Source organism: Leucoraja erinacea, chromosome 9 (assembly GCF_028641065.1).
Source record: "Leucoraja erinacea ecotype New England chromosome 9, Leri_hhj_1, whole genome shotgun sequence".
Classification (NCBI taxonomy): domain Eukaryota; kingdom Metazoa; phylum Chordata; class Chondrichthyes; order Rajiformes; family Rajidae; genus Leucoraja; species Leucoraja erinaceus.
Window position 1 is genome coordinate 22,931,604 of NC_073385.1, and position 1,153,433 is coordinate 24,085,036.

Consider the following 1,153,433-nt stretch of genomic DNA (forward strand, 5'->3'; position numbering starts at 1 on the left):
TGTGCTATCACAAATTTGGTGTTGGCCCCTTGGATTAGTTATAATCTATGACAATGACTTGGATGAAGGGACCCAGGGCAATGCTGACAATGCAAGATGGGAATGTAAACTGGGTGAGGGACACAAAGTCTGCAAAGGAATGTAGACGGGTTATATAAACAGATATAATAGAGACAGCTGGGACCAAATTAGACACGGTATGATTCAATATTGTTATGAGTGAACATGAATAAGTGTTGATTTCACCTCACAGGCACAGATTGACAAGAACAAATGCTTCCACTGTTCATCGCAAGATGTGATTTTTTTTTTGTTTCATGAGGCTAGAGATATATTGGAGCATATTGATTCTTTAGCAATCTATTTAAAATATAGCAGACTTCTCTGAGAAAATTGATTCCACTATCAGCTCAACAGTATTCTCGCTACTGTAATGGGAAAGTGGGTTAGGCTTTTTTAGTTTAGATGTACAACTCTTCAGCTCACCGAGTCCACGGTGAACATCAATGTCCCATATACTAGTTCTATGCTATGCCCATTTTCATCCTACACACTAGAATTTATAGAAACCAATTGAACAATAAACTTGCACATCTTTGTTTCTATGTTCTCCGTATAACCCACGTGGTTATACGGAGAACATAGGAACATAGAAAATCGGTGCAGGAGTAGGCCATTCGGCCCTTTGAGGCCATTCGGCACCGAGCTTTTTCCCCATATTCTTTAATTCCGTTAACCTAAGAGCTAAATCTAAAGGGCCTGTCCCACTTACACTATTTTTTCGGCAACTGCCGGCGACCGTCATAATTGCAGCAGGTCGCAGAAAATGTTTGGTGACCTGCTGCGACTATGACGGGAACCGGCAGTCACTGGAAAAATTGTGTAAGTGGAACAGGCCCTTAACTCTCTCTTGAAAACTCTCTTGAAAATGTAGAAACTCTGCATAGACAGTACACAAAGTCAAGATTGAACTTGGGTCTCTGGTGCTATAAGACAGCAACTCTACCACTGCGCCACTGTGCCGCCCTGAACAACCAAAGTAAATTCCCAAGTTTACTCCACAACAGCAGCAGTGATCACCCCATACACTAGCACTATCCTACACACAAGGGACAATCCAGTATTCACTGGAGTTTAGAGGGATGAGGGGATATCTTATAGAAACATATAAAATTATAAAATGACTGGACAAGCTAGATGCAGGAAAAATGTTCCCAATGTTGGGTGAGTCCAGAAGCAGGGGCCACAATCATAGAATAAAGGGGAGGTCATTTAAGACTGAGGTGAGAAAAAACATTTTCATCCGGAGAGTTGTGAATTTATGGAATTCCCTGCCACAGAGGGCAGTGGAGGCCAAGTCACTGGATGGATTTAAGAGAGAGTTAGATAGAGCTCTAGGGGGTAGTGGAGTCAAGGGATATGGGGAGAAGGCAGGCACGGGTTATTGATAGGGGATGATCAGCCATAATCACAATGAATGGCGGTACTGGCTCGAAGGGTCGAATGGCCTCCTCCTGCACCTATTTTCTACGTTTCTATGTTTAATTTACAATTTAATAGAGGCAATTAACCTACAAACCTGGATGTATTTGGAGTGTGGGAGGAAACCAGAGCAAACCCATGCGGGCATAGGAAGAACGTACAAGCTCTGAACAGATATCACCCGCAGTCAGGATCGAAACCGTCTCTGGCGCTCAAAGGTAGCAACTCTAATGCTCCACCACCGTGCCGCCTGATGCCACTGGATAAGAAGTAAGTCAGCGACTTTCTCTCATCGGCATATCAATATTATTTGGCACACCAAAGTTGGCAAGTATTTAGAATGTGTGGCAGGTTGTTGCACTGCCTGGTCATCATAAACATCAGTTAAAGGAAGTATTGTTCATTTCATTGACTCATGGTTACTCACTTTTTGTATTTGAACAGGTAATGCAAAGCTTTTCATATAATGCCGCCATTTTAAATTGACTGTCTCCACGCCTCTAATTTTATTGCATCCTGCAAATCCAAATAAATTAATATTGAGATAAATCCATAAAAATAAATTTAGATTTTACCTGTTCAAATCAATGAAAACTGAATTCTGATAAGTCTAATAATGTCATTCAATGAAGATACTGATTTTGCCGAAAAGGATAGATGATAAATGTTTCTTTAGCAGCACGAAACAAGTAAATAGTATTTTAAAGGATTTGGCTGTACTCATACAAGTAATTTTGTATATGTACATAATTCATTCACAAGGTAGACACAAAATGCTGGAGCAACTCAGCGGGTCAGGCAGCAACTCTGGATAGAAGGAAACGTTACCCGTTCCTTCTCTCCAGAGATGCTGCCTGACCCGCTGAGATGCTCCAGCATTTTGTTTTAACCTTTGATTTAAACCAGCATCTGCAGTTCTTTCCTACATCATTCATTCACAACCTGTGGAGATTGAAATCATTCTCCAAACTGAGATGTGTCCTCATGCATCACTGTCTTTGAGTATGTCATTCATTTCTAGCCCCCACTCCTCCTATAGATGAGTGGCTGCTCTTGAGGGGGAAGGGAGGAGCATGTAGAAATTACCTAAAATTGGAGAATTCAATGTTTATACCTTGGGGATGTATGCTCCCCAAGCGGAATACGAGATGCTGTTCCTCCCGTTTGCGTATGGTCTCACCCTGGCAAAGGAGGAGACCCAGGACAGAAAGGTTATTATGGGAATGGGAAGGGGAGTTAAAATGGTTGGGAACCAGGAGACCCAGTTGGCCTTGACAGATCAAGCAATAGTATAAGGCAAAGCGGTCTACGTTTGGTCTCGCCAATATACAGGAGCTCACATTGGGCGTGTCAGATGTCTCGGATGTAGGTTGGAAGGGTTTGGACAAGGGGTGGTAGGATAGAATCGAAGTACATAGAGATGAATTCAGTGAACCTTCCCTTCCCCTGAACCCTGACTGACCTTGCACAGGATTCTTCCCCCCATTGCCCCCAGCCATTACCACCTCAGAACTGACTGCTGCTGCTTTCTCCTGCACGGTCATCTCCCTAACTGTATCCAAAAAGGGTGTACAGCAAACCTTTGTTTCAACGGACCTCTTTATAACGGATTTCAGTTATAGCGGACCGAATCTGTAGTAGACCAAGTTTGTTGTTAAGAACAGAATGACCACTAGGTGGATGGAACAAATTGTGTTTTGGAACAATTTTAGCTTAGTTTATTTTACAGGTAAAGCGTGGAAATACCGAGTCCGTGCCGCTCAGCGATCACCTGTACACTAATTCTATCCTACATGCTGGGGACAATTCACAGCATGTAGGATAGAACTACCAAAGTCGTTCTATCTTTCCTCCCACATTGCAGGAACAAAGACATTGTGTCTGAAGAAGGGTCTCGACCCAAAACGTTACGTATTTCCTTCGCTCCATAGATGCTGCCTCACCCGCTGACTTTCTCCAGCACTTTTGTCTACCCAAGACATTGTGACTGTGTGTGTTTTCTCCAGGCTCTGCTAACCTTGTCAGGCTTTTGAGGCATGGAGTGGCCACATGAAATGAGAAGATCAAGGGACTGATTGCGAATGTGGGTAGAACAGTTTATATTGAAACAAAGTTTAGGAAAGAATATGAACTCAGAGAAAGAGCTCTTCACCTAAAACATTTACTCAGTTGCTCTTTACATCGATGCTGCCTGACTTGCGCTGTCTTTCCAGCATTTTCTGTTTATTTTCAGCGTTCAAGGTGAGCTTGAGATCCAATTTTTTTATTTGTCAATGTTTAACTACAATATGCATGCTCTAATAGTTGTTCTGGAGCATGAAGGTGAACACTGAAAGTCTTGCCATAGGTAAAATCACAAAGTCTTACCAAGAAAAACAAACTGTTGGTGGAAATCTGTGGGTTAGGCAACATCTGTGGAGGGAAATGGACAGATGATGTTTCAGGTCGGGACTTTTCTTCACATTTATGGAGTAGAGGGGAGATAGCTGATAGAGGCAGGTCAGGAGATGGGCTTGGGGTCTGCTGTTATCTATCTATCTATCTATCTATCTATCTATCTATCTATCTATCTATCTATCTATCTATCTATCTATCTATCTATCTATCTATCTATCTATCTATCTATCTATCTATCATCTATCTATCTATCTGTCTACTCCTCTCATCTTGTTTGAATGTCTGTCTATCTACATGCGTGTGAACACAATAGTACATAATGCACCACCTTTACTCACCTTTGTCCCGTGGTCGTTTGTGTCAAGTTTCCTTCAGATTTGATGTTATATTTCACAAGTTATTGGTATTTACAAGTTTAAAAAAAGCCCACGTTGAGAAGAATAACTGTGACTGCTGTGAGAGTTTTCTGGCATCTTCCAGCTATGACGTCACAATGGGATCTCAGCTGCCACCCGACAGTGACTGAGGGTAGGGAAAAGGAGAGTGAGATAGAGAGAGACAGAGAGACAAACATGTGTGGGGGGGAGTGTGTGGGGATTAGTGTGTGGGTGGGGGGGGGGGGGGGGTTAATGTGTGTGTGGGGGGGGATTAGTGTGTGTGGGGGGGGGGGGGGGGGGGGTTAGTGTAAAAAGCTCCTCTAGGGGCGCTGCACTGGCAGCAGCCTCTACCTACAGCCTGTCTGTTATTTCAATCTTTTTTTTAAATTTTTAGTTAGTCCAAAGTTTTGTGTTGGGGGAAAACTTTAACTTTTCTATGTGGGGGAGGGGGGCAGGGTAAGGGGGAAACCGTTTCTCAGCCTCTTCCTGGCGGGGACGCGACTATTTCTCTGAGTCGCGTCCTCGCCCCCCCACCTCGCGGCCTACCAGCTGGATCGGAGCGGCCTTTCCTGCCGGGGCCCGAGAACCGGACCAGGGCTGCTACAGCGGCGGCGCAGCGCTGGAGTCACCGCGGAGCGGGCGATGCCTACCTGGGTCACCGTTTGGAGCTCCGGAGCGTTGGGCCGCTGCTCCAACATCGTGGAGCTCTGGTGCGGAGAGCTTCCAACGCGGGCGGTGCTGACCGTCATCGTGGAGTCCTGGGGCGCCTTGTAGAGGGCCGCCAGCAGCAGTCTCCACCCGGCGCGGCCTACGGACTTTGGGAGCCGCCGACTCCGGTAGGAGGGGGCCGACTCTGTGTCCACGCCGCTGAGGGCGTCCCGCAGCCCCGACGTCGGACTTGTATCACCCCGGCGAGTGGTCCTGGACATCGGGCCGCCTATAGCTGCAGCTGCGGAGGGTTTGGGGAGGCCCTGACCACGGGGAACAGTGGAGGAAGAGACTGACTTTGGTGCCTTCCCACACAGTGGGAAACTTTGATTCTGCTGTGTGGGGATGTTTTATGTTAAATTCTATAGTGTGTGTTCTTTATTTTTTTTTATTGTATGGCTGTATGGGAATTTCATTTCACTGTGCCATCTGGCACATGTGACAATTAAATGTATCTTAATGTGTGTTTGTGGAGGTGTTAGTGTGTGTGGGGGGTGTGTGTGTGTGTGTGTGTGTGTGTGTGGATGTTATGTCACAACGGGAACCCGTCAGCCGCGGCTGTGCAATTCGGGGCTATGGGTGAGTGGTGGATTATTGTGTTTGGGACCAGCCCTCCCGTGTGACACCACGTTGGGGGACAGGGCCCAACGAGTCCCACTTGGTCTAGTATATCACTAAATCTCATCTTGTCTGTGTGTGAGTGTGCGTGTTTCTTTGTTTGCCTGCTTGTTTGCCATTCAGATTCATGATCTGAACTTCGCCAAAATGGTACACAATAGCACTACAATGTTTGCACTACCTTACTCACCATTGTCCAGTGGTGCAGTCTATCCAGTTTTGTTCAGATTGATATAATATTTTTAAAGTTATCACATTTTTAAGTTTATAAAACCTCACTTTGAGAAAGATTTTTTCCAATCTGCACTGGCAGTTACCGCCTGCTACAATGTTGCAATCCCAGTGCATTGAGTCCTTTAGCAAGTGCAATTTCATTATTTTAGAAGTTTACAATGAGGGCGGGTGAATAAGGGGAAATGAGCCGCAGTTGGGGGTATGGCTGAGTGGCGGAATAGTCAGGGGAACAGGTTGCGTTGGGTGTTTGGGTGAGTTTTGAAATATTGCGTTGGGGAACGGGTTGCATTGGGGGACCAGGCCTCTCGGGCGACAGGGACCCACTTGGTCTAGTATGTATTACTAAAACTCTCATCTTGTCTGTGTGGATGTCTGTGTGTGTGTTAGTCATGTCCTGATTTACTCAAAAACGGTGCACGATAGCGCTACAATTTTTGGATTACCTTACTCACCATTGTCCTGTGGTGTGGTGTATCAAAGTTTCGTTCAGATTGATGTTATATTTTACAAGTTATTCACATTTTCAACTTTACATAACCCCACTTTGAGAAAAATGACTTGAAGTTGCAGTGGCGGTTACAGCTATGACGTCACAATGGGATCTCATTTACATAATCTGCACAGTTGGGGGCTATGGGTGAGTGGTGGAATATTGCATTGGGGGAACGGGTTGCATTGGGGGAACAGGCCTCCTGTGGGGGCTATGGGTGAGTGGTGGAATATTGTGTTGGGGGACCAGGTTGCGTTGGGGGACCAGGCCTCCCATGTGACAGGGACCGAATGGGTCCCACTTGGTCTAGTATATAACTAAAACTCTCATCTTCTTTGTGAGTCTCTCTGATGCCCTGAATTACATAAACTGCCCAGCAGCAGTGCTCCACCGTTACAATGTTAACAAAGACAGGATTGCCAGTGCATTGATTTGTTACATTCTTGAAAGGAGAGTGAGGGAGTGGGGATGGGAAGAGGAGAGGATAGTTATTTAATGTTATTTAAGCAGATAGGAAGAGAGGAGGGGGTAGGGAGGGGAGAGGGGTTATGGAAGGAGGGAGGGAGTGACTGAGGGTAGGGGAAAGGAGAGGGAGGGAGAGGTGAGGGAGGGAGGGGAAGAGGGGAAAGAAGATGGAGGGTGAAGAGGAGGGGGGGGGAGTGCTGGGGGATGAAGGGAAATTAGCCATGCCTGCACAGTTGGGGGCTATGGGTGAGTGGTGGAATATAGTTTTTGGGGAACAGGTTGCATTGGGCGATTGGGTGAGTGATGACAGTGGGTTGCATTGGGGGAACGGGTGAGTGGTGGAATATTGCTTTGGGGGAACGGGGCCCAACAGGTCCCACTTGGTCTAGTGTCTCCATAAAATCTTGCTTGCTCCTTTCACTTGATTGAGTTTTTCAAGCTTGATCCTGACACTAGATGGCACTGTTGCACACCATACGACTGAGTTTAGACACAAAATGCTGGAGTAACTCAGCAGAATAGGCAGAATCTCTGGAGAGAAGGAATGGGTGACATTTCGGGTTGAGACCCTTCTTCAGTCTTTGATCCAAAATGTCACCTGATGCTACCTGTCCCACTGAGTTACTCCAGCTTTTTGTGTCTGTCTTTGGTTTAAACCAGCATCTGCAATTCCTTCCTACATATATGGCTGAGTTTACCCAGTTATGTTACCCAGATAGGTGGCAGTGTTCTCCACTGACTGGAATGGAGATAATTCTCGCACTGTTGATAGAACTCTTGATCATGCCTCATATAATGTACATGCTCTACCATTCCATAAAATCATGCCTGACCTTTTATGGGGCTGTCCCACTGTACGAGCTAATTCAAGAGTTCTCCCGAGTTTCCCCTGATTCGAACTTAGAGAATTACAGTAATAGCCGCTCGTAGGTACTCGGGGCTCTCGTGGACATTTTTCAACATGTTGAAAAATCTTAACGAGTCTTCACGAGCTTACAGCGTTTCCCGAGTACCTGCCGTTAGCGTTACAAACCGCTAAGAGACATCCCGAGTTCCGACGTAGCCGCTACATACATTCTACATGCTTACCACGAGTTTGATTTTTTTTTTTAAACTCTTGAATTAGCTCGTACAGTTGGACAGCCCCTTTGCTTTAATGTGACTATCCTGTACAAAATTCAATGCCATCTAAGTCCCTTAATATCCAAAAGTCTTTTGATCTCCATCTTGAATATATTCAGTGATCGAATATCCACAGCCCTTTTTGTAATTGTAATTGTAATTGTAATTCAAATTTATTGTCATTGTCTCAATTTGAGACAACGAAATGAATTTCCCTTACAGGCAGTATCATTAAAAAAATCACAAAGAAATAATAAAAATAAATAATATATAAATAATAAAACATATTAAAAATAAATTTGAAATTGAATTAAAATTTTTAAAAAAGCACAAATACAGAAGTCCACGACACAACATAACATAAATGGCACCAAGGTGAGGAAGGCACCATAGTCCAGCCAGCCTCCCCTCCGTGTTCATCCGTGGTTGGGGCCTTCCGAGCACCTGCAGTCGCCGCCCCGGGTGGCCCGATGTTCAGGCCCTCACGCCGGGCTGGTGGAACGCCGACGCTGAACCCCGATGGTGAGCATCCTCCTCCTCAGCGGCCCGGACCTCCTGGATCAGCCGCCTCCCGCTGCCGGAGTCTGCAGCTCCCGAGCCCGCAGACCGAGCCGGGCAGAGTCACAGGACCCCGCGCTGTCCATCAGCGCCGCCCGCGTTGGGAGCTCCGCAAACCGCAGCTCCAGGATGTCGGTGCCGCAGGTCCAGCACTCCGGGCTCCAGACGGCGATCCCCGGTAAGGCATCGCCAGCCCCGCGATGTTTCAGCGCTGTCCCGCCGCTGCTGGAGCTCCGGCCGATCCCGGCAGGAAAGGCCGCGCCAATCCAGGTAGGTAGGCCGCTGTGGGGGGAGGGGGGGGCGAGGACGTGACTCGAATAATAGTCGCGTCCTCACCAGGAAGCGGCTGAAGGACGGTATCCCCCGCACCGTGCCCTCTTCCCCCACATAAAAACACCAAAAAAACACAAAAAAATACACTTTTACATAACTAAATAAACAAAAAAACAAAAAGATACCAGGCTGTAGGTGGAGGCTGCTGGCACCAGCGCCACCAGAAGTACAACACACAAGCTTTGATAGGGAATGATAACAATTCCCTACCTTCTTAGTGAAAATGTTCCTTCTCACTGTATTTCAGTAGTTTAGTTTACTATTGTCATGTGTGCGGAGGTACAATGAAAAGCGTGTGTGTTATCCAGTCAAAGAAAAAACTATAGATAGACACAAAAAACTTTAGTAACTCAGTGGGACAGACAGCATCTCTGGAGAGAAGGAATGGGTGACGTTTCGGGTCAACCTTTCTTCAGATAGACTATACATGAATACAATCTAGCCATCCACAATGTGCAAATAAATGATAAAGGGTACAAAGTCCGATAAAGGTTAATTGAAAATAGTTCAAAGGTCTCCAATGTGGTAGATGGGAGGTCAGGACTGCACTCCAGTTGATGAAAAGCCAACAATAATAAACCAACAGCAATACCTCTATCTGAAGTATCCAATCCTTTATTTTGAGGCTGTAACCCTTGGTTCCAAGCACCCTGGTGAAGGATGCATCATTCGTGCATCTATCCTGTCATGCCCAGAGCCCGTAAAGATATTGTGCACTTTAATGAAACTTTGCCTATCATTCTTTTAAACTCTGGAGAATATACAATAGCTCCAGTCAAAACTGCCATCGCAGAAATCAATCTGTGAACTTCCCATGCACTCCCGCAATTACAAGTACATCCTTTTTCAGAAGAGGAATTCACCTTACCCAAACTCTAGAGAGGGTTTCACCAGTGCCCTGTATAATTGCAGAAAGATGTCTCTACTTAGGTATTCAAATCTTACAATGAAATACCAATGTTTTATTTATTTTTTGAATTGCTTGTTGGACTTGCGTGTTACTTTTTCCGTGATTTGTGCACATGCACACTCCAGTTTTAATACTTTAAAAATAATACCCAATCAATCATAAATACCATTCAATCATTCAATAATACCACAAATCCCTTAAAAATTAATACCATTCAATCTAGCACCACTTAAAACATATTCTACTCATCAAATGGAGGGGCAGTGATATCTGGGGAATCCCAACAAGTACAGACTCACAAATAGAAACAGTATGTCTGGGACTTACAATGAGTGTGCAATGAGCAGCTAAACGCAGTTGGTTTTTCTTTGGAATTGTCAGCTACAGTCAGCAAATGTAGCCAACTTCATGTGGGGAATTAAAATTATTTCCCTAGTTCGGTGTTTTGTACTAGATTTGCTTCCACTATTCAAAACAAAATTATCATCAGCAACAGTTTATTAGGTATAGTTTGTCCAACCTATTCATGAGGAAACTCACTGCTACACTTACATACAAAATACAATTCATGACCTGAAATAATGACACAAATATTCTGGGCATTGGTAATGTTGGCATCACTCTGTTCTCTCTTCGGCCATCTTTATCTGTCCCAAGTCCCCTTAATTCTTTGTTTCCTGACTTCAGCACCTGCACCTTTTTACCACTTTCCCCCCTCCTGCTCTCTCTCACAGCCCACTTCTTTTCATGCAGATCATCTGTATCTTTACTCTACGTTTCTATTTTAGTTTTATTTAGTTTGGAGACACAACGTGGAAACAGGCTATTCGAGCCACCGAGTCCATGCTGACCAGCGATCACTCAAACATTATTTCTATTCCACACACTAGGGACAATTTACAACTTAAGCCAAACTAGCACGTCTTTGCAAAGTGGGAGGAAACCTGAACACCTGGAGAAAATCCACGCGGTCACAGGGAATACGTACAAACAGCACCCGTAGTCAGGATCCAACCCAGGTCTCTGGCGGTGTAAGGCAGCAACTCTACAACTGTGCCATCATGCCACTAGATATGTTACTCAGCTGTATGGAAACTTGTGGAGCAGCACTTCTCTTTCTTGACTAGCATTCCACCATCAGCAAGTTTACATATTGGACATTTCCAGTACCTGTATTTTCAATTTTAATTCTGATTTACCACAATAACTATAATTTGAAATAATTTGATTTCTACCATTTACTTTACCTATTTTTGTTTCATTACTGGTCCCATTATGACTCTTTGTTACTTGATATTATTATTATTCCATTTGTAAAGTAATCTCCCCATAATCCCTAATCAGGGTTCTTTAATTGTCACATCCCCTTTCCTTATTTCTACATTTTAAAACTTGTTTATCTCTAACTTATCGATAAATAGGAGTTTACTAGCAGAATAGGAGGAAAGTCCTGGTGATGATGGGTATTTAAAAAAAAGAATACTAGAATTACCCAGCGAGATATCTCTAACTCACTCTGGCCAAATGACATATCATTGATCTGAAAGGAATTGAAGGAATAATAACAACATTTTAATTTTGTTTCTTTCACACACCTGGAGTATTGCGTACAGTTTTGGTCTCCTAATCTGAGGAAAGACATTTTTGCCATAGAGGGAGTACAGAGAAGGTTCACCAGACTGATTCCTGGGATGTCAGGACTTTCATATGAAGAAAGACTGGATAGACTCGGTTTGTACTCGCTAGAATTTAGAAGATAGAGGGGGGATCTTATAGAAACTTACAAAATTCTTAAGGGGTTAGACAGGCAGAAAGATTGTTCCCGATGTTGGGGAAGTCCAGAACAAGGGGTCACAGTTTAAGGATAAGGGGGAAATCTTTTAGGACCGAGATGAGGAAAACTTTTTTCACACAGAGAGTGGTGAATCTCTGGAATTCTCTCCCGCAGAAGGTAGTTGAGGCCAGTTCATTGGCTATATTTAAGAGAGAGTTAGATGTGGCCCTTGTGGCTAAAGGGATCGGTGGGTATGGAGAGAAGGCAGGTACAGGATACTGAGTTGGATGATCAGCCATGATCATATTAAATGGCGGTGCAGGCTCATAGGGCCGAATGGCCTACTCCTGCACCTATTTTCTATGTTTCTCCATACCCGCCTAACATGCTGGGTAATTCTAGTATTCTTTTTTTTTTAAATTTCCATCATCACCAGGACTTTCCTCCTATTCTGCTAGTAAACTCCTATTTATCGATCCATGCCCCAACACCTAGATTTCAGGAAGAAGGGTTTTGGCCCGAAACGTTGCCTATTTCTTTCACTCCATAGATGCTGCTGCACCCGCTGAGTTTCTCCAGCTTTTTTGTGTACATAGATTTCATTCTTCATGCCACAGTTTTCTATCTTATTACCAACATATCCCAGAATTTCCTTTTACCTGCCTGACGGCAATGCCAGGAATAATTGAACATCTGCTATGGCTACCTGTTCAGATCCACTGATATTTGCTGCAACATGATAGGGCGTAGTGGTGGAGTTGCTGCCTAACAGTACCAGAGCCCCAGATTTGATCCTGACTACAGGTGCTGTCTGTATGGGGTTTGTATGTTCCCCCTGTGACTGTATGGGTTTTCTCCAGGGATGGAACGAAAACAAACCCATCCCAAGTTAGTCTGATTTTTTTTTTTGCATATCTATTTCTTCAATCTTCCTGATGGTAGGTAAAGTTTCCCAGAGTACCTTTCTCCCAGGGTGGAAATGGTAACAACAATAGGACATGGCTTTAAGTTGACAGAGACAAAGTTTAAAGAAAATGTGCAGGGCAATATTTTTATGCCCTGCACATATTGGGTGCAATGAACTCGCTGCCAAGGGTGGTGGTAGAGGCAGGTACGGTACTGGTATTTAAGAGAGTTTTAGATGGGCAGAACGATTTACATGGAATAGAGGGATATGAATTATATGTTAGCTGATGAGGCATTATGTGTGGCACAGGTATTGTCGGCTGAAAGGGCCTGTGTCCTGTGCTATACATTTCAATGTTCTATGTTTAATGTTCGAGGGAAGAAGCGGCATGCTGTAAAAGGTAGGTTCACTTTGTTCTATATAAAAGGTGAAAATAAAGAACAGTTGCCATCGGTCTCACTTCAAGCAAGACCATTTTCATTTGCATGTAATATAAAAATAATCAATGCACTATCATCATGGTGAAAACCGCGCAGTACATCATCGGTGCCCCGCTCCCTGCCATGGATGTCCTCCACCGAAAACGGTGTCTGAGACGGGCTGGGAAGATCATTAAAGACCCCTCCCACCCCAACCATGGACTGTTTGCCCTCCTCCCATCAGGGAGGCGGTACAGGAGCCTCAGGTCTCGTACTAGTAGGATGAGGAACAGCTTCTACAATAATACCATCACATTGCTGAACTCGGAGTCCCGCCGATAGACTTCTCCAGTCTCTCCGTCCACATTGTTTGATTATTCTGTATTTTTATTTCTATATTGCACTATACTACGGACTGACGCTAAACTGAATTTCGTTGTACCCATACTTGTATTTGTGCAATGACATTAAAGTTGAATTGAATTGAATTGAATTGAATGTTTTCTTTTTAAAGTCGATTTCAGTGTTTAAAATTAAAGAAATAAATTGCCCTTCCTGCCCAAAGAGCATAATCCACCAACCTAAACTGACAGTGATCTTTGCCAATTTCAGATAGAATTGTCCTGGGAAAAATAAGTGCCTATTGGATGTCAAACTGCCTTGATAACAAGCAACACATGTATTTTACACTCAACCTTGAGACCAAAGTTAGCTTTAGTAAGAGCAAGATTTCTTCATTGTGGCATAGAATCAAACATATCTTTGTTAATCACCCATGACCCTTCTTATGATCGGAAAACACATCTTCAACTTGCCTTCTATCTACCTGCAACTTAAAATAACCTACCCACGATCTCCCTGTATCTTTTTTCGATAAAGAAAATTAATTACATTGTTAATTGTTAATGAGATGTCCATCACTCTACAATTTCCTCAAAAGTGTCAATTTATCCTCCTCCTTCAATATTTCAGCTCTGTTCCAAAATTATCATGTAATTTGAGTTATTCAAACACTGTAAATTAGTGAGATTGATTCTTTCCCATCTTTAAGAGATCACAAATGAAAGAAATATCCTGTGAAAGTGACTCATCCCGTCTCACAAAAATGTTTACGCTATTTATACAACACTGATCTGGAGTGTAACAGAATAATATCTGTATATGTTAATGCCCATTTGCTTAAATAAGAGTTACAAAGCTTTGCACCATTCAAAACAACGCAGTTCACTGGATAGGTGCTGCAGTCTTAGCCTTGAACTCAATCCACCACATAGTGGACAAAATTAGTATAATCTATGAAATTCACTGAAGGACGTCATGGAACATTCTTCAACACTTCCCCAACCATGACTCTTCAAAGTCACCTATCATTTTGACTTGGAAATATGTTGTTGATATTGCATAATGAGATAAAGGTCCTGGAACTGCTTAATAAAAACATTTGCATTGGGTACAGGAGATAGCTAAAAAGACTAGTAATCATGTAAACATAGAAGCATAGAAAATAGGTGCTGGAGTAGGCCATTCGGCCCTTCAAGCCAGCACCACCATGCAATATGATCATGGATGAACATCCAGAATCAGTACCTCGTTCCTGCTTTCTCCCCATATCCCTTAATTTTGTGAGCTCTAAGAGCTATATCCAACTCACTCTTGAATACACTATGAAGGTACAAAATATAGATCTTGCCAACAATGCAATATCCTACAAAAAAACAAAACTAAGTTGTCTTATATTATACTTTTTTTGCTTAGAATAGTATAACCACCAACTAGTTTGAGCAAAGATATAACAGTTACTACAATCTATATTACCACTTCCTGTTGTTCTCTATATTGATTTTATAAAAAACACTGCCACTTACGGCTGTGATTTTTGGCCATCTTACTCATAGTCCCCCTCCGCTGCGCAGGACAAGAGGATTTTCCCCATCGATGAAAAATAAAAGAGTTATTAGTGTTTAAAAAATGTTGAGATTCTCTCTCCTGAAGGCCACGCCCCTTCCGGAAGGACTATAAAACACAGAAGCGTTGAGTGCCTCAGTCACTCTGCAAGATGGGGGAAGCAAGAGGGTCATGTCACGTCTCTCAGTCTGAGCTGTGAATAACACTGAACACATGTCTACTAAACAGTGAGTGGTTTTACTGACTTGTCAGTGCCCTTAATGTAGTTTGAAAATATAGTTTGGAAATGCTAAAGCTGTGTTGCCTTAGGTTTGAAAATGCTAAAGCTGTGTTGCCTAATTAAAGTTGCCTTGCCTAATTAAAGTTGCCTTACCTTCCATATAATTAGAAGTCTAATCTTGACCACTTCCTGTTTGCGCTTTATATCAATATTAGAAAAAACGCTACCACGTATGGCTATGATTTTTGGCCATCTTACTCAGTCCCCCTCCGCTCATCAGGTGCTGATGATTTTTCCCATCAATGAAACATAAAAGAGTTATTAGCGTTTTAAAAATGTTGAGATTCTCTCTCCTGTCAATTACGCCATGAAGGTCAAGCCCCTTCTGGTGGGGGGGGGGGGGACTATTAAAACCAGAAGTGAGGGCGTGGCTCAGTCTCTGCAAGATGGATGAGGGGGAAGTCATGACTCGCTGCCTTTAGTGGCCTTGCACCCTGCTTGAAATGGTATGAAACTTCATGAATTTGGTGGTTCTTGCACCCTGCTTGAAATGGAATTTCAAGGAATAGCCATGAGCCAATTGCCAGCCCATCAGCCGTGAGTGAGTGAGCTGCCAGCACAACAGGCTTGAGTGACTGAGCCGCCAGCCCAAGAATCCATTCTGCCCACAATTTCCATACTAGCCCTCTGGATACCAGTCCCTTCAGCCCACAACACCCATACTAGCGCTCCAGAAAGCCTCCAATATTGGAATTGGTGGAGAGGTGGAATATTGCGTTGGGGGACCAGCCCTCCTGTGTGATGCTGGGACCCAACAGGTCGTACTTAGTCTAGTAGGTACTACAATCCTGCAACTTGTTGTTTTTTAATCGGATGTTACATTGTTGGCAAAATCCAGCTGAGGCACTGCGATCAATTACTTTGAAATAAAAATAAAATGTAAACCTAACACTAATCTACGATTAGTCTTCCATTTTTATGTGAAGCATAGAAATAACAAGCTGAAAGTTTCAATATAATTTTGAAGTATGGTCTTAATAAGACTTCCAATATAAATGATAACTACTATAAGATATTTTTTTGCCTAACAATTTGGTATGCCAAGTAAAAGATAACTTCTTACTTAGTTTGTATTTCCTGGGTACCTATTAAAATCAGTGATAAATATTTTTAATGTGCTCACTTTTTCTCATATTAAGTTTTGCTCTGGCAGCTAGGCAGTGGGAAATTATGATTGTGTGCGAAGCTCTGTTCTTGGAGACTGCCAGATTACGTGCAGACTTGCAGACTGCGAGTCAAAACCCGTGGTGTCATCAAGTTCCACATGCTGGCTGGCTGTGCTTCTCACACCACTGCTACTGGTGTTAAATTGGTAGTCTGAAGAAGGGTCTCGACCCGAAATGTCACCCATTCCTTCTCTCCAGAGGTGCTGCCTGTCCCATTGAGTTACTCCAGCTTTTTGTGTCTATCTTCAGTGTAATACAACTGTTAGCTTGCAGCTACAGCAATTGTCCATAAGCAGCTTTTTCCACAACATACATAATTACACACAGCAGACTGCCCATTTTAACCAACCTGTATAACAATTACAGCACGGAAACAGGCCATCTCGACCCTTCTAGTCCGTGCCGAACACATATTCTCCCCTAGTCCCATATACCTGCGCTCAGACCATAATCCTCCATTCCTTTCCCGTCCATATAACTATACAATTTATTTTTAAATGATAAAAAAAATAACCTGCCTCCACCACCTTCACTGGAAGCTCATTCCACACAGCCATCACTCTCTGAGTAAAGAAGTTCCCCCTCATGTTACACCTAAACTTCTGTCCCATAATTCTCAAGTCATGTCCCCTTGTTTGAATCTTCCCTACTCTCAGTGGGAAAAGCTTTTCCACGTTTTTCTCACATTTTAGGAGCTTTCAAATGTATTTACCTGCAAAACACACCAGATAAATAGCACTATTTCGGAAAGACGTTCACAATTATTTATACAGAGTAAGTTTGATATGTGAAAGGAATGCAAATTACCATGACAACTCTCGATATCTCAGTGCATTCCATACACAAACATAATCTATTTCTATTTCTATTCCTTTAAACACCTTGGACCATATTTTCCACTGCTCATTCATTTTAGCAATTCCAGTGGGCAAAAAATGACATGCTATTTCTGAAAGATTCTTCTCTCCATGCTTAGCAAAGCCCCCTTCAGATGGATGAACAAACAAAAGCTTATTTATTCTTGCTGAAGATTTCTGTAAAGGTCAGCCATAATTCAGGAAGAATTACGAGGCTAAGTGGGATAATTAAAAGATAAGTGATTAACTCTCTGCGAGACTTGGCAAGTTTAATAAAAGAGAAAGATTTCAAAGTATCACCACAGCAATTACAAAATTACAGTCATTTTCTATTTTGTATTTTAATGTTTTAGCCGTGATCGTTGAGGATAGCTGTGAAGACGTTGCGTACATGGACTTTAGTAAAGCTTTTGACAAGGCCCCTCATGGTAGGCGTAACCAGAAAATTAAGGCACATGGGATTCATCGAGACTTGAGATTTTGGATTCAAAATTGGCCCGGACATAGATAACAGAGATTAGTGTTGGTGCGGTGTTATTCTGTCTGGAGATTTGTGAAGGTGGTTTTCTGCAAGGATCAGTGCTAGAACCACTGTGTGAGATATGATTGGAGGAACGTGTAGGTGAGATGATTAGTTAGTTTGTAGAGGATGGACAAGCAAGGATTGTTTTCTCTGGAGTATCAGAGGCTGAGAGACCTGATAGATGTACATACAATCATGAGCGGCATACTGGAGAAATCTATTACTAGAGGGCATAGAGTTAATGGGTAGAATATTTTTCCCAGGATGGAAATATCAAGGAATAGATGGGTATAAACCTTGAGCAGGCAGATGTGTAATTTAAATTGGCATCATGGTCAGCACAGATATTTTGGGTCAAAGGGCTGTTCCTATGTTCAATGTCAACTGTTCAACATCTTACAGTGCAGTAGCAATAAGAGCAGAAAAACCTGACTCAAAAGTCTCAATGACCCAAGAGCATTGAAACAAGCCTTTCATCCAAACTTGTCCATGCTGACGAAGATACCCCATCTAAGCTAGCCCCATTTTTTCACATATGGCCCATATACATCTAATCCTTTTCTATCCATGTATCTGTCCAAATGTATTTTAAATTGTGTTATTTTACCTGCCTCAACTACCTCCTCTCGCAGCCAATTCCATATACATACCATCTTCAGTGTGAAAAAATCACCTCTCAGGTTCCCCTCCTCTGTGAGGAGGATGCTAGGAGGCTGCAAGGTGACTTGGATAGGTTGGGTGAGTGGGCAAATGCATGGCAGATGCAGTATAATGTGGATAAATGTGAGGTTCCTATCTATTCCCCTCATGATTTTATATACCTCTATAAGATTACTCCTTAGCCTGCTGCACTCCGAGAAATAATGTCCTAACCTGCCGAACCTCTCCTTATAACTCAGGCCCTCACATAGAAACATAGAAACATAGAAATTAGGTGCAGGAGTAGGCCATTCGGCCCTTCGAGCCTGCACCGCCATTCAATATGATCATGGCTGATCATCCAACTCAGTATCCCGTACCTGCCTTCTCTCCATACCCCCTGATCCCCTTAGCCACAAGGGCCACATCTAACTCCCTCTTAAATATAGCCAATGAACTGGCCTCAACTACCCTCTGTGGCAGAGAGTTCCAGAGATTCACCACTCTCTGTGTGAAAAATGTTCTTGTCATCTCGGTTTTAAAGGATTTCCCCCTTATCCTTAAGCTGTGACCCCTTGTCCTGGACTTCCCTAACATCGGGAACAATCTTCCTGCATCTAGCCTGTCCAACTCCTTAAGAACTTTGTAAGTTTCTATAAGATCCCCTCTCAATCTCCTAATTTCTAGAGAGTATAAACCAAGTCTATCCAGTCTTTCTTCATAAGACAGTCCTGACATCCCAGGAATCAGTCTGGTGAACCGTCTCTGCACTCCCTCTATGGCAATAATGTCCTTCCTCAGATTTGGAGACCAAAACTGTACGCAATACTCCAGGTGTGGTCTCACCAAGACCCTGTACAACTGCAGTAGAACCTCCCTGCTCCTATACTCAAATCCTTTTGCAATGAAAGCTAACATACCATTCGCTTTCTTCACTGCCTGCTGCACCTGCATGCCTACCTTCAATGACTGGTGTACCATGACACCCAGGTCTCGCTGCATCTCCCCCTTTCCCAATCGGCCACCATTTAGATAATAGTCTGCTTTCCCGTTTTTTTTGCCACCAAAATGGATAACCTCACATTTATCCACATTATACTGCATCTGCCAAACATTTGCCCACTCACCCAGCCTATCCAAGTCACCTTGCAGTCTCCTAGCATCCTCCTCACAGCTAACACTGCCCCCCAGCTTAGTGTCATCCGCAAACTTGGAGATATTGCCTTCAATTCCCTCATCCAGATCATTAATATATATTGTAAATAGCTGGGGTCCCAGCACTGAGCCTTGCGGTACCCCACTAGTCACTGCCTGCCATTGTGAAAAGGACCCGTTTACTCCTACTCTTTGTTTCCTGTTTGCCAGTCAGTTCTCTATCCACATCAATACTGAACCCCCAATGCCTTGTGCTTTAAGTTTGTATACTAATCTCTTATGTGGGACCTTGTCGAAAGCCTTCTGGAAGTCCAGATACACCACATCCACTGGTTCTCCCCTATCCACGCTACTAGTTACATCCTCGAAAAATTCTATAAGATTCGTCAGACATGATTTACCTTTCATAAATCCATGCTGACTTTGTCCAATGATTTCACCCCTTTCCAAATGTGCTGCTATCCCATCTTTAATAACTGACTCTAGCAGTTTCCCCACTACCGATGTTAGACTAATTGGTCTGTAATTCCCCATTTTCTCTCTCCCTCCCTTCTTAAAAAGTGGGGTTACGTTTGCTACCCGCCAATCTTCAGGAACTACTCCAGAATCTAAAGAGTTTTGAAAGATTATTACTAATGCATCCACTATTTCTGGAGCTATTTCCTTAAGTACTCTGGGATGCAGCCTATCTGGCCCTGGGGATTTATCGGCCTTTAATCCATTCAATTTACCCAACACCACTTCCCGGCTAACCTGGATTTCACTCAATTCCTCCAACTCCTTTGATCCGCGGTCCCCTGTTATTTCCGGCAAATTATTTATTTCTTCCTTAGTGAAGACGGAACCAAAGTAGGTATTCAATTGGTCCGCCATATCCTTGTTCCCCATGATCAACTCACCTGTTTCTGACTGCAAGGGACCTACATTTGTTTTAACTTGGCAACATCCTCGTAAATCTTCTTTACACTCTTTCCAGCTTAACTGCATCTTTTCTATAGCAAGTTGCCCAAAACTGCACATAATGCTCCATGTATGATCTCACCAATATTGTGTACAACTTCTGTACTCAACTCCCTTACTGATGAAGCCCAATATCCCAAAAGCCTTAATGTAGTAACAAACAACCGCAGATGTTGGTTAATAGCCAAAAGGACATAAAGTGCAGGAATAAACTTGGCACAGACTTGGTGGGCTGAAGCCTAAAGTCTATCTCAGCAGGTCAGGCCTCTCTGGAGAACATGGATAGGTGACGTTTTGAGTCGGGACCCTTCTTTGTAGTCCGAAGAAGTGTCTTGACTCGAACCATCAGCTATCCACGTTCTCCATAGTACTGCCTGACCTGCTGAATTACTCCAGCATTTTGTATCCCAAAAGCCTTCTTCACCACCCTGTCTACATGCAAAATGTTTATGTACTCCTCGATCCCTCTGCTCTATGACACACCCCAGGCCCGACTGTTCACTGTGAAGGTCCTACCCTGGTTTGACTTCCAAAAATGCAAAACCTCACATTTACCAACATTAAACTCCATTTGCCCACTTGTCCAACTATCAAGATTCCACACTAATTCTTAATAACATTCTTCACGGTCTACGATACTATCTATTTTAGTGTCATCTGCAAACTTACTAATCAAGCCTTGTACATTCTCATCCAAATAGTTGGTATAATTGACAAACAGGAATGGGCCCAGCACCGATCCCTAAAGCACACCAATAATCACAGCCTCAGGCCTCCAGTCCAAAAAAAAGCCTTCCGCTATCGCCCTCTATTTCTTACCATAAAGCCAATACTGAATGATACTCCGGAACAATACTCCGGAAGTGGCGGCGCTGCCCTGGCAGCAGCGGCTCGCCTGCAGTCCGTTTGTTTTTACTTTTTTGTGTTGTTTTTTTTCGTTTTGTCTAGTTAAGTTTTTGGTTTTTAGGTTGTGTTTATGTGGGGGTGGGGGTTGAAACAGGGCTTGCTGTCTCTCCCTTCGGGGGAATGCGACTTTTTTGTCGTATCCCCCTTCTCTGCCTCCGTCTGCGCTGAGGCCTAATGGCGGAGCTGGCGACCTCGAGACTCCGGAGGCAGAGCCAGTCAGGACTTGCCCTGGGCTCGCTCCCGTGAGGGCGGTCCGGCTCGGGGCTGGAACGGCGCTCCCGTGAGGGGCTGTGACGCTCCCGTGAGGGCGGCCTGGCGCGGGGCTGAGACTCTCCCGTGAGGGGCTGTTGCGCTCCCGTCGCGGCGGCCCAGCCCGAGGGTGGAACGGCGCTCCCGTCGGAGCGGCCCAGCCCGAGGGTGGAACGGCGCTCCCGTCGGAGCGGCCCAGCCCGAGGGAGGTACGGCGCTCCTGTCGGAGCGGCCCAGCTCGAGGGAGGAACGGCACTCACGTGAGGGCGATCCGGCTCGGGGCTGGAACGGTGCTCCGGTGGCTGGGACGGCGTTCTGGCGGCGGTGACCTGAGTCCGGGGATCAGCCGTGGGTCAGCGGCTGCATCCGCTGGACTGGAGGGCGGCAGCTTCGACCACACCGGGCTGCGGTGTTTGAGCCGACCCGTTTGCGGGGTTCGGTAAGCCGCGGTACTTGATTATACCATCGCCCGGTGGGGTATCGCCTCAGCGCAGAGGGAGAAGAGGAGGGAAGAGACTGCAGCCCTAAGATTTTTGCCTCCACCACAGTGAGGAGGTGCTTGGAGGACTCACTGTGGTGGATGTTAATTTGTGTTTATTGTTGTTTATTATTGTATTATTGTATGTATGACTGCAGGCACGAAATTTCGTTCAGACCGTAATGACTGATGACGGCAAGCATGCCAAATGCCTTCTCCACCACTCTGTCAACCTGTGTCACTCCTTTCATGGAACAATATACCTGTACCCCGAGATCTCTGTTCTACAACACTCCTCAATGCCATACCATTTACTGTGTCAATTTTGCTCTGGTTTGTGCTTGAACAACCTTCTTCACTAGTCCACTATACCACCAATTTTGTAGTCATTCGCAAACTTACCAACCATACCACCTGCATTCACTTGCATAATTGGTCATATAAATAACAAAAAACAGCAGACCTAGAGACACAAAGAACTGCAGATACTGGAATCTTTAGCAAAAGACTAAGTGTTGGAGGAACTCAGCAGGTCAAGCAACATCTGTGGCAGGAATTATCGTGTTTGCTCGCTGCATTTCATCAAAACATCAATAATGCCTTAGTTTTGATGAAATGCAGCGAGCAAACGCGATAATTCCCGATATTTTCTATCTTTATATCTGCACGGCCAACAACTTACGCTGTTATTTTCCCTTCAGCTCTCTCTTGTCTTTACCTTAGATTTTCTTTATCTTCTGGACTAAAGTAAGATAACTGTGCCTCGTGGTCACCCCGACTGGCACAGTTATTTACAGCTCAAAAACTAACCATTTTCGCGGTTTTTAACGGGTTTGAAAGTACGCGCTTCTAGCATCAATAACATGTACTGGAAGTGACGTTTGTACCCCAGTTAAATTTTGCGGTCACGTGGGTGAGGATCTATGATCCGGTGACCTTTCGTGAAATCACCCTATAACGTACCCACAACTGATTTTAAGATCTGAAAATACTGGAAATATTCCACAGGCCAGGCAGCATCTATGCAGAGAGAAACAGAGTTGATGTTTCAGTCAATATCACATAAGATGCGTCTTGGAACATGTAAAGGAGCTTAGTCTGACACACTGTAACCTTTACTAGAGCATTTATTAAAGCACATGGCACACACGTCCCAGCACTGGCTGCATCCAGCCTACAGGCGTACCAGGACCAAATGGGAGGAAGAAAGGGGAGGATATCATAGTTATACTGATATGATGGGGCGTGTTAATGGTGATGAGGTAGCTACATTATAGGTTGCATGCATAAACCATCTACAGAACATTTCTCCACATTTGAGATAACTTTGTTGTTCTGTAGACTAGCGTATTGTTTGGCTATCGCCATGATGGTGGATGGCCGTCGATCGCCGACACAGTGCATGTGCAGCAACCTCGCTGCTCTGTCCCTGTGGCTGAGACCGTAGGCGTGGGACAACAGGGCCTTCAGCCCTTCGTACTTGCCGATGGACGGTGGGTCCCTGATGTAGGGCAACAACCTCGTGGCACAGTCCTGCGGCAATGCCCCCACCACATGGAAATACATGGTGTCGTCTGTAACGATGCGATGAAAGTGGAACTGTGCCTCAACATGGGCGAACCACACCTGAGGTTGATCAGGCCAAAAGGCTGGCAGTTTGAAGGCTGGTGTGCCCTGCCTCGTGCTGGCCGATTCTGCAGGAACACTCTCTTCCTGCATAATTCTTCTTGTCTAACGACGGCTAGACAAGTCGGGGTCACCAGTTTAGTGGAGTTTTCAACAAATCTTTATTCAAAAGTTCGATATCCAGTATACAGTAGGTATGTTGCAAAACCTACCTGCGCATTGTTTGAGAATCTGCCCCAGGCCGTGTGTATGATTTTGGCGCTGTTTAGAGGGGGCGGGTTTAAAACACGATTTTTACTAGGCTGGTGCAATCGAAAATGTTCAGCCTAGTAAATCATTAAAACGAAAAATTGCTGAAAGACCCCGTCGCAAAAGGTATTATTAGTTTTTATGGCCTTGTATAATAGTTATAGTAGTTTAAAAATCACTATCTAAACCCGCGACCTCTCGCAGCCCCAAGGTTTTATAAAGCAAACAATTATAGGTATGTACCTTATTTTTACATTAAAAGGGGCTTCTTAAGAACCCTGTATATAACGTTTTCTATAGCAAGTAGCTCATTTTGGGCTCTTTATATCCCGCAGTATTTTTCTGGGCATTTGAGGGCACAAATCCAGCGCAATATGAACGTTCTAAACCAGCGCGTTCACAGGAACTCACTAGAAAGCCGATTTAAAATAGACTTTAATTTACAGCAATTGAACACTAAATTCCTTCCATTTGGCCTATAAATTGATGTAAATGAGATTTAAAAATCATGTTTTATTGTGAATTATTTGTGAATATTATTTGGACACTTGGGCTATTTAAAAATGTTAGTCATTTATTAAGAAATGGATAGATGTTTAGATCTAGTAATTGAAGTTTGAAATTAGCTATAATTGGGTAACTAACTAATTATATGCTTTAATTTCAGGTCATCCAAGTAAGATTATTTTATATTTGTTTCAGAATGGTTCAATCTATGATAACTGAAAATTTCATTCAGTTCTCTTAATTTTTAAGAAGGTTATGGGCTTTTGACTGTCCATGATCACAGCTTTTTTGTTATGTCCATAGAAAATCAATAGGGAACAAGATGCTAATTTCCGAGTATGAAAATGGCCATAACTTTTTTATTACTTGAGATATGAAAGTGAATTAGGTGTCAAATTAAACTTATTTTTATGCTATATCTGATGGGATAAATTGCAGGCTTGATTTTTTAAATCTCAAAATTTTGTAACATTGCTATATACAGGTTCTTCAGACACGTCTGCTCGAAACGGCGGTCAGTGCTGAACTAACACACGCAAGTGAAAAACCGCGCGAAACAAGCAGCCCCTCCCTAGTCAAGTGACCGCGGCTTCCGAACGCCAGGTTCGATACCTGCGTATGCCAGCAGGCGCCGTTACAATATATTTATATTAAGTTATTGAAATACACCATTGGAACTCAAAGGATCATTTGCTTCGAAACAAAGCTAAGTTTCCACTAACTTCGTGAGTTTATCGGTGCTACAGTGCTTCCAGATGCACGGCAGATTGACCCATTACTGTAATGGCAGGGCTCTTTCCCGCACTACACCGGCACTTTACAACTGCTCTGGGTTTCAACTTCTTTTGAAAGCCTTACAAAAAAATGTCGTTCTTTTCACAATAAAGCCTGCATTTAACTAAAATTATAGTTCAATTTCCTTCACAAAGATGTCTTTTGGTGCCTTCTGTGAAGCGGCAAATCGCGCGTGACTGAATGACAGGAGTTACGCTGGGATTGGTGATTAATTTTCCAGAGCTATACGTGTTCTGAAGAACTCGGTCGCCACTTTTGAGTGTAAACAGGTTAAAATGTGTTGCCTTGAGTAGTGATTACAGCTGCACGTCAATTCAACAAGGTTTTCAAAATAACGATTTTACATGACCATCTCCTCGGCAAATCTAGTAAATGGGACCAGTTTGTTGTTATCTGTCAATTGCAACACTAGATGTTGGATGTCAATTAGAGGTAGGGTATTGTGAGTGCCAATGTACTCACTTCGTCTTTAGGCGTCCTTTGGAGCCGAACAAAGGCCAGAATATACATCGAATGAGAAGTAGACACAGTCATTTATTGCACGAAACGTGCCATGCAGAGGGAATAAAAGCTAATACGACATTTTATCTTTAACTTTAAAATTGTCCAGCGACAATAAACTCTCGTGAAATGGCTTCTTTGTTCAAATTTAGCAGATTATTTACAGAAGCTACCAATTCGCAAATTGCTTCCTGATTGCCATGTTGGATTCCCCGCAGAGGCTGAAGAGAAAGGAGGGCAAATACCAAGGACAGCGCCTGAATAAACAAAGAGGCACTAATTGACAAGACGGGGCTCGGAATAGGAATTGTACAGTGTCTGCGAGGTTTTGATTGAGAACATTGCTGCAGTAGTTGTCAATATACAATGAGTGGGGGTTATATTTAATGTTTTGGGACACAAAAAGGTTCGAACACAAAGAAATGCATTATGATATGTACACAGACGCAGAAAGCTTAAAAGTGTTCACTTTTTGTTGTCCATTTCTATCAAATAAAACCGAATTACGTGTTTTAGAGCCATACTTTAATTTGCTTTAAACATAAATATTTCTAAACATATGTTGTTGATTGTGCTAATTACGCTACGTACTCTCCAATTACTGACTTGCCCCGCTATTTTATGATCGTCCGAGCAGACATGCTTTAAACCTTCATTTGCTAAGCGAATGTTCAGGTAAAATCACAAGCTGATTCTTTAAACCCGATCAGAAACTTTGGTCAATTGTCCATCAGTGTAAGCAGGCGTACGTTTTTTCAAAGATAGTTTATATTGAGGATAGGCGCTGGATAGGTTCTTCCCACCCATCCCTATCTTATGAAAGACAAATTTTGTGGATCACTAATTTTGCAACGATAGCATTGCTGCCACGCCGTTGTTATGACACAAATTCAGAGAGATCGCAAAGACAAGCGTGTGAAATTGTGCCGTGCAGAGTTTGGCACCACTCTTTCTTATTATTGGGAAATACGATATTCCTAACAACTTTTCATCTTGAAAAATAAAGAGACCTGAATGAGAAGCAACGTCGGTCCATGACAAGTTATCTTATCCTTAATCAAGGTTATTATCAGTCCTATTAAAATATAAAGCATTTTTCCTATTACATGCCATAGTGCAGAAATGGTTGAAACCAGATTCACATAAAATGTGGTTTGGGTTATTTTGTTGTGTAATTGCTTCAGAAGGCACATCCAGCATCTGAAACATGACAAAATCAAGCTCCTACCTCGGTTTTATTCGATTGCATGTTGGAATTGCAACCCTGATCAACTTATGTAAAGCATTTCTTATCAGTTTGCCTGACTGCAATCTATCTGAAATCACGCGCAGAGCCAAAAATGCGAGGATAATCTACATAACTCGCCACACTCTGTGCTGGTTCGGTTTGCATGGTAATTTAACGCAACAAACACGATCTTCTCTCTTTACAGAAAGAATAATTAGACCAACAAATACTGTGGATCTAAAATATGTAATTGGTTCTATGAATTTAACCAACGATTGTTAAATATCCAATGTCAGACGATGGGGTTGTTTACCCTTTCCTCTCACCTCTCAAAGGTGAGCAGGATCATCCAACACCTTCCAAAATTAAACAAACGTATTCGAATATAAATCAGATAGCTCAATTGCAAACACAGTATGTAGGGTTACAGTCTGATCTGACACATGGCGCATGAGAGGAAAATTATAACGTTGGACCCTGGTTCTCAAAGATCCCCACCGGCGGAGCTTTCTTTTTGTCGTTGCTAGGTCTGCTGTAAATTGAGAAGAAAATGATTAGTTAACAGCTGCATTGTCATTGTATTCTCAACAATCAAGGTGGCGGGAAACAAAAACTAGACGGACTTTTAGTCTTTTTATTCACTTTATTCTCATTTAATTCTAATAGTTTTCTTTTCATCTTCGGCATCTGTTCCTTGGTAAAATAAAAAAGTTGATTGACAAGGAATGGTTTAAGGCACATGTGCAGGTTGGCGATCGAAAGCAGAACTGTTTTAAGGTAGATATTGTGATACTACTACCACTATTAGTTTCAGCCTTTCTACTCAACTTCAGAGGAAGTGGGCTTAATGAATCATGTAACTTTCTGTGACTGCAATTCCTGTTGGCAACGGCCTGAAAGACATGAGTGAAACAGATGCGTTTTGTGCCTACAAAACACTTTATAAAAATTTAAAACGATCAAGTCTGTTTAATAATATGAATTTAAATGCCCAGCTACAACGGTGTGATTCAAACTCATATCTCCAGTGGTCGGGAGTTCATGCTGATAGTCCAGTTATTCAATCACTATGCTTGTGTTCTTTATTGACTTTTTGATTCAATTTATGGAACGAATCCTTGCAAAAAAAACCAAATGAATTATACTACAAAATCCCCGTAAATTAAAGTTGCCCATTTAACCGTTGTGAACGGCTTCTCTACCTTAATCTGTACTTATTGTGTTATTGTTATGTAATTCCCAATTACAAGGAATTAATATTAAAAATATAGTCTTCAATGTGTATAAATTAATTTAGAAATTAGCGAAAGAACACCGCATCAAGGACAAACTATGAGTCAAACCATCGCAATACTGGAAACAATGTTTAAGCCTTCTGCACGGTATCTCTATCCTGATCATATCACATACAGTTTACATTAAACAATGAAACAAAGTTACAGCTAATTTAGTTTAGAGATACAGGATGGAAACAGGACCCCCGTCTCGTGGAGTCCACGCCAACCATCAATGACCCGTTCACACTTGTTCCACGTTATCCCATTTTCTCATCCACGCCCAACACATTAGGAGCTATGTGGCCAATTGACCTACAAACGCACACGTCTTTGGGATGCGGGAGAAACCCATGCGGTCTCAGGGAGAACTTGCAAACTCCTCCATACAGATGGCACCCGGGGTCAGGCCAAAGCCAGATCTCTGGCACGATGAGGCGGCTGCTCTCCCAGCTCCGCCACTGTGCCAATCGTTTTTGATTTAATTGTTGTAATTAATTTCAACTGTAATGTCGGAATCTGCTCTTTCAGATAATAACATTTTATTCTACTTTGGTTAGAATATAATCCTGCCAATTTGAGGTAGGTTTGTTCAGTTGTCAGAGTTGGCATCTGAGCAGAGCGACGCTACAAGCTTTCTCTGGAGGAGGGTGTACTACCTACCATCTGATATAGTCGTTATTAGTATTTAATTATAGTTATATAACACTGGCTTGATCATGTCAATTTAAGCATATGCAAATATTGAATGTTTTATGGGGACTGGTTCGCCTTAAGCATGGAGCGTAAGAACACGGCAGAGTTTTCTTTTCCATGAAAATTACGGTAACAATGTCATATTTTTGATGTTTCGATAACATATTATGTTTACGGGTTAATAGTAAATAGGCGAAGAAAGCTTGTGAACTTTTATCAAAAATAAATGTTTCGTCATGTTATGTTTTTTTTTTTTAAATTAACGGCGAGCTAAATGTGATTGCGTTATATAATTAATTTGTACATTAAATTCAAAGACAGTGTACATTTTATAGATCGTTGGGCATTTGTGTCTAATGTGTCCCCCTCAGAGAACATCACTACTTCAAGAGGGATACAATATTTCCGCTGAATAATCTGTACCTTGAAGAAGATACAATAATAATTGTAAAAATAAACCTTAGCATTATCCAAATTGCCACGTTGAACATTATGGTGTTATGAAAACATTACGTATTGTAGCAGACAATTTACTAAATGTATTCACATTTAAATTTTTTCTTGCAGCAGTGAAAAACTATTGATTTCAGGGCCTCGTTTGACTTCCATATTTTAATATCGCATTGTTAAAGGGTTTTCATTTTTTTTGTTAAATTGTGAAAATGCCATTCAGATTAAAGACCATTCATTACAATTGTCCAGTAATGTACATTTATTGCTCCGAAATGGCCTTCTTGTATTAATAAATACGCCGTACATTTTCAGACCATTTAGTAAGAAACATCCAGATATTATTGGCGGAGACTACAATTACCATAATTATATTGAAATGAAGCAATGACAATTACCAAATATGATTATCGTATAATGTCCATTACAGATTTTTCTATTTGGGGTATTGTACAGTATTTACACATTAGTAATGCTGTACTTTAATAGCCGTTGTACTTCAATACCCAAGTTGCATCAGCGTACTTTATGAGATCGTTTCCAATCTACAATAAGCAACGGTGTTCATGTTCCTTTCACTTTACCCGAGGCAAAAATAAATATCATTATTTGTTTGCTGCCAATTAAATGCGGAATGCACACGGTAGGCCGGAAAATAAAATATAGAGCGTCCAAATAACAGCTGATATGGGTAAAATGTACAGTAATTACAAAATGTTGTTTTAATAATTATCCATAAAGAATTTTATCTGGTCATGAAAAAGAATTTGCATAGGCTAAATAAGTTTTATGATATGCCGCATATTTAAATTAGTTTCCCCAATTTTCATGTAGCATGAAAATGTACCATATAGATCACCTTTAATCTTCAGCAGGGAATTGAAAACCTTTGCATCCGATGATTCTGAATAGAAATAGCTGACTTGATTTTAAAATAACCTTGTGATGTTCATTGATAATCATCGCGAGTACATTTCCACCATAAGCAGAAACTCAAATACTTCGCCTACTAGTACATGTAAATATTCCATAACATTTCTATTCAAAAAATGGAATTTAACACGTATCAAGAATAGATTAGGAACTCATTGTTAGAATAGAATCATGGCAGACTAAATATAATGTTGTCAGACTCAATCTAAAATAAATTGATTGGAGAAATATGCATCTAAACACTTCTTAAGACAAACTTCAATTCATAGCAATATAACCCACCCCGCAAGATAAAAAAACATTTATAGATTGTAACAGGTGCAGAGTTTAGCAACAAGGCACTTTAAATGAATTGTGAGGTCGTGTTAAACGTCAGATTTAACATCTACAAAGTAGTCTAATAGGATTTCTAATCTTGTAAACACCATAACATGTTAAACTCATAGATCAGCCCAGAGTAAAGAAGGGAAATTGGACCACATCAAATATATCGAAATCACTTACAAATTAAACATGCAGTGATAAACATTTGAAATATTTTCCCAGTTAGGATAAAAAACATGGACAATCGAAATATATGTTGTTGACATAACATCAGATGTATGCACTAATGAGTTGAGCGTCTGTGGCCATCCTGGGTGAAATATTTGCAACCGAATGTGAAACAAATCAGAACGTGGTTGTTTATGGTTCGCTTTGGGTTGACCAATAACATTGTCAAATTTGGTCAAATATAGCGGAAAGCTAAACAAATTATCCACGTGAAGCAAATTTCGAAGTCATATATCAGGTAAAAGTGCTTTATATAGAGTTGCATTTCTTCTGAATTATATACCCTTAAGTCAATTGGTGCTGGAGGCTGATGATATTCAAGACTGATAATAGATTTTAGGACCGTAAACAATGCAAGAGATATGAGGATAGGCCTACGTTCTCAAGTTCAGTTAACTGAGAATTGTCACAAACATGAGATTAATTTTGCATTTAAAGCTGTAAATTAAGACAATGAAACATTGTTTGTAATTTGTTTGATTTAAATCTTACTTACTCGTTATTAATTAAAAAATGAGTGATTGAGTGTTACTTTTATAAGTAACAAATTGCCAATAAACAGAAAGCACGAACTAATTTTGATAATTCAATGGCAATTTGTATCAGATCCGTATTCTGTGTTACACACCTACTTCGCATTATACACGTAATTAAAAGGGAATTACAGTTTTATTTCTCTTGAGGCGTATCCCGGTATCAATGGATATCGACATGAGGAGAAAATCTATTCCGATGTTTAGAGATGCGTTTTTAACTGCCATAAAATGTACGGTTGGACATTAAAATATTATCCCATAACAATTTAGATAACATTTCTAATCAACGCAAATTACTGACTGCTTTAAAGTTTTTTTGGCGAGATTAGATGTAATAATTCAGTTAAATTCACTCCAATTACATTGTTACAAAAGTGTCTCCATCTTAACCACAATTTTTAAAGCCTTTAAAACAATACGCTTGTCAAGTCATTTCAAATTGATTGACTCAAATGCAGCCAACCAATATCCAGGCTAAATCAGAAAGCACCAGTGAGATCATCGAATGTTTCGAAAAGAAGATCATTCATAATAACATTTAAACCTGAAATTATTACCGCAGCTTTAAAAATAACTGATTTCTAAAATATTTTCATTTTAGGAAACGTGCTCTCCCATTCAGTCGTACGCTTGCCTTTCTCTCGTTTTCCTACTCTTTTGTTATGTATGGTTCATTGCTGTCTGAACCCTAGCCTTTTGCTTTGCTTGCCTCTTGTGGATTCAAAAATGTTGCCTGGTAAATCCTTTGTAAGCTCCTCGTTAGCCAATACAACATCACAAAATACTTAGAGCGCCCTTTGTCCTCCAAGGACTCGAGATCCCATCATTAGCGTTTATTACTCAGGGAAGTTTGACAATGTCATTGACTGCTTACAAGACGTTTTCATTCATTCCCGTCGAGGTCCACCTTATGCTTGAATGAAAACGGAAATATTCAAATATTTCCCTTGCTCGTGCACAAAAGAGACTAAGATGATTCACATCTCTCCCAATCACGTCAAAGCACAATGTTTTCCGTCCCTTTTATATCAGCAACTTTCGAGAAAACACCAATTGCGCTTTTAGGTTGGTTTTTTTTCATATTGCCAAAAGCCAGAAACAGACAACAAATGTGTTTTTATCTTTTTTTTATTTGAAAAAATGGAAACAAAAACATAATCCCCAATTTGTCCTGTGTTATTTGTTACATATTTGCTATGTTTATGTGCTATTTGGTGTACGTTAGTTAATCAGTTGAAGGTTCGCAGAACCTTCCTCCCACTGTGTCCATTGCTAAATCTACGGCGACCCTGTCAATTTCACGATCACGGGTAGTTAATGTCACTGCGAAACGCCGTTTGACAACGGAGTTCTCACGAAAACCTAAATTTCAGATAATATAACTGTTAAGTAGAAACGGGCTATGCAACTGAATGAAGGCACGTGAGACTACAGATGCTGAAATCTGGAGCAACAAACAATCTGTTGGAGGAACTCGGCCGGTCGAGCAGCATCAAAAACAAGAATGAACTACGGATCAGCACATAATTGATCGATATTATCCAACCAATCAAGTGATTATTTAATAAGGATTTTCGCAACTATAACGTCCTAGATTAACGAGAAATGGCATAATATTTTCCCGATTTGTCTTACAGCCTGCCTCTGGTTCTGCAGCTTCGTGAAATCATCAAATGATCAAACGTATGAAACGATCCGCGATTTAGCATGGTTAAATATGATTCTTAAATATTGAAAACAAACGGCGCTCTCTTCGCATGTGAGCACGGGAATACAATTTTGTGGTTGATCTTTCTTATTGATTAAATAGTTTGCATTATCTTAAAAAGGCCTCAACCTTATTCAAATTTGTTGTGGCATTCTGAATGCTGTTGGAATATCTTCCTTTCGCAAGGCTGTTTGGGGATATTTCGGCTACGTTCATATTGATTGGTCAAATGTCTTGTCAGCATCACCACCGGGTACAGGAAATACCACTAAATTTCATGCCACACACATATTGAATACTCCATCTTTATTGGCTCTCGGTGATGTCATAGATATACAAATAATAGTTAAAAATCTAAAAATTATGTTATTGGAGTTAATAACTGAATTAATTCGACTAGCTATATCAGCTCGATTTGAATAATAACCAGAAGGAAAATATGACATTATCTTGACGGGTGAAGTCGACCATTCGTAGTTCTGAGCCTCACTGTAGTAGGCATCATGATAATGATAAATTATCCTCATTAAGTTATCTAGAAAAACGCAAATTGATGAAACTAGACGTTACTCTAATGCCCGAACGAATTGACCTCGAGTGGACCTTTCGAGAAAAAGACTTCCACACAAAGCGCCATCAAATAAATTGTTTAAAATGAAGATTAACAAACTAACAGGCCTTTCAGAATTATGGGAAATGAATTGCGACACCAAGTAATGTTGTTGAATCATTTCCTAACATTTCCAAAATGTAAAATTCGACTGTTCATTAAAATATAAGAAACTAACTTGTAAGACTTTCGTTAACAATCCACTTTGGGTAAGCCTTTACCTACAGTAAGCTACTTGGATTAACACAGCTACTATTCCTCATACCATTACAGGCCTCGGTAATTTGGCAGACTAAAATGATTGTATTTTAACCAACATCCCTTGGTTGCTTAGTTGCTGCGTTCGTAACACAATCGCAATAAAATAACAACTAATCAACATGTACTTTGAAGCAAAAATATAATTCACCAAAAATGTATTCCTAAATGGAAAAACGTATCTTGCTAAACTGTAGCTTTTATCTAGACTATATGCCTACGCTTATGTTGTATACAAATAAACAAACATCTAATTAAAAATAACTATAAATAAAGGAATTAACGCATTAATCAGCATACTGTCATTAGAAAGGCGTTCATGGTAAACAGTAGATATTGTAAAATCAGGGGAGATCGCGAGCATCTGTGCAAGACACTGACGTGCGACGGGAAACAAAATGCGAAGTTCTTAGTAGATAAATATGAAATAACACTCTAGGTTGTATTATTAGTTTCACGGTTTCTTCTAACACATCGCTGCTTTCATACCAGAAAATAAATGTAGGAATAGTCGACAATAATGAATTGTTTAAGATACCGTAGCTTGTACTGTTTTGCAGTTCAGTAACATATTTTAGATAAACGTTCGCTTGCATCAATGGAAGCCGAGATGTCATCCTTTGTATACAACATTTAAAGAATTAAGAGGAAGTATGTTTTTAGTACATAACACACACGTGCATTTTAATTAAATGGAGAAATATAAAACATCCTCTCTCTTTAAATGGAAGAGAGCCTCCATACTATTTGGTATGCAAGGCAGAAACCCGCAGATGGTGGAAATCTGAAATAAAAACAGAACATGCTTGAAATAGCAGTTCAAACATCATCTGTGGGTTGTGGCAACGTCTAATCAGAGCTGCTGACAGCACTGTTAGCATTTACTGTTGTATTTCTGTTCAGCTACACTGCTTTTAAAACCACGTCATCCCGCAACTTGAATAAAATGTGTAAACCAATAAAATAATAGTAACGTGATTCATACAAATAATACAATTTTACCAAATATTGATCCATAGGATGTCTTAGCAGTTGCTTTTTAGAGTGGGGACTATTTCCGAGAACGTTCTTTTTTGAAAGAAAGTAATTGCAACCCATGGCCAGTCTCTTCGTAAACTGCTGCAGACATTAGCGATTTTACATGCATTGTACCATTCCCTAAAGCAATGTTTATTTTAAACTGTCTACAGCATGTTCTGTTGTAATGACGCATAGAAAGTAAGCAAAATGTCTCCTTACTTTCGACACACGATTTCAAAAATGATTATATTATAAATTATTTGACAAACTGCTTCGAATGCAAGATACAATTTTAAAGAAAATGTGCGATGAATATATCTAATTGCGTCTTTCTTTTATGTCAACACAGGCTTCAATTATAAAACCTAAGCTGTTATAGAAGGGTTTAATATATAGTTAACAACAAACAACATATCACTCTTCCCGATTACCAATAAGCGCAAATGTACATGGTCACGATATATCATTCTATAATTATTAAGGGTTCAATAACAGACAAGAAATCAAATTACACTGAAAATATTTAAATTCAATTCCTGATGGAGAAACACAATGAAAAAAAGCCGCCAAGAGCAAATAGAGCACTGCTCAACGGCTTAAAGATCAATGTTAAATTGTATAATGCAAAACCATATTAGTTTTAAGGGGGCAGAAACGTAACGTTTGTCTCTCTCTTACAGTATAAGATTAAACGATTCATTCAGATTTAATTTATTCAGATAAAAACATCAAAATGTCTATCAAAACCATTATGGAATTTAAATTTACGATGGCAATCTATTGAAAGCACAGAAAAACTGAAGCTCCAGATAAAAAGCCCGTCGTTAAATATTTTATTTTATTTCAAATTGTGGATTCGCTAGCTAACATACAACATTCTACAAACATTCTTTTTCACAAGGAAACAAACAAATAATTAAAAAAAACTAACAAAGCAACCCCTTTCAATAGATGAACAAACATATGTTAATATGTATATATAACTTTAAAGTAAAGTAAAAATATAACACCGACTTTCAACATGAAATACCCACGAAGGTACAGGGCAGGTGCTCAAAATGTTGCAGCTTGACACAAATGGTTTTTGAGGCATCACTTCGGTATTTTTTTCTTTATATATATATATCCTTTCAATAAAGGCAACAACTAGTTTTTAAGACCATTGTCGTTAAATCTTCTGCCTTACAGCAAAAACAGTCGTTCTTAAGAAATCAATGCAAGCATGTGGCGATTGTGATTACTGACAGTCTTTGCCCAAATCCTTGTGCAGGAATTTGGAGGCACTCTCAAGATGCGGGCTTTTTCTCCCCCTCAGATGTCGCAGTCACTGTCGCTCGATGTGATGGAAATAGCCTAAGTGGCCGTTTTGCTTCTCCCCGAGACGTTGCAGAGGCTAGTGCGGGACTTGAGGCGCCCACCAATGGCTCCACGGCAGCGTCTTCCTCGTTCAAAGAGCGCACGGTTACCTGTGACAAAATCTGCTGCTGCAGCCTGCTCGCGTGAGGAGAAAGAACACACCCAGAATTATAAACTAACGTAACAAAAATCTGCACTGATATACAACCATGCTTCATATATCAGTGACATTCATTAATAAAATAATCAATTCAATGTTTGTAAAATGAGTTTCGAACAATAAACAAATGACCTCGAGATTTATGACTTAAAATGCTCATACACAGAATAAATAAATTCATAACATTCTGGAAAATTCCGTAATAAGAATGATTGAGTTTGAAGGTCTATGCCAGTGACCTGTTTCGTAAGGAAATCTAAATATGTATTTGAAAATAAATATTCTGCAGAGTTAATATGGCAGCTTCATATCAGTTTTATTGTACGAACTGCATCTTTAAGTATCACCGAGCGATAGTTATGATTTATGAGTTCACTTTGGTAGACAGTTTTAAGCACACACAGGGATGCTTCAATAGATCAGTGAATTCTAAAAAATGTTTCCGATTCCATGCATGATTACAAATTAGGATATATTTAAATAAAACCAAACGATCTTTATAAATTCAGCACTTCGACTCTGCCAGATACACTGCTGCCACATTTGACAGAATGGTTAATCCATTCCGCCAGATATTTACTTATCGATACATAAAGATATTTAAGAAACACATATATACCCACCTATTTTTAGCTGCTGCTGCTCTGTCCCTTTGCCTACGATTCTTAAACCAGTTCCCCACTTGTGTTGGTGTAAGTCCAGTTGCTTGAGCAAGCTCTCGTTTTTTGCTTGGGTTCGGATAAGGGTCTTGCAGGTACCACTCTCTCAACAAATGCCTCGTTCTTTCCTTGAAGCAGTGAGTCTTTTGTTCTCCGTCCCAGATGGTTCTGGGTAGCGGGAACTTCTTTCTTACCCTGTACTTGTCCACTGGACCCAAGGGGCGACCTCGTAGTTTCTCTGCTTCCTGGTAATGAGCTTCTAGCCAAAGGGCCTGCAACTTGCCGTGTGACTCTTTCGTGAACTTGTGATTCTCCAGGATATGATATAGCTCTCTAAAGTTGCCCGTGTGGAATGCGACAATGGCCCGTGCTCTGAGGACGGATTCGTTTTTGTTGAGTGCTTCACATGCTGCTGGGGCCACTGGCAGGGACCAGAGGAAGCGACCAAGGCGCTCAATGTCTCCGCTCTCCTCCAACGTCTCACAAACCCCCGCCACCTGCTGAGGGCTGAAATTCAGAATTGGAAGCTGGAACATTGAATTTTCTTTATTTCGAAGCTAAGTAAATGTAAACCCAAATTAACGGCACGAATTCCAAAAGGCAAATAAAATAGACGATACGCTCTGGTTAGGATCCCACACGCCAAATATGAACTTGGTGTTCCAAGTACCAGGGCTACCAGTAGATCCTTTGCGGCAGCGATGATGAGATGCTGTTAAAAGCCGGAGAAAAAAGGATTCAACCCACATCTGATTTTCTATTGGACTTGGCAGATTCGGTGCTTTGTTGCCATGGCTGCCTGTCAATCACTGCCAGGTTTGCCAATCAACCAGAAGCAATGGTCACAATTTCATCACCTCCAAATAAACAGCGCGCTTGTTGGAAAAGCAATCATGCTGACCTTCACTTCAACATTTGATAAATCTAAAACACAAAGCAATGAGAAATTGATGGTACGGCTAAAAACATTTCCGCGTTAAATACATACGTTTTCCAATCTAAGATTAATATGTCGGATGGCTTGAATTGTGTGTGGACCAGTGTGAAATATTAATTCAGGTGGCAAAATTGAACTCTCCAATTTTGGTTCAGTAAGTATATATGTTTTTTATCTGTAATTATATGTAAAGTGTCACGATACAAAGATGTAAAATAACGCGGTAGATTGGTCTGTTATCTGGCCTCTTATGTCATTAGCATTATCCATATGTACAATGGTTACATAAGGTTCCCAAACATTACAAACCGTATTAGAATTAAGGATGCTGGGGCATTTTTTTTTAAACAAACCGGGTATATATGCAGGTATTTCATCGCATTTAATTTGCTGCCAGCATGTAAGTACGATACGCCATATTTACTTTTAAAGTAAATATAGTATTTTCTTAAAGATAAAGAATAAAGTTAAAAGTAAGACATGCTCAATTTGCGTTCATATTTGCGTGACGGGAGAAAATCCAATGGTTTTACACAATCTACTTAAAAAGATCTGAGATATTTCGAACTGTTCGGTTCCTTTCCTGTCTCCAGCAATATATCTTCCTTTAAATGTTTTGACCCTTTGTGAGAAAAGGTTAAAAAACAGTACCAAATCTTGTAAACTGTTCAAAATAATCTTCAACAAAGCTTCCCCAAAATCTGAATGGCGACGGGAATAGTAAGATGTTGCTCTCTTCGGTTTGAAATGCAAGGCTTTAAAATGAAATGTATTGTTTTTGTATATAAACGATTGCTGGTTTCAAAATTAGAGACATTAAAAAATAATAATAATTTTAACGTCCGCGTTTCTATTAATATCACATTTCCATGGAGTTGATTTGAAAATATGTCTTCCAGCTATTTTGAGTGATTTCCGTGGATTTTGAAAATGCCCCCAGTGTATAATGCTATTGTATAAACGAATATGCGTCGCTGGTGCATGAAAACCAAACGTCTCTGACAACAGCTAGTTCAGTTGAAACAAACAGTCACTTTATAAAATGAAACCGAAGTTGGAAAACGAACCTGCCTGAGTAAAATAACGCGACGTGCGGTGAAATGACATTGGGTTCAGAATGATGGATTCAAAAAGATATAAATATTTATTTCTATTACAAATACTGGGTCCCAATAATTATCCAAGGACGTTCTATTGCTCGTATCAATACAATTTGAAGAGAACATATTTTCCCACATGAATTCTGAAATGGTAGTAAATATGATTTGCACATTTGTCTTTTGTCTGATTTTCATTGCAAGTAGTTCAGTGGGTTTATGTCGGCTCATGTCAACATTGCTTATATAATTTAGAATTACCCCATAACGAGGTATTGAATCCCCAATCCGTCCAAAGTAAGATTGGTTTTAATATTGCCTTCAATAGTGCATTTTGTGCAATGTTTCTGGATATATCAAGGAATGTATGTTTTTCATTCCTTTGTTATAGACCTGCTAAACAAGTAGGCGACCAGTGATTATTCAACTGCATAGATTATTATGTTTGGAAATACTAACATTATTGAATCGATTTGTGCTAATAATTGGCATTCCATACTTTTGTATTGTTTACATTATATCCAGATTTGCAACCAAGGCTGTGGCAGACATGCAAACAAAATGCTCTCTGTACAAACTTGTCACAAGGCATCAATATAGGCATCTGCTATAATACGTGACAGTGTGGGCCAGTTTATGCCAAGAAGCTTGTAGCAATAGAACATCCCAATATTAACGCGTTTTTTTCGCGTGTTGAAAGATATTCTAAATCGCTGAACGGACTTTATCGGTACAGATTCGTAGTCTCCTATGTTTAGTTGTGCAATTGAACACATTTAATTTGAGGATTATTTAGAAACATAATCTTGATCTTGATATAGTATATCTTTTATTATTCAAGTGAGCACAATGGAATAGAAAAGCATTTTCTGATCTAGTTATCCGAAACCAGAGTCCACGTTCATTCACCTGTACATAATATGGTGTAGCTTTCAATCTTTCAGCGTAATTATAAACTAAATCTAAAACAAATTATTTAATGAAAAAGATTATTTATATAAATATGGGCACGATCCAGTCCATTTGTCTGCATAATGTTCCTTAGGAATTCCAGGGATGTCCTTCCTGCTCTGTTAAACGGGTTAAACCAATGTAAGGTAGCGTTCTGTTTTCTTTTGTATGCTTCTTTTTCTTAAAGGATTTGGAATACATGACCCGACAGATTGTGTAAACTTTGAAGATCAGTATATTTTGCTCTTTGTAAATAGCTGCATCATTTCAGCCTGGTGGAGTTCAAATTCAGATACATAATTTATTAAGCTCCAAGTCTTGGACTTGCATATTAGTTAGAATATTAACATAGGATCATATAAAGATTCTGCTCCACATCAGTAACAATTTGTTTAGAAAAAACATACCAACCACAAAAGATAGCACTGAAGCCACACTGCTTTATGGATTTGTGCATAAATGTGCATTGATTGCCAAGCTCCAACTTCACTGGCATAAATAAACCCACTTACAACAGTGGAATTTCAAGGATGCCAAAAATGTATTTGATAATACCCATTTTATAAAGAATTAATTATTTTTTACAATTATATAATATGGCAAATTAATTTACTGCTGCAGATATTAAATAATGTTAAAGAAGGAACTGCAGATGCTGGGAAATCAAAGGTACACAAAAATGCTGGAGAATCTCAGCGGGTGCAGCAGCATCTATGGAGCGAAGGAAATAGGCAACGTTTCGGGCCAAAACCCTTCTTCAGACTGAAGAAGGGTTTCGGCCCGAAACATTGCCTATTTCCTTCGCTCCATAGATGATCTGCACTCGCTGAGTTTCTCCAGCATTTTTGTGTACCTTAAATTTGTTAAGACCTTTGTTGAAAATGGCAGTAATGTTTCTGCTCATCAATACTCTTTATAGATGGCTTTGTTTATATTCAATTTCAGGATGTTAGTACTACTGGTAATTCTAGCATTTCTTGTCCATCCTTACCTGCTCCAACAACTGAATTTGGTAGCAGTTAAGAGTTAATTAACAAGTCATATCAATGCCAGAACCAGTTAGAACAATAGCCTTAATTCTCTGGAGGGCATTAGTCAACCAACTTGTGATGTTATAACAATCTGAATGGACCATTGTCATTTTTGCTGATATCTTTGAGATATTTTAAAACTGAATTGAAATTCTCAAAAATACGACCATATCTGTTTTCAGTAGCAGTCTAATTTAGTTATTTTTGATTTTCATTAGGACTACAATAAACACAGAGCATCTTTTATAATTCCCATGAAACAAGGGCCTCAAATTGAAACATTGATTCCAGCCTGACTCGGCCGAGTTCCTTAAACTGCCGTCTTTTTTTATTTGAATATGATTTTATAGGAAAATGTAATCTGTTTATATATTTTTACATTTTCAATACAAAAGTTGGCAATCACAAATGAAAATCATTCTGGTAATTCCTGTCTGTAATTAAAACAAGTTCAAAATCAATACAACCTTAATGCTTTAAACTGACAATACGATTACTGATGTAGAAAATTGGCAGTTTGGCCTGACACAACTGATGGGTATTTTTAATGAACACATACCTCCTGTAAAATTATATAAATGATTCCCCACAGGGAAATCTGTATATTAACATCTGATAAATAATAAATACATACAAGATGGGTAGTCACACAACTCCAAACCTTTGGTGTTTTTTCACTCCCAAAAACATTATATTCTGATATAATAATGCACAAATATCTCCTCTAAATGGGCAGGGCTGGAAATACGACATTATACTGCAGGCACAGGCCACTTTATTGTTTTGCTGCCTGTAGATCTGGTTCACAAACCATAGATTACAGAAAAGTGTGTCAATGTGTCAATAAAGGTTTTTGGAATATGTTAAAAAACATGAAACTATCCATCAAACAATTCTTTTTTAACTTTGCTTTACTGGCCATGATTGATTTCAATATTGTAGCTCACATCATCAAATATCAGGACAAGCATATCATTCATGCTGTATTCAGTATGTTTAACCTGATATTTATGGTGGGCAGAAAACCACACTTCCTGAGCCAATGCACATCTTATGAACTACCCCAAGGTACTTACAGTCAAATTTCCATTTATGCCTCACGCTGCCTTGGCGTGGTGTGTGGTGACTAGAACTATAGACAATACTCCAAGTGTGACTAGTCCAAAATTTTGAACAGCTACAAGATGACATGCCAACCTTACACTCAATATATTTTTAGTTGCCTTTCAAGCTGGGCTTTGGTTTTATTCCTTGTTTTTGTTTATTCACACACACTTTTCGTGTGTGAGAAGTCCATGCCGGGTGCCGGCTGGCCGAAGCCGCTGTTCTCTCACATCAGTTGCGCATCGGATTGTTGGGAGACGGAGCTCACGGTTCGCCTCCTGAGCTGCTTTGGTGCCCAGGCGTGCGTTGAGATGGAGGGTGGGGTGGGGGGGATGCGCAGGCGTCATTAATCTGTCTGGGGTGACAAGGGTCTTGGGTTAGGCTGGGATCATTCTCTGCTCTCATCTTTCTCTTTCTGTGTGTGCATTAGCAGGGGGAAGAGCGGTCTACCTCACAGGGGCACTCACTGGCCCTTGCAGCCATCAAATTGTTTGTTCCTTTGGTGCGCCTCATCTGCCCTACTCCCATCCCAGCTCTGCCCCAGCTCTCTGCCCCATTCTCTTGGAAATGTTGCTTTCCCCACTGTAATAAGGAGGGGTCCGGCTGGCTGGCTTGGTGGGTGGGTGGGCAGGGAGGGGGAGTGGGTACAAACCACCAAATCCATTCTCAAAGGTCGGGCAGAGCCGTGTAGAACTCACGTTTCTCTCTGCTTCATATACATGGGAATTCCCTCAGTATGGTTACTCAACGGGACAGGCAGCATCTCTGGAGAGAAGGAATGGGTGACGGGATGATGTTTCCAAAATTCTACTGCTTCTTTGTGTTACTCCAGCACTGTGTGTTCACTTTTTGTCAACCAGCATCTGCCCTTTCTTGTGTATGACATTATTTGTATCCGTGGCAGTTGATTGTTGCTCCCTTCAGTTTCCCTGGGGGTCGGGACGGGACTGGAGTTGGGAGGGAAAGGTGGGGCGGAAGGGGGGGGGGGGGGGGGGGGGGGGGGGAGGGGAGCCCTTCCAATTGCTAGGATTCTAACTGATTCACCTCTACCCCATTGCAGACATTCGACTTTGTCTCTGGAACTGGTGTGCTATAATGCTCAGAACTATATTCTCCACACTACCCTTTCCTTTGCTCCACCTATTTTAGGCGAGCCTGGTTTGAATGCATTTATTCATGTTAATCCTTTGTGTCTTGCTGACACTGAAAAAGGGTGCAAAATGCTTTAGACTCATCATTTAGCCTTTGAATAACTATTAACTGGGTTCCTGCTTAATTAATGTTTCTATACTTAGCTGACTCGATTCAATTTCAATAGGTTTGTTTTTATCTGTATTCTGGGTCAAGGGATGAACCATGGACATATGAACATTCAAATTGTGAGCCTTCTCGAACCACTTCTCACATTGGTCACAAGCAAATTCAAGTTCAGCTTCTGCCCTGTGCTTGGTCATATGGTATTACAAGGATGTTCTTTGCCTGCACTGGAAACCATAAACTTCACACTGCAAAGGTTTTGCTCCAGTATGGCGCATTTGATGAACTGATAGGTGTTTCTGCTGTTTGAAAGTTTTAGACTGTGGGCCGAGGAGCTTTATTCCAGTGTTTCGTGACCCAAGTCACAGAACTACATGAAATTGTCACATATTGTGTAAAAAAATTATATAAATCGCCCCTGAAACTCGTCATGAACAAGACTTACACATTTTTATTAAATTAGAGAAAAAATGGAACAATTTCGGGTATTTTTAGTCCAATCAAAGCACGTTTAACATTAAGTTGTCTGCCAGTTGGCCAATCACGCGCTTTGTTTCAGGCTAGCACACATCATAGCTGAGGGGGCTTCACTGTTGCCTGTTTTACTGGAGATTCCGATGAAGGTTCTTTGTCGTGGAAACTTGCAGCAGGGTAATTGAATTTAGTGAGAAAAGCATTAAGAAGTCTGAACAATGTGCAGCTAAGTGGATAGAAGTAGAAGAAAGTCTTGAAAGCAAAGTCCCTGCTGAGCACAAAGTTGTGAAACTTTGTGAATCAACTCAAACTGAAAGGTAAGATCTAAAGTCTGAATGTATGAAAATTAATCTGTATGGACTTTAATTAATTTAATTGCACCCTTTATAATGTGAAAACATGTGATTTGGAGGCTGTACATTCACTCATTCATCACTCACTCATTCAATCCTTCATCATTCATTCATTCATTCATTCAATCACTCACTCACTCATTCATTCCTTCACTCACTCACTCACTCACTCACTCACTCACTCACTCACTCACTCACTCACTCATTCGTTTACTCATTCATTCATGGAGGGCCTAAACTATATGTATCAATAACAAGATAAATTAAACATTTTCACTAATACCAGCTTGTTGTAGAGTAATAAGTCTTAATCATCTAATCTCGGAGCTGCCTGCGATAACTTACCGGGAAAAGATGTTCCGATCACGGGGCCTATGTATTTAACATAGTGAAGCCGCGGTCTCAAAAAAGCGGACGATTAAAAAGAGCGCGATCGATTCCGTAGAATGCGGAGCCCAGGGCATAGTGCCGTCCGTAGCGGCCGTTTCCAGGAAAACGGAGGAATATATCTATCTGGAATATATATAGGTATAATATATATATTATTATACCTATATTACTATCTGGAATGTATATAGGTATAATATATAATATTATTATACCTATATTACTATCTGGAATATATATAGGCATAATATATTATATTATTATACCAATATTACTATCTGGAATAGATATAGTTATAATAATATATTATATTATATAATATATTATTATTATATATATATTATATTATTATACCTATATTACTATCTGGAATATATATAGGTATAATAATATATAATATAATATTATTATACCTAAATTACTATCTGGAATATATATAGGTATAATGATATATAGTTTAAATGGACTGCAACACGGAAATAGGCTGCCCATCGTGTAATATGGGCATTGGCCACTAGATGGCGCTTACTTTCCCGATCTCATTTTCTAATTAGTTTAATTAATTAATGTGCAACTTTCGGCAATGACGAGTTATGACTTCCTTCTCAATTATATTTCATCTAAATCTGTGGAAAATTTCATGTAGTTTGGTGACTTGGGTCACGAAAACTGATTTCTAGACACATTTTTGATGCTCGGCCCACAGCCTATTTGTCCACATTCATCACAAATGTAGTTTCTTTTCACAAATGGAGTTGTTCTTTCTCCCAAGTTGTCCATCAGCATGTGAAACCAGCATTCTTCTTCCTTCTCCATCAATGCCAACTGGCTGTCTGATTTATCCCAACTCAGCTCCTCACTTTGATCCCGGCTGGGATTTACCTCAATCCAGTTCTGTATCTGTTGCACTCCAAAATCATGGCTTTTCAACTTCACAACCTGATTACTCTGCTTCAGCTGTTGTGTGATGGCAGCGAGATGGTCATTTTCAGACTGGGCTTTGGTGAGCACATTTCTTATCTGTTTCAGCTCGGTCTGTAGCGGTATTGGTTGGAATTCAGAAGACTGAGGGGGGATCTTATAGAAACTTACAAAATTCTTAAGGGGTTGGACAGGCTAGATGCAGAAAGATGGCCACATCTACTCCCTCTTAAATATAGCCAAAGAACTGGCCTCGACTACCCTCTGCGGCAGAGAGTTCCAGAGACTCACCACTCTCTGTGTGAAAAAAGTTCTTCTCAAAGGATTTCCCCCTTATCCTTAAGCTGTGACCCCTTGTCCTGGACTTCCCCAACATCGGGAGCAATCTTCCTGTATCTAGCCTGTCCAACCCCTTAAGAATTCTGTAAGTTTCTATAAGATCCCCTCTCAATCTCCTAAATTCTAGAGCGTATAAACCAAGTCTATCCAGTCTTTCTTCATAAGACAGTCCTGACATCCCAGGAATCAGTCTGGTGAACTTTCTCTGCATTCCCTCTATGGCAATAATGTCCTTCCTCAGATTTGGAGACCAAAACTGTACGCAATACTCCAGGTGTGGTCTCACCAAGACCCTGTACAACTGCAGTAGAACCTCCCTGCTCCTATACTCAAATCCTTTTGCTATGAAAGCTAACATACCATTCGCTTTCTTCACTGCCTGCTGCACCTGCATACCTACTTTCAATGACTGGTGTACCATGACACCCAGGTCTCGCTGCATCTCCCCTTTTCTTAGTCGGCCACCATTTAGATAATGGTCTGCTTTCCTGTTTTTGCCACCAAAATGGATAACCTCACATTTATCCACATTATACTGCATCTGCCAAACATTTGCCCACTCACCCAGCCTATCCAAGTCACCTTGCAGTCTCCTAGCATCCTCCTCACAGCTAACACTGCCCCCCAGCTTCGTGTCATCCGCAAACTTGGAGATATTGCCTTCAATTCCCTCATCCAGATCATTAATATATATTGTAAATAGCTGGGGTCCCAGCACTGAGCCTTGCGGTACCCCACTAGTCACTGCCTGCCATTGTGAAAAGGACCCGTTTACTCCTACTCTTTGCTTCCTGTTTGCCAGCCAGTTCTCTATCCACATCAATACTGAACCCCCAATGCCGTGTACTTTAAGTTTGTATACTAATCTCTTATGTGGGACCTTGTCGAAAGCCTTCTGGAAGTCCAGATACACCACATCCACTGGTTCTCCCCTATCCACGCTACTAGTTACATCCTCGAAAAATTCTATAAGATTCGTCAGACATGATTTACCTTTCGTAAATCCATGCTGACTTTGTCCAATGATTTCACCACTTTCCAAATGTGCTGCTATCCCATCTTTAATAACTGACTCTAGCAGTTTCCCCACTACCGATGTTAGACTAACTGGTCTGTAATTCCCCGTTTTCACTCTCCCTCCCTTCTTAAAAATTGGGGTTACGTTTGCTACCCACCAATACTCAGGAACTACTCCAGAATCTAAAGAGTTTTGAAAGATTATTACTAATGCATCCACTATTTCTGGAGCTACTTCCTTAAGTACTCTGGGACGCAGCCTATCTGGCCCTGGGGATTTATCAGCCTTTAATCCATTCAGTTTACCCAACACCACTTCCCGGCTAACCTGGATTTCACTCAATTCCTCCAACTCCTTTGACCCGCGGTCCCCTGCTATTTCCGGCAAATTATGTATGTCTTCCTTAGTGAAGACGGAACCAAAGTAGTTATTCAATTGGTCCGCCATATCCTTGTTCCCCATGATCAACTCACCTGTTTCTGACTGCAAGGGACCTACATTTGTTTTAACTAATCTCTTTCTTTACACATATCAAGTATATATCAAGTATATATCTTCACATATCAAGCACTTTTCACATATCAAGTATAAGCTGACATCTTTTTCTGGTTACTTCAAGAACCTGTGGCAATGGATCCATCTTGGTCAGTGTTATAAACGTAAGGACAGTTGTCAGCCCTATTAAGGACGTCTTGGTGCAGGGGTGTTTCCCCAATTCCAGTCCATCTGGGACAACCTCAGGATAAAAAGTAGGGTCAATAGCCCCATTGTCCTTTCTTGGTTCTCCTCCATTTATAGTCAATCGTATCAGATGTCTCCAACAGGGGTAATCATCATTCTTCATGGCGGTTGGTGTCGTAGTAGCACCTGGTACAGTCCCCTCCAACACAGTCCCAATTTCGTCCGATCCCAGTACCTTGTCTCCCAGTAGTATGGACTGTGTCTGTGTTCAACTGGCAGTGACATCTGCATTTTCAACCCCTGTGAACGCAAGACTGACATGGTTCTGCTTAATTGCTTTGCGTATGTAATTAATCCATTGCTGTGGGCCTGTAGTTCATAACTAACTTCCACACTCTTTAGTGTCCTCTTCATTCCCTCCACTAATTCAGAATTCTGCAGGTGGTGGGGGATGTGAGATCACTCTTTAACTGCCTACAAGGCAGACCCTTTAAAAATAGATCATTTAAAAAAAAAAACAATTAAAAGATATTCCCAATTGTTCCCATCTATCTCCCCAAATTTACAATTTCAAATTAACAGATTTTGTTCTGAGATAAAGGCATCTCCAATCTCATCTAACACATCGACCTGGATGCCACATGGCCATCGTGGAATATTATCATCCCCTCCAAGCTGGTTACCAAACTCGCAGAACTGGGTCTCTGTGCATCCCTCTGCAATTGGATCCTCAACTTCCTCATCCACAGACTGTTCGTATTGGTGGAAATGTGTCAGACCCGATAACAATCAGCACGGGAGCATCTCAAGGCTGTGTGCTCAGTCCCCTGCTGTACTCACTCTATACTCATGACTGCGTAGCCAGTCATAGTGCGAACTCCATCATCAAGTTCGCTGACGACACCACTATTGTGGGACGTATCACTGATGGGGATGAGAGTATAGAAGAGAGATCGAGCAACTGTCCATATGGTGCCAGCACACTAACCTGGCCCTCAACACCAGCAAAACCAAGGAACTGATCGTGGACTTTGGTAGGATGGGGACCCACAGTCCCATTTATATCAACTGGTCGATGGTTGAAAGGGTCAAGAGCTTCAAATTCCTGGGCGTGCACATCTCTGAAGATCTTTCCTGGTCCGAGAACACTGATGCAATTATCAAGAAAGCTCATCAATGCCTCTACTTCTTGAGAAGATTACGGAGAGTCGGTTTGACAAGGAGGACTCTCTCTAACTTCTACAGTGCACAGTAGAGAGCATGCTGACTGGTTGCATCGTGGCTTGGTTCGGCAACTTGAGCGCCCTGGAGAGGAAGTGACTACAAAAAGTAGTAAACACTGCCCAGTCCATCATCGGCTCTGACCTCCCTTCCATCGAGGGGATCTATCGCAGTCGCTGCCTCAAAAAGGCTGGCAGCATCATCAAGGACCCCACACCATCCTGGCCACACACTCATTTCTCTGCTACCTTCAGGTAGAAGGTACAGATGCCTGAAGACTGCAACGTCCAGGTTCAAGAATAGCTACTTCCCCACAGCCATCAGGCTATTAAACTTGGCTCGGACAAAACTCTGAACATTAATAACCCATTATCTGTTATTTGCAATTCATCAGTTTATTTATTCATGTGTTTTGTAGTCAATGCCTACTATGTTCTGTTGTGCTGAAGCAAAGCAAGAATTTCATTGTCCTATCAGGGACACATGACAATAAACTCACTTGAAATTGAGGTCTCTATTTGAACTTAATTCAAAATGTAAGTGTAAACAAGTGCACGGACACTGTATGGTGTATAAGTCAGCTTTAATCAATAATTTGGGAATTCATAAGCTTTGGCTTCTTCCTGCTCCTTTTCGGACACATACGATTTCATTTATTTATAGATATTATGACACTTTATAAATATTCTTGTTTTGTTTTTTGTACGCTGTTTCACACTTGCTTTTAATTTTTATTCTGTTCGAAATAAATAAATAAATAAATAAATAGATCATCAGTCATAGTGGCACAGTACAATACTTGTTAGTTCCACTCTACCACTAGTGCGACTACGTAATATAGGAAGTGAGTGTTAATATGAAGGCTTTGTCTCAATGCAAGGAGGCTGAGTTGAATGTGCAGATTGCTATTAATGATTATGATATAGTTGGGGTCACGGGTGACCAAGGCTGAGAGCTGAACATCCAGGGATATTCAATATTCAGGAAGGATAGACACAAAGGAAAAGGAGATGGGGTAGCGTTACTGGTTTGAGAGGAGATTAACGCAATGGAAAGGACATTAGCTTGGAGGATGTGGAATCGATATGGATAGAGCTGTGAAACACTAAGGGGCTGAAAACGCTAGTGGATTTTGTGTACAGGCCACCTAACAGTAGTAGTGGAGTTGGGGATGGCATCAAACAGGAAATTAGAAATGCGTGCAACAAAGGTAAAACAGTTATAATGGGTGACTTCAAACTACATATAGATTGGGTGAATCAAATTGGCAGGGGTGCTGAGGAAGAGGATTTCTTGGAATGTATGCGGGATAGTTTTCTAAATCAACATGTAGAGAAACCAACGAGAGAGCAGGCTATTCTAGACTGGGTATTGAGTAATGAGGAAGGGTTAGTTAGCAGTCTTGTTGTGCATGGCCCCTTGGGCAAGAGTGACCATAATGTGGTTGAGTTCTTCATTAGAATGGAGAGTGACATTGTTAATTCAGAAACAAGGGTCCTGAACTTAAAGAAAGGTAACTTTGAGGGTATGAGACGTGAATTGGCCAAGATTGACTGGCAATTGATTCTTAAAGGGTTGACGGTGGATATGCAATGGAAGGCATTTAAAGACTGCATGGACGAACTACAACAATTGCTCATCCCAGTTTGGCAAAAGAATAAATCAGGGAAGGTAGTGCATCTGTGGATAACAAGGGAAATCAGGGATAGTATCAAAACAAAAGATGAAGCATACAAATTAGCCAGAAAAAGCAGCCTACCAGAGGACTGGGAGAAATTCAGAGTCCAGCACAGGAGGACAAAGGGCTTAATTAGGAAAGGGAAAATAGATTATGAAAGAAAACTGGCAGGGAACATAAAAACTGACTCTAAAAGTTTTTATAGGTATGTGAAGAGAAAGAGATTAGTTAAAACAAATGTAGGTCTTTTGCAGTCAGAAACAGGTGAATTGATCATGGGGAACAAGGACATGGCAGGCCAATTGAATAACTACTTTGGTTCCGTCTTCACTAAGGAAGACATAAATAATCTGCCGGAAATAGCATGGGACTGGGGGACAAACGAGATGGAGGAACTGTGTGAAATCCAGGTTAGCCGGGAAGTGTTCGGTAAATTGAATGGTTTAAAGGCCGATAAATCCCCAGGGCTAGATAGGCTGCATCCCAGAATACTTAAGGAAGTAGCCCCAGAAATAGTGGATGCATTAGTGATAATTTTTCAAAACTCTTTAGATTCTGGAGTAGTTCCTGAGGATTGGAGGGTAGCTAATGTAACCCCACTTTTTAAAAAGGGAGGGAGAGAGAAAACAGGGAATTACAGACCAGTTAGTCTAACATCGGTAGTGGCGAAACTGCTAATCAGTTATTAAAGATGGGATAGCAGCACATTTGGAAAGTGGTGAAATCATTGGACAAAGTCAGCATGGATTTATAAAAGCTAAATCATGTCTGATGAATCTATTAGAATTTTTCGAGGATGTAACTAGCAGAGTGGCTAAGGGAGAACCAGTGGATGTGATATATCTGGACTTTCAGAAGGCTTTCGACAAAGTCCCACATAAGAGATAAGTATACAAACTTGGATAGTATACAAATCCTGGAGATGAACGGCAGGGCGAGCATGCAGGTCCAGGGGTACTGGGGAGCGGGGGAGCTGAACGTTGCGGGGAATGCATGCCGGGGTCAGGGGGTCGTGGAATGACAACAGCAGCAGGCGTCTTGAAAACCAACGGCGGGGCATGAGGACCGGGAGGAGCTGGTCGCGGCTGAGACACAGGCAGATGTTGGCGGCTGCGTCGGTACAGAGCACCATCGACGTTGACAAGGTAGGAACGAGGTTCCTTGGATTCTTCAACGAAACCCAGTCTGGTATGTCCAACTGCCGTCTGCAGGCGAACCACTTGGCCTTGCAGCAACGGTTTAAGTGGTTTGCTGGACTTGTCATAGGAGCGTTCCTGAACATCATGTTTTTCCTCAATGCGCTTTTGGTCCGCAGCTGGTTTGAGCACCCGTGGCTTCAGCTGTTGCTGGGCAACAGGGAGCTGTGGCCTTGTCATGCGAGATATCAGGCGCTGGGCGGGAGAGCCCAGGACGCTATCCCTAGAGATGTTTCTACGGTTTAACAGATCTAGGTAGACATTGGATTTGGCAAGATGTGAATGTTTCATCAGCTGCTTTGCACTCCTGACAGCATGTTCAGCGAGGCCGTTGGATTGAGGGTATTCGGGGCTGGTGAAATGTTGAAAGTTCCATTGTCTCGCAAAGTGCTTAAAAGCTTGACTGGTGCATTGTCTTCCGTTGTCAGTTTGCAGTTTGACCGATACATCAAATACAGAAAGATGTCTCTGAAGCTTATGTATCACCATCTCAGACGTAATGGTAGGCAGCAGATCAAGTTCAAACCAATTGGAATAGGAATCGACTAGAACTAGTTAGTGCTTGCCGTGCCATTCGAAAATGTCCACAGTGAGGGAGATCCAGGATAGTGCAGTAGAGGCTGTTTCTGTTGGTGGGGCGCCAAGCTGTGGAGCAGGATGTTGTTTTGTCACATATGCGTTTGACCATTCCTGGCCAGTAAAACATGCTTTGGGCACGGGCGAGCATAGCCACAGTACCTGGGTGACCGTTGTGGACGTCTTTGTAGTATTCTTCTTGCAGAGATGAGGGTATCACAACTTTGTGGCCCTTGACAACGATCCCATCTTGTATCACCAGTTCATCGCGAACTAGGAAGAATGGCTGTACCGGTAGTGGTGTGCTGGATCATTTCATAGGCCAACCCCGTTTGATAATGGAGGAGAGCAGCTGCAGCTTTCTGTCAGCTGCTGTGTGCTCCACAAGGCGAAGCAGGCGTTCCGTTGGGATGAAATTGACTTTAAGCACGGCGAGCTCTTCACACTCAAACAAGTGTTGTTTATCAGACACCCGTGGCGCTCGAGAGAGAGTGTTGGCAATGAGCATATCTGTGCCCTTTTTGTAGACAATGTGGAAATCAAAGCGCTGGAGCTGCATCATCATGCGCTGCAATCGTGCAGGTGCTGCGTGACTAGACTTATTCAGGATGGTGACCAGGGGTTGGTGGTTGGTTTCAATTGTGAAAGTTTTCCCGAAGATAAAGTCTCTGAACTTTGAACATGCAAAAACGACCGCTAGCAGCTCCTTTTCGATCTGAGCACATCACTGTGGATGGTAGATTCGTCTTGCGAGCTAATTGTCTGTGTCGTGGGTGGCTTCAAACTGGTCGAGGGAGTCAAAGAATGTTGGGTATGGCTGCAGCGGGTGGAGATTAGACTCTAACTTTGAATTACGGTTCCCACAGGAACGGCAGAAGGCAGCAGTGGTTACGTTTCTTGCAGTAATTGCAATGCTTTCCATTTGAGTTTGAATATCATCAGTTACTTTGTTGAAAACCTGCAAGTTATTCCCTAATATTTTGCCACATTCCTCAATGGAAGTGATAGCTTGTGGGAAGTTTTCAAAATTGGAAGCAATAAACACAAGATCACGGTGGAGGGATTTTTTCTGCATGATTTCACTGACGATCCTGACTGCAGCAGATTCTACTTCTTCAAAACAGTTGACGATTTATTTTAACTTTTCAAAATTTGCAGCATAGTAAAGTACAGCAGATTCATGTACCCCACCTAGTCAAAACGGGCTGAGGAGGTAGCGGAATCTCGAGTGCCATTTCCTTGAACAACTGCACGAGGGTGCTTTGAGGAAGATTTTCTTGACATTGGAAACTAAGCGATCGACATTTGGAAACAAGCTACGTATGTGCTTGGCAATTCTATGAAGTCCTTGAGCTAAGCATGTCAAATGCAACATTTTGGGGAATAAAACTTTAAGTCACAAACAGAAGAACATTCTCGTGTTTTATTCCTTCTGGCCAAAGTACAGCAAGTGAAGATGTAAACAACTGAGCAATAGTTAAGCTCTTTGACTTCTCCAATACTTCAGATGTCAACAAATAATCCTTTGATGGTTGACCTGCCTCCACTATACCAATGACCAGATTGGCAACATATCTCCCCACAGCATCGGTTGTCTCGTCTATTGAGATCCATATTTTGTTGCATGCAACTTGGTCTCTAATTTTCTACACAATAATGTTGAAGTTGCTGTCAACATAATTTTTCCGTAATGATGACTTGCTTGGTATATGTTCCTCTGTGTATTTCTCTAAAAAAAACCTCTGAGAGATTTGTTTTCCAATTTCCACAGTGGAATTCCAGCATCAATGAATGACTTGCACAGATCACTCGAAGACTCAGATTTGCGACTGGAGCCAGCAGTAAATGTAGTGAGCAGACAAGCTAGGGTATTTTGCTTGGGTAGTCTACATCCCAGCGGTATCAACATTAACTTCTCTAATTTTAGATAGCCCTTATCTTCTCCCTCCTCCCCCTTTCCAGCTCTCCTTCTAGTCCTACTGTCTCTGCCTCTTCCTTACTTTTTCCCCCCCCCCCCCCCCCCCACACATCAGTCTGAAGAAGGGTCTCGACCCAAAACATCGCATATTCTTTCTCTCCATAGATGCTGCCTCACCTGCTGAGTTTCTCAGCATTTTTCATCCACCTTTGATTTTTCCAGCATCTGCAGTTCTTTCTTAAATAGATCTTGGAGAAGACTGAGCCAGCGGGCAGCGGCATGAACGAATGAATGACCGACGGTGGCGCCCCAGGTTTCGCCCCGGTGGTGGGTTTTCTTGTAAGTTATACTATGTTAACACGTTAATAATAACATTAATTAACGTGTTAACATAGAAAATGTCATTGTAATCACGGTACAACTAGAGAAAATAGCATGACCTTTTAGCAAATTGGCAAAAAGGGGCTGATTTACGCACTCGATCGTGAAAAAGGCATTATCCTGGTGAAATCATCAAAAAAGGCATTATCCTGGTGAAATCATCAAAAAAGGCTTGAAGGCATGGCAAAATCCTGTCATCATCAATATTCCTAAGCGACCTCCTCAAAAAAACTCATGTGAGACAGGATTTCTCCTGCATAAAACCAATTGGCTGCTTCAAATCAGACCCTGCTTTTCCACATAAACATAAATCATGCTATTTAGAATTTCTCCCAATATTTTCCTATTGTTTTAAGGCCCATTGGTCTGTAGGTTTCTAGTTCATTCCGACTGCCCTTTTGAATAAGAGAGCAACATTAGCTAGAATCAAATCATGTGGTTATGAAGATGCAAAAATCTCCTTGGATCCCCAGCAAACTCCTCCCCTTGCTTCCATTGGCATCCTGGAATAGATCTGATTAGGCCCTGGGGATGTATCCACCTTAAGGGGTGCCAATCTAGAAACGTAGAAAATAGGTGCAGGAGGAGGCCATTCGATCATTGTGATCATGGCTGATCACTAACACTGATCACTAATCTCTAATACTTCCTCATTTCTAATACAGAAGTATTCCAGAATATAAATCGATCCCTCTCTCAATTTTCCATCTGCCACATGCTACTGCTTGGTAAATACTGATGAGAAGGATTAATTTAGAATTGTGCTTATAACCCCTGGCTCCATTTATAAATTTCTGTTTTGGTCCCTATGGTGACCTACTCAAAACTAAATACCCACACCTGACATATGTTTCCTTCTGATTGCTGCTCACACCTTCAGCATCCTTTGTTAACCAAGGTACCCTGATTTTTTTGTATTTGCTCAATACCCTTACAGGGATGTGTTATTTCTGAACTCCTCCTATGTCCATTCTTTAGCCCCTACATCTGATGTTCTTATCGCCTCGTTATTAGCGGCTACCAATCTCCTTTCACCAGGTCGTGGCTTTTACAGTTAAAATCCACTGTTTTCTCCATTGACACTTCCACGACCTGCCCAGTCCCAGTCCCAAGACAAGGTCGAGCATGCGAAGATGAACTTAACCTTTTATCCTGTTCGTACCATCACAACTAAAGGCACTAGCATTAAGTCCTGGTTTCTTTCACCTCTTCCTCCATTTGCACCGACTCTTGCATCAGTAATCGTCTGATCTAATCTCCTCACTAACATGGCCCGGATAGGATAAGCCAGTGATGCCACTGTTCATCACCACTGCTCCTATTTTTGCAGTAATATTAGCCTGATAGATATTACCCGTAATATTGCTCAAATTGAAAATAAATATGACTTTTGTTCATGAATTTCACGACCCCAACTTCCATTGCATAAACCTATTGCAATCACCACCATGCCTGATCTCAGACCAGGAATGGAGGGAGAGAAAGAGAGGAATGGGGGGTGCTAACAGAGACAGCGTTATTCCAGCATTTTGGGCCATCTCTGCAGAAATGCTGCTTGTCCCGCTGAGTTACACTTGCATTATGTGTCTATCTTCAGTGTAAACCAGCATTTGCAGTTCCTTCCTACACATTTTATCTGCTTCACCGCTAAATCTCCTCAAGGTATGCCTACTCTGAAGAAGGGTCTCGACCCGAAGCGTCACCCATTCCTTCTCTCTTCCATGTCCCGCTGAGTTACTCTAGCATTTTGTGTCTACCTACTTTGAAGAAGTTCTTCTCTCTCGGAGGAGAGTTCTGCAACGCCCTCTCTCGCTGCTCCCCTTGGCTTCTGTGATTACCCCTGGTCTCCAGCTCATCGCCTGCCTTTGACCTAGGATAGACACAAAATGCTGGAGTAACTCAGCGGGACGGGCAGCATCGCTGGAGAGAATTTCGTCTGTTCGACCTGTCGTTTTCACACCGTACCCTTCCATATCTCTCGTCTCCCTCTCCCCTGACATCAGTCTGAAGAAGGATCTCGACCCCAAACGCCGCTGATTCATTCTCTCCAGAGCCCAAAGCTCCTCTATAATCTTTGATGATGCCACCTGTCCCGCTGAGTTACACCGTCGCCCGCCAGCCGATGGAGGCTCAAGCACGTGGTCGGCGCGCGGCGGGATCTTTGGTTTTGAATTCCTGCGCGCGGCGCCCCGCGGCTGCCGCCGACCAACGGTTGCGTTCAAAGATCTTTGGTTGCGAGATCGTGCTCGTGCTCGCGCACGCGCCCGCGCCGGTTCCAAACACGTCGGTCGGAGCAACGACGACGGTCCGAGCGCCATTTCTCACCCCTGCTGTATCCTCCAGGTTCTCAATGTATAGATTCTTACACCAGACGGGACCTTTCCCTGAACCAATGCACACCGCCTGTCCCTGAGTTATCTCCACCTTTCTGGATTAGGATTCATAGTTCTTGTCCAAAAATGCGGCGAACTATATTGGAGAGGAAATCACTTATCCGTGCTCTCTCTTGCGTCATAATGAATCGGAATCTCGATGAAATCTGTGCCATTTTCTTCGCTTTCTATTCTCACAAAAAAAATCACCCCCACCCAGAACAAAGGTGGGGATGTCCTTATCCCCATCTTCCACCAGATGTGTCCACATTTGTGGACGTCCCCAGTAATTCCAGTCCATTTAATGTAATCCCTCCCCACCCAATTTAATCAGAGGAGGTCTGTGCCTTCTGTGCTGTACCAATCTCTTCCATCTCCCACCAACACCTCTCCCTCTCTTCACACCTCCCCATGCAATCACAGCAGATGCACATCTTGTCCTTTACTTCCATTTTTTTCTATCATCCATAGATTTAAAAAATCCTTCTGGCAATTTACTTGATTTACTATACATTATTTGATGTTCATGATGTGATCTCTATATTGGAGAAATCATGAACAAGGGTGACACTGAGCTGGTTGCCTGCCAGTTAGGCGGATGCAAAGACGACAACCAAGTTTTCTGAACTGATTTATTAACACAATACGGGGGTTGCAAGTAAGGTCACTGGGTAATAGGGCTTGAATCCATCTGGAGGACATCCGTAACTTCCGGTATATGTTATTAATGCAAGAAACACGTACTTTCCTACCTGTTAAAAACCCGCCAAAATGTTGAATTTTTGCACTGAAAAAAATTGTGGAAGTCGGGGTAAACGAGAGACATGTACCCAACTTTAGTATTCCAAAAGTGAAGCAAAATGAAGGTGAAGAGAAGCGAGAGCTGAAGGGACAACAGCAGCTAAAGTGGTTGGTGAACAATGGCTGTGCAGATATCATAATTGAAAATATTGGGAATTATCGCGTTTGCTCACTGCATTTCATCAACAGTAAGGCATTATTTGTGTTTTTTATTGATTCCTTTGGTATCTAAAAAGTCTCAGAAGTTATAAATCTGGCTGTAAATTTTTCTTCAGATGCGTTTTCATTTTGTATGTAAAAACTCACTTGAGAACCATGGGCGATTTAAAAAATTTACAGCCAGATTTATCACTTCTGAATCTTTTTAGATGCCAAAGGAATCAAGAAAAAACACAAATAATGCCTTAGTTGATGAAATGCAGTGAGCAAACGGCCAATGTTAGCCAATCACTCTGGCTGTTGTTGTCTCTTCAGCTCTCGCTTCTATCTACCGTAATTTCTCCTCACTTTTGGAATTCTGAAGTAGGCTAAATCTCACACGTTTATCTCGATTTCCATAATTATTTACAGCGTAAAAATGGACAATTTCGGCGGGTTTTAACGGGCCTGCTAAGCTGGAAACAATGGTAAGTGCTTACCTGCAGTTCTCGCGTGTACTCCACTTGGTGTAACGTAGCAACAGTACGGGTCATGGGTCGTGACCCGACTGGCGTGAAACCTCCCAATAGCACATTGGCATACGTCTCTGCAAACACGTCTGACCACAACAGCGAAACCGCGCGAAAAACAGCAGCCCCTACAGAGTCACGTGAACACGGCTTCCGAACGCCAGGTTCGATATCTGCGTGTGCCATCAGGTGCCGCTACACCAGTTTAATTCTTCATCACTTGTACTCTAACCCCCATCTTTGCATCGTGGTCCATTAAAATCTAAAATAAGCTCAAGGAACACACCTTCTGATTTTGATAATTACAGCCTTTAGCTTAGCGCTGAATTCAACAGTAGCAGAAATTCAGCCTTTCCATTTATCTCATCTTTCCAATGTTTAGCCTTGAATCACATTTCAGATTTGGCTCCTCCAGGCACACTTTTATACTCTCTAGCACTATTATCACGCATTAAAATTGGATCCACCCTATTTTTTTCTCTTTGGCACCTTCACCTTTGTCTGCGAATTGAAACTTATTTCATTTCTACCTTTGTTTAAGAAGGAACTGCAGATACTGGAAAATCGAAGGTAGACAAAAATGCTGGAGAAACTCAGCGGGTGAGGCAGCATCCTTAGATGCTGCCTCGCCCGCTGAGTTTCTCCAGCATTTTTGTCTACCTGCCGAATACTTCTAGCATTTTTTATTTATATTTTTGCTTTCCAGAATCTGCAATATTTTGTTTTTAGATTGCTTGCAGCTCATGACATATTCAACAAAATATTTTATTTAATATGTTTCTGATGAATTTACAGTTCATTAGTTCTGCCCCAGGATTATCAATTTGAAATATTAATTCTGTTTTAACTTCTGAGCATTTCCAGTATTTTCTGTTTCTTTAAAGTAATATTATTTCTTTTGGAATATTTAATATTTTCAAGTTGTTAATTTGTTTTTTTCATGACTTTCAGGAGAGATGGATAATACAAATAAGCTAACGACTCTGGATAAGATTTTACTGAAACTAGGTAAGAATGTTCAATTTGTGCCTTACATGCACTTTTAAGGCACCCTCGGGGGAACTTTGAAATGTAATTACTGTTCTGATGTAGAAAAAAATGGCACCTAATTTGAACATCGCAAATTGCTCTAAGATGGCAAAATGATAATAAATAACATTATTTTAGTGATGTGGGTCGATGGATAAATATTTGTAAAGATGTCGGTGATTAATTTTCAGCTGTCTTCAAATTATGGTCACATGATCTTTTTATATTTATCCATGTAAGTAGATTTCTTTAAAGTCTTAACCAAAAGGCAGTCTCTGACACTGCAGTATACCATCACAGAAATGTTTAGGCGTGAGTTTTGTAGTGGAGTAGCACACAAACTCATTACATTCTAAGACTAATTGAATCACAACTAATAAAATAAAGAATACAATTTAAAGTATGTCATTAACATTTAATATTTTAGTTTTCAGTTTTCAAAGCTATTCATGCTTATGTAAATTTGGCTAGTATTTCAGGTGGATCAAGGTTCACAGCGGCAAAAAGGAGTTAAGGAACAGATTCAGAGTAAGTATTAATTATCAATGAAAATACACTAGAATGCAAGGATGGTTTATTATTTGGGGATCTAAGCAAAAATCTTTGCTCAACAAAAGCATGTCGATCAGCTTTCTAATCTTGTTGATGTGATGTAGAAGTACTTTAAATCAGCTGGAATGCAATCTCTTGCTGAACAAAGTGCCCTTGTTAGAATCATGTTTACAGTTCTCCATGTACTTGGTGTGGAATGACCTTGTGTGGGAAATACAGTTCTGAATGAAATCTGCAGTTATATTCTACTGTTTGGCATTAATTTATAAGCAAATGCTAAAGTTGGAAAATATAGATCCATGCTTTTTTCCATCGTCTGAGCATCTTCATCGAACAAGATATTGGACATAAATTATTTTCAATATTATAGAATTAACTTTGGTAATTTGGAAATAATGATTCATGTAATTAATCAAAAACAATAAATGCTGGATATTATGAAATGTTGATAACAATAAAAAAGGGAAAAGTAAGATTGTTCTGAAGTTGAAATTATTCAGCAATTACTCAACAACTACAATACTATCACTATCATGAAGTGACCAGTGCAACCGTTGTAGGCAAATTGCATCCGAAGATTGGCATCAAAATATAATTATGAATTTTGCAGTTGTTAACCGTAGAATTATTCTGTGCAAACTGAATTGTTTTGATGGTAGCATTATAAGATAAAACAGGCTTCGTTGAACTTCAGACCAAATTAATAAACATAAAAATTAATAGATTTTTCAATTCTATCTTGCCTTGTGTGTTTTCTAGTACATTCTGCAAACATAATAAAAAAGAGGGAACATATTGATAATCTGCTTGCGAAAAGTCGCCAGCTTGATGATGAAATTAATCGAATGCAGAAGATAAGTACACATGCCATAGAGAACTTTAAAGTGTAAGAATTTTTTTTTAAATCAAGCTTCAAATACAATGAAATACTTATAGAATAATAAACATTAATTGTGTGATGCACTACGAATAGATTGGAGGGTTAATAGGACAATTTTCAACTCAAATCCTCAAATCGAGGTTTCAGAGGTTTCCCTAACATCATAGGGCTAGAATGAATGAAGAATGATTCATGTACAATCTAAAATTAAAAAAATGTTCATCATTCTGAAAATCCAATTAAATGAAATCTGGAAATAGTAAGAATAAAGCTGCACTCTGCAACTGTAGCCATGAAATTGATTGATACTTACAAAATGCAATATTGATCACTAATTTCCATTGGGGAAGGAATAGTGATCAAGATTGCATTTTGTAAGTATTCAGACCTATGTGACTCCAGACCTATGATGGTGGCTGGCCCTTAATTATCTCTTTAGTTCAGAAACTATGATTGTATAAAGAAGTTTAGAACCATCCAATACCAGTCAGTAATCAACCTTCAAGTAGCTGATGATCTATTCAAATAATGTTAATTGTAGGAATATGTTGTGGCACGTTTATTGTATTTTGTGCTCTGCAAGTACCACATGGTATGCCACAATACCACAGCATTTTGTGCTGTGCAAGTACCACACACTTTTGTCTCAAGTCTCTGGACATCTACATCTTCCTGCTGTCTAAAGCTTTTCTTCTGCCAGTCAACCACCAAGCCAAATTTTATATTACCAGCAAATATTTTCCTTACGGTCTCAGTGTGTATGTATAAGATTATTAGTTATATGCCAAAAAGCAAGGAACAAAATACTAACCATACTGGTAACAGTATTCAAGGCGCAAAGCCTCTTTACTGCAAAGTGGCATGCAGGCAGTAAAAATGGCAGTCAGACAAATCCAGGGCAAAAATCAAAAAGGGACACTTTTCAACATTATTGTATAAGGGGTAAGAGTGTTGTAAAAATCCAGGGATGAGCTGAGCATCCAGGGATATTCAATATTCAAGAGGGATAGACAGAAAGGAAAAGGAGGTGGGGTAGTGTTGCTGGTTAGAGAGGAGATTAACGCAATAGAAAGGAAGGACATTAGCTTGGAGGATGTGGAATCGATATGGGTAGAGCTGCGAAACACTAAGGGGCAGAAAACGCTAGTGGGAGTTGTGTACAGGCCACCTAACAGTAGTAGTGGAGTTGGGGATGGCATCAAACAGGAAATGCGTGCAACAAAGGTAAAACAGTTATAATGGGTGACTTCAATCTACATATTGATTGGGTGAATCAAATTGGCAGGGGTGCTGAGGAAGAGGATTTCTTGGAATGTATGCGGGATAGTTTTCTAAACCAACATGTAGAGAAACCAACGAGAGAGCAGGCTATTCTAGACTGGGTATTGAGTAATGATGAAGGATTAGTTAGCAGTCTTGTTGTGCGTGGCCCCTTGGGCAAGAGTGACAATAATATGGTTGAGTTCTTCATTAGGATGGAGAGTGACATAGTTAATTCAGAAACAAGGGTTCTGAACTTAAAGAAAGGTAACTTTGAGGGTATGAGACGTAAATTGGCCAAGATAGACTGGCAATTGATTCTTAAAGGGTTGACGGTGGATATGCAATGGAAGGCATTTAAAGACTGCATGGATGAACTACAACAATTGTTCATCCCAGTTTGGCAAAAGAATAAATCAGGGAAGGTAGTGCATCTGTGGATAACAAGGGAAATCAGGGATAGTATCAAAACAACAGATGAAGCATACAAATTAGCCAGAAAAGCGATGAATCCCCAGGGCCAGATAGGCTGCATCCCAGAGTACTTAAGGAAGTAGCCCTAGAAATAGTGGATGCATTAGTGATAATTTTTCAAAACTCTTTAGATTCCGGAGTAGTTCCTGAGGATTGGAGGGTAGCTAATGTAACCCCACTTTTTAAAAAGGAGGGAGAGAGAAAACGGGGAATTACAGGCCAGTTAGTCTAACATCGGTAGTGGGGAAAATGCTAGTCAGTTATTGAAGATGGGATAGCAGCACATTTGGAAAGTGGTGAAATCATTGGACAAAGTTAGCATGGATTTATGAAAGCTAAATCATGTCTGATGAATCTTATAGAATTATTTGAGTATGTAACTAGTAGAGTGGATAAGGGAGAACCAGTGGGTGTGTTATATCTGGACTTTCAGAAGACTTTCGACAAGGTCCCACATAAGAGATTAGTATGCAAATGTAAAGCACACGGTATTGGGGGTTCAGTATTGATGTGGATAGAGAACTGGCTGGCAGACAGGAAGCAAAGAGTAGGAGTAAACGGGTCCTTTTCAGAATGGCAGGCAGTGACTAGTGGGGTACCGCAAGGCTCAGTGCTGGGACCCCAGCTATTTACAATATATATTAATGATTTGGACGAGGGAATTGAATCTCCAAGTTTGCGGATGACAAAAAGCTGGGGGGCAGTGTTAGCTGTGAGGAGGATGCTAGGAGGCTGCAAGGTGACTTGGATAGGTTGGGTGAGTGGGAAAATGCATGGCAGATGCAGTATAATGTGGATAAATGTGAGGTTATCCACTTTGGTGGCAAGAACAGGAAAGTAGACTATTATTTGAATGCTGGCCTATTAGGAAAAGGGGAGATGCAACGAGACCTGGGTGTCATGGTACACCAGTCATTGAAAGTAGGCATGCAGGTGCAGCAGGCAGTGAAAAAAGCGAATGATATGTTAGCATTCATAGCAAAAGGATTTGAGTATAGGAGCAGGGAGGTTCTACTGCAGTTGTACAGGGCCTTGGTGAGACCACACCTGGAGTATTGTGTACAGTTTTGTCTCCTAATCTGAGGAAAGACATTCTTGCCATAGAGGGAGTACAGAGAAGGTTCACCTGACTGAATCCTGGGATGACAGGACTTTCATATGAAGAAAGATTGGATAGACTCGGCTTGTACTCGCTAGAATTTAGATGATAGAGGGGGGATCTTATAGAAACTTACAAAATTATTAAGGGGTTGGGCAGGCTAGATGCAGGAAGATTGTTCCTGATGTTGGGGAAGTCCAGAACAAGGGGTCACAGTTTAAGGATGAGGGGGACATCTTTTAGGACCGAGATGAGAATTATTTTTTTCACACAGACAGTGGTGAATCTGGAATTCTCTGCCACAGAAGGTAGTTGAGGCCAGTTCATTGGCTATATTTAAGAGGGTTAGATGTGGCCCTTGTGGCTAAAGAGATCAGGGGGTATGGAGAGAAGGCAGGTACAGGATACTGAGTTGGATGATCAGCCATGATCATATTGAATGGCGGTGCATGCTCGAAGGTCTACTCCACCTATTTTCTATGTTCGCTACCATTTGCAATATTTACCATTTGCATTCTGCCATCTAGCCATTTTTAAACCATATTTAACATTCATCCTTGAATCCCTAAGGCTTTTACTTTTTGATTAGGCTCATTATATGGAATTTATCAAAAGCCTCACTAAACTCCCAGTTGACTCCACAAACATATTGGTCTTAACGGCAAGCAAAACCCCTGATTACTTCTTCTCTTTCTATGTTTATCCCATGAATATTTCACACTCTTCATCTTTAACATTGTTAATTATTTACATTTTTTAATAAAACTCCTTTTTACTCCTGGCCATTCAACTGCATCACCCCCGACAGTAATAATGAAGGAATATTGCGCTCAGCCATTTTATTGAGAGTTATTGATGTTTCTGTTACAGAAGGTTGAGGCAGCAGCAGGAGAATGTGGCTACTAATGGCATACATCTTCTGAAAGTTCTACATTATGCTTGTTTGACCAAGACTATAATTAAGGAATGCTGCTCAACTTTAACCCACAAGTTTTGGCATAATCTCCATTTTCAGTCATTTTCAAACTCATGGTGGCAATGGTATATGAAAATCAATGTTAAATTTCTCAAGGATTCGGAAAAGATTACTCTTCTCAGACAATGGGTCATAGAAATTCTGCTGATTCCCAAACCACCAGGAAGCAGAATGGTTTCATATAATTAGCAACAGTGCAGAGACTCCTGACACCCGGGAGCTAAATTAATCCTTGATCCTTAGTGACTACATAAGAAGACCTGTTATCCATTTGAACTTCAATGTGACCCCAATCTGAATGTACTCTGATCTGCCTCCATTATAAGTATATCTTCCTTGACAAAGGGTCTCCTGGTGTGGACTAGTCAATGTCTTGGGCAGTTGGAACTAAAGATTAATATATTGTAATATGTTGAAATGTTTTCCTAATATCTCTTCTTGTGGATTAGGTGGAAGCCAACATGTTTACTTCTAACACAGCATGAAGAGAATTTTGAAAAGCAGCTTGTAGAACAGCATGCCTGTACTGTGAGAGATAAGTAAGCAATATAAATTCATAGAATTAAACAGCACGGAAACAAGTCCCTTGGCCCAACTTATCCATGCGAACCAAGAGGTCCATTTACACTAATCCTGCATTTGTTCCGCATCCGTCCAGATCATTTCTATCCGTGTACCTGTACAAATAACGTATAAATCATATAATTGTACCTGCCTCCTACCACCTCCTCTGGCAGCTTATTCCATATACCCCACCACCTTCTGTCTGAAAATTTGTCCTACAAATCCCCTTTAAATATTTCCTCCCTCACCTTAAATCTCTGTCTTCTAGTGTTAGGGTCTCCTACACTTGGAAAAAGTGTCTGTCAATATCTATCCTATCTATGCCCCTCCATTAGGTTACCCCCTCAGCTTCCTTTGCCAGAGGGAAAACAGTCACATCCTAATCCTATCCAACTTCTTCTTACAATTCAAGTTCTCCAGTCCAGGCAACCTTCATGTGAATTATTTCTGCACCCTCCCTACTTCAATGTTATACATTAATATCTAATTTACCCTGGTACTCTTTTGTGTTAGGTTTGGTAAGAATATCATGATCCAGACACAGATCCAGAATACTATAGTTTTTTTCCAGATATTTTTCCCACAATGATCCTATACATATGTGAACATTTTTATACATCTCTGTAGCTAACAACCCTTGGTTCACTTTGAGTAAATAAATATATTTGGGAGATTACCAGTGACAATAGATAATAGAACAGTTCATTCAGCCATGGAGGGCAATATTTGGAAAGCTTTATTTGCAGAGTTTTTAAGGACATAAAGAAGTAGAAAAGTGTAAATAGCATCAAGAGAGCTGAATGCTCTGTCACAAGGGATATCGGTATTGATTTATCTTTGTCACATGTACCAAGATAGAGTGAAAAACCTTGCTTTGCATGCTATCCAGTCAAATCATAACCATGCATGAGTACGTCGTGCAAAAGAAAGAATAAACTGAGTGCAGAATATCGTGTTATAGCCACAAAGCAAGTTCAGATAGAAGACTGCAAGGGTTGCAACGAGGTATAATGGAAGACCGGGAATACATACTTAAGAGGTTTGTTCAAGTGTCTGATATCAGTGGGGAAGAAGCTGTTCATGAATCTGGTGGTATATGCTTTCAATCTTTCATATCTTCTGCCTGACGGGAGGGGAAAAGAGAGAATGACCAAGATATGAGCTGTCCTTGATTATGTTGGCTGCTCTCCTGAGGTAGTGTGAAGTATAAATGGTGTCCACAACTCTCTGCAGTTTCTTACAGTCTTGGGCAGAGCAATCGCCATACCAAACTGTGATGCATTCCTTTAGGATACATTCTATGGTGAAAATGTAGAAATTGATATGTGTCTTAAGGGACCTGCTAAATTTCCATATTCTTCTGAGGAAGTAGAGGCATTGGTGTGTTTTCTTCTTTGTATTGTTGATGAGATTCGACCAGGTCAAATTGTTGGTAATATTTACACCTAAGAACTTGGAATTGTTCACCATCTCCACTTCAGCGCTGTTAATACAGATTGGGCCCTGTACTCCATTCCACTTCCTACAGTTAAGGGCCAGCGGTTTTGTTTTGGAGAAATTGTAGGAGAGCTTGGTGCTTCGACACCATGCTATGCAGCTCTCTATCTCCTTCCTGTACCCAGTGTCGACATTGTTCAAGATCCCCACTTATGGCAGTGTCATCTGCAAACCTGTAAATTAATTTAGAAAATAATTTTGGGAGAGCAAAGCATCAAGAAAGACTAAAGAGCAATCAGTATACAGGAGAAGTAAGATTTTGGAAAATTGATGATAAAGTTGAGGATATTGAGAAATCTTAAGGACATGGACAAGGATTGTAAATGTAACATGATGAGTGATTAGGGAGAACCCATAGGTAATGAGTAATGATAATTTGTGACAGGAAATTGGTAAAGGCTAATATATCAACTCTTTGTTTTGGAGTTCCTGGAGAACGATGTGATTAATGAGAAAAATATATTCTTGTCCAGAGGCAGATAAGATGGATGGAGTAAGAGATAAAGGTAGAAGATCAATGACATTGCAAAATGAAAGTATGGTTTAATAGGATATTGCTCTTTATGTTCAACAGAATTTCAGGTTGAACAGAATTTCAGCTATCATATATTCGAGATCAGTCTATGAAATTGGCCAAGAAAGAGAATGGAGCTAATGGGAGTGGGATAATTAATCATAACCGGTCTTTCTGGAAGCTCATTCATCAAAAGTGACCATGTCTGTATGTGTTTCTATAAAAAAGTGTAGGAATGTTCTAATATGATTGGGAATGTTTATGTGTATATGTTTTTCTGAAACAGTGCCATCTGAGTCACCAACTGCTCTCGGATACTCATCATCATTCTTTCACGGTACCCGGACGTGGCACCGACAGACAAGAAGCTGAAGCAAAGAAGTCAAAACCCAAGAACCGAGTGGAAACGAGGCCGAAACGCCAACAAGCTGAAAGAGTCCGAAGACGAAACGCCTACTAACCGAAAGAATCGGACGCCTAAATGCAAACCAACCGAAAGGGCGGGACGCCTAAAAGCCAACGAACCGAAAAGCTGTGTCGCCTAAAAGCAAACTTACCGAATGGCCGCTGTCGAAACGCCACCTACCCGAAATGTGGCATCACCTACAGGCCAAAGGACCGACTGCCGCTCAACAGAAAGGTTCAATAACGGACATGACGTTGCCAGGGGGCGGGACATGGCCGCGATTGGTCCAGACCCCCGCGTCCATCACATCACAGTGAAGGCATGAACATTGTCCCACAGGCTGGGTCACTGTGTGACAGCAGCCTCAATGGCCGGGCCACTGTGTGACAGCAGCCTCACCGGCTTGGTCACTGTGTGTCAGCGGTCTCACCGGCTCTGCCACTGTGCGGAGGCAGTCTCACCGGCTGGGTCACTGTGTGACAGCAGTCTCACGGGCTGGCTCACTGAGTGACAGCAGCCTCTCCGGCTGGGTCACTGTGTGACAGCAGCCTCACCAGCTGGGTCACTGTGTGGGGGCAGCAGTCTCACTGACTGGAACACTGTGTGACAGCAGTCTCATCGGCTGGGTCACTCTGTGATAGTAGTCTCGCCAGCTGGGTCGCTGAGTGACAGCAACCTCACTGGGCAGCATCTCTGGAGAGAAGGAATGGGTGGCGTTTCGGGTCGAGACCTTTCAGACGCACTCTGAAGAATGGTCTCGGCACAAAACGTCACCCATTCCACCCGTTCCACAAGCACCGAGACGGAAATAAATAAAACGTCTGTCCCCGCGGCCAGGGTGAATCAAATTCACCTGGGTGTAAAATTCCGGGGTCGGGGGGGGGGGGGGGGGGGGGGGGGGGGGGGGGGGGGGGGGGGGGGGGGGGGGGGGGGGGAGGTTGGGGTCCGATGGCGGAGCATCACGGTCAGTGACTGAAGGAAGCTCCCGCGGTTAAAGACGGGGGAGAGAGAGGGGGGGGGGGGGGGGGGGGGGGGGGGGGGGGGGGGGGGAGGGAGAGAGGTGTGGAGGTGGGGGTGGGGAGAGATGGCGGAGCATCACGGTCAGTGACTGAAGGAAGCTCCCGCGGGGAGAAAGAGAGGAGGAGAGAGAGAGAAGGAGAGGGAGGGAAGGGGGAGAGAGAAGGGGGGAGAGAGGGAGAGAGGGAGGGGAGAGAGGGGAGAGAGAGAGAGAGAGATGGGGAGAGAGAGAAGAGGGGAGAGAGAAGGGGGAGACGGGAGCGTGGGGTTCATTTTCCCACACAAGCCGTAGGTAACTGGGCAATCTAAACCCAAGCACCAAGTTGAAAGCGGCCGAAGGTGTACAGCCCCCACTCTCCCCACGGCCACCCTCCGCGGGCTGCGGGTCGGGTGGAGCGGAGGTGTGGGACAATGTTCATGCCTTCACAGTGATATGATGGACGCGGGGGTCTGGACCAATCATTGACAAGTCTCGCCCCCCGGCAACGTTATGTCCGTTATTGGATGCTTCTGTTGAGCGGCAGTCGGTTCGTTGGCCTGTAGGCGACGCCGCCTTTCGGTTAGGTTGTGTTTCGACAGAGTTGCCATTCGGTAAGTTTGCTTTTATGCTACGCAGTTTTTGGATTCGTTCGCTTTTAGGCGTCCCGCCCTTTCGGTTAGTTTGCATTTAGGCATCCCGTCCTTTCGGTTAGTAGGCGCTTCGTCTTCCTAATCTGTCGGTTTATTGGCCTTTCGGCCTTGTTTCCATTCGGTTCTTTGGCTTCGACTTCTTTGCTTCGGCCTCTCGTCCGTCGGCGCCATGTCCGCACACGTTCCTTTGCATCACTGAATTTTAATTCAGGAACTCACCACTTGAAACATTGTATTTGTATTTTCACCAGACGGACTACATTGATCCATGAAACACCACTTTCTCGAATACCTTTGGGGATGGGGAATAAATGATAGTCTTTCTACTGATGTCTATACCCTGTAACAATTTAAAAGAAGACAAATATTGATTTATCTATTGTTTGAGAATGGGCTAGTGGAAAGTTTGTTTTTGAGACATACAGTAAGAAATTGATTTTATGTCTATTTTCAGAATATTTTATTGAATTATTATAACTATTGTTTGGCACATGCTTTGAGGTTTCATTGCTTAAGAGATATCTAACCCTCAAATAATATTTTTACAGGCAATTGTACCAGGATTATATAAAGCAATATAGAGATATTTTACAGCAACATCAATCTCAGTATTCTGAATTTCCACAAGCTAAGGAATTTTTAAAGAAAAAAGTAGAGTTGGAAGAAATTCGATGTAGAGTATTGGACTGCACTGAACAAATGAAACAAAAGACAGAGTTACTTGCAGAACTGCTAGGTAAATTTAAAAAAAAACTGACTAGTGTAGTGGAATTAGACTGAAAATCCTTCATTAGAAAATATATCTAATTTTAAGAAAAATAATTATATTTTTTGTCTATTTAACAGAGCCACCGTCTTTTGGATCGCTCCACGAATGGGCTTTAGAAATGTATCCACTACAATACTTTTTTAGTGCCATCTTTAATTGGTTTAGGTGCTGTAGTGCATATAATGCCGTCAGTAGTCCATGTGGGGTATATTTGGGATCAGAACAATAATTATAGAGCAATAATTTCTTCACATAATAATTTGTTTGTACACTGCTATCTTTACTATTTATTTCATTCTTAACACAAGATTTTTTTTAATAAGATTGCATCATGATTTTATTGAAGTACTATTAATCATGGAATAATCAAATCTAGAAGTTAAGCATTGTTCCCAAACTTCAAATTAATTCTCCAAGCTATTAGCTGCACTGTCCCTAATCAAATTTGATCTGGTAGATATTTCAATATATTTGGGCTGCTTTTTTCAGTCAAGAATATGATTTCAAAATTTAGTATTATTGTGATTACGAAAATCCAAATGGTTGTGAGCTACCAAAGGTACATTGACATGGATTTTCCTGCAAAATCCTCATGAAACTGATATATCTTTCCAACAATGGTTCACCACAGTTCATAAAGAATTCTGCATTGGAACACAAATCTCCAGCAATTCCCCCATCAAACTCTAACATCTGCCTATTGAATTTAGACACTATTAAATCTGTCACAAAAGTGGAAACCTGACATTATAGTAGAGAATTGCTGTGAGGGGTAATGCAAGTATCGGATAATGTGTTTTCTTGATTTAATTGAATTACTTATATGTTTTAATTGCTTGTTGCAGATTATAAGTATATTAACCTTTCAAAGTTAAATAGTTTTTCAAATGATTGTTAATGTTTCAAATTATCAAGGACAATTATTGGCCTTCATAACAGAGGAGTTGAATATCAGAGCAAAGAGGTCCTTCTGCAGTGTACAGGGCCCTGGTGAGACCACACCTGGAGTATTGTGTGCAGTCTTGGTCTCCAAATTTGAGGAAGGACATTCTTACTATTGAATGCAGTGTAGGTTCACGAGGTTAATTCCCGGGATGGCAGGACTGTCATATGTTTAAAGAATGGAGCGACTGGGTTTGTAAACACTGGAATTTAGAAGGATGAGAGAATATTTTATTGAAACACTAGACCAAGTGCAGACCCGTTGGGTCTGTTCCCCCAACGTGCGGTTGTGGGGGGGGGGGGGGGGGGGAGGAGGCGGCATGCAGCGTCACCCACACTAACTACCCCCCCCCCCCCCGCCCGCAAGAGGAGAGGAGGGTAGAGGGGAGGGGGGGAGGAGAGGGGGGAGAGGAGAGGAGGAGAGGAGAGGAGAGGAGAGGAGAGGAGAGGAGAGGGGGAGAGAGAGGAGAGGGGAGGAGAGGAGAGGGAGGGAGGGGGGGGGGGAGGAGAGGGGGGGGAGGGGGGGGAGGGGGGGGGGGGAGAGGGGGGGGGGGGGGGAGGAGCGGAGGAGAGGTGAGGGAGGGAGGAGAGGGGGGGGGGGGGGAGAGAGTGAGTGCCTTTTTACTTCAACCCAAACCCAAACAACCATTTGCAGGCAGTGCTTTTTTTTACCTCTAACCATATTTTCATTTTCAAACCAAATTAAGGGTACTCATAGTGCTGTAGACATTTGTCAGTGTCATTCAGAGCTCTGATTGAGGCACGCCACTTGCAGAGACTGATTGAGGCACACCGCTTGCAGAGACTGATTGAGGCACACCACTTGCAGAGACTGATTGAGGCACACCACTTCCTGGTTTTATAGTCCCTCCCCCTCTCTCCAGCAGGGGCAGCAGAGTGAATGGGGAATTTTGTAAAAACATTAATATCTCTGTCAATTTTCATCGACGGGAAAAATCCTCAGCACACATGCGGCGGAGGGGGGCTCTGAGCGAGGTGGGCAAAAATGCCGGCCGTAGGTGGCGGCGTACTCTCGGATATCGCAGCACAGAAAGCCAAAACCGGTCAAGAACAGACTTTTAGTAATATAGATAGATAAGATTATTAAGGGATTGGACATGCTGGAGGCAGGAAACATGTTCCCGATGTTGGGGGAGTCCAGAATCAGGGGCCACAGTTTAAGAATAAGGGGAGACCATTTAGAATGGCGATGAGGAAAAACGTTTTCACACAGAGAGTTGTGAATCTGTGAAAGGCAGTGGAGGCAGATTCTCTGGATGTTTTCAAGAGAGAGTTAAATAGAGCTCTTAAAGATAGCGGAGTCAAGGGATATGGGGAGAAGGAACTGATTGTGGATGATCAGCCATGATCACAGTGAATGGCGATGCTGGCTCGAGGAGCTGAATGGCCTCGTCCTGCACCTATTGTCTATTGTCTATTACAAGCTTTGACAGCTGGCAAAGCCATAAATCATAATTTAGCTCACTGCCAAAGATTATTTTAGCATTTTTGTGGGTAGTGTTATTTATATCGGGAAAACAATTATCTATGTTGTTGGTGTTGGCTTGAGTGCAGACTAAATTGGAGTGATAAGCAAGGGGGTTTACTGCTGCAATTAAGTTCTGGCTAAATGATTATATATGAGATACCTACAATTTCTCATTCTATTTACCATAGCTACTGGTCCCTTGTGTAAAGTTTGGTATCTTTGCATCAGAAAAATAAGATCACCCTGTGCTTTTAAGCATATATCCATGTTTTGGACACAGCAATGTCATGTAAATGAAAGGAGTCTTGTTTAGTATTTTGTTGTATATCGTTTGCATGCAATGACTGCTTGAAGTCTGTGATTCATGAACATCACCAGTTGCTGGGTGACTTCTCTGGTGATGTTCTGCCAGGCCTGTATTGCAGTCATCTTTAGCTTATGCTTGTTTTGGGGGCTAGTACTCTTCAGTTTTCTCTTCAGCATATAAAAGGCATGCTCAATTGGGTTCAGATCGGGTGATTGACTCGGAGACTCAAGAATTGACCATTTTTTAGCTTTGAAAAACTCCTTTGTCGATTTAGCAGTATGTTTGGGATCATTGTCTTGCTGTAGAATGAACCGCCGGCCAATGAGTTTTGAGGCATTTGTTTGAACTTGAGCCGATAGGATATGTCTATACACTTCAGAATTCATTATGCTACTACCATCAGCACTTGTATCATCAATGAAGATAAGTACCTTCAGCAGCCATACATGCCAGGTCATAACATCCCACCACTGTGTTTCACAGTTGAGGTGGTATGCTTTAGTTCTTGGGCAGTTCCTTCTCTCCTACATACTTTGCTCTTGCCATCTCTCTGATATGTTAATCTTCATCTCATCTGTCCACAAGATCTTTTTCCAGAATTTTGCTTGCTCTTCTAAGTACTTTTTGGCAAACTGTAACACGGCCATCCTATTTTTGCAGCAAACCAATGGTTTGCATCTTGCAGTGTAGCCTCTGTATTTCTGTTCATGAGTCTTCTGTGAACAGTGGTCATTAACAAATTCACACCTGACTCCTGAAGAGTGTTTCTGATCTGTCGGACAGGTGTTTGGGGTTTTTACTTTATTATAGAGAGTATTCTTCTGTCATCAGCTGTGGAGGTCTTCCATGGCCTGCCAGTCCTTTTGCGATTAGTAAGCTCACTAGTGCTCTCTTTCTTACTGATGTTCTGAACAGTTGATTTTGGTAAGCTGAAGGTTTGGCTGATGTCTCTAACAGTTTTATTTTGTTTCTCAGTCTCATAATGGCTTCTTTGACTTTAATTGGCACAATTTTGGACCTTATGTTGTTAAACAGCAATACACGTTTCCAAAGGTGATGGAAAGACTGGAGCTGAGAGCTCTCTTAAGGGCCTGTCCCATTTTCCCGACCTAATTCACGACCTTTTTTTACTCGTGGACATTTTTCATCAGGCTAGAAAAACGCCCCGACCTACTTGATGCCACGAGTACCTACGACTAGCATCACGACCTACCTATGACCTCCTACGACCTCGTGACAACCATGCTCCGAGTATGATTCAAGGGCAAACTCGGCAGAGGTCGTGAATTAAGTTGTGAAAGTGGGACAGACTTCTTTATACCTGCATTAAGGTGGCAATTAAACACACCTGAGCAATTACAAATGCCTGTGTCCCAAACATTATGGTGCCCTGAAATGGGGGGATAATGTATAAACACAGCTGTAATTTCTACATGGTGAAACCAAAATGGGTAGAAATGGCCTTTAATAAAATCTGACCATGTGCACTTTAACCACATGTGATTTTTTCTATTACAAATCTCAAATTGTGGAGTACAGCGGCAAATAAATAAATGATGGACCTTTGTCCCACACATTATGGAGAGCACTGTAGCTTTGGCATTTTTCAAGAAAGGTAGAATCTCATTGATTCTGTTGCAGTATTCTGTCATAGGTGCAATTGAGAAAATTTGTGTCATTTTTAGATTTTGCATTTTGCTATTACAAAAAAAATGTAGATTCTGGGCTACATAAAGCATGACAGAATTGAATTAAAAGTTGGCAGGGGAAGTAACAGCTTCAAAGTTATCTGGGAACCCACAACCTTTTTGCATCACATTGTGTAGTACAGACATAGTCAAGCTTCTGATTCATTAACATTTTGAGGCTAATGGCCACCACAGCAGAATTTAAGGTTTTCAGAATATTCTTACCTCCGCCTAGCAGTTATGCCACATCGTCCAGCTGTGGAAAGACAAGATAAAATGGTGTATATTTTCATGTACTCCTTGCAGTGGAGAGGCTCTTCCACAATTGCTTGATTATAATGAATTGCAAGTGTTCTAAACCCTGTATTCAATACCTCAGTTTATAAAAATAATTAATTTAAACTCTGTACTCAAAATGATGCTCCATCGAGTAGAAGTGATTTGTTGCATTTGAGTAATGAATGCAAAATTATGAAAGATTATTATTATCCAACCCCAACTCTATTAAAATATGGTTCATATCTGTTATGTTTAGGGATTAGATTTTTTTTAAATGAAAATCATTGTTGGAAATTATGGCTTCATAAATTTACATTAAACTTCATTTACATCTGTGCTATTTGTACTCAATAAACCTTGTATCACAAGAGAGAGCAGTAAAGAATGTTCAATTTGTGGTGATTTCTGTTCCAGATATTGAAATTAAACACCTTGGAAGCTATATGTTTCTTATTGAGTAACCACTAAAACACTTTCAGTATCTGTAGGAAAACCTCAATGGAGCATCAACCTTAAACTAATGGATTTCAAAATGTTTTCCATTTGATACAAAACTTATACCCAATAATTTTATGAGAGTCGATTATCTGATTACATGAACACACTTTGCTGATATCGACTGACAATATGTTCCAATCATAAGAATAATTCCACAAAAGTTTATTTTGCATTACTCACCTAATAACAACAGTGCCAGATTAAAAATAGACACAAATAACATGTTGGGACAAATTGATACATTCAGAAAAGAGAAGCCATCGGAAGATCCATATGAACAACCAGAGAATACTGCACAGGTAACGAATATCTTTCTTAATTTAGATTGCAACTTGAAAATAATTGATATGTTATTGCATTGTGCAAACTTCAGTTGGAATTGTTATTAGAATTCTAACTAGAAAGGGGAAATTATTAGTTCCTTAATGCAATTACTGTAATAAGCAATACTATACCTTGATATATGAAGTGTAATATGGCTGTGTAGAATCTGAAATTTTAATCTTCGAACCAAAAAACATTTGTCACTTTCCTTAATGTATTTAGGAAATACATATCGTATTAACGTTTAACGTAATATCGCAATAAAATACTAATGAAGAGGATAGTTAAAATACTTGCTTAGCTTCTGCAATCTTTGTATTTGAAGTCTTTTCATTTAACCTCCATCAGATTGATGACTCGGAGAGTGAAGAAATAAATGAACTACAATCAGATATGTCTCATATCAATTTGCCAAATATTGACACTTCAAAGGAACAAGTTCAAAGGTATGGCGTCAATATTTGGTAAATGGCTGTAGCAAATAAATCAAACAAATTCTACATTGTATCATACAAGGAGTGTTATATTCTTTTGATGAATTGTCCATTTATTTGAATCATCATAATGTATGTTCAAGGCTACCCTCTACAAGAACATTTGATGAGATTGGTTTGGATGTAAACATTTCCTGTAGAGACTTTACAGGAACTTCCAGGAAAGTCAATAGACAGATAAAACAACATTGATACCTCAATTTAGATCAACGCAGTTTGGTCTTCCTTGTTTTAACTTACTTTGCAAGTGTCGCATTGTTAGTCCTTCCTTCATGCAACTTTACAGACCTCCTAACTTTGAATAACTTGATTACTGATTTTGGGTGCTTGACTATAATGGTACGTTTGCAAGTTAGTTACTATTCACTCAATTATTATTGACTTTGGCATGCTTTTGATTCCCTAAGCCGTATCCCATTCATCCCAGCACATTTTGCTAATGTGCCTAGTTGATTTTAGCCATTTCATAAGGCTGCAAACATCATCCATTTAATTGTCCACATTCCACATGAACAAGCTTTTATATATCTAGCACTATTCTTTTTCTTGCCCACTTGATTTATTAAAACAAAATAACTGGTCTTATTAACGAAGACCAAAGGTAACTGAATAATGATATCCACAAGGTATCCTGGTCTGTTGATTATACAGAAACAGGTGGGAGAGAATATTTTGGTAAGGATTTTTGGACTTTGCACAGGACACAAATAAGTTAAGTGGCTGGGTCAAAACCAGGTAAATTGAGATTAATGTTCCTTTTACTTTGGTAAGGGGATTCTAAAGGTAGATTATTATCTTAATGGTGAAAATTGAAGATGAGATACGTACAGAATGACCTAGATGTTCTCGTGCATGAATCACAAAAAGCTAACCAAGTGGCTAGGAAGAGAAATGGCATATTGGCCTTTATTGCAAGAGGGTTTTAGATTAGAAATAGTAAAGTACCGTTACATTCATGCAGGATAACTGTAAGATATCACCTTAATGCTGTTCACAATTTTTGTCCTCATATTCAAGAATGGCATTCGCTAAAATATCCACTGTTAATTACCAGATTGAGATGGTTATCATATCATAAGTAGCTAAAGATATTGGAAATATATATATTTTAGAATTTAGAATGAGAGATGGTTTTACTGAAATATAAGATCCTAAAAGTGTATGACAGGGTAGGTGTCAAAATGCACAAGGAGAATATTGTATGTTGGAATTTTATAAAGAAGAATATTTGATATGCTTCACTAAATTACCCTTTAGTACTTCAACATGGTATTCAAAAGCAAATTCTATGGATTCTGGAAATTGGAAATAAAAACAGAAAATGCAAATATACAGGCAGAATCAGAAAAAGCATTAAAATGTCAAGTCTATAAGCATTCGTCAGAAATAAAAAAAATAGTGATAAGAGAAAGGGATGGGAGAGTTTGGGGCATGGCTTTGTGGGGGTGTGCAAGGGGCAAGAAAAAAAACAAAGTCGAAAGTAGGGCAGAATGTCAAAGAGTTTAAATGACAAAAGCTTTCACGATGGAAGGCAAATATAGGTAATAATGAGCAATTAGAACAGACGATAGGTTTAAGGGAGTTTTATACAGGAGCAGGAAAATTATTATCTGAAACTGTTCAAATTATTCCATTCAGAAGGGTGAAAATGTGCTGGGAAAATGCTTTTGAGTTTACATTGAGCTAGATTGGAATAGTGTGGAGCAAAGCTATCAGCATTGGAATAGGGTACAGAGTTAAAGTGATAAGTAACAGAATCATTAGTTCATGATTGTGGAATGAATGAAGGAAGGTGTCCAGCTATTCTGTAGATGGTCTTCCAAATGTAGAGATAACATCAGCATGTGCAATTATGATTGTAAATGATTCTAGAATAGCTAAACCTAATATAATTTAATCTGAAATTTATTTGTAGGATTTACCTGCAACATGAATATTCGATTACTTTGGACACTGTGGTAAGTCCTGATAATGCACAGTCTCAGAAACATGCCATGGTCAATCAGAAATCAACATTACCTTTGAAGCCATTCAAACTTGCAAGGACACAGTCACCGGCAGAATCAGGTATGTCCTTAATTTTGAAGTAAAAATATATAAATAAGTATTTTTTCTTAAGTTTTTCTTACAACTTTAGAACATTTTTTTTAAAGATCAGAGAAAAATCATAGAAATAAATCTTAGCAATACCTAACCAGATGCAGAAGGCAATACATTTTCTGATGATAGATTCTAAGATGATTGTTTCAGCTTCTCTGTAATTGAGGAAATACCAAATTTTAATAGAAGTCTGGTGACCATTTATGTTTTTGTTCTGCATTGAATATCAAGAAAAGAGAATTGAGAAAATAAGTGGGTTTCAAATGAAGTGGAATTGGAGATCAGGATTAATTGGACCTGGACATAAAAAAAGTATTTCAGCTAGCTCCACATAACTTTTTAAACAAAAGATAGATCAATTTTATTTTAGTAACTGCACTCACAGATACAAAATGCTATTTATGGAATTTCCTTCCATTTCCAGCATACTCCAGTTATGCCATGATATATTCTAATACGGTTTAAATGTGGGGAATATTCTTGACTGATTCAAAAGGTCATAGATTCAGGCTGTGCTCTGAATTATATATATATAATATATACAAAATATAAACTGGCACTGAAGCGTTGCCTTCAGTATACATCTGAAGATCAAAATGGGGTTAAGAGTTTCACAACCTCCTGACTTTGAGGAAGCAACTGCGGTGTGTTTTACAGATGGCACCCATAATGGTGCTGGAGAGAATAAATGTTAACATAGAAACATAGAACATAGAAAATAGGTGCAGGAATAGGCCATTCGGCCCTTCGAGCCTGCACCGCCATTCAATTTGATCATGGCTGATCATCCAACTCAGTATCCTGTACCTGCCTTCTCTCCATACCCCCTGATCCCTTTAGCCACAAGGGCCACGTCTAACTCCCTCTTAAATATAGCCAATGAACTGGCCTCAACTACCTTCTGTGGCAGAGAATTCCAGAGATTCACCACTCTGGGTGAAGGCTGGTGCATGTTCTAGTTAAGCAGCTGCTATAACCTGAATAGCATCAAGCTACTTGAATGTTGTTGGACCTACACTCATCCAGGCAAATGGAGAGCATTTCATCATTCTCTTGGTTAATGCTTTGTAGCTGGTTTAAGGCTCTGACATGTCAAGTGATGAACTACTTTCTGCAAAATCCATATAGCTGGTTCACTTGCGTTTTTGGTGTGTAATAATACCCATAATATTATAGTTGCTTATAACACAGTAAGAGGTTATTCAGCATATCAAGTCTTTGCCTGCTTCCAATACCTACTCTTGCTTTCATGCCCATCAACTACCGATTCTGTCTTCCATCTACACTAGGAATAATTTGCAGTAGGCAATTGATCTACCACCTAGTACATATCTGGGATGTGAAAGAAACTGGGATACCTAGGGAAAAACCCTTGTGGTTACATGGAGATGGCTCAGGTACAAATCTTTGAGGCATGGGGAGAAGATGGAAGCTGCAATCAGCCAGCACCAAAAGTTAAACCCAGGTTATAGAAGCTGTTGATAACGTTTGGTGAAGGTAAATGTTTGAATGTCAAGGCTTGATAGTTAGATTTTCCTTGTAATGTGTTGTCGAGCCTGCCTCTTCTCTAGTGCAAGGCGGACTTTTTCATTTTTTGAAGAGTTACAAATGGAATAGCAATAATTAGAGAACATTTTAAGATGTAAGGAAGCTGAGTAATGAAGCAGCTGAAGATGGTTGGTCTTAGGATGCTATCCATAGGAATTATCACAGCGATATCGTGAGTTTGGGATGGCATAACATAGGTTCAAGATATGACTCCAACTACTGAATAGCTTTCCTCTTGATGCTTTGACTTTTACCAGAGCTCTTTGATGCCACACACAGATAAATGCTATATGACTCCAACCACTGGATTGATTTCCCCTTGATGATTTGACTTTTACTAGAACTCCTGATACTGCAGATAGATACATGCTATTTGGACTCTCAACTACAATTCTGATTTTTTTCCCATGTTTTGTCCTAGGCTATGATAATAATAATCTAAACTGGGTTTACAATATCTATCCAGATGCAGTGGACATTATGTATGTGCTAATAATAAATTTTAAGATAATTGTAAGATAATTTAAGATAATTGTGGTTTCTGGAATTTAAATTCAAGGCTTCCAATTTACAGTTGAATTAAGTGATTTATTCTGGAAGATATATGATGACAATATGCATAGAATAACACAATTAGATAACTAATTTGTCTTTAAAATCATAATTTATGCCTTAGAAAGTGGAACACATAAGAATCTGCAAGCAAGTAATGTTCTGGTTTCACAACTTAATTCATTGCAAAAAGGATGCGAGGTAAATATGAAAAATATATCAGAAACTGTTGGTGGTACATATTAACTTATTAACATTTGTCCAAATGTCAATATTAGTCAATTGGTCAGTATTAGAGTCATAGAGCCATACAGCATGGGAAATGGCTCTTTGGTGCAACTTGTTCATGCCAATCAAGATGCCCCATCTAAGCTTGTCCCATTTACCCATGTTTGGTCCATATCCCTCTAAACCTTTCCTATCCATGTACCTGCCCAAATATATTTTAAATATTGTTAATGCCTCAACTATTTCCTCTGCCAACTGCCATATACCCACCACCCTGTGTGTGAAAAAGTTGTTCCTCAGGTGACAATTAAACCTTACCCCTCTCAGCTAAAACTATATCCTCTGGTTCTTGATTCACCTACCTTGGGAATAAAGCTCCCTTTATTCACATGCTTTGCCTTTTGCCATTCAGCCAACCATCTATCCATGCTAGTATATTTCCTCGAATACCAATGGCAGTCATCTTCTTTAGCAGCCTCATGTGCGGCACCTTATCAAGGGCCTTCTGAAAATTCAGGCAAACAACATCCACTGATTCTTTGTCTATCTGCTATTTACTTCCACGAAGAATTCCAGCAGATTTGTCAGGCAAAATCTCCCCTTCACTAAACCATGCTGACGGACCTATTTTATCATGGAAACCTCATCCTAAATAATCTATATTACTAAATCTTCTCTTGTTTTATGTATATGTGTGTGTGTGAGTCATTTGGGCACAATCTGGTTAATTCCTATTTTCTTCCAAACGCTAGGCCTTCCCATTTTCACACATTTTACTCACTTTTTTCCTGTGGAGGCTATAAACATCTTCCCGTCACATTCCCACCTATATATCCAAACTTTTTAATCGTTTAAAGTTTTTAAAACAGCCCGAAAACTCACCCATTTCGGAAAAAAACCCCAGAGTGACGTCACAATGCACTTGCAAGGCAGGACGGGACACTCCGGGAGGGAGGGGCTCTCCAGCACTCGCGTGGCGGTGGCTGCCGGCGTCCGACGCCCGGTGGGGAGGGTGGTGCTGGAGCTGGAGTGAGGGCCGAGCCTGGGGCTTGGGATGGGGCCGTGACCAGGGTCGAAAAAGAAGCCACCGCTGGAACCAAGGACGATCATGGGGCCTGTTGTCAGGGATGATCCCGGAAATGAAGTCGTAGCCTGCAATTTAGGAGATGGGGTGGGGAGTGAAGTGGTAGTGAGAGATGGGGGGGGGGGGGGGGGGAGGAGATGCCCCCATCCCATCTTCTCTCCTTCTCCCTCTCCCTCTTCCCCCCCCCCACACGACCTGGGTGCTACAGCCTGTCCCGGGGCAAGCGACCTGGGAACTGCACCTAGTCCCGGGGCACGTAGGCAATGTTGCCGATCCCTGGACTAAACCAAACCCTTGATCCTGTCCAACCATCCCTTTTTCAAAATTTAGCAACTTAAATTAGGGGTGCATCTTTGACGCAGGTGCATCTTCAATGCTGGGAAATAAAGTAAATCAAAAAGCACGAAAGGAACCTGCAGAACTCATCACCATTATTTTTTAATCCTTCCTGGCTTCAGATGTAGTGTCAGAGGACTGTAGAAATGCCAACATTATATCTTAATATTTAGAGAGAAACAAGGATAACCTTTAATAATACGTCAGTTAGTCTTACCTCCATAAGGAGGGCAAGTTATTGGAATCATTCTTGTAGACAGTATGAACCTTCAGCTAGAGAGCATGGATTAATCATGGATAGCTGGTCATTGAAGTGATCCAAGGGAGAGTGGAAAGTTGGATCCAATATTGGTTCAGAGGCAGAGAACAAAGGAAATAGAACGTAGTACAGTACAGCATAAGAGCAGACCCTTTGGCCCACAACATATAAAACTAACATATAAAATTCTTAAAGGATTGGACAGGGCTAGATGTAGGAAAAATGTTCCCGATGTTGGGGGAGTGCAGAACCAGGGGTCACAGTTTAAGAATAAGGGGTAGGCCATTTAGGACTGAGATGAGGAAAAAAATATTTACCCAGAGAGTTGTGAATCTATGGAATTCTCTGCCACAGAAGGCAGTGGAGGCCAATTCATTGGGTGTTTTCAAGAGAGAGTTAGATTTATGTCTTAGGGCTAAAGGAATCACGGGATATGGGGAAAAAGCAGGAAAAAGGAGTACTGATTTTAAATGATCAGCCACGATCATATTGAATTGCGGTGCTGGCTTGAAGGGCTGAATGGCCTACTCCTGCACCTATTTTTTCTATGTTTCTTCTATGTTTCTATGTCTGTGCTGAACATGATACCAATAGACAATAGGTGCAGGAGTAGGCCATTCGGCCCTTCAAGCCAGCACTGCCATTCAATGTGATCATGGCAGATCATCCCCAATCAGGACCCCGTTCCTGCCTTCTCCCCATATCCCCTGCCATCATTATCTTTAAGAGCCCTATCTAGCTCTCTCTTGAAAGTATCCAGAGAACCGGCCTCTATCGCCCTCTGAGGCAGAGAATTCCACAGACTCACAACTCTGTGAGAAAAAGTGTTTCCTCGTCCCAATTCTAAATGGCTTACCCCTTATTCTTAAACTGTGGCCCCTGGTTCTGGACTCCCCCAACATTGGGAACATGTTTCCTGTGCCTAGTGTGTCCAAACCCTTAATAATCTTATATGTTTCAATAAGATCCCCTCTCATCCTTCTAAACTCCAGAGTATATATGCCCAGCCACTTCATTCTCACAGCATATGACAGTCCTGCCATCCAGGGAATTAACCTTGTAAACCTACGCTACACTCCCTCAATAGCAAGAATGTTCTTCCCCAAATTAGGGGACCAAAGCTGTACACAATACTCCAGGTGTGGTCTCACTAGGACCCTATACAAATGCAGAAGGACCTCTTTGCTCCTATACTCAACTCCTCTTGTTATAAAGGCCAACATGCCATTCGCAACATACCAAGGCCAACTCTTATTTTCCTGCACATAATCCATATACAGTACCTCCATTCCCAGCATTTCCATAGTCTCTTAAATGCCATTATCATATATGCCTCCACCACCACTCATCTCCTTATACTGTGCTCCTCGCATCTTAAAGTTATTCCCGTTAGTATTTTATTTTTCCATCCTGGGAGAAAGATTCTGACTGCTCTATCTATATCTCTCATAATTTTATGTAATTCTATCAGATCACCCAGTGACCTCCAGCATTCCAGAGAAAGTAAATCTCAGCCTGTCCAACCTCTCCCTGTAGCTAACACCGACACTATTCTGTTAAACCTCCTCTGTAGTGGGGTGGTGGGGGGGGGGGGGGGGGGGTTGGGGGGGGGCGGGGCCGGGGGGGTGTGGGGGGGGGGGGGGGGGGGGGTTGTGGGGGCGTGGGGTTGTGGGAACGGGGGGTGGGGGGTGGGGGGGGGTTGTGGGGGCGGGGGGGTTGGGGGTCAGGGGGAGTTGTGCGGGCTGGGGGGTTGTGGGATCAGGAAGGGTAGTGCAGGCGGGAGGGGTTGTGGGGGTGTGTTGTTGTGGGGGCGGGGGTTTGTGGGGGAGGGGGGTTGTGGGGGAGAGGGTGTTGTGGGGAAGGGGAATAAGCTCGGAGAAAAAAAGACAGGGGAAGAGCCATGGGGGAGAGGGGGGCATCATGGGGGAGGCGGGGGGGGAGGAGCCAACGTGGGGGACCAAAGGGGTAGTGGCTGGAATTGGCGGTGTGATGGGGACTCACAGTGGGCGCTGGTCACTTATCGCTCTCCTCCGTCGGGATCAGAGTCACCGCTTTCTGTTTTGCGACATCTCTGACTGGGCTGGGCTCGGCTGGGTCCCCCACGCTGTGCTGGGCTGGGCTGGACTGGGTTTCTCCCGCTGGGCTGCTGCTTGGGGCGGGGCGGGGCTGGGCTTGGCTGCTTCGGGTCCCTCCGAAAGTCCAGTTGGAAACCTCCGCCGGCCACCCTCAGCACCAGTAAAGATGCGATGGCACAGGAAGGGGTGGACCATCCCGGGGAGTGACAGAGGAAGAGACTAATCCGCGCAGCATCGACTGGCAGGTGAAGAGATCGATCTGCGCACACACGGTTTTTAAGATTTTTAAACCTTGCTAACTTTTACGATATTCAACCGATCAGAACGAAACTTGGTGCAATTGCAGCGCAGGAGAATGGTGTGTGAACTGGCTGAAAATCGCAGCGCTATCGCGAACCGTTTTTGCGCAAATAGAAAGACCGCCAAATCGGAGTATAACAAGATCAGTGTTTTAGTTATGTATAGATGGTCTGACCTATGAAAGCATGCATGCCATGTGCCTTCTTTATCACTCTATCTACTTGAGTTGCCTCTTTCAAAGAGGTATGGACTTGGACGCCAAGATCCTTCTGTGCATGAGTGCTGTTAAATGCCATACCAGTCTGTGGAATTCTCTGACTCAGAGGGTGGTGGAGGCAGGTTCTCTGGTTGCTTTCAAGAGAGAGCTAGATAGGGCTCTTAAAAATAGCGGAGTCAGGGGATATGGGGAGAAGGCAGGAATGAGATACTGATTGGGGATGATCAGCCATGATCACATTGAATGGTGATGCTGGTTCGAAGGGCCGAATGACCTACTCCTGCACCCATTGTCTATTGCCTATTGTCTTTTAATTGTATAATCTCCCGTTACATTTGGCCTCCCTCACACTTGCTCGGATTAAACTCTATCTGTCATTTCTTCGCCCATTTCTGTAGCTGATTTATATCCAGTATTGCACTTTAACAATCGTCTTCACAGTCCTCAACCCAGTAATCTTGGCGACATCTGCAAACCTACTATCCAACCTGTCTACATTTATACCCCAGCCATTTATATGCAGACACAGCAGAGGTCCCAGCACAAATCCCTGCAGAACTCCACTGGATGGTAATATTCTATATATCATGAAGACCGCCAATCATATATCATGAACATTTTCTTTTATCGTTTTAGGACTCTGGAGATAATATCCAAGCCCCAATAATGGAATTCTGTACTTCTCTACCAAACCATGAAAAACCTCTGGTAAATGTTTCTGCCGCAGTTCCACAAGATACTCAGAATTCCATGGTAAGATTTTTTAAATTTTCCTCTTGCTACGTCAATTTTTAAAAATTGCACTGTTGTTTTCCCAATTCATTAAATAAGTGATGGATATTTAAAAAAGTGAGAAAAATGTGAGAAAAACAATGCACACAATTGAATTTCTGCATATTCTGTGATTGTAACAATTTAGCACATGAAACTCTTGGCAGCTTCAATATTCTTAATGCAGCAATCTCAAGCAATTGCTGGAGATTCTGTGCTTTTCCTAGGCCTAACCTCTGTAGCCTTCTTTACAATTTTAGATAAGATGCATTTCTTGTAAGTTTATTTTCTACAGATTTCAGCTATTTGTTCTGCTAGCCTATCTTCAGGTGTTGTTTTCTTCTCTACTTTGTAGTGGCCTGGTCAAGGTCAGGAAAAGACCGGACGCCAGGCGGATTCAAAAGAAGCTTTTTAATTACCACAGTTCAAGAACACACACCGACACTCTTATCTCTACCCCTGGGGAGTCGACCGGTAAACCCCGTGGCAGACCTACGCCCCTGTCCCTCAATCGTTGAGGGGGATGATCCAAGGAGTGGCCTACCCCCCAGGGACCGCCACAACTTATTACATTACCATCCTCTTTCACCTTGTACACTCACTATTTGTTCCCTCCAGTCTTCCATCCTATCACAGCTCTTCACAGCTTTCTTTTCATCTTATAATTGGTTACTAATGAATTGTTGCTCTGTTTCCATGAATTCTCCCTAACTAGCTGGTCATTTCCAGAAACTTCTGCTTTTATATTATGAATTTATAATGCTACTTATCAAACAGCCTAAGCCTCCTACCCATTCCCGCACCAAACAAATTTTAAATTGGCATAACCCAATTGCTAGATCCTTGTGGGTAATGTGGCCAGATCTATAGTTGTCCAAATTGTCACCAAATCCAGTGACAGTGATGACTGCATACATCAGCAACCTGGATAGATGCCATAAAGTTCAGTTACATTGTGTTTTACTTAAATTGTGGAATTATATAGCAAGTTCCCAAACTAATGATTTAAAAAAATAGTATTATTATTTATCTATAATTTCCCATGTGATTTTTGTCACAGTGTTGGACCATTGACCAGGGTTTCAATCCCCCTGCACCCCATCCATTCAGCAGATATTTGGTTCCCACATTACCCTTCCTTTCACCCAGACCTTTTATCTGGCTTCCTTTCCGTTCACCTGAGGTCTAATTGCCATGCTATCCTTCTACTCTCCAGGGCCCCAATTCCTACACTATCGTCCACTTGCTGAGGCCCCAATTCCCATACTCTCTTTAAACTCTTTTGAACCTTACCTGGTTCTGCTTCACGCACTCCCTTTAAACTTACCAGAACCTTGTTTCCCATGTTGCTTTTAAACTCATTACGCGACTGTGCAGCATTTACAGAAAAAGATAATTAAGTATGTGATAAGGCGTCAGTAGAAATAACCTGATAATTTATAAAATTCAGTGTCCACAGTGTTTTACTTAAATTGTAGAATTAGTAAATACTGAATTAAAAAAATATTTATAAAAAAGACAGTTTAAAAAAAGTTATTATTTTATAGAAGACTCCAGAGATAAGTGGAAGCCATCAACAGAAAAAGTTTCAGATGACATTAGCAACAAAGAATCAAGGGCAAGCTCAATATTGGTAATAAATCTTTAAGATTTTACTTATACAATATCATGCCTGTCCTTTATGAATCTTCAGAATCTTTTAATTTGTTCCGCCCGCATGTGGACAGATTAAACAAGAAAATATAAATCTGTTGTAGATAAGAAATTTAAACAAAATATGAACGTTTACTCCAGCATCCCTGTTGAGAATGATACGTAGAGATAATCTCAATTCATTGGCATATGTTCCTATGTAATCAGTTAATATCATCTGCAGGTCTGAAAATATAAGCAAGGCAGCAAATTAGTTTATTTAGAGATAAAGGTGGAAACAGGCCGACCAGCGATCCCCATACACTAGCACTATCCTACTTACCAGAGAAAATAAATAACTTTTACTGAAACCAATAACGTACAAACCTGTATGTCTTTGGAGTGTGGGAGAACCGGAGCACCCGGGGAAAATCCACATGGTCACAGGGAGAACGTACAAACTCCATACAGACGGCACCCATAGTCAGGGTCAAACCTGGGTATCTGGTCCTGTAAGGCAGCGACCCTATCGTGGCGCCACCACACCACTGAAAAACTGAAAATTGACAATTTGAAAAACGTTTAACTTTCTACCTTTCTATTGTTACACTAGCCCATTTGTTCCCCAGGACCAAGAAGCCCATGTATCTTGGTTAGAAAATAATCTGCCAATTTCAGGTAAATCTGATATATCAGTATTAAATTACAATTTATTGTTGGGTGATCTTGATCTGATAATCACTCATTTGAACATAAACACTTAATTAAAACACTAAAAATATTAGTGTATAGAATTGATGATAATAACCTTTAGAAATACTGTGTAAAGAAATCATAGAACATCATAGATAATTTTCCTTTATTTTGTATGTTATACATTAACGATGTCGAGGTAGAGTTACTTTTATAAGTTTGCATAAAATAACTTCCTGCCTTATCATCATTTAAAATATAGTATAAAGCCCAACAGTACTTAATTCTATTAATGCAGTTAGTGATTACTCTTTGAAATACTTGCTGAATTTGAGTGAGAGAAGTGCGATTTATTTCCATGTCAGGAGGATGTGTATCCCGGTGAGGATCCTGTCCATGTCAGGAGGATGTGAATCCCGGTGAGGATCCTGTCGGAATAGTGTTCTCGTGTGCCTGCTGCCCTTGTTCTTACTGATGGTTGAAACTGAAGAATTGGGAGATACTTCTTCATGTAACCTAGGCAAGAAATTGCAATGCATTTTGAAGATGACATTTCATTTTTTCACACTGAATGCAAAGTGCAATTATATAAATGAGCATTTGTTCAAAACATAAGAAAGGAGAAGGTTATAATGGCTCTGAAACCAGTTGAATAATTAAATATGATTATTGTTGATTTGTTCTCTGGCATGAACATTTCCAACATGTTCAATGTATACTTCAACTTCCCTCTGATCAAAATTTACCTCAACTCCAAATGTACTTGCAGACTTTTCATCCACAGATCTTTGGGGTAGAAACCATTCCTGATACTATTGTATTTCAAAAGATGATAACAAAACAACCACTATCTCGAGAGCCTCCTCTTTCAAAACTCTAGGATGTAGACTAATATGTCCTTGGGTTTTATCAGACTTTACTAATACAAGCACAAAAGCTGCTAGAGAAATAATGAGCCTGCCACCTGATAAAGCTGATATTGGTTTTTGATATTGGATTTTCTAGCAAGACTTGAAAGATTTTTTTGTGTCTTTATTCGTGAAGATGAAATATGCTCATCATCCTTGAGTAACAATCAGGTTCCATTTTTACAGATTATGTCTGTGTTAATAATACACAAAGTCACTCAAAATGGTAGCCACACCTCCACAGTACAATTGCAGTAGAACCTCCCTGCTCCTATACTCAAATCCTTTTGCTATGAATGCTAACATACCATTCGCTTTCTTCACTGCCTGCTGCACCTGCATGCCTACTTTCAATGACTGGTGTACCATGACACCCAGGTCTCGTTGCATCTCCCCTTTTCCTAATCGGCCACCATTCAGATAATAGTCTACTTTCCTGTTCTTGCCACCAAAGTGGATAACCTCACATTTATCCACATTATACTGCATCTGCCATGAATTTTCCCACTCACCCAACCTATCCAAGTCACCTTGCAGCCTCCTAGCATCCTCCTCACAGCTAACACTGCCCCCCAGCTTCGCGTCATCCGCAAACTTGGAGATGTTGCATTCAATTCCCTTGTCCAAATCATTAATATATATGAGACCCTTAATTAATCATTAATATTTATGTCATTAATATTTCCAAGACCTTTAATGCCCCTGTCCTACTTAGGAAACCTGAACAGAAACCTCTGGAGACTTTGCGCCCCACCCAAGATTTCCGTGCGGTTCCCGGAGGTTGCAGGTGGTTGCTGGAGGTTGCAGGTAGTGGAAGCAGGTAGGGCGACTGACAAAAACCTCCGGGAACCGCACAAAAACCTTGGGTGGGGCGCAAAGTCTCCAGAGGTTTCCGTTCAGGTTTCCTAAGTGGGACAGGGGCATCAGAATGCACAATTCCTCAGTGGAGAGAGAGAGAGAGAGAGAGAGAGAAAACTATTTCTGCCATTCATAGAAATGAACATACTGTATATACAAATATTGAGATTCTGAATTTAATTATGGGAGCTTGTTCATATGTAGGCATGATCGTAAGTTTGGACATTCATAACCCAATTATGTTTATTTCCTCTGCCACTTATTATTTCCCAATCATAAATTCATCTGCCACAATCTGTAAGGTACCCACATTTTCACTTGCTAATCTTTTTTTCCCTTCATAACCATGGTACATTTCATAGGCTATTTTCATATTCCTCATTAACTTACTTTCACATTGTATTTTCCCTTTATTAATTTCTTGGTTATCATTCACAGAACTATAAAAAATCTCCCAATCCTCAGGTTTATCAATTTATTGTGGCAACCTTATAAGCCTTTTCCATGGATTTAATTTAATTTCTGGTGAAACTACCCCTCCATCAAGGCACCATTTGATTGAGAATGTTATCAAAGAACTCCAGCAATAGTTAATAGGAATACAGATGAAACCTCTCCACTGGCTGGAATTAGTGTGATGGAAGGCGATTTTTGTTGTTGCAGACCAATTGTGTCAGTACCATGAAGATACTAGAAGAGTGATTCAAGGCAAAATGCTAGGTTCTACCATTTTTGCCTGCTTCATCAACAATATTTCCTTCATTATAATATCAGATGTGGGATACTTGTACATATTTTTAATTCATTATAATTAGCAGTAGGAGTGCACAGTACCGGACAGAATGCATTATATGGTGCATCTGTAGAACTTTGTAAGAGTAATTGCCAATTTTTCAGGAAGTAGAGATGTCGTTGTGCCTTCTTAGATGTTGCCTCAATCAGGTTGGTCTACAACAGATCGTTCATAATATTAACGCTAAGAAACTCAAAGCTTTCAACCATTTCTACTTTGGTGCCATGGATGCTTATTGGAGCATTGGACATTAAGTTGTTTTTTAAATTTAAAGCAATTACCAGCCAAATGGCAGTTGGCTCTTTATACAGAATAGGCCAGATCTTCCTCAACCCACTCAATTCCCAGAATTTCAACTCATAGTCCGTGCCCCACAGCATTCACCTAATAGAGATGGGCATTCTTGCTCATCACGAGGTCTTGAAAGAGGTAACTGAAATACACACTATAAATAGAGATGTTTTTTAAACATCCTGGTATTGTTTTAGTTTGGTGCTTTTGAAATACTTAGCATTAATATACCATTTATTACACCCAAGAAAATGTATCATACTTCTAGAATAAAATGTAATCAATGATTTTCTTATCTTGAACAAGTAGTTTTATATATTGGACCACACACAGAAAGGGATTTTATTTTTGTAATAATTGCAGATGATGGAACAATGAGGAAAATGGATGCTAATCAGAGCAAGGCTTTTGTCCGTGCTGAATCAACTTATAACTCTAAGGTAGACAAAAGGTTATAAAACTGGAACAAATATTAAAGCAAGAGTGTTAGTTGATTACATCTTTAAGTTGTTCTCCTTGCACCTTCTATCATTCTCAAAACTCAAAAGAACATAACCTCACCATCAAATTAGGTGTCACAAGACATTGTATTGTATTGTATTGTATTCAAATTTATTGTCATTGTCTCAATTTGAGACAACGAAATGAATTTCCCTTACAGGCAGTATCGTTAAAAACAAATTCCAAGAAAAATAATAAATAAATAATAAAAATAATAAAACATCTGCAGCTACTCAGGCGTGACAATTCCAGGTAAAAATTAAAATATTGGAAACAGTTAAATTGAGAGAAAAGATATGAAGTATTCCTTTACAGACCCCGACATAAAAGAAGGAAATTCTGACATCTAATGTATTTCCATCATTACTAATCCAAAAGCATGCTTGCTGGCACATGTTAACATAAACTCCCGATGGGCCGCAGGCGACAAAAGCTCCCAGAGGGTTGTGCGCCGCTGCCATACCCCTGCATCAGGGCGGGCTCACTCACCGGGGACACCTGCCAGGAGGGGAAGCCTCGCCCAATGTTCGATAGTTTACTGGTGATTGGGATGGACATGACGGCTGCAATGGGCCTTTGCGGCCAGCTGCAGCTGGGAATTTGAAAAAAGCACCAAACTCTGGCGACTTGCATATGGACTCAGTAGACTGTTGCTAAGTTATCGGGAATTGTACTTATGTATGGCAATACAGGTGCACAACCTTTTATCCGAAATTCCAAATAACGAAAAGCTCCGAATAGCAGACATTTTTTCGGTCCTTGAAGAAAGGTCCTTGAAGACGTTCACAACGAGGGCGGCCCGCAGAGATGACAGCGGAACCTCCGGTCGGTCCTCGAAGAAAGGGGAACTAAATCCCCATTCATAAAAGAGAAGGTGAGGGTATATTGCCTGGGAGCATTAATAATTGACAATCTGCTGCTGCCTGCCCGCTGAGCTAAAAAGTTCCCACGGTAGACTCACGATACACAGTGTCTTGCGTGGGAACTTTTTAATGCAGCGGGCAGGCAGCAGCAGATTGTCGCTCCCTTCAGTTTCACCCCACCTACACCCCTCTGCTTCCCGGCCATGTGTGTGACCCCTTCCCTCCCCTCTCCAGCTCCCCGCCCATTGCACCGGCGCAGGGGCTTTGCACTGTCTTCACGTCGGCGATGCCAGCAGGTCAGTGCCAGTCACCGGAGACGTCAGGACCAACGGGACACCGACCCCCAGGCCCACTGCAAGCACGGAGATCCCAGAGACCCACAGCCAGCAGCAGCCCAGCCCCGTTAGACCCACAGCCAGCCAGCCCAGCCCCAGTAGGGACAGAAGCTGATGGTGTGCAAGGTTCGTCTTGTTCTTGGGGTTGTGGATGAGGGGGCGCAGCTTGGGCTGTGGGCGAACTGCCACTTGTCGCTATAGCGGCCCATCGGGGAGCGGGTTCCTGTTGGTCCTGACGTCTCCGGCCACCCCCCTGGACTGGAGCTGAGACTGGGAACTGTACCGCCTTGCCCCCTCCCTCTGCAACTGCAAACAACCCCACTCTCCTGCTCACCTGCAAGGCTGGAGACGTTAGGACCACCAGAAGCCGCTCCCCGATGGGCCGCTACGGCGACAAGTGGCAGTTCACCCACAGCCCGAGCTGCGCCCCCTCATCGGGACACTGGCCCCCAGGCCCACTGCAAGCATGGAGATCCCAGATCAGTAACTCCAGCCCAGCCCCGCTCCAACTACAGAGGAACATACTCCCCGTAGGGGCAGAAGCTGATGGTTTGCAAGGTACGTCTTGTTCTTGGGGTGGCGCAGCTCGGGCTGTGGGCGAACTGCCACTTGTCGCCGTAGAGGCCCATCGGGGAGCGGATTCCTCTGGAGTTGGACGGGGAGGGGGATATTGTGCTGTTTGATCACCCCCTGCTATTCGAGGGACAGGGAGACACAGCGGCTTTTGAGAATGGTGGGCAATCACTTCCAAAGTTCTGCCCACACAGTCAGTACACCTCTCCTACGCTTGTCTCCCGCACTAAGATCATCTCACAGAGAATGATCCCAGCCTAACCCTCCCTATTCTCTCCTATTCTGCAAGAAAAAACTACATTGAAGACTCAAACTCACGATCGAGTAACTGCCGGGATCGAGGCGCAAACTCGCGACCTTGCGGATATGAGCCGAGCACTCTACCACTGAGCCAGCCGTTAAAATCTACGCTAAAAATCTTCCATTCCGATAGCCGAAAAATTCCGAATTACGAAAAGTGTCTGGTCCCAAGGCTTTCGGATAAAAGGTTGTGCACCTGTAATCTTACTGATCGGTATGCAAAAATAGAATTTCACTGTACCTAATACCTAGTTTGCATTCCTGCTTTCACATCTATCTGTCTGTCTGTCTGTCTCTCTATTACTAAAACTCTCATCTTGTCCCTATATTTGTTTCTATGTTTGTTGGTTTGTAGGTTGTATCTATATTTGTGCCAAAACACGACACGATAGCGCTACAATGTTTGGCCCACCTTACTCACCATGGTCCTGTGATTATGGAACAAGTTTAGTTCAGATTGATGTTATATTTTGTGTTATTGAAATTTTAAACTTACAAAAAAACGTTTCCACTTGCCCTGCCCGTCAGCTGCGTTAAGTGTCACAATGACATCACAATGGGATCCCGAATTTCATTTACATAAATAATCCCAATTAAAACGCTGTTTAAAAAAATATTGCGATTTTTATTGTGGAGGGGTGGGGTAGAGGAAATGTTTCATTTAAAAAAAAAATTGAGATTTTCATTGTGGGGGAGTAGGATAGGGGGGGTTTCATTTTTTTTAAAGCGATTTTCATTGTGGGGGGAATGGGATGGGGATGTTTAATTTAAAAATAAATCACGATTTTCATTGTGGGGGAGTGGAATGGGGAGGTTTCATTTAAAAAAAAAAGATTTTCATTGTAGGAGTGGGATAGGGGGAAGGTTTCATTTAAAATAAAAACACCGCGATTTTCATTGTAGGGAGGGTTTCATTTAAAAAAAAATCTGAGTTTTTATTGTGGGGGTGGGTGGGATAGGGGGGAGGTTTCTGTTGTGATATTGCAAGGACTACTTTGTTATATCACAAGAACTACTTTGTTTGCCCGTGTAGCAACATGTGTATGTGTGAATGATGTAATATGGACAGGCACTCTGGTTCCAGATGGCCGTGAAATAAACAGCGCCTTGATTTATGCTCAGCTTCAAACCTCTAAATACGTGCACTTGTGGTCATTCCAGAGTCATAACAATGGTATAACAGATACTGGACCACGAAGTACAACAGTTTCATTAAAAAAACATCGTAATTTTCATTGTTGGGGGTGGGATAGGGGTGAGGTGAGGACTGGGGAAGCAAGGGAGTAGAGGGCGAGGAGGGGGGTAGGGAGGAGAGAGGAAGGGGAAAGTGGGGTAGGTGAGATGGAAGAGTGGGGGAGGAGGGGGGATAGAAGGAGAGAGAGGGGGGAGCAGTGGGGGATAGAGGGAGAGGAGGGCAGTGGGGGGTAGTAGGGGGATACAGGGAGAGGAGTGGGGAGATAAGGAGTGAGGGATAGAGGGAGAGGAGGGCTATGGGGGAGGTGAGGGACCGTGGGATCGTGGGATGGGGGGGTGAAAAGTGGGGGAGCAGGGGGCTAGAGGGGGAGGGGAGGGAATAAGGATAGGGGAAGGAGAGGGAGTGAGGGAGAGGAGGAGGAGAGGGGGAAAAAGAGGGAGGATGAACAGGAGGGGGAGGGTGTGCTGGGGAATGAAGGAGGATAGAAATTGGAAGAGGGATGGCGAGGTAATGGAGGAGGGGAGGGGGAAGGGGAGAAAGGGGGTGAGGGGAGGAAGCAGAGGAGGGTTGGTGGAGGGTGGAGAGAGGGAGGATAATGGAGGAGGGGAATAGGGGACTGAAGAGGGAGAGTGAGATGCGTTCCTCAATAATTTTTAACAAGTTGTTGCCACATCAGCCGTCCCTGCGCAGTTGGGGGTTAAGGGTGAGTTGTGGAATATTGCATTGGGGGAAATGGGCCCAACGATCCACCCCCCTACATTTGGTCTAGTACTTTCTAAAATTTTGCTCTCAATGCCATTTCAAGTTGTCAATGTTTAAATTCAGTCATCTTGTCGCTCCCTATACAATATATATTATGATATGAACACATAACAGATCAGTACAGCACAAGAACAGGCCAGTTGGCCCACAATATCTGTGCCGAACATACCTGAATATTTTAACTGAAGCTGAACCTACGAGCAGCATGACCAAATAATATTCATAGTTATTTTTGAGAAAAATTATTATTATTTCCTATCTCTTTTTGCAAGTTTTGTTTATTATTAAATCAGATTTTCACTGTGTAAATTGACAAACATCTGTGCTATCCAGTGTTGCATTCTATCATTGCTCTTTGGAAGATAATGTGCCTGCTGCAGTGGTATATTTTAGTATTTTCTTTTCTTTGCAGACAGCAATTATTTGAGTTTTTATATTACTTCCATGAACTTTGATTGCCCGTTTATTCAGTGGTCCAATTAATTTCTACTCAATATATTCATATTACGAGTTAAGAGTATAATAGGTGATTAGAGCCCATAATCTATGCCCCAAGGACGAAAGCTGAAACAATCATATTATTCAGATGTGCAGGAGTAAAATAATTTTGCATGCAAACTTGGTTCATCAGTTCCTTTCCTATCCCCTCTTAACAAGTTTCTGCCATTTGAGCCTTTCATATTTGATGTTTCTTAACTTGTACTGTTTTTTATTTGAAACCTTGCTGGAATGTTTTCCTTAATATTTGGCATCCTTTCAATTAATATAGGTTTTCTTCCAAAATATTTTTCGGCAATATTTTTGGAACTAAGATTGTTCATACATAGTGACATTTCAACTTGATCTTGCTTTGTTTAAAACAAATGAATGCTGTTCTGCCAATTTTATTGATCACTCAAACCAAGTTGGTGGAATGTTTTCACGGTGTTATTTTGGATTTCACATAATGTTACATGTAATTTTGGGGTAACTGTGTCATCTATGATGACAAGTTTGGAATCGCAAAACTTCTCAGTATGTATTAGATAATCTTTTCCTATTATTTCATAGGCAGGTGACACAGAAGAGGCGACAGATGTCACACCACAGATTTTTTCAAGACCGCCTGAACAGGATGAAACGGAGCAAAAGGAATTTGAAATGTAATGATATAGTCAATAATACAGTTACAGTCACAAAACAATTGCTACCTGGCAGTCATTATATTCCTGTAAAAAAATTAGTATTTACTACTTTATAAGAGTAAATATTGCCTTCCTTTCAAGATAGAATAAAGGTAGTTCTGCTGTTAGGAAATCATTATGCTCCCAAGAAACCTTGTTTTATACAAGATCGTTATAAAGACAATTCCATCAATGGGAAAAGGGGAGTTAGGGGCAAGAGAGTTTCAAATGCACAACAAATTACTTTTTCCTCAGGATTTTCAAAGGTTTTTTCAATAGCAATCAGTTTACTTTGTAAGGGCAGGCTAAAAATACTATAGACTATGTGTTACATAGTTTAATGGAGTATCTTGGCACAAGTGTCAATATAAGAGATTGTTACAACTTGAAAGGCCAACCACGGACAAAGTAGCAGCTGAGTTTTTAAGAGACAATGGTATCTGATTAAAGTGGGGAGGTTACATGGAAACACTCCTCCCTCTCCACTCTACTTTTAAATCCAAGACAGCTTTTTTGCTGCTTGTCAATTTCCAAAGTAACTGTTGTGGTTTTCTAATTCCAGACCATGTTATAACTAATTCCATGTTATAACCAATTAGGTCCACATAGTGTAAATAGTGTTCCCTAATTAATTGTTCAACTTACATCGAATAGAAAACACATGTCATAGTAATATATTCTTCATTCATCAATCCATATAAAAACCTACTTGTTACTTCGCATCAGATGGGAGAGTCACTGACAGCATTTCTAATCCTTTAAAGAAAATTCTTTATTGAACATGGTCAAGAGTCAAGTCAAGAGTGTTATTGTCATATGTCCCGGATGGGACAATGAAATTCTTACTTGCTGCAGCACAACAGAATATGTGAATATGTAAACATAGTATGTAACGGGGGAAGAGAAAAAAAATAAAAAGTTCAATGAATAACAAATATAGTGCAATAATAATATAGTATTTTGCAGTTGAGAGCACAGAGCTTATTCATTGTTGCGTTTAATAGCCTGATGGCTGTAGGGAAGAAGAAGTTCCTGAACCTGGACGTTACTGTTTTTAGGCTCCTGTACCTTCTTCCTGATGGCAATGGTGAGATGAGTGTGCAGCCAGAATGTTGTGGGTCCTTGATGATTTTGGCTCCCTTTTTGAGGCAGCGACTATGATAGATTCCTTCGACGGAGGGGAGGTCAAAGCCGTTGATGGACTGGGCAGCGGTCACAACTTTTTGTAGTCTTTTTCGCTCATGAATGTTCAAGTTGCCGAACCGTGCCACGATGCAACCAGTCAGAATGCTCTCTACCATGCACCTGTAGAAGTTTAGGAGAATCCTCTTCGACATGCCGAATCTCCGTAATCTTCTCAGGAAGTAGAGTCACTGATGTGCCTTCTTTATAATTGCATCGGTGTGCTGGGTCCAGAAAAGATCTTTGGAAATATGCACGCCCAGGAATTTGAAGTCAGTGACCCTCTTCACCATCGTCCCATTGATATAAACAGGATTGTGGATCCTCATCATTCCCCTACCAAAGTCCACAATCAGTTCCTTGGTCTTACAGATGTTGAGAGCCAGGTTGTTGTGCTGGCACCATTTGGTCAATCGGTCGATCTCACTTCTATACTCTGACTCGTCTCCATCTGTGATTCGTCCAATCACAGTGGTGTCGTCGGCGAACTTGATGATGGAGTTCGCATTATGTCCAGCTACGCAGTCATGGGTATAGAGTGAGTAAAGCAGGGGGTTGAGCACGCAGCCTTGAGGTACTCCCGTACTAATTGTTACTGAGGATGAAGTGGTTCCTCCAATTCGAACATAGTGTGGTCTGTGGGTGAGGAAGTCGAGGATCCAATTGCAGAGGCATGCGCAGAGGCCCAGTTCCGTGAGCTTGGTAGCCAGCTTGGAAGGGATGATGGTATTAAATGTAGTCTACAGCCTGAGAGTCTAAGTGGTCCAATGTGGAGTGGAGAGCCAGCGAAATAGCATCCTCCGTTGACTTGTTGTGGCGATATGCGAACTGTAGTGGGTCGAGGGTTTTGTCAAGGTAGGAGTTGACGTGCACCATACCCAACCACTCAAAGCACTTCATCACCACAGACGTTAGTGCCACTAGTCGATAGTCATTGAGGCACATCACCTTACTCTTCTTGGGCACTGGTATGATTGATGCCCTCTTAAAACAGGTGGGAACCTCAGACCTTAGAAGTGAGAGGTTGAAAATGTCCGCAAAAACTCCTGGCAGTTGGTCTGCACAGGTCTTGAGAACTTTACCGGGTATACCATCAGGTCCAGGCACTTTCTGAGGGTTCATACCCCTGAACGATCTTCTGACATCAGCCTCTGTGACTGTGACTGTAATATCGTCAAGGCAGATGGGGCTCAGGAAGGCACATCAGTGTTCTCCCTATCGAACCGTGCATAGAACACATTGAGCTCTCAGGGAGTGATGCTTTGCTATCGTTTGAGCTACCTCCTGATTTTGCCTTATAGGGGGTGATACCATTCAAGCCCAGCCACAGATTCCGAACATCCACCTCATCCTCCAGCTTAGAGCAGGTCTCTTTTGACCTTTTTGATGGCCTTACCAAGGTGGTATCTGGACTTCTTATAGACCTCTGCATCACCAGACCTGAATGGCTGGGATCTGGTCTTCAGAAGAATGCGGATCACATAGTTCATCCAAGGCTTCTGGTTAGGAAACACTCTGAAGGTTTTTGTTGGAACGCAGTCCTTCACACATTTCCTTATGAAGTCTGTAACCACTGTGGCGTAGTCATTCAGATCTGTAGGCGAGTCCCTGAATATTTCCCAGTCTACTGACACCAAGCAGTCCTGGAGTTGTTCCTCTGCCTCCCCGACAAGCTCTGTACAGTCCTCACCTCGGGGGATGCTTTCTTCAGTTGCTGCCTGTATGCACCGCTGAATGGTCCGATTTTCCAAAGTGAGAGCAATGGATAGAGCGATAGGCATCTTTGATGGTAGTGTAACAGTGGTCAAGGGTGTTTGATCCTCTGGTGCTGCAGGAGACATGTTGGTGGAAGTTAGGGAGAGATTTCTACCTTTAAGAAAAGAATGCTTGAACTCCCATATTAATATTTCCACAGATGTTCTCCTTGGTCTGTAGTCCCTTTTCTCACAATGAACACACTGTGTCAATTCTGTTGGTTCTCTTTTAATATATTTTTCCCCATTGCAAATTAATAAAACTAGTTATGTCAGGGGATATGGGGAGAAGGCAGGAACGGGGTACTGATTGGGGATGATCAGCCATGATCACATTAAACGGCGGTGCTGGCTCGAAGGGCCGAATGGCCTACTCCTGCACCTATTGTCTATTGTCTATAAAGCTACACCTCTAATATAGTTTACCTGAAACTTGCCGGAATAAATATAATGAGCTGCAGGTATCCCCTCCCATAACAAATGTTTGAATGTTCCTGGTTTGGTGATTGTTCCATCAGTGTGGTACTGAATACTTAAGCAGAATATATGATTACTCTCTTTTTATTCTTCCAATTATAATTTAAATTGATATTTCTGCATATTGTATCACCTAGACATTATATCCTTCAAAAAGGAAAGGTGTTAAATAAAAATATATAATTTTTACGTTAGGAATTCGTACTTGCCTCTTGAGGAAACACCATTGAAGTCTTCTGGCTTTTCCTTCCTGAATACATCTACACCTAAATCAACTGGATTTAATTTATTTGGAAGAATGCCATTTGACCTAACAGATACCCCTGAGCAGGTAATATTTCTGTAATATGTAAAGTGCATTTTGAAATGTAACTCGTGACTGCAAGAGATTAAAATCATTTATATGATGCCATTGTTACAAATTTCACAAGTTTAACTTTCAGCAGAGGTAATGCATGGAAAATGAAACGTGATCTCAGTTGGGGAGGCACATTGTATACATATCCAGACGGTATTGCTTTTATATGTGCAGTGAATATTGATGGAATCATTGCAGAAACATATGCTTATATCTGCTCTGCTACTTAATTTGGTCATGGCTAATCTTTTACTTTTGCACATTTTGTAATTGAGACATCAGAATAAATCTATTAAGCTTCAGGTGCCCTAACAAAGTTTGTCTATTGGAGCAAAGGGCAGCACAGTGGTGCAGCGGGACAGTTGCTGCCTTACAATGCCTGGGTTCTGGGTATCTGAACTTCTTATACTGACCTGGGTTCTATACTGACTAAGGTGCTGTCAGTACCAAGTTTGTACGTTCTCCCTGTGACCACGTGTGTTTCCTCTTGGTGCTCCAGTTTCCTCCCACATTCCAAAGATGTGCAGGTTTGTAGGTTAATTGGCTTCTGTAAATTGCCCCTAGTGTGTATGATAGAATTAGTATATGGATGATCATTGGTCCCAGTGAGCTGAAGTGCCTGTTTGCAAGCTGTATCTCTAAACTAAACTAAGCAAACTAACATTTTCTTCCTTACAAACTGTTTAGAAACTCCTAGTTTTCATTTGGCAATGTCACATCTGTATAATGGTAATCAAAATCTCAGCAGAATCGATAATTAATCTCAATTTCTCCCATTTATTATAGCCCAAGGTAATATCGCCGGCTGCTATATTTTGCTACGTTTTCTGAATACTGGGCTCCCCAGCCATCAACTAGTAAACATAAATCTGAATATCTTTTCAACTGAAGAATGCTATTAAAATGTCTTGATTGCCTCATTCTCCATCGTACTTCAATCTCTTTTGCATGTATATCCCCATATGTTTGGCATTCATGTTTGTTCCCTCTGTGAACCTTCAATCTCTGGTACATGATGGGAAGAGTTTATCTGCAAGAGAACTCATCTGGAAATTTCTGCAGCTGGATTATCTACAGACAGTCATCTGTCTCAAAGTTTGGCTGGGTGGAAATTAAAGAAAAATATTATAACAATGTCTTGACATTAAACTGGTGTTGCCTGTTTCCCGCTAAAGTATTACACTTCCCACCATACTTCAATTTCCTTCTATACATAGAGGCTGATAACCTTTAATTAGAATTGGAAGATTATATATTCACAGCAGACCCAAGGAACTAAAGCAATTGTATGGAGGTTGGGAGGGAAGTAAAGTAAAATTGGAAAAATAGATGGCTGGGAGGAGGGAAGGAGAAATTTGTGGTTAAAAAGAATGATTTGAATCAATAGAGAATTATAATAAGACAAGCAAACCAGCTGTGAATAATTATAGCAACAAAAAAAAGATGGATATTTTAAAGATACGGCAAGAGAAGGATAAATACAGTTAACCAGCTCAAGTTATTCCTAAATATAGCAGTCCTCAGATCGCAGTTAGATTTCCCAAATCCTAGAAAATCCAGCTTGCATGGGTTAATCTTTAAACTGATCAGACATTTAAAAGCTTTAACCTCATTAAAATATCTAAGTGACTATCTCGTCCACTGTGAACTGGTTGCCAACTACCTTCCACTGCCACCCGTCTTTTCCAACCACCCCCCTGCTCAACCCCCTCCACTCTCTATCATCAACCTAATCTTTGTAAAGCTTTTAAATAGGACACATTTGACTTGGATTTCACTGCTTTAACACTTTTACATTCCACCCAGCACAAACCCATTTATTCTAGAGGCAGGAGGGTGGAGGAACATTTCCTTCTAAATTTAATGTAAGTTAATTTTACAGCATATGCAAACATTTTGTTGTCAATGTAACCTTCACTTTGATCACAGCTGAGGAAAGTGCTGTTCCATTTTTATGGCCAGACTTCTTTGCATACAGTTTCTCCAGGTATATGTGTGTTTGTACCAAAGTATTTGATATGACAATTCTTCAACAAACTAAAATATGTTTTCTTGAATATTTGCCATTTATGCTCTAATACCCCTTTCATATAAAGGATGGCACCTAGAGAGTTTTAAACCAGCATATCACCTTAAATAAAAAAATGTTTAGATATTGTTGAAAATAATGTCAGATTTATTCCTACCAGAAATTTCAAATGGGAATAGATCAATTTCTTCTGATGTTCCAACTTGAAAAGGCTGCAATTTACTGTAAATAATATTGAACAATTCATGTTATTCTCCTATTTTAAATATCAGATTGTTACTATTAAAAACAATTACTTCCTTCATTTCAGGAGACTGACACCCACAACAATGTTAATCAGTTTGAATTCTCGAGTTTGTTTTTCAAGAAAACGGTAAAAATCAATGCAATTACAAATTTTTATATTGTTAGATAGAGTCATAGAATGATACAGTGTGGAAGCAGGCCCAACTTACCCACACTGGCCAACATGTCCCAGCTACATTAGTCCCACCTGCCCACGTTTGGTCCATATCCCTCCACACCTGTCCTATCCATGTGCCTATCCAACTGTTTCTTAAATGTAGGGATAGTCCATGCCTCAATGACCTCCTCTGGCAGCTTGTTCCATATACCCACCACCCTTACCCATACCCCTCAGATTCCTCCTTAAATCTATGTCCTCTGGTCCTCGTTTCACCTACTCTGGGCAAGAGACTCTCTGCCCGATCTATTCATGATTTTATACGTCTCAATAAAATCATCCCTCCAGCGCTCCAAGGAATAGAGTCCCAGCCTACTCAACCTCTCTCTATAGATCTGACCCTCTAGTCCAGGCAACATCCTTGCAAATCTTCTCTGTACCCTTTCCAGCTTGACATCTTTCCTATAACATGGTGCCCAGAACTGAACACAATACTCAAAATGCGGCCTGCCTAAACGTCTTATACAATGGCAACATGGCCTCCCAATTTCTATACTCAATACTCTGACTGATGAAGGCTAATGTGTCAAAACTCTTTTTGACCACCCTATCTACCTGTGACTCCACCTTCAAGGAGCCATGCACCTGCACTCCTAGATCCCTCTGCTCTACAACACTACCCAGAACCCTACCATTCACTGTGTAGGTCCTGCCCATGTTAAACTTCCCAAAATGCAACACCTCACATTTCTCTGCATTAAATGCCATCAACCATTCCTCAGCCCACCTGGCCAATCAAGCAAGATCCTGCTGCAATTTTTCACAATCATCTTCACTAGCTGCAAATCCATCCATTTTTGCATATTCTGTAAACTTGCAAATCTTGCCGTGTATGTTCTCATCAAAGTAATTGATATAGATGACAGACAGTTATGGGCCCAGCCCCGAACACTGAGGCACACCACTAGTCACAGGCCTCCAGTCCGAGAAGCTTCCTTCCATGAAGCCAATTTTTTATCCATTCAGCTATCTCTGCTTGGATCCCATGCGATCTAACCTTCTAGAGCAGCCTACTATGCGGAACCTTATCGAATGCTTTGCTGAAGTCCATATGTACAATATCTACAGCTCTGCCCTCATCGACCTATATGGTCAGGCTTCAAAAAACTCAATCAGATTTGTGAGAAACGACCTCCCACAAACAAACCCATGCTGACTATCCCTAATCAGCCCTTGTTCGTCTAAATGCCTGTATATCCTATCCCTCAAAATATTCTCTAGTAACTTTCCAACTACAGCTCACTGGCCTATAGTTCCCAGCATTTTTCCTGCAGCCCTTCTTCAATAGAGGCTCAACATTTGCCACTCTCCAGTCTTCCGGCACCTCTCCTGAATTTAAAGACGACCGGATCAGATGAAATGCACTTAGAATATAGAACAAAGAACAGTGCAGCACAGGAACTATAGCCCACAATGTCTGTGCCAATCATGATGCCATTGTAAACTAATTCATCTGCCTGAACATGGTCTATATTCCTCCATCGCCTTCATGATCATGTGCCTGTCGGACTGATTTTTAAATGTTTCTATGATATTTGCTTCCATGACCTCCATTGCCAGCACATCCTCGGCATCTATCACTCTGCAAAAAACTTGCCTTGCAAATCCCTTTTAAACTTTCTGTCTTCCCTAAAATCTTTGCTCAAATATTTGACATTTCTACCCTGGGAAATAGACTCTGACTACCTACCTTATCCATGCTGCTCATAATTTTATATACTTCTATTAAGTTGGCCTCAGCCTCAAATGTCCTCAGCATTTACACCACAGCTAGCCAGTTCCGATACAAACTGTTACTTTACTGGTTACTTTAGCATTAACTGTATTTCATTCTTCATGGAGAACGAGCCTACTGGATTCGGTTGGGAATTTCCAGCATTTTCAATGCTTTATTCTGATTTCCAGATCTGCAATTTCTTCCTTTACAATGTCTGTCCAATTATGTGAGAGTAAGAAATTGTAAAAAGAAACAGCATATTTCCAGTAATTGAAGTTTAGAATGTAAATGGATAGCAAATTAAATGTAAGATTTTACAAGATAATAATAATATAATAATAATATATTTTATTGCCATCTATCCGATGTAATAACTTAATTAACTAAAAATTTAGACACCCAGAGAAACAAGATGTAAAAAAAACCCAGTAAAACAGTATAATGCATTTCGTTGTCTCTGTACTGTACACTGACAATGACAATTAAAATTGAATCTGAATCTGAATCTAGTGCAAATAGGTCTGTGCCGGGTTGATGTGCGACGTGACCATCCGTGGGAGACAGTTCATAGGGGGGGGGGGGGGGGGGGGCACTCAGCAGGGCCGGTTCAGAGCAGCTATAGCTCTGGGGATGAAGCTGTTCCTAAGTCTGGAGGTGCGGGCGTAGAAGGCCTTGTAACGTCTGCCGGAAGGTAGAAGTTCGAACAGACTATTGCAAGGGTGTGAGGAGTCTTTATGAATGCTGACGGCCTTCCTGAGGCACCGTGTATTGTAGATGCCCTCCAAGGCTGGGAGCTGTGTCCCAATTATCTTCTGAGCTATGTGGACGACCCGCTGAAGAGCTCTCCTCTCCACCTCCGTGCAGCTGAGATACCACACAGAGACGCCATATGTTAGTATGCTCACTGTCGTGCAGTGGTAGAAGGTTGTCAGCAGCTGTTGGGGCAGACCAGTGTTCTCAGGAAGAACAGTCGTTGCTGTGCCTTCTTGACCAGCGCAGCGGTGTTGGTGGACCATATGTGGTCCTCTGAAATGTGTGTGCCCAAAACCTAAAGCTGGACAGTCTCTCCACACTGTCCCCGTTGATAAAGATTGGAGCGTATTCCCCATTATGTGTCCTTCTGAAGTTGATAATCAGCTCCTTGGTCCTAGAGGTGTTTAGGGACAGGTTGTTATCTGAGCACCGGTCCACCAGGTTCTGCACCTCCGCTTTGTAGTTTGTTTCATCACCGTTGCTGATCAGCCCGATCATCGTTGTGTCGTCTACAAACTTGACAATGGTGTTGGTGTCGAGGCCAACTTAATAGAAGTATGTAAAATTATGAGCAGCATGGATACGGTACATTGGTGTCGAATGCAGGAACACAGTCGTGTGTAATGAGGGAGTAGAGCATGGGGTTCAGTACACATCCCTGTGGTGTGCCGATGCTCAGGGTGATAGTAGAGGAGAAGTGCGGGCCTAGTGTCACTGCCTGTGGTCGCTCCGTCAGGAAATTCAGGATCCAGTCGTATATCGACGAGCTGAGGTCTAGCTGCTGGAGTTTGGTGGTGAGCTTGGTGGGGATGACCGTGTTGAAGGCAGAGCAGTAGTCTATGAAATGCATCCTCACGTACGTGCCCTGTCTTTCCAGGTGAGTCAGGACAGTGTGAAGAGCCAGAGAGATGGCATCCTCTGTAGGTCTATTTTCCCTGTATGCAAATTGATGTGAGTCCAGTGAGGCAGATATGCTGGATTTGATGTGTGAGAAGACCAGCCTTTCAGCCGGTTGCCTTAGCACTTCATGGATATTGGTGTTAAGGCAACCGGACAGTAGTCGTTCAGGTTGGTGATTTTGTCTTTTTCAGCACCGGCACTATGGTAGCTGACTTCAGGCACTTGGGGACCGTTGCCAGAGATAGAAACAGGTTAAAGAACCTCGTGAATACCTCAGCCAGCTGTACAGCACAGTCCTTAAATACCCTTCCTTGGACTCCGTTCGGGCCTGCAGCCTTCGCAGAGCGCACACTGTACATCATGTGTGTAAAGGTTTTTAAAAACAAGGGGTTGTGATATTGTTGAATGTGGCCCAATAAAAACAAAGCAGCGATCATGTCAACATTTAAATAATAGATTGCATGGGCGGTGAAGAAATAAATAAAATGCTATGGAAATAGTGCACAGAAATTTTGATAGATATAAATTAAACTACATTTAAATACAAAAGTAGACTGGTGAGGCTTTTTGACAGGTGTTGTCATATATGATTACTTGTAATCTGATGAGATTGTAATCAAATACATATTTTTCAGCCTGAAAAAGCTTACTCAACTAATGTGACAAGCAATCTTCAATCACCTCCAAAAGATATTGGTAAGTAGCCTAGCCCGAAAGAACCGAAACCCTGTCATTTAGTCGAGTATAGCTATCTATACTATTACTAAAACTCTCATCTTGACCACTACGTTGTATTTAAATTTGCACAAAAACGATCCCCCATAGCGCTACGATGTTTCGCCACTTTACGCACCCATTCTCTGCTGCAAATAAGTTTTGTTCCAATCGGTGAAATAGTACAAAAGTTATGAAGGTTTAAAAATCGTAAAAACCGCCCCTTCCAAACCCGCTGCCAATAACACGGCGAGGCAAATAAAAAACTGAAGGGGTGGCGTGTGTTGAACAGCTTGCGTAGAGTGTGCATCTCGCGGAGACTGAGCAGCTCGTGGAGGCAGAGCAGCTCGCAGAGAGTGTGCAGCTCGCGGAGGGTGAGCAGCCTGCGGACTACTTCTGTGGCGACCGGCACGACCAGCCGGAAGCTGCTGAGTTGAACCGGAAGCCTCTGAGTGAAGCTAGAGTGGGACGGGGATATGTTGCATGAGGCCGAAAGCTGAAGGTGCGGGGTGAGCAGAGTGCGAGCTGCGTCTGCGGCGACCACAACCCCCTTTCCCCTTCTCCCCACGCCCCCGCCCCCCCCCCCCCCCCCCCCCCCCCCCCCCCCACACCCCCCCTTTCCCCACACCCCCTTCCCCACTGGAGAGAAGGGATGGGTGACATTTCGGGTCCATCATCATGTAATCCCTGACTCCTAGTACTTTCACAATCTCTCCATTAACCTACCTTCACAATCCTCTATGATCCCATTTAAAACTTGGATACTTGGATAGGAAGCTATAACAGTTATAGAAGTACAAGGTTAACTTAAGGAACTGAGTATTCCATTTGTTATAACCTTGATACATTGTTGTAGCAGACATTGCTGTTTAGTTGTAATAAAAATAAACTGCAGATGCTGGTTTATACCAAAGACTGGACTAACTCAGCAGGTCAAGCAGTATCTGTGGAGAAAATGGATCATTGATGTTTCAGACCGGGACCCTTCTTCAGACAGATTGTAGTAGAGGGGAACAGGGAAAACTGGAAGTGAGAAAAAAATCAGGACAAATCGGGGCCGGCAACTGAAGACCTCAGGCAAGGAGGTTCCCTGATAGGCCGATTGTTGCTTAGAGACAATGTGAGCCCAAGAGGGATACATTGTTGTGAACTGTGGAACTCGTTAATGGTGTTTTAATGGAGGAAGGGAGAGGGAAAGTAGGGAAAGGGGAGGGGGAGGAGGGTGTTTGAAGTAGTTACCTAAAATTGGAGAATTCAATGTTCATGCTGCTGGTTGTAGGCTCACCAAGCTAAATATGAGGTGCTGCTTGGCCAATTTGGGTGTGGTCTCCCTCTGGCAATGGAGGAGGCCCAGACCAGAAAGGTCAGTATGGGAATGGGAAACAAGAGATAAAATGGTTAGCATCCAGTAGGCATTGGCAGACTGAGCGTAAGTGTTCAGTGAAATGGTCGCCACGCCTACGCTATGTCTCACCAATTGATTAAGAGTTAACGCATTCAATAAAGGAGTTTCTATGTATAGCTCTACTTTTGTTCAATCTCCTAATATCAGCTTCTCCAAGAAGAAATTCAAAAGGTACTACTCCATCCTCTCAGCCTGCAGGAGCTGACATCTTAAGGTCATAAGTGATAGGAGCAGAATTAGGCCATTCGGCCCATCAAGTCTATTCCGCCATTCAATCATGGCTGATCTATATCTCCCTCCTAACCCCATTCTCCTGCCTTCTCTCCTGAACCCTGACACCCATACTAATCAAGAATCTATCTAATGTATATCTGCTTTAAAAATATCAATTGACTGAGCATCCACAGCCTTTTGTGGCAAAGAAACCCAGTGATTCACCACCCTCTCAATAAAGAAATTAATTCTCCTCCTTTCTAAAGGAACGTCCTTAAATTCTGAGATTATGACCTCTAATCCTAGACTCTCCCAGTAGCGGAAACATCCACTCCACATCCACTCCGTCACTATTCGGTATGTTTCAATGAGGTCCCCCCTCATTCAACTCCAGTGAGTGCAGGCCCAGTGACGTTAAACGCTAATCATATACATGTCTTTAGCCTTATCCCAAGCTTACCCCTTCTAAATTGCAATAACATCCAAATTTCTTCCCATCACTTTAATCCTGAATCAATTTCCTGCTAAATAAAAGTACATTATACTCAATGCCATCTGTTTTTCTCCCATCCATCTTGAGTGTATAACCTTTATCGATTGTAGGTAACTATCTTGAAATTGTACTTTAAAAATGCTACTTTTAATTTTTATAGGGATGATGAGTCCATCAAGTGAACAACCATTTGCATTTTCTTTTCAATCTGATTTATCTTCAAATAATTATGGAAACAGCAAAGATGACTTCAGTTTTGGTTTTTCATTTGGACAAGATCAGAGATCAACCCAGCCAGGTCTATTCAAATTCTTTTAAATTTGTGCATCCTTTTCAAACTTCTACTTATTAATAAACCTCTATGGTTAATTAACAATTGTTATCCTGTTTTGCATCGTTGCTTATAATATTTATGTTATGGACTCTTAATTGAAATAATTGTAATATGATTTTAAATTCTTTAAATTTTGTTTTTGTTCGTTGTAGTTCATGTAGATGTCTTTACAACAATTATTAAAATGTAATTTGCTGGGTCTTATACTGAAATTCTGCAAATAAAATTAACAAGAACATTTGGGAGCCCAGTTTAAAATACTTTTCTATATCTACTACTTGATTTCAGTGCTTGACTATTGGTTAGTAGTTATGAAAAATTGAAACATTTCAAATTTGTCACCAGCTGTTGTGCAAGAAAAAATGTGTTCTTGTAGTTTAATACCACTCTGTGAAAATGTAATGCTTAACATAAATGAAAGGGCATGGCAAATTGTACTTGAATACTTACAAAAGCAACTTTAGATATTGTTCATAGTCACTACATAAGATTAAAGTAATTTGATTATGTAGTTACTTAATAAGTCACTAACATGAAAGTTGTGTTGTTCAATGGTATTACCAAAAATAAATGTCTTATAATTTTTATTTGTTCATCTTATTTTTTTAACCACCAGATTCTAAAATTCCTATTTCAGAAATGTATAGCTTTTCAATTCATCATAATTATTGTATGCACAGACAAAGCAAAGCTGTACATACTTTAAATATTTTTTTTAAATAACACTGATTTGAAAAGATAACTGTAAAGAAATATTTTCAATGCAGAATATGTCTATAGTTTTCATAAGTGACCTGGAATTTCCAACCCTTGTGTTGTGACATAATTGCAGTCTAAATAAACACCAATCATAATTCTGTTCCAGGTTCAGCTATGATTTTAGTAGGAAGGTGTAATAAGCATACAGTTTTTGATTAATTGTATTAGAAATTGTATTAGAAATTGAATTAGGATTGAGAAACACCTGCGCCTTTTTTCTACATAAATCACACAAAGAAATAATGTTGAAGTCTCTTCAGGAAGTTCGACTGAGTGCTTCTAATAACAATTCACTCTAGCATGGATGTCAAACTGCATTTTATTTTGCACATGATTGAGTTAACAATGCGTGTGGTGCACATTTCTGATTTACCAACAGAAATTGGATCAAATGTCCACGACCTCTAACATTCATGATTAATTCACAGTTAAAAAAGTAATAAATTATGCAGAAATCCAATTGTGAATTAATGAAAATTTCCATTTTCAATGATACCCCCAATGTCATGTGTTGTTTTTTTATAGACATTATAATGGTGACAGCACCTTTAAATAAGGTAATGTGATCTCTGGCCCTGGTGAATCCTATGGAGAATACTGTGCGTAATTGGACCTCTCCGTAGTAAGGGAAACCAAAGTATTTCCCTGCCCAGATGATCCCCCAGTCATTATTCTTCCTTCTGATATTCACATACCCTCTCTCAATATGCCTTATCCTACCTATCTTCTCATTCCTATTTACCCCCATTTTCTGCCTTCCCTCCCTCTCTCCACTGCCTTCCTTTTCCCTCATGTCCACGCCAGCCCAAAAACATCACTGCAATCTTCCTGACTTTCTCCCTAATAAGCAGTACATAGCAGAATAAAGCACTAACTGGGAGATTAGGCAGTAGCTGCTTCAGTGACCATGCAAGTTGACATTTTATAGGAACTAAACACAGTTGTGATTTCTTAAAAAAGAGGATATAGCAATGTTACAAAATTTTGAGATTAAAAAAATCAAGTCTGCAATTTATCCCATCAGATAAAGCACAAAAATAAATTTAATTTGACACCTAATTCACTTTCATATCTTCAGTATTAAAAGAGTTATGGCCATTTTTTATACTTGGAAATTAGCATCTTGTTCCCTATTGATTTTCCATTGGCTTAACACAAAAGTTGTGATCGAGGACAGTGAAAAAAGAAATTTATAAAAGAAATTTTCAGTTATTATAGATTGAAGCATCTTGAAACAAATATGAAATAATCTTACTTGGATGACCTGAAATTAAAGCATATAATTAGTTAGTTACCCAATTGTAGCTAATTCCAAACTTCAATTACTAGATCTATCCATTTCTTAAGAAAGGATTAACATTTTTAAATAGCCTAAGTGTCCAAATAACATTCACAAAGAATTCACAATAAAACATGATTTTTAAATCTCATTTACATTAATTTATAGGCCAAATGGAAGGAATTTAGTGTTCAATTGCTGTAAATTAATGGCCATTTAAATCAGCTTTCGAGTGGGATCCTGTGGAACGCGCTGGTTTGGAACGTTCCCATTGCGGTAGATTTGTACCCCATATGCCCAGAAAAATACTGCGGGATTTAATGGGCCCCAAATTAGCTACTCGCAACATAAAACTTTGTATAAAGGGATCTTAAGAAGCCCTTTTTAATGTAAAAATAAACAACCTACCTTCCGTTGTCCCCTGTATGAGATCCGTCCCGTTGTCGGCGGTCGCGGGTTTAGAGGATAATTTTTAACCTACTATAACAATTAAATTAACCAATTAAGTTTAAAAATAGCTGCAGCGAAGAACCTCGCAGCGATTTTTCGTCAGCAACTAAGTAGGCTGAACAACCTCGATTTGAATAGCCTAGGGAAAATCGCGTTTTAAACCCGCCCCCCTCTCAACGGCGCCAAAATCGCGCACACGGGCAGGGACAGATCTGCAGCCCCGCTAAAGGTAGGTTTTGCAACATACCTAGAGGATATCTCAATTTAACAATTTTTTGGTGACGTCCAATTTGGAATTAGGAGATCAGAAATGGGTATGATCTAATTTTATATTGGGTAAAATAGTTCTACGGAATCACAAACCAAAACATTAGAAAGAATCATTGACTGAAAATGGGCATACATGAATTGGTGTATATTATTCTGATATTTCTGTATGGCATTAAAAACGAAAGCAGTCGTTGATTCGGCGATTTCTGTCTTGTGGAATGTCTATTGCACAAAATGTGTGGTATGAGCCTATTTTATTACGTATTTCTAAGTACTTGGAAACCTCATCCGTAATAATCGACTAAAATATTACCAACCACTGAAATCAGGCTAACTGGCCTACAGTTTCGCCTCTTTTGCCTCGCTCCTGGAGTAACATTTGCTGTTTTCCAGTCTTCTGTCACCACTCCTGACTCCAGCGATTCTTGAAAGATCACTACTAATGCCTCACAATCTCTTTTTTTTCAGAACCAATTTGAATTTTGAATCTAAAGTCCCATTCTATATGTAAACTCAGATCCTCTTCGGCTCAGATTGGGAAGCCAGGCATTAATCTGCTCACTTAATATGTTGCCGATCATGTATAAACCATACAGTTAGTGCATTAACTGCCCCCAGCAGTTTATATTTTGCTCCAGATTGCAGCATTTACATTCACTTGATTCTCTAATGAATAGACAGTCTTGCTATTCATAGAAACATAGAAATTAGGTGCAGGAGTAGGCCATTTGGCCCTTCGAGCCTGCACCGCCATTCAATATGATCATGGCTGGTCATCCAACTCAGTATCCCGTACCTGCCTTCTCTCCATACCCTCTGATCCCCTCTGATCCCCTTCATAACTGCCTTGCTGAAATAAACTTGTCTGGCTGCATGACATCTATCAATGATGCTCTGAATTCTTTGGAATATGATCACCAGGAAAGAGTGTTGCTGTATGCTTTCCTTTAGCAAAGGGCTTTATAAGATCCAGCAAGCAAGACTTGTCACCGAGAACTTGAAAGAAGCAGATTTCATAGAAATATCAGACATCAATAAGAAACAGGAATCAAGGCCAATAAATGTTCTTGAATGGCACAATGTTTATATGCACTGCACAATGAATTTAATCAAAAAGCTGATTACTGAAAGCATTTGAATATTTATTGTATACCCAACTCCATGTCCACAAAAGAAAATGAAGTCAATATACTGCTTGAGGTGCACAGCTAATATAATACTGAAACATTCCTGGAAGCTGGTATTCCATTTCATCAGCATCCTGGTCAAAGTGAAGCAACTGTGAAAGAGTTCCAAATCACCTAGGGGCCCAACAAGCCTTCAAAATGAAGAAGTAGTGGGAGCTGATGGCCATGGAGGATCTAATCCTAATACCGGATGAAGTTCAATAACGTCATATGCATGGTTAAATACAGTGGCTTGCAAAAGTATTCATACCCCTTGAACTTTTCCACATTTTGTCACGTTACAACCACAAACGTAAATGTATTTTATTGGGATTTTATGTGATTGACCAACATAAAGTGGTGCATAATTGTGAAGTGGAAGGAAAATGATACATGGTTTTCAAATTTTTTTACAAATAAAAAACTGAAAAGTGTGGCGTGCAAAAGTATTCAGCCCCCCTGAGTCAATACTTTGTAGAACCACCTTTCGCTGCAATTACAGCTGCATGTCTTTTGGGGTATGTCTCTACCAGCTTTGTACATCTAGAGACTGAAATTTTTGCCCATTCTTCTTTGCAAAATAGCTCAAGCTCAGTCGGATTGGATGGAGAGTGTCTGTGAACAGCAATTTTCAAGTCTTGCCAGAGATTCTCAATTGGATTTAGGTCTGGACTTTGACTGGGCCATTCTAACACATGAATATGCTTTGATCTAAACCATTCCATTATAGATCTGGCTGTATGTTTAGGGTCGTTGTCCTGCTGGAAGGTGAACCTCTGCCCCAGTCTCAAGTCTTTTGCAGACTCTAACAGGTTTTCTTCCAAGATTGCCCTGTATTTGGCTCCATCCATCTTCCCATCAACTCTGACCAGCTTCCCTATCCCTGCTGAAGAAAAGCATCCCCACAGCATGATGCTGCCACCACCATGTTTCACAGTGGGGATGGTGTGTTCAGGGTGATGTGCAATGTTAGCTTTCCGCCACACATAGCGTTTTGCATTTAGGCCAAAAACTTCAATTTTGGTCTCATCTGACCAGAGCACCTTCCTTCACATGTTTGCTGTGTCCCTCACATGGCTTGTGGCAAACTGCAAACGGGACTTCTTATGGCTTTTTTCCAACAATGGCTTTCTTCTTGCCACTCTTCCATAAAGGCCCGATTTGTGGAGTGCACAACTAATAATTGTCCTGTGGACAGATTCTCCCACCTGAGCTGTGGATCTCTGTAGCTCCTCCAGAGTTACCATGAACTTGGCTGCTTCTCTGATCAATACTCTCCTTGCCCGGCCTGTCAGTTTAGGTGGACGGCCATGTCTTGGTAGGTTTGCAGTTGTGCCATACTCTTTCCATTTTCAGATGATGGATTGAACAGTGCTCCGTGAGATGTTCAAAGCTTGGGATATTTTTTTATAACCTAACCCTGCTTTAAACCTCTCCACAACTTTATCCCTGACCTGTCTGGTATGTTCCTTGGGCTTCATGATGCTGTTTGTTCACTAATGTTCTCTAACAAACCTCTGAGGCCTTCACAGAACAGCCGTATTTATACTGAGATTAGATTACACACAAGTGGACTCTATTTACTAATTAGGTGACTTCTGAAGGCAATTGGTTGCACTGGATTTTATTTAGGGGTATCAGAGTAAAGGGGGCTGAATACTTTTGCACGCCACACTTTTCAGTTTTTTATTTGTAAAAAAATTTGAAAACCATGTATCATTTTCCTTCCACTTCACAATTATACGCCACTTTGTGTTGGTCTATCACATAAAATCCCAATAAAATACATTTACGTTTGTGGTTGTAACGTGACAAAATGTGGAAAAGTTCAAGGGGTATGAATACTTTTGCAAGCCACTGTATATCAAAAAGGTTTGTCTGGAAAGAAATGCACCACTGAACATATACCCCGCCCATGCACCACACCCTGAACTCTCAATAATCATCAGCAATTAACAGTCCTTAATTCAATTCAATTCAATTCAATTCAAAGCACTTTATTCGTCCCCGAAGACCATTGGCCTAATATAAGATCAATCACATACTATGACTACAACAGGCATGCACATGTCTCACATCACACAAATGCTTTAGCACATACATCATACAGACCCATTGTAATATTCTCTTTCTTGCAATACAAGGTCACATGTAATTGCTGCTTGCAGTTAAGGCAGGAAGGAGCTTACCATGGCCACGTCAGTTAGCATAGGCTTAGAATTATCGATCCAGAACCTGCAGAGAATCAGAGATTATTGAAGATGATGGCATTCTGGATGAAGGAATCCATCCTTTACAACAAGTAAGCAGCCTTGTGCAAGGACTGTAACATTAAGAACTGTGTAGTATCAAGTTTGTGTTTTCCATGAAGGTTGGAGAGAAGCAGCAGCCAGAAGCAGCGAGAGCTAGTATTGGCTGGAAGTAGGTGAGTCAGAGGGAACGAGGATTTAAAAAGAGCCCCAAAGACCCGGTTCAAGTGTTTTCCGTGAAGGCCAGAGAGAAGGAGCAGCCAGAAGCAGCGAGATTTAGTATTGGCTGGAAGTAAGTGAGTCAGAGGGAAAGAAGATTCAAAAAGAGCATCAAAGGCCCAGGTTCGAGTAATTTACAAATTAGCCTTAAACTATTTGATTAGGTAATAGATAAAGAAGCGCAGCTGTAGAGGAGTGGCCTTGTTGAGGTGAAGTGACTTGGTGAATAAAGTGTGAGCCTTTGCCTTGAGAGTCTTCAGCGAGGAGGCTGAGGCAAGGCTAGGCTACATTTGATCAAAATTTGTGATTTTTGTCCACTGAAAAAATGGCAGGCAAGTTGGTGCAGTGCGTTTCCTGCAGGATGTGGGAAGTCAGGGACATCACTGGAGCTTCTAGTAACTACACCTGCAGATATTGCGTCCAGGTGCAGCTTCTGAATGAACGTGTTGGGGAACTGAAGAAGCAGCTGGATGACAGGGCCATCCGAAACCCTTCTTTTCCTGGACCCGACCTACGTTGAGGTATTTCCTTCAAGCTCAGGAAGAGCAAGGTGGGTGCTGCTGCACCCTTGAGTTCTGGTGGCTCCAATGAAAACAAGTACGTCCTTTGGGTATGACCTTCGATTCTCCAGGACATCTGGCTCCAGTTCCTAGCTTAAACACCACTGGAGCTCGGGCAGATCCATAGGGTGGGTACTCCATTGCCGAGATACGGACAGGAGATTCTGTGGTGGCAGGCAAGACTATGGGGTGGTCTGTTGCCTCCCTGGTGCCAAGGTTCAAGATGTCACGGACCAACTTCACAATATCCTCGAGAGGGAAGGTGAACAGCCAGAAGTAGTTGTGCATGTGGTCAAAAACAACATCAGGAAGAAGAAGAAGGAGGTTCTGCAACGTGAGATTAGAGAGTTAGGAATAAGACTGAAAAGCAGGACACCTAGGGTGGTTATCTCTGGATTGCTTCCTGTACCTTGTGCTGGTGAGGGCAGGAACAGGGAGATAGGGGATCTGAATATGTGGCTGGGGGGCTAGTGCAGGGAGCCGGGATTTAGATTTATAGACCACTGGGATCTCTTCTGGGGCAGAGGTAACCAGTACAAAAGGGACAGGTTACACCTTAACTGGAGGGGGACCAACGTTCTGGCAGGCAGGTTTGCCCGTGCTACATGTGTGCATCTAAACTAAATAGGGGCTGACAAATTGGGAGTATAAAAATGGCGTTAAAGGGGAAGTGAGTACAGGAAAAGTTACAAAAGACTCCTGAATTAATGGGAAGGAAAGTTCGAGAAGGGATAAGAGAGTAAGATCAGGGCCAATAGTGTGAGAGGGGAGGTGAATACCGATGTCAAAGTGTTGTATGTGAATATGCAAAGTATAAGAAATAAAGTGGATGACCTTGAGGCTCAGTTAGAAATTGGCAAGTAAGATTAGATTAGATTCGTTTATTGTCATTCAGACCTTTCGGTCTGAACGAAATTTCGTTTCTCTGCAGTCACACATATAATAAATAATGACAAAAACACCCAATCAACACAAATTTAACATCCACCACAGTGAGTTCACCAAACACCTCCTCAATGTGGTGGAAGGCAAAATCTTAAAGTTTCTGTCTCTTCCCTCTTTGTTCATCCTCTGCGCCGAGGCGATCCATGCTCCAGATGTTGTGACCCCACCGGGTGATGGTAAATCCCGCGGCTCAACCGTGCTCCGCCACAGCTTCGGGGCCGAGTCGGGTCTCCGCTGCTGCTGCCTCCGCTACAGCTCCGGGGCCGAGTCGGGTCTCCGCTGCCACCGCCGCCACAGCTCCAGGGCCGAGTCGGGTCTCCGCTGCTACCGCCGCTACAGCTCCGGGGCCGAGTCGGGTCTCTGCTGCCACCGCTGCCACAGCTCCGGGGCCGAGTCGGGTCTCCGCTGCCACCGCCTCCGCTACAGCTCCAGGGCCGAGTCGGGTCTCTGCTGCCACCGCCTCCGCTACAGCTCCAGGGCCGAGTCGGGTCTCCGCTGCCGCCGCTATCACAGCTCCGAGGCCGCCAGCTCCGCCATTAGGCCTCGGCGCTGACGGAGACGGGGACGGGGAATACGACAGAAAAAAAGTTGCATCCCCCGAAGGAAGAGACCAAAACATGTTTCTCCCACCCCACCCACACACATACACAACTTAATAAAACAAAATTAACTAAAACATGACAAAGGAACAAAAAGAAAGAAAAAAAAACAGACTGCAGGTGGGCCACAGCTGTTAAGCCAGCGCCGCCATCTTAGCCTTCTGTAAGATGTTGTGGGAATTACAGAATTACAGAGACATGGCTGCAAGAGGACCAGGGCTGGGAACTGAATATTTAGGGGTATACATCCTATCGAAAAGAGACACAGGTGGGCAGAGGGGGTGGAGTAGCTCTGCTGGTAAGGAATGAAATTCAGTCCCTTGCGAGGGGTGACATAGAATCAGGAGATATAGAGTCAGTATGGATAGAACTGAGGAATTGTAAGGGTAAAAATACCCTAATGGGAGTTATCTGCAGGCCCCAAACAGAAGTCTGGACATAGGGTGTAAGTTGAATCGAGAGTTAAAATTGGCATGTCGCAAAGGTGGTTATGGGAGATTTCAACATGCAGGTGTATGGGAAAAATCAGGTTGGTACTGGACTCCAAGAAAGGGAGTTTGTGGAATGCCTCCAAGATGGATTCTTAGAGCAGCTTATACTGGAACCTACCATGGAGAAGGCAATTCTGGATTTAGTGTTGTGTAATGAACCGGATTTGATAAGGGAACTCAAGGGAAAGGAGCCATTAGGAGGTAGTGACCATATTATGATGTTTTAATTTACAATTTGAGAGGGAGAAGGGAAAACCGGAAGCATCAGTATTACAGTTGAGCAAACAGGACTATGGAGGCATGAGGGAGGAGCTGGCCAAAGTTTACTGGAAAGAGACCCTAGAAGGGATGCCAGGTATTTCTGGGAATAATACAGAAGGTGCAGGATCAATTCATCCCAAAGAGGAAGAAAGATTCTAAGAGGAGACCGTGGCTGACAAGGAAAGTCAAGGACAACATAAAAATAAAAGAGAAATATAACATAGCAAAAATGAGTGGGAAACCAGAGGATTGGGAAACATTTAAAGAGCAAAAGAAGATAACTAAAGAGTTGATACAGGGAGAAAAGATGAGGTACGAAGGTAAGCTAGCCAAGAATATAAAGGAGGATAGTAAAAGCTTCTTAAGGTATGTGAAGAAGAAAAATATAGCCAAGACAAATGTGGGTCCCTTGAAGATATAAACAGGTTAATTTATGATGGGGAACAAGGAAAGGCAGACGAGTTGAACAGGTACTTTGGATCTGTCTTCACTAAGGAGGACACAAACAATCTTCCAGATGTAATAGTGGCCAGAGGACCTAGGTTTACAGAGGAACTGAAGGAAATTCACATTAAGGAAATGGTGTTGGGTCGAATTATGGGACTGAAAGCTGATAAATCCCCAGGCAGGAAATGGTGTTGGGTCGAATTATGGGACTGAAAGCTGATAAATCCCACTTTTAAAAAAGGAGGGAGAGAGAAAACGGGGAATTATAAACCAGCTAGCCTGACATCAGTGGTGTGGAAGATGCTGGAGTCAATTACAAACGATGAAATAGTGACACTTCTGGATAGCAGCAGCAGGATCGGTCCGAGTCAGCGTGGATTTACGAATGGGAAATCATGCTTGACTAATCTTCTGGAATTTTTTGAGGATGAAACTAGGAAAATGGACAAGGGAGAGCCAGTGGATGTAGTGTACCTGGACTTTCAGAAAGTCTTTGATAAGGTCCCACATTTTCGATTAATGGGAAAAATTAGATCACCTGGTATTGGGGGTAGGGTACCGACAGGGATAGAAAATTAGTTGGCAGACAGGAAACAAAGAGTAGGGATTAACAGGTCCCTTTCAGAATGGCAGGCAGTGACTAGTGGGATTTCCCCTTCGTAAATCCATGCTGATTCGGACTGATCCTGTTACTGCTATCCAAATGTTCAGCTATCTCATCTTTTATAATTGATTCCAGCATCTTCCCCACCTCCGATGTCAGGCTAACTGGTCTATAATTCCCTGTTTTCTCTCTCCCGCCTTTCTTAAAAAGTGGGTTAACATTAGCTACCCTCCAACCCACAGGACCTGATCCTGATTCAATAGAACATTGGAATTTTTTTACAAAAGCATCCACGATTTCTAGAACCACTTCCTTAAGTACCCTGGGATACAGACCATCAGGCCATCATGGCTTGGGAAAGGGACTAATTCAGATCATTAGAACAGAGTCTAGCAAGCACGGGAGAGTGGTTAGCACGCCTTTGGGCTAGGGACTCATAAAACCAGGCTGGGGTTAGAGGCTCTGCTGGGGTGGGGTTAGAGGCCCTTTCCTGGGTTAGAGGCCCAAAACTTTGGTCGTAGTTGGCAGACTACAGCTGCTTTAACCAGAGCCAAACGGGCTTCATCTGGTGAGAAGTGGCCCAGGGTTAGACTTGGTATCCAAATTGGTGGGGTATTAAAATACAGGTCTCGCCTTCGATCGGGTCTTTGCCGGGAGGGCGGATTGAAAAGGTGCGCTCCGTAAATCGGCATCAATAACACACAGCGCGAAACGGCTAGGCGCTGGATCCTCGGTGCCCAGCAGTGAGGTGTGTCTGCATGAAGGTATCTGAGTCTCTCACTGAAATGATGGATGAAGAACCTCGTAAAGGTACTGGGCTTGGACGGACAGAGTATAGATTGGCCGGAATACTCCAGTCCATTCAAGAATTCAACTGGGCAATTTTAGTTTGATTCGAGAGCCTGCGTAGTAGAAGAGATTCGCACTAAAATTAGTTCGAGTTTGAGTCTATTTTTGCAAAGCCAAATTTTCAAATACTGAATTTCATATTGAAGTTCTGCCAGTAAGGTGGAATTCGAATTCCTGTATATGGAACTTCGGAGTTGGTGCATGTCCGTGATCAATTCCGAATAGCGGCTGATCGACAGTGAATAGTAACCCTCTGGTCAATTATTGACTAGTACCTGATAGCGAAGATTACCTGAGAGACGGGAACCTGATTTACTTGATGAAAAGTAATCCGAATAGCGAAGGGTACCCCTAATTCTGTCGAACTTAGAGAGATGGGATAGATGTCCCCTATAGAAGTCCAGTCTTAGCAGAGGGATAGTAACATTCAAGAGGAAAAGTAGTTATTTAAGGAGTAGTACCCCTCAGCAAAGAGTAAAATAGGAAGGGGTAAATCTTCGGTATCAGAGGGAGAGGTTCACTGCATGATAACAGCATGACGCGCCGTCGAGATCGAGTGTTCGTGAATTGTGCGCTAGTGCTTTAAATAATTTTGTAAATTGTTAAATCTAGCTTTTCGTATTGTCATAGGATCTGGATTTTGTAAATATTCTGTGTATGTAAATAAACTTAGAGTATATTAAGTCTAAAAGTTAAGATTTAGATCATGTTAAGTCCGCGGACAGTAATTTGTGTTGCTGCTTGTGCGAGTGTTTACGGATTTAGAAACTTGAAGTAAGAGTGTGTTTGAGTTAAATATTTGTATTTGTTTAAGATCGTATTGTAAGAATTTGAATCGGGGTGATTCGATCGCTGCGTCGGGGAGGAGTCATCCTGCTGATTGATTGCGTCATGAGGAAGATTAATTAGCCCAATTGAATACAATGTATTGAGCTGCTGTATTATTGGGAAGGGAAATGTCTGTTATGTATGGGGTTAATCGATATCTGTAATTGGATTATTAAGAGACCACCCCCATGTGGTTCGGCCCCTCGAGGTCCCGGGACATTTAAAAGTCCGCTACCACGAGGTCCAGCGTCGATCCTCTGGGAGAGCGCTTGGGACTGCGTGACCTTCTGGAGTGTCTCTGTTTGAGCGAGGCCTAGCGGGCTTGATCAGGCAGATACGAGGATCGAACCCACGGTGGGATAGGTACAGTAGTTGAACTGTGACGCGCTTTTGTTAAAATAAAGATTAGTTGTTCAAGTGCTTGATTCAGTGTTTTTACTGAAACTAGACTGGGGGAAGCTTAGAAACGAACAATTTACAGAATTCTCAGCCTTAGAAGGCAGTGGAGGCCAATTCAATAGATGCTTTCAAGATAGAGTTAGATAGAGGAGTCAAGGGATATGGGAGAAGACAGGAACGGGGTACTGATTGCAGATGCTCAGCCATGATCGCAGTGAATGGCGGTGCTCGCTTGAAGGGCCAAATGGCCTACTCCTGACCTATTGTCTGTTGTTTATCTCGTGGCTGATGTTGCAGCTTTTCATATTTACCTTTCACAGTTATTTGTAATATTCTCTACTGCAAATGTCTAACCATCCACCAATTTAGTTGCAGGCACTCAGGGAACACTGCATAAGTAGTTGTTCAGGCAAATGTATCAAAGCCAAATAAGGATAATCAATCAATGATTATGTGGCTTTGGTGTTAATTGGACATACAAAGTCTTGTAGCTGACCTATCTCATGCTGCATATCTTGACAGCCGTCCTCACAATCCACAACCTTGGAAGGTACACAAAAATGCTGGAGAAACTCAGCGGGTGCAGCAGCATCTATGGAGCAAAGGAAATAGGCAACGTTTCGGCCCGAAACCCTTCTGGGGTCATCTGCAAACATTAACCAATCCATCTATGTTTATATTCATCATTTATATACATCACAAACAACAGAGGCCTGACACAGATCCTTGTGGAACTCCACTGGTCACAGATCTCTAGCCATCCATAACAACCGGCTGTATTTCATCAGTAAGTCAGTTCTGAATCTATATGTCCAAGTCACTGATAATCCCATGCATCTTAATCAGCCTAACATGGGGGAATTTTTCAAATGAGGGGTGTAGATATGGAGAATGTACGTTGCTTTTTTTCCCAGCGTAAGAGAATCAAAATCTAGAGGACATAGGCTGAAGTGGAGAGGACATGTTTTAATAGGAACCTGAGGGGCAACTTATTTATTCAAAGGTCGCTGGTCCTATGGAAGGAACTGCCAGAGAAGGTAGCTGAGGCATATACCATAAGAGCATTTAAAAGACACTTGGACAGGTATATGGATAGGAAAGATTTAGAAATATACTAGACCAAGTGGGACCCATTAGGTCCTTGTCACATGGGAGGCTTGATCCCCCAACGCAACCTGTTCCCCCAATGCAATATTTATCCACTTACCCATAACCCCCAAGGGAGGCCTGGTACCCCAACACAACCCGTTCCCCTACACAATATTCCACCACTCACCCATTCCCCCAATGCAACCCGTTCCCCAATGCAATATTCCACCACTCATCTATAGCCCCAACTGTGCAGGGGCTGCTCATTTCCCCATTATTCACCCTTGCTCATTTTAAACTTAAAAAAAAATCAATTGCTGGACACCGTGTCCTGGAATTGCAACATTGTAGCAGGTGGGATACAATGCCATTGTGACGTCATAGCAGCTAACTGCCAGGCAGATGGAATAATTTTTTCTTAAACTGAGGTTTTGTAAAGTTAAAAATGTGAATAACTTGTGAAATATAACATAAATCTGAACAAAACATGATAGACCACACCACGGGACAATTGTGAGTAAGGTAGTGCAAATATTGTAGTGCTACCATGTACCGTTTTGCGTAGTTCCAGGATATAGACACACACACATAGTCACAAACATGATGAGAGTTTTAATAATATACTAGACCAAGTGGGACCCGTTGGGTCCCTGTCCCAATGTTCTCCCAAAGCTACCCATTCCCCCAACACAATATTCCATCACTCACCCATAGCCCCCATGGGAGGCTTGGTCCCCCAACGCAAACCATTCCCCAAGACAATATTCCACCACTCACCCGTTCCCCCAACGCAATCCGTTCCCCCAACGCAATATTCCACCACTCACCCATAGCCCCCAACAGTGCAGGGGCTGCTCATTTTGCCTTATTCACCTTCCATCATTTTAAACTTTAAAAAAAATGCAATTGCAACTGCACTTGCTAGGCTGGCAGGACTCAGTGTCCTGGGATAGCAACATTGTAGTGAGCAGAACTACAATCCCATTGTGACATCATAGCTGTAAGTGCCAGTGCAGAAGGTAGACATTTTTCTCAAATTGGGATGGGACTTGCTTAGATGGGGAATCTTCGTCGGCATGGACACGTTGGATCAAAGGACTTATCTCCATGCTGTATGATCAGACTATTTCCTCACTCACAATGTTCCTGAAGGAGTGTTACATGGGGATGTTGTCATTCTGTGCACAATTGACAAGAAAATCACATCAGATGTGCAAGGGCAAATCACCCAGGGAGGTACATGGACAAATTTCCAGAGTAGCTGAAAATGATTGTCATCACAGTTTACATCTGGTAAAATCAATTTTCACTTATGTAATGCTGAAATTAGTTTTGCATGATTTGATTTCTATCTTTTTCTCAGTATGTTTTCATTGCAAAATAATAAAATGTTAATTGTAATAAATTTGTTCCTAAAGCAATCAGCAGGATGATTTTAGCAGTACGAAGTGCCAGTTAACCCCCTTCATCCTTCTGTATTAAATGAAGATTAGAGTTTTTATTGAACTACAAATGAGTGAGTCATTAAGCTGGTAAACACAGTAATGGGTTTACCTAGGTTACTAGATTTTGCGGCCAGTACCGTGGGGATGATAGTGTGCTATTGTCAATATTTCATAGAACTACTGCTGAGAAACAAACTGAAAATTGATTGCTTCTGTGCTTACACATACTTAGTTGTCAAGAAAAGCAAACCACACATTGCAAGAAGCTTTGTTAGCCAAATTAATAATTAGTTTAAAATGAGGAAAGTAAATTATTTTCTGAAACATGAACAGTTTATTGAATACGAATGAAAAATAAGAAAGAATATTGTATTGCCAATTCATTCCGAGTTATTGCAAGGAAGCACTCTCAAAAATCTCATCCCACTCATTCAGATATGAGTAACAGATTTTGCAAGTGATAGAGATTTTATATTACATTGAAAAAAGCATTGTAGTAATTGAGTCTTGGAGGATAAGGAATTTGCTTTGGGTTTTCGTATTGGATGGGCTCAGGTTGGTGTTCTTTGTTACATATATGGCATCGGTCAAACTGAATACTCAGATTGTAAGCAGTCAGGTTCAGCCTAACAATGGATTGGGAGGTGAATGGGGAATCAATGGCTATGAAGGAAAATATATATTGGAAGTGATGACAAATATATAGTCTATCCATTTTAATTGAAAAATGATAATCCATAATCAGTTCATTAAGAAAATAAACATTGTTACAAAACGTCACTTGAAAGGTAAAGAACACAAAAATATATAAAATCAAGAAATTCTACAAAAATAGAAATAACTATTTCTATTTTGTCTGATCATTTGAGTAGGAATGGGGGCACATAAGATAACATGGCAAGAGGTGGCAATGCAGAGACCATTGCCCCAGAGCATGTCCACATTATCTCAATAAATTCAGTGATATAATCGGCCACTGAAGTGCAACTCTTACACAATTGCCACCCATATCCCCACTGCTCACATGACAATTCTCCCCCTTTCCTATTTTCTGAGTTTACAGTATATTAGATTATAAACCTTTGAGTACAAATTCATAACCATTGCCATCACGTCATAAATGCAGAAATAAAAATGGAATTAGAAGAGTGGCCCAACCATAAAAAAACATAAAATCATAAAAGTATGAATAATTAGAATGGGAACAAAGCAGCTAATTTTGTTTTTTAAATTATAAAGACACAACATCCCTAGATACCGAGTAACAAAAGCAATTGTGCGGCTTTCACAGATAATGACAGGAAATATTATATTGGGCATAAAGAAATGGCAGAGGTATTAAACACTTATTCTGTATTTGCACTCACAGGAGATGCTACAAAATAAATGTAATAGAAATATAGGGAATCTACATAAACATCAAAATTAATAAGTAGTAAGTATTGAAGAAATTATTGGCATAACTGTACTAAATGCTGTGGCTTCTCAGAGTTATAACCATGGGAAGAGGCCTTTGACCTAAGCCTTCCATGTCCAAGAAGATGTCTACCTACCTTTGGCCCATATCTTTCTAAGCCTTTACTATTCATACACCTGATGGCATCCAAATGTCTTCAAGTATTGCAATTGCATTGGCCTCTACATGTTTCCTCTGGCAACATTTTATATATCAGATCACCTACAGCTCAGGGTTCCCAGGGAGATGACTGCAGAGAATGCACCAAAGACCAGTTAGCCACTCAAACTGTTGACAGCAAAATGCTAGAAGGCATCAGTATGGACATAATAAAGTACAAAATTGGGGATAGACACAAAATGCTGGAGTATCTCAGCGGGACAGGCAACATCTCTGGAGAGAAGGAATAGGTGAGACCATTCTTCAGATTGAAAGTCATGGGATAAGGAAACGAGAAGTATAGATAGTGATGTAGAGTGATATAGAACAAATGAATGAAAGATGTGCAAAAAAGTAACGATGATAAAGGAAACACGCCATTGTTAGCTGTTTGCTACATGAAAACGAGAAGCTGGTGCGACTTGGGTGGGGGAGGGATGGAGAGAGAGGAAATGCAGGGGTTACTTTAAGTTAGATAAATCAATATTCCTACCACTGGGTTGTAAGCTGCACAAGCGAAATAACTGAAAGTCACGGGAAAGGGAAACAAGAGATATACAGTAGACGCTGATGTAGAGAGATATAGAACAAATGAATGAAAGATATTGGGGTAGGGCAAATCACAACATTATTAGGCAGGAGCTAGGGAGTACATTGGGAGCCACTATGATTGGGTAAGTGACCCGTGGGAGTCTATAATGACCTGTTGAAAGGAGATCAGGAGGAGGGACAACAATGGCTAGGTAAAGGAACCTTGGAAGATGAAAGAGATTGTAAATTTTGTCAAAGAGAAACAGGCTTGATGACGTCCAGTAACCACAAATATGAAATTTAATTAAGCAATTTATTAATATTACCAAGAATCAATTTTATTAAGCATTATTGGTAGTTAGAATTAAAAAATACTGCTCGTATTAAAACAATGTTCAAAAACAATGATATTGAAATATGTTACTGTCCAAACTTTTATTATATTAAAAATGAATTACAAATAATTAGTTAATATGGAGATCAAATAAAAAATAAACTCTTTCCCAGTGAATTGTATGGCTGAGGAGCTCATTTCTAGTACAGTTGTTTGGTTTTCGGTTATGTTTTGTATTTGATGGCCCAAGAGATGACATGAGTCAAAAGCAATCAAAGTCCTCATTCCCGGTGGAGAGACCTTGCCCTAATACTCTGTGACTCACACCCAGGTTGTTCTCAGCTCTGCTGCTCTGCTTCCAGACACATCACTTACAGTGCTTCTGATGTGAACAACTTGCTGAGAAATCGCCTCATGGCATGTAGCTTCTCTGACCCTGTACCATGCCCATTTGAGTAGGGTTTGATTTAAACAGTGCATGATGCTCTTTTCTGGTGAGCAGTTTGACCCTACAGCCTGTGCAGCACTAAAGTTGATTTCCCCGAATTGTCATTGTGGCTGTAAACCATCTTAATACACTGATGAAATCATGCAATCCAGAAGCAAAATATTCTTCATTCTATTAATCCAGCCAGCTATTTGCAATCTGTTTTGAAATCACTTAATAAGATTATGGCATTGCCACCTGTTCTCCATTAAATGTAAATAAGCTGTATATAATCACACATCTATATTAAATTAAAGGCATTGCGGACTTCTAAACATTACAAGAATCAATATATTCGATATAATTTTAAATGTCTATTTATATTCATGTTATTTATATGAATATGTTCTTTATGATCATGTTCATAAGTCATTGGAGCAAAATTAGGCTATCAGGCCCATCGAGTCTACTCAACCATTCGATCATGGCTGATCTATCTTTCCATCTCAACTCCATTCTCCCCGTAACCTTTGACACCCTTAAGGGCCTGTCCCACTTAGGAGACCTCCACAGCAACTCCTGGTGACCTTGCTCGCCACCCATGGTCGCTGCAAGGTCACCACGTGGTCACGGGAGGTTTTGGTCACTCTCCCTAATGGTCAATAGCGGTTTACACACGGTCCAGGCTTCATCTAGGTTGCTGCTTTTTTTTCATAATGATTAAAACCAGCCTCGACTAAACATAGGTCGCTGCCTGAAAAATCGATCATTTTTTAGTAGCGGGTCTAGTCGTAGCTGGTTGTGATGCTAGTCGTAGGTAGTCAAAGGAGGTCAAAGGGCAGTGGAGTGGGTTCGTTATTTATTTACAGGCAGTCGAAGGCAACCTCCTTTGCGGACCGGCCATTTTGATTGGCTCATTGGAGTTTCACGACCTAGAAGACCCACCAGTAGGTAAAATGCCCGCTAACTTTATTATAATATTTAAAACTGTCTCCACTCCTTCTCTGCCCTTCTGTCTCCCTTCTTCCTCCCTTCTCTCTCCCCTCACTCTCCCCTTCTCTCTCCATCTCTCCCCTTCTTTCCCTTCCCCCCTCCCCCGCGCTCTCTAAAGGTCCGTACTCTGTGGCACCCGTTTACCTTCATCTTCATCGCGCAGACAACACTTCTTCGCTCTCCATGGCCCCCACCTTCGCGATGTGTGCGTGTGTGTGTGTGTGTGTGTGGTGTGTGTGTGTGTGCGTGCGTGCGTGCGTGCGTGCGTGTGCGCGCGCGCCGTCTGTAGATGCAGCTCACACTTCAGTCGATCCAGCTCGCGGTTTCAACGGGGCCAGTCGATCCAGCTCGAGGCTTTACAGGTGAGTGCCCTCGAGCTTGAAGGTCGAAAGCACTCATCTGGACACGCGGATTAGGTCGCCCAAGTGGGACAGGCCCTTTACTAATCAAGAACCTATCAATCTCCGCTTTAAAAATACCCAATGACTTGGTCTCCACAGCTGGGGGCAGGGAACAAATTCCATAGATTCACCACCCTCTGGCTAAAGACATTCCTCCTCATTTCCTTTCTAAAGGTATGTCCTTTTATTCTGAGGCTGTGCCCTCTGGTGCTAGACTCTCCCACTAGTTGAAACATCCTCGCCACATCCACTATATCCAGGCCTTTTACTATACGGTAAGTTTCAATGAGATCTCCCCTCATCCTTCTAAACTCCAACAAGTAAAGGTCCAGAGCTAGCAAAAGCTCATCATACATTAACCCGATCGTCTCCGGATCATTCTCATTAACCTCCCCTGGACCCTCTCCAACACCAGCACGTCACTCCTCTGATATAGGGCCCAAAACTGCGTTCACAATACTCCAAATGTGTTCTGACCATTGCCTTAAAGGGCTATCTCACGGTGCGACCTGAAGCAAGACCTAACAAGAGTGTAACATCGTGGGAACCTTCTGCGATAGCTGTACGGCATTCGTGGACCACCGAGGACCTCCGTGGCGCTGACGGCAGGCAGTCGTGTGACTTGGTAAGGTCGGGAGAAAATTCAAACATTTTTGAATTTCTCCAAGAGTGTCTTGAGCAGCGTTGCAACATTGTATGAGTGCAGATGCCAGTGCGATATCCTTGCGATATCCGTGCGATATCCGTAATGACTCTTACGAGTACCGTGGGAACTCCTGCAAACGGCAAACCCGGAAGCTGGACAGAAGGGACATAAGGTGAGTAAAAAAGGTGGTCTCAATATCGCCAATGAACCATGTGTCCATCTAGGACGTCCCACCTAATTGTCATTGTTGGAGAATCTTTGTAACAGTAAAAAGACTAGCAGAGATGCCTCTCAGAAAAGCACAAAGGAAGGGATCAAAGACAGTAAGAAAGTTTGTAGCCATGCAGGTAAATGAGGAGGAAACTCAGCAAGAGAGACAGGTGGAGAGGCAAGAGGAGATGCCAGATTTACCACTGCCTGTGGGCTCCTTGGAGCATGTAGAGGGTGAGCAAGGTGTATTTGAGATTGCCTCCCCAGTAGCTGTTGCCTCCCCAATATCCTCCGCAGACGATAGCATTAAGGTACGATGGCAGAAGGTAAGGCCATATAACTTCACCAGGGAACAAGAGGGGGAACTGGTGGAGTGGTACCAATTTAATGAGATTCTCTATGATAAATCCAGAGATGGTTATAGAAATAGGGAGAGAAAGCGCAACCTGCTGGAGACGAAGGCTGCGGAGTATCCCCGGTGCTCATGTGAGTATATAAGTTTATGTACAGTAGAACAATGTAATGTTATCCATGATTTAAAAACATACCACGCTACAGATGTTAAAGTGCTCTTTTGGCAGTAACCTTTAATTTTTCTTATAAGCCTGTCTGTTCCCTGCAGCTGCAATGTAAAAGCAGTGGCAGACAGCTTTCACACCCTCTTTCTTTGAAGTAGGGATCATGTCTCTAAAAGAGCCATTAAATAAATTATGCATGAGGGCAGGCAATCTTTAATTGTAATGCTTGTCTTCAAAAAGGCCATCTGTATTTACCAACTTGTGCTCTGTTATCCAAGAAGAACAATAAATAGCACAATAAATGCGGAGGGCATGCTCATAAACTACTGACCAAAACTTTAATTTAACGGAATATATCCAATGCTTGAAGTTCTATTTAATTCCAGCACTGTACTTTAATGCAGATGACCAACTTGTGCAATGGATCGCTAACCAGAGGACCATGTACGGAAAAATCACTGCACTTGGGACAAAATCAGGGACAGCTGGGAACAGACAGACAGAGAGGAATAGGTGGATAGAGGAGAGGTGGCGTTTCCTATCAGGACATATTGTGCGTGCAGTGACCAGGACTAGCGCACCCAAGGTAATTTTACTACAGCAAATTTTTGATATCTGGAGGCTCTGGACACCATGTGTAAATGACTTCATGTAATTCCTACAGGAAAAACACATCATTGAACAGCCGTTAGATGATCCTCTGGAAGGGACTTCCACACCGAGCCCATCCAGCAGCAAACAGCTGTGCAGTAGGCACAGTGCAAGCATAGACCTCACCACAGCTGGAGGTGCTGAACAAGGGACAGATGTAGACAGAATTAGTATTGTGAGTATATAAACTTGATGCTTATTGGACAATGCCCCCACCCTGCTTTTTGATGATTTTTATATTTGCGCTCTGGATTTTAAGCTCAATAGAAGTATTCAAGACTGCCAAAGATTGTTGCAGGAAGGACGCACACAAATGGACTTCACGAACAGGGCAATCGAGTTCGGTCGATCAATCACTAAAGGTGATGATGAATGGGATCATGGATGTGATATTGTAAATGCTGCGATCACTTATAGAAATAAGAAGGTATAGATCTATTCTTAAAATTATTCCCTTCATTCAGCGTCATAAAGCAACATAGTTTTAATGTGTGGTGTTGTCTGTGCAGTTAATGAAAGCACGTGCACCTCAGGAGCAGCGTCCACTGGTTCCTCAGCCTCGCCTGCCTCACTTCTATGACCAGGTATTAACAAAGATATGTGCGCTTCCCAAACTTGAATCATAATCTGTGTTTGTTTTACATGGACTAACACATAACTCTGTGATTCTAAAGTACACAGACAGGCCCTATGGATTGCCGCGTGCAATGGGGGGACATCCAGCATTCCGTGCTGAACAGGTAAACTATTGTGTTCAGTGCGATATAAATTTTTAAAAAATCATTAGCATCCACATATGGACAACAACTTATTCATGAGTTGTGTTAATGAGCTTCAAGAGAAGAACTCTGATATTAATGAGATTCAAGAGAAGAACTCTGATATTAAAAGGGAACTTTAATGGAAGTTCCCGCAATTGTAAGGTCCGTGGGAAATTTTTCACATGTGCTTCTTACTTTCATTCTAGAGACACTCACCATCACCTCTGATGTTTGCAGACCTGCAGCCTGCTCGAGATCCACCTTTGCCTGTTGCTTACGGAGAGGTCCGTGGGAATAGTCCTTTTCAAGACAGTGCACAAGGTTGCGCTGACGTCAACTACCCCAATTAACCCTTGGAAGCTGATAATATTTTTTGTGCTTTTTCAAATAACAGTTTGAGTTTTCGTTTATTTTATTTGTTGGCCACTCACCATTTGGTGTGACATCTATACTCCTTTTACAATGTCTGTATGTTAATTGATGTGTCCTTTTGTACTCTTGTGCATATCTTTTTTCTGTAGGTGGCCCCACATTTTATTATATCCTGAAGTGTGATAAAGCTTTTACCTCAGCATTTTGATTGTTATTGCTTGTTTATCTCCCTGCTGAATAAATATATTTTTGACTATTAGCTTGATGTCTGCAAATCGTCATTAATACATCACTGCAAGATGAATGTCTCTAATGTTATAATCCCTATCATGCTGAAACACAAAATACCTTGAAGGAGGTGATATAATCACATTTTAACTCATTAACATCTTTGAGTGTGCAGGACCCTGAAATGTCCAGCTATTTAAACGTGTTCTTCACCTCTTGGTAGAAAATGAAATAAGACAATCAGCACGGTAAATGTGATACAAAGTCTTTATTCCTATTTGACAATATAAGAAGACGAATTCTGTCACATATTGAGAGGAGATGCATCACACAAAACATTTGTCTGTAAAAGGGCCTCGCAAACACGAAATACAACAATTGAGGCACGCAAGATTATTTAACACACATTATATCCATCAACCTCCGCTACACGCGTGAACTCAGGCATTTAAAGGGACAATGCAATGTTCTAAACGGCAGGTTTTGCTGACGAACAAATTATAGGAAGTACTTTTCAGAGAACCACACTAGGAAGTCAGCTTATAACATGCAGTAGTGTTCCTGTGGTCGGCTACCCATCAATATAGCTGTCCTGCCACGGCACACTCCCCAATTGTGAATTGTAGTAAGCGCAGAGATGGTCTCTTTGCTCTTTCACACTGGCTGTGCCCCAGTTACCTCTGAAACGCTGCAGTGAGACCATTTTCAACTTGTTCGCACCACTTCTCCAAGCACCTAGTGTTACTTCCCCTGTGTCACTGTCCATCACGTCACCGTCCTGGATGAATGTTGCTGATCCAGCAGGTGCACCTCTCATTCGGATCAGGTTGTGCAGAACACATGCTGCATATACTATACTCTCCACATTCTTGGGCCTCTGCTCCATTGTCTTGAGCAAGCATCTAAATCTGTTTGCCAAGATGCCAAAATAATTTTCTACTACCCTCCTGGCCCTTGACAGCCTGTAATTGAAGATCCTCTGTTCCCTAGTTAGATTCCTCTGTGGATATGGCTTCATAATCCAGGGCCGTAGTGCAAAGGCGTCATCAGCAACCATCGCATATGGGATGTCCGGGCTGTCTTCTCCTGACAGAGGTTCTGGATCAGGCATGCCTGCTGTTCCACCTTCCATTCTCTTTCCAAGCCATGTTTCTTTCCAAATCCGGCCATCACCAACACTTCCAGGTGTGCCCACATCCACATACAGGAAGTTGTAGTTATAATCAACCACCGCCATGAGTACAATTGAGTGGAATTTCTTGTAATTGAAATAATTTGAGCCACCTCCGGGTGGTTTACGAATTGCCACATGCTTGCCATCCAAAGCCCCACATGTGTGAGCAAAGTTCCACCTGTTTTCAAACCCCAGTGCAACTCTCTTCCACGCATCTGGTGTAGTGGGGCATTCCATCACTTCAGCTGAATAAAATTGGATGATCGCCTCACAGGTTTCTCGGACAATACCACTAATGGTGTTGCTGGCGACAAGAAAGTTGTAAGATAGACTTTTATAAGAATCACCTGAGGCCAAGTAGCGGAGGGTGATTGCTATGCGCAACCCTGGTTCCAGTGCCTTTCTCATTACAGTGTCAGTCTTCTTCAGCAGAGGTCCCAAATTATACTTTAACTCATTAAAGAGCTCTGGTGAAATTCTCACAAAGTTTTTGAATGCACTTTTATCCTCTTCGCACAGCACATTAAGCAGTTGCTCATATTGTCCAAATTGAGGTCTCCGTTGAAACATGGGCTTAATCCAGTGAGACTTCCTCTTAATTCTCTTTGTAATTAATCTCTCCCTTCTGCATTCACGCAAGCGTTTTTGATGCATATGCAGCGCTAATGCATACAGCACTTCCATGAAAATAACAACCAGCCTGTACTCGAACATACTTTGTATAGGCATGTCTGCAAATGAGCAAATTCTAAGAACGGAGGTTATATTTATAGTGTGTGAAAAAAAGTGACATCATTTGTGCCACGTGATGAACTACACTACATTCCACGATGTTCATTCACGATTACCGGGAAAGATCGGGAGACGGACAAGTCACTCGCAAAAATGACAGAATTGCAGAGTACCGTGGGAACTCTTTATCTACCTCCCGCTATATCGTGCGGAACTCTTGCGGAACTCTTACTGGACCACGACCACTTCACTCGGGAGAGATCTTGCATCAGGTCGCACCGTGAGATCTAGCCATAATAAAGCTTCAGCATTACTTGCCTGCTTTTACATTCTCGACCTCTCAAAATAAATGCTAACAGTACATTTGCATGCTACTTATCACACTAATTCATTCAATGCAGTAAACCTTTAACTTTTGTATTCATCTTTTACAGTTACACAAATTAGTTATTGAAACCCTCCAGTATAGCACCCATCTACCAACAGTTGATTCTTATAGTCCTTAAAGCCCCTAGTATAGCATGATAAAATAGTTCAACTATTGGTACTTTTGCTAATGAGGGAATCAGTCATTATAATGCATTTGACCCATCAGATGACTTGTGCTGGAGTGTCCCCTTTATTTTTAACAATGTGAAATTTTTGCACACAGTGGCAAACAGCATAATCCTCCCCCAACAAGTTGCTCAAGTATTAATTGTCCCACTAATACCCCAGATTTGGTGCCTCTTTCAGTGTTCAAGTGACCGTCTTCTGTGAGAATTCAGGACAAATCCCCCAGTAAATAAACTATACTAACCCCACCTGCAAAGTCATCTCCTGCAATCAGTGACAAACCAATAGTGCTCACGATTTTCAATGTTCAGTGATGTTTCTGGACCTCATCCCCAGCAAATGTTTACTATGATGCAAATTAACCTATTTTCAATTAAACAGCAAAGTCAAAAACACTGTCGTGCTTTCGCATGGTTCCGTCATCTGACTTTAATTGAAAAATCAACTTTAACTGTTTATGAAAGAGGATGAGGGAGGGAGGAGGGAGGAGAGGAGGAGGGAGGAGGGAGAGAGGGATGGTGGAGGGCAGGGGGGAGAGAGAGGAGGGTCTGGGATGAGAGGAAGGTGGGGTAGAGGGGGGGGAGTGCAGGGGGGTAGGAGGGGTCTGGGATGGGTGGATTTGGGGGAGAGGGGATAGGCGTAAAGGGAGGAATAGGGAGGGTGTTGGGGGAATGGGGGAATTGGGGGAATGGGTGAGTGGTGGAATATTGCGTTGCGGAATGAGTTGCGTTGGGGGAACCAGGCCCCCCCGTGTGACTGGGACCCAACGGGTCCCACTTAGTCTAGTAGTGAATTAAAAAGCTTTTACCTTATGACCGGACCGGCCAGTATTAATGTAAGGCAGAGGTGGGAAACCTGCAGCCTTCTAAGCCATTAAGTGCGGGCTTTTGAATGAATCCAAATTTTTTTGAACAAATCCTTTTATTTTTATTAATATATTTTTGTTCCTCTTTTATTATTTATTTTAATCTTAAAATGAACGTATTTAAAATACCAAAGAGTAAAAGAAGATTCAACAAAATAATCCTCCCCGACTGACGGCCGCAATTAAAACATTAGTAAGTCATGAGGGCTATTTTAATACTTGTTATGCTCATGATTTCGTTCTAAAGCCACTCTAGGATGGACGTTAACCTCCCTGCCTGACTGGCGCCACCACCGCCTGAGGCTGGTTGAAGAGAGGGAAAATGTCGGGGAGAGTCCGCTGGCATGAAAGTGAGGCGCGAAAGGTTGCATTGCAGATATTAAAAGATGAAAAGCAAAGGCAGTTATTTTAAGCAGCGGTATGACCCTGAAATCATGCTACTAAAGTGACTTATAAAGTAGCTTATATACTCAGGAAAAAAGGGAAGCCATTTAGCGATATAGGAATCGTAAAAGAATGCATTGTCGAAGTTGTAGGATGCTTAGACCCCGACAAGGCTTCAAAGTACAAACAACTAACTGCCTCTTTCAAGGAGAACTATAACTGATTGGCAGCATGAATTAGCTCTCAACATAACAGAACAACTTCACGCAATACTCCAAAAGGAAAAAATATGTTATTCAATTGCTTTGGATTAATCAACTGATACTACTGACTCTGCGCAGGCTCTATACTTAATTCAGATCATAACAGAAGATTTTCTTTGCTACGAAGAGTTACTCGCTTTGAATACTCTTATGGGTTGAACACGAGGAATAGATTTCTTCAACAACTTTCAAGATAAAAGTCCTGAACTTGAACTAGATTTGGTTAATTTAGTGAGTGTATGTACAGATGGTGCATCTTCCATGACAAGAAAATGTGAAGGGTTTATTGCACAGATAAAAAAGGTATTATCAGATCCAGATGATCTCATTTCTTTTCATTATATCTTACATCAGCAAAATCTCTGTGCTAAATCTACAATTTTAAGTGACACTTTGCAACAAGTTACAAGTATTGTTAACTATATTTGTGCAACTGCAACACGGCATCGTCAATTTCGTAATCTGCTAAAATTGAACGATGAGGCATTCAGTGTGGATTTGCCGTATCATTGTAAAGTGCGTTGGCTATCGCAGGGACAGGTGTTAGCAGAATTTTTCATCGTTGCGAGAACATAGTTAAATTTCATGAAGAACAGAATCAGCAATGTGAATTATTGAAAGAAGATTTCTATAGAAATACTGCATTTCTGTGTGATAGCATGTCAATGCAAAATGACTTGAATGTTTCTTTGGAAGGTAAGTCTATAGTTGCAAGGTACGTCTATATTTATGTGGCAAAAAATCCGAGCATTTCAAAAAAAGCTATATTTTTTCAAAACTCTTCTTCTTCAAAATGAAATTTTGGATGGACATTTTCCCCAGTTCGTGAAGGTCATTGTTGAGCAGGAGGATTCATGCGAATCATTTGAAGAATACGCAGCTGTTATAGGCTTGTTAATTAAAGAATACAATGAAAGCTTCACTGACTTTGAAAATCATGACATCACACTCAAATTAGCATTTCAACCTCACCTAGTTGATGTCTCCAAGGCTCCTAAAGAACTACAGATGGAATTGATTGAGCTCTCAGAAGATGACTTTTAAAATCCTTATTTAATGTTAAGAAAGATCCGATTGAAATATGGAAAAATGCAATAGAATACCCACGTCTTTAGCAACATGCACGAAAATTGCTTTCTTGCTTTTCAACCACTTATTGCTGCGAATCTACATTCCCCTACCTAACCCAAACCCTTAAGGTCACAAATGATGAATACCCATCTAGAAGATCAGCTGAAACTGCGTATCTCCATATTGCAACCAAATATTCAAATGCTTTCCCACAAAAAGCAGTCACAACAAAGTCATTAAAAGATTAGTTAACTTTAGAATCAACAAAATGTTTTCATCTTCTTGAAGTTAGTACATAGTAGTCCTATTTTTACAAAATAATGTACATTTTGAAGTATATCTACTTGAAGTTTCTTGGATGCGGCCTTATTAGATTACAGCTAACTTAATGCGGCATTCCAACATGCAAAGGTTCCCCACCTCTGATGTAAGGTCTCCAATAAGTTGTTAATTCAGTTTTTTCTCTCTCTGCAGACATGACCTGAACTGCAAAGAATTTCTAACATTCTGCTTGATTTCAGATTCATAGGAAAAGCTGTGTTCAGTCCCTCACAGGGGTGGGAGATTGCAACCTTCATGTGGTCCACCCTGTTTCGGCGAATGCAATCAACCTGGCGTGCACAATCAAGTAAGATCAAATAGAACAAGTTGTCCTACAACTTTTGGCTGTGCACGCCATACGCAAGATGAAGAAGTGTCTCACAGTTCCACCATTGCTTGTCCTTTTACCACCACTTCTATCCCAGAAGATTCATCTCCCTCAATTTGCATCTCCTTAAACGGATCAGTTTAATAATAAAAAACATTCACTGCCCAGATCTTTCCAATAGATTTGTGCCATCTACGTTTTCTTTGTGTCCATAGACATTCCCGTTGTTTTCTACATCCACCTCCTCTCTCATCTACATTTTAAAACATGCTTATTTTCTCTTTTTTTTTTAAGTTCTTAACTTTTACTCTCTTCACAGATGTTGCTGGATCTGATTTTACTTTGAAAATTACCAAATTATGTATAAACCACCAATTTAAAGATCAATACCAGGCTTAACAGTTTGAACCTGTTGAAAATGTAGTCATGCAGTCATAGAGTTGAACAGCACAGAAGCAGCCCTTCCCTTTGGCCCACTGCATCAATGCCAACTATCATGACAATCAATACTAATCCCACTTGTCAACATTTATTCTATTTTCCCAATGTCCAACTCACTAAAGTACCTGTCCGGATGACTCTTAAATGTTGTTACTATTCCTGCCTCTGTCATCTCCTCTGGCAGCTTGTTCCACATACTAAGTGCATTTTGTGTAAAAGTTCACAGCTCGGATTCCCTTTAAACCTCCTCACCTCTCATATTAAACCTATGCCCTTAGATATTTCTACCATGGGAAACAGACTCTACCATATCTATGTTTAAGAAGGAACTGCAGATGCTGGAAAATCAATGGTAGACAAAAATGCTGGAGAAACTCAGCGGGTGAGGCTGAGTTTCTCCAGCATTTCTATTTCTAACATATCTATGTGCTGAAGAAACTCAGCATGCCCAGCAGCATTTTTGGAGGGGAAAAGGACAGATGACCCCATTAATCCCAATCCAAAACATTTCTCTCCACAGATGCTACATGGCTTGCTGTTTTCCTCCAACACTTTGTTTATTGCTCAAGATTCCATCATCTGCAGTCGCTTGTGGCTTTGCCCTATCTATGCTTCACATAGTTTTATACACCTCTATTTTATCACCTCTCACATACAGGGAAATCTATCCAGTCTATCCAATCTCTCCTCATATCTCAAACTCTCCAATCCAGGCAAACCCCTTGTGAATTCATTTCTGCACCCTGTCTAGCTTAATCACATATTTCCAGTAGTGAGCTGAACAGAATTACACACAGTATTCCAACTGCAGTCTAACAACCAATGTTTGCACAACATTAACATGCTGCCCAACCTTTGTACTCATTGTAATGGCTAATGAAGCCAAGGATGCAACACGCTTTCTTCGTCACCATTCTGTCTACTTATGTAACCATTCTCAGCAAAATGTGTACCCCTACACCCCCAAACACCATGCACAGGTTCCTGCCATCCATTGCATATGTCTTGCCTCAGTTTTGCCTCAGTTTAACTGCCCAAAAATAATTAATTTACACTTGTCCAAGTTAAATTCCATCTGCAATTTCTTGGCCCACTCTCCCAGTTGATTTAGATCCTGCTGTAATCTTAAATACATTTCTTCACTGTCCACAATACCACAAATGTTGGTGTCATCCACAAACCTACTAGCCATTTCAAATACATGCTTCTAAATTGTTAATGTATATGTGATAAACAACAGTGGACCCACTACTAATTCCAATGGCACATCATTGATCACAGGCATCCAATCTGAAAAACAACCCTCCACTAATTGGTATTGTGTTATTATTATTATTGTTATTATTATCGTGTATCAGATATTATTATCAGATTAACAGATTATTATCAGACAGAGTGTAGAGCATTCTTTGCTTGCTACGGTTATCAGCACATCAAGATAGTGCAGGGAAGAAAATGCAACACATTGAATGCAAATATAGTGTGACAGCTACAGAGGAAATGACAATAAAGAAAAAGTACCTTGATGCAGTAAGGTAAGTTAGGAAATCAGGAATTTATCTTTTGAACTTGAAAGGTTCGTTCAAGAGTCTGATAACAACAACAAAACTGTTTGTGAATCTGGTGGTACATGATTTCAGGCCTTTATAACCTTTATCTTCAGCTAACTCCAGGTACCACCAAGCTAATTTTGTATCCTATTGGTTAGCTCACACTGGACTCTAAAGGATGTTCTTTTAGGAAGGAGATGAGGGGAAATTTTTTTAGTCAGAGGGTGGTGAATCTGTGGAATTCTTTGTAACAGAAGGCTCTGGAGGCCAATTCAGTGGATATTTTTAAGGCAGAGATAGATAGATTTTGTCAAAGACCCCATTAACATCAATGTAGGCAATGTCTATCTTTTTGCCCTCATCATACTCTTGAATACTTCTTCAAAAAAAATCAATCAAATTTGTGAGACGGGTTTTTGCGTAAACCATGTCATGCAGACTATTGCTAATCAGTCCTTGCCTTTTCAAATGGCAATATATCCTGCCTCTCAGAATCATTTTCAATAACTTTACTACCACTGATGTAAGGCCTGCCTGCCTGTGGTTCCCTGATTTATCCCTGTAGATCCTCTTAAATGTAGCACACATTGTATATCCTCCAATTCTCCAGTACCTCACCTGCAGCTAATGAACCTACAAATATCTCTGCCGACCCAAGCAATCTCCTCTCTTGCTTCCCATGAGATCCCAGGATACACCTAGTCATGTTCCATCTTTATGCATTTCAGGAATTCCAACACCACCTTCTTAGAAATGTTGATTTTGCTCCAAAACATCACTGTTCCCTCCCCTTCCATGTCCTTCACCATTGGAAATAGACAAGTAGTAATTTAATATCTCATCTATTTCCTGTGGTTCCACATGTGGTTCACCACATTGATCCTTAATGGGCTCTATTCTTGCCCTGGCTATCATTTTACTCTTAATCTATATTACTAAAAGTCTGATCTTGACCACTTCCTGTTGTTCTGTATATCAATTTTAGAAATAAATGCTGCCACTTACGGCTGTGATTTTTGGCCATCTTACTCAAAGTCCCCCTCCGCTGCGCAGGACAAGATAAAATAGTTATTAGTGTTTAAAAATGTTGAGATTCTCTCTCCTGAAGGCCATGCCCCTTCCGGAGGGACTATAAAGCCCGGAAGTGTTGAGTGCCTCAGTCAGTCTCTGTAAGATGGGGGAGCGAGAGGGTCACGTCTCACAGTCTGAGCTGTGAATAACACTGAACACATGTCTACTAAACTGTGAGTGGTTTTACTGACCTGTCAAGTTCCCTTAATGTGGTTTGAAAATATAGTTTGGAAATGCTAAAGCTGTGTTACCTTTGGTTTGGAAATGCTAAAGCCGTGTTGCCTTTGGTTTGGAAATGCTAAAGCTGTGTTGCCTTTCATTTGGAAATGCTAAAGCCGTGTTGCCTTTGGTGTGGAAATGCTAAAACTGTGGTTCCTAATTAAAGTTTCCTTGCCTAATTAAAGTTGCCTTGCCTAATTAAAGCTGCCTTGCCTTCTATATAATTAAAAGTCTAATCTTGACCACTTCCTGTTTGCACTTTATATTGATTTTAGAAAAAACGCTACCATGTATGGCTGTGATTTTTGGCCATGTTACTCAGAGTCTCCCTCCGCTCATCAGGTGCCGATGATATTTCCCATCGATGAAAAATAAAAGAGTTGTTAGTGTTTAAAAAATGTTGAGATTCTCTCACCTGTCAATCACTCATGAAGGCCAGGCTCCTTTTGGTGGGAGGGAGGGGAGGGACTATAAAACCCAGAAGTGTGGGCGTGGCTCAGTCTCTGCAGGATGGAGGAGGGAGAGGTCATGACTCGCTGTCTTTAGTGGCATGCACCCTGCTTGAAATGGTATGAAACTGCACTTGAATTTGGTGGCCTTGCACCCTGCTTGAAGTGGTAAGAAACTGTACTTGAATTTGGTGGCCTTGCACCCTGCTTGAAATGGAATTTCAAGGAATAGCCGTGAGTCAACTGCCAGCCCTCCAGCTGTGAGTGAGTGAGCTGCCAGCACAACCGGCTTGAGTGACTGAGCCGCTAGCCCAAGAATCCATTCGACCCACAATGTCCATAATAGCCCTCTAGAAACCAGTCCCTTCAGCCCACTACACCCATACTAGCGTTCCAGAAAGCCCTCCCCCACTGGCCACCAATATTGGAATTGGTGGAGAGGTGGAATATTGCGTTCAGGGTCCAGCCCTCCCGTGTGATGCTGGGACCCAACGGGTCCCACTTAGTCTAGTATACCAATAGAATCTTTTGTTCTCCTGTAACTTATCTGCCAGTTTAGGAGTTTAACTTGAGGGCCAATCCTGTCATTTTCCTTGACATCTTGAAACATCAGAATTATGGTCATTGGTCCCCGACTGCTCCTCGACCAACACATTGATCAGTTGTGCAGCCTCATTTCCTAGGAGGAGGTTCAGTGTAGACACTCCTCATGTTGGAACATCTACATATTGCTTCAGAAAAAGTGGGATAACATTGAACAAGTGTGAACGAATGATCGATGGTTGGCGTGGACTCGGATGGCTGAAGGGCTTGTTTCCATGCTCTATCTCTAAGCTAAAACTAAACTAATACTTTCCTGGACTTCCCTTAACCAATCCTGCACCATCTGATTGCTTAAGACTAAGGAAATTCCAATTAGTTAAAATCACCTACTATTAAAACTATTATTTCCACACAATCTATGATTTCCCAACATATTTTTAATATCTTTTAATTCTTACTATCTAATGAGGGGCCTATAGTATAATCCCATCAATATGAGCCCTCATTTTTATTTCTAAGCTACCGATATGGCTTTGCTGGAAATGCCTTCTGGAATATATTCTCAGAGTGCTGTCATGATGATCTCCCAAATCAATCGTGCAGCTCCCACTTCTCTCTTAGCTCCACCTGTCATGCCAGAAACATTAATGCCTCAGAACACTGTGTTGCTAGTCCTGCCTCTCCCTTGATCATGTTTCTGTAATAGCTATAACATCACAGTGTTGATCCATGTGATGATCCATGCCCTGAGTTGATCTGCCTACCTATGAGGCTTCTTGTGTTAAGGTAAATGCAGTTTAGCCTGTGTTGCTCCCTGTCCTGTCCCTGACTGCCCACTGGACCTTTTCATTTTAACCTCTATATTTGCTTCATCGTTCTCATCTGATACACTACTACTTTGGTTCCCACCAGTTTACTGTCCTGCCGGATTACATTAAACCCACATGAGTAGCACAAGCAAACCTCCCTGCAAGGATATTTGCAGTGATAAAAGAGATAAAAGAGCTTTTGAAATACTGATTAATTCTAAATATCCAAGAATATTTTTTCTTCAAAAGTGATCCTAAAATTACTTTCCTTTACTTTCATTCAAATTGCTAAATTTCAAAGGTTTCCATGTATTCAAAGTACATGTATTTTTATATATATTTTTTCAAATATGAATTACTGTACATTTATATAGTTATCCCTACTATGCTTCACATTAATGTAATTAATGCATCAATGTCAATAAATATATTCTGGTTAAAACTAATTTAATGGCAATATTTATTTAAAATGCAGGGTTTAAATTATTTTTAATTGAGTCCCATTGGTTAATTATTTCATTCATCTTTGACAAATAGTTTGTACCAATTAATGGCTAAATATACACACACAACGGCAGTGGTCATTAGTGGTTCAATATATAATTGTGGCACCGAAATTGTAAACGGATTTGAAATTCACTGGTTCATTCCATCAGCTAATGCACCCAGTCTCTATTTGAAAATGTAATGCAAAAAATGGTAAGCTGAAAGAATTATCGTCAAAGGGAAAAAATGGTCTTTTAATTAGACTTTTTTAAAATAATATTGTTCATTGGATGTGTCCCTAGCTGGCAAACAACTCAATCTTTGAGCCTCATTAGCATTCTGGAAAACTTATGAAAATGGTTTACTGACCTTGAATTATGTATTCCTAATGGCATTAGCACTTGAATAGATTTAGCTCCAGCGGTTATTGTTTTTTTTTTGGAGGATAGGGCATACTGCCAGTTTATAATTTCCATACTATATTAGCAGCCAGCAGTAATGTAACTTGTAGTCATTAAAGACTAATTCACTTAATAATCATGAAGCAAGATGATGGGGGCAAAACCTGTTCTTGTAACTTTTCATTGGACTTGTTTAAAATTAGAGACCAAAGTACTCTAGGATGACAAATGCTACACATTATACCCATGGAATATTTGGGCAAAGCATATTGATTTAACAAGGATACAGTGCACTTCCAGTTTGCGCAGGTATTGGTCCCAATAACTAAAGTCATGGTTCCATTTGCATATTAACACATGTTGGCATTAAGCCAAATGATTAACTTAAACCACTCCCACTCTTCACTTGCCTTTGTTAAAGGTCACCTTTGCAAAATTCAGCAAACACTCAATAATAATACGCCATACGTCACATTAAGATCATGAAAATAGTTTAATGTTTTTAGCTTAAAACAGTTGTTGAAAATGTATTAGTTGTTAATATTTTTATATTTGGTTTCCTGCTTATAAAATCCATTGCATTTTTATGATTGCATAGCTGTAGAACCTTCCCAGTCATAAAGAGAACTTAATGGCACTTTAACTTCAACAGCAACTACTCACCTTTGCATTAAGTTGAAATATTTGACTCGTGAGACTCATTGACACCACAGAGAGTGGTGAATCTCTGGAATTCTCTGCCACAGAGGGTAGTTGAGGCCAGTTCATTGGCTATATTTAAGAGGGAGTTAGATGTGGCCCTTGTGGCTAAAGGGATCAGAGGGTATGGAGAGAAGGCAGGTACAGGATACCGAGTTGGATGATCAGCCATGATCATATTGAATGGCGGTGCAGGCTCGAAGGGCCGAATGGCCTACTCCTGCACCTATTTTCTATGTTTCTATGAGGTATGAAAAGGCACTAATGCATCAAAGACTCAAAAGTGAGTTTGGCTTGTTGATTTATATTAGCTTGTTGATCTATTCAGCAGCTTTGTTCAACATCAATATCCAATATTTAGACTTAGTAACTTAATTAACCATCCTCACTCATGGAATTAATCACAGTATGTTTGTACAAATTACTTTTTCTCTCTTTGGAGTTTGTTGAACAGCACAGTCTGAATCGCCAGCAATGACTGTGACAATGTTCCATGGTGCTGATAGATTCCAACGTTGAGCACTAGTATGTGGCAGGATGGCCAGAAATACACAAATGGTGATCTCAATTTATGCATATCAGATGCATGGAAAAGGTCAGACATGTTAGCATAATCACATATAGTAATATCCTGCCCAATTTTGTGATAGATGCAATATCATACAGAAACTGTCAATTCGTCCTCTACAGTTTCAGGGATGGGAGATCATGAACTTTGAATTCCAAGAGGGTATACTTAATACATACAAACAGTTTACATTCAAATATCAGAAGAACTTTAGTGATCCAAAGTATCTCCAATACCCATTATTAGCTGTGCACATTACTGAGTTAATAATCACTAGTTGTGATCAAGACTGATTGTCCAGAGAAGCTAACACTCTTAACATTTATCCTGTCTGACATTGAATATTTCCAGCATTAATTTAATCCCTTATTAGCTTCTTTTAAAAATTGCTATTTTTCATGAATTGCTTTCTCAAATTGCTTGCATTGAACTTTATGATAGATGTTGCATTCCAAGTCTTCATTATCTGGCATCCTTGCTATTCTCATAATAGAATAAAGCAATTATTCCGATTTTGTGATTAAATTGTGCGCTTTGCAAAGATCTACCATAGCATTCAATGGGAAAAAATGATTTGAGAATAGGAACCTTTGATGAGAAAAATATTTATATTTTCAATTATTATTAGAAATATTGTTATTCTTTTCTTTTGTTTGTTGTCATAATATTGTAGAAAATGTCAGACTATGCCCTGAAAAGCATAAATATTTCATATTTCGAAAGGAAATTAGGGAGGGAAATCAGCCTCCATGCTGCCAAGATTAATTAAGTTTAAAGTAATGTATTGGCATAAAATTAGATTATGAATTGACTTTATGTTCTCTGTCTGCAGTAACTCATGCTCAGGGCCACGATGATGTTTCTGACAATTTGTTGCTGCTGGCTGAGTCATTCCATCCAGTATTTCAAAACAGCTGCAGGATAGTCACTGGGAACAGATATAAAGTGACATTTAATAGACACCGTTTTCCAATGTTAGTAAAAAATTGAGACTATAGGTAAAAAGTTTAAAGGACTTTATTGAATCAAATCACATTTTCTTGAATATTCCCAATAATAAATACAAACACATTAAAAGGCGAAGAATATGTTCATGTTAAAGCTAGGAGGACTTGGGTTTCAGTTCAGGCTCTGAAAACCCATCCTGATAACCTTACATATTTCCATCTCTGGTTTTGTTAGATTACATTTATAATTGATTTGAACTCTAAACAGATAGCAATTCTTTGTAAATTCTAAATCCCCTCATCACCATGGGATAGGTTATCTATCATAAACCATGGTCAAGGGAGTTTATTAGCCAGATAACTATGGCAAACCTCAAGCTAATAATACTGATGAGATGGGTTACCTATGCAGGGATATCCCAGACAAGTTGGCTTTCATACAGATAACGTCTGGTAACTTCATTCAGAATTGTTGATGTTAACTTGCAATATCTGGTTCATTTTTTTAGAAGTACATAGGTTTAGTATAATTCTAGGATTAGTATAATTCTAAAATATAAATAGGAGTTTCTATGTTCTTAAATGTGCTGCAAGAATTGTATACAGCTATTTTTCTTTATCTAGTCAAGTGAGTTAAAAGTCAAGAGTGTTTAATTGTCTTATGTACAGTACCTACAACTATGAAATTCTTACTTGCAACATCATAAAGGCCTGTAAGCAAAATACACATATATAATATGTAATGAACAAAAATTTTAAAAAATCAATAACCACAGATTTAGTGCAAAAAAATCCCTCAATGTCCTTAGTGCCACCCAAGACAGTTCCATAGAGCTACAGTGCTTTAGCAACATTTTAGTACATCAAATGTCTCATGAAAATAACTATACAAAATGGAGAAAAATTTACAGAATCCAAATTTGCATGAATATTTTGGTTCGAAGCAAATTCAGTTATATGATCACTTAGCATTTTAAGCATACACCGGCGGTAAGTTTTGTTGTGTATGTAATTTATTTAGCTCATGTCTAATGACCTTATTTTCAATACCTTTATAAAAATTATCCCAAAAATTACTGACTGAATTTTTTTACAATGACAATTCTTATCTTGGTGCCCCTCAATTTGGATATATTCGTCCAAAATTCTCTTCGTAATCCACACAGGCAAATTGATACGATACTGGACGAGTCACCAAGATCATAACGTGCAATTACGCCGCACATCCCTTGACCTGATGAAGGGTGCAGACAAAGTTATCATCACCAAGATTTCAGTAAATAACCAGCATCTTCGAGGCTGTTGACTGTTTAAGTGCATCTACATGTTACGGCCCATCTGGTTAGTGTCTAGCAGCAGTTGAATTTAAACATTGTTTAAACTCAGCCTATACCTATGTTATGCACTAGCTGCCATAAAGCTATTAATCTGCAGGTTTTAGCATCTTGCTGGTAGTTATGTCAGATCCCAGTGAAAGTCAATGCTTAGATTTTCTGATACAGCCTTGCAAGCAACAGCAGGCATGATGGGAGGAGGAGATGAGAAGAGGAATAATGATGATCTCCAGGCATGCTAAAGTGGAAGGAGAATGTGATGGCTGTCAGGCTTAATGTAAAGGTTCAAGCCCAAAGGTAATGCCACAAGAAATTCAATGACCTCACATACATATTTAAGGTCAGTGAAAAAAGTTTCTAATCTTGCCCTCTCGCCACTAGTTTTACACATTGCTCAATGCAGCACGCCTATCATTAATCTGCCAACAATTTATTTAATTTTGGCCATGATCGTTCAGTTATCCTACTGCCCCTTCAATAACTTGAGCGGCACGGTGGCGCAGCGGTAGAGTTCCTGCCTTACAGCACCAGAGACCCATGTTCAGCCTGACTACGGGTGCCTGTCTGAAAGGTGTTTGTACGTTCTCCCTGTGACCTGCGTGGGTTTCCCCCAGTAGCTCCGGTTTCCTCCCACACTCTAAAGACATATAAGTTTGTAGGTTAATTGGCTTGGTAAAATTATAAAATTGTGCCTTGTGTGTGTAGGATAGTGTTACTGTGGAGGGGATCACTGGTCGGCATAGACTCGGTGGGCAAAAGGGCCTGTTGCCGTGCTGCATCTCTAAACTAAACTAAACTATACATTAATAGTGGAATACCACACTTATATCGTGGCTTGGTTCGGCAACCTGAGCGTCCAGGAGCGGAAAAGGATGCAGAAAGTTGTGACCACTGCCCAGTCCATCACCGGCTCGGACCTCCCCACCATCGAAGGGATCTATCGCAGTCGCTGCCTTAAAAAGGCTGCCAACATTATCAAGGACCCACACCATCCTGGCCATTCACTCATCTCTCCACTGTCTTCAGGCAGAAGGTACAGGAGCCTGAAATCTGGTACATCCAGGTTCAGGAACAGCCTCTTCCCCACAGCCATCAGGCTATTAAACTCGTCATCAAACAAATTCTGAACTAGAACAGCCTATTGCACTTTATCTGTTTATTTATGTGTATATATATATATGGTCTATGCTATATAGACACACTGAACTGTTCTGTATTTATGCTTACAATACTCTGTCGTGCTGCAGCAAGCACGAATTTCATTGTCTATCTGGGACACATGACAATAAACTTTCTTGATTTGACTTGACTAGTACTAAAACTACTTCTGTTCATTTAACAATGTCAGATAGAGAGGGGAAGAAGAACAAGAATGCAGGTTACCTGAAATTGGGAAACTCAATGCTCATATCATTGGGTTGTAGACTACACTGGTGGAATATGAGGTGCAGATTGTTTCCTTGAAAAAACATTTTATGCACTTCATCTGCTGTGCCTTCTATAGACAGGAAAAGAACACATGGAGTCCAGGGTTTACTTATAACCATATAACCATATAACAATTACAGCACGGAAACAGGCCATCTCGACCCATCTAGTCCGTGCCGAACACATAATCTCCCCTAGTCCCATATACCTGCGCTCAGACCATAACCCTCCATTCCCTTCCCATCCATATAACTATCCAATTTATTTTTAAATGATAAAAACGAACCTGCCTCCACCACCTTCACTGGAAGCTCATTCCACACAGCTACCACTCTCTGAGTAAAGAAGTTCCCCCTCATGTTACCCCTAAACTTCAGAAATTCTCATGTCATGGTTTGAGTCTTCCCTACTCTTAGGGGGAAAAGCTTTTCCACTTTCAGAACAAACTCTCTTTGTTACAAATAGGACAACTTGGGAGACGCACGTCCTAGGGCAGATGTTCTCAGATACAAAGCATGCACGGAAATATTACATCTCGAGGAAATGAGACTCGTTCTAGCAGGAGAACAAGAGCAATTCTTAAGAATATGGTCACCTTTTATTGATTTGTTACAAGTGTAATATGGTGCAACACAACCCTGGAAAGTTATTGTTTTAGGACCAGGTGATGGGTGTGAATCGTTATGAATTAGGCACATCCCCTTTCTTTTTTGTTTACCTCTACCTTCTTTGGATTTTTTTACTAATTTCCTTTCCCTTCTTAAGGTCCTCTTCTGTTTGGGGCCTTGTTTTTCTTTTTTTTTCACATTCTCAAGTACTTAACCATCATCATTCATTTAACGCCAACTACTGCGGACTACACTTCACTACTATCCGCATTCTTCTCTTCTTTCTCTTTTCTCTTTTTCTATTACAGGTTAAAGTTTAAAAAAAAAAAAGAGAAGTTGTACACGAAATGTATTATGTGGCATATCATGATTAAGATGTATGTACAATGCTAATAAAAAAATAATAAAACAGATACAAAGCATGCAACGCGCTTTATATCAACTCTTATCTACACCTCACGTGCTCTGTGAGTACATGTGTAAAAGGAATTTGTGTTTACCACACAGTGCTCTAATGTGCTATGTGCTGTGAGTAGTTCCATTTGACTGTATACACACAATGCTAACTTTCTGTAGAGCACACCAAAAACATTTTTCACTGCAACTTGATGGACATGACAATAATAAAGCAATAGCAGACTAAAATTGCTGCTGTCCCAGACTGCCTAGATAAAGAGGTACAAATCGAGAGGATTAGCAGAACAATCAAGCTACTGTAAGTTACACCAACATCCACCATTTTAAAATATCCAATATAAATTATTAACATACAGAGTCATAGAGCTGTATGGCATGGAAACAGGCCCTTGACCCAACTTGTCCATGCAGATCAAATTGACATACTTGGCTAGTACTATTTCCCTGCATTTGGCCCATATCCCCCTAAATCCCTTTAAGACATCTAAAAGACATTTAGAAAGATAAATTGATAAGGTATCTCCTTCTATAGCTTCCTCTCACTGCTCATTCCAGCTACAGACCAGAGATCTTCTTAAATTGTTCCCCTATCACCTTAAACCTATGCCCTCTTGTTTTTAGAATCCTCTATGCTAGGAACAAATCTGTGAGAACTCACTTTATCCATGCCCTTAATGATCTTGTACACCTAGAGTCATAAAGCCCCAGAGTCATACATCACAGAAACAGGCCCTTCAGCCCAACAAGTTCATGCTGACCAAGATGTCCAACACTGTAAGTAATAATAATAATAATAATAATAATAATAATATACATTTTATTTGCGGGCGCCTTTCAAAGTCTCAAGGACACCTTACAGAAATTAACAGAAGAGAAAAAACATATAGTCGGAGTAAAATAAATAATAAGGAGATCACCAATACACAAATTAAAGACAGAAATCGCTCCAAAGACAAAAAATCAAAAAACACAATGTGAAGAGAGAGCAGAGGCAGCTAAACCGCGCCAGCGTCCACTCTCACTTTCGACAGCCATCTTGGACACAGACTAACATATTAACTTACACACAAAAAGAAAATCATCCCCCCACAGTGGTTACCACTGTGGGGGAAGGCACAATGTCCAGTCCCCATCTCCAGTTCTCCCAAACTCAGGCCTATTGAGGCCACCGCTATTGCCTCTACGGAGGCCCGATGTTCCTAGCCGTTCTGGCCGGGTGGTGTTGCCCCGGCATCGGGAGAGTCCTCTCAGCGGTTGGGCTGCCTGGAACGGCCGCTGCCTAGCTGGGGACCGCGGCTTCCAAAGCCGACAAGGCTGCGCCGGGTTGGAGCTCCCAGGCTCCCGAGGTTAGAGTCGGCGCCGCCCGCTCCGCTCCGCAGACCCGCAGCCCGGAGGTGTTGATCTCGGCGGTCACAGCTCACCGGAGCTCCAGCGCGTCGATCCAGCGCGGCGACCCAGGCAAGGCATCGCCTGCTCCGCTCCGCGACAGCGCTCCAGCGCTGTGCCGCCACCGAAGCCGAGGTGCTGGGCGGTCCCCGCCAGGAAACGGCGCTCCACACCCGCTGGTAGGCCACAAGGACGGGTCGACGGGGCAGCCCGGAGAAAAAGCTGCCTCACCGACCAGGTAGGGACCTAGAAGTAAAATTACCCCCTACCCCCCACATTAAAAAGTCCATTTCTCCAACAGACGAAGCACAGGACTTACTAAAAACTTTTTTTTTTAAATGAATTAAACGGGCGGCTGCTGGTTAGCAGCCGTTCCCCTAGATGGCTACTCCTCCAAGTACCATTTGTTCATATTTGGCCCATATACCTCCAAACCCTTCCTGTCAATACAAATGTCTTCAAAATGCTGTTATTGTACCTACCTCAACTACATTTTCTGGTAACTCGATCCATATACAACACCCTCTGAGGGGAAAAAATTCCCCTCAAGTTCCAATTGGATCTTGCCCCTCTCACCTTTAACCAATGTCTTCTGGTTTTTGATTCCCTTACCCCAGGTAAAAGACACTGGGCATTCACCCTATCTATTCCCCTCGTGAGTATGTACATGATCACCCCTCAGCCTCCTGTTCTCCATGAACTAAAATCCTAGCCTGCCCAACCTCTCCCAATAGCTCAGCCACTCAAGTCCTGGCAACATCCTCGTAATCCTATCTGCACTCTTGACAGCTTAATGGCATTTTCATTAATAGCCCCTGCAGCTCAAGCCTCCAATCAGAAAAGTTACCCTTTGACATCTTCCTCTAAGCCAATTTTGAATTCTTCAAAAGGGCCAGGGCGAGCCTGAGATGCCTGTGCCACGGACAATGAGGGACTGTGCCCACATGCAGAGGCAAAGACTGAGCTACCAGGATAAGCTTGTGACTGCCAGTACCTCCTCTCGAGGCAGTGAACTGCAGGGAGAGGTCTGCGATCACCACACCTCCTTTAAGACCAGGACTGAGCAGCCAGGACAAGCTCGAGATTGCCAGTGTCAAGTCGCCTGCTTCCTGATCATGAGGGACAGCACCCCCAAGTAGACCTGGACTTTCTTGTCACTGTAAATAAAACATGTCATGTGAGTTCATCCTCTGCGAGTGTCAACGTAGTCACTGCCAAACCTGTTGTCATTGCTGACACCACAGTATTATACACTGTAACGCTCAACCCAGTAACTTGTATAAAAAAATCACACTTGATGAAAAATAAGAACAGGACTTTTTAAGCCATTGGTGAAGAGATCACCCACACTGCTATTGCAAAAAAATCTGACATGAAGCCTCAATGGAATTTGTGGCATGGCTTTCCTCTTTCCTAGTGCCAATCACTATAGGGTGTTTGTTTGGAAATAGTAATGTCATCAAATTAGATTAACAGATAATCAGATTAAAGAATAGGACAGATAGCTAACCAAGAACTTAAAAATACTCTAATTTTAAGTAGATTTTAAAGTGACATAGAAATATACCAATGGATTGATGTAGAAGCAAAAAATGAATTCACTAATTAATCATTTTAATCCTCGCATTCATTGCACTATTAAATAATTATTTGTGAGTTCGATGCTAGATACAAATATCAGATTCTCTGTAGCTAATGCCCCCTAATCCAGATATCATTCTTAAAAACCTCCTTTGCACCCTTCCCAAAGCCTCTACGCCCTTCTTGTAGTGGGGCAACCAGAACTGCACGCAATACTCCAAATGCGGCCTAACCAAAATCATGTAAAGCTATGTCATCACTTCCTGACGCTTGTACTCAATGCCCTGACCTATGAAAGCATTTACATTCTTTGCCTTCAATCTGTTTCTGTTGCCACTTTCATGGGGTTATGGACTGGGACTCCAAGAATTCTCTGTTCATTAATGCTGTTAAGGGTCATGTCCTTAATTGTATATTTTCCACTTACATTTGACCCCCCAAATTGTAATACCTCACACTTTCTTGGACAACTCCATTTGCCATTTCTCCACCCTGGTAGGAGGGTTGGTTTAAACTGCACATATTTTAATACAAGGGGCCTGACGGGTAAGGCAGATGAGCTTAGGGCATGGATAGGTACGAGCGACTGGGACATTGTAGCCATGACTGAATCCTAGTTAAGGCAGGGGCAGGACTGGCAACTCAATGTTCCAGGGTACAGGAGCTCCAGGAGAGACTGGGGTGAGGGAAAAAGAGGAGGGGGGGTTGCATTGTTGGTTAAGGAGGATGTCACAGCTGTGTTCAGAGGTGACATTAGGGACGGTTCGTCCAGTGAGGCTATATAGGTGGAGCTAAGGACCAAGAAAGGGATGATCATCGTGTTGGGGGTGTACTACAGACCCATGAATAGTCAACGGGAATTAGAAGAACAAATGTGCCAGGAGATTGCAGACAGCTGCAGGTCAAATAAAATTGTTGTTGGAGGGGATTATAGAAGTTGGGATGTAATGTTAAAATTGTACAAGGCATTGGTGAGGCCAATTCTGGAGTATGGTGTACAATTTTGGTCGCCTAATTATAGGAAGGATGTCAACAAAATAGAGAGAGTACAGAGGAGATTTACTAGAATGTTGCCTGGGTTTCAGCAACTAAGTTACAGAGAACGGTTGAACAAGTTAGGGCTTTATTCTTTGGAGCGCAGAAGGTTAAGGGGGGACTTGATAGAGGTTTTTAAAATGATGAGAGGGATAGACAGAGTTGACGTGGAAAAGCTTTTCCCACTGAGAGTAGGGAAGATTCAAACAAGGGGACATGACTTAAGAATTAAGGGACTGAAGTTTAGGGGTAACATGAGGGGGAACTTCTTTACTCAGAGAGTGGTAGCTGTGTGGAATGAGCTTCCAGTGAAGGTGGTGGAGGCAGGTTCGTTTTTATCATTTAAAAATAAATTGGATAGTTATATGGATGGGAAGGGAATGGTGGGTTATGGTCTGAGCGCAGGTATATGGGACTAGGGGAGATTATGTGTTCGGCACGGACTAGAAGGGTCGAGATGGCCTGTTTCCGTGCTGTAATTGTTATATGGTTATATGGATTTTAATTTTCCCAACATAGACTGGGAAAATTGTAGCGTGAAGTGTGTAATTCCTCAATAGGACGGTTTTGAACAATTCCTCAGGGGAGTTTTCTTAAGCAGTATGTGATCATGGCTAATCACCCACAATCTGTACCCCGTTCCTGCCTTCTCCCCATATGCCTTGATTCTGTTAGCCCTAAGAGTTATATCTAACACTCTTTTGAATGCATCCAGTGAATCGGCCCACCACTGCCTTCTGAGGCAGAGAATTCCACAAACAAATTTCTGGGTGGAAAAGTTTTTCCTCATCTCAGTGCTAAATGGCCTATCCCTTATTCTTAAACTATGGCCCCTGGTTCTGGACTCCCCCGACATCGGGAACATGTTTCCTGCATCTAGCTTCTCCAATCCATTAATATTTTTTTTGTTTCTATAAGATGCCCTCTCATCCTTCTAAATTCCAGTGAATACAAGCCCAGTCATTCCATTCTTTCATCATACAACAGTCCCGCCATCCTGGGAATTAACCCACGTGAACCTACGCTGCATTCCCTCAATAGCAAGAATATCCTTCCTCAAATTAGGAGACCTAAACTGCACACAATACTCCAGGTGTGGTCTCACCAGGACGCTGTACAACTGCAGAAGGGCCTCTTTGCTCCTATGCTCTAATCCTCTCGTTATGAAGGCCAACATGCCATTAGCTTTATTCACTGCCTGATGTACCTGCATGCTTACTTTCAGTGACTGATGTACAAGGATACCCAGGTCTCATTGCACTTCCCCTTTTCCTAATCTGACACCATTCTGAAGAAGGGTTTTGACCCAAAACGTCACCCATTCCTTCTCTCCAGAGATGCTGCCTGTCCCGCTGAGTTACTCCAGCATTTTGTGTCCACCATTCAGATAATAATCTGCGTTCTTGTTCTTGCCACCAAAGTGGATAACCTCACATTTATCCACATTATATTGCATCTGCCATGCATCTTCTCACTCACCCAACCTATCCAAGTCACCCTGCATCCTCATAGTATCCTCTTCACAGTGCACACTGCCACCCAGCTTTGTGTCATCTGCAAATTTGCTAATGTAACTTTTAATTCCTTCATCTAAATCATTAATATATATTGTAAATAGCTGCAGTCCCAGCACTGAGCCTTGCGGCACCCCACTAGTCACTGCCTGCCATTCTGAAAGGGACACGTTAATTCCTACTCTTTGTTTCCTGTCTGCCAACCAATTTTCTATCGCTGCCAATATCCAACCCCCAACACTATGTGCTCTAATTTTGCCCTGTAATCTCATGTGTGGGGCCTTATCAAAGGCTTTCTGAAAGTCCAGATATACAACACTCACTGGCTCTCCCTTATCCATTTTACTTGTTACATCCTTATAAAATTTCAGATTAGTCAAGCAAGATTTCCATTTCATAAATCCATGCTGACTTTGACCGATCATGTTACTGCTATCCAAATGCGCTGCTATGACATCTTTAATCATTGACTCTAGCACCTTCCCCGCCACCGATGTCAGGTATAATATAATTCTCTGTTTTCTCTCTCCCTCCTTTCTTAAAAAATGGGATATCATTAGCTATCCTCCAATCCACAGGAACTATAGCTATAAAGTGAGGTGATCTCATTAAAATGTATAAAATCATGAGGGGAATTGATAGAGTGAATGCACAGAGTCTTTTACCCAGGGTAGGGGAATCAGTCACAGTGGCGTAGGGTTAGTGCCTTACAGCGAATGCAGTGCCGGAGATCCACGTTCGATCCCCATTACGGGTGCTATCTGTACGGAGTTTGTACCTTCTCCCCGTGATCTGCGTGGGTTTTCTCCTAGATCTGCGATTTACGCCCACATTCCAAAGACGTACAGGTAAATGTAAAAAATTATCCTAGTGGGTGTAGGATAGTGTTAATATGCGGGGATTGTTGGTCGGTGCGGACCCAGTGGGCCGAAGGGCCTGTTTCCGTGCTATATCTCTAAACTAAACTAAACAGATGCAGAATCTCTAGAACATTAGAAAATGATCACTAATGCGTCCACAATTTCTGGAGCCACCTCCTTGAGTATCCAGGGATGCAGACCATCAGGCCCTGGGGATTTATCAACCTTGAGTCTCATCAATCTACCCAACACCATTTCCTGACTAATGTGAATTTCCTTCAGTTCCTCTGTCACCCTAGATCCTCAGTCCCCTAGTACTTCTAGGAGATTGTTTGTGTCTTCCTTAATGAAGAAAGAACCAAAGTACCTGTTCAACTCATCTGCCATTTCCTTGTTCCCCATAACAAATTCACCTGTTTCTGTCTTCAAGGAACACACATTTGTTTTAACTAATCTTTTCCTCATCACATACCTAAAGAAGCTTTTACTATCCTCCTTTATATTCTTGGCTTGCTTACCTTTGTACTTCATCTTTTCTCCCCGGATTGCCTTTTCAGTTACCTTCTGTTATTCTTTAAAAGTTTCCCAGTTTCTATGATGTCAAAAACATGTCATTATAACTTGCGTCCCGATTCATAAGTTATTAAAGTATCACCTGCCTGACACAAACCATGACCCAGATGTTCGTATTGGTTTTAGATTCATTTATACCAAACAGCAATGATAAAACTGTATTGTTTGATTACTTGAAAACAAATACCACACCTTGTTTTCCTGATGATAAGCTTCTTTGCCGAATATGAAAAGGGAAATTATATTCATCAGTTGTGAATTTTCTTGATTTGAAATGTAATCATTTCTTTGTATATGACCTCTAAGCTTAAGAGTTGCTCAACAACATTCTTGGAAGGGTCTTTAATTGTTTGTAACACCCAGAAGCAAGTTATTCTTGTTTTGTAGTAAATGAAAATAGAGTCCATTATTGGCAATTGCATAGATATCATTTACATAGTGTGGTTAACATATGCCTGGATATCAGCTCAAAGCATCACTTGTTCAAAACATGGATGGAACCCAGCAGGCTGATAATTCTGGATTAGTGCTTAGCTTCTTACAATCGTTGCTCCGATGCTAAGATCCTTCCACTGAATGATGGTTGGATTCAAGAGTAATCTAATCGGATAACAGCCATGACATATGTTTCTTAGCAGCTTTGTGCTAAGCCAATCAATAATCAATTTGATAAAGAAGTCCTGCGCTCATTTTCTGCAAGCACTGTTTGATGATCACCAGACCCAAAACATCTAAATCCTACTAATAAATTGTCCTCTGCATGTTTTCTCTATTTAATATTCTGTCAAAATAGCATCTGGCCAATTTCTGAATTTATACCATTTTTGTTGCTATTTTTTGCAACCGAAGTATGAAGAAAGGTTCCGACCCGACAGGTCACCTATGCTGCCTGACCCGCTGAGTTACTCCAGCATTTTGTGTCTATTTTTGGAATAATCAGCATCTGCAGTTTCTTCCCTACGCATTTAGCCTACAAACCTGCATGTCTTTGGGATGTGAGAGGAAACCAGAGCCCCTGAAGATAACCCACAGGTCAGGATTGAACCCGGGTCTATGGTTCTGTGAGGCAGCAGTTCTGCCACTGGTGGAGGCTAGTAATGTATCTTTAGACTGTAGGGTTCTATGTAATGGCTTGTATTTCCTGGTTAAATGAATGCAAGTCTGGGACTTCTGCGCATGTTCATGTGTAGCTAAGTGTGGAATACCCTCATATATTTACATTGAATCTGCCAGTTCACTGTCACTGGAACTCAATCCTCAGCATCTGGCTTTGGAATGGGGTCAACCACCTGATTGATTTAAATGGTGGCATTTGATATAAGAATAAAATCAAAAAGAAAAGCAAGTTCTCCTTTCAATAAATTATTTGGGTGGCACAGAGGCATTGCCAGTCGTGCTGCTGTCTCACTGCGCAAGAGACCCAGGTTCAATCCTGACCTTGTGTGCGGTCCATGTGGAGTTTGCGTATTTTTCCTGTGACTGTTCTGATGTCCTCACACATCCTAAAGAATAATTGCTCATTGTAAATTACTCCTAGTGTGAGGGATAGAGTCTAGGAGAACTTGATATGAATATGCAGAGAATAAAATGGGATGAGTGTAGGATTAGTGTAATGGATGGTTGATGGTCAGATCAGACTCAATGGCCTGAGGGGCCTGTTGTTGTGCTATATCTCTCTATGACTCGATTTCATTTTAGCCCAATATTTTTCTCTGTTTATGTCTTTTGATAAATCTATTCATTCCAATTTCTAAAATGTTTATCTTTTTTTTTCATTTTCAAAATCTGTTTAAATACTTGTGAACATCAGAGACATTGAAATCCCCTACTGCTTTTACAGATGTCAAAGCCTCGTCAGGCAAGGAGGTGAGATAGGGGGAAGGAGAGGCATTGCACTTAGTCAAAGATTGCATAACTTCTGTATTGAGGAAGGATATCCTAATTGACTCTTCAAACAAAGCCTTGTGAATGGAGATTAGAAAATAAAATGTTGCTGGGGTTGTATTACTAACCTCCCAACACTCAATGGGAAATAGAAGAATGGATATATATGGAGGTTTCAGATAAATCCAATTAAAATGATGTTATTGTGCTAAAAAATATTGATTTCTCAAATATCTGGGATTGTGTGAGCAGTAAAGGCTCAGAGGGGGCAGAAATGTTACACGTGTGTCTGGAAGAGCTTTTTGACATGTAGACAGAATGAAGGTAGGAAATTTAATGGATGTTATCTCAGAAAATGTAGCCACAAAGAACTATAGCAGGAAATAAATGTTTTATAGCACTTCTTAACAGCTGTGAAATGTTTGTCATGAATATCTTGCTATTTATAGACCTAACAAAATATCTCACAATGCAATGACTGCTTCATGAGTTTCCTTCGTACTAATTGAATGATTCTCTGTGTGCTGTCTTCTCATGCTAAAAATTAATATCAAGGAAGATTCTAGATCAAATAACAATACATGGCATCAGAGAATAAAGCACACTGTTACTCTAGTTTAGTTTTATCAATTTTATAGAAATTCTGCAAGGACACCCTTGACAGAAACAGTGTCTGAGGTATTAAAGATATATCAACATACTCAACAAGAAAGCAACTTACTGCAGATGCTGGAAATCTGATCTACTAAAGGAAACATTTTGGAAATATTTAGGAAGTCAGGCAGCATATGTAGAGAGAGAAGTCGAGTTAACATTTCAGGTCAACAAGTTTTCACAAGAATTAACTTGATTGAAATTAATGTTAAAATTAGTTTTAAGTTTAATGTTTTATATTTCCATTACTCCAGTATTATTCTTCCTACAAAATAATTTTACTCAATAAATTTATACTTCTGATTACCTGTTTTCTAAATTTCTTCATATTATGAATCAGTCTGTCTGTCTCTAAAACTTTGATCTTGTTATCTTCCAGTCTAGCGGTCTTTCTATTTGCGCTAAAACTGTTCTCGATAGCGTTGCGAGTTTTCGCCAATTCACTCACCATTCTCCTGCACTGCGATTGCACCAAGTTTCGTTCCGATCGGTTGAATGTCGCTAAAGTTCACGAGGTTTAAAAATCTTAAAAACCGCGCGTACGCAGATCGATCTCTTCACCTGCCAGTCGGCGCCACACGGATTAGTCTCTTCCCCTGTCACTCCCCGGGACGGTCCGCTCCTTCCTGCACCATCGCTTCTTTACTGGCCAGCAGAGGTTTCCAACCAGACTTTCGGAGGTACCCGAAGCAGCCCCGCCACAAGCAGCACAACCCCGCCACAAGCAGCACAACCCCGCCCCAAGCAGCACAACCCCGCCCCAAGCAGCACAACCCCGCCACAAGCAGCAGCACAACCCCGCCCCAAGCAGCAGCCCAGCGTTGGAAACCCGACCCATCCCAGCCCAGAGTCAGAGACCCAGCCCAGCCCAGCCTGGAATCGGAGATGTCGCCAAGCGGAAAGCGGAGACTCTGATCCCGGCGGATGTAGATACTGCTTCGACCTGGCACGAACAACAGCAGAGGGTGATCGGCACTCTTAAGCAGCAGATGTCTTGTGCTCTCTCTCGCTTACTTTGATCCTAAACGACCGGTCACACTGACTTGTGACGCTTCACAACACGGATTAGGCGCAGCATGTCTTCAAAATGAGGGTAGCAGCAATAAGCCTGTTGCCTATGCCTCACGCACTATGACTGACATAGAACAACGATATGCCCAAATTGAGAAAGAGCTTTTGGCAGTTGTTTTCGTCTGCAAGAAATTTAAAGACTTTACCTTTGAACATACGGTCACAATTGAAACTGAACACCAACCTCTGATCAGCATCTTTAACAAACCGATTTATGCCTCTCCAGCGCGCTTACAGCGGATGTTGCTGTAACTTCAAAAATATGTCTCCGCTCAGTCCCCGGTGGGGTGAAATAGAGATGGTCTTTCTCACACGCGTGCTGGTCTTGTTTGCATGCCGGTCATGAAGTACCCGACCTCTGTTTGACTTTCCTCCAGTTTATTATCAATTACCATGAATGCCTTATTTAGATATGATTTTGTACTGATGTTTCATTATTTAAGAGGGAGGATGTAGATCAGTGTCACTCATGTTATGAGTCATACTTTGTAGCCATGCCCCACTAGTTTAACAGAAAGCTTCCCTGCCTTGCTTTCTCACTTTTAGAGTAATGTGTTAATATGAAGTTATTTATGCTGTTACATTAATAATGTCTTTAGATCTTAATCACCTTGTAAGACTTTGGTTATTCCAACAGCAGAAGCTCAACAGCAGAGGAGAATGAGCAGTGACCAACACCCGCTGTGAGTCCCCATCGCACCGCCAATTCCAGCCACTACCCCTCTGGTCCCGCTCGCTGGCTCCTCCCCTCTCCCTGACCCCTGACTCCTCCCCTCCCCCGTGGTGCCCCCCTCTCCCCCATGGCTCTTCCCTTATCTTTTCTTCCTCCCCCCTCCCCCCCCAACCCCCCCCCCCCCCCCCCACCCCCCAACCCCCCCCCACCCCCCCCCCCACACACACCCCCCATGGCCCTCTTCCCTTATCTTTTCCCACACACACACACCCCCTCCCACACACCCACCCTCCCCCCCCCACACACCCCCCCACACACACACACACTCCCTATCCACACACCCCCCCCCTCCCCCACACCCCCCCACCCCCCCACACCCAAACCCCCCTCCCACACACACCCTCCCACACACCCCCCCTCCCCACACACCCCTCCCACACACACACACCCTCCCGCACACACACACACCCTTCCCCCACACACCCCCCCCACACACACCCTCCCACACACACCCTCCCACACACACCCCTCCCTCCCCCACACACACCCTTCCGCCCCCACAACCCCCCCACCCCACACCCTCCCCGCACAACCCCCCTGCCCCCACAACCGCCCCGCCCCCACTTCCACAATCCCCGCCCCCTTTGAGTTGTACCTTTAAAGTCTGGTTGGTATTTCTTTTGGACTTTAGGTATGAAGTGGTAAAAATAATATTCTAACTGAAATAGGTTCAAACCAGCAATTGTTCTCTCTCTTACACAGTTAGAACAAAGATATTTGGTTAAGGAAAGAACCTTCAAGGAAAAAACAATTAATTTATTTATTTCATAGGCAACAGTACCCCGAAAGCCACAAAATAGCAATAAAGTCACAAAGATACAGCTTCTGAGTTGATATGGTATGACTGTAATGGGTTTGTAATGCTGTATTAGGATGTCAAAACTGATTTAACCAATCAGCTGTTTGCTGTCTTAACAGATGCCATCAAACAGAAGATGACTAAGATGGAGAAGAATTTAAAGGATAAATCCGACTAGATCTGACTAAGTCAGGCAGTGAGATCATTCCAGATTTGATGTGGCAGCAGCAGAGATTTCAAAGGGCCAGGAGCATTGAGCATCTGGCCTGAAGTAAAGCCGTTAAGCAACAGAGACCTGTCGCTGTCCACTGTTGTCATTTCTGCAACTGCTGGTGTGATTGTTAGCCTTCAACTTACTTCAATAATACAAATCTTTGAAGGATTATTCAAATAATCACATTTCTGCCCCACTGTAACAGTATCCACCAGGGAAGACGTGAACATGGCAATAGTATGATATAACAGTGTTTACAGAGAGTGACAATCATTTTGTAAATAGGCTAAGTAGCAGAAAATGTAGAGGCGGTGCAAGTTTCGCTTACCCTTGAGAGTATGTTCTTTTTAATCATTCTCAGGATGAAAGCATCACTGGGGAGGCTAACGTTTATTTCCTATGCCTGGAAGCTCCAAGGATATGATGTTAGACTTTCTTTTTCAACCACTGTTACTTCTTTGTGGTGGTTTGATACAGCTGACTGAGTTGCTAGACTGCTTCAGAGTGCAGCAAAGAGTCACCAATATCAATAGACAATAGACAATAGGTGCAGGAATAGGCCATTCGGCCCTTCGAGCCAGTGCCGCCATTCACTGTGATCATGGCTGATCATCCACAAGCAGTACCCCGTTCCTGCCTTCTCGCCGTATCCTTGGACTCCGCTATCTTTAAGAGCTCTATCTAACTCTCTGTTGAAAGCATCCAGAGAATCGGCCTCCACTGCCTTCTGAGGCAGAGAATTCCATAGATTCACAACTCTCTGGGCGAAAACGTTTTTGGAACCATAAATAGGCAGAACAGGCAAATACAGCTGGCCTTTTCCCCCCTAAGTGGCATCAGTTGGGTATGACTGTGGCAAACCAGGAACGTTTGGCTGTTTTTAACTGGTGCTTTTTTTTAAATTATTTAAATGAGGTTAAAAACTGAATTCAAATTTTACATTGTTGTGGATTTCCCAGATTTTAATTTTGGCTTCTGAATGATTAGTCCAGTAACATCTCCAGAACAAGGGGTCACAGTTTACGGATAAGGGGGAAGTCTTGTAGGACCGAGATGAGAAAAACATTTTTCACACAGAGAGTATGTGGAATTCTCTGCCACAGAAAGTAGTTGAGGCCAGTTCATTGGCTATATTTAAGAGGGAGTAAGATGTGGCCCTTGTGGCTAAAGGGATCAGGGGGTATGGAGAGAAGGTAGGTACAGGATACTGAGTTGGATAATCAAACATGATCATATTGAATGGCGGTGTAGGCTCGAAGGGCTGAATGGCCTACTCCTGCACCTATTTTCTATGTTTCTATTACCATTACACCACAGTATCCTTTTATAATGACATGGAATCTATTTTTGCTGGTAAATGAATATAGTAAGCACCATTCCAACAAGGGAACGGTTGCGCAGCGGTAGAGTTGCAGTCTTACAGCCCTGGACTCTGGTTCGATCCCCACTACAAGTGCTGTCTGTACGGAGTTTGTACGTTTTCCCTGTGACCTGTGTGGGTTTTCTCCGGGTGCTCTGGTTTCCCACACTCCAAAGGCGTAAAGGTTTGTAGGATAATTGGCATGGTGAAATTGTAAATTATCCCTAATGTGTAAGATCATGTCACCGTACGGGTTGATCGCTGGTTGGTGTGGACTCGGTGGGCCGAAGGGCCTGTTTCCACTGTGTATCTCTAAACTAAGCTAAATATAGTGGGTGTGTTGATGTTAACACAATGTTTTTAAGGTAACGTGTGAGAATAACAGTATTACAGATGACACATGGAATGTAGCTGAGCCTCTGAGGGATTGTTAGTGCAATCAGTCTGAAAGCATGGGGAAGCCATGATAAAGGCAGGAAGTCCTGAAAGAAACAGGCTGGTGCCTTGAAAGAACCCCATTATTAGAAAGTATTATTTATACTTTGTAACAGCTGGTACCCAAAACAGATTCTGTAGATGCGCCTGTGGTCATTAGCTAGCAACCTTAACATTGCTCCTTCCATTCTACTTTAATCCAGGTGCCTAATTTAACTGTAAATCCATAAGCCATTAAAAGAAAAAACTCTGATTGCTAATGTTTTCTGAAATCTATGTAAATAACCAACCATCACTGTAGTTACCATGATTAGTTTAGAAGTAAGATGATCAATTTGGGATACAAAGAAAATAAATTGAATTGGATAAAATCTAGTCAATTTATGATCAAGGTTACACAAGGATTAAAGATTAAAACGTTATCAGTTTAACAATATCATATCCCTCTGCTGCTTTAAACTGTTTCTACTACACCACGGTGCATATTATCCAGTTCTACTTTCATAAAATGTCACAAACACTAAATGTCAAAATGTCACCTCATCGAGGAAAAAACAAAATTAATACCTGTATTAATTAGCTTGTGTGGTGTAATAGCTTTTAGTTGCATTAAAGGTATTTTTACAGACAACATTTAGGACAAATATATGGTATCAGTTTCAATCAATAACAGCCCGTGTTTCCATGGTAAGAGTCTATTTTTGTGTAAAGCATTTTTACACAGGCCCATAAAAAGAGCAGATCCAGGAATGTAGTTTAAATAGGCTTTTATATATCAGTAGTGGATTCAGGGAAACCTATTATTAAGAAAACAAAATTATTGCTGATTTCTTTAAAGCAATGGAACTAGAAAGAGAGTTTTTTTCCTAAAGGCGGATGAGCTCGTAGCAAGCCGATGGCCATCCACACTTCAGTGGAAGTTGCGATCACTGTCGTACATAACATTGTAAGGCACCATGCCCGTTGAGGATTCAACGATGATGATGATGGCTTAGACCAAGAATTACATACAGTAGATTTGACACAACAGCAGTAAGATACATCAGTTCCATTTCAGCAGAAATGTTCTTACTTTCTGCAGCTATACAGGCACATTAACCCAACAACACAATTAAATATACAATAAATAATAATATAATAAATTATCAGTTATACCAGGTAACCAGATCACAACAATGCAAGCCAAGTTTGCTGTGCAATCTGTACAAAGTAGTTTGCTGCTGAGGTAGGGCTGTCGTTCAGGTTTTGCGAAATCGTTCACGAGCCTGATAGTTGATAGGAAGAAGATGTTCTTGAACCTGGAGGTAATAGTTCTCAAGCTCCTTCATCTCCTTCCTGAGGGTAGCAGTGATTTGAGAGCATGGACAAGGTGGTATGGGTCTTTGATAATATTAGCTGTCATCTTAAAACAATGCTTCCTTTAGATCCCTTTGATGGCAGGCAGGTCAATATCCATGATGGACCGGGCCTTGTCCACCACTTTCTGCAGCCGCCTTCGCTCTAGGGCAGTTGAGTGACCAAGCCAGGCTGTGCTGCAACCAGTCAATACACTCTCCAAAGTTCACCTGTGGAAGTTCCAAAGAGTATTCGGCAACTATCTTCCTCAGAAGTAGAAGCGTTGATGAGTTTTCTTTGTGCTGGGACCGAGATATTAATTAGCCAAATATCTTATATTGTAAAATAATTGTATTCGTTTGGCCGTTTCAACCTCAAGAAACACTGTTCTATGACTTGTACAGTTCAATTTAATGGGTTTTATAACACAACCTTTTTTCAGTTGTCCATGTGATGTGGGCATAACTGGGAAAGACAGTTTTTATTATCCATCCCTAATTGCCCGAGGTAGAAGTGAATCACTTGACCCAATGCAGTCAATGTGGTTAAAGTACTGCACAGTGACCTGGCTGGGAACGTACCTGGCCACTTAAAATATACATTAGGATGCTATTAATGTCATCCCTTTCAAAGCAGCTGCTGAAATTGTTACTATTTCAGCCAAAGTTGTGAAGATGTGCTTCTTATAGCAAAACCTCTTTTAAAGATGTTTTTGGAGGCAGAAATAAAGAATGAACAAGGCGCCTATGACATCATTTAAGTCTACTATTATTAGTGTTGTTGATCGTGGGAGTGTGGGCAAATTCTGTCAATGGTAGTCTTGCAGTGTAACAGTGCCTTTTTACTCCAGAGTACAAGATTCAAGACGAACACTAACCTCAAGTTCACATAAAATGACATGCAGTAGTTGTCAGTCACCTAGCAACAAGTTTCCTATCCCCTGCCGCGCTCTTTAATTTAACAATTCTGTTCAGGTCATGGGGTTATTCTCCTGACAAAACACATTATGTAGCGGACCAAAGGATACCAAACTTCACTGTTTACACCACTCTGGTCCCCATTGACCACTGGTCTTTTCTAGCAATGAACAAAAGGGTGTAGTACAATGCTCTGAAAAGAAGAGTAGACTGAACAGAGAAAACATTTACTTCTAATTGTGATTGACTAAATAATGAAAATTATGTTCTTTTTAAAATGTTTGCTTGTTAAGTCCATACTTTTTGTCACCTGGTAATCAGAAAGAATTCCTGCTGGGTTAAGGGCAAACATTGAATGTGCTTAAACCTTTGTTTCTCCTCGTTCCGATAACTAAATTGACAGCTCTGAATATAGACGTCTTCAGGAGAAAGGATTCATAGTAATCTTCAACTGTTTAATTTGTCCAGACTATCCGTAAAGTATGAACTTGTTATCTTTGTGGATTCATTGATTTCAGTTGTAATTCGGGGGAGGGGGAGGGGCGGGGAGGGAGAGGGGGAGGGGGGGGAGGGGGGAGAGCGGGGGGGGGGGGAGGAAAATCCCTGTGTGTTTTAACCCTTCTGAATGGATTTAAATAAGGTAAGCAGCAAAATCTATCATACTTTAGCAGTATTTATCAAGTACAAGATGATGTTCCAAAGATATTTTAGTAATTCCCTGCTGAAAATGCAATTATGAGGATTAGAAATGTAGCGTTGCAAAGCACATGGTGGAATCAAAATTGAAAACATTAAATAACATTGAACATTTGAAACATGCTGATTATCACAAACCAGCCCTTTCCTGTCCACATGCATTTACATGTTATCCCTCAGAAATCTCTCCATTAACTTGCCCACTACAGATTTTAGGCAGACAGGTCTATGGTTCCAAGGCTTTTCCTTTCAGTCCATCATAAATAGAGGCACAACATTAGCCACCCTACAATCTTCCGGCACCTCATGCATGTCTAATAATATATCTGAGACAGAGCACCTACAATTGCTTCTCCAGTTTCCCACAGTGTCCTCTGATATTTCTATTCAGGCTCGGGATATTTATCTACCTTCATACTCCTTAGAAGTCCAGCACCTCCTTAAAAGCAATATAGACTTGTCTTCAAATTATCTCCACTATCTGTCCCAAGTTCTCTAGCCTTCATGTTTTTCTCCACAATAAAAACAGAGGAACAATACTCTTTGAGGACCTTGCCCATCTCCTGGAGTCCACACATAGATGACCCATTGGTATCTGAGGGCCCCTATTTTCTCTAGTTATCATCTTTCCCTTAAGGTACACAATATGTATTTGGAGTATCCTTAATTGTATCTGCCAGAGCTATTTCCTGCCCCCTTTTTGCCCCCCTGATTACTTTCTTAAGTAACCTTCTTAGTCCCGAAGCTCTTCCAGGGATCCATCTGTACCCAGGTGCCTCAGTATGATAATCTGTTCTGTAGTATATATTGAGCAAGGCACAAATAAGATGGGAAAGAGAGAGCAAGGTGTAAGGAAACATTTGGGCAATTGCTCCTCCAGCATTACCAGGCTGTCCCCTGCCTGAGATGGCTGGCACATTTTCTTCTGCAGCAGCAGGTAAGTGCTGTGTTATTTAATCCTTTCACACATGCAGAGATACTCATTAGATAGATAAAAGTGCTGGAGAAACACAGCAGGTGCAGCAGCATCTATGGAGCGAAGGCAAAGTTTCGGGCCAAAACCCTTGTTCAGACTGATGTAGGGTGGGGGGCGGGGAGAAGAAAGGAAAAGGAAAGAGGAAGAGCCCGAGGGCTGAGGGAGAGCTGAGAGGGGGAGGAGACAGCGAGGGCTACCGGAAATTGGAGAATTCAATGTTTATGCCGCTAGGGTGCAGACTGCCCAAGCGGAATATGAGGTGCTGCTCCTCCAATTTCCGGTGGTGCTCACTCTGGCCATGGAGGAGGCCCAGGACAGAGAGGTCGGATTCGGAATTGGAGGGGTAGTTGAAGTGCTGAGCCACCGGGAGATCAGGTTGGTTAATGCGGACCGAGCGGAGGTGTTCGGCGAAACGATCGCCAAGCCTACGCTTGGTCTCACCGATGTAGATCAGCTGACATCTAGAGCAGCGGATGCAATAGATGAGGTTGGAGGAGATGCAGGTGAACCTCTGTCGCACCTGGAACGACTGCTTGGGTCCTTGAATGAAGTTGAGGGGGGAGGTAGCATCTCTTGCAGTTGCAAGGGAAAGTGCCCAGGGAGGGGGTGGTGCAGGAGGGAAGGGAAGAATTGACCAAGGAGTTACGGAGGGAGCGGTCTTTGCGGAAAGCAGACATGGGGGGAGATGGGAAGATGTGGCGAGTGGTGGGGTCACGTTGGAGGTGGCGGAAATGACGGAGGACTATTTGTTGTATGTGATGGCTGGTGAGGAGAAAGGTGAGGACTAGGGGGACTCTGCCCTTGTTACGATAGTTTGTACTCACTAGATAGTTTGTACTTAAGCACACAAAAAAAGTCCAGAATGCATGCTGGATAACATCGGCTTTCCCAAGATATTTCGTTTCGATATCCTGAACTTTTTTCAAGATTTGTAATGACCCTCCAATTATCCGCAACATTTGACAAGGCCCAGATGATAGTTTAGTCCAGAAGTCAAGGCACATGGAATCCAAGGCAGATTGGTGAACTGGGTCCAGAATTGGCTTGGTGACAGGAGGGTGAGGGTAGTGGTAGATGGGTGTTTCTCTGACTGGAAATCTGCAAGGATTGGTCCAGGGAACATTGTTGTTTGCAATATATATCAATCAATCAATCAATCAATCAATCAACCTTTATTGTCATCTTGCAAGCAACAGTTGTACAGTGCAAAATGAAAAGACGTTTCCCAGTGAATACATATATGACTTGGATGAGGATATAAGGGATATGCTTAGTAATGCCCCTGTCCCACTTAGGAAACCTGAACGGAAACCTCTGGAGACTTTGCGCCCCACCCAAGGTTTCCGTGCGGTTCCCGGAGGTTGCAGGTGGTTGCCAGAGGTTGCAGGTAGTGGAAGCAAGTAGGAAGACTGTCGGGAACCTCCGGGAACTGCACGGAAACCTTGGGTGGGGCGCAAAGTTTCCAGAGGTTTCCGTTCAGGTTCCCCAAGTGGGACAGGGGCATTAGGACATCATGTTGCAGTTGCACAAAACATTGGTTGGACTGGACATTGAGTATTGTGCATTCTGGTTGGCACAGAAGGTTGTGGTAGCATTAGAAAAAGTGCAGAAGAGATTGACCATGATGTTGTCTGAAATCAATGATGTGGGCTGTTGTCACAAGGAGAGATTGGAAAGGCTTGGTTTATTCCCACTGGAATGTAGTAGACTGAGAGATAATCTTATAAGTTTATGAGAGGCACAAATGGGATAGATGGTCAGAAACATTTTTACAGGGCAGGGAGTCTAGAACTAGTGGACACAAGTTTAAGGGGAGAAATTTAAAAGGAAAGATATTTCGTACAGAAAATGACGAATATCTAGAAGAAGCTGCCAGAAAAGGTGTTGTTGGCAGATACAATTATAATTATACTGGACGACACGGTGGCAAAACGGTAGAGTTGCTGCCTTACCGCGTTTACAGCGTTTGAGACCCGGGTTCATTCCTGGCTGTGGGTGATTGTCTGTATGGAGTTGGTACGTTCTCTCCATGATCTGCGTGGGTTTTCTCCGAGATCTTCGGTTTCGTCCCACACTCCAAAGACGTCAGGTTAATTTTCTTGGTATTAATGTAAAAATGTCCCTAGTGTAGGATGATGTTAATGTGCGGGGATCGCTGGGAGGTGCGGATTCGATGGGCCAATGGGCCTGTTTCTGCACTGTATCTCTATAGGTGCAGGAGTAGGCCATTCGGCCCTTCGAGCCAGCACCACCATTCAATGTGATCATGGCTGATCATCTCCAATCAGTACCCCGTTCCTGCCTTCTCCCCATATCCCCTGACTCCGCCATTTTTAAGAGCCCTATCTAGCTCTCTCTTGAAAGCATCCAGAGAACCTGCCTCCACCACCCTCTGAGGCAGAGAAGACCACAGACTCACCACTCTCTGTGAGAAAAAGTTTCCTTGTCTCTGTTCTAAATGGCGTGTCCAAACCCTCAACAATCCTATATGTTTCAATGGGATGTCCTCTCATCCTTCTAAACTCCCTAGTGTACAAGCACCAGCTGCTCCATTCTCTCAGCATATGACAGTCCCGCCATCCCGGGAATTAACTTTGTAAACCTACGCTGCACTACCTCAATACCAAGAATGTCCTTCCTCAAATTAGGGGACCAAAACTGCACACAATACTCCAGGTGTGGTCTCACTAGGACTCTGTACAACTGCAGAAGGACCTCTTTGCTCCTATACTCGATTCCTCTTGTTAGAAAGAATGATGATGATTTTTTATTGTCACATGTACTTATATATCTACGTACAGTGAAATTCTTTGTTTTGCAAACAATCCAGTAAAATCATACTATAGGTGAACACAATTAGATACTAGTACAAAAGTGCAACAATTGTAGTATAATAGTGTATTTCAACGAGATAGTACACAAGGAGTCGCCACGTTTCTGGGTTGGGGCCCGCAAAGTTTCAAAGTTCTTAGAGTGCAGTCTTACCTTGGCTTTAAAGGCCTGCTGACCTAGCGCCACCAATCCTCTTCTCCGTCCACCGCAATCTTGAACATGGACTTTGGTCGAGCATCTGCCACCGTCACCTACTTCCTCCACCCCAGTTCGACAGTCTAAAGGGTCGAGCAGGAGACGAGCCTTGGACGACTCTAGGTGGGTTCCCGGTTCCACGGCAGGCGTCCAGGACTGCTGCTGAGGTATGGCCTTGGCCTGCCAGAAGCTTGTGCCGCCACACGTCTCACCGGGAGCTATATCGGGAAATGGGCCTGAAGCAGGCAAATGGGATTAGTGTAGATTGGCATCATTGCAATATGGTTACGGTGAGCTGTAGGGCCCCATTTCACAGCTGCACATTTCTATGATCCTATGATGCATGCTCTGGCCTCTCATATCTAATTTTAATCACTTGACCCATGTTCGCCTTCCCCCTCAATTGGCTTTGCCCTAAGCTCTGCAAACATCTTCATAAACATTTCTGCCTCTTTCCTCTTTAAAGATTGTTCTTAATTCGGGACTGTCATATGTTGAAAGAATGGAGCGACTGGGCTTGTATACACTGGCATTTAGAAGGATGAGAGGGAATCTTATTGAAACATATAAGATTATTAAGGGATTGGGCACACTGGAGGCAGGAAACATGTTCCCGATGTTGATGGGAGTCCAGAACCAGGGGCCACAGTTTAAGAATAAGGGGTAAGCCATTTAGAACGGAGATGAGGAAAAACTTTTTCACCCCGAGAGTTGTGAATCTGTGGCATTCTCTGCCTCAGAAGGCAGTGGAGGCCAATTCACTGGATGTTTTCAAGAGAGAGTTAGATCAGCCAGGATCACAGTGAATGGTGGTGCTGGCCTGAAGGGCCAAATGGCCTACTCCTGCACCTATTACCTTTTGTCTAAAGCCCATATATTTTACCACGGTTTCAGTTATCTGCGCTAATATTTCCTTGCATGACTCTGTGTAAAACGTTACTTGATTGAGCTCCATGGAGTGTTTTACTGCACCAGGAGTGCCACTGTTAATTTGTTCAATTAATGTCGGAACCTATATTTACCCACAATAAACCTTCTCCCTTTGGCCAAGTCAGGTTTTGATTAGTGCTTTGCATCGTCTGACCAAATGGAGATGATTAATAGTATTATATAGAACATAACATGTGACAACATGCCATTTGGCCTAACTAATTAGCATCAGTTTAACATACAGTATCTTTAGACTTTAGATATACAGCACGGAAACAGGCTCTTTGACCCACCGAATCCATGTGATCACCCCGTACACCGACACTATCCCACATACTAGGGACAAATTTTACAATTTTACAGAAATCAATTAACCTAATTAACCCAATTAACCTAATCAAGCAACGGACTGTTCCAGCCGCTACGGTCAGGCAAACGCCTCCGTTGCCATGCGGTGAGAACGGAGAGGTTGAGGAGGAGTTTCTTCCCAGAGGCAATTCGGACTGTAAACGCCTATCTCATCAGGGACTAACTCTACAGAACGTTTTTCCTTCCATTATTTATTATGTAAAAGAATATGTGTGTTATGATTGTGTTTATAATTTGTTTGGTTGTTTTGCTGTTTGTCTTTTGCACAAAAGTCCGCGAGCATTGCCACTTTCATTTCACTGCACATCTCGTACGTGTATGTGACAAATAAACTTGACTTGACTTGACCACAAACCTGTATGTCTTTGGAGTGTGGGAGGAAACTGGAAAACCTGGAGAAAACACACATGGTCACAGGGAGAACATCGAAACCATATAGACAGCACGCATAGTCAGGATCGAATCCAGGTCTTTGGCGCTGTAAGGCAGCAAGTCTACTGCAGCGCCTTTGTGCCACCCCATATCTTTCTGTTCCATTCACTTTGAGCATGAATGCTTACAATGGGTGCTGCTGGAAGTGGAATGATATTTCACTTAGCAGGTTACTAAGATGTTCATGGCAGGTCAACGACATTTTGTAAGACAGGGATTGGGGGAAAGTCAGTGTGAAGTGCGGTTGTTAAAATTCAGTTGCAGAGGGGGAGATGGGTTAGGCATCATTAACTGCACATTTACTATGGCCAACCTACCTAGAAGTTTAAAGGCCCCCATCAAGCTATGAATATCAGCTTTTTTAAAGGAAAAACATATGTGCGGTTTCCACAAACTCAGGACTTTAAAGCCAATGAAGAACAGTTATAAAACAAATGGACAGCCAATCTACACCCAGCATGTACCACAAAACATTAATGGCATCATACTTTGCCTTAATCGTGACAAATATCATAATTATGTCTTTTAGTGATGTTGGTTGTGAGATAATTATCAGCTGCGATAACTGGGAAAACTCCATTGGGTATTTACAAGAATGCAGAGGAGCCCTTGCTTGAATGGATACACTGTAGGGTTACAAACAGTACAGCCCTTCTTCACTTATGGAATGGAGTGCCAACCTTGACTTTTGTGCTAAGTTCCTGAAATGGGATTTGAACCCAACTCCTCGACATTTATCCACTGATACCAACTGAATTACTGTTGCCTCAAAGACAATAAAAAAATTACCCTGTGAAAACGTTGGATTCGTCATGAATATGATTAAAGGATATTTGGAAACAATCATAAATATTTTTACAAAGTAAAAATAATGAAATGGTGGATTCAATTTCAGCCAAAGTGTACATTTCCAAAGCCGAATGGCTGGATCAGTATAAAATAGACATATCAACATCACTTTTCAGTGCTCATTTGTGCAACATTTAATATTCAACAGTTCTCTCAAAGCCATGAGGTTCACAGGCCACGGTTTTAGTGTAAACAGGTTTGCTAATCCCCAATACCCATGCTTTCAATTGCAAGTGCTTTATGCTGACAACCCAGGAGTTACAAGGAGGCTCGGGCACATTGTTAAAGCCTGCATCATTGTTGTAAGAGTGGAGGGAGTGAAATTGCTGTCTATAGGTAGGGGTTTTTTTCCAGTACTCTTTCAGAAGTAGATCTCCTAACTGACATCAATTAAAGAGATTATGTCATCAACTGAAAAGAAGGCTATTGCTACATACGTAAAATTTCCAATTGTTTGTGACAAGGTCACTAGACCCTTTACAGCATAGCGTGACCCCACTAAAATTAACTTCTCTCCTCAAACACTAATTAGAATAATGTTTTGGTGCTTTTAAAAAAAGACACACACCTTGAGCTCCCAATTAACCAGTATATGAAAGAATTTGTTATTTCAGATTTAATATCATTCAAGATCTAATTAATTGCGGTCATTTTATCATCAGAACTTCATTTCACAGAAAGTATCAGTTTTATTGTGTTTAACAAAGTATTACTTATAAAACTATAGCTAGCATTTAAAACACTATCAAGTTTACAAATCTTAAATTGTTGTGTGTTAATTAAAACACCAAACATATTTTTTTCATATTTTAACAAACATAACATGACCATTACTACATCTATCCTACAACAAATTTGAAATTCTACTTTCAGTATGTGTAACAGGTTAAGGATTAAATGGAAACAGTCTTTTGACCAAACAATCTTCAGTCCTTAATATTTCTTTATTAATTTCAAAGATTTCAGCTTACCAATGCTTCAGTTGAAAATAGATTCATTGGATTATTTTTCTGAAATGTAACTATTGTGTATTTCTGTAATTATAATTGGACTTACTTGAATTATGTATATTATGAAAGATGTGGGGTAAACTTTTAAAGTCTGAGTAGAGATCTTGCACATTAATAGGAAAAAGTGAGGAATATTTCATGTTTTACAATATTTAATAGGGCAGTGCAAACAATGCCGATATATATACAGTATATATTACAAATTACCGTTGTAAAATATGTAACGAGGCACAACCGCAGGGAGATAAAAAACATATTGTGGCTACCCGTAACAACCATAATCATTGCCAACATTACACTTCTGTCCCAGATACAGCTTCAGAGGCTCTCAATTTCTCAACAGAGGTATTAAAGGGGCAGGAATGGGAAGGTGTGACGGGTGGTGGGATCATGTTGAAGGTGTTGGAAATGTAGGAGAATGAGGTATTGGATGTGGAAGCTGGTGGGGTGAAAGGTGAAAACCAGGGAACTCTGCACCAGCCTCCTACATTTCCAGCACCATCAAAGTGATCTATATCGGTGAGACCAAGCGGAGGTTGGGCGATCGTTTCGCCGAACACCTCCGCTCGGTCCGCAATAACCAAGCTGACCTCCCGGTGGCTCAGCACTTCAACTCCCCCTCCCACCCCGTCTCCGACCTCTCTGTCCTGGGTCTCCACCATGGCCACAGCGAGCAGCACCGGAAATTGGAGGAACAGCACCTCATATTCCGTTTGGGGAGTCTGCATCCTGGGGGCATGAACATCGAATTCTCCCAATTTTGTTAGTCCTTGCTGTCTCCTCCCCTTCCTCAGTCCCCCTGCTGTCTCCTCCCATCCCCTAGCCTTCGGGCTCCTCCTCCTTTTTCCTTTTCTTGTCCCCGCCCACCCCTGCCCCCGATCAGTCTGAAGAAGGGTTTTGGTCCGAAACGTTGCCCATTTCCTTCGCTCCATAGATGCTGCTGCACCCGCTGAGTTTCTCCAGCTTTTTTGTGTAACCTTCAACCCTTCCACAGATGCTGCCTGACCAGCTGTTATTCCAGTATATGCGTTTTACTTTTTTTATTCATTGACTACAAGACAGGCAATGTAGAAAGCAATTTAACAGTAACTGTAGAGACACATTTATTTGCTGCTATAGCATAACAAAGTCATTAAACAAGTCTTATGCTGCACAATTCTTCAGTAAATGACCATAAGACAGAGGAACAGAGTTAAGGGCCTGTCCCAATTACGTGTCCTTGGCACGCAAATTACACAACCTCGTCGTCACGTTGAGGCGCACGGGCATTGTATGGCCGCGCGGGGCCGGTCCCACTGAGGAGCGCAGAGAGGTATGTAGTTGCGTGCGACATCGCGCAGCGGTCCGAAATTTTTGTAGGGAACAAAATCTTCTGCCAGCCTAAGTGGGACAGGCCCAAGACCCTGGCGCGACGCAACATCTCACCTTCAACAGCAGCAGAAGCGGGCAAACGATCGCCAAGATCGGCCTGGGGCTCACGGCTGTTGCGGTCCGGATCCGCCTCTACTTCTACTCCCAGAGCGGGGCCAAGAAAATTGAAGATAGACACAAAATGCTGGAGTAACTCAGCGGGACCGGCAGCATCTCTGGAGAGTAGCAATGGGTGGCGTTTCGGGTCAAGACCCTCTTTCAGACTGAAGAAGAGTCACGACACGAAATATCATCCATTGCTTCTCTCCAGAGATGCTGCCGGTCCCGCTGAGTTACTCCTGCATTTTGTGTCCATCTTCAAATTACGTCACGCGCTCCAGACGGCTGTGCGGGCGCATGAAGTTGCGCGCAACCTTCGCGGGACCGTCGTGCCTCAATGCGACCACGTGATCGCTTAATTAGCGTGCCAAGGACGTAAGTGGGACAGGACCTTTAGACCATTCAGCCATCGAGTCTACTCAGCTATTTAATTTATTTTTCTCTCCCAACACCATCCTCCTGCCTTTTCCCTGTAACTTAACAACCTTCCTAATCAAGAACATGTGAATCTCTACCTTAAAATAATCAATGTCAGCCTCCATAACTGTCTGTGGCAATGAATTCCACAGATTCGCCACCCTCTGACTAAAGTAATAACTCCTCATCTCCATTTTGAAGGTACGACTTTTATTCTGAGGCTGTGCCCTCTGGTTGTAGATTCAGAAAACATCCTTTCCACTTTATCTCGGCCTTTCATTATCTGATTAATGAGATTCCACCTTATCCTTTTAAATGCCAGCAAGTACAAGCTCAGAGCCTTCAAATGCTCTTCATACTTTAACCCAATTATACTCGGGATCATCATGATAAACCTCTTCTGCACCCTCTCCAATGCCAACACATCCTTCCTCAAATATGGACCCCCAAACTGCTCACAATACTATACAATAATACTTTATTAGCCAAGTATGTTTTGCAACATACGAGGAATTTCATTTCCCAAGTCAGTCATACAAATAAAAAGTAACGGAACACACAAAATACATTTTAACATAAACATCCACCACAGTGACTCTTCCACATTCCTCACTGTGATGGAAGGCGAAAAAAAGTTCAATCTCTTCTCTTCTTTGTTCTCCTACGGTCGGGGGCCTCGAGCCTTCCGTTGACAGGAGGATCTTGAATCCCGTATTTGGTGGAGCTTGGGGCCTCCACGACGGGGCGATCAAGCTCTCGCGTTGGGGGGATGTCAGCTCCCCGCGCGGAGCAAACGGACCCCGGGTCGGGGCTGGTCAAACCTTCTGCGTCGTTGGAGCTGCCGACATCAACGGCCTCTCCCGAGACTGCGAGCTCTTGATGATAAAATCCGCAGGCTGCGATTGGAGTGATCCCAGCCAAGGGATCAGCTCCGACGGTAAGTCCACGCCCTGCGGAGGGGCTCAAAGTCAGTCAGTCGCGAAAAGGCCTCCAGCTCCACAATGTTAGGCCGCAGAGCGACCGGAGATATGATCCAGAAAACAATCGCATATCTCCGGCAAGGTAAGAGATTGAAAAACAAGTTTCCCCCGACCCTTTCCCCCTCCCCCCACAAAAAACAAGCCAGTGAACATTTACACACATTTTTAAAACACACTAAAGATAACAAAAAAAGAAGAAAAAACAGACAGACTGTTGACGGGGCTGCCAATTGTGCTGCACCCTTGGTGGCGTTCCAGATATGCCAGATGTGGCCTCACCAGTGCCTGATAAAGCTGTAGAATTGCATCCTTGCTTTTATTTTCTAGTCCTCTCAAAAGTTACAGAATAGATTTAGGAGGATGTTGTGAGAACTGGTGCAGAGAAGAATTACGAGGATGTTGTCAGGACTAGAGGGCCTGAGCTCTAGGGAGAGGTTCGGCAGGCTAGGACTCTATCCCTTGGAGCGCAGGAAGATGAGGGGTAATCTTATGGAGGTGCATAAAATCATGAGAGGAATAGATAGGGTAGACGTGCAGAGTCTCTCGCCCGGAGTAGGGGAATCAAGAGCCAGAGGACATACAGTGCATTCAGAAAGTATTCAGACCCCTTCACATTTTGTTACGTTACAGCCTTATTCTAAAATGGATTAAATTATTTTTTTTATCATCAAGCTACACACAACACCCTATAATAAAAAAGCGAACACAGGTTTAGAAATTTTTGCAAAGAAATAACTGAAATATCACATGTATTCAGACCCTTTACTCAGTACTTTGTTAAGGCACCTTTGGCATCGATTACAGCCTCAAGTCTTCTTGGGTATGACACTACAAACTTGGCACATCTGTATTTGGGTAATTTCTCCCATTCTTCTCTGCAGAGACTCTCAAGCTCCTGCCGCTGAAAAACATCCCACAGCATGATGCTGCCACCACCATGCATCACCGTAGGCATGGTATTGACCAGGTGATGAGTGGTTCCTGGTTTCCTCCAGACGTGACACATGGCATTCAGGCCAAAGAGTTCAATCTTGGTTTCATCAGACCAGAGAATCTTGTTTCTCATGACTTTTGACAAACTTCAAGCGGGCTGTCATGTGCCTTTTACTGAGGAGTGGCTGCATGGTCACTCTACCATAAAGGCCTGAGTTGGTGGAGTGCTGCAGATATAGTTGTCCTTCTGGAATGTTCTCCCATCTCCACAGAGGAACTCTGGAGCTCTGTCAGTGACCATCAGGTTCTTGGTCACCTCCCTGACCAAGGCCCTTCTCCCCCAACTGCTCAGTTTGGCCGGGCGGCCAGCTCTATGAAGAGTCCTGGTGGTTCCAAAGTTCTTCCATTTTAGAATGACCGAGGCCACTGTTTTATACCCTTCCCCAGATTGGTTTCTCGACACAATCCTGTCTCGGAGGTCTACGGCCAATTCCTTCGTCTTCACGGCTTGGTTTTTGCTCTGACATGCACTGTCAACTGTGGGACCTTATATAGACAGGTGTGAGTCTTTCCAAATTATGTCCAATCAAATGAATTTACCACTGGTGGTCTCCAATCAAGTTGTAGAAACATCTCAAGGATAATCAATGGAAACAGGATGGACCTAAGCTCAATTTTGTGTGTCATAGCAAAGGGTCTGAATACATGTAAATGTGATATTTCAGTTATTTCTTTTTAATTACTTTGCAAAAATTTCTAAACATCTGTTATCCATTCTTTAGTCTTGGTTATCGTGTGTACATTGTCAAGTCAGATTCAGATTCAGATTCAAATTCAACTTTAATTGTCATTGTCAGTGTACAGTACAAAGACAACGAAATGCAGTCAAGTCAAGATTGTTTATTGTCATGTGTTCCAGATAGGCCAATGAAATTCTTGCTTGCTGAAGCACAACAGAATATCGTAAGCAAAAATACAGAACAATTCAGTTCAATATACACATAAATAAGCAGGTAAAGTGCAATAGGCTGTTACAGTTCAGAGTCTGTTTGTTGGTGAGTTTAATAGCCTGATGGCTGATGGGAAGAAGTTGTTCCTGTACCTGGAGGTAACAGATTTCAGGCTCCTGTACCTTCTGCCCGATGGTAGCAGATAGATGAGTGTGTGGCCTGGATGGTGTGGGTCCTTGATGATGTTGACTGCCTTTTTGAGGCAGCGACTGTGATAGATCCATTCGATGGAGGGGAGGTCAGAGCTGGACTGGGCAGTGGTCACAACGTTCTGCATCCTTTTCCACTCCTGGACGCTCAAATTGCCGAATCAAGCCACGATGCAACAGGTCAGCATGCTCTCTACTGTGCACTTGTCGAAGTTTGAGAGTTTGAGAGAGTCCTCTTTGGCATACCGACTCTGCGTAGTCTTCTCAGGAAGTAGATGCGCCGATGTGCTTTCTTTATAATTGCAACAGTGTGCTGGGACCAGGAAAGATCTTTGGAAATGTGCACGCCCAGGAATTTGAAGTGCTTGACCCTTTCCACCAATATAAATGGAATTGTGGGTCTCTAACCTACCCCTTCCAAAGTCCACAATCAGTTCCTTGGTTTTGCTGGTGTTGAGGGCCAGGTTATAGTGCTGGCACCATTTGGTCAATCGATCAATCTCACTTCTATACTCTGAGTCGTCCCCATCAGTGATTCGTCCCATAACAGTGGTGTTGTCAGCTAACTTGATGATGGAGTTCGCAATATGTCCGGCTACGCCATCATGAGTATAGAGTGAGTACAGCAGGGGGCTGAGCACGCAGCCTTGAGGTGCTCCCGTGCTGATTGTTATCGAGGATGACGCATTTCCACCAATACGGACAGACTGTGGTCTGTGGATGAGGAAGTCGAGGATTTAAAAAAATGAATTTAATCAATTTTAAAATGAGGTTGTAACGTAACAAAATGTGGAAAAAGTGAAGGGGTCTGAATACCTTTTGAATGCACTGTAGGTTTAAGGTGAGGGAGGAAAGATTTAAAATAAGAATCTGAGGGGTAACTTTTTCCACACAAAGGTGTATGGAACGAGCTGCCACAGGAGGTGGTTCAGGCAGATACAATTGGTACGTTTAAGAAACATTTACACTGGTACATGGATAGGATAGGTTTAGAGGGATATGGGCCAAATGCAGGCAGGTGGGACGAGTATAGATGGGGCGTTGGCAAATGTGGGCAAGTTGGGCCAAACGGCCTGTTTCCACGCTGTAGGACTATAAATAAATACCAGAATTGCATTTGCCTTCCTTACCACCAACTCAACTTGCAAACTAACCAAAGACAGACACAAAAAGCTGGAGGAACTCAGACAGTATCTCTGGAGAAAAGGAACAGGTGACGTATTCCCAAGTCCCTTTCCACCTCCAATTTCTATATCCTCTCCGCAATTAGAAAGTAATCTACACCTTTATTCCTTCTACCAAAGGATTTATTCCATTTGCCATTTCCTTGCCCATAATATCAACCTATCTAAGTCCTTCTGCAGCCTCAACACTAAAAGACCGCTCCTCTACCTATTTTTTTTATTATTTATTTTTTTATTTTACATCGGTTGGAAGCTGCATACTAAATCTCGTTGCACTGATGTGCAATGACAATAAAAGATATTATTATGATTATTATTTTACATCATCTGCAAAGCCATCAATTCCGTCACCCAGATAATTAACATATAATGTGAAAAGTAGCAGACCCAACTCAACCCCGTGCAACACCACTTGCCACCAGCAGCCAACCAGAAAAGGCTCTGTTTATTCCCACTCTTTGCCTTCTGCCAGTCAGCCCATCGTCTATCCATCATCTATTCATGCTAGTACCTTGCCTCTAATACCATGGGTTACTATCTTGTTTAGCAGCCTCACATATGGCACTTTGTCAAAGGCCTTCTGAAAATCCACGTAAACAACATCAACTGGCTCTCCTTTGTCTATCTTGCATGTTGCCGCCTCAAAAAAACTCCTGCAAATTTGTCAGGCAAGGTCTCTCCTTAACAAAACCATGCTGATTTTATCGTGTGCTTCCAAGTACCCCAAAACCTCATCCTTAATAATGGGCTTAAATTTTACCAACCACCAAAGTCAGACAAACTGGGCTATCAGTTCCTTTTTTTTGCCTTGCTCCCTTGTACAGCATTTGCAATGTTCCAGTCCGCTGGACCCATTCTTGATTCTAGTTATTCTTGAAAGATCGCAACTAATGCCTCCACAATCTCCACTACTGCCTTTTTCAGAACCCTGGAGTGTAGTCCATCTGGTCCAGGGCGACTTAAACCACCTTCAGAACTTTCGCTGTTCCGAGCGCCTTCTCCTAATTTTAACATTCTGCATATTGTATACAATTGCAAAAATACCTGAACCATAAAAATGAACACATAATAAATAAAAGTTAAATCCAATTAAAATCAGCAAATAAAAAAACTGAAAATGCAAATCACACAATTTTGATAAACTACAGACTGAGGAATCCTAAGTTATTATTGACTTTAAGAAGCTTAGAAATATTAATTAGACCTGAAATAAAAAATTAAAAATGCTTGGAATATTCGAATGGTTGGACCACAACAGTGGAGAGGTAAATAAAGTTAACATTTCAGGTGAAATCTGAAACATCAAGTGTTTTTCTCTCTGTTGATGCTGATTGTCCAATTTCTGATTTGATTTCTGTCTTTCAGCATTGGCAGCTTTTTACCCTTGCTGATTGAATTTTACTCTAAATCTATATTTTGGAATGCAATAAATTGTGTTCTTACATAGTATAAGAACCAACAATGTTTTTAAACATCTGTAAGCACTTGCAAAGAATGTTTAATATTTTGCCAAGAATGTGCAGAATAATTAAACAATAAAAACACTTGTATTTATTAAAACTAGAAATGAAACCTAAAATAATTTTTTAAAAAGCATTTATATTGCTTCCACCCTTCAAACAATATAAAATCCCTGAACTTAAGCTGACAGCCAGTTAACCTAGTAACCCCACTCAATTCCATTCTTTGTTGGTTAGTAATGTTACTGAAAGCTCTTTTCATTATATGTTAAAAGCTTGCAGACTGTCAACCCAAACTTGCACTTAGCTTGTAGCCTCCTTTAGAGTCGACAACACATGCTGTGTTTTATGTTGCAGATTTTTGCCCCGAAAGAAAATGACTACCTGTCTACTACTATCAGTAAATGCATCGTATTATTTAGCATACTCAGTAATACAGAGTGCCACCTGCTGGTATAGAAACTGAATTTGAAAAAATAAATTCAGTCTTGTTCTGAAAGAATGCTAGTATTGTTCATTGCGCATTCATGGATTATTCAAAAATACAAACCATTTTTTGTATCAGGGAAGGAAAAGGAATGAGAAATTCTGCTCTATTCTGCATATCTCTACAATTTTAATTGAAAACATGGAAAGTTCAATTACAGAAAAGAAAGACTCTCTCACGAAAGAGTGAACAAATAAGCCAAGCTTCATAATATGAAATAATAATTTAGTTGAACGTTTTGTGGCTAATGTTAGATAGGTGTAGATAGATTTAACTGCCCCACTTCCTCTTTGCCTGTCTCTCAATTAATTTAACTTTTAGGTAACAGTCTAATTCTCTTTAAATGACTTGAGCAGCTTCTACCCCTCCATGCAGTAATATTTCAGATTCTTCCATTTGGAAAAAAAATCTCCTTAATTCATTACTTGAGAGGATTTACTTGACATAAATTTGATTACATATTATTGTAAAAGAACATTTAACAAAACAATTAGTCTTTCTTTTTTTTTAAAAACGTAGATCTTGGGATTTGTAAGTGCTTTGGTAAGTTCTTTTTGGTAAATGTTTGATCATTAGTACTAAATGTGAACAACAAATGGTTTTGAATAGCTTTCCTCCCCCAACTGCTTAATAGGTATGTCAAAAACATCTTATTCTAGTTTGTTAATTCTATAGATATTAAGCAATAGAAAGTCATAACAGAATGTTAAATACTGAGTGTAGAAGATTTCAGAAGTGTATATATAGATATCTAGTTAAAAAAAAAATGTTCTCATCTTTTAAATAAACAAAACATTGCTGGTGGTTTAGATTGCAGGTGCAGCCTGCAATTTGGTTTTTACGCTTAGTAAAGAATCTTCACCTAAAACCTCAATATTCTGGTCTTGTTATAGTATACTAAGATTTACATCATCAAAGTTTGTTTTAAAAATGATTTTTTTCACAACCATTTTTATTTGGTGATTTAGCAGTTTTTCCATAGTTATACAATTCAATTGTGAAAGCAGAAAATTATGATCTATTTACCAACCAGATCTGTACACTGATTTCTTTAGTGCCTCCTCTGTCCAAAAAGCCTCGCGTTTGGACCACCCAAGTAACTCTTTGTCTCTTCCAGTTGCTGCTTGAAAACATTCCTGAAAAGAAACTCCATCCTGCCTTTGTTTTTTGTAATTGTGCGTTTGCATTTGCAGCGTCAAGTTTTGTCAAATTACAGTATACCCTAGAAAATACCTTAAAATCACATATTACACATATTAACTTGCAAATGTTATCAAAATAAGAACATTTCTTATTCCTTATTCTGAGGCGGAATATTTGGTAACTAATGGAAAATTTGAACATGAAGAACTATCCATGCATGTCACAAAATTAGCAGTTTACATGTCAAGTTTATTAAACTGAAAACAGATAGTTTCATGATAACTATTAATTAATTATCACCAAAATTACCTTCACAAAGAATACCTAGCTAAGATATCTCAAGATAAATGCTGATTTTGATATGACTTTATCAAATATAAATCAGCATGATAAATTACCCACTGCCATTTGTTTGAAAAGAGGTAGAAACCAATAAGGACATTCATAGGTACACAAAAATGCTGGAGAAACTCAGCGGGTGCAGCAGCATCTATGGAGCGAAGGAAATAGGTAACATTTCGGGCCGAAAATCCTTTTTCAGACTGATAGGGGGTGGCGTGGAGAAGGAAGGAAAAAGGAGGAGGAGGAGCCCGAGGGCTGGGGGATGGGAGGAGAGCCCGAGGGCTGAGGAAGGGGAGGAGACAGCAAGGGCTAACAAAATTGGGAGAATTCAATGTTCATGCCCGCAGGATGCAGACTGCCCAAGGACATTCATAACTTGGTTTACCATTCTTAATTACATTAATATTTTGTTTTCGTCTAAAATCTTCATTCTTAAAGAAAATATTGTTTTAATGTTTTATGTCTATTGAGAATGTTATTGTTCTCCTCATTATTTTTGTTACTTCCGTTCATTGTAGAATTAATCCCAATGAAAGAATGAGGGAATGAGGTAACAGGGTGGCACGCTCTCGCAACGGTAGTGTTGCTCCGTTATAACGCTTGCAGCGCCAGAGACGTGGCTTCGATCTCGACTATGGGTGCTGTCTGTACGGAGATTGTACATTCTCCCCATGACCGAATGGGTTTTCTCTAAGATCTTAGATTTCCTCCCACACTCCAAAGACGTACAAGTTTACTTGGTATAAGTGTAAATTGTCCATAGTATGTGTAGGATAGTGTTAATAGAAACATAGAAGTTAGGTGCAGGAGTAGGCCATTCGGCCCTTCGAGCCTGCACCGCCATTCAATATGATCATGGCTGATCATCTAACTCAGTATCCCGTACCTGCCTTCTCTCCATACCCTCTGATCCCCTTAGCCACAAGGGCCACATCTAACTCCCTCTTAAATATAGCCAATGAACTGGCCTCAACTACCCTCTGTGGCAGAGAGTTCCAGAGATTCACCACTCTCTGTGTGAAAAACGTTCTTCTCATCTCGGTTTTAAAGGATTTCCCCCTCATCCTTAAGCTGTGACCCCTTGTCCTGGACTTCCCCAACATCGGGAACAATCTTCCTGCATCTAGCCTGTCCAACCCCTTAAGAATTTTGTACGTTTCTATAAGATCCCCTCTCAATCTCCTAAATTCTAGAGAGTATAAACCAAGTCTATCCAGTCTTTCTTCATAAGACAGTCCTGACATCCCAGGAATCAGTCTGGTGAACCGTCTCTGCACTCCCTCTTGGCAATAATGTCCTTCCTCAGATTTGGAGACCAAAACTGTACGCAATACTCCAGGTGTGGTCTCACCAAGACCCTGTACAACTGCAGTAGAACCTCCCTGCTCCTATATTCAAATCCTTTTGCTATGAAAGCCAACAAACCATTCGCTTTCTTTACTGCCTGCTACACCTGCATGCCTACCTTCAATGACTGGTGTACCATGACACCCAGGTCTCGCTGCATCTCCCCCTTTCCCAATCGGCCACCATTTAGATAATAGTCTGCTTCCCCATTTTTGCAACCAAAATGGATAGCCTCACATATATCCACATTATACTGCATCTGCCAAACATTTTCCCACTCATCCAGCCTATCCAAGTCACCTTGCAGTCTCCTAGCATCCTCCTCACAGCTAACACTGCCCCCCAGCTTAGTGTCATCCGCAAACTTGGAGATATTGCCTTCAATTCCCTCATCCAGATCATTAATATATATTGTAAATAGCTGGGGTCCCAGCACTGAGCCTTGCGGTACCCCACTAGTCACTGCCTGCCATTGTGAAAAGGACCCCGTTTACTCCTACTCCTACTCTTTGCTTCCTGTTTGCCAGCCAGTTCTCTATCCACATCAATACTGAACCCCCAATGCCATGTGCTTTAAGTTTGTATACTAATCTCTTATGTGGGACCTTGTTGAAAGCCTTCTGGAAGTCCAGATACACCACATCCACTGGTTCTCCCCTATCCACGCTACTAGTTACATCCTCGAAAAATTCTATAAGATTCGTCAGACATGATTTACCTTTCGTAAATCCATGCTGACTTTGTCCAATGATTTCACCATTTTCCAAATGTGCTGCTATCCCATCTTTAATAACTGACTCTAGCAGTTTCCCCACTACCGATGTTAGACTAACTGGTCAGTTATTCCCCGTTTTCTCTCTCCCTCCCTTCTTAAAAAGTGGGGTTACGTTTGCTACCCGCCAATCCTCTGGAACTACTCCAGAATAATGTGTGGGGATCGCTGGTTGGCGCGGATTCGGTGGGCTGAAGGGCCTGTTTCCATGCTGTATCTCTAAACTAAACTAAAAAGAGGGGAAAATAATTTTGCTGTCCCACACATATAACTGCTCATATACGTTCAATTCCTCTGAATCAGGATAACTTATCATCCCAATATCCCACCATTGGCAGCTGTGAAATGAAATTCCCTGTTAAGATCTTGCCATTGAAAGAAAACACTACATTTTGTAACACCTTTGATGAGATCAGAATGCAAAGAGAGGCCTAGGCCTAAAACCTCATCTGAAAGATGCCAACTCTGAAAATGTAACACTTCCTCAGTACTTTAATGGAGCACTCAGCTGAATAAGAATGGTGTAGATGTGCTGTGAACAACATAGATGCATTGAACACTCTGAACAAACATAAGAGGGAAAACATATCAAGTTACATTGGTAGATATGGAAGAAATAAACATGAGTAGAGCATAACAGCAGCATAGACTGGTTGGGTGAAATGACTAGAACTCTGCTATTTATGCCAGGACTGTGGAACACTTGACTGCAATTTTAAGGGAACACTCTATTGATTGAAATGTTACTTGCATGTGATAGTATACTGAGTTCCCAGTCTTAAGATGATAAGACATAGGAGCAGGAGAAGGTCATTCAGCCCTTTGAGTCTGGCGTCATTCGATCATGGGTGATCTATTTTTCCCTCTCAACCCTTTTCTCCTGCCTTCTCCCCATGACATTTGACACCCTTGCTAACCAAGAACCTATCAATCAATCTCTGCTTTAAAAATACCCAATGACTTGGCTTCCACAGCCATCTGTGGTAATTAATTCCACATTCATCATGTGAATATATAAGTTACTAGACTAAGTGGGACCCGCTGGGTCCCAGCATCACATGAGAGGATGACAGCCAAATTCAACGCAATATTCCACCTCCCCACCAATTCCAATATTGGTGGCGCTAGTACGGGTGTGGGCTGAAGGGACTGGTTTCCAGACGGCTAGTATGGACATTGTGGGCCGAATGGATTCTTGGGCTGGCGGCTCAGTCACTCAAGCTTGGTGTGGTGGCAACTCATTCACTCACGGCTGGTGAGCTGGCAGTTGACTCACAACTATTCCTTGAAATTCCATTTCAAACAGGGTGCAAGGCCACCAAATTCACGTGCAGTTTCATACCATTTCAAGTAGGGTGCAAGGCCACTAAAGACAGCGAGTCGTGACCTCTCTCTCCTCCATCCTGCAGAGACTGAGCCACGCCCACACTTCTGGGTTTTATAGTGCCTCCCCCCCTCCCACCAGAATGGGCGTGGCCTTCATGGCATGAATGACAGGAGAGAGAGAGAGTCTCAACATTTTTTAAACACTAATAACTCTTTTATTTTTCATCGATGGGAAAAGAAATCGGCACCTGATGAGCGGAGGGGGACTCTGAGTAAGATGGCCAAAAATCACAGCCAGACGTGGTAACGTTTTCTCTAAAATCAATATAAAGCACAAAAAGGAAGTGGTCAAGATTAGACTTTTAATTATATAGAAGGCAAGACAACTTTAATTAGGCACACCTTCAATGTGTGCTTTTTTAAGGTACTCAAATATATGATTTTTCTTGATTCAGATTTGGTTATTGTTAAATATACTAGAGTCCAATGAAATTTCCAGTTCACATGAAGCATACAGAGTGAACAGTGTGCACGCAGACGTGATAAATACAATAGTGATAGTGCAAAAGAAGAATGATGAAAGACTGTAGTGCAATCTGAAGTAGAGCAAAAAAAAATCAAAATACTATTGAAATAATCTAATGATATAGTGTAATGATAAGAGTGTGTGGTAGCACCTCTAGGAATGAGGTATGAAAGAGGCAATTGGTGTGGGGATCTGATAGCAGTGGGGAAGAAGTTGTTTTTAAGTCTGAATGTCTGAGCTTTAAAGCTCATGAGAAAAAGGAATGGCCAGGTTGGTTCAATGGTGCTTTTATTGTCACATGTGTGAAAAGCAAACACCTTTCCTTTCTTACAAACTGTCCAGTAGTTTGCCATACCCAAGCACACCTGATTAGCAAGTGTACAGAAATAGTCCACTGCATGCTAGAGCCGCCATACTTTGGCACCATTTTCCCCAGTCTGTTGTTATGAGCATTGCTGGTTCCAGAAAGCCCCAGGCTGCTGTAAGTCTCCTGCCATAACCTCCCTTGGACGTCTGGATCGACCATTGAACCGACGTCCCTCTCCTCGCCCGTCCACCTTTGTTCCCCAGCCAACCTCAAGGAGGCGGTAGGCCAGACCCAGTTCCTTCTCTTCTCCTGCGGGCCTTGCTCCGCACCCGCCGCATCTGTCATCGTCGCCAGCTCCATCCTCCCTGCTCTCTAGAGAATGAGCAGAAGCCGGTTCAGTGCGCTCTCCTATCCAGGGGGGACCATGGGGGACCAGCTCGGATGGAAAGTATCCTTGAAGATACTTCCTGCCTTCCCAATGCAACATAGCATGAAGATGGACTGAGAAGGACTGTAGAAGGAAGTGACAAGCCTGTGTTCATCACTCCCTGCAGGTTCAGGTGGTCAAGAGCAGGTGTCCCATCTACCTGAATGCTTACCGTAGCACAGGTAGAGATGTCTGCAAGAATTGTTGTGAACATGCTGAATCTTCTAGGATGTAAATACGTCTCGGAACGTAAATACGTATCAGTGTGAAAGGACCAGGTTAGGTTGCTGAGAAACATGAAGCCAATGAGCATCTCAACAGCAGCTCTGTTGATGAGGGTAGAATTGTGTTCATGCCCTTGCTGTTTTTGGGTCAACAATCAACTCTTTTGTCTTGTTAACATTAAGGGTTAGGTTAAACAAAGCCATAAAGTTCTGGAGTAACTTAGCGGGTCAGAGAGCATCTCTGGAGAACATGAATAGGTGACCTTTCGGGTCGAGACCCTTCTTCAGATCTCTGTGTCTACATTAAGGGTTCAGTTATAATCTTGATACCATGAAGCATAGTTCTAGATCTGTTTCCTATACTTTGTTGCATCATTGTTGTTGGTCAGGCTGACAACAGTGGTATCACATGCAAACCTAAAGTTCAAGCAGGCAATGTACTTGGCCGCACAGTTATGGGTGGACAGGAGACAGAGCAAGGTACTGAGCACACAACCCTCTGGGGCACCAATGTTGAGGGTGGAAATGTTATAGCTAATTCTAACTGAGTGAGGTCTGCCAGTCGGGAAATCCATGACAGTGCAGATTGAGGCCCCAAGGCAAAAGTCCAAGTAGTTAGGGCTGAGATTATTCAGTATTATGGCGTTGAAGGCTAAGCTGAGCCAGATCAACAACCTTCTAACTGAAAAGACAAAACATTGTCAATAAAATAAATGCCATAGACACGTTAGTGTCAACTTGGCCAAGAGATTGGATATTATCTGAATTAATTCGCTCTTAATTCATATCTGGGACTCAAGCGTAAGACTGGACTGATATTTCAGGTGGAGGTTGTTTCAAAGATGCCATGTTTCAGATGAAACATCAACAAGAGTTCCACCAGCCATGTTGTGAACCCCCTGGCAAGCATCATCTCTCAGCCATCACCACCAAATAACTGTTCATTCATTTCACTGTTGTATGTGATGTACTATGCTGTGCACAATCTTGCTTCCACATTTGACCATACAGATATAATCTTATTTTACCTGTAGGTTGTGGACATAGTTAGCCAGATGAGGGTTTACTATCCATCCCTTAAGTACTCTTGAATTGAGCAGCTTGCAGGGCCACTTAAGGTATTTGCAAGGCGTAGCTAAGAACAATGCAATCTAACACGCAATTTTAACTTGCTGTAACCTTGTACCTTAGTCATGAACTGCAATACCACAGCCTTCCACCAGGACATAAGACTGCAACTTTGAATGATGCACATATTGGGACCCTGATGCACGTTTATCAAATCTATCTGCAATACATGCTATTCCCTGTCCACTAGACTGCAATCTATTGTCTCATTATCCTAACGCAGTTCTCCCAAGACGATACTGACACTCGAGCAAGGATAATGATCTCCGATGTTCCACAATGGTCACAGGAGAAAAACAGTAGAGATGTGATTTATGATGTCATTGCTTTAATGAAATACATACTGTACATCATGTTTGGATTTCTAATTATGCTTTTTTGGGGGGGGAATGGGTGAGCATAGGTACTGAAAGAAAGGAGAATGTTTTTGTGAGCAACCAGCAATTATTCCCATCCCTTGTTTTAAGAGTCAACTGAAGTAAAAAAAGATCCATATCTACTTAGGATAGTCAATTTGACGGGCAGTAATGAACCGGATATATTTTACAACAAAGTGTTTAAGAAGGAACTGCAGATGCTGGAAAATTGAATGTACACAAAAATGCTGGATAAACTCAGCATCTATGGAGCGAAGGAAATAGGCAACATTTCGGGCCGAAACCCTTCCCCAGACTGATGGGGGGTGGGGGGAGGCGGGGAGAAGAAAGGAAAAAGGAGGAGGAGGAGCCTGGGGCTGAGGGAGAGGTAGGAAGGAGAGGAGACAGCAAGGGCTAACAGAATTGTGAGAATTCAATGTTCATGCCACCAGGATGCAGACTCCCCAAGCGGAATATGAGGTGCTGTTTCTCCAATTTCCGGTGTTGCTCACTCTGGCCGTGGAGGAGGCCCAGGACAGAGAGGTAAATTATTTGTTTGGTAGTTCCAACAAATAACTGAATTTAAGTTCTACCAAGATCTATCCAAATTCAAACTAGATCTCTGGATAGTTAATCAAGTGCTTTGGCTCACTAGTCCTGTAACTGAAGCACTGAATCAACGGCATACCTTAAATTAACATGAGGCAGAATACTCAAAAACAAAATATTACAATTCCTAACACATGGACACACTAGTGTCCACATGCACACATTAATGTCTACATGTACACACTAGTGTCTACATGCAGACATTAGCGTTGACATGGACACAAAAAGAGGATGGCAGAAAGAGGCAAGAAGGCGAGTTCGTTATTCCGAAAATCGCGAAGAATCCTGGGATTTGTCAAAGGTCATTCAAGATAAAGAAAAAACGAAAGAAGCGCTCACGGTATATAAATTGTTAACTATTCTACCAATTAATGAATGTAGAATTCTGTCAACTCAAAGGCGTCGCTCTTTTATGAACACTAATTCGATCTTATATCTATCTCACTTCACAAACCCACCCTCTGGAATTCCGCAGAACCTCTACCAGCAACGTTGGATGACTTTCTCTCTCTCGATATTTGATAGGGTAAATGAACCCGGGGCTTGGAATTGGCCAGATTTTCCCCACTACGTCCACTGAGCTTGAGGTTCAAATTAGAAATGATCAAGTATGATGTTGTGGGAATTACAGAGACATGGCTGTAAGAGGACCAGGGTTGGGGACTGAATATTCAAGGGTATAAGTCCTATCGAAAAGACAAGACAGAGGGGGTGGAGTAGCTCTGTTGGTGAGGAATGAAATTCAGTCCCGTGCGAGGGGTGGCATAGAATCAGATGTAGAGCCAATATGGATAGAACTGAGGAATTGTAAGGGCAAGAAGACCCTAATGGGAGTTATCTAGAAGCCCCCAAACAGCGATCCTGGATATAGGGTGCAAGTTGAATCAAGAGTTAAAATTGGCATGTCGCAAAGGTAATGCTACGGTTGTTATGGGAGATTTCAACATTCAGGTAGACTGGGAAAAATCAGGTTCGAACTGGACCTCAAGAAAGGGAGTTTGTGGAGTGCCTCTGTGGTGGATTCTTAGAGCAGCTTGTACTGGGGCCCACCAGGGAGAAGGCAATTTTGGACTTAGTGGTGTGCAATGAACCGGATTTGATAAGGGAACTCGGGGCCATTAGGAGGTAGTGACCATAATATGATAAGTTTTAATCTACAATGTGAGAGGGAGAAGGGTAATTCGGAGGCGTCAGTATTACAATTGAGCAAAGGACACTATGGAGCCAAGAGGGAGGAGTTGCCCAAAGTTGACTGGAAAGATACCCTAGCAAGGATGACAGTGGAACAACAATGGCAGGTATTTCTGGGAATAATACAGACGATGCAGGATCGGTTCATTCCAAAGAGGAAGAAAGATTCTAAGGGTTGACCGTGGCTGACAAGGGAAGTCAGGGAGAGTATAGAAATAAAAGAGAAGAAATATAACATAGCAAAGATGAGTGGGAAGCAGAGGATTATGTAATTTTTAAAGAGCAAGTTAGAGGGGATAAAGACCAGGATAATGTTACAAGGGAGAGCCAGTGGATGTTGTGTACCTGGACTTTCAGAAAGCATTTGATAAGGTCCCACATAGGATATTAGTGGGCAATATTAGAGCACATGGTATTGGGGGTTGGGTGCTGACATGGATAGAAAATTGGTTGGCAGTGGAAACAAAGGGTAGGAATTAACAGGTCCCTTTCAGAATGGCAGGCAGTGACTAGTGGGGTACCGCAAGGCTCGGTGCTGGGACCGCAGCTATTTATAATATATATTAATGATTTGGATGAAGGGATTAAAAGTAACATTAGCAAATTTGCAGGTGACACAAAGCTGGGTGGCAGTGTGAACTGTGAGGAGGATGGGAACAGGTGAGTGAGTGGGAAGATGCATGGCAGATGCTGTGGATAAATGTGAGGTTATCCACTTTGGTGGCAAAAACAGGAAGGCAGATTATTATCTGTTGGGAAAAGGGGAAGTACAACGGGATCTGGGGGTCCTTGTTCATCAGTCACTGAAAGTAAGCATGCAGGTACAGCAGGCAGTGAAGAAAGCGAATGGCATGTTGGCGTTCATAACAAGAGGGGTTGAGTATAGGAGCAAAGAGGTCCTCCTGCAGTTGTACAGGGCCCTATTGAGACGATACCTGGAGTATTGTGTGCAGTTTTGGTCTCCAAACTTGTGGAAGGACATTCTTGCGTAGGTACACGAGGTTAATTCCCGGGATGGCGGGACTGTCATATGTTGATAGATTGGAGCGGCTGGGCTTGTATACTCAGGAATTTAGAAGGATGAGAGGGGATCTTATTGAAACATATAAGGTTATTAAGGATGTGGACACGCTAGAGGCAGGAAACATGTTGCCGGTGTTGGGGGAGTCCAGAACGGAGATGAGGAAAAACTTTTTCACACAGGGAGTTGGGAGTGTGTGGAATTCTTTGCCTCAGAGGGCGGTGGAGGCTGGTTCTCTGGATGCTTTCAAGAGAGAGTTAGATAGAGCTCTTAGGGATAGCAGAGTTAAGGGATACGGAGAGAGGGCAGAAATGGGCTATTGATTGTGGATGATCAGCCATGACCACATTGAATGGCGGTGCTGGCCTGAAGGGCCGAATGGCCTACTCCTGCACCTATTGTCTATTGTCATAAGCTCACAAAATAAACAATTGGCGCATTTCACAGTAACACAATCAACATCTGCACTCCAGGGCGTTTGATGCTTTGTAATATCTTGGTTCTAGTTTGTACCCCAGGTCCTTTTTCTTCCTGTGAATAGTCCCCACGATCTGGCATGTAATCACCTCCGCCTAAACTCTGATATAAATGCCGAGAAATTGGTCCTCTCATGCCCGTTTTTGTCACATGCAGTTTGTGCACATAAGATTGTCACTGCTGAGATATCTGCATGGACCAGTGGAGAAGGGAGAAATTGTGTCTAACTCCAGTAGCAATTCAACAGCGCTTGCAGCGCCATTGACCCGGGTTCGATCCTGACTACAGATGAAACGCAGGTCTGTATACACGCAGCAGCTCAGCTGCCGAGAATGTTTATCTCGAGTGACCTGTGACCTGGGCATGTGCGGTTGAAATACCGAACTCGCTTCTTTACAAGTCTGCAAGAAAAATCAAATATAATTGAAATTTTTCATCTGGAATCACAGAACCTAAAAATATTGTAAAAATGTAAAGCTATTGTATGAATTGCCAGTTTATTGATTTTTATATGTTGCAAATGGAATTGAGAACTCAAAAGTTAAATTGATTAATCAGAATATCAATTAAAGCAGCAAGTAATCATGCCTGCTTAATATGATCACCAGAATATACAAAGTCAGACATTTTTGCCTTTGTCAGATATGATACGATATACAGGTACATGTAAATTTTCTGACATTTTACCTTCAGGTATAATGCCAAATTAAAATTACAATTTAACTAATCCAAGTAGCAAAATGAAGGAAAATATGCCATTCAGGTTTAGAGATGGGGAGGGGTTTCATCTGTGATAATGGGTACTGGAAACAGAACAATGCCTACAGCAACTGGACAACTATGTTAGCCACTAACATAGTCTCAGTGTAGGATAAAAATAATTTTACACACACAACAGTCTGATGGTAACTATAGCTTGATCTTGTTTGGTTAAATCATTTTATTGCACAACTGCGAACCAGTGATACATTCTGATGGTCTCTGTGACATGACATAACACCAGCTAATACACACAAAAAAACCCATTCATGCTTGCTTCATTTTTTTTTTTATGGTCATATTTTGATACAGATCAATTTTAAGTTTAAAAAATATCAGTAGTTTGGCCATGAGAATATACCTTGGAAATTCCGTAATTTATTTTGTATCAATGAGCACATGAAATTGCTTTTATGAGCCAAAATGTTTTCAGAGAATTTGATGGCAGACTATCAGCCTTGCCTGATAAGACATGCAGTAAAAAGATTTAATGTATCCAGCTCAGAGTGAATTGGATCGTAGCCCACTGACATTATATCCTCAGCCCCAGGGAAGTAAGGGCGAACTGCTGGGCGGCTGCATTAGTCAGATTAAATGGCTTTACTGAAGGAAACAGACCATGACATGGCTAAACAAAACTGGCAGAAAGATTACACTAATCGAACCGATCTCAAACTCATCAGCACCAGATTGTTTCCCTTTTGCAAACAATTAGTCTGCCATTTGGTGTTCCATGCCACATATACCTTTTCTTTCCGGCCTATAATTATTTACACCAGGTGCATTTCTTTCACACTTTCTTCTGACTTTCAGCATTGAAAGAAACAGGACGAGTAATTTGCCAACCTCTTTGTATGCATTTTGCCCTCAGGTATAAAGTTACACCAATAAGCACTGGAATACAATGGAAGGAAATAGAATTTACCCAGTTAACAAAAAGTATTTAACACCCCTCGAGCACAGCCTCAGGTGAACGAAAAGCATTGATTTCAAGGTCTCAAGTGTCTGAGGTTTCAAGTCATACCGAAAGGTGAAAGGCCTACCAACTGCAGAGGACAAAAATCATTCCACTATAGGGTTAGCTTAAATCAGAAAAGACTGAATCATCGGTTACCAAAATGGAAAAATAATCATATTTTTGGATTTATAATATTCAATCAGAAGCAAAGCAGCAATACTCCAGAACGTATTATTTACAATCAAACCTCTGAACACTGCAGCACCATCTGGTGTCAATAGCTATATGCTGTTCCAATTAAGAATGTCACAATATAACATTTTCAGTGGTGCTATAATTTAGTAGATGCGCATTTGATCATTTAATAGCAACGCATTTGGAAAGCAGTGAAAGGATTGGTCAAAGTCAGCATGGATTTATGAAGGGGAAATCATGCTCGACTAATCTTCTGGACATTTTTGAGGATGTAACAAGTAGAATGGATAAGGGATGTGGTGTATCTCGACTTTCAAAAAGCCTTTGACATGGTCCCTCACAAGAGATTAGTGTGCAAAATTAGAGCACATGGTATTGGGGGTAGGGTATTGACATGGATAGAGAACTGGTTGGTAGACAGGAAGCAAAAAGTAGGAATTAATTTCCTTTTCAGAATGGCAGGCAGTGACTAGTGGGGTACCGCGAGGCTCAGTGCTGGGACCCGTTATTCACAATATATATTAATGAGTTAGACGAAGGAATTAAATGTAACATCTCCATGTTTGTGGATGATACAAAGCTGGGTGGCAGTGTGAGCTGCGAGGAGGATGCTATGAGGCTGCAGGTTGACGTGGATAGGTTGGGTAAGTGGGCAGATGCAGTATAATGTGGATAAATGCGAGGTTATCCACTTTGGTGGGAAGAACAAGGCGGCAGATTATTATTTGAATAGTGTCAGATTAGGAAATGGGGAGTTGCAACGTGACCTGGGTGTCCTTATACATCAGTCACTGAAAGTAAGCATGCAGATACAACAGGCAGTGAAGAAAACAAATGGCATGTTGGCCTTCATAGCGAGAGGATTTGAGTATAGGAGCAAGGAAGTCCTACTGTCATCCTTGCTGGTGAAACCAGACCTGGAGCAATGTGCGCAGTTTCAGTCTCTTAATTGGGTCACCGAAGGACATTCTTGAATTGAGGGAGTGCAGCGTAGGTTCACCAGTTTAATTCCCGGGATGGCGGGACAAACATATGATGGAAGAATGGATCGACTGGGCTTATATTTACTGGAATTTAGAAGGATGAGAGAGGATCTTATAGAAACAGAAAATTCTTAAGGGATCATAATCATACTTTATTAGCCAAGTATGTTTTGCAACACACGAGGAATGTGATTTGCCATACAGTCATACCAATAAAAAGCAACAGAACACACAAAATACGTTTTAACATGAACATCCACCACAGTGAATCCTCCACATTTCTCGCTGTGATGGAAGACGAAAAAAAGTTAAATCTCTCCCTTCTTTGCCCTCTAACCTTCCGTTGATGGGACAATCTTACTCCTGTAGCCGGCGGCAGACCTCCTCGTCGGGGCAATGAAACTCCTGCATTGGTGGTGGTGGTGGTGGGGGGGAATCTCAGATCCCCCGCGCCAGGCGATCTACCCCAGGTCAGGGCTAGTTGAACGTTGTGTGGTTTTTGGAGCTTCCCGATGTCAGTCTCAATCCAAGACTGCGAGCTTCTTGATGTTAAAGTCCGCAGGCTGTGGTTGGAGCATCGATCCCAGACATGGATCTGGCTCCGATAGTAAGTCCATGCCCCGCAGTGGGGCTCAAAGTCAGTCCCAAGCAAGTCCTCCAGCTCCACGATGTTAGGCCGCAGAGCGACTGGAGATACGATCCGGCAAACAATCCCATCTCCGGCAAGGTAAAAGATTGAAAAAAGTTTCCCCCAACACCCCCACCCACCCTGCAATAAAACAAACCTGACAACATTAATACATACTTTTTAAACACACTTGAAATAACAAAAAGACGAACAGGACAGACAGGCTGCCATCGAGGCGCCACCCAGTGGACAGGCGAGATGCAGGAAAATTGTTCCCGATGTTGGGGGAGTCCAGAACCAGGAGTCACAATTTAAGAATAAGGGGTAGGCCATTTAGGACTGAGATGAGATAAATGTTTTTCACTCGGAGTTGTGAATCTGTGGAATTCTCTCCCACAAAGGCAATAGAGGCCAATTCACTGGATGTTTTCAAGAGTTAGATATAGCTCTTCGGGCTAATGGAATCAAGGGATATGGGGAGAAAGCAGGAACGGGGTACTGATTTTGGATGATCAGCCATGATGATATTGAATAGCGGTGCAGGCTCGAAGGGCCAAATGACCTACTCCTGCGCCTATTTTCTATGTTTCTACTAATGTGCATCTGCTAAATCAATAGGTGATTCAATAGATGTGCATTATCTGCACTGACGTGGCTGACCTCAGCGATGTCATCGTTTGTCCCCAGAATTTGTTGAAGTATCAATGGATTCAGAGTTTGGCATGACAAAGTAAGCACATTTTCAGCATTTTATTAGCTAATTATTCATCTTGAAAATACATGTACATTAGAATGGTTTCATCTGCAAATATCAAGCATCCTCCCCAATCGGAACAGTCCAATAAATAGCAAATTGACAGTCATTCAAATAAGAACATAGGGAGCTGGATTAGGCCATGTGGTCCCTGATCCAGGTCCACCTTTCATCTTGGATCTAGCTCGACATTTTATCTCAATTATAATGTAGCATCAGAAACCGAGATTTCATTCAGGATTCGTTCTACAGTACATATGCTGAAAACACCCTGAAAGGAAAATGGTTTTGCAGATGTACCAGAGAAAGTATCCTGAGTGGTTGCATCATGGCACATCCCAATACATATGAATGCAAGAAGCTGGAGAGTGGTGGACTCAGCCCAGTCCATCACCGTCCACTCCTCCATCAAAACCATCCACACAAGGTGCTGCCTCAAGAAAGAGGCATCTACTATCACCAAGGATCCCCACTATTTGGGTCATACCCTCTTCTCACTGCTACCATCAGGCAGGAGATACAAAATCCTGGTGTCCTACACCACCAGGTTCAGGAATACTTTCCTACAACTATCAGATTCTTGAATAAATCTACAGAACCTTAATTTTACCTTGCCAACAGAAATCTATGGTCCACCTCATGTATTATCCTAGACTTCATTTTTTTCTACGTGTTTTGCACTAATGGTTTTTTTGGCAGTCTTCTGTTTTAGAAAGTTTGTGTCATTTAGTGTGTGTGTGTGTGTGTGTGTGTGTATATATATATATATATATATACACACATATATATATATATACACACACACACAATTATGCAGCAATTATATATATATATATGTGTGCGTGTGTGTGTATATATATATATATATATATACACACACACACATAATTGCTGCATAATTTATTTTTGTGTGTTTGTCTGTGTCTGTGTGCTATGATCCTGTGATGTTGCTATAAACAAGATTTGCATTGCACTTGTGCTTCACTACATATGCATATTGCAATAAACTCGACGATGATTCATAGTGCAAAAATCAGATCATATTAGCTTTGAAGAAAACTCAATGACCGAGTGTCCATCGCTTTCAGGTAGAAAATTTGCAAGGTTCATCAACCTTTAAGGCCAATTTTCAATTTCAGTCCTAAATTATAGCCTATAATTATAAATCATAAGTCTTTATTTCCCAAATTTCCAGTTAGTTAACGGTCCCTTATATGCCTCACTGTTTACCTATTATTCGTAAACTCCAGAATGAACAACACATTCAGCCCAGCAATCTGCTCGCTGATGTGCTCAAATATAAGAATAAACTATCCAAAGCCAATCTGGACTGGCCTAAGCCTGAAAACTTCTATTTATTGCCTGGAGAATTCTATTATGTAAACTATACATTCAATCTACCCGCACTGTAAGCTGCAATTTCTCTCCTATCCAAGTACCAGTCCAAATGCCTTTTAAATGCTGTGTTCAGCTTCCGTAATGTCCTCTGGCAGCTTGTTACAGTTATTCACCACCCTGCATGAAAGGCTTCTCAGATTTTCTTTAAAATTCTCCGTCCTTGGGAAAAAGATTCTGACACTTATCTATGCCCCTCATCAATTTGTAAACATGGCGACTCTTGTGCACTGTCTCGGTGTAATCTGCTATTCTTCCACTTTTGTACTTAAGTATGTTTAAGTGTGCCTATGTACAGTAAGATTGTATATACTTACTACACTACTATACTATATATAATGCAAACACTGGGATTTCACTGTACCTTGGTGCATATAAAACAGAACCACTAAATATCAAACCATTAGTCACCTCTTATATTCCTGTTACAGTAAGAATAAACCCAGCCTTTTCAATCTCTTTATATAACTACAGCTGCCCATTCTAGACAACATCCTGATGGATCTCCTTAGTGTGATGACCAGAACTGTGCACAATAATCATGTGCAGTATAACCAATGTTTGGTACAACTGTAACATGGCATTCCAACTCTTATATTCAATGCCTACGTCTATGAAGGCAAGCATACCAAATATATTTTTCACAACTCTGGATCCCATAAGGTCTTGAGGATTTATCCAGCTTAATGTGTTCCAATATTACTAGCACCTCCTTCCCGATACAGATGTACGCCAGAACATTCCACTCCCTTATCTCGTCAGTCCCCACATTTTTCAGAAAAAGAGTCTCGACATGAAACGTCATAAATTCCTTCTCTCCAGAGATGCTGCCCTTCCCGCTGAGTATCTATCTTCGAGAACTATAAAGTGTCTAGCTGCAAGATGAAATTATGGTTTTCAAGCTCCCATCAGGTTTCATTAGATCAGGATGAGAGGCTAGAGATGAAGAAAATCACCTCTTGGATCCTGCATCAGGTTGGGAGTTGTAGGATTGCAGATTAGGAGAGCCAAGGTCCAACGCCCCGCCTTACCTCTCTGAGCTGCTCCACCCATACACTCCTGCCCGGTCCCTCAGGTCAGCTGGTCAGCTGCTCCTGGAGGTACCGAGGTCTAGTCGGAGGCTCAGAGGGGATAGAGCCTTCTCTGTTGCTGCTCCGGCACTCTGGAACACCCTGCCGCTGCACATCAGACAGGCCCCCTCACTGTCCATCTTCAAATCCAGTGTTAAAACGCATTTGTACTCCCTGGCTTTTGACCATGCCTGAGGCTTTGCTTCTGTTTGTGGTGTTTTTGATGTTTCTTTATTTTACATGTCTTTTCCTACTATTTCTTTTGATTGTTATTTTTGGTGTGTATTAACTTTTTTTGTCAATGATTAGTGATGTACAGCACTTTGTTGCAGCTATGTTTGTTTTTAAAGTGCTCTATAAATAAAATTATTATTATTATTATTATTATTATTATTATTTCATTTCAAAGATACACACAAAATGTTGGCATAACTCAGTGGATCAGGCAGCTTCTCTGGAGAAAATGGATAGGTGATGCCACCTAATTAACCATTTCTGCTACAATGCTGGGCAAACAATTCTATTTTTTAAACAGTAAATGCCAAGAAAAATGTAACATTTAAGTCCACTGCTTCCTTAGTAGCATCTTTTTAGGTTCTGGATTAGTTTACACAACCATTGCTCATATACTGTAGTTCCAAGTCAGTAAATTGTGGTTTGTAATCCTCTTACTGCTGTAATTTCTACATGGTGAGACCAAAATGTATAAAAAATGCCTTTATTAAAATCTAACTGTGCACTTTTAACCACGTGATTTTTTCCTATTACAAATCTCAAATTGTGGAGTAGAGGTAAATAAATAAATCATGAGTCCCAAACATTATGGAGGGCACTATAGTTGTATCATAATATCTCAACTTTTGTACTTAACACTCTTCCCAATGACGGGCCTGATCTTGTGCTGTACTGTTCTACGTTCCGTGAGATGGACCATGTTAAAGTGGGAGTGGTGAAGGTACCATAAAAGTGGCAAAGCATTGATTTTCACAAGACCAGGGAGCAGACACAATAGTCATTAATTTACAGGAAAATGTGATGTGTACATCTTTTGTTCAAAATATTCTCAAGGAACATATCTTTCGTCTATATGCCTTACACCTTCAGGGTTCAATACTGCATTCAACAATTTTGATAACCAGCACGTTCATTGTGTATTAAAGATAGGCAGTCTGTAACAAGTCTACCTCTTTCTTTCTGCAGTCGCAGCCCAATCTGCTTTTTGTTTCAGATTTCCAGCAATTGCAGTGCGCAGAAAGTACATTTTTGTATTTTATTTTAATTATCTTCACTCATCTCCTTGCGTTTACACACCACTATTTTCTGCAATAATAATTATCACCTTCGCTCAGTTAGCACCATCAGCGTTTGCATAATTCAGTCTCTTTAAGCCTCCACCATATCACAGACAATTCCATTAGGGTCTTAATCGCTGAACGTTTTTTTCCTCAGGTCTGTGAAATTCTCTGCCTCAGAGGGTGGTGGAGGCCGGTTCTCTGGATACTTTCAGGAGAGAGCTAGATAGGGGTCTTAAAGATAGCGGAGTCAGGGTATATGGGGAGAAGGCTGGAGCGGGGTACTGATTGACGATGATCAGCCATGATCACGATGAATGGCGGTGCTGGCTCGAAGGGCCGAATGGCCTACTCCTGCACCTATTGTCTATTGTCTAAGGCCAAAACCTTCACTGGCGCCATGGAAGCAGGGTCAAATCTCATCATTGACTTCCCTCAACTGACAATTGTTTTTCAAATGTGGAAAGATGTCCTCATTGCCCAGTGTCTTATCAAGAACTTGTACTAACAGTGGACAGTAGAGCAGCAGAGGCAGGATAGTAGTAGTCCCTTGCTTTTCAGATCCAAAATCCTTATCTGTCCCATGGTGATCATTGACTTTGGATCTTCCATACAGAATTTTGATTGACAAAAGTGCCAACAAAATAACTTCAGATGGTCTGAAGAAGGGTTTCGGCCCGAAACGTTGCCTATTTCCTTCGCTCCATAGATGCTGCTGCACCCGCTGAGTTTCTCCAGCTTTTTTGTGTACCTCAGATGGTTGTTGTGTTTGCATTTTTTTTTATAGTTCACCAGTAGTATCCCCATGGTGTTAACACTCCTGATAAATTACAAACACCAAAATCCATTCCTGTTTTTTGTTCAACTATTAGACGATATGAAATAGTGAGCCATGATAATTACAAATTTGCTTTTTCTTGGATACTTTCTTTCAAATGATACATTCATTAACAAGAGTTAAGAATAAGGGATATAGACCCAAACTATTATTCTAAGGTGCAGCTTATTGGGAAATCAAGGAATTGTGATCAGTGCCACAGCAGAAGAAAACTATTAATGCCTTTCCATTGTTTTGTATGTTCAAATAAAATACAAATTGCTCATAATAATCATGACACAAGAGACTGCAAATGCTGAAATCTCGAGCAAAAAACAAAATGCTGGAGGAATTCAGCGAGTTGGGCATCATCTCCGGAAGGAATGGATTGCCGATGTTTTGGATTTGGACTCTTCTTCAGATGAAGAAGGGTCCTGACCCCAAAATGTTGTCTTACCATTCTCTCCACAGATGCTGCCTGACACGCTGAGTTTCGCCAGCATTTTATTTTTCGCTAATAATACTGTTTTGTGAAAAGAAATGAAGTTAACATGCAAGACCGGTTACCCTTCATCAGAACCAATGATTAAAGAACATGGACCCAAAATGCTTCTGCTTTTCTCTCCATAGATGCTGACTGAACTGCCAAGTGCTTTTTCAGTTTTTAAATTTCGTATTAATACCATCCACTAATTTGGGTTTTTGATTAGAATTTTGTATGCTATTGTGTATCAGATTCAGATTAAGAGCATACAAGTTTCCGAAGACCTAATACAGGTGTCAGAGGTGTGGAAACTGAACGATAAATATTTCATGTGATAAAATAGAATGTTCACCAATCCATTCATGCAAGCTCCATAATTTAAACAGACAAAAATCTGATATAGTTGCCTGACACTTTAATTAATTAATGACACTATTTTTCAGCCACAATTGTATTCCAATCTTTCACAATCTACAAACAAACATAGGCAATTTGTTCAATTGACTCCAGCACATAGTACAACCTCACAATTAAAAACTAAATTCACACTATATTTGCTTTACAGTTGGGATCAGTATATTATACAAAATATACAATTAAGAAGCACATTGTAAACACAAAATAATTCCTCAGGTTAATAGCTGTGAACAATATCTAGTTACACATTCTACATACCAACATGTTCAATTGAATAAAAATTAAATTACATCTTACTGAAATTATAATAATTTTATTTGCTAAAGTACAAATTTAAAACATTTTCCATTGTAGCTATTTTATGATTTTTTAAAATGAATGTGCATGTGAAGAAACGTCCAGCTGTATATAGGTATTACCCGATAACTAATATTAGTCAAGTCAAATCATTATAAACATAACATATATTTACTGGTGTTCATGGGGATGAAATTGGGGGAAATAAGCACAAATTTCACCTTTAAATTAACAGATTATCGCATAATCCTTTCTTTTGCAATCTGCCAGTACAGTGTTTTCCGAGAGCGTAGTAAGGCAAACTGGTGTGATTGCAGTTATATTATCTGACAACACAATATAAGCAACAGTAAGAGAAGAAAGTTATTTATTGCATGACAGCAAAAACATTTTGCAGAAAATACAGCAAGTAGTCAGCAAATCAAGCAGAATAAGTGAAGCAATCCATGTTTCACACCAAGGCCAAACTATCAGAACTGGAAAGGTTTGAGATTATTTAATTTGCAGAGCACAGTAGATGTATAATTTGATGCTCACGATGTGGCTCTGCGAAAGACCTTTGAGGTTGCTTCTAATCGCTTAAAAACATTCTGCCCCACTCATTCACATTGCCCTAACGATGTGCGGTATAAACTTAAGGAACAACTCATCTCCTAACTCGGGATGCTACAACCCCCAGGATCTAATATTTAGTTTAACAATTTCAGGCATACGCACATTTTTCACTCTATGAATGAGGCTGTGGTATGTCTCAATTTCATTTATTTTCCAATTGCCAGTTTTCAAAGTAACTGCTATCTGGTAGCTTTGGTCTGCTGTACCCGACTATCTCTGCAACTTATACTTATTTTGCCACAACCTTGGCTTCAACCGTGTTTTGTTCCCCACAGATACTTCCCGATCTGCTGAGTGCTTCCAGCATTTTCATTTATATTTCCAGCGTCTGCAGCTTTTTGTTTCAAAAGCTATGCACACTTGATGTTGTACTAATGACGCTTCAGCTCAAAACTTCAGTTAGTTTGTAACTTTAAAGCAAAACTGAGCAATGGTTTGCCTTCCTAAATGAATAAACCTTCAATCTTTAAAGTTTGTCCAAATATTCACAACAATTTTGCTACTAGTTGTACACAGTTGAAACAATGGGAAGAGTTATATTTAAATGAAAATAGTGATTCTAATCAATTTATTAAAATTCATTTAAATATTTGAACTAAACCATAGCAGCAATGAGTAAAACCGGCTAAAACAGTCAAATGTAATAGTTAAAAGGACCAGAATATCCCGGATTTATCACAACAGATAATGGGTCTAGCTCACTTGGAGATATTTATTCAAAGATATTGTCTTCTAATTTAAAATCTTAGCTTTAAAAATGTAAATTCATAAAACTGTAACCAGGGCTGGAATTTATTTTAGTTTTAAACTCTGAAAACAAACATTAGCCGAACCCCTGTGTGACTATTCCCCCAAATAGCAGACCCCACTCCGGCAAAGGCAACCACCCAAGAAGTACACGTACACGTAGGCTATTCAAATATGTCCCTGGGACATGATGGTCAGGTCTTGCAATGTAAAATAGAGTAAAAATATACTTAAATGGGGTAAAAAAAAAAAAAGGAGAATAATCTTAATCATGTCAAAGAAAATGAAAACTGCCAAAATGCTGAGTGATTTCTCTCCAGAAGTTATATTACCTTGTACAAACTTCATGAATGGTCTGCAATATTCAAGTCAAATAGCAAAAAACGTTTTCACAAAACAAAATGCACTGAGACATTGTTAAAGATAGCATTACTCTCCATACTAATCGAATTTCCTGGCATGTTAATAAGTAGCAATTTAGTTTCCTGAACATTTGAATAAAATACCAAGATTGACAAAATTCATTAACTTTCTTATAAAAGAATAAAGGCAGTCTTCATCACTATGTCCTGCAAGTGCATTCCTTCAAACTTAGTGCAAGCACCTTTCAAATCATTGCACTTTCAGTTTACAGATACATGTCAGCCATGACTATTAAAAAAATTAAAAAAAAAAGAATTCTATTGGTTTTGCTACACATGGAACCAAAAGCAAAAGACAAGGTTTTACTGAATCAATACTAAAAACAAAAATTCCAGCCCTAGTAATAACCAATTTTCTGTGATACATATATCACCAAGTCCTTCAAATTAATAGATCTGATTACACAATATTATTGAATTCATTTTAAAAGTTTTCTATCACTGGTATTAATAATGTCAAAATCATCTTTGCCTTAAAAATTATGTTCCACCTATGGGAGCATTTCACATAGTGTTTATTAATGCTTTGTTTTTTTTACAAAAAATAATTTAGGTATTACTTTAGGAGCTGTGTTTATTGCATGCAATTACGAATTCCATAAATCTGAGGATTCAATAACGTACTCTCTGAAACCATAATATTGTGAAAGAGCATTTTGTTTGTTAAATAGTGTAGCTACTCTAACTAGATAGTGATAGACTCTGATTAAACTGCATTCAATACTCTGTTAAAATTCATCTCAGTAAGAGAAAGAAACAGGTGTACAAAAATGCTGGAGAAACTCAGCGGGTGAGGCAGCATCTATGGAGAGAATGAAATAGGCAACGTTTTGGGCCGAAACCCTTCCTCAGACTGGTGCGAGGATGGGGGGGGGGGGAGGTGGGAAGAAGAAAGGAAGAGGAGGAGCTAGTGGGCTGAGGGAGAGCTGAGAAGGGGAGGAGAAACTAAGGACTACCGGAAATTAGAGAAGTCAATGTTCATACCGCTGGGGTGCAAACTGCCCAAGCGAAACTGCCCATCGGAGGAACAGTACCTCATATTTTGCTTGGGCAGTTTGCACCCTAGCGGTATGAACATTGACTTCTCTAATTTCAGGTAGTCCTTACTTTCTCCTCCCCTTCTCAACTCTCCCTCAGCCCACTGGCTCCTCCTCTTTCTTTCTTTCTTCTCCTCCCCCCCCACCCCCTCCTCACATCAGTCTGAGGAAGGGTCTCGGCCCAAAACGTTGCCTATTTCCTTCGCTCCATAGATGCAGCCTCACCCACTGAGTTTCTCCAGCATTTTTGTCTACCTTCGATTTTCCAACATCTGCAGTTCTTTCTTAAACAAGAGAAAGAAACAGTCAGGTCCACACTACACATTATATTACTGGGTTTCATTGAAAATTTATTGGGTTACAACATTTTGCAATGTCTTAGAAGAAATGTGCACTTACAATATAAGGGAAAATGAAATAGGAATTAAAAAGTCACTTCTAAAGCAATTTCAGATTTTTAATTTGACTGTCTACAAGGGATTGGACACGCTAGATGCAGGAAACATGTTCCCGATGTTGGGGGAGTACAAAACCATGGGCCACAGTTTAAGAATAAGGGGTAGGCCATTTAGAACTGAGATGAGGAAACTTTTTCACACAGAGTTGTGAATTTGTGGAAATCTTTGCCTCAGAGATTTCCACAAATTGGCCAGTGCAGGCCAATTCACTGGATTATTCAAAAGAGAGTTAGATGGAGCTCTTCGGGCTAGTGGAATCAAGGAATATGGGGAGAAGGAAGGAATGGGGTACTGATTGTGAATGATCAGCCATGATCACATCCAAGGGCCAAATGGCCGATTCTTGCACCTACTGTCTATGTATCAATGTAACTGAAACAGCAATATTTAATTGAAAATATTGATGCCATTATTTATATGGAAAAAATTAGGCATTTTAGCACATTTTCCTTTACAATTATTTAGGGAATTAGAGTCACCATGATAAACATGTTATGATGAACATCCTCAAGAACTGACTACTGAATCTTTCAATAACATGATATCTCGACTCCAAAAACACATAAAAGGAACCCTCTATTTTGTCATCACGAGAATTCCATTCTCCTCAAATTCTATGCAATGCAAATTTTTAAAACTGTTAAAAGAAATTTGCTTTGATCAACAAAATCCAATTCACAATCTGCAATTTTAGTTCATAAAATCGGAAACTCCATTTGATTGTCACTTTATACATTAAATTGTCTATTCTATTGTGTTTGGAATCCAACTGAATAAAATTGATCCTTTTTCATGTACTCAAATTCACTGAAGACAGATTTACACATGGCCCCAGGGTAACACACTTAAATAAAACTTTCCCCCTACAATTAAAAAAATCTTTGTTTAATTCTCTACTTTTGGAAAATATTTCAAGAACGGTTTAGTACAATGAGAAAGTAATTCTGCTATCATTTTTTTTATAATAATACATTAAATACAAATAAGCATGAGCAGCAATGTTGAAAAATCTGCTATTCTGAATTACTTGGAAGATAAAGCAAGTCTATGTTAATCCTGAAATGTTATTTGCCCTTTGTGGATAAATTTAAAGACCAATATACTATGCCATAGGTTGTTAACTATCATTAAATAAGTTATTTGATAGTGTGCAAGAGTGAATCTATTTTTCATTCCTGCTGATTTTATAAAGGCACTTTATCATTGTATAGTCAATGGGAAATGTAACATAATAGATTTGGCAATCAAACCAAACCCTACTCAGTACTTTGAACTTCCAAAATAAACCATTTAATTTCATGTGTTTATAAAATGAAACATTCAAGCTATTGGGCAATAACAGCGTCAGAATTATCATTCTTGATAAATGGGTCAAGTATAATGACATTATCAAATATCATTACTTATTGAAAGGAAGAAAAGTTTACCAAACAACCTCTATTACTACAACCAGTACAGTGATACTAGCTTGGTAACTTGGCTGATGATACACAGATGATTAAATCTATGAAGAAACATTAACCATTTAATAATTTATGGAGATGGCAAGGTGTCAAAGGAGTACTAAAATATAAAATAACACAACTAAATGTTGGTACAATCTTGTGTAAGTTTTGCATGTAATAGATTTCCCACAGGTCACTCTGCCACTTAAAAACATTCACACCTTTGCTAAATGCTACAAAATTAGAAACACGGCATTGTATGTGCCAATAAATCACTTTGCACAACAGTGTAAAAGTCAGCTTTTATAAAGTCCACAGTAATGTTATCATACAAGTGTGATCTATAAGATAATCAATAAGTGAGCATTTATTTTACAAGTTCAGTCTGCCAAACCTGAAATTTTAATTTTAGACCATTCAAATACTCTGGCATTGGGAAATAAATTGAAAAGTTAGATGCAAGATTCTTGTTTTGATAATCTGGATGCTCAACTGTTACATCTGTACCAGCTATGGACATCAAGTTATCTATTCAATATGCTTTGAAAGGTCATATTCCATTAAATAGAAGCTTTTAAAAAAAGACAAAATTGCACTTTCAAGTTAACAGGATTAAATCAAAAATGCCCAATCTGTAGTAAAAATAATTCAATCATGTGTATTTCCAGCCACTAAACAAATCACATCCTTGCTGAATCATTGCTGATTGCAGAATTTCAATATTGCATTCGCATCCTCTGAAATCTTTTTGCAAAATTAAACAATCTTGTGAAGACTTGTGTGATTCATGGATACTTGATGGCCTTGTTTGTGGATGTGTGCAATCGTCCTGGTTGGCAGCTACCACATGTCATCTGGGAATGATGGTTCCTTGATAAAAAGAAGAAATATAACTCTTTAAAGTCTCGAGTGCCCACAAATGCAGAAATTTCTAGACAACCCAGACTTCAAAGAGTTAGCAACCATAATGATTGGACTGAATTTATAGCTTATAGTAAATACAAACAATATTTTAATTCAGTAGTTGCACATATTGAGTAAAAATTCCCAGTAGTTGTCAAAACTCTGTCTGTGGCTTTGGAACTTTAACAACCTTAACCCAAGTGAACCCATAGGTTCTATTTCTGCTGTTATAATCATTTACTTCGTAATACTGTTATCAAGTTCAGACCATGAGAATTGGAAGTAGCAATTCAAAATGTTGATATAATAAGAGTTATTAGTATTCCATGATATCTTTAAATTTACATACAATTTCTCAGAGAAGAAAACTGAACTCCATTTCAAAATGATTTAAAATTCATGATATATTATCTACTCTAATTAATGTGCCAGTTATGAGGATTAATCACACAACAGCAGAATATTTCCTGGGAATGGTAGACAAAGTTTGTGTATCAAGCAAAGGAAGTACAAAAAGATTAAAAATTAACTTTGAAAGAGATTTGGGAGTTGTAACAGCCATTTCAAACTAACCCCTTCATCCTGAAAAAAGCACCAGAAAAAAGCAAAACTTTATTAAGTTAATTATTCAATAGCCAATTCAAATAATATTTGGTTAACAACATCTAATGCTTCTCAATGCTTGGGAAAACAGCAAATGAACAACCAACTTCCCCATTCCATGAAAGAATAAGCACACAACACCCAGATCCAATCTTGTTTTCTGCAAGCCTTCTCTGCAAAGTACATGATACGAAGGATTATTTCATATAATTCAATCCTTTATTTTGTGCAGTTTAGTCGTGATTTGAAATGGGCTTGCTCGGAGAAACCCAGCATAAACCTGTTAAAGCCAATTTCCATTTAACTATGTTTTTGATGAAGTAACAGAGAAGATTGAATCGGGAAACATGCTTCAAAAGGCGCCACACAGTAAATTTGACATCATGGAATTAAATGGACAATAACTGCAAATCCAAAAAAATTGACTAATTAGCAAAACAAAACACAGGAGTGAAAGACTGTTATTGCAACTGTAGGCCAGAGTAAGGTACATGGACATCGAGCCGCCCGTGGCTGCGACTGCGGAGGGCACAGGGAGGCCCTGACCACGGGGAACAATGGAGGAAGAGACTGACTTTGGTGCCTTCCCACACAGTGGGAAACTTTGATTCTGCTGTGTGGGGATGTTTTATGTCAAATTCTATAGTGTGTGTGGAATAGAGGAGAAAGGAAGAGGAGGAGCCCGAGGGCTGAGGGAGAGCTGAGAAGGGGAGGAGACAGCAAGGGCTACCGGAAATTGGAGGTCAATGTTTATGCCGGTAGGGTGCAAACTGCCCAAGCGGAATATGAGGTGCTGCTCCTCCAATTTGCGGTGGGCCTCACTCTGGCCATGGAGGAGGCCCAGGACAGAAAGGTCAGATTCGGAATGGGAGGAAGAGTTGAAGTGCTGAGCCACCGGGAGATCAGGTTGGTTATTGCGAACTGAGTGGAGATGTTGTGCGAAGCGATCGCCGAGCCTGCACTTGGTCTCACTGAGGTTGATCATACGCCGAATAATCCAACCAGAATTTTGTTTGGAAGTGGAAAGAAATAATAGAAATTGCATTCATTGCAACGTGTAAAAAGAGATGAGATACTGTATTGTAATTTTACTGCATGTCATTGGGGTATATATCATGTCTTGATTGGTGAATATGTTTAGTTTGTGACTTTATTTGAAGCAGAAATAATATGTGAATGCTTCATTAACCATAATTCTGACTGGTAACTACGCACTTTGTCCGAGCACATTATCGCACGCGTTATGCAAGCCGTCCTAAATGACCACCTAAACTGTCATTTGGCAACCCAAAAAGCTGCCTAGATTGCCCGGCTGCAATGGTATGAATGGCAGTACCGGCTCGAAGGGCCGAATGGCCTACTCCTGCACCTATTGTCTATATAACAGGGATCAAGTGCATTCCTGAAGGAGTTTTAGTAACCAAGGAGCATACTTAAAAAGGAAATGAGGTGAGGAAAAGGATCTTTGATGTTGGATGACTGGAAACATACTAACGATTAAAATATTCTTGTACATGCTTCAAAAACTAATCATTTTCTTTGATTACTACAGTAGTATTGTAGGATAATCGAATTAATTAATATTTCACACTATAAATAAAAAAAGGATAAAGTTGTCACTGCATTAAAAGAGGCATGATCAGTTTGAATTGAGTTGCTGAAAAGGCTGTATCATCATTCTTGCTGTAATTTGGCATAGGCAACTTCATTTTATGAGGAGTTGTGAATTGAACTAAACATTGTGAATTCAACATGAATGAATATCCACACTGATTTAAGATCAGAAGGAAAGTAATTGAAGCATCAGCTGAAGATGGTTGGGTCCAGGATACCACCCTCAACAATGACTGCAATGATGTCATGGAGTTTGGATGATTACTAGTCATTTGCTTTGTGAAAGATGCGAATTCAACTGTTGCAGACTTTTTTCTCCCCGAGATTCCTATTGAAATCAGTTTTTTACAGGCTAATGGATCACATTTGGTCAAAGGCTTTCTTGAAGTCAAGGGTTTGCACTATCACATTCCCTCTGGAATTCAGCTCTTTGGTCAACATTTGGGTCTACACTGTTATGAGGTCTGGAGCTCAGTGACATTGGACATGGGACTGGTGCAAAGATGGCTTATGGGCCTGTCCCACTTAGGCTATTTTTAGGCGACTGTCATAGTCATAGCAGGTCGCGACTGGATCTTCCCCCACCCCCCGACATAAAATTTGAAATAGAATCATTACTTCAACATTAAAAAAAAACCAAAGTCAGCACCGACGATAACCTACGTCACCTGGTGACAACCTACGTTAACCCGGCGACAACTACGACAGCACTTACGTCAGGAGAAGTCACGCTACGCTACATTGGCGTCAAACCCACTGTCACCGACTGGCTTCGTAAAATTTTCAACATGTCCAGCGACAACCAGAAAGACGCTACGACTCTTTGGGCAACTGAGACTACTCACGACTATACAGACGACATTCCGGTGACTATGTGCCGACAGCATAGTCACCTAAAAAAGCGCTTAAGTCGGACAGGCCCCTAAAGGACTGCAAATTTAGTATCTCTATTCAAAAAGATGAAGTATAACTCAGCTGGTAACAAACAATAGCTATTGTAGAGTTGTAATATCACTAAGGAATTTGACAACGTAGGACATAATGGTCTCCTTCAGTGTTCCATCCAATTTGAAGGGCCCCTTGAAGTGTGGTCACTGTTATAATGTACGTAACACTGCAGACAATTTACACACTGCAAACTACCACAAATAGTTAGGTAATACCAACCAGATAATTTGTTTTACTTATGGGGTTAAGTAATGAATAAGTAATAATCTGAACATCTAGCAAAATCCCCTGCATTACTCTGCAGTGCCTGAGAAAGCAATTGGATTCAATTTAACATCCATCTGAAAAATGGCATCTTCCAACATCAACGTAGATTTTTATGTTCAACTTTTTTCCTGAATGGAAGTATATAGTAGATTCCCCTAAATATGAAAATGGAAATCCTTTCTTACATATTTGACAAGTATTTTGGAGTGAGGTAGACAATTTCCAAGTTTTACAAATGACTAGCCGAGCTTCACATGAAGTATTGCTTTTAATTCTTAACATCCGATTTTAACAAACTTCATGAAGAATCATGTGGCCCTGGAGAGGAGCAGGGAAGTTTCTCCACCATAAAATAGTTATGAGAGAGTTTGAGAGCTACTTCGAGAACATGGAGAAGCTTGTGTTGTTCTCATAGCAGAGACGCTTAAAGTGAGATCTATGGCGATCTTCAGAAATAAGAGGTATGTTATGGGGTCAGAGATTATTGATTTAAAATAATTGGTAAATTAATTAAGATAAAATGAGAACAGGATTACGATCTGAAACCGAAGATTGATATTACACTCTATAAAAAGATTCATAAGTTCCAATGGAGTCAAGCTATGTACTTGAGGAATAATTTGCAGGGTTTTGGGGAAAAAGCTAAAATGGGATTCTAAATTAGGTCAACTCTTGCAACAACAAAAAACAACAAAAAAAACAAGCATGCTGAATGGTCTCCCTCATGCTATAAATATTTTGTGATATATATAGAGCTTAATTTTTTAATAAATATTAATATAAAACCATGATTTTTGGCAATCTAAAATTGCTGCTAATGGTGGAATTTTAGTACAGAAACTGCACATTTATAACAAATGTTCATAATTTTTGGCCTGGCATGTTACCAGCTACTGATTCTGTAAATACAATAACGGAGTTCACACTATAATTATTTAATTACTTTAAACTATTTATGTTAAAAGTGCAGATACTCACACCATCAGCTCTACATGGATTCAGTCTGTGGTAAACTGCTTCAATAACACTCCGCCTAAAGTAAATAAAAACGGATATTAAAACTAAATATTTTCATGCATGCATTGGGTTAATGGCACCAAAAAAAAATCAGTAAAATTAAAAGTGTTTGTTATTAAATGATTGGCAATTCATTTCTTAAAATTAATTAAGCATTAAAGAATGATTAGAACTTCCTACACATTAGAACTTTTAATCTGACCATCCAAATAGTAAATTTTAAAATGCTATTAAGTTAAAGAATGGCAGAATTTCATGTAATGATATGCTCAACTCAAAATTATATACACCCAACAAAATGTGTTTTCAATTCCATAACTTTAAAATAACCCCATTCCAGAAGTGCCCAAAATAACAAATTGTATATCATCTTAATTAGAATAAACCGTGTCATGGCAATAAAATTATTGGGCTATAGGTGAGGTAAATAGCCAATGTCAGTTTCCCATGCTTGGAGTGTCAAAAACTAAAGGGCATTGGTTTAAGATGAGAGGGGAGGGTTTAAAGAAGATTTAAAGGGTAAATGGTTCACAAGGAATTGTTGATATCTGGTATGAGATGCCAGAGGTAGTGGAGGCAGGAACATTGATAACATTTAAAATGCATCTTGACAGGTATTTCAATAAACTGGGCATAGAGGGATGATGGAATTAATGTAGGCAAGTGCGTTTAGTATAGATCGGCATGATGGACGTTTAGATGCGACAGGCGATATGGCATATTTCTATGCCATACAACTCTATGACTTATTGGCTCCATATTATAAAATATATCTGTTATTTGCCAAAATACAGAAGAGTACTGGGGAACTGCCAAATGTTTACATAAAAGTTAAAATTGCAATAGTAACTGAAAACATTACTTACTTTTGATCATCTCAGGGAGACCTGTAAGTACAGCTTCATTTTTTTGTTGTCTTTGTATAACAAACCATTTCGATTTCACCATTTTATTCAGCTTTTTTAAGTCTTCATGAATTTCAACAATAATGTATTTATTATTGGTGTGACTCATGAATAATGCTCCACATAAATTGAAATAAAAAGTCAGCAGCAACTACTGTTATTGATGGTCACATCCAGAATTTTACTATATTATGATGTAGAAGTAGGTCATTCAGTTTGAGTCTTTGCTGAATCAAGAACAATTTCATTTGCCTGTTATTTTCACCACATTCCTATTCACTCCTCCTGGATTCTACACACAAACAATTTACAGTGGCCAATTAACATATCTAGCAGTATATCTTTTGTATGTAGGAGGAAACTGGAGCAGTCAAAGAAAATCTATGCGTGTTGCACCACTCTGTTGTTATATGGATACAATATAGGCACGTTTCTTTTCCCGTTTATAAACATGCCCAAAATTAAGCTACAGTTTAAGTAAACATTAGTCATACTGAGTTTATCCATCCGAACAAGACAGAATTCTTCTATCTAATCATCATTGCCAGAGAACACCTGGAATGTTTTTTTTCTCTATGTTATTCCCACTGGAATTTCCCAACAATGTATCCTTTTACTCCACCCCTGTATCGCCCCTATTTCCTATCCATATCTGGCATCATCATTATTGCAGCATCAATCAGAATTGTTAGATTTAGCAGGCATACTAAGGATACCCAGTTTTCTCACCAACATCCTTTTGAAGTTATCTATTGCCACGTTATCAAAGCCTCTGGTTCAACATCCTGCTCTGGATTAACCAGAATTATTTTCAAAATGTACCTATATCATGTTTTTGGAATAACAAAAGAATTCAAACTTCCTTTGGGAAATTGTCTAAAGCTGAACCAATCCATTTACAACCTTAATGTTCTACCAATCCCAGGATAAGCTACCCCTTACATAATCAATCCATCAACTAGTCTGCCTACTTTCATTCCTGGGACGCTGCTAAAGCTTTAAATCATGAGTTTGATACCAGATACTTACATGATCTTTTGCAATCATGTGTTTAGAAACCCAGATTCTCTGCATCTCTGCTCTGCAATCTCTCATCATTTGGGCAATATGCTTCTTTCTCTTATTTTTCCTATCAAAACAGACAATTTTATATTTTCCACTATTTGCTCATTTACCCGAACTTTCTATATCACATCTGCACCCAGGATGAGGTGTTCCAAACCAGGGCTTCGGAGATGTCCTCATTCTTTAGAGAACGGGGCATCCCCTTTTCAACTATAGATGAGGCTCTCACTAGGGTCGCTTCTATATCCTGTAGCTCCGCTCACATTCCCCAACCCTCCACTCGTAACAAGGACAGAGTCCACCTTGTCCTCACCTTCCACCCTACCAGCCGTCACATAAAACAGATCATCCTCCGACATTTTCGCCACCGCCAACGGGATCCCACAACTGGCCACATCTTGCCATCTCCTCCCCTTTCAGCTTTCCGCAGAGACCGCTCCCATCGTAATTCCCTGGTCAATTAGTCTTTTCCCACCCAAACAACCCCCTCCCCTGGTACTTTCCCTTGCAACTGCAGGAAATGCTACACTTGTTGCTTTACCTCCCCCCTTGACTCCATCCAAGGACCCAAGCAGTCTTTCCAGGTGAGGCAGAGGTTCACCTGCACCTCCTCCAACCTCATCTATTGCATCCGCTGCTCCAGGTGGCAACTGTTCTACATCGCAGACTTGGCAATCGCTTCGCCCAACACCTCCGCATTAACCAACCTGATCTCCCGGTGGCCCAGCACTTCAACTCCCCCTCCCCTTCCGAATTCGGCCTTTCTTTCCTGGGCCTCCTCCATGGCCAGAGTGAGCCCTACCGCAAATTGGAGGAGCAGCACCTCATATTTCGCTTGGGTAGTTGACACCCCAGTGGTATGAACATTGATTTCTCCAATTTCAGGTAATCCTTGCTTTCTCCCTCCTTCCCCTCCCCTTCCCAGTTCTCCCACAGCCCATTGTCTCAGCCTCTTCCTTTCTTCTCCCCCCCCCCCCCCCCCCCCCACATCAGTCTGAAGAAGGGTCTCGACGCGAAACCTCACCTATTCCTTCACTCCATAGATGCCGCCTCACCCGCTGAGTTTCTCCAGCATTTTTGACTACTTTCTATATCACTGTAGCTTCCTTATGTTCTCTTCATACACTATGCAACTAATCTCATCTCAGTAGTCCATGTATTCCTTCCATCAAAGTGCATGACCGTACACTTTGCTACACTGTATTAAGACAATAAACAATAGATGCAGGAGTAGGCCATTCGGCCCTTCGAGCCAGCATCACCATTCAATGTGATCATGGCTGATCATCCCCAATCAGTACCCGTTCCTGCCTTCCCCCCATATCCCCTGACTCCGCTATTTTTAAGAGCCCTATCTAGCTCTCTCTTGAAAGCATCCAGAGAACTGGGCTCCACCACCCTGAGGCAAAGAATTCCACAGACTCACCACTCTCTGTGAGAAAAAGTGTTTCCTTGTATCTGTTCTAAATGGCCTACTCCTTATTCTTAAACTGTGGACCCTGGTTCTGGACTCCCCCAACTTCGGGAACATGTTTCCTGCCTCTAGCGTGTCCAAACCCTTAACAATCTTATATGTTTCAATGAGATCCCTTCTCATCCTTCTAAACTCCAGAGTGTACAAGCACAGCTGCTCCATTCTCTCAGCATATGACAGTCCTGCCATCCCAGGAATTAACCATGTAAACCTATGCTGCACTCCCTCAATAGCAAGAATGTCCTTCCTCAAATTAGGGGACCAAAACTGTACACAATACTCCAGGTGTGGTCTCACTAGGGCTCTGTACAACTGCAGAAGGACCTCTTTGCTCCTATATTCGATGCCTCTTGTTATAAAGGCCAACGTGCCATTCGCTTTTGTCACTGCCTGCTGTACCTGCATGCTTACTTTTGTATTCCATTTGCCAATTCTGTATGACTGTATTCCTTCTACCAAATGTCTTATTCTATTTACCACTGCTTTGACAACTCTCCCAACCTGTCCAAGTCCTTCTGCAGACTCCTTACTTCCTCAACACTACCTGGCCCGCCACCAATCTTCACATCATCCACAAATCTGACTACAAACCATCAATTTCATCATCCAGTATCCAAAAGTAGCAGACCCGACACCAACCCCTGTGGAACACCACTAGCAAATGGCAGCCAACCAGAAAAGGCTCCCTTTATTCCAACTCATTGCCTTCTGCCAGTCAGCAAATCTTCTATCCATTAACCCTTTCATTTCCTGCAAATGGACACAAGGAGGAATTCTGGTATTCAGTTTTGTAAGAATAGTGCATTAACATCCACAATATAATACATATTACTTATGAGTAAATAATAATTTAGTGCTTTCCATATATAAATTAATTGGATATCTATATAATAATTGGGAATATTACTACATAAAGATTTTTGATAAAGAGAAGAAATTAAAAAGCTATTTCTTAAGTCGCGATTCACAGTGCAGTTTGATGAAATATTCTCCCCCACATGTTCACACCCGCTCCTCAGAACACTATTGTGTGAACTAGACCATTTGTATTTATAACATTAATTTGGGTGCACTCGTTTTTGTGTAAATTTGAAAATAAAACCTACGTTCTCAGCCCCCAAAAATTATTAGACTAGAATTCATAGAGTTATACAGCACGGAAATAGCCCAACTTGCCCGCACCCAACCCATATATATTATCCTATTTTCGAGGAGACTGCGCCGAGCACCAATTTAAATTACTCACGGGAGATATATCCATCAAGATTCCACACTGATTGTAATAATTGCAAGAAGTTTTCTAAAAAAGCTTTAAATATATATTCAACATACTGATGCAACTATTTGCATTATTATTTAGAATAAACAAAAAAGCTTAGCACTGGAGTCAACATGTAGATGTTCTTCATTTACCCATGTTAAAGTTATGCTGCTTCAATGCTACATTTGCAAAAGTCATTAATTTTCAAAATAAAGATGTAATAATGGCAGTAGCGTCCTAGCTATATTTGAAATAAATATTTTAAATTATACTCCACTGAAATATATGCAAGTTAGAATAAATCCATGAATGGTCCAACACTGACAGCTCAATTAGCTTTAAAACATATTTGTAGAATTCTACGAATGAAACGTGGCAAAGTATTTCAAGCATACATTGATCAAATATGCATGCAAATTTTTCAAATTTAAATTCCGTTTCAGAATCCTTTTCATTGGACTTTACAGTGCCATTTACAGTCTTGCTATTGACAAGGGTGTGCATAGAAGTTTAATTCAAAAAGGTCACGAGCTTGTGAATTAAAAAGTTATTAATTGTTGCTTTTAAACAACACAAGAAGCCTGAAATTATCAAAAAAAAATCAAAAATGTTGTAAGTCTGTCACTCATTTGGCCATAAATTATCAATGGGAATTGTACATATTTAAGTGCATGCAAGATTTTCTCCCATAATGTATATTAAATCTAGAAATCACTTAATTAGTATATCTGTAACTTACAGTTTTTAAATGTCAAGTTTAAATAATCATAAATTGATTTTGCACTGCAAAGGGGTTAAATTTGGACTGTTAATCACTGTAAAGAAACAATCTAATACACACACACACACAATATGTTTTTAGATAGTCCACTCATTACCACCATTATTGAAAAAAGATAAATACTCCCTAAATGCAGATATGATCATAATAGGATTCACTCTTACCATTATGAAATGCCAAACGTGGTAGTGAGTTTGTGCTCGTACATTATACAAGTGATTAGCAGCCCCCTTTAAGATCCTTTCAACAGTGCATATTGATCTTCAAATATAGGTTATGAATCCACACATTGTACACTCACTTGCTGGCCAGTTCACCTCCCGGTGGGAGGTTTGGGATGATCTCCGACGACAAAGCATGCATCATGTGGACTACATCTGGCACCCCCTCAGCACCCTGCTTCTCAAAGATTTCTGGGGAATCAGAAGGACTTGTGGGTCAGTGGAATACGCATTTTAAAACTATTTGAATATCAGAAAATCAAAACTGGAAATACTACGACACAAACAACACAGCAGAAACTATGAAAGATCAGTGAACCTTCCAGAAAGAATCTGATGTAGTTTCTAAGGTATATTGTATTGGCAACACTCATCTTATACAATTACCAGATGGATTTTTTGAGTACTCAATTAAAGTGTAAAAGTAGAACATTAACAATAGGAGAAAAAAAAGAATTAAATCTGATCGGATAATGTTCTGAGCACATGCAGCATTTCACTTAATGTTAATGAGTGTATCAAAGCTGCTAGGTTCTGGATTGGAAGGCATAATTTACCACATGTATTAGTTCTACTTTTAATTAACAAAAATCAATCATGACTCAGAGAAATCTTACTAGTGGGAACAGAGACAGATGTTAAATTCATTTCATGAAATATTCTATAAATGCTTTCTAAAACTTGGTCAAATAAAAAAAAATCCAAAGATCTCAGAATTGATTCAGTAAAATTCTTTATTAGAGTAACTTTTTTAACATAACTATAACTATGACTAACATTATCAGCATACTGTATTTAATCCTAAGTGTATAATTTACTATACAAAAATATAAGATTTACAGCTACTTACTAGCCATATATTTTAAACCATAACTAAGCTGCTTGATTTGTATATAAGATGATAATTATGCTAAAGTTTTGTGTGCAAACATTAAGCAAGTGACTACATTACATTAATCACTTTTTTTGTCACAGTATACGTTTGTAAATACTTTCTTAAATTCTTAAAAGTCTTATTTGACTGAAGATGTTGAGACAAAATGAGAACAGTGCCAGTTCAACATCTCATCTTTATTCCCTACAAAAAAAGTCAAATAAACTGCTCGTTATTAGACAGAGGCACAGGCAAAGGAGATTAGCTGATGCTGCCACAGAACAAAACTTAAATACAATATGTATTAATATTAGCAAACTTTTATAATGTTATTTCATCTGTATATGCCTATTGTATTCTATTCTATCTATCTGCAGGGTGCCAACGTATTATATATTTCAATGTTACCTGGTGTCACTTCGGAAAATATACCATTAAATGTCCTGTTGCACAGCACATTATACAATGCCTTTTTTAATTTTGGTTAAAAATCTATCTAATTATTAAAATATATTATGTCTCCACACAGAATCTTTTTTTCCTTAAAGACCACAGGAAAAGAAAGACAGAATAGAACATATATAAAACTAAGAGAGAATTTTAAATTATAGCCTGCAGGCACCAAAAACATGAACCCGATCATCAATTGTACACTTGTCAGTATAATTCTAGTTGGCTTAATCACACAACAATTGTACTGTGTTCATGAAAGTAAAAGCTTTTGGTGGAAACTCACAAAATATCAAACTTCCAATCTTAGCTGTATCCAAGATAAAGAGAAGGAACTAATTATTCAAACATAGTCGACCGATCAAATAGCTCCATAAATTTGTTGTTCTTTTTGAAAGAAAAAGGACCTCACGTGAAATTCAGTCAAGTTAATTTTTTTAGTTAATGTCAAGGCATTATATAATAGCAATAATCAATGCAGAGATATGTATTACTGATGCACAATGCAATTACTGCCACGTAATGTAACTTTTGTTAGTACAGGTATACATTTCACATCAATTTATATCATGCAACTGCATTCTGCATCATTCTAAAAATGCACACCTCTACTCATCATTTGCTGATAATGTTCACATTGTACACGACAATTCTCAGCAATTCCCACACCATCTTCATGCAGTTAAACTGGTTTTATATCCTGTATATCCATTGATACATTTAAGAAAATTAAATATCAAAGAAAGAAAAGGATAACTATTATATGGATCCTGTACTAAAAATAAATTTCTTGCTGAAGCTAAGAAATACATTACTAGCAACAGGTCAATAATTTTACTAAACTAAAATCACCAATAAAACTATTTATAATTAAAGCCAACATATTTAAAAAAAAATAGAATATAGCTTGTATGTACGTGGTTCACTGACCTCTCACTAAACTAGAACAAACAGAAAAATATTAATTTGACATGGTTAATTTGATCTTTGAACACTTTGTTCAATTCATGCATTAGAATTTATGCCAATTTAGTCCTAATTCTTATCAGGCAGTTGCTTCATAGAAGCAACAACTATAAACCACCTCCATGTCCAATGCTGCACCAAATCATAGTGTTCCTCCACACAAATTTGATTAATATACCAAAACTCCAATAAACAACATATTTCAGATTTTGGTGGCACGAGACTAACAGATTTTCCAGACTCAGATGCTATTCCTAAAAATACCCTAAAACACGTTTAATTTTTAGATGTTACATAAATGTATAATACATTTTCCAGCGGGCTAGGTGAGATGCAAGGCAGCACAGGAACTGGGGTCGCAATGAGATTTTAGGGAGCATGGAAACCGGAGCCCCAGCAAGTCAGGGGAGCATGGCAAACTGAACCATGTAAGCCAGGTGACAAAACAAGCATTTCAAAAAATCTGATAGTCAGAGTTCAGAGTGTCCATATATAAATCTGCTGTATTTACAATATTGGACAGCTCCACAACATAACCAGTGCTTATTGAATATTTAACCATATAAATGTTATAGATCTACTATAAAACATTTTATGAACTGCAGCTGCTTTTTTCATTAAAAAATTGCATTTCTTTTCCATTACACCAGTCATTATAAAATAAGCTACATTATTAACTTAATTTATTTTGAAGGCATTTTAACCAGGGATTTTCTAGCAGAAGACAAAAATTATGCTGTTAATTCCAATGGATGAATGGTTTAATAATGTTTTTCTTCATTTTACAGGTCTCCCTGCAGTCAAATGACTAACAGAAAATATGTATGCATAAAAATCAGATTCAAAAACACGTAACATTCAGTAACTAAACTGCTTAATCTTAGTTCATTTCTCAGTTCAGTAAATGTAAATTGAACATTACATACAGCTATCCACAATTACAACTTGTATTTTATTCTATAATACATAAAATTACTGTTAAATGTAATAAAAATAATAGAAACTAATAAATCCAGTTAATAAGAAAGGATTATACGCATAAAAACGCTTTAGAGTGGAGCCTTTCCCCCACATAAGCACATGTAATGGCTCAATGACATGTTTGTACAAACTTAATCTGAATGTGTTTGTTTTAAACACTGCATTTTCACACTGCAGTGACTGACAATCTTACAACTAGGTTCATCTAACCATAGGTAAGGCAACATTGTACATCTAATACTGGAATGGTCAAGAAGTTCACTTGAATTTTGATGAGTGCACATTATTTGCATTTCAAAGTCATATGTGGTTCCCATTTATAAACAAACTGTTACCTCTATAATATTAGATGTTATCCTTGAATGGAATTTACTTTTACCTGGAATGGTGGTAATTTTATCTTTCCCACAACAGTATATTGTTCAAGCTGATATATTTAGAGCTGTAGCAAACACAGACGCTCACTATTTTAAATGTTAACTGCCATCTTCATTTTCAACTTGTAACGCAAAGTGAAATGACAAATTATTCACACAAATATATTAAAAGGAAATAGGCCAAAACATACAATGACCCTGATCCCAATTTTCCCATTCAATGGAACAAATGTCAAAAATTATCAAAAATCTGAAAGTCTTGAAAACTTGGAACAAGGGCTTAATTTTTTTCAAAAATCCAGATACTTGCCCAGAGTGCCTAACTTAGTACTTAACATTATATGACAAACAGAATGGTCTGTTGTGACCTTGTGCAACATTTTGATAAAGCATTATACAATTAAATACACAAACGGTGATAGTCCATTTTTTGGAGGTGGCAGAACCAAAGCAGCAACACTTCCAGTGCACAGCTACATTGTAATAATGACAGCCTTCAGAAACCTGAGCAAACTACAGTAAATAATCACTCTGGCAGCTTTCATTATTTAGATGAACAACAATTATAACAACCAGATATCCCTAGAAAATACGAGAACTAATGGAATTTAATTGGCCTGCAAGGGAAATGGTCTCCACAACAAACCTAGTTGTGCTAAAATAAGGTAGTAACTACATGACATGTAACTGAAAATTTCAACTTAAGTGTATTAAATGAAAGTTATCCCTCTAAGCTCAGGTGTGTATTTATGATAACACAAAGTTATATAAAAGTAATTTTTAAAATATATACACTATTTTAATAAAATGTTTCAGGTACTAAGCATTGTATCCAGTATTACACTGAAGTAAAATGTCAGTTAAGATTATCGAGGAGCAACAGAAAACCAAAGATATATAAAATTTAGTTGCTGGTTCATATGAATGAACTTAGAGGGTTAACACAATGTAATTCCTTTTTAAGTTATTTTACTTAGCAACAAGTGTTTTTTTAGATGCTCCACCTTCCACTTTGTTCTCCAGATGTTTATCCAACTCAGCTTCTCTTTTCACTGCTTCTGGCGACACCTTTGGTGCATTTGGAAAGCAAATCAATACGACACTCATGTTGTCCCGACTCCCCTGTTTTGAAGGGTGAAGAAAATAATCTCATTTAAATAAGCAAAATAGTTATTAAATCCTTTCGTAAAGGTAATTTTAGAAGAGAACACAGTAAATATGTAGCATTATTAATTTTTCCAGTAATTTTAAAAGAAAATACATTAAATGTACAGCTGCAAAATAATGAAGAATGTTATCAAGAATTGCAGGGGGATCTTGATCAGCTGGGTAATGGCCGAGGAATTGTAAATTAAGTTTGATTCAGATAGGTGCAAGTTGTGAAAAATGTTCCCGATGTTGGTGGAGTCCAGAACCAGGGGTCACAGTTTAAAAATAAGGGGTCAGCCATTTGGGACTGAGATGAGGAGAAACATTTTCACCCAGAGAGTTCTGTGAATCTGTGGAATTCTCTACCACAGAAGGAAGTGGAGGCCAATTCGCCGGATGTTTTCAAGAGAGAGTTAGATTTAGCTCTTCGGGCTAAAGGAATCAAGAAATATGGGGGGAAAATCAGGAAGGAGATACTGATTTTAGATGATCAGCCATGATCATAATGAATGGCTGTGCGGGCTCGAAGGACCGAATGACCTACCTCCTGAACCTATTTTTCTATGTTGGGTTATTAGGATGCATTTTTGGGATGTCAAACCAATGTAGGACTTTCACAGTGAACAATAGGGTCAGTGGAAGTGTTGTAGGAGTGGACAGGGTGGTGAAGGCCGTTTTTTTCATGCTGGCTTTCATTTGTTAGGGCACAGAGTTTAGACGTTGGGATGGTATGTTATAGTTATACAAGACGTTGGTGAACATTATATGCAGTTTTAGTCACCCTCTTGTAGGAAATATGCCATTCAGCTAGAAAAAGTGTAGAAACGATTTATGGCAATGTTGTCAGGACTCGAGAGACTGAGTTATAGGACGAGGTTGGGAAGGTTAGGATCTTACTTCTTGGAACGAAGGAGTGACCATATAGAGTTGTACAAGGTTATGACGGTATAGATAGGGTGAATGTACACTGTTTTTTTCCCCACAGAGTTTGGGGAAATTAAGAATTAGAGGGCATAAGTTTAAACTGAGATGGAGCAATTTTTTCACAGAGAATAATGAGTAAATGGAACAAGTTGCTAGAGGCAGTGGTTGAAGCAGGTACTAAAACAACATTTAAAAGATATTTAGATAGGTAAATGGGTAGGAAAGTTTTAGCGGGATCATGGATATGGGATAGAGGCAAACAAAGGCATCATTGAACCGAAGGGCCTGTTTCCATGTTAAATGAATCTATGATGTGATGGCATGGAGGGTATTTTCCGCTCAGTTGACTAAACAAAATTTTAAAATTCATTTTGAGAACCAGTTTGGAAACTCAACCAAGGAGAGCCCCGCTGAAAAGGTTTTTCCACATTTAATAAACTTTAAGATCTGTTTCATTTAAACATTTTAAACTAGGATCCGGGAATTTATAACAGCAAATGTCATTAAGAAATGTGCATATAGTATAGGAATAGATGGCTGCCAATTTGCCAAGAACCTTTCGATTATTTTTAGTAAGAAAAAATGTTTAAAATAATTATTTGATATCAACATAAATGACAGCCCCATTGCATAAAAAGCTTGAAATATACTGGGTCAGTACTTCCTCTGACCTCCAAAAATATTTCTGGCTGTGTGCCACTGGACCATAGTACTCGTTCCAGTAAGGCCTCAGATGCAGACTTCCACTGGAAGCTCATTTGTAACACGTTGTGTGACTGAGTACAGTATTGGGGTTGCCTTAAAGCAGACAGCTTGACATTCACAAGCATTCATTATGTTCAAGCTGTGCTTTTAGTGGCTTTTGGATGCTGTCGCTGCTGGCTTAGAGCAGAGCCTCCATGATCCGAGTTGAATTCTGGGATTATGTTTTGGCATGATTTCAGAAGATCTGCGCTATTGTAATCAAGGAAGCAACCAGTATTTGCCAAGTAAAACAAACTTATTTTTTCCCACATATCAGCAAATCTAAATATTTGGCAGCTGGCTGAACGAATTAATATTTTAAGCTATGGGTAGAAACAAGGAACTACAAACGCTGGTTACTACACAAAAGGACACAAAGTGCTGGAGTAACGCAGCAGATCAGGCAGCAACTCTGGAGAACATGGATAGGTTGCCAATCCATGTTCTCCAGAGATGCTGCCTGACCTGCTGAGTTACTCCAGCACTTTGTGTCCTTCTAAGCTATGGGAATGGGACGGAGAAGTGTTGTGGCTTTGGAAATACCACTTCACCAAATGAAGTATAGCAGTCAAGCACAAGGCCATAAGCAAACTGGAAGAACAGCAGCTCGTATTCAACTTGGGTAGCCTTCAAAATCACAAAATATTGAATGTTCTCACCACCCTCTCATCTACGTAGGTCCTCCCGTGCACATCTTTCTTTCCATTCCCCCAGCCTTCCATCACCCAGTTCCTTTCCCCTCCTCCACCTCCACTTTCTGTGCATCACCCACTTCCTACTCCCTCCACGTTCCCTATACCCTGCATCCCTCCATCTCGTTCTACATTTCACATTCCTTTTTCAGATTCCACTATCTGCAGCCCATTATCTGTTTCACTTACCACGTCAGCCTTTATGACAACCTCCATCCTTCTCACCCCCACTTTGCTCACCTGCCAATCTTACCAGAATCGACACATCATATGCCAGCTCTTGCACCACCCCATGCCTGCCACTCGCCACTTTCTACCAGGTACCTACCCTTTAATCCAGTCTTGAAAACAGGTCACAACCCAAAATGACATCTGTCCATTTCCTTTTATAGATATTGCCCGACCTGCTGAGTTCCCACAAGATTCCAGTATTTGCAGTCTCTTATGTCACAATCACCTGTTACTTGGTCAAATACTTAAGAGCAGTAGAGTGTGACCTCGGTCAAGTCTCCAAAATACCTCAAGAGCTTTGTGGTCTAGTCCACTTCATAATTAAAGCTGTTGCTGAAATGCTTGTTAACAAATCAAGAATCTGTTCAGAATCTTTAAAATGTAGCATTACTTTCCACTCGTAAAATGCCAATTTAATCTAATTCCGATTTCAAGAATACAAATGATCCGATATTTGCTTTTCAGCATGATCAAAGCACAGCAGAGAACAACCTTCTCAAAGTCCAGCATGTAGTGTGTGAAATAGCCTTGGCAAATATTCTAAAGTCAATGCACATGTTTATCTTTACTTCATAAATTTGTTCTGCTATTAGACAACCTCCTCAAATTCAAAATTTGGTTTCTGATCAGTGATTACACAGAATGTCATATTCCAATTTGCCTTCCATTTTACACTTATAATCAAGTATCATAATTTGCTACACTATAAGAACATTCCAGCATAGGTAGCCTTGGCTGATTCAGCCAAAGTTCCTATACCTTGTACAAGGATCTTTTATGGAAGAATTCCTTTTTAAGAGCTTTCAGAATCCTACTTTTTCAATTGAAAAGGATGACATTTCCCCATAATTAATGTCATTTAGTTGTCCAAAACTCTTCATGCTACCAGAAAAGTAGGTCCATGTGATCAATGTACGGCAACTTCCAGGATTTTAATTATAAACTTCAAACTGTGTCACTTTTTTGCATTTGCTGATTTTAGGAAGAAACGTGGCCTCATCTTGATGCTACTCAACCAGCACATGAAGTAAACTGCAATTATGTACAATTATCACCAGAATGCACTGACAACTTCAACAGCAAGAATACAATAATTCCTGCAGTGTAAGTAAGCAATTGCTAGGCATTCTCATGGCAAAATAGAATTCAGTACTGCAAGTTAACAATAGTGTGCTTTACTTTGAAGATAACATAAAATGATCTAAATATAATAAAAATGGAAAGTATATTCACTATACCTTGTACAAGCATGTGTCAACAATCTGGTTACAAACTTTCTCAAGGTCATCACTAACTTCCAGTCTGGACTTAACAAATTCACAGATCTCTTCATTCCCCATGACGTCCCAAATGCCATCACATGCTAGGATAATAAACTGGTCATTGTCCCTTCTCTCAATTTCATAAACCTCAGGTTCTGGCGAGACAAGCTGCTCTGTTGGTCCCTTCCCATGCACACACTTGTAATCAAAGTCCCCAAGTGCTCTTGAAACAGCAAGGGAACCATTCACGCGCTGAATCATCACAGAGCCACCAGCATTCTGGATGCGCTCTTTCTCCAGTGGGTTACTCGGCTTGTGATCTTGTGTAAAGAAATGGACCTGTCCATTCCTACAGAGCAATCCTCGTGAGTCTCCACAGTTGATGAAGTAAATATGCTTGGGTGAAAGCATGACACCCACTGCTGTTGACCCACTTCTGTCTGAACCATGCCTCTTCTCAGAGATTGTTCGCATATGCTCATCTATCTGCAAAAAACCTGTTCGAATTCCACTCTTCACTTTTTCCACAGTAAGGTCTGTCAGATCTTCACTAACTTTGAAATCAAGTGTGCTGGTGATGTGACCCAACAAATGTTCACAGCAATATCTGGCAACTTGGGAACCAGCATGCCCATCATAGACTGCAAAGAATGACCATGCCTCAAGTCCATGTGGCAAGCCAATGACTGCTGTGTGTGCATCTTCCATCTCAATTCGCCAGCCTTGCATACTGCTCAGTCCATAATGCAGATCGTTCCCCTCACCACGAGCATTGTGCTTTTCCATCTTTGGTTTATCCAGAAAAGCTCCCATTTTTCCACAATATGTTCAGCACTGAAGAAAAAGTAAAGCGAATATTTTAATTTTCAATACATCTGATTAATACACTGAAAGAAAAAGATGTAACCTCCATAACAGTTGCACGTCATGTAAAATGAATACAAATGACTCTGATGCCATGTTAAATTAATAAAATGTGTAGGAAGGAACTGCAGATGATGGTTTACACTGAAGATGGACACAAAATGCAGGAATAACTCAGTGGGACAGGCAGTATCTCTGGAAAGAAGGAATGGGTGATGTTTCGGGTCAAGACCTTTCTTCAGACTGAGAGTCAGGGGAAAGGAGGAGACAGACATAGGGGATTGCACTTCCTAAGTTATTTGGACAGGGATAGGAAAAGTTTAGATATGGGACAAATGCACACAAATGGGCCTAGCTTAGATGTGGCATCTTTGTTGGCATGGGTAAGTTGAGCGAAGGGCCTGTTACCGTGCTGTATGGTTTTACAATTACTACTCAGTAATATAATAAATAATCAATTGATATCAAACCGATAAAAGTACACCTCTCATGGTTAATGAAGCTATATAATTAACTGCACATCCAGATATTCTGACCAAGAATGCTTTCACTGACCCAATTTTAGTGGTTTGCTTTACTTTTATGGCAAATTAACTGGTGTCCTGAGAACCAATGAAAATGATATAGATAAAAGAGTGAAGCATATCAAGGATGTAATGCCCAATTTAGTGTTGGTAGCAATATTGCTAAAATTACAAACAGTTTATCAAATAATGATCAACATGATAAGGTTGCTTAACTATTGGTCAGGGCTCTCACCGGGCAACCTAGGCAGATTTTTAGGTTGCCAAATGACCGTTTAGGTGGTCATTTAAGACGGCTTGCATGACTCATGCGATAATGTGCTCGGACGAAGTGCGTAGTTACCAGTCGGAATTATGGTCAATGAAGCATTTACATATTATTTCTGCTTCAAATAAGGTCACAAACTAAACATATTCACCAATCAAGACATGGTATATACCACAATGACATGCAGCAAAATTATAATACAGTATCTCAACTCTTTTTACACATAGCAATTAATGCAATTTTTATTATTTCTTTCCACTTCCAAACAAAAATGTGGTTGGATTATTCAGCGTATGATCAACCTGTGTCAATAAATCCTGGACCATGGTCAAAGGACATAACTGCAGCAAATGTTATTTTGGTAATATGTTTAAAGGTGTCAAAACGACACATTACTGGACATTCAGATTAGCTGTATGTGTTATGAACAGCAATGAAGATACCCAGTTTGTATGCACCAGATTTTTAAAAAATTGATAAACGCTGTTTCCATCATTCCCACTTCAGAATTAATGTTAAAATTTTAACTGAAATATCTCCTGACCAAATTTGTGATGTATATGACCGACTGTAAAAGTAAAGTCTGGATAAATCCAACGTATAGTTGTGAATGTTGTCATTAAATAACTACTGTACTGATACTACATATTAAGAGCATTGATTTGTCGGTAAAATGAATTCTGTAATAACGTGTCAACGGTAGCAGTGACAATCGAACACTGCGGTTTTAATGTTTCACGTGTTTATAATTTTATTAATCCATCTTGATGGATTAAAAACAAATAATAACATTGGGAATTAAAACACATTGGGGGGGGGGTTGAGAAAGCAATCGGTGCGGAATGGAAGGATTGAGGCTGGGGAATTAGTGCGCGTTGGTTGGATTGTGATAGGTAAAATTGTGAGGCGAAAGGACGGGGGATGTCAGTGGGGTTGAATGGGGGGCTCAGTACGGGATGGACGGGGGGGGGGGGAATCTGTGCAGGATGGATGGATGGGGGGGGGGGGGGATCAGTGCAGTGTGGATGGGGGGGATTAGTACAGGATGAATGGGAGGGATCAGTACAGGATGAATGGGGTAGACAAAAATGCTGGAGAAACTCAGTGGGTGAGGCAGCATCTATGGAGCGAAGGAAATAGGCAACGTTTCGGGTCGAGACCCTTCTTCAGATTGATCCCCCCCATTCTTCCTGAATGGGGGGGGGGGGGGGGGGGGGGGATCAGTGCAGGATGAATTGGGGAGGTCAGTACAGTGTGGATCGGAAGGTCTGTGCAGGATGAATGGGTTGGGGGGGGGGTGTGTCACTACAGGATGGATGGGGGGGGGGGGGGGGGGATCGGTGCAGGATAAATGGAGGAGGGGGTCAGTACGGGAAGAATGGGGGTCAGTACAAGATGGATGGGTGGAGCAGTGCAGGATGAATGGGGGGGGGGGGGGGGGGGGGGAGGCAGTGCAGGATGGATGCTGCTTGATCTGCTCAGTGTTTACAGCAATGTTTATGTTTTATTTAAGATTTCCAACATTTGCAGTTTCTCAATATGGCATGATAATGCTAGCTTTTGCTGCAATGTTATTGAAATGGCTCCCCTTTCCCTCAATCATAAATGAATTCAGCTCTGCTGTAGTTAACTGTTCACTCAGTGTATCCCATTTACATTTTGTCTCACCCATCACATTTCACCCAGAATTACAACTGAATTCCCATTAGCCTCCTCGCTCATGTCATCAATATTCTAATGAAACTTTTCCCTTCATGGAACCTGTATCCAGTCCCCAGTTACCTCAAAAGATCATAGTATTCCAATTCAACAGCAATTCACTTCTACTCTTTCAGCTTACACAAGGTATGTCTTTGTAGGGCTTTTTTTTCCCTGTTGCCAGCCGGGCAACCTCGGCAGCTTTTTAGATTGCCAAATGACAGTTTAGTGGTCATTTAAGACGGCTTGCATGACGCGTGCAGTAATGTGCTCGGACGAAGTGAGTAGTTACCAGTCGGAATTATGGTCAATGAAGCATTCACATATTATTTCTGCTTCAAATAAAGTTGCAAACTAAACATATTCACCAATAAAGACATGATATATACCACAGTGACATGCAGCAAAATTATAATACAGTATCTCAACTATTTTTACATGTTGCAATTAATGCAATTTCTATTATCTCTTTCCACTTCCAAACAAAAATCTGGTTGCATTATTCAGAGTATGATCAACCTCGGTGAGATCAAGTGCAGGCTTGGCGATCGCTTCGCACAACACCTCCACTCAGTTCGCAATAACCAACCTGTTCTCCCAGTGGCTCAGCACTTCAACTCCCCCTCCTATTCCGAATCCGACCTTTCTGTCCTGGGCCTCCTCCATGACCAGAGTGAGGCCCACCGCAAATTGGAGGAACTGCACCTCATATTTTGCTTGGGTAGTTTACACCCCAGCGGTATGAACATTGGCTTCTCCAATTTCAGGTAGTCCTTGCCTTCCCCTCCCATTCCCAGCTCTCCCACAGCCTACTGTCTCCGCCTCTTCCTTTTTTTTTCCCGCCCCCCCCCCACCCCTCAGTCTGAAGAAGGGTCTCGACCCGAAACATCGCCTATTCCTTCGCTCCATAGATGCTGCCTCGCCCGCTGACTTTTTTCCAGCTTTGTCTACCAACGGGATCCCACCACTGGCCACATCTTCCCATCTCCTCCCCTGTCGGCTTTCTGCAGAGACTGCTCCCTCTGTAACCCTGGTCAATTCGTCCCTTCCCACCCAAACCACCCCCTCTCCTGGCACTTTCCCTTGCAACTGCAGGAAATGCTACACTTGTCGCTTTACCTCCCTCCTTGACTTAATTCACGGACCCAAGCCGTCTTTCCAGGTGCGGCAGAGGTTCACCTGTACCTCCTCCAGCCTCATCTATTGCATCCGCTGCTCTAGGTGTCAGCTGCCCTACATCGGTGAGATCAAGCGTATGCTTGGCGATCGCTTCGCCCAACACCTCCGCTCGGTTCGCAATAACCAACCTGATCTCCCGGTGGCTCAGCAATTCAACTCCCCCTCCCATTCCGAATCCAACCTTTCTGTGCTGGACCTCCTCCATGGCCAGAGTGAGGCCCACCGTAAATTGGAGGAGCAGCACCTCATATTTCGCTTGGGTAATTTACACCCCAGATGTATGAACATTGACCTCCAATTTCAGGTAGTTCCTGCGTTCTCCTTCACTGCCCAGGTCTCCCTCAGCCCACTGTCTCTGCCCCTTCCTTTTTTCTTCCCCCCCCCCCCCCCCCCCCCCCCCCCCCCCCAACCTCACATCAGTCAGTCTGAAGAAGGGTCTCGACCCGAAACTTCACCTATTTCCTTCGCTCCATAGATGCTGCCTCACCTGCTGAGTTTCTCCAGCATTTTTGTGTACCCATTCTCACAAGTTCTGTTATCCCACATTCCTCACCCACTCCATGCACATTAGGGGCAATTTTACAGAGACACGTTAACCTACAAAGCCAATGCATCTTTGGGATGTGGGTGGAAACCCACATGCTTGCAGGGAGAATGTGCAAATTCAACACAGTGCCCGAGAATAGGATCGATCTCAGATCTCTGGCGTGTGAGGCAGCAAGTCCACCAGCTGTGCCACTATATTTTATTTTCCAACACACAAAAAATGATACGTTGATAACTTTGGTTACTACTAAAAAAAAAGAAACTATCCATTTTCAGTCTTAAATCTCTAAGTGACGCTATGTCCCCCTTTACAGCTACTGTATGTTTTAATTCAGTTCAAGACTATGGGGCAGTCCATTGGCCATAAAGTTCCGGCTAAAAATTGCCAGAGACTCGGAATTGACCCTGAATATGGGTGCTGTCTGTATGGAGTTTTGTTTTCTTGTTTATAACATTATTTACAGAGTACTATGTTTACATATTCTGTTGTGCTGCTGCAAGTAAGGATTTCAATGTTCTAACTGGGACATGAGAGAATAACACACTCTTGACTTGCGTCGCTAATGTGTGGGATAGAACAAGTGTAGGTCGGCGTGGACTCGGTGGGCTGAAGAGCCTGTTTCCATGCAGTTTCTTTAAATTAAACTAAAAACACTAAAACCAGAGGAAATCTAAAGAAGGGATGAAACATCACCCAATTTCTTCTATCCAAAGATGCTGGCTGCTCCATGGAGTTCCCCCGCACAATTAAAGCATGGGATAGTCTTCACCCTACCATAGGTACCCAACCAGACGCAACTAAATTTAAGGTGGCTCTTCCCCCCCCCAAGAACCCTTTTTTGCTTAAGTCCAAGTCAAGAGTCAAGAGAGTTTTATTGTCATGTCCCAGATAGGGCAATGAAATTCTTGCTTGCTGCAGCACAACAGAATATGTAAACATAATACAGAACAGGAGATAAAAGTTCAGTGTGTCTATATACCATAGACCATATATATACACAATAAATAAACAGATAAAATCCAATAGGCTTTTATTTTTCAGAAGGTTCACAAAAATGCTGGAGAAACTCAGCAGGTGCAGCAGCATCTATGGAGCGAAGGAAATAGGTAACGTTTCGGGCCAAAACTCTTATTTATATTTCAGAGTTTGGAGTTTGGTGGTGGTGGGTCCACCAGTTTAAATTCCATTTGGAATATTTTTGGAGGGCCAGGAAACCAAGAAGTAAGAGTTACTCCAGGGTGTTACTCCAGCTCCAGGCAGTGATTCTGTGTTGGTTTTCAGCTGTCGCGGTGAGGCGGCAACCGGAGAGCAATGGTGGCCAGATCTCCATTGTGGGAGATGCACATGCGCACAACCACGGCCGATGATGTGCTGGCCATGGTTGTGCGCATGTGCAGGGGGAGGATGTGCAGGCCGTGGCAGTGTGCATGTGTAAGGCGGCCTGCCATGCCGACCCGAGACCCGGACGGCGGGCGGAGACGGAGAGTGACGGAGAGTGACAGAGAGAGAGATAGAGAGGGGACCTCTCTAAATGATAGGTGTCCTGGGTGCTTGCCAAGCGGGCAAAATGGCATGGCTTTAAGGTTGCCCGACGGGACTGTAGATTGCCATTGGCACCCGGGCAACCGCTAATTTCGAGCCCTGCTTTTGTCACAAAATGGATTGCTTTATATTGGGGAGATCAAAATGTGGATTACATGCCTAATTTCTGGAATGCCTCTGCCAAGGCCACAAACATGACCACAGGTTTCAGATCAACATTTTAATTTGCTACCCCAGAGCCACTCAATATTTCTGATCGCAACCTCCTTTGTCATTCCAAAGAAGCAGAGAATGCTTGAGACACAGCACCTCTGATTATGCATCTTGCAGCCTTCCAGAATTAGCATTGAAGGAAAAAGTGGTAGTGAAAGGCTGTATTCTAGACTGGAGGCCTGTGACTAGAGGTATGCCTCGGGAATTAGTGCTTGGCCCATTGCCATTTGTGATTTAGTCATAGATTCATATAACATTAAAATATGTTCTTCGGCCCAACTTGCCCATCCTGACCAAGATACCCCATCTACACTAGTCCCAATGCCCTCGTTTGGTCCATACCCCTCTAAACATTTCTTATTCATGTACCTATCCAAAAATCTTTTAAATGATTTTCAACAATGTCTTTTCAACGATTTAGATGAAAACGTGAAAGGCACGATTACTAAGTTTGCACATGGCATTAAGTAGGTGTTATCAGACAGTGAAGAAGGTTATTAAAAAATACAACAGGGTCTTGATCAGCCAGCAGGTAGGCCAGTGAATGGCTAATGAAGTTTAATGAAGATAATGTGACGTGTTTTCCTTTGAGAAATCAAACCAGGCAGGACCTTCACAGTGAATGGTAGGAACATGGACAATGTTATAGGGCAGAGAAATCCAGGAGTGCAGTGCACAGGGCCCTGAAAGTGGCATCACAGATAGATATGGTAATGAAGAAAGCTTTCAGTACACTGGCCTTCATCAGTCAGGGTGCAGAGTATAGAAGCTGGGACGTTCTGTACAGTCGTTGCAAGGCATTTGGAATATTGGGTTCAGTTTTGACATCCTGCTACAGAAAAGATATAATTAAGCTTACAGGAGTACGCTTAAGACGCAAAATTTACAATAGGGGGCGCCGTCCTGTATGGTATGGCTGCCCAGCCTGTAGCTGTTCGTTTTTTCACTCTTTTTTTTATTTTTAGTGAGTTTTAGTGTTTGTTTTTTGAGTTCTAGTCTTTTTTATGTGGGGGATGGAGGGGAAGGGATGGGGGGGGGGGGGGATGGGGGGGAGGGGGGAAAACTACTTTTCAGGGTCCCTACCTGGTCGGAGAGGCGGCTTTTCTCCGGGCTGTACTTTCGACCCGTCCTCGCGGCCTACCAGCGGGCCTGGAGCGGCGTTTCCGGAGGGGACCGCCCAGAAACTTGGCTTCGGCAGCGGCACAGCGCTGGAGCGCTATCGCGGAGCGGGCAATGCCTTGCCTGGGTCGCCGCGCTGGAACTCCGGTGAGCTGAGACCACCGTGAAAAACATTATGGAGCTGCAGGTCTGTGGAGCGGCCAGCCGGTGGGCGGCGGCGCTGAACTTTAACATCGGGAGGCTGGGATCTCTCACCGAGATCGCCAGCCGTGGAGCTCCATCCAGCGCGGCCTTGTTGGCTTTGGAAGCTGCTGTCTCCAGTAAGGAAGCGACCGTTCCAGGTGTCCCAAGCCGCTGAAAGGATTCTCCCGACGTCGGAGCACCATCATCCGGCGGGAATGGGCCTCCGTAAAAGCGACTGCGGAGGCCTCAATAGGCCCAAGTATGGGTGGACATGGGATGGGGACTGGACTTTGTGCCTTCCCTCATAATGGGAACCATTGTGGGGGGGGGGGGGGGGGGGGGGGGGGGGGGGGGGGGGGGGGGGAGTTTTTTATGTTTAAATCTCTTTATTTTGGTTATGTCTGTATTTTTTTTTTTATGTGCTGCATTGGCAAGAAGAATTTCACTACACCTATGGTGTATGTGACCAATAAATAACCTTTGAACCTTACAAGAATGTTGCCAGGACTCGAGGGCCTGAGCTATAGGGAGACATTGGGCCAGATAGGACTATTTCTTGAAGTGTAGGAGGCTGAGAGGTGAGCTTGCAGAGGTGTACACAATCTTGTGGAGAAATGAATGCACAGATTATTTTACGCAGAGTAGGGGAATCAAAAACCAGAGGACATAGGTTTAAGATGAGAGGGGAAAGATTTAATAGGAACCTGAGGGGGCATTTTTTTTTTTACTCAGGTGGGTGGGTGGAATGAGCAGCCAGAGGAGGTCCAAATGTGGGCAAACAGCACAAGCTTCAATAGGGCATCTACAACCAGAGAGCAGTCCTGAACTACAATCTACCTCGTTGGTGACCCTCGGACTATCCTTGATAGGACTTTGTTGGCTTTACTTTGCACGAAACGTTATTCCTTTATCATGTATCTATACACGGTAAATTGCTCGATTGTAATCAAGTATTGTCTTTCCGCTGCTGGATAGTATACAACAAAAGGTTTTCACTGTTCCTCGATACACGTGTCAATAAACTAAACTACTGTGGAATTACATCAAAATAACACATCAGCTCATTCACCTGCACATCTGAATTTACTTTACAACAATAACTAATATTACTGTTAATTTCCAAAGCCCCTGCTAAGTAGTTTTAACAACCTGAATAACATTTTAAATAAGTTCAGAAAATAACAGCTTCTTCTTGGCAATAATTCCTCCAGGTTAAAGATGACTTGCTTGCACTACAGTTCTATAGGCGGTTCATGAAACCAACCTGAATTTGAATATCTGATTATTTTTTTGCGAAGTATACGAAAATGATAAAACATAAAGAAAATCTGAAATAGAATCAGCAAATGTTAGAAACATTCGGCAGAACTAGCAGCAACTTAAAAAAAAGTTAATATTTCAGTTTGATTCTCATTCCACAATGCTACTTGGCCTGCTGAGTTTTTCCCAGCATTTTCGGACATGTTCCTTATATCTTCTCGGTTGCAGTTCAAGGGTAATCGTTTTCACTTGGGTTATTCCATTTAATGGTGCAAATCTAGCCAAGTAGTACACACCCATGAAACGCCCTTCTGATCTGATTTTAACGTTCAAGGCTAATGGACAGGAAGGGCACCTTTAGAGCAATGTCAAAAGAATAAAACTGGCTCAGCGCGGTTGCAGAGATCCAGAGTAGTTCAGATCAGAATGGGGAAAGAAAAGCCTGGAGCGGCTGGGGCTGGGGCTGGGGGGGTGATTATCTCTGCCCAGAATTTCAGCGTTGAGGCCTATACTTTGACATGGCGCCCTCTGCCTCGCCGCGGCTCCGAGGTGACTGGAGGCCGCGACTTATGGCGCACACACAGAGCCGGAGACCAACACTCACCTCCACTCCCCCAGACAGACGGCGAAACGTCCTTCAGCACGAGAGCATTCACCGGGCGTCGATGACTACGATCCGTGAGAGCGAGAGGAGGCCAAGACATGCCGGAGAAGCAACGGAGTTACGGCAGCGACGGTTCCCACCGTCTGGCGACAACGGCGGCTGCGCCGAGCGACAGCCACCGGCCCGGGCCGCAGCACCCGGATGTGAGCGGCACAGCAGGTTGTGCGACCGAGTGCAAGGAGGCAGCAACAGCAACAGCAACAGCAGCAGCCTGTCACAACACGCTGTGCTCGCTTCCTTTCCTCCCAGCAGAAAGGCTGCATTGTGCAATTCTCTGAACATTCATTGCAAAAACAAAAATACAGTAAATATAATGTGGAGGAAGGAACTGCAGCGAAGATAAGTACAAAATTGCTGGAGTAACTCAGCAGTACAGGCAGCATCTCTGGAGAGAAGGAATGGGTAACGTTTCGGGTCGAGACCCTTCTTCACTGTAAAAATAAACCATGTTCGTCGGCAAACTATAAGCATTTAAAAAATTCAGAAAGGAAATTTAGACAAGGTAGATTGCTCGGTGAACTTTTCCACAAGATGAAGTGTGCAGAACGAACAATCGTTATCTCAAGGCTGAGATGAAACATTTCAACTACAATGATACATTTATTTAGGTTAAGTCTTTGCAATTTTCTTTCTCGGAGACATAAGACACAGCAGATGCTGGAATCTTGATTAAAATCAAAATTCTGGGGGACTCAGCGGGTCAGGACTCTTCAGCTCTCTATCTGGGAGGACTGAGTGATCAGTTGTTTAATATTTTCAAGATTGAGATCGATAGATTTGGGGCACTGAGACGGCATGGGTGACAGATGGGAAAATAGACGTGCCGACATGATCACCAGATCTCTTTCAAAGATAGATCATACATGGCGTCCTATTCATTTAACCCTTAGGATTGTGGTTACTTTTAGATGATCACATACCGTGTGGACCATAAATAAACCTGTTTCTCCAATGAGAGATTGTGGAGAACAAAAAAGGGATAACGAGAGTAGGGAGTTTAGTCTGGGAGTATGCACTTTAGGGAGGAGGTTTATACATCGACGAGAATAACGCAAATTATGTTTACATGGAATATTAAGAAGGGTCCAAAGACGAGTCTTGACCAGGAAGATCATCCATTCCTTCTCTCCAGAGATGCTGCCTGTCCACCTTTTTGTGTCTATGTTCGATTCTCAGAAGACTTGATGAGATCCACTTGACAGAATGATTACAAAAGGAAAAGCCCACGAGTAGATCCCAAATTAAGGAAGTAGATGGGTGCAGGGGACATTTTAAAGGATATTTAATGGGTAAAATAAGTATTTTAGCGACGGGAGGTGTATGTATTGCAGTTCCTTGGAACTCGGTGTACAATCTCCTGCATTTACTGTACAACTGAATGGAATTGAAATATAAGGACCGTTATTTATAAGTTTGTATGGTCGCAACTGTTCTGATCGTATGTCGACATCAACCTGCAGGAGTTTGAGAGGAAAACATCTGGAACAAACATTAATTTTCTGACCCAACAATAAAGTGTCTGCTTAATGACATTTCAAGAAATACTGGAACATTCTAAACTGGATGCAAACTGGGCATGCTGCAGGTACTCGTCATGGTAACTGATGTTGTTTTGAAATGTATCACATGTTACACTGTCAGAAAGTGGCACATGGTGGTGGGAAAATAACTGCCGGAGGAACAAAACAGTATTCAGTGATGTTGAATATCAAGTTTCTGAGGGCTGTTACTATGGAGCAGAGTTGAAAAATCAAATAAGGGACCAGGTTGTACAAAGTTGCAAATCAAATTGCATAAGACGCCAGGGTGTTGGAGGAAGATGACACTCTAACAGCCGTTATGCACTTAAAAAATAGCAATAAGAATTATCAATACCGTTTGATATCTTGAACATACCAATTTATTATTCTTAAAGTCTCATACACTGAAGTTCACCTATCTGGTTAAATTTAAGACTGCACAAATCATGTACAAAGTAAGAAATAATTTACTTCTAGGAAATATACAAAAACTGTTTATGGAAAGACAGGGTGGGTATAATTTGAGAGAACATAATTTTTAAAAACTCAATGTCAAAACAACTCTTAAAAGTATGTGCATAGCAATCTGTGGGGTGAATTTGTGGAATGGTCTGGAACAGGAGATAAAACTTAGCACAAACATAATTCAGTTTAAAAAGATGTACAAAACACTTTTTTTTAAAGGATATTGGGATGAGGATAGGGGATTGGAGGCTGTTCCTCCAATTTGCACTGGGTCTCACTCTGAGAATAGCGGAAGCCCAGAACAGGTCAGATTGGAAAATGGGAGGGGGAGTAAGTGCTGAGCAACCGGGAGATCAGGTAGGTTAAGGCGGACTGAGTGGAGGTATTCAGCGAAATGATCACCGAGCCTGCGCTTGGTCTCGCCGATGTACAGAAGTTGACACCTGGAACAGCGGATACAGTAGATGAGGTTGGTGGAGGTGCAAGTGAACCAGAAAGGGGTGGAGATAGGAATATGTGGCCAGTAGTGTCACATCTTCAGTCAGTCAGTCAGTAGTGTCAATCGACAGGTTAACAGACGATACCACTGTAGTAGGCAGGATACTGAATAATGACAGGATGGAGTACAGAAAGGAGATGGAGAATCTTGTAACTTGGTGCCAAGACAACAAACTCTCCCTCAGTGTCAGCAAGACAAAGGAGATTGTGATTGACTTCAGGAAGCAAAGCAGTACATACACCCCAGTCTACATTGATGGTACCAATGTAGAGATGGTCGAAAGCCTTAAGTTCCCAGCAATAATTAAATATCACCAGAAACTTGTCCTGGACCAGCCATATCGAAGCAATGGCCAAGGAAGCACACCTACACCTCTCCTTCCTTAGAAGCCTTAAGAAGTTCTGCATGTTTCCAACAACCCTCACCAACTTCTCCAGTTGTGCTGTAGAATGCGTCCTATTGCGATACATTACTGCATTGTTTCAGGACCACTCCGTCCAAGTCTGCAAGCAATTGCAGAATTGTGGATGTAGTCCAGAACATCACACAAACATCCTCTCTTCTGTTGACTCCATCTACACCCGACTCCTTGGCAAGGACACCAGCACAATAAAGGACCTATCCCAACATGGTCATACCTTTTTCTCCCCTATCCCATCTGGCAAGAAGTACAGAAGTTTGAAAATGCATACCTCCAGATTCAGGGACAGTATCTTCCCAGCTGTTATCAGGCAATTGAATGGTCCTCTCATCAGCTAGAGCGCAGTCCTGACCTCACATCTACCTCATTGGAGACCTTCAAACTATCATTAAATCAGACTTTATCTTGTACTGAATGTTGTACCCTTTTTCTGTCCACTGTGGACAGTTTAATTGTATTCATGTGCAGTCTTTTCTCTGACTGGATATCACACAAACAAAAGGTTTTCCCAGTACCTTAGTGCACATGACAATAATAAATAAACTAAACTAATAAATGTGCCTGCCTCACTCTTATCAATGCAAAATTGATATCAATGTAGAATAAAAATTGTTACTCTACAATTATATTAGTAATACAAAATAAGATGAAGCAACCGTCTTGACAATGATAATTCATCTTTACAAGTCCAAATTCTTCTGATTTTGTTATCCCCAAATTCCAACCTTCTTGGTCCTCTCATTGTTTTAGTCAATAACCACATAACATTTTCAGAAAATTGAAAAATACAGTTGCAACACGTTTTGACATATTACCTTTAATTTAAATGTTACTTCAAATAAATTAGTTTGCCAAAAATTATAGAAAATTAACAGAAAATCTGAAAATGTTTGTCAGCTATGCAGTGTGTGTGTGTGGAGGAGAGATAAAGGCAGACACCCATATATACATATATTTACCGAAGATATGAACAAAAAGCTGGAGTAACTCAGCGGGTCAGACAGCGTCTCTGGAGCAAAGGAATAGGTCACATTTCTGAGAGTCAGGGGTGAAGCTGAAACGAGACATACAGACGATGTAGGAAGATGTAGAACAAATGAATGAAAGATATGCAACAAAAGTAACAACGGTAAAGGAAATAGGCCATTGTTAGCCGTGTGCAAGGTGAAAACGAGTACAGCCAATGAGACTCAACAAGACAATTTTGAAGCTGGTACGACGGAGGGATGAGAAGAGAGGGATGCAAGGGTTACATGAAGTTGGAGAAATCAATATTCATACTCAATCAATATTGGTTTTTCTAACCTGCTGTACCTTCCCATACATATATACAGTTATCGCTACTTTGATATTTAACAACAGAAAATTTAACTCCAAATCGCTTCCCTCATACACTGTAATTGAGCTCCAAAATAAAGGATTTACAGCTGCCAGAGTTGTGAGGGCTCATTGAGCCGTGGGCTGTGTTGGATACATGTCACGGTGCTGAACGATGGACAGCGAGACAAGGTTCAGCAACTGTAGCAATCCGGAGGTGATGTCATCCGCGCTCACGCATGCGTTCACCGGATCCCGACCCCAAAGCAGGTGAGTTGAATGAAGTGTGTGACTGGGTTAATGATTCTACAAGAAAACAACGATTATTTACTCATAAACTAAGACCAGCTCCCCCTCCTTCCTCTACCCTCATGGGCTGTTTTACTCTTTTAGTCGCTTCTTCCTCCTTCAGCCTCTCTCATTAAGTATGTCGTGTCAGCTCTAACATCACCTCGTGTGGCTCGGTGCCAGATTTTGTTCAATAACACACCTGTCAAGATTGTTGTGTAGGGAGGAACTGTTCAGTTTATTATCAGCAGGTTGTGATTCCATGGATATATTTTTACTGAACTTCAATGCCATAAGAATCTTCTAAAGTCAACTGAGCGTCAAATGACAGGCCTTAAATCATTAGTTTTATTGGATGCTCGAGCAATCGACAGTTCTCCAACCTAATGATTGTTTTATAATTTACGATTTCTAGTACTGTATTGAGAGTCATTTGTTTTGGATTACACCATTTATTTTTGCTGCAATCATTTGTTATGTCAGTCAATTGCTCATTACTGGCAGTGTGTATTAATGTCAGGGTACATTTTTAAGAACCATGTCCACAATGTAGTCTATAGTTTATTTGATAGGTCTTTCTTTCAATAAAGGACAACAAAGGACATTCAATTTTGTCTGATTACCTCTGCTCACAGCATCAAAATGTACCTGGCAGATCGGTACAAACATTATTGAATAAAAATGCAGGCAGAATTTTTTAAATTAGAGAAAAAATAATTTAAAGGAACTAACAAGAGTAAGAAACTTAGGCTAGTTTCTAGATAGATAGAACTAGTGTACGGGTGATCAGTGGTCGGCATGGATTTGGTGGGCCTAAGGGTCTTTTTCCACGCTGTATCTTTAACTTAAGCTAAAAACACTAAAACCAGAGGAAATCTAAAGAAGGGTCTCTACCCAAAACGTCACCCAATTTCTTCTATCCAGAGATGCTGGCTGCTCCATGGAGTTCCCCCGCACAATTAAAGCATGGAATAGTCTTCACCCTACCATAGTTACCCAACCAGATGCAACTAAATTTAAGGTAGCTCTATTTTCCCCAATAAGCCTTTTTTGCTTAAGCCCAAGTCAAGAGAGTTTTATTGTCATGTGTCCCAGATACGACAATGAAATTCTTGCTTGCTGCAGCATAACAGAATATGTAAACATAATACAGAACAGGAGATAAAAGTTCAGTGTGTCTATATACCATAAACCATATATATACACAATAAATAAACAGATAAAGTGCAATAGGCTGTTATTTTTTCAGAGTTTGGTTGTGGTGAGTCCATTCCTGTTTAAATTCCATTTAAATTATTTTTGGAGGACCAGGAAACTAAGAAGGAAGAGTTACTCCAGGGAGTTACTCCAGCTCCAGGGAGTGATTCTGCGTTGGTTTTCAGTGGTCGCGGCGAGGCAGCGACCAGACAGCAATGGCGGCCAGATCTCCCACAATGCAAAGGGAGGGAGAAAGTGGCCGACGCGAAAGTGTCCAGTTGCCATGGCAGTGCGCATGTGCAGGGCAGCACATGCGCACAACCACGGCCAATGATGTGCTGGCCGTGGTTGTGCGCATGTGCAGGGCGAGGATGTGCAGGTCCTGGCAGTGCGCATGTGTAAGGCGGCTGGCCGAGCCGGAGGACGAGGAGAGAGCGGAGAACTGGCGGCCCGGACACGGATACGGATGGCGGGTGGAGACGGAGAGTGACAGAGAGATGGAGAGAGGGGCCCGCTCAGTGTTGAACAATAGGTGCCCCGGGCGCTTGCCAAGCCAAACAAAATGGCAGGGCTCTTGGGTTGCCCGGCGAGACTTTAGGTCACCATTGGCACCCGGGCAACCATTAATTTTGAGCCCTGTGTACAGGTTGATTTCTCCTCACTGCTGAAATGAGTGCCAATGCAGCAAGAACCCAGACCATCCAGCGGCTAAATCTGCACAGGAAGAGGCAAAATGTGTTTGTTCGGGCTACTCTTTTACCGATTTTAGACATTGCACTTCTGGAGATATATGTGCAGTATTGAAGGGAATTATATGGACTGCGAAGAGGTTGTATGCATAATGTTCATTGTTTTAAATTTTAGTTGAAACATGTTTTCAGTATTTTTTTAAATCCTTTTCTAATGTAGGGAGGTTAAACCTGTAGTAATACTGGCATCTTGCCCGATTGTATTGTTAATTGATCATAATCTAGCTTGATTTTTCTTTGTATGGTTCAAAGTCACATCAGTATATTTGTCCACTGGAATGTGTGGGAAATTCTAATATGGCATTTTAACCCCTTTTAAAGGATGTCTCATTGCTAATCACCAAAGTGCGTGTTTTTAAATAACATAGACATTTTTGTGGGGTATTATGTAGAACACATTACACGCAATGTCTGTGCAGAACACGATACCAAGCTTAACTAATCTCATCTGCCGGCACATGATCACATCCTCCAATTCCCTGCATACCCATGTGCTTATCTAAAAGAGTTAAATACCACTATCATATGTACCTCCACTGCCACTCCTGGTAGTGTAAAAAGGGAAAAAAAACTTTTCCCAAACATCATATTTACATTTTACCCCTCTCATCTTAAAGCTCTGCTCTTTACTCTTTGAAATATATACCCAAGGAAAAAGGTATATCTATTAGACCTCCCCTCATCCCCCTGCATTCCAAAGAAAACAATCCAACTCTGTCCAACCCTTCTTTGAGCTAATACTCTCTAATCCAGGCAGCATTGTCCCCATTTTAGATTTGTTAACTCTGGATATATGTAAAGTAGGAGATCAAATTATTTTTCAGTTTGCTGAATGTGCGTAATTGGCAGAGAAGAAGAGTAAGTTTTCCACCAGGCCTCGATTTACCTCAGCAGATTGACACTTTGGCAATCACGAAGGACCCTGCCTTTCTGTCCAACTTCCTATCTTTAATGGTGGTCGGTACTGGTGGTTTTGACACCTGTACGCAGGTTAGACGGTCATGCTCCATGTTGATTGACCAGCTGCACATTTCTGATTTTGTTGACAGTACCTTCTGCTATCTGGCCAATACACTGGAATTTCCTTCCAAAATCCTTCTATCATTAATATTTTAAAATTTTGGCATTAATTGATGATTAATAGCCATTCTCGTCACCTCTTCTGGGAGGCATCAATTTTTGATGGCTAACGTTCCCATGGTGAGTTTTCAGACTCCTTTTGCTTTTTACTTGAACTTCAGTACAATTACAGATAGAGCAGATTAAAAGCACAATGTTTCAAAAGTACACGTAAACTATTGGACAAACTGTGCTTAAAATATATTGCTTTTCACTTTAAAGGATAAAACTTCAACAGGTTGGAAAGCTTTTGCAGCAATAACGAATAATTTCTGAACATCAAAATGTCAAGAAAAATGTATTGATAATAATATGACTTTTGGATTCCTGGCATAAATGCTGATTTCTACGTAAATTAAAATCTGTCTATCTTTTATATTTTTGAATTGTCTGAAATGCATTGACACATTAATGTGTGCTTTTTGGGATCATGTTTATGAAAACTGAATTGAATTGAAACATCATCCTTTAAGGAATGGTTACATTCACACTTTTCTTTTTTTTTTGTCAGATATTAAAACAATGGATCTCCTGTCAGTGACGGGTTACTGTTTAGTGATTTATGTGATTATGCAATTTGTTCGGTTCATCAGGGCTGATGCAGATTTTACCCTGTTATGGGCTGAATATCTGGGAAATAAACCAGGTAACAAAGTCAATATATTTCTCTGTTTATTAGATTCATTATTTTTACACAGTGTTGTAAAAATGTATCCAATACATCAGGAGAAATTTTATTTCCGATTTGAATTCTGCATTTTTTTCAATTTATGATCATTTCGATTTGCCTGTATCTTCATCGATGCATTTTGGTCTGCTGCAGCCATTAATGATGCTGAGCCATAAAGATTATGAATGTACAAGTTGAACCCATGTTGATGTTAAACAATGTGAAACAAGGACATGAAGATTCAATGCCACTTGAATAAGATTATAAAATAATTTGGCAATATATAAGCAAAGGCCGCATCTAGCAATCTAGTACTGGATCTCCAGTTAATTTCCAGCTTTGTAGGTTTGTTTGGAGTGTATAAAAGAATGAGGGACCTAGATAAAGTGAATAGAAAAGAGATATATAGTATCCCCCAGCAGAAGAGGCAAAAACCAAATACAAAAATTTGGACCGAACTTCAAATAGCCCTTGCTTTCCCTCTCTCTCCATCCCCTCCCCCTTCCCAGATCTCCCACCAGTCTCACTGTCTCTGACTACATTCTATAACTGTCTCGCCCACTCCCCCGAGATCCGTCCGAAGAAGGGTCTCAACCCGAAATGTCACTCATTCCTTCTCTCCAGAGATGCTGTCTGTCCTGCTGAGTTAGAGGTGTTGATAAAGCGATTAAAGGGGGGGGGGGGTGATAAATATTATTTTTTCCCAGGTGGTGTTAGGGATACCGAACACTGCCTGATTGCGTGGTTAAGGGAGAGATTTTCCATTGCACATGCATATATACATGAAGAGCCATGAGCCGAAGAGCCATGGACATCCTGATTAAAGGTGGGAGAGGGCACAGCAATTTTGTTTTAAACACTGGGGTGATGGGTCAATTGACCTTCTCTTTTGTTATGGATTTTCTCTAATTTATTTGATCACACAATGTAAGAAATGACATAAGCCAGCAGAGTTATTTTCTGCAGTAAAGCCCATCAGGCAAATCTGAACAAAGAAAGAGAGTAGAGACCTGATGTGATAGATCTCGACCTCATTTTCCAATTAAAGCCAGGCATTTTATGTGCAAAACGTTATCTTTGAAAGAATAAGATCTGGGCTTTGAGGCATATAATTTATCTTAATTAATGAAAATTATTATTAATTCATGAACTGACTTTTGAAATGTTATAGGATAAATTGTATATTTAATAACTGACAGAAACCAAACTCTTTAAGAAAGTTGTATGGATAACAGGAGCCTCTACAGGAATTGGAGAGGAGTTAGCATATCAACTCGCAAAATTAGGAGCTTCACTGGTACTTTCCTCGAGGAGCGAGGTTGCACTGCAGCGAGTTAAACAACATTGCCTTGGTAAGTAAAAATGTTTTGAGTGTAAAATATTGGAAGAATATTTTTGAAAAAATAAACTGGAAAATAATTTACTAATGTGATTTTGCAATCGGGTAATTTGGCCTGACATCACAGGGAGGGGAAATGCTGGAATCTATTATATAGGAAGTGGTTACAGACTAATTTGGAGGAATTTGTATGTTTGATCTGTACTGGTATACTATGATGCTGGTAAACCTCGTGTGCACCCTCTCCAAAGCCTCCGCAACCTTCTTCTAAAGAGGTGACCAAACCTGCACATAATACTCCAAATGTGACTGAACCTGTTTTGTAAGGCTGCAACATGTCTTTCTGACTCTTGTACTCAATGCCTCGAGCGATGAAGGCAAGCATACCATACGCCTTCTTTACCATTCTATCTACTTGCAGTGCTACTCTCAGGAACCCAAGACCCAACATCAATGCTGCTAACAATCCTGCCATTAACTACATCTGTCATTTCTCTGCTCATATCTGTAGCCTGTGTTACCTTTGATGGCCTCCATCACTGTTTGCAACTCAACCAATTTTTATGTTGCCTGCTAACCTACCAACCAACCCATCTACACTTTCATCCTAGTCATTTATATATATCACAAAAAACAGAGATCCCAGCACAGATCACTGTGGAACACACAGACAGTCTCCAGGCAGAATGACATCATTCCACCACCACTCTCTGTCTTACATAGAAACATAGAAACATAGAAAATAGGTGCAGGATGAAGCCATTCGGCCCTTCGAGTCAGCACCGCCATTCATTGTGATCATGGCTGATCGTCCCCAATCAATAGCCCGTGCCTGCCGTCTCCCCATATCCCTTGATTCCACTAGCCCCTAGAGCTCTATCTAACTCGCTCTTAAATCCATCCAGTGACTTGGATCCACTGCCTTCTGTGGCAGGGAATTCCATAAATTCACAACTCTCTGGGTGAAAAAGTTTTTTCTCACCTCAATCTTAAATGACCTCCCCTTTATTCTAAGACTGTGGCCCCTGGTTCTGGACTCGCCCAACATTGGGAACATTTTGAGTAAATTAGTTCTGAATTAAATCTACTAAACCAACATGGATTCCTTGCAGTCCTCTCCAAATGTGCTGCAATTTCATCTTTTATAATTGACTCCAGCATCTTCCCCAACACCGATGTCAGGCGAACTGGTCTACAATTTCTTGTTTTCTCTCTCCCGCCTTTCTTAAGAAGTAATTAGCTGTTCTCACCACCTTCCACCCACACCATGCTTGCTACTTAAACTACATTCTTTTTCTTACTTTATTTATTTCTGACGAAAGGTTATAAATCTGCAACATGGACTCTGTTTCTGGCTGCATAGATGCTGCATAATCTTTTTCATTCCTGTATTTATTGTTTTTTAACTGTTTTGTTTGAATATTCCATTCAGTGACCATGTTTGTTTCATGTTGTAGATCATAGCACATTACAAGAGGAGGATATTCTTGTTTTGACACTTGACCTGAATGAAACCAGTTCCCACGAGGCTGCAACAAAAAGTGTTATCAAGCACTTTGGTAAAGTATGTTCCCTATTATTAAATTTTAGAAGGTAGACACAAATTGCTGGAGAGAAGGAATGGGTCACGTTTCGGGTCGAGACCCTTCTTCAGACTGATGTCAGGGGAAGGGGCGGGACAAAGATAGAATCTAGTCATAGACATTAAGATTAGTGGGAGAACTGGAAGGGGGGAGGGGATGGAGAGAGAATGCAATGACTATCTGAAATTAGAGAAGTGAATGTTCATGGAGTGTAAATTACCCAAGCAAAGTATGAGATTCTGTTCCTCCAATTTGCGCTGGGCCTCACTCTGACAATGGAGGAGGCCCAGGACAGAAAGGTCAGATTGGGAATGGGAGGGGGAGTTGAAGTGCTGAACCACTTGAGATCAGGTAGGTTTAAGATTCACTGAGTGGAGGTGTTCAGTGAAACCATCGCCGAGCCTGCGCTTGGTCTTGCCAATGTAGAGAAGTTGACACCTGGAACAGCGGATACAGTAGATGAGGTTAGAGGAGGTGCAAGTGAACCTCTGCCCCACCTGGAAAGACTGTTTGGGTCCTTGGATGGAGTCAAGGAGGGAGGTAAAGGAATAGGTGTTGCATCTCCTGTGGTTGCAGGGGAAAATACCTGGGGAAGGGGTGGTTTTGGTGGGAAGGGACGAGTTTACCAGGGAGTTTCGGAGGAAACGGTCTCTGCAGAAAGGGGTGGAGATGGGAAAATGTGCGCAGTAGTGGGATCCCGGTGGAGGTAGCAAAAATGTTTGAGGATTATAATCTGGATGCGATGGCAGATGGAGTGGAAGGTGAAGTCAAGGGGGAGTCTGTCCTTGTTATGAATGGGAGGAGGGGGGAGCAAGAGCGGAGCAGCGGGATAGTGCGAGCCTCGTCTATACTGGAAGAGGGGAACCCTAGTTTCCTAAAGAATGAGGACATCTCCGATGCCCTGGTATGGAACACCTCATCCTGGGCGTTGATGAGGCGTAGATGGAGGAATAGGTGCAGGAGTAGGCCATTCGGCCCTTCGAGCCTGCACCGCCATTCAATATGATCATGGCTGATCATCCAACTCAGTATCCTGTACCTGCCTTCTCTCCATACCCCAATACCTTTAGCCACAAGGGCCACATCTAACTCCCTCTTAAATATAGCCAATGAACTGGCCTCAACTACCTTCTGTGGCAGAGAATTCCAGAGATTCACCACTCTCTGTGTGAAGTACTTCACAATTTGAGATTTGTAATAGAAAAAAATCAGATGTGGTTAAAGGAAAAATAGATTATGAAAGAAAACTGGCAGGGAACATAAAAACTGACTGCAAAAGTGTTTATAGATATGTGAAAAGAAAGAGATTAGTTAAAACAAATGTAGGTCCCTTGCAGTCAGAAACAGGGGAGTTGATCATGGGGAACAAGGATATGGCGGACCAATTGAATAACTACTTTGGTTCCGTCTTCACTAAGGAAGACATAAATAATTTGCCGGAAATAGCAGGGGACCGCGGGTCAAAGGAGTTGGAGGAATTGAGTGAAATCCAGGTTAGCCGGGAAGTGGTGTTGGGTAAATTGAATGGATTAAAGGCCGATAAATCCCCAGGGCCAGATAGGCTGCATCCCAGAGTACTTAAGGAAGTAGCTCCAGAAATAGTGGATGCATTAGTAATAATCTTTCGAAACTCTTTAGATTCTGGAGTAGTTCCTGAAGATTGGCGGGTAGCAAACATAACCCCACTTTTTAAGAAGGGAGGGAGAGAGAAAATGGGGAATTACAGACCAGTTAGTCTAACATCGGTAGTGGGGAAACTGCTAGAGTCAGTTATTAAAGATGGGATAGCAGCACATTTGGAAAGTGGTGAAATCATTGGACAAAGTCAGCATGGATTTACGAAAGGTAAATCATGTCTGACGAATCTTATAGAATTTTTCGAGGATGTAACTAGTAGCGTGGGATAGGGGAGAACCAGTGGATGTGGTGTATCTGGACTTCCAGAAGGCTTTCGACAAGGTCCCACATAAAAAATTAGTATACAAACTTAAAGCACAAGGCATTGGGGGTTCAGTATTGATGTGGATAGAGAACTGGCTGGCAAACAGGAAGCAAAGAGTAGGAGTAAACGGGTCCTTTTCACAATGGCAGGCAGTGACTAGTGGGGTACCCCAAGGCTCAGTACTGGGACCCCAGCTATTTACAATATATATTAATGATCTGGATGAGGGAATTGAAGGCAATATCTCCAAGTTTGCGGATGACACTAAGCTGGGGGGCAGTGTTAGCTGTGAGGAGGATGCTAGGAGACTGCAGGGTGACTTGGATAGGCTGGGTGAGTGGGCAAATGTTTGGCAGATGCAGTATAATGTGGATAATGTGAGGTTATCCATTTTGGTGGCAAAAACAGGAAAGCAGACTATTATCTAAATGGTGGCCGATTGGGAAAGGGGGAGATGCAGCGAGACCTGGGTGTCATGGTACACCAGTCATTGAAGGTAGGCATGCAGGTGCAGCAGGCAGTAAAGAAAGCGAATGGTATGTTAGCTTTCATTGCAAAAGGATTTGAGTATAGGAGCAGAGAGGTTCTACTGCAGTTGTCCAGGGTCTTGGTGAGACCACACCCTGGAGTATTGCGTACAGTTTTGGTCTCCAAATCTGAGGAAGGACATTATTGCCATAGAGGGAGTGCAGAGACGGTTCACCAGACTGATTCCTGGGATGTCAGGACTGTCTTATGAAGAAAGACTGGATAGACTTGGTTTATACTCTCTAGAATTTAGAAGATTGAGAGGGGATCTTATAGAAACTTACAAAATGACAGGCTAGATGCAGGAAGATTGTTCCCGATGTTAGGGAAGTCCAGGACAAGGGGTCACAGCTTAAGGATAAAGGGGAAATCCTTTAAAACCGAGATGAGAAGAACTTTTTTCACGCAGAGAGTGGTGAATCTCTGGAACTCTCTGCCACAGAGGGTAGTTGAGGCCACTTCATTGGCTATATTTTAGAGGGAGTTAGATGTGGCCCTTGTGGCTAAGGGGATCAGGGGGTATGGAGAGAAGGCAGGTACGGGATACTGAGTTGGATGATCAGCCATGATCATATTGAATGGCGGTGCAGGCTCGAAGGGCCGAATGGCCTACTCCTGCACCTAATTTCTATGTTTCTATGTTTCTAAAGTGCACATTGTCAGATTTTATTAAATGGTATTTTTTTATACATTTTGGTTTCACTATGTAGAAGTTGCAGTTCTGTTTATACACAGTGCCCCCATTTCAGGGCACCATAATGTTTCGAGCACTTGGCTTCCCCGGCGTTTGTAATTGCTCAGGTGTGTTTAATTGCCTCCTTAATGCAGGTATAAGAGAGCTCACACCACATATTCTTTCCTCCAGTCTTTCCATCACCTTTGGAAACTTTTATTGCTGTTTATCAACATGAGGACCAAAGTTGTGCCATTGAAAGTCAAATAATCCATTATGAGACTGAGAAACAAGAATAAAACTGTTAGAGACATCAGCCAAACCTTAGGCTTACCAAAATTAACTGCTTAGAACATCATTAAGAAGAAAGAGAGCACTGATGAGCTTACTAATCACGAAGGGACTGGCAGGCCAAGAACTACGTCCATACCAATGACAGAAGAATTCTCTCTATAATAAAGAAAATAACCCAAACACCAGCCTGACAGATCAGAAACATTCTTCAGGAGTCAGGTGTGGATTTGTCAATGACCACTGTCCGCAAAAGACTTAATTAACAGAAATACGGCGGCTACACTGCAAGATGCCAACCACTGGTTAGCCGCAAAAATAGGATGGCCTGGTTACAGTTCGCCAAGAAGTACTTTAAAGAGCAACCGAAGTTCTGGAAAAAGGTCTTGTGGACAGATGAGACGAAGATTAACTTATATCAGAGTGATGGCAAGCGCAAAGTATGGAGGAGAGAAGGAACTGCCCAAGAACCAAAGCATACCACCTCATCTGTGAAACACGGTGATGGGGGTGTTATGGCCTGGGCCTGTATGGCTGCTGAAGGTACTGGCTCACTTGCTGATGGTAGTAGCATAATGAATTCGGAAGTGTATAGACACATCATATCTGCTCAAGTTCAAACAAATGCCTCAAAACTCATTGGCCGGTGGTTCATTCTACAGCAAGACAATGATCCCAAACATCCTGCTAAAGCAACAAAGGAGTTTTTCAAAGCTAAAAAATGGTTAATTCTTGAGTGGCCAAGCCAATCCCCCGATCTGAACCCAACTGAGCATGTCTTTTATATGCTGAAGTGAAAACTGAAGGGGACCAGCCCCCAAAACAAGCATAACCTAAAGATGGCTGCAATACAGGCCTGGCAGAGCATCACCAGAGAAGACACCCAGCAACTGGTGATGTCCATGAATGACAGACTTCAAGCAGTCATTGCATGCAAAGGATATGCAACAAAATACTAAACATGAGTACTTTCATTTACATGACATCGCTGTGTGCCAAACATTATGGTGCTCTGAAATGGGGGGGGACTTGTATAAACACTGCTGTAATTTCTACATGGGGAAACCAAAATGTATAAAAATAGCCTTTATTTTTACTTAAAAGAGGAAAAGGTCTTGTGGACAAATATCAGAATGATGGCAAGAACAAAGTATGGAGGAGAGAAGGAACTGCCCAAGGTCCAAAGCATTCCACCTCATCTGTGAAACACGGTGGTGGGGGTGTTATGGCTGGGGCATGTATGCCTGCTGAAGGTACTGGCTCACTTAGCTTCATTGATGATACAACTGCCGATGGTAGTAGCATTATGAATTCTGAAATGCATAGACACATCCTATCTGCTCAACTTCAAACAAATGCTTCAAAACTCATTGGCCGGCAGTTCATTCTACAGCAAGACAATGATCCCAAACATACTGCTAAAGCATCAAAGGAGTTTTTCAAAGCTAAAAAATTGTCAATTCTTGAGTGGCCGTCAGTCACCCTATCTGAACCCAGTTGAGCATGCCTTTTATATGCTGAAGGGAAAGCTTTAAGGGGACTAGCCCCCAAAACAAGCCTAAGCTAAAGATGGCTGCAATACAGGCCTGGCAGAGCATCACCAGTTTCTGTCCATGAATCGCAGTCTTCAAGCAGTCATTGCATTCAAAGGATATGCAACAAAATACTAAACATGACTAATTTTATTTACATGACATTGCTGTGTCCCAAACATTATGGTGCCGCCCTGAAATGGGGAGGTCTGTGTATATACACTGCTGTAATTTCTACATGGTGAAACCAAAATGTATAAAAATGGCCTTATTTAAAATCTGACAATGTGCACTTTAACCACATGTGATTTTTAATATTTTATCTATCTATCTATGGCGTTCACTCCAACTCGGGGTTGAGTGGTGCCATCTGCTCCGTCCCCAGCTAGCGTGCCAGCTCTGACCAGATAGTTGATGTTGTATAATCAGGGACTGAAACCCTGGTGCTGTGTTGGCCATTCATCAAAAGTAAGCTAGGCGAATGAGCAGCCCTCTCCTAGCAAGAAATAAAGAACACAACATAAACATCCACCTCAGTGGAACCAGCACTTCCCACTGTGATGGATGACACAAATGTCCAGTCAATCTTTTTTATATTACACATCTCAAATTGTGGAGTACAGAGGTAAATAAATAAATGATGGGTCTTTGTCCCAAACATTATAGAGGGCACTGTAAAATTAGAGAATTCAATGTTCATACCATTGAGTTGCATGCTATCCAAACAGAATATTGAGTGCTGTTACTCCAGTTTCTGTGAGGCCTCACTCTGGCAATGGAGGTGGCCCAGGACTGAAAGATTGGTATGGGGAGTATTAACAATTGGGAGATCCAGCATTGGGAGATGAATAGAGCACCAGTGTTCAGTGGAGTGGTCACCTTGTCTACACTTGAACTTGGCAATGTCAAGGAAGCCACATTGGCAGTACTGAATGCAATAGATAACGTTTGAAGAGGCGCAATTGAACCTTTCTTTCACCCGAAAGGCTGCTGGGGTCCCTGGATGGATGTGAACAAGGAGGTATAGGGATATCTCCTGCTCTCTTGCTATTGTAGGGGAATGTACTGGGGAGGGGGGTGGTTTGGGTCAGAAGGGATGAGTGAGCCATGGAGTTACGGAGAGAGCTGCCTCTGCGATAAGTGGAAAGGTATGGGGGTGGGAAGATATGACTGATGGAGGGATTACAGTGAAACCTTCCCCAGTCTGATATCCTTAAGCACACAAACGCACTCATAATTTACCTTTATTTCTTTTGGACCGATGAGTCCGCATTTTTCTCTAATGTTCCTTGTGAGTATATTGTTCACTGCACAAAACATTAACAAATAGCTAGCAATTTTCACGAGACATGGTAACATATCTAAAAATCAGAAGGATATTATTTTGCAGTGATGGTAACTTATCACATTTGTAGCAGCAATCCAGTAACTTACCTATATTGTGCTGTAACTTACATTAAAGGCCTTTTCAAGGGATCCCATTAACAGTTTGCAGAGTCTTGCTTGGACCATTTTTGCACTTTGTATTCCGATTATTATTGTTTTGTGCAGAAAAGTCAACCACTTATGCTCAAGGTTTCTATTTTTCTTTATAAAATTTAATTTGACCAGAAAACTACTTGAAAATGCAATGATGCACTTCCGATTAATCATAGGAAATTATGTTTGTGAAATAATCAAAGGTGAACTTACTAAATAATCAAAGGTGAATAATCAAAGGTGAACTCTGTTGAAATTCAAGGCATCTTTCCAATTTATTTAGCTTGCTGTAAAATAAACAACAATACAATTTGTATGGTGTCAACATTTTGGAAGTCAATGGCCCTGATTTTTCCATTCATTTTTAATGGGCTGGGATTGCTAAGATTAAATATTTCTAAGGTAGATATTGTTACTTTTGATTCTTGTTTGTCTGATTTAGGATTAGCCAGGTTCGTCTGAAAGGGTTTTCTATGCCTTTGAGATTTAGGTAGCAGATTCTACTTTGAGCATTTCAACTGTATCTAAATGTGCACTGGAGACACAAAGGACTGCAGATACTGGGAGTCTGTAGTAAAAAATAAGCTGCTGAAGAAACTCAGAGCATCAGGCAGCACCTGTGGAGACAACAGGTTAGCGAGTATTTCAGGTCACGAGCCTACATAGGGACTGAGAATGTTGAGGGGAGATAGCCAGTAGAGAGGGAGGGGACTGAGGCAGGAGCTGGCAAATAATAGGTAGACCCAGATGAGGAGGGGTTGATGAGCAGATGGAGCCAGGTGGGAGAGGGAAGGTTTGAGATTGTTCATAAATTCAAAGCGATAGGAGCAGAATTAGGCCATTCGGCTCATCGTCTACTCCGCCATTCAATCATGGCTAACCTATCTTTCCCAAACCCATTCTCCTTCCTTTTCCCCATAACGTCTGACACCCATACTAATCAAGAATCTATCTATCTCTATCTTAAACATAACTATTGACTTGGCCTCCACAGCCTTCTGTGGCAAAACATTTCACAGGTTCACCACCCTCTGACTAAAGAAATTCCTCCTCATCTCCTTCATAAAAGAACATCCTTTAATTCTGAAACAAGCATTATCTGGATACCTTCAAGAGAGAGTTAGATAGAGCTCTTAACGATAGCAGAGTCAAGAGATATGGGGAGAAGGCAGGAATGGGGTACTGATTGTGGATGATCAGCCAGGATCACAGTGAATGGTGCTGGCTCAAAGGGCCGAATGGCCTACTCCTGCACCAATTGTCTATTGTCTATACTCTCCACATCCACTCTATCCATGCCTTTCAGTGTTTGGTAAGTTTCAATGAGGTCCCCCCCCCTTATCCTTCTAAACTCCAGCAAGTAGAGGCCCAATGCAGTCAAACGCTCATCATATATTAACCCACTCATTCCTGGAATAATTTTTGTAAACCTCCAACGCCAGCACATCCTTCCTCAGACATGTGCCCCACAATTACTCACAATACTCTAATTGCGGTCTGACCAGTGCTGTATAAAGCCTCAGTATTACATCCTTGTTTTTGTACTTAGTCCTCTCAAAATAAATGAAGCATTGCATTTGCCTTCCTTACTACCGATTCGACTTGCAAATTAACCTTTTGGAAATCCTGCACCAGCAAACCCAAGTCCTTTGCACCTCTGATATCTGAATTCCCTCCCCATTTAGGAAATAGTCTATGGCTTTGTTCCTCCTACCAAAATGCATGACTCCACACTTTGGTACACTATATTCCATCTGCCACCTCTATGCCCACTCTCGCAACCTGTCCAAGTCTTTCTGCAGAATCCCCGCTTTCTCTATACTACCGATCCCTCCACCTATCTTCGAATCAACTGCAAACTTAGCCTTGAATCCCCTCATTTAAATCATTGATATACAATGTGAGAAGTAGCGGCCCCAGCACCGACCCCTGTCGCTAGTCACTCGCAGCCAACCAGAAAAATACCCTTTATTGCCACTCTTTGCCTTCTGCCATCCAGCCAACCTGCTATCCATGCTAGCATCTTCCCGTTATATCATGGGCTTTCAGCAACCTCTTAAAGCACTTTATCAAATGTTTTCTGAAAATCTAGGTAAACACTATCCACAGACTCTCCTTTGTCAGTCCTGCTATTTACTTCCTCAAAGAATTCTAACAGATTTGTCTTCACAAAACCATGCTGACTTTGGCCTATTTTATCATGAACTTCTAAATAACCATATAACCATATAACAATTACAGCACGGAAACAGGCCATCTTGGCCCTACAAGTCCGTGCCGAACAACTTTTTCCCCTTAGTCCCACCTGCCTGCACTCATACCATAACCCTCCATTCCCTTCTCATCCATATGCTTATCCAATTTATTTTTAAATGATACCAACGAACATGCCGCCACCACTTCCACTGGAAGCTCATTCCACACCGCTACCACTCTCTGAGTAAAGAAGTTCCCCCTCATGTTACCCCTAAACTTCTGTCCCTTAATTCTGAAGTCATGTCCTCTTGTTTGAATCTTCCCTATTCTCAAAGGGAAAAGCTTGTCCACATCAACTCGGTCTATCCCTCTCATCATTTTAAAGACCTCTATCAAGTTCCCCCTTAACCTTCTGCGCTCCAGAGAATAAAGCCCTAACTTATTCAACCTTTCTCTGTAACTTAGTTGTTGAAACCCAGGCAACATTCTAGTAAACCTCCTCTGTACTCTCTCTATTTTGTTGACATCCTTCCTATAATTCTTATAATACTCAGCAACCTCATCCATGATAATGGACTCTAAAATCTTAGCAACCACTGAAGTTAGGCTAACCAGCCTATAGTTTCCACTCTTCTGTTTTTCTCCCTTTTGACAGATGCTGAAAGTTTATTCGTGGAGGCTTCAAAGGGCTGCAGATTTTGGCAACTGATAAGAAAGAAAGCTAATGAGTGTAGCCAGACAAGGGAAGCATGGAGGGCAGATGGGAAGGCGAGGCGAGGCATTAACAGACCAAGTGTGTAGAGTATGTTGGTAAGAGGAAGATGGAGCCAGGTGGGGGAGGGGAATGGATCTGGGTAACATGAGGCTGGAAAGAAAGGAGTGCACAAGAGAATGCCATTAATGTACACTAAATGAAAAACAATTTCTTACTTTCTGTTACTTAGAATGTTTTTTACACAGAGTTACCTGCTATTCAAATTGAGTTACCACTCTAAGTCTGATTCTCCGTAAAGGATAAAAATAAATAGTGTGACCAATTATCTGAAAATCTAAACAAACCAGTCCATCAGCAGTTTTGGTGGAAACAGAAAGTTGACATTTTGTGTGTAATCTTCATTAGAACTGTAAAAAGAGATGCAAATAAGTACATGAGTCATAGCACGGCAACAGTCACTTCAGTCCAACTTGGCTATACTCACCAAGATGCCCCATCTAAACTAGTCCCATTTGCATGCTAAATCCTTCCTCTAAATCTTTTCCTATCCGTGTACTATCCAAAATCTCCTTTAAACATTGTTATTCTACCTGCCTCAATTACTACTTCGGGCTGCTCATTAGGCTTATCCAACACCCTCTTGTAAAAAGTTGCTGCTTTGATTCCTAATAAACCTTTCCCCTCTCACTGTAAACTTATGCCTCCCGTTCTTGATTCCTCCATTTGAAAAAAAGTCTCTGTGCATTCACCCTTTCTACCCCCCCCACCCCTTGATTTTATACACATATAGATAATATTGCTCCTCAGCCTCCTACACTGTAAGGAATAAAGTCCTGACTTACCCAACCTCTCCCTATAGCTCAGGCAACATTGGCAACGTCTTCATAAATCTCTGCACTTTTTGTAGCTTAATGGCATCTTTCCTACAGTGAGATAAGCAAAACTGAATACGTTATTCCAATTGTAGATATACACAGAATCATGCGAATCTTGGACAAAGTGAGTAATTACAGTCTTTTACCAAGGTAGTGGGTCCCAGAACTAGAGGAAATAGGTTTACGTTGAGAGGGGAACGATTTTTTAAAAGACCTGTTCCACAATTTCTTAATGCAGAGGGGTGTTGCATATATGGAATGAGTTGCATGAGGGTAAGCTGTAGAGGAGGGTACAGTGGTGATGTTTGTGTCTATCTTCTGTACTGTTCTATGTTTTATGCTCTTTATACAGATGTGAGGGCATAAATGAATACCAGAACCTTACCTTTTGAGACTCCTCTCACAAGAAGCATTACTTTACATTTTAATTATATCTGAAATATTCCTTCTCTTTATGGGCCCGTCCCAATTAGGCGATTTTTAAGGCGACTGCCGGCGACTGTCAAGTTGTCAGCAGTCGCCTGAAAAACCGGCAGCTGGAACGGCGACTGTCAGAGTGGAACGCACACACACACACACACACATCGCAGGTGGGGGACAGGGCAAGCTGGGGTAGCCCTGTCTGAAATTCACACGGTGCAAAGCCAAGGTGATACAGACACACACCACGATGACAGGAAGGTTGGCGCTGTAATTAAGACGGCTAAAGAACAGTGTACGGTAAGTCCTTTAAAAGAAGGGGGGTGGGGGGTGGGCGGGGATGAAGGAGTGGAGACAACGTTTAAGAAGCCAAAGATACACGGCTGTGAAGTTCGGCGGCCATTTAACATTACCGGTCGGTTATCCTTGGTTCTGAAAACTACTGGTTACGTATTTTTCCCCAATGAAATTCATCGGTCAGCACCGGCTACAACCTACAAGAACCTTCTGGCAACCCACTAGAACTTCCTGCCGACCCACCCACGGCACGGGAATTTTCGCTACTCTCCATGGCGGCTTCATTCTAGTCGCCAATAATTTTTCAACTTGTTGAAAAAATCGTGGTGACCATAATGAGGCTGCGACAGTTCCCGGAATGCGGGAACTCCTCTCGACCATGAAGGCGACTCCCCTGCCAACCATGTGGCGACTGCATAGTCTCCTGCAGTCACCTAAAAAGTCGCCTAAGTGGGACAGGCCCATTAGCCAGTAGAAATTAACACTGATACTTGTGTTAAGAAAATGAAAGAAAAGTTTGGTCACTAGAGTGTCTTACTTGAGTGCTACAGTTTTGATGATAAATGAAGATTCCTGTTATAAGTTTTGTGCAGAAACAATTTTGTTTAGCCATGAAATGCTCAAACCTATTGTCTTTGGGCTCATTTTTTTTTCAGATCGACATTTTGGTCAATAATGCTGGCCGTTCCCAGCGCTCCCTATTTCTGGACACACACATTGATGTTTACAAAGCTATAATGCAACTAAACTTCCTTGGCACAGTGTCAATGACTAAGTGTGTTTTACCCTACATGGTTAAGCACGAGAAGGGACAGATAGTCACCGTCAGCAGCTTGGCTGGTCTTGTGGCAGCACCTGTTTCTACAGGATATGCAAGTAGTAAACATGCTCTTCAGGTATGTGGGTTGACTATTTTAGCTATTACAAGTTTAACTAAGTGACCAATATTCTTCAATAGTTTGTTTTAGAATGGTACGGTGTTAATAATTTGTAATTTTTACATGAATCAACATCTGAGGAACTATTCATCTCGGATTTGAAACACAAGCATGCACTATTATCCTCTATTTTCTATAGTTCCTATAGCAGGATGAGCAGGACTGAACATAATATTCTAAATGTGGCCTCACTAACCTCTTACAGCTGTAACATAACTCCTGCACTCCATACGCCAAATGCCTCCTTCACCACCCTACACACCTGTGTTACTACTTTTATGGGACTATGTACCTGCACCTCTTGGTATCACCAAAAAAGTTCATTTTTTGAACACCATGAATTGAACTGAACCTTGCTCCATTTGCCCAGTTGATCAGAAGATTATTTCTCTTCTTCCCTTGATTATCTATATTACTAATAGTCTGATCTTGACCACTTCCTGTTGTTCTGTATATTGATTTTAGAAAAAAACACTGCCACCTACGGCTGTGATTTTTGGCCATCTTACTCAGAGTCCCCTCCGCTGCACAGGACAAGAGGATTTTTGCCATCGCTGAAAAATAAAAGAGTTGTTAGTGTTTAAAAAATGTTGCGATTCTCTCTCCTAAAGGCCACGTGTGTTTTGGTTTGAGAATGCAAAAGTTGCCTTGCCTAATTGAAAAGTTGATTTGAGAATGCCTTGCCCATATGAAGAGTTGATTTGAGAATGCCATGCCTAATTGAAAAGTTGGTTTGAGAATGCTAAAGTTGCCTTGCTTAATTAAAGTTGCCTTGCCAAATGCAACAGGTTTGTTTTGAAAATGCGCCTTTTAACTGTGCCTTATTGAAAAGTGTGCAACAGTTTTTGGAAGGAAAAACCGTGAATAAACGTTTTATTAGATCAGGACTGTGTTTAATGCAATATTGCGGCTCATTCTGTGACTTCCGCTTAGTGGAGAGGTGGCGCTGATTGCGTAATTTCCGCTCAGTGGAGAGGTGGTGCTGAGTGCGTTATTTCCACTTAGTGGAGAGGTGGCTGTATGCGGAAGGCGCACAATGAAGACGCCACCCTGAATCATTTGAGTAATTCAAGAGAGCTTACTGCCATGTATATGGTGAGTGTGTTTGTGAAAGTTATGTAAAGCACGTTTTTGCTGTAGCAGCAGCTGTACAGGAGTGTTTCAGAATAAAAATGGCTTTAAACGTTTGAATAATTCAGTTTAGACACACCTGTGTTCTTATTTTCAAACTTCTTACATAGAGTATATGGTTAGTGACAGGATTCAGTAACCACCCCCCACCCACTGGCCAACAATATTGGAATTGGTGGAGAGGTGGAATATTGCGTTGGGTGACCGTGTGATGCTGGGTCCCAACGGGTCCCACTCAGTCTAGTAGTTTCTAAAAGTTACCCCTTCATCAAGGTTAAACTAATTACACTGATGTTACTGTGTTTATCCCTCCACCCATTTTTGAATATGTTTGTATTTTCAAACCTTGAGCTATTTAAAAGACTATAATGAGAGCCTCTGAAGTTTCTTCCCTGTATTTCTGCAAACCAGGATGCATCCCATCTGGCCCAAATAATTTATTAACTTTATGTTCAGCTAGCCTTATTGATACTTTATCACTTATTACCCCATTTGCAATATCAATCGCTTCTTTCTTTCCTGGGCTCCAGTAACAGATTCATGATGTTTATTAATTGCACTGAGATCAGTTTAATCACTGACAGCAATGCATTTTTATATGTATATTCAGAGTGCATGGTCAAATTCTGATGGCTTGACCATATTGATGGTTTCAAATGCACTGTCCCAGTGAAAACAAAAATAACAAATGTTTAAATGACGACTAGGTTACCAATTATATCATTCACAGTACATATTGATTCCATATATTCTCTTTTCCAGGGATTTTTTAATTCTCTTCGTCCAGAGCTTGCTAATTATCCAGGCATTGTAATCAGCATGGTTTGTCCAGGATTAGTCCACTCAAATATTGTGAAAAATGCTTTTGCTGAAGAGATGAATAAGGTACAACAGGTTAAACATGTAACAATCACTGTCACTGGTGCGTAATATCCAGGATAGTTTTGAGGATCTCATTTATTCCCCATATAACTATGATATGATTTTTGCATTTATTGTTCTTTCAAGTAAAACTACATTTTTTATGTATTTGTGCTTTTGAAAATATAGACTAAGTATAGGTACAGTTTAAAATACTGGATCAAAAAATATTATCTTGATGTTTCCATGGAACACAAATTGAAATGTATACGTAATAAATGAATGAAGAAATATATACGTTATAGATGGACAAAGGACAATTAACATATGAATGAGAAAACGATGTCCAAAGTATCTCTTTTGAATCTTCACTTTCCTTTGGGGAAAACTAATGGGTTGTGGGAATATTTAAATATATTTAGATGATCCCATTGAGTTACTGCTTTGTTTTTATACTTACTAGTGCGTTTTTATTTAGACTGTGACAGAGAGTTGTGTGGAATCTCACAAAATGCCAACAGCTCGTTGTGCTCGTCTGATGTTAATTGGGATGGCAAATGGATTGAAAGAGATGTGGATTTCAGAGCAGCCATTGCTATTTTATGTTTACCTGTGGCAGTATGCTCCCACCTGGGCATGGCTAATCGCGGACAAGATGTCAGTGAAAAGAATTAAAAACTTGAAAAGTGGATTGGTAGGTATAATTTGCTGCAGTTAATCAGTGTATTTTGACAGTTCCTGAGATTTTTTTTGCTCCTTAAAATGATACAATATTAAGGCTAACAGTAAAAACTAAATAGATGTGATTCCATTTTTGTAATCAAAAACGTAGAATTTGAAAATGAGATACGAAAATGTGCACCACCTAGATGTTCCATTTCTTCCACATCTAGGTGGTGCACTGGGACAGCGTAACCATAAGACTATTTAACAAATCTCAAAGGTATCTTTTTCCATCCCTTTCAAAACATTGAAAACCTTACAGTCCCTTCGCCATCAACTCTGGTCTCCCTTTCTTGTATACAAGGAAGACCAACTGAATCTATTTCTCTACAAATAATATTTTATTGGGATAATCATATTTTTTCAGTAATATTCAATATCTACATCAAAGACATTGGATAATGTAAAGAATAAATTATTTCTGGAAAAAAATTGACATCTTACAGGCTCATCTTGAACTGTGGTATAACTATTGAAGTGTATCGTTGGTGTCTCCAACCAGACATTTTCAAACGACCCGGACTAAAAGGGACAAAAGCAACTACCATAATTATGTTGCAGTGATTTTATACTTTCTCATGAATATCAGCTGTTTGCTTTGGAACTGAGCCAAGAAAGAATCTCCTATGTGGAACTGAGGTCATTCTGAGCATTCATTTTTGACAGCAAAGTTTACAATGAATTCTATCATATTTTTAATATAACACTTCAAGATGAATTTGAGAACAATTGTAATTTCCTATTGTTAAATATTAATTCCATATTAAAAGCAGTTACGTTAATCTCCACATTACTCCAGGTTCAAACTTTTTCCAATTTTGAAATAAAAACAGAATCAAATTTTGAAATAAAAACTGTAATTGATGGAAACATTCAGCAGCTCAAGCGGCAATTGGAAAAATAATGTCATTATGAAATATTAACTTTCTCTACACTCCTTGCAAATTGCATACTGGAAAGAAAGGATTATCGAGAACATCATCTCTTGCATTACATTCACTTGACAATAAGAACAACTATGTCGAAGATGCTGTGTATTGTCTACAACTCAGGCGTCATCTCCATAAAACTGAACAAGCACTTTCCTTAACATCTAGACCTTGGTCTTGGGGCCTCCATTTGCAATTGGTTTCTGGACTTCCTGACTGGCAGACCTCAGTCAGTTAGAATTAGTCATTACTTTTCCTCCCCCCTGACCCTCAACCCTGTTGCTGCTCAAGATTGTGTGCTCATTGTCTTGCTCAACTTCTTGTACACCCACGACTGTGAGGCCAAGTGTAACGCCAACTCGATCTTTAAGTTCACCGATGATATAACTGTTGTTGGCCAGATCAACAAGAATCATGAAATAAAATGCAAGCGATTGAGACCTTTGTGTCATGGTGTCAGGCCAACAATCTAGCCTATAATGTTAACAAAACAAAAGAGTGGTTGTTGACCTGAGGAAGCAATGGAGTGACTTCATCAATGGAACTGCCACTGAGATGCTCCGCAGCTTCATGTTTCTAGGAATCCCTTTCACTAGCAACCTAACCTGGTCCCTTCACACTGATAGAAACATAGACAATAGGTGCAGGAGTAGGCCATTTGGCACTTTGAGCCAGCATCGCCATTCAAGTTCAAGTTTACATTTATTGCCACTGTACCAATTGGAACAGCGAGATTTGGGTTACAATACAGCCATGCAAATAAAAAGAACACAACACACGATAGAATTTAACATGAACATCTCCACACAGCGGAATCAACGTTTCCCACTGTGGGGGAAAGCAATAAAAGTTCAGTCATCTTCCTCTTGTTCACCTGTTGTCGGGGCCTATTGAGGCCTCCGCAGTTGCAGCAACAGTAGCCTGATGTTTCAGGCCCTCTCGCCGGATGATGGAACTCCGGCGTCGGAAGAACACTCAGCAGTTTGGAGTTTCCAAATCGGTCGCTTCCTACCGGAGACCGCAGCTCCCGAAATCCACAGGCCGAGCTGGCCGGAGCTCCACTTGGCAATCCTCGGCGAAAGATCCCAGGGCCCCGCATTGTTAAACTCAGCGCATATAATCATGGCTGATCATCCAAAATCAGTACCCCGTTCCTGGTTTCTCCTCATATCCCTTGATTCCGTTAGCCCTAAGAGTTATATCTAACTCTGTCTTGAAAACATCCAGTGAATTGGCCCCCACTGCCTTCGGTGGCAGAGAATACACAGATTTCTGGGTAAAAAAGTTTTATTTTTTTACAACTCTCTGGGTAAAAAAGTTTGTCCTCATCTCAGTCCTAAATGGCCTACCCCTTATTCTTAAACTATGATCCCTGGCTTGGGACTCCCCCAAGATCGGGAACATTTTTCCTGCATATAGCCTTACCAATCCCTTAAGAATTTAAAATGTTTTTATAAGATCCCTACTCATCCTTCTAAATTCTAGTGAATACAAGCCCAGTCGATCCATTCTTTCATCACATGTCAATCCTGCCATCCCGGGAATTAACCTGGTGAACCTACGCTGCAGTCCCTCAATAGCAAGAATGTCCTTCCTCAAATTAGGACGACAAAACTGCACACAATACTCCAGGTGTGGTCTCACCAGGGCCTGAACTTGCCGTAAGTGGTGAACATTGCCGAGCCCAGTGGAGGTATCGATCAGGATGCTCGATACCTCGGCCATTGCCTTTTCTCTTTACTTTCTGAGAGATACAAGAGTTTGAAAGCTCTATTGTCCAGACTTAAGAACAGCTTCTTCCCCACTGCTATCAGATTCCTGAACTGCTAACCTCTTCTGCGCCACTTCAGATTTCAGAACAATTTTGTACAATCCTGCTGTTTTGCTTTCATTGTATTTATTATTTACTCATTGAGCTTTATGTAAACAATGTATTTCATTGGTGTACATGAAACTAATGAATCTGAATCTTTCCACACATACTGGCTGACCAGCTGAGTATTTTCAGCATTTTTAGTAATTACCCTTAAACTGCCCTTTAATACCAAACAGACTCTTGGCAGTATTGGGATTCTGCTCTGCTTAGCAGCTTAACATATTGGTATTGTTACATTAGCAGGATCGACAAAGAAGAGTCAGTGGAGATTGTTTATCTGGATTTTCAGAAGGCCTTTGAAAAGGTGCCGCATGTGAGGCTGCTAAAGAAGATTAGAGCCCGTGGTATTAGATGGAAGATACTAACACGGATAGAAGTTTTGCTGAATGGTAGAAGGCAAAGAATGGTTGGCTTCTTGTGATGAGTGGTGTTCGGCAAGGGCCGTTGCTGGGGCCGCTACACTTCACGTTGTATATCAATGATTTGAATGTGGGAGTCAATGGCATTGTGGCCAGGTTTGCAGATGATATGAAGATAGTTGGAGGGGCAGGTAGTGTAGAGAAACCAGCGACTCTGCAGAAGGTATTGGGCATGTTGAGAGAAGGGTCAAAGAAGTGGCAGATGGAATACAGTGTAGCAAAGTGTGGAGTCATGCATTTTGGTAGTAGGAATAAAGGCGTAGATTATTTTCTAAACGGGGTGAGGATTCAGAAATCATAGGTGCAAAGATACTTGCAAGTGCTGATAGTAAGGAAGGCAAATTGAATTTTAGCATTTATTTCAAATGGACGCATATAAAATCAGGGGTGTAATTCTGAGGCTTTATAAGGCATGTCAGACTGGATTTGTGAGCAGTTTTGGGCCCCATATCTAAGGAAGGATAGAAACATAGAAAATAGGTGCAGGAGTAGGCCATTCGGCCCTTCAAGCCTGCACCGCCATTCAATATGATCATGGCTGGTCATCCAACTCAGTATCACATCCCTGCCTTCTCTCCATACCCCCTGATCCCTTTAGCCACAAGGGACACATCGAATTCCCTCTTAAATATAGCCATTGAACTGGCCTCAACTACCTTCTGTGGCAGAGAATTCCACAGATTCACCACTCTCTGTGTAAAAAAATGATTTTCTCATCTCGGTCCTAAAAAACTTCCCTCTTATCCTTAAACTGTGACCCCTAGTTCTGGACTTCCCCAACATCGGGAATAATCTTCCTGCATCTAGCCTGTCCAACCCCTTAAGAATTTTGTAAGTTTCTATAAGATTATCAAGGATTACGGGGAGAAGGCAAGAGAAGGGTTGAGAGGAAAAGATTGATCAGCCATGATTGAATGGCTGAGTAGATACAATCAGTCCGAATGGCCTACTTCTGCTCCTATGACCTATGATTATAAGGTCTGAAGTAGGGTCTTGACCCGAAACGTTGCCCATTTCCTTCGCTCCATAGATGCTGCCTCACCCGCTGAGTTTCTCCAGCATTTTTGTCTACCTTCGATTTTCCAGCATCTGCAGTTCCTTATTAAACGTTATAATGTTCATGGTGGTGTGTCTGCCAAAATAATTTAAGCATGTCAAATGTTCCTGGATAATTTAATCCAAAACCTCCTATGGGATTTGCATTCATCAGAATAGTATGGACATCCTTATTCTTACATTGATTTTCTTTTTATGATTATTTTTTTAAATATATTTCAGGATGCTGATGCCACATATTTTGGAAAGATAAAGGGGAAAACAGCTTGAAGCTCTGGTTATTTTTGGTTGAAGATAATGCAGGTTTTACATGTTAAAGCTTTATTGGCTTTACATTGTTCACTTTGCAACACCAACGTTTTTCCATATCATTTACATTGGATGTATGTTGTAATGCTTCTTACGTCTCTGACCACTTTGAGAATAATTAAAGGGATTATTGTTCATGTTCCCTAAACTTGAGACTTTTTTCCGGCTTTGCCAAATAAAGCTGACAATAACTAAATTGTAACCACAAATGTACTTTTTTTTTTGATAATGGGGAATAAAGAAATGGCAGAGGTGTTGAATAACTTTTTTGCATCAGTCTTCACAGTGGAGGACACCAGCAACGTGCCTGAAATTCGAGAGAGTCAGGGGGTGGAAGTTAGTGGAATGGCTATTACTAGGGAGAAGGTGTTTGGGAAGCTTAAAGGGCTGCAGGTGGATATGTCATCTGGACCAGATGGACTGCACCCTTGGGTTCTGAGAGAGGTGGCTGTAGAGATTATGGAGGCATTGACGGTGATATTTTAAGAATTACTAGAGACTAGAGAGGTCCCAGATGATTGGACAATGGCCAATATTACCCCACTGCACAAGAAGGGAGCAAAGCAGAATAACTATAGTCCGGTTAGTCTGACTTCGGTGGTGGAAAGATTTTAGAGTCCACTAGACTAAGTGAGACCCGTTGGGTCCCAGTCACACGGGAGGCCTGGTCCCCCAATGCCACCCATTCCACAATGCAATATTTCACCACTCACCCGTTCCCCCAACACAATATTCCACCACTCACCCATAGCCCCTAACTGCACAGGCATGGCTCATTTCCCCTCATCCCCAGCACTCCCTCCCACTCCTCTTCATTTGTTGGAGGGAGGAGGGGAAGGGAAGTGGGGGGTGTGTGAGCAGGGTGGGAGGGATGTGTGGGCAGGGGGGGAGGGTGTGGGGTAGGGGCGGGGTGTGGGGCGGGTTTTAGGGGAAGGTTGTGGGGGCAGGGAGGAGGGGTGGGGGCGGGGGGAGGGGTGTACGCGGGAGGGGTGGGGTTTTTGGGCCAGGGCGTGTGGGGGGGAAATGGGTATGTGGGCTGGGGGGGGTGGGGCTTGTGTTGGCGGGGGGGGGGGGGTTGTGCGGGAAGGGCGGTGTGTGGGACAGGTGGGTTGTGGGGGGGGGGGGTGTGTGGGCGGGGGGTGAGAGAGCTCTAAGAAAAGATGGGGAAGAGCCATGGGGGAGAGGGTGGTATCACGGGGGAGGGGGCAGGAGCCAGCGAGGGGGACAAGAGGGGAAGTGGCTGGAGCTGGCGGTGCAATGGGGACTCACAGCGGGTGCTGGTCGCTCTCCTCCGCCAGGATCAGAGTTTCCGCATTCCGTTTGGTAACATCGGTGACTCCGCACTGGGCTGGGCTGCTTCCAGACCCTCCAAAATTTTGTCTGGTTGGAGACCTCCGCCGGCCACCCGCAGCCCTAGTAAAGAAGCGATGGCGCAGGAAGGGGCTGACTGTGCCTGGGAGTGACAGGAGAAGAGACTAATCCATGCGGCACTGACTGGCAGGAGAGAAGATCGATCTGCACACGCGCGTTTTGTAAGATTTTTAAACCTCGCTATCTTTTACAATAGACCACCAATTGGAATGAAACTTGGTGCACTAGCAGCACGGTGAGTGAGCTATCGCATACCATTTGTGCACAAATAGAAAACGCGCAAATCGGAAGATAACAAGGAAGGAAGGAAGGAAGGAAGTTAGGATGGCACTTGAAAGTTCACGATAAAATAGGCCGAAGTCAGCATGGTTTTGTGTAGGGGAGGTCTTGCTTGACAAATTTGCTGGAATTCTTTGAAGAAGTAGATAGCAGGACAAAGGAGAGTCAGTAGAAGTTGTTTACTTAGATTTTCAGAAAGCCTTTGATAAGGTGCCACACGTAAAGCTGCTGAGGAAGATGAGAGCCCACGGCATCAAAGGGCAGGTTGACTGGGTGGCAGAAGACAAAGAGTGGCAATTAAGAGGGCTTTTTCTGGTTGGCTGCCAGTGACTAGCAGAGTTCCACAGGAGTCGGTGCTGGGGCTGCTACTCTTTGCGTTGTATATTAAGGGAATTGACGGCTTTGTGTCCATGTTTGCAGATGGTACGAAAATAGGTGGCAGGGCAGGTAGTGTAGAAAAAACAGTGACTCTGCGGAGGACTTGGACAGGTTGGAAGAGTTGCAGATTGAATATATTGTAGCAAAGTGTGGAGTTATGCATTTTAGTAGTAGGAATAAAGACGTAGACTATTGACTAAATGGGAAGAGAATCCAGAAATTGGAGGTACAAAGGGACTTGGGAGTGCTGGTGAAGTATTCCCAAAAAGTTAATCTGCAAGTCAAATCGGCAGTAAAGAAAGCAAACTCAATGCTAGAAGTTATTTCAAGAGGACTTGTATACAATAAGGTCATTAGTGACAGGAGTAGAATTAGGCCATTTGGCCCATCAAGTCTACACCATTCAATCATGACTGATCTATTTCTCCCTCCTAACACCATTCTCCTGCCTTCTCCCCGTAACCCCCTCCCACTGGTATGGAGCTTTTGCATTTTTCAGCTTGAAATTGTGCAATCTGGTGCATACTGTAGTGAGTCTTTTAACTTACACTTGAATGCACTATTTATGTTTTAAATTAGATTAGCTATGAATAAGGGAAGGGAATGGAGGGTTATGGTCTGAGCGCAGGTATATGGGACCAGGGGAGATTATGTGTTCGGCACGGACTAGAAGGGTCGAGATGGCCTGTTTCCATGCTGTAATTGTCATATGGTTATATGGTTATAATAAGGTTAGGCTAACTTAGATTCCTAATTACATTCCACAATAGAGCCAGGCTCCGATCAACAGGTGCAGCACATGATCTTAGTGTATTCATCGATGTAAATCAGATTATAATCAAGCACTTGGCCCATGTTGACCAACCTGTGTCTCACTGCACACCTGGTACTACTCCTGACCCTGACTCCAGTTGCATACCTTCTCTCATTCCTGACCCCGAGTCCAGCCTTACACCTGGCCCCCTATTCTACCCCGATCATAGCTGCTTACGTTCCCAGTGCTGAACACTCCCATTGTCCCAGCTTTGACTGCACACCTAGTACTATTCCAGACCTTGACTCTGGATGCACACTTGGCCTTGCTCCTAGCCCCTCTGCACTGACAATATATCTGGCCCACACATAAAGCCCCATATAGAAACATAGAAATTAGGTGCAGGAGTAGGCTATTCGGCCCTTCGAGCCTGCACCGCCATTCAATATGATCATGGCTGATCATCCAACTCAGTATCCCGTACCTGCCTTCTCTCCATACCCCCTGATCCCCTTAGCCACAAGGGCCACATCTAACTCCCTCTTAAATATAGCCAATGAACTGGCCTCAGCTACCCTCTGTGGCAGAGAGATTCCAGAGATATCTGACCCCCTGGACTGAACCTATTACGTTAAAGTCCACAGGTGCTTATCTAATGCAGTCATCTTTTATGGGGCACTTCACGGAACAGATTTTGTATAACAAAATTTGCAACATCTATTGGCTTCCTTGTTATCTAACATGCTATTTTGTCAAATAAATAATTAATTGGTTTGAACAATTTCTCATCCATAAAATTATACTCACTCAGCTGTATAAGTATTCTGTTATAATTTCCTTCATTTTCCTAACAAACTGTCCTGAAGTCATTTTCACCCTCAATATTTTCAATAATTTGCTGTCTTCCTCTCAGCTGGGACTTTTCAAATGCAAAGCCCAATAACTATATTTAAGCAATAATATTCTATTTAATGTGATTTTGAGAGTACATAATATTGTCTGTAGTATTCATAACAACAATGATAAAAAAAATGTATTTGTTTTGATTGCACCTACCAACATGCATACATTGTTACATTACAGTTAATATGTACCAAGGGCAAAATTTTGTTCCAATGCTCCCCATTCCCAATTACTTTTACATTGCAGTGATTGAAATCCAAGTGAAGTTCAAATGGCATCAGATAAATAAAACCTCTGGAATGGATGGTATTCATTATGTGGTTGGTTGGAGTCAGTATCAGCACAATTACTATATTAAACTTTGAATCTTCAGATGTCCTGGTCCAAGCTAAAACTAAAGACAAATAATAACCTCGTCACACATTCCTCTGCAAGTATCTCAGTCACGCCTTTAAAATATGCTCCTTCTTTAAACAAGCTCTTAAACATCGCACCTGAACCTGTTTCCACCTGATTATTCTCCTTGAGGATGATCATCTTCGTGTTCAATTAATAAAACAATGGGATTGGGGACATTTGTATTCAACCTGTCAAAGGAATTTGAGGGGGGGCGGGGGGTTAGAATTAATCAGTGAGGTAAACAAATATAATAGTTGAGTGGCAAATTACAATAGTGCTACCTTCCCAATATTTAACTGAAGGAAGTAATGGGTTATCGGGGCTGTATGTTGTGACAGACAGTCTGACACCTTGCATATCATTTTAATATTACACTTATCCCATCCCCCAGGATATTCCAGATTAACAAATTAAGGTTTTGTCAACTAATTACAAATCAGGCTAATTACAAATCAATAACATTAGCCAACTCTGAAACATGAAGCGCTGAGCATTGGGATCCAGACATCACGGACAACTGGCCTCAGTACCCCGATCATATCTGGCAGTGTTCTCGGTCTGAACCAGGGGCCGCGGAGCGTTTTTGAAAGTGGGGGGGGGGGGGGGGGGGGGGGGGGGGGGGGGAGCGGGGGGGGTGGGGGGGGGGGGGGCCGATTAAGGAGGCCCACTCTTAACCCGGTTAAGGAGTGGAGCAACCGAGTGGGGGGAGGGTGCCCCAATCCCACAGTAGGGACTTTTTGAAATTTGATGTATTAAAATCATGTTTTAGTGCATTGTAGGTATGATTTCAATGTTTTTTGTTTGGAGGTAACTTTTTACAGGATAACTTTTTCCACACAAAGGGTGGTGGGTGTATGGAACAAGCTGCCAGAGGAGATAGCTAAGGCAGGGACTATCCCAACATTTGAGAAACAGTTAGACTGATAAATGGACAGGACAGATTTGGAGGGACATGGACCAAAAGCAGGTAATGGTTTTACCTGCTGGGACATGTTGGCGGGTGTGGGCAAGTTGGGCCGAAGGGTCGGTTTTCACACTTTATCACTCTATGACTACATTATACCTCAACCATGCATGAATGCTTCAAAATCAAGTGGTCGAGTTTTATTGCCATATACTCAAACATAGAAAATAGGTGCAGGAATTGGCCATCCGGCCCTTCGAGCCAGCACTGCCATTCAATATGATCATGGCTATTCATCCAAAATCAGTACTTCTTTCCTGTTTTTTCCCCCATATACCTTGATTTTGTTAGCCCCAAGAGCTAAATGTAACTCTTTCTTGAAAACATCCAGTGAATTGGCCTCCACTGCCTTCTGTGGCAGAGAATTCCACAGATTCACAACTTTCTGGGTGAAGAAAGTTTGTCCTCATCTCAGCCCTAAACCCCTTATTGTTAAACTGTGTGACCCCTGGTTCTGAACTTCCCCAACATTAGGAACATTTTTCCTGCAGTTACAGTAAGTGGAAATCTAGCAGGCAAACAGGATGCTTTCTCCAACCACCCCCATTTGAAGGCTACTATCTTCCACCGCTTCTACCCAGTGCTTGGTACCTACTTCCTTCAGCCACTGGTTGTCCTCCAGGATGCACCGAGCCACAGCCTGGTCCATGCCGGTCACCAGGGTGAATTCGGCACAACGTTTCTGACGAACACCTGGGACTTCTGCACTGAGGCTGCTCCATGGCCCGAGCTGCAGCGAACGACTTGCCAGCCCGGCAAACACTCGCCAGCCCTGGCTCCCTGTCCACGACAAAGTGTGAGAAATTCTGTTATCAGCGTGAGAATTTGGCGAAATGCGTGATTCTCATGCTCAATGTGTGAGAATTGGCAGCTCTGTAACCTCTGACAGGGATGTAATGCTGAAGCTCTATAAGGCGCAGGTAAGGCCGCATTTGGAATATTGTGAGCAATTCTGTGCACCATATCCGAGGAAGAATGTGCAGGCTCCAGAGAGTATCTAGAGGAGGTTTACAATAATGATCTCAAGAATGAGTAGGTTAACCTGTAATGAGCGTTTGTCAGCCCTGGGCCTCGCTGGAATTTAGAGGAATGAGGGGGTGGATCTCATTGAAACATACTTAGTGAAAGGCTTGGATAAGAGTTGATGTGGAGAGGATGTTTACACTAGTGGGAGAGTCCCGGACTAGAGGTCATAGCCTCAGAATTAAAGGACGTTCTTTTAGGAAGATGAGGAGACATTTCTTTAGTCAGAGGGTGGTGAATCTGTGGAATTATTTGCCATGGTAGGCTGTGGAGCCAAGTCAGTGGATATTTTTAAGGCAGATAGATTTTTGATGTCAGAGGTTATGGGGAGAAGACAGGAGAATGGGGTTAGGAGGGAGAAATAAATCAGCCATGATTGAATGGTGAACTTGACGGGCCAAATGGCCTAATTCTACTCCTATCACTTATGACATTAAATGTCAGAGGCGTTTCTCCAGAGATGCTGCTTGACTCGCCGAGTTACTCCAGCATTTATTTTGGCTATCTTTAGTGTAAATTAGTATTTGCAGTTCGTTCCTACACAGATAAATCTGTTTATTTCTTTCTGACCTTGGGGCCATTCAAAATCCATTGACTTTGAAAACACTGTTGACCCACGCAATATATAAATAAGCAAATGTGTTTGCTGATGCTGAAGGGAACCAACAAGAGCAGTCACACGTTTAAAGCAGCCTTGGTAAGGAACAAGTCTCTTTGAGAAAAGGAATTATACTATTCAATTATCACCATTTACTATTGGTGTGAATCCATTACACTGAGACTCAAAAAAAACTCCATTGTTGCACAGGTACTTGAGTTACCATTTTAACAAGGGCTAATTTAGCCAAGGACTATATGTCTATTACTTTATGCTATTTTCTCTTCTCTGCAGATATTGTTGAAATGTGTTGAAATTCTGATAGTCCACCAGAACACTTAGTAAGGTTGTAAATGAGGACAATCCACTAAATTTAATTTTGTTTTATTTCTATAAACGTTTCTTTAAGAAAACAAGCACACTTATGCCTTGCTGTTTTAACATAGATCAACTGCATTCTCTTCTCTAATGAGCATACTGCTTATACCTCCCCAGACTGCCCTCTCCTCCCTTTCCCAGCACAATGTGATTACTTGCTTTAGACATCTTTCAGCCAAATAGGAAGGTTCAGAATCCACGTTGAATACTTAACTTCTAAATCTTCTACTAGATTTCTGATGGTGAACCTATTACTTTATTTAACTGCTGGACATACAAACACTTTGGTCATTGTGTCTGCTCTGTTATTCTGTAAGATTATGCCTGATTACTTACCTCAACACTTCTTTGATGAACAAACCCTGATTTCCTGAATATCTAAAATCCAATAAACCACTGTCTGACATATATTCAGTACAGTCTCCAGTCTTCTTTGGAACACAGTACCAAGTATTCATTCCTCACCGAGTGAAAAAAATGTTCATCCATCTTCCAAATGACCCACCCCTTACATCTTGTTCCATATACCTACGAGAGAAAACTATTAAGTACAGTAACCATTTAGGATGTTTCAACACTTATCATTCTTCTTAGTTCTACACAGTCTGGGTCCACTCAAAACAATTTCTTTTCAAGGATAAACCTGTCATCATAGGAAATAATCTGATGAACCTTGGCTGCACTCTTTCACAAGTATATCCGTTCTCAGGCAGTAAGACCAGACCTGTACACGATTCAAAAGCAGGACTACCAGGGACCTGTACAATTATAAAAAAAATCAATACACGATTTAACATACAAATTGGGAAAACAAGCATTTCACAGTAAAATTGATTAACTCGGTGTTACACGAATATCAAATTGTGCAGGGAAAATAATAATGTCACTGATGTTGTGGATAAACAGTGTTCAAGAACGCTTTATTTTAAATATTATCAAGTGCATCGTACATTTAGTTTGGATTGCTCTCCCTCCTTTTCTATAGCTAGCCTTGGTTATAGCCAAGAAAGATTTCATTGTGATAACTCCGTTTCCTTGTACATTTTCATTTGCTAGTCTTGCCTCTTTTCCAATTGTCCATTAGTTATTGAACTAGAGTCCACTGGTCAACTGTAAGTTAATTTAAAAGTTTTACATCAGATTTTATAAACAGCTCATATAAAATTCTTGCAGAGTTCCAGTACCTTAATAGCTGAAAATGTATTATTGTGCAAAAGTGGTTCTAGAAACCTAGGTTGGATTTTGGTGTAAATAGTGCAGTGTTGTGATTTTGACCTCAAAAAAGCAGATCTTTACCAATGTTTGTCGATGCCATCACCAGCCTTAAAAGACACCTGACATCCAGAAACTGATCACACCATTCGGGTAGAGGAGCCGATCACATTGAATACTTGTCAGATTAAAAAAAGGGATATAAAAAAGTGCAATGCACTATTTTAAAGGTTTAATTAAAAAAAAAAGTTATTGATTGAAAGATACAGCATGGAATCAGGCCCTTCAGCCAGCCGATCACCATTCACATAAATTCTATGTTATCCCACTTTTCATCAACTCCCTCCAGATTATGGGCAATTTTACAGAGACCAATTAACCTGTCAATTAACCGGTCTTTGAGATGCGAGAGGAAACCAGAGCACCTGGAGGAAATCCATTCAGTCACAGGGAGAACAGGAAAACTCCACACACAGCACCCGAGGTCAGGATGGAACCTGGGTCTCTGGCACTGTGAGGCAGCAGCTCTACCTGCTGTGCCACGTTATGAAATGTAATTGAATGAAGATAGCCGAAATATCAACTTTATTAAAATAATAAAACACAAAATTTGAAATAGGATGGTATTGCAGTAAAGGATTTGCAATCACCGTGCAACATATATTTTTAGCATTTGCAAAGGAGTAATGGATGTTTACACCATTAAAATCTTATTGAACAAAGCATATTTCCAGAGTATTTCCTTACAATGGGTTGTAAGTATATGAAATATATGTCAGTTCACTGATTACTGGAGCTTGTATTGAAGGCAGCACCCTACGGATTAGCAAGCAAAGTAATCACTGATAGCACCTTCTGAATTTCTGCATTTAACAACAGTTTCTGATGATTCTACATTTGGTTGATTTTGAACCCAATAAAAATTGATCTTTGCCAATGTAAAGTTGATGTTACTTGAAATTGAAAATACCTTGTGGCATTTTTGGCATCATTATAACGACAACATTCAGACGAGCATAAGAAATTATAGGAAATATGCAGATTTAAAAAGTGTTCTGCATATGTTGTATAACAGTTAAATTATTTTATTAATTCTGTGTATTCTACTTATTTTTTTTAAAGCCAAAGCTACGGATGTTTTTTTGATGTATTTTTGTTAGAGGCAATATGCAAGTGGAGATCTTGTGTTACAATCAAAACCATGTTTTAAATGACGAAGAGCTAATGCCGAGTTAAACTATTTTTATTTTCTCTGCTAGATCACTTAGCTAAATCCTTACACAGGTAAATATGTTATACCTTTTATACTTTCCCCCTGTGTAAAATTGCTATAGATGTAGAACTGAAGCTCAAGCCCCACCTCTGCAGAACCCCACCTGGCTGCATGCAGCATTAACAATTATCAAGAAGCTCAACACATCCCATACAAAGCATTGTGTTTGATAGATATCTTAATAACCACTCTGAACATTCATCCCATCCACCACCGATCCACAATTGGTTGAATACCATCCACAAAACACTCTCCAGTTACTTCAAGAGCACCTTCAAAACCCATGACCTTTATCAACAAGGGCAGCAGGCACACGGGAACACCTTCAACAGCAGGTTCTCCTCTTGGTTGCACACCATCCCGACAGAATTTTGCCAGTCCTTCATCAACCTAAATGCTGGAGAAACCTGCTCAATCTCACTTTGAAAGTACTTTCATCAGACGCATTGCATAGGTTCAAAAGAGCCACTCATTGCCCATTACAGAAAATGGCAATAATGTTGACCTTGCCAACGATGTCCAGATCCAGAAAATGAAAAACATTTGCAGATTTCACACCAACTCTCAGAATTGCATCCTCAAAATTACTCTAGAGGGTTAGTCAAACAAGATTTTCCTTTTATAACCCCACATAGATCCTCCTCAATCCTATTACCCTTTTCTAAGGTAAAGTTATTACATCATTTAGCTTTTATTTGCATTCCTCTTAATGGTGAGCATCTGCTGAATAAGAACTTATGTGACTATTGCAATTGCATATGTGCAGTTACTACCAGTAATTTCAGATATGGGCTTGCTCTTTGTAAGAGGTCTGCAAGACTCCATAGTGATCCAGAAAGATAAAAACACCAAGGCGGGAATGACTAAGTAAAATTTTAATTTTAGGTTCAAGAAACAAGAGGTTTTCCCCAATGTATATACTTAACCCACAAACAATTAAAGTTGAGAAATACTTGTACATATCTTCATTTAAATTTTAATATACTCTTCTGTAATTCTAACCTTTTTTTTGAAAATTTATTGCTCATTTCTGAAAATTGGAACGTAAACAAAAACAAATTGCAATAAAATTCGGAATCAACTGGTACTGAAATAAAATATTTATTAAACAATTCATATTGTGCAGCACTAAAATAAGCACTGTTCATAACAATGAATATTACTTCTTGCGAACTTCTGGTTCAACCTACTAAAAATATTCTGAATTGTTTGTATGCAGTCTTGCACATATTCTGGCACTCTACGAACCCTGCTTTATAATTGAAGTTTTTAGGTCATTTTTTTGGTATATTATTTCCTTGCTCATGCATTACTTTGACTCTCCTATTTCAAGTTGAATTCACTATTTTCTGTTAGCATATGACAGTAACAGGTGGTGTGGTAGTTATCCAAGAATCTTCTAACTTACTCTTTTAGATGAATACCACAGCACAACTCACATCAAAGGGTTGAAAGGGTATTTTATTGTCACGTGTACCAATTAAGGTACAGTGACACTCGATCAGTAATTGGCTCCAACATTTAATGCCAATTTAATCACACCAACATCAAACCAGGATTTGAAATAAATTTATGGAACTAGTAAACAGTACTTAATTTACATTATTTTTCAAAATAAGTTTTTAATAAAATAAATACATACATGATTTGTTTCAATTTCAGTGTGCCAGAGAATATTATTAGATTTTAAGCTCAGTGAAATCTCCAGTCTGTTAAATTTGTGACATCTTCCATTAAAATACTATTACTAAAACTCAGGTAAGATGCATCTCATCAAAAATGGAATGAGTAAAAGCAAAATGTCAGTATTTGTAATTTATGGCAAAAAGTTTGCTTCATTTTGAAAGAAAAGCACGAATAAATATATTTTTTTACAACTCTGCTATTTGGTATAATGTAACAACGTCTTCAGAATAAGACTAAAACAATTAATTTGCACCCCATAAATAAACTTTTTGAATTTAGTATCAAAATATTTGTAGAAAAGGCATTGAACTGTATATTTTACAAAGACAGTGGCACATGCTGAAATACATGTTCACAATTCTTATTCTTCATTTTTCTAACCCAAATATGGCACACTTTAGGAACAGAGGGATTACAGTTGATCGCAAGTTTACAGTTCACATGTACTTTCCAGAAGTAGCAGGACTGCAATCCTGTTTGATTTCTTACCTGCACTCTCCCCTCGACTTATCTTTCCAAGAATACAAAAATCCATTATTTAAAAAACATGGATGTAACAATTTTCAATTTATCCTAGCCATGAAGAGATTTTTTTGCATAGTTGATATATGGTCTCAAACAGTTCACCTGAAATCTGCAGCAATATTTTATGTTCAACATTTTGGTAATAACTCAGTTCTGTTTGACTAGTACTTTGTTACATTTAGAATAAAGACACGTGGATAGATGGAGATGAATAGATAGGATAGCCGAGTGGAGGATTAGCTGACTGCACTGTTAAGTTTCTTAGTAACACAGGATGGGCTTGTATACTGTATCGTTCTTCATCATCATTTGTGGCATACAGTAGTTCCCAAGATAAGTTGGCCCACTGACCTCTTATTGCTTCTGCATTTAACTGTCCAACATGCAATAACATTTCCTGAAGTGACAGCACACGTCCTGTATACAAGCTCTGTAAACGGACAAAATGGTTTTAGACACTCAAGAATTAAAGATGATTTCAATTTGTTTCTTAATAACAAAAATCACTTAAGCAAAAGGGCAAATGGTATCCACCACAAGTTCAAGTATTCCCATATTCGAAAATGTATATTGCAAAACTGTAGCAATGGAAAAAAGACATTTGATAATTCCATTAAATTAGTCATACACACTCCAAGTCAGAGTTATGCATTCAAGCTTTGCTTAAACAGTTCTGCATTATTGGAAATACCAGCATGTCCATCCTCTAGATCTGGGAAAATATGGCCAATTGCCTTCTAAAAGTCCTCATCTCACCTGGGCTAATTATGCACATTGTTTGCCTTTTCAGGCATAAATACCTCTGGTGTCGTTCGGACTATCCTTGATCGGCCTTTGCTGGCTTTACCTTGCACTAATCGTTATTTCCCTATCATGTACCTATACACTATAAATGGATCGATTGTAATCATGTATTGTCTTTCTACTGGCTGGTTAGCACGCAACAAAAGCTTTTCACTGTACCTCAGTACACGTTGACAATAAACTAAACTGAAAATGCACTAAATTAGTGCAATCCAAGAGTTAGGTTGCTCTACATTTGGCAGCAATAAAAGAAGTACTGACACTTTTGAAAAATATAAAAGTGGATAAGTCTCCAGGTCCAGACAGGATATTCCCTAGGACATTGAGGGAAGTTAGTGTAGAAATAGCTGGGGCTATGACAGAAATATTTCAAATGTCATTAGAAACGGGAATAGTCCCCGAGGATTGGCGTACTGCGCATGTTGTTCCATTGTTTTAAAAGGGTTCTAAGAGTAAATCTACCAATTATAGACCTGTTAGCTTGACTTCAGTGGCGGGCAAATTAATGGAAAAGATACTTAGAGATAATATATATAAGCATCTAGATAAACAGGGTCATTAGGAACAGTCAACTGGATTTGTGCCTGGAAGGTCATGTTTGACTAATCTTCTTGAATTTTTTGAAGAGGTTACTAGGGAAATTGACGAGGGTAAAGCAGTGGATGTTGTATATATGGACTTTAGTAAGGCCTTTGACAAGGTTCCTCATGGAAGGTTGGTTAAGAAGGTTCAACTGTTGGGTATAAATGCAGGAATAGCAAGATGGATTCAACAGTGGCTTCTGTGCCAGGGGTAATGGTGGATGGCTGTTTATCGGGTTGGAGGCAGGTGACTAGTGGGGTGCCTCAGGGATCTGTGTTGGGTCCTTGTTGTTTGTCATGTACATCAATGATCTGGATGAAGGTGTGGTAAATTGGATTAGTAAGTATGCAGATGATACCAAGATAGGGGGTGTTGTGGATAATGAAGAGGATTTCCAAAGTCTACAGAGTGATTTAGGCCATTTGGAAAAATGGGCTGAAAGATGGCAGATGGAGTTTAAATGCTGATAAATGTGAGGTGCTACATCTTGGCAGGACAAATCAAAATAGGACGTACATGGTAAATGGTAGGGAAGTGAAGAATACAGTTGAACAGAGGGATCTGGGTATAACCGTGCATAGTTCCTTGAAGGTGGAATCTCATATAGATAGGAAAGAAAGCTTTTGGTATGCTAGCCTTTATAAATCAGAGCATTGAGTATAGAAGCTGGGATGTAATGTTAAAATTGTACAAGGCATTGGTGAGACCAAATCTGGAGTATGGTGTACAATTTTGGTCGCCCAATTATAGGAAGGATGTCAACAAAAAATAGAGAATACAGAGGAGATTTACTAGAATGTTGCCTGGGTTTCAACATCTAAGTTACAGAGATAGGTTGAATAAGTTGGGTCTTTATTCGCTGGAGCGCAGAAGGTTAAGGGGGGGACCTGATAGAGGTCTTTAAAATGATGGGAGGGATAGACAGAGTTGATGTGGACAAGCTTTTCCCTTTGAGATTAGGGAAGATTCAAACAAGAGGACATGACTTCAGAATTAAGGGACAGAAGTTTAGGGGTAATATGAGGGGGAACTTCTTTACGCAGAGAGTGGTGGTGGTGTGGAATGAGCTCCCAGTGGAAGTGGTGGAGGCAGGTTCATTGGTATCATTTAAAAATAAATTGGATAGGCATATGGATGAGAAGGGAATGGAGGGTTATGGTACGAGTGCAGGCAGGTGGGACTAAGGGGAAAAAATTTGTTCGGCATGGACTTGTAGGGCCGAGATGGCCTGTTTCCGTGCTGTAATTGTTATATGGTTATATGGTTACATGCTGCAATTGCAAGAACATGTGGATATCCATACTGCAGTTAATACAGAGGTAAACCAATATAATTGATGATCTGGTTTAATTAAATGTTGGACTTGAAAGGTCAAGAGGGTAGAGAGAAATATACCAGAAGTGTCAATAAGAGTCGACACTGGAAGAAAGATCCCACCCTAGCAGATGAAGGTATGCCATAAAACTTTAAAACTGATTACTTTAAAATGTCTTTTGACAAATATTTTGGCAGCAATATTAGCAATATCCCCTGTTTCTGTGCACGGGATTGAATGGGCACAGTGGCCTCCTTCTATGCTGGTTCATGGAGCAATCCCATTTCCACTAATTTTCCTTGTAACTTATTCTCCTCACATTCATTCCACCAGTGGTAAGTTTCTACCACTCACCTACACACTTTAGGTAAATTACAATGTCCAATTAAACTACCAACCTACACATCTTTGGGATGTGGAAGGAAACTGCGGTCACAGGAACAATGTGTGAACTCCACACAAACGATACTGGAGGGCAGGATTGAAGCCAAGTTGCTGTAGCTGTTATCAGCAGCTCAACTAGTAGCACCTCCGTTTCACCCGACATGTTATTGGTAACCTCAGCTAAACTATAAAAATGTAATTAAAAAATGACATGCTGCTATTTAACACCGAAAATTCTAAACAAAACAGATTGAGTCTTTTATAGAAATTGAAGCATCAAAGTGTACATTATGGAACCCAAAATAACCCAACAGAGATCACACTAGGAAAATTGCACACAGGTCTGATCTCCCTACCCAAGACTGAACATGCTTGCAAAAGAGAGAACATAATGAAGATTCATCAGATTAATTAACGCGCCACTAGTTGGAGGAAATGTCCTTTGAGAGAGATTGGACCAGTATTCTCAAGAACGTCTGAGAATAATAGGAGATGTCATTAAAACATGGGGTTTACCAATGGATATAGAGATGTTGTTTTATTAGCTGGGTGTAAAGAGCAGAGATTCGGTACTCAAAATAAGGGGCTGTTAACGCAGGGCTGAAATGAGCAGAAATGTTTTCACAAGAGTGTTGTAGAGACCCGATTACTGAGCAGTTAAAGACCGTATTATAGATTTTTAGATATAAAGGGATTCAAAGGATGCAAAGTAAATTATAACTTATGGATTGAATAACAGTTCTGGGTAAATTGGATGATCTATATGGTGTCCAACGGAAAAAGGGCAAGGAACCCAAAGAAGGTTGAATGAAGATTTCAGTTACAATGGGAATGAGATACAGTAGGTATGTTACAAAACCTACCTGAATCGTCATTGGGAATCTGCCCACAGCCAGGTCCGCGATTTTGGCGCTGTTTGGAGGGGGCGGGTTTTAAACGCGATTTTTACTAGGCTGTACTAATCGCAGATGTTCAGCCTAGTAAATCATTAACGAAAAATCGCTGCAAGACCCGGTCGCAAAAGGTATTATTAGTTTTATAGGCCTCGATAATATAGTTATAATAGTTTTAAAATTACTGTCTCATTCCGCAACCTCTCGCAGCCCCAGGGTTTTATAAAGCAAACAATTAAAGGTATGTACCTTATTTTTACATTAAATGGGGCATATATATAACCCTATATATCAAGTTATCTATAGCGAGTAGTTCATTTTCGGCTTTTTATATCCCGCAGTATTTTTCTCGGCATTTGAGGGCACTAATCCAGCGCGATGTCAACGTTCTAAACCAGCGCGTTCACATGAACCCACTAGAAAGCCGATTTAAATGGGCATTTATTTACAGCAATTGAACACTAAATTCCTTCCATTTGGCCTATAAATTAATGTAAATTAGATATAAAAATCATGTTATATTGTGAATTATTTGTGAATAATCTTTGGACACTTAGGCTATTTAAAAATGTTAATCTTTCCTTAAGAAATGGGCTTTTGACTATCCAAGATCACAGCTTTTTTGTAATGTCCATTGAAAATCAATAGGGAACAAGATGCTAATTTCCGAGTATGAAAATGGCCATAACGTTTTTAATACTTGAGATATGAAAGTGAATTTGGTGTCAAATTAAACTTATTGTTATGCTTTATCTGATGGGATAAATTGCAGACTTGATTTTTAAAATCTCAAAATTTTGTAACATTGCTAGATACAGGGTTTAAGTTGTTAATGCTACTAAAGTGAAAATCACTAGGCTTGGCAATACACACATATTTGAAGCTTAGGATCAAGGTTGAACAGGTCCTCAAATCCATCACATTGCTTATCTAAGAGAATCCTGCACACTATTTCTCACTAGGTCCTGATAGAACAGTACAGCACAGGAACACACTCTTCACTCACTATGTCTGTGCTGAACATGATGCCCAGATCAACTCTAATGTCCCTGCACATATTCCATGTCTGCACATTATCCATTTACTCCATATCCATACGACTACCCAAGTCTCTCAATTGCCACTACCTTATCTGCCTCCATCACCACCCCAGGCTGAGCATTGGAGGCTCTCACCTTCCACACAATTCCTTTAACCTTTTCCCCTCTCACCGTAAAGCTATGTCTCTAGTGTTTGATATTTCCCTCCTGGGAGAATGTTTCCAACTGCATACCCTATTGATGCCTCTCATTATTGTGTATATTTTTTTCAGGTCTCCCCTCAACCTCTGGTATTCCAGAGAAAACAATCCAAGTCTATTAAACAACTCCATTGCGAATACTCCCTAATTCAAGCATCATTCTGGTAAACCTCCTCTACACCCTTTCCAAAGACACCACATCCTTCCTGTAATGGAGCAACCAGAACAGCATGCAATACACTGATTGTAGCTAACTCAGGTTCTATAAAGCTGCATCATGACATCCAGACTCTTATATTGCATGCCCTGACCAATGTAGGCAAGCATACCTATTATGCCTCCTTTACCACTATCTACAACCTCGTTCTGAATTTTGCAACCAGCAAACATACCATTCACCTAATTATCAATTTACAGATGTCTATTTTGCAGAAGAATTTGAAACCCATATCAGCATCAGCCACTCTGTAGGTGAATCTCAGATTCAATGATCAGATTGAAGATTCCCTATTGAAATATACAAATGAGTCAAAATTAGGTACCATGCGAACTGTTCTATCCTCAAAGCTTTCTCATGTGGGAAGATGGCACTTAGTTTAGTTTAGTGATACAACGCGGAAACAGGTACTTTGGCGAACCGTCTAGAATTCTTTTCACTTTCGATGAAAACCCCTTGAAATGAATAAAATCAGCAGAAATTAATGTCACTTTTTAATGTTGAAGACAACATATAACCATATAACAACAGGGACGTTAATGTACTGCACAACCTTTTCATACTTTGTTTTAAAATAACAAAAAACATTACTTCACAAATAAACAAGTAATAAAAATAATGGTTTAAAAAGAGGTCTTCCTTTTTGCAGCTCTTACCAGACTGGGGTCATATCCCAAGGAAAAGAGATAAGGTTTCTCCTGTAGCACAGCCTGCTGCCACTGGGGCTCTGACACCATTCCAATGAACCAGTTTTTATCATATTCTTCCAAGTAGCTCACTAATTCAGCAAAATTCTCAACTGGACCTAGACAGGCTTTGTCGAACATCAGCTTGAATGTGTATCTATCAGAAAAAAGATTTTGCCATGAGCACACTATACATTTAAGAAACTACATGTATCAACCCGCAAATTTACCAGTAAACCTAGTTTGAATGGTAAAACACTTCTCATAAGGTCATAAGTAGTAGGAGCAGAATCAGGCCATTCAGCCTATCAAGTCTACACCGTCATTCAATCATGGCTGATACATCTCTCCCTCCTAACCCCATTCTCCTGCCTTCTCCCCATAACCCCTATTAACTTATATTATAGTGAGAGGCAGACAGCATGGAAATAGGCCCTGAACATGCATGCCCTGAACTCTTGCCAGAACACTTTTAAAAGTATCCCACTTTCCAGACATCCTTTTGCCCACAACCTACTCCAATCACTTGAGCAAGTTTCTGTCTAATGCCATAAATGTTGCCATTGCCCCAATTCAGCTTTAACTGATGGGCACACCTGCTCTTTCACTAATCACTACTTAAAAACTAATAGAACAGTGGTCACAGATCCCAAAAGGCTTGCCATGGACACTTCAGCCATTTGCTCCTCCCAATTTCCTGAGGGTAGACTAAACTTTGCCCTCTTCCTTGCAGAACCCCCTACATATTGCCTGCACACATTTGACAAATTCCTCTCCAAGCCCTTGGCACTGAGAGTCCAAGTCTATATTTGGAAAATTAAAATTGCCTGCTACAACAACCATATTTATCTTGCAACTGCGTGCAATCGTCTGGCATATTTGTTCTTCCAATTCCCATTGACTGTTTCGGGGGCCTGTAATACACTCCCAACAAGGTATCATCCCCTATTTACTCAGCTCGTCCCATATAGCCTCACTGGGTGAACCATCAGTAATATAATCTCTGACTACTGTAGTGACATTCTCCTTAATCAATAAAGCAACTCCCCTTCCTCTTTTACATCCCACCCCTATCTGCCTGTGGCACCTGTACCCTAGAACATAAAGCTGCCAGCCCGGTCCTCTTTGCCAGGTTTCTGTAACGGCCCTAGCATCCCAATCGCACGTACCTATCCATGTCCAGAGTTCATCAGCCTTGCCTGTCAGGCCTCTTGCTTTAATATAAATGCAATTCAATCCAACAGTCCTTCCTTGCTCCACATCATGCTCCTTCCTATCCTGTCTACTAAGGATTCTTTCATCACATTCTGTGCCAATCCCAGCCTCTCACCTGCCTCAGTCCTGCATTGGATCTCATCCCCCTGCCAATCTAGTTTAAACCCACCCATGTGGCAGAGCAGGCAAACCTGTCTGCCAAAATATTGGTTCCTCTCCAGTTCAGGTGCAAGCTAACTCTCTACAGATCACCTCCACCCAAGAAGAGATCCCAATGGTCCAAACATCTGAATCACTGCACCAACTCCTCAGCCATAAATTAATTTGTCCTAACTTCCTGCTCCTACGCTCGACTAGAACATGGCACTGGGAGTAATCTGGTGATCACTACCCTGGAATTCCTGCTTTTTAATCTTTTGCCCAACTCTCAATATTAATTTTACAGGATCTCATCCCATTTCCTACCCATGTCATTTGTGCTAACATGCACAATGACTGCAACCCCTCAATGTCAGCTCATGTGAGGCATCCTGGACCCTGGCACCAGGGAGGCAACACACCATCCTGTAGTCTTGTTTGTTGCCACCGAATCTCCTGTACGTGCCCTAAATAACGAGTCTCCTATCACTACAGCTCTGCCCAACTGTGCCCTTTCCAGGCTCGATGCCACCCTCCCCTGATCAACCATCCCATCCAAACAATATCCAAAGAAGCATATTAGAGCATTTAATTACCTGAATGCTTTTAGTGCAAGTGCAAGTAGATCTGGTTTTTGAGTCAGCCAATCTAAACCCAGAGACCATGGCAAGTCACCAGAATATACTTTGAAGACCTGATTGGGGCTTGGGATTATGGAGTCAGTTCCTAACATTATTCCAGAACAACTCATTACCACATGGGAATACATATCCTTCAAAGTTGTGTCTCCTATCACTTCAAAGATAATGGATTTTTTTTCATCCGAGTGGAAAATATCCAAAAGATTAAGAACAAAAGAATACCAATCCTCAGGGAAAGATTTCAACAATTCTTGAAGCAGTAGAGAAGGGAAAGGCCCTGATCGCCAATTCTCCGGCACTTTTAACTTATGAGAGTAAGGAGAACTGAAGACAACCGCAGGGAACATCTCTTGGGTACTTGTTTCCATTAATCTATGTTTTCCTTTATCAGTAGCAGGAAGTCCATACATGGGTGTTCTGTTTGGTAATTCCTCATCATTTATATCAGAGGATAAGCTTTGTGTTTCCAGACTCCCAGGAATGGATGTTATAATAGGGTTTGTTGTCATTTGTTGTATACCTGTAGTGTTTTTAATTGGATGTATTCCTGTCTTTTTTCCAATGGACTCTAATTCAAATATATCTTCATCTGACCAATCAGGAAATATTTCTGAATTCATACTAAAAGAATTTTTACAAGATCCTGTTCGCATTGATGTAACTATGTTCTCTTCTAACCAGGTTGTATTTTGTTGTAGTGGCTGATTGTCTTGAACATGTTCAGATTTTGATTTATTTTTTATATACTGTAAAAGTACCCATATAAAGACTTTAGCATAATCTTCCTTTAGATGTTTTAGGTTTTCCAGTGAGTCAATGATTCCGGTTAATACGTTCCGTGCATCAGAGTAAACCAGCACTGGTAGTACAGTGGACGGCGTCAAGATATTGCTAAAATGATGATTTAAAGAGCAGGTTCTAGCTTGATTATTTTGCTCAAAGCTCATTTCAAACACTTCATCCACTCGTCGAGCTTCTGCAGTGTGGCACGAAGTTTCTTGTAGCTCCAAACCCTGGTAAATAGCCAAACAGTAACTTATTAAATAAAAAAATCATCCTGAACATGACAATACATAAGATCTTATATCTAGAAACAAAGAACTGCAGATTATGGTTAATATATATATATATATACACAAAAGGAGACAAAGTGCTGGAGTAACTGAAGGGTTTTGACCCGAAAAGTTCCCATTCTCCATTGATGATGTCTGACCTGGTGAGCTACTCCATCTAATGTCTAACTTTGGGCAAACACAATCAGTATAAACATTGCCTGGGCCAAATATTTAATCTTGATCAAACACACATTCCATAGCCTACCTATCATCTATGTTTGGCACTATACGAATAAAATGTAATCACATGTCAGAAGCCAGATACCTATAGGGCAATTCAGGCAAAAATATATGCATTTATTTATTGTTATCTGAACCATATATTAAAACATATCATTTGGTATAAGAAAAGATTACAATATCTTCGAAGTTACATGATACACGAGAATAAATTTGGCATGAACCTATTTGCAATTTTGTTCGACAATGGAGAAGTGTGTCAACAAGTAAAGCATTACAATTGCGGTGTGATCAGATTATTGGCGTTTAAAAATATATACTCTTATTACTGAGGTGATATGAACACTTCAGGAATCTAGTGTTACCTGTGACCACTTCCTAGAGAAAAAAATGTACAATCAAGTCAAACTCCCATTATTCTATCCAATGTGTCTCATCCCCACTTTGAAATGTGGGCATATTCAGTAGAATATTAAAGGGCATTAACCAAACTCACTCCACATACGGTCTCAAGTGATAGAATGGAGGCTTGGAACAACATTTTACATTACTCAAAACTTTTTTATTGGGTATTGTAAACATACCTTAATGTTAATGCAGCAGTAACCAAAACCTCTTTCCAAAATGAAGACCCATACTAAACGATCCTGAAAGCGGCACAGGTAATGACAGCCGGGTGTAGGATTCCCTTGAGATAAAATGGCAAATAATTGGTATATGAACGTGGAAATTTAAAAGCAAGATGCATACAAAGACGTTGTACACAAAGTGGATATGGAATTAAAATAATTTAGTGCATCATTGATAATTAGTCATTTATATAAAATCTGGATATTAGACAGTTTGGAATGGTGTGGTTCAATATAGCAGAACAATTACCAATGGGAAAAATAAATGGTGGCCATGCTAGCAATATGCCGATGCTGTAAATGAACTGAACAAAATTATGCAGCTCCAACATGTCCAATATTAGTATTTTTTAACTGTCTGAAGTTGAACTCTGACTTATAACATGAGCTTACACAAAGCAGTGTTATTTCAGTAAATGCAACTTTTGTTGAATCTTCAAATTGCAATATTTGCTATTGAGAATAAATTAAAGAAATTTGCAAATGTCTAAAATTGAAGATATGATAAATTTCTAGATATTTCACAATGAAATGACCCAAAGTAAATGGAATCATGAAAGCACTTAAGCAATTTTAATATTCAAATAATGTTTCTAGCCTAGGCAGCAATCGTTAATTTCACTCACTGCATCTAATGTGATACTTTATTTTATGCTCATCAATATGCAATTAGATTGATCACTACGTACATGGACCACTAAACATTTTAAACGATTAATGTGAACATAAGCACAAATTATATAACACACCTATGTTGAAAATAACATTCAAGTCTGTAACTAAAATAAATGAAGTTTTACATGCTTTAAAAATTCAAATAATTAGAAAATAGAAATACATAAATTGTATAACTTATTTGGAATTGTTTGGATTTAAGAGGCTAGTTTGATGTATTAATAAAGTTAGCACTGGACTGTCAAGAGCAGTAACATTTAAACGTAATTATTCTTTACCTACCCAAGCTACCAGCAGAAAATGCTGTACAAAATGCTGCAGCCAGATTGTGCCTCATATGTTGATAATATACTGAATCAGGACATATACATGCAGCATCACCCACAGATCCAGGCCAGCTTTTATTCGGTCGAGGAAATCCCACCAAAAACACTGGTAGTGTAAATAATGGAAGTAAAGGGGCTGACAGTGCTGAGGCCAGGGCGATGATCATTAGCACAACTGGGAACAAAATAATATTCAAAATGATTATGGCACGCGAAGATTTGCGACGTTGTTTCTTCTCTGTCCAAGAGGAGACAAGTACGGTCAAAGCAAACTTGAGCTTGGTAACTGCTTGAAAGAAGCGATCTCGTATAATACCAACCTAAAAAATATGATAATAAGTAGTTTATACGACTTAGCAAATTTTGATACAAATGTCAACAAGTAGCAGACAGGTTGTTTTATCTTTTAACACCAAATCATGATTAAAAAAAAAATTTCAACAATATTTATACTCTCTACAAAACATTTATTTTTTGGTAACAGAAATGAAATTGGAAGTTGCTTTGCAGCATCTGAAAACAGCAGAAAAGCCAAAAGTTAAGGGAAAACTATGATTGAAAACAAAATTTAAAATGATTATTGTGCTGGAAGGCTTAGTGTTGCTAACCGAAGATAAGCACAAGAAGCTGGAGTAACTCAGCAGGCCAGGCCGCATCTCTGGAGCGAAGGAATGGGTGACGTTTCGGATCAAGACATTTCTTCAGTCTGAAGAAAATGCTCCAGCTTTTCAGCTGAAGAGTTACTCCAGCTTTTTGTGTCTATCTTCGGTTTAAACCAGCATCCGCAGTTCCTTCTTACACACTTAGTGTTGCTACTTCTTTATCCAGAGGTTCATACAGTTAAGGGTATTTATGCACCTAATATGCATCCAATTAACTGCATTAAGATATTAAACAAAATATCAACTTTATATGCAGTGTGCAAAAAAGTGAAATAACAACTTTGATAAAATGTTGTCAAAACAGTTGAATTATTCAGACGACTTTGTTTGCATATCTTTTATTCATTGTTCTTTATCTTTCTACATCTGATCGTCTATATCTTTCGTTTCCCTTATCCCTAACCAGTCTGAAGAAAGGTCTCAACCCCAAACGTCACCCATTCTCTCTCTCCAGAGAAGCTGCCTGTAGTGCTGAGTTACTCCAGTTTTTTGTGCCTACCAAGGGTGAAAGAATAATCTTCCTGCTCTGTATTCACCAAATAGATTAATCTATTATCACAATTTTAATTTCTGAAACAGACCTGAGATTGAAACAAACATGGAAATGCAGACCGTGGTTTACAATTAAAAAAAAAAAGTACTGGAGTAACTCAGACCTACTGAATAGATCTGAATTCACCCGAATTCAGTCTGAAGGGTTCTGACCCGAAGGTTCGCCTATCCATGTTCTCCAAAAATGCTGACCCGCCAATTTACTCCACTACTCTTTTAGTGATTGAAGCAACTATTTTCAAACTAATAAAAATCTAATAAACCCTTATTTTAAAGCTAATTAAAGAAATAATAATTTAGCTGTATTATAACACTGCAGTAACAAATGCTCCTCTATACAAATGTAATACAGCAGAAGATAGGAAACCAAAACCAAAAAAGGGAAAGATAAAATTAGCAAGTATGTGTTACCAGTATAATTGTTAGAACTTCAATTTAGTTCATTTTTAAATCGTCGGAGTTCACAAATAGGTAAAGTCAGAACCCAACAACACTGAATTCAGAAATAAGTACTGATTTACAAGTGCATTTGTGTTTATTTAAAGTGTAAGTTATTATATCAAATTAAATATTTTTAAATATATATTGAAGATCTCTTCACTGTGTCTGCAAAAAGACAATTTTCAAACTGTTTGAATTATAGCGGATTAAAAAAAGTCATATCTTGCTATTAAGATATATATTGAGAGGTAAATAACAAACCAGAAAAATAAAATAAGCAGTTACCATTAAAAGTTGAATTCCTGTGCCCAAAGAGTTCCACCATACTAAAGTTGATTGCAATGTGGCAAGTCGCACGATTGCTATTACTACCACTTCCAATAGTGCATTCTCGGTATATTGCCACACCTAAATAATTAAATAGACAGATTTAATTTTTTTTTAATTTAATTATGTTAAAATGGGTAACAATTGCTCCCAAATATGAAAACGTATCGCAGGTCATTTGAAAATTAGGATTTTAAAGACGTTGAAGTCTCTAAGCATAGATACCATGGCCTGAACTTTGGACATTAGCAGCAAAGCAGCACAAGTGTGAAGCTATAAGCACGATGAATAACAATAAATTGTCATTCATCATGCTTATAACTGCCCATATGTTATTAGTGAGATTTTAAGCAAACATTAGGGCTATTGGGAGGCTAATGCAGGACTTTAGGATTGAGTAAACAGGACAAGTAACAATAGGCTTCTTCAACCAAACAAGATGAATAATATTTTGAGTCATACAGTTTGAATCACAAAGAATAATTTAAAATATTCAGTTTTAAATTGCCCCAAGTTAAAAAAAATGGGACAGAGATATTAAACAAAATGACAATATCTATAATAGCTAAATGAAGCAATATCACAAGTGTTAAGGTAAACTTCAGTGTCAGAAAGTCGTTCAATAATAATCATGATTTTTCACTGTATGAAAAATCTACTTGCATTTGCATAGCCTCGCTATATTTTTCAAATGTTTTTAGTAAGTAAGCTTTATAACGTATCATTCAAATTTAAAGATCCATTTTTTCTCCAAGCTATAAATTAAATAGAATGTGCCCCTAGATTCTGCTACAATCTAATCAGATGGAGAGAAATTGTAAATCTTAAGGGCCCGTCCCACTTGGCCGTCATTTGCGCCTCATTTACCCTTCATATATAAAATAGGTTGACGTGTCGTTAAATGCGCCGTCGCTCGCAAATCACGCGTCATCATGCTGTCTGATGCGCGTGATGTCATTAGAATACCCTGTGGCACACGGTGACGCATGGTTACGCACGTTGATGTAACCGTGCATCACCACGCGATACACGTGAGACATCAGGACGTAGCATGCGGCGCCAACCCGTCAGCGTGCGTACCCAACGCGTCAGCGAGCGTACCCATTGCGTCATGCAGGAGGCGCATGAGGATTTCGTGCAGCACAAAATCTCGCGCCGCGAGATACTTCACACTCCTCCGCGCCTCTCCATGCGCCCGTCCTGCGCTACCCACACGCTACCCGTGCATCACAACACATCAATCTATTTTACATATGACGCGTAAATGAGGCCAAGTGGGACGGGCCCTTTAAGATCAGAAAGAATAGGAAAGATCAACTGTGGGTTCTAAAATGAGATGTGATTTGATGGAGAAATGCCTTTGTTACTTTAAAAATTAAATGGACCAAAAAAATGGGATTAAGACTAATTGGCATCCAAGAATAATACCATAACATAACATTAGGTTTACTAGCAAACATTAGTTCTCAATGTGATGGTCATGTGGCCACTAAATAGTAGGAATTGTATAAATTTAAAACGTCATTGCACCAAAACAGTACATAACTTACCATGCGAAAAGCTCGTGTAAATCCAATACAAAGGGATGCTGTATGGATATACTGTAGTGAAGAATCCACTGAAAGAAAGGCTAACATGGCAAATGGAGAGACTGCAACAAGATTGTTATTAGAATAGATTAATCCCGTTGTCACCAAAATACTGAATACTTCATCACAATCTTTGTGCTAATGGTCAAGAGTTACCATATCCCTGATTTTGTATCTTCGTGTCCACCCTGATGAATTCTCTCAATACCACCAATAAAATAAAAGAAAAGCTTCACAAATACATTTCCAACATGTTTAAATGCTATTAAGTTACCATTACATTATTGGGAAATACAGCGACAGGCCAAGTGGGAGTCGTTGGAAAAAGAAAATTCTTTCACTGCTTCCTACTTTGCAGCATTTCCTGCTTTGGAATTAACCAGGTTTTGGTATAGCCAAAGTGGGGAAGATCACTGATGTAAATTCTATTGCCTAGTATAACTGATATCGATTGCATTATTTTATATTTGTTGTATAGTTGCATTAATATGCCTGTAAAAGTTCCAGCAAGTAAAAATGTCATTGTTCTGTTTCCAGTGCATATGACAATTAAACAATGGACTCTTGAATACCACCTGTTGTGCTACTTCAATCCAAATATCATCCTGACTGAAACATATCACTGATTTTCCACTGACACTGGGTTGAAATTTGGGAGATTTCCAATGACACAATGGGAGCACCTTCACAAGCAGGTCGACAAAAGTGCTGGAGAAACTCAGCAGGTGTGGCTTCGATTTTCCAGCATCTGCAGTTCCTTCTTAAACCTTCACAAGCAGTACTGCAACAGTTGAGTAAAAGGTGGCTTATTACACCTTCAAGGGCAATTAATAATGGACAATACACGTGCAACTTCCTGCAATTGCCTCATTAATACATTTTTCCCCCCAAAAAATGCTGCATGTTCACTTTCCATTTAGTGTTTTATGATTAAAACGACGTAGAAGAATATGCCAGCCTTACCACAAATATTTCTATTCATTATTAGTATACAAACCCAGAAGGCCAGTGTCAGAAATATGCTGTTTCTTAGCACTGGTGTTCTGGATCTAAATACCTTTGTAACTAGGCACAAGATTAAGGCCTGTTAAAATTGTACAGTGTGTAAGTGAGGCCACACCTAGAGTACAGCACATAGTTTTGGTTCCCTTATTTAGGAAAGGAAAAGAATTAAAAAAAAAAAAGAGAGAATTGGAGGCAGTCCAAAATAGATTCACAAGGCCAATGGAGACATGCTGGGAGGCAGATGCTACTTGGCCTGCTGAGTTACTCCAACACTTTTGGTTCACCAACTCAATCTTTAGGATAAGATTGATCTATAGAGGCCAAACTGATTGGTTTAGTTTGGTTTAGAGATACAGTGCGGAAACAGGCCCTTCAGCCCACCGAGTCCACAAGTCCTGCGATTCCCGTACACTAGCACTATCCTACACACTAGGGACAATTTACAATTTTTACCAAAGCCAATTAACCTAAAAACCTGAACATCTTTGGAATGTGGCACCTGGAGAAAACCCACACGGTCATGGTAAGGCAGCAACTCTGCCGCTGTGTCACCGTGCTGCTCTGAACCAGCCAGTTCTGTATTCTTTGGAGTTTAGATAAAAGTGAGATGATCTTGTTGAGACACAAGATCCTGAGGGCATAACATGAAAACTAGTGTTCTTGTGCGGAGTGAGGAAGGTTGTTTGAGGCTAGAGTAATATATAGAACTCAACTAATGTAAGGTGATGAATTTAGAGTCATAAAAGAGTGTGACATATATGGCAAATGGTAGGGCACAAATGAATGTTGATGGCGAGGGGTCTGGAGGTTCAAATCTATATTTCCTTATAAGTGGCAACGAGGTTGATAGGGTGGTGAAGAAGGCATATGGCATGCTTGCCTTCATTAGTTGAGACATAGAATATAAAAGTTAGGTTGTTATGTTGCAAAGCACACCGATTAGTCTGCACTTGATGTGCGCACCTCTGGTCACTCGAACGCAGAAAGAAAATTGTTCTACAGGAGAGAATGCATAGGAGAATTGCCAGGACCTGTGTGAATTGGAGGACTTCAGTTGTTAGGGGAGAATGGACAGGCTGCGTTTCTTTTCTTTGAAGTGAAGGAGGCAGAAAAACTATGGTATAAATACATGAAATTATAAAAGGCAGATATGGTAGATAGTCTCGGCTTTTTCTTAAGCTACTTTCAATGTAAATAATTATTAAACCGTGGAAATGGACAGGGAAATTTTAAAAAAGAGAAAGACACAGATATAAACACAAATTACATGTAATTTAACCACCAAATTTATTACACTTTTAGGCAACTTACTGTAATTGAGAAGAATCCTTTGAATCAAGGCAACCCTCATCAATATTGTTCGTTTCTGCTTAAAGACTTGAACAGTTCGTATGCCTTTTGGAAAGAAAGGATTCCGAAATAATCCAAATAAAATAAATGCACCTTGAATCTCTTGGCAAATCTTCCATCCTACTAATGTCACTATTAATATATAGCTTAATATGGTCTGCGGACTTATTCCAGATGTAGTTGAATTTCTTGCAAACCAATGTAATAATCCAGCTTCAGTAAGCATCAGTATAAAAATACTAATATAAATCAAGATCTCTTTCCAGCCAAGCTGCCATCCAATTCGATGACTAGAATATTTGGGATATTGTAAAGAGCCGTCAGCTGTGCTGCAGCAGAATCTGAATGAAGTCTCTAACTGACTGAGATCAAGACTAAGAATAAATCCCATTCCAGTTGTGAAGAGAACTACACCAAGAGTGCTGGGAATAAAGAATGTTGCGATCACTACTCCAGCTGACACAGTAAACATGACGAACAGCCTGCAGAAATACAAAGTGAAAATGTAAAATGTAATGTAGTATTAAGAGAGGTGTAATATTTATCTGCTCACCAGGAAGCCTTTATAAATTAGTCAATCAATCATGTATATCCGTCTCATGTTTGCAGAAACATGAATCTGGCTGTTAGCTTTGTGTTGTAGAAAATCACAATATGATCAGTCTTCTTGGAATCTAACCACTCCCCCCCCACGAAAGCAGGGGTCGCTTGTACAGATAAATACAAGAGATTGGAAGTATTGGCAAGTGTGCAAAAATGTTAATATTGGTTCAGTAAAAGCACGCTCATTTTAAATTATGATTACAACTTTAATGTAGCAAAGCTCATTCTGCTTTGCTCTGCCTATGAGGAAAGAGAAGTAGCTTTGCCTGTTGAGTGGCTTTTCTGAAATGCAATTGAAATTGAGAGAACATTAAGCTTACATTAATTTATGTTTGGCGGCATGCAAAGTGATTCATCAACTTATTTTAAATGATTTAGAGATTTGACAGATATTTATGGAGATCCATGGTGAGATAATCCACAACAATATTTACATATATTATGTCATCACAAAGTATTATAGTGTCAACTACTCTTTTTTTTAAAGTACACGCAAGATACACAACTGCCAATGTACGCACAGCAAAATTTCATTAACAGCAATTTATTGTTAATCAGATAATGTGCCTTAGAATTGGCCGATAATTATTGGCAAGAACACCTGGTACAACTCCCCAACTATATTCAAAATAGTGCTATGGCCATTTGCAAGTAGATGAGTACTTAGATTAACATTAGTCTGACAATGTAGAATTCGTGAATGTTGATGACAGGCAACAGATTAAGTAATATTCTATTTCACTATTGATCTCACCTCCCTTTCCTTCCTTTCTCTGCATCTTTAACCATTTCATGTTCTGATGTGAATTATCTGAAATCTTGACTTTCCAGAGGTTGACCAAACCTATAATCAACATATTCTGCTTCTATTCTAGATTTATAACTTTACAGATTTTAAATAGAAAAACTAAAGATTCTTTACTCCAGGATGTTTTGAAGATGTTTTGGGAGAATTGCAAATAATAATGGGATAACAGCCAGGCTCAAATCGTGAGCAGGCTGCTTAGGACTAAGTATCTTTGAACCATTCTGGAATTCCAAAACTTTGAGACCGATGACGGCTTATTCATTGCATCCGAAACAAGGATTAATTTCCCATTTCCTTATAGAATCCTGGTACAGCCACCTTAAAATTTGCCATGAAATGAGAATCTTCCTCACTAGGTTTACAGAGTAGTGACTGATAAAAGTTTTGTAACAATTTTACAAATGGACTTAAGAAATGGAAGTATAGAAAAAAAGTTGGACAATCCTTCATTATTCCAGGAATTTATTCCTTCCCGTCCCACATTAATTTTATTTCTTTGCCATTCCAGTAAAACATTAAAAATGAGTTATTATGGAGTATTAATAATCAAAGTATAGGCATTCCCCCAAAACAAATAAATTCAAACAATATTTCAAGGCAAAATATTGCATTACTATTTTGAGAAACAGCACCGTCTAAATTGTTTCTTTCACTACACTGCGTCTTGATGCCCTTCCACAATTGCTTGACTGACAAAGTATTTCCAGCATTTTCTGTTTTTATTTCAGATGTCTAACATCTTTTTTTTCCTATTTTCAATCATAACTGAGCTTGATAAATCATAATGATTAGCAAAGTGCTTTGAAAATAGCATAACAATTTTCAATCCTACTTAGGACTTTGTCCAATATTATCACACATGGTTGCGATGCTACCTGAATAAATAGTCCACTAACATTCCCAGTAAATTTCAATGCATAAATGCCTGACCAAAGCATCAAGGTGGCTCTGATATTGTTTTAGCAATCTAATCCACCCAGTAATGAGAGGGCGAGAAAGAACTTTAGAAAGAAAAATAATACCTCAGTGGTTAGACTCAAGAAAATCAGCATATAACATATCATTATTATAAAGCAGGGCATGTTTGTTAAACAGTAACTTAACAACACCGCAAATAAAGCAGTATCACATGGACATCATAAGACATACAAATAATGGATTTTCACTTCAGGATGAGGCTGTATGGGGAAAATGTCTTTGTCACAAAGACATCTAATTTCTTTCACTTGAAGACATTAAATCTTACCTTATATTGGTTGCCATAGGCGAACCTCCAAACACAAATTCTAAGACTTGCTCAAGAACCCATAAGACAAGTGCATCCACAGGAGGTAAAATGCCAATTGCCCAAAGAATAGGCAGAAACACAAAAATAACGTGCAAAATCTGAGCTGTTTGAAGCAGGACTGGGATTACAGTAAACCTAAAGAGGAAAAAAGTCAAGTATTAATTTCCAAAGTATCACACTACAGCTATACAAATCCTTTAATCTAAATCCACCATCCATGTTCAGATAGTTATAAATTAATAATTAGAATTTGCTTATACCACAAATCAATATGATGAGATAGATTTCTACTTATGAGAATGGAAATTCTAATTCAAAGACACATTTGTGTATTTGATTGCATTTTTTGTTTTAGATTGTATATTTTGCCTTCTTTATTATGCCAAATTAGCCTTTTGAATTTAGCCTTAGTCTTTACTTCGGAATCTTAAAATTTTAATGCATATGCTGGAATCACTGGCAAGCATCTCTTTTATAACTGTTAAAGAAAACAAAATCTCAGAATAGTTTTCTATTAGATTTTGTGAACCGAAGATAAAGATATTTAGCTGAAAGTTTTACTTTTCAATGTTTCAAACTATTCTACTAAAACACAAAATCTATTAATATTCCCAAATGTAGATCTAAAAACTCAAAGGCAAATATTTCTGTTAGCATATTTAGACCTGGCTGGTATATTCATTCATGAGGTACAGTGGTTAAATCTCACATAGTGCTATTTTTAAGACATTAAAAATCTAGATGGATCCTCACCATCCTTATTTTTGAACCAACCTCTCAACAAATTAGAATATTAGACTTTAGAACTATACCTGTAAGTAAGATCCACTGCAATGAAGGCAAAAATATAAAGGGGTCTCGTAAGTGCATTGACTTCATATGTATCTTGTGGTTGGAATGTAGCAGTCTCTACAGCTGTATTTATTATTAATGAATATTCTCCGATGCACACTGTCACCCAACCAAAAACAAAAAGCACAGCAGTTGCTCCTGTGTTGACATATAGTATCATTAACCTGTTAGGCAATAAATACCATGTTCCAAGGCCACAGAGTGCTCCAGCTAGAATGGAATGAAAAACTGTATTGATCAAATATTTTTTTCCAGGTATGATGAATTTTATTGTTTCAGACCCAGCACAGCTGGAAAAATCAAATTCATCTTCATCTGCCAAAGTATTTTCTGAAGTGAATGTTTCGACAGCCACACTCTTCCGCCGTACCCATAGACTCAAGCCTTGAATAATGAAAGCTGCTAGTAGCATCAAACCTGCAGCAAGGATTGCTGCCCAGTAATCTTCCAATGTATTTAACTGGTAGAGAACAGTTCCAACACCACCAAAAACCCATGGTATCAAGAACAAGATGATCTGGTTAACATAGGCGTAGGTTGGAGCACAGTATCCAAGTTTGAATCGTGGTCCTCCAAGAACAGTCTGAGGAAACCGCTTCCAAAAAAATTCTTGTTTGTAGTCGTTCAGCAGAGGGACATCTGGACCCATCCTGCTTTTGTATAATTCTTACATCGTCAATATCTCCATTACGTTTCTTTGCCTAGAAATGGCAGAATTGAATAGTAAATCATCTAAATAACCAAGTTTATATTTATATCTAGTATGCACCTACTGAAAAATAAATGTTTTACATGTATATATTTTGGACTTACCATGACATTTTCTATTCACAATAGGGATGCAGTTCCATTGCCAATAGGGTGATTTCACTAAAGGTCACTGGAGTGTAGATCCGCACCCACGTGACCAAAATTCTCAAGTGGAGGACACTCGAGGGTTCGGTACATGTTAGTGGATGGGAAAAAACGCATTTTCCCACCCGTTAAAAACATAGAAAACGGCGAGGTTGTGAGGTGCAATTTACTGTGCCAGTCGGGGTGACCGTGAGGCACAGCTACATGGATTCCTTTCCCAAAAAAAAGATAGCATGTAAGTAAATTCAAGAGGGAATTACTGGTGCCCCTCCAAACCGGCGGAAATGAACAGCCGACATTTGCCGTGGATATTTTTACAGCTTCCAAAGTATTTGGAATTATCGCGTATGCTCGCTGACAATTTTCATCAAAAACAAGGCATTATTAACTTACTTTTGATGAAATTCAGCGAGCAAACGCGATAATTCCCGATATTTTGGACCTGTAAATATCCACGGCAAATGTCGGCTGTTCATTTCCGCCGGTTTGGCGGCACCAGTTCCCTCTTGAATTTACCTTACTTGCTATCTTTTTTTTCTCCTGTAAATCTAGGTAGTTGTGCCTCACGGTCACCCCGACTGGCACAGTAAATTGCAGCTCACAACCTCGCCGTTTTCTATGTTTTTAACGGGTGGGAAAATGCGTTTTTTCCCCATCCACTAACATGTACCGAACCCTCGAGTGTCCTCCACTTGAGAATTTTGGTCACGTGGGTGCGGATCTACGCTCCAGTGACCTTTAGTGAAATCACCCTATATAGATTGATACGACTCTGGTGAGGGAGGGGATCAGAAGTTTGATACTTGGCAGTGTAATTGTAGGAGCTCACCAAATTTGATTACTATCTACTCAACTTACAAAATTTCAACATATCCCATGTCCTGAGTAGCTTAAGACCTGCAAATCAGGTTTTGTTTACTATAGTTCATTTATAATCAAAAACAAAATCTATACAGCCATTTGTAACACAGCAAATTTCAAGTCGTATCACATTTGACAAAGCAAATTGCACAGATGCCCCCCCTCCACAATAAAAGGTTTAGCTATGTGTTTGATTGTTGTTTCTGTTTTATTATCCAACGGTTTTGCCCCAGCTACATATATTCCTTTCCCAAATTCCGCATAAAATGTAAGTACTTAATTGTTTAATATTACTTTTTCCCCCTCCATAATAACATTTCTGTTATTTACAAAATTATAAAAAACTATTTTTACTTCAGCTTCCCAAAGTGCATTTGTAATTTATAGTGTATAGTATGGAGACAATTTTCTTACAATTTTCTCCATCATCGAGAAACAAGAGAATAAAAGGATAGTCTCTTCTTCTTGCGTATGGCGCGCACAGCCTAAAGTTGTAGGACAACTTGTTCTATTTGATCTTATTTGATTGTGCACACCAGGTTGATGACATAGTCCCGATTTAAGGAATGGGTGACATTTCAAGTTGAGACCCTTCTTAGTCCCAATCTAAGGCAGATACCGATTTCTGGGGAAAATTGGACACATCGGTACTATCATTTAGAATCAGAAATCTTTTCACTTTGCCCTGAGGTTTATCAGAGTTACTAATGTGGACCTCAAATACTTATCGGCTTTGCTCTATTATGGCTTCATAACCTTGCCCAACAAAATTCCATTGATTTCAGTCTCAAAATTTTCTATTTACCCAGTTTCCATAACATCAGCAGATTGGATTTCTATTAACCTGCAAAAATGTGTTCTATGGTTTCACACCTCCCTCCGTCTCTTTCATTTCATCACACCTTCTTGTTTTCTGTTGCTTAGAGGGAACATATCCTATCAGATCCTGTGTTTATGGGAATATTCAGCACCAAGAGGACGACATAAAACAGGCACTGCAATGTGAGTGTCCGTCATGTCTTATTACTCTTTCCCTTGTCCAAATCAAAAGGCCAAGATTCACAGTGTAAGTGTGAACACAAGATCTAAACCTGCACTCCTGTGTTGAATTGAGAGACTGCCAAATTACTAAATTGAACAACATTAAACAGAATTGTCCTCAGATGGTCCCACAGTAATAATTTGAGGATTAGAGGTGTAAACTCTCATTCTGGAAAACAATCACTAAAATTGAATATTTTATTGCGATTTTCTACATTTATACCATCAATTACTTTTATTTAAGTAAATACACCAGGCTTTTGGAATTCCTGAGATCATGAAATATACAATATCTAAACAATTCTTTAATCAGCGGGCTCATAATTCTTTAATAAGCCGACTCATAATGCATCAAAATACCTCAGAGATCTGCTTTATATCCAAAGCAAATATCAATCACTTTGAGTATGGAAATATCAGATTTTAAACACTATTTGTTTTATATTTAAATGTCTTTTTTTGACATCACTGCCTATGATTCTTCAGACATTTTCAGCAAATTTGAATACTGTAATTCCATGTAAGGGAGAAGGCTGTCATGATGGGTCTCCTGCAATTATAAAATTTCACCATTTGAGGCTAGTTTTCAAAATACACATTCAGAAAGCCGAATCTCGAGTGACTCCTCAATTGTAGCTTCTTACTTGTATCTTGGTTGAGATCAAATCATTCAATAAAAACCATGGTATCTTATCAGTCTACAAATCACATCTACTAAAATGCCTACAGGGAGACAAATGAAAATATTTACATGCCAGCTGAAAAACAACCATTGATTTGAATGTTTACTTGAAAACAATACTCAGTTATCAGAATTATGTTTCTAAACCTACGAGCTACTGATTTATTGAAATTAACTTCTATTTCCCCGATGATAGCCTGCCTTGTGAGGAGCCCTGCTTATCCAAAACTCATACACAAGGTGAATGCTTCATTTCGTGAGAAATGTTCATATTCAGAAATTAACAAAAACAATAGCAGTGACGGGAGAGCGATCTGCAAGTAGTCTGCTTGGCTCGACCAAGCCCCCCCCCGACTGCTGTGGCTCACTGGAGGGGAAGTGGGGGTTCAGAAAGTCCATCAGACCAAACAGAAAATATTCAGTGAATGTGTAAGAAAGAACTGTAGATGCTGGTAAAATCGAAGGTAGACACAAAATGCTAGAGTAACTCAGCGGGTGAGGCAGCATCTATGGAGAGAAGGAATGGGCGATGTTTTGGGTCAAGACCCTTCTTCAGTCTTCAGTCTGAAGAAGGGTCTCGACCCGAAATGTCGCCCATTTCTTCTCTCCATGAACTCCACCCGCTGAATTACTCCAAATATTCAGGAAGCATGCATTTGTTAGCTGTTTGGTCATTCTCAGAAATAGTAATGGTGCTTTCTGGTACAGAAGCCAAAAGTCTCTTCGCAGGTGGCAATTATGGTAAAATTCAGGGCAATCCAAAAACTGTGTGCATTCTCTAGCTTCTGTTAGTTGGGAGCTGCCTCATTGATTTTGTTGTAACATTGTTTCTTGGTCAGGCCGATGAAGATAATGGAACAGATTAGGTGGTGATCAGTCCAATAATCATTGACAGCAATCTTGCCACAGGTGGTGCAGACATCATAGAATATAGAACTGTACAGCACAGGAACAGGCCCTTTGGCCCACAATGTCGTGCCAAACATGATGCCAAGACCAACTCTTATATGCGTGTACATAATCTATATGCTATTCAAAATCTCTTAAATGCCACTATCATATCCGTCTCCACCCCCGGGTACTGGACACTCATCGCCCTCGGTGTAAAAAACTTACTCTGAACTCATGGACCTCCTGTCCCACCTTTGACAGGTTGTGAGTCCTACATTTGTTACACTGCCCGAGATCTATTTCCCAAATCACACAACTCAAAATCAATGGCAAACGCAACACTGAGAGAATGACTGTACTGGATGATATCAAAGACAAAACTGAAAAGATTTCTTAAAGTACCTGCAACTTAAAACGTACTGGTAATGGTATTTTTCCAACACGTGGACACTTCGTACTACAACTTCCAAACAATGGGATTCAGTCGTGGCATTTGGAGCACAATCGGCCCAGCGCCTGGAAAACTTGGCCGGTTTTACAAACACTTATATTGAGATGTTGTTTCGAGGTTGCAAGCGGTTTTCGTTTCAAGCGGGTGGAAAACTTCACTGTACTAATCGCACGGGCGCCAGAGTTGATTTCTGCAACAACTTGGCTGCCCGTGGCAACCTGCAAGCACCCGCAGTGTAATCCACGCCCTCGCAGGCACCGCACCCGCACCGCACCTGCCTGAAGCTCGGCGCCCGCCTGTGCCAGCTCCCCCATCCTGCCCGCCCATCATTGTCACACCCCCCGTCTCCACGGCAGCAGCCGCCGAAACTGCCGCCTTCCCCGCAAACACAAGCAACATCCCCACAAACACAAGCAGCGCCCACCTCCCTGCTCCCGCCGCTGCTGTTTTTGCTTGACCCCCAGCCCGCGGCCCCGGACCCACCGTCGCTCCTCAGATGCGATGCCGATGTCCAGGCTGGCATCGTGCATAGCCGCCCCGCTCTCCGTCCCCATGATGGATGGCCATCACGTCGGGCGTCCCTCCCGCGCCACGCATGCGCCTGACCTCTCACCCCAGTCACCGTGGTGACGTCCATCGGGGGGGTCCGTGGGGCGGGTGACGCAAGGGCCTGGGCGACTGCCCACCATCATCAATAGAGTTTTATTGCCAAATGTCCCAGGTAGAACAATCAAATTCTTACTTGCAGCATCAACTAGTGTGATTAGCTCAGCCATTGCCGGCTACCTTTTCATCTGCAGCCTTTTACACTAATGCAACTTATAAAGATAACTTAATTTAACAAATAGTTTCAGTTGATACACTTTGCCAGCTATGTGTTCTCTTCAAATGATGGCATCCAACTCACATTTTCACACTAACACAACGCGGTATTCTTAATAATAATAATAATAATAATATATTTTATTGTCATTGCACGTCAGTGCAATGAGATTTAGTATGCAGCTTCCAACCGATGTAAAGAAAAGTAAAATAAATAAATAAGCTGTGTGACGTGACCATCCGAGGGAGAGTCCAGGGGGGATGGGGGGCACTCAGCAGGGCCAGTTCAGAGCCGCTATAGCTCTGGGAATAAAGCTGTTTCTGAGTCTGGAGGTTTGGGAGTAGAAGGCCTTGTAATGTCTGCCGGAGGGAAGTAGTTCGAACAGTCCTTACAAGGGTGTGAGGAGTCTTTATGGATGCTGATGGCCTTACTGAGGCACCGTGTATGGTAGATGCCCTCCAAGGCTGGTAGCTGTGTCCCAATAATCCTCTGCGCTCTGTGGACGACGCGCTGAAGAACTCTCCTTTCCTTTCATGTAGCCAACGCAGACTGATTGCAACTTTTAACCACGTTCATTGATATTTACTTGAGGTGTTCGAGACGTATTAAGCATATGTTTAGTGATTATTTCCTTTGTGATTTAGTATCTAATGGCAACTATTACTATTTAGCCAACATATGAAACGTCACCCATTCCTTCTCTCCAGAGATGGCGCCTGAGACGGCGAACTACTCCAGCATTTTGTGTCTATCTTCAGTGTAAACCATAATCTACAGGTCCCTCCTACACATTTAAAATCATTTAACACCATTGTACACAATAAGACTACGGGACACATTTATTGCGTGGTTCCTCAAATCAAAGATTAAATATCCTATTGCAGGAAGGAACTGCTGATGCTGGTTAACCAAAGATAGACACACAATAAGCCAGTTCGGTATTCCGAAAAACGCGAGGAATCATGGGATTTGGCAAAGGTCATTCGAGAATTAAAAAAACGAACGGGGTGCCAGGTCGCGGGGGAGAGCGGGTAGATGCGAGTGGGAGACAGGGAGAGACGGTGAGAGGTGGGGGAAGAGAGGTTTCAGTTCTGAGAATGCAACTTCAGAACCCCCTCGTCTCGACCGCACTGGAGATTTCCACAGATGCAAGGAATAAATGTCCTAAAGTTTGCATTGAGTGAACTGAGTGTTCTTACCGTCCTCGTCGTACACCGGCGTTTTGTGAGAGTGGTTGGATCCCGGGATCGATGAGTCAGCGCCTGATTGGTGAGCGGCCCGTGGTAGCTGGTGCCTCTCCGCTCGCCGCTGGCAGAACTGACACCTCTACTCCCCGGGTTGAGCGCTGCCTCCTCGACCCTGATCAGCTCTTGATCCCCCGCCGCCTGTCCGGATAATGTGACCGACGTGGTTGAGCTGAAACTAGGATCCAACCACTCTTACAAAACGCTGTTGTACGACGAGGACGTTAATAATACTTAGATCACTCAATGCAAACTTTAGGTCATTTGTTCCTTGCGCCCGTGGAAATCCCCGCTCCCATCCATCCCAACCACGGCGCAAAAGTCTAATGTGTAGGAAGTCTGAAGGAGGGTTTTCTATCCAGAGGTCCGCGGACGGGAGTATCGACCCAGGCCTGTAGGCAGCGTGGAGGGGAGGCCCCGGCCCCAGCACAACTCCACCTGTCTCGCCGGCGGGACGGGTGAGGTTGAGCTGGAGTTATTGCTTCTTTTCCGCGCCGCTTGTGGGCCTGGGCCGCCGCTGTGACGGGCCTGCGCCCTGCCAGGACAGGCAGAGCCGAACTGGAGCCGGCGCCCCCTCCCCTCCCCTCCCCTCCCTCTTCCCTCTCCCTCCTCCCTCTCTCCCTCTCCCCCTCTCCTTCTCCCAAACCCCCTTCCTCCCCCCCCCCTCCCTTCCTCCCCCCCCTCCTGCTGCTGTCCGGCTCCAGTTGGCCTGGAGCCGCCCCCGGACGGGACACTCGGGAGGGGACGGGGACGTCCCAGTGGCGGCAGGATAGGGACGAGACGCAGGTCTGCACCCATGCAGCGGCATGGCCGCCATGAGCGTTTAGCCCGAGCGACCTATGACCTGTGCATGCGCAATTGGAATACCAATTGGAATTAGCACAGAAAGCCACAGAGTGCTGGAGTAGTTCAGTTGGTTAGTCAGCAACACAGGAGAACATGGATAGGCGATAACGTGTCGGAAAGAATTGCAGATGCTGGTTTAACTCGAAGGCAGATACAAAATGCTGTCTAAAACAGTCTAAAACTCAGCGGGACAGGCAGCATCGTATGGATAGGCGATATATCGGGACGGCACCCTTCTTTAGACTGACCTCTTCAAGGTATGTCTTATATCTTCTCCTGAGATGCTGTCTGACCTGCCCTGCTACTCCAGCACTCTGCTTTTGTCAGCCAGCATCTGCAGTTCCTTCAAATTATTTTAGCAGTTTGATAGCTTGCTTCTTTACTGCTTCCAACTGAGAACCACGTATATCTTGGGCAATTTATGACCGCTTAGGTATGTGCTTCCTACCGGTTCTTTATTGTTAAATAACTGTTTTTAATTTGTAAATGTGTTTTGGCTAATGGACAATGCCAATATTGGTCAATGTTTGCTATGGAGGAGTGTGGAGTTTTGTGACTAATTATAAAATGTGTCCCTCAACAGTCACAGGCTAGAGATAATTTTATGTATTGTTCAAAACATTATTCCACCAATTAAACACAGATCTCAAGATAACAGTAGGTTTATTTAATCTTTAATTCTTTTAACAACTTATTTATTAAACATGATACCATTGTTAACATTTCAATGTTGTCACTATTATCATTATTATCTTTTGAAACATCTAATTTCTCAATGCACAATTTTAAACACATTGACTACATGTTACAATTCAGTATATTTCATTTGGGAGAAAGTACCGTCAAAATAAATTAGAAATGTCTGTTACTGTTCCTGCTTTCAATGCGTACCAGGGCCCTATCCCCGACCTCTACCTCCGTTACATTGACGACTGCTTTGGGGCCACCTCCTGCACCCACACACAACTGACTGACTTCATCCACTTCACCACCAACTTCCATCCGGCACTCCAATACAGCTGGACCATTTCCGACTCTTCCCTACCATTCCTAGACCTCACCATCTTCATCGCAGGGGACAGACTTATGACCGACATACACTACAAACCAACTGACTCACATGGCTATCTGGACTACACGTCTTCCCACCCTGCCCCCTGTAAAGACTCCATCCCCTACTCCCAATTCCTCCGCCCACGCCGCTTCTGCTCCCAGGATGAGACGTTCCACACCAGGGCATCGGAAATGTCCTCGTTCTTAAGGGCACGGGGATTCCCCTCCGCCACCATAGATGAGGCTCGCACCAGGGTCTCATCCATACCCCGCAACACTGCTTTCTCTCCCCATCCCCGCACTCGCAACAAGGGCAGAGTCCCCCTACTGCTTTCTTCACCCCACCAGCCGGCCATCAACCAATCCTCCGCCATTTCCGCACCTCCAACGGCAGAGCCACATCTTCCCCCTAGTCCTCCGCACCTTCCTTCACCCCTTGTCACCAGCACTTTCCGTTGCAACCGCAAGAAATGCAACAAACAATCCTCCTCCATTTTCGTTCCGCAAAGGTTCACCTGTGCATTTATGTAAACAAAGCGGTGCACCCCACCATCATCGAGAGTCACTGCCAGCTAACCTTGAATCTCTCAGACTGTTCTATCTGCCCCACCTCCATGTTGTGACTGCCTATCCCCTCCTGCAAAGCTTGCAATGAAGAGCTGCTACTGCCTTAGCAAACGCACACCCCGAGGCAGCCTTCATTGTTGCGGGTGACTTCAATCACTCCAACCTGAAGACTGTACTCCCCAAATTCCACCAACATTCCCTTCCCCACTAGAGTAGACAAGACACTGGACAAAGTCTACACCAATATGGCTGAAGCTTACAAAGCCATCCCCCTCCCCCACCTTGGCAGTCTGATCACGTCTCATTGTTCCTGCTCCCTAAGTACTCCCCACTCATCAGACGGGTTAAAAACCTGTAAGGACAGTTAAAGTCTGGTCAGAGGAAGCGACTTCACACTTCAGCAGTGTTTTGGAAACACTGACTGGAAGGCGTTTGCAGCCCAGGCCCCCTCACTCTTACACAAGATTCCAATACATCCTCTGTTCTGGGTTTATAAACTCCAATAGGTTCCTCCCTCAAACAGTACCATCTCCTCCATGGATGAACCTCATCTACTGCTGAAAGCACTGGACACCGCTCTCAGATGCGATCTCGAGCTACAGTTTACATAACCTGGGGGGCATCAGGAAGGCCAAGCTAAAGCTCAGGATTGAGGTTTCAACAACAACTCCGACCCCCGACGCATGTGGCAAGGTTTCGCCATCACGACTACACCCCTCCAACTCACCCCCACATCCAGTCCGCCTTGAATGAACCTTCTACCCGCTTCGAACAATCTCAGCCATCAAGGCTGTGCTCCTGCCGACACCAACCCCCACCTCCCCCCTACGACGTCCCACTGAGTAGGACCACGAAGGCTGCTGGCCCTGACTGCATCCCCGGGTCTGCCAGTCCTGTTGCCAGCTGACAGAGCTGGACTGACATCTTCAACCTGTCACTTGCCCCAGCAGTTGTCCCCACTTGCCTTAGCCACCTCCATAGTGCCAAAACACTCCACTGCGGGCCTCAACGACTTCCGCCCAGTTGTGTCCACCAAGTGCTTCGGCTGGTCCTGGCAACGTTGCCTACCCCCCACACCTTCTCCCAGTTTTGCTAGCCCTTGCTGTCACTCCGCCCTCCCCACCTTCCTTAACCCTCGAGCTGTTATTCCATCTCCCATCCCCCCCCCATCAAAACTGATCACCCCCCCCCCCACCCCCCCCACACCCCCCCCACCCCCCCCCCCTCAGCCCTCGGCCCACCTCCTCCTCCCTTTTTCCTAACACCATCATCAAGTATGCTCCAACCCCCATCAGCAACCCCATCAGGAGGTCCAGCACTGAAGAAGGGTTTCGGCCCGAAACGTCGCCTATTTCCTTCGCTCCATAGATGCTGCTGCACCCGCGGAGGTGGAACGTTTCTCCTTCAGGTTCCTGGATTTTTGTGTACCTTCCCATCCTTCCTGATCAAGCATCTGCAGTTCCTTCTTGAACACAAGTTCCATCTGCTTTGATCCTGGTTTTCAGAAATCACCATTAACAAATAAAACATCTGCACACTATCATTTTGTCCAGTTTAACCTACAAATGGCAAAACTGCCGTATGAAGAGGTGACGGGGGACCCTGGAGGGTGCTTGACCACAACACTTGCTCAATACCATTGAGAAGATAAGTGCTTCGGAATCAAAATAGCATTTTACAAATCATTGCTACCAACAAAAACATAATAAATTATTCTCTTGGGCGGCACAATTGCAATCAACTTAAATTAGTCCTGTTGAGGTACTCTCTTAGTCAGTAATGACAACTCTATGACATCAATCAAATAAAATAGGATTTCAATCTTGTAATGTGATGACATCCTTTGGATGGAAGTTTGGATTAGTGATGGGCTTTGTTTTGCTGCATCCCTTGATTAATATTGGATGATTCAGAGAGGCTCAAACCTGTCTGGGTGGATTTGGAGACATGGAAGTCACGATGGAATACGTAGCAATCAGTCAGAATTAAGGTGACACAGATAAGTGCCTCATTTATCAATATAAAGCTACAGAAAAAGTGTTGATTTGTCTGCCCTTCTAAATTGAATCATCAGGATATTTTCAACATTTTTCATTCAGCATCAGAATTTTACTTAGCCAACTATGTTATGCAGCAGTTTCCAAACCACATTAGTGTAAAAGCAGCAATATGGTTGTTACTGGTTTGGCCCCTGAAACTGAGCAGAGTGAGACCATGCATCATGCTGCCCAACAGGTGTGCTGCTTGTGAATATACATATTTACGTGTACTTTGTGTTAATATTTAATCAATAAACTAATTCAATTCTGGTGTAAGATTACACAATTTGGATTGTTATTTACAATTAGCCTGAGAGAATGGATTTACCCTACGAACATGCACAGCACAATAACAGGTACTTTAGCTCACAATGTCTATGCTGCCATTATGCCAAGTTAAAGTAGCCCGACCTGCCTGCACATGGTCCATATCCCTTCACCCCTATCTGTACATGTGCCTGTCCAAATGGCTCTTGAATATTGCTATTATATTTGCTTCCACCCCTCCCCTGACAGCAAGTAACAGGCACCTGCTTTTTTTTATTTAAAAAAAACTGCTTCGCAAATTTCCTTTAAACGTCTCCCCCTCACCTTAAACCTGTGGTTTTTTTACATTTCCACTGGCAGAAAAAACACTGACCATCTGCCGTAGCTATGTCTCAAATAAATTTGTATACTTCTATCAGGTCACTGTCAGCCTCTGATCTTCCAAAGAAAGTAATGCACCTTCTCCTTTTAAATAATGCTCTTTAATCCAGGAAAGATCCGGGTGAACCTCTTTTGCACCCTCTCCATATATTTTCCATAATGCGGTCACTAATACTGCTCACATAATGCGCCAAATACGTTCTAACCAAAGTTTGATACAGCTTCAACATGACCTTCCAACTTCGTACTGAAAAAAAGATTAAAATAATGGAGTAACTCAGCGGGTCAGGCAGCATCTCCGGAGTAAATAATTGGTGATGTTTTGGGTCGAGATCCTTCTTCAGACTGCGAGTCGGAGGAGAATGAAACTAGAGGTATGAATAAATTCAGAACAAATCAAACCCGGCACCGATGACAAAGGAAAGGTGGAGCCCACATGGTCCATTGTTGGATGTGGAAATGGTGTTAATCCTCTACCAATAAAGGCAACTATACCATACACCTTCTTTACTATCCAGTCTACTTGATTTGTCACTTTCAGGGAGTTATAGACGCAGCCCAATATGCCTCTGTACATTAATGCTCCTAAGGGTCTTACCAATACTTCACTACCCTTCACCCGTACTTAAAACAATGAAAGGTCAGGGCCAGCATGAAGGAGAAGTTTGGCATGAGTAGACAATTCTAAAATCCAAATATTAAATATAATTGAAGATGTAACGGCAACTGGGGTTTCAAACATCTTTATTCAAAAGTTCGATTTCCAGAATACAGGTTCTTCAAACACGTCTGCCCATAACGGTGGTCAGCGCTGAACTAACGCGTGCAAGCAAAAACCGCGCGAAACAAGGGGCCTCCCCCGAGTCACGTGACCGCGGCTTCCAAACGCCGGGTTTGATCTCTGCGTACACCAGCAGGCGCCACTACATGCCCCCCCCCCCCCCAGAATCCGCGGTACGGAAATGCACGGGTAAACAGACGGTTCGACTGGAACGCGAGATCGAGGTCGCGGGGCGAGCGTAACAGTAGGGACCGGCAGAACAGGACAGAGGGGCGTGAAAAACGCGAGCGAGGGATGGGCGTAACAAAGGGGACCGGAGAAACGTGACCGGGGGTAACAGGTGCAGAGGGCGCTAAAACGGCTGGTGGATGTCCTCTACGCCGCGGGGTAGCCACTGTCACTGGGCTATCCTCGTCGACGATTTATATCATGGATTTTTGAAAAATAAAAATGTATTTGGAGTATTGTGTACAGTTTTGGTCTCCTAATCTGAGGAAAGACATTCTTGCCATAGAGGGAGTACAGAGAAGGTTCACCAGACTGATTCCTGGGATGGCAGGACTTTCATATGAAGAAAGACTGGATAGACTCGGCTTGTACTCGCTAGAATTTAGAAGATTGAGGGGGGATCTTATAGAAACTTACAAAATTCTTAAGGGGTTGGACAGGCTAGATGCAGGAAGATTGTTCCAGATGTTGGGGTAGTCCAGAACCAGGGGTCACAGTTTAATGATAAGGGGGAAGGAAGTCTTTTAGGACCGAGATGAGAAAAACATTTTTCACACAGAGTGGTGAATCTGTGGAATTCTCTACCACAGAAGGCAGTTGAGGCCAGTTCATTAGCTATATTTAAGAGTGAGTTAGATGTGGCCCTTGTGGCTAAAGGGATCAGGGGGTATGGAGAGAAGGCAGGTACAGAATACCGAGTTGGATGATCAGCCATGATCATATTGAATGGCCGTGCAGGCTCGAAGGGCCGAATGGCCTACTCCTGCACCTATTTTGTATGTTTCTATAAAAAGGACTTTTCATTGTACACAAGTTGTGAATTTAGAAGCATGCTTCATTTAAGAGGACTATTACTGTATAACATAGATATAAAATAAATTATACATGGCATCTTGGTGAGCTAAATTTGTTTTGACAGAACTATATAGGTGGACTGTTCATTTTAGCCAATGTAAATCCAGAAAATAAACTTCAATAATAAGATCGAAGCTGATGAGCGATGTAACTTGTGCAGGTTTGAATATGTAATGCATTTACAAAGTGATTTGTCTTCAAAAACAATTTAGTCAGCTAAAATGACAAGATTGGAACTTTAAAGAGGCCATATTAAATATTGATAGAAAATGTAAAACAGCAGAGGAAGATTTGTGCAAATAATGGCATCAACCAAGCATACTTCAAAAGCAGTATTCAAAAAGAAAAAGCAAAAAGTAGAATGGAGCTAGTGGAATTTTACATAATTGTGTTAGACAGGCCCTCTGCCTAGCACTTATTTGCTTCAATATTTGATATTCGTCATTAATTTGTGCTGGATTAGAACCATCAGCATTCCTAAGTAAGCCCCAGATTGTGTGAATATGTTGTAAGTCAACATAACTCACAGGTGCCAGGATTCCCCCATCCTAGCCCAGTCTCTAAAGTGCATGCTTTGAAGTGGCAATTCAGAATGAAGAAACCAGTTCACATATCTTGTGCAATGTGAACTATTAATTGAAGGAAAATAATGGATCAATATTTAGGAAGGTGCATTGAAAAATGTTGATCTGCTGTATTTGTGTTAATTACAGCATTGTTAGTAAGTCTGGATTGAATTAACAAATGAATGAATGTCCCCACCACCAATCACATCTTTCCAACTCCACCTCTTTCCGCCTTCTGCAGAGACCACTTCTTCCACAATTCCTTGGTTCACAAATCCCTTCCCACCCAAAACATCCCCTTACCAAATACTTTTCAGTGCAACACAGGAGAAATAACACCTGTCCCTTTACCTCCTCATAAATTCATACAGCACGGAAACAGGCCCTTCAGCCCAACTTGTGCATGATGACCAAAATGCTTCATCAAAGCTAGTCCCATTTACCCATGTTTGGCCCATCTATCCATTCATCTATCTATTATATACTTAAAAGTCTGATCTTGTATGTGGATGTATTTATTTGTGTGTGTATTTGTTTGTTTGTGTATAATCACATCTTCTCGAAAAAACGATGCGCTAACGGTAAAAATTTTACATATTCCGGTACAGATTTTCCTCCTGGTGTCCGAAATCCGCCTTATCTGAAAAATTCATGCTTTATTTCTCGAGTTATTTATGAAAATGTTCACAAATTCAAATAAAACTTTGAAAATGGTCTCGCTGATGACGTCAGAATGGGTCTGCTGCGCGCGGCCTGCACTGTGTTCCACCCACTGCGAGTGACATCACCCTCCTCTGCCGAACTCACAGTCCTTTGGTTGACATCCGCTGCTCCCCCAGTCACCCATCCTCTTCTCTCTCATCCACCCGTTATTCAAAAGACGCTCGGGCATCGCTTTCTCTCGGCTCCTCGGTCGCCTCCTCTCTCCTCTCCCTCCTCCACTTCCCCTTCTCCTCTCATAGAACACCCTCCTCCATTCGCCGAACTCACAGTCCCATTTGATTGACATCCAACTCAGTATCCCGTACCTGCCTTCTCCCATACCCCCTGATCCCCTTAGCCACAAGGGCCACATCTAACTCCCTCTTAAATATAGCCAATGAACTGGCCTCAACTACCCTCTGTGGCAGAGAGTTCCAGAGATTCACCACTCTCTGTGTGAAAAAAGTTCTTCTCATCTCGGTTTTAAAGGATTTCCCCTTTTATCCTTAAGCTGTGACTCCTTGTCCGGACTTCCCCAACATCGGGAACAATCTTCCTGCATCTAGCCTAACCACCTCCTTAAGAATCTTGTAAGTTTCTATAATATCAACACTCAATCTCCTAATTTCTAGAGATTATAAACCAAGTCTATCCAGTCTTTCCTCATAAGACAGTCCTGACATCCCAGGAATCAGTCTGGTGAACCGTCTCTGCACTCCCTCTATGGCAATAATGTCCTTCCTCAGATTTGGAGACCAAAACTGTGCGCAATACTCCAGGTGTGGTCTCACCAAGACCCTGTACAACTGCAGTAGAACCTCTCTGCTCCTATACTCAAATACTTTTGCAATGAAAGCTAACATACCATTCGCTTTCTTTACTGCCTGCTGCACCTGCATGCCTACCTTCAATGACTGTGTACCATGACACCCAGGTCTCGCTGCCTCTCCCCCTTTCCCAATCGGCCACCATTTAGATAATAGTCTGCTTTCCTTTTTTGCCACCCAAATGGATAACCTCACATTTATCCACATTAAACTGCATCTGCCAAACACTCGCCCACTCCCCCAGCCTATCCAAGTCTCCTTGCAGTCTCCTAGCATCCTCCTCCCCCCTAACACTGCCCCCCAGCTTAGTGTCATCCGCAAACTTGGAGATATCGCCTTCAATTCCCTCATCCAGATCATTAATATATATTGTAAATAGCTGGGGTCCCAGTACTGAGCCTTGGGGTACCCCACTAGTCACTGCCTGCCATTGTGAAAAGGACCCGTTTACTCCTACTCTTTGCTTCCTGTTTGCCAGCCAGTTCTCTATCCACATCAATACTGAACCCCCAATGCCTTGTGCTTTAAGTTTGTATACTAATCTCTTATGTGGGACCTTGTCGAAAGCCTTCTGGAAGTCCAGATACACCACATCCACTGGTTCTCCCCTATCCACGCTACTAGTTACATCCTCAAAAAATTCTACAAGATTCGTCAGACATGATTTACCTTTCGTAAATCCCTCTCCTCCTCTCCCCTCCTCCGCTCCTCCCCTCTCTCCCCCCCTCTTTCACCCCCTCTCTCTCCCCCCCCCCTCTGCCCCCTCTTTCCCCCCCCCATCTCCCCCTTCTCTCCCCCCTCCTCAACCCCTCCTCTCTCCCCCAATCACCCCCCTCTCCCCCCTCCTCTCCCTCTTTCTCTCCCCCCTCCTCTCCTCCCCCTCCCACCTTCTCCCTCTCTTATCTGCCCCTCTATCCTCGTCTCTGCTCCCCCCTTTCTCTGTCTTCCCCCCCCCTCCCCCCCCTTCTCCCCCCCTTCTCTCCCCCCTTTCTCCCTCTCCCCTCTCCCCTCCCCTCCCTCTCTCTCTCTCTGCCCCTCTCTCTGTCTTTGCCCCTCTCTCTCTTTCTGTCCCCCTCTCTCTGTCTCTGCCCCCTCTCCTCTGTCTCCGACCCCTCTCTCTCTGTCTCTGCCCCCTCTCTCTATCTCTGCCCTCTCTTTCTCTGTCTCTGCCCCCTCTCTCTCTGTCCTCTCTACCCCCCCCCCCCTTCCATCTCCCTCTCTCTCTCTAGACATGCTTGTGAGTTGGGGGCTATGTGTGAGTGTATAGACCGGGGATGGGAGTAAAAGGAGCGAATGAATAATATTAATATAGTATCAAGGGGGTGGTTAGTGTGTGTGTGAGGGGGGTCCCACTTGGTCTAGTATAACTATAAAACTCTGATCTTGGATGTGTGTGTGTGGTCATTTATTGGTTTGTGTATAATCACATCTTCTCGAAACAAACGACATGCTAACGGTAAAATGTTTACATATTCCGATAGAGATTTATCCCGTGGAGTCCAAAATTGTCTTATCTGAAAAATTCACGCATTATTTCTCGAGTTACTAATCAAAATGTTCAAAAATCTGAAGAAACTGAAAATAAAACCGGCTGGCTTTAGCTGATGACGTGATGACGTCACATTGGGTCTGCACGCTGTGTTCCACATGCTGCGAGTGATGTCACCCGGGTGTGCCGAACGCCACACTCCCCTCCTCCTCTCTCCCCCCCTCCTCCTCCTCTACCCCTCTCCTCCTCTCCCCCCCTCCTCCTCTCCCTCCCCCTCTCCCTCCCTCTCTCCCCCCACCCCCCCCCTCCCCCCCCCCTCCCTTTTCCCCCCCCCCTCTCCCCCCCCCCTCTCTGTCCCTGCCCCTCTCTCTGCCCCTTCTCTCTCTCTCTCTTTGCCCCCCTCTCTCTGTCTCTGCCCCTCCCTGTCTCTGCCCCCTCTGTCTCTGCTCTCTCTCTCTACACTCCCCCCCCCCCCCCCCCCCCAACCGCACGTTGCGGGATCGGGGCCCAATGGGTCCCACTTGGTCTAGTATATTATTAAAACTCTTATCTTGTTTGTTTCTATGTCTGTCTGTGAGGGGTGAGGGCTGTGCTCCTTAAATTACATGATAGCTGCAAAATCCTTGGTCCACCTTACTCATCATTGTCCTGGTGTGTGGTGTATCAAGTTTTGTTCAGATTGATGGTACATTGTATTAGTTATTCACATTTTAAACATTACAAAACCCAACTTTGACAAAAATCACTTGAACTTGCACTGGCAGTTAGCAGCTATGATGTCACAATGGGATCTCATTTACATAAACTGCCCGTCAGCAGTGTTCCACCCCACGATGACATCAAAATGGGATCTCGTTTACATTAAAAAAAATTTGGCTTTCAAAAACACAGCAGCGTTCCACCATGACATCACAATGGAATCACATTTACATAAAATAAAAAACACAGCAGCTTCCACCTCACAATGACGTCATGGGGGGTAGGGAGGGGACAGGGGTTATGGAGGCAGGGATCACCCCAACCCCAAGAAGGGATCCCAGTGATCTATAAAACTAAATCCTTGCTCCCTGCCCCAGCCCCCCCCAGCCGCATATTCAGATTCTCTATCTCCCTGTTCCTGTCCTCACTGGTATGAGGTACTGGAAGCAATCCAGAGATAACCACCCTAGAAGTCCTGCTTTTCAGTCTTTCCTAACTCTAAACTCGCGTTGCAGTACCTCCTTCCTCTTCTTCCTGATGTCGTTTGTGCCCAAATACACAATTACCGCCGGCTGTTCACCTTCCCTCTCGAGGATGTACTGAATTTGGTTTGCGATATCTTGAACCCTGGCACCAAGGAGGCAACAGACCATCCTCGAGTCTCGCCTGCCGCCACAGAATCTTCAGTCCACACTTCGGACAATGGAGTCACCCATCACTATAGCTCTGCCCGACGTCGGTCTCGCCTGTCGATCCTCATCGCTAGGATTGGAGCCACCGACCCATCCGCAGCGTCTCCCCCGACAACTCCCAAGAGGGTGTGCCTGTTTTCATTAGGCGCTGCCGCCTGGGTCTCCTACGCTCCACATTTACTCCCCTTTCTCTCCGTCATCCACGTTCGCTCTTCCTGTATCCTTGAGGTGATGACCTCACTGTAGGTCTTGTCCAGGAAAACGCGTTTTCCCGGATAGCCCTGAGGTCATCCAGCCGCTTCTCCTGTTCCCCAACACGTTCATTCAGAAGCTGCACCTGGACACAATTTCTGCAGGTATAGTTTCCAGAAGCTCCAGCGGTGTCCCTGACTTCCCACATCCTGCAGAAAATGCACTGCACCAACTTGCCTGCCATTTCTTCAGTGGACAAAAATCACAAATCAAGTGTAAACCTCCTTGCCTCAGCCTCCTTGCCACAGACTCTTGAGCCAAAGACTCGCACTTTTCTCACAAGGCACTTCCCTCGACAAGTTCGCTCCCCATAGAGCAAACCTTGCTTATATTGGCTGATTAATTGCCTAATTAGCCAATTTATCAATTTGCAAATTAAATTATAATCACGGCAAACACTTGATTCGGGCTTTTGGCGCACTTTTTAAACCTTCCTTCCTTCTGAGTCATCGACATCCAGCCAATACTAGCTCTCATTGCTCGTGGCTGCTACTTCCTCCTATAAGCATACCCATATATATATATTTTGTTTAAGAAGGAAATGCAGATGCTGGAGAATCGAAGGTACACAAAAAAGCTGGAGAAACTCAGCGGGTCTCTGTACAGCATCTATGGAGCGAAATTAAATAGGCAATCTGAAGGGTTTCGGAATCAAAGACGTTGCCTATTTCCTTCGCTCCATAGGCACTGCCCCCGCTGAGTTTCTCCCCCTTTTTTGCAAACCCATATTATATATATATGATTAATTGCCTAATAGCCAATATATATCAATTTATAATATATATATATAATCACGGCAAACACTTGAAAAGGCAACAGGCGCAATGATTAAAATAGTCCATTGTTCTTCCTTCCTTCTGAGTCATCGACATCCAGCCAATACTAGCTCGAAGCTGTTCCTGAACCTGGACATTACGGTTTTCAGGCTCCTGTACCATCTTCCCGATAGCAGTGATGATATGAGTGTGAGGCCAGGATGGTGAGGGTATCGGATGACGTTGGCTGCCTTTTTGAGGCAGCGACTCCGACAAATCCCTTCGATGGTGTGGAGGTCAGAGCCGGTGATGGACTGGGCAGTGGTCACAACTTTTTGCAGTCTTTTCCACTCCCGGACATTCAAGTTGCTGAACCAGCCCATGATGCAACCAGTCAATATGCTCTCTGCTCTGCACCTGTAAAAGTTCAAGAGAATCCTCTTTGACATACTGAATCTCCGTAATCTTCTTGGGAAGTAGAGACGCTGATGTGCTTTCCTTATAATTGCATCAGTGTACTGGGTCCAGGAAAGATCTTCGGAAATATGCACGCTCAGGAATTTTGAATTTTGTGACTCTCTCCACCATTTCCCATTGATATAAACGGGCTTGTGGGTCCTCATCCTTCCTCTTCCAAAGTCCACAATGAGTTCCTTGGTTTTACTGATCTTGAGAGCCAGGTTGTTGTGCTGGCACCATTTGGTCAATCGGTCGATCTCACTTCTATACTCTGAAGAGTATAGAAGTGAGATCTATACCATATGTAATGTCATCACCATATGTAATTTGTCCCACAATGGTAGTGTCGTCGGCGAATTTGACAATGGAGTAAAGTGGGGTTGTTGAATACCAGGTTTATTGTCCTGAACAATTGCTCTATATACCCAGGCACTGATATGTAATGCAATGCAATGTGGTAATGTTTACAACATTTCTTTCCCCTCCAACTGCACTTCACTGATCAGAGTATACCATAATTCACATCACAATATGCAATTATAGGAATGAATTTCAACTGATTGGTTCCTGTTTATCTTGTGGAATCAATGCATTCAAGAAGCATTTCATCTCAATGGCAGCCTTTGGGTAGTTACACAGGAACTCAGTAACTTGGGGCACTATTTGTGGGCAGTAACTTGGGGCACTATTTGTGGGCATTTACCACACTCAAAGACTGCAAATAAATAGAATTTCAAAGATTTTAAATTGCATAAGAGAAATGAGAAGCAACAAATTGCTATAGCAAGCAAAGAATGTGAACATAAATAATCAAGGACATGTGTAAAGATGACAGTATGAAAAAGATGAATTGCAAAATAGAGCATATGTGGTCTCAAAGATTACATTAAGTTATTTTCACGGTGGATATGAACGCCACAGAAAATTGTCATGACAACAGTGGCAGTGATAGTGAAGAACCCCAGGTGAGGGTCAGCTTGCATTGGGGGAAAACGGGGAGTGAGATTCATTTCCTAGCAAGAGATTAAATGTGTATTGTGGTCAAGGAAAGACCAAACAAGAAATCAAACTTCATGAAATGAATGAGCCTGAAAAATATTTTATAAATCTAATAAATCAGAAAATCTTTTTGATATTTTATTGTATTTAGAAAGGAATTATTTACACGTAGAATACATTGGATACAAATACAGTTGCTAAACATTTCCACTGATTATCTTTAATCCAAATTTAGCAATAATCCAAACATTGCTACAGTCCTTATGAATTTTAACTGAATGCCTTCTATTCCATTTAAACTATTTTTCATTTTTGTTCTCCTATGTTATTTATCTGAATTTGATTTTAATCCCATTAACCTTTTAGGTAAACTCCTGTTGGTGAACATTGATTTCTGGAAGCTAGTGTTACACAGTTTTTATATTTGATTTTGAGTCAAAACTGAGCAATAACCTAATTTAGCTGTTCATTATTGTTTGTTGCTTGTTGTTCTAATTCATAGAGTTTTTCATCACTTGCTTCTGATTGCCAACGTGCTCCATTTCAGAAAGTTATTTACAAAGAACTGCTCATCAAAAATCTTCATCGACTTCATTCTGCCTTTCAGCCTTTGGAACGACAAGAATACACAATCAGGGCTGATTGAGCTCTGCATCATGTACACTTCACAAAACATGAAGGTCACAGTGAATTAGCCTATCAGTGTTTGAAAACACTCATATTTCAGCAGTGATGACAAAAAAGCAAAGTTTTGAAAACCTTACATTGCCACTGGTATTTGTTTGATTTCTTGGTAGAGAAGAGATAACCAAGAGCAGCATCAATTTCAGTGCCCCGAATAAAATATATTCCTACAAGCAAGCACAATAACAAGCTTTCTGATGTGCACAGATAATGGTTTTACCTCTATTTTGATTTCTGACCCCAGAAAAACTATTGCTTTCTATTCTGCATTTTGCATTGACATTGTCGAATCCACAACCATTAATATCTTGGTAGTCTCCATATCCAAAATCTTGCATTGTTTCTGCAAAATCAGGAAATAGGGTGGATATCATGTAGCAGTTTTTTTATTTCATTTTCAGGATCTAGTATGGCCAGTAGGCTGAGCATTTATTGTTCATTGTTTCCTCCAACTAAATAAGGACAAAACGGAGATAATTGTTTTTGGTGCTAAAAAAGAAAGGCTTAAAGTAACCCAACACCTTCACTCTCTGTCCCTGAAAACTTCAAACAAAGCCAGAAATCTTGGGGTTATTATGGATTCAGATTTACATTTCGACAGTCACATCAAATCAGTAACAAAATCGGCCTACTATCACCTCAAAAACGTAGCAAGATTAAGAGGACTCATGTCAGCTCAAGACTTGTACATGCCTTTATTACTAGTAGGCTAGATTATTGTAACGGTCTCCTTGCAGGTCTTCCGAAAAAAACTGTCAGGCAGCTACAGCTTGTTCAGAACGCTGTTGCTAGAGTTCTAACAAAGACCAAAAAATTTGAACACATTACACCAATTCTTAAATCCTTACCTTGGCTCCCTGTATGTCAGAGAATTGATTTCAAAATCCTGCTGCTCACCTATAAATCACTACATGGTTTAAGACCAAAGTATATCACTGACATGCTTCCACTATATAAGCCTTCTAGACCGCTAAGATATTCTGAAACCAATCTGTTAGTGATTCCCAGAGTAAATACAAAACATGGGCAAGCAGGATTAAGTTACTACTAGACCAAGTGCAGACCCGTTGGGTCTGCTCCCCCAATGGTGTGATCCCCCAACCCAATATTCCACCATGCACCCGTCTCCTCCATTGGAACTGAGCCCGTTCCCAAATGTAAGATTGCAGCCCTCCCCTGCCTGCTGCAGCAGTGAAAAGTTCAGTGTTCCTCTCTTGCAACTTTGTTTCGAAGTGTGTTGGAAGCTGACATGTAAATGGAGAAGCCTGTTTATTTTTGAAATACTTGGGGGTGGGTGGGGGGGGGTGGGGGGGAGTAGGATTTCATTAAAAAAACATGTACTTGAACACGACGAAATGAAATGAGGAGTGGATACTTAGAAAGAAAAGCGAAATCTCTACCGAAATGGAAAATATCTCGGAGATTGAGCGTCTGGATTGGGCGTGGCAATGAATCAAAGGAAGAAATGCAGCCGGACGCCGTACTGCTGGCGGACGGACTGATTTGAGTTTTATATATATACTAGAGTGCAGACCCGTTGGGTCTGCTCCCCCAATGGTGTGATCCCCCAACCCAATATTCCACCATGCACCCGTCTCCTCCATTGGAACTGAGCCCGTTGCCAAATGTAAGTTTCCAGCACTCCCCTGCCTCCCTCAATTGCAGCCCTCCCCTGCCTGCTGCAGCAGTGAAAAGTTCAGTGTTCCTCTCTTGCAACTTTGTTTGGAAGTGTGTTGGAAGCTGATGTAAATGGAGAAGCCTGTTTATTTTTGAAATACTTGGGGGGGGGGGGGGGGGGGGGGGAGAAGGATTTGATTAAAAACATGTACTTCAACACGACGAAATGAAATGAGGAGCGGATACTTAGAAAGAAAAGCGAAATCTCTACCGAAATGGAAAATATCTCGGAGATTCTGCGTCCGGTTTCGGAGTTGCGGAGCGTCAAAGGAAGAAACGCGCGGCGGACGCCGTACGGCGGCAGGCGGACTGATTTGAGTTTTATATATATATAGATAGATAGATAGATAGATAGATACTAGACCAAGTGCAGACCCGTTGGGTCTGCTCCCCCAATGGTGTGATCCCCCAACCCAATATTCCACCATGCACCCGTCTCCTCCAACAGAACTGAAGCCGTCCCCAAATGTAAGATTCCAGCACGCCCCTGCCTCCCTCAGCAGTGGATTAAAAACAATTCCAATTGCACCTACCCTGCCTGCTGCAGCAGTGAAAAGTTCAGAGTGTTCCTGTCTTGCAACTTTGTTTCGAAGTGTGTTGGAAGCTGATAGGAAGGAGCAGCTGTCAACGAATCAAAAGGCAGAAAGGCAGCCGTACGGCAGCCGGTCGGATGGCACGAGAGTTTTATATATTAACTAGACCAAGTGCAGACCCGTTGGGTCTGCTCCCCCAATGGTGTGATTCCCCCAACCCAATATTTCACCATGCACCCGTCTCCTCCAATGGAACTGAAGCCGTTGCCAAATGTAAGTTTCCAGCACTCCCCTGCCTCCCTCAATTGCACCTCCCCTGCCTGCTGCAGCAGTGAAAAGTTCAGTGTTCCTGTCTTGCAACTTTGTTTCGAAGTGTGTTGGAAGCTGACAGGAAGAAGCAGCGAATCAAAAGGCAGAAAGGCAGCTGGCAGCCGGACGGCAGGCGGCAGCCACAGACTTTTATAGATAGACTAGACCAAGTGCAGACCCGTTGGGTCTGCTCCCCCAATGGTGTGATCCCCCAACCCAATATTCCACCATGCACCCGTCTCCTCCATTGGAACTGAGCCCGTTCCCAAATGTAAGATTGCAGCCCTCCCCTGCCTGCTGCTGCAGTGAAAAGTTCAGTGTTCCTCTCTTGCAACTTTGTTTCGAAGTGTGTTGGAAGCTGACATGTAAATGGAGAAGCCTATTTATTTTTGAAATACATGGGGGTGGGTGGGGGGGGGGGGGAGAAGGATTTGATTAAAAACATGTACTTCAAGACGACGAAATGAAATGAGGAGCGGATACTTAGAAAGAAAAGCGAAATCTCTACCGAAATGGAAAATATCTCGGAGATTGAGCGTCTGGATTGGGCGTGGCAATGAATCAAAGGCAGAAATGCAGCCGGACTGCAGCCGGTCGGCAGGCGGACTGATTTGAGTTTTATATATATATAGATAGATAGATAGATAGATAGATAGATAGATAGATAGATAGATAGATAGATAGATAGATAGATAGATAGATAGATAGATGATATGATAGATAGATATAGATGCAACAAATAGCTGGAATAAACTTCCTGAAGATTTAAGACTTGCCTCAACTTTGACCACTTTTAAAACATGACTGATAAAACTGGTACCAAAACCAGAATGGATTATCTTCGGAATATCGGAAGGTAACCCTGAACTAAATGTGTTTCAGAAGAATTTATTTAATTACGGGCTAATAATGGGAAAAAAGCTTATACTTAAATTCTGGAAAAATGCGCCCACACCAACATTAAAAATGTGGATATCAAATATGTTTGAAACATTACATCTGGAAGAGATGAGATTCCTCTTAGCAGGTAAAGCAGACCAATTCCAAAAGACGTGGTCTATGTTTCTGGACCTATTACAAGTATGAGGTGCAATAGTAATTTAAATAAACAAATAAATAAATAAGTGGTATCAGGACCTGGTAACGGGAGGTAAAACAACAAAAACAGACTTGGTTGGTAGTCCCCTTTCTGCGGAGTTTAATGTTATAATAGAGCGATTGTTCCTATTTTCTCTTTCTTTCTTTTCTAGGATCTATTTTCTCACTTTACTTCCTTCTCTAACTTCTTTTCTAATGGGCTTTCTTTTCCCAACACTCTTGCACTTCACGACTCTCGCGCACTTTCTTTACTTTCCTTACTTCTACCTTTTTCTTAAAGCTCAAAAAAAATGAAGCGGTACAAAAAATGTATTAAGATATGTGTTGTGTAGTATTGTAATTTACCGTACTTCTAATAAAAATAAAATTAAAAAAAAAAAAAAAAAAAAAAAACATGACTGAAGACTTTTATGTTTACTTTAGCTTTCAGCTAAATCTTAACTACATTGCACTTTTAACTTTTGCACTTTTTATCATGCATTTTTAATTTTGCTTTTCTTTTCTTTTAATTCTATTTTATTTCATTTTATTATTTCATTTTATTGTATGACATGTTTTTATGTGAAGCACTTTGAGTCTGCCTCGTGTATGAAATGTGCTATATAAATAAAGTTGCCTTGCCTTGCCTTGCCTTGCCTTCATCTAAAGTTGCCCTTTAAACGTGGTGAATTCCCTTCTTGAACCACTGAACTCCTTCCTGCTGAAGATACTCCCACAATGTTGTAGGATAGGAAGTTCCAGGATTTAGACTCATGAAAGACTGATGTATTCCAAATTCAGGATTGGGTGCAACTTGGGAAGAAACTTGCGAACAAGGTGATGGCGTTCAAATGTCCTTGGTGATAGAGGTCACAGGTTTGAGAGTCCCTGTCAGAATAGCCCAGGTGATTAATTGCAGTGTATTTTGTAGATGAGACACAGTGTAGCTACTGGTACTAGTGGTAGAGGGAAGGAATATTTAGGGACATTGATGGTATGTTAATCAATCTGGCTGCTCTGTCCTGGATGGTGTGGAAAAGTGTTGTCACCGCACTCATGCAGGCAAGTGGAGACCATTCCATCATGGTCCTGACTCCTGCCTTGCAGATAGTGGAAAGGTCGTAAGGTGTAGGGAGGTGAGTAACTCACTGTAGGATACCCAGTCTCCTGAGTACATTTGTGGCCAATGTATTCAAGTAGTTAGTTCAGGTGATTGTCTACTCAATGATAACGTACAAGATAATAATAGTGACTCAGTTGTGCCAATGAAAGTTAAGGTAAGTGGTTAGTTTCCCATTGGGAGTGGTCATTACATAGAAACATAGAAAATAGGTGCAGGAGTAGGCCATTCGGCCCTTCGAGCCTGCACCGCCATTCAATATGATCATGGCTGATCATCCAACTCAGAATCCCATACCTGCCTTCTCTCCATACCCCCTGATCCCCTTAGCCACAAGGGCCACATCTAACTCCCTCTTAAATATAGCCAATGAACTGGCCTCAACTACTTTCTGTGGCAGAGAATTCCAGAGATTCACCACTCTCGGTGTGAAAAATGTTTTTCTCATCTCGGTCCTAAAAGATTTCCCCCTTATCCTTAAACTGTGACCCTTTGTTCTGGACTTCCCCAACATCAGGAACATCTTCCTGCATCTAGCCTGTCCAACCCCTTAAGAATTTTGTAAGTTTCTATAAGATCCTCCCCTTCAATCTTCTAAATTCTAGCTAGTACAAGCCGGTCTATTTTCCCACTCACCCAACCTATCAAAGTCATCTTGCAGCCTCTTAGCATCTTCCCCACAGGTAACACTGTCCCCCAGCTTCGTGTCATCCGCAAACTTGGAGATATTGCATTCAATTCCCTCATCCAAATCATTAATATATATTGTAAATAGCTGAGGTCCCAGCACCGAGCCTTGCGGTACCCCACTAGTCACTGCCTGCCATTCTGAAAAGGACCCGTTTACTCCTACTCTTTGCTTCCTGTCTGCCAGCCAGTTCTCTATCCACATCAATACTGAACCCCCAATACCGTGTGCTTTATGTTTGCATACTAATTTCTTATGTGGTACCTTGTCGAAAGCCTTCTGAAAGTCCAGATATAACACATCCACTGGTTCTCCCTTATCTACTCTACTAGTTACATCCTCGAAAAATTCTATAAGATTCGCCAGACATGATTTACCTTTCATTAATCCATGCTGAATTTGTCCAATGATTTCACCACTTTCCAAATGTGCTGCTATCCCATCTTTAATAACTGACTCTAGCAGTTTCCTCACTACCGATGTTAGACTAACTGGTCTGTAATTCCCCGTTTTCTCTCTCCCTCCTTTTTTAAAAAGTGGGGTTACATTAGCTACCCTCCAATCCTCAGGAACTACTCCAGAATCTAAAGAGTTTTGAAAAATTATCACTAATGCATCCACTATTTCTGGGGCTACTTCCTTAAGTACTCTGGGATGCAGCCTATCTGGCCCTGGGGATTTATCGGCCTTTAATCCATTCAATTTACCTAACACCACTTCCATGATCAATTCACCTGTTTCTGACTGCAAGGGACCTACATTTGTTTTAACTAATCTTTTTCTCTTCATATATCTATAAAAACATTTGCAGTCAGTTTTTATGTTCCCTGCCAGTTTTCTTTCATAATCTATTTTCCCTTTCCTAATTAATGCCTTTGTCCTCCTCTGCTGGACTCTGAATTTCTCTCAGTCCTCTGGTAGGCTGCTTTTTCTGGCTAATATGTATGCTTCAGCTTTTGTTTTGATACTATCCCTGATTTCCCTTGTTATCCACAGATGCACTACCTACCCTGATTTATTCTTTTGCCAAACTGGGATGAACAATTGTTGTAGTTTATCCGTGCAGTCTTTAAATGCCTTCCATTGCATATCCACCGTCAACCCTTTAAGAATCAATTGCCAGTCTATCTTGGCCAATTCACGTCTCATACCCTCAAAGTTACCTTTCTTTAAGTTCAGAACCCTTGTTTCTGAATTAATTACGTCACTCTCCATCCTAATGAAGAACTCAACCATATTATGGTCACTCTTGCCCAAGGGGCCACGCACAACAAAACTGCTAACTAACCCTTCCTCATTACTCAATACCCAGTCTAGAATAATCTGCTCTTGTTGGTTCCTCTACATGTTGGTTTAGAAAACTATCCCGCATGCATTCCAAGAAATCCTCTTCCTCAGCACCCCTGCCAATTTGATTCACCCAATCTATATGTAGATTGAAGTCACCCATTCTAACTGTTTTCCTTTGTCGCACGCAGTTCTAATTTCCTGTTTGATGGCATCCCCAACTCCACTACTATTGTTAGGTGGCCTGTACACAACTCCCACTAGCGTTTTCTGCCCCTTAGTGTTTCGCAGCTCTACCCATATCGATTCCACATCCTCTAAGCTAATGTCCTTCCTTTCTATTGCATTAATCTCCTCTCTAACCAGCAACGCTACCCCACCTCCTTTTCCTTTCTGTCTATCCCTCCTGAATATTGAATATCACTGGATGTTCAGCTCCCAGCCTTGGTCACCCTGGAGCCATGTCTCCGTGATCCCAACTATATCATATTCATATGGCCTTCAATGGTATGAATGCTGCTGATAGCTCACTCTTTACCACCAACAGCATACAAATATACTCCAGTTGCTGCCATAATTGCAGGTCTCCAATACTCCTGAAGGATAACACCATCCATGACATATCAACCTGCTTGAATGCATCGATCACTCTGAACAAACACCACCTATAAAAAAAAGGGTAATAGAAATGCCACAATGTGCAGGCAGATGGAGTAGGACTGCTCGCATCCTCACCAGCTTCGTTGCACTTTTGAAGAGCTTTGCATGTATTTTATCCGATTTTGCATTTCACTGCCTCCACAGCATGATGCAACAAATACTGAGATGCTATTGAAGCAAATTTACCAAGTGATTTGACAACTATCCCATTTTGAAATGTCTGTGCAAGCAAAACTAAAATAGTCACACTTTCCCAGCTCCATAGTAAATTTCATTGCCATTATGCTGGTGGTGTTCAATAACTAATTGTGTAGGAAGCAACTGCAGATGCAGGTTTAAACCGGATAGACACAAAAAGCTGGAGTAATTATTCATTTTCCTCAAAGAAAGTGCTCATTCAGGTTTCCCAAATGTAAAGACTTGAATGTTATAACTTGAAGAACTATGTGTAGTAAGCAGAGAAAGCAATGGTAAAATTTAATGAGCTATTAACATTCAATAAGGATTTTGCAAGAGTGAATTAGGAAAAGGGATTTTATTTAGTTAAGTCAGCGAGTATAGATTGTTACATCTTTTAAGGTAAAATGTAGTAATTAAACCATAGGGAAGAGGGTACCATTACAAGATTAGTTTTAGATTGATCTGGCAAACAGCAAGAACAGAAACAAAGGTTGATTAGCTACTTTATGTGTTGTAAATATGTGTAATATTGAATTGATTATTTTGAATTTTGAAATAATTAAACTATCACACTTTGGATATTATAAAAAATGTCAACAAATGTTGAAATGTATTTTATTCAAAATGTAATTTATAGCTCTCTTAAGGTTGGATAAAATGCACTATTAAAAATCCTATAAAATTGAAGATGTGTTTATTATCTGTAGAACTCACCTTTAATGAATTTCTTGACATAGGAGTGGAGCATAATTATATAAATTATTGATTATTTTCATTACATGTAATTCAGAGCACTCCGTTGATCAAATTCATCAAGGATACAAATGAATTATTTGCAAAAGTATAAAAAAGAATCAAACAGGATTCCTTGATGATTTGCTTTAATGAAATCATTGATGATTATCTTAGAGGAAATGATTTATTTTTCTTTGAAAAATGCCCTTGAAAGATGAAAGAACAAAAATAAAGAAATGTTGTTGGTACAACCTGGGTAAAAGGGTTACGAAACAATGGGCTGTCTGTTTAGAGAAACCGTGGCCTGTCAGTTTCCAACCCATTAAATGACAGTATAAGTCAGTTGTCTGGGTACACATGAAACCTCAAAAGCTGTTGCTGCATTTTATTTCAGTGCCATGGCAAACAGCATCATTAATATTTCATTACTTTTACGCAAAGAGCATTTTTAAACATTGCTGATACTTATGTGAGGCATTAATAAATTATTTTCATTTTTTGTCAAATATATAAATTACAATTGACATTTGTGGACAGTAAATTAATTTAAATAAAATAATCCTGAATATTCTTTCATTTTCCAGTCATAATTTCAAACAACATTATTGATAGAATAGTATACTATTTTTGTATACATTAGCTTTAGTTTGCTGTAGGCTAATAAAATCACATTATGCAATAATAAATGGAAATGCATTCCAAATGACAAAACAATAAATACAAATTGTGCCCATACTTAGCGGGTGATTCATTTTGTAAAGACTTTTATTTGTAGGGTTCTAAGGATGAAGAGATTTTAATGCTTTGGAATGGAATTCTCTTCCAGATTCTTAAGCCATTTTGGGCTATCAATCTTGACATTAAGCGGCCCTGGGTCAGGGGTAATGGCGATGCAGCATGCAATTTAATTTGCTCTGTCTACAACTTCATAAAGGCATTCACTAATGCAGCAGATTTTCCCATATTTTCTACACTAGTAATTTATGCTAACACTTAAATTAAATTGTCAAATAATGCTCAATTGGTGACAATAAATGAATTTAATTGAAATTGTTTGTATTCATTTTGCATTTCACCCATGATCTTAATTCAAGTCTCAAAATGACTATTACTTGACACTTTTTGTTTTTACCTCTCCCACGGGAAGTGAGCAGGGAATAATCATGTGAAGCAAACTGACTCAACATGCCTTTTTCCTACCTCGTTTTTTTGCATGTATTATTATTCCTGAGGATTTTTTTTTTAGTATTTTCCAATTGACCCTTCATAAGATATTGCCCACCGAAATTGCTGTTTGTTTGCGCAAGACCGCGTGGTGCAGAGCCTGGAAAGATGCCAACACCAACAACGGAGAGGTCAATCACAGACCCCACAGTGAAACCACCGGGTTTTGACCTCCATCGCAAGCAATGCATAATCATGAACAGAATCCGCACCCTCCATGCAAGAACAGCCCATCACTTGCATGTGGGGGATGACAGACAGCCCTGCTTGCGACTGCGGACATCCAGACCAGACCATCCCACACGTTGTGAATGACTGCTCACGGGGCTTTTCCCTGGGGGCATCAAAGGATCCACCCAGTAACTCATGCTGTCCTGGCCTGGATGTCTACCCTTGATCTACAACTTTAGGATGTGCACGCCATACACAAGAAGAGGAAGACCAAAATTGCAAATTTGTTTTTTTAATATATAATTGAAAGACAAAATCATGAGGTCATGCTAAGGTGTGACACTAACACTAAAATGATTACCACTTACCATTAAAATTCTTCAACATGGATTTGCAACATTTATTATCAATTGAATCTGAAAATTACAGTTGTGATTGTTCTATTGAACATTTTAACATTTTACAGAAGAGGAAAAACTGACGACTTGTCTCAAGCACAGCATTCTGGCTGGAGCCGGTAGAAAGCAAGCTGGCTAAATTAACGTTAAAATACTTCACAATTTACTATTTGTCTTAATAAATAAATGACCCCCATGTTAATAAAAAGCAAATATTTCAAATAACCAATTGTTTTACTAATGCATACATTTAAATATTTGTAGTGATTTACATTTAAAACCCTGTAAGTTTCACATTAAAGGATTGTAGAATAGTGCTGTTCCAAATTGTACTTGAGCCCATTTTTTTGCATTACAAATTGAACTAAAGGATGTTAAAACACAAGCACAATTAATAATAATGATGGCAATATTTTACCAAGCTGATATAATGCATGGCAAAATGGTGGAGTACTTTGTCCTCGAAGCAGTTTATTAATTACATAGGGTTTATGCCAAATACATTTTGCCCAGAGTCACGCTGGACCAGATCCATGCCTCATGGTTGACATCCTGACACCCACCCCTCCCCACCCCCCTACCCTCCTGCAAGCCTGCTGTTACAGCCCCAGTCATTCTGAGGCACCAGATAGCAACTAAGAATGCAGGAGTTGTAAAGTAAACCCTGTCCACAGACCATTTGCACTCTCACAACTCCTTTTCGCTAATTAAAATGTCTCTGATAATCAATTGAAAACATTTGGAAAAAAACCATAAAATTTACTAAATTGTTGTGAATTAAACTCAAATGCACAGTGATATAAGAATAGAAAAGCTGCCTAAACTCACGTTTTAAACAGAGGTTGGTAGCCACATTCATATAAATAGAAAAATGCAGGATGCAACAGCTATGACTGGAAGGGTCAGATACAAAGGGGCCCTGTCCCTTGGGCTCAGCAGAATTCCCATGGATATAATGGGGAGTTCAGAGTCCAAGGTCGATATGTGTGTGCATTTGACCTCCTTGACTTTCATTCTGCAGTCTAAGGTACGCAAGTCCAAAAACCACTGATGTGCACGGCCGCTAGTTGTTGGGTCTCTACAAAAGTGAAAGCAGCTTGCCAGCAGCACAGCTTAGAATATTTTTTTCTGACTGAACAATGAGGACATCTTGTGATAATCATTGAAATTACGAGTTTTAAAGTAGGTGATTTTTTTCAACAATTGGATAAATAGACTAACAGAAAAGGACTTTCAACTTTATACTAAATCAATAGCTTTTAGTTAAAAAGGGACATTTTTCAACAATAGTACAAATTATGTTTACAAAAAATATAGTATTCACAAATGAATTCTGCAACATATTAAAAAAGACACAGCAAATGCTTTTAACATTCGCAAGGCATACTTGAAGACATACAAAATAAATGATTAAAGTTACTGTAATCTATCATTATCAAACTTAGCTGCATATCCATGGATTTTCATCTTAATTTAAACAGGATTACATATACAGGGCTTTTAAAATAGCACATTCTAGAAAAGGAGAAAATAACTGGTTTATAGAAAAACTACAGCAATATTTCAGGCAAAAGGTGATACAGACCAATATCAATTATCAATGTGAGCAAGTATACAGACCTGTAAATACATGCTGAAATGTGTTAAAAACAGCCCTTAGTTATTTTTACATACCAGCAAACAAATGTATGCCTCTTATAATTGTTTTTTTTTTGCATGATATAATTACTTGACAGTCAACTAACCTTATTTCAATTAACTATTTCATTCCAAATTGTATTCCAAATATCACGGTGAGTTATAATACCTCATATAAAAATTGTTGTAAATTACCAGCATTTTAATGCAGACTGATTAGAAAAGTAAACAAAATGTACACTCCACCTAAAGTGCAATCACATTTTCTTTGATAAATGAAAGATACATCCTATTTTTCAAAACTTACAGCCATTTTTAAAGTGATGCACTAATTGTTGCAGTGTTACCAGTGTCATGTTAATTGTTTTTCAATTACCTTTACTTTGTGAGGAGGTCATGGTACGTATCACTTCGCTGAAAAGCAAATCATTCAATCTTACATAATGGACAATTTTTCTAAATTCTTTTTACCTAAGCTTTAAGAAGAGATTTGTAAGTGATGGAAAAAAAGCAACCACTTTGTTTGAAGTAGGTTTATAGACTGTTTACAAAATTCTACAATGCTATCTTGAAGAAAATCAACAATTTCTATAAATGCTAAATCTATATGAAAGTAAATGTCTCAATGGATATTTCATGAATTATACAAATAGCTAAGAGTGATTGGCACTGGTCAAAAGTTGTTCATCTCCCCTTGCAGAAAGAGCTGACCATATTGCTTCCCCCTTTTGAGTTTTTTTACATTCGAGATGGCTTTGCAGCACTGTTGTGGTGTCCCCTGGAAGAAACATTTCCATCAGCAAATACATTTTTCATAAATTTATAAAAGCTCAAATAATAGAAAACTTCTCATAATTTACTGCTTGTCATTCAATATATACAAAGCCTTGAAACTATAATCTTTAATTTACACAGAATACAAACATTGTACAATGTTTGAATTAATTTTTCAAGAATTAGCATAATATTCCATATTTAGTGCTCATCCCTAATCACGCTGGAACTGTGCCTCGAAAGACTATTTGAAATGGAAGTTAAAACACCTTGATCTATAATTACAGATGGACAAGGACAGGCTGAAGTTTTAATGCTAACTTGATGTTTTCATGATCACGATTACTGATAATACCTTTAATTTTCTGACATTTAACTGAATTTTAACTCCTCTAAGCTGCCATGGTGAGATTTAAGGTCAATTCATTTGATCATTAGTCCAATACCATGCAATAACCTGACCACCATCCATCATTTTAATTATTGGTAAATAAGACCAATTATTAAAAATTAAACTGGTAAGATAATATTTAAAACATGTTGTACTTTACCTGAAGGGTTCTGAAGTAACTTCATTACTTTCCACATGGACATGGGGCCTGAATGATCAGATAATATTGCCACTTAGTTATCTATGTGTGTCCCATTTAAATTAGTTCAATTAATTAAAATAACTCCACTCGTTATAAATATTAACAAAGTAATAATCCATTGCATTGAAGAATCATTTTGCTTAACTAAATATATTGCTATAGATTATACATTACATTTTGAGAGCAGCCATAAATAATGATGTGGATTTTTCAACTTGTGTGTGATTTTCTGTATGCTGCTAACAGCAATGTTAATATCTTAAAAAATAAAACTTGTTTTAGTTTTTTAATTGAAACACAAAAAAAATAAAATAATATTTCTTTCAGTTTAAAAATTAATTAATTCTTCCACTTTTTCCGAGTCCTTTTGGAAAATAACTGAAAATGAATAGCAATCAAATACTTTCCTGAATAAATTTAAATCTAATATTTTAGTAGTTGCCTTGTACTTGGATTAAGATGTACGGTCCCTGGGGGTTAGGCCACTCCTTGGGTCATCCCCCTCGGCTCTTGAGGGACAGGGACGATTGTCTGCCCACAGGGTTTCCCGGTGCCTGCTCGCGGGCGTTCTGTGTGTTTGCCATGATTCATTAAACGACTTCTGAACCTGCCTGGCGTCTGGTCTTTTCCTGACCTCATCCAGGCTACTACAACTGGCGACCCCGACGTTCATCACTCATTGTGATGGAAAACAACGTCGTTGCACTGAAGCTCTGATATCTGGTTCCAGCAGGTAGAGGCACAGTTTGCTCTGCGAGCAGTGACGGTAGTTGGCTATCAACTCGTCCAAGTGCCATTTCGGGGTGACGGCCATTGATTTCCTTGGCCACCACATTACTCCACTAGGGGTGGTGCCTCTGCCGGCCAGAGTGAACGCTGCCCGCTGGTTCCCCCGTCCGACCACAGTTAAGGGCCTCCAGGAATTCGTGGGGATGGTTGCGTTTTATCACCGTTTGTTCCCGGTAGCGGCCGCAATCATGCACCCGCATTTCTATCTGATCGCTGGTCATCACAAGGAGGTTGAGTGGTCCAACGAAGCAGTAGCGGCATTCGAGAGTGCTAAAGAGGCCCTGGCTGGGGCCATGATGTTCGTCCATCCACGAGAGGATGCCCCGACCGCCCTGATGGTGGACGCTTCTGAGGTTGCGGTTGGGGCAGTGTTGGAGCAGCTCGTTGACGGATGCTGGCAGCCACTCGCCCTCTTCAGCAGGCATCTCAGTGGTGCTCAGCGTTGTTACAGCACTTTCGACCGTGAGCTCCTTTCTGTACCTCGCCTTACTCCACTTTCGCTACTTCCTGGAGGGGAGGCCTTTTACTGCCTACATGGATCACAAGCCGCTAACTTTCGCGTTTGCCAAGGTTTCAGACCCGTGGTCTGCCCAGCAGCAGAGGCAGTTGGCGTACGTGTCCGAGTACACCACCTCCATCTGTTTCGTCGAGGGCAAGTACAACATGGTGGTCGACGCCTTATTGCGACCTGCGGTTCACACCGTTCTCCAAGTCACTGAGGGTATTGATTATTCCGCCCTGGCAGCCGCACAGCTGGTCAACGAGAAAATGTCCGCCTATCGCACCGCGGTATCGGGCTTGGAGTTGGAGGACGTTGTCTGTGGTCCTGGGGGCGCAACGGTGCTGTGCGATGTCACCACTGGATTTCCACAACCCATCGTCCCCGTCGCTCCACGGACTTGCTCATCCCTCCATCTGGGCGACAATGGCCTTTGTAGCCTCCCGTTTCATGTGGCACGGGCAGCGCAAGGAAGTTGGACATTGGGCGCACACCTGCATCTCGTGCCAGACCGCCAAGGTGCAGCGACGCGTGCGTGCGCCGTTGCAGGAGTTCACCATCCCTCGGCAGCGGTTCGACCACATTCACGTGGACATCGTGGGGCCACGCCGCTGTCCTAGGGCATGACCTATGTCTTCACCGTGGTGGTCCGCTTCACGCGGTGGCCTGAAGCCATTCTCAATGGCCACTTGTGCTCGGGCCTTGGTGGCGCACTGATCGCCCGGTTCGGGGTGCCGCTGGACATAACATCTGACCGGAGGCCTCAGTTCACATCGGAACTGTGGTCGGCCATTGCACGCCTCCTGGGGGTTCGCCTACACCACACAACACCTACATCATCCACAGGCGAACGGACTTGTGGAGCGGTTTCACCATCAACTCAAGGATGCCCTGAAGGCATGGATCAATGATCAGGACTGGGTGGACGCTCTGCCGTGTGTTTTGCTGGGGATCTGCACCGCACCCAAAGAGGATTTGGCCTCCTTCTCCGCCGAGTTGGTGTATGGGTCTCCGTTGACGGTGCCCGGGGAGTTCGTACAGCTGGCACGGGGCCAGGTGGAGCAGCCTTTGGACGCTCTGCAATGTCTTCGGCAGAAGGTGGGCAAGCTGGCGCTGGTGCCCACATCTCGTCATGGGTCCTTCCGTCTGCACGTCCCCTCTGCTCTGGAGGACTGCCTGTTCGTCTTTCTGCGCAGGGATGCTCATCGGGCACCTCTCCAGCGGCCGTATGAGGGTCCCTTCCGGGTCCTGGAACATGGCTCGTCCACTTTTGTCCTGGACATGGGGGGTCGGCATGAGACTGTTTCGGTTGCACGGCTGAAGCCGATGAATATTGAACTTGATCGGCCGGTGCTGGTAGCGCAGCCCCGTAAGCGAGGGCACCCTCCATCTAGGGTACCTCCTCCACTGGCTACTCCGCCCCCTGCACCTGTTGGTCAGTTGCCCGTTCCTGTGCCGGGCATGGTGCGCACCCGGGCTAGTCGCTGCGTGCGTCCTCATGTCCGTTTCGTGCCTCTGGTTCTTGGGGGGGGGGCGTGGTGGGCCCTGTGGCGGTCCCTGGGGGTTAGGCCATCCCCCTCGGCTCTTGAAGGACAGGGACGATTGTATGCCCATGGGGTTTCCCGGGTGTCTGCTCACGGGCGTTCTCTGTGTTTGCCATGATTCATTAAACAACTTCTGAACATGCCTGGCGTCTGGCCTTTTCCTGACCTCATCCAGGACACTACAAAGTGACATTTACTTAAAGGAGCAAACCTCCACTAGGTTAAAAGTGCCCTGGTGAATGTTTGTCCTTCTATAGAATCTCTGAGTATCCACCCTCTTGGTGTTTGGAAATTCTAATGGTTTTGCATTTGGTTCACTGTGTGCTCTTTCCTGCATTTTCTTTAAACTCATCAGGGCCATGGCCCCTTCAAACTTATTAGGACCCACTTTCACATACTTGTCATCCTACCTTTTCCTCTGTCTTCATTAAACTCCCATGGCATGTGTTTCCCGTGCTCACTTGAAACTCACGGGTTTACTTTAAACTACCCACACTCTTTTTAAACTTACCTGGTTTACTAGCCAATGTATTACACCACTGTATAACACTTTAAAAATATAAATTAAAAATATGATGAAGAATGAATAGAATATTATCCAATAGGTTAGCTCCACCAAAATCCCATGGGTTTTACCGCACAGGTTTACTGCACCAAGATATACTCTGGTAGGTTCACTTGAATTTACAATTTATATTCCATCCATTAACTATGAAGCAATTCTGAATATAAAATGCAAAGTTAACTAACTGCATACCTGTTATCTTGATCTTGAGTGTATATTGAGGTACGTGTATGCCGAATATTTCCTCTCTGCAGCTTCACGTAAGGAGACTGTTGGGTTGCTACACTTTTTAATTGTTTGCACACAATGTCCGGTTGCAAATTTTGAGTGTTAGGCAGGTTCCCTCCCAAGTGCTTGTGTCTCTTGTCTGCAACATTATATTAGGACATTTAGATATTTTGATTATTATTTAAAATAAGATAGCTTGCAAATCTGAACCTTGTGCTATGACATAAATTTTTCTAACAACTTTATTATTTATAACATTTACTATCTATGTTTCTGAAATGAATCACGTTCTTTGTCATTTTATTTAAATGATTTTAAAGGAGGCTTGGAAAATACATACTATTTCCCACAGTTTGTTGCTGTAAAATTAGGATAACTTTTTCTTCTGGGCAATAAAATAGGTTAATTTTCAACTTGATTTACAGACTGGGTGATGGGTGGGGAGAGAAATGAAGCTGGTATATCAACAGTTTTTTTTTCTCTTTTCTCCGTTTTTTATTTTTTTATTTTTTTTAAGTTTTTACTTACTCATTCTTTGACTACACTCATTTGGTAGTTTAGGGGTTCTATTCTTACCCATTCACTTTCTCTTTCACTTTCTTTCTTTATTGCTCTTTCTCTCTTTTTCTATTTCATCTTTGCTAAAATTAAAATGGAAGCTGTATAATAAATGTATTATGTCATATACCACGGTTTATATTAAAAAAAAAATGTTCTATTCGAAAAATGATAATTCAGATTTTTCCAATGAGATTTAGCCTATTTCGATCAATCCACATTTCAGGCAAGAATTATGGCCCACTGTCTAAGCATGTTTAATCATGATAAATGTCATTCAAATAGTTTAAATATTCTGCTTTCAGACTGAAGGCACCTACGTCATTAGTATGAGGATTAAAGCATGCAGTCAGCAATCAGCCTTGAATTTCAGAAATTACTTCCTTCAGGTTTGAAAATCACTAAATGATGGTCTAGTGAAATCAGCTATTACACACTGTTCATGTTCACTTCAGAGGGGCAACCCTTCCAATCCAGAACATGACAATGCAACAAACATCTGTGCACGTGACCACAACATTTTTCTGATTGAACATGTCAAGTAAAGCAAGGACATGCCGCCCTTGATTAATCCAATCTCTATAAATATTACTGCAAGATAGCAAAGCACATGCGTAGAAATTCATGGTCATCAATTTCAATCGCATGTTGCACCATTAAAGTGATTCTGCTACAAAAGTGGTCCGCTGAACCAATGCAGGTTATAGAAAGGAAAATAAGTTAGTTCAAGATCAGGACTCGAGAAGAAAGGCTGCAAATATGGGCAAAGTTTGTGGATTGAATGAAGAAGGTTAAGGAGGATGTCACGGCTGTGTTCAGAGGTGACATTACAGATGGTTCGTCCAGTGAGGCTATATAGGTGGAGCTGATGAACAAGAAAGGGATGATCACCTTGTTGGGGGTGTACTACAGACCCCTGAAAAGTCAATGGAAATTAGAAGAACAAATGTGCAGGGTGATTGCAGACAGCTGCAGGTCAAATAAGGTTGTTGTAGTAGGGGATTTTAAATTTCCCAATATAGACTGGGAGAATCATAGTGTGAAGGGTTCAGATGGGGTGCAATTTCTCAAAAGTGTTCAGGACAGTTTTCCTAAGCAGTATGTGGAGGCCCCCACATGTGAGGGGGCAATGGTGGATCTAGTATTGGGAAAATGGGAAGGGCAAGTTATTGAAGTGTGTGTGGAGGAGCTTTTTGGGATCCGTGACCACAGTTCGATTAGGTTTAAGATAGTTATGGATAGGGATGGAGAGGGTCCACGTGTTAAAATGCTCAACTGGGGTAAGGTCAACTTTGAGGGTTTGAGAGAAGGTGTCGCTCAAGTTGACTAAAGCAGGTTATTAGAGAGGAAAGGAACATCGGCCAAGTGGGATGTTTTTAAAAGTGTACTGAAGAAAGCTCAGGATGTGTACGTTCCCGTTAGAGTGAAGGGCAAAGCAGGGAAATGTAAGGAAGCTTGGCTGACGAGGGAAATTGAGATGTTAGTCAAAAACAAGAAGGATGCAAGTGCATCCCTGGAGGAGTTTTGGGAACTAAGGAGTAATCGAAAAAAGGAAATCAGTAGGGCAAAAAGGGGCCAGCAGATAGCTCTGGCGGGTAGCATTAAGGACAATCCCAAAAGATTTTATAAATGCATAAGGGGGAAAATGGTAACAAGGGAAAGAGTGGGACCTCTCAGTTATCAAAGCGCTCACCTCTGTGTGGAGCCACAGGAGATGGGCAAGGTCCTAAATTAGTATTTCTTCTCTGTATTTATCGAGGAGAAAGACTGTAGGATGGGGGAAATTGGAGCAGTCACTGGACATGTCTTGAGAGCAGTCAGGGTTATTGTCAAAGAAGTACTGAAGGTACTGTCATGTTTGAAGGTAGACAAATCTCCAGGGCCTGATCTGGTATATCCAAGGACATTGTGGGAAACTAGAGAGGAAATTGCGTGAGCCCTGGTTGAAATTTATGAATCGTCCTTTAGTACAGGAGAGGTGTTGGAAGACTGGAGGGTGGCAAATGGTGTACCTCTTTTCAAGAAGGGCTGCAGGGACAATGATGGGAACTATTGGCCAGTGAGCTTAACATCAGTAGTTGGTAAGTTACTGGAGAGTATTCCGAGGGATAGGAAATACAGGCATTTGGATGGGCAACGGCTGATTAGGGATAGACAGCATGGTTTTGTACGTGGGAGGCTGTGCCTCACAAATCTGATTGATATTTTTGAAGACGTGACCAAAAAGGTTGATGAGGGCAGAGCTGTAGATGTTGTGTACATGGACTTCAGTAAGGCGTTTGGCAAGGTTCCGCATGGTAGGCTGCTTTGGAAGGTTAGATCGCGTGGGATCCAAGGAGAGATAGCTGAATGGATAGCAAATTGGCTCCATGGAGGGTAATGGTGGAAGGTTGCTTCTCAGACTGGATACCTGCAACTAGTGGTGTGCCTCAGGGTTTGGTGCTGGGCCAGTTACTGTTTGTTATCTACATCAATGATTTGGATGAGATCATACAGGGCAAGGTTAGCAAGTTTGCTGATGATACAAAAGTTAAAGGTTTTTCAGATAGTGAAGATGGTTGTGAAAGATTGCAGCAGGATCTGGATCGATTGGCCAGGTGGGTGGAGGAATGGTGGATGGAATTTAATACAGAGAAGTGTGAGGTGTTGCATTTTGGGATGCTGAACAAGGTCAGGACCTACACAGTAAATGGTAGGCCTCTGGGCAGTGTTGTAGAGCAGAGGGATCTAGGAGTACAGGTGCATGGTTCCTTGAAGGTCGAGTCGCAGGTAGATAAGGTGGTCAAAAAGGCTTTTGGCATTTTGGCCTTCATCAGTCAGAGTATTGAGTATAAAAGTTGGGATGTCATGTTTCAGTTGTATAAGACGTTGGTGAGACTGCATTTAGAATAGTGTGTTCAGTTCTGGGCACCATATTATAGGAAAGATATTTCCAAGCTTGATAGGGTTCAGAAAAAATTTACGAGGATGTTGCCAGTCCTAGAGGGTATGAGCTATAGGGAGAGGTTGAGTAGGCTGGGTCTCTATTCCATGGAATGCGGTGGGATGAGGGGAGATGTTATAGAAACATAGAAACATAGAAATTAGGTGCAGGAGTAGGCCATTCAGCCCTTCGAGCCTGCACCGCCATTCAATATGATCATGGCTGATCATCCAACTCAGTATCCCGTACCTGCCATCTCTCCATACCCCCTGATTCCCTTAGCCACAAGGGCCACATCTAACTCTTAAATATAGCCAATGAACTGGCCTCAACTACCCTCTGTGGCAGAGAGTTCCAGAGACTATAGAGGTATACAAAATCATGAGAGGAATAGATCAGGTAGATGCACAGAGTCGTTTGCACATAGTAGGGGAATCGAGGACCAGAGGACATAGGTTCAAGGTGAAGGGAAAAAGATTTAATAGGAATCCGAGGGGTAACTGTTTCACACAAAGGGTGGTGGCTGCATAGAACAAGCTGCCAGAAGAGATAGTTAAGGCTGGGACTATCCCACTCTTTAACAAACAGTTAGACAGGTACATGGATAGGACAGGTTTGGAGGGATATGGACTAAGCGCAAGCAAGTGGGACTAGTGTAGATGGGGCATTGTTGGCCAGTGTGGGCGAGTTAGGCCGAAGGGCCTGTTTCCACACTGTATCGCACTGTGACTCTATGACTCTAAGAACAAAGCATGGCTCAGGTACAAGTCATTTGTGGTGGTGGTGGAGACCGGAATCACTTCGGGGAGAGAGGAGGCACATATTGCTGAATATCATAATTATTTGTCAGGACTTGGAGGCAGGTTCCCGAGATAAATTGGAACCACAGGGAATAGTTATCCTTTAAAATGCTATTCCCGTTGGACTGAGATCGAAATTCCCGAGTTGTAGCTTGTCCTTTATGGAGGCTGATGCTTTACTTAGAGAGGAACTTGGAAGTTGAACTATTCCCATTTTCAGATTGAACTCCACAATTGCAGTTATCTGAGTCAATGTATTGTGCTATTGTTCCTCCTGAGAGCGGTGACATAATTTGAATTTGAAGCCACTACAGCCACAACTAAAAGTGAGAGTTAATCAGCAGCAACAAAGGAGGCAGCGATGGTCATGACAGTAACGTGAACACTACCTCCTGAAGCGTAGGCCACTAAATTTGCATTTACACCAAAGGACAATTATAATTATGGGAGTCTTAAGCAGAAATGACAAGACTGTACTTAAAAGACTGAATTACCTAATTTCTCTAACAGACTAGCTTGATACCAAAAATTCCAAAGAATGAGATATTAGGAAGGAAGATTAAAGCATGATGATCTATGTCAGTTTTAGGATAAAGGAGGTGACGAAGGCACAGGCTCATTGTTTCTTCAGATTATAACCTTCTAACTCCCAAAATCATCTGTCACGTTGATTCTAAAATCGTCAAATGTTTTAAGCAACAACGTTCAACATTTTTGCACAATTGGACAAGTCAAGTATATAAATTAATTTGTATATTGCTACATAGAAACATAGAAAATAGGTGCAGGAGTAGGCTATTTGGCCCTTCGAGCCTGCACCGCCATTCAATATGATCATGGCTGATCATCCAACTCAGTATCCCATCCCTGCCTTCTCTCCATACCCCCTGATCCCTTAGGCCACAAGGGCCACATCTAACTCCCTCTTAAATATAGCCAATTAACTGGCCTCAACTACCTTCTGTGGCAGAGAATTCCACAGATTCACCACTCTCTGTGTAAAAAATGATTTTCTCATCTTGGTCCTAAAAGACTTCCCTCTTATCCTTAAACTGTGACCCCTAGTTCTGGACTTCCCCAACATCGGGAACAATCTTCCTGCATCTAGCCTGTCCAACCCCTTAAGAATTTTGTAAGTTTCTACAAGATCCCCCCTCAATCTTCTAAATTCTAGCGTGTACAAGCCAGGTCTATCCAGTCTTTCTTCATATGAAGGTCCTGCCATCCCAGGAATCAGTCTGGTGAACCTTCTCTGTACTCTCTCTACGGCAAGGACGTCTTTCCTCAGATTAGGAGACCAAAACTGTACGCAATACTCCAGGTGTGCTCTCACCAAGACCCTGTACAACTGCAGTAGAATCTCCCTGCTCTTATACTCAAATCCTTTTGCTATGAATGCTAACATACCATTTGCTTTCTTCACCTGCTGCACCTGCATGCCTACTTTCAATGACTGGTGTACCATGACACCCAGGTGTCGTTGCATCTCCCCTTTTCCTAATCGGCCACCATTCAGATAACAGTCTACTTTCCTGTTTTTGCCACCAAAGTGGATAACCTCACATTTATCCACATTATACTGCATCTGCCATGCATTTGCCCACTCACCCAACCTATCCAAGTCACCTTGCAGCCTCCTAACATCCTCCTCACAGCTAACACAGAATAAGATAGAGTGCACTGCAATAGTTACTTACTTTTGGTGGTTTCCTGTAGCATCGAGTCTCCAAAATTATGTAGATTATATTCAGTTGCAGTTATAGGCTGCAATCCTCTACCAAGACCGCTTGATGCCCGCAGAGCACTTGGCCTTGTTAATAATGGCATAATTATGGATAACCCTGTTTCAACTGCAGGTTTCAAAGGTGCTGCCTATTGATCAAAGCAAAACAACAATACAAAATCAATACATATTGAAATCTGTAAAAGAGGTACATCTTATTAACAGATTCTGCATCTCTTTCTTCTTAGACATTGCTTTAAAATCTCCATATATAAGTTTATGACAACCAATTGGATCATTCTACTAACTCAAATTTAATCAGATGTAAAGCTAAGCAGTGAAGAGAGTATAGTCATTTAATTATTTACAGATCCAATTATTCTCATGCTCTCCTGACCTGCCTCCCATCTTCAACAGTAAACTTAAGCCCATTTAAAAACTCAGCTTCCATACCCTATCACCTAATCTTCTATATTACTAAAAGTCTGTTCTTGACCGGTTTTGGCCTTCTGTGCTGCAATTTCAGAGAGAACGCCGCCACCTACAGCCGTCATTTTTGGCCACCTCGCTCAGAGCCCCCCTCCGCCACATGTGTGCCGAGGATTTTTCCCGTTGATTAAAAATGACAGAGATATTAATGTTTTTACAAAATTCCCCATTCTCTCTGCTGACGGCAGGGGGGAGGGACTATAAAACCAGGAAGTGGTGTGCCACACAGTCTCTTCAAGATGGAGGAAGGCAGAGGGTCACGTTTCTCTGAGCTGTGAATAACACTGAACACATGTCTACTTAAATGCAAGTGCCCTTAGTGGTTCTAAAATGCTTGCAAAAAAGTGTCTATTGGTTCTAAAGCTTGCAAAAAAGTGTCTCTATTGGTTCTAAAGCTTGCAAAAAAATGTCTATTGGTTCTAAAGCTTGCAAAAAAATGTCTCTATTGGTTCTAAAGCTTGCAAAAAAATGTCTCTATTGGTTCTAAAGCTTGCAAAAAAATGTCTATTGGTTCTAAAGCTTGCAAAAAAATGTGTCTATTGGTGCTAAAGCTTGCAAAAAAAAAGTGTCTATTGGTTCTAAAGCTTGCAAAAAAAGTGTCTATTGGTTCTAAAGCTTGCAAAAAAAATGTCTATTGGTTCTAAAGCTTGCAAAAAAAATCTCTATTGGTTCTAAAGCTTGCAAAAATGTCTCTATTGGTTCTAAAGCTTGCAAAAAAAATGTCTATTAGTTCTAAAGCTTGCAAAAATGTCTATTGGTTCTAAAGCTTGCAAAAAAGTGTCTATTGGTTCTAAAGCTTGCAAAAAAATGTCTAATGGTTCTAAAGCTTGCAAAAAAATGTCTATTGGTTCTAAAGCTTGCAAAAAAAGTCTATTGGTTCTAAAGCTTGCAAAAAATGTCTATTGGTTCTAAAGCTTGCAAAAAATGTTTTGGTTCTAAAGCTTGCAAAAAAATGTCTATTGGTTCTAAAGCTTTCAAAAAATGTCTATTGGTTCTAAAGCTTGCAAAAAAATGTCTATTGGTTCTAAAGCTTGCAAAACAATGTCTATTGGTTCTAAAGCTTGCAAAACTATGTCTATTGGTTCTAAAGCTTGCAAAAAAAATGTCTGTTGGTTCTAAAATGGTTCATACTAGCGCTCCAGAAAGCGGCGCGGCCCCCTTCCCCCTCCTCCTGGTTGGCTTGGCTTGGGTTTGTCTTGAAATTGAAAGGCACTACTTACTGCAACTGGTGGCATGAAGTTGAAAGGCACTACTTACTGCAAATGGTGGCTTGGTTGCTTTGGCTTGAAGTTGAAAGGCACTATTACTGCAAATGGTGGCTTGGGCTTTGGCTTTGACAAAGTTGAAAGGCACTACTTACTGCAAATGGTGGCTTGGCTTAAAGTTGAAAGGCACTACTTACTGCAAATGATGGCTTGGGTGTGGCTTGAAGTTGAAAGGCACTACTTACTGCAAATGGGGGGCGTGGGTGCATTGGCTTGAAGTTGAAAGGCACTACTCACTGCAAATGGTGGCTTGGGTGTGGCTTGAAGTTGAAAGGCACCACTTACTGCAAATGGTGGCATGAAGTTGAAAGGCACTACTTACTGCAAATGGTGGATTGGGTGCTTTGGCTTGAAGTTGAAAGGCACTACTTACTGCAAATGATGGCTTGGGTGTGGCTTGAAGTTGAAAGGCACTACTTACTGCAAATGATGGCGTGGGTGCATTGGCTTGGTTGAAAGCCACCACTTACTGCAAATGGTGGCATGAAGTTGAAAGGCACTACTTACTGCAAATGGTGGATTGGTTGCTTTGGCTTGAAGTTGAAAGGCACTACTGTAAATGCACTTCCTGTTTGCACTGTATATTGATTTTAGATAAAATGCTACCATTTACGGCTGTGATTTTTGGCCATCTTAGTCCCTCCTCCGCTGAGCAGGTGCAGAGAATTCTTCCCATCAATGAAAAATAAAAGTGTTATTAGTTTAAAAAAAAAAAGTTGAGAATCTCTCTCCTGTCAAGCCACTCCTTGAAATCCACAACCTTTTCCGGTGGGTGGGGGGGGGAGGGGTTATAAAATCTGGAAATGTGGGTATGGCTCAGTCTCTGCAAGATGGAGGAGGGAGAGGTCACGACTCGCTGTCTTTAGTGGCTTTGCACCCTACTTCAAATGGTATGAAACTGCACTTGAATTTGGTGGCCTTGCACCCTGCTAGAAGTGGTAAGAAACTGCACTTGAATTTGGTGGCCTTATACCCTGCTTGAGATAGAATTTCAAGGATTAGCCGTGAGTCAACTACCAGCCCACCAGCCGTGATTGAGTGAGTTGCCAGCATAACAGGCTTGATTGACTGAGACGCCAGCCCAAGAATCCATTTGGCGCACAATTTGCATACTAGCCCTCTGGAAACCAGTCCCTTCAGCCCACAACACCCATACTAGCACTCCAGAAAGCCCCCCCCCCCCCCCCCCCCAACTGGCCACCAATATTGGTGGAGAGGTGGAATATTGCGTTGGATGACCAGCCCTCCTGCGTGATGCTGGGACCCAACGGGTCCCACTTAGTCTAGTAGTATATAACGATCTGAGATATAAAATTCTGATCCCTGTTATTCGAACCCTCTCATGTTCTCACTCCTCCAAATCATTTTAATCTCTTCCAATACACAAGATTTCAACCTGAAACATTGACCTTTGCCTGCATAGATGCTCTCTAATCTGCTGAATCCCATCAGCAATTTTCTTTTGCAGTGTTTTTCTCATACACTCAATTCCTTCAAATGCTCTTCATTTTCAGAAATAGTTATTAAAACTCCAGTTAAGTACAAAAGGTCAAATTAACGATGCCCTTGATAGACTGTGTGTGGAGGTGCTTTGGTGTTTCATTTCGTGACCCAAAACACCTGTATTCATAACAATGTGTAAAAATATTATAAAAATCATGCCATAAACTCGTCAAGACCAAAACCTGCACATATTTTAAAAATATGAGAAAAACCTTCAATTTTCCGAGGAGTAATTGTCCAATCAAACCACGTTTGACATTGCGTCGGACGCCAATTGACCAATCATGCACTTTGTTTCATGGTAGCTAGGCAGCGAGCACAGTGGCATCATGGCTGCCTCCTACTTACATTAAAAAAATAGCAAGGTTTCGAAGGAATAAAGGTAATGTAACCTTGCTGATCATTTTGTTTTACAATTGATTTATCATTGTAAAGTTATGATGTGAACTGTTAAAATAAATTTGATAAATAAAAATGTAGAGCTAGGGCTAGGATTAGGATAAGGGTCAGGGTCAGGGTCAAGGTCAGTCAGTCGGTCGGTCGGCCCGTGGGTGCTGCGAGTGGTCAGTCGGGCTATCGGCTGGCTTGTGGGTGCTGCAAGGGATCAGTCGGGCTGTCGGTAGGCCAGTGGGTGCTGCGAGGGGTCGGTCGGGCCGTTGGTAGCCCATGGGTGCTGCGAGGTGTCGGCGAGGGGTCGGTCGGGCCATCGGCCAGCCCATGGGTGTTGCAAGGGGTCAGTCGGGCTATCGGCCAGCCCATGGGTGCTGCAGGTGGTCGGTCGGTCGGTCGGTAGGCCCGTGGGTGCTGCCTGTGGTTTGGGCTGTGAGGGGCCCGGGGTGCTGCAAGTGGTCATCGGACAGGCCCAACTGGTCGGGTGTGCAGTGAGCGAGTGGGCGGACTGATTGAGAATTCCTTCTCAAATATATTTTATCTAAATCTGTGGCAAATTTCAAGTAGATACCAGACATGGGTCACAAAAGTTAAATTCTAGACACATTTTCGATGCTCGGCCCACAGCCCTATGTGTTTAGTTAGGAGACAGCCCTTTACTATTACTGCTGTTCTATTGATTTTAAGGTGGTTGATGATGCTAATTTCGAACCTAAAGATTCTGCAACAGATGAAATAGGTTGTGCATGACAGGACAGGCAATCAGTTAGTTTGAGAAGTGATGCTCTCCTTTCACTGCTTATGCTTATTTTCAGTGAATGGACAGTTGGACTCAAGGTTCTCAATACTACTCTGATACTTCTCCTGCAGTTGGAGACAATACGACACTAGGATTCCCATATGTCAGGAGAAATGTTACACTTTTTCAAATGGGCTTTGAGAACATCTTTGAATGGTTTCCCCTGTACACCTGCAAATATTTTGTGTGATGAAGCTGGAGTGGACTAAGTTTTAAGGAGTTTTTTTGTGGGGGGGACATGCAAATTACAAGGCTTGCCCAGTGGAGTCATCTGAATATAATCATCTTCTGGAGTTATTAGGCTGGGAAAGAGCATTGCTGTTGATTCACTTATCCTGCCAAAGTATTTGGAGGATTTTGCAAACAGCTTTAGAGGTATCTCAGAACTGCTTGTTGAAGGTGAACTAGGTTCACTGCTGCCTAGCAGATCGTGAGGTTTGTGCCACATAGGAATGAATAGCATTTTCATCCCCAAATAGTCAAGAACTGTGCTGATGCACTGAAGGTAAATCTCATCTTGACAGCAGTCTTCATTGTTAAGTGGTTCCATAGTTATTTTCCCACAGAAAATAGTATTGCCTTTGAAAAGATTTGCATACAAGTTGAATGCTGGAGCAGTTTTCAACAACTCACAGCTTTTCACTTAAAGTGCTTAAAGTTGTGAGAATTAATAGAGACTAAGATGTAGTAACAGAGAGTGAGTGAAAGAAAAACGGAATCAGGGACAAAGAGTTCCAGGCAGAAAGAAAAAAGGGTAGAGGCATTATTTCCCATGTTAATTTAAATCTGATGGTCTTTACATGAAACAAAAACATTTTAAATGCTTATTAGGGAAGTATAAAGTGATTGTTATAATCAATGTTCGGTTACAAGACATTACATTTGCCAAAGTACATATTGCAACCATCCCCTGAAATCATTTTTCTGATACAGATGAATACAAAATGAATCTGCTTCAGCTGATCCAATGTTCACTGTATTTTCCATAATAACAATGGTCGAGCATGAAAATGAAAATTAATAGCAGTGAATATATAGAAATGGCAAGCTAAAGATGAATTTGTGCAAGATATCATGAATGAGGTCATGATGTTTAGGGTCATGGAAAGCTGTAGTTAACAATCAGGAATACCATAAAAGTTGTATCTGATTTTCTACCTCTGATTTTAATCATCTTCCCATGAATTCGGTATTAAAAAAAAGTTTTACCTAATGGAGACAACCCATAAAAATGTGTACTATTCAGGTCACTGAACAATGCCACAGAGGATCTACTAGTCCTTTAAAATGAAAAGAAATCTTACATTGTGTTCACACAAGAGAAATTCAGCTCTTTCTTTCTCATCTGTAGATATTGGCACACCATCTAACGTCTGGAGTTTTAGCAAACGAAACACAAGGAATGGACGATATAACATTTTTCGAGAGACCTGGAATTAAACTTACATTGATTACATGAAAAAAGCCTTACTTATTTCAGCACCTTATGCCTTCAGACAGTAGTGATTCACAAAAGACATCAGGTGAGATACAGGGGATACATACTATGTCAAACATACTTCGCATTTCATATATTTTATAGCAACCTACATGGCAAAGTATTAATAATAAACAACTTGAAATCAGCAGCTTGCTCAAGAAAAATTGATGTGTTTTACCAATAAACCCAGCCAATGATGATGCAAATCTTCCCATTTGGTAGTACCAATAAGTGATCACCAAACCCCACCCCTGGTAATTTAGGAGGATTGTGCAATAACGCAGTGGCGTAATGGCAGAGTTGCTGCCTTACAGCACCAGAGACCCGGTTTAGATCCTGATTACTGGTCCTGTCTGTATGCAGTTTGTACATTCTCACAGTGACCACGTAGGCAAGTGGGACTAGTGTAGCTGGGACATTGTTGGCCAGTGTGGGCAAGTTGGGCTGAAGGGCCTGTTTCCACACTGTATCACGCTGTGACTCTATGACTCTAAGAACAAAGCATGGCTCAGTCATTTGTGGCGGTGGAGACCAGAATCATTTCGGGGTGAGAGGAGGAACATATTGCTGAATATCTACAAAATATCTACATATTGCTGAATATCTACAAGATATAAGATTCAAATAAAACTGATACTAAATATTAAAACCAGGGATGAAGTTTTCAAATTCACCTACCCTTAATTATTGATCCAAGTTTCAAAACTACCAAGATCCTAAAATGGTCATTACAGTACCAAAGCTGATTAAATGAAAAATGATTGCCAATTAAGAACATGGCAATTTTATTTACTGTCCACTGCGGTATAGTTTCAAGAAAAAAGTTCCCACTCCCCCATTCCCCACTCCCCATATTGCCCAACAGTTTAAATCTGTATCCCTGGTTCCTGAACTATGTATTAATGGAATCAGTTTCTCGCTCAATGTACCCTACCCCACCCTGTCAAGATCTTATACACCTCTACTAAATCATCTCTCAATCTCCTTTGTTCCAAGGCGAACAACTCTACAAGTACAAATCCAATTCAATTTACAAATTTGCAGACAACACCATTATTATGGGCCGGATATCAAATAATGATGAGACGGAGTATAGGAAGGAGATCGAGAACCTAGTGACCTGGTATTGAGACAACAATGTCAGCAAGACAAAGGAGATAGTGAGCAAAGCAGTACACATACCCTAGTTTGCATTGACTGCGCTGCAGTAGAGATGGTTGAAAAGCTTCAAATTCCTAGCAGTAAATAGAAACCTAGAAACATAGAAAATAGGTGCAGGAGTAGGCCATTCGGCCCTTCGAGCCTGCACCGCCATTCAATATGATCATGGCTGATCATCCAACTCAGTATCCTGTACCCGCCTTCTCTCCATACCCCCTGATACCTTTAGCCACAACGGCCACATCTAACTCCCTCTTAAATATAGCCAATGAACTGGCCTCAACTACCTTCTGTAGCAGAGAATTCCAGAGATTCACCACTCTCTGTGTGAAGTATATCTGTGTGAAATATCACCAACAAATTGTCCAGGACAACCCATATTGAAGTAATGGCCAAGAAAGCACACCAACTTCCTGATAAGGCTGAGGAATTTCACCCGTCCCCAACAACTCTCACAAACGTCTACACATGCGCGGTAGAAAGCATTTTATCGGGATGCATCACAACATGGTTTGAGAACAGCTCTATCCAAGGCCGCAATAAATTGCAGCAAATTATGGACGCAGCCCAGACCATCACATAAACCAACCTCCCTTCCATTGAATTTATTTACACCTTAAATTGCCTCGGCATAGCCATCAGCATAATCAAGGAAGAGTCGCACCCCGGCCACTCCCTCTTCTCCCCTCTCCCAACAGGCAAAAGGTAAAGAGTGTGAAAACGCACACCTCTAGATTCACAGACAGTTTCCTCCCAGCTGTTATGAGGCAAGTCAACCATCTGAGCAGTCCTGAGCTACCATCTACCTCAATGGAGACCCTCAGACTATCTTGGATCGTACTTTACTGGACTTTATCTTGCACTAAACGTTATTCATGTTATTCCCTTTATCATGTATCTGTACTCTATGTGTTGCCCGATTATAATCATGCATTGTCTTTCTGCTGACTGGTTAGCCCGCAACAAAAGCTTGTCACTGTTCCTCGGTCCATGTGACAATAAAGTAAACTCAGAACTCTGTCTTTTCCATTTTATCTTTGGATAATGGGAAATTCCTCATCCCAGGAAATATAAAAAGGAATATTGTCTGCAATTTTCATCGTCCTTTTACGGTGGGGTGAGCGTAATTGGATGCAAAGCTCTGGTTATTGGCCAACCAATGCTCTATACGTCCTGCTACCTTCAAAGATTTATGCAAGTATACATACATATTATTTTCAGGTCTTCATTTTCCAAAAGGCATATTATGATAGTCTTTGTTGTGTGTTTTTTCAGATAATCACGAATTATGAAGATTTTAAAATTTTTAATTTCAATTTTGTTGAATTGATATTCTAATTTTTGTTCATACATCTTCGAGCGTTGATATTCTTTCCATTGTATAAATGATTGTCTATGATGATGGTTTTTAAACGATGGATTATTGACTATTGGTATTAAAAGAGATAGGTTTCTTAATTTTAAATTCTGTTTTATTTGTGTTCTGCACATCTTTTACAATTGTAGTAGTTAATCTGTATTGTCATTCCTCATTCTTTAAACATATTTGGAAGTTGATCAGTAGCCTATGCGAGGAAGCCAATATGAACTAGGTGGCTATTTATCTTAGGCAAATTCAGAATAACCATTGCCCAGTTAGTTTCAGGTAGATTGGGCCAGAACTGTGGGAAATAAATTAGTTTCTACTTTAACCTTTCCCTTTATACAGCACAAAAACAGGCCCTTCAGTTCAACTTTGTCCATGCTGACCCAGATGCCTCATCTAAGCTCATCTCATTGCCCACATTTGACCCATATCCCTTTAAACATTTGCTATCCATATTTGTAAAGTTTCAACTGGTTAATTGTAAATATTGTCTGTATCGATCTTGAAATCAGAATGGTCTTTGGATGGTGTTCAAGAAGGAACTGCAGATGCCATGGAAGAGTCGAAGGTACACAAAATATGCTGGAGAAACTCAGCGGTTTGCAGCAGCATCTATGGAGCGAAGGAAATAGGCGACGTTTCGGGCCGAAACCCTTTCTTCAGACTGATGGGGGGTTATAATGGGGGGGACGAGAAGGAATATCCTTGGGTAATGTAGGGGAGGGGAGGAGGAGGAGCCCGAGGGCCGTTTTTTCAATTGGCGTGCTAAAAGTTTGGAGACAGAATCGAGGGTTAAGGAAGGGAAGGAGACAGCAAGGGCTAGCAAAACTGGGGGAATTCAACATTCATGCCATCCGGATGCAAGCAACCCAGGCAGAGTATGAGGTGCTGTTCCTCCAATTTCCGGTGTTGCTCACTGTGGCAATGGAGGAGACCCAGGACAGAGAGGTCAGATTGGGAATGGGAGGGGGAGTTGAAGTGCTGAGCCACCGGGAGTTCAGGTAGGTTATTGCGGACTGAGCGGAGGTGTTCGGCGAAACGATCGCCCAACCTTCGCTTAATCTCCCCGATGTAAATCAGCTGACATCTAGAGCAGCGGATGCAGTAGATGAGGTTGGAGGAGATACAGGTGAACCTTTGTCGCACCTGGAACGACTGCTTGGGTCCTTGAATGGAGTTGAGGGGTGAGGTGAAGGGACAGGTGTTGCATTTCTTGCGGTTGCAACGGAAAGTGCCCGGGGAGGGTGTGGTACGGGAGGGAAGGGAAGAATTGACAAGGGAGTTGCGGAGGGAGCTGGCTTTGCGGAAGGCAGACATAGGGGGAGATGGGAAGATGTGGCAAGTGGTGGGGTCACGTTGGAGGTGGCGGAGGTGGTGCAAGCCTCATCTATGGTGGCGGAGGGGAATCCCCCCCGTTCCCTGAAGAACGAGGGCATTTCCGATGCCCTGGTGTGGAACGTCTCATCATGGGAGCAGATGCGGTGTAGGCGGAGGAATTGGGAGTAGGGGATGGAGTCTTTACAGGGGGCAGGGTGGGAAGACGTGTAGTCCAGATAGCCATGTGAGTCAGTTGGTTTGTAGTGTATGTCGGTCAGAAGTCTGTCCCCTGCGATGGAGATGGTGAGGTCAAGGAATGGTAGGGAAGTGTCGGAAATGGTCCAGGTGTATTGGAGTGCTGGATGGAAGTTGGGGGTGAAGTGGATGAAGTCAGTCAATTGTCTGTGGCTGCAGGAGGTGGCCCCAAAGCAGTCGTCAATGTAACGGAGGTAGAGGTCGGGGATGGGGCCCTGGTACGTATTGAACAAGGATTGTTCAACGTACCTGACAAAGAGGCAGGCGTAGCTGGGGCCCATGCGTGTGCCCATAGCCACGCCTTGTGTTTGGAGATGGATCTGGATATTGAGTCTCATCCCATTTTTTCACATTTCTACCTAAATGTCCCTTTCGTGTTTCACGCTGAACAAGTCAAGGGTTCTCATTTTTTGGACACATAAACAAAGTTTTGTTTTCTCTGATTTATAAGTGATCAATCACTACTAAATAATAGTTATTTCCTATTTGAGGCAGAACAGAATGAGTAGATGCAACAAGATTTTAATCAAGCAACTTATTTGTAAATTTGCAAGTTTACAAATTTGTAAGTGGCTCTGGTTCACAGCTTTATCAGGATGATAAATTATTAAATTTGTGAATGTCTCTTAGATTTAGAAATATACAAAACTATTACGAAAATTAAACAATATTATTAAATATAAAAACACAAAATACAAAATACAAACATTTAACTGAACAATCACCAAAAGTATTATCTTATTAGTATTTAATTATTATTTTGATTAAATTTGCAATTATTTAAGTCAATCAATGGGGTAAAGCACTTAAATCATAATACTTACAGGATTTCCAACAACTGAAAGCTCGGTCAAATTTGGAAGAGAATCAAGTTTTTCCAGTTCACCTGTATCCTGTGCAACATAGAATAGCTAGTTTGGAAATAGATCTATTAGACTTTATAAAAACCATGTTCTACCACAATGGCTTCTACAACAGTACTGAAAATCAGCAAAATGCTGGGTTAAAATATTACTTCATTACCTTGCAACTAAATCACCTTGCAAAATCACATACATCAAACATTGTATAAACAAATCATAAGTTTGTCAAAGCAAGATTATTCCATAAAAAAACAGGAAAAGAAACACAGATTAATAACTGACCTAAACTTCCTGGATTATCAGTGGCAAACCTATTAAAATACTATTATGTTTGTAAATGTCTCTTGAGGTTTAGAAACACACAGAAACTATCAAGATAAATTATTTTAAAAATTACTAGAAAAACACAAATGTACAAATGTAATTTATTTCTGTTCCTTTATTGTTTAATATTGCAATTAACCATGTTAAATCAATTTACTGAATGCATTTCAATGTTGTTGGATGTTTTTTAATATTCTTTAAACAATTGTAATTCAGTTTTAAATGGTAATTCAATTTCACCAGGAATCTGAAATGGCCAAATAATTTGCCAATACAGGTACATATATTCAGTTTTTATTAGCATACTCTCTGAACACCGTATAAAAATACAATTTGTTAACTAATCCGTAAATTGAGATTGTTCTCCAGATCAACAGAAGGCAGTTGATTGTTCTTGAATAAAAATCGAGGACTAAATGGACTGAAGAGAATATTATGAGAACGTTGAAAAAACTAGGAACTTCATCTAAATCTAGATCTTTCAGTCTCACCAGCATGATGTGCCATTCAATGCAATCATTGCTTATCCTATATCTCAATACCATATTCCCATTCTTTTCCCATGCCCCAGGTACCTTTTGTGCCAAGAAATATATCAATCTCCTTCATCTTAAATCCATTCAGTGACAATAGATAATAGGCAATAGACAATAGTTGCAGGAGTGGGCCATTTGGCCCTTCGAGCCAGCACTGCCATCCAATGTGATCATGGCTGATCATCCCCAATTAGTACCCCGTTCCTGCCTTCTCCCCATATCCCCCGACTCTGTGGATGCTCTAAGAACCACCTGAGTGAAGAGGTTTCTCCTCATCTGTTCTAAATACCTTATCCCATATTCTGAGTCTGTGACCACAATGTCTAGATTCATTTGAATCCCTGAATTCATTCTGTTGAGCGCAGTCGGAATTTTGTACCTTTCATTATTTTAAGTTAAAGTGAATATAGGCCAAGTCAATCGAATGTCAAGTCGAATTACCTTTCTTTGACAGTGTAAATTTCCCACATAAAAAATATGTTAAAAATGACAATGGATAGTCAAGGAAAGGAACAGCTCAAAATAAATGCAAAAATTATTTATTTACCATATAACCATATAACATATAACAATTACAGCAGAGAAACAGGCCATCTCGGCCCTACAAGTCCGTGCCGAACAACTTTTTTCCCTTAGTCCCACCTGCCTGCACTCATACCATAACCCTCCATTCCCTTCTCATCCATATGCCTATCCAATTTATTTTTAAATGATACCAACGAACCTGCCGCCACCACTTCCACTGGAAGCTCATTCCACACCGCTACCACTCTCTGAGTAAAGAAGATCCCCCTCATGTTACCCCTAAACTTCTGTCCCTTAATTCTGAAGTCATGTCATGTCATGTCATTTACCTGGATTTTATTTCCACCAAGGAAAAGTCGCTGTAGATTTACCAATCGATATAGGTTGTTGAGGTCTCGCATCCTATTCTCCTCTAAATGCAGTTCAATCAGCGAGCATTGGTCGATAAACGAGTTATCATGAATGATTCTGACTCGGTTTCGTTCCAACGATAATTTGGTAAGATATTGAAGGCGTTCAAGCCCTTCGATCTGACTAATACAATTACCTTTAATGAAAAGAGTTGAACTGCATTAACCACCAGCAATGATGCATAAAAAAAACAAGCATGATTTCTCTCAGATAGAAATGAGTTGGGTTCAGTCAAATTATTTTTGCAGTAGCTAATTTAGACTCAGGAAATGTAAATAATTTTCATTTTCCTCCTGCCAGAACATGTATGCATCTTGAAACCTTTAATTCTCACGTAATTCAAGCATTTAAGTGGTGCTGAAGTTCCTGATGCGTATGAAGGTAGACAATTCTCCCGGGCCAGTTCAGATATATCTGAGTACACTATGGGAAGCTCGAGAGGTGCCCTGGCTGAGATTTAAGTCGTCATTAAATAAAGGCGAGGTGCCAGAAGACCGGAGTATGGCAAATGTTGTGCCTCTATTCAAGAAGGGTTACAGGGAAAAGCCTGGGAACTAGTCCAGTGAGACTAACATCTGGGATCGAAAGGTTACCAAAGAGTATTCTGAGGGATAAGATAGACATGAATTTAGATGGACAAGGGCGGATTAGGGATGGTCTGCATTGTTTTGTACGTGGGATATAGATCTGATCATGGATCTGATTGAGTTTTTTGAAGATGTGACCAAAAAGGTTGAATGAGGGCAGAGTTGTAGACATTGTATATATGGATTTTAGCAAGGAATTCAACAAGGTTCTACATGGTTGGCTGCTCTGGAAGGTTAGAGCTCATGGGAGAGATAGCTGAATAGATTGCAAAGATGGTGGAAAGTTGTTTCGTGGACTGGTGGTCTGTGAATAGTGATGTTGCCTTAGGGTTGAGTGCTAAGCCCATTGCTGTTTGTCATCTACAGTATATCAATAAGTTGGATGAGAACGTACATGGCATGATTAGCAAGTTTGCAGATGACACTAAAGTGGGTGGTATTGTAGATAGTGAAGATGGTTGTCAAAAATTGCAGCAGGATCTTGATCGGATGAGCAGGTAGGCTGAGAAATGTGAGGTGCTGCATTTTGGAAAGACTATTGTGGGCAGGACCCACACAGTAAATGCTAGGGCTCTGGAGAGTGTTGTAGAGCAGAGGGATCCAGGAATGCAGGTATATAGTTCATTGAAAGTGTAGTTACAGATAGATAGGGTGGTCATAAAGGCCTTTGGCACATTGGTATTTGATAGAGTATTTGGTATAGGTCATGTTGCAGTTATATAAGATGTTGGTGAGGCCACAATTAGAGTATTATGTTTAGTTTTTGGGTACCATGTTATAGGAAAGATGTTCTCAAGCTGGAAACTGTGCAGAGAAGATTTACAAGGACGTTGCCAGACCTAGAGGGCCTGAGTTACAGGGAGAGGTTTAGCAGGCTAGGACTCTATTCCTTGGAATGCAGGAGGATGGGGAGTGATCTTATAGAGGCGTATAAAATCATGGGAGGAATAGATTGGGTAGATGCACAGTCTCTTGTCCAAGTAGGGGAATCGAGAACCAGAGGACATAGGTTAAAGGCATAAAATTTCACTCTCTCGAGGGGGAAAGATTTGATAGAAACCTGAGGGGTAACTTTTTTTACACAAAGGGTGGTGGTTGTATGGAGTGAGCTGCCAGAGGAGGTAGTTGAGGCAGGTACTATTGCAATATTCAGGAAACAGTTTGACATGTATATGGATAGGATAGAACTTGGGCCAAATGCGGAGGGTGGCTGTGGGAGAGTGCGGGCTGTCCTGAGCGATGCGCATCTTCGGCCGCTTTCAACTTGGTGCTTGGGTACAGATTGCCCAGTCGCCTATGGCTTGTGTGTGTGGACTGCCTATATGAAAAACATGACAAAAAAAAAGCATCCCCCGAGCAATGATGATGGGACGTAGTAACTAAAGGCCCAAGTGCTCCCGTTTCCCCTTCGAGGCTAAAAAAGCTCTCTCTCTGTCAAAAAAGCCACTTCTCACCTCTCTCCGCTTCCAATAACGGACATGACGTTTTTCGGGGGTCGGGACTTGTCAGTGATTGGTCCAGACCCCCGCGTCCATCATCACTCATCCCACACCTCCGCTCCACCCAACCCTCAAGTGGGGGCTGTCCCGATGCGCATCTCTTTCAACTCAGATCCCAGTCGCCTCTCTCTCCCCACGCTGTTTCCCCCTCTCCTCCCCTCTCTCTCTCTCCCCTCTCTCTCTCCCCCTTCACTCTCTCCACCGGCAGACACGTTCCACAGTCACTGACCGCGATGCACTGCCATCGGACCCCAACCCCCACACCGGGTGATTCACCCCGGCCGCGCGGACAGACGGCTCGGGGCAGAGTAAATCGCTTTGAAAACATGGGACACACACACATTCTTTGGCGGGTCTATGACAAGTCTGCATGACACCGAACAATATATTATCTCCTCCCACTTCCCTCTCCCCCCCTCCCAACAACAAGAAGCACGTTTTATTTATTACCATCTCGTCGCTTGCGGAACGTACTCAAGCTCCCACGCACAAAACAGGCAGCATCTCTGGAGAGAAGGAATAGGTGGAGGTTCGTTCCGAGACCATTCTTCAGACCTGAAGAGTGCGTCTAAAGAGTCTCGACCCGAAACGCCACCCATTCCTTCTGGCCGAGGGAGAGTGGGGGTAGTACTGCTGGAGGTGGTGGTTGAAACATTAGTGGCATTTAAAAGACTTTTGGATATGCATTTGGCTATGCAAGGAATGGAAAGATATGGATTATATGCAGGTAGATAAGTGATGGTGTTGGCATGTTCGGCACAGACATTGTGGGCCGAAGTGCATGTTCTTGTTCTGTACTGTTCTATGCTCCATGTTAAATATCTCAAAAAATGCAAGCTTGTTACTGTATGTATACTGTTTACTCTTTAAGCAGCATGTCAGCAAGGAAATTCATTACACTCTGCTATATATTTGAAGGTTAGATCCCATGGGGTCCAAGGATAGCAGGTTAGATCGCATGGGATCCAAGGAGATATAGCTGAATGGATAGCAAATTGGCTCATTGAAAGGAAGCAGAGGGTGATGGAATTTAATACAGAGAAGTGTGTGGTGTTGCATTTTGGGACGTCTAACAAGGGCAGGACCTAAACAGTAAATGGTAGGCATCTGGGGAGGATTGAGCAGAGGGATCTAGGAGTGCAGGTGCATGGTTTTCTTGAAGGTTGAGTCGTATTTAGAATATTGTGTTCAGTTCTGGGCACCATGTTACAGGAAAGATAGTGTCAAGGTTGAAAGGGTTCAGAAAAGATTTACGAGTATGTTGCCAGGATTAGAAGGTGTGAGCTATAGGGAGAGGTTAAGTAGGCTGCGTCTCTATTCCCTGGAGCGCAGGAGGATGAGGGTAATGTTATAGAGGTGTACAAAATCGTGAGCGGAATAGGTCGGGTAGATGCACAGAGTCTCTTGCCCAGAGTAGGGGAATCGAGGGTCAGAGGACATAGGTTCAAGGTGAAGGGGAATCTGCAAACTTGGAGATGTTGCATTCAATTCCCTCGTTCAAATCATTAATATATATTATAAATAGCTGGGATCCCAGCACTGAGCCTTGCGGTACCTCTGCTCCTCCCAGTCCTCTGGTAGGCTGATTTTTCAGGCTAATTTGTATGCTTCATCTTTTGTTTTGATACTATCCCTGATTTCCCTTGTTATCCATGGATGCAATCCTTCCCTGATTTATTCTTTTACCAAACTGGGATATACTATTTATAGTCCCCCCCATTTCAGGGCACCATAATGTTTGGGACACATGGCTTCACAGGCGTTTGTAATTGCTCAGGTATGTTTAATTGCCTCCTTAATGCAGGTATAAGAGAGCTCTCTGCACCTAGTCTTTCCTCCAGTCTTTCCATCACCGTTGGAAACTTTTATTGCTGTTTATCAACACGAGGACCAAAGTTGTGCCAATGAAAGTCAAAGAAGACATTATGAGGCTGAGAAATAAGAATAAAACTGTTATAGACATCGGCCAAACCTTTGGCTTTCCAAAATCAACAATAATTAAGAACATCATTAAGAAGAAAGAGAGCACTGGTGAGCTGACTAAACGCAAAGGGATTGGCAGGCCAAGGAAGACCTCCACAGCTGATGACAGAAGAATTCTCTCTATAATAAAGAAAAATCCCCAAACAACTGTTCGACAGATCAGAAACACTCTTCAGGTGTGGATTTGTCAATGACTACTGTCCGCAGAACACTTCATGAATAGAAATGCAGAGGCTGTGCTGCAAGATACAAACCACTGGTTAGCCGCAAAAATTGGATGTCCGGGTTACAGCTTGCCAAGAAGTACTTAAAATAGCAACCACAGTTCTGGAAAAAAGGTCTTGTGGACAGATGAGACGATGATTAACATATCAGAGTGATGGCAAGAGCAAAGTATGGAGGAGAGATGGAACTGCCCAAGATCCAAAGCATACCACCTCATCTGTGAAACACAGTGATAGGGGTGTTATGGCCTGGGCATGTATGGCTGCTGAAGGTACTGGCTCACTTATCTTCATTGATGATACTACTGCTGATGGTAGTAGCATAATGAATTCTGGAATGTATAGATACATCCTATCTGCTCACATTCAAACAAATGCCTCAAAACTCATTGGCCGGCGGTTCATTCTACAGCAAGACAATGATCCCAAACACTGCTAAAGCAACAAAGGAGTTTTTCAAAGCTAAAAAATGGTAAATTCTTGAGTGGCCAAGTCAATCACCCAATCTGAACCCAATTTTATATGCTGTAGAGAAAACTGAAGGGGACTAGCCCCCAAAACAAACATAAGCTAAAGATGGCTGCAATACAGGCCTGGCAGAGCATCACCAGAGAAGATACCCAGCAACTGGTGATGTCCATGAATCGCAGACTTCAAGCAGTCATTGCATGCAAAGTGTAGATTGTTTATTGCATGTGAACCAATCAGAGTAATGTACTACCACTAACTCCACCCTGTTGAACACTTCATATTAACACTCACTTCCTATATTACGTAGTCGCACTAGTGGTAGAGTGGAACTACCATGTATTGTACTGTGCCATTATGACTGATGATTAAAGCTGACTTAAACACCAGACAGTGTCTGTACACTTGTTTACATGGTATCAGAAGTGGGATTCGAACCCACACACTCTCTCTCGAGTGCCACGGGCGTCCTGTGAACAACACCCCTTTGAGTGCGACGAGCTCGCCGTGCTTAAAATCAATTTCGTCCCAACGGAACGCCTGCTTCGCCTTGCGGAGCACACAGCTGCTGACAGAAAGCTGCAGCTGCTCTCCTCCATTATCAAACGGGGTTGGCCTACAAAATGATCCAGCACACCACTACCGGTACAGCCATTCTTCCTAGTTCGCGATGAACTGGTGATACAAGATGGGATCGTCGTCAAGCGCCACAAAGTTGTGATTCCCTCATCTCTGCAAGAGGAATACTACAAAGACGTCCACAACGGTCACCCAGGTACTGAGGCTACGCTCGGCCTTGCCCAAAGCATGTTTTATTGGCCAGGAATGGTCAAATACATACATTACAAAATAGCATCCTGCTCCACTTACAACAGCTTGGCGCCCCACCAACAGAAACAGGCTCTCCAGCAACAACCCGCTCCAGCACTACCCTGGACTTCCCTCGCTGCGGACATTTTCGAATGGCACGGTAAGCACTACCTAGTTCTAGTCGATTCCTATTCCAATTGATTTGAACTTGATCTGCTGCCTACCATTACGTCTAAGATGGTGATACAAAAGCTTTAGAGACATTTTTCTGTATTTGGTGTACCGGTCAAACTGCAAACGGAAGACAATTCCGTTTCAATTCCGAACAAATTCTGAACAAATATTTCCCCTCCCACCTGTGACCTGCTGTCTCATTGGTCTGCTCTTCAAAATTAGATTGTTTCCAACTCGTTACTCTATCCTCCCTTGTAAAACTGATCACCACCATGAAACCTACTACCTGCCCCCTCGACACTGTTCCCTCTGCCCTCCTAAACAATGTCATTACTACAGCCGGTCCCAGCATCCTCGTCATCTTCAACAGCTCTCTGGCCACTGACACCTGCTTCAAGCATGCGGTGGTCCAGCCACTCCTGAAAAAACCTAACCTCGACCCCACCTTACCAAGCAACTACAGACCCATTTCTAAACTGCCTTTCCTCTCAAAAGCCCTTGAAAAAGTAATTTTAAGTCAACTTATGCCTTACCTTCACCAAAACACTTTCCTGGAAACTTTCCAATCAGGTTTCAGGGCTCACCTCAGCACAGAGTCTGCCTTGTTGAAAGTACATAATGACCTACTGCTCATCGTTGACTCTGGCAACTGTGCAATCCTGCTCCTTCTTGACCTCAGCGCAGCATTTGACACAGTCGACCACACCATCCTAATTGACCGTCTTCGGTACGGGGTTGGTATTGATGGCACTGCCCTGAGATGGTTCATCTCTTACCTCAAAGGTAGGAGTTTCTCGACTAACATAGGCAACTCTTTCTCCTCCCCAGCTAATCTCTGCTGTGGGGTTCCACAAGGTTCCATCCCATTCTCTTCTCCCTGTATATGCTCTCCTTAGGCCAAGTCATTGAAAGGCACAACATTTCCTTCCATTGCTACGCAGACGATACACAACTCTATCTCCCCCTGAAGCCCAAAAACCAATCAAATCTGCTTAACCTTACCCACTGCCTCGAGGATATAAAGTGCTGGATGGCCCAGAACTTCCTCCAACTAAATGAGAGTAAGTTTGAGATCCTTCTCGGCCCCTCGGACTCAATCAAAATGATAGCAGGCAGTCTTGGAAGCCTTATCCCACTACTCAAACCTCACGTCAAAAACCTCGGCGTGATATTTGACTCAGCACTGAAATTTGACAAACAAGTCAATGCCGTGGTAAAAGCTAGCTTCTTTCAGCTTCGGACGATAGCTAAAATAAAACAATTCCTCCACTTTGATGACCTCGAAAAGATCATCCACACATTTATCTCCTCCCGCCTAGATTACTGCAACTCTCTTTACACTGGCATCAGCCAATCTTCCCTGTCCCGCCTGCAACTGGTCCAAAACGCCGCAGCGAGACTCCTGACGGGCACCCGAAAAAGGGACCACATCACCCCGATCCTGGCCTCTCTCCACTGGCTCCCTGTGCGGTTCCGTATACATTTCAAGACCCTCCTCTATGTCTACAAAGCCCTCAATGGGCTTGCCCCCTCCTAAATTAAAAGTCTTCTCACCCACCACTCCACCTCTAGGTCGCTCAGATCGGCCGACTTGAGGCTGCTGAATATCCCGCAGTCTAGGCATAAGCTTAGGGGCGACCGCGCCTTTGCGGTTGCAGCTCCTAGACTGTGGAACAACATCCCCCTTCCCATCAGAACTGCCCCCTCCATTGACTCCTTTAAGTCAAGACTAAAATCTTATCTATACTCCAAAGCCTTTCCTGACGTCCACTGAGCGAGGGCTATATGTATATATGTGTGTAGTTTGTTTGTTTATACTATTCTTACAACAAATGTAAAGCACTTTGGCCAACGAGAGTTGTTTTTTTAAATGTGCTATATAAATAAATGTGACTTGACTTGACTTGAATTCACCAGTCAAGCATTTAAGTACTTTGCGAGACGGAATGGAACTTTCAACATTTCACCAGAGCCCGCGGCTCCCTGGAGAGAGACTGCTTCCCCTCCCGCCCGAGTACCGGGGCCTGACACCACTGCCCCGCGCGGCTGGAACGGGACCTCACGAGAACCGTGCTGTCAGGAGCAATGGCACAATCGCCATCGCCAGCTGATTTGGAACATTCACACCTAAGTTTATTTGCCAAATCACAGCCAATGTTTATACCTAGATCTAATTAAACCATTTCGTTAGGACCTCCAGGGGTCCAAATAGAAACATCTCTAGGGATTGCGTCCTGCGAGACAATGGAACTCAACATTTCCCAGCCCTCCCTCAGCGCCTAATGTGTCGCATAACAAAGAGGCCCCCAACTCCGCATTGCCCTGCAACAGCTGAAACCACAGGTTACTCAAAACGTCAGGCATAGCTGGGGCCCATGTGAGTTCCCATGACTGCACCTTTAACTTGGAGAAAGTGAGAGTAGTCAAAAGAGAAGTTGTTGAGGGTAAGACCAGTTCCACTAGGCAGAAAAGAATGGTAGTAGAGGTAAATTAGTTGGGTCTCTGTTCAAAGATGAAACAGAGGGCCTTGAGACCTTTTTGGTGGGGGATGGACTGGACCTCCATGGTTAAGGACTGTGTGTGGATCTTGGGGAGGAGGTTGAAATGGGCAGTGAATAAGAATAGTGAATAAGAAAGTTGGACCAAATTCCTTTTTTTCTTAGAGCTAGAGTCGCAGAATTCAGGGATCACATCCTGACCTTTGGCAAGATATTATTCATCATAGGTGATTATGTTAGTCAAAGTATTAATAATTAAAAACTTGGCTGTAATTTGACATGGGAAATACTGAAGAAATATATTTGTGTTCACTGGTGGATTACTGGAACTTACCATCTAAATGTAATACTCTCAGATTTGTAAGTCTACTCAACTGTAGTTGTGCCAGGCTAGAGATGCCATTATAGCCTAAATGAAGTACTTCCAAACTTTCCATAACTGGAGGAAGGCTCACATAATCTGTGTCCCTGCTGTTAAAAGGAGAGTACATTGTTTAATTGTTCAATAAAAAAAAAAAAAAAAATTGAAATCTGACATCAATAACACAATAACATTCATGACTGCATTAAATTTTTATTTTACTTTGGAATTAAAGCATTTTGCAATTTACTCAAATAGGCAATTTCAATAAATGTTAAAGAATAAAATTGCATTGAAACTTGTTGCTCTGACACAATCTTTTAGGTTTTTAATGTAATAATGGCAATTAATCTTGTAGTGCATATATTTATTATTTACTAGACCATATGCGGACCCATTGGGCCCGTCCCCCAAGGCAATATTCCACCACTCACGCATAGCCCACAACTGCGCAGGCGCCGCTGAGGGATTCCCCGTTGTGAGGCCAGAGATCCCCATTGTGACGTGAGTCACGGTAACCCTCCATCAACTGCACCTCGCCATCTCTCTTCCTACCCCTATTCTCCTCTACACCCTCATCCCAGAGCACTCCCCCCTCCTCTTCACCCTCCCTCTTCTTTCCGCTCTCCTCCCCCACTCCCTCCCTCACCTTTCCCCTACTCTCAGTCACTACCTCCCTCCCTCCCTCCATAACCCCTCTCCCCTCTCTACCCCCGTCCTCTCCCTCTCTCTACCTGCTCCCCACTCCTCACCTCCCCTCTATCCCACTCCCCCACTCTCCCTCCTCACCTCCCCCACTCTACCTCCTCTCCCTCTGCCCCCACTCCCTACCTCCCCCACTCCCCCCTCCTTTCCCTCTATCCCCCTTCTTCCCCTACTCTCCCTCCTCATCTCCCCTACTTTCTCCTACTTAACCCCTCCTCTCCCTCTATCCCCCTGCTCCCCCACTCCTCACCTACCTCCTATCCCACCCCTCACAATGCAAATCGAGATTTAAAAAAAAATGAAACCTCCCCCCAAGAATTTGATTAAAACGGTTTTATGTAAATGAGATACAGGATTCCATTGCAATGTCATTGTGATGATGTCGAACGCGGCTGACGTGCAGGGCAAGTGGAAAAGTAGTTTGAAAAGTGTTTTTTTGGAAATTTTTAAATGGCAATAACTTGTAAAATATAACATCAATCTGAACAGAACTTGTTTATTTTACATCCCAGGACAATGGTGAGGAAGGTGGGCCAAAAATTGTAGTGCTATCATGTATCATTTTGGCGAGGTTTTGGAATATCATGCACATGCACGCACGCACGCGAACAAACAAGATGAGAGTTTTAGTAATATATAGATTATATATATTGGAAACATTCACGGCTAATGCCTTTCTCAATATATCTTTCATTAATTACATATACGCACAATATCTGAACAGAGCAACTGTAATATCTTAAAATAATTGCCATTATTTTAAGGAATAAAAATAGGTTTGAAAATTAAAAGCTACAATCTTTAAATATCTGGTCATTTGTCAATTAAAAAAAAATCTCAAATTGGGATACCTGGAATAAGTGGTTGTCATTAGCTTTATATTATTGACTAATAAAAGTGGAAAATATAGGCCAAAGTTTGCAGCTAGAAGTGAATTAAAATAAATTTGCATAAATCAAAATGCAAATATATATAGCAATCTGGGGACCTGGGTAGGATGTGATCTTAACTGCCTTCCATGTGGATTTTAAGTGTTCCTTTCCTAGGGGTAGGAGAATCTGAAACTTGAGGGTGTACATTTAAGGTGAGGGGGCCTGGAGCTACAACTTCTTCCACACAGAGTGTGATGGATATGTATAACATGCTGCCAGAGGAAGTGATAGAGGTGGATATAGTTACAAAATTAAAAAAAGACCATTGGACAAGTAAATGGATAGAAGGGGTTTAAGAGGAATATGAGCCAAACACAGGCAAATGGGATTAGTTCAGGAGGTAACTTGGTCAGCATGGACAATTTGGATCGAAGAGCCTGTTTCTTTGCTGTATAACTCGATAGTCGTGAAAGTGAATAAATTGCAGAATCACAAGAAAAGAATAAAGGAAAATACGACTGCTCTGTTGGGAGTTGGCGTTTCCCCAATCATTGAATAGCTTCCTTCTGTGCTGAAATAAGTAAGCATTATCTTTAAAAAAAAATTATCAACATTAAATCATCAAAATAATCAAATGAAAAAGTGTCTATGATGCTTTGCTCTGACCCTCTCCAGTCAGAAGAATGTACATGCCATTCTTGTACAGCTATAACTTGGTACAAATTGCCTGAGCAGATTCCCCATTTGATGCAACACATTCCATTGGGAAGTATTCAGAATTTTACTGGTGACCTGCTGCCTGGAAATTCAAGACTTCCACGTTTATGCAGTTATGCATAGTAAAGCTGCAATAGCTACTCTGGGAAACCCAAGCCATTAATTTGGTTGCCAGTGCGAGTTGAATCTCCAGAAGAAAATCTAGGTCACTGATTTGAAAGTAGGTGAAAGAAAGTTGTTTATAAGCAAATACCTGTTGCCTCTGGAAATTCCTGGCTGTCCGTAGCCACTGGAAGACACTTTTTGTTGAAGAAGTTGTCTGTTGGTCAAGTGAATTTGTGGCTTTTGTCTCGGGAATATGGTTTCAATGTGGTTATGGTTTAGATGCAGCACCTTAATAACATGAAAAAGATTAAACTTTCCTTTATCATTAATTCCTGCACAGGAATTAATAGTTCAATAGTGTTTTATTTGGCACATATGCAAAGGCACATTAAAATTATTTTTGCATATGTTACACATGGGGGCACAACTATGAATCAGAACTGTTGATTTATGTGAATGACATGGAGGAGGATGTTGAACACCTGCCCCTTTTTCCTGCTGGATAGTTAGTCGAATGTTCCAGTAGAGGCATGTCTGGAGAAGTAGATTTCTGCCAGGTTCCCAAACCTCCACTGACTGCACACTCACAGAAATCTCAGGGAAAAAAATATTACGTTTCTGGTTTCCTAAGACATTCAAATTGAATCGTTATTGGGAGAAAGATAATTCAATTTTCAGAAACTTATTATCGCAGAAATTTACCAAAAAGGCAGTTTTTTGTCTGCCCATTCCAACAATATTGGTCCTGCAAAATGGATGGTCCACATGACACTCTAATTGCCCAACTCATAACATTCTGGCAATCCTGTGACTGGACAGAACAAAAATAATTTTAAGTCTTGGGCACTGAGGACCATAGGAATGAGCTGTTGAGCTCTCAGATAAAGTGGTTGCATCAAAGATAACTAAACAAATGATCTGGATGTAATTCATTTGATTTATGTAAATAATTGTACATACAATAATATTGACAGTGAGAAATAGATAATGGTGGTGTGATATTTTTAAAAAGATCATTATCATTTTTAATAGGACTAGCAAGTTTGCGGATGACACAAAGCTGGGTGGCAGTTTGAACTGTGAAGAGGATGGTAGGAGGTTGCAGGGTGACCTGGACAGGTTGAGTGAGCGGGCAGATGTGTGGCAGATGCAGTATAATATAGATAAATGTGAGGTTATCCACTTTGGCGGCAAAAAGAAGGGGGCAGATTATTATCTCAATGGGTTTAGGTTAGGTAAGGGGGAGGTGCAGCGAGACCTGGGTGTCCTTGTACACCGGTCACTGAAAGTTGGCTTACAGGTACAGCAGGGAGTGAAGAAAGCTAATGCAATGTTGGCCTTCATAACAAGAGGATTTCAGTGTAGGAGTAAAGAGGTTCTTCTGCAGTTGTATAGGGCTCTGGTGAGACCACATCTAGAGTATTGTGTACAGTTTTGGTCTCCTAATTTGAGGAAGGACATCCTTGTGATTGAGGCAGTGCAGCGTAGGTTCACGAGATTGATCCCTGGGATGGCAGGACTGTCATATGAGGAAAGATTGAAAAGACTAGGTTTGTATTCACTGGAGTTTAGAAGGATGAAGGGCGATCTTATAGAAACTTATAAAATTATAAAAGAACTGGACAAGCTAGATGCAGAAAAAATGTTCCCAATGTTGGGCGTGTCCAGAACCAGGGGCCACATTCTTAGAATAAAGGGGAGGTCATTTAAGACTGAGGTGAGAAAAAACTTTTTCACCCAGAGAGTTGTGAATTTATGGAATTCCCTGCCACAGAGGGCAGTGGAGGCCAAGTCACTGGATGGATTTAAGAGAGAGTTAGATAGAGCTCTAGGGGCTAGTGAAGTCAAGGGATATGGGGAGAAGGCAAGCACGGGTTATTGATTGGGGACGATCAGCCATGATCACAATGAATGGCGGTGCTGGCTCGTAGGGTCGAATGGCCTCCTGCACCTATTTTTTAAGTTTCTATGTTTCTATGTAATAAATTGGGATTTTGGGCTAAAAAGGCAATGTTTTCTCACGATTGCTATATCAAAAAAATACTCAAAGATAGACACAAAAAGCTGGAGTAACTCAGCGGGACAGGCAGCATCTCTGGAGAGAAGGAATAGGCGACGTTTCGGGTTGAGATCAAAAGAATACTCACTTTGACATGAGGAAGATAGATAAGGCCACTGAAAGAAGTGAGGTTATTATGTTCTAAATTAATTCTCTGCAAGCGTCCATATTTCTCTGGAGGTGTAAGGTCCACTGATCTGGTAAGAATGAAAATCACAATTAGCTTTTATTAGCAATATCTATAGTGCAGGTCAGTGTGCATGTAATGTAATATTCCATAATTTAGTGTATTTTTTTAAATTGATTTAGAGTGGTATTGAAATGACCCAGTTATCATGTTTGTATTTTATACTTTGCATGGACAATTATTCTAATCCCAATGGCCTCCCAGAAACATGGAACAGGAGGAGACTATTCATCTTCCTCAAACTGTTGCAATGGAACAGGTTAAGGTAAGTGATCACCCACAGTTATGCATCCAATATATTCTTCCCAATTTGCTGTGCCCAGACCTATACACAGCATACCATCAGATATCAAACCAGAGCTTTAAATAACCGTAGCAAGCTTTCAATACTCTGGACCAAAATCCCCTGGATCCCCCGTTGTCTCAAAAACACAATGGCTTCTTTAATTGGGAGTGGCCGCTGACATTGACAAGTGATCGCTTCTGCTAGCGTTTGTGCAATGATATTCAGTTAAGCAATGTAACAAACAGCCGCTGGTATTTTAGCTTGTAGTAACTAAACTAAACTAAACTTGTTGTGATCGAAAAGACCTTTAATTTAGAAAATTCTGAAAAGTCTAAAGTTTTCTCGCACAACCCCACTTTCCCATTTGGCATCATGTTCAGCACAGGCATTGTGTGTCGAATGGTCGGTTTCTGTGGTGTACTGTTCTGTGTTCTATGTATGTGGGGCTAAACGGATTGCTTTTCAAAATATCTGACCCTGGCATATTGGACCAATAATCCTCCTGTGAGAAACATACTGTCAGCAGTGGCCTCAGCTACGAGTCAGAAGGCTGTGGGAATAACCTTTATCATTATCGACTGGATAGCAGTAAAAGGAATAGTTCAAGTCAGCATGGATTTATGAATGGATAATCATGCTTGACTAATCTTCTGGAATTTTTTGAGGATGTGACAAGTAAAATGGATGAAGGGGAGCCAGTGGATGTAGTGTATCTAGACTTTCAGAAAGCCTTTGATAAGGTCCTGCATGGGAGATTGGTGACTAAAATTAGAGCACATGGTATTGGGGGTAGGGTGTTGACGTGGATAGAAAATTGGTTTGGCACACAGCAAGCAAGGAGTAGGAGTGAATGGGTCCTTTTCGGAATGGCAGGCAGTGGCAAGTGGAGTGCTGCAAGGCTTGGTGTTGGGGCCGCAACTGTTTACCATATATATTAATGATTTGGAAGAGGGAATTAGGAGCAACACTAGCAAGTTTGCGGATGACACAAAGCTGGGTGGCAGAGTGAGCTGTGAAGAGGATGTTAGGAGGTTGCAGGGTGACCTGGACAGGTTGAGTGAGTGGGCAGATGCGTGGCAGATGCAGTATAATATAGATAAATGTGAGGTTATCCACTTTGGCGGCAAAAACAAGGGGGCAGATTATTATCTCAATGGGGTTAGGTTAGGTAAGGGGGAGGTACAGCGAGACCTGGGTGTCCTTGTACGCAAGTCACTGAAAGTTGGCGTGCAGGTACAGCAGGCAGTGAAGATAGCTAATGGAATGCTGGCCTTCATACCAAGAGGATTTCAGTATAGGAGTAAAGAGGTTCTTCTGCAGTTGTACAGGGCTCTGGTAAGACCACATCTGGAGTATTGTGTACAGTTTTGGTCTCCTAATTTGAGGAAGGGCATCCTTGTGATTGAGGCAGTGCAGCATAGGTTCACGAGATTGATCCCTGGGATGGCGGGACTGTCATATGAGGAAAGATTGAAAAGACTAGGCTTGTATTCACTGGAGTTTAGAAGGATGAGGGGATATCTTATAGAAACATATAAAATTATAAAAGGACTGGACAAGCTAGATGCAGGAAAAATGTTCCCATTGTTGGGTGAGTCCAGAACCAGGGGCCACAGTCTTAGAATAAAGGGGAGGCCATTTAAGACTGAGGTGAGTAAAAACATTTTCACCCAGAGAGTTGTGAATTTGTGGAATTCCCTGCCACAGAGGGCAGTGGAGGCAAAATCACTGGATGGATTTAAGAGAGAGTTAGATAGAGCTCTAGGGGCTAGTGGAATCAAGGGATATGGGAGAAGGCAGGCACGGGTTATTGATTGGGGACGATCAGCCATGATCACAATGAATGGCGGTGCTGGCTCGAAGAGCCGAATAGCCTCCTCATGCACCTATTTTCTACGTTTCTATGACTCAGTCTTAAATGAGGTGTAATTGGGAAAGAGGCGTCAACATTAATTCTAATTATGGAATTTCAATTAATTTCTCCAACCCATTTTTAATTTGTTTTTATTTAGATATTACATAATAGTATAATAAATGTTCCAGTAAACCTGGTAAATTGGAAATAAATATGAGAAAAAGAACTTGATCGGTTAAAAGGGAGTGCAGAGTGTTAGGGAGCACAGCAATCAGCCCCAAGTGAGCAAGATGATCAGGTTTTTCAAAAAAATCAGGTAGCAAAATATTAGAGTTTTACTGTATTTTCAAATTGCAGCATTTAAAGAGAAAATGCAATGCAATAACATGTATTCTCGACCAATGGGAGGAATAAATAGTACACTGATAACCATATTTAATAAGTAGAGAATAAATATCAACTATTCACATGATTTGAATTGGGGCAAATTTCACATTCATCTCAACATGTTTATGCTGGTGCAATTGAGATCATTGGAAAATCTAAACTACATACAAGTAACAACTGGATTTCAAATGCAACTACCATATAGGTGTATACTTAGTCTGATTGCAAGGAACATGTTGGGAAGGGTAAAGGGAGCAAATCTTACATATTTTTAACTTGCAGCTTCATAGCTTGCACTTAATGTCTTTATATATTACCTGATTGAACTATCAGGCATATCCAACTTCATGAGCTCTGAATAGTTTGAATGGCCAAGTGTCTCTGTAACCATATCAGAAGTAAGTCTACCTCCAAACAAATCTTTTGCATTATCAATTTCTGGTGGGTCCTGCAAAGAAAAATCACAAAACAGGGAATTACACTTTTATATAGCTTTATCCATTCTTGGATATGGAAGAATTTTGAAATCTAAATTATTGCAATAACTTCTATTGATCTACAAAGATAACCCCAAGTCAGGAGAGATCCAATTGACTGTTCCCACCAAGAGCAAATAAATTGAGGATGGCCAAGTAGCAATTCTCCTTGCAGAAAACTTAGAGAAGCAATGCCCTTGGCCACAAAGCCTGCCTTCTTCATGCCGGTTTCCTGGCAACAATCCCTTGCTACCCAAAGCTGGGGCTGAGGGGAGGAGCGCAAGGAAAAGTGAGAGATAGGAATAGAGGGTAAATGGAGAAAGGGAAAGGAGGGAAGGGAGATAGAAAAATAAAAGAACAAGGGAATTGGGAGAGTTAAAGAGTAGGGATGTCAGCACCCTTATTTTGGACAGGATACTCCTTATTTATCTGGGGACTTGGCTGCATTATATAACATCAGGATGGGATGTCTATTTTACTATACTCATTTCCTTACCTGGTCATTTTGATTACAGGTCCTGGCTTCATGTAATCAGCTGAATGAGTCCTAAGTAATTCAACAGACACAAGGCCCCATAATTTTACAATTAGCATGGAGCACCTTTGGTTTGTTACTGGCCTCCAAATTACCCAAAACTAACTTGGAATGAAGTTTGCAGTAGCTTTTATTAGCAATATCTATAGTACAGGTCAGTGTGCATGTAATGTGATATTCCATAACCTTTCACGCCGGTCGTGCCACAACAATGTTCACAAACTTAGATCTCCCTCAATCTCCTCCTCTTCTGTAGTAACTCAAATACCACTCACCAAAGCTCTTAACAGCACCTCCAAACCAAGATATAAATATGTTTCAAGGGAACAATAGCCTTATGTCATGCACAGGTTGTGCTAATTTACTATCTTAATGAAGCTGCTGATAGAAACAAAAAATGTGCCTGTTAGCAGGTAAGAGTCATAGCGTTAAATAATATAGAAATAGGCACTTTTGACCAACTCTTCCATGGTGACCAGGTGCAGTTATTGAATGGGTCCCCACGCCTGCATCTGCCCCCTACTCTCCGATCCTTTGCTATCCATGTAAGGACTTCTAAATTTTAGTTTTATTGATACTGTAAGAGATTGCTGATGAGCTGTTCAGGATTACTTTTGAATCAGATACTGTGACATTTCTGAAAATGATCTTCAGAATGAATTTTCTATTGTCTGCGAGGGAAACAAAAGGCCTTCATTTTTGAGCCAGTATCTACACTGATTAATATACTTATCACTTCAACACATTTCTTGATGTGCATTTTGCTTGCTCCATTTGCTGCTCATGAAGTGGAGGGGCAGGGGCCAGGTTGTGTTGAGGAAGCAGGGAGTCTGCAGAAGGACAGACAGGATTGGAGAGTGGGCAAAGTAGTGACAGATGGAATACAGTGTCACAAAGTGTGCAGTCAAGGACTTTGGTAGTTGGAATAAAGGTGTAGACTATTTTCTAAATGGGGAGAGGATTCAGAAATCAGAGGAGCTAAGAGACATTGGGAGTGCTGATGCAGCATTTCCCGAAAGGTTAATTTACAAGTTGAATTGGTAGTAAGGAAGGCAAATGCAATGTTATCATTGATTTCGAGAGGACGAGAATTTCATTGTTCTATCTGGGACATATGACAATAAAACATTCTTGACTTTTGAAAGCAGGGATGTAATGCCGAGGTTTTATAAGGACGTAGTTTTGGGCCCCATATCTGAGGAGGGATGTGCTGGGGTTGGAGAGGGACCAGATCAGGTTTACGAGAATGACCCCGGTGATGATTGGATTAACGTATGATGAGCATTTGATGGCTCTGGGCCTGAACTCGCAGGGGTTTGGAAGGATGAGGGTGAACATAATTGAAAATTACCAAATAGGTAAAAGGTGTCAACAGAGTGGATGTGGAGAGGATGTTTCCACTAGTGGGAGAATCTAGGACCATAGGGCACTACCTCAGAATAAAAGGGCGTACCTTTAGATAGATGTGAAGGAATTTCTTTAGTCAGAGGTTGATGAATCTATGGAATTCATTGGTACAGACAGCTATGGAGGCCAAGTCATTGGGTATTTTTAAATCGGAGATTGACAGGTTCTTGATTAGTAGGGTGTCAAAGGTTACAGGGAGAAGGCAGGAGATTGTGGTTGAGAGAGAAGAATAGATCAGACATTATTAAATGGCAGAGTACACTTGATGGGCAAAATGGCCTAATTCTGCTCCTATGACGTATTTTGAATTATAAAGCCAACATCTGGCCCTATTTAAACAGTCAATATTTCAAGAAAGAAACACCAATCCAGGGAGAAGGCAATTCTGGATTCAGTGTTATGTAATGAATCGGATTTGATATAGGAACTTGAGGTTAATGAGCCATTAGCAGGTAGTGACCATAATATGGTCAGTTTTAATCTACAATTGGAGAGTATCGGAGGTGTCAGTGTTAAAGTTGAATAAAGGGGACTATGGGGCCATGAAGGAGGAGCTGGCCAAAGTTGACTGGAAAGATACCCTAGTAGGGATGACAGTGGAGCAACAGTGGCAGGTATTTCTAGGAATAATACAGAAGGTGCAGGATCAGTTAATTCCTAGGAGGAAGAAAGATTCCAAGGGGAGTAAGGAATATATGAACCATAGAGAGAGCTAGAAAGAATCCAGAGTATTCTCTGGATACTTTCAAGAGAGCTAGATAGGGCTCTTAAAGATAGCGTAGTCAGGGCATATGGGGAGAAGGCAGGAACTGATTGGGGATGATCAGCCATGATCACATTGAATGGCGGTGCTGGCTCGAAGGGCCGAATGACCTATTCCTTCGCCTATTTTCTATTGTCTATTGTCTAATTAGAAATTCTTTGTTCAGTAAATAGGAAATGCATTAAAGGAATATATGAACCAAACCTATTACTTTTCTTGTGAGCACCCTTTCAGCTGGAAGTTGTTGGGAAAAGAAACAAAATACAAATGTCCTAAATGTTTTATTGAGATTTCAGGGAATGAGACAAATACACAAACGGCACAAATATCATATTGTGTATCAATTCAACTGTGTTGGATGCAGTGCAAGAAACTCAAACTTTGTTCTATCATGATCATGATCATATTGAATGGCGGTGCTGGCTCGAAGGGCCGAATGGCCTACTCCTGCACCTTTTGTCTATTGTCTATTGTCTATTGACTATGGCTGACAAGGGACGTCAGGGACAGTATAAAAATAAAAGAGAAGTACAACATAGCAAAAATGAGCAGGAAGGAAGAGGATTGGGTAATGTATAAAGAGCAACAGAAGACAACTAAAAAGACAATACAGGGAGAAGAGATGAGGTACGAAGGTAAGCTAGTCAAGAATATAAAGGAGGATAGTAAAAGCTTCTTTAGGTATGTGAAGAGGACAAAATTAGTTAAGACCAAAGTTGGTCCCTTGAAGACCGAAAAAGGTGAATTGATTATGGGGAACAAGGAAATGGCAGATGAGTTGAACAGGTACTTTGGATCTGTCTTCACAAAGGAGGACACAAACAATCTTCCTGATATAGTAGTGGCCAGAGGATCTGGGGTGACAGAGGACCCGAAGGAAATCCCCATTAGGCAGGAAATGGTGTTGGGTAGACTGATGGGACCGAAGGCTGATGAATCCCGAGGTCTGAATCCCAGGGTACTTAAGGAAGTGGCTCTAGAAATCGTGGATGCATTGGTAATAATTTTCCAATGTTCTATAGACTCAGGATCAGTTCCTGTGGATTGGAGGGTAGCTAATGTTATCCCACTTTTTAAGAAAGGCGGGAGAGAGAAAACAGGGAATTATAGACGGGGAAGATGCTGGAGACAATTCTAAAAGATGAAATAGCCTCACATTTGGATAGCAGTAACAGGATCTGTCCGAGTCAGCATGGATTTGTGAAGGGGAAATCATGCTTGACTGATCTTCTGGAATTTTTTGAGGGTGTAACTAGGAAAATGGACAAGGGTGAGCCAGTGGATGCAGTGTACCTGGACTTTCAGAAAGCATTTGATAAGGTCCCACATAGGAGATTAGTGGGGAAAATTAGGGCACATGGTATTGGGGGTGGAGTGCTGACATGGATAGAAAATTGGTTGGCAGACAGGAAACAAAGAGTAGGGATTAACGGGTCCCTTTCAGAATGGCAGGCAGTGACTAGTGGGGTACCGCAAGGCTCGGTGCTGGGAATGCAGCTAATTTACAATATACATCAATGATTTAGATGAAGGGATTCTAAGTACCATCAGCAAATATGCAGATGACACAAAGCTGGGTGGCAGTGTATTTTTCTTTCGTGTGGCATGCACAGCCTAAAGTTGTTGGACAACTTGTTCTATTTGATCTTCCATACGTCGAGTTGATTTCATTAGTCGAAACAGGGCGGACCATGTGAAAGTTGCAATCTTCCACGCCGGTGGCAGTGTGAACTGTGAGGATGCTATGAGAATGCAGGGTGACTTGGACAGGTTGGGGAAGTGGGCAGATGCATGGCAGATGAAGTTTAATGTGGATAAATGTGAGGTTATCCACATTGGTATCAAAAACAGGAAGGCAGATTACTATCTAAATGGTGTCAAGTTGGGAAAAGGGGAAGTACAACAGGATCTGGGGGTCCTTGTTCATCAGTGTATGAAAGTAAGCATGCAGGTACAGCAGGCAGCGAAGAAAGCGAATGGCGTGTTGGCCTTTATAACAAGAGGAGTCGAGTATAGGAGCAAAGAGGTCCTTCTGCAGTTGTACAGGGCCCTAGTGAGACCACACCTGGAGTATTGTGTGCAGTTTTGGTCCTCTAATTTGAGGAAGGACATTCTTGCTATTGAGGTAGGTTTACAAGGTTAATTTCCGGGATGGCGGGACTGTCATATGCTGAGAAAATGGAGCTTGCTCTGGAGGCTTGTACACTCTGGAGTTTAGAAGGATGAAAGAGGATCTAATTGAAACATGTAAGATTGTTACGGGTTTGGACAGGCTAGAGGCAGGAAACATGTACCCGATGTTGGGGGGAGTCCAGAACTAGGGGCCACAGTTTAAGAATGTGGTAAGCCATTTCGAACGGAGACGAGGAAACACTTTTTCTCACAGAGATTTGTGAGTCTGTGGAATTCTCTGCCTCAGAGGGTGGTGGAGGCTGGTTCTCCGAATACTTTCAAGAGATAGCTAGAAAGTATCCAGAGAGCTAGATAGGGCTCTTAAAGATAGCGGAGCCAGGGGATATGGGGAGAAGGCAGGAACGGGGTACTGATTGGGGATGATCAGCCATGATCACATTGCATCTGCCGAAAGCTGGCTCAAAAGGCCGAATGGCCTACTCCTGCACCTATTGTCTAATTAGAAATTCTTAGTTCAGTAAATAGGAAATGCATTAAAGGGATATATGAACCAAACCTATTATTTTTCTTGTGGAAGTTGTTGGGAAAAGAAACAAAATATAAATGTCCAAAATGTTTTATTGAGGTTTCATTGTGTATCCAATTCACCTGTTTTGGATGCAGTGCAGGAAATTCAAACTTTGTTCTGTCTATCATATCCAGCCAAAGCCAACTTCTTGTCAAGTTGATTGTCAAGTTTATCATGGGGCTCCAAATCTCGACAATGGTCAGTGCCAACTGAAATCATGTGGAACCAATTAACCAGACTAATTAGGAGATGGAATTAGTCAGGATGAGATGCACTTTATCTTCAGATTAGAGTCTTGTGGCAAGTACAATTTTCTTCAATAAGGCAGATTTGCTGGTTTTTTTAACAGAGGAGATGCAGAGGTAAAGAGAAGCAATCTGCCAACACAATATACATTTGCAGAGGAAGTGTAACAAGGTTACTGAAGAATTATGTCAGGAGCCAAGTGTTGAGGATTCAGATGCAGTACTGTAGAAAGTTTGATTATCTTATATGTGGTCAAGTTCAGGGAAAGTGCACTTCCCTTTTGCAGGAAGAGTCGGCACAAATTCAAATGAAGCGAGCAGGTGAGGAAATTCTGCTGCCTATAATCAGAGTAGCTATGACTGATGCCAAGGTTCATGCTTGGGTTCATTAAAGATTATGATATTTCACCCTTAATCTGCATATTCACATCCCAATTCTACCTAATTCTAAAATTTCTCAATTTACGTTGCATTACGACATCATTGCAACCATGGCCTACTTACTTCTTCAGCCAGCCAAGAAGTGCAACCTGACTAGGCAGAAAGCAAGAGATAGAAGATGAAGTATTATTGTCAATTTGATTTCACATCTACAAAGACCATGTAATGTTCACACCTAACAATGCTGTCAACGGCAGATGCATCTGAATAACTTTAATAGCGATGATGAGGTTAGGTTGATTTATCCTAAATTTTGGCTCTTTGCAATGTGTCTCAGAAGCAGTCTTGCAGCAATATTCTTTAGGATTTGGTCGATACAATCAGTGGTAGAGTCTTCAAGCCACTTTTATGAGGAATATTGACATTTCCCCAACCAGATTATATTCTGTGTTAGAGTCATAGAGTAATACAGCATGAAAACAGGCTCTTTGGCCCAACTTGCCACACTATTCCCACCTGCTTGCGTTTGGCCTATATCCCTTCAAACCTGTCCTATCCATGTACCTGTCTAACTGTTTTTTAAATTTTGGGATAGTCCCCGTCTCAATTACCTCATCTGGCAGTTTGTTCAATACAACCACCACCCTTTGTGTGAAAAAGTTACCCCTCAGATTCCTATTAAATCTTTTCGCCTTCATTTTAAACATATGTCCTCTGGTCCTCGATTCATCTACTCTGGGCAAGAGACTCTGTGCATCTACCCAATCTATTCCTCTCATGATTTTATACACCCCTATAAGATCACCCCTCATCCCCTTGCCTTCTAAGGAATAGAGTCCCAGCCGACTCAGCCTCTCCCTATAGCACAGAGCCTCTACTCCTGGCAACATCCTTGTAAATCTTCTCTGTACCCCTTCCAGTTTGACAATATCTTTCCGAAAACATGGTGCCCAGAACTGAACACAATACTCTAAATGTGGCCTCACCAATGTCTGATACATCTTACTACATTCAGTGAATTCTCCAAGTGGTATTAATATAAGACATTCTGATACACTGGTTGAGAGAGGCTCTATGTGTTTCCTTGCCGTTATTTGTCCTGATTCCATGAAACTTTATGGAATCCAGGGCCAATGATAATTCCAAGGTCTATTCTCTCCTTGTAGTTTACTACTGGTGTACGTGCTTCTAGAGGAACACGATATAATCAGAAAGCATGGTGTAGACATCGTGGAGGTTGGCTCCCAGACACTTACTAATAACACAATTCTAATAACCTCACAATTCTAATTGTCATTAGTTGAACACACACTAACCATCTTACCCAATGATATCAGGTGCAGCTTGTGCCACAAATGTTGATGCAAGTATCAAGAATTAATTTGGCATTCATTATACTCAACTATGAAAACAATGAAACTGGATTTTGTAGTCTGTATATCTCAGTAAGGTTTTCTCAATACAATAATTTGAAGAATTATTATAGATTGCTTTGTTTGCAGATACAAAAGATCCCTGATAGAGGGCACTACACTAACACAAAATCAAGATAATCAGCAGAGTTAGCCAACAAGCCCACCATATGACTGTGAAAGGCCCAAGTTGTTCCTTTTCCCAAAAGGAAAAACCATGGCATTATTTCTAAATAATATAAAAGCAAAACTTTGAATGTAAATTCTGGCTTTTTTAAGAAGCGAGGTTGCAAGTCAGCCAACTATATGGATATAATAATTAAATAAATAAACAAACTTTTCCTCTGCATCTCGGTACATAACAATAATAAGCCAATACCATTTTTAATGAAAATAAAGTAAACAGACTTTACTTCCTGTTCTTCTACCTGTCTGCTAAGCTTATATTAGGGGAGACTTCAGCATCCCTTCTTTAGGTCCAAGACCTGTACTTTCCATCAACGTTTCCAGTGCAGGAAATAAAAGTTGCTGCATAATATCATATATTCAACTATTTCTGATCTTTGCAATTTATGAAATGTTCACTCTACATTGATCGACCAATTCATTCCCTGTTGTGCCCCAATACACATACAGAAATGGGTTTGACTTCCTGATAGTTTTCTTCCAGAGTGGTTGGACTGGAACATGTTCAAGACCACCTCACCCAACCTGAAAGAGTATAATTCAGTCATCACTGGTTTCATCAAGAAATGTGTTTACGAGTGCATTCCAACAACGACAATTAGAGTCTATTCTAATTAGAAACTCTGAATGATCAGGAAGATTCACTTTCTGCAAAAGTCTAGATCATGGGCTTTCAGGAAGGATGACCCTATGTTATACAAGAAAACCAAATATGATCTCCATGAGGCTATCAGGGATACCAAGAGCGAATACTAGAATAAGTTAGTGGCTTAATTCAATCAAGTGGTGCCAGTTGACTGTGGTAGGGCCTGAATATCATCACAAATTACAAGCCAAAATCAGGGGGTAATCTGTGGCAATACTGTATCTCTACTGGATAAGCTTAATGTCTTTTTATGCCCATTTTGAACAGGCAAACAAAGTTCCACAAAGGCACATTTCCCCATCCTCCGCTGACTCTGTCCAATACGCTTCTGTAGCAGGTTAGATCTGCTTTTGCAAGGGTAAACTCTCAGAAAATGACCGAACCAGATGAAGCTCCTCGATGAGGTTGTTAATCAACTCGCCACTGTCTTCGCCGACATCTTCAACCTCTGACTTCCCCCATCGTTCCAGTCACCGAGGAAAATTAAAGTGACCTGCTTCAATGATTACCACCCAGCAGCTCCAACATTGATCATAATTAAATGCTCTGAAAGATCAGAGATGGCTAACATCTGCACCAGTCTCCCGGACAATCTATATTTGCAATTTGTGCGAGTTGCTAAGTTCCTCCAGCACTTTGTTTCTTTTCACAAGATTCCAGCATTTGCAGTTTCTTCTGTTTTCAATTAAACTGGATAACTTGGTGCAGAGTGCAAATCAAATGTAGGACTTGAGTATATTGCTGGTTAACAAAAAAGGACACAAAGTACTGGAGTAACTCTGTGGGTCAGGCAGCATCTCTGGAGAACAATGCTAGGTGACTTTTCAGGTTGTGACTTCTCATAATCTAGGACTTCATTCGTTTGCAGGGCTGAAGAATGCTGCATCTACACTTGGCCAGTCAAAAAATATAAATATTGTAAAGTATTTTTAACTTGCATTAGAATGAAAACACTTTTTTTGACAACTGAACACAGACTGACCACTATATTTCCATCAAGGGCCCTCAGTGCAGGCAGGTGAAAGATGACAAAGAGACGATAATGTTCCTGCTTAGCGACCAAAGGGTTTCCATGAAAGTCCAAAATCACAAGGTTCTCCAGATCCTAAACACCATGAAACAAAAAAAAAGTTGTCATAATTTAAGAAACAAAGTGGTCTTCAACAAATGCATAATATAATTATTTAATGAAATACAATGCAATGGTTAAAACTAAAATATGGATAATGTTAACTCTTTCTCAAGAGATACTGCCTTTCCCTTTCTAGAATGTTTCATTTTTATTTCATTGATTCATAAAGGAATACAGCTTTCTTGCTTTCTAGATTTTGTGTTCCCATTTACAATGCAATAATTTCTAACACTGCGTCTGGCATTCTGTTGGAAGGAGGGCAGATTGTGTGACAAAAAACAAACTGTTTGTGCTGAAATTAGAAAATCCTGTTTACTCAGAAAACGAGGTGCAGTGACAATAGATACATTTGAATTATCCATGTTAAATTCAATCTCAGCCACGTACAGCAGTGAGATTACCAAGATGAATGAACAGGCGAAATGCCCGATCATCTGCAGCCTTGCATGCAGTCGATTTATTGACAATACCTAAAGCAAGATTACGTTTGCAATATTAAGGGCCTTATTAGCCTGCAATGTTACTATCAATGATTTCTGTAGCTGCATGGCTAGGTTCTTCTGTTTCCGCACACCTTTAAAATTGTACTATTTTGAAAATTGTACTATTTGCAATTAGTGAAGTACCCATCTATAAATAAAGGACTGATGATCATGGAAATCAAAATAAATACCGAAAATAACTGAACTACTCAGCAAGTCAGCAATCATTTGTAAAAAAATCCATCTGATGTCAATGACCTTTCATATGTTCAAACAAAAGGTCATCAGGCTAAAATGTTAATGATTTTTCTCCCTCCCTCCAGCTGCCTGACCTGCTGTGTTTCCAGCATTTTCTGTATGCACTTCCTTATTCACTATTATAATAGAATGAATGTGTCATCCAATTCACACACAACTGTGCACCAAAATGATAACCATATAATCTATTTTTGTGATGTTGATTGAGGAATAAATGTAGGCTGAAATGTAGGAGAAATACTCCTGCTCTTTTTCAAAATAGTGGCATGGGAATCTTTCCATACTTCTCTTGGGGTAGATCGGTCTTTGATTTCAATTTCTTCTGGGAGTTAGAATATCTTCATGGTGCAACATTCCAATGCTAATATGGAGAGTTGATTTGTTTTACATCTGATCAAGTTACCTTCAAACCTATCACTTGGATATTAAAGTACTAACAAGTAATCTTTGGCTGTGCATATATTGTCTTATTCTTCCTTTGAAAATTAATTACTTTGTTCTTTGAAATATCATTTTAGAAGGTTAGAGCCAAATAGTGGAATTAATAATGTCAAAATCATGTTTACCTTTAAATGGTAGACCTCAGAGTTGAAGTGTATGCGGTTGTTTCCCAAATATAGTTCCGTTAGGGTATATAGTTTCTGCAGACCACTTAGAGAAATAATTTTGTTGAATTCAAGTGACAGATGGTGGAGATGTGTTAATTTATCTAGACCAGAATCTTCCAAACTTTTCAATTGATTATTACCAAGATTCAATCGAGTTAGATTGGTCAGCTTTGAAATTCCTATTAATAATGAAAAGATAAATAAATAAATAACTGGAAAAGACAATAAAGAATGAACTTGCATTTACAATAATAAATAATTTGTTTTTGGTTGATGCAGTGATTTAGTAAGTGTGCCATCCAGTTTGGATTAATATTACACTCTGTCCCACTTACGTGATATTTTTCAGTGACATGTGTGACGCCTGTATAGTCATGAGTAGTGGCCCAAAGAGTCGTACCTTTTACAGGTCGCCGCTGGATTTTCAACATTTTGCCATTTTTTTTTCGGCAACCTGCTGCGACTATGACAGGTGCCGGCAAGTCACCGAAAAAAATCGCGTAGATGGGACAGGCCTTTTAAACATTCACACGATATCACGAAGCCTAAACTATGACACAATGAGCGTCAACTGGTCCCAACTGCCCCCCAGCGCAGCAATCCCATTAGTTCCATTACTGTAGATCAGTGTCAGTCATGTTATGAATCATACTTTGTAGCTATGCCCACTAGTTTAACAGAAAGCTTCCCAGCCCTTTCTCCCTCAGTCTTGAGTTACGTATAAAGATGAAGTTACCTATGCTGTAACGCTAATAAAGTCTTTGGACCTTAATCACTGTGTGTGACCTTAGTTATTCCAACAACAGAAGTTTAACATGGTGTCAGAGTGTACGGACTCACTCCTTGCTTAATTATATTGCTTTTATTTTAGTTTGTTGTTTTCTCCGATTATATACTACTATAGCTTCTGCTCTCAGAAAACCAGAGATCCTGGTGTTTGACGAAGACCTCACAGAATGGTGGCGCATATTTGAAGAAGATTTCTCAATTTACATTGAAGCATCTCATCCTACTGCTGCTCCCCGTGTTCGAGCACCGGGAGCAGCAGTAGGGTGAGGTGCTTCAATGTGCTGCTTAAGAGTGTCAAACGCCCTCTGCTGTTGCTCGTGCCAGGTCCATGTAAATCATGTCAACCTCTCTGCCTTCATCAACTTCCTTAGTTACCCCCTCAAAAAATGCAACCAGATATATGATCTCCCTGCACAAAACCACATATAAGAGTCAGGAAGACATGTTGCAGCTTTATAGAACAAGTACTTTAATTTGGATACATACAGAAACCATCGAAATGCATACTGCAGGCTCCGAATCATATGTTGAACTAACCAGCAAGGCTGCCCGCATGTCACCAGTTGGTGGTGTGGGAAACCTGACATGGTTTATGGATCAGGTCATCAGCAGCAAAACCAGACACGGATCAAATCAGCAATACTGTTTGATCTACATCCCTCTTCTTGGGCTTTTACCCAAAGGGCAAACATAAAGCATGCAGGAGTAATATGTATATAAAGCTATAAAATTTAACTGTCATCTACAGTAAAACAATGGAGGATATACTGCAAGTAATATAAGTAACGTCGGTTATAGTTAATTAGAGTCCAAGATCTGCATCTAGACAAAATCCATGTATCTAGCCACAGGTTTGCTGACCTGTACTGCACGTGTACGATACAGGCCTTCAGCCGTGCCACTCACAGGAGATGTCACCACAGGTATGGTCTCCATCAGGACTTTCTTTGCAGGCAACAACTCAACCAGCACCAGTTTCGCAGGGAATTTGTCGACGGTCTTTGTCCTCATCACCAGTCCCGTTGGCACTCCTTTTGCAGGTACAGAAACAAAGTTCTGATCCCAGAACTGCTCACCGTCTGCTGTCACATGTCCCTCATTCAGATAATCGTTTCCATCCTCTCTCCATAACACATCATCTGCATCATCATCATACTGAACCTGCCTCAATGGCACCGGCTCATTTACTGGCAGAATATGTCGGCGGTTTCGTCTGTATAGAACTCCGCCAGATTATATCAAATAAGACCTTGGTTCTGGACACACCTCCTTGACCGTGTCCATACGGTCATAACCCTTCTGGGTTTGGAGACGGTCCACCTGGCCCTCTGACAATGGTTAGAGAGGACATAGAACGGTCGTAGTACGCCTTCTGCATCAGTTTTTTACGCTGCAGATGCGCCCGAACCACCTCGGGCTCGCAGACTTGTGGCTGGATCAGCTGCTTTGAGTCTGGAAGAGTAGCTCTGCTCTGTTTGGATATGAGTCGCTGAGCTGGCGAACCGAGTGTGGGATCATGTGGAACGATGCGGAAATTGAAAAGATCCAAAAACATGTCCGACCCGGCCGTGCTGGACTTCTCCATGAGCTCCTTTGCACTGCGGACAGCTCGCTCAGCCAGCCCATTCGACTGGGGGTACTCCGGACTGCTGGTGATGTGCCTAAAATCCCATTCCTTTGCAAAATCCTTGAAATGCTGGCTTGTGAATTGGCCACCCTTGTCAGACATGAGGGTTTGAAGTACCCCATAAACCGAAAAGTGCCTCGCAAGTTTCTTGACGACTGCCGCAGCGAATGCTGAGGGGAGCAGATCGATCTCAAGTCACCTGGAGTAAGAGTCAACCAGAACCAAGTATTGGTTGCCATGCCAGTCGAAAATGTCAGTAGCCACCATAGACCATGGCAAGTCAGGAACACGGTGCTGCAAAAGGGGCTCTTTCTGTTGATGTGGAGCCATGCTGTTGCACACTGGTGTATATAATCTGACATGGCAGGCCAGAAAAATATGCTCTTTGCTCATTGCACTGAGCAAAAGGGGCTCTTTCTGTTGATGTGGAGCCCCTTTCTGTTGATGGGGGGGGGGGTTAAAACGGGGTTTTTTCCCCAACCTGGTCCTGAATTATATTTGTTGGAGTGCTAGATTTTGCTAAAGAATCGTTCCCACGGCCGTTCTGTGTGTTTTTAAAAAAAATTCACCCGACAAGACAAGTTAATCGCTGGAATGATTTTAAAAGCAGCTTCTGAAGCCGTCAATGCTGACAACTGGGACGGATTTTATGGAGGACCAGGTAAAAGAAAGTAGTTTATTTTTATGTATAAAAGTGTTTCTTAAGATGTATTTAATTCACATTTTAAGTTGCGAAACGGTGATTTTTCCCCCCCCCCGAAGAACCGGCAGTGTATTTGCTGCAGATATGGGGGTATAAATTCACCGCAACCTCAACGTTCTAAATGTTCCCGTTCCAGAAAATCCCACTCGCAAGCTGATTTAAATGGCCATTAATTTACAGGTATTAAACATTAAATTCCTTCCATTTGGCCTATAAACCCATGACAATGAGATTTAAAAATTATGTTATATTCTGAATTCTTGTGTGAATGTTATTTGGACACTTAGGCTATTTAAAAATGTTAATCTATTCTTAAGAAATGGATAGATGTTTAGATCTAGTAATTGAATTTTGTAATTAGCTACAATTAGGTAACTAACTAATTATATGCTTTAATTTCAAGTCATCTAAGTAAGATTGTTTCATATTTGTTTCAGAATACTTCAATCTATAATAACTGAAAATTTCTTTCAGTTCTCTTAAATTTTAAGAAAGTTATCGGCCTTTAAATGTTCTTGATCACAGCTTTTGTGTTATCGGCCTTTAAATGTTCTCGATCACAGCTTTTGTGTTCATAGCAAAAGGATTTGAGTATAGGATTTGAGTATAGGAGCAGGGTGGTTCTACTGCAGTTGTACAGGGTCTTGGTGAGACCACACCTGGAGTGTTGCGTACAGTTTTGGTCTCCTAATCTGAGGAAGGACATTATTGCCATAGAGGGAGTGCAGAGAAGGTTCACCAGACTGATTCCTGGGATGTCAGGACTTTCATATGAAGAAAGGCTGGATAGACTTGGTTTGTACTCGCTAGAATTTAGAAGGTTGAGGGGGGATCTTATAGAAACGTACAAAATTCTTAAGGGGTTGGACAGGCTAGATGCAGGAAGATTGTTCCCGATGTTGGGGAAGTCCAGGACAAGGGGTCACAGTTTAAGGATAAAGGGGAAATCTTTTAGGACCGAGATGAGGAAAACTTTTTTCACACAGAGAGTGGTGAATCTCTGGAATTCTCTGCCGCAGAAGGTAGTTGAGGCCAGTTCATTGGCTATATTTAAGATGGAGTTAGATATGGCCCTTGTGGCTAAAGGGATCAGGGGGTATGGAGAGAAGGCAGGGACAGGATACTGAGTTGGATGATCAGCCATGATCATATTGAATGGCGGTGCAGGCTCGAAGGGCCGAATGGCCTACTCCTGCACCTACTTTCTATGTTTCTAAGTCAATGAAAAAGCAATAGGGAACAAGATGCCAATTTCCGAGTATGAAAATGGCCATAACTTTTTTAATACTGAAGATATGAAAGTGAATTAGGTGTTAAATTAAACTTCTTTTTATGCTTTATCTGATGGGATAAATTAAAAACTTGATTTTTAAAATCTCAAAATTTTGTAACATTGCTACCTTGTGGCCCTTTTTGATAACCCGACCTTCAATGGCCAGCTCGTCTCAGACAGAAAAGTAAAGCCGAACAGCAAGCGTAGCGAATGCTGATTGCCAGGTCTTCCATGGTTGTTAACTGAGGCGAGCATCTGCAGGGTGGCATCTTCTGTCGTGCGAACCACCAAAGTACCCAGATGTGAAGGATGAGTGAAATCAATTGCCATGACGTCAAATGTGTCTATTTCTGATGTGTGCTGGGCGCTCGATCTCCTGGGAGCACGGGATAAGGTGTCTGCCTGATACATGTGTTTACCCTGCTTGTAAGTGAAAGAGATATCATACTTCTGGAGCTGCAGCATAATTCTTTGCAGCCACGCTGGTGTATAGGCTTGTTTAAAATGATAACAAAAGGTTGGTGGTCAGTCTCTACGGTAACAATTTTGCCAAAAATATAATCGTTGAATTTAACACATGCAAAGACCATTGCCAGTAATTCCTTCTCGATCTGAGCACCTCGTCTCCGTGTCCGTCACCGTCACCGTCCTGGAGGCATAAGCAACAGGCTGCTCATCCTGCAGACATGCTGCACCGAGGCCGTACTGGGATGCGTCACAGGTTAAAGTAACAGGTTTATTGACACCATAATAAGCCAGGGTAGGTGAGCATGACATCTGACGTTTTAGTGTCAAACGCATGTTGCTGCTGTTTGCGCTATGCCCAGGCATTATCCTTGGGAGTAAGCTGTCACAAGGAAGCCGAGATCTCGCTGAAGTTGGGAACAAATTTTCCGAGGTAATTAACCATCCCCAGAAATTTCTGCAGGCGTGCAACATCAGTGGGTGTGGGCATTTCGATAACACCCACAGTCTTAGAAGGATCCGCCTTGAGACCATCAGCCGTGAAAATATGCCCTACGTTAACACGGAACCAACATTTTTGGAGATTCAGTTTTAAATTCACTTCCCTGGCACGTTCAAGTACCTTCTTCAAGTTGGCATCATATTGTTCCATTTCTTTGCCACTAACAATGATATCATCCACGATGATAGCACAAGGGTATCTGTTAAACAGTTGCTCCATGGAGCGCTGAAACACCTCACTGGCTGAACGGATCCCAAACGGCATGCGCAAAAATCTGTAGCGGTCAAAACCAGTGCTGAAGGTGGTACACATAGATGATGCATCATCCAGGGGAATCAGCCAGAAGAAGCTCTTGGCATCTAATACAGAGAATACTTGTGGCTTACCCATGTGGGCAGCTACCTCGTCCACGGTACGCATGGGGTGATGGGGCCTTTCGAGTGAGGTGTTCAGGTCCCTCGGATTAATACATGTACGAATCTCCTGTTTATTCTTCTTTGTAGCAGCCACCATCGAGGACACCCAGTCTGTGGGTTCTGAAAGAGACTTGATGACTCCCAATGCCACCATCCCATCCAGTTCGGCTTTGACCCGGTCTCTCATGGCAATAGGTACATGCTGAGCAGGACGAACCACAGGACGCACCTCTGAATCTAAAGACATAGAGTAAGTTATTGGTAGCTTGCCAAGTTCTTCAATGAAAAGATCGTGGTAATCCATGAGAATACGCTGTGTAGAATCCGGAACTGGAGTTAGTTGATGCACAGCCTTGCTAAAGGTAACCAGTCACATATATTTGCAGGCATCATAGCCTAAAAGTGGAATAACATTGCGGTCAACGACATAGAATCGCACCCTGTATGGTTAATCCCCTAGGTGGCACTGCAGCTTCACAATACAGACCATATTGATCTTGCTTCCCCCATATGCGAGAAGAGTAACATTGGTGGGTTTTAATAGCTCTGCGTTCCTCAGATGATTAAACTGTTCCCAAGACAGAACATTGCATTTCGTTCCAGTGATGATTTTCATCTCGATCACTTTATTGTTTACTGTTACGGTGACCATTGGCTCACTATTCTGCACATTTTTTGTGATAATAAAATGTACCTGCAGAACGATTCCATCGACCTTTGGCCTCTTGTCCATGCTGCTATCAGACAAATCGACAGGGGCTCAGCCTGCAGCAAATTTATGGGCTGCTTTGTCTGCCCTCAGTTAGGTCGGGATCTGCAGCATCTCCAGAAATGTTTACGCCTCTTGCATCCATGACAAACTTGACCAAAGGCAGGGCACTTCTCTCTCTTGGCCAAGTACCCCCCACCACAGTTACATTTTTGAATAAAACAAGCTGCAGGATAATTAAGCTGTCTCTGCCTTGTTAATTCTTACCAGGGTTGACTGGGAGATTACATGTAATTCAACGATTACATTTTTGGCAAAGCTTTTACCGAAGGGACCGACCACCAACCGGTCTCTAATAAATTCGTCTTTGAGATCACCAGATCTGCAAGTTCCTGCAGCCTTCTTTATAGCAAATGATTCAATAGTTTCACCCTCATTCTGTTATCTTGAGGAAGATTTCACATGTTCGATAAGTGGATTATCTTGAGGGTCACACAATTCTCCAAACTTTATCTTGAGACACTCCGGGTCATCTGGCGACTCAGCCGAGATGATGCACCATCGGCAGGTTGATGAGTTATTGCCTCAGTATATACAAACTGTTGTGTTCATTCGTAAGCTTCATTTCCTGCGAGGAGAAGGAGCATGCTTGCACGGAACATTGCCGGCTTGTCATAGTTGCAGCAATGAACAAATCATACTGTTGCTAAAAAGTACGTCACCGTTGTCCGATTCTGCTATCGAAAACTGGTGGGTCATGTTTTCTGAAAGCTTCAGCCATATTTGAGACTATGAAAAGCCTTGTAAATAACAGCGGGTCAAACCAAAATCTGACTTCTGACACCATGTGCAAAGTACTTATGATACAGAGTCATTATATATCATAACAAGTACTTTAATTTGGATACTAACAGAAACCATCGAAATGCATACTGCAGGCTCCGAATCAAATGTTGAACTAACCTGCATGGCTGCTCGCATGCCGCCAGGTAGTGGTGTGGAAAACCTGATATGGATTATGGATCAGGTCATCACCAGCAAATCCTGACATGGATCAAATCAGTAATACTGTTTGATCTACAATGACCTCAAAATTAGATTTTTAAGAAAGAACCGTGACTTCTCCAATTTCAGGTAGTCCTTGCTTTCTCCCTCTTCCCCTACCCTTCCCAGCTCTCCCACAGTCTCCACCTCTTCCTTTCTTCTTACCACCCCCACCCCCACTCCCACATCAGTCTGAAGAAGGGTCTCGACCCGAAACATCACCTATTCCTTCGCTCCATAGATGCGGCCTCACCCGCTGAGTTTCTCCAGCATTTTCGTCTACTTTCAAAATTAGATTTAATCAAATTAAACTAAATGGAATTGAAAATTTACTGCTGACAGATCGAAAACACGATTCGGGTCAGTCTCTTCCTTCCCCTTAACTGCAAGGAAAATTCTGAAAACAAGACTTTTGGAAATTTAAATGGTACCTTCAAGTTTAGTAATTAAGTTGTCTTCCAGCGAAAGCTCTTCAAGATTAAGGCACTGATCCAAGCCTTCGAGTCTACGAATCATGTTGTTATTAAATGAAGCCCAACGCAAATTCTCCAGTTTATTGAGGTTAGAGAGCCGTGAAATATTCTGCCCATCCAAATTTAATGCAGTAATCTGCACAGAAAATCTCGATTAACATATAAAAGAAAGCAGATTTGTTATAACTGGTTTATCTTTTAATCACCATCTAATCCAAGAGTTACAGATCTAAGAGTTATAATTCCCAAACCATTTTTTCTAGTTTTATATTTCAGTGTAACAAGAATTAGGCTTATATCAAGTTCTCGATTAACTTTTGAGAAATTACCATATTACCTTCTGATATACCTATCTTTTATTTTAGGTCATAAGGTCGTAAGGAATAGGAGTAGAATTAGGCCATTCGGCCCATCGTCTAGTCCGCCATTCAAACATGGCTGATCGACCAGAGGACATAAGTTCAAGATGAAGCGGGAAAGATTTAATAGGAATCTGAGGGGTAACATTTTCACACAAAGTGTGGTGGGTGTATGGAACCAGCTGCCAGAGGAGGTAGTTGAGGCTGGGACTATCCCATCTTTTAAGAAACAGTTAGACAGGTACATGGATAGAACAGGTTTGGAGGGACATGGACCAAGTGCATGCAAGTCGGACTAGTGTAGCTGGGACATTGTTGGCCGGTGTGGGCAAGCTGGGCCGAAGGGCCTGTTTCCACACTGTATCACTCTATGACTATGACTCTATCTATCTCTCCATCCTAACCCCATTCTCCTGCCTTCTCCCCATAACTTCTGACACCTGTACTAATCAAGAATCTATCAATCTCTGCCTTACAAATATCCAGACGGCCTCCACAGCCTTCTGTGGCAAATAATTCCACAGATTCATCACCCTCTGACTAAAGAAATGTATCCTCATCTCCTTCCTTAAAGAACATCCTTTATTTCTGAGGCTATGACCTCTAGTCCTAGACTCTCCCATTAGTGGAAACATTCTCTCCACATCCACTCTATCTAACCTCTCATTATTCTGTATGTTTTCAGATAATTTTAGAGCATCATAGCAAATCTTAATTACAAAATTACAAATGACAATTTAACAATTGGCTGATTCGAATAGTACACTCAAATTTAAGTTGAATGGGTAGTTAGATTGATTAGTAGGACTGGATGTTACATTCCCTAATATTCACTACAATTGACATTCTTGGTATGACCACTAGGTGAATTTGCTAACAATCAGACACAATTAAATTATACTGAAATCAAATCTCATCCTAGTAAGGATATTTTGTACTGATGCATACATATTTTGTTACAATACGACTGGACATAATTTTGCAGACAGGGTACAATTCCTCCAAGTGACACATTTAGTGCTGGGCATACAACTTTAATAAGTCGGATGTCAAGAATTTTTATAAACCTTAGATAACCAGCTTGTACTTTGGTCCACAGGTAGATTTGGCTTGTTTTTGCTGAACCGAGTCAGGATCTGAGCACAGTTCATTAAACTGAGGCTACGATGGGGCACTTCATCTGTCCGTGAAGAAGCCAATAAAGATACCTGGAAGAGAAAGGAAAACGATTTTATCTTTGGTGATGAAAACTAAAATGAATGCATCATTACAGAGAGGATTATTGTTTATGTTTGTAAACTCTATTCACTTTCTACCAATTGTATCCTCTTCTCAAACTAGTGTTCCAGGTTGCTGCAAACGTTTGACAACGTTGACAATCTATTTGTCCACAAAGTGTGCTTGGAACACTACATCTTCTATATTACATTGTCTTAGTCTAAAGTAACATCATTCATTTCCACCACTACGATACCTCCCCACTCAGCCAAGTCTCACTTTACCTGCAAAGCCCCCACAGGAGATATCAGCAGTAGAAGAACTGAGAAACCGCAGAGTTACATAAAGCTAAGAAGAGGAAAATAATTGTTTTAGGGATGGTGTATATGTTCAAAGGTCATCATGGAGTCATTATCGACACCAAGGTTGTATCGAGTTTGGTTCAGCCTCAGGTGGTCACCAAGAAGAGGGACAAAGTGAGAGGTTTAATGACAAGAGCCTGTGATGGGGGGAGAGAGGGGGGGGAGAGAGGGGGGGGGGGGGGGGGGGAGGGGGGAGAGAGAGAGAGGAGGGGAGAGAGAGAGGAGAGAGAGAGAGAGAGGGAGAGAGAGAGGAGGGGGAGAGAGAGAGAGAGAGAGAGAGAGGAGAGAGAGAGAGAGAGAGGGAGAGAGAGAGAGAGAGAGGGGGGAGAGAGAGGAGAGAGAGAGAGAGAGAGAGGAGAGAGAGAGAGAGAGAGAGAGAGGGGGGGAGAGAGCGCTGGGGGGGAGAGAGCGCGCTGGGGGGGGGGGGGGGGGGGGGGGGGGGGGGAGAGAGGTGACACACATGTTACAGCCAGGACATTCCGATACGCTCTGGCAGTCCTTGACGTCAACAATCAGGTAGTTACACCAGCAGAATCTTCTGTCGATCCCACTTCTAACACCATATAAACGTGTAAACAAGAGAATCACACGACATGTAATCCAAGATCATGTTTAATTGATATGCAAACTATAGCAGTACAGTAGATTGTTAGTCGTCAGAGCATCCTGATTGCTTCCAGAACTGAGCAGTGTAGGAAGTGTGTGTTAATATAAATGATACAGTACAGTTAGTGATGCTAACCTATTATGATTGGTTGTCATATATAAGCCAATCTACAGTGATCCCCGATAGAAAGCGACCCCAGAAAGAAAATGACTCCCGGGGGAGGGGCTTTCTGGAGCGCTAGTATGGGTGTTGTGGGCTGAAGGAACTGGTTTCCAGAAGGCTAGTATGGACATTGTGGGCCGAATGGATTCTTGGGCTGACGGCTCAGTCACTCAAGCCTGTTGTGCTTGCAGCTAACTCACTCACGGCTGGTGGGCTGGCAGTTGAAATTCCATTTCAAGAAGGGTGCAAGGCCACCAAATTCAAGTGCAGTTTCATACCATTTCAAGCAGGGTGCAAGGCCACTAAAGACAGCGAGTCATGACCTCTCCCTCCTCCATCTTGCAGAGATTGAGCCACGCCCACACTTCTGGGTTTTATAGTCCTTCCCTCCTCCCACCAGAAGGGGCACTGCCTTCATGGCGTGATTGACAAGAGAGAGAATCTCAGAATTTTGTAAACACTAATAACTCTTATTTTTCATCGATGGGAAAAATCCTCGGCAGCTGATGAGCAGAGGGGGACTCTGAGTAAGATGGCCAAAGATCACAGCCGTACGTGGTAGCGTTTTTTCTAAAATCAATTTAAAGTGCAAACAGGTAGTGGTCAAGATTAGACTTTTAATTATATAGAAGGCAAGGCAACTTTAATTCGGCATGGCAACTTTAATTAGGCAAGGCAACTTTAATTAGGCTAGGCAACTTTAAATAGGCAACACAGCTTTAGCATTTCCAAACCAAAGGCAACACAGCTTTAGCATTTCCAAACCAAAGGCAACACAGCTTTAGCATTTCCAAACTATATTTTCAAACCGCATTAAGGGCACTGACAGGTCAGTAAAACCACTTACAGTTTAGTAATAATAATAATAATAATCTTTATTTATATAGCACTTTTCAACAAAACCAGTATTTGAACCAAAGTGCTTTACAGAGATTGATTAAATTAATTGAACAGATCAAATGTCAATATATCCATACAAAACAAAAAAGAGAAAAAAGAAAAAAGACACAGAACAGTACACTATAAGACATGTGTTCAGTGTTATTCACAGCTCAGACAGAGACATGACCCTCTCGCTCTCCCATCTTACAGAGACTGACTGAGGCACAACACTTCCGGGATTTATAGTCCCTCCGGAAGGGGCGTGGCCTTCAGGAGAGCGAATCCCAAATTTTTTTAAACACAATTACTCTTTTTTATTTTACATCGATGGGAAAAATCCTCCTGTCCTGCGCAGCGGAGGGGGACGTCGAGTAAGATGGCCAAAAATTACAGATAAAGAAGCAAGTCAAATTAGTTGAAGTCAAGTTTGTTCTCATCATATAGTCAAAAGAAAATCCACAGTAGAAACATAGAAACATAGAAAATAGGTGCAGGAGTAACATAGAAACGTAGAAAATAGGTACAGGAGTAGGCCATTCGGCCCTTCGAGCCTGCACCGCCATTTAATATGATCATGGCTGATCATCCAACTCAGTATCCTGTTCCTGCCTTCTCTCCATACCCCCTGATCCCTTTAGCCACAAGGGCCACATCTAGCTCCCTCTTAAATATAGCCAATGAACTGGCCTCAACTACCTTCTGCGGCAGAGAATTCCAGAGATTCACCACTCTCTGTGTGAAAAAAGTTTTCCTCATCTCGGTCCTAAAAGATTTCCCCCTTATCCTTAAACTGTGACCCCTTGTTCTGGACTTCCCCAACATCGGGAACAATCTTCCTGCATCTAGCCTGTCCAACCCCTTAAGAATTTTGTAAGTTTCTATAAGATCCCCCCTCAATCTTCTAAATTCTAGCGAGTACAAACCGAGTCTATCCAGTCTTTCTTCATATGAAAGTCCTGACATCCCAGGAATCAGTCTGATAAACCTTCTCTGTACTCTGTACTCCCTCTATGGCAAGAATGTCCATTCGGCCCTTCGAGCCAGCACCGCCATTGAATATGATCATGGCTGATCATCCAAAATTAGTACCCCATTCTGGCTTTTTCCTCATATCCCTTGATTCCCTTAACCCCAAGATCTAAATCTAACTCTTAGTACAATTAGTATGATCAATGATGGTCATACCTGTGTTAGCTTAAATCCAGTAGTTACACACAAGGCTTCTGTAACTTCTTCCTGTGTTACAATGGACCCATTCAAATAAGTGAGGGCCTTTAATTGGCCAATGGCTATCGTCCGTAATAATGCATGCTGTTCAAATATTATAGGTAAAAAGAGTAATTAGACTTTCTGGTATTAATTAAGTGACAATTAATATTTTAAAGAAAACAATATTGATAAATGTTATAAAAACATTTATTTAAAAAAACTGTAACTGTACAACTAAATTTATGTCACAACCAATTTTGACTGCATCACCTGGCTCTCTTCAGCATTTCAGATACAAGTCCACGACATACATGGACCACCCGATGTTTCTTTTACTAGCTCTGACACTGAAATCAATGAGAAGCCCAAATGGAATTCAATGGCGGACATGCTGAGAGTCCCAATATTATTCTGAGTAATAATTTATTTGCTGCTATGTCTGACCCCTCAGTGACCTTGCTCATTTGAATGATGATTCTCAGTATGTAGAATGGGGAAGGCAATGCTTCTGTTTAAATATGTTTTAACGTATGTTGCATAAATTAAAAAAATAAAATAATGTTCTTTTGTTGCATTTTTTCTTTACATTTTGAAAGTCAGAGACTTTAAAAAACTGTTAAAAAACATAACAATTTTGGTAGAAACCCAAGTTCCTCCCTTGCTTTGTCTTCCATCAAAACTTGTCAAGGTCATCTCAGGCCTATTGTCATCATCACCCAACTCCAAGGAGCAGAGGGGCAGCAACTTCAACCAAGCTAAGAGTGGATAAGCTGGAACCATGTGTGATGCCTAAAATGTAAGAAGATCCAGTGCAACATCATTGAGTTGACTCTCTCCAGAGATGCTGCCTGTCCCGCTGAGTTACTCCAGCATTTTGTGTCTAACTTGGATTCAAACCAGCATCTGCAGTTCTTTCCTGCACAAATCATTGAGCTGTTATTCTCATATCCCCACAACAGATTACAGATCTTCATGCCATTCACCATGAACTGGAAAAGCTGGTAAATATTCAGCTTTTAACATGTAGAACTTCAATGTTACTCAAATAAAAGCACATTTTGTATAAATATTTGACTAAGCCAAACTGGTTTATTACCATGTTGCATAAATATAATTAAAGTGCTTTTGGTACCTCCATGTAATTGATATTGAAAATTCAGAAAGGATTGTGCTTAAACCTGCATCTCTCCAGTCCACTATTCTATGGATCAGAGTGCAAATAGACTTACCTTTTATCTAGTTGCACCCTTTGAAAATGGAAAAAGATAATGAAGTAAAATAGCATAAGAGAGATTTGTTCATTGCAAAATGTGGTATAGTTCAACCCATTACACAATATTTTGCAGCTGACTTGGAAATCTGTCATAATATTAAATAGTCAATGCAGTGAAAATTAAATGAAATACACAATATGCTGAGTTGCTGCTAAATTATCTAGGTTTTTGCAACAATTAACTCAAAGGAAGGAGCATAGCTTATGAACCAAAGAGGGGCATTAATAAGCTGGGGAATAGTATGCCAGTAACATTTTAATTTTGTATTCACTGCTTGAAAATGCAGTAACATGCAAAGCCAAGACATCAGATGCTATTGGATTGGCCTGACACAAGGGGGAAGCCTTTACTTTGTTCAAAGAGAAAAGATTAATTGTAATTATGTCCTACTGTGGGGGGGTGGGGGGAGAATATATTTTTGTGCAGGTAGTTGAAAAAAAAAGTGTAACATGATCGAATTTCCAGGTCTAATTGAATGAAAAATAACCACGTGATAAACATAAAACATTGTAGGGGACTGAATTAAGGCTGCATTGTAAACATTTGGGTATATGCAACATTTAATAGTAGACGATAGGCACGGTGCTTTATAAAATGTTTAGTCTTTATGACTGATACCTCAATGAAAAATACCTTTTTCCAAGGGTTGTGGCGGAGATCAAGTGTAAGAAGGTCTGAAGCATGTTTACGAAGGACTCCAATTTCTTCTTTAATGTATGTCAGTTGATTCCAACTCACGTCCAAATATTTAAGTGTTTCCGTTCCTTTTAATCCATCCAATGTTAACAAATGATTGTGGCTTGCATCCAAGTATTTTAATTGTTGCTGTAGAATTTTAAAACAATGTGATAAGGATCATTTATCTAGAAATGTTTCGGTAGCCTAAAGGTACACTGTAAGGCTGCAGCAGTAGTAGGATCTTGACCATTATCATGGATAACCATTTGTACATAGTTAGTTAAATTACTTGGATGCCTTTAAAAGCTGAGTTGCACAGAGAATGATATCATTCTGTTAGGTTTAATGATTTGCTTACTTAAATTTCTGAAGCGGCATTAAATGGTCCTGAAATGGTCTTCATCATTTTTTTGTTATATTTCACGAAAATAGGAATCTCAATTGCATTTGCGGTGAAAAGCATTATAAATCAATTGCAGCAAGTAAGAATTTCATTATTCCGTTTCACATGCTCTTGTCCCTTGAATGTCGAGGCAATAATGCAATGCTTGATAACAGGCAAGATCCATAAGAACAAGAATTAAGACAGTGGAAAATTACAGTATTATTTTTGTTGCTCAATTAACTTTTGTGTTACTATATAATAAAAAATTGTCAGCAGGCAAATGGTGCTATTACTCGTAAAAGGTGAGGCTAATTTGGTCAAATTTCCATAGTTTGTGACAACACATTTACAATATGCATGAAACACCATTTCCCATGCCATGCAATGTTCAAGAGATTTATCAAGCAGACCACATGGTTTAGTGTCAAAGAAGGTATTGGATCAGGGGATCAGCAACCTGGTCAAAGTAGCAGACTTTAAGGAACACCATACAGGAAGAGAGAAGCATCGCGTGGCAAAAATATTCTGGAGGAAATTAGTGCTTGGTGCCTGAACAACTGAAGGTGTGGTTGCAAATAGTTCAGCGAGTAAGATCATGGAAACAGAAGAACCTTAAATTTGAAAAGCACTAAACTTTGAAAAGCACTAAGCTTGTAGGACTGGAAAAAGATCCAGTAAATGATGGATTCAAACCATGGAATATGTTGAAATCATGGATGTGAATTCTAAAATTGGAATGCTGCTAGACTGGGTTACAGAGATAATTTACCATGGTAAAAAGTTACAACTGATGTAGCATGTAACATCAATGCTACATCAGTTGTAACTTTGATAAAAGCTATTGCAATACTGCGGTAATGCTTATAATCAGAATGTAAGATCTCAGATAGAGTTTGGGGGAAAATAGCCGTTGATTTGGTAGGTTAGTGTAGACAAGGAGCTCAGAGAGTAGTAAGGTTAGGGACTGGAAGACAGATGACAAGGACAGAGGGGGAATAGTAGAGAAACCATGAGAAGAAATTCTCCAATGTCTATTCAGAATTAAAGTGTGAATCAAATTTATATATTTTTCCATCCATTCTAACTTTTTGGAGACTAGTTTCCCCTTTTAAAGTGGCAGTCTGGAAATGATATTGCCAGCCATCCGAATTATATTGACATCCTTTTTTGATGAAGATATCTGAAATGATGGAGTTGACAGAGTGAAAACTTGAAAGAAGTGATTAAAAAAAGATAAAAACAAAGGTAAGAATATGGTCACATAGAGGGACTTATTCAGTACCTCGATATGAATCTAATCTAAATGGACATTTTTCTCATTTATTCAACCACAATTTGTAAATATATCATATTTCAAACGTTCAATAAAATAATTAGCTAAAATTAGCTTAATATTAAGATTTATTTTAAATTTATACCACAAATTTATACCACAAGGTATCAATAATTCTAATAAAAAGCATTAAATTCATTATTTTTAGCAATGGCTCAAGGCTAGGAGTCTTTTCCAATATTTGTTTTAACCATTTCAGCAATGACAATGATCTGCTCTGGTTTTGTAAGTTCTTAGACTGTTAATTAAGTCAATGTGTGAACCAGTCTCTTTCACAGATGGGGCAGATGGTGGCTGCTTTGACAGGTGGGCGAATAGTTTGTGATGTAGTTTGCTTTTTTCACTCTTTACAAGGGATTTTGTGTTCTCCTAATAAGTAGCTTCAAGTTTCACAGTGTCACCCTGGATGTTCCTTTGCCACTTTGAGTAATCAAGGGCCATAAGTTCTCAGAAGTCAGTGGGTATGTTGTACTTCTTCAAGGAGCTTTGAACACATCCTTGAGTCTTTTCCTCTGTCCGCCTGGTAATCTCTTTCCATTATAAAACTCAGAATAAAGGGCCTGTGCCACTTAGGCGATTTTTGGGGCGACTACGCAAAATTTTCAACATGTTGAACATTTTTCGGCGCCAATTTTTGCTGTTGTAGGTTGTCGTAGGTGCTGTCGTAGGTTGTCGCCAGGTGAATTCCATTAAAACAAGTCCCTGGGAGTTGCCTAAAGAGTCGCCTAAGTGGGACAGGCCCTTAAGGGCCTGTCCCACTTAGACAATTGTTTTGGCGACTACAGGCGACTGCCGCAAAATTTTCAACATGTTCGGCGACAGTGGCGACAATTTTGCTGTCGTAGGTTGTTGTAGGTTGACGTAGGTGTTGTCGCAGGTTGTCGTCGGTGCTGTCGTGGGTTGTCGCCAGGTGTCATAGGTGGATTCCATTAAAACTAGTCCCGGGCAGTCGCCTAAAGTGTTGCCCTACTGGGACCTCTTCAGAAGTGGCGTCAGGCATATTTATGACATGGCCTGTCTGGATCTGCGTGTTACTAGCTACTCGGGACTTGGGCTTTTGGCCAGATTGAGATTGGTTTATGTAAGTAATCTAATCCTGACACAAGATTATTTGTCCATTTTTACATACTGGAATAATTGCAAATGGAAATGTAAATGTAAACTGCTATAATCTTTATAGTCAAAGTTTTTCTAAGATGCTATGAACTTGGTTATTCTAACGAAGTAATGGAGGTAGAATGGAGGAAGAATTTAGTTTGGAAGGAAAAGTGTAAGCAGTGGTGATTTCCCCTTGCCCTTGGTGCCTTGTCCATCTAATCTGTAAAAGAGTGTGCAATTCAGAAATACTGTTGAAGTAGCTTTTGGTGATATCTCCAATAACTCTGTATGGTGTAAAGCTTCTTGATTATAGTTGATGTTACAGTCAAGCTTCTTGAATACCACAATCAACCAGGTGTACTGTATAATTGTGAGGCACTTGGCAGTGTGCAGATTAGTTAAGTTTTTGCGTGAACTTCTGGTTGGAGATAACTGTCAAGATGCATGCATGGTACTGTTATCTTTGTTCAATATAGTATATTAATTCATGGGCAGTTCTGTGCCATGAATGAAAGTTGTCATTTTACCACCTACTGACAATAAGCAATCCAGGTCTTGTCCTATGCACCAAGGATCATTTCATATCCAAGGAGTTGAAATGGACTAAACCTTTCAACCATCTCTACTTATATCCTTTAATTGGAGGAAAAGGCTTTCATAATTTTTCACACAGATAGTGGTGAATCTCTGGAACTCTCTGCCACAGAAGGTAGTTGAGGCCAGTTCATTGGCTATATTTAAGAGGGAATTAGATGGGGCCCTTGTGGCTAAAGGGATCATGGAGAGAAGGCAGGTACAGGATATTGAGTTGGATGATCAGCCATGATCATATTGAATGGCAGTGCAGGCTCGAAGGGCCGAATGGCCTACTCCTGCACCTATTTTCTATGTTACTATGTTTCTATAATGTATTTGAAGGTGCTTGAGTCTATGGCACAGGCTTAAAGAATTTGTGCAATGTTGTCCCAGTATTAAAATGATTGCCATCAGCAACCACAGCCCTTTTCCTTTATGATAAGTGTAATTGATTCAAATGAGATCCTGATTAGTTTAAGGAAGTGAATATCTTTAAGTGATTTTTTGATATCGGCATCACTGTGAAGGGGCCAGGTTAGGTTGTTAGTGATATGGACATCTTTGTACATGCTGTAGAACATTTCTAAGACAACCCCACTGATGAGTTCACAGTTGTGTTCAAACCACAAACACAAACAGTGTGACGGTGGAGCAGTGGATGTGGTAGAGTAGCTGCCATACAGTGCCAGGACGGGTTTGATCCGGATTACGGGTGCTGCCTGTATAGAGTTTGTACGTTCTCCCCTTGATTTGCATGGGTTTTCTCCAGGTGCTCCAGTTTCCTTCCACACTCCAAAGATGATAAAATTGTAAATTGCCGCTTGTTTGTGTAGGATAATGTTAGTGCACAGGGATTGTAGGTCGGCGCAGGCTCGGTGGGCTGAAGGGCCTGTTTTGGCGCTGGTCAACAGCCAACTCTTTCATCTTGCTGACACCATGATATAAAGATCCTAATCTCCTTTCTGTACATCACATCTTTGTTGTCAATCCGGCCAACAACAGGGGCATCATGTTGAACATGGTGGATTGGATTGGTGCTGTACTTGGCCACACAGTCATGGGTGGACTGGCAATCGAGCAGGGGACTGAGCACACAATCCTGAGGAGCACCAGTGTTGTGGGTCAACATGAAGGAAATGTTACGATCAATTTTAACCAAATGAGGTCTGAGGGTAAGAAAGTTCAGAACACAGTGGGTAGTTCTTGTTCCAATTCTCATTAATTTCAGTTTGACTGTAATTCTATGCTGAAAATATTTATAGGTTGTAAACAGATCTACATATAATTTACTGTCATTTTACCATCTTACCAGGTTTGTTAGGTCTTCCAGTTGGGCAAGTTCATTAAAGCTCACATTAAGTTTCTGTAAATTTGTAAGTTTGGAGATTCCTTTTAGTTTGCTCAGACTATGCCCATGTAAATTCAGAACCTGTAAAAGGATGAAATATAAAGAAATATCATGTTCTTAAATTAAATCGCACAGGGGAATTCATAACTATTCCACATTTGGTAGCTATTTTCATGAATGTGTGTTTCCTGTGTTTTCATATCATAGAACATAGAACAATAAGTGTTTTTTGAAATGGCTGTCGAACACATTATTTATTAGCTGACCTTGAGTTCTGGTTCTGGTTGATTACTGCGCAATCAGTGGTTATCTCGCGCAGGTCGGAGTGAGTAGAGTAGTGATTAAATTTTGAAGTGGGCCTTTTTCACCAAGTTGAGGAGATCTAGTTGCTCAATCCCCTTTTTAAATGACTTAACATCGGGAGCAGTACGTGCGTTGGGTGGTAACATATTCCATTCCCTTAACGTTCTTTGGTAAAGGGAATATTGGTAGCAAAGTTTATTGAAATTTAACGAGTTGATGATGTAGGGACCGTTATTTTGTCTTGTTTCATGGCAGTTGGTGCTCTGGGATGACGGGAGATTTGATGGCGTGATTTTGTGAATCTCGTTGTAAATTGCAATGTCTTTGCCTGATTCTGCGGAGCTCTAGGGTATCCCATCTGAGAGAAGCCAGCATATTATTCACGCTTGATTCGCACTCATAGTCATTACAAACATAGCAGGCTGCTCGGTGTTGTACTTCCTCCAGGGTGATCTTGGTGTTGTTGTTGAAAGGATCCCATACAGCTCCACAATACTCCAGTTTGGGCCTGACCAAGGACTTGTAGGCATTCTCTTTGACGGATGTACTACATGCGTGAACATTTCTTTTGAGTAGACCGAGAGTTCTATTTGCTTTGTTGGACACTTGATTAATATGCATCGCCCAACTTAAATCTTTGTTTAATTCGACTGCAAGATATGGGTGATGGTCGACAGCAAGCAATGTATGGCTACCCTTGTTGTACTCCGATAAAAGTGGTTTAATCTTGAGCGAGACGTGCATGGTATGACATTTGGTTGTATTGAATGACATCTGCCAGGTTTTTCCCCACTCACAGAGAGCATCCAGATCCTTCTGTAAGGACAAGCTGACTTCTGGTGTACGCTTCATCTGTTCTTGATTTCTATGAGCATTCAGTGTCATCTAGCCAGTCATTCTAATTGAGAATTTCATTGTTGGTAATCCATTTTCACCAAGGAATTCCAGGAGATTTTCTGTGACTTCAAAGGTGGAAGCTGTTTCATTTCCACACCTACTTTGAACACAGCTGTAAAGGAAAGAATTGTGGACAACACCCACAACATCTGTGCCAAACATAATGCCAAGACCAAAGCTTATCTGCCTGCACATAATCCATATCCCTCCATTACCTGAGTATCCTTATGCCTATCCAAAAGTCTCTTAAATGCCACTATCGTATCAGCCTCAACCACCAATCCCAGCAGCATGTTCCAGGCACTTATCAACCTCTGTGTAAAAAAACTTGCCCCGCATATTTTCTATAAACTTTGCCCCTCTCACCTTAATGGTATGGCGTATAGTATGTGATTTTTCTATTCTGGGGAAAAGGTTCTGATCGTCTACCCTATCTATGCCTCTTTTATATACCTCTATCAGATCTCCCTGCAATCCCTGCCATTCAAGAGAAAACAATTCAAGTCTGTCCAACTTCTCACTATATATAATCCAGGCATTTCTTTTTAAAACCTCCTCTGTACCCCTTCCAAACTCTCCACATCCTTTCTGTAATGGACAACCCGAACCACACAATACTCCAAATGAGGCATAACCTAAGTCCTCAAAGCGGCTTCCTGACTCTTATACCTAATGCTCTAATACCAATTAAGGCAAGTATACCATATGACTTCTTTACCACTCTAGCTACTTGTGTTGCCGCTTTCTGGGAGTTAATATATCCTACGTTAAAAAACACCATGTTTTTGATTGATAAAAATACATCTACTGATGCTCCTGAACACGTCATCAGTGATGTAACCTGGGGTCATTGGGTGTTTCGGGTCTTTCAACATCAGACACCCTCACCCAGGCGACCCAGCCGTGGTTGATCAGACCACGACTTGTGTTCAGGTGGCATTCGCTCCTCCCCATGGACCTTCTCTCCTGATCCAGAGCCATCTTGAGGCCTTCTCCACTGCCTCTGGTGTTCTTGATGGCTCTTCTCCTCGTCATTCCATTGATGCCCAGTGCACTCAAGACTTTGTAGAGCGAATGCCCTGCAAAACCTCTGCAGCCAACCTCGATGGGCATACATCTTGCCTTCCAGCCCTGCTTACGGCAGTCTATGACCAGCTCTACGTACTTGGCTACCTTCCTCTCGTGGGCCTCCTCCCACGGTCTCTGTCAGTTCCAACAAGACAATGTTTTTGTTCGCCTGAGAGCAGGAGAATGTCTGGCCTCAGGGTGGTTGTGGCAATGTGCTGCGGGAACTTCAGCTGTTTCACCAGGTCTACAGAAAGCTGCCAGTCCTGCGCAGTCAACCAAGATTCCTGGCTGCTGTGGTTCTTGGCAGCTGCACTCCGGCCTGCACGAAGGTGATCATCTGGGTGGTGGGGCGTGCTCGTCTGCAGCTGCTGATTCCCATACTGATGGCTTCTGCAATGGGTTTAAGAACCTGATCGTAATGCCAGGTGTACCAGCCCTGCCCAAGAGCCTTTGGGCAGCAGCTCAGGATGTGTTCCAACGTCCCCTTGCCCGAGCATTGCGGGCAATCCGGAGATTCCACTTTGCCCCAGATGAAGAGGTTCGATGGGCTGGGCAGGACATCATACACTGCCTGGACTAGGAACTTGATGCACTGTGGTTCAGCCTGCCAGAGCTCAGTCCATGTGACTTTTCTGTCCATGGCCTGCTCCCACCTTGTCCAGGCTCCCTGTTGCCTCAATCCAAACGCTCTGGTAAACCTCTCCTCCTCTACCACTGCCCTCACTTCCTACTGGACCAGCCTGCACCTCTCCTTCCCCTTGGCCTTGTCAAACTGGGGAGTTGGGAATATAAATTAGATAATTTTCTAAAACTATAATTGGTTTTCATAGCAAATTTTGAAAGCAAATCAAAAGTAAACTTGAATTTGTTAACATGCTATCTAACATGATATGAAAAACAGCTGGTTCCCACAATAACAGATAAAAAAAGAATAAAGTAACACAAAATTACATTGCCAAATTTGTTTCAAGAGATATTGCGCATTTTCTTTTCAGCATTGTCGAAGTTTTGCAAGACCAATTCTATAAAAGCTTATGATGATGCAGGAGTCAAATTTAACTCCCACTACGAAGAAAGAAAAGAGAAATAAGTCAATTTATCTGCCTAAGGGTGGATAAATCTCATTGTGCAAAATCTAATCTTCACTGATTATCAAGAGGGCATATGTTCTTGCTGCATTTGAATGAAGATCTAATTCCCCTGATGGTCTGAATCCCAGGGTACTGTAGGAGGTGGCTCTAGAAATCATGTACGCAATGGTGATAATTTTCCAATGTTCTATAGATTCAGGATCCTGTGGATTGGGAGGTAGCTAATATTATCCCACTTTTCAAGAAAGGAGGGAGAGAGAAAGCTGGGAATTATAGACCAGTGAGCCTGACATCAGTGGTGGGGAAGATGCTGGAGTCGATGATCAAAGGTAATAGCGGCGCATTTGGATAGCAGTAACAGGATCGGTCCAGGTCAGCATAGATTTATGAAGGGGAAATCATGCTCATCTAATCTTCTGGTATTTTTTGAGGATATAACAAGTAAAATGGATGAGCCAGTGGATGATGTGTACCTGTACTTTCAGAAAGCCTTTGTTAAGGTCCCACCCAGGAGATTTGTGGACAAAATTAGAGCACATGGTATGAGGGTAGGATATTGATATGGATAGAAAATTGGTTGGCAGACTGGAAACAAAGAGTAGGGATTAACGGGTCCCTTTCACAATGGCAGGCAATGACTAGTGGGGTGCCACAAGGCCCAGTGCTGGGACCGCAGCTATTTTCAATATAAATTAATGATTTTGATGAAGGAATTAAAAGTAACATTAGCAAATTTGCAGATTATACAAATCTGGGTGGAATGGTGAACTGTGACGAGTATGCTATGAGGATGCACAGTGATTTGGACAGGTTGGATGAGTGGGCAGTTGCTTGCCAGATGCAGTATAATGTGGATAAATGTGTGGATATCCGCTGGTGGCAAGAACGGAAAGGCAGTTTATTATCTGAATGGTATCAGGTTAGGAAAAGGGGAAGTACAACGAGACCCCTAGGTGTCCTTGTACATCAGTCACTGAAAGTAATGCCCCTGTCCCACTTAGGAAACCTGAACGGAAACCTCTGGAGACTTTGCGCCTCACCCAAGGTTTCCGTGTGGTCCCAGAGGTTTTTGTCAATCTCCCTACCTGCTTCCACTACCTGCAACCTCCGGCAACTACCTGCAATCTCCAGGAACCGCATGGAAACCTTGGGTGGGATGCAACGTCTCCAGAGGTTTCCGTTCAGGTTTCCTAAGTGGGACAGGGGCATAAGGATGCAGGTACAACAGGCAGTGAAGAAAGCTAATGGCATGTCGGCCTTCATAACAAGAGGAGTTGAATATAGGAGCAAAGAGGTCCTTCTGCTGTTGTACGGGGCCCTGGTGAGACCACACCTGGAGCATTGTGTGCAGTTTTGGTCTCCTCATTTGAGGAAGGAAATTCTTGCTATTGAGGGAGTACAGGGTAGGTTCACGAGGTTAATTTCCGGGATGGCGGGACTATCATACGATGAAAGCATGGAGCTACTGGGCTTGTATTCACTGGAATTTAGAGGGATGAGAGGATATCTTATAGAAACATATAAAATTATTAAGGGATTGGACATGCTAGAGGCAGGAAACATGTTCCCGATATTGGGGAAGTCCAATATTGGGGAACCAAGGGACACAGTTTAAGTATAAAGGGTAGGCCAATTAAAACTGAGATGAGGAAAAACTTTTTCACACAGAGAGTTGTGAATTTGTGGAATTCTCTGCCTCAGAAGGCAGTGGAGGCCGATTCACCAGGTGCATTCAAAAGAGAGTTAGATAGAGCTCGTAGGATTAGCAGAATCAAAGGGTATTGGGAGAAGGCAGGAACGGGGTACCGATTGTGGATGATCAGCCATGATCATATTGAATGGCAGTGCTGGCTCGAAGGGCCGAATGGCCCACTCCTGCAGCTATTGTATATGAATCTATGTATCTAAGCAATTCCAATCCAATTCTAATTGAACTTTGTTCATTTTTTTAACGTAAAGAAGTAAATTGTTATCATTAGGTAAATATTGCACAATATATCAGATGCATCATTAAAACATCTTAAAGATATCATATCTATTCATAACATCCTTATTTCCATTAAATTGTGAATACTTCAACGTGAATCTTGGCGTTGTTATCAGGAACCAGTGTTTGGCCAAAATCTTTAGTTACTTTATATAAAGTTGACTGGAAATAACTCACGGTGATCTGATTCAATGCTGAACCTTTAGATATAGAAAGTAATGTTGTTTCTTCCAGGCTTAGGATTTTTGGTTTTTGCTTCACAAGAGGTTCCATTCTCAGAATGTCATCATCAAGTGCCATGGAATGCTGTGTTATCATTATCTCTGCTTTACTGCACTTCCTTTGAGATGTTTTATTTTCAGAAAAAGCAGAATAAAATTTCTGCTGATCATTCTATATAAAATATAATTTGTATGAAATATTGATTAAACACACACAGTTAAATATTCTACTAAATGTCTCATCTATTAGTATTTTGTATTCATTTATTTCATACAAGAATGAGGATAAATGAATAAGTTATTGACTAAATAAGCCTTAACATAACTCTTTGCATTTTGGAGTTACAGAATAATGAAAGTCAATATAATGCAAGGTCACTATTCTTTCCTGCATATCCATGCCATACTTTTAGAACAATCTAGTCTAAACCTAATTTTCAATCCTTACCTTTACAGGTCTTGGCACTTCAAGAACTTTTTAAATGCAATGAGATTTCTGGTTCAAATGAACAACAGATCATAATGCCTTCTGGGAGAAACAAATCTCGAAACAAATTCAAGCAGCATAGTGCTCCATCTGGTTGAGCTGCTGCCTCATAGTGCCAGAAACCTTGGTTAGATCCTGACCTCCGGTGCTGTCATGTGGAGTTTGCACATTCACCCTGTGACCACTTGGGTGGCCTGCAGGTGCTCTGATCACCTCCCATATCTAAAGATGTGCGTGTTTGTAGGTTAGCATTGTAGGTTGCTACACGTGTGGGTTTAAACTAAATAGTGGGGGGGGGAGGGGTTGACAAATTGAGAGTATGAAGATGGAGTTAAAGAGGAAGTGAGTACAGGAAAAGTTACAAAAGACTCCAGAATTAATGGGAAGGAAAGTTCAAGAAGGGATAAGAGAGGAAGGCCAGGACCAATAGTGTGAGAGAGGAGGTGAATACCGAAGATAAAGTGTTGTATATGAATGTGCGAAGTATAAGAAATAAAGTGGATGAGCTTGAGGCTCAGTTAGAAAGTGGCAAGTATGATGTTGTGGTAATTACAGAGTCATGGCTGCAAGAGGGCCAGGGTTGGGAACGGAATATTCAAGGGTATACGTCCTATCGAAAAGACAGACAGGCAGGTGCACAGAGGGGGTGAGGTAGCTCTGTTGGTGAGGAATAAAATTCAGTCCCTTGCGAGGGGTGACATAGAATTAGGAGATCTAGAGTCATTGAGGATAGAACTGAGAAATTGTAAGGGTCTTCTTTCGTGTGGCGTGCACAGCCTAAAGTTGTTGGACAACTTGTTCTATTTGATCTTCCGTTTGTGCACGTCGAGTTAATTGCATTAGTCGAAACAGGGTGGACCACGTGAAGGTTGCAATCTTCCACCCCATTGTAAGGGTAAAAAGACCCTTATGGAAGTTATCTACAGGACGCTAAACAGTAGCCTGGAGATAGGGTGCAAGTTGCATCACGAGTTAAAATTAGCACGTAACAAAGGTAATGCTACGGTGGTTATGGGAGATTTCAACATGCAGGTGGACTGGGAAAATCAAGTTGGTACTGGACCCCAAGAAAGGGAGTTTGTGGAGTGCCTCTGTGATGGATTCTTACAGCAGCTTGTACTCGAGCCTACAAGGGAGAAGGCAATTCGGGATTTAGTGTTGTGCAATGAACCAGATTTGATAAGGGAACTCGAGGTAAAGGAGCCATTAGGAGGCAGTGACCATAATATGATAAGTTTTAATCTACAATTTGAGAGGGAGAAGGGAAAATCGGAAGTGTCAGTATTACAATTGAACATAGGCGACTATGGAGCCATGAAGGAGGAGCTGGCCAAAGTTGACTGGAAAGATACCCCAGCAGGGATGACAGTGGAACAACAATGGCAGGTATTTCTGGGAATAATAAAGAAGGTGCAGGATCAGTTCATTCCAAAGAGGAAGAAAATTCCAAGGGGAGTAAGGTGCGATCGTGGCTGACAAGGGAAGTCAGGGACAGTATAAAAAGAAAAGAAAAGAAGTATAACATAGCAAAGATAAGCGGGAAGCCAGAGGCTTGGAGAACTTTTAAAGAGTAACAGAAGATAACTAAAAAGGCAATACAGGGAGAAAAGATGAGGTACGAAGGGAAGCTAGCCAAGAATATAAAGGAGGATAGTAAAAGCTTCTTTAGGTATGTGAAGAGGAAAACATTAGTTAAGACCAAAGTTGGACCCTTGAAGACTGAAACGGGTGAATTTATTATGGGGAACAAGGAAATGGCAGGCGAGTTGAACAGGTACTTTGGATCCGTCTTCACTAAGGAAGAGGCAAACAATATCCCTGATGTACTAGTGGCCGGAGGATCTAGGATAACGGAGGAACTGAAGGAAATTCACAATAGGCAGGAAATAGTGTTGGCCAGACTGAGGGGACTGAAGGCTGATAAATCCCCAGGGCCTGATGGTCTGCATCCCAGGGTACTTAAGGAAGCGGCTCTAGAAATCGTTGGCACATTGGTGATAATTTTCCAATGTTCTATAGATTCAGGATTAGTTCCTGTGGATTGGAGGGTAGCTAATAATATCCCACTTTTTAAGAAATCTGCAAATTATAGATCAGTTAGCCTGACATCGGTGGTGGGGAAGATGCTGGAATCAATTATAAAAGATGAAATAGCGGCACATTTGGATAGCAGTAACAGGATCGGTCCGAGTCAGCACGAAGGGGAAATCATGCATAACTAATCTTCTGGAATTTTTTGAGGATGTAACTAGGAAAATGGACAAGGGAAAGCCAATGGATGTAGTGTACCTGGACTTTCAGAAAGCATTTGATAAGGTCCCACATAGGAGATTAGTGGGGAAAATTAGAACACACGGTATTAGGGGTAGGGTACTGACATGGATAGAAAATTGGTTGGCAGACAGGAAATAAAGAGTTGGGATAAACTGGTCCCTTTCAGAATGGCAGGCAGTGATTAGTGGGGTACTGCAAGGCTCGGTGCTGGGACCGCAGCTATTTACAATGTACATTAATGATTTAGATGACGGGATTAAAAGTAACATTAGCAAATTTGCAGATGGCACAAAGCTGGGTGGCAGTGTGAACTGTGAGGAGGATGCTATGAAGTCGCAGGGTGACTTGGACAGGTTGGGTGAGTGGACAGATGCATGGCAGATGCAGTTTAATGTGGATAAATGTTATCCACTTTGGTATAAAAAACAGGAAGGCAGATTATTATCTGAATGGTGTCAAGTTGGGAAAAGAGGAAGTACAACGAGATACTGGGGGTCCTTGTTCATCAGTCACTGAAAGTAAGCATGCAGGTACAGCAGGCAGTGAAGAAAGCAAATGGCCTGCTGGCCTTCATAACAAGAGAAGTTGTGTTTAGGAGCAAAGAGGTCCTTCTGCAGTTGTACAGGGCCCTGTATTTGAGGAAGGACATTCTTACTATTGAGGGAGTGCAGTGTAGGTTCACAAGGTTAATTCCTGGTGAGACTGTCATATGCTGAAAGAATGGAGCGGCTGGGCGTGTATACTCTGGAATTTAGAAGGATGAGAGGCAATCATATTGAAACATATAAGATTATTAAGGGTTTGGACACGCTAGAGGCAGGAAACATGTCCCCGATGTTGTGGCAGTCCAGAACCAGACACCACAATTTATGAATAAGGGGTAAGCCATTTAGAACGGTGATGAGGAAAAACTTTTTCACACAAAGGGTTGTGAATCTGTGGAATTCTCTGCCTCAGAAGGCAGTGGAAGCCGATTCTCTGGATTCTTTCAAGAGACAGTTAGATAGAGCTCTTAAAGATCGCGGAGTCAGGGGATATGGCGAGATGGCAGGAACGGGGTACTGATTGTGGATGATCAGCCATAGCCTCGAAGGGCCGAATGGCCTACCCCTGCACCTATTTTCTTTTGTTAATAAGCTTCTGTAAAATTGCAGGGTACAGGGAGTCAATGAGAAAATATAGAACTAATGTGAATGGGTGATCAGTGGTCGGCATGGACATGGTAGGCTGAAGGACTGTTTCCACCTCAAGGCCTGTTTCCATGCTGCATTTCTAAAATGAACTAAACTAAACTAATCTAACCTGTGATCCCTCAATCAATTATCTAAATCTATGCCTCATGGTTAGTAAATTGGTCTTTCTAGCCTCACCAATATCTTATACAACTGTAACATAACATGCCTACTTCTACACTCAATACCCTGACTGATGAAGCTCAATGTGCTGAACGCCTTCTTGACCACCCTATCTACGTGTGATGCCGCTTACCTGAACTCCTAGATCCCTCTACAATACCCCTCAGGGCCCTGACTTTCACAGAGAAGGTCCTACCCTGGTTAGACTTCCCAAAATACAACATCACACACTTATCTTCATTAACCATGCCTCAGCTCACTTGCCCAGCTGATTAAGTTCCTTCTGTAATTTTTGATAATTATCTTTGCTATCTACAATATCACCCACTTGTTCATCTGAAAACATACTAATCATGCCTTGTACATTCTCATCCAAACCATTGATATAAACCCCAAACAGCAATGGGCCCAACACCAATCCCTGAGGCATACCACTGGCCACAGGCCTCCAGTCCAAAAAAAACCCTCCACCATCTTCATTCCATGAAGCCATTTTTTATCCAGTCGGCTATCTTTCCCTGAATTTAGAAATAATAATTGCCTTAAATATTTTTCAAATTAATGTTTAAAGAAAAGCGAATGTAAAGCTTTTATACGTTCACTTCAATCACTGAAATAACAACAATTTTATCCTCTTATCTTGCGGTGATGAAGATTCCAATCTCATGCCAAGACCAGCTGGTGTTGAATCAGAGAAATAGATTTCCCTGCAATTAGCAGTGGAATCCCATGACAATCTGGCTCTAGTTGGACTACATGTAGAGTCCAGTGATGGAGTAGAGATGACACCACAGGATTGAAATGTTTCTTTAGAAGTTAATGACATATTCTGATCTGCCGTGAAACACCAGAGGATCTACCACAGCCAGCATGGTTTGTCCAATTATTGCTGCAAAAGTTAGTCACATTTTTTAAACTAAGAAGGGCAGACAAAATATTGATCAGTTTCTTATATTCTCAAAGATTTCTATTTCTCTATTGATGAGAATGGAATTTGAGGCTAGAATATGTTAATAGTATCGTAATGATTATGTTCAATAAGTACAACATAATAGATATTTTAACAAAATTGTCAATTTTGTAGAAAAAAATGGCACATCGAACACAAGGAGGATAGTACTGCAAATGGTTGTCGTCAGACGGGTCATAAATATACAATGGTATTTTCCTGGGATCAGAATTGTCATCACTGCTTTCCTCATGTATTGATGATCTTAACAAGGAATCCTATAGGTAGTTGGGTCACATGCCTTATTTGTATTAATAAAATTCAAATCAGAAAATAATTACCTTTTCAGCAATGTAAAATATTCTTTAAAATACAGCACATCATAATTTGCCTGGTATTTTTTTAAAATAATTTCTATCCATACCTGTGTTATGTATTCAAAGTCGATTAGGTATTCAGGCACAACAAGGTCATGGTCAAATACAAACCACTCGTATTGACGAAGACTGCATTCACAGCTGCTATGGAGTTTTAAGGATTTTGATTTTCCTTGATGGTACATGAAATAGGAGAAGCAATAAAAAAAACTAAATATTTACAAATTTTGATTGTTTTATAGTAATTATTTACAAACACAATACACAGGTTAAAAAACCGAGGGACCTCATCATGGCAATTTATTTACACTGCAGTTTATGGATGTGCACTGTAAAAAAATGACTGTCTTAAGTGTGCAAAAAGAAGTGACTAGGAGATATAATCTATACATAACTAAAACTGATCTTGTTATTTTCCAGTTTGGCGGTGTTTCTATTTGCGCAAAACGGTTCGCGATAGCGCTATGATTAGTCACCAGTTCACTTACCCTTCTCCTGTGCTGTGAGTGCACCAAGTTTTGTTCCGATCAGTTGAATGTCGTAAAAGTTAGCGAGGTATGAAAATGTTACAAACCGCGCGCGCGCAGATCGATCGCTTCTCCAGCTAATCAGCGCCACGCAGATTAGTCTCTTCCCCTGTCACTCCCCGGGATGGTCCGCCCCTTCCTGCACCATCGCATATTTACTGGAGCTGAGGATGGCCGGCGGAGGTTTCCAATCGGACTTTCAGAGGGACCCGAAGCAGCCCAGCCCAGCCCCAAGCAGCCCAACCTCGCTCCAAGCAGCCCCACTCCAAGCAGCCCAGCCCCTAGCATGCACCCCAGCCTCAAGCATGCAGCCCAGCCCCAAGCAGCCCAGCCCCAAGCAGCCCAGCGCCGGAGATCCTGCCCAGCACAGCCCAGCTTGGGAGACCCAGCCCAGCCCAGAGTTGGAGACCCGGCCCAGCCTGCAGTCAGAAATATCGCCAAATGGAAAGTGGAGACTCAGGCGGTGGAGAACAACCTGCACCCGCTATGAGTCCCCATCGCACCGCTAATTCCAGCCACCACCCCTCTGGTCACCCTCGCTGGCTCTTTCCCCCCTCCTGTGATGCCCCCGCTCCCCCATGGATCTTCCCCACTTTTTTCGGAGCTCCTCCCCGCCCACACACCCCTTTCCCCCTCACAACCTCCGCCCACACACCCCTCCCCCCCACAAGCCTAACTGCTGACACACCTCCCCGCCCCCACAACACCTCCTCCTCCACAAGCCTTATTTATGTCTAAGGTAGACGAAAATGCTGGAGAAACTCAGCGGGTGAGGCAGCATCTATGGAGCTAAGGAATAGGTGACGTTTCGGGTCAAGACCCTTCCTCAGACTGATTATTTATGTCTAGGTCATTTATATATATCACAAACAGCAGAGATCCCAGCACAGTTCCGTGCAGAACTCCATGGGTCACAGACCTCCAGCCAGAATATCTACCTTCCACCACAACCTTGTCTTCTACGAATATGCCAGTTTAGACCAAGTCATCGTGAATCACATAAATCTTAGTCTACTGGATCAGCCTACCATGAGGGACCTTATCAAAAGCCTTACTAAAATCCATGTATGCAATATCCACTGCCCTACTCTCATAGAGCATCTTTGTCACCTCCTTAAAAACCTTGATCAAGTAAGTGAGGCATGAGCCGTCAGGTACAAAGCCGTGCTGGCTATTCCTAATTAACCCATTCTCTTCAAAATGGGAGTAAATCTAATCTCAAAGAATTTTCTCCAATAGTTCCCCTACCACTGATGTAAGACTCACCAGCCTATAGGATAAAGCTAGGATAACTAGAGTGTATTCTCTATAGCAGGGGACCCCAGCTATTTACAATATATATTAATGATCTGGATGAGGGAATTGAATGCAACATCTCCAAGTTTGCGGATGACACAAAGCTGGGGGGCAGTGTTAGCTGTGAGGAGGATGCTAGGAGGCTGCAAGGTGACTTGGATAGATTGGGTGAGTGGGCAAATGCAGTATGATGTGGATAAATGTGAGGTTATCCACTTTGGTGGCAAAAACAGGAAAGTAGACTATTTTCTGAATGGTGGACGATTAGGAAAAGGGGAGATGCAATGAGACTTGGGTGTCATGGTACAACAGTCATTGAAAGTAGGAATGCAGGTGCAGCAGGCATTGAAGAAAGCAAATGGTATGTTAGCATTCATAGCAAAAGGATTTAAGTATAAGAGCAGGGAGGTTCTACTGCAGTTGTACAGGGTCTTGGTGAGACCACACCTGGAGTATTGCGTACAGTTTTGGTCTCCTAATCCGAGGAAAGACGTTCTTGCCATAGAGGGAGTACAGAGAAGGTTCACCAGACTGATTCCTGGGATGTCAGGACTTTCATATGAAGAAAGACTGGATAGACTCGGCTTGTACACGCTGGAATTCAGAAGATTAATAATAATAATAAATTTTATTTGCGGGCGCCTTTCAAAGTCTCAAGGACACCTTACAGAGATTAACAAGAGAGAAAAAGCATATAGTCGGAGTAAAATAAATAATAAGGACATCACCAATACACAAATTAAAGACAGAAATCGCTCCAAGGACAAAAATTCAAAAACACAATGTGAAGAGAGAGCAGCGGCAGCTAAACCGCACCAGCGTCCACTCTCCCTTCACGGCAGCCATCTTGGACACAGACTAACATATTAACTTACACACAAAAAAATCATTCCCCCACAATGGTTACCACTGTGGGGGAAGGCACAATGTCCAGTCCCCATCTCCAGTTCTCCCAAACTCAGGCCTATTGAGGCCACCGCTATTGCCTCTACGGAGGCCCGATGTACCTAGCCGTTCTGGCCGGGTGGTGTTGCCCCGGCGTCGGGCGAGTCCTCTCAGCGGCTGGGCCACCTGGAATGGCCGCTTCCTAACTGGGGACCGCAGCTTCCGAAGCCGACAAGGCCTCACCGGTTTGGAGCTCCCAGGCTCCCGAGGTTAGAGTCGGCGCCGCCCGCTCCGCTCCGCAGACCCGCAGCCCGGAGGTGTTGATCTCGGCGGTCACAGCTCACCGGAGCTCCAGCGCGCCGATCCAGCGCAGCGACCCAGGCAAGGCATCGCCCGCTCCGCTCCGCGATAGCGCTCCAGCGCTGTGCCGCCACCGAAGCCGAGGTGCTGGGCGGTCCCCGCCAGGAAACGGCGCTCCACACCCGCTGGTAGGCCACGAGGACCGGTCGACGGGGCAGCCCGGAGAAAAAGCTGCCTCACCGACCAGGTAGGGACCTAGAAATATTATTACCCCCTACCCCCCACATTAAAAAGTAATTTCTCCCACAGACAAGGCACAGGACTCACTAAAACTGCAAAAAAAATGAATTAAACGGACGGCTGCTGGTTAGCAGCCATTCCCCAAGATGGCTCCTCCTTGAGGGGGGGGATCTTATAGAAACTTACAAAATTCTTAAGGGGTTGGACAGGCAAGATGCAGGAAGATTATTCCCGATGTTGGGGAAGTCCAGAACTAGGGGTCCAGTTTAAGGATAAGAGGGAAGTCTTTTAGGACCGAGATGAGAAAATCAGTTTTTTACACAGAGAGTGGTGAATCTGTGGAATTCTCTGCATCAGAAGGTAGTTGAGGCCAGTTCATTGGCTATATTTAAGAGGGAGTTAGATGTGGCCCTTGTGGCTAAAGGGATCAGGGGGTATGGAGAGAAGGCAAGGATGGGATACTGAGTTGGATGATCAGCCATGATCATATCGAATGGCGGTGCAGGCTCGAAGGGCCAAATGGCCTACTCCTGCACCTATTTTCTATGTTTCTATGTTTTTATGTATTGCTGGAATTGCATATGGCTCTTTGCTTTACTAACCGAGGCATTAATCAATTACATTGTACTAAACTGTCATAAATATTTGATGTGACTTCAACTAGAATAACTCAATTGTTGTGTATAGTTCTGGTTAACACCTTTCATGAAGCCTATCTTGCCTTGTTGAGGTTGCATAAGAGATATACTATAAGGAGGAATGTGGGACTTCAATCACATAGCGAATCCCATTAACACAAAGAGATTTGTTGATGCCCTAAATGATAAATGGTTTTGATTAGGAAGAATTGTTTCTATGACAAAAGGTCATGAACAAGATTATGCAAATTTAAGATTATTAACCAAACATACCAAGTTAAAAAAAAGTGTGTAATTGTGATCTGGAATCCATAGGCTGAAGCAAGGTGGGAGCAAATTCTCTAGTAACATTCAAAAGACTCTTGGATAAATAACTGGCAGGAACAAATTATAGGGACACAGAGCAATAAGTCATTTGGATACGTTTTCCAAACCTTGTACCTTTGTCTATGGTAGATCTGCCATCCATCTTCTGCGGTCTATAGACAGAATTTACGTGTGGGTACTTTAACCGTTGAACCTGGTCTGAATCATAGGCTTGAACACTATGACCAAGGAATACTTTGGCAATGATCAGCTGACCTAAAATAAAAATGGTATAATTAAATTAAGATATGTCAAGCACAATAGAATGCTTATATTCAATCAAGTTTAATATGGAAAGTATGGATAAAAAAATAACACTGGTATGGAACAAAGAAAATGTCTGGCTGGACATTTTCTTCCCACAACCAATTTGGTTTGCAATCAATTTCTTTGGTATCCTGAATAAAGTAAAGCAAGGAAACTGTGTAGTTCTAAACAGATGACAGCACTGGTTCATTGCTGGTTGATAGGTCAATCAATGCAGATTCAAAGTAAAAACCAACAAAAATGTGCACATCAGATCTTAGAATGTGCAAGCCCATCATTATTCTTGAACCTAATGGAAGAACAACACTCAAAGTAATTGCATTTCATCAGGAAGGTTACTGTGCTCAGCTTCCTGGCATCAGTTGTGAAGCATCAGTCTTTGGTAGCTTCTTGAATTTAATCAAATTAATGGTTTCGAGAGAAACCTCTCAAGAATGAGAACTATAGATCCATCAAGGTTTTTCGCTGTGCTAAATATTGTGTTTTGATATCTGTCTGCTTATAAAATAAGTAAACTAGTACATAATGTACAGAGAAAGATGGCTGCACACACACTCATGTTGGAATCAAAAACAGGAATGATTTATTTCCAAGTCAAAGGTCACTGACTGATTTATTGAGCATGTGCGAGAATGAGCATAGCTCATATGCATAAATTACAGGGATATTGCCACATCCTTTCCTTTTTGACATTTTGGGATTACATTTCCGACAATCTCAAAACAAAGTAAACGTAAACACTTTTCATAATATTACACCATAGTAATATGGTTTAACTTAACAGTTCTGTCTTATTTCACAATTTCAATCATAGTCACACTTGTGACATTTCAATAACATAAACTAATGTTCATATGCTTTCTTCACATAAGCAGGTAGGTCCATCACAGCAAAACACATTACTTCGTGACATACTTGCCGTACCTTTCCAGCGGTTTGACAGCTCTACCTGCGCTAGTCTTTGTGATGGTGTTTCTTTCAGAAATGTCTTTCTTTTCAGTAGGTATATTCTGTGCATCAGTTTAATTTTCTTCTATTGTGTCACTTTGTTTTTGTTTTGATTTCTCTGGGTTAAGAGTTTCACGAGTTGCCTCTTTTTCCGGTGATGCATGTTGTGTTGATCTTTTCCATGTTAACTGAGGTTGCAAAAGTTTCTCAGTCTTCTCCACGTCTGGTGATTTCTCTGGAGTTATGTGTGGAGGTAGTTCTCCGGTCTTCTTCAGATCCCAGATTCAGATTCAATTTTAATTGTCATTGTCAGTGTACAGTACAGAGACAACGAAATGCATTTAGCATCTCCCTTGAAGAGCGACATAGCAAACGATTTGAATAAAAAAAAAATAATAATAAGTGTCGGGGGGGGGGGGGGGGGGGGGGGGGGGGGATTAGCAGTCACCGAGGGTACGTTGTTTAGTAGAGTGACAGCGGCCGGAAAGAAGCTGTTCCTCGACCTGCTGGTTCGGCAACGGAGAGACCTGTAGCGCCTCCCGGATGGTAGGAGGGTAAACAGTCCATGGTTGGGGTGAGAGCAGTCCTTGGCGATGCTGAGCGCCCTCCGCAGACAGCGCTTGCTTTGGACAGACTCAATGGAGGGGAGCGTGGAACCGGTGATGCGTTGGGCAATTTTCACCACCCTCGCAGTCGGTTACGTCGGATTAGAAGTCCTGACTATGTCTCGACTTTGTATGATCTCTCATCCAGTCGTCTCTGAACTGTTGCTCTGCCATCTGGTATCTCCTAGTTTGTAAGGTTTGAGTCTTACGACATCACCTTCTTCCAGGATTGGCAGATCCTTGGCATGTCGGTTGTAGATATTTGATTGTTTTCCTTGCAAATCCTTCATCTTTTTCCTCTCTTCTGTGAGTATCTCAGCACCACGTGGCTTGAGGAGGTTAGATGTCGTCCTTGTTATCGTTCCATGTAGTCTTTGTGCAGGATTACTGTTCAATCCTTGCGCAGGGGTATTGCAGGTATCGCTTAGCTGCCTTAACTGCCAATTCCATATTTCCATTAGCTTGGCTATGTCTTGGAGAAATTGTGTAGTGGTCAAATGCCCATTTCCTGGCAAATTTGGTGAGCTCCTCTGATGGGAACTGTGTCCCGTTGTCACTTACCACAGCGCTGGGAATTCCGTATCTTGCAAAGTGGTTCTTGAGTTTCACAATGATTGTCCTGCTGGTCAGGTCGTACAGTCTGTCTATCTCCCAGAAATTAGATAGATAGTCCACTGTGATTAAATAGTGCTTTCCCTCAAGTTCAAACATATTGGTTCCATTTTCTCCCGATCTAGGAAGTCATGGGGCATCAGAGTTTCTTTCTGAAGAAGGGTTTCTGCCTGAAACATTGCCGATTTCCTTAGCTCCATAGTTGCTGCCTCACCCGCTGAGTTTCTCCAGCATTGTTGTCTACCTTAGAGTTTCTTTCTGATTCTGTTGTTCATACATGCTGCAGGCTTCACAGTTTGAAATGAACTGTTTCACATCACAGTTCATTCCAGGCCAGAAAATGCATTCTCTAACACGTATGAGGGTTCCTTTTACTCCAAGGTGAGAGGTGTGGAGTGTCTCCTTCATATCCCTACGTAGAGTGACAGGGATTACAACTCTGTCACCTCTGAATACTAGGCCGTCTTGCACACTCAATTCATCTCTGATGTTGAAGTACGGTTGTGCTGCCTCTGGAACTTCTGCCATCTGGCCATCCATTTTGGATTACTCTCTTAACTGTTTGGAGTGTTTCGTCTTCCCTGATGTGGGCTTGGATGCGTTTGACCTTGTCCTCCCATGCTCAAGGACTCAACTACGTTGACATCAGTGAATCTGGTTGATCCTGTGGTGTCAGGGAGGTATGCCCGGGAGAGCATATCTTTTCCCTTTACCCACTTGATCTCGATATCATAGTGTAGCATCCTCACCATCATGCCCTGGAGACGTCTTGGTGCTCTATGCAGAGGCTTTTTGACTATGACTTCCAATGGTGGTCACTCTCAATGATCATTCTCTGTCCGCAGGTGTACTGATGGAAGCGCTCGAGGGCAAACACTATTGCTAGTGCCTCCTTTTCAATCTGCGTATATCTCTGCTCGGTTGGCGTCAATGCACGACTCACATAGGACAGTGGTTGTCCCTTCTGCATAAGTGTTGCACCTAGACCTGCCTTGTTTGCATCATATTTTATGGTCAGCTGTTCGTCTAGTGTGTAGTATGCCAGGATAGGTGCCATTGTCAACGGCTCCTTGATCTTTGACATTGCCGTGTCGTGTTCTGATGACCATTCCCACTCTGATTCTTTGTGGGTCAATCTCCTCAAATCTCCTCCTCGATTGTGTCCGACAACCTTGGCAGGAATCTTGCCAAGTAGTTTACACTGCCTTGTAATCTTTGGATTTCTGTTGGATGGTAGGGTTGAGCATCTCTAGGATAGCTTGGATCTTCTTCGGATCCAGTTTCAGTCCACAATCTGTAATTATATGTCCTAGAAATGTGATACGCGTAGTTTTCACTACCGACTTCTTCCGGTTCAGCTTGATGCTTCAAGGGCTTGTTGCAGCTTCTTCTAGAAGATCTGTGGACTTACTTTCAGTCCAAATGGGAACCTCTTCCAGCAATATCTCCCAAAAGGGGTGTTCATAGTTTTTAGGAAACTGCTCTCCTCGTCTAGTTCGTAGTGGAGATATCCTGACTTCAGGTCAAATTTGGTGAAAATCTTCGCCTTGGACAGCTCTGGGAGTACATCCTCTATGACTGGTAGTCTGTGGATCTCCCTTTTCAGGACTTTGTTGAGGGTTCTAGGATCTATGCAGAACCTCAAATCTGTGCTGTCCTTTTTTTCCGTAACGACCAGCCTGCTACACCATTCACTTGGTTCTTCAACTTAACAAGATGTCCTGCTCGACCAGCTTCATGAGGCCATTCATGACGATCTCTTTCATGGCTACAGGTACCGGCTTTGCCGAACACTGTGGTGAGGTCACATCCTCCGTCCTAGTTACCAACTTGACCTTGCCAGGCAGTCTCCCAGGTCTTTTGTCGTCAAAGACATCTTTGTGTCTCTTGAGTAATGAGTCAGCCTCCCTAACTGCATTCAGGCTCTTGAAGTTCTCGTAGTGAACCATGATGAGTTTCATCCGTTGCACAGCTTTGCCACTCAGGAGCGGTGTGAGCCAGCCTTCCTGCTCCACTATGAAGTGAACCCGGTACTTCTTGTTGTTCGTCTTGTACGACTTTCGCCCAACCTTCCGCCAGCAGGTTGGATCCGTTGTACATCTTTAAGGTGTTTTTCTCTCGTCTAATGTCCTCTTTGTTGGTTACAAGATGCTTGGGAATCACATTAACACTGGCACCCAAGTCAATCTGAAACTTGATGGCTGCTGTGCCGACCTGCATCTCAGCCAACAGGCCTGAAGAGGAACTGTTTCCGGCTGCATTGATCTCAATGCAACTCACAGACTCTGTGTTGGAAATGGACGTTGGGTCAGATGTCTCTATGACTTTGTGCAGACCCCGTTTCTGCATGCTCTCTTTCCTCTGCTGGCGGCAGCAGCAGGCAAAGTGGTTTTGTCGTCTGCATCTGTTGCAGTTCTTCCCAAACGCTGGGCATTCCTCCTTACTGCGCTTGTGCGTCCTTGCACAGAACTTGCACTTTACTAGTCCCTGATTCTTCGTCTGAGAAGGAAAATCAAACATCTCTTCCCTTGGTTTGAATCGTTCCACCTTGTGTATTGTAGGATCTTCGCTGATGACATGCATTCTTGCCGCTGTTACCTCTGAGGATCTACATATGTCCAATCCTCTGCAGCATCAGAATCCTCTTTTGAAGGAGTGTCTTCCTAGTTGACCGTTCTGCAATACCAATGAGATGCGATCTCGAATGAAGCTTTATCTCAGGCACTCACAGAAGTTGCATGTTTTAGCAAGCTCCTTCAGCTCTGCAATATGCTTTCCCCTGATTTCTGGTCTCGTTTATTGAAAACAAATCTTTCATAGGTTTAATTCGTCTCTCCTATGATGATCAAAATGCAATTTCATTTAAACTGGAGACAGTTTGAATGACATTAAAGGCTACTTTATACTTTATGATGGTAGACATCTTGTTGATGATGACTTTCAAATCTGTCTCATCTGCTTCTCGAACTTCAGGATAGTGTAGATTTGCACAGCCTCCAGTCCAACAGTATGCAGGAATACTGCTTTTTAATACTGTTTCTCCTTCTTATCCAGTTCTGTTATCACTGCATAATTTTCATTCATTTGTTTAAACATTTTTCACTCTCCCACCCTGTTCTCTTTGAGCTTTAGATTGGGTGGCGGAGCCACGTGAAAAGATGGACGGGTCTGCGCCATTTTGAAATATCAGCGTATTCCCTCGCTCTTACTAGCTTATTTAATCTTTAATCAGTCTCACAGCACGTCGTTTTAAACTTTGACTCCCACAACGCTGATTTACATGCAGCGTCTTGTCTTTGTGTGTTCACTGACCTGCATTCATTCATGCATGCAGCTAGTCCTGTCGCTGAGCTTTGAAACATTGAATCTTGAAAGCTTTTCAAAGCATTTTTTCTAATCATCATAGCGTCTATTTGATTCACAAATGTTCACTTTCACCGCTGCCACCATGTTTTGATATCTGCCTGCTTATAAAATCAGTAAACTAGTACATAATGTACAAAGAAAGATGGCTACACACACACTCATGTTGGAATCTAAAACAGGAGTGATTTATTTCCAAGTCAAAGGTTTAAAAAAATCAAGACTGATTTACTGAGCATGTGCGAGAATGAGCACAGTTCATATGCATAAATTACAGGGATATTGTCACATAATGGCACCCTTAGGCAATGCTTCCTGTCCAGGTGGATCTGGAAGGGTTGTCCTGGACAGCCTCAGAAGGAGATTTATGGTTCAATATGACTTGCTGCATGCATTACAATATAACACTATGAGGGAGCAATGCAATTTCCTGAGGAGGAAGAGGTGCACCAGCCATGAGAAGTGGATCAAACAGTAGAGTATGTCTGTCCCGTGGAGTGAGTATTGAAAGGCAACAAATTATTGAGGATTTATTTGATCAATCTTCCAATCTTTAATTGAAAATAAGTTATCTTTCTCCCCTGAAATCAGCAAGGAATCAGACAGATGATGCAGGAGGGAGGCTGTTAGACTTCTGAGACACTGGAATGATTTCTGGAGCAGTTGTACCATGTGTAAAACAGTATAAATTAGACACTGGTTTGACGTCCTTGCAGGGGAGTTGCAGTGGGGATGGTAGTGATGTTGGGAGGGTGTAAACCATCTTGGCAGAGGAGTGGAAACCTTAAGGAGAGCTCAGCATTGAGAAAAACAAAGCAGGAATTGGAAGTTAGAAAACTAGTAAGTGAAATAGCAGAAACAAAGACAAGCAACAAATCGAGACAAAGTATGAGAAAATATTAAAATAGAACAAAGAACTGTGCAGCACAGGAATAAGACTTTCAGCCACAATGTCTGTGCCAAACACAATGCCAAGTTATACTTTTGTGGCTGTATGTGATCTATATCCCTCCATTACATGCATATTTATGTATAAATCTAAAGGCCTCTTAAACATCACTATTGTATCTGCCTCCTCCACCACCCCTGGAAAAAAACTTGTTCCACTCATATTCTTTAAACTTCCCTCTCTGATCTCTAGTCTTTGACATTTGCACTGGGGGAAAAAAGGTGCTGCCCCAATCCATGTATTTCATAATTTTATATACTTCGATACTCCCCATAACTCCAATCCTAGTCACAATCCAAGTTTATCCAACCTCACCTTAGAGGTGATAGCCTCTATTCTAGGTAGAATTCTTGTAAACCTCTTTTGCACCCTCTCCTCAGCCTCTACCAGAATACTCCAAATAAGGCTCGACTGCAGTCCATCTGTCTTTTTTTTCCATTTTTGTCTTGTTAAATGTATGTCTCTAAGGCTAGTTTTTATTTTCTTTCTTTAGCTGTGTATATGAGGGGGGGGGGGTTCCTGCCCGGTGGACAGGAACATCGGGAGCTCGCAGGTGGGAGACCACTTTTGGTGGGAGACCGCTTTTCGGAGCTCCCGCAACAGAAACTTCCCCCACTGCAATCGCGGGGTTTAAAGGACTCGGAGCGGGGACTAACATCGCCCGACGTGGCTTAAACGGCCACGGGACTTACCATCACCTGCCGGGGGCTTTAACATCGGGAGCGCTGCAATGGCAGCAGCCTGTCAGCAGCGCGTTAGTTTTTTCAACTTTTTTTTTATTTTTTTAGTATGTTTTAAAGTATGTTTTTGATGTTTCTCGGTATGTTTTGTGTGGGGGGTGGTGTGGGGGGGTAAGGGGGAAACCGTTTTGGTCGCCTCCTCCAAGGAGGGGCGACTTTTTCCAGGTCGCCTCCACCGTGGCCTAACAGCAAGGATCGGCGCGGCCTTTCCCGGAGACGCGCCCGGGGCTTCAACGGCGGGCGCAGCGTGGACTCTCAGCGTGGAGCGGGTGAGCCCTCGCTGGGGCTCTCTGGAGGGGAGCGCTCCATTTCGCTGGCCCGGGGCAGCCGGCAGCCTGAAGCCGCGGTCTGCACAGCTCCAGCTGGCGCGGCATCTACAGCGTCTACAGTTCCCTTGTGGGGGACCCGGGGGAAGAAGAAGCCATCACTGCCGGCCCGCGGCCAACTTCTACCGCGGGTCCAGCATGGACTTACCATCACCCCTGGAGGGGAGCTTCGACCACCGGCCCTGGTCTGCGGTGCTTCTGGCTGCGGCGCGGCGGGACCCTTAAATCTTCAACCACCGGCCTGCGGCCTACACCAGCCTGAAGCCGCGGTCTCTGGTGGGGAAGAGCTGATCCTGGACTTACCTTGCCTTTGACTTTGTCCCTTACCATCTGGATGCCCGCAGCAATGGCTGCGGAGGGTGGAGGTCTCGACCACTGGGGAAAATGGAGGAGGTCTGGCCAAGTTCTGTGCCTTCCACCACAGCGATGAATGCTGTGGTGGATGTTTGTGTTATATTTTTTATTGTGGTTGTGTGTTCTTTATTATTGTACCGCTGCTGACAACCCAAAATTCCACCGACCCTGGTTGTGTGGCAATAAATTCTATCAATCAATCAATCAATCAAGCCCCAGTTCGCCTCGATGTTGCAGTTCGACTGCTGGACCGCCGGAGAAGAACAAAGGAAAGAGATAAGACTTTTGCCTTCCATCACAGTGAGGAGGTGTTGGAGATTCACTGTGATGGATGTTTGTGTAAACTGTGTTAAGTGTGGGTCTTGTTTTTTTTTGTAATGTAAGACTGTAGAAAATGCAATTTTGTTTAAACCAAGCTGTTTCAATGACAATAAAACGCATTCTATTCTATCCCCACTACATGTTCTTGTGCAGCCATAGACACATCTTCACACCAAAACACTCTCCATCATGTGTTATGATATTACAAATGTGCCAACTGGGATAGATTATGAACAACTGAACCTGGCAGAACAAAATCGAGCATTCATGAGACATTGTGAACCAACAGAGACTGTAGAAATGCGCACCATCAGTACATGTAAACATATGACCCAGCATAACCTTCCATCTACCATTACTTTCAAACCAGGGGACCAAACCTGAATCAATGAGAGGGGAATGCCAGGAGCAACACGAGGCATTCCTAAAGTTGGTAATGTACCAGCCAAGTGAAGCTGAAAAACTGGATTGCATGTGTGCATATAGATATTCAAGATCAATAGCAAGAATATTTATTTGTCATATATGTCACCTAAGGTTTGTTGTGCTGTGACTTGGGTCGGTGCCACGGAGTCATCCAGAGAGGACCTGGCAGCGTTAGTGGAGAAGTTGGTGAGGCTGTCGACAATGGCGCCGATCGACGGACGAGGACGGACAAGTGGAAGTAAGGACGTCGCTGCCGAGGGAAGGAACAAAGGAGGACTCAGTGTGGGGGGGGGGTTGGTGGTTGAACAATGGCCAATGGGGACCCGGCATGGGGGGGACCGCCATGAGGAACAATGAACAAAGGACAATCCGGCGTGGGGGGACCGCCATGTGGGAGGGGGACGAACAATGGACAATGGACCGCCGTGAGGGAAGGGGTGGAGGGGAAGAACAAAGGGGGAACTGGCGCAGGGGGATGGGAGGGGATTTGTAACTTTGTAAGCGACTATTTGCATACCTTGGCATGGTATGCACGCAAAGAATTTCACTGTGACTGTGACAGTAAAGTATTCAATTCAATTCAATCAATCAAACCACATAGATTGAGAGGCTTTTTTTCACCTGTGACTGGTGACTCCACAGAAGAAAAAAAACTGCTCTGTTACTAGTTACTAAATCCCAATATAACAGAAATATGTATTTTAATTCACTTGTACACCATTTAAAATTAGAGGTTTACGGATCTATGTGCAAATATCTTTGTATGTGCCAGAAATAGCAGGGTTCAACATTTGTGAGATATTGTAACCATATTTCGTCACTACATGTAAAGAAGAAAGTGAATGTTTTGCAGAGGGTGTGGAACATACTCAGGAGATTGCTTCCAGAGCTTAAATAATACTGTCTGAGGGAGAGACAGAAGACGCAAAGGTGTTGGCCTCAGAGCAAAGATGACTAAGGGGAAATTAGTTGAATGTTTAAAAATATCAGGAATTAAGTTAGGATAATTGAAGGAAAATTGTTTTCAAAAGCTTAAAAACAAAAATATTGATTCACATGATTGTCAAGCGTGACATGAGGAATAAAACATTTGAGATGAAATCATTCAGTTCCCAAAAAGTAAATGGATAAAAAAATAGCAAGAACCTGGGGAAAACATGGGAATTGATATAAGCACAATAGGCTGATGATCTCCAATTGGGCTGCACCATTCTATGATTCAACGTTAGTAGACTCCAGTATACCATATTTAAATAAAATAACTAATTATTTTTATGAAAACAGTACTAGGAAATACAGCAAGAAAGAACAAAAACAAAATGCCATTACACCAGTCTCTTTTACCATATCTGAAAGGTACCGGATCAAGAAAATTTGTATTCCAGGCATTTGCTTGTTGTTGCAGGTATTCTATTCTGGGTTGTTCACATAAGCTGATACTGTTGCAGAGAGGAACTGCCTCATCACGTCCTAGAAACTGTGAAGATATACAAAGATATATTCACTAATTATATTTATCATGTGGAATATTCGTAGTTCCTTTTACCATTAATGATGACCTATTTTTGAGAGGCAACTGCATAAAATCTATACACTTTTCAAAAAAGAATAACATTATTAATGTTAAAAAATATATTTGCATAAAAACAAATCTCATAACAACAGATGAATTACATCTCTAAAATTGGTAGACTCTTAAATTGGTAATAACTCCAGACTACTCAAAATAATTAAGGATGCTAACGGCAATGTACAAAGCACGTTGCAAAACAGTACCAAAATCTCTGAAAACTCAATGGGTATTTGAGGGAAACTTAAAATCTCACTTCCTCAATGGCATCTTAACCTGGGAAAGTACAAATAGTTAGATCATCAAATATCAAACTTAAAAATCAATTATATATTTTTGACAATGATCTACTGTGATATTTTCAATCACAATTTATAAATGGTTAAAAATTGTATCACTCAAGACAATAACCCAGATTCATATGTAAATAATAGTCCAACATCAAATTCTGCAACAGGACCTGACAGTGATTTAATTTAATTTTTAATAAAATACTCTCTGGGATGTCTTTGGACCGCAATTAGTACTTGTACTTAAAGGATTTTCATGTATAAAGTCCGAGATTAGATATTGAAAATATATCCAAGATGTCATGAAGCAAACAAATTTAATCAAATAAATATAGGCAAGTCACAGAGAACAATGAACACCTTGTTACGGGAGGGCCACCTTGTACTTGTTTAAAGAAATACATTATTTATTTGAGATATTGATTTTATAGAGTAGATGTGACAAAGCAGTTTCCTCCACTGTGTGTGTTGCTAGGAGGCATAGTCACAGGATAAGACCTTGAGTGTTTTGATCAGAGATTATAGCAAATTTCTTTATACATAGTTGTTAATAGAAACATAGAAAATATGTGCAGGAGTAGGCCATTCGGCCCTTCGAGCCTGTACGTCCATTCAATATAATCATGGCTGATCATCCATCTCAGTATCCTGTACCTGCCTTCTCTCCATACCCCTGATCCATTTAGCCACAAGGGCCACATCTAAATATAGCCAATAAACTGGCCTCAATGCTAGTCAGGTGTACGGATTATCAAGTATTGAGTATATTGAAGGGTGAAATTATCTGATTTTTGGACATGAGAATAAAATGATAATATTTTATGATAAAATGATAAATATTTAGATTTATAAATTTGGATTATAATGTTTATGCTGTGTTGCTTTTGTTTTGACACTGTGATAGAGGTGGGACTGTTCGTTGGAAGGTCATAGTTAATTAATGGGGAACTGGGCCTGCTCATCATAATGTTAGGATTAAGACATGAACCCTTAAGATTGGGATATCTGAAATTCATCTGTCAAGTATTACAGAAACCCTCCAAAGTAGTCATTGCAGTAAAATCTTTTATTTGAACATTCCGTTGATCAGTTCTATCACATTTTGTATGGCAGCATGACATTGCCCAATGTTGCCTGAACATTGCCTATATGTGCCTATGGTGCAAAGTTGTGAGAGCAAAGTCCTTGATCTAATCACATGCTCTTTGGTATATTAAGGGTCCCATTTCCCGCATGAAAATGGTGACATCATTACTGCTAAGATGTCAGGCTTGATGTGGAATGCACGATTATACAGCGGCTGAGAGTAACATTATTGTGTTATCACCTCTAACTGTTTATACAACATCGCCTCTAACTGTTTACATCTCCACATTAATATGTGATGTCCGACAAGAAACATGCATGCACTCAAAGGGACTTTACACCAAGCAATTATCATGAGACTATTCATTCACTATTTTCAGCAGAGAAAGAATGATATATACCCAGCTCTCTTGGACTGCATTATCTATTGGCACATAATGCAGCGGTGCATGTATTGATAAAATTAGCTGAAGATACTCAACAGATCTGGAAGCATTTGCAGAGAGAGATGTAAAGTTAATGGTTGAAAATGGAATATTTCATGTTTGAGTTTAATTTACTGAAATGTTACATACCTTATATGCTTCTGCTTCTTTGAAGCCATCTTCAAGAATACATAGGATTTCATTCTTTCTACTGGATATTTCTGGATCAAATATATAAAAAAGGTATTCCAGCATCTTTTTGTAGTTTCTAAGGACAGAAATTATGGATTACAGGGCAGTATGATGTAACTGATATAAACACAATAATTCTGCACTAGACATGATTAACACCAAGAGAACCTATGCCAAACAGTGTTACACTGTTACCTGACAATCACTAAGCTAGTATTTTAGCAATGTTTTAATGATATGAGCTTCTGCCTGGAAGTCAAAAGAATTGTAGGTATTTAAAAAAAATCTTTGTGAAGCTCTCCTCCTCTTCAGCGGGTACCATTTTCACAACATATCTAAAGACTTCCGGCAATAAATTAACAATGTAAAAGAGGAAAAGGGATTACTCAAGTAGGAGGAGCCATCTTGGGGAGCAGCCGTCCGTTTTAATTCGCTTTTTTTTTAAAGTTTTTAGTGAGTCCTGTTTAGTGATGTTTGGAGACATGGACTTTTTAATGGGGGGGGGGGGTTGGGGTCAATTTTACTTCTAGGTCCCTACCTGGTCGGTGAGGCAGCTTTTTCTCCGGGCTGCCTGTCGACCCGTCCTTGTGGCCTACCAGCGGGCTTGGAACGCCGTTTCCTGGCGGGGACCGCCCAGCACCTCGGCCTCAGTGGCGGCACAGCGCTGGAGCGCTATCGTGGAGCGGAGCGGGCGATGCCTTGCCTGGGTCGCCGCGCTGGTTCGACGTGCTGGAGCTCCGGTGAGCTGTGAGCGCCGTGTTCAACGCCTCCGGGCTGCGGAGCGGAACGGGCGACGCCGATTTCAACATCGGGAGCATGGGAGCTCCAAACCGGCGCGGCCTTGTCGGCTTCGGAAGCCGCGGTCTCCAGCTAGAAAGTGGCCATTCCAGGTGGCCCAGCCGCTGAGAGGACTCTCCCGATGCCGGGACAACACTACCCGGTGAGAACGGCGAGGCAATTGCGATAGCCTCAATAGGCCTGACTTTGGGGTGGACTTGGGGTTGGGGACTAGACATTGTGCCTTCCCCCACAGTGGTATCCATTGTTGGGGGGATGATTTTTTGTCTGTAATGGTAATCCTGTTAGTCTTTGTCCAAGATGGCTGCCGTGAAGGGAGAGTGGACGCTGGCGCCCTTTAGCTGCCGCTGCTCTCTCTTCACATTGTGTTTTTGATTTTTTGTTTTTGGACTGAATTCTGTTTTTAATTTGTGTTTCTGTGATGTCTTTAATATTTATTTTATTCTGATTATATGTTTATATTCCTGTTAATCTATGTAAGGTGTCCTTGAGATGTCTGAAAGGCGCCCAATAAATAAAATTTATTATTATTATTATTATTACAAAAGAAAAAGTGATTAAAAACTAGAATGGGGCAGAGAGTAGTTAAGATAGCACACCAGCAGTTTATCTTCAGCGAAGACTGGTGTGGAGAAAGAAGATCTAATTCCATTAAAAGATGTTACTTGTTATGTTCTTAAGAAATATTTGGTATCATAATTCTACCAAATTAGAGCATCAACCTTTAATTGCTTGTAAGAACAACTATAAAATAGGCAAAGGTAGATATTTAATTTATGATTATTATTTGTTGATCAAAATGTGTAGTGTGCAGTCTTGCTTGGCCATGTTACAAAATTACTTGATCATCTGTACAAATATTTAAGAGAAATGGGAGCACAAAAATGTTACTATGTAAATGTAATTTCCTTCTTTCAGTCGAGTCAACAGTGTTTAATTGTCACATGTACCGAAAGGAAACAATGAAATTCTTACTTGCGCCAGCACAACAGGTTTGTAGTACAGGTACTCAATAAACAAACTACAAACAATGTCAATAAATTTTAAAAAACACAATATAGTGCAAAACAACAAAAGCCGTTAGTTGCTCGTGCAACGAAGATATATAGTCGTTCGAAGTTTAGTTGGTTTAAACTATTATATTGTAATTTGTTGCACTGTTCGAAAGTAAAAGGACTTCTCAAAATCAACTGTGTTCCTTTAAAGTAAACAGGATTCAGAAAAGTACCAACATTCAAGTAACTTACTCTGATTTATATGATGATCCTTCTTTGTTCAAAATGGAATGGATCTTTTCCTCATATTTCAGCCTTAGAATTCGATTGTGAACTCTGATTATACGATTAATTTTTAACCCTGTTACTCCAAGTCTTTTGAAATCCCAAGCACAGAATCGCGATAAGATTACATCATAGCAAGAAGTGAACCTGTCATAGGAAGGTATAATATATTAATTTATATCTAAATTTCTCGAATGAATTATAGATCATGTTTTCTCATGCAAGCAAAAGTATTGTAAATACTTTTTGAACTATGCAACCCTAAACCATGGTATGCAGAAACATTTAACATCTAATTTTTAAGTGTTGGTAAATATTTTTTTTTGAAAAACTAGAAAAAGTGTAATTCTTCTTTTCTCTAATAATAATAAGCATCATGCCTGAATAACCCTGCACCAAATATATATGTGCACATCTACATCACAAACCCTGCTTCGAATAAAGGTTGATCACCTGAAATTGTTTATTAGAATATTGAATCTCAAAGATTGCAATGTTCCTGGACAAAACATAAGCTGTTTATTCTCAAGTATAAGTTCAAACGGTGTTGGAAGCCAAAGACAGGTAGGTCAGTGTGAGATTGGAGCAAAGTGTTAAAGATTGGAAGCTCTGAGCTACTCTTATACTTCATACATCTCTAATTCCATCTCAAGGGATAGTTAGTAATCAATATCCATTATAAGGCCACATTCTCCTGCAGCTACCTCGACTACATTGCATTCCACTCCGCTTCTTACAAGGACTCCATTGTACCAATTTCTTTCATATCTATTGTGATCATGACTTTTTGCACTTTGCCTTTAGATGTCTTTACTTTTCTTAAGCATTTCTTCCCCTTTGTCACGATGACAGGGCCCTTAATCGATCACTTTTTTTTTTCACTTCTTCTCTCAACTCTCTCATCCTAGTCAGGACATGGATCGGGTTCCCTTGTCATCACTGTATTCCACACACCATATATTCCACGTATCCTCCCCCCCCCCCCCCCCCCGTTCCTCTCCCCCTCCTCTCCCCCCCTTCACCCCCCACTCACCTTCTCCCCTTCCTCCCCTCCTCCTCCCTCCCCCCCCCCACCTAGTTCCCTCTTCCATCATTAACTGCCAATATTTAATGCATTGATTACCCTGACAACTTTGATCTAAACCCCATGTTTTCTCCTAGTGTTTCCTGCAACTTAAAATATGTTTGTTTTTCCACATCTGGCTCTGATGAAGGATCATTGTTAAAACATTCACTCTGTTTCTCTCTCCAGGAAGCTGCCAGATCCACTAAATGTTTCAGAACATTTCTTTACCTTTCCTTTTCTTTGTGAGAAATGAAATGCTCAATGCTAATAGGTTCTAGCTTTTTGAATTGGTATTATATAACCCTATAACAATTACAGCACGGAAACAGGCCAACTCGGCCTTTCTAGTCCGTGCCGAACACTTAATCTCCCCTAGTCCCATCTACCTGTACTCAGACCATAAATGTTTATTATTGTCACGTGTACCAAGGTCACGGTAACAAAAAAGTTTTATGTGCTATCCAGGTAAGTCATACCATGCACCAGTACATTAGCCAGTGCAAAAGAGAAAGAAAACAGAGTGTAGAATATTGTACAACAGCTACAGAGAAAGTGTAGATAAAAAATAGTGCAAGGGCCACAAAAAGGTAGATTGGAAGATTGGGAATCTATCCCCAGCCAATGAGGAGTCTATTCAAGAGTTTGATAACAGCAGGGATGATGAATCTGGTAGTATCTCTTTTCAAGCTTTTGCATCTTCTGCATGACAAATTTCTTAGTCTTGGGCAGAGCAGCTGCCATGCCAAACTGTGATGCATCAGCACAGGATGCTTTCTGTGGTACATCTGTAGAAATTGGAGACCTGCCGGATTTCCTTAGTTTCTGTGTAAGTGGGGATATTAATGTGTTTTCTCTGCCATAGCACAAATATGTTTGGACCAGGACAAATTGTTGGTGATATTTACACCTCGGACCTTGAAGACTCGATCATCCCCAATTTTGCACCATTTAGACAGACTGGGGCATGTACATCACTTTTCTCCCTGAAGTCAATGACCATCTCCTTCATATTACTGATATGGAGGGAGAGGTTGTTGCCTCAATATCAAACTACCAAGCTGTCTACCTCCTTCCTGTCCTCGATCTCGTCGTTGTTCCACATCCAACCCACTATGGTGTTGTCACATGCAAACCTGCATAGGGAGTTAGAACAGAATTTAACTGCACAGACATGTGTGTATAGGAAGTATAGTAAGGGGTTGCGAATGTAGCCTTGCAGGGCATCAATGTTGTGATTTTGTAGAGAATAGTTTGTCACCCATCCTTACTGATTGCAGTCTATGAATCTGGAAGTCAATGATCCATTTGCAGAGGATTTTGCTAAAACCTAGGTCCAGGAGTCTGTAAGTGAATTTGGTACTACTGATGAATTGGAATTATGGTGTTGACTGTGGAACTGTGGTCAGTAATTATGAGACTGATGTAGGCATTTTTGATATCCAGATGTTATTGGGTTGAGTATTGGGTCAGGGAGATGGTTGCCTGGCATGGACCTATTGTCCTGCCAGTTGGTCCACACAGGTTCTGAAAACACAGCCTGGAAGATTGGAGGATGGCAAATGTGCCTATTCAAGAAGGGCTGCATGGAAAAGCCTAGGAACTATAGGCCAGTGAATCTAACATCTGTGGTTGGAAAGTTATTGGGGAATATTCTGAGCAATAAGATATACATACATTTAGATAGACAAGGGATGATTAGGGATAGTCAGCATGCTTTGTACGTGGGAGATCATGTCTCATGAATCCTATTGTTTTTTGAAGATGTGATCAAAAAGTAAGTAAGTAAGTTTATTGGCCAAGTATTCACATACAAGAAATTTGCCTTGGTGCTCCGCCCACAAGTAACAACATGACATACAGTGACAGTTACAAGTGACTCAGAAAACACTCAACATTAATAATAATAAGACATTAATGATAAAACACCATTGATCAAGCATATGAACCAAAAAAATACCAGATCAACGGGAGGCTACAGATTTTTGGCTGTTGAGTAGAGCAACTACCCGTGGATAAAAACTGTTTTTATGTCTGATTGTGGCAGCTTTGACAATACGGAGTCGCCTTCCAGAGGGAAGTGATTCAAAGAGTTTGTGGCCAGGGTGAGAGTGGTCAGAGATGATCTTGCCCACTCGCTTCCTGGCCCTTGCAGTGTACAGTTCATCAATAGAGGGAAGGTTGCAGCCAATAATCTTCTCTGCTGATCGGACGATTCGCTGCAGCCTCCAGGTGTCGTGCTTGGTGGCTGAGCCAAACCACACCATGATAGAGAAAGTGAGAACAGACTCTACGATGGCCGTGTAGAATTGGACCATCATTGCCTGTGGCAGATTGTGCTTCCTCAGCTGCCGCAGGAAGTACATCCTCAACAAAGGTTGAAGAAGGCAGAGCTGCAGATGTTAGATATATGGATTTCAGCAAGGCATTTGACAAGATTCCGCATGGTAGACTGCTCTGGAAGGGTAGATCACATAGGATCCAAGAAAGGATAGCTAACTGGATAGAAAATTGGCTTCATGGAAGAAAGCAGAGGGCTATGGGGGAAGGTTGTTTTTCAGACTGGAGGCCTGTGACTAATGGTGTGCCTCAGGATTCAGTGCTGGGACCATTGTAGTTTGCTCTCTATGGATATAAACACACAAGGTATGATTAGCAAATTTGCAGATGACATTAAAGTGAGTGGTATTGTAGATAGCTAAGATGCTTGTAAGAAATTGAAGCAGGATCTTGATCGGTTGGGCATGTACACGGAGGAATGGTTGATGAAATTTAATAGTGAAATATGAGGTGTTGCATTTAGGAATATCTAACCAGGGCAGGACCAACACAGAGAACGGCAGGGCTCTGGAGGGTGTGTTGTAGAGCAGAGGGATCTAGGAGTGTAGGTACATAACGCCACAGGTAGATGTTGGTCAAAGAAGCTTTTGGCAGATTGTCCTGCATCAGTATAGAAGTTGGGGGGTCATGTTACAGCTGTACAAGACGTTGGTGATGACAGATTTAGAGCATTGTGTTCAGTTTTGGTCACCTTGTTATAGGAAAGACTAGACCAAGTGCAGACCCGTTGGGTCTGTTTCCCCAATGGCGTTTGCGGGGGGGGGGGGGGGGGGAAGAAGAGGGGGGGAGGAGGAGGAAATGGGACAGATTTGGGAGGGAAAGGAGAGTGGGGTAGGGGGTGAGAGAGGAGGATGGGGAGAGAGATGTGGGGGAGGGGGGGGATGGGGAGGTAGGGGAGGAGGGAGGGAGGGGGAGAGGGGTGGGGGGAGAGAGGGGAAAGAGTGGGGAGGGAGAGTGGAGGGGGAAGGGGAGAGGTGGAAGAGTGGGGAGGGAGGAGGAGAGGGGTAGGGGGAGTGATGGAAGAGGGACAGAGGGGTAGGAGGAAGGGGTAGGTGGAGAGAGGGAAGGGGGTGGCGTAGAGAGGGAAGGAGGGTGGGGGAGAGAGGGATGGGTGGGAGAGGGAGAGGGGTGAGGAGAGGGAAACATAGAACCATAGAAATTAAGTGCAGGAGTAGGCCATTCGGCCCTTCGAGCCTGCACCACCATTCAATATGATCGTGGCTGATCATCCAACTCAGTATTCTGTACCTGCCTTCTCTCCATACACCCTGATCCCTTTAGCCACAAGGGCCACATCTAACTCCTTCTTAAATATAGCCAATGAACTGGCCTCAACTACCTTCTGTGGCAGAAAATTCCACGTTTCTATAAGAACCGCCCTCAATCTTCTAAATTCTAGCGTTTACAAGCCGAGTCTACCCAGTCTTTCTTCATATGAAAGTCCTGACATCTCAGGAATCAATCTGGTGAACCTTCTCTGTACTCCCCCTATGGAAAGAATGTCTTTGAGCATTGGGCATTGTGACATAACACAATGGAACGTTCATCAGGGGCTGGGGCTGTGGCTGCTTCTATGGGTGAGAAGGGGGTAAGATCCTCCCTCAATCTTCTAAAATCTAGCGAGTACAAGCCGAGTCTATCCAGTCTTTCTTCATATGAAAGTCCTGACATCCCAGGAATCAGTCTGGTGAACCTTCTCTGTACTCCCTCTATGGCAACAATGTCTTTGAGCATTGGGCATTGTGACATCACATGATGGAACGTTCACCAGTGGCTGGGGCTCCTGCAAAGGCATATGTAAATGAATCCATTCCGATTGGACATATGTGAACATTGGGCATTGTGACATCACACGATGGAACGTTCACTGGGGGCTGGGGCTGGTTGCTATGGGTGAGAAGCCAGTTCATTTTTGAAATATTGAGGGGGAGGGGGTGAAGGATTTGATTAAAAACGTGTACTTAAACACGACGAAATGTAATGAGGAGCTGATACTTAGAAAGAAAAGTTAAATCTCTACCGAAATGGAAAAGATGTCGGCGATTCTGCGTCTGGTTTCGGAGTTGCAGGGAATCAAAGGAAGAAAGGCGGCTGGCAGCCGTCCATGTAAATTGATCCATTCCGATTGGACATCTGCGAGTATTGGGCATTGTGACATCACACGATGGAACGAATCAAAAGGCAGAAAGGCAGCCGGACGGCAGGCGGCAGGCACACAGTTTTAACATATGATAGATAGATAGATAGATAGATAGATAGATAGATAGATAGATAGATAGATAGATAGATAGATAGATGTTCAGCTGGAAAGGATGCAGAGAAGATTAACAAGGATGTTCCCAGGACACGTGGGCCTGAGCTTGAGGGAGAAGTTGTGCAGGCTAGAACTTTATTCCTTGGAACACAAGAGGTGTATAAGATCATGAGGGGAATATATAAGGTAAATGCACAGACTCTTACCCAGAGTATGGGAATCAAAAAGCAGTGGACATAGGTTTAAGGTGAGGGTGGAAAGATTTAATAGGAACATGAGGGGCTTCTTTTAAAAAAAAAATACAAATGGTAGTAGGTATATGGAGTGAGCTACCCGAGGAGGTAGTTGAGGCAGCTATTATCATATTGTTTAAAAAACATTTGTTCAGGTACATGCATAAGATAGGGTTGGAGGGATGTGGGCCAAACGTAGGCAGGTGGGACTAGTGTAGATGGTGCATGTTAGTTAGCATGGTCAAGTTCAGCTGAAGACCCTGTTTCCATGCTGTATGACTCTTATACCTCTATGATATTATGTTGCAATAACCTGGAAAATAAATTCATGAAAATTTGTTTATGCAACATAATCTTTTCTTCTAGACACCTGCTATGTAGCAATGTCAGCAAAAAGTTACAAGCCATCACTTATTTATCAATATGGGATCTATCCTCAACATGTCTTTGCATGTGTAAACGTCTCTTCGATTTTAATAAGCTCAAACTTCCTCCATCAAATTATTTTTGTTATGTTCGTGTTTGGACATGAAGCATTCCTATATTGGCAAACAGGATAGAAACAAGGCAATTAAAATGGGAAAGTTGCATCTATTAAATTGTCATGTGTGATTTTCCAGATTGACAGAGGAAGAAGCAAAGTGCAAGGAGATATTGACAGAATATTCCAAGTGATCACCAGAGTGAGTTCTATCTAAAATCATCTAGTTGAGAAATAGTACTAAATAGAGTTAAAGGGTAGCTTGCAAGAGAACTGGTTGCAGAATGAATTACCAATGGAAGAGAGAGAGATGACAGGAATTACAGTTAAGGTCTAAAATAATGACAAGTACAAAATGTTTAAGAAGGAACTGCAGATGCTGGAAAATCGAAGGTAGAATCTATGGAGTGAAGGAAATAGGCAACCGATCAGTCTGAAGAAGGGTTTCGGCCCGAAACGTTGCCTATTTCCTTTGCTCCATAGATGCTGCTGCACCCGCTGAGTTTCTCCAACACTTTTGTCTACCGACATGTACAAAATGTAGGGTTCACATTACAGTGTGGTTATAGTTTGTAAATTATTAGTAATTTCATGTGCCTTTTATTGTTGTATTTATATTTAAAGTAATTGTGATGAAAGATCAATTTTTACTAAACTGTTCAAAAGAGTTCCTGTCTGTGTTAATCTGTGAGCCTTGACTGGTTTTCCCCATGCAGATGAGTTCAAGCTGCAGGAGAAACTACCTACAGTGTGAGTTTCCAACCTCCGCAAATTCATGAATATCAACCTTTATGATGGTAGAAATGTATTTACTTTGTTGCATCTGATCTCCAATTCATCTCAGACTTGAGAACAGGTGGTTGAGGTTTTCTATAAAGACACCAGCTAGAGGGTTATACAATCCAGTCTATAATATCATACTGTAGATCATTCAGCACGGAAACAGGCCCTTCAGTACAAATTGCCCATGCCAACCAAGATGCCCCATCTATCTATCTCATTAAACCTTTCCTATCTATGTGTCCGTCTAAATGTCTTGTAAATGTTGTTACGGTACCTGCCTCAACTACTTCCTATGTCAATACTCAATACTTCCTATGTCAATGTCAATACTTCCTATGTCAATACTCAAATTAAAAAAATACTTCCTATGTCAGGTTGTTTCATATAATCCCTCAGGTTACTATTAAATCTTTCCCCTTAAACCTATGTCTTTTGGTTCTTGATTCCCCTACTCTGAGTAAAAAACTGTGCGTCCACCCTTTCTATGCCCCTCATAATTTTCATACTATGATCATGTGACAGTAAAAGCAATATTATTGCTGAGCTACTGAAAGGAATTAAAAAATACAAGTGCTGTCAAGCCAATGGAATGGGTATAATATAACCAGTTATTTCTGCAGAGAGTAATATATCTTTACCCAAGGCGGTGAAACTTTAGACGTGATCTCTACAGCATTTTAGTTGTTACTATTCAAATAATATTTTAATAACATTTCCATGCAGGAATGCAAGATATTTTGCTATGTATTTTGTAGGTGTCACCATACCACAGATCAGAAGGCGTGCCTTCTTCAAAGCGAATGTTTCCCACAGTTTCCAGTTCAATTAATAGAAACAGAATACTCAAATTAAAAAATTCAGTTGCTGACTTTACTTCCATCTCATAGGCATCTTCAGTTCTGCGGAGTAAAAAAATGTCTAATGATATATTTGTAAAACATGAAAAATGTTACGTTGGTATATTATGTATTTTACAGTCCATCACAAGATGAATGTTTGATATTATCCACATTATTAAAGTTTTATGTCTGAAAAATTAGGTGCTATAATGCTACTGGGTCTGTTCAAACACCAAGTTTGCCCAAGTACCTCAATCTTCAAATATTTCTTACCCTTCATATTTCCATCGTTGTCTGCCTTGATCCTTGGCACAAAAGTTTAAATGACATTTCACTACCAGTCACTTCCCATCGCTCACTGACAAAGCCCCAATCTTACTCAATTCACTCCAATCCTTAAGTGTAGTGTTCTGATAACTCTTCAGTTATGTCCCTTCGCCATCACAAATGCCATAGCATTAGCCTGCAATTCATCTCGCCTGTTAATCCTGGCTAAATTGGAGAGGCTAGACTTCAAAATGGGGTAAAAGATTCAGGGCTGCTGGGAGAATTTGGTCAATTTGGAATTGCTCTCTGCAGACCCTGTCAATTCAATGCAAAATGCATAGAATGGATTGGATGGCTGCAAACCAGGCATACACCTTGTAAATAATTCTAAATAATGTTGCAGAGTTCAATGTTGCCGAGTGTTAATTGGATGAGGATGAGCCTTGTCTGGGTTTCTTGCAGAGCAGGGTAAATGTTTCTAAGTTGGCTTCCTTGTGAAGTTCGGTTTGAATACAATGTATTGAGCTGCTGTATTATTGCGAAGGGAAATGTCTGTTATGTATGGGGTTAATCGATATCTGTAATTGGATTATTAAGAGACCACCCCCATGTGGTTCGGCCCCTCGAGGTCCCGAGACATATAAAAGTCTGCTACCACGAGGTCCCATGTCGATCTTCTGGGAGAGCGCTTGGGACTGTGTGACTTTCTGGAGTGTCTCTGTTTGAGCGAGGCCTAGAGGTTGATCAGGCAGATACGAGGATCGAACCCGCAGTGGGATAGGTACAGTAGTTGAACTGTAATTGCGCTTTTATTAAAATAAAGATTAGTTGTTCAAGTGCTTGATTCAGTGTTTTTGCTGAAACTAGACTTGGGGGAAGCTTTGATATGAGCAATGTACACTCTCACCATGACAATACTCATTATAATTTATACTTTCACAGGAATTTATAGTCATCCATCATAGAGACATTGTTTTAGAAGTTAAACCCCTCACAGAAAAAAAGTGTATCAGAACCCCTTTACTCACTCGTCCAGCCTTGTGTTCCAAAATGTTAATCTTTTATTCAGAGCATCCAATTTTTGGGTAAATTTCTCCTCTGTATTATGATCTTCTGTAGTTTTCTTACTACAACTGCCACTGGTTTGCAATTCTTCCATCTCACCTGTATGCTTCAACCCATTCAGTGACGATAGCGCAGAAATTCTCTTTTTGCTCGTTTGGAACATTGTCAATTCAGATTCTAGCTGTTTCAAGAATATTGGTTTGTTATCTATTTATTGTTTTCATTGTTAAAATCTCCAATTTTTTTCAGTAACTTGTTTAAAAAGTAATAGTCAAAAAGATGAATCTTTGAGCTTGACTCAATGGTTGCATTATCATTATTAGGTTTACAACCAATCAACTATCTGCTACCTCATTGTCTGATCTGTGCCAATGAAAAAATCAGTGACAGTACACTGCATATACCAATGGAAGTTATCTCTGGGTCTGAATCAATTGGTAAGAAAGTATGGCAAATTATAAGCAGCATGGGTGAAACAAAGAATCTGAAATTACTGGAACATCTGACAAGATTAATAACAGTGGAGAAATCAATAGTCAGAAATTGAAAATAATTTGAAGCAGTAAATGTACTCTCTTTTAACTATAAAATAATAGACATAATACTTTTGATAAAGATTTGGATAAGCAGACCAACTCAAAGTTAGACAATTAGTAATTTCTTGATTATTTTCAGGATAGATTTCTGAAGTAATATGCCACTTGCTCATGAGTTTAGGAAAAATAGATAAATCAGATCACCGAGTAATAGTGGTGCAGTGGTAGAATTGCTGCCTTACAGCGCTTGCAGCGCTGGAGATCCGGGTTCGATCCCAGTTATGGGTACTGTCTGTACGGAGTTTGTACGTTCTCCCCATGACCTGCGTGGGTTTTCTCCGAGATCTTCGGTTTCCTCCCACACTCCAAAGACATACAGGTCTGCATGTAAATTGGCTTGGTTAATGCACAAATTGTCCCTAGTGTGTGTAGGATAGTGTTAATATACGGGGATAGCTGGTCGGCGCAGACCCGGTGGGCCGAGTAGCCTGTTTCCGCACTGTATCTCTAATCTAAACTGAAATGGTACAAGAGGGAGAGATTAAATTCTTGGGATTGAGGAAGGTGGGTCCTTTATTCCAGGTCCTTTATTCCATAGCCTCATGGATGTGTTGGCTAGTGTTGCTGAAGGGTTTAAACTGCAAAAGAGGAGTTATGGGAAGAACAACATAAAGTAAAAGTCGCTGAGGAAATTTAATCTTCAGAATTGTAATTTAAGAAGAGAATTAAAGTTTAACTACATCTTAAAATATTTAAAAAACAATTATGTATCAACTATCCATGGAAAACTAAAAAGGTTTTGACAGTTAGAAAGAGTCATTTAGAGCGCATTCACCAGAAAATGTTTTTTTCCCCCACACAGGAAAAGTATTGTAATTGAAAAATATTTGGATATTATGACGTATGATGGGAAAATTATAATTAAATTCAGAACTAAAGTCATAACAAAGCAGGAAAGAAACAGTGTACTGTCACAGAAAATGAACCTGGTTACAATGTAAATATTATAATAAACACACCGTATCTCTGTATATGGAAGGAAATTAATTGCTGGGTTCAATGCTGAGAGATGTCGTCAAGATTTTCACATTCTGCATTATTAGCGGCATCCAGGATATTGGAAAGGTATACCCAACTTGAATGCAATCTTAAAATTTCTCGATCCAGTCAACTCAAAAAAGGATACAGTAAAAATCTGATAATCTGACACACTAGCGACTTCAGCAATACAGACTAGCAGATATTCCAGACTCTCAGATGTTATTGAAACATCTTTAGTGTAAGATGTTGTAAAATATTATAACATTGTATTCCTATTTCTAAACTGGTGAACCTGATGCTAAATCAATGGGATTTCTAGGTAAAGATTATCGGTGTTTTACTTACTTAGAAGGATATTAATCTTAGTTAATTAAGGTAAACATTTCACTTTACAGAGAGCTGAATTTTGCTTCTATGAAGTTTTCAATGAGTTCTAAACAATAGCAAATTCTGTGTTATTTATCCTTATCCACCAGAAATAAATGAAAACCATCTGAACACTTTCACTACATAATGGGAAGAGACAAAATACACACTTTTGGCTGAAGATGACTTCTTTGTAAGGTTATGATAATCGATGTACTTACATTTTTAATGACATAGTTGATGGTTTTTAGTCGTTCCAGAGGTATTTCCTGCAGGCAACTCCGTTGCTTCTTCAGCCTTTCTATGATTTCAGCAAGTTGATAATGGATGGTTTTTACACGCATGCTGTAATACATGGTCTTTTTCATCACAGTTGACTGAAAGAAAAAAATAATCAATTAAATCCTTATATTTATTTTGATTCTAGCATTAAACAGAAAATTAAAGGTAATATTTTCCATTCTTTCCCATTCTCATCTATATCATTTTTAATATAAAGCTACATTTAGAAATTGTAAAAAAGATAATATTTGAGGTAATTTCTGAAATATTATTAAAAGCTCAATAAATATTTGCCAAATTGCACCTTTTCTTTGAAACCGAACAAAAGACTACAGGAACATTTATGTTGCCTAATTTAGCATCATATAGAGTTGATTATTCACGTCCAAACGTCAAACTATGCCATTTTAAAAGTTAAATAACATAAACAGATTGATTGGACTGATGTGGGGGGGAAGAAAGGAAGAGGCTGAGACAGTAGGTTTGTGGGAGAGCTGGGAGGGGGGAGGGGAAGGAGGGAGAAAGCAAGGACTATCTGAAATTAGATAAGTCAATGTTCATACCGCTGGGGTATAAACTACCTCAGCGAAATATGAGGTGCTGTTCCTACAAGACACAAGATACATTTATTTGTCACATGTGCCAGTTGGCACAGTGAAATGTGATCACCATACAGCCATACAATAAAATAAAGAACAAAACACACGATAGAGTTCAACATAAAACATCCCCACACAGCAGAATCAAAAGTTTCCCACTGTGAGGGAAGGTCAGTCATCTTCCTCTGATATTCACCCGCTGCTACGGCAGTCGCCGCTACAGGCAGCCCGCCGCTCAGGCCCGCTCGCCGGTATGTTGGAGCTCTGACGTCGGAACGGGAGGCCAACCTCAGTGGCGTGGACCTCCAAATCGGCCGCTACCCATCGGAGTCCGTAGACCCGACTTCACCACGCCGGGCGGAGATTCAACACTGGCGGCCATCGGCAAAGGGCTCCAGGATTCCGCGATGTCAGTCAGCGTCGCCGGCATTGGGAGCTCCGCGTACCACAGAGCCGCGATGTTGGACCAGCGGATGCAGTAGATGAGGTTGGAGGAGGTCTTCTATATATCCTGCAGCTCCTCTCTTACTCCCCATCTCCCTACTTGTAACAAGGACAGAGTCCCCCTTGTCCTCACCTTCCACCCCATCAGCTGTCACATACAACATATAATCCTCCAACATTTTTTCCACCTCCAATGGGATCCTACCACTGGCCACATCTTCCCACCTCCTTCCCTCTCTGCTTTTCGCAGAGAACGTTCCCTCCGTAACTCCCTGGTCAATTTGGCCCTTCCCACCCAAACCACCCCCTCCCCGGATACTTTCCCTTGCAACCGCAAGAAATGTTACACTTGTTGCTTTACCTCCCCCCTCGATTCCATCCAAGGACCCAAGCCGTCTTTCCATGTGAGACAGAGGTTCACCTGCACCTGCACCAACCTCATCTACTGCATCCACTGCTCCAGGTGTCAACTTCTCTACATCGGCGAGACCAAGCGCAGGCTCGGCGGTCGCTTCTCCCAGTGGCTCAGCACTTCAACTCCCCCACCCATTCCAAATTTGACCTTTCTGTCCTAGGCCTCCTCCATTGCCAGAGTGAGGCCCAGCACAAATTGGAGGAACAGCACCTCATATTTTGCTTAGGTAGTTTACACCCCAGCGGTATAGAAACATAGAAACATAGAAATTAGGTGCTTCGAGCCTGCACCGCCATTCAATATGATCATGGCCGATCATCCAACTCAGTATCCCGTACCTGCCTTCTCTCCATACCCTCTGATCCCCTTGGCCACAAGGGCCACATCTAACTCCTTCTTAAATATAGCCAATGAACTGGCCTCAACTACCCTCTGTGGCAGAGAGTTCCAGAGATTCACCACTCTCTGTGTGAAAAAAAGTTCTCCTCATCTCGGTTTTAAAGGATTTCCCCCTTATCCTTAAGCTGTGACCCCTTGTCCTGGACTTCCCCAACATCGGGAACAATTTTCCTGCATCTAGCCTGTCCAACCCCTTAAGAATTTTGTAAGTTTCTATAAGATCCCCTCTCAATCTCCTAAATTCTAGAGAGTATAAACCAAGTCTATCCAGTCTTTCTTCATAAGACAGTCCTGACATCCCAGGAATGGTGAACCTTCTCTGCACTCCCTCTATGGCAATAATGTCCTTCCTCAGATTTGGTGACCAAAACTGCACACAATACTCCAGGTGTGGTCTCACCAAGACCCTGTACAACTGCAGTAGAACCTCCCTGCTCCTATATTCAAATCCTCTTGCTATGAAAGCCAACATACCATTCGCTTTCTTTACTGCCTGCTGCACCTGCATGCCTACCTTCAATGACTGGTGTACCATGACACCCAGGTCTCGCTGCATCTCCCCCTTTCCCAATCGGCCACCATTTAGATAATAGTCTGCTTTCCCGTTTTTGCCACCAAAATGGATAACCTCACATTTATCCACATTATACTGCATCTGCCAAACATTTGCCCACTCACCCAGCCTATCCAAGTCACCTTGCAATCTCCTAGCATCCTCCTCACAGCTAACACTGCCCCCCAGCTTAGTGTCATCCGCAAACTTGGAGATATTGCCTTCAATTCCCTCATCCAGATCATTAATATATATTGTAAATAGCTGGGGTCCCAGTACCGAGCCTTGCGGTACCCCACTAGTCACTGCCTGCCATTGTGAAAAGGACCCGTTTACTCCTACTCTTTGCTTCCTGTTTGCCATCCAGTTCTCTATCCACATCAATACTGAACCCCCAATGCCATGTGCTTTAAGTTTGTATACTAATCTCTTATATGGGACCTTGTCGAAAGCCTTCTGGAAGTCCAGATACACCACATCCACTGGTTCTCCCCTATCCACGCTACTAGTTACATCCTCGAAAAATTCTATAAGATTCGTCAGACATGATTTACCTTTCGTAAATCCATGCTTTGTCCAATGATTTCACCACTTTCCAAATGTGCTGCTATCCCATCTTTAATAACTGACTCTAGCAGTTTCCCCACTACCGATGTTAGACTAACTGGTCTGTAATTCCGTTTTCTCTCTCCCTCCCTTCTTAAAAAGTGGGGTTACGTTTGCTACCCGCCAATCCTCTGGAACTACTCCAGAATCTAAAGAGTTTTGAAAGATTATTACTAATGCATCCACTATTTCTGGAGCTACTTCCTTAAGTAATCTGGGATGCAGCCTATCTGGCCCTGGGGATTTATCGGCCTTTAATCCATTCAATTTACCCAACACCACTTCCCGACTAACCTGGATTTCACTCAATTCCTCCAACTCCTTTGACCCGCGGGCCCCTGCTATTTCCGGCAGATTATTTATGTCTTCCTTAGTGAAGACGGAACCAAAGTAGTTATTCAATTGGTCCGCCATATCCTGGTTCCCCATGATCAACTCACCTGTTTCTGACTGCAAGGGACCTACATTTGTTTTAACTAACCTCTTTCTTTTCACATATCTATAAAAACTTTTGCAGTCAGTTTTTATGTTCCCTGCCAGTTTTCTTTCATAATCCATTTTTCCTTTCCTAATTAAGCCCTTTGTCCTCCTCTGCTGGTCTCTGAATTTCTCCCAGTCCTCCGGTATGCTGCTTTTTCTGGCTAGTTTGTACGCATCATCCTTTGCTTTGATACTATCCCTGATTTCCCTTGTTATCCATGGATGCACTACCTTCCCTGATTTATTCTTTTGCCAAACTGGGATGAACAATTTTTGTAGTTCATCCATGCAGTCTTTAAATGCCTTCCATTGCATATCTACCGTCAACCCTTTTAGAATTAATTGCCAGTCAATCTTGGCCAATTCACGTCTCATACCCTCAAAGTTACCTTTCTTTAAGTTCAAACCATTGTTTCTGAATTAACAATGTCACTCTCCATCCTAATGAAGAACTCAACCATATTATGGTCACTCTTGCCCAAGGGGCCACGCACAACAAGACTACTAACTAACCCTTCCTCATTACTCAATACCCAGTCTAAAATAGCCAGCTCTCTCGTTGGTTCCTCTACATGTTGATTTAGATAACTATCCCGCATACATTCCAAGAAATCCTCTGCCTCAGCACCCCTGCCAATTTGATTCACCCAATCTATATGTAGATTGAAATCACCCTTTATAACTGCTTTGCCTTTGTCGCAAGCATTTCTAATTTCCTGTTTGATACCATCTCCAACTTCACTACTACTGTTAGGTGGCCTGCACACAACACCCACCAGCGTTTTCTGCCCCTTAGTGTTTCGCAGCTCTACCCATACCGATTCCACATCCTCCAAACTAATGTCCTTCCTTTCCATTGCATTAATCTCCTCTCTAACCAGCAACACTACCCCACCTCCTTTTCCTTTCTCTCTATCCCTCCTGAATATTGAATATCCCTGGATGTTCAGCTCCCAGCCTTGGTCACCCTGGAGCCATGTCTCCGTGATCCCAACTATGTCATAATCATTAATGGCTATCTGCACGTTCAACTCATCCACCTTATTACGAATGCTCCTTGCATTGAGGCACAAAGCCTTCAGGCTTGTTTTTACAACACTCTTACCCTTATACAATTATGTTGAAAAGTGGCCTTTTTTGATTTTTGCCCTGGTTTTGTCTGCCTGCCACTTTTACTTTTCACCTTGCTACCTATTGCTTCTACCTTCATTTTACACCCCCCTGCCTCTCTGCTCTTGTACCCATCCCCTGCCACATTAGTTTAAATCCTCCCCGACAGCACTAGCAAACACTCCCCCAAGGACATTGGTTCCATTCCAGCCCAGGTGCAGACCGTCCTGTTTGTACTGGTCCCACCTCCCCCAGTATGAACATTGACCTCTCTAAGTTCACATAGCCCTTGCTTCCCCTCCCTCCTTCCCCTCCCCCTTCCCAGCTCTCCCGCAAGCCTACTGTCTCCGCCCCTTCCTTTCTTTTTCCTGCCCCTCCCCCCCCGACATCAGTCTGAAGAAAGGTCTCGACCCGAAACAGAACCTTTTCTTCAATGATGCTACCTCACATGCTGAGTTCCTCCAGCATTTTTGTCTACCTTTGATTTTTCCAGCACCAGCAGTTTTTTCTTAACACATTGATTGATAATTTATTGTCACATATACCTGGTACAGTGAAATTCTTTATTTTGCATAATCCACAAGTATGCAAACAGTGACAATGTAAAGGGTGCTGACAAAGTTAAACGTATTCAATATAGCCGCTCTTCCGCTCCCCCCCCCGCCCCCCACCCACTTTCCCGAGTCCTTCTTTGTTCTCAGCGGCTCCCCCACACCAAGTGCAATAGTTAAACATTAAAGTAGATTTAACCTGGTATACCAAAAAACAAAATGAATAGGAAAACTGAAACATGATTAAAAAAATAAAATGATATGTATATGAGGTAGGAAGCATCTCACAAGCTGTATGATTCCAGTGTATTAGCAAATTCACCCATATATCTGAAACATTATAACCCAATTTTGAAATATTTTCATATTGGCAATAGAAATAAAGTGAATACACACTGAAAAACAGTGACAAATAACTTAATTACCTCAGCAAACTCCTTGACTTGTTTACCAGAAACATCATAACTATCTAGTTTCAAAAGTTTGGGTATGTGATACACAACATGTGTGGTGTAGTTACAAAGAAGAGAGACCGGATTTGCGGTATACTGTGGATCTCTTAGACTTAACTCTTGAAGTTCAGGTAGTCTTGTTAAATTAGTGAGTTCCTAAGGAAAAAAGAAAACATTCTGGTTGACTAAATCACTTCGGTATTGTTCTTAATGAAGAATAGAAGCAGGGATAGGTCATTTACCTTTGAATAAGATTATAATCTATTTTGTAACTTACCTGCGCTGTTTCCAAACCACTCTAATTTGAAAAGTTCCAAAAATCTATCAATCAGAATCTCACAAAATTTGACTAAACAAAGTTCTGCTCATCACATTCTTAAATGGCTAATGGGACTGTCCCACTTAGGCGATTTTTCAGCGGACTGCCGGCGACTGTCAAGTTGCCGGCAGTCGCCTGAAAAACCGGGAACTGGAACGGCCACTGTCAGTGAAACATAAACAAACACATCGCAAAGGCAGGGGCCAGGGCAAGCGGCGGGAGCGCTGTCTGAAATTCACACGGGGCAAAGCCAAGGTGATACAGACACACACCATGATGAACAGGAAAGTTGGCGCTGTAATCAAGACGGCTAGCACAGTGTACGGTAAGTCCTTTAAAAGAGGGGAGGGAAGGGGGGGGGGGGGGGAGAAGGAGTGGAGACAACATTTAAGAAGCCAGACAACTTTTAATAAGCCAGAGATACACAGCTGTGAGGTTCGGCAGACATTTAACGTTACCAGTCGGTTATCCTTGGTTCTGAAAACTACTGGTTATGTTTTTTTCTCCCAATGAGCCAATGAAAATGGCCGGTCAGCAAAGGCAATTAACTACCTACCTACTAAAACTACCTACGACTACCTCGACTACCTACAACTACATGGCGACCCCACCACAACTGCACCCACGACTACAGGATTATCGATTATCAATTTTGGTCACAGAAAAAATTTCAACATTTGCAGCGACCATATTGAGGCCGCGAATAGTTCTCAGAATGTGGGAACTCCTCGCGACCATGGAGGAGACTCACCAGAGACCACCAGCGAACATGTGGCCACCATGTGCACTCACCTAAAAATCGCCTAAGAGGGACAGGCCCATGAACTTTTCTCTTGAGAGCAAGACCTCTGGTTACAGATGATTATGTTTGATTATGCATAAGTACACTAAGTTTTACTGAACTAGATGCAAAAAAGAAATTTCACTCTAACTAGGTACATGTGACAATAAAGGACCATTGAACCATTGGTTAAAAGATTCTTTTGCAAGTGGCACAGCACCTGTCCATGCAGCCAAAGGCGCAATCTTTAGAATATAAAACAATGCAACACAGAAACAGGACAAACAACCCACAAAGTCCATGCTGAACTTGATGCCTAGCTAAAATAAATCTCCTGCTAATATATCATCTATATCCATCCATTCCCTGCATATCCACATACCTATTTAAAAGCTATCTGTCTCCACCACCACTTCTGGCAGCACTTTCCAGGCACACACCTCTCTGTGATGTGCACCGCACATCTCCTTTATATTTTGTCCATCTCACTTTAAAGCTATGCTCTCTAGAGATTTCCACCCTGGGAGAAAATTCCAACAATGTTATCTTGGCCTCTCATTATTTTATCATTCTATCTCCTCTCAGCCAATATTCCAGCCAACATATAATAGGCATGTTAAAAAACTTACCTTCAGCGGCGCTGCAGTTCTGCCACTGGCCGTGTGCGCGACTTTGGCGCCTTTGAGGGGGGGCGCGGGATTAAAATGCCGTTTTCTCCTGCCTGGCCGAGAGATATATTTTCTCGGGGTACTACCTAATGCTGAATAATCGTTCCGACTGCCGTTGTCGAATTTTTTTTTAAACCGCGGGACAATTTCAGCGCTGGAGTAAAATAAAAAGTGACTTCTAATACCGTCAATGCAGGCAACGAAACGGATCTCACGTATGGGGCAAAACATAAGTTAAGTCATCTGTTTTACATATAAACTTGCTTCTTAGGATTACTTTATGTAAATGTAAGAACCGGCAGGGTTTTTCCTGCCGATATGGGGTTTAAATTCACCGCAACTGTAACGTTCCAATCGATCGGGTTCCACAAAAACCCACTCGCAAGATGATTAAAATGGCCAATAATTTACGGGAATTAAACACTAAATTCCTTCCATGGCCTATAAATTCATGACAATGAGATTTAAAAATCATGTTATATTGTGAATTCTTGTATGAATGTTATTTGGACACTTAGGCTATTTAAAAATGTTAACCTTTTCTTAAGAAATGGATAGATGTTTAGATCTAGTAATTGAATTTTATAATTAGCTACAATTAGGTAACTAACTAATTATATGCTTTAATTTCAGGTCGTCCAAGTAAGATTGTTTCATATTTGTTTCAGAATGCTTCAATCTATAATAACTGAAAATTTCATTCAGTTCTCTTAATTTTTAAGAAAGTTATGGCCTTTTGACTGTCCTCGATCACAGCTTTTGAGTTAAGTCAATGGAAAGCAGTATGGAACAAGATGCTAATTACAGTATGAAAATGGCCATAACCGTTTTAATACTGAAGATATAAAAGTGAATTAGGTGTCAAATTAAACTTATTTTTATGCTTTATCTGATAGGATAAATTGCAGACTTGATTTTTTAAATCTCAGTTTTGTAACATTGCTACATATAACATCCAGACTTCCTTAAAATAAACAGGTAAAATAGCCCCGAGTCCTGAGACCACACCGTTGTCTATACCCTGATAACCCGTGGTAGATTACTGCTGTTAAAGGCATTTAGAACTGGTTTACTTTTCTCTACTTGTCACATATGTATGCTGTTCAAATTGGGATATTATACTTAAATACCTTAAAAAAAATTATGAAATAATAACTGAAATAAACCAAAATGTACTTACTATCACATATCTTTTGATACCAGGGCATTGGCTTCCTTCAGTTAAATATGGATGCAGTTCTTAAGCCAGTGAATGTATGAATGTACCGGATGCAAAATGCATCAGGTCCCTCTCCTCCACGTGTCTGTGCTCTTTTGCAGGGTTCAATAGTTTACGAGTTTTTTTAATATGTGACTTGCTCAGTACATTGCATAGTTGGAGGCACTCCCAGGAATCAAAGTAAATAATTTATTTACTGTAGTTATCCCAATCCAGCACACTCTGTGTGGTAAGCTATAGGACAGGATTAACAGTTTTGATAGCTTCTTTATCCAGATAAATATTGGCATGATCCCCCATGTGCAATAAATTATACAATCAAAATTCATTTTTCAAAGAGAAACATTCTGATATAGACTCTTTTAATGCAAAATGAGATTGAATGGTAAAATTTGTACCTTAAAGGAGTTTATTCTGTTTCCTGACAGGTTAAGCCATTTTAGCTGAACATTGGAGTCCAAAGATTTATCTGAAATTTAAAATATTATTTTGAAATGTTGTTGTTTAATGGTTTCATTGGAATATTTAAATAAAATTAGTTTTGATAAACTTACTCTATGGAATCCATTATTTTAAAAGAAAGTAGACCTTACAAATTTCTATGTAAGCCACACATCATCCATACTTGAAACTAAATTACTGATCATTATTACTGGTTTAAAATCATGGAGAACAAGTTATGGCCACCTCTATAAATTTCAGTAGTGGGTGCTAATGGACAGTATTTGTTTCCAGTTTTCTTTTGAGTGCTGCAAAGGTGCAAGAAAAATGTGAAATCTGATATCAAGACTTTTGGGCTTTTGTGGAAGGGGTTGAAAACCCCAAATCAGTTCTTGGGGATGTTGTGGTTACAGCTTCAGAGGCCTGATTCAAGCTCTGGTTGGGAAGGGATGGGGAGGAGAGGTGTGCAGTTGGATTATTTTATTTGGAAATCAATGGATTGTGGAGAGTTGGGACAGAGATTGGGGCTTCCATCTGGGTATTCAGTGTGACTGGCAGATGGTGGGGGAAGAGGTGTGGTCCAAGAGTTCCCAAAATTGGGAGTTGGCGGTAAATTTGTCGAGTGGTGATGGAGAAAAAAAAAAAGAGACAGACATGGAGCTTAATTTACTGGAGGTCCTGTCCAACACTAAAATTAAAACAATTGTCTGAAAATTACAGATAGCAAGTGCACTAAATTCCTCAGCATTACACAAATACACGCCACGATAATTTCATTTGCTCATTTATGGGGAATGAGGATCATTGAGAAGGCCAACATTTATTGCCCTCAGGTAGGTAAAGTCGAACAGCGGCAGCGGCGACCCGACCTCGGAGCTGTGGCGTTCCGGCGGCAGCGGCAGCGGCGACCCGACCTCGGACCCGACCCGACCTCGGTGGATGACACCGTCGGGAGCTCGCAGGTCACAGGTTGGTGACTTGTTTTTCCGGAGCTCTCGCATCAACAGCATCATCCGCTGGACTGGAGGATGGCAGCTTCGGCAGCTTCGACCACCCCGGGCCGCGGAATTTGAACCGGCCCGTTCGCGGCGCTTGGATTCAGCCACGGGACTTACTTACTTACAATCACCCGGCGGGGTCACAACATCCGAAGCCTGGATCGCCTCGGCGCAGAGGGAGAACAAGGAGGGAAGAGACAAGGACTTTAAGATTTTTGCCTTCCATCACAGTGAGGAGGTGCCTGGTGAACTCACTGTGGTGGATGTTAAATTTGTGTTTATTGTGTGTTTTTGTCATTTTTATTATATGTATGACTGCAAGGCAACGAAATTTCGTTCAGACCGAAAGGTCTAAATGACAATAAAGGCTACTTTGACTTTGAACTACCTTCCAGAACCACTGCAGTCCTTCAAATGAAGGCACTCCCAGAATGCTGTTGGAGAGAGTTTTCCAGAATTTAGGTACAGCTGCAAAGGAAGGGGTTTCATTTTACTGAGACTGGATGTTATGTAAATTAAAGGGGAACCCATTTTCTGTGCTCCCATGTACCCAAAACTATTGTCTTACTTATTGGCAGTGGTTGTGGACATTGGGGGTGCTATTGGAGTGGGCTAAATGAGTCCTATTAATGTTTAGGGTGACAGATGGGGATTGTCAATCAAGATTTGCTTTTTTCTTAATTGTATCAAATTTCTTCAAACTCGATGGAACGTCAATAAGCCAGGCAAGTTTTGTATATGGTGAAAAGTCTTTCATATGTCAGAATTACTGTAAAATGTGCCGGAACATATTTTTAAACAATCGTACCTAGTTCTAAATTCTCATAGAAGAGGAATCATCCTCCACGTTCATTCTGTCTGAGGATTATATATGTTTAAATCAAGTCCCTTCTCCGTGTTCTAAACTCTGACAGGTAGAGGCTTAACCTCTCCAACATATCCTCTGCTATTTGGATTTAAACATCTTAATACAGCATCAAGGACTTGTCAGAGTATATCACACGTTATGGTTGTGTTAGAGTATACTGTAGGTTATGGATATGTCACAGTATACCATGGCCAGATACAAGAAACCAAGAGATTTTAAATTGGTTTCTAAAAATAAACAAATTGTAATAAAATCATACTCACAAATCATTTCAATTAAATTACCAGCGAGATTCAGTTCTTTGAGATTTGTTAACGTATTTAGCCCCTACAGTGGAGAGTAAAGAAGTTCCAGTTTATATAATTTCTGCTATCATGATATCTCTACTCTCAGTTGTCTTTCTCTATATCCTGCTTACTTTACTTCATGCTAACGATTTCCTATCAATGTTTAAACCTAAATTATGCACAAAATGGATTGAATGTCTTCCTTCTATGATCCTGACTCAGAATGAAGCCTTCCAGCCCACAATGCCTATTCCAAATCTCTGAAAAAGCACATCCTTACGGGGCGCTGCACTGGCAGCAGCCTCTACCTACAGCCTGTCTGTTATTTCTGTCTTTTTTATTATTTTTAGTTAGTCCAAAGTGTTGTGTTGGGGGAAACTTTTACTTTTCTATGTGGGGGAGGGGGGCAGGGTAAGGGGGAAACCGTCTCCCTGTCTCTTCCTGGCGGGGACGCGACTATTTCTCCGAGTCGCGTCCTCGCCCCCCACCTCGCGGCCTACCAGCTGGATCGGAGCGGCCTTTCCTGCCGGGGACCGGGAACCGGACCAGGGCTGCTACAGCGGCGGCGCAGCGCTGGATTCACCGCGGAGCGGGCGATGCCTACCTGGGTCGCCGTTTGGAGCTCCGGAGCATTGGGCCGTTGCTCCAACATCGAGGAGCTCTGGTGCGGAGAGCTTCCAACGCGGGCGGCGCTGAACGGCATCGTGGAGTCCTGGAGCGCCTTGCAGAGGGTCTACAGTGGCAGTATCCACCCGGCGCGGCCTGCGGACTTTGGAAGCCGCAGACTCCGGTAGGAGGGGGCCGACTCTGTGTCCACGCCGCTGAGGACGTCCCGCAGCCCCGACGTCGGACTTTTAACACCCCGGCGTGCGGTCCTGAACATCGGGCCGCCCGTAGCGGCAACTGCGGAGGGCTTGGGGAGGCCCTGACCACGGGGAATAGTGGAGGAAGAGACTGACTTTGGTGCCTTCCCACACAGTGGGGAACTTTGATTCTGCTGTGTGGGGATGTTTTATGTCAAACCCTATAGTGTGTTGTGTCCTGTTGATTTTTATTGTATGGCTGTATGGAAATTCATTTCACTGTGCCATCAGGCACACGTGACAATTAAATCTATCTTGTATCTTGTATCTTGTAATGCCCACAAGTCTGTACACTTCCTATCCTCAATTACCTGCTTAATTAACTTCCAACAGCTTGATAGCATTTCAGATCGCAATAACACTCCAAATGCAACTATTTCTCTTCACTGCCTGTCAACATTTTTGCCAATGATTTTCTGAACTATAGCAAATAGATACTCTTTATAGGGGAACCTCAACCTTCTTCTCCAACATTCCAATTTTTCAAACTTCACCAGTCTCTCAATATTACATGATAGAAAAAAATCTCTTATGTTAAGTTATTTCTAAGTTGTTTATATCTTTCTTCTAGTATGGAGCCCAGAATCGTCCACAGCAGTCCAAAATATATTATAAAACACCTGCCTTAGCACCAATGAACAGTCAGTCTGTAGGAAATGTCAGTCTGCTCATTGAGACTTCAGAATTGCATTTTAATTCTATGTGCATCACTTCACACTTCTCTGCTTTTAACTCAATTTGTCATGTTTCTGCTCAAATGAGTAAGAGTTATTGAATATAAAGTTATAATATTAAAATATCAAGGATTGCTGATTGCTGGGCTGGAACAATGTAATTTGGAAATCACACTTGTAATGTGAGAATAAGAACAATACTTATGATCTATAGGTTAGCCAAGAAAGAATTAAAATGGTTTCTGAGGAATTAATATTCTAAAAGTTAATTGCATTGTATTGAGTTCCATATATATGCAAACATCAATAGTGAAAATGCAACAAATGCTTTAAACAGGCAAAGAAAGATACCAGTTTTCGTGATTGAAAGTTTGGTAAAGAAGAACATTTTAAGGACCCAAGAGGCATACTTACTTCTATTACTTTAATTTTATTGTTGTTCAACCATAGAATCTCCAACTTTGTTAGATTTTCCAGATTTTGTATCTTCGTTATCCTATTATAATACAAGTAGAGTTTTTGAAGATGTGTACAGATATCTAATCCTTCAATGTCCTAGAAAAATAGAAGTTACCTTTGTAATTAATCTCATTTTTATAACATTGCAATCTAAAGAAAATTAGATTTTGACACAAATTTTGAAATTTAGTATTTCTATTATTTTAGCAATATCCAACTGACATTGCTTGGCAAGAATTTTAGTTACATACACCACATTTGAAAAATTTTCAAAATTGTAAACAGATTTTAATACCTTTAACTTTCACAAATATCGGTGGTAATGGTCAGCTGCTGCTCACTGAATTTGCTGATATCTCCATCAGTAACTCAATATATTGCAGATTTACATTCATAGTTTTTCTGTATTATTTACTTTGACTTACTTTGGAAAATCAAAGGTTATGAGAATTCAAAGTACATTGAGTCAGAAGTAATTTATGGGGTTCAGATACAAAAGATTCAGTGAGTTTATAATGTAGGTATGTTACAAAACCTACCTGAATCGTCATTGGGAATCTGCCCAAAGCCATGTCCGCGATTTTGGCGCTGTTTGGAGGGGGCGGGTTTAAAACGCGATTTTTATTAGGCTGTTCCAATCGCAGATGTTCAGCCTAGTAAATCATTAACGAAAAATCGCTGCAAGACCCGGTCGCAAAAGGTATTATTAGTTTTATAGGCCTCGAATAATAGTTATAATAGTTTTAAAATTACTGTCTCACTCCGCAACCTCTCGCAGCCCCAGGGTTTTATAAAGCAAACAATTAAAGGTATGTACCTTATTTTTACATTAAATGGGGCATGTATATAACCCTGTGTATAAAGTTATCTATAGCGAGTAGTTCATTTTGGGCTTTTTATATCCCGCAGTATTTTTCTCGGCATTTGAGGGCACTAATCCAGCGCAATGTGAACGTTCTAAACCAGCGCGTTCACAGGAACCCACTAGAAAGCCGATTTAAATGGGCATTTATTTACAGCAATTGAACACTAAATTCCTTCCATTTGGCCTATAAATTAATGTAAATTAGATATAAAAATCATGTTATATTGTGAATTATTTGTGAATAATCTTTGGACACTTAGGCTATTTAAAAATGTTAATCTTTCCTTAAGAAATGGGCTTTTGGCTATCCAAGATCACAGCTTTTTTGTAATGTCCATTGAAAATCAATAGGGAACAAGATGCTAATTTCTGAGTATGAAAATAGCCATAACATTTTTAATACTTGAGATATGAAAGTGAATTTGGTGTCAAATTAAACTTCTTGTTATGCTTTATCTGATGGGATAAATTGCAGACTTGATTTTTAAAATCTCAAAATTTTGTAACATTGCTATATAATGTAATTTTTTTCACAGAATTTGTTATGAAAACAAATTGTAATATTTCACAACTTAATTATATCCATGGCAAATTTTATTTCAAAATTGCCTAATGTATTGATATTATGCACAAGGATATCAATAAAAAATGTAGATTATGGACCTATCAAACAAAAGGCAGCAATTTAGAAAAGAGAGAAACATATTCCTACTATCCATAATTAGTATTTGAAAGTCTCCAACAAAACATGCATCTCACCACTAAATGGGACTCTGTGATCCATAGTTCAGAAAGCAAAGGACAGGCTTCCAAACCTTCAATTCGTTTGATGTCTTGCTTCACCAAGGTAAGAACAACTAAATTTGGAAAGTTTAGAAGTCCCACCATTCGAGGATATCCCGAGAAAAACATTTCTAGTTGAATGATTTGTGCTCCTTCCTGCGCAATCTTCTCATATGATAATCCATTACATGCACACTGACATGCAAAACAAAAATAAATGGAACAGATGAGTTTCAATATTATTTATTAGCTTTCCAAAATGTGCTTTTCTGAAGCCACATTTACAACAGTAAAAGCCAAATCATAAAGTCTATAACATATAAATAGGGTACTTAAAATGATCACAATTATAGGTCTGTACCAAAACATAAAATTCCTAAAGAACTCAGCGAGTCTGGCAACATCTGTTTTGGACACTTCTTCAGACTGGTAGCTGGAGGGGAGAGAAAGCTGGCGAGTAAGGGTCTAAGCCTGTTAACCAATAGGTGGATACAGATGTGGTGGGGGGGGGGGGGGGGGGGGGGGGGGGGGGGGGGGGAGAGATTAGCAAGGGACAAAGGAGGCAAAAAGGTGTCAGATAAGCAGATAGCAAGAGTGATATGTAAAGCCAAACGGAGGGATATAGGTGGAAAGGGGAAGAAGGGGGAAGAAAGGGTGGGATGAAAGGGAAATTAGGGTCGGGGTTGGGAGGAGTGTATGAAGGAGCAGGGTGACTGGGGGCTGGGAGTCTGTAGAAGGTTCCCAACCTGAAACAATTATACAAGACGTCGATAAGGCCACGTTTAGAGTGCTGTAGACAGATAAGATTGCCCTGCCATAGGAAGAATGGTGTTAAATGGAAAGGGTGCAAGAAAGATTTATGAGAATGATATCGGTCTGGAGGGTTTGAGATAAAGTGAAGTAGGATCTTTTTCCCGAGAGCATAGCAGCCTGAGGGTTGACCTTGCAGAGGTATGCAAAGTTCACACCTTTAATAGAGTACAGCCACAGTGGAATGGAGTATTAAGCTAGAAGGCATCAATTTAAGGTAAGAACGGAAAGATTTCAAAGGGCCTTTTTCCATACAAAAAGTGATGTGTACATGGAAGTAGCTGCCAGAGAAAGTAGTGGATACAGAGACAATGGAGACATGTAAAAGACACTTAGAAAGGAAAAATGTTGAACCAGATGCAAGCAAGAGGAATTAACTCAGTTCGGCAAATTGGTTGGCATGGATGCATTGGGTTGAAGGGCCTGTTTTAATGCTATATAACTGTTCCTCATTGCCAGGAAGTTTAAAACATTCTTCCCGGTATATTCTTTTGGGAAGATATGCTTTATTTAGCCATATCACTGCTTCTTCTTACTCAACACACTCTCACTACTTTGAGCCCATTGATTGTCATCGCTCCATCTTGATTTTTTTTTTAAACTTACTCTGCCAATGATCATTTCCCCGAGCCTTCCCCCCCCCCCCCCCCCCCTTTTCAAACTGTCTTTCTCCATTCCAAACGCAGGCCAGTCATTTATTTCCTCCTGTGAATCCCTCTACACCAACAAAAGTCTTTCCTGATTATGAATTCCATTACCCTCATAAACCACCAGCTAACTACCAGCACAGTGGCACAGATGGTGTTGCCATTTCCAAAGATATGCTTTTGTTGGGTTGATTAGTGACTGTAAATTACACATAGTGTATGCAAATGGCAAGAGAATCGTAAGGTGTTAATAGACCACGTTACAGGGAAAGAAATTATTGACAATACTGCTGTCATGGGCTGAATAACCTCTTGATACATCATATTGATATAAATTATGTCTAAACTACTTGCAAATTGCATTGACTACAATGGCAGAGGTTCTACATGTGGGATTCAATGTGCAAGGCCTAGTCCATCGCACTATCGACTTAGCATTCTGCACAGGACTACTATTCTCTCATCTTATTAGGCATGTTATAATTTAGTCAGTCATCCAGCACATAAACAGGATGTTCAGCCACCATATCCATCTTGACCATTAAGTAGAAACAACAAACTGCAGTTGCTGGTTCATATCAAAGTCTAGTCAATAGACATAGACAATAGACAATAGGCGCAGGCGTAGGCCATTCGGCCATTCGAGCCAGCACCGCCATTCAATGTGATCATGGCTGATCATCCCCAATCAGTACCACGTACCTGCCTTCTCCCCATATCCCCTGCCTCTGATATTTTTAAGAGCCTATCTAGCGTGTCTTGAAAGCCCAGAGAACAATCGTCTATGAGAATCAGACTCACCACTCTCTGTGATCTCCTCTCAAATCCTTACTAAACTCCACCAATATCGGGAACAAGCCCCTCTAGCTGCCCTTAATCTATTTTTCAATCAGCAAACTATGACAAGCCCAGTCCTGCCATCCCGGCATATGACAGTCCTGCCATCCTGGGAATTAACATTGTAAACCTACGCTGCACTCCCTCAATAGCAAGAATGTCCCTCAAATTAGGGGACCAAAACTGCACATAATACTCCAGGTGTGGTCTCACTAGGGCTCTGTACAACTGCAGAAGGACCTCTTTGCTCCTATATTCGATTCCTCTTGTTATAAAGGCCAACATGCCATACGCTTTCTTCACTGCTTGCTGTGCCTTCATGCTTACTTTCATAGACTAATGTACAAGGACCCCCAGGTCCCGTTATAGTTCCCCTTTTCCCAACTTGACGCCATATAGATAGTAATCTGCCTAATCCACCTAGCAGGGTCAGGGAATATGGGGAGAAGCCAGGAACGGGGTACTGATTGGGGATGATCAGCCATGATCATATTGAATGGCTGTGCTGGCTCGAATGTCTGAATGGCCTACTCCTGCACCTATTGTCTATTGAATGGCCCTGGTCTTTTCCCACCTTCAGCTCTTCACCACCCCCCACCGCACCCCTACTTTCCGTCTGAAAAAGGTTCCAACCGAAAACGTCACTGATCCTTTATCTCCAGAGTTGCTGCCTGATCCACTGAGTTGCTCCAGCACTTTGTGCCTATCTCTGACGATCAAGTATCTATGTGCACATCTCATTTTACACTCCCTTTGGTGGTGTATTCTAGATTCTAACCATTCTCTGGGTAAAGAAAATACTTCCTTAGATCCCCTCTAAACCTCTAACCGCTGACAAACTCTCGCCCTCTGGTTGTAGAGACCTCTGCCAAGTGGAAGAGGTTCCTACTGTCTACACTATCTGTGCCCCTCAGAAGTTTTAAGTTATTTTAAATCTCTATCAGATCCCCTCTCAGCCTTCTTTACTCCAAAGAAAACATACCCAGACTATCCAGTCTATGCTTTTAACTGGAATTCTCCATCCTGGTAAACCTGTCCTATGTAATTATATTTAGTGAACAGAAAAGCACATAATCTTCGAGCTGTGACCCAACGATTGGTTCATAAAGTTGAATCTTAACCTCCCTGCTCATATTTCCTACCCACTAGCAAATGAAGGCAAGTATCCCGAACACCTTATCAACACCGTATTGACATGCGCCGCCACATTTACAGATCCTTGGATATGTCCACCAAGATCTCTCAATTTCTTAGTTCTCCTTAGCACTCAATTATTTATTGTATTTATTCTACTCTTATTATTAGATTCATGGCGATGTACATACTAAAAACAAGCTTTTCAGCCCGCCATATCTATGCCAACATTCATGCCAATTGATACAAATCCCACTTGCTACATCAATTCCATATCTCTCTATGGTTCGTTCATTCCAGTACCTATCTAGATGCCTCATAAGTGGTTTCTGTTCCTACCTCCACATCCTCATTTGACTGCTCGTTGCTAATATAAACTACTCAGTTAAAAATATACCCCTCAGGTCCCCTTTGAATCAGTACCACATAAGAATAGGACCTTCAGCCCATAATGTCAGTGTTGACTATGGTGCCAATTTAAATTATTCCCATCCACCTAAACATTGCTAGATATCCCTCTATCCCATGCCTGTTCGTCTGCCTGTCGAAATGCCTCTTGAATGTTGCTATTGTATCTGCTTTCACCATCTCCCTGGGCAGTACATTCCAGGCACCTGTCACTCTCGGAGTACAATAACAGGCCTGGCAAATGTACTTTGAACTTTTCCCCTCTCAACTTAAATACATGTCTTCGTGCATTCAACATTTCCACCCTTTCCACTGTGACTGTCTACCCTATTGATGCCTCTCATAATTTGATAGATTTCTATCAGGTCGTTCTTCAGCCGCCATTGCTCCAGAGAAAATAATCCAAGTTTGTCCAATCTCTCCTTATTGCTAACACTCTCATCCTTATGAACCTCTTCTGCACTGTCTCCAAAGCCTCCACATTCTTCCTGTAATGTTCAGATTTACTAGAATGTTGCCTGGGTTTCAGCAACTAAGTTACAGAGAAAGGTTGAACAAGTTAGGGCTTTATTCTTTGGAGCGCAGAAGGTTAAGGGGGGACTTGATAGAGGTCTTTAAAATGATGAGAGGGATAGACAGAGTTGACGTGGATAAGCTTTTCCCACTGAGAGGAGGGAAGATGCAAACAAGGGGACATGACTTGAGAATTAAGGGACAGAAGTTTAGGGGTAACATGAGGGGGAACTTCTTTACTCAGAGAGTGGTGGCTGTGTGGAATGAGCTTCCAGTGAATGTGGTGGAGGCAGGTTCGTTTTTATCATTTAAAAGTAAATTGGATAGTTATATGGACGAGAAAGGAATGGAGGGTTATGGTCTGAGCTCAAGTATATGGGACTAGGGGAGAATACGTGTTCGGCACGGATAGAAGGGTCGAGATGGCCTGTTTCCGTGCTGTAATTGTTATATTATATTATATTATAATGTCATGACAAGAACAGCACATAAATTATTTCCTTTGTCCTCCCAAAGTACATCATTTTGCACTTGTCAGGATTACTCTTATTCCTCAGCCCACCTGACCTTTATAGCAAGAGGGGTCGAGTATAGGAGCATAGAGGTCCTTCTGCAGTTGTACAGGGCCCTAGTGAGACAATACCTGAAGTATTGTGTGCAGTTTTGGTCCCCTAATTTGAGGATGGACATTCTTGCTATTGAGGGAGTGCAGCGTAAGTTTACAATGTTAATTCCCGGTTTGGTGGGACTGTCATATGCTGAGAGAATGGAGAGGCTGGGCTTGTACACTCTGGAGTTTAGAAGGATGAGAGATAGCAGAGTCAGGTGATAAGGGGAGAAGGTAGGAACGGGGTACGGATTTGGGATGATCACATTGAATGGTGGTGCTGGCTCGAAGGGCCGAATGGCTTACTCCTGCACCTATTGTCTATTGTCTATTAATGACTATTAGGTGTTATTTTTGCCATGCTTCCAATGGCAAATCTAATATATTAAAGCGAAACTAATTTCTAAAGAAAATAATGCATAATTTACTTTCTGAAACATCAGCCACGATGACAATTGATGTGATGTTCTTACCAGCTCTTTGAAAATGTCTTCTCCTCCATTCTGTGGTTGGCTCATCCTTTTCATCTTTAGAAGTGATCCATTTTGTACATGTCAATATACAAATTAACTTCTGAAGAGTTAAATAAAAAATCAAGCAATTTCCTGCAAATCTAATAAAATGTATTATTTCAAAAATATCTAACTTAAAGGAAGCCAGGAAACAAGCAGGCAAGATCATCTCTGACCCCTCTCACCCTGGCCACAAACTCTTTGAATCACTTCCCTCTGGAAGGAGACTCCGGACTGTCAAAGCTGTCACAGCCAGACATAAAAACAGTTTTTTATTCATGAGTAGTTGCTCCACTCAACAGCCAAAAATCTGTAGCCTCCCTTTGATCTGGTATTTTGTTGATTCACATGCTTGATCAATGGTGTTTTATCATTAATGTTTTATTATTATTAATGTTTAGTGTTTTCTGAGTCATTCGTAACTGTCACTGTATGTCATGTTGTTACTTGTGGGCGGAGCACCAAGGCAAATTTCCGGTATGTGAATACTTGGCCAATAAACTTACTTACTTACTTAATTTGCAATGGATCAGCACAGTATGCAGCAGGAGTGCTGCTACCTCACAGCTTCAGTGATCTATGTCCAATAATAACCCCCAACACTGTCTGTGGATATTGAATGTTCTCCCGGTGTAGGTTTTTCCGCCTTGCTCCTATCTCCTCACATATACATTGACATGCTTGGTGGAAGGTTAATATTCAACAACTTCAAAAATCAAGAGAAGGGGAATTAAGAATCAGAGGACATAGGCTTAAGATGAGATGGGTAAAGTTTAATAGGAACCTATAGGTAATGTTTTCACAGTGGGTGGTGGGTGGTTAAAACGAGTTGCCACAGGAGATAGTTGCGGCAGATAGTATAACAGTTAAAATACACTAGACTAAGTGGGACCCGTTGGGTCCCTGTCATTCAAGAGGCTTGGTCCCCCAACGCAATATTCCACCACTCACCCATGGCCCCCAACTGCACAGCCGCAGCTCATTTCCCCTCATCCCTAGCACTCTCCCCCTCCCCTTCTTTCCCCTCTCCTCCTTCCCTCCTCCAATCCCTCCCTCCCTTCTTTCCCCTTCCCTTCAGTCATTCCCTCCTTGCATAACACCCCTCCCTACCACCCTACCCCCCACCTCCCCCTATCCCCCCACAATCCCTCCTCACCTCCGCCACTGACCTCCTCTCCCTCTATTCCCCACTGCATACCCCCCCTCCCTCTATTCCACCTCCCCCCCCTCTCCTTCTTCACTCTTTTTCCTCTCTTCCTATCCTCCCAAATCTCTCCCTCACCTCTCCTTTCCCCTACCCTCAGTCACTCCCTCCCTCCTTCCATAACTCCTCTCCCCACTCCCCTCCTCTATCACCTCTCCTCCCCCACGATCTCCGGGTTGCCGCTCCTCTCCCTTCTTGCGTGCCCCGGAGGAGCATCAGCCGTCTGTGCCCTCAGAACCAGGCCTCGGAGCCAGGTCTTCAGGCCAGCAGTTACAGCCATGCCGGCGTGTGGGTGGGAGGGGTATCACTGGGGAGGGGGCAAGAGCCAGCGAGGGGGACCAAAGGAGAAGGGGTTGGAGCTGTAGTGCGTGGCGATGGCAGTTCTTTTGGGACTCACAGCAGGCGCTAGACCCTCTCCTATTCCGGGATCAGATTCCCTCAGCTCCAGTAATGACGCAATGGCGCAGGAAGGGGTGTACCGTCCCGAGTAGTGACAGGAGAAAAGACTAATCTGCACGGCACTGACTGGCAGGAGAGGAGATCGATCTACGCACGCGTTTTTTAAGATTTTTAAACCTCGCTAATTTTATAATATACCACAGATCGGAAAAAACATGTTGCACTTGCAGCACAGGAGAACGGTGAATGAGCTGGTGAAAAATCGTAGCGTTATCGCGCACCGTTTTTGCGCAAATAGAAAAATCACCCAAACCGGAAGAGCACAAGATCAGAGATTTAGTTATGTATAGATAGATTTGGGCAGGTACATAGATAGGAAAGGTTTAGAACAATATGGACCAAATGCGGGCAAGTGTAGATAGGGCATCCAAGAGCCGAAGGGTCTGTTGCCATGCTGTATGACTCTAAAACTGCAAGAATATCCTTAGTGGGTTTTAAAGAATACTAGACTAAGTGGGACCCAACGGGTCCCAGCATCACATGGGAGGGCTGGTCTCCCATCGCAATATACCGCTCCACCAATTCAATATTGGGGCTAGTGGGGGGGGGGGGGGGGGGTTCTGGAGCGCTAGTATCTAGTATGGGTGCTATGGGCTGAAGGGATTGGTTTCCAGAGGGTTATTGTATGGACATTGTGGGCCGAATGGATTCTTGGGCTGGCGGCTCAGTCACTCAAGCCTGTTGCACTGGCAGCTCACTCACGCATGGCTGGTGGGCTGGCAGTTGACTCCCAGCTATTCCTTGAAATTCCATTTCAAGCAGGTGCAAGGCCACCAAATTTAAGTGCAGTTTCTTACCACTTATGGCAAGGTACAAAGCCACCAAATTCAAGTGCAGTTTCATACCATTTCAAGCAGGGTGCAAGGCAACTAAAGACAGCAAGTCGTGACCTCTTCCTCCTCCACCTTGCAGAGACTGAGACACGCCCACACTTCTGGGTATTATAGTCCCTCCCCTTCCCACCAGAAGGGGCGTGACCTTCAAGGCGTGATTGACAGGAGAGAATCTCACCATTTTTAAAACACTAATAACATTTTTATTCTTCATTGATGGGACAAATCCTCAGCACCTGATGAGCGGAGGGGAGTTTCTGAGTAAGATGGCCAAAAATCACAGCCGTACATGGTAGAGATTTTTTCTAAAATCAATATAAAGCGCAAACAGGAAGTGGTCAAGATTAGACTTTTAATTATATAGAAGGCAAGGCAACTTGAAATTAGGCAAGGCAACTTTAATTAGACAAGGCAACTTTAATTAGGCAAGGCAACTTTAATTACGCAAGCCAGCTTTAGCATTTCCTAACCAAAGGTAACACAGCTTTAGCATTTCCAAACCAAAGCTTTAGCATTTCCAAACCAAAGGCAACATCGCTTTAGCATTTCCAAACCAAAGGCAACACAGCTTTATCATTTCCAAACCATATTTCAAACCACATTAAGGCCACTGACAGGTCAGTAAAACCACTCACAGTTTAGTAGACATGTGTTCAGTGTTTTTCACAGCTCAGACTGAGAGCCGTGACCCTCTCGCTCCCCCATCTTACAGAGACTGACTGAGGCACTCAACACTTCCGGGTTTTATTGTCCCTCCGGAAGGGGCGTGGCCCTCAGGAGAGAGAATCTCAACATTTTTTAAATACTAATAACTCTTTTATTTTTCATCGATGGGAAAAATCCTCTTGTCCTGCGCAGCGGAAGGGGGAAGATGGCCAAAAATCACAGCCTTAAGTGGCCCTGCACCCTGCTTGAAGTGGTAGGAAACTGCACTTGAGTTTGGTGGCCTTGCACCCTGCTTGAAGTGGTATGAAACTGCACTTGAATTCGGTGGCCTTGCACCCTGCTTGAAGTGGTCGGAAACTGTACTTGAATTTGGTGGCCTTGCACCCTGCTTGAAGTGGTAGGAAACTGCACTTCAATTCAGTGGCCTTGCATCTTGCTTGAAGTGGTAGGAAAATGCACCTGAATTTGGTGGCCTTGCACCCTGCTTGAAATGGTATGAAACTGCACTTGAATTTGGTGGCCTTGCACCCTGTTTGAAGTGGTAAGAAACTGCACTTGAATTTGGTGACCTTGCACCCTGCTTGAAATGGTAGGGAACTGCATTTGAATTTGGTGGCCTTGCACCCTGCTTGAAATGGAATTTCAAAGAATAGCCGTGAGTCAACTGCCAGCCCACCAGCCGTGAGTGAGCTGCCAGCACATCAGGCTTGAGTGACTGAGCTGCCACCGCAAGAATCCATTTGGCCCATAATGTTCATACTAGCCCTCTGGAAACCAGTCCCTTCAGCCCACAACACCAATACTAGCGCTCCAGAAAGTGCGCCCCCTCCCACCCCTCCACTGGCCACCAATATTGGAATTGGTGGGGAGGTGGAATATTGCGTTGGGGGACAAGCCCTCCCATGGGTCTAGTGGGTCTAGTATATGTTAATGATTTGGAAGAAGGAATTAGGAGTGTAGACTTTCAGAAAGCGTTTGATAAGGCCCTGCATGGGAGATTGGTGACTAAAATTAGAGTACATGGTATTGGGGGTAGGGTGTTGACGTGGATAGAAAATTGGTTTGGCACACAGCAAGCAAGGAGTAGGAGTGAATGGGTCCTTTTCGGAATGGCAGGCAGAGGCAAGTGGAGTGCCGCAAGGCTTGGTGTTGGGGCCGCAACTGTTTACCATATATATTAATGATTCGGAAGAGGGAATTAGGAGCAACACTAGCAAGTTTGCGGATGACACAAAGCTGGGTGGCAGTGCGAACTGTGAAGAGGATGTTAGGAGGTTGCAGGGTGACCTGGACAGATTGAGTGAGTGGGCAGATGCGTGGCAGATGCAGTATAATATAGATAAATGTGAGGTTATCCACCTTAGGGGCAAAAACAAGGGGGCAGATTATTATCTCAATGGGGTTAGGTTAGGTAAGGGAGAGGTGCAGCGAGATCTGGGTGTCCTTGTACACCAGTCACTGAAAGTTGGCGTGCAGGTACAGCTGGCAGTGAAGAAAGCTAATGGAATGTTGGCCTTCATAACAAGAGGATTTCAGTATAGGAGTAAAGAGGTTCTTCTGCAGTTTATAGGGCTCTGGTAAGACCACATCTGGAGTATTGTGTACAGTTTTGGTCTCCTCATTTGAGGAAGGACATCCTTGTGATTGAGGCCGTGCAGCGTAGGTTCACGAAATTAATCCCTGGGATGACTGTCATATGAGGAAAGATTGAAAAGACTAGGCATGTATTCACTGGAGTTTGGAAGGATGAGGGGAAATTCTTACAGAAACATATAAAATTATAACAGGACTGGACAAGTTAGATGCAGGAAAAATGTCCCAACGTTGGGCGAGTCCAGAACCAGGGGCCACAGTCTTAGAATAAAGGAGAGGCCATTTAAGACTGAGGTGAGAAAAAACGTTTTCACTCGGAGAGTTGTGAATTTGTGGAATTCCCTGCCACAGACGGCAGTGGAGGCCAAATCACTGGCTGGATTAAAGAGAGAGTTAGATAAAGCTCTGGGGGGTAGTGGAATCAAGGGATATGGGGAGAAGGCAGGCACGGGTTATTGATTTGGGACGATCAGCCATGATCACAATAAATGGCGGTGCTGCCTCGAAGGGCCGAATGGCCTCCTGCTGCACCTATTTTCTATGTTTCTATGTTTTAGATAGTAATTCCCCAGTTTGAACTGGCTTCTGAATGCCCAGCCGTCAATGGTAGTTAATGGTAATTATTCATTTAAAAGTTGAAGCAATCTATGCTTCAAAGACCAGAAATGTAGTAGGTGACTGAAAGACCCACAATGCTTTTGCAGGATGACTCCAAGCAGTAATCGGAGATAGATCAGCCATTCATAAGATCATGATTCTTCTTCTACCTCTGCACCAATTTTCTGCTCCGATCACATTTCTCTTGATTACCCAAAATAGCTAAAAATAAAATTTTAAGTCAGTGACTGAGCCATAAGGTCATAAGTGATCATAAGGTCATAAGGAATAGGAGCAGAATTAGGCCAGTCCGCCCATCAAGTCTACTCCGCTATTCAATCATGGCTGATCTATCTCTCCCTCCTAACCTCATTCTCCTGCCTTCTCCCCATAACCCCTGACATCTGTACTTATCAAGAGCCTCCAAATCCCTTTAGAAAATTCCATCGATTAAAATCCTCTGCATGAATAATTTTTTTAAATCTCTGAATTTAATGGTCATCTCCTTATTTTGATAGTGATTCCTGATTCTAAACATCACAACTGAGCTCAATATTTTCTCTGCATCTATCTGCCAGGCCTCCTTAGAATGTTGCACACTTCTCAGAGATCAGTATAGTCCTGATCAGTTTAAAATGATTGTCCAAGTTATCAATCTGGACAATTATGCCACAAGGGGCAGGTGGTATGACACAGTACAAGTGAATTGAACATTTTGCAAGAAAATGACCAGAGTTTTGAACACCAGGGTTGGATAGAACCTCAGCACACAATGGAGATTGGAATTCCACATGAGGCACAACATTCCTTCCACCATTAAGATTTGATTCTCCCAAGTGAGCTGCCATATGAGATCCCTGCAAGAAAGCCCATGCATGCAAAGAATTAATGGACAACTGAAAATTACAGAAGCTGCAATTATGGAACCATTGTTATCAAAAGTGGCTGTGATATTTGAGGAGTGGATAGGGCATTTTTCATTATAGTGGAGAGGTGTCTTTAGATTTGGGTTCCATGCTTGACTTGGTATTAATGTGCTGCCATGATATTGGCCAAGGGACTGCCTGGGAGACTTTACCATGGTTTGGAAAGTGATTAGCAGGTGTAGATTGTCAAGTCTGCCTCCATACCAGTGATGTTCGCTCAGGAATTAGATACAGCACTTTGGCCACATTCAGACAGGAACTTTCAGCTCTCAAGTTTTAAAATTTTCCACGATAGCAGAGAATGGAGCCAAAATAGATGCAAATGGAGTAAATGAGGAATGTCAATTAGCATACAGTGACTTAAAGTATTCAGTGAATCAAATTAGTAATGGTCTCAGTGGAAACCAGCAGACTGCAGAATGGATGTATTTTTCTTACTGACATATTTTATGGGTAGGCATGCACATCTGTTTGCCTGCCGGACAACACAATGCACTACACCAGAAGAGCACACGATATATATATAATACGGCCCCTCAACAGAACCGCCGGCCAGAGGTGGGCATGTTCTGTCCCCTTACCGATTTTACAAGCACGGACAAAACGCGGGGAAAATATAAACATAAGGAAATATAATAAACATAAAGGCATGAAAGTGGAACATTGTCATTAGAAGGGCATAACAAGGTATACACTGGAAACAAATAAGAAACATTAGTGAAACTTAATTTCTATGACCACATTTCACAAGGGGCGTCCCTAACTTTAATTAACTAAAATTGGTGCAAAATATCCAATCAGGTAGAAGCCCTTTTTCAACATGACATTGGGGGAAGGGGAGATAAGGCTTTCAATAAGTCAACTGATTGCTTAATTTAAACCATGGGCGGCTTAAATGTTCACGAGTGGTTCTTGGCCCACGGAAAGTGCACCCAGCTCTACAGTTTTAGAGTCAGGCCGCTATCGCGTTTGGGACACGGTACCCTCGCGTTATATTTGGCATTCGTAAACCCTCGAAACTATCTTCTCGGTAAACAACCAACTCAAACACGTGCCGATGAAACGGGTGAGGGTGCCCGACCTGTACAAACTGAGTGCAGTTTACAGATGGGCGCCCGGTGCAGATCCAGCTCCAGTTCCACGCACCCGCCACGGTAACCCCACTTTCATGAAAAAACAAAGATTAAAGAGCATTAAAAAAATGACCTGGCCTGTCACTCGCTTCCAGGCACCCGATTTGGACGCGACTTATTGACCCGGGCTGTTATCGGTTCCCGGTTTAAAGCTCGTTTCGCCGACCTGCCATTCTAAGTCGCTGCGCGTCTCCGTTGTCCGGGAGCCATTTTGGTTTCCATGGAACAGTCAGAGGTTAAAGGTCGGCTGGGCAAGTCCTTGTTGAACACGAGAGATCAAGTACACACGGTGTGAGCATCCAAAGGAAACTGATACTTGCATAAATTACTCGATATTTATTCTAGGGTTTGAACAAATCTGATTCTTGTTAACTGTTCTTGTTGACGTTTTCAAAATTATCTTTGACGTGACGCTCGATTAAGACCTTCTACATTCCTTGAGTCATAGTCATACCAAAGATGCTCCTCTTGTATCTTTGGTCACATACTGCGTGAGTACAGCCCCCTCGGCCCAACTTGCCCACGCCGATCAACATGTTCTATTGTACACTCGTCCCACCTTCCTGCGCTTGGCCCTTATTTCTCTAATTGCTTCCTAAATGTTGAGACAGTCCTTGCCTCAACTACCTCCTTCTGCATACACCCACCATATACCCTTCACTCCTTCCATACAACCACCACCCTTTGTTTGAAAAATTTACCCCTCAGATTCCTATAAAATATTTTCCCCTTCACCTTAAACCGATGCCTTCTGGTTCTCGATTCCCCTACTCTGTCTGGTATATTCCTCGCATGATTTTATACCTCTATTAGATCATTATTCATCCTCCTGCGCTTCAGGGAATAAGAGTCACAGCCTGTGAATCCTCTCCCTATTAGTCAGACCCCAAGTCCTGGCCACATTCTTGTGAAATCGTCTCTGCACCCTGTCCAACTTGACCACTTCTTTCCTATAACATGGTGCCCGGAACTGAACACAATACTCTAAATGTAGTCTCACCAACGTCTTATATAACTGCAACATGATCTCCCAACTTCTATAATTCCAGTGGGAAAAAATCCAGCCCACCCAGTTGATGTATACAGCCCTTAATTCCAGGCAACGACCTATTTAATCCCTTTTGATCTCTTTTCTATTTCTACCACATACTCCTGCAAAGTGACGAGCACACAATATGCAAACCAATGTTTTGTGCAACTGTAACATTTGTCCCAGCTCTTATATTCAATGCAGAATCATAGAACTGCAGGTGCTGGTTTACAGTAAATGCAACGCCGGAGATCCGGGTTCGATCCCGATTGCGGGTGCTGTCTGTGTGGAGTTTGTTCGTTCTCCCCGTGACCTGCGCGGGTTTTCTTCAAGAGCTTTGGTTTCCTCCTACACTCCAAAGACGTAGGTTAATTGGCTTGGTAAATGTAAACATTGTCCCTAGTGGGTGTGGGATAATGTGCGGGATCGCTGGTCGGCACGGACCCGGTGGACCGAAGGGCCTGTTTCTGCGCCCTATCTCGAAACTAAAATAACTCAATTAGTCAAACAGCATCCCTGGAGAACGTGGATGGGGTGGCATGTGAGTCGGGAGCCTTCCTGACCTGAAATGTCACCTAGCTATGTTCTCCAGAGATACTGCCTGACTTGCTGGATTTCTCCAGCACTTTGTGTCAGTATTCAATGCATTGGCCAATGAACGCAAGCATACATTATTAATGCCTTTTTCTGCATTCTATCAACCTTTTGCGACTGTTGGGCTATGGATTTCTACCCCAAAGTTTCTCACTATGTTAATGCTGCTAACGTCCCTACCATTTACTCTACATTGTCCTATCAGAATTTAACTTTCAAATGTGCATTACTTCACGCTTTACAGCTGATCTACATTCTGCTGTATTCTGGACAACCTCTGCAACCTACGATTCCATAATTTTCATGACATCTGTAAACTCGCTAAACATATCACCCTAGTACTCATCCAAGTCATTATATTTTATATTACAAAAAGACAAAGATTTTATATTACAAAAAGACAAAGCTGCAGTACACTATTTGTTACAGACTTCCTCTAGAAAAATACCCCTCCACTATAAACTAGATCACCAAATCTGTTTTGGGTCCAGTTTGCCAGCACACATTGGATCCTTTAGGCTTTAACTTTCTGAACCAGCCTACCAAGTGGGAACTTGTCTAAAGGTTTCTATAAACCATATTTACCACTTTATTATAATCAATTTTCTTATTTACTACCTCAACAAAAATACAAATTTCGAGACATAATCTCCCCTCGATAATACCATGTTGACTATTCCTAATCAGCCCTTTCCTTTTCAAATGAACATGAAGTCTGTCCTTCACTCTCCTCTCTAACAACTTTCCTATCACTGATGTAAGACCTGCTTTCATTGGGAGCCTTAGTTTCCAGGTTTATCCCAAAAGCAACACATGATAGAGTGAGGCCAAGATGGTCGCAGGATTTTAAGTTGTACAAGGTCATCCAGTTGAAAGGTTCATGAGAGTGAATAGAATCAGAGAACATAAACAGAGGACTTCCCCTCCCCTTCCCAGCTCTCCCACAGCCTACTGTCCCCGCCTCTTCCTTTCTTTCCCCCTCCCCCACATCAGTTTGAAGAAGGGTCTCGACCCGAAACGTCGCCTATCCCTTCGCTCCATAGATGCTGCCTCATCCGCTGAGTTGCTCCAGCTTTTTTTTCTACCTTACATAAAAATGAAAGATAAGAGTAGTTAAAGGGAGGGAACACAAGCAAAGGAAAACAAATACAATGAAATGCAAAGGTGAAGGAAATGTGCAGTAGGTCAGATTGCGCTAATCAAAAGATATGGAATGGCATCGGTCCCATAACAAATCAGTCAGTTCTGATACAGAGAAAGCGAGTTGCCTTAAGTTGTAAAATTCAACAATGAGTCTGGAAGGCTGCAATCTGCTCGGGGAGAAGATGTGTGTTCTTACAGTGAATATTATAACAGCGTAGTAGGTCACTCAAAGAAAGTAAGAGTGGGATGGAGAATTAAAGTGACAGAAAACCAGAAGGTCAGGGATGTGCCTGCAGACTGATCTTCAGGGCTCTGCCATGTTGTCAACCAATCTATATTTGGTTTCTCCAATGTAGAGGAAACCATATTTTAGGAATTGGAGAAAGTGCAAGTGAATTACCATTTCACCTGGAAGGACTTTTTGGGAGACTGGATGTTGGGAAGGGAAGATGTAAAAGGCCATGTGTTGCATCTCCTGTGGTTGAATGGGATTGTTTTTGAAAAGGTGATGGAAGAGCAGACGCAGAGAGTAACAAAGCAAGTTATTCATATAGAATGCTGAAATTAAGGGAGGGGGAGGGTGGGCCTGGTTGTGCAATCTGGAGGCCCTCTTCTTGTGCTCCTCTTTGTCTAATTTATCCTGCTAAGTAATTCTCATCAGTCCTCAACAAGCATGGTCTCTCTCAATATATTTGTTCTCCCTCAACATTCCCACATCTGGCTTCTTATTATATGCATAACTCCGTTTATAACCATTCATTGTTCTATGTCCAGCAAGTACAATGGGTCCTTTTTAAAAATTTAAGCAAACAGTTCCAGGAAATACCTCCTGGGGTCACTGTTCAAATCCAAAACCTGCTTTGCTTGCAGGATTGAATATTACCAGAGAATCAACAACTGCTGCAATTTTAACATTGCCAAATTGCATCCCAGGGCACTTCTTGGAAACGTTACCAAACAACATTCGAGAGTGAGCCAGAAAATGAGTTATTACATTAAATTACCAAAAGACTTGGTCAAAAATGGAAGTATAGAGAGTCATAGATGTTTAGAGATGGAATTCAAGAGTCAAGTCAAGAGAGTTTTATTGTCATGTGTCCCAGATAGGACAATGAAATTCTTCCTTGCTGCAGCACAACAGAATATGTAAACATAATACAAAACGGAAGATAAAAGTTCAGTGTGTCTATGGACCATAGACCATATATACACAATAAATAAACAGATATAATGCAATAATAATAATAGACTGTTATTGTTCAGAGCTTATTTAATGGTGTGTTTAATAGCCTGATGGCTATGGGGAAGAAGCTGATCCTGAACCTGGATGTTACAGATTTCAGCCTTGTGTACCTTCTTCCCGATGGCAATGGTGAGATGCATGTGTGACCAGGATGCTATGGGTCTTTGATGATGTTGGCAGCCTTTTTGAGGCAGCAACTGCGATAGATCCCTTCGATGGTGGGGAGGTCAGATCCGGTGATGGACTGGGCAGTGGTTACAACTTTCTGCAGTCTTTTCCACTCCTGGACGTTCAAGTTGCCGAACCAGGCCAGAACATTCCAGAATGTTGATGGTGGAATTATTAAACTTGGAGATAAGAGGAGGAATGCAGATGTCTGAGGATTATAGTGCAAAAGGAGATTACAGAAATAAAGAGCTAGGTGGTTTGGGGTTTAAAAAAAAAGACAAGTGTGAGGATTTTAAAACAAAAGTTTTTAAAATGGATGCAATGCTGTTGATTCTTATCTATATAAACTTGATCAATAAGGTAAAAATTAATGTGATTTTTTAATACAAAATTAATCTAAATGCTCAGATACCTGTGAGGAAAATGCAGTCAGTTATTGAAAATGCATGAACATTTTCTTTTTTCATTCCCCTGTTCTGAAAACCAATTCATGTATATTACATGGCTGAAACTTTTATGAAGCAGAAATGTTAAGCGTTTATTAAATTAGTTGGCACAGTTGGGCTATAGCATTTAGCCAATGCACTATTGCCAACGTGCTGTCCCAAAGTGGGAAGTTTGGGTCCATGAATAAAAATACTAATTGGATACATTGATTATGTGGATACTCTAATAAATCCAAAGTGTTAATGTTTGTGGACTACCCAACAGTGGGTTCAGCACTGCCAGGCTTATTTTCCAAACATCATCCAGCAGGCTTCAAAGAAGCACGGTTTTATTGTGCATAAAGGATGAAACTGCGTGCTTTCTCCTTCCCAGCCTTGTGTAGATAACGACAGCCCCTGCCTTCACATATGTAAGCAGAAACTAATGCCCCTGTCCCACTTAGGAAACCTGAACGGAAACCTCTGGAGACTTTGTGCCCCACCCGAGGTTTCCGTGTGGTTCCCGGAGGTTTTTGTCAGTCTACCTACCTGCTTCCACTACCTGCAGCCTCTGGCAACCACCTGCAACCACCGGGAACCACACGGAAATCTTGGGTGGGGCGCAAAGTCTCCAGAGGTTTCCGTTCAGGTTTCCTAAGTGGGACAGGGGCATAAGGGTTGCAACTGATCAGTTACGATCATAAATTATATTTACCTAAGTATAGAGAGTTTAAAATATTGCCTAAAGTACAGCAAATATATTCAACTATTATGATTACACAATAATCTAAAACATTTGCACATTTATAACTTTAATAGATGTGCATAATTATCATATTAATATGGAAAGTGTTTCAGATCCCTACAGATGGTTTGGCTTTTACTATTTCGGAACCCTGAGACATAGTATGGCATAAAATAGAAGATATAAATTATGCAAATGCTTCTAACCTGCTTCCTTTGCCTCCACCACACGGGATTCAAATATAATCATAAAGGAAAAGCCTGAAGAAATGACCTTCATATATTTTAAAATACATTTAAATTCTGATAAATAATTACACTGATCAAAATTTATTACACATCAATAAAAACATATTACTTCCAGGTTCTTGTTATGCTATTTTTTAAAAACATTGTTGCAATTTTTGATGTTTTAATTGATTTTCATGTTGAATTATTTTTTTTTTCGATGAATGACACGATTCGACTAAAATTACCCTTAATCAATTCCAAATCTTCATTCTTTGCCAGGTAGACCCTCTGTATCCAAGATATGGACAATGAGTTTGAATTTGTGATCGGAGCTCTTTTGTCACCAAATTTTAGATTTCAGCAGGAATACAGTATCTCCAGAGGCATTGTTATTTTTCAGTTGGGATATAGTTTTCTTGACTTCTTGTCAGTCGAGTGCTGGCATTGGTGTTCCAGATGTACTACTATGGAATGAAGTCAACTGCATATTCAAAAGTCAGGACTGTAAATGTACTGGAACAGCTGAGATTGAGATGCAGCTAATCCAGGTCTTCAACACTGCAGTTGGGATGGTGTATGGTCTGCTAACCTCTGTTGCATTCAGTGCTCTCAGCTATTTCTTTATCATTTAAAGTGAATCAATTTGGCTTAAGGTTGACTGCTGGAAAGACAGGGATATCTGCAAGAATCTGAGATGGATTATCTATTTGGCATTTCTGTTTTGAATTTATTTAAATGTGTTGGTCTTGTCTTTGGCACTCACTATGCAGCGGAGAGAGCCAGAATAAGGTAGTGAGGGAGAGAGGTGAGGCAGGGGCTGGCAGACAACAGGTGGATCCAGGTGAGGAGGGGTTTACGAGCAAATAGAATCAGGCAAGGAAGGGTAGGAGTGGAGTTGGAAGAGTTGGTTTGTTAATGTCATGTATATTCAGATACAGCTAAAAACTTTGCATGGTTTCCAGTCAAACCGTGCGATGAATTAGCACAATCAAGTCATTCACCAGTACAAGTAGTGCAAAGTGAAAACTACCAGAGTGCTGAAGATAGTGTTACAGTGTTATAACGTAACACTATATGCTAGTGGTCACTGGTGGGTGAAAGGTAAAGACATAAGGAGAAAGAGAGGAATTAAAAACAGATGGAGCTTGGTGGGAGGAGGGGAGGATGAAAACGTGGAAGCATAGACAGAAATTAGAAGGTGATATGTACACATTAGAGACTGCAGATGCTGTAATCTGATGTGAGGAATCTGGGTGAGCTGAAATTGGAAGATTCATAGCATTGGGTTGGAGCCTTTCCAGGTGATATATGTTGTTCTTGTTGGCACAGCCTCACCCTGTCAATAGAGAAACATAGAAATTAGGTGCAGGAGTAAGCCATTCGGCCCTTCGAGCCTGCACCGCCATTCAATATGATCATGGCTGATCATCCAACTCAGTATCCCGTATCTGCCTTCTCTCCATACCCTCTGATCCCCTTAGCCACCAGGGCCACATCTAACTCCCTCTTAAATATAGCCAATGAACTGGCCTCGACTACCCTCTGTGGCAGAGAGTTCCAGACATTCACCACTCTCTGTGTGAAAAAAAAGTTCTTCTCATCTCGGTTTTAAAGGATTTCCCCCTTATCCTTAAGCTGTGACCCCTTGTCCTGGACTTCCCAAACATCGGGAACAATCTTCCTGCATCTAGCCTGTCCAACCCCTTAAGAATTTTGTAAGTTTCTATAAGATCCCCTCTCAATCCCCTAAATTCTAGAGAGTATAAACCAAGTCTATCCAGTCTTTCTTCATAAGACAGTCCTGACATCCCAGGAATCAGTCTGGTGAACCTTCTCTGCACTCCCTCTATGGCAATAATGTCCTTCCTCAGATTTGGAGACCAAAACTATATGCAATACTCCTGATGTGGTCTCACCAACACACTGTACAAATGCAGTAGGACCTCCCTGCTCCTATACTCAAATCCTTTTGCTATGAATTGACAAGTCTGAACAGAAGGACTGACAAGTCTGTGGGATCTTGAAGTGAGTTGAAATAGCATGCAACCTGGAGGCCAGTTCGGCTACGCCTTCTAGTTTTTCTGTTCAACAAGGATCTTGATTCTCTAGCTGAGAGGGATTGGTGGATCCTAATGGGGAGAATGGTTTCCTGCCAATCCTATTTCCAGAACTGGAAAATTATGCATCCTTTCTTTTATACTTTAGACCTTTTGATAAATTATTCTGATTGTTACTGATCAATGACCAGTCAAGTAATAGAATGGGAAAAGCAATTTTCCAATATTGCTGGCACACTCTTGAAGGTTTCATTGTCATTATTTTTTAAATATTTTAATAGAAACTGACCAGTCGATATTTTGCCAGCGGATGAGGAATACAATTTAAGTAAATTGTCTCTTTTCAATTCGTTACAACTATATTTATTAATATGCATGAAAACTTAAAATATCCGATAGGAAGCGAATGGTAATCTCGTGTCTTGAACTTTCCACCAAGATATGTGGTGAAAGAGAAAAAAAAACTCCAACACAGACAAAAGAAAACTACGAAGGGCGTATCGCATATTCCGGTCAAAATTCCATCAGTTTGAATGGGTGGGGCATGAAATGCTACATGTTGTCTGTTCTAAAACCTGGCTACTATGTATCCCCAAGAAAGAAAATTAAGCAAAACAATAATCATCGCAGCTTCGGTTAGGTAACTGGATTGTTAAATAATTAATACACAAGCAATTTCTTGCAGCCAACCGCACGGGTTAACAAATCCATCGCGATTCAAGAATCTTAAATGTGTTGAATCACCTTTAAAGTTTTATTTACAAAAAAAAAAATCAGAATATGAGTATTTAAATTCTTGTTATAATGAGAATGATTCCCAGCATCCACCTCAATCTTTTAGATCATCCTCCCACCGCTGACGTCAGGGTAGAAACCTTGAACCAAACAAGCCATTTTCACATGCGTACAAGCTCCGGGCTGAGGAGGCGGGGATTAGGAGTTGCACAAAGAGACCAAGTTCTTTAAAAAGACGCACCTCATCACAATCCACCCTTCCATCATGGCGAGCAACCCTTTCGTCCAGCCGTTTGAAAAGGGACAGTGGAGCGAAGGAGAGGAGCTTGAGCAAGAGGACTGTCGCGTTGACAGCGGTCCGCAGGCGAGGGCGGTAGTTACTGGCGGGGATGCAGCTGCTGCAACCGAAAGCTGGCGAGCCGAGGTGAAGCAGCCGCTGGTGCCAGACTCCAGGGGACAGCCTGTTACCAAGGCAACTGCATCCGCAGGTAAAGTGGGGTTGGGGTGGGATGGGGGAGGGTGAGATATGGCAAGGCGAACCGTCTGCAGATATGGTTTGAAATCATGTGAACAGTGCGCTAGCTTAATGCATTTCACCTAAGATTTTAAATGCGACCATTCGTCTTTTAAATACAATGAAATAACTAAATAAACTTTAATAAATCCTAATTCCATCTCAAATATCGACTTCTGAAAATAATGATGCCTAAAATGTAGTATTTTAGTTATTTTACAGTCGCATTTTTGGTCCTCTGCAAAAGTTGGCATAGATTCACAGAATTCTTTGTTAAGAATGTTGGCATTTATTCCTTCAGTCAGATTTCAGAACAGATTGAAGTAGGTTTTAAAAGTTGTTCCAATCGGAATTTGAGTTGGAGCATCTGATGTTTAGAGTATTTCTGGGAGAATATGTTCATTAAATATTAAAACTTTTTAATATAATACATACATTTTGAAAATTCAGCTGCTGATGTAACATGCTTTTAGGGGGTTACTGATATGTTGAGCACAAGACTTTAACACTAAAATTAGAATCTGAACAGTACATCGTTGACCGTAGATAAACTCAAGTAACAGATTAATTAGTGTGGGAGTCCTTTGTGCTATTATGACAGTTTGAATAATATGGATTAATATTTTGAGTGTCAGATGAATTCCACTGATGTGATAGTGAATGCGAACTTTGAATTAATTGTTCATAAAATACTATTTCCTGGTTTTTGATTGTTGTGGCTCAATGTGGGTAAAAAAACTGAAATTGGTGCTAAATGTGTATACTTCAGCATATTGAGTCGTTCATTTTATAATTTGGTTATCTGCAGCCTATATAGTTTTTTTTAACTCCTGTGAGACTATTTGTTTGGGGGGGGAAAAATACGCCACAAATTTATTTTTCAATTTCCAGTTGGATAGTGGCTTGTTATGATGTATCTTGGCATCATAAAGAGACAAGGTTGTGCACACAAAAATACTATTCAAGCTCAATGTTTGGTGTAAAATCTTAGCCAAACCATTAGCTGGGGATACAAAACTATAGTTGAAAGTGATCATATTATTTCTATGTGCTGAAGACTTGGATTGAGAAGCTCATTGTTAATTAGTCAGATTTGCAGATGGCGCAAACTAGAAAGAGCAGCTAAATCAGTGGAGGCGGTTCACAAAAGAGTGGAACAATGGCAGATGAAATCTAATATAGATAAGCATAAGGGGGAGAATGGAAACTGAAAATACTCTGTGATGTTGAATTAATTGAGAGATTGAAGCATTTGGCTTATCTGGAGTCTGCCCATGACAGTTGAACTAAATTGAATTCTGAACTTTTCGGTTAAAAAGGATTGTAAATGAAACGATATTGTAGTAAAGCTATAGTTACTCCTTTCGATTCAAATTAAAAGTGATACTTATGCCAGGGAAGAGAAAATTCTGAAAACGAATTCCCTATTCAGCTCGGAATTTATATTTTAGGCACATTACAATTTTACTATAAAGGCAAAACTGAAGCATGATATTGAAACGAGAAGAAATATGTTAAACTAAGAACAGAAAATCACCATTTTCTTCATAAGAGAATGAGTTGTATTAAATACAGGAGATTAGAGGCAAAAATCCTGGGATATTTCTGAGTAAATGTTGTATGGCATGATGTAAGAGGCCTGTGTTGCAAGATGGAGAAAGTGATCATTTTCTTCTGTCTGCTTTGCTTTCATTTTACATAGAGCAATTCAAATAAACTGACTGTTCCTACAGTAATAATTTAAATGGTTTTTAACTTCTCAATGAAGCAAGAAGATATTGTTGTAAAGTTAGTGGTGGATTGGTGTTTGGTCTTAATGAGGTGACCCAAATGTTATTCAAATTATATTTTTTTGCTTCCACATCAGTTGATCATTCAGCCATTCAAGCAGGAAACAAAACATCCTTTCCTGATTGGAAGAGTGTTGCATGTTTCTATGGTAGAGGTTCTGGCATTTTCTTAATGTATGCTTAAACTCCGTGAACAATGTAGGTGCAAATCCAACTCTTTTAAAATGAGTCTTTCACACTATTTCAAGAATGCATTGATTTAACTATTTTTAGCACATGCTCTTAAATACAATATGTATTTGGGTAAATGACTTTAAATATAGGGGTTAGTAAGATTTCTGTCTTCAGATGTTGTTAGTACTGCACAATACTCATGTGTTCAGTTTTTCACGAGTGGCTAGACAGAAATTAAGGGATATGTCGAAGCATTCGTTTCTAGAATCAATGAACCTGTCTACTTAGTCATGAAGTTTTAAAGTACCCGAAGTAAGATGTATAGAGATTAGTTTGGTGTGTTCTTACTTGTAGTGTTTCCTTGCAAGTCAGTCAGTCTTTAGTGTTTTGTCAGTCTTCAGTCTTTAGTGCCTTTGTTCAGAAGCTGCAGTGCTGAAAGGAGATCAAGGAATTACATTACCTTTTAATGTAAATGGGATCTAGTTATAATCATTTTCATGTATATGAATAATATTTGTTTTGTCTTTAGCGAGTTTTAAATTGTAGTTGTTATTTTTACTAAGCTCGTAAGTCGTAAGCTTAAGTAGAAATTGATGTGAGAGTCACTAAGAAAGGAATGAATTTAAACAAACTGTAATAGTATGTTTTTGATAATTAACATGGTATTATTTGTAACGAGTTTTGGTGGTGCTTCATTTTTTAATCGTGAGGACTATGTTCCACAGTCAGTAACTTAAAATCTGTACTAGCAAGTAGCTATGGAAAATAGAAGAGTTAAATAGTGAACTTACTGACCTACATGAGTGTCTGCTGCAATAAGAATAGGAATAGTCTTTCCAGATTTGTTCAAGTGTGTAAGATGGTGTTGGTTGGAATTACGGATGTTATTTTTGTAAGGAGGATGGGAAATCATGAAAATTAATTTTTTTTAAATTTAATTTATGATTAAGTAAGCATTTAACATCCACCCATGTTTCGCCTTGAACAAAGGAGGCAATGGGTGGGGCAAGAGATACATAGTGTCGGTGAGCTCATGGGCTTTCATGACAAACCAGTAAAGTTTCATGGTTTAGGTTACTAATATTGGTTCTACAGTTCTCGGTGATTTAAAAAAATATATTTTAATTCCCAGTTACCATTGTAGGATTTGTACCCCTGTATGCCCACGCCTCAGGATGTTCCAATAACTTGTTCATTACTATTAGAATCGTGAGTTGATTGTGGATTTCAGCAGATAAACATTGGTGCATTGTATCGGAGGATAGTATAGTAGACAGTAATTATGATGAAGACTAAATGGTATCAGTAGTTTATCTCGATAGTTCATGCCCTTGCCATTCTATCGCCCGTGAGATAGTGATCTGTGAGGGTCTGGTATAATAACTTCAATTTCCTCAATCTGGGGAAAGATTTTTGGGTGAATTCAAGAGGAATGAGGTGCTTCTATAGCATTTATGCACAAATTATGTAGAAAATCACCATAATCAGAGATATGCATTTACAAACAATCTTGCCCATGTGTGGCACTCTCATATACATTCTGGGAGGACAGCAGACGTGGGGCTTTCATGATTATCAATCTATTCAAAATTGTTTGAAAATCACCACTCTACATCCTGTGTTCTTGTGAAAATTCACTGCATGAGTTACTGCAGTCATAGCTGAACAACGATGCCAGTCCATGAAACTCTTTTCCAGCGAAGCAGATTTCCTGGTCAGCTTTTGGTGTTGAGGTCAAATGCTGACACAAAATGTGAGAGCCCTGCTGTGCACATGCATGCCTTTGTTAAGCTGAAAATGTAGCCCTGTCCCACTGCCCCCTGGAGAAACTGTAACGCATGCTGCAGCTGCTCACAAATGCAGCTGGAGCCTTCAGCTGGGAAATTCATGGGATTAGATAAATGCAAAAGTTCCCAAGTATACTGCTGTGAGATGCAGATGGCATGCAGATCTGGTTAAGTACAAGCTTATTTTCTTATCTATTCTAAGCCGGACTGACAATATTGCTGCCTATTGATTTTATGGAGCTCTTAGCAATATTTCAGATGTAAATATTGCAGGCAATTTCATAACTGGAAATGGTAATTGAGTTAGCAGAAGAAGAGGTTCCATATCTGAATCTGTGGGCTGATAAGTGGCATAAAGTTCTTGCCACACAATAACTATCTCCGATGAGTCTAACCACAAACGTGATAGTGCCATTGGTGAGGGTCTCCACCCACCAACTATTCACATCTTGGAGGTCACTTTTGACTGCTTATCCTCTGTTTAACTCCAGCAGGAAGCTTGTTGGAGCTCAGCTGTAAAGATGTGGCAACCAAGATTGAAACATGTCGGGGCAATAATGCAGCCGCGCTTGATATTAGCCTGCGCCAAGCCGGTCGTTGTCTCTTTTGGTTAGTGTCTTCAATACATGCTGTCATCCTGATAGCTGCCACCACGATGCATCCAATGCAGAACCAATATCACCCCAACCTCATTAGTCAAGTTCCAGTACTCAGACAAAACTTGTGTTTGTGCATGTTCAGGCACTGATTCCTCAAGTGGGCCTCGCACTGGGCCTCGCACTGAAGAAAATAAAGACCCTATACCAACTTATCTCAGTTGTAAAACACCAGCTTTGCATTATATGGGTTCACAGTGAGAACCTGGTGTACCTGTACCACCTTTCCTATCCCGTTCATCAATGATGAATTTTATCATCTGCCTCAACGTACCAGTGTGGTTTATGACGTACTGAGGTAAAAGACATTTGAATATCAAATAATCTGATCCAACATTCATGGTCAACTGGCAGAAATGATCCCTGCCTTATATGCTTCTGAGACCTGGACTCTACAAATCTGTAGGCAACATCTTTAAATCCTCAGAAAAATAACACACAATTTTTTGTCTGCAAACTCCTCTAATTCTCCTGGAAGAATAAGTGAACAATTATCAGCATTCTCTCCAAGGTCAACATTCCCCAGCAATGTGTCACTAGTTACACTCAGTCAGCTTGGTTAGATAAACCATGTAGGTAACTTGCCCAATGCCAGTCTCCTGAATCAGAAACCCATTGTTTCATGGGAAGAGGTTACAAGGTGAAGCGAGGAAACTATTTTAGGATATGCCCATAAACTCCGGAAAAAATGTAGCAGGTCAAATTAAGTTTATTGTCACTTGTACAGTTACAGTAAGGTACAGGTACAATGAAAATCGTGCTTGTAACAGTATCACACGTGTATGTATAAACCCACAGGAACATAAATTGTACACATTAACACATAATTCTGATAAATTATACATATTTAAACATAATTTGGCAAGACAATGAAAGGAAAAAGGACTGCAAAAAAGAGATACTAGTGCAAAATATAATTAGAAAAAATCTTCCCAACTCCTTGCTTCACTCATCCCTTCACACTGCACCTAATGTTCCCAATGTGGCCTCTTTCACATAGATGAGGCCAAGCATAGAATCGGCGGCAGTTTTGCTGAACGCCTGCACTCAGTCGACCAAGACTTACTGGATCACCCAGTTGTTAACCATTCATCATTCCCATTCCCACACTGACCTTTCTGTCCTGGTCTGTCTCCATTGTCAGAGTGAGGTCACACACAAACTGGAGGAACAGCACCGCATATTCCGCTTGGGTAGCTCACAAACCAACAGTATGAACATGGAATTCTCCAATCCATCCCCAAATCCATGCCCCCTCCCCCAACCCTCACTCCCCACTCCTGGGCCTGAGTGCACAGAATATTTACAAAGGGGGGAACTAAAATAACATAGAAATGTAGGAGTAGGCCATTCGACCCTTCGAGCCTGCACCGCCATTCAATATGATCATGGCTGATCATCCAACTCGGTATCCTGTACCTGCCTTCTCTCCATACCCCCTGATCCCTTTAGCCACAAGGGCCACATCTAACTCTCTCTTAAATATAGCCAATGAACTGGCCTCAACTACCTTCTGTGGCAGAGAATTCCAGAATTCCAAGATGTTGGGCAGGCTAGAATGAATAAAATCCTAGCCTGCCCACCATTTCCCAATAGCTCAGCCCTTCAAGTCCTCATAAATCTTCTGTGCACTCTGACCCAGATAGTTGGGATTCATGATGATAGATGCCGCCACTTTGAGCCAGTCTCGTAGACATTTTTGGTCATAGGAGAGCTGTGCTTTTGATGGACCAGAGTAAGCTCACCACTCACTGCAGCCTCTTGCGTGCCTCTGAATTGCAATTGCTGTACCAGGTCATGATGTACCCGATCACAATACTTTTCCACAATGCATATGTAGATGTTTGTTAACAGTTTGGAATTAATGTCTTTGTGGCCAAGTTTGTAAATTATACAAAGATGGGTGGAAGAGCAGGTAGTGTGGAGGAAGAAGGGAGGCTGCAGAAGGACTTGGAATGGTTGGCAGAATGGGTAAAGAAATGGCAGATGGAATTCAGTGTGGCAAAATGTAGTCATACACTTTGGTAGTAGAAATAAAGAGATAGACTACTTTCCAAATGAGAGGATTTAGAATTCGGAGCACAAAGGGACTTGGAAGCATTGTTGCTGAATTCCCAAAAGGTTACTTTGCAGGTAAATCAGTGGTAAGGAAGGGAAATGCAATGTTCGCATTCATTTCAAATGGACTAGAATACAAAAGCAGGAATGTAATGCTGAATATAAGGCACTGGTCAGACTACGGACAATCACTCTGGTGTCATTGTCAAATTAATAGAAGGCATTGTAGCTGTTCACTGATTCCCTAGCTAATAGCTACCCCAAGTGGAAAAGGTACTGAAAACTGGACCCTGAACGTTGGAGCATACTGAAACACACTGCAAGTAATAAAACATTTGCATTTCTTTACAAACCACCCACCAGTCTGGCCTTGTCAGTTACCTCCTGCCCCATCTTTCTTAGAATCTCTCGATCCGAGGACCCACGGACCTGAATGAACGCGTCATCCTTGATTTTGAAGAGCCATCTGAAAATAATTTTGACCAGAAAGTAAACAAAACCAGCACACAAATAGATGATTATAGGAGCAGGTGAGACATCCATCGATGAATGACTTGTATCTTGTCATTCCAAGGCCTTTCTACCATTTACAAGACACAAGCGAGGAGCTTGAGAGATATCAAAAAGATTTTAGAGTACTAAAAAGCTTCTAAATCACAGTAAAAAGGGACTGCTTAAATTTATATATTTATTTATTATATTCTAATTTATATATTTTATTCTTGATCTAGCTATCTGCTATCTCTAGCTATCTTGATCTGATTTATCTGCTTGATTACATTTAATATTAAGGGGCGCAGTTGGAGTTGCTTCCCAAAAAAAATGGTTTTGTATTTTAAATTTTCAAAAAAAAAAATTGATTAGCAAAGGAAGGGTAATAGTGTCCCTTTTGGTGCGGCTGCTAAAATATCATCCTTTTCGGGCGCAACATCTTTCCTTGCTCAGTCTTTTATTCCCCATTCACCACCCCAACTCACCAAGTGCATTTATGTATACCTGGGAATCCTTTTGTTGCGCTAAGGTTCAGTCTGAATCTGTAATTGAATACTTGGGTGCAAAGGATGTGCACATTATAATTTGGAGTGCATTCTGGCCTTGCCAATATTTCTCCATTAATTTACTTCTTGTAGCTATGGTGTAGGCCCAGATGTAGATGTTTGAAAAAAATGCACGCAGTAAATATTCCTTTCTAACCCAGCTCTTAATGTTCAAAGTATTTAGTTTGCTAAGGTGTAGATCTGCCATGGAGAGCTATGCAAATTGGACTACCATATACCATACTTTTGTCAAACATTAGGGACATTGGGTGAGCTTTGGCATATTTCCACACTGTATTCAGAGTGAGACGACGTAAAAAACACCTCTTTTTGCAGCCTGAATCCTAGCTAAGTTGTTGAAAAACCTGTTAATCAGCCACAGCTTCCTAGGACTCTTCTCTTCCCCCCCCCTTTCCAAATATCTTTAAGATTGTAATTCGTGCTTCTATGGCAATAAATTACTTATGATAAATACAGCTAAATGCATACAATCAGCCATGTGATCTGTTTAAGAGTCAAAAGCTTCTCCTAGTGGTTGTTATGTGGCAATATATTAATTGGTATTGGGATTTGCTAATTAATTGGATAGACTGGAAATGACTGGAGGGAGAAATGATCTGTGCATTTAATTACTAAAAGGCCAATAAGAGTTAGAATAGCAAATAAATGTTTTTCTGTTTTTTCAACTATTCCTAATCTATTTAAGAGAAATAGTTAGAAATAAGCTAAGAAAATAATGTTTCCAAGTTTTAATCATGGAACTAAGATATTCCTAAAGACTGATTGTTGTAGAGCTATAAAAATGAATTTGATCACCAAGTCTGCTGGAATCATATGAGAGACATCCTTGTATGTAGGTGCCCAAACAAGCAAAATTTACTGGCTCATTAGTAACATCAATGGATTCAAGGTTGTGCAACTTAAATAAAATGAATCACGATGATGTAAAGATACGGGGAAAAAAAACAAGGAAGAATGTTAAACCTCTTGACCTTACCTGGTCAGTCATTTGATCTGGTCATTTAGCCTAATTTGATAGTGCTCTGCTGAGGAATATAATGGTATTTTTCTATATTAAATTAGTTGATGTTTTGAATAGGGAATGTTTCTACTCTGGATCTTGTTATGTTGGCATCGCAGTAAGTTGGCACCGGGTCATAAATGCAGCAGGTAACAAAGCATGAAATACTCTCAATAAGACATGTTCGTAGCTCAGAAACGGGTGTGGTTTGGGAATTATGCCATTACATTTTCGACTTGTGATGGGAAAAATTCTCCTTTTATTTGCTGAACATATATTGCACATTTCAAAATAAAAGCTTGTAGAGAGGTGGGGGTTTAACAACTATCTTCACGGCACAGTGGCACAGTGGTAGAGTTGTTGCCTTGCAGTGCCACAGATCTGGGTACGATCCTGACTGCAGCTGCTGTTTGGAAGGAGTTTGTAAACTCTCTCTGACCGTGTGGGTTTTCTCCGAGTGGTCCGGTTTCTTCCCACACTTCAAAGACATACAGGTTTGTAGGTTAATTGGCTTTGGTAAAATAAAATTGAAAAATGATCCCTGGTGTACAAGGTGATTGATTGCTGGTCGGCCCAGACTTGGTGAGCGAATTGGCCTGTTTCCACGCTGTATCTCTAAATTTTAAGACGCCTTCATTATGAAAACATTAATTCATAATAAAGGTACTGTGGGAGCAATAGAGCAAGATGTGGCAACACCGTTTCTGCGTTTTTTAAGAAACCTTGCTGCAGACCAATACATAATCCTTTAAAAGCTCAAAATGTAGCATTCTTCGAATATCAGCCTTGGATCACTGTAGATTTTATTTCTGTCTCAGGCAGCCATTATAGCAATTATTGTACTGGCTGTAACATGAATGGTTACTGAGCAGAAGACACAAGAGCACCTGCAACTTCAGTTGCTTTTAGAATGCAGACGTTTTGATGATTGTGAGGTTATTAGCAGAGAGGTTCTCCAAGCCTAAGTGCAGGTCTTGCGCACATTCTGTGCATATTTTTGCGCATACTGTCAATAATTTGTACTTTAATGTGGATTGGGAAGTTTTCAGATGATACGATAGTTAGCTATGTAGACTGTATGGAAAAGAAAATCAAGAACTGATCTCATTGACAAACAAATGACAAATCTCTACATCGGTGAGACCAAGCATAGGCTTGCTGATCGCTTCGCCATACCTCAGCTCGGTTCGCAATAACCTACCTGATCTTCCAGTGGCTCAGCACTTCAACTCCCCCTCCCATTCCAAATCCGACCTTGCTGTCCTGGGCCACCTCCATGGCCAGAGTGAAGGCCACCGTAAATTGGAAGAGCAGCACCTCATAATTTGCTTATGCAGTTTGCACCCCAGAACATTGACTTATTTAATTTCAGCCTTACTGCAGCTTTGCCCCCCAGAAATCCGACCTTGTCCTGGGCCACCTCCATGGCCAGAGTGAAGGCCACCGTAAATTTGGAAGAGCAGCACCTCACTTTGCCCTATGCAGTTCTCCACCCCCCCAGCCCCCTGTGTTTCAGGTTCATAGCAATTTTCCATTCCTTCGACCCCCCCCCCCCCCCCCCCCACCCCCTTGCCCCCAGAAAAGACCTCCCCCCCCAAATTTCAGGTTCCTTACTTTCTCCCCCCCCTCAGTCCTTACTCTCCCCTCAGCCCCCCCCCTGTGTCCGCATCTTCCTTTCTCCTCCGCTCCCCCCCCCCCCCCCCCCCCCCCCCCCCCCCCCCCCCCCCCCCCCCCCCACACACATCAGACTTGCCTAGGGTTTTGACTCCATAGAACGTGTTGCCTATTTCCTTCGCTCCATAGATGCTGCCTCACCTGCTGAGTTTCTCCAGCATTTTTGTCTAAATGACAAAAGGAATTTGATCTGGAGAAGTAGTAGTCATCCAGCATGGAAATAGGCCTTTCAGCCAAAATCATTTATGCTGACCAGGATGCCCCATCTAAGCTTGTCCTATTTCACCCATATCCCTCAAAAACTTTCCTATTCATGTACCTGTCCAAGTGTTACCCAAGTTGTAGAATTTGAGTAGGGAGTGATTAGTGCAGCAAGGAGTCTCTGCGGAAGCAGAAATGTGTGGGGATGCAAAGATGTGACTGGCGGTGGGATCAAGTGTACCTGAAAGTCCAGGTGCACTACATCCACCGACTCTCCCTTGCCCATTTTCCTAGTCACATCCTCAAATAATTCCAGAAGATTACTCGAGCATGATTTCTCCTTCGTAAATCCATGATGACTCGGACCGATCCTGTTACTGCTATTAAAAATGTGCGGCTATTTCACCTTTTATAATTGACTCCAGCATCTTCCCCATCAACGATGTCAGGCTAACTGGTCTATAATTCCCTGTTTTCTCTCTCCCGCCTTTCTTAAAAAGTGGGTAACATTAGCTACCCTCCAATCCACAGGAACTGATCCTGAGCCTATAGAACATTGGAAAATTATCACCAATGCATCCACGATTTCTAGAGCCACTTCCTTAAGTACGCTGGGATGCAGACCATCAGGCCCTAGGGATTTATCAGCCTTCTGTCCCATCCAGGGCCGGCCTTAAGCCGATTGGACCGATTGTTCCAAATTGGGCCCCGCGCTAGTGAAATCCAGAACTCCGCTCTAGGATCTTTGGAGTAATCTACTCTCGGCTCGGGTAGATCACCCCGGGTAGAGGGTGGGGGGGAAGAAAGGGGTAGACTGGGAGGGGGAGATCCCTCACAATCCCAGGGCAGCGTTCCCGCCCCTCCAGTCGCCATGCTTCACGCACAAAGCCCCGGCTCCACCCCTCTCTCTCCCCGGGGAGAAGCGGTGAACAATACATGGAGGGCCGGGCTGGGGGTTGGAGCAACGTTTACAAACATCGGCCTCTGCTCACACCCGTCCGCCCGGACCCCGGCATTCGCTCCCGCCGGCCCTTTCCCTCCCCCTCCCTTCTCTTCTTCCCTTTCCTCCCTCCCTTCCCCTATTCCCTCCCTCCCTTCTCTCCTTCCCTCCCTCCTTCCTCTCTTTTCCCTTCTCTCCTGCATTCTCTCCCTTCTTTCACTCCTTCCTCTTTATCTTTTCCCTCCCCCCCTCCCTCCCCTCCCTCCCTCCCTCCCTCCCTCCCTCCCTCCCCCCTCCCCCTCCCTCCCCCCCCTATTTCCCAGACACAGACACACAGGCTCTGGGTCTGGCGGCCGCTCTGTCCACACCGCATAGAGTTTTAACCCCGGCCTGGAGCCAGGAGCGAACCAGGTGAGTGGGGGCATCGGTGCCGCCTCCAGAGCCGCGGGGATGAATCTCGGGCTATAGCTCCGCTCCGATGCCCGACCCCCGGGTCACTGACCCTCACCTCCCCCGGACCCCAGCTGGACACAGAGCATCTGGGGTGGCCCGCATTCCCGGTGAGGGTGGAGGGAAATGCTCCCTGGGCATCGCCAAGTCTCCGCTCACTCCGGGTGTTGTCGCCGCTTCACTGACACACTCTCACACACAACTTAACACACACACGGGCACACAACATAACACACACACACGGACACACACAAGGTTTAAAGGGATATGGACCAAATGCGGATTAATGGGACTATTTAGATGGGACATCTTGATCTGCATAGACAAGTTGGGACGAAGGGCCTGTTTCCATGCTGTAAGACTGTGACACCCTGTAGAAAGGGTGCAATTACTCTGGAGAGGACCCAGGGGCGATTTATGAACATATTGGCTGGACTGGAATTTTTTTTTCACTTTGAAGAAAGATTTCATAACTGGGATTGTATTCTCTGCAGCAACAGAGGTGAGGAAAAGACTTAGTTGAGGTGAATAATATGAGAATAGGATCCGTTTGCATAACAAAGAATGTAAGATGGAACTGCAGATGGTGGTTTAAACTGAAGATAGACACTAAAAGCTGGTGATAACTCAGCAGGACAGGCGGCATCTCTGGAGAGAAAGAATAGGTGATGTTTCGGGTCGAGACCTTCAGACTGAAGAGGTTGAAAACCAGCCATAAAACACAATGACTGGAGATGTGTGTTATCCAACTTAGGGCAGGAATTAGAATCATGTGTTCATCTTGACGTGACACCATAATAAATATATTACAGAAAAAATAAGAGACACACACACACACACACACACACACACACACACACACACACACACACACACACACACACACACACACACACACACACACACACACACACACACACACGATCTAGTTAATTAAATTACTTTTTTTTCATTTCACAGTCACTAAAACAAGTGGTGTTGTAACTATGTACTCTTCAGAGGTAATCTACACATTTTGTTTGTTACTTGTAGGCTTACATGTATGCAATTTTATATTAAAATGGAGCTTAGATCTGTTCGGTCCATTAACTCGCAGGCACTTTTTAAGCACACATTTTGATTACTTTCCATTCTACCACAGAGATATAAAGTCTATAATAGACTTTATTTGCATTTCTATGATTCTAAAGACCTTGGCTGGGAACCTGGGGCTCACCAAAATTGTTCCCAATTGGGCCCCGCACCTCCTAAGGCCGGCCCTGGTCCCATCAGTCTATCCAACACCATTTCCTGCCTAATGTGGATTACACCCCAGCGGTATGAACATTGACGTCTCCAATTTCAGGTAGTCCTTGCTTTCTCCCTCCTTCCCTTTCCCTTCCCAGCTCTCCCACAGCCTACTGTCTCCGCCTCTTCCTTTCTTTTTCGCACCACCCCCCCCCCCCCCCCCCCCCTCGCATTAGTCTGAAGAAGGGTCTCGACCCGAAACATCACCTAGTCCTTCTCGCCATGGATGCTGCCTCACCCGCTGAGCTTCTCCAGCAATTTTGTCTACCTTCGGATTTTTCCAGCATCTGCAGTTCTTTCATAAACGTGTATCTTGAAATTGATTGCTTGTTTGCAGATACTAGAAGGTAGTGGGACCAGTAGAGAAGATTGTTAAGTAGTCACTCAAGATACTCTAGTGACTGGGCATTGAATTTAAGAGCGTGTATAAGAACTATATAAGATACTGTTTAGATACAGCGAGGAAGGCATACAATACTAGTCGGCATGTGGTCTAATCAAGGGTTGTTTTCTTTGGAGCAAGAGAGGCTGGGGAGTGTTAATTGAGGTGTAGAGAGTTTTGTGAAGCTGTTTACAAACAACCTATTTACCTTGGATTTGATATCAATATGAGGAGACCTTGATTAAGGTGGCAAGGAAAATGGTTTTGTTCAGTGGTAGATGTCTGAAACTCTGCCTGAAAGAGTAGTGGAGACTTCAACTCGTACAGATGCATTTCAAAAATATCCAAATAAGCCTTTGACATGTTGTACCTTGATGAGGCTACAGACCTGTGAGCTGACTTTTTTTTTAATCAGGAGAAACCTAACGTGCTTAAATGGAAGCCTCCTCAGTTGCAACGTCCTCGGATTCGAGAAAGTGCCCGACTTCATCAGTGAATATTTAATGAGCAGTGTCAGGTAGATGAAATGGAAGACTGGAAAGTCAATTTACAAACAGTAATGTATACCGAGAATATTAATAAAGACTTGGAACTTATCCTTTTGCATGCAATTTTCCTGTTGCAGTCTCCTGTTTAGGTCTGTATTGTTTGGAGGAATGAGGGGTGAACATTCAAACACAAGATCCTAAGGTGGCTAAGCAATGTTGATGTTGGGTTATTTTCATTGACAAGCGGAGAGACGTGAATAGTTACAAAATAAGCGACCACTTATTTAAAATTAAGCTGAATAGGAATTTCTTCTCTCAAAGGCCAGTGAATCTCAGAAATGTTCTGCCCCAGAGAGTGTTAAAGGATAGGACGTTTAAATGATCTTTAAGGTGGAGATGTAAAATAATTGAAAGATGAAGGAATTTAGGTATGTGGGAAACAGACACAGGAATGGAACCAAGGCCTGTATAAATAAGCCATGATTCCTTTGAAGCAGATAGGTCCTGGTGGCCTACTCCTGCTCTTTATTTTCTGGTGTTCTTGTATCGTTTGTACATCGTTTCTGAATGCTATTTCTTGGTTGAGAATTCTGAGCAATTTAGATGCAAGTACATTCTTTTGATTTTAACTTAATTGGAAAGATAATAAGTCAAATAAATTTATCAATGGGCAGTACAGTGGTGCAGCTGGTAGAGCTATTGGCTCGCAGTGCCAAAGACCTGGTTTAATCTTGACCTCGGGTGCTGTGTGTGTAGTTTGCATGTTCTCCTTGTGACTGAGTTTCCTCTGGATACTCCAGTTTCTTCCCACATCCCAAAGTGTGAGTTTGTAGGGTGATTGGCCTCTGTAAATGTCCCCCTAGCTTGTAGCAATGGGAATTGAATGGAGCTATTGTGAATATGTGATCGATGGTTGACGTGGGCTCAGTGGGCTGTTTCTATTTGATTTTATTTCATTTTTTTTGGGTCTAACTCAATGGACAAATGAGTATGAACTTGTTTGCCTGCCACCAGTGTTTGTGGCTGCATTTCTTGTTTATTATTTTAAAGTTGTATGCAATTTGATTGTACCATTTTTAGCTTTTGTAGCTCCGTTAAATCAGAAATAAGAGATCATTAATATTTTATTGTAGATTTAGTGCCGTTAAACAAAAAGTAATTGATGCTCAAGTTTGTTTAACTATGTGTCATCTTTGCATTTCAACTGATAACATTTTTGTTCTAAGGGTATTCATCAGTTATTTAAATGAACAAATTTGGGGTTGAATGGGTTGGAAATTATGTCATGCAGTGATAAAGATTAATTACAATTTCTGTTGGATACTGCCCTAGCAGAAATATTAATATGTTCAAAATATTTAAATGCCTTCATTAAATGGCAGGCAGAAAGCAAGTTCAATGAATGTGCTGATAATTTCTATCATATTTTAGATTTAAGGCTTATTATAAAGTCTTCAAGTTCTGTGCAATTTGGGGTATTTGGGACACATTTACTATTGTGTATACTTCCCTTTGCAAATGTATCTTCAACTCCCTCACTGGCAGACCTGAATCAGTATGAATTGGCAACAACACTTCCTCTTGGATGGCCATCAGCAACAAAAGCACCTCAAGGCTATGTGCTCAGTCTGCTGCTCTACTCTCTCTATTCCCACGACTATCTAGCCAGACACTGCTCTAATGCTATCTTTAAATATGTCGATGGTACCATTGTTGTTTTGTTTGAATAATGAGTAACGATGAATAAAAGTACTACAGCGAGAATTGATTATCTGATTGCTCCTTTGGCATCATTCAATCTGGCTCTCAACATAAGCAAGACCAAGAAGTTGATTGTTGACTTCTGGAAGGAAAAGCTGAGGATCAATGAACCTATCTTCATAATGGGACGACGGTGGAGACAGTCAACAGCTTCCAGTTCCTGGGCATGCAAATCGCGAAGATCTGTCCTAGGCCTAGCATATTGATGCAAATGCAAAGAAAGCACTTCAACACATCCACTTGAAGAGATCCAGCATGTTGCCGAATACTCTCTTGAACCTCCACAGGTGTATGGTAGAGAGCATAGTAACATTGCATCACAGCCTGGTTCGGTAAATTGGACACCCAGGTACCACGAAGGCTGCAGAAAGTAGTAGACATTGCCTGGTACATCATGGGAATTGACCTCCATATTATTGAAGGGATCTTCAGGGGGTGTTGCCTGAAAAGCCAACTGATGTCCTCAAAGACTCTCACCACCCATCATGCTCTCATGCCGCTGCTACCATTGGGAAGAAGTTAGAGGAGCCTGAGAACTGTGACCGCCAGGTTCATGAGCTGGTTCCCAGCATTTTCCATTTATATACATGTATTTGCAGATTAGTAAATAAAGAATGCATGCACAGATAAATGCCAGATTGTACATTTTGATTGGAAGAATTTGGTAGATAAGGTAAAGAAGAATTCAAAAATTCTACAAGTATAATAAGGGTAAAAAATTGATTATAAACAGAATGGGGCCGATTAAGATCAGTAAGTTGTGCAGGCAGAGCAAATGGGTGACGTGCTAGATGCCAACATAGGACATAGAACATCTACCAATGCAACTATCCTTTACAACTGCATGAGCAGTCCAGATTTAGATCTAAACTTAAATTTATGCTTTCCTGATTTAGATGTGTGGTATTTAATTTTTTTTACGTTTACATGGTTTTAACAGTTTTTAAATATCTGTCAATCATTTTATCAGTAGTATGGCAATTTTGATGTTCCACCCCCATTCTCGCCTTCAATCAATGTCTGACAATGCTATTCTCCAACGCAGGCCTTGATTTCTCACCGCCCAAATTTGTGGTGATAAGGATCAATTTAATGGGCCCTCAGTATCTGTCCCAAGTAAGTTGTGGGCTACTGGGAAATGGATGCAGCAGGTCAGATATATCAAGAATAAATCCAATAACCTTGCAAAAAACGAATCTTGTGTTTTATTGTGGTGGCCTGGCATTGGAGTATGGGGATTATAGTACCATTGCTCCTGATGGAGGCAGTGTGTTAGTTATGTATTGCCTGCCAATTAACATGATTGGGGCAGATGTGCTGGTCTTGGCAGGGGGCCCAAATGAGAGCGGTCAGCATCACTAAATGCCAACCTGCTTCTGATTATCCTGCCACAAAAAGGCAGGTTAATTGCCAGAGGTGTACATTTTAAAGGGAATGTCCTTGTTGACGTGCAGATGATTTTCTGGGGGAGATTGCTCCTTGAACACTCTTGATGCTAGGGTAAGGGAGGTTGAATATAGCATCCAGATGGGGCTTGTTTTCCACTCCACCCATGTTTTTAATTATCAATACTCATTCTTCTGGTTATGTTTCATTCCTAATAGGATGGCTATAAATCAGGAACTAGTTTGTTCAGAAGCTTTGAATGCAGCAAAAAGAATACTTCAGCACCTCCCTAAAACTTTATTGAACTTCAGAAAGTACCAAATATTAGCAGAATCATAGCAACACTCAATATAAATCAATTAGCAACTAAACTGCAGGTAGTTGATCTCATTAAATAATGCAGGTAAGAATTATTTCTGCCAATTGACCACAAGTTTACTATTGTGATACCAGGCATTAGCTGGAATTCCCAGATAGTAGCACAAACATCATCATTAACATGAGCATGCAGAATGCATTTAAATCTCCCTACTCTGCATGTTTCTGAGAGTCCAAAGCAGAATATTGCATATGCTGAACATTTTTTTTTTTTTAAATCACTGGCAGGCAGCTTCTGTGGAGAAAGAAACCAAATCAGTGTTTTACATTGTTGGATATTTTCCAATTCTGTTGACTGATCAGTAACTTAATGTTAATTTAGTTTCTTCTCAATGTAATGTAGGGTCACTTTGCCCTGCAAATGTTCACGTGCATATCACATGCTGTTTTATAACTGAATCATTGGTTCTAGCACCAACAACTTTGCATTGAGAGGTCATAATTTTGCACCCATATTACTGAAGAATACAATTTGGAAGCAGTGTACTAAATGGATTTATTAATGTCCCAGATAGTAATTTGTTAGCTGCCATTGAGAAGAAGAATTATTTTGCTGAATTATTTAAATTTTATTACTAAGTAAATTTGAAAATCATGACTAATGCTGACTTTACAAAATCCTCGTACTGCCCACATGATTGAGGCTTATTGAGTTAACAGCAGCAGCCATATCAGTGGCACCTCAACTGGCTCTGTCATATAGCAAGGAAGGTCAAAGTTTATGCAAGTGTTAGCAGGACTCGAAATTAATGGTTGCCCGGGTGCCAATGGCTACCTAACGTCCCGCCGCCGGGCAACCTAAAAGTTGTGTCATTTTGCCCGGCTTGGCAAGCATCCGGGACACCAGCCGTTCAACTTTGAGCGGGCCACTCTCTCACTCTCTCTCACTCTCTCTCTCTCTCTCTCTCTCTCTCTCTCTCTCTCTCTCTCACACTCTCTCCGCCCGCCATCCGTGTCCAGGCTGCCGGGTCTCCGCTCGCTCCTCATCCGCCAGCACGGCCGGCCGCCTTGCACATGCGCACTGCTACGGCCAGCACATCCTCCCCCTGCACATGCGCACAACACGGCCAGCACATCATCGGCCGCCCTGCACATGCACACTGCCACGGCTGAGCCACCGGGAGATCAGGTTGGTTATTGCGAACCGAGTGGATGCGATCGCCAGGCCTGATCTTGGTCTCACCGAGGTTGATCATGCATTGAATTATCCAACCACATTTTTGTTTGGAAGTGGAAAGAAATAATAGAAATTGCATTCATTGCAACTCATTGTAAAAAGAGTTGAGATTCTGTATTATAATTTTGCTGCATGTCATTGTGGTATATATCATGTCTTGATTGGTGAATATGAAAGAGTTGCCATTTGGATTTCAGTAGCTTCTTTCCCTCCTCCTGAAAATTTATTTGCATCTCACTCTTTCCCACTTCGGACAGAGGATAGCAGACCTAAAAAATTGACTTTTTACACAAATCCTGGCCGACCTGCGGAATTTTCACATCTTCTGTTTTAGTTTCAGAATACCAGAATAAGCAGTTCTTTTTTGATTGTCAGTAAATTTGGATCTAGATTTAGAATAATTGGAAATTTTGGAGGAAAGTATAGTGGAGATTTGAAACTTGCATCCCAAAAGCTTTATAGAGGCAAAAGTGTTCAATAATTTTTGAAGGGAACTCGGATGATCACTTCAAGTGCTGTAATTCACATTGCAACTGTCGGGTATGTAGGGGGAAAAACAAGCTGCTAAATTTAGTGATCATAAAGTGTGAATTAACTTGGCTTCACGTGGGAAGTTTAAATCTTTCAAGTCAAGTCATATTTATTTATAGCACATTTAAAAAAAAAAACTCTCGTTGGCCAAAGTGCTTTACATTGGTATAAGAATGGTATAACAAACAACAGTGCATCATTTTGTACATCTTCCTGTTACCATGCTCACAATAAAGATAGACATTGAACAACTCGTGTATTTCTGACATTGACTATATTTCTAATGACATCTGATCTGTTATTTAGTTTGGCTCTGAATTGATGTTGAAATCTACTGCAATAATATTTCAGACTGTTTCTCAGCCAAACAAACTTGCTGAAACAGTTCTTGTTATCCAATCTGTTCAACATGTGTGTTTTTTAGCTGTAGATGTGGTCATTCCAAAAATTACAAAAGCTGACATTTTTTTGTGTCCTTGACACTTTTGAATCTCCATTAAGAAGATGCCACTTTATTTAAAAAAAGAAAAATAAATAGCAGAAATAAAGAAATTCTTGACACATATCAACTCCGACGCAAAAGCAAAGACAGTGGAGGAAATGACGTTTTGTTTGCAGCAAATCTGCCTATTTTAGCAAAATTACATGCTTCTTTTAAATTCAATAAACTGCCTGTCCCATTTTAGAAGAAGTACTATTTTGTTACCCTTGGAGATTCCAATGTTGTTGCATATCAGCTTCGAATTAGAATCAACCAAAACTAAAGATGCAATGTTTTGTTTAATGGTTGCCGATTGCCAAAAGTGAGAATTAGAACATTTTGGGGTTAATGTGGACTCAGTGGGCAAAAGGGCCAGCTTTCAAGTTGCATCTTTCAATTAATTCAGCTGTGCATTGTTTCATCCCTCCAGACATATCATTGGTTGGCTGTTCAAGTACGCAGGATGCTGTAAATATGATATACCTTCAGAATTGTTTTGGTTTCAGCAATTTAGTAAAAGCATTAGAAACAAAAGAAGCATCACGCCAAAAGAAGCGTTCACCTTGGTTTCAAGTTGTCAATGCTTTTATTTGTCTGGAGACTCTCTCAAATATGGCACAGGATCAACAATGCTGTAGAATAGTCCCATGTGATATTATGAATGAATACACCCAAAAACAAGGTTTAATTTTCTTTAAGAGGGAACTGCAGATGCTGGAAAATCGAAGGTACACAAAAAAGTTGGAGAAACTCAGCGGGTGCACCAGCATCTATGGAGCGAAGGAAATAGGCAACGTTTCGGAAGAAGGGTTTTGGCCCGAAACGTTGTGTATTTCCTTTGCTCCATAGATGCTGCTGCACCCACTGAGTTTCTCCAGCTTTTTAGTGTACCTTTAATTTTCTTTACCTGATTGTAACTGAAAGACAGTTTTCTGGGATTGTTCGTGTTCCCAATCCAAGTGCCTTGCTGTATCCAGAGAATTTGAAGCATGAGGTTGTGTGTATATTTTTCCTCTGGGAAATCAGGATAATTTAAGACCCACATCATTTTAGTTAACTAAAATTCAGTGCACCAACATTCAATTTCTTCTTGGAAGGACAAATTAACAAAATATACATGGATTATGGATTTCAAACTGGCGAAGCAGAATTATTATTTGAAAGTCCATATTAGAGATTTTGCATTCAACCTAAACAATGGAATGTTGATTCATTCATTTTTCTTGACTAAAATATATATTGCTAGACATCACTCGGTGTTTACTGACATTGGCAGAACTGGCTAGTGTTTACACATTTAAATACAATTTGAGGACTCCTTCAACAATGCAAATTCCTGATCTTTCTGGTGGAGCTTCATCAGTGCTTAATGGTTGTGCTTTACCACTGAACTTCGTGTGTCTAAAGGTGGAATTGGCATTTTCAGAAATTTCCCTGCATTTGTTCTGTGGGATCAGCTCTCGAACCTTATGGGCATGGAATGACAATTGTACAGCAGCAAGAAAGAAATGTAATAATATTGAATTTAGTTAGATATTGTATCGGATATAAGTAAATTAGCTTGTGATGTTTACAAATGGTGTTCATTTAAAAAAGAAAATATTTTTTTTTTTTCTGACTGTCAGAAGCACTCAGAAGTTTGAAAATACGACATTTGTCAGGTGGCATAGGTAGAGGTTGGTTTTACCATATTTCAAGGGTTCCTAGAGGAGTTTTGACCCACCCACGTATCAGTTGTGTCGTTCAAGGTCCTAGCATTGCTCCTGGCCCCACTGCTTCATTCCAAGTAAGATTTGGCAAGAATGATCTTTCCGTTCAGGGGAGGTTCCACTTAGCACAATCCAAGAGACTGTAGACAATACAGATAACAAGCTGTTTACATTTCATCAATTAAACATCAAGTATGCAAGCAGTGTATTTTGGATCCTGATTATTATCACAAAAGGAAGTCTGCAGTTTGGATTATTTAAAATAAAAAAACATCTTTAAAAAATACTAGGATCAAAAACATCTTGGAGGAGAATCCTGCAGTGGAAGAGAGCAGAAAGAAAAATATTAGAAACATGTTTGATAAGTTGGGCTAAAATAAGCCTGTTAGATAAACATAGACTGATGAATTGCATCCTGTGGGAGATAACAGCCAAAGCCCTAGAGATAGGGGAGTTTTAACCAACATAAAACAGTCTGGCATAATGGCAAAATGTGAAAACATTAAAAAAAACAACACTTTTTTCTTTTAATTTAACATGGGGACACATTTAAAAGAGACATGAAGTAATCAAATGGTGGGTGGGTAATGTAATACAAGGCTAAGCACCTCAGCTAAATCCTTAATTTTAAATTTAGTTTTGTCTGGGAAAGTCTAATTGGGTTTTGGAATTTGGGCAACCATGAGATCTTGCCTGCTAGTGTCCTATTGTTTTGCTTCACCAGCCCACTGCAATGAAATAATCAGCCCATCACTCCATATTCCCCCCCCCCCCTTTTGTGTTGAGGTATTGAGGACTCGGGTAGTAGTATTGAGGACTCGGGTTATTGAACTTAAGGCCTTGGCCCTCTGGTCTTTTAATGGTTGTTAAATAACCACAATAGTCCTAGATATCTCAGATCAGAGATATTTAAAGACATTAAAATTGAATTAAATTTTTAGAATGGTTGACATACAATTTATCAGTTGAACATGTCTTTAAATAAATGTAATTTCAAAATAATTGTGAAGGCTTACTTTCCCCATCCAGTCTGTGAACTTGTTCAAATCTATGGGGTTGTGATTGATGCACTGGCCTGGTACAAAGTGTGTCCAGTGTTTGTGGGACTGAGCCACAATTTTGAACATGGTGCCGATTATATTGGTGGAACAGAAAATGTGATGTACATTATGTATTTCTTCACAGTAATGTCCATTGTCAAATGGGCTATAATGTTGGAAATTGTGAAGTTGCTCACTTCAGAAGAAAGAACAATGAAGCACATTATCAGTTAACTGTGCAAAGACTGAAAAAAATGCAGCACAAAAGAATTCGGGGAACATTTTGCATGAAACACGATTCCGTCGTGTGTATTTAAGTACTGTGAAATGTGGAAATAAGTACTGCGGAAGTGGCGGAGCTGTTGAACAGCTGCGGCTCGCCTGCAGTCCGTCTGTTTTTACTTTTTGTTGTTTTTTGTTGTCTAGTTTTAGTTAAATTTTAGTTTATTAGGTGTGTTATGTGTGGGGGGGGGTGAAACATGTTTTCTTGTCTTCTTTCATGAGAATGCGACTATTTTTGTCGTATCCCCTTCTCTGCCTCCGTCTGTGCTGAGGCCTAATGGCGGAGCTGGCGGCCTCCAACTGCGACCGACCTCGAGGCTCCGGAAGCAGAGGCAGCCAGGACTACGCGAGGCTGGCCGAATTTGGAGCTGTGGCGGCGTTCCGGTGGCAGTGGCATGACTCAGCAGGTGGTGGCGACTCGGGGCTGAGACGGTGCTCAGGTGGTGGCGGCACGACTCGGGGCTGAGATGGTGCTCCGGTGGCGGTGGCACGACTCGGGGCTGAGACGGTGCTCCGGTGGCGGTGGCACGACTCGGGGCTGAGGCGGTGCTCCGGTTAGTGACGGCATGACTCGGGGCAGAGGCGGCGTTCCGGTGGCTGAGGCGGTGTTCCGGCGGCAGTGACCTGAATCCGGGGCTCGGCCGCGGGCCAGTGGACGACATCGTCGGGAGCTCGCAGGTCACAGGATGGTGACCTGTTTTTACGGAGCTCCAGCGGCAACAGCTGTGTCCGTTGGACTGGAGGGCGGCATCTTCTGCAGCTTCGACCACCCCGGGCCGCGGAACTTAAACCGGCCCGTTCGCGGAGCTCGGTTGAGCCGCGGGACTGACTTACCATCGCCCAGTGGGGTAACAACATCGGAGGCCTGGATCACCTCAGCGCAGAGGGAGAATAAGGAGGGAAGAGATAGTGACTTTAAGACTTTTGCCTCCATCACAGTGAGGAGGTGCCTGGTGAACTCACTGTGGTGGATGTTAATTTGTGCTTATTGTGTGTTTTATTATTTATTATTATATGTATGACTGCAGGCAACAAAATTTTGTTCAGACCGAAAGGTCTGAATGGCAAATAAGGAATCTAATCTTATTTTGAATACAGTTCAGTGACAATCCTACATATTAGGCACAATTATACTAAGTATAAGAGTGTAAGGTATTAGACCACACTAAGTCGGTACACGAGTCACCATTTTTTAGGCACCATCTTGTACCCTTCAAGTTTGAAATAAAAAATAAAATTAAAAAAATCTTAATTGTCCATAAAGGTTTAAAAAGGGGTCCAAGAGTAAATCTAGCAATTATAGACCTGTTCGTTTGACGTCAGTGGTGGGCAAATTAATGGAAAGGATACTTAGAGATAATATATATAAGCATCTGGATAAACAGGGTCTGATTAGGAACAGTCAACATGGATTTGTGCCTGGAAGGTCATGTTTGACTAATCTTCTTGAATTTTTTTTGAAGAGGTTACTTGGGTAAAAATTGATGAGGGTAAAGCAGTGGATGTTGTATATATGGACTTCAGTAAGGCCTTTGACAAGGTTCCTCACGGAAGGTTGGTTAAGAAGGTTCAATGGTTGGGTATTAATGGTGGAGTAGCAAGATGGATTCAACAGTGGCTGAATGGGAGATGCCAGAGAGTAATGGTGAATGGTTGTTTGTCAGGTTGGAGGCCAGTGACTAGTGGGGTGCCACAGGGATCTGTGTTGGGTCCACTGTTGTTTGTCATGTACATCAATGATCTGGATGATGGTGTGGTAAATTGGATTAGTGAGTATGCAGATGATACTAAGATAAGTGGGGTTGTGGATAATGAAGTAGATTTTCAAAGTCTACAGAGAGATTTATGCCAGTTGGAAGAGTGGGCTGAAAGATGGCAGATGGAGTTTAATGCTGATAAGTGCGAGGTGCTATACATCTTGGCAGGACAAATTAAAATAGGACGTATATGGTAAACGGTAGGGAATTGAAGAATGCAGGTGAACAGAGGGATCTGGGAATAACTGTGCACAGTTCCCTGAAAGTGGAATATCATGTAGATAGGGTGGTAAAGAAAGCTTTTGGTGTGCTGGCCTTTATAAATCAGAGCATTGAGTATAGAAGTTGGGATGTAATGTTAAAATTGTACAGAACATTGGTGAGGCCAATTTTGGAGTATGGTGTACAATTTTGGTTGCCTAATTATAGGAAGGATGTCAACAAAATAGAGAGAGTACAGAGGAGATTTACTAGAATGTTGCCTGGGTTTCAGCAACTAAGTTACAGAGAAAGGTTGAACAAGTTAGGGCTTTATTCTTTGGAGCGCAGAAGGTTAAGGGGGGACTTGATAGAGGTCTTTAAAATGATGAGAGGGATAGACAGAGTTGACGTGGATAAGCTTTTCCCACTGAGAGTAGGGAAGATTCAAACAAGGGGACATGACTTGAGAATTAAGGGACAGAAGTTTAGGGGTAACATGAGGGGGAACTTCTTTACTCAGAGAGTGGTGGTTGTGTGGAATGAGCTTCCAGTGAAGGTGGTGGAGGCAGTTTCGTTTTTATAATTTAAAAATAAATTGGATAATTATATGGACAGGAAAGGAATGGAGGGTTATGGTCTGAACGCAGGTGTATGGGACTAGGGGAGAATACGTGTTCGGCACGGACTAGAAGGGTCGAGATGGCCTGTTTCCGTGCTGTAATTGTTATATGGTGGCACTGGTTTGGAGTAGCACAGTTCAGCCAGACCAGACGGTGTGTCGATGTCCTATACCGTTGCAGGTCGTGTGTTTTTGGCCACTAATGGAGAATACTATCGAAAGGGTGCAGCAGGAAATGGGAAGACTAATGGGAACATAGACACGAGGAACTGCAGATGCTGGAGTCTTGAGGAAATGCAAAGTGCTGGAGGAACTGAGCTGGGGTCCTTTCTTCAGATCCTCCTTCTCACACTCTTACTATAACTGTACAAGGCACAACCAAGACCACACCTTGAGTACTGTGTACAATTTTATACCCCTCAATTAAGGACAACAATATTATCATCAGAGGCATTTCAGAGAATATTCACGGGGATGATCCTGAGTATGGAAGTTGGACCTATACTCAACTTATCTCAAGGTGGGTTCCACAATCTTTTGCACCATTTCCTCGGGGATGAATTTGGGTGTGTTACTGGTTATTTAAAGTTAATCCTATTGTTGGTTGAGGTCAGATGTATTGTAAGAAAGGAACTTTGTCACTTAATGAATTTGAAGAATATATGTAGCTTCCGTCCACTTACTGCCCATTATGTTTCCGTATTTTCGTATCCTTTCATTGGTCCCATCTTATTTAAAAGCCAAATTACACTTGAAACAAGAGAGACTACAAATGCTGGAACCTTGAGCAGAAAACAAACTGCTGGAGAAACTTGGCAGGTTAGGCAGCATCTGTAAAAGAAAATTGGCAGGTGATGTTTCCAGTCAGGGCGCATTGTCTTACCCAAAACGTGGTCTGTCATTTTCCTTCCACAGATGCTGCCTAACTGAGTTCTGCCAGCAGTTTCTTTGTATTACATGTGAGAAACCTCAAATAGGTGAAGTATAGTATTCCAGTACTCGGCATACTATTTTCCATTAAATCATTTTACATAAGATCATAAGTGATAGGAGCAGAATTACCATTCGGCCCATCAAGTCTACTATTCAATCATGGCTGATCTATCTCTCCTGCCTAACCCCTTTCTCCTCATAACCTCTGATACCCAGACTAATCAAGAATCTATCTACCTCTGCCATAAATATATCCACTGACAGCCTGCACAGCCTTCAGTAACAAGGAATTCCTCCTCATCGCCTTCCTAATAGAACGTCCTGGCTCGAAGGGCTGAATGACCTACTCCTGCATCTATTGTCTAATCCTGAGGCTATGACCTCTAGTCCTGGACTCTTCCACCAATGGAAACATCCTCTCCACATCCACTCGATCCAAGCCTCGATCTAAACTGTTCCATTTTGCACCGTTTGTCATTCACCAGTTCAATCTGTGGAATTTTCCAACAGGGATGTGTGGAGCCAAGGGAGACTTTTGTTTAGATTATATGTTGATTTCAACAAGGAGGGTGTTGGTTTAAAATCATTCCACATGCATTTCTCGCTTGGAGCTAATAGACTGTATGAATTCTTAATCTGCGAGTGCACAAATAAAACTTTTAACAATGAAGAATAGAATGTATTTTTGCTTGTTGGTTTACTGGGGTTCATCTAAGAGCCATGTTAATTTAGGAGAACATCTTCATTCAGTTTAATTTATGTGTTCTCAGCCAATGTTAGTTGCCTAACCATTCTATTGTCAAGGTTTCTGATAATTGTAATCTTGTAAAGACAAGAAAATAATCAGTTCAGAGATGAGTCCCCATTAGCAATACTTCTAAAATTAACAGTTTGTTTTGGTAAATAACTGTTCCAGGAAATAAAGCTTCAATATTAAGGTTGTTCAAAAAAGGAAAGGTTTGTGATTCACTGTCTCCTGTATCCAGAGATTTCCTGAGGTTCTTGTCCTCTATTTCCCCTCTGGCATATGTTTCACATTTTCTATATTTTTCACTGGGGGAATGATGTGACTGGTTATTGGGTTAGAGCAAAAAATAGTTTGAATCTAGTGGTCGGTAATGTTTAATAGATGGTTAAGTTTAGTTTTAAGATGCAGCGCGGAAACGGGCCCTTTCGGCCCACCAGGTCCGCACCGTCCAGTGATCCCTGCACATTAACACTACCCTATACCCACTAGGGATATTTTCCAAGCCAATTAACCTACATACATGTATGTCTTTGGAGTGTGGGAGGAAACCGAAGATCTCAGAGAAAACCCACGCAGGTCACGGGGAGAACGTACAAACTCCGTACAGAGAGCAGGTCTCCGGCGCTGCATTTGCTGTAAGGCAGCAACTTTACCGCTGTGCCACCATGCCATGCAAACTCTTGGCTTGCCACACATGAAGATTAGCTGTTTGAATGAGATACAAGAACTCCCAAGGAACATTACCCATTTTCATTTGTGGGGGGAAGAGAGAATCTGAAAAAAAAACTGTTGCATCAGACTTTTCAAATTGATTTTTCTTTACAAAGAACATTTTGACATGGAGTCTAAAGTACTTGTACACATCCTTTGCATTTGGAAATAATCATATTTTATTAACTATAGCAGATCATTGATTTAACAGTTTACAATGAACTCAATGGAAGCCGTCTAAAGCCTGGTCTTTTAACAGTTTAAGGATTAATTGTATGTGTTAATTTTTCGTCACTATTTAAAAAAACAAAACAAAAAAAAACCCACGTCTAATATTTGTTTATAAATGAAATAGGTGATTCACTCGTAGGGTAGTTAGTGCCTGGCTTCATTAATCCATGGGCGAGAAAAACAATGTTATGTATTATATTCAATATTGAAGTAAAATAGAGTAATCAAAGTAAAAGGGAATAAATATAATACCTGGAGTACACAACTTGGGCTTGCAGAATTGCAAAATAAAATAGTTTGTTAAACGGGTTCATACTAAAACTCCAAGTGGAGTTTGTTTTGTTTCCATTTTGTAGATGACATTGAATTTTAACTGCTGGCATTTATCCCTGAAAGCTTTTGCAGGAAAACCTTGTTTAACTTTTAAAGCCTGGCACTTATTCAATCCTCACCTCCATCCTAACAATTGCCACCACAATTGCCACCACCTTTTTTGGTGGAAATAACAATAATGTCAGACGTCTAGGATCTGTCACCAGCTCTTAAGTTGGCTGAAGTGATATGGACCTGGAGTGAGAATAGGATTTTTTGTTTGGCCTTCCTCTGTCCAACTTTATATTCTTATACCTATACAACTGAACATTTCCATGTCAAATTATATACTCCACAAAGTAATTGGCCACTGTTCATATACTGTATTTTTCTATGTTCCAAGTAAAAAATTAAAAACGTGAACTATTATCCATTTTCTTTATTTGCTGGAATTGCAGGCACTGTTCTTAATTGCCCCTGCACTTAGGGTGACATTATGTGTGCTTTCTCTTTTGATTGAATAGGTAGAATATTTGGCCCATCAGGACCATGCCTGCTCCCATTTCCGCCTCTCCCTCCACTCCTGTAGCCCTACTGCTTATTCCCTATGTTCATCAACCTACCTTTAATTCTTTTTGCCACATCTGCCCTAAGGAATAATTTACGTAAGGTAATTGATCTACCAGCTTTTTCAGGAACAGGACAGAAACTAGAATACCATGTGGAAACCCACAAGATCATAGAGAACTTTAAACTCCACACAGAGAGCACTGGACCAAACTTGGATCTGTCCAATTATGAAGTAGCAACACCAGCTGCTGCATAATCATAGATAGACACAAAATGCTGGAGTAACTCAGTGGGACAGGCAACATCTCTGGTTGGCGATACACCACTACTCTGGATAGAAGGAATTGGTGACATAATTGTATTGTTTATTATTGTCACATGTACTGAGATGCAATGAAAAGCTTTTTGCGTTTTCTCCTGTCAAATCGTACTATACGCAAGTACAATCAACAGTACAACTGGTGGTGCAAAGAGAAAATTACTAGAGTGCAGAAAATAGTGTTACAGCATTATAATGTCAGTCACAGAGGGAAAAGTCCAAAGTCCACAATAAAATAATTCGGAAGGTAAGGATTCCTCCCTACCTTATGGGAGGACTGTTCAGTAGGCTGATAACAGCAGAAAAGGGGCTTTTCCTAGATCTGATGGTACTCACTTTCAAAGCTTCAGTGTTCTCTGCCCTTTGGAAGAGGGGACATGATCAGCACCGTTCCAGATTAAAGGTGGCACAGTTCCCACACACAATTCACATTGGTGGATGTCTGAGCTACTGGACGGTAGTCATTAGACCATGCTACCTAGAGTTTATTTCGCACTGGGATGGGAGCGGTTATCTTAAACTAGATAGGAACCTCAGAATGGTGCAAGAGATATCTGTGAATTGTGCCACCTTTAATCTGACATGGCACTGAGTTGATGCATTCATAATCAAATTGATTCTTTCAACAGGATTTAGTGGAGACTGTCATGTTAATGCTAAATGCATTACACGATGTTGGATGGTGAAATTTTACTTCAGTGAAAATATCCATGACTTGTGAATATTTGATCACAATGTCCACAAAGTAGTACTAATTGTTTATGTATCTGAGATTTTTTTGGAGGATGTACTTTGGAAGGAACTGAAGATAATTAACTAAATGCTATCCTGTTTTATTTCCTAATGCAGCTGAGCATTCAATAATAGCAATTTAACAATATGATGAAACAGCAACAGTTTAGTTGCAGCCTTGTATTGCATTCAAATCCAGTATTGCATTCAAACCCAAGCCTAGGCTTGGTCTCGGCGATCGTTTCGCCGAACACCTCCACTCGGTCCGCAATAACTTACCTGATCTCCCGGTGGCTCAGCACTTCACCTCCCCCTCCCTTAAGGAATCTGGCCTTTCTGTCCTGGGCCGCCTCCATGGCCAAAGTGAGCACCACCGGAAATTGGAGGAGCAGCACCTCATATTTCGCTTGGGCAGTTTATACCCCAAAGGCATGAACATCAATTTCTCCAATTTCCGGTAGCCTTAATTTTCCCCTCCCCTTCTCGGCTCTCCCTCAGCCCTCTGGCTGCTCCTCTTCCTTTCTTCTTCCCCCACCTCCCCCACCCTACATCAGTCTGAAGAAGGGTATTGGCCCGAAACGTTGTCCATTTCCTTCACTCCATAGATGCTGCCGCACGCGCTGAGTTTCTCCACACATTTGTTTACCTTCAATTTTCCAGCAACTGCAGTTCCTTCTTAAACATACAATTCTGGTCGCCATGTTGTCAAGACAAGGGTTGTTTTCTTTGGAACAAGATGCTCACTCTATCCATGCCCCTCATGATCTTGTTGTATTTCATTAATGCCACCCCTCAGCCTCTTACACTCCAAAGAGAAAGGTGCCAGCCTATAACTCAAGCTTGCAAGCCCTGGTAAGATCTTGGTGAATCTCTCATGCACCCTTTCCAACTTAATGACATTCTTCCTATAGCTGGGTGACCTGAACAGTGCATAGTAGTTTAGTTGAGAGATACTTATCGGACTTATTTCAAAGGGAGACGAGGCAGCCTACAGAGAGGAAGTCCTGAAGTTGACAACCTGGTGCTCAGAAAACAATCTGGCTCTGAACACCAGGAAAACAAAAGAGCTCATTGTCGACTTCAGGAGGCACAGCACCGACTTAGTCCCCCCCACAGCTTAACGGCGAGTGTGTGGAGAGGGTCAACACCTTCCGGTTTCTCGGCGTCCATATCGCGGCTGACATCTCCTGGACGGACAACACGACAGCGGTCATCAAGAAGGCTCAGCAGCGGCTGCACTTCCTGAGGGTCCTCAGGAAGCACAACCTGGACTCTAACCTGCTGCTGCCCTTCTACCGCTCGTCCATCGAGAGCCTGCTGACATACTGCATTACAGCATGGTATGGCAGCTGCACCATGGCAGACAGGGAGAGGCTTCAGAGGGTAACCAGGACAGCGCAGAGGATCATTGGTTGCCCTCTCCCCTCCCTGATGGACATCTACACCTCCCGCTGCCTTAGCAGGGCAAAGAAGATCACCAAAGACAGCTCCCATCCTGCGTTTGGACTGTTCGACCTGCTGCCCTCTGGAAGGCGCTATAGGTGCATCAAATCCAGGACAAACAGACTCAGGAATAGCTGCTTCCCGAGAATTATATCTACCATAAATTCAAATCCACACATGCACTGACTACACCGCCCAACACGGACTTCCATCTGTATATATGTATATATGTATGTAGCGCCATAGAATTTGTGCACCTATTTCCCCCCCCCCCCCCCCCTCCTCTTTTGTTTTTTCTTTTCTTGTTTTTTGTGTAAAATTGTATGTATGCACTGAGTACGAGCAGCTTTCAGTTTCACTGTACATGTATAGTGACAATAAATGGCATATCTATCTATACAGCACGGAAACAGGCCCTTTGGCCAACCAAGTCAGCACCAACCAACGATCCCCGCACATTAACACGAGCCTACACACACTAAGGACAATTTACACTCATACCAAGTATACAAACCCAAGCTAAATAACCTCCAAACCTGTATGTCTTTGGAGTGTGGGAAGAAACTGAAGATCTCGGAGAAAACCCATGCGGTCACGGGTAGAACGTACAAATTCTGTACAGACTGCACCCTTAGTCTGGATCTAATCCAGGTCTCTGGCGCTGCAAGTGCGATGGCAGCAACTCTCCTGCTGCGTCACCGTGCCGCAAGTGTACTTGTATTCCAAGTGCCATCTCAGTGACGACTTGCACAGCTGCAACAGGATGTTCCAACTTTTGTACTCAATACTCTTCCCAATGAAGGTAAGCATAAAAATTGGCTTCTTCACCACATTGTCTATACTTGCCACTTTCAGGGAACCATGCACCTGTATTTCCAGATCTCTGTTCTGCAACACTCTCCAGGGTTCTATTATTTACTGTGCAAGTCCTGCCCTGGTTTTACATATTATCACCTCAAACTTGTCAGTTTAATTCCATTTTGCATTCCTTGGCAAATTTTCCCAAATGATCTAGATCTTGTCAAAAACTTGTATCCTTCCTTACTGTCTACTAAATCTGTAGGAAAGAACTGCAGATGAAGAAGGGTCTTGACCCAAAACATCACCCATTCCTTCTCTCAGAGATGCTGCCTGTCACATTGAGTTACTCCAGCATTTTGTGTCTATTTTCACTGTCTACTATATCAGGGCTACCAACTCTCACGCTTTTGGCGTGAGACTCACGCCCTGGAGCAATTTCTCATGCCCTCGCGCTCACGAACGAGTTCTCACGCTGAGTTCAGTCCCTGCGCAATTTGTCCCTTAGCGCCGCGTGCCAGGGATCTGTGCGGTCCGGGGAAGCGCGTCAGTTGGCGGCTGTGAGTGACGTCGCGCCTCTTCTCTTGGTTGGATGTGCAGCCGCCAACAACACATCCAACCAAGCAGCCGGAGATGGAACTAACCAGGTGAATCAGTTGTAAAACCTGGGGGGGTGTTTCGGAATGGCCATAAATTAAGTGTAAATACGAGGAGTCCTCAGTAGTGTGTTTAGATCTTTTGCAAACTGTTCCCAATGTGCAGGTGGGAGGGAGATATGGGGGAAGAGAGAGGAGGAAAGAGAGATGAGAGAGAGAGGGGGGGGAAGAGGTGAGAGAGAGGGGGGACAGTGTGTGGGGAGGGGGGAGATAGGGAGGGTGAAAGAGAGAGAGAGGGGGGCAGAGAGGGGGACGCGAAGGGGAGAGAGAAGAAAGAGGGGAGAGAGTTAGGGGAAAGAGGGGAGAGAGAGGGAGGGAGGGGAGGAAAGAGGGGGGAGAGAGAGAGAGGGAAGTGGAGACAGTGAGGGGGGAGACAGTGAGAGGGAGAGAGAGGTGAGAGGAGAAACAGAGGGAGAGAGGGGAAAGAGATGGAGGGGAGATAGAGAGGGGGGTTGAGATGAGAGAGAGTGCATCCTGGAGGACAACCAGTTGCTGCTGGAAGTAAATACCAAGCACTGGGTAGAAACGGTGGAAGATTGTGGACTTCAAATGGGGGTGGTTGGAGAAAGCATCCTGCTTGCCTGCTAGATTTTCACTTACTGTAACTGCAGGAAAAATGTTCCCGATGTTGGGGGCATTCAGAACCATGGGTCACAGTTTAAGAATAAAGGGGGGGCCAGTTAGGACTGAGATGAGAACAAACCTTCTTCATGCAGAGAGTTGTGAATCTGTGGAATTCTCTGCCACAGAAGGCAGTGCAGGCCAATTCGCTGGATGTTTTCAAGAGAGAGTTACATTTAATTCTTGGGGCTAACAACATCAAGGGATATGGAAAAAAAAGGAAAGAGGTACTGATGTTAGATGAATAGCCATGATCATATTGAATGGCAGTGCTGGCTCGAAGGGCCGATGGCCTATTCCTACACCTATTTTCTATGTTTCTATGCTTGAGTATATGGCAATAAAACTCGATCACTTGATTTTGAATCATTCATGCATGGTGGAGGTATAATGTAGTCATACAGTGGGAAAACGGGCCCTTCGGCACAACTTGCCCACACCCGCCAACATGTCCCAGCTATGCTACCTGCTTTTGGTCCATACCTCCAAACCTGCCCTATCCATGTATCAGTCTAACTTTTTCTTAAATGTTGGGATGGTCCCTGCCTCAACTATCTCCTCTGGCAGCTTGTTCCATACACCCATCACCCTTTGTGTGGATAAAGTTACCTCTTAAAAATACTTCATACAAAAAACATTGAAATCATACTTCTACAGTGCACTAAAACATGATTTTAATACATCAAATTTCAAAAAGTTCCTACCCTTGGAGGGGGGACATCCTTCTTCCACACCCTCTCCCCGCTCAGTTGCTCCACTCCCCACCGGGTACCCCCAAGGCCAGTGGTCAGTGATCGCACAGCCTCCCCCCCTTTCAAAAACGCTCCAATCCAATTTAAAACATATATATAGTATTCAAGTGTAAGTTAAAAGACTCCAATGGTCTCAGACTTCAATCAGAGCATAGTTCCTTTATAAGCCCCGAAATGTCACCTGTCCATTCCCTCCAGATGCTGACTGACCCACTGAGATACTCCGGCATTTTGTGTTTTGCTTCTTTATAGGTGCTCGGAGAGCAGGGCATCGATATTGCGAGTTTTTGTGGAAGAGGTGCTGTCACCTATCCTCACTGACTGTGGGTTAGAAAATTGAGGATTTGGTGACAGAGGAGGGAGCTGAATCCATGGTCCAGGAATTTGGAGAAGAGTTTGGATAGGATTATGATGTTGAAAACAGAGCTATAGTCAATAAATAAGAGCCTAACGGAGGAGTCCTTGTTGTTTAGGTGTTCCAGAAATGAGTTTAGGGACAGGGAAATGGTGTCCGCTGTGGACCTGTTGCAATGGTAAACTTGGGGTAAACATTGGGAAGATGATCTGACAGATAAATCGGTTTATTTTAGCAAAGCTAAATACTGATTTTCTATCTTTACTGTGGAGCCAATCTGGACGTTGTTGTTCCACCAGCATGCATTGCTTAGGTTTTGAATAAGCTAAAATAGAATTCCTGGTAGTTTGATTCAAATCATGAAAATAAGTGTTTCATGATTTGTAGGTATATCTGATTGAACAAAGTAATTTAACAAAGTAACAGCTGCAAGAGTTTATTTAACTGTTTTGTCATCTTTACATTTCAACTGGTAATGTGCTTTGTTTTAAGGGTATTTATCTCAATTATTTAAATAGATCAAATTAGGCATTGAATGGCTGAAGTTGTGTCATTGATAAAGATAAATTAAAAATTCTACATGATGCTATTTCAGCAAAAATATTAACTTGCTTAAATTATTATTTGAATGCTTTCATTAAAATAGCAGATAGAAATACATTTCAATGAATGTATTAATATTTGTACCATATTGTAAATTCAAGGCGTGTTCCAAAGACTTCAAGTTCTGTGTATTTTCTGGCATTTGGGAATAATTCACTGTTGTTGCAGCAGTTTAAGTAGCAGGATTAAGCTGCTTCATATTTCTCCTTTTTGTGAAGTGCACGTTTTGTATTATGATATTCTGTACTCATTTCCTCCTAGTGACCAAACTCCATTAATATGTTGAGAATGTCAGTAATTATTATGGTTATTAAGCTGAGTTTTTGTCAAAGCTTAACATCCAAATAACTCTTACTTGATTTTGGGCAAATCAACTTTTTTACTGGACTGATAACCGATAAGAGTTCTTTGGTCTAGTTTAGTATTATTTGTCAAATTTTGGTAGAGGTGTTGTTCCTTTTGGATGAAACATTGGGTGAGATTTCAAGTTCTTTGTCAGATGTTATTTCGGTAACTATTTGACTCTGAACACTGAATTCTAACCTGTAACTTCGTCGAGATTTCACTGTTGAAAGTTTTCTTTATGCAAGTTGAGAGCAGCATTTAGTCCATGACATTTCATTGGATTGCGAAACATTTGTGACGTTTTTGAAGCCACGATTAAAATTGCCACAAAATTATTTATTTATTTTAACAATCAAATTGGTTGTAATATTCCACTGAGTTGAGTTTTGGACATCCCAGGAATTACGCCTGGCATCCGAGACTCAATGTGCATGGGACTGTTCAAGTGAATACATCACCATTTTAACATTAATAGCAAAACAATGCAGTAATCTCCATTTTTTTTGATAAAGTTGTAGCTTGTCTTTCTTCAAAATACCAATAATTATCTGCGTTGTCTTGCAGATTATCAATTTACTCTGTTTGACTTGCTTTTTGCAGAAGACCAGAAGAAGAATGACATCAATCGAGAAGAAGAATAAGACAGATTGATATTTAGTAATTAAAAGTAATTGCCAATCTGCATTCGATAAAATGATATTGTACAAGGAAAATACTTATGCTTGGAATGCCAAATATCAGGGTAAAATTTGTCCTGGGCTCGAGCTTTATCTTTGCAATTTATAATTTGCTGCTAATCTACCGTGATGATGAATGTCCATGTTGTGCCTTTTATAACTTTTTTTTCCCATCTGGCTCTTATGTTACGATGAAGGGCCACATATATAAAATGTTGACCATTTCTCCTTCACACAGATGCAGCCTGACCTGATGAGTTTGCTGATGGTCTTTTTTTTATTACTTTTCCCCTCAGCATTTTCAGTTTTTGTTTATGCATTTAAGTTAAGCAAATGCAAAATGGCTACACAGATACATGTTAAATCCTCCATTTCGATTAGAAGAATTTGACAGAATATGTTTCTGATCAATTGAGGTTCCAGTCAAAGATCACCCCTCCTCCAGTGTGTTGCTCAAGGGGTTCAGTGAATCATATTGGCTGTAGCTGGCGGTTCTAAGAGGAACCAGTAGTGTTCAGTCTTTCACATGGAACTAAGTTATTCCATAAATAAAAAGAATACTTCATCACTGCAATATTCTAAAATCTCCAAATGCAGTAGTAATGCGTTGTGTGTGGTTGAACCTAATCAGCTGTTCCACATGGCATCATCAAACTTGCAGGTAAATGATGATCCATCTTAGCAGCATATGTATTGTACCTGCTCCTCTAATATTATTTCCTGTGCATGATTCATTCACACTGATTTAATTGAACATATGAAGCATTTTGACAAGAGGCATCATGTGTACTGCGCAGTGATGGGTGGTGTATGTTTTGGTTTGTATGCATGATACCTTAAAGTTTGACTGTCTTTTATTTTTTGGTGAGGCAAATTGTAAACTATAGATTTTGTTTCTGTTTAGTTCATGTTACATAATTGAACTTAAAGGCCACTTTTTTTTAACATTTTGTCATTGTTGTCACGTCTACTGCTATTTTTTGGGTTGTTGACAAATTTGATATTACCCGAGTATTAATGGTTTAAAAAAAGATTGCTTGCATCATTTAAGTGTCTTTGTTCATCAGGAAAGAGTGCAAAGAAAATTTATGAAAATGTTGCCAGGTTTCGAGGGTAAAGGTTGAGCAGGTTAGGACGTTACTTCTTGGAGCATGGGTGACTGAGCGATGACTAGTGGTGTATAAAATCAAGAAGGGGCTGTGAAAAAGGTCTACTTAGTCTTTTTCCTCAGGGTTTTGGAATCAAAAACTAGAGCACGTAGGTTAAAGGTCACAGTGGAAAGATTTGAAAGAGACCTAAAGGGCAACCTATTCACAGAGAGTGGTGTGTATATGGAATGAGAAGCAAGAGAAAGTGGTTGAGGTAGATACAATAACAATATTTAAAAGGCATTTGGACAGTAACATGGATTAAGGCGACAGATAGCACAATGGGCTAAGAGTTCGGCTGGCGACCGGAGGGTAGCCGGTTCAAATCCCGCTTGGAGTGCATACTGTCGTTGTGTCCTTGGGCAAGACACTTCACCCACCTTTGCCTGTAATGGAATGTTACGGCGGCAGGCGCGGGCACACCGCGACGCCCTGTGTCTCCCTTTCAAGGGAGATGCTAAAAATGCATTTCGTTGTCTCTGTACTGTACACTGACAATGACAATAAATTGAATCATTTCATTTCATTTCATGGATGTGAAAGCTTCAGGGAAATACGAGCTAGCTTTGATGGGCGGCATGGAATATCCAGGCCGAAGGGCCTGTTTCCATGCTGCATGACTGATTCTATTTTTCATAGGTATATTCTACACTCGAACAATGTGGTATGCATGAATTTTCTAGTAATGCTATTCAGAATGCAAAAAAAAGTGATCTTCCAAACTCTGGCCTGTCTGTAAAATGTAATTTTTTCATGTAACACACTTAAATATTATAGCACGCCTTTTCTTATTCAAATTAGGTCATTTTCCTTTCTGATTAGATTACCCGCTGCAAATTGAGCGAATAATAACTTGACCTAACTAAAAATAAACAAGGTGATAATGCTTTTCTGAAAGATCAGTTTAATAATTTATTTTTACTTAATTAAATGGCTACTTAGCATGTATTTTTGTACAGATATAGGTTGCACATTTGAAATTGTAAAGTAAAAGCAGAGGACCCATCAAGCAAGACTGGGATAGATTCTTGAATAATTTCACATGCTTCACACGATATGCAAGCCTAACCTGTGAAAATATAGTGGGTCGTCATGCCATTAGTGAGTTTCATGAAGGCCTCTTTGTGGAATCATTTGAGGTCAATAGACAATAGGTGCAGGAGTCGGCCCTTCGAGCCAGCACCGCCATTCAGTGTGATCATGGCTGATCATCCACAATCAGTACCACATTCCTGCCTTCTCCCCATATCCCACACAATCTTTAAGAGCCTGATCAAGCTCCCTCTGAGGCAGATAATTCCACAGATTCACAACTCTGTGTGAAAATGTGTTTCCTCATCTCTGTTCTAAATGCTTTATTTTTAAACTGTCCCCCCTGGTTCTGGACTCCCCCAACATCGGGAACATGTTTCCTGCCTCTAGCGTGTCCAAACCCTTAATAATCTTATATGTTTCAATAAGATGCCCGCTCATCCTCCTAAATTCCGGAGTATACAAATCCAGCCGCTCCATTCTCTCAGCATATGACAGTCCCACCATCCCGGGATTTAACCTTGTGAACCTATGCTGCACTCACTCAATGGCAAGAATGTCCTTCCTCAAATTCGGGGACCAAAACTGCACACAACACTCCAGGTGTTGTCTCACTAGGGCCCTGTACAAATGCCGAAGGACCTCTTTGCTCCTATACTTAACCCCGCTTGTTATGAACATTTGCTTTCTTCACTTCCTGCTGTACCTGCATGCTTACTTTCATCGATTGATGAACAAGGACCCCCAGATCCCATTGTACTTCCACTTTTCCTAACTTGACACCATTTAAATAATAATCTGCCTTCCAGTCTTTGCTACCAGCTTTGTTTCATCTTCAAATTTGCTAATGTTACTTTGAATCCCTTCATCTAAATCATTGATGTATATTGTAAATAGCTGCGGTGCCCCACTAGAGCCACTTCCTTAAGTATCCTGGGATGCAGATCATCAGGCCCTAGGGATTTATCAGCCTTCCGTCCCATCAGTCTACCCATCACCATTTCCTGCCTAATGTGGATTTCCATCAGATCCTCCATCACCCCAGATCCTCTGGCCACTAGTACATCAAGAAGATAATGTGTGTCCTCCTTAGTGAAGACGGATCCAAAGTACCTGTTCAACTCATCTGCCATTTCCTTGTTCCCCATAAAAAAAAATCACCTTTTTCAGTCTTCAAGAGTCCAACTTTGGTTTTAACTAATTTTTTCCTCTTCACGTACCTGAAGAAACTTTTACTATCCTCATTTATATTCTTGGCTAGCTTACCTTCGTACCTAATCTTTTCTCCCCGTATTGACTTTCCGGTTATCTTCTGTTCCTCTTTAAACATTACCCAATCCTCTTGCTTCCTGCTCATCTTTGCTATGTTGTGCTTCTCTTGCCAACTCCCTGGTAAGCTCCAGTACAAGCTGCTCTACAAATCCATCACGGAGGCACTCCACAAACTCCCTTCCTTGGGGTCCAGTACCAACCTGATTTTCCCAGTCTACATGCAAGCTGAAATCTTCCATAACAACGTAGCATTACCTTTACGACATGCCAATTTTAACTATTGATTCAACCTATATCCAGGCTACTGTTTGGGGGCCTGTAGATAAGAACCATTAAAGGGCTTTCTCACGGTGCGACCTGAAGCAAGACTTAACAAGAGTTTAACATCGTGGGAACCTTCTGCGATAACAGTACGGCATTCGTGGACCCCCGAGGACCTCCGTGGCGCTAACGTCAGGTAGTCGTGATACTTTTTGAGGTCGGGAGAAAATTCAAACATTTTTGAATTTCTCCAAGAGTGCCTTGGTGAGCTTTGCAACACAGTTTGAATGCAGTGGCCCGTGCGATATCCGTAATAACTCTTGCGGGTGCCTGCGAACGGTAAACCCGGAAGCCTGACCGAGGGGACATAAGGTGAGGTTAAATAAATATATTTTTTACTATCAGATTGATGTCTGCAACTCTTCATTAACACATCACTACAAGAGGAACGTCTCTAATGTTATAATCCCTCTCATGCTGAAACACAAAATAGTTGAAGGGAGGTGAAATAATCACATTTTTATTATTTTTCATTTTTGAGTGTCCAAGTACCTCACTTGCTGCTCCAGCAGTTTATGTCTCTTTTTGTCTGAAAGCAGTTTCTAACTGGAGGAACTCCGCGGGCCAGGCATCATCTACGGAGGGAAATTGACAGGCGAGCCTTTCCTCAGGCTGCCTTATCTCTCTACCCCCCCAACTCCTACCCACACACACAAATGCTGGAGAAACTCAGCGGGTGCAGCAGCATCTATTGAACGAAGGAAATAGGCAAAGTTTCAGCCCGAAAAGTTGCCTATTTCTTGTGCATGTGTCGGAAGGAACAGCAGATGCCGGTTTAAAGAGAATGAGTAACTCGACGGCAGGCAGCATCTTTTGGGAGAAGGAATGGGTGACACTTCGGGTCGAGACCCTTCCGATATGCTGCTTGTCCCGCTGAGCTACATGTTGTGTCTATCTTCGTTTTAATCCAGCATCTGCAGTTCCTTCCTGGCCGAACCCGATTGAAAGATGAGAGGCTGGGCGATAGAAATCATTAATTGAATTAAATAACTAGATACCTGTCTAATCGTATCTACAGGATTGTACAGGCTAGATGGAGGAAGAATGTTCCCGATGTTGGGGGAGTCCAGAACCAGGGTCCCAGTTTTACAGTCTACCGTGGGAACTCTTTAATTACAGCGGGAAACCTTCAGTTTCCCAGGGGGTCGGGACGGGACTGGAGTTGGGAGGGAAAGGTGGGGGAGTCGAGGGAGAGGAGGGGGAGAGACAGATGGGGGTGTCTTCATTTAGTGGCGGTGGGTGTCTGTCACTGAAACAGGCAGGTGAGATTTCACATTCACCTTGTGTGTGCCTCTCTCTCTCTCTCTCTCCCTCCCTCCCTCCCTCCCTCTCCCTCTCACACAGGCATGAATGGATGAACTCCGCGGGCCAGGCAGCATCTTACGGAGGGACTATGGACAGGCGACAAACATTCTTCAACGGCTCACAGCCATCCCCCGCATCCCCCCCCCCCCCCACCCCCCAACTCCCACCCACACACACGCGAATGCTGGAGAAACTCAGCGGGTGCAGCAGCATCTATGGAGCGAAGGAAATAGACAACGTTTCGGCCCCGCTGCACCAGCTGCACCGGCTGAGTTTCTCCAGTATTCGTGTGTGTGGGTGGGGGAGTTGGGGGGAGGGGGGGGGGGGGGAGAGAGACATAAGGCAGCCTGAAGAATGGGTCGCCTGTCCATTTCCCTCCGTAGATGCTGCCTGGCCCGCGGAGTTCATCCATTCATGCCTGTGTGAGAGGGAGGGAGAGAGAGAGAGCACACACAAGGTGAATGTGAAATCTCACCTGCCTGTTTCAGTGACAGACACCCACCGCCACTAAATGAAGACACCCCCATCTGTCTCCCCCCCCCTCTCCCTCGACTCCCCCACCTTTCCCTCCCAACTCCAGTCCCGTCCCAAGTTCGGTCTGTGAAACGCAACACGCCAGCCCCGACAACCAGCCCGGTGGTCAGTCCTTTGAAGATAGACACCAGTTGCTTGGAGCAACTCAGCGGGACAGGCAGCATCTCTGGAGAGAAGGAACGGGTGGCGTTTCGGGTCGAGAGCCTTCTTCAGACTGAAAGTTTCACCTCTCAGTAGATCATAAAATAACACAATCATCACGGTCAATGTGAGACACAGTCTTTATTCATATTTGACAAAATAAAAAGACGACTTCTTGCACATATTGAGAGAAGGTGCATCACACCAAACAACATTTGTCTAAAAAAACACAGATTATTCTTCAGCTCATTAAAGAGCTCGGGTGAAAAAAAAACAATATAGTGTGTGACAACAAAGTAACATCATTTGTGCCACGTGATTAACTACACTACAGTCCACGATGTTCATTCACGATTAACGGGAAAGATCGTGAGACGGACAAGTCACTCGCAAAAATGACAGAATTGCAGAGTACCGTGGGAACTCTTTATCTACCTCCCGCTATATCGGTGCGGAACTCTTGCTGGACCACGACCACTTCACTCTGGTGACATCTTGCATCAGGTCGTACCGTGAGAACTGGCCTTTAGGGTACTTTTACCCTTACAGTTCCTATCCACACTGACATCATCTCCTGTTTCAATGTCACCCCTTGCAAGGGACTGAATTTCATTTCTCCAACAGAGCTACCCCACCCCCTCTGCCCACCTGTCTGTCTTTTCGATAGGAGGTATACCCTTGAATATTCAGTTCCTAGCTCTGGCCCTCTTGCAGCCATGTCTCTGTAATTCCCACATCATACTTGCCAATTTCTAACTGAGCCTCAAGCTCGTCCACTTTATTTCTTATACTTTGCATATTCACATACAACACTTTGACTTCCACCTCCCCTCTCACACCGCTCACAATTGGCCCTGACCTTACTCTTTTATTCCTTCTTGAACTTTCCTTCCCATTAATTTGGGAGTCTTTTGTAACTTTTCCTGTACTCGCTTCCCCTTTAGCTCCGTCTTTATACTCCCAATTTGACAATACCCCACCCCCCCCTTATTTAGTTTAAACCCACACGTGTAGCCCTAGCAAACTTGCCTGCCAGGTTTGCTCCCTCAGTGCAATGCATAAATAATATGAACTGCATCCATTTTTTATGTCTAAAAGTTTTGCAAAACATTATTCAATTTGTACTTTGCTTCTAGTCATAAAAACAGTTTTTCTTTGCCCTTTTAGTTGCCTTTTCATTTTCTTCTCCCACCTGCAAATATGTATGTACATACTTCACTTCATGGTGTCCCACTCGCTGTTTACAACAGTATGAAGTTTTGCCTCAAGCTGAAATTCTGCCCTGCCTGTCCAAGAACAAGTCATTAACATTATGGTATCGACTCCACTGAAAAGGAAACAAAAAATCAGATAGACCTGCTACATGGTCCAATGTTCTGCTTCTGCCAAAAATGCATTGAGTGTTTTTGTGATTTGTTTGGCCATTGGTCATAGAGTTATAAAGCATGGGAACAGGTCAATCAGCCTAACATGCCAACCACTGGGCACCCAGCTATATACATCCTATCTTCGAACGCTCAGCATACAGCCTTCTATACCTAAACAATTCGAGTGCTAGCCTAGACACTTCTTCGCTAAACTAAAGCTATCTAATCAAAATAATCTAAAAAAGGGTTCCAACCCAAAATGTTATATATTCATTCCCTCCACAGATGCTGCCTGATTCGCTGAGTTTCTTATGCACTTTGTATTTTGCAAAATAATCAAATTGTTCAAATGCCCTATTTTCTGGAGAAACTCAGTGGGTGCAGCAGCATCTATGGAGCGAAGGAAATAGACGACGTTTTGGGCCGAAACCCTTCTTCAGACCCGAACGTTTCGGCCCGAAACGTTGCCTTTTTCCTTCGCTCCATAGATGCTGCTGCACCCACTGAGTTTCTCCAGCTTTTTTGTGTACCTTCGATTTTCCAGCATCTGCAGTTCCTTCTTAAACACAATGCCCTATTTTCTGTTGTCTCCAGCAGTATTTTCAAAAGAAAATATATTTTTTATTGTGTTGTACAGTTTTGATGCATTAGTGTTTGTGGTTTAATGTACAGTGCTTAAAATATCTATTTGTTTCTGGTCTAATTTTAGCAAATAAATGTTTGATGTGAGCACTTAAGGTGTAGACAAGAGTGCAACACTTACATGCTAGAAAGGCTAGACCATCACACTTGTGCTACAACAGATCTTCTCGCCAGCTGTATATCATTAAACCCTCAAATTATCAAATCAATATCATAGTTTACATGGTACTTGCAAAATGAACTATACTATTTAAGTTTATGAAGGAACTACAGATGCTGGAAAATCGAAGGTAGACAAAAATGCTGGAGAAACAGCAGGTGAGGCAGCATCTGTGGAGCGAAGGAAATAGGCAACATTTCGGGTCGAGACCCTTCTTCAGACTCCTCACCTTCCACCCTACCAAAAAAAACCAAACAAAAAAAAAACCATATGTGATATGTTTATGAGTTCAGAGGCCTGATGGAAAAACTGTTTTTAAGTCTGGTGGTACTTGCAGCCATGCTCCTGTATCAATAGACAATAGGTGTAGGAGTAGGCCATTTGGCCCTGCGAGCCAGCACCGCCATTCAATGTCATCATGGCTGATCATCCCCAATCAGTATCCCGTTCCTGCCTTCTCCCCATATCCCCTGACTCCGCTATTTTTAAGAGCCTGATCTAGCTCTCTCTTGAAAGCATTCAGAGAACCTGCCTCAACCGCCCTCTGAGGCAGAGAATTCCACACACTCACCACTCTGTGAGAAAAAGTGTTTCCTCGTCTCCGTTCTAAATGGCTTGCTCCTTATTCTTAAACTGTGGCCCCTGGTTCTGGACTCCCTCAACATCGGGAACATGTTTCCTGCCTCTACCGTATCCAAGCCCTTAACAATCTTATATGTTTCAATGAGAACCTCTCTCATTCTTCTAAACTCCAGAGTGCACAAGCCCAGCTGCTCCATTCTCTCAGCATATGACAGTCCCGCCATCCCGGGAATTAACCTTGTAAACCTACGCTGCACTCTGTCAATAGCAAGAATGTCCTTCCTCAAATTATGGGACCAAAATTGCACACAATACTCCAGTTGTAGTCTCACTAGGGCTTTGTACAACTGCAGAAGAACCTCTTTGCTCCTTTATTCGATTCCTCTTGTTATAAAGGCAAACATGCCATTCGCTTTCTTCACTGCCTGCTGTACATTCATGCTTATTTTCATAGACTGATGTACAAGGACCCCCAGCTCCCGTTGTACTTCCCCTTTTCCCAATTTGACTCCATTTAGATAGTAATCTGCCTTCCTGTTTTTGCTACCAAAGTGGATAACCTCACATTTATCTGCATTAAACTTAAACCGCATCTGCCCACTCCCCCAACTTGTCCAAGTCGCCCTGCATTCTCATAGCATCCTCCTCACAGTTCACACTGCCACCCAGCTTTGTGTCATCTGCAAATTTGCTAATGTTACTTTGAATCCCTTCATCCAATTCATTGATGTATATTGTAAATAGCTGCGGTCCCAGCACCGAGCCTTGCAGTACCCCACTAGTCACTGCCTGCCATTCTGAAAGGAACCCGTTAATCCCGACTCTTTGTTCCCTGTCTGCCAACCACTTCTCTATCTGTGTCAGCACTCTACACCCCAATACCATGTGCCCTAACTTTGCCCACTAATCTCCTATGTGGGACCTTATCAAATGCTTTCTGGAAGTCCAGGTACACTACATCCACCGACTCTCTCTTGTCCATTTTCCTAGTTACATCCTCAAAAAATTGCAGAAGATTAGTCAAGCATGATTTCCCCTTTGAAAACCCATGCTGACTCGGACCGATCCTGTTACTGCTATCCATATGTGCGGCTATTTCATCTTTTATAATTGACTCCAGCACCTTTCCCACCACTGATGTCAGGATAACTGGTCTATAATTCCCTGTTTTCTCTCTCCTGCCTTTCTAAAAAAAGTGGGATAACATTAGCTACCCTCCAATCCACAGGAACTGATCCTGAGTCTATAGAACATTGGAAAATTATCACCAATACATCCACAATATCTAGAGCCACTTCCTTAAGTACCCTATTTCTAGAGCCACTTCCTTAAGTACCTTCATTGTTGTATGTGACATACAACAGATGTCACATACAACAGATAATCCTCTGACATTTTCGCCACTTCCAACGGGAACCAACAACTGGCCACATCCTCCCATCTCCACCCCTTTTGGCTTTCTGCAGAGACTGCTCCCCCTGTAACTCCTTGGTCAATTTGTCCCTTCCCACCCAAACCACCCCCTCCCCTGGTACTTTCCCTTACACCCGCAGGAAATGCTACACTTGTTGCTTTACCTCCCCCCTTGACTCCATCCAGGGACCCAAGCAGTCTTTCCAGGTGAGGCAGAGGTTCACTTGCATCTCCTCCAACCTCACCTATTGCAGCCGCTGTTCTAGGTGTCAACTACTCTACATCGGTGAGACCAAGCACAAGCTTGCCGATCGCTTTGCCCAACACCTCTGCTGAGCTCACAATAACCAACCTGATCTCACGCTAACTCAGCACTTCAATTCCCCCTCCCATTCCGAATCCGACCTTTCTGTCCATGGTCTCCTCCAAGGCCAGAGTGAGTCCCACCGCATATTGGGGAAGCAGCACCTCATATTTTGCTTGGGTAGTTTACAGAGGTATGAACATTGACTTCTCCAATTTCAGGTGGTCCTTGCTTTGTCCCTTCTTCCCCTCCCCTTCCCAGCTCTCCCACAGCCTACTGTCTCTGCCTCTTACTTTCTTCTTCCCTCCTCCTCCCACCCCCCCCCCCTACATCAGTCTGAAGAAGGGTCTTGACCCGTAACGCTACCTATTCCTTCGCTCCATAGATGCTGCCTCACCCGCTGAGTTTCTCCAGCATTTTTGTCTTCCTTCGATTTTTCCAGCATCTGTAGTTCTTTCTTAAATAAATAGCTCAATAACTAGTTGTTTTCAATATTAATCATCATTGAATTGGAAATGATTAAGATAACTGCGAAAGGCACGAACATTACAGGTCTGTGTATACAATCACTAATTGTTTGTTTTCTGGAGATATTTACTTTTCCTAATAGAAAATATATAATTTTATATTCTTCATAATTACCTATTTACATACAGCAACTGGCTATTTCAATGATTAACCAATTCCTCTTCATTGTTCAATAATAAAGATATACTCATCAGAAACGAATGAAAATTAAGATTAACAGGAAAAAGCAATATTTTATCATCGATGCACTCAATTGACTATCAATTCACTCAATTGCCAATATGAGCATTTATCATTTATGAATTGCCAATACGATCATTTTCATGGTGGAATATTCTCATTCTGCAATCATAAAACACTTTCAAGCCACGTTCTATTTTTCCTTCACTGTGAACCACAACTGTGCTATAATCTTAAAGGAAGTTCGAATAGGGAAGTTTTGGTGACTAACAAAATGTGGTCAGCTTATAAATTATAAAATATATAATGATAAAATTTAACAGATAATCACAACATAATTATTTTTATCCTACAGTGATTGTGCCGTAAGAGTGAGGTCCTGTGATATCCTCCAGTCTACATATTCCCATTATAACAAATGCTAATTTAATGCTAGCTTTTGAAAATTATGGTCTATTTATATTAAGCACCCATTCCAGCCTTGAAATTAACATTTCCCAAAATGATCTTGGACATGCTAAATATGATGGAAGATTAATCTTTACATTAGTTAGGAATCCAGGTTCCAGTTGAATAACATTGCCATAACTTGTGCCACCCAATTTTCCTAGTTTCTAATTCTAATAAGTTGAGGTACATAATGGAGCTACCATGTCTGCAAGAGAATATGGAAATTCAAAGTTTCAATTACCATTAAGATTAAAATAAGCATACATGTTCAAGGGCTTTAAAGCCATATATGTGGTCAAGTCTTTCTCCGTTACAGGAATGGTTAAATGCTCACTCCAGTTTAGCTGGTCTTCTGACGAGAAGCTACAAAGGCATTTGTGTGACTCTGGTCACTTTTTTGTTTATGTGAAGCACCTTCTGCTAGGGGTACATTTTAAACATAACCATTACTAGTTGTGTCTTAGCATGGATTCCCAAAGGCTTAGGCTAATATTATTCAAAAATTGATTGCAAAAGTAGGTCAGAGGCTTCAATTTAATGAGCCTGAATCCTTTGGGAATATCATATTGCAAAATCTTCATCCTCTCCCTATTTCCCATATCCCACAACCTAGCTATGTTGATGTATTTATACCCATAAGAAAAAATAATTGAATTGGAGTATTGTTTTCTGACCTGATGTATTATGACCATCATCGGTGGGGTCTGGCAAGAGAAACTATACAATTTATTTATACTAATTATTTATATGTAGTACATTCACTGGCTTTGATTGTTGGTCTGTCAGATAAAATGATTTGACAACACATTACAAGTATTCTTTTTTCTTTAGGCTCAGAAACATGTCTAAATGACCTGTTAGTAATATTGATGAGAGTTATAAATTGTATTTGGAAATTTGTAGCAGTTTTAACTAGAAAGACATTAATCACATTGTGTTTTCATCATTTTTGAACATGTTTAGTTTATTTTTTCCAACTGGAAAATTACTGTTTTCTGCATCCTTTACTGTTGGGATGGTAGGAAATGCCTTTTCTGGTTTGTCAACCCTTCAATTTAGAATGAAGTTTTAAAGTGGTCATTTTTTTATCATCTAAAATGTTATGCAGTTGTAATGTTCACTTTAACTATGTTAAGCATCCTACTTGGAAACAAATTTAAGCAGCAGGGATTCGAGACTGTCAACATTTGTTCACAAATAATAAATAGAAATGTTTTGCTGACTTGTCTATCTCCACCTCTGTTTTTCAGTTGGGCATCCTTTCCTGAATCAGAATCTGGCTGACAAAGGTAAGCTCTCATTTTCACTGCAATACGAATGCTTTTTTGTAAATGTTTTACTGTATTTGTGTTTTTACGTCAATGAAAGAAGCTAAAACATGTTACATTTCTTTATTTTCTTTGGCAATGATCAACAATTTCAAAGGTTAGCCCAGTGTTCTGAGAAATATAAATTATGCATGTGTAAATCGGTAATTATTCTCTCAAATCTTTGTAATGAGTAATAACCTGTATTGAACAATGTCAATGTGCCTGGAACAATAATAGCTAATGTGGTGATAGCATCTAAATGGAATCAATTTGTCTGAGAGCCAGTTTAAATCTGGTAATAGAATTACTTTGTCTGAAGTGAGGTTTTTTTTTGTATGTTTGATTTTTTTTTTTTTTTTTTACTTGCACAGTGTATACATTTTGGAATTCGACTAAAATGAGCTTAGAAAATCTTGTGGATTTCTACATCTGCTGGAGATAAATCTTGCTAAAACCATTTGTGGTGTGCAGATGGTGCTAATCCAGCTATTCAATAGCTGGATCCTTCATTAGAGACCCTTCCCTTGACTGGCTAGCATCAATTAAGGCTTACAAACAAAGAACTGCAGATGCTGGGTAATACACCACGACCCAGTGCTAGAGTAACTCAGCAGGTCAGGCAGCATCTCTGGAGAACATGAGTAGGTGACGTTTTGGATCGATAGATTCTGAAAAAGGGTCTTGACCCAAAATGTCACCTATCCATGTTCTCCAGAGATGCTGTCTGACCTGCTGAGTTACTCCAGCAGTTTGTGTCATCAGTTAAAGCTTAAATGTACCACCTTAACGTGAAGGTTTATCATTGGAGCAAATGTTGGCGGATGTTCTACAATGGAAGCTGACATATGAAACTGTGAAGCAGGCCGCAAAGAACAGCTTCATTGTTTATATACATGGAACTACAGACCTCGGCTGAGGTGGTGGAGGGGAGATATCCTGAATTCATGGAGACCTTGAGAGTCTCCAGACAGAAGATCAGAAAGCAGAATTTGGTACAAAGCAAAGAGTCTGGGCCGAGAATCTAGATATGATTATATCTGTGCATATAAAGTCGGTCACTTTTTGGTGGCTAAGATCAGCGAATGCTATATCCTAACAACGCCACTTCTACCTTCAGTCACCGCGTAATTTGTCATACTCCCAATATTCGCCTACCAACAGTCTCTCTCATGACTAGCATGGATGTATCTTCCCCTCTCACCTTAAACCTGTGTCCTCTTGCTCTTGAAAATCAAAATTTGCAGATTTGTTTTTCCACAATTCTGCCTGCAATTTATTTTGTGCTCCAGATTCCAGCATCTGTAGTCTCTTGTGTACCTGATGACCTTTCATTTTTTTACTTTATCATTAATCCTACCATTCCTGCAATCGCAGTCATAGTTATAAAATCTTACAGCACATAAAACAAACTCATTGGCCCAATTCATAGATAACGAACAAAATGGTGCAACCAACCTAGTTCTGTTTGGCCTTTATCCCTTAAACCTTTTCCGGTCCATGCATCCGTCCATCTTTTAATGCACCTGCCTCAACTAATTCCTCTGGCAGGCTGTTCCATATTTCCATATTTCCACCTATGTTCAATATGTTACTCCTCGGGTTCCGATTAAATCTTTCCCATCTTCCTTTAAACCTATGCCCTCGTGTTCCAGATTTCCCTATGCTGAGAAAAAGACTGTTTATGTCTTTTTTTTTTTTTACTGAAGGAAAACTTTTTTTCTCTGTCAATCTGTATAATGTTAAACTGAAATGGCAGAACATGAGAGTTTGAGGCCCAAAGACTTTCTGACGGAGGAAATCATGATGCACGAATAGGAAAGAGATCCCGCATTTCACAGAGAGTTGGAAGCCCTTCAGATGCTCCAGGGACAATGGGAAGAATTAACAAGAGGGAGGGGATGATAGGCATTAAGAACATGGATATAAAGGCAAAATGGTGCAGATACTCAAAGCATAAAATGGAAACAGAAAATGCTGGACATTTTCACCATCCACAGATCAAACATAGATTTTGTTTTGTGTTGATGACATTTCATCGGAATGTAAAATAACTTTTCCAATTTTAATGTTAAGTTCCACAAAGAAGAGGGAGGTGCATAAATCACATAAGAGAAGTCTATGATTGAGTGGACACTAGGAACAATGGAATATCATAAGTGTTGGTGGTGATGCCAGCTCAATGAGGGTAAAAGATTGTGAATGGCCCCAACAGCAAAATATTGTGGGCAATCTTGCTTCTTTCCTGCAGGAGAAGATGGCACATGATTACACCACATATTTTACATCCCATGGATGGGTGATTACACTGACCTTTGAAAAAAGGCATTGTTGAAGATATAACCAATGGTGATGCTGAAGCGAAGTGCGATGAAACAGCTCTATATCTAGTCATCTTCCTCTTTTCCCACACATCACATAAGCTAATACTCAAAAGATACAGATGGCATTTCTTACTTCTCCCTTCTAATATCGGCAAAAACTATTTTTTTAATCCGGTATTGTAAAGCGGTACGGTGAAGAGATATGTGTGGAAAGGTGCTGTCACTCAAACTTGTATTCAAAGTGGCCAGCTCAGAGCAAAATGTGGAAATTATGTATAGCCTAAGATTTAAACCAAATCACAAACACAACAGACCTGGATCAAGAGGATTGAGAGAACACCAGTTCACTAGACGGTGAGATCACACACCAGTTCTGCTGCTGAAGAATCGGATGAGAACTTTGGGGTAGGTTACACAAATTAGTCTAAACAGCCATGTTGGTGCATTGGAAAATTTGCTGGCCAACTTGCTCAATGAGGAGCATGGAAGAACCCAGCAGCAACTTGGCTTGAGACTGCACAGAACTTATAGCACATATTGCTTGTGTCAGATGCTGTGATTAGAAGCTGTTGCTTTCAGTGTATAAATCCAGACTGCTGCATTTGTGTCTCTGGATACCAAAGGGTGTGTGCCATTGCATCACTGCGGTTCATTAATCTGTTTTCCAGCAAATCAGTTGAAGTGCCAAAGAGCCACCCAAGGAGAATAGCAATGACCTCATGGAATACGTACTCCTATCTAGTCTCAGGATAACATAATTCCCGTGCCCTTGCTGTTGCCTACCAACCAGCTAGTTTTGTTTTCAAACTAAAATGATGCAGCATTGAGATCCAGGGCTTCAGGAGGGACTTTCATAAAGGCCATTTGCCAGTTTCTTAAGTGATTGTTGAATGACAAGAGAAGTACCACTGGGATTCTGGAATGGATGCAGAGGCATTGAAGCAAAAAGGGAATGCCCAACGGCAAGGGATTGATTCATGCATGCATCATGTAATAATTGGAATGTGCAAATTCTCGTGTTTTCGATTTAAAAAAAATAAAAATAAAAATAAATGTTTTTGTCCAAAAGTAGGAGTGAGTGATAGTAATAGGAAGGAGGTTATGAGGTGGAAAGGAATTAGTGAAGGAGCATCTTTAGCTCAAAGGGTATATCTAGATTACCCCTCCCAATTACTAATCCTAATTACATTTCCTCCTTTTAGAGTCTTGCCTGATAGGGAGGGAGGGGCTGTGGCCTTATTCTATTGATATAGATTTTGTGCTGGTGTCTCTATGAGTTGGACTTGAACTCTCAAACTTCTGACACAAAGAGTGTTGTGCTGTGGTTGATATTGTTGAAATTTCTGAGAAAGGTGAAAAAAATAATATGAATAACGTCTAATAAGGAAGGTCTTTTGAGTAGGAGATGGTGTGGGAGGAGTTTGAAGAGGGAATTGCAAAGCATATGACTTGGATGCTTTGAAGAAAAGCCACTTGACATATAATAACGTGTTTAGCACAAACGTCACAGCCACTTACAAATTAATACAGCTGCATGAAGATGCTTTTGTTGTTTTCCCCGGTTAGCTTGTTCCCTCCTGCTTGGAGTGTAATCATATTGCATTCACATATTCAAACAAAACAGCTAAGAATCACGATTTGGATAACACTAAATCTGAATAATGAGCCAGAGGCACCCCACCATGTATAATCAGTGGTACACAAAAATCTGTGGTATAATCAGTGGTTTGGCAAACATTAGATAATATGGAGTGAAACTTTGAATCCTAGAGAATTGGAGCATGGAAGCACATTCATCCTATTAAGCACCCATATACATTTCTACTTTTATTCAATTTTTTAAAGTTCTCCCCATGTTCCTTTTAACTCTTCCCAGATTTTACTACCACTTATCTACGCACCTGGGGCAATTTACAGTAACCAATTGATCTACCATACTGCATGTCTTTGGGATGTGGAAGGGAACTGGAACATCTAATTTTGTTGCAGTGAATGCTAACACATTGGAATGCATTGCGTGGAGGGATATTGATAATGGATTCAATGAGAATCTTCAAAACTGAATTTGATAAAAATGTATAGAAAATATTGCAGAGATATGGGGCTAATGGATGGAGTGGGTTGCACTGGATTGCTCTTCAGAAGAGCAGGCATAGATTCAAAGAGCTGAATGTCTCATTTCCATGCTGTCATACATCATAATACATCTTTAAGCATTACCCCCAAAACTATACAATGGGATTCAGTCTAGACCATAGGATTTGTAGACTCTTGCAAAAGCTCGCAATAGTGAGCAATACCACTGCCATCTGAAGGGCAATGTATCTGGTGATGCAGTAAAATACCTCCCTCGGTTAAGTGATGGAGCTCTGACTTGACAGCCTTGTGGCCACCAGGTGAGAATCAAAGCAAATTGAACAAGCTGTTACAGATACATGGTTTAATCTTTGAATGTACAACACTGTGCTATATTTTCCTGAGGTTCTTCTTGTTAATTAATCTCCGAGACTTCCTGGAGAGCTGGCTACTACATCAGTTTTTCTGTAGTCCTGCTGACATTTTCCAGATGATAAATCCTTTCCACAAAATGTTGTAGCAGATGTTTAAAAAAAAAAGTGGGATATTGTATTGTTATTTTAATTTGGACGAAAGCCATGAAATCTCTTGTTTTTAAGGAATAATTTATTTACTATCTGGTCATTAACTTTAATGTTGACCAGATCCTTTACTAAGAATAACTCTAACATTTAAAAAAAAAAAAACATTTACATTGCTGTTGACACATTTTTCACGTATTATGTAACCCAATTAAATACAGAGCTACACTTGGAAATGAAGAATTAAACCATCGGCTCCAATTAATGCTCTTAATTGTAACAGACATGTACAAGATCATGGGAGGAATAGATAGGGTAAATGTACTTCGTATGTTACCCAGAGTAGGGGAATCAAGAACCCGAGGACATGGGTTTTAAGGTGAGCGGCCGGGGGGGGGGGGGGGGGAGTGGGGGGGGGGGGGCAGGTTGGTCGGGTGGGGTGTTGTGTGGATGGGGAATGTTGGTGGGGGTGGATGGACAGGTTTAGAGGGACATATGGGCTAAATGTAGGCAGGTGGGTATAGTGTAGATGGGGCATGTTGGTCGGCGTAGGTAAGTTGTGTTGAAGGGCCGGTTTCCATGGTGTATGACTCCATGACCCTGTTATTGAACAGGAGACAAACTAAATCCATGTGATGGCCTGTAATCAAAGGAGAGGGTTGAAGACATACAATCCGTGTTCTGCTCTATTACACCAGAAATCATATATATAATTGATCTTGCTGTTGTGAGTACTTGGAGACCAGCATTTACAAGAGAATTGTTTTACTGAATATTCACTTTTTTGGATCCTGCTTGATAATTTGATTTAGAAATGTCTACCAATGAACAAAGTTAGCCATCTGTTCAGTTCTGATGTTTGGCTTTGAGTCAGAATCTTGTCTGAACTTTGCTAAGGTGACTCAAGCCGGCTTGGTATTTGGTATTTTTTTTTATATGGAAATAAAAACAAATTTCAAGAAGAGAGTTGGGTAATCGCCAGTAACAATAGCTAATATTGGCAAATCTCCATCAGTAACTGGTAAACTTGTTTTAGGTTTTAACTGTCCATCCGCATTGATTAAAAATTCAAACATTAATATTTATTTGAAACTGAGAAATTCTTGAATAGATCATGATTGCCTTCCCAGCATTTGTGCTTAAAAATGTTCAGTTTCATAATGGAAATGTTTGTATTTATAGATCCTGGGAACATATTTAAGCAGATAGGCAGTTAGAAATCTAACAATATTTGAGATCTTCATTGAATCAGAAAGATTTAGCATGGAAACAGGCTTTTCGGCCCACCATGTCAATAAATGATCACCTGTTTACACCTGTTGGTTCATGTCCCACTGAACATATTTTCACATACCCCGACACCTCACGCTCTTTGTCTCCTTCATGACTTCCGTTTTCCAGGCCCCCACTCCCTCATCTTCACTATGGATGTCCAGTCACTCTACACCTCCATCCCCCACTAGGATGGCCTTAAAGCCTTCCGTTTCTTCTACGACCGCAGAACCAACCAATCCCCATCTACTAATATTCCCCTCCGCCTAGCTGAGCTGGTCCTTACCCTCAACAACTTTTCCTCCCATTTCCTCCAAATCCAAGGCGTTACTATGGGCACGCTAATGGGCCCCAGCTATGCCTGCCTCTTTGTAAGGTATGCCGAACAATCCTTGTTCGAGGCATACTGTGGGCCTATCCCTGAACTCTACCTCTGCTACATTGATGACTGCATTCTTGCTACCTCCTGCACCCATGCAGAACTCACTGACTTCATCCATTTCACCACTAACTTCCATCTGGCACTCAAATTCACCTGGACCATATCCGACATCTCCCTACTGTTTGTAGACCTCATGTCCTTATTCTTTAGGAAACGGGGGATTCTCCTCTTCTATTATAGATGAAGCTCACCAGGGTCTTCTCTATATCCCGCAGCTCTGCACCCACTCCCCATCCCCCTACTCGTAACAAGGACAGAGTCCCCCTTGTCCTCACCTTCCACCCTACCAGCCAACGAATACAACATATAATCCTCCAACATTTTCGCCACCGCTAACGGGATCTCATCACTGGCCACATCTTCCCATCTCCTCCCCTTTCTGCTTTCTGCCGTGACCATTCCCTCCCTAAACCCTGGTCAATTCGTCCTTTCCCACCAAAACAAGCCCCTCCCTGGGTACTTTCCCTTGCAACCGTAATGCTACACTTGCCGCTTTACCCTCCCCCTTGACTCCATCCAAAGACCCAAGCCGTCTTTCCAGATGAGGCAGAAGTTCACCTACACCTCCTCCAACCTCATCTACTGCATTCGCTGTTCCAGGTGTCAACTTCTCTATATTGGTGAGACCAAGCACAGGCTTGGCGATTGCTTCTCCCAACGCCTCCACTCAGTTCGTAATAACCAACCTGATCTCCCAGTGGCTCAGCACTTCAACTCCCCCTCCCATTCCAAATCCGACCTTTCTGTCCTGGGCCTCCGCCATTGCCAGAGTGAGGCCCAGCGCAAATTGGAGGAACAGCACCTCATATTTCACTTGGGTAGTTTACACCCCAGTGGGTTGAACATTGACGTCTCCAATGTCAGGATGTCCTTGCTTTCTCCCTCCATCCCCCTCCCCTCCCCAGCTCTCCCACAGCCTACTGTCTCCACCTCTTCCTTTTTCCCGCTTCCCCCCCGACATCAGTCTGAAGAAGGGTCTCGACCCGAAACGTCGCCTATTCCTTTGCTCCATAGATACTGCCTCACCCGTTGAGTTTATCCAGCATTTTTGTCTACCTTCGATTTCTCCTGCATCTGCAGTTCTTTCTTAAACACCCGTTTACACTAGTTCTGTTATCGCTCTTTCTCATCCACTTCCTACTACACATCGGGGCAATTTACTGTATAAAGGCCAATTAACTTATTGGCTCGCATGTCTTTGGGATGTGGTCAGAAGCTGGAGCACCTAGAGGAAACCCATATTGTCACAGGTGAACTTGTAAACTATACACAGACAGCACCCTAGGTCAGGATTGAAACTGGCACTGACAGATGCCCTACCAGCTGTGCATTGGAATATAATGGCAGTACACTGGGTTATAAATAATTATCAAAATTTCCCTACAGATCCATAATTCATGAAGTGCCATTTGTCTTGTTATTTATTAATGTCTCACTTATATCTAACTGAAATTGATGTTTCTCAGTAATTATTGTTGTAACTCTCCGAGTCATAATTCCTAAAATTAGATGAAACTCAATGTGAATTAATTGATGCAACACCTTTTGTAATTCTGAAGATAAAGTACATCATTCTTTCCGCCCAAAGTGAATGTATTTTGGATCGATTGAAGTTTTTCAGATTAAGATTGGCAAAATTGGAACACGTGAAAGCTGACAATAGAGGTGAGATAGAGGTCAGGATTAGGTTTTCCCTTGTTCCTAATCTAAGATTTTGCTGTCATATTAAATTAAAACCTGACTTTAAAATGAGAAAGTATTATCATAAGATTTATATTACCATATTTCATTAATGCAAGGTCTAAATGCTTGTTCTCGTCTCGTCAGAAAAATTCTAGGAGGCCACAATAAAAGAAACCAATTTCCCTCAAATATATGACCTAGACAAAATATTTTACTATATTTAATTTAGTTTGGAGAAATAAACTGATGATAAGGTCATTTCAATTTTGTGGTAACTGAAGTAAATCTCCAGCAAGCTGATTTGATGTGTTGCAAGTAGCTATGAATCCTGTTATTTCAGGATTTTTTAAAATAGTTTTTCAAAATGTAGTAATGATATTTGTCAATTCTATGAATTGACACAAAATATATTTTCTTGTTGAATGGTTTACAGATAATCCAGCAGTTTTTTATTTGCAAATCTTGCTTGGACAAGTATATCTAGTGGACACCATAGTGAACAAAATATTTTCTTGTTCATTTCACCAGGATGAAGTTATGACCTCAATACTCATGAATTATATAACAATGCTACCAACAATCAGGAGATTAATGCTATGTTTGCCTTTATTGCAAAGGTTTGAAGTCCAAAGTAGATTTATTTTTGCTGAGATCATCCTGAGGGGAGTTGCTGAGAAAGTGTGGAGAATAAAAAATGAGGTTTGTGTAAGAAGGAACTGCAATGCTGGTTTAAACCAAAAATAGGCACAAAAAGCTGGAGTAACTCTGTGGGACAGATAGCATCTCTGGAGAGAAGGAATGGGTGACGTTTTGGGTCGAGACCCTTATAACCATATAACCATATAACAATTACAGCACGGAAACAGGCCATCTCGACCCTTCTAGTCCGTGCCAAACACATAATCTCCCCTAGTCCCATATACCTGCGCTCAGACCATAACCCTCCATTCCCTTCCCATCCATATAACTATCCAATTTATTTTTAAATGATAAAAACGAACCTGCCTCCACCACTTTCACTGGAAGCTCATTCCACACAGCTACCACTCTCTGAGTAAAGAACTTCCCCCTCATGTTACCCCTAAACTTCAGTCCCTTAATTCTCATGTCATGTCCCCTTGTTTGAATCTTCCCTACTCTCAGTGGGAAAAGCTTTTCCACGTCAACTCTGTCTATCCCTCTCATCATTTTAAAAACCTCTATCAAGTCCCCCCTTAACCTTCTGCGCTCCAAAGAATAAAGCCCTAACTTGTTCAACCTTTCTCTGTAACCTAGTTGCTGAAACCCAGGCAACATTCTAGTAAATTCTAGTAAACCCTTCTTCAATGAGGTTAGTGTAAATGGCCGTTGATGGTCATCAGGAACTTGGACTGAAAAGTCTGTTTTTGTGCAGAATTAAGTGAGACGGGAGAGATTTAAGAAGAACCTCGGGGGCACCATTTTCACATAGAGGGGTGGGTATACGAGCTGCCAAAGGAGATGGTTATAACGGGTACAATAACAATATTTGAAAGACATTTAGACTGATACATGGACAGGAAAGGTTTGGAGAGATGTGGGCACGTGGTACGTGGAGATGGAACACCTTTGTCGCATTGTGCAAGTTGTGCTAAAGGGCCTGTATCTATGAGATGTAACACTATAACTCTAATCTCAATGACTGTATATCTGTAGTGCAATGTTGTCTCCATATCTCTGCTTTAGTCAGTGCAGGACAAATTCATTTGATTAATTGATTCTTGGGAAAAGTGTAGTGTTTCGTGGAAGATATTTCCATTAGCAAGGGCAATTTTTTTAAATAAATGATGATTTCATTGCCAATTCTGAGGGAGATTGACATGAGATATTGTTTCCTCTTGATTGTCCAGCTAGAACAGGCGGCAACAACGTGGAATAAATTGGAGGGTGGGACGAGAGAATATCTAGTATTGTGATTACATTTTTTTCTAATGTAAAAGGCTGCAAGCGTCTCAAATTCTTCATCTCAGAACATCTAACAATGTTCACATCAGAGTACCTGCAAGGTACAATTATTGTTTTGGATACCCATCGTCTGGGCTTGTGCAGTAGGACAAGACAAGACACATTCACACCTGATCTTTTGGAAAGGTGAAGCACTGGGCCATTTAGTAATAATTCTGTTTCCTCTTGTGTCCTTATCAATGTGACTATGAACAATGATCATAGATTATTGCACAATGCTACATCAAATTATTGATGTAATAAATAAATAATTAAGTCATCGGTTTGTTCCCAAACTAAAGATTTGATCATGTCTGAATCCAAACAAGAGAGTGCTATTTGGCATGGTACTAATTGACATACTTGAACTGTTTGGTAATCTGCTTGCACACAATGTGGTAGCGTGATTTTTAGAAAAAGGCACAGCGTGTCTTAAGATTGGCCACGAAGAGCTACAACTGATAGTATTTACTTGCCGGTTGATGTTTTTCAAGGGCACGTCTTGGTGCCAATCCCAAGTAGGTCACTTTTTTTGTTTAAAGATCGGTACAAATTGAGACCATTTACCTCATTGTAGACAACAATGGGAGTTCACATAAGCTGATCAGTTGTAGTGCAGCCGTTAATAGTGTTGGATCAAATCACATTTGATGTATCTTTGGCAAATGACTTCACTGTCGCTCTAGGGACATTTGGAACCTAATTCCCAAGGAGCAGTTGCCACAGCTTCAGCTAGGGTTCCAATTAAAGGTTTCAACGAGGAACTTCTATTCGTAAGTAGAGTAACAAATGCCTTTCCACCCCCCCAAATGTACACATATGTACACACACACACACACACACACACACACACACACACACACACACACACACACACACACACACACACACACACACACACACACACACACACACACACACACACACTCTGTTTACCATCATTAAGCCACGCACATGGTGCTCAATGCTGATTTTAATAGCAGTGGGCATACAGTCTAACCAGCAGATGTCTTGGCATTAAGACAAATACATCATCATTAATGATAAAGTAGACAATGCCCCAGCTGAGTAGTATTTGCTTTGGCCAAGGAACCATTCTTCAGGATGTTAATAGTAAAGTGTATAAGAGAACATTCAACTGTTAATCAAAGATTTATGACTTTTTATTTTTTTAGCAATGAAAGCTGGAAGAATGATATGTGAGAAGGTAGAATTATGACATTAATTTTTTAGAAATTCAGTTTATATAAACCTTCAATAGTCTGTCTCATCAGGCACCTGAGCTAAATGGCAACCCACAATTATTTACACAAAACACAGATGTGCATTATGGCATCAATAATGATCTAAAAGTAATGTATATCAAGCTTCTGTGATCAGAAAATATTGCCAACCTACTGAGAAAACATTATGCTTCAATGATATACTGTGAAGTGCAAAACATTGACTGCCAGAGTAATTAATTACTGGAGCATGTGATCAACATAATAGAAAGCACACATTTTTAAAAAGGGGACATTTTAATTATAAGGCCTGCTTTAAACCTTCCAACTCATGTAGGTGATGATTATGAAAATTATGAAAAGCTGATTGCAATGTAGGCAAATATGAGGTCATTCATTTTTGAACAAAGAACTTGCTAAGTGGAACAGTGGAAGTCAAAAGCAGCTTGTGAATCCTGGTACAAAGATCATTAAAACAGCTTCCAGGTATAGAAAAAAAATCAATTAAGCTAATAGATTGCTGGCTTTGCCTCTCGGAAGACTGGAACACACAAGGTTAAAAGTTATTTTGCAACTGTAGAGATTGAACCAGAGCATTGTAAGACGTCTAGGCACCACATATTTATAAACTCTTTATTTTCCTCTGAGGGAATGTAGTGTAGATTTGTCACAATGATCCTTGAACTTCACCGACTATGTTTTGTGATGATGCAAAGTGTTGACCCTCCTGGAAGTAAGAGGGTTGAGCAATATTTTGATTAAGATTTTATATTAAAGAGAACTTGTTGGGGAGATGGGAAAAAATATTTCCATTGGTAAGGGAATGTAGGTGAGGAATCATAACTTTAAATTAAATATAGAACTAGGCTTTTTAGGAATGATGTTGGGAAATGCTGCTTCAGGCAAAGAATGGCTGACATTTTTAAACTTTTCCACCATTTGCAATGGATGCTATGGCAGTCTTGGATTTAAAATGAACAATTTAATACGTTTGGGCAACAGCAGATGTGGTCATAGGTTAGCCATGATTTTATTAAAATTCCATAGTTCGAGCCACCGAATAATTTGTATAATTCCCCATATTCCCAATGCGTATTGCGGTAGAATTAAAATGCATTTATTCCACGATGCAATGTTCCCGAGGACGTGAAATCCATAGACACTGCAACCCAGGTTACCTTAGCCAACTTGCTTTTATTTTGAATGGTGTGATGATCGGCTTTTACATTGGAAATAGATTGAATGCTTTCGATAAACACTACTAGACATCAGAATACAGTAACATAATGCAGAATAGGAAGAAGTCACACACCATCTTGGCTTAGAAATATATTATTTTTCTGTGGTTGTTTTGTTTAAATCCTGGATCCCTCTACAAACAGCATAGCAACAAGGTAACATAGCAACATAGGTGGTTCTTCAATTCCTTGAGGTTAATTAGGGATGTGAATGAATACTGTTTTTTGCCAGGGACACCCATGAACCATAAATACAAAACCAGGAATATTCCTGCAATTTATTGTTAAATTATTCATTTGATACTTTTTATGGATTGCTTTTAAGAATCTTCCTCTTAAGTAACTCACAAGAATGCAGCAAAGTCTTGGGAAGGGTGCAACTTTAACATTTTCTCATTTATATTTTAAAAGTTAAGTAGATTAACATGTTTTATTCACAAGTCTGGGAGTCTATGGGTACTGTGGTTATGGTTCATAGGTTTCTCCTATGGTTTATGGTTACAGTGATGTGTTTTGCTGCAGATTATTGACATTTTGAATCGATCCAAAATAGTTTTAGATGGATATTGATGTGAAAGAGCCAATGTAATCTCAGAAATCCTGATCACTCATGCTCACAAGAGCTTGCATTCATGTCAGTCATAACTTCACTCCGGGGAAGACGTGTTTTAAAATTGCCCAGCCAGATCACCTGACTATGTCTCCCCTATGTAAAAAAAAAATCAGGTTCCGTAATTGATTTTAAAATTTGGCACTGATATGTACATCCTCGAGTCATCCCGTCACTCATTCCTTCTCTCCAGAGATGCTGCCTGTCCCGCTGAGTTAAAGAGTGCCCACGGTAGACTCACGAGTCACTACGGTAAACTCACGGGCTACTTACGTTCTTACAACAAGTTTAAAAGTTAAAAATGTTTACTTCAAGAGGAACCACGAGTTTGATTTGCTTTAAACTCGGGATCACTCGTGAGTGGACTCACACCGCGAGCCAGGGGTTTAACTCACCTGGGATTCCATGTAAATGAGAATCTGGGGTGGGCAGAGTGCCTGGCATTTCCTTACATAATTCCAATTTAAGACTGGATAATGTAATTTTGATGATATGTATTTAGAGTTTAAGGAGGCATTGTGTGTCACTGTTCAGGCTCATAAAAAATGTTAGAATAACCAATGGAAAGCTAGATAATTACACCAGCTTGCTGGGTAGGTTGATGACATGTAAATCATAACCATTGCAATAAAGAACTATACATTGGCTCAGTAATTTAATATTGAGGACTATTATGAGTATTCAGAAAAAGTACAGGTGGTGTTGAGTGATGCAAAAGTCTGCAGATGCTGGAATTTTGAGCAAAAATGTGCCGGAGGAACTTGGCATGCCAGGCCGACTGTTCTCCAGTCTGAAGAAGGATCCCAATCCAAAATGTCATCTGTCCACTTCCCTCTGTAGATGCAGCCTGGACTATTTGTTCCTCCAGCACTTTGTTTTTTGCTGCTAGTTAGGGTTGAATATTTCATGGATGTCATGATCCAGCTGAGGCAAAGGGGAATGATTTGTTGCCATATGGTAGAATGAATAATGAAGTAAGTGATCGTTTCAGCATTTGGAGGGGGATGGGGGGCGAGAAGAGGGCGGTGAAAGCCAATAGACTGAGTTGGACAAAGTGAAGACTTCTGGGCTTATTTGTTCTTTAAAGGAATCGGAATGAAATCGGGCTGCTGTTCTTGGATGATACGCTACCCGTAACAGGCCTTCTTTTCATCAAGGGTACTTTGTCATTCTTCCTTAATGGCAGGGTAGTGAAGAGCAATCTGACCATCTGATCCCAGCATTTTGAACCCCTTCAGACCTGTCAAGTCAGTAAGAGCTTCCCACATTAATCAGATGCTGCCAGCTGCTTTCATTAATGCAGATTTCATACACAAAATATTCCCTTTTAATATTTAGTTCATGTCACTAAACATTTACAAGTAACCCATTTTGCCAGCCTTTTGCTAACTATCTTGACTGATGGGTACTTGTTCGTCCCTTATTCTTGTGTATCTTCCTGTTAATATGCAAGTATATATTTTCCAAGAAATTATTAATTCACTTAAATTATAATTTAACTTTCAGCTTTTCGCTAACCAGGTTTTAAAAAAATGTCTTGCCCTTAGCCATATCAAGAGCTTTTTGCACATGATGCAATTCTGAGCTGGTATTTTATCCCTAATGACTCTTTTCCTATGGTAAATTAGACTTTAAGTAAATTGATTTATGTGAGTATTCAGGTGATAAATTATTTCATACTAAAAATATGATATGTGCAATTTGGTGTGAAGTGTCGGGTTCAACGAGCTATTGACATGCAAGTTTATATTGCATTTTGTTTTTACCAGTAAGGTTTGGATGTCAGAGTAAAATAAAATATATAATAATAAACCATCACTTATTAATCTCAGTGAAGGGGAGCAATAGTTATTGAAGCTCATTGCATACATTTCAAGAATCAATTGCGAGCAAATTAACAGGAGGTGAACAAAAAAATTATATTCTCCTTTTGTAAACCAGCATCTGCAGTTCCTTGTGGCTCCAGATGCTATTCCAATTTATTTTACTTGCTTGGTAATTGAATGTACAGAGAAAGAAAGTAAAATGAAATAAAATATTGAAATAATTGAGTCTATAAGATGATAAATCATAGATCTTAAATTAAGACAAAAATCAAGGAATATTTATATAATAATGAAAACTAGAAATAGAATTGGAAAAACATTCTTACTTTAGTGTTCCAGCTGATCACTGGAGAAACTATTTAAGATGTAGAAATGCTGATGAGCTACTAATATATTTAAGTCGTTCTAACATCATTTGTGACAAACTAAGTATTGATAAGTCTTGCATATATTATACATTTCATTTTATCTGTGTACTCCTAGATTGGATATATATACACAGCACAGTATTGTAATATTCTGACATGCTACAAATAGGCTGGTTTCCAATATGTAATTATATCAGCCATTGTGTGGTCATGTGTGGCTTCTTCTCCATCTTTTTTTTGCTTATGTCTATATATGTTGATCTCAGTGAAGTGGAACAACAATCTGTTTATTTTGAGGAGAAAGTTTGGTATATAAAATTATAAGAGACATAGGGTATATGGTCAAAATTCTTTTGCTCAAGACAGCAGGGGCGGAAATCGCTATAAAACCATGGGGGGGACACAATTTCTTGGTGGCCACATGTGTGTGTATGTGTGCGTGCGCGCCCACACACACACACACACACACACACACACACACGCACGCGCCCCTTCGGCCCTGGGCCCAGTGGACAGTAACATCGGGAGTTGACCTGGTTGGTGACCGACTCTGAACTCCAGCAACAGCAGCTTCATCCGCCCCGAATCGTGGGGGCTTCAGTCAGCCCGCTCGCTGGGATTTTCATCGCCCTGCGCAGCTTAAAACCAGCCGCGGGATCTTCCATCGCCCGGCAGGGGCTTCGACATCGGGAGCTTCAATCGCCTCGATGCAGCAATTTGACCGCGGGGCGATGGAAGATCCCGTGGCCAATTTTAAACTGCGCCGGGCGATGAAAAGCCCCGTGAAAGGGGCGATTCAAGTTCTGCTCTATGATCTTTGCTCCACCGGGACATCTCCCTCTTCCAATCACCGTGCTTTATCCTCTGCTCACCCCCCCCTACTTCTGCCTCTGACCGATACCTCCCTCCTCCAATCATCGCGCTGAACCATCATGTCCTTCTCCCCACCCCAACTGCCCACTGATTGACGTCTCTCTCGTCCAATCGGCGCCCTCGCCCATCAGTCCCACCCCCACTGTCTCACGAAAAGCGGAGATTTTTAATAGTTTTGTTCACCGAATTAAAAAATCCGGATTACAAAACATGGGGGGGATTGTCCCCCACCTCTCAAAACATGGGGGGGACGTGTGCCCCCCCCCCCCCCCCCCCCCCCCCCCCCCCCCCCCCCCCCCCCCCCCCCCCCCCCCCCCCCCCCCCCCCCCCCGGGGGATTTCCGCCCATGCAAGACAGGAGTATCAAAAACAAGAGGTCATAATTTTAAGTAAGAAGAAGGAGTTTCACAAGAGATTTAGGGGAAGGTTTGTTTGTACAAAGGGTTTTGATATTTGGAACTTGCTGCCAGTGTCGGGGGAGTCAAATACAATCACCACATTTAACCAACAGCGAGATATTTTAATATCCACGTCAGGAAAGAATGCAGGCAAATGAGAATAATGTAGATGGGCAAAGAGGTCAGCATGGACTTGTAGGACCAAAATACCCCTTTTTTATGCTGTACAACTCTGACTTCACTGTGACCCACTTTGAGAATAACTTTGAGAACTTCTCTCAGGATAAAATCTGTCTTGTCTTTGTAAATTTTCTGTCGCATTATTAATTCCCCACAGACCTGATGATTCATTTCAAATGCTACTCCCAACAACCATCTAGGAGAGATTCCTAGGGGATAGACCTTTCAAAGAAACCTCAATACCCACATTTTTAAACTCTACTTAAGAAGCCATTTGAACAAAATGTCAATGTTGGATTAAATGTGGAATTGAAAACCATAATCACTTTTGACACTGTTCCTTATTTTTTGCTTTCTTTATAGAAGTTACAGAAGGAATGCGTATTAGCTCAACAGGTTTTGAAGAGTTTAATCCAGATGTGTTCGCAGCAAGAGGAATTTCAAGCTTTGAGCCTCATTGTATGTTCAGCTCAGATTCAGGAATAGAGATGACACCTGGGGACACTATTGATTTGGCCAAAACCTTTGTGGATCCCATAAGGTCAGAGAAGGTAGAGGTCCAAAACTATATTGATCTATGCCATTCTGGTGAAACTAAAGCTCAGGACTTAGACAAGATATACTGGGAAGAAAAGATGATACCTTTTGTAGATGACATTCGAGATGACACAGAAGCCTCCTCTGAAATTATGAAAAAGTCAACAGAGGAGGCAAAATTAATAGAAGAAATAAGCCCTAGCTTGAGCCCTGAGGAACCAACAACAGCGCCGTATGTGGAAGAGCCTTCAGATGAAGATATTTCAGAGAAGTGGGAAATGGGGGACACCCAGCAGAGTACTCGCATGACTGCTACATGCTCAGTGGCAGCCCAAGTTATGCTCACTGAGATAGAAACCATAGTAGATCCCAATAGTGGGAGCAAATCGCAGCATGAACAAGAGACTAAACCAAAGCAAGGATCCGACCTAGTACCAACTGTGACTGTATCAGAACCTGATGACGACAGCCCAATCTCACAAACACCTACTCCCTCAAGTTCAGGTAACAATTGTTTACATGAGTTACAACAATAGGTTGCCAATGTTCATGTTGTGTGTATCATTTGTCTTTTGGTCATTATATTACAGTAATTGTACTATCTGTATATTACCTTTGGTTGTTATTTTTCTTTTATTTGCCAAATTGATGTAAAACATTTTTGAGTTGGTGTCATTCTGTAGTCTTTACCTATAATTTGCAGCAGGGTTTCTGTTCCTAAATTACCCGCCCAATTACTGCAGCCAAACTGTTTTACCAGCAGGATAGAAATGGAAGTGTATTTAAAATTTGACTCTGACAGCCAAATGCCAAAAAAGCAAATAAATTGTGAACTTCTAGAGGGAAGACTACATTCATATTTTGTTTTTTCAAAAATTGGCTTATAGTGGTTGATGCGTGGCCGGCAAAAGTACAGTTTTAAACTGCATGTTATGGATCTTGATCAATAATCTGGAGGTTCACCCATTCTTGCTTTTTCTTATCTTTTCCTCATGATGATTTTCCTTTAGTTTTAAAGAAAGAATGAAATTGCATAATTGATAAAACCTACCCCTGTCTTTCGCCTTATCTTCCTTTCGCCTTTTATTCTGTTACTCTCAGTCTCGGGGGTGTCTGAATAGATCAGTTAACGGCCATCAAACCAGATTTTCCATCTTTGCAAATATTTATGTTCTAATCAATCAATCAATCAATCAAGCACTTTATTCATCCCCGAGGGGCAATTTAAGAGGGCGCATTACAGTAGCTTTTTAAAAAAAAAGAAAGAGACACAATCAATGAAGAGACAAACATTCAAAGCTACTCTCTGCACCTACCGGTCGACCGCACGAGCAGTGACCCGGCAAGGATTGGGTTGTCAGCAGCAATACAATAATAAAGAACACACAAAATGTAACACAAACATCCACCACAGCATTCATCACTGTGGTGGAAGGCACAAAAATTTGGCCAGTCCTCCTCCATTTCCCCCCCCGTGGACAGGACCAGAGTCCAGAGTCAGTCCAGGATCGGCTCTTCCTCACCGGAGACCGCGGCTTTAGATTGTTGTAGGCCGGCGGTCAAGATTTAAAGTCCCCGCCGCAGCTAAGCCCTTATTTATAGTTTATCTATCATTTTGCCATTTCAATATGATCTATTTTCTCCAGCAACAATGTTCCACAAAACTGTATATTGACTTCCACAATCCCAAGCAAAGAGTTAGAAGTTTACATGTAATGGTATCAAAAATCAACATCGTTTGTTTCGTGCCTTTTTGTTTCAAGATAGTGCACACTAATCTAATTTTCACTGATTAAATGAGGAAGATTGTGATTAGGGGAATAACTAGCTTCATCTTTTATTTAGTTGTACACAGAAATGTATGCAACATTTTATTTGGGGGAAAAAAAACATTCATCACATTGCTTCTTTCTGATTGCACTTTTTCAGACTGTAAAAACTCAATTCTCTGATTTTCCTTTTTCAATCTGTTGGTCTCTTTTCCCTGTGATTCTTGTGTTAGCATTGATGGTTATTGGCAGAAATTTGAATCTTGCAGTGGTCCACCAGCTTGCTTGCCCATTTCATAGTTCATAGCAAATTTTAGGTCACCCTCTCTGTTCATAATATAGCATTATTTATTGTGATGGGCCTTACATCTTTGAGTTATAAATAGTATTATTTATGTGGTGCTACAATTTTATTTTAGCGTTAATTTCACATGATTATTTTGTGGCAGTTTGTAAATGAGAAAACAATTTCTTGATTTATATCTCTGCTGGGCACTCTAGAGCTACTGCTGACATTAATAGCAACCCTGTCAATTTATATGTCATTTTATGAGTAATCAAAATCATGCTTACAATATCTGGTAGGACACCACTAAATAAGATCTAAGATCGTAGTAAATTAGGTATTTACCACACGTTTTACAGGCTGAAGAACTGTAAATAAACAATAAGATTATAGAGAAAGTCACATTTGGAATAACCGGTTGGTGAAGTCCTTCTGTGGAAAAAAAAAAGCACAAAGTGCTGGATTAATTTAGCAGTGAAGAAAATGGAGAGTGGTGGAAATGTGTTCAGGATACCTTCCTTAACCAATATGTTAAAGGCTCAGTTGGGAAGAAGATAAATGAGAATGGGGAAAGTTGGATCTGGTGTTGGAAAATGAGGTAGGCCAAATGTTACTGGATGAATGTTTACTCGGAGTGATCATTGTATTATATGTTTTAGGTTAGTATTGGAGTGGAGCATGGCACAATTTGAAGTACGATATCACGTACAGGGATGGAAGAGAAAGTAGCTGGGTTGACAACATTTCTAATATAACCATGAGATATTTGTGGACAATAAGGAAGAAAATAAAGCTACGGGCCTAGTCTGAGGAGGTAGAGTATAAGATGAGACAAAATGAGATGTTTGATGAATGTCAGGTCGATTCCTTAAGCGAGAACCTAACTAAATGCAGTTAATTGGAAGGAGAGAATGTTGGGAAAGGGAGGACGCAAAAACAGAATGCAATTAACATAAAAGGGAACTTGAAAATCAGAATGCATATGGAAAGCAGTACGAAAAGGGGAATGAGATTTATTGGGGAACAAAAGAGAAAATATGCCCCCAAAGATGCAGGGTAAGACTCAAAATGCTTCATGACTACGTTCCATCTCAGTTTTCTGAGGAAGGATATGTTAATAAAATATCAATTGGAGCAGCACTGGCAGTGGTACAATACAATACAATTTTATTTGTCATTTGAACCTCGTTGAGGTCCAAATGAAATGTTATTTCTGCAGTCATACGTACAAAAAGAAAAAGACCCAAGACACAACACAATTTACAGACATCCATCCCAGCGCATCTCCTCCTCGCTGTGATGGAAGGCAAAAACGTATTTCTCCCCTGCACTCCCCTCTCCCCCCCGATGTCAGAGTCAAAGCCCCCGGCGGGCGATGGTAATTGTCCCGCGGCCATTAAAGCCACGCCGGGTGACGCAAGGCCACGCTCCGGGTCTTGTTGTTGGAGCACCCGGCGGGCGCTAGCAAAGTCCCGCAGCCATTCCAAGCTGCGCGGGGCGGTGATGTAAGGCCCCGCTCCAGGTAATCTTCAACCCCGCAACTCGGGCGGGAGAAGTCGCCGTTGCGGAAGCCCCGAAAAGCGGTCTCCCAGCAGGGACCCGCGGGCTCCCGGTGTTCCTGCCTGCCAGAACCTGCGGTTGGAGCCTCCGAATCTCCGGGGGTCGGGTCACAGCAGCGCGCCACCACCGCTCCACCCGCTCCGGATTCAGCCAGCTTCGTGATGGTACATAAGTCCGCAGCTCCGCGACTGGAGCCCCCGGTCGTTCCTGCTGGAGGCCGCTCCACGTTGCAGCCCCAACGACAACGGGGACCCGACAAAGAAAAGGTCGGGTCGCCCGTGCAGGGGAAAGATTTTAAAGTTTCCCCACCTCCCGCCCCCCACACACATACCCCGTCAAAACAAAACAAATAAAATAAAAACTACATTGAAACGAGACAGAAAATAATACAAAGACAGTCGGACTGCAGAGGCCGCTGCGACGCGAGTCACGCCACCCACCGGATGGTAATGGATGGAGTGAGTTGGATAAGGTGGTTTCACTGTAAAGGCTGGTTATACTTGAGTATATAATTACTAGGGCTATTATCACAGTTTGCTAAGGAATATGTGTTTCCTTAATACAGGCAGTGGAAAACAGACACAAGACAGTGGAAAAGTTTGGAATAGCCTTTCAATTTTCCTGGGTACGGAGCAGTACCAGAAAATTGAAATAAACTGAGTGAGGATATTTTTAACTAAATGCAGTCAGTTCAACATCCAATGCTGAGGAAGCTTTTAGGAATAGTAACTAAGTAAAAAGAAACAGGTATTTTAGTTCATTAAGGAGAGCCAGCACAAATTCATAACTAATAGATTATATTTGACAAACCTAATTGTATTTTCTTTAATGAATTAATATGGCTAATGAAGGACAATAGTAAATATTATCTATACATTACAATGGAAAAGGTTGATTAACAAAATTGTCATTGTTAGCTAAAATCAAATTGGCATAGGGACAGAACAGTGAGTCATAGTAACTCATTTTTCAAACTAGGTACAGTATGCAATAGCGTTCCCCAGCCTTCAGTGTGGGATTGCTGCTTTTATTTTATATGTAAGTGAACTTGGAATACAGTGTAAAGCTTCAAAATTTACTGATGATTGCGTTGTCAAACAGTGAGGATAATACCAATCCACTGAGTGGGCTAGCGGAATAGACAGTCAGCTGTAGATTAATTAAACAGAGGGGAGTGGGATACATTTTGGTAGTGGGGATTTTAAGAGGCAATATTGATTTAATGACCCAGAGCCTGGAAGGTCATGTGCATGGGTAGCAGGCTGTATCAAGAAATTGATTAGCAAAACATAGTCGATCATGTAGTTCATGTGGGTATTGAGCATATTGGCAGGGTAAATTAGGTTAAAACTTCATAAAGCTTTGGTTGGACCACAAATATTGTGTGGCATCCTGTTCCCATCCTTTGAAGGATACAGGGGCCATGTTACATCAGACACGTTACAGGGATGCAGGATTTTAGCAGCAAGGATAGGTCTGAAAAACTTTTTTTTCCTTGCTTTCATTTTTCCTTGCAGCAGTGGTCATCATGTCATAGAGCATGGACGTAGGTCCTTTGGCCCAACACATCCTTGCCAAGCAAGATGCTCCACCCAAGCTAGTCCCATTCACCTGCATTTGGCCCATAGCCCTCTAAACCTTTCCTATCCACCCACCTATTCAAATGTATGTTATATGTTTTTACTGTACCCACCTCAACTACTTCCTCTGGCAACTTATTTCATATACTCATCGGCCTCTGTTTGAAAAGATTGCCTCTCGGGTTCCTGTTAAATCTTTCCCCTGTGACCTATGGCCTCAATTTCATGAATCCACTTCCTCGGGATAAAAGCTCTCTGTATTTACCACACCTATTCCCTTTATGATTTTTATACATCTCTATAATAACACCCCTCAGTCTCCTGTTCTCTAAGGAATAAAGTCATATTCTGTTGCAACTCTCCCTATAGTTCAGTCCCTCAAGACCTGGAAACATCATCGTAAATCTTCTTCCCAGCATAATGACCAAAGCTGAACGCAATAACTAATATTGGTGCTTAAGATTATGACAGGTTTATTTGAGGTATAGGCGATCGTACAAAAATTGGGAGCAAAGATTTAAGGAGACACAAGGCTGCAGATTCTGGAAGTTGGAGCAAAAATGGACTGATGGAGGAACAGTGGGTCAGGCAGCATTGATGGAGGGAAATTGACAGTCGGGTCAAGAGTTATGATCTCGGGTAAGACATACATTGGAGATGTGAGAAAGGACATTTTTGGAGTGGTAATGTTCAATTACTGCCATCGAGAGGTGTGAAAATGATGATCAATGAGTTTAGAAGGAAGCTGAATAGATCCTTGAGGTAAATAACCATAGAACTGCAGAGCTAGAGAATAGGATTGTCTGGATGGTTTCTGAGTGGCTTTGACTTCTATCATTTTGATCGAAGCAATTTGAAATGCAATGGAACGAAAAGACTGGTTTACCACCCTTTGATCTAGTTTTACTATCTCCAGTCTGGTAGCCTGTCAATATTCAATGGAGATTAAACGTGTCATTTTGATTGTGTGATAATGTGCTTTTGAAACAAGTTAAAGTAATTATGCTCACGGAGCATATTTTCTGTCTGCATTTTATTGCAGAAGAATCTGATTCGCAGATTGAAGCTGCTTACCATTTTCTGGAGGACGAACATCCCTCTACTCACAAGACTTCAGAGCAAGCGCAGTGTTTTACTTCAAATGCCTCAGCTGAAAAGACATCCACAAGCGATACCTTAGTGAAACTAGATGAGTTTGAACAGAATTTGCCTCAACTACCGACAACAACCTTGGACCTTGATGCCAGCAGTGCTGAATCTGGAGATTCTGAAATCGAGGTAGTGCCAGATGAGTTGCTCTCAGTTGAAGAAGCTGAAGCTTGCAGCTATATGACATTCAGACAGGTTGCTGGAGCTCCATCTTCTTCTGTTTCTTCAGTCCAGTACAGCATTCTGAGGGAGGAGCGTGAAGCTGAGCTTGACAGTGAGCTTATCATAGATCCATATGATGCCTCATCAGCATCTGAAGAAAGTGTCCAAAGGGAACAAGACTCCCCATTGAAAATTGATATTATGGGAAGAGGATCTGACGAGAAGGTCTTAAAAATGGACGCACAGCAAGAATCCGATTGTCAATTGAGTCCATCAGTTGAGTATGCCCAAGTTTTCGAAGGTACAAATGGAAAAGATACCGCCACAACTGAACCGCCCAGCCCTCCAAATTACTCAGCATCCTTCGTTACACCTGAGGTTGTGGTTGAAGAGCTATATCCTGAGGAAGTCTCGGAAGAAACAGCAAGAAAAATAGCTGCTAGCAAATCCACAGATGCAGACAAGGCAAGAAAGGATTTATGGAGCAGCCAGCCCATTCCATCGGAACCATTTCTACTGGTATTAAATAAGAAAACAGGTAATTTAAGACATTACATTGATATTAATTAATTTTAAATTATCTTAAATTTCCATTAATTTGAAACTCTTACCACTTTCATATTCTTGTAGAGATTAAGAAACATTACTGCTTGATTTTGGGTTCCAAGTCGAGTTAATTAATATCTTTTATTTACCGTTATTTTTGTTGACTGGAGATTGAATAGGAATCCCCTCTAACCCCAACCCCCACCCCCACCCCATCTATGTCTATTTTCCTGAGAATTTAAATGTGTTGTGCCCTGACTGGTTACCATCCAGTTAAGTGAAATGGAACCTTTTCAATATTTTGAAAGGATGACCTCTTCCATTTGCCAAGTAGATGTTTGTTCCCTGAAAATATTTTATTTTATAAGGTACAGCTCTGGGCAGCCATCATGTTATGCAATTTTATTATTCTTTGCCACTATGTACCCACACTATTAAGGTTAGTTGGAATAACATACTTTCTTTGCGTTGGCACGAATCTCCGGAATTAATGTAGATTTATTGAATACAGATGACCAAGGATTATTTGTAAAACAAATTGGATACATGAATTATCTTAATCTGCTGACCGTGAAATTTACTTAAAAGATTATATTGAAGTATGATTTGTCTATAACAACATTAACTAATTAAATGGGACCTTCATTTCCACCCCTTGGTATTGTTGGAATCCGACCATTCAGCTGTTCAAGTCTGTTTGCCATTCAGTGATATCCTGGTGAATCTATACCCCTCCTCATTTACATGGCATTTTATCATTTATGTAACAAATTATACATTGTGGGCAGGCAAACACAGACTGCAGATGCAGGAATCTGTAGCAAAAAAAAAAAGGAAAGCAGCTAGTAGAACTCAGCAGGTTGGGCAGCATTTTTAGATAGAAATAGACAGTCAACTGAGTCAAGTCCCTTAAACTCGATGGAAAGAATAGAGGGGAAGTAGCCAGTATAAAGAGATGGGGGAGTGGTGGAACAAGAGCTGGCAAATGGTAGATAGATAGAGGTGAGGAGGGGGTCGATTAGCAGATTTCAGGTGGGGAGAGATGGGTGAAGATGGCAACGGATGCTAGGAGGGGATGTGGAGAACACAAGGCTGCAGATACTGAAATCTGTTAAGAAAGGAAAGTGAAGAATGGAATTGAATGAGGGGTGGTGGCAGATGGGAACAACGGAGGGGTGAGCAATAGGGGATGGGGAGGGGTGTGTGGGGGGAGACTATAATCTATTGCATTTGGTGCTCACTGTGGGCCCCTCTACACAATGAGACCAGAGTAGATTAGGTGACTACTTTACTAAGCACCTGCACTCTGTCTGCCATGGCCATCTGGATCTCCCTGTTGCCAGCCATTTTAATTATCCTACATGCTCCCACACCAACTTGTCTGGCCTCGCCCTCCACAGTGAGGTCAAAGGAAAACTAGAGGAACAGCACTGCAGATTCAATCTGTCCCCAATCCAAATGCATGAACAATGAATTCTCCAATTTCAGGTGACTGGCACCTATCTGTATGCTTCTCTCAACTCCTATCCATCTTGGTTCGCTCTCGCACTCCTTTATCTCATGTTAACTGCCACCCCACCTCTTCCCCAGCCTTCCGTCACCTTGTTTCCTTCCCCCTTCCTCCACACACACATTGAGTTGTAAAGTAATGCAGCATGGAACTATGCCATGCTGTCCAACGCATCCATACTGACCAAGATGCCCCTACCCAAGCTAGTCTGTTGAAAATATTTCCTCTTTGCTTCCTTTTCAATCTTTCCCCCTCACCTTAAACCTACACCCTCTAGTTCTTGACTCTCAAATTCTGGGCAAAAGACCGTGTGCATTCACCTTTTCTATTATTCTGTTCAAGAAGCTCCTATGCATCAAGGAACAAAGTCCTAGCCCACTCAACGTCTCCCGGGAACTCAGTCCTTAAGATCCTGACAACATTGTTGTAGTTCTTTTCTACTGTCTTTCCAGCTTAATGGGATTTTTCCTGCAATGGGTGAACAAAACTGAACACAATACTCCTCCTTCTACTGTTTGCCACTTCCCCATTTCATTTATTTCCAATCTTCACCTTCCTTTTCTGTCAGCGCAGCACTTATCACGTCCCAGCTCCTGTTACTATCTCCACCCTCCTTCGTCTACCTGACTGTTACTTCCAATTAATCCCTCCTCACCTGCATCCATCTATATCTCTCATTTCCCTTTCCCCTGACTCTGTCTGAAGAAGGGTCTCGACCCAAAATATCCCCCATTCCTTTTTGCAGAGATGCTGCCTGACCCACTAAGTTACTCCAACTTTTTGTGCCTATCTATTGCTTGCCAGATTGTGTCCCACCCCGCCCCCACCGCTGCTGGCTGCTTTCCCTCTACTCTTTCAGTGAATATGAAAGGTCTTGAATCTAAACGTCAACTGACCATACTATATATTGAGGCTTTACGTCCCACCACCAGAACGTTTATCTTAATTTAGCTTATCTGCTCCTTTTTCATTGCATTTAACTGCTCATCTTTCGGACAAAAAGCATTGCAATGTATTTCTTCAGAGTAAAGATTTGTTTAACAATTTAATTTTAGTAAGCCCCGTTCCCCATTCATCAGGGTATTTCAATATCACGATCTCTGTGCCCTAGTACAAACACTTAACAAGAATACGTGGACCCAATACCTGCCTTTGAGATAAATTGTTTATTGACCTTCTCCAGTCCAATGACTACATTCAAATAAATGGTTATGGACTTGGCTAATGCAGCCAACAAAGCAATTTCCTGATGAAGTTGTAATTTTCAACAAAAAAAAATTAAAACAATTCTTTAGGGTAGATAAATGTTGACATGAAAATGTACACAAGGCATCTACCAAAGTATGGAAATGGAGACTGAAAGTAAGTAAGAGTTTTTTTTTTTTTTGCTTGAGAAAAGTGGATATTGTTCTACCATGTAGCTTTAATGTTTTTCATTAACCTTTAATTCTGTGTGTTTGTGCCAAGCAAATGCATCAAAAACAAGTTGGAGTGATTGCATTATTATTGGAAGTCACCTCGCAGGGATAATGCAAAATCCGAAGAAAGTAAAATAAGGGCAGATCCAGAAATGTTGGTTTAAAAGCAGACGCCATTTTTGTTTTCCATTGGATTGAATAACCTTGAAATGAAGTTCTGCAGAATGTATGTTGCATTTTGTGGAAGTCTTTTATCTCTAAGCAGATGGAACAGGAGTCGGTTAAGATCACAAGGAAAAGGACTGCAGATGTTGGAGATTTATTTGCAAGAGTAAATAGAGGTAGATGAATAAGGGCAGTAGAGAGAAAATGCACAGTGGAAGTATGTGAAGCAGAATGCAGAATTTTCTGGAAACCCAAAACGAAATAGAATTTCAGATAAACTCAGCAAATTAGGCAGCATTGTGGAAGGGGAAAAAGTGTTAGTGTTAATCTTGCATCAGAACTGCCCTGTTTTGATACAAGCAAGAAAGGTTGAATACTTTGGTTCAGTAACAAATCCTGAAGGTTGCAATATGCCTTGGCACAAGGCAAGATATTGTTCATTGATATTATATTGTGCTTCATAGACTAACATAATAGGTCAAATGCAAATAGGTCCGAGTGGGAGTAGAATGGTGTGTTGAATTATCGTGACTGGAAGTTCAAGATTACTCTTGTAGATGAAAAGTTCTGCACCTGTGTTTGGTTTCTACAACGTAGAGGGTGTTACATGGTGAGCTTTCAAATGCATTACAGATGTTCTTCAATTTATGAAGCATGTTTCTTTTGGGGGGAGGGGAGGAAACATTAAACACTACTATCTTATCCATGCCCTTCATGTGTACCTTCTTCAGAAATGACAGATGAAAGGGCAAAATGACAGATGTAATGACAATTAATGGCATAATCCTTAACAGCATTGATGTAGCAATGTTACAAAATTTTGAGATTTTAAAAATCAAGTCTGCAATTTATTCCATCAGATAAAGCATAAAAATCAGTTTAATTTGACACCTAATTCACTTTCATATCTCAAGTATTTAAAAAGTTATGGCCATTTTCATACTCGGAAATTAGCATCTTGTTCCCTATTGATTTTCTATGGACATGACAAAAAAGCTGTGATCGTGGACAGTCAAAAGCCCATAACTTTCTTCAAAATTAAGAGAACTGAATGAAATTTTCAGATATCATAGATTGAAGCATTCTGAAACAAATATAAAACAATCTTACTTGGATGACCTAAAATTAAAGCATATAATTAGTTAGTTACCCAATTGTAGCTAATTTCAAACTTCAATTACTAGATCTAAACATCTATCTATTTCTTAATAAATGATTAACATTTTTAAATAGCCTAAGTGTCCAAATAATATTCACAAATAATTCACAATAAAACATGATTTTAAAATCTCATTTACATTAATTTATAGGCCAAATGGAAGGAATTGAGTGTTCAATTGCTGTAAATTAAAGTCAATTTAAATCGGCTTTCGAGTGGGTTCCTGTGAACGCGCTGGTTTAGAACGGTCACATTGCGCTAGATTTGTACCCTCAAATTCCCAGAAAAATACTGCGGGATATAATGGGCCCAAAATGAGCTACTCGCAACTTTAAACTTTGTATAAAGGGATCTTAAGAAGCCCTTTTTAATGTAAAAATAAGCAGCCTACTTTCTGTTGTCCCCTGTATGAGATCCGACCCGTTGCTGGCAGCCGGGGGTTTAGAGGTTAATTTTTACACTACTATAATAATTAGATAAAGCCCTCAAAAGTAATAATAGCTAAAGCGACGGAATCTTCCAGCGATTTTTCGTTAATAATTAACTAGGCTGAACATCCTCGATTTGAACAGCCTAGGGAAAATCGCGTTTTAAACCCGCCCCCCTCTAAACGGCGCCAAAATCGCGCACACGGGCTGGGACAGATTTTCAGCGACGCTTCAGGTAGGCTTTGCAACATACCTAATTGATGTCTATAGGGATCTTAGGGCCCCAAGTCCATAACTCCCTGAAACTTTAAGGTGAGACCGACAAAGTTTAAAGGAAATATGCGGAGCAAGATTTTTACACAAAGGGTGGTGAGTGCCTGGAAAGTGCTGCTAAGGGTGGTGGTGGAGGCGGATACCGTGTTCTGGATTTCAAGCAGCCACCGTGTCCTGTATCTGACTATTCCAGTATGTTGCAACTTTTAAGAATTCCCATTAATTTCTCTATTCCTCTGTATAAATTAAGCACCATTATTTTCACACTTTACCAGTTCTGATGAAAGTTTATCAGCCCGAAATGTTAGGTCCATTTACCTCTCCATAGATGCTGCCTGGTCTGTTTAATACCCCCAACACATTTTGTGATTTGTTACATTTAGAATTCCTTCTGATACTATTTAGAGATAATTTGTTCACTGCTTAAAACTGGGTGGAAGCCGGGAGCATGTTTATAGTAAGTGGATCGGTGGATTTCTATGAATGATACATGGAATTATTTTTTTAAATATTGCTATTCGCATTTGATGGCAGTGGACTACATTCATGGGGCAAATTGAAGTTTATTTTGAACCTGGTAATGCCTTAATTGTACACTTTGGTTCCTATTTTGTTTAAGTGAATTTGTGAAGATGGATTTTAATGTGAATAGATCTTGTCATTTTTACATGACAAATATGTTGGTGCCATCTAGAGGATTTGCAGAGGTTTCCTTTAATTTTGGATAGGTATTGTCCCAGATTTCTATACCAGATATTCACAGTCTGAATTCATACAGGATTCCTGCCAAAATGGATCATGAGTTGTTGCTCAGTTTTCAAGGATTCCACCTTATAAACACCATAAATGTTTTAAATATTTTATAGAATGTATTTATAAACAGACTATAACAGAAATGCAATGTAAATTATATTGAGTATTCAAAATTGTCATTTGACAATTAACAAAGATCGATATCTATAATCTTCATTTTTATCTATTAAAATACTGCTTGGTCCCAAGGTGTTCAGATTTAAATGTTCAAAGATCAAAGTATGTTCAGCCAAGAAACATTATGTCTCATCTTGCTTCAAAAACTGTAGGAATATAAGAGTACTATACAAAACAATTTTAATAATAACTATTAGTTTAGTTTGTCAAAACATATTTCAAGGTCAAACGTGAATTCAAGTGCTATATTTCCATGGCTTAGTTTTGTTCCCTTACTATGTATTCATGTCCACATTATAACCACCTATTCTTGGTTCATATTTTATTTTTGCAGATAAATTCTCTTAACCTTCCTGCCATAGCATAAATATCTTTCATTGTAATTGCGATATATTTGTAATTCTGATATGGGCTCCTGCTCTTCCATTAAGCAATTGACTTGGGTAAGTTGCTGATTATTTATGAGAATGTTGCCGTGATCAGCACTAATAAATATAAAGGAAACACCATCTCCTCCTCTCTTTCCAAGTCGCACACCATTCTGGCCATGAGATATAATGCTGCCCTTTCAATGTGTTGGGTCTAATGCTGGAATATCCAACAACATTGTGGAAATATTTCAACCAGAATAACTACAACAACTTCAAGGGTCTCATCTCAACACCTTCCCCAGAGCACTTGGAGATAGTAAATTCCATATCTGCCAACGGCATCCAGATCCTGTCAATGATGAAAAAGTTACCAATATTTGATTTAATTCAAATGTTCCTATAGCTGCCGTAGAGAAAAGGGAAAGGTAGCATGAAATAGTCCTATGGCAACAAAATACAATTTTGCAATATCTCTTTGATAGTTATCTTTTGCAGGTGAAAGGTTTGCATTTGATGTAGTGTATGAATATTGAAAATGATAATCCTGAACCAAGTAGCATACGGAACCACTCGGGCAATATTTTTATATATCAAGGTTTTAAGGTCAATTTATTGTCACGTACCAATTAAGATACAGTGAAATTTGAGTTACCAAGTAGGAACAAGACACACAACCAAATAAAAGTTAACATAAACATCCACAATGTGGATTCCACATTCCTCACTGTGGTGGAAGGCTTAGAGCGCCCGTCAGTCTCCAGGAAAGGCCGCAACTCAACGATGTTAGACTGCAGTTGGGGCAGAGATACGATACGCAAAAAAATTGCATCTTCGTCGAGGTAAGAGATTGAAAAAAGTTTCCCCCAACCCCCCACCACCCCCATAAAACAAGCCAAGGAACACTAAAATAATACTTTTTACACATAATAAAAAAACAAAAACATGGACAGCCAGACTGTTGGCGAGGTAGCTACTGCCGGTGGCGCCACCCAGTGTTTTCAGACCATTATAACTATGCAAGTCCAAAATTAGCTAATCCTGGCCCTTGCTCTGTGGCACAGCGTTTGCAGCACTTAGAAATGCAATTAATTGAGGCACTGCTTATTTTCATCAGTGTAAAAGCATATTACGAGCCTTGTTTAAAAGATTACTAGGAAAAATGGTTAGAAGTCATACAAATCAATGTTGGCATTGGAAGCCAGAATCAGATGAACGAAGAGTGATTGATAATTAAAGCTGCCATCTTGTGGCTGTGCAGTTGAATTGCACTCAGAATCTATTTGCTTGTGCTGATGGATCAGCAAAACGTATGAAATGGGAGCAAAACGAGGACATCTGGCCCCGTGCACCTGCTCTGCCATTGATCAATATCTTGACTGATCTTTCTTGGAGCTTTTTTTTTCTCACATGATCCCCATATCCCTAGATTCCCTTAATGACCAGAAATCTATCAATCCCTGTATTGAATGTACCCAGCAATGGAACCTCCACAGCCAAATGAGGTCGAAGTGGATGGAGTACCTCTCCACTTCTCTTAACTTTGCACTCACCATCAGGTGTAATTGAAAAGTCTAAGTTAGTCTTCTCAGTAATTTGTATCTAATCCATATCAGTCGATCATCAGATTTAGATTGAAGATAGACACAAAAAGCTGGAGTAACTCAGCGGGACAGGCAGTATCTCTGGAGAGAAGGAATGGGTGGCGTTTCTGGTCCAGTCCCTTCTTCAGACTGGTTAAGGATAAGAGATATAGATGGTGATGTGGAGAGATAAAGAATAATGGATGAAAGATATGTAAAATGTAACAATGATGAAGGAAACAGGCCATTGTAAGCTGTTTGTAGGATGAAAATTAGAAGCTAGTGCGAATTGGGTGGGGAGGGATAAAGAGAGAGAGGGGAATGCCAGCGCTACCTGAAGTGAGAAAAATCAATATTCATACCACTGGGCTGCAAGCTGCCCAAGTAAAATACGAGATGCTGTTCCTCCAATTTGCGTTTAGTCTGACAATGGAGGAGACCGAGGACAGAAAGGTCTGTGTAGGAATGGGAAGGAGAATTAGTGTCCAGCAACCAGGAGATCAGGTTGGTTCAAGTGGGTTGAGCGAAGGTGTTCCGTGAAACGATCGCCCAGTCTGCGGTTGGTCTCAACAATGTATAAGAGACCACATCTTGAACAATGGATACAGTAGATGAGGTTGGAGGAGGTGCAAATGAACTTCTACCTAACCTGAAAGGACTGTCGGGTCCCTGGACATAGTCGAGGGAGGAGGTATAGCAACAGGTGTTGCATCTTCTGCGGTTGCAGGGGAAGGTATCTGGGGTGGTGGTTTGGGTGAGAAGGGATGAGTTAACCAGGGAGTTGCAGGGGGAACGGTTTCCACAGAGGAGGAAAGGGGTGGGGATGGAAAAATGTGGCTAGTGGAAGGATCCTGTTGGAGGTGGCGGACGTTTTGGAGGATTATGTGTTGTATGCGACGGCTGATGGGGTGGAAGGTGAGGACTAGGGGGACTGTTGCGATGAGGGGGAGCAAGGGCAGAGCTGTGGGGTATCGAGGAGACATGAGTGAGGGCCTCATCTATGATGGGAGAAGGGAATCCCCATTCCCTAAAGAATGAGGACATCTCAGATGTTCTAGTATGGAACGCATCTTGGGCGCAGATGTGGTGTAGATGGAGGAATTGGGAGTAGGGGATAAGATGGAGTTTTTGCAGGAAGCAGGGTGGAAAGAAGTGTAGTCGAGATTGTTGTGGGAGTCGGTGGGTTTGTAATAGACATCAATAGTCTATTTCCTGTGATGGAGACTGAGATCAAGAAAGCGCAGGGAGGTGTCGGAGATGGTCCAAGTAAATTTGAGTGCAGGATGAATAATGGTGGTTCAGTCATCAATGTAATGGAGATAGAGTTCAGGGATAGGGCCAGTGTATGCCTTGAAGAGGGATTGTTCAAGGTACCCTACAAAGAGGCAGGCATAGCCTGTGCCCACATTTATGCTTTGGAATTGGAGGAAGTGGGAGGATTCAAAGGGAAAGTTGTTGAGGGTGAGGACCAGCTCCGCTAGGCGGAGTAGAGTGTTAGTAGAGGGAAATTAGATGGTTCTGTAGTCGAGGAAGAAACGGAGGGCTTTAAGGCCTTCCTGGTGGGGGATGGAGGTGTAGAGTGACTGCACATCCATAGTAAAGATGAGGGAGTGGGGGCTCGGAAAGCATAAGTTATTAAAGAGACAAAGGGCATGTGAGGTATCTCGGACTTAGGTCGGTAAAGATTGGACCAGGGCGGGGGATAGGATGGAGTCGAGGTGCGTGGAAATCATTTCCGTGGGACAGGAGCAGGCTGAAACAATGGGTCTGCCAGGACAGTTGTGTTTGTGGATTTTGGGGAGAAGGTAAAAACGGGCTGTGTGGGGCTGGGAAACGATAAGGTTGGAATGCAGGAAGGGATGGATGGTGGGTGGTCAAAGAGGAGAGGGGAATGAGGACTATTGTATGGCAGGGGTGTGGCTGTAATTTCACATTTCTATAAGCCTCCAATGCTCCAGAGAAAAGATCTAATTTTCCCCATCTTGTAGTTAATACCCTCTAATCCAGGCGGTATCCTAGCAAAACTCTTCAACAGAATCAACTCTACACTTCCCTCCTGTAATACTGCAACCAAAACTGCACAAAATAAATCTGTAATATAATAATTCTTTAACATAATCCTTTAACTAATATCCTGCTGTATTTTTGTATTTACTACTCTATTTTAGCTCTTTGATAATCTATTTCCTTTTTGGCCTTAACTTGTTTCTAATTGTTTCATATTTTCTTTTCATTTGCAAATATATATAAATTTGCCTGTATATTTCTCCAAGTTTAGGTTTGGATTTCGCATCAATCTTTAAAAAAAAATGTGGATAGGTTTCTGCTTGATATTGGAGCAGGAATTTATTACACCATATCACTTGCCTGATCTTACCTTTCGGTTTCCATCTTGATTTCAAAATGGTTCATGCTGTAAAATAGAAAGAATAATATTAAAAATGCAATATTGACTTGAAACTGAGGATTTTCTATCATCATTGTCTCATTTGTGGTCCTGAACTTTAATGTTGTGGGTTGTTTCCCAGCCACCTACATTTAGATTAGCCAAACAGCTGGACAAATGCACATAGAAGCTTTGAGGCAGTGCACAATAACCCAGTTTCTACTCCCTCTGCCTGCTATGCTTAGTGGAACAAGGTCACAGCCTATCCAGTCACTCCATGTAACTCAAACCAACGAATCCCAGTAACGATCTTGTGAATCTTTTCTCATCCCTTTCCAGTTTATTGACGTTGTTCCTATAGCTAGGTGACTTGAATTGCACTGAATGTTCCAATTGCAGTTTCATCAATGTCTTGTACAGATGACATCCCAACTCTTATACACAATGCTCTGTCCAATTTATTCCAAATTGTATTCCAATGCATTCCAACTTCCTCACTCACCCTATGTCACCACTTTCATGGATCAATGTACTTGTAGCCTGAGGTTTCTCTGTTCTACTCAATAGAAGCCTACCATTTACATTATAAGTTTTGCTATAGTTTAACTTCTCAAAAATGCAATAATTTGTATTTGTCCAAGTTAAATTCTATCGACCATTTGCTGAACCAATTTCCTAGTTGAACAAGATCCAGTAGTAATCTTGCATCTTCTTCACTCCATTATGCCACCAAATTTGGTGCCATCTGCAAACTTACTGATGATGCCAACTACATTCTCATTCAAATTGTTAATTTATATGACAGACAGCAGGGAACACAGCACCGATCCCTGCAGCACACCACTGGTCATATGCTTCCAATCTGATCAACAACGCTCCACTACCACCCTCTTACCCAATCATCAAGTCAATTTTATATCCAATTGGCGAGCTTATCCTAGATCCCATGCAATTTTCTTTTATGCATCGGCCTGCAACATGGGATCTTGACAAAGGCCTTGCTAAAGTCCATTAAGTAAAGGCACATCATTAGCCACCTGCCATGCTTCAGGTACCATGCCCATGTCTAACAATGATACAAATACTTGGCCAAAGCCCATGCAATTTCTGGGATACACTTGGTCAGGCTCTGGGGATTTATCTACCTTTGTGTGCTTCAAAATGACCAACACTACCGCTTTCATTATATGTATATGTTCCAATACATCACCATTCAATTCCCTTATCACCTTAACTTCCATAAGCCTCTCCACAGTAAATACAGACGAGAAATATTCCTTTAAAACCTTGTCCTTTTCCCACGGCTCCACATTGATTTTTAAAACAATCTGTTCCCTTCCCAAGTTACCCTTTGGTTCTTTGATACACTTTTTGCATCACTTGGGGTTCTCCTTTATCTTATCTACCAGACCTATATCATGTCATCTCTTTGCCCTTCTGCTTTCCCTCTTTTTCCCTTCTGATTTCCCTCTTAAGTCTATGTTTACACCTGTTGCAGTCATCAAGGGATTAGCTTGATCCTAGCTGCATTCTCTGTGGATTGTCACCTTTTCGTGGTGGAGAAGCTTGTGTGGACCTGAGATCCTGAGAGCGATGCCGTCTGGAGCTTTGTTCCTGGTAGGGCCACCCATGGTGGTAAGGTCGAGGGGGACATGTCTGACAAAGAACAATCTAACCAAGACCTCAACGGTGGAACAGGCGGAGGATGATGGCTGACCTTAGTGGAGCGTCACAACGGCTGGGAAGGCGGATGAAGGCTGCAGCAGAAAAGGGTCTCTGGTCATCTTGGACTCCATGCCACTGGATCCTGACCCAGATCTGTCGAGGACCGTGGGGTGGCTGTTTGTGCACCAGTCTCCCCACGTTAAACAAAGTCACATGTAGGCGTCCTCCATATAGGGAATAGCACCCTAGAGACACCCATGGTCAGCCAGGGGGGCCTAAGAAGAAGAGGCTTAATTTACTGGACACCTTTTTGCTCATTAGAGCCTCATGTCCCTCATCAGCCAGTGTTCCCTAATACTGCCAATCCTGCCCTTCACTCTAACAGGAATATGATAGCCAGTGCTCTTTCCTACTTTCCCACTTGCCAGACATCCCTTTACCTGCAAACGGCCACTCCCAATCAACCTTTGAAGGTTCCTATCTAATGCCATCAAAATTAGTCCTGCCCCAAACTAAGACTTTAACTTGTGGACTAGTCTTAACATATTTAACATAACTACATGAAAACACTGATATTCTGCACTTTATGGTGATTAGCACCCAGGAGTCAATGTGGATCAGATGGTTTCTATAAATTACACAAAATATTGATCAGTGGCAGGAGAATATGGATGGAGCATTTGAGAGTGAATAGTTTGCAGGGAAATACTTGGGGCTTGATGGATTAAACAGATTGCTTCTTTGCTCTCAGAAATGCAAAATACAAAAGATGCATGAAACAAAAGCCCATCATACCAACCACGTGGAAACAACAACATCAAAGCACTTTAATGCGGTTTAGTGGAAAAGCTTCATTTTCCAAAATTCAAATAGACTCTCCTGAATGTACCATTCATCAGGAAAGGATTGCACCTTCTCACTCGGCATCTTGCTCACACTGTGATAATGCTGACTTCAGGCAGCCATCACAATGCTTTAATTTTAAAGCTGCCCATTGTGTCTATATTCTCTCAACCAAAATAAAGTGACCTGTACATCAATTTGGCTTGGATTCCTTGGGTTTCATTCCTGATATATAACTTTGTATTAAAATGAGACAAAAGCCATAAAGATGGAAGACTCCAAAGGATTACTAAAGAATCAGAATCTTGTGTTTCTACCCAGCCTCTCTCAACATTTTTCCCTCCTCTACCTGGTTCCATCTGGCCATCATTTCCCCACCCACCCCCTTAGCCCTTCACACACACATCTGGTCCCACTTATCACATACCAGCTTATGTTTTCCCCTCTCTTCCCCTTTAATATCCTGGCTATCTTTCCTCTCCTTTATCACTATTTTAGGCAGTCTGGCTCACAGCATTTACTGACAGGCATTTCTTAGACACAGCCCAGGAAAAAAAGGACAACTAAATAGCCTTGGTTGGAATATGTACACCAGAATCCTTTCAATGAAATAGAGTCACACAGCATGGAAACGGGTCCTTTGGCTCAACTTGCCCACACTGGCCAATATGTCCTATCTACACTAGTCCCACCTGCGTGCTTTTGACCCATACCCCTCTAAACCTGTCCTGTCCAAATGTTTCTTAAACATTACTATAGTAAATATAATACAATAGTCTATAATAGAAGCAATTTATTTTCAAATGCCACAAAATGATTTGGAAATCTGTCCTGTGAGTGAGAAGGCATAACATTTGTCAGAAATGTGTATTGTACGACATGGTATATCATATTAATTTGGTTCTCAGTGAGGTATTGTACAGTTTATTAGTCAATTAAACAACGCAATAATAAAGAGCATTAAGTAAGAGTTAAAGAAGCATTTGATTGTCTCAGCAATACTCTGGTAAGCAATTTAATTTGTAAAAAAAATGTTATGGGCAATATAGATGATCTGTAATTTGCGCATCAAGTCATTTTCTATTTTTCCCTAAGCACATAATCGTGGTTAATAAATGCTCGGGTCAGCAGCACTTCGACATGTTCTGCACCAAACTTGGCAAAGGGAAAATGTTTAATGTTATTACTCCAAACAATTAGTTTATGATAGCAAGAAAATGCTATTCAAGATCAATACTGCTGACCTTGTGATAAATTTGTGCTCTATTGTATTGTGTGGATAATTCTTAGAAAATGAAAGACTGAAATTATTTTGTGTACAAAGAAGATGTAAGGTATACGATTACTTCAGAGTTAAATGCAAACTGTCACCATGTCCACTGATCATCAGCTGGCCATTGTTTCACCACTCCAGCCCCCTTCATAATTCTGGACATCTACCCTCTCCACCCAGACCTGATGCTGCCATGCCAATTACTCATCCTTTTCTCTCTCTCACTTCTCTCGCCACTCTTTGTGAGGAAAAAGTATTTCCTCGTCTCCGTTCTTAATGTCCTACTCCTTATTCTCAAACTGTGGCCCCTGGTTCTGGACTCTCCCAACATCGGGAACATGTTTCCTGCCTCTAGCGTTTCCAAGCCCTTAACAATCTTAGTGCAAATGTAGGTGGCATGATCAGTTAATTTGTAAATGTCACAAAGGTTGATGTTATTGTGGATAGCAAGGAAGGTTGACTAGAGTAGGATATAGATAAACAGAATATAATCAGATTAGAGAGGTTAGAGCATTGGCAAACAGAATTTAATCCAGGCCATTGCGAGGTGATGCTTTTGGAGAAGACAAATAGGAGTTTGTTATATAACGTAAATGGTTGGGCATTAATGAAGAGAGATTTTTGGGGTTAAAATCCATTACCCAAAAAGTAACAACATGGGCTGATACGGTGATGAATAAGTCATGCTTGCCATAGGTCAGGGCATAGAATATAAAAGTTGGGATAGTGTTGTTGGAAGGAACTGCAGATGCTGGTTTACATTAAAGATAGACACGAATTGCTGGAGTAACTCAGGCAGCATCTCTGGAGAAAAGGAATAGGTGATATTTCGGGTCGTAACCCTTCGTCAGACTGGAAGAGAGCCTTCTGCAGCCTGAAGAAGGGTCTCGACCCAAAATGTCACATATTCCTTTTCATAAAGTTTAAGATGTTATGTTACAACTTTACAGAATTTAGATCACCTTTGAAATATCAAGTACAATTCTGGTCAGCTCACCATAGGAAGGATGTGCTTGTGCTGGAGAGAGTGCAAAGAAGATGAAGCAGGATGTGGCTGTAATTGGAGGAGCCAAATGGTTAATATCTTGAACATGCTGCGAGAGAAGATGGTGGAATCGGGTATAATCATTATATTTAAGAGACATTCAGACAACCATGTGAGGAGGCAGGTTCTGGTATCCTACAGATACTAATGCAGGCAATTAGGATTAGTGTAGATGGGCAAAAAGATCAGCATTGGACGTGGCGGGTCAAAGGGCTTTTTCTGTGCCGTACACCTCTATGGCTCTATCGTCGACTATGCATACATTCAAATTCAAATTGGAATGAAAATAATATTCTAATACCCTGGAACATCTGTGGTACCAGGGAACCGTGGTAAATTACAACCACACATCACTATCTCTGCAGCCAAGTAAGGTATTTTGTGTTCACAATAATCAAATGTAATAAACCACAATGGTAACTATTTCATACATGTTTAGGGAGTTTAAAACAATCACAAGGTCTTGATCATAAATATTGCTTAATAAATAAAAGTCCTTTCTTTTAGCCTCTTCTAAGCGATAACAACATTTCCAGTAAGATGATGAATGTGCATAACGTCAAGTGGCATAATTCTGTTGGAGGCTGGATGAAGTATTATCTACTTATAGGGAGAAGGAGTGAGGGGCAGGGCAAAGAACTTTCTAATAAGTTTATTGGAGACATGCAGAAATGTTCATGAGGAGGGATTCCAACAATGTTCTGTCTAGATGTGAGAGATCGGATAGAAACCAGATATATATATATATCATTTTCAGATCTACAAGGACAAGGACAAACAGACTTAAAAACAGTTTTTACCCCACTGCTATAAAGGCACTAAATGTAGCCGCCAAGGAACGCAGGGGTGATACATACTAAGGGACTGTGGTACACTGTGAAATTGACAGAAGGATGTAGGGTTGGGTGTTTATGCGTGCTATTTTCATGATATTTATTTTAGTTGTTTATCTTTTTTTTTTAATATTTTACCTTGTATGTATCGTTAGCTTTTAGAAATGTTTGAATGGTGCACTGACTGGCTGACATTTTTAAATTTCGTTGTACATGGTTCATGTTACAATGACAATAAAGAAACTATTCTACTATTCTATTCTAAAGGACGGATGGGAAAAGGGGGACGTAGTGAGCAAAGGGAAGTGGCTGCCGTGATGGGGATGTGCTGTAATCTACCAGGATTCCCTGACTACCACAGATGTTCCAAGGGATTAGAAAACTATAAATGAAGTACCACAATTTTAGAGCATCCATAATTTTTGAAAATGCCTGAATCTATTGTGAAGGTGGAAAGGAAAGAATATTTAGAAATTTGTTAGGCAATCAAACAGTCAGTGAAGCATTAAATAAAAAAATCTTGTTTGATGACTTATTTGAGGATATACCAAGTATAGTAAATTAAGGGAAATCTGTAGATGTGCTGTATTTAGATTTCCAGAAGACATTTGATGAGGTTCCTAATGAAAGGTTACTGTACAAGACGAGCACACAGGGCTGGGGTAATACATTGACATAAATAAGGGAATTATTAACTTGCAGATACAGGGAATTGAGATAAATGGGTTATTTTTCGATTGGTAAACAATAACTAGTGGGGTGTAATGAGAATCCTTGCTGGAACATTTAACAATCTATGTTAATGACCTGGCTAAAAGGACCAGTTGTACTGTAACCAGATTTACTGATGGTATCAAGATAGATTAGCAAGGAAAGTGGAGAACTCTATTGCAAAGGGTTATGACTAGATTAAGTGAGTAGACATATTTACAAATGGAACAATGAGGCTGATGAGGTCTTGCAGGACTGCTTTGACAAAACTGACTGGCAGATGTTTGAAGATGCAGCAGAAGGCAGCATCAACGAATACACAGTCTCCGTCTTAGGCTACATAAGTAAGTGCATTGATGATGTTGTTCCAAAAGCCACCATCTGCACTTACCCAAACCAGAAACCCTGGGTCAGAGGGGAAATTCGTGCCAAACTCAAAGTGCGGACCACTGCCTTCAACTCTGGGGACCCCAACGCCTACAAAGCAGCCGATATGACCTCCAGAAGTCCATCAGGAAAGCCAAGAGAGTCTACAGGGAAAAAGTGGAAACTAATTACTACAGCTCTGACTCCAGACGCATTTGGAGTGGATTACGTTGCATCACGGATTACAATGGGGGAAAAAGGAGCACTGTCCAGCCTACTGTTTCTCTCCCGGACGAGCTTAACACCTTCTATGCCCGGTTTGATGCAGACACACAGCGCCGACCATGAGTCCACAGGTGTGCTGGGGGACTACCTCACTGACCCTACAAACGGCAGACGTGAGGCGGTCCTTCAAAAAGGTCAATGACCACAAAGCTCCAGGGCCGGATGGTATTCCAGGGCGGGCTCTCAGTGCGTGCGCTGATCAACTGGCAGAGGTGTTCACCAACATCTTCAACCTCTCCCTGAGTCGGTCTGCTGTTCCCACTCCCTTCAAAGCATCCGTCATTGTGCCTGTTCCAAAGAAACCATTAATCTCCTGTTTAAATGACTACCGTCCTGTTGCACTGATATCAGTCACCATGAAGTGCTTCAAGCGGCTAGTCAAAACTCACATCTGCTCCACTATCCCTGACACCTTGGACCCTCTTCAGTTTGCGTATAGACCAAATAGGGCCACGAACGATGTCATCGCTATGGCAACTCACACTTGGACAAAGGGAATGCATACGTGAGGATGCTCTTCATTGACTACAGCTCGGCATTCAACATATCATTCCCTCAAAACTCGTCCCCAAGCTCCTTGATCTTGGACTGGAGACCTCCATCTGCGGCTAGATACTCGACTTCCTGACGGGCAGGCCCCAGGTGGTGAGAATTGGCAGCCACACCTCTTCCTCACTGATCCTCAACACAGGCGCACCACAGGGCTGTGTGCTCAGTCCTCTCCTGTACTCCCTGTTCACGCACGACTGTACTGCTAACCACAGCTCCAACATCATCTTAAAGTTTGCTGACGACACGACCATCCTGGGCCTCATCACAGACAATAATGAGATGGCCTATAGAGAGGAGGTAAAGGCACTAAACAGCTGGTGCCAGGAAAATAACCTCTCTCTCAATGTCAGCAAAACTAAAGAGATGATCGTGGACTACAGGGGAGTGGACACCTCCCCATCCACATCGGTGATGCTGAGGTTGAAAGGGTCAGCAGCTTCAAGTTCAACTTCATCACTGAGGACCTCTACTGGACACTGCATACGGACACAATAACAAAGAAAGCCCGCCAGCGGCTCTTTTTCCTGAGAAGGCTGAGAAAGTTTGGCATGAACGCCAGCATCCTCACAAACATCTACAGTTGCACCATCAAGAGTCTGCTAACGGGCTGCATCACAGTCTGGTACGGGAACTGTTCTGCCCACAGCCGCAAATTACTACAGAGAGTGGCGGAGGCGGCACAGCACATCACTGACAACTGTCTCCCGATCATTCAGGACATTTTCCACAGACGGTGCCTGTGGAAGGCACACAGCATCAATGAACCACAACCACCCAGCACGCAGACTGTTCTAGTTTTTACCGTCAGGCAGACGATACAGCAGCATCAGCGATACTGTATCACTAGACTTAAGAACAGTTTTTATCATCATGCCATCAGGCTTCTGAACTCATAAACGCGTTTATATGTTGATTATTCTAGTTATTGTCTTTTATCTACCAATGTCACTTTTATCTTATCTTTTTTACCTTAATTTTATCCTTGTAATATAATTGCTGAGGTGACCCATTGTCTTGTCAAACACATTTCATTGTACTGTTGACCCTGTGTTAACTACATATGACAAATAAAAAACTGAACTGAACTGAACGAGACAATATGTTGGCAGATTGAGAACAGAGGAAAACGGTTGAGGGCTAAGGGGTAACCTATAGAAAGGAAATGTTGAGTCCAGGATTTAATCCACCTTAATCATATTGAATAGTATAGAAAACTGGTGGGGTCATTACGTTTTCTGTGGCTCCTGTTTCTTATGTACCTCATGAGATGAATAGATGATAATTTTGAAGCTGAGATTAGGTGATAGCAGAGTTTCAGGAAATGGGTATTGCTTGAGGAAAGATATTAGGATGTGCTATTCTTCTGCCCTTTACATTTGTCAGTTCTCTTGGACATAAGGATACCATGGTGAAGCCCATATTATGCAAATCAGCAAGTCGGGGAAATGAATGCTCTTATTGAGAACTATGGCATTAAATCCAGAGGCAAGGATATGAATCAGCAGATTGATAGCAAGATGTGTATCATGAGAATCAGGTTAGAGCTAACTTTGTGAGGGGCAAAAAAAAAATTTGCAGTTTATGAGAAAATTGAAAGCAACAACAGGCTAGAATCAATTCAACCCAATATGATACCACATTTATATTTATTGTGAGGAAGGTCATGGAATTTGCAGAATTCCGGGAAGGGAACACCGATGCTCCTGAAACATATCAATATTATGAAAGAGCCTTAAGGCCTTAAAAGTGTAAAAGGTCTTAAAAATTCCTGAGCCTGAAAAGGTGTATCCTAGGATGTTGTGGAAAGTAAGGGAAATAATTGCTGGCCCCTGGCAAAGATTTATTTATCTTCCTTCGCCACCGGTGAAGTATTGGAAAGTGGCTTATAGAGTCATACTGCATGGAAACGGGCCCCACAGCCCAGCTTGCCCGGGCTGACCAACATGCCCATCCACACTAGTCCTACCTACATTTGCCACATATCCTTCTAAACCTATCCTATCCATGTACCTGTCCAAATGTTTTTTAAACATTTGGGTTTGTACCTGCCTCAACCACCTCCTCTGGCAGCTCGTTTCTCTGGCAGTTATGTTGTGCTTTTATTTAAGAAGGCTGCAGGGACAAGCCAGAGAACTAAATACTAGTGAGTCCAACATCTTTGGTGGGTAGGTTACTACAGGGGCTAGGATGATTTGAGAGGGATATGGGTCAAACGCGAGCAAGTGGGCCAAGTATCGATGGGCACAAGTACGACTGGTAATGCAAAAATGAGAAAGAAAACGGAGTACAAAATATGGTGTTACAATTACAGAGAAAGAAAAAGTCAAGGCAGCGTGAAGTTTATGAAGTCTATATGGAATCGATCAGTGGGGGGGGGAGGTCAGTTTGAGTGATGTACTAGGCTGCGTCCACATCTCTGGAATTTCTTGTGGTCTTGGAAAGAGCAGTTGCCTGACCAAGCTGAGATGCATGGGATCTCTATGGTGCATATTATTGAATTTAGTGTTGTTGGAGATGGCAAATTTCCTTTGTCTTCTGAGGAAGTAGTTGATGTGCTTTCTTGGGATTAGTGTGAATGTGGTTGGACCAGGTCAAATTGTTGGTGGTATTTTTGACACCAAAGTGGGTGGCATCGTAGACAGCGAAGATGGTTATCAAAAATTACACCAGGATCTTGATCAGTTGATCAGCAAGTCGCTGATGAATGGTTGATGGAGTTTAATGCTGATAAGTGTAAGATTATGAGGTGTGTGTGTGTCTTAGTGCAGAAGAATCTAGGAGTGCAGATACATACAGTAGTTCCTTGAAAGTAGCGTCACATGTAGATAGGGTGGTCAAGAATGCTTTCTGTACATGAGCCTCATCAATCGTGGTATTGAGTATAGATGTTGGGAAGTTATATTACCGTTGTATAAAACGCTGGCGAGTCTACATTTGGAGTGCTATGTTCAGTTTTGGTCACCCAGTTAAAGGAAGGATGTTATTAAGCTAGAAAGAGTGCAGAGAAGATTTACGAGGATGTTATCAGGACGTGGGTGTGTCATATAGGGAGGGGTTGGACAGACAAGGACTTTAATCCTTAGAGTGCAGGAGGCTGAGGGATGATCGTATAGAGGTGTATAAGTTAATGAGGGGAATGTATAGAGCAAATACATAAGTCTTTTATCCAGAGTTGGGGAAATAAAGAACCAGACGGCACAGGTTTGTGAGAGGGAAAGATTTAATAGGAACCAGAGGGGCAACTTTTTCACACGGAGTGATCGGTATATGGAACGCACTACCAGAGGAGAAAATTGGTTCGATACCAACATTTTAAAAAACATTTGGACAGTTACATGAATAGGAAAGGTTTAGAGGAATATGGGCCAAACTCAGGCAGGTGGGACTAGAGTAGATGGGGCATCTTGGTCAACATGAGGAAGTTGGGCCAAAGGGTCTGTTTCCATGCTGTATGACTCTGATTATTTATGGGACTAACTCGGGAAAATGTTTTGCCAGCATTGAAATTTTGTGTTGAGGGCTTGTGGTGTGCTATATAACTCTGCACTATGATATACAGTATGATCTCAGTGGAAAATTGCATTAATGGTTCAGGACCAGAGCAGCAAATTGAAGTGGACTTCTGCCCATGATACTCTTAATGTTAATCTGGGTGGTTCCAGCACCAAATATGATTGGTGAAGACATGGTTATGTTCCTTGGAGCAAAAAGGGTTAAGAGAAGAATGCTTGGATGTGTACAAGATTGTAGGCAGATAAGATACAATGAGGATTTGAGGAAAAACATATTGTACCCAGAGTTGTTATTATCTTAAATTCATATAATCAATCAGTAACTTCAAAAGAAAAGTGGGTAACCATGAGAGAAAATGACTACCTCCTATACTGAAAGAACAATGATTTTGTGACCAGAAAACATGAAGGAACTGCATATTTGAACCCTAGGTATCTCTGTTCTTCCAGGTCACACGGTGTCTTTCCATTCTCTCTGTATTCTCATTTCTGACTTTTCTTCCATCCGCTCCTCATCTTGCCGAGCATAAAATGACAGCTGCAACCTACCCATCCTTAATTTGTTTATTAAAAGGACACTAAGTGATGGAGTACTTCAGCAGGCCAGGCAGACTCCCTGGAGAACGTGGATAGATAATAATTTGGGTTGGGATTCTTCTTCAGACTGATTGTGTTTGGGAGCAGAAAGCAAAGCTGGAAGAGATAAGGAGCAGGACAAAGTCTGGTGAATGATAGGTGGATACAGGTGAGGGAGGGTTGATAGGCAAATGGTTCAACAAAAGCCAAGGATGAAAAGATAAAAGGTGTGAGGTAAGAATAGAGGAGATGTAAATTGTGAAGCCACAGAAAGGAATATAGGGGGAGGGGGAGAAATGGGTGGAAGTCCAGATTGGGGCAAACGGGTGGGGGAGAGAAGATTGGGGTGGGGTTTACTAGTAGTTACCCAAAGTAAAAGAATTCAATGTTCATACCATTATGGTGTCAGCAACCCAAGTGGAATGTAAGGTGTTGTTCCTGCAGTTTGCATGTGGCCTCATTCTGGCAAGGGGGGGGGGTTAGTATGGGAATGGGAAGGGGATTTAAAATGGTCAGCAACTGGGAGATTCTGCAGGCAAATTGAGCACAAGTGGTCGGTGACACGGTCGCCAAGTCCATGCTTGGTCTTGCCGATATAAAGGAGGCCACATTGGGAACACCGAATGTAAGAGATTAAGTTAGAGGAGGTGCATGTGAACCTCTGTCTCACTTGGAAGAATTGCTGGGGATGTCTGCTATTTTTAAGCCACTTGGAATATAGAGCCACCTCTGGACATTATATGTGTGTAGAATTGTAATAGTGTTTACAGAGATGTTCATTACAACACATTTAAAATAAAATGGTAACATCACATCTCGTTTGAATTTTACATTTTTGCTTTGCGCTCTTTCTAGCTAAAAACTAGAAAGTAATAATGAAAGCTGTATTCCAATAATATATTGTTCAATCCTGTAACGGTTATATTATAATCCATTAATTAACAAAAAAAAAAAAGTATGCTGCATCATCCAGTAAGAATTCAGATGGAATAGATTAGCCTAATGTGATTATATTATTGTGTTTACTGGAATGCTGGAATGCTATTGTGATTCATAAACTCTGTCTCGCTGTTATCGGGCTGGACAGTTGATTTAGGGATTGGTTTCATGATAAAAGTCAGATTGTATGACGCAATCCATGCTGTACAGGTGGTTGATGTGAACTGAAAGATAATTGTTTGCAAAATTGTGATGTTAATTCCAATTACCTGGTGATTGTCATTGACGTGCTTTTTGAATGTGGAAGCCAGAAATCACAGCTCCTAAATATGGATGCATCAAGTCTATGCTATTTTTAATTACCCGTGTACCATGAGGTTGATTACTTGAGTAGCTTATCCCAAGTCTTGGTGGAACGAGCTGAGCTGCTTTTAATTTGAAAAGAGATTTGCATTCTGTTTCAGAAGAAATGCGTTCCCTAGAGCAATTACATCGCAGTGCTGATTTGCTGCAGTGGAGACTGCAGCGTTTACATATTGCCCTCCCCTTTCCCCGCTCTGCTTACTACACCAGTCTCCTACCAGTATATTACTTCACCCCCTAAATGCATTGGAATGCCTAACTGAAATATCTGGTGGCTGTAAAATCAGTGAGATTTTTGATGTCCCAAGATGCAGACCAGTGTGGATTCACCGAAGATGGAATGCTTGTGGAGTTGCTGGAAGAAGCAGGGTATTCGATTTTTTTTCATGTTTTGAAAGCAGTGAATCAGGAACGGTTATGACTGTACTAAAATGTGCTTTGTTCACCTGTAGCCCTTTTTACTTGCTTTTTATTGCAGCAATTAAGTAACTTGTTGTGTAGCATACTGCTGTGGTTAGGTGTGGCGCAGACTAAAAATGCTGATAGAAAGCAGAAACAATTTTCATTGCTTTGTGTATGACTGCACAATCATTTCAGTGACTGGTTATTTATTCATCTGTGCTTCTAAATTGTGTGTTGATATTCTAGCTAAATAAATAACAGGGTAATGCTAGAATGAATGGGGATTATATATGTTATTGTCATTCTCTTTCTGAGCAGCAGTTAACAGTAGAGCTGTCGAGCATCATTTTTCAAAGGGACACACCCATGGTGAAAGCAGTATTTTTCTCAAGGCTGACTATCTGTTATGTAGGCAGAAGATTAGTTTCATCTTTAGTTATATTGTTTAAAATTAAGAATTTTATATTTTGTTTGTGTTGCCTCACAGGCATCTGACAAGATATAAGCAATGATGATTGTGCTTGAAACAAAATGAAGATGAACATATTCTAGTTATGAAATATACTGTAGTGTGACTCTTACTAAAATAATTTATACAGAGATGAGTTGAAGCATCTATTTGTATATCTAGTTCAAAAGGATCTAAAATCAGCATTGGGTGTGGCATCTGCCTCCGATTCAGTGCACAGAGGGCCTTGCAGCCATTTTTTTCTCAGCATCATTCTGAATTCAGTCTAGACATGTTTGCAGCTGAGGTGAACAGTAATGAATATATCTAATTATCCTCCAAAAAGGAGTTATTTGTACTCTCAGCATAATTCTCAGCACACTGTTCTTGAACCATATCTTATTGGGACAAATTTTATTGACAGATTTCTTTTTATGAACCAAAGCCTTCCAGCATTTTCCATACTTAACGACCTGACATGTCACATTTTTCATAACAGGATAAATCTGCAGAAGCCCCCTCCCGTCTTCTTCCAGTCCAGAAGTTGAAAATATAGTTGAAATTCTGTTTTGTTGCAACATCACAGTGTATTATTCATATAAATCACTCTGTTGCAAAGCAGAGTGTTTCAGCAACCACATTCATAAAATGATTATGTCCTCCTTTCATCAATTTATAGAAGGAGTTGTCAGCCACTTGATTATGAATACTGTTATTGTTCGCATGCAAACAGTACAGTTTTTCTTTTAAAATTTGTGATTCTTCCTTCTCTATGTGGAACAACTTGGCCTCATTTTGTTCTCGGTAAAATCCTATTGATGAACAATCCTGGAAATGTAGGTTATGTATAAAAATAAAATGCAAACTTAAAAAATAAAAAAAATACCTTGCATCATAAACACAGATTTTCCTACTTGTTGAACATGTTTGCAGATTCGATGGAATTCTTTTTTGTCATTATAAAGATATTAAATTCTACAAATAATCTGCACCGCAAGGTGTACCATGGAAAGAATCTGTTGAATCAGGGCGCAATGCTTTAACAGAATGATGACATCATAAACGTTTATGTTAAAAAAAAAGTAAGCCATTTCCCACAAATCATGTTCTTTTGCTGCTGACTGCTTGAGATTTGGTGCTACGCCTATTTAAAACGTAAAAAAAAACGAGAATGGCCTATAAGAAGATGCTTAAAATTCAACTCTTTTTTTTGATGGGTGATACCTTAGGATTCTTTGCAATAAATCTATTTCATAATCTTCACACAGTAAGTGACATGTGTAAGGGATTGCATAATAATGCTTTACATTTTGGGTCCAAGATAAAGCTTTAAATAGCATGAAAATGCAGAGGAAACTTGCAAGAGGAGTACTTTGAGGGTATTATGGTAATAAGGCTGTAGATGTAATTTGATAAGGCTGGCTCTTCTCATTAAGCAGGCGAAGGCTGTATTCATCGTTTCGCAAAACAGCAGGAAGTAGAAAGTCTGACTCTTTGTTTAGAATTCTGTTCAGATGTATGAATTCACAATGGCTTCACTGGGTTTGTATATGTTTGATTCGCTTATTATTTTGGAAAAAAAGAATGAAATATCAAATTATATCTTGTGCAGTTTCTATATTTAGCAATGCTGAAGTGCAGTGGAGGATGTGCATATATTTAGTAAAGTGCAATGCTGTTAACGGTTGCTGTCTTGGGTGCTGGAATCATCTTGGAACTTGTTCAAGAAAACAGATTCATAACATGCATAAAGCAGATGCTGCAGTTGTTTCTCATGGGGCCAGAAATGTTTTTTTTAGGTTCTTTGCAATTTGAACTAATTTAAATTGAAAGAAAATAATACTGACTTAGAGATTCATGTCTTGACCTTGAAACGCAAAGAAACGCAATACTCTTGGTGTAATTTGATGCAAAGAAGATAGCTGAGCCATGGTTTAACGCAGGAGAAGCCGATTGGATCTTTAAATGTGACTGGTTAGCATTCCTAATTTTAGACATAGATCAGTAGGAATGGCCAGATTTTTTTTTTCAGCACTCTGCTTGATCCACTGATCTCTAAAGAATCATGCTTCAGATTTCAGACAGAAGTACCAGAATAGAATATTTTGCTACAATTGTAGGTATTGTGGAGGCCACATTTGGAGGAAGGTGTGCCATTTTGGTTTCCTTCCGGCAAAGTGGGTGCTTAGTCATTAAGAATATTCTGGATTGAGATCAATAGATTTTTTTTTTTAAACCCAGGTGACTCGTGAAATAAGGATTAAGCAGGAAAGTAGAGTTGAGGGCAAAAATGTACTATAATTTTGCTGAATGGTATAGAAGGCTTAGAGTCATGTGGCCTTCACCTGCTCCTTACACTCTCATGCCTTCAGTAACCCATTTTGGTTGCGCCCTAGAATTAGCTCAATTTAAAAAAAATTGCCCACATCTTTTAAATATTATTTTCATCTTCGTAACGTTTTAAGGACTTCAAATTCTTTCATTTACCAATTTTATGGAGTGGTTATTGGCTGCTGGATTATGAGTTTTGAAGATAAATGCTAGTGGTCACATACAGCATGATTAACTTGCAATTTTTTTTTGACACATTTGTCCATCCTCATGATACATTGCCTCAGTGGTTCCCACTGACCACAAATAAAGCTATGGGACTTTCTCTGTGGACGTGTAGGTTATAGCAAACATTCTACAGTTTCATGGCAATGTGCCGTCGATGCTGTCACTCTACCTTCCTCACAATTTTATTTTATTTTCTGCTTAACTTGTCAGCGTGGCATTTATTCATTGGAATTGTTGAGGTCGAACCTTTAATAGACGATGAGTAATAACTCTAACATTCTGCATATTTTGTGATTAAAGTTAAAGACAATAGCAATATTTTGGGGAAGAGCTAGTAGCTGAAAGAATGTTCCCTGGAACTCTTCCCAACAACATCTCCATAGGATGAACAGCAGCAATTCAAGAAAGCAACCATTCTCAAATTCAGCTCCTCGGTGATAATTGCCAGCCTTGCTGACAAAAGCAACTTTCTAAGCTTTTAATTAAATACACGGGAATGCAGGCTGCAGTATGCAGATGACATAAAAAATGGTGTTTGTGGACTATGAAGGAGTTTGTCTTGGGTTGAAGCAGGATACAGATCAATGGGGGGGGAAAGGACAAGGGAATAGCAGATGGAATTTAACCTGGCCATGTGCAAACTGATGCATTTTGGGAAGTTAAGCCAGGGTAGAACGTACACAGTGAATGGCCAGGCCTTGGGGAGTGTTGATGAACAGAGAGATTTGGAAGTCCAGGTACATAGTTCCATGAAAGTGGAACACAGGGTTGACAAGTTGATGCCATTTATCAGCTATTGCGTTGGAACAGGATACTACAGCTGTACAAAATTTTAGTTTGCACACACTAATTATTGCCATTCTGGTCACTACACTCCAGGAAGCATGTGATTAAATCAGAGATTTAAGGATGTGATTAAATCAGAGATCATCAGCATTTAAGAAGTAACTTGAAAGGGACCTAAATGAGTCTGGCAAAGAGGGATATGGAATTAGGCAGGTGGGATTAATACAGATGGACATGATGGTCAGCATAGACTGAAGGTCCTGATTCTATGCTGTATAACTCTATGACTCTATATATGCCTAGAAATCAGATTGTGCAGCACTATTTATTAGACCCGCATGTGATTAAAAATTAACTTGTCACAGAGTGAGATGCTACTTTATCCATTGCCAGATTGTTCTGAGCCACTCTGGAAATTTGACTGAGCATTTTCCAGAGGATATCATGTGCGGGTTTGTTGTGATTTTTGCATCATATGCTCATCAAATTATGCTATTCCCTTGTGAAATTAGGATGCCCCACTGGGGGAAACATGGGAGAATTGTTTTGTTTTTTCTCTCTATGGTGCTACAATGGAATAGGACCCCACCAAGGCATATTTAATAGTCATACAGCACGGAAACAGGCCCTACAGTCCAACCCATGCTGGCCAAGATGCCATATTTAAGCTAGTCTCATTTACCTGCGTTTGGCCCATATCCCTCGAGACATTTCCTATCCATATGATATTTTTTACTTTGTGTAAACACCTTTTCAAATCCCTGTATGGTGAAGAGTCCTACCCTACATCAGGCCCAGATCCTAATCCTCCAATTATGGGCACAGCTTAGCTAGGGCCATCTTGCATGCCTATTTGGTGCATTAAAATTATCTGGCATGCCTATTTGGTGCATTAGAATTACCTGGCATGAATATTTGGTGCATTCGAATTACCTGGCACGCCTGTTTGGTGCATTAGAACTTCTAGACTGTGAAGCCTTTATGATGATAGTCAGATCATAGACACTGCTTTTGTTGTCAGTGCTAGAGTTATCGTTTTAAATTGTGAAACGTCAGATTATAATTACCGATTGGAAAGTGAACAAGGAGGAGATGATGTATCAGCTGGTGGACACAAAATGCTGGAGTAACTCAGCGGGACAGGCAGCATCTCCGGAAAGAAGGAATGGGTGAGACGGGTCGAGACTGATATCAGGGGAGTTGGGGGTTAAGCGCCTGCAATATCAATGGCCCAGAATTTGGCCAGAGGAGCACTTCTGCTACACTTGGTCGCAACAAGGTATGTGTTTTTCCAAAAAAAGTTACTTTCATATTTCTTAGTGTCATGTGGTTGGAGTTTGTGATTGTGGGGTTATTTGCATTTATTAATTAGTTATTCACTGGAGTCTCACTAGATTCTAGCACCAGCATTTAACTGGGGTATTGGAAAGATATGGATAGCTCTATCTTAACTATTCCCTGCTCTTTTCCCATCATTTGGAAACTGATTATTCCTCTTAAACATTTTAACGAAATCAAATCAGCCTGTTGTTTTACATGTCATTTGATTTTCCTTCCTGTTAAGATTGATAGAAAATTAGCTTGGAACATAGAACAGTAGAGCACAGAAATGGGCCCTTCAGCCCACAATGTCTGTGCCGAACATAATGCATAACTGAACCGATCTTACCTGCCTGCACATGATCCATATTCCTCTATTCCCTGCACTTTTGTATGCTTGTCTAAAAGCTTCTGAAACATCACTCTCGTATGTACCTTTGCCACCAACCCGGGGAATGCGTCCCAGGCCCTGACCACCCTCGTGTGTGAAATAAAAACTGCCCAGCACATATCCATTGAACTTTCCCCCTCTCATCTTATAGTTATGCCCGCTAGTATTGGACATTTCCACCCTGGGGGAAATAGGTTCTGATTGTCTCCTCTATCTACTCCTCTCATAATTGTATACACTTCTATCAAGTCACCCCACAACCACCATTCTAGAGAAAATGGTCCAAGACCATCCAATCTCCTCCCCCGTTGCTGAAATCCTCTAATCCAGTCTGCATTCTGGTAAACCACCTCTGCACCCTCTCCAAAGCTTCCAAGCCTTTCCTGTAATGAAGCGACCAGACCATGCACAATATTCCATTAGCTATATCATGTTTAGATTATGAAAGGGGCACCTAATCAGATCCTTCCAGTTTCCCATTACAAAGGTTACATTGAAATTATGCCTTCACCAATGCTATTTTGTAAGTGATTTCCAGAAAGTGGATTTAAAGTAGAAGTGAAGTTCTTGGTTTGTTTATTGTATAGAATTAACAATTGTAAAAGTTTAAGCTGTGAAGAAACATTGTCAACTGGCATACAACATCAGCCCAATGATCCTCCCTGCTGAATAGCAACAGTAATGTGGAAATGGAATACACCTTGGGCCATTCAATGAGAACATGGCTGATTCCATGCATCAAATCCACTCCTTCCCAATCCCCACATTCCTCGATTTCCATACATTCCAGATGTATGGTATCGAGAGGGTGGGGAATTCCAAATATTTATAAACTTTAGAATTTTTTCCTAATCTGTATCCTCTATTAAAGATACCTTGCATTGAGAATATGGCGCCTGATCTACTTTTACCATCCACTTGTTGGAGGCTGGTTTACAGATGACATAGTGGACTGCATGTTATAGTTCGCTCTCACATTCTGTATTGCAAGGAATCTCCCTGTAGTATCCTGACCATCTTTCTTTGTGTTCTCCATTTTGGGTCACTTCCAGACAGCGACAGAAGAAAATGACATGTCAGTGTACAGAAGAGAAGAGAGCAGCTTGCAGTAGAACTGCAGTGTAAAGTTGCAGCATAATATATTTTGGCCCTTTTTTTCTCTGCATCTCCCCATGGAAAATGAGTGCATTGGCACAAAGTAGTTGCATCGGTGCAATTCTCTTCTCGTTGTCTGACATCCTTGTGTCTCCTTTTCATCTGCTAATCAAACCTCCTCACATGTATCCACCTGCCACTTTGTCCTCCTATGTCCTGCCCCCCCCCCACCTCTTTTCCATCTTTCTACGCCCCCTTCCCCTTCCCACGGAAGAAGAGTTCCAACCCGAAACGTCATATATCCAAATGTTCCAGCGATGCTGTCTGACCTGCTGAGTTACTCCACACTGTTTAATATTCAAGATTCCAGCATCTGCTTCTAACACTAGTTCCTTGTGCCTCAGTGGAATTGTTTAACACTTGGAATGATGTTTGCCCTGCCTGTTCTGTCCAGAACCAGGTTATACATTTAAGGGGGCCAGCTATTCTAGACTGGAGTGAAAAATGATTTCTGCACCCAGAAGCATTTGATCTATTGAATTCCTTGCATAAGAATGCGATGGGAGCACCTTCGATGTGTATATTCAAGTTAGAGATTAATAGATCTTTCGATATCAAGAAATCCAGAGACTTGGGGTTGGTCAGGAAAGTGCCTACAGGCTGAAATATTAGCAAAGAATAATGAGTGAGTGAATAATGAGTGAATGGGTTTATTGGCCAAGTATTCACATGCAAGGAATTTGTCTCGGTGCTATCAGTAAAACACAGCTTATACTTTTTATCATTTGGTATTTAAGGAGAGAAAAAAAATGTCCACCAATTGTGGACTTTGACAACTAGCTAAGCAAAACTTAGCTTGCTTATCTGGAAAAGCTCAATGACTGTTCCTGACATTCAGAAATTATATAAAAGCTAACTATATAGTTTGGTTTAAAAAAGGAAAATGGTGCAATTTCTACTTTATCATTTGAGAGGACTGGACACACCAGTATCAGGCTTAGCTTATTTGACAAGGAAATGCCTACCTGTGCTTCAGGAATGTCCCTTTTAAGGTGCAGGCAACCAAAGGTGTAGCTGGAAAGCGGATCAGTGCTGCAGAAATAAATGAAAATTGTCTGTTGCCGAGAGCCCAAGGAGCCTGAAATGGATCAGGGTCACCACTAGCTTCAGGGACTTGCTTCTGCTGTAAATCATCAAGTAGACAGTAATCCTGCCTGCTGAAAAGCAGGCTGCTATCAATTTTAAATCATAATAATCGAAGCAGGAACCCCTCGGGCCATTCAATTAAGTCAGAGCTCTTACTGCATGCCAAATGAGAGCAGATCTGTGTGTCCCTCGATTCCTCTAGAATCCAGATATCCCTTAATCTCCATGTTAAATTAATTCAATGGCTAAACTCTGATGCCCCAATTCCAAATTTTAAATATTCCTGTGGATGTTGACCACCTCCTATTCCTAGTTTGCGTGTAATTTCAACACAGTCTGAATCCCAATGCATCTTTCCAATGGAACACATAATCACAATCCCACATAAACTCAATCCCAACTCGGATAGCAGAATTCAGCTGCACTGTGCCCATTGATGGGTACTTTAGATGCAGGCACACTTTTGACATTGTTCCACTGGGTAAAATATTGGGAAGGGCATTAATACATGCAGTGCCACAGCCACTGGGAAGAATGAGCAGATTGAGACAATGTACATTGTGGACGATGCCAGTCCTGCTCCAGACTATGCCATGTATGCCCTTTCCACAGTTGACCATGCAGGCAGAGCAGGGAAAACTCACTACTCACCCCATTGCTGCCCCACCATTAAACCCTTAAACACCATTTCTTTAACGGTATGATGGATTACTTGCTGGTTAGTTGCTGATTGATTTCTATGGAATTTTGCTTTAATTCAGCAAGTTGTTCAGCCATTTCAAATTGTTGTCTCTAAATGGGGCAGAAACAGCCCAAAATATTTTCTTGGCTCTGAGACTTTTGCAAATAATCAGATATGGTTTAGTGTTTATTCCTCTTGGACAACAGCATCACATGGAGAATGAGCTAATGGCTCAGAGCATGGGACATACAGAGCTGCCAAGTAGTACGGATTTTCAGTATTTTGTACGGAAATGCATTAAGAAGACAGATGTATGGATTTGCTTTGTAAAATATGGATTTTTTTAAAATCAGCCCAACTTCCTGTGTCATCTATGGGTCACAGACTGTTCGGTGAGGGAGAGAGGGAGTGGGAGGGAGGGAATAAGAGGGAGGGAGAAAAAAAGGGGAGGGAGCGAGAGAGGGAGGGAATGAGAGGAAGGGGACGAGAGAGCGAGGGAGGGAGAGGGAGGCTTCCAGAATGGCTTCCACATCATTATCTGGTGCTAGAAGCAGGAAGCAGTTGTTCAAACAGTAGTATACAAAGAGATGGCAATGAATGCACTGTTAAGTAGGGTGCGTAAAAGACATGCCAATTGGTAGCAAAGTTATGCATTCTTGTACTCTTACATGGGGTATGATAGCACGTTTAAAAAAAAACATTTTTTTCAGCAAAATGGCACCGCGTAAAAAGACTGATTTCCTCAGGAAAATACTGTTTTCAGGTACTAGAATACTGAAATGCTCTGACAAAACTTAGCAGCTCTGGACATATTGCTGGAACAGAGGGAATGTGAGAAGAGATCTTGGCATGCAGTCTTATATGCCCACACTTGGGTAGGAACATATCTCTTAACGGAACTTCAGCAAGGAATAATGTGTGACGTGTAATTCAATGAAGAATCTGCATTGAAATATGCCACTTTCTTCAGTGCAATGTGAAGATGGCTTTACCACCGACTGCCGAGGTGGATCCATGGTTTGAGCTGCTTCCAATCTGATGGATTCAGCTACATAATTTCCAAATTTGTGGTACATTTTCAGATATAGGAGGTCCCAAATATTCTAGATTGCAAGAGGGTAGAGTGCATTTCTTTTCCCTGTTGCCACAGCATTAGAAGTTGCATTGAGCAAATGCCTTTGCAAGCTACGCAGATATCCCTGTAGCCTTTCAGGTCACCATTGCAGGGGCTACTCTTCAGTTCAAAGTAATGCCACAGCCACAAGTGATTTCTCCTCCTCCGTATCCAACTGGTGTGTCCACACACAGTCCACAGAGCAGTTCAGTACCTAACATACTAGCAGTAGTCATAATGCCCTCGTCCTGCAGCAGTCCATAGCACCATCCACGTGCGTATGATCACAACAACAAACTGTGACTGCTGAGTGATGTGGGCTTTCTGCTGATGACATGGCTCAGCTCTGATCCAGAGCCCATGCACTCATAGTCAGTGTTCAATCATAATCATAATCGTAATTTATTAGCCAAGTTTGTTTTGCCGCATACGAGGAATTTGATTTGCCATACAGTCATACCAAAAAAGCAACAAGACACACCACTACAAAAAATGTCAACAATTTCAGATAACTCATATTCTCTAACTCATCGACCAATCATCCCCTCCCAACTTGAATCCAACTATCACTGCCAGTTATTGCCCTTTACCTTTCCATCACTTCTCTCTAGTAGCTTTCCTCCATCTACTCCACCAGTATGAAGAAGGGTTCTGATCCAAAATGTCATCTGCCTGTTATTGAGCACAGATGTTTCCTGAACTATTGAATTCTTCTGGCAGTTTGTATACTTTCTCAAGATTCCAGCACCTGCAGTCTCTGGTGCATCCAGTTCACATTCTCTATTTCTGTCAGGATTGACCAGTTCTGCTGTAAATTATCAATCTGCAATAATAACTTCATATTTTCATTTTCCATTGATACTGCCTGGTGTGGGTGTGTCCTACTGCATGACAGTTTCTACGTGTTCCTTTGGTTGTTCTTCCTTATTCTAATTAATTTATTAAAAACTGCTCTAATTCATTTATTAAAATTTATTAAAAAGATGGTGTTTTCAACAACTTATCATCACAGAAAATTTGGCCTCATCCTGTAAGAAACACTTCCCCTGTCTCGTAAATCCTTTATATATCCTATCATCAATTTATAGACACTATAACAAAGGGCATAGATTTAGGGTAAGGAGTGGTGGGCTAAAGGGTATGTTTCACTGCTATAGGGAGGTTTCACGGCAGTCGGGCACGACCCATGACCTGTACTGTTGCTACGCTACTCCAAATGGATTACATGCGATGAACTGCAGGTAGGCACTTACCATTGTTTCCAGCGTAGCGGGCCCGTTAAACCCCACTGAAATTGTCAATTTTTGCGCTGTAAATAATTATGGAAATCGGGATAAGCGTGTGAGACATTTAGCATACTTCAGAATTCCAAAAGTGAGGAGAAATGACGGTAGATAGAAACGAGAGCTGAAGGGACAACAGCCAGAGTGCTTGGCGAACATTGGCCGTTTGCTCACTGCATTTCATCAACAGCAAGGCATTATTTGTGTTATTTCTTGATTCCTTTGGCATCTTAAAAAGTTTCAGAAGTGATAAATCTGGCTGTAATTTTTTTAAATCGCCCATGGTTCTCGTGGGTTTTTACATACAAAATGAAAACGCATCTGAAGAAAAATTTACAGCCAGATTTATCACTTCTGAGAATTTTTAGATACCAAAGGAATCAAGAAAAAACACAAATAATGCCTTATTTGATGAAATGCAGTGAGCAAACGCGATAATTCCCAATATTTTCTATGTTTACCAAGCATTTTAGCTGCTGTAGTCCCTTCAGTTCTCGCTTCTCTATACCTTAATTTCGCTTCACGTTTGGAATTCTAAAGTTGGGTACATGTCTCTCACACTTACCCTGCAACTTCCACAACATTTTTTTTTACCAGTAAAAAGTATTCAACATTTGGTGGACAAACTGGTTTTTAACAGGTAGGGAAAATATGCGTTTCTAGCATTATCATAACATCATACCGGAAGTGCGTACGGATGTCACCATTCCAGTTGGCCCACCACAGCAACACCATTTAGCGGCACTCCATGCCCTATGACCCAGTGACCTTGGTGTGGACGTAACCAACCCTTAAAGACCCTATTTGCCTTCAGGAAGAATGATTTTGACTACAAACTGTGAAGAGGGTGGCTTTCATTATATTTGTGAACACTGCGCTGCTGAATAGCAGAGCAACTTCCTGAGTTAGGACCATCACTCAGGCCCTGTCCTTTTATCAAGTCTACTTACTGTGTATGCGTCAATCATGGGCTGATTTGATCTTTCTCCTTACCTCTTACACAGTTCCTCATTCTCTTGGACCTCCCTCTCCTCATAACCTTTGGCACCTTTACACTGTGAAATCGACAGAAGGATGGAGGGTTGGGTGTTTATGCGTATTTTCGTGATATTTATTTAGTCAAAATGTTTGAACCTGTTGACATTTTTAAATTTCGTTGTACATCATTTAATAACATATACCGGAAGTGACGGAATTTGACCTTACGTGCAACCCCCCCTATATGCCCCTGATTTCTACAAATGGTGACTCTTATTCAATCATGGCTGATTTATCTTTCCCTCTCAACCTCATTCTCTTGCCTTCTCCTCATAACCTTTGGCACCATTCTAATCAAGAACCTGTTAATCATTTAATTTTGGTGACTCTCCTCTGTGTCTATCTTTCCTAATGTTGTGGCTCACTATATCTTGGTGAACTCTGCAAATCTTGCAATGCCACCAGCTTGCTTGTAACTGCTGTGCTCTGACAAGAGGAAATGAAATGTTCTCAACATTCTTGACATTGGGAACACCTGTGACCGCCTTTATCTGATGGTGCGTCATTAGTGGGAATATGTTGCTGATATGTCTCCACATTAGTGGAAGAGAGTTCACATGGTCTCAGGAAGCCCAGGTGTGACGCATGCAAACCCCCCTACGAGATGGAAACTGACCTGTGATAGCAACAATCACAACTTAATAATAGTAAACTTGGACAATAGAAGTCTCAATTTTCATTGCAGCATCAAAACATACTGTGGCATCTTTTTGTAGTGTAAATCGACTGAATTTGGCCAGTTGCTGCACGATTACAGGTGTTCAAATGGAACTGGCTGTCTCCTCCATGCTGGGAATGAGTGGGCTCTAACATTTGCACAAAGTTCTGCAATGTTACAGCTGGACTCCTGTGTGTTGCTTGACAATAAATACATGCAGGCTTTCCAACAGCTCTGCTAATGCACAATCCAGTCTATCACCCTTTTTATCCAGGCTTTACCATCAAAGTCATCTGTGCACTTTTCTGCAGCAAAACTAGCATGCAAGCTCCATTTTGGTGATGTGACAACTCTACAGATCCTGCCTTTAACACAGTGATTACTGTGGTGATTACTGTGAGCACGAAATCCAGTAAGAGTGTGTTAGTAGCTCCATTTTCTTGCTCTTATATCATTGACTATTCAGGTTGGGATTGTCAGTATATCTATTTAAAGAAAGATATGATTTTATTGAATGACAAGATAATGAAATTGAAGCATCTAAATACCAGCTGCTGTTTGTAAGTCTGAAGAAGTTGTAGTGAAGAGGAATGTAATTAGGGGAGGGGGTGTGGGAGGTTAGATATTAACCATCTTCCGTAGTATCTGTCAACTGTCAATGTAATTGACTTTGTTACTGCTCCTCCAAAAATGTTATGCACATTTCTCTGAGTTAAGGTGACAAAGTATAAGAGCAGGGAGGTTCTACTGCAGTTGTACAGGGTCTTGGTAAGACCACACCTGGAGTATTGCATACAGTTTTGGTCTCCTAATCTGAGGAAAGACATTCTTGCCATAGAGGGAGTACAGAGAAGGTTCACCAGACTGAATCCTGGGATGGCAGGACTTTCATATGAAGAAAGACTGGATAGACTCGGCTTGTACACGCTGGAATTCAGAAGATTGAGGGGGGATCTTATAGAAACTTACAAAATTCTTAAATGGGTTGGACAGGCTAGATGCAGGAAGATTATTCCCGATGTTGGGGAAGTCCAGAACTAGCGATAAGGATAAGATCACAGCTTAGTTTTAAGGATAAGAGGTAAATAGCTGGGGTCCTAGTACTGAGCCTTGGGGTACCCCACTTTTGGACCCCGTTTACTCCTACTCTTTTGCTTCCTGTTTGCCAGCCAGTTCTCTATCCACATCAATACTGAGAAAATCTTGTTTTTTGGGGAAGTCACAGAGTGGTGAATCTGTGGAATTCTCTGCCACAGAATTCTCTGCCACAGAAGTAGTTAAGGCCAGTTCATTGGCTTTATTTAAGAGGGAGTTATATGTGGCCCTTGTGGCTAAAGGGATCAGGGGGTATGGAGAGAAGGCAGGGATGGGATACTGAGTTGGATGATCAGCCATGATCATATCGAATGGCGGTGCAGGCTTGAAGGGCCGAATGGCCTACTCCTGCACCTATTTTCTATGTTTCTAAAGCAATCGGTGCGATGGGTCTGTTTGGGTGCAGTTGATTGTTATTTGCACCTTTTAAATGAGATAATGTTATTAATACGTGTTTTACATTATGTAAGGGTGCAATACTTTTCATTGGTGAACGATTGGCAGTTTCCAATTTTAATTGAGGTGTGTTGTATTGAGCAGGGTCAAACTAGAAGTAAGGTTGGGAAAAGATATACCATTTCACAGATATGCTACATTCACAGATCTTGACTGCGTAAAAGAATGTTCACCGATGTGCACCATATTTTGACACTTTTGCTCTAACATCTTGTCTTTTTGCAGTCATTAGCATTTTGCTGTCATGCAGAATTCATGTGTAATTTATGTGTAATTTGTGTTTGTGTATTTTGTCTGAGTCTGCTTGTGATGTTGTTGCAAGCAAGATTTTCATTGTACCTGTACTTCACCATGCATGTAACATATGACAATAATCCTGATTAGACTTTCAACATTGTGTCCAGGTAGTTGGTCTGGTTGGTTGGTGTGGGTGCTGTGAGATGGCTGCCCTGCCAGCAGCGTGTTAGTCAATGCTACTTTTTTGTGAGGTTTTTAAATGTCCAAATGTTTGTTTTAATGTCTCTCGGTGTGTCTTGTGTGGGGGGTGATGCGGGAGGGTAAGGGGGGGAACCATTTTCGGTCGTCTCCTCCACAGAGAAGTAACCTTTTCCATGTCGCCTCCCTCGCGGCCTAACATCAAGGATTGGTGCGGCCATTCCTGGAGATGGGCCCGGAGCTTCGGCAGTGGGCGCAGCGTGAACTTTTCATCGCGGAGTGGGCGAGCCCTCGCTGGGGGTCGCCAGAAGGGAGTGCTCTGAAGCCCTGAAGCCGCGACAGCCTGAAGCCGCGGTCTGCGGAGATTCCAGCTGGCGCTACGTCTGGAGCGGGATCCCTCGCCGGGGATCCCTGGAGAAGATCTCCGACCGCCGGCCCGCGGCCTACAGCAACTTGAAGCCGCAGTCTGCGGTGCATCTAGCCGCGGGCGCGGCGTTGACTTACTTACTTATCATCTGGAGCGGGATCCCTTGCCGGGAATCCCTCGAGAAAGAGCTCCGGCCGCTGGCCTGCGGCCTACGTCATCTTCAAGTCGCGGTCACCGGTAGGGAAACACCGATTCGGGATTTACCTTGCCTCTACATCTGGCCACCCGGAGCGGCAACTGCGGAGGTTTATGGTCCCGACCACGAGGAAAAATGGAGGAGGACTGACTAAACTTTGTGCCTTCCCCCACAGTGATGAATGCTGTGGTGGATGTTTTGTGTTAAATTTTTTATTGTGCATTGTGTGTTCTTTTTATTGTACCGCTGCTGGCAAGTTCATTTCACTGCACTAAATGGTGTATGTGACGAATAAATCTGACAATTGACTATTGAGAACGGTTATGCATCACATCTTTAGCATGTATTTCGGTTTAGCAAGTGTTTTATCTTTAAGTAACTTCCCATTTAAAGTGCAAATGTTAACTCTCTAAAGGAACAAATCTCCAACTCCTCCTTGTGTGGGTAAGCTGGTAACTAAAATAAATGGTCATTTAAATAGACTCTGTTGTAGTGTACATTTGATTGAATATAAAGCCGGTTTCTAAATGATACTAGAACGTCAAATAATGTCTCATAGTGAGCAAAATATTATAGATATTTGCATTTCTCTTTCAAAGGTATTAAACTGTACACTGCCACCGATCTTGTAAACAAGTTCGGCAGCCATTTTGTAAAGGGAATTCATAGCTATGTTCCAGTGTTCCTGTTGAATGTTTTGCTAACATGGGAGGTTATTGATATTTATGGTGATACAGGCATTTGTTAAGCCATTAAATTCATGAAGATTTCTGGTTCATTTGTAGCAGACGGCCTTCATTTCAACGATTCTAGTTTAATCATTTTTCCTGCACAGAATTATCTGAGTACTTTGTATTGCATCTGCTGCACTAAGATAAGACAATTATAAAGAATGTTTGCCAAAATAAAAATTCCCCTTTGTACAATATTCTTAATTGACTGTCCTGCAGTTTAGTAGATTCCACAAACAAAAGATGTCCATGCATACTTACCGTGGGTAATTAGATAGAATGCAATAATTTAGTTTTATTAGATGAGCTGACAGCTTCAAGACGTGCAGTATCATTGGAAGGTAATGTTTCTGTGTATATTCCTGATTTTAGCTATGTTTCAATAAAATACCAGGTTTTGCCTTTCATGTAGAAGTCATCTTTTTTTCCTGAAATATTATCATGAAATGGTGAAAGAGTTACTAGCATTTTTTAACATGTATGTTAGAAATTGGAGCCTTGAAGAGGCATTAGGATGTTTGGGGACAAATTTGAATTGGAGTGTTTTGCTGCACTAAATGGGTACAATCCATTGTCAAATTAGAATTCCCCCCCCCCCCCCCCCCCCCCCAATCTCAAAATTGAAACAACCTTGCTTTAACAAAAATGAACTGTTGTCATTCTCTCTCCTTTAAGAGTGTTAATTCTAGATCTGCTTGTTTCACACTTTGCAGTTGCCATAGTTTTCATGTACTGATTCATGGGAAGTGGGCGAATGCTTTTAAAGTGATCTCTCCCTGGGCAACCTGTGGCTGCTATGAAAATGAGGGACAACAAGGTGGAAGGAGGGTGAGGGCTGGAGATGTGGCTGAAGTACTAGTGCATGATTTTTTGGGGAGTGAACCCGAGGGCATGCAATGGCCATGGGTAGCCTGAATCCCTGTGATCATCGCTTCATAAGAGGCTGCAGAGAGGCTTGCCAGCCCTGATTTAATTTAAAATTCTAAGCGATACTTCTTCCGTATATGAAAACAATTGACTTCAGAATTAATTACAAAGGCCGTAATTGTAAAAATTTCGTTGACATTTATTTGTTAATTATTTAACTGCATGAAGTGATAACATTTCATATATCAAGAATGGGTGCATTCAATGTAACAAAAAAAAAAGAAGTTGTACATAAAATGTATTATGAAAATATATATTAGGCACTTTGGTGCCATATGACTGTGCTTACTTCTAATAAAATAAAATATTTAAAAAAAAAAGAATGGGTGCAAAACACATTTATGTGCAACTCGTATGTAAAAAGACCTATGCATTTAGGGTCTGAAGAAGGGTTTCGACCTGATGTTGCCCATTTCCTTTGCTCCATAGATGCTGCCTCACCCGCTGAGTTTATCCAGCATTTTTGTCCACCTTCGATTTTCCAGCATTTGCAGCTCCTTCTTAAACACTTAGTTCCAGTTTTTCATCAGTTTTGTTCCCCAGCTTTGGGAAAATATGTTGTCAATCTACAGTTCTAACATCCTGGAATGAAATAGTTTATCATCATTGCAGCATTCAGTGTAATCAAATAAGATAAATATATTCAATTTTGTTCACCCTACCAGATCTCACATCTGTATTCATTGGGATTAAAATTAATTTATCTATTAAATCTATTAAATGCATAATGTAGTAGCTTGTGCCTTTGAATTTAGTTCTATTGACACCAGTGAAAGAATGTTTCAGCAGCCACATGTGCTGCTATATTATTTTTAGATTAAAATCATTTGGTTATCCAATTATGTGCATTTTCTATATTATTTCCTTCCTGATTATGGCTGTAGAACCCCATCAGATTCAGCTGCTGATGGTAAAAAAAGCAAAAGGCTCTGAAATGGCTTTTGTTTCAATATATTGATCGGGCAATGCTGGAAACTTGCAGTGTTAGTGTTGTTTACCTTTGTTCTGCTGTTTAATTGAAGACACTAATTGGTGCGGCTTTGGTTCCTACTCCAGGAGGACCTTTTGTACACAATAATAGAGTGTAAACCAGAACACGTATAATCCTGTGGATGAGGTAGACTTGTTCCACTGGTACTAGCATTCATTAAAAATCCCTTGGTATTATTCAAAATAAAGTATGTTGAGTTCTATTGGACCCTGACTGTTCCCTCAAATCTGATTAATCTCCACTTTTGAAATCTTGTGTGTCTGGCACTTTTGCTTTCAAAGTTAGTATTTTAATGTAATTTATCATATGTTTAATGACATCTGAAATATGCAATAATCAAGAAGTGATGGATATGTTTTAAAAGCAAAAAAAGGAAAACATGATTGTCGGTATAATTGCAGGAGACTGAAGGGTGATATTATAGCAGTGTATAAAATCATCCTCATCCATGAAGTACAGTGGTGGGGTGTTATGGCCTGGGCATGTATGGCTGCTGAAGGTACTGGCTCACTTATCTTCATTGATGATACAACTGCTGATGGTAGTACATTAATGAATTCTGAAGTGTATTGCCGAACCAGCAGGTCGAGGAACAGCTTCTTTCCGGCGGCTGTCATTCTACTCAACAACGTACCTCGGTGACTGCCAATCACCACCCCCCCCCCCGGACACTTATTATTATTTATTCAAATCGTTTGCTATGTCTCTCTGCAACGGAGATGCTGAAATGCATTGCGTTGTCTCTGTACTGTACACTGACAATGACAATTAAAATTGAATCTGAATCTGAATCTGAAATGCCTCAAAACTCATTGGCCGACGGTTCAATCTACAGCAAGACAATGATCCTAAACATACTGCGGAAGCAACAAAGTAGTTTCTCAAAGCTAAAAAATGGTCAATTCTTGAGTGGCCAAGTTAATCACCCAATCTGAACCCAAATGAGCATGCCTATTATATGATGAAGAGAAAACTGAAGGGGACTAGCCCACAAAACAAGCATAAGCTAAAGAGGGCTGCAATACAGGCCTGGCAGAGCATCACCAGAGAAGACACCCAGCAACTGGTGATGTCCATCAATCGCAGTCATTGCATGCAAAGGATGTGCAACAAAATACTAAACACGGCTACTTTCATTTACATGGCATTGCTGTGTCCCAAACATTATGGTGTCCTGAAATGGGGGAACTATGTATAAACACTGCTGTAATTTCTACATGATGAAACAAAAATGTTTAAAAATGGCCTTTATTAAAATCTGACAAAGTGCACTTTAACCACATGTGATTTTTTTTTCTATTACAAATCACAAATTGTGGAGTACAGAGGCAAATAAATAAATGACGGGTCTTTGTCCCAAACACTATGGAGGGCACTGTAACTATGTTACTCGCCACACGATTATAAATAGCTTTCCACTGTTTAACTGCACCAGACATCACCCTTGCTGAATTTGTGTGCTTAGCACATCGTTCCCATTTCTTTGAGGGCTCTCGGGAAATTGAATCCATCTGTCCTATCAAATCGAAACAGCTCAACTGTAGCAGCAAATTCTATTTTTTTTAAATAGGTCTAAACTACTGGGACCAGGGTAGAACCTGCAGAACTGAAAAGGAATGTAAATTTATTTAGCTCATTGCCATATCGTCAAGCATTCTATGACCTGGCCAGTTCCTCAATGCAAGAAATATGGTTTATACGGGTATAACCACTGCTGTTACCTTCATCCATTACTCTGATGCTTTTTTATTTTATAGATGCAATCCTGGCTGGTGTATTTAGTTATCAGTTAATTCACTGCTGTTATTTGGATAACTGATTTCAAACAAATCCTTTTCCCCAGGGTGGAAATGCCAAAGACTAGAGCACATAGTTTAAGATGGGAGGGGAAATGTTCAGAGGAAAACAGTTAATGTTGGTGCAGACATAAGGGATGAAGGTCCTTCTACTGTGCTGCACTGCTTGCTCTATGTTCTTAAATGAAAACTCAGTAATTAGCAAATATGCAAAATATTCACAAATGTTAAGGAAAATTTAAGATAAGTGAGTGTGTTAAACAGGTTGGTACTGGACTCCAAGAAAGGGACTTTGTAGAGTGCCTTTGTGATGGATTCTTAGACCAGCTTGTATTGGAACCTACCAGGGAGGAGGCAATTCTGGATTTAGTGTTATGTAATCAACCGGATTTGATAAAGGAACTTGAGGTTAATGAGCCATTAGGAGGTAGTGACCATAATATGGTCAGGTTTAATCTACAATTGGAGAGGGAGAAGTGTAGATCGGAGGTGTCAGTGTTACGGTTGAATAAGGGGACTATGGAGCCATGAGGGAGGAGCTGGCCAAAGTTGATTAGAAAGATACCCTAGCAGGGATGACAGTGGAACGACAATGGCAGGTATTTCTAGGAATAATACATAAGGTGTAGGATCAGTTCATTTCTAGGAGGGAAAAAGATTCCAAGGGGAGTAAGGGGTGACCGTGGCTGACAAGGGACAGTATAAAAATAAAAGAGAAGTATTAGGTAGCAAAGATGAGCGGGAAGCAAGAGGATTGAGCAATGTTTAAAGAACAACAGAAGATAACCAAAAAGACAATACGGGGAGAAAAGATGAGGTACGAAGGTAAGCTAGCCAAGAATATAAAGGAGGATAGTAAAAGAGGAAAAAAATAGTTAAAACCAAAGTTGGACCCTTAAAGACGGAAAAACGTGAATTTATTGTGGGGAACAAGGAAATGGCAGATGAGTTGAACAGGTACTTTGGATCCGTCTTCACTAAGGAGGACACGAACAATGTTCCTGATAGAATAGTGGCCAGAGGATCTGGTGCGACGGAGGAACAGAAGGAAATCCACATTAGGCAGGAAATGGTGTTGGGTAGACTGATAGGACTGAAGGCTGATAAATCCCCAGGACCTGATGGTCTGCATCCCAGGGTACTTAAGGAAGTGGCTAGAAATCGTGGATGCATTGGTGATAATTTTCCAATGTTCTAAAGATAATGTTAGCTAATGTTATCCCACTTTTTAAGAAAGGTGGGAGAGAGAAAGCAGGGAATTGTGGGGAAGATGCTGGAGTCAATTATATAAGATGAACTAGCCGCACATTGTGATAGCAGTAACAGGATCGGTCCGAGTCAGCATAGATTTGTGAAGGGGAAATCATGCTCGACTAATCTTCTGGAATTTTTGGAGGATGTAACTAGGATCAAGAACAAGGGAGAGCCAGTGGATGTAGTGTACCTGGACTTTCAGAAAGCATTTGATAAGGTCCCACATAGGAGATTAATGGGCAAAATTAGGGCACATGGAGTTGGGGGTAGAGTGCTGACATGGATAGAAAATTGGTTGGCAGACAGGAAACACAGAGTAGGGATGAACGCGTATCTTTCAGAATGGCAGGCAGTGACTAGTGGGGTACCGCAAGGCTTGGTGCTGGGACCATAGCTATTTACAATACAATATACTTCAATGATTTGGATGAAGGGATTTAAAGTAACATTAGCAAATTTGCAGATGACACAAAGCTGGGTGGCAGTGTGAACTGTGAGGAGGATGCTATGAGAATGCAGGGTGACTTGGACAGGTTGTGAGAGTGGGCAGATGCATGGCAGATGAAGTTTAATGTGGATAAATGTGAGGTTATCCACTTTGGTATAAAAAAAACAGGAAGGCAGATTACTATCTAAATGGCGTCAAGTTGGGAAAAGGGGAAGTACAATGGGATCCGGGAGTCCTTGTTCATCAGTTTATAAAAGTAAGCATACAGGTGCAGCAAGCAGTGAAGAAAGCAAATGGCATGTTGGCCTTTATAACAAGAGGAGTCAAGTATATGAGCAAAGAGTTCCTTCTGCAGTTGTACAGGGCCCTAGTGGGACCACACCTGGAGTATTGTGCGCCGTTTTGGTCCCCTAATTTGAAGAACATTCTTGCTATTGAGGGAGTGAAAAGTAGGTTTACATGGTTAATTCCCGGGATGGCGGGACTGCCAAATGCTGAGAGAATGCAGCGGCTGGGCTTGTATACTCTGTAGTTTAAAAGGATGAGAGGGGATCTTATTGAAACATATAAGATTGTTAAGGGCTTGGACATGCTAGAGGCAGGAAACCTGTTCCCGATGTTTTGGGGGAGTCCAGAACCAGATGCCAGAGTTTAAGAATAAGGAGTAAGCCATTTAGAACGGAGATGAGGAAACACATTTTTCTCACAGAGAGTGGTGAGTCTGTGGAATTCTCTGCTTCAGCGAGTTGTGGAAGTTGGTTATCTGGATACTTTCAAGAGAGAGCTAGATAGGGCTCTTAAAGATAGCGGAGTCAGGGGACATGGGGAGAAGGCAGGAACGGGGTACTGATTGGGGATGATCAGCCATGATCGCATTGAATGGCTGGTTCGAAGGGCCGAATGGCCTACTCCTGCATCTACTGTCTATTGTAAAAGAACACATGCTGAATGGGAGGATAGTAAGATACACATGCATAATCAAATTATACATAAATATATTATGCAAAATTTCTAAAAGAAAGGAAATTACAAAAAATAAGACTAGTGCAAAAAAATAATTGGAAGAAAAATAAGATTGGAAGATCGGGATTTCATCCTTCACATAGGAGAGTTGTGTACAAGAGTCTGATTACAGCAGGAATTAAGAAATTTTTGAATCTGGTGGTACATGCTTTCAGGCTTGAGACCTCGTCTTACCATTGCTGAAACCAAAATGGATACCACTCTGTCTCTAATCAGTGAGTGGCCATTTCATCATCATCAATCAATCAATCAATCAAAGACTTTATTGTCAATCAAAAATACACCAACAAATGCAAGTCTGCAACATAAAACGACAACAGAATAAAATAGATAAAAGACAAGATAGATAAAATTGATCATTGTTGCGGTGCATTATATGGAATTCAAGAGTCTGATGGCTCAGGGGAAGAAGCTGTTGAAAAACCTGGCCTTTCTGTTCCTTATACTGCAATATCTTTTGCCCGAGGGCAGCAGAGTGAACTGTCCATGATGGAGATGTGTGGGGTCTGCTGTCCATCTGAAAGGGGGGAAAAAAACACATCATACCTGAATGGGAGGATAGCAAGATGTACATTCCCACAACACCTTCTGTAATTGGAAGAGATGGAGGATATTCTTGCCTTAGAGGGAGTACAGAGAAGGTTCACCAGACTGATTCCTGGGATGTCAGGACTTTCATGTGAAGAAAGACTGGGTAGACTCGGCTTGTACTCGCTAGATTTTAGAAGATTGAGGTGGGATCTTACAGAAACTTACAAAATTCTTAGGAGGTTGGACAGGCTAGATGCAGGAAGATTGTTCCCGATGTTGGGGAAGTCCAGGACAAGAGGTCACAGTTTAAGGATAAAGGGGAAATCCTTTAGGACCGAGATGAAAAAAACATTTTTCACACAGAGAGTGGTGAGTCTCTGGAACTCTCTGCCACAGAAGGTAGTTGAGGCCAGTTCATTGGATATATTTAAGAGGGAGTTAGATGTGGCCCTTGTGGCTAAAGGGATCAGGGGGTATGGAGAGAAGGCAGGGATGGGATACTGAGTTAGATGATCAGCCATGATCATATTGAATGGCGGTGCAGGCTCGAAGGGCCAAATGACCTACTCCTGCACCTATTGTCTATGTTTCCATATGAAAAAAAGGATTAGAGATTAAGATTTGGTTTCAGTCATTTACTACACCACAAGCGCAGCGAGGGCTATCCCTCTCTTGGAGATTAGACTTTGGATATCCACCAATGTGTCCCATCTGATTGAGGACATTGAAATACCATGTGGTACCATAGAGTGATACAGCGTGGAAACAGGCCCTTTTGGCCCAACATGCCCACACTGGCCAACATGTCCCAGCTACACTAATCCACCCTGCCCACATTTGGTCCATATCCCTCCAAACCTGTCCTATCAATGTACCTGTCTTAACTGTTTCTTAAATATTGGGATAGTCCCTGCCTCAACTACTTCCTGGGCAGCTTGTTCCATATACCCTTTATATGAAAAAGTTAGCCCTCAGATTCCTATTAAATCTTTCACCTTAAACCTATGTCCTCTGGTCCTTGATTCACCTACTCTGGGCAAGAAACTGTGCGTCTACCTGATCTATTCCTCTCATGATTTTATACACCTCTATGAGGTCACCATCGTAAGATTATGATTGAATAGTTTTTAGCGCATGCAGGCCATGAGATATTGAGTATGAACTTACCATGGTGTTAAGTGTGTGAGGATGAGTTGAAGCACATGACTGTTAGCTAGGAGTCTAGATTTGATGGACATTGATTTTAGATGAATGGTGGGTGTTGGTTAATTGAGGAGAATCTGAAACCAGAGGTACAGCTGAAGGAACCTGGAGCCTGTTCTTTCACATGTTATATTCAGTGCATTCAGAAAGTATTCTGACCCCTTCACTTTTTTCCACATTTTCTTATGTTACAGCCTTATTTTAAAATGGATTAAATTATTTTTTTTTATCATCACTCTACACACAATACCCTAGAATGAAGAACCGAAAACAGGTGTTTAGAAATTTTTGCAAAGTAATTAAAAAGAAATAACTGAAATATCACATTTACATAAGTATTCAGACCTTTTCCTCCATACTTTGTTGAGGCACCTTTGGAAGCGATTACAGCCTCCAGTCTTCTTGGCTATCAGCTTGACACACCTGTATTTGATGTGACACTTGGCATTTAGGTCAAAGAGTTCAATCTTGGTTTCATCAGACCAGAAAACCTTGTTTCTCATAGTCTGAGATTCCTTTAGGTGCATTTTGGCAAACCCCAAGCAGGCTGTCATGTGCTTTTTACTGAGGAGTGGCTTCCGTCTGGCCACTCTACCACAAAGGCATGATTGGTGGAGAGCTGCAGATGTAGTTGTTCTTCTAGAAGGGTCTCTCAGCTCTATGAAAGGTCCTGGTGGTTCCAAAGTTCTGCCATTTAAGAAAGACCACTGTGCTCTTCAGGACCTGCAATGCTGCAGAAATTGTTTTATACCCTTCCTCAGATCTGTGTCTCGACACAATCCTGTCTCGGAGGTCTACAGACAATTTCTTCATGACTTGCTTTTTGCTCCTGTCATGCACTGTCAACTGTGGGACCTTATATAGACAGGTGTGTACCTTTCCAAATCATGTCCAATCAGTTTAATTTATCACTGGTGGACTCCAATCAAGTTGTAGAAACATCTTAAGGATAATCAATGGAAACAGGATGAACCTAAGCTCAATTTTGAGTGTCATAGCAAAGGGTCTGAATACTTTCTGAATGCACTGTACTCCATCTCAGACAAGTTTCACAGGTTAGCTTCTTTAACAGGAGCTGGCTGTTCATTATATTAATTAAATTATAATGCACAAACTAATCAATAATGTATCGGTGCTGGCCAGTACTGAACTCATTGAAATGAACAGGCAACGTAAAGTTGATTCACAGCATTCATTGCATCAGTGGGGTTGGTCAGTAGCCCATGATAATTGTTACACCTGTTTTATGAGGTTCTAGAATTTAGTCTCCTACAGTGCTGAATTGATTAATTATTTTGAGGGAAATTGGACATTTAATGTTCCTCAGGAATAAATTTGCATATCCTGATTTCCAAGTAAAACTGCAAAGCATCATAAATGAGGCTATTAAATAAAAGTGATTCTTGCTCGCAGAGCATCTTAAAACTTCAAGACTTCCAAGGGAAGAGATTGAACTTTTTTTTGCCTTCCATCACAGTGAGGAATGTACAGTCTCTGTGGTGGATGTTTATGTTAAAATGTGTTTTGCGTGTTCTGTTGCTTTTTGTAAGACTGACTTGGTAAATGGACTTCCTTGTATGTTGCAAAACATACTTGGCTAATAAAGTATTATTGTGATTGTGATTGTGAATTGCCTATGGTAAAGAGCTAGGTTATTGATCTGCAAGAAATAAGAGGAAGGTGAGGGACTGTGGCGTTGCAACAAGGTTAGATCAGGGTTAGATCAACAAGATTTATTGGCACACGCCAACTCCTGTTTTTGATCTTCCCATTCAACTTGGGGAACCACATTTAGGTACTGTGCAGAGGCAATGGAGGGGATCTTGACATTAACTCACCCTGTGACATAACTTCTCTGTAGTTACCATCGTCAGACCTGTCCTCTTTATTGAAGATGGTCACAATCACATAATCTCTGAGGTCCCCTGACATATGCTTCTTCTGGTAAAGGAGATGTGATTACAAATTTGTGACCAAAGTTTCTCGAAGCCATGTTTTAAAAATTCAGGTTATTTGAAAAAATTACTGTGGCACTAACATATACATTATTTTTTCTTAATTTTAACTTTAACTTCCATACTTAGCAATGGATCTAGAACGTGTTCTTGTTCCCCACAAAGAGATTTTCATAATTGGTTCTTTAATATTAACAAGAGCACTTGGAATTTCCTTATGATTTCTTTATTTTAGTATCTTTATATTTTTTTAATTGGTATAATTTGTAATATAATTTTTTAAAGTTGTATTTTCTCCATATATTATGGGTGGAATGGCTCATGGCATTGAACTCAATTTAATATTTACTTTTGGATTATCGTCCAGTAAAATGATTAATATATTCAGCCTTGAATTAGATTTTTTTCTGATTTTATGTTTTTTTTCCCTTCGCAGTTATTGACCTGCTGTACTGGCATGACATCAAACAGACAGGAATTGTCTTTGGAAGTGTGCTTCTCCTGTTATTTTCACTGACCCAGTTCAGTGTTGTGAGTGTGATTGCCTATCTGGCACTTGCTGCACTTTCAGCAACAATCAGCTTCAGAATTTATAAGTCAGTGTTACAGGCGGTGCAGAAGACCGATGAAGGACATCCTTTTAAGTAAGTGCAAGTTCCTTTCCTTTTTCTCCACTGCATTTGCCTAGAATGTTACAACAAATAATCCCTTTGATGTGTCAAATGAAAACATTTCCTGCGGAATTCACAAATGTTATAATTGGAATTTACAAAGACTCTTAAATCTGGCTGTTAACATGAGGACAGTGGCAGTGAGGCAATATTGTACTTCCATGATGAAGAAATCGCATGAAGAAATCTCAAAGGGTCAAAATCTCAATATAATTACGAATGGCAACCACTTTGTAAGGTAATGCAGTCATTTCTCACTGAGAGACATCTTGGAAACAATCATTTAATTGGATGATGACCAGTTTAACTTATTGTAGTATTTTCATTTTACTGAAGATGATAGGATACCTAGACACCATTCTATTCGTATATCAACTGAAGAAAAGAACATTTCTCACATCATGTGATTTTTCTTGGCATTTAATCCGTTGCTACTTCAATATAGTTCCTCAAAATAAAGGTGTCAAAAGGATACAAATTCTGAATAATAATTGGGGTTATTTGGAACATTCTCTATTTGTGGTTGCTTATTATTCTTCCAGAATTTTGCCTTTGAAGCTTCAATTCTAACTTTTGATTATTTTAGACAAACACATTTGGAAGATTGCATATCTATCTATATACTATTAAAACTGTGTGTGTGTGTTTATTTGGGGGTGTCAGATTCGGCCTTTGATTCCTTGGTCCGCCAAAACCACATGCTGAAACTCCGTGATGTTTTCCCATTTAGCTAGCTAATTCAATTTTACATTCAATGATACACTCCTCAAAACATTTGGACATTTTTATGTACACATTTTTAAATAAAATCCTACCCCCCCACTTACTCGTTTTTGTCACCGCCTGCCAGCCAGCGACCATAACAGTTGCTGATGCCCGGCTCTGCTCGAAAAACTTTCCCAACGTTCGGGGTGTGTGTGTGTGTGTGTGTGTGTGTGTGTGTGTGTGTGTGTGTGTGTGTGTGTGTTGTGTGTGTGTGTGTGTGTGTGTGTGTGTGTGTGTGTGTGTGTGTGTTGTGTGTGTGTGTGTGTGGGCGTGTGTGTGTGTGTGTGTGTGTGTGTGTGTGGGGGTGTGTGTGCGTGTGTGTGTGTGTGTGTGGTGTGTGTGTGTTTGTGTGTGGTTTTGCTTTGAAACGTATCTCCTCGAAAACCACACACAAAAACATGGGAGTTTACGTATGATTTCAGAAATCATCTCTTAATATGTTCAATTATTACCCCAGATTTTCACAAAACTCCACCTCCTCTCCCTCTGTCTCTTGCCCTCACTCTATTCCTCCCCCCTCTCTAGATGCGCCTGCGAGTTGGGGGCTATCTGTCAGTGGATAGGGAAGTTCTGCGGTAAAAGGAGCAAATTAATAATATTAATATAATATCAAGGGAGATAGTTAGTGTGTGTGTATGTGGGGGTGGTTAGTTTGCGTGATGCCGCTTGCCACCCCCCCCCCCGCAAACGCGTGTTGGGGGAACAGACCCAACCGGTCAGCACGGTCCAATATTATTATAAAACTCAGATCTTGGATGTTTACTTGTGGGTTTGCATGCTTGCTTGAACTTTTTCTTTAATTTATATCTCCTTGAAAACCCAACACAGTAATGGTGACATTTTTACATATTCCGATAAAAATTTACCTCATGATCTCAAAAACCTCCTCATCTGAAAATTTGATTTATTATTTCCCGAGTTTTTTACTAAAATTGCTTTCTAAAATCTTATGTGCTGAAGCGAGCTGGATGATATCACAATGCCTCTGCTCCTCGTGACAAGCTGCACAGAATGTTCAATGCGCAGCCCCACTGTTTTCCACGAGCTGCGAGTTACGTGGCCCTACTGCGCCCGCCCACCCCTCAATCTCTACCCCCTTCTTCTTCCTCTCTACCCCCTTCCCCGTCCCTCTCCACCCCAGCCCCCCTCTCTAGCCGCGCCTGCGCAGTTGGGAGTTATGCGTGAGTGGATAGGGGTAAAAGGAGCGAAATAATCATATTAATATAATATCAAGGGGTGGGGTTAGTGTGTGTGGGGGTGTTTAGTGTGTGTGTGACGCCGAAGGCTGCCACCCCTCCCCCGCAACCATGCATTGAGGGGACGGGACCCAACGGGTCCCCCTTGGTCTAGTAATCTTTAAAAAGTGTTTAGGAAGGAACTGCAGATGCTGGAAAATCGAAGGTAAACAAAAATGCTGGAGAAACTCAGCGGGTGCAGCAGCATTTATGGAGCGAAGGAAATAGGCAACGTTTCGGGCCAAAACCCTTCTTCAGACTGCAGTTTAAAAAGTGTTTACTGGGCTAAGTAATGTTGAAAACTCTTTATCTCTCATCTAACACATTCTGTGTTATTTAAAAAAGACTGCAACAGAGAATATTTTCATTTGATTTGCCATTTCTGAACATATCGGGTGTGTTTCTTTAATTTGTGGGGGATATCTGTGCTGAATGATATGAGGCTGCTTACTTTTGACAAGTTTATTAAGTTACAAAAAGCTTTAATCTGTTAAAATAAAATAAATATATTGAAATGCTTGGAATTCTTGTCCAAAAGATACTTCTTATTATCAAAACTTTACTTTATGAATATCTGATCATTGCTAAGGAGAAAGGCTGGGTTGGTCTGAGCAAGACCTCAGAGACCAGAATGTTGCCACATCACTTTGAAAACTCACCTATGATGTTGGGTGCGTGTGGAGGAAAAAACAATATTGTATAGGTCAATATTTTTCAAAGATTGGTTGTACAATAAATAATATTGCAATACTGAATGTAAAATTGCATTAGCCATAGTTTCAGATTGGTCCTTGCCACAGTTGTAGTGATCTTATTTATAAATGGAAAATAAACACAGATTTAACTATGAATACATTAGTGATGATGCAGGTTATTACTGTTTCAACATGTGATAATATAAAATATGTTATAGTGATATTTGGGCTTAACGTGTTTAATTATGGCTTAAGTGGTAAATAGATGGCTTGAATTTACAAGAATATATGAATAAAAATGTCTCGACTTCTCCGGACCACAACTGCCTCCCCCCACCCCTGTTAAAGTTTCTTGGTGTATTTTTTTTAAATTAAGGTTATTTTTACATTGGCAGATCTTACTTGGATTTGGATTCTACCCTCTCTGAAGAGCAGATTCAAAAGTATGCCGATTCTGCGCTGGTGTATGTAAACAGTACGGTCAAAGAACTGCGACGGCTGTTCCTTGTGCAGGACCTTGTGGATTCCCTGAAAGTAAGCGCAAAAGGTTTTTCTGTTTTAAGACTCAAATAGGAAGACCCATTGATTGAATTTCCAGTCTGTGAAAAGAATTAGCATTACCATTTTGCCATTGTGAAGATGCTCATTATCTCTCACCGAGAGTATCATTTAAAAAAAAAATCTTCTACATTCATTTGAATTTTTATTAATTGTTTTAATGATTATAAGTGACGCATTCCCTTCTCTGTTGTTGTTATATGACAAAGGTCCAGATATTTAGCACACAGTGTAAAAACTAGCAATTTGTTTTTCCATCAAATCAAAGGCTACTCCTCCTGTAGAAACAATGTTTATTTGTGATTTTCAATAATGCTCCCATCATCTAAATGATACCACTTTTGGGCCGACCTGAAATTCTTGTAAATAATTCTTCAGATGCAAAATGGCCATTTAAAAAATAAAATGATTCAACAGAGTAGAGTGCAGGAAATATTTTAATATTTGAACTATTGTATTAGTATTCTTTCCTTAATCTAACCTTACTGGAAATTTATACATTTACCATTTCAAAATTCTTTAGGGAAAGAACAATACTTTAAAGAAAATCATCTTTGGCTGAAATTGAATTTTGATCTTTTGTGTTACAAAATAATACTAATAATTAATTTATCTAACATCTTAAATTATGCAAGACATCCTAGTGCACTTCGTAGGAGCATCACCACAAAAAAAGTTACCACCAACCCAAGTAAAGAACTAATAAGGCAGATGATTCCCACCTGCCACATATCCCTCAACCTTTCCTATCCATGAAACTCCCAAATATCTTTTAAATGCTGTTTTTGCACCTGCCTCAACTACCTCCTCTAAAATATCAGAAAATAAAAATTGTTTGGATCTCCTGTGGCTGCATTGAAGAGTGGTGTGGGAAGAAGCAGGTTGGTGGAGGTGAAAGAGCAGACAAGGGAGTTGTCAAAGGCTACAGTCCTTGTCCCTGGTCATGAAGGAAATGTTGAAAGAAGAGTGGAGAGGAAGATATTTCTGGCTTTTGGAATACCATATTTTGCAAGAGTACAGGAAATTATTTGGACTGCACTTTTAAAAAAGAACAAAACAATTCGCAGAATTTGGAGTTCAGGAACTGAAAGGATAAATTTAAAACACTCGTAAGACATCAGAGAAATGGCTGTTGCCTCCAAGCCTCTGAGCTCAATTTGACATTTGTTCAGTGATACAGGAATCGCAGAAGGTTCAGCAGACAGACACTGAACTGAACTGGAGAACATGCCTGCTGGCTATTTATGCTCGTTAACCTCTTTGAAGGGCAATCTGCAACATTGAGATAATGTACTTAAATAATGTAGACTGTTTTTGTAGCCTTTGTATACAAATAAATCACTGAGCAATATTTGCTTGAATGGTCTGCATTAGGATCATTTCCCATTGATAGATGGTTCCAATTTTATTTTACAATGTGAAGCTTTGATGAATCTGGACAGAAGCCCACTTTTAAAAATAACATAAAGCATTTACTATTTATGTTTTGCTATCAAAATATTTTTTGTGTTAAGAATATATTTTATACTTTAATCCATTAGAATATATAAGATCACTTTTTTATTGAAACCATCATAGAGTGAAAGCAGAAAGGATTTATAAGAATCTTGCCAGACCTTGATGGACTGAATTATAGGGTAGGACAATAATTCCTTGGAGCCGAGGGGGGAGGGGGGGGGGGGGGGAGATTGGTGGGACTGCAGTTGGTGTATTGTGTTCAGTTTTGGTCAGAGTACAGAAAGGATTTACTAGGATGTTGTAAAAACTCAAAGAACTTAGTCATAGAGAGAGGTTGGGCAGTCTTATAGAGAGAGGTTGGACTTGGGGCAGAGGAGGCTGATGGATAGTCTCACGGAGGTGTATCACATCATTATTTTCCCTAGCATAGGGAAATAAATAACTGGAGGACAGAGGTTAATGGTGAGAGGGGAAAGATTTAAACAGAACATGAGGGACTAGATGGAAGCAGAGAATGGTAAATGTAAAGGAAATTAGATTGGAGAGCAATAGAAATGTTGATGCTAGATAATCAGCCCAGGCAACAGAGCTGCTAATCCATTATTAGAAATGTCATTGCTGCATTGCATTTGATGTTGGGTGCGAATGGAGAGTGTGAAGGCCAAAGGTTGTTGTCGGTCAAGTAAAGAATCTGGGTTAACTGTAGTTTCTTGGGTGATCTAAAAATAAAAGACGTTTCAACACTTTTTGAGAGGAAGAGCTTACCATCTTGTTGCTATTCACAAAGGAACCAGAGTTGGGCATTATTTTCAGCAAAATAACATTGTTCATAAGGGTCTCTTACTTTTTTTTTTAAATGACAATATTGGTATAAGGATTGTATCTTTGATATGATGACACTGCAGGTAAATAAAAATAATGTGGCATTTTCAGTAGTTTATCAAAAATATTTTCAGATATTTGTTTCTGGATTGGAAGATTGGAGAACTATTAGCAATAATTTAAAGATGAACATGATTTGTATTTGTGATTCAGCCTTGTGTTCTCATATTCACTTTAATTTCCATTTTCAAGTTTGCAGTACTGATGTGGCTGCTGACCTATGTTGGAGCTATCTTCAATGGCTTGACTTTGATGATTATGGGTAATTATACTCTAATATATAATATAACAGTTGCTCTGCTTGTTTCAAGTAAAGGATAAAATTGCAACATTTGCTCAGGTTGGACTTTATTTGGCAACCTCGTGGGTCTTGACTTTCTAACGCCAGTGTTAAAATAACCGAACAGCAAGGTTATCGAATCGGAAAACAGAATACATATCGGATGTTCGTAAATCGGAGTTAGGAATTCAATCTCCTCAACTCCACCTGCATCTCTGGAGAAAAGCAATAGGTGACATTTCGGGTCCCGACCCTTCTTTAGACCTGAAATGTCACCTATTCCTTTTCTCCCGAGAAGCTGCCTGACCCGCTGAGTTACTCCAGCATTTTGTATCAATCTTCGGTGTAAACCAGCATCTGTAGTTCCTTCCTACACACTTCTCATCTCCACTTGTTCTGTTGGGTCAAATGGCTCTAAAGTTTGGCAAAAATTAGTGCTTAATTATAAATATATAAATCAAATGATTAGCCATGATCTTCAGTGGGCTTCTTTATAATACTGCTTTCATGTGCAAGTTTCCCACAGTGGACTCATCAACTGCAGGATGTCATTGGTAATATGCAAGTAACTTTGTTGGGTGAATCTGCACAGCCTCTGCCCTTCCATCCAATGTGCACATATGCCATCTGTGACTATCAAGCCAGTTCAAGTAAATCTCGTTTGCCTTGTAGCAATCTTGGTGCTTTCATTCAGAAATAATGCATTGTGCCAGATTATTCAATTGAGGGGAAGACTGCCAAGGTGGTTGATCTGTGCCAAGTTTTTCAGCCCTTGTTGTTGAGCTCATGGGTGGCCTTGGGCAACAATGGAACATGGATAGATAGCCCCATGGAGCCCTCAAGAACATCTCATGCCCACTCTGTGGCCAAGATTAGTGAACTCTGCCTGACAGTTTCTCGGTGAGATCCTTTAGTATTTTTCACATGCCATATTTCTATTCTTGCATACCAGCTTTGAAATACCTTTGGGATGTGGGTGTGCTTTCGATGTGATTACGGTATTTATAAATAGTCTTAATCCAGACAACCACTTGCTCTATGTCCCTCTGTGTACTGTGAAACTCCAGTGAAGGGTTTTACTAAAAATTAGATTACTCTCAATGTCCAATTTGATTCTTACACCATGTTGATGAGTAGAATGTACTACCAAGCACACACGTGAAAGATAATCCTAATGGTAAACGGATCATGCACAGTGGCATCAAAAACTGTATCGTTGATCAATTATATGTGGCTCCTTTGCCATGCATGCCTCAAGCTAGGCTTGTAACCAATCCCTTAGTTTTTTTTTGTTCTGGCTCCTATCACGTACTTGTGCAGAGTTCCTTAAAATCTAGTTGATTCCACTAGGTGTGTATGGACAAATATATTTTGTTCATATTTGATACAGACATTAGTGAACTATTCTCCCGGGCCTCGTATCCCCCAGCTAAAATAAATCTGATTTAATTGTTAACTTAGTACTTATAAATTACTTGCAACAGCTTTTTCCTCTTCCCCCGGAAAAGATCAGTGGCATATTCTATCTTAGCTGTTTCGTTGCCTGACTAAAACCTTTTCTTATCTATTGATCTTTATACCTGTAATTTATAATGCTGTGCATTGATCTATTATAGGAGCTCTTCACCCCATTCTTGCATGGTTATTTGTCCAGTTTATTTTGGAGAAAGTAACTAAAATATAATCAACTGCTTCCAAAAGGGTGAAAGGAGGAAAAATCAACTTTATAGCCTGACTTGAAATCTCCCAGTCGTATGCTCTTGTCATTCAGTTCAGCGATTAGTTTGTCCTACATGTGCTGTGTTCCTCGTGCCTTTCAGCAAATTGCTTTCCAATTATATCCTTTACTTTAAACTTTAGTGTAGTATCTAATGCGGATCATTTTCTATATTATTTGGTGTAATTGTGTGAGATTGGGTCAATCACCATTAATGCAACAATTAACTTGCTACATTTTCTTTCTAGCTGTTGTTTCTATGTTTACCTTGCCTGTTGTATATGAAAAATACCAGGTAAATCTATATTTATTTTCATATAATCAAACATTAAAATTTCAAATAACAGTATTACATTATTATATTTATTTTAGTAACATATGCTATATTTTTATCTTTGCAGGCACAGATTGACCAGTATTTGGGACTGGTGAGGACTCACGTTAACTCTGTAGTGGCAAAGTAAGTTTGACATTGGTCTTAAATGTATAGAGTACACAAATGAGAAGAAGTCGAGTATCCTTTCCATCACTAAATTTGCAATCTACCACTGTTTATTCCACTGTTAATTATTAATCTTCCACTGAAAACAAATATATCTCTGCTATCAACTCTATGGGATGTACCGCATTTTAATAGAAACGGCAGTCAGGCATATTGAATGAACTGTACAGGGACCATATTCAGATTCTGTAAAAATAATGCAGCAATATTGTAGGCTCAAAACATTGATTCTGTGATGAACTGGAATGAAAGTTAAATTGCATCATCCAACAGAGAGGATTCAACAACCTAGGCACTATGACCCACCATTTCCTGCTGACCATCAAGTACCTATCTATACTCATGCCATTTCCAGCACTTGGCCCATGGCAATCTATGACATGCAATTCAAATGCTGAACTAGGTACTAAAATCTTGTAAGAATAACTGGTTCCACCACACACTTAGGCAGTGCATTTTAGATTCAAGCCAACCGGTGGATTAAAAATATTGTTTCAGATCCACTCAGAACCTCTTACTCATGAAACATAAAACATCTTCAACACAGGAATGGGCCATTTGACCCACAATGTCTGTGCCAAACATAATTCCAGGTTAAACTAATCTCTACCTGCATGTAATCCACATCTCTCCATTTGCTGCATATCCATGTGATTATCTAAATGTCTCATAAACTGCTATGTTTTAAACATCATATCTGCTACCACCACCACCTCCAGACATCCACCACTCTCTGAGTAAAACTACATTTTCTTGCACATCTCCTTTAAACTTTCCCCCTCTGAAGCCATGCTCTCTAGTACAGTATTTAACAGTTCCACCCTGGGATAAAGGTTCTGTACCCTTTCTACATCTCTCGTAATTTTGTATACTTATATATCAGGTATATGTGTACTCAGTCTCCAATGCTCTGGAGAAAACAATCCTGGTTTGTCTAATGTCTTCTTATAGGTAATAACCTGTACTCCAGGCAGCATTCTGATAAATCTCTTCTGCACCCTTTCCAAAGCCTCCTTTATCCATGCACTGTGGATGGCTTTATGGTATTCATATATAGATTTTTTCCTCCACTGGATAGCATGCAAACAAATGCTTTTCACTGTACTTTGACAATAATAAAGCTAAACTAAACATCCTGTAATGAGGTGACCAGAACTGCACACAATACAACGTTTTATAAACCAACAACATGACTACCTGACACTTATACGCAACACCTCAACCATTGAAGGTATTGAATGTCTTATCCTTCATTATTAGTCCTTCTGAGGTACCTCACACTTATCAGGATTAAATTCCAGCTGGCATTGCTTTGCCTACCTTATTAATTGATCAATATTCTCCTGTAGTCTGACAATCACATTATCCTCCTCGCTCTCCAACATCACCACCAATGTTTGTGTTATCTACAAACTTACTAACTATTTTTCCTACAATCATATCCAAATCATGAAAGTATGCAACAGGCAGTAGGGGTCACAGCACTGAACCTTGTGGTATACCTCTTGCCATGGGCATCCAATCAACACCTCACTTCAATCAAAACAGTACGTCATTGCACACAACCTCGTATTACTGAGCTCATTTTTAACTCAATCTGGCAATTTCCCTTGAATCACATGGGTCCAATTTTTGTTGGACAAGTTTCATCCCATACTGACCCACCCTCCATGTATCCTCACAATTTTACCTACTCCAACCAACCTAATTCCCCAGCCTCAATCCATCCATTCTGGACCGATTGTCTTCTCAAACCCCCCCCCCATGTGTTTTAATTCCTAATGTTATTATTTGTTTTTAATCCATAAAGATGGATTAATAAAATTGTGAACACGTGAAACATGAAAACCGCAGTGTTCGATTGTCACTGCTACCGTTGACACGTTATTACAGAATTAATTTTACCGGCAAATCAATGCTCTTAATATGGAGTATCAGTACTGTAGTTATTTAATGACAACATTCACAACTATACGTTGGATTTATCCAGGTTTTACTTTTACAGTCGGTCATATACATCACAAATTAGGTCAGGAGATATTTCTGTTAAAATGTTAACATTAATTCTGAAGTGGGAATGATGGAAATATTTTTTTTTAATCTGGTGCGTACAAACTGGGTATCATCATTGCTGTTGATAATACATACATCTAATCTGAATGTCCGGTAATGTGGCGTTTCGACACCTTTAAACATATTACCAAAAGATCATTTGCTGCAGTTATGTCCTTTGACCATCTCTTGTCAGTTAGTGTGATGTTTAAGCTGTCAGATGGGTATAGTCGGTTTTAACAGCTATTATCATAAAATGTCATTTTGATATTTCCTTGCAACCTGTATATTTTGTTGTGGATAAATTATGTGGGAAGCGAGAGTGTTTCTGTACCAATAGCAATAACGACCCATGCTATGGCCATGTCATGATAATTTTTGGTCCTTCACAGAGAACATGCTTGCATCAATCTGTAGTGTGCATGGTTAAGCATATATGTTACCATGGTCCAGGATTTATTGACACAGGTTGATCATACTCTGAATAATCCAACCACATTTTTGTTTGGAAGTGGAAAGAAATAATAGTTGAGATACTGTATTATAATTTTGCTGCATGTCATTGTGGTATATATCATGTCTTGATTGGTGAATATGTTTAGTTTGTGACTTTATTTGAAGCAGAAATAATATGTAAATGCTTCATTGAGCATAATTCCGACTGGTAACTACGCACTTCGTCCGAGCACATTATCACACGCGTCATGCAAGCCGTCTTAAATGACCACCTAAACTTTCACAACCTATAATTAAACCAGGCCATTTGACACAACCATTCGGATTTCTCTGCAAGGTGCAATGATGTGCCACAAACTGTTCCCACACCGCAGAAGATGCTTACAGCACCTGGTAAATCCATCCCTCTGTCAAAAACCCATTAGTATGAATATTGATTTCTCTAACTTCAAGTAACCCTTGCATTCCCTCTCTCTCTATCCCTCCCCCACCCAGGTTGTACCAGCTTCAAAGTCATCTTGTTGAGTCTCATTGTCTGTATCCGTTCTCACCTAGTGCACAGCTAACAATGGCCTTTATCATTGTTACTTTTTTACATATCTTTCATTCATTTGTTCTATATCTCTACATCACCGTCTATATCTCTCATTTTCCTATCCCCTGACTCTCACTCTGAAGTCTCGAACCGAAAAGTCCTATTCCTTTTCTCCAGAGAAGCTGCCTGACCCGCTGAGTCACTCCAGCTTTTTGTGTCTATGCTCTGTACATTAATTGGGCAGTCGTAACCTGTGGAGGACCTGTGTTTCACTTTGGTATCCCTCCAGCTCATCTCCTGGCTCTCACCTGAGTCGCATGATTTTATAAATTTGTTTGCTCTCCAATTCCACTCAAACCCTGTATTTTTTTTCATCTTTCGCTCAGGATTCAAGCCAAAATCCCAGGTGCCAAAAGAAAGACGGAGTAAGAGGAACAGGAAGGGAGACTGTGGGCACGAGAGAGGGTGCCTGAAGCAGAAGCAGTTCTGTATTTGTCAAATTAATTCGACATGCCTTGGAGAGTTGTTGTCCCATTTGTCAGCATCATGATTTTAGAAACGTGCAGCACGAGACAGTCCTCCTCCCTGCTGTTTCCAAATGGTTAGAATATCTGCAATCACTTGTGTTGATCACTAAGTATAGTAAGAAAAATTAAGTAACAATAATTGTAATAGATGTGTTTTTGTGTTGCTTCTAAACAAATGCATGACATTAAGAGTCTTAATTCCATTTACCTTTCTAGTGTTTTCTGCTGCTATGGCAGTGCTTATAACTTTTAATGTTACTTGTGGCTAGGGCATTTCTGCTTTAGTGCACTTCTGCAATAGTCTAATTGCTCCAAAGTCACTAAGTCAGTTTTGGCTTTATTGAGTAAAACAATAGAACAGTGGATTGATGTTTTGGTGTTTATCCAGCACAAAAGTTCTAAGGATTCTGTACTGTTATTGTGGCATCTGGTTTTGTAAACTAAAGAAATATAAAGCTCATGTTTTTCGAACGATTGTCATACTATTAAAGGAGTATGGAAACATGAGAAGTTTCTGACTTTTTTTCCCTCCGTTGCAATTTCTGGTTATTTAAATTACCAATGTTTATTAATACTGGGGATGAATAACAAACCTGAAAAAGAGATTGGATTGAAAGATAGTCATATTTTAACTTTAAACCCTTATTCAGTAAATGTGGCCAACTGCTTGATTGTTTGTGTGTGAAAGTGGCCACTGCTTAAAGAAAAGGTCACAATGGCCAAATATGAAGAAAGCCCTGTGTCGCAAGGTAAGCTCTGAAAACTGGAGGCTGTTAAAGTTGTTTTATACCATTGAGATGGGGTGCAGAAGGGAGCACTCATGTGAGCCTTTTTAAAATGAGCACGAATGAGCTCCAGATACATTATTCATTTCCTAACAGCCTGACAAACAGTGCAACCTTGCATGTATCCCATTCAGATGTGATTAAAAATACCATCGGGGCCCAACGTCCGAAAAGATAGATCAAGGTTTGGCCCAAATAATTGTTTACACAAAAATGTAAATAGTTGAAATAAAAAGAATGAACATTTAATTTGTGGAATTATGTAATTGAGAAGAACTTAGGAGTCAGAGTTACATGTGAGTGCTAGTAACACAGAAGCAGAATATATAAATGTTAAAAAAATGATCAAAAAGACAGCAGAGGCAAGAGTGATTTTGGAGGTGGTATTTTAGACTTCATATAAAGTGAATTTCTTGAATGCGTTCAAATTCCATAATCGGTAACCCGTCGTTGTATCCACATCTCCCAGCCTCAGTTGCTGGCTCCATCCTCCCAGCCTCAGTTGCAGGCTCCATCCTACCCTCCCCACTTGACTCCAGCTGCCGATTAACTACGCCTTCCTCAGCCTGGTCCAACTATTGCTTGCCAGCTCCTCCCCTATCCCTCCGCATCATCTCTTTATATCGGATATATCACCTCTACTCTGTCTAAATGAAGGTCTCATCCCAAAATGCTGCCAGGTCATTTCCCTCCACAGATGCTGCTTGGCTCACTAAGTATCTCCAGCAGTTTATTTTGCTGCTCCAGATTCCAGCATCTGCAGTCTCCTTTGCTTCCGACCATCTTATGCAGTGTCAATTGCCAGCAGGAATTGATTACAGCTGCATAAACTCATTCCAAATAGGACCTTTGCAGCCATCTGATATTTTACAGTCTGGACTGGTTTTGTCTCTTGAGAGGCCAATATAATTGGGCTGACTCATGCAAGACCTGGTCAGTTGCCCAGACTTTGGTGGATGTGGAGGGTCAGATGGGTGTGGTGGTCTAATGTGCGATGTTGCATCCTGCTTCAGGTAAATCAATTTAGTCATGCATGTGTGGCAATCCAGGGCAAACTGAACCAGCCACAGCTGACAACTAGCTCAATTCACCCTGATGTGTCTAAAAACTAGAACTCTGTGTTCACAAAAACATCCATTAATTTTAGCTTGTGCCCCAAAGCTGCCCCCATCTGATCAGCAGTGACGAGGGTTGTGTATGTGGAGTGAGACTTTTGCTCTATTTTGGGCACATCTGCATCAGAGACATTCATGATTTTTGATGTTGAGGGGTGGTGAGAATTAAGACGAATTAAGAATTAAGATGATCTGTCTTATAATATATCCTTCCCTGGGAAATAAAAAAAAATAAACACACACGTCTGGGAAACCAAAAAGACCCATATTTGATTTTTATTTAATTAGGTCAAATCGAGTTTATTGTCATATGCGCAAGTACGGTGCAGAAGCACATAAATTTAAAAACAGCAACACATAGGTTTATGCAGAAGTAGTTAAAATCTCACAGTGTGTGTAATTGAGTATTGTATCTCTGAAAATATCACACCAGAACATTTTCCATCTGCTCTTTATGGTTCCTTAGTAAAAGTCCCCGTGGCTCTTCATTTTTTTCCTGCTGAAACCAGCTTCTACCTTCCAAGACCCATCTGTCACCTTCACTTTACCAAGGGCTGCTGCACCTGTGGAACCAGACTACAGCAAATGCTAGAACTTTAGCAGAGGGTGAGATAGGCCTGGTTTTATTTTTAACAATCATAATTTCTACAGTGACCACGTATTAAGATTTAATGTAAATTATAAGCGGTGCACTTCAATTTCAGGGTAATGAATAACACAAAATCACATCTCCTTCAATTTAATTTAGTTCCAAACTATAGACATGAAAATATTTTAATGATGTATCAGAAGGAATTAGGAAGGAATAGGAATACAAATATTTTATTGTCACAGGTGACTAGGCGCAGTGAAATTATTTGCTTGCACACACAATGTATACAAATAGCACCCACCTACGGTGCTGACAAAGTTACAACGCACGCCGGCGCCCCCTTTTGTCCCTCCCACCCCGCACACCAGTTCCCCCTGCTGTGGGGGGGGGGGGAGGGAAGAAACTAAAGGAGGAGCTGGTGTGTTTTGTAAATTTGTCAGCGCCGTAGGTGGTTGCTATTTGTATACATTGTGTGTGCAAGGAAATAATTTCACTGCGCCACTGTGACAATAAAATATTCATATTCCTTGTGATATTTTAATTATGTATCACCACCCCCCCATTGTCCATTGTTCAACCCCCACCGCCCTCACGGCGGTCCCGTGATGAATAAAAATTAAAAAATGAAAGATGTTTAAATATTAAATTTAAATGATGACTGGTAAGTGACTGATTTGTCAAGTGCTAAAAAAAAACATAGCCATTACGATCAGAGAAACTGCAATCAGACAAATGCTGATTGTGGAAAGCTGACGTTGAGGGAGATGCAAGCTTGTTATGGCCATGACTGTCAGTTATCTGATCTGGTTGTGGAGCTGAGAGCTGACTGCACTCATTTCTACAAATGATGAATTTGGTAAAAATATACATTTCACATCTGAATTAACTATTAAAGCTTTTTAACTGCCTAACAATCATCTCTGTTCCTTAATAAGCCGTTATTCCAATTTATATTTTGTACAAATCCACAGATATATTATGCAAGAGTCCTGCTTTGTGCAGGTCTGTAAATTGGGGTTTATTGAACTGCTTATTTTATATTTTCTGTGACCTGATTTAATTTCATTCACAGAGCAGCTTTCCTTTTATTGTCAATGAACTTGTAAATAATATACTGTGGTCTTTTATTTTTCCAAAATGTTCTTTACACCATTTAGATGAAACCTTGAAAACATCATGACATAGAACGGCACAATCTTAGTGCTGGAAAATGGGATAGATATGTTAGCGAGTAAGGATATAGTTGGACAAGGAGCCAGTTTTTGTGCTCTGTGACTTTCTGACACATGGCTCAAATATTATCAGATCTCATTGTAGTTTGTACATGATGAAATGGATAAAAATATTAGATGTTTGACTGCTAATTGGAAATGGTGAGTCTAGTAATGCATTATTTCATCACTATAAGTAGTTCCCCATATATATATCTGTTCTCTGAATTTGGCCTGAACCTACTCAAGAGTAGGAGAGCACAGTGTGCTTATTCAAACAATGTAGTTGTTACAATAAATACAAATAAAGCACTACAAATGAAATAACTTTATATAATACAAGAAAATATGATATCAAAGACTATTTGCAGTATATAAATGTATAATATATTTTAAAAACTCATCTTGTTTGTTTGTGTGCGTGCGTGCTTGGATGTGATATCCCAAAACGGTATACGATAGTGCTACAATTTTTGGCCCACCTTGCCCATCATTATCCTGTGATGTGCTGTAGCAAGTTTTGTTCGGATTGATGTTATATTTTGCAAGTTATTGACATTTTAAACAATTTTCCACTTGCCCTGCCCGTCAGCCATGTTACAATGACGTCACAATGGGACCCCAAATCTCATTGACATTAAAAATTGTGATTTGAAAAAAAACGTTTTAATCAAATTCTACCGATTATATTAACAATGACGTTACGATGAGATCCTGAATTTCATTTACATTTTTTTTTAAAATCGCTATTTTCAAAAACACTCAGATTTTATTAAATTCTTCAGTTTTCATTTACGGTTCACATTATGTTTAGTTTATTTTAAAGAAAAATTGCGATTTTCATTGTGGTTGGGAGGGATAGGGGGAAGGTTTAATTTAAAAATAACAAGTCTCCCTGCACATGCACAGTGGGCATGGTATCCTCGCTTACAGGATTTGAAATGACCGCGGCGCTAAGGCTGGGGCTGCGTCTGATGGGGGCGACGCTGCAGCTGTGGGCACACGGGGAGGGAGAGGAGCGGGACCCGGGGCAAGGACTAGGCCGCAGCCTCGGCCTGTCCCTCCCCTTTCCCTGGCTCAAGGTGGTTGGGCCCGTCCCCTCCGGCAGCCCCCGCCTCAAGTACAACTTCATTGCCGACGTGGTAGAGAAAATGGGGCCGGCGGTGGTTTACATCGAGATCCTTGGGAGGAAGGAGAGGAGAGGGTAGGGAGGGAGCGGAGTGGGGGGGGATAGCGGTAGAGGAGGGCAGTAGGGGAGGTGAGGGGGTGGGAGAGGAGAGAGGAAAGGAGGGGAAGCGAGTGCTGGGGGATGAGGGGGAATGAGGGAGGATAGGGGTAGGAAGAGGGATGGTGAGGTAATAGGGGAGGAGGTAGATAGAGGAGAGAAGGGAAGGGGTAAAGGAAGGAAGCAGGAGGGTTGGTGGAGGGTGTGGAGAGGGAGGATAATAGAGGAGGGGAATAGGGGACTGAAGAGGGAGAGTGAGATGTGTTTACATTGATCTTATATTTTACAAGTTATTGCCATTTTAAACTTTAAAAACGTCGCAGTCGCGCTCCCACCTGCCGGCAGCGCTTGCAGTTGGATGAGGATTGCCGTGACTCACGTCACAACGGGAACCAATCATACAGCACAGAAACAGACCCTTTCACCCAACTTTCCCACGTCGACGAAGAAGCCCCATCTACAGTGGTTCCACCTGCCTGCGTTTGGCCCATATCCCTCTAAACCTTTCTTATTCATGAACCGATCCAGATTTCTTTTAAGGACCTGCCTCAACTACCTCCTCTGGCAGCTCATTCCACTTACATGTGGAAAAAGTTACCCCTCAGGTTCAATGGAAGATGGTGACCTGTCATCATCAGAAGGAAAAATAGGCAAACAAAAATGTTTTAAGTATCTGAGAAGGAGAGAACAAAAAGAAAGTCTGTGGTAGAATGGAGACCAACAGATGCACAAGATACTGGTGCTGCAGGTGAAAGAGTGATAAAGGCTTGGCAAATATCTGTTGTCCTTGGCAAAAAAAACTGTCTGGAAGATTTTCACGACAAGGAGGTGAATGAGGACATAGGAAAAAAAGAAAGAATGCTGCAGCTTTGAGATACAATAACATTGCAGTTGTTAAAAAAATTAAATAGAAGAACATATTTGAAATACACAGCAAGCCATACAGCATTTGCAAAGAAATAAAAAGTAAGTTCATATTATTGGTTGAACTTCACCACTTCAGATAATCAGCCTTTCCAGTTTGTACCATAACTAGCAGTTCAGATAAAAAGTAAACAATCTGTAACATTAACTTTATTTTTCATTCTCCACTGGTATTTACCAGGTGCCGACAGGGCTCAAAGCAAAAATTCAGCCTGATATTTCTGGCTTTGTAGTTGATTTGGAACTTAAAAACGAGTCCCAATTAACTTCTAATCCATTATGTTGCTTTGTGAAATGTATTTGTTTCTATATGAGAATATGTAAAATAATAAGATTGGATAGGATTTAGGAAGTAGGAAGGAACAGCAGATGCTAGTTTAAACTGAAGGTATACACAAAATGTTGGAGAAACTCAGCGGGACAGGCAGCATCTCTAGAGAGAAGGAATGGATGATGTTTCGGGTCGAGACCCTCGGTCTGAAGAAGGGTCTCGACCGGAAACATCACCGATTCCTTCTCTCCAAAGATACTGCCTGTCCCGTTGAGTTACTCCAGCATTTTGTGTCCATCTTGGATAGGATTCAGTTCTCTTGTCCAGCCACAGGGGGATGCTGTGTCCTCACATATCATAAAGCCCGACTACCAGGAAATTCATCCCCACACTACATAGCTGCCTCAGTTGCCATTCTCAGCCTCCAAAATTCATTCTGTTGACTTGGGCAGATGCAGGTGGAGTACCACACACACAAGCATTACTACAGAGCGAGTCCAGGAATGAAAGGATGATTATTTAAGCATCACTAATGCATTGAAATTAAATATCTTCAAATTTTATGATCTTGAAGTTGAACACCGACACAATGGCTGATCATATTTTTCTCAGGATAATGTTGTAACTTATTAGATTTCACTATCGCATCTTACAAAAAGTACAAAGTGCACTTGTGTTACTTTTTTTTTAAATGTCAGCTCAATGGTTCATTGTGGCACAAAGTGGTGAAGTAACTCATTCAGTCAGGCAGCATCTCTGGAGCACATGGATAAGTGACTTTTGGGTCAGGACATTTATTCAAACTGATTGCAGGGTGAGGGGGGGGGGAGTTGGGAGAAGAGAGGCAGGACAAAGCATGGCAGATAATAGGTGGACACAGGTGAGGGAGGTTTTGATAAGCAGATGGTTGGAACAAAGGTCAAAGATTAAAACTGAAGGTGCGAGACAGGATTGAAATGTTGCAAATTGTGAAGCCAAAGGAAGGAGAGGAAGGGGAGAAATAGGTGCAAGTGCAGATTGGGCATAGGGGGGGGGGGGGGGGGGGGGGGGAAAGAGAAAGGGGGTGGGTATTGTTAGAGGTTACCTAAAATTGAATAATTCAAATTTCATATTGTTGGGTTGTAATCTACCCAAGCAGAATTTGATCTGTATTCCTCCAACGTGCGTGTGACCTCGCTGACAATGGAGGCCAATGACAGAGAGGTCAGTACAGGAATGGGAAGGAGAGTTCAAAATGGTTCCCAACTGGGAGATCCATATGGTATGTAGTCTTTGTTCATGAGCTCAATAAGATATCCATATTTTATTTTCTCATACTTCCCTAAGCTACTGAAAGTAGTCTGAAATATGGCACTGACAACAGAAATGCTAGCAGTCAGAAATTCCACTCACTATTTACATTGTTATCTGCAGCGAATGGAAGAGGTGGGGACCGATGGCAAGTCAGTGTAGTATTTTTTGCATTATTGCTTGGCCATGGAGCTATATATACACAGTGCACAGCATGGAAACAGGCTCTTTGGCCATTTTATTCATGCTGACAAGGTTGACGCTGCGCTGGTCCCATTTGCCTACATTTGGCACAATCTCTCTAAACCCTTCCTACCCATACCTGGCCAAATGTCTTTTGAAAGTCATATTCGACTTTTACTTTCCTCTACCAGCTCATTCCAGATACCAACTACACGTTGTGTGAAGATATCCCGAGGTGCCTCTAAACTCTCTCCACTCTCACCACACCTAGTTTTAGAATCCTCTACTCAGTGTTTGTCTCGGAGTGTTTACTTTATCAATGTCACTCATGATAAGGATTGCTAATGAAATAATAACTGCCTCCTACACTCCAAAGACACATTATTTCTGTGAACCATATTTAGGCAAGGATGGCAGATCTTTTCTAAAGGATATTAGTCAACCAAATCTGGTGTTTTCACTAGTATATTAGTGAAAATTCTAACTTTTTATTACAGATTTATTTAATTAATTTATTTTCCCCAACTGCTAAAGTGAACTTTAAACTGAAGCCTGTGGATGATTAATCAAGGATTCTGGATACAGGACCCTGAATTTAATTACTGTGTCAGTGTGATTAAATTATAACCATATAATACCATATAACAATTACAGCACGGAAACAGGCCATCTCGGCCCTACAAGTCCGTGCCGAACAGTTATTTTCCCTTAGTCCCACCTGCCTGCACTCATATCATAACCCTCCATTCCCTTCTCATCCATATGCCTATCCAATTTATTTTTAAATGATACCAACGAACCTGCCTCCACCACTTCCACTGGAAGCTCATTCCACACCGCTACCACTCTCTGAGTAAAGAAGTTCCCCCTCATGTTACCCCTAAACTTCTGTCCCTTAATTCTGAAGTCATGTCCTCTTGTTTGAATCTTCCCTATTCTCAAATGGAAAAGCTTGTCCACATCAACTCTGTCTATCCCTCTCATCATTTTAAAGACCTCTATCAAGTCCCCCCTTAACCTTCTGCGCTCCAGAGAATAAAGACCTAACTTATTCAACCTTTCTCTGTAACTTAGTTGTTGAAACCCAGGCAACATTCTAGTAAATCTCCTCTGTACTCTCTCTATTTTGTTGACATCCTTCCTATAATTGGGCGACCAAAATTGTACACCATACTCCAGATTTGGTCTCACCAATGCCTTGTACAATTTTAACATTACATCCCAGCTTCTATACTCAATGCTCTGATTTATAAAGGCTAGCATACCAAAAGCTTTCTTTACCACCCTATCTATATGAGATTCCACCTTCAAGAACTATGCACGGTTATTCCCAGATACCTCCGTTCAACTGTATTCTTCAATTCCCTACCATTTACCATGTACGTCCTATTTTGATTTGTCCTGCCAAGGTGTAGCACCTCACATTTATCAGCATTAAACTCCATCTGTCATCGTTCAGCCCATTCTTCCAAATGGCCTAAATCACTCTGTAGACTTTGGAAATCCTCTTCATTATCCACAACACCCCCTATCTTGGTATCATCTGCATACTTACTAATCCAATTTACCACACCTTCATCCAGATCATTGATGTACATGACAAACAACAACGGACCCAACACAGATCCCTGAGGCACCCCCACTAGTCACCTGCCTCCAACCCGACAAACAGCCATCCACCATTACCCTCTGGCGTCTCCCATTCAGCCACTGTTGAATCCATCTTGCTACTCCTGCATTTATACCCAACAGTTGAACCTTCTTAACCAACCTTCCATGAGGAACCTTGTCAAAGGCCTTACTAAAGTCCATATAGACAACATCCACTGCTTTACCCTCGTCAATTTCCCTAGTAACCTCTTCAAAAAATTCAAGAAGATTAGTCAAACATGACCTTCCAGGCACAAATACATGTTGACTGTTCCTAATGAGACCCTGTTTATCCAGATGCTTATTTATATATATATTATCTCTAAGTATCTTTTCCATTAATTTGCCCACCACTGAAGTCAAACTAACAGGTCTATAATTGCTAGGTTTACTATTAGAACCCTTTTTAAACAATGGAACAACATGCGCAGTACGCCAATCCTCCGGCACTATTCCCGTTTCTAATGACATTTGAAATATTTCTGTCATAGCCCCTGCTATTTCTACACTAACTTCCCTCAATGTCCTAGGGAATATCCTGTCCGAACCTGGAGACTTATCCACTTTTATATTTCTCAAAAGGGTCTGTACTGCCTCTTCTTTGAATCTCATAGTTTCCATAGCTACTCTACTTGTTTCCCTTAGCTCACATAATTCAATATCCTTCTCCTTGGTGAATACCGAAGAAAAGAAATTGTTCAATATCTCCCCCATCTCTTTTGGCTCTGCAGATAGCTGTCCACTCTGTCTCTCCAATGGACCAATTTTATCCCTCGTTATCCTTTTGCTATTAATATAGCTGTATAAACCCTTTGGATTTACTTTCACCTTACTTGCCAAAGCAGCCTCATGTCTTTTAGCTTTTCTAATTTATTTCTTAAGATTCTTTTTACATTCCTTATACTCCTCAAGCACCTCATTTATGCTGCCTATAATTATTGTAGATCTCCCTCTTTTTCCGAACAAGATGTCCAATTTCCCTTGAAAACCAGGTCTCTTTCCAAATTCATGGACCTGTGTTCAGAATGGCCCCTATAATTCAAGGAAAGTACCATTTAGGGTGTCACAATGGTGCAGCAGTGGAGTTGCTGCCATACAGTGCCAGAGACTCAGATTCGATCATGTCTATGGGTGCTGTCTGAATGGAGTTTGTACACTCAACCTGTGACCTCATGGGTTTTCTCCAGGTTCCTCCCACATTTCAAAGATGTCAAGATTTGTAGGTATATTGGCTTCTGTAAATTGTTCCCAGTGTGTAGGATAGAACTAGTGTATGGGTGATCGATGGCTGGCGCACTCGATGGGCTAAAGGGCCCGTTTCCATACTGCATTTCTGAACAAAACAACCTGTCTTCTGCCATTGTGTGACTCAAGCTGCTGAACTTATTTAGGTATATAGGCAGAAACCTTATAGCAAACAAAGTTAATTTAGTCAAAGGGAAAATATTAATTAGAGCAGAGGGAAGAGAATTTATGACAGTAATCAAAGTAACGTATCCAAACAAAAGGTAAATTCTCCAGAAAAATGCAGTGCCTATAGTTACAAATTATATGCTTAAATTACAGTCAGCCATTTACAGCAGCGTGCTCTCAACAATGGCTGGGAACACGTTGCCCTAAAATGGGACCTGAAATAATAGTACAGGTGTTTATATCTAGGAACCCTCGGCTGCTGAAAATAGCATCCTTGCATCACACCACCACACCTTCAACCACTTCCCAGAAGATCTAGCACATTTTGGTCTATGACGTTTATTGTGTCTTCAAAAGCTGGTGGAATTTTAAACTGAAAGGACAACAGCAAAAATAGTCAAAGGTTTTCATCCATAAAATGTATTTAGTGCCTGGATATTTAGGCCTGTGACCAGAAATATTGACTCTCCCATCACAAATGTTGCCTGATGTGCTGAATATTTCTCGCATTTTCTGCTTTAATTTCAACATTTCAGTCTTTGCTACTAGCAAGTCTACATCCATAATGGTCCATTTCAAAATTTTACATGGATTGGTGAATATTTGTAACAGTCGAATGCAGCAATGGGATGAGACATGGGGTTGGGATGTTCAGAATGCTGAATTTAAATAGAAACACACAGAAAAGGTATTTTATCCTTTGAGCTAGCTACATTATTCAATGCAAGCACTGCTAATCTTCTGGATACCATATTTCTACTCTCTACCCCTCCCTTGATGCATTTTGTGTCTAAAAATCCCCTCTATATTATATGGGATTCCAGATTCATTACCCTATTAGTGAAGTAATTTCCCATCTTGGACCCAAATGTCTTACCCCATATTCTGACTGTGACCCCTTGTACGATCCTAACCTCATCATACCCACTCCTCCCATTCAGGGGAAACAACCTGCCTGCATTCTGCATGTCAAGTCCCATCAACATTTTGCACGTTTCAACGAGATCTCCTCCCATTTTTCTGCTCTTGAATAATCAAACGAGCCAGCTAAGGAATCGGTCTATTTGCATCTTCTTGCGCTCCTTTAATAGAGTATATATTTGCTTAGGTTGATTATATAAAGTATTCCAGGTGCATTCTCATTAAGACTGTGTAATTGTAGCAAGCCAACCTTGTCCTGTATGCAAAGACTCTTACAATTACGGTCAAGATACCACAAGCATTAACTGCTTGCAACATCTGCGAGTTGGCTTTCAATGACTTGCGTGCAAGAACACCCAAATTTCAAATCTCTCATCATTTAAATAATACTGCATTTCTGATTTACTTGGTTGACTGGCCTCATCAATCTTATGATCCCTTAAAACTTGTCATTCATTGTTAGGTTTGTTGTATCACTGCTATTTCATTTCAGCTTTTTAATACAAAATATGCCACTGGATAATGCACTGAATCTTTTCCTTTCATACTATGTTGAATGTAATTAGACCCATACAAGAACAGCTCAAAGGAACCTCAAATTAATGTATGAGCAGGGTTGATGGTTGAGCCCGCGAATTGTTAATTTCATAAGTAAATATATTTCACTCTTAAATAAATGAATGGATGCAAATTCAACTGTCTGACTTTTATAGGCACCTGACCTGACTCAATAATTATACTTTGTGCATTTTTATCCCCCCCCAGTTTGTTTTATGAATTATTTTTAACCCTACTTCTGTAATTTATTTAAAAATCACTCATCATAAGCAGGCTAGCCAGTGATCCCAGAAGATTTCACCATTAAGCAGCAGCTGGTGGAGGACTGAGCAACTACATATCTTTTTGTTACTCTTGCATGCAAGTCTCCCTGTGCACAATCCAATTACAGTAATCTGGATAAACAAAATGCAATCAGGCATACAGCCAGCACCAGCTGGTGATCATTGAAAATATAAAAACCCACTCCCAAGTATTATTCCAAGAGAAAAACAACGCATACGTTAAATTTAGATACCTTGTATCCGGTTGATTTGCATGTCATAATTTATTTCTGATAAAAAGCAAGCGAATTTTAACATCTAACACATTTGGCCTTTAATAAAGATTTACAAAATAAAACAGTCACGTTTTATAGGCTATAGCTTTGAAAAAATGTCTATAATTTTCCAAGTTAAATAAACTATCCAACACAGGATTAATACTTTGTATCTTATATTTAATACATTTCAAATCTCAATGATTGCATCCCCAAAAATTCACAGCATTCTCATTTCTGCTTTAATATTCTGAACAATATGTATTAACATTAAATTCTTCAACATGCCTGGTGCCTTCACTTTAGATTAGATTGTGCCGGTTCAGCCATCAGTATTCAATATGTGCCTGGTAGTGCTGGCTTTTACCAGTTGGGTCTGGAAAACAAACTAAGTATGTTAGTGCAATCTACTCACGTGATGGACTAGTTGGAGTGGTGAAAACAAAAAAACAGGGCAATTGATGACTGAATTGAGTACCGACTTTAACCTTGTGCAGAACATAACATTTTTAGAATAGAATAGAATAGAATCTTTATTTGCCACGCAACCAGGGTTGGTGGTATTTGGGTTCGGTACATGATGGTACACTGCTTTAGTTACATACCACTAATAACACAGATCACCGTAATAAAGTGCATCCATACCACATCACAAATCACACATCTCACCAACATTACATAATGCAAAAGAACAAACAAAGACCATAGACAAGACACTGTATACATCAGAAATCATATTATTGTCTGATTATTGGACGGAATTAAGAGTTCTTATTGCTGAGGGGAAGAAACTGTTTTTAAAGCGGGTGGTTTTAGTAGCAAGTGACCTGAGGCGCCTCCCTGAAGGGAGAGACTGAAAAAGGTGATTTGCTGGATGGGAGTGGTCCGAGATGATCTTTTTTGCCCGTTTTGAGGTACGTTTAAGATAAATGGAATGGATTGAGGGGAGGGGGGAGTTGATGATCCTGGAGGCCTTGGAAACAATGCGCTGTATTCTATGTAGTGAGTGACTATCGGTGTTACCGTACCAGACTGTGATTGAGGAGGTGATGATGCTTTCAATGATTGATTGATAGAAACGGACCAGGAGGTGTTTATGGACTCTGAACTTTTTGAGCTGTCTGAGGAAATATAGGCGTTGTTGACCTTTCTTGATGACGTGGTCTGCATTTATGTGCCATTTTAGGTTATTGGAGATATAGGTGCCTAGAAACTTAAATGAGTTCGTGGAGGTTATGGGGTGAGAGTTGACATGGACCGGGGGTTTGTGGCTTTGATTGCGTCTGAAATCTATGATGATTTCTAAGGTTTTTGAAGTATTAAGCTGGAGGTTTTTGTCTGCGCACCATTTGACTGCGCTATCGACTGTTAGATGGTACTGTGATTCTTTGTTGTCTGAGATAAGGCCAATTATTGTTGTGTCGTCTGCATATTATTGTAGATTATAATCAGAGATCTTAACTGTTTAAGCAAATCTATTGTGTCTAGTCCTCTGGATAACTAGATTTATGGTTTACTCACCCGCAAATACATCACTTCATCACCAATGCTACCAAGAAAAATAAGAGTTGCTCATTCCCATCCTTCAGTTTCAGATTCACTGCTTGGAAGAGCGTTCCATTCAAGGCTATGCAGCCTGCTTTAGTAGTGCAGATTAGCTTCAGCTTGAGCTTGCCGCACAATATTGTTTTCTAAATTTGGGTTCAGCTACTGAAACGCAGGGCAAGAGATGACTGGGCACTTATGTTATCGAAACAAGAGAGCAGCATAAAATCGCCAAAAAAAGGAAAAAGTTAGAAATACTTTGTCATTTTAACACGGGTGGCGCCTTATTTAAAATAGAGGAATGCCATATTATATGACTGCACTATCAAAAATAATTTCTGTTAATGCATTTGCGTTAATCCTTTACCAGTGAATAAAATAATTCTGTGGTAATATTTGATAGATGCAGGTAACTTCGTGTCAACATCATCACTCAACCAACAGCTAGTGGATTTTGCTTTGCATAAATTAACTCTCATGTTTATTTAAATTATGTAATACAGCACAGTTACAAATATTAAGAGGGGCAATACAGATAACAATGTAAAATAACAATGGTAGTGATGAATTCAAATCAATTTTAAAATTTGGCATGAGGATTATTAATGCAGACATAAGTTGCATTAGGCAATAAAATATAACATTTGCAAATGCAATTTTTTAGATATACAAAAGAAAGCACTGACACAACATCAAACAAAGTAAACATACTTAAATATTAGGAAAGCAATGGATAAAGCAGCAACTGTTAAATTTAGTGACAATTTGTAGTGGAGATTCTATAATACAGTTGAAATATTGCAGAAATACTAAACTTTTACCTTTTAAATAAATAAATAATGAAATGCAATTTGAATATTAAAGCTACACGGTTCTAAAATTACATAGCATTGCATCTAATTTTAGACTTGTTAATTTTCAATGTTTCACGAGTTTTCACCTTTGCAAGACTCTCAATTTTTAGATCTACATTCAGTTAACTCCCACACCTGCTGGTCATATTATCAGTGCCTGCAAGCCATTTTTCAAGATACATATAGTAGGGCTTTTAAGAAACTTTATGTTATAGAAATACCTGTTATAAAAATAAGTGCATCAATGAGGAAAAAATGGTTAAGAGCTAGAGTGTTGCAGACTCACAATGTTATTTTTCCTGCAGGATTTTCGAAAATAGAGGTCTATTTAATAGCTGCAAGTCTATTTTTGTCACTGCAAGCTAAAAATGCTGAAGACTGCGTGCTACATTATTTAATAGAGTATAGTTGCACGGGTGTCAATAAAAGCAATTGCTTATCAACTCTAATGACCGTCCACAGGGAAACCGAGTGTGTTCTTAAGAAACAATGGTGCAATAGAAATACAATTTTTAAAATGCAAAATTGTTTTTTTCCAAGCAGCTTCTTTATATTAATTGAACTTTTTTTTAAATCAACATTTAAAAAAAACATTTTATACAGAGAAACTGAATGAAATTACCAATGTTTGTACAGAATAGGAGGTTGACTCCAATCTGACATTGATTCGCATGCACAAAGAACGAACTTATTCTCCATTAAACGACTCTCAGATTTGTCATTACAGGATGATATTGGTGTTAGTGTTTACTAAACCATTGTTAACTGCAATAAAATTCAAAAACTGAATTATGCAGTTTTCCTCTCAACAATATTACACAATCATTGGTTACTTAAAGCATGGCAAAGTGTTGCTGCAGTTGTTTGATTAATTGTTGAGTGTCAACATGTTCTGGAAATGCAGTTGCTGATTTCTGTGCAGCTACATAACTGCTCTGAAGATCTCCGACCTGTAGGAAACAAATATAAGACCATAAGACATAGGAGCAGAGTTAGACCATTTTGGTGCCATTCGGACCATCTGCTTTGTCATTCAATCATGGCGTGTCTATTTCTCCCTCTCAAGCCCAATCTCCTGCCTTCTCCCCAACAAATATTGATGTTCTATAGATCAACCATTAAATGGTACACACCTCTACATTTTACTTCACTTTAGTTCAGAAGCTTCAACATCACACTTTTAAATTTCCCAAAGTAATCAGATTTGCTCATCATGCTAATTCCAGAAATTAAAAGGGTTGCAAAAACTTAATGTATCTGCTAGCTGCCTTATTTGCTGCTAAACACTTTAATGTTATTATCAAGCAGTTAAGAAGAGAAAGTGGACATCCAAGGAAGGGATCCATACATTCACATAGTTCAGATATCTGCAAATATATTTTCCTACATTTTTGAAACTCCATTATTAATTTTATAAATGCAAGAATTTGGATGATAAAACTTCACTTGGCTGAACTTGTTTGTATTTTAAACACATAGGAACCGCATGTGTTATGCCACACCTACCATTTTGTGAGATAAGTGGACCATTCTTTGTTCTATCCCAGGTACACAAAAATGCTGGAGAAACTCAGTGGGTGCAGCAGCATCTATGGAGCGAAGGAAATAGGCAACGTTTCGGGCCGAAACCCTTCTTCAGACTGATGGGGGGTAGCGGGAAGAAGAAAGGAAAAAGGAGGAGGAGGAGGAGCCCGAGGGCTGAGAGATGGGAGGAGACAGCCCGGGGGCTGAGGAAGGGGAGGAGACTGCAAGGGCTAACAAAATTGGGAGAATTCAATGTTCATGCCCACGGGATGCAGACTCCCCAAGCGGAATACGAGGTGCTGTTCCTCCAATTTCCGGTGTTGCTCACTCTGGCCATGGAGGAGACCCAGGACAGAGAGGTTGGACAGGGATGGGAGGGGGAGTTGAAGTGCTGAGCCACCGGGAGGTCAGGTAGGTTCTTGCGGACCGAGCGGAGGTGTTCGGTGAAACGATCGCCCAGCCTCCGCTTAGTCTCACTGATGTAAATCAGCTGACATCTAGAGCACCGGATGCAATAGATGAGGTTGGAGGAGATACAGGTGAACCTCTGTTCTATCCCACCTCTCTGTCTCTCCCTTCGGGGGAATGCGACTCTTCTTGTCGTATCCCCCTTCTCTGCCTCCGTCTGCACTGAGACCTAATGGCGGAGCTGGCGGCCTCCAACCTGCGACCGACCTCGAGGCTCCGGAAACCGAGCCAGCCAGGACTCACCAACAGCAAGGCTGGCCATCTTCGAGCTGCGGCGGCACTCCGGCGGCAGCGGCATGGCTCAGGGCTGGGACGGCGCTCCGGTGAGGACGGCCCGGCGCGGGGCTGGGACGGCGCTCCGGTGAGGACAGCCCGGCACGGGGCTGGGAAGGCGCTTCGGTGAGGACGGCCCGGCGCGGGGCTGGGACGGCGCTTCGGTGAGGACGGCCCGGCGCGGGGGGCTGGGACGGCGCTCCAGTGAGGACGGCCCGGCGCGGGCCTGGGATGGCGCTCCGGTGAGGACGGCCCGGCTCGGGGCTGGGACGGCGCTCCGGTGGCAGCGGCCTGGCTCGGGGTTGACTCGCCGCTCCGGTGGCTGAGGCGGTGGTGACCTGAATCCAGGGCTCAGCTGCGGGCCAGTGGACGACATTGTCGGGAGCTCGCAGGTCACAGGCTGGTGCCTGTTTCCCGGAGCTCCCGCGGCAACACCTGCGTCCGCTAGACTGGAGGGCGGCAGCTTCGACCACCCCGGGCCGCGGAGCTTGAACCGGCCCATTCGCGAAGCTCGGTTGAGCCGCAGGACTGATACCATCGCCCGGTGGGGTATCGCCTCAGCGCAGTAACTTTAAGATTTTTCCTCCATCACAGTGAGGAAGTTCCTAGTGAACTCACTGTGGTGGATGTTAACGTGTTAATTTGTGCTTATTGTGTGTTTTGTTGTTTACTATTATATGTATGGCTGCAGGCAGCGACAAATAAAGGATCTAATCTAATCTAAAACTTCTGTCATATACAGTGCCCCCCATAATGTTTGGGACAAAGACCCATCATTTATTTATTTGCTTCTGTGCTCCACAATTTGAGATTTGTAATAGAAAAAAAAGAAAAAATCACATGTGGTTAAAGTGCACATTGTCAGATTTTATTAAAGGCCATTTTTATACATTTTGGTTTCACCATGTAGAAATTATAGCTGTGTTTATACATAGACCCCCATTTCAGGACACCATAATCTTTGGGAAACATGGCTTCACCGGCGTTTGTAATTGCTCAGGGTGTTCAACTGCCTCCTTAATGCAGGTGGAAGATACCTAGTCTTTCCACCTAGTCTTTCCTCCAGTCTTTCCATCACATTTGGAAACATTTATTGCTGTTTATCATCATGAGGACCAAAGTTGTACAAATGAAAGTCAAAGAAGCCATTATGAGATTGAGAAACAAGAATACAACTGTTAGAGACATCAGCCAAACCTTAGGCTTACCAAAATCAACTGTTTGGAACATCATTAAGAAGAAAGAGAGCTCTGGTGAGCTTACTGGTGTGCAAAGGACTGGCAGGCCAAGGAAGACCTCCACAACTGATGATAATAAAGAAAAATCCTCAATCACCTGTCCGATAGATCAGAAACATTCTTCAGGAGTCGGGTGTGGATTTGTCAATGACCACTGTCCGCAGAAGAGTTCATGAACAGAAATACAAAGGCTACACTGCAAGATGTAAACCACTGGGTAGCCGCAAAAATAGGATGGCCAGGTTACAGTTTGCCAAGAAGTACTTTAAAGAGCAACCGAAGTTCTGGAAAAAGGTCTTGTGGACAGATGAGACGAAGATTAACTTATATCAGGGTGATGGCAAGCGCAAAGTATGGAGGAGAGAAGGAACTGCCCAAGAACCAAAGCATACCACCTCATCTGTGAAACACGGTGATGGGGGTGTTATGGCCTGGGCCTGTATGGCTGCTGAAGGTACTGGCTCACTTGCTGATGGTAGTAGCATAATGAATTCGGAAGTGTATAGACACATCATATCTGCTCAAGTTCAAACAAATTCCTCAAAACTCATTGGCCGATGGTTCATTCTACAGCAAGACAATGATCCCAAACATCCTGCTAAAGCAACAAAGGAGTTTTTTAAAGCTAAAAAATGGTTAATTCTTGAGTGGCCAAGCCAATCCCCCGATCTGAACCCAACTGAGCATGCCTTTTATATGCTGAAGTGAAAACTGAAGGGGACCAGCCCCCAAAACAAGCATAAGCTAAAGATGGCTGCAATACAAGCCTGGCAGAGCATCACCAGAGAAGATACCCAGCAACTGGTGATGTCCATGAATGGCAGACTTCAAGCAGTCATTGCATGCAAAGGATATGCAACAAAATACTAAACACGAGTACTTTCATTTACATGACATCGCTGTGTTCCAAACATTATGGTGCCCTGAAATGGGGGGGACTATGTATAAACACTGCTGTAATTTCTACCTGACAATGTGCACTTTAACCATATGTAATTTTTTCTTTTACAAATCTCCTACAGTCAACATTTCGGAATGTAATTATTCCATATTTACCATTAGATCCGTAAGCCCGTCCCACTTTCACGACCTAATTCTGACGACCTTAAAGGATCTAAAAAAAAATCATGGTTGCGGTAACCTACGACCTCCCACGACTATGTGTACGACCTCCTACGACCTTCCACGACTATGTGTACGACCTCCTACGACTATGACCTCCCACGACTATGTTGAAGACCACCCACGACTAGGTTGAAGACCTCCTTCAACTATGTTGAAGACTGGCTTCGACCATGTACGTTTTACTGCTGTTTGCAGTAGCCCTTTTGCTTCAGCAGCCTTTTAAGTAAGGCAGAAGGGGAAGAGCAAGGGTGAAGAGGAAGCACAAGAAGAGGTCTCAATGGGTGAATGGAGACGATGTGATGGACTGTCCCAGTACACCAGATGACTGGAAGAGAGTGGCGCTGGGGTTTGACAAAAGATGGAACTTTAAGCACACACGTGGGGCAGTGGATGGCAAGCATGCCATTCTTGTCCCTGTCCCCCTCATTTTCCTTTTCGTACAGGATGGCATTCTGCTGGAACCATTCGTCAAGGTCCTCCTCCTGCTGCCTGGTGAAGGGCATAACCTCAATGGGGCATCTGCCTCTGATGCTGTGTCAGACACAGGAGAAAGGGCTGCTTTACTGCCTTCAAATGAGGCAGTGAAGGATGGGGTGGTGGTGGTGGGGACATATATTACCACCCTGGTCTCCTCCTCCAGGGGTCTCTCATGCATGACTACCTCCTCCTGCACTATCACCTCCAGTGGCATCACCTCCTGCCACTCCTCCTCTTGGGTGGGCAACACCTGCATGGCCGTTTTTTTTAGGGTTGTGCCCTCCCTCTGCGCTGCTGCTTTTTTGCTGCCATCTCTAAAACACGTCTCCTCTCCAAAAATCTCTCCAGCTACGAATGAACATGACTTGGAGTGACAGAGGTGACGTTCTGCTGTTTAAATAACCTTTTTTTTAAAATTACCTTTTTTTCACCCCGGAGCTATTACCTTTGACTGCCTACGACCACCTACGACTATCATCACAACCTACTACGACCTACCTACGAGTAAAAAGTATTGATATTTTCCATGCTGACTTTTTTTTTTACTCGTGGACATTTTTTATCAGGCTAGAAAAAACACGGCGACCTTCTTGATGCCACGAGTACCTACGACTAGCATCACGACCTCGTGGCGACCATGCTGCGAGTACGAGTCAAGGGCAAACTCGGCAGAGGTCGTGAAAGTGGGACAGGGGTTTAACTTTCACAAATGTTCTTTTCGTTCAGCAGTGGATTTCCCTCCGGCAGGGTTCTGTGCTTTATTTACGTGCAAACTATTGTCCTAATTTCTGTGATCCTAGTGCCCAAACCACACTTCAGTTCCACTTATTCTCATCTTCCTGCCCACAACTTCCACATATAATGGATCATAGATTGAATCTTTTGCATTTATCTTTCCTTGGTCATTCTGCCTTCTGAAAACTACAAATTCTTGTTTGGATATAGTTATGACAATGTTATAGTTATGGCAGAGTGCTGATAACTTGCTCAAATGAGCATCTGAGATTACAAACATAAATCAGCATCATAGGTGACTGATGTAAATCTCAAAATATTTCTACATATCCTGCAGCTACTGAGAATCACCCATTTACCACCTCTGCAACTGAAGGTGTTGCAGTCATTTGCAATAGCCCTTCTGAAATTAAATTCTCTGTGAGGAAATTAACTTCCTCGCAGCAGTTGTCAGGAATACTGAATCATCTGTATAATATCCCTACCCAAAATATGCAAGCATGCACCAATGGTTAGCTGTATATTGTAAAAGTAATGATTACATTTCTTCAGAGTCATTTCTTTTCCATATTCATTACCTTATCTGAAAGTGCAGCAAAATTATAATGTGGTTCGTACATGTGAAGAGCCAGAGCAGCAGCTGTCTGCAGAAGTCCCCGGGCCTTGAGATACAAATAAAATAAAGAATTAGATACTTGGAATAAATGCAATGCTTTTTTCCCCCCCAAGATAAAACAATGTTTTCCTGCATATTGCATAAAAATTCAAGTTGCTCACCTGTTCATGATGCCCTTTGCGCATCTCCAGGACTGCTAAATTGTTATAAGCTTCAGCATGATTGTTGTTGTTGGCCAGTGCCAGCTTAAAACATTGATGGGCCAAATTTATATCCCCGGTTCCCTAAAATATAACAATGTCTATTTACAAATTCCATATATAAACTGGGGCCATAATCATTCCAAATGACAACAAATGATCAAAAATATACTTTCCTTATATATCACCTGGATATATTTTTAGCATTGCCAAATACTTTAGCATTTAAATAATTCATGGTATGCTTTAAAAAAAATTGTTAGGCATGTGGTATAATTATCATATATAATTAGTATATGTGATGTCTTGTGCAAGTACGCATGTGCGGGGGAGACTCAAGGTGGCGTCCTGGAATAAAGAAGCGCGTTAGTTTACTCCCGTGTCCGAGTCTGTTCCAAGAATCCAAATACACAACAAAAATGTTGGTGTGCATTTTTGTGAGGAGTGTAAAAAACCCAACACATTGTATTAAATGGACTTTCCAAATAATTCAGTAGCAAATTCTGCTTTAATTCATGGTTCGACATTCTGTTTGGTGCAACTTCCTAAACCAATAATCTCTGCCTTCTAGTAGATGTAGACAGTAAGAGCACAAGATGCCATCCATATGCGAGTCCTCTTCCAAAGATCATCACCTTAAAAATGTAGCACTGCTCCTTATTCATCATTGGGACAAAGTTATGGATCTTCCTGTGAGGAGGATGCTAGCAGACTGCAAGGCGACTTGGATAGGAAGGGTGAGTGGGCAAATGTTTGGCAGATGCAGTATAATGTGGATAAATGTGAGGTTATCCATTTTGGTGGCAAAAACGGGAAAGCAGACTATTATCTAAATGGTGGCCGATTGGGAAAGGGGGAGATGCAGCGAGACCTGGGTGTCATGGTACACCAGTCATTGAAGGTAGGCATGCCGGTGCAGCAGGCAGTAAAGAAAGCGAATGGTATGTTGGCTTTCATAGCAAAAGGATTTGAGTATAGGAGCAGGGAGGTTCTACTGCAGTTGTACAGGGTCTTGGTGAGACCACACCTGGAGTGTTGCGTACAGTTTTGGTCTCTAAATCTGAGGAAGGACATTATTGCCATAGAGGGAGTGCAGAGAAGGTTCACCAGACTGATTCCTGGGATGTCAGGACTGTCTTATGAAGAAAGACTGGATAGACTTGGTTTATACTCTCTAGAATTTAGGAGATTGAGAGGAGATCTTATAGAAACTTACAAAATTCTTAAGGGGTTGGACAGGCTAGATGCAGGAAGATTGTTCCCGATGTTGGGGAAGTCCAGGACAAGGGGTCACAGCTTAAGGATAAGGGGGAAATCCTTTAAAACCGAGATGAGAACTTTTTTCACAGAGTGGTGAATCTCTGGAACTCTCTGCCACAGAGGGTAGTTGAGCCAGTTCATTGGCTATATTTAAGAGGGAGTTAGATGTGGCCCTTGTGGCTAAGGGGATCAGAGGGTATGGAGAGAAGGCAGGTACGGGATACTGAGTTGGGTGATCAGCCATGATCATATTGAATGGCGGTGCAGGCTCGAAGGGCCAAATGGCCTACTCCTGCACCTAACTTCTATGTTTCTAGCCAATAGCAGTTCACCACTTCTCAAGGGCAATTAGATAAGCACTAGACTAAATGGGCCCCGTTGGGTCCTATGTTCACACGGGAGGGCTGGTCTTCCGACACAATATTCCACCTCTCCACCAATTCCAATATTGTGGCTAGTGGGGGGGGGGGGGGGGGGGGGGGGGGAGTGCTGGTATGGATTCTGGTGGGGGTGGCAGCTCAGTCCCTCAAGCCTGATATGCTGACAGCTCACTCACGGCTGGTTAACTCATGACTATTCCTTGAAATTCCATTTTAAGCAGGGTACAAGGCCACCAAATTCAAATCCATGTTCCTACCATTTTAAGCAGGGTGCAAGGCCACCAAGTTTAAGTGCAGTTTCTTACCACTTCAAGCAGGGTGCAAGGCCACCGAATTCAAATGCAGCTTCATACCATTTCATGCAGGGTGAAACCACCATAAAACCACACAAAACACCAAACTCACAGTTCAGTAGACATTCAGTGTGTTCAGTTGATTCACAGCTCAGTCATGACCTCTCCCTCCCCCATCATGCAGTGACTGAGCCACACCCACACTTTTGGGTTTTATAACCCCTCCCCCTCTCTCCAGAAAAGGTGTGGCTTTCATGGCGTGATTGACAGGAGATAGATTCTCAACATTTTTTTTTAAACACTAATAACACTTATTTTTCATTGATGGGAAGAATTCTCTGCACCTGCTCAGTGGAGGAGGAGGGAGTAAGATGGCCAAAAATCACAGACGTAAATGGTAGCGTTTTATCTAAAATCAATATACAGTGCAAACAGGAAGTAAGTGCATTTGCAGTAGTGCCTTTTAACTTCAAGCCAAAGCACCCAAGCCACCATTTGCAGTAAGTAGTGCCTTTCAACTTCAAGCCAAAGCACCCAAGCCACCATTTGCAGTAAGTAGTGCCTTTCAACTTCAAGCCAAAGCAGCCAAACAACCATTTGCAGGCAGTGCCTTTTTACTTCAAACAAACCATATTTTCATTTTCAAACCACATTAAGGGGACTCACAGATGAGTAGACATTTGTTCAATGTTATTCAGAGCTCAGAGAGACGTGACCCTTTGGCTTCATCCATCTTGCAGAGACTTAGTGAGGCACACCACTTCCTGGTTTTATAGTCCCTCCCCCTTCCTCCAGCAGGGGCAGCAGAGAGAATGACAATTTTTTTTTAAACATTAATATCTCTCTGATTTGTCATCGATGGGAAAAATCCTCCGCATCCGGAAGGTGGAGGGAGGCTCTGAGCGAGGTGGCCAAAAATGACGGCTATAGGTGGCGACGTCCTGTCGGAAATCGCAGCACAGTGGGCCAAAAGCGGTCAATATCAGAGTTTTAGTAATATAGATGTGCCTTGCAATAAATACCGTTCTACCATGTTAGTACGACTGGGTCATTTGACAGTCATACAACATGATCTTCAGTAACAATGTTATGAATAAATTAATAACCATGTCAAATATAACAATATGATGAAAAACAGAGGTAATAATTGATAAAGAACACTATCCATTACCATTTAGATATATATTGAAGATAAAATATATTTAATCACGTTTTATTAATTTTATGGCAAAGCCATATCACCATTGTTTCTGATATCATTCCATTTTATTTTCCTTTATTTTTCAGGAATTATTGTAGATCACAGGTGGCATGGAGGCATAGCAGTAGAGCTAAAGCTTTACAGCGGTTGAGACCCGGGTTCGATCCTGACTAAGGGTGCTTGTCTGTAGAGTTTGTACATTCTCCCCGTGAGTTTTCTTAAAGATCTTTGGTTTCCTCCCACATAAATTGGCTTGGTATAAATGTAGAATTGTTCCCTAGTGTGTGTAGGGGTAGTGTTAATGTGTGGGGATCGCTGGTCAGTGTGGACTCGGCGGGCCGAAGGGCCTGTTTCCGTGCTGTATCTTTAAACAAAGTTAAAATCTCACCAATATTCTGATTAACAAAGGCAAAGAAAAAATGTAGAGTTAACTACGTACCACTGCAACATGGCCAAGGTTATACCATACATCTGCAACTTCCTCGTCATTCACAGCTAGGGAGAGTGCTCTTTCAAATGAACTCAGAGTCATGTCATACTGTTGTGCATAAAAACAGCAGAGCCCCAGGTTGTTGAAGAGCTGACAATTATAAACACCCATTTGGAGAAGTCGCCTGTGGAGATCAAGATTTTTTTTAAACCATAATTTTAAGATAATTGCTCCATTTTGTCATTTAAAAATTGCTTCATCCCATACAATAAAGGCAGCAGCATTCCCAATATTTTAAAGTTTTAATATTCCAGATCATGGATCATTACACTGCAATTACAATGCTATATTGGAAGGGTTACTGCCATGTTTCTTTGATGTGGATTTGTCAGGGAAAGTTCTGATGATAGTTACATATTTAAATATTGTTTCATTTTTCATTTTTATTTTAATATTATCAGGTCAATATTTTTACTTGACCTAACTAAAATGTGGCTTGTTACTAAGAAATGTTCTGCAGAGTTTAAAGGTGATTTCCTTTTTTCCTGCATGGGCAAATGTCATCAGAATCTTGATCTAAACCTGGAACTAGAGTGGGAAGTAGTATTTTTTTTTCTTACCACGACAAACGTGCAGGAATTGAGTGCCAGGACAAGGCAGCACAAATATATAATGTAATTAGTTTCATCAATGGCCTGGTTGGCAAGAGTTGACGATCATATTCATGAGCATATTGGAGTTGTGCGTTTCAATGCCAGCATGTGGAGATGGGGGCTCCGTCAGAGCCCAGCCTGTGAATGCGGAGCAGAACAACAGACAGCCAACTATGTTGTTTCTGAGTGCCCGCTTTACCACCCACCAAATGGAGCTCAGGGCCTGGCAGACATTGACGCAGAGACAACAACCTGGCTGCTCAACATCCAGCTGCAGATTTAACTATTCCTTTGCTTTATTTATGTTTCATTCACAAGAAGATGAGCATAGCAAATAATATTATCCAAAGTTTTCACTCCTGTCAAGATTATCAGTTAATTTGACTATAAAATAAAATGGATGGAGAGGGTGAATTCGATAAATGAAGAGGGAGGGACCTGCGCTGCCAGATATCACTCAGGTGTTGTAAGTGAAAATTATCCTCCATGTTTCAGAAGTCAAACATATCTTTCGGATGATAGACACAAAGTGCTGGAATAACTCAGCAGGTTCCTGATGTATAGAGTCCTAGTGAGACCACAGCTGGAGTGCAGTTTTGGTCCCCTAATTTGAGGAAGGACTTTCTTGCTATTGAGGGAGTGCAGTGTAAATGTACAAGGTTAATTCCCGGGATGGCAGGACTGTCATATGCTGAGAGAATGGAGCAGCTGGGCTTGTACACTCTGGAGTTTAGAAGGATGAGAGGGAATCTCATTGAAACATATAAGATTGTTAAGGGTTTGGACACGCTAGAGGCAGGAAACATGTTCCCGATGTTGGGGCCCCTGTACAACTGCAAAAATACCTCTTTGCTCCTATACTCAACTCCTTATGTTATGAAGGCCAACATGCCATTAGCATTAGGTAATTTGTGATTCTTTTCTTCTTTCAACAGACCACACCGTCAATTGGTCTGAAAAAGGATCTTAACCCGAAACGTCTCCCATTCCTTCTCTCCAGAGATGCTGCCTGCCCCGCTGAGTTACTCCAACATTTTGCGTCTATCCAAGTCAACTGACCATGTTTAATGAAGCAGCTTGCTACGAGCCTGCACCTTCAACTCATTTTATGAACACACTGCACCAGCCAATAGTCTAAAACTGTTTTGCATCACAACCTGTAATCAATTCGATAATTAACACGTTCTGATCTCACCTATAGAATCGTAGTGCAATCTCTGGTTGGTCGGAATAAAAATGGTTACTCCCAATGCAGGCAATGGATTCTACATTAGTATTATCTTGTTTTAAAACTTCCTTATAATATTCAGTCGCTGATACGATGTTGTTCATTTCCTGTTAAATTCAAGAACAATATCAATCTGTAATTATGTGGCAAAATTAAGAAAAAGCACAAGCTGGCTTATTTTGGATAGATTTTCTAAACTCTTGTATATAGATATATTATCTTCATTACATCATATATACGAGCTATTCCTGTAAGCAGTGTGACCTCCCCTGGGAAACGGTCCAGCCCTTGCTTGAAAAGGCTTAAAGCTGTCAATGGCTGGTCTAAACGAATGTAGACCTATAATAATAAATTGAAAAATATTAAAATAAGTAAAAACATTTCAATACAGTGTATTCATTTTATCCGAGAATTGATTGAGGAACAAAAATAATAATTATTCTTAATATTATATGGAAGCAGAATTTGCTGCCTATGTAGTAATAGTAGTTACTGTTATATGCAAATGATTATAGATAAAATATGAGTATCTAATAACTGTTGTTAACTCATCATTAGCTTCACAAAGACTCTCTTTCATTAGCTACTCATCACTGGCAAGTTTCGAATGCCATCACAATGCTGCATTTGCAAGGCAAATTGCAAGCTTAAAACACCACAGATATTATGGTCATAATTTGTAGTGTAAGTGGGCTTAGTTAATATTTGTTGATCATCATCTCTATTAAAATAAGAGACTTCATTTGTTCAAATTATTACATTTTCCAGAAATTAAATGGCATAACATTTTATTCTCCTATACTTCCTTTATTTTTTTTCCCTCTCGATCTCTTTTATTCCATTTTTGTGCCCACACAATTCCTCTTTGTGTAACTAGTTTGACTGATTTCACTCTTTCCCATTCCTAGTGATTGTTTCCTAATCCTCAAAAGAGATTCCTCAGTGTTGGCATTGTTCACTCGGGTCTAATACAGCCATTTCGTTCACTGCTCATGCTTTCAGCAACTCTACAGCCAAGCATTTGGTGAGCTGAAGAAGTACTGGATGTCCCACCATAGACATCTTTATGTGCTTTGATATAGCAAATACTACATCATGTAATGCAAAGTAGTGCTTGAAAGGTGGTGACTCCTATGTATACTAGCTGCTTACCTTTGCCAGATAAAGTATTGTATCAACCATTTCCTGTTGTTTTATTGCAGATTTAAATTGTTTCTCTGCTTCACGATATAAACCTAATCTTTAAAAAAAAATAGAAATGGAAAACAGTTTGCAAAATGTAGAAAAAATGTTTAAAGTTTGCTTTACTAAGAAACATAGAAAATAGGCGTAGAAGTAGGCCATTTGGCCCTTCGAGCCTGCACCGCCATTCAATATGATCATGGCTGATCATCCAACTCAGTATCCTGTACCTGCCTTCTCTCCATACCCCCTGATCCCTTTAGCCACAAGGGCCACATCTAACTCCCTCTTAAATATAGCCGATGAACTGGCCTCAACTAACTTCTGTGGCAGAGAATTCCAGAGATTCACCACTCTGTGTGAAAAATATTTTTCTCATCTCAGTCCTAAAAGATTTCTCCCTTATCCTTAAACTGTGACCTTAAACTGTTAATATATCATTCTTTTTGGGTACAGCTTTCAAAAATTACATTGGTTCAAATTCTGCATAGAATGGAAAAATAACAGTGCTCCCCACTGACCAACTAGATTCAGTGACGTCTATGAGTAAATGCCCTTTCTCCCAACGTGAGTTTCAATTTAGTACCTTATTCAGGGATTGAACAGTGCCCAACAACGGAATTTACAGTTTGCAGGTCAATCAACCCGAAAGATAAATTCCCAAATTCAGCAAAGGAATGAAAATAATTTGTAGGTAGACAAAATGCTGGAGAAACTCAGCAGGTGAGGCAGCATCTATGGAGCGAAGGAAATAGGCGACGTTTCGGGTCGAGACCCTTCTTCAGACTGATGTGGGGGTGGGGGGCGGGAAGAAGAAAGGAAAAGGTGGAGACAGTGGGCCAATTAACCTACAAACCTGTCGTCATTGGAGTGTGGGACGACACCAGAGCACCCAAAGAAAACCCATGCAGGTCACGGGGATAATGTACAAACTCCATACACAACAGCACTGGTAGTCAGGATCGCCCGTGTCTCCGGCGCGGTAAGGCAGCAACTCTACCACTGTGCCACCGTGATTGAAACTTTATATAAAAAGTAAACATTTGACCATGCATAAGCAAGCGGCTAAATGAACAATATAAATATCAGACCAAAAAATAAATAAATCTACAAGCATAAATTGTACAAAACAAAAATCTATAAATATAAATATAGCTCAACATGCTTTGCAATGGCAGCCAATCCCACCAGAACTATTGGCATTTACACTGCAAATGTAAGAATGTTTGCAACTGAACTTGCTGTCATATTCCATAGTCAATGTTTTAGCTGAATTCTGATAATTCAGAAGCGAAACACAAACTTGGTAGCTTTGAGTTGAGGAAACTGCTTACTGCACTTGCATCAAATTATGCTTGATGCATCCTTCATTTGAACTGAGAGAAGTAGCTGCAATGAAGAACACCTAGGACAGGATAATTTAGATCCTACACTTAAATACTTGGAGCTGGTTTAAAATGTTTCAATTGTTTAAATATGCTCAAGTGTTTCTGTATTTTAAAAAATGCAAATGTTTTATTAATTCTGGTAGCTTTTAATTAAATCTGAAGGTTAGATTTTTTCAATAGTATTCAGTCTTGATAGTTTTTCTGGGGACAAGTCACTGACATTTATCACGGATAGTAATTGTTCTGGCCGATTGTGCAAGATTTTCCATTTATCATCAGGATATTATGAATCAGCAAGTTGATAATGGGATACATAAAGCACAAATCCATATTTTTTCCATTATGTCAGTGGCATGTATGAATTGCTCACTGCTAGCAGCAAGTTCTGTCCCTTAGAGGAAACTAGATTGCATAGCTGCAGAATGTTTTGGAGGCCGAATAATTTGCTTGGCAGTATGAAAGACCTTCTATGCCGTTTTATTTTTTTAAAGCTTAACATCACTGCTCTCTTCAGAAAATATAGTTTGTACATTACTGATGTTCATGACAAATCAGTAATTGTTTAATGATTCTAATTATAAAGCCAAATAAAGTACATTCAGCAAGAAACAAGATGGCGTGGAAAACAACTTGCATACTAATTCGAAAGAGCTCATTTGTGTACTTTTAGAATCAAACCGAAATGTGTTCTCATTGCTCGTATGTAGTTGGACATATTAAGAATCTCGAATCATGAATGAACGGGCATCGGAGGTTCATGTCTGTTTTATGTTGAAATAGAGAAGAACATATCTTCATCATTTATAATATCTGGACTAATATCTTCTACATTTTTAAATCTGAAAATGTTGAAGTGCAATGTAGCCATGAATCAATGATATCCTCTTATTAACAAGAATCTTGAATAAACTTAATGTAAATCTAGCTCATTTTACCTGTAATAACATTTTCCAATTTGTACCTTCCACCACCAGTCCTTAAATTGAGACTGCTCAGTAGCAAGTGCTGCTAAATCTAACGCCTGTTAGAAATAAAAGTATTATTAATTTATTATTGAGAAATTAAACAGAGTTAATAATGGTGGAATGAGGAAAAAAAAACTGTTGATTCCAGAATCTGGAGCAAAAAACAAATTGCTGAGGGAACACGGCAGGTCAGCAACATCGGTGGAGGGAAAGGGAATAGCCATGCAGACATGCTTGGTAATACTTCCAGTCTTTCGAATACAACACACCATGAAGGTGGACTGAATGGAAGGAAGTGACGAGCCTTCTATGGACTGGACTGTGTTCACCACTCTGCAGGTTCAGGCAGTCATGAGCAGAGCAGGTGCTATATCAGGCTGAGATGCATACGTTTTTAGTGCATCTGTAGATGTTTGAGTAAATTCCCAAGGACATGCCATATTTTCTCAGATCCTTAAAAAATTGAATACACTGAGGCTCTTTCTTAACGGCTATAAATGGCTTAAATCATTAAATCTATAGTCAATTAAATTAGTATTGGATAGACTTTTCAAATTTGCACGAGCAAGTACATGGACGATTTTTATTTTGGGATTCATTTACTCCATGCTGGTATTTGTGACATGCACTCTTAGGATTCAAGTTCCATGTTAACAAAAGCAAATCAGAATTATTCTTTCATATATAAAATCATCTGACCTCAGATTCTTTACATTCATCTTCTGCATGCATACATACATTTCCCACATTCAAGAGAAATTTACTCAGAAACTATATACTCATGTTGGGGATTTGTTAATTACTTACAGTTTTGACATCATTTTCATGGTGAAATATATATTCAAATAATGTCTGAAACATAAAATATACATACATTTTAAGTATTAGTAAACCTTTTCAAATACAGGATTTTCAGGTCACTAAAAAATAACACATCTAAAATCCACTTTCATAATAAAGAATAACTTCCACGTGGTCTGTCTTGAATAAATGTTGAAGAAATCCAGGAGGGAGCTTATTTCTTTACATGTCTGAGAACCTCACCAGTCTGTGTTGAGTATTCCTGACACCTTCTTAAACCAAAAAATTAAACTACTGCTGGGTGAGAGTGATCCAACTCACAGCTCTGAAAGTATTGGCCTGAATAGACATAACATTCAAAAATATAGGTTAAATCCCAACTACAAAAGCAGCATAAATTAAATATTCCTTCAGCAATTACTAATGAAACTTCTTAAAAATAAGCTGGTCCCCGAGGAAAATATGACAAATCAATAATATGACCTTGAGTTCCCATTTTGATTACAATCAAAAATCATAGCCAAAGGTTCAAAAAGTTCAAAGGACAGTTTATTGTCACATGTACCAATTAAGGTAATTTTCGAATTAAACTAACAAAATCCAAACTATATTACAAATTGCACCAGTTTTGAAGTTTTTTTGTTCAAATTTCGTCTCAATTTGCATTTAGCCAAAGTTTTCCATAAAGTGATGGATAATTATACATTTTTGTAAGGAGAAAAATGGATTAAAATAATCTCACATTGTTTGATCAATACAGCTAAAATTGGGCTTAAGAAAATGAGTTTAATGTGAACATTTTATATGAGCTTTTAAAATTTGACACAAACCTTAGCTAAATTTGCCTTCCCAGCATATTTGGCTAGATTTAATCTGGATATGTTAATAAAGGGTCCATCAGGGTTCGTAAGCATGGATGCCTGTAGAAAAATAATTTGTTGTAATTATAAAATAATTTTATTCATAAAACTGAAAAATACCAGAAATGTAAAAGAAAATGTTCTTGCAGAAAGAAAATTACCGTTCCCAGCCTAACAAATCTACCAGAAGCACTTGTCACTGGTTGGGCTGTATAAGCAGTTCTTGGAGTCTTGATAGCTTGCTCCATGGTGCCAGGTCTGCCAGATTGGGTGCCTGGTCTCACAAACCCAGTAATGGGTCTTCCAGACTGAGACATGGGTCTGTGAGAAGAGATAAAGTGTTTTAACAGAACTACAGGAAAACTAATGGCATAGGGGAATAAAACTGTCCAAGATTCTTCCAATTCTCTTTAGTGGAGCCTTACAATTTAATGCTCTTTACCATAATTGGGAGGTTGCAAAAATATGCTCTTTCTGTTGGAATTTCTGGTTGGAACGCTGGTCCCTCAAGAAGTCTAAGTAATGTTATGTTATTTCCAGCTAAATGTTTTGGATTCTGGTACAATCAGCATGTTAGGATAGCGACAGATTACAGTGCCCTTCATAATGTTTGGGGCAAAGACCCATAATTTATTTATTTGCCTCGGTGCTCCACAATTTGAGATTTGTAATAGAAAAAAAATCATATGTGGTTAAAGTGCACATAGTCAGATTTCAATAAAGGCCACTTTTATACATTTTGGTTTCATCATGTAGAAATTACAGCAGTGTTTAAACATAGTCCCCTATTTCAGGGCACCATAATGTTTGAGACACCACAATGTCATGCAAATGAAAGTAGTCTTCTTTAGAATTTTGTTGCATATCCTTTGCATGCAATGACATGCTTGAAGTCTGTGATTCATGGACATCACCAGTTGTTGGGTGTCTTCTCTGGTGATGCTGCCAGGCCTATATTGCAGCCATCTTTAGCTTATGCTTGTTTTGGGAGCCAGTATCCTTCAGTTTTCTCTTCAGCGTATAAAAGGCATGCTCAATTGGGTTCAGATCAGGTGACTGAGTTGGCCACTCAAGAATTGACCATTTATTAGCTTTGAAAAACTCCTTTGTTGCTTTTGCAGCGTTTCAGATCATTGTCTTGCTGTAGAATGAACTACTGGCCAATGAGTTTTGAGACATTTGTTTGAACTTGAGCAGATAGGATGTGTCTATACACTTCAGAATTCATTATGCTACTACCATCAGCAGTTGTATCATCAATGAAGATAAGTGAGCCAGTACCTTCAGCAGCCATACATACCAGGCCATAACACCCCCACCACCGTGTTTCACAGATGAGGTGGTATGCTGTTGATCTTGGGCAGTTCCTTCTCTCCTCTATACTTTGCTCTTGCCATCACTCTGATACAAGTTAATCTTCATCTCATCTGTCCACAAGACCTTTTTCCAGAACTGTGGTTGCTATTTAAAGTACCTCTTGGCAAACTGTAATCCGGCCATCCTATTTTTGCGGCTAACCAGCGATTTGCATCTTGCAGTGTAGCCTCTGTATTTCTGTTCATGAAGTCTTCCGCGGACAATGGTCATTGACAAATCCACACCCGACTCCTGAAGAATGTTTCTGATCTGTCGGACAGGTGTTTGATGATTTTTCTTTATTATATGGAGAACTCTTCTCTTCAGCTGTGCTGGTCTTCCTTGGCCTGTCAGTCCCTTTGCAATTAGTCCTCCCTTTCTTCTTAATGATGTTCGAAACAGTTGATTTTGGTAAGGTTTGGCTGATGTCTCGAATAGTTTAATTCTCGTTTCTCTATCTCGTAATGGCTTATTTGACTTTCATTGGCACAATTTTGGTCCTCATATTGATGAACAGCAATAAAGGTTTCCAAATGTGATGGAAAGACTGGAGGAAAGACTAGGTGCTGAGAGCTCTCTTATACCTGCATTAAGGAGGCAATTAAACATATCTGAGCAATTACAAATGCCTGTGAAGCCATGTGTCCCACACATTATGGTGCCTTGACATGGGGGACTATGTATAAACACAGCTGTGATTTCTACATGGTAAAACCAAAATGTATACAAATGGCCTTTAATAAAATCTGACAATGTGCACTTTAACCACATGTGATATTTTTCTATTACAAATCTCAAATTGTGGAGGCAAATAAATAAATGATAGATCTTGTCCCAAACATTATGGGGGGCACTGTATGTACTCCAGTTTTGGAGAGATACATTTTACTATTTGGTTTAGTGATACAGCATGGAAACAGGCTATTCAGCGCACAAAGTCCACGCTGTTCATATTAGATTCCTGTTATTCCACTTTCAGGTCCACATGCTAAACACTAAGGGAAATTTACAAGGGCCAGTTATCCTGCAAATCCACACATTTTTGGGGATGTGGGAGGAAACCGGAGCACCCAGAGGTAACCCAAACGGTCACAGGGAGCCAATGCAAACTCCATACAGACAGCAACCGAGGTCAAAATTGAACCTGGGTCTCTAGCACTGTGAGGCAGTTTCTCTATTAGCTGCACCATTGTGCAGTCATTTGGATTTCCTATTAGCGTAGTTTAGAATTCTCAAGCATCCTGATAAGCCATTGCATGAATCAAACTCCACGTTGACCAAGCAAAACCATGACCAAGCATAATAATGTTTAAAAATTACAATACAATGGGATAGAACTTTATTTATCCCTGGAGGGAAATTGATTTGCCAACATTCATAAAACACAAGATACATGAAACATGAAATTATAGTGATGAGTGGAAAGTCCAGGATTGGGAAGGGGGAGTCAGTCTATCCCACGACAGACGGGGAGAAGTTGGACAGTTTGATAGCCACAGAGAAAAAGGATAAACTGTGGCATTCTATGCTGCATCTTGGTGGAACCAGTCTGTTACTGAAGGTGCTCCTCAGGTTGCCCAGGGTGTCATGGAGGCGGTGAGCTGTGTAGTCCAAGATGCTCCGCAGTTTGAAGAGCATCCTCCCTTACAAAACCACCTCCAATTAATCCAACTCCACTCCCAGGACGGAGCCAGCCTTCCTGATGAGCTTGTTGATTCTGTTGGCGTTCACGGCCTTGGGCCGGCTAGCCCAGCACACAACAGCGTAGAAGATGGTACTGGCCACCACCAATTGATAGAACATCTGCAGCATCTTACTACAGACATTGAAAGAGCAGAGCCTTTCATTAATTAAAAATAATTCATTTTATTACCAAGTGACCATGCTTTATTTTTGTTTACTGCAGTTCTTTGGCATGAGTAAAATTCTGTTAATGTACCTACATAAATTAAATGATTGTTTACTTCCTTCTAGCAGGATGGTGAACCCTTGGGTAATCTTTCCCTTACCTCAACTACATTTTTTTTTAGAAGTTATTTCACTCCAGTTGAGATCAGCCAATGCAGTGCACATGTGAATTCAAAATGGAGCATTTCTCAGCCCACCACAACATCTGGTGCACTTACTAAGTCATGAAGGGAATTCAGAGTTAAGCCACAATACCTGACTGCCAGGCTTGGACCACCTCCTTGATTGACTCCTGGAAGTTTTAAAGAAGTTCCTGGTCCTGAAAATAATAACAATCTTCAAATCAATTCAAAATCCAAAAACTGTTTCACCAGTCACCACAGGCAAATTACACTTGATACAGTTGGACATATTGAAATAAAAATGAATTACAATTTTGTACATTTTGATTACTGATACATTAAACAGATGTAAACAGAATGTCTGTTATAGGCCAACAGCAGTGAAGGATAACATGTAACAGTTGAATATTCCTGATTTACTTGTATCTCTGAGTATTTCAAGTCCCATTTGAGACAATTGTCCAACTAATCTAAGCAAATACTTCTGTATATGATAGCATCCTGATAAAATATCGCTGCAACTTTGTGTGTAAAACAATTACTATTCTTTTTAGAAAAGAATCAAATTGACCCTACATAAACCACTGACTTTGCCAAATACGCATTAATTTTTCACGTTCAGTGACAACTTTAAATTGATTATACCTCTTGAATAGCATTCAAACAAAACAAATTCCTCTTATTGGTTCGATTATTTTTTTCGCGTTATTTCCCAAGAGAATCTCAATCTTCATTCTAAATAATGGTTGCTTGTCTCTGGTATCAAGCTCAGTAATCAGTGCTTTAGCATTTTCTGGTGTTTCCAACAAGGACGGCAAGGTAAGGGAATCGTGAATGACCAAGGAGGTTGGAACTTTGGTCAGGAAGAAAAAGGAAGCGTTTGCCAAGCTTAAGAGGGTGGCATTAGACAGGGATTATGAGGAATATAAAGTGAGTAGGAAAGAACTGAAGTGGCCAATATGAAGGGCAAGAAGGGGTTATGAAATGTCATTGGCAAGTTGGATTAAGAAAAATCGTGCGGCTTTTTATACGTACGTTAAAAATAACGGGGTGACCAGAGAGAAGGTGGACTGCTCAAAATAAGGAGGGAATCTATGCTTGAAGTTGAAGGATGTAGGCGAGGTACTAAACGAGTACTTTACATTTGTATTCACTGAGAAGGACTTAGAGGACAGCGAGGTCCATGTGGAGAATACAAATATGCCAAGACAGTTTCAGATCGAGAAAGAGGTGGTGCTGCGGCTCTTGAAGAATATGAAGGTAGATGTCCCCAGGGCCCAACGGAATTTACAGAAGGATATTGAGGGTGGCAAGAGTTGTGGTGATTGAAGTGAATTGAAGTGGATCCAGGTCATTTCTGAGGCAGGAGTTGATTTGCAGCATAATCAACTTCTCAAAGCACTTCATTAGATGCAAGTGTTACCAGTCGGTAGTCATTCAGATGGGACACCATGTTTTTCTTGGGCACTAGTAAAATAGATACCTTTTTGAAGCAGGTAGTAACCTCAGACCACATTAAGTTGGTTTAAACAGAGCTTTATCACTCAGCCAGGTATGCATTCTGGACCAGACACTTTGCCCAGATTCATCGTCTTGATGGATGCTCTGACATCATAGGGTCGTCAAAGGCTGTGGGGGCTTATGTAGGTGTCATTGTTCTCTCTTTCAAAGCATGCATAAAACGCATGGAGCTCATCCAGAACTGATGCAGCGTTGCCACTTAATATTTTGTGTGTACTCTCACATTTCCTCTCAAAAGGGTGGTAAATCTATAGAACGATTGTGGAGGCTGCCACTGGGAATTTTTAAACCAGAGATGGATTGATTTTTGATTAGTAAGGGTGTCAAAGGGTGTCCAAGGGTGAGGAGAAGGCAGTAGAATGGGGTTGAGGGAGAAAATATAGACCAGCCACGATTGAATGGTGGTGTAGATTTGATGGGCTGAATGACCTAATTCTGCTCATCCGTCTTGTAGTTTTTTGGTCTTAAAAGCACCATCTTACAACTTCACATAAATTGAATATACATTTCACTAATTTGTTATTTTTCTAAATGTCTTTCCGTCTGTCTCCTGTTTGCCAAACATCCTATAATATTGCTGTTGGCAAGTTTCAGTATCAAGACCCAATTGAATTAAAACAAGACCAAAGGTAGTTATCCAACAAAATTGGTTTACTGAAGTACTTACGAGCAATCTGTGCAATAGAACTGTCATCCAGCATTACTTCTGCTATTCCTTCTTGTTCTACATCTACTTCATCCACATATACCATCTCGGTCAAGGCTCGAGTTTTCAAGCTCCATGCGGCCTACAGTATAAATAGATGTACATTTCAAACGTTTTTGATGATTACAAATTGATATCAAATACTATTTGAAATAGCTGAACAAAGCTTGTAAAGAAGGACCAGACTTTCCAGTCAGTTGCAAAGGAATGGCTTGCTTCAGATTTCCCTTCTGCAAAGAATTATGGCATCCACCCTCTACAATATCACCAAATTGCTAAAGTAATCAACTAGGTTGAAAAGTTGTGACTGACAATAGCCTAGATGTTTTTGAAAAAATACATAACTTCTATTTTACAATATTTTATTGATAGTAACCCGAGCAAAGACTAGGACCCATCGATTAACAGGCAGAAGCAGAAATATCATAAAATCTCATAATCAATGTTTAAAAAAATATTCTTTGATTGCTTTAGAGAATAATATTCTTTGATTGCTTGATTATGCACAGTTACACATTAGGAAAATCATAACATTTGGTAAAATTTCGATTTCACCGATTTTATAGCGAAGACAACAAATCCATACCATGTAGAGGAACAGTGAACATTTTCGGCCATTTCATGACTTTCCCTGTTTACCCATGTAAATATGTATTCAGAAGACGCTACCAGATTACCTCCAATATCAGTATGCAGTGATATCATTTTCTATGCAAACTCTTGAATATTGAGAGAATATTTAATACTTCTAAATTGCAAAAACGGAGGTTTTGTTTATTATACAAATCCTCATGCTGTATGTAGTAAAAAGCACAGTTACACATTAGGAAAATCATAACATTTGGTAAAATTTTGATTTCACTGATTTTATAGTGAAGACAACAAATCCATACCCTGTAGAGGAACAGTGAACGTTTTCGGCCATTTCATGACTTTGACCATAGTTACTATTTCAGAATAAAATAAATTTAAACTGATTTAGTCCGAGTTAATCTATGGGTCCTATTTCAATGCTACACATATCTGTAAGCAGTGGCGGACTGGCCAGGGTGTCAGCTTGCCCGATGGCAAATGGGCCCCTGATGAAGTGTGTCCCCTATATCAAGTGTGCCCCTGATGAAGTGGGCCCCCTTTGTCTCCTGGCAACCAATATTTTTAGACCCAGTCCACCACTGCCTGTAAGGATAATAGAAAAAGGAAAAATAATGGTGGTATATTTGGAGCTTTGGAAGGCTTTTAAAGACCCAACATGGCTAGAAAACACAAAATTAGGGATAATGTTCCAACATGAATTAGGTATGTTACAAAACCTACCTGAATCTTCGATGAGAATCTGCCCCACCCCGTGTGCGTGATTTTGGCGCTGTTTAGAGGGGGCGGGTTTAAAACGCGATTTTTACTAGGCTGTTGCAATCGAAAATGTTCAGCCTAGTAAATCATTAACGGAAAATCGCTGAAAGACCCCGTCGCAAAAGGTATTATTAGTTTTTATGGCCTTGTATAATAGTTATAGTAGTTTAAAAATCACTCTCTAAACCCGCGACCTCTCGCAGCCCCAGGGTTTTATAAAGCAAACAATTAAAGGTATGTACCTTATTTTTACATTAAAAGGGGCTTCTTAAGAACCCTGTATATAAAGTTTACTATAGCGAGTAGCTCATTTTGGGCTCTTTATATCTCGCAGTATTTTTCTGGGCATTTGAGGGCACAAATCCAGCGCAATGTGAACGTTCTAAACCAGCGCGTTCACAGGATCCCACTAGAAAGCCGATTTAAATTGACTTTAATCTACAGCAATTGAACACTAAATTCCTTCCATTTGGCCTATAAATTGATGTAAATGAGATTTAAAAATCATGTTTTATTGTGAATTATTTGTGAATATTATTTGGACACAGGCTATTTAAAAATGTTAATCATTTATTAAGAAATGAATAGATGTTTAGATCTAGTAATTGAAGTTTGAAATTAGCTACAATTGGGTAACTAACTAATTATATGCTTTAATTTCAGGTCATCCAAGTAAGATTGTTTTATATTTGTTTCAGAATGGTTCAATCTATGATAACTGAAAATTTCATTCAGTTCTCTTAATTTTTAAGAAGGTTATGGCCTTTTGACTGTCCATGATCACAGCTTTTTTGTTATGTCCATAGAAAATCAATAGGGAACAAGGTGCTAATTTCCGAGTATGAAAATGGCCATAACTTTTTTATTACTTGAGATATGAAAGTGAATTAGGTGTCAAATTAAACTTGTTGTTATGCTTTATCTGATGGGATAAATTGCAGACTTGATTTTTTAAATCTCAAAATTTTGTAACATTGCTACATGGATTGCAAATTGATCATTGCAAAAAAAACAAACCAGGAGCGAACAGATCATTTTCAAGTAAAGGGCCTGTCCCACTTACGCGACCTTGGCTCGCAAATTACGTGACCTCGTGGTCGCTTGCGGCGTACGGGCACTGTATGGCCATGCGGGGCCAGTCCCACTTAGAAGCGCGGAGGGGTATGGAGTTGTGCGGGGCTGGTCTCGACATCGCGTGGGGCTCCGAAATTCTTGCAGTGACCAAAATCTTTGAGCGCCAAAGGCCTGTCGGCCCGCATACGCACGCAGGCACATTGCTATCGTACGCAGCGTCTTGACGGCGTACGCCTAGTGCATGGCGTTGCGTGATGACATCACCGCCCGACGCCCAAATTTAGTTGGCCCGCCTCCTGCCCAGCTGATTTGTAAGCATGACGTAAATGGCGTCACACGCGAACTCCGCTTCCAGTTGGTCGCGCCAAATGCATGCAATCGTATGCAAGTGGGACAGGCCATTAAGCAGGCTGTGATCAGTAGAGGACCACAGAAATTGGTGCTTGTGAGCAGGCTATTCACAATCAATGCTAATGATATGGATCAAGGGACAATTTTTAAAAAATATTTCCAAGTTTGCAGATGATTTAAAAAAAATTGGGATTGAGAATGGAGAGGGGGAGATATAAAGAGGCTAAGAGGAGATATTGATAAAATATTGATAAACTAGTAGACAAAGACAGAACATAAATGAAATATACTTTGGAAAAAAGAATTAAATACTTCTGCAGACAGTGGCTGATTATTTTTAATATGGAGAGTTTTGGGGGATAAATGTTGATGTACACAGGGACTTGGGTGTTCTTGTAAACAACATAAAAGTCTACCAAGCAATTAGGAAGGCAAATGATACATTAGCCTTTATTTTGATCAGACTGCATTACAAGAGAAGATAAGGCGTTGTGTATTGTGCAGTCTTACCTTAAAATAATGAGACACTTTATAGAAGGAATGCAGTGAAGATTCACTAGACTGGTTTCAGGGATGGTCAGAGAGATTGCGCCAACTCAGCCTATATTCATTCTCGAGAGCTTAGAGTTAAGATAGAAACATAGAAAATAGATGCAGGAGTAGGCCATTCGGCCCTTCGAGCCTGCACCGCCATTCGATATGATCATGGCTGATCATCCAACTCGGTATCCCATCCCTGCCTTCTCTCCATACCCCCTGATCCCTTTAGCCACAAGGGCCACATCTAACTCCCTCTTAAATATAGCCAATGAACTGGCCTCAACTACCTTCTGTGGCAGAGAATTCCACAGATTCACCACTCTCTGTGTAAAAAATGATCTAATTGAAACTTACAGGGCACAACAGGCTGGATGCAGGTAGGACATTTCCCCAAACTAAGTAGTCCTGAACTAGAGGTTATAGTCACAGAAAAAGAGTTAGGTCATTCAGACAAGGAAAATCATGCATTACAATTTATTTTCAAGTTCAAGTTCACAATAATTGTCACATGCACCAATTGAGGTGCAGTAATATTTGAGTTACCATACAGCCATGCAAGTAAAAAGAACACAATGAGCAATAGAGTTTAACATAAACATCCATCACAGTGGAATTTGCAGTCTGCACTGTGATGGAAGGCGATAAAGTTCAGTCAATCTTCCTCCATTTGTTCACCCATGGTCGGGACCTCGACTGACAAATTCCACTGTGATGGATGTTTATGTTAAACTCTATTGCGCATTGTGTTCTTTTTATTTGTATGGCAATTGGATCCTCGACTTCCTCATCCACAGACCACAGTCTGTTCGTATTGGTGGAAATGTGTCAGACTCGATAACAATCAGCACGGGAGCACCTCAAGGCTGCGTGCTCAGCCCCCTGCTGTACTCACTCTATACTCATGACTGCGTAGACGGTCATAGTGCGAACTCCATCATCAAGTTCGCTGACGACACCACTGTCGTGGGACGTATCACTGATGGGGATGAGTTCAAGTGTAGAAGAGAGATTGAGCAACTGTCCATATGGTGCCAGCACAATAACCTGGCCCTCAACACCAGCAAAACCAAGGAACTGATTGTGGACTTTGGAAGTAGTAGGATGGGGACCCACAGTCCCGTTTATATCAACAGGTCAATGGTTGAAAGGGTCAAGAGCTTCAAATTCCTGGGCGTGCACATCTCTGAAGATCTTTCCTGGTTCGAGAACACTGATGCAATTATCAAGAAAGCACATCAGCGCCTCTACTTCCTGAGAAGATTACGGAGAGTCGGTTTGTCAAGGAGGACTCTCTCTAACTTCTACAGGTGCACAGTAGAGAGCATGCTGACCGGTTGCATCGTGGCTTGGTTCGGCAACTTGAGCGCCCTGGAGAGGAAGAGACTTCAAAAAGTAGTAAACACTGCCCAGTCCATCATCGGCTCTGACCTTCCTTCCATCGAGGGGATTTATCGAAGTCGCTGCCTCAAAAAGGCTGGCAGTATCATCAAAGACCCACACCATCCTGGCCACACACTCATCTCCCTGCTACCTTCAGGTAGAAGGTACAGGAGCCTGAAGACTGCAACGACCAGGTTCAGGAATAGCTACTTCCCCACAGCCATCAGGCTATTAAACCTGGCTCGGCCAAAACTCTGAACATTAATAACCCATTATTTGTTATTTGCACTTTATCAGTTTATTTATTCATGTGTTTTGTAGTCAATGCCTATTATGTTCGGTGCTGCTGAAGCAAAGCAAGAATTTCATTGTCCTATCAGGGACACATGACAATGAACTTGAACCCTCCGCAGTCGCCGCTACGGACGGCGCAATGTACAAGCCCTCCGACGTCGGGATGGCTCAGAACACATTCCGTGGCTTGGAGTTCCCGAATCGGCCGCTTCTTACCGGAGACCGTGGCTTCACAATGTTAAAGACCACGGGCCAGCGGTCGGAGCACTTCTTCTGGCGATCCTGGGCAAGGGATCCCAGGCTCCGCGATGGTAAAACAGCGCCGCGCACGCGGCTAGAGGCTCCAAAGACTGCTGCAGTCAACAGGCCCCTGCGGTTGGACCTCCAACACTGGCGACCCTTGGCTAAGGAACCCAGGCTCTACGATGGTAAGTCTGCTGCGCCTGCTGCTGAAGCTCTGCGCAGTTCTCCAGTCTGGAAAGGCCACACCAAACCAGTTCTTAGGCTGCGAGGGGGGGGGGGGGGGGGGAGATGCGATATGGAGAAAAGTTGCATCCCGATAAGATGCGATATGGAGAAAGTTGCATCTCCACACGGTAAGTGACTGAAAATGGTTTCCCCCTATACCCCCCCCCCCCCCCCCACCACGTCCCACATAAGACATACCGAGAAACATTAAATCATACATTTAGATGCACTAAAAATAACAAAAAAAGTCAAAAGGGCAGACGGGCTGCTGGCGAGGCTGCCGCTCGCGGCGCCACCCGATGACAAGATAATTGATTTCATTAAATATGAATAGAAGCAGTGAATTATAGTCAAAATTAGCCATAGCATGTTAGAAAAATAGCATTTGATTTACCCCTTGCAACTTATATCAGATTTCCCAGAATTGGCGCGGGTTCCTTTGCATGCCCGAGAGAAATTTCCTAAAATGTTTTTTGTTCAAAATTTACCAGGTTTTGACCTATAATTATTATCACCACTTGAATCCATGTCCACTCTGCCCTCTCCCCCAAATTCGACTTTAGTCTTTGTTTCATGATTATCATGCACCGCCCCTCATTATCCTCACACATGTAGATAATGCCAATTTCCAAAAGTAAAATGATGAGAGTTATCACCATTTCTATTCACTCCAGATGCACACCATACCCACTTCTGTGCTGTCATTTTGCTTCATTTGTTTTTGTCAGTGCTCCTGTCTAAACTGAACAATGGAAATACACGGCAAAAAAAAAAATCAATATCTACCATAAATAGCCTCATCTTGCCTCTGGAAGATATTGCCTGAGACAACATTCCAATACCAACAGCAGACTTGAGTGCATTTTAATCAATATTGGGACATTGTCAATTCTAAAAAAATAAAAATTGAATAGTTCAAATAGGCTGTTGTGATCTCCAAAAGAAGCTACATAAATTCAAGTTGTCTGGCACTCTCTTATTAATCTGTACCATATAGCTATTTTAGCTCAAAATTTAACAATGTATCCTTTATACCAGTGATATGTATCACAGGGGGCACCACGCAATGGCAGCCTCGCCAACAATCTGTCTGTCTTTACGTCTTTTTGTTATTTTTAATGAGTTTTTAAAGTATGTGTTAATGTTCTCTGGTTTGTTTTATGTGGGGAGTGGAGGGGAAACCCCCCCCCCCCCCCCCCCCCCCCCCCCCATCTCTTATCTTGCCAGAGATGCAATTGTATTCCAGATTGTATCTCCGGTCGCTCTGTGGCCCAATATCATGGAGCTGGAAGCCTTGCTTGGGACTGACTTTGAGCCCCACCCTGGGGACATAGACTTACCATCAGAGCCAATCCCTTGCCTGGGATCAACGTTCCAATTGCGGCCTGATGAATTCACCATCATGGAGCTCGCAGTCTCAGGTAGAGACCGATATCGTGAAGCTCCAAATGACGCAGAACGTTTCGACCAGGCCTGACCCGGGGTCAGATCGCCCGATGCCAGGGAGCTGAGATTCCCCTCTCAATGCAGGAGCTTGATCACCCCAGCGCGGAGGGCCCGATCTCCGGCTACAGGAACCAAGATCGCCCCATCAACGGAAGGCTCAAGGCCCCCGAATGCAAGAGAACAAAAAAAGAGAGGATTTAATTTTTTTTCACTTTCCATTACAGTGAGGAATGTGGAGTAGTCACTGCAATGGATGTTTATGTTAAAATGTATATTGTGTGTTCTGTTGCTTTTTATTGGTATGACTGTATGGCAAATGGAATTCCTCGTATGTTGTAAAAGATACTTGGCTAATAAAGCACGATTATGATGTTGAGTCAATGTAACCCACAATATATTACTGACAAATAAGCATTTTAAACATTCAGCAATTACTGAATTCATAAAAATAAACCATTCCAAATTGGAATTGCTGGCACTAAGTTTACATAGAAGACTAGAAACACAAAATGGGCAGACACAATTTAATACAAATAGGTGCAAGGGAGAAAAATCGCAAGAATAGAAAATCTAAGCATTACCGAGGAAGCGCAATTACCAAGGACCCAAGTGCCAATTCACTAGTCTTTGAAAATGGGAAGAAAAGCTGATAAAGTAATTAAATAGGTGTCCAGGATACTTAAATTGGCAAATGGTGGTTCTGAATACAAAAACAGTCATACTGCATCTTAAAAAATATATAAGATTTGAAAGCACCTGGGATGAAGTGTATAGTTTGGATAAATGTAAAGATTCTAGCATGGATTCAGAGGGGTTTCAAGCAAGATGCTGGGAATGAGCAAGTTCAATTACATGGAAATTTACAAGAGCAGTCCAAGCTTCCCTGCAGGGCAAAGAAGGTAAAGCAAAGACCTAAAATCTAGCTCTATTGAGCAAATTGAAAGAAATGGTCCTCTAATCCAGAAGGTCATAGATTTAAAACAATTTTCTGAATAGATGGGAGAAAATTGAGAAAAGTCTTCACGTATGAATTGTGATCTGGAATATACAACCTGAAAAATGCAATGAACTAAATTCCAAATGAGTATTTAAGCCAGTCATTTGATTGCAGTTATCAGAGGACTAAACCAAAAGGTCTTTACAGCTATATTACAGGCCTAACAGCGTCCTTCAACACTGCTAGATTCTATGATTGCACACAAAACATTGACTTGACAATATAGTTAATTAAAAAAAATCTCAAATATAACATGACCAAACAAATAATTCTGTTTAAACAAAACAAGCACTGAACTGGAATAGGATCACATGGAAGTTTTTATATCAATTTCACAATTTGTGACAGAATGCATTGCTCTGATAGCCTTTTTAGAATGATGTAGGAGGGATAAAAAGATTAGGTACTGAAAATTGCCAGCCAAAACAATAGCTGATGAAACAAGAAAATCCATACACAACCAAACATGTGCCAGAGCAATGGCTGTCTGTCTGAGAGATTAGGTGGAATTGGTGTCGGTCCCTCTGCGCTTAATGACAGAGGAGAGCGATTGTAAGGTATCGTCAGCAGCAGTGTGCGCTACCATGTCCTCCAAGCAGGACAAGGGAATAAAGGTGTTAAACTGAGTTCTTCTGTCAATCTAAAGTCAATTTGACTCAAACACTTGTTGCTGTTAAAATCAATTCTTTATTCAGATGAGACTAGTCTCTTGAACCTTCCAACACAGAGCTGATGCTCTGGGGCGGGTCCAGAGAGGAGTAACTTTGATACAAACTCATGGCATTTATATAGGTATTAGACATTTCAGATACAGAGGGTATGACAAGCTAGTAACCAATCATCTGAGTCCTTCTGGTGATTTACAACATCAGTCACATGATCCCCTTCCCTGGCCTCTTTACAACCTTTGTTTGCCTGTGGTATAACTTTATAACTTTGTTTTAGACTTATTTTATTTCAACACAGCAAAACCCCAGAAGGCTCACTTATCAAAGACCACTCCACAAAATATAAGATACATACAATGATCACACAAGTCATGCACACTTTCTATACCAAGAAGAAAGATATTTCTATAAATCTGAACAATTTCTGTCTAAAGTTTACCTTCTTACAAAGACAATACATTTCATAATTTGTTTTACTACAATTTCACAGTTTGAAATACTTTTACCTATGTCTTTAAAACATTAATTATATAAGTTTGCTGAATTACAGTTTCTAAGTTCAAAACCCATACTCATCCCAACCAAGCATATATGGGTCGTAAATCTGTCAATTTACTTAATAAGTGTTTGGTTCCAGGATACAGCTTCATTCTTAACTTACAGCCTCCCCTTTTCCTGCTATCTCTGGGAGCTGTATTTCCAATCTCTCTACAAGGCCTTTTACAAATTATCTTCTTCTCCAAGCAACTACTCCCCTTCACATACATCCTAATTCAACATAGCCAAGGCTAACTACAGGGCCTATTATCTCTCAGCCCTGAACCATATCTCAAACTCAGCACAAACCTCACAACTTAAGAATGTCCATAAAGAAAAGAGCAATATACCTCTGGCCTAAGAAGAGGCCCCTATTCAGCTATCCATTCTCCAACACAAGGTCATATCAAATACAATTTCCTCCAGTGCTATAATTGCCTCAAAGCCGTAAACTAAACTAAGCAGGTTCAGGTTCAGGCCTCCATGTTTTGATTCATCTTTGCCTGTGTGTATGTGTCTGTTTGCACTTTATTTCAGTTCAGGAAAACTTTAAGCTTTTCTTTTGCAAATTACCTAGCTTATATAAAAGTCACTTTTCAATCTGGGCGTAGCGCTGTTCTGTGTCCAGGCCCAAACAGTGTCTTTGTGGGTTAGCTGGCACAGTGAACTGAAGTTTGGAATGAATTTCCCCAAATAATTTACCAAGCCAAGGAATCTCTGCAGGCTGAGCACATCCGTGGGTGCGGATAACTCGTTGATAGCAATGGTTTTTGATGGATCGGGTTTGAGGCCGTATTCAGTGAACACATGGCCTACGTAGTTCACCTCATTTACTCAGAATTTGCACTTTAGAGGGTTTAACTTGAGGTTGATATCTTTAGCGCGGTCCAGAACCTTTTTTAAATTTGCGTCGTGTTCTTCAATAGTTTGTCTAGCAACAAGGATATCATCAACTATGATGGAGCATGGGTAACGTGTTGTTCCATAGCGCGTTGAAATACTTCACTAGCAGAGCTTATGCTAAATGGCATACAAAGAGAATTGTAACGTCCAAAGGGTGTGCTGAAGATGGTTAACTTGGGGGAGTTGTGATCAAGGGCAATCTGCCAGAATGAACTCTTGGCATCTAGCACTGTGAATACAGTCACCTAACCCAGCTGCGCTGCAATCTCTTCCACTGTGCACATGGGATAGTGGCAGTGTTTAAATGTTTACGATTGATTAAAATCCATATTTCTTACTTGCTATTCTTTTTCCGAAAGCCTTGGGACCAGTTTTCGTAATTCAGACCATGGAATCGAGACCCAAATCCGATGGGTCAATCGCAAGGCCGGGGGGCAATCACACCTCGGTCGCGAGTAGTCTTCACCATTCTGTCGAATGGGGCAGAACTTTGGAAGTGATTGCCCACCAGTCTAAAAAGCCGCTGTGTCTCCCTGTCCCTGGGATAGCAGGGGGCGAGATCGGAAGAGCACACGTCAGAACTTTGGAAGTGATTGCCCACCAGTCTAAAAAGCTGCTGGTCCCCTGTCCCTGGGATAGTAGGGGGCGATCAAACAGCACAATACCCCACTCCCCCTCCAACTCCAGAGGAATCCGCTCCCCGATGGGCCGCTACGGCGACAAGTGGCCCAGCCCGAGCTGCGCATAGCATGGCACAATCCGGCCCCTACGTGTTCCCCTGGACGGACAGGGCTGGGCTAGGAGGCTGTGGGTCTCTGGGAACTCTGTGCTTGCGGGGTCAGTCATGATGGTCCTGTGTACTTGACAGGAAACTTTGCCATCGAACAGACTTTTCTATTGTGTCAGGATTTGTTGACTGAAGTCACATGTAGTAGACAGATGTACTGAAGGGGCTGGGCTGCTGTTGGCCAGACCATTGCGGCCTTTGATTCAATTGGTCCACGTCTCCGGTGAAAATGCTGCCATCCAAGGCCGAAACGGTGAATTGAGCGGGGAGCTTTGGGGTCACACATATTCCGGTAGAGGGGTGTAGGTATACCAATCATGATGAGTTCAAAAAGTTCCCACGCATCTGTAAATCGTGGTTAATTATTTCCCGAGTTTTTATTAACTAAAACCCTGTTCACAAATCTGGGACTATTTTTTCAAATCTAACCACTGGCCAGCTGATGATGTCACAATGCCTTTGCTCGTGGCCCACCCGGCTCCTGGCCCAGCCCCCGGATTAAAGCAGCTGCTGTCAACTCGCAAGCGCACTGTTTTCCACGATGTTACATCACCACCCTCACCCCTCCGCCCATTCTTCAAAAGGCGGAGAAAGAACGAGCAAGTTTTGCAGATCCCGAGGTATCGGAGGTCTCCACCATTCACGATATTTTATCACGAGAAGAACTTTCCCCTCGCGGCCTGCGCAGCGAGTGAAGTTGCGAGTTACCACCACCCTCCCCTCCGCCCATGCTAACCGACAAGTTTTGCAATCCTGGAGGTCTCCTTCTCTCACCTCCCCCCCCCCCTCCCCCTAACTCCAATCCTGCTACCCCACCCCCACTGGTACTCTCTGGGTTTCCAGAGAGTCAGGCCCTGTTTCTCTCTCTGCCTGTTTCTTTTCGTAGCCCACTCACTCGCACGGCTCCCCTCTACCTCTCCCCACCTCCACCTCTCCCCATCACTCTCTCTCTCCCCCTCCACCCCATCTCTCCCACCCCCTCTCTCTCCCCCCCTCTCACCCCTCCCCCCCCCCCCTCCTCCTCTTGATGCACAAAACAAACCTTTACATTCAAGTCCTTTAAAAAAAAAATATATATATATATATATTTTTTTTTTATGAGCAAAGCTCTAGATTACCCTCTATGATTTACTATACATTCACTAAAATTACTTTTGGAGTCATGTTACTCCTCAAAGATTTATTTTCCAAGGATTACACAGCTATAGAATAATGGAAGCACGTGGGAAGGGATGCAAGGGAACCGAGTTTTGTGGGAAGTGTTACAATACTTTTAATTTCACTTTCTTTGGCAAGCGTGAAAAAGAAAATCAACAAATATCACTTTAAATATTAAGCAGAACTGCCATAATGTAGAAAGAGAGAGAGAGAATGTAGTAAGAGAGTCAATCTCTACTCCTTTGATGAGTATTCTTACTTTGCCGAACAGTTACTGTGCCTAGCAATGAATTGCATTTATTGAAGGTCATTATACTCAAGAAATCACAATTGCATGAAGCTTAAAAGGCCAGCTGACAATTTCATGTCTGTCATTTGTTCATATTACAAAAAAACATCTTTTCCAAGAAAAACATTTAAAAAACATAAATAACTTGCTATTATATTTTTTGTGACAGGACGTGCAATCAAATGCAAAGCAAGACGATTTCAACAGTGGATGATATTGTTTAATGTAAAATCTCTTTTTTTAAAAAGAAGGTACATGGCCAAAGTCGCACACGTCTCCGACGAACAACTTTGCAAAAATTAGAATGTACTGCAGAAGTCCCAAGTGTATGCGAGAAAGATTGAAGTCCCAGCATTGTTACAACACGTATCATGAATAGAAAATATCAAGTAGAAATCGAGATGGCAAGTGACATTAGTATAGAAGGACTAAAAGGTTTCATGGCAGACTTTATAGGAAGGCTGCTGCAGGAAAACCAAACCTGATCACCAAATCTCAAAATTATTTAAATGTTTTTAAAATGAATGTCTTTATTCTCATGGTAATTAACCAATACAATTTGCTGCGATATCTCAAGTTGCTTTGCAAAAATGTACAATTTTATGCATTACAATAAATTAATGTTACAATTCAAAGTAAATATTACATTCAAATTAATTAGAATGTATACGATATACTCCCAATATTAATGATTATTTCTTAAATCATTGCAGTGATAGAAGAGAAAACTCTGCAAAGTGCTGGTCATGGAAGAAAAACTTTCTAATATAAACCCCAATTGTTTTTATGTTTGATAGAATAAGCTTGTTGCCAATTGTTTAATTTCATGTTGTATTCCGAATTTCCTTTCCCACCTAATATTTTGCAACCATATATTTTGCCAGAGTTCATAAAGCTCAAGGAGGCAGATGATATCATCAAAAGGTCTACAACACACTCTCATCTCGTAGTTACTATTAGGAAGAACGTGCATGCCAAGAATGTTACTTCCAGGTTCAAGAACAGTTTCCTCCCATCAACAACAACACCATACAATCCTAACCACAAAATTACAATCAGCAGCAAACTACAATTAATTTTGTTCAATGGTTGCACCACGTACGGCAGTTTGCACAATTATGGTCTAATTTCCCATTTATATCCAATAAATTATTATATTACTCTTTATTGTAAATGTATGTGTTGTTGTTGTTGTTGTTGGTGTTGTTGTTGTTGTTGTATTAAAGCGCCTGTATAAGCTGCAGCAAGTAAAAATTTCATTTTTCAGTTCAGGTGTACATGACAATTAAACATTCTTAAATATAGTTAACTGCCCTTTGAAAAGGTATGGCAAATCACTCAGTTAGGGGAATTAGAAATTGGTAATAAGGTATGGTCATGCCAGCAAAATGTCAATAGCCTGTAAGTGAATATATTTAAAAATAATTTGTCTTTTCAAGATCACTCCATTATTCATAAATTCGGCATTAGATTTACAATAATTAACCTTCGGAATGAAACTTCAATTTGACAATTGTGCCAAAATTTAATAATATAACCGATTAATAAAATGGAAGTCATTCAATGAGCCTAACCAATTGCCGTAAAAGTACTATACACATATTAAGAGAGTGATTAAAAAAAATGTTTATAATAATTTCTGAACTATTCCAATATAGCATTAAAGAATACAGCAAAAAATCAAAATAAAAGTGAAATAAAATAGTGAAATCATTCAGTTTTAAAACGAGCAATTGACTTAACAAAAAACTCAAAATATCATTTTATGTAATTGATTGAAACCGTTCAAATTAGATCATTGATAAATTGAGAATCATATGCATATCATAACAAGGATTAGCACCATTTGAACATAAAAATGATTTTTTTTTCCTGAATGGCGATATTAGTTAATAGACAATAGGTGCAGGAGTACGTCATTCAGCCCTTCGAGTCGGCACCACCATTCAATGTGATCATGGCTGATCACCCACATCAGTACCCCCATTCCTGCCTTCACCCCATATCCCTTGGCTCTGCTATCTTTAAGAGCTCTCTTGAAAGCATCCAGAGAATCGGCCTCCACCGCCCTCTGAGGTAGAGAATTCCACAGACTCATAATTCTCTGTGTGAAAAAGTATTTCCTCATTGCCATTCTAAATGGCTTACCCCTTAATCTTAAACTGTGGCCCCTGGTTCTGGACTCCCCCAACATCAGGAACATATTTCCTGCCCCTAGCATGTCCAAACATTTAATAATCTTATATGTTTCAATAAGATTCTCTCTCATCCTTCTAAATTCCAGTATACAAGCCCAGCCGCTTCATTCTCTCAGCATATGACAATCCCGCCATCCCGGGAAGTAACCTGGTGAGCCTACGCTGCACTCCCTCAATAGCAAAAATGTCCTTCCTCAAATTTGGAGACCAAAACCGCACACAATTCTCCAGGTGTGGTCTCACTATGGCCCTGTACAACTGCAGAAGGACCTCTTTGCTCCTATACTCAACTCCTCTTGTTATGAAGGCCAACATGCCATTTGCTTTATTCAATGCCTGCTGTACCTGCTTGCTTACTTTCAATGACTGATGAACAAGGACCCACCAGATCGCGTTGTACTCAAGCTTTTCCCAACGACACCATTTAAATAATAATCTGCCTTCCTGCTTTTGCCACCAAAGTGGATAACCTCACATTTATCCACATTAAACTGCACCTGCCATGCATCTGCCCACTCACCCAACATGTCCAAGTCACCCTGCATCCTCATAGCATCGTCCTCACACGTCACACTGCCACCCAGCTTTGTGTCATCTGCAAATTTGTTAGTGTTACGTTCAATCCCTTCAGATAAATCATTAATATCTATTGTAAATAGCAGTGGTCCCAGCACCAAGCCTTGCGGTACCCCACTAGTTACTGCCTGCCATTCTGAAAGGGACCCGTTAATCCCTACTCTTTATTTCCTGTCTGGTAACTGATTTTCTATCCATGTCAGCACCCTGCCCCCAATACCATGTGCTCTAATTTTGCCCACTAATTTCCTATGTGCGACCGTATCTTCGTGGCGAGGATGCGACTATTTTCTGAGTCGCGCCCATAGCCACCCCACCAACTGGATTGCTGCGGCCTTTCCTGCTGGGGACCGGACCAGAGCTTCAGCAGTCGCGGCGCAGCGTGAATACATCGCGGAGCGGGCGATGCGTCACCTGGGACCGCCGTTTGAAGCTCCGGAGTGTTGGGCCTGCAGCATCAACATCGCGGAGCTGTGGACTGTAGAGCTCCCAGCGCGTGCGGCACTGACCAACATCGCGGATTCCTGGGACCCTTTGCCGAGGTCGGCCTGTGGACTTCGGGAGCCTCGGACTCCGGTAGGAAGTGGCCGATTCGGAGGTCCATGCCGCTGAGGATTCCCACGTCGGAGTTCCATCGTCCCGGCTAGAGGGCCTGACCATCGGGCCACCCGTAGCGGCGACTGCAGGGGGCTCGGGAGGCCCCGACCACGGGTGAACACCAACGAGGAGGTTGACTGAACTTCCAGAGGATAGGGCTCTTAAAAATAGCGGAGGCACGGGATATGGGGAGAAGGCAGGAACGGGGTACTGATTGGGGATGATCAGCCATGATCGCATTGAATGGCGGTGCTGGCTTGAAGGGCCGAATGGCCTACTCCTGCACCTATTGTCAAGCATGATTACTCCTTCGTAAATCCATACTCAGACTGATGCTGCTATTGCTATCCAAATGTGCTGCTATTTCATCTTTTATAATTGACTCCAGCATCTTCCCCACCACGAGGAGGTTGACTGAACTTTGGTGCCTTCCCTCACAATGGGAAACATTGGTACCGCTGTGGGGATGTTTGTGTTATGGATTATTGTATTCTGTGCTTTTATTTTTTTTATTTGTATGGCTGTATGGGATAAAGCATTTTGTTGTTTAAGTACTTGTACTATGGACAATGACAATAAAGTTGAATCAAATCAAATCAAATGCTTCCTGAAAGTCCAGGTACATTACATCCACTGGCTCTCCCTTGTCAATCTTCCCAGTTACATCCTCAAAAAATTCCAGAGGATTAGTCAAGCATGATTTCCCCTTCATAAATCAATACTCAGACTGATCATGCTATTGCTATCCAAATGTGCTGTTATTTCATCTTTTATAATTGACTCCGGCATCTTCCCCACCACCGATGTCAGGCTAACTGGTCTATAATTCCCTGTTTTCTCTCTCCCGCCTTTCTTAAAAAGTGGGATAACATTAGCTACCCTCCAATCCACAGGAATTGATCCGGAATCTATAGAACATTTGAACACAAGACATAAGATATCAAATAGCTGTGTGTACAGTCTTGAAAGATTGAGGTGTTTGTAATGTAATCCTGCATTTGACAGGGAATATGAACCTTAAAAGTTCAGATTTATTTTGAAGCAATACATTTGTTATCACAGTGTTTAAGAAGGAACTGCAGATGCTGGAGCTTTTTCCATCTTTTTTGTGTACCCGAAACGTTGCCTATTTCCTTCGCTCCATAGATGCTGCTGCACCCGCTGAGTTTCTCCAGCTTTTTTGTGTACATTTGTTATCACAATTCACTTAGTTTACCGGAGCACAACTCCCAAGCCAGGTATATTTGAAACTGCTAATGTTACTCGATAGCTTGTATTTGTTTACAACTTTCGAAATATCAATCGGAGAAACATATCCCTTTGTACAGAACAGGAAGATGAACCGAACCGAAGCATCACAGCCACACGGACGGACGTCTGTCTCCCTACCTGGTCATACGCATTTTCGTCCAGCAGCTGCGTGCAGATGTCGGCACAAAACTGGAACTTGCGTCTCCTGAAATAGCTCCAGGCTAAGAACATGGGGTCCATGTCCAACCCCATTTGAATCCAAGATAAGGAGCAGTATTTGGGACAGCGGGATGACGACCAGTGGCGCCTCAACCGTCGCTTCCGCCGTCGCTCCCAGCAACGCATCCCGGGGGCCTTGGCGGCTAAACCTAGTGCCTTCGCAGGGGCCTGATAAACAAGGCAACGTTAACAGTATAAAGTGCAAATTCACATCAACGATTTAATCGAGGAAAAAAAAGTCACCGTGATATATCACGTTGCAATTTACCCCTTTTCGTCATATTTCATTTGCATGCAAAAATAGAAACATGGTCGCGCTTACGACCAAAGATTATATCACATGCTCCTCTAGGATCTTTGCTTACGACCTTCATCTGCTTTGCTTCCTGCCAATCACCCTGTCAAGAAACAATGAACACTCAGCAAGGAAAACTGTAGCTGTTTGCATACTGCATCTAATAATAAACATCAATAAAAACATGTATTATATATAATGTAAATGTAATTGATAATTGGCACTATTTTGCAAATGTTATTACTTTTAAGTACAAATGTCATGTTACGTTTTATAAATAGCGGTAGTTATATAATAACTAAAGCAGCTGTTGATTTTTTTTAATTCGCACCAGTTATTTTTCCAATATAATGTTAAATTTCGGGTTAATATTTTGTCTTATCAGTTAGGAGATGCAATTTATGTTTTTTTAATATTTATTCCGTGAATACAAATTACAGGATTTTAAAGTGTCAAGTAGATTCTTCAATGGTAACTGACATTAAAAAAAGGTTAAATCAAGTCAGTTGAAAATAATGAAATAGAAATAGTGAAAACGTTCAGGAAATGGGATATTGACTGCCGAGAAAATAAGGTAAGGTCTTAACTTGTACACCCTGCCACTGGATGAAGCTATGAAACGTCAAAAGTTGACCTTTTGTCCCAATCATTGTGGTTGACCTGCTATTATCCATTTTCAGTATTCTCTTATTTAGTTTCGGGTTTCAAGCTCTACAATGATCGTCATATCATCATTAGTTAATCGCTGCGCTAACAATCCACTCTTGTTTCCTGCCACCTCCCGTTGTTCATCGCCAAATGACAAGCGGCTTTGAGATATTCGTGCAGAGCAGCCAGTGTGCCTGAAGCAATCATTGTCTGATTGACGCGAGTACGTGGCTCTCCATTGGGCTGCCGGGCTGTCCGTCGGTCCAGCGCCGAGACGAGACGAGCCGAGCCGAGCCGTCCCTCCGCTGGCCCGGGCTGAGCGCGGATGTGCTGAGGGCGGAGGTGTCAAAGTGCTTCGCTCACCTGTGGACCGCGGGGGGGTTTCGTACTTGTTTTGGAAGGAAGGTGGCACGCGACTCTCGGTGCTTGTGAGAAAAAGGAGAGAGGGGGGCGAAAGAAATGCCTGACAGCTGTTGAATCTACCCTGCTCTCATCTCCGCGAGGACAGCGAGGAAAGGCAAGGCAAGACAAGGTTGGGAAGAGGAGACAACGCGTGCCCAGTTGAGGACGGCGCTGTGCTTTGGGAGTGAGAGGTGCTGAAATGGCTGATGGAGCGGCACCCAATTGTCATCTACAACTGGAGTGGGTTTATGGCTACCGTGGACACCAATGCCGAAACAACCTCTACTATACTGCTACCAAGGAAATCGTTTATTTCGTTGCAGGTGTTGGGGTGGTTTATAACACGCGGGAACATAAACAAAAATTCTTTCTGGGTCACAACGATGATGTAATCAGGTATTTCATTTCATATTTTTGAACTACCGTTAAACGCCGATCTCCGTCTTTTATTGGAAAATTGTAGTACTCGTTACCCCCCGTTCCCGTTATTTGTTTGTATGTGTTGGAAGGCAAAAAATGCACCATCGAGTCCGTAAATCTGGCAAGTTTCTTTCTGCTATCCATTATCTGCTTCGTGCACGCTCAAAATCCAAGTTTGCTGATTTTTAAATAATCAAAAGTAGATTTTTAATGCTCTCCTCTCCCGCCCCTCCCAACCTTCATTCTTCACCTTATCGCGTCCGCGAATGATTGGAACGGAATAGTTCACAAAGGAGATAATTTTACGTCGGCTAAAATATTTTTCTCATTTGAGGTTCCCATACTCTGTGTGAATATAACTAATTTGAATTGTTCCCATAAAAAGACCTTTATTGAAGGAATTATTCGATGCTGCCATTGGGCTAAAATGAATAGTTTGGTCTGTATTTCAGAGTGAAATTATCATAAGGCCTATAAAATATTAAAACGTGTTGGCGTCCGATGTTTCTGGTAATTGGAAACTATATTTTGACCTCTGGGTGGGATGTGTAATTTATGTACACGAACAACTATAGACTGTAAACATCTAACTACTAACATCGTGTACATGCTGACTTGAATTTGGAACCATTAACTTTTAAAACCCTTCACAGTACAGTAACCAATACGAAAGAAAAACCCTTGTTTAGCGCGAGCATTAGTAAGTTGGCCGTCAGGTGATTGTTGTTTTATACATGCGGGTGGTTTGTATTACGGGAGGGTTTCAGAACCCAAACCGCGGAATCTAGACCTTTGTTTAATAAATGAGTATACTGCGTTTGGCTTGAAGCTATAACACGGTTAGACAGAAAATTTACGACATGTATAATTTATCCGATGCTTTTTAAATTCCTTGGTGGATTGAGATCCCAATTACAAAGGTTGAATCATATAAACGACAGATGGACTGTCATTTACTCTTTCTTCTCTGGGTCAGGATGTGAAGCGAAGGATTTATCCGTTCAAATCACCATTTCTATATAGCATTTTGGATAGAATGTTGTGTTGATGTTTTGACGAGCTGATTTAAAAAAAATGTTGAATGTCATGCAAAGATTAATGGTTTACAATTGGTCGTGAAATTTACGTTGTGCACAAGTATGAACTTTTGTAAGGCAAAGTACTGTCTAAAACATATTTATATTCTGCCTTTTAATTCATTAAATTAATAATCTGTGATTTGTGGTGTTTAAGAAGCAGCTGGCATGAATATGTACCAGCAGGTATATTAGAATGGTGTAATTTTATCTGAAGGATGTAAATGCCATCCTACACTTATGTAATTGAAGCTTAGAGGTTGAAATCAACAAATGACCCCATGATACTAGCCTATATTTCTGAACTTGCTCAGCTATTGATTTTGAAATAAATAATTTTTTTTGTGTTGCACTTTTGATAACTATTATTTCTCCCCTACCCCACTATGGATGTAGTGAGAAGTTAAACGTGTGTCAAATCTTTTGTGACCTTAATGACCTGAGTGAAGTAAAAGGAGGATTTTGTAAGGTAGACACATAGAAAATGTTTCTATTATGGCGAGTCCAAGGTTAGAAGACAATGTAAAAAAATTATGAATGATTCCATCCCATACTTGGAACAAATTGTTTGCCCTAAGAGTAGTAAGTGGTATTTGAATCTTGCTGTCAGAAATAGTTGTAGCATTGAACAGGAGAAAGTACACAACTGTGCACAAGAGAATAGAAATAACTGCTAATGGGTTAAATAATTGAAGGGTAAGAGAAAAATTGGCTTCAGCACACACAATGGCATAGACCAACAAGGATGAATAGCTCTAGAAGGCAGATTTTGTATGTATCAAAATCTTGCGTTGTATTTATAAAAAGCCTAATCAAGGAACTGTTTTTGAGTCAGTTCAACATCCTTATTTAAGATCTCAACCTACCTGATCTCCCGGTGGCTCAGCACTTCAACTCCCCCTCCCATTCCCAATCTGACCTTTCTGTCTTGGACCTCTTCCATTGTTAGAGTGTGGCCCAGCGCAAATTGGAGGAACAGCACCTCGTATTCCTCTTTGGTAGTTTACACCCCAGCGGATGAACATTGACTTCAGATAGCCCTTGTTTTCTCTCTTCATCCCCTCCTCTTTCCCAGTTCCCCCACTAGTCTTACTGTAACCGACTACATGCTATCTTTCTTCCGCCCCCTCCCCTGACATCACTCTGAAGAAGGGTCTCGACCCGAAAAGTCACTCATTCCTTCTCTCCAGAGATGCTGCCTGACCCGCTGAGTTACTCCAGCATTTTGTGTCTACCATCCTGATTTAAAATGTCCTGTTTATATTGATTATTTTGGTCATCGTGGGCATGGTCCAATGGCCACTAGCTGTGTTGTAGATTTCCATTATTCTATGACTTTAAACATTGTTGAATGAGATCAATTTCTAGAATATACTATGTAAGTAAGACACCTGATGGTTTTGTAATCAATCTGCAGTACAATACATTGGGCTGAAACTCACTAGCTCTTGCCAGCACTTCTGAATGGAGCTGCTTATGTATTGTCATTTAAATGATGGCAAACCCAGCATGTGGTGGCAAACATAGGAGCCTATGTTTGAAGAAGGGGTTCGGCCCGAAACGTTGCCTATTTCCTTTGCGCCATAGATGCTACCACACCCGCTGAGTTTCTCCAGCATTTTTGTGTACCTTCGATCTTCCAGCATCTGCAGTTCCTTCTTAAACATAGAAGCCTATGATGTGCTGACAGGTTAGGAGCACAAACATGTTTGCTCCATTGTTAGACCCCATGTCATGTTCATTGGTGGAAAGTATTACTGACAATTTATCCTGGGGCATCTCTTGGATAGAAACAGAAAATGTAGGAAAAACTCAAAACAAGAAATAGTTAATGTTTTGGGTCTGGGTTGCGTCATTGGAAGTGGAAAGTGAGAAATTAATAATTTGGGTAACAGAAAAGGTGGATGGGTGGTTTGAGAGAAATTTCTCCAACAGGGTACAATAATATGGCAGTTGAGATGAGAACAAGCTTATTTGTCAATGTAATGTTTTGCTAATGTTTTATCGTTTGATTTGGACAATCTGATGTACTGGGATAAACCCAAAAGGTTTGACACAAGCAAAAATGCTGGAAGAATTTGGCAGATAAATCGGAGACTGTGGGTGGAAAGAAATTATCAACGTTATTGGGTTAATAGCCTGCATCAGGACAGGATTATCTGAACATGGCGTGGAGGCTGCAACCTGTCTGGATGGAAGTTGAAGTATTGGTCCTCAAGCTTGCGTGTAACAGTGTTGTAACAGTATCAAAGGCTATAGATAAGAAAGTGGGTTTGGGGTGATGAATTAATCTAGCAGGTAACCAGAACCTCAAGGTCACTCCTGTAGACTGAGTGCAAATACTCTGCAAAGTGATTTCCCAAATTTGTGTTTGATTTCTCCTTAGAAGAGGTCACATTATGAATACTGAAATGAATACACTAAAAAAATGAAATGAAATGAAATGAAATGAAAAAAATGAAATGAAATGAAATGAAAATGAAATGAAAAAATGAAATGAAATGAAATGATTCAATTTATTGTCATTGTCAGTGTACAGTACAGAGACAACGAAATGCATTTTTAGCATCTCCCTTGAAAGGGAGACACAGGGCGTCGCGGTGTGCCCGCGCCTGCCGCCGTAACATTCCATTACAGGCAAAGGTGGGTGAAGTGTCTTGCCCAAGGACACAACGACAGTATGCACTCCAAGCGGGATTTGAACCGGCTACCCTCCGGTCGCCAGCCGAACTCTTAGCCCATTGTGCTATCTGTCGTCCTACTAGGTTGGACGAACTGCAAGTGAATCACTGGGGAAGACAATTTGGATTCGATCTTGGCTATATGTGACGCAATTATTATTTACAATAAATTAGTCAATGCCTAAATGTTAGCTAAACATTGCTTCATTCAGGCATAGAATATTTAGTTTCTGAAGATTCACAAGTGGGATTGACAATTATTCTATGATTATCAAATATCCTCACTTCTGAAAATATGATGAATCAGCACAAAATAGTTAGTCATAGGCCTATATAGGCCTCTTGGCCCACCTTGTCAATGTAGATCATAATCCTCTAAGCCCTTCTTATTCATATATCTATTCAAATGTATTTTAAATTGTCACGGTTGTATTAATTTCTTATGACGGATAATTCTAGAAACAGACCACCTGGGTGAAAATTTTGATTTGTAGTCCCTCTTAAATCTCTCTCCTCTCATCTTAAGCATATGCCCACTAATTTTAGTGTCTAATGTGGAAAAAAAACTGAGGATTCACTTTATCCATGTGCCTCATGATCTTGTACACATCAATAAGGTAATCCCACAGCTGTCTATGCTCCAAAGAACAAAGTTGCAGCTTCTCTAATCTCTCCTTCTAGCTCAAGGCCAGGTAATTTTCTGGTGAATCATTCTTGCACGCTTCAAACTTAATGACATCCTTCCTATTGCTGGGCGACCAAAACTGCACACAGAAGTCCTGAGTGTGGTCTCACCAACGACTTTTGCAACTGCATCATGATGTCCCAATTTTTTTACTCCATACCCTTCCTAGCTGCCTTATTTTTGTACCGCCATAAGCTGTTAGGATTGTTTTGTTCTGCTGTAGAACTTCTGGTCTCGGCATCCCACGATTATCCACTTTGGCAGGCTCCATCTGTCTGAAGTTTGTGGAGAGACTAGATGTTGCTTTGTACACCAGTGTCAACCTTGCGTCACACATTGATCTTGGTGTTGTTCCTCTGAGTGCAGTCCTTTGTGAAGATCTCTTCACGATGATACTTATCGTCCAAGTTATGAATTTAAATAACCCCAACACTGAGCTCGAGGAACTCTTCATTGTACTGTGGTTTGTGTCCAGCTCTGCAGACTGACGACGAGAGTTCCTATTTCTGCACTTCCTACAAGTAGTTCCATAGGCTGGGCATTTGGTTTTATCACTGAAACCATGTGATAATGTAATAATAATAATAACTTTATTTATAAAGCGCTTTTAGACAACATCAGTTACCACAAAATGCTGTACATGGGAAGTCAACAAAAAGTTATTACAAACTACTAAAACCATTAAGACGACAGGACTATAAAAACAGTAAAAATTAAAAGACATTAAAAGCACTAAAACAGGAACAAAGTCTCAGCCAGTGTCGAAAGCCAGTGAATAAAAGTGAGTTTTTAGGGAGGATTTAAAGATGGACAGTGAAGAGGCCTGTCTGATCTGCAGCGGCAAGGTGTTCCAGAGTGCCGGGGCAGCAACAGAAAAGGCTCTATCCCCTCTGAGCTTCCGCTTAGACCTTGGTGATCTGCCACAATTCCTGCATGTTTTATGTTTAGCTTTGGTTGATGATTGAGATATCTTCAATCTTGGATATTTGGATCTATATTAGGTATGGGCCACTGCATCCACTCTCCTGCAGTGGCCCATACCCAAATGTAAGACATTTGCCTGTTTGTAGGAAATATGCTATGCCAATTGCATCTCTTTATTAGAGATACTGCATGGGAACAGACCTTTCGGCCCAACGGGTCCGCACCGACCAGCGATCCCCGTAGATTCACACGACCCTACACACACTAGGGACAATTTATGCTCAGTTACAAACCAATTTAGTTTAGTTTAGAGATACAGTGCGGAAACAGGCCCTTCGGCCCACCGGGTCCGCGCTGACCAGCGATCCCTGCACATTAACATTATCCTACACCCACTAGGGCCAATTTATACATTTAGCACGCCAATTAACCTACAAACCTGTATGTCTTTGGAGTGGGAGAAAACCGAAGATCTCAGAGAAAACCCACACGGTCACAGGGAGAACATACAAACTCCATACTGAGAGCAACTGTGGTCGGGATTGAACCGGGTCTCCAGTGCTGCAAGCACCGTAAGGCAGCAGGTCTACAGCTGTGCCACCATGACCGCCCTGTAAGAGTATCAATTTCCCAACCCTTCCAACGAGAGACTTCCGGACCCCCCAAGAATTGGTCAAGCAAACTGTCATTCACTTCTTGCATATCTCAAAACTTGCATTTCGATGCAACATTTGCATCTTTGTAAGATTGTCATCCACACTTCTAATCATTAGCTTGTGTTAGCCCTTGAAAAATGTAGCAATGTATGCAATGGTGGGTCTTTGGTTCAAGGCATGGCATTGTTCAAACTTATCTAAGAGCTTTTGTCTTCTCTCTATCCTCCTCTTGCTCAGAAGTCTAACTGTTGTATAACTCTAATCCCTTCTCTTCTGTTCAGAGAGGCAGGTATCTAGCTTTCTCACTCCCAATGGCATCCTTTAACACGCTGTTGAACATCACGCCACTATTCTGTCTAAATCTGGTGAAGGCATTTGCTATATTAGTGGCTTCCCAGTTTATTAGTGGAGCTAGAATGGGCGTATTCATTGCAGCTTGTGCGATGTGCATAGCATTGCCGTCCCAAATGTACGTGATCGGGGAAAAAAACAGGCTCAATCAGTTACATACATTTAAGTTTACAGTGTGGATACTCGCGTGTTTTCACCGCTATATAACGACAAAACAAAGTCAGTCTTTTGTTGAACATTTGAATCCTTGGTAGCTGGTTAAAGCATGTTTAGCAATTGTGGGTCATCGTAAGAATAATTGCCTCTGCCACCATGTTATGTTTTGTAGTTGTGAAGTTCATGTAATAAGACAGAATGGAGCCAACACTTTGTGTCATGATTCGCATTTAATAACTTCCAACACAATGGCTTCTGCTCTTAATGGCTTCTGCAGACTGTTCCAGATCACATGATGTCAGTATGTCCTGTTCTCAACTGGCATGTCACAACAACATATTTTCTAAAGATGACAATACAACAACTACCCTGTGACTCCGTCCTCCAAACCAATTTTGTATCCAATTGTCAGTTCATCTTGGATTCCAAGTGATCTAACCTTCCAGATTAGCCTAATATGTGGGACCTTATGAAACACATTGTTAAAGTCCATGTAGACAATGTGTACTTCCCTCTCCATATCAATTCTCTAGGTGACTTCAAAACAAATCTCTTGATTTTTGAGGCAACACTTTTTCAACACAGTGCCTTGCTGACTATTCCTGATCAGTCTGTGCCTTTCCAAATAGATCCTGCCCATAAGAATCTCCACTAATATCTTTGCCATCACTGATGTCAGGCTTACTGACCCTGGCTTGTACTGGTTGCCCTTCTTAAATAATGGTGCAATGTTAACTACCCTCTAGTCTTCCTGAATTGCACCTGTGGATCCAAATATCCCTGCAAAGGCCTCTGCAAGGTCTGAGTATATGCACTTAGTCAGTCCCTAAGGATTATCCACCGTAACATGCTTTAAAATCATAAATACCTCCCCTTTGGGTCTAGGACAACCCTGGTGAACTCGTACAGAGATGTTCCTAGGATGATATGATGAAGCTCCACCCATTGTGTATTTTCTGTAAAATATAATGCCCACCGGTGAATAATTTCTTGGGAATCCCCTTTTTGATTTTACACTCGGCCAAATGCTGTCTTGATATCAAGATGAGTTGATCACCCAGCCTATGTAAATTGACTTTTGTTTATCCTTATTTCGATCACGTGGTCTGGAACTGAGTCATTCAAATGAAATCCAACCTGAGCATCAGTGAGCAAATTTGAATGGAAGTTAGCGAGAAGGGTCTATGGGGGAAATTTTCAGCATTGTCTGATAATTGCCTCTGTTGTAACCAGAATGGAACAACTTGGATTCAGACATGGTATTCGGGAGTGTAATAATGCCCGTGTCCCACTTAGGAAACCTGAACGAAAACCTCTGGAGACTTTGTGCCCCACCCAAGGTTTCCGTGCCATTCCCGGAGGTTGCAGGTGGTTACCGGAGGTTGCAGGTAGTGGAAGCAGGTAGGGAGACTGACAAAAACCTCCGGGAACCGCACGGAAACCTTGAGTGGGGCGCAAAGTCTCCAGAGGTTTCCGTTCAGGTTTCCTAAGTGGGACAGGGCATTAGTCTTTATAATCCAGACGTCTGGTCCCTGTCGTTTCTTGATAACTTGTGCAATTAAATAAAATTGGCTGAAGGCTGGAAGAAGTTAAAAAATACTCAAGTTATTCAACCTTGCCTTTGGCAGTCAAGAGCTGGCCTGTCTTTTTTTGGAAGATGGGCATGTTCTTGGACCAATTTCTCCCTCTAGCTGTCTAATTTTCTAGCACTATTCATTGATCAACGAGGCAAGATGGCTTTGATTTTGGGGTAACTTGTTTCTGTCTAGCAGAAGTTTTTTTGCTGCGTAGCTCTTGTGTGTGCTGCAGCTTTCAAGTTAGCCCTTCATTTTGGTATGCCTGGTGCTGCTGCTGGCTTTCTGAACCAGCGTTGAATGGTTAACTCGGGTTAGATCATGCAATTACAAATTATTGTAGGTACACAAAAAAGCTGGAGAAACTCAGCGGGTGCAGCAGCATCTATGGAGCAAAGGGAAAAAGGCAACGTTTCGGGCCGAAACCCTTCTTCAGACTGCATAGATGCTGCAGCACCCGCTGAGTTTCTCCAGATTTTTTGTGTACCTTTGATTTTCCATGTTGTACATTCATGAGTATTGGGACACTGGCTGCAAGGTTTGAATCAATGTATGACTGTTGCAGGATGTCTGAACTAGATGGGTAATGTTATGGTTACCATTTCTTGTATTTTAAAAAATTCCCCCAGCTGTAGAGTTGGGTTTGAACTCTTGTTTTTGTGGTAGTCCAGGCCTTGGTATGAGGAGACTGGCTGAATGTAAACTAGGGCTAGGGATTACCAAGGTATATGATAGAAATAGTTTGTGCGTTGCAATAAACTTGCAGAGGGAGAGAGGACTTGCAAAGACCCCAACAAATGCAAACAATAAGTGATGGGGAATAGTGATAATGGCTTTGTTTATTAATGCAAATTCAGCCAGGACTTGGTTTTTGGCATTTGTTTTGAGTGTCTTCCTTGGGACAAAACACAACTCTCATGTCCTCAAACATGGAACTCAACTGGTTGATTCCTCCTAACATGCAAACAGTTAAATCCAAAATATTATTTGCATATTTCCATCATGCATTTTATTTCTTTCATTAATTCCAAGCTGATCTCTGAGGTAATGTTCATGATAGCCCAATAGAAAGTGGCAATTTGGATCCAAAATATCTAGCTACAGAAAACAAAGGATAATGTTAATGTGAGTTTTAGAAACTGGATTCAGTTGGTGGGATTTCCACAAGGTTCAATGTTAAATCACTTATGCCCTTGTCCCACTTAAGCCCCTGTCCCACTTAGGAAACCTGAACGGAAACCTCTGGAGACTTTGCGCCCCACCCAAGGTTTCCGTGCGGTTCCCAGAGGTTGTCAGGTGGTTGCCGGAGGTTGCAGGTAGTGGAAGCAGGTAGGGAGACTGACAAAAACCTCCAGGAACCGCACGGAAACCTTTGGTGGGGCGCCAAGTCTCCAGAGGTTTCCGTTCAGGTTTCCTAAGTGGGACGGGCATAACTCTTCATGGTGGTTTGTGGTCCAATGAATTGCATTTAAATGTTAGAGCTGTAATTAAGAATACAAAATAACACCACAATTAGCACAGTGTTTGATAGTGAAGGAGCAAATTGACGGTTTCAGGAAGATGTTCATAGAATGGTCAAAAGGATAAAGAAGTTCCAAAAGGAGTTCCATATAAAGAAGTGTGAGGTAATTGGGAGTAGAAAGAAGGCTGGAATATAAGTGAAGGTAGCAGTATAGTGCAATGCTTCCAAGTTGTAGAAAAACAGGCCAATAAGGTACACTGGATGCTTGCCCTTATTGAAATAAGAATTTAGTTTAATTTATTGTCACGTGTGCTGAGGCTCGGTGAAAAGCTGTTTTGTTACGTACTATCCAGTCAAGTCAAGTTTATTTTATTTGTCACATACACATACGAGATGTGCAGTGAAATGAAAGTGGCAATGCTCACGGACTTTTGTGCAAAAGACAAACAACAAAACAACCAAACAAATTATAAACACAATCATAACACACATATTCTTTTACATAATAAATAATGGAAGGAAAAACGTTCTGTAGAGTTAGTCCCTGGTGAGATAGGCGTTTACAGTCCGAATTGCCTCTGGGAAGAAACTCCTTCTCAACCTCTCCGTTCTCACCGCATGGCAACGGAGGCGTTTGCCTGACCGTAGCAGCTGGAACAGTCCGTTGCAGGGGTGGAAGGGGTCTCCCATGATTTTATTTGCTCTGGAGTTGCACCTCCTGTTGTATAGTTCCTGCAGGGGGGTGAGTGAAGTTCCCATAGTGCGTTCAGCCGAACGCACTACTCTCTGCAGAGCCTTCTTGTCCTTGGCAGAGCAATTCCCAAACCAGATGGTAATGTTCCCGGACAAGATGCTTTCCACCGCCGCTGCGTAGAAGCACTGGAGGATCCTCGGAGACACTCTGAATTTCCTCAATTGCCTGAGGTGGTAAAGGCGCTGCCTTGCCTTACTCACGAGTGCTGAGGCATGTGATGCCCATGTCATATCCTCAGAGATGTGGACTCCCAGATATTTAAAACAGTTCGCCCTCTCCACAGGATCCCCATTTATCCTCAATGGAGTGTACGTCCTCGGATGATGTGCCCTCCTAAAGTCCATGATCAGCTCCTTCGTTTTTTTGATGTTCAAGAGGAGGCTGTTATCCTGACACCAGAGTGCTAGATCAGCCACCTCCTCCCGGTAGGCCTTCTCATCGTTGTCTGAGATCAGGCCCACCACCACAGTGTCATCAGCAAACTTAATTATTGAATTGGAGCTGAACCTAGCCACAGAGTCATGTGTGTACAGGGAGTACAATAGGGGGCTGAGGCCGCAACCCAGTCAGTGAAATGACTACACATAATTACAATTAAGCCAGCCCCAGTGTACAGATACAGGATAAAGGGAATGAGTAAACATTTAAATGAGTGGAGCGATTTTGTAATGAATGATTGCAGATCCACTTCTGGGACTAGCATGTAAAAAGTCGCCTGGCTTCAGTTCCATCTTGGAAAGTGATGCTGGAACTTTATAAAATATAGTTGGGTTGAGCTCTCCAATGGTTAGTGTAATTTGAATTTTTGTAATTTGTTTGCCATGTAAGGATGCCCCTTTATTGACAAAACTGCAACAAGGCAAAGCATCTTTTGCAATGATTAATTGGTTCAAATATTTTTCTAAAGTGATATGTTAATGGAGGTTGAGTAATCTGAAAGACACAAAGTGTGTTGAAACTCTAATGGCTCATTTCTAAAGTCAATGACTTAACTATACCAATTTTTTCATAAATATTCCGATGACCATGGTAAAGCTATTAATCACTGGGTCATTTAACATATTCTTTGGTATACCTTCCTTTTTTGCACTTTTGTGTCATGCAGAAATAAAGATGAGTGTGGTTGAAAGCATGCTGATGGTAGAAAATATTGTAATGATGGATGTCTTTTTCATTAGTTAATGATGAAGAATGATTATACGCTGAATCCTTGGAGAATGAACATTTTGAAGATTGAACAGGCTGAAGATATTAAATCAGAAAACATCCATCATTTTCAACCAGTGCATTAGAAGCGCTGAGTGAATTTGCATACCTATTTGTGGATAGTTTAAACATGCTAACTAATTAGAAACATTTTACTAATAAGCTCAATACATTTATAAATCTTTAAGGCATATTTTGTTTTATTTTCACAACTGAAAATACAGGTGTGAATATTAATTTTTAATATTTTCTTACTATTGGCAGTATTATTTATTCTCCATTATCTGTTAAATTAGTCAACTGGTGTGTAGTTCATTGCAATTAATCTCATGTTAATTAAAATGCCTTCCTCCTTGTATTTGTGCCTTTCTTTCTAATTAAGGGCAATAGATAAGCATGAGCTCCAACAATACTTCATTGTACGGTAGCCTTCACAGGCACCACATCTATACACTTGTTAAAGGATGAACTATCCTGGGAACTAACATGATTCCCTAGGGAACATGGTACGCAAAGCTTGAATAGTTTACATAATAAACCAAAGGATGATGACTTATTTGACCCATATTGAATATTAAATCTCCTGTTTCAAGAGAAACCTGATTACTCCAGGCTTGATGTTAATATCTTCTATACTAGACTACAGCAGGCAGTGCTGTATCTTCCATCTTCCATACTTGACTACAGCAGGTTACTTGAGGTACAGCAGGTTACTTGAGGTACAGCAGGCTACTTGAGGTACAGCAGGCAGTGAAGAAAGCGAATGGCATGTTGGCCTTTATAAAAAGAGGAATTGAATATAGGAGCAAAGAGGTCCTTCTGCAGTTGTACAGAGCCCTAGTGAGACTACACCTGGAGTATTGTGTGCAGTTTTGGTCCCCTAATTTGAGGAAGGACATTCTTGCTATTGGGGGAGTGCAGCGTAGGTTTACAAGGTTAATTCCCGGGATGGCGGGACTGTCATATGCTGAGAGAATGGAACAGCTGGGCTTGTACACTCTCGAGTTTAGAAGGATGAGAGGAGATCAGTTTTAATCTGCAATTTGAGAAGGAGAATGTTAAATCAGAAGTGGCAGTGATGCAGTTGAACAAAGGGGACTATGAAGGCATGAGAGGGGAGCTGGCCAAAGTAGACTGGAAAGGGATCCTAGCAGAAATGATGGTGGAACAGCAATGGCAGGAATTTCTGGGCATAATCCGGACGACGCAGGATCATTTCGTTCCAAAAAGGAAGAAAGATTCTAAGGGGAGTAGGAGGCAACCGTGGCTGACAAGAGAAGTTAGGGATAGAATAAAACTAAAAGAAAAGATGTATAACACAGCAAAGAGTAGCCGGAAGCCAGAGGATTGGGAAACTTTCATAGGACAACAGAAGGAAACAAAACGGGCAATACGGGCTGAAAAGATGAAGTACGAGGGGAAACTGGCCAGGAATATAAAGAAGGACAATAAAAGCTTCTTTAGATATGTTAAGGGAAAAAGAGTAGCAAAGTCAAACGTGGGTCCCTTGAAGGCAGACACGGGTGAAATTATTATGGGCAACAAGGAAATGGCAGAAAGGTTGAATAGGTACTTCGGATCTGTCTTCACTAAGGAAGACACAAACAATCTCCCTGATGTACTGGAGGACAGAGGATCTAAGGGGTTAGAGGAACTAAAAGGAAATGTCATTAGGCGAGAAATAGTATTAGGTAGGCTAATGGGACTGAAGGATGATAAATCCCCTGGGCCTGATGGTCTGCATCCCAGGGTCCTCAGGGAGGTGGCTCTAGATATAGTGGACGCATTGGTGATCATTTTCCAATGTTCAATAGATTCAGGATCAGTTCCTGTGGATTGGAGGGTAGCTAATGTTATCCCACTTTTCAAGAAAGCAGCGAGAGAGAAAATGGGGAATTACAGACCAGTTAGCCTGACTTCGTGGTGGGAAAGATGCTGCAGTCAATTATTAAAGAGGTAATAATGGGGCATTTGGATAGCAATAAAAGCATTAGTCCAAGTCAACATGGATTTATGAAAGGGAAATCATGCTTGACTAATCTTCTGGAATTTTTTGCGGATGTGACAAGTAAAATGGATGAAGGGGTGCCAGTGGATGTAGTGTATCTAGACTTTCAGAAAGCCTTTTGATAAGGTCCCGCACAGGAGACTGGTGACTAAAATTAGAGCACATGGTATTGGGGGTAGGGTGTTGACATGGATAGAAAATTCATTGGCAGACCGGAAGCAAAGAGTAGGAGTGAGCGGGTCCTTTTCAGAATGACAGGCAGTGGTGAATGGAGTGCCGCAAGGCTCGATGTTGGGGCCGCGTACAGTTGCGTACAGTTTGTCTCCTAATTTGAGGAAGAACATCCTTGTGATCCTAATGCAGCATAGGTTCACGAGATTGATCCCTGGGATGGCGGGACTGTCATATGAGGAAAGATTAAAAAGACTAGGCTTGTATTCACTGGAGTTTAGAAGGATGAGGGGATATATAGAAATGTATAAAATTAGAAAAGGACTGGACAAGCTAGATGCAGGAAAAATGTTCCCAATGTTGGGTGAGTCCAGAACCAGGGGCCACAGTCTTGGAATAAAGGGGAGGTCATTTAAGACTGAGGTGAGAAAAAACTTTTTCACCCAGAGAGTTGTGAATTTATGGAATTCCCTGCCACAGAGGGCAGTGGAGGCCAAATCACTGGATGGATTTAAAAGAGAGTTAGATAAAACTCTAGGGGCTAGTACAGTAAGGGATATGGGGAAAAGGCAGGCATGGGTTATTGATAGGGGACAGTCAGCCATGATCATAATGAATGGCTGTGCTGGCTCGAGGGGCCGAATGGCCTTCTCCGGCACCTATTTTCTATGTTTCTATCTCATTGAAACATATAAGATTGTTAAGGGTTTGGACACGCTAGAGGCAGGAAAACATGTTCCCAATGTTGGGGGAGTCCAAAACCAGGGGCCACAGTTTAAGAATAAGGAGTAAGCCATTTAGAACGGAGACGAGAAAACACTTTTTCTCACAGAGAGTGGTGAGTCTGGAATTCTCTGCCTCAAGGTGGAGGCAGGTTCTCTGGATGCTTTCAAGAGAGAGCTAGATGGGGTCTTAAAAATAGCAGAGTCAGCGGATATGGGGAGAAGGCAGGAACGGGGTACTGATTGGGGATGATCAGCCACGATCACATTGAGTGGCGGTGCTGGCTCGAAGGGCCAAATGGCCTACTCCTGCGTCTATTGTCTATTGACTTGACCTTTTCTATTGCTGTGATTATATACCCACACTGACCTTCCTGTCCTGGGTTCCTTTATTGCTAGAATAATGCACATGCCATTTGGGGGAACATGGAGCATAGAACCATGCAGCACAAGAACAGGTCATTCGGCGCAGAATGGCTGTGCCAAACATGACATCAAAACCAGCTCTTATCTGCCTGCACATAATCCATATCCCACCATTCCCTGCATGCACCGATCCAAACTTTCTTTATTGCCTCACCCACTATTCTCGGCAAAACTTTCCAGGCACTTGCCACATCTTCTTTAAACTTTTCTCCTCACCGTGAAGATATGCCCTCTAATATTTGATTATTGTTTCATCCTGAGAAAATAGGTCTGACAGTCTCCCCTATCTATGCCTATCATAATTTTATATACTTCTATCACGTCTCCCTGTAATGTCCGATGTTCTAGAGAAAACAATCCATGTCTGTCCAACCGCTGTAGCTAATACCCCTCATACAAGCATAATTCCTGATGCAGGTTAAACACCTCTGCACCCTTTCCAAAGCCTCCACATTCTTCCTGTAATGGATTGTTTTCAGATTGTGACCAGAACTGTCTGCAATACTCCAAATGCGGTCTAGCCAAAGTCCTATAAAGCTGCATCGTCACTTCCTTATCAAATGCCTTACTAAAATCCACCAAGACAACATCCACTGCCCTATCCTCATCAATAACCTTTGGCATTGTCTCAAAAATCTCTGTCATTAGTAAACATAATCTGTCATGTACAAAGCCATGCTGACAGTCCCTAATAAACCAATTATCTTCCAAATTGGAGTAGTTTAGAGATAGTTTGAGATACAACGTGGAAATGAGACCTTTGTCCCACCAAATCCATGCTGACCATAGATCACCCGTACACTGGTTGTATGTAATCTCACTTTTGCATCCTACATACTAGGGGCAATTTACAGAAGCAAATTAACGGACAAACCTACACATTGGAATGTGGGAGGAAACCAGAGCACCTGGAGAAAACCCACACAGTCAGTCACAGGGGGAACATACAAACTTCGTACAGACGGCATCTGTTGTCACTATCAAACCTGGGTGTCTAGCACTGTGAGGCAGCATCTCTGCCATTTTGAATCCCTCCCTGAAGAATCCTCACCAATAATTTCCCTACCACTGATATCAAGTCAAGTCGTCTATTTGCCACATACGCATACGAGATGTGCAGTGAAATGAAAAGTGGCAATGCTTGCGGTTTGTGCAAAAAAAAAAAACCCAAAAAAACTACAAAACAGAATAGAAAAAACAGAATCAGTAATTACATATTTGTGAGAAAAAAAAGCAATTTTAAAAAGACACAACAGTAAATTGGTACAGTAAGTTAGTCCCTGGTGAGATAAGAGTCCTAATGGCCTCTGGGAAGAAACTCCTTCTCATCCTCTCTGTTTTCACAGCATGACAGCAGAGGGAATTGCCTGACCATAGCAGCTGGAACAGTCTGTTGCTGGGGTGAAAGGGGTGCCCCATAATGTTGTTGGTTCTGGATCTGCACCTTCTGATGTTTAGTTCCTGCAGAGGGGCGAGTGAAGTTCCCATTGTGCATTTGACCGAATGCACAACTCTCTGCAGAGCCTTCTTGTCCTGGGCAGAGCAATTCCCAAACCAGATTGTGATGTTTCTGGACAAGATGCTTTCTACAGCCGCCGAGTAGAAGCACTCGAGGATCCTCAGAGAGACTCTGAATTTCCTCAGCTGCTTGAGGTGGTAAAGGCGCTGCCTTGCCTTACTCACCAGTGTGGCAGCCTGTGATGCCCATGTCAGATCCTCTTAGATGTGGACTCCCAGGTATTTAAAGTAGCTCGCCCTATCCACAGTATCCCCATTCATCTTCAGTGGCGTGTACGTCCTCTGATGTTGTGCCCTCCTAAAGTCCACGATCAGCTCCTTAGTTTTTTTTGACATTCAAGAGGAGGCTGTTGTCCTGACACCAGTGTGGCAGATCAGCCACCTCCTCCCGGTAGGTCTTCTCATTATTTTCAGTGATCAGGCCCACCACCACAGTGTCATCAGCAAACTTGATTATAGAGTTGGAGCTGAACCTAGCCACACAGTCACACAGATATGAGGCTCATCGGACTATAATTCCCTGGATTCTCTCTACTTCTTAAATAAAGGAATAACATTAGGCATGCTCCAGTCATCTGGGACCTCAGCTGTGGCTCGAGAAGATGCAAAGATTTGCGTGAAGACTCCTACTATTTCCCATCCTGCCCAATAACCGGAGATAGATGCCATCAGGTCTTGGGGGTTTATCCACCTGAATGCTCTTTAGGAGCCCAGCACCTCCTCCATCTTAATCTCAAACTGCCCTTGCATAATATTATTTTGAACAGCTTTGGAAGTTTACAACCCACCGGTATGAACATTGAATTCTCCAATTTGTGGTAAATAAGCAGCCCCATCCCCCTCTTCTCCCTTTGCTCCACCTGAATGATTGTCCATGTCTCTCACTATCCCACTTCCTTTTCAATTCTCTCTCTCTTAAATATAGCACTTTTGCAGTTGAGTTTATGGTTTAGTTTATGGCATGCACTTGAGAGTGCCAGTAATGAAGAACTTGTTTGAGACCAGTCCAAAGACAAATCCTGAAGATTTTAGAATAATAACATTAGGAATGGAGCACTGTTGGAACTGATGTAAACATAGAAACATAGAAAATAGGTGCAGGAGTAGGCCCTTCGAGCCTGCAATATGATCATGGCTGATCATCCAACTCAGTATCCTGTACCTGCCTTCTCTCCATAACCCCTGATCCCTTTAGCCACAAGGGCCACATCTAACTCCCTCTTAAATGTAGCCAATGAACTGGCCTCAACTACCTTCTGTGGCAGAGAGTTCCAGAGATTCACCACTCTCTGTGTGAAAAATGTTTTTCTCATCTCGGTCCTAAAGGATTTCCCCTCTATCCTTAAGCTGTGACCCCTTGTCCTGGACATGGAAGTCACACCAAGCAGAACAGAATTATTAAATGAGCAGAATAATTGTTTACATAAAGTATAGTAGTGCTTTGCGATGACATAATAACCTTCCAGGGATTAAGAGATTTAATTTCAGCTGAAACTGTGGCAAGTTGAAGCATTGAAAGAATAGTACAAGATAAAGAGATAAAAACAAAATGATGAACAAAAAAAGTCGATTCAAGAGCAATAGGGCAACAAAAAGATTATGTTTAATTAAGCTGTTAATGCTTATTAAGCATTTTCAACAGTAAAAGCCCATTGGCCAAGGACAACTACGTGTTCGTACTATTAAGCGAAATATTTGTTTGGTTGTTTGTTTGTTTGTTTTTTTGCACAAAGTCCGCGAGCATTGCCACTTTTCATTTCACTGCATATCTCGTATGTGTATGTGACGAATAAACTTGACTTGACTTGACTAAGCAGCAGAATTAGCAATTAATCAACAGAACCTCAAAGGTCAACAGAGCCATGCAAATGTAGCACCTTTCACCACCACACATTGCTATAAAGCAGGGATCTCCAAATCTTTATACCAAAAGGTTGTAAACAAAATAAAATAATTCTCTTGCTAAACTTGCTGAGGAATTGTGCTCTGAAACCCTTTGTTTGATTCATGTTTCTCACTGACTAATTGGCAAATGTGAAATATTTGCTCACAAATGTATGTGCTGCCAAGCATAATAAAGGAGCTCTACATTTTTTAAGACAAATGACAAATGACCACTGTGGAGGTGCTCATGGAGTGCAAGAAAACAACCTTCACTGCTCTTGTCCTTCAAAGTATAATTTGTCTGCAAATCAATCAGTTCACCTTGCGGAGATTCTGGTGCAGAACCAACACCAACTGCAAAAAACTGGGTTTCAAAAAGCTGTACATCAACTTCATGATGGTGCAAATCTTGGGAACTGTTTTTATGGCAGGGTAATATTTTGCACTGTCACTTGCTGTTGGAAATTTTGTTCCAGGTTTTGGCCCTGACGTTAACAAGCCGGAAAATAATCAATTTATTGCCCATGGCTAACTGCTTACTAAACAGCTGCAGTTTTATCTTGAACTCTTATATATAGCTATATAAATTCCCAATTAGCTTTTTGCTGTGTGGTTTAATATTAAATTATGCGCTGAGATTGATTAGGAAAGTGAGCTCCCATGGCTACTGGCTATCAGCACATTCTTTCACCAGCCTACATTTTTTCAATCAACTGTCGATTTTGGTGCTCGGCTCCAAAAATCCTCTTGATGCTTGCCATGACTGAGCTATTGCATGTCACTGCACATGTAGGGCCTATAGTTGTGCAGTGCATCAGATTTAAAAAAAAACTTTGCAGTCGTCTGACTGTGTGTATGCACATGGTAGTGGATGAAATTTACTATTCACACTGGCTTTCATGGTCTCAGTAAATCTAGCGTCTTTCCACAAAGCAACTGTTGATGGATAATAAAAAGTAATCAGGCTTTATTGTATACATTCTACACATTAACGTAAATATCTTTCCCTATCGTGTTGCTTGCTTCACCAGTGGTAATAGACCAATTTTTTTCCACTTCAAAGCATGATGCTTGGGTGTTTTTTCAGATCCCTGGAATAAAACACGATTTGCCCCACGGTAGTGTTTTTCGTACTTTGAAGCGGTGCCAGTTTTTTGTTAAGGTGGAACAATTCGTTAATCCTGCAAATGAATTTGAGCAGCCAAACTGTATCAATAATAATAATCTCATTACTCTGAACTAAAGCAACAGGAAACACTTCAGAATTGTGGGCTACACCTTGTAATTGTGTCAATTTGTAATCACCCATATCCTCTACTCTCTTCTGAGCATATATTTTTAATTACTTGTAGCATACACTGTTTAATAAATGCTCCCTTTGTAAATGGCTTGTTGCCTGAAGCTCTCAGCTGAGATACTCAGTAGCTGGCTTTAACAGAGGCACAGTTTTCCTTAAATTTCCTCTTTGAAGAGTTTTTGCTGGCTGACAAGATTTATTTTCAACTGCACACGTCTTTCCTTCCTGAGTTCCATCATATTCCTTCAAATATTTAGAGAACCTGTCTTGTAATACCTTCTATTAATATATTCCTTGCAAACAACAATTTTTTTTTAGCATATCAAGCAAATGATTTTTGATGTGAGGGACTTTGTGAGAGCACCTTTCATTAAATTTGCAACAATCTTCATCGATCATCTGTAACATTGTCACAAGACAATGTGGTACATGAAAAGGATAATAACTAAAGTATTGAAGTCTGATGTAAGCATTATGTTTAATAGACCTATTTGCCTTTACCTCAATTGTTGGCACTTTTGTGAGACATCATTGCATTATGGGCTTATGTTTTCCTGCAATGCATTTTCATGTATGCACCCCTTTTCATGGGCTGTACCTTTATGGTTATTATATTGAACTCTGCAATCTTTTTTTTTAAAATAGTCTTCAGGGGGCAATCAGAAAAATTAACTGAGCTGCCATCAGCAATGGGCCATACTTTGTGGACCTCTATTCTACAGTATTTCATTCCAAGGAAACATTTTGTGCCAACCAAAGTCAACTTTCGGAAGTCAGCTCAGAGATGTAACTGTGTAACATGCTTTAGAGAAATAAGTATTTTGATTGAAGTATGAGATGAGCTTGCCATCTCTTAATTGGGAAGTGTGGTGGATTACTTGGCATACAAAATATTTGTAGCCATTGGCAAAGCTATCAATATTGTACTGTCCTATAGATGGAATGAGGTTTTAGTTTGGTCCAAGAATATAAACAGTCAAAACTGATTTACTGAAATTATATAGTTATTTTAAATTATTTAGATTTATAAACTAAATTCAACCTTATCACAGATTTTAAAGAGGGCGAGAAATTTTTTGAGATATCAAAATAACTAAATTGAATAAATTTGTGGTGAATATTTAATTAGATGCCATATTAAAATTGTGTTTGCATACTGATTTTACAGTTGTGTACACGTCTGATCCTAAGTAAGTGAATATTGTTATAAACATAGACGGGGAAAAGAAAAATGAGTAATGAACAGAGTAATTTATTTATGGGTAGGTAATATGTCGTTGGTCATTCAATTGAATGGTTGTCATGAGTGCCCTGGCTGCATAATTTTTGTTAGAACTTTCTATGAAGTAATCGACCTGTCAATATGATGAATCTTGCTACAGGTGCACAACCTTTTGTCCGAAAGCCTTGGGACCAGACACTTTTCGTAATTCAGAATTTTTCGGTTTTCGGAATGGAAGATTTTTAGCGTAGTGGTAGAGTGCTCGGCTCATATCCACAAGGTCGCGAGTTTGCGCCTCGATCCCGGCAGTTACTCAATCACGAGTTTGAGTCTTGAATGTAGTTTTTTCTTGCAGAATAGGAGAGAATAGGGAGGGTTAGGCTGGGATCATTCTCTGCGAGATGGTCTTAGTGCGGGAGACAAGTGTAGGAGAGGTGTACTGACTGTGTGGGCAGAACTTTGGAAGTGATTGCCCACCATTCTCAAAATCCGCTGTGTCTCCCTGTCCCTCCAACTCCAGAGGAATCCGCTCCCCGATGGGCCGCTACGACGACAAGTGGCAGTTCGCCCACAGCCCGAGCTGCGGCCCCTCATCCGCAACCCGGGTTCCTCTGGAGTTGGAGCGGGGCTGGGCTAGAGTTGTTGCTGGCTGTGAGTCTCTGGGATCTCCGTGCTTGCAGTGGCCCTGGGGGTCGGTGTCCCGATGAGGGGGCGCAGCTCGGGCTGTGGGCGAACTGCCACTTGTCGCTGTAGCGGCCCATCGGGGAGCGGCTTCTGGTGGTCCTGACGTCTCTCAGCTCCTGTCCAGGGGGATGGCCGGAGACGTCAGGACCAACAAGAACCCGCTCCCCGATGCGCGGCTACAGCGACAAGTGGCAGTTCGCCCACAACTCGAGCTGCGCCCCCTCATCCGCAACCCGGGTTCCTCTGGAGTTGGAGCGGGGCTGGGCTAGAGTTGCTGCTGGCTGTGAGTCTCCGGGATCTCCGTGCTTGCAGTCGGTGTCCCGTTGGTCCTGACGTCTCCGTTCACCCCCCTGGAATGGAGCTGAGACTGGGAACTGTACCGCCCTTGCCGCCTCCCTCTGCAACTGCAAACAACCCCACTCTCCTGCTCACCTGCAAGGGCGGTACAGTTCCCAGTCTCAGCTCCTGTACAGGGGGGTGGCCGGAGACGTCACAGCCCGAGCTGCGCCCCCTCATCCGCAACCCTGGTTCCTCTGGAGTTGGAGCGGGGCTGGGCTAGAGTTGCTGCTGGCTGTGAGTCTCTTGGATCTCCGTGCTTGCAGTCGGTGTCCCGTTGGTCCTGACGTCTCCGGTCACCCCCTAGAATGGAGCTGAGACTGGGAACTGTACCGCCCTTACCCCCTCCCTCTGCAACTGCAAACAACCCCACAGTTCCCAGTCTCAGCTCCTGTACAGGGGGGTGGCCGGAGACGTCACAGCCCGAGCTGCGCCCCCTCATCCGCAACCCCAAGACCAAGACGTACTTTGCACACCATCAGCTTCTGTCCCTACGGGGAGCGTGTTCCTCTGTAGTTGGAGCGGGGCTGGGCTGCTGCTGGCTGTGGGTCTCTGGGATCTCCGTGCTTGCAGTGGGCCTGGGGGCCGGTGTCCCATTGGTCCTGACATCTCCGGTGACTGGCACTGGCTCCGACGTGAAGACAGTGCAAAGCCCCCGCGCCGGTGCAATGGGCGGGGAACTGGAGAGGGGAGGGAAGGGGTCACACACATGGCCGGGAAGCAGAGGGGTGCAGGTGGGGTGAAACTGAAGGGAGCGACAATCTGCTGCTACCTGCCCGCTGAGTTAAAAAGTTCCCACGTAAGACTCACGATACACTGTGTATCGTGAGTCTACCGTGGGAACTTTTTTAACTCAACGGGCAGGCAGCAGCAGATTGTCAATTATTAACCCTCCCGCGCAATATACCCTCACCTTCTCTTTTATGAATGGGGATTTAGTTCCCCTTTCTTCGAGGACCGACCGGAGGTTCCGCTGTCACCTCTGCGGGCCGCCCTCGGTGAACGTCTTCAAGGACCTTTTTTCAAGGACCGAAAAAATGTCCGCTATTCAGAGCTTTTCGTTATTTGGAACTTCGGATAAAAGGTTGTGCACCTGTATTGTGCACTTTAAGTTCTTTTGGAATAAGCTTTGTCAATCTGAGCAATTCGCCTGTCAACTTGCATTGCATTCTACATATCCACCTATCTCGAATGTTCCTATAACCTTTTCTCCATTTGGGGTTCGTGGACTAACTAGCCATGTTGAAATTTAACTATTGGCAACTTTGCTTGAAATGGTATCCTGCAAGATAAAGAGAAGATAATGATTTCAGGAAAAAGATGCAATTAAGATTCAATGGAATATAAAATAGGTATTGTCATAAATATGCAGCTACTTTCTTCTTGGCATGCTAGTTGAACGGACGTGGATCTGTGTGCCACTATTTCTCTTGCACAATTGTGCCTCAGAGATTAATGTGGTATTGTATTTGGTACAACCATACCTTGGAACATTTCTCAGACCGAAATAGTGCCCCGCAGTCAGTCATTATGCCTTTTGGGAGCCTCATTTGAATGAATGTTTCTAGAATGTTTCAGCAATTTCGATGTGACTATTTGCTGCATGAATATTTTATTTAAATAAACTTTCTGTTCAATCCCCAGTTTAGCGCTCCATCCAGAACGAACTTTAGTTGCAACAGGGCAGGTGGGGAAGGAGCCGCATATATGTGTATGGGATACCTACAACGTGCAGACAATATCCATTTTGAAAGATGTTCACACACATGGAATAGCCTGCTTGGCTTTTGATCACGATGGCCAGGTGAGCAAATTAATTGCTTGTTCTGCTAGGTGTGTTGGCATAATGATTAAATTACTGTCCAACCCATGCATAGTCTTGGATTGATGGTCTGGCTACACAAGTACAAATCTCAGCAAGGCAGCTGGAGAGGTTTATATTTGATTACTATGTAAATTTGGAATAGTACTGATGATCATGAAGTAATGAAAATGTTCTGTTTAAATAACAACCCAATTCACCAATGGCCTTTTAGGAAGGACATCTTCTATTCCGACCTAAACATGGCTAGAAGGTTGATTTCTAACTGCCCTATGTGATGGTATTACAAGGTACTCGGATCTGCAATTGGGACTGTTAGCCTGAAGAAGGATCGTGATTCAATGTTGTTTGACCAATTCCATCCATACAGAGGTCACGGTTTAAAGATAAAGGGTGGGCTATTTAGGACTGAGATTAATTTGTTTCCTTAATCCCGCGTAGTATGAAATAATTTGTCCACGAATATATGCCTTAAAAGCATCCCAGACTACACCATTGGATATTTCTTCAGTAGAATTTGTTAAGAAGAAAAAAGCAATCTGATCTTTAATAAAATTAACAAAATTTAGACCTTGAAGCAAAGTAGCATTAAATTGCCATTGTTTAGCACTAAACTTGGAATCGGGTAGTTTGATTGGTAGTTTCAATAGTGCATGATTAGAAATAGCAATTGCATCATACTCACATGCAGTGACCGATGAAACTAGCCGAGAATCTATTATAAAGTAGTCAATCCTAGAGTAACTATGATATACATGAGAGAGAAAAAAGGAAATTCTTTGTCATTTGGGTGTAAGAATCTCCGAAACTTCTAACATTCCAGAGTCAAGTAAAAAAGAATTGATAAAACTAGCTGATTTATTTGGAAACACACGATCAGATGCAGATCTGTCCATCGAGGGGTTCAAACACCAGTTAAAATCTCCACCTATTATTTTAAAAATGTTCATTTAAATTAGGAAAGGATGCAATTAACTGTTTAAAAAAACTCGGGGTGATCAATATTTGGTGCATAAACATTCAACATAGCAACTTTTTGGTTATATACTTTCAGCACTTTATTTTTTTTACTCAAGATTCCAGCATTTGCAGTTTTTGGTGGCGGGTAGCGCCACCACATGTGGCTGCCTCGCCAACTGTCAGTCTGTCCTTTCTTCCTTTTGATTGTTTTTAGTTTGTGTTAAAAGTATGTTTTAGTGTGCCTGGGATTTTTCTTGTGTGGGGCGGGGGGGTTGGGGTAATCTTTTTTTTTTCAACCTCTTACCTCGACGGAGATGCGATTTTTTCCCATATCGTATCTCTGTCCCCACTGTGGCATAACATCGTGGAGTTGGCGGCCTTTCCTGGAGACCGACGTATTGCAAACTTTTGTGGAGTTTGCAATCCGTTTGCCGGGGATCGAAGCTCCAACCACGGGACCTGTGGAATTTAACATTATGAAACCCGCGGTCTCTCGTAAGAAGAGGCCGACTCGAGAGCTCCATGTTGCAGAGAGAGATTCAACCAGCCCGACGCGTGAGTATCAATCACCCCGACGGGGGCTTTGATCATTGGCTGCGGGGGGTTTGATGTCCCTGGCTGCAGATCGTTTGACTGCCCTGACCACGTGAGAACTTAGAGGAAGATTGAACTTTATTACCTTCCATCACAGTGAGGAATGTGGAATCTACTGTGGTTGATGTTTATGTTCACTTTTATGTGATTGTGTGTTTTGGTACTTTTCACTTAGTGTGGCTGTATGGTAACTCAAATTTCACTGTACCTTAACTGTGACAATAAACTGACTTTATCCTTGGTGTCTCCATGGACAATAGTTCAATTTTAGTGTGGAGATATTTTTTTTAATTTCAAAATAGACTTTATTCAAGTAATATATACAATGCAGGAACCGTGCACAAAATTCATCCAACATTCTCGGAGACTATACAAACATTGAATACTGTTTACACACATTACACCAATTTTTTTTTCTCCCACCCTTGCCACACAATTTACAATTTACAAAGCTTGCGAGAAAAGCAAATATTTAATCTATAATTGGTAAACTCTCAGTTCATCTGGTCTCATCTGACATACAACTAGTTCTAAACAATTGTCATTTTTGAGAATTACTTGCTCTTTAAATGTTTAAAACTTTTGTACCCTCAAAATGATAAATCATATTAAGTGGAAACAAAGCTTACCTGGACATATGGGATTAATTAAACAACGAACCAAATAATTTGTATTTTATTCCACGCAAGGTTGGGCTCTTTGTAAAATTAAATTCCTTGATTCTTCCCACTGTTTTATTTCATTTTATTGTAAGACTGTAAGTTTTATATCTTTACATCTTGATCAGCAAAGGACCTCTGTGTTTTTCCAAGAAAAGCCTGTTGCCAAATTCTCATTGTAAACACAACTTTTATTACAAAGAGTTATTTTCTAATTGGTGCATGATATCCTACGTCCTTTGCTGAAGCTTAGTAGATATGTAATGATGTCAAAACGGATGTACAATCGTCATCTTGCATAATGTTTAAAATTCTACTGTACATACAAGTTTGGCAAATGATTCAAACAAGTCTTAATTGAAAGCTTGAGGCATACTTTGGCATCAGTTAAAGCCATTAAGTGGAATGCTGCTCAAGTGTCCAAAAGATCTTACCTGTACTTCCTCCTGTTTCTCCCGCTCACTATATATATTTTTTTAAATTCTAATAACTGAGGGACCCATTTCACTGGCCACACAACATGAAAGATAGGGCAACCTCAGAGACCTTTGATCATGATATTCCAAGAGCAGCCATATGCCAAAGTTGGCTCCTGGACATAGTTTGAGAAGTTCCATTTTGTTTCTTTGGTGAAAACTCGACATTTAGGTCTTCCATTTGTAATTAAGTTTTACAGATGGCTTGTGACACTGAACATGCTTTCACTTTGTTATACATAGTGGTGTTAATTTAATAGGGTAAACTTGCACCAGGAGTGGCCCAGTTTCACGATGAATAATAAATACACATGCATACAAAGTAAACTCATTAATGAGCTGAACATTAGGTCGTTTGAACATGAATGATTTAAAATTATAGTTACTAATTCCCAGTTCATTAATTGTTCAAAAGGTTTGCTCTACACACATGATATGCCATTATGAAATTGTGTAATTAAGGAGCAATTGTATTTCCATGTCTAGAGTATTTCATTTTTCAATGTACTGAAACAGAATCATAAAATCCTTACTTGAACCAACACAACAGGTTTGTAAACACAGTTCTCAAAAGTTAACATAACAAAAAAATGAAAAAAGTTCAATAAATAAAAGAAAAATCCAACATAGTGCAAAACAAAACAAAGCTCAAAGTCCCAAGCATAGCCAAGACAGCTCATAGTTCAAATTGTAGTTGGAATTTGTAGTGTTCAAAAGCCTGATGGTTGTTGGGAAGGGATTTGATTAGCCATTTTCTGTGGATTATTGCAAAACGTAAATACAATACTAGAGTTTAAATAGTGAGATAACCGCTTTATGTTAATGTCTCACAATTTTACGCAATTATTTTGAAGTCGAAACGTAATTCTACATTTATGAAAAATCACAATTTTAGCCAGTGCTTTTTGAACAGCAAATGTTAGCCAGAGGGGGGGGGGGGGGGGGGGGGCTGTTGTTGCTTGCTAAGGATCCTTTGTAAAATATGTAAATATTTACATATTTATGATAAGAAGAAATATTTATATCTAAACCTTACCTAAACTTCTTCTAATTTCTATTCTTCCCACTCTGCAGCGTTTGGTATCTATTGGTCTGGATTCTAAAAACACAATTTGTGTCTGGGATTGGAAGAAAGGAAGAGTTCTAGCAACTACACCAGGACACACCGACAGGGTAACTGCCTGCTTTTCCTTAATAAATGCAGTTAGAAAACTTGGGGTACATTATAGTTGCTTGGTCACCTATAGATATTTTTTTTCAGAATAATTTAGGAACAGGATGAAATTCTCAGTCTGAAGAAGGGTCTCGCCCTGAAACGTCACCTATTGCTTTTCTCCAGAAATGCTGTCTGACCTGCTGAGTTACTGCAGTTTTTCGTGTTTATCTTCGATGTAAACCAACATCTCAGGAAACAAGTGGTTTTTAAAGTGGTTCTGATCTACGTTTGTACCTCTTTCAGCAGTTTAAGGATAATTTAATACATCGTGGATATCTGGAGGAATAACCAAAAATAAGTAACTTTTTTTAAAGGGCAAATAGGTTTTAGCATTCTGCTCTTAATAGTTCAAAGGTTGGTGATTCAAGATCTGAATTGCACTGCTATTTACATTAAGCAACGGGCCAGAGCTTGCTTGCAAACACCAGCACTTCCCCAAACTGCTAGCATTTCTCAGCATCTATGCTATCAAATTTGTGGTATGTAACATGAGCACAAACGTGCTGCAGTTGAGAATCTGCCTACTAATACCTCCAGCACCAAGTTACATCTGTTGCAGGAATAACAAGTGAATTTATTTCAGCAGAATTAAATGGTTATGTGAGATAAGCAAGTGTTTGTTAATTTTCATTTTTTGAATTGTGGCGTATAAAGAATATTTGTTTTAGTTTTAATATTAATACAATGTTATTGCCTTTGAATAGCTTATTTTTGAAGTGTTTAATATGTAGAAAGATTTCAACAATTTGGTGTAGAGGGCTGTCAAAGTTTTCTCAGGCAGGGCTCTTTTCTACTCCCATCATATTGTACTACACTGGTCCAGTGGCCGAAAAACCTTATTATTTAGGGTCTGATCAGCAATTACCAGTTTGTCACACCAGTGAATGTGTAAAAAGTCAATACATGTGTGATCATGTGCTTCAGTGCCATTGACTCCCAAGTTCTGGATGTTATCACTTGGTGTGATATGATACATTTTAGTAGGATGAATGGAAAATTACAGCGTAAGTGGTGCAGTAGTAAAAAAAGTTTAGGAAGAAATTGAGGAAGTTGAAAGAGCACAATGATTCTTAGCTTGTTAAATAGAACCTTAATGATTTAAACAAAACAGAGGTTTATCTATGATACTGATTAGGTCTCAACTGGAGCATTGTGGCTAATTATGGATACCCTTTCTTAGGAAGGATGTAAAATCCTAACAGAGATCATAAAGTACATTTGAGAGGGAAATTGAGGGGAGCAGGAAAATGCAGGGGTGGGAGATTAAAAAAAAATCAATAAAACGGGCTCGTGCTTTTCTATATTTTGTGACTTCTAAAATGGGAACTCGATCTATATACCCGAAAGGGTATATAATTGAAAAAGCGCTGAAAAATGGCTTAAGTGGGACAAGCCCATAACTTATTTATCACTGATGGTCTGCATTTACCTAGCCTGTCAATAGACAATAGACAATATACAATGTCACCTTCGAGCATGCACCGCCATTTACTGTGATCATGGCTGATCATCCACCATCAGTGCCCTGTTCCTGCCTTCTCCCCATATCCCTTGACTCTGCTATCTTTAAGAGCTCTATCTTGAAAGCATCCAGAGAATTGGCCTCCACTGCCCTCTGAGGCAGAGAATTCCACAGATTCACAACTCTCTGGGTGAAAAGGTTATTTCTGGATCTCATTTCTAAATGGCCTATCCCTTATTCTTAAACTGTGGCCCCTGGTTCTGGTCTCCCCCAACATTGGGAACATGTGTCCTGCCTCTAACGTGTCCAATCCCTTAATCTTATATGTTTCAATAATACTGCCTCTCATCCTTCGAAATTCCAGTGTATACAAGTCCAGTCGTTCCATTCTATCAACATATGACAGTCCCGCCATCCCGGGAATTAACCTCGTGAACCTAGGCTGCACTCCCTCAATAACAAGAATATCCTTCCTCAAATTTGGAGACCAAAACTGCATACAATACTCCAGATGTGGTCTCGCTAGGGCCCTGTACAACTGTAGAAGGACCTCTTTGCTCCTATGCTTAACTCCTCATGTTATGAAGGCCAACATGCCATTAGCTTTCTTCACTGCCTGCTGCACCTGCATGCTTACATTTAGTGACTGATGAACAAGGACTCCCAGATCCTGTTGTACTTGTCCTTTTCCCAACTTGACATCATCAATCTGCCCTCCTGTTTTTACCATCAAAGTGGATAACTTCACATTTATCCACATTAAACTACACCTGCCATGCATCTGCCCACTCACCCAACCTGTCCAAGTCACCCTGCATCCTCATAGCATCCTCCTCACAGTTCACACTGCAAACCAGCTTTGTGTCATCTGCAAATTTGCTAATGTTACTTTTAATCCCTTCATCTAAATCATTAATATATATTGTAAATAACTGGGGACCCAGCACACTTGCGGTACCCCACTAGTTACTGTCTGCCATTCTGAAAGGGACCCATTAATCCCTAATCTTTGTTTCCTGTCTGCCAACCAATTTTCTATCCATGTCAGTACCCTAACCCCAATACCATGTGCTCTAATTTTGCCCACTAATCTCCTATGTGGGACCTTATCAAAGGCTTTCTGAAAGTCCGGGTACTTTAATCCACTGGCTCTCCCTTATCCATTTTCCTTGTTACATCCTCAAAAAATTCCAGATGATTAGTCAAACATGATTTCCCCTTCGTAAATCCATGCTTACTCGGTCTGATCCTGTTACAGCTATCCAAATGTGCTGCTATTTCATCTTTTATAATTAATTTCAGCATTTTCTCCACTTCAGATTCAGGCTAACTGGTCTATAATTCCCTGTTTTCTCTCTCCCGCCTTAAAGTGGGATAACGTTAGCTACCCTCTAATCCACAGGAAGTGATCCTGACTCTGTAAAACATTGGAAAATTATCACTAATGCATCCACGATTTCTAGTGCCACTTAAGAACCCTGGGATGCAGACCATCAGGCCCTGGGGATTTAGCGCCATTCAGTCCCATCAGTCTACCCAACACCTTTCCTGCCTAATGTGAATTTCCTTCAGTTCCTCTGTCACCCTAGGTCTTCTGGCTACTAGTACATCTGGGAGATTGTTTTTGTCTTCCCTAGTGAAGACAGATCCAAAGTACCTGTTCAACTCATCTGCCATTTCCTTGTTCCCCATAATAAATTCACCTGTTTCTATCTTCGAGGGTTCAACTTTGGTCTTAACTAATTCTCTCCTTCACATACCTAAAGAAGCTATGACTATCCTTTATATTCTTGGCTAGCTTCCCTTCATACCTCACCTTTTCTCCCTGTATTGCCTTTTTAGTTATCTACTGTTGCTCTTTAAAAGATTCCCAATTCCCTGGCTTCCCGCTCATCTTTGCTATGTTATAATTCTTCTCTTTCATTTTTATACTATCCTTGACTTCCCCTGTCAGCCACAATCGCCACTTATTTCCCTTAGAATCTTTCTTCCTCTTTGGAATGAACTGATTCTGCACCTTCTGTATTATTCCTAGAAATACCTACCATTGTTGTTCCACTGTCATCCCTGCTAGGGTATCTTTCCAGTCAACTTTGGCCAGCTTCTTTCTCATGGTTCCATAGTCCCCTTTGTTCAACTGTAATACTGACACTTCTGATTTTCCCTTCTCCCTCTCAAATTGTAGATTAAAACTTACAATATTATAGTCACTACCTCCAAATGCTCCTTTACCTCGAGTTCCCTTGCAGTGTGTATATTTCCTCATTGTAGGAATGCTTTCAATGTCTAATCTATGTTAACCTTTCAGGTGGAGAATCGAGAAATGTTCAAATATTGAAGACAAGATGGATTTTTTTTAAACTAATTAGCCAAATCAATGGTATGTTTATTTCCACTTTATAAATTTTATTGTATTTTTCTTGCTTTCTTTACAGATATTTGATGTTTCTTGGGACTTGCACCAGCCAAACAAAATGATCAGCTGTGGTGTGAAACACATCAAGGTACAGAGGAAGAAATCATTATTTTGTTTTTGTTTCTTCATTGTTTTGATATGTGTCTACTTGAGATAAAGGTAAAACTAGCACATATTAGACGGAGAAAGATGGCTCCACACACACACTTATGTTGGGATCAAAAGCAGGAATTATTTATTTCCAAGTCAAAGGTCACTGCCTGACTTACATAATTATATGCGCTAGTCTGAGCATGTGCGAGAATGAGTACAGCTCGTCTGCATAAATTAGATGGATATCGTCACATTCTTTCCTTTTTGACATTTTGGGATTACATTTCCAACAATCCAAAATAAAGCAAACCTGAACACTTTTCATAATATTACACCGTAGTATTGAATAGAACAACTGTCTTATTTCACAATTTGTGACTTGTTTCATTAACACAAAATAATGTTCACATGCTTTCTTCTCATAAGCATGTATGTACATCACAATAAAACACCTTACTTTTTGACATACCGTATCTTTCTGGCAGTCTGACAACTCTTCCTGTCCTAGTCTTTGTGATGGTGTTTCTTTCAGAAGTGTCTTTCTTTTCAGCGTGTACATTCTGTGCATCACTTCTAGTTTCTTCTCCTGTGTCGCTTTGTTTTGGTCTAGTTTTCTCTGTGTTATGAGTTTCATGAGTTGCATCTTTTTCTGGTGATGCATGTTGTGATGGTTTTTCCTGTGTCAGTTGAGGTTGCTAAGGTTTCTCAGTCTTCTCCGCGTCTGGTGGTTTCTCTGGAGTTATGTGTGGGGATAGTTCTCCGGTCTTCTTCAGATCCACTCGATTATGTCAGATTAGAAGTCCTGACTTTGTATGATCTCTCATCCAGTCGTTTCTGAGCTGTTGCTCTCTGCCATCTGTTATCAACTATTTTATAGGGTTTGGGTCTTACGGCATCACCTTCTTCCAGGATTGGTTGATCCTTGGCATGCTGGTTGTAGATCTTTGACTCTTTTCCTCGCAAATCCTTCATCTTTTTCCTCTCTTCTGTGAGTATCTCAGCACCACGTGGTTTGAGGAGGTTTGACGTAGTTGGAAGTGTCGCCCTTGTTCTCCTTCTATGTAGTCATTGTGCGGGACTATTGTTCACTACTTGCAGGGGTGTTACGCAATTCCAATATTGTCGAGTCAATATTTGTCTTGCAGTGAGTGGTTTTCTTCAGTACTCGCTTGGTTGCCTTCACTGCCGATTCCACCTTTCCGTTAGCTTGGCTATGTCTTGGAGAAATTTTGCAGTGGTCAAATTCCCATTTCCTGGCAAATTTGGCAAATGCCTCTGATGAGAACTGTGTCCAGTTGTCGCTTACCACAGCGCTGGGAATTCCATATCTTGCAAACTGGTTCTTGAGTTTCACAATGGCTGTCCTGCTGGTCAGGTCGTACAGTCTGTCTATTTCCCAGAAATTAGATAGGTAGTCAACTGTGATTAAATAATGCTTTCCCTCCAGTTCGAACAGATCGGTTCCCACTTTCTCCCATGGGCGATCTGGGAGGTCATGGGGCATCAGCGTTTCTTTCTGATTCTGTTGTCCGTACGTGCAGCAGGCTTCACAGTTTGAAATTAACTGCTACACATCGGAGTTCATTCCAGGCCAGAAAATACATTCTCTAGCACGTCTGAGGGTTCCCTCTACTCCTAGGTGAGAGGTGTGGAGTGTCTCCTACATATCTTTGCATAGAGTGATAGGGATTACAACTCTCTCTTCTCTGAATACTAGGCCGTCTTGCACACTCAACTCGTCTCTGACATTGAAGTACGGTTGTGCTGTCTCTGGGACTTCTGCTTTGTGATCTGCCCATCCATTTTGGATTACTTTCTTAACGGTCTGTAGTGTTTCGTCTTCCCTGGTACGGGCTTGGATGCGTTTGACCTTGTCCACTCCCAAGCCCAAGGACTCAACTATGTTGACATCAGTGAATCAGTGACCCTGTGGTGTCAGGGAGGTATACTCAGGAGAGCATATCTGCTAGATGCGTGCCTTTTCCCTTTACCCATTTGATCTCAATGTCACAGTGTAGCATCCTCATCATCATGCCCTGAGGATGTCTTGGTGCTCTATGCAGAGGCTTTTTGACTATGACTTCCAATGGCTTGTGGTCACTCTCAACGATCACTCTCTGTCCGTAGGTGCACTGATGAAAGTGCTCGAGGGCAAACACTATTGCTAGTGCCTCCTTCTCAATCTGAGCAAATCTCTGCTCGGTTGGCGTCAATGCTTGACTCACATAGGACAGTGGTTGTCCCTTCTGCATATGTGTTGCATCTAGACCTGCCTTGCTTGTATCCCATTGTATGTCCAGCTGTTCATTTGGTGTGTGATACGCCGTTGTCAACAGCTCCTTGATCCTCGACGTTGCCATGTCATGTTCTGATTACCATGCCCACTCTGCATCCTTATGGGTCAATCTCCTCAAAGGCTCGAATGTGTCCGACATCATTGGCAGGAATCTTGCCAAGTAGTTTACACTGCCTTGTAATCTTTGGATTTCTGTTGGATTGGTCGGGTTGGGCATCTCCAGGAGAGCCTGGAGCTTCTTCGGGTCTGTTTTCAGACCACGATCTGTAACTACGTGTCCTTGAAATGTGATACAAGTAGTTTTCACTGCCGCCTTCCTCTAGTTCAGCTTGATGCCTCTGTCTCTGCATCACTGAAGATGATCTTGCAGTCTTGCATCGTGATTCCTTTCTGCATCTTCTCTGGTGTCTCCTACTCCGAATAGGATAATGTTGTCTGCAGCACTCCCTCTAATCCTTCTAGGGCTTGTTGCAGGTCTGGAAGATCTCTGCACTTACTTTCAGTCCAAATGACAACCTCTTCCTGCGATATCTCCCAAAAGGGATGTTTATGGTTGTTAGGAAACTACTCTCCTCATCTAGTTGGCAGTGGAGGTATCTTGACCAGATCGAATTTGGTGAAAATCTTTGCATTAGACAGCTCAGGGAGTATGTCCTCTATGACTGGTGGTCTGTGGATCTCCCTTTTCAGGACTTTGTTGAGGGGTCTAGGATCTATGAAGAACCTCAACTTTGTGCTGTCCTTTTTCTCCGTAACGACCAGCCTGTTACACCATTCAGTTGGTTCTTCGACTTGAGACAAGATATCCTGTTCGACCAGCTTCATGAGACCATTCTTGACCTTCCCTTTCATGGCTACAGGAACCAGCTTTGCAGAACACTGTATTGGAGTTGCACCCTCCACCTGCGTTACCAACTTGACCTTGCCTGGTAGTCTCCCCGGTCTCTCGTCGTCAAAGACGTCTTTGTAGCTCTTCAGTAATGAGTCAACCTCGCTAACAGCATTCAGGCTCTTGAAATTTTCGTAAATTTAATCTGTTGTGCAACTTTGCCGCTCGGGAGCGGTGCGAGCCAGCTTTCCTCTACCACTATGAAGTGAACCCGGTACTTCTTGGTGTTCATCTTGTTCCAGAGTATAACTTTCATCCTACCTTCTGCCAACAGGTTGGATCCATTGTACATCTTTAAGACTATTTTCTCTCATCTAATGTCCTCTTTGTTAGGTACACGATCCTTGGGAATCACATTAACACTGGCATCAGAGTCAATCTGAAACTTGATGGCTTCTGTGCCGACCTGCATCTCAGCGAATAGGCCTGAAGATTAATTGTTTCCGGCTGCATTGATCCCAATGCAACTCACTGACTCTGTGTTGGAAATGGACGTTGGGTCAGATGTCTCTACGACCTTGTGCAAACCCCGTATCTGCGTGCTCTCCTTCCTCTGCTTGCAGCAGCAGTCGAAGTGGTTTTGTCGTCCGGATCTGTTGCAGTTCTTCCCACATGCTGGGCATTCCTCCTTTCTGCGCTTGTGTGTCCTCGCACAGAACTTGCATTTGACTCTTCAGTCAGAGGAAGATCAGTCCCTGATTCTTCCTCTGCGAAGAAAAATCAACCATCTTTTCCCCCTGTTTGAATCGTTCCACCTTGTGCATTGTCGGCTCTTTGCCGATGACCTGCATTCTTGTTGCTGTTACTTCCAAGGATCTGCATATGTCCACAGTATCCTGCAATGTCAGATTCCTCCTCTGAAGGAGTGTCTTCCTCGTTGACTAGTCTGCAATACCAAGGATGATGCGATCTCGAATGAGGCTTTCTTTCAGGCAATCACAGTAGTTGCATGCCTTAGCAAGCTCCTTCATATCTGCAACATTAATCTCTGCTTTCCGCTGGTTTTTGGTCTCGTTTATTGAAAATGAATCTTTCATATGTTTCATTCATCTCGCCATGATGATGGTATACATCTTGTCGATGATGACTTTCACATCCATCTCATCTGCTACCGTTTCGAACGACAGGGTATTGAAGATTCACAGTCCTTCCGGTCCAACAGTGTGCAGGAATACTGCTTTATGATACTGTTTCTCCTTCTTATCCAGGTCTGTTATCACTCCATAATTTTCGTACATTTGTTTGAACAATTTCCACTCTTCCACCCGGTTCTCTTTGAGCTTTGGATTGGGTGGTGGAGTGATCTTTAAGCACTGATTTACACACTGCGTCTTAGCCTTGTGTGCGCACTGACCTGCATACCATTCCTCTCATGCATGCAGCTAGTCTGGTTGCTGAGCATTGAAACACTGATTCCTGAAAGCTTTTCAAAGCATTTTTGCTAATCATCATCTCTCCATTTGATCCACAAATTTTCACTTTCACTGCTGCCACCATGTTTTGTTATGTGTCTACTTACGATATAGGTAAAACTAGCACATATTGGACGGAGAAAGATGCCTCCACACCCACCCGTGTTGGGATCAAAAGCAGGAATTATTTATTTCCAAGTAAAATGTCACTGACTGATTTATATAATTATATGCGCGAGTCTGAGCATGCGCGAGAATGAGTACAGCTCATATGCATAAATTACATGGATATTGTCACATTAATTCAATGTCCAAGTACTGTTTGTGTAAAGGTTTATCAAGCAGGTGCATTGCCCGAGCATTGTTTTATTTTATAAAGTGATGGTGACAGAAATTAGGCCATTGCAGACCAGCTTCTTTAACATTTGTCAGAGGATAAAATAGACACAAAATGCTGGAGTAACTCAGCGGGACAGGCAGCATCTCTGGAGAACAGGAATGGGCGACGTATCAGATCGAGACTCCTTCAGACCCTCCTTGTCAAAGTACAAAAGTTAGAAGATAATATTCAGTTCAGTAAAATGGAGCACTTGAGGAAAATTGAATGTAATCAGGAAAAGCCAATAAGATTTTGTAAAGGAAAGTCTTGTTTGACCATTTTATTGGACATCTTTGAAGAAATCATACATGGTGTGGGTAAATTACATTTCCAGAAGGCATGTGACAAAGTACCTCATGAACGCTTATTGGGGAAATCTCATGGTTTAGGAGGTAAGATTATCATGGACTGTAGTCACGGACTGGATGTCAAAACAGAAACCAGTACAGGCACATAAATGTATTTTACTAGTTAACAAGATTGAGTAAATTAGTGGCCACAAGGATCATTGATGGAGTCTCGGCTTTTTATAATGTAGGTAAGATACAAAATTTGATTATGATGTAAAGGTAGCTTGGAAGCATGTTGTAAGGAGATTATCAGGAAATTACAAAGGGGTATGGATAGGAAGAAGAAAGGAATAACTGGAAGAATAAAAGGAAGCATATAATCTAAATGCTGAAAGCACTCACATGCAGTAGGATCTGAGTGCCCTTAAGCATGGTATACAGGTACAGCGGTAATTAGGAATGCTTACAATGTTCTGATTGAATGAAAAAATATATAAGTTATGTTTTGTTTTTGGAACCATTGCGCCAAGTGTACTATGATTGGTATTGGTCTCATTATTTCAGGAAGGATGTTAATGCCAAGGAAGTAATGCTGGGAAATTTTACTTGGCTGCTACCCAGATGGTGCGGGTTGGAATGGGAAGTGGTCAGGAGGTGACTGTTGAGAGAGTAAATGTGAACCTGATAAGTTCCCATGAGGCCTTGAGAGGGCGGAATTGGACGGATTATTTCCTCTTGTGGGAGAATTTGGAATTTGGGGTCACATTTAAAATAAGTTGCTGTTTCTTTAACAGGGGAAATTGAAACCATTTTTGTTTTTTGCTTTTGGGGTCGTGTGCCCTTCCTCAAGGGGCATGTTCGGAATTGTTCAGACATTTGATAAACAAAGGATGAAAATGCCCTTAAGTAGATGGGAATATAAAATTGAAGTTACAAATTAGTTCAACCTTGATCTTATTAAATAGCCAAATTGCCAAATCATGCCTCTAATTTATAAATGTTGAAATCTCAGTGCAGCCCCTTATATTCCTAATACTGATTTATTGTATTTAAATAATGCACAAAATTATTTTAAAATACATTTAATGAGCTCCGAGGTTCTTTTTAACAAGAATTTAAACTGAATTATGATCAAATTGATATATGAATTAAAACTACACTTCCATGCTCTTCCATATTTTATAAACCTAGGTATATATTGAATAAAAAATTAATGGATAAAAAGATTTAACACTCTTTTGTCTTCCTTTCCTGGATAAAGTAAGCAGTGGTAGACTATCTTTCATTATAGGAAAATTGCTTTAAAGATGCAAGAGACTGGTTATTCTGGAATCTCAAGTTAAAAACATACTGCAAGAGGAAATCAGCAGGATAGGGAGATCTCTGCAGATAGATCCAAAACACAAATGTCCTACTGCCTGCATAAAGGCTCCGAACCTGCTGAGTTCATCCAGTGGTTTTTTTAATTTTAATTATGCCAGAATACCTGAATAATCCCATTTACTTCAAAATAACTGGTGAGTCTGGCTCCATTGAAATGGTCAACCTCAAACTGTAAGGCTTCTGTCATTTGTTATTCTGTAGAATCTTATGTCAAAAGAAACTTCCTCCCCAGAATTTAGTCTTTTTGAAGATTTTGTTTCTGAAGAAAGATCCCGACTTGAAATGTTACCTATCCATATTCTCCAGAGAAGCTGTCTGATCCACTGAGTTACTACAGCATTTTGTGTCTTTTTTAGAATTGAATATCATGGGCTAAAAAATATATATTTCTCATAGAAATATATTGAATTGCAATTTCTAAGCCAGCTAGATTACATTAGGCGCTGCACTATAATACTCGTCTCTTTATCCAAAAATGTGAAATGTCTTTTGATAAGTGAAGGTACAAATTAAATACATGCCCATAAATCTAAAACATTCTGCTGGTTTTCTGAATCTAGTCCAAGAGACCACTCACATTAATTTTCAGATATTTTAAATCAAAGATGAAATAAAACAAGACAAAGCAATGCATTTTAAAAAGTCATATAGTTGTAACCAACTTTAACAATAATTGCCAAGACATGTAGTCAGCGTTGAACATAAAGAGTTTTGTGGGCATTGTTCGATTGATCTGTATGGTGTGGGTGTAGTGACAGATGTTTATATTGTTCCAGGAATCTTTCCTCTAGCCACTATGATTGAAGACAGGGGTTTAGGAGATTATCAAAACCCATTCACAAGCTCTCTACGAGACATTCAATGCCGTCAAAATATAAATCTTCAAATCACAGTCTCTTAATTAATAGTTTCTTTATTGCAGTAGTAAAAACAGTAAGATATTCATCCAAACTTCTACTTGTTTAAGGAACATTTTGATCATACTCATAGTCAAACTCAAGCATGGTGGAAAGCTGTGACCTCTCCCCCATGCTTCTTCAAACTAAACCAAAAACTTACGAGGGCATCTGCGCGAGAATCCCAGCCGCAAGCACGCCCATATATCCCACCCACATAATTACAGGCAGATAAAATGTAAAGGTAACTGGTTATAGTTATAATATACTGAGTTAAGCTAAATGACTACTACAGTGGGTATCCATATCCCTGTCACACAACCTTGTTGTGGAGTGATGCAAACAGAATTTCCATGTTGCTTTTAAGTTGGCTGGAAATAACATTTTCTGAAAATAACAATTGCTGGAGTTGCTTTTCTCCTTTTCTAGTTTTGGAGCTTATGTGGAAATACCTTAACAGCGAAACGGGGTGTATTTGGCAAAACTGGAGAGCTCCAGACCATTTTGTGCCTGGCCTGTGCACGAGATGAGATCACTTATTCCGGAGCGTTAAATGGTGACATTTATGTGTGGAAAGGGATTAATCTGGTGCGAACTGTCCACAATGCACATGGAGTAAGTATGCATGATTGGAACTGGAATGAAAATGTACCAAACCATGAAATTTGTCAAATTTTATTGCTAATTAATTTTGCAACCTCTCTTTGGAGTGTGTCATTTAATATTTGAAAGTGACTGATATTTTATATGAATAATTTGAACAACATTCCACTGTACATGCAGTGTTCACATACAAGATGTTAGTAATAAAAGCAGAGTATGCTGAAAATACACAAAGGGTCCAAAAATGTCCAAAAATATTTGCCTGTGATGATAATCTGATGTAGGTTGAAACAATTATTTTTTTTTTAATTCTCTCAGTGTCCGAGGCCAATGGATTTTCAATGTATCTATAGTATTTTTATCTAATAGCATTTATAACCCTACCTTTGTTTTGTAATTCAGTGGTAAAATGGAATTGGTATCGATTATGAACTTGCAATATTTATCAGCATGAAAAAGCAGCAGTCCCAATCAAGCTGGGTGAGAGGGGAATTCAAACCTGGTAGTGTTTGAACTCAACTGGCTCATCTTCTAGGTAAAAACCTTTTTCAAGTAAGTTCCTACCTAGAAGATCAGCTCTCTATAGAACAAGAAATGCTCCAGAGAGATCACAGCATGGCCGCAGGCAGCGAGCCTTCTACTGGGTTGGTAAATCTGTAAGGGAATGAGCATTGCAGATATTGTGGGGTGAGAGAGGTTTAGTTTAGTATAGTTTAGTTAAGGGGCTGTCCCACTGCGGCGACCTAATCCGCGAGTTCAGAATAGTGTCTTCGACCTTCAAGCTCGAGGGCATTTGCCTGGAAAACCTCGAGCTGGGTCGATCGTCAGCGATTAAACTGCGAGCTGGATCGACCGACCTCACACACACACACACACACACACACACACACACACACACACACACACACACACACACACACACACACACACACACACACACACACACACACACACACACACACACACACACACACACACACACACACACACACACACACACACACGCAAAGGTGGGGGCCAGGGAAGCGGGGGGGAGCGCTGTCTGAAACTCACACCCACGATGAAGAGGAAGGTAAAAGACGGCTGCACAGTGTACGGTAAGTCCTTCAGAGAGTGGGGGGGGGGGGTGGGGGGGGGAGGAGTGGATACACTTTTAAGAAGTCAGACAATGTTTAATAAAGTTTAGCGAGCATTTAACCTACCAGTCAGTTTTCCTTGGTCCTGAAAACGGCAATGAGCCAATTAAAATGCCCGGTCAGCGAAAGAGATTGCCTACGGCTGCCCTCGACTGCCTGTAACTAAATAGCGACTCCACTCCACTGCACTACGAGTTAAAAAGAACCATGCCGACCAATTTTTACTTGCGTAAAATATTTCAACATGCTGGAAAATGTTCCGCCACTTAGCTGAGGCCGCGAGTATGCAGGAACTTTCCTCCAGCACGAAGGAGAGTTCCAGTGACCTCATAGGACCTCCTAGGACCACGTGTCAACCATGCTGCGAGGGCAAACTCTTCTAAACTCGCAGATTAGGTCCCTGCAGTGGGACAGCCCCTATACAGTGCGGAAATAGCCCCGTTGGCCCATCGAGTCCATACCAACCAGTGATCCCTGCACATTACCACTACCCTACACACATCAGGGACAATTTTACATTTACACCAATCCAATTTACCTACAAACCCGTAGATCTTTGGAGTGTGGGAAGAAACCAAAGATCTCAGAGAAAACCCATGCAGTCACGGGGGGGAAGGTGTAAACTCCGTACAGACAGCACCCATAGTCAGGGTCGAACCTGGGTCTCTGGCGCTGTAAGGCACAGCTCTACCACTATGCCACCATGCTACCCTACAGGTATGCAGAGGAAGTAAGGGGGGAATGTTGCCTGCAGCCCAAAGAGAAAGTACTTCTCCTGTAGCTGTGTCGATTACTACCAAATTCTTTTGGCCAAAGTTAAACCTGGTAAACTGCTAAAATTTGAGGCATTCGACATTACAATATTTAAATCAATCTGTTGGTTGTAAGTAGAAGATTAGTTTGTGAGTTTGAGAGAGATCGTTGCTGAAACTTATCTGTAATGCTTCAGTGACTGCATTCAAAAATATTTTAATTTTACCAGTTTTCTATCTCCTCAGTCTTTGCATTCTCTCCCCAGCCTCCTGTAAAACGAGGGAAAATATTAGATGGACATTTTGCATAGTTCTAGTCTGGTTAAATAATAAGGCTTGCCATTATTGAAGTAGCTGTTCTTTGTATCGTTGGTTTCCAGCGCTAAGTTTTAACATCCTACCAATAGTAATAGTTGAATGTTGCTGTTCACTGTATCTGCAAATGAACATTAATAAAATATAGTGGCATCTATATTTCATAGTGCTATCAGTGCTTATGTTTATCTTTATGGATATAAATAATTAATATTTTACTTACAAATTCATTCAGTCAGGAATCTTCAGTATGAATGCCTGTGAAGAGGGATTTGCCACAGGAGGACGCGATGGTTGTGTCCGCCTTTGGGATTTAAGTTTCCAACCCGTAACTTTAATTGATCTCAGAGAAACTGATCAAGGGTACAGAGGTAAAAATATTCTGCCTGTGTTTAATATTTTCATTCCAAAGGTGGTTTAATGAGACTGACCTTGGATTATGTGAATGCATGTCTTAAAGTGCCAGGGAATAAATGATCTTTGAAAAGTATTGACACACTTAAATTGGATGTATTAATAAAAATTTTCAAAAGATCTTAATATGATTTTGGTGGGCTTTGTTATTAAGTAACTCTTCTCTTTAAAATATTGTTCTACTTGGAAGGAAGGGGTGAGAAAAATATATTGTGAACCTGTCTTTCATCACCCTTCTAATCTCTCAATTGCAGTTGAAATGATTTGCCCCGATATGTAGTTTTGGGAAATATTAGTCATCCGATTTGGCTGTAGAATAGTTTCCTTACACCTAAATTACTTTTTTGCAAATACTTGAGGACTTGAGAGCACTCTTCCCCATATGTTTTATTCAGGCGAGTGACATAACCGAGAGTCTGCAACAAAAGTATGTGTTCAAGAGTGTTTTATTGTCGTATGTCCCAGATAGGATAACAAAATTCTTGCTTGCTGCAGCATAACAGAATATGTAAACATAGTGTATAACGGGAGGAAAAACGTTCAGGGTATATATACACATGCACGCATACTCAATAAATGACCATAATACAGACTGTCCTCAGGGCATCTTCATTAACTGTCCAAAGTTTCACAGTCGTCACGTCTTCCTCCATTGTAAAAACAGAGGAGAAATGCTCATTGAAGACCTTGCGGCTCCACACAGATATGACCGCTTTGATTTCTACCAGAGCTGCCCCTGTTTTGCCCTCCTCATGTTCCTCAGTTTCTGAAACTCCTCCAGGATACACTTGATTCCAGCTGCCTATAGCTGTCCCATGGCTCCTTTTTCCTAAGCACTGCATGAATGTCTCTCATCATCCTAGCTTCCTTTCACTCTAAAGGCCTTGTCCCACTAACAGGACTTTTCAGCGACTGTCTTCGTCCTTCAAGCGGAGGGCACTCGCCAAAATCTCGAGGGATCGACCATCGCGATGAAAGCTGGATCGAACTCGAGCTGGATCGACACACACACGACACACACAAACCGCGAGCTGGACACGAACACACACACAACATACACACGACACACACACACACACACACACACACACACACACACACACACACACACACACACACACACCACACACACACGACACACACACACACACACACACACACACACACACACACACACACCCTTTAATAAAATTCAGCGGGCATTTAACATTACCGGTCGGATTTCCTTGGTTCTGAAAACTCCAATGAGCCAATTAAAATGCCCGGTCAGCAAAGGAGATTGCCTACGGCTACTTCGACTGCCTAGCGACCCCACTCCATTGCACTACGAGTTCAAAAGAACCATGCCAACCTATTTTTATTCGCCAAAAAAATTTCAACATGCTGAAAAATTGCGGGAACTTCCCTTGCGCATGAAGGAGAGTTCCAGTGACCTCCTAGGACCACGTGTCGACCATGCTACGAGTTTAAGTCGAGCTAAAACTCTTCTAAACTCGCAAATTTGGTTGCCACAGTGGGACAGGCCCTTAACAGACACATGCATGCCCTGAACTCTTGTCAAAACATTTTTAAAAGCATTCCACTTTCCGCAAAACCTACTTCAATCATATTAAGCCAGCTGTCGTCTAATACCATCAAATTTGGCCATGCTCCAATTCAGAATATTAAATGGTGGGTCCAACCTGTCTTTGTCCATAACTATTTTAAAGTTAATAGCTTGTCCCAAAAGGCTCACCCACAAACACTTCAATCATTTGTCCTACCCAATGATGTGCGGATTTGAAAGTTAATTGGCCTCAGTGAAATTATCACTGATTTGCAGGAAGTGGATGAGAAAATTGGATAACATAGAACTGGCATGTCTGAAGGGTGTCTGTGTTCTTGGTGGGCCGAGAGACGATTTCTATGCTGTATCTTTCAATTGTCCAATCAATTCAGTTTGTATTATCGCAGTTCACAAGCTGTGTTGGTTTTTCTGGGCCTTCTGCAAGTGCCATTCATTTGTATAGATCCTAATTCATGGCGGTTTAGTGATTTCAGCCTCACCATGCGAAGCCAATGGCTGCAACTTCAACATTTATAAATTAAAAGCATACATGACAATCCTTTAAATTGACTATTGACTGCAAACACTGGTGGTTTTGCTGCCAACATCACAAAATCTTCACCAATAACTCTTGTTGAGTTTCAAATGACATTTGGTCATTTTGGGAGAACTGGGAGCTGACTAAGGACCATTCATATATGTAACAGACCAGGTTGTGTGGAGGGGGCAAGTGATTTTTTAAATTTTTTTTGCATACCTCTCTCAGATAGTGTGTTAATTCACCAAACATAATTATCAATCAATTTGTTACCTTGAGCAGTTTAAATTCTAGAATATTTACCTCCATTTACATGGTCCTAGTTACAGATGGGCATTGACAGAAGTCATTGGACTATATTGCAAATGCTAATCAATTTGTTTTTTGATGTGTTTTGACCACCTGTACTTCCTCAATGGTTTTTTTTGTATGTTTTGATATTTTATTTTAAGGCCACAGATTTTTGTTGGTTTAACATCTTAAAGTTATGCAATCTATCTTTATAATACATTTATTTTCTTTCCTAGGTCTCTCAGTGAGGAGTGTATGTTGGCAAGGTGATCATATTTTGGTTGGCACACAAGACAGTGAAATCTTTGAAATCGTAGTTCATGAACGGAACAAGCCTTTCTTAATTATGCAAGGTCATTGTGAAGGAGAACTCTGGGCCTTGGCAGCACATCCAACAAAGCCGTTGGCAATTACTGGGAGTGATGATCGATCTGTTAGGTTTGTACCATTGATTGAGATCATCATTCTGCGCTGTCAGATAATATGATGTGAGCATGATAGTGGTTGATATAATTTATTCATCGTGCTTTAAAATGCAACTCATTTTAACTTGTTTTCAAACATGCTTCTTTTTCTTATCACAGACTGCAAAAATGAACAAAAACCAGGCACATTCTACAGAGGTTCTGTGTAGTAATGTAATGCTCTGGGGAAATGTTTATATTTTTTGTGAATTTGGAATCTGAGCTTTTCACTTTCAGATACACATAATCTTAAACTTGGACCTCAATATGTCTGAACAATGCTAAAGATTAATTAACAGGCATATTTAGAATATTTAGCTATATACATTTAATCAAGTGAGTGAAATTATTGTGATCAATCAGTTCAATGCAGGATGTGTCTTAAATACTGTGTATACTCAGGTTCACTAACCTACAAAGGTGGCAGAATAAATTTTGAGAATACCTTATATTTTAAAAGAAGGCATTTGAGAGACACTCGTAGAAATTTAAGGGAATAAATGTGGTTATCCAAAGGTTTACTACTTGTATCCCATCCTGGAATGAGTTCTGCTCCCCCAGGAGTTGCTGGTTTCCAATGCCACCAATTTAATATTCTCATTCTCTTGTTCTTATCATAATCACTCTCATCTCTCATCTTCTCAATCCTCTAAGAATCGTGCATTCCTGCATATTTGGCTTCGTGCATTTCTCCTACTCTTTGCTGTATTGTGGCTGCAGAGTTTTCAGCTGTTCTGTAAATGTCCACATCTCCGCTTTCCATTATTGTCATGTCATTCATTACATTTAATAGAAAGTAATTTCCATCCACTTTCAAAAATATTTAATTCTATAGTCCACTTTCCTAGAATTTACACTTTTGTGAAGAGCTTAGAACATTTACTCTTCATTGAATACCCAAAATAGATGTTAATTGAATGAATGAATAAATGTATTGGCCATGTATGTACACATACAAGGAATTTGCTTTAGTGCTCCGCTCGCAAGTAACAGCACGCCATACAGTAAACAAATAAGAATAAAACATTAAAACATTAAGAATAAAACATCATAGTTTAAACATGCGAATGAAATAAAATACCAGAGCAAAAGGAGGCTACAGACTTTTGGTTATTGAGTAGAGGTACCGCTCGTGGAAAAAAGCTGTTTTTTGTCTGGCTGTGGCGACTTTGACAGTCCGGAGTCAAGGAAATCACTTTAGAGAGCAGGACGGGCTATGACTTCAAACGAGTATTTGTGAATATTGGAACTGATATTCACTAGTTCTATACGAAATTGTGATCAGACTTTTAGACATCCAGAAAAAATAGTGGAGATGAAAAACCAGGTTGAAGAAACGCACAAACTTTCAGATCTTTCTGGCTAGATGCATTGACACGTAGGTGTGGCATTTTAAATCGACTGTAACGTTCTTTAAGATTGCCAGTGATAGCTAATAAATGCTGTCTCTTCATACAATGTCTATATTCTGTAAATGGATTTTATTCATATTTATTTTATTGTATGACGAGACAGCATTTATTAGTTATCACTGGCAATCTTAAAGAGCGTTACAGAAGATTTTATCTGGTGTCTGAAAGTTCAGGTACTCATTCGGAAATGCGTTATCTAGAAGTAATTTTCAATGCTACAGTACATTTAAAAATGTATTATCTTGTTGGAAAGTGGATGCTGGTGACCAGTCCAGCATTTATTGCCTATTTCTAATTTCTATTTCTAAATGTCCCCGGGTTTTATGCTAGTCCACTTCAGAAGTTAGTTAGGAGCCGACCACATTTGTTCTGGAACACCTGAATTAAGGTATATAAATTACAATGGTACTTTTAAGTTGTGACCCATTAGTTCAGTTATTTTATTAATTTCTCTTCAAATGTGTAACATTTTCCATCATAGTTATGAATAAGGAATGATTTGGTCTGTGAAAGTTCACGTGAATTTATTGTCATGTGTCCCTGTATAGGACAATGAAATTCTTGCTTTGCTTCAGCACACAGAACATAGTAAGCATTTAATACAAAACGGATAAGTGTGCCCATATACCATAATATAAATACATACACATATGAATAAATAAACTGATAAAGTGCGAATAACAGAAAATGAGTTATAAAAAAATCAGAGTTTTGTCCGAGCCAGGTTTAATAGCCTGATGGCTGTGGGGAAGTAGCTATTCCTGAACCTGGTTGTTGCAGTCTTCAGGCTCCTGTACCTTCTACCTGAAGGTAACAGGGAGATGAGTGTGTGGCCAGGATGGTGTGGGTCTTTGATGATACTGCCAGCCTTTTTGAGGCAGCGACTGCGATAAATCCCCTCGATGGAAGGAAGATCAGAGCCGATGATGGACTGGGCACTTGTTCTTTTCTAGGGCACTTTTGTAGTCGTTCTCTACCCTGTAGAAGTTAGAGAGCGTCCTTGACAAACCGACTCTCCGTAATCTTCTCAGGGCGCTGATTCAAATTGCATTTGTGTTCTCGAACCAGGAAAGCCAGAATGTGCAACCCAGTCAGCATGCCCTTTCAACCATCGACCCATACTGGGGCTGCCCCCCTCCTACTGTAGAAAGTCCACAATCAGTTCCTTGAGAGGTTATTGCGCTCCCATATGACAATCTCTCTTCTATACTCTGACTCATCTCCATCAGTGATACGTCCCACAACAGTGGTGTCGTCAGCGAACTTGATGATGGAGTTCGCACTGTGACCGGCTTCGCAGTCATGAGTATAGAGTGAGTACAGCAGGGGGCTGAGCACGCAGCCTTGAGGTGCTCCCGTGCTGATTGTTATCGAGGCTGACATATTTGCCAATCTGCTGCGTCAAGTTGGTATTTATAGTTCAGTTTTAGTTTTGATTATATATTTGGTTATATTGGTACTACCGCCATACTTGTCAATCCTGAATTATCTATGAAGGGATAGAATCTTCCCAAATGATAGTTCCTAATAAATATCAAGCATTTTCTATGAAACATTAATAAGCAAGTTTGGTATTCTGAGAAACGCAAGTGAATGTTTATCACGAATGACCTGGGCATGCGCAGTTGAAATACCAAACTCAATTATACAGACATTAAAAGTAAATTAATTCAATATTTATAACTGGTTGATGGCTTGAGGGTAACAAAGGAGGAGGAAAGTAATAAAATTGCAATCTAAGTCGTGTGAAATGTTTCTTGATGTAACAGGCGCTAAACAATATTTTTTGACCGACCGATCTGAAGCCTACCATATGTTGGGATTCCAGTCTTTAAAAATGTAAATTTTAAACAATAATATGTTCTGTTCTTTTTGGAAGAATGGTACTTTGGAATTTGTGTAAAATATTGGCTTATTATGAGATGTAAGTATTTTACACAATGTTAATCAATCATCTGTTTAAATGGATGTTAAAAGCCTGGAATTTACTTTTTTAATGGTTCAATAGTGCTTTATTTGTCATATATGCAACGGCACAGTGAAATTCTTTGAGCATATATTACATCTTTGGCACCATTATTCAAAGTCAGGTCAGCCTGCATGCTTGATGTACTGAAGCAGTTCCAGCGAACCGGCATCCCTCTCCTTTCCTCGTCCGGCCATCTATGTGGGGGGTGTCCTGCAGCTGACATTGAGGGTGCTGAAGGCATTACCCCAGTTCACCCACCCACCCACCGACCCTTGTTCCTCGTGTCCAACGTCTACAGATCCTTCCAGATTATGCCTTCAAATGAGCCTTCGGATGGGTCCCGCTGACTGACGAGTCTTCGGGCGGACTCCGACGACCCTTTGGGCAAGTTCACAGTCCCGCCGACCTATGAACCTTCGGGTGGGTCCCACCGAACTACGAGACTTCAGGCAGGCCTCAATGAGCCTTCGAGCAGGTCACTGGCCCTGCACACTTTTAAGAAGATAAAGCAATTACAGTGATATTTTGAGATATGGCACTCTGTCCCCAAGCAAAGTAAAGTAACATTGGTGATTAGTTCAAACAGCACGCTATATGTGTGTGTAAATGAACAAAATTAATTTCTGTGTGGATGGGCTACCTACCCATGTAGTCTTTATAAATCGGTACTGGATAATGGGGGAATTTGAGATACACTAAATGCAAATTCAACAATTTTTTATGTCAGTTTGGGCAAATTTGCAATGGGGAAACCAGTGAAATTGAACAGAAACTCGGGCAGTAATAATTAAATTGCTTGAAAATAAAATTAAAATAGCAGATGCTAAAATCGGAAATAAAGAAAAAAAGAAATTGTTGAAAATAATCAACAAATTGTTACCTTTTGTAGAAAGAACAACAGTTCGCATTTCAGGCCTGGGATCTTTCATAAGAATGAGAAACAAGTTAGTCAACAAGATCACAAGAAAAGAGCAGGAGCAGACTACTCAGCCCCACATACCGTTCAGTATGATTACGACTGATCTATACCTCAATTCTGTGACCTTTCCTCAATTCCTCGATCTTTCAAATATTTATCTATCTCCACCTTAAATATCTAATGATCTGGCCTCCACCATCCTCTGTGGCAGAAAACTATAGCGATTCACTGTTCTCTGAGAGAAGAAATGTCTCCACACCTCAGTTTTATCAGATCGGTTCCTCATTTTGTATCTAAGCTCCCTTGTTTGTGACTCTCTCATTAGTGAAAACATCACAGCATCTATCCTGTCTAGGTTCCTTAGGGTCTTCAATGTTTGAAAAAGATCACTCTTCAATCTTCAAAACTCCAAGGAGTACAGGCATAGAGTCTAGGTAGCGGGGAAGTTGGGGGAAGGCATTGTAAGTAACATAATTAATTTATCTGACTGTGAATATAATGGGGGCACTTAAATTAACATAAGATTAAGTTCCATTGTCTGTGTAATGTGTAACTAATGTTGTATAGTCTCTGTCACGTTGTATTGTCTGACTATATTGAAAAAAGAGAATGCAAAGGTAGTAAAATTGGAGGGATCCCATACAAAGGTGAGAAAGAGTGAATTTTGCTATCTAAAGTTGGAGAATTCGATGTTCTTAAAGCTACAAGAAGTCCAAACGGAAAATAATGCCTTGTTCTTTGAAATTACATTGGGCCTCATTGTAACAGAGTAGAGTGCCCCAATCAGAGGTCAGGCAACTGGGTGCTGGGGCTCACTCCTGTGGACTGAATGCAGGTTCTCCATAAAGCAATCTCCATATTTTCAGTAGGTTCCTCCAATGTAAAGGTGGTTTCCCCTAAACAACCTAATTGTTAATTTCATCATTTTACAATGGACTAAATTTGTTTGCAGAATATGGAGTCTTATTGATCATGCTCTGATTGCTCGATGCAATATGCAAGAACCAATTCGTTGTGTTGCTGTGAGTTCTGACGGCATTCATCTCGCTCTAGGTATGAAGGACGGTTCTTTCACTGTACTGAGGATCAGGTATGTCTAAGAGGGAACTACATTTTGTGTTTCTGGCACTTAACATTAAAAACTGCATGTGATATGTTGAATAACATTTGCCTTACACATTATTGTATAACAATTAGAATATGGGAAAAAAACAATGTAATGTTTTAAAAGATGAGGTAGACCCTTGGGGTCTACACTGTAGACTGAGAACGGGTGCTGCACAAAGTTATTGCCCAGTATGTCTTTGGTTTCTCCAGGATAGAGGTGGCCTCCTCTAATGCTCTGATTGTTCGATACATTGTGTAGGAACCGATTCATAGTGTTGCTGCGAGTTCCATTTTTAATCTGGCTCAGTTGGTATCGTTCCATCACTATCAGTTTTAATTTCAAGTGAACCTTTAAGATTTAACCACTAAACAGAAATATCTACGCAGTATTTTTTTTGAATGAGATGTTAAATCGAATGTCATAAAGCAGTTCAGATGGATATCAAAAAATATTCTCACCGCCTTTTAAGCAATGTTTAGCCCATTTCTGGCAATGTTTTGATAACAAATTTTATAACTTAGGGCAGTGTTTGCAAAAATTTTGCCATTGCGTTTTGCTGCATACCGATTGCAGCAGAAACAGCAATTCATTGGATGCAGAGTGTTTTAAGTGCTGGAGGACAGGGTGAGGCACAATGCAAACAAGATATCTGACTATGACAAATTATGAAACTAAGCAAAAGACTGACAGTAAACCAACAGTGGATACATTTTAAAGAATTAATACAGTTTACAAGAAATATATTTTCCTAAGTTTAAAAAACACTGCAGGAAAAGTCCCCCAGCCATGGCTATCAAGAGAAGTTAATGAATTATTGAAACAAAGAGAAAGGCTTATAACATTGTTTTGGGAGAAAATAGGAGGTAAACCTGAGCATTCGGAAAATGTCAGATTTCAGAAAGAACGAATCAAAGGAAGAGAAAATAGCATATGAGAGTAGGTATCTAAGAAATGTAAAAAAAGATAGTGGGAGAATCCTTTGCAATGTAAAATGGAATTGATCAGCAAATGTTAACACAAGTATCTTGGAGATTGAAATGATAGGAAATGACAAAAATTAAACTAGCATTTCTCTGTCTTCACAAATATTTAATGTATTCTGGAAATAATGGGGGATTACAGGTCTAGAGTAAATGAGGATTATGAAAATGTTAGTGTTGGTGAGGAGACACAGTATAATATAGCCAAATGTGCCAATTATATAAAACTAGGGACAGTAATTGTTGTGAAGATGTAGTCGGGTTTCAAGAGGGTATAGATAGGCTAACAGAATGGGCAAAGTCATGACAGATCAAATATAATTTTGTTCTTTGATAGAAAAAAAATAAAAAGATAAATTATTTTTTGAGATAATGATAGATTGAGTGGCAGTAGTTGTTCAGAGAGACCTAGATATTTTTTGTACATGAATCATTGAAAGTTACTGTGCAGGTTCAACAGCAATTAGCAAGGCAAGTGCTAATCCAAAGAAGATTTGAATTCAATGTTAGAAACATTACTTACATGTATAAAACGTAATGAGATCGCATCAGGAATAATGAGCACAGGTCTCATCTACTTATTGTAGAAATAAACATTAATGTGCAACAGTGAGAGTGCAGTGCAGGATCACTTGATTATATCTGGGTTTGTGGGATTGTTGTGTGAGGAGAGATACAACAAGTTAGGTTTGTACTCTGTTGAATTTAGAAGAATGAGAGGTGATCTCATGATCTCAAGATGCATTATTCCTGCATCTACCCTGTCTAATCCCCTAAGAATTTTATATGTTTCTGTTTCTATATATCATCCTTCTAAATTCCAGCGAATGCAAGCCCAGTCGACCCATTCTTTCATCATATGTCAGTCCCGCCATCCCGGGAATTAACCTGGTGAATCTACGCTGCACTCCCTCAATAGCAATAATGTCCTTCCTCAAATTAGGAGACCAAAATTGCACACAATACTCCAGGTGTAGTCTCACCAGGGCCTTGTACAACTGCAGTAGGACCTCCTTGCTCCTGAACTCAAATCCTCTCGCAATGAAGGCCAACATGCCATTAGGTTTCTTCACTGCCTGCTGTACCTTCATGCTTACTTTCAGTGACTGATGTACAAGCACACCCAGGTCTCCACCGCCCTTCTCCTAATCTGACACCATTCAGATAATAATCTGCCTTCCTGTTTTTGCCACAAATGGATAACCTCACATTTATCCACATTATACTGCATCTGCCATGCTTCTGCCCACTCATCCAACCTATCCAAGCCGCCCTGCAGGCTCATAGCATCCTCCTCGCAGCTCACACTGCCACCCAGCTTTGTGTCATCCGCAAACTTAGAGATGTAACATTTAATTCCCTCGTCTAAATCGTTAATATATATTGTAAACAACAGGAGTCCCAGCACCGAGCCTTGCAGTGCCCCACTAGTCACTGCCTGCCATTCTGAAAAGGACCCGTTAATTCCTACTCTTTGTTTCCTGTCTGCCAACCAGTTCTATATCCGTCAATACCCTACCCCAAATACCATGTGCCCTAATTTTGCACACTAATCTCTTGTGTGAGACCTTGTCAAAGGCTTTTCGAAAGTCGAGATACACCACATCCACTGGCTTTCCCATATCCATTCTATTTGTTACATCCTCAAATAATTCCAAAAGATTAGTCAAGCATGATTTCCCTTTCATAAATCCATGCTGACTTTGACCGATCCTGTCTCTGCTTTCCAAATGCGCTGCTATAACATATTTAATAATCAACTCCAGCATCTTCCCCACTACCAATGTAAGGCTAACTGGTCTATAATTCCCCATATTCTCTCTTCCCCCTTTCTTAAAAAGTGGAATTACATTGGCTACCCTCCAGTCCACAGGAACTGATTCAGAGTCAAGAGAACATTGGAAAATGATCACCAATGCATTCACGGTTTCTAGGGCTACCTCCTTGAGTACTCTGGGATGCAGACCATCAGGCTCTGGGGATTTATCTGCCTTCAGACCCAGCAGTAAACCTAACACAATTTTCTGACTAATGTGGATTCCCTTCAGTTCCTCCCTCCCACCAGGTCCTCGGTCCCCTAGTATTTTCTGGAGATTGTTTGTGTCTTCCTTAGTGAAGACAGAACCCCCCACCTCTTAATTAACCCCTTTGTCTTCCTCTGTTGAGCTCTAAATTTCTCCCAGTCCTCTTGTTTGCAGCTTCTTCTGGCCAATGCATATGCCTCCTCCTTGGATTTAACATCATCCTTGACTTTCCTCAACAGCCACGGTTGAGCCGCCTTCCCAGGTTTATTTTTTCGCCAGACAGTTAGCCCAATCTATATGTGGATTAAAGTCACCCAAAGTCAAACAAAGATTAAAGTAGATGCTGAGATGTTTGGATGTTAAATATTTTCACTGACTGGGCTATCAAAAACAGTGGTCACAATCTAAAAAATAAAGAATCAGCTATTCAAGACTGAATTGGAGAAATCTTACAATACATTTCTCCACCATGGCGAATCTTTAGAATTCACTAACCATGTGTACTTTCCTGAGTGTATTCAAGACACAGGTTGAAAGGTTTTTAGATGTTAAAGGAATCAAAGGATCCAAGGCATGCAGTAAGTAAAGTGATAGAGTTTGCACTTAGTCTACATAAATTTAAGTATTTATTTCATTTTCAAGATCTGGACATCCCTAATTGCTCTTGAAGGTGATTGTGCAATATCTCAAACTTTGCATTCCTTCCAGTGAAAGTACTTCCACATTAATGTTAGACAGGATGTTCTAGGATTTAGATCCAACACCATTAAAGCAATGGTGATAAATTTGCAGGTCAATATCGTGCATGGCTTGGTTGGGAATATGTCTACTCTGGTGTTTTCAGAGGCAGCAGAAAACATTTTTTCTCTATTTTTCCATAAATGTGCAGGCATACTTCTATCAAATGTCATCTTAGTAAATTCACATCACAGGATCTGAATCCAGTTGTATGAAAGAGGAAAACAACAATGGCTTACTCTCATTTCACCCTTTAGTGAGAAAGAAACATTCTTGCGCATTGGAAATGAATTCAACTCCTTTGCATTACAAATTATATGTATTGTGAAATATAAACCATTATGTAATTGAATAACATGTAACGTTATGTTTGTAAGGTACACACAGCGTAGTGTTTTTTTTTAAAAAAGGTAATGTGTGATTGTGAGTTGTCAAAAGTACATCAGATGGATCACAGTACAGGTAAATGTGAGCCATTCATGGTGGAAATAAGGCATAGAAAACATTCAGTGTTGAAAACCTACAAATACAGGTGCATAACCTTTTATCCGAAAGCCTTGGGACCAGACACTTTTCGTAATTCGGAATTTTTCGGCTTTCGGAATGGAAGATTTTTAGCGTAGATTTTAACGGCTGACTCAGTGGTAGAGTGCTCGGCTCATATCCGCAAGGTCGCGAGTTTGCGCCTCGATCCCGGCAGTTACTCAATTGCAAGTTTGAGTCTTCAATGTAGTTTTTTCTTGCAGAATAGGAGAGAATAGGGAGGGTTAGGCTGGGATCATTCTCTGCGAGATGATCTTAGTGCGGGAGACAAGTGTAGGAGAGGTGTACTGACTGTGTGGGCAGAACTTTGGAAGTGATTGCCCACCATTCTCAAAAGCCGCTGTGTCTCCCTGTCCCTGGGATAGCAGGGGGCGATCAAACAGCACAATACCCCCCCTCCCCCTCCAACTCCGGAGGAATCCGCTCCCCGATGGGCCCCTACGGCGACAAGTGGCAGTTCGCCCACAGCCCGAGCTGCGCCACCCCAAGAAAAAGATGTACCTTGTACACCATCAGCTTCTGCCCCTACGGGGAGTGTGTTCCTCTGGAGTTGGAGCGGGGCTGGGCTGGAGTTGCTGATCTGGGATCTCCGTGCTTGCAGTGGGGCTGGGAGTCGGTGTCCCGATGAGGGGGCTCAGCTCGGGCTGTGGGCGAACTGCCACTTGTCGCTGTAGCGGCCCATCGGGGAACGGCTTCTGGTGGTCCTGACGTCTCCGGCCAGTTTGCAGTTTTCCTCTGGAGTTGGAACGGGGTGGGTTGCTGTGGGTCTCTGGGATCTCCGTGCTTGCAGTGGGCCTGGGGGTCGGTGTCCCGTTGGTCCTGAAGTCTCCGGTGACTGGCACTGACCTGCTGGCATCGCCGACGTGAAGACAGTGCAAAGCCCCCGCGCCGGTGCAATGGGCGGGGAGCTGGAGAGGGGAGGAAGGGGTCACACACATGGCCGGGAAGCAGAGGGGTGTAGGTGGGGTGAAACTGAAGGGAGCGACAATCTGCTGCTGCCTGCCCGCTGAGTTAAAAAGTTCCCACGCAAGACTCACGATACACTGTGTATCGTGAGTCTACCGTGGGAACTTTTTAACTCAGCGGGCAGGCAGCAACAGATTGTCAATTATTAACCCTCCCGCGCAATATACCCTCACCTTCTCTTTTATGAATGGGGATTTAGTTCCCCTTTCTTCGAGGACCGACCGGAGGTTCCGCTGTCACCTCTGCGGGCCGCCCTCGGTGAACGTCTTCAAGGACCTAAAAAATGTCCGCTATTCGGAGCTTTTCGTTATTTGGAATTTCGGATAAAAGGTTGTGCACCTGTAGTGAAGATCCAAATAATTATTTGGGGTATATTTAAGACCTGATTCATAGTAAATTTTCTTCTTTTTACAGGGATATGACCGAAGTCGTTCACATAAAAGATAGGAAAGAAGCAATTCATGAATTAAAGTATTCTGCTGATGGAGCCTATTTGGCAGTGGGATCAAATGATAACTCGATTGATATCTATGGAGTTCTGCAACGATATAAAAAAGTTGGCGAGTGTGTTGGATCTTTGAACTTCATCACGCACATGGATTGGTCAGCTGATAGTAAATACTTACAAACCAATGACGGTTCGGGGAGAAGACTCTTTTACAACATGCCTTGTAAGGGTATTATCTTGATGAGAGCATATATACATCTAATTGCATGTTTGCTTTTTGTTTTATTGATTCTAAGTGAGATTCTGAGCATTCTTTTCTCACATTAAAACATAAAAGTATCAGCAGGGAACAAATGACCATCGAGTATCCACAATGTAATTGGTCAATTAGCTTTTTTTTAGTAACATCCATAGCTTGTATTCCTCATTTTACATTTAAGTTATTTGGATTTCTTCTCAAGCATCACAGTAAATATTTAATATTAAATTCCGGCAGCTAGACAACTCAATTAATTTATTTTGGTGTCTTTCATACTATTTCAGATGGTAAAGAAATCACAAATAAAGAAGAAATGAAAGCCACTCAATGGGCAACTTGGACATGTGTCTTGGGTCCAGAGGTGAATGGAATATGGCCCAAATATTTAGATGTCAATGATATTAATTCAGTGGATGCAAATTTCAACGATCATGTTTTAGTTACTGCAGATGACTATGGATTAGTAAAACTTTATCGATATCCCAGTTTTAAAAAAGGTATGTGTTTTTTAAACACCATCATTATACATGTTATGACCTCTAGTTTTATTTGTAACCTGTCTGTTTACTTGCATCATATAACACTACCTAGGCTAATATTGGCAAATGAAGGTTGCTTGCTAGTTTTTGTATAAATCAAGAGAAGAACTAACAAAACCTTACCAATGTTTACACTATTCCTCCCACAAACATGAACCAGTGTCATTAGAAGGAATGAATCACATAAAGTGTAATGGTTGTGAACCTATTTGTAATCTCAGAATTTAGAAATTAAACCTGAGGCAAAGAATGCCATTGAGAGGTAACATTTGTTTTGAAACTCCATTTGTGACGGGTATCTTCTGCTGTAAAAACCTTTGCTTAAAGACTTGCATTCACAGATTTTCAGTTAGTGCTATTAAGGTTGCTAACTGTGATACTGAGTGTTTCCAGCCGTGTGAAACTTCAACAAAGTAAGTAAGTTCCACTGAGAGAGAAGGAAGATATCCTACAAATAATTGGGGCTCACAATATTTGCAAAGGAAACAGCAAGAGCTCCATTTTCCCTTTTTTCTATGTCCCTCTCTCTTTCTATATTTTTCTCTTTCCTTTTCTCTCCTGACCTCTTGCGCTCACATATCCGCCCTTATTCCCCCTCTCTAGTTCTTGCCAAACTGAAGAGCTTTTGATGGGCTTTTGTCATTTGCAAAATGACAGTAGAATTGCCAACTGTGCACTGATCTCTATTTGACATTTGTTTCATTTCTTTGGATGAGGAATTCAATCTGATTCGATATGTCCTAACATTTTTCTGATTATGTAAATAACTTTAAAATTATGAAGGATAGTATGCGATTGTACAGTTTAGGAAGGAACTGCAGATGCTGGTTTAAACCAAAGATGGACACAAAATGCTGTAGTAACTCATCGGGACAGGAAGTATCTTGGGAGAGAAGGAATGGGTGAGGTTTTGACCTGAAACGTCACCCATTCCTTCTCTCCAGAGATGCTACCTGTCTCGCTGAGTTACTCCAGAATTTTGTGTCTGTCTATGATTATATAGAATTGATATGAGGCTGAATGGTCTGTACTTGGTTGATCTATTTACCTTTTATAAATAATAATAGGACTATGTCAGCAGATTGCCAGTCCTGCAGCATCTTGTCCTTAGCCAAAGACCTCAACTAGTTCGCCACAAATTCTCCAAATAAGTTAATTTTAATTTGGGCATTTTGGGGAAAAAAAGAAGATACAAACCCCTTCCAGCTGAGACAGAGGTGCACATGCACTTCCCCTGAACTTGTATAGTGCATTTGGTGTGGTGAGACTAGGCAACTATTTCATCAAATACTTGTGGCCTGGCTGCCCAGGCTTGCTATTGCTTCCAGTTGCGAACCACTTTATCCCTCCTTCCCATTCTCACACTGACATTTTCGTCCAAGGCCTTCTCCCATTGCCAGAGTGAGGCCACATGCAACCGTATGTACATTTAAATTCTGCAATTTCAAGCAATAGCCCTCTACCCTTGCCACCCAACCACAGTCTACACACGTCTCTCTCAGTATGTACATCCCAGTCACCCTTTTTCAAAAAGGATGGGGAAAGTGTGGCACTTTGTTACTTGCAAAGGTAAATTGTTGCTTTTGAAGTTCACAATTGTTCTGCATAAATAGAAATTTTGCATCCAACCTACCAAGTGATGGCACCCTCTACCTGTGAAAACACTGAAGAAGTCAAACTTTCCTGTTAAATCATGTAGGGGAACTAATGTTTTTTTGTTATCCCTTTAGTATTTCAAGTAAATAAAAATACAAGCTAATTCACATTTGAAAAATATTGATTTTTCTGCTTGAAATCTACAATCGGATCCCACTCTGAAAAACTTTTTTTTTTCCCCACCCTTAACTTTTAAGAATTGTTTTGAAGTTGGTTGGTGGTAATTGGCATGATTAAGTAATGCAATGTTTTTCAATTTTGAAATCTTTATGGCACATTTCTTTTGACAAAAATGTGATTTACTTCTCAGGAGCAAAGTTTAAGAAATACATGGGTCATTCAGCACATGTGACCAATGTGCGGTGGTCTTATGATTACCAATGGGTTATATCTATTGGTGGAGCAGATCATTCCGTTTTCCAGTGGCAATTTATACCTGAAAAAAAATCTAAAGAATTCCTTCAAATTGTCATTCAAGGTAAGAAACCACCAAACTGCCCAATTGTTTGCCTCGCCTTTTTAAAAAGTTTGTGTTCACAAAATGAATTTTGGTTGTCGGGAGGCTGCAGCCAAATTGGTTGCCTTGGCTTGGCTTTTACTTGGTTACAACAGTTGGCTGCCAGCCCAAGAATCCATTCGGCCCACAATGTCTATACTAGCCCTCTGGAAACCAGTAACTTCGGCCCGCAACACCCATACTAGCCCAACAGAAAGCCCCCCCCCCCGGGCGAGCAATATTGGAATTGCTGGAGAGGTGGAATATTGCGTTGGTGACCAGCCCTCCCATGTGATGCTGGGACCAATGGGTCCCACTTAGTCTAGTGCTTATCTAATTGCCCTTGAGAAGTGGTGAACCGCTATTGGCTAGGAGATACATAACTTTGTCCCAATAATGAATAAGGAGCAGTGCTACATTTTTAAGGTGGTGATATTTGGAAGAGGACTCGCATATGGATGGCATATTGTGCTCTTGCTGTCCACATCTACTAGAAAGCAGAGATTATTGGTTTAGGAAGTTGCACCAAACAGAATGTCTAGTTTCTTACATAAAATCCTACATGCCACAACACTTAATTACCCCATTGTTTGGCGAAGCTTTTGGTGACCGTTCCAAATCCTTTCTAGGCTTGGAATCTCCTTGGAAATGCTGGTATGCTTTTCAGTGAGAAAGTTAATATGCATGTATTGTATCTGGTTCTGTGACTAATGGCTCTATGCATTTTTAGTGTACACGGTTCTTTCTGATCTGTCTGTAGCCTCATTGACCATTTTTTCTCCAGTGTTTATCACCATCCAGCTACTTTCATATTTTATTTAAACCATAATAATAGGATACTTGAAGAATAATAGGTGGCACATTGGGGCAGCGGTAGAGCAGCTTCCTTATAGCACCAGAGACCCAGGTTCAGCCCTGACTATGGGTGCTGTCTGTACGGAGTTTGTGTGCTCTCCCTGTGACCACATGGGCTTTCTCCGGGTGTTCAGGTTTCCTCCCGCATTCCAAAGACGTGCAAATTTATAGGGTAATTGGTTTCTGTAAATTGTCCGTAAGAGTGATCGCTCGACTCGGTGATACGAGCGTTCTAGAGGATGTTGTTATTCAGATTGGAGTCTGTGGCCAGTGATGTGCTGCAGGGATCAGTGCTGGGTCCCCCTATAATGGATTGTTATAGTGCCTCACCATACAATGGAGAAAGTGATTTGTCGTATTTAAATTTAATGACCCGATGGTCTCACCAGTTGTATTCTTTCTCTGTTTAAACACAACAGTAACAGTACTGCTAAATACGATTATTTAAAGTTTGTCCATATGGGTTTGGTTTGGAATCTCATAGATTGTACAGGAATGGCATTCCTTCCCTGTAGAACATTAGTGACATTTTTTGGCAATCATATAATTTTCATGGTCATCATTATGAAGATTTTTTTTTTTGGTCCATGAATGCCAGATTATTAATGGAACATCTGCTATGCTTTGCATATCATTAAAGTAATTTCATCCTCAATTACTAATGCATCTGTCTCTTTCAAATAATCTTTTAACCTGTGATAATTTGCAGTCCTAACCAGTCAGCAGTCATCTCTTCTAATCACCACCATCTCATTCATGCCTTTAAATTGTGTTTCCACCTATAATTCATTCACGTTTTTCTTATATATTTGAATGTGTCATGTTTTATAGGCTCTAATGCTGTTTTCAGATTTTTAGTTCTCTATCTTAGTTGAATTACATAAACTTTAACACCTTTTGATTATCTGAGGACAGCACAGTGGAATATGAATTCATCCATTTACGCGTTTTTGTTCGAAGTCGGTGGGGACGCTGCTAGTCGGCTGCCCTGCCAGCAACGTGTTCGTCATTTCTACTTTTTTCTTGTGGTGAGGTGGGTAAGGGGGGAACCGCACCACAAGACGCACCAAGTGACATTAAAACACACATTTGGACACACTAAAAAAAACAAAAAAAAAGTAGAAAACATGACATTCAAATACATAAGAAAAAAGTGAATGAAGAGCTCCGATCGCAGGCCCGCGGCTGATAACATCCTGAGGCCACGGTCTGCGGAGGTTCTAGCCGCGGCCATGGCGTGGACTTAACATCCAGATAGGGATCCCTCACCGGGGATCCCTGGAGCAGAGCTCCGACTGTGGCCTACAACATCCTGAAGCCGCGGTCTCCGGTAGGGAAGCGCCGACTTACCGTCCCGACGAGAGAACCTGTACAGGGAAGGGAAGAGAGTGCCTTTTTACTTCAACCCAAACCCAAACAACCATTTGCAGGCAGTGTTTTTTTACCTCTAACCATATTTTCATTTTCAAACCAAATTAAGGGTACTCACAGTGCTGTAGACATTTGTCAGTCATTCATAGCTCTGATTGAGGCACACCACTTGCAGAGACTGATTGAAGCAGAGACTGATTGAAGCACACCACTTCCTGGTTTTATAGTCCCTCCTCCTCCCTCCAGCGGGGGCAGTAGAGAGAATGGGTAATGTTGTAAAAACATTAATATCTCTGTCAATTTTCATCGACGGGAAAAATCCTCGGCACACATGCGGCGGAGGGGGGCTCTGAGTGAGGTGGCCAAAAATGACGGCCGTAGGTGGCGGCGTTCTCTCGGAACACAGAAAGCCAAAACCGGTCAAGAACAGAGTTTTAGTAATATAATAATATATATTAATATATAGATGTGATGAATCAAACTGATTGATTGATTGATTGATTGATTGATTCATTCATTGATTGACCTGATGAAGAATCTCTTAACTATTACTCTTGTCTTTTTACCCTTTTATAATTGTGAAAACCATTTCCCCAGAGCCTTCATCGAATTATTAGTTTAAACTCCTAATGCCTGCTGTTTATCCTATCTGCCAGGTCCCCTTCCCAAATGGGTTCAGGCAGAGCCCATCCCAATGAACTAATTTCTCCCAGTCTCAGTGAACCAATAAATGGAAACCCTCTATCCCAACCACTCTTACGCATTTACCTCCCTTATTTTCCACATAATTTTGCATATGACAACGGCAATAATGCTAAGATTATAACCTAATATTAAATTTGACCTCTAACATCCATACATGTTGGATGTAATATTGCACAATACATACAATATTACATATGTGCTGTGCAATAACTGGTCACTTAAATTTCATTACTATTATAATGCGCATGATACTTTCAATGCCTTGTAACTGTGTCTTTTGACTGGTGGCAGATCAATTTCCCTCCGATAAATAGTTGTATCGTACTCTCCAAAACAAGAACTCTTCTTTACTCTTGCTTTATATGATGCATTTTAAAGAAGAGGGATTGAGAGACTCAGCAAGAAATATCATAGGCTAGGGTTTTTAACTAAATGCATGATGCCAGTGGTGCTTCCCACTGAATGTGATTATCTCTCTTACAGAAAGTTTTGCAGACTCGAATAGTGACCTCTCTGATTCTGATCAGTCTGATGTACCAGAACTTGATTCCGAGATTGAGCAAGAAATACAAATCAGTTATCATCGGCAGGTATCTATAAGTTGTGTTGATGCAGCAATGTACACCAGATCTACAAATTGGCAGATGCATATGTGGAATAAAGAGAGAATACCTTTAACCTTGAACTACTTTTTGTACTGTTCATCTTGCCATTTCACATTGTAATCTCAGAAGGATCTGATAATCTCAATAGAACTTTGCTTGATATACTGTATCGTCTATGTGGAAGCAGTACAAATAATTACCAATTGGAATAGATTACTTTCTGATTTTGGTCAATGTGATGAAAGCATTCATTTTTGACATTGTTTTGTTAGATTTGGCAAAAAGTGTGCTCTGTTCAAACTTACCATGTACTCCCAAATTCTACGCAGACGAGGAGATGGTTTCTGGCATAGAATTATAGAAATCTTTTTTTAAATGATGAGACCATTGTGTTCTTTGCACTTAAGCCAGATTTTTAACTGGAACTATTGTTTTTGCTTCCACATCTTTTGCTTTTGATGTTCACCCTTTCTCTTCTCTTTCGACTACTTTTCAATTTTATCTTATTATGGACTTTTCAGCCGGCAACAACCCCAATCAAATCCCAAGCATTTCTTTCTGGCTCTTCTGGCACTGTTCAGTGAAGTACTAAACGTTGCAAATTCTGAAAGGAGTCATTGTCCTTGGACACTAATGAACAGTATGTGCCTGCCACAATTCTAAGGGGACATTTGGGATTTGCAACCATAACTTTTGTCTTCATAATTTTCTGATCATGAGTCGCAGTGTAACTCTAATTATCATTGCTGGTTTCCATGGCTACCTTTACCAGATGCTATGAGCCATAGATTTATAATCAATCCTCCACTCTATAAAAGTTGCTGCCTCAAGGATCATTTCTATCTAACCATATAACCATATAACAATTACAGCACGGAAACAGGCCATCTCGGCCCTACAAGTCCGTGACGAACAATTTTATTTTGTCCCCTTAGTCCCACCTGCCTGCACTCATACCATAACCCTCCATTCCCTTCTCATCCATATGCCTATCCAATTTATTTTTAAATGATACCAATGAACCTGCCTCCACCACTTCCACTGGAAGCTCACTCCACACCGCTACCACTCTCTGAGTAAATACAATACAATACAATACAATACAATACAATTTTATTGTCATTTGAGCCCCAGTGAGGCTCAAACGAAATTCTGTTTCCACAGCCATACAAACAAAGACAATTTCCTAGACATACACACAATTTAATTCACACAAACATCCATCCATGATGGAAGGCAAAGTCTTTTCTCTCCCCTGTTCTCCATGTCTCTCCCGATATCCAAGCCCCAGGTGGGCGATGATAAGTCCCACGGCCATTTTAGGCCGTGCTGGGCGATTTACGGCCCCGCTCCCGGTCTAAATGTCACAAAGTTGGAGCCCCTGGCAGGCGCTGGAATGTCCCACGGCAATGAAGCCGCGCCGGGCGATGTACGTCCCCGCTCCAGGTTGTTCCAACCCCGCGACACGGGCTGGAGAAGTCGCGTTGCGGGAGCTCCGGGAAGCGGTCTCTCTCTCTCCCCCCGGACCCGCGAGCTCCCGATGTCCCAGTCCACCGGACCTGCGGCTGCGTTGCTGGAGCCTCCGAGCCCCAGGAGTCGAGTCGCAGCAGCGAGTCACCACCGCTCCCCACGCTCCGAGGCCGGCCAGCCCCACGATGGTGAGTAGTCCGCAGCTCCGCAGTCTCCCGAGCCCCCGGGTCGTTCAGGTTGGAGGCCGCTCCACGGTGCTAGGCCCCAACGACAACGGAGACCCGACAGGGAAAAGGTCGGGTCTCCCGGACAGGGAAGAGATTTTAAACGGTTTCCCCCTCCCCCCCCTGCCCCCCACATATACACATTTAAAACTAGTATTAAAAAAAACCACCAACACTACATTTAACTAGACAAAAAATAAAAAAAAGACAGAGACAGAGTAAAGAAGTTCCCCCTCATATTACCCCTAAACTTCTGTCCCTTAATTCTGAAGTCATGTCCTCTTGTTTGAATCCTCCCTATTCTCAAAGGGAAAAGCTTGTCCACATCAACTCTGTCTATCCCTCTCATCATTTTAAAGACCTCTATCAAGTCCCCCCTCAACCTTCTGCGCTCCAGAGAATAAAGACCTAACTTATTCAACCTATCTCTGTAACTTAGTTGGTGAAACCCAGGCAACATTCTAGTAAATCTCCTCTGTACTCTCTCTATTTTGTTGACATCCTTCCTATAATTGGGCGACCAAAATTGTACACCATACTCCAGATTTGGTCTCACCAATGCCTTGTACAATTTTAACATTACATCCCAGCTTCTTTACTCAATGCTCTGATTTATAAAGGCTAGCATACCAAAAGCTTTCTTTACCACCTTATCTATATGAGATTCCACCTTCAAGGAACTATGCACGGTTATACCCAGATCCCTCTGTTCAACTGTATTCTTCAATTCCCTACCATTTACCATGTACGTCCTATTTTGATTTGTCCTGCCAAGGTGTAGCACCTCACATTTATCAGCATTAAACTCCATCTGCCATCTTTCAGCCCATTTTTCCAAATGGCCTAAATCACTCTATAGACTTTGGAAATCCTCTTCATTATCCACAACACCCCCTATCTTGGTATAATCTGCATACTTACTAATCCAATTTACCACACCTTCATCCAGATCATTGATGTACATGACAAACAACAAAGGACCCAACACAGATCCCTGAGGCACCCCACTAGTCACCTGCCTCCAACCCGATAAACAGCCATCCACCATTACCCTCTGGCTTCTCCCATTCAGCCACTGTTGAATCCATCTTGCTATTCCTGCATTTATACCCAACAGTTGAACCTTCTTAACCAACCTTCCATGAGGAACCTTGTCAAAGGCCTTACTGAAGTCCATATAGACAACATCCACTGCCTTACCCTCGTCAATTTCCCTAGTAACCTCTTCAAAAAAGTCAAGAAGATTAGTCAAACATGACCTTCCAGGCACAAATCCATGTTGACTGTTCCTAATCAGACCTTGTTTATCTAGATGCTTATATATATATTAACTCTAAGTATCTGCACTGATAGAAATTAAATATCTATGCAACTTCAGTAAAACCATAAGTTAGGTCATTTCTTTGCTAAATTCAAAACTATATGTGTGAGGTAAACATAGAAAATAGGTGCAGGAGGAAGCCATTCGGCCCTTCGAGCCAGCACCGCCATTCATTGTGATCATGGCTGATCGTCCCCTATCAATAACCCGTGCCTGCCTTCTCCTCATATCCCTTGATTCCACTAGCCCCTAGAACTCTATCTAACTCTCTCTAAAATCCATCCAGTGATTTGGCCTGCAGTGCCCTCTGTGGCAGGGAATTCCACTAATTCACAATTCTCTGGGTGAAAAAGTTTTTCCTTTCACAAATCCATGTTGACTTGGACTAATCCTTTTACTGCTATCCAAATGCCCCATTATTACCCCTTGAATAATTGACTCCAGCATTTTTCCCACACCGAAGTCAGGCTAACTGGTCTCTAATTCCCTGTTTTCTCTCTTGTTCCTTTCTTGAAAAGTGGGATAACATTAGCTATCCTCCAATCCACAGGAACTGATCCTGAATCTATTGAACAATAGAAAATTATCACCAATGCGTCCACTATTTCTAGAGCCACCTCCCTGAGGACCCTGCGATGCAGACCATCCGGCCCAGGGGATTTATCATCCTTCAGTCCCATTAGCCTACCCAATACTATTTCTCGCCTAATGAAAATTTCTTTCAGTTCCTCTACCCCCTTAGATCCTCTGTCCGCCAGTACATCTAGGAGATGTCTTCCTAAGTGAAGACAGATCCAAAGTACCTGTTCAACTCTTACTTGTAACCATTTCCTTGTTCCCCATAATAATTTCACCCGTGTCTGCCTTCAAGGGACCCACATTTGACTTTGCTACTCTTTTACCCTTAACATATCTAAAAAAGCTTTTACTGTCCTTCTTTATATTCCTGGCCAGCTTCCCCTCGTACTTTATCTTTTAAACCCGTATTGCCCGTTTTGTTTCCTTCTGTTGTCCTATGAAAGTTTCCCAATCTTCTGGCTTCCGGCTACTCTTTGCTATGTTATACATCTTTTCTTTTAGTTTTATTCTAACCCGAACCCCTTGTCAGCCTCGTACTCCCCTTTGAATCTTTCTTCCTTTTTAGAATGAAATAATCCTGTGTCTTCCGGATTATGTCCAGAAATTCCTGCCATTGGTGTTCCACCGTCCGTCATTCCTGCTAAGATCCCTTTCCAGTCTACCTTGGCCAGCTCCTCTCACATGCTTTCATAGTCCCCTTTGGTCAACTGCATCACTGACACTTCCGTTTAACCTTCTCCTTCTCAAATTGCAGATTAAAACTAATCATATTATGCTCACTACCTCCAAGCGGTTCCTTTACCTCATTCTCTTATCAAATCTTGTTCATTAGACAACACTAAATCCAGAATTGCCTTGTCTCTGGTCGGCTCCATTACAAGCTGCTCCAAGAATCCATCTTGGAGGCATTCTACAAACTCTCTTTCTTGGGGTCCTGAACCAACCTGATTTTCCCAGTCTACCTGCATATTGAAATCCCTCATCACCACAGTGGCATTACCTTTGTTACATGTCAGTTTTAACTCCTGCTGCTACTTACACCCTATATCCGGGCTACTATTTGGGGGTCTGTAGATAACACCAATTAGTGTCTTCTTGCCTTTACAATTCCTCAACTCAATCCACAGTGACTCTACCTCATCAGTCCCTATGTCTTCCTTCGCAAGGGACTGAATTCCATCCCTCACCAGCAGAGCTAACCCCCCTCCCCCCTCCTCTGCCCACCTGCCTGTCCTTTCTATAGGATGTATAACCCTGAATATTAAGTTCCCAGGCCCAATCCTCCTGCGGCCACGTCTCAGTAATCCCCACAATGTCACATATATCAACCTCTAACTGAGCCTCAAGCTCATCTACTTTATTTCTTCTACTTCGCACATTCATATACAATACTTTTAATTCCTTACGCATCTCACCTTACCCATCGATCCCTATTACACTTGGCCATATTCTCCTATCCCTTTGTGAGCTTTCTTTCCCGTTAATTCTGGGGTCATTAACTATCCCTTTACTCTCTTTCCCTTTAACTCTGTCCTTGTCTATCCCATTTGACACCCTCCCCCCCCCCCCCCCCACCCCACTCTTATTTAGTTTAAAACCACCCGTGTAGCAGTGGCAAACCTGACTGCCAGAATGCTGATCCCCCATCTATTAAGCTGCAATCCGTCCCTTTTGTACAGTTCCCCCTTACTCCAAAACAGATCCCAGTGGTCTAAGAATCTAAATCCCTGCCCCCTGCACCAGTTCCTCAGCCACACATTCAGGTCCTGTATTTTCCTGTTCCTGCTCTCGCCAGCACGAGGAACTGGAAGCAAACCGGAGATAACCACTCCGGAGGTCCTGCTTTTCAGCATTTACATCAACAAAGAAGAGGAAAAATCTTGGATGTCAGTATTTTCTCCAATTCCTCCAGGCAAAGACCAGCACTCTAAATAACTTTTTAATTGTATCACTTTAACCTGCGGGTGTTGTTTTGTTTCTTTTTGATGCTCCTAACCCTGTCTTCCTGCAACAGATTTATAAGGAAGACCTACCTCAACTTAAGGAGAAATGTAAAGAAAAGCGTCGAGCAGCGACTGCAAAGAAACGAGAAAAAGCTCCCGACAGCAGCTTGCGCTTGCATTTTGTTCATGGGTAGGACGTCCTTTTGGAAGCTTTTTTAGTTTAAAAATCATTTTGTTTATAGAATGCATGTGGCACAGTTTTTCACTTAATAAGCCAAACAAATTGATGGTAGTTGTAGTAGGTTTCTGTGTGCTGCTGGAGTGCTTAGATGCCTACAGTCCCCTCTCATGTGAATGGTTGTTGTTGGACTGGAGAAACCTGTCTGGGATTATAATTGCTATATAACCTTTTTTAACCTCTTCAGTTACAGGGGCTATGATTGCAGGAATAATCTATTTTACACTCAAAATGGAGAAATTGTTTACCATGTTGCAGCAGTAGGAATAGTGTATAATCGTCAGCAGAATATGCAGCGATTCTACCTTGGCCATGACGATGACATTGTCTGTCTAGCTATTCATCCTTTAAGGGATTATATATCAACAGGCCAGGTACGGTATGCTTATTTGATTATCTGCATGGTGACATTATTTGATTATCTGAGGACAGCACGGTGGAATATGAATTCCTCCACCTATATCATCAACAATTAAAATGAGTTGGTTGTTAATTGAAACTACACAGTTTATCATTGTATTCATTATTTGGATCTATTGGATTGTTACATTTGCAGGACTTCATGGTTTTGTGCTGCAGAAATTGGAACAGAGTTTCCCAAGTGTGCATATCTGATTGCTAACTGGGCAACTCTGGTCAAAAATATACATGTACATCAGTTTCATTGAAACATTAAAACAAATTCTTAAGGAAGATCTGTTGCTATCTGTCCTGCTGAATAATTCCAAAATGTTCGCTTTGTATTCCCATTTTACATGATATGCAGTATTTTGATTTGTGCCCCCATGAAATATGTTCCTAGATTAATGAGGCTACCTGTCTATATTTCAGTTTATGCAAACCTTACCTTACATCTCTTGCAAATCAAATACTGAATCGATCTTCTTTAAAGGGCCTGTCCCACTTAGGTGATTTTTTTCGGCGACTGCCAGTGACTGTCCTATTCGTAGCAGGTCGCTGAAAAAGCGGCGACTGGACTCCCCCCATGACAATGTGTACAACAAGCTAGTCATCGGCAAGCTAAGGCTAGCTACCGACAAACGGCGACCCATTAGGACATCCACCCGCGACAAGCTACAACAAGCAACGACACTGTCGGCAACAACTGAATAGGCAACTGAACCAATGTGCCTCCTATGTTCTCAGTTTAGTTAACTAAACAATGTTGTTTTCCAGAGTAAAAGTCAAATTTTATATTCTTTGCTTTTCTGAAAATAATGATGGTAAATTGTTTGCATAGGTGAGCCGTGATTCTGCAATTCATATCTGGGATGTGGAGGTATTGAAGCCACTGTCAATATTGAAAGGACATCATCAGTTTGGGGTTTGTGCTGTTGATTTTTCAGGTAAGGTTAACGGCATTGCTGTATCAATGAAAATTAATCCACTCCATTGAAAACAACCTTTAAGTGTGATCTGATTAATTTATTCTATTCGTTTGCCAAATGTAATCATCTTTTGTACTCCCATGGCCAGGAAATGCAAGCATGGTAGAATCTGGAGGCAACAAAGTCACTGTAAAAATATCAGTAATATGCAAGTGGAAACAAAGTTGAAAAGGGCAGTTATATCAATTATTTATTAATTTGTTGGAATTATTGTTCATCCCTAATTTCCCTTAAGGAGGTGGTGGGGATCCAATAGTTTGAATTTCTGTGCCTTCCTGGTATAGGTGAGGGAGCTGTTAGTATTGTTAGTGAGGGAGATGCTGTTGATGAGAGGGAGATGCAGGGTTTGGACCCAGTGATTTAGTTTAGTTTAATGATACAGGCCCTTCAACCTGCCAAGTCCATGCCGACCAGTGATCCCCATACACTAGCACTATCCTACACACTAGGAACAATTTACAATCATTACCAGCCAATTAACCTACAAACCTGTATGTCTTTGGAATGTGGGAGAAAACCGGAGCACCCGGGGAAAACCTACGCGATCAAGTGGAGAATGTGCAAACTCTGTACAGACAGCACCCATTGTCAGGAGCGATCCCAGGTCTCTGGCACTGAAAGAAAGCAACTCGACCACTGCGCCATTGTGCCATACTAAACATGAAGGACCAGTGACATGTTTCCAGATCAGCATGGTGTGCAACTTGAAGAGGAACCTGCAGGTGGTGGTGTTCCCATGTGAGAAACAAACTAGAAATGGGAGTCGACCATTCACCCCTCATAGCTGCTCTGCAATTCAACATGATGGCTTGTTCGCTCTTGCACTCGTTATCGCTCTCTCGCTCTCGCTCTCTCCCCTTGATACCTTTGTCTATAAATCCTTGCTCACTGACTTAGTCCCTGTCACCATCCACAGATTCACTACCTGAGTGAAGACATTTTTCCCCAGCCTAGTTCTGGAAATCGTGCCGGCACCCTTGTATGATCATCCCTCAAGGAAATTACCTCCTGCATACACTCTGTCCCACCCTCTCTGAAATTTGTATATTTCACTGAGATCCCCTTTCATTTGTCTACATTTTAGCCTTTAGTTTCACTGCACTTCCTCTGGAGTAAGTATAATCTTTCTCAAAAAAAGACGATACTCCAGGTATGCCCAATTAATAAGCCACTCCTATATTCGAAACCACTTACAGTGCAAGTCAATGTAGCATGAAACATTCTAAATGTTTGCCCCCTGTGCATGTTTGATTTCAGTGACCGGTGTACACAGACAGAAAGGTCTTTCCACCACGTCACAAACACACCGTTTAAATAATCTGCCTTTCTGCGTTTTCTTACTGAAGTGGATAACTTCACATTTGTCCACATCATACTGCATCTGGTGTCTCCCACTTGCTCAACACCCACTCGTAGACATGCCTAAATCACTTTGAAGTCACTTTCTGTTCTCACAACTCACAATCCCACTCATTCATATAGGTGTTAAATTGAGAAAAATTACATTAATTTCCATTTTTATTGATGTACATTAAGAATAGTTTAGTCTGTGGATATAGATAAGTATCTTGATGATGGGAAGATTGTGGAAAAGCTTTGTATGTTATGAAAAATGAGTCAATGATGCCCAGATTGTGGAGGTGGAAGCAGGTATTTTCCCAGACCGCTCTCCAGGTTTTAAATTGCAAACCAAGAACATACCCTGGGACCTGCTGTATTTCTGTTCTACGTACAGAACTGTGAACTCAAGTTTCTCTTCAACACTTGTTAATTTTGGTGGCTGCTCTCATTATTGCTTTTCTGGGTTCAAACTCTTACAGCTGTTCTCCATTTCACTGACCTCAACAGTTGGATATAGGTCTCAAACAATTGAGGCACATCAATGCTGCGTACCTTTGATGAATAATTGGTAGTTTCTGTCCCAATTTTACGAATGGATAATTAGCCACACAGCACAATACCTAGTTTATTAGCAATCACTAATGATCATTTATTGCTGACAGGAACAATTAGTTGAAGATGATGTCATATTAATTTCTGAAATTATGCATTGACATGTAATTATAACTTTGTTACATTTTACAGACCATGTGATCTTTTTTAGCACGTATCACAGTCCTATGTGTTTGAAGACTTGCTTTTAATGTAAATGTTTGATAGAGATTTTGAAATTCTGAGGGGAAGCAGCAGACTGACACTGCTCACTTCTCCCCCTCTGTGATTGCTCCTGCCCTCTGGCTATATGACCTGGCACCAGCAAGCCCATGCTCTGACTCTCCTGCAGCTCTGGGTCTCACTCACCCAGACCTGCAATGAACCCCCAATTTGCTTCATTCCACGCCGGATCGACGCCTTCATTAAACGCTTCCTTGTTTACCTGGAGACTCGGGCTGACACTCTTTCTCGAGAGTGAACCTTTGGAAAGTGTCCGGCCCTGATGGTGCTTTTAGCCATGTCGTCAGAGCCTGCACAGATCGACAGGCTGAAGTTTTTGCAGACATTTTCAAACTTGCACTGTACCAAGATCCACACCTGCTTTAAAAGGACATCCATAATACAAGATTACATGCCTCGATGCATTCAGGCCCATTGGAAAGCAGTACTTTGGGTGGCTGGTTGTGGTGTAAATCAACTCTGCCTCAGTAATGACAGACCCACTTCAATTTGCCACAACAGATCGACAGTGGATGTGATCTTGCTGGCTCTCTACTTGGCACTGGACCTCTTGGTCAATAGGAACAGGTGCTACAACTTGGTATTCAACGCCATCATCGCTTCCAAATTCATCGTCAAACTCTGGGAACTGGCTGTCTGCTTACTCGAGGATCTGTATGCAACTGGATCCTTGACTTCCTCATTGGCAGACCTAAGTCTCGATGAATTGGTGGGACCAACTCCTCATTGACCGTCAGCACAAGGGTAGCATGCTCAGCCCCCTGCTCCACTATCTTCCATGTACCCACAACCATGTAGACAGACACAACTCCAACTGCAGCTTTAATTTTGCTGACGATACCTCCATCTTTGGACAAATAACAGGAAACGATAAGTCAGAGTACAGGAGGGAGGTTAATAATCGGGTTGAGCAGAGCTAGAACAGCTTAGCTCTTAATGTTAGCAGGACCAAGGAGCTGGTTGTTGACCGGGAAGGGAAAGTCAAGGGTGCATGAAACTGTGGTCTTCAACAGGATGATGGTGGAGAGCCAACAGCTTTGAGTTCCTAAACTAGGTATCCTGCACCTAGGATAGATGCACATCTCTGATCTATCCCGGGTCCAGCATGTTGCTGCAATCATAAAGAGAGGTCCAATGCCTTTACATCATCAGAAGTTTGAGGAGACACTGCTTGTCACCCAATACCCTATTGCACTTCAGTTTAGTATCAGTTCAAAGATACAGCACAGAAACAGGCCCTCCAGGCCACCGTCCATGCTGGCCAATGATCACCCGTTCACAAGTTCTATGTTATCCCACTTTCTCATCTACTCCCCATACATAAGGGGCAATTTATCAAAGCCAATTAACCTACAAGCCCGCATGTCTTTGGCATATCGGAGAAAACCGGAGCACCCATAGGAAATGCATACACTCACAGGGAGAATGTGCAAACACCACTAAGTCAACACTAGAGTTTGGGTTTAAACCTGCAACTCTACCAGATGCACAGTTGTGTACAGGGAGAGCACAGACTGATGACATCACACCCTCATTTGAAAATTTTAACACTCAAGAATGAAAGTGTTGGACAATGACTGGTCCATCACAGCTACCTGTACTGACCACCCCACCATCTAAGGAATGTAAAGAAGAGCTGCCTCACAAAGGCAGCCAATATCATCCAAGACCCACACCACCCTGGCCTGAGATCTGTTACTTCAATGTTCAGGAACAATTCTTTCCATCAACTATCACGTTATTGTACAACCCTCACCTCAACCCTATCTCAGCACTAAACTACTATGGAATTTGAATTGTTTTGGTTGCTCTACGTATTTTGATTTTTGCACTATTATGGTTTGGTTTACTTAAAATAAGTGATGATTTATTGTATATTTATTTTTGTTCTTACATTTAATGTGCTTGTAAAGCTGCAGCAAGGAAAACATTTTCAATGTTCCTTTCATGTCTGGTGCATTAGACAAATAAGTGTTCTTTACTCTTAGTAAAGAGAAACAAAGGTAAATCTAAACTTGAGGAATTCAGAGTAATTTTGCAAATACACAGGCTTTGGATTAAACAAGTTGTGTAACTTTGGATTAAACGAGTTGAGTTCTTGTCAGTGTTTAAGAAAAGAATAGTTAGCGGAAATGTGAATATGGCTTATTGGGGAAAGAATAACCATGTGGGATTACTACTACAGCTCACAGGGCAAATAAACACTGTTACACTTGGATTATCTAAATGGTCTATTTCCTGCTTCTAAATGATACATTCTAAACAATTCAGTGAAGACTGATACCGAGGGAGAGCCAAACTATTGAAATGAAACTTTAAAATGAGATTCAGAATCCTTGTTCCTGTGGATAAGGTTTAGGTTTATTATAGTCACGTGTACTGAGGTATAGTGGTAGGCTTTGTAATTCATGTAGAGCAACTAAAACAATTCAAATTCCATAGAAGTTCCTGTTGCTTACTAGAGGCCCATATTTGCACACTTGAAGGACCAGGGATTTCAAATGGGTAAATCTTGGTACTTTCCAGAATGTTATAAATTATGAATTTTATGGGCCTGTCCCACTTGGGCGACTTTTTAGGCGACTGCAGGAGGCAATGCAGTCGCCAGATGGTCGCCACATGTTCGCAGGTGGTTGCCGGGGAGTCGCCATCACGGTCGTGAGGAGTTCCCGCATTCTGGGGACTAGTCGCGGCCACATTATGGTCACCATGAATTTTTCAACATTTTGAAAAATTAGCGGCGACTAGAATGAAGCCGCCAGGGAGAGTAGCGAGAATTCACGAGCCGTAGGTGGGTCGCCAGGAGGTCCTAATGGCTTGCCAGGTGGTTGAAGGTTCTCAGAGGTTCTCGTAGGTTGTAGCCAGTGCTGAACGTTAAATTTCATTGGCTCATTGGGGAATAAAAAGGTAAGCAGTAGTTTTCAGAACCAAGGATAACTGACCAGCAATGTTAAATGTCTGCCGAGCTTCACAGCCGTGTATCTCTGGCATCTTAAAAGTTATCTCCACTCCTTCTCCCCCATTCTCCCCCTCTTTTAAAGGACTTACCGTACACTGTGCTTTAGCCGTCTTTTTACAGCGCCAACCTTCCTGTTCATCGTGGTGTGTGTCTGTTTCATCTTGGCTTTCACGGGCCCGTACGTTTCTGTAGGATTAATTATACAAATATGATGTGCGGCGTAGATTTTTACAAACTAATATATATATATATATATATGTTCCAGCCGATGGAAAACGTCTGGCATCAGTTGGGCTGGATGAAAATCACACGATAGTTCTCTGGGATTGGAAAAAAGGAGAAAAGCTTTCTTCAGTAAGGTAGGCATTTAAATATATAGATTACTGCAGGATCTTCTACAGGTAGTCGCTGGGCTCACCAGTTGTAACCTCATAGTACATATTTTCTTGGGCTAAACATGGAAATACATTTAATTTAGTTGTAACTGTATTTGATAGTCATTATAATATTAAATTATTAAATTCATTCTCGCTTTCAGTTTATATAATGTGAAATCCTATCACATGGCATGAAATGTTTTATCATGTTATTTTGATGTACTATTTCCCAGGAGTAATTTAATTCTTTTTTTTCAATTCAAATATTTGTTTGAAAACTTAGTTTTAAGATGTTTCCTAATACATTGTTTAATTTCTTTTCATGAATGGGTTAAGTCTTAAAAATTGATTTTTCTCAGAATTTTTCTATTTTGGCATTAATTTGTATTTGCTTCAAATTTGCCAGTAAATTTCTAAAGGAATTAAATTGAAGTGTAGTTAGCTCTTAGTAGCCGAGGTCATGCTTTAGTTTAAATATAATAAAAATGAACTGCAGATGCTGGTTTATACCAAAGAGAGACAAAATACTGGAGTAACTTAGTGGGTCAGGAAGCATCTCTGGAAAAAATGGATAAGTGATGATGTTTTCTCCCGACCCAAAATGTCACATAGTGATTTTCTCTAGTGAGTTACTCCATTTTGTGTCTATCATTGTGCTGTAGTTTTTCGTGCACATCTACAGTACATGTAGATATGACCAAATATTTATACAGATGCAATATGGTTACAATATAATCTGTTAGATAAATGAATGTAATACTTGTATGGGAGAAATTTGTGATTTATGAGACATTGTCATCTGCTGGGACTCGTGTTCTAGTGAATTAAAGAAAGAACTAAGGCCATAACAAAATCATTAAACTGAACAAAAGATTTTGTTGAGGGGAAACTTACTAAATTTTTTAAAAAAAGGACAAGGTAATGGTGCTGAATGGGTAATGATAACTTCTCTGGCAGAGGGTAAATAGGAGAATTGTGGAAGTTTCTGTGTTTGCCATTCAAGAAGTAGATTAAGTAATAATACTGTAGACAATGACTTTGTGCTGTGTATGATAGATGGTTTTCTAGATCAGCTTTTTCAGTATGTTCTATCGTGCAGTGATAATGAGTCAACTAATAATCTGGCAGTTAAAGGACTTTGGGGAAATGATTGTAATATGATATAACTTTTTTTTAATAAAGACTGAAAGTAATTTAATCGAATCAGATACTAGGGTAAATAACTAAGCAGAACAAACACTGAGGTATAAGGTAGGGTAAATTGCAAAGGTTATGTCCATAAACAAATAATGACTAACATTAAAGAAATTAATACAGTTTTACAATAAACATGTATCCCTTTTCAAGACATAAAATCCCAACAAAAGATGTGGCCCAGCCCTGGCTAACATGAAATTTTAAAGATAGCTTTGGTCAGTGGAAAAAAGCTTATGTTGGCTAAAGATCAGTAAGCTGGAGTACTGGGAAATTTCAGAAATCTGCAAAGGATGACCAAAAACTCCAAAAGGAAAGGGATAGAAGAATACAAGAGAAAATAAGTGAGAAACAAAAAAAGACTGTAAGAACTTCCATAGATATGTAAAAAGAAAAAGATTAACTAACATCAATGCATTCCTAGCAAATTGAGATGAGAAATGATGTTAGGGAATAAGGAAATGGCAAAAAAGTTTAACAAATATTTTGGCTTGCTATCGAAAATCTGGTCTAGGGTGAATGAGCAGCCAAAATAAATTGACATTAATTAATGGGATTGTAAGGCGATGAGTTCTTAGGAGTTGATGACCTGCATCCAAGTTACTTCGGAATTAGTGGATGCACCAATTGTCATCTTCCAAAATTTCATATTCTAAAGTGGTCCAACTTATGAACATAATACCCACAGAAAGGAGGGAGGATAAAAACAAGGAAGAGATTACATAGAATCTATTATTGTGATAGTAACTGGATAGAAACTGGATTTTGCAGATTGGGATTCATGAAAGCGGAATAGCTTTTGACTAATCAGTTTTTTATTGTTATAATCAGGAACAAAAATAATAGGCAATCAGTTTATGTAATGGAATTGAACTACCTGAAGTCATTCAGCAAGATGGGACTTTATTAAACAAAGTTGGAGCATATGATTTAAGGTAATACATTGGCATAGATTGAAGATTATTTTAAAGACGGGATAGAAATATATGGGTCATTTTTGGTCTGCGAGGCTGTGATAAATGGAGTTCCACAGGGAATGGTGCTAGGAGCACGAGTGTTCAGAATCAATATCAATGATCTGGATGATAGGACCAAGTTTAATATATTCAAGTTTTGGTCTTGCGGTGGCAGGGTGAGATGTGAGGAGGATATAGAAATGTTTTAGCAGAATTTAGATGGAAGCATGGGAGCAGACATGGCAGATGGAAAATAATGTGCAGTCATCCACTTTGCTAGAAAAATTAGAAAGGCAGAGATATTGCAAAGTGTTAGTATTTAGAAAGATATCGGTGTCATTGTTAACAAATCAGTGAACAAACGGGTAAAGCAAGCAAGGAGGAAGTCAATGATTGTTGGCCTTTATTGCAAAGGATTCAAAGAGTGAAGTGGCTTGAATGCAATTATGTGAAACCCTGGTAAGTCGACACTTGGAATATTGTATTCAGACACAGTCCCCATCCGAAGAAATGACGTCACTGCGATAGTAAGAGTGGAAGATAGGTTCACTGGATTGTTCCCTTCCCTGGGTGGTTTATGAGAGATTAAGCAGATGGTCACATACCCTCTCGAATTTAGAAAACTAAAGGTGATCTCACTGAAATATAAACAGTTTGAATGTATAAATAAAAGGATTAAGTTTCCCTTCACATAGAAACACAATAATGGGTTGGCTGCAGTGTCTTCAACTATGAATAGTGAGTATTTGGAAAGTACTAACCAATGACAGAATGTTTAAGACAATAAGATTTGGATATGAAGGGAAGCACGGGATAGTGACTGAAATAAAATACCTCCAATAATCTTATTGAATGGTGGATCAGGCACAAGGACATGAATGTGCTGCTTGTATTTCATGTGTCCTCTTTCTTGTGCAATACGAAATTTTCAATTGAAAATATTGATCAATTTTTTTTAGAAATGTGTTTTTGTAAGGAAACAAAAGTAAAATTCAAAACTGTTTCTTTAGAGGAAGTGCAGAGAAGATTTTTGTTGTCAAATTGAATCCCTATATACCAGACAAGTTGGTAACAGCTGGAATAAAACACATCAAGTTCTGGCAGCGAGCAGGTAGGACAGTAATTATAATTATTTTTATACCAACAAATGCTTTTTTTGTTGTTTCTTGAAAACTATTTGTTTTGCTCGTTGATGAAGATTCAATTAATCTCAAACATTAGGGTATTTGAGGAATGGAAGGTTTGCTGAATCAAGTTTTTCGGGATATACTTTCTGCAGATATTATGGGGACATTAACGTTGAATCATAAACATTGCTAGCTAAGCAATATGAACATTAGCTTTATCAAGCACGTCGCATATTCATGTGAAATTGCTATCCAGTTTGTTTTTTTTTAACAATTTTGCTAAATGGTTGAGAAATGGTTTTCTATGTGTCTAAATGTTTTGCAAAGAGTCATACAAAAAGAAAATACTGGCTTGAATAATACTTTTAATCAATGAAAAATGAAAAGAATGTTTTCAGAACTTATAATGGAAGATTATATGTTCAAAGGGCACTATACTGGTCAGATGTTCTGAATATTTAGAGGTAAACTTGTATGGAAGGTGAATTACTCTTGGGTACTGTCACTCTTTCTTATTAACTATTGATCCAAACTTGAAGGACTTCCAAGTGACGATGTCTGCACAAGCTTACCTGCAGAAAGTTTTTTTTTCTTTAAAGGATACACAAGAAACTGCAGATGCCAGAACCTAGAGCAAAAAACAAAGTGATGGATGAACTCAGCGGGTCAGGCAGCATCTCTGGAGGGAATGACTGATATTGTTTCGGGTGGGATCCTTCTTCAGACTGATTAATTTATTAAAGAAATGTCATAACACAAAACATCACCTGACAATTCTCTCCAGAGATGCTGCCTGACCAGTTCAGTTCCTTCGACACTTTATTTTTTTAATCTTTAAAAAACCTTTAACCCTTACTGTGTGGTATCTGCTCCACAATTGTGAGGCAGTGCTCCACAATAACCATTCAAAGCTACAAGTATCTTTCTTAATGTTCTGATTGTTCATCGGGGACAGTTGTTAAAGATACTTTAAAAGTGTAATGTTTTTAATTTATTCTAAGGAGGTGGACTAACAGGAAGAAAAGGCTGTTTTGGAAGCATGCGGAACACTGAAACCATAATGTGTGTGGTATATGGTTGGACAGATGAAATGGTTTTCTCAGGCACTTCTGCCGGTGATGTCTGTATATGGAAAGATATGTTCATTATTAAGCGAGTAAAAGCCCACGATGGTCCAGTTTTCAGCATGCAAGTGCTGGAGAAAGTAAGAAATAAAACATCTTTGACTTTAAGACTATAATTAATTGAAACAGGGATTTTACTTTAAACTTCTATCATTGTCTGTTATGTTTGCTATTTTTCAAAGTAACCATCTTATATAATGCAAGATCTGAATTATTTGTTCCCTAATTGAAACTTTGGTTTGAAATTCTGAACATTTATATTTCTCTATCCACCAGGCACAATTGAAAAAGATCTCCATGTGAGAGATATGCTTGAGTGACCTTTATTTAAACATAATAATTATGACCCACAGTATAATTTTCTACATTTATTCCTCATCCACTATTCTGCATGTTGCATATGGCATGCTTGCCTTCACTGATCGGGGCATTGAGTATAAACGTTGGCAAGTCATGTTGCAAATGTATAAAACTTTAGTTAGGCTACATTTGGAGTATTGTGTGGATATGGAGTCTTTGGAGAGGGTGCAGAAAGGTTCACCAAAATATTATCCGGATTGGAGAGTATTAGCTAAAAATTACAAAAGGCTGTACAAACTTGGACAAAGGTGGCACAGTGGCGCAGCAGTAGATTTGCTACCTTGCAGTGCCAGAGACCCGAGTTCGATCCCGACTATGGGTGCTGTCTTTGCAGAGTTTATATGTTCTCCCTGTGACCGCGTGGGTTTACTCCGAGGACATCGGTATCCTCACGCACTACAAAGATGTACAGGTTTGTAGGTTAATTGGCTTGGTATAAGTGTAAATTGTCCTTAGTGTGTGTAGGATAGTGTTAATGTGCGGGGATCGCTGGTCGGCACGGACTGAGGCCGATGGGCCTGTTTCCGTGCTGTATCTCTAAACTAAATTAAACTAAACTAAACATGGAATGTTGTCTCTGGAGCATTGGAGACTGAGGGACAACCTTGTAAAAGTATATATTAGAGGCCTAGATAGGGTAGGTAGAGTCTTTGTCCCAGGTAGAAAATGTCAAATGTTAAATAACTTTAAGGTGAGGTGGCATGGAGTGAGGGAAGTTTAAAGGAGATGTGCAAAGATTTTTTTCTATACAGAATGGCAGGTGCCTGGAATGCACAGCCAGAGGGAACAGATGGAAGTTGATACGATAGTGATGTTTAAGAGGCATTTGGTCATGCACACACGGATGGAGGGATATGGATCATGTGCAGGCAGATTAGATTAGTTTAATTTGGCCTTATGGTCAGCACTTAGGGGCCTGTCTCTGCGTAGGGCTGTTCTATGTTCTACGTTCTGAATCAGCTCACTGACGTACAGTGATACTGTGTATCTCCCCCATCCACAACCCTATCCTCAAATGTGAGTACTCGCTATATCCTTTCATCTTATCTCTGTACTTTACTAAAGCCATCAACCCTCCGAGACCATGGCGTTACTCTGATGCTGGCTTCTTCTGCATCTTAATATTCCCTCCACCAATCCCCGGTGCTGTCCTGTCCAATACTGGTGTTGTGATGCAACATGGGAATTCTTCCTATCCACTTCCATTTCTTTTTACAAGCAGCAATTAAACCGAGGTACTCACAAAGCATTTAGCCAGAAAGTATTTCTACCGAAGTAATTATTGCTTGGCTGGAGTCATTGTTTTCCTTTATTGGTAATCTACCACTGTCTTGGATGTGCTTTGAGGGAGTGCCATAAAATGAATAGGCAACAGCTATAGTTTGGCGATAGCACTTCGGACTTGAATCAGAGGATTGTCTTACCTTTTCACTTTGTCTTTAAACTGAGGAAACCTCTGTACAAATAGAAATATACTGTGGAAGTCATTAGCTCCCTTTGAATAATTTTCGATTATACATGCTAGTGAAAAGTTTTTGTTACGAATATCTTTTCAGTAGCTTGTGCTTCTTTCTCCAGGGGTTTGTCACTGGTGGAAAAGATGGTGTTGTTGTACTCTGGGACGACACGTTTGACAGATACCTGAAAACATATGTTATCAAACGTTCTGCACTAGCCCCTGGCTCTAAAGGTACATTGATTTAATATAGTTACATTTGTGAACCTGATGTTTTGTCTTTAAAATACTGATCTCTAAGTTTTGGTGTTGGCGATACAGCATGGATTCCACACCGACCATTCATCACCAATTCACACCAGTTCAATGTTATCTTACTTTCGCATCCACTGCCTACGTGCTTGGATAATGAACCTACAAACGTGCACACCTTTTGGGCTGTGAAGGGAAACCAGAGCACCCGGATGAAACCCACGCGGGTCATGGGGAGAACGTTCAAACTCCCCACAGAGGGCACCCCTGAGGTTATGATCAAACCTGAATCTCTGGCGTTATGAGGCTGCAGCTCTCCCAGCTCCATCACTGTGCCACTGATAGTTTTAATATGAGGAGTTGCAAAGCAGACTGATTAGATGTAAAAGGATTTAAATTGAATAGGCCATTAAATGATAAATTAAATTTGATAACAAATGTAAAATGATGAGACAAAGTGCTGGACTAACTCTACGGGTAAGGAAGCATCTCTGGAGAACGTGGGTGACATTTTGGGTCAGAACCCTTCTTCAGACTTAAAATGATGCGACAGGAGAACAGTAAATATTTACAAAATAAATGGAAAATAATCCAGGTTTATTGGTGGACAGACAAATAAAGCCATCCAGTGTGACCAAGAATTATACATGCATAGAGTAGAACACAGACAATAGATGTGACACATAACCTATGCAGTGTGTTAGTGCCTTCTGGAGTACTGTATTACAGGAATGACATCAAACCCTTTTGAGTGGGTGTGGTTTTGGCTACCTCGGAAAAAAAAGCTAGCTGGCAGAAAGTTTGGTCAATGCATGCTCAGGTTAACACATAAAAGATGATACTCCTGTAGGTGATGCAAGTTGAAAATATCAATGATGAATATACCTTCTGTGAAATTAGGAGTGCTAAATATTTTCCAAAATTGAGATTTGCAGTGTTAACGGTTCATGTCCACCCACAAAAACCACACGCGTTTCTTTCATGGCCAGACAGTAAATACCGCAGCACCATGGAAGTGAGAATCTTGGTGGAAGATACTGCAAAGAGAGTTTATCGGCTCACTGAATCTATACTGGCAATGGCGCATTCCTATCAGTCTTATTCCCCACTTAGTTCCCTGCGATATATTCTCTCTTGTACATCTATAACTCTCGAGTCTCCTGCTGCCCATGTGCATAAGGGGTAATTGCAGCAGACGATTAACCTACCAACCACCACATCTCTCGGGATGTGGGAGGGAATTGAAACATCGTGAGGAAATGCATACAGTTTCTGAAAGAATGTGCAAACTCCACACAGGCAGCACCATAGGTTAGGGCCGGGACCAAATCTAGGTCACTGTGTGACTACAGCACTGAATGTGGTGCAGCCCTTGCAAAACGACTACAAATACCAAGAAATTAAACAAAAGTCATATCCAAGACTGAGAGGACATAAATTACTGACAAATATGTCAAAATTAAACAGGCTTTGATAGCCAAGACATGGGCATAAAACACTAATGCGAATAATATGGAGTTGGAATGGGTGCTGTTGGCAAAATGCACAGAGGGCTTAAAGCATGAATTGTTGGATAATTCTGTCCCCTCTACTGAATTATATATATCTTGATTCATAATAATAACCTAGTTAATGTAAAGTTAATTTATATAAAATACTCCCTAATCCAGAGAACGTACATGATACAAATGGTAATTTCTCCCAATAGTGATAGAGGCCATATTGTAATAATTGGTCATTAGTGTTTAATTCATTTCCTTTTTGGAATTGTTTATGTTTTTATAGGTCTGTTAATAGAAGACAACCCTTCTATTCGTGCCATATCCTTAGGCCATGGCCATGTACTTGTGGGTACAAAGAATGGAGAAATATTAGAAATCGATAAAAGTGGCCCAATAACCTTGCTGGTTCAGGTATTTAAAATTGTCATTTAATTATTGTTTATTAATAAGACCAAAAATAAGACCTTGTTTTAGTTTATACAAACAGACCCCCTTTGTGGCCTTTCCTCGGTTTTCTAAGTATATTGTACTCCTTGATTTAGAATGCAATTTTGTCAAACCCTTCTCGGGTTGGACCATCCACATACAGTTTCAAGAACACCAACGTGAGAACAGAAGTACAAATAACTAATAATAGTATCACAGGTTAACAAGAGCATTCATAAAATTAAGCATATAGGACCAAATAGCATATAGGACCAAAATTAAGCATATAGGACCATATAGGACCTGTAGCGCCTCCTACCATCCGGGAGGCGCTACAGGTCTCTCCGTAGCCGAACCAGCAGGTCGAGGAACAGCTTCTTTCCGGCGGCTGTCACTCTACTCAACAACGTACCTCGGTGACTGCCAATCACCAACACCCCCCCCCCCCCCCCCCCCACTTATTACAAATTATTTTTTTTATTCAAATCGTTTGCTATGTCGCTCTTCAAGGGAGATGCTAAATGCATTTCATTGTCTCTGTACTGTACACTGACAATGACAATTAAAATTGAATCTGAATCTGAATCAAAGATAATTTCCAGAGGGATAAAATAAAATTGCAGAGAAATTGTAGCTAGATTGAAATTGAAATTCTACTCAGTCATAGAGTGATACAGTGTGGAAACAGGCCCTTTGGCCCAACATGCCCACACCAGCCAACTTGTCCCAGCTACACTAGTACCCCCTACAGCTAATACCCCCTAATCCTGGCATCATTCTGCTAAACCTCCAATCCACCTTTTCGAAAGCCTTCACATACTTCCTCTAATGGGGCAACCAGAAGTGCACACAGCACTCAATATGCAAGCTAACCAAAGTCCTATATGGCATTATGGTTTCCTGACTGTCATGTCCCGACTATGAAAGCAAGCATACGATATACCTTCTTTACCACTCTATCTACTTGTGTTGCCACTTTCAGGGAGTTATTACCTTCTTGATCATTGAGTGGTGCTACCTTCACCCTGGTGAGCTTCTTGTTTTTATGTTGGTGTAAATTTATTTGGATTTTCTTTAATCTGCCTCACTAAAGCTATTTTGTGGCCCCTTTTGGTCCTTCTAATCACCCACCTGAGTTATTTCCTCCTTTCTTTATATTCCTCAAAGGGGCAGTCTGATTCCCTCCTCTTAAATCGGGCATGCACCTTTTTTCTTTCTGACCAAATTCACAATCTCTTTGATCATCCAAAGTTCCCTGACTTTACCATCCTTATTGGAACATGTCGGTTCTGAACTTCAATTAACTGGTCAGATGTAGACTTATCTAATAACAATTGTTCCCCGTTTACCCTCTTAAGTTATTTTAGTTGTAGTTTGCCTTATTCCAATGTAATGGTTTCCTGCAAGGTCCAGCCTTTTCCCTATTCAAAACAATCTTACAAATAATGTGATTGTGATTACTATCCCCAAAATGTTCTTCCACTGAAACACCAGTCGCATGGCCAGGCACATTTCCCAACACAAGGGACAAGACAAGGTCCCTTCTCCGGTTGGACCATCCACATACATTCATGAAATCCTCTTGGATACACCTCACATGTTCGGCCCAGTCTAAGCCTTTGGCACTGAGCAAATCCCTGTCAACATTGGGGATGTTAAAATCACACACTTAAAAAAAACGTTGCTTTGGCATCTTTCGGTAATCTGTCTACATATCTGTCCCTCTCTCTCAAGATTGCTATTGGAGAACCATATGAGTGTTTGTATCCTTCTTATTTCTATGCTGTACCCATATCGCCTCAGCGGACAAATCCTCCAGTATGTCTTCTCTGAGTGTTTAAGAAGGACAAGATGCTGGAGAATCGAAGGTCCAAAAAAGTGGAGAAACTCAGTCTTCATCACATGAGTGGTTTCGGCCCGACACTCCCATTTCCTTCGCTCCATAGAGCAGTGTAACTCCTCAGCTTCTTTGTGTAACTTGTCTTCTCCTGTTGCTGTGACACTCATTAGTATCATGTCAAATGATCATGATCATGTCTAAAACATCAAAACACCAGAACATTGAGCTGCCAGTCATATCCTTCTTGTAACCATATTTCCACAATGGCCACAACATCATAGTCCCAAGCACTGATGCAGACTCTAAGTTCATCTGTTTTCTCCACAATATTCCTCGCATTGAAATAAACACAGTTTTAGCCCATCGGCGTCACCATATTCCCTCATAGACAGTGAGTATTAACTAGTTTGGAGATAAATATTCAAAGGACACTCGACTATTCAAATCAGTGGAGCTGAAAGTGGAAAATACCAGGAGATTGTGGTGGGTAGGTATGGCGAAGATACTGGATGTACTGATCATAGTTTTCAATGGACTGAAGAGTTGATTTTTTTTTAATGTCTGTGATCCTGTTTATTTCTGCTGAAACTCATTCTGATGAAGTTACATGTCAAAGAGCTCAATAACAAGCCAAGCTTAATACCACTAAGCATGCTTTGTGGAGCTGAACAGGTCGACCTCAGCTAGGTTTGACTGCTAGACTATACGGCAGCAAATGCAGTAATGATGTAGCCAGGCACCATCTGTTGATAACTATGCAGAAAATATAGATAACTGACTGGAATTTTAGTCGGATATTTTTAAAGAATTTCAGATGTAGAAATCAGTGGTGGCAGTTTAAAAAGTGAAGCTATTAAGCTGAAAAAGTTAATGTTTATTACTGTGATTAAATAACGTGAAATTATACTCGCAAAATCAGAATATATTATTGATCCTTGACTTCATGGTAATAATTTTTTTCCTGCATCCTTTGAAGGTCAACAGGACCAATAAAATAAGCATTGACATTTGTTTGGCAGGGTCACATGGAGGGTGAGGTATGGGGCTTGGCTGTTCATCCCCATTTACCTATCTGTGCTACCGTCAGTGATGATAAAACTCTGAGAATTTGGGATCTCTCCCCTAGCCACTGTATGCTGGCTGTACGTAAACTAAGAAAGGGTAAGTGGGAAATGTTCATGAACGTTAGTTAGTCTTCGCCAGATGTTGCCATTTGTTGAATGTTTTAACTATGTCATCAATTCTCTGTACTAAGGCTGATTGCATACTAGCTTTCTATTGAATGAAGCATCTGATAGTTCGCTGGTTTTGAAATCCAAAGAGAATCTATTATGAACAGCATTGTTGAGATAATCAGAGTAAAACTCAAGACTTTGAGGAGAAGCACAGCCCTGTCACAAATCAGAACTTGCTAAAAATGTGCCCTCTTTTTCCATACCCTGAATGTTCTTGCCCCGAGCCACAAGCATCTTCTGAGGATAACCAAAGTGTAGTTTCGTCTCTGATTCTTTCCTTATTCTTGAGGGCAAACAGAGATGGACAGTAAATGCAAGTGCAGTGAACAGAACTTCATCCTGCCTGTGAACATAAAATACAATTTCTATGCAAGTCTATGTTATTACACTTATAACTTGTTAATCTAGTGACACTGGCAATTGACAAATTAATTTTGCTGCCTTAGTTTATAAAAGGGGTTATGATATATCTAACATTCACTGGAAATAAAAACAGAAAATGCTGAAGTACAAAATCAACAACAAAAAAAAACTCAGCACAGCAATGATGAACTTGGTGCGGAGATAATTGATGAAGTCAGGTTGCATCTGTGGATAAAGAATTTCATCAGACTTTTCCAGTTTTTATTTGGTTACCCTTTGTGAGGTTAGAATTGTGTTTGAGGCAAATTCCTGTTTGTGTTTTGGAACTTCATTTGTTTTGGACTGAATGAAGCAGTTCAAACCCTTGTCAGGGCACACGAGGTAGGTGAACTACAAGTGTACATAAGGACTGATCCTATTTTGGATGGCATGGGAATTGACCAGTTCAAAGTATCAAAGGTATTTTATTAGTCACATTCACATACACCGAGGTGTAGTGAAGTGAAATGCTTTTTGCCATTTTGCAGCACACAAAAAAAGAATACAGACATAACACCAATGAGAGTCTTAAACACAAAGAACATCCCCCCACAATGGCTCCCACCATGAGGGAAGGCACAAAGTCCAGTCCCCAACCCCAGTTCACCCATAGTCGGGCCTATTGAGGCCTCCACAGTTGCCTCTATGGAGGCCCGATGTTCCTGGCCGTTCTCGCCGGGTGGTGGTGCTCCGGCGTTGGGAGAGTCCTCACAGCGGCCTGGGAACCCTGGAACGGCCGCCTCCGTACTGGAAGCCGCGGCTTCCGAAGCCGACAAGGCCGCGCCGGTTGGAGCTCCACAACTGGCGATCTCGTCGCGAGATCCCAGGCTCCCGGTGTAAAGTTCGGCGCAGCTGGCCGCTCCTCAGACTCGCAGCTCCGCGATGTTGTTCCCAGTGGTCTCAGCTCACCGAAGCTACAGCGCGGCGACCCAGGCAAGGCATCGCCCGCTCCACGATAGCGCTCCAGCGCTGTGCCGCCGCCGAAGCCGAGGTTCTGCGCAGTCCCCGACAGGAAACGCCACTCCAGGCCCGCTGGTAGGCCGCGAGGAAGGGTCGAAGCTGCAGCCCGGAGAAAAGCTGCCTCTAGGGCCAGGTAGGTACCCTGAAAGGTAGTTTCCCCCTTCTTCCCCCCCCCCCACATAAAAAAGTCTAGACCTCCAAACAAAACACTTTAACTAACTAAAAATAAAAATAAAACGATGAAAAGACAGACAACTGCTGGCAGGGCAGCCGTGCACAGGACAGCGCCCCGTGCACAGTTCATCTTTGCTGTGCTGATTTTATTTTTGTGTGGGGAATTTAGTGTAAACAAGCTTTTAATTCAGCCACCTGGTGTGGATGCTTGTGCGAGCTAAATGTAAGATTACTTTCTTTATGAAAGGGTACAAGACTGTAGGGAGAGTGTGGCAGAGTGGGACTAATCGGATTGCCACTGCTTTGAGCTAGTACAATGTCTAAATGGCTAACTTCTGTGCTGTAAATTTTGCCAGTGACGGCTTCATGCAAAATTACGTATGCAACCAATGCAACTAACATGCAACCAACTAGAATGAAAATTGGAAAGAAACAAGTAAATTTACAGAGATTAGTATTTGTACCTTGAGGAAATACTGCATATTCATGGCTAGTAGACATACAGTATTGTAAGTAGCTGAAAATAACCAATTTAGTGAGTGATGAATGAAGTTGGGTAGAGCATGAGCAGGTTTTATAAAGTAACAGGGAAGTAACATATTTGCGAGGCCTTATCTTTTAAAAGGTCACAATGTATGATATTTTGCTTCATTTGAAATGAATGTCAACTGACTCCAAAGATGAGCAGGTTTATAGTCATAGAGTGAAACAGTGTGGAAAGACGCCCTTTGGCCCAACTTGCCCACATGGCAAACATGTCCCAGCTACACTAGTCCCACCTGATGGCGTTTGGTCCATATTCCTCCAAACTTGTAATATCCATGTATCTGCCTAACTGTTTCTTAAACGTTAGGATAGTCCCAGCCTCAACTACCTCCTCTGGCAGCTTGTTCCATACACCCACCACCATTTGTGTAAAAAAAGTTACCCCTCAGATTCCTATTTAATCTTTTCCCCTTCACCTTGAACTTATGTCCTCTGGTCCTCGATTCCCCTACTCTGCATCTACCCGATTTATTCCTCTCATGATTTCATACACATCTATAAGATCACCCCTCTTCCTCCTGCGCTCCAAGGAATAGAGACCCAGCCTACTCAACCTCTCCCTATAGCTCAGACCCTCTAGTCCTGGCAACATCCTCGTAAATCATCTCTGAACCCTTTCAAACGTAACAATATCTTTCCTATAACAGTTTGTAAGTTAATTGGCTTCAGTAAAAATTGTACATTGTCCTATCATTGTAGGATGGTGTTAGTGTGCGGGGATCACTGTTCGGCACGGATTCACTGGGCTGAAGGACCTGTTTCTGTGTTGTATCTCTAAACTAAACTAAGCTAAGCTATGTGATTTTATTTGTTTTGCTTCAATATAACAGTGGAAGAGCTGAGACTGCAAATAAATCTGAAACCTTATTCTGTCTCTTGGACACTGCATGAATACGGGTGGTCTGCATTTACTGATGAAAGAATATTATTGGAATAATTTAAACTTCTTTGTTGTTTTCGTACAGTTCTTTATGTCCTGAAGTGTATCAAAGTAGACAATAGAAATCATTTGTTAACATAAAACACCAATTAGCACTTGGGTATTAAGTTAGAGTCTTTGCTGTCTTAATCACAGGTGGCAGATGTTGCTGTTTCTCTCCTGATGGGAAATCTCTCGCTGTTGGCCTGAACGATGGAAGTTTTCATATTGTGAATCCAGACACTCTTGAAGATCTTGTTACATTCCATCACAGAAAAGAGCACATTTCGGATATTAGGTTTTCCCCAGGTATCTAGGCTGAGACAGATAATCAATTCTTCTGTTTGTTTAAAAATTGACCGGTTCTAGATAGTACTAGAACATATCCATTGAATATATTACCACACTTCAAAAGTTGTCAGAATTTTACTAGCTTCTGAAAAATAGAGGCCGAATGTTCGCATATTAAAAATGTTTAAATAGTTCTTAATAGAGAAATCAAACTGAAGTGCATTAATTTAGTTGAAGAACTTTAAAATGCTGCTTTGTTTTAAGTATTTAAGTGTCTTCAATGTTTTTAAGAGGTGGTACTGATGAGGAATGTTGATGAAGGGGTGGTGTTTGATCTATCAGTAAACAAAATATTGCATCACTCTTTATTAAATTTGTTCATTTATAGCATGAGGCCAAATATAAAATCTGATTATGATGTTAAGAGCGCAGCACAATTAGCTGTCAATCCCTCTTTACTTCTGCCATAGAATAAGATCAGTTTCCTGTATTAATCCCACAACTATTGAAACCTTATACATGTCACATTATGCACTTTAATCACTTGAAAGTTGGATTGTTACTCCCAAGACTTTCATCTGGAAGGACAATGGAATAGATGCATGCATGGTGGTAATAACCATATAACCATATAACAATTACAGCACAGAAACGGGTCATCTCAACCCTTCTAGTCCGTGCCGAACACGTATTCTCCCCTAGTCCCATCTACCTGCGCTCAGACCATAACCTTCCATTCCGTTCCCGTCCATATAACTATCCAATTTATCTATTTAAATGATAAAAACAAACCAGCCTCCACCACCTTCACTGGAAGCTCATTCCACACAGCCACCACTCTCTGAGTAAAGAAGTTCCCCCTCATGTTACCCCTAAACTTCTGTCCCTTAATTCTCAAGTCATGTCCCCTTGTTTGAATCTTCCCTACTCTCAGTGGGAAAAGCTTATCCACGTCAACTATGTCTATCCCTCTCATCATTTTAAAGACCTCTATCAAGTCCCCCCTTAACCTTCTGCGCTCCAGAGAATAAAGCCCTAACTTGTTCAACCTTTCTCTGTAACTTAGTTGCTGAAACCCAGGCAACATTCTAGTAAATCTCCTCTGTACTCTCTCTATTTTGTTGACATCCTTCCTATAATTAGGCGACAAAAATTGTACACCATACTCCAGAATTGGCCTCACCAATGCCTTGTACAATTTTAACATTACATCCCAACTTCTATACTCAATGCTCTGATTTATAAAGGCCAGCACACCAATAGCTTTCTTTACCACCATATCTACATGAAATTCCACTTTCAGGGAACTGTGCACAGTTATTCCCAGATCCCTCTGTTCACCTGCATTCTTCAATTCCCTACCGTTTACCATATACGTCCTATTTTGATTTGTCCTGCCAAGATGTAGCACCTCACACTTATCAGCATTAAACTCCATCTGCCATCTTTCAGCCCACTCTTCCAACTGGCATAAATCTCTCTGTAGACTTTGAAAATCTACTTCATTATCCACAACCCCACCTATCTCAGTATCATCTGCATACTTACTAATCCAATTTACCACACCATCACCCAGATCATTGATGTACATGACAAACAACAGTGGACCCAACACAGATCCCTGTGGCACCCCACTAGTCACTGGCCTCCAACCTGACAAACAACCATCCACCATTACTCTCTGGCATCTCCCATTCAGCCACTGTTGAATCCATCTTGCTACTCCACCATTAATACCCAACCATTGAACCTTCTTATCCAACCTTCCGTGAGGAACCTTGTCAAAGGCCTTACTGAAGTCCATATATACAACATCCACTGCTTTACCCTCATCAATTTCCCGAGTAACCTCTTCAAAAAATTCAAGAAGATTAGTCAAACATGACCTTCCAGGCACAAATCCATGTTGACTATTCTTAATCAGACCCTGTTTATCCAGATGCTTATATATATTATCTCTAAGTATCCTTTCCATTAATTTGCCCACCACTGACGTCAAACTAACAGGTCTATAATTGCTAAGTTTACTCTTAGACCCCTTTTTAAACAATGGAACAACATGCGCAGTACGCCAATCCTCCGGTACTATTCCCGTTTCTAATGACATTTGAAATATTTCTGTCATAGCCCCTGTTATTTCTACACTAACTTCCCTCAATGTCCTAGGGAATATCCTGTCTGGACCTGGAGACTTATCCACTTTTATATTTCTCAAATGTGTCAGTACTTCCTCTTTTTTGAATCTCATAGTTTCCATAGCTACTCTACTTGTTTACCTTACCTCACATAATTCAATATCCTTCTCCTTGGTGAATACCGAAGAAAAGAAATTGTTCAATATCTCCCCCCTCTCTTTTGGCTCTGCAGATAGCTGTCCACTCTGACTCTCTAATGGACCAATTTTATCCCTCGTTATCCTTTTGCTATTAATATAACTGTAGAAACCCTTTGGATTTACTTTCACCTTACTTGCCAAAGCAACCTCATATCTTCTTTTAGCTTTTCTAATTTCTTTCTTAAGATTCTTTAATATCACAAGGTTGCACGCAATATGCTATTATAAAGATATCGCTGTATCTTCATAAGGTTAAAATCCTAGAACTCCCTATCCAACTGAGAGTAATGGTTTAAGAATGTAAGCTGCAATTGCCTTAACAAACTGGAATGGACAACAAGTACCACTATTGAAAATGATGCCCACAAATTATTAATAGATCATTTGTAAATAAAGGTATATGCCGTTTAATAGTATGTAGATCAAAGTTCCACGGTATGCTTTATGTCAGACCTCAGAAACATATTGGACCCACTGTGACAATTATCGATTTCTGTCAACTATCTTGTAATTTGCTTACTTATCAAATTCTACATGGTTTCTTCTCTGTTGCTTTCAAGCATTACTAATGTGTATTTTAAATTTGCAGGTCCTGGGAAATACTTAGCTGTAGCATCTCATGATAACTTTGTAGATATCTACAATATAATGAGCAATAAACGAGTTGGAATTTGCAGAGGAGCTTCCAGCTACATAACACATTTGGACTGGGATAAAAGAGGTATTTTATGAACCATCCTTCTCATGTTTAAAAGAAAAATGTAAATAAGATGTCATCAAATATGAATATTTTGCAGGTTATTTCACAGATACTCGGCTCATTCCTGTTATTTCAACAGAATTGGAGTGGGACGAGCTGTTAAGAAATCAAGAGCTTTCAATCTGATTAATTGCTAAATATAACCAATACCACTAAGAGTACAGAATCTTTATGTTCCTGTTCGGTTGAAAGGAAACAGTAAAAATTGGAAAGAGCCCTGGTTTTCAAGGGAAATTGGACATCTTGTTCGGAAAAAGAGGGAGATCTACAATAATTATAGGCAGCATGAAGTAAATGAGGTGCTTGAGGAGTATAAGGAATGTAAAAAGAATCTTAAGAAAGAAATTAGAAAATCTAAAAGAAGATATGAGGTTGCTTTGGCAAGTAAGGTGAAAGTCAATCCAAAGGGTTTCTACAGCTATATTAATAGCAAAAGGATAAGGAGGGATAAAATTGGTCCATTGGAGAGACAGAGTGGACAGCTATCTGCAGAGCCAAAAGAGATGGGGGAGATATTGAACAATTTTTTTTCTTCGGTATTCACCAAGGAGAAGGATATTGAATTATGTGAGGTAAGGGAAACTAGTAGTAGCTATGGATACTATGAGGTTCAAAGTAAAAGAAGTACTGACACTTTTGAAAAATATAAAAGTGGATAAGTCTCCAGGTCCTGACAGGATATTCCCTAGGACATTGAGGGAAGTTAGTGTAGAAATAGCCAGGGCTATGACAGAAATATTTCAAATGTCATTAGAAACGGGAATAGTCCCCGAGGATTGGCGTACTGCGCATGTTGTTCCATTGTTTAAAAAGGGTTCTAAGAGTAAACCTAGCAATTATAGACCTGTTAGTTTGACTTCAGTGGTGGGCAAATTAATGGAAAAGATACTTAGAGACAATATATATAAGCATCTAGATAAACAGGGTCTGATTAGGAACAGTCAACATGGATTTGTGCCTGGAAGGTCATGTTTGACTAATCTTCTTGAATTTTTTGAAGAGGTTACTAGGGAAATTGACGAGGGTAAAGCAGTGGATGTTGTCTATATGGACTTTAGTAAGGCCTTTGACAAGGTTCCTCATGGAAGGTTGGTTAAGAAGGTTCAACTGTTGGGTATAAATGCAGGAATAGCAAGATGGATTCAACAGTGGCTGAATGGGAGAATGTACCTATCTCCAATAAAAAATATTTTCAAAAAAAAAAAAAAAAAAAAGAATTAAGGGACAGAAGTTTAGGGGTAATATGAGGGGGAACTTCTTTACGCAGAGAGTGGTGGCGGTGTGGAATGAGCTCCCAGTGGAAGTGGTGGAGGCAGGTTCATTGGTATCATTTAAAAATAAATTGGATAGGCATATGGATGAGAAGGGAATGGAGGGTTATGGTATGAGTGCAGGCAGGTGGGACTAAGGGGAAAAAAAATTATTCGGCATGGACTTGTAGGGCCGAGATGGCCTGTTTCCGTGCTGTAATTGTTATATGGTTATATGGTTACCAGGTACCAACGGGTAGTTTTTGCAAATCAAGTCAAGTCAAGTTTATTTGTCACATACACATACGAGATGTGCAGTGAAATGAAAGTGGCAATGCTCGCGGACTTTTGTGCAAAAAGACAAACAACCAAACAAACTATAAACACAATCATAACACACATATACCTTTACATAATAAATAATGGAAGGAAAAACGTTCAGTAGAGTTAGTCCCTGGTGAGATAGGCATTTACAGTCTGAATGGCCTCTGGGAAGAAACTCCTTCTCAACCTCTCCGTTCTCACCGCATGGCAACGGAGGCGTTTGCCTGACCGTAGCAGCTGGAACACTCCATTGCAGGGGTGGAAGGGGTCTCTCATGATATTGTTGGCTCTGGAGTTGCACCTCCTGATGTATAGTTCCTGCAGGGGGGCAAGTGAAGTTCCCATAGTGCGTTCGGCCGAACGCACTACTCTCTGCAGAGCCTTCTTGTCCTTGGCAGAGCAATTCCCAAACCAGATGGTAATGTTCCCGGACAAGATGCTTTCCACCGCCGCTGCGTAGAAGCACTGGAGGATCCTCGGAGACACTCTGAATTTCCTCAATTGCCTGAGGTGGTAAAGGCGCTGCCTTGCCTTACTCACGAGTGCTGAGGCGTGATGCACAACCTGGCAGTATTGCAAAGCTTGAAGAGGATAGTAATATATTCATACATACATGATACAAACAGACAAATGGAGTGGGCAAATGCACTGCAGATGAAGTTTATAAGGAGAAATGGTGAGGTGATATACTGTATTTTGATAGAAAAATGAGGAGAGAATGTGGAATAAAAGCTAGTTCTAAAAAGGGTGCTGGAGCAGAGGGAGTTGGAAGTATATGTGCACAAATCATTGAAAACGGCAGGGCAGGGTGAGAAAGCAGGTAATAAGGCATTCACCGTTTTGGACTTTATCTATAGATGCACAGTATAAAAGCAATGAAGCTCTGCTGGAGTGGAAAACAAACATTGGGGTGAATTCAGTGGGTCAAGCTGCATTTGCGGAGATGAAGAAAGGACGATCAAAGTTTCTGGTTGAATGTAAAGGGAATAACCAGGAGAAAGAGGAGAGAGGGAGGCTTGGGATGGGATTGTGGGTGATAGCTAGAGTCAGGTGAGGTGGGGTATGTTGGAATGAAGTCTGATAGAATACATAAATTAATGGGTATGGGCAGAGGGAGGCTGTTTCCACAAGTGAGAGGTGGATGACAAGATTTCACATGTATAAAATAAAAAGGAAGCACTGCTGGATACTCGGTCAGTCAAACAGACACTGGATTCTCTTTCTACGTGTTGTGTGACTGGCCGAATTCTTCGAGCATTTCTGATTTCAGATTCCAGCATCTGCATTTTACTTGCCTTCAAATCAAATGCTGAAAATTAATGTTGAATATTTCAAAGTCCCACTTAGTTATTTCATGTCAAACTGTGGACTTAAAATGCAATGGCTCGGTTCTTTTCATCGATACTGCTTATTTAAAATGACAGTGGAAAAGAATGTTAACCGTGTTGATCTGGGCATTTTGCTTTTTAACAGGTAAACTTTTACAGGTCAATACTGGTGCTAAGGAACAATTGTTTTATGAAGCTCCCCGTGGGAAACCCCAGATGATAAATAAGTCAAAGGTAAGTCGATATAGGGGGTCACAGAATTTCCATGAGCAGAGAAGGAAGAACAGTCTTTTAAGGGATAATATGCAGTATAGTTCTTTCATATTAATAGAATTACTGTTTTATCAATTAATAGATTTTGTCATAGGAATCAATAATTTTCCAGGTTGAGAAAATGGACTGGTCGTCTTGGACTTGTGTCTTAGGTCCTTCATGTGAAGGCATCTGGCCTATAATTAGCGATGTCACAGATGTAACTGCATCCTGTCTTAATGCTAACAAGAAAGTACTTGCCACGGGTGATGACTTTGGATTTGTGAAGTTGTTCCGATACCCAGTGAAGGTAAAAATAATTCTACCTTTGTTTTAGATAGTTGAAGTAATCTTGCCAACTGTTTGGTAGATGTGATTCGCTTCGTAAATTATTTTTTAATAGCCAAAAATGGGGGGGGAAAAAATTTAATGTAAGAAATGACATGCTGCTTTTTTTTTTTTTGCCAAGGAAGATGCTAACTAGTTTTACCCATTTCAAATTAATATTTATAGGTGTGGTGTTCCAAATGTTGCTGCACATGAATCATGAAACACAGAAACAGACCCTAAAGCCACAGGGTCCACGCTAAACCTGATGCCAAGTTAAATTATTCACCTCTTGCCTGCATGCGATCCATATCCTTTCTTTCCCTCCATATCCATGTGCCTATCTAAAAGCCTCTTAAATGTCACTATCGTATCTGCCTCCACCACCATCCCTGGCAGCACGTTCCCACCACACTCTGTGTATTAAAAAAAAACTTTTCCCGCACATCTCCTTTAAACTGTGCCCCTCTCACCTGAAGCCTATCCCTGTATTCTTTGCCATCCCCTGGATGGTAGCTGTAATGATTGTTCATATAATCAAGCGACAAAAGTAATTGAAATACAAAATATTGTCAATCAAAATTATTTTAAATCGTGATGTTTGAAACTATTTATTATACATAAAAAGTAGTCTTTGTAACAGTAAATTATTTGTTCTTGCTTCCTCTTTGAATTAAGGCAAAGTATGGGAAGTTCAAAAAATACATTGCTCACAGTTCACACGTAACTAATGTACGTTGGGCACACAATGATAGGTTGCTCGTTACGGTCGGGGGAGCAGACACATCTGTGATTATCTGGACATATGAGGTGGATGGACACAAGCAGTTCAGACATTATGAAAGTGAGGAGTCTGATTTTGACTCTGATGAAGATGGAGGTAGGTATAGTTTGTACTCTGCAGGCATTCAGTACATTAAATGAATTGTGTTTACTCTTCATGAAAGTGCAGTTAGATAATGTAATTTCTGTACATGTAAATTTGGTATAAATTGTGCACTATGATTAGTCATAATTTTCTTTATTATATCTAGTGTAAGGTTATTCCATTGTAGTGATGTACTGAAAAAAGCCAAGATTCTTCCCTACAAAAAATAATTGCTGAACTGATTGTTAAGTAGAACATTTGCTGTAAATGTAATGAAGTAACATTTATAATTGATTATATTTTGCCAAATTATTTACTTTAGTGTTGCATTTAGTGAAGATGTTGCACTGTGATTTTCCTACCCAATGCATTGCCACATTAGAATTATAATCCCAGCGTCTCATTATTCAGTTTGTTAATTTGGCACCCACTTTTATACACACCAGTGGAAGTAAGGAGAATTAATTTATTTTTAGTGAAGTTGAAATAAGTAGGAATTATTACTTGGGATACTGGGACAACTGCTTCCACTTGCGAAATTGCAACAACTCTTCATAACCTTGGAAGGTCACTGACTGATCAATTTAATAATCCATCAATACAAAATGGAATTGTCAATCTAGTTAAGTGCTGATTAAGTGTTAATCCTCATTTCTCAGAATGAGAGAAAGTTCTCAGAATGAGAGAAACAGTCTGGCACTGCTCGTTCTCTCAATTCAAGAAAATAGAAAAAAAAATTAGCAAAAGGTAATTGCAACTCCAGAGTAGGTGAGTCTGGCGTTTTGGCAACATTTGTACAATGCAATAAAACTAAAACAGTTTTGCACAAAGATCCTCCATTCTTCTCATTTTTCATATAAACTATTTCCCATTAAACATCTGGGAAAGAAAGTTTTAGTCTAAGGCAATCTTTTTTCCTTTTGCAAGATCTGCATTTGGTTTTCCCCTTGTTTTACAATGTCGGTGCTTTTCCCTTCTGTATTAAATCAATTTTTCAGGCTGTTTTTGTTCAGTGAAAGAAAGGTTCCTACTTTTTTATCGCAATAAGATCAGTGCAAATAAATCGTTTTTATTCTCCATCCCCAGCTTTTGGTTTCCTAACTGCCATGGATGTATTTCTTATCTTTCCTCTTAAAGATATTTTGAACCAATTAAAATGTATTTATTTTTGCTTGCATTACTTTGGAGATGCATACTGAAGGATCACCATGCATTACCAGTACAGAATGCTTGTACTGATTCTCCCCAGCTTACAGATGCACAATTTATGTACAATCTACACATCTGAATGAGCATTTGGGAGGCCGACAGGATGGTTTTGCTGGCTAATGCCAGGCTGCAGGAATCTGTTGATATGTGGAAACTCAGTTTACAGCTGAATTTTTGACATAGTTCTCAAGGCAGAACCCATCTGCAAGGCAGAAACGCATGCACTTTAAAACTATATACAATACAATACAATACAATACAACAATACAACGGTTTATTTGTCACATTGCACAAAAAGTGCAAGTGAAATGATATTTACAGTGATCAGGATTCCTGGATTCTGCTATTTCTCCTATTTTCTGAACTAACCACCAACAAATGTTAAATGATGGATCACCTTATCTTCCTTAGTCGTCCTACAATCCACTGATTTGAAGATTCTTGTTTGTTATCTTCTGATCCAATAACATCATGCATATCATGGAGTCGCATAGAGACTCATTTAGTGAAATCCTGGGACAAAATATTTTGATGTTCCTCTTCACGGCACTCATGTTTTGTGCATTTTACATTTGAATTGATGGAGTGCTATTTTTTCAGGTGATTGCAGTGCAGTTTATGGCCCAAAATAAAATATACATTTAAAAATACTGAGATCTTACCACACGTATTCTCAACATTTCTGTTGCTATGCTGAATAAAATAATGATGCTAAATTATATATTTCAAATAAAGCAAAATATTTGGGGGGGGGGGTTTCAAACTCATTGGAATGCTGTTTTAGTTTCTTCTATTATGTTCCATTTTTTTGATCCTGAAATATGGCTCAATGGATAGTATCCATTTTCTATCATTTCAGTTGGTGCAGAGGGGCTGTCCCACTTGAGCGACCTAATTGGCGAGTTTAGGAGAGTTTGAAAAAATGTCATGTTGAAGATCTCCTTTGACTATGTAGAAGACCTCCTTCAACTATGATGAAGACTACCTTCGACTATCCTCGATTACCTATGACTAACATGCTGACCTACTACGACTTTTTTTTACTCGCGAGCATTTTTCAACATGTTGAAAAATACGCAGCGATCTAGCTGAGGCCCCGAGTATATGGGGACTACTTTCGAGCATGAAGGAGAGTTACAAGGACCTCCTACGACCTCGTGTCGACCATGCTGCGATTATGAGTCGACGGCAAACTCGCCAGAACTCGCGGATTAGATCGCCCAAGTGGGGCAGCCCCATAACTTTCATTGTTTGTGCTTCAGTATATATAGAATTAGTGCCCATGTATGTCAGCTACACATTGTTCTGCTTAAGAGAGCTCAGTAACAGTGAGGCACCCAGTGTTCATGACCACTGTGCATGGTCCATACCCAGAATAACTGTCCCCCTCCCACCCGAAGTGAAATGTATTATGATACTTTGCAAGGCTTAAAGACCCAGATCCAAAGACCCAGATTCTGAAATATCATACAGTGTGGAAACAGGCCCTTTAGCCCAACTTGCCCACACCGGCCAACATGTCCCAGCTACACTAGTCCCACCTGCCTGTGTTTCATCCATATCCCTCCAAACTTGTCCTATCCATGTACCTGTCTAACTGTTTCTTAACCATTGGGGTAGTTCCAGCCCCTCAAAATAGAGATTCGCTTTTTCAAATTCTGGACATTTCCAGGTTGAGAAAATATTAAATATACTAGTTATTATATAAAATAATAGTTAGTAATTGCTCCAATAATAATGTAATTTTTTTTCTTGGCAGGTTAACATTTCAACATTTTTTTTAACCATTTAATGTTACTTAAGAGTTCCCTGACCATGTTTTGCTGGTTGTAGGTTACGATAGCGATGTTGCCCGGGAAAATGAAATCAATTACACCATTAGAGCCCTTGCAACAAGTCTCCGACCAATGTCTGGAATCAAGCCTCATCTACAGCAGAAAGAGCCTTCACTCGAGGAAAGGTACCTTGCATCTAATATAAAACTTTCATTCAAACTGGAGGACAAGATTTTTATTAGCTTAACTAAAATTTAACTTTTTTTTAGTTTGGGAACAAAAAGGATTAGCCAAGACATGTTGTATGCAGATTTTCCTTTAAGAAGACCTGGGTTGATATCGCATTAGTGTGTTTATATCAGGCAGTGTAATGCTGTATTCCAATCTTATTTCAGGTTTCTGCACACAGAATTCAGCTTTATTTAGAGGGTTCACCCGAATGTTTTTGGTTGGTTGAATAATAGAATGGTCTTTTCAAATAAATACTTATATGTTTAACCATTAGTCTGCCCACATTTAAAGGAAAGTATCTCAGTTTTGTGGGAATTTCTGTTTCTTTTCACATCATTCTTCTAATCTGTTACTTCATTGATAGCTGGGCCCTCGGCTGCAACATTAACTCGTGTCCTCAGCTGCCAAGTCAGGAATTCCCTTCATAAACTATTTATTCCACTTTACGAACTAAATATACTTATTCCATAATTCAGTTTCACCTTAATTATTTTGTTGTATGTTTTATTTTTTGGGGGTAGAGTGCTGACATGGATAGAAAATTGTTTGGCAGACAGGAAACAAAGAGTAGGGATTAACGGGTCCCTTTCAGAATTTACAATATACCTCAATGATTTGGATGAAGGAATTCAAAGTAACATTAGCAAATTTGCAGATGACATAAAGCTGGGTGACAGTGAACTGTGAGGAGGATGCTATGAGAATGCAGGGTGACGGACAGGTTGGAGGAGTGGGCAGATGCATGGCAGATGAAATTTAATGTGGATACATGTGAGGTTATCCACTTTGGTATCAAAAACAGGAAGGCAGAGTATTATCTAAATAGGGTCAAGTTGGGAAAAGGGGAAGTATAACGGGATCTGGGGGTCCTTGTTCATCAGTCTATGAAAGTAAGCATGCAGGTACAGCAGGCAGTGAAGAATGGCATGTTGGCCTTTATAACAAGAGGAGTCGAGTATAGGAGCAAAGAGGTCCTTCTGCAGTTGTACAGGGCCCTAGTGTGCCCACACCTGGAGTATTGTGTGCAGTTTTTGTCCCCTAATTTGAGGAAGGGCATTCTTGCTATTGAGGGAGTGCAGCGTGGGTTTACAAGGTTAATTCCCGGGATGGCGGGACTGTCATATGCTGAGAGAATGGAGTGGCTGGGCTTGTACACTCTGCAGTTTAGAAGGATGAGAGGGAATCTTATTGAAACATATAAGATTGTTAAGGGTTTGGACATGCTAGAGGCAGGAAACATGTTCCCGATGTTGGGGGAGTCCAGAACCAGGGACCACCGTTTAAGAATAAGGGGTAAGCCATTTAGAACGGAGACGAGGAAACAATTTTTCTCACAGAGTGTTGTGAGTCTGTGGAATTCTCTGCCACAGAGGGCGGTGAAGGCCGGTTCTCTGGATACTTTCAAGAGAGAGCTAGATAGGGCTCTTAAAGATAGCGGAGTCAGGGGATATGGGGTGAAGGCAGGAACGGGGTACTGATTGGGGATGATCCGCCATGATCATATTGAATGGCGATGCTGGCTCAAAGGGCCAAATGGCCTACTCCTGCACCTATTGTCTATTTTTGTTTGTTTTTACAAATTCAATCAGGGCTGTCAAACTGTCAACAATTGCATTTTCATTGTTATTATGATGCTTTGTGTTATCATAGTTACTCAACAAGATATTATCTCTATACATTACTGAATACAACTCTTGAACCAGCCGCAATACTATCCAAGAAAGCAAAACCAATCATCAATATAGATCTCACCTTCCTTAATGCCAAGCAGCTAGTCCATTCACACTGCAGACCTTTTTTTTCTTTAGAGATTTACTGCAACACATCAATAATGAATTAATATGCAATTTCTTGCCCATTCTTCACATGCTTTAATCTACTTGCGATATGGTGGCATGGCAGAAGAGTTGCTGCCTTACACTGCCAGAGACCCGTGCACTATCCTGACAATGGGTGCCTTCTATGCGGAGATTATCCTTCCACCCCATGACCTGCGTGGATTATCTTCGCCGCTCCGGTTTCCTCCCACACTCCAAAGACGTACAGGTTTGTAGGCTAATTAGTTAGAGATGCAGCACGGAAACAGGCCCTTTGGCCCACCGAGTCTGCACCGACCAGCGATCCCTGCACACTAGCAATTAACCTACAAACTTGTACATGTTTGGAGTGTGGGAGGAAACCGAAGATCTCAGAGAAAACCCATCCGGCCACAGGGAGAATATACAAACTCCGTAGAAACAGCATCCGTAGTTAAAATCGAACCCGGGTCTCCGGCACTGCAAGCATTGTAACACAGCAACTCTACCGCTGTACCACTTTGCTGCCACTAATTGGCTTGGTAAAATTGTAACGTATCCCTAGTGTGTGTAGGATAGTGTTAGTGTGCGGGGATCACTGGTTGGCACGGACTTGGTGGGCGAAGGGCCTGTTTCCACGCTATATCGCTAAACTAAACTATAAGGTGCCTTTTAGCCAATCGTTCACATCTGAGCTGTAGGGCCAGGTTCAAATAGTATTTGGCCCTTCAGCTTCACGATGGCCATGACTGGCACATCATGCATGGCCCAGTTCATTTGAATAGTTCACTGACATTCATTAAAAAATGTAAGTGATTTTAAATAATTTGTTCCTTTTTCCTTTCTATTAATATTAATACTTTTATATCTTACTTGAGGTATGTTTATTAAATTGTGATTTTTTTTTTTAGAGAATATTTTAATTTCTTCAAACTATACTTTAAATCAACTGTTTCTAAATCCTCCAATCGACTGAGGTATTTAGCACGAGTTGTGCAGTCCAGGGCCACAGGTGATGCATCCACTACCTGAAGCCTAGTTGTTTTGTGAGACCCTATCCTTTGTGGTTGGTTAACAGAGCAATGCCTCCAGAACATGAGGAACTGTTTAGCTGCAGAAGGTTAGTGCCGCTGTGGTGCTCTGATGGGAAGTGATGCACGGCTCAGGTTAGGTTGAGCAAGATCTTTTCTTCTCGCAGATGTATGGCCACTTTTAGATCCCCATTCAAAATACTATAACATGTCAGTAAATGATACTGTATAATTTATGCAGCCACCTTACGTTATTTGCATTTGGTTTACTTACACGTGATGGAGTGGATGCATTGAAAATGTTGGCTGGTTTGCGAGGAGCATTTTTAGTGTTCATAAAACTGTACGGATTATTCCGCTTAAGTATATCAAATAATGTTTTTAATGTATTTAAGTTTTAAAACACTCCCCAATTGTACTGATTTATAAATGAGTTTATTAGAAAGCCAACTTTGCAGCAGCCTTTGTTTGATCATATGCATGGCACATCAGTAAAACCCAATTTGGCCTAGTTTGCCTGAAACAGAAACACTCAAAAACAACATGTTTTGTTGTGTTAAATGTTTTTTAATGCCATACTGGATATTGTATTGTTAATTTTTTGAACACACCAATATAAATGCAATATTTTGCAAAATATTTTTCCCTGTATTACAGAAACTGTATTGCATATTCAATAGGAGAAAGTAATTGGTGTAAAATACTTTGAAACCGTTTGATATGAAATGCTTTGTATAAATGTAAATTTAGTTGTTATGCCCAGGAAATATTTATGTTCCTCATCTCATGACAGAAGTTAAAAATTCCACTTAATCTATTTTCAAACTTTTCTGCTAATTCTTGCTCCTTCCCTTTTTCTGTGTGTCTTGCTTTCTCTGAAGGCAGGGAATAGTCAGGTAAGCACTCCTAAAGCAGGGCACCATCACCATTCTATTTGTATTTGCTTCTAAATTATAGTTTATGTTCAACTGCTGTACTTTGAACATTAAATCCACATTAACACGGGTTTCTTTGCAAATCAACTGACAACTATTATTTATTTTTTTCCATTGGGTTAATAGAAGTGTAAACGTAGGTAGAATTAGCTCCAAAGAGGTTTTGGGCAAGAACCCTCTTAGTGGAGACCTCCTGCATAACTGCAGAAGAAACCAGGCTCCAAAGCAATCACCAGGTAGTTCTGACACCATTCCAACCACTATTGCTGCATACTAACCAGCCCATGCAATATCTAAATAACCCGCCAACTATATGGGTGCAACTCCAACCTAGATATATTGAAAATACCTGCAATTTTTGAAACCTATATTCCAACAATCCAGCTTGTTAGCAATTCCTACTATTAAATGACATTGTCCACAATCTATTTTCCTTAAATTTTAATCATACCTTATTTTGATTTCTCCTGTCTTCTATCATTTAAAGCTGTTATAATGTATGTTGCTATATGTTTCATCCCTTCCACATTAATTCTTGAATACTATACTTTTAATTATGAAAGGAAATGTTCAAGAAACTTAATGATATCTCGGTATGAGTCACTATGAATCTATTAGTTACTAAATTAGACTGCTGTACTTAGTTATGTAGCCATCCGGCACAGAGGGGAAAAAAACAACCTATAATCCATGTTCAATGCAGACAAAAGTGCTGGAGAAACTCAGCGGGTGTGGCAGCATCTATAGAGCGAAGGAAATAGGCAACGTTTTGGGCCGAAACATGTTCAATGTGACTCTTTCTGAAAATAATGTTGCCAGATGTCGATGTAGCCAGATATCAGTCTGTAGAAGGATCTCCACCCGAAACGTCACCGATTTCTTTTCTCCAGAGATGCTGCCTGGCTGGCTGAGTTACTCCAGTCTATTGTCTGACTATTCCCAGAGATGTTCTTTTTGGCCAAATTTTTAAAATTTTAGCCAAACTTGCAATAGTCCATTTTTTTCTTTCTACCAACCCTTCTGTGATTATAGATCTAACGCATAGATTAAGACATTTAAACTTGGGTATATTTGCAGTAGCCTTCATTAACTGATTTTGGGTTTACGTATAGTCGTCACCTTGTGCTGCACTAATTTGCGTAGTCTCCAATTCTGAAGTTTCCAAAGCAAAGCGAAAACCCACCAGTTTTGCTGTCTGCCAGCGATTATTTCTCAGGACATGGCAGACTCTTAAGTTCACAGATGAAGTCTAAACAGATAGTTTTTGAATAAGTGCATTCCTTTCTGTTATAATATCTCTAAATATGAATTTGTAATTACTATCTGTGTGTAGTTACAAAGTTATTTTTGACATAATTTAATAATATATTGCGTTTACTTTTGGCTGCGACTGTGCTGTCAAGGGGATCAAGGTAATTACCTATTTTATACATTAATTGGTTTGTGTATTGTGTATTAACCTTTACATCCAACTGACATAAAATGACAAAAGTGATTGCATTTTAGTATAATTTAATGGAAGGACGTAATGAAAATATTAAAAAAATTAAATAGTCCAGACAAACCTGATGCACATCATTGAATATTTCACTACTAATTAATGACATGAAACCTGTGATTGTGATTGACTAATGCAGACCAACAGCTTTGCATTCCCAGTTGTATTAGTTTTAGCCAAGCTCATCGCACTAGTTCAATCATAACTCAATGCTACGGCAACACAAATGGGAAATAAATATTCTTGATCAGATTTTAACCGAATTTTTGCCTAAACTAACAAAGTAAAAAGATTATTCAATTCAAATATCCCACTATAGATATTAGTGCTTGCACAATATTGAGGGAAAAACACCTTTAGGTTTAACTCTAAATGTGTAGAATTTGCTACACGATAGCTCTGAATCTTCAGTGTAAATGCAGGTGCATTTACAGGATAGACCTGCTTTTGAGCTTGAACAAGCATCCTGACCTGAAACAACACCTATACATGTTCTCTAGGGATGCTACCTGACCCACTGATTTACTTCAGCAATTTGTGTCTTTCTGTGTAAACATTTGCAAAATCTGCATTTCCTTGTATTCCCACTTTTGTCATTTTTGCGAACATTTGCCGTTATATTCTGTGGGATATATCAATGATCACCCTTGTAACTATCTACAAACAGCTTTTCCACAATGTAGGCAGCAGCTCACCACTGTTCATTGTGTTCTTCATAGGGCGCAGCAAAGGAGGCCCCCCCCACCACCGATATAGTAGGGAAAGTGCACAAACACACGGCACCGCATTGAATCTGGCCCATGAGCTGCTTCACTATTGATTTCAAATACTAGTTGAAAAGCATTGCGGCAAATATTTCAAGATTTTTGTAGATGAAGTTTGTATTCCACCCACCCCCAACACACACGACAAGATCCATCAACATGCAGGGCCTATCAGTGAAGCAAGGAGCTAGCTATGGGTGTGGACTGCAAGTTCGTGCTGGGGAAACTGCATTAGGCAAGGCCCATTGAGGTATATAAAATTACGAATAGCATGAGATGATCATTTTATGATTTCTCTAGGATGGCAATAATTTCATTACAGCATGACATCATTTGTAGATCTAAAAATAAGATTTTTTTTTTTAATTGTTTTTTCTGGAATGTAGGAGATTGAGGGTAGACTTGATAGAAGTACATACAATTTTGAGAGGCATGGACAGTCAGAACACTTGTCCCAGGGTGGAAATGTCCAACACTAGAGGGCACCTCTATAAGGTGAGAGGGGGAATGTTTAATGGATATGTGTGAGACAAGTGTTTTTACACGCAGGATGGTGGGAGCCTTGGAAAGCATTGGCAGGGGTGGCAGTGGAGGCTGATATGATAGTGGGATTTAAGAGGTTTTTAGATAGGCCATGGAAATGCAGGGAAAAGAGGAATATGGATCATGTACAGGCAGATGAGATCCGTTTAACTAGGCATCATGTTCGGCACAAACATTGTGGGCCGAAGCCCGTTCCTGTGCTGTACTATTCTGTAATTTATCACAAAATATGTTTTTATATTTTTCTTTCACAATATAATCTCAGGTCTTCAATTATCCACAGTTGGAAAAAGTAAGTTAAGTCATTGCGTTTCTGGTGTACGTTACGTTTGTATTACGTCTGGAATGGGTGACACAGGCTTTTCTTATTCACAGTTCTTTGTTTCAGACCACCTGTTAGTAGGGCTCTGCCTCAGCCTGAGAAACTACAAACAAACAACATGGGCAAGAGAAAGAAACCCATTGAGGTATGCAAGTGAAATTTAGTTTTAATTGAATGGTTTATCTGTATTTTTTTTTAACGCTATCTAAATACAGGCAGTTTTGGAGAATTGTTATTCAAGGTCTTCCAATGCTCTGAACATGAATAGATGGTGTGAAGTATTGGGAATTTGGAGGAGAAATACATGATGTTGGTGGTAACAATGGGCTGTTCAGAGAAAAATGTTGTTTGCATCAAATAGGTTGGAGAATTGCAAAATTCTAGGGGTGAAAAGAACTGAATACTTTACCTGGTGTGTTAAAATATAGTTGAGGAACAAAGCACTTCTTGCTCAGAACAATAAACAGCTCCATGAAAAGCAGTGATGGAGGAGGGGCCTGGGCAGAGCATGCAAAATGACTGCCCCAATCGTGGAAATGCACCACTCAAAAAAAAAAAATCAAAGGGCACATTTTGTGCGTGCGTGTGTGTGTGGGACATCTGGACTATCATTTAGTATTAATTAATGTCCTTTGACCAGTCTTCTCTGAGTACCTATGGTTGCTTGGCTTCTCAGAAAAGCATTCATGAAAAACTGAGACATTACAACATTTCTGAAATGTTTCCCTCTGTTTATCCAAGTAGCATATTATTCTGGAAACCTTTTATTTGTCAGGACCTCACGTTGGTGTTGACATTTGGATATCGTGGTAACGACTGCCGAAACAATGGTGCATTATTTAAATGATGGTATGGATATCATTTATCACACAGCGTCAGTTGGAATTATCCACAACATTGCCACAGGTAAAATAATTTTCTATTTGTAAAAGAAATATCAAACACTAGAGGACATAATTTTTAAATGGGACTGATAAAGTTTAAAGGAGATGTGCAGGGCAAGTCTACTCAGAGGATGATACCTGGAACACAGTGTCGGGGGTGGTGATGCAGCCAGATGCAATAGTGACATGTAAGAGACTTTTGGATGTGCATATGGATATGCAAGAAATGGAAAAAGATGGATTATATGCAGGCAGATAAGAATTGGTTTTGGCACCATTTTTGGCAAGACATTATAGGCCAAAGGGCCTTCTCCAATGCTGTACTGTTCTATGTTCTTTGGGATTTTTTAAACATAAACTAAGCAATAATTTTCTCAAAGATGAATTTGTTTGTAATCATTTTTCAGAAGGTCAATCTGAAATTCAATTCGGAATCATTTTTTTGGAGATGTGTACCATTTTAATCATAGGATTTCCAGCACACAATTTGAGCCGAGGTAGGGAATGGGAGATGGGTTGTATATTTTTGCACGAGAAGAGGCATCAGAATGAGGGCACGGAAGTGGCAATGGTGCAGCTTTAGATCTATGTAAATCTTGTAACATTTGACACCAGCCCAGTTATGTTTCATGGTGTGAAGGATTCTCAACAGAGTGTCTTTCTAAAATGGGAATGAACTGGAGCTGAAGAGTGTATAGAAGTATATCTTATATAAACTTACAACATTCTTAAAGGGTTGGACAGGCTAGATGCCGGAAGATTGTTCCCGATGTTGGGGAAGTCCAGAACAAGGGGTCACAGTTTACGGATAAGGGGGAAATATTTTAGGACTGAGATGAGAAAAAAAAATTTCACATAGAGAGTGGTGAATCTCTGGAATTCTCTGCCACAGAAGGTAGTTGAGGCCAGTTCATTGGCCTCATAGGCTCCAAATCCACACTCGGCAAAATCAAACACCTCACTCTCACCATCGACGGCACCACTGTCTCCCCATCTCCCCAGGCCCGCAACCTTGGCGTGATGTTTGATTCCACCCTCTCCCTTGAGCCTCGCATCCACCATGTCATTAAAACCTCCTTCTTTCACCTCCACAACATTGCTAAAATCAGACCCTCTCTCACACCTCCCGCTGCTGAAAGACTCATCCATGCCTTCATCTCCTCCCGACTGGACTACTGCAACTCACTTCTCCTTGGCATCAGCTCCACCTACATCAACCGACTACAAATGGTCCAGAACGCAGCCGCCCAACTCATCACCCACACCAAATCCTGGCATCACATCACTCCAGTCCTCAAACAACTTCACTGGCTTCCCATCTCCCACCCGATCACCTACAAAATCCTTATCCTCACCTACAAAGCCCTCCACCATCTGCCCCTCCCCATATCTCACTGACCTCCTCTCACCCTACCAACCCTCACGGTCCCTCAGATCCACATCAGCCGGTCTCCTCTCCATCCACAAGTCCAACCTCCGCAGTTTTGGGGACAGAGCCTTCTCCAGGGCAGCTCCCAGGCTCTGGAACTCCCTCCCCCAACTGATCCGCAATTCCGTGTCCCTCACCATCTTCCAGTCCCGCCTCAAGACCCATCTCTTCACCTCTGCCTATCCTTAGCCCTATGTCCCCCTCCCTTTTCATCTGTGCTTGAATTGCCTCATATTGTGTTTTGAACTGAATTCTGTCTTTAATTTGTGTACTAGTCATGTCTCTACTATTTATTTCATTTCCTTACATGTTTTTCCTCTAATTGCTAAATTTTTGTAAGGTGTCCTTGAGACTCTTGAAAGACGCCCATAAATAAAATGTATTATTATATTATTATTATTATATTTAAGAGGGAGTTAGATGTGGCCCTTGTGGCTAAAGGGATCAGGGGGTATGGAGAGAAGGCAGGTACAGGATACTGAGTTGGATGATCAGCCATGATCATATTGAATGGCGGTGCAGGCTCGAAGGGCCGAATGGCCTACTCCTGCACCTATTTTCTATGTTTCTATGTTTATAGAGTGAATTATCAAAGAGATGTTAATTCACAGCAAGTTCAGGTATCATGGTAAGAAAGCTAAATTGATGTTTATAACGTGATTGATATTCGGATCCAGTAATGTTGTGGTGGAAGGAAAGAATATAGTCGAGAGCCTTTACTTATAATGGAATGCGAACTTGAGCAAAATAGTACAAAATATGTCTGTTGAAACTTCTCTACGACTTTTTTTTTGCATTACAAGAATTACTCGATTTAATTACTAATCCTTTTCCTTGAAACTTACTTTAGGGATTCAGTCTTTTTATCTTGAACATACAGATGATATTCTGTGCCTGACTGTTAATCAACATCCCAAATTCCAAAAGATAATTGCAACAGGACAAGTAGGTATGTGCTAAAGTAGTAGAATCAATTTATCAGTACTGGTCTCTTTCCATGGCTTGTTTGCTGGATGTGATTATATTTATCAGAACATCATATTCTGTTCTCAATTTAATAATCAGGCTTCAAAATAGTCATTTTCATTTTTGAAAGAAAATATTATGCAGAATATAGCTCATTTTATATCTGAATGCAATACCAAATTTTGTTTTGTCAGTAATGCACAAAATATTCTATTAACAATTAAGATATTGTAATTGAAAATGGAAAAAATATTTGCCAGAATGATAGATCTGTCATAAATTTATCAGAATGATAAATATGATCTTCCATCCATTAAACCATGTTGACCCATTTTGATTGCAATAGGCTTCTCTATGTAACTGGCTTTTCGTCCTTGATTATAGACAAGCACACTTTCTGACAAGAAACACTAAGCTAATGGCAGACAGTTATCCATTTGTTGTCTCTATCACTTCTTGAACAAAGCTTTCTCATTATCATAATTGATTGCATAAACTTAGTTTGCATCCAAGGGTTTTGAATGAATTGACTGCAGAGGTGGTAGAACCATCATCAATTGAAGTTTGGAGTTCTGGGAGGCTACGAGCAGATTAGAAAACTCCAAATGTGATATCCTTGTTCAGGAAGGGAAGGAGATGACAAGTGAGTTACTGTAGGTCTATCACAATATTAGTTCATATTTCACCCCTACAGGAAGGCAAATTTAAAACTAATTCCCACAACAGACTGGATGCCGAGTCAAAAAACATCAGAATTAAGACGTAGATTTTTATTGGTGGCAGGTATCAGGCATTTATATAAAGACATGTAAACTGAGTTATGGCACAGATGGGTTCACTGTCTGATTCATTATACATGCATTTTGTATCACTGTGAAACAATCAGGTTCATGTCCAGGCTAGAATAATTTGTTTTGAATATCACCTAAAAAACATCACTAATGCTCCTGACTAAGTAAACTTAACAACAATGCAGAATATCTATTAACATCAAGATTATAACAGTTTCTTCCAATAAACCTCATCCTTTGCTGACATGTAGCCTATTGTTTTTCATTTAGCCTGTTGCCTCCTGCTTAACATAGCTACATCGATATAGTATGATCTTGAATTTATATAAATTCTTAGAATAAAGGGGAGGTCATTTAAGACTGAGGTGAGAAAAAACGTTTTCACCCAGAGAATTGTGAATTTATGGAATTCCCTGCCACAGAGGGCAGTGGAGGCCAAGTCACTGGATGGATTTAAGAGAGAGTTAGATAGAGCTCTAGGGGCTAGCGGAGTCAAAGGATATGGGGAGAAGGCAGGCACGGGTTATTGATAGGGGACGATCAGCCATGATCCTATTGAATGGCGGTGCTAGCTCGAAGGGCCGAATGGCCTTCTCCTGCACCTATTTTCAATGTTTCTATGTTTCAAATCCTTGGTGCGAGTTGCTCCACAGTTTATGGTGTAGGTAAACACAGTTTTTTTTTTTTACACAGTTTAATCTAGTTGTTGACTGTAAACTAAAAGTTCACAATTTCCATCCTCATTCCTGGGTTTTATTAAATCATTGAATCCAATGTTTCATATAATTACTGAAGCAAATTACATCTCGTTTTTGAGACGCTGAACTAATCATTTTGCTCAGGTTAATGCAGGATATCTTGGGTCATGATTTGAAGAGGAGCAATTGGAAAATTTTATAACCTAATAATCCCTTGACCAACACTACACATTTAGATTGGATTAGCACACAGTAAACTCTATGTTTAACACACTTCTGCAGGCCCTGAACATTTCTAGGCTGAAGACGTATCAAGAAAGGTGGAATGTGCACATTTTCAACTATTATTTAAAGTTATTAAATGGGGGATTAAAAAAAAAGTTCTGTTTGATTCATTTGAATCAAACTCTTAAACTTAATTATTAAGGATTTGTATTTGATTTCATTTCAAATTTTACCCAATTCAAATACCAATTTTGATTTATTTCCTCCAACATATTAAAATAAGCCTTATTTACATTAATATCTTTAATAATTTTTGAACATTGAATCAATTTGTATCCTATGTTTCCATTTATTACATCAATTTGGTCCAACAATGCATTCAGAAACTATTCAGACCCCTTCACTTTTTCCACATTTTGTTGCGTTACAGCCTTATTCTAAAATAGATTTTTTATCATCATCAATTTACACACAATATCCCATAATAAACAAGTGAAAACTTTTGTTTAGAGATGTTTAGTGTTTAGAAATGTTTGCAAAGTAATTAAAAAGAAACAACTGAAATATCACATTTACATAAGTATTCAGACCCTTTACTCAGTACTTTGTTGAGGTACCTTTGGCTGCGATTACAGCCTCAAGTCTTCTTGGGTACGACGCTACAAGCTTGGCACACCTGTATTTGGGTAATTTCTCCCATTCTTCTCTGCAGAGATTCTCAAGCTCTGTCAGGTTGGATGGTGAGCGTTGGCGCACAGCCATTTTCAGGTCCCTCCAGAGATTTTCGATCGGGTTCAAGTCCGGGCTCTGGCTAGACCACTCAAGGACATTCACAGACCTGTCACAGAGCCACACCTGCATTGTCTTGGCTGTGTGCTAAGGGTCGTTGTCCTGTTGGAAGGTGAACCTCCGCCCCAGTCTGAGGTCCAGAACACTCTGGGGCAGATTTTCTTCAAGGAACTCTCTGTACTTTGCTCCGTTTACCTCAATCCTGACTAGTCTCCCAGTTCCTGCCACTGATAAACATCCCTACAGCATGATGCTGCCACTACCATGCTTCACCGTAGGTATGGTATTGGCCAGGTGATGAGCGGTGCCTGGTTTCCTCCAGACGTGACGCTTGGCTTTCAGGCCAAAGAGTTCAATCTTGGTTTCATCAGGCCAGAGAATCTTGTTTCTCATGCCTTTTGGCAAACTCCAAGCGGGCTGTCATGTGCCTTTTACAGAGGAGTAGCTTCCATCTGGCCACTCTACCATGAAGGCCTGATTGGTGGAGTGCTGCAGATATAGTTGTTCTTCTGGAAGATTCTCCCATTTCCACAGAGGAACTCTGGAGCTCTGTCAGAGTGACCATCGGGTACTTTGTCACCTCCCTGACCAAGGTCCTTCTCCCCCGATTGCTCAGCTCTATGAAGAGTCCAGGTGGTTCCAATGTTCTTCCATTTAAGAATGACGAAGGCCATTGTGCTCTTTGGGACCTGCAATGCTGCAGAAATTGTTTTAAACCCTTCCCCTGAACTGTGTCTCGACACAATCCTGTCTCGGGGGGGGGGGGGGGGGGGGGGGGGGGGGGGGGGGGGGGGGGGGGGGGGGATCTACGGACAATTCCTTCGTCTTCATGGCTTGGTTTTTGCTCTGACGTATTGTCAACTGTGGGACCTTATATGGACAGGTGTGTGCCTTTCCAATTCGTGCCCAATCAATTTAATTTACCACTGGTGGACTCCTATCAAGTTGTGGAAACATCTCAAGGATAATCAATGGAAACAGGATGAACCTAAGGTCAATTTTGAGTGTCATAGCAAAGGGTCTGAATACTTATGATAATGTGATATTTCAGTTATTTCTTTTTAAATGCTTTGCAAAATTTTCTAAACACCTGTTTTCTCTTCTTCATTCTGGGGGATTGTGTGTAGATTGATGATTAAAAAAAAAGAATGTAATCCATTTTAAAATAAGGCTGTAACGTAACAAATTGCGGAAAATGTGAAGGGGTCTGAATACTTTCTGAATGCACTGTAAATGTTAACAGGACTCCTAGTAGCTTTTCCATTGGCATGTTCTGTAAGCCTTGTTGTCCTCTGCTTCAGGTGAGAAAGATCAGTAGGTTGTTCAGCAGGAGCTTCTAGTCCCAGATCATGCATACGTTTTCTAAATATTTATTAAACATTTATTTATATGTTTCTCTGCTATTCATTTCACTGTCAAATGAACTGTATGTTTGTTTATTATACATGTAACTTGAGTGGTCATTTGCTTATATGTGCAGCACTATCATCCATTTAGAATAATTGGCAGTAAAAACATTCAGTTGAAAAACACAACCAAATGTAAAACCTGGAATAAAATATTCCAGATACGTGGATTTAAAATATCAATATAATTTTTACTTATTACTTCTGCTAATCTCCCCAATAGCCAATCTCCAGCACACTCTTAATTTTGAAATATTAACTAATTTTGTAAATGCACATCATAGAAATTGTTTCTCATTAGAATGTAAAATAAAGGGGAATAATAATAATTATAATAAATTTTATTTATGGGCGCCTTTCAAGAGTCTCGAGGACACTTTACAAAAATTTAGCAGGTAGAGGAAAAACATGTAAGGGGAATGAAATAAATAGTAGAGACATGACTAGTACACAAAGTAAAGACAGAATTCAATACAAAACACAATATGAGGCAATTAATGCACAGATGAAAAGGGAGGGGGACGTGGGGCTAAGGATAGGCAGAGGTGAAGAGATGGGTCTTGAGGCGGGACTGGAAGATGGTGAGGGACACGGAATTGCGGATCAGTTGGGGGAGGGAGTTCCAGAGCCTGGGAGCTGCCCTGGAGAAGGCTCTGTCCCCAAAACTGCGGAGGTTGGACTTGTGGATGGAGAGGAGACCGGCTGATGTGGATCTGAGGGACTGTGAGGGTTGGTAGGGGAGAGGAGGTCAGTGAGATATGGGGGGGCCAGATGGTGGAGGGCTTTGTAGGTGAGGATAAGGATTTTGTAGGTGATCTGGTGGAAGCTGGGAAGCCAGTGAAGTTGTTTGAGGACTGGAGTGATGTGATGCCAGGATTTGGTGTGGGTGATGAGTCGGGCAGCTGCGTTCTGGACCAGTTGGAGTCGGTTGATGTAGGTGGAGCTGATGCCAAGGAGAAGTGAGTTGCAGTAGTCCAGTCGGGAGGAGATGAAGGCATGGATGAGTCTTTCAGCAGCGGGCGGTGTGAGAGAGGGTCTGAGTTTGGCGATGTTGCGGAGATGAAAGAAGGAGGTTTTAATGACATGGCGGATGTGAGGCTCAAGGGAGAGGGTGGAATCAAAGATCACGCCAAGGTTGCGGGCCTGGGGAGATGGGGAGACAGTGGTGCCGTCGATGGTGAGAGTGGGGTTATTGATTTTGCTGAGTGTGGCTTTGGAGCCTATGAGGAGGAATTCTGTCTTATCGCTGTTGAGTTTGAGGAAGTTATGTTGCATTCAGGTTTTTATAGCTGACAAACAGGAGTTGATATGGGAGAGGGGGGAGTTGTGGGGAGATTTGGTGCCGAGGTAGATCTGGGTGTCATCGGCGTAACAGTGGAAGTCCAGGTTGAAGTGGTGGAGTATCTGACCAAGGGGGAGGATGTAGATGATGAAGAGGAGGGGGGCCGAGTACGGAGCCTTGGGGAACGCCTTGAGTGACTGTGGCTGTAGCAGAGGTGTGGTTGTGGAGAGAGATGAAGTGGGATCTGTTGGAAAGGTAGGAACGGAGCCAGCTGAGTGCAGAGCCTTCAATGCCGAGGTCTTTGAGTCTGGTGAGCAGGATGTTATGGTTCACTGTATCGAAGGCTGCGCTCAGGTCGAGGAGGATGAGGATGTTGAGGGAACCAGTGTCAGCAGAGGTGAGGAGGTCGTTGAGGACTTTGAGGAGAGCAGTTTCTGTGCTATGGAGGGGGCGAAAGCCAGATTGGAGGGGTTCAAGTAGGTTATACGCAAGGAGGTGGGAATGAAGTTGCGACGCAACGATACGCTCCAGGGTTTTTGAAAGAAAGGGGAGGTTTGAGATTGGGCGGTAGTTAATGAGAGAGGAGGGATCAAGACCAGGTTTCTTTAAGATTGGTGTGACAGCAGCAGTTTTGAAAGCGGAGGGGACAATTCCTTGGGACAATGAGGAGTTGAAGAGATTAGTGAGGTAGGGGCAGAGAACGGGGAGGCAGGACTTCAGCAGGGGAGTGGGGAGAGGGTCGAGGGAGCAGGTAGTGGGTTTGGAAGAGCTGATGAGTTTGGAGATTTCAGTAGGGGTGACCAGGTCAAACTGGGAGAGGAAGCAGTGTGGAGGAGGGGTAAGGAGGTCAGTGGAGATGTTGAAAGGAGGGGCCTTGGTAGGTGGTGGAGTAGATGCTGGGGAGTCGGGTACAGGGGATAAAGATTGATAGATGGTGCTGATTTTATCAGCGAAAAAGTGGAGGAATGAGTTGCAGAGATCCGGAGTAGAGGTAGGGAGAGTGTTGGCTCGAGGCTTGAGGAGGTTGCCCACTGTGGAGAAGAGGGTTCTGTGGTTTAGGCAGGGATCGGTGAATATGGAGGAGAGGCAGTGGAATGTGTTGGAATGTGTTGACATGTTCCCCAAATCCTTCAGAAAAAAACATCATTATTCACTGCATGTCTGTGGAATTGACAGTTTTGGATTGCAAATATTTTTCATTGTTGTTCTTGTTTTTATTTAATCTACTTTAAGTACTGATACATATCCCAAAATAGCAGTGCCAAACAAAGCTCTGCCAAATACAGTTTGAAGTGAAATTACACTGTTGTATATTTACCAGTACTTATGTTCATTGTATGATTGTGATATTTGTATTGCTTTTGTATTGCATTTTGTTTCTGGCTTTGACTGTGATGTATCTTAAAGGTGATTCTGCTGACAAACCAGGTAAGGAATCTCAAATATTTGGCCTACACCCTTCCTTTCTCTCAAACAAAATAATAGATTGCCAGCTTTTAAAAACAGTTTGGCAACAAATAAAATTGAAACCCGCTCAAAACTAAAGGCTACAAACACACTAAGATTAATCTATTAGAAATTGTAGTTGAATTTTAAGTTACATTTCATAAAGTATCTTAATTCTCTGAATGTCATCCTCCAAGGCTGAACACAATTTCATAGCAATCTCTCGGACTGATATTTTCCTTTCTGATTGTAAAGCTTTGGTACTTTACAAGTTATATTGAGAAATGGCATTGTAAGGCTAAAAGCAATCCACATTTGGCAAATCTAAAACATGATGAAATGTTTTTTGTTTTTTTTTTACTCATTGCTATTTAGCTCATACGGATAAACTAATACAATTAAATCTTTTTTTGGTATGATGTAGCTCAATAACAGAAGTAGAAATTGAAATGAATATCCATTACTGGAATGCCATGCTGATTTGTTAGTTAAGTATTAACTGAAATGCCTTGACAAGAAAGGGGATCTGAATCGAGCTTAAATAATTGTTGCCTTTTGCAAAGGACCTTCGGGTGGTTTTCTATGGTAAACAGACAATATAAATGAAAGGTATTCCATCTGATTGATATCTGGAATCAAATTATTACATTCCAAGAATACTAGTACATGCTTATATTACAACATAGCAAAAGAGTGGAGACATGGAAAAAGTTTTATATGGAATCCATATATGTGTTTTGTTTGTTTCATGTGATTGATTACTGTTACTCGATGAGTTGTAGGAAATGTGCAGGAGACTGGCCATGCTAGTGGAGAGAGAAATACTGAGCCAATGTTACAGATCGATAACCTACAGAACTGGCCAGTTCCGATTTAATCTATTTTGGTGCTGTCTAGCATACAAAATGTTGCTGACATTTAGTTTTTATTCAAGAGTGGATTGTCCCGTTTTTGCACATTGAATGAAGCTCCCGATTGTAGAAGTCCAGGATCCTCTCTTTCCCCATGTTCCTCCAGTCTTCATCCAGAGTTTCATACCAAACATAAAATCTATTTGTTATTTTGGTTTTCTGAGATAAATTACATTACTCAGCAGTCAATGGACATCAGCAAATGTGGTTCTTCTTGTTAAACCAAGAATTGAGCTCACAATTCAAAAGTAGGAATATAACTTAATGCAGTTCTCATTTAGAAATATTACACAGATAGGAGTCTGAGACCTTGAACTGGAACAGCATTATAAGAGGTAACTGGAAATGTATGAACACTCAAGGATAAAACCATAAGAACAAGGAAAGCAAATGTATGTATGGCTGTTGTAGCAAGTTATCTGCATGATTAAATGTGTTAAACCATTTCAGTAGCATTCAATATAGATAAATGCCCAAGCATTTAATTTGACCTTAAAAAGTAGTGTAAATGGATTTCACAATTTGAAAACTCATTTTTATGAAAATTGTTGCACATTTCTGTTGATTTACAAAGAGCTGCTGAAGTAGCAGATCATTATCGCTCCGCAAACCTACCTAGGGATATCCATCAATGCAAAGTTTAGCACATGACATGCATTAGTTAGGATTGTTTAACAATTGCACTATCATAGATGCCTTGTATTAATACGGGTCTGATGATAATAATAACCACCGTGTTTGTTTTAAAGTTAATTACAGTCTTCTTTCCCCAGGGACTGCTCCGTTGATTCATGTTTGGGATGTCACAACCAAGCAAACATTCTCTGTGCTGCGCTGTTATCATTCAAAAGGTGTTTGCTGTGTCAGTTTTAGTGCAACAGGTAAACTCCTCCTCTCTGTTGGACTGGATGCTCAATATACCATCACTGTCTGGAGATGGCAAGAAGGTGAGATGAAAATGAAGGGCAGTGATCATCTAATTTCTGTGCATTGTTTAATGGATCAGTCATAGAGTGATACAGTGTGGAAACAGGCCCTTCGGCCCAACTTGCCCACACTGGCCAACATGTCCCAATTACACTAGTCCCACCTGCCTATGCCTGGTCCATATCCCTCCAAACTTGTAATTAAACCTAATTATGTACATACTGTGCATAATCTAACCACTGATAACTTTATTTGCACACAGACAAGTACCATAATATACACAAGAAATATGTGGATGGTTGCATAAACATAATAGAATTAAAAAATCTTTCCTTTTTTTGCAACTAAACTTGTTTTTGCTCCACAAGGTACCAAAGTTACCAGTAAAAGTGGCCACACCAAGAGAATTTTTGTGGCAGAATTCAGGCCGGATTCTGATACCCAGTTTGTGTCAGTGGGGGTGAAACATGTTCGGTTTTGGACCATTGCTGGTAAAGCTTTGCTGAGCAAAAAAGGCAACTTAAATTCAATTGAAGATGCCAGGATGCAAACAATGCTTGCTGTAGCTTTTGGAGCTGTAAGTAGTTTTCAATAAAGTGAATGTCAAATTGCATGATTTTTATGAATAATTAGGAGAAATTATTTTGCTTTTGAATGAAACCAAATATACAGGATGTTTAGAGATCAGCACATGCATTTATGCAGGGTTCACAAGATACATTTTGTTTATTAAAATCACTATTGAGCATTGTAATCAGAAGATTTTCAAACTGCTGTGTTGTTATTAGATGAGAAACTTTTCGTAAATCAATGCATTTCTGAATGAACAAATAAGTGTCATGCATTTTAAATGTACCTTACAAGAGCACCTGAACACACACAGCTGAACCTGCTACTATACCTGAGAACTCAGATTGTTTTAAACTCAAAAGGGAAATACTCTGGATGCTGCCAATCTTTCAATCAATCAATCAATCAATCAGTTTTATTCGTCACATTGCACATAAAGTGCAAGTGAAATGAATTTGTCAGCAGCGGTACAATGATAAAGAACACACAAACACAATAAAAATTTAACACAAACATCCACCACAGCATTCATCACTGTGGTGGAAGGCACAGAAATTGGCCAGTCCTCCTCCATTTTCCCCCGTGGTCGGGACCTCAACCCTCCGCAGCCGTCGCTGCGGGCGTCCAGATGATAAAGGACAAGGGAAAAGTCAAGGTAAGTCCAGGATCGGCTCTTCCCCACCGGAGACCGCGGCTTCAGGCTGGTGTAGGCCGCAGGCCGGCGGTCGAAGATTTAAAGTTCGCGCCGCAGCCAGAAGCACCGCAGACTACAGGGCCGACAGACGAAGCTCCCCTCCAGGGATCCCCGGCAATGGGAAGTCGCTATAGCGCCCGCGGTAGAAGTTGGCCGTGGGCCGGCAGTGATGGCTTCTTCTTCCCCCCCCCGGGTCCCCCACGAGGGATCCCGGGCTGCAGACGCCGCGCCAGCTGGAGCTGTGCAGACCGCGGCTTCAGGCTGCCGGCTGCCACGGGCCAGCAAAACGGAGCGCTCCCCTCCAGCGAGCCCCAGCGAGGGCTCACCCGCTCCACGGCGAGAGTCCACGCTGCGCCCGCCGCTGAAGCCCCGGGCGCGTCTCCAGGAAAGGCCGCGCCGATCCTTGTTGTTAGGCCATGGGGGAGGCGACATGGAAAAAGTCGCCTCTCCGTGGAGGAGGCGACCGAAGTGGTTTCCCCCCCACACAAAGGAACATTAAAAAATACATTAAAACATACTAAAAAAACAAAAAAAGTAGAAAAAAACGGACACGCTGCTGACAGGGCGCCGGCTTGCAGCGCCCCCACCAACCACTGATATAAGAAAAAGATTCTGAAAGTGCTGAGCATGTCAAGTATAATTAACGGAGGGATAAACAGTTGAAATGTCATCAGACCCAAAATGTTGGAGTAACTTAACGGGTCAGCCAGCATTTTGTATCTATTTTTGGTATAAACCAGCATCTGCAGTTCCTTTTCGTTACATGAAATTTCATCTGAATTGGAATAAGTTAGACATAAAACAGAATGCTGAAATAGTAGGAAACATCAAGAACGATCAGTCCAGTCGTAGTCTAACATTTATGTCCTTGAACTCCCTCTATACAAAATGTACACATCTAATTAGATCCAAGATAATCCAGACAATTCTGCATTACATTATAACACCTTAAAATAATTCTATAGATGTAGAATGTAATTAATTTATTCTTTACTAATATTCATTTCCCCTTGCATTACCATTTTCGTTTACCAATTTTAAATGACAAGTCATGCCAAAATAACTTTGCAAAATTATTTGTTTGCATTTTGCTAAATGTGCTTAATTGTTAAAGAAAATATGCAATTCTTTTGGTGACTACATTAATGTCAGATTTTCCTTTTGTAGAATAACTTGACATTTACAGGTACCATCAGTGGAGACGTTTATGTTTGGAGGGAACATCTTCTCATCCGAATTGTAGCCAAAGCACATAATGGACCCGTGTTTACAATGTACACTACGTTACGAGATGGCCTGATAGTTACAGGAGGCAAAGAAAGACCGTGAGTAAAAGTACATATGTCAGTGGCATTTAAGAGACTTTTGAAATAGACACAAGAATATGCAAAAAATATGCAAGGGATGTGGAGCACCTGCAGGAAGTAAAGATTAGTTTAAGTAGGCATGCACGAACATGGTGGGCCGAAGGGCCTGTTCCTGTGCTGTTCAATGTTCCATACATTAGCAATACATTCCCGTTCTTTAGTCTTAATGAGAAATAATGAGCTTGTTTTGTTATTGTAATGATATCCAACACTTCTATTCTTCCATTAAAATTATCAAAGGAAGCTAATGTTGTTGGCTAAAAATTAGTCAGAAGTGTCTGATCTTTTTGAAATGTAGATGGTGATTTTGCTTTTTTAGGTCCAAAGAAGGTGGAGCAGTGAAACTGTGGGACCAAGAATTGAAGCGATGCCGGGCTTTCAGACTGGAAACTGGGCAGACGATGGACATTGTGCGTTCAGTCTGCAGGTGCAAGGTATGCCTAGCCGGCCCCAAAAAACCTTCCACGCATTAGGGTAAATTAGCTTGGGAAATCTGAAAGGACACAAATGCAATCTCACAGTGAGAAGGAGACACTGAGCAGAAAGGAGGTGCTGCGCCTTAGGGCAAGGTGAACACTTTCAAACATTGGTGCTTTTACTTTATTCAAAACTTAAAAGGTCATGCGTTTAATTTTTTTTCCCTTGCTTTTCACTTTCTTCTTAATTCAATAAGGAAATTGGTTTATCTCTTTCTGTACTCAAATGACTTGAATCATCCCTGCTTCTTTGCTTATCTTTAAATGTTATAGGTTAAGGAGATATTTTTGATCCCATCCCATCCTTCTCTGGGGTCCCCGAAACCCTCGCCCCGAAACCCTCGCACAGCAATATAAACTTGTACTTGCAGCATGTCACAGGGCAAATCCAAATCTGCTGCAAGATTCAGGTGAAGGTCCAATTAACTGCATGAGGTGTAAATGCAATCCAGTTACATGGCTGATGGACAAGAACTGAACTATTCATCCCGAGAGTTGAATTCAAATCCCAGCACTGGCTGGTAATTTAAATAAATTCCATTTGTAATCAAAATACTAGCATCAGTGATGGTTACTAGAAAACAGTCATATTGTTATACGTTAGGAGGGCACATCATCCGAGGACGTACAGACCACTGAGGATAAATGGGGATACTGTGGATAGGGTGAGCTGTTTTAAATATCTGGGAGTCCACATCTCTGAGGATATGACATGGACATCACACGCCTCAGCACTTGTAAGTCAAGGCAGTGCCTTTACCACCTCAGGCAATTGAGGAAATTCAGAGTGTCTCCGATGATCCTCCAGTGCTTCTACTCAGCGGCTGTGGAAAGCATCTTGTCCGGAAATATTACAATCTGGTTTGGGAATTGCTCTGCCCAGGACAAGAAGGCTCTGCAGAGAGTTGTGCATTCGGCCGAATGCACCATGGGAACTTCACTCGCCCCCCTGCAGGAACTATACATCAGGAGGTGCAACTATCCTAGCTAATAAAATCATGGGAGACCTCTTCCACCCATGCAACGGACTGTTCCAGCTGCCATGCTGTGAGAACGGAGAGGTTGAGAAGGAGTTTCTTCCCAGAGGCCATAAACTCCTATCTCACCAGGGACTAACTTTTACTGTACCACTCTACTGCTTTTTATTTTATTTTTTTTTTAAAGTTTTTTTTCCCTTTTTCCTTCCGCTCACAATATTTAATGTAAAATAATATGATTCTGTTCCATTCTATTTGCAGTTTGTTTGTCTTTTTGCACAAAGTCCGCGAGCATTGCTACTTTTCATTTCACTGCACATCTCGTATGTGTATGTGACGAATAAACTTGACTTGACTTGACTTTGTTCAAGTAATGAACCAAAACAAACATTATTCAGTCAGATCTATGTGATTTTAGAGCAAGGGTTTTCAACCTTGGGTATATTTTGCCTACCCAGGGGGTAAATTTGTTGATTCTGGATTTGTACATTTTTTTTAATTTTTAATCACTGACTGTTTTTGTTTAGAAACATAGAAATTAGGTGCATGAGTAGGCCATTCGGCCCTTCGAGCCTGCACCGCCATTCAATATGATCATGGCTGATCATCCAACTCAGTATCCCGTACCTGCCTTCTCTCCATACCCTCTGATCCCCTTGGCCACAAGGGCCACATCTAACTCCCTCTTAAATATAGCCAATGAACTGGCCTCAACTACCCTCTGTGGCAGAGAGTTCCAGAGATTCACCACTCTCTGTGTGAAAAAAGTTCTCCTCATCTCGGTTCTAAAGGATTTCCCCCTTATCCTTAAGCTGTGACCCCTTGTCCTGGACTTCCCCAACATCGGGAACAATCTTCCTGCATCTAGCCTGTCCAACCCCTTAAGAATTTTGTAAGTTTCTATAAGATCCCCTCTCAAACTCCTAAATTCTAGAGAGTATAAACCAAGTCTATCCAGTCTTTCTTCATAAGACAGTCCTGACATCCCAGGAATCAGTCTGGTGAACCTTCTCTGCACTCCCTCTATGGCAATAATGTCCTTCCTCAGATTTGGAGACCAAAACTGCACGCAATACTCCAGGTGTGGTCTCACCAAGACCCTGTACAACTGCAGTAGAACCTCCCTGCTCCTATACTCAAATCCTCTTGCTATGAAAGCCAACATACCATTTGCTTTCTTTACTGCCTGCTGCACCTGCATGCCTACCTTCAATGACTGGTGTACCATGACACCCAGGTCTCGCTGTATCTCCCCCTTTCCCAATCGGCCACCATTTAGATAATAATCTGCTTTCCCGTTTTTGCCACCAAAATGGATAACCTCACATTTATCCACATTATACTGCATCTGCCAAACATTTGCCCACTCACCCAGCCTATCCAAGTCACCTTGCAGTCTCCTAGCATCCTCCTCACACCTAACACTGCCCCCCAGCTTAGTGTCATCCGCAAACTTGGAGATATTGCCTTCAATTCCCTCATCCAGATCATTAATATATATTGTAAATAGCTGGGGTCCCAGTACTGAGCCTTGCGGTACCCCACTAGTCACTGCCTGCCATTGTGAAAAGGACCCGTTTACTCCTACTCTTTGCTTCCTGTTTGCCAGCCAGTTCTCTATCCACATTAATACTGAACCCCCAATGCCATGTGCTTTAAGTTTGTATCCTAATCTCTTATGTGGGACCTTGTCGAAAGCCTTCTGGAAGTCCAGATACACCACATCCACTGGTTCTCCCCTATCCACGCTACTAGTTACATCCTCGAAAAATTCTATAAGATTCGTCAGACATGATTTACCTTTCGTAAATCCATGCTGACTTTGTCCAATGATTTCACCACTTTCCAAATGTGCTGCTATCCCATCTTTAATAACTGACTCTAGCAGTTTCCCCACTACCGATGTTAGACTAACTGGTCTGTAATTCCCCGTTTTCTCTCTCCCTCCCTTCTTAAAAAGTGGGGTTACGTTTGCTACCCGCCAATCCTCTGGAACTACTCCAGAATCTAAAGAGTTTTGAAAGATTATTACTAATGCATCCACTATTTCTGGAGCTACTTCCTTAAGTACTCTGGGATGCAGCCTATCTGGCCCTGGGGATTTATCGGCCTTTAATCCATTCAATTTACCCTTTCTGGTATGCCGGTATCTGTACATCATTAGTTGTTCATAAATAAGTGAAATAACATTGTTATGTGCTATTAAAGTTGCCAGGTGTAAACGAGACAAAAAAGGTTGTGAACTCCTGTTTTGGAGTCTATATGATTTGACTCTTTTCATTACTGACTGGGGAAGGGCAGAGAGGTAGAATGAGGAACTTTCTACCTGGGATTAGGGATTAGTGTTTAGTTTTTGAATGAGCGCAGGTGGCTTCAGGTAAGTGGGATGTGGGGGACTTAGCCCCTGAGTAGATGAGATGTGCTACTACTCACAGGAAGTAGGAGTTGGCCCCAAATTCTTTCGTAATGTAAATGATGCCATGAATTGGATATGAACACAAGGAAGAAGCAGGTCAAGGATTAGTAGAGGCGAGGGGAAGGATTGCACAAATAGCCATGTTTTGTCTACAAGAAGAGGATGACGGGTGAAATCAAGAGGCAAACATAAGAGGCAAACATCAGGTTTGGCTTTAGGATAGGATGGATATTGGAGGTGGTTTTACGTTTCAAAACAGTCTAGACCCATGTTGAAGGGTATGTGTTCCTATGTAACCGTGTTAACTGTACTGCCAGAAAAGATGAGAGTGATGATTATTGCAGGAATGCCATAAACACCTAACCACAATTAGGATCTGCTTGGGTGTGAAATAAAAAAAACTGATCTGCTACACATGCAATGCTATTGATGAAGAGAATAAAACCTTTGTGCTAATAGTTAGTAAATCATTCTACTTGAATTGAGTGATCTGATGCAGTCAGGTTCAGTCAGTCTCTAAGTTGCATGCCGCCTTGGATTGCACATATTGTCATTCCTCCTCCTTCAATGGATCATTGCCCTCAATTTCCCAGCATAACATTATATCAAGGGGAACCTTCATCACAAGGATTACAGAATCCATAAGCACCTTTTAAGGATGGCTGGAAATAGTCATAAAGCACAGAAAAGTTACATCTCATTGCCCCATCCAAGCTAGTCCCATTTGCCTGTTTTTGGTGCTTATCTCTCAAAACATTTCCCATCCATGTACCTGTCCATGTGTCTTTTAAATGGTGTTATAGTATCTGCTCAATTACCTCCTCTGGCAGTTCATTCCAAATACCCACCCCTCTCTGAATGGAAAAGTTGCCCATCTGGTTCATATTAAATCTTGCGCTTCTCACTTTAAACCTGTGTCCTCTGGTTCTTGATTCCCCTACTCTGGGTAAAGGACTCTCTGCATTCACCTTATCTATTTCCCGTATATTATGCACCTCTATAAGATCACCCTCAGCCTCCAAGGACTAAAATCCTCGCCTGCCCAACCTCTCCCCCAAATAGTTGATAATCTTGCCAAAATTAGCAGTATATTGAGGCTCACATTTACAATGGCAGCAAAGTAGGGTAGAATTTATCCTTTTTTTTTACTTAAGAAAATGGTACTTTTATACTGAAGAAGACATCTGGTAGTTAACAACTTTGGATTTATTCTGTTAATCAATATTTTAGTTTTATTGTTATCCACTGCTCAACAAAAGTAAAGTTTAAGTTATGATTAGGCACATAGTCACTGCAAATCAACTGAATGATAGGTGGTGACAATTTTTTGAAGTTTCTTTTATTAACAGGGAAAAATTTTGGTTGGAACGAGAAATGCAGAGATCATTGAGGTTGGTGAGAAGAATGCTGCATGCAACATTTTAATTAATAATCACATGGATGGACCAATCAGGGGTCTTTCAACTCATCCCGTCAAAGATATCTTTCTGTCTGCAGCTGAAGATGGGACTGTTAGATTATGGGACATTACTGAAAAGGCAAGTGAATCATTTAAAATTAGTGGCTTTAAAAATATTTTATTCACCATTTAGTTGTATGGGATACTGTAATCCTGCATCATCAAATTATCACCTTACAGGAGTCAGAAATCAATGATGTGTTTTACCCTAAACTTTAATTGCAAGTCAAAGCATCATTTTCTGGCATTATCTACAAAGATATACCAGGAACCTTGGTCACACTACAAAGTGTTTATTAATGGTTGTTTGAATTTTTTATTATCCATTGAAAATATTTTACATCCATTCAAAAAGATTTCAAAAAAGAGCAGATAATTTAGCTGGTGTCAGATTGGTTGGGATGAGATGTCCTCTGAAAGACTAGCTACTAAAAACATCCCTTTTGGTGCAAACTGTCTGTCAGTTATTTAATAATTACTAGGATCTAACAGAAAACTGCTCTCTCTCTACAGAAAAGATTTGTATTAGGTTACACTAGCAGTAAATAATTAAGCCACATTAATATGCATTTTAAGCCCTAAATTGTCCACATTTTAATTGTGTAACAGAAGATGCTGAATAAAGTAAACTTGGGTCATCCTGCTCAAACAGTTGCCTACAGCCCCGAGGGAGAAATGGTAGCCATTGGCATGAAAAATGGCGAGTTCATTATCCTTGTGGTAACATCATTAACAATCTGGGGCAAGAAACGAGACAGAAGATCTTCCATTCAAGATATCAAGTAAGCAAATAAAGATACTCTGTGAATATTGATCATTCCAAGTGAAATTTTCAAGTTCAGAGCAAGAAATAATTGTATTGAGTCAATGCATTTCATGACCTCCAGACGTTCCTAAACATTGTTGCAACATTAGAATGAAAGGATTTAATACTCCAATCATCCAGCACCCAAAGGAATTAGCTGCCAGATTGGAAGAACTACTGGATATTACTCCTATTAAAGCATCACCACAATTCCATCTTGTTTTTAATGTTACACGGTGGCATGATAATGTTTCCAATGACAGTGGGAACAGAGCGGGTTTAGTGTGTGGGACCCTACGCCAATCATCGTAATTTCCAATTTTGGATAACAAATTATTGCTGTTTTACTGTACTCTGAAAATACATTTGAATAGTTTTTAATCATCTGAATTTTATGAAAATTCATGATTTTGTTTAGAAGGTGGTCACTGAGTATACAGTATTTATAACAATGGTATTTTGGGATGGTTACATTATTATGAGAGTTACTACATGTGAGAAATGTTAGTGCCATACCAGACGCATTTATCCTTTGGAATTGCATGTGGATGCTGCTGTCCCTGCATAATGATGAACTGGTCATCCAGAAATTTGATATGTTTTAAAATATTTTAAATGAGTTATCTCAAACAATTGGGGCAATGTTTATCTGCACTATTTCTTTATGAATGTATTTTGATGACTGACATCTTTTGTTTAGGTTCAGCCCAAACTCTCAATATTTGGCTGTGGGGACATGTGAAAATGCCATAGACTTTTATGACCTAAGATTAGGACCATCTCTAAATCGAATTAGTTATTGCAAAGATATTGGCAGCTTTGTTATCCAAATTGACTTTTCAGCAGACAACAATTATATCCAGGTATGAATTATAATCGATACGTTTGACCATAAATGCATTATAACATGCTGAAATCCTGCAAACCAGTATATTCTGCCGAATTTAAAACATTTTTTTAAAGGAATTTAAAATAGATGGTGTGTTTGTAATCAAGTTAAACTTTACCTTGCATTATTTTAAATGCTATTTATGAAACAATCTTTAAAAATTGAAATATTTTAAGAATCCTAAATGGGATTTCCCTAAATATATAAACTGGATGACCTTTATTTTTCCAGAGCATGTATGGAGTAGTCTTGTCATAGTTAGCATGCTGTTATAATAATTCAATTATAAAAGCTAATTTGTTGTGAATCAAGATCCCAAATATTAATTTCCCAGGTTTCAACTGGATCTTATAAACGATTGGTGTACGAGGTGCCTTTGGGAAAACAAGTTACGGAGCAATCTCGGATTGACAGAATAACTTGGGCTACTTGGACCAGGTGATTTTTGTTTTTCCTTATTTATTTGATCCAAGTGGTACATTTGTGTTTTAAGATTTAAGTCTATTTGACAAGGCCAGTTCCAGCTCCTACATCATCAATGTTTTACATTATCAATTTCAAGTAATACACACAGAAAAGTCTATTAGCTGTTGAAGTTCCAGTATCACCCCAACTCTATCACCACATCATTCCACTCTGAATAAAATTCTTGATTATTTTTTTAATGTATTTTCCAAAGTCTCCCATTCCACTTTCTAAATGCAATCTACAGTAATAATCTATATACCATTTAATAATTATCTCAAACACGCTCCATTTACAAGCTGTACAAGTTCCTTGCTACCACGACATTGCTGCTCTTTTCACATTCTTTAAATTCCTATCTGTCATTGCTAAACCACACTTTTCTCGTGGTGTAGGAGTAAAAATAAAGTGCATGTTCAGTGATTTAATAAAGATTTGCTCCACCTTTAAGAGAAAAGATACTGGTTTTAATTGTTTCGCTGGAGTGAACATATAATGTGACCTGCCTCATTGCTTATTAGATGGGTGTGAGTTTCAAATGACTGTGCCCACCTTTGGGCTTTTTAAAGAGGCCCTTCAATTAAGATGGCTTACTATCGGTGCAACCCATTTGCAGTTTAAACAATTAAAAATATGCATTTTAATAGTTGACTGAATTTAAAAACATGTTTTTTAAGTCACACCAAGATCATTGGGTCACAACTTGATCTAAGAAAATTGAAATTAAAAATGAACAATTATAGGAACAAATTGTAATTTTATTGGGATCAGGGCTTCTTTGGAGTGGATATTGCACGAAACAGGAGCAAAGGTCTAGTCAGAAATTAAAAAAAAGAAATGCAGGAGCTTGATCGCCCCGACGCGGAGGGCCCGACCGCCGCCGTCAAGATCGTCCCGTCAAGCTCGAGGCCCCCAACAGGGAGAACAATGAAAGGAAGAGATTGAACTTTTTTTTACCTTCGATCACAGTGAGGAATGTGGAGGATGTTTATGTTAAATGTATTTTGTGTGTTCTGTTGCTTTTTAGTAGTATGACTGTATGGCAAATCAAATTCCTCGTATGTTGCAAAACATACTTGGCTAATAAAGTGTGATTGTGATTACAAGCTTTCATTGTTGCAGTATTCTAGGTGATGAAGTCATTGGAATTTGGTCTCGAAATCTTGATAAAGCTGATGTGAATTGTGCCTGTGTGTCTCACTCCGGACTCAACATTGTAACAGGAGATGACTTTGGCATGGTGAAACTCTTTGACTTTCCCTGCACAGAGAAATTTGTAAGTTTCTTCCTACTTGCTCATATGGCAGAATTGCACCACACAGATCTTTCATTTGATAATTGTTTACATTTTAGAATGTTTCCCGTAAAGTTTTGGCTAAGGCATCAGGAATAATTAATCTCTCAAATCAACACAAGTTTAAAAAAAAAAAAGATTTTGTTCAGTGTAAACTTGCTGTGTTTACTACATCATGGTAGTGACATTAATTAAAGTAACAGTTGCTTTATTGAGAATCAAAGTTGTTATATAAATGCAAGTTTATTTTATCTTACTCTGGTTGGTCATCTGCTTTGGTTATTCCAAATTGCATGTGTTTTCATTCTCCTATCTACAAAAATGTTCAAACTTTTCTTTCCCCATCCCTTCCAAGTTCAGGGAGCTCAGATCTACAAATGAGCCACCTACTGGTTACACAGAAAAGCTGGAGAAACTCAGCGGGTGCAGCAGCATCTATGGAGCGAAGGAAATAGGCAACGTTTCGGGCCGAAACCCTTCTTCAGACTGATCAGGGGTGGGGGTGGGTGGGGACAAGAAAGGGAAAAGGAGGAGTAGCCGGAAGGCTGGAGGGTGGGAGGAGACAGCAGGGGAGCTGAGGAAGGGGAGGAGACAGCAAGGACTAGCAGAATTGGGAGAAGTCGATGTTCATGCCCCCGGGGTGTTCGATGTGTGCCCCCGATGTTCATGCCACCTACTGGCTTTCTTTAATGGTTTTCATTTTGCCATCAAACCCAACCTCATTCTAAGATTTCACTTTCTTTGCTCGGAAGCTAGGCCCATTTCCAAATTCAATTTTTCTAACCTGAATGCATATTCATCCTCACCATAACTGTATTTGAACCTACCAAGATCCAATCACTCACACATGCTCACTTTAATTAAACAATCTACCTATTTCACCAAGTTAAAAAGCCTTTTCTGACAGCCATCTTGGGCAGTTCCATGCATGGTTTCCCTATTTAATGCCATGGAAATATCCAAATCACTGGTTGTTCTTTCCACCTATATCATTATCCTTCAACAAATCTTGGCTCCCATGCTGTACATGCAACTGCTACTGATTACATTTCCATCTGTGCCTACATACTGTACTTAAGCCTACCTCACCACCATCCTTTTCATTCCCTACTGTATGTCAATTGTCTATAATCAACCACAACTGCCTTGAATTGGTTTATCTAATCTCTCGTACAGATTCTACTGCCTGCCAATGTTTAAAGCAAAATAATGTTTTTACTTTATTACAAAAAGTATCCCTTCAACATTAAAACACCACCAGTGTCGAGAAATTCAAAATTTGCTGCACCATATTTAAAACATTAGCCTCATAAAAGACTGTTTTAAATGTGTGTTTGTGCCAGGGAATGGGTAGTAGTAAATTTATTTTGTCACCAACTCCATTTTAGCCTCCACAGAGAGCAGTGGCGCCAAATCACTGGATGGATTTAAGAGAGAGTTAGATAGAGCTCTAGGGGTTAGTGGTATCAAGGGATATGGGGAGAAGGCAGGCACGGGTTATTGATTGGGGACGATCAGCCACGATCACAATGAATGGCGGTGCTGGCTCGAAGGGTCGAATGGCCTCCTCCTGCACCTATTTTCTATATCCACAGCCCCAATTGCATAATTTTCCACAAACTTTACCACCCAAGCTGCTTGTACAATATGTACAACGTAACCATTTCATCAAAAATACATAATCTGACTCAACTTGTTTGCTTCTTTTGGGGACTTTCAGACTTGTTCTTATATTAATGATTACATTTATCACAGCTTTTATTTTTACACACAGGCAAAACACAAAAAGTATTTGGGTCACTCTACCCAGATCACCAACATAAAGTTCACAAGTGGAGACAGATACGTTGTCAGTGCTGGAGGACAAGATTGTAGGTATGATTGTCAAATTTTATGACTACAGAGTTGACTTTTATTCTTAGCATAAGAATATATATATATATTATATATTGGCAATAAACAAAACAAAACTTTAATTTCCACTTGTTTAAGCAGCAAAATTACACTCCTATAATTTACAATTCATTAAACAACATTTTCTTTTCTCTCCCTTCTGATTCAAGTTTGTTTGTCTGGAAGTGTTTATGAAAATAGCAATTAATCAAAAGAAAGCAAATGGCCGTGAAGCAGAACCTGAATCGAGCAGTCGCGAAGCTCAGTTTAATGAGAAAAAATACAAAGAGCTCAAGATTTAAAAATAACAAGGCAGCTAACACTATCTGCAAGCTAAATTGGGAAGGCATTTTGGTAAATGCTTAAACTATTTTTGTTTTAAGGCATTTTACCAGATTTTCTACTGCACAGCCATATGTATATTAATTGATGCAGTTGAAACAGTGTTCAAATCACATTCTTGAATTTTAGGCATAGCTTGTGTTCTAACTTTAATGTTGACTTACAAATTACTTTGACCATTTTACATCTATGGTCCTGTTGTCAAGGACAGAATTTCTAAACAATCATGTGGCAATGCCATGAAAATGGTTAATTGAGTTCTATCAATATACTAAAAAGTAAATATTGTAAGTACACTGCTAAATGTAACACAAACTTAATATCTTCAATCTTGTGCTGTAGCTGATTTGGTAAGCAGCCTTAGGACATTTATAGTAAACAGTTGCTTTTACTTTTTTTTAAATGCTGGTGAGTGTTCTCAATAAAACTATGTAATAACTGATGGCCTTCATCTTGAATGTACCTAACCATTTAAATTGAAAAGCTGAAGCAAGCATGCCAAAGCATACAATGCACTATTGTACCAATCACTGTGGCTACTTGAACAATTACATCTGGTTCAGTGTAATAAGTTTAATTTTAAACTTGTATCTTTTGACTTTAAGTGTCAAATTTGTGATTCTGCATATTATCATTTTTTTCATTTATGTACACAAAAATAAAATGTTACTTTTTGAAGTATATATAGTAAATGTGTAATACTTTGACTTACACCCTGGGTTGATATACAATTTACATTTGTTTTTCAATGTAATCAAATCACTAAATACTAATTTGTTTAATTTACACAAGTCAAACGATGTCTGTAAATGTAACGTAAATTAAATATTAAACAAAATTAAATACATGTAATTAATTTAACTCAAAATATTTTATTTAATCATGATTGGAGTCCGTACAAAAGGATTTAAGTCTACTGTCAAATTTTAGCAATTATAATGAAAGGAATCACTTTCGCTCCTGTACTTATACTGGTGCTTTGAAAAGATTTACCGTGACATATGCATAACTTACCAATGCACTAAGCTGCATTATTGTAACTTGAATACTTTGTACTGTGTAGTCTGCAAACAGCAATATTTCTCATTTATTGTTATAAAGGGCCTGTCCGACTTAGGCAATTTTCAGGCGACTAGGTTGTTGCCTGTATGGCCGTGAGTAGTTTCCTCAGTCGCCCAAAGAGTCGTAGCGTCTTTCTGTTCACCGCTGGATTTTCAACATGTTGAAACATTTTCTGAGACAGTCGGCGACAGTGGGTTTGACGCCAATGAGCATAGCTTGACTTCTCCTGACGTAGCGGCTGTCGTAATTGTCGCTGGTGCTGACCTTTTTTTTTGTTTGTTAAAGTAATGATTCTATTTCTATTTTATGTTGAAGGAGGGGTCCAGTTGCCAGTTTTTAGGCGACCTATGAAAGTCGCCTAAAAATAGCCTAAGTAGGACAGGCCCTTAACACTTCTACTTATTCAACACTAATGATAAATTCAGTTACTTAAAATCGAAATAAACTGCGTGTCATTTTGTTTTGAAAAACTAATTGAGATTAATTACATTCTGGTATTAGACTAACACAAAAACTCACCCTCATCTTGGATTACTGTAGAATGATGTGTTGGAATAACAGAGATGGAAAAATTTAATTCCTTGAGATGTATGTTAGTTGATACTGGATTATGCTTAGAAAAACTAAAAGCTATGCTCTAAATCTGAAATGTAACATGCACAAAAATACTTAACACAGTAGTTGGGTGTCTCTGAGTCATTGACAAGATACATTTAATCTATGAGCAATGTACTGTTGGGTGACAACCTGATTTATGCAAATAATAAATTATATTTCCCAATTTTGTAGTTTATAGGGAGAACTTTCAAATAAACTATGCAATCCCTCTTGAGAATGATTTACACTACTAATAACCACAAAATAATTAATTCTAAAAATCAAGATTCCATGTACTATGCCAAAAAACAAACTGTGTATTCCTTCACAATAAAACAACCAATATTTCCACGCCTTCAAACGTATTTTCATTTAAAACTCAAACTTGTTCCACAAACTTTGCAAATACATTTACTGTTTGTTTTTGAAGCATCAAAATTGAACATCTTTAGAAAAGGAATTGAAAATCCAATGAAAGTAAATATCAAGCATTACATTTTATTCAACTGATCTTTGTTTTAGTGTTTCCCAAAAGTTCTACAGCTAATTCTCATGGGGCAAAGGAGAGTATGCTTTGCACACCTGGTTTTAATTTCCCCATGTAAAGTACAACTCCTGGGGCAATGCTGTTTTTTTTACAGGAGGGTAAATAGTAGAAAGCAGCAGAATATATATGCAAGTTTAAGAAGGAACTGCAGCTGCTGGAAAATCGAAGGTAGACAAAAATGCTGGAGAAACTCAGCGGGTGAGGCGGCATCTATGGAGCGAAGGAAATATTCAACGTTTCGGGTCGAGACCCGAAACGTTGCCTATTTCCTTCGCTCCATAGATGCTGCCTCACCCGCTGAGTTTCTCCAGAATATACACGCATGTAAAATTGTGGTAAGGATATAAAACACTTAAATTACAAACAACAATATGGTCATGAGAGAATAATCTGAAGGAGAGCCAGTGCAAAAGAACAAAACCAGTAACTGATTCATGAAACAAACTTAATTCTTTTACTATAAACCCATCCTCAACAGAAGTGGTCTTACATCAATATGATGTTCTTTGAAATTTTCCATTGAATTCAAGATACTGTCTCTAACAGCACAAAATACAAGTCACACAATGCACCTTACAAAACCTATTGAGAAATGACATGTCAATATCCAAATTATATGCAAAAAAAATTAGTTGGTTCATGTTGGGGAGAAAATTACTTTAAAAATATTGGATACTCAATGTTAAAGAAAATTGTAAGAGGGAAAATACAAATTTGTAAAATGCTACATTAAACAGTTGCAATCCTTTATCCACAGTAGGTTCTGCACGATCCAAACTGATCATTCACTGAAAAAGAAAGTAAAGATGTCTAAGATTTTATTAGTAGTATTAATAATCCTATAAAATTGACATTTAAATTGCGATGACAGAGGAAAATTAACCTTTAATATTTACAAATTAATCTCAAAATTGACTAGTTATTATCTTGCAATACCTATACAATCTATATACTTTTAAAACTCTGTGTGTGTGGGTGTACAGCATTTTGCCTTTGCAACGAATCTCCTCGAAAACCAAACGCAAAATCGCGGAGATTATTACAATTTCGGTAGGGATTTATCTTATGAGTTCAGAAATCCACTCCTTGGTCAATTATTTCCCCAGATTTTGAAAAACATTTATCAGAAAACTCACTAAAAAATTATATAATCACCGCTTGAGCTGCTGACGTCACAATGCCCACATTCCCACCAAACGAGGCCCACCTGTCTCCAGGCCCCGCCGCTGTAGACTAAAGCCCCGCGCCCAGCCCAAGTACGCTCGCGCCACGCCTCCCGCAGCTGGACTCCCACACCCACCCGCCCATTAACTCCACTTGGTCTAGTTACCTATACAATCAACAATTACCTGTTTTGTTGAGATCTGGTCCATTTTAGTGCATGGCGTGGAGGTAATGCAATTGTAGGATGGTAGAATGTGCAGTCAGCTCTTTTACAGTGTGAACTGAAGCGGCAAGGCTGGGAAAAATGAAGGTGAAAGTCATTACTTGTACAAATGCATCAGTTACAATAAATTCTGAAGAACGTTGCATACCTTCGGATGGATAAAAGGGCACTCCACCTTTTTGCAATCTGGAAAAAATCGACAGAGAGAACTGCTTACGTTTATCACAGGAGCTGTAAAATAAGTAAGATTTAAGATCAACTGTTCCCGTTTCAAAAATGAGTTAACATCCAAGTAAAATCCAAGTAACATCAAAGCCAGACATAAAAAGCTTTTTTTCTACTCAACAGCCAAAAGTCTGTAGCCTTCACATGTTCAAATTATAATGTTTTATTTTTAATTCTCTACTGTATATCGTGTTGTTACTTGCGAAAAAAAGACCAAGGCAAATTCCTTGTTTGTATACATACTTGGCTAATAATAAATGGACATTTATTTATTTAAATGTCAGTGATTTCCCCCACTACTACTCTACATATCAATTTTTTTGCTGCTACTCAAACTTTGACAAGTTTTCCCTATACAAATTCATATTGCCTAAAACTATAATACACACAACCTATGTATACCAGAGGTGGCAGCATCACAGTACCCCAGCCCACTGAGGGGGCAAAGTGGCAAGAGGTGTGGCAGCCCAGTTTCTATCAGGATACCTGTAAATTCTGTGGAAGATATTTTCATTCTTATGCACACACAATAATAGATATGGTGATTTGAATTACACTTGCACCTCATGATTGAATTATACCATATTTTCCTCACACAACTACACTTGCAGACCAAAAATGGTCCCTTTGGTAGATTTGGGCAGGTAATCATAAATATACTCCACCATCTCAAACACTAGAGCTGGCTGGTTGGTAGTCTATAGGAGATGCCAAATTCAGATTAAAGCCTACTTCTAATATGCCAATCAGGTTTTAATCACACAAGGGACTAATTTTAGAAAGTGGCACAAGGTGCTGAATAGCCTCATTATGTTCCAATCTTGAGGTACAAAATGGCCAAGACACAAATCAGGCATTTTCCATCTTTTGATATCCGTTGCAATCATCTTTACAGTAGCCCTTAATTTTCAAGTTGCCAAAACTTGTTACTTTCTCTTTCTATAGTGTGGAATACTGTGGTAAGGAAGAATAGCATATGCCTTATACATTTTACCTTTATTTATTGGGAGCCACAAAAAAAGTAAAAGATCATGCAGATGCTAGTCTTTCAGGTGTTATGGGACATAGAGGAAAAGGGAGTTGTTTAAAGAAACACAGTATAACCAAGACAAAACTACATTCCAAACAGAATCTATCTATAATAATAATAATAAATTTTATTTATGGGCGCCTTTCAAGAGTCTCAAGGACACCTTACAAAAATTTAGCAAGTAAAGCAAGATATCTATCTATATCATATGTCTATTTCTATGTGTGTGTGTGTGGGGTGTGTGTATGTCATTTTGCCTTTGAAACGTATCTCCTCGAAAACCAGATGCAAAAACGATTTAATGTGATGTACATGCCACCGACAAGGCCATCTTTTGTTATCCAAATCCAATCATTAAACTTTGCTGTGCTGGGTTAGGCTGTCAGATTTTTCCCCTTTGTTATCTAAATCTAATCATTAAACTTTACTGTGCTGGGTTAGGCTGGCAGATTCTTTCCCTGAAGGACATTTGTTGTGAAGTACTCTGTGTTCTGCGGGGAGTGCTATTTTTAGAACCCATAGCATTTAAAATTTGTGTTAAACTGGCAACGCTGTTTAAACCTGGAGCAGGACAGGCTTAAAGCTTACAAAAATAATTATCCAGATCTTGAAATTTAAAATACTAATAGATTTAATCTGCTATAATTTTTAAAGTTACAGTATGACTTTTTATATCCATGCATTTTATAAGCAGCAAGATGAAACAGGAAGTCGAGCTGATTTTTTTAAAAATCCGTATTTTACAAAGTAAATCCGTACATCCGTATTCTGATCGCATTTTCCATACAAAATGCGGAAAAATCCGTACTACTAGGAAGCTCTGCTAAAAGCTCTCTCTTGAAAGTATCCAGAGAACTGGCCTCCACTGCTCTCTGAGGCAGAGAATTCCACACTCACAACTCTCTGTGTGAAAAAGTGTTTCATCATCTCCGTTCTAAATGACTTTCCCCTTATTCTTAAACAGTGGCGTGTGGTTCTGTACTCCCCCAACATCGGGAACATGTTTCCTGCCTCTAGCATGTCCAAACCCTTAATAATCTTATATGTTTCAATAAGATCCCCTCGCATCCTTCTAAACTCCAGAGTATACAAGCCCAACCGCTCCATTCTCTCAGCATATGACAGTCCCGCCATCCTGGGAATTAACCTTTTAAACCTACGCTGCACTCCCTCAATTGCAATAATGCCCTTCCTCAAATTAGGGGACCAAAACTGCACACAATACTCCAGGTGTGGTCTCACTAGGGCCCTACACAACTGCAGAAGGACCTCTTTGCTCCTATACTTAACTCCTCTTGTTATGAAGGCCAACATGCCATTCGCTTTCTTCAATGCCTGCTGTACCTACATGATTACTTTCATTGACTGATGAACAGGCACCCCCAGATCCCTTTCCCAACTTGACACCATTTAGATAGTAATCTGCCTTCTTGTTTTTGCTACCAAAGTGGATAATCTCACATTTATCCACATTAAACTGCATCTGCCATGCATCTGCCCACTCACCCAACCTGCCCAAGTCACCCTGCATTATCATAGCATCCTCCTCACTGTTCATACTGCCACCCAGCTTTGTGTCATCTGCAAATTTGCTGTTACTTTGAATCCCTTCATCTAAATCATTGATGTATATTGTAAATAGTTGTGGTCCCAGCACCGAGCCTTGCGGCACCCCACTAGCCTGCCATTCGGAAAGGGGCACGTTAATCCCTATTCGTTTCCTGTCTGCCAACCAATTTTCTATCCATGTCAGCACTCCACCCCAATACCATGTGCCCTACTTTTGCCCAATCTCCTATGTGCAGAGCTATCAAGTTTTGTCAGAGCATTTCAGTATTCTAGTACCTGAAAATCAGTATTTTTACACGGTGCCATTTTGCTGAAAGAAATGTTATTTTTTTATGTGCGGTCATACCCATGTAAGAGTACAAGAATGCATAACTTTGCTACCAATTGACATGCCTTCTGCGCACCTTACTTGACAGTGCATTCATTGCCATCTCTTTGTATGCTGCTGTTTGAATGGCTGCTTCTTGCTTTTAGCACCCAATGATGATATAAAGCCATTTTAGAAGCCTCCCTCTCCCTCCTTCCCTCTCTCTCTCCCCCCCTTTCCCACACCCTCCCTCTCTCCTTCCTTTTTTCCTCCCTCCCTCTCTTATTCCCTCCCTCCCTCCCCGAACAGTCTGTGACCCATAGCGCTATGTTTAAAGCAAAGATACTCTGGTATCTTTGGTTTAAAGCCCATAGCGCTCCAGCTTGTAGTGCTATATTTAGAACCCATAGAGCTGTAGTTGACAGCTCTTTGTTTAAATTCCACCGCGCTAAACTGACAGCGCTGTTTAAACCTGGTGCGGGACAGGCAGATCAATGCCTACAAAAATAATCATCCAGATCTTGCAATTTAAAATACTAATAGATTTAATCTGCTATAATTTTTAGAGGTACAGTATGACTTTTTTATATCCTTGCATTTTTTAAGCAGCAAGATGAAACAGGAAGTCGGGCTGATTTTGAAAAAATCCGTATTTAACAAAGCAAAATCGTACATCCATATTCTTATCTCATTTCCGTACAAAATACGTAAAACCCGAACTACTAGGCAGCTCTGTATGTGTCTACCCAACACCATCAGTCTACCCAACACCATTTCCTGCCTAATATGGATTTCCTTCAGTTCCTCCGTCACCCCAGATCCTCTGGCTACTAGTACATCAGGAAGACTGTTTGTGTCCTCCTTACTGAAGATGGATCGAAAGTACCTGTTCCACTCATCTGCCATTTCCTTGTTCCCCATATTAAATTAACCTTTTTCAGTCTTCAAGGGTCCAACTTTGGTCTTAACTATTTTTTTCCTCTTCTACATATGACAGTATTCAAGTAGTTTATTTAATGGTTGTATTTCATGTGTCAACCAAGACAAGGAGCAACATTTCATCAAGGGGGACATCATAGCCAAGACTGATTATGGAGACATGGGTGAATAGATATGTGCATTGCTTTAAAAAAAAATCTCCAGTCCTGACGATTAACCCAGTTTGTATTGATCAAATGGATGTCTACTTTGCCAGTTGTAAAGGTCTTGATTGATTTGTGTGACCACAACCATTATAAATGTTGGTACACAAAAAAGCTGGAGAAACTCAGCGGGTGCAGCAGCATCTATGGAGCGAAGGAAATAGGCAACGTTTCGGGCCGAAACCCATCTTCAGACATTCTTTGATTAACAGCACAAATAAAATCAGCACAATGCAGAGGTGGAATACTGTTACAGAAAGTATTAAAGATGCAGCAAGTTTGCTCTAGTAAAAATTAAAATGATACAGCTTAAATTGGACATGGCATCTTGGTGCATGCCAATCAATGTAGATTTAAACTGCTCGTGTTTATTTCATCTAATGAACGAGCTGGGTGTTCATGACAAGCTGATGATTATCATCATAACTAAGAACAGATTTATAAAACCAAATTCTAGATTTTCATGAAATTTAAGTTGTGTGATGTTGATTTGAACTCTTATAAGTATTTATATTCAGGATTCTGGCGTACTAGTCTGGTAGTTTCAACTCTCGATGAGAATCTCTTGATTTCAGCAGTTACAGCACCGAAAATGGTTTCAACATTCTACCTCCCTGAAAAATTACCTTTTGGTAACAACCTCAAGTATTGAGATTCAATTCTTCATTCATGAATCAATATTGTACTATACAAACCTGGCTGTTTTGGCACCACAGCAGTCCGTCTGCTTGCGTGTGTGTATGGACAATCTGGTCTAGTACACTTGGAATCATATTTGCAGTTTGGATGGATAAATAGGCATTTGTCCCCAAATTTACACTTTGGAAAGGTTCTAGGAAAGAGCAAAGATATCACTATAATAAAGACATATCACAATAAACTTTATGCAATGAGTGGAAGTTCATTGAATTTTACAATATAAACAAAAATGCCAATATTCACACAAGCACAATTGCATTGCTTATATTTTTCCAACTGACCATTTAATTTGAAACCAAGAAGGCTGTCATCAAAAAAGCCAGATCTTTGCAATAACACCGCTCATATGATTTGCTTACTTAAATTAGATGCAGGAGTAGGCCATTCGGCCCTTCGAGCCTGCACCGCCATTCAATATGATCATGGCTGATCATCCAACTCAGTATCCCGGACCTGCCTTCTCTCCATACCCTCTGATCCCTTAGCCACAAGAGCCACATCTAACTCCCTCTTAAATATAGCCAATGAACTGGCCTCGACTACCCCTCTGTGGCATCTCGGTTTTAAAGGATTTCCCCCTTATCCTTAAGCTGTGACCCCTTGTCCTGAACTTCCCCAACATCGGGAGCAATCTTCCTGCATCTAGCCAGTCCAACCCCTTAAGAATTTTGTAAGTTTCTATAAGATCCCCTCTCAATCTTCTAAAATTCTAGAGTACAAACCAAGTCTATCCAGTCTTTCTTCATAAGACAGTCCTGACATCCCAGGAATCAGTCTGGTGAACCTTCTCTGCACTCCCTCTATGGCAAGAATGTCCTTCCTCAGATTTGGAGACCAAAACTGTACGCAATACTCCAGGTTTGGTCTCACCAAGACCCTGTACAACTGCAGTAGAACCTGAAGAAGGGTTTCGGCCCGAAACGTTGCCTATTTCCTTCGCTCCATAGATGCTGCTGCACCCGCTGAGTTTCTCCAGCTTTTTTGTGTAACCTGCAGTAGAACCTCCCTGCTCCTATACTCAAATCCTTTTGCAATGAAAGCTAACATATCTTCACTGCCTGCTGCACCTGCATGCCTACTTTCAATGACTGATGTACCATGACACCCAGGTCTCGCTGCATCTCCCCTTTTTCTAGTCGGCCACCATTTAGATAATAGTCTGCTTTCCTGTTTTTGCCACCAAAATCATAACCTCACACTTATCCACATTATACTGCATCTGCCAAACATTTGCCCACTCACCCAGCCTATCCAAGTCACCTTGCAGTCTCCTAGCATCCTCCTCACAGCTAACACTGCCCCCCCAGCTTCGTGTCATCCGCAAACTTGGAGATATTGCTTTCAATTCCCTCATCCAGATCATTAATATATATTGTAAATAGCTGGGGTCCTAGCACTGAGCCTTGCGGTACCCCACTAGTCACTGCCTGCCATTGTGAAAAGGACCCGTTTACTCCCACTCTTTGATTCCTGTTTGCCAGCCAGTTCTCTATCCACATCAATACTGAACCCCCAATGCCGTGTGCTTTAAGTTTGCATACTAATCTCTTATGTGGGACCTTGTCGAAAGCCTTCTGGAAGTCCAGATACACCACATCCACTGGTTCTCCCCTATCCACGCTACTAGTTACATCCTCGAAAAATTCTATAAGATTCGTCAGACATGATTTACCTCTCATAAATCCATGCTGACTTTGTCCAATGATTTCACCACTTTCCAAATGTGCTGCTATCCCATCTTTAATAACTGACTCTAGCAGTTTCCCCACTACCGATGTTAGACTAACTGGTCTGTAATTCCCCGTTTTCTCTCTCCCTCCCTTCTTAAAAAGTGGGTTTACGCTTGCTACCCACCAATCCTCAGGAACTACTCCAGAATCTAAAGAGTTTTGAAAGATTATTACTAAGGCATCCACTATTTCTGGAGCTAGGTCCTTAAGTACTCTGGGATGCAGCCTATCTGGCCCTGGGGATTTATCGGCCTTTAATCCATTCAATTTACCCAACACCACTTCACCATGTCCTAACCTGGATTTTCACTCAATTCCTCCAACTCCTTTGACCCGCGGTCCCCTGCTATTTCGGCAAATTATTTTCATGTCTTCCTTAGTGAAGACGGAACCAAAGTAGTCATATTCAATTGGTCCGCCATATCCTTGTTCCTCATGATCAACTCACCCGTTTCTGACTGCAAGGGACCTACATTTGTTTTAACTAATCTCTTTCTTTTCACATATCTATAAAAACTTTTGCAGTCAGTTTTTATGTTCACTGTCAGTTTTCTTTCATAATCTATTTTTCCTTTCCTAATTAAGCCCTTTGTCCTCCTCTGCTGGTCTCTGAATTTCTCCCAGTCCTCCGGTATGCTGCTTTTTCTGGCTAATTTGTACGCATCATCCTTCGCTTTGATACTATCCCTGATTTCCCTTGTTATCCACGGATGTACTACCTTCCCTGATTTATTCTTTTGCCAAACCGGGATGAACAATTTTTGTAGTTCATCCATGCAGTCTTTAAATGTCTTCCATTGCACATCCACCGTCAACCCTTTTAGAATTAATTGCCAGTCAATCTTGGCCAATTCACGTCTCATACCCTCAAAGTTACCTTTCTTTAAGTTCAGAACCCTCGTTTCTGAATTAACAATGTCAGGGAATTAACAACTGGCAGGGAACATAAAAACTGACTGCAAAAGTTTTTATAGTTATGTGAAAAGAAAGAGATTAGTTAAAACAAATGTAGGTCCCTTGCAGTCAGAAACGGGTGAGTTGATCATGAGGAACAAGGATATGATTTGCTTACTTAAAGCTTTGTTGGGTTACAAGTTTTCTTCTGGGGAATAAGACATCAGAATTACTACATGAAGCAAGGGGATCAACTCATGGTTTTTGGAATTTGAATTTAGGACACATATGCTAGAAATACCCAAGGGGTCAGGTAACATCTATGGAGAAACATTACATTTAAGACTGATCCGCCTCTTGCAGGTTCCAAAAACACACCAGTGTTAAAGGTTTAGCTAGGCATCATGTTTGGCACAGACATTGTGGGCTGAAGGGCCTGTTCATGTGCTGGACTGTTCTATGTTCTTTAATTTAACAGTGTATTTTCTTAACCGTTGCACAAATATTAAGGTCAGAATTAAAAAGTATTAGAAAAATCAGGCGAAGAACTTAGTTAAGAAGTAAGATTCAATTTTAGGGGTAGTGAACTTTTGGAATACTCTATTCAAGAGGGCTCTGGTGGCCCAATCACTATTCAGTGAATCAAAAAATATGAGGTTAGGACAGGGAAGTGTTATTAAGATACAAGATTTTATTGAATGGTAGAGCAGGTGTACCTATCCAAAAGCCTCTTAAACATCACTATCGTATGTGCCTCCACTACCACTCCTGGCAGCGTGATTAAGGCCCCCACCACCATTGGTGTAAACATTTGCTCCACATCTCCTTTAAACTTTGCCTCTTCTACCTTAAAGTTATATCCACTAGTCGTAGTCATTTCCACCTTGGGAAAAAGGTTTTGACCATCTATCCCATCTATGCCTCTCATAAATCTATATACTGTTATCAGATCTCCCCTCAGCCTCTGCTGCTCTGGAGAAAACAATCCAAGTTTGTCAAACCTCTCCTTACAGCTATTACCTGCTAATCCAGGCAGCATTCTGTTAAAACTCTTTTGTACCCTTTCCAAAGCCTCCACATCTTTATTGTATTGGAGCGAGCAATTGTATTGGATACTCATCAGCTAAGGTGCCGTCCTGACCTCCGATCCATCTCAATGGAGACCTTTGAACTATCTTTAATCGGACTTCAATGTTATATCTTGCACTAAATGTTTATCCTATATCTGTGTACCTCGGTACACATGATAATAATAGACAAAACTACTCCAAATGCTGCATCTTGACTTCCTGACTGTTATTCTCAATGCCCTAACCAATGAAAGCAAGCAATATAATCTTTCCTTGCCACTCCATCTGCTTGTGATGCCACTTTCAGGGAACTATGGACCTGGACCCCAAGATTTCCCTGTATATTAATCTGTTAAGAATCTTGCCATTAACTGTATACTTTCCCCATGCATTCGACCTCCCAAAGTGCAACACTTACTTGAATTAATGATAAATGCCTTGGACTTAAGGTACTCACTTGCATGAAGCTACAGGATGATGGTACATACAATCATCACCATTTTTACAGGCTGGCCAGTACTTGCATCGCTCTAGAAGTTTCTGTCGTTTTGGTTGAAAGCTGCTGTCATCAACCTCTTCTTCTAATATTGGAAAAATAAGATAATTTGATATATTCAATAGAAAAAGGATTGAACACTAGTTTTGTTCTTTTATGCAGGTTAGAATTCTGTCAATTTCCATTCAATAATTTCTGAAGGTCCAGTCCCACTTGGGCAACCCAATCAGCGAGTTCTGGCGAGTTTGCCCTCGACTCATACTCGCAGCATGGTCGACACGAGGTCGTAGGAGGTCTTCATAACTCTCCTTCATGCTCGATAGTGGTCTCTGCGTACTCGAGGCATCAGCTAGGTCGCGACAGTTTTTTCAATATATAAAAAAATGCCCGCGAGTAAAAAAAGGTCACCGTGGAAAAAATCGATACTTTTTTTACTCATAGGTTTAGTCGTAGTAGGTCGGCATGGTAGTCATAGGTAATCAAGGGTAGTTGAAGGTAGTCGTAGTCTTCATCATAGTCGAAGGGAGGTCGGAGGTCGTCTTCACTCTCCAGTAGCCCAATTTTCCAGAAGTTAGTCATAGCTAGTCGAAGCTGGTCTTCAACATAGCCGAAGGAGGTCTTCAACATGTCAATTTTTCAAACTCTTCTAAACTCGCCAATTAGGTCGCCCGTGGGACAGCCCCTTCAGCCAAACATTAAAGGGTCATCAAATAAACAATATTGGTATTGGTTTAACTTAAATATATTTTAATGATCCAAAGTGAATTCAATTTTAAAAAGTTAACACAAGTATTTACTGCCTTTTGTCTTGATTGTCACCTTTCGACTAGTCCCAATCAGTATGTCAGTTCAGAATGAGTAACTGTTAAAGCCCTTTCCCACGGTTCGAGTTCATTCCAAGAGTTCTCCCGAGTTTGCCCCGATTCAAACTCGGAGATTTACGGTAATGGCTACTCGTCGGTACTCGGGGCTCTCGTGGACATTTTTCAACATGTTGAAAAATCTTCACGAGTCTTCCTGTGCTTACCTGCCGTTAGCGCGTCTTCCCGAGTACCTGCCGTTAGCATAACGAGCCACTAAGAGACGTCCCCCGAACTCAGAACCGCTATGTTCATTCTCCGTGCTTACCACGAGTTTGAATTTTTTTAAACTCGGGAGAGCTCTTGGAATGAACTCGTACCGTGGGACAGGGCTTTTACATGGAACCAGTGCAGCCAACAAACACCAGTTGTGACTAAACTACAACACACATATGATCTTATACGATTTTGCCTAAACCACAAACAAAGCCACAAGAGCAAAAATAAACTTTGGCTCTTTGCCCATTGCAACAAATGCCAGGATCTCATGAGCCTCTTTTGTCGCCAAGAGTAACAAATAAGCTACTTTTCCATAACCAGTAAGTGGCAAACATAACCCCAAAACCTAGCCATTTTAGCCCTCAATCTGCAACTCGCATTCACTGCTACCTTGTCTTTCATGCTCTCTTAAAACTCAACCTAGTGTAAGAGATCTCATTCTGAACAACCACACCCACATCCCCATAAGATCCTACAAACTCTACCATTGCTATTTTACATATGATCATTCCCTCTCCATAACCTCTTCCTTCAGAAGGTGTTTGAATAAATCATCTCTGGCATTCATACCCAATTTTGTCAAAACTCCTTGTTTAATTTACTCCTGCTCAATTTTGATCAGACCACAGAGCTGAAATACACTTCCTCATCCTTTCTGCAGCATTTGAAATGGATAACCACACCACTCTCCTAGAATGATTGATTTCCATTATCAGAAGTGGGATACCTTACCTTGATTGCACTATTACTTCTCTAATGGGCCAGAACATCTCCAGCAATGTCTTCCTCTATCGCCCTCACCTGCCGATTACATCGCATAGCAGTTCTATGTGGTCACGCTCTTCTAATGTATTAGCAGATTCCATCTCTCTAATGTTTCTCCATTATCTTTACCCAGTTAGTCTACTTTTCCAAAATGTAGCCTCAGTTAAGTCTCCAACCAAATATTGGGAAGATAGAATGCATCACCGTCACATCTGGCACAAGCCCCTTAGCTTTGCCGCTTCTATTTGAGTCTGTTGCCATTGACTCAGAACTAAACCAGAATCCTATTTACCCACAGATAGGATGTTGGTACAACAACTTAAGACATTTGGCCCACTCCTTCCATTTCTCATGTTCATGTATCAGAATCAAAGACTGCTACCCCATTCAGTGATATCATTCATAACCATCTACCTGACTCACTTTCTTGCCAAAGTCCCTTCATTTGTTTACCAATATGCCTTAAATTTACTTGATATAATCAATAACTGAACATTCACAGCTCACTGACACAATTCCAAATATTTACAGTATTCAGAGTAAAAAAAAATCAGATTTAATTCATTATACCATCTAGTTCCAGACTCTCCAAAAGAAATGGGTTATCAGCATTAAACCTGTGAGTCCCTCTCAGATGGACAAAAAGATCATCTCCTATACTTCCATATTTTTACGAGGAAATACAAATTCTATTCATTTGCTTCTCAAGGAACACCCTTGTGATTTCAGGAAACCAATCAAGTGAGTATGGACACACTAACTTCAAGTAATGTATGCTCTTTCTTAGGAATGGACCAAAACTGCAGGTAAAACTTTCAGGTTGCATACAAGGCTGCAATATGAACACGTGTGTTATCAGCAAAGCTCCAGTACAAATGCAAAAAAAGACACATCATTATATTCCAATTCAACTTGTCACAAAGTACTATTTGGCTCCGTAATTGCTTGTCACCTTTCATGAGAAATTGCAGCACCTTTCATCAAAATTTTCAATATTAGCATACCAGTTTCTCTCCATTCTCATCAAGCGAGTAATCACACACTTTACTGCAATATACTTCACCTGTCACTTTCTTGCGTGCTCATTTAACCAATCTATATCAATTTGCATTATGAAATAGCTATTTCCCCATGTGGTTTTTGGTCAATAAAACTTGGATTAATTACTCAATAACCATACATGCCCAAGGATCTAATATGCATCTTAGTGGTGTCTCACTAAGACCCTGAAAACAATCCATTTATTCCTATCAATCTGCTCTTTCCCCCAAATCCATATGTCTTTATTTTATTTATTAACATCAGGGTACTTTGCAAGATGCTTTTTGAAAATCCTTTCACATTACATTTTCCTTTAACTGTCCTACTGGTTCCACCAAAAAAACCTTTATGCTTAAACATATTATGATTTTCCAAATGTCGTGTTTGACTTCCCAATGGATAATGGATTCTAGTATTTGATCAACAAGTGGGATCAAGTTAAGAGGGTCTGTAATTCATCTTCTCTTGCATGGTATTATATCTGATACCTTTTAATCTGTTCCAGAATATCTGACATTCTGAAAGATCATTAGTGCGTACATATCACCTTTCCATTCCCTTCAGAACATTGTTTACTTTGACCACTTCTGCTGAAACCCACATCCATGTTTATTTTCCCCCAACACTTCCCCCACTAGGATGTAAGGGAAGAAAATTAAATAAGTAATTAACAAAATGTGCTAATTGAACTGAATAAACATTTCCTCTATCTGGAAGCTTTCATGTGTAATTATTAACTCTAAAAACACCAAATTAACCAATTACCATCAGATTCAATCAATGTCTGAGCAACAGACTGTAATGATAATTTATATTTCCTTCCAGGCTCTTGTAAAGTACCCTCTTGCTCCACTGGCTCAGTCTCCTCATCATGCTCTGAAATAGATCCAGGAGGACTTGGAATGCCATCCAGTGTCACAATAAATTTAGGACTTGCTTCCTCGGAGTCAATTTGATCTCTATCAAGAAAATATAAAAACGGTGATTAATAACATTAAGCCTTTAATTAGAGATTAAAACAGGATAAATATAACCAAATATAGATAGAACAATAACATATTTAAGGAATCCAACTGCAGAGAAACTGCCATACTGACCTAAAAATTACTGTTAGGATATTTTAATAGCTACTAGAGTACTTGATCAGCAACTACAGATAATACATCCAGGTAAGCTTAGTGCATCTTAAGTAGGAATTTGCAAGCGGTAGAGTCCCCATGTACAGTGCCTTCCATAATGTTTGGGACAAAGGCCCATCATTTATTTATTTGCCTCTATACTCCGCAATTTGATATTTGTAATAGAAAAAGGATTTGCAAAAGGATTTGAGTATAGGAGCAGGGAGGTTCTACTGCAGTTGTACAGGGTCTTGGTGAGACCACACCTGGAGTATTGCGTGCAGTTTTGGTCTCCAAATCTGAGGAAGGACATTATTGCCATAGAGGGAGTGCAGAGAAGGTTCACCAGACTGATTCCTGGGATGTCAGGACTGTCTTATGAAGAAAGACTGGATAGACTTGGTTTATACTTTCTAGAATTTAGGAGATTGAGAGGGGATCTTATAGAAACTTACAAAATTCTTAAGGGGTTGGACAGGCTAGATGCAGGAAGATTGTTCCCGATGTTAGGGAAGTCCAGGACAAGGGGTCACAGCTTAAGGATAAGGGGGAAATCCTTTAAAACCGAGATGAGAAGAACTTTTTTCACACAGAGAGTGGTGAATCTCTGGAACTCTCTGCCACAGAGGGTAGTTGAGGCCAGTTCATTGGCTATATTTAAGAGAGAGTTAGTTGTGGCCCTTGTGGCTAAGGGGATCAGGGGGTATGGAGAGAAGGCAGGTACGGGATACCGAGTTGGATGATCAGCCATGATCATATTGAATGGCGGTGCAGACTCGAAGTGCCGAATGGCCTACTCCTGCACCTAATTTCTATGGTTCTAGGTAAAAAAGTCATGTGGTTAAAGTGCACATTGTCAGATTTTAATAAAGGCCATTTTTATCCATTTTGGTTTCACCAAGTAGAAATACAGCAGTGTTTATACATAATCCCCCCATTTCAGGGCACCATAATGTTTGGGACACAGCAATGTCATATAAATGAAAGTAGTAATGTTTAGTATTTTCTTGCATATCCTTTGCAAGCAATGACTGTTTGAAGTCTATGATTCTTGGACATCACATGGGTGTCTTCTCTGATGATGCTCTGCCAGGCCTGGATTGCAGTCATCTTTAGCTTATGCTTGTTTTGGGGGTTAGTCCCCTTCAATTTTCTCTTCAGCATATAAAGGGCATGCTCAATTGGGTTCAGATCGGGTAATTGACTTGGCCACTCAAGAATTTCTGTTCATGAAGTCTTCTGCTGACTTATGGAGAGAATTCTACTGTCATCAGCTGTGGAGGTCTTCCTTGACCTGCAAGTCCCTTTGCAATTAATAAGCTCACCAGTGCTCCCTTTCTTCTTAATGATGTTCCAAACAGTTGATTTTGGTAAGCCTAAGGTTTGGCTGATGTCTCTAACAGTTTTATTCTTGTTTCTCAGTCTCATGATGGCTTCTTTGACTTCCATTGGCACAGCTTTGGCCCTCATGTTGATAAACAGCAATAAAAGTTTCCAACAGTGATGGAAAGACTGGAGGAAAGACTAGGTGCTGAGAGCTCTCTTTTACCTGCATTAAGGAGGCAATTAAACACACCTGAGCAATTACAAACATGTGAAGCCATGTGTCCCAAACATTATGGTGGTCTGAAATTGGAGAACTATATATAAACACAGCTGTAATTTCTACATGGTGGAACCAAAATGTATAAAAATAGCCTTTATTAAAATCTGACAATGTGCACTTTAACCACGTGATTTTTTTATATTACAAATCTCAAATTGTGGAGTACAGAGGTAAAAAATAAATAAATGAGGTGTCTTTGTCCCAAACATTATGGAGGGCGCTGTGCTTGTTGCTTTTGGACGTTAAGCAATAAAGGTTAAGATTTCAGGGATAATTTCAAAACAGCTTTGGTGAGTTGCTGCTGGTTTTCTTGTAAATGTCACACTGCATGTGAGTGTGCTACTAATGAAAGGAGTGGAAGCTTAAGATAGTGGATTGAATACAAGGGAAAATGATGGAATTGAGTTGTGCTAGAATGCCAAAATCAATGGCATGTGAGAATTCTGAAATGTACTTGAGAAGGTTCTACATAATAGACTTACTGCAAAGGTTAAAGGACAGCCAATTATATTAGATATGGCCACATAAGCAGATGGCCAGCTGAAACAAAGCAGAGCACAAAAGTCAAAATATATGCCCCAAAGATTATTGCTAGGATCTCTTTCCTGATACAATTGACAGAATGTTCAGTTGAGAGATTGGGGAGTGCAATAAGTTTTAATTTGGAAAGGATACAGACATAATTGAAATGGTCTCCTTCTATGCCCCAAAGATACAAACAAGTTTGAATATATTACTCTGAGGAAAAAAACAAATCAAGCATTTCAAGAAAAGCAAAGAATAGGCTGCCGGTAAAGAGGAAGAAAGAGGGACAGATAAGGTTCATGTGGAAAAATGTAAGCTAGAACATTTCACAGGTAGGGGGTTGGGAGAAGAGAAAAAAATGAAACAAAATATGCTTTTTTAACATTTGGAGCATTTAAATATTTGACCTAAAAGCAATTCCATTTTAATTTATTTTATGACATTGCTCTGAAGGAATGTACCACATCTATGATTCTTATGCTTATTGCCCTCTCATGCTTATTCTCTCTCGTATGCTGAGAGAATGGAGCAGCTGGGCTTGTACACTCTGGAGTTTAGAAGGATGAGAGGGAATCTCATTGAAACATATAAGATTGTTAACGGTTTGGACACACTGGAGGCAGGAAACATGTTCCCGATGTTGGCGGAGTCCAGAACCAGGGGCCACAGTTTATGAATAAGGGGTAAGCCATTTAGAACGGAGACGAGGTAACACTTTTTCCTCACAGAGAGTTGCGAGTCTGTGGAATTATCTGCCTCAGAGGGCGGTGGAGGCAGGTTCTCTGGATGCTTTCAAGAGGGAGCTGGATAGGGCTCTTGAAGATAGCGGAGTCAGGGGATATGGGGAGAAGGCAGGAACGGGGTACTGATTGGGGATGATCAGCCATGATCACATTGAATGGCGGTGCTGGCTCGAGGGGTCGAATGGCCTCCTCCTGCACCTAGTGTCTATTGTCTATTGCCCATTTGAAATTCTGGTAAAAGTTTGCATGTTGCATTCGCTTTCAGACAAGATTATCAGTTTGCCTGTATCCCCTTATCAAAGGACTTTAATTTGGAGTGCCCAGCGATCAGTTTACCAGATTCTAAGTGTTCCCATATTGAATGAGGAGCATGTCTTTTAAGGTCTTGATTCAGACCACAAGCTTGATGGCCGATTTAGTACACAAAATTAGGAAGGATCTAGAAGAGTTTTTAATTTCAAATGCAAAGTCAAGTAGGAAATGCACAGATTTAATCTTGATGGGGTTCTACTGATAAACAATTAAGTTGTATAACACACAAAAACCTAACTGATGGAATATACTGAAATTAAATATAATGAAAATGCAATATCGCAGAGTAGCCATCACTCACTTGGTCTGCACCATACGTTCTTGTTCAGCTGGCACACTTTCCACATAAACTGTAGCTTTTCCCTGGAGCTGGGATTCCACTCCACCCAATACTGGCTTCTTCAAGATAAAGGATCTTGTATCACCACCGGGTTTTGCTTCTACTGGTTGCACTATAGAAATAATAAAAGCTTATAAATTTACAACAATTAACAACTATGGAATCCATTTGATTTTTTCATAGTACCTGTACCTCACCATAGTTGTGCACATGACAAGCAACTCAAATTGAAACTTGAGTTGCAGACAGTGCATAAAGTGAGATGATACAAATCATTGCTGTATTGGTGAATAGCATTTAAAGAAAGGAAGGTACATAAAAATGCTGGAGAAACTCAGCGGGTGCAGCAGAGATGCACTCAGTCTCCGTCCAAGCTTTGAGATTGAATGTTTTATGCAAATATAGACTTCAAATTTCCCAAGACATAAGAAGCTGTATATGCTGGAATCTTGCACCAAAAAAAGTGGTTGAGGAACTTAGATCAGGCAGCATCTGTAGAGGGGCGTTTCACTCCACCCCCACACGTTTAGTCCAAAAAAGGTCTGGACCCAAAATGTCATCTGTTCATTTCCTCCACAGATGATGCCTGATCGCTGAGTTCCTCCAGCACTTTATGTTTTGTTTCCAATATACTTGCCCAGTTGGCTGTGAATGAACTGATGAGACAAAAAGTACTTATGCCCTCACACAAATAACAAATGCACAATGAGTGAAAATGTCTACAAGACAATACAATTCAATTATTTAGACCATAAAGACATAGGAGCCAAATTAGGCCATTTCTCTGCTGCGCCATTCTATCATAGCTGATCTATTTTTCCCTCTCAATCCCATTCTCCTGCCTTCTTTGATGCCTTTACTATTCAAGAACCTATCAATTTACACTTTTAAAAATACCCAATGATTTGGCAATGAATTCCACAGATTCACGAAAGAAACTCCACCTCATCGCCATTCTAAAGGTATGTCCTTTTATTCTGAGGCTGTACCCTCCTAGACACACACTATTGGAAACATCCTCTCCACATGCACTTTATCTAGGCCTATCCTTATATGCTTTGAGATATATTTTTATGTGATCAAAGGCTAAAAGGATACAACATTTCTAATAACAGAAAAGATACAGCACCAACATATTTTGCCAGAAGTAGCAAGTAAACAATCCACCTTGGATTTCACCCAAGAACCTAACATCACAGAAGCCATTCTACAGCCAATCTGATTTACTTCATATGATATTAAAAAAACAAAGGGTCAAGTCATCCCAGTTGAAGGTCTGCAGTCCAGAATCACTCAGATCTTTAGTCACATTGTTCAACTGCAGCAACAGCAATGGCAACTGCCAAACATGGTGGACAATTGCCCACATGCTCTCAGAAAAAAATGACAAATCTAATCTAATTACCATCCATCTAACACTCAGTCATTAAAGTGACAGAAGGCATTGTCAAAGGCTTTATCAAATGGTTCTAACTCACTATTAAGCCTTTCAATTATGCCTATTTTGGGTTTCTCCAAAACCACTTAGCTCTGAACTTCAACCTAAGTGTTGGTATAAATATGGAATAAAGAGGAGGCGAATTCCAAAAATCACTGCTCCCAACATTAAGGTTGCTTTTAGCTGATTGTGATGTCAAGGAGAAAGCATTCTCACGTATGGGAAATGATTGGGATGAAAGTCATTCACCCAACCGCAGGTCATTGCTTCAGGAGCTCTCCAGGGTAGCATCAATAAGACAACAATTAGCATTTGTTTCTTCAATTACATCCTTGCATCATGAGAAAAGCAGGAACTATTACTGATGATTACAAGATTCGATTTCTCTTACAATTTATCTGAAAATAAAACAATATGTGCCTGCATTCAGCATGATCGAGGCAATACCAGGGCATGAACCATTAGGTGCAAATAATCAGATCCAACAAGAGAGAATATAACCATTTGCCCTCAGCATTCAGTGGCATTACTATTACCAAATGCTCCATATTCACTATCACGCAATGTACGGATGACAAGAAAGTAAATATTACAACTAGGTTGACAGGTCGTATTTTGTTGCGAGCGATTGGTTTCTTGACATCCTAAAGCCTTTTCACCATTTTACAAGGTATACATCAAGAGAGAATATTGGAATATTTTTCACTTTCTTGGATGAGTGCAGCTCAAACAACACCCAAGACAGTCACCAGTCCATATAACCATATAACAGTCATGACCAACCAACTCTCTTGAATGTCACCCTATCGACAGTGTGCACCATTACACACCAATGATGCCTGTAAGCCATCAGAAAACGTCAACAGTATTTTCTAAACATATAGAATATACTAACAATGAAGAAAAGGACAGCATACATGTGGAAATATGTCACCAGCTTCAAATTCTCTTCCAAGAGAAAAATACTGAATTTAGTACAAAGAGGAAAAAAGTGAAAGCTTTCCAGAACAAATGCAAGATTAAAATTTTAGAAAGGTTGAAAGCGAGGGGAATGGAAGGAACATTTATTTGGGGATTGAGGTCTATAAAATAAGAGTAATCCAACAGCCAGTGATGGGGTGTAATCTAGTGTTCATATAAATGAACTAGTTGAGCAAAGAGCAAAGATTATTATTAAACTGAGAAAGAGGCAGGGTCCTAAGCAACTATAACTTGGTCATTATTGGCATATTGAACGGAATGTGGGTGGAGGTATGATGTGAGGAAGGAAGTCATTAAAACAAAGGAAATATGTATTTTAAAAGCCGATAAAGAAAACATTAAATTACAACATTATCTTCTCAATAAATACATAAACTTCCAATAAAGGCCACTAAAATTGTATTCCTCTGATGCCGATTCATTTTGATTCTTACAGTAATTCTTTTGCGCTGGTTGTTCAGCTTCATTGATCTGTAATAGTAAGGCTTGCTGATGTGCTTTGTCTACCGGATTAATCACTTCAATTTCACTACTTTCACGTATGGCCCGAGTTCTAGGAGCCACAGGTACCATCTGTTTCTGTGGAATAACTGCACAAAAGAAAAAATTGTAATTATTTTTTTATTCACTCTTTAAATAATTTAATCTCTACTCAAACAATTTTAGATGAACTTCCAGATAAACTAGGCAGAAAACGTGAATTCAATTTGGTTATATTTCTTCAGTTTTACAAATTTAAAAAATCAATGTCGAGTCACAAGTGAAAATAGAATGTTTTGCTTTGATAAAATGTGGCTTTTAATGCAAAGGATCCAAGATGGAATTAAAAAAATCATTCTCAAACATAGCAATACAAAAATAAAATACTTCGGCATTTGTTCAATTCTTGTTAAAATAATACCTACTTGTCAGTTGCAATTACCACCTGTCAGGTCCCATTGTGACGCCAGAGATCCCTGTTGTGACGCGAGTCACGGCAACCCTCCCCAACTGCACCTCGCCATCCCTCTTCCTACCCCTATCTTCCTCCATTCCCCCTCATCCCCCAGCACTCCCTCGCTCACCTCTCCCTCACTCTCTTTTCCCCTACCCTCAGTCACTCCCTCCATAACCCCTCTCCCCTCCCTACCCCCCTCCTCTCCCTCTATCACCCTGCTACCCCACGTGGCTGACGGGTTCCCATTGTGACGCCAGAGATTCCCTTTGTGATGCAAGTCACGGTAACCCTCCCCAAGTGCGCCTCGCCATCCCCCTTCCTACCCCTATCCTCCTCCATTACCCCTCATCCCCAGCACTTTCTCCCCCTCTTTATCCTCCCTCTTCTTTCCCCTCTCCCGCCTATCCCTCCCTCTATTTTCCCCTACCCTCAGTCACTCCCTTCCTCCCTCCATAACCCCTCCCCCCCCCTTGATGTCATTGTGAGGTGGAAGCTGCTGTATTTTTTTAAACAGGTTAAAAAAAAATGTAAATGAGATCCCATTGTGATGTAATTGTGGGGTGGAACACTGCTGACGGGCAGTTTATGTAAATGAGATCGTAGTGTGATGACATTGTAGGGTGGAACACTGCTGACGGGCAGTTTATGTAAATTAGATCCCATTGTGATGTCATTGTGGGGTGGAACACCGCTGAGGGGCAGACAGGTTTTTTTAAGTGTTTGTTATTAGTTTAAAACGTGAACAACTAAACAAAACTTATTTTTGGCACTTCACAGGACAAAGGTGAGTAAGGTGGTGCAAAGATTGTAGCGCTATCGTGTTCCATTTTGTGCACAAATATACGTACTTACAAACCAGCAAACAAACAAGATGAGAGTTTTAGTAATATACTAGACTAAATGGGACCCGTTGGGTCCCAGTCACACGGGAGGCCTGGACTCCCAACGCAACCCATTCCCCAATGCAATATTCCACCATGGTGTGGGAGAGGGGGTGGTGGGGGAGGGGGAGGGGGAGTGGGGATGTGGGGATGTGGGGGTGTGCGTGGGGGAGGGAGGGGTGTGCGTGGGGGAGGGAGGGGTGTGTGCGTGGGGGAGGGTGGTGTGTGCGTGGGAGGGTGGTGTGGAGGGGAGAGGGGGTGTTGGGGGGAGAGGGGCGGGGTGGGGTAGAGGGTGGTGTGGGGGGGGGGAGAGGGTGGTGTATATTGGGTATACCTACTATTGAAAAGACAGACAGGTGGGCAGAGGGGGTGGGGTTGCTCTGTTGTTGAGGAATGAAATTCAATCCTTTGCAAGAGGTGACATTGAAACAGGAGATGTGGAGTCAGTATGGATAGAACTAAGGAATTGTACGGGTAAAAAGACCCTAATCTACAGGCCCCCAAACAGTAGCCCGGACAGTAAACAGGGCGCAAGTTGAACCAGGAGTTAAAATTGGCACGTATTAAAAGTAATGCTGTGGTTGTTATGGGAGATTTCAACATGCAGGTAAACTGGGAAAATCAGGTTGGTACTGGACCCCAAGAAAGGGACTTTGTAGTGCCTTTGTGATAGATTCTTAGAACGGCTTGTATTGGAGCCTACCAGGGAGAAGGCAATTCTGGATTTAGTGTTATGTAATTAACCGGATTTGATAAAGGACCTCAAGGTTAATTAGGGGGCATTAGAAGGAAGTGACCATAACATGGTCAGGTTTAATCTACAATTGGAGAGGAAGAGTGGATCGGAGGTGTCAGTGTTGCAGTTGAATAAAGGGGACTATGGGGCCATGAGGGAGGAGCTGGCCAAAGTTGACTGGAAAGATACACTAGCAGGGACGACAGTGGAAAAAAATGGCAGGTCATTTCTAGGAATAATACAGAAGGTGCAGGATCAGTTCATTCCTAGGAGGAAGAAAGATTCCAAGGGGAGAAAGGGACGACCATGGCTGACAAGGGACGTCAGGGACAGTATAAAAATTAAAGCGAAGAAGTACAACGTAGCAACGATGAGCGGGAAGCAAGAGGATTGGATAATGTTTAAAGAACAACAGAAGATAACCAAAAAGACAATAAGGGGAGAAAAGATGAGGTATGAAGGTAAGCTAGCCAAGAATATAAAGCAGGATAGTAAATGGGGCCTTTAGGTATGTGAAGAGGAAAAAATTAGTTAAGACCAAAGTTGGACCCTTGAAGACCGAAAAAGGTGAATTTATTATGGGGACCAAGGAAATGGCAGATGAGTTGAACAGGTACTTTGGATCTGTCTTCACTAAGGAGGACACAAACAATTTTCCTGATATAGCAGTGGCCAGAAGATCTGGGGTGACGGAGGAACTGAAGGAAATCCACAGGAAATGGTGTTGGATAGACTGATGGGACTGAAGGCTCATAAATCCCCAGGGCCCGATGGTCTGCATCCCAGGGTACTTAAGGAAGTGGCTCTAGAAATCGTGATGCATTGGTGATAATTTTCCAATGTTCTATAGACTCAGGATCAGTTCCTGTGGATTGGAGGGTAGCTAATGTTATCCCACTTTTTAAGAAAGGTGGGAGAGAGAAAACAGGGAATTATAGACCAGTTAGCCTGACATCGGTGGTGGGGAAGATGCTGGAGTCAATTATAAAAGATGAGATAGCCAAACATTTGGTAAGCAGTAACAGGATCGGTCCGAGTCAGCATGGATTTACGAAGGGGAAAACATGCTTGACTAATAGACAATAGGTGCAGGAGTAGGCCATTCGAGCCAGCACCACCATTCAATGTGATCATGGCTGATCGTCCCCAATAAGTACCCCGTTCCTGCCATCTCTCCATATCCCCTGGCCGCTATTTTTAAGATCCCTATCTAGCTCTCTCTTGAAAGCATCCAGAGAACCTGCCTCCACCTGCATCCAGAGAACCTGAGGCAGAGAATACCACAGACTTCTGGAATTTTCTGAAGATGTAACTAAGAAAATGGACAAGGGAGAGCCAGTGGATGTAGTGTACCTGGACTTTCAGAAAGCATTTGATAAGGTCCCACATAGGAGATTAGTGGGCAAAGTTAGGGCACATGGTATTGGAGGTAGAGTGCTGACATGGATAGAGAAGTGGTTGGCAGACAGGAAACAAAGAGTAGGGATTAACGGGTCCCTTTCAGAATGGCAGTGACTAATGTGGTACCGCAAGGCTCGGTGCTGGGACCGCAGCTATTTACAATATACATCAATGATTTGGATGAAGGGATTCAAAGTAACATTTGCAAATTTGCAGATGACACAAAGCTGGGTGGCAGTGTGAACTGTGAGGAGGATGCTATGAGAATGCAGGGCGACTTAGACAGGTTGGGGTAGTGGGCAGATGCATGGCAGATGAAGTTTAATGCGGATAAATGTGAGGTTATCGACTTTGGTAGCAAAAACAGGAAGGCAGATTACTATCTAAATGGCATCGTTGGGAAAAGGGGAAGTACAACGGGATCTGGGGGTCCTTGTACATCAGTCTATGAAAGTAAGGATGCAGGTACAGCAGGCAGTGAAGAAAGCGAATGGCATGTTGGCCTTTATAACAAGAGGAATCAAATATAGGAGCAAAGAGGTCCTTCTGCAGAGGGCGGTGGAGGCAGGTTCGCTGGATGCTTTCAAGATTAAGCTAGTTAGGGCTCTTAAAAATAGCGTAGTCAGGGGATATGGGGAGAAGGCAGGAACGGGGTACTGATTGGGGATGATCAGCCGTGATCACATTGAATGGCTCGAAGGGCCGAATGGCCTACTCCTGCACCTATTGTCTATTGTCACACAGCGGCTACCCCGACTCCACTCATGCGGGCTCACTCAGCACGGCTTGCGGACTCAACCAGCACGGCTTGTGAACTCAGCCCTGCCTCCGGGATTTTATTCTTTTCGTCACGGTGATTGACAGTGGGTGCCGGAAGGGGCGTTACCTTCATGGTGAGCGACAGGCGAGAAGGCCAATCTGATGATCTCTCATGATTTTTTAAACCTTCATAATCTTTGTAATATTCCACCGATTGGAACAAAACTTGGTGTGCTTGGAGCAGAGGAGAACGGTAAGGTGGCTAAAAAAGGGTACCATTTTTGCGAAAAACTTTAAAAAACGCAAACCGGAAGAGGACAAGATGAGGGCTTTAGTAATAGTGTAGATAAATACTAGAACAAGTTGGACCCGTTGGGTCCATCACACGGGAGGTCTGGTCCCCCCAACGCAACCCGTTCCCCCAACGCAATATTCCGCCACTCACCCATAGCCCCCAACGCAATAATCCACCACTCACCCATAGCCCCCCAACTGCACTGGAGTGGCTCATTTCCCCTTATTTCCCAGCACTCCCTCCCTCCCCCTCCTCTTCATCATCCCTCTTTTTAAACTTTGAAAGAAATGCAAGCACTTGCTGCCAGGACAAATGAGATCCCTTTGTGACGTCATAGCTGTAACTGCCACTGCAGTGTTCAAGTCATTCTTTCTCAAACTGGATTTTGTAAAGTTAAAAATGTGAATAACTTGTCCTTGTCACACGGGAGGTCTGGTCCACCAACGCAACCCGTTCCCCCTACGCAATATTCCACCACTCACCCATAGCCCCCACGGGAGGCATGATCCCCCAACGCAACCCGTTCCCCAATGTAAGATCCACCACTCACCCGTTCCCCCCAACGCAACCCGTTTCCACCACTCACCCGTTCCCCCAATGCAACCCATTCCCCCAACGCAATATTCCACCACTCACCCATAGCCAATTGCGCAGGCGCGGCTCATTTCCCCTCATCCCCCAGCACTCCCTCCCCCTCTACACCATCCCTCTTTTATAAAAAAAAAAATCCAATTCCCTTGACCAGCTCCTGCCGTTACAAGGTTTCAAATCAGAGGACTAAGTGTCCCGTCTTGAGATCCCATTGTGATGTCATTGTGTGGTGGAGTACTGCTGACGGGCAGTTTATGTAAATGAGATCCCATTGTGATGTCATAGCTGCTAACTGCCACTGCAAGTTCAAGTGATTTGTCTCAAATTGAATTTTTAGTTTTTAATGTGAATAACTTGTAAAATATAACATCAATCTGAACAAAACTAGATACACCACACCACAGGATTTTGAGTAAGGTGGTCCAAAAATTGTAGCGTTATCATGTACCGTTTTGGCTTAATTTCAGGATCACATATGCAGACATCCACACACGCCCGCTCAGACAGAATCACACACATAGAAACAAACAAGATGAGAGTTTTAGTAAAATATAGATAGATTTGATAAAGAAGGTTGATCCATAATATTAAGATGCACAGGATTAACAATGATTTTGTCATATGGATTCATAACTAGATTACTAATAAAAGGCAGGGTTGTTGTGGAAGGACAATTTTCAGATTGGGAGACTGTGACCTGTGGAGTTCTGCAAGGAACTGTGCTGGGACCTCTACTGTATGTGATATATATAATTACTTGTATATAAACAGATGGGTTGGTTAGTAAGTTTGCATATTACACCAAGATTACTGGAATTGCAGACTGTGAGAAAGGCTGTCCAAGTACAGAGTGATATAGAGGTTACAGAAATGGGTGGAGAAACGGCAGATGGAGTTTTACCAAGCAAGAGCGAGGTGTTGCACTTTGGAAGGTTGAATGTAAGGGAAAAATATACAATTAGTGGCAACACCTAACAGCATTCATGTACAGAGGGATATTGGACTAAAGCCCACAACCCCCTGAAAATGGCACCACAAGTAGAGATAAAGAAGGCATGTGGTATGGTTGTCTTCATTAGTCGAAGCATTGAGTATAAGAGTCAGGAAGTCATGATGCAGTTTTATTACAGGAAGAATGTGGAGGCATTGGAAATGGTACAGAGTGGGTTTAACCAAATGAAGTCTGAATTAGTGGGTATTAGCTAGAGGGTTAGGTTAGACAGACATGGATTGTTTTCTCTGGAAAGCCAGAGGTTGAGAGAAGACCTGACAGAAGTATATTAAATTATGAGTCATAAATACAATAGACAGTCAGAATCTTTTTCTCAGGATAGAAATATTAAATGTCAGCGAGCACAGCTTTAAGGTGACTGGACCCAGATCATCTCCTCCATCAGGCTATCAGCAGAGAGCAGAGGCCACCCCGACTGAAGTCCCGTCACCCCTTTGCTCCACATGGAAAACAACTCCTAGCATCCATCCAGCCAACTGAGACAAAAGTATACTGGATAGCCACCAAGTGGTCACAGGAGTGCAAGGCAACCTCATCTCCATTACACAGCTACATCTCTTCACCAGATAAAAGCTGTCCAGGGTCTGACCTCCCCAGAGGAGCATGGGTGAAGCTCAACAGACTTCGTACTGGAATTGGGCATTTCAATGCCAGCATGTGGAGAAGGGGGCTCCGCCAGAGCCCAGCCTGAGAATGCAGAGCAGAACAACAGACAGCCAACCATGTCATCTCTGAGTGCCCATTCTACCACCTACTAAATGGAGCTCAGGGTCTGGCAGACATTGATGCACAACCAACAACCTGGCTGCTCAACACCCGGCTTGAGATCTAACTATCCTTTGGTTTATTTATGTTTCATTTGCAATATCGGAGAGTGGTAGCGGTGTGGAATGAGCTTCCAGTGAAAGTGGTGGAGGCAGGTTCATTGGTATCATTTAAAAATAAATAAAACTCATATGGATGAGAAGGGAATGGAGGGTTATGGTACGAGTGCAGGCAGGTGGGACTAAGGGAAAAAGGTTGTTCGGCACGGACTTGTAGGGCCGAGATGGCCTGTTTCCGTGCTGTAATTGTTATATGGTTATATGGTTAATAGAAGACCGGGGGAGAATGGCAACGTTTAAAGGAGATGTGCAGGGCAAGTTTTTTTTTTTTACACAGAGGGTGGTGAGTGCCTGGAACGCAATGCTGGGGCTGATGGTGGAGGCTGATACTATGGCGGCACTTAAGGGACTTTTGGATAGACACATGGATATGCAGGGAATGGAGATAGAGCTTAATGGCAGGCAGATAGGAATTGGTCTTGGCATCATGTTCAGCACAGGCATCGTGTGCCAAAGAGCCTGTTCTTATGCTGTACTGTTCTATGTTCTATCTGGAGGATTAGGTGCGACACTGAAAATAGATAGAACCTAAAAACAACAATCAACATGTTACCCAGTCTTGCTTTCAAAAAGATAAATTTTACGAAGGATCCCAACACAAAATGCAGTCTGCTCATTTCCCCTCCACAGAAGCTAATATCAATTAAAAACTAACAGTAAATTCTAACATACCAATGCTAATATTTTTTCAATTATATAATTTACTATAGTCATGACAAAGAGCACAAAATCAAAATCACCCTGATTCTTCATAAAACAACATATTACCTGCTGGATAACTTGTTGTCTTGCATACAGATTTCTGGGCTTCTGTGATAGCTTTTAGTATTAAATTCTTATTGGCCTGTTTAGAAGGTGGCAAAGTAGGCCTGAAGGAAAAAATACGATAAATTTCTCTTAATTTTAAATATTAACATGCTGCAAAATGCTATCTGCTATCAAGTCCCTCGCTTTCCCAGCGATGCAAAATTTTTATAACATTGAAATGAGAAGACAAAGTCCTTATGCCACTTTCCACAAAGCAAGGTGATCTGTTATTTTCTGTCAGATACTAAAACTCATGAAAATACCTTGCATGTTACCCATCAATTATTTTAATGAATTGTAGATCACATTACATTTCTAACTTTGATGTTTGGTCTATTAACTGTTTTGCAAAATTTAAGCGTAGGTCTGGATCACATGATTTATATAAATTAAACTTCTAGAGTCTGAAAACACTTCTATCTTTCTGCTACATTTCACTCAATAATTGAATTAGATGATAGTAGTATCATAGTGCATAGAACTCTTGACAATCAGTTAAACAAAAAATTAGATTTTATTTCTTTGAGATATGAGGATTTCTGAAAATGCCAGATTTGCCTCATGCTTCATTGTTCAAGTTCAAGTGAGTTTATTGTCATGTGTCGCTGTATAGGACAATGAAATTCTTGCTTTGCTTCAGCACACAGAACATAGTAGGCATTTACTACAAAACAGATAAGTGTGTCCATATACCATAATATAAATATATACACACATGAATAAATAAACTGATAAAGTGCAAATAACAGAAAGTGGGTTATTAATAATCTGAGATTTGCCGAGCCAGGTTTAATAGCCTGATGGCTGTGGGGAAGTAGCTATTCCTGAACCTGGTTGTTGCAGTCTTCAGGGTCCTGTACCTTCTACCTGAAGGTAGCAGGGAGATGAGTGTGTGGCCAGGATGGTGTGGGGTCTTTGATGATACTGCCAGCCTTTTTGAGGCAGCGACTGTGATAAATCCCCTCGATGGAAGGAAGGTCAGAGCCGATGATGGACTGGGCAGTGTTTACTACTTTTTGTAGTCTTTTCCTCTCCAGGGCGCTCAAATTGCCGAACCAAGCCATGATGCAACCGGTCAGCATGCTCTCTACTGTGCACCTGTAGAAGTTAGAGAGAGTCTTCCTTGACAAACCGACTCTCCGTAATCTTCTCAGGAAGTAGAGGCGCTGATGAGCTTTCTTGATAATTGCATTAGTGTTCTCGGACCAGGAAAGATCTTCAGAGATGTGCACGCCCAGGAATTTGAAGCTCTTGACCCTTTCAACCATCGACCCGTTGATATAAATGGGGCTGTGGGTCCCCCTCCTACTCCTTCCAAAGTCCACAATCAGTTCCTTGGTTTTGCTGGTGTTGAGGGCCAGGTTATTGCGCTGGCACCATATGGACAGTTGCTCGATCTCTCTTCTATACTCTGACTCATCCCCATCAGTGATACGCCCCACAACAGTGTACGCCCCACAACAGTGGTGTCGTCAGCGAACTTGATGATGGAGTTCGCACTGTGACTGGCTACGCAGTCATGAGTACAGAGTGAGTACAGCAGGGGGCTGAGCATGTCTTCAATAAGGTGCCGCTGAAACACTTTCTTCAATCACTGCAGCCGTTCTGGTGAAGGCACGTCCACAACAATGCAGGATAGGAAGTTCCAGAGTTATACTCAGTAACAATGAAGGAACAATACATCAGGATAATGTGCCACTTGGCCAGAAGTCTGCAGGTGGCGCCACACCCATGCAGCTGTAGTCCTTGTTCTTCGCGAAATTGGTCATACAGCACAGAAACAGATCCTTTGACCAAACATCGAGCAATATGTATCTTAGTCCCATTTTCCTGCGCTTGGTCCATGCCTTGGTGATTCAACTGTTTGCCTGGACTCTTCTCAAATGTTGTGAGAATCTCTGCATCCACCACACACCATCTCGGGTAGAGGACCCCAGATTCCAATCACCCTCGGGGTGTAAAAATTCCTTATCCCCATTTCCTCCAAACCTCTTAGCCCTTTTCCTAAATCTATAGTTTCTAGTTTTAGATTCCTCTGCTATGGAGGAAAGTTTCTCATTAGCTACCCTATATATATGCCCTCATAATTTTGTACACACATCGCCAAAAGTGAAGATTATTCCATCACACTCCTGACTCGCTTCCAGTAAATTCCAGTTTACAGAGATGACTAATGAATTCAGAACCATTCATTTCCTTATTTTCTCTATAAGTAATGTTTGGCCAGCTGAGTGTCTCCAGAATGTTCCTTTTGTTTCACATTTTGGATATCTTTTCACATTTTTATCTTGTGGTCTCCCACTTAAATAAGTAGAACTACAAATTAAGCTCATCACTAACAATATATTTGTCCCAAACCATCATTTATTCAGGAGGTTTTGCAGAATGAAGATCAAGTTACAGCAGTTTCAAAAAATAAAGTTGCTCTGCAGAACAAGAAAATAGGGTTCAAACCCTCTGTAGAACTGCAGTTAAAAAAACTATGTTCTGAGTGACAAGAAAACAAAATTAGTTGGTAATCAAATCATAAAAGAAAAATTACATGTTACAACTTAATTTGCACAAATTGTACCAATTTCAGATGGAAGAAAAAATGCCAACTACATATTGCAAATAAAATCCTAAAAGTTAGAATTCATGGATATAATTTCAAATGCTTTCCATACCTTCTTTCAGATTTTGCTGGGACAAAAATACTGCTGGAAAGGCTTCCTGTTCTTGAGGCAAAGTCATCATCATCTTCCTCACCATCACTTGTCTTGTTTACTTTAACGACAGAACTTATGATATTCGCCTTTCTCTTTTTGGAGCTTTCATCCTATGACACAAGAAAAAGCAAAACACTTTGTCCAGAATATAATTATCCAGCCTGCATGTGATTACCCCAAGTAACTTTCATTACTTGAGTGGGGCTTTTTAATAATTTACCATTGAAAACAACTTTATGATCCAGTTATGGAGTTAGAAATGGAATTTCACATAATGAATGGTACAGAAATGTATCTCAAAGGGTATTAGAAACAGGGCATTATTAATGAAAGGGGTTCATGAAAGGAGGGAGGGCATAACATTTTTTTTTTTATTGCATTGTTCAAGCTACAAGATATATTGCTAGGACTTTAATGATACAGGGATAATATGGAATTGGAGATTTGTGAATGCATAAATACTGAGGATTTGGAGGGTGGAAGGGGCAATACCTTTAAGAAATAAGTAACAATGGAGTGATACTAAATGGGTGTTTGGATATGAAAGTACTTAGGTTGGATGGCAGCATGTGGTTTTCAGAATTTGGTTATCAAAGAAAGAAAGAATATAATGAGAGTACTAGGAGAAAGTAGTATTAAATACGGGATATTCAAAGATAGAAAGTAGTTTATTTTGAGATTGGGGAGAAAACCCATCTATAGAAAGAACAGGAAAAGGATTCCCATACTGAAAATCCTGACAAAAAAAGAGAATAAAAATATGGAACAAAAGAACGATAAAGGTCAGTGGTGTAATTTTAATGAGATTATTACTGGCCTCAATGTTGTTACACACAAACACACTGGAGATAATAAACAAATAATGTTTGCATTATCCATGAAAGTCATGGTTATACATTTATACTCACATCTCTACTTGATCGATCAGAGTTAGACTTTGATGGCCTGTAAACTTGTACTCCACTTTCTGACAATTTGTTGTAAGCTTGCAAGGTGCTCTCATATGATCTGTAAACATTGCCGGTATTTTCTAATAGTCTGTAGCCATGCACGGAGCCTTCTCCTAACTTACATGGCTGAATATTATTCTGAGCCATCCTTAACGACTGGGTGCTAGTTTCAGTTGCTTTGTACACTTGTGAAACGTTTCCTTCTGGCCCAAAGGCACCAAAAGAAGGGCACGATACATTATACAAAACTGTTACTATAGGCTTCTTCTTAAAAGATGATGGAATTTCCTGTAAAATGTTAAGGTCCCCATCTATAAGATCATCCAGTTCAGGTTTAATGTCAATTACTGCTTCAGAGGAGACCAGTTCTGTTGAAGGCTTCACTGCTGGCAGTAAATGAGATGAACTTCTCTCCACAGTTGCTCTGTGTATAAATAAGATAAAAGTGGCTGAAGAAAGCATCAGAGGTACACTTACAGATTTTACATATGTTTCTGAATTAAACTTGTGTTACATAACAAATAGAAAAACTTAAATCATCTGGTTGAATATCAAAACAATTTTGTCAAATCATCTTTAAAGTCAGAATTTGTAATGCAGAAAAAACTTTTTTTTTAATTTTCAAGGCATTACAGTATAAAACTTTAGAAACAGTGCTGGAGTAACCAGAAAAAAATGTTGAAAAACTCATCAACTATTTGGGAAAACATAAGTGTAGCAATCAAAACAAATACATTGAAGATATTCTTCTCCCGTCTGAAGAAGGGGCCTGACCTAAAACATAATCTGTCCATTTCTTTCCATAGATGCTGCCTGACCTGCTGAGTTCCTCCAGCAATTTTTTTTTCCCTTAGGGTTTAAGTACCATGCTACCATGTCCTTAATAATGTTTTTTTTAGCGCAATTATTCCATAATTACATCAGGGTCAGAAAAGAAAAGAGCTGCTGTAGGAACTCAGCGAAACAGTCAGCAACCATGATGGGAAATGGACAGTCAATGGTTCAGGTTTAGATTATTCATCTGGGCTAAGAGTAGAAAGGACATAGCCAGAATAAAGAGGTGTGGCAGTTGGGCAAGATCTAGCAAGAAATAGGTGGATATGGGTGAGGGCAGGTAAGAGTAATTTGGGTGACGGAAGAGCGAAAATAGCAATGGAAGCTGAAAGGTGATAAGAGGAGACAATGAAAGGCTGCATTCTGGAAACTGATAAGATAGGAACAGGGAGAGGGTAGAGTTGAGCAGGGGATGGGATTCAGTGAGATGATTGTGTGGGTGATGGGCAGATGTGGTGGCGGGGGGTGGGAAAAGAAACAGAGTGATAGGGTGCTGTGGGTTACTGTGAAGGAGGGGTATGCGAGTGGACCAGGGTAGGTAACAGGAGAAAGAAAGAGACAGGGTGCAGGTTACCTGAAATCAGAGAATAAAATGTTCATGCCATTGGGTTGTAAACCAATACCCGAGATCCTGGCTGGGACTAAACTGGGATGCCAGGAATTGGAACTGAAAGCCATGTGGGACAGGATGGCAGCACAGAAAGGTAACAAGGAATGACATCTGGCTACGGTACCAAGTCTGGGTGTGATCGTGTTTGAAGAGTCAGAGTGCAATGGAAATCAGAGGGGGAGCAGTGAGAGAGAACCTCCCGTCAACGGGGAGGAGGAAATCTTAAAAATGCGCCTACCTTGAAGAAACTTTGCAGTGGAGTAGTAAAATGAAAACACAAGAGACTAGAATCTAGAGGGAAAAAAATCCTCGTGGGCTCTCTTTTTTTGCTCCAGATTCCATCATCTACAATCTCTTTTGCCTCAATGATATAAGGCCGATTGGTTCCGTTTCCTATTTTGAATCTCCCTGCTTTAACATTGTTAGATTTGCTACATTCCTATTCGCTGGAACTATTCACAATCTATGGCAGTGGTTCTTAACCTGTGGGTCGTGACGCCCTATGGGGGTCGCTTGGGACTTTGCCGGGGGTCATGAATGGAACACAAATAACATATCAATTTGTTGAGCCCATGTTTAGGAACCTAACAAAGGTACATACCACATACAATATTTTGTTCGCGTATGCGCATACTGGTGCCAAAAAGGTTAAGAACCACTGATCTATGGTAATTTTGAAAGAACAATCATTGCAGGGCATCATATCCAAGGGATGTGTCAGATTATCCTACCCAAGGAAACCGAATAAAGTAAACTGGAATATTAAGTCAATTGGATTTATCGAACTTTTGAGTAAGTAACCTATTAGCCATGCTATAAATTGAATGTGGTGCTCGTGGAGGATTCAGCTGAGCAAGGCTTTATTAGCATCATTTATTTTCGAAGGACATTCCAATTTTCCCTACTATCATCTTGTTATCCGTGAGTTATATACTCAATGATAGAATTTTGAATGCATTCCTACCTGATACCGGGTATTGACCGCTCTTGTAATGAGCTGGTAGAAACTCGAGAATCATTTCTCTCAGAATGTGTGCTGGACACAGCGAGAATACGAACATCTTCACTAGTTTGATCACCACTTCCGCTGACGGCTGCTTGAATCTTCTCGGAGGGATATATATTACAATCTGTGTAGTTTGGCTGTTTCTTCACAGTGGTGGGTTCTTCAACTCATAAAAAAAAACAAAATAATTTTGACGCAAAACTTTAAATATTGATTTCCAGTATTTGCGGACTATTTTAACATTTATTTAATTATTTATACATAACTAAGGCTCTGATCTTGTTATCTTCCGGTTTGATGGTCTTTCTATTTGCGCAAAACCGGTTCGCGATAGCGCTACGATTTTTCGCCAGTTCACTCACCGTTCCCCTGTGCTGTGAGTGCACCATTTCGTTCAGATCGGTTGAATGTCGCACGCGCTGTTTAAAAATCTTAAAACCGCGCGTGCACAGATCGATCTCTTCTCCCGCCAGTCAGCGCCACGCGGATAAGTCTCTTCCCCTATCACTGCCCGGGAAGGTCCGCCCCTTCCTGCGCCATCGCGTCTTTACTGGAGCTGAGGGTGGCCGGCGGAGGTTTCCAACTGTGCCTTCGGAGGGACTCGAAGCAGCCCAGCCTCAAGCAGCCCCGCCGCAAGCAGCTCAGCGTGGGAGACCCAGCCCAGCCCAGCCCAGTGTCGCAGACCTAGCCCAGCCCAGCCCAGAGTTGGAGATGTCGCCAAACGGAAAGCGGAGACTCTGATCTCGGCAGAGAACGACCAACGACCGCTACCCCATTGCCAATTCCAGCCACCACCCCTCTGGTCCTCCTCGCTGCCTCCTCCTCTCCCCCCCCCCCCCATGGCTCTTCCCCGTCTTTTCTCTGAGCTCACACCCCCCCCCCCCCGCTCACACCCCTCCCTCCACAAACCCCTAACCCCTCAGAAACACCCCTCCCTCCCTCCCCCCACACCCCCCCACAGCCCGCTGCACCCCAACCCCCCCCCCAAACCTCCCGCCCCCTAAATCCCCCCCAACAATCCCCCAAATCCCCACAACCCCCCCGCCCCCCCGCCACCACCCCGACCCCACACCCCTCCGCCCCCCCCCACACCACCGCCCCTCACACCCTCCCTGCCCCTCTGCCCGCATACCCCCCCCCCAACACACCCCTCCCACACACGCCCCTCCCACATCCCTCCTTCCCCCTACAACAACTCCCCCGCCGACATACAGACCTCCCCCCACCCCCCCCCCTCCCACTCCCCTCACACCACCCTCTCCCCTCCTCCTACACCTCCCCTCCCACCCCCACCCCCCCCCCCCACCCCACACACCCCCCCCCGCCACACACCCCACTTCCTCCCCCCTGCCACACCCCACTTCCCTCCCCCCCTCCCCTCTCACACATGAAGAGGACGGGGAGGGAGTGCTCTGGGATATGGGGAAATGAGTTGCGCCTGCGCAGTTAGGGGTTATGGGAGAGTGGTGGAATATTGCGTTGGGGAAACGGGTTGCGTTGGGGGAACGGGTGAGTGGTGGAATATTGCGTTGGGGAATGGGTTTCGTTGGGGGACCAGGCCTCCCGTGTGACTGGGAGCCAACGGGTCCCACTTAGTCTAGTTTAATTTAAATTTGAAAATTAAAATTAAAATGCAGAATTCAAATTTGAATAAAAGGGATCTGGGGATATACTTACCAACTGTTACAGAGCGTAGCTTGTCAAGGACACCATGCAGCCTAAGTAAAAGGAGTTCATTAAGTTCCCAGAATACTGAGTCTTAAAATATTATTTAATTTTACATACTTTTACTCAAGGTTAGGTTTCCACATAATGCATCAAATTTCTCACGGAATTTGGCAACTTAACTCAGTCACGATATGTCAGGGACCCCTGGTGTTTTAAAAATGTCTCTCCAAAAATGAACATTTTCCCAATTGATATTGTCTTTACAGAATTACACCCATACAGCACAGAAACAGGCCCTTTGTCCCACTACATGCATGCAAACCTTTTTGCCCACATTAGAATCAAATCGTCGAAGTCTTGCCAATTAAAGTACCCATCTAAATGCCTCTTGAATAGAGCAAGTGTAGCTGATTTCACTACTTTTTCTGGGATTCATCTGCATATCTTTACTGCACACGAGTTGATAAAACTAATATTGATATAGCTCTGCTGTGATTGTGATTAAACTACATGATGAAATGTCCCTTGGGCTGAATGACGCTTTCTTGATCTTATGTTCACAGCATAAGGCTGAATTTTGAGTATCTGTCATGCCAATCATCTGATCACTGATTCAGATCAGTGATCACTGAATCATCAAATCACTGATTTAACAGAAGACTCATTTTTACAGGGAAAGAAAACTTTTCCACCTCAACAAATCTCAACAAAACAAAATCATAATAATTTAACTGATTATTTTCCAAAGATGCATGTGGGAAAAGGTAGGGTTCACGTTTCAGGTCACTGAACTTTTATCCAAACCAAGAGATGTCACTGTGACAAGGAAGAGGATCAGGTAAAACCAAATATAAAGTTATTTGGATAGGATAAGGATAGGATAAGAAATTATTGCATGATAGAAATGAAACGATGAAAATACAAAGGAGAGCAATGAAGATGTATGTCAATGTATACAGCAGAATTATATGTTCCCACATTCCAAAGGCGGCAGTCAAAGGCCCATTTCCATGCTATATCTCTAAACAAGTGAAAATTTAGATGGGGTTTCAAATGAATATGCCTTAGATCATCTTTGGAACTGAATGATTTGAATAAGTTCTATGTTTTAGAACATGTTAGGTGAGGGGGGGGACGGGGGCACATTCTCAGAAAGCAGATCATATCACGATTTCCTAAAGTTGAACCACCTGCGCAAGCGTCAAGAATTGCAAGATGAATAAGAGTAAATTTTTGGCTTGTGCTTCTCTACCCGAATGGTTCTAACATGGGGTCCCTTTGTATTGTAAAGCACAAGCATCAAAACATATATAACAATTATATAATGGAACAGAAAATAGATTGAAGTTTAACTAAAATATTAAAGAAATGCTTACCACAAAGTAAATTTTGGGGTATTACTTCCCAAAAACAGAGCAAGATCTTCTGCCATTTGCTCTTGGCTCTTTTTATTGGCTACCATAACCATGATGTAATCTGGTAGCTCTTCATCTACAGATAGGAAGGAAAACAGTCTACACATTAGAATCACAAAGTTAAAGGAAATTGTACACTCAAAATTATAGTTATTCTATTTCACATTCCACTGTCACATCCTATTGTGCAAAGTTTCAGAAGCCTGAATGATGGCCAATGTTGCACTGTTATTTAAGTAGGGCAGCAAGGAGAACCCAGGGAACTACAGGCCAGTGGTGGGTAAGTTATTGAAGTGGGTTATAAGGGACAGAATCTACCAGTATTTTATAGACAAGTACTCACTTGGAATATTCAGCATGGCTTTGTTCATGGGAAATCATGTCTCACAAGAGTTTTTTGAAAAGACAACCAAGCAGATTGATGAGGAAGGGGTCCACGTGGTAGAACAGATCACATGGAGCTGGTTAATTCGATACATAATTGGTAATGTAGGAAGGTATGCAGCACAACATAATGGTGGAAGATGGTGCTTTTCAGACCAGAGGCCGGTGACGTGGTGTGAATCGGTGATGGGTACATTGTTGTTTGTCATTCACGGAAACAATTTAGATGAAAATGTACAAAGCATGGTTAGTAAGTTTGCAGTGGCACTAAAATAGGTGGTATAAAATAGGCCATCACAGGGACTGATCTCCCCACCAACGAGGGGATCTACAGGTGCCGCTGCGTCAAAAAGGCAGAATTACCACTGGATTAGCCCTCCAACACCATGTTTCTTCCCTCATGGCCTCAGATTAAACTTTACTTCCTCATTGGTTATATTGGACAATCGCCAATAATGGACACCATGCCCCCCTGACCCCTCCCCCCTAGTCTGTTATAGTGAGAGATTACTGTACTTGGATAGGAAATCTATTGCGGTTCAGGGGGATATGGGCCAAACATGGGCAAATGGGCACCTTGGATGGTGTGGACAAGTTGGGCTGAAGTGCCTGTTTCCATGCTGTATTAGTCTATTACTTTTTTTTAATTCACTAAAATCAACCCGAGAATCTCGTTCCTTGATCTCCCCATTTCACTGGTATCAAAGTTGAACACAACCTCCAGCAGTTGGTCAGTGTGGGTAAGCTGGGTCAAAGGACCCATTTCCACGCTATGAATTCACTGAAGACACAAGGAACTGCAGATGCTAATTTACAAAAAAAGACAGAAAGTGCTGCAATAACTCAGCGAGTCAGACAGTATCTCTGGAGAACATGGACAGATGATGTTTTGAATCTCTCTGGAGGACATGGATAGGTGACATTTCAGGTCATCTATCCATGTTCTCCATAGATGCTGCCTGACCAAGTTACTCCAGCACTTTGTGTCTCCAGCAGTTAACTTTGCCCCCAGAGTATGCTGCAAGAGCTCAGTGATATTCTTGTTCTTGCTCCAAATTCAAAATAATCAGAGACATGTAAAACTGAATCTTTTGGCCCACTGTGTTCATGTTGAACGAGGAAAGTTTAATTCCATTTTCCAGCTCATAATCTGCATCTTCATAGATTATTCAAGTATTCCCCCAAGTATCTTTTAAATGTAATGAGGGTTTAAAGCATTAACACCCTTTCAGGCAACAAATTCCACACCTCACTACTCTTGGTACCATCTTCTTTAGCCACGGGTGAGAATTCTGAAGATTAGAAGGTGGCTTATATTATACCATTATTTAAGAAGGGCAACAATGACAAGCCGTTGTTGACATTGAGTCAGGTGGTTCTTCAAAAGGTCATCTATTGTAGGAATACCCAAGAAGAGCATGACAACCAATCTCAATGACTACCATCTTGTAGCACTTCCATCCACCATAATACAGTGCTTCAGAGAGGTTAGTTATGGAGAGAATCAACCCCCGACTCAGAAATTACTTGGATCCACTTTGCCTATAGCCACAATGGGTCAACAGCAGATGCTATCTCACTTGCTTTCCACTGTGCTCCGGACCATTTGGATAACAGGATCACAAATGTCAGCTCCTAATCATTGAGATGCTCCTGTGCAATGGTTCTTGAGGAGTAAGCGCTGTTGCCAATTCGTATTGATTGTGGTATGCTGATGAGAAAGTCAAGGATTCAATTATGTCTGGATGGGCAGAGACACAGTTTGCCGAGTTTGATGATAAGTTTGTTGGGGACGATGGGGTTGAACACCAAGCTGTAGTCAATGAACAAGAGACATGCTGTTGGGAGCTAGGAAGTGACCTTCGAATTAGTTTTGTGAAGTCCCCAGTTATAATGGGAAAGGTGTTGGGATACGTAGTCTGGGGTTTGTTGACCATGTCATGCAACTTCTCCACTGCTAGCCAAATCCCTTCCTAGGGCAGATGTAGACTGCAGTCAAGATGAATTCAGGCGAGTTCCCTTGGGAGATGGAAAGAACAGCACTTCACTGTTAAATGTTGCAAGGGGAGCAGGAGTTGCTAGCACAAAAAGTTTATCATTAGAAAATAGGTGCAGGAGGAGGCCATTCGGCCCTTCAAGCCAGCACCGTGGATGCTGCTGCCTCTCCCTTTACCCAAAGACACTGACCAGTCCAAGTAGATCAAGAAATCATCAGGCTGGAGGGCCGGAAAGCTGCAAATGAGCCATGTCTCTGTGAAACGTTCCTTTATGCTCCCTTGATAAAGCAACCAAATAGCAGATTTCCAATTAAAATGTTATATTTCTTCCACCAGCAACATGAGGCAACTGAAATATAATTCAGAAAAAAATTGAACTTTTCCTGTTGCGCTGGAGTTTCTCTCCGAAATGGTGCAGAGCTTTAAAATTTAGATATGCATTAGTACTAACGGTTTAGATATGAAGCATCATTATAAGCTTACCTGCATAAGCCCCAAGCTCTTGCAGTTTTCCCTTAATGGCAGTCTGAAAGTTAAATACGAGTTAATATAGTTGAGCAGATCTAATACCAGAAGTCTACATAACATTATAAACAAAATATTGCATCTATGAATTATATATAAAAGAATACACCTTGTATTTGTACAGTAACTTCAAGAATTCACATTCTCAATCATTGAGTACTGACTGGGTGAGGGAACAATTCCAGAAAAAAAAGTGGGAAGTGAATTTTTGCCTACACTAATACGGATATCATTTAGGAAAACTTAGAATTTTTTTTGAACAGTGTTATAATATTAAGAATTTCTGTACATAGAAACTTATCGATTGAAACAGAGTGCAGTGTTTGCTCTATTCTGGACAGCTCATAACATTTTACTTTTCACCTCCCTTTGCCAAGGATCTCACACTATGTAAAATCTAAACTGTTGGAACAATTAATTCCTTACATAACTGACATGTTCTGCAAAAACAAAACATTTGAGGCCAACTTAAAACATAGGCATTCGCTCAAACATTCTGTCACCTCAACTTATGCGTAGCAGCAGCACTGCAAATGGATGAAGATATGAGTCTAAGTGAGGTCTTTCAACAGTAAAGTGACAAATACATGCATATTTGGCATTTAACGGAGGACCGCTGCCAAGTCACGTTCAAATGGTAATTATACCTCAACCATGCGGTCTTCTGATCAGATGCCCCACCCCCTATCTGCTTTTCCACCTAACTCTTTCTCATAAAACCCAACCTTCTCACCTGGATGTTCATCTTCTTCCCTTAAGTTTCTTAATTAAAGTATTACTTGAAAGCAAGCTGTTGAAAATTAATGCTATATGTTGAATACAATACATAATTTCAAAAAGTTACCGACCTTTCAAATAAACTATTTTTCGTTATAATACCAACATTCATGCGCGCAAAAATGTTTTTTTTTGTAATAGAAACAGAAAAAATACTGTATAACTGGAGGATCTACCATGAAACATTATTGCTCAGTAGTAATCAAAAAGCCAAAAAAAGTGAAGGTGGAAATCTCAACTAAGAAAAGAAAATGCTGGAAATAATCAACAGGTCAGGCAGCATTGGCGGAATGATTTAACGAATCAGGTCAATAACCTTTCATTAGAGCCAACCTGCTGAAGAGTCACTAATCAAGTCTTAACTGTTTCTCTCTTCACAGATACTGCCTATTTTACACGTTTCCAGCACTTTCTGTTTTTTATTGAATCCACTGTGCTCCCATATAACTGAAAACTATCCATGTGAAAGCAACTCCATAGATTTTCAGCTCTGGCATTCAGGACAAAAAAACAAGTGACATTAAAAATGACTCCCACCCACCCTGGCAAAAAGAAAAATCTTAAAATGCTTGAGCTGATCATGTATTGTATTGTCTTTCTGCTGACTGATTAGCACACAACAAAAATGCTTTTCACTGTACCTCTGTACAAGTGACAATAAACTAAACTGAAAACAGCTAGTTATCCGATAAATACCTTTGAGAAGTTAGCATTTTTAAAAGAACGGCCCTTCAGCTTTTCAAAGTTTTGTGCATTGATGCTTCCATTTCCACCATTACATACTGTAGTAACCAGATCCATTATACTTTTGTCAAGTTTTGCACTCATTTTAGAAATATTAAATTAGTAGAACCAAAATAAAGCAAGGTTTAAATGCAAGGTTTAAAACTAATGAAAACTGAGCCAACTGGCTCTTCATCATTGGGCCATATATGTGATTATGACATGGATACTGTCTTCGCTGTAATGACATCATAAAAATAATAGCAACCTGGCATATACACATATGCAGTTAAGCATGAAAATCTAGCAAAAACTGCGAAGATTGTTGTATTTATTGCCAAATTTAGGATATTAAATGCTACTCGTGTGCAACTGCAGTATGTGCAACATGTACTCTTTCCCCGTACCCTCCAATTAAGCGACCTTCAAGGATGAACAACAATTAATTTGCCCTTTCAATGCAATAAATTATGTTCTAGAGTTCACAATTCATTCAAAGAAACCAAACAAAGACTAGATAACAGCTTTGCAGAGCACCTGCATTCAGTCTACAGTTCTATTTTGTTTTCATATTGGAACTTTATCAGTTTTTTTTATTGCCTTATTCCCTAAATTCAGTTAGGATCAGATTAATCTCTACTGATCCAGTTTAACATTTACGATTGGACCAATTGGCTGTAGCTTGGTGCTTTGGTGGACAACCACTGACATTCAACCAGTCTGATGTAATGCATCCAGACTTAGAGAGACCCATGATAAATCTAGAATTAACTTAATGGTAAAACCAGCACACCTGTCATACCGTTTCATCACAGGAAGCTGCACGAAGGAATCCTACTCCAGGCAGAGCTGGTGCAAGATTTCTTCATCCAAATGAATAGGCACCCACAAACAAATTAAGAGGATTTATTTTTATTAAAATTTAATTTTTTAATAAATCATCTTTATTTTCATAATAACTTTCTCATCCTCCATCAATTCTAACATGTGAATGGGTACCAAGTTTTTGTACATTGATAAAGAAAATAATTACTTCCTTTACATACATGGGTCATATGCTTGAGGTGAGAGAATTGTACAGCTCAGAAGGAATTTTTAAATCTCTGGTGTCCAACTGATTTACAAGAAAAAAATTATCATAATTTGGGATTATTACAATCTCAATGCAATTTCTCATTATTTGGTTTATCATAAGGTATTCAAAACTGTGAATAAGTTTTGCCTTAACTGCGTCTGCTGCAAGGAGAATAATCATTTTTTCCATTCTTTCAACATAACTAACCTTCCTCACACCAGGTATCATCTGGTAAACTTCCATTGTTCATTCTAAAACCACGACTTCCTTCCGAAAATACAGTAAGTTTACTCAAAACAACCGTAATTGAAGTTAAGCAATGATTTGTGAAGGTTTGATATGACTTTTGTGTTTTTATATTCAATGCTTACACTTACATTGCCAAGTTCCATAAAACTTGGTAATCCTGCATGCTCATGTCAGACATGAGTTTATTGTCACGTGTATCGAGGTAGAGTGAAAAGCTTTTTGTTGCCTGCTAATCAGTCAGCAGAGACTGCACATGATTACAATTGAGCCGTCCACAGTGTACAGATACATTATAAAGGGAATGACATTTAGTGCAAGATAAAATTAAGTAAAGTCTGATCAAAGATAGTCTGAGGGTTTCCAATGAGGTAGATCTTCCAGACTAGATTTTCCAGACTATTGTATATTTATTTTACATCAATATTCAAACATACTGTTAATTAACTCTCTTTTTTTTAAAAAGAAATTGCATGGTATTATAATTAATTTTCCATTGAACATGCTAACTGGATGTGAGAGTCAGAGGGGGCTCTGGGAACCAGAGCTCATTTGACTTGGACAGTGGATGCATTAGTGATCAATTTTCAAATCTCTTTAGATTCTGGAGTAGTTCCTGAGGATTGGAGGGTAGCGAATGTAACCCCACTTTTTAAAAAGGGAGGGAGAGAGAAAATTGGGAATTACAGACCAGTTAGTCTAACATCGGTAGTGGAGAAAATGCTAGTCAGTTATTAAAGATGGAATCGCAGCACATTTGGAAAGTGGTGAAATCATTGGACAAAGTCAGCATGGATTTATGAAAGGTAAATCATGTCTGACGAATCTTATAGAATTTTTTGAGGATGTAACTAGTAGAGTGGATAAGGGAGAACCAATGGATGTATTATATCTGGACTTTCAGAAGGCTTTCGACAAGGTCCCACATAAGAGATTAGTATGCAAACATAAAGCACACGGTATTGGGGGTTCAGTATTGATGTGGATAGAGAACTGGCTGGCAGACAGGAAGCAGAGAGTATGAGTAAACGGGTCCTTTTCAGAATGGCAGGCAGTGACTAGTGGGGTGCTGCAAAGCTTGGTGCTGGGACCCCAGCTATTTACAATATATATTAATGATTTGGACGAGGGAATTGAATGCAGCATCTCCAAGTTTGCGGATGACACGAAGCAGGGTGGCAGTGTTAGCTGTGAGGTGGATGCTAGGAGGCTGCAAGGTGACTTGGATAGGTTGGGTGAGTGGGCAAATGCATGGCAGATGCAGTATAATGTGGATAAATGTGAGGTTATCCACTTTAGTGGGAAAAACAGGAAAGTAGACTGTTATCTGAATGGTGGCTGATTAGGAAAAGGGGAGATGCAACGAGACCTGGGTGTCATGGTACACCAGTCATTGAAAGTAGGCATGCAGGTGCAGCAGGCAGTGAAGAAAACAAATGGTATGTTAGCATTCATAGCAAAAGGATTTGAGTATAAGAGCAGGGAGGTTCTACTGCAGTTGTACAGGGTCTTGGTGAGACCACACCTGGAGTATTGCCTACAGTTTTGGTCTCCTAATCTGAGGAAATACATTCTTGCCATGGAGGGAGTACAGAGAAGGTTCACCAGACTGATTCCTGGGATGGCAGGACTTTCATATGAAGAAAGACTGGATAGACTCGGCTTGTACTCGCTAGAATTTAGAAGATTGAGGGGGGATCTTATAGAAACTTACAAAATTCTTAAGGGGTTGGACAGGCTAGATGCAGGAAGATTGTTCCCGATGTTGGGGAAATCTAGAACAAGGGGTCACAGTTTAAAGATAAGACCGAGATGAGAAAAACATTTTTCACACAGAGAGTGGCGAGTCTCTGGAATTCTCTGCCACAGAAGGTAGTTGAGGCTAGTCCATTGGCTATATTTAAGTGGGAGTTAGATGTGGCCCTTGTGGCTAAGGGGATCATGGGGTATGGAGAGAAGGCAGGTACGGGATACTGAGTTGGATGATCAGCCACGATCATATTGAATGGCGGTGCAGGCTCGAAGGGCTGAATGGCCTACTCCTGCACCTAATTTCTGTTTCTATGACAGGACTGTGCCAAACATCCTCTAGCAAATCCTCAGGATGGCAAAATAATCAGAGAGCAGATTATTGGAGTTTTACAGTAAATGGGATATTTTTTTCATTGTATTTTTCAGCTGCCATGTAAAAAAATATGCACCCCTTAGTGTGCTTTCACAGAATAGTACCAATTAAATTATTCAAAATTATTTCAGAGTTCAATATTGCCACACTTATCTACATTGACTTGCAACAGCCGTGTGTCTGTAAATTTATGTGCATGTTTTCCCGATATCAGTTAATTCAATTACTATTTTGCCAAATGTGGTCTCATGTACAAACTTCAAAACAGTACAGGTACCACCTATATTCAACAATTTTTGTTAAAAACTGGAGCAGCTCACTCCATTTATCTGACGTCAGAGCCAATACATTCTATTCCTGCTTAATTACACTCTTAACTTACCAACATCTCTTTACATATACCAATCGTCAAACAGCAGTTTACAAAGTGCAAATAAATCAACAGAAAGGTATAGCAAATCAGAAAGCAAACCAAATAAACATAATGATGAAGAAAGATCAATAAAATAGTTTGTACAATGTTTAAGCCATAAATATAATTAAATGGAATTATGAAGATAAAATAATAAATTGGGAAAATAACATAGGAAAGACAATGACAAATTGTAAAGTAAAATCTGTTGATAGAGAACTTTAGCCGTGCGAATTCCATGCATGTTGATCCATTCGTTTTATTTAATTAACTTCCTATGGTTCGATTTGAACTCATGCCTCTGGAACAACAGTCCTGAGCTACAGTTGCTTGTCCAGTTGATAAATCTCAATGTTTCTTTGCTCCCAGTCGAATTTGATAACACTCATTAAAGGCCTTTAGAAAAATTGTCATTTGACAATTCCTATATAAATGTATTGTTGAATAGCTGGATCTAGATAAAATATTTATTTGAAGTGGGGGTAGAATAGAAAGGCAGTTTGAGCGAAAATAAGTTAGGTGCTTCAACTGGAAAGTACCCAAGTGTGACTATAAAATGAGTTTTAACTTTTTTTTTTGTCCAGCACGCATACAGACCAAGCTCTTTTACCGACGTGTACAAATCCAAGCATTTGCCACACAGCTGCTGTTTGTGAATTTGTACCCCACACCAAATCATGGAAACACAGTGCGAGACTAAATGGTTTAAACCGTAAAAATAGAACATACTTGAAATAAAACCAGCCACGTATTATAATATTAAGCAAAACAATTTCGGGTTAAATTAGAAAAGGGCTATTCGCCGTGTGTCCCACCCCCCACGTACCCAGTGTTTTTTATTATTTCGACAACCACAGACCTCTCTGTAGCTGAAGCGCCGAACCCCGAAATGGAGACCAAGCCTCGCCGTCAGTGAAAAATAACTTCCCCGCAGACGGCGTGGAGGCCTCGTTAGTAAATTTGCTGGAGTTTAAGCCCCAGTGTCGGCCCCGAGAGCGGGCCTCGGCGGCACCGGTAACCTGCCTCCTAATGGAGGCTCCGGCCACGCAGCACTTACTCTGATCTTGCGGCTGATTTCTGTCCCTATTTCCATTCCGGGTGACTAATCGGCGGCGACCACCGCTCACTCGCTCACTCGCTCCCGCAGCAACGGCAGGGTGCATCAACCGGCTCCTCCGGGAGGGAAGGACGGAACTACATTCAGGTCAAACTTACCCCCGCCACTGCACCCGGATTGCGCTCAGTTAACATTTCGAAATGCAGCAACGTTTCGCGAACACATTTCACTTCTGATACATACACAAAAATATCAAACGAACTAAACTGAAAATACGGCTAATGTAAAATGTTACACGTCTGCGTGAGTAGGGTTGATCCAGAAGTACTGCACAAATTAGAAATAAAATAAAAGGATAGTGGAACTACTACTAGCAGGTCAAATGGCATCTGGAGAAAAACAGTGCTAATGGCTCATAGAAACATAGAAATTAGGTGCAGGAGTTGGCCATTCGGCCCTTCGAGCCTGCACCGCCATTCAATATGATCATGGCTGATCATCCAACTCAGTATCCCGTACCTGCCTTCTCTCCATACCCCCTGATCCCCTTAGCCACAAGGGCCACATCTAACTCCCTCTTAAATAATGTCTGGGTATTTAAATGTGTATATTTTAATGATAGGAGCATTGTAAGAAAGGTGGATGAATTTAGAGCCTGGATTGACACCTGGAAGTATGATGTTGTGGCGATCAGTGAAACATGGTTGCAGGAGGGCTGTGATTGGAAACTAAATATTCCAGGATTTCGTTGCTTCAGGTGTGATAGAATTGGAGGGGCAAGAGGTGGAGGTGTTGCATTGCTTATCAGGGAAGATATTACAGCAGTGCTTTGGCAGGATAGATTAGAGGGCTCGTCGGGGGATGCTATTTGGGTGGAACTGAGAAATGGTAAAGGGGTAGCAACACTTATAGGGGTGTATTATAGACCGCCAAATGGGGAGCGAGAATTGGAAGAGCAAATATGTAAGGAGATTACAGATATTAGTAGTAAGCACAAGGTAGTGATTGTGGGAGATTTCAATTTTCCACACATAGACTTGGAAACATATTCTGAAAATGGGCTGGATGGGTTGGAGTTTGTAAAATGTGTGCAGGATAGTTTTTTGTAGCAATACATAGAAGTACCTACCAGAGAAGGGGCAGTGCTGGACCTCCTGTTAGGAAATGAGATGGGACAGGTGGCAGAGGTATGCGTTGGGGAACAGTTCAGGGCCAGTGATCACAATTCCATTAGTTTCAATATAATTATGGAGAGGGTCAGAACTGGACCTAGGGTTGAGATTTTTGATTGGAGAAAGGCTAACTTTGAGGAGATGCGAAAGGATTTAAAAGGAGTAAATTGGGACAGTTTGTTTTATGGGAAAGATGTGGAAGAGAAATGGAGGACATTTAAAGGTGAAATTTTAAGAGTACAGAATCTTTATGTCCCTGTTCGGTTGAAAGGAAATAGTAAAAATTGGAAAGAGCCATGGTTTTCAAGGGAAATTGGACACTTGGTTCGGAAAAAGAGAGAGATCTACAATAATTATAGGCAGCATGGAGTAAATTATGTGCTTGAGGAGTATAAAGAATGTAAAAAGAATCTTAAGAAAGAAATTAGAAAAGCTAAAAGAAGATATGAGGTTGCTTTGGCAAGTAAGGTGAAAGTAAATCCAAAGGGTTTCTACAGCTATATTAATAGCAAAAGGATAACGAGGGATAAAATTGGTCCATTAGAGAGTCAGAGTGGACAGCTATCTGCAGAGCCAAAAGAGATGGGGGAGATATTGTACAATTTATTTTCTTCGGTATTCACCAAGGAGAAGGATATTGAATTATGTGAGGTAAGGGAAACAAGTAGAGTAGCTATGGAAACTATGAGATTCAAAGAAGAGGAAGTACTGACACTTTTGAGAAATATAAAAGTGGATAAGTCTCCAGGTCCGGACAGGATATTCCCTAGGACATTGAGGGAAGTTAGTGTAGAAATAGCAGGGGCTATGACAGAAATATTTCAAATGTCATTAGAAACGGGAATAGTGCCAGAGGATTGGCGTACTGCGCATGCTGTTCCATTGTTTAAAAAGGGGTCTAAGAGTAAACCTAGCAATTATAGACCTGTTAGTTTGACGTCAGTGGTGGGCAAATTAATGGAAAGGATACTTAGAGATAATATATATAAGCATCTGGATAAACAGGGTCTGATTAGGAACAGTCAACATGGATTTGTGCCTGGAAGATCATGTTTGACTAATCTTCTTGAATTTTTTGAAGGGGTTACTCGGGAAATTGATGAGGGTAAAGCAGTGGATGTTGTATATATGGACTTCAGTAAGGCCTTTGACAAGGTTCCTCACGGAAGGTTGGTTAAGAAGGTTCAATTGTTGGGTATTAATGGTGGAGTAGCAAGATGGATTCAACAGTGGCTGAATGGGAGATGCCAGAGAGTAATGGTGGATGGTTGTTTGTCAGGTTGGAGGCCAGTGACTAGTGGGGTGCCACAGGGATCTGTGTTGGGTCCACTGTTGTTTGTCATGTACATCAATGATCTAGATGATGGTGTGGTAAATTGAATTAGTAAGTATGCAGATGATACTAAGATAGGTGGGGTTGTGGATAATGAAGTAGATTTTCAAAGTCTACAGGGAGATTTATGCCAGTTGGAAGAGTGGGCTGAAAGATGGCAGATGGAGTTTAATGCTGATAAGTGTGAGGTGCTACATCTTGGCTGGACAAATCAAAATAGGACGTACATGGTAAATGGTAGGGAATTGAAGAATGCAGGTGAACAGAGGGATCTGGGAATAACTCTGCACAGTTCACTGAAAGTGGAATCTCATGTAGATAGGGTGGTAAAGAAAGTTTTTGGTGTGCTGGCCTTTACAAATCAGAGCATTGAGTATAGAAGGTACACAAAACTGCTGGAGAAACTCAGTGGGTGCAGTAGCATCTATGGAGCGAAGGAAATAGGCGACATTTCGGGCCGAAACCCTTCTTCAGACTTATGGGGGGTGGGGGGGGAGAAGGAAGGAAAAAAGGAGGAGGAGGAGCCCGAGGGTGGGGGGATGGGAGGAGACAGCTAGAGGGTTAAGGAAGGGGAGGAGACAGCAAGGGCTAGCAAAATTGGGAGAATTCAATGTTCATGCCAACCGGACGCAAGCAACCCAGGCGGAACATGAGGTGCTGTTCCTCCAATTTCCGGTGTTGCTCACTCTGGCAATGGAGGAGACCCAGGACAGAGAGGTTGGATTGGGAACGGGAGGGGGAGATGAAGTGCTGTGCCACCGGGAGTTCAGGTAGGTTATTGCGGACTGAGCGGAGGTGTTCGGCGAAACGATCGCCCAACCTCCACTTAGTCTCCCCGATGTAAATCAGCTGACATCTAGAGCAGCGGATGCAGTAGATGAGGTTGGAGGAGATACAGGTGAATCTTTGTCGCACCTGGAACGACTGCTTGGGTCCTTGAATGGAGTCAAGGGGGGAGGTGAAGGGAGGGAAGGGAAGAATTGACAAGGGAATTGCGGAGGGAGCGGTCTTTGCGGAAGGCAGACATAGGGGGAGATGGGAAGATGTGGTGGGGTCACGTTGGAGGTGGCGGAAATGGCGGAGGATTATTTGTTGTATTTGCCAGCTGGCGGGGTGAAAGGTGAGGACTAGGGGGACTCTGCCCTTGTTGCGAGTGCGGGGATGGGGAGAGAGAGCAGTGTTGCGCGGTATGGATGAAACCCTGTGCGAGCCTCATCTATGGTGGTGGAGGGGAATCCCCGTTCCCTTAAGAACGAGGACATTTCCGATGCCCTGGTGTGGAACATCTCATCCTGGGAACAGATGCGGCCTAGGCGGAGGAATCGGGAGTAGGGGATGGAGTCTTTACAGGGAGCAGGGTGGGAAGACGTGTAGTCCATTGAGTATAGAAGTTGGGATGTAATGTTAAAATTGTACAAGGCATTGGTGAGGCCAATTCTGGAGTATGGTGTACAATTTTGGTCGCCTAATTATAGGAAGGATGTCAACAAAATAGAGAGAGTACAGAGGAGATTTACTAGAATGTTGCCTGGGTTTCAGCAACTAAGTTACAGAGAAAGGTTGAACAAGTTAGGGCTTTATTCTTTGGAGCGCAGAAGGTTAAGGGGGGACTTGATAATGGTCTTTAAAATGATGAGAGTGCAATATATAGCCCAGTTTGTGCAGGTAATTTCATGCAGAATTGTTAACATTCCCAGCAAAATTGGTACCAATCTTTGAACTCTTTGAATACCTTAATACCCCAAGACAAGTGCTAGACATTCTGCTCTTATAACTTGTGCTATGTCAGGCATAAGATCAACAAACTAATTTTTTGGAAGGAGATTGCACTGGTCTGGGGTGAGTTACATATTGTATGTCGTATTTTATTGCTTCTAAGTGTTAGTTTAATTCTTTTAACTTATTAAAATATTATAACTTTTTATTTAATAGTGTTTGCATGTTTCTGATGGAGGAACGTTGAGGGAATACATGAAAGAAACCCGCTACGACGCATGCGTGCCATCCTTCAAATCAGCGGTGTGAGGTCACAGATACCCTATATTGACCTAAAATAGCAAGATTATCAAAGAGATACCAGCTTAAGATTTGACCCTATGAGGGTGGGAGCGGAGGGCATGTATTCCCTCAACGTTCCTCCTCATAAAATACAGATCAAACTTCAAACTGGTAAGTTCTCGTTTAATCTTACTATTTTACTTCGGAGTCACGTGAGGGACTCCATGAAAGATTTCAAAGCTCTGTGACCTCATGCCGTGGAAAACGAGTCCATGCTTCACAACTGCCTTGGTAGTTAGAGAGAAATTTGTTAATTATATTCAAAGCATTCATACCAATTATTTAATGGAAATGATAAATAATATCGAATTAATTCAAATCATAACCCTGTATTCTTCAGGGATCAATTATCATACAGAACTTAAAATTGTTCCCCGAAAAAACGTTCCCATACTGCTAACTGGTTTGTTAACATTTCTGAAACGTATTCTCCAACAACCATCCTGCAATCCTGAGGATTTGGTCCATGGATACATCAAGGCGTTTTGCTGCAGATGTAGCTGCAGCCCTGGTGGGGTGAGAATTAAATATGTTATTGTCCACTCCCGCCTATCATATCCCATATTTCAGCCACCGCGAAATGGTCTGAGTTACACTCTATGGTACAGTATCTTATAGCTGATTAAACACCAATTCCTTGCCTCTGATAGCCTTTATCCCTTTACTGTATAACAAACCCGTACTTTACTATACAGAGGCATTGTCCTCCGAGTAGGCCATCAATTCTATGACCTGCCCCGCTGATCCTGGCCTATTTTGTTTAATAATACGGTCCTGGATCACAAACCCCAAACTTCGTGCCGCAATAGTGAAGCCATCCAGTCTTACTTTTAGCAATAACTGGAGCTTATGCGCTGTGACTAGCGCTATCAGCATTACCATTTCTAGTTAGTTATCCAGATTTAATGCTGTAGCCGGCGACCAATTCCTTAGCAAGATCAAAGCCACACTTACATTCCAGATATAGTTGTATCTTATTTTTTGGTGGCTTGGTGTTAACATATCCTCTAAAATTATTAACTGCCAGAGGATGTGATCCCACAGACTGTCTTACTGTTCCTTGCCACCAATAACTTGACAATGCACTTTTGGCACTATTCACAGTGCTGAAACTCAGTCATCCATATTGCAGGCTGGTGAGCAACTGTAGCACCGCCGGAACATCCTTATTTCTGTGGTCCAGAAAGTTATTATGGCAGTAATTAGTCCATTTTAATATGACCTAAATACTGTTATTGTGTAGACCTTCTTCGTGCTGCTGTGATCATGTCCACAGTTCTTTTGATAGCCCCATGTCCCGTAGCGGTGTTTTAGAGTCTACAACCTACTAAATCAATATTTTCTATGACATGGATAGCTATCCTCAGTTACTGGATGCACCAGCAACTTAGGACTATGTCTACCGTTATACATGGTTCCAGCACCATGTCCTGTACCCCGGAAACCCATAGTTGGGTAAGCCAATCAGGTACTAAGACATCCCCGATGCCGATTCCTGTTGAATGTCCCTTAGTACCCCAAATTTATAAAGTAGAAAAGGAGGTAATACATAAATGAAAACCCTCCCCTAGTGCAGTGAAACAGCATCTGTAGCTTCTGCCTCAGGATCTGGTACCAATGATACATACCTCGGTAACTGGTGATTTAACCCTGGATGCGATTCTAATATCCGGCCTTACATACTTTACTGATTTTAGCAAATACCGTTCTATCCAACATCCATTCAGTACTTTCAATAAATTTTCGTGACCTGGTGTCTGCCACTGAATTAGTATCCCTGGTAGATACGTAGCCCATAACCAAATATTCCTTTGGACACACCATTGCCAACTTTGATTTGCCAATTCATCACAAGCTGGTGATATCTTTCCACCCATATGACTAATATATGCCATCACCGAGGTATTATCTATCTACCATCTAACATGCTGCAGTTTCATTCCTGAGCAATAAGATTTTAGCCCATGAAATGCACTTAACATTTCTAACCCTTAGTGTTATGTAGGTTAGCTTCTTATATATTCCATCTCCCCCATAGCTCGAGATGGTATCAGTTGTACCGTAACCAATTGCACTGGCATCTGTTTGTAATAGCACAGACGGGTTGTGAATAACTATTGGGTTTGGAGCAATACTTAACATTGTGTTCCCAACATTGTAATTCTTTTATAGCTTCTATCATTTTCCCATTGGCCAAAATAAATGACCTCTATAATATATGCGCCCATTGAACTCTGTGGCTTTCCATATTAGTAAAGTCATTAACATATTAAATGTGTTAATGGTGTCAATTTTGACTTAAGTGGATGGATAATGAATCCCAGCTGTTCAAACAATTGTTTAGTGGCAACCACTGCCTAACATGCCGATTCATAAGTTATTCCCACAATAAGGATATCATCCAACTATACCATTACTCTATGATTTTTGGTGTTGCAGCAGTCCCAACGCTGGTTTAAAATTTTTCCCCCTGTTGGATATTGAATAGCAAGGATCTTAAAGATTAATACTTGCCATACAGCAGCCTGCTGAACACTAAGTCTTTAGCACTGCTAAAAGTATCCATTTTTAAAATGAATATATTGCACAACATTGTGAAGTATTGATAATCCATAATAATACGGCAACCCCCATCTTTCTTATTTCTAATAAAGATATTTGAGACAAATCCTGTTGTTCAGGTTTGGTTTATTCCATTACCAGCATGTATATCTGTCCGGTATATGTTGTACTGGAGGGTTTTGTTTGTGTAGAAACTCTATCAGATATCCCTTAAAACTGCTAAGGATATATCTGTCCATAGATATATTACACCACGCTTCAACATGAAGTTGCAATGTCCCTCCAACTTCCGTGCTCCCTATTAATGCTGGAGCCCCAAATTCACCTACCTCCATGGTATTGGTGGTAACCAAGTTATTTTTCTTGGTTTCATATGCGGTTGTGGAGAGCCTAAAGGTTAATGTTACTTTTGCATCTTCCACAGTGGTCGTCCCGGCCCAAACCCTAAACAGGACGCTGCTGCTGGGTACCTCTGCCCAATTCTTTGTAGTATAATTACAAAAACACTACCTCTCTTAGGATGCACATGAGGTTAATGTCTTCCCCAGATAACCTTTGGATGCTTTAATCAGCCCCAAAGTCAAGCCTCCTCGCCAATTCTTTACCTGTTTAGACAGGTCTCCCCCCCCAAATAACGGGGTCTATAGCCCTTTGCTTACATAGTATAGCGAACTAGGGTCTAGAGCTGGCTTAATGGCCCTTCAAACTGCACATTGCAAAAAAAAAAATAGTGCTAATGGCATCCTTGTGGTCACTAATTTTGTACACCTTATTTAACATGCGGGCCAAAGCTGTTATGCCCGCCATGAGACCTTTCAGAGTATTACGGATTTTCCCAACTCCTAACGGCCTTCCCAACATGTCTGCAAATGCACCTGTAACAATGGCTACATTAAGAGCACCACAATATTCCGGGGTATAGAAGCCTTGCCAACACTTCAGCAAAATATTAGCTTGAAGTTGATGGGTGGACTCACAGTCCTTCAATACTCACAGCCATCCTCTCGCAATCATTCTCCGTGAGTTCTGCTGGCAGTACTGCTCATCATGTTCGGCAGGTTGTTTTCCCCCCCTTCAATAGGGGACAGTGGCTCCATCACCTGCTCAGGCTTTACCCCGTCAGACCTTCCATACCCTCCTCAGAGGCGTCCGACATTTCATGCAGCCCATATGGGAAACTGCTGTGGGACTTATATTATTATTTGCCCACTGTGGCTACCTCCAATCCCGGAGCCTGCCAATATGGAGAATTTTACTCCAGCAAACCGCTCCAGCCGACTTACATGCTCTCGGGCACTAGTCGTCGCGGGTGCTTAATATATGGGACCGCTCCTGCCGACCTTGGTGCTCTCGGGCACTAGTCGCACGCGGTATATCCCACTGCCCGTCCCCATGCCTACGGGCACTGGACCGTTCCCCATGGTCCTGGTACTCACGGGCACCTCTACCCATTTAGGGTGAAGTTTGGCACTCGCTCCCATCTGGGAGATGCTGGTGCCGACATTTATTGCTGGCTGCTGCTGGTCATTAAACAACAGCCCTTCAGCTCTATACTGACATCAGTCGCTGGCTCCCTGCTGTTCAGCATCACACCAGTAACGACCTGTGGCTGTGCCCTGACGTCCTTAGCTGGCTCCCTGCTGTTCAGCAACACACCAGTCTCTTCAGAATACAGCAAGCACTCTGGAAAAAGCACCAAAAAAGGTAAGGGAAATTTGTTCTTACCTGTACTGGTTTTCAGCCTGCCGTTTTCGGAGGAACGTCCTTCCTCCCGCAGCCCCACGGACCCCGTAGCGCAGGTCCATGGGCTGCTGTCCCCGATGTCGGCTCTCTCTCTCTCCGGGTGGTGCAGCTGCTTCAATCAGCTGCGGAGCGCCGAACGACTGCATCTAAAAATAGACCCGACTTGGTCTAGAAACTCCCCGGGCCGTGTAGCTTTGTTTCCCGCCCGGCAGCAGTCTCTTGCCGGTGCGGGGAGCGACGTCGGGCACAGCTGTTCTGTGCTAAAAATAGCCGTTTGGGAATCCTCTCCGGAGGGTTCGCGCTAACGGCTGCTGCTGCTGGTCTGGCTGCAATATTTCTGCAGTCTCCCTCCAGCTCCTGCAGCTTCTTGTATTTCCTACCTGCAAGGTAAGTGGAAAAATTTTTTGCAGTCTCTTACCTGCTTCTTTGCCTTTCTCTCTAGGGAGACGTCGTCTCCCACTTCTGACTCGTTCAATGCGTGTATGCGATATGACACGCATGTTCCAATGAGCTGGAAAGATTAAAGAAAAAAAATTTGTTAGATGAGATCTGATCATCCGTTGAACCATCGGTGACGTGTTTTTTTTTAATTTAGCGAATGGTGTTGGTCTATTGCAACTTTGTTAATGCTGCCTTTCTACTTTTTGTCAAACTATCCTGGTAGCTTTTGAAGTGACGTGAAATGGCATTCCTTGAGCTTGCAGTGAGCTTGATTGGACAATGTAATTGGCAAATTTTTCCTCCCATCTGACCTCTAACGACTCTACTCTTCCAGTTTGAATGGCTCCATATTTATTCAGATGATGCTACTTTCTGCAACAAGGCTTCTGGGCTGTTTTCCATTTTTCCTCAATTGTGGTATCCCCTTCACCACAGTTAATGTCTGTTTCATTTTCCACTCATGCTCCTACTCCCACTTTAATCCCACTAGCTTTCACATTCAACAACTCAACCTCTGTAATTTCCACCACCTTCAAAACAATGCCATCATCTGGCACAACTTCTACCTTTTCACACAACTCTGAAGCAGGTGCTCCATCCATAATTCACTCCCCTTGTCATGACCTCCTTATCGCTTCTGTTTACATTATCGATGAACCGTATCAAATTAAACATACTACATTCAGTGTTGATAAGACAGTCTCATAATAATAAAATATTTTATTGTCATTGCACACATGTGCAACGAGGTTTGGTATGCAGCTTCCATCCGATGTCATAACATAAACAACTAATAAAATTTAGATTTAGATACCCCGAGAAACATGATTTATAAAAAGACCAGTAAAACAGTAAAGTCTAAAGTGCAAATGTGTCTGTGCCGGGTCGATGTGCGACGTGACCGTCCGAGGGAGACATTTCATGCGGGTGGGGGGCACTCAGCAGGGCCGGTTCAGAGCAGCTATAGCTCTGGGGATGAAGCTGTTCCTGAGTCTGGAGGTGCGGGCGTAGAAGGCCTTGTAACGTCTGCCGGAAGGTAGGAGTTCGAACAGTCCATTACAAGGGTGTGAGGAGTCTTTGTGGATGCTGACGGCCTTCCTGAGGCACCGTGTGTAGTAGATGCCCTCCAAGGCTGGTAGCTGTGTCCCAATAATCTTCTGCGCTCTGTGGACGACGCGCTGAAGAGCTCTCCTCTCCGCCTCCGTGCAGCTGAGATACCACACAGAGATAGGCTGTGGGCCGAGCATCAAAAATGTGTCTAGAAATCAGTTTTCGTGACCCAAGTCACCAAACCACATGAAAATTTCCACAGATTTAGATGAAATATAATTGAGAAGGATGTCATAACTCGTCATTGCCAAACGTTGCACATTAATTAATTAAACTAATTAGAAATGAGATCAGGAAAGTAAGCGCCATCTAGTGGCCAATACCCATATTACACCATGGGCAGCCTATTTCCGTGTTGCAGTCCATTTAAACTATATATTATTATACCTATATATATATATGACTTGTAAATATGACTGTAATCATATATAATTAAGTATAAGGGTCAGGCAGAGGCTACAAAAAAATCCATCTCATAGTCATTAAGTCTGCATGGACTTCAATTCATAACATTTCAACCTCTTCTTAATGTTAATGAGAATAACACTGTTACTACCAGAGATAAATTAGTTCAAGTTTAAGTTCACATACACCAATTCATTTCTACATAAACATCAGCCATTTCTGACCATTTCTCACTCCAATGGCAGCCTACAAAGTGCAATGAATATTCCTCCGTTTTTCTCCCATGGTCGGGGCCTGGAAACGGCTGCTACGGATGGCACTATGTACAGCCTTCCACCCCCCCGCCCGCGGAGATGATCCATGGCTCCGCGTTCGCGAATCGGCCGCTTCTTAATTGGGACCGCGGCTTCACTATGTTAAGTACATAGGTCCCGCGATCAGAGCACGTTTTCCCAGTAAGTTATCGCAGGTGTTAAAGACATTAGACTACAACAAGCTGGCATTAGTGAAAATGTTTAATTTACCTTGTGTTATGGATACACATAGTTTAGGCCCTCAACTTCATGAATGAATGAATGAATGAAGGATTGAAGGAATGAATGAATGAGTGAATGTATGAATGAGGGCATGAGTGAATGAATGAATGGAGTAAGTGAATGAATGAAGGTATGCATGAGTGAGTGAGTGAATGAATGAATGAGTGATGAATGAAGGAACGAGCGAGTGATGAGTGAGTGAATGAATGAGTGAATGATTGAGTGAGTGAATGAAATGAGTGAATGTACAGCCTACAAATCTGATTTTTTCACATTATAAAAGGGTGCAATTAAATTAAAGTTCATACAGATTAATTTTCATAAATCCATACTCTAGATCTTATCTTTCAGTTTGAGTTGATTCACAAAGTTTTACTGGTTTCACAACTTTGTGTTGCAGCATCTCAGCAAGGACTTTGCTTTCAAGACTTTCTATCCACTTAGCTGCACATTTTTCAGACTTCTTAATGCTTTTCTCACTAAATTCAATTACCCTGCTGCAAGTTTCCATGACATGTATTCCACAGAACTAGAAAGAACCTTCATCGGAATCTCCAGTAAAACAGGCATCAGTGAAGTCCTCTCAGCCATGTTGTGTGCTAGCCTGAAGCAAAGCGCGAGATTGGCCAACTGGCATACAACTCAATGTTAAACGTGCTTTGATTGGACGAAAAATACCCAAAATTTGTCCGTTTTTTCTCCAATTTAATAAAAATGTGCAAGTCTTGTTCATGACGAGTTTCAGGGGTGATTTATATAGTATTTTTACACAATATGTGAACATTTCATGTAGTTCTGTGACTTGGGTCACGAAACATTGGAATAAAGCTCCTTGGCTCACAGCCTAAGATGCCATATGTTAGTACGCTCTCTGTGGTGCAGCGGTAGAAGGTTGTCAGCAGCTGTTGGGGCAGACCAGTCTTTTTCAATGATCTCAGGAACAACAGTCATTGCTGTGCCTACTTTGTGTTTGAGAAACTAAATGCCGATTGCGTGGCACTTTGCAATCCACAAGGATGACGCAAAGCATCCAGTTGCCTTTTATTTAATATGTTAATGCAGCAAACCAGATTTTCATTGTACCTGCAACTCACCAAAGTTGTGCATGTGACAATAAAAGCAACTTGACTTTATTAACAATGATTATAGGTACCATTGTGGCGTCATCTTGTGGTTAAGCCACAGGTCTCTCGAACCTTCGATGGTTGGGCTCGAACTCTCACGTGGACCGGGCATGTTCTGGGCTGACCAATCACGCGGTCGAGGGGGTGGGCCGTTCGAAGGATTGGCAGTTGGAATTCGAAGGATTGGCAGTTGGAGTGGAACTCGGGTGTGCCCACGAACGACAGCACAGTATTAGAGAGGGAGGGAAGGGGGAGAGTGCCCACGAATGAAGGCAGAGAGGGGAGGGGGTAGGGGGGGGGAGATAGAGGGGGAGGGGGGGAGGGGGGGGGGGGGGGGGGGGAGGGGGAGGGGGGGGGATAGAGGGGGAGGGGAGGTAGAGGGGAAGGAGGGGAAGGGGGGCGGTAGGGGCGGGAGAGGGGAAGGGGCGGTAGAGGGGGAGGGGCAGAGAGGGAGAGGGGTAGAGTGGGGGGGAAGGGTAGAGATGTAGAGGGTGGGAGTGAGGGTAGAGAAGGAGGGGGGTAGAGAGGATGGAGGTGAGGGTAGATAGGGAGGGGGCATCTCCCTCCTCCACCCCTCCCCAACACCCCCTCATCTCCATCTACCACCCTACTCCCCATCCCATTTCCCTCCTTCTCATTTCCCTCATCCTCCTCCCCTTACTCCCATTCCCTACCCCAGGACCTACCCAGGTCATAGAGCAGCACCAGGGCCTGGAACTCGGCCTGGCCCTGGCCTGGCCCTGGCCGTGGACCCTAGCCGCCAGCTCGACCGCCGCCTGGGCTGTAGTGCAGGCTACGGCATCATCTCCGGAGTCGTCCCTGACCATGGACACAGGCTTGTCCTTGGTTCCAGCGGCGACTACTTTTTCATCCACGATCACCGCCCCATCCCAAACCCCAGTCTCGGCTCTCACTCCGGCTCAAGCACCAGGCTCGGCTACAGCCAGGGGCCGCGGCACCACCCTCGTACCGGGTATCGGCCACCACGCGAACGCTGGATTACCCGTCCCGCCCAGCCTTGCGAGTGCATTGTGACATCACTCGGGTTTCTTTTTCCAAAAAGGGTGAGTTTTCGGGCTGTTTTAAAAACTTTAAACAATTAAAAACTTCAGAAATGTAGGTGGGAATGCGACGGGAAGATGTTTATCGCCTCGTCGGGAAAAATGTGAGTAGAATGTGAAAATGGGAAGGCTGTGGCTTAGCGTTTGGAAGAAAATGGAAAAACTAACCAAATTGACACACACACAGCCACAGAGAGTTTTATAATGATACTAGACCAAGCGCAGACCCGTTGGGTCTGTTTCCCCAACGGCGTTTGCGGGGGGGGGGGGGGGGGGGGGGGGGGGGCTGCGGCTTCACACTAACCTTAACACCCCCCAAACACACAGGGGGGGGTGAGAATAGGGGAGAGGAGGAGGAGGGAACGGGGACCGATTTGGGAGAAAAAAGGGAGCGGGGGGTAGGGGTGAGAGAGAGGGGGATGGGGAGAGGGAGGGGGGGAGGGGGGGAAGAGGGGGGGAGGAGAGGGGAAAGAGTGGGGAGGGAGAGTGAAGGGAGAGGGGGGAGAGAAGTGGAAGAGTGGGGAGGGAGGGAGGAGTAGAGGGGTAGCGGGAGTGGTGGGGAGAGGGACGGGGGAGTGGTGGAAGAGGAACAGAGGGGTAGGAGGAAGGGGGTGGGGGATAGAGGGGTAGAGGGAGGGGTGGGGGAGGGAGAGGGGGTGGGGTAAGGGGAGAGAAGTGGTAGAGTGGGGGGGAGAGGTAGGGGGAGTGGTGGAGAGGGACAGAGGGGAAGGGGGCGGGGGAGAGAGGGAAGGGGTGGGGTAGAGAGGGAAGGGGTGGGGAGAGGGATGGGTGGGAGAGGGAGCGGGGTGAGGAGAGGGTGAGGGTTGAGGAGACATAGAAATTAAGTGCAGGAGTAGGCTATTCGGCCCTTTGAGCCTGCGCCACCATTCAATATGATTATGGCTGATCATCCAACTCAGTATCCTGTACCTGCCTTCTCTCCGTACCCTCTTATCCCTTTAGCCACAAGGGCCACATCTAACTCCCTCTTAAATATAGCCAATGAACTGGCCTCAACTACCTTCTGTGCCAGTGAATTCCAGAGATTCACCATTCTGTGTGTGAAAAATGTTTTTCTCATCTCGGTCCTAAAAGATTTACCCCTTATCCTTAAACTGTGACCCCTTGTACTGGACTTCCCCAACACCTGGAACAATCTTCCTGCATCTAGCCTGTCCAACCCCTTAAGAATTTTGGAAGTTTCTATAAGATCCCCGCTCAATCTTCTAAAATCTAGCGAGTACAAGCCGAGTCTATCCAGTCTTTATTCATATGAAAGTCCTGACATCCCAGGAATCAGTCTAGTGAACCTTCTCTGTACTCCCTCTATGGCAAGAATGTCTTTGAACATTGGGCATTGTGACATCACACGATGGAACATTCACCATGGGCTGGGGCTCCTGCAAAGGCATATGTAAATGGACCCATTCCGATTGGCACATCTGTGAGCATCGGGCATTGTGACATCACACGATGGAACGTTCACCAAGTGCTTGTGCTCCTGCAAAGGCATATGTAAATGAATCCATTCCGATTGGATATCTGTGAGCATTGGGCATTGTGACATCACACGATGGAATGTTCACCAGGGGCTGCGGCTGGTGCTGATTCTATGGGTGAGAAGCCAGTTATTTTGAAAATATTGGGGGGGGGGGGGGGGGGGGGGAGAAGGATTTTATTAAAAACGTGTACTTAAACACGACGAAATGTAATGAGGAGTGGATACTTAGAAAGAAAAGTGAAATCTCTACCGAAATTGAAAAGATGTCGGCGATTCTGCGTCTGGTTTCCGAGTTGCAGTGAATCAAAGGAAGAAAGGCGGCCGGCAGCCGTATATGTAAATAGATCCATTCCGATTGGACATCTGCGAGTATTGGGCATTGTGACATCACACGATGGAACGAATCAAAAGGCAGAAAGGCAGCCGGACGTCAGGCACACAGTTTTATATATTAAGAGATAGATAGATAGATAGATAGATTCCTAACTGTCACGTTGTCACTTGCGGGCAGAGCATCAAAGCAAATTCGTTGTATGTGAATACTTGGCCAATAAACTTATCCATTCATTCAAATATATATAATTAATTTAATGGCTATATAAATCATAGAACATTCAAAAGGAGTATTTTTCCAAAAACAATTTAACAGAAAACAATCAAATGACATAAAAACATTTTTATAAACATTGTTTTCTTTGTAAACGGCAAAAACAAAATCAGAACGCTAAGTGCTGTTGTTCTCTATTTTGCTCTACACACTTGCTAACAAAAACTAACTTATTTACAACCTTACTGAAATGAAAGCTCAAAACAAACGTTTAAAAATTCTGTTCAAGAAGGAACTGCAGATGCTGGAAAATCGAAGGTACACAAAAATGCTGGAGAAACTCAGCGGGTGCAGCAGCATCTATGGAGCGAAGGAAATAGGCAACATTTCGGGCCGAAACCCTTCTTCAGATATTAAAAACTCTCTCTGGTTTCATTTTGAACCTTATGTGGAGCCTTCGCAAATGTTTTCCACAAATCCAAATACATTAAATACCTACAGATTTCTCTTTATTCATCTTGATTGCTACATTTTTCAAGAACTTATCAAACATGCTTTCCTTATCATAAAATCACATTGCCTCTACTAGATTGTCTTAGATTTGCTTGGACTAATCTAGAATTTTTTGAGGATGTAACAAGTAGAATGGATAAGGGAGAGCCAGTGGATGTGGTGTATCTGGAGTTTCAAAAAGCCTTTGACAAGGTCACACATAAGAGATCAGTGTGCAAAATTAGAACACGTGGTATTGGCCGTAGGGTAATGACATGGATAGACTGGTTGGCACACAGGAAGGGTAGGAATTAGCGGGTCCTTTTCAGAATGGCAGGCAGTGACTGGTGGGGTGCGGCAAGGCTCGGTGCTGGGACCCCAGTTATTTATAATATATATTAACGATTTCCGGATTACACAAAGCTGGGTGGCAGTGTGAGCTGTGATGAGGATGCTACGAGGCTGCAGGGTGACTTGGATAGGTTGGGTGAGTGGGCAGATGCAGTATAATGTGGATAAATGTGAGTTTATCCACTTTGGTGGCAAGAACAGAAAGGCAGATTATTATCTGAATGGTGTCAGATTAGGAAAAGGGGAGGTGCAACCAGACCTGGATGTGCTTGTCACTGAAAGTAACAGCAGGCAGTGAAGAGAGCTAATGGCATGTTGGTCTTCATTGCGAGAGGATTTGAGTTTAGGAGCAAGGAGGTCCTACTGCAGTTGTACAGGGCCCTGGTGAGACCGCACCTGGAGTATTGTGTACAATTTTGGTCTCTTAATTTGAGGAAGGACATTGTTGCTATTAATATAGTATAGGTTCACCAGGTTAATTCTCGGGATGAAGGGACTGACATATGACGAAAGAATGAGTCGACTGGGCTTGTATTCACTGGAATTTAGAAAGAGAGGGGATCTTATAGAAACATAAAACATTCCGAAAGATGCGGGAAAAATGTTCCCAATGTTGGCGAGTCCAGAACCAGGGGTCACAGTTTAAGAATAAGGGGTAGGCCATTTAGGACTGAGATGAGGAAAAACTTCTTCACCCAGAGTTGTGAATCTGTACATCTCTGCCATAGAAGGCAGTGGAGGCCAATTTGCTGGATGTTTTCAAGAGTTAGATTTAGCTCTTGGGTCTAAAGGAATCAAGGGATATGGGGGGGGAAAGCAAGAATGTGGTACTGATTTTAGATGATCAGCCATGATCATATTGAATGGCAGTGCTGGTTCGAAGGGCCGAATGGCCTACTCCTGCGTCTATTTTTCTATGTTTCTATGAATGCCTCGCTATTTTCTTCTTATTAATGGATTCCAGAATTTTCCCTTTGACAGATATTAGGCCTTTTGAACTATGATTTCCTGTCATTTCTTTCTTGAAATGCATTTGGGAGAATTCTAAAATGCAGGGAAATTTGGAAACAGCAACCAACGTATCACCGTTGTTTCAAAATTATTTCAGGTTCTTGTTTCCTATAATACCTTGCAAGAGTAATTGCTGCAGAAGGGGGGTATTAGACAATAGACAATAGGCACAGGAGTAGGCCATTTGGCCCTTCAAGCCAGCACTGCCATTCAATGTGATCATGGCTGATCATCCCCAATCAGTACCCCGTTCCTGCCTTCTCCCCATATCCTGACTCTGCTATTTTTAAGAACCCTATCTAGTTCTCTCTTGAAATCATCCAGGGAACCTGCCTTCACCACCCTCTGAGGCAGAGAATTCCACACTTATCTATTTACCTATAAATTGTACAGCATTTACCTATAAATTGTTGCATTATAAATATGCAAAATATGATTATCAAGCATGATTGACAGGCGAACCACAAAATTACCTCCAATCTGGTTGAATTTTATCACCATTAGCTGAAGTCAAGAAAATAGACGCATTTCTATCATAAAGCTATGCTAACATAATTCACGATCAATGGAAGAAGCATTTATAAGACGGGTCTCTGCTAGGATAATAAATTCAAATATAGAAAGCTTTTTTTGAGGTGTGACTAATTCTTTAATTTGAATAAGGACCAAGAAACTAAAGGATAACTCTTGTTAATGCAAGTTAGAGTTAATTCTAACTCTTGTTAATGTAAATTCTTAAGAAAAATTGGAAATGTGTTCACATCATTTGACTCAAAACATTACCGCATTCCAATTTCTTGGACAGCAACTTCATTTTGTAATGTACATTTTAAAATAAATAAAGATTGCAAGTTCACTATGGGGTATACCATTTATTCAAGCTTCATGAAGTTTCTGAAATATAATAAACAAATATTTAATAAAACAGTTCTTCTTAAATAAACTAAATACTGGCACAGAGATATTTGGTCAAGAAAAATGAAAATAAAGATGTGAAAACCAAGTTATTTTTTGCATTTACCATAAAAAGGATCATTCTAAAGTAACACTTCAGCCAGATTATATGAGGATTTATTTATGCCACAATATTATTTATGTATTGGCAGTGGGCAATAAAACAATGTTCTTATTTTCCATCAAAAACTTTTCACCATCTTATTTCTCACTGGAGATGTAAAGGTTGGGCAACAACAATAGGTTCAACCATTTCATAAGGAACACTGCAGGACTTATTACATCAGAAAATTAAATTAATCAGTTTTACAAAACATTGCACGCAAGATTTGTAAAATCATAACAATATACATGTCATGGACCACGTGGTCTAAAATAACATTGTTAAACGATAAGATGGCATAAATGTTGACTTTTACATAGAGAAACACAAATGCATGCACATATCATTATGAAGTACAACCCAGCTCAATTCATTTCAGGATGTTATCCATTTAATTTATATATACACAAAAACACAATTTTACTAATTTTAGATTGTCCTTCATACACCCATGATTGAATGTGTCTTGTAGAGCAGGTAAAGTTATCATAAACCTCCAATAATTAATGAATCACTGAAATGAGGTGAATACAAGTTAATCAGATTCATGGAAAATATATAAAATTGCTTGTTTTTTTAAAACACAAGTTTAAAGAAGAATATGGTCACTATGCAGAAATCCTTCACTCTTACATACATTGTAAACTCAAGTCATTTAGCAGCAGTCTTCCAATTTGTGGTTTCTGTTTGAAGTGCTTCAGAATTATATTACACTAATAAGAGTCACACAAAAGCCAGTTGTGTGAAAACTAACACTACTACTTTTATCAAATATTTATCAATGCTAAATTATTCAGATTTAAACCTATCATTATGCATTTAAAAGTAATTCAATAACAAGATTAGTTCAATCACAATTCGAATAGAAATCTTAACAAGAATAGCTTATTTTGCTTTTCATCAGCAGTCATGTAACTTATTAGGGTTTCAGCAATTTCTCCAGACCATCAAAAACATACCAGACATTTTACTGAATGGGTAGTTATTTTTAACTGAATACAAATTGGATTAGTTTAATCCATATTATTCAGTACAAAATTAAACGTACACCTTCCTTATTTCTGTAATATGATACAATATAAACGTGATAAAAATAACTTTTACTTTAAGTCCACATCTAGAAATATGGAATCTAAAAATCTTCATTTGCACCCGTTCAATCTTATTCCAAAAATCTCAGGCTCACATCATTCCGTTTGCATACTCACTTTCTCCTGCTAATGAAACAAAACAACCACTGTCACTTTCACCACATTTCCAATTCCATAAAACTAAAAATCTTTCACTTATCTTTAAAACTGATTATGCACCAAATGTGGCACATAATTATAACAGTTAGTTTACAATGACTTTGTTGCTAACAATGTTCATCACAGGAGCAAAAAGTGATGATTTAAAGTATATAACTTACTTTTCAACCTGTACACTGAAAAGTTGCAATAAAATCGAAATATATAATCTTCAACAAAATAAATTTCACATCGCATACTACAGAAATAAGCACAGTACTTAAGTCCAATATTATTGAAGAGGTATCCAGATACAGGAATACATGTGCATTTTCATTAGATTTGGTGATTTTGTTTTGTGTGCTTTGCATGCCCTCCTCTGCACGGTACTTTGATGCAAGTTTATTCTTAGTCCTCATCCCCGAAATGATAGAATTGTCCTTCATTTAAATCAAAACTTACACCTGCAAATATCACAGCATGCAGTGAAGTGGTTAAATCAGCCTAGAGCTTCTCAGGAAATGAATGAGCACTTTGTAGACAAAAATATACTGAGCGATTGTTTGCACCATTAACATCCGTTGCTGTCTCAGCAGGTTCAGCACCGTAGTAATATCAAGAATCTGTGGGGTAGAAAGTTAGAAATGCTTACATTTTTCACACCAAATGAATATCAAAACAAATTATTACAACACAAATTCTTCAACTGAAAGAAAAAGGCACAAAGTATGAATGACTACATCTATGAGTACATCAAACCGAGTGGAGTTTTTATTTCATAATTAACTAAAAATACCAGCTTTTATTATCCACACCCAATTGTCCCTGAACCAAGGAGGCCATTTAGCGTCAAATATATTGACTATTGGGTAATCAAAGTGGGAGGCTTTTAAAAGGGTGATAAAGTTCGTGTTATGCATGTTCCTGTTGGATTGACGAGCAAGGCACGCAAGTGCAACAAATCCTGAGGAAAAAAAAGAGGCATGGGACAGGTATAGGCAGTTGGGATCAAATGTTTCCCTGAAGGAGTATAGGGGATTGAACAACATACTTGAGGAAATGAGGAGAGCTAAAAGGCACGAGACAGCTTTGGAAGAAGGGATTAAATGAGAATCCAAAGAGATTTTATATTAAGGGGTACAAGGTTAGCTCGAGAGAGAAAATGGAGCCCCTTAGAAACCAAAGTGAACATCTTTGTGTGTAGCTGCAGAAGTTATGCGAGGTCTTCAATGAATATCTGTTCTTAGTGTGGAGAAAGAAATGAAGACCAGGGAACTTGGGAAAGTTAATGGCGATGTTATGAATGTATTAGTGGAGGTGCTGGATGTCCTAAAACATACGAACGTCGATAAATTTCCAGGGCATGATTGGGTGTATTCAAGGACACCGTGGGAGCTAAAGAAATTGCAGGAACTCTGGCTGAGATATATGAATCAACATTAGTCACGAGTGAGTGCTAGTTGACTGGAGGGTCACATGTCTATTTTTAAGTAGGGCTGCAAACAAATAGCTGCAGACCAGTAAGCCCAATATCTCTGGTAGGAAAGTTACATGGGAGGATCCCGATGCTTAAGATATACATTTGGAAAGCTGGGGTGATTAGAGATATTTAGCGTTGTGGATAGGAGATCGTGTGTCTAATATAGTTTATTTTTTTATTTTTTATAAAGGTATCCAAAAAGTTTGATGAAGGCTGTACCATGAAACAGTCTATATGGATTTCACCAAGGCCTGTGATAAGGTAGGCTGCTCTGGAAGAAAATATTGGATGGGATCCTGGGAGAGCTAATAAACTGGATACAGAATTGGTTTTATGGTCGGAAATAAAAGGCTGGTGGTGGAAGGTTGCTTTTTGGACTGGAGGCCCATGGCAAGTGTGAGGTGTTGTATTTTGGGAGGTCAAAACAGACATTAGGGCTCTGGGGAATATTATGGAGCAGAGGGGTGTATTAGTACAATTATATAGTTCACTGAAAGTGCCATCTTGGATAAGGTGTTGAAGAAGGCTGATTAGTCTGAAGAAGGGTCCCAACCTGAAATGTCACCTATCCATGTTCTCCAGAGATGCTGCCTGACCTGCTGAGTTACTCCAGCACTGTATCTTTTGTGGTGAAGGCGGCTTCGTTAGTAGTCAGAGCATTGAGTGTAAAAGTTGGGATGATACGTTACAGTCATACAAGACGTTGATGAGGCTGCATTTGAAGTATTATTTTCAGTTTTGGTCACCCTGTTACTGAAAAGAAGCTATTAAGCTGGAAAGAGTGCAGAGAAGATTCGCAAGGTGTTTGTCAGGATTTGTGCGCCTGAACTATTGAGAGAGCTTGAACAGGTGGGGAGGTAGGTTATTCCAGGGAGTGTAGAAGGCTGAGGTGTGATTTTAAAGAGGTGTATAAAATCACGAGGGGAATAGATAAGGTGAATGTAGAGTATTTTTCCCAGTTCAATGCTTCAGGGTAGAAGAATCAAAAACTAGAGGACATGGTTTTACAGATTTTAAAGATTTAACAGTGACCTCAGTGGCAGCTTTTTCCCCCACAGAAAGTGGTGGGTATATGTGACAAACTGCCAGAGGAAGTTGTTGAGGCAGGTACAATAACATTTAAATGTTGTTTGAACAGGCACATGGATCAGAACGTTTGAGAGGAATATGGGCCTAATACTGACAAATGGGCACAAAGTGGAGGAACTCAGCAAGTCCGGTAGCATCTCTGGAGAACATGGATAGGTGATATTTTGAGTCAAGACCCTTCTTCAGACTGATGAATGGGACTTGCTTGGATGGGACAACTTAGTCCCCATCGATAAGCTGGGCCAAAGGGCCCGTTTCCAGCCTGCATGACTACGAGACTATGAATAAAAAGAAAACAGGACTCTTAAAAAGTAATGTGCAAAAGAGAATATGAAATAAATGAAAATTAACTGCAATTTTACCACATGTTATACTTGAGGATGTGGTCTGATTGAAGATAATTACAATCCAATGTTATAATGGACATAATTGAAATATCATACATTGAATAAGTACTTCAAACCTATCGAAAGTGGAACATAAGAGTAAAATATAAATCATCACTGTGAGAATTTAAAGTGAATATTAATTGACAAGAGAAAATAATAGAATTTAAGATAGGCAAATCCACAGAATATTACTTCAGGGTACTAAATTATGTATGCGAGGGAATTGCAAATAAATTGGATAGTTTTTCAAACTTCACTAGCTTCAGAAATTGTGCTTCTGAATTTGGAAAAAGAATGGAGAAACCAACTAAATGGAGCTTGCCAGTTTAACATAATTTGTGGGAAAGTCACTGGAATTAATCGAAGAGTCTGAATAACTGTCACGTTATATAAAAACGATAATCTTACCGCATTGTGTTCTAGGCAGCCGATCATAATTTCTGATAAAATTATAACACCTGTCCTTCCCACACCAGCACTGCAGTGGATAAGTACAGGTGCATCAGGACTTTTAATGTCTGTTGTACTATTAGTATGACGGCGCACCGACTCAATTTCATCCAAATAAGCTGCAAAAGCAAATTAAATATAAAATTCACAAGTTAACATTCACCAATAAAGGTTAATCTTTTTTAACCTAAAACAAACAAATCCAATCAGAATTAAATAAAACTTACATCGAAATCCCTTGATATTCTCTGGGCACCCATTTTCTGGCCAGTCTGTATACTGTAAATGCCATACTGTTCGTTCTTGACCATTCAATAGATGTTTAATTTTTAATCCTGTGGTCGCATAACAGCCAGAGTCTGTTCGAAAGCGGGTGGTTATTTTAAATCTTCCATAGGTAACAGAGTTATTCCTGGAGCCTAATCGAGGCCAATACCGAAAACTCTTTTCTCTTCCTCCCTCCTGTAACAATATATGAAAGTCTTGACCAATTCGAGAGACACCACTCATCCATTTAAAAAAAACTTCCATTCAAGTACTAATTTGGTAGGTAAAACAATGAACACACCATTTGTGCGGAGGATAACAAGAAAGATAATTATTTCATAACTCAGACGATCCTCCGACCTGCAGAATCTCAACATCAACTTTTACATTTTTCATGACAATTCAATATCAAAATTCAAGCACACGTATGGTAGTACAGGGGTGTGTCAATTACAGGAAGCACATCAAAGCTACGCTTTCCAGCTTCCGGAGCTCACAGCTTTGGTGTGCTTGTAGAAACATAGAAAATAGGTGCAGGAGTAGGCCATTCGGCCCTTGAAGCCTGCACCGCCATTCAATATGATCATGGCTGATCATCCAACTCAATATCCCGTACCTGCCTTCTCTCCATACCCCCTGATCTCTTTAGCCCCAAGGGCCACATCTAACTCCCTCTTAAATATAGATTGTGATTAACACACTCCAGAACCTCCATAGGTTTGCTTAAATTTTGGCAGAGGTTGAACACTGGTTAGAAGTGTGATCTGCTTTTCCCTTACTATATAGTTATCTTCTTAGTTTAGCTGAGAAATATAGCATAGAAATAGGCCCTTCGGCCCACCAAGTTCACACCAATGAACAATCACCCATATCCTAGTTCTATGCTATTCCAGTTTCACATCCTGCACACTAAGGGCAATTTACAGAAGCCAATTAAACTTCAGCAGGCCTTTGGAATATGGGAGGAAACCGGAATACCAGAGAAACCCCACAGTGTCACTGGGAGAACATACAAACTCTGTACCGACAGCACCCGTAGTCAGAATCAAACCCAGCCTTCTGTTTTGCCTGTTAGATGGAATTCAAGGGCAGAAGAACACAAGAAATACCTCTTCCATGGTAACCATGGCAATGATGGCAACTCCTTGCTCCCACACCATTTGCCAAAAATCAAGACAAGTTGTTTGTAGTGGTCCTTGAGTGGCAATGTAATTCCATTCCTTGCTTCCAACTATAACCTGCAATAAAGTAATATGACTTTCAAAGGACAGTCCTTGAAAATTCATGAAGAAAGTTGGTAAAGCTCAGACTCAAGTATTTAAGTTCAGCAGAATCTATAGAAATAATGGCAGGAGTTCACTGCGAACCTAATTACCAATAAAAGAAACACCACACATAATAACACACAAAGAAAAACTGTTATAGATACCTTTACATGAGATGCATTGATGTAACCAGTGTTGTTCTCTTTTGTAGGCACCAGTTCCACCCTAGTATCATCATAGGGAATAACATCTGGAAATCTATTTCTTTCTGTATTTTCTGGAAGCAGTGCTATGGTACACTCCGTACTCTGACATTTCTTTGGAACTCTTTCATATTCTGTAAACACCATTTTTTGTTCCAGTCGCTGCTCCAAAATTTTGCACTAATAATTTAAAGAAAAGTCATTAAAATTCAAAAAGAACTAGTCAAATATCAATGTATTCTGAAAATGCATTCAGTATTAAGATTCCTTTCTCAAAATAGTATTTTAAAAGTTGTTTTCAATAATTCAGTCCTGGTTTTTCCTCCAATGTTATTATAAATATATTTCAATTTTCATAGTTTTGTTGACAGTTACAAAAATCAGTAAACCCAACAAATTTAAAATAGCAGGACTCCAAAGTAAGCTGAAATGACAAATAAGCTTTTCTTATACAAACTTATAAAAACACTCTTCCTTGATTGAAAAGAGATCATGTATTTATGTATAGCATTATCTGACCTGATTGGATAGCATGCAAAACAAAGCTTTCCACTGCACCTCAGTACGTGACAATAATAAACCTAAACCCAATTATTTACACCCTGATATGAGCCAAAGTCAGGTCTCTAACTGAATGCCAGAACGTTTCTCTTTTGCAGTAGGAATACAACAGTATGGATTCAGCCTGCCTGAAGGAGGATAAAAATACGAATGCTGAAATTAAATGTCAGTATGCAATTAAACTGTATGAATATACACCAAAATAATTAGTCAACACTTATTTTATATTCATCCTTTGGCACCCTTCTCCCTCATGGGGTTGAAGGAAAAAATAGATCAGTAACAATTCCTGTTGAAGACAGATAAATGGGACATTGGACAACCATGATCACTGCACCCTGTTGGCACTCAATGCATTTATTTCATTGAAGATATCCAGACAGGATACCAAAATTGATTGCATTAACGGAAACTGCTGACAACCATTGAATGCTATACTTACATGGGAGAAGGGTGCCAGAAGATGAATATATAAATACACGTTTTAACTAACAATTTGTTTGTGCATATTTATACTTCCATTGTATATTGACATTTAATTTCAGCATCTGTATTTTTACCCTCCTTCTCATTTCACTCTCCTCTCCATAAGGTAAACAAGTTTACAAATATTGCAAAGTTTCCAGTGCTTTGTTTATTTGACAATACAATTATATTAGAACAGAACAAATTTAAATATTGAATTGAATAAGTTTATTGGCCAAGTATTCACATACAAGAAATTTGCCTTGATGCTCCATCCGCAACATGACATAGTGACAGTTAAGAATGATACATAAAACATTAAACATTAATAATAATACATTATTGATTAAACATGTGAATTAAATAAAATAAAATAAAAAGGAGTCTACAGATTTTTGGTTATTGAGTAGCTACTACTCATGGAAAAAAAAGCTGATGTTATGTCTGGCTGTGGCAGCCTTGACAGTCCAGAGTCGCCTTCCAGAGGGAAGTGATTCAAAGAGTTTGTGGCCAGGGTGAGAGGGGTCAGAGATGATCTTGCCCGCTCGCTTCCTGGCCCTATGCAGTGTACAGTTCATCAATGGAGGGAAGGTTGCAGCCAATAACCTTCTCAGCTGATCAGACGATTCGCTGCAGCCTCCGGGTGTCGTGCTTAGTGGCTGAGCCAAACCAGACCATGATGGAGAAGGTGAGGACAGACTCTACAATGGCCGTATAGAATTGGACCATCGTTGCCTGTGGCAGATTGTGCTTCCTCAGCTGCCGCAGGAAGTACATCCTCTGTTGTGCCTTTCTGACTGTGGAGTCGATGGTAGCCCCCCACTTAAGGTCCTTGGAGATGATGGTTCCCAGGAACTTAAAAGACTCCACAGATGTGACTGTGGTGTTGTTGATGGTGAGTGGGGTGAGGGGAGGGGGGCCTCTCATAAAGTCTAATAAATTCCACTCTTAAGAGCATTGAGCTCCAGGTTGTTGCGATGGCACCAGGACGTCAGCTGTGACACTTCCTGTCTGTAGGCAGAGTCCTCCCCATCCTGGATCAGTCCGATCAGGGTTGTGTCGTCTGCAAGCTTGAGAAGCTTGACAGAGGAGTCAGTGGAGGTGCAATCATTGGTGTAGAGAGTAGAGGAGAGGGGAGAGTACGCAGCCTTGCGATGCTCCTATGCTGAGGGTTTGTGAGTCCGAGATGTGCTTTCCCAGCCTCACATGCTACTTCCTGTCTGTCAGGAAGCTGGTGATCCACCGACAGAGGGGTTCAGGCACAGTCAACTCGTAACGTTTGGAGTGTAGTAGCTCTGGCACAATGGTGTTGAATGCAGAGCTAAAATCAACAAACAAAATCCTCACATAAGTCCCCTGGCGGTCTAGGTGCTGGAGGATGAAGTGCAGGCCCAGATTGACTGCATCATCCACAGATCTATTGGCCCGATATGCAAACTGCAGAGGGTCCAGCAGGGGAGGGGGTTTGTGATATTTTTCAGCTTGACCAGCACAAGCCTTTCAAGGGTCTTCATGACTACAGTGAGTGAGACAGGCCTGTAGTCATTAAGACCAGTAATCCTTGTCTTTTTGGGTATAGGAACAATAGTGGAGACTTTGAAGCAGGCAGGGACAGTACAGATTTACAGAGACTGGTTGAAAATGTCTGTGGAGACCGGTGCCAGTTGTTCGGCACAGAGCTTGAGAGTGGGAAACATTGTCCGGTCCTGGAGATTTCTGGCTTTTCTGTCTTCAGAAAAGCCTCTCCACCTCCTTTATTTTTATTGTTGATGTGGAGAAGTGATGTTGTGCAGCACAGAGGGTGTGGGTAATTGGGTGTGACGTGGTGATTGGAGAGGGGGTGGGTGGGAAAGGGTCCAGTCTTTTCAGACTGGAGTCTTGATTCAAGTATGTTTGAAGTGGTGAATGGGGAGGAGTGGGTGTAGAAGGGCCCAGTCTTTGCAGATTGAGGTCAGGCTGTGAGTGGGTGTGAAGGGTCACATCTAACTCCCTCTTGCTATATTTAAGAGGGAGTTAGATGTGGCCCTTGTGGCTAAAGGGATCAGGGGGTATGGAGAGAAGGCAGGTTACTAAGTTGGATGATCAGCCATGATCATATTGAATGGCGGTGCAGGCTCGAAGGGTAGAATGGCCTACTCCTGCACCTATTTTCTATGTTTCTATGTAAGTGTTGGTTGGGGTGGGAAAGGGTTCATTATTTTCAGTCTTGCTTTAAGAAGGTGTGAAGTGGGGAATGGGGAAGAGTGGGTGCAGTCCGAGTTCTGCAGTAAACCAGAGCTTGTTGTTGTTGAACTAGGTCCGGGTCCTAGTTGGAATGCAACTGTTCTCACAAAAGCTGACATATGATGATACCGTGTATGTATACTTATCGAGGCTTGTGGTTGCTTCCCTGAACACATTCCAATCCATGCAGTCAAAGCAGGATTGGTTCTCATAAATATAAGCATAAACATGTAAACCTAATTACGTTTTATTCAACTGTTGATCTACAGATTTACTGTTCCATCCATAATTACAGAATGACAAATGGCAAACAAGGGGTCTGGGCAATTTTCATTCCAAACCACGTCCCAATTGTTTAAATTGTTATCAATTTCCCCAGATCAAATAAAACAGGCATGAACATGTGCATTATCCAGCAGAGTTACATTTTGTTGTAGTCAGAATTAAAGAATCATTGACCATTGCAAATGTTTTGGTGACTCCAGGCTCGTAGCCATATTTTCGTAAAATGCTCTGCCTTGTACAGATGTGTTCAATTAGCTTAACGTGCATTTCAAAAGAAATAAAATAATTTGAAAGACATCATTCCATACCCTTTCATCATATGCTGCTTGGATGGGCTCATTTTTAACAGTGTCAGGTAAAGGTTTTTGAAATGGTGTCAAACCATTTAATTCTGCCATCTTTAACGGTCCAATTGTCCTCATATCAGATAAATAATCTTCTTTTCTCATAACCTTAAAAAAAAGTATGATAGCAGTTAACAGTTATATCAATCAAAAATCTTTTATCCTTATTTAGTTTTTAGTTTTAGAGATACAGAGTGGAAAGAGGCCCTTTGGCCCACCGAGTCCGCACCGACCAACAATTACTTGTACACCAGTTCTATATGCTAGGGACAATTTATCAAAGCCAATTAACCTACAAACCTGCATGTCATTAGGATGTGAAAAAAACAGAGTACCCAGAGGAATCGCACACGATCACAGGGAGAACGTACAATCTCCAGCCAGCACCCGTAGTCAGGATTGAATCCAGATCTCTGGCTCTGTAAGGCAGCAACTCTACAGCCACACCACTGTGCTGCCCTTATCAGTGCATAGAATTTGCACGACAAAACTCTGCCATGCAGGTTAAAAAATAACTCAATATAACATGTATAACTAAAATAACTAGGGTTGCAGGACTTAAAACTTCAAATGAAGAATACATATTTTAAACTGCTTAAATCACAATTTATAAAATAAACCATTTATATAACCCTCAACACCTCCAAGCTGATCAAAAAGGCACAGCAGCACCTTTACTTCCTGAGGAGGCTCAAGAAAGCTCACCTGTCCCCCCAGATCCTGACCAACTTTTACCATTGTACCATCGAAAGCATCCTGACCACCTGCTTCACGGTATGGTACAGCAGTTGCACCGTAGCGGACAGGAAGGCACTACAACGGGTGGTGAAAACCACGCAGTACATCATCGGTGCCCCGCTCCCTGCCATGGATGCCCTACACCGAAAACGGTGTCTGAGACGGGCCGGGAAGATCATTAAAGACCCCTCCCACCCCAACCATGGACTGTTTGCCCTCCTCCCATCAGGGAGGCGGTACAGGAGCCTCAGGTCTCGTACTAGTAGGATGAGGAACAGCTTCTACAATAATACCATCACATTGCTGAACTCGGAGTCCCGCCGATAGATTTCTCCAGTCCCTCCATCCACATTGTTTGATTATTCTGTATTTTTATTTCTATATTGCACGATTACTACGGACTGACGCTAAACTGCATTTCGTTGTACCCATACTTGTATTTGTGCAATGACATTAAAGTTGAATTGAATTGAATTGAACAAACACCAACGGACCTTCGTTTCTCCTTTCTCACTTCCCTGCACCATACAGTACAATGCTATAATTAGTTTATCCTTAGTAAGCAGATGGCAAATAATGAAGAAAGGATTATCTATTTTCATTAGAAAATCTTAAACTGATGTGGCACCAAATATTCACTGCCATTCTCTCAGCCTTGTAATCTTTTATATCCTTTCTCTAAACATTTTTGATTAAAAAAAAAAAAAATGGGGTTTTGTTCTTCAGTTATAACCATTGAAAAACAGAAACAAATCTCCACCTAAAGACGAAACAGGAAAATTGTTTCCTTGACTGATATAGCTCAATGTCGGTTAAGCATGCAGAATTTATATTTTCATTTGCTTTGCTGCAAGAATATCTCAGTGTTCTGAATGATAATACTGAAACTGACTGATCCCATTTGTCTACATGAAGCACTGGTCAAGGCTGGAGGAGTAAAGGCACAGGCAAAACAAAGAGTTTTATGGACAAAAAAAAATTAAGGAAATAATTAAGGTTCAACTGAACTAGTCTGTAATTCTTATTAATAATTTTAATTTAGCGGTGACTGTGTTGATGCAATTAATACTTTCTCAGCAACTACAAATACTTGATGATATTGAACAGCCGTAGCTGAAAAGCATTCAACAAACTGAAGCAGAAATGAACAAAAATGTATAAACAAGGCTAATCATGACTAGTCCTTTATGCCCATTTTGCCTTTCAAGCCTACTTAATTCTGTTTTTCATAGATAAGTTTTCATGTCAGAGACCATGAGATCAGGAAAGACACAATTCTACTGTTTCTTTCAAGTTCACTACCACAAAAACTTAACATTTATTAACATATCAAGGAAATCATGGATAAATAAGTAGTTTCCGAAATAGATTTGATATTAGTTTAAAAAATACTAAATAAAACCACTGCTTAATGGAAACTGTAATCATTTGTTACAATACAAAAATGTTAGTTTTCATCATACATCAAGGTTCACATGCATCCAATGGAAAAAAATGCAACAATAAAGCACTTGTGTACTTGATTTTTCAACGGGCAGAAATATGAAATATGAAATATTGAATGAATATGAAATATTTAATGCCGCTTGCCAAATACTCCCATTTCTTTGTTGCACAAATACATTAAATAATAGTAAAAACTCCAGCTTAATATACTTGTGAAAGTCTCTATTTCTCTTTTAATTTAAAAAGTTTCAATGAATTAAGCAACAAGAAGATATTTAAAATGCATCTATTCAGTACAGAGATGTTTCAAATTTGGAACTCCCACCAACATTATATATTTTGCAAATTAATATTTTCACATTCCTGCCCACACTGTGAAAATAGCACAGATATTCTGAACCTGTATCAACAAATTCCAGAACATAAATGTTCAATCCTTTCTTAGATTTCTCTCCATCAAACTATGAAATTGTTTCATTTGTCTCGGGGTGAAAAAAAGCAGACACAGAGTTCAGGGCGTATTGTCCCCCTACCTTGTCAAGGATGCCATCAAGACGCTGCAGAGCATTCTATTGGAGAGTTAACAACCAGTGTTTCAAATCAATACTGACACAGGCTACCAAGTAAACCTTAGAAGGTTTAAACAGCAGGAGCCCAAAAATAGGCATCTCCAGCACCATGTGTCAATGATGCAAAATTAGAAGGAAAGTGTAGATAAATGTGCAACAGAAAACACAAGACAAGAGGGAAGAGTCCTGAGCATTGGTTCTCGGAATGGTAGGATCTTTATAGGCCACAAGAATTCCATCCCAAGAGACAAAACCAATATCCTGGTGGGCATGATTGTTAATGCTATATGACAGGATTTAAACTTGTTTGACTAGCAATTGAGGAGTGGGGCCAGGTTTGGCAGCAGTGGGACGATTACAATAGAACTGTGTACAAAGTTATATCTACAGCATGAATAGGTCACCACACTACCAGAATAACACTGCACTGAATAACATGTGGTAGAGGACTTTGCCAAAACTGATATAGGATATTAGGATAATTTGCTTTTGACAGAGGAAACCGAGTGGACACTTAATTGGAGAGTATAGTGCTAGGACGAGATACATGGTGTAAATAGAAAAAACTCACTTCGAAACTAAAATAGCTCAAAAACCTGTAGGCAAAAATGTAAAGTACTTGGGAGAGGGATAAGAGGGAAAAGTAAAAAATTACCCTACCAAGGAGGGCAATGTTCAGGAACTGTCAACCAAAAAAGGTGAAGGAAAACATCTTAATTGCATTTACAAAGCAGTTGTATGCATATCTGGAAGAGCTGTCATCTTTAGGACGTGCTAGAAGGCAGAATTATGCTACGTAGCTCTTTGTTCTTTAAGAAACTATTTACAGTGAAACTATGGAATCAGCATTAAATTACTCACTGCAAGTGGTGGGAGAGCTTCCGTTGCATTTAATCTTCCATAAAGCACTTCAGACACAGGTCTCCTCTTGGAGGATACTCTTCTTACTTGGCTTTTTCCGACTGTATAGAGATCAGACTCAGACACCGATGGGAGATACAGCTTTGATTCTATTGCCCCCCTTTCTCGTACTTGCTTTTCTAAGCTCTGCTGGCTGCCCAACGTAGGGGCAGAGGAATCTTGATAGTTTAGCAATGGTTCGTTTGAGGACTGGTTCAACATAACTGGTAAATGGGATGCAGAGTCAACAGGAAACATCTGTAATCTCTTCTCAATGTACCCCGAGTCATACACATCCTCTTCACTGCTGTGAATCAGCACAGTTGCATCAGAGAGAAATCTCCCATGGTTATAACTTATGTCTTCATTAATTTTTGCATCTCCTAGATTTGATCGTTCAAAGTAAACGCTAGGTTGTGAACCTGCAGTAGTTTCCATTGAACTCGTCTCAATACCTGGTGTAGATATGGTCCTCTCTTTTATCTTAAAACTCTCAAAATTGTGCATTAGTCCTGCAATCTCAATACTGTTACGTTTATGGATGTTACCATGTAATCTTGCAGAAGTCAGTGGTTCACTGACTTCTTGCAGCGAATGTGCAACAGGCAAGCTATCTTCCTGAAATGTCTGTACAGAGTGATGCACACGCCTAGTGATCAGATCTGGATTGCTGCTGCTTACATACAGGTGTCTTGAAAGGTCAGGTGTGCTGTTCGCAGGTCTTGGATAAGGGTATGGAGGTGGAGGCCTGTACACTTGAGTTCTTAGCATATTTGCCGCACTGTAATCCTGAGTGTGTAATTGAGCATTAGTTAATTCCGGCACACTAACAGCCCCAACAACAGGACGTCGCTCAACTGAATTTATATATGGTGACTGACAATGAAAACTGTAGTTCAAATGCAAGGGGTATGGATTCACATTTTGGGAATTGAAGTGAGAGTGTTCTCGAATTTCTGGCTGGCTGTAACCAAGTGGATCAGATCTGCTGTAAGCATAGGAATTGCCAATGCTGAGATTTCGCATTGAATGACTTTGTCTTTCATTCTGAATCATGCCACGATTAAGTTGCCTCATAACAGTTTCATAATCAGGGGTTGGCCTGTAGGAAGGTGGAATAATAGCACTATGTCTGTTTGTTGGGATGTAATCTCCTCTCATTATATCACTTCCTGTGATACTAGGATTTGAAGACATAGGAGATGCTTGCATAAAGTGCTGCGGGTTATTTAATGAGCTTGTGCTATGTGCACTATAGATACTGCCATTTCGGATTCGACCATTATATTCATATGGAGGTCTGTCCAAACTGGTTTGAGATCGATAAAAACAGCTATTTTGATTGTTCATATGGAGATTGTCTGAAATAAAGCAAAAGTTGAAAATTAAGCAGAATGAGTAATTGAACCACAGATTGTTTGACCTCCAGAGTACACGCTCATTAGCTCAACAGTAAAATGGCAGATTCAATTTTAGTGATTAAAATCATGTATTAAAATCTTGAGTACTGGAGGTCATTTCAATACCAATGTTAGTTCATTATATAAATTGTCGAATTGATTACTTTGTTAAATTCTATTCAAATAAAATTCAGTAACTTTATTTTCATTGCTTCCTGAAATTTGAATAAAACCAACAAATTCCAAAGCCATCTAATTAGGTTAACAACTTGTGATTTGTTCTTGTTTAATCATTAAGATGTTGTTATTCAAATCTGTGTCCAAAAGAAGAATCTCTACTTCTTTGGAGCTACTAACAAATCATGCCTAGTACTAAAAATAGACAGTGGCACTTGATAATCTGACGAAAAACATTAATCCCATTACCACTCAAATTTGCTGACCTCACCTGAGGCAGCAATTGGTAATACAAGTAGAAACACTGCTCCAGATTGTAAAGGGGGAAAATTAACTGGGAATCTTGCTCTGTTACTGCTTCATGACTCCTGTTAGAATGCATGTACCACGATTCAGACAAAGTAGTCAAAATCATGTTCATGACAACTGAGAGGCCTGATCAAACTCACCACTAAAGGTTTTAATTTAAAGAGGCATATATTCATACAAATATTTAAAAGACTTGATTCTTTGAGTAAATATTCAATGTATATATTCTTATCATGGCAAACATTGATTGCCCATCCCTAATTACACTTGGTGATTTAACTGCTGCCATCCTTCTGGTTAAAGAGCTCTCAAAATGCCACTAGGTTGGTAGCTCCAAGATTTAGACCCAGTGACAATGGCAGGACAATCACTTATTTCTAAATCAGGGGAATCTGTAGATGGACATGTTTCCATGCATCCTCTGTCCTTGACCTTCTTTAAGGTTTAGATAATACATTTGAGAGATGTTGTAAAATCAGCTTTGGTGAGTAATAGTGCATTTTGTAGCCTATACACAATAAAGCAGATACATGCCAGCTGTGAAAAAGAAAATTGGGGAGGGGGCTTGTGGTTAGTTGTGGTGCCCATCAAGTGTATATCTTTGACCTAGATGATATTGAGTTTGAGTATTGCTGGTGCTACACCTATCAAGGTAATAAAAAATATATTTAATCCAAACTCTAGTTTGTGCGTTTTTAGATGATGTTTCAGCTTTGGGGTAGGTTAATGCATTAAACATGGTCTCTAAACTGCTTTTGTAGCTGCAACATTTATGTATCTGGTTGAGTTGAGTTATGAATCAGAGGAGCGTTGAGCATATTGATGGTGTGGAGATACTCAGTGATGGTGTGTCATTGAATGGCAAGAGTAGGCGATAAAGGTACTCTTGGGAATGGCCACTGTCTGGCACAGTCCAATGCTGATGTCACTTTCTATTTAACATTCCAGACATGGACTGATTTCTAGATTTTAGTCGATACAGGCATGGATTGTTTCACTTTCCAAGACGTTGCAAATGTAATTGACCATCTTTATTTAAATAACGCAGAAGATTCACCCCATCTGGCTCCTATATGAACAATCAAAATAGATGTTTTTATCAATCTCAAACCAGTTTAGGCTCCTAAAGGGATCCTATCAATCCTGTTCTCCCTTTCATTTCTCAGTAGCTCTGCAACTTATTCTCTTTCGTACACACTCATCCTTTTGCCATTAACCTACACTGGGATAATTTACAGTAGCCAATTAACCTACCAGCAAGTTTTTGTTATGTTAAGGAGGATGTGTGATGCAAGTGTTTTTTTTCCTCTTTTACATAGAGCACGGTGGGTGCCTGGAAAACGCAGCCAACGCTAATGATATAAGAGTGGCATTTAATGAGGCTTTTAGATATGTACATGGAAGTGTAGGGATGGAAGGATATGGGTCATTTGAAGGCAGATGAGATTAGTTCACCTTTTTTTTAAACTTTATTCATCCCCGGAGGGAAATTGCCAACAGTCACAACGCACAAGATGCATGAAAACTTGAAATTAAAATTGAAAACATAAAAGAAAAAGACAAGCAACTATTGGCTGGCTGCCGTGTGCACAGCACCTTCACCCGAATGAACAAACAAACAAAACAGACATATCCCCTGGGCAGAGGAATCTAAAACTAGTGTGTGTCCCCCGTCCCACACACCGGGTCCCCCTTTGTTCTCCCACCGTCCCTCATGGCAGTCACACCACGCCGGGGTCACCATTGTTCTTCACAGCGGTCCCCCCATGCCAGGTCCTCATTGTCTTCCCCTCACCCCCCGGTCATCGACCATTGATTGCGGGTTGACCTCGAGTCCCCCTCCGCCTCTAAGGCTCCCGTTGCCGCTGAGGCACTCGCTGCCGCGGCTAAGACTCCCATCACCTTCGCCAAAGCTCTTGTTGCCGTTGAGGCCTTACTGCTGTCAAGGCTCATACTGCCGCCGAGACTCTCATCGCCGTCGTTGCTCCTTGGCCCACACAGGCCTCGCCGTCCGGCTTCTCCGGTGAGTCGGGCTTTCCAGGGCGCATTCCAGTCGGCGGCGGCGCGGTTGTTTGGCAGGTGGATCGGGCACACGTGGACAGTCCCGCCGCGCGTCTGGCTCCCGGGGACACTCCCGCCACGCGCGCAGCTCCCCGATGACACCATGTGCAGCACAGACGTTGTAGGCTGAAGGACTCGTTCCTGGGCTGTACCTCCAATGCCCATTTAAGGAAACCAGACCACCCAGAAGAAATCAGGCAGTCAGAGAAAATACGTAAACTCCGCAATGACATCACTTAAACTCCAGATTGAACCTGCTCTGCACAGACTTTCTGTTGGAAGGAAAGTTACTGACGAAAAAGCTGAAGATAGTCTGGCCTAGGACAGTGCACAATGGGACTCCTGCAGTGATATCCTGGGACAATTTAACCCCAACACCTGCTTTGTGTGATGTCATAGGCCATTTTCACGGGGCGACTTGATGCAAGATGTAGCCAGAGTGGAGTGGTCGTGATCTAGCACGATATCACACGATATAACGGGGGTAGAGTAAAGAGTTCCCACGGTACTCGGCAATTCTGTCATTTGTGCGAGTGACTTGTCCGTCTCCCGATCTTTCCCGTTAATCGTGAATGAACATCGTGGACTGTAGTGTAGTTAATCACGTGGCACAAATGATGTTACTTTGTTGTCACACACTATATTGTTTTTTTTCACCCGAGCTCTTTAATGAGCTGAAGAATAATCTGTGTTTTTTTAGACAAATGTTGTTTGGTGTGATGCACCTTCTCTCAATATGTGCAAGTCGTCGTCTTTTTATTTTGTCAAATATGAATAAAGACTGTGTCTCACATTGACCGTGATGATTGTGTTATTTTATGATCTACTGAGAGGTGAAACTTTCAGTCTGAAGAAGGCTCTCGACCCGAAACGCCACCCGTTCCTTCTCTCCAGAGATGCTGCCTGGCCCGCTGAGTTGCTCCAAGCAACTGGTGTCTATCTTCAAAGGACTGACCAGGACTGCCTCTCTCTCTCTCTCTCTCCCTCCCTCTCACACAGGCATGACTGGAGGAATTCCGCAGGCCAGGCAGCATTTACGGAGGGAAATGGACAGGCGACCCATTCTTCAGGCTGCCTTATGTCTCTCTCCCCTCTCTCCCCCTCCCCCCAACTCCCACCCACACACACGAATGCTGGAGAAACTCAGCGGGTGCAGCGGGGCCGAAACGTTGTCTATTTCCTTCGTTCCATAGATGCTGCTGCACCCACGGAGTTTCTCCAGCATTCGCGTGTGTGGGTGGGAGTTGGGGGGGAGAGAGACATAAGGCAGCCTGAAGAATGGGTCGCCTGTCCATCTCCCTCCGTAAATGCTGCCTGGCCCGCGGAGTTCCTCCATTCATGCCTGTGTGAGAGGGGGGGGGAGGGAGAGGGAGAGAGAGAGAGAGAGAGAGAGAGAGAGAGAGAGAGAGAGCACACACAAGGTGGATGAGAAATCTCACCTGCCTGTTTCAGTGACAGACACCCACCGCCAGTAAATGATGAGACCCCACATCTGTCCCACCCACCCCACTCCTCTCCCCCATCTGACCCCCCCACCTCTCCCTCCCAACTCCAGTCCCAACTCCAGTCCCGTCCCGACCCCCTGGGAAACTTAAGGTTTCCCGCTGTAATTAAAGAGTTCCCACGGTAGACTGTAAAACTGGGACCCTGGTTCTGGACTCCCCCAACATCGGGAACATTCTTCCTCCATCTAGCCTGTACAATCCTGTAGATACGATTAGACAGGTATCTAGTTATTTAATTCAATTAATGATTTCTATCGCCCAGCCTCTCATCTTTCAATCGGGTTCGGCCAGGAAGGAACTGCAGATGCTGGATTAAAACGAAGATAGACACAACATGTAGCTCAGCGGGACAAGCAGTATTTCAGAAGGGTCTCGACCCGAAATGTTACCCATTCCTTCTCCCCAAAGATGCTGCCTGCCGTCGAACTCATTCTCTTTAAACCGGCATCTGCTGTTCCTTCCGACACATACACAAGAAATAAGCAACTTTTCGGGCCGAAACGTTGCCTATTTCCTTCGTTCCATAGATGCTGCTGCACCCGCTGAGTTTCTCCAGCATTTGTGTGTGTGGGGTGGGAGTTGGGGGGGGGGGGGGGGGGGGTAGAGAGAGAGATAAGGCAGCCTGAGGAAAGGCTCGCCTGTCAATTTCCCTCCGTGGATGCTGCCTGGCCCGCGGAGTTCCTCCAGTTAGAAACTGCTTTCAGACAAAAAGAGACACACTGACATTAATGAAATGCTTGTTAGCTAGTTTTATTAGATTTGTATGTAAATAGCAAACTGCTGGATTCACTCTATCCAACTTCCGGGTTCACCGTTCGCAGGAGTTCCCACGGTAACCGCAAGAGTTACTACGGATATCGCACTGGCCACTACGTTCATAAAATGTTGCAATGCTCAACCACAAGTGTACAAGTCACTCTTGGACAAATTCAAACATGTTTGAATTTTCTCCCGAGTACCCAAGTTACACGATTACCTGCCGTTAGCGCCACGGTGGTCCACGAATGCCGTACTGTTACCGCACGAGGTTCCCACGATGTTAAACTCTGGTTACCTCTTGCGTCAAGTCGCCCCGTGAAAAGGGGGTTTAACCATTAGAGCATATACTCCTTGTGTTTATTGACTATTGATATTAAAACCAGGAAACAAACTTATGCAAACATACTCAAACTAACCAACTTTTATGATATGTTGGGTTACCTCTTGTGCTACCTCTTGGGATTTTCTTTTATGTCATTCTAGGAATGGTGTTCTACAACTAAATATTTTCAAACCAATATCAAGCAAACTTTCCATTTCAGTTGCCATCCCTTTGAACATTCAAATTTGAATCATTTAAGGTAATAGAAAATAAATTACTGTTGTATTTTTAAAATATACTTATTTGGTCTTTAAAAATTACTGTCTAAAATTTCACTCATTGTTTACTCTACCTTGCGAAGATTTATATGGTTCTGCGTAATGTCCATTGTAATGTAATTGTGGTACAGGCATCATAAATTGATGAGGTTTTGGCTAAAAGGAAACAAAATGATAGACATTAATGCATAGCAGAGTATTACTAATTTGGAACCGATATCAAGAGAAACTTATTTTCAGGTGCAAAAAAGAATTGAATAATTATGGAAAAAGCTTTTTTGAGGCGGGTGAACACTGAAACAGGCTGCAAGCCCTAGTTTTATATAAAATTATATCTATTGAGAAACAATTGTGCTCAGAAAATTGTGGCAGGATAGAAGGCAAACCAAAAAGATACACAAATCAGTATAGAAACATAGAAAATAGGTGCAGGAGGAGGCCAATCGGCCCTTTGAGCCAGCACTGCCATTCATTGTGATCATGGCTGATCATCCCCTATCAATAACCCGTGCCTGCCTTCTCCCAATATCCCTCGACTCCACTAGCCCCTAGAGCTCTATCTAACTCCATCTTAAATCCATCCAGTGACTTGGCCTCCACTGCCCTCTGTGACAGGGATTTCCATAAATTCACAACTCTTGGGTGAAAAAGTTTTTTCTCACCTCAGTCTTAAATGACCTCTAATGACCTTTATTCTAAGACTGTGGCCCCCTGGTTCTGGACTCACCCAACATTAACCATATAACAATTACAGCACGGAAACAGGCCATCTCGGCCCTACAAGTCCGTGCCGAACAACTTTTTTTTCCCTTAGTCCCACCTGCCTGCACTCATACCATAACCCTCCATTCCCTTCTCATCCATATGCCTATCCAATTTATTTTTAAATGATACCAACGAACCCCGCCTCCACCACTTCCACTGGAAGCTCATTCCACACCGCTACCACTCTCTGAGTAAAGAAGTTCCCCCTCATGTTACCCCTAAACTTCTGTCCCTTAATTCTGAAGTCATGTCCTCTTGTTTGAATCTTCCCTATTCTCAAAGGGAAAAGCTTGTCCACATCAACTCTGTCTATCCCTCTCATCATTTTAAAGACCTCTATCAAGTCCCCCCTTAACCTTCTGTGCTCCAGAGAATAAAGACCCAACTTATTCAACCTATCTCTGTAACTTAGTTGTTGAAACCCAGGCAACATTCTAGTAAATCTCCTCTATACCCTCTCTATTTTGTTGACATACTTCCTATAATTGGGCGACCAAAATTGTACACCATACTCCAGATTTGGTCTCACCAATGCCTTGTACAATTTTAACATTACATCCCAGCTTCTATACTCAATGGTCTGATTTATAAAGGCTAGCATACCAAAAGCTTTCTTTACCACCCTATCTATATGAGATTCCACCTTCAAGGAACTATGCACGGTTATTCCCAGATCCCTCTGTTCAACTGTATTCTTCGATTCCCTACCATTTACCATGTACGTCCTATTTTGATTTGTCCTGCCAAGGTGTAGCACCTCACATTTATCAGCATTAAACTCCATCTGCCATCTTTCAGCCCATTTTTCCAAATGGCCTAAATCACTCTGTAGACTTTGGAATTCCTCTTCATTATCCACAACACCCCCTATCTTGGTATCATCTGCATACTTACTAATCCAATTTACCACACCTTCATCCAGATCATTGATGTACATGACAAACAACAAAGGACCCAACACAGATCCCTGAGGCACCCCACTAGTCACCTTCCTCCAACCCGATAAACAGCCATCCACCATTACCCTCTGGCTTCTCCCATTCAGCCACTGTTGAATCCATCTTGCTATTCCTGCATTTATACCCAACAGTTGAATCTTCTTAACCAACCTTCCATGAAGAACCTTGTCAAAGGCCTTACTAAAGTCCATATAGACAACATCCACTGCTTTACCCTCGTCAATTTCCCTGGTAACCTCTTCAAAAAATTCAAGAAGATTAGTCAAACATGACCTTCCAGGCACAAATCCATGTTGACTGTTCCTAATCAGACCCTGTTTATCCAGATGCTTATATATATTATCTCTAAGTATCTTTTCCATTAATTTGCCCACCACTGAAGTCAAACTAACAGGTCTATAATTGCTAGGTTTACTCTTAGAACCCTTTTTAAACAATGGAACAACATGCGCAGTACGCCAATCCTCGGGGTCTATTCCCGTTTCTAATGACATTTGAAATATTTCTGTCATAGCCCCGGCTATTTCTACACTAACTTCCCTCAATGTCCTAGGAAATATCCTGTCAGGACCTGGAGACTTATCCACTTTTATATTTTTCAAAAGTGTCAGTACTTCTTTTACTTTGAACCTCATAGTATCCATAGCTACTCTACTAGTTTCCCTTACCTCACATAATTCAATATCCTTCTCCTTGTTGAATACCGAAGAAAAAAAAATTGTTCAATATCTCCCCCATCTCTTTTGGCTCTGCAGATAGCTGTCCACTCTGTCTCTCCAATGGACCAATTTTATCCCTCGTTATCCTTTTGCTATTAATATAGCTGTAGAAACCCTTTGGATTTACTTTCACCTTACTTGCCAAAGCAACCTCATATCTTCTTTTAGCTTCTCTAATTTATTTCTTAAGATTCTTTTTACATTCCTTATACTCCTCAAGCACCTAATTTACTTCATGCTGCCTATAATTATTGTAGATCTCCCTCTTTTTCCGAACAATTGGGAATATTTTTCCTGCATCTAGCTTGTCCAGTCCTTTTATAATTTTATATATTTCGATAAGATATCCCCTCATCCTTCTAAACTCCAGCGAATACAAGCCTAGTCTTTTCAATCTTTCCTCATATGACAGTCCCGCCATCCCAGGGATCAATCTCGTGAACTGCTTCAATCACAAGGATGTCCTTCCTCAAATTAGGAGACCAAAACTGTACACAATACTCCAGATGTGGTCTCACCAGAGCCCTATACAACTGCAGAAGAATGCATGATTTATCCTACTCATGGAAAAATGCTCAGGAAGAAATACATTGCAATTTTGAAACCGACAGCAATGTCTACATGTTGATGGTATGTTAACAGGTTGCAACCACAGCCTGGTTCGGTAACTCAAATGCCCAATAATGAAGGAGAAAATGGTTGATGCTGCCTGGTAGATCACAGTTATTGACCTCCCCACCAGCGAAAGGAGACAGGAGGCGATGTCTCAAGAAAACAGCCAGTTTAAAAGACCATCAACACACTGGGCATGCTTTTATCTTGTTGCTACCATTGGAAACGTGGTACAGGAGCTTGTAAACATCCAGGTTCAAGAACAGTTTGTTCCTGTCAACCATCACTCTTGAATCACCCTGCACAACCCTATCTACAACACCAAATTACTATGGACTTTGGCTTAGACAATTATGGTCTAATTACCAAACTAAAAATGTAATGCATTATTGTTGACTATGTTTTTTTGTTGTGCTGTTGTGTTATTGTGCTCGTAAAACTGCAACAGGTAAAAATGTAATTGTTCCATTCCCAGTGCATAAAACACTCGTCTTGAGATTTTTTAATTTCAAAAATGATAAACGATCCAAAAAATATTACCCATCCAAAAAAAGTTTCCACTGACTGATTTACTCAATGAGAACTTAAAATTTAAATAGATACAAAATTAAAAACAGGAGACAACCAGAGAAAAGGGAAAAATCCCTTTAATTAGTAATTAGCTGGGAAAATATAAAAATGGTTTAATGGAGGAACAGGACTCTCAAGCTTGTAAAAATAGATGCATGGTTCCAGTTGTAATCAAATATGAAAAACAGCCTGGGGGTAAAATAGACGCAAGCAGCTTGAAAATATTGCATCATTGTAATAATTAAGTATATTAAATTCTAGTTGCCAATGTTTAGTTTTAAAGAGAAAAACTGTCAGTCTTCCATTGAGAATAAAATTGGCATTTCAGAGAAGATGGAGTATGATGTTAGGAGGACAGCCTGTTCAATGTGTATGTCAGGGATCTGAATTTCAGATTCAGATTCAGATTCAATTTTAATTGCCATTGTCAGTGTACAGTACAGAGACAACAAAATGCATTTAGCATCTCCCTGGAAGAGCGACATAGCAAATGAATTTAATGCAAAGAGGCATTAAAATGTGCATATAGAGGTGTGCAAATATAAATATAGTTAATTATTCGGAAGAAAGCAAAGGGAAATTTATTGGTTTGCATATTGGGCTAAAAAGTGCCAGATATTCAGTCTGAGTAATGCACGTATGTAAATAAAACTGCAGCAGTTAAAGGGAAACTGTTGATACAGGGTTGTCATTTATTTTTATTTTTTAAACGGAACCTCAATCTTTTACTGATTTGTTTAAAAATGCAATTGGCAACAGCCATTGTAGGCTAACATGTTTGTTCCGGTGCTGTGCTATGTTCTATCAAATGGATGGAAGCAAGAAAAAGCGCTAAATAGCCTGTATCTGCATGCAATCTTAGTGGTGTTTTAAATACTGGAGAAATATTCTGAAGCAATTTAATACAAGACTGCATAAAAAGATGGCTCATAAAAACAAACAAACCCCTCATTATAGCAGACCATGAGGTGGGAAGAGGAAGGAAGAAATGGTGTGAGGTTGCCTCTCCGATTCCTATTAAATCTTTCTCCTTTTACCTTAAACCAATGCCCTGCAGTTCTTGATTCCTCAACCCTGGGAAAAAGATTGTGTGCATTCATGCTATCTATGCCCCCCCCATGAATGTATAAATCTCTACAAGATCATCCCTCAGTCTCCAGAACTCCATAGAATAAAGTCCCAGCATCCCCACCTCTCACTCCAACTCATTCCTCCATCATATTAATGAACACTCCAACTCCATCACAACTGACTATATTTGCCAGTCATCCATCCGTGATTTTGGCTTAATGTTTCTTTCTCCATTAGCATAGACTAGGCTCATAAATATGTTCCACCGTCCACTATTAGGAAAACATAGCAGAAGAAAACAAGCATAATGTTTCTAACTGCCACATGAAGCCATTTAGTCTCATCCTACAGAAATATTTTTTGTTCTACCAGTCCCATCCCCAATAATCTTCTCTGGAACCGAAAACTAACTGTCCTCCCAGATTTGAAAAAGACCTCTGACCGACAATGTTTGCTGCTTATCTCACTATAGGCACAACCTGGCCTGATGAGCATTTCCAGCATTTTCTGTTTTTATTAAAGGAGATCCACATGTTATGGTCGCACACATTAATTAAATAGTAAAATTAAATCTTAAAATAACTTTTCAGATATTTATTTGGTGATGGCTGATAAAAGATGAGGCCTTCTGTTTAAAAAAATAAATCAGGAAACAATGCAATTTTCAAGACTTTATGTCACATACCAAAGACATTCTTGACAAGGTGCTCCTTCGGACTGGACTCACTGAATCAGCCTGAGCTTGCCTGAAGTTAAAATACAAATGATGGCAGATTATTCTTCCCACTAAATTGAAGGATTTTTAAACTAGTCCTTTTCATGACTAAATTATTTTAACACAAGAATAGTGCAGGTAAAATATTCAGGGTGAGAGCAAGTGGAAGATAATCTAGCATATGCATATTACAAGGCTGCTAAGAACAATAGAACTCAATATTTGAATATGCTTGTGCTAATAAAAACATTAAAAATTAAACTATGCTCTTCAAATAACCTTAGATGTTTTAACAAATGTTTGGATACAAGGTGTGTACCAGAGCAAAATCAGATGCAAATGAGAATGAAACCCAAGCCTCTGAAAAAGATGGAGAAATGCTCAGGTGAAAAGAGCTAATGATAGCAATAATTATGGCAACAAAGAAAAGCGAGTTCATAAAAGCAATTTAAAGCTGAATCTACAAATTTATAAAGAAATAGGCTTAAAAAGGACAACGACATTCACGCAATAACTCTACTGGTAAACTAGTACAATACGCAGCCATACTATTTATTGGAACATTGAACTTCATTTTAAAAAGCCACACAAGCAACAAGGATACTAATTTCAACCCCCATGTTAAGGCACATTCATTAAACTTAACTGGGGGATGTGAAAGGGTATTCAAAATGACTATAGTGCACAGTCAAGCAAAAATAAACGGGAATCCTGTGCTGGAAAGAGAAGGAATGAAAGTTAAAGTAAATGGAAAAAGCAAAGGCTTTGTGCAATCTTCACTCGTGTACAAATTTCCAAAAGTAGGGAAGACTTTTGCTTTCATCTTTTTCATCAGCCTCAATACAAAATACAGAAAAAAGAGTGCAGTTCGAATACAAGAGACATCATACTTACAAGTTACAGTTTTTATTCAGATTGTAAAACTTGCGTCGTGCAGCACACATTCGGCAAACATATTTAGATGTCTCCATATCTTCCTGTAGAAATAAAATGTAAAACAATTACAGCTTCTACAATTCCCTATTTTAAGTATGAAATTTCCATAGAAAACTGCATATTTAAGTAATCAAAATTAAACATAGCTTTGTGAATATAATTAGTAATATACAATAAAATAAAAAAGGAAAGGCACAATAGCACCGTGGTAGAGTTATTGCCTTACAGTGCCATAGACCCAGTTCGATCCTGACTATGGGTGCTATCCATACGGAGTTTCTACATTCTCCCTGTGACTGCATGGGTTTTCTCCGGGTGCACCGGTTTCCTCCTACATTCCAAAGACATGCAGGTTTGTAGCTTAATTTGATTCTGTAAATTGTTCCAGTGTATAGGATAGAACTTGTGCATTAGGGCCTGTTTCCAAGCTGTATCTAATTCTATCAAAATTTCATCATGCAAATTGTCACCCGAGGATCCTCGCTATGTTAATTCAGACTGCACAATGGTCAGCGGTGGGCAAAGACAGCGAGAGTCAATTTTGATTTGCATGCCAAAAAATGTAATATGTAAAATGTAACCTTCAAGGTTAATCAGGCATGGTCACAGATTAATTGATAGCCCTAAATCACATAAGAAAGATGTGTCTGAAAATATACCGTTTCCTTCTTAAAACAGATTGTAGCGGCAGATTTTCATAGCTTTCGGGAAATTAACTCCCTAGTCGCTAAATGGATGAGCAGGGATAAGGGGGATATCTTCGATACACATGCGATCTGGCTCAGAGACCTTCAGAGCTTCTTCACAGGTAAGTCTTCAAAAAACACAGTCCTTTGATTAATAAATGCTTTATTGTTGATAGAAAATGGTATAATACATCCAAACTTCTTCCGACGTTACTGCAATCTTCATTGAACTCCAGCTTATTACTTTAAACATTAGAAAACTCCTCGTGTCTCCGTAACACTGGCATGATCTTCTTTAAAACTCACGATCTTGCATGGCTTGCATGGCTAGCATGGTCGAAGGGTTAACCTTCTCCCTGGCTCGCTCCAAACTACACTAAAAACGAAACTTCTGCGCAAGCATCTTAGCTCCAAACACGTCATAAATCCCACCCACAATATAACGGGCAGTCTAAAATTTAAAGGTACATGCCATCATCAATGACATGCAAAACAGGCCAAATGGCCACTACACAGATTAATGGAAATGAAGCACAAACTTTGGAACACAACTCAGCACAAAGTATCTTCAGAAACAAAAACAGAAGATGGGTCAGTATACTTGGCCTCTACACAGGTAGCCAAAAATGCTGGAGAAACTCAGCGGGTGAGGCAGCATCTATGGAGCGAAGGAATAGGTGACATTTTGGGTAGAGACCCTTCTTCAGACTGAAGGGTCTCGACCCGAAACGTCACCAATTCCTTTGTTCCATAGATGCTGCCTCACCCGCTGAGTTTCTCCAGCATTTATGTCTACCTTCGATTTTTCCAGCATCTGCAGGTCTTTCTTAAACATGTCCTCCACACAGTGTCAACATAACCTCAATCAAATAGTGTTAGAACACTCACGGTCTGAAACTGGATGGTCTCTTCTTTGTTTACCAATTCTAATGCAAAGCAGGATTTATTGTGAGACATGTTCGATATGTCATTCCATCTGAAAAAAAAAAAAAAAAAACCTGATACAGCAATTTCTACAACAACGGAAAGAATTTATAATATACTTATGGATGAATTTTTAATTCTCTTTTGCAACTGTCATTTTATGGATGGTACACATTGCAACCACAGTATGCTGACAACAAAAATATGTGAATGCTTAGTGCAGTGATGAATAGGCCTAGCATCTCATTTTAAGATCAATCCAGCATTGGTCCTCCGCAGCTCTTGTACTACACCAGAATTAAGGGGATCTATAGGCAATGAGGACTAAGATTTTGCCAAAGGACAATTCAGCTATTGTTAAAGACCAGCAGCAGTTGTGAAGCTGCCTGACCTCTTGGATCTGATATTTTTTTTAATTTCCAGGTCACATTTGCAACATCTGCAATATGTTGCTTGTGGACCAGCAGTATCTCGTGGATGTTCAGTTTTCATAATTTCAATTGGCCATATCACTCAGCATGAAGCAACATGTTCTCAATCTCTAGTTGCAACTTCATTTCCACAAAGTCTGTGTCATAGTATATCCACCATGGACAGACACACATGCAAGAATGTTGAAGAGGACTAAATTAAGTTGATTTTTCCCCTCCCTACCTGCCAAATTATAGAGGCTGCCAGCAAACTCTTTCAGGACACTGAAATAAAAACTGAAAGTGCAGGACACACTCAGCAAGACAGCCAGCAATTGTGGAAAGAGAAACAAAGTTAACTATTCAGGTGAAATATGCTACTTGATTGTTCTGATGAAGTGTAACAGATACCATGGAGGATAATATTTTTATTCCTATTTAATTAACTGAATTTGTCTCTGTACTGCCATGGCAGGATTCAAAGATAAGCCTCCAGATTAGATAAGGCCTTCCTAAACCCACACTTGAAGATATTGTACTAACCTGTGGAAATTGACTTCCATTGAACAATAACAAGTTCTAAATTATATAAAATAGCCTATTACATTTTATTCTCAAGAATACTGAGGATTATTTCTCATATTAGATTTTCAAGATACACTGAAGTACAATGCACTGCAAAAGTTTGTTAGAAGAAAATTAGTTATCAATGCAAATTTTATCCATTGACCAAAGCTGCCACATTAGCAGCTTTTGGGTCATGGAAGAAATGCAACTGCACATCCTAAAATAATAGCTCAGATGGCAATTCAAATATTCTGTTAGAATCAAGTGCAACCACACTTTAAATTAGCATATACATTGGCAAAATTGCAATCACTAATTTCTGCATTTATCTGATTAAGAAATGCCATTCAAACCAAGGATTAAGGAGTTTTAATTTAAATAGGTAATGTTTTGCAATATATTTTCATTAGGTCCTTACTTGAAAACAGATGGAAGTCTTCCATTTTTGTGCTTCATAAAGATGCCTTCCAAACATGTACCTATAAATAGATCGTTTCCTTGGCTGTCCTACAAAATCAAAAAATAGAGAAATCAGAATACAGAAATATTGCATTTTTAGTTCACGATTAAATAATTCAAAATTAATGCGGGAAATGGAAAGGTATAATAATCTCTCATCACTTGGTAGTATTTTGTGATTGGAAGCAAGTTCTTTGCTCATTTTTATACACACACTGTAAAGTCTTCATGGAATCTCATTTCTTGGTTCGAACAATTTAATTTATCAAGTTCATTCAGAATCCAAAGCTGTTGCAATTTGATAGGATGCTGGCATATAAATTGATTCATAATGCTGTCAGAAATAAACAGGTCTATCAAAGCTGAACGCTATTTTCAATTTAAAATTTCTGCAAAAATAGTTTGTTCATTTAATTTATATTCAATGTCAGACACAATAGACAGAGATAAAAACAGGTGGTGATTGGACTTCTAATAGTTGTTTATGAGAACAAAGGAAAACAATCGGCATTAAAACATTGAGGTATGCTTGAAATCTCAAAAATCTTGAAGTGACAAATTGAACTCCACAAGCAAATGGCTCATACAAATCCCCATTCGTTTTTTTTTTAAACAAGCAATAAATTTCACTATCTGTCATTTTTTAATTTATGAATTTATGTAAGCATTAATATTGAACTGTTCCTTATCAGTGTAATATTTCCTTTGCCATTAAATCTAGACAAGTAGTTTTTAGACCATTTTTTTCAGCTCATCTTTCTGGTTCCCGAGATGAGTGACAGTTGTAATCATTCCACATCTTTTAACAAGCAATTGGAATACATCGTCTTGTATTTGTTCTTGCATATAAAGATGCAGAACAAGAGACATTGGCAGTTTATGACAACTGAAATTTATTCAAGCATACACTGTAATTTTAGTCTGTGGATCAAACTAATGGAAAATGAATTAATTTTCATGTTTAATGTTCTTGAGCACATTAAATTCATGGGAGAGAAGACAACGTATTATCCTATCTTCTCACCACACCAATATTAGGAGTAAACCATTTTCCAGTCATTAAAACTGCTTTTGTAGGAATCAAATTCTCAACATATTTCGTTTATGCAGATATTTATAATAAAATGTTTCCAAGTAATTCAGGTGATGGAGAATTAGGGATAGTTTACTGGGAAATCCATCATTTAATGCACCTCCCCAATTAGCATGGGCAGGTAATGTGGAGCTACTTTTGAAAGAAAGAGATTAGTTAAAACAAATGTAGGTCCCTTGCAGTCAGAAACAGGTGAGTTGATCATGGGGAACCAGGATATGGCGGACCAATTGAATAACTACTTTGGTTCCGTCTTCACTAAGGAAGACATAAATTATCTGCCGGAAATAACAGGGGCCCGCGGGTCAAAGGAGGTGGAGGAATTGAGTGAAATCCAGGTTAGTCGGGAAGTGGTGTTGGGTAAATTGAATGGATTAAAGGCCGATAAATCCCCAGGGCCAGATAGGCTGCATCCCAGAGTATTTAAGTAGCTCCAGAAATAGTGGATGCATTAGTAATAATCTTTCAAAACTCTTTAGATTCTGGAGTAGTTCCTGAGGATTGGCGGGTAGCAAACGTAACCCCACTTTTAAGAAGGGAGGGAGAGAGAAAACGGGGAATTACAGACTAGTTAGTCTAACATCGGTAGTGAGGAAACTGCTAGAGAGTCAGTTATTAAAGATGGGATAGCAGCACATTTGGAAAGTGGTGAAATCATGGGACAAAGTCAGCATGGATTTACGAAAGGTAAATCATGGCTGACGAATCTTATAGAATTTTTCGAGGATGTAACTAATAGCGTGGATAGGGGAGAACCAGTGGATGTGGTGTATCTTTACTTCCAGAAGGCTTTCGACAAGGTCCCACATAAGAGATTAGTATACAAACTTAAAGCACACGGCATTTGGGGTTCAGTATTGATGTGGATAGAGAACTGGCTGGCAAACAGGAAGCAAAGAGTAGGAGTAAACGGGTCCTTTTCACAATGGCAGGCAGTGACTAGTGGGGTACCGCAAGGCTCAATGCTGGGACCCCAGCTATTTACAATATATATTAATGATCTGGATGAGGGAATTGAAGGCAATAGCTCCAAGTTTGCGGATGACACTAAGCTGGGGGGCATTGTTAGCTGTGAGGAGGATGTTAGGAGACTGCAAGGTGACTTGGATAGGCTGGGTGAGTGGGCAAATGTTTGGCAGATGCAGTTTAATGTGGATAAATGTGAGGTTATCCATTTTGGTGGCAAAAACAGGAAAGCAGACTATTATCTAAATGGTGGCCGACTAGGAAAAGGGGAGATGCAGCGAGCCTGGGTGTCATGGTACACCAGTCATTGAAAGTAGGCATGCAGGTGCAGTAGGCAGTGAAGAAAGCGAATGGTATGCTAGTTTTCATAGCAAAAGGATTTGAGTATAGGAGCAGGGAGGTTCTACTACAGTTGTACAGGGTCTTGGTGAGACCACACCTGGAGTATTGCGTACAGTTTTGGTCTCCAAATCTGAGGAAGGACATTATTGCCATAGAGGGAGTGCAGAGAAGGTTCACCAGACTGATTCCTGGGATGTCAGGACTGTCTTATGAAGAAAGACTGGATAGACTTGGTTTATACTCTCTAGAATTTAGGAGATTGAGAGGGGATCTTATAGAAACTTACAAAATTCTTAAGGGGTTGGACAGGCTAGATGCAGGAAGATTGCTCCCGATGTTGGGGAAGTCCAGGACAAGGGGTCACAGCTTAAGGATAAGGGGGAAATCCTTTAAAACCGAGATGAGAAGAACTTTTTTTCACACAGAGAGTGGTGAATCTCTGGAACTCTCTGCCGCAGAGGGTAGTCGAGGCCAGTTCATTGGCTATATTTAAGAGGGAGTTAGATGTGTCCCTTGTGGCTAAGGGGATCAGAGGGTATGGAGAGAAGGCAGGTACGGGATACTTAGTTGGATGATCAGCCATGATCATATTGAATGGCGGTGCAGGCTCGAAGGGCCGAATGGCCTACTCCTGCACCTAATTTCTATGTTTCTAAGTCCTAAAGTGTACATGATGCTATTAAAAAATGCAGTCTAGGATTCTTTAAAAACACTTTAAGGCAACACTTTCTCATCTCCATATGCAGATAATGCTTCTATGTTTTCTTCTTTTATACCTTGGCTGTATAGTTTTCATGGCCGTAGTCATCCATTTTCATTACCTCCTGAAGATAAAGTAATTCTGCCTCAGAGGGAGTAAGACCCCTAGAAACAAAGCAGAGTACATACAAATAAATGTATAAAAACATTAATTAACTTTTGTTTAGAACACCATTCGAGTGGCTAGAATTTCAGAAGCAAACTCCAGATTACCTTGCCAATTAACAATGGAAATGATGGTCGGAAACAATTCACATGCTCACCACAATTTTGTTAAATACTTGTATAATGTAATGTAAATACTTACAATACTTGTTTAACAATAATACATTTTGTTAAATAATGTATAATGTAATAAATTTATGTCACTTCAGTGTTGAGCCTTTACAATACTACAAAATAATGAAGATGTCCGAGGAGAATCCAAATATAGTTGAGGAAGCGCTGGGCGTCCAAGGCATACGAGGGTAGATAAAACTCCCAGACCTGATCAGATATATCCAAGGACACAGGGAAGTAAAAGAAGAAATTGTAGGAGTCGTGGCTGAAATAAATGATTCATCATTAGACACGATAAAGGTGCCAGTTAGACGGGAGGGTAGCTAATGGTGTGTGTCTGTTTAAGAAGGGCTGTGAAGAGAAACCTGGGAACTATAGACCAGTAAGCCTAACATCTACTGGAGAGGATTCTGAAGAATAAGATATACAGTGCATTCAGAAAGTATTAAGACCCTTTCACTTTTTCCACATTTTGTTACGTTACAGCCTTATTCTAAAATGGGTAAAAAAAAATGTTTCTTTAATCATCAATCTACACACAATACCCCATAATAAAAAAGTGAAATGTTTAGAAAAATTTGCAAAGTAATTAAAAATAAATAACTGAAATATCACATTTACATAAGTATTCAGTCCCTTTACTCAGTACTTTATTGAGGCACCTTTGGCAACGATTACAGCCTCAAGTCTTCTTGGATATGACGCTACAAGTACACCTGTATTTGGGTAATTTCTCCCATTCTTCTCTATTTTCAGGTCCCTCCAGAGATGTTCGATCGGGTTCAAGTCCGGGCTCTGGCTGGGCCACTCAAGGACATTCACAGACTTGTCACGAAGCCACTCCTGCATTGTCTTGGCTGTGTGCTGAGGGTCGTTCTCGGGCTGGAAAGTGAACCTCTGCCCCAGTTTGAGGTCCTGAATGCTCTGGAGCAGGTTTCCATCAAGGATCTCACTGTACTTTGCTCTGTTCATCTTTCCCTCGATCCTGACTAGTCTCCCAGTTCCTGCCGCTGATAAACATCCCCACAGCATGATGCGTCCACCACCATACTTCACCGTAGGTATGGTATTGGTCAGGTGATGAGCGGTGCCTGGTTTCCTTTCAGGCCAAAGAGTTCAATCTTGATTTCATCAGACCAGAGAATCTTGTTTCTCATGGTCTGAGAGTCCTTTAGGTGCCTTTTGGCAAACCCCAAGCGAGCTGCCATGTGTCTTTTACTGAGGAGTGGCTTCCGTTTTGCCACACTACCATACAGGCCTGATTGGTGGAGTGCTGCAGATATAGTTGTCCTTCTGAAAGGTTCTCCCATCTCCACAGAGGAACTCTGGAGCTCTGTCAGAGTGACCATCGTGTTCTTGGTTATCTCCCTGACCAAGGCCCTTCTCCCCCGATTGCTCAGTTTGGCCGGGAGGCCAGCTCTATGAAGTCCTGGTGGTTCCAAAGTTCTTCCATTCAAGAATGACGGAGGTCACTGTGCTCTTTGGGACCTGCAATGTTGCAGAAATTGTTTTATACTCTTCCCCAGATCTGTGTCTCGACACAATTCTTTCTCGGAGGTCAATGGACAATTCCTTCATCTTCATGACTTGTTTTTTGCTCTGACATGCACTGTCAACTGGGACCTTATATTGACACGTGCGTGCCTTTCCAAATCATTTACCACTGGTGGACTCCAATCAAGTTGTAGAAACATTTCAAGGATAATCAATGGAAACAGGATGAACCTAAGCTAATTTTGAGTCTCACAGCAAAGGGTCTGAATACTTATGGTATTTATGTGATATTTCAGCAATTTCTTTTTAATTACTTTGCAAAAAAATTCTAAACACCCGTTTTCGCTTCTTCATTCTGGGGTATTGTGTGTAGGTTGATGATTAAAAAAAGTTTAATCCATTTTAAAATATGGCTGTAACAAAACAAAATATGGAAAAAGTGAAGGGGTCTGAATATTTTTTGAATGCACTATACATACATTTGGAAAGACAAGGGTTGATGAGGGAAAGTCAACATGGTTTTGCACCTGGGAGATTGCGTTTCATTAACTTGATTGAATATTTTGAAGCAACCAATAAGGTTGATGGGGGCAGGACCATTGATGTAGTCTATATGGACTTCAGCTTTAATAAGCTTCAACATGATAATCATGGGTTTCGAGGAGAGCTAGTTAACTGGATACAGACAAAAACAGAAAGTGCTGTGGGATTTATGAGTACAAGTAATAGTTGCAGTGGTGTCACGGGGAAATGGGGTGAAGAAGGTTTTGGGCATACAAGTTTTCATCAGTCAGGGAATTGAACAGGATGTTATGTCACAGTTGTACTTGGAGTATTGTGTTCAGTTTTGGTCACCTCTAATGGAAATATGCCATTTTTGCTGAAAAAGGTGCAGAAATGGGCCTGTGAGGATATGGCCAGGACTTCAAAGGCCCAAACTAGAGGGAGATGTTGAGCAGGCTAGAATTTTGGACCCAAAGGACATAGGTTTAAGGTGTGAGGTGACTTTTTCCACATGGAGGTTGTTAGGTATATGGAACAAGTTTCCAGAGGAAATGGTTGAGTCAGGAAAGATAACAGTTAGAATATATATGGAAAGGAAAGGTTTAGAGGGATATATGGCTAGGTGCAGGGAAATAGGACTAGCTCAGAAGGGTTGGCATGGACAAGTTGTGCCGAGGGGGCCTGTTTTTGTGCTGTATGACTCTACAACTATATTATGACAATATCTTTGCTCCTATTTCTTTGCAATATTAGCTAAGGTGGTTGGTGACGTAACATCAGGCATCAGCAAAGCTGCTCTGAAGCTATTTAACATGTACAAACACTGCTCGAATGACCTCGTTCCATTTCAATAATTCCCAATTTTCAGTAAGAGACTTCTGGTCTCAGTTGAGAGTTCAGTATTATTGCTGCATTCATGATTGAATACACAAGTGCAACAATCTACAGAAACCTCGTCAGTACAAGAGGAAAAGATCCAAACAAGATACTTAAAAACTTAACCTGAATTTCTGATATAGTGAAGCAACTTTCTGTGTGGCATCTTGTAGCATTCGGTCATCTTGAATCCAATTCTTTGGGTAACAGGCAAGATAAAAACAAACAAAGTAGCTTATTAAAGGAATAATACTAGATAACCACTTTTATTTTTGATGCAACATTATTATACTTTAATTTCACTGTAACAAAACTGCAAAATATGTCCATTATTTAATATTGCTGACCACACATACAATGGATAATTTATATAAAATTGTCTTGAATATCTTCAATCTTCTTTCCATTTATATTATATTCATGAACTTCATACACTGAAACACAAGGATAGTGAAGGTTTCGTGGAGAAAGTATTTTTACCCTAACGTCTAAACTGGAACCTTTAAAATAAGACCATTATTTTCATTTAAATGTTTACACAACTATATAATAAATGAACTTACAACTGGGAAAAGATCACACTTGTACAGGAATTCTTGGGATTCATACTGATCATAGTCTCCAAAATCAGCTGCAGAAAAACAGATGAATATAAATTTCACAGAAAACAAAACCGACCCAAAAAAATGATATTTGGTATATGCATTCCTGGCCAAGTACATCAAATCCATTTAAAAATTGAGTGAAAATATTAAGACTGGAACAAAGACTTGGTATAACCCTAAAACATCTTGCGTTTACACTTTACTCAGAGAATGAGGTAAAAGGACAAGTTAAGAACACCTTAAGAAACAGTTAGACAGGTACATGGATAGGACAGATTTGGAGGGATATGGACCAAATGTTGGCAGGTGGAGCTAATGTAGCTGGAACATGTTGGCCGATGTGGACAAATTGCGCCGAAGGGCCTGTTTCCATACTGTATCACTCTATGACTATGTGTTGCATCTCCTGTTGTTGCAAGGAAATGTGCCGGAAGGGGGGTGGTTGGTGGGAACAGGGGAGTGGACTAGAAAGTCACAGAGCGAATGATCCCACCAAAATGCTGAAAGCGGAGGACGTGTTGGAATCTCTTTCAATGCGGTGAAAAATGTGGAGAATCACCTGTGGAATGCAAAGATGGAAGGTGTAGACCAGGGGAAGTCAGTACCTGTGGAAATATAGTAACAGCAAAGGAATTGAAAAAGGATGAGGTGCAATCAAAGGCTTAGTTAACAATGGTGTACTGGATTCCAGATTTAGGAAGGAGGAAGACATTTCAGAGGCACCTACATCTCAGAACCAATAATAATAAGAGACAGAGAAAATGGAACAATGGAAGCGTCCTTAATGTTGCAAGGGTGGAATGAAGAGTAGTCGAGATAGCTGAGTCGATAGGCATGTGATGGATATTACAGTAGCTATTATAGTATAGACGGCTATTATAGTAGCTAGAATATCTCCTGAGGTAGGCAGTGAGGTGTCCACTAAAGGATAGAAAGCCAGAGATTTTTCATGTCAGAATGAGAACCAGGTGGCATGTGGCAGCAAAACTAACAAAATCGTCAAAGTTCTGCATGTGACAGCACCAATACAGTCATCATTGTACTGGAAAAAGAGGGAATGGGCCCATTAAGACTGAAACAAATACTGTTCCAAAACTCCACAAGATAGGGATAGTTTGGAGCTATGTGAAGGCCTTTGATGTCCTTTGATCTGGATAAAATGTGGGATTTAGGAAGAAGTTATTCAATGCGAGAATAAGATCACAGACAACAGATCGTGCTGGTGGAAGGGAACTGGTTCAGCCTCTGCTCCAGGAGGCAGATGGGTCCTCAGACTGTCATGATGTGGATTGGATACAAAGGATATTGGAAATCCATGCTAAAGATGAGCTCATTGGGACCAGGAAATTAGAAGCACTCAAAGTGACAGAGGGTAATTAATAACCATATAACACTTACAGCACGGAAACAGGCCATCTCGGTCCTACAAGTCCGTGCCGAACACTTATTTTCCCCTAGTCCCATCTACCTGCACTCAGACCATAACCCTCCATTCCTTTCCCATCCATATACCTATCCAATTTATTTTTAAATGATAAAATCGAACCTGCCTCCACCACTTCCACTGGAAGTTCATTCCACACAGCTGCCACTCTCCGAGTAAAGAAGTTCCCCCTCATGTTACCCCTAAACTTCTGTTCCTTAATTCTGAAGTCATGTCCTCTTGTTTGAATCTTCCTTACTCTCAATGGGAAGAGCTTATCCATGTCAACTCTGTCTATCCCTCTCATCATTTTAAAGACCTCTATCAAGTCCCCCCTTAACCTTCTGCGCTCCAAAGAATAAAGACCTAACTTGTTCAACCCTTCTCAGTAACTTAGTTGCTGAAACCCAGGTAACATTTTAGTATATCTCCTCTGTACTCTCTCTATTTTGTTGACATCCTTCCTATAATTGGGCGACCAAAATTGTACACCATACACCAGAATTGGTCTCATCAATGCCTTGTACAATTTTAACATTACATCCCAACTTCTATATTCAATGCTCTGATTTATAAAGGCTAGCACACCAAAAGCTTTCTCTACCACCCTATCTACATGAGATTCCACCTTCAGGGAACTTTGCACAGTTATTCCTAGATCCCTCTGTTCAACTGCATTCCTCAATTCGCTACCACTTACCATGTACGTCCTATTTTGATTTGTCCTGCCAAGATGTGGCACCTCACACTTATCAGCATTAAACTCCATCTGCCATCTTTCAGCCCATTCTTCTAAATGGCCTAAATCTCCCTGTAGACTTTGGAAATCTACTTCATTATCCACACCACCACCTATCTTAGTATCATCTGCATACTTACTAATCCAATTTACCACACCATCATCCAGATCATTGATGTACATGACAAACAACAGTGGACCTAACGCAGATCCCTGAGGCACCCCACTTGTCACCGGCCTCCAACCTGAAAAACAGCCATCCACCATTACTCTCTGGTATCTCCCATTCAGCCACTGTTGAATCCATCTTGCTACTCCACCATTAATACCCAACAATTGAACCTTCTTATAACCTTCCATGAGGAACCTTGTCAAAGGCTTACTAAAGTCCATATGGACAACATCCACTGCTTTACCCTCATCAATTTCCCTAGTAACCTCTTCAAAAAATTCAAGAAGATTAGTCAAACGTGACCTTCCAGGCACAAATCCACGTTGACTATTCCTAATCAGACCCTGTTTATCCAGATGCTTATATATATTATCTCTAAGTATCTTTTCCATTAATTTGTCCATCATTGACGTCAAACTAACAAGTCTATAATTGCTAGGTTTACTCTTAGAACCCTTTTTAAACAATGGAACAACATGCGCAGTACGCCAATCCTCCGGCACTATTCCCGTTTCTAATGACATTTGAAATATTTCTGTCATCACCCCTGCTATTTCTACAATAACTGTAGATGGTTATGCATGCAACCATATATGTAACTACCTCATTAGCATATCGTCCCTCCCACATTCTATAGTATAACTGTAGTGTCTGCATGTTCCCTCCCTGTTAGGTTCCAGTACGTGTGTAGACCAGTTGTGGTTAGTACTGGAACGTGTGTTATTAGTGTTTGAATAAAGACCTAGTTAAAGGACTATGGACAACGTCTAGTTTCCTTTACATGGTGTCAGAAGTGGGATTACATTTATCTTGTAAGTGTGTGCAAGGATGGCTTCGTCGTGTCGCAAGCACTCCCCGTTAGTTTTTGATGCTGACATCGCGGAGCGATGGGAGACGTTTGTAATGGACTACAATCATTATGTGAACATCGCACACCACAATGACTCTCCTGCTCTCAGAGCATCCTTGCTGCTGAATCTCGCTGGTCCGGATGCCATGAGGAGAGCTAACTCGTTTGAATACCGTCCAGCAGTTATGGACGTGGCTGACCAGGTTGTTGAGCCTGCTGAATCTCCTAACGACCCTGCCTGTCTACTGAGAAAGTTTACGGAGATCTGTGACCTGCCTTCAAATCGAATCTTGGAGCGAACACGTTTGTTCTCCCGCAAGCAGCAGCCTGGGGAGCCGGTGGAATGTTTCATTGCTGACCTCCGCCACCTGTCGCAGCGCTGTCGTTTTGGTGAGTTACGTGACGAGCTCACGCGGGACATACTGGTTAATGGAATGCTTGATCAAAAGCTGCGAACTGATTTAATGCGGAAACCTGACCTCACGTTAAATGAAGCTGTGCATGCCTGCAGGCTAGCTGAGGTCGTTACTCCGGTCAGTGGGGAGAGAGGTTCTGGGAACTGCACCATCGCTGTGGCTACTCTGTCCGTGCCACGAAGGGCACCTAGCAATTCCAGACCACAGTTTCGCCCCCAGTTTGCCCCCCGCCCCCAGGGTGCCAGAAAGTGCTCTAATTGTGGATATGGTCACTTGCCACAGGCTGCTTGTCCTGCTATCGGAAAAGCCTGTAACTACTGCAGAAAGCTTAACCATTTCGCGTCCGTTTGCCGTTCCCGTGGGAACGTGGCTCAGCCACCTCGCCAGGTGCTCAACAATCTCCAAAGGATCGACAATGTCCTTGATTCTCAGCTCGAAGAGGATTCCGCCCTCGAGTCTGACTCCAGCATTTCGATGGGGGATGCTAGTGTTTACGCTCTGCTGCACAACCAGACTCGCCTCCCCGATCCATCGGTGCTAGTCACTGTCAATAACAAGACCTTCACAGCGAAATTGGATACTGGAGCGAAAGTCTCTGTTATTTCAACAAAGCTCTTCCACAAGATAAGAAATAATGAGCAACTGTCTGCTGATCGATCGGTGCTGAGAGCCTACGGTGGGGAGGAGCTGACTCCTGTGGGGAGGGTAACTTTCCACTGCAAGCTACAGAAGACATCTCGTGATTTATCGTTTTTTGTTTTGGACTGTGATTGTGTGCCTCTGCTAAGTAATCAGGCTTGCCAGGATCTGGGCCTGGTCGCATTTGACAGTACTGTCCATGAGGTGCGGGTAAAGTTAGACCCCGTGTCCGAATACCCCGATCTTTTTGATGACAAGTTGGGGAAGCTACCTCTCGTATACAAGATTGCCATTGACTCATCTGTCACCCCAGTGTGCCGTCCGTCTCATAGGGTTTCGTTTGCAATGAAGGACAAGGTCAAAGCTATGCTGGACAAAATGGTGAACCTGGGGGTCCTGGAAGCTGTCAGCGAGCCCACCAGCTGGGTGTCCACCATGGTCGCAACCATGAAGAAGGGCAAGAACGAGATTCGGGTCTGCATCAACCCGAAGGACTTGAATACTGCCATCAAGAGACCACACTACCCTATGCGGACTGTCGAGGATGTAGCTGCCCAGGTGGGCCAAGCCACCGTGTTTTCTGTTCTTGATGCCAGAAGCTCCTTCTGGCAGATTCCTCTGCACAGCAAGTCGTCCGACCTCACTACTTTCGCCACGCCTTTTGGGAGGTACAAGTTCCTCAGAATGCCTTTCGGGATTAGCTCCGCCAGCGAGGTTTTCCAGCGCTCCATGGAGCAGTTGTTTGCCGGGCTCCCATGTGCCATCATTGTAGATGACATCCTTGTGTACGGCCGGGATGTCGAGGAGCATGACCGTAATCTCCGCCGGGTCCTCGACCGTGCTCGTCAGATAAACCTCAAGCTGAATCCCTCCAAGTGCCGGTTCCGGCTGTCTGAGGTCTCTTACGTCGGACACATTTTCACCTCTCGGGGTCTGAAGCCCGACCCTGCCAAGACTACGGCTATTTCAGAGTTTCCTGCCCCTGTTGATGTTGCAGGTCTGCAAAGGTTTCTCGGGATGGTGAATTATTTGGGCAAGTTTATCCCGCGCCTCAGTGAGCTAAGTGCGCCGCTGCGCCTTCTGACCAAGAAGGAAGTTGCCTGGTCTTGGAGCCCACAGCACCAACTGTCTTTTGACGCTTTAAAAAAGCAGCTGATTGACACTCCTGTACTGCGATTCTTTGACCTCAAGCTGCCGATTGTCGTGACCTGTGATGCTTCCCGTTTTGGCCTCGGTGCTGCCTGCATGCAGCTCTGCGAAGGTGATTCTCTGCTGCCTGTCTCGTTTGCTTCTCGCACAATGACTGACACGGAGCAGAGGTATGCTCAAATCGAGAAGGAGCTCCTGGCTGTGGTGTTTGCCTGTTCGAAGTTTAGGGATTTTCTTTACGGTGTGCGGTTCACAGTCGAAACGGACCACCAGCCGCTGGTTACCATACTTAATAAGCCCATTCATGCTGCCCCGGCCCGTTTGCAGCGGATGATGTTACAGCTGCAACGTTTTGAGTTTGACATAGTGTACAAGAAGGGCACGGAAATGCATGTTGCTGATGCCCTGTCGCGGGCGCCTTTGTCCTCCTGTGTACAGCATCCATATGAACAATCTGATCTGCATGTCCTCAACGTGAATTTCGTCCCGTCGAAGCAGTTCCAGACACTGATTGAGCACACCGCTGCTGACTCTGATTTGCAGCAGCTGTCTGCTGTTATTCTGCGTGGTTGGCCCTGCAAGCCACACTCCCTGCCTGCTGCCGTGAGGCCGTTCTTCCTTGTTCGGGACGAGCTTGTACTTCGGGATGGTATTGTCATTAAGGGTCACAAAGTGGTTATTCCTGCCTCGTTGTATGACGCCTACTATACTGCTGCACACTCCGGGCACCCGGGTGCAGACGCCACCGTTGCCCATGCCCAAGGGCAATACTATTGGCCTGCTATGGCCAAGTACATCAAGGCTCGGGTTGCTGCGTGTGCTGCTTGCAACTCCACGGCCCCTCACCATCAACGTCAGCCCCTGCTACAACAGCCGGCACCTGAAATGCCCTGGTCTTCACTGGCCGCCGATATCTTTGAGTGGCGTGGGAAGAATTATCTGGTACTTGTTGACTCATATTCATCTTGGTTTGATGTGGACCTTCTTCCCACCATCACCTCGGAGATGGTCATCAGTAAGCTGCGACGTCACTTTGCCACGTTTGGCTCTCCAGTGAAGCTTCAAACTGACAACGGCCGGCAGTTCACTAGTGCTGAATTCGCTGCCTTTGCGACTAAGTGGAACTTTGCCCACTACACTAGCAGCCCGGAGTTCCCTCAGAGCAACGGGCTGGCAGAACGTGCTGTGCGCAGTGCTAAGACTTTGTTGGAACAGTCTCGTTTATCAAATTGTGATTTTTACCAAGGACTTTTGAATTTGCGTAATGTTTCTCGCGATGGGGTTTTGGGTTCTCCTGCCCAACGGCTCATGTCTCGCGTCCTCCGTCCTCCTATGCCTATTTCTCAACAATCCCTGACTCCTGTGGTTCGTTCCCCTGAGGCGGTCCACCGCCGCATCTCTCATCGCCATGAGATCCAGCGTCGGTCTCATGACAAGTCTTGTCGTCCTCTACCTTCCCTCTCCGCGGGCCAGGTGGTTCGCATGCAGACTCCTACCGGTTTTTCCAAGCTTGCTACTGTTGTAGGGCTGGCTGACTCCCCTCGCTCCTATTTGGTGGATTACGAGGGCACTGTATATCGTCGCAGTCGCCAGCATTTGCGTGCTGTCCGTGAGCCTCCTCCACCGATCCCTTTCCCGTCCACATCCACTCCTTTACCTGTTTCTCCCCCTCGGGCTATCCCATGTGCCCCTGCTGTCATTCCTGCGCCTACCCAACCTGCTCCTGTGAAACCTGATTTCGGCTCTCCTGTTCTTTCCCCACGGTCCTCTCCTGTCAGTTCTCCTTCTTCGTCCTCCCCTTCTAGTTCGTCTTTTGCCTCGCCGGTTTCTAGTCCCCGACCTGCGTTACTGCCTGTTCCGTCCCCCCGATCTTCGCTGCCTTTGCCTTTGGGAGAGGGGAGTGAGGGTGGTGTACGGACCCGCTCTGGCAGAGTTGTGCGGGCCCCTGATCGGTATGGTGATTATGCTTAGTTTGAGATGTTCACTGACCATTATTGTTATTATATGCAGGTCTGTATAATTGCCTGCTGCTGCTATTTATCTTACGGGAAGGGATGTAGATGGTTATGCATGCAACCATATATGTAACTACCTCATTAGCATATCGTCCCTCCCACATTCTATAGTATAACTGTAGTGTCTGCATGTTCCCTCCCTGTTAGGTTCCAGTACGTGTGTAGACCAGTTGTGGTTAGTACTGGAACGTGTGTTATTAGTGTTTGAATAAAGACCTAGTTAAAGGACTATGGACAACGTCTAGTTTCCTTTCCTCAATGTCCTAGGGAATATCCTCAGGACCTGGAGACATATCCACTTCCATATTTTTCAAAAGTGTCAGTACTTCTTCTTCTTTGAATCCCAAATTTTTTTTGTAGATTTTGTGCAGGACTGTGGGTAACCATAGCCTGATGTTCCATGGCTGGGTTATTATCAAAGGGAGATACGAGGAAATGTCAGAGGTGACACCTGGCCACCACAAGTGTAGGTCAGTAAATAGATCACAACAGCACCGTATCAGCAGTCAATATGTCAATATCGGGGTTGATAAATGGTTCATATTAACCAGATAACGTAGTTTACATTTATCCCTAAAGCCACCCTGGTTTTTATCCTATCACAGACATCCTCCACCCTTGCCCTCTTAGCGCAAAACAAGCTTCTTTTGTCTCCCTCTCAATTTTTGAAGGTCCTGGACCTAAAATGTTAGCTGTGTTTTTCTTCCCACAAATGCAACTCGACTTGCTCAGTATTTCCAATGTTTTCTATTTCTAATTTAGGTTTCAGATAAACAGGTTTTTATTTCCATTTTCACTTTAAATGCATGTCCCAAATGTTGTTCAATTTGGTACACCACTGATCCATTTGCCGAGGATAAATGGTAAAAGGTAATCAAAAACTGGTTTCTTTGTCCTGGTTTGACTCAATGCCACAAAGCTACACGGGCCTGTATTCAAGGTTGGCTGTGTGATGATACTCTCCTTCATGAATACCACTAATGCCTCATCTGGTGAGTATGTCCTTCAGTTGGAGATTGTATCCAAGGACTGTGATGGAGAAGTGTTGACGTACAAGCTGTGATTCTGTGAGTATAACTACAGTGCCCACCATAATGTTTGGAACAAAGACCCATCATATATTTATTTGCCTCTGTACTCCACAATTTGAGATTTGTAATAGAAAAGAAAAAAAAAAATCACATGTGGTTAAAGTTCACATTGTCAGATTTTAATAAAGGCCATTTTTATACATTTTGGTTTCACCATGTAGAAATTGCAGAAGTATTTATACATAGTCCCCCCATTTCAGGGCACCATAATGTTTGGGACACAGCAATATCATGCAAATGAAAGGTCATGTTTAGTATTTTGTTGCATATCCTTTGCATGCAATGCTTGAAGTCTGCGATTCATGGACATCACCAGTTGCTGGGTGTCTTCTTTGGTGATGCTCTGCCAGGCCTGTATTGTAGCCATCTTTAGCTTATGCTTGTTTTGGGGACTGGTCCCCTTCAGTTTTCTGTTCAGTTCAAGTTCAAGTGAGTTTATTGTCATGTGTCCCTGATAGGACAATTAAATTCTTGCTTTGCTTCAGCACACAAAACATTTACTACAAAACAGATCATTGTGTCCCTATACCGTAATATAAATATATACACACATGAATAAATAAACTGATAAAGTGCAAATAACAGATAATTGGTTATTAATAATCAGAGTTTTGTCAGAGGCAGGTTTAATAGCCTGATGGCTGTGAGGAAGTAGCTATTCCTGAACCTGGTTGTTGCAGTCTTCAGGCTCCTGTACCTTCTACCTGAAGGCAGCAGGGAGATGAGTGTGTGGCCAGGATGGTGTGGGTCTTTGATGATACTGCCAGCCTTTTTGAGGCAGCGACTGCGATAAATCCCCTCGATGGAAGGAAGGTCAGAGCCGATGATGGACTGGGTAGTGCTTACTACTTTTTGTAGTCTTTTCCTCTCCAGGGCGCTCAGGTTGCCGAACCAAGCCACGATGCAACCGGTCAGCATGCTCTCTACTGTGCACCTATAGAAGTTAGAGAGAGTCTTCCTTGACAAACCGACTCTCTGTAATCTTCTCAGGAAGTAGAGGCGCTGATGAGCTTTCTTGATAATTGCATTAGTGTTCTCGGACCAGGAAAGATCTTCAGAGACGTGCACGCCCAGGAATTTGATGCTCCTAGCATATAAAAGGCATGCTCATTTGGGTTCATTCGGGTGATTGACTTGGCCACTCAAGAATTGACCATTTTTAGCTTTGAAAAATTCCTTTGTTGCTTTACCAGTATGTTTAGGATCATTGTCTTGTTGTAGAATCAACTGCCGGCAAATGAGTTTTGAGGCATTTGTTTGAACTTGAGCAGATAGAATGTGTCTATACCCTTCAGAATTCATTATGCTACTATCATCAACAGTTGTATCATCAATGAAGATAAGTGAATCCGTACCTTCAGCAGTCATACATGCCCAGGCCATAACACCCCCACCACTGTTTCACAGATGAGGTGGTATGCTTTGGATCTTGGGCAGTTCCTTCTCTCCTCCATACTTTGTTCTTGCCATCACTCTGAAATAAGTTAATCTTCGTCTCATCTACCCATGACATTTTTCCAGAACTGCTCTTTTAAGTACTTCTTGGCAAACTCCAACCTGGCCATCCTATTTTTGCGACTAACCAGTGGTTTGCATCTTGCAGTGTACCTCTGTATTTCTGTTCATGAAGTCTTCTGTGGACAGTGGTCATTGACAAATCCACACAAGACTCCTGAAGAGCGTTTCTGATCTGTTGGACATGTGTTTGGGGATTTTTGTTTATTATAGAGAGAAGTCTTCTGTCATCAGCTGTGGAGGTCTTCCTTGGCTTGCCAGTCCCTTTGTGATTAGTAAGCTCACCAGTGCTCTCTTTCTTCTTAATGATGTTCCAAACAGTTGATTTGGTAAGCCTAAGGTTTGGCTGATGTCTCTAACAGTTTTATTCTCGTTTCCCAGTCTCATAATGGCTTCTTTGCCTTTCATTGGCACAACTTTGGTCCGCATGTTAATAAACAGCAATAAAAGTTTCCAAAGGTGATGGAAAGGCTGGAGGAAAGACTAGGTGCTGAGAGCTCTCTTATACCTGCATTAAGGCAATTAAACACACCTGAGCAATTACATTCGCCTGTGAAGCCATGTGTCCCAAACATTATGGTGCCATGAAACGGTGGGACTATGTATAAACACAGCTGTAATTTCTACATGGTGAAACCAAAATGTATAACAACGGCCTTTAATAAAATCTGACAATGTGCTCTTTGACTACATGTGATTTTTTTCTATTACAAATCTCAAATTGTGGAGTAGAGGCAAATAAATAAATGATGGGTCTTTGTCTCCAATATTATGGAGGGCACTGTATGTTCAGCTGTTGCTTGACATGTCTGAGGGACTGCTTTCCTAATTGAAATACTAGTCCCAGATGTTCATAAATAAGACTGAAGTTCATTGGCCTGTGAGCAACTTTGTAAGGTCTGAATTTGGTGTCCAGGTTGATATGGGTTCTATTACTTTATAAATCGATGGTGAACTTCATTTCTGGAAATGGTATTGCCAAATGCAGTTGTGAAAAATTGAGAACAAAGGTACAATCATGGGACAACAGAATTGTGAAGGATCAAGAAGAATCATGGCAATGATTTGTTTGTAGTTTTACTTAGGGTCAATTTTGCATTATGCAGGGGTGGAGAGGGAGCACAGTGGCAAAGCAGTAGACTTGCTCCATTACAGTGCCAGAGACCCAGGTTCAATCCTGTCTACGGAAGCAGTCTGTATGGAGATTGTAAATATCCCTGTGCTCACATGGGTTTTCTGAGTGCTCCGGTTTCCTCCCATACTCCTAAGACGTACAGGTTTTAAAGTGGCTTCTATAAATTGTAGATATTGTCCCTAGTGTGAAAGATAGTGTTAGCGTACAGGGTGATCGCTGGTCTGCGCAGACTTGGTGGGCCGAAGGGTCTGTTTCCAAGCTATGTCAAAATATGGAAAGTTTTTGGAATGCAATGAAATTGTTCAAAAAGAGAGGAAATCGATTGGAAGGTGGACACTGGGTTGCTAGATAGGAGGAGTTAAGTGTTTTGTATTGGCTGATAGAGGTGGATATTTTGAAAGGGAGGGAGACAGTAAGCAAGAAGAAACCACGTATAATGTTGTCAAGAGAGGATTGGCAAGGGCTTTAACTACATAACACTTTGTCCAGCTACATAGAGTCATAGTCATAGAGTGATACAGTGTGCATACAGGGCCCTCGGCCCAACTCGCCCACACCGACCAACGATGTCCCAGCTACCCTAGTCCCATTTGCTGGGCTTGGCCCATAACCCTCCAAACCCGTCTTATCCATGTACCTGTCCAACTGTTTCTTAAACAATGGGATAGTCCCAGCCTCAACTACCTCCTCCGGCAGCTTGTTCCATACACCCAGCACAATCTGTGGTAACCCTCGGATTCCTATTAAATCTTTTCCCCTTCACCTTGAACCTATGTCCTCTGGTCCTTGATTTCACACTCTGGGTAAAAGACTGTGCATCTGCCCAATCTATTCCTCTTATGATTTTGTATACCTGTATAAGTATCTTCTGATTTACTTAGCAAAATTATCAAAGATAAGTTTAATTGGAAATCCAAAATAGTCCTGCATTTATCCATTAAAATTACATTGAGAGTACTTGCTATGACTTAGAATCAAACGTTTTATCTTACAAACTTGTTCTTACCTTGTGCAGCTAGACTAGCAAGTTGAATTCCTTGTTCTAACGTGCAAGATATGTGACCTTCTAAAATATCTTTCTTCAATTGAAGATAATACTGGTATCTGCGCAAACAAATTGCAGTGCTTCATGTAATAACGTTCCACATTTCCTAATCACAGCAGGAGTTGCATATCTTTTCCCTACTACAATGATGCTATGGTCAATAAATACAACCACGCCACCAGCTGAGATCATGCAACTCAAAAGAACAGAACTTAAACTTGGGGCTTGCAAGATTTTAATAACACCAAGATGTAGGTTTAATTTCCAAGAGCATATTAAGGTACATTTGGTTCCAAATGCATTGCTAACATTGACAAGTATCATTAGTGGACATTCAACATTAAAGGAAGTCTATTCTTTAAATATTACAGCATAATAAGTTACTCAGTTCAGTCTCCGCCAGCTCCCCATTCACCTACAAGTATGGCTCAACAAAATATTCTTTCATTTGCCCGTGCAATTCCCTTCACAATATAGAATATACAATTGAAGTGAAGTCACTCTTCCATTCTTCTAACCATTCTAATTTTTTTTTTTCTGCAACCGTTCTGGAGAAAAGTGCATTACTGTATAATTATACCAAGGTAAATGACTCCATTTTTAATTTTGAACCTGCAACTGTTGTATGTAATATACTGAGTTTTCTACTGAATAATCAAATATGCTCATGAGATAATCAATATTAATTGAAGCATCAACTTGAAATCAAATTGAGGCACTTACTCAAAGCAGCTTCTCGAGCAGAACCCTAAAGGTTGCCTACCTTGTAATCTCCTGTTGGAGCTGTATAATAGTTGGCACATAGAATACCACACCAAAGTAAACTGTAGGTTCAACGGCATATTTATCTAACTGCTTTTTAATAGGCTTTTCCAGATCCAGCCATCGTGATTGATTTTGTTTGTTGTAATACCAAAGGCTGAAGTAATTAATCTGTAGAAAAGAAATAATAAAACTTAATCAACATCTAATACATTGGAAGTAATGTAAAATGAAATAAAATTGAAAATATTTTCAACTCGCGCGGTCTGAATTGCTCACTGGTTGATTTTAATGGAAAAGTACTGCCCCAAAAGATTTGGAAAGAGTTTTGATTTTCTTTTGCAAATCTCTAATAAAATCTGATTCATCAAGGCATAATTTTTAAAGTGCTTTTGAGATTTAAAAGTTTAAAAAACAAACAAATACCATCATTTTTCAGAAAGATTCAGATATGAAAAGATGAGATGTAAAGAACTAAAGATGGCCTAATGAGTATGCAAATGGTAACAAGTCTTTGACAGTTCTATCCAAGTTTTGAGAACACAGCCAACTTATTTTTTAATTCTCCCCACTTATTCTGTGGGCAGAGCTAATATTAGCCACCTCATTACATCTACTTTACACCCACACTCCTCTACAATGAACAATGTCTCACTGGGATAAATGTCCCAATATTTTCTACTAGAGGGATCCTTAAAAATAATATTGGGTTTACTTAACCAAAGTATGCAGCAAGTCCTACCATAAATTAGGGGTAACATAGTAGCACAGCAAGTAGAGCTGCTGCCACACAGCACCAAAGATCGGGGTTCGACCCTGATCTCGGATGTTGGTTGTGTGGAATTTGCACATTCTCCCTGTGACTGTGCGGGTTTCCTCTGGGAGCTCAGTTTCCTGCCACTTTCCCAAAGACGTGTGCGTTTGTAGGTTAATTGCCCCTCATGCATAGTGAATTAATGAAAAAGTGGACAAGCATAGAACTAATGTGAACATATTATGTTGAAAATGAAGCAATAATTAAAAATAGAAGTCTGACATTATGGTCCTTGCTATGCAGATGTTCCAGGAATGAGTGCAAAGTCTAAGAGATGACGTTGAGATGGGAGACGAATTGCAGTGGATCAAAGCTGTCTGGGAGACTGGAGTTGATGTGCACTCTTGACCAGCCTCTCAAGGCACTTTATGATGGCAGACGTCAGAGCCACTGGACAGTAGCTATTCAGGCACGTATCCTTTTTTTTCTCTGGCACCAGGAAGATAGTTGTCTTCTTGAAGCAGGTAGAAACCTCAGAATGGAGGAGAGCAGGGTTAAAGATGTTCATAAATACTTGTGCTAGCTGCTCGGCGCAGGTTCTGACGACACAGCCGGGATTCTATGTGGGCTTGTCACTTTAAGAGTTCATTATCGGGAAGGCTGATCCGACATCTGCGACAGTGATCATGGGTACAACACCCAAGGCTGTCAAGTCAAGTCAGATTTATTCGTCACGTGCACAATTAGGTGCAGTGTAATGAACTTGCCAGCAGCGGTACAATTTTTAAAAAAAAGAACACACAATACACAATAAAAATTTAACAAATACATCCACCACAGCATTCATCACTGGGTTGGCCAGATGTGCAGACAAGGTAAGTCCTGAATCGGTGCTTCCCTACCAGAGACCGTGGCTTCAAGATGGTGTAGGCTGCAAGCTGGCGGTCGAAGATCTAAAGTCCCCGCCGCGCCGCAGCCAGAAGCACCGCAGGCCGCAGGTCCGGCGGTCAGAGCTCTTCTCTAGGGATCCCCGGCGTGGTATCCTACTCTGGATAGTAAGTCCCCGCTGCACCCGCGGTTAGAAGTAGGCCGTGGGCCAGCGGTCGGAGCTCTTCTCCCCCGGGGTCCCCAACGAGGGATCCCAGGCTCCGGATGCCGCGCCAGCTTGAGCTCCGCAGACTGCGGCTTCAAGCTGCCGCGGGCCAGCGAACGGAGCGCTCCCTTCCGGCGAGGGCTCGCCCGCTCCGTGATGAAAAAGTCTATGCTGCGTCCGCTGCTGGGGTCTCTGGGAAAGGCCGCACAGATCATTTATGTTAGGCCACGAGGGAGGCAACATGGAAAAAGTTGCCTCTCCGTGGAAGTGACCAAAGCGGTTTCCCCCATACACACACACATTGCGACTTACTAAAAAAAGAAAAAAAAGTTGAAAAAACGAACACGCTGCTCGCAAGGCAGCCGGCTCGCAGCACCAACCAACATTAACACACATAGGGGGCGGCTTAAGTTAAAAAAAGAAAAAAACAGAATGCAATGTTGGGTGGGACATGTTGACAGTTACTCTGCTAACAACTTTGCAGCCATTATAGCTTGCAAGCACTTGCCAATCAACTGATGTAGGGGGGAGAGTCTGTGACTCTAGTCATTCCACCAACACAACTAGATTTCTTGTCCAGGATGGATCAAAATGTAATTACCTCAGAATAGGAACAACTTGTCAGTCCTTAGGGTTTCAGATTGAGGCTACATGTTGACAGTTAGGTCTTTCAGCCAGCCCTTCTCTTTTTTCTCTTCTTCATCAATTACACTAGCGTGCTTCTTCATAGCCTTTACAAAATTTTGAGATTTAAAAAATCAAGTCTGCCCCATCAGATCAAGCTGTTTAATTTGTTTTTCATATCTCAAGTATTCTGTTATGACCATTTTCATACTCGGAAATTAGCATCTTGTTCTATTTTTGGACATTACAAAAAAGCTCATCTTGGATCAACAGGCATTTCTTAAGGAAAAGATTAACATTTTTAAATAGCCTAAGTGTCCAAAGATTATTCACAAATAATTCACAATAGAACATGATTTTTATATCTAATTTACATTAATTTATAGGCCAAATGATCAATTGCTGTAATTAAATGCCCATTTCGGCTTTCTAGGGGTTCATGTGGAGCGCCGGGTTTAACTGTTGACCTAGCGCTGGATTAGTGCCCACTTGTCCGAGAAAAATCCTGCGGGATATAAAAAAGCCCAAAATGAGCTATTCGTTATAGATAATTTGCCGCCACTTTCCAAGGTACATACCTTTAGGCTATAACTAGGTTGCGAGATGAAACAGTAATTTTAAATCTATTAGAACTATATTATCGAGGCCTATAAAACTAATAATACCTTTTGCGACCGGGTCTTGCAGCGATTTTTCGTTAATGATTTACTAGGCTGAACATGTGCGATTAGTACAGCCTAGTAAAAATCGCGTTTTAAACCCGCCCCCTCCAAACAGCGGCAAAATCGCGGGCCTGGCTGAGGGCAGATTCCCAATGGCGATTCAGGTAGGTTTTGTAACATACCTACTTCCCACCATATCTCCCAGCCCCCTATCTTTATCCCCCTCACCCACGTGCACCTCACACTAGTTTCCCTTTCACTCCCATTCTGCTTACTCCTCCACTCCAATGTCCTCATCTGCCACCACTCCCCATTCAGTTCCATTCTTTGCCTTCCTTAGCAGATTGTAGAATCTGCAGCTTTGTGTTCTCCACCTATAACCTATGAGCTTCTGTCACTATCTCCCCCCTTCTAACAATTAACTTCTGCCAATTAAACCTTCCTCAAGCGCATCCACCTATAACTTGCTCCTTCCACCTCTTCATACTGGCTCAAAACAACAACTGGCTATTTCCCTCCTCAGATGCTGTCTGACCCAGAGTTCCTCCACCAGGTGCTCTTCTTTTTTTTTGCAAAAAATTCCAGTATCTCTAGTCTCGTGCCACCAGCAAACCATCCAACCAGTTTCTAAAATGTATTTTTGGATGAACACAAGTTAGGCGTTCATATAATGGAGACAAATTGTGAAATGTAGGAAAGAACTGCAGATGCTGGTTTAAACTGGTACAAACTGTAATAGTTCCACAAATACATGTCATTTAAAAATTACCGCTGTTAAAACCCATTTAAACTATGCTCCCCACCCACATTTTAACACGATTCTTTAACTAACCAGATTATCAAGGTTAATTTTGGTATTTACATATTCCTTTTCAGGCTGGAGGATCAGAAGACCATTTTCACATCTGTACTTGGAACACCATAATTTCTTCCTGTTTCACGCACCAAAGATCAAATTACACGTATTCAGAACATTATGACAGGCACTGTGTGTTGTGTATGCAGCACTTAATAAACAAAAGTATACAATGACAGAATAGAGTCATAGAGTGATACAACGCGGAAACAGGCCCTTCTGCCCAACTTGCCCACACCGGCCAACATGTCCCAGCTCCACTAGTCCCACCAGCGGGCATTTGGTCCTTATATCCCTCCAAACCTGTCATTTCCATGTATCTGTCTAACTGTTTCTTAAACATTGGTGTAATTCCTAAACTTACTCCCCCCCCTAGTCTGGTTCAGGTAAACACCGAATACGAGCACTGGAAATCCAACTCTCTTTATTGTGCACAATATTAATACAGGTGCACAACCTTTTATCCGAAAGCCTTGGGACCAGACACTTGTCGGATTTCGGACATTTTCGGATTTCCGAATGGAAGATTTTTAGCGTAGATTAGGTAGGTAGCGCAGGCGGCTTGAAAAGTCTGGAGCGGCTGCCTCCTCCCCAGAGACCGGGGAATCATTGTAAATCATTGCATAAATGTTAGTCAGTTAGTTTGGAGGGATTTTATGTGGTGGTGGTGGGGTGAAGGGGGAAACTTTAATTCTTAGTCCCCTACCTGGTCGGCGACTCCCAACATCGCGGATCTGGGGGCTCCGTCCGGCCGCGGGCGGCGCCGGTTGGAGCTCCGACCCCGGCAACTCTACCCCTGGCTGCGAGGCGCTCCAAATCCAGCGCCGCCCGCATCCGGACGCCCGCAGCCCCAGCTCCGCGAATGTTGGGAGTCGGCGGCCACAGCGCTCCGGAGCTTACCGCACGGCGACCCGGTAAGGCATTGCCCGCTCCCCGCTGGTATCCCAGCGCTACGACGCCGCCGACTCCCAACATTCGCGGAGCTGGGGCTGCGGGCGTCCGGCCGCGGGCGTCGTTGGATTTGGAGCGCCTCGCAGCCAGGGGTAGAGTTGCCGGGGTCGGAGCTACAACCGGCGCCGCCCGCGGCCGGACACCCGCAGCCCCAGCTGGGAGCTTACTGAACGGCGACCCGGTAAGGCATTGACCGCTCCCCGCCTCTCCAACCAGGTAGGGGACTAAGAATTAAAGTTTACCCCTTCACCCCCTCACCTCACCACCCCCCCCCCCCCCCCTTCACATAAAAGCCCTCCTAACTAACTGACTAACATTTAAGCAATGATTTACAGATGTTTAAGTGTCTCCCCGGTCTCCGGGGAGGAGGCAGCCGCTACAGTAGTACAGACCTGGGTTGACCGTGGGTCGTTTCAGGTCAAGTTTGGCGCCAAACGCGAGCTTTGGTGTGCAGACGACATCCTGGAAAAAATGGCCGGTTTTCGGAGTTTTTCGGTTTCCGGAACTCCGGATAAAAGGTGGTGCACCTGTACCAATACCATACCTAGTCTAATACCGCGGGTCCGATCCTTGTCTCTACTCACTCGAGCTCAACAGCCTCGTGCAAATAGAACACACACCCGAGAAGATCTGCACACCCCAATGTGCTCCCCACTCTTTTATATCCTTACAGACACTTTTAGTTGTATAGTTTAGGTTTACACAAATTTTACGTCAATCTGACCATTTCTGGACGAACAGACAGGTTTGGTGAAAAAGACATAATAGTGAAAAAAAGGTAAATGTCAGTAAAGGTCTCATTAACTAAAAGGGATAAGAAGAAAGGAGAAAGTTTAAAATGTGTTAAACTTGCAAGCAGCAAAGTATCTCTAAACAGATAGAGGTAACAGTGTTGTGGTGGTTAATTGAGGGATGGAACGGAACAACTATTCAAACTCACAAGGTCATATCCTACTACAGTACCTAAGGAATTTAAATTTGGTTAGTTAAATAATCCACACCTTAATTAAAACCGTCTCAGCACCATGAGACCGTGAAAACACTATTATTGTACAAACATATCCTGGTCACTAATCTCTCAGGGAAAGAAACCCAATGCCCTCACCAGTCAGGCCAACTTGTGACCAAAACCCACAGAAGTGCAATTAACTGGAAATAAAATAAAGACAGAAAATGCTGGAAATATATTTGGGTCAGTCAACATCTGTAGGAAGGGATCTGGAGATAGACACAAAATTCTGGAGTAACTCATCAGGTGAGGAAGTATCTCTGGAGAAATGGAATAGGTGACATTTTGTGTCAAGACCTTTCTTTAGACTCAGTCAGGGGACAGGGAAACTAGAGATATGAAAAGGCACAAAGAACAAATTAATTAAAGGTATAAATTAATAGACTGGTTGACAACCAAGAACAGGGTGGTGACGACTGGACAGCTCGGAAAGACGGCAACCGGGGCGGGTTGGCAGCTCAAACCGCATCTGAGAGGAGACCAAATCAAGCTACAAACTAATGGAAAAATACCCCCAGGGGTGCCCGAGAGAGGGGAGGGGGAAGGATGAGCAGCCGAATTTGACATTTGACGGATCAAAGGCTAACGACTAATGGGAATGGATAAACGACTAAGAGTATGAAATGCAGATGTGAAAAGGTCTGCAATAATAGCTGAGGCCTGAAGATTCGCCAGACCCAGGTGAAGTGTTTGGAGGGAGAGGGAGTGTTACAACGCACAGGTATTTTACCTGGTGAGACGCAGGAGGAGTCGGGCCCGGAAGCACACCATAGAGCTGAAGACGCCAAGTGGTACAACTAGTCCCTCAGAACAGCTCCGGAGAAGGTTCGAGTCAAATGGCCACAGGCCTGCAAGACAACAGCCTGGCATCAGTTCAACGAGGAGCTGGAAGCAACAGCAAAGTGAGGCGTGGACCGAAGGCTGCGGACGATGATGACAATCATCACTAGCCTAGTTGTGGAAAGGTTTGGAGCAGTGGAGGAAGCCTGCCACAGCAGCTTTCACCATGAACCAAAGAGCAACAAAGATCCACAAAATTTAGCAGGAGCTGAAGTCCATCAAGAAGCAGTACAAAGAGGCCAGTGAAGAGCACCGTCCCCCCTTGCCTGAGCTTCGAACCATCCGAGGAAGAAGCTGCTGACCCTCGGTAGATTGCGTGGCACAGAAGACGTCGGAAGGAAAGAGCCAAGAAGCGAGCATCCTTCATAGCCTTTCAGAGGTTTAAGCCAGGAAAATCAAGGTCATTGGTGCTGAAGGGCAAAGTCATGGACAGGTTCCGATTCAGCATTGAACGGCCACCAATCCCAACTGTCTCTGAAAAGCCAGTGAAGAATCTTGGCAAGGTGTTTAACAGCAGCCTGAAGGATACAACATCAGTCCAGGCAACCAATTAGGAGCTGGAGAGCTGGTTGAGAGCAGTGGACCAGTCGTGGCTTCCCAGTAAATTCAAGGCGTGGATTTACCAGCATGGTATCCCGCCAAGGATACTCTGGCCACTGCTTGTCTACTAAGTCCCAATTTCCATCGTAGAAAGATTGGAGAGGAAAGTCAGCAGCTTCCTCAGGAGGTGGCTGGGACTGCCCAGGAGCCTTAGCAGCATCGCCCTTTACGGAAATAACATCAAGCTCCAGCTGCCCATGAAGTCCCTGGAGGAGGTTTAAGGTGACTCGGGCCAGAGAGGTGATGCTGTACAGGGACTCCAGCGACCCCCCAGGGGTGGAAGATTGCAACCTTCACGTGGTCCGCCCTGTTCGACTAATGCAATCAACTCGACGTGCACAAACAGAAGATCAAATAGAACAAGTTGTCCTACAACTTTAGGCTGTGCATGCCACACAAAAGAAGAAGCAGTGAACCACAAGATGGCTCAGGCAACGGTGGAGGTGAAAACTGGGAGGAAGTGGAGAGCTGGCGAAGCCGTGCTACAAGCGGATTCTCGGATACGCCACAGTCCTGATGGGAGCAGTGACTCGGGGAAGAGCTGGTCTGGGGTGTCCTGCTCAGCCCATCAAACCTCTTCATCTGGGGCAAAGCGGAAACTCCGGATTGCCTGCAATGCTCAGGCAAGGGGATGATTGAGCACATCCTGACCTTCCGCCCACAGGCTCTTGGGCAGGCCAGGTACACCTGGCATCATGACCAGGTTCTTAAACCCATTGCAGAAACCATCAGCATGGGAATCAGTAGCTGCAGACGAGCACGCCCCACCACCCAGATGATCACCTTCGTGAAGGCCGAGTGCAGCTGCCAAGAACCACAGCAGCCAGGAATCTGTCAGGAATCCTGGCGACTACACAGGACTTGCAGCTTTCTGTAAACCTGGTGAAACAGCTGAAGTTCCCACAGCACATTGCCACGACCACCCTGAGGCCAGACATCCTCCTGGTCCTGGAGGCGACCAAAAATATTGACTTGTTGGAACTGACAGTGCCGTGGGAGAACTATCTGGAGGAGGCCCATGAGAGGAAGAAGACAAAGTACGAAGAGCTGGTCATAGCATGCCGTAAGCAGGGCTGGAAGGCAAGATGTATGCCCATCGAGGTTGGCTGCAGAGGTTTTGCAGGGCAATCGCTCTACAAAGCCTTGAGTGCACTGGGCATCAACGGAATGGAGAGAAGAACCATCAAGAACACAACAGAAGCAGTGGAGAAGGCCTCGAGATGGCTCTGGATCAGGAGAGGAGGTCCATGGGAAGGAGCGAATGCCACCTGAACACAAGTCGTGGTCTGATCAACCATGGCTGGGTCGCCTGGGTGAGGGTGTCTGATGCTGAAAGACCCGAAACAACCAATGACCCCAGGTTACATCACTGATGATATGTTCAGAAGCATCAAGAGAAGTATTTTATCAACCTGCAAAAGTACAAAACAAAACCAGCAATGATGATCGAGGAAAGATAGACCCCACAATGGTCCATTGTTGGTTGTGGACGAGTGGATACAAACAGTGAAACTAAGCAGGACGACAGTGAAACTAGTAAGACAATTAGGGTAGGTGAGGGACAAAGAGAGAGGGAATGCAAGGATTACTTGAGGTTAGAGAAATCAATATTCATACCACAAGGTTGTAAACTGCCCAAGTGAAATATGAGGTACTGTTCCTCCAATTTGCATTTGGCCTCACTCTGACAGTGGAGGAGGCCCAGAACAGAAAGATCAATATGAGAATGTGAAGGAGATTAAAGTGTTTGGCAATTGGGAGATAACATAGGCCAAGGCAGACTTGTCCAGCGAAATGATCGCCCAGTCTGCACTTGGTCTTGCTGATATATAGGTGTCCACACCTAGAACAACAGATACAGGAGATGAAGTTGGAGTAGGTTCAAGTGAACCTCATCCTCACCTGAAAGAATTGTCAGGGTCCCTGGATAGAGTCGAGGGAGAAGGTACAAGGACAGGTATTGCATCATTTTGTGTCTATCTTCGGCGTAAAACAGTATCTGCAGTTCCTTCAGATACATTTTGGTTCTAGGAAGGGAAACAGAGTTAATGCTTCAGGGTGAAGACCCTTCATCAAAACCAGGAAAGAGAAGAAAAACTTGTTAAACTGCAGGCTGGGTGGGGAAGGAGTAATGTCTCTGATTGGATAAAACAAGATGTTAAACTGTCAACAAGTTATCTTGTCAACACAAGTCCCCATAGTTGCCTTGGTTTTATCCTATCAGACAGTCCAACACCACCCCCAACTTTCCCCACAACTTAACAACTTATTTTCTACTTACTTTCTTATGAAGGGTCTACATACTCTAAATATTAACTTTTGTTCCCTTGCAAGAGATGTAACCCGACCTGTTAAGTATTCCCAGCATTTTCATTAAAATAAAACTGGATTAATAATTTTACTGCACCCTAGATATCAGATTTGGACATGACAACATTGATTGCATTTTACCTCGTTGTAAGTCCAATGAATTCAAAATCCATTACCAAATGAACTTAGTAACTCCTTCGCTGATCAAACTTGATCAGCATCAGACAGCGTGAATCAACACAAAGAATGAAACTACATGTTCTTAGCCTCACCAATATACTTGATGACCATGTATATGTTCATAACAATATTGGTAAAAATGACCATCGTAAAGTTCATGTTGAGATAAAGACCTCTTTATACCAAGGGCACATTCTATGTTGTGTAAGAAGGAACTGCAGATGCTGGTTTAAACCGATGATAGACACAAAATGCTGGAGTAACTCTGTAGGACAGGCAGCATCTCTGGAGAGAAGGAATGGGTGACGTTTCAGAACGAGACCCTTCTTCAGACTTATGTTGTTGGGTGGTGTTACCATTGTGTCAAATGAGGTAGATTCAAAATAATTCTGGCAGCAATAAGCCTGTTATGCATTAGGCATTGTACATTATAGCAGCAGCAGAACTGTATTCTATCACAATCAACAATAGCCTGGGCCTTCGATCTCCTTCATTTACAGCTAACAAACATGGGAACAAACCTTGGTTCAGATGTGCAAATATGGGCATATCAGCATATATTTAATCAGGCATATATAAAAATTAATCTGGCAAAGCTACAACACACCACAATGTGTGTTACAGCAAAATTATATCCCACATCCAGATCAAAGTCTTGCCATACTACATCCAGTCATGAACAATTTCAGGCTATCAAACATTGAAGAGGGGGAAGAAACTTCCAGAATATCTTATGTTCCAGTTAGTCATGCTCCAAACAGCTAATACCAAAGACTATGCATGTTTCAAACATCTTCAGTTGGAAATACCGTGATTGGCCTACTTCTGCTTCCTCCCAAGGTTCCCAGCACAAAAGCCAATCTTAACCTAATTGCATTCAACAACCATAAAATGGTTTAAACATTGAATTTTAGAAAAGGCAATGGGATGATATCTCAACTCTATTAGTTTAGTTAAGAGATACAGTACGGAAACAGGCCTTTCGGCCTACCAAGTCCATGCTGACCACACACACACACACACACCAACCACCACACACACACACACACTTTTAACAAGCCAATTAACCTGGAAACCTGTACGTCTTTGGAGTCTGGGAGGAAACCAGAGCACCTGGACAAAACCCACGCATCACAGGGAGAATATAAAAGCTCCGGATAGACAAGCACCTGTAGTCAGGATCGAACATGGGGTCCTTGGCGTTGTACAGCAGCAACTTTAACTCCCCACTTAAGACAACTCCAGAACTAGCCATGGTTCGAAGCAACTTGTTCCAGCACAGTCACAAAACCACCACCTATCCAGGATTGTAGAAAATTGCCTTGACGCTCCTGTCCATATAGAGCAGAAAAAAGGATCGAACCGGGTCTCCGGCGCTGCAAGCGCTGTTGAATTGCTACTGGAGTTAGCGATACTATTTCTCTCTTCTCCACTGATCCATGCAGAAATCTCGGCAGTGACAATCTAATGAATCACGGTCCGGTCACCCTCAGCCTGTGTGTGTGGGTTCCATTCTCACTCGGGCTGCCCTCCCGGGTTATACAGGGTTATTATACAGGGGCAAACCATGCACCCCTCTCTTGCATAACCACAGGATGCAGATTTGTGACCGGAGTCTCACTACTATCCCTGTATCCTCCTGAGTGTCCCATCCCTCTCCGGGAGCAGCCGGAGATGTCCGGGGTGCCCCGGAGCAGTGGCAGCCCCAGGCTTACAGCCAGCACGGAGAAGAAGTGCTGACTCCAGCTCAACTCCTGAAGAACCCGTTCCCCAACGGGCCGGGGACCGTCAGCTGCACCTCTCGCCTTATCCAGTGGCTGTCGGTTAACCCCTTGGTGACGGCAAAAGCAGAGCACCAGTCATCAATGGGGATACACACAAAATGCTGCGGTATCTCAGCGGGTCAGGCAACATCTCTGTAGAAGGGTCTTGACCCGTAATGTCACCTATTCCTTTTCTCCAAAGATGCTTGGTTCTAGGTATGTTGCAAAGCCTACCTGAAGCGTCGTTGAAAATCTGCCCCAGCCCGTGTGTGTGATTTTGGCGCTGTTTTGAGGGGGCGGGTTTAAAACGCGATTTTCACTAGGCTGTTGCAATCGAAAATGTTCAGCCTAGTAAATCATTAACGAAAAATCGCTGAAAGGCCCCGTCACAAAAGGTAATATTAGTTTTTATGGCCTTGTATAATAGTTATAGTAGTTTAAAAATCACTCTCTAAACCCGCGACCTCTCGCAGCCCCAGGGTTTTATAAAGCAAACAATTAAAGATATGTACCTTATTTTTACATTAAAAAGGGCTTCTTTAGAACCCTTTATACAAGTTTAATATTGCGAGTAGCTCATTTTGGCCCCATTATATCCCGCAGTATTTTTCTGGGCATTTTGAGGGTACAAATCTACCGCAATGTGAACGTTCTAAACCAGCGCGTTCACAGGATCCCGGCGGATTTAAAATGGACTTTAATTTACAGCAATTGAACACTAAATTCCTTCCATTTGGCCTATAAATTAATGTAAATGAGATTTCAAAATCATGTTTTATTGTGAATTATTTATGAGTATTATTTGGACACTTGGGCTATTTAAAAATGTTAATCATTTATTAAGAAATGGATAGATGTTTAGATCTAGTAATTGAAGTTTGAAATTTGCTACACTTGGGTAACTAACTAATTATATGTTTCAATTTCAGGTCATCCAAGTTAGATTATTTTATATTTGTTTCAGAATGGTTCAATCTACGATAACTGAAAATTTCGTTCAGTTCTCTTAATTTTTAAGAAGGTTATGGCCTTTTGACAGCACACGATCACAGCTTTTTTGTTATGTCCATAGAAAATCAATAGGGAACAAGATGCTAATTTGCGAGTATGAAAATGGCCATAACTTTTTAAATACTTGAGATATGAAAGTGAATTAGGTGTCAAATTAAACTTCTTTTTATGCTTTATCTGATGGGATAAATTACAGACTTGATTTTTTAAATCTCAAAATTTTGTAACATTGCTACTTGGTTCTTGGTCCTCCAAAATATTCCAAATGGAATTTAAACTGGAGGTGGAGGGCTTAAGCCAGAAAGAGTTATTGGGAAGAAAGAGCTACTTTAAATTTAGTTGCATCTGGTTGGGTAACTATAGTTGGGTGGAGATTATTCCATGCTTTAATTGTGCGGGGGAAGAACGAATTGCTGTATACATCTGTCTTTGTAGCTGGGATCACAAATTGGATCGAATGCCCTCGTCTGCTCCTAATTGGTTTGGGTTTGGTGTAGGTCTTGTAGTCTATGTCGAGCTGACCATTTAACATTTTGTAAAAACAGGTCAAACGGTTTCACGTCTGTCTTGGAGAGGGTTCCACCCCAGAGAATTCAGAAGTTTGGTGACACTCGCTTCTCTCTCATAGGTGTTAGTAACAAATCGAGCTGCCTGTCTTCGGACACGTTCGATGGAAGAAATGTTTTTATTTGTGTATGGGTCCCATGCTGCAACTGCAAGTCCAAATTAGGTCTAACGAGGGTGAAGTATAGCTTCTCCTTGACAGAAGTTGAACAATGATGAAAGTTGCGCCTCAGAAAGTTTAGGACACCTGTTGCTTTTACCGTTGCATGATGAGTCTGACCAATCCAACACAGATCGTTCTGCAATTTGATGCCAAGATACTTGGTTTGTTTGGATTCTTCAAGGGTGGCACAAAGTATATTGTAAGATGTTTCGCCTGGATTCCTCTTTCTGGTGACACGCACAGTATCACATTTGGAAGGGTTGAACTGCATGCCCCATTGTTGTGACCACTCAACCGTAGTATCGAGATCCTTTTGGAGAGCATCTTCATCATCAGCTGACTTAATTGGACGGTACAGCAAACTATCATCAGAGAAAACTCTGGTCGTACTTGCGACTTTTTCATGGATGTAATTTATGTAAAGCAAAAATAGGTGTGGACTAAGTACTGTGCCCTGAGGTGTACCACTCAACACCGGATGCCAATTGGAGCTCTTTCCGTACACACACACACACACACGCTGTAGACGTTTTGTCAGGAAACTGGAAATCCATCGTTTCGTGTTGGAACGAATACCATACAAGTCAAGCTTCCGAAGCAGTCTCTGGTGTGGGATGACATCAAATGCTTTAGAAAAGTCCAGCACAACTAAATCCGTGATGACGTTACTATCAAAGTGCTTGGCCAGGTCATTTGTCGTCAGGATAAGCTGAGACTCGCATGATCTATGCCTCCTAAATGCATGTTGGTTGTCAGCAAGAATGTTATGTTTGCTCACGTGTTGCATCAGATTACTATCAATTAAATGCTGCCAATTTATGAAAAATAAAATCACAATGTGCTGGAGTAACTCAGAGGATCAGGCAGCACCTTGGGAGAACATGAATAGGGGATGTTTCAGGTCGGGACCTTTCTCCGACTCCACCCTGAAGAAGGGTCCCAACCAAAAATATCACCATCCATGTCCTCCAGAAGTGCTACCTGACCAGCTGAGTTACTTCAGCACTTAGTGGTTTTTATTAGTAGAACAGGGAATGTCTACTAAAGCATATATGATTTATCGGAACCTGTGACAAAAGAGCATATTGAAATGGATAACTAATTGACTTGAATAAGGAATTGGTTAGGAGGTTGAGAACTCAATATTGTATGTACACAAATAGCCAGAATGTGATTAGTGGCGTCCCCCAAGGATTTGTAATCAGCTCATAGATTTTGACTATGTTCGTGAACGATTTATAAGTAAATAGTGAGCTATAGATCCAAATCTGTTAACAACACTTAGATCCAATTGATCTGTTGTATTAATATAATACTGCCTGACTCTCTGGAACTTTCTAATTTCCCCTTGTTTCTGCACCAATTCAGTATTCTACAGATGGATGATAGAAAGCAAACCATCAGGTTGCATCATAGTTTACCTTGGGAACAGCTCTGCACAACACTGCAAGAAATTGCTGATGTGTGGACTTGGCCTAGTCCAATCACACAGACCAGACTCCTCACCATTGATTCCATCTACACCACGCTGCCTCAGGACAACAGCCAACATAATCAAAGACATTTCCCAGCCTGGTCATTCATTCTCCCCACTCCCATCAGGCAGTAGATAAAGCAGTTTGAAAGCATGCACCATCAGACTCAGAAACAGCTTCTTCCCTTCTGTTATCAGGATTCTAAATGGCTCTTCCATAAGCTAGGGCACAGCCCGATTCCCCTCCACCCGATTGTGGACATTGGACTTTGTCAATGGAACTGTTGCACAAACAAGAGGACATGACTTCAGAATTAAGGGACAGAGTTTAGGGGTAACATGAGGGGGAACTTCTTTACTCAGAGAGTGGTAGCGGTGTGGAATGAGCTTCCAGTGGAAGTGGTGGCGGCAGGTTCATTGGTATCATTTAAAAATAAATTGGATAGGCATATGGATGGGAAGGGAATGGAGGGTTATGGTATGAGTGCAGGCAGGTGGGACTAAGGGAAAAAGAATTGTTCGGCACGGACTTGTAGGGCCGAGATGGCCTGTTTCCGTGCTGTAATTGTTATATGGTTATAATGCCAAGAACTGTATTCTGCAGTCTATATCCCTTCACTCTTCCTACTGTTAAAATCTGGTCAGAGGAGGCGGACTCCATACTTCAGCAGTGTTTTGAAAACACTGACTGGAAAGCGTTTGCAGCCCAGGCCACCCTTGACTCCCACACGGACATTGATTCCTATACATCCTCTGTTCTGGACTTTATAAACTCCACCATCAACAGTGTCACCTCCCTCAAACGGGTGACCATATTCCCGAATCAGAAGCCATGGATGAACAGCGAGGACAGGCTACTGCTGAAAGCATGGGACACCGCTTTCAGGTCAGGCGATGCCTGAGCCTACAGTTCATCCAGGGCTAACCTGAAGAGGAGCATCAAGGAGGCCAAGCACTGCCATAAACTAAGGATTGAGGAGCACTTCAACAACAACTCCGACCTCCGACGCATGTGGCAAGGCATCCAGGCCATCATGGACTATAGGCCCACCAACACCACCCCCACATCCAGCAAGCCTCCTTCCTTGAGGAGCTTAACCACTTCTATGGCCGCTTTGACAGGGACAATCTAGAGATGGCCATCAAGGCTGTGCTCCCTGCCGATCACCAGCCCCTCACACTCACCCCCTACGATGTGTAGGTGGCACTGAGTAGGTCTAATGCACGTAAGGCTGCTGGCCCTGACGGCATCCCCGGGCGCATCCTCAGGGCCTGTGCTGCGCAGCTGACAAGACATCTGGACTGACATCTTCAACCTGTCACTTGCCCAAGCAGTTGTGCCCACGTGCCTTAAAACCACCTCCGTCGTGCCGGTGCCAAAACACTCCACTACGGCAAGCCTCAACGACTTCCACCCAGTTGCACTTACTCCCATCATCACCAAGTGCTTCGAGAGGCTGGTCCTGGCACACCTCAAAGGCTGCCTACCCCCCACATTGGATCCCTATCAGTTTGCCTACCGCAAGAACAGGAGTACGAAGGATGCCATCTCAACGGCACTTCACTCCACCCTCTCCCACCTCGACAACAGAGACACTTACGTAAGAATGCTGTTCATCGATTACAGCTCAGCATTCAACACCATTATACCCTCTAAACTGATCACCAAACACGGTGACCTGGGCATCGACCCCTCCCTCTGCAACTGGATACTGGACTTTCTAACCAACAGACCCCTGTCTGTTAGGTTAGACAAGCACACCTCTTCAACTCTCACCCTGAACACCGGCATTCCACAGGGCTGTGTGCTGAGCCCCCTCCTCTACTCCCTCTTCACCCACGACTGCACACCGGTACATGGTACTAAAATCATCATCAAGTATGCAGATGATACAACAGTGATTGGCCGCATCAACAACAACGATGAGTCGGCCTATCGGGAGGAGGTCCAGCTCCTAGCAGCATGTTGCGCTGACAACAACCTGGCCCTTAACTCCAAGAAGACCAAGGAGCTCATTGTAGACTTCAGGAAGTCTAGGGGCGGCACGTACACCCCCATCCACATTAACGGGACGGAGGTGGAACATGTTTCCAGCTTCAGGTTCCTGGGGTCAACATCTCCGCAACTCTTCTTCCTGAGGAGACTAAAGAAGGTCCACCTGTCTCCTCAGATTCTGGTGAACTTCTACCGCTGCACCATCGAGAGCATCCTTACCAACAGTATCACAGTATGGTATGGCAACTGCTCTGTCTCCGACCGGAAAGCACTGCAGAGGGTGGTGAAAATTGCCCAACGCATCACCGGTTCCTCACTCCCCTCCATTGAGTCTGTCCAAAGCAAGCGTTGTCTGCAAAGGGCGCTCAGTATCGCCAAGGACAGCTCTCACGCCAACCACAGACTGTTTACCTTCCTACCATCCGGGAGGCGCTACAGGTCTCTCCGTTGCCGGACCAGCAGGTCCAAGAACAGCTTCTTCCCTGCCGCTGTTACACTACTCAACAGTGTACCTCGGTGATTGCCAATCTTAGCGGCTCCACTACCTCCTCCTCCTGCACCCCGCCCGCCCTGATAGCGGCCGCTGCTTGCAAATCCGCTAACGGCGATAACCGCTTTCAAAACAAACCCTCCCGCAAGCCGAGGCCGGGAGGAGGGAGGGAGGGGGAGGCTTCCTTCCGCCATCTGAAGCAGCTGCACCAAAGATCCTATAGGATCTTTGAGCTGCACCACTCGGCCCTGCACCTTGCTGTTGGCTGGCGGAGGAGGGGAGGCGGTGGCGAGGAGATCCCAACCGCCTCCCCCTTTAGCGGCGGCACTTGGCGGTGGACAGAGACGGCCAAGGCAGCGGGGCGATGCTGTCCGAGGAGTGCTGACCTTCCTTCCTCCCCACCTCGCCCCCCTCCACCCCCTTATCCTGCGACCCCTCCTCTATATCCCGCACTGATCCCCATTCCTGCCTCTATTCAGTCCTCACTGACATCCCCTGTGCCACCAGTGACCATTATAATTTTTCCAAAAGATCAAGGAAATCTGGTATTACTGAACTGAATGAAAATATTACCCTGCTTACTTATACACCGAAAAATATAGCATCTTACCTCTCTGAGCTCCAATCTCTGTGCAACAGCTTCCAAGCATTCTTGACCTGTACTTTCAACAGAAAGGGTGAATTCCAAAAATCCATTGTCCAGCAGTTGGATCCGTACAACCAAACAGCTCTTACTGGATACAGTATATCGTCGTGTTCTTTTTAATTTTATTCCAAAAGGTAATGGCATGGCAAAGTAGGGTTACTTTAAACTTCTTGCACTTTTTCCACTCACTGTGCTTTTAAATTTATTTCTACTGTGCATGGAGAAGTCATCCAGCAGCAATTAGCAAAAGATTTATCCACCTGCCTCTGGGAAGCATTGCTCTGGAAAATAAAAAGTAATGAATAAATAAATACAAGTTCAATCGTCCTCATTCCTTCAAAGAAATGCTAGATCAAATACAACATACCAACCCTAATTTTACAGGAGAAAAGTTAACCATGAGAATATTCATACCTGGTGATAATAAATAAGACACAAATATATATTCTGCTTTCTTTAGCTAATCTTTGGCTTTGAAACATCACAGTGAAGCTGTAAGCTTTGCATTTTCAGACAACATGGATAAGCAATGTTTCAGGTTGGGACCTTTCTTGAGAAGCTTTTCTTGAAGTCTCAAACCAAAACGTCACTTATTCATGTTTTCCAGAGATGCTGCCTGACCTGCTGAGTTATTCCAGCAATTTGTGAAATTTTGAAAACAAGCACTAATTTTTGTGAACTTGAGTCCATATCTTTGCACATTAGCTGGATCCAAGAATCTCCATTATTTCTGGCACAATTAGCATCTTCCACATGGGAGAAAAAGGATTTGTTCAGTCATAACCATTTCCTCACTCCCCATAATTTCAGCATCTAAGTGGTAAGGACAGCGCAGAGGATCATTGGTTGCCCTCTCCCCTCCCTGATGGACATCTACACCTCCCGCTGCCTTAGCAGGGCAAAGAAGATCACCAAAGACAGCTCCCATCCTGCGTTTGGACTGTTCGACCTGCTGCCCTCTGGAAGGCGCTATAGGTGCATCAAATCCAGGACAAACAGACTCAGGAATAGCTGCTTCCCGAGAATTATATCTACCATAAATTCAAATCCACACATGCACTGACTACACCGCCCAACACGGACTTCCATCTGTATATATGTATATATGTATGTAGCGCCGTAGAATTTGTGCACCTATTCCCCCCCCCCCATCTCCCTTCTGTTTTGTTTTCTGTTTCTTGTTTTTTGTGTAAAATTGTATGTATGCACTGAGTACGAGCAGCTTTCAGTTTCACTGTACATGTATAGTGACAATAAATGGCATATCTATATATATATCTAAATATTTATTTCTGCGGCTCCTCTATCTTTCAAAATAGTTATAGATATTCTCACACATTAAAAAAGTTTACATTCATTAATAGAGATTTAATGTATCTATTAATTTTCAGTGATCTATTGATGGTTCTTAGAAATCTCCCATTTGTAAGCCTACCATTATCTGTACTTAGCTGTTGACCACTTTTTCAGTTTTCAAAATCTCAATAGAATGATCGTTTAAATCATAAAATGATCTTTTAAAATTCATAATTCTCAAAGATCATCAGTATTTACCTATTGGCAAACAGATGGGTTCAGATGCAGGGGTGGGCTGTGCTTCTTGAACCAACTTTTAACCAACTTTCCGACTCTTCCAATATATCAACCGTTTGGCATCTGGGTCACCAGGTAAAGTCTGTCACGTTCCCTTACAAGTAACAGAGAACCTGGATCTCATGCTCCCTAAAAAGTCACCGGGGAGAAATTTATTATATACTGTGTAACATCAGAAAAAAGTGAATTCATAATTATGCTGGGATCTAGGAGCAATCATTTTTTCCCCAATAAAGCTGAATAATATGTTATATAAGAAGAATCCAATTATACAATATACAATACGAATCTGGAAACAAATAAAATTAACTTTAAAATTATGAAATTTATTAGTGTTAACACCAATAGTGAATAACCCAGTATTTAAACCATCTGGTATGGATAAAACATATAAACAATGGGAAAAAATGGGAATTAAAAAGGTAGGTGATTTGTATGAATTGGGAAATTTATTATTATTTCAACAACTAAAATCAAAATTTTAATTGAATAACAATCAATATTTTAAATACCTACAGGTATGTGACTTTATGAAGAAATATATACCAAGATTCCAAAGTATAATTTTAGACCCACTGGAAGAAGTAATGAATATCAATGCGGAGTCAACAAAATTAATATCATATTTGTACAACAGTATTTTAAATATAGAATTACCATCAACAGAGGCAATTAGAGAAGACTGGGAAAAATAATTAATGATAAAAATCTCAAAAGAAACATGGGAAAAATATTTGATACATATACATAAATGTTCGATCAATGCTAGACATAACTTAATGCAATTTAAAATAATACATAGATTATATTATTCCAAAACTAGGTTGAATAAATTTTATCCAAATATTTCTCCCATTTGTGATAAATGTCTTTCTCAAAATGTCAATATTACGCACTCATTTGTCTCTTGTTCAAAACTTTATAAATTATGGTGTGATATATTCTCAAAGCTATTTAAGACAAAAATGGAACCTAACACTGAAATGATAATATTTGGAGTAAGTGGAGATGGGAACAAATTAAATACACACCAAAACTAATTTTTCAATTATGGGTTAATAACAGCAAAAACACATACTTAAATTTTGGAAAAATGCTAATATACCAACATTTAAAATGTGGATCAATAATATGCTGGACACAGCACATTTGGAAGAAATGAGACTCCTCCTAATAGACAAACAAGACCTATTCTTAAGGAGTTGGTCCCCATTTATTGATTTCTTGGATTCATGTGGTGACATAGTATCATGAAAACCAACAGTTTCAGGTATGGGTGAAAGATGATTTAGAATATTTAAAAAACAAACAAAAAAAAAAAACATCTCACTGTGGCAATGGAATAATCTCCCTCCTGCTTTCCTTCGTCACTTATTCCTTCTCTTTCACTTTCTCTTTATTGGTTTTTCACCCACGCTCACTAATCTATTTTACTTCGGAGTCACGTGAGGGACTCCATGAAAGAAACCCGCTACAACGCATGCGTGTCATATCGCATACACGCATTGAACGAGTCAGAAGTGGGAGAGGACGTCTCCCTAGAGAGAAAGGCAAAGAAGCAGGTAAGAGACTGCAAAAATTTTTCCACTTACCTTGCAGGTAGGAAATACAAGAAGCTGCAGGAGCTGGAGGGAGACTGCAAAAATATTGCAGCCAGACCAGCAGCAGCAGCAGCCGTTAGCGCGAACCCTCTGGAGAGGATTCCCAAACGGCTATTTTTAGCACAGAACAGCTGTGCCCGACGTCGCTCCCCGCACCGGCAAGAGACTGCTGCCGGGCGGGAAACAAAGCTACACGGCCCGGGGAGTTTCTAGACCAAGTCGGGTCTATTTTTAGATGCAGTCGTTCGGCGCTCCGCAGCTGATTAAAGCAGCTGCACCACCCGGAAAGAGAGAGAGCAGACATCGGGAACAGCAGCCCATGGACCTGCGCTACGGGGTACGTGGGGCTGCGGGAGGAAGGACGTTCCTCCGAAAACGGCAGGCTGAAAACCAGTACAGGTATGAACAAATTTCCCTTACCTTTTTTGGTGCTTTTTCCAGAGTGCTTGCTGTATTCTGAAGAGACTGGTGTGTTGCTGAACAGCAGGGAGCCAGCTAAGGACGTCAGGGCACAGCCACAGGTCGTTACTGGTGGGATGCTGAACAGCAGGGAGCCAGCGACTGATGTCAGTATAGAGCTGAAGGGCTGTTGTTTAATGACCAGCAGCAGCCAGCAATAAATGTCGGCACCAGCATCTCCCAGATGGGAGCGAGTGCCAAACTTCACCCTAAATGGGTAGAGGTGCCCGTGAGTACCAGGACCATGGGGAACGGTCCAGTGCCCGTAGGCATGGGGACGGGCTGTGGGATATACCGCGTGCGACTAGTGCCCGAGAGCACAAAGGTCGGCAGGAGCGGTCCCATATATTAAGCACCCGCGACGACGAGTGCCCGAGAGCATGTAAGTCGGCTGGAGCGGTTTGCTGGAGTAAAATTCTCCATATTGGCAGGCTCCGGGATTGGAGGTAGCCACAGTGGGCAAATAATAATATAAGTCCCACAGCAGTTTCCCATATGGGCTGCATGAAATGTCGGACGCCTCTGAGGAGGGTATGGAAGGTCTGACGGGGTAAAGCCTGAGCAGGTGATGGAGCCACTGTCCCCTATTGAAGGGGGGGAAAACAACCTGCCGAACATGATGAGCAGTACTGCCAGCAGAACTCACGGAGAATGATTGCGAGAGGATGGCTGTGAGTATTGAAGGACTGTGTGTCCACCCATCAACTTCAAGCTAATATTTTTGCTGAAGTGTTGGCAAGGCTTCTATACCCCGGAATATTGTGGTGCTCTTAATGTAGCCATTGTTACAGGTGCATTTGCAGACATGTTGGGAAGGCCGTTAGGAGTTGGGAAAATCCGTAATACTCTGAAAGGTCTCATGGCGGGCATAACAGCTTTGGCCCGCATGTTAAATAAGGTGTACAAAATTAGTGACCACAAGGATGCCATTAGCACTATTTTTTTGCAATGTGCAGTTTGAAGGGCCATTAAGCCAGCTCTAGACCCTAGTTCGCTATACTATGTAAGCAAAGGGCTATAGACCCCATTATTTGGGGGGGGGAGACCTGTCTAAACAGGTAAAGAATTGGCGAGGAGGCTTGACTTTGGGGCTGATTAAAGCATCCAAAGGTTATCTGGGGAAGACATTAACCTCATGTGCATCCTAAGAGAGGTAGTGTTTTTGTAATTATACTACAAAGAATTGGGCAGAGGTACCCAGCAGCAGCGTCCTGTTTAGGGTTTGGGCCGGGACGACCACTGTGGAAGATGCAAAAGTAACATTAACCATTAGGCTCTCCACAACCGCATATGAAACCAAGAAAAATAACTTGGTTACCACCAATACCATGGAGGTAGGTGAATTTGGGGCTCCAGCATTAATAGGGAGCACGGAAGTTGGAGGGATATTGCAACTTCATGTTGAAGCGTGGTGTAATATATCTATGGACAGATATATCCTTAGCAGTTTTTAAGGGATATCTGATAGAGTTTCTACACAAACAAAACCCTCCAGTACAACATATACCGGACAGATATACATGCTGGTAATGGAAGAAACCAAACCTGAACAACAGGATTTGTCTCAAATATCTTTATTAGAAATAAGAAAGATGGGGGTTGCCGTATTATTATGGATTATCAATACTTCACAATGTTGTGCAATATATTCATTTTAAAAATGGATATTTTTAGCAGTGCTAAAGACTTGGTGTTCAGCAGGCTACTGTATGGCAAGTATTAATCTTTAAGATCCTTGCTACTCAATATCCAACAGGGGGAAAAATTTTAAACCAGCGTTGGGACTGCTGCAACACCAAAATCATAGAGTAATGGTATAGTTGGATGATATCCTTATTGTGGGAATAACTTATGAATCGGCATGTTAGCCAGTGGTTGCCACTAAACAATTGTTTGAACAGCTGGGATTCATTATCCATCCACTTAAGTCAAAATTGACACCATTAACACATTTAATATGTTAATGACTTTACTAATATGGAAAGCCACAGAGTTTAATGGGCGCATATATTATAGAGGTCATTTATTTTGGCCAATGGAAAAATGATAGAAGCTATTAAAGAATTACAATGTTGGGAACATAATGTTAAGTATTGCTCCAAACCCAATAGTTATTCACAACCCGTCTGTGCTATTACAAACAGATGCCAGTGCAATTGGTTATGGTACAACTGATACCATCTCGAGCTATGGGGGAGATGGAATATATAAGAAGCTAACCTACATAACACTAAGGGTTAGAAATGTTAAGTGCATTTCATGGGCAAAAATCTTATTGCTCAGGAATGAAACTGCAGCATGGTAGATGGTAGATAGATAATACCTCGGTGATGGCATATTTAAGTCATATGGGTGGAAAGATATCACCAGCTTGTGATGAATTGGAAAATTAAACTTGGGAATGGTGTGTCCAAAGGAATATTTGGTTATGGGCTACGTATCTACCAGGGATACTAAATCAGTGGCAGACACCAGGCCACGAAAAATTATTGGAAGTACTAAATGGATGTTGGATAGATGGTATTTGCTAAAATCAGTAAAGTAGGTAAGGCCGGATATTAGAATTGCTTCCGGGGTTAAATCACCAGTTACCGAGGTATGTATCATTGATACCAGATCCTGAGGCAGAAGCTACAGATGCTGTTTCACTGCACTAGGGGAGGGGTTTTTCATTTATGTATTACCTCCTTGTCTAGTTATAAATTTGGGGTACGAAGGGACATTCAACAGGAATCGGTATTGGGGATGTCTTAGTACCTGATTGGCTTACCCAACTATGGTTTTCCCGGGGTACAGGACATGGTGCTGGAACTATGTATAACGGTAGACGTAGTCCTAAGTTGCTGGTGCATCCAGTAACTGAGGATAGCTATCCATGTCATAGAAAATATTGATTTAGTAGGTTGTAGACTCTATAACACCGCTATGGGACATGGGGCTATCGATAGAACTGTGGACATGATCACAGCAGCACGAAGAAGGTCTACTCTATAACAGTATTTAGGTCACATTAAAATGGACTAATTACTGCCATGATAACTTTCTGGACCACAGAAATAAGGATGTTCCGGGGGTGCTACAGTTGCTTACCAGCCTGCAATATGGAGGACTGTGTTTCAGCACTGTGAATAATGCCGAAAGTGCATTGTCAAGTTATTAATGGCAAGAAACAGTAAGATAACTATATTTGGAATGTAAGTGTGGCTTTGATCTTGCTAAGGAATTGGTCGCCGGCTACAGCATTATATCTGGATAACTAACTAGAAATGGTAATGCTGATAGCGTTAGTCACAGTGCATAAGCTCCAGTTATTGCTAAAAGTAAGACTGGATGGCTTCACTATTGCGGCACGAAGATTGAGGTTTGTGATCCAGAACCGTATTATTAAACAAAATAGGCCAGGATTAGCGGGGCAGGTCATAGAATTGATGGCCTACCCGGAGGACAATGCCTCTGTATAGTAAAGTACGGTTTTGTTATACAGTAAGAAAAAAAAGGCTATCAGAGGCAAGGAATTGGCGTTTAATCAGCTATAAGATACTGTACCATAGAGTGTAACTCAGACCATTTCGCGGTGGCTGAAATATGGGATATGATAGGCGGGAGTGGACAATAACATATTTAATTCTCACCCCACCAGGGCTGCAGCTACATCTGCAGCAAAACGCCTTGATGTATCCATGGACCAAATCCTCAGGATTGCAGGATGGTTGTTGGAGAATACGTTTCAGAAATGTTAACAAACCAGTTAGCAGTATGGGAACGGTTTTTCGGGGAACAATTTTAAGTTCTGTATGATAATTTATCCCTGAAGAATACAGGGTTATGAGTTGAATTAATTCGATATTATTTATCATTTCCATTAAATAATTGGTATGAATGCTTTGAATATAATTAACAATTTCTCTCTAACTACCAAGGCAGTTGTGAAGCATGGACTCGTTTTCCACGGCATGAGGTCACAGAGCTTTGAAATCTTTCATGGAGTCCCTCACGTGACTCCGAAGTAAAATAGTAAGATTAAACGAGAACTTACCAGTTTGAAGTTTGATCTGTATTTTATGAGGAGGAACGTTGAGGGAATACATGCCCTCCGCTCCCACCCTCATAGGGTCAAATCTTAAGCTGGTATCTCTTTGATAATCTTGCTATTTTAGGTCAATATAGGGTATCTGTGACCTCACACCGCTGCTTTGAAGGATGACACGCATGCGTCGTAGCGGGTTTCTTTCATGTATTCCCTCAACGTTCCTCCTCATAAAATACAGATCAAACTTCAAACTGGTAAGTTCTCGTTTAATCTTACTATTCTCCACTTCTCACAACCTCTTTTTCTTCTCTCCTTTCTCACTTCTCTCTTTAAAAAAAAGGGAAGTTGTACAGAGAATATAATATGTTAACATCGTTTTTGTACCAATGCATTGTACTCACTTCTAATAAATAAAATTAAAAAAAATAATTATTATTATTATGCTGGGATATAATAGGAATAATATCTAACAGTTCAAATAAAATGTCAATCTAGCACCAAAGTCCCAAATGTCTCAGATGAGCAGAGTTTTACTCTCGTAATTAAATAAACAAACTTTCATGAAACCACCGACTTGTACTAGGAAATATGTCATCCATAGAAACATAGAAATTAGGTGCAGGAGTAGGCCATTCGGCCCTTCGAGCCTGCACCGCCATTTAATATGATCATGGCTGATCATCCAACTCAGTATCCCGTACCTGCCTTCTCTCCATACCCTCTGATCCCCTTGGCCACAAGGGCCACATCTAACTCCCTCTTAAATATAGCCAATGAACTGGCCTCAACTACCCTCTGTGGCAGAGAGTTCCAGAGATTCACCACTCTCTGTGTGAAAAAAGTTCTCCTCATCTCGGTTTTAAAGGATTTCCCCCTTATCCTTAAGCTGTGACCCCTTGTCCTGGACCCCATAGCGGCTGACAAATATGAATATCAGATTCAGAACAAGAATGATGACTTTTAACTGTACGACGAAATGGCCAGCAAGCCATTTAACTACATAATAACCGCTAAGCTGAAAGACACCAGAAGCTTTGCGCAGCTGAGCCAAAGGCTCTATGGGGACAGGGTAATGCTCAGGCCACACTGGAAAATGCAGGGAAAAAAATACTCAAAGGAAAATAATTGTCATGCTGATATAAAATGAATCTTGCAAGTGCAATAGTATGTCTAGTACGTCATTTATTTCAGAACATTTACTGTATTGTACATGTTTTACGTCTATGCTGGCATTTAAAACATTCCCGTTGTTTCCATCTCCCAACTTATTTTCCTGTGACTAATTCTCTCTCATGTGCTTATTAATAAAGACCCCACCTCCCCAATTCTCATGCCACTCACCAATGCCCAGGACAATTTAAAGTAGGCAATTAACCTTCAAACCAGCACATCTGGGGGGTGTGGGAGGAAACTGGAGCACCCAAGGAAAAATCCTTGCAGTCGCAGGGAGACAATATGCTCATTCCACAAGGCAGTAACCATGATCAGGATTGAAGCTAGGATACTGGAATTGTGTGACAGCAGCACTAATAGCTGTGCCACTCCACTTATTGGCTCTGTATGCTACTGTGCCAGAACACATTGTATTAGTTCTTGCATTAAACCACTCGTCAATTTAGTTTGTTCAGGCTATAAAGATTGCAACTCTTCACATTAATTGTGCTATGATTGTTATAATTTCTTATTTCAAACTATTATTTTCATTTTCATTAACACTGTCGTTGATGATTGGCTACCTATTAACCACAGTAATCAGTAATTTTTGCTTTCAACTTTCTCAGATCTCCACCACACTGAACGTACCTTGTTCTTTTTAACCAATATTACTTCTTATTAGTACCATTATGCATCCGTCTTGAGGGATACACACATATTATATGTTGCTGCTTTAATATCAAATGCCGGGGAATAATTAAATTTCAAACTTGGTTTTCGTGCAACCATATCCCTGTGACATCTAGCTATTAGATCAAATTCATTGACCTCTATATTAGTTTATCTGTTTCATTTCAAAGCCTATTGCCTTCAGGTTCTGTGCTTTTACTTTAAAAGATTTTAAGGAATAAAATGACTTGATAAATGCTTAAATTTATAAAAAGTTTAGCCAGGGAGGCAGTGAAATATTCCTTCCCTTCACACTCTCTTCTGCCAGACAAAGACCTGAGTACTTCAGAACCAGGTAGATGTGGAGTCAAAGTATATTACTGATATAGAAATAGGCTTTTTTCATGATAACACATGATTTGAACCTCATCCCAGAATAAAATGATATCATGTTGCAAACAATCTGGTTCAGTTTCAAATATTTGCCTGGCATCAGGATGGAGCCAAATGGTGTATGTGCCCACATTAAGCAGCCAAAGACGACGATTATTTAGATAATTCTGTTAGTTTGGTACTGTCGGAAGAGTGGAAGTCTGAGTGCGGAGTTTCAAACAGTCAATTCAAGAAAGATGTACATGAATTTGGGAGACGGGAATAGATTGAAGTACTTGAGGCAAACGGGAGGTGGATATGAGATAGGTTTTACTTGAAGATGGTGATGATAGGACATTTCTGGGATAGAGGGGGGTTAGAGTAACCGCTATTGCATCTTAGCACAAAACCACCATCAGCCAGGATGGAAGCTAGGCTGCCAGGTTTCAGTTGTGTAGTCCCACAGAGCCAAGATAAAGGTCTCATGAACAGAGAAAACATGAAGAAAGATAAGACAGTAATTTGAATTATTTACGAAAGAACTGCAGATGCTGGATAAATCGAAGTTAGACAAAAATGCTAGAGAAACTCAGCGGGTGAGGCTACATCTATGGAGCGAAGGAATAGGTGACGTCTCGGGTCGAGACCCTTCTTCAGACTTCTTCATACAATATTTGAAAATATTGGTCTAATGTTGAGCTGGTAGACCTGCGGTGCAGCTAGTAGACCTGCTGTCTCACACCGCCAGTGTCCCAGGTTCAATTCTAACCTTCAATGCCGTCTGTGTGGAGTTTGCATGTTTTACCTGTGACGATGTGGATTTCTCACATCCCATGCTGGTTTATAGGTTAATTAGCTTCTGTAAATCTGGCTGCACAGAAAGTCCTCCTCAAACATTATTCTATTCAGAAATTGCAGAGATAATACAAAGACTATAAACGTAAATTTAAATATTTAACTAAAAGTTCCAATATGAAGTCAGCAGAACTTTTTTTTCCAAATATTCTAAATTTATAAATGCAGTAACCTTTCACTGTTGTCTATGCCCCAGAAACAATAGCACAATTTATACTCCCAATAATTCAAACAAGACTTCAAATTTAAATCAGTTCCTAGTGCCATGGTACTTGGGACCTTATGATTTCAAATAATGAACTTTTTTCTGCCTCAGAAACCAACATTCAAGATGATTCATTCTCTGAAGACATTCATCAAACTGTCTGGCAACATGGAAAAAGCAATGCAACATAAAAGAGAACAGAGACTAATTAGGGTTCCAAGAATACAAAGGGTTTAATGCTACGTACGTACAGATCACCACGCATGTGGTCCTCACTTTATCCACATTGGTGACCTACTCGATTGACCTTTCTACCACACGCAGTAAAGTCAGAGTTATTGTAAGTTCCTTCTACGAAATAAATTTAAATCAGGAGATTTGATAGCCCATAAGGAAAGATAGCTGCAAGTTTTAAACAATAACTTTCCTCTTTTCTGGTAAATGTCTATAAATGTTAAAGTGGAGCTCATTAAGACAGATACTGTACTCCATTAATTTGTGTGTTCAATTAAAAATTTACGTCAATACAAAGGAAATTATGTTATGCAGAGCACACATGCTAGCTGCGTGTAAAAATCACATTTTATCAACGTGGCATTTCCTTTGAGCTTCTTAAATTGAATAACAAACGAGAGCTGCAGCACTTAATAAGTATAGCTAATCAGATTTAGAAACACGCAATAGAACCAGTATTCATGGAATGGCGCTGTACAACCTGGATCAGGCTGGTGTCATGTATCACTTTACAAAAATGCCAAGTTTATATATCAAAGCCAAATACAATTGGACCATTAAAGAAATCAGAAAACTTAACCAAAATGCTTTCACTAGTGGCAAGTAATTTGAATGAGAAAAAATTAAGCAATTTCTCCAGGTAATCAAAAATTGTTTTTCATGATCACTCTCTACAGCAGAGGCAAAATTGTCTTTTTTCAGCTACATGAAACCATAGACAACTGAAAATGTAGTTACATTCAGGAGTTCGCAAGGAAGTACCACCAAACAGAAATTACTGTATGCAATATGACAAGAATGCAAATAGTCCAGATTAGATCAACTACATGAAACAGTATCTGCGCAGAGGTTATTAAGAGAGCTACTCTCTCATTCTATTTTCAAATAAAACATGAAATAAAACAGAAAATCCTGATGTTGTCTGATGAGTTGAGCATTAAAGTGTTTTCTCTTTTGCATTTAACTGTAGCATTTTTATTTCAAATCAACCCCCACAAACCCCCATCACCCCACGCCCTACTCGTTAGGATTCTATTATTTCTGTACAAAGTCTGTACTTCCACTCTTTACATCAAACCTCTCATCTCATTTGTTCCGTTATAAGACACCCTTAATCGCCAAATGCTTCCACATTCCAAGAGAGAGGTGGCAAGAAGCAAAAAAATAATTATCTCATTTTCAAAATCCAAGCATTCTTGTCTCAAAAGAAATGATATGTATTCAAGAAAACAACTTTGAAAAATAAACAACAAATGCAATTGCTGGCCTACCTTTGCCTGTGGATTTTCTCTGTTATCCTTTGAGATTAGAGACAAGAACCTCTGGGTGTTAACACATATTCTTACCTGTCAAAACACAATTGAAATTCAGAATTCAAACAAGTCATTTTCAAAAGAAACATTCTACCCCAGTCACTATGTAAGAACACTTTCAAAGATTTGAATTGAATTTCTGCAGTCATTAAAATGTTGTAGATATAATACATTTTATTTTAATATCTAATAAGTGTTTCCCCTAAAGCTAATCATTAATTCCAATGCTACACCTCATAGTTTCAAGTTAATGTTGTTCCTAAAGCTTACAGAAAATCAGTAAAACGGAAGATTATTATTGGACACAAATCGACAATTAATCCATAAACATATCAAATTTTAGATCAAAGCAGGAATTTGTCCTTTTTCAAAGTTATGCAAAAAACCTTATTCTGCACATGAAGTGCCAGAAACATCACCAGAAAATAGACTCATTCATTTTTAAAATGCATAATTTAAAATCAATTTAGTCACAGCTCTCGGCAAGAAATTGAGAACTTCAATTTGGATTTAAGAACAACTTAGGTCTTCAAATATAAACAGTGGAGTCAGGATTCTACAGGATGAGGGAAGGTGGCTTTGCAAAGAAAGCATGACAAATAACATTAAATTCAGAAAAATATATTCCAATTAGACATGAATACTGTTCAAAACTTTGAAGCCATAAATCTCAAGAGATAGCATGAAAATTTTCAAACCAATGCAAAGCTGTCAAAGCCATAAAGCCAAACGTTACAAAAACAGTGTCACAAGTGTGAAGAAATAATATAGTACAATAACCCATCAGTTACCTCCATAACTTCGAAAAATAATTTTCGAACACATGTTCGGTTACCATGGAATCTATTTTCACTATCTTCTCAGGCAATGCTTTTGAAACGTTAAAACACAAATAATGTTTCCCATCATTTCACACTTGAACTTCTCCCCGAAACGTCCTTCTTTCATCACGTAATTTAAATCAACCAAATTACCAGAGGAAACAAAGTTTCCCTATTTATTCTACATGAACACACTTACAATGTTGAATACCATCTTAGGTTAGCTTAACCTTTTCTCAAAGAAGAACAATCCTAGTTTTTGTTCGTATACAAATTTCTTAACAACTGGCTATGTAACAGCAAACCAGCAACTCATGCTGCAGGTTATGTCATCTTCCAAAAGTAACATTCCAGATTTACCTTAAACATTAATTTTTTTTTAAGGTAAATACAACAGGGAGGACGTTTGAAATTAATTAACGATTAATGTAGGACTAGTATAATTTTATGTTGCAAGCAAAATGTGATTGTCATATTGAAAATATTTGTCCATCATGTGAAAACTTAGGTTCTTTTAAGAAACAAGAGAATCGTGGAATATTTAGCTTTATGACATTTCAAGATTAATTGACCTCGATGAATCAACTCGTTTGTTTTACATCAACATCACTTATCTTATTTAAATTTTAATATTTGAGTTCTGAAATCTTTGATAAAATTATAATGATCCCAAATCAAATTAATCACAACATTGTTCTCATGCTGGACAATGTTCTTGTGCCGGAACATGTTCACTGCCAACAGGTTGACATAGAGAGTTCCAATAGAATTTGTAAAGCTATCAAAAGCAAATTCAACAATTTGAAACTCAAAACAGTTCCATCAATGAAAACTTGCAGGCACACCATAAATTTCCAATGTTAATTTGCAGAAAATATATCAAACAAAGGCTTCAATTTTTTGACAGACCGTTCAGAAAAGTTAATTTTTTTATGAATGAAATGCGTTTAAAAAGTTCCCGTGAGAAAGGCATTATCGAGGATATAAGTAATAATGGATCTTTGTTAAATTACAACTACATGAATGTTTTTATGAATCTGTTTAGATTCAATAAAACAAAAAACTTCATGATCGCATAAAAACAAACCCAAGACGTACAGGAATTTCTTGTCGTGGCAAAGGAGCAAAAATTGAATACCAGTCTACCCCATCCTGGCACAAAAATCTACATGGAAATATTTGAACACGGCAGCAGTAATCAATGCTGATTCTAACAAACAAAACAGTGAGGGGAACTCTTTAGAAAAACACAGTAAAGCGAAAGCAGAATATAATTAATTCCGCTCAGAGAAGTGGCAACAGGATCGAAAAACAATTATTTCCGTGCATATTGGAAGCGGGGGTTGAGGTGGGTTTAAATTCAGGCGAGGGGAACTCAGTAACAGGTGCGACCTTTAAAGAGTGTTTACTGGGAGTGTATGTTTGAGAAACGCCGCCAACCACGCAAACAATGTGGTGGCTAAACAAGAGGACTGCAAGTGCTGGCAAGGAAGTGCTGTGTAGTCTTTCAGGCCACTCAGTCCAAGTGTCAAAGAGTACAATCGCCCCGCTCCACATCAACCTTCTGAGCAAGTGTTAAAGGTAAAACATAGTTAAACACCACGCCCCCGTCCTCTGCCCCAGAACAATTCCTGCCTCCGCTGAAAGGCCACGGCCACGGCAGCGGGGAATGCACGGACAGAGAGACCAATGTCAACACGATTCAGGGAGGAGCAGTGGGATCTCGCCAGCCCCCTGCGGCCATTTACCTCCCCCTTTCACGTGTTGCAGGAGAACCGTTGTCCTGGCGGTTGGACCAGACCGGACCGGACCAGACCGGACCGGACTGGACCAGGCGGCGTCGCCTCGCGCCCCCTCCTCCACTCACCCGCCAACCGGGCTCCTCACCGTCCCTGGGTATTGTCCCTCCGCACCGACCCACCAACCAACCGCACCGGGACAGTGCACGCCCTTCCGCCTCCCGCCTCCACGATCCTTCCGCCGCACTACTTTAACCTCCCTTCCCCACATCATTGACCGCTTGACAGTCACCCAGAGGGGCAGAGAGAGAGAGAGAAAAATCGAACTCGTTTGCTCGCGGTTGCACTCCAAAATGCATCGCTTCCTTTTAAAATTGAAAATAATATGTATCTCTGATTTGTTTTAGCTAACGGTGTTAATCCCAGCCTCCTTACGTGTGAAGTGATACTGAGGTACCTCTGGTGTGAAAGGTCCATTACATCAGGCACCTGGAATGTTATGTACAGGGAGAATGTATGGCATGGGACAGCTGGCTGCAGCGCTGCGGTTGAAATTGAGCTGCTGTCGCAAACATATTTAGCTTGTTTTATTTTATTGCTGTTCTGGTTGTTCCACCAACTTCTTTACTGCTTGCGTATTAGCGGTTTAATTTAAGATTGGAAACTAAGCGGCCCTTTGTCCCCGGTGATACTTCGCTGCAGATTACTTCGGAATACACTCTTTTATTGTTTTGTATTTAATAACTCTAACGTATGTGGTGGCAAAGCATTTTATTGATAAACCCTTACAACTTGTAACCAAGGGTGCACCAAACAATGCACAGCTGGAATTATGAAGAAGGGTGTCGACCCAAAACGTCACCCATCCCTTCTTTCCAGATGCTGCCTGTCCGGTTAAGTTACTCCAGCTTTATGTGTCTATCTTCGGTTAAAACCAGCATCTGCAGTTCCTTCTTACGCAGCTGGAATTATATTCACAGGCTATAATAAAACGGCAAATGACATACTGTCAGGAAAGGATTTAAACAGCTAATGCATTAAATATTTGTGGTTGAAATGGAAAGGTTAGTGCGATGGTGAAAGGAGGTTCCAATATGTCAATTGGAAATTGGTATCAAAATCGAACCCTTTTCACTTTGACGAACCCAGAATGTATTCAAGTCAAATCTTACTATTTTGTCTGACAGTTTACTCTTACGTTTCTGAGTCAGTTTTATGGCATTATTACCCAAGTACATTCCTGAAACCAGACACCTCTAAGTAAGCAAACATGAGCAGGAGGATATAGTGGAAATAGTTATTAAGGGAGATTTTAACTTGCATATAAACTGGACCGTCCAGATTTGCTGCATTAAATTATAGAATCTTCTTGGGATTATTTGAGATTATTTGTGATATTTACTGAACACCAACTGGGAAAAGACCTTGATATCATCAAAGACAATGTTTCATTATAAACATCATTCATCACCATGAAAATTCATATCCTCTGACACTGTTGCACTATAGTTACATAAAGTCATAGAGCTCTACCGCATGGAAGAGGGCCTTTCAGGCCAACTCATCCAAGCTGACCAAGCTGTCTAACCAAGCTAGTCCCTCTTGCCTGCAACTGGCCCATATTTTGAATGACCTCTGGCAGCTCATCACATATACACATTGTCCTCTTTGTGAAAAGTTGCCTATCAGGTCACAACCTGCTGAGGTTCTACCGGTTCCCAGTGTTGCGAAGGATGAGCATGGCTTGGATGCCTTGCAATCTGCCAATTAGCTGAACATTGCCGCACCATCTGTACTTTGTGGAAAGGTTCTTCCAGCCCAACAACTTTGACCACATGTCTTCTTCTTTCGTGTGGCGTGCACAGCCTAAAGTTGTAGGACAACTTGTTCTATTTGATCTTCCATTTGTGCACGTCGAGTTGATTGCCTTAGTCGAAACAGGGCGGACCACGTGAAGGTTGCAATCTTCCACCCAAGACCACGTCCATCGGGTAATGATCAGCACAGAACAAACATCCTGCAGGCAGGAGGGGAAGAACAATGGAGGACTCGACATGGGGGACCGCCGTGAGGGAAGTGGGGGGAGGATAATGGACAATGGGGGAGGGGGGGGACAAAGGACAATGGGACTTGGGTGGTGGGGACAAAAGGGAGAGCCGGCGTGCTTTGTAACATTGTGCCACTATATGTATACATTGTGTATGCAAGCAAAGAATCTCACTGTGCCTAGTCACATGTAACAATAAAGTATTCCTATTCCTAAGATTGTCCGGCTAAATGCTTCAACGCCAGAACTCACCAACAAGCACCAAGACCTGGCGGCTGGCGATGAGAGGGGCCCTCCCAGTCAGTCCTTCCTGCACAATCGGAAACTTACTACCAGTGCAAGCTGTCCACGGGATGGCTGCTACACAGAGAAGATGATTATCTACCTCTTGGCAGAATGTACTGGAGCGAGTCTGAAGAATTAAAGGGCTATCTCACGGTGCGACCTGAAGCAAGACCTAACAAGAGTTTAACATCGTGGGAACCTTCTGCGATAGCAGTACGGCATTCGTGGACCACCGAGGACCTCCGTGGCGCTGACGGCAGGCAGTCGTGTGACTTGGTAAGGTCGGGAGAAAATTCAAACATTTTTGAATTTCTCCAAGAGTGTCTTGAGCAGCGTTGCAACATTGTATGAGTGCAGATGCCAGTGCGATATCCGTGCGATATCCGTAATGACTCTTACGAGTACCGTGGGAACTCCTGCAAACGGCAAACCCGGAAGCTTGACAGAAGGGACATAAGGTGAGGTTAAATAAATATATTTTTTACTATCAGATTGATGTCTGCAACTCTTCATTAACACATCACTACAAGAGGAATGTCTCTAATGTTATAATCCCTCTCATGCTGAAACACAAAATAGTTGAAGGGAGGTGAAATAATCACATTTTTATTCTTTTTCATTTTTGAGTGTTGCTGAGCTATTGTACTCTCACTTGCTGAGCTATTGTACTCCAGCAGTTTGTGTCTCTTTTTGTCTGAAAGCAGTTTCTAACTGGAGGAACTCCGCGGGCCAGGCAGCATCTACGGAGGGAAATTGACAGGCGAGCCTTTCCTCAGGCTGCCTTATCTCTCTACACCCCCCCCCCCCCCAACTGCCACCCACACACACAAATGCTGGAGAAACTCAGCGGGTGCAGCAGCATCTATGGAACGAAGGAAATAGGCAACGTTTCGGCCCGAAAAGTTGCCTATTTCTTGTGCATGTGTCGGAAGGAACAGCAGATGCCGGTTTAAAGAGAATGAGTAACTCGACGGCAGGCAGCATCTTTTGGGAGAAGGAATGGGTGACATTTCGGGTCGAGACCCTTCTGATATGCTGCTTGTCCCGCTGAGCTACATGTTGTGTCTATCTTCGTTTTAATCCAGCATCTGCAGATCCTTCCTGGCCGAACCCGATTGAAAGATGAGAGGCTGGGCGATAGAAATCATTAATTGAATTAAATAACTAGATACCTGTCTAATCGTATCTACAGGATTGGACAGGCTAGATGGAGGAAGAATGTTCCCGATGTTGGGGGAGTCCAGAACCAGGGTCCCAGTTTTACAGTCTACCGTGGGAACTCTTTAATTACAGCGGGAAACCTTCAGTTTCCCAGGGGGTCGGGACGGGACTGGAGTTGGGAGGGAAAGGTGGGGGAGTCGAGGGAGAGGAGGGGGGGACAGATGGGGGTGTCTTCATTTAGTGGCGGTGGGTGTCTGTCACTGAAACAGGCAGGTGAGATTTCACATTCACCTTGTGTGTGCCTCTCTCTCTCTCTCTCTCCCCCTCCCTCCCTCTCACACAGGCATGAATGGATGAACTCCGCGGGCCAGGCAGCATCTACGGAGGGAAATGGACAGGCGACCCATTCTTCAGGCTGCCTTATGTCTCTCTCCCCCCCCCAACTCCCACCCACACACGCGAATGCTGGAGAAACTCAGCGGGTGCAGCAGCATCTATGGAACGAAGGAAATAGACAACGTTTCGGCCCCGCTGCACCCGCTGATTTTCTCCAGCATTCGTGTGTGTGGGGGTAGGAGTAGGGGGGGGGGGGGGGAGAGAGACATAAGGCAGACTGAAGAATGGGTCGCACCTGTCTCCAGGGTGAGCGCCGATGCCCCCATGTGTGGATGATTAATTGCCTCAGTAAATTCCAGAATTTTCCTTGTGGGGGGTAGTTGACTGGCGCCGACGCTGTGCCCCAACCCCCAACCCCCACGTGGGAACAATTGAATTCCAGAATTTTCCTTTCCGGAGGGCGCCTGGCTCTGGTTTTCATTGTATGTGGGGGGGGGGGGGGGGGGAGGTAAAATAGGGGGAAATTATTGGCATTTGTAACTTAAAAAAATAAAACTGCGCCCCCGTTTGCCCCGCCCCACCCATGTTTACTTGACTGCCGTCAAAAGGACACCCCACGAGTCCTTAGCGCGGCCTTTCCAGACCGGAGTGTGGCGCTGAGCTTGCAGTGAGGTCTGGGGTGACGACGCTCCTGAGAGAGAGAGAGAGAGAGAGAGAGAGAGAGAGACAATGACAGACACAGACAGAGAGACAGACAGAGAGGAACAAAAAGATAGAGACAGAGAAAAAGCCAGGGGAGAGAGAGAGACACAGATATAAAGAGAGAGACAGAGAGAGAGAGAGAGACAGAGAGAGAGAGACAGAGGGAGGGTGAAGAGGAGTGGGAGTGCTGGCAGATGAGGGAGAATGGAAGATAAGGATTGGAAGAGGGATGGCGAAGTAATGAAGGAGGGGTGGGGGAAGAGGGAGGAGGGAAGGAAGGGAGTGAGGGGAGGAAGCAGAGGAGGATTGGTGGGTGAGTGGTGGAATATTGCATTGGGGGAATGTGTTATGTTGGGGGAATGGGTGAGTGGTGGAAATGGATTGATTTGGGGGAACGGGTGTGTGGTGGATTATTACGTTGGGGGAACGGGGCCCAACGGGTCCCACTTGGGCCAGTATATATTACTAAATCTCTCATCTTGGTTCTATCTATCTATGTTTTTGATCCCATGTGCTCACGGACCTCCGCCAAAACGGTACCTGATAGTGCTAGAACACCTTTGTCCCGTGGTCGTTTGTATAAAGTTTAATTAGAATTGATGTTATATTTCACAAGTTATTGACATTTAAAACTTTATAAAACCCTGCTTTGAGAAGGATTTCCTCAAATCTGTACTGGCAGTTAGGCAGCTATCAGCTATGACGTTACAATGTCCAACTGGCTACAATGTTGCTTTCCCAGAACACTGAGTCCTTCACAGCAAATGTCCTTCAGGGAAAGAATCTGCCAGCCTAACCCAGCACAGCAAAGTTTAATGATTAGATTTGGATAAGAAAAGATGGTCTTGTCGGTGGCACCTACATCACATTAAATCTTAGTGCAATTGCATTTTTTTTTAAGTTTAAAATGAGGGAAGGTGTAAAAATGTGCTGACCTGTACAGTTGTGGGCTATGGGTGAGTGATGGAATATTGTATTGGGGAAATGGGTTATGTTGGGGGAACACGTGAGTGGTGGAATCTTACATTGGGGAATGGTTTGCGTTGGGGGACCAGGCCTCCCATGGGGGCTATGGGTGAGTGGCCGACCTGCACAGTTGGGGGCTATGGGTGAGTGGTGGAATATTGCATTGGGGGAATGTGTTGCGTTGGGGGTCTGGGTGAGTGGTGGAATCTTACGTTCGGGAACGGGTTGCGTTGGGGGACCAGGCCTCTCATGGGGGCTGTGAGTGACTGGTCGAATATTGTGTTGGGGGAACGGGTTGCATTAAGGGGACCTTGTCTCCCATGTGACAGCGATCCAACAGTCCCCACTTGGTCTAGCATCTATCTATCTATCTATCTATCTATCTATCTATCTATCTATCTATCTATCTATCTATCTATCTATCTATCTATCTAATCACTAAAAGTCTCATCTTGACCACTTCCTGTCTGCGATGTGAATACATTTTAGAAAAAACGCTACCCTATATCATTATGATTTTTTCGCCACCTTACTCACTGTCCTCCTCTCCTCCAACCGCCCCAAGATTTTATCCGATCGATGAAATAATAAAAAAGTTATGAAGGTTTAAAAAATCGTGAGAACAGCAGATTGGTCTTCTTGCCTGTCAGTCACCATGTAGGTAACCGTGGAGAATAAAGTCCTGGAGGCAGGGCTGAGTCTGTGAGCTGTGTGCGAGCAGTTGAACCAGAAGCCTCTGAGTGAAGTCGGAGTGGGACCGGGAGCTGTGCGTGAGGCCGAAAGCTGAAGGTGTGGGGCGAGCTGCGTCTATTGCGACCACCACCCCTTTTCCCACACCCCCCCCTGTGTTTGTGGGCTGCTGTTTTCCCCGGAGGGTGCTGCTGTGTTCGCGGGCGGGGGCTGCTGTGTTCGCGGACGGGGGCTGTTATGTTCGCGGGCGGGGGTGGCGACCACCACGAGGAGCCAGTGAGTGATGGGCTGCTGCTGTTACCCCACGGCCCCCCCACACACGACCCCCATGACACTCCCCAGGTGCTGATGAGTGCAGCCCCCTACCCCCACCCCCACCCTCCCCCCACACCCCCCTTCCCCCCCTCATGCCCCCTCTTCCCCCCCCCCCCCCTCACCCCCACCCCCCCCCTATTCACATCCCCCCCCCTCCCCATGCCCCCCTTCCCCACACACCCACTTCCCCCCACGTCCTTCCCCCACCCCCTTCATCACACACCCCCTTCCCCACACACCCCTCTTCCCCACACCCCCTCTTCCCCACTCCTCCTATCTCACCCTTCCCCACACCCCCTCCCTTCCCCACATCCCCCTTCCCCCACACCCACCCCACCCCCCCTCCCACACACCCACCCTCCCCCACACACACCCCCTCCCCCACATGCCCCACCTTCCCCACACATCCCCCTTCCCCATCCCACACCCCCCTCCCCCCCCCCCCTCATTTATTCCCCACACCCCCTCCCCCACACACCCTTCCCCACACCCCCCTCCCCCACATCCCCTTCTCCCTCACCTCCCCTCCCCCACCCCTTTCCCCCACACCCCCCTTCCCCACCCACCTCCACTCCCTCCCTCCCCTCACACGTCCTTCCCCACACACACCCCCATCCCCACACACCCGCTTCCCCACTTCCCCACCCACATCCCCCTTCCCCACACACACCCCTTCCCCACACACCCCCTTCATCACCCACCCTTCCCCACACACCCCCTCCCCACCCCCTCTTCCCCATTTCCCTATCCCCCCTTCCCCACACCCCCTCCTTCCCCACCCCCCCCATTCCCCCATGCCCCCCTTCTCCCACACCCCTCTCCCCCACATCCCTTCCCCAGAGTTTCTTGGGGGAACGGGTTGCGTTGGGGGAACAGGTGAGTGGTGGAATATTGCATTGGGGAACGGGTTGCATTGGGGAGCCTTGGAACATAGTATCCAATCTGATGGATACACGGTACACGGTAGCGGATATTTGCCGTCGTCCTAATCAAGTTTCCTTCAGATTTGATGTTATATTTCACGTTATTGATATTTAAATTTTAAAAAAAGCCAACTTTGGAAAAAAAAACTGTCTTTGACAGGGAGTCTCTTCCAGCAGCTTCCAGTGATTATGTCACAATGCCATCTCACAGTCATCCAATCACAATGTTATCTTATTTACTCAGGCTGCCGTGAAGATACCGAAAACCGAAAATGACCATAATGGGATCTCTGCTGCCAAAACACAGGCTATGAGTGTGTTTTACATTGTTGTAAGGAGCGGTACGTAATGGGGGAGATTTGAAAGTTTTAAAGTGACATTTAAAGGTTGGATTTCTTCGAATCTGCACTGGCAGTTAGGCAGTTATGACGTCACAATGCCCTACAGGCTACAATGTTTCTATCCCAGAACACTAAGTCCTTCACAGCAAATATCTGCCAGCCTAACCCAGCACAGCCAAATTTAATGATTAGATTTGGAAAACAAAGGGGAAGAATCTGCCAGCCTAACCCAGCACAGCAAAGTTTAATGATTAGATTTGGATAAGAAAAGATGGCCTCATTGGTAGCACCTACATCCCATTAAATCTTAGTGCAATTGCATTTTTTTTTAAGTTAAAAATTACCTGCACAGTTGGGGATTATGGGTGAATGGTAGAATATTGCATTGGGGGAACGGGTGAGTGGTGGAATCTTACGTTGGGGAACAGGTTGCGTTGGACCAGGCCTTCCGTGGAGGCTATGCGTGAGTGGTGGATTGTTGCGTTGGACAAACGGGTGAGTGGTTAATTATTGCATTGGGGATGGGGCACAACGGGTCCCACTTGGTCTAGTATACCATTAAAAATCTCGTCTTGTTTGTCTGTGATCTCAGAAGCTACGCCGAAACGGTCCAGAATAGTGTAAACATTTTTGCAGAATCTTACTCAGCTTTTTCCTGTTCTTATCAAGTTTCTTCACATTTGATGTTATATTTCACACCAATGATATTTCAAGGCTGTTTCCAGTGTTGATGTCACAATGGCATCTCAGATCTCAGTCGTCCAATCACAATGGCATCTCATTTATACAAGCTGCCATGAAGATTCGAAAACCAAAAATGACATCACAATGTGATCTTTGCTGCCAATACACAAACTATGAGATTTGACAGAGTGTGGGATTGGAGAAGAAATGTTACTTAAACATTGTCTTTACTGGGGGAGTGCGACAGGGGAGAGGTGAGGGAGGCAGCGACAGAGGGTATGGATAAGGAGAGGGAGGGAGAGGTGACAGAGAGGTGACAGAGAGACATTGGGATCAGCAGCTTCAAGGTGAGTAAGGAGAGAGTGAGATTTTTGCCCCCCCCCACATGCAAAGGATTGATTGGCTCAAGGGAGCGCCGATACTGACCCAAAAGTCGAGTCCATTCATTGGCCCTGGGAATTGCTGACTGGCCCCCTCCACGTGGGAAGGATTAATTGGCTCAAGGGAACGACGACGCTGACCAAAAGTCGAATCCATTTACTGGCTCCAGGAAGCCCTGGTCCGATCTCCCTCTCCCTCACTCACTCCTCTCCCCTGCCCGCCCTCCCTCTGCCTGTCCCATCTACCCATCCGCCCGGGTGAATGGCTGCGACCATCCATCTCCTCCGCCGCCGCTATGGTAACTCACAGCCCTCTTACGGTGACTACAAAATCACAATCAACCAAGCCGTTGACGACGACCAATATCTGTTACCAACCTCGCAAAATCTGTACGCAGAACTTAGTGGAGCAAGAGTCTTCACTAAACTGGATTTGTTATATTCCGGACAGCAGAATGAATAACAACTTACACGCTGGTTGCCTGGATCATGAGAGATTTATTACCCAGCATTCCCTGCTTATATTGAACACTAACTCAATAACGTACACATGAATATGTATGATACGTTACACTGCTCTCCTTTTTCAAAGTATTAAATCTAAGTACACGGTTACAATTTTGTTGTTGTGATACTTGATTTAAACCAGTATTTATTTTACATATCTACACATTTTTGTTTGATTTGTGCAGTGAGTTATTTAATTACAAACTGAAAAAGCATGTTGTAACTTGGTTGCTCTTTTCAATACAGTTTCCAAAAACTGTTTGGTTGTCACACACTCGGGCGATGGACGGGATTGGGAGCATCATCATCTAGCATTTAGGAAGCAAAAGGAACCTGACCATTGGTTTACGAATCCTGCCTGATCGTCTAACAGTAACAGGTGTAACAAGTTTAGGTGTTGACTCAGCTGTAGGCTTGTTTGGCTCTATTTTAGTACCCTGACTTTGGCCAGAGGAATCTGTTTCTTTGTCTGTACTAACTGAACTTTGTGTTTCAACCACAGTGGTCTCTTCCAACTCGCTCTCAGATAAAAACTCAGGATTGAGGACTTCATGCTCAGTTTTTAGTTCATTTTTGGCTGGAATCATTTGATCAACATGAACACTTTTGATCCTATCTCCAACTTCAACTAAGATTATTTTTGGTTCCACACATTTCCACTATTGTCCCAACATTCCATTTGTCTCGACTGGACGTTGGGAGGACTGAGAACACGAATCTGCTCCTCTGGCTTGAAGTTCCTCTCCTTTTTGTGGGAGTCAAAATGGCATTTTTGACTTAACTGCATTTGCTCAACTCTCAAGGCCAAATTGGGTTGAACTAGACTTAGGCGTATTCTTAGCCTTATCTTCATCAACAGTTCTGCAGGTGAGTAACCCGTTGTTGTGTGTTATGTAGTTCTTTACTTTTGCAAGAAACTAGCCAAACGATGTTTCATGCTGAGCTTTGAACTACCCTGCAAAACCCGTTTTTTGAGAGCATCTTTGAGAGAGCATCTCTAATAGATCTTTCCGCCGCCCTGTTGGAGGCTGGATGGTATGGGGGAACAAGTGTGTGTTTTACACCATTCCGCAGCATGAACTCTTTGAACCGTTCTGAACGAAACTGAGGCCCGTTATCAGAAACAAGTCCTTCCGGTAAACCATGGCATGCAAAAATGTATCTCAACTCATCTATGGTACGGTCAGTAGTAGTGCTTGACCCCATATGCTTAACCTCAATCCATTTGGAATGACTATCTACTAGTACCAGAAAGTGATCATTACCCTTTTCACGAAAATCTACATGAAATCTCTGAAAAGGTCTACTTGGCCATGACCAGGGTTGCAGTGGTGTTTTTGGTGGTTTAGTCCGGCAATTTTGGCAGACGCTACATTTGCTCACCAGTGACTCGATGTCACTGTCAATACCAGGCCAATACACAAAACTTCTGGCAATTGACCATGTTTACTATGCCAGGATGTTCGGCATGAAGTTCATTCATAATTTTGTTTCCCAGACTCTGGTACAACCACTCTGTAACCCCACTTAATGCATCCCTGCTCACATGATAATTCATGGCGTCGATTATGGAAAGACTTCAGCTCTGACTTCAGAACTGAGTTCAATCCACTACGGATTTCAGTCCAACCATTCAACATCTGTTCATAGACCCACTTCAGCACAGTGTCTTTTTCTGTTTCTGCTGCAATTTCTGTTGCAGTCACCGGGAAGTCTTCATCTACAACTTGCAGTGTGTAGATTGAGTTCTCACTTCCCATGACACGAGTTCACATGTGTGTGTTTTACACCATTACACCAGTCCCCCGCCCGCGAACATAGCAGCCCCCGCGTCTGCAACTGCGTTGCACTTGGAGCTTCTGTACTCAACCTTGTAGTCATACTGGGACAGCAAAATTCCCCAGTGCTGCATCCTTGATGCTGCCATGGAAGGTAGAGCTGATTTGGTTCTAGTAGTGTCTTGTGATCAGTCACTAGGGTGAATGGTCTGCCGAGAAGAAACTGATGGAATTTCTTGAATCCGAACACAATGCTGAACGCTTCCTTTTCTATCTGTGCATAATTGCGCTCACTCGGTGATAGGGTATGGGATTCAAAAGCAATAGGCTTTTCCTGTCCGTCATTCATTACGTAGGAGATCACTGCACCTACACCATAACTTGAAGCATCACAAGCAAGTTTCATCTCGCGTGTCGTATCGTAGTGAACAAGGAGTTTGTCACTTGTCAAGTTTTCCTTGCAGATGTCATATGCACGTTGCTGTTCCTTTCCGCACGTCCTTCACATCTTTTTGTAGCAGATGATGTAGTGGCTTTAGCACAGTTGCTAAATCTGGAAGGAATCGTGCATATAACTGCACCATCCCAAGGAATGATCGTAGTTCTGACACATTGTTGGGTTTTGGAGCATTCACTATTGCTTCCACGTTCGCCTACACAGGGCGAAGTCTGTTGGCGTCTACTTTGAGTCCAAGGTAGACCACTTCTGACTGCACATTTACTTTGTCGCAGTTTGACATTGTGGCAGCTCAGTCATGTGAGAACTTGCTCAAGGATTTCCAGATGTTCTACCATGCCCCCTCTGTGAGTATCAGTAGGTCATCCTGGTTGCACACACAGTGCGGAATGCCTTGTAACATTTTGTCCATGACAGACTGGAAAATATTTGGGGAGGATTTCACACCATAGGGTAGCTTCGTATATGAATACAAGCCCTTATGTGTGTTGATAGTCAAGTATCGCTGACTTTCCTTGTCGATATTTAGTTGGGCGTAAGCGTGAGACAAATCCAGTTCAGTGAAGACTCGTGCATTCTCTTGAACTCTAAGTTCTGCATACAGATCTTGTAACGGATATTGGTCGTCGTCAACGGCTTGGTTGATTGTGACTTTGCAGTCACCACATAGTCTAACAGTTTAGTTGGCCCTGGATACGGCCACAATTGGCGTTGCCCATCGTGTCCAGTTTGTAATCAACTGCGACACAATTCCATATTTGCTGTTTAAAATGATCAACAATACTGCATATATTTAAAGGATGAGTCCTGCACTGTATTTAAAGGATGAGTTCACAAACTCTATCCCATCCTCGTCGCCAATTTTGTTATATTCCGGACGGCAGAATGAATAACAACATACACGCTGGTTGCCTGGATCACGAGAGAGATTTATTACCCAGCATTCCCTGCTTATATTGAACACCAACTCATTAACATACACATGAATATGTATGAATACATTACAGACATCTTCTCCACCAGCTCGCCAAAAAATGTACGGGCTGAGCGGCAGCAGTGGGCGGGCAGGGTGGGGATGGGCTGAGCGGCAGCAGCGGGCGGTTGGACAGGACGGGAATGGGCCGAGCGGTGGCTGAGCTTGAGTGGGCAGAGGAAGGTAGGGAGAGTCGGGTTGCAGGGTGGCCGAGCAATTTGTGCGGAGTTTGAGTAACTCACACGCACACACACACACACGATGCAAACTGGTCCAATCGTTAAGCAAACGGGATCTAAACCACAGCGAACAATGAATGACCTGTGGAGGAAGGAACTGCAGATGCTGCTTTTTATGGAGAGAGTTAGGGAGTGTCTGAGGGTAGGGGAAAGGAGAGTGAGGGAGAGGTGAGGGGGGGAGTGGGGAGGGGAAAGGTCCTGGGAAGGGGAGGAGGAAGGGTGGGGGGCTGAGACAGAAGAGGGGGTAGGGAGGGAGACGGGGAAAGTGGAGGGGGTGAGGAGGGAGAGTGGGGGTGGGAGAGTGGGGGAGGGGGAATAGAGGGAATAGAGGGGGGGGGGGAGTGGAGGAGGTAGGGAGTGGGGAATAGAGGGAGAGGAAAATTTCCTTCAGATTTATGTTATATTTTAGAAGTTATTGACATTTAAATCTTAAATTAACTTGAAACAGCGCCCCCACTTGCCGGCCGCGCCTGCGCATTTGGGTGAGGCCCGTCGGCCCTGTCACAATTGAAAATGGCGCCGGTGATGCGGCAGTGATGCAAAATGACGCCGGCTCCCCACGCATGCGCAGTTGGGGCCTTTGCCGATTTTCAGATCACCATTTTTTTTGGCGTGTACTTGCCTGGCCTCATAACGGGGTCCCAACAGCTCCATGCATTATGTTTAAGAAGGAACTGCAGATGCTGGAGAATCGAAGGTTACACAAAAAAGACTGAAGAAGGGTTTCGGCCCGAAACGTTGCCTGCATTTCCTTCGCTCCATAGATGCTGCTGCACCCGCTGAGTTTCTCCAGCTTCAGACTGAAGAAGGGTTTCGGCCCGAAACGTTGCCTGCATTTCCTTCGCTCCATAGATGCTGCTGCACCCGCTGGGTTTCTCCAGCTTTTTTGTGTAGCTCCATGCATTAGTTTAGTTCTATTTTACAAACGGCTCGAGTCCTCTATTCACTTTATTAACTTTAACTTAATTTCTGCCGTCAACGGCACAACTTTGAACGCCCCAGTTGCGCCTCCGCAGTGTGCGCCCGTCAGCCAATTTGGTGGAATATTACGTTGGGGGAATGGGTCCGCGCTTGTTCTAGTCTATTAGAAACCTACCGACTCCCATAGCTATCTAGCCTATACTTCTTCCCATCCTGCTTCCTTTAAAGACTTTATCCCCCATTCCCAATTCCTCCGTCTACGCCGTATCTGCGCCCAAGATGAAGTGTTCCATACCAGGTCCTCGGAGATGGACTCATCCTTTCTGGAACAGGGGTTCCCCTCTTCCATTATAGATGTGGCTCTCACCGGGGTCTCCATGATATCTCGCAGCTCCGTTTTTGCTCCCTCTCCCCCATTCGTAACAAGGACAGAATCTCCCTTGTCCTCATCTTCCACCCCATCAGCCGTTGCGTACAGCACATAATCCTCCGATATTTTCGCCACCTCCAACAGGATCCCACTACTGGCCACATCTTCCCATCTCCACCCGTTCCCGCTTTCCGCAGAGACCGTTCCCTCCGCAACTCCCTGGTCAACTCGTCCCTTCCCACCCAAACCACCCCCTCCCCAGTTACTTTCCCCTGCAACAGCAGGGGATGTAACACCTATTCCAATACCTCCCCCCTTGACACCGTCCAAGGATCCTGACAGTCTTTTCAGGTGAGGCAGAGGTTCACTTGCATCTTCTCCAACCTCATCTATTGTATCCGCAGTTTCAGGTGTGGACCAAACGCAGGCTCGGCGATTGTTTCACTGAAAACCTCCGCTCAGTCCGCCTAAACCTACCTGATCGTCAGTGGAGAGGGAGTTAAAGTTCTCAATACTTTAACTCCCTCTCCACTGATCTTTCTGTTCTGGGCCTCCTCCATTGTCAGAGTGAGGCCCAGCACAAATAGGAGAAACAGCACCTCATATTTTGCTTGGGTAGCTTACACCCCAGCAGTATGAACAATTACTTCTCTAACCTCAAATAGCCCTTGTTTTCCATTTCTCCATCCCCCCCCTTTCCAGTTCTCCGACCAGTCTTACTGTCTACGCCTACATTTTATCTCTGTAACGCCCACTCCCCTGACATCAGTCTGAAGAAGGGTATCGACCCTGAAACATCATCCATTCCTTCTCTCCAGAGATGCTGGCTGTCCCACTGAGTTACTCCAGCATTTTGTGTCTATTCCCAATTGATATTGTCTATTTAATTTGAACCGAGCACTTGTCTTCATGGTGGCCACCTCTCTGTAAGAACGAGGAAGAGGAAATATTTTTTTCAAACCAGTGAGAAATATATAAAAACATGTTCATAGACTTTATTTTATATTAAAGTTCATAAATGTCCTATTCAACTTTAGAACTATATTACATCATCATATTTCCAACATAATTGTTTTCATTTTGCTAATTATAGCTTTCATCAATATGTTAATAATACAGAGATTACTAACCGATAGTTTGAGAATACTATGTAAAATATATTCTTTTTACTCACACAAAATAATACATTAGCACATATATACAATTTAAAATAATTTACATTGAGAAATAACTATAACGAAGAGGAACTACATTCAACTGAATTGCCATATTAACCCAAAAACATGGAACACCTGCATATTTTATTAGCATTTATTAATCATCTCTTGTTGCCCCATATTTTAATTCACAAATGCAGATGATCCCAATTATAGTGAATGTTCTCTGCAGAAAGTCCTCCACTGCAATATCATGAGGTTCTAATATCCGATATGATGAATACAAATATAAATTAATGGTTTTATTATTTCACAAGGGTCCTTACAGAATCATAGCGTGGTATAATTTTGCAACAGAGAAAGGGAGCATTTGGTCCATTTAGTTCAATTATTTTCTCCAAATATTTATTCCAAATACAAACCCTTTGGATTGTAAAAAGTAATGACTCATGTTGCCACTGATTCTTTCATAAACCAGAAACCTGATACATCGTTACCAATGTATCAGATATTGAAAATTCCAGATCTTTCATGATTTTTAATCCCACTGTTAAAATCGTCCACTTCTCTTTTCTACCATTGTGAATAAATTCACCTCTCTTTCTTTTGAATCGGTTTCAGTCCTCAAATGTTACCTAAAGGGCTCTGGCTGCCAGAATACCTCAACAGGTGTCAAACAAGTAGCTACATTATCACCCAAGTTCTCAATGATCTTCACTCTCAAACTGTCTTAAATCAGCAATTGTGAAATAAAAACAGAGCATACAGAAGTATTAAATCATGCCAATTGTTCTGTATCTGTACTTAATGAATTCATGATCATAGGGCACTTCAGTTGAACATATAGTATATTTTAGAATTATTACTACATTTAAGTATTTATTTAATGTCCTTTATAATAAAGTATCTGAAATTAAATGTAATTGGCAGACCAATGTACCGAATCACATAGAAGAGCAATGCAAATTTGAACCAGGACTGTAAATACAGGTGCTTCATTTCAGCCTGGCTGCAGGAAGTAGGTTGAAGATACAGAATGATTTCAAGACTCCTCTTTGCTGTTCATCGTATAAAATAGTACTAGTTTCTTCAATAAAAGAAATCATCTTCTTTCGCCCATAATAACAGAGTTGTACAAGAGTCAAGAAGATGTGGGAGGTAGATTTTATAGTGCGGCAGTTGTCTACAGTACTTAAAGTAAAACAAACTGGACTGCTCACTCATCGAGGCAAACACAAAATTATGTAATAAAGCCTTCGTAACTGTAAAAGAAAATATTAGGTCATGGAAATGTTGCAGAAAATATTGCACAGTTCAAGATAAACACCTTCTTAAACTTATGATGTGTTGTTAAAGTTAATAATACGAACACAGATTTACATAACAAAGATGAAGAATTCTGTTATGATCCATGACTGTCAGATGTGTAATTAAAATTAATTACAAACACAACAAATTAACGTTGTCATCAAAAGTGGTTTCTGATTTCTGACTTAACTCAGATTGAACTTAAGTATCTCCGGATTCAAAGTGTCGTTAACGTTAACAGAATGAAGAGACATTGCAAGATTATCAATCTCTGTCAGGTCTGCTACACTGTCGAAATCAGCAGCATAGTCTGTGAAATGGCCTGAATGATCCGTACAATTTGAATCTAGACAATGATCTTGTTCCACGTCTTGAACCTGCTTGATATTTTCTCCACAAATGTCATGACAATGTTTGTTTCTGGTAATATCCTGGAGGTAACAGACATCAGTGCTAAAAATTCCATTCAGCCTATGATCCAAAGCTTTATCAGATTTCTTATCTGTATCTTCCATCCAATTCTGAGTAAACTTACAGTTTCCCAAATAATGGCAGTTATTTAATTCTACCAGCTTGGGTTCTTCCAACAGAGTTTCACAACTACTGGTCCATTGTTCTTTTTCTGGTTTGCAGTCCAAATCTTTTTTTAGCTCATCCAGCATAGATCGTAATTTCTGCTATAAAATTGGCACAAGGAAGCACACTGTCAGTTTAATGTTCATTATTCTGGCTGAGTTGTCAGCAATGTCAAATAAATAAGATAAAGTAATAAAAATTAATTTATTTAATGATTATTCAATAACACCAAAAAGTGTTAAACAGATGTCACCTGATCCTGTTGAATTCCTCCTGCACTTTGCTTATTATTACTTAGAATAAAAGTGCCATCGCAATAATTTAATTTTACATTTAATTTTCACATTTCATTTGTAGGTAGGTAGTAATAAAGTATCCTCAAAATAATTATCTTGCTTGCATTTTTTTAAAATCGGACATAAGTTTAATTTTCATTAAAAGTCATTCTGATGCCACTAAGATTCATTTAACAAAAGCAAAAATACACTGTAGGCTTCAAGGTTGCAATAAAACACCAGGAATACAATTTTGAGTCTGTAATAAGTCAAATTTTACATGTTATTTTTCAGTTCATTCAGTAATAAGGCCAAGTGGTCTTAGCCATGGCCAGCAATCTTGAACAAAACAGCCAGTATTCAGCTATTCACACTGAAGCGGGGCACTGACGTAAATACATGTGTGCAATATGTGAGAGAGTAGGACTTGCTGGCAGACTGAAGTGTTGCTGCTAGACTTCCATGGTGGGTGTTTAGTCTTGCTGGGATTCCCCAACATATTCATTTCCCAGATTCTGCAAAAGCTCATACAAGGGACAGAATCTGTCGCCTAGTGATCTCCATGACAGATGAAGGACAAAGAAATCTGAGGCAAGGGGGAGGTAGGTAACTTTATTTAAATTATTTTTGCTTTAGTTTAATGTTTTCAATTACCTTGACCATGTTTGTAATTCACTATTTTTCTTAATGAAAAAGAATATTCACTTTTAGGAAGTGTTTACATGTCAGCATCTCAGATATTTTAAAATTGTTAGCTGACAACAGCTTTGACGGAAGACTAAAGTTCTCATACGCAACTTTGCCCTCCTTCAGGGAATTTCAGCTACTCCAGGGTCAGGACCTGCATATTCAGCACTTGCAGCTCAATTGTCGTCAGACCTTATCGCTGGGATCTGGAATGCCATGGGCCAGTGAGATAGATCCTCTATGTCCAGCCCAGTGGAGGGTTAAGGGCCTGTCCCACCAGCATGCGATTGCATGCGTCTAGCGCGACCAAACGTGGTCGCTTGAGGCGTACGGCCTCGCAGGGCCGGTCCCACTTCGATCGGCGGAGACGTATGGAGTTGTGCGGGGCTGGTCCCGACATCGCGCGGGGCTCCAAAAATCTAGGACTGTTCGAAAATCCCGCGTTTCAACGGTCTGTCGGCCCGCAGCCGCATTGAGGCCGTAAGCAACGTCTCAACGGGCGTACGCAGCGTCTCAACGCCGTACGCAGCGTCTTGATGGCGTACGCCTAGCGCGTGGCGTTGCACGATGACGTCACCGCCCGGCGTGCCGTTGCGCGATGACGTCACCGCCCGACACCGTGTGACGTCCAAATTCAGTCGGCCCGCCTCCTGCCCAGCTGATTGGTGAGTTTGACGTAAATTACGTCACACGCGAACTTTGCGCGTACTTACCGTGTACTTGGCACGTACTGACCGCGAACTTAGCGCGAACTCCGCTTCCGTTTGGTCGCGCTAGACGCATGCAATCGCATGCTGGTGGGACAGGCCCTTTAGGTATGTGGGAATCAAAGACAATGTTATCAAGCAAAGGGATTAGTCTAGTGTGATTTATCATGTCAATAGAGAAAAGTTGTTTTGGTTTTGATTTTGTATTTAAGTAAGGTCACATTTAAGTAAAGATTTCATGGAATCAGTATGAAAGAAGGAAATTCGAGCAAAGCCTAACATCTATACGGATTTCTTCATAAGCCATCTTCAGGTAAAAATACTTAGGAAATTATAGATAAAGAAAATCCTAACAATTCCATTTCCAGTGCTACAGACAATCCACTGTCGAAATACTAGCCCTCTGGAAACCAGTCCCTTCACCCATCATTCGGCCCACAACACCCATCCAGAAAGCCCCCCACTGACCACCAATATTGGAATTGGTGGAGAGGTGGAATATTATATTGGGGGACCAGCCCACCCATGTGATGCTGGGACCCAACGGGTCCCACTTAGTGTAGTATTTATTAAAGGCAAATAAAAGTCATACATTTTAAAATCTTAATGGCCCACCAAGGTTTATGCTGTGTGCCTTGTGCCTTTACTTATTTCAAAGGGCGGCCACAGTGGACACCCAGGTTCGATACCGGCTATGGGTGCTGTCTGTACGGAGTTTGTACACTCTCCAAGTGACTGCGTGGGTTTTCTCCAACATCTTTGGTTTCCTCCCACCCTCCAAAGACGTACAGGTATGTAGGTTAATTGGCTTGGTGTATGTGTAAATTGTCCCTAGTGTGTGTAGGACAGTGTTAATGTGCGGGGATTGCTGGTCGGTGCGGACTCAGTGGGCCGAAGGGCCTGTTTCTCTAAACCAAACAAAAAAGTAGAATATAATATCGGCACATGGACACTTCGACAAATTGCCTACTTACTTGAAATGCTAAGACTGATCAATATCAGGGGAAACCACATGCTAGGAAGGACTCCATTTTTTGTTATATGGAAAAAAAAGAAATCCCATTTAAAGGCTACAAATTTCTTTATCTGTAAAATAACCATGAATATTTTGAAAATACAAAACCCTGAAAATGTGTCCTTACTTCATCTAGTCGATGCTTGCTTTCTTCTATTCGACGCTCAAATATACTCTCTATAACCCTGAATAAAAGATTAAATAGTTTGTGTTAGAAATGCACAAGATCATTTCGACATGTCAATTTAATAAGTCAATCTGACTTTTCGTCACAAGATTTTAGATTAATCAGGTTGAACAATTCATGGATGTTTTGCAAGTTAAAAATAGACCAGAAACTATCAATGTAGGTTAATTATCAATAAAATTATTTGCATTGGTGCTGAATTTAGTTATATAGGGTTCCGTAAAAAAATTATAGCAAAAATTGGAAGTTTTAAGTAATGCTTTCCATGAGATAGATGTATTAATACTGCAACACTAGACAGATGGAGGTCTCAGAAATATTGAACTGATAGCATATTATGTTAATAATCCAGGTCAAAATAAATGCAGAGTGCTATCAAAGTGCTAATCAAACTAACAAAACATTATGAGATGTTTGTAAAATGAGCTAAAAGTCTTTAGAATATGTCTATTTCTATGAGCTTACAACCAAGTATGAAAATTGGGGAGGGGAGGTGTTCTTCACCACTGCAAAGTGAGTCAGCGCAGAGGTCAGCAATTCCTTTCAATGACAAACATATAGTGTGCCTAACCAAACATATAGTGTGCCTGATATTTATGGTACTCGTTCTGTATATATATTCAAAATGTTGCCTAATCTAACACCGGTGGCTGTGCTTTTATACAGTATCTCATTATACGTGCAAACCTAATAACAATTACAGCACGGAAACAGGCCATGGCCCTACAAGTGCTTTTTTTCCCCTTAGTATCTGCATCGTATAACCCTCCATTCCTTGCATCCAATGCCTATCCAATTTATTTTTAAATGATACCAATGAACCTGCCTCCACCACTTCCACTGGGAGCTCATTCCACACCGCCACCACTCTCTGCGTAAAGAAGTTCCCCCTCATATTACCCCTAAACTTCTGTCCCTTAATTCTGAAGTCATGTCCTCTTGTTTGAGGAGCACAAAGAAGTATGCACAGGTAACTAAAGCCACTAATTTCTCAGTCAATTTTATTTTGGGTATCTTTATTTATCAATGTGGCATGCATCATCAACATAAAGCATTACTTAATTTGAAAAATAAAACTAGAAAGTTAGTATAAAGAGTGGGGGGAAGTATGGATAGAACAAAGGGAACTTCTTTCATTGTGCGAGCCCAGGGGTGCTGCGTGTGTGTGCCTGCATTGAGGTCATCTGGTTGGTGGTAAATGGGGCAGTTAAGAAGGGAGAATATGTGCCTATCTTCACAAAAGCTATGAAATGAAAAACCTTGGAGTGTGAGATGACAAAGGAAAGTAACAGTATAAAGTGGAAGGCTGTATCGTTTCTGCTAAACTTATTATGCCATATACTCCGGTAATAGCTCCCCATGAAAACAATTAATTGTATATCAAGTACTTTCTAATGTTTCTGATCTGAAATTACCTATTTACAAAAATACAAGTTTTTTGAAAGAAACTTCCCGCCTGGTTACGTCAACTTGAAACAATCCTAATTAATACCATAAATGACAACTATGGTTCTAGTTGTATAAAATGAACTGAAAAAAGATAACTCTAATCATGCAATGTGAAAATTAAATTGATACCTGTTGGAAAATAATCCTCGAGTTAATATCTCACTTGTAATATCAGAGATGAACTCAAGATACTTTAATTCCTCTTCCCTGGAGAGAAATGGACATTGACAATAAATATTTCACATATACATTCTGTTGTAACATTTGGGAGTTGGAAGAATATAGGAGCCAACCTAACTTTTATTAACCAAACCTACAAAAATTTACATTCTTGAAATTCTTGAAGGGCATGGGCTGAATTCTGAGTGTGATTATTTACTGTAAAAGAAATAAAACTTACAGATTCTAGAATCTGAAACAGAGGGGACCTGCTGGAACAACTCAAGTCAAGCATCACCTGTTGAAAGAAAGACTAGTCAACATTTTGAGTCGGTGCCCTTTCCTCAGAACTGGGGGAAGAGTGCAGGGTTTACAGTTTTCAAAGCAGAGTTGGGGGGGAGCAGCAAAATGTCATGGGCCTATCCCACTTAGGCGATTTTTCAGGTGACTGTCGGTGACTGTCAAGTTGCCGGCAGTCGCTTGAAAAATTGGCAACTGGAACGGCCACTGTCAGAGTGGAGACAGAGAGAGAACACACCCATCACCCACCACACACATAGGCGATTCTTTAGGCGACTGCCAGGGGCTAGTTTTAATGTAATTCGCCTACGACACCTGGCGACAACCTACGACAGCACATACGACAACACCTACGTCAATCTATGACAATCTTCGACAGGTTACGACATGTTGAAAATTTTGCGGAAGTCGCCTGTACGCCCAAAAAAACTAACACGCATAAATGGCTCCTGCACACTGGCCCTTAATTGTTCTACGTATATAAAGAAGCAATTACCAATAAACATTGAAAGGAGCTATAAAAGCTTAACATTATTAAAAAACAGAAGAAATATGCACTATACGTAGGCATTCAAACTACTTCAGTGATTCTTCTCTCTTCTTCCACTTCTTGAAGTAGGCATATCTTGGTTATCGGTCTCACCAAGACGTTGTTCTTAGTCTGAAGTCAAACTGTACACCCAAAAGCTTTTGCGTCTGGGACGATCTCCAATATTCTGCCCATGAGCCAGGAACCTCATGGTGCAGTTTAATCAACCATCAAAATGATATCACCTGGAAGAAAACTTCTTCTTACCCTCGACCGTCGTTGTCGTTCTTGGATTACAGGTAAATATTCCTGTATCCATCATTTCCAAAAAAGGTCTGCCATATTTTGTACCTGTCTCCATCTGCGTTTAATGTACAAATCTTCCTTCACAAAGAGCCCAGGTGGTAGTTTTGGCTTGCTCTTCAACAGAAGATGGTTTGGTGTAAGTGCTTCCAGGTCCCTTGGATCATTAGAACTCCTGGTAATGGGTCGATCATTTAAAATTGCTTCAACTTCACAAAATAAAGTTTGCAATCCACAACGTTGTTTAAGAACAGAACACAGCACATTTCAAACCATGCGGATCAATCGTTTTCAAACACCACCGTGATGAGATCCCGCTGGGGGATTAAAATTCCACCTTATCCCTTGCTGAAGCATAGCATTCTGGATCTTATTCTGATTTAAGCCATTGAATGCTTCTCTCAATTCTTTTTCAACTACGATAAAATTTGTGCCATTATCTGATATTAAAGATGAAACTTGATCTCATTGACAGATGAATCTTCGTAAGGCATCAACGCAGGAGACTGTAAAGTGTAAATGCAACTTCAAGATGTACCTCACTGCTTGCCATGCAAGTGAAAATTACACCATACCTTTTAACTGGACTTCGTCCTCTCTTGACCTCTAGAGGACCAAAGTAATCTACTCCTACATCTGTAAATGGAGGCTTATCAGGTAGAATCCTCTCCAGAGGCAAGTCTGCCATTTTCTGTTCTCCAACTCTTCCACGCTGTCGTCTACACACAACAGACTTTTATTACGTTTCTTGCAGCCGTTACCTTTGACAATCCAGTGTCTTTTACGAAGTTGTGACAGCATATAATTTCTTCCTCCATGACCACTCTGTTCATGGATATGTCGCAACAGTACTGTTGATATGTGAAAGTCCTTCAAGAGAATAAAAGGATGTTTAGCCTCTTCAGGCATCGCTAGTCTATTCAGGCGACCACCTACTCTCAGAAGTCCTTCATCCAGTAACGGATCTAGCTTGTACAAATAACTGCTTCTTTTGACACCAGTTGTACCAGCTTCTAATGTTGATAGCTCTTCCTTGACAGAAAGAGATAACTATGTTTTTTTGCCTTGAGAAGATCATCAGGACATAAACACTGTCCGCACTATGATGCTTTAAAGACTTGCATCTTTTTATCAACCTTTTCTCTAGTTTGCCAGGATCTTTTTCAGAGATACCTTCAGCAATCTCCTTTCTTTTTCGAGTCAACAGCATGAGCATTGTCCTTAGTTTAAGGAATCAAGCTACCAGTCTTCAGCTTATTCCAAGAAGGGAAATAAGTAATTGTTGAGCTCAATAGATCTTTGACAATGACGTTCACCGTGATGTCTTGCGTGATTTCCGGATCATTAGCAGACATTTTAGATTCCAGATTAAGCCTTGGCCATTCTCTGTCTGGCTTGCAGAGACACTCTGGTCCCTTGATCTATCTCTTAGTACTTAAGAAACAGTTTGCTGTAAGTCCTCTAGAACAGGGTTCGGCAACCTTGTTGTGCGCAGGGGCCGGGTCCCATGTCTGTGAGTGGTTGGAGGGCCACATCAAATAAACGTTGACATATTTATTTATACACTGCGCTGTGCAGTTCCGGTGTAAGGGACTGGGCCGTCCTGTCTCAAGAAGATCACATAACAGGGAGAGAGAGAGAGAGAGACAGAGAGAGCCCGGGACGGAGCAGCCAGCCTTCCGCCCTGTAGCTACCTGCCAACCACCATCTCCACCGGTTGCGCCTGTGCCAAAGGACACCGTGGCTGGCTTGTTCGACCCCCTCCTTCTCAAGGCTCCTGCCCTCCCCACAACTTTACCCCTGGCGACCCAACCAAGTTTGCTACTCTGTGCAGCCCAGGCCGTGCTGACCCGGGTCAGACTCCCCACACGCTGTGGAAAGGAACTCTCCCCCCTGCCAGCGGCGCTGTCCTTTTACAGACGCTTCCCACCTCACACAGTTCCAGGGTTGAAGGCATGGCAGGTTCCACAAAGCAGTCGCTATGAGAGTGGCATTGCTCGGCCAACTATACTCCAATGGACGTCCATTGTCCCTGCTGCCCTGGCAGAAAGCTGCTGTCTTCCCGCCCTGGGGACCAGACCTGAGTCCTGGTAGAATGTCGCCATCAGCAAAGTGTCTGCAAGGGTGACACTGGACCTAGCCACCCAGCCAGAGAATGTAAATCAGCTGCCAGCAATGAGGGATAGACTTGGCTATCCCTCAAAACAGCAACATCGTTCTTGATGTTGCTATACTGAGGGATAGCCAAGTCTATCTTTCTTGGCTAACATTCTAACCGTCGGTCTCCAAGACGCAGGCCACAGGGTAAAAAATAGCCGCTGTGAAATACGTACCATACAGCCACACTAAGTGCAAAAACAACGATTTAACTTAACACAACCATTAACACAATTTAACATAAGCATACACTACAGTGGAATCAACATCGCAAAAACAACGATTTAACACAACCATTTAACACAATTTAAGATGAAGATTCACTAAAGTGGAATCAACATTCCTCACTGTGACGACAATCCGATGTTCAGGCCCTCTCACCGGGATAATCAAAACCCCTCTGTCTGTTTGTTTGTCTCATAGCAGTCAGTGTGACACTTGGTGTTGTTTTTCGCTCTACATTCTCTCAATATTAGGTGACAGGCTGGAAGAGGCAAGGTGCAAGATGCCATCTAAATGGGCATCAGTCAGTCGGTTTCTTAATTTACTCTTCTTGTATTTCGTTTTTGAGAAAAGTTGCTCGCACATGTAGGTACAGCAGAACATTGGTCATTTTTTTTTGCATTATCTACCAAGTTAGTGTACATACCAGTTGCAAGAAGATATTTCTTGTAGAATTCTAGTAGAGGTATGTCCGTTGCATTAAATTTAGATCTTAATACATCGCTGCACTGCATCTCAATAAGTTCCATTTGGACATTTTTAGGTGCAATTTCGATGTCCAAATGGAGTGGCAAACAGCCTGAATGCGCTTGTGAGTGAGCGAATGTCAGTGAAACGTGAAGAAAACTCAGTCACGTATCACAGTCACAAATGTGTTGGTCTGTCGGTTGGGTCTCCTGGAGTTTAGGGAAATGAGCGTTGTATGATTTCTCAAGCTGGCATTCCCACAGTTGTAGTTTTCTTTCGAAGACAGCGATGTCTGAGTGGGTTTCTTCCCTGAAGTTGCAAGTTGAGGTTGTTTAAATGAGCTGTCACATGTTCCAGAAATGCTAGACTTGAAAGTCATTTAGGATTACGAAATTCTGAGGCATTCACATTTTTATTTTCGAGGAATGTTCCTATTTCTTCCCGCAGAGCGTATACTCTTTCTAACGTTGCACCTCGATTGCGCCACCGAATGTCGCAGAAGTAGAGCATGTCTCCATAATGGGCCTCTACTTCTGACAAAAGTTGTTGAAACTGACGATGGTTCAGTCCCCGAGACAATATCAGGTTTACTGCTCTTACCACTACGTTCATCACATCCTTCAAATTTGAAGACTTGGCACACAATGCTTCCTGGTGGATTAGGCAGTTTTTTTTAATTTTGTGGTTAATTCCAAGGCCTTCCATGTGGTTTTGAAGCAGAGCCAGGACTCTTTCTTTTCTCCAACCATTGCTGGTGCCCCATCAGTTGGTACGCATACTAACTTAGATAGATCCAGCTCAATGTCTGTAATACACTTGAGCAATGCTTCAAGAATGTTTGCTCCTGTGGTAGTACCCTACATAGGTATCAGTTGAACAAACTCCTCAACAGTGTTGAAAGCTGAATTTACTCCCCGTCCAAACACTGCAAGCTGAGCGGTGTCTTTGGTATCTGTACTCTCATCGAGCGCTATTAGAAAGAACTGGAAATCTTTGCAATAGTCCTTTAAACAGTTTTTCACATCCACTGACATTTCTTCTATTTGTTGTGCAACTGTTCTTGCAGAGTGACATTTGAAAATAAAATATTTTTCTTGGGACACAGAATGTCCACAACTGTCATCAAACATTCTTTCACAAAATCTCCGTCAGTGAAGGGCTTCATGCTATAAACTTAGAAACTACGAAGCTTGCACGCGTGTTCCTTTCGGATACTACATTTTGTTTCTTGAACATCAGACTTTGATTTGCCAGGCTCCATTTAAGGTTATGAACCTCATGCTTTTTTGCTTGCCCATTAATTTCGCTGAATTTCGGGTGTTTAAATGATGTTTTCCTTTGAGCAGTTCCTTCTCTTACATAAGAGTTCCATTCATGAATTTTGACGTAGAAAGTTGTCAGAAGGAGCCAGGTAACCAGAAAGGCGAGAAGATTACTTGAAGAACATTTTGGTGATGAAGAGAAGATTGCGAACGTATACATTGTCCGTTCTTACTAACTGAACTGCCCATTCTTACTAGGGAACTGTCCATTCTTACTATCCAAACTGGTAAAAACGGTGTCTTCTCTCCGGTCTGACATGACTACCCGTCGTATCGCTTAGTTCAATGTAAGTCACGCCCATCTACAAAATCCACGCCTATCTACTTATCAAAACCCCACCCCCATGCGTTGTAAATGATACAACTAGAAATATCTAGACAAAATACTATAATATACTAACAGTAACTAACTTACGCTTAAATGGCTCCTACAAAGCTTTTTCAAGTTTTAGTAAGATACCAAGAAAAGAACTGTCAAAGAAAAGAACTGTCATCATTGCAAGATTATTGGCATGAATATAATAATTAACATTTAAAAATCAGCATCTGTTCCCAGAAGAGCAATAAATAAATTAATGCTTCAAGGATTCTGTGTGGTAACAGATTAAAAAAGGTTTTGCTGGAAATTACAACATAATTAAATCAAATGCTGTACTTACTCAGCCTGAACTTTTCTCATAATTGGTGACTTGATTCTAATTGTTGAGGATAACCTGAAAACAATTTATTTAAAGAGAAAAAAAAAACTGATCAGGTGAACAAAGTAACGTGAAAAGTTAAAATAGTCCCTTGGATCTTTGTTTCCCAAATCTAAATTCTGGTGATAAAAGCAACAAGTCCAATCTTTACTGTTCAGATAACATGATAATTATGATAAACCATCTCAACTGCTTTGAACATATTTAGACACTTTCTTAAATATGGACACCAAGACTACAACTAGTATTCCAAATGTGGTCCTATTAACAGTAATCACAGATTCAGCCTGTCCTGGACTGTGACAGATTTATACGAATGTATTTTAATATACACCCAGGTGCAATTAAATTTATTGTTTATTCATAAAGCTCAAAGAAGTTTTCAAACTTCTGGGGATGATCAGCCATGATCACATTGAATGGCGGTGCTGACTCGAAGGGCCACATGGCCTACTCCTGCACCTACTGTCTATTGTCTATTGTCTAAACTTTATTTAATCTCACAACTCGTAGATACGTCCTTACGTTTAATGAACAAAAAATCCTTATATATAATTTTGTTACCTTTTGGTTCATCCCTAAGTCTCCTACAAACCTCCCACCTAAACCAATTTCATATTTTACTCAAGAATTTTAGGAAGATCTTTTTACGTTCTAAGTATATTGATGGTAAATAGATCTTCAAAACATAGACACAATGGTTGATTTCCGTTATTAGGCTGTGGGCCGAGGAGCTTTTTCGTTTAGTTTTGTGACCCAACTCGCAGAACTACCTGAATTTTTAACATATTGTGTAAAAATATTATATAAATCATACCTGAAACTCGTCAAGAACAAAACCTGCAATTTTTAAGAAATGTGAGAAAAACCTCAAATTTTCTGAGAAGTAATTGCCCAATCAATGCACGTTTGACATTGAGGTCAGACGCAAATTGGCCAATCCCGCTCTTCGTTTTATGGTCGCTAGGCAGGGAGGATGCTGGGATCATGTCTGCCTCCTCGTTACATCAATAGCAATAGCAAGGTTTTCAAGGATAAAGGTAATGCTAACCTTGCTGATCATTTTGTTTTTCATTTGATTTATCTTTATAATGTTATAATGTGTACTGGTAAATAGAAATGATAAATAACAAATGTAGAGCTAGGGTTAGGATTAGGCTCTGTCTGTCTGGTCTGGCCAGGCCTCCCACCGGGAGGTGAGCCTTGGGCCGGGCCTCTACTCTGCACACTGGCAGTCAGTGCAGTTCAGTAAATGAGGGAACCCAAAAGAACTGCCCTGACCTATTAATTAGGCTGGTTCAAGAGGACCTCTGCGGCAGTTCATTAAAATAAAACCTCAGTTATATTTATTATATTATTTTTATAGAATACAATTATACATAATTATATATGTACATATATATATATACACACACATATATATATACATATATATATATATATATATATATATATATTATAGATGGTATAATAATATATAGTTTAAATAGACTGCAACACGGAAATAGGCTCCCATGGTGTAATATGGGCATTGGACACTAGATGGCGCTTACTTTTCCAATCTCATTATCTAATTAGTTTAATTAATTAATGTGCAACTTTTGGCACTGACGATTTATGACTTCCTTCTCAATTATATTTCATCTAAATATGTGCAAGATTTCATGTAGTTCCGAGACGTGGGTCACAAAAATGGATTTCTAGACACATTTATGAAGCTCGGCTCACAGCCTATATCCAGTCACAGGAACTTCCCCTTCAGATTGAAACCTCTAATGTTCAGAACAGATTGGCAAGATGCAAATAATTACTTTTGCCAAGGTGCAGAGCAATGAACACAATAAAACCCTCCTTCCTGTAAGGACTACACTTCTTCCCACCCTGCTTCCTGTAAGGACTCTATACCCTGCTCCCAATTCTTCTGTCTACACCGCATCTGCACCCAGGATGAGGTGTTCCGGACCAGGGCATCGGAGATGTCCTCATTCTTTAGGTAACGGGGGTTCCCCTCTTCTATTATAGATGACGCTCTCACCAGGGTCTCCTCTATATCCCGCAGCTCCGTTCTTACTCCCCATCCGCTACTTATAACAAGGACAGAGTCCCCTTTGTCCTCACCTTCCACCCAGCCGTCGCATACAACATATAATCCTCCGACATTTTCGCCACCTCCAACGAAATCCTACCACTGGCCATATCTTCCCATCTCCTCCCCTTTCTGCTTTCCATAGAGACCATTCCTTCCGTAACTCCCTGGTCAATTTGTCCCTTCCCACCCAAACATCCCCCTCCCCGGGTACTTTCCCTTGCAACCGCAGGAAATGCTACACTTGTCGCTTTACCTCCCCCCTCGACTCCATCCAAGGACCCAAGCAGTCTTTCCAGGTGAGGCAGAAGATTCACCTACACCTTCTCCAACCTCATCTACTGCATCCGCTGTTCCAGGTGTCAACTTCTCTACATCGGCGAGGCCAAGCGTAGGCTCGGTGATCGCTTCGCCCAACACCTCTGCTCAGTTCGCACTAAGCAACCTGATCTCCTGGTGGCTCAGCACTTCAACTCCCCCTCCCATTCCGAATCTGACCTCTCTGTCCTGGGCCTCCATTGCCAGAGTGCGGCCTAGCGCAAATTGAAGGAACAGCACCTCATATTTCGCTTAGGTAGTTTACACCCAAGTGGTATGAACATTGACCTCTAATTTCAGATAGTCCTTGCTTTCTCCCTCCTTCCCCTCCCCAGGTCTCCCACAAGCCTACTGGCTCCGCCTCTTCCTTTCCTTTTCCCGCCCCCCACATCAGTCTAAAGAAGGGTCTCGACCAAAAACATCGCTTATTCCTTCTCTCCATAGATAGAAACATAGAAACATAGAAATTAGGTGCAGGAGTAGGCCATTCGGCCCTTCGAGCCTGCACCGCCATTTAATATGATCATGGCTGATCATCCAACTCAATATCCCGTACCTGCCTTCTCTCCATACCCTCTGATCCCCTTGGCCACAAGGGCCACATCTAACTCCCTCTTAAATATAGCCAATGAACTGGCCTCAAATACCCTCTGTGGCAGAGAGTTCCAGAGATTCACCACTCTCTGTGTGAAAAAAGTTCTTCTCATCTCGGTTTTAAAGGATTTCCCCCTTATCCTTAAGCTGTGACCCCTTGTCCTGGACTTCCCTAACATCGGGAACAATCTTCCTGCATCTAACCTGTCCAACCCCTTAAGAATTTTGTAAGTTTCTATAAGAATGCTGATGTTGATGTTTCTATAAGAAAAGATGCTGCCTCACTCGCTGAGTTCCTCCAACATTTTTGTCTAACACAATAAAAGGTGTCGGTCCTGGTATACTGGATTATTTTTATTAATGATCTACCATCACAAGTTCTAAATTTGCCGTTGGTACCAAGATCTGTGTAAAGCACTCGTACTGAAGATCATGCTCGACTGTTTCAGACATATCTCATGACAGCTGCAGTTTGTTAAAAATTTTCACTGAATTATTTTTTAAAATTAAAGCATTTGCTTCCCAGGTTTGAATAAGTTTAATCTATTTGAAAATATTATCATCTCAGTGGTGTCATTACCAATGATTCTATGATTGCTCCAATCTGCAGTATTTCTGAGATCTTTTAAAAAATAGTCCGAGGCTTCTTTAACATGCATAACATCCAAGAACTTTAACTCTTCCCAACTTATATTAAGCTAATTGAGGGAGTCCATTAAAAATGCCATTTCCGTACACACCGTTTGCGCTTCTTCAAAGAATATTAGTTTCTAATGCTGTTCAGCATATCTCAAATTAGCGATATCGAATAAGATTAATTTCAGAATAAATATCTTCATAATTAAACACATTTTTTAGCATTTCCAACTTTGTGCAGAACATTTATTATCTGTTATGGTTGTATTGTGTTTTGTTCTGATATGGATATGTTTCACTGAAATATGGTTGCAATTTCCTCTCTCTTTGTAGGTTCACGTATTCTTTTTGTAAGTTTTGGTTTACAGTGTTGCAACTTAAATTAAGCAGTCAACAATTGGCCAAACCAATTTATCAAACAAACATGTTTTGAGTGTGATGGTATCAATTTCTGCTTTTTGAGGTATTTGAAAATTGTATCATTTTTCAAACCGTGATTGTACAAGATACAAATTCACTCAGTCAACTGCACCGGTCCTCAATAGGCCACAGTTGTGATTCGCAGTTGCGATTCTGCTTACTATGTTGATTACTATATCATTTAGTTTGGGAAAGGTGAAGTAAAAAATAATGTTATTAAACTTGAAATAAATGTAAATTTTTTCATGAAAAACTAACACAAAGTTAAGGAATTGTAATGCCGTTGTGTGAGCATTGAGCAGATTTAGAAACACCTCAGGTGAATGCATTAGGGTTAGGATTAGATAATAGCATGGCCATAGGTGGAACTTGGAGGTCACTGGAATAATTTGAAGGGCAAGGGGAAAAGAAAGAGAACAGAGAAATGATGGAAGAGAAAGGAAAGGAAAGAAAACAGGTTAAAGAAGAAGTAAGCACTAAATGCAATTTCTTTGCATATGGATCTGTGTGTATAGTTTGAAGAAGGGTACCAACCGAAACGTCACCTGTCCATTTCTGCAAAGATGTTGCACTGAGTTCCTCTAGCATTTTGAATCTATTTTTTATTCCAACCAGCATCTGCAGTTCTTTTTTATTACCTTGGAGAATTGTTGTGATCAGGACATTCAAAACATTCTTGTAACTTTTCACAATCCAAATTAAGTGGATAGTCATTAATGTCCTCTTCGTAATCAGAGCACGTCTGTTTATCATATTCAGGCTATTAGAACAAAATAACACATCTTATAGTCCTAATGAATATAATATACTATAAAATATCATCATACTACTTTATCAGTCAGTACTCGTAAAATTGATGTTAATTAATAACATGTTCAGCATATCCAAAATGAAAATAAAAACTCATTCTGCAGACATATAGGAATATAGGGATAGGGTTAAGATAGCAGTTTGTTATCAATTACAGATTGGCATCGATAAAGCGATGGACGGCTTTGAAGCCTCTGTGGTAAAGATAATACCACATTTGTTGCTAAGGTGGGGAGTTCTAGGATTCTGACTCAGTGAAAATGATGGTACAGTGTTAAAGATAGCATTTTGAATAACTTGAAGGAATTGGTGCTAATGGTATTTTCATATATCTGAAAAGTCCTTGTCAAGCAATGAAGGTTACAGATTTTAGAAGGTTGTAAGCCTGCTAGTTTCTGCGTATACTTTGCAGATTGAACACATCTGTAGCACAGTATGATAGTGGTGAAGCGAATTAATGTTTTATGGCAGTGGTGCAGTCATTGATAAACGGGATTACTTCATTCAGACTCATGCTTAGTTTCTTAAGATTATTGGAATTTAAAAATTCAAGAAATAGAAGCAGGGGTAGGTTATACTGTTTCATCATTTAAAAAGATTCTAGCATAACTTTTACTTTTGTGGCACTTTCCTGCACTTATTCCATACCTTGATTTCCATAACACCCAAAAACCTAATTTTCTTGAGTTTATTCAGCGGTTGAGTGAACTAGAGGGTATTTCATTGGCACCCTATCATTTGCCTTGCAGATCGTAGCGAGTCTGAACATTCCGCCTCCTTTTATGTTCAAGTCGTAAAATGTGTCCTATTATGTGGAGCACGGAAGCGGGCTATTCATCCCATCACCTCCACATCAACCATGGAAATCCTTCCAGCACTTGACCCACAGCTGTATATACTTGGACAAGTGCTTGTCTTGACACTTCTTAAACGCTGTCACTGTTCTGCTTCTACTATTCTATCAGAGCACTCACCACCCTCAAAAAGGTCCCCCTCAGATCCCATCTTGCCCCTTATCCTAAATTTATGTTCTCTATTTTTATCTACCTCTGATAGGAGGTAGTTCCTGCAGTCTATCCTATCTATATCACATAATTTTATATGGCTCAATCATGTCCCATCTTAACCTCCTCCACTCCAGGGAAAACATACACAGTCTCCCTGTCTCTCCTCATAACTAAAAAGCCCCATCTCGGGCAATATAAAGTTGAATCTCCTCTTCAGCACTATCCCATCTTTCCTAAAGTGTGGTGACCAGAACATCACCCAGTACTCCAGTTAAGGTCTGAACAAGGTTTTATAAAGTCAGAGTGTCTGCTCTTGTATTCAATGCCCCCTCTAATGAACTCATACATCCCATATGCCTACTTAACCATGTTATTTACCTGCACTGCCACCTGCAAGAATCTTTGAAGTTGAATCCAAGCAAGTGTGAGGTGTCAGGGTGCAGTGGTAGAGCTGCTGCCTCACAATACCAGAGACCTGGGTTTGATTCTGACCTTGGGTGCTGTCTGTATGGAATGTTCACATTCTCCCTGTGACTACGTGGGTTTCATCCGTGTGCTTTAGTTTCCGCCCACATCCCAAAGTCGTGCGGTTTTGTAGATTAATTTGCCTTTGTAAATTGTCCCTAATAAATGAAGCAGATAGTGGGAATAATAATAGAACTCATGTGACTTGGTTGGCATGGTCTCAGTGGGCTGAAGGATCTGTTTCAAGCTGCACCTTTAAACTAAACTAAACACTTTGGGAGATTGAATGTAAGAGGAAAATATACAATTAATGGTAAGATTCTTAACAGCATTGATGCACAGAGGGATCTTGGGGTCCAAGTCCATAGCTCCCTGAAAGTAGCATTACAAGTAAATAGACAATATGTGCAGGAGTAGGCCATTTGGCCCTTCGAGCCAGCACTGCCATGGCTGAATAGAATGGTAAAGAAGGTATATGGTAGGCCCGCCTTCATTGATTAGGCATTGAGTATAAGTGTTAAGAAGTCATGTTACAGCTTTATAAAACTTACGTTTGGTCGCATTTAGAGTATTGCATGCAGTTCTGGTCGCCACATCACGAGAAGGATGTGGGGGCTTTGGAAATATTGCAGAAGTGGTTTACCAGAATGCTGCCTGGTTTAGAGGGTATTAGCTAAATGGAGAGGTTGGACAAACATCAATTTTTTTTCTGTGGAGCGTCAGACATTGAGGTGAGATCTGATTGAAGCATATAAAATTATGAGAGGTATAGATAGAATAGACAGTCAGAACATTTTTCTCAGGGTAGGAATAAAGACTAGAGGCAAAGCTTTAAGGTCAGTTGGAGAAATGTTGAAAGATGATGAGTGGGGTTTTTACACAAAATGGTGGATGCCTGGAAAGCGCTGCCAGATGTGGTGGTGGTGGAAGCCGATATGATACTGCTGTTTAGCAGGCTTTGAGATAGGCACATGGATATACAAGGAAAGGAAGGATATGGGTAACATGCAGACACAGAGGAGATTAGTTTAACTTGGCATCATGTTCAACACCAACATTGTGGGTGGAAGGGTCTCGACCCAAAATGGCACCCATTTCTTCTCTCCAGAGATGCTGCCTGTCCTGCTGAGTTACTCCAGCATTTTATGTCTACCTTTTGTGGGTTCTGGGGCCTGTTTCTCTGCTCCATTCAAAACCAAGCATGGTGCATGTCCAAGTCTCATTAGTGTTCCCCAAATGCATCACTTCACAGACATCTGGATTAATCACCATCTCTCATTTCTATATCCATTTTGCCAACACACAAATATCAACTTGTAGTCTAATACTTCCCTATATACTGTCAACTATTCCATCTATCTTCATGTCATCTACGAACTTACTGATTGTGCCTCCTGCATCCACACTAAATTATTTGGAAATTGGAAGCAGCAAGGATTTCATTAACTATCCCTGTCCACAGTTATCCAACACAAATCAACCCTAAACACCCATCACAAATCAACCCTAAACCATCACTCTCTGCCTCTGGATTCCCATGGCCTTAAATCCCATGGGGCCCAAACTACAAACATGTGGGGCCCTGTCAAAGGCCTTACTAAAGTCCATGTAAACCATGTCCACTGCATTGCCTTTATCAATATATTTTGTTGCCTCTTCAAAAAATTCCTTTAGATTGATCAGGCAGGTTCTGCCCTTGACAAAGCCACGACCAAGCTATCTCTGATTAGTCCCTGCCCTTTTAAGTTATCATTAATCATGTCCCATAATTTTTTTTGTTGTCTTCCCTGTTTGACTTGCAGGTCAATAATTACCTGTGATTTTTCCTGCTGTCCCTCGAATTATCTGGTAGCTCACTTGTGACCAGAGCGCCAACAAACTATTCCCTTCGTCCCATGACAGCCTGGGATAAATCTTATCAGGCCCAGGGAATTTATCCACATTTAAGTCTACTAAGGCACCAACTAACTCCTCTTTATTTATGGAAACTTGCAGTGGAATTTCACCTTTCTCTTTGCTGAATCCTCTCACTACAAAGTCATTTTTCTTTGAGAATGCTGATGTAAAGCATTCATTTAAGATCCCACCTACATGTTCTGGCTCCATGTTCCACAGCTTGCCCCTGTCATTTCAAATAGGCTTTCAATGCTTTCTCTGGTGTATTATTTTGCCCTTAATATACTTGGAAAACACCTTTGACGAGAGATTCTGTGAATGTTAAACCAATTATGTGACTTGCAGGTTTGTGGGGATGGTTGTGGTCTTTCTTTGTGGATGGCTGTTTGTTGGTATACATTCTACTTGCCACATATCAACCTAAGCCAGGTTTGAATATGGACAACTATAATATTTGTTGTGAATAGAGATGAACTTTATGCAATCATTAGTGAACAAGCTTATTTCTGACGGTATGATGAAGTGAACTTTATTGGTCTGAAAGGCAGACATCAGACATCAAGGTGCAAAGATGAATAACCTCCAACACTAATGTTCCTTTATGCAGATAATGAATTCTTTTTAAAAGATTTCATTTCGATTTTTCATTTTGCTTTTATTTTTATTAAGGCTTCTTCATACAGCATTCTACTTTGTAATAGCACCTTTATAATTTTATCTTTCTTATTTGTAGCTAGAATATGCCAGAGGGCTTTGGAGACATCCTAATTGTTACCATCTTCAAGAAAGGAGAAATATCCTATTACTGTAATTGCTGAGTCCCCACTTTTCATCACCGGAAAAGCTGTCATAAGGATCCTCCTCAACCATCTCCTTCCATTGGTTGAAGAACACCTCCCAGAGTCATTGTGCAGATTCTGTCCTTCTCGAGGTAGAATGGGCAAGATCTTCATTATGCGGCAAAATAAATGTAGAGAGTAATACCAACCAGTGCGGAAGGTCTTTATTGATCTCACATATTGCTGACTTCTTCAATAATCCGTAATTAGAGATTAGAAATTCTCCTCAAATCTGCTTCACAACAATGTAAATGTCATGATCCATAATCCTGTTTGAAGCATACAAGAGGACATCAGTAGAGCTAATAGGATTTGATATTTCAATCCCTGTAATAAGTCGGCACTCTTGCTATTTGCAGTGGGATTGAAGTGGTGAAAGGTAGGGTAGGGTACGTCATCGGGGTCATCAGGTGTGCACCCTCCTTCTTTGACATTTCATTGATAAACCCACAACGTCTCCAGAGGGCTCAACAGTGATACCTGGTGTCCCAGGTACACCCCCCTCATTTCCATACTCTCCTGTCTTCATCTTGCAGCCCAACTGTTAACTTTCCTTTTCATCCAAAGCCAATTGCTGCTTTTTTCCTGCAGAATATGATAATGACTTGATTGCTTGTTGGTGGAAGCGACCACTCACCCCCATTTTCTTTACTAGCCTGGTCGTAGATGCAGCAACAAATCCCCTGCAACCCACTTCTACAGGGAAAATCTTGGTCTGCCAGCCATTCTGGGAAGCTTCAGTTGCCCGTTCAGAGTATGTGGTCTTTTTCCTCTCAAAAGCTTCATCAACATCATCTTCCCATGGAACTGTCAATTCCACAACATATGCCAAGTTGGTTATTGCGGACCACAGGACCATGTCTGGCCAGTGTTGTAACCACAATGTCTGGGGGAAACAAAAGCTTTTTTTCCAAGTCCACTTCCATTTTCCAATCCCGAGCAGGCTGCAGAATGCTTGCATTCTTTGACGTTATGGAGGTTGGCCTGCTGGTACTAATGTTGTGAAGTGGACATTTCCTGCCGATGTTTGTGGGGAAGCATTTGTGATCGTTCGCCTCTGTCCAGGATTGATGCTGGCTGTCTGAAAACTTGGTTATGCCGCCAAGTGTAACACCCTTGGGCGAGGTGCATCCTGTTAAACAGAGTGCATCCTGTTTAACAGAGTGCATCCTGTTAAAATGTGCCTTAGTGATGCAGGTGCTTGGCAAAGGGAGCAAGCAGGGTCTTCTCTGAACCACTGTCCTGTTTAACAGAGTGCATCCTGTTAAAATGCGCCTTAGTGATGCAGGTGCTTGGCAAAGGGAGCAAGCAGGGTCTTCTCTGAACCACTGCTTCAGGTTCTGGGATGATGGTAAAACATAAGTGGCTCTGATGACAAAACTTAAGCCGAGATCCCTCCATTTGCCAGATGTTACGCCAGCTGAGTTTTCTCTTTTCCAGGCTCTCCCAGTTCGTTCATTGGCCCTGCTTGGCTATGGAGACGGCCTTGGCGTGTCGCTTTGCCTCCTCCCGTCTTCTCACCTCCTCCACAACAAGCCGTCTCTTCTGCACTGATGTTGCCTTGTGCCTTTGAGGAGCTTTTGGGACGAGCCTGATCCCGGCTCTCCCGTGTTGGACTTGGCCAACCACATCCCGGAAATGAAGAGCAGACTTAGCACTCTGAATGGCTTCAGACGGGGTCCACTTCCTCCCCTTTGCCACACTGGGGGCTGCTGTTCAAATAACAGTATGTTCAGATGCAGTGAGGGTCATGACCAACCTTGCTTTAGTGCATTTGAACTCTTCCACAAGTCCTGCAATGGGCAATTCCAATTTGCCACTGCCCTACACTCCGACAGCACATAAGCATCGTGGAAGTCCAAGCCACTGTTTCACCTGTGTGCTGATCATTCTTTCCAGCTTTTCCACTTTGTTGATGGGGATTTCATACATAGTTAAAGGCCACATGATTCTTGGTAGTATGCCAAAATGGAAGCACCACAGCTTGAGGTTTCCTGGTAGCAAGGTCTTGTTGATGCGAGCTATGTGCGTGATGGTATCCTTTTTGAGTTGTTCAAACTGCTCGGTGTCCTTGAGCTTTGCATCATACCATCGGTCCAAGCTCTTCACTGGCATTTCTGAAACAGTTGGAACAGGTATTCCGTCAATATGAAATCTTTGATCCTTGACGACCTTTGACAATGGAGATGCTTCTGCATTTGCTGGGTTTAATCTTCATCCTTGTCCATGACATGTTTTGATGAAGTTTTTCCAGAAGTCTCGGTGCAGGGGATAGTTGTTGTTAGTGTTGTTATATCGTCCATAGAGGCTCGTATAGGTGGCAATCGCTAATCACACTGTAGCCATTTTCCTCCCACAACCTATTTTGAAGCTCTCATAATGAGCTCCATTGTCATAGTGAAGGCCAATGGGGAGATGGTGCACCCCGCCATGATGCCTACTTCCAGTGGTTACCATCAAGTCTGATGTTGTGAAAAAAAATCGCATATCCTGGGAGTAGTTTTTTTTACCAGATTTGTTATTAAGTAAGTAAGTAAGTTTATTGGCCAAGTATTCACATACAAGGAATTTGCCTTGGTGCTCTGCCCACAAGAAACAACATGACATAGTGACAGTTATGAAGGACTCAGAAAACACTAAACATTAATAATAATAAAACATTAATGATAAAACACCATTGATCAAGCATGTGAACCAACAAAATACTAGATCAAAGGGAGTCTACAGATTTTTGGCTGTTGAGTAGAACAACTACTCGTGGATAAAAAATGTTTTTATGTCTGGCTGTGGCAGCTTTGACAGTCTTGAGTCACCTTCCAGAGGGAAGTGATTCAAAGAATGTGTGGCCAGTGTGAGAGGGGTCAGAGATGATCTTGCCCGCTCGCTTCCTGGCCTTTGCAGTGCACAGTTCATCAATGGAGGGAAGGTTGCAGCCAATAATCTTCTCTGCTGATCGGACGATTCGCTGCAGCCTTCAGGTAACGTGCTTGGTGGCTGAGCCAAACCAGACCATGATGGAGAAGGTGAGTACAGACTCTACGATGGCCGTGTAGAATTGGACCATCATTGCCTGTGGCAGATTGTGCTTCCTCAGCTGCCGCAGGAAGTGCATCCTCTGTTGTGCCTTTTTAACTGTGGAGTCGATAGTGGCCCCCCAGTTAAGGTCCTTGGAGATGATGGTTCCCAGGAACTTAAAAGACTCCACAGATGTGACTGTGGTGTTGTTGATGGTGAGTGGGGTGAGGGGAGGGGGAGCTGTCCTAAAGTCTACAATCAATTCCACTGTCTTAAGAGCATTGAGCTCTAGGCTGTTGCTACGGCACCAGGACGTCAGCTGTGACACTTCCTGTATGTAGGTAGATTCCTCCCCATCCTGGATCAGTCCAATCAGGGTTGTGTCGTCCGCAAACTTGAGAAGCTTGACAGAGGTGTCTGTGGAGGTGCAGTCGTTGGTGTAGAGAGAGTAGAGGAGAGGAGAGAGTACGCAGCCTTGCGGTGCTCCTATGCTGAGTATTTGCGGGTCCGAGATGTGCTTTCCCAGCCTCACATGCTGCTTCCTGTCTGTCAGGAAGTTGGTGATCCACTGACAGAGGGGTTCAGGCACAGTCAACTCGGAAGGTTTGGAGTGTAGTAGCTCTGGCACAATGGCGTTGAATGCAGAGCTAAAATCAACAAACAAAATCCCCATATAAGACCCCTGGCGGTCTAGGTGCTGCAGGATGAAGTGCAGGCCCAGGTTGACTGCATCATCCACAGATCTATTGGCCGGATATGCAAACTGCAGAGGGTCCAGCAGGGAGTTTGTGATATTTTTCAGCTTGGCCAGTACATTATTGGTGTGTATTGACTTTTTTGTCAATGATTAGTGATGTACAGCACTTTGTTGCAACTATGATTGTTTTTAAAGTGCTCTATAAATAAAATTATTATTATTATTATTATTATTATTATTATTGCAGGCACCTGAAAGAATTCAAAAGCAGTCCACAGTAGCGAATGAGGAACTGATCCATAGGCATTGGCCAGGTCGAGGAACAAGACATGCAGATTCTTTTGTTCTTTCTTAGCAGTCTGGATTTCACGCCATATGACGCTGGTATGTTCAAGGCATCCCGGGAAGCCTGCTATACCAGCCTTTTGGATTGACGTATCAATGTCAATGGTTTTGTTTCAGATACTTTGTATCAATATCAATGGTTTTGTTTCAGATTCTTTGTAAGTCTTTTCGCCACCACACTGAAAAAGATCTTGCCCTCTATGTTAAGAAGGTTTATTTGCCAGAACTGTTCGATGGTGGACAATTTTTTTTATTTTGGGATTATCACTCCCCCCGCTCTTCGCCAGGCTTTGGGGACAACTTGCTTTTCCCACACAACCCTCATGTTCCTCCAGAGAAATTTCAGAATATCCAGGGCATTCTTGTAGACACAATAGGGAACACCATTAGGGCCTGGTGCAGAGGCCGTTCTTGCCTTCCTCACTACTTCTTTTACCTCACTCAGCTTGGGAGGGCTGATGTCAAATTGATGTTGTGGGGGTGGGGTTGTTGGGATGTCAGCGGGGACAAAAATCGGTTCATCTTTTAACTCATCAGCGTAGATGGTTCTGATGTGTCCTTCAATGTCCTTTTTTGATGCTTTCAGGGATCCATCCCTAATAGTCAGAATGAGATTCTAGAAAAGTTTCAATTTTTTGAGAGCCAATTCTCAGCAAAGATAGACCAATTTCACCACAACCTCAAGTGCTCCGGCACAGACTTCAAGTAAGTTCTCAATCAAACCAAACAACAAAACCTCAAAGCAGGGATGTGCATCCGCCTGTGTACTTTGGAGAGTTAAACAACTTACTGTTGGCACCTCAACAAAAGAGCTGAAGAACTACAATGTTGTCTCTACAAAATCCTTCAAATGTATTACCAATTGGTAAGCTAATGCCAGAGTCCTCTCCCAGGTCAACATACCCAGCATCTAGACTCCCAAATCAAACACAATCAATTCTGGTGGATGGACCATATTATCCGTACATCTAATCACAGACCCTGGAATGTGTACTCCGAGCTACAAGACATCAAAAAGATTCCAGGAAGAGCACAAAATACTTCAAATATATTCAAAATCCTCCTTAAAAATAGGTAATATCCTCAGGAATCCAAGCCCTGTGACTAATTAAAATGGAGGAGTATCTAGGAAGGCAGAGGACCTCTTACGTCTCTGCAACAGAGCATGCAGAACCCATCTATCGACAGCACAAAGACTGCACAGCACTCCACATACCGCATCAAGTAAATCCTGTCACTTACGACAAACTAAAATCCCTTCTAAAATTTAACATACACCTCAGAGTCATCAGAACTGAAGAGAAGGATGCAATTTCAATACAGGTACAGCAATGCAGTTTGGTTAATGGAGTGATCAGTTCTATTAGTTCTAGAGCAGCTAGTCTTCAGCACAGGAACACAAATACAGATCGTTTGCTGTGCCAATGTACGCAGTCATGTTTTGATATCACATGGAGTGATTCAAACTGGCTGAAGAATGTCATTTGTGGTTATGGTGGAATCGCAGATGTTGGCTGATAAGGATCATTCACAGCACTTCGCTGAAGGTGCTGATCAACACTGGATTTCACAAACAACGGATACTTGCAGAACATTATACAATTGATAAATCTTACATTTAATTTCTAAGTTTCAATTACAAAAAAAAATCATTATCATTTAAAATATGAAGATCAAGAATAACTCATTACTGATCGGTGAATGCTTCATCTATACAGTGTGTCAAATATTTAGACTAATTACATTTCACATGAGTGAAAAGCTTTATCTTTCACTGCAACATTTAAGTTTGCTTGGAATGCTAAACTTCTTATCATCTAACCTGTGATGAGATCAAGTGTGGACAACATCTCTTGTTTTCCAGTGACGATACATCTTGAGTGCTATGAATTACAAAATGTAAGTTTAACATTTTGGACAGCATTAACTAAACGTGAATAAATGTATCTTAAATCTTTAAGTTTGTCATCTTGCTTGTTTTAATTCTCCAAACCACTCTCACTGACCAATCAGTCTATGGCCTGCTGCACTGTTACAATGAGACACAATGAAAGCTTAAAAAACAGAACCTCATTTTTTGTTTTGGCATGCTACAACCTTCTGGACTCAATATTGAATTCTAAAAATTCAAGTTACTCGATTTCTCTGTTTGTGTCAATCAGTGGCACCGCGGTGGAGTTGCTGCCTTACAGCAAAATGCAGCGCCAGAGACCCGGGTTCGATCCCGACTACGGGTGCTGTCTGTATGGAATTTATACGTTCTCCCCTTGATCTGCGTGGGTTTTCTCAGAGATTTTTGGTTTCCTCCCACACTCCAAAGACATACAGGTTTGTAGATTAATTGGCTTGATAAAAATGTAAAATTGTCCAAGTTGGCGATATGCAGAGTACTGCCATTCCGACTACAAAATTCAGAAGATTCATCCATCTGTTATATCGATTTTATTTCCCCCTTTCTTTTCTTTTTACTCTTTTTTTAACCTCAGTGAATGGCGGACATGCCCAGTCTGAACTGCCAGTACACCTTCCTGCTCTGCATTTTACAACTCCTACATTCTTTGTCCAGGTTCTCACTTTTGAACTGTTCCCATTCACTCATTGACCAGATATTTTTTTTTACATTTTATCTCCGCAATGTGATATCTTGTGCTCAGACACATAATACGAGTTGATTCACTGGTGACCGGATACTCGACTGCACAGTGTACTGTGGTTTATTCAATCATTTACAACCATCCGACCAAAGGTGGCGCTATTACAACGCCTCCCACCTTAATGAAAAAGTTATCGCCTTGTTGATAATTTTGCATATAACATTGTTGACGTTTTCTTCAGAAAGTTTATTCAGTTTATTCTTCTAATAAACTTCACAAATTAAACTTAACCACTGGGTTTCTCCTTCTTTCTGGATATCTTCCCTGACCAAAAGTTTCTGACTGTTTAGAACCACATGGTCTCATTTTTGATCGAGTCAAGTCTTCCTTTTGACCTACATTCATGCATTCCAGTCCATCAGTCAATTTTGTTTGACTGTCAACCACACTTGAACCTCCATTTTCAGGCTGACTCAAACTCTCACTATCTTGTGTACCTTTTTGCACCATTTCTGATTCATCCGTTGGTACCTGTACTTGAGTGGTAACCAAATTATCTGACTCGTCTAATTGAAATGGTTGCAAACCTGTCTGTTCTTGCATCGGCATGACATGGTCAATGTGTACTTTTCTCACCTTCCCACTTCCAAACATCTTGACCAAGTATGTCCGTGGTCTGCACTTTCTCACTACTCTTCCAGGTAACCACTTTATCCACTTGTGATGATGGCTTTTCACCTTTACCTTCTGATTCAATTCAACACTCCTTCCCTTTACTCTACTTCAAGTTTGGCTCAAACAGAAGAAGCCAACAGTGAAAACCTTGTTCTTGGTTTTCTCTTCAAGAACAGTTCAGCTGGCGTTTGACCAGTAGTGGTGTGAGGTGTGTTTCGATACGTAATCAGAAAGTTAGCCAGTTTGTGAGACAGAGACAACTGTCTTTTCTGTGGATTTGGATCCAGCAGTTGTTTGACTAATGTACGCTTCACAATTTGCACTGTGCGTTCTGCTGCTCCATTTGAAGCGGGATGGTATGGATAAACTCTAGTGTGTTTTACACCATTCCCTTTCATGAATTGTGCAAACTCTTGTGAACAGAATTGAGGTCCGTAATCAGACACAATTTCCTCTGGAAATCCATAGGACGCAAACAATCCTCGCAAAATGTCTATCGTTTTGTTCATCAGAAACACCTCAACCCACTTGGAGTGACTATCAATCACAATGAACAATTGTTGTCCATTTAACTCTGCAAAGTCAACGTGTAATCTTTGCCACACCCTAGCTAGCCATTTCCATGGCTGTATCAGTACTGTTGGTGGATTCTTTCCAACTGCTTGACATGTGCTACACTCTTTCACCATTTGTTCTATGTCCTTATCTAGACCAGGCCACCATAGATAGCTTCTAGCTAGATTCTTTGTTAGATGCATTCCCAAATGCTGATCATGAAGATCTCCTGTTTAAGAAAGAACTGCAGGAAAAATCGAAGGTAGACAAAAATGCTGGAGAATCTCAGTGGGTGAGGCAGCATCTATGGAGCAAAGGAATAGGTGACGTCTCGGGTCAAGATCCTTCTTCAGATCTTCATGAAGATCTCCTAGCAATTTTACTCCATATCTTTCAGGGATTACAACTCTCGCTCCCGACATGACACAACCTTAGTCTACTGAGAGTTCATTCCTACGTACAAAGAATGGTTTCAGTTCTGCCTCTGAAACCAGCAATTTGTTTGGTGATCCATTTATAACATACTCCTGCACTCTTGACAAAAGTCTGTCAGTGTGAGTGGCCTTCCAAATGTCCCCTGAAGTGATAGGTAACTCATCTACATGAGAAAAATAAAAGCTCTCTGTTTGGGGTAACCTCCGATTCCAAAGGTAATCTAGACATGGCGTCAGCATTGCTGTGCTCTGCTGCCTTACGATACTGAATATCATACTGGTATGCAGACAATATCAATGCCCATCTTTGCATTCTGGCTGCTGCTAGAATTGGTATGTGTGCTTTCGGATTTAGGATCACTGTCAACGGCTGGTGATCCGTCTCGATTACAAACCTTCTGCCATACAAGTACTCCTAACGCCATAAATCAATGCAAGAGCCTCTCGCTTTATTTGCGCATAATTTCTCTCATTGGTATTGAATGTTCTAGATGCAAATGCAATTGGCCTCTCCTCTCAATTTTCTAGCAATGAGAGATCACAGCACCAACAACGTATGGTGAAGCATCACATGCTAACTTCATTGGCTTATTTACAACATAATAAACAAGCATTGTACTCTCTGCCTACTGAGCTTTACATGACTTGAAAACTTGGTCACATTGACATGTCCACTTCCATGGTACATCTTTTCTCAAGAGCTCGTTCAAGGGATGTAAACAGGTGGACAGATTTGGCACGAACTTCCCATATTAATTAACTAATCCTAAAAAGGATCGGATCTCAGAGATGTTTCTGGGAGTTCTTGATCGCATCAACTTTACCCTTGCTTGTCTATCTTATGACTCAAGTACTCTACCTGAAAGAACTCACACTTCTGTGCCTTCACTCTTACACTGTGTGTTTCAAGGCGTTTGAGTACCACTTCCAACCTTTCATCATGTGTTTGCCTGTCAGGGGCTGAGATGAGGATGTCATCCAAGTAACACACCACACCTTCAATTCCCACTAGAACTTGTGTCATCACCCCTTGAAAAATCCCTTGGGCTGATGATATACCATATGGGAGTCGATTGAACTGAAACAATCCCAAATGCGTGTTGATAGTCAGCTCAGATTTAGATTCATCATCTACACCTAACTGCAAGTAGGCATTTATCAAGTCCATTTTTGTGAAGACCTTTGTGAGGGTGCTAAACAAATCCTCTGCTGTTGGTAGGGTATCTGGTATGCTACCTTCAAGTACCTGGTTTACGGTTACCTTATAATCCCACAAAGTCTAAATCAGGTTTAGGTACAACTACAATGGGTGTTGCCCATTCACTACTTTCTACCTTACTGGTAATGTTCTCAGCTGCAAGTCTTTTCAGTTCTTTCTCAACCATGTCCTTAAATGCATACGGCACAGCCCGTGATTTGCAATGCACTAGTGTCGCTTCCTGCTTCACACGTACTTTCGCCTTGTACCCCTTGATTGGCTCTCCCTGGTCGCTGAGCACCTTCAGATGTTGCTCAATTACATCGTCCGGACACTTGAATTCTTCGGGAATGAGGAATATCTCGTTCCACTTGAGCTTCAAGATCTGCAACCAATTCTACCTAGCAAAGCAGGCTTATCCCCCTTTACAACTACGAGAGGCAACTCCGCCTGCCGTTCCTTATATCTAACTGGTACCTGTACGCATCCTAACACTGGAATCTTCTCTCCAGAGTAACCACATAGCTCGATTTGCTTTGCTTCCAAAGGAATTTGACTCAGCTTCTCCCGATAAACAAATTATGGAATCACGCTCACAGATGCTCCCGTGTCGACTTCCATGCTAACATGAGCTCCATTCAACAGGACTTGCACGGACACATTCTTTGTCTTCCGGTTCGCTAGCTCATTGCTGCAGATGGTGTATATTTCGAGAGGCTCTTCCTCTGCCTGCAGTTCATTCACAGAATGCAGCTTACTTGTTGTTGAAACTTTTTTCTGCTTAGCCTTGCGACAAGCCTTCACTAGATATCCCATCTGGTGACACGAGTAACACTCTGCCTTGAAAAATGGACAAGACTGCTAACAGCGATAGCATGACTTTGCAGCAGTCTTGGTACCCTTCCATGGATAACAATTCTCTGACGTCTTTGTCGACTTATTCGTCTTTGGTTTGCTGGACTGCAGCTTGTTCAACTCTTCCGCTGGTTGTCTAGAAGTTGCCCCAACTTCTCTATAACCCTTTTCTGCCATATTAATTGACAAAGCAGTTCTACAAGCTGTTTCAAAGGTCAGGTCATACACCGTCATCAGCTTACTTCGGATCCGCTCACTTCTCAGTCCACACATGAAACCGTCTCTTAACTCCCGATCTTGGAAATTTCCCAAATTACAATGAATTGATAACCTCTTGAGTGCCACATTAAAATGACTGATGTCCTCCTCTGGAAGTTGGCATCTCATTCTAAATCGATAGCTTTCAACTATTTCTAAGGGCTTAGGGTCATAATGTTCTGTTAACTTCTTAAAAATATCCAAAGGCATGTCCTTTGGTTTGGCTGGAGCTAACAAATTCTTTACCGTATCATAAACATCGGGACCCATTTCAGTGAGGAAAATTGCTCTTTTCCTAGCTTGAGTTGCTTCATTCAAAGTCTTGATACAGCATCAGAAGCTTCTACTTCAGTAATGTTATTCGCAGCAACATCTCTAAACATTCGAACATTTCCCAGCTTTGCTGGAACTCACCCAATCGTCCAATGTACCCGCTGTGCACTGCCATTTTGGATTTTTAACAGTCCCACAGAATTCAAACTTTGTGACCGAATTTTCAGCTTTCTGTGACACCGACAGTTATACAACATTTCTCCGTACCTCTGTATGATTCCTTATCTACATGAACAATTAAAGCTTGGGAATCCGCGATCCCATCCTCGTCGCCATTTTGTGATATCTTGTGCTCAGACACAGAATACGATTTGACTCACTGGTGACATGAACTCGACTTGTACAGTGTACTGTGGTTTATGCAATAATTTACAATCCTCCGACCAAAGGTGGCGCTATTGCACGTAGTCACTACATTTTATATCTTAGCAGAGATGTTTGCCCTCCCCCAGCTTCTCTGTAATTTAACAAACTTATTTTGTCTGCAACTTAACAGGCTTCTTTTTCAGTTCTGATGAAGGGTCTTTAACATTAACCGTAGTTCGGTTTCACATCCCACAGCTGTGGTCTGACTTGCTGAGTATTTCCAGCACTTTTTTTGTGTTAGAATTTCAGCATCAGCCTTAGATCCCATGGGCTGCTATCTTTCTCACCAATCCCCTTGAGGGCCTTACCAAAATCCATGTACATTTCCTCAATGCACTATCCTCTGTGACACACAGTCACCTTCTCAAAAAATCAATCCAATGAGTCAGATGGAGTCTTTCCTTAACATGGAGTAACCCCAATTCACTCCAATTACAGATTAATCTGTCCCTCAGAAATGTTTCTGATAATTTTCATACTATTGATGTTATACTCATCAGCCTGTAATTATATGGCTTGTGCCTGCTGCCCTTTTTGAATATTGTTACCATAGTTGCCACCATTGTCCTGCCATCTAAGCACCACTTCTCAGGCCAGAAAGAATTTGAAACTCTCAGAGCCACGGCAATCTCTTGCGTGTCCCCTGTAGTAGCCTGGAATACTAGATTCTAGAATATTAGAAACCAGGGGCCACAGTTTAAGAATAAGGGGTAGGCCATTTAGAACTGAGATGAGGATAAAACTTTTCACACAAAGAGTTGTGAATTTGTGGAATTCTCTGCCTCAGAAGGCAGCGGAGACCGATTCGCTGGATGCATTCAAAAGAGAGTTAGATAGAGCTCTTAGGGCTAGTGGAATCAAGGGGTATGGGGAGAAGGCAGGAATGGGGTACTGATTTTGGACGATCAGCCATGATCACCTTGAATGGCGATGTTGACTCGAAGGGCCAAATGGCCTACTCCTGCACCTATTGGCTATGTATCTATGGAAGAATAATTTTTGACTTGTAACTTTCACTGAAAGTGCAACTTAGCTTTAAAGTACTTAGTGTAGTTTGAAGATACAGCATGGAAACAGGTCCTATGGTTCACCGAGCCCGCTCCAACAATTATCACCCATACACTAGTTTTATCCTACACCTTAGGGGCAATATGCAGAAGCCAATTAACTTACAAACCTGCACATCTTTGGAATGCAGGAGGAAACCAGAGCACCTGGAGGAAACCTATGCGGTCACAGGGAGAACGTGCAAACTACATATTCCGGATCTCTGGTGCTATAAGGCAGGAACTCTACTGTTGCTCCACTGTACCTTTCTTAATTCTTTAATGGAAAGACATTTTGTTTCTAGGTTTTAACTATAAATATAACTAATACTTGCAAACTGCAATCAAACATCAAGCCATCGTTGTTATATGCAGCAAAAATTCCTGAAACAAATACTGTTTGTTGGCACGAATTCACTGTACCTGTTAAAATCAGTCTGTGTTTCTTGTGTTACTAGATTCCTTTTGGAGAGTTTTTTCTTTTTCACAGGAGTATAATACCTATAATGGGCCAAAGAAGATTCTGCTTCTTTCTTTAAAATGCGTGGTCTGAATCGTTGTTCATTGGTAAAGTGGTGAGCATGTTTGTCCAATACATCACCACTGTATGTTTTCTGTCGTGGATCCTGAAATGTTCTGTAGTAATGCTGATTTGCCAAGCTTGCCGATGAGCTGCAGAAAGTTTTATAATGTTGTTGATAAGATGTTGGGGTTCCGGAGCTCAAGTCTGAGTAGCACGTCGTAAATATTTTCTGAGCAGTTTCCTTATCAAAACTGGGACTGGATGGTAATATTGAGAACTCTTGAGAAGAGACAATGGTTTGGTTGGGAGTTATGCAACCATTTGTTAAGCATCTGGTGCCATCATTATGCTCTAGTATGGAACGATTCTGTGAACAAAAATTGAAAACATATTGAGAATGTGAATATGTTAATTGCAAAGTAGTTCCCAAAGAAACATTCTGATAGAGTCAGAGTCATTAATTGGTACAGTGTGGAAACAGCCCTTCGGCCCAACTTGCCCATACCAGCCAACATGTCCAAGCAATACTAGTCGCACCTGCCGGAGCTTGGTCCATATCCCTCCAAACTTGTTCTATTCATGTACCTGTCTAACAGTTTCTTAAACATTGGGATAGTCCCAGCCTCAACTACCTCCTCTGGCAGCTTGTTCCATACACTTGTTACAGCTTGTTCCTTTGTGTGAAAAGGTTACCCTTCAGATTTGTATTAAATCCTTTCCCCTTTGTAGATTGATGATGCATGTGAACCAATCACACACAAGCCAGCATCACTAACTCCACCCCACTACAACACTTATACTAACACTCGTTCCTAGCACTGCAGTTCGACCAGCTAGGATGCACTGACAACCTGTCGTCCTCAATACTGCTAAGTTTCAAGTGCTCATTAAAGATGTGTTTAAATCACCCACTGTCTCTGGCTCTTGTTTACATGGTGTCAGAAGTGGGATGCGAACCCACGCCTCCAATTGGAGACCCGAATTGGCTCTTGTTTACATCCTTCACCTTGAACCACTGGTCCTCGATTCCCCTACTCTGGGCAAGAGATTCTGTGCATCTACCTGATCCATTCCTCTCATGATTTTATAGATGATGCCTTGCCAACAGTCTGCTTGTTCCTTCCTTCTTTGTTGTTTGATAGTATGCATTAAATGTTCAGTGTTCTTTAGCTTGTTTATCGTGGGGGGTGGGGGTTTTTAAAAATCTTTTACCTCGACGGATTTTTTTCCGTATCGTATCTCCGTCTGCAATAAGGCCTAACATCGAGTAGATGGCGACCTTTGCTGGAGACCGACTTCGGGAGCTCCAACCGCAGGAGCTTGCAGGACATACCATCGCGGAGCTCGCGATCCTTGTCGGGGATCGACTTTGGAGCTCCAACTGCGGGTGCCGTGAACTTTAACATCGTGGAGCTCACAGTCTGTGGTTAGAGACCTACTTCGGGAGCTCCAAGTCGTAGGAGCTTCGACCGCCCCGACGCAGGGGCTTCAACCACCCCGACCCGGGGGCTTTGATCGCCCTGACTTGGGGGCATCCATCGCCCCGATGCGGGAACTTCAATCACCCCGACTGCAGATGGTTCGACTGCCCCGACCGCGGGAGAATAAAGAGGAAGAAGCTTGGACTTTATTGCCTTCCATCACAGTGAGGAATGTGGGGAATCCATTGTTAATGTTAATGTTAATGTTAATTTTCATGTAGTTGCTTTTTTTTGGTATGGTTGTATGGTAAATCGAATTTCACTGTACGTTAATTGGTACATGTGTCAATAAACTGACCTTGAAACTTTGAAACCTTACAATAAAACAAATCTGATATTGGCCTTTCTGGGCAACAATTAGTCCAATGGGGAACAATATGGAGAAAGTCCCTTGCATGCAGTGGAGCATCTTAAGGTAATCTGAACAAAATGGCTGCATAAATGATACCAAATTCATTAAAGGGATAATACTGTTGGATAAAATTGAAAGATGTCTTCACCTGGAGGATTCTCAACTGCTAATTATGAATTAGACCTCCAGCATTAGCAATGAAAAGCAACCAATTTTCCATTTTTAGCCAATAGTCGTTGAAAGCAATGCCATCCATTAGGCACTTACATTACATGGTTACGGAGAGATGACTAAGCATGTGGTTAAAGGGGAGGATGCACAGAAAATTCTACGATCATTTATTCAAAAAAGATATGCATAACATCAAGTTATAGGCAAATGCAACATGGATAGACTCAGGTTTTGGGCCATGTTCCTGTACTTATTCAACAATAGTGATACTTTTATCAGGAATATTCACTGTAAAGACAAAGAACTATAAACCAGCATAAATTTAGTCTTTAGACTAAAAATGATGATCATAGGAGATAAAAGGATGTTGAGCAGAAATATGGTTTGAAAACAAAAAAAGTTCCTTAAGTAGTATGCATAAATCTTAAGCTATACAAGAATCCACTTCCATACTGGAGCTAGTAAGCCCATATTAACAGGCTAAAGTTAACAAGCTAAAGCTGGCAAACCTATGTTAACAAGCAAACCATATAAAGGCAAGTTAAATCATAGGAAATATCTGTGAAGCTAGAGCTAGAGTTTCGGATCTGATCAATGCATTAGAAAGAGAGTTGCATGGACGTTTGGTTCTGGGAAGGACCGTACTGTAGAACTGATCAATCAAGTGGGTCAGCAGGGTTTGACTATAACTGAAGCCGGTATGGGGATACAGAAAGCAATGATGGAGAGCTGCAGGCCTTGCACTTGTCCAAAAGATACAAGGGTCTAGCATCCTCTTTAGATGCGATCAGAGATCTCAGAATTAATATGAAAACTTATGGTACAGGGATGCAGCTAATAAGCTCTCCCTGGAGCAGCATTTATTTCCCCAAGTGCTCAATTTTCCTCCAACATCCCATAAACAAGCTTGTGGGTAGAGACATGGAGACATACAGCATGGAAACAGGCTCTTCAGCCCCACTTGTCCATGCCAAACAAGTTGCCTAATTGAGTTAACCTGCAAGTGCCTCGTCCATATCCCTCAAAACCATTCATATCCATATACCTATCCAAATGTATTTTAAATGGAATTGTACCTGTCTCCATCACTTCCCCTGGCAGCTTGTTTCATATATGCACCATCCTGTGTGTGTGTGTAGGTCACCCCTCATGTTCTTATTAAATCTTTCCCCTCTCACTTTAACTTATGCCCTCCAGTTCTTGATTCTCTGACTTTGTGCATTCACCCAATCTATTCCCTTCACAATTTATACACCTTTATTAGATCACTGCTCAGCCTCCAGTGTTCCAAAGAATGAAGTCCCTGTCTGCCCAATCCTTCACTACAACTCAGGTCCTCGAACCCTGGCAACATCCTTGTAAATCTTCTCTGCACTTCTTTCAGCTTAATGGCAGCTTTCCTGTAGCAGGGTGACCAAAACTGCCTATACTCCAAGTGCGGCCTCAAGAAAGTCTTGTGTAACTGTAACATAACATCCTAACATGTATACTCAATTCCCTATCTACTGATGGCCAGTGTGCTAAAAGCCTTCTTCAACACCCTATCTACCTGTGACACCACTTTCAGGGAACCATGTACTTGTACGCCTAGATCCCTCTGCTCTACAACACTCCCTCAGGCCCTACCATTCACTGTGAAGGTCCTGCCCTGGATCAACTTCCCAAAATACATACTTCACACCTTTCTGAATTAAACCCCATAGCCATTCCTCAGCCCACTTGCCAGCTGATCAAGATCCCACTGTAATTTTTGATAACCATCATCACTGTCTATGATACCCCTATTTTAGTTTTATTCTGCAAACATGTCTTATACATGCTCATCCAAATTGTTGATATACATTTCAAACAGAGCAGTTTAATTAGCCACTGCAAATTGCCCCTAGTCTGTAGGCGAGTGGTAGACCTTAGCGAGATTTGATGGGAATGTGGGGTGAATTGGTTATATGGAAAATTATTGAGGAACAGAATTGCTCTGTGAGCCAGCAGAGATAGTCCAAAATGGCCCTCATGAGTGCCAAGAATGTTTGTCATATGCACTAGGAACAAAACAATAAAATTCTTACTTAATGCAGCTTTTAACACAACACATTGACACAGCAATACAACAGATAAATACAATAAATTATTAATTATACTAGGTAACAACTCCATAATAACCTTCTTTGTTATGAAGAAATGTTCAAAAATTGGAAATAGGTTGAATCCAATATTATAGTGTGTTGAATAAATAGATAAGTCTTGAAACTATATAATGTACGGAGACCATTTTGAAGAGGTGAAATTTGGATACATTAGAAATTGATAAAGACGACAATGGTGAGTAGTAAAATGGGTTATGTTAACCACGAGTAAATCAGGAAATAACCATACCTGATAAACACAAGAAACTGCAGATGCTGGAATCTTGTGCAAATAGACAAAGCGTAGAGAAACTCAGCAGGCCAGCCAACATATGTGGGGGGAAATGAACAAGTGACGCTTTGGGTCATGATCATTTTTCAGACTGACCATTTCCATCCATAGACTTTGGATGTTTGGGTGTAATTTACCCACTTTGTGTCAATTGTATTTAAGACATGTGTGCATTTCAGTCCTGATATAAGATTTTGATCCAAGACACCTACTCCTCTGCCTCCACAGTTGCTGCTTGATTCACTGTGTTCCTCCAACAGCTCGTTTTTGCTTCAAATTCAAACTTCTGCAGGTCTTGAGTCTCCATTAGAATAGGTCAGGGAAAAATAGTAAAAAAATCATACTTTATCCAAAAGCATTCAGCAAAAGAGATGAATTAATGGCATGCATAGAAGTAAATGGTTATGATCAAGTACCTATCATAGAAATGTGGTTACAAAGTGAACAAGGCTGGGAATTAACTATTCCAGATCTTTTGAAGATATAGGCGCCCTAAACGTGGCGACTCTACATACCTTGTGTGTGGTATGCAAAACAAAGAATTTGACTATGACATGTTACATGTGAGAATAAAGAATCAATCTATTAGTCAATAAGCAAAAGTGAAAAGTAGTAGTAGCTGTTAGAAAGAAGGATGAGATAACAGCATTCAAGACAAACGATCTTTACTCAGAAACTCCAGTAGAATTAGTTTGAATGGAAGTAAGAAGCAGTACGAGGCAGAATGCATTGATAGGTGTGGGCTTAAGCTACACTTTGGGCACGGGATGCATTAGGAAATGGGAAAGTTACAACAAAAGTAAATAATCAGGTGGACTTTAATCAACATTTACACTGGGCAAACCAAATTAGCAGTAATATTGAGGGGAATAAAATTATGGAGAGTATTAGCAAAAGTTTTCTAGATCAGTATGCTGAGGAACTAATGAAAGTACATGGATGCTATGGTGCAATTATGCTTGGCCCACGAAGGCCTACTGGATCTCCCGGTTGCTAGCCAATTTAACACCACTTTCCATTCCCATTCTGACCTTTCTGTCCTGGGCCTCCTCCATTGCCAAAGAAAGGCCACACGCAAATTGGAGGAACAGCGCCTCATATTTCGCTTGGGTAGCCTACAATGTTGAATTCTCCAATTTTAGTTAAAGTCTACAAATACCTTCCTCCTCCTCCCCCCCTTTAACCCCCCCCCCCCAACTAAATGTCCATTAAACAGTTACATAGGTGCAACGACGTATCCCTCTTGGCCTCACACCTGTCTCTAGCCAGTAATCTGTGGTTACTTTTATTATATTTAATTGGCAATCTGTCAGTTGTGCAGCCTTTATGGAAGAATAACATGATCTAAAAATATATAAGGAATGACAATGAATTATTTCAATCTAAACTCTTAAATCGAAGCAAACTTGTGACGGTATCAGGCATGAGTATGATTGTGGTTTAATAACATCCATCCGACAGCAGAGTGATCAGAACTGAATACATGTGTGAAGAAGGGTCTCAACCCAAAATGTCACCAATTCCTTCTCTCCAAAGATGCTGCCTGTCCTGCTGAATTACTCCAGCATTTTGTATCTACCTCTGATTTAAATCAGCATCTACAGTTCTTTCCTACAATATTCCAAATGTGGTCTTACCAATGTCTTGTACAACTGTAATGCGATGTTCCAGCTCCAAGCACCATGAACCTGCACCCCTGTGTCTATGTACTCTATATGCACTGGCTGTTTGGAATGCAGAGGGCAATATATGTTCATGAAATTAGATCATTAAATTGTCAAATAAGGATAAAGATAGATTTAATAAATGTAAACAGGATGAATACTAACTATGTCACAAAATATCATATATCTGAATATCTGGTGGTGCTACCAAAGAATAAGGACTCTTGTCCTGGTCTATATGCAGGATGTTGAGAATGACATGGAGGACAAGTGGGGTAGGCTAAAGTGATACCTCTCAATGATCAATACTCATATAGTCATATCGCTATCTGTAAATTGTCAAATGTTATCTTTGCATCAATTGTATAGAAATAATCTTGTTTACCAATCCAGGAGACTCTTGTCAGAGATTATCCCTTCAATGTTTGTACTAATTCAATAAAGAATTGGTATATTTGTTTCTCCAGACTCCAAGTGGAATCTATACAACAATAAGAATCAAGGCACTGATAGGAAAAGGGAAAGTAGAATAACAGTGTAATCCAGTTAAAAGCATAACATACTATACATTTTTTTATGGATATGGAATAAGATAAAAGTTTAGTTGAGATCAATATGGATCCTTTAAGAATGAGAAAGGAGAAATTATATTGGGGTATTATAATAATAATAATAATAATAATAATAATAAAATAAACAAATTTTTTGTATCTTCTGCTTGTAACAGCAGAATATACACAAGACTTTCCAGAAATAGTGGAGGAAAATGGGTGTAGAGTGAATGAGTTGAATGACATTGCCATTTGTTTAAAATAAATATACTGAAGAAAATGATGTAGTTACACTTTCTCACCAATAACTTGCTCACCAGTGCTTAGTTTGGATTTTGTTAGGATTACTCAGGTCCAGACATCAACAGGTCAGCTACCCTTGATATCCTGACAGAATTTGATGTGTGGGTGAATAGCCACCTGCAACAAGACAACCTAATTACATTCCCAATGGTATTATCATCACCATGCCCTCTATCTTCAAATTCTGTGTAGTCACTTGTGACGAGAAAGCGATGTAGCCCATACAAATAAAAAATATCGCCATAAGGACAGGTCAAAGGCTGGATCCTGTACCAAATTATGCAGCTCTTGATACTCCAAATGCATTCCACCAGCTACAAGACACAACAAAGAGTGTGATGAAAAATTCTCCACTTGCCTGGAGGACTGGAATTCCAACAACGGTGAAGAAACTCAACTCACCCTAGGTCAAAACAGCGAATTTGATCGTCACTCTATGAATCATCCAAAGATCAGTCCTTCCACTGCCACCAATGAAAGCACTCATCTAGGCTCATCTTCCAGAACTTCCCTGGCCCACAACTTGTACAACCAAAGATTGGAGGAGGAGCTAAGAATACCAGCATTTGTAAGTTCCTCTAAAAATCATAAACCACCCCAAAGTAGAAGCACATCACTGTTCCTTCATAGTTTCTGGTTCTGAATCCTAAAATTTCCCAATGAAATGGACTGTTGTTGTACCAATACACCATTGCTTGCTACATGCTGGCTTTGCCATCAACACCACACTTTGCAATTGAACTTAGATTAAAAGTAGAATCATCCTACAACACATGTTTGCTCATTGATTTACATTTTGCTGAAAGCAGTGAATTAAACACTGCTATAATTGATCTGATAATCAATTAATAATTTCATATCTACTGACCCGTGGAATTGGTTGTAGAAAGCCTGGAGTCCAAAACAGAGATACAGTGCATCAATGTCAAGATAGGAAATTAGTTTCAGTTGGTTTCCCTTTCAATACACTGGTCAATGATCTCTGTAAAGCGCAATAAAGTGAGTCAGACGTTGTGAACTCAACGACAAGCTTTATTAAACAAAAAAGAATTCCAAAACAATAGCAGTGTTGCAGAGCCCAGAGTAACTTTGTGTCACTGCAGCAGGGCACACCCTCGACTTCCTTTCTAACCCCCGCCCCTCAGTCACGTGCCTCTTACCACATGATGAATGAGCGTTCGATTAACCAGTGGCCTGACCACCAGATGGCACCAAAACTGTGAAAAACAAACTAAGTACACCCAGAGATCAATGAGGCTGATTGACAAAAAAAAGTTTTGGGGATATTGGAATATTCTTGTAAATCCTTGGCTTCAATTCTTGGGAAGAAATCAGGCTAATTGTCAACAAAAAGCTATTCGGAAATTACTGATGTAATTAATATCAATGTGATGAAATGCAACACTTGAGAATTGTCAGATGCATGATAAATGTGAGATATTGAATCTGAGAGATATGTTGCTAGATGGGAGATACAAGTAGAAACCCTTCTTCAGACAGACTGGAGTGTGTTGGGGGGGGGGGGGATGGGGGGTGGAGGGAGGGGGAGAGAAGAAAGCTGGAAAACGGTGAGAGAGGCAGGACAACGCATGGCAGGTAATAGGTTGACATAGGTGATGCAGTTTTTGATAGGCAGATTGTTGGAACAAAGGCCAGAAAAGAATAGGTTTGAAGAGTTATGGATTATGAAAGAAGAAGTTGGGCAAAAGTAGGAGGAAGCAGAATAAAGAGAGAAGAAAGGTGGACTGAGTTGAGTGAGCGAGGGAAGAATGAGTGAGCGAGGGAAGAACTTAAGAATGTGTAAGGATTTAGGGTGTTTCCCTGTATTACAAACATTGCCAAGGTTGCGTTTCAATAGTGGAGTTGAGAGTTTGAAATCATGGAAGACATGTACCAGGGCAAGGAGATTTAGGAGGCCAATTCTAAAAATTAGACTTGAATGAAAATGTGGTGGAATAGAAGGGTTGGAATGCACATGAAGCTCATTTTAGATGATGAAAGACACAAAAAGAACTTCAAAACTGTTTAAATATTACTATATTCAGTATTTCTTACTTTTTATTTTGGCCAATTACTATCCAAACAGATTTTAGCTAAATCAAGGAAGGTAAGAGTTGTAAAAACCATGAGTGGATGACCATTAACCTAAAAAATATTTATTTATTCTGCAGGCTTCAATCACATTTATTATCATTAAACATACCTGAACATGGTCAATAGAGGTTAATCTTCCACTACTGTCTGAGCTAGACCAACATTCTGATCTAGCAGAAATGAATCCTTTTCGGTTCTGCCTTAGAAGATTTTGCTTTTGCCGCTGATCTTGATCTTAAGAATAAAGGGGACAATTTAAGATCAGTCTGATGTGTTGTGATACTTGCACTTGCATTCTAAATAGGCTTAACAGTAATGTGAAGTCAGTGTAAAACCTGAAATAATAATCCACCCAATTTCTCTCCGGTTTGATTTTTCTCTTCCTCAGAAGCCACAGCCACATGCTTTTGATGCTCCACTGTAACAGCTGCAGTGGTCACAGAGATAATGCCAATAATTGTGAGATAGCATAATTGGAATGCAGCCGGATGGACAGATTATAGATGGTCTGTAATATGGTCACCTAATCTATATTTAACAATGTAAAAGAGGCCACATCCAGAGCAGCAAATGCAGTCAACGAGTTTGGAGGAGGTCCATGTGAATCTTTGTCTGACCTGGAAAGGCTGCTTGGATCCATGGATAGTGGTTAGAGCAGAGGTGTAGTCAGGTGTTGCACATCCTATAGTTGAGGGGTAGGAATACCACATCTGTTCTCAGGGTGAGGCTTCACCACATCTCAGGATGAAGCATCGCCACATCTGTTCTGAGAACATCCAAAATGTCTTGTTTTTTCAGGAAATTGAATTTCCGCTCTACTAAGAGCCCTCATTAACATTTCCTGAACTTCTACTCTTACTCATTCCCTCCACCCACACCCCATCCCCTCTGTACCTTCCCAGACAGCACAGATCCTCATCTTTCATCCTGTCAGCCTTTGCATCAGACAAAAATTAATCTTCATTTTGCCAGCTATAATGTGCAGACAGAAAGGCCCACCAACACATCTTTCCCTCCCCATACCTTTCTGCTTTCAACAGAGATAATGATCTCAGTGATTCCCTGGTTTGTTCTTCCCTACCCATCCCTTTCGTGTCCCATGGCACTTTCCCCTGCAACCAGAAACACAAAATCTAAAATAACAATCAAGCACTGAGTACATTCAACATTGATCATGAAGAAGAAATAACAGATTCAAATTTAGTGTTTTTTGTAGATGAGATGTGATTACAGGCATGAAAAAGAGTACAAGAGGGGGTAAATTTATAAATACAGAGACAATAACGCAAACTTTAAAGAATTCAGTAAAGAAACACCAGAGAGCATTGTTTTTCAAATATCCATTCAAAAAAATAACCAGACACCTTATGTATTAGTATGTATGAGATATCTGTCCAAATATTTAGAAATGAAAAAAATAATATAAAAATAAGTAACAGACAGCAAAACATCAGACCTTTTGGAGGCTTTAATTTGTAATAATAATAATAATAGCAATCAACCTGAAAGACATAGATGACAAATACAGGTAACATAAATTAGTAAAGCAAGTAGTGCCTGGGAAATTTAATATGATTTTTTTGATTATATAACAAAGATTCTTAAGAATATAAATGTATTGAAGCTAATTTCCTTCATAATTTTGAAAATTATCTAAAGGTGCTGCAAAGGAAGCAATAAGATAATTTAAGACAGGATAAAATGTTACTATAAGATAGTGTCCACTTCTGGGTGTCTAACTCTGAGGAAAGTTGTTTTCCTCCTGTCTTACGCAGTCTTTTGTGATCAAAGATGTCTTCCTTCCAGTGTACTTTGCAAATTTCGATGAGGCTGCTGAGGCCCATGTGCGGTCCTCAGAATTTGCCACAGTGGGCAGGTGGATAGTACAGGAAGGGATGCCCTCTTTCAGCCATTTTCTCTGGGATGTGTACTCGCAATTTAGAGACTCAAGCTGCCGGTGCCATCCCAAATACTCCTCCTTCATTCTGATCAATCACACAATGGTGAGCAAATTATAGTTTTCCAAATAAAACTTGGAGACATTCTCAAAGCGTTTCCTCCGGTTCCTGGCAATCTCTTACAAGTTTGCGTTAAGTGTCGCAGGAAAGGTGTGGCTCATCCATTCAAATTGGGCAAGCGTAATCAAAGTCTCAATGTTGGGGATAATAGCCTGGGGGAGGGCAGTGACATTTTGCTTAAGAAGGAACTGCAGATGCTGGTTTAAACCGAAGATACTGGAGTAACTCAATAGGGCAGGCAGATTCTCTGGAGAGAAGGAATGCGTGACGTTTCAGGTCGAGACCTGTTCTTCAGACTCGTTAGGGATAAGGGAAACGAGAGATATAGACGGTGATGTGGAGAATGAATGAATGAAAGAAATGCAAAAAAGTAACAATGATAAAGGAAACAGGCTGTTTGGAGGGTGAAAATGAGAAGTTGGGTGGGGGAGGGATGCGGAGGGATAGAGAGAGAAGGAATGCCGGGGCTACTCCTGTTTGAGTTCTGTTGAGGGGGGGACAGCCTACCTGGGGGTAGCAACAGTGGCCGGGCCTCTGGCACAGAGACCGGCCCTGTTGCTCAGAGGGGTAAGGAAAAGAAGAGGAGGGCAGTAGTAATAGGGGACTCGATAGTTAGGGGGTCAGACAGGCGATTCTGTGGACGCAGTCTGGAGACCCGGATGGCAGTTTGCCTCCCTGGTGCCAGGGTCTGGAATGTGTCTGAACGTGTCCAAGATATCCTGAAATGGGAGGGAGAGGAGCACGAGGTCGTGGTACATATACTGTAGGTACCAATGACACAGGTAGAAAAAGGGAAGAGGTCCTGAAAGGAGAATTTAGGGAGTTAGGAAGAGAGTTAAGGAAAAGGACCGCAAAGGTAACAATCTCAGGATTACTGCCTGTGCCACGCGACAGTGAGAGTAGGAATGGAGCGAGGTGGAGGATAAATGCGTGGCTGAAGGACTGGTGCAGTGGGCAGGGATTCAAGTTTCTGGATCATTGGAACCTCTTTTGGGGAAGGTGTGACCTGTACAAAAAGGATGGGTTGCACTTGAACCCAAGGGGGACCAATATCCTGGCGGGGAGATTTGCAAAGGCTACTGGGGAGACTTTAAACTAGAACGGTTGGGGGGAGGAACTCAAATAGAGAAAGCTAGTAGACAGTGTGTGAGGCAGGAGGCAGAGAAGGGAAGCACTCAGACCCAACATGTAGGGGGGAAAGAAGAAAAAGATAATAAACAGAGAATAAGAGGTGGTGAGTTTCTTAAATGTGTGAGCAGAGAGACAGAGGGGTGTAAAATGAGGGTAGAAGCAATAGGTAGCAAGGTGAAAAGTAAAAGTGGTAGGCAGACAAATCCAGGGCAAAAATCAAAAAGGGCCATTTTTCAACATAATTGTATAAGGGGTAAGAGTGTTGTAAAAACAAGCCTGAAGGCTTTGTGTCTCAATGTAAGGAGCATTCATAATAAGGTGGATGAGTTGAATGTGCAGATAGCTATTAATGACTATGGTATAGTTGGGATCACGGAGCCATGGCTCCAGGGTTTACCAAGGCTGGGAGCTGAACATCCAGGGATATTCAATATTCGGGAGGGATAGACAGAAATGAAAAGGAGGTGGGGTAGCGTTGCTGGTTAGAGAGGAGATTAACGCATAGAAAGGAAGGACATTAGCTTGGAGGATGTGGAATCGATATGGGTAGAGCTGCGAAACACTAAGGGGCAGAAAGCGTTAGTGGGAGTTGTGTACAGGCCACCTAACAGTAGTATTGGAGTTGGGGATGGCATCAAACAGGAAATTAGAAATACGTGCAATAAAGGCAAAACAGTTATAATGGGTGACTTCAATCTACATATAGATTGGGTGAATCAAATTGGCAGGGGTGCCAAGGAAGAGGATTTCTTGGAATGTAGGCGGGATAGTTTTCTAAACCAACATGTAGAGGAACCAACAAGAGAGCAGGCTATTCTAGACTGGGTATTGAGTATTGAGGAAGGGTTAGTTAGCAGTCTTGTTGTGCGTGGCCCCTTGGGCAAGATTGACCATAATATGGTCGAGTTCTTCATTAGGATGGAGAGTGACATAATTAATTGAGAAACAAGGGTTCTGAACAAAAAAAAAAGGTAATTTTGAGGGTATGAGACGTGAATTGGCCAAGATAGACTGGCAATTGATTCTTAAAGGGTTGACGGTGGATATGCAATGGAAGACATTTAAAGGCTGCATGGATGAACTACAACAATTGTTCGTCCCAGTTTGGCAAAATAATAAATCAAGGAAGGTAGTGCATCCGTGGATAACAAGAGAAATCAGGGATAGTATCAAAACAAAAGATGAAGCATATAAATTAGCCAGAAAGAGCAGCCTACCAGAGGACTGGGATAAATTCAGAGTCCAGCAGGGGAAGACAAAGGGCTTAATTAGGAAAAAGAAAATATATTATGAAAGAAAACTGGCAGGGAACATAAAAAAAAACTGACTGCAAACGCGTTTATGGATATGTGAAGAGAAAAAGATTAGTTAAAACAAATGTAGGTCCCTTGCAGTCAGAAACAGGTGAATTGATCATGGGGAACAAGGACATGGCAGACCAATTGAATAACTACTTTGGATCTGTTTTCACTAAGGAAGACTTAATTAATCTGCCGGAAATAGCAGGGGACCAGGGGTCAAATGAGATGGAGGAACTGAGTGAAATCCAGGTTAGCTGGGATGTGGTGTTAGGTAAATTGAATGGATTAAAGGCCGATAAATCCCCAGGGCCAGATAGGCTGCATCCCAGAGTACTTAAGGAAGTAGCCCCAGAAATCGTGGATGCATTAGTGATCATTTTTCAAAACTCTTTAAATTCTGGAGTAGTTCGTGAGGATTGGAGGGTAGCTAATGTAACCCCACTTTTTAAAAAGGGAGGGAAAGAGAAAACGGGGAATTACAGATCAGTTAGTCTAACATCGGCAGTGGGGAAACTGCTAGAGTCAGTGATTAAAGATGGGATAGCAGCACATTTGGAAAGTGGTGAAATCATTGGACAAAGTCAGCATGGATTTACGAAAGGTAAATCATGTCTGATGAATCTTATAGAATTTTTCGAGGATGTAACTAGTAGAGTGGATAGGGGAGAACCAGTGGATGTGGTGTATCTGGACTTTCAGAAGGCTTTCGACAAGGTCCCACATAAGAGATTAGTATACAAACTTAAAGCACACGGTTTGGGGGTTCAGTATTGATATGGATAGAGAACTGGCTGGCAGACAGGAAGCAAAGAGTAGGAGTTCCTTTTCAGAATGACAGGCAGTGACTAATGGGGTACCACAAGGCTCAGTGCTGGGACCCCAGCTATTTACAATATATATTAATAATTTGGACGAGGGAATTGAATGCAACATCTCTAAGTTTGCGGATGACACGAAACCGGGGGGCAGTGTTAGCTGTGAGGAGGATGCTAGGAGGCTGTAAGATGACTTGGATAGGCTGGGTGAGTGGGCAAATGCATGGCAGATGCAGTATAATGTGGATAAATGCGGGGTTATCCACGTTGGTGGCGAAAACAGAAAAGTAGACTGTTACCTGAATGGTGTCCGATTAGGAAAAGGGGAGATGCAACGAGACCCAAGTGTCATGGTACACCAGTCATTGAAAGTAGGCATGCAGGTGCAGCAGGCAGTGAAGAAAGCGAATGTTATGTTAGCATTCATAGCAAAAGGATTTGAGTATAGGAGCAGGGAGGTTCTACTGCAGCTGTAGTGGTCTTGGTGAGACCACACCTGGAGTATTGCATACAGTTTTGGTCTCCTAATCTGAGGAAGGACATTCTTGCCATAGAGGGAGTACAGAGAAGGTTCACCAGACTAATTCCTGGGATGTCAGGACTTTCATATGAAGAAAGACTGGATAGACTCGGCTTGTACTCGCTAGAATTTAGAAGATTGAGGGGGGATCTTATAGAAACTCACAAAATTCTTAAGAGGTTAGATGCAGGAAGATTGTTCCCGGTGTTGGGGAAGTCCAGAACAAGGGGTCACAGTTTAATGATAAAGTGGAAATCTTTTAGGACTGAGATGAGAAAAACATTTTTTACACAGAGAGTGGTGAATCTCTGGAATTCTCTGCCACAGAAGGTAATTGAGGCCAGTTCATTGGCTATATTTAAGAGGGAGTTAGATGTGGTCCTTGTGGCTAATGGGATCAGGTGGTATGGAGAGAAAGCAGGTACAGGATACTGAGTTGGATGATCAGCCATGATCATATTGAATGGCGGTGCAAGCTCGAAAGGCCGAACGGCCTACTCCTGCACCTATTTTCTATGTTTCCACCTGAATTGAGAGAATACAATATTCATACCACTGGGCTGTCAACTGCCCAAGCGAAATATGAGATGCTGTTCCTCCAATTTGCATTTAGCCTCACTCTGACAATGGAGGAGACCGAGGAATGAAATGTTTGTGTAGGAATGGGAAGGAGAATTAAAGTGTCCAGCAACCAGGAGATCAGGTTGGTTCATGCGGGCTGAGTGAAGGTGTTCCACGAAACGATCGCCCAGTCTGTGTTGGTTCTCGCCGATGTATAAGAGTCCACATCTTGAACAACGGATACAGTAGGTGAGGTTGGAGGATGTGATCTTATCTTGTTTTGCTTATCTGTTTTTTCTTATCTTGTTTATTGTTTATCTTGTTAGTGTACTTTGAGGGTTTTGTGGAGTTAATGGTGCTACAGAGGGTGGTGTAGAGATTCATTAGGATAGCAGGGATGAAAGAACATGTTTATATAGTCAGACCTGATAAACAAACTATCACTGTTCAATACACCAGAGGTTGAAATTATACTGCAAACGTTAAAAAATCAGAAATCAGTGGTCACAGAATCAAGATCTACATCAAAAGGGTATTAGAAAAATATATATTTAAAAAGACACCAAGAGCTGGAGTAACTCAGTAGGTCAGACAGCATCCTTGGAGAACATGGATATGTGACGTTTCAGATCAAGACCCTACTTCGACTGATTGTTTATTTATTTATTTAATGCAAACAGGCATTCACTAATGCAATGCACCACCAGAAATCAAAATGTAGCCAGCTTCATAATTTCCAAACAAAACATCGTCATAAAGTCATAGAGTGATATAGTGGAGACAGGCCATTCGGCCCAACTTGAATATTTATTCAACATGAATAAATATTTGATAAAATGCAGGGAAAATGGAATTGAATGGACTGCTCTTTCTGAGATTTGACAGAGAACATTTGACAAATGATAATTTTCAGGTTATAGGCTCTACCACACTTCAACAGTCTGCAGTGTAATTTTTTTAAATTCTACTGCACATGAATGTCAATTAAAACTTAATCTGCAATAAATGAATTACTTACATTTTACACTTAATAGCATGCTTTTCGGAACAGAACAATCCACAGAAGCTGAAAAACAAAAGTACAAAAGCAATTTTAAAAAAAGCAATTTGTAAGTTTTGAATCAATAGAAAATTCAGAGTGTCGAACAAATAAACAGGCCATTCGGCTCAAGTGATCTATACCAGTCCTTTGTGCTTCAGCCAAGCTTCCTCCCTCCCCTATTTGTCCAACCTTATCAGTGCATCCACATTGTCCTTGATTTCGTAAATACTTTTCTGGCATCTCCTTTCAACAGCACACAAACTAAAACTACCATCAGCTTCCGCCCACCCCAAACTCCAATGCCTCTGATGCTGCATGACCTGTTGAGTACTTCAACCATTTTTTATTTCTCATTTCCAGCACCAGCAAAATAAGCGTGAAAAGTCATGTTTAGTTTATTTACATTTATATAAAAGGGCAGTGCAGTCCTAGTTTGATTAGCAGCAACATTCTCTTTCAATATTTGGCACTTCATCTAATGTTGAGCACAGTCATTCATTTGATTTATTTCTACTGCATATAGAATTGCAGTGTAAAACACAGAATATACAACTGTAATATAGAGTATTTTCGGTGCAATTCTCATGCAATCAGCAACACCCTGCTCCACTGCCCTCTCCCCACCACACCCCGACCCATTCCCCCAAGGATGCCAGACAGATGGCAGATGATTATATATTGTGTCCATATTTCACTTAGGCATTTAAGTATATTGTGGACACAACATTGTAATCAATAATTTCATATCATCCAGCTCGACCTTACCCTTTTTTTGATTGAAACATTTTTTTAACCCTGCATTTGACAGAAGACATGATGATAATGTCACATTAATGCAATCTGATACCGGAAACTTTGGTTATTATAGTATTCTTTGTCCAGTATCAGAAAATTCAAGTTTCAACCTTACTCCAGATTCAAATGAAGATTGAATCTTCAGTTTTCAATTCTAGGTTGACAAGAAATAAATATTCTGATTTGCTAAGTTTAAGACTTTCCATGGTGTAAACTTATCATTTAGAGAGTCTAGAACCAGATGGTACAACCTCAGAATAAAAGGACGTGCCTTTAGAATGGAGATGAGGAGGAATTTCTTTAGCCAGAGGGTGGTGTATCTGTGGAATTAATTGTTGCAGATAGCTGTGGAGGCCTAAACATTGGATATTTTAAAAGTGGAAATTGATAGGTTCTTGATTAGTAAGGGCATCAAAGGTTATGGGCAGAAGGTAGTAGAATGGAATTGAGAGAGGAATAGGTCAGCCATGATCAAATAGCAAAGTAGACTCGATGGACCAAATGGTCAAATTCTGCTCCTTTCTCTTATGATCTTATTCTATCAAAATAAACCAATTCAAAAATGGATATAGCCACTGTCAAATCATTTGTATTGCAGTCTATCTATATATTAATGAATCTATTATTCTCCCATGGATGATTGTGAAAGAATTAAAACGTAGTAAGCCTGCAATCTGAAAAAAAAAACAATTGGTTAGGAATGTTTGTATTATAAGAGAAACAAAGTTATTAAATTCATTGTGCTGATGTTGTATAATTCAATACTATTAGCTTCAAACGGAGCTTAAGATTCCCAACAGTCATATTGGCCCCAATTTCTGACTTAGTGGTAAGCTGACAGTGCTTAACACAGAATTAGACAAATTGCTTGGAGAACAGTCAACATGGATTTGTGTCTGGAAGGTCATGTTTGACTAATCTTCTTGAATTTTTTGAAGAGGTTACTAGGGAAATTGATGAGGGTAAAGCAATGGATGCTGTTTATATGGACTTCAGTATCAGGCCTTTGACAAGGCTTCACATGGAAGGTTGGTTAAGAAGCGTCAATTGTTGGGTATTAATAGTGGAGTAGCAAGATGTATTCAACAGTGGCTGAATGGGAGATACCAGAGAAATGGTGGATAACTGTTTGTCAGGTTGGAGGCCGGTGACTAGTGGGGTGCCTCAGGGATCTGTGTTGGGTCCACTGTTGTTTGTCATATACATCAATGATCTGGATGATGGTGTGTTAAATTGGATTAGTAAAGTGTGCAGGTAATACTAAGATAGGTGGTGTTGTGGATAATGAAGTAGATTTTCAAAGTCTACAGAGAGATTTAGGCCATTTGGATGAATGGGCTGAAAAATGGCAGATGGAGTTTGACTGATAAGTGTGAGGTGCTACATCTTGACAGGACAAATCAAAATAGGACGTACATGGTAAAGGGTAGCAAATTGAGGAATGCAGTTGAACAGAGGGATCTAGGAATAACTGTGCATAGTTTCCTGACTTGATAGAGGTCTTTAAAATTATGAGAGGGATAGACAGAGTTGACGTGGATAAGCTTTTTCCATTGAGAGTGGGGAAGATTCAAATAAGAGGACATGATTTGAGAATTAAGGGACAAAAGTTTAGGGGTAACATGAGGGGGAACTTCTTTACTCAGAGAGTGGTAGCTGTGTGGAATGAGCTTCCAGTGGAAGTGGTGGAGACAGGTTTGATTTTATCATTTAAATATAAATTGGATAGGTATATGGACGGGAAAGGAATTGAGGGTTATGGTCTGAGTGCAGGTAGATGGGACTAGGTGAGAGTAAGTATTTGGCACGGACTAGAAGGGCCGAGATGGCCTGTTTCCGTGCTGTAATTGTTATATGGTTATATTTTCTCTGGTGCTCTCTTCTGTCTTGTTCCGTGTAGCTGTAAAAATAACTCAATGGACCAACTAAACTTGGAACAAGCTATAAAATTCAGAAAATATGCAAGACCCAGACTCAGCCCCGTGTTGCTGAGACAAGTATGCTATCCTTAAAAGTTTATAAACTTTAAGAAAAACGTTTTTAGAAATTCAGGTATATTGAACCTTCAAAATATATCTAAATTCACATAATTATTTTCAAAAGTGTTTTTAAATCAACAAGTGATTGAGGGAATTTAATGTTTGTTAAATTTACAAGCTATTTGAAAGATCTTAAAATTTGGTTTTAACATTAACAAAAGATAAGCCAGCTAAAATGTACTACTTTGATCTCTCTAACAACTTGCTCGTTCACTAAAATCTTCATCAACCTAGGGAAAAACAACTTGACCCTATTTAAACATAGTACAAAATGTTTGAGCAAATTTCACACTGTCTTGCTGATCACCACATGACATAAAACATGGACACCTCATCAATACACTCTGCTTAGATGTGCTGAACCAATGTCAGAAATTTTGGAATTTCTGCATTAGATTATGCATGGTTAGCTTATGCATGGACAAAAATCACGTTTATATTGGCCAAAAATCACAAATTTATGTTGGTTCTATATTTACCGATAAATATTTGGATATCAATAACTACACAAAACCCAGGCCAAGACATACAATAAAGCATAATATTGTGGTCACACTGAATAGACTTTCTATATTAAACCTTGTGTATTTACCTTTAGCAGAGAGTATTCTGTTGTAATGGGAAGTCATATGAGCCTGAGTTAGGTGCTGGTCAACCATTTTCTTGGGAGAACTTACATAGTAAGCTGCAAGGAAAAAATGGCATGTATATTTCATATATTTATATATACAATATTATATTAATATGTTTATAGAATGAGAATTTTGACAGCCCTTTGTTTTTCAAGAAAACACTCAATATTATCCCGGAACTTACACAACATAATATAATAATTGGTGGAGATTTAAATTGTACATTGGATTCTTATTTAGACAGATCATCAAGACAAAGGAAATTAAAATCCAAGACAAGTGAATTACTAAATTCATACATCAATACTACTAACATCAAAGATGTCTGGAGAATCGAAAACCCATCCGGATGAGAATATTCATTTTACTCACCGGTACACAAAACCTATTCAAGAATAGACTACTTTTTAGTACTCTAAACTTATCCCATTTACTTACAATTCGAAATATCATAATATTATAATTTCAGATCAAGCACCTTTAACATTCATGAATAAACTAAATGGAATAATATCTAATAATAATAATCTTTATTTATATTGCACTTTTTAAAACATAAAAACCAGTATGGTCACCTAAAGAAACCCGGGAAAAAAACAACCTTTACCTATTTAAACATAAGTACAAAATGTTTGAGCAAATTTCACCAAAGTGCTTTACCACATAAAGTTTGATTAATCAATACACTCTGCAGACCAAATGTCAATATATCCAATTTCTGCAAAGACAAAAAAGGTTAAAGTTATGCAGACACAAAAGTACACTATATAGAAATCAACATGAAACGTCACAAATTTAGCAGGTTCACTGTGAGAGACCGATAAAAATATGGTTATCCCCCTCATAGTACACAAAGGTCGGGGTCATAGTGGCCTACAATAAGCCAACTCGATGTTCTGGGCCCACTGAATAGAAGCTATATCAACGGCGTCGGGTGAACATTCTTCAGAGAGGCCTGTTGTAATGGGAAGTCATCCCTGAAGACTGCAAGGTCCAAAGTCAACCATTTTCTGGCCGGAACTTACACCGGCGAACTCAGACACCAGGCATGCGGTATCGAAATCCAGTGCCGCCCGCCCGCGGCTGGACGCTCTGCAGCCGCAGCTCAGCGATGTTGCAGTCGGCGTTCCCAGTGCCCCGGAGCTTACCCGAAGGCGATCCGGTAAGCCATCGCCCGCTCCGTGTTGGTGTTGGTGTCCCAGCATCTGCAACTTACGCCGGCAAAGCTGTAATCCCGGCTCCAGCGCTGCTCCATTTCGATGGTAGGCATCACAGACAAAGGAAATTAGAAATCGGTTCGGAAGAAAATTACTAATCTCCGACCAGGTAGGACTACTAAAATATTTCAAAGATGTCCCCCCCCCCCGAAAACCACACCCATCCGGAAAAGAAGATTCAATTTAAAGTCACCCACGGACAAAACCTAAAAATAAAAGACTAAAAAAGGTAGACTCTAACGGACTCCAGGACTTACAGCCGAAACATCATAATATTATAATCTCAGATCAAGCACCTTTAACATTCATGAATAAACTAAATGGAATGACCGAGAAGCAGACACAATGGAAACTTAACCCTCAAATTTTAAATGAAAAAGTATGTCACAAATATCTTATTACACAGATCAATATGTTTTTTGAATCCAATGACCGCCCTGAAACATCTGCCTCCCTTCTCTGGGAAACATTCAAAGCATTTGTATGAGGAGCGTTAATCGCCTCACAAGCCTTTCATAACAAAGAGAATCGGGCTAAACAACAGATATTGGAAATGGAAATAAGGCAATTAGATATAGAGAATGTGGCTGCGCCCTCTATGATAAAATACAATAAAATTGCTGCACTTAAATATATTAAACCAAATATATTCAGATCAAATCATAAAACTTTATCAACATACTAAACAATTACATTTTGAATTTGGTGATAAACCACAAAAACTATTAGCTCGTCAACCCCGAAAACTGGATGGGGAAAAAACAATTTATAAAATTAGATCAGATATGGGAGAAATACTAACACTACCCAAGGACAGATTTTTACAATATTATCAAACACTTTACTCAACCAAAACAGTAGCATTCTGCAAGAATGGAATCATTTTTACAGAAATGCAATCTTACAGGTTTAGATCTGAAAGAGAGGGAATTATTTGGTGCTGAAATATCAGTAAAAGATATCGAAGAATCTATTAGATCTTTAAAAAATGGAAAAGCCGCAGGCCCTGATGGCTTAAGAACTGAATTTTATTAAAAAAATTATGACCTGATTTCTCCATGCCTACAGACATTATATAATTACGCCTTTACTCAACAGAAACTGCCAGAAACTTTAAACAAATCCACAATAACACATACCAAAAACGGATAAGGACCCTGGGGACCCAGGTTCATTTAGAGCAATTGCTCTCTTAAACACTGATCAGAAAATATTTACCAAAATTCTAGCCCATAGATTAAGTTTAGTGATTCATAAATTAATGTACCCCGATCAAACAGGTTTTATTCCGAAACGTTATTCATTTTATAATCTGAGACGATTATTTCATATTATATATTCAAATAGAATAGCTAATGTAGATCTAGCAGTCATTTTGCTAGACTCTGAAAAAGCATTTGATCAGGTGGAATTTTATTTATTTATTTATTTTCGGTGATGGAAAATTTTCAACTCGGCGAGAAGTACTGCACATGGGTTAAGCTTTTATATTCTAACCCAACAGCTAGAATATTGACAAACCAAATGTTGTCACCTAAATGTAATTTATCTAGAGGTTGTAGACAAGGATGCCCACTATCCCCGTTATTATTCGCCCTTGCTATTGAACCACTGGCAGAAAATGTTAGAGCCCACCCAGAAATATATGGGTATAATACTAAAGATACAGTTAATACAATTTCTTTATATGCAGATGATGTATTAATATACATCACAAACCCGGAAACTAGCATTCCAAACTTGTTAAATCTTAGAACTCAATTTGGCTCATTTTCGGGATATAGAATTAATTGGAACAAAAGTGAAATTATGCCAACAACGGAACTTAACCTACATACATTGCAACAATCTCCTTTTAAAATAGTCAACGAAAAATTAAAATATCTAGGAATTTATGTGACTAAGAAACATACTTCTTTATTTAAATTACATTTTCCGCCCTTACTTAATAAACTGCATAAGAATATTCAGTATTGGAAAACACTTCCCATCTCAATGTTCGGTAGAATTAATGCTATAAAAAGGATTTTTCTTCTGCAATTACTGTACCTCTTTCAATCAATCCCAATATATCTTCCAAAAATTGTTTTTTTTAAAGTTGTCACAAGTTTTATTTGGGATTATAGGAACCATAGAATAAGTAAAAAACATTTATGTAAATCCAAGATGAATGGAGGATTAGCTTTACCAATTGTTTTGTATTACTTCTGGGCAGTTAATATTAAAAATATGAACTTTTGGTTGGAAGATATGGATCAGCAACCAGACTGGTTAAAGATGGAAAAGGAAGATTGTTTGCCTTTTGAAATTGGCTCGATTCTGTTAGCTCCCACAAAACTGAATAAAAAAACCTATAGTGAAAATCCTATAATATATAGTGGTATACAAATTTGGAAACAATTAAAAAAGACTTTAAAATTGGATAATTTATCACTCTCTCTCCCCATTGTAAATAACCCTTCATTTAAACCCTCTGTGTTGGATAAAGGTTTTATACAATGGAAAAATTATGGAATTAAAAAGGTGGGACATCTTTATAGAAAAGGTATGTTTCTTTCATTTCAGGAGTTACTACAGAATTATGGACGACATTCAAATATTTTTTTAGATATTTACAACTTAGAGATTATGTTAAATCACGCACACAAGAATATAGAACTAGAGAGCCAGAGACTCCTGATGAATGTTTGAATAAACATCCTAATACAGACAAATTAATATCTTACATATATAATACTCTAGTAGTAGATAGTGAGGTCCCGTCAACGGAATTATATAGACAAGCATGGGAAAATGAATTAGATCAACCTATAATGAAAGATATTTGAGACGAAAGTCTACAACATATACATCAATGTTCGTTAAATGCCAGACATTCTTTAATACAATTTAAAGTACTATATAGACTGCATTACTCTAAAACAAAATTAAATACATTTTTCCACATATCTCCCCTATCTGTGACAAATGTCAATAGTCAGAGGCTAATTTAACTCATACTTTTGCAAATTGTATAAAAATTAATTATTTCTGGACGAGTATTTTTAGAATAATTTCTGAAGTTGTTAATATCCAATTGGATCCCGACTCAAAACTAATAATATTAGGAATATCAGAACAAAACCTAAAACTTACAACAAGCCAAAGAAACTTCCTTGATTATAGTATAATAACTGGGAAAAAATTAATATTAAAATTTTGGAAAAATCCAACAACCCCCACAATTAATATGTGGATTATGGAGATGTCGGAGACCATACATTTGGAAAGAACTAGACTTGCCTTAATTGACAAACAAGAATTATTTGCTAGAATATGGTCTCCATTTATTGATTTTCTGAAAGGGTAAATTGGTCCGGCGCAGAAGCCTGACTGAAACTTGAACCAAGGATTAGATGAATAGTTATGTTTTATAATCTACAGACCTATCTCCAAAGTTGTATTATTGGTAATTTATTCTATATTTTTTTATCGTTTTTTTTCTCCTTTCTTTCTACCTATAAAAAAATAAATAAATAGCTGTGGTGATATTTAATTGATAAATGAGGACCCCAATTACTTTGATAGCTGGGATCTCAACTATTAACAATATGTAATTGATATACAAAATGTGTTTTGATTATGATATGTAAATGCTTCTAATAAAAATATTATTTAAAAAAAAAGAATGAGAAGGGAGGATTTTCACATCTTAGACTCCGAGCATGGTCAGTGGCGGACCTACATTTTTGGGGCCCTGAAGAATGAACTGTTATGAGGGCCCCTTCACAACCAGCAACGAGGTCTGGGTAACCACTGTTATCGTCTTCAATGGGGTTGTTCCACGACAGATCACCACAAATTTTAATTTCTGTCATAAATGTTAATTGTGTTTTAAATTATTCATAATTATTTTATATTAAACATATTTAGAATGAAACATCCTTAATTTGAACGTTTTTTTCATTTACAGCTAGCCTATATGATACTTTAATAACCTTAAAATTTTTATTTTAACTATTATTTTGTATTGAATTACACAATATTATTAATATTATTCTTTTTTAAAAACCCCTTCTCATATAGTAGACCCAAAATTTTTAAGCAATGTGGACTAAGCATGATATTCACCTCCAGAAAAAAAGTAGGATGTATTGGCCGTGGGTCTAGAAAGCTGGCTAAGCCCCCGGCGGGGGGGTTCAGGGGCCACAGCCTCAAGCTTTCTGCTGATAGTTTACATAACAGAAACTTAGATTTTTTATAACACACAAGCAGTAAAATAACACACAAAAGATATATATTTCATGAAATAAAAAATAGACAATAGGTGCAGGAGTATGCCATTTGGCCCTTTGAGCCAGCACCGCCATTCACTGTGATCATGGCTGGTCATCCACAATCAGTACCCCATTCCTGCCTTCTCCCCATATCCCTTGATCTGCTATCTTTAAGAGCTCTATCTCTCTCTTGAAAGCATACAGAGAATTGGCCTCCACCGCCGTCTGAGGCAAAGAATTCCACAGATTCACAACTATCTGTGTGAAAAAAATATTTCCTCATCTCCGTTCTAAACGGCCTACCCCTTATTCTTAAACTGTGGCACCCTGGTTTTGGACACTCCCAACATTGGAAACATGTTTCCTGCCTCTAGTGTGTCCAAACCCTTAATAAGCTTATATGTTTCAATAAATGGCCTCATACAGCTAAAAAAAAATTACAAAAAATGTTACCTGAAATGTCTCTTTGCCTAGCACTGAGATGAGAAAAAACGTTTTCACCCAGAGTTGTGAATTTGTGGAATTCTCTGCCACAGGGGGCAGTGGTCTTGTCTCCTTCAGTAGCACCTCAGTCTCCCTTCCTGAGCTCAGACACCCACTTCTCCTCACCTACCCACCTACACCTTGACTAATGATTAATCCTCTCGCCTCGACAATACCTCACCACAAAAACTTCTCCTCACACCTAAACCTCGCCTCGACTAAACCATACCTCACTAAACCTCACCCCTCATCTCACACTTTAAACCTACCTCAACTTAACTAAATCTCCCACCTCACGACTAAACCTCCCACCACACGACTAAACCTCCCACCTCACACGTAATCTGCGCCTCGACTAAATGCCGCCTCTCACCCGCTCCCGCTATTTATAGTCCCCACCACCTGTTGGCGGCGCCTCACGTGAGTGAAACTGCTCCAACCAGGGGGGCGGGACCGAGTGCAGCGCAGGCGCATTGCCCGAGAGGGGAGTGGAGGGGCGCACGTGCGCTGACGTTGACGTTGAGACCCGCCCGTCCGCAGCCCCTCCCCGTGGAAGCAGGAGAGAGGAGGCGATTAGTCGAGGATTAGTGAGTTGAGGTTTAAGTGTGAGGTGAAGTTTAGTCGAGGTGAGGGCTTTAGTCGAGGTGAAAAATCAGATTAATTTCTAGGAAAACAATAAAATCAGAATTCCGATTTAAATTGGAAGAATATCTGGACTAAAGTTGCTTCTGGGGCCCCTCCGGAATTAAGGGCCCTGAAGCTTAAGCTTAATTAGTTTCATAGTAGATCCGCCCCTGGGTATGATCAACAAAAAATGGAGAAATTTAAACCTAGCAAAGCAGAAGATTGGAAGTGTAGACAAATTTCAAAGCACTGTTGGGCAGAGATTACCAAGATAAAGAGAAAAGAGGCAGAAACTAGAAAATAAGGATGATAATTTGCAATTGATGCATTAGTGCACTGAATATCAGCTGACTACATTTCATTCAAAAGCATTCAAAATTCCATAGAAATCGCAACTGATAGCTCGTGCATTTGCTCAATGCCAATCCAGAGGCAAGAACATGCACTTCTGTGTGATACATCTGCATTTTGGTTCCTTGCAGTGCTGTTGACCTCTAGTGGTGAAAGACTGCATACGATCTTGGATACGATAATTCAAGTAGCAAACAGTCCAGATCATCTGCTTTTAGACTGCACCTTCTTGGCAACCCCAACATGCATTATCAAGCCCTAATGAAATACCTATGGTGGGATCACGAATGCTATAATCCAGTGTGAGAATAGCTGACATATGCACAACATCGAACCATTGAAACAGAGCTTCAGAGCTTCAGAAATCCAAATAATCTTTTGGAGAACAGGTTTCTGAGGTCATGAATATAGGTAGCCAGAACCATAATAACAAAATTCTGCGTTTCCACAGTGCTCCTTGTTCTGCAGTGAACAAGCGATATTGGCCTTCTGATATTATACTATTTTTGGGCCTACAATTGTGCCTCCGAATTGACCACTATATCCGCAGTGGAAAGGATAGCCTCAGAACTCTATAGACAGGCCTGCAAGTCCTCCACTCAACACATTGCATACACCACATCAATTTTCTTTCATAGTTTATCCCCGAAGTTCTCATGCAGGGACATTACCATCCAGAGAGCTGTAACCTGTGCTATAATCTCCCCTTGCCCTTATTCCAAGGCACTCTTTTCCTGGTGGTTCGCCACATGGAATTTCCATCTCATCTCTGGTTATCTTCTTGTTGTCTACTGCCTGACCAAGTTGCAATTCTTCTATCCGAAAGCACAAGCACATGAAGAGGATGCAATTTTCTTCATGCCCCAGTTTGCTCTGAGTTACAAGCGATAGCTGGTGCGTCTATCGTTAGGGTAACATAGAATCTGTTTCCTATGGTAGGGTTGTTTAAAACATATGGACATAGGTCTAAGGTGCGAGGAAGGAGATGTAAAAAAGATCTGAGGGGTAAATTATTCACACAAAGAACAGTTGTCATCTGGAATGAGCTGCCAGAGGAGGCGGTGGAGGCAGGAACAGTAGGGGTGGTCACGGTGGCGCAGCGGGAGAGTTGCTGCCTTACAGCAATTGCAGCGCCGGAGAACCGGGTTCGATCCCGATTACGGGTACTGTCTGTATGGAGTTTGTACATGCTCCCCATGATCTTCATGGGTTTTTTCCGAGAACTTCGGTTTCCTCCCACACTCCAAAGACGTACAGGTTTGTAGGTTAATTGGCTTGGTAAATATAAAAATTATGACCTAGTGGGTGTAGGATAGTGTTAATGTGCGGGGATCGCTGGTTGGCGCGTACTCAGTGGGCCGAAGGGCCTGTTTCCGCACTGTATCCCTAAACTAAACTAAACGAGCAACGCCTGAGGCTTCTAGTACATTATAGAGCAAGGCAAGAGGGATATGGAATTATTGCAGGAAAGAGTATTGATAGGCATGATGGTCAACATGGACACTGTGGGCTAAAGGTAGACGCAAAGTGCTGGAGTAACTCAGCTGGCCAGGCAGCATCACTGGAAAAAAAAAGGATAGGTGACGTTTTGGGTCGGGACATTTCTTCAGAGCCTGTTTCTAAACTATACAACTTTCTGACTTAAAGGAAGGTGGCTATCAAAGTCAGAATTGGGGATGTCTGCTAATGATTACACCAATGTTCACTTCTATTCACAACTCCTCAGCAAATGAAGCATTCCATGTCTGTAGGCAGCAAGAGTTGTACAGCATTCAGGAAGGGTTTACACCTGGCAAGTAACATTTCCAACACACAAGTGCCAGGCAATAATCATTTATGACAAAAAAGAGTGTAACAACCATCTTCGATATTCAATCACGTTACTATCACTGAGTCCTCCACCACCAACATTATGGTATCACCATTGACGAGAAACTCAAGTGAACAGGCCACATAAGTAATGTGGCTGTAACGAGAGAGGCTTGGCAATGGCTTACTTTTGGACATCCCAATCTCTTTCTTAAATAAAGAAATACACAGTACTCCAGACCTGGTCTCATCTATATGCTATATAGCTATGTATAGTCTCCCTGCCTTTGTATTCAATTCCTTTGAAGGAAACAAAATTCAATTTTGTTGGTAGTACAACTGGATCTGGAGGTCCTTGTTCATCAGTCACTGAAAGTAAGCATGCAGGTACAGCAGGCAGTGAAGAAAGCGAATGGCATGTTGGCCTTCATAATAAGAGGAGTTGAGTATAGCAGCAAAGAGGTTCTTCTGCAGTTTACGGGGCCCTAGTGAGACCATACCTGGAGTACTGTGTGCAGTTTTGGTCACCAGTGAGACATTCTTGCTATTGACCAGGAGTTACTGTGTGCAGTTTTGGTCACCAAATTTGAGGAGAGGACATTTAGTTGCTATTGATTGTGGGGAGATTTCAGCCACACATAGACTGGGAAACACATTCTGTAAATGGGCTGGATGGGTTGGAGTTTGTAAAATGTGTGCAGGATAGTTTTTTGCAGCAATACATAGAGGTACCTACTACTGTCATATCCTGTTAGGAAATGAGACTGGACAGGTGGCGGAGCGTGCTGGGCTGGTCTGGAATTTAGAAGATCAGAGGGGATCTTATTGAAAAAGGCTATTTGATGCGTTATTAAAAGGAGTGAACTGGGTTTTGTTTTATGGGAAAGGACATGCTAGACGCAAAAAATCCATAGCGGTTGAGATTTTTTTTGGATCTGAGAGGATGAGCGAAGAAAGAAACGAAGTTTCTTTAAAGAAAATCAGAATTTGGAAAGAAGAAAGAAGTGAAAGGCTAACTTGATGCGTGCGAATGAGGATTTCAAAGGAGGGTGAGTATGGGAAAGAGAATCATTTAAAGAGGGAAATTTTAAGATGTTGGGGGAGTGAAGAACCAATAATTATAGCCACATGAAGTAAATAAGTATAAGGAATAAAAAGAATCAAGAAAGAAATTACAAAAGCTAAAAGAAACAGGCTTTGGCAAGTAAGTGAAAGTCACAAGTTTTCTACAGATATAAGGGGATAACGAGGGATAAAATTGCCATTGGAGAGACGGAGATACATATCTGCAAGCCAAAAGAGATGGGGAGATATTGAACAATTTTTTTTTCACACCAGAGAAGGGAATTGAGGTAAGGGAAACTAGTAGAGTAACTATGAATTCTATGGAAGTAAAAGAAGTACTGACCCTTTTGAAAAATATAAAAGTGGAGTCTCAAGGTCCTCTGTATGCTTTCATTGAGAAGTTAGTGTTCGATAACAGCTCTTTCAAAGATAGCGGAATAGTCCCCGGGATTGGCACTGGGGAGTTTAAAAAGGGTTCAGGTAAACCTAGCAATTATAGGTTTGACTTCAGTGTGGGCAAATTAATGGAAAAGATTTAGAGACATATATATATAAGCCTTGGTCACAGTGAATGGCGGTGATGGCTCGAAGGGCTGAATGGCCTACTCCTGCACCTAATATCTATAGTAAGAAACAATAACATTCTGTTAACTTTCCTAATCACTTACAGTTCCAGCATACTAGCCTTTCACGAATCATGCACTAAGCCAGATCCATCTGCATCTCAGAACTGCAATCTCTTACAATTAAGTTAATACTAGACGAAGTGGGACCCGTTGGGTTTCATGTTCACACGGGAGGGCTGGTCCCCCAATGCAATATTCCACCTCTCCACCAATTCCAATATTGGTGGCCAGTGGGGGATTTCTGGAGCACTAGTATAGGTGTTGTGGGCCGAAGGGACTGGTTTCCAGAAGGCTAGTATGGACATTGTGGGCCAAATGGATTCTTGGGCTGGCAGCTCAGTCAGGCCTGGTGGGCTGGCTTCTTTACGCTCAGTCAATGGCAGGCCTCCGTTAGGGATAGGCAGGATGAGAAGGGAATCAGGGTTATGGTACGAGTGCAGGCAGGTGGGACTAAGGGGAACAAAATGTTCGGCATGGCTGGCAGCTCACTCACTCTGGGCTGGTCTGGAATGGAAGATCAGAGGGGATCATTGAAACATATAAGAGGGTTTGGACATGCTAGACAGGGTTCCCGATGTTAGAGCTGGGGTAAGCAGAACGGAGATTGAAAAACACACACAGAGGGTCATTCTCACCCAGAAGGCAGTGGAGGCTGGTATGCAGTTCATAAAGGTCACTCGGAGTCGGGGGACTGTTGGGCTGGCAGTTGATTCACGGAATGGCGGTGGTGGGCTGGCAGTTCACTCATGACTATCCTAATCACTTACAGTTGAACTAGCCTTTCCATTTGCAAGCATCTCAGAGCAGAGTGCAGGGGTTTCCACGGGAGGGCTGGTCCCCCAGTGCAATATTCCACCTCTCCACCAATTCCAATATTGGTGGCCAGTGGGGGCTTTCAAATTCAAATGCAATTTCATACCATTTCAAGCAGAGTGCAGGCCACCAAATTCAAATGCAATTTCATACCATTTCAAGCAGAGTGCAGGCCACCATATTCAAATGCAATTTCATACCATTTCAAGCAGAGTGCAGGCCACCAAATTCAAATGCAATTTCATACCATTTCAAGCAGAGTGCAGGCCACCAAATTCAAATGCAATTTCATATAATTTGGGCTTTATACTCCTGGCCCCCCGGAAGGGGCGTTACCTTCATCATGGTGATTTACTGGCGAGTGGACCAATCAACTGATCTCAAGATTTAAAAAACATTCATACCTTTTTTTTTTTTCATCGATCGGAAAATCCTCCTCAGCGGAGGAGGACTGTGAGTAAGATGGCCAAAAATCAAAGCAATATATGGTTGTGTTTTTTTCTAAAATCAATATACAGCACAGACAGGAAGTGGTCAAGATGAGACTTTTAGTTATATAGATGTTTCTTTTTAAGTGGGTTTTTAAAGATAATCATGTTTCATAGTCACCATGGTGAAACCAGCTTATTATTCTGAAAGCATTTACTTAATTGTATTTAAATTATCCATCTGGGTGAAAGAGCTAATAGTCAGATCTAATATAGTTTGCAAAATGGAGTCGTTCTTCGACAAAAAGCATGGTCTAGTAGAACAAAAGAATGGCTTGGTGTCAAGTCTGAATGACACTGCAGATTATATGGAACACAATACGGAGGACAGGTTGTCTTTTTAATAAAGACGTTAAGATGGAAACCTGCGTAATAACATGTGTTTCTTTCAACGCCATAGAAGCCAAGATTGAAAAAATAGCTGACGCTCCAGAGATAAGTAATAACTTGTTATTGGATGAGCTTAATTTGGACCCAGCCTTTCCTGTATTCTGAAAGGCTATAGAATCTTTCAGTCATCCCATATTCAGACTTGGTAGGAGTGTTTTACTGATAAGAAAAATGTATAATTGCGCTAACTTTCCTTTGTTCTGTGTTGGAGCCCGAGAAGCAATGAGCAATGTGTGTGCTCTTTGTAGATCTCACCACTCCCGTCTGACGAATCGATTAAAGATTGCCTTGGTTTACCTTTAACAATTTTGTTGCTGTCTGCTTTTAAGACAAAACATTGACATGGGAATTAGAACATCCCTCTGGATTTCCCTAACTAACACCCTTATACTCATCCTTACTGATAGAGACTGATAAGGTTATAATTAACACATCTCTTGGTTTTAGTAGATTGATATAAAAGGGTTTTTTTCCCCATTGTCTACTCAATGTTCATGTTATTTTAGAAAGCAGTCAGAAAACATGTCAGTAGATATACATTCTGTCTCTAAATAATATCCTACAGCTGTTTTAATTCTAAATGGCAATTCCTTTATCAAGAACTATCCTCAACCATTGATTGTATTTAGAGAAATGAAATGATAATTTAATTTTACAACATGCGTATCAAGCTGTTCCATTCAAGTGGATTCAGACAAATGGGCACTGGCCCATTTGACACGTCCTCAAGAAAATGATATAATCAAGGAGAAATATAGATTGCAACAAATTAGTTACCCAGTCCTACTCTGGCGTGGCAGGCTCTTATTTCTTCCCTCCAAATGCCTACCTTCCTTTCTTCATGGCTACTTCTAACCATCAACAATACCTTCAATGTATCCCCATGCTTCTCACAAAACCAGAATTTATGATATCGCCATTGATACACAGAATTTAATCACAGAGTCATAGTCATACAGTGTGGAAACAGGAACTTCGGCCCAACTTGCCCACACCGGCTAACATGTCCCAGCTGTACTGGTCTGACCTGCCTGCACTTGGTCCAAATCCCTCCAAACCTGTACCTGTCTAACTGTTTCTTAAACGTTGGGATAGTCCCAGCCTCAACTACCTCATCTGGCAGCTCAAATTCCTATTAAATATTTTATCCTTCACCTTGAACCTATGTCTTCTGGTCCTCGATTCCCCTACTCTGGGCAAGAGACTGTGCATCTACCTGATCTATTCCTCTCATGATTGTGTACACCTCTAAAGATCACCCCTCATCACGCTCCAAGGAATAGAGACCCAGCCAACCCAACCTCTCTCTATAGCTCACACCCTCTAGTCCTGGCAACATCCTCATGAATCTTCTCTGAACCCTTTCAAACTTGACAATATCTTTCATATAACATGGTGTCCAGAACTGAACACAATATTCTAAATGCGGTCTTGTCAAAGTCTTATACAACTGTAGAATAGTAGAATAGAATAGTTTCTTTATTGTCATTGTAACATGAACCATGTACAACAAAATTTAAAAATGTCAGCCAGTCAGTGCACCATTCAAACATTTCTAAAAGCTAACGATACATACAAGGTAAAATATTAAAAAAAGATAAACAATTAAAATAAATATCATGAAAATAGCACGCATAAACACCCAACCCTACATCCTTCTGTCGATTTCACAGTGTACCACAGTCCCTTAGTATGTATCGTCCCTGCGTTCCTTGGCGCTACTTAGTGCATAAACAATTAAAAAGTAAATATCATGAAAAAATGTCCTTTATAATACTCTGGGATAGCACGCATAAACACCCAACCCTACATCCTTCTGTCGATTTCACAGTGTACCACAGTCCCTTAGTATGTATCGTCTCTGCGTTCCTTGGCAGCTACATTTAGTGCCTTTATAGCAGTGGGGGAACAACTGTTTTTAAGTCTGTTTGTCCTTGTCCTTGTAGATCCGTACCATCTGCCTGACGGCAACAGCTCAAACAGGGAGTGTCCGGGGTGGGAAATGTCCTTTATAATACTCTGGAATTTTTTGATGCAGCGGGAACTGTGTAAGTCCTCCAAGGTAAGGAGAGGGCAGCCGACAATCCTCTGGGCGTTGTCAATGGACCTCTGGAGCGCTTTCCTCTGAGCCGCTGTGCAGCTGGTGTACCATACGCATACACAGTATGTTAGGATGCTCTCAATGGAGCACCAATAAAAGGACAGCAGCAGTCTCTGAGTGATGTTATTCTTCCTGAGCACCGTCAGGAAGTGCAGTCTCTGCTGGACCTTTTCCAGCAGCGCAGAGGTGTTCACGCTCCACGTCAGGTCCTCCTCAATATGGATTCCCAGGAAGCGGAAATCCGTCACCCTCTCCACACAGTCCCCTCTGATAATTAATGGTACCATGTCCGTTAGATTCTTCCTGAAGTCTATTATTATTTCCTTTGTCTTTAAGGTGTTGAGGAGCAGGTTATTTTCTTCACACCACACTGTCAGCTGCTCCGCCTCATCCCGGTAAGCATACTCGTCCCCCCCGGAGATGAGTCCCGCCACCGTAGTGTCATCCGCAAATTTGACAATGGTGTTGCTGTGGTGGGCGGGGGTACAGTCATGTGTGTAGATGGTGTAGAGCAGGGGGCTCAGCACGCAGCCCTGTGGAGAGCCGGTACCGAGGCTGAGGGCCATGGATGTGTGATGGCCCACTCTGACTCTCTGGCTGCGACCCGACAGGAAGCTATTTATCCACATGCAGGTGGAGTGTGGAAGTCCCAAGTCCCCCAGTTTGTCCCCCAGTTTGTGGGGAAGGATGGTATTAAAAGCAGAGCTGTAGTCCACAAAGAGCATCCGCACGTAGCTCCCCCGCTGCTCCAGGTGGGACAGTGCATCATGGAGATCTGTGGCTACAGCGTCCTCTGTAGATCTATTCGCTCTGTACGCAAACAGGTGAGGGTCAAAGCTTCGGGGCAGGAGTGATGTGATATGACCCCGGACCAGTTTTTCAAAACACTTCATCACCACTGGTGTGAGTGCGACTGGCCGGTAGTCGTTGAGGCTGGAAATGTGGGTTTTTTTGGGCAAGGGGACCATGGTTGTGGACTATGGTTGCGGACATGCGTAACATGACCTCCCAACTTCTATACTCTGATATTGACTGATGAAGGCCAATGTGCCAAAAGCATTTTTGACCACTTTATCTACCTGCGACTCGACCTTCAAGGAACCGTGAACCTGCACTCCTCGATCCCTCTGCTCCACAACACTCCCCATCGACCTACCATTCACTGTGTAGGTCCTGCCGTGGTTAGGCATTCCAAAATGCAACACCTCCCATTTCTCTGTATTACATTCCATCAACCATTTCCCAGCCCACCTGGCCAATCAATTCATATCCTGTTGTAATCTTTCACAACCATCTTCACTATCTGTAAAACCACCCACTTTTATATCATCAGCAAACTTGCTAATCTTGACCTGTATGTTCTCATCCAAATCATTGATGCAAATTTAGCACAGGCAACTGCCTCAATTAGTTACTTATTTCCCCTATTTACTCTAGGTTCAAGAGCCTTCTAACAAATCAGCACTACATGGGGAAACAATCTACTCAGTTCCTTCATCATTGATGATTGCAGCATTCAAAAAGCTTTCTACCGTCTTCAATTGTTTAATTGCTCAACACCTGAGAATTCGGCAGAAACCTACACTTAGCCCTGAAAGAGAATGTTCTTCATTAAGTGGTGAACTGCTTGAGTTCTCTATCATGCATGTCAGAGAGGGAACTGTTCATTATTTCCTATGTATATACTTTGTCTGTGAGTTGTCAGATTGTCTGTTAGGTTCATGAGAGCTGTAACATGGATTTTCCTGCGTCAATGTTTCTATTGTCATTGTAAGTTGCTTTGGGGGTTGGTTGATGGAGACAGCAGAATAGATGAGATGGTGATCAATCAAACAGTCATAGAAATCCTTCTTGGCACAAGTGAAACTGGCATCCCTGTTGTTATGGGATAATCTAACATGATAACGTTGCTGGGCCAGTCACCGTTACATTAAAATTGTGCTAGTCTCAACAGGAAAATTGAGCCATGCTCCCAATATTCTATTATGAGCACCACTCTGATGACATCAACCTTCCTTACACCTTCCTTCCTGATTGCACTACCCAAAGTTGTGTCTTTTCAGTTTGACGTTGCCAAGAAGGATCTATGTTTCTTTCCCTGGAATGCATGCAGGGTATCCTTTTAAGATTGCAAGAAACGTTCTATCTGGCCTCATCTGTGTGTTTTAGGCTTGGAATGTCTGCACTTATAACCATAGCATGCTGGTTTAATGTTAACTAGGTGAAAGGTTGCCAGTCAATGCCTTATTCCACAGGGAGAGTTACTGAAATGCCAGACTAATTCATTTCTCAACAGCTATTTATCTCATAGTTTGCTCATCCAGAATAAATGTACCTACCATCTGATTATTCAAACTGCCCATCGTGTTTTATGTCAATGTCAAAGCATCCGAAGTTCCTAGGATATGATAATGGATGTTTTGCAGCATTGGGGTGGAAATTGTCTGTGATAGATTTATTTTAACATTGCTACCACCTACAACATAGACTTGATCCAGTCATGATGGGAGGAGTAAGATAACTGGGACCAGATCTGAGTAGACTATGTTTGGATTGAAACGTGGAAGCAAAATTATATAGGACATGTGATGGTGTAAGGGACATTTTGAAAACCCTTCAACTTTTGTGTGATCACCCTTGATATCCCACATAATCAACTCAGTCCAGCCTTGTGCTAAAATGGTTTTGTCGCAAATGTGTATTGGATAGATTGTATTGTGAATTTACTACTAAAAAGAATAGTCGGCGATTGGGCATGGCAAACAAAAAGGTTTGTTGCTAGTTGGGTATGTTTTTGCTAATTAGTAACCAGTCGATGATTGGCTAGGCATGGTGAATAATTTGCATAATAGCGATGAGGGATGGCCATACAACACATGTGTTATTTGAATCCTAAAAACAACAAAGATTATTGACCAAACGTTGGGTGATGAGTCTTGGCCAGTAGGGGGAACATGGAATGTAGAGACAATTAAAAAGAAGGAACTATAAAAGAATGGAAAGTACTTCAGAGCGAATGCCAGTGGGCAGAGGAAGAGGACATAAGGGCCAAGGCAAAGAAAGGAAGTGCAGATTAGAAGAGTTCGGAGACAAGCAATTAGTAGTTAAGAACAAACCCAATACCGGTGAGTCCTCCGGTGACCCCTTGTCTGGCATGGCGACCCTGTTTATAGAAGAGGGGGATGCAAAACAAATTTGGGGGAGATGAGGAACAAAGTCAGGAATAGTGTAGACCACCTCCCCCATATGCCCTGGCCACCAGTCCCTAGCAGCAGGATCTACCCCACTAAGATCCTGTAGGGAGGGGGGCTCCGGCACCCCTACAGGGAAGAACACCACCAGAAGACAATGATACTGATAGCGACTCGGAGACTGAAAAGGAAGATGAGAAAGAAGGAAATAGGCCGAGGCAGAAGAGGTAGGAGGAGCAGTAATGAATCCAGCAGTGAGAGAGTTAAACAACAGGGAGAGACAGGAATACATCAAAGACTGTAAAAAAACAAATAAATAAATAAAGCGTGATGCTGAGGCACTGTACCTTGACGACCCCCTGCCCTGACAATGCCTGAAAGGACCTATTGATATGGGCAAAGTAATTGAATGCAGACCCTTTACGATGCAGGAGACGAGAACTCAACTGACAGTCTGCACAGGGTCTATTGTGGGAATTGTCATTCCTTTAACATGCGTTCCCCTTCAGTTTCACTTAAGAGAATCACTTCAGCCTTCATCAAACAGGGCATTGAGTACAGAACGAGCATTCCAGCAGGAACACAGTGTGCTGATAAGGAAAGCTGACCTTCTGTTTGCAAGTACAGGTGCACAACCTTTTATCCGAAAGCCTTGGGACCAGACACTTGTCGGATTTCGGAATTTTTCGGATTTCCGAATGGAAGATTTTTAGCGTAGATTAGGTAGGTAGCGCGGGCGGCTTGAAAAGTCTGGAGCGGCTGCTTCCTCCCCGGAGACTGGGGAATCATTGTAAATCATTGCATAAATGTTAGTCAGTTAGTTTGGAGGGATTTTATGTGGTGGGGGGGGGGGTGGGGTGAAGGGGGAAACTTTAATTCTTAGTCCCCTATCTGGTCGGAGAGGCGGGGAGCGGGCAATGCCTTACCGGGTCGCCGTGCAGTAAGCTCCGGAGCGCTATGGCCGCCGACTTCCAACAATGTGGAGCTGGGGGCTGCGGGCATCCGGCCGCGGGCGGCGCCGGTTGGAGCTCCGACCCCGGCAACTCTACCCCTGGCTGCGCGGCGCTCCAAATCCAGCACCGCTCGCGGCCGGACGCCCGCAGACCCAGCTCCGCGATGTTGGGAGTCGGCGGCGTCGTAGCGCTGAGATACCAGCGGGGAGCGGGCAATGCCTTACCGGATCACGGTGCGGTAAGATCCGGAGCGCTGTAGCCGCCGACTCCCAACATTCGCGGAGCTGGGGCTGCGGGCGGGCATCCGCCCGCGGGCCGCGATGGATTTGGAGCGCCGCGCAGCCAGGGGTAGAGTTGCCGGGGTCGGAGCTACAACCGGCGCCGCCCGTTGCCGGACGCCCGCAGCCCCAGCTGGGAGTTGGCAGCCACAGCGCTGCGGAGCTTACTGCACGGCGACCCAGTAAGACATTGACCGCTCCCCGCCTCTCCGACCAGGTAGGGGACTAAGAATTAAAGTTTCCCCCTTCACCCCCCCCCTTCACATAAAAGCCCTCCAAACTAACTGACTAACATTTAAGCAATGATTTACAGATGTTTAAGTGTCTCCCCGGTCTCCGGGGAGGAGGCAGCCGCTACAGTAGTACAGACCTGGGTTGACCGTGGGTCGTTTCGGGTCAAGTTTGGCGCCAAATGCGAGCTTTGGTGTGCAGACGACATCCTGGAAAAAATAGCCGGTTTTCGGAGTTTTTCGGTTTCCGGAACTCCGGATAAAAGGTTGTGCACCTGTACCTGTACAAAGATAAGGAGAAAGCTAGCTCTTCACGAGGAGAGATAGAAAATTATGAAGGCTTTGCGGCCAGGTTTGCCGCTGATAAGAGTCTGCCCGCTGTGCAAATTACCATTGAACTTTGAATAACTTTTGGCACAGAGCTCGTAACCGGGCAAGTGAGATGTGTTGCACTTTGGCAGGTGGCCCAGGATCCTGACTGACAAGGAATCGGACCAATCACCTCTTTTCACGCAAGTATATTGTTCAGTACTACAGAACGAGCATTTCATTGTGAACCACACCAGCCCGCCCACCCCTAAGCAGATGAGGGCTTTTCTGGGCTTGGTTGATTTCTGCTGACAGTGAATTCCCGACGTAGCATTATACAATAAACTACTGTCACCTGTGCTTCTGCCAAAGCACCGCAGCATCCCTTTATTCATTTTAACTCTCTCATTCCAACAAAAAGAAGACTTTCACAACTTAAAAACAGCACTGGCTACTGCACCAGCCACACTGCAAGCCTCAGCCCTCCTAGTCCACCTGGCCATTATTAACTGCAATGCCCATACGAGTGGCCGCAACTACAAAGCCTCCCAGGGTAATGCCCTAGCTGACATTAGTGCCCACATGGCAACTTGCAAATTCTGCACATTGGTCCTCACAGAACCAAAGATTCTAGTAGACAGAACGGCTCTGCCAGACAAAGAGAATGTAAAGTTAATACAGGGGGACGCCTCTGCTGCTCAACACGATTTTTGAAAACGAGGGGGCTGCTCTTTGACCCTTTGACGGGCCTCTGGTTCACCCCTCCCGGACAAGTTTGTGTACCTGATGCTTCTCTGCCCGTTTTTTTTTAACTATATCCATTCCCTTACGCATGCTGGTAAGGAGGAAAGGAAATATGGAATGTAGCTTACACTTTGAAGCTTTAATGAAATGGACCGTGCTTAACAGGGGGCAGTAGCAACAGCAGAGAGGGTCAAGTGGGATACATGTGATGTGTAAATGTGTGCTTTGGGTCGAGACTGTTCTTCGGTATGTGTTGTATTTGTGAACAAAGTATGAACATATTTGGGTGTATCAATTTTTTAAGAGTTTGCATGATTTCCTTGAAGTGAGAGTGAGAAGACTGATACTTGTTTGTGGAACCGGTTCTGAGTGAATGTTGAATTAATCCTATAATTCAGATGAAATTGAATGAGCTTGCTCTTTTACGTGACAAATCTTTGTAGAATCTCATGTTTTTTAAGAGGTAATGTGTGTCTCTTTAAGAAGTTGCAGTTCTTTTCCTTTGTTCTTTGCAAATGCATTAGCATTCTATGAAAATTAACTGTTTATTTTTGTTCTCCTGACTCCAGCATTTCTGTGTTCATGAAGGAACTGCAGATGCTGGAAGATCGAAGGTACACAAAAATGCTGGAGAAACTCAGCGGGTGCAGCGGCTGAAGAAGGGTTTTGGCCCGAAACGTTGCCTATTTCCTTCGCTCCATAGATGCTGCTGCACCCGCTGATTTTCTCCAGCATTTTTGTGTACCTTCCAGCATTTCTGTCATCTGTCTGTCTCTCGCTAGTGGCATCCTCCCAAAGCCTGTCGGGGTACTTGACATCCAGTCCCAGGCTATAGTGGAGAGATGCAAATATGCAGGTTATTTTGTCTTATCGGTGTTTTTAATTTTTTTTTCCTATTTCATACCCTTTGAATTGAGTTGAAATAAAGACCTGAATTCCACGCTGGCCATGTGAAATCAGTGTAGAGGTGTTGGATGAGATTGAAAATGCCTTTATCTCAGAAGAAAATCTGTTAAGTCAAAATTGTGAATTTGGGAAGATAGATTGGAACAATTGGGAATAAAAATTGTAATTGTTTTTTTCTTAACAATGAACTATTTTTAAAGGATCTGCCTTGTAAGTAGTTAAAGCGTGTGGAAGTTAGCTCTGACCTACATCCTCAGCGATTAATCTGATGTATGCACAGCAATTAACCCGCGAACCCTGTCAGTTTTGTATTCACAGGTATTGAAGACCCAGAAACCACTACCAGCTGACATTAATGTGAATCTATACAACTAGGAGAATGGTGAAAGGGGCCCTTCCAAGTACTCAGGCATGAGACAGGAAAAAAATGAAAAAAGAGGAAGAGATATGGAGGTCCACGGTTGCTCGTGCTAGACACATGCAATTGCATGCTGGTGGGACAGGCCCTTAACAGTGTAAGGAACATTTTGAAAAACCCTCAACTTTTGTGTGATCACCCTTGATATCCTCAGTCTTATCTTTTCCTGAAAGATAAGAAGTCAAAAAGGCCAGAGGCTAAATAAAAAGCAACAAGACCTCAGGAACAGATGGCATCCCTGCTGAAACAGGGATGCCATCTGCTCCCCACTTGGATGTGAGGAACCTCGGTCACAAATCTACAATCCCATTGCCACATCCAGGAAGAGAAGATGTGGCAACCTCTGAAAGAGGTGTAAGGGCAACCTCAAAAACATAAATAGCATGACCATCCGCGAGAAACAAGACATATCTGACTGTACGGTTTCCCTGCCATTTGACACAGGGAAAGTCATCACTACATGTGTAGGTAAGAACTGCGGATGCTGGTTTACACCAAAGATAAACATAAAATGCTAAAGTAACTTAGCCTGTCCCGCTGAGTTACTCCAGTATTTTGTGTCTAACTTAAGTCATCACTGCAGTTCTCCTCAACCATTTTCTCTGTGGCCAAAAAGCTACCAGCTCCGAGAATGGTAGTGTAAATGTTGAAAATTATCTTCAAGAGAAATGCCAAGAACAGCAAATACATAAATTCTATATATGCTGTAGATGGGTTTTTTTTAAAAACATTATCATGAGTGTGTTAACTGGGATGGACAGTCTCTTCAATTTGGATGACATAGAAATTCACCTCCTTCTCATTTGATTAAGAGAGAGTTAGATAGAGCTCTCGGGGCTAGTGGAATCAAGGGATATGGGGAGAAGGCAGGCATGGGTTATTGATTTGATTTGGGACGATCAGCCATAATCACAATGAAAGGTCGAATGGTCTCCTCCTGCACCTATTTTCTGTGTTTCTATGATTTGTGATGACATGCAGATCATGATCCTTATCAATCTCAGTCCCTGTCATTGTCAAGCAAGGCTATGCTGTTGCCCTAATACTGTTTTTAATATTTCTTACTGCAAAGCAACATCTTTGCTGACTCCAGGGAATCCCTGGTCCAAGATTGTTCAAAGTGGAGAAGGGGCACGGGATCACACTGAGAATCTTGAGTCATGTGTCGGCAGAATAAGGAAGACCAGTGTAAATGGCAGAGTGGATGCACCACTTCACAAACTACGCACCCACCCGCCACCCTGACAGGCATTTCATGTGGAAAGATCTGCAGTTCTCACATTGTCCTTATCAGTTGTTTCAAAAATGGGGTTGAAGCAAGTCAACCTCATCTCAAGAAACAGTTTAATATTATCTCCCTGGTTCTTTGACCTCTCTACGGGTACACTTTTTCTCTATATACGCTGTATCCTTCGATTGTAAATATCTCCAACATATTCACTCATAACTTCTATTTCATGGGGAAACCATGTTTTTTCCAGTCTACACATATAATTGAAGTTTGTTATCTGTAAAATAATTTCATTAAATCCCTCTGGTTCAGGTTCACTCTGATATCCTTGCTGTTGTACTTTGCCACTATTTAAAATCGTCAGAATCCCATTTGTTATTTTACTCAATTTCAATGAAATATGCACATATACTTCCTGAATGTTCTTTCTGAAAATATTTGCCAAATTAACCACATCTCTTTCTATCTGCATAGAATGGGCACCTATAATATAAGAAATGTGTCTAAATATAATTGTTCCAAACAAAAAAACAATGTAACCTCAACTCATCTACCCTCTAGATATGTTTAGTCCTCAGGATTCAATAACGAATTCACAAAGTTAGATAACTTGCCTTCTGTGTCTTTGTTGGAACTGGCTAGTTTCTTGTAAGCTCATCTATCCGTAACATTAACAATACTCCCTCTTAGACAATACTAAAGGCGATTGTGTCAGAGGGATAACCTTGGATAATCTGTCACCTACATTGCCTTTGTTGTCTTCGCCTGAATTTATGTCTGCAATTTAAATAATGACTTGTTTTCTCACTCTTCCAGTTCTGATGAGACCATTCATCTGAAACATTATCTTTATTTTTTCCTCTCTCTTTCCACGGCTGCTTTTTGGCATGGTTATCTTGGTATTAATACCCTCTGGACATTCCGCTTTTATGTCACGTTTGCAGCATCAGCATTTTCTTTTTGCTTTCATCCATGCTGCCACAGCTCCCTTTTACTCTGCGGGCGCCAGTCTTGGTGCCCAGCCTAATATGTGGCACGTTTATAAATGCCATCCAAGGTACAGGAAAACCGGGGGTACACAAAAGCTGGAGAAACTCAGGGGGCGCAGCAGCATCTATGGAGCTAAGGAAAAAGACCCGAAACGTTGCCTTTTTCCTTCGCTCCACAGATGCTGCTGCACCCGCTGAGTTTCTCCAGCTTTTGTGTATCTTCGATTTTCCAGCATCTGCAGTTCCTTCTTAAACACAGGAAAACCGGGTGCCGGGGGCGCGCAGACTCTACCCCGACGGCTCCTGTTGGTGAAGCCACGGCGCGGGCACGAGCACGAGCAACGCGCGTCCACGAGCACTGTGCTCGCTCCCGACCGACCGGCAGGCACTCGCGCCCACTTCGGTTAAACTCAGACTCGGCAACGAGTGCCGGCACTCATGCGACACAGGACGTACCTTTCTTGTTTGCCATGTTGATGTTGATCCTTCCCATACTCTCCACCGGCGCGGTGACTGGAGGAGCGGCGGCGGCGGCGGCGGCGTTAGCTGGGCCCGGGGTCAGGCTGAGACGCCGCAGTCGCCATGGCCGTTGCTAGCTGTGCCCAACCGCGTCGCCAACCCGCCGCGCATAACTTTCCCGTCACTGTTGCCTTGGTGACAGGGCGCTGCTTCCGGGATGTGCGACCTGTCCTTCATCTGTGAGATCAGGAGCAAAGATCTTTGATCAGGAGGGGGAGAGAGGGAGAGGGGGAGAAGAGAAGAAAATAGACGGAGACGGGGTAGGGGAAGAAGAGAGAGAGAGAGAGAGAGAGAATTGGAGGAGAAAGGTGTGGTGAAAGAGAGAGACACAGGGTAGAAGGGGGTGGTGGAAGAAGAGAGATAGAGACGAGGAGAGGGGTAAGAGCGAGATAGAGAATTACAGAGAGATGGAAAGGGTTGATAGAAGAGAGAGGGGGGTTGATGGAGAAGTAGAAGGGGGGTGGAAGAAGAGAGACGAGAAGAGAGGGGGAGAGAGATAAATTAGAGAGAGATGGAAAGGGTTGATAGAAGAGAGAGACAGGCAGTTAGAATGAGAAGTAGAAGGGGGTGGCAGAAGAGAGAGATGGGGAGGTCAGAGGGAGATAGGATTGGAGAAGAGAAGAGAGAGAGACAGGAGGGATGATGGAAGAGAGGTGGGTGAGAAGAGAAAGACCGAAGGTAGGGAAGAACAGAGGGAGAAGTAGAAGATGGCGGGGGAGGGGAGAATGAGAGATTGAGATTTGGAAAAGAGAAAGAGCGACAAAAGGGGGTGATGGGAGAAAGGTGGGAAGAAAAGAGAGACGGGGAGAAGAGAGACAGAGGGGGAAAGAAGAGAGCGACAGGAGAGACAGACGGAGGAGGGAGAAGGAGAGAGGAACAGGGGAAGAGAGATACGGAGAAAGCAATGGAATAGAGAAAGCAGAGGTGAGAAGAGGAAGAAGAGATAAAGAAAAGAGCTGAGCTAAGAGGGCAAGAGTCTGAAGAAAAGAGTGGGATAGGAGTGTGGAAAATGGGTAAAAGGAGAAGGGGCAAGGGAGTAATGAATGGTTGAGGAGTGGGCAAAAGGACAGGAGAGGAGGAGGTGATGCATGTTTAGTTTAGAGGTATAGCGCGGAAACAGGCCCTTCGGCCCTCCGGGTCTACACCCACCAGCGATCCCCGCACATTAACACCATCCTACACACACTAGGGACAATTTCTACATCCACCAAGCCAATTAACCTACAAACCTGTACGGACTTGGAAACCGAAGAACATACAATTGAAGACGTGGGTAAAACGAGAGTGGCATGGAGGACAATTGGAGATGGACTGGGTAAAAGAGAAGGGGATGGGGATTGCTGCAGAGGAAAAAGGGAACTGACAAGGTTAGAGGAAATGCAGAGAGAAGATGGAAAATGGAGAAGAGTGTATAGGGAATGGGGAGATGGAGAGAGGAGTGTATTGGAATGGGGAGAAGTGTATAGGGATAGGAAGTGGTGTGAGTAGGAGTGAGAGTTGAGAAGGGAGGTTTAGGAATGAGAAGGGGAGGGCGTAGGGCCAGTGGAAAGGGGGGGATATAGGAGCAGGGAGAGGAAAGGAGAGGGTATGTGAGTAGTGAGAGGAGGGGTCAAGTAGTAGGGTGGTGTAGGGGCAGGAGAGAGGGTGCAGAGTCGGGGAGGAGGGGTCCTAGGGAGAGGTAGGAGCAGAGAGGGTGTAGGAGTGGAGTGTAGTAGTGATGGATGTGAGTGGGGAGGAAGTGCATAGAGGGGCAAAGAGAGGGTGTATAGTGGAAAAAAGGAAGAGAAAAAGGCAAAGATGAATGTAGTGGAGAGAATGGAAACAGAAAAATACAGAAGGAAGAAGTTGTGAGGAAACTAACAATGGTGTGTATTTGTAAGAGGGAACATGGAAAGAAGCACAAGTCTGGAAGTGAGAAGAATGTTTGGAAAAAGTCTGGAAGTGAGAAGAATGTTTGGAAGAGGAAGTAAAATAGGAGGAAGACAAATTCAGGTGACAAAAGGTTTAAACGGAAAATTGGTGAGAAATAATTATAAATCGAGTGATGAAAAATGGAAAAGTGAGGAATGAGATGGATGTCAGGAAAATGTCATAGGGAGTGGTAAGAAGAAGGAAAGAGCTGTTGTGAACATGAAGGAGAAGAGGAACCAACACTTCCCAATTCAAGATTGTGTCATCTATTTATCATGTCTCCTATAACCTTTTTGGATTTCTGTTTTAAACTATTTGTTTCCAAGGATGGAATTGTAATGTTTCCCTGGGGTGTAATTGTCACATTACATTAGGTGACAACTTGTCACAGATTGTTACATTTATTATGCCATCAATCACAGTGTCTGGAGACGACACAATTTTAAATGTATAATAATAACGTATTTGCCTCTTATAAAATTTGTGACCATATCCAAATAAACTAATAAGACTTTTTTATATGTTAATTATAAGTAATCTTCGCAAAGCTATCAGCATTATTCGTGCAAGTGCAATTTAGGTTCAGTGGATTGCTACAGAAATTGCGGGGATTGGTTATTTTGCTGGATGGGCTAGACAAAAGGTCCCCAAGGATGTGTACTGCAACTGTAGTGTTCTGTCATATCAGCCCTGCCAACATCTTCGTGAATCGCCCCTGGATCCTCTCCAGAGCAATTGCACCCTTTCTACAATTTCTTACAGCATGGAAATAGGCCTTTCATCTCAATTTGATCATGCAGATCAAGATGCCCCATCTAAATTAGTCCCATTTATCCGCATTTGCCCCATATCCCTTTAAACCTTGTGTGTGCCAGTGTGTTTATGGGAGTGTGTCAGTGTCAGTGAAGCGGCGACAACATGAAGCTGTGAGGAGAATGCTAGGAGACTGCAAGGTGACTTGGATAGGCTGGGTGAGTGGGCAAATGTTTGGCAGATGCAGTATAATGTGGACCTCCAGGGGTCCAAATGTTAAATTGACTCTTGAGGTTATAAGTGTGAGGTTATGCATTTTCGTGGCAAAAACAGGAAAGCAGACTATTATCTAAATGGTGGCTGACTAGGAAAAGGGGAGATGCAGCGAGACCTGGGTGTCATGGTACACCAGTCATTGAAAGTAGGTATGCAGGTGCAGCAGGCAGTGAAGAAAGCAAATGGTATGTTAGCTTTCATAGCAAAGGGATTTGAGTATAGGAGCAGGGAGGTTCTACTGCAGTTGTACAGGGTCTTGGTGAGACCACACCTGCAGTATTGCGTACAGTTTTGGTCTCCAAATCTGAGGAAGGACATTCTTGCCATGGAGGGAGTGCAGAGAAGGTTCACCAGACTGATTCCTGGGATGTCAGGACTGTCTTATGAAGAAAGACTGGATAGACTTGGTTTATACTCTCTAGAATTTAGGAGACTGAGAGGGGATCTTATAGAAACTTACAAAATTCTTAAGGGGTTGGACAGGCTAGATGCAGGAAGATTGTTCCCGATGTTGGGGAAGTCCAGGACAAGGGGTCACAGCTTAAGGATAAGGGGGAAATCCTTTAAAACTGAGATGAGAAGAACTTTTTTCACACAGAGAGTGGTGAATCTCTGGAACTCTCTGCTACAGAGGGTAGTCGAGGCCAGTTCATTGGCTATATTTAAGAGGGAGTTAGATGTGGCCCTTGTGGCTAAGGGGATCAGAGGGTATGGAGAGAAGGCAGGTACGGGATACTGAGTTGGATGATCAGCCATGATCATATTGAATGGCGGTGCAGGCTCGAAGGGCCGAATGGCCTACTCCTGCACCTAATTTCTATGTTTCTATGTTAACATCCGGAGTGAGCGGAGACTTGGCGATGACCGGAGAACATTCCCCTCCCCCCCCCCCCCCCCCCCTCCACCCCCTCGGAATGTGGGCCGGCCCAGGTGCTCCTTGTTCAGCTTGGGTCCGGGGGCGGTAAGGGTCAGTGACCCGGGGGTCGGGCATCGGAGCGGAGCCTTAGCCCAAGATTCATCCCCGCAGCTCCGGAGGCGGCACTGACGCCTCCACTCACCCGGTCCACTCCTGGCTCCGGGCCGGGGTTAAAACTCTATGGGGTGTGGACAGAGCGGCCGACAGACATAGATCCGCCGGAGGTGAGGGTGTGCCATGCCTCAGGGGGGAAAGGGAGGGGGGTTGGTGCTGGGACCACCGCCATGTCTCACCTATCACATCATCTGCATGGGAGAAACTAAACTACTTTTTCTTTCCCCCAACTCATCCGGTGGGCCGGAGGTTTGACAGCCCTGTTTTAAACCAATGCCCTCTAGTGCTTGAATCACATATCCCGGGAAAAAGACTATGCATTCACCTTATATTCCCCTAATGGTTTTTACTCACCTTGAAAACAATTTTTGCTTTATTTTGAACTTCCAGCACCTGCAGATTTTTGAGCGTGAGAAATTTTGTGATCAGCGTGTGAGCGTGAGAATTTTGTGAAATGCGTGAGTCTCACGCTCAATGCGTGAGAGTTGGCAACCCTGCTAATAATGCAAACATTTTATGCAAGTTCCAATTGTTTGGACAAAAATCACTTATTACTGTTTTATAACAGTTAAGTTACTTTAAGACCATTTCAGAAATTATGGCACTCAACAAAAAATCAACTAACAAATTAAAGCAAACTAAAAAAAATAACTTGTTCCCTTTCCTGACTCTACCTTAACACTGTTAACAGAGCAAAGGGATATTAATCTCAAGAATCAAAATGGGAAAGTGGGGGCAATTTTGCTTAAATGGTAATTCTAAGCCCATTCAGATCTGCATAGTCAGAGTTATACAATATTACATGGCTGGCCCAATTTGTCCATAATGATCAACTTGGCATTCTTTATGCCCAGGGACTGGCTGCCATTCCCAGATCAGCTCGCGTCCCAGGGACTGGATGCCGTTCCCAGATCAGCTCGCGTCCCAGGATTGGCTGCAGTTCTCAGGTCGGCGTGCCTACCCAACCCCATGAAAACGAATTGGGAAAAAAACGCGGGGTCACACACACACAGGGAGACACACACACAGACACACAAGGAGACACACAAGGAGACACACACAGGGAAGCAAACACACACAATGGAGACACACACAGGGAGACAGACACACACACACATCTTTCCTACCCCCTCCCTCCCTCCATCCTCCCCCTCCCTCCCTCTTTCCTCCCCACTCCTTCCCTCTTTGCTCCCCTTCCTCCCTCCTCACCCCATCCCTTCCTCTTTCCTCTACCATCCCTCCCTCTCTTCTCCCCCCTCTTTCCTCCCCTTCCCTCTTTCCTCCACCCTCTCTTTCCTCACCCTCCCTCTTTCTCCCCTTTTTCCTTCCCTTCCTTCAACCCCTTTCTACATGCCCTCCCCGTCTCTCTTTACCTCCATCCCTCCCTTTTTTTCTTTCCCTCTCTCTCTTTCTCCCCTCCCTCTCTTTCCACGGCCCTGAATGGGGAGTCAGGCGGGCACGGTGTAGTGTGGATTGGCAGCGCTGGCGCTGCCATGCGAGTTGAAGGGCAGGAGGGAGGGAGCGAGGCACATCCGACCAAGAGAGAAGAGACGCGACGTCACTCACAGCCGTCAACCGACTCGCTTCCCCAGACCGCACAGATCGCTATCATGTGGTGCAAAGAGACAAACTGTGCAGCAAAGATTGTATAGCTCCTCTATAGGATCCTTGCTGTGCAGGGACTGAAGACAGCGTGAGAATTCTGTCATCAGTGTGAGGGCGTGAGAATTGGCTGAAATGCGTGACTCTCACGCTCAAAGCGTGAGAGTTGGCAGCCCTGAATTCATATGCATTTATGGCCTAGAAATAGATATTTCGTAGAGAGCTGTATATTCAAGTATACAGATGAAACCTAAATAGGAGAAATAACAAATTGCCTTGAAAGGAGCTGGAAATTTCAAAGGTACACAGACTTTGCCCTTTTTTCTTTTGTGAGTCAATACATGCCTCTCCAGGGCTTTCACAAAGTTCTTGTTAGACTGTGAGACTGTGAATTAGACTAGACAAAATACTCACAGCCAAATTAACATTTCACAGAGAACGTACAGCATTGCAACAGGGTCTTTGTCCCACAATGTCTGTGCTGAACATTTTCATCACTCCTTAATATATCTATAGGTTTTATGTCATTTGTAAATTTTGGTCAGCATGGGTGAGTTGGGCTGACAGGCCTGTTTCTGTGTTGTATAATTCTATGACTCTATACCCAAGTTTATTCATATGTTTATTACTTCTTCTTTTCGAATCCACATCACAAGATTAGAAATTTTTCAGCCAGAGCTACACACACTTCTCGGCACCTGCACACACACAATTGCGTCTTGGCTTCTTGTGATTCTTGTGCGTAGTGGGTGGAAAGGTTGGTGGAAATACGGCCATGACCTGAACGCTCTTTCCTTGACCCCATGTTTATTACTAATAATAAGTGTATTAATACCAATATTCATTAAATATAAGGGAAACATTAGTCCTGCTAGGGGTCCTTTGGAAGCAGTAGGCTCTAGGGTTATAAAACAGAGAGATCCGGGGGTGTCAAGATTAAAGTTAAGAGTCAAGTCATGAATGTTTAATTATCATATGCACCGGGAACAGAATAATGAAATTCTTACTTGCTACAACTTTACAAACACATTAACAACAAATAAATATACAATAATAAGTCATACAATAAATCATCAGTGATACTAGGTAACCAGACCATAATAATACAAACTGAAGTACATAGCACAACCTAGATAAAGTCCATAGTGGTTTATTGCTGAAGAGTTGTACAGTTTAGTTCAAGAGCCTGATGGTTGATGGGAAGGTGTTCTTGATTCAGGAGGTAACAGTTCTCATGCTCCTGTTCTTTCTTCCTGATGATAACAGGCAGGATAGTGTGGATAGGATCTGCGAGTCTGGCAGGATAGTGTGGATCTTTGGTGATATTAGCTGCCTTCTTGAGAGAGTTTCCTCTAGATTCCTTTGAAGGTAGAGAGGTACTAAGTTCCATGAAGGTAGATATAATGGTGAAGAAGGCATTTGGTATGCTTGTCCAAATTAGTCAGGTTATTGAGTACAGGAGTTGGGACATCATGTTATAGCTGTAAAAGACAGATGAAGAGCTGTGCATAACCCCCTGATCTATCAAAAAGAAGCAATTAAGCTTAACAGGGTGCAACAAACTTTTACAAGGATGTTATTGGATTAAATGGATTTGAGTTATAAGGAGAGGCTGCGCTTTTCTCTAAGTGGTTTGGAAGGCTAAGAAGTGACTTTATAGGGATATATAAAATTGAGAGGCATTGATAAGGTGGATAGCCACAGTCTTTTCCCCGAGGTAGAATTGTCTTAAACTAAGCATAGGCTTATGGTGAGAGGGGGAAAGATTTAAAAGAGACCTGAGGAACGACTTTTTCACACAGAGGTGGTGCATGCATGGAACCAGCTATTAGAGGAAATGGTAAAGGCACAAGCAAGTGGGACTAATTCAGCTAGGCAACTTGATTGGCATGGAGAAATTGGGCCAACGGACATGTTTCTGTGTGTATAGCTCTCTGACTGTCACCACAAGGCAATATGCAGGTGCAGCAAGAGATTATGAAGGTTAATAATATTTAGTAGGGGAGAGGAGGGGGGGGAAGAGATAAACTGGAGGCAAGAAAAGGCAAGAACAAATCAGGACCAGCAACAAGTGACATCAGGAAGGGTAGACCCCATAATGGCCCTTTATTGGCTGGGAAAGGTGTAGTAGCAAGAGGTATACAAGTATACAGTGGAACTGGTAGGATGTCCAGGGTGGGGAGAGAGAGGGAAGGGGTGGGATTGCAGGAGTTACTTGATATAAGGGAAATCAATGTTCATACCGCTGGGTTGTAAGCTGCCGAGGTGAAATATGAGGTGTTGTTCCTCCAATTTGCATGTGGTCTCACTCTGACAGTAGAGGAGGCTCAGGACAGAAAGGTCAAAATGGGAATGGGAAGATGAGTTAAAATGTTTGGCGACCGGGATATCACATGGGCCAAGTCTGACTGAGCGTAATTGTTCAGTAAATTAGGTCTAGGATTACTGAGATGTGGTAATGAGAGAATGACTTGATTATTGCTACATTATCCAGACATTAGGAGGACAGAAATATCTTCCTCTGTGAATGCCAAAGATCTGTGAATCTTTGGCATTCCCTGCCCCAGAAGACTGTGGGGTCTCAGTCATTTACTTCATTCTGGGATAATAGAACAGCCAAATGCGGATAGATTAAATTGACTTGGTTTGTGTCCGCTGACCTCTATACGAATGAGAAGTTATCAAAATGAAATGCATTATTTTCTGATTCAAAACTCTGACAATGTGACAGATTTTCCCTCACCTGGGATAGCAGGAACACTCCCAGGTTACCGATCAAAAGAGGTAAGACGGCGATGAGAAATGTATTCACTGAGACAGTGAATTATGTATTCACTGAGACAGTGAACCTATGAATTTGCCATCAAAGAGTACTGTCAAGGCCACATTATGGAGTCATAGAGTCATACAGCATGGAAATAGGCCCTATGGCCCAACTTGCACCCCCCCCCCCCCGACCAACATGTCCCATCTACACTAGTCCCACCTACCTGTGTTTGGCCCATGTCCCTCTAAACATGTCATATCCAAGTTAATGAATGTTTTAAGAAGAAAACTAAGCTTCCAGGAGCAAAGGTCATCGAGGGACAATAGGGAGAGGGTGGGACTCCTCAAATTATCCAGTGCCAAAAAGGCTCTGACAAGTCTACGCTGACCATCCAGCACCCAGCTATGGCAATACCATACCAATCCCATGTTATTGACCCATCAACTGCCTAAAGATTTTACCTCCCACTCACCTACACAGCAAATGTAATTTACAGTTGCCAATTAACCTGCCAACAATTGTATTGGGCTGTTGAAGAGTTGAATGCTCTGCATATATTCTTATTTTCATTCTAGATGGAGAATGATAGATTTCCGGACCTTAAAGGAATCAAGGGATTTGGGAGAGCGTGTCATGTGCACCTCGTTCTTTGTCCTTCGTTATACCTACACCGTTAGTTTCCATGCTGGCCACCACAAAAGTAATCTTCCCTGCCCCCCACCCCCTAGTCCTCAGGCAATGCTTCTTCCTGGCCATGTTATTGTATTATTCCCATAAACTTTCGCTTCAATTTAAAGCCAGAATCAGTCACGTTTATTGTATTACTCTGAATATCTGAGGTAAAACTTTCGATTTCAATTTAAAGCCAGAAAGGGGTGGGATTCTCTATTGATATAAGGGAAATCAAACATCTGGACTCTGAATATCCGAGGTGGAAACAAATTATCTCCGTTTCAGTCATCAATATCACGTGGGCCAAGTCTGACTGAGCGTAATTGTTCAGTTGGTCATTATGGGACTGGGTGGCGGGGTAGGAGGGGTGTGGGTGAAAATACAAAGGACAAACACAAAAATCAAATCGTTTTCAAGTGAAATTGTTGGGGAGTTGAACATAAAATAATGCCACCTACATGGAAGGACGACAACAATGCTGAAGAAACTCAGCGGGTGAGGCAGCATCTATGGAGCGAAGGAAATAGGCAACGTTTCGGGTCGAAACCCTTCTTCAGACTGATGACCTGATGGCAAAAATGTGCATCCACCTTTAAGGCACTATGTTTGGTTTTAGATCACGAAGATGATTGGTTTATTGATTGCCATTCGATGAGGGAGGAAAGCTTGGAGTAATAATGCCGCAGTCCTAATAACGGGGACAGACAGGTGCACGGGAAACAAGGGATGGGCGAGCATTATGGAAAACGACGCAGAAATTTGCACGTAACAGTTAAACATTCTGCCACAGCAGTTCCACTACGAACGTCTGCCTTGTACCTCACTCCACCACGCATGCAGCGTTTACATTGAATTTTATACAGCGACGATTTAGAAAACTTTTTTGGCGACATCTGTAGCGAATGAACGCCCCACATTCCCAGCCCCTCCCAGCTTTCATTTTACTTGATGTTTTCAGCCCCCTCTCCTTTGTTCTCGCCGTATGGCCTCACGCTGTCAATGCTGTCTCGGCGTGTAGCTGCAGATAAAACCGCCACCCGGCAAAAACCTGATTAACATTCCGGGCAGGCTTGTAGACTCAGGAATACCGGTAGCGACGCAATGCGATTAAGTAATGTAAAATGCAGTCACCAATTGAACTCACTGGTGATATCGCCAATGATTTCATGCCACCCTTCTCTGCTTCGTGTATTTATTTTCACCAGAGCCACGCCTGAACAGAGACGTTGAGTTAGTTTACGAACAATTCGTTCTGCAGCGCTTTACGGCGTTCAAATAAGAACACACAGGCTTTAAAAGTTTAAACGATTCCAAAATAAAAATTGACCGCAATAACGATTACACGTAATTTTAAACATCGCAAACTGTATGTTTGCATTGTGTAGGCGTCTGCACTTGGCAGATGGTGGAATGTTACAACCGGTTCTTGCGAGACAAATGTATGCACGCATGCAAGCTGATGCTTATGCATACGTTGTCCAAGTAGGTAGGAATCGCAGCACACACACACACACAGTTTACGCGTTACAGTAGTAGTGGCAGTAAATACTCGTTTCCACCCAAACTACCTGCTGCCGGTCGCCCCTGCCCTCTTTGTGTGGGGGATGTGTGATGAGGTGCCTGCCGCAGGACACTATCATGTGCCGATAAGCCGAGCGTGACTCCGACTCACAACTCCACCTAACAACACGACACCGCCACACACAGCCTCCATCTCCAGCCACAAAGAGTGAGTTCTGCCACTTCAGACACTCGGGAAGCAAAATCTGCTATTTTTCTAAAAAAAAACCGAGAGAATATACTTTTATTTTTTAAACGGAGGAAAAATACATATGACAGGCAGGTGCGGGCAGTTCGCGCTGCAGGGTGAGGCCATTCACGCACCAATCGTTCCTGTTGTTGCCGAGCCTGGTTTATGAGTTTTGCTTTATAGTCGTTTTCTTTCTGTTATCGACTTACTTGGAATAAAGCACGCATACGTAAAATGTTGACTCCAGCGGATGCCCTCTCATCTTAAACAGGCGCATTCAGAATAACTGGTTACAATTTGCGGATGCAAGAAAAGGCAAGGTTTTGGAGATCTAAGATGAAATTTCCAATAGAATCGTCAAGAAAACACACTAGTTGTGAGCCACCAGGTTGGTAACTGTAACGCAGTAAGAATATATACGTGGTGTGTGTGTTTGTGTGTGTCATCAGAATTTTTGTTTCGTGAATTCACTGATATTTTTCCATGTGGTTGATATTGTTCTCATATCATTTAATGTATTTATGTATAAGCGAATCGATGGCCAATTACGTGAACGTGCAACTGTTGTCTTCAAGCAGCCAAGAGTGTGCTTCATTACATCGATATATGCACATCTAAATGGGGTTCTAATACAGACCCTGGCAATAACCATTTTGAGAGGGATGTATTGCACTGTTAGTGGTGCACTTACATCGTGTCACCCAACCGTACGCGTTGGATCGCAATAGAAGGGTTATTTTGAATATGTACATTTCAATTATTTCCAGATTGCATATTGGGAATATTATTTTTCTCACACTTCTCTGCGTTTCACGAATCGATCATTTAGGTCCGTGCAGCTATGAGCAGCTATGATTTTAGTGGGTGGGGGGGGGGGGGGGGGGGGGGGGGGGGGGGGGGGGGGGGGGGGGGGGGGGGGGGGGGGGGGGGGGGGGGGGGGGGGGGGGGGGGGGGGGGGGGGGGTGCATGTAGCGAGGGAAAAAACACCCGCAGTGTGATGCGGGAAGGAAAATTAAAAAAAAACATTGAGAAAAATCTCTGTTACATAGATTTCCACTTAGACTGTATTTTCTGGGGGTATTAAAATGGAGAGGTAAACTGTTTATATCTATTCAGCTTTTTACCAGTTTTCCTATTTGCTATCTCTTACCGCTGTCTGGTTGAATTCCCGTTGGTGCGCTGCTTGAAAACTATTCCTTCCTTACAACATCCACAACATACCCTCTACAACAATTTCTAGATGATATTAGCTGCCCCCGAATGTAAAACGGACAACACTAACCTTTCAACTATTCTGTTCCCGGCACCATACCAACCACTTATTAATTTCTCCTAGATACCAAAACCGTCTAAAATGTTGTGAATCATTAGATGATATCGTATGCAAATAAACCAAACTGGCTTTTGGATTGAGACCACACATAGTAAAATCGCGATCCCTGTTCAATAATGTCAACGTTGGTCACAATAACAACCGCGAATATACTATATAGTGCTGCTTCAAGCGTCGTTATATGAACAATAGATTACTGGGAAATCGATCGTTTTCGGTAATCCTACACAAGATGTTAATTTCTACTAATGAGTTTGATGCTTCTGGCTCGAATTGCTCTCATCAAATAATATTAATGATCAGTAGAGCAATACTAAAGGCATACACTGTTTATCGCTGCCTATTGGCACGGGGTTCAATCCGGCTGATATAGTGTCCGTTTTTAAACATCTGACATAGTTTGCTGCAGTTGGCTTATTCTAGCTAACTTTATAACTAAGCAGGTACGGTGCTGTGGGTGGGGATGGGGGTGTAAGCGATTGGATTCTGGAGCATGGCGGCCCTATCACCTTTAATGTAGTTTGACGGTTCCATTTACTTTGCACACTGAAGGCAAATTGCCCCCGTCCGGGGTCTCCAAGTGTAACCTGACACAACACAACCACAGGAGATCACTTTATGGGAATGAATGATGTCACCATCACCAGGAAGTGCTAATGGCATGCGCCTGTTTAAAGCTGAGGAAATGCTACTCCAGCAATGGGAACGCTTATGCATGACACGACTGCACAGAACAAACTTAAAAAGGCCGAGTTACATGCAACTGAAACAGTGGGCGTTTCACCAATCTGCACACCTCCAGGAAACATCCTGGTCACAAGGTCAGACTCGGAAGGGAAATATGAAGTTAGTATGTATCCTAAATTGGTATCCGAATGCTAGTTATGATGTATCCTAAACTGGTATCAGATTGCTAGATAAACCGGTAGATAACTTTTGGCGCACATAAATGTATATTTTTCAGCTTATCCTGGGGATCAAAATTATGCTTCATTATTTTTGTTTTAGTGGCTGTCCAATCCACTGTGCAAGCCTGTGACTCAAAGACCAACGGGCACTATCCGGTATCCAGGCTGTCCATATCTTCCAGGACTACGGTGATAGCTAGTATGGACAGTTGTCACCAGTCATCGCACACAGTCATGAAGTGGAAGACGGTGCTGGCCATTTTCGTGGTGGTTGTGGTTTACTTGGTGATCGGAAGCACGGTTTTTAGAGCTCTGGAAAAGCCTTTCGAAAGCAAACAGAAGAACAAAATCACGGCGGAAAAATCCAATTTTCTTCGAAATCACCCGTGTGTGAACTCCGATGAGCTCGATGCGCTTATTAAGGTAAGGACAGGTGTGTGCTCTCGTTCAACTCTGTGCATCTCCTGAACGAACATGGTTTACTCACTTGAACTCTCTCGAGCAAAAAGAAAGTTTAGTAAAGAAAGCGCTCGGTGGGTTTTGGTGAAGGAGTGCGATTTGCTCCAAGAGTCATCGATAAATGAATTAATTTTACTTGTTTTTTATGCCGCATGATCATCTTGATTTCCAAATAAGGACGAACAGGTGTTCAAACGACAAGGAGGGTTGCTAAATTATTGCTGGCACAATGGCTCTGACTTACACTACATACCTTTCCACTTTATGTAAACATCTGAGGCATCTTGAAGGCTGCTGATTCAAAGCAGCAGCAATGTGGAGGAATCGGGGACAAGTAGTAACTTGCCTACTGTTGCATTTATTTTTCAATGGATTCGTGGTTCTCCAGACAGTTTTAACTCAGCGTACTGAACAATGTGAGATGATTCACCGCTCCTATTTTCAGTGAATTATGACACCAGCAGAAACAGGTTGTTCGGTCCCTCGTGCTTACTCTATCACAATCATTTTATGACTGATCTTTCACCTCTACGGCACTTTTCCGCGCCAACCATTCACTCCCCGAATATGGAAACATCGGTCAACCTCTGTATTGAACACATTCAGCCACCGTCATCCACACACCATCCTGGATAGTGATTCCAGAGATTCATTACTCCCTGAGCGAAGAAGTTTCTTCTCATTTCTGAGCTGAATGGCTGAGCTCATGTTTTGAGACTGTGGCTTCTGGAAATAGATGGACCAGAGAGGGTAACATCATCCTTGTAGCTATTCTGTCAACCACTGTTAAGAGTTTTATGCATTACAATGAGACAACTTCTCATGTTTTTCTAAATGCAAAAGAGCACATGCCTAGCCTTGCTTTGTTCCTTACACAAAGCACAATTCCCTCACACACCGCCTTAGGATTCCATCTGGTGAACTTGCATTGTATTCCCTCTATCATGAGTACAGGTTTCCTTAAGTAAAGAGACCAAATGTGCTTGAATTCTTTTATATAAAAATACAGCCTGTTCTACTTGTCATTGTTAATTCTCCGCACACAATGACACTCAAGTTTCTCTAAACACCAACATATTTCATTCTCTCACCAAGTAATACATATTGTTCTTATTTTTTAAACCGTATTTGGTTTCACATTATTCCACAGAATATTCCTTCTTCCATAATTTCACCCACCCACCACTTAAATCCTATTGTGTCCTCCTCATAACCCACAACCCAGCCCAATGCCATCAACATTGCACCTGGTCCGCTTTTTCAAAAAAATGAGATGGATTATGAATGCATGAGGCACTCCACAGGTCACAGCATCCCAACCCAAAAGTGAACTGTTTATTCCTACTTTTTACTTTGTGTCCATTTATCAACCCTTAATACTCACCCTTACATTAGCCCCAAACCCATGTTTACTATTTTGTTCAATAGCTTCTCAAACAGTAGTTGGGTCTGCAGAATATTTGTTATTGAATTTGCCTAAACGCCACCGGGCAAGCAATTAATAGTACAAGAAAGAAAATAATAACAAATATGTCATCCTATAGCAATTAACCATACTATATATTTTTCAATTGTGCATAATACGTATAATATTTAAATGTAAATTGAAATTATCTGCCACAATCAACATTTTTCCATAGTTTGTATTATATACAAATGCACTGCATTTACTCATCAAGACTCTACATCTCCTAAGCCCGTGAGCCCCAGCAATAAGAAGAACGGGGGATGTCTTCTTCTCGATGGGAGTGTGGAGAGAATAAAATGGGATTATTGTAGGATTAGTGCATATTGGTCAGCATGAACTCATTGGGCCAAAGAGGCTCTTTCACCATTGTCAACTCCATGACATTGTGACTTTCTAATCAAATCCTTGGTACGTTGATTTGCTTCAATGCCATTTTGTGGAATATGAGATGACTAATGAGCCCAATGCAGGAACTGTAAATGTTATCACAGATGGGGCAGAAGATGGGTAATTTTGGAGATGGTGTGCACCTTCCACTTCTGAACGACCCTGATGTGCAAACCTAAAGCTATCCTAAATTTACCTTCTCCATTTTGAGTGGCCATTGGCGAAAGATTCCCAGGTGTTGGCTGGGATATTTCATGTTTCATGTTTTTCAAGTAATCTTTGAGAACATCTTTGAACCCTCATTATTGTTCATTTCTGAGCGATGTCATGGCTCTCTTCCCATAACAGAGCTCAGAAATTAGTACTTGTTTCGTGAGTCAGCTATTGAACATGCAAATGTCATGCATGTGGCCAATGACATTTCCATTGGATCTGACTGAATTTAATTAAGGCCTCGGTGCCAGTGCTATTAGCTTGGGTAAATTTGCTTCATCAGCCAGTGAATTTGGAGAATTTAGGGGAAGCTGTATTGGTGGCACCTCTGCAGTGATCTGATGTGTCTGCCACTGGTTATTACAAGTCTTGGGTGTATATATATATATATATAAAAGAGGGCAGGGACCACTGCTGTCTAATAGATCATGAATTTTGTATCAGGTTTTAAGTCATGATCTACAAATTCCCTTTTATTTAGATGGGTAAAGGTTGTGCAAATGCATTGAAGGTGATGATTACTTGAATTATCAATATCTGCTAAATTAGGGGAAATGTTCGGAGCTTCCCAAAGACTTTTCTGTCTGAGGGTAGTATTGTACCGTGGAGTGGATTGCATAAGGATGCACATGCAAGCAATTTAGATACATGGGAATACGACCAATAGCATGTTCCTTCAAATACATCCTAAATATACCAATGATCCTTCGCTGTGGCTGTGTCCAGACCCTAGAATGTGAGAGTGCCTTCACCAGAAGGTTAATAATAATTTATGGTGGATCACTGCAACCTTCAAACGGAAACATCCAATACTGCAGCAGAAACTATTTTATTTGATTGCATTTGTTGAGACTCTAGTTTATTGAGAACAAAACTTGCAGAAATTATTTGCTATTCTTCAAATAGTGTCATAAAATCATTTGAAGCCACAAGAGACTGCAGACGCAGGAATTTTGAATCTTGAGGAGCATCACAGTTACAAGGTACATGCACAGAAAAGATGAAAACTGCCCAGCAGTTTGCAAACTTCAATCAATCAATCAATCAATCAATCATCAAATTACAACATTTCCATTCTTATCAATGATGCACTCGCTTCCCCCCCCCCTCCACAATGGCAACCAGTGTTCATGATGGCCTCCAGAGACCCTGTAGCCACCACTTCCCTCTCTCCAGGGACATGCGGGCATGAACGTAGACCCGGAAGAGGGGCAGGCAGTCGACTTGGGCAGAACCCTCAATTGCCCGGGGATGGCGGTGGCTAGTTTCAAGAGAGAGGTTGGGATGGAGCAGGAACTGGAACATGACGGGTGGATCTAGTGGTTTGGATGGATAGATGGATGAAATCAGATCGGGGGGGAGCGGGGGGGGTGGGATGGGTGGGGATTGGCAAATGGTGTGGATGAGGAAGAGCTCAGTGAGAGGGAAGAGAATGTTGTGGGAAAGAAGAGAATGTATGGGAACAGGATGGATAATGGGACTGAGGGAGGGGATGCAGGTTATCTGAAATGAGAAAAATCAGTGTTGATGCTATTGGGTTGTAGATGACTGCTTTGCCAAGCACTTGTGGTGGAATACGAGGTGCTCTTGCCCTCGTTTGTGTTTGGCCTCACCCAGCCAATGGTGGAGGCTGAGGACAGACAGGTCAACATGGGAATGAAGAGGGGAATTAAAATGGCTAGCAACTGAGAGTTCCAAGTGGCAAAGATGTTGTCTAATCTGTGCTTGGTAGCATTGACGTTGAGGAAGCCATATTGAAAACAGCAAAGGCAATAGTTAAAGAGGAGGGGGGGGAGGGGCACTTGAATCTCTGCCTCACCTGGAAGGGCTCTTTGTTCCCTGGAAGAAGGTGGAAGAGGACTGGGTACTTGTCAAGGATAGAATGTGCACACATTGAGGGCACCCATCAAGGGGATCTCAACGTGGCCTCCTCTACATCAATGAGCGCAGATTAGGTGAGCGCTTTGCCGAGCATTTGTTATTCATCCACCATGGCTACCCAAAACTCTCAGCCATTTCAATTCTGCTCCCCATTGCTACACTGACCGGCCTGTCCTTGGACTCCTCCACTGCCAGTGTGAGTCCCAATGCAAGTTAGAAGAAGAGCAGCTCATATTCTGTCTGTTTAACAAGGAACTGCAGATGCTGGAATTGTCTACCTTCATACTCTGCCTGGGTAGTTTACAGCTCAATAACACGAACATTAAATTTGGGTAAGCTGCACTGCCCAGCCCCTTCCCCCTCAGTCCTTTCATCAATTTTCCACACATACCCTTCTTTCTCACAACATCCCACTCACCAACTGCCTGTCGCTCACACTCTCCTCTCATTAGGCCCATTTCCCCCATATTCCCATCTATCCTCCCTTATTTGGCACCATTTCCAATCAGATTCCATCATCTGCAGCCCCTGGTTACCTCCACCAATCAGATGTTTACTTCTCCCCCTCTTCCCCATGACACCATCTACCAATCCATTCTTCCTAGAAACATAGAAACATAGAAATTAGGTGCAGGAGTAGGCCATTCGGCCCTTCGAGCCTGCACCGCCATTCAATATGATCATGGCTGATCATCCAACTCAGTATCCCGTACCTGCCTTCTCTCCATACCCCCTGATCCCCTTAGCCACAAGGGCCACATCTAACTCCCTCTTAAATATAGCCAATGAAGTGGCCTCAACTACCCTCTGTGGCAGAGAGTTCCAGAGATTCACCACTCTCTGCGTGAAAAAAGTTCTTCTCATCTCGGTTTTAAAGGATTTCCCCTTTATCCTTAAGCTGTGACCCCTTGTCCTGGACTTCCCTAACATCGGGAACAATCTTCCTGCATCTAGCCTGTCCAACCCCTTAAGAATTTTGTAAGTTTCTATAAGATCCCCTCTCAATCTTCTAAATTCTAGAGAGTATAAACCAAGTCTATCCAATCTTTCTTCATAAGACAGTCCTGACATCCCAGGAATCAGTCTGGTGAACCGTCTCTGCACTCCCTCTATGGCAATAATGTCCTTCCTCAGATTTGGAGACCAAAACTGTACGCAATACTCCAGGTGTGGTCTCACCAAGACCCTGTACAACTGCAGTAGAACCTCTCTGCTCCTATACTCAAATCCTTTTGCAATGAAAGCTAACATACCATTCGCTTTCTTTACTGCCTGCTGCACCTGCATGCCTACCTTCAATGACTGGTGTACCATGACACCCAGGTCTCGCTGCATCTCCCCCTTTCCCAATCGGCCACCTGTCCTGGATCCACCTATTGCCTGCCAGCTCTTACCCTGGACCCATCCCTTTCCTCTTTATACTGGTTATCTCCCCTCCACTCATTCAAGTCAAAGAAGGGTCTCAACCTGAAATATCTACTATTAATTTCTCTTCACAGATGCTACCCGACCCACTGAATTTCTCCAGCAGACTGATTTTTGCCATAGAATATTTTACTTGTCGGTGGAAGATTATTAATGTTCAGGAATTGATATTTATTTCAATTTAGAATTTAAAAAATCTGAATGAATCACTAATGTACAGATTTACAACATATTTCTTGATATGGTTAAGTCACCTAAGTCGTTACTAATTCTGATATTTTAAAAATCCCAGAATTAGTGACAACTTTGGTGACTTAACCATATCAAGAAATATATTGTAAATCTGCACATTTTTGGTGGGCTCTTTCTTCTATAACTTTTTCTGAATCTTTGTGCCAATGAAAATTGATCATCAGAGAAGCAGCAAAATATTATAACTGGTGAAAGATCATTCAGTTGAAGTTTTAACTTGTCCTCTCATTAGCACACATAGAAATTTAACTTTGTTTGTATTTGGTGAGACATTAACCCATTAAGCACATTTATTAAAATCAAACGCATAAATCTATATGTATTTAACATAATTATCAGATTTGAAATGATATGATAATTACATTAAATATATAGATTTATGAGTGTATTTAATATATGTTGGTAATAAGGGGGAGATAGTCATGCGTTCCTTGCATGCCCTTGTCTGGGAGTATTACGCCTGACATAATGAGTGTTGAATTGCATGCCTTTGTTGATATCTTTCTGAATATAATAAGCATAATTTCAAGCATTCAAACCACTTGTATTCAAACTTACTTTTGAATTTATCACTTAGTTGCAGATCATGAAACCAATAATCTGCATATAAATGATCACAATCCGAATCATCAAATTGGAAGGACAAATTAAATTACTACTTCAAAACCTCAATCAAGAGGTAAAATGCTTAACAATAATTCCTTCCAATTCACATCACAGAGGCTTCACCTTGAAGTTACTACTCCTTTTCCACTATGGCCAGAAAGAGTGAAATGAACTCTGTGTAGAAACGAAGAACTGCAGATGCTGGTTTATACCAAAGATAGAGTGCTGGAGTAACTTAGCGGCTCAGGCAGCATCTCTGGAGAAAAATAATGGGTAACGTTTCGGGTTGGTTCAGTCTGAAGAAGGATCTTGACTTGATACATTATGGATCCTTTTTCTCCAGGTATACTGCCTGGCCCCTTGAATTACTCCAGCACTTTCTGTCTATCTTTGGGATGAACTCGGGGCCTGTCCCACTTACGTGTCCTTGGCACGCAAATTACACGACTTCGTGGTCGCGTTGAGGCGCATGGGCTTCGTATGGCCGCGCGGGGCCGGTCCCACTGAGAAGCGCGGAGGGGTATGTAGTTGTGCGCGACATCGCGCGGGGCTCCGAAATTTTTGTAGCGAACAAAATCTTCGCACGCCAACGGCTGTCGCGGAACTGACGGCCAAAGTGGGACGGGCCCAAGACCCTGGCGCGACGCAACATCTCACCTTCAACAGCAGCAGAAGCGGGCAAACGATCGCCGAGCTCAGCCTGGGACTCACGGCTGTTGCGGTCCGGATCCGCCCCCACTTCTACTCCCAGAGCGGGGCCAAGAAAATTGAAGATAGACACAAAATGCAGGAGTAACTCAGCGGGACCGGCAGCATCTCTGGAGAGAAGCAATGGGTGACGTTTCGGGTCATGACCCTTCTTTTCAGACTGAAGAAGGTCCTCGACCCGAAACAGCACCCATTGCTTCTCTCCAGAGATGCTGCCAGTCCCGCCGAGTTACTACAGCATTTTGTGTCTATCTTCAAATAACGTCACGCGCTCCAGACGGCTGTGCGGTCGAATGAAGTCGCTCGCGACCTTCGCGGGACCGTCGCGGCTCAATGCGACCACAAGGTCGCGTAATTAGCGTGCCAAGGGCACGTATGTGGGACAGGCCCTTCAGAGTTTGTCTGCTACATAGTGAGGGCTCACAGCTGTGTTGACTTGCATAATACTGTACAGATTAGACTCTTTTGCAAAGACTTAGATTTATTCCTGCACATTACAAGTTATATTGTTTTCTTGATGACGATTTGAAAGTACATTTATATACACATTTCTTTTCAGCATGCAATTGAAGCTCTTGGTGCAGGAGTGAACCCTATAGGTGACTCAACTAACAATACAAGTCATTGGGAACTTGGCAGTGCGTTTTTCTTTGCTGGAACTGTGATAACCACCATAGGTAATTTCCTTAAAACATTGTTACCAGTATAATTTGTATATATGCACACATTTTCAGTTGATGTAAAGTAGTCCAGAGATTCTGTGATAGTTTACTCAGCTTTCTTTGAAATTCCCTTCTCACACTTAAACCCGACCAGTGTTAGGGTAAAGGTGGAATGAGTTATCGGGTAAGCTCCAATTTAGGGATGATGAGCAACAACCAAAATTCTGCAGTTAATCTAGAAACAACGAACTGCAGATGCTGGTTTACAAAAAGAGACATAGAGTGCTGGAGTAACTCAGGAGGTAGGTGGGTGGGGTGGGGGGGGGGTGGGGGGAGAAAGCTGCAAGAGTGGGAGGAGGGGGGGGAGATAATTGGTTGATACAGGTGGGGGGGGGGGAGAGGTCGATAGGCAGATAGTTGAACAACGGACTGAAATGATAAGACAAAAGGTGTCAGATAAAAGGATTGTAGATATTTGAATTGTGAAGCTAGAGGAAGGAATGTAGGTGGAAGGGGAGGGGAGAAATAGATGCACCCAGGTGGGGCAATAAAAGGGAGATTGGGAGGGAAGAAGGGAGATTGGGAGGGTTTTGTATTTATCTAAAACAAGATAATTCAATGCTAATACCATTGGGCTGTAAGCTACCCAGGCAGAAAATGCTTAACTTTGGTAATGGAGGAGGCCCAGGACCAAAAGATCAGTATGGGAATACGAAGAGTAGTTAAAATAGCTAGCAAATAAAATGCTCAGTAGGCCTTGGCGAACTGAGCACAAGTGCTTGTCAAAACAGTTGACAAGTCTGCACTTGATCTCTCCAATGTACAGGAAGCTACATCAGGAACACTGGAAGCAGTGGAGGAGGAGGTTCTTGTTAAACCCTCCCCCTCTCCCTCCTCCCCCCACACTGCTCCCTTCTTTCCCTCCTCATTCTCCCCTGTACCTCACATGGACCTGCATTTACTTCTCCCCTTCCACAAACATTCCTTGCTGAGGCTTCACAATTCACAACTCTACAATCCTTTTGTCTCCCTTATTCTGCCTTTCCATCTCTGTCCAACCATCTGTTGATCAAAAACTTCCCTCAACTGCATCTGCTTATTACCTGCCAGGCTTTAGCCTTCCCCTCCTCTCTTCCAGCGTTCTTCCCCTTGCTACCTACAATCAATCTGAAGGAAGGTCCAAACACGAAACGTTATCTATCGATGTTCTCCAGAGATGCTGCCTGACCTGCTAAGTTACTCCAGCACTTTGTGTCGACTGCAGTTAATCTTTTGGATAAAGTATATTCACTAATTTGAATAGTATCTTATCAATGCATAACTGGAATTGGTATGGTTCAAACTGATCGAAATGCCCTTCTAATTAATGGGCTGAGTAAAAATACAAATTCGGAATTGATGCTTATTTATGAGCCTGAATTATACCAAATGCCACATCAATGAAAACATTCTGCTGGACACTTTCCATCTGCTTACATACACAATTTTTTTTCTGACACCAATTTTTTCATTCTGTTCATCCATCTAAAAACTAATTAGCATTCTTAAACAATATTAATTTGGAGGCCATGAGCTATGTGGGTATGGAAACACACAGAATAATTAACTATATACTTTTTTCTCACCTGTATGTCCTGCAAAATGGTTGTATTATCAATGACTTTGTTAGTTATTTTCTCAAACTCAACTGGCTGGTAACCTTTTGGAATGACTCCTTTGTATATTTTTGCATGAAAGATTACAAATGATCAATCTCTCAGCATTCATAACGTACAAGAGTTTTCTGTTTGCTGCTCACTGAAATAACGTTTCCAATTTCATATGAGTCCTATAAGCTCTTTCATAGTGACAAACTATATTCGAACACCTACGCTCAATCCGCAATAACCTACCTGAACTCCCGGTGGCTCAGCACTTCAACTCCCCCTGCCATTCCCAATCCGACCTCTCCGTCCTGGGTCTCCTCCATTGCCAGAGTGAGCAACACCGGAAATTGGAGGAAAAGCACCTCATATTCCGCCTGGGTAGCTTGCGTCCGGATGGCATGAACATTGAATTCTCCCAATTTTGCTAGGCCTTGCTGTCTCCTCCCCTTCCTTAACCCTCGAGCTGTCTCCTCCCATCCTCCCATCCCCCCGCCCTCGGGCTCCTCCTCCTCCTCCTCCCTTTTTCCTTCCTTCTCCCCCCCACCCCCCCATCAGTCTGAAGAAGGGTTTTGGCCCGAAACGTCGCCTATTTCCTTCGCTCCATAGATGCTGCTGCACCCGTTGAGTTTCTCCAGCGTTTTTGTGTACACTGGAACATTACATTGATTGTTTTTGCATAAATTATATTTCATTTTTAATCAAAGAAAAAAAATATCAAAACTAAAACATTCGTATTGTATCCTACATGATCTTAGAATTTTGATGAAATGTTTTTTATAGAGAGTGTTGTGTTATTAGAAGATCTATTGCATACACTCAGGTTAACTAAGAGATGGCTATACCAGTATGTACTAACATTTTAAGAGGAAAGCTTTATGCCACAGAGGACATTTACTGTTATCATTATACAAACTATCATTTGCAAATTAAATCATTTTTTTAATGTGTAATTTGCTGTTGAGAGTTAGATTTGCTAATTAATTAGATAGTTAATATGTTAGGTCTAATTAGTATAATATGTCATCATTGGTGACACAAACTTTACAATGTTTGTGTATTAAAAACAGCATTTGCACAATTAATAATAAGAAACTGTTGATGCTGACTTTATTAAATAAAGTAAAACTTGCAGAATAACATTTTCCCTTATGCACAGTATATTTTCATTTTTCACTTCTGAATTATTTCTTAACAGGTTAGACATATTTGGCAGGGATACAAGTCATTCAGGTTTCAACATGTTATTGAAAACTGAATGCTGATTTTTGGGTTGGTATGATTCCCCATCAGCTTGCTAATTCAGGGCTTACAGGTAAAACAACAGCACTTGCATTTTTTACATAATATTCTACAATCTGTTTCCTCTTTCTTTGCACAACCTGTTACACTCATGTAAGATTTATTGTAACCATGTATAGGATTCTTTACCTGCAGAGCACACAAAACAAAGATTTGACTGTATTTCTGTACACATGACAATAATAAACTATTCCAGTATCAAGTGGTGGGCATTACTGCAATTTAACATAAGGACTGAACTAGATGCCTAACTGATGAACGCTTTTTTTTAAACTACCTAATGTAAGGAATAAGTATCTAGAAATAAATGAAAGGCCAAGGCTTAATTAGGTCTAATCAGGTTGTTGGTTACTGGATTTGAACCTAGTTGCCACATCTATGCTGTATCTTTTGCATGTCTTTAGAACTGTTTGATGATCTAATGTATGAATTTGTAGCAACCATTTATTAATCAGCAACAGCAACCAAGCTTGTTTATATTGTTTAATCCCCAAAATATGTTCTTATTTATTTTAATAGGCTATGGGAATATTGCACCCAGTACTGAAGGAGGGAAAATATTCTGCATCTTATATGCATTATTTGGCATTCCACTTTTCGGCTTTCTGTTAGCAGGGATTGGGGATCAATTAGGCACAATCTTCGGTAAAAGTATTGCAAGAGTGGAGAAAGTATTCAGAGTAAGTTGACAGTATTTATTATTTTAATCTATTGTTTTATACTACCGAAATGAATCTCAGCTATTGCGCATTGATATATTACTAATACAATTGCATAGATGACCAGAACAAAATCGGTGCATCACCAAAGTTGTCAAATAAAATTACTTAAAGAGGATGTTTTAAAAACAAGTTCTTTAAGCGGCTTTTACAGGCAAAGCAGATTATAACTTTGATATATTGGCTTTATATTTCATGAAATATCACACACCAGTTTCTCAGCAGTTCTTCCAGATGATCAATTGCCATCCAAAGGATTCTAAATACATAATCCAGCATTTAATGAGGTGAAAATTACTTTGTCCCCTGAATACTGTTCCTGTTCTGGCTACCTGATTCAATGCTGCATAGCAGAGTAAAGTGCATCCCTTGGCAAAATTAACCTTTACACACTGCATGTCAGCCAATGGTAAAGATAAGCAGTTGGTATGGTAAGATCTGAGATGGATATATGGGAAATTATATTAGTATACATCATTTCCAAGAGAATACAAAGTGATTTCAAGATCAGTGGAATGCCGTTGTCCAATCTGACAGCCTTGGGCACCCCCGTGTCCACAATCAATGTCGCATACAACATCGCATACAACAGGTTTGCCTTCCTCAGGGTAAACCTATGGAAAACAACTGGCCCGGACGTGTTGTCATAATCTGGAGCGGGGAATGGTTAGGGAAGTCCTATTACCTCAGATGCTTTCATCCCAGGGAGCCTTGATCAACAGCAATTCGCCTAATGTTGCAACAGATTCACAGCTTGTATTCAACTACTACAGCCAAGACCACAATAATTGTGAAAGCAGCTCTCCCTCTCCCATATCGATTCCATGTACACTTCACGCTGCCTCGGGAAAGCAGCCAACATAATCAAGGACCACTCACAAACCGGTCATTCCCTTTTCTCCTCTCTCCCATCGGGCAGAAGATGCAAACGTTTGAAAGCACCAGATTAAGGAATAGCCTCGTCTCCACTGACTCTTGAATGGATGCCTCACATCAAGTCAAGATAAGTTCAGTTGATTGACGTGCATAAGTATGATTACGTACAGGTACAATGGAAATCTTGCTCGCCGCAGCATACAGACACATAGACAGACAACATGCAAAAATATAAATTATATATAAATCATACACATTATACAAGACAGTGAAAAGAGGAAGACTTGCATCTTTCAAAGTACCTAAATGTGACCCTTGCACTATTTTTTATCTGCACTTTCTCTGCAGCAATATTCTGCACGTTGTTTATTTTCTCATTTGCACTACTTGATTACTCATGTATGCTACAGTTTGGCTGGGTAATACACAAAATATAGTCTGTCATTGTATCTTGGTACACGTGACAATAATAAACCAATACCAAAGCATAGTTTCTTTATTCATGCTTTGGTCATCCTTGGTCCAATTCAAAGTACTCCCAACCTCAGGCTAATGATTTTTTCTTTCAACTTGTTTTTAACATTTTCTTCAATCTAGCATTATCTGTAATCTCTTTCAATGGATGATTGGACCACTATTGTAATTTTGTTCTTTAGAAGAAATGCATGATTGTTGCAAATCAGCTATTATCTATTTAAATGCTACTCACTGAATTCTTACTGTCACGTTCTTCAATGTAGTCATCTGATCTACCACAACTAACTTGCCCCTCAGACCATTATAACTGGGTTTATTTAGATTAAACATACTGTTTTCAGATTAAACCTTTGAAGTAAATATTAAATTGTATCATAATTGACACTTTTAATAAGTATACACTTCTTGGTCACCAGATCTAAAATAGTAATATAGGCCGTCCTGGTTTATTTTGCCTTTTGATTTTCCCTTCAACCTTCAATAATATTTTTTTGTTCCCCCCCCACACACACGTTACACTGAGAGCAGGACTAAGGATAAAAAAAAATCACCATTTGGTCAGTTTGAAAGGAAAATCTAAAGTCTACCATTCTATGGGATAGTGAAGTGTTAACATGTGCTAGCATCCTATCCTTCAGCATGGAATTTCAGATCAATTTGGACTTCAGATGTGTCTTATTACCCAATTGAAGTAAATTTAGTAATAGGCACAATAAATGGTAACAGCTGAAACTACCAGAAAAGGGTTAATAATATTTTAAACTCCAAATGCATTCAGCATCCTGAACTAAAAACTCAAAATATGATTCAGTGTTAGATATGCATTTCCTGAAACAGTACAGTGTTATACAGTGTTATCTGGACCTCAGAGAGAGGTGGCTAGAATTTCCATAGATGTTCTCTTCTTGGAGATCAGCAAATTTCCACAATAAGTTGCATAAGCGGTTCAAAGTAGCTGTAAAAATAAATTGATTTTCTTTTGATGTGGTCCAGAGATTAAAAAAATCGACATGAAATTATTTCGGATCAAATAGGGTATCTCTTTCTGCTGGTTAATTTACAAATATATTGTTACCAATAAAACTTAATTGTTCAGGAAATAATACTCATGAATCTATTTTAAAAATAGCACTAAGTTTTGTGCTTACAAGATGAAGGATAATAACCACCTTGGCAACCACCCCTCAAAAACACGTCCAACAACACTATTTCCAAAAGTAATAATTTATGATCTCTCTTTTTCCAAATTGTTGTCAATTGAGGTGAAGTCATATAGTGTTTACATTGCATATTAGTGTAAAATCAACCAAGTATCTTTTGGAGGTAATTATAAGAATATTTATGAAGATCAGCCAAATATAAATCTATGATCTCCTCATTTATGTGAGAGTAACAAATTTTGTTTTAACAGCAGCGGTTGCTCATATATAAATGAGAAAGATAATTTTATTCTGAAGGTTTGGTTTAGTTCCCAGAAGTTAAAGGACTTCCAATCTAGCTATGCTCAATTAGCCATGCCCAACTCACAAATAATTGGCACTGCCCTCTAATTTCCATTATTTGTCCTCCATGTGTGCATTTCTCCAAATGGTCTATTTTATCCAAGAATTTTACATTACTGTAATTGTGACTATTCATTTATATGTGTTTCCCTCATAACTAATTTTAGCTTCTCAATATGAAACATTTGCATTAATTCAATTTATGCCATCAGTTTTAAATGTGAACCTTAATTGATTTATCCTTTTTTTCCAGAAAAAGCAAGTGAGTCAAACTAAAATTCGAGTCATCTCCACAATCCTTTTTATTTTAGCGGGTTGTCTTGTTTTTGTGACTATTCCAGCAATTATTTTCAAACACATCGAAAGATGGACAACGCTGGATTCCATCTATTTTGTTGTTATCACTTTGACGACAGTGGGATTTGGTGACTACGTAGCAGGTAAACTATTTATTGCCTTAAGATCATTACTGGTACAAATGTATTGCTCGAAAAAATATCACTGTCATTGTTTGGTGTATATGTTTATGTAAAGTGTTCAGGGATCAACTTTGCATTTGTATACAAATTATTAGATCGAAACACTTGGTATGACCAGAATGAGCAAACAAAATCCTAAACTATTCCAGTTAAAAAGTAGGCAAGCCAGTGATTACAATATAATGATGTTCTGAGATGAAGCTTGGCTGGCAGGGCATAGCAATATCTGTTTAATTGGTCTGGCAATGGAAACTGCCTGTAGCATAAATCTTCATAATAGTTCTGTTCTAGCTCTGTCGCAATTTAGAAGGATGCTTAATATATATAAAGAAAATAAATATTATGATTTCATGCTTTGAATTAAAATAATCTGTAATGGCATATAAAACCCAATGCATCCCAGATTTCTCAGGATCTACTTAAAGAACAATTCTACACTCTCTGGTGTGTGATGACATTTTAATTGTTGTAAAATTTGATTGATTTGTGTCTTCAAAACTGCGATAAACCTTTATATTATAGGTAAATTGAAAGGTCTAATGATTGGGAAAGAACATTGAATAGAGACTAATGATCATACTTAGAGCAGATTCAAGGGGCAAAGTGGCTATTGACTGCTATTTCTTATGTTCTTAAGTTCATATGTTTATGATTATAGATATATTTAATTGCCAGCTTGTACAGGGCACTGCCTCTATCTGCTGAAGTTGTATAAAAAAAATAGGAAACATTCATTTGCAAAACCTTAGTATTAGATTTATCATGAAACAGTGCAATCAGGCCACATATCTGAACATCAGTCTGAAGAAGGGTTTCGGCCCGAAACGTTGCCCATTTCCTTCGCTCCATAGATGCTGCTGCACCTGCTGAGTTTCTCCAGCATTTTTGTGTACCTTCAATTTTCCAGCATCTGCAGTTCCTTATTAAACACATAGCTGAACATAATTGTTTCAAAAATGATCCATACAGTCACAAGTCATGGAATGTGATTGTGTAAAGATCAAGTGAAATTTAGTCCTTTAGTGAGTCTAAGGAGCACTTGGTAAGATATTCAACTCTGAATACAAAAGCAGAGCAGGACACATCTGCCTGGCTTTATTGAGAATCACAGAGTGACACAGCATGAAAACAGGTCCTTCAGCCCTACTCGTCCATACCGACCAAGATGCCCCATCTAAGCTAGTCCCATTTGACTATGTCCAGCCCATAGCCCTCGCAATCTTTCCCAGCCATCTACCTGTCCAAAAATGTCTTTTAAATACTGCTATTATATCGAATAAATTATATATAGAGAGCTGGCCACAAGGCACATAAATTATTGATTTTATTGCAACATAAACAGGCCTTAAGTTATTTCTATTCAGATGAGTAATGTTGGATTAGAATCATTATTATGGAGTCGCACACCGTGGAAATCTATGTCGACCATCAAACGACTGTACACATGAATCTGATTTACATGCACTTGGTTCATAGCCTACTGGCCTTGGTATATTCAGATGCTTATTAAATATTGTGAGAGTCTCTGCCCCCCAATTATCAGTACTAAATTCTGTTTGCCTTTGCCCAACTAACCAACTGATAAATATAATCTGTAGCCTTGTTAGCAACACTATCAATCTGCAAATTTACCAAACCTTCCTGCAATGGCACCTAAGCATCTAACTTTTTAATGCATATTATAAACAGCAAAAGTCCCAGCTCAAATCCCTTTGGTACACAACTGGTCACAGACTTCCAATCACAATACCAGCCCACCAAAATCACCTTCTGCTTCCTATTATCTAGCCAGCTGTGCATCCAATTTGACAACATGCCTAACATCCAAGCTCTCATTTATTCGACCAGACTTCAATGTGGGCCACGTCATAGGCCAGTAAGTCCATGTACACTACATTAACCACATTACCTTTTGTTAATTATTCCTTCCAAAAAAAATGTATGATATTAATCAGACAACAGAGAAAAGAACACTAAATTCTGGAGTAACTCATGGGAAAGGCACTTTTCTTTCATTTCAAGAGTTACAACAGAATTATGGACTGCACTCAAATAATTCCTTCAGATATCTACAAATTAGAGATTATGTTAAAACTAATACACAAGTCTACAGGAGTAGGGAATCAGAAATTCTTGATGAATGTTTGAACAAGCATCCTAATACTGAAAAACTAATAGCTTTTATTTATAACACCCTACTAAACAACGTGGTACCACCGACCGAACCATATAGATACAAATGGGAAAATGAAATAGGTCACCCTATAACGAAAGATATGTGGGACGAAAGTTTACAACAAATACATCAATGTTCATTAAATGCCAGACATACTTTAATACAATTCCAGGTCTTACATAGACTACACTACTCTAAAATAAAACTAAATAGAATCTTCCCACAAATCTCTCCTATTTGTGATAAATGTCTACATCTAGAGGCTAATTTAACACATACGTTTGCAAACTGTATAAAACTTAAACATTTCTGGACTGATATTTTTGAAATAACTTCAGAAGTTATTAATACAAAACTGGACCCAGACACAAAATTAATAATACTTGGAATATCAGAACAAAGTTTAACACTCACAACAAACCAAAGAAATTTCCTCGACTACAGTATAATAATCGGGAAAAAATTAATATTAAAGTTTTGGAAAGGCCCTACAACCCCCACAATTAAAATGTGGATTACGGAAATGTCGGAGACCCTATACTTAGAAAGAATTAGACTCGTCTTAATGGACAAAGAAGATCTTTTCGATAAAATCTGGGCTCCATTCATTAACTATCTGAAGGGATAGATTGGCACAGCACGAGGACCCAACTGAAACTTGAACTCGGGATCAGATGAAAAGCTATACTTTCTACGAACCTATCTCCATTGACGTATTACAGGTAACCCATTCCACCTCTTCCGTTTTTCTGGGTTTTTTATTTGGAACTTTCTACCCTCTCTTTCTCTCTCTTTCTATAAAAAATAAAAACACTAGAAGCAGAAGTCATTGATAATTGAAAATTTTAATAATGTATGACTGATGTATATGAAAAGTCTTTTTACTATAATATGTAACTATACTTTATAATATGTCTACTTCTAATAAAAATATTTTTAAAAAAAATTAAAAAAAAAATATTCTGGAGTAACTCGGCAGATCGGGCAGCATCTGCGGAGAACATGGACAGGTGACTGTCAGATCCTCACCTGAATCCGAAATGTAATAAACATGCTTCAGGGACACTGAACATAAACGCTTTGTTTTATTTGCCTAACATTACTTTACATCCTGGCAACATGTGTCCTCTGACCTTTCTGACTGCTCGTAACGCTTGATACATTTAAATATGACGTCAATTACCATGACATCCCTCCCTTATCAAACAAAAAGGATATCTGCATCACCATACTGTAAACTGAACATTCCAACATCATTTAGGATATGTCATTCGCTACATCGATAACATTTCATTTTCATATGTTAATACATCTCATAGTCCTTGTATCTCTTGGATGATCTCTGTCATTTTGGTCTGACCACTACCTCCATCTTCTTCCAATCTTTGCGTTCTGCTTGGTCAATTCTCACCCTCTTCTCTAGAGGTTGGTTCTGCTGTTCCACTATCCCCTCCTCGTCACCAACGTCGGATCCTCGCATGGATCTGAATGTAATAAACACTGAACATAAACGCTTTGTTTTATTCATCCGCCATTCCTTTACATCCTGGCAACATGTGTCCTCTGACCTTTCTGATCCATAATAACATGTGGTACATTTAAATATGACATCAGTTACCATGACCATGACATTTAGAAACAAGAACTTTCTTTGTGTATTAACTAGCATCTGCAGTTTTTTGTTTCTACATCTCCAACAGTGAATGCTGTGCTGACTCTCTCTGTTTAATTCCTACCTTTCCAAGATTAAAATAAAACTGGCCCTCAGAATTTTTCCACTAGTCACCCTGACACTGACTTTGTACTCTCTACCTAATTTTTATCTGACTTATTTCAGCTGCCCCTCTTCAATAAAGGTACTAAATTTGCTGCCTTCCAGCAAATCACTAATGGCTTGCGCTGAAACAAGGAACTGCAGATGCTGGTTTACACAAAAGGACACCAAGTGCTGGAGTAGCTCAGCGGGTCAGGTAGCATCTCTAGAGAATATGGATAGGTGACATTTTGGGTTGGGTGTTACATAGAGTTATTACATTCATGTATATGGCAACAGTAAAAAAAAAAGCAGTGTTTGTACATTGAAAAGAAATTGAGAAAAAGGCAACAGAAATTGACTTTGAATTAAAAAATTTCAATTCCTATTGGCCAGACATTTACTTTAGTTAAGATCTCTGGGTAGAAGGAATGGGTGACGTTTCGGGTGGAGACCCTTCTTAAGAATGAAAGTCAGGGGACAGGGAGACATAGAGATAAGGAAGGGTAAGGTGTGAAAACGAGACATCAAAAGAGATGATGTTCAAGGACAAGGACAATCTAGAATAGATTGTTCCAGGTGCGACAAAGGGTCACTTGTATCTCCTCCAACCTCATCTACTGCATTCGCTGCTCTAGATGTCAGCTGATTTACATAGACGAGACTAAGCGGAGGTTGGGCGATCGTTTCGCCGAACACCTCCGCCCAGTCCGCAATAACCTACCTGAACTCCCGGTGGCTCAGCACTTCAACTCCCCCTCCCATTCCCAATCCGACCTCTCTGTCCTGGGTCTCCTCCATTGCCAGAGTGAGCAACACCGGAAATTGGAGGAACAGCACCTCATATTCCGCCTGGGTTGCTTGCGTCCGGATGGCATGAACATTGAATTCTCCCAATTTTGCTAGCCCTTGCTGTCTCCTCCCCTTCCTTAACCCTCGAGCTGTCACCTCCCATACCCCCGCCCTCGGGCTCCTCCTCCTCCCTTTTTCCTTCCTTCTCCCCCCCACTCCCCATCAGTCTGAAGAAGGGTTTTGGCCCGAAATGTCACCTATTTCCTTCGCTCCTTAGATGCTGCTGCACCCGCTGAGTTTCTCCAGCATTTTTGTGTACCTTTAGAATAGATCATAGTTAGTTAGGAGGTGACGCAGAGATAAAATTTAATCAGAGCGACAGTCAGACTGGTCAGAGAACTAGGAAGAGATGGAAAGCAAGGGTTACTTGGTTAAATGTCATTGAAGCAGAATGAATATTCTCTAAATTCAAGTATCCCTTGCTTTCCCTCTCTCTTCATCCCTCCCCCTTCCTAGTTCTCTGACCAGTCTGTCTCCCTGATTAAATTTATCTCTGTATGCTTCGTTGCACCTCCTAACAGAAACTAATAATGATCTATTCTACATTTTCCTTGTGCCATCACCTTTGATGTCTCATTTTCACACTTTGCCCTGCCTTATCTCTGTGTCTCCCCTGATTCTCAGTCTGAAGAAGGGTCTCGAGCCGAAACATCACCTACTCCTTCTATCAGACATGCTGCCAGTCCCGATGAGCTACTCCAGCATTTTGTGTCCCTCTGGTGTAAACCAGCATCTGCAGTTCCTTCCTATCCAATTACTTTAGTCACCTATCATAAGCCCTTGTTCACAATTCCTGGTGTAAGTCAGCAATATTGACTGATGTAAAAGTATGGTTTTGTATTTAAAACAGTAGTAGATTACTTTCTTGTTATCACAATGCAAATAGCCGAAAGACATCAAAAGGCACAACGCCCAAATGATAGACAATAGACAATAGGTGCAGGAGTAGGCCATTCAACTCTTCGAGCCAGCACCGCCATTCAATGTGATCATGGCTGATCATCCCCAATCAGTACCCCGTTCCTGCCTTCTCCCCATATCCCCTGACTCTGCTATTTTTAAGAGCCCTATCTAGCTCTCTCTTGAAAGCATCCAGAGAACCTGCCTCCAATGCCCTCTGAGGCAGAGAATTCCACAGACTCACCACTCTCTCTGAGAAAAAGTGTTTCCTCGTCTCCGTTCTAAATGGCTTACTCCTTATTCTTAAACTGTGGCCCCTGGTTTTGGACTCCCCCAACACTGGGAACATGTTTCCTGCCTCTAGTGTGTCCAAACCCTTAACAATCTTATATGTTTCAATGAGATACCCTCTCATCCTTCTAAACTCAAGAGTGTACTCCAGATGAGATTTTAATAAAAGCTTGAAAGAATGTGCTGAATAGGACAAATAACAAAATCTGATCCATAAGATCAACTGTGTTCAATGAGGGCACACAACGTTGTAATTCCAAATTAATCTTCTGGTAAATTAAACTTCTTAACACTGAATCATCTGGTATTGTGACCATGAAGGTGACATTGGCGACTGAGTTGTCAGAAATTTTATTTACTGGTTGGAATTAGATAAAGCCAACTGTACTATCTGTCAGGATTGCTGAGCCAAGATAGCAAAACACCTCAACAGAATTGGAAATGACCAAGGTTTCCATTGAGTACACATTTATTATTGTGAGAATGGGATTGGTGATTTGTTAGCAGGTTAGTTTAGTTTAGAGATACAGCATGGAAACAGGCCCTTCGATCCACATTGATCAGCAATCACCCATTCACACTAGTTCTATGTTATCCCATTTTCTCAGGGTATTTACAGAGGCCAATTAACTACAAACCCTCACATCTTTGGGATGTTGGAGGAAACTGGAGCATCCGGAGGTCCCTGTGATTACATGGGTTTTCTCCAAGTGCTTCGGTTTCCTCTCAAACTCCAAAGACGTACAGGTTTGTAGGTTAATTGGCTTGTATAAATTATACATTGTCCCTATTATGTAGGATAGTGCTGATGTACTGGGTGATCGCTGGTCAGCATGGACTTGGTGGGCCAAAGGGCATGTTTCCAAGCTGTATCTCTAAAGTTAAAATTAACAAACACAAAATTATGTTTCTGAACATCACCTAGCTAATTTGAAATCTGGAAATAGGGGGGTGGAATAATAATGAAGCAAACAGGGCATGTGAATGTAGCTGACAAATTATGCTGACAAAGTCAGAACACTCAGTAATTCCAGTGCTTCTCAAACCCAATGCAATATTGATGTACGATCAATAAGTGCAGAAAGACATGTATTCAAACAGCACCTTTCACAATTTTTATTTTTGTCATGCACTCACGGTTGTAATGTAAGAAATAAAACAGCCATTTATAGTTCAGCAGTTTCCACAAACAACCATAAACTCAAAGAATATATAATTTGAGACAAAAAGAAAAAGTGCTGGAAAGGCTCAGCAGGTCAGGCAGCATCTGTGGCAGCCTGAATCCTTTCCACAGATGCTATTTGACGTGCCAATGTGGGTCGCAAGGCCTCTTCCTGTGCTGTACTGCTCCATGTTCTATGTATTGAGTACGCTAGAAGGCAGTGGAATGTGAGGAATTTATTGCATTTAAACAAAGATCAATGAATTTCTGTAAATGAAAGGATTCAAGGGATGTAGAGGTAGGGCAGGAAAAAGGAGTTTGAGGTAGAATATCAGCCATGATCTGGTTAAATGCCAGAGTCGGCTTGATGGGCTAAATGGTCTACTTCTGCACCAGTTGCTTATGTTCTAACACCACAGCTTAAAATAAAATGAACAACTGTCTGTATTGTATTCCTGTCCACACTGACAGAAATACGGAAACAAGGTACTGCCAATGCTGGTTAACGCACGAAAAGAACACAACGTTCTGGAGTAACGCAGCAAGTGTTACTCCAGCACTCCTGAGTTACTCCAGCATGTTTGGTCCTTCTGATAGAAGTACATTTGTGTAATCAAAGCATTGCTGATTGCGACACATCAGATTTTTTTACCCCCCATTGATTTCTAATTTGAAAAAGTAATTTTAGCTTTTTGATTCCAATTTGATGCAGGCCAGATTCAAACAACCAAAAATCTAAATCAAGGTCACTATTTTTAAAGTTGATTGGGCTTATTTTTGTGTTGATGTGAACTTTAAATGTTTAATTGGCCACCCATGACCAGTAATGATTTAAAAGGATATGGGCCAAATAGAGGCAGGTGAGACTAGAACACATGGGGCATCTTGGTTGGTGTGGGCAAGTTTGGCCAAGGGGCAAGTTTGTGCCATTTCACTTTATGACTATGATTCTATGACTCCCTACCTCTAATGTTTCTGGCTGTGCTGATGATGAATCCAGTGCAACTGGAATTCAGTGCGTTACAACTGTAACGGGTTTCCTCAGGTGATGGAGGTTGGAGACAGCTAATGAGAAACTTGATCATCATTATTCGATTTAGAAAGAAGCAGCGAAAAGTTGAGTAACGTGCACTGAGCTCTGTTTAATTCATTTCTGCAGGTGGAAACATATCTATTCATTATCGAGAATGGTATAAACCACTGGTGTGGTTCTGGATCTTGGTGGGCCTGGCTTACTTTGCTGCTGTCCTCAGCATGATTGGAGACTGGCTACGTGCAATTTCCAAGAAAACAAAGGAGGAGGTAAGATGCTATTTTTACTCCTTAAACATCAACCCACTAAATAATTTGTAGGAGTTTGGGGGATGTCGTGGAATAGATTAACATTGTATCCCTGGTGTTGTAGCCCAAATGTGGTACAGGTTCTGTTTCATCAGGAGAAATGCCAAGATAGGCAGGCCCATCATTGTAAACCGCTTTAACTTTAATCGTCATGAGCTGGAGATTCTCAGCAGTCGGGGGAAATGCTGCATTTCTTCAAGGAAGCTTTGTGGACATTCCACAATCTGTTCTTCTCTCTGGCTAGTCAGATGACGGGTATCAGGACAGGTTGTCCGTGTTGGGGTTCTAATGTCAAGAAAGAGAACGATTTAGCTGGGTCATAGAAAGTTAGATATTTCCCTGGAAAAGGACATTGAACATTGGTTTGCTTATTCTTCATTGAATTTGAGGCATTTTACAGAAATAGCTGAATGGTATTTGCTGTAGTTAGGCCAGCTGAAAGGAATGTACAAGAGGGCAGGTATATGAGTACATGATCACATTGCCTGGTATATGAGTACAGTAGTTCACACAGAGAGGGACTTTGGATAGTCTGAAAACAGAGAGGCAGCATCTGTGGAAAGAGAGAAAACAGGTCAGGCAGCATCTGTGGAAAGAGAGAAAAAGTTAACATTTCAGATGGTAGAACCTGGCCTATGTTTCTGTTTCCACTGTCGCTGCCTGACCTGCTGAGTGGATCCAGCATTTTCTATTTCTGTTTTTCAACATGAATTTATATATTTATTTTTGACTTATTCTAAATACTGGTAGTTCAGATTTTGGGTAAGAAATGTATGATATGTTCTCAGATAGGACAATGTGTGGGTTTACACAGTAAAAACAAATCTGTTCAGTGGTATGCGTATCGTCCATTAGAAAATCTTCCAGATAGTTAAAGACTTACCAGTGTCCCTTAACAGTATGCCATGTCCTGGCCCCTCCTTGCTTCAATCTATTTCTGTGGCCGTGTGATCATCAGCCTTTTAATGAGCGACCTTATTCAAGTAACACTCCGCATTTTCCCCCAAAGTAGCGTATTCTAAAACTAGCAGGCATAGTTTTGAGATGTGGGGGAGAAATTTAAGAAGGACTTCAGAACCAACGTTTTCACTCTGTGGGTGGTCCATATCTGGGACGAGCTGCCAGAAGAAACTGCAGAAGCAGTTACAATTATGACTCTCAAAAGACATTTGGAAAGATGCATGGCTAGGAAGGATTTAGAGGGGTATGGGCCTAATGCAGCCAAATGGGACTAGCCCAGAATGTCAATTTGGATGGCAAGAACAGTTGGGCTGAAGAGCCTGTTTTCTATAACAACGATTGTGTTCAGAAATATTCATAATATAGAAATATATAGAGAGTGGATAAAAGCTTAATGGATGATTTCATGATACTAGACATTGACTGTATAAATTATTTGAATAGCTAAAACCAGGTATCCTTTCCAGTCACGTATTAGTTGATTTGTGGAAACTGATTATCTACAGATCAAATTGTCCCAAGCTGGATACTTGGGAAAATGACACCCATAATGCCCTCCACCTGCTCTGGCTTCCAAGGAATAAGCAAATAGTTATCCATGATAAAACATACTAACAGTCATTTGTATTAGATGCTTATATAATTTTTATGTGATCTGCCATTACAGAACCACTGGCACTTTTACAGCTAGCTGAGGTGTGTTCCTATTTGTTGTATTTATTTACAAAGCATTTCACAACACAATTCAGTTAAGTGGAGGTAGTAAAGTTCAATTTTATTTGACTTAATGAAAGAGGTGAGTTGTGTCTATAAACATGGCTCTTGGGTATTGATGGATAAACTTACTGTTGCTGAGGAAGATCTTGAACCCGTACTAAACTTGTAAAACACAGAGATTAAAGTTTGGCAGTTTTATCATAAAGGCAGAAGTATGCAAGAAGTCAAATGTCATTGTAGTTAAATGCTTAATGCCAAGAATAATAAATCTACAGCAAATTTTCAACTTGTTTTTATCTGAATCTTTACTTTTATTCAGATTTAAATCACTATTTGTGTAGGCAAGGTGCATTGGGCAAAGATTCATGAAAATTATGAATGAAAAATAGAATTTGTTGCCTTTATTGATCACAAGATTCAATACAGGAAGCATCTGAATTGACGTACTTGTCATCACTAAGGCTCCACAACTCCAGCAGAGTGTTGTGAATTCAGGTTTAATACTAGGTTACAAACTCAGTGAAAGAAATCTAAAGGTTCCACAAACATTAATGAGCACTATTTTCCATAACAGTTCAGAAACAACCTATTTCACAATTCACCTGCCTCACTAGATCCCACAGGTAAGGCAGGTGCATTAAAGTCTTCACTCTAAGGGATGCACTAGACTGAAATGAAGACAGGGTGTCTCTGAGTAGTACCTGGGGAGCTGACACAGCAATGAGGAATTTTCTTTAAAAAGCATTAATTGGCTTGCACCATTGTTATTTGTGTTTGAATCCCAAAGATAATTTTTGAAATATCGAAGTTCAGTGTCAGAGGAATCAAAGATAATTTTTAATTAAAAAATAAATCCATATCATACTGGCCTACGCTTTCCTGTTTGTGCCCAATCCAGTACTCATTATAGACACAAAGCGTTGGAGTAAATCAGCGGGTCGGGCAACATCTCTGGAGAAAAAGGATGGGTGACGTTTTGGGTTGGGATCCTTCTTCAGACTGAAAGTAGGAGGTGGGGAGGGGGGAAGTGAAGAGCTGGTCTTTTTACACCTCCAGCTCTTCATTTTCCCCACCCCCCCCACCCCACTATTTTCAGTCTGAAGAAGGATCCCGACCTGAAACATCACCCATTCTCCAGAGATGCTGCCTGATCCGCTGAGTTAATCATAGAAACATAGGAACATAGATATTAGGTGCAGGAGTAGGCCATTCGGCCCTTCGAGCCTGCACCGCCATTCAATATGATCATAGCTGATCATCCAACTCAGTATCCCGTACCTGCCTTCTCTCCATACCCCCTGAACCCTTTAGCCACAAGGGCCACATCTAACTCCCTCTTAAATATAGCCAATGAACTGGCCTCAACTACCCTCTGTGGCAGAGAGTTCCAGAGATTCACCACTCTCTGTGTGAAAAAAGTTCTTCTCATCTCGGTTTTAAAGGATTTCCCCCTTATCCTTAAGCTGTGACCCCTTGTCCTGGACTTCCCTAACGTCGGGAACAATCTTCCTGCATCTAGCCTGTCCAACCCCTTAAGAATTTTGTAAGTTTCTATAAGATCCCCTCTCAATCTTCTAAATTCTAGAGAGTATAAACCAAGTCTATCCAGTCTTTCTTCATAAGACAGTCCTGACATCCCAGGAATCAGTCTGGTGAACCGTCTCTGCACTCCCTCTATGGCAATAATGTCCTTTCTCAGATTTGGAGACCAAAACTGTACGCAATACTCCAGGTGTGGTCTCACCAAGAGTTTGTGTCCATCTTCGGTAAAAAACAGCATCTGCAGTTACTTGTTTCCCCAATGGTCATTATCCATGTTCCCCATTACCCTACACCAAACTGGTTCAGATCTGGAACACTAATGTCACCAACCTAGGGCTGAACAGTGTGGATCTGAGCAGAGGCAGAGCCACAAATGCCAGCATGGGACATTTGTGCCAGACTCGAAACAGAAAGATCTTTAGAAATGAGCAGTAGAGTGCGATAATTCAATTTAGCTTTCAAAAGAAGCTGGCACAAATATAATAGTCAGAATGGTACCTTTTAGATTTCTAGGAAACTGGCAATGTCCAGTATCACCTCAAGCAAAGGTTGTCACATCAGACAGAACATATGGCTTTCAATACAACACGGGCGTTTTCTTTATTTTTTCCCTTTTTAAGCTATGGACATTACTGACAAAGCCATCAATTACTGTTCATCCATAATTGCCTTTGAGAAGGTAATGGTGGGTTAACTACATGAACCACTTGAGTCATTGTGGTAAAGATATTCCCACAGAACTGTTCACTATGGAATTCCAGGATTTAGAGGAAGTGACAGTAAAGGAATGGTGATATATTCCCTAGTCCAGATGGCATGCAGCTTGGAGGGAAACGTAAAGATGGTGGTCTTCATATACACCCATTGCTTTTGTCTTTCTTTGTGGTGCATTTGTGAAAGGTGCCTTTCCAGTGGTTTGGGCAAGTTACAATTCATTTGTAGATGGCATATCCTGATGCATTGGTGATGGAGGAAATGAATGCTTAGGATGGCAACCAAGCAGGCAATTTTGTCCTGGGTGGTGTCGAGCTACTTGAGTGTTGTTGTTGCTTCCCTCATCCAGGCAAGTGGAACGTATTCCATCATGCTCCAGAGTTTTGCCTTCTAGATAGTGGAAAGGATTTGAAGCTTCAACCTAGATTACTTGCTCCAACCTTTCACATTTGACTACAACTGACAACCTCTATGGCAGCATGCTAATATTAATCAAGGCTAGCATTGCACCTGCACTCGGTGTTACGGTAAGGGTTGCAGCCAGAGCGCTCTGGAGATCTTAGTGTAATCTTTACATTAATTATTGTTAATATTTCCCAGTCTTAGAATGCTTTCTAATTTGGTGACAAGTGCAATGAATGGATTTGGTAGTTAATGTTCCCAGTTAACATCTATAGATGTGTAGGAAGGAACTGCAGATGCTGGTTTACACCCAAGATAGAGACAAAATGCTGGAATAACTCTGGGTCAGGTGGTATCTCTGGAGATAAGGAATAGGTAATGTTTCGGGTTGAGTCCCTTCTTCAGACACTGTCTATCATCTATAGTTGTTGTGGTTTAAGCTGTAGAACATCCGTATCTTTTTCAGTCTTTCCTTCCTTCTGGAATCTTTTAAAAACTTTGCTCTGGTATTTCATCGTCAGATTTTGATTTGCATTCATAGAGTCATGGGGTCACGCAGTTCATAAACAGGAACTTCTGCTGATCATATCTAATATTTTGCCCATCAACACATCTCAATTAACTACATCAGGTCCCTATCCTTCTATGCCTTGATTATTTAATAGTCTGATAATGCTGAATAGTGATTGTATCTGATTCCACCACTACCTCAGGCAGCATGTTCCAGATATCAACAACTCTTTGGGTAAACAAACTTACCCCTGAGATCACTTGAAAATTCCTTCCTATCGCGTTTAGCCCATGCCCTCTTCTTTTTAATTCCCTTACCATGGGAAAATGATTTTGACCATCTGTCTTATAAAAGCCTCTCATAATCTTATATTTCTCTTTCAGGTCATGCTTCAACCTCCTTTGCTTCGTAGTAAATGAGCCTAGTCTATCCAATCTCTCTCCATACCTAAAGTCCTCCAATCCATAGTGAATCTTGTCTGCACTCACTCCATCTCATCCTCTTTATGGTTTAACAATCAGAACTGCACACAGTAGTCCAAGTACAACTTAATCCGTGCTTTATAAAGTTATAACTTCCCACTCTTAGATTCTTGTCCTGACCTATGAAGACAAGTATGACCTATCCTTTCTGCACCATTCAATTTACCTGTAGTGCCACTTTCAGGAAAATATAGGCGTGAACCTCAAGGTTTCTCTCAACAAAAATGAAACAAGCTGCCAGAGAAACTCGGTGGGTGAGCAAAGGGATAGTCAACATTTTGGGTCAAGATCCTGCACCAGTCCTGATGCAGGATCTGATCCCAAAATATATCAACCATCTCTTTGCCTCCATAGATGCTGACTGACCCACTGAATTCCCCCCGCAGTTTGTTTTTTTGCTGCACATCCCAGCATCTGCAGTCTCTTGTGTACCCTCTCTCTCATCAACATTCCTTAAATGTTGTGCCGTTTGCTGGATATGTCTTACCACTGTTTGCATTCCCAAAATGCACCATCTTACACTTGCCAGAATTAATTCCATTTTCAAATGCTCAGTTAAATTTTCCATCTGATCTTTGTCCTGCTGTTGCCTCAGACAACCTTATTCACTTGCCAAAGTACTTCCAATTTATATGTCATCTGCTAACTTACTTATCATACATTCTCATCCAAGTCATTCATATATCACAGAAAAACATGATCCAAAGCTAGTCCCTACAATACACCATTGGTCACAGACTTCCAAGCAGAAAAATATCCCCACCATTACATAGAAACATAGAAATTAGGTGCAGGAGTAGGCCATTCAGCCCATTCAATATGATCATGGCTGATCATCCAACTCAGTATCCCGTACCTGCCTTCTCCCCATACCCTCTGATCCCCTTAGCCACAAGGGCCACATCTAACTCCCTCTTAAATATAGCCAATGAACTGGCCTCGACTACCCTCTGTGGCAGAGAGTTCCAGAGATTCACCACTCTCTGTGTGAAAAAAGTTCTTCTCATCTCGGTTTTAAAGGATTTCCCCCTTATCCTTAAGCTGTGACCCCATGTCCTGGACTTACCTTCTGTCTCCTATTACCAAGCCAATTTGGATCCAAATCACCAGGTTTACTTGGAAGTCCTGTGTTCTAACTTTCTGGACTGGCCTACTATGCAGGACCTTGTTGAATGCTTCGTTAAAGTCCATGTAGATAACATCTGCAAACTGAACTTTTATCAGCCTCCTTCATTGCTCCTCGAAACTCAATCAAATTATTGAGAGGAAATTTCCTCAACCCAAAACTAAGCTTTCTGTCCCATATCATATCCTATCTTTCCAAATATATCCGTTAGAATTTCCCTACCAATCACATAATGCTCACTGGCCTTTGGTTGCTGGCATATCCTTTGCTGCTCTTCTTAACCAAAGGAACAATGATTCTGGGGGAAATAAAATTCTGGGCACGAAGGGAACCTTTCGTACTGCTGAAAATTTGTGGTGTTGCAGATATAACTTAAGCAAAGATGCCTTCACAGAGCTTTTCACTGTGCCTTGGTACACGTGACAATTATAAACCTAAACCTTTGTTTAGCACCATTGTTATTCTTGTATGTACTGTATTACTTTGCAATATTGATGAATTTTGTGCAGTAATAAATACCGATTTGTGTGTGGTTACAGGTTGGTGAAATGAAGGCTCATGCTGCTGAATGGAAAGCAAATGTGACAGCAGAGTTCAGGGAGACACGGAGACGACTAAGTGTGGAGATACACGACAAACTTCAGAGAGCAGCAACCATCCGAAACATGGAGCGAAGGCGGCTTGGTTTGGACCAGCGAGCACATTCCCTGGACATGCTCTCCCCTGAGAAGCGGTTAGCATTTGCAGGTCCGGAGACCGGCCAATTCAAAGCATCATCTCAGGAAAGTATAAATGGCAATGCTAACAATCTACAGCAGAAAGAAACAAGGCAATATGACAAGCACATGCAGGGAGCGTCAGAGGACAACATCATCAATAAATTTGGATCTTCGTCGAGAGGAATCAAGAGATACAAAAATAAAGAACTTAAAAAAGAAATACCAGAGGATGTTAGAAAAATATATGAAACATTTGGGAATTGTGCTCTGGACCAAGAGAAAAAGGATCTTGAAAAAGAGAAAGAAAATAGCCCAGTTGCCCCAGCTATAACTAGTTATGTTCAACACGCAGAAATAGAGGATGATGGTATACCCAATGAAACTAAAAATCCAGAAAATAGGAACTTACTTGAAAAAAAGATTTAAAGTGGTACGGAGAACAATGTAAGAAGTTTGAAGATTTTTAAAATTCCTGACATGTGCCTTATCATTTTCAAAATGTGAGAAGATTATGTTACACATGCATGGTCCACACAACCTGTGGACAGATTTATTGTGCCACTGTGATATAAGGGTTTGACTACCAAATATCAACCATCAGCTGAATTAACCCATTGAAACTTTGTGGATGTGTTTTGCGATGGACAATACAAACTTGTGAAATTTTTAAGAGGACCTCGAGCCCATTACCAATGCAGTATACCTTAGGAAAGAAGTGAATGCCTCTGTACGTTGTTATCGGAGGTCCCACTTGATCTCTGTATATGTTTACTACTGAGAGGATTCACCTTTGGAATATTTATTTCTTTAATTTATTAGAACGGTTCTACAATTTTTAACTAAACATCAGTTTGTGCAAACATCTTGGGCATCTGCTTGGCGTGTGCTGTTTGACCCTTTGAAGATGTTACATTTGTGATAACGGTAAGACTTCTGCAGCAGACCAACACAGCAAAGTTTCATTGTTACAATATCCTTGTGTAATTGCTAAAGACTAAGCACTCAACAAAAAAGTCTGCATGTTATATCTTTGTAATTTAATATGCAATATCTAAGACTGATCTTGACAAATGTTAATTTCTCAGAGCTCTCTTGCCCTGCTGTTACAAAGTTTTCTATATTACTGTAGGTCTACGATATGGTGTTGGGAATAATATTACACAGAGTAATAATTCAGAGAAAGCATGTTGATTATATTGATCTATGGTAATTCTCTTGTCTGTGATTCTTCTGCAATTGATGCAATTCATTGGTATTGGTTCTTGAAAATTAATATCAATAAAATGAAGACCGAGCCTGATAAAGTTAAGCAGGTATTTTTAAATCACTGTTTTACTTATTTTTTCCTTTTCTTTTGTATGAAGGCTACACCCTTGATCCAGCCTTCTATCATGGAGGCTGGTAAAACAGGTTAGACATCCTGAAGCTGCTTTGAGTGCAGCTGCTGCAGTTCACAAAGATCAAAAGGATAATCTTCCAGGGTCAGATATTTCTTCTCTGTAGAACTCTGATCTATGGTTGATTAGGAACAGACAGGTAAATTCACAGGATACTTAATATATTTATGTCAGAAATGGTCCAGTCTGAAATCTGCAACCTCAGGAATTTACAAGTGGTTTAAAGATGCAGAAGACAACAACTTTGGAAATGCATGCACCTTGATCTGCAATCTGGTTTAAATTGGGATTCCTAATCACACCAAATTCCAAAGGGTCTTAGCAATTAAACCCTCAATTAAATCTGGAAACTTTCCTAATTGGGCTGCTATGTTTGCTATTTATTCCCTTTCACCCTGTCCCTGACATTTCACTGCACATCTCGTGTATGTATGTGACGAATAAACTTGACTTGACACCTCGCCCTGTCTGCCACCACCTGCAATCTAGTGGATCCTATATGGCCCTCATCAATAGGATCCTATGTCTCAAGCTCCGGGTTATCCGCTATCACTTTTAATGCAAATATCCCTGAGGTTCTGTACTGACTCAACATTGGATCAATACTAAGAGCTGGCCTTTGGAAATTTATAACTGAGGGGCATCTGGTTGATTTTGTCACAGATCCAACAGACTCGCAGATAAAGTTACGCAAGGCATCTGTTGACGTAGTCAACAAATTTGGAGAGCAAATTGTGGCCATGCATTTAAGCAAAAACAAAATCTCAGAATAGTATATTTTAAACAGTTTTGGAGTGATGTAAACAAACAGTAAATGAAAGTGCAGATGCTGGCTATCAGAATCAAAACTGAAACATGCTGGAGACACAGACGATCAGGCAGCATTGAGAAAAAGAAAACCTAGTTAATATTTCAGATCAAAAACCAGATTGGATGAATGTAAGATTATTTACAACTGGTTCATTGAAAATCCAATTTTCATATTTTTTATATTTCTTTCTTTCTGTAAAGTTGTATAATTTTTGAACTAAAGAATTAATAATTTTCAACTGTTTTCTTTCTGTGATTATTTTTTTGCCAGCATTGATGACTGTGTTCCATCCAATTTCATTTCCTGAAGTTGAAAAGTAAATAATATTCTAACCTGTTTAAATTTCAAATTTAACTTGCAACTTGAACTCCTCAGGAGAGTAACATTTGTGTTGGTATTGTATCATTGTGTGATATCACTTCAACACTATAGTGCAATGCAATGCTGCTGAGCTATAAATAAACCCCAGGAAATTACAGCTCGCACAAGAATTTCCAATGGTGATTTGTCACTTTACATTTAATATTTTTAATTATTTTCCAAAATGGGAGATTGGCACACGTAATATGTTTCTGACAAAGAGAAGATGAATGATCACTTAAAGAGTATGACAGTATTTTGAATTAAATGATTAAGCACAAAGGTACTATTAATCACAAAGCTATTTGTCTTTGTTGTCTACAAAACTGGGTTGATTTCTGTGCACGTGTACAATGGCAAATGTTTATCTTTCTCAAATTATTCTCTTATCTTTTCTCAAGTGAAATTCAAACTAATCTTGTACACAAAGTTCCCCTGCTCCCCCAATGAGCACAATCCTACAATCCCTTGCTCCCACAATCCTTCAGCAACATAACCCTCTAAAAGCCTACTCATCCATGAATTAAATCACTTCACTATTAGATGCCATGAACCAAGGCTCAGAAATCTCTTCAGCCTTTCTGTCTCTCTATCCGTGATCCCATGCTTTGACCAAATGTTTAGCTAGCTGTCCTAATATGATTTGCTTCAACACTGTCATTGTTAGATAACCCTCCCTCAAATTGCAGAGGGCTCCTTTTTAGTTTATTGTCACATGTGCCAAGGTACAGTGAAAAGCTTTTCTTCATGTTGCGTACTATCCAGTCAGTGGAAAGACTATACATGATTACATTCAAGCCATCCGTAATATAGAGTTAAAGGATAAAGGGAATAACATTTTGTGCCAGATAAAATCCAGTAAAGTCTGATTAAAGACATTCCGAGGTCTCCAATGAGGTAGATGGTAGCTCAGGGTGGCTCTGTTGCTTGATAACAGCTGGGGAGAAACTGTTCCTGAATGTGGAGGTGAGCGTTTTCACACTTCTGTCTCTCTTGCCGGATGGGGGAGGGGAAATGAGGGCACGTGCGTGGTTAGACTTGACAATGATTATGCTGATGGCCTTGCCGAGGCAACTTGGTATAGATGGGGTCAATGGAAAGAAGGTTGTTTTGTGTGATGGTTTGGGCTGCATTCACAATTCTCTGCAATTTATTGTGGTCTTAGATGGAGCTGATCCAAAATCATGCAGTGATTCATTGTGATAAAATGCTTTCTACGGTGCATCTGTAGAAATTGGTGAGAGTTGTTTGGGACATGCCGAACTTCCTAAGCAATGTCAGCACCAGAAGACAAGAAAATAGAACCAGGTCAGGGCCACTTGGCCTCATAAACCATTGAACATCATCGCCTTTTCTGTGCCAATTCCACATTTAATTCAATTCACTTTCAAAAAATTATATGCCTTTTTAAATATCGACAATGATTTGGTTTAGAGATACAGCGTGGAAACAGGAACTTTAGCCCACCAAGTCCGTGCTGTCCAGCGATCCCATACGTTGGCACTATCCTAAACATTAGAGGCAATTTACAATTTTTACTGAAGCCAATCAACCTACAAACCTGTACGTCTGAAGTGTGGGAAGAACCCGGAGCAGCCTGGGTAAACCCATGCGGTCATGGGAAGAACGTACAATCTCCGTACAGACTGCAGTCAGGATTGAACCCGGGTCTCTGGCACTATAAGGCAGCGACTCTACCGCTGCGCATCCATATCGTACTTCAAATGGTCTAGCCATTTGAAGCACGATAAAAGAAGTTCGTAATTTACACTAGAATTTTTTGTCAGCAATTTGTCACTGGCAATATCATGAATTTAATCTCTGGCAATACAGACTCACTGAAAAATACCAAAGTTTAAATAGATGGATTCATTAAAAATATTACAGATGTTTAAATATGTATTTAATATATGTACCTTAATCGTATCTGGATGTTACATTCTTTAGCACCCTGTGCAATATTTAATGAATGTTTTTGTGTTCCAAGGCATGCTGTTTGTGAAAACTTATTAAAGCGATAGGTTGCTCAATGAGCTTGAAGATATAGAGCGAACTGATGAACCTGACAAATGAAGGCATTTGGGTTGAAGGCGTTGCTTTGTCAGTGGCATTACATTTTGGGGCAAATTTATTTTTATTGCATTTGTTCATCATTGGTCTTAAAAAAGATAAAATAGAGCCATCAATTATGTCATCAACTATGGTATCATGATTTTGGAGTGGATTGAATTTAATTCATAATAATATCAGTGTGTAAGAGAAACCACAGCACAAGCATTTGTTGAACAAAGTGATGAAGCAGAAAAAGGGGCATCACGGTTTTCTATTTTTCTAACAAATCACATTCTAATAAATTACTCATGATATCAAGGTAAACAGATCACCTTTGAATAAAGCTAAAATCTTCAAAAGATATATTAATAAAATTACTGAATTTGAGAGAGACTGATATGATTTAATTGAAGAGGTTTGATAGGAAAACAAATCACTGCCATGTGAGCTAGCCTGAATATACTTAAATGCTCCCTAAAGAAAGTGAAATGAATCAGGTTTTTGATGGAAACAATCATTAAATATGTGTGGCTGGTACTTTAAAAATATCCAATGCGCAAACCAAATGTGTTGCAAGCCCTCATACTTCTCGTGTCACATTATTCTATTTTCACATGTTGCCTCTGCCATTATTTTGTATTCAAATAAACCCAATCTTTCACAAATATTGAAGTTGCCTTGATTACTGTTTCCTAACCCAACACAATATTCAAAGATATTTGTGGTGGTCCTTTGCGGATTCCTTTGATAGGAACTTAATCTTGAGACACCACATTAATTTTATACCCTCAGTATGAGTGGTGGTGAGAGTAAAACAGAGACTAAAACATGAGAGATTTGTGTCTGAAAATATCCAGCCCTTAACATTGAACTTTACTGATCAGGAGCTATTATCTTTTTTATCTGTGGAAAACATGTGTATTTTTTGATTTCTCATCTTATTAATGCAACAACCATTGGGAACGTTACGTAATCATCAAACCAACAAGATGAAGACAATGTTGTTCCCAGCAGTTAACCAGAGAAGAAACCTTGAGCATCAGTTCACTGTAAAGTTAGTACCAAACCTTGACTACGTTCTCAATGGGATCAACTAGGAGAGGAGATGTTGAGAAGGGCATCATCCAGATCAGGGTGAGATAGGGTGGGTGGGGGTATATTGTGTTGGTGACCAGAGTGGACCAAGGTCATAGTTAGCAATATATGTCTGTGGTTTTACTAACTGGTCAGAAGGAGCATTCCTGCCATGTCCAAATTTGCAGTTAAATATTTGAGCACATTCACCATTGTGAAGCAGCCTGCAGCAGTTATTGTCTCTTTTTCTCACAGTAGGGGTATCTAAAATGTAGTTGGGTAGAAAGGTCCATGTGGATGTGGTGGCTGAAAGGGGTGTATCAGTGCTGTATGACTATGATCCAATGACAATTCCCTAGAGACCTGGAAGTATGTGGCAATCTGATAGAATGACATCAATAATGTTGTGACATTTTATTTTCCATTAACTTCTGACTCATAAGGTATCTTCTCCCAAAGGCATCCGTTTGTTTTGATGCTGAAGTGCTGTGGAAAATATTGTGATGCCATCAGATATGATGCGGGGCTGAAGATCAGGACTGCAAATGGGTCTTAATTAAAGCCTGGGGTTAAAATTATTTAGCGGCCAGAGTGGGATCAAGATTCATTGATATTCAGGACAAACGGAGAATGCGAGACTCACAGTGGTGGGGTTTGTTCGGGTGGTGATGGAGGGCTGGGGGGGCTTGTGTTCATTATTGCAGAAGGTCCAGGGAGAAGCACAGGGTTAGTGGGACAAGCTCTTTGCCATAACCATGGACATTACAATAAATCAATGTTGAAATGGGACAAGAGGGCAACAGAAATATAATATTGTAACTGCCATCGACCTGTCCCTGAAGTTGAAACAAAGAACTGCAGATGCTGGTTAATACACAAAAGGATATAAAGTGTTGGAATAACTCAGCAGGTCAGGCAGCATCTCTGGAGAACATGGATAGGCAACGTTTTGGGTCGAGATCCTTCTTCAAGTGTCCCGATCCAGCCTGAAGGAAGGTCTCGACCCAAAACATCACCTATCCATGTTTTCCAGGGATGCTGTCTGATATGCTGAGTTCCCTTAGCACTTTGTGACCTATTCTTGAAATCTGTTCTATGTTCTATGTTTGATATCTGGCTAACTTTTCACATTGTCCTCCTTCCTCTCAGAATCATTTATTTTTCTCCTCCCAAACCCATTTTCCAGCCTTCTCCCCGTAACCCTTAATGCCTTTACAAATCAAGAATCTATCTACAGTTTAAGAATACCCAATGTCTTAGCTTCCGCAGCGGCAATGAATTCCACAGATTGACCACCCTCTGGCTATTAGTTGGGCCCCAATATTTAAAACTAGCAATAATTTTGTTCAAGACCTCGAACACAGCCACAGACCCGCAGACGAGTATGTCCAAATAATGGAAATAGTGCGAAAAATCTGGAACGATGTTTGGAGGTACCGTATGTCTGATGTTTATGAGTACCTCTCTCATGAAAGTAATCTTTGTGGGATTTTCACAGATGACACAAATGAACAAACACATACAAAACATCAAGGAGCAGTACAACGTGGCAGCCATCGTCGGCGCTAGTCCGACATACATTCATATAATATAACTATATAACAATTACAGCGCAGAAACAGGCCATCTCGACTCTTCTAGTCCGCGCCGAACACGTATTCTCCCCTAGTCCCATATACCTGCACTCAGACCATAACCCTCCATTCCTTTCCCGTTCATATAACTATCCAATTTATTTTTAAATGATAAAAACAAACCTGCCTCCACCACCTTCACTGGAAGCTCATTCCACACAGATACTACTACCTGAGTAAAGAAGTTCCACCTCATGTTACCCCTAAACTTCTGTCCCTTAATTCTCATGTCCCCTTGTTTGAATCTTCCCTACTCTCAGTGGGAAAAGCTTATCCACGTCAACTCTGTCTATCCCTCTCATCATTTTAAAGACCTCTATCAAGTCCCCCCTTAACCTTCTGCGCTCCCAAGAATAAAGCCCTAACTTGTTCAACCTTTCTCTGTAACTTAGTTGCTGAAACCCAGGCAACATTCTAGTAAATCTCCTCTGTACTCTCTCTATTTTGTTGACATTCTTCCTATAATTAGGCGACCAAAATTGTACACCATACTCCAGAATTGGCCTCACCAATGCCTTGTACAATTTTAACATTACATCCCAACTTTTATACTCAATGCTCTGATTTATAAAGGCCAGCACACCAAAAGCTTTCTTTACCACCCTATCTACATGAGATTCCACTTTCAGGGAACTGTGCACAGTTATTCCCAGATCCCTCTGTTCACCTGCATTCTTCTATTCCCTACCGTTTACCATGTACGTCCTATTTTGATTTGTCCTGCAAGATGTAGCACCTCACATTTATCAGCATTAAACCCCATCTGCCATCTTTCAGCCCACTCTTCCAACTGGCATAAATCTCTCTATAGACTTTGAAAATCTACTTCATTATCCACAACCCCACCTATCTTAGTATCATCTGCATACTTACTAATCCAATTTACCACACCATCATCCGGATCATTGATGTACATGACAAACAACAGTGGACCCAACACGGATCCCTGTGGCACCCCACTAGTCACTGGCCTCCAACCTGACAAACAACCATCCACCATTACTCTCTGGCATCTCCCATTCAGCCACTGTTGAATCCATCTTGCTACTCCACCATTAATACCCAACAATTGAACCTTCTTAACCAACCTTCCGTGAGGAACCTTGTCAAAGGCCTTATTGAAGTCCATATATACAACGTCCACTGCTTTACCTTCATCAATTTCCCGAGTAACCTCTTCAAAAAATTCAAGAAGATTAGTCAAACATGACCTTCCAGGCACAAATCCATGTTGACTGTTCCTAATCAGACCCTGTTTATCCAGATGCTTATATATATTATCTCTAAGTATCCTTTCCATTAATTTGCCCACCACTGACGTCAAAATAACAGGTCTATAATTGCTAGGTTTACTCTTAGACCCCTTTTTAAACAATGGAACAACATGTGCAGTACGCCAATCCTCCGGCACCATTCCCGTTTCAAATGACATTTGAAATATTTCTGTCATAGCTCCTGCTATTTCTACACTAACATCCCTCAATGTCCTAGGGAATATCCTGTCTGGACCTGGAGACTTATCCACTTTTATATTTCTCAAAAGTGTCAGTACTTCCTCTTCTTTGAATCTCATAGTTTCCATAGCTACTCTACTTGTTTCCCTTACCTCAAATAATTAATTATCCTTCCCCTTGGTGAATACCGAAGAAAAGAAATTGTTCAATATCTCCCCCATCTCTTTTGGCTCTGCAGATAGCTGTCCACTCTGACTCTCTAATGGACCAATTTTATCCCTCGTTATCCTTTTGCTATTAATATAGCTGTAGAAACCCTTTGGATTTACTTTCACCTTACTTGCCAATGCAACCTCATATCTTCTTTTAGCTTTTCTAATTTCTTTCTTAAGATTCTTTTTACAATCTTTATGCTCCTCAAGCACCTCATTTACTCCATGCTGCCTATAATTATTGTAGATCTCTCTCTTTTTCCGAACCAAGTGTCCGATTTCCCTTGAAAACCATGGCTTTTTCCAATTTTTACTATTTCCTTTCAACCGAACAGGGACATAAAGAATCTGTACTCTTAAAATGTCACCTTTAAATGTCCTCCATTTCTCTTCCATATCTTTCCCATAAAACAAACTGTCCCAATTTACTCCTTTTAAATCCTTTCGCATCTCCTCAAAGTTAGCCTTTCTCCAATCAAAAATCTCAACACTAGGTCCAGTTCTGACCCTCTCCATAATTATATTGAAACTAATGGTATTGTGATCACTGGACCCGAACTGTTCCCCAACGCATACCTCTGCCACCTGACCCGTCTCATTTCCTAACAGGAGGTCCAGCACCGCACCTTCTCTAGTAGGTACTTCTATGTATTGCTGCAAAAAACTATCCTGCACACATTTTACAAACTCCAACCCATCCAGCCCATTTACAGAATGTGTTTCCCAGTCTATGTGTGGAAAGTTGATATCTCCCACAATCACTACCTTGTGCTTACTACTAATATCTGCAATCTCCTTACATATTTGCTCTTCCAATTCTCGCTCCTCATTTGGCGGTCTATAATACACCCCTATCAGTGTTGCTACCCCTTTCCCATTTCTCAGTTCCACCCAAATAGCCTCCCTAGAAAAGCCCTCTAATCTATCCTGCCAAAGCACTGCTGTAATATCTTCCCTGATAAGCAATGCAACACCTCCACCTCTTGCCCCTCCAATTCTATCACACCTGAAGCAATGAAATCCTGGAATATTTAGTTTCCAATCACAGCCCTCCTGCAACCATGTTTCACTGATCGCCACAACATCATACTTCCAGGTGTCAATCCAGGCTCTAAGTTCATCCACTTTTCTTACAATGCTCCTAGCATTAAAATATACACATTTAAGAAACCCACCCTCTCTTATTCTCTGTTTATTGTCTTTTTCTTCTCTCTCCCCTACATTTTGGGTCAGAGTGCTACCATTCTCTACCTCCTGCCTCACACACTGACTGCTAGCTTTCCCAATTTGAGTCCCTCCCCCCCCAACCATACTAGTTTAAAGTCTCCCCAGTAGCCTTTGCAAATCTCCCCGACAGGATATTGGTCCCCCTCGAGTTCAAGTGCAACCCATCCTTTCTGTACAGGTCGCACCTTCCCTAAAAGAGGTCCCAATGATCCAGAAACTTGAATCCATACCCACTGCACCAGTCCCTCATCCACTCATTTATCCTCCACCTCGCTCCATTCCTACTCTCACTGTCGCGTGGCACAGGCAGTAATCCTGAGATTGTTACCTTTGCAGTCCTTCTCCTTAACTCTCTACCTAACTCCCTAAATTCTTCTTTCAGGACCTCTTCTCTTTTTTTACCTATGTCGTTGGTACCTATATGCACCACAACCTCAGGCTCATCTCCCTCCCATTTCAGGATTTCTTGGACACGTTCAGACACATCCCTGACCCTGGCACCAGGGAGGCAAACTACCATCCGGGTCTCCTGTCTGCATCCACAGAATCGCCTATCCGACCCCCTGACTATAGAGTCCCCTATTACAATTGCCCTCCTCTTCTTTTCCTTACCCTTCTGAGCAACAGGACCGGTCTTTGTGCCAGACGCCCGGCCGCTGTCGCTGCCCCCAGATAGGCTGTCTCCCCCACCCTTACTCAAACATGAGTACTTATTTTCAAGGTGTACAGCCACCGGGGTACTCACCAGTCCCTGCCTCTGCCCATTACCTTCCTAACTGTGACCCAGTTTTCTATCTCCCGTGGTCTTGGAGTGACCACCTCCCTGTAACTCCTTTCTATGACCTCCTCGCTCTCACTGAGCAGACAGAGGTCATCGAGTTGCTGCTCCAGGTTCCTAACACGGTCCCTTAGGAGCCCCATCTCGACGCACCTGGCGCAGATGTGGACGTCTGGAAGGCACTCAGACTCCATGACCTCCCACATCTGACATCCAGAACAGTAAACTGCCCTGGCCCTCATTCTCCCCCTTATCCTGAATACAATACAAAGCCTTACCCGGGATACAAGCCAATCAGCTGCTTCCTCTAGTCCGTTCGACCAATCAGAGGCTTCCACCAGCCCCCTTAATTTGAAGTGTGATCTGCGAATGGAACGTTGCAGATTTTGGCTCCTCCCTCTGTAACAGCTCCTCTGTTGAAACAAGCCCCGCGATGGGTTTTTGAACTCACCACACGGACGTCGCTCCTCCCTTTGTAACGGCTCCCGGGCCTTAACTCCCAGAATCCTTAACCTGAAAGCAGAAATGTAAACCCGGGGTTGCACCCAATCAGCTGCTTCCTCTGGGCCTCTTCCACCAATCAGAGGCTTCCACCAGACTCCTTCTCTGGAAGTGAGATGGAACGTTGCAGATTTGGGTAACTCTTCCTCACACCAACGGCTCCACGGGCCACTGTAGAAGCAAGCCCCACGCTGTTTTTATACTCACAGCTCCAGGTAACTCCTCCTCGCACCAACGGCTCCCCGGGCCTCTGTAGAAGCAAGCCCCGCACTGTTTTTATACTCACAGCTCCAGGTAACTCCTCCTCTCACCAAAGGCTCCCCGGGCCTCTCATGAACTGTACACTGCAAGGGCCAGGAAGCGAGCGGGTAAGTTCATCTCTGACCCCTTTCAGCCTGGTCACAAACTCTTTAAAGCACTTCCCTCTGGAAGGCAACTCCGGACTGTCAAAGCCGCCACAGCCAGACATAAAAACAGCTTTTTTCCACAAGCAGTAGCTCTACTCAATAACCAAAAGTCTGTAGCCTCCTTTTGCTCTGGTCTTTTATTTCATTCACATGTTTAAATTATAATGTTTTTTCTTAATGTGTTTTATTCTTAATTGTTTACTGTATGTCGTGTTGTTACTTGCGAGTGGAGCACCAAGGCAAATTACTTGTATGTATACATACTTGGCCAATAAACTTATTCATTCAATTTCATAAAGAGAAGGCAAAAATTGATTGCCAGAGCTGCTGGGACAATTGATATAGTACTCTGAATTCGTCAAAGTTTCACAATCTTGTATCAGGGTAGAGTCTTTGTGGAAGAGATGAAAAGCAGGAGAGAATTAAGATGGGTAATGAGATTGGGGGCTCTCTAAACAGACGGAGAGATACCAAGAGGAATTTATACTCCAGGAGGTCATTGCCAAGAGTTTTATCTCATCTCAGAAACTGGATGCAATGCTGCAAAAAAATGTAATCACTTAATACAAATAGCCAAGGTAAAGCACAGATTTACTAGAATGTTGCCTGGGTTTCAGCAACTAAGTTACAGAGAAAGGTTGAACAAGTTAGGGCTTTATTCTTTGGAGCGCAGAAGGTTAAGGGGGGACTTGATAGAGTTTTTAAAATGATGAGAGGGATAGACAGAGTTAACGTGGAAAAGCTTTTCCCACTGAGAGTAGGGAAGTTTCAAACAAGGGGACATGACTTGAGAATTAAGGGACTGAAGTTTAGGGGTAACATGAGGGGGAACTTCTTTACTCAGAGAGTGGTAGCTGTGTGGAATGAGCTTCCAGTGAAGGTGGTGGAGGCAGGTTCGTTTTTATCATTTAAAAATAAATTGGATAGTTATATGGATGGGAAGGGAATGGAGGGTTATGGTCTGAGCGCAGGTATATGGGGACTAGGGGAGATTATGTGTTCGGCACGGACTAGAAGGGTCGAGATGGCCTGTTTCCGTGCTGTAATTGTTATATGGTTATATGGTTAACTTATGAACACAGTAAATGGTTGAAGTAAATATGTTGAGGCATTTAAGGAGAATTTGACAAGGATATGGGTGAAAAGGGAGTTGTGAGTTCACGTTTAGATTCAGGTAAGAAAACAAGGGATTAGGGTTGAGAGGGACATCAATGTTAGCATTGGGCAAATGGTCTCTTTTGGTACAGTATATGTAATCCTATGTTAATTCAATATTTTACCATGTGCCACCATCAATCCTAAACTCTCCTCAATTCAATTCACACCAGTTATTCACGTACCAACAATCTTTATCAATCAGCACTCATACCGAACATTCATGTACTTTACCACACCCTCATGTACTTAGCTCTGCTGCTGGCCTCACACCCACATCGTTCAGTTTGCACACAATGTCAGCTATTTCACCAGAATACCTACGCAATCCAAATAACCTCAATAACAAAATTGCCTCTCCCTAGCAAGAGAGGGAGATGCACCAACGGAGATGTCAGGAACTAATAAGAGGGAAAGTGTGCACCTGGGACCCAGAATCCCCCTGGATGAGGTGGAACTGGTTAATATAGGAACACCACTCCTGAGGCTGTGACCAGTGGTGTTGATGAATCAACTAAAGGCCACACTCTCCTTATTCCCCACAGTTCTCTGCCAACCCACTTCCCTTGATCATGATCACCATCTCTTCTAACTCATAATATGTTCATAAATTCATGTCATAGGAGCAGAATTAGGCCGTTCGGCCTATTGAGTCTACTCCACCATTCGATCATGGCTGATCTATCTTTACCTCTCAACCGTATTCTCCTGCCTTCTCCCCATAACCCTTGATACCCTCCCAGATCAAGAATCTTGTCTGAAAATATCCAATGACTTGGCCTCTACAGCCATCAGTGGGGATGAACTCCACAGATTTACCACCCTCTGACTAAAAAAAAATCCTCCTCAACTCCTTTCCAAAGGTATGTCCTTTTATTCTGAGGCTGTGCCCTCTGGTCTTACTGTTACTTTAATTCCCTTCACCAAAATGTTACTCTTAATCTTTCAGAAATCGTTCACACATGTTTACCTCCAACTTTAGTGGAAGAAAAGTTTCAGCAAGAGGGCAGCAAGGGCAACTGTCAGCTGGCACTGTCCTGTCCATTTAGTACTGAAAACAAAAAACATTGCCAATACACAGCAGGTCAGGCAGCATTCATGGAAAGAGAAACAGATAGTATTTCAGGTTGTAAACCCTTCATCCAAACAGGAAAGCAATATGATAAGTTATAAATTCCACCTACTTAGTACCAGTTACATAAAATAAATTTCTCCCCAAGCTCTCTCATCCCATATATTAATTTGCTTTCCCCATAATATATGGAAAATGTGCGAGAGATTGGTGCCATCAGCGATGTCAGGAATTGAAGATGGTTTATTTTCATATTTCCTTACAAAAGGAAGTAATTCAGCCCATCAAATATGTACAGTCTCTCAGAGCAATCCCGTCAATCCCACTTAGATCTCTTTTGTTTTCTTCCTTGCGATTGGTCCTCATTTGGCCAATGGCATGGGTTATTGCAAGAGATTCAGTAAATGAGCATCTACTAGTTCCTTGCCATTTGCTGTGCATGACCCATGATGATATGTGTTGTCTCCTGGGGCAGTATTAAGGATTTTCATTATCCAAGAACATTCAATAAAACAATAGAGAACCAGGTATTTAGAGTGAAATGCAGGTTCTATATACAGTGCATTCAGAAGGTATTTAGACCCTTTCACCTTTTCCACATTTTGTTACGTTACAGCCTTATTCTAAGATGGGTTAAATTAATTTTTTTTTATCATCAATCTACACACAATACCCCATAATAAAAAAGCAAAAACCGGTGTTTAGAAATGTTGGCATTCAGGTCAAAGAGTTCAATCTTGGTTTCATCAGACCAGAGAATCTTGTTTAGGTGCCTTTTGGCAAACTCCAAGTGGGCTGTCATGTGCCTTTTACTGAGGAGTAGCTTCAGTCTGGCCACTCTACCGTACAGGCCTGATTGGTAGAGTGCTGCAGATATAGTTGTCCTTCAGGAAGGTTCTCCCATCTCCACAGAGTAACTCTGGAGCTCTGTCAGAGTGACCATCGGGTTGTTGGTCATCTCCCTGACCAAGGCTCTTCTCCCCCGATTTCTCAGTTTGCCGGGCGGACAGCTCTATGAAGAGTCCCGGTGGTTCCAAAGTTCTTCCATTTAAGAATGACGGAGGCTACTGTGCTCTCAGGACCTGCAATGCTGCAGAAATTGTTTTATACCCTTCCCCAGATCTGTGTCACGACACAATCCTGTCTCGGAGGTCTACAGACAATTCCTTCGTCTTCATGGCTTGGTTTTGGCTGTGACATACACTGTCAACTGCGGGACCTTATATAGACAGGTGTGTGCCTTTCCAAATCATGTCCAAACAATTTAATTTACCACTGGTGGACTCCAATCAAGTTGTAGAAACATCTCAAGCATAATCAATGGAAACAGGATGCACGGAAGCTCAATTTTGAGTGTCATAGCAAAGGATCGGAATGCTTATGTAAATGCGATATTTCAGTTATTTATTTTTAGTTACTTTGCAAAACATTCTAAACACCTGTTTTTGTTTTGTTTTTTAATATGTATTGTGTGTAGATTAATGATTAAAAATGATTTTAATCAATTTTAGAGTAGGCTGTAACGAAACAAAATGTGGAAAAATGACGGGGTCTGAATACTTTCTGAATGCACTGTAAATAAAATAGTCAGAGGTGTTGCCTTTAGTAGATTCATCGCCACCACTGGCCATATCATAGGCCCATCACCTGCAATTGCTATCTACAGTTCCCCTCATCAAAGCAGACCTGATCCAAATACAGAGATGTTATCATAAAGCTTCACTAGCAAGTGCTGAGCTGGGTTTCAAGCTGGGTTTCAAGCACTGCATTGGAAAAATCTTTACCCCAAAGTTCCACAGGAAGCTTTGATTGATAGGCAGAGAGCTCCAGCCTCCAGTTTTGCCAGCTGTCAAATTCATCAGAGATGTTTGGATGTGTTTGAATGCTGCTGTGAATCAGAAACACTTAAAGATACTAAAACTGAAATAAATATTGACAACTTTTAAAAATCCTTACATTGAAATGAAACAAAATAAAAACGTGTAAAAATGTAAGTCATTAAATAAAATCAAAATAATTTAATAAAATAACCTACCTTCCAATGTTCTTTGTTCCCTACAACTCTGCACTCCCTTTAAATTTACTGTGAACCTTCATTAGTACAGCACCAGAGTGTATTGAAACATACAGCAGTCACGATTGCTCGAGGTCTTGGATTCTTCGGTATAACGTGATATGTTAGGAAGTCTGTGATCTGCTGAGAATGAAAAGAATAAATGCTATTGGAACCATTGACATTCACTTGCAAAATTCAAACCTTTTATTTCTATTTGTGTACAGTTGGTTGTTATTAAAATCCTGAAATATTTGAACAAAGTGCTGTGCAGCTTCTCAAGGAATTAGTCATATACCGTATTTCATGGCAATGAAGTCGCACCTGCGTCAAAGACGCATCCCCATTTTGAGTCGCAAAATATTGACAAATAAAAAACAGACATTCGCCGTGGTGGTGGTCATTTCCATTCGCCATGTTGGCGGTTATTTCCATTCGCCATGTTGGCGGTTATTTCCATTTGCGGCCATTTCCAGTGCAAAACACAGATATGTATACACCGGTGCAGTAATTTAAAAAATACAGCGTTTGGAATAAAATAACATTTAGTTGTGCACGGAACAAAGATTACAGAGATCACAAAAACGAAAAGCATTCTAATCTTCAAATCCAAAAAATTCACTATTGCCATCCGAATTTTCAAAGCATAATAACGGTAATTCATCAGGGTCATCACTGCTGTTCGAAGCATCACTATCATCAAAGAGACAGTCGTCTTAAACAACTTAAACAGAATTTACACAGCTCCTACCTAGACCAAGTGTTTGAAATGGCAAAAATCCCCACGTGAATGCATGTCGCTTCTGATTGGATTGCTGTTTTGTACTGAAACGCTTCCTATCGGCCAGGGGTGTCAAACTCGCGGACTGCGGGGCGCATCTGATCCGCGAAGGAGTCCGATCCGGCCCGCGGGATGATTTCTTCGATGCCAGAGCGGGCATGAAGTCGCATTTTGCCCGTGACCTAAAATGAAGTAAAATGAGTTTGACACTCCTTCTATAGGCCTATGAACAGCCTAGCCTTCGGCCTCGAAGACGCAGGTAATTTTTCAGGCCTATTTTAGGGTAAAATATAGCGTCTTCATTGCCGGGAAATTTGGGCAGCACTGTGGCACAGCTGTAGAGTTGCCGCGTTACAGCGCTAGAGACCCATGTTTGACCCTGACTACAGGTCAATCTGTATGAGTTTGTATGTTCTCCCTGTGAACGCATGGGTTTCTCAGGGTGCTCTGGTTTCTTCCACATTCCAAGGACGTTCAGGGTTGTCAGTGAATTAGCTTTTTTCAATTGTCTGTCGTGTTTAGGATAGAACTAGTGTAAGGGTGATTGCTGGTCGGTCAGTCAAAGATCCTGTTTCCACACTTTATCGTTGAATTAAACTGAACTGAATTGAATTTGGACAAGGGAAAGCAGATAATTAAAACAGAGGTTCAGTGGAAGGACCATGGGAAGGCTGAAAGTTAAAAAATATAATATGACATCAGGAACGGACTTAATAAAAGAGCATAATGAGATCAATTTAGCTAAATCATAATGAAAGAAGTGCTGGTGGGCACAAAATGTGAAGAAGGGTCTCGACCCGAAACATCACCAATTCCTTCTCTCCATAGATGCTGCCTCGCCCGCTGAGTTTCTCCAGCATTTTGTGTCTACCTTCGATTTTACCAGGATCTGCAGTTCTTTCTTAAACATGAAAGAAGTGCTAATGGTTCAAAATAGAATTGTTTGGACATGAAACCACTGCTTCATTCAACCTTACTTTTAAAGACCCTTTTATATGAGGGTTTTTAATTTGTATCTGGTTTTCTTGCAGTGATCCTTTTACCAAGGGGCATTGGATATTTTTTTTGTAAGAGTATTTTGGCTATTCATTTATTGATTGTTTTGTTTATTTATTATCTATAATCTGTGTGTATTGCATTTACAAGCCTAAAGCAAGTATGAATTTCACTGTTCCGTTGTCGGTATGTTTAGCAATTAAACACTCTTGCCTTGTTAAACATGAGTAAGGCACAATCTGTGCTACGCCAGAGCCCAGGTACATAGGAAGGAATGTTACATGATGCACAGGCAACAAAGAATAAGATAAGTTTAGATGGACGACTATGGATCTATGAAGTGTGTAGTCACTCTGCCAAGTCTCAGTAACATTATCAGGAGAGGACCTTTTCTAGTGGACCTCTACCTTCCTGGATACCACCAACTTTACCTGCTTCCAATCTCACCTTTCTGTGCAGCCCTCTCGTCAGATTCTCCCCTATTGCAAATCTCCCATCTGATATTTATTTTGCCTCAATCTAATAAATCATAACTGGTGACCAATGGGTTGTGGACAGCTTGCCTGCTTTGTTTATTGAAGCTAACGTGGAATCTGGAGATTCCTCCAGTTAAATGAATGCTCAATAAATGCCACCTATTCCTTTTTTCCAGAGAAACTGTCTGACCCGCTGAGTTACACCAGCTTTTTGTGTCTATCTTCAGTTTAAACCAACACCTGCAGTTCCTTCCTACACATATTCCCACAACTTGTTGCCTGCTTTAAGCTGATGCAAGGTAGAGTCATCGGGCTTACCAGGCCAGGAAGAGGGAGATTGATGATGATATAACGACAGCTTGTGGCAGCAGCAATGCGTGCATATGTGTTTGGGCCCAGATGACACATCTGTTCATCTTGGCACCATGAGAATAATTTAAAAATATGTTTATGGTCACTTTGTGTGCATCATCTGTGAAACTGGATGAGAGATTGGGACAGATGTTGACAACTATTTTGTCATGTTTAGTAGAGAGTGACAGGTGAGAGACAAGAAAGGAAGGGTTTGGAATATCTGTTTTTGAAGGCACATAAGCATCGATTGGTGTTTCCATGGAGATGGAGCTAGTGCATAGCAGATTGGGCAACATTGCACAGGCTGAAATAGCTTGTTTTTTTGTATTGATTCGAGATCTGTATCGTTAGGTTCATTCCAAATGCTTGGCCAAGAAGGGGAATGAAATCGAAATTTAAGCTGGGGACTGAAAATGATGATACAACTTTCTGATATAAGTTGACAAAGCTGTGACTTCATAGCAGGCATCTAGTCTGACACAATGGAGCTGATAGTGTTGAGGAGGTGAAACAACTGGTTGGGATCATTGAACATATGGAAGTTGACTGTATTTCTGTTGATAAGGTCCCTTTACCAGAATACTGTATGTCAGCAAACGCTGTGACCACAACTCTACATGCATTGATTTTGATTGATTGGTGAAATTATCTATAAATTCCCACAAACTAACTTCAATATCTTATCTAAAATGGCAGATGTTATAATGAGCACACAAAAAATCCATAAAAACTAGTTCTGCTGTGTAGCTATCCAAGATCTTTTGACTACATTTCTAAGTGTAGTTTGTTCTTTGTTAAGTACTAAGAGCTATAATGTAATGGGAATGCTATAAAGGAATGGAGCTGCGATTGCATTGCAGCCATCCTCTTCATTAAGCTGAAATTGTTCATGTTTCAGTGTAGCAGCCACCTTTTGTTTCAATATGTAGAACATTTTAAGGAACAAAATACAATTGTGGTCCTAATAATGTGCCTCCCTGTTCTCCCCTCTCATTAAATTTCATAATGTTTACGGCACTTAGGTGGGCCATTTAACACAAATGTCCTTGCTAGTGTCAGACAAGCATCCTCCAAAACCATTTCTATTAACTTACTTCATGTTAAAGAATGAAACAACTTGGTTACTAGATTTGGCGGCAATTCGAGAACACGGTGCAAGATGCTTTGGGAAACCATTAGGCTAAGTGCAAACTTTTGATGCCAGCTGTTTTTCAATGGAGGTTGATCATTCCTAAAGTAATTCTGCCTCTAAGGTGGTTGGACTACGGCTGAAATGGGGGGCTAGAAATTGATGAAAGGATTAATTATTCCTCATATTGAGAAGAATGATGAAATGTCTTTGTCTCCATGAGGTTTCATAGTATGCTCATACATTTCCTCATTTTATAATGTCAATGACCATGCATGATAGTATCATTTAAACAAACTTCACACAGAGAGTGAATGCTAAACCATTATTCAATGTATTTTCAACCATGTTCAAATATTTTGATTATGGGCCATTAAATGACAGAAGTGAAAACATTAGATTAACAATGAGTTGCAAAAGCTTTGAGTGTGAGAAGAAAAGGAATCTATGGTATTTTTGCATCATGAACTAGGATTAAGATCATTGATGCAGTTTTTTTGCTTCTGTATTGAGTGCTTGTATGGAAGGTGGTTTTGTACATTCTGGCCCTTCAATCAGAAACGGTCCTGTGGGCATGTCTTTTATCTCTACGTAGTCCACAGGAAAACATTAAAAAAAATTAAAGGTCCGATTTCCCTACCTCAACTGTGACCAGAACCCTTGTTGCTGGATTTGACACTGCATGTGGGCTGAGATGTGGCTTTGGCCATTACATTAGCCATCTGGGTCTCTGAAAAATGCATCCATCCCATTTCTCAGTTCACAAGGTCTATGCTACATCTGCTGGTACAAACACCTATTCCTCTCCACCGGGGCATGCTAACACAGAGGTAAGTTAGGTATTTACAATCAAATCTGGAATGTGAAAACAAAGGATGTGAGTGCGGGGTGCTTGGTTTCCATGTACAGTTGCTAGATAAATGCAACTTATTGTACCCATTCATTTTTACAGAGGCTGAAAATAAAGGTAATTCTGTTTTGCAAACTGTACATTTCAGATTCAGATTCAGATTCAGATTCAATTTTAATTGTCATTGTCAGTGTACAGTACAGAGACAACGAAATGCATTTAGCATCTCCCTTGAAGAGCGACATAGCAAACGATTTTGAATAAAAAAAAATAATAAGTGTCCGGGGGGGGGGGGGGGGGGGGGGGGGGGGGGTGGGGGGGGGGGGTGATTGGCAGTCACCGAGGTACGTTGTTTAGTAGAGTGACAGCGGCCGGAAAGAAGCTGTTCCTCGACCTGCTGGTTCGGCAAAGGAGAGACCTGTAGCGCCTCCGGATGGTAGGAGGGTAAACAGTCCATGGTTGGGGTGAGAGCAGTCCTTGGCGATGCTGAGCGCCCTCCTCAGCACAGCGCTTGCTTTGGACAGACTCAATGGAGGGGAGCGTGGAACCGGTGATGCGTTGGGCAATTTTCACCACCCTCTGCAATGCCTTCCGGTCGGAGACAGAGCAGTTGCCATACCATACTGTGATGCAGTTGGTAAGGATGCTCTCGATGGTGCAGCGGTAGAAGTTCACCAGGATCTGAGGAGACAGATGGACCTTCTTCAGTCTTCTCAGGAAGAAGAGACGCTGATGAGCCTTCTTGATCAGAGTAGAGGTATTGTGGGTCCAAGAGAGGTCATCGGAGATGTTGACTCCCAGGGACCTGAAGCTAGAAACACGTTCCACCTCCGTCCCGTTAATGTGGATGGGGGTGTGCGTGCCGCCTCTGGACTTCCTGAAGTCGACAATGAGCTCCTTGGTCTTCTTGGAGTTAAGGGCCAGGTTGTTGTCAGCGCACCATGCTGCTAAGTGCTGGACCTCCTCCCTGTAGGCCAGCTCATCATTGTTGCTGATGAGGCCAATCACCATTGTATCATCTGCATACTTGAGAGGTGTTAGTACCATGTACAGGTGTGCAGTCATAGGTGAAGAGGGAGTAGAGGAGGGGGCTCAGCACTGGAGCCCTGAGGAACGCCGGTGTGGGGTGAGGGTTGAAGAGGTGTGCTTGTCTAACCTCACAGACTGGGGTCTGTTGGTTAGAAAGTCCAGTATCCAGTTGCAGAGGGAGGGGTCGATCCCAGGTTACCGAGTTTTGGTGATCAGTTTTGATGGAATAATGGTGTTGAATGCTGAGCTGTAATCGATGAACAGCATTCTTACTAAGTGTCTCTGGGTCAAGGTGGGAGAGGGCGGAGTGAAGTGCCGTTGAGATGGCATCCTCCGTACTCCTGTTCTTGCGGTAGGCAAACTGATAGGGATTCAGTGTGGGGGGTAGGCAGCTTTTGAGGTGTGCCAGGACCAGCCTCTCAAGTGCAACTGGGCGGAAGTCGTTGAGGCTTGCCGCAGTGGAGTGTTTTGGCACTGGCATGATGGAGGTGGCTTTAAGGCAAGTGGGGACAACTGCCTTAAGTTCCATTTTGTTGATAGCATCCTCCTGAAAGTCTGATGTTCATTAGAGAATATAATGAACTTTAGCATTTTTCTGGAAAGTACAGTTTTAATGTTAATCAGCTTGCAGTCCATATCATTATTAGGAAATCGTTGCTGAAATAAGAAAACTTCACAAGCTAAATGAGGCATGGAGATAGTCATAAGTAATAGGATTACGGTAGTAATGATGTAAAATACGATATTGCAAACTGCAATAACAGAATTTTATTGATTGTTTTCATCTTCTATTTTCTCTAGTAAAATTAATATAGATTTAGAAGTCATGATGATTGAATTTCCTCCTTATAATGAAAACCATAGATACTACAGATGCTGAACTAATTCAAGAAAGAACCAGAAATACTCGGCAGTCATGTAGCGTCTGTGAAAAGAGAAACCCGAGTTAATGCTAAAGTGTGAAGACCTATTAGGGATGGATAAGACAAAGAGAATATCTCTGAGAAGGTGAGCGCAGGTTTTCTGTGGTGATAAGTTGTTGATGAAGCCATTTATTTGTTAGGTAATTAGAGAGGAAAATTAGGTACATTTTAGAGAGAACACAAACAGAGAAAGTGCAGAAGTTTTGACATTCAAATAGGTAAGGAATGGTCAGCAGATCAAGCTGTGCTGGTGGAGAGGAAAACTGAATCACTCACAACTGGGTGATATACAGGAAATCTGGCCAGTTCTAGTAACAAACAAGGGTGTATTAGCATTTAATTTCAATTGATGAAACAAGAATTTCGGACACATACGATTTAATTTATTTATAGATATTGTTTATGACACTTTATAAATATTCTTGTTTTGTTTTTTGTATGCTGTTTCACACTTGCTTTTTATTCTTTTATTCTGTTTGAAATAACGAATTAAATAAATAAATAATGTGTCTAAGACATCTATTTTAAATATGAATAATGTTAATTTTCTTAAAGATTTTCTTAAATGTGTGCAGCGACATCTTGATTGATGATCCCTTAACCTTGCCAGTTCATCTCAACTAACTCTGCTTTTGTGCATTCATAATTAATCTTATTCATATTTAAATTAGTAGTACTCGGTCCTTTCTTCTTTCCCTGAAACAAAATGCAATGTGAAATTAAATTATGATACAATTCTAAACTATCCCTAAAACATCCTACGACTGCATTTGTCCATATGGTTTTTCTACCCATTTTTGTAGATTAAAATCACCCACAGTTATTGCTGTACCTTTTTGACAAGCTCCTTTTATTTCTTTCTGTTTACTTTGTCCTATCGCATAAACCATCAGATGGGAAATAATGTAGTGTCATAAGCATGCAAGATGAATTTTAGATTATTTTTTCAATTCATTTTCATTGGAAGTGAGAATTGGTGCTAAATCAGTTGAGAAAATGGGACATCATGAATGATGGATCAAATATTTTTTGTTCTAAACCAATGATATTTAAAGTTAAAGCCATAAATAATTATTGGCAATAAAGTAGGGCTCAGTGCCGGATTTAGATGAAGAGAGGCCCTAAGCTGTTCCACTTGTGAGGCCCACAACGACCGGACAGCCATGGCAGCCAAATCTCCCACAATTCAAAGCGAGGGAGAAAGTGCCCAGCGCCGACCAGTTGCCGTTGCAGTGCGCATGTGCAGGGTGGCCGATGATGTGCTGGCCGTGGTTGTGCACATGTGCAAGGCGGCCTGCCGTGCCGGCGGATGAGGAGCGAGCGGAGCCCGGCGGCCTGGACACGGATAGCGGGGGGAGATGGAGAGAGAGAGATAGAGAGGGGGGCCGCCCAGAGTTGAACGGTAGGTGTTCTGCCTTGGCCGGAGGCCCCCCTAGACCTCGAGGCCCAACAATTTTTTCGGGGGGCCCCCTAGAAATTGGGGGCCCTAAGCTATAGCTTGTTTAGCTTATACGTAAATCGGGCACTGGTAGGGCTGAATTAGAATCAAACTTGAAATAATGAGTGTCAATGAAGGGACTATTATATGAAGAAAGAGAAGAAAAGGAAGGTAATTATTTTAAATCATTATAAGGAGTCCCTGGGCGTAGCATTGATGGACAGCAAAAGGATGACTCCAGAGCACCTTTGCATAAAGAACATACCTCGATCAGTTACTGTGGTTCACCAGTGAGTCTAGGTCCATCTACCCCTTTATGGGAGCAATCTCCTATTCACTCCCATCATTGCAATATCTTACAAAAGTAAAAGAATGAAATGATTAATAAATCCTCATCTGGTACAGCACACACAGAGTCTCCACATTCTGCTACCATCAGGAAACGTTCAGGTCTCAAGCCTCTGTAAAGCCTGATCTTTGCCTTAGGAGATATGCAGTTTCTTATTTTCTCACTTTAAGGTCCCGGTGCCCTGGTTGCTCGGGACCGATGCAGAGGTCGGCCTGGCCCAGTGCTCCCACAGTGCTTTCGGCTACTTTCGCCATCGCTCCGTGCAGCTGCTGCAGGCTGCACTCACCCTGCTTGTTCACCCGGCTGCTGCAGGGCCTCCAGCACTGCATTCACCAACACAGTAGCATCACTTCCCTATAGCTGAAACGTGCTTGTGTTATGCAATATCCCTTTAACAATTGGTTGTTATGTACAAGCACAAAACTAAATGTTGGCAGCTGCTAGTAAATGTAGAAGATCAATAGAGAACACTAAGCTGAATCTGACACCTTGTGGTTTTAGCCCAGGAAACCCAAAGGACAACTGAATTCCCACAAAGTGTTTTAAAAGATAGACATTTGAAGCAGTTCTAGCAGAATTTACCACCTTGGCTGCAAGGCACCACAGTTTAAATTGATTGATTGTTGAAATTACAGCATAGAAACAGGCCATTTGACCCACTGAGTCCACTCCGACCATCGATTACCCACTCACACTCATTCCACATTATCCCGCCTATGCCTCCAATCGCTACACACTCGGTGCATTTTAAGAGGCCAATTAACCTATGAACCCACATGTCTTTGTTCCCCTTCTGGGTCCCTGAATTTGCATTCCATGTCAGGATGATAAATTACCTGGTTAATGAAGTGTGAACATTGAAATTGCAGCTTTAAATTCCTGCAGCAAGAGTCATGTTCATTTCTGGCATCAATCCAGCAACCTTTTCATTTTCATTGGAAGCTGAGGTTAATAACTCTAATAGCAGGGTGGTGCAAATCATTCAGACCATGTGACAACTGGCAACTCATAGGACAGGTCTTCCACACAACAATTGGTTGGATTTATTTGTAAACAGGGATTGTTTCCCTTCAATTGTTGGACTGTTATATCTGCCATGTGCCATTTCTTAATCAACAAATAATAGAGCTTTTTCTGGTCAAGCAAAAAAAGAAAGTTTATGCAGGAAGGAACTGCTGATTCTGGTTTTCACCAAAGATAGAAACAAAAAGCTGGAGTGGCTCAGCAGGTCAAGCTGCATTTCTGGAGAAAAAGCATAGGCGACATTTTGGGTCGAGACCCTTCAGAAGGGTCTTATTCCTTCGTTCCAGGGAAAATAAACCTAGCCTATAAATCTCCCCTAATAATTCAAGCCTTCGAAACCAGACAGCATTATCTTCAATCCTGTTGAGCTTAAATAGAACATTAAATAGAAAACAACAACAAAAAATTATCATATCTAAAAGTACAGTTGGAATCTTTATTATCAAAATATTGATTTCAAAATGGGATTCAAGAGTGGCATTAACTTTTGCTTGGGTTTACATAGTACTGGTGTTCGCTATATCTGCCTACACTCAAATATAATTCACATACATTAACTAAATGCACATATTTATTGTAGACATTTTAAACTTCCAGATTCGTCTTTAGTGGCTACAATCATTACATAAATCAAAAACATTATGTAATAATTCAATCCTACTTGATGCATCATTGAATATTTTTGCTGAAATTTGTAATTTTAGACATAGAAATAGCCTTAATTAATAACAAGCAGTTTATGCACCTGAATACTCTTCTATCAATGGGCAGAACATTTATTGGACTCTAATTTTCAACACATCCCAAGCAATTATTCATCCAACTCAGTATCCTGTACCTGCCTTCTCTCCATACCTCCTGATCCCTTTAGCCACAAGGACCACAAGGTCACCAGAGGTTGCTGTTTAGATCTCCTAAGTGGGACAGGCCCTTTAGGATGTCTACCGGGGTGAAAATAATTGCCCTCCTCTTCCATTACTCATGATTTCTCTTTAGAGCACCACTGAAGTTGTAGACAAAAATATTTAACATAGAAACATAGAAAATAGGTGCAGAAATAGGCCATTCGGCACTTCGAGCCTGCACTGCCATTCAATATGATCGTGGCTGATCATCCAACTCAGTATCTGTATCTGCCTTCTCTCCATACCCCCTGATCCCTTTAGCCACAAGGACCACATCTAACTCCCTCTTAAATATAGCCAATGAACTGGCCTCAACTACCTTCTGTGGCAGAGAATTCCAGAGATTCACCATTCTCTGTGTAAAAAATGTTTTTCTCATCTCGGTCCTAAAAGATTTCCACCTTATCCTTAAACTGTGACCCCTTGTTCTGGACTTCCCCAACATCGGGAACAATCTTCCTGCATCTAGCCTGTCCAACCCCTTAAGAATTTTGTAAGTTTCTATAAGATCCCCCCCTCAATCTTATAAATTCTAGCGAGTACAAGCCAGTCTGTCTTCATATGAAAGTCTTGACATCCCAGGAATCAGTCTGGTGAACCTTCTCTGTACTCCCTCTTTGGCAAGAATGTATTTCCTCAGATTTGGAGACCAAAACTGTACGCAATACTCCAGGTGTGGTCTCACCAAGAATGTCACGGAGCAGATCAGAAGTAAGTTGCATCTGTCCACTCTGATACTCTGGGTTCAAGTTCCAATCCTGGGACTTGAATGCAGAAGTATAAATGGATATTCCTGCATGGTATTGGCGGAGCACTGCCTACTCTCTCATGTGGAAACATAGTTATCCATGGCATTGGTTTGAAGAAGAGCACAGGAAGTATTAACAGTGTCCCAGATAAAATGTATCTCTCAAATAACATTACAGAAACTGGTTATTTGGTCTTTATCACATTTAGAAACAGAAATACTTAGTATCAGTAAATGGTGAATGATTGCAAAATGTTAATGTTCAGAGTGTACCCTTGTACTGAGAGCTAACATGTACATTCAGTAGGCAGGTCAAATGGCAAGCAGTATGATTGGTCTTTGTTGCTGCAAGACTAAAAACAGAATATACTTGTTTTAAAAGGAGTACAGCATATTGCTATGAGCTAGACTAATTCTTAAGATGGCAGGCTTGTCCTATGAGAGAGATCGATTTGGCTAGGCCTTTATTCTTTGAAGTTTAAAATAATGAACACATAGAAAGCGACACATTTCTTCTGGAGCCTGACAAGGTAGATACATAGAGATTCCCTGAGCTGAGGCATCTGGAAACTTATAAATGTATGTGTTAAAATAAGTGGACATCACTGTATTTATGCATAATGACAATAAATTGAATTTGACGAGTAGGCAATCAATGATAGGTTCCTCCCCCCAGCTGTTATCCCAGATCCAACTGAACCATCCTATTATCAACTAGAGAGCAGTCCTGAGTTACATCTACCTCATTGGAGACCCTCGGATTAACTTTCATCAGACTTAACAATATTCCCGTTATCCTTTGCACTAAACATTATTCCCTTTATCCTTTATCTGTACCCTGTAGACAGCTTGATTGTAATCATATATGGTCTTTCCGTTGACTGGATAGCACGCAACAAAAAAGCTTTTTACTGTACCTCAGTACACGTGACAAAAAAAAAAACTAAACTAAACTACAATAAAACTAAACCATCAGGAGGTTGCTTGGTTGTCAAACAAAGCGCTGCTTGTTTAGTAGCACATTTGGGCAACGTGGACTTGGGTTGATAAAACATTCAAATCTGATATATACCTCTAATAGTTTAGTGGGCCCAGCCCAAAGCAGTTTGGCAATATAATTTGCATATAAAAAGAGGCTAACAATAACTAGATCATAGTTTTGCAACTGCATCAAAAGCTCAGAAAGAATTTGCTCTGATCATTTTTGGTGGAGTATTTGGATGCCAAACATTTCTGTGAAGAAATATTACTCGTGCTAATATATATGAATCATTGGAAACAGAGATTTAAACCCATGCTTAGACGAAGAGCTTCCCAGAATGAAACTGGCAGATATGTTTTGTTGCCACATAATCAAACCCCCTTTACAATTTTGTGTTCCACATGAGTTATAGTCTGTAAACAATTGATTGAATTGAACATTTAAACTCATAAACGGCACATTGTGATCTAATTAATCAAACAGCTCAGCAATTACAATGAATAGGCAGGTAGCAAAATACAAGGCAGTTGTTTTACTTCAAAAAACATGGGAAATACTTTTGACACAAATTATGTTTATATTCACATTTTAATTCGGTGATTTAATTGGTATCACCGGAAGATGCAAGAATGTCCGTTTCCAAAGGTTTTACTTTTACCTAGGCTCAACCCCACAATACTGCATTTTTTCTTATAAGACTCATCACAAAATAACATTCAGAAACAGGACACCATGGTTTGACACCGTGGATAATTCAATTTTTGAAAGCAAGTAGCACAATGGGATATTAAAATTTAGAGATGATTAATGCATCTGCAATACAAGAGCAATTAAAACTACATAGATAATGGGGAAAGGATACAATAGCAATAGAAACATTATCATTCCAGTGACAGTTTATTAACAGTTGTGGAAAGACAGGAATTGCAGAGCAAATTTAGTTTTATTTGCAATTTATTAGCAGAACATTTGCACAGAGATAAAATATGACAACCAGCAAAATGATATTTCATAAAAAGCAAAATTCAAACTGAATCCAATTCCTTCAGCACAACTGTGGTTGCAAGTGTTATATTCTACGCTGTTGTCTGCTGGGGCAACATAATGAGTGCAAAAAGCAACAAGAAGCTGGAAAACTGGTTAAACGAGCTAGCTCAGTGCTGGAGGGGAGAGTGGACTCTGGGATGGATGTGCTTGAGAGGCGTATGAGGCCTCCTGAACAACCCCGGGCATCCCCTCCATGTAATTCTGGAGAGTCAAAAGAGCACTCGGACCAACAACCGGCTCCTTTCCCTGCCCTGTAGAACGGAGCAGTTCAGGAGATCCTTCACCCCTGCAGCCATTAGATTTTATAATACTGACCGCTAGGCTGTAGGGGGATGCATTTTTGCATTTTAAAATTTTTAATTGTTAATTATTGGTCTTTTTAAGTATTTATAGCTCTCAGGTAGAGTCCACAATGTATTTGATGTATTTTCTGGCTGCATTCGTTTTGAATGTGTGGGTTTGTCGGTTGGGGGCTTCTGGCCATCTGAATTTCCCTGAGGGGATCAATAAAGTATTTATTACTATTATTATTATTGTTGTTATTATTATTATTATTATTATTATTATTATTATTATTATTATTATTATTATTATTATTATTATTATTATTATCTGCCTAACTGCTGCATTCTCTCGTGTACATGCTACGATGGCAATATCTTTATAAACATAAATGATCAGAAGATATAAAACCCCCATACCATGGTACCTCATTTCGAGCTTTTCCCGCACAGAATTAATTCATTCGGACACTCTTGGTGCTTCAATCTGAACACTTACAGATTATATTTACTGTCTTGTGTTAAAGAAGCTGTCTTGTGCACAGCAGTAGAGCTGCTGCCTTACAGCGCGAGAGACACAGGTATGATCCTGACTACGGATGCTGTCTGTATGGAGTTCTCCCTGGGGTTTTTCCGGGTGCTTTGGTTTCCTCCCACACTCCAAAGACCTACAGGTTTGTAGGTTAATTGGATTTGGTAACAAATGGTCCAGGGTGTTATACTGTTAGTGTATGGGTGAATTGCTGATCGCCGTGGGTGATGGGCCGAAGGGCCTGCTTCCAATCTGTATCTCTAAAGTCTTAAGTCTAAATTCTAAGCAACCTCCACTCAGGCTGCACTTTGTTGAACCCCTGCCCTCCACACTGCTACACTCTGCTGTGCGAAGAGTCTGGCACAAACTCCTACCCTCCACTGGAGCTCCCAGCAATGAATTGCCCCCTGGCTTGGTGCAGAGAAGCTGCTTGTGGGGGGAAATATCAGATGGGTCAGATTGAGTGGTGTGTGCAGGTCAGTGCTATGTGTGTTGATAAACCACCTGGATCTGATATGGTCTCTCATATTGCATCATATTTGATGGAAGCTGACTTCTCCCTCTCTCATTATTTAGCTGTAACCTATAGCTCAGGGGCCTCCAAACTTTTCAGCATGAGGGCCACATTATATATTTGGCACATTTTTGTGGGCCATACACAATCACTCACACATAATCACACGCACATTCACACTCACTCACACACACCCACACACACACTCACATACACACAGTCACACACACACACACTCACACCCACCCACACACACCCATACACACACCCACACACACCCACTACACACACACTCACACACACACACTCACACACTCACACACACACTCACACACACACACACACACACACACACACACACACACTCACACACCCACCCACGCCGCCGATCTTCACTGTCTCTCCAGGGCCATCGACGGTAACCTGTCAGTAACTGCACACAAACCCTCAACTTGATAGCCTACGGCAAACTGACGTGTAAGTTCCCACGCTACCACAGAACCCGCTAAATAGCCCGCCGCACAGAAGATGTTAAGAGTTTGCAGCGGGCCGGATAAAATCTCGTGGTGGGCCGGATGTGGCCCGTGGGCCATTGTTTAGAGACCTCTGCTTTATCCAGTCCAGAGATTTACCCAGCTCGGTAACAACCTCAACAATGATTGCAGACCATTTTTGAGAGGAGTTTCCTGTGCCTAATCATTTCATCGACTTGTTCAATGACATTCCATCATAAGGTACAAGAAGAGATGTTCACTGAAGAATGCACTTTCGTAAATTCCAATTCCAACTCCTCCATAAATGAAGTAATCCATGCCTGCAGGCATGTTAGACATGGAAAACATTCAGCTGTAGACTGGTTAGTCACCAGTAACTTCCCAACAATAGACAGTTTCTTATCATTAAATTAGCTGACAGGATGTTGACACTATCCAAAAGGACAAAGGACAAAAGACAAAGGACTTTTATTGTCACATAAACCAATTGGTGCAGTGAAATTTGAGTTGCCATTGCAGCACACAATAAAATAAACATAACACTATGGAATTAAACATTAAACATAAAAAACATCCCCCCACAGCGGGATCAACGTTTCCCACTGTGATGGAAGGCAGCAAAGTTCAGTCCACTTCCTCTATGTTCACCCGTGGCCGGGGCCTATTTGAGGTCTCCGCAGTTGCCGCTACGGCATGCCTGATGTTTCAGGCCGGGATGATGGAACTCCGGCGTCGGAAGAACGCTCTCAGCAGCTTGGAGTTCCGAAACGGCCGCTTCCTCCTGGAGACTGCGGCTCCCGAAGTCCACAGGCCACGCTGGGCAGAGCTCCAACACTGGCGACCTCAGCAAAAGATCCCAGGCTCCGCGATGATAAATTCAGCGCCGCCGCGGCTGGAAGCGCAGCAGACCACAGCTCCATGATGTTGAAGTCGGTGGTCTCAGCACTCTGGAGCTCCAACACGGCGACCCGGGTAAGGCATTGCCCGCTCCGTGATGGTATCTCAGTGCTGTACTGCAGCTCGAACCTCTGGCCGGTCTCCGACAGGAAAGGCTGCTCCAATCCAGGTAGTAGGCAGCGAGGAGGGGGCAAAGATGCATCCTCGACCCAGGTAGGGACTGGAAAAAATAGTTTTGCCCCTTCCCCCACAAAAAAAGGACTAAAAGGCCTCCAAAACAAAAATTTTTGACAAACTAAACATTTTTTAAAAGGTGAAGGATGAACAGCTGCAGGCGTGGCTGCCACAAAGCAAAGCAACCAGCTTGTTTGGTATCCCATCCATCACAGCAAACATTCATTCCTTGCGTATACCCTCTGAAACGCTTTGCAGCTACTTCTCAAGGTATTGTAACAGTATCAACGGCGCATCTTCTGCATCAAGAACACGTGGCTTCAGACCATGAGAACATCGTTATCTACACATTTCTCGCTGGGCTTGGTTCCCTCACGAACAGCATCATGGGAGTGGTGTTAGCAACAGGAATGTCATTTTCACATTGTTGACAAGTGGAGGTCCTTAAATATAGTACTGGGATGAAAGTTTTTCTTAATATACGTTAATGATTTGGACTTGGGTGATTAGACCACAATTTCCAAATCTGCAGATGGCACAAAATTAAGGAGCCAGAGGACTATGTGGAGAATTGTAATAAACTTCAAATGCTTGTTAGCAGGGTCTTAGAACGACCAAACACATTTGTTCAAGAATTGTCACAATGAGAAAGAGTAGAAGAGTGCAAATGTCTGGAATACTCATGCATAGAACTAGCAAGGATTCAATGGGCAGAATGATCTCTGCCTGTGTTGTATTCACTGTGTCTCTCTGAATTTGCAATGAGAGAACATTTCAATTTCAAGTTCAAGTTCAAGTGAGTTTATTGTCACGTGTCCCTGTATAGGACAATGAAATTCTTGCTTTGCTTCAGCACACAGAACATAGTAGGCATTTACTACAAAACAGATAAGTGTGTCCATATACCATAATATAAATATATATACACATGAATAAATAAACTGATAAAGTGCAAATAACAGAAAATGGTTATTAATAATCAGAGTTTTGTCCGAGCCAGGTTTAATAACCTGATGGCTGTGGGGAAGTAGCTATTCCTGAACCTGGTTGTTGCAGTCTTCAGGCTCCTGTACCTTCTACCTGAAGGTAGCAGGGAGATGAGTGTGTGGCCAGGATGGTGTGGGTCTTTGATGATACTGCCAGCCTTTTTGAGGCAGCGACTGCGATAAATCCCCTCGATGGAAGGAAGGTCAGAGCCGATGATGGACTGGGCAGTGTTTACTACTTTTTGTAGTCTTTTCCTCTCCAGGGCGTTCAAATTGCCGAACCAAGCCACGATGCAACTGATCAGCATGCTCTCTACTGTGCACCTGTAGAAGTTAGAGAGAGTCCTCCTTGACAAACCAACTCTCCGTAATCTTCTCAGGAAGTTGAGGCGCTGATGAGCTTTCTTGATAATTGCATTAGTGCAATTATTAAGATTATGCATTTTAATGCATTGCTCCTATCCATTTGGAAAACGACACCCAGAAAATACCTGGCAATGTTAGATTGCAGTGACAGGTCAGGGCGATTCATTAAGGTGCCGTAACACCAAACTGCTTCATATTGATTGGCAATGCAGTCACTGAGGCAACAATAAAGAGGTGTTATATGAACATTTTGGAAGTCTGCATTGTGAGTAAATTTGTATGCCTGCGATATCTGATGATCACTATTTCAGGAAGCAGGTAAATTCTTTTTGTTTCGAGAGTAATTGCATTGTTCAGCACTGAGAAGTCCTGGTATAGATGCACGGCTAGATCTGGCTGCAGAAGATGACTGATCTTGCTTAGAAAATTACATTCAATTGAATCGAGATGGATATCAGTTGGGTATTGTGGGTGTGGATTTCTAGACCATCATCACGTGGATGAGATTTTAAACAATCAAAGATAATCGAATCAATGACGTTGTGGATTTGCGTAAGAATTACAAAATCAAATAAATAGCAATGATTTTTTATAAAGTGGTAATATCACAGCAGGAATATGGTCATCACCTTTCGAGTCTTGCAATGGAGATTTATTAGATTAATTCCGGTGACATACTGCAAAAAGAAAAACTGGGAATGTTCATTTTAAACAAAGAAGTTTAATGCATCATAACATAAATATATTCATAATATTAAATGAATTAGGAGAGTGAAGGTAGGAAGAATCTAAATCACAAGCAAGAAAGGGAACCAGAAAGAGTCACCAATGAAATTTCATTGAATTACGATAAGCTGCAAGAAACCATGAAGGATATAATTCTTATTCTCCTATATTTTTCCATTTTTTTGCATCATAGCAGGAGGCATATATCATGGTCGTGTCATTAGCAGATGTAATAACCCATTCATGAACACAAATCACTTGGATGACACGATCATATAACACCTCAGCAAACAACAAATTTACATGGCATTCACATATCGATGCTGGTTATTTGCAATCTAATTTAATTTTTTTCCATCATCAACCGAATTAATGCATTAATTTTGACCCTTGTCGATTGTCGTGGTCAAGGAACTATCTTAATGCGACATATATTAATACGAGAAATTTGGCATTAAATAGAAATATTGTGATTGTAAAGTACGCACACATCTCTCTCTCTCTCTGTCTCTCTCTCTGTCTCCCTCTCTGTCTCTCTCTCTGTCTGTCTCTCTCTCTCTCTATATATATATATATATATATACACAAATACACACAGGATATATATATACACACAGGGTATATATATCTATGTGTAGGAAAGAACTGCAGATGCTGGTTTAAATCGAAGGTAGACACAAAATGTTGCAGTAACTCAGCGAGGCAGGCAGCATCTCTGGAGAGAAGGAATGGGTGACATTTTCGGTCGCGGCCCTTCTTCAGACCTCTCTCTATCTCTCTCTCTCTCTCTCTCTCTCTCGCTCTCGCTGGAGGCAGATATGATAATGAAATTTAGGAGATTTTTGAATAGCATAGAGATATGGAGGGAATGGAGGGATGCAAATTATGTGTAGGCAGATAAAGGCTGGTCTTGGCATCATTGTGCCGAACTTTGTGGGCCAACGAGCCTGTTCTTGTGCTGTACTGTTCTAAGTTCTATGCTCTACATTTGTTAACAATTTCAATTTAAAAGCACTTGATGATTTTCTGGTTGAAATATCTCGACAGCCGCTTTTGATCTCTCAGTTTATGTTTCATGGAGATCTATTTCTTAGATATAACATAGGATTTGTGTTGAATTAATATAAGTGGGTGCAAGACCAATGGCACAGGCACAGTCGCCAAGTCTGTCTTTGGACGCACTGATGCAGAGGAGGCTACATTGATAGCAACTAATGTAAGCTAAGTAGATGTCTGCCACTTTCCTGACAGGGGTCACTTGAGTCATATCACTGCAAAACATTTTCCAAAAAACGACTATAGATACAAATATATATATATATATATATCTATATATACACACACACACACACACACACACACACACATATATATATATATATGTAAAGCCTAAGTAAATGAATCTATAAATTCCCTCGATTAATTATTTATAATGTCCATTTGAATACAATACGGTCAGGCAAACGCCTCCGTTGCCATGCTGTGAGAATGGAGTGGTTGAAAAGGAGTTTCTTCCCAGAGGCCATTCGGACTGTAAACTCCTATCTCACCAGGGACTAACTTTACTGAATGTTTTTCCTTCCAATATTTAATATGTAAAATAATATGTGTGTTTATGATTGTGTTTATAGTTTGTTTGATTGTTTGTTTGTTCGTCTTTTTGCACAAAGTCCGCGACCATTGCCACTTTTCATTTCACTGCACATCTCGTATGTGTATGTGACGAATAAACTTGACTTGACATGTACTTTACCTCCTTTAATTTCAATGCCTTTCTCAAATGTATTCAGGAGTTATCCTTTCTTCCCATCACCTGTTTATGGGATCCGGGCATCACTGGCAACATTAACATTAATTGCCTCGACCTAAATGACTTTGAGAATGTGGTGCTAAGCCACCATCGCAGGTCTCTGCAGTCCTTCTGGCTAAGGTAGTCGAGGTGTAATTAGATAGCCACGTGGTACTAAGTAAAACATTCCAGGATTTAGGCCTAGTGATGTTAAAGAGCAGGGATGTATTTCAGTGATGTGGGGATGCTGTGTTATGGAAGGGAGCCTGCTGGTAATGGTATTTTTGTGAACCTGTTACCCTTGCAGATTTAGAGGTGACACTGAAAGGTCCTTGGCAATGAGATGGTCCATGCTGCAGCCACAGTGCAGCAGTGGCATCTTGGACTTGTTCTGTACAGTGTATAGCATATTGTGAATCCAACAGAAATCCTGTGAAATCAGACTTAGCCATGCTTCGGACCGAACACCTGGCCAAAATGATCAAAGAATTTGAATGTTGGGAAATATTTCTTATATTCTAAACTTGAGCTCCAAAACTGCAGTTATATGGCTGCTTCAGTAACATTTCTGTTCAATGGTGTTCCTTAGGTTGTTAATGGTGAGGGGCCAGTTGAGGGTAATGTTATAGAATATCGAGAGTAGGTGGTTAGTCAATCTTTTGTTGAAGATGGCCATTCCCCCTCATTACATGATGTCATTGTTATTTGTCACTTTGCTGTCTATGCATGAATGCTACATAGGTCTACTTACATGCAGGCATGAACTGTTTTTTTTGAGGAACTACAAATTTGCAACCAGCTCCACTTCCACTGGTTACTGACCTAGCCCAGGATACTGTCAGCACTGACAAGCAGTAATATAAACTCAGCTATCAGCTTAGAGTAATATAAGTGAGTTCATCACCTTACTGAAAATTCCTTATTTCTGTTTCATATTAATAAGTGTGCATATGTGAACATTGGCAGTAATTCACCACTATATTCACGTTAGAGAATTCCTAATGGAGGTTGGACATAGCATCTTGGAATATGGCATTTTGTTATTCAATTCCTGAGGAAGGATGGGTTGTAAATGAACATTTTGTTTAAAGCAACCTTTACTGTTACCACGATTTATGGGTTCTTCATTAGATGTGAGGATCTAGGTTTTACAAAGACTGACCTAAAATTTCCACAAAGCTGCTTGCCACACCTGCACAGCTGAAATCAGGGATGATGACATCTAGGGTTTCCACATTCATAAGCCTACAAAGAGAAGAAGGTAAAAAAAGAAGCAGTTTCATGCAGAGATGCCTACGCTTTTGTGGATTTTTTGGGAATGTAAAAATGGCATTAGGATTCCAAGGAATCTCAATTTTATAACAAAGGAATTGCAGATGCTGGTTTATTTTAAAAAAAAGACACAAAGTGCTAGAGTACTTCAGCAGGTCAGGCGGTATCTTTGGAGAACATGGATAAATAACATTTTAGGTAAGGAGAAGGATCTAAAGAAGGGTCCCAATCTGAAGCACCACCTATCCATGTTCTCCAGAGATGCTGCATTACCTGTTGAGTCACTCCAGTACTCTGAGTCTTTTCTTCCCATTATAATATACTAGACTAAGTGGGACCTGGTGAGTCCCAGCATCACATGGGAGAGCTGGTCCCCCAACGCAATATTCCATCTCTCCAGCAATTACAATATTGGTGGCCAGTGGGGGGGGGGGGGGGGGGGGGGGGGGGGGGGGAAGGGGGGGGGGGGGGGGGGGGGGGGAGCGCTAGTACAGGTGTTGTGGGCTGAAGGGATTGGTTTCCAGAGGGCTAGTATGGACATTGTGGGCCGAATGGATTCTTGGGCTGGCGGCTCAGTCACTCAAGCCTGTTGTGCTGGCAGCTCACTCACTCACCGCTGGTGGGCTGGCAGTTGACACGGCTCTTCCTTGAAATTCGATTTCAAACAGGGTGCAAGGCCACCAAATTCATGTGCAGTTTCTTACCACCTCAAGCAGGTGCAAGGCCAACAAATTCAAGTGCAGTTTCATACCATTTCAAGCAGGGTGCAAGGCCACAAAAGACAGCGAGTTGTGACCTCTCCCTCCTCCATCTTGCAGAGACTGAACCATGTCCACACTTCTGGGTTTTATAGTCCCTCCCCCACCCACCAGAAGGGGCATGGTCTTCATGACATGAGTGACAGGAGAGAGAATCTCGACATTTTTTAAACACTAATAACTCTTTTATTTTTCATCAATTGGAACATTCCTCGACACCTGATGAGCGGAGGGGGACTCTAAGTAGTATGGTCAAAATCACAGTTGTACATGGTAGCGGTTTTTCTAAAATCAATATAAAGCACAAACAGGAAGTGGTCAAGTTTAGACTTTTAATTATATAGTAGGCAAGGCAACTTTAATTAGGCAAGGCAACTTTAATTAGGCAAGGCAACTTTAATTAGGCAAGGCAACTTTAATTAGGCAAGGCAACTTTAATTAGGCAAGGCAACTTTAACTAGGCAAGGCAACTTTAATTAGGCAAGGGAACTTTAATTAGGCAAGGCAACTTTAACTAGGCAACACAGCTTTAGCATTTCAAAACCAAAGACAACACAGCTTTAGCATTTCCAAACCGAAGACAACACAGCTTTAGCATTTCCAAACCGAAGACAACACAGCTGTAGCATTTCCATACCAAAGGCAACACAGCTGTAGCATTTCCATACCAAAGGCAACATAGCTTTAGCATTTCCAAACTATATTTTCAAACCGCATTAATGGCACTGACAGGTCAGTAAAACCACTCACAGTTTAGTAGACATTTGTTCAGTGTTATTTACAGCTCAGACTGAGTGAAGTGAACCACTCACGCCCCCATCTTGCAGAGACTGACTGAGGCACTCAACACTTCCGGGTTTGGCCTTCAGGAGAGAGAATCTCGACATTTTTTAACCACTATTAATAGACAATAGACAATAGGTGCAGGAGCAGGCCATTTGGCCCTTCCAGCCAGCACCACCATTCAATGTGATCATGGCTGATCATCCCCAATCAGTACCCCGTCCTGCCTTCTCCACATATCCCCTGACTCCGCTATTTTTAAGAGCCCTATCTAGCTCTCTCTTGAAAGCATCCAGAGAACTTGCCTCCACTGCCCTCTGAGGCAGAGAATTTCACAGCCTCACCACTCTCCGTTCTAAATGGCTTACTCCGTATTCTTAAACTGTGGCCCCTGGTTCTGGACTCCCCCAACATCGGGAACATGTTTTCTGCCTCTGGTGTGTCTAAGCCCTTAACAATCTTATATGTTTCAATGAGATCCCCTCTCATGCTTCTAAACTCCAGAGTGTACAAGCCCAGCTGGTCCATTCTCCCAGCATCTGACAGTCCCCCCATCCCGGGAATTAACCCTGTAAACCTACGCTGCACTCCCTCAATAGCAAGAATGTCCTTCCTCAAATTAGGGGACCAAAACTGCACACAATACTTCAGGTGTGGTCTCACTAGTGCTCTGTACAACTGCAGAAGGACCTCTTTGACCCTATATTCAATTCCTCTTGTTATAAAGGCCAACATACCATTCACTTTCTTCACTGCCTGCTGTACCTGCATGCTTACTTTCATAGACTGATGTACGAGGACCCCCAGATCCCGTTATACTTCTCCTTTTCCCAACTTGACGCCATTTAGATAGTAATCTGCCTTCCTGTTTTTGCTACCAAAGTGGATAACCTCACATCTATCCGCATTAAACTTAATCTGCCATGCATCTGCCCACTCCCCCAACCTGTCCAAGTCACCCTGCATTCTCACAGCATCCTCCTCACAGTTCACACTGTCACCCAGCTTTGTGTCATCTGCATCTTTTATCGATGGGAAAAACCCTCAGGTCCTGCATAGCGGAGGGGGACTCTGAGTATGATGGTCAAAAATCACAGCCGTAAGTGGCAGCGTTTTTTCTAAAATCAATATACAGAGCAACAGGAAGTGGCCAAGATCAGCTTTTTAGTAATATAGATGATTATGTTATATATGTTATAAATATAATTGTATTAGTTGACAGGATAGCTTTAACAAGCCATCTTATGTCATCTGCTCCACGTAAGTCATTTACTGCCATCGAAGGAATGAAGTAGGTAGGGTCTGGAATGGGATGGATGTCTGTTTTAGAAGAGCTACCAGCCAGGAGCCAAAGCAGCAAGACAAGTCTGTGACCTTCCTTTCATCAATTTGACACCACCTGTGCTTCAGCAAAAGTGAACAAGAGTGCACGACAAAGAGCTATTATGGAATAATGTACAATGTCGGCACAATGCATCTTGCAGTATTTAAAATTAGTTTGCTGTCTTGGATTTGTTTGCCACTTCACCATCAGAGACCCAAAAGACATTTTCATATAATTCAATATTTAATTTAACAAACTTATGTATATAACATTGTCCACATCCTCTGACTCCTCGTCTCTCACTCTTGCTGCAGAATATTTTATTTCAATCTGTTTTTCTTTTGATGTTAAGTTGAACTCTAGTGGGTTAAATGCTAATGGCAGTGTTCCAGTTTTGGGAACACAGAAAGATTAAGAACACAGCGCCATTCAGCCCCTGGGTCTGCTGCGCGATTCAATTAGATTCAAGTATATCCTACTGTGGTTCAGACAATATAATTACAGTACAAATCAATTGTTGTAAGCAACATTAGGAATGTTAAATTAAGTCTTAGATGGGAAATAAAGAAATATAAATGCTGATGCTTACCACTGGTGAAACAACAGATCCTCCCATCAGTATCAGTGCTAATCATGCAAATGCCCTAATTTTCTTATTTCATCATTATTTTCTGAAAGCAGTTTTAAATTTTAATTTGTTTCTTTCATATTTTATAATTTATTGTAGGGTTTTCACTCGATCACTTGAGCAAAAATTCAGATTTTGATACTAATCCATTACAGTATTAGGGAGATGTTTAAAGGAGACGTGTGGGGCTAGTCTTTAACCCAGAGGGTGGTGAGTGCCTGGAATGTGCTGCAGGGGGAGGTGGTGGAGACGGATATGGTAATGACCTTTAGGACACTTTTGAATAGGCATATAAGGCTGGAATGAATGGAGGGATGGAGATTATGTGCAGGCAGATAAAGGCTGGTTTTAGCATCATTGTGTTGAACCTTGTGGGCCAAAGAGCCTGTTCTTGTGCTGTATTGTTCTAAGTTATTTGTTCTATGATCTACATTTGTTAACAATTTCAATTTCAAAGCATTTGTTGGTTTTCTGGTTGAAATATCTCGATAGCTGATTTTGATCTCCCAGTTTATAATCCATGGGAATGTATTTCTTAGATATAAAATAGGATTCAAGTTGGATTAGTATAAGTGGGTTCTTGACCGATGGCACAGACTTGGTCACCTAGTCTGTCTTTGGACGCACTGATGCAGAGGAGGCTACATTGATACAACTAATGTAAGTTAATTCAGTGGCACTTTCTAGCCAAGAATCACTGAGTCATCTCACTGCAAAACATTTTTCAAAAAACTACCAAAGATTAAAATTGAACCTGACTGAAAACAGGTACCCTGTACATGTATTAAAATGCATGATTAACCTATGCTTGTTTAACCATAAGCAGCATAATACATTTGTGCTGCCTGTACAATTTGGTGTGCAGGGCTGCAGCCCACTGCTCTCTGCAATAGTTAATCACCTCAGCAGGGTGCCTATTTCTTGAGTGTATGAGTAGCAATTAGAGATATCTGGCAGCTCCTAAAGGGCAAGTATGCAGTGTCTGGCTCCACAGTCCATTTGAGTTACTTGCAGACCTCCCACCCCAACCTTACCAATTTTGGGCTTTTAATATAGGACATGGGTTAAATCTCTGTGGTTTGGGACTGCTGAAGGAAGATTACTTGTCTGCCAAATAAACGTAACAAAGCCTTATTCTGCAAACAATGTCTGCTCCTAATGTGGATTTATGAAAGCTAAAAACAAATCAAAAGAGAGGAGGAGAATTGTTGCCATTTTGTTTTTGCAGTTATGTAGGAGATTTTGGAAATTATAAGAACATTGGGTAAATTTGTAATAAGCTTTGAATAAAAGCTTACATACTAGAGAAGAATGTTAGGAAACAAGGCCAAAATAGTCCAACTTTAAGGTCACGATAGGAAAGGCAAGGTTTAGGAAGTGCTTAGATTACAATGCATGGGTAGCTGGAGTAAAAAATAAATATAGGCGATTGTAAACCAGGCTGAGGAAAATAAAACTGATCAGGAAATCAGAGGTAGACAAAAATGCTGGAGAAACTCAGCGGGTGCAGCAGCATCTAAGGAGCGAAGGAAATAGGCGACGTTTCGGGCCAAAACCCTTCTTCATTCCTTTATTATGAGAGTGGTTTTATAAATGACATGGAAAAGAAAGTTTAAGATAACTATGGGGAGAAAAACTACACTGGATGAAAGACTGCAAAGAAATGTTAATCACTGATGACATTTCAAAAATTAAAAATCCGCATGTAACCGTTGTGTCATAGGAATAAAAAGCCAGTAGGTGCTGCGAATCATTGACCAATTGGGTTCTCTCAAGAGTGTTTCCTGGTGTACATTGTCAAGGCTTTGCATAAACCAACTTGTTTGAGAAGCTCATCACTGTTGTATGAGATCATCTTTGTGTGCTGCCCCGATCCAAGTCAAACACGCAATTCCCTCCAACACAATGATTCTTAGAAAATGATCGGTGTGAATCAAAGAGAAAAGTGCTTTGTTCTCTGCCCAGAGGCTAGCTTTAGAATGTTCCTTTCTTACTGCCAATTCAGACCTGCAATGACCCTCCTTTCACAAAGCAAAGAGCTACAGCCTGGCCAGTGCATACATATGGGTGTGGAGAGAGTGAATATAAAGTGCTTAATTATTACACTAAATCTCACTGACCACAGCCAACCTGAGCCAACCCATGCTCAAGAACTCAAGAAGTTTTCCATTGTGGACCTAGCTATCGCTATAAGTAGAGCCAGAATGTTTAGGCTCTAAAAAACTCTGAAATAGGCAGGCATAAAGGCATAATAAAATTACAAAAAAGGCACGAAGAAGGCATTTATTGGCATAAAAGGCATAAAAAGGCATTTATTTCCACCAAAATATGGTTTAAAATGATAATATATAAGATATACTACATTAAATGACCAAAGTTACCTGGTTGCACACAATTACCAGCATTTTTTTCAAAATATCTGGTGTTAAACTGCCGTTTGTCAGACAGAATACGCTTCAGTTGTGAAAAACGTCTTTCTACCTCAGCTGAGGTCACTGGTGCATACCTGAAACAAGCTACAGACTCTATATTCAAGTTGATATCTTGTGCATTACAACTACCTTTGAGAACTTTAGCTATGGTTTTTATTTCTTCAAGATCTTTGTTAGCTAAAATCACTCTCACATTATTCAAAAATGTCTTCACCTACATCGCCAGGAACTTTACGAATATCGTCAGTTACTTTGTTGGAAACCTGTAATTTATTGACTAATGTTTTTCCACGTTTCTCAAGGGAAGTGATAGCTTGTGGGAAGTTTGCAAAATTGGAAGCAATAAACACAAGATTGCAGTGTTGGGACTTTTTCTGCATGATTTCACTAACGATGCTGACTGCAGCAGATTCTTCTTCTTCAAAACAGTTGACGATTTATTTTATCTTTTCAAAATTTGCAGCATAGTAGAGAACAGCAGAGAGCCATGTACCCCACCTAGTCAAAACGACCTTCGGAGGTAGCGGTATCTCGGGTGCCATTTCCTTGAACAACTGCACGCGTAACAGTGCTTTGAGGAAGATTTTCTTGACATTGGAAACTAGGCGATCGGCATTAAGAAACAAGCTATGTATGTGCTTGGCAATTCTATGAAGTCCTTGAGCTAAGCATGTCAAATGCAACATTTTGGGGAATAAAACTTTAAGTCACAAACAGAAGAACATTCTCGTGTTTTATTCCTTCTGGCCAAAGTACAGCAAGTGAAGATGTAAACAACTGAGCAATAGTTGAGCTGTTTGACTTCTCCAATACTTCCGATGTCAACAAATACTCCTTTGATGGTTGACCTGCCTCCATTGTACCGATGACCACATTGGCAACATATCTCCCCACAGCATTGTCTCCTCTTATGAGACGCATATTTTGCTGCATGCAACTTCATCTCTAATTTTCTGCACAACAATGTTGAAGTTGCTGTCAACATAATTTTTCCATAACGATAACTCGCTAGGTATACGTTCCTCTGTGTCTTTCTCTAAAAAACCTCTCAGAGATTTGTTTCCAATTTCCACAGTGGAATTCCAGCATCAATGAATGCCTTGCACAGATCACTCTAAAACTCAGATTTGCGACTGGAGCCAGCAGTAAATGTAGTGTGGCGCCAAGCTTGGGTATTTCGCTTGGGTAGTCTACACCCCAGCAGCATCAACATTGATTTTAGATAGCCCTTGTCTTCTCCCTCCTCCCCCTCCCCTTCCCAACTCTCCTTCTAGTGCCTACTGTCTCCACCTCTTCCTTTCTTTTTCCCACCCCCCCCCCCCCCACCCACCCACACCCATCAGTCTGAAAAAGGGTCTTGGCCCGAAACATCGCCTATTCCTTCTCTCCATAGATGCTGCCTCACCCACTGAGTTTCTCCAGCTTTTGTCTACCTTTGATTTTTCCAGCATCTGCAGTTCTTTCTTAACTAGATCTTGGAGAAGACTGAACCAGCGGGCAGCGGCACGAACGAATGAATGACCGATGGTGGCGCCCTGGTTTCACCCCGGTGGAGGAAGGTTTTTTGTAAGTTATACTATGTTAACACGTTAATAATAACATTAATATTAATAGAAAATGCCATTGTTATCATGGTACAACTAGAAAAAATAGCATGACCTTTTTTAGCAAAACGGCAAAAAAAGGCTGTTTTAGGCATTCGATCGTGAAAAAGGCATTATCCTGGTGAAATCATCAAAAAAAGGCATGAAAATACACGTATGGCATTTATGGCAAAATCCTGGCCCTAGTTATAAGTAAAATCATTTGCAAGAACATTGAACATAGGTCACAGAACAGTACAGCACAGGAACTGGTCCTTCGGCCCACAATGTTTCTGCCAAACATGATGCCTAGCTGAACTGATCTCCTGAGCCTGCACATGATCCATATCCCTCTATTCTCTGCACTTCCATGTGGCCTCTCTATAAGCCTCTTAAAAGCAACTATTGCATCTGCCTCTACTACCACCGCTGGCAAAGCTTGCCCCACACATCTCCATTAAACTTTCCCCTCCTCACCTTATAACTATGCCCTCTAGTCTTAGATATTTCCCCCATGAGAATAAGATTCTGACTGTCTACCCTATCTATCCCTCTTGTAATTTTATATATTTCTATCAAGTCTGTCCTCAGCTTCTGACGTTCCAGAGAATATAATCCAAGTATATCCAACCTCTCCCTGCAGCTGAGACCCTCTACTCCAGGCAGCATTCTGGTAAATCTCCTCTGCACCCTCTGCAAAACCTCCACATCTTTCCTGTAATAGGGCAACCAGAACGGCAAGCAATACTCCAAATGCACCCTAACCAAAGTCCTATAAAGTTACGTTATGACTTCCTGACTCTTATACTCAATGTCCTAGCAATGAAGGCAAGCATACCAGATACCTTCTTTGCCATATAGTATTGGTACTGGACTAAGCATCATCCTGAGATGGAAGAATATTTAATCAGAATGTATACCCCTGTGACCTCACAACAATGCATGGTCAAAGCCTGTGTCAGAGAGCTATCACTCAACATCTACAGCCACCAGCCCAGATATGACACTGCGAGTCATTTAGAGGAGATTTTAGAGGCACATGGCCAGTAAATGTGCAAGACTGCACTGGTGATAGAGCAGGGGGGAGGGTTATCCCAAGGGGAAGGCCAACGGGTCATAAAACATTGAATATTTGCATGCACTAGGCTTCTCCCTTCATCCATATCTCAGTTATAACTGAAACAGCATTCACACAACTTCTAATTGTAACTTGGCAATCAATGTGAGGATCCAGGTGGTCATAAAGCATCATAAAGTGTTGCAGCCAGCAAACTGAAGAAAGTGGCATAAAAAGGAAAAGCAATACTTTTACCTAATTAGAGAAAAAAAAGACACCTGCTGCTTTCCAGGCATGGTGGTAACACGGATTGGAGAAGTGAGTTCATTGATTCCTCAATAAAATCCATACACATACACATAAACATGAGTCTTATATACATTAGTCTGTATAGGTTTTTTTAGATTAATATTTAGACAATAATAAAAAAGTGAAAGAACATTAATTCTTGTTTTATCCAGCAATCTACACAGCTGAGGACACATTGTATACCGCAATTTTTCTAAATATTTTTGCTTCTCTTTACTTTAGTTGTCCTTCCTTGCAATGGAAATGATTGGGATCTGGTTAAGTATGAACACCGCAGTCTGAAGAAGGGTCTCAACCCGAAATGTAACCTATTCCTTTTCCCCAGAGATGCTGTCTGACCCGCTGAGTTATTCCAGCTTTTTGTGTCAAGCCCACTTGAATGTTCCATGTGAGAATATTCAAATTGACTGCATCAATTATTTTAAGATTGTCTTGTTGTTTCATGATGGTTTCACTTCTGGACGATGCGATACCATCTCATCTAAAAAAACGTTCCAACTGGGCTAAATAACATTTGTCAAAGAACAAACTGGAATTTGAGTTAATTCATTTCATTTTGTGATCAAAGTACCAGAATCATTGGGGGAAGCAAAAAAGTTACAAAAACCTCTGCCTGTAAGGGGCATATTTAAAGGGAAATTCTTTCTTCATTAATACTTTTTATCATTGGGTTATTGGCGTCACTGGAAATGTTGACATTTATTGACCATTCCAAGTTGTCCTGGATACAACTGAATGGCTTGCTGGGCAACTTCATAAGGTTATTAAAAGTAAATCAATTTGACCTGGGAACAGAATAATGAAAACAACATGTCTTATACACCAAAGAGCCCTCATGAATCTGTTTGGTTATTAAGCTAAATTAATATCTCCTGCATCCTTTTCCTGATATCATGTTTTTAATTTTTGGATCTATTTTATATAACTGACTTAAAATTCTCAGACTGCCATGGTGGGATTAAAATTATGAAAAAATAAATCAAAAATGAGATAAATGTTCACCAGTGAAGTGGTTAATAATTTGAGCAAAACGGTAAGAATTAAGTTACGCGTCACAACTGGACAAATTATTAAGGACGTTTAAAGGGCCCTTTAAATATGGCCCCTTACAGGCAGAGGTTTTTGGAACTGTTTTGCTTTCCGAATGATTTTGGTACTTGGATCACAAACTGAATGAACTTAAATTCCAATTTGTTCTTTGACAAATGTTATTTAGCCCAGTTAGAAAGTTTTTTTTAGGTGAGATGGTATTACTTTAGAATGGGGCAAATTATTTGCTGCTTGCCTTGTAATATTGATTTCAGAATGTCTTTTAGTAACCGTAGAAACTGAGGAACCAATGACTACGATGAACTGTAAACAATAGGAAACCAAGGTCTCTTCGCAGAATTGATTGGTGTTTGTCTGGCTTTTACCGTGATTGGTGCATGCCATCCCTAGTAAACCTTCAGCAGTTATTGTCAATCAAGGTATCTCCATAAACCCAATAATTATATCAGGAAACAATGGATAGTGACAGAAAGGCAAGCAAACCAGTGCAAAATAAGACACAAAGCGCTGAGTAACTCAGTGGGTCAAACAGCATCCCTGGAGAACATGGATAGCTTATGTTTTGGGTCAGGACACTTCTTCCAAAGAAGGGTCCCCACCCAAACATCACCTATCCATGTTCTCCAGGGATCACGGTGCCTGACCCATTCAGTTATTAGTGCACTTTGTGTCTTTTTTTTAAATTAAAGTGGTATTCATTAAAAATAAATTTCCATTCATCTTTATTTCAAGTGAACTGCAGCAAAAGTAAAATATATGTTTCAAGTTAAAACACATACTGGAGCATTGTGCAGAAAGATGTACAGTGAAATGGAGTGATCACCAGAAGCCAGGCCACAAGCTTTGAAACTTACTGAGGATATTCCAAACAGCTCAGGTATCCTGCACTCTAGCCCTTCAATAGATGAATAGTAGGAAGTTATACCCTCTTGCAGCCTTCAAGAAATTGAACTCTTGCCAGAAGTGGATTTGGACTCATTTAATGCTTCACCATTGCACAAACCCATATGATTTCCATACAGGGCTCAATTCAAATCTCATTAGTAAAATAGAAAATGTGATGTCAGCCAGCACCTGAGAAGTGAAAACAGAGTTATCATCTCAGATTGTTGATCTTACTCTCTTCCCATAAGTGGTGTCTGCCCTTCTGAATACTTGCAACATTTCAGTTTTTTTCCAGATTTATATTATTTGCATTTTTTAAAAACTTTTGAACTGTTTCATTGTTTTAAAGTTGACAAGAACCTACAAGGAAGAGAAAAAATCGAAATTCATTTAGGGGTGGCAAAGCAGCACAGCCAATAGAACTGCTGCCGCAAAGCGTCAGAGACCGGGTTAGATCCTGACCTTAGGTGCCGTGCTTATGGAGTTTGCACATTCTCTCTGTGACTGCGTGCATTGGTTCCTGGTGCTTTAGTTTTCTCCCACATCCTGAAGATGTACAGATTTGTAGGTTAATTTTCCTCTGTAAAATCACCCCTAGCGTGTAGACAGTGGATGAGAAAGTGAGATAACATAGAACTAGTAGGAGCAGGTAATCAATGGTCGGTGTGGACCTGGTGGACCGAAGAGCTTCGTTCCATGCTGTATCTTTCAATCAGTTTTGTCACAAATGTGTTTTCTTTCTGTCAGCTATCAACGGTAACACCCATTCACTCGCCACCTGGTCCTCCCTCGTCTTATTATTATGCAGCATTTTGCGTGACAAAAAGAGAAGTCGAATGACTAATTGAGGAGACCATTCGGATGTCATATGGTCTGTGGTTGATTTTCCATGAATTTGCATGTTGTCTTTGCATGAGAACTATGCTAATTCATTCTGTTCTGCATCATTTCTGCTGGCTATAAGGCGAAGCAGCAATCAATGGAAAATAACTGGTACATTTATTATTGTGTTACAAAAGGAAGAATCCCTTTGCTCCTACTAAACATGCTAAAACTGGGTGGTTAGAAGAGAAGAAGACTTAAGAACCAATACTAGATATTAATGGTGTGAGTCCCTGTTTTTGGTGCTGAAAGAGGAGCTGCACATGATAAGGATAACAACTTAAAACAACTGCATGGAGTCACAGAATCATACAGCATGAAAAGAGGCCCTTCAGCCCAACTTGTCCATGCCGATGTCTCATCCAAACTGTTTCCTTTTGCCCGCATTTGTTGCATATACTTCCAAACCTTTCCTATACATGTACCTGTCCATTTGGCTTTTAAATGCCATTACAGTGCTTGTCTCAACTAATTCCTCTCTCAGCTGGTTCCCACCACCCTCTGTGTGAAAAAGTTGCCACTCAGGTACCTATAAATTTCTCCCCTCTCACTCTAAACCTATGTCCTTTAGTTCTTGATTCCATAACCATGAGAAAAGCATGCATTCACCCTTCTATTCTCCTCTTGATTGTATACACCTTTATAAGATCACCCCTCCTGCGTTCCAAGGAATAAAGCCCTAGAATGCCCAACTTCTCGAGTTCTGGCATCATCCTCAAATAATCTCTGCATCCTCTCCAGCTTAATGGCATTTTTCCTATAGCAGGGTGACCAACACTGTATACAATAATTCACGTGTCTCACTAACATATTGTATAACTAATATAATGCTCCAATTTCTATACTTTATTGACAGCTAACTATGCCAAAAGTCTTCTTAGCCTATTTACCTGCAACGCCAGTTTCAGGGAAGTACTGTATGTACTTGTATTCCTAGATCCCTCTACAGTGCAACACACCCCAGGCCCTACCTTTCAGTTCGAAAGTTCTGTACTATTTAGACTACCCAAAATATACTTAACTGAATTAAATTCCATAAGCCATTCCTTGGCCCACACAAGATCAAAATCCTGCTATAATTCTTCACAACCATCCTCACTGCCTACTACATTTTAGTGTAATTTGTAAACTTACTAATCATTCCTTATACATTCCTATCCAAATCATTTATATTGATGATGAACAGCAATAGGTCCAGCACTGATTCCTGAGGCATACCATTAGTCATAAGCCACCAGACCGAAAATCAACCTTCTACCACCACTTTCTGCATCCTACCATGAAGCCAATTCTGTATCCAGTTGGCTAGCTCTCCTAAGATCCATGTGTAGCCTACCACGCAGAATCTTATCAAAGACTTTGCTGCCCCACATGCTGCTTCCTGCCTGTCAGGAAGTTGGTGATCTACTGACAGAAGGGTTCAGGCACAGTCAACTGGGAGAGCTTGGAGTGTAGTAGCTCTGGCACAATGGTGTTGAATGCAGAGCTAAAATCCACAAACAAAATCCTGGCATAGGTCCCCTGGCGGTCTAGGTGCTGGAGGATGAAGTGCAGGCCTAGGTTGACTTAGGTCCACCAATCGATCGTATGCAAACTGCAGAGGGTCCAGCAGGGGGTTTGTGATATTTTTCAGCTGGGCCAGCACAAGTCTTTCAAGGGTTTTCATAACTACAGAGGTCAATGCGACAGGCCTGTAGTCGTTAAGACCAGTAATTCTTGTCTTTTTGGGTACAGGGACAATAGTGGAGACTTTGATGCAGGCAGGGACAGTACAGGTTTGCAGGGACTGGTTGAAAATGTCTGTGTAGACTGGTGCCAGTTGTTTGGCACAGAGCTTGAGGGTAGAGGGGGAAACATTGTCCGGTCCTGGCGATTTCTGGCTTTTCTGACTTCTGAACAGCCTCTTCACTTCCTCAATTTTTATTGTTAGTGATGGTGAAGTGGCCAGACTAATGTTGGGCAGCAAGGATGGGGTGGGTAGTGGACGAAGGCCCAGTCTTTGCAGACGTGCGTCAGGCTGTGAGTGGGTGTTGTGGTGATTGGAGGGGTGGATGGGAAAGGGCCCAGTCTTTGCACACTGGAGTCAGGCTGTAAGTAGGTGTGGTGGGTGGGGAATGGTCCAGTCTTTGCAGACTGGTACACAAAAATGCTGGAGAAACTCAGCGGGTGCAGCAGCCAGTGACGTAGGGTGGGTTTTGAGCGCCCGGGGCAGTTTAAAGTTTTGCTGCGCCTCCTCATTAGCGGGGGGGGGGTTCAGGGGGGGGGGGCGGGGTGTAATAGGGCACAATGGGTTGAATGCGAGGCCGGGATGGGGGTCCCCTGGCGGGGCAGGGATGAAGGGGCCGGGGTTGACTTAGGTCGGGGGGGGGCAGAGGGGGCAGAGGTGGGGGCGGGGGGGGGTTTTCATAACTACAGAGGTCAGAGGGCCTGTAGTCAGCGGCGGGTACTGGGACAGCGGCAGCGGCGACCAGAAAATCGGAGCTGGGGCGGCGGAGCAGCGGCGGCCTGACCCGCGCTGTTTTTATACTCACAGCTCCCGCTCCAACGGCTCCCCGGGCCTCTTAATTTTATTTAAAAAATTTATTCAACAATTTTTTTGCGCCCCTCAAAATTTAGCGCCCGGGGCAACCGCCCCACTGCCCCCCCCCCCCACGCTACGCTACTGGCAGCAGCCTCTATGGAGCGAAGGAAAAAGGCAACGTTTCAGGCCGAAACCCTTCTTCAGACCCTTTGCAGACTGGAATCAGGCTGTGAGTAGGTGTGAAGTGGTAATTGGGGAGGGAGGGAGGGAGGGGGTGCCAGGGTTAAGTTTCTGTTTATCAAACCTGCAGTAGAGCACATTCAGGTCGTTGGTCAGCTGACGATTGTCCAAGGAGCGGGGGGGGGGGGTTTCCTCTTGTAACAGGTGATTTCTTGCAAGGCCTTCCAAACTGAAGAACAGTCACTAGCTGAGAACTTGCTCCTTAACTTCTCAGAGTACCTTTCCTCGGCAGCTCTGATTCCTCGTCTCAGCTTGTACTTGGCCTGCCTGTAGAGGTGTGCATCCCCACTTCTATAGACCTCATCTTTAGACTGTTGGAGCTGTCTGAGTCCTGCTGTAAACCAGGTCTTGTTGTTGTTGAACCAGATCCGGGTGCTAGTGGGAATGCAACTGTCCTCACCAAAGCTGACATATGATAATACAGTGTCCGTATATTCATCGAGGCTTGTGGTTCCCTGAACACATTCCAATCAGTGCAATCAAAGCAGGATTGTAGGTTTTCAATGCCCTCGCTTGTCCACCTTTTCATTGTGCTGACCACAGGCTTAGCAGATTTTAGGTCAGAATAAGGTGAACTAAACAATGATCAGGGAGACCCAGAGCCACCCGGGGAACAGAGCGATATGCGTTCTTGATTGTTGTCCAACAGCGATTGAGTGTTCTCTCCCATCTGGTGGGGCATGTAACATGAAGTCTGTACTTTGGAAGCTCTCGGCTGAGGTTAGCCTTGTTAAAGTCCCCCAAAACAAAGACCATGGACTCCTGGAAGTTACTCTCTACCCTCATTACCTGGTCAGCGAGTTGCGTTTGCGCCTCACGTACGCAGGCTTCGGGGGAATGTAAACTCCAGTGAGAAAAAAAGAGGTAAATTCCCACGGAATAAAAGGGTTTGCAGTTTATAAAGAAAGATTCTAGATTGAGAGAACGGAAGTTTGACATTACCGTGATGTCGCTGCACCAGTCCTGGTTAGTATAGAAGAATATTCCACAGCCTCTTGATTTTCATGCTGCCTCTGCTTCGCGGTCCGTGCTATGTAGTTGAAAGTCAGTCAGTTGCAGCGCATTGTCCAGGATCTACCCATACAGCCAGGTCTCGGTGAAGCACAGGGCAGCGGTTCAAGAGAAGTCCTTGTTTGTCTGGCGTAGGAGTTGCAGTTCGTCCACTTTGTTGTTGCGAGAATGTAGATTTGCAAGGAATATACTCGGGAGTGGAAGGGCTGACCTCAGTAGCGGTGCCAAATGGAAGAGCCATGCACAAGTACAGGACTAGACACAAAATTCTGGAGTAACTCAGCAGGACAGGCAGCAGCTCTGGAGAGAAGGAAAGGGTGACATTTCAGGTCGAGACCCTTCATCAGAAGTCTGAAGAAGGGTCTCGACCAAAAATGTCACCGATTCCTTCTCTCCAGAAATGTTGCTTGTTGCGCTGAGTTACTCAAGCATTTTGTGTCCATCTTTGATGTAAACCAGCATTTACAGTTCCTTCCTACATGTATGGGTCTAATGGATAGTCACACAGCACAGGAACTGGCCATCTGCCACAGTGTCCACATCAACCAGCAAGCACCCATCTATACTCATGCCATTTAACAGCACTTGGTCTATAGCTTTCTATGCCTTGACAGTTCATTGCAGTTAAACCACCGCAACCCCCACCCTACCCTACCCCTCCTCCCCCTAATTACTGTGTGTTGGCATCCCTGCAGCATGCTCATTACAAGTCTTGTTTTTGATACAAATTATGCTTCCATGCTCAAAGGGTTGTAGTGAGGTGACAAGATTGCAAAAATAGTTGTCCTTTAACCCCAGCAATTACCCTGCTACATTATTAGAAGAATCGAATACTGCAGGAATGACGGAATGATCTCTAATAGCTATGTTATAATGACTGACGGGGACTAGCACAAACGCACATGACCCGGTACCAAGGATTGCACTGATGCTGCTCATTAATGGAATAGAAACAGGTTGCTTTAGTGAGTTATCTTGCCCTGTTAGCAAAATGTGGCCAATCAAAGACGACCTAAGTATCAGACCTTCATCATCTCTCATGATGACCTTTGAGGTCAGTGGGAAAGGCTGCATTTCCCGATAAATGAGCACCTCTTTTGAAAACCAAATAAATCGTAGGCCTCAGTTTTTAATATACAGGTACTAACAAAGCCATCCCTGCTTACAATATGTCACTGGACCACTTCCAACAACAGTGGCAATAACTGGAAGTGCATCAGAAATGCAACAGTAACTATAGTTTGCTCCATTCAAATTAATTTTTTACTTCAATCGAGTCATAGAGTTATATAGCACCGAAAGCAGGCCCTTTGACCAATCTTGCCCTTCTCATGTGTTTGAAAATATCTGGTCCTCTTTTATGAGCTAATTTAATTCACGAAAAATAATACTGATATCAAAATTTGAAGTTATGTGCAAAAGGGATGCCATTTTTAATGTGCATAGAATCGGCACACGGGCAAAGGGGCAGCACGGTGGCGTAGCGGTAGAGCTGCTGCTTTACAGTGCCAGAGATCCAGGTTTGATCCTGGGTGCTCCAGTTTCCTTCCATACTCCAAAGGCGTACAGGTTTGTAGGTTAATTGATTTTGGTAAAATTGTAAATTGGCCCCAGTGTGTAGAATAGTGTTAGTACACGGGGTGATCACTGGTCGGCACAGGTGCTGTATCCCTGAAGTCTAAAGTCATACAGTATGGAAACGGGCCCTTCAGTCCAATGTCTATGCCGACCAAAATGCCTTACTTAAATTAGTCCCATTTGTTCGCATTTGCCCCATATTCCTCTAAACCTTTCCTATCCATGTATCTGTCCAAATGTATTTAAAATGTTGCCATAGTATAGTTGCTATAGCTCGTTCCATATACCCACCACCCTCTGTGTGAAAAAGTTGCCTTTCAGGTACCTGTTAAATATTCTGACCCTGGAATTAAGAACAGGTGATAATGTTTTAAGGTGAGGGAGAAAAAAAATTGTAATCTGAGGGGCAACTTTTTAAACTCAGAAGATGGTGGGTATACTGAATGAACTGCCAGCGAAGGTAGTTGAGGCTGGTACTATAACAATATTTAAAATACACCAGGACAGGTGCACGGATAGGAAAATGTATAGGAATATGGACTAAACACAGGCAAAAGGGGCTAGATTAAATGGGGAATCGGTATGGGTGAGTTGGACCGAAGGGCCTGTTTCCGTGCTGTATGACTCTAATCCCTTGCACAGACCCTAGATAGCGTTTGCTTTAACTTTTGTTATCAATAATATTTTTCCTGAATCAGCTCATAAAAGAGGATGTGATATTGTTAAAGGCATTAGATAAACTGCTGCTCCACTAAGGATCAAGCAGCTCTTCAAATCACTGCGGCATGATGGTGTTCAGTTTCATAGAATGCGCAAGACCCAAGAACAAAAACAATTGTCAGCATGAAGTTAGTAAATAACTAAATATAGACTGGCATCATCTCTCAATGGAATAGGTGAAAATTTGCAAACCTAGCGAAGTGCTAACAGAAATACACTTGCAAATTATAATTTAGTAATGCAGTAATATTAATATTCACTGGTAATAGAGACTAATTTGTTAGCATTAGAAACAATTGTATAGTAGAGGAAAGTCTATCAAGCTATGTTGAAAAGCATCCAATGTAAAGGAAGTGAACAGAGACACACTTAGGAAAATAAACAAGTTGAATAAAATATGAATCAGTATCAAAACAGAATTCATCAACCCCTGGGGAACAGGGGTGAAAAGTGGAGACAAAAGGAATTTACTACCACGTGCACACGATTCAGACCTGATAGACTCTCATATTTTATGACTGCACAGAATGATAATACATTTGTTGATGTTTGTTATCATCATACCATGAAATTGCCAGCAATTTCTGCTTTACTAGTTAAAGGTGGAAATTCCAAACAGGCTGTCAACTTTAGGGGTGTGGATTAGAATTCCCTCCTGAAGAGCAAATGGATAATAATGTGGCATAGTGAATCAAGTCAAGTCAAGTTTATTCGTCACATAGACATACGAGATGTGCAGTGAAATGAAAAGTGACAATGCTTGCGGACTTTGTGCAAAAAGACAAACAAACAAACAACCAAACAAACTACAAACAGAATGGAACAGAATCACATATTCTTTTACATATTGAATATTGTGGGCGGAAGGAAAAAGGGAAAAAACAGCAATTTAAAAAAAGCCAAAAAAAAGCAGTAGAATGGTACAGTAAAGTTAGTCCCTGGTGAGATAGGAGTTTACAGTCCTAATGGCCTCTGGGAAGAAACTCCTTCTCAACCTCTCCGTTCTCACAGCATGGCAACGGAGGTGTTTGCCTGATTGTAGCAGCTTGAACAGCCCGTTGCATGGGTGGAAGGGGTCTCTCATGATTTTATTGCACCTCCTGATGTATAGTTCCTGCACGGGGGCGAGTGAAGTTCCCATAGTGCGTTCGGCCGAACGCACTACTCTCTGCAGAGTCTTCTTGTCCTGGGCAGAGCAATTCCCAAACCAGATGGTAATATTTCCGTACAAGATGCTTGGACAAAATAGGACTTGATGAAACGAGTACAACAAATGATGCCAAGAAAATGTCAATATTACACACGCTTAATTTTGTTGCATTACATATCAAAGACAGTTGGCTAAACACCTTGATTGTTTAATGAGAAACATTTGCACTTTACTTTGCAATGAAAATAGGTTTCATTCATTACTATGGAGCTTCATTAAATTCAGTGTCAAATATTGTCAACTGACAAACATTGCATTCACTTTATGGCTTTTTTCAAAACAGCAGGGAAATCCTCAATGGATGAACAAGTAAAAAACTGAACTGAGCCAAGTTTTCAATACTGTACTGTTAAAATAAACACTGTGTCCGAGAAATTCTATCAAAGTTTTTCTGCAAAGTGCAATGGAATTTTATCAAAAGTACAAATAACACTTATTGATTGGATATTTGGTATTCAAGCAGATTCATTTCTGAAATTAGACACAAAATGCTGGAGTAACTCAGCGGGACAGGTAGCATCTCTGGACAGAAGGAATAAATGATGTTTTGGGTTGAAACCCTTCTTCAGACTGAGTCAAGGGAGAGGGAAGTACAGAGATAAGGAAGCGTAAGGTGTTAAAACGAGACAAAGAGGGTGTGGATCAAGGAAAATGTAGAACAAGGTAACAACAACGCAAACAGAGATAAAATGTAATCATGGACAGTCAAACTGGTCGGACAACTGGGAAGGGGGGAAGGATGGAGAGAGACAGAAGCAAGGGTTACTTGAAGTTAGAGAAGTCAATTTTCATACCGCTGGGGTGTAAGATGCCCAAGCAAATTATGAGGTGTTATTCCTCCAGTTTGCACTGGGCCTCACTCTGCCAATGGAGGAGGACTAGGACAGAATGGTCAGTGTGGGAATGGGAAGGGGAAGGGGAGTTAACTGGGAGATCAGGTAGGTATATGCGGACTGAGAGGAGGTGTTCAGCGTAACAATCGTTGAGCCTGAGCTCCTTGGTACCCTGCAGCTCCACTCGCTACCCCTCTCCCTAGTCGCAACAGAGACAGAGTCCCCCTAGTCCTTACCTTTCACTCCATCAGCCGTCGCATACAATACATAAACCTCCAAAATTTCCGCCACCTCCAACGGGATTCCACCACAAGCCACATTTTCCCATCTCCACCCCTTGCCGCCTTCTGCAGAGACCGTTCTCTCTGCAACTCCCTGGTTAACTCATCCAAACTTCTCACCCAAACCACCCCCTTCCCAGATACCTTCCTTCCCCTGCAACCGCAGAAGATGCATCACCTGTCCCCATACCTCATCCCTCGACTGTCCAAGGACCCCGACAGTCCTTTCAGGCTAGGCAGAGGTTCTCTCGCACCTCCTCCAACCTCATCTTCTGTATCCGTTGTTCCAGATGTAGACTCTTATACATCGGCGAGACCAAATGTAGACTGGAAGATCGTTTCGCTGAACACCTTCGCTCAATCCGCCTGAACATACCTGATTGCTGATAGCATATCTGGTTGCTAAACACTTTAATTCTCCTTCCCATTCCCAAACAGACCTTTCTGTC

The 1,153,433-nt window shown here is 41.4% G+C and overlaps 13 protein-coding genes across 37 annotated transcripts; 5 read left to right on the forward strand and 8 right to left on the reverse strand.

Moving 5' to 3' along the window:
- Positions 1-34,261: 34,261 nt before the first annotated feature.
- Positions 34,262-37,681, reverse strand: six6a (SIX homeobox 6a). Its single transcript, XM_055640040.1, has 2 exons — positions 36,995-37,681; positions 34,262-36,346 (listed from the first exon to the last, which is right to left on the reverse strand). Exons 1-2 carry the CDS (start codon positions 37,564-37,566, stop codon positions 36,142-36,144), a joined length of 777 nt encoding a protein of 258 aa, XP_055496015.1. The 5' UTR covers positions 37,567-37,681; the 3' UTR covers positions 34,262-36,141.
- An 18,960-nt stretch (positions 37,682-56,641) lies between these two features.
- Positions 56,642-109,824, forward strand: LOC129700121 (protein SIX6OS1-like). The gene is made up of 21 exons (XM_055640323.1): positions 56,642-56,893; positions 59,343-59,399; positions 59,892-59,948; positions 60,732-60,858; positions 65,111-65,200; positions 66,187-66,264; positions 69,838-70,025; positions 70,136-70,178; positions 75,455-75,560; positions 75,934-76,031; positions 77,995-78,146; positions 80,404-80,480; positions 85,415-85,531; positions 87,097-87,182; positions 87,795-87,859; positions 91,088-91,164; positions 96,304-96,395; positions 100,025-100,160; positions 102,527-102,589; positions 106,685-106,745; positions 109,035-109,824. The coding sequence occupies exons 2-21, from the start codon at positions 59,348-59,350 to the stop codon at positions 109,190-109,192; spliced, it is 1,923 nt and encodes a 640-aa protein (XP_055496298.1). The 5' UTR covers positions 56,642-56,893; positions 59,343-59,347; the 3' UTR covers positions 109,193-109,824.
- Positions 109,825-208,456: 98,632 nt separating this feature from the next.
- ppm1aa (protein phosphatase, Mg2+/Mn2+ dependent, 1Aa) lies at positions 208,457-238,104 on the reverse strand. 2 transcript variants are annotated; one of them, XM_055640324.1, is made up of 6 exons: positions 237,877-238,104; positions 227,852-228,709; positions 223,878-223,995; positions 219,306-219,417; positions 213,480-213,534; positions 208,457-209,111 (listed from the first exon to the last, which is right to left on the reverse strand). In XM_055640324.1, exons 2-6 carry the CDS (start codon positions 228,686-228,688, stop codon positions 209,064-209,066), a joined length of 1,170 nt encoding a protein of 389 aa, XP_055496299.1. In that variant the 5' UTR covers positions 228,689-228,709; positions 237,877-238,104; the 3' UTR covers positions 208,457-209,063. The 2 variants fall into 2 exon arrangements, with proteins under 2 accessions (XP_055496299.1, XP_055496300.1); XM_055640325.1 differs by having other exon boundaries at positions 208,457-209,036; positions 237,877-238,101.
- A 4,204-nt stretch (positions 238,105-242,308) lies between these two features.
- dhrs7 (dehydrogenase/reductase (SDR family) member 7) lies at positions 242,309-268,505 on the forward strand. Of its 5 annotated transcripts, none has more exons than XM_055640327.1 (8): positions 242,310-242,428; positions 246,023-246,157; positions 247,417-247,533; positions 248,978-249,084; positions 260,708-260,947; positions 262,883-263,005; positions 263,460-263,675; positions 268,207-268,503. In XM_055640327.1, the coding sequence occupies exons 1-8, from the start codon at positions 242,398-242,400 to the stop codon at positions 268,252-268,254; spliced, it is 1,017 nt and encodes a 338-aa protein (XP_055496302.1). In that variant the 5' UTR covers positions 242,310-242,397; the 3' UTR covers positions 268,255-268,503. The 5 variants fall into 5 exon arrangements, with proteins under 5 accessions (XP_055496304.1, XP_055496302.1, XP_055496301.1 ...); XM_055640326.1 differs by having other exon boundaries at positions 242,311-242,428; positions 247,381-247,533; positions 268,207-268,500; XM_055640328.1 differs by lacking the exon at positions 242,310-242,428 and adding an exon at positions 245,436-245,592 and having other exon boundaries at positions 247,381-247,533; positions 268,207-268,499.
- A 10,180-nt stretch (positions 268,506-278,685) lies between these two features.
- Positions 278,686-305,966, reverse strand: pcnx4 (pecanex 4). Of its 2 annotated transcripts, none has more exons than XM_055640332.1 (11): positions 305,818-305,966; positions 300,514-301,254; positions 299,660-299,836; positions 296,964-297,484; positions 294,609-294,709; positions 293,017-293,139; positions 291,033-291,396; positions 290,031-290,134; positions 288,107-289,164; positions 286,128-286,314; positions 278,686-280,466 (listed from the first exon to the last, which is right to left on the reverse strand). In XM_055640332.1, the coding sequence occupies exons 2-11, from the start codon at positions 301,200-301,202 to the stop codon at positions 280,215-280,217; spliced, it is 3,576 nt and encodes a 1,191-aa protein (XP_055496307.1). In that variant the 5' UTR covers positions 301,203-301,254; positions 305,818-305,966; the 3' UTR covers positions 278,686-280,214. The 2 variants fall into 2 exon arrangements, with proteins under 2 accessions (XP_055496307.1, XP_055496308.1); XM_055640333.1 differs by having other exon boundaries at positions 305,759-305,906.
- A 26,112-nt stretch (positions 305,967-332,078) lies between these two features.
- On the reverse strand, positions 332,079-474,894 carry lrrc9 (leucine rich repeat containing 9). The gene is made up of 34 exons (XM_055640334.1): positions 473,570-474,894; positions 466,047-466,146; positions 460,594-460,812; positions 458,925-459,065; positions 456,950-457,013; positions 454,778-454,848; positions 451,366-451,548; positions 445,723-445,878; positions 443,522-443,739; positions 442,155-442,286; positions 434,201-434,380; positions 432,114-432,231; positions 429,937-430,069; positions 419,757-419,897; positions 415,477-415,601; positions 409,944-410,159; positions 404,382-404,501; positions 399,636-399,827; positions 397,705-397,830; positions 394,356-394,496; positions 392,888-393,065; positions 384,887-385,107; positions 383,431-383,553; positions 374,014-374,144; positions 371,070-371,178; positions 369,071-369,210; positions 366,497-366,633; positions 357,838-358,055; positions 356,085-356,153; positions 350,986-351,111; positions 345,210-345,384; positions 339,196-339,370; positions 335,565-335,612; positions 332,079-335,017 (listed from the first exon to the last, which is right to left on the reverse strand). The coding sequence occupies exons 2-34, from the start codon at positions 466,098-466,100 to the stop codon at positions 334,978-334,980; spliced, it is 4,620 nt and encodes a 1,539-aa protein (XP_055496309.1). The 5' UTR covers positions 466,101-466,146; positions 473,570-474,894; the 3' UTR covers positions 332,079-334,977.
- Positions 474,895-481,976: 7,082 nt separating this feature from the next.
- Positions 481,977-618,079, forward strand: rtn1a (reticulon 1a). Of its 4 annotated transcripts, XM_055640335.1 has the most exons (10): positions 481,977-482,354; positions 531,083-531,121; positions 548,498-549,175; positions 554,909-555,715; positions 605,673-605,880; positions 608,998-609,136; positions 611,693-611,762; positions 613,746-613,792; positions 613,899-613,957; positions 617,429-618,079. In XM_055640335.1, the coding sequence occupies exons 1-10, from the start codon at positions 482,132-482,134 to the stop codon at positions 617,469-617,471; spliced, it is 2,313 nt and encodes a 770-aa protein (XP_055496310.1). In that variant the 5' UTR covers positions 481,977-482,131; the 3' UTR covers positions 617,472-618,079. The 4 variants fall into 4 exon arrangements, with proteins under 4 accessions (XP_055496310.1, XP_055496311.1, XP_055496312.1 ...); XM_055640336.1 differs by lacking the exon at positions 554,909-555,715; XM_055640337.1 differs by lacking the exons at positions 531,083-531,121; positions 548,498-549,175; positions 554,909-555,715 and having other exon boundaries at positions 481,984-482,354.
- Positions 618,080-630,391: 12,312 nt separating this feature from the next.
- Positions 630,392-673,033, reverse strand: ttc8 (tetratricopeptide repeat domain 8). 2 transcript variants are annotated; one of them, XM_055640342.1, is made up of 15 exons: positions 672,906-673,033; positions 672,557-672,805; positions 655,516-655,636; positions 653,461-653,524; positions 650,103-650,262; positions 649,912-650,001; positions 649,088-649,132; positions 648,251-648,336; positions 645,898-645,985; positions 644,974-645,084; positions 644,713-644,852; positions 642,874-643,048; positions 639,262-639,384; positions 639,063-639,146; positions 630,396-633,594 (listed from the first exon to the last, which is right to left on the reverse strand). In XM_055640342.1, exons 2-15 carry the CDS (start codon positions 672,761-672,763, stop codon positions 633,478-633,480), a joined length of 1,611 nt encoding a protein of 536 aa, XP_055496317.1. In that variant the 5' UTR covers positions 672,764-672,805; positions 672,906-673,033; the 3' UTR covers positions 630,396-633,477. The 2 variants fall into 2 exon arrangements, with proteins under 2 accessions (XP_055496318.1, XP_055496317.1); XM_055640343.1 differs by lacking the exons at positions 644,974-645,084; positions 672,906-673,033 and having other exon boundaries at positions 630,392-633,594; positions 672,557-672,897.
- Positions 673,034-673,229: 196 nt separating this feature from the next.
- Positions 673,230-808,121, forward strand: LOC129700127 (echinoderm microtubule-associated protein-like 5). Its single transcript, XM_055640339.1, is given in 43 exon segments — positions 673,230-674,378; positions 697,840-697,999; positions 701,781-701,879; positions 705,820-705,888; positions 713,868-714,053; positions 716,480-716,615; positions 719,270-719,471; positions 724,750-724,887; positions 730,571-730,827; positions 731,148-731,360; positions 733,369-733,536; positions 736,969-737,075; positions 742,699-742,817; positions 743,053-743,239; positions 744,106-744,211; positions 749,653-749,746; positions 752,925-753,025; positions 754,043-754,245; positions 756,104-756,215; positions 758,019-758,146; positions 761,021-761,162; positions 764,394-764,546; positions 767,453-767,584; positions 770,671-770,759; positions 770,911-771,087; positions 771,783-771,984; positions 775,015-775,141; positions 782,143-782,221; positions 782,852-782,905; positions 782,907-782,982; positions 785,240-785,338; positions 791,954-791,974; positions 793,677-793,850; positions 794,199-794,407; positions 796,262-796,419; positions 796,781-796,895; positions 801,680-801,868; positions 802,399-802,571; positions 803,295-803,457; positions 803,818-803,921; positions 805,071-805,224; positions 807,017-807,117; positions 807,306-808,121. Coding segments are annotated over 43 exon segments (5,898 nt in total). The 5' UTR covers positions 673,230-674,181; the 3' UTR covers positions 807,331-808,121.
- Positions 808,122-809,431: 1,310 nt separating this feature from the next.
- zc3h14 (zinc finger CCCH-type containing 14) lies at positions 809,432-857,151 on the reverse strand. 3 transcript variants are annotated; one of them, XR_008723981.1, is made up of 16 exons: positions 850,539-850,581; positions 847,636-847,750; positions 846,269-846,309; positions 844,550-844,757; positions 842,100-842,565; positions 841,150-841,301; positions 838,445-838,545; positions 830,615-830,770; positions 827,723-827,873; positions 823,883-824,076; positions 820,194-820,317; positions 816,039-816,175; positions 811,219-811,301; positions 811,033-811,142; positions 810,004-810,471; positions 809,432-809,893 (listed from the first exon to the last, which is right to left on the reverse strand). XR_008723981.1 is itself a non-coding variant. In XM_055640341.1 (16 exons), exons 1-16 carry the CDS (start codon positions 857,029-857,031, stop codon positions 810,465-810,467), a joined length of 2,118 nt encoding a protein of 705 aa, XP_055496316.1. In that variant the 5' UTR covers positions 857,032-857,151; the 3' UTR covers positions 810,112-810,464. The 3 variants fall into 3 exon arrangements, 2 of the variants coding, with proteins under 2 accessions (XP_055496316.1, XP_055496315.1); XM_055640341.1 differs by lacking the exon at positions 809,432-809,893 and adding an exon at positions 856,996-857,151 and having other exon boundaries at positions 810,112-810,471; positions 844,550-844,751; XM_055640340.1 differs by lacking the exon at positions 809,432-809,893 and adding an exon at positions 856,996-857,150 and having other exon boundaries at positions 810,112-810,471.
- Positions 857,152-875,275: 18,124 nt separating this feature from the next.
- On the reverse strand, positions 875,276-958,749 carry ptpn21 (protein tyrosine phosphatase non-receptor type 21). 6 transcript variants are annotated; one of them, XM_055640345.1, is made up of 21 exons: positions 958,636-958,749; positions 955,906-955,980; positions 945,016-945,183; positions 943,426-943,742; positions 925,477-925,646; positions 924,675-924,772; positions 912,483-912,550; positions 912,046-912,116; positions 908,784-908,871; positions 905,566-905,654; positions 904,135-904,222; positions 902,519-902,601; positions 901,595-901,655; positions 896,288-896,369; positions 889,364-890,763; positions 885,714-885,857; positions 881,833-882,051; positions 881,513-881,641; positions 880,364-880,598; positions 880,095-880,255; positions 875,276-877,351 (listed from the first exon to the last, which is right to left on the reverse strand). In XM_055640345.1, exons 4-21 carry the CDS (start codon positions 943,603-943,605, stop codon positions 877,223-877,225), a joined length of 3,495 nt encoding a protein of 1,164 aa, XP_055496320.1. In that variant the 5' UTR covers positions 943,606-943,742; positions 945,016-945,183; positions 955,906-955,980; positions 958,636-958,749; the 3' UTR covers positions 875,276-877,222. The 6 variants fall into 6 exon arrangements, with proteins under 6 accessions (XP_055496320.1, XP_055496322.1, XP_055496321.1 ...); XM_055640347.1 differs by having other exon boundaries at positions 958,656-958,717; XM_055640346.1 differs by having other exon boundaries at positions 958,517-958,707.
- Positions 958,750-973,544: 14,795 nt separating this feature from the next.
- On the reverse strand, positions 973,545-1,052,140 carry LOC129700133 (spermatogenesis-associated protein 7 homolog). 4 transcript variants are annotated; one of them, XM_055640354.1, is made up of 11 exons: positions 1,051,880-1,052,008; positions 1,027,912-1,028,004; positions 1,024,462-1,024,509; positions 1,017,207-1,017,331; positions 1,007,967-1,008,433; positions 1,001,052-1,001,112; positions 990,794-990,915; positions 986,063-986,116; positions 980,073-980,150; positions 978,435-978,492; positions 973,545-975,724 (listed from the first exon to the last, which is right to left on the reverse strand). In XM_055640354.1, the coding sequence occupies exons 1-11, from the start codon at positions 1,051,914-1,051,916 to the stop codon at positions 975,233-975,235; spliced, it is 1,635 nt and encodes a 544-aa protein (XP_055496329.1). In that variant the 5' UTR covers positions 1,051,917-1,052,008; the 3' UTR covers positions 973,545-975,232. The 4 variants fall into 4 exon arrangements, with proteins under 4 accessions (XP_055496329.1, XP_055496327.1, XP_055496328.1 ...); XM_055640352.1 differs by lacking the exons at positions 990,794-990,915; positions 1,001,052-1,001,112 and having other exon boundaries at positions 1,051,880-1,052,140; XM_055640351.1 differs by lacking the exons at positions 980,073-980,150; positions 986,063-986,116 and having other exon boundaries at positions 973,546-975,724; positions 1,051,880-1,052,140.
- A 10,730-nt stretch (positions 1,052,141-1,062,870) lies between these two features.
- On the forward strand, positions 1,062,871-1,098,097 carry LOC129700135 (potassium channel subfamily K member 10-like). 5 transcript variants are annotated; one of them, XM_055640356.1, is made up of 7 exons: positions 1,062,871-1,063,091; positions 1,065,045-1,065,367; positions 1,072,903-1,073,020; positions 1,076,470-1,076,630; positions 1,079,778-1,079,964; positions 1,088,297-1,088,439; positions 1,095,472-1,098,097. In XM_055640356.1, exons 1-7 carry the CDS (start codon positions 1,063,007-1,063,009, stop codon positions 1,096,075-1,096,077), a joined length of 1,623 nt encoding a protein of 540 aa, XP_055496331.1. In that variant the 5' UTR covers positions 1,062,871-1,063,006; the 3' UTR covers positions 1,096,078-1,098,097. The 5 variants fall into 5 exon arrangements, with proteins under 5 accessions (XP_055496331.1, XP_055496335.1, XP_055496330.1 ...); XM_055640355.1 differs by lacking the exon at positions 1,062,871-1,063,091 and adding an exon at positions 1,064,621-1,064,857; XM_055640357.1 differs by lacking the exon at positions 1,062,871-1,063,091 and adding an exon at positions 1,064,750-1,064,882.
- The last annotated feature ends 55,336 nt before the right edge of the window (positions 1,098,098-1,153,433 follow it).

Excerpts from the sequence above, each read along its gene's own strand:
- zc3h14 (XM_055640340.1), bottom strand. The coding sequence starts at position 857,031 with ATGGAAATAGGGACAGAAATCAGCCGCAAGATCAGA. Across the intron at positions 842,566-844,549 it reads CGGTCAATACCCGGTATCAG|AGCAACTGTGGAGAGAAGTT; the intron begins GTAGGAATGCAT and ends ATTTATACACAG. Across the intron at positions 827,874-830,614 it reads ACCAGCGCAAAAGAATTACT|TGCAACCAGTAGAAGCAAAA; the intron begins GTAAGAATCAAA and ends TTATTTCTATAG.
- LOC129700121 (XM_055640323.1), top strand. The coding sequence starts at position 59,348 with ATGGATAATACAAATAAGCTAACGACTCTGGATAAGATTTTACTGAAA. Across the intron at positions 76,032-77,994 it reads TCAAAGGAACAAGTTCAAAG|GATTTACCTGCAACATGAAT; the intron begins GTATGGCGTCAA and ends ATTTATTTGTAG. Across the intron at positions 91,165-96,303 it reads AATCAACTTATAACTCTAAG|GCAGGTGACACAGAAGAGGC; the intron begins GTAGACAAAAGG and ends ATTATTTCATAG.
- lrrc9 (XM_055640334.1), bottom strand. The coding sequence starts at position 466,100 with ATGAAAAGGATGAGCCAACCACAGAATGGAGGAGAAGACATTTTCAAA. Across the intron at positions 415,602-419,756 it reads CAGATCTACCATAGACAAAG|GAAAATCAAAATCCTTAAAA; the intron begins GTACAAGGTTTG and ends TGTACCATCAAG. Across the intron at positions 410,160-415,476 it reads ACTTTGAATACATAACACAG|AATGATCAGCAGAAATTTTA; the intron begins GTATGGATAGAA and ends TATTTTATATAG.
- LOC129700135 (XM_055640355.1), top strand. The coding sequence starts at position 1,064,665 with ATGATGTCACCATCACCAGGAAGTGCTAATGGCATGCGCCTGTTTAAA. Across the intron at positions 1,073,021-1,076,469 it reads AACTGTGATAACCACCATAG|GCTATGGGAATATTGCACCC; the intron begins GTAATTTCCTTA and ends TTATTTTAATAG. Across the intron at positions 1,079,965-1,088,296 it reads ATTTGGTGACTACGTAGCAG|GTGGAAACATATCTATTCAT; the intron begins GTAAACTATTTA and ends TCATTTCTGCAG.
- dhrs7 (XM_055640326.1), top strand. The coding sequence starts at position 242,398 with ATGCGTTCACCGGATCCCGACCCCAAAGCAG. Across the intron at positions 246,158-247,380 it reads ATATCTGGGAAATAAACCAG|AAACCAAACTCTTTAAGAAA; the intron begins GTAACAAAGTCA and ends AATAACTGACAG. Across the intron at positions 263,676-268,206 it reads AAAACTTGAAAAGTGGATTG|GATGCTGATGCCACATATTT; the intron begins GTAGGTATAATT and ends AATATATTTCAG.
- ttc8 (XM_055640342.1), bottom strand. The coding sequence starts at position 672,763 with ATGCGTTGCTGGGAGCGACGGCGGAAGCGACGGTTGAGGCGCCACTGG. Across the intron at positions 655,637-672,556 it reads ACGAAAATGCGTATGACCAG|GCCGCATGGAGCTTGAAAAC; the intron begins GTAGGGAGACAG and ends TTTATACTGTAG. Across the intron at positions 650,263-653,460 it reads GGTCCAAGCCTGGCAGTCAG|ACCCATGTCTCAGTCTGGAA; the intron begins GTATTGTGGCTT and ends CTCTTCTCACAG.
- LOC129700133 (XM_055640354.1), bottom strand. The coding sequence starts at position 1,051,916 with ATGGGAAGGATCAACATCAACATGGCAAACAAGAAAG. Across the intron at positions 1,008,434-1,017,206 it reads CCTCTATTGACCATGTTCAG|AATCGTTCCATACTAGAGCA; the intron begins GTATGTTTAATG and ends TTTTGTTCACAG. Across the intron at positions 978,493-980,072 it reads CGAGGATTATTTTCCAACAG|GGTTATAGAGAGTATATTTG; the intron begins GTATCAATTTAA and ends TCTTTTATTCAG.
- six6a (XM_055640040.1), bottom strand. The coding sequence starts at position 37,566 with ATGTTCCAGCTTCCAATTCTGAATTTCAGCCCTCAGCAGGTGGCGGGG. Across the intron at positions 36,347-36,994 it reads GCAGCAGCAGCTAAAAATAG|GCTGCAGCAGCAGATTTTGT; the intron begins GTGGGTATATAT and ends TCACGCGAGCAG.
- pcnx4 (XM_055640332.1), bottom strand. The coding sequence starts at position 301,202 with ATGGGTCCAGATGTCCCTCTGCTGAACGACTACAAACAAGAATTTTTT. Across the intron at positions 297,485-299,659 it reads CCTATGGCAACCAATATAAG|GCTGTTCGTCATGTTTACTG; the intron begins GTAAGATTTAAT and ends GTATTTCTGCAG. Across the intron at positions 294,710-296,963 it reads AAGGATTCTTCTCAATTACA|TCTCTCCATTTGCCATGTTA; the intron begins GTAAGTTGCCTA and ends ATCTTGTTGCAG.
- ppm1aa (XM_055640324.1), bottom strand. The coding sequence starts at position 228,688 with ATGGGAGCTTTTCTGGATAAACCAAAGATGGAAAAGCACAATGCTCGT. Across the intron at positions 213,535-219,305 it reads GGAGGTGAACTGGCCAGCAA|GCGGAGTGTTATTGAAGCAG; the intron begins GTGAGTGTACAA and ends TATTTACTTTAG. Across the intron at positions 209,112-213,479 it reads ATCCATGTAGAGCTGATGGT|TCTGGGTTGTCTAGAAATTT; the intron begins GTGAGTATCTGC and ends AACTCTTTGAAG.
- ptpn21 (XM_055640349.1), bottom strand. The coding sequence starts at position 943,605 with ATGCCATTACCTTTTGGAATAAAATTAAAAAGAACACGACGATATACT. Across the intron at positions 905,655-908,783 it reads ATGAAAACTATACAGCCAAG|GACAGCCAAGGAAACGATCT; the intron begins GTATAAAAGAAG and ends TTGATTTTGTAG. Across the intron at positions 880,599-881,512 it reads CCATGGTTACCATGGAAGAG|GAGGGAGGAAGAGAAAAGAG; the intron begins GTATTTCTTGTG and ends ATATTGTTACAG.
- rtn1a (XM_055640335.1), top strand. The coding sequence starts at position 482,132 with ATGGCGAGCAACCCTTTCGTCCAGCCGTTTGAAAAGGGACAGTGGAGC. Across the intron at positions 531,122-548,497 it reads TCAGAATCTGGCTGACAAAG|AAGTTACAGAAGGAATGCGT; the intron begins GTAAGCTCTCAT and ends CTTTCTTTATAG. Across the intron at positions 613,958-617,428 it reads GTTAACTCTGTAGTGGCAAA|GATTCAAGCCAAAATCCCAG; the intron begins GTAAGTTTGACA and ends TCTTTCGCTCAG.